Source organism: Rhynchophorus ferrugineus, unplaced genomic scaffold, assembly GCF_030347505.1.
Source record: "Rhynchophorus ferrugineus isolate W39M unplaced genomic scaffold, kcgeb_rfMv2 rfM1, whole genome shotgun sequence".
Taxonomy (NCBI): Eukaryota; Metazoa; Arthropoda; class Insecta; order Coleoptera; family Curculionidae; genus Rhynchophorus; species Rhynchophorus ferrugineus.
In genome coordinates, this window is record NW_027472580.1 from 11,793,285 (window position 1) to 12,946,717 (window position 1,153,433).

The 1,153,433-nt window shown below is 31.7% G+C and overlaps 13 protein-coding genes, 2 long non-coding RNA genes, 17 other non-coding genes and 1 pseudogene across 60 annotated transcripts; 20 read left to right on the forward strand and 13 right to left on the reverse strand.

The window, feature by feature from the left end:
• The first annotated feature begins 426 nt into the window (after positions 1-426).
• LOC143204238 (serine/threonine-protein kinase RIO3) lies at positions 427-3,391 on the forward strand. The gene is made up of 8 exons (XM_076416772.1): positions 427-715; positions 772-1,035; positions 1,088-1,203; positions 1,257-1,405; positions 2,138-2,304; positions 2,363-2,527; positions 2,587-2,981; positions 3,035-3,391. The coding sequence occupies exons 1-8, from the start codon at positions 589-591 to the stop codon at positions 3,329-3,331; spliced, it is 1,680 nt and encodes a 559-aa protein (XP_076272887.1). The 5' UTR covers positions 427-588; the 3' UTR covers positions 3,332-3,391.
• A 3,677-nt stretch (positions 3,392-7,068) lies between these two features.
• On the reverse strand, positions 7,069-21,388 carry mTor (serine/threonine-protein kinase Tor). Its single transcript, XM_076401781.1, has 29 exons — positions 20,868-21,388; positions 20,596-20,813; positions 20,293-20,513; positions 19,701-20,236; positions 18,652-19,299; positions 18,447-18,592; positions 18,188-18,391; positions 17,426-17,557; positions 16,989-17,370; positions 16,805-16,935; positions 16,582-16,750; positions 14,761-14,971; positions 14,440-14,703; positions 14,306-14,383; positions 13,789-13,909; positions 13,551-13,734; positions 13,353-13,497; positions 13,082-13,253; positions 12,919-13,025; positions 12,717-12,863; positions 12,454-12,664; positions 12,203-12,397; positions 11,250-11,485; positions 10,903-11,178; positions 9,632-9,872; positions 9,382-9,578; positions 9,159-9,325; positions 8,360-8,568; positions 7,069-8,299 (listed from the first exon to the last, which is right to left on the reverse strand). The coding sequence occupies exons 1-29, from the start codon at positions 21,088-21,090 to the stop codon at positions 7,154-7,156; spliced, it is 7,317 nt and encodes a 2,438-aa protein (XP_076257896.1). The 5' UTR covers positions 21,091-21,388; the 3' UTR covers positions 7,069-7,153.
• Positions 21,389-25,435: 4,047 nt separating this feature from the next.
• On the reverse strand, positions 25,436-37,872 carry lqf (epsin homolog lqf). Of its 17 annotated transcripts, none has more exons than XM_076416862.1 (13): positions 37,486-37,872; positions 36,875-36,917; positions 36,537-36,740; positions 36,313-36,478; positions 36,028-36,243; positions 35,794-35,965; positions 35,625-35,739; positions 35,415-35,450; positions 31,765-32,036; positions 31,522-31,709; positions 26,798-27,001; positions 26,550-26,736; positions 25,436-26,494 (listed from the first exon to the last, which is right to left on the reverse strand). In XM_076416862.1, exons 3-12 carry the CDS (start codon positions 36,738-36,740, stop codon positions 26,558-26,560), a joined length of 1,752 nt encoding a protein of 583 aa, XP_076272977.1. In that variant the 5' UTR covers positions 36,875-36,917; positions 37,486-37,872; the 3' UTR covers positions 25,436-26,494; positions 26,550-26,557. The 17 variants fall into 17 exon arrangements, 15 of the variants coding, with proteins under 15 accessions (XP_076272977.1, XP_076272987.1, XP_076272949.1 ...); XM_076416872.1 differs by having other exon boundaries at positions 36,875-36,914; positions 37,486-37,867; XM_076416834.1 differs by having other exon boundaries at positions 35,794-35,968; positions 36,875-36,914; positions 37,486-37,867.
• Positions 37,873-38,015: 143 nt separating this feature from the next.
• Positions 38,016-40,532, reverse strand: Nup75 (nuclear pore complex protein Nup75). 2 transcript variants are annotated; one of them, XM_076416814.1, is made up of 8 exons: positions 40,385-40,532; positions 39,620-40,333; positions 39,446-39,568; positions 39,178-39,396; positions 38,988-39,100; positions 38,716-38,933; positions 38,344-38,662; positions 38,016-38,288 (listed from the first exon to the last, which is right to left on the reverse strand). In XM_076416814.1, the coding sequence occupies exons 1-8, from the start codon at positions 40,409-40,411 to the stop codon at positions 38,084-38,086; spliced, it is 1,938 nt and encodes a 645-aa protein (XP_076272929.1). In that variant the 5' UTR covers positions 40,412-40,532; the 3' UTR covers positions 38,016-38,083. The 2 variants fall into 2 exon arrangements, with proteins under 2 accessions (XP_076272929.1, XP_076272921.1); XM_076416806.1 differs by having other exon boundaries at positions 38,716-39,100.
• An 866-nt stretch (positions 40,533-41,398) lies between these two features.
• Positions 41,399-42,165, reverse strand: mRpS23 (mitochondrial ribosomal protein S23). Its single transcript, XM_076417006.1, has 3 exons — positions 42,004-42,165; positions 41,789-41,950; positions 41,399-41,736 (listed from the first exon to the last, which is right to left on the reverse strand). Exons 1-3 carry the CDS (start codon positions 42,045-42,047, stop codon positions 41,448-41,450), a joined length of 495 nt encoding a protein of 164 aa, XP_076273121.1. The 5' UTR covers positions 42,048-42,165; the 3' UTR covers positions 41,399-41,447.
• An 831-nt stretch (positions 42,166-42,996) lies between these two features.
• LOC143204466 (uncharacterized) lies at positions 42,997-43,881 on the reverse strand. Of its 2 annotated transcripts, none has more exons than XM_076417023.1 (3): positions 43,751-43,881; positions 43,351-43,608; positions 42,997-43,252 (listed from the first exon to the last, which is right to left on the reverse strand). In XM_076417023.1, exons 2-3 carry the CDS (start codon positions 43,529-43,531, stop codon positions 43,149-43,151), a joined length of 285 nt encoding a protein of 94 aa, XP_076273138.1. In that variant the 5' UTR covers positions 43,532-43,608; positions 43,751-43,881; the 3' UTR covers positions 42,997-43,148. The 2 variants fall into 2 exon arrangements, with proteins under 2 accessions (XP_076273138.1, XP_076273131.1); XM_076417016.1 differs by having other exon boundaries at positions 42,997-43,273.
• On the forward strand, positions 43,578-45,095 carry nero (deoxyhypusine hydroxylase nero). The gene is made up of 2 exons (XM_076416943.1): positions 43,578-44,298; positions 44,359-45,095. The coding sequence occupies exons 1-2, from the start codon at positions 44,019-44,021 to the stop codon at positions 44,982-44,984; spliced, it is 906 nt and encodes a 301-aa protein (XP_076273058.1). The 5' UTR covers positions 43,578-44,018; the 3' UTR covers positions 44,985-45,095.
• Positions 45,096-45,097: 2 nt separating this feature from the next.
• Positions 45,098-150,832, reverse strand: LOC143204355 (facilitated trehalose transporter Tret1). 4 transcript variants are annotated; one of them, XM_076416940.1, is made up of 3 exons: positions 150,746-150,832; positions 50,841-51,069; positions 45,098-46,407 (listed from the first exon to the last, which is right to left on the reverse strand). In XM_076416940.1, exons 2-3 carry the CDS (start codon positions 50,992-50,994, stop codon positions 45,107-45,109), a joined length of 1,455 nt encoding a protein of 484 aa, XP_076273055.1. In that variant the 5' UTR covers positions 50,995-51,069; positions 150,746-150,832; the 3' UTR covers positions 45,098-45,106. The 4 variants fall into 4 exon arrangements, with proteins under 4 accessions (XP_076273055.1, XP_076273057.1, XP_076273056.1 ...); XM_076416942.1 differs by lacking the exon at positions 150,746-150,832 and adding an exon at positions 54,820-54,939; XM_076416941.1 differs by lacking the exon at positions 150,746-150,832 and adding an exon at positions 54,696-54,761.
• On the reverse strand, positions 72,404-72,888 carry LOC143190972 (COX assembly mitochondrial protein 2 homolog pseudogene; annotated as a pseudogene).
• On the forward strand, positions 104,848-152,216 carry LOC143204417 (globin). Of its 7 annotated transcripts, none has more exons than XM_076416960.1 (5): positions 104,888-104,986; positions 109,464-109,564; positions 120,715-120,881; positions 123,034-123,256; positions 139,767-140,144. In XM_076416960.1, the coding sequence occupies exons 3-5, from the start codon at positions 120,724-120,726 to the stop codon at positions 139,890-139,892; spliced, it is 507 nt and encodes a 168-aa protein (XP_076273075.1). In that variant the 5' UTR covers positions 104,888-104,986; positions 109,464-109,564; positions 120,715-120,723; the 3' UTR covers positions 139,893-140,144. The 7 variants fall into 7 exon arrangements, with proteins under 7 accessions (XP_076273093.1, XP_076273064.1, XP_076273075.1 ...); XM_076416969.1 differs by having other exon boundaries at positions 104,972-104,986; positions 109,455-109,564; XM_076416987.1 differs by lacking the exons at positions 104,888-104,986; positions 109,464-109,564 and adding exons at positions 109,695-109,809; positions 120,596-120,660.
• Positions 152,217-156,118: 3,902 nt separating this feature from the next.
• LOC143204253 (MOXD1 homolog 1) lies at positions 156,119-266,716 on the reverse strand. The gene is made up of 12 exons (XM_076416792.1): positions 266,576-266,716; positions 217,609-218,056; positions 189,319-189,474; positions 183,629-183,802; positions 172,556-172,841; positions 170,327-170,447; positions 170,046-170,187; positions 166,746-166,862; positions 166,384-166,685; positions 159,776-159,951; positions 159,516-159,664; positions 156,119-156,430 (listed from the first exon to the last, which is right to left on the reverse strand). Exons 2-12 carry the CDS (start codon positions 218,038-218,040, stop codon positions 156,266-156,268), a joined length of 2,220 nt encoding a protein of 739 aa, XP_076272907.1. The 5' UTR covers positions 218,041-218,056; positions 266,576-266,716; the 3' UTR covers positions 156,119-156,265.
• TRNAQ-CUG (transfer RNA glutamine (anticodon CUG)) lies at positions 160,836-160,907 on the forward strand. Its single transcript has one exon. It is a non-coding gene; the product is annotated as a tRNA-Gln (tRNA).
• On the forward strand, positions 160,980-161,051 carry TRNAQ-CUG (transfer RNA glutamine (anticodon CUG)). Its single transcript has one exon. It is a non-coding gene; the product is annotated as a tRNA-Gln (tRNA).
• On the forward strand, positions 161,124-161,195 carry TRNAQ-CUG (transfer RNA glutamine (anticodon CUG)). Its single transcript has one exon. It is a non-coding gene; the product is annotated as a tRNA-Gln (tRNA).
• TRNAQ-CUG (transfer RNA glutamine (anticodon CUG)) lies at positions 161,700-161,771 on the forward strand. The gene has a single exon. It is a non-coding gene; the product is annotated as a tRNA-Gln (tRNA).
• TRNAQ-CUG (transfer RNA glutamine (anticodon CUG)) lies at positions 161,844-161,915 on the forward strand. Its single transcript has one exon. It is a non-coding gene; the product is annotated as a tRNA-Gln (tRNA).
• On the forward strand, positions 162,132-162,203 carry TRNAQ-CUG (transfer RNA glutamine (anticodon CUG)). Its single transcript has one exon. It is a non-coding gene; the product is annotated as a tRNA-Gln (tRNA).
• Positions 162,716-162,787, forward strand: TRNAQ-CUG (transfer RNA glutamine (anticodon CUG)). The gene has a single exon. It is a non-coding gene; the product is annotated as a tRNA-Gln (tRNA).
• Positions 163,004-163,075, forward strand: TRNAQ-CUG (transfer RNA glutamine (anticodon CUG)). Its single transcript has one exon. It is a non-coding gene; the product is annotated as a tRNA-Gln (tRNA).
• On the forward strand, positions 163,148-163,219 carry TRNAQ-CUG (transfer RNA glutamine (anticodon CUG)). The gene has a single exon. It is a non-coding gene; the product is annotated as a tRNA-Gln (tRNA).
• Positions 163,292-163,363, forward strand: TRNAQ-CUG (transfer RNA glutamine (anticodon CUG)). The gene has a single exon. It is a non-coding gene; the product is annotated as a tRNA-Gln (tRNA).
• On the forward strand, positions 165,110-165,181 carry TRNAQ-CUG (transfer RNA glutamine (anticodon CUG)). Its single transcript has one exon. It is a non-coding gene; the product is annotated as a tRNA-Gln (tRNA).
• On the forward strand, positions 165,388-165,459 carry TRNAQ-CUG (transfer RNA glutamine (anticodon CUG)). The gene has a single exon. It is a non-coding gene; the product is annotated as a tRNA-Gln (tRNA).
• Positions 266,717-315,389: 48,673 nt separating the features above from the next.
• LOC143204482 (neuropeptide CCHamide-1 receptor) lies at positions 315,390-795,550 on the reverse strand. Of its 2 annotated transcripts, XM_076417039.1 has the most exons (9): positions 795,412-795,550; positions 697,473-697,535; positions 589,852-589,891; positions 501,537-501,890; positions 372,339-372,565; positions 356,236-356,561; positions 351,173-351,414; positions 315,619-315,829; positions 315,390-315,565 (listed from the first exon to the last, which is right to left on the reverse strand). In XM_076417039.1, the coding sequence occupies exons 4-9, from the start codon at positions 501,785-501,787 to the stop codon at positions 315,542-315,544; spliced, it is 1,281 nt and encodes a 426-aa protein (XP_076273154.1). In that variant the 5' UTR covers positions 501,788-501,890; positions 589,852-589,891; positions 697,473-697,535; positions 795,412-795,550; the 3' UTR covers positions 315,390-315,541. The 2 variants fall into 2 exon arrangements, with proteins under 2 accessions (XP_076273154.1, XP_076273147.1); XM_076417032.1 differs by lacking the exons at positions 589,852-589,891; positions 697,473-697,535; positions 795,412-795,550 and adding an exon at positions 577,806-578,136.
• On the forward strand, positions 380,163-427,958 carry LOC143191592 (uncharacterized). Its single transcript, XR_013004629.1, has 3 exons — positions 380,163-380,279; positions 389,204-389,307; positions 427,873-427,958. It is a non-coding gene; the product is annotated as an uncharacterized LOC143191592 (long non-coding RNA).
• A 32,796-nt stretch (positions 795,551-828,346) lies between the features above and the next one.
• LOC143194967 (enhancer of split mbeta protein) lies at positions 828,347-829,415 on the reverse strand. The gene has a single exon (XM_083059054.1). The coding sequence runs from the start codon at positions 829,328-829,330 to the stop codon at positions 828,758-828,760; it is 573 nt and encodes a 190-aa protein (XP_082915180.1). The 5' UTR covers positions 829,331-829,415; the 3' UTR covers positions 828,347-828,757.
• Positions 829,416-958,651: 129,236 nt separating this feature from the next.
• On the forward strand, positions 958,652-960,337 carry LOC143194974 (uncharacterized). Its single transcript, XR_013005432.1, has 2 exons — positions 958,652-958,830; positions 958,927-960,337. It is a non-coding gene; the product is annotated as an uncharacterized LOC143194974 (long non-coding RNA).
• A 29,158-nt stretch (positions 960,338-989,495) lies between these two features.
• LOC143189361 (U6 spliceosomal RNA) lies at positions 989,496-989,602 on the forward strand. Its single transcript, XR_013003820.1, has one exon. It is a non-coding gene; the product is annotated as a U6 spliceosomal RNA (small nuclear RNA).
• Positions 989,603-1,020,552: 30,950 nt separating this feature from the next.
• On the forward strand, positions 1,020,553-1,020,659 carry LOC143189362 (U6 spliceosomal RNA). The gene has a single exon (XR_013003821.1). It is a non-coding gene; the product is annotated as a U6 spliceosomal RNA (small nuclear RNA).
• Positions 1,020,660-1,027,478: 6,819 nt separating this feature from the next.
• Positions 1,027,479-1,027,585, reverse strand: LOC143189363 (U6 spliceosomal RNA). Its single transcript, XR_013003822.1, has one exon. It is a non-coding gene; the product is annotated as a U6 spliceosomal RNA (small nuclear RNA).
• Positions 1,027,586-1,030,268: 2,683 nt separating this feature from the next.
• On the reverse strand, positions 1,030,269-1,030,375 carry LOC143189364 (U6 spliceosomal RNA). Its single transcript, XR_013003823.1, has one exon. It is a non-coding gene; the product is annotated as a U6 spliceosomal RNA (small nuclear RNA).
• A 50,040-nt stretch (positions 1,030,376-1,080,415) lies between these two features.
• TRNAK-UUU (transfer RNA lysine (anticodon UUU)) lies at positions 1,080,416-1,080,488 on the reverse strand. The gene has a single exon. It is a non-coding gene; the product is annotated as a tRNA-Lys (tRNA).
• A 56,033-nt stretch (positions 1,080,489-1,136,521) lies between these two features.
• Positions 1,136,522-1,137,235, forward strand: LOC143192444 (enhancer of split m4 protein). The gene has a single exon (XM_076398183.1). It carries the CDS (start codon positions 1,136,571-1,136,573, stop codon positions 1,137,048-1,137,050), a length of 480 nt encoding a protein of 159 aa, XP_076254298.1. The 5' UTR covers positions 1,136,522-1,136,570; the 3' UTR covers positions 1,137,051-1,137,235.
• The last annotated feature ends 16,198 nt before the right edge of the window (positions 1,137,236-1,153,433 follow it).

A 1,153,433-nucleotide genomic window follows, 5' to 3' on the forward strand; every position in this document is an offset into this window, starting at 1 on the left:
TCAGTTAGTATTGGGCATAATCGACCATCGTTTTATATTAAAGTGTATTATTTATTAATATTAACAATTTTAGTAATAGTACTACCTGTTTGAATGTTAACCATAAAATAAATGTATATATTTTGTACAGTAATTATTTTAGATATACTGCAAACGTATTAATTGAGTTGAATAAAATGAATAACTAATATTCGTCTATACATAATATCTGGTTTCATACGCTTATGTCTATAAACAATTAAAAACGAAACGGGAAGCCAAGAATTGTGCTTCCCATAATAAGTTGAATATCGCAACAATGTAATGTTGCTAAATAAAACATTTTATTAAAGCTATTTTTCTGGTGAAATTAAAGTTTAATTCGGATATTTTCTAAATATCTCGTATTGAATGGCAACATTGTGTCATATCGTAATCGAGTTATTTAACGCTGACGTATGTCGATTATATCATTTATAATCGAACAACACTAATTTTTAATTTCACTATATTTCACCATCGTTTTATTTTTTATATTTATACTGAAAAGAAAAACGATCCTCATTTTCATAAAAGATCTCATTTTGTTCAGTTTGAAAGTCTTTAAGTATGTCTTGTCCGTGGGCGAAAATTCAACAGCCCCAAGCTGTAAATTTAACGGATATAATGTCTGAAGAGTTAGCCAAAGATCTTCAAGACAAAGAAGTAAAAAAATACTTGAATAACATGGGTGAAGGTAATAGACATGTAGATTGTAAAATAATATTTAATTAATCCAGTGAACGCATTAAGGAAAACTTGATGAAGCCGGCCCACCTCTTTGTAACTCTTTGAATACTGCTTGTAATAATGCTACAGTCGAAGACATACCTGACGATGTTTTAAAAGCAATTTCAAATGAATCAGTTCAAAGTGACGCCGTTATTGCCCAATTGCTACAAATGGGATATGATAAAGAATTCGATGAAATGTTGAAGATGATTGAACAAAAGTTTAATGGGGCATCAAAAGTTTCAATATCCTTTAAAAATTTTAAAAGAATTCCAGAAAATTTAGGTAATAGTTAGTATTCATTATTTACATTATTACTAGTTTTTACATACATTAGATTTGGAAAGTGAGTCAGAGCCTGAAGAAATAGAGGATATTCGAGATAGAAAGGATTGGGATAGGTTTGATATGCTTAAAAGAGACATTGATTCTATACCTGTTTGTGGTTACAAAGTAAGCTATTACATATTTTATGTTATTTTGTATACTAACATTGTCTAATTTAGAAACAACAAAATGGCAGCATAATAACTAAGCATGACCTAGTTAATAATGGAAGGAAAAACGCCTGTAAATTATTATCCTTTCCTCCAGAGTTTCAAACTGGCGATGGAGAAAATTTTGACTTAAAATTGTCAAATAAGGTTTATAATTGGTAAGAGATTCCATTATAATGACGTCTATAAATGTATATAAATATATATTTAAGTATTTAGTATACTGTGAATTAATTTTGAGGGATATACAATAAATGACAACTTATTTATTACAGTAAGCATCACATGAATCATTTTAATAATTATGTTTATGTCAAGGCAAGGTGTTACTCTATCAAATAATAAATTTTGTTATCTTCTCTACTCAAATTATAAATATGTTACCAATCCTAAGGTGTGAGACACAATGGTTTTTTTTTTCTAAAATTCAATTGATATCTAAATGTCACACAGAACAGTGGATTTGTTAGAGAACTTTGAACAGAACACAGATGCATGCATTATTGTTGATAAAAGGAGACAAAAATTATTTTGGAGCTGATTTCTTACGAAACTGACAGCTACCGTTAACGCCAAAAAATAATCTTCACTTAACAGCAAATTTTATGTTCAAAAAAAAATTTAATTTACTAACAATATGTGAATTATGTCATTCAAAATATATGTAGACAGATGTGAACAAGTTGTCACTAGATTTTACCCTTTTTTTTTGACATTCAGTTCTCAGATTGATTATTGCATTCCATTTGTATGAAGATACTTAAACATGAGCTGATTATTTAATAGTCTAATTGACAATCCTTCAGAATAGTATCTTTAAATGCATCTTAACTTCGAATTTAAAATGTTAAGTACGTACTTCCTATATATTATATAAATTATTATCTTAGTTTAAAGAAGCATTCAGATAAAGAACAATTAAGAAGATATAAAATACATGACAAGAAGGGAGAGAGAGCTACGGCGGAATTCGGAATGGATGAAAGTACCAGACTCTTAATTTACAAAATGATTAATTTTGGTTTATTAAATTGCGTAAATGGTGTTATTAGTGTAGGTGAGATTTCCAGATTCGCCGTTTATTTTCTTTATGACAATATTTTGTTTCATAACAGGTAAAGAGGCTGTTGTTATTCATGCAGACGGCAATCCTGATTTTTCCAATATAAAAGAACCACCCCCTAAAGAATGCGTTTTAAAAGTATTTAAAACGACATTGTCGGAATTCAAAAATAGAGATCAATATATTAAAGACGACTACAGATTTAAAGATCGGATAGGTGAGATTTTTTAATTCGCCGGGGCGTGGATCAATGTTATATATTAATTTTGTCCTTAGGTAAACAAACATCAAAAAAGGTCGTTCATATATGGGCGGAAAAAGAAATGGCTAATTTAATGCGTCTAGAGAAAGCCGGAATTAAATGTCCCAAAGTCGTTTGGTTAAAAAAGCATGTTTTAGTTATGTCGTTTATTGGTGAGAACAACAAGCCAGCCCCAAAGTTGAAGGATGCTATAATGAGTGATGGCGATTACATTGTTGCATACGAAATGATAATTAATAACATGAAAAAAATGTACAACGACGCCAACTTGATTCACGCTGATTTATCGGAATATAACGTTCTTTGGTTCCGGGATTCTTGTTATTTCATCGACGTAAGTCAGTCGGTGGAGCCTAATCACAATAACGCCTTTGTATTTTTGTACAGGGATTGTTCTAATGTCATCCAGGTAAAAGGTTGAATTTCGTTACTGAACTTTATCCTAAAAATCATTATTTTTAGTTCTTCCAAAAGAAGGGTGTACCGAATTTAATGACGCCAGACGAACTGTTTAAGGAAATAGTAAAATGCGATTTTCAAGACAAATTAGCGCTCTTAGCCGTGCAAGAAGATTTCAAAATGAAACCGCATTTAGTGGATAAACCTGGAGTAGAATCGTCGTTCGAGTTTGAATTTGCGTGGAAACGGCTACAAGAAGGCGAAATACCTGTCGCTACTGTAGAATGCGAAGTGCCTAATGTGGAAAAACTAATCCCTGCTATTGAGCAAATAGATCTAGTCGATCCTCCACAAGCTTAAATGTAAAAAATACATATGTAAATAAAACATCTGATGAGAAAATAAAACCACATGGGATTATATTGTGTATTATTTATGATGAGTTTTTAAAATTTTGAACATGAGCTTTATTTTCACGAGAATGGTGAATAATATAATCCTTCCAATAAAGTAGCTGATGTATGTCATAGATGACGTTAGTGGCGGTTTATTAGCGGCAGTGCTGCAAAGCTCCCAAAAAAAACTAAAGCTCGCAAAAAATCTCTCTAAAATATGTTTTATTACTTACCAAAGAGCAAATACCACTTAGCATTCACGAATTCTTATTGTAATAAATGATTAAAAAACTGCAATGGAAATGCGAGCAACGGGAGTAACATGGGCCAGTGGAATAACCTACCATCGGTAGGCTAATGGCTTACTGTTGAATTACTTGTTCAGTAAATAATTTCCGGAACGCTGGTTCAATAGGGTCAAAAATAAGTTGTTCTTAGAGATGCCAGTGATTCACGAAACTGACATCAATTAGTTCCTGGGTATTTTTCTTTAAATAAACGTAAACTGTTTCTTAATTACTTATGTTTACAGTTACAATACTATAAAATACCTGAACTATCTTCGATCATACGGATCGATCTTATTTAACAAACTTGACTAATAACACGCCAATTGAAAAGTCCCCGGCCTAACACATAGATGGCGCTGCTAGAATTAAATCCATATGTTTTTTAGTTAGTCCTAGCCCTCAAAAGATGCGTGTATAAATTTGATAGTTGTCGCAACATTGGTTTGTGAATTATAGCATTTTGAGTGAAGGAGCTTTTGTTATTGTGAAAAAAATGGATAAAAAGGAATTTCGCATATTGATAAAATATTGCTTTTTGAAGGGAAAAAATACACTTGAAGCAAAAACTTGAGTTTAAACGTAGTGAAATGAGCACCGAAGACGGTGAACGCAGTGGACGGCCAAAAGAGGTTGTTATCGACGAAAACATTTAAAAAATCCACAAAATGATTTTGAATGACCGTATAAATTGAAACTGAATAAAATAACAGATACTCTAAAGATATCAACTGAACGTATACATCATATCATTCACGAATATTTGGATATGAGAAAGTTCTGTGCAAAGTGGGTGCCGCGTGAGCTCACTTTCGACCAAAAACGAGTTGATGATTCTGAGCAGTGTTTGAAAATGATCAAGCGTAATAAACCTGAGTTTTTAACGAGAGTTTTTGCGTCGATATGTGACAAAGGATGAATCATGGCTCCATCATTTCACTCCGAAGTCCAATCGACAGTCATCCGAGTGAACTGCACACGATGAATCCGCTTCAAAGTGTGGGAAAACTCAACAGTCGACTGGCAAGGTTATGGATTTCTGTATTTTGGGATGCGCATGGAATAATTTTCATTGACTACCTTGAAAAAGGAAGGACCATCAACCGTTTGAAGGACAAAATCGCTGAAAAATGGCTGCTTTTGTGTGACAAGTCAGGGAAAACGATGGCAACAATCCATGAATTGGTCTTCGAATTACATCCTCATCCACCGTATTCTCCAGATTTGGCCCCCAGCGACTATTTCTTGTTCTCAGATCTCAAAATAATGCTCGCTGGGGAGAACTTTTCGAAAAGTTGGAGGGTCGTTATAATCAGTGTATCACCCTTGAAGGGAATTATGTTGAATAAAACAAAACAAATTTTGCCAAAAAAATGTGTTTTACTATGGTAGACCGGGAACTTTTCAATTGAGCTGTTAAACAGTGGTGAATATTTCGTGAATACTTGCGAACCTTTTGTTTTCTTGTTCGAGAATGACCAGCTAAAACGAAATGGTCTTTTGCTGTTGTCGCTTCGGGTTCTGGATAGTGAAGTGCTTTGCGGACAGAGACCCTGGATTACGACTGGTATTGCTATAGTTGACTATCTACCGAGGTTTGTGGATGGGTAGGGATTTTATCGAGATGTTGTCGTGTTCTAAGGCGCCTAGAGAGAACCTTACCCTAAGCATGTTCGTAAAACTTTTCACCAACGGGATGCCTTCGGCCAACGGATTCGAGGTGAGTGTTGACATTCATCATAAACCATGGGACATTGAGTAACGCGTGGACTTTTTTGGATTGGAACACTTGAAGTAGTGCAAGTGCAAGCAACATAATATCTTTTTATACAAGTGATTTTAATTTCAGTTAAGTTTTTCGACTTTAAATTCTACTAATTGTCCAAAAATTTTGATAATTGTTATCTCTTGTCATAAATTGTTTTTCAAAGAGAGACACTATCGTTAAATTTACTTCTCGACTAAATGCAATCCCGTAAAAAGAACCCCAAAACGTCATATGTAACCGGACTAAATTGAAATATTCATTTTATTTAAGCGCATATGGGCTGTACTAGCCAATAATATCTTGTTTTATTTGTTTCGGTCTATACTGAAACTGCCAAAATCTCAAGTTATTTTTTTACATAATTACAGTCTCTTAATTGTTTAAGGATAGCTTTTTATTTAAATGTTTATTATTTCATATTGGTATGTTGATTCAATTGGTATTTATAGCGCGTATTGTTAAATTAGCAGGAAGATTCTTGAAAAGTTGAAAGATAAGTTTAATTCACATTCGGACGTTACGTTTTTTGAAACCTTTTCTTTTAGACGGACTATAAAGGTAAATTATGTGTTAATTAATTAAATGTAAATTATTATATTACTCTAATACATGCAATTAAGATTTAAACTTATTTTTAAAATTGTTATAGTAATTTGTTATACGAAATAAATAAAAATTCTACTAAATATAAATCGCGATATTCTAAGAAGTGCTAATAGATAGAACTAAAATAAAAGAATCACTTGACTTAAGTGTGAAATAAATCAATGTAAATAATTTAAATGAATTAATAACCTTTTAATAAAAAATTAATATCGTAAGTCCGTTCATAACCGAAGGGTTAAAATCAATCGTTAGATTTTTAATAAATAAAGAAAATGCCAAAGTATTGATAACTGGTAGATTATTTGGTATTGTTAATCCCAACTGTATGCAGTTACAGTTGAAGGAGTTCAAGTACTGGATATCAACAATAAGCCGAATCGGCGAAGCTGGCATAAGCTTTCGCTAAATGGAAAAACTGTAGAAAACGGCAAATGTTACAGAGAATAAAACTCAAAAAAAGTAAAAAGGACTAAAACGTCGCCCTTCTGAACGTTTATTTTGACAGTTCTTCAGAAGTTTGATTTTTCAAATGCAGTTTTTTAGACAAATTGTGCGTGTCATCCCCGGCAACATATTCAAAATTAAGTTATTCGTTTAAGATGTGGATAAATAATCGAGAAATAAATTTAGAAACGCAGATTGCAATGGTTCGAGTATATTTGGACTGAATGGTGAAGGAAATCCACTCACACTTCAACGGCAAAGTGAAACTTTTGAATGAAACACAATGAGCTGCATCAATAAAAGACCTCATATGACCAAAATCATAGAGAGCGGAGTCTATAGGAACAGCACCTAAGGCCATAAATGCTGCAGTCGGTCAATAGCGTTCGGACAAAGCTTTGGATTCATCCTATAGCATGTGTTGGCCGAGATATGGTAGTAAGAGTGGATGCGATTTTCACCAAGAATGAATGAGATCAGTGATTATCTTCAAGATAACCATTAAGTGTTAGGTCATATGACCTCTACGCTGCTAGCCGATTTGTAATGTTTTTTGATTGTTGGGTTGAATTTTAGTGAATGTAATGAAACCAAAAATACAGAGAAAAGTTGAATATATTGAAACAAAAAAAACACATTTTGTACGAAAAAGTGCAATTAGGAAAAAGAGAGTTTGACGATTTTACCAAAATGGACACCAACCAATATAACACTGACACAAATTTTCATTACTGGTAGCTTGCTGTATCAAAAGATCCACTTGTTTTTGAATAGTTAACATTTGTTCCGTGTGGAAATCTTTTCCAGTCAATTTATCTCTGACTCTATTGATGATAGTCATTGCCTTCTTGCTGACCATATCAGGTTGAGTCATATCGTGGGGTATATCGGCGTACGATCTTCTATTCAGCATACTCAGCGATTTTAAGGGAATCGTATCGAGATCATTATCTTGAGATGTACCAGTAGAAAACGAGCCCACTTCACCCAAAGCCGACTTTTTGTAATTCGTCTCCATCAGTCGCCAATTTAAGAGTGGATCATACACAAATGCTTCTAATACGGCCATTAAACTATCTTTGTTTCGGTGAAGTACGGACATAACACTCTCACAAGTACGACGGTAGGTTCCTTCTATACCCGTGACTTCCATTGCGTTAATCAACATTCGAGTCAATCGGAAGGGAATCTTTTCGGGAAATTTCTCTCTATCCATTGCGACTTCAAAACAATCACCAAAGTCAATATGTAAGATTTTACCACTGAGCCTGTCCAACATCAAATTAGACGGATGTCTGTCACCCAGTCCCAAAATATACCCCACCATCGACATTACTGCTAAAGATCTTGTGTAGTTTGTTCTTCTCTCAAACCATACTTCAGAGGATGGGCTTTTAAGCCATAACAATTTTGCCAGATCATCTCCGTGCGTGTGTTCCAGAGCGTGTTCGAAAACCTCTACCTTTTGCATAACAGTGAGATGATCATAGTCAGGGGCCATACGTAACATTATTCTGTGCTCAATATTCAGTAATATCTTCTTTTTATCTCTATAGTCCCGAATTAACGTATGAAGTGTATCACAATGCGGGACCCAACCTATAAGACCAGATTTGGTGCTCAGTGGTATAACGACGTATCGCTGAATCGTTAGGTTTCTTCTGAATGTCTCTGGGTCTTTGAGCAGCAAGGTATTTACAAGACCGAAAAGCTGCATAACGCGTTCGTCTTGACGAAGGTCCTCGTGTCCTTTCAATAAGAACATGTAATCTTTACCGTTGCTGCCTCTAATGATGAGTTTCCTCGGTCGTTGCTTGGATGTAATTACCTAAACAAAATGTGCATTAGATAAGGTGTTGAGGAATTAACGATGAATGAAAAAACACACCTCTAATGATCTATGGAAGTTAGCGATGCGTACTATATCTTGACCGGGAGCATAACTACCTGGTACTGCTAATTCTAAGTCCTGACACTTCAATAAATTAGGTGAAACATAGGTTAATTCCAAAGAAGTTAACTGTGGTAGCTGTCTAGATATTCTTCTAAATGCGTGATAGTAAAGGTCCCAAGCCTGGTTTAATTCTCTGATATTTCCTGTATAAAAAATAAAAATGAGAGTCGAACACAAATATTAGATACCTGAAAAGGAAATCGTATACGAGTAATATTCAAAAGCTTATTCTGTTGTCCCTATAATTATATAGTTATTTTGTTTAAAGTATAATTTTTGCATATTTGTCTTTTATGTTCAAAATTATATACACAAGCATTACTACTCAGAAAAATTGTAATTTGTTCAAGTTTTATAAATGTACTGCTGATATAAATAGATTTTAAATATAGGACTTAAAAATGGTAATGAAAAGGTGGAATAAAATCAACAATAATATATATTGTCAATTACAGTGATAAAACACGGTAAAATAAAGATGACAGTTCCATTGACAACAAATTATGCTTATTTAAAGTCTTTAAAAGTTTTTAAAAAATCTGTCTTGTATTAAACTGTTCTGTGCCAAGAGTAAGAAAATCTATAATCGTTGTGAACTTAAAATATGAGTAGCATACCAATTAATTAAAACAGGTAACAAAATGATGCGTTCAACAATTGTGAATTATTTCCATTAGCAAAAATTGTTTGAATTGTTATATTGGAGAAATTATATGGTATTTAAATGTTAAACCTGTTTTTTTATAGCGTTGACACCACTCATGTGCGTCACCTAGGTCCCGACCATACGCTTGGTTGAAACTGATTTCTTTTAATGTTTCAGGTCCTTTTTGCATCAAGAGATGCAACGGTTCTAAAATGCGAAGCATACCCTCGATGTTCCTCTCACCAAAGTATAACCTTTAAATTGGAGACTTAAATGAAAATACATCATTCACAAATATCATGGTCATTACCTGGATGCTTCCTCCAGCCCCTCGTGCCACATTTCATGCCATAAAATGGCTACTCTAATAAGTTCATCTGATGCCATTATCGCTTGTGTGACCAACGTAGGTGAATGTTCGCTCATAGATTTCAGGATTTTATCCGCAGCATTTCTTCTTATTGGCGAACTACTCTTCGATGCTACTGTAAGAGGATAAACCAACGCCTACAATAAATACCGCGTTACTTTACGATATCGCTGAAACGCAAACTACACACTTGAGGATGAATCTTCCCAATATCTACCAAAAGATCGTTAATAAGTTTAGGAACCAACAACCTGTTGGTGTCGATACGGGCAATTAATTGCGGAATTACTTGCAACCAAGTGTTTTTATCTACCATTTTAATTCCATCCGATATAGCGTTAGAAACTTGAGCTGAATGTCCATATTCAAACCATAAAGTAAGTAATCTCAGAGTATCTTGTAATGAGCTGCCTTTGGACAGGTAGATAGATCTTTAATGAAATAAAAGAAAGTAGTTAAATTTTATTACGAAATATTAAGTTGTTCGACTACATTTCCATTATCTACTATCAATTCGCATCGTTAAATTCAGTGTGTTTGGAAATGAAATACTGAGCTATATAAATATTCAATTCGCGCTTATGAGAGTTAAAATATTAATTATTTGCGTAAAAAATTGAAATATGAGTGTGATTAAAGATTTGTTCACATATCAGTTGACAACTGTTTCGTTTTTTAAACAGAGGCCACAAAAGATTGATACGCTCCTTCAAAGACCCTAGATTTTCATATCCAACTTTTTCCGCTTTTCACTTTAGGACCGGGGTGAGAAATCTCAGAACTAAAGTTCGGTATTCTCCTTCAAAAACCCTGGGTTTTTAATATCGATATTTTACTTTATAACTAAATATTCTCGTTACAACTATTTATACTTTTTTGAAAATAATATTTGTAAATTGATATTTTCACCATTCCTAGTATTGAATGCACCACACGCATTCAAAATAATTGTACAACTTTATAGAAGAGTCGATCTTGTCAAAATGTTTCATTCAGAGTGTTTCACGAAAAAAGCAATCAATCTATCCAGCAGAATTTTAATCTTGATTATAGTATTTCCTCTGTTTTACACACCGTCTTAGAGCAGCAAAAGCTCTTGCAGCTTGGACGATTCGGATGATTATTTCAGCAGTAGATTCGGCCACTTTCTTCGGATCCAAAGTACTTGAACTCCTGCACTTATTCTAACTGGATGCCGTTGATATGTACAATAGCAGGCGATTCGTCAGTCACAACATATGTGATTTATCTTCAAGAATGATAATTTTTTTAAATGAAAGCTCTTTAAGAAAAATCTATTTTATATGCAATGGTTAAAAACAATGGATTACTTTATTTTATATACTTAATATAATATTTAATTGAATCCCTACAAAAATTAATCAATTATTTGTGTAGCTCGAAAAATGATCGGATACCCCTTTATAATTTTTCCTATGCATATAAATTTAAATCACTTACTTAAAAAAACCCTTGACTGCTGAAACGGCATGTTCATTTGTATCAATTTCTTGATTGGTCCCTTCAGCTTTGACCACTTGACTATCATCTTTTTGTTCTTGTTTGTTTTTATATAGAAGTACAGTTTCGAAATTAATGTAAGCCCAGGAATGCCATGCTTTATACCAATCCTTATCAAATTCTGTTGCTTTTTCGTAGCATTTCAAAACAGAACGAATAGATGAAGCCGTAATTCCTTCGAGGTTCTCTTGCCACGAACCTAATTTCAAGTAACATCTGAAAATTAAGTGAATATATTACATATCTGTTACATATCAGCAAGAAAGCATAGTAAAATAATGGATTACCTTGCCAAAAGTCTTTGCCTTTCTACAGCATTATTGTCAACTCCTTCTGTTTTGGCATAGGTGCGTAAAAATACTTGTAACTGATCGAAAGCTCGTTGTTTCTGTTCCATTTGCCAAAGATGTTTGCAATATGCAAATGTTACATGCGGTTGGGATACAGGCAATGGTTTGTTTTGATAAAATTCCTTTTCGGGGTCATAGCCAAGTAGCATCATTAAGGTTTTGTGAGACAATTTCTGAAAGAAAATTAATCAATTGTATTTTTATTATATTTATAAATGAATTGCTTCAGTCATAGCTTCTTATAAAAAAACGTAGTGTCGTTTAGATAGTATACGAATTCACGTCGGAATATTTGAAAACACATTTTGAAGGAATCCACGAATTGGTTTGACCTCTTTATGAAACGTTATCACTTTTTCTGATGTAATTAATACATTTTCAGAGGTTCATCGTTCATCGATGTTTTAAGTGGTTGGCCTTAAAAAACGCCATGGTTTACATTATTCCAACTTTTTTATCGTTCGTACTTCAATAAAGGAACACTTTTACTTTTGTTTTAGAATCATGATATTTCAGACTCATGATAGTGATAACTATATTAGATTAGTTGGTAGTATACAACAAATGGGCCATACACACCAATATATTATAAATCAGCAGTATACAGGAGATACAATACCAAACCCAGTACACTGTCATATGGAATTCCTGAATATCTTGGTGTGTTCATCATCTTGTTTTATAACAAACATTTTTTGAGAATTTTCTAAGTGTTAAAATCAATGCAAGTTTTGACTGCAAATGCATAAGCTTCCGAGCCAATTGTTAATCCCACGACGTTCATAACTTTTAAAATCGAAAGTCCTTGTTAAAAATACACACCTCTATAAAATTTGCAGTTCCAACAGTGCCTGTTGGATTTACCCTTAACTCTATAAAATTAAACTTACTAAAGATCCATTTTTTCTGCAAAGTGAAGCGTATTTAAGCCATGTTTTCACATCTTCATGAGGTTGAAGAACTAATGAATGTACTTGTATTATTTTCTGCCAGTCTTCAACTAGCCTCTGACCCGACTGCAATCTCTGCCACCACATTTGTTTTAAGATTTCGCGTCTCTCAGGTACTAGCTTGTATTGCATGACCTATTGATTTGATGCAATTTTGTAATATTATTCCATATGTAGCACTACAATTATACCTCCTCCAATTCGCTCAACATCTGAACTTGAACCATTGCGCCATAAGCCCTCTGATAACTTTCTCCAGCCATAGCTGTTAGTTCCGTATCGATCATATCTCTTGTAAGATCGATAAATTCTTGGGCCAGTTTGTACTGTTCTTTGTGTATAGCTAATATGGCTCGATAAAAAGATCCATCTTGTGTATCCTGAGGGATAACGTTAACATATCTGAAAATATGGAAATGAAATAGAGAAACGGTTTAGGAAAAAAATTAGAAACCTTTCCATGGAATGATAGTCATGTAATCCAAACGATGAGGCCAGAGCTAAACGGCCAGCTTTTTGTTTATTCTCTTCCGTCAGTATAGTGAATTTTGCTTCTACAACATCATGAAGTTGACCCCATTCACCTAGAGCTTCTAAGCATCTACAATAACAATATTGGTAGCAAACGATATCATTATATATACAATATTACATACCTCATTTGTCCTACACATGCTTCTTGATCTGACGCATCACTATTTAGTTTTTCTTTGTACAAGCCTAAAGCTTTATCCCAATTATGTAATTTTTCATACCATCTTACCTAAAAGAAAATCGTCATTATATTTTCATAATTTCACTAAATATTCAACAATCTACCTGAACTTGTACATCGCCCGCTTGTCTCATAACATGCTGCAATAAACCCTCAGCAGCTTCTTTTTGCTGCAATTTATTGTTAATCGATATCAGCGATTCAATAACTTGATTATCCTTCATGCTTCCGTGGAGAAATTCGTCTTCTTTATAATGCAAAGCTTTTGCATATGCTCTGAAAGAGAATATATTAGAAATGTACAATCTACTTTTAACAAAACTATCGTTATAATGGGAAATATGTGACAATATATACTGAGCATATAAAATATACCTGCAGTGCATTGCTTGTTGGCCTAGCAAACGCCCATCCAGCGGCAAAGGACCTTTATCACAATGTTCCATAAACTCTGCTAAATTTAAAATCGTCTGGGTAATTTCTGGTACATCAGGTACTGTTAAAGCTAGTTCCAAACAATCTAAAATCCAAATAAATTACAGGGTTGTTTACTTCGTTTGTTCGTATACTGACTGATCAGTTCTTTTTGCATGTTGTCGCTTAGCTCAGTCCAACAGCTGACAAATGCAGCATTAAAAAGGTCTTTAGGCAATTGAGAGTATGTCTGAGCAAGTGGAGAGCACGATCGTATTGATGGTATAGGTGATTCCTTTAGGAATTCAATGCTCAATCTTTTCAGCCATTCTAGCCAGTCATCCTTGAAATAATGAATTTTATAAACAGGAAACGTTCCCACAGCAACATTATTTACCTTTGAAACACGTCTAAGTGGTATCCACGCTTCTTGTAGATTGGATTCTGACATTTTCATTCTTTGTGGCATTGATGCATTATCCCCTAATAAACCCAACTCTCGTTTATTTTTACACTCCCTATAAACATATTCATTGTTTTATAAAATAATACATATAGAATTTATAAAGGCTTTTTCAAGTGCCTTTTCCCAGATAAGATAGGAGTATATTAAGTTGTACATAGACATATTTTTATTAAAATTGAACTATTACATCAATGCCAGAAAAAAATTCGTAAATTACCAGTATAAAAGTTTCCAGTATTCCAATAAAAATCACACGACACTAAATCAGAAAAATACATATCGTTGATAGTTAAAAGATGTAATGTCAAACTGCTTTAATGTTAGTAATGAAAATTTAAATTGATGGTTATAAGTAGTCAGTTTTGATTCTCGAAATAAAATTGTTTATATTGTTAAAATTGTAAAAATCTCTTTTTATCTCTACACAATTAAAAACTTTAACACCTACTGATTTGTTGGTTTAGGAAGATCACGAACATTAGCCATAGTACTCTCGGATGTAACTTTGGTTAGCAAAATTTCCCACCTAAGAAAAAAAAATGTATATATATGCAATAACATTATTTTTCTATACTAATTTACCTTCTAGTAACAATTCTGTGTTTTGCAATAACTTTTTGAACTATAGGTACAAACACCAGGAATCTTCTGCCCAGTTGTTCAACCAAAGAACACAAAGTGTTCATTGCCGTGTCTCGAAGATCGGGGTTCTTGTCTATGGTACGCACCAAGGGGTGAGTAATCCGTGAAATGTAATCGGATAAGTCGATTGATTTAGCAATTTGATCAATGGTTTCTAGAGCTTGCTTCGACACCGATATTGGACAGTCCGATGCATCTATCAATCTAATTTTGTTCTGGTTATAAATCAAGACATTTAATATGATAGAGTTAGCTATTTACCTAACGATTGGAGGTAAAATTAAGTGCATATAATCATCCAAATTGTTTCCAAACTTATGAAAAGCCTTAAGCAATCGTATCGTATTAACTTTATCCTTGGAGGTATCGTGATTTAAAACTCTCAATATCTGTGGAATCAATTTCGGTAAATATAGTTTGAACTCGGCCCCCAAAGCTTCAGCTATATTTTCCAGAAGAAAGATTATCGTGCCTAGAATACCAAAATTAGATATTGAAGTTCGGATTTCAACAATTGAGCAAATATGTTTAAACAAATACAAAAGTAATTTAATAAACGAACGTGGCCTATGTTACACGCCACAAAAACTTAAAGTCACTGAAGCAGTCGCTGTGTCGAGAATGGGACCGATTGACGCCAGAAGATGTGCCGTCCATTGTCGAAAATCTCTAAGGCTCGCGTTTAAACCTGTCTATCGCCGCGGGAGGAGGTCATTTCGAAACACGAAAATTTATCTGATTTACTAAAATTATTCCTTAAAATGTCTCATGTAGTTTTTTGAGACACTCTGTATGTATGTGTATATATATTACTGCAAGAAGACAATTGTCCAGATGAAACATCGTGAAAATAAAAAAAACGTTGTATGAGATGTAAATCATCCAGAAAATATTTGGGTTGAACCTTCACGGAAAGAACAAATGAATTAAAAAAAAATGTTCTTTTAAATTCTATCTATATGAAGGTCGTCGTCCCAGAATTATACGATTAAGTTAGTTGAAATCATGCCTCTAAGCAACTTTTGATAATGGAGATGACCAAATAAATTATTGATAATGAAATATTCAAAATTATATCATGTACATATGTTTCTTTTTCAATTTTTAATGCACATATCTAGCTATACGGACATATTAGGTGTTTGCATACGTTTTTAGGTATTTATAAGAGATTTATAATAAATAAATTTAATTATAAGACCTTTATTGTAACTATATTCATGTTAAAAGTTATTTTTTGATATAAAAATCAGTAGTATTATTTTGCTTTATTGTTAAGTATGCAATTTGCGGAATAAGTATAACTGATGAACAGTGACGTGTGATGCATATGGAGAACATATTCTATATACAAGATAAAATCATGAAAGTAGTGATTCTAGTGGTCTAGAAATAATTATTTTCATATTAGCGACAAAGAATGCAAAAATAATCAGTTTGAAGTTGCTGAAGTGAAAGCATTATTGGCCTACATTTATGCCACGCTGAAGATATTTCAACTCGTCTTAAGGCCATGGGTCAAGACAACATTGGATGCTATCTTTTCAAGTGACAACTACTATTATATAGACAAAATAGTAAAGGTTTTTGCACTGAGGGGAAGTTTTTGCGTTTTCCTTGGCAAAACAGCCGGACCGACAGAAGAAGAAGAGCCCAGCCATGTATTAACTTCAATGGTCAAACTGAATATGATGAATATAATAAGACGAATGGCCAACGATATGCATTTAGTGGGATTATTTCGAAGTGATCTACTATGAGCAATTTGAATGTGATGCCCTACCTCTATACCCATTCACCCGATATGAGTCATGTCTTAGTTAGGTCTTATGAAGCCAAAAATTATTTCGATTTCTCGATATACTCAAAATATGAGGAGTGGCCGCTACCTTTTACCTACCTGAAAGTAAAGGAAGGGCGGAAAGTCGAAGTTAACAACGAACAATACTTTTAAAAAAATACGTTGTACCAATTTCTCTGAATAAAACTTCAAAGTTTTTTTTAAAAACTCTACAACTTATTTGTATAACATTCACTTAACAACAATATTAGGGATTCTCGAAACAAATATCACAAATCTACCTTGTATTGAGTTATTTCCCCAAAATTCTTTTATTAAAACGCAAATATCATCCAAATAATTTCGAATATGTTGTTTCACAATGGAAATTAATTGGGCTAGTTGTTGGAACAAATATTCTCGGAAATTAATATCTGCTGTCCGAACCACTTTTAACAAACTAGGTAGTACCTGTAAATGGAAATGGTATTATCGAATATAACAAAAAATCGTGAAAGCCATTACCTGGGATATGTAAGGTACACATTTAATTCCCAAACTTTTAAAAGTGAATGTTATCGCTTGAACAACTGTTGTGTGATACTGGGACAATGTTGGATCTTTTATTATTTTTAGTAAGGTCGCTATTGCCATAGCTGAAAAATGGTGGAGTTGACTTGTGAAATAGTGTCAGTGGTTCAACGTTTACCTAAATAGTACTCCTCCAACGTACTAGAACTCATGTTAACCAACATCTCACTTGATGTCAGGTCACTATCTTCACTGACATTCTTGTCAGGCATGGGAATTAAAGTAGGTGCTTCTGGTTGATAGTCAATTTCTCCTTTGTACATTTTATGTTTATATGGATCTAGAGCTCCCAAAAGTCCAAGCACTCTTATGGTTTCTCTTCTTATGTGAGGGTGTTGTTCTGTTTTCAAAAAGTTTATAAGAACATCAAGAAGTACGGGATATTTATTATATGGTCTGATAACGTGCCCTGTGGCTCCGACCAACTGGCCCAATGTAACCAAAGCTGCGAATCGCTTATCGGGTGCTGAAGCATCTCCGAGAATGTCCAGTAGAATTGCCTAAAATACTAATTGCCTATACATTTCATTGTGTTGATAACGATAAAACTGATACCATGAGGTCCTTCATCCAAACTTGTAATTCTGAATCACCGCCGGTAATTTCGGCCAAATCGCCGATTGTATACAGGGCGGATAATACGACTCCAGGGTTTGGTTCAGGTTCCTTCAGTTTAGGTACCAGAACCTGCCGTACATCGAAAGTTGTTTAGAAAACAACGAATATATAATCCGTTCAATAAAACAGTGAACCCACGTCACCTCAATTGATGACATCGCAATGTTGCCGCACCAACCCTGAGTTTTAGTTCATTTTGGCTTTAACATACAACAAATTGTAATTGTTAATCCATAAAATTCTCGTTGTAGTCAGCAAATATCATAAATATAAAAAAAGTACATCTAATACCTCCATTATCTATTTCCTGTTCGTATCTAATTAGAGATGGATTCTGTTTCTGACTCTGATTATAAAATGGTATTTTTGATCAAAACAATAATAAGCAGCAATTTGAAATTTATTAAAACAAGCAAAGCGCCAAAGTGTTTGCCGGTTTATAACTTGTAATTATAATCAATAATTTATTGATAATTTTCCAGAGGTCTGACAACCAGGCGAATTTTGTAGGCTGATTCGGTTACACATTCGAACGTATCAGACGGGGTTGTATTTCTTTTTATCTAGAATAATATGAAAGGGAAAATATTGTCTGATTTTAAAATGAAGTTACAAATTGCGATAGGTGATACGTTCGACATCTTGATGACGTGAGTTCACTGTTATTTTGAATAGATTATACAAGAACAAGAACCTTACATTCAATATTGGTTGCATATAGGGTCGAATTAATCTTGGAGCTTTAACAACCAAATGATCCAACAATGTAGCAGCCTGTTCTTTGTTCCTCCCACTGCCTGAATGTTCAAGCTCTGTTAACAGTTGTACCAAAACTCTTCGCAAACTTGGCATAATATAAGCGGGATTCATACAGCTTAATCGGCCGATTGTGAATAGGGCCACCTGAAAATCAAGCACGGTTCGCTGTCATCGATCTGTAAAAAAAATAGGTGCTCACCTCTCTAATTTTGAATTCCTCGTCCTGCAAAGCAATGAAAAGCGCTTCAAGCGACTCCGCCTGGGCTAAATGCTGATCGAAACTCGGATCTAATGAGGTAAGGACGCCGTAACGCACTTGGGCCTCGTTATCGGTCAATCCAACGTCTACATACGTGAAAAATTACGTTAGAAACAGCAACTATATATTTCATTCAATATCATACTTAGCAGCTTTTGAAGAACATCAGCAACAGTCCTGGTAACAGTTTCGCTAGAAGACTTCCCATCACTTTTAACAGCATGTCTCAGCAATCTACTCGTGGTTTGTACAGCTTCGAGACGAATCTCCATAACTTCATGTACTAAGAAATGTTTCGCGCATCTCTGAACAAATGGTAAAAGTCTTTGTCCTTCGAAGTCGAAAGTTCCCAAAGTATGAAGGGCAAGAACAATTAGCTGAGTATCGTTCGGGTCAATGCCCATCGACAAATATGGAATATTAGTGCCTAAATTTCTCGGCATGCCTGGGTGCAGTAAAGGTTTATTTAAAAGTATGCAGGAAAGCATTTTTAGCAATCCTAGACTGATTCTGTCCTTGTGGACTGGAATTTTTTTCGCTAATTCTCGTAAGCAAATGGTTAACGACGGACTTAGAGCAGTGGCAAGAATTTGTTCAAGAATATTGGGAATGTCCATTTTATCGTGTTTCTTTAAAGCCGAAGCCAAAAAGGTAACACATTTAAATACACAGCTGTCGATAACTGGACGTTTTTTACTCGGAGTCTCGCTTCTAGGCAGAGTAGCTTTTATTAATTCCATGATTTTGTCTACATATGGTTCTATTTCTTCTTCAACCGCCACTGCTATTAGACCTAAAACAATACGTATATCCTATTTTAAATCACGTAATTTTTTTTCACAAATCCATAAAATGAGCTATGGGTATTAAACAAATTAATTTGTCATTTTAAAAACATTATACAGAGAGAAAATCTAATACCGACTATATATATATATATATATATATATATATATATATATATATATATATATTTATATGTCAGTCAGGAGATGTATGTGTTTGTATATACCATTGATTAATAAATTTATTTTACGAAAGTACCCATTATATTGGATTTCCACTCGTAAGTTTTAAGCAAGCTATGCCAAATCAACATGGCTACCACAGGTAGACCAATTAAAAAACCTTACTGATATTTACTTAATGTAAAAATATTAACAGATTGGAATAATAACTAACAGCTCTTCTTACCTATAGTGATAAAAGCGGAATTTCTATCCTTCTCCCGTCCCCTCAATATATTAAACAAGTAACTCATAGCATTAGGTAAATGTCTCGTTACAAAACTCTTCTTATCAAACGCAGCCAATCTTGGAAGAATAGTTAACAGGGTCTGTTGGACAAAATTAACTCTTAATGATCTTTGAGCTAAAATATCAATACATATATATTCAAATTTCTCTCCAACTAATTGATGACATATTGAGGACTCAATTATTATTGGTTTTGCTGGAGTTAAAGCGGTTAAGATTGTATCGTCCGTTTTCCTTTTATTGTGAACTGGGTACATGAATACTGGTCTATTAAATCTAAATTCCTCAGTTTCCAAGGGTGGTTTAGGGTCAGTGCTGTCTTGGAGAGCTATATATTTCCGTTCCCATGAAGCATTAGCACATCGCAATAGTTCATTCAAGATAAGTAGTGAACCATGGGCTTTCTCATCTCGAATTTTTTCTCCACGATCTACACTAAGTAATTTGCCTGACTTATCATAGCACTGTTTATACCTAAAATTAATATCTAGTACTGTTGGCTGAAAATAGCCCTAAATTAAATGTCTAACCAAGATGAGGCTTCTTTTTGATTTTTCTTTGCATTCTCACGTTGTGCTGTTACTATTAAAGCAGCTCTTAAAGCTTCTGTTGCAGCTTCTCTAATAGATTGTTTCGGATCTTCAATAGCATAAAAAATTGATTCAAAGAACTGTGAAACTTGCTGATAAAAGCAGGTTGGTAGAGCGGTTGCAAATTCCTTTAAGACCAAAACAGCAGCATGTCTTTTTGACTAAAAGTTTTTTGATTTTAATGATTTTCTTCTAGCAATGTAATAAATAATAAAATACACCCAAATTAACATTGTTTTTTACCTCTACACGATCACTGTTGAGCCATTCAAGAGCTTTTTTTACTTCAAATTCAACATATTGAGATGCTTTTTGACCAGAAGCTAAAGCGAGATTCGCCATGGTTTTTGCTACCAGTTCCATACAACTGACATCATTTGAAGGCAACTGATTCCTAAGATAGTTAGCAAATCTTGTAATTCTTGTAGTCATATTACCAACATCCGCTCCAATGAGACACACTAGTATGTAATTAGACTTATTACGTATTGAAGACCAAATGTTTCCCAACTTACCAATTGCCAATATACCACCTTTCTTTTCATTTGAATCATTGCTAGACATCATTTCAAATATATTATGGTTAAATTCATCTAAAAAGTGTGTAATCTCTTCAGGAGTTGCCTCCCGAAGATCCGTCTTAACATAAACGTATAATTCTTTGGCAGCTTTAGACCTGGTTTGTTCATTTTTTGATTTAAGATTTGAAATGAATTGATTCATTACCGTTAACGACATTTTCGTATCCTATGAGAAAATATTCATCAAATAAAAAATGACCACTTCTTTGAAAAATCTATGCCTCAGCTAACTTATTCTAATCAAAACTTGGGGCTCCTCAGTGGAACCCCACACATAATATTAATTACAACTAATTATATTAAAAATCGCAATAATCCTTAAATCTGTTTTCATTAAAATATTCTTATAATTTTACACCACTATGAAAAACCTGAAGACGGTAAAAGAACATCAGTGTCCGTTTTGATTGGCCAAAACTACTCATACGCATTCTTTCTCTGTGCTTTGAATTGGCATGTTTTTCAAAGACGACAGTAAAACGTCTCGACATTAAGTGTTGATTGGCCAAAACTGCACATGCGCATCATAGAAAAAAGATGCGCATTTATTCTAATCATAGAGTATATAGTACTCTATGATCCTAATCCATAGAGTGTTAACTTAATACAAATAATTTCAGAATTGTTTGCGTGGTCTCAGCATGAAGGCGCTGAGAACGTAATTTTGCTGAATTTCATTAGTTAGTTTAAACTTCCATTACAGGTACCTGTAACGAAAATATTTTATTAGGAGAGCATTTCATTGGTCGATAATTTCAATTGCATCACGTGACTAACCTCTGACATCACTTTCTACTTGCCACTTAAATTTCAAATAAAACCAAAATGTAATTTTTTAAAACCATTTATTAATATAAAATTCCAGCCAGCGTAGAACGGACCACGCAAAACCTCGGTTTCGCCTATTTATGTAAAACCTCTATATATAGTCTATGTTCTAATCTAGCCTCATAGATATCAGAGTTCCGTGCCCTTTCCGTTTACAAAATATTGAAAATTTAGAACGGTAGCTTAAATGGGTGAATGCGAAGCAGTGTTTTACTTTGTTCATTTACGGCTACGTGGCTCGTATAAATTTGGTAGCAAAGCATAAATTTGACACTTTCTGCTTTCAGAAGGGTATTCTAGAAAGTAAGGAAGACGTAGAGGACGTCTGTTTGGTGGAAATAATCAAAAGAGTGGATATTTTGGACTAGGTAATTATATACTTCCTATACAAACTTCATTCTATTCAAAATTTCAACAGAGCTTTTGTTGAAAGTGTCTCTTTCGAATTGGAACATTTTTCAACATGACTGACAAAGCAAACTGAAAAAACTTATGTGTTAAATACTCTTATTTTGTTAACTGTGTTTTTATGATTCTTTTTTAGAAGACATTTCAGGTGTTGTGTTCCAGGATGTAGTACCGTTTCAAATAGAATGCACAGTTTCCTAGTTATCCTGCTCTATGTCAGAAATGGCTTTTACTAATAAATAATGAAAAACTCATGGGAATTTCTTGTGAGGGCTTAAATAAGAGCAAAAGGGTTTGTAATGTACATTTTACATAGACTGACTACAAACTGATATATGGAAGAGTATTGCTTAACAGGGATACAGTTTCCAGTTATTTAAATTGTAAGTCTTTCATAATTAATTCAAATATGTCAGGCAATGTTATTGATTTGAACGGTGAAGTTACTAATGTAAGATAGATGTAATTTGACAAAGCCAAGAGCTTTTTTTGCTTCTTTGGTAAATGATGTTTCAACTGTTCTATTTAATTTCTACATTATGTACAAAATTTAACATCACCAAATGCATGTATTTTTCAAAACAGTCAACTATATTGAGCATTCTCAAGGAGATGTGATTAGAAGGATAACAGTTAGGTGTTGTTTGTTTTGGTTGAAGAGAAAGTAAACAGTTAAGTTAAAAAGAGTTATTTTAAGATAATATAAAATATTCCGTATTCAGTACTTTATTAAACTTTGTATATTTAAAAGTAGAAGTTTTGTGTTAAATTTGTTATATTATGTTTCAATGTATTTTTAGTATAATATATTGTCATTAAACATAGAACATTCTAAGTATTCTTTTTTTAAGTAATATTTGCAAAATAAATTTTACATATATTCTTATATTCTTTTATTGCACTTTTATTTTTACTGTTTTTATTACTACTATTATTATTAATAAAGTGTTTTAAATTTCCCGCTACTCACATTGTTCAGTCGCGCCCTCTGGTGGCAAATGAACGCTAAATTTGTTCACAGATTGAATTGAATGAGTAATTACTATTTTCAGTCAAATGCAAGGTTCAACTGTTTATTCCATTCGTGATGTCAGACGAAGATGTACGAATTCTTATCTGTATAAAATGTGAGATAGGAAAGGACGGAGATAAATGCTCGGACCAGGTAATTTTATGTTTTTATATTCTCTAATGGTAATATAAGTGACATCACGAATGTGAAAAACAGAGATATATATATATATGTATGTATATTAATAATATATCACCTGATAACTTTAAAAAAGAAAAGGAAAAAAATACTAATTTCTATTAACATGTAATAAATAATATACTTTTAAAGAAAGTAGAATTACTTTTATACTGAATGTTCTGTGAATGTGTAAAAAGGAATGGAATAATAACGCCATAATCGTTTTATCGTGTTTTAATTTATTAATTGCTATTTTTAAATAACATAGTATAATAAATATAAATAGTACAATACAACTTAAACAAAACCTAAAAACTAAAGATTTTCAATAACCATAACTACTAAATAAAATGTAAACGTATACCTAATCATTGAAAAATCTAATCCACGATAAACCTAAAAATGATTGTACAATAAGTACCAGACCCTTTTTAAATAAAAGTTTTATTTATTTTTGAACGGAAATATTTTTAAAATACTGTGAATATTATCATGTTCAACTTTACTCCCGTGAGGCGATTTTTTCAATTGTTAATTATTTACCCAGATTTTGAAAAAAACCCGTTCCGAGGGGACTGCTGTTGCGGGTATAGAGGAATAGTTTAAGTGTAACTGGTATAATTCACGTTGTGTCATTTATGGGCTTGCCAAAAATCCAATGGGTTTTCTAAACGCCCAATGGCATTTCCAAATACTTCTTAATCTGTAATGTTGCTGCAGTACTTGGAGTAATTACTTCTTTCATTCTAGCCATTTTTTTTATCAAAATATCTTCAGATGTCAATACATTCTTGGTCAGTAGTTGTGTCTTGAATTTCGAGTTCTGGAAAGATATTTGTATTTTTTCAAGTTAGAATGGATATTTATATTTTTGTATCGCCTCAGCATTATTTGCAATACCAAATCCTGCTTTTTAAGTCTAGGATCTAAAAATGGGGATTTTCCGCATATTGTGTTCATTTCTAAAATTGTCAGTCTTTTATTGACTATCACCACTGAACCTGTAAGTACTATTAGTAAATTAGAGGAAATGATGGGTAAACTTATGGAGCAAGTGAGTACAATGATGAATTTATTCACCATCGTCGTTACCAAGCTAGCCTAATGTCTGATAGCCATTACTGCAAATACAAAATAGCCGTCTGGTATGCTAAAGGCCTCCAGAAATTTGCCAGAGAGCTTAAAATGTTCTTATATGAATAAAATATTGATACGAAGGTATCTGAAATACGTTTCACAGATATAAATTATTTACTAATTCGGAAATACAAGCTATATCATACAAAACACTTTGATGATAGAGCTCATGGAGGAACATCTATAATTATCTGTGAAAACATAAAACACCATGAAGGATGAGAAATTCAGCGAGGATTGAAGCCACAGTGTAACCATTGAAGAAGTATATGGGCCATTAACATACTAACAATGAGTGCTATGTATCGTCCACCTAAACACAACAAGACAGAAGAATACCACAGTTTCTTTAACTTGCTGGGTAATAGATTTATTGCTGGAGGAGACTACAATACAAAACATGTAATGTGGGGTGCTAGATTAATAACACCAAAAGGCAGATAATTGATCGAAGTAATGAAAACACATAATTTAGAGCACATTTCTACTGGTGAGCCAGCATATTTCCGTCAGATAGAAATAAAATTCTCGATACCATAGACTTTAGTTACCTTAAGATATAAAATTTTATGAATGCTACGGCGTATGCTCGTGTTAAAGCCAGGTGAGCCAGAGGAAGATCCGCCATCTTGAATCATTCTATGTTGTGGCTATAACAGAATTGTTTGTAAAGTATAAATACAGGGGACTCAATTGAATCCAGTGTTTTAGTTGACTTCACCTTCACCAAATTAGTTTTACAAAATGGTGGGCACACTTTTTGTTAAATTTCCATTTAATGAATTAAAAGAAACATTTTGCACTTTAAACATGTACCATATTGAAGATTAAACTAATCCAAACATTGAACTGGAATACCTTCAAAATCTTAGTACAATAGCACAACACTGCTACTTTTTGGGGGTATGAAAGGTGTTTAGGATAAAATAAATAAATATGTGTTTTAAATATATATTTCTTATAAGAATGTAAGTGAAAATAGCTATCATGATACAATAAATTCCATAGTATGCCATTGTTAACCATGTCTTTATAATACAAAATCCTCCTAAAAATAATACTATATACATTTCAATTTTCGTAAAATTAATAAATTGCATATAACATGAGTAGATAATAATAGTAATATTAAAATTTTATATACAAATTAAAAGTACTAATATAATTACAGAAATAATATATTAAAAATTGTTTTTAAATATTTTTTACAGGTAATAAAACATTTTAATAGCAACAAATATATATCTTATATAAATAATTTTTAAGCATTTAATAAAAAAATACTGTGAAGGATCGTTGAGAACTGCTTGAAAGTCGGTAATATATGTTTGGCAAATTAAAAGGTACAATTCAAAGCACACAAATTCAACTTAAAGTGCCCTCTTTTATTATCAGTTATACAAAAATTAAATGAAAATGCAACATTAGCGTTTACTTTGCCGTTTTTAATGATCTTATCTAAATTAAAATACCAAAAAGTAGACGTCTTCGCTTCAAACGGTGATTGTTGATAAGGAATTAGAAAAATTGATATCAAAAAAGATCTATTTGTTGATTGTTTAATTTAAGATAAGATTTCAGTCTATTCTTTGACGGATTCTTTCACTGTTCTTGTTTACTCGTTTTCAATTGTTTTTATACATATTTTATAAAACACCAAGTGTAACAACAGGCGCGTGAGCAATCTTTTGTTCAATCACATCTCGTGACTAGCTTACATTGACAATGTTTATTGTCTGAACATAGTTAAACTCTGCGTTGACATATACATTGACGCAAATGTATTAAATTTTTTCTTTGCGAATTGTCACGACTCATTGTAAACTAGTCACCATATTTTCCAACTTATCCGTAGAAACCCCAGTCCTAGCAATATAATCTGTGTATAAAATTTATTAATGAAAATACAAGACTGGAAAAGCTAACTTGATACAGATAATCTTCCACTATCACCTCAAGTTCACATTTCTAGTCGATATATTTGGATTATGCACCACTGTAACAAAATATTAATATAGATATGGTTACTAATATTTTAATCATATACTTACCAATGACGTTAAGACAAAAATGGATTTGCAGGTTCGTTAGTAGTTTTCATCCACGGTGTACCCACGTTACCGTTACCATTTATCGGGGCACTACCGGTAGCCATGGGCGTCCACGGATCTGAGATGGCGCCTTGAGATTGTCCCGCCAATGCGGTACCGTTGTTTTTAGCCACCGCGGGGAACTGATCTGAAAATCAAATTTCTTCCGTATGTTGGTCGTTTACGTGGACGAAAGCAAAATTATTCACCTGTCGAACTTAAACCGTACGAAGGGCTGCCCCCAAAAGCACCCAGCGGATTTTGGGGCGATGTACCAAATTGGGCGAATGATTGCTGCTTGATTTCGTTGATAGAAGGCTTTGGTGGCTGAGTATTGAAAACTGGACGAGGTACTGGAGGCACTGTGGGATCAGAAAACGGATTCGCAGCCAACGTCGGATTATTAGGCTTGCCTTAAAAAAAATATTGAACTAATAATCGCCACTATCATATGCAATGTTTCCAGATTGACCGTAATGCTTTAATGTTGATTTGAATTTGGTTGGAGCGTGAAGGGTGCGGACTGATTGTTGATTGAAATGATCGACTTTTTTGTTACCTATTAGACAATTGGCAACGTTTAAGCTTTTTTGAAAGTTTAATTTTAGGTATGTGAAAAAGTAATTTCAGTTTTTTTTAATGACATAGATAAGCCAAATATGATTAAACATTAACGAAAGTCGCATCATACTATGAATGTATTTGGCGAAGATTTTATAACCAATTATGAGTACCTAATCAAATAATATATATACAGTTTATCCAAAATAACAGCGAACTCACATCATCACGATGTATAATGTATTACCTATTGCAGATTGTAAATATGTTTTGATATCAGATGTCTGATACGTTCGAACACGTAATCGAATCGACCTACCAAAGTTATCCGGTTGTCAAATGTCTGGAAAAATCTTCAAAACATTAGTGACAATAATTACAAGTTATAAACCGGCAAACGTTATTTTGGCTATTTGTTTGTTATTAATAAATTTCAAATCGCTGCGTATTATTCCTGATTGGAAACGCCGAAGCCATTAGATAGTCAGAAACAGATATCGTCTCTTAATCAGTTACTTCGAACATGAAAGAGACAGTGGAGGCCCCTGTTGCCAGTAAAATGCTTTGGGGAGGTAAGTATAAATACTGTTAAATACTAAGTTACTACGGATTTTATTAGAAATATATTTTGGCGTGTTACAGCCGCATTAAATATTAGTATGAGCACTGTGATTAAAATATTTCAAAAAGAAAAAATATTATAAACAAGAATACACTGAAATGAAACCGTCCTCATAGAAAACATAGGATTTAAATGATGTAAAGACAACTCATGAAAAGGCCTAATGGAACTTTTACACATTGCTTTTAGATAATTATGATTCTAAAAAGCATATAATAATATCAAGGAATACTTGTTTTTTAAATTTACATACTTAGATAAGACATGAATATTTCAGAATGGAATATTGAATCAATCAAGGCAAGATAATAATACAAATAGCATAAAGACAACAAAAGTTGACAAAGGTAAACGTTAGAATAACATTTGATTAGATTTTATTAGTCATAATATCTATTAATAATTCAATGCAGATACATTGTGATATAGAGTGTACTATTTCAAATTGTTACTTGGTAAATATCATTTAATTGGTCACTAAATGTTTAATAGTATTTTTGCAACTTACTTTTTTAGAAATAGGCCTGAAAAAAGTCATTTGGTAGATCAGTTGGCTGAATAGCATGGATTCAGAGTATTATATCTTCCTGCCTATCACTGCCTATTCAATCCAATTGAATGGATATAGGGTTTGGGAAAGAATTATTACAATGGACAGTATACCTTTCGTATACAAGCAAGAACTGTTTGGATATGTGGAAAAAAGGATTGTGTACAATAATACCTCTATCAGACATACTGAAAAATAAATTAATAAATGGTGGAAATGTGAATTAGTGTTAAACTGGAAATTAATAGTATAGTTATTGACTAGTGGCTCAGAAAGTGATAGTGCCTGAGTTAAACTTTCTGGATGTGAGATTATTACTTAATGCTGACAAGTACCAAGACAGGTTGATGAGGGTGGTTGTTTAAAGGTATTCTATATAATTAATATAGGATAACTGTAGAAAATTGCATAGTAGGGAGTGAAAGATTTGTATACATAGATATGTATGTAATTGTTTAGAATATAATTCAGCACTTGAGAGATTGAATCTAATTTTCAAGATAGACATGTAGCAAGAGAAGAAACTAGGCAGAAATACAATGACACCAAAATGACTTGACAAGAGAATACAGGAACGAAGGAAACAACAACTAAAGATAAAAAAACAAATATGACCTTTAAAGAAAGTAAAATACTTAACTTTTAACTTAAAATTTTACTTAATGTTCTTCAATATCCTACCAAATTTAAAGGTTAGTGTGTTTGGAATACTCACTTCAATTCTATAAAATTCAATTCAGTTATGGTCATTATTTGCCTTGATAAATCCTAGTTTAATTTTTTCATTTATTTTGCCCAAAACCATTTTTTAACTGTGAAATATAAGATAAATAATCCAAATTAAATCGAAGCGCGGTAAAATGTTCAAATGTTGGATTGCGGAAATGATTGTTCGGAAACGCTAAGTGACGTCATTGTTTCCTAGCGCTTCTGATAGAAATTTTGAAAGGTTGTGTTTTTATTTCTGATAAAACCTTAGTAATTCGATTTCTTATTTTAACATAAATGTTTTTTACTTAATAATCTCGATAATATATTATCTATCTATCTATCTATATATATATATATATATATATATATATATATATATATATATATATATATATATATATGTTAGTTATTAGTTATATATTAGTGTTGGGAACTACTTTTTACTATCGACTATTTCAGTCGCTATTTTTGGTTCGACTGTTTTTACTATCGACTGTTTCAGTCGTTTACTTTTAGTTACTATTTTCGGTTCTACTAGTTCATCCGACTGATTTTTAATGCGCCAAATTTATGCTTATATAGATTATATGTAATATATGTGGTTTTATGTTTTTTTTTGTAGTTTGCTTGTGAATCACTATATATTGTGAATTATTATAGCAGCATTTTGGAACGCTAGTTTTCGAGGGCAAAAAAATTAAATTGTAAATGATAAATAGTAAGATACTTTTGACTGGTATAATAGGTAATACTTTTTTGATAAACTTTCAGGATTTTTGTCCAAGCCTCTTGTTTGTCGAAACTTTTTTCCTAAATTCTTGAAAACTAAAATTAGGTTCCAAAGGCTTCAGAAATTGCATAGATCCAAAAGATTTGAAGAGTTTTTTACAGTAGCAGTTGTTAAATTTATTTTAAACATATTAACCGTAAAGAGGTGAATAAAGTATATTAAATATTTGTAATAAATACATTTTCTGATAGGAAAACTCTACTTTAAAATTCAACAATTCATTTTGTTGGCTATTAAAGAAGAGCACCACAGTTCTTATATGTTAACGAATGGACTATCTTAACAGAATGTGTTCAACTTTTAAAACCCATTGAAATAATGACCATCGAGTTATCTGGTGGAAGATATCCCAACGATGTCTTTAATTATACGGTCAATAAGAGGACTGTAACATTCCATCGAATCCAGGATTTTAACAAGTGAATGGGGAAAAAATGACAAAATTATTTATTAGATGTCATCAATAAAGAGTGGCAATTTTAGAAATGAATACGATATGCGGGAAATCCACATTTTTAGATCCTAGATTTAAAAAAGCAGGAAAAAGATTTAAATTGCAAATAATGCTGAGGCGATACAAAAAGTTATTACAAAAGAGGTATCTTCCATTCTAACTTCAAAAAATACAAATATAGTTCCACAACTCGAAATTCAAGACAAAACTACTGACCAAGATTGTATTGACATCTGGAGATATTTTGATAAAAAAATGGCTAGAATGAAAAAAGTAATTACTCCATTTACTGCACCAACTTTACAGATTTAGCAGTATTTAGTAATTCCATTTATTGGGCCTTTAGAAAACCCATTGGATTTTTGGCAAATCCATAAAATGAAACTACCTGAATTATATCAGTTACACGTAAAATATTCCTCTATACCCGTAACATCTGTCCCTTGGGAACGAGTTTTTTTCAAAATCTGGGCAAATAATTAATGATCGAAGAAATCGCCTCACGGGAGAAAAGTTGAACATGATAATATACACAGTAATTTAAAAAGGGTCTGTACGATCATTTTTAGATTCATCATGGATTAGATTTTTCAATGATTAGGTATATGTTTATATTTTATTTAGTAGTTATGGTTATTGAAAATCTTTAGTTTTTAGGTTTTATTTAAGTTGTATTGTACTATTTATATTTATTATGCTATGTTATTTAAAAATAGCAATAATAAATTAATATATTAAAACAGGGTTAAACATTTATGGTGTTATTATTCCATTCCTTTTTGCACATCCACAGAATATTCAGTATAAAAGTAATCCTACCTCCTTTAAAATTATATTATTTATTACATGATAATAGAAATTAGTAATTTTTTTCCTTTCCTTTTTTAAAGTTATCAGACTAATGAATAATATACATCTCTGTCTCGCTTATACTACCATTGGAGAATATAAAGACATTTAAAGTTAACTGCTCCAAGCATTTATCTCCGTCCTTTCCTATCTCATATTTTATACAGACAAGAATTCGTACATCTCCGTCTGACATCACGAATGGATTAAAACAGTCGAACCGTGCATTTGACTGAACATAGACCCCTTTATATTGTAATTAAAATTTATTAAATATTTACTAAAATTTTTATAATATAAGGTGAGTCCCGGCATTCATGGTTCTCTTGGTTTAATTGATGAAAATGTTTGAATGGATATATTCTGTTTAAATATTGAACTAAAAGCATGACTTACTTGTAGTAACTAAATTATCTAAATTGACTAAGGCAGAGTTTTCTCCCAGAAAACTTTGTGGTGTTTTTTTAGTAGCGCCCGTGGATGGACTAGGTCCCGCTGATGGAAGCGAGTCCCCAAGCAGATTTAACTCAAAGGGATCGCTAACCGTTATATTGCCGTTACTTTTAGGTGACGCAGCCCGATTCCTGCACGACAAATCGCATTGTAGATTACAAAAGTGAAACTAAGCAATCCGGTTACCTGTTAGTTATGACGTCGAACTCATCCAGGTCAGTTGAAGACCCCTGACTGGCTGGCGACCAAGGATCAGCTTTAGTCTCTGATGCTGGAGGAACGTTCACGGGTGAAAGGGAGCCAGCAGGTGGACTGACTGGGGCGTTCATACCCCAAGGATCCATTTTAGGCGTTGTATTTGTTGCAGCTGCTGTTGCTGCTGGTAACCATGGGTCAATATTTGGTGATGAACGCTGCGGTGGGGAGGAGAGCGACGATGAACTCCATGGCGCTGTAGGCTGCAGATAAATAATTTATAATGTTTTGTGTGAACATTTAATCCTTTGAGCCAATTCAACTTCTAGCATTTACAGGGAGCTTTCAATAGAGCGATTGAACTTCAATAAAGTTTTGATGTTTCAGTTCAGTAACCACTGATATATTTTCCTAGCAAGTAGTAGTGGAAATACATGATTATGTTGTCTTTTTGAAGCTTGAACAATCCGTTTGACAAGAGCGTGTATATCAGATTCGGAAATGATGTAAGATTTTACATGGTGTGGTCTAGGATGCTTTATTGTCAAGTTGTCTCCATTATCAATAATTGATTGGGGTCTCTGAGGCATGCTTTCTACTAATTTAATTGCATAATCCTGAAACAAAAATCTCCATATGAATTAAATTTAATGAAATATTATTGTTGGAGAGCCTGGATCTTTTCTGGGAGCTTCACATTTATTCGGTGTTTTTGGTGGACAGTCTTGTACGTCATTTCAAACACTTCTTGAACATATGGTAATAAAACCTTTTGAAATATACCAAACACTCGTTTTGAAGAAAAGCCCTAAAGGTGCGTCTTTACTGGTCGTTTGATGATCCGCTGCATAAATGTATCGATGCGGGTACCATGTATGAACATTGTCACTCGATTCATTATGCGCCTTTTTAGTTTTGTTTGTCCAATACAGTCTTCTTTAATGTTTGTAATAGTATCCTCATTTTTCGTTGTCTTTTGTATAAAACCAGCATTCGACAGATTTTCAACATTTTCTACTTGAACAGAACATCTTACACACTAATTAACAAATGTCCCCTTTTATGTATTTTGTATCCTTTCTGTAAGAAATTTTGGTATTCTTGGATGCAAACACAAAGACACAGCTTCATATAAGCATCGCGTATACGTCACTTTCATGACGAAATACCCCTAAATGACCGAACAATAACTATATACTCTGCGCATAAAGCATTTTGCAAGGACGAGCAATTTGCTCATTTCTTAATAATGCTTTGACGGACACGCCCCTGTCAAACAAACTGTGAAAACACATTGTGGAATATCAAAAAATTCATCGGGCACTGTTATAAACGGACATTATTTCCCCCAAATAAAGGCTTATTTGAAATAAACATAAAAAAATAATTTGAGTTTTTCGATCACTCTAAAAACCCCCTTTATTTGTTGTTTTAGAGTTTTTTTCCAGATATTTATCCATGCACCGTTAATAATATCAATGCCAAGTGAGTATAAATGTTACAGCGTGTGATTGATCAACCAACATTCATAGGTATACCTTAGAGATTTAGTAAAGGTACAGGGGACACCCACAAAAAAATACTACAACAAATAAAATGTCCGAGCGGAACACCGATCGCATAACACATTGACTGAAAAGTCCAGGACCTAACACATAGATGGTGCTAGTTTTATTGTACTCACCGCTTTTCAGTTAGTACTAACCTTCAAAAGAAAGCTCTTAAAATTTTATGATATTCTACCTATAAGTTTGTAAGTTATGCACACCATAATCCCCCTAAGAATGACAGTACTTTCGTTATTTTTAAAACAATGGATCAAAAAAAATTGTTTTAATTTTACACAGGAGCTTGGGGAAAATACCATTCAAGCGAAACTGTGGCTTGAAAAGTGTTAAAAGGACTCCGCTCCATCAGAAACAACAATAAAACGTTGGTTTGGTGACTTCAAACGTGGCCGTAGAGACACCGGTAATGCAGAACGCAGTGGACGTCCAAATGAGGTGGTAACACCGGAAAACAAAAAAAATCCACAAAATCGTTCTGAATGATCGAAAAGTGAAGTTACGTGAGTTAGCTAACATCGTAAAGATATCAAAAGAACCTGTTGGTTTTATATTACATGAACATTTGACTATGAAAAAGCTTTATTCTGAGCAGTGTTTGGCCACGTAAGAAACCGAGATTTTGTCGTCAATATGTGACAAGGGATGAAACATGGATCCATCACTTCACTCCGGAATGAAAAAAATCGTCATCTGAGTGGACAGCGACTGGTAACAGGCCTATCTTGGGGCAAAATATAAATCGTTCTACAAAAATGGTATTAGTAGAGCGGCGCGATTACGTTGATGAAGAAAGCCAATTTTGATTCAAAAAAAGCGCATTTTGGAGAAGAAAAAGGTGCTCTTCCACCATGACAACGCACCGGCTCACACCTCCACATTCGCCACGGTCTACTCAGAATTCTACGAGAACTCATTTGGCCGAATGAGGTCATCGCCGCCTCGGAGGCACACTTTGCAGACCTTGAGAAAACGTATTTTTTCAGATTGGTTAAAGAAGTTGGAACAAATTTTCCGTTTAAGTCTAAGTACCTATCGGCACTCATTATTCAAAGAAACAGCATGGTATGTTTATGCTAAACTGCAAGATGTTATGAGTGAGGTGTCTAGACTTGAGGCTTCGTTTACGTTAGAATAGGATTTTTTCAGCAAAATAAAATAATTTTTAGTTTAGGAGATTTTATTTTTAGATCCTATACGTTTTATAACTTTATATATTGTGACTTTTTCACTTCTATTAGTCCTCCTATAATTTTCCTAATTGTAAGTCGCGATTTAGCTTTTTTTACTTCAAAATCCGTAGCAGAAATTGATCCTACATGTTATGCATATTCTTTTGTTGGTGCTGTTCATTTTCGCCACTTATTATTATGTCTGTTCCTAACAGCTTTATCACAGCTTGGAATTTTATAGCCTCTAGCCCAATTTCTCTCTTTGAAGGTAGGAAGATCATATTGATTTTCCTGGTTGCTATATTTAGCCTCAATATTGCATTTCCAAAGATACGTGTATTTCCTGTTCTTTTTCTTGTTTTAACGTGACGTGATCTTGGCGCTATCTTGAATTGTTTTTGTTAGAAATTATTTCAAGCTGACATTTGTTATGTACCAAAAATCGCCAATCCTATTTGCTTGTGTTTAATATCTTCTAATGAGTGTTATCATCACTGCTTATGGTTCTGATATATGGTAGTGGTTTAATTTTGGTTTCCAAATACTAAATACCCAAGATCCTGTTTCTTTAAACTCATAAGGAAATATGCCGTTTGTGTTTTGGTGGTATTTTTGTAGGATGATAGTTACTATTATCCTGCATTTTTATCAATGTAGGAAGGTGTAAATAAATTATAATAGTGAGTTGAACGTTTCTTAACTATACACAGATAAACATCCAGAGGAAAACCACACTACAAAACTTTGGCACAAGCCTACGACTATATATGTAATACATATATATATATATATTTAATAAATAATTAGCTGCAAAACATCTTAATTCATTCAGCTTTGGTTAGTGCATAAGAATATATTTAGCAAAATAATAGCATGAGCTTGGTGAAATACAGTAAGTACATACCACCTGACCAAATCCAAACATATTTAAATCCAGTGACTAAAAATAAAACATATCGACCAACATTAATTGTAGAAAACGCAATATTTAGATAATGATAAAAAAAAAATAAAAACGTAACGCTAACCAAACAACTGTATTATTATCGGAGACATTTTAATTTCGACCTTGGGTATTTCTTTTATTTTAAAAATACTATCTGGCTTTAATTACCTGCGGTCGAGGTGGCTGCGGCATTCCCCATGGGTCTACCGGTGTTGGATCACCACCCAGATTAACATCCAACAAATCCACTATATGACTTTGATGCATTTTTTCCTGAGATTTCCTGAACGCAATACCACAATGAGCAGACAATTTATGAGATCTGATTTAAGCTTACTTGAAATCTTGTTGACTTTGACTTAGTGCTAGCTGCAGTCTGACATCATCCGATTTTCTTTTTTGTTCTTCCTGTTCGGCTTCTTCCCTAGACATTGCCAGTGCTAATTGGAGTTGGAGTTCTTCTTCTCCAGCTGTTTGAGGCCTGGCAATCTCAATTTCCCTTGATACATCTGCTAAAAAAATTCCAAAAACATATATTGTTACTTCATAATCAAAAGTTGCCTGTGTGTACCTGATTCTTTATTGCTCCATTCTCCCCTAAATGCTGGGTATCTTGGGCTTGTTGGAGTATCAAGACCTCCATCACTGCCAAATCCACTAGCACTTTGGGCAAATCTTTCCTTTGCCTTTAGGGCTCTAGAGCGTTCATTTTTTAATCTTTCATCATCTTTCAATAAATTAACGAGCTGTTTGGCTTTTTCTCTAACATTTTGACCTTGATCTTTGCCTACACAGTAAGTGCAAACAGTAAGAAATGCCACTTTTCTATAGTATAGTTAACTATTATAATACTTACCTTCTTCAAGATGTTGAAATTCTTTCAGTGTTTGGATAGCATAAATATTTTCCTTGCATTGTTGTCCCACTTTCTCTGAACCAGTTTTAATTAAATATTCTAATAAAACTAAAGCCTTGTAAACATGCCTCCAGTTCTTTCCATGATCATTCAGTCTCTTCCATATCTTAATATATGAATATTAAATTTATTTGCAATTTGATTTAGTATTGATGATATCTTACCATTTGCATTATTTCACTAAAAGCCACAACATTATATGTCAGATCTGCAATTTCAGCCATTATAGTGCTACTAGGTCCCCATGGATCATTTGAGGTAGCTTCTCGGACTTTTTTTTGGGCGTCAGAGTAGTTGTGAGCAAAATTTTTGATATTTCGCCGAATGCCTGCCACATTCATCTGCATGTCGTGTGAGCCTCTACGCATCTAAAGTACCAAAACCAGGTTTAGAAAAAGTTTAGCTAGTAAATGGAAATAAAAAATTAGTATGAACAGATGAAAGATGAAGAAAAATTATCAGTACAAGTGTTAACAATTAAGATTTAAATATGTGCACTTACTTTGATGGTTTTTGTTGGTGTAAGGTGATAATATCCAAGACTGCTGCAAAAAGTAGATATTAACAGTGTTATTATTCCAAATTAGTTCATTATAAATCTAACAAATCCTATACTTTTGGTTACTTCTAAGGTTTCTTTGAAAACTTGTACGTAAACAACTAACTGATAAATCAATAGAATGATATATTTGATAAAAATGTTATCTTTAATTATTTTACATTAGGACAAAATAATCATTCAAATTAAATTTCTCAATTTAATTGAAAATTTATCACGAAAATTATAAATAATTGAATATATAAAATATATTTTTATTTTATATATATGTACTTTTCTTTCAAATTGCAGAAATCACTGCCAATATCACAATGGTGTGACCTTTTTATTTAAGCATTATATTTGGCAATGTAGGTTAATGTTATAATTGTGGATGAGAAATTATAGTTGTGTTCAGCTGCTAGTATCTAGAGTGAATAGCCAGCTTTTGAGCAAACTAGAAGATTAGCCGGAGCGATAAAATACTTAGATATCCAAAGTTTAAGAAATGATGAGGTATAGTCTAAAAACAGGATACATTCCAAAATTGTTAGATAAACAAAAATTTTACCCACCTAATACGTTACACAAACCAATTTTATTCAGTTACACAGAATTTCTTGAATATGTCAGGAATAGAAGCAAAGGCGAAATTATTAATATTTTTAATGTAATTTAGTATAATGTTCAACAAATTCCTCAATTCACTGATGACACTACACTTTTATTTTCAATAAACACAATCAACATGGCCGCGCTTCCCTATAATCTATGTTTGAATCTAAATAGGTAAAAATAGAACTTTTTACTATTTCCACATTACAAATTAAAATTCACGTGACCTGAACTTTATTTACTTTGCGTGATTCGAAAAAAGATATTCTCCGGATTATTTCTGGAGAACTTCTGATTTTGACATTTACAAATGACAGTCCACTATAATTTTTCACTCTTAACGACTTGAAGTTGGTAATCATATTTTTTTATTAGATATGTTGACATATCGTGTTCTATCAAGGAGACAATTAAAAATTCATACTATTAACTGTGTATATGGATCTCATACATAACTTATAAAATTTATTATATATAATTCAAACATTCGTTATGATAGAAATGTAACAGCTTTTTATTAAATCAAAATTAAAAATATTACAAATTCTTAAACCGCTATCACGCCATCTGAGCTTCATACATTAAGGCCCTCGACAGATTCCTTGCAGCTGCTAATCGTAAGATGCTCATTTTATCAGTCATTTGCGGAATTTCTTCTTTTTCTTCCAGGCAATGCAAAATTGTATAAGTATCATTAGAAGAAAATACCAGTTCCTCACTCTCCAATAAAGGGATTGCTTCACTTAATAAAATAGACCAGAAACTACAATATATAGATATAGGGACAATTAAAATAAATATTCAAAACTTGTTCATACTATTTAGGTACAATTTTGGATGCAAGCAGTGATATTAATAGATGGCCACATTCCTTATATTCCCCTGCTTGATATAATTTATGGAATTCATTGTACTTTCCCAGAAATATAAGCCTGTCACTAGCTAACATACATGATCCCAAATTGTCTAAGAGATCTGTACTATTGAGTTCTCCACTTTCAATGTAACCTTTTAGAAATTTATCTGCTAAGTAAGAAGTAAAAGCCCCATCTTGTGATTTGAGAGCCCATGTCAAGGCATTACCTAATCTTCCTCTTTTTAAGCATTTCATGCCTTGGATTTTACAAATACTTTGAGCTAAAACAATACTGTACAGAAATATTTATAATTGTATAAATATATTCACTTACCAACATGATTCAATTCCCTATTTTTGGCTTCTCTTATTAATTTATTGGCTTTAACTTCTGTATTAAATGGAATTCTTGGTAATAATAATTCGATAGCATGAACTCCATTATTTGGGCAAAAGTCTAAATAACTTAAACCAACCTCCCATAAACTTGAATGTCCTATTAAGGTTGTTCCATATTCAAGAATAAAAGATTCTCTTAATTTGTCACAAGCACTGAAAAAAAGTGCAATGAATATGGTGTATTTTAAACATTTTATTATGGCATACAAGTTTTCCACTTCATTTTCTAAAGTTGATAATCTTCCAGAATGATGCAAAATATCTGTTAGATGTGTTACGAACCAACCATTTTCAGTCATTAGTTGAATTTCTTTAATAACCTAAAATGTTATATATATTATTTTGCTTCTTATTTAAGAAATAAAATTTTACACATTATGGTAACACAGTCACTTACTTCAAGTAAGTCAAATTCCATAGCAGCAAGTAAAACTCTATCTAAATGTTTCAAGTGATCTTTCAATCTCATTTTTGAAATACTGTGTTTTGCAAACTGGCCAAGTTCAAAGGTTTTAACTGCGGGTTCAGTATAAAATAACCAACCAGCTAAAAATTCATACCATGCTTCACAGTTTGATTGTATTTCAGCCCAAGCTTCCTCTTCACCAACTATGAGCTAAAACATTAAATTTTATTCAAATATATTATTGATAAATATTACATACCCTCATCAGAAGATCTAAGTTGTGATTGTTAATAAACTGTTTGGCATCAATTTTTAATTGAATGTCCATTGTCCAATGCCTCCATTGAAGATTAAACTCATTAACAGATATGCTGTTAATAATCTAAAAATGATTTAGTTAATCATCATATAAAACAAGTTAATTTAAACACACATTATAAGTTGGCATAGCTTTCAATAATTGATCAACTGATTGAAATATAGGTGTATCTGCTGCAGAATTTTGTTTTAATAAGGTCCTAACAACTTTTATGCGTCCTTGCAATAAATTTCCAAATACTGTAGGCCAATAATTCTCATTCAATTCTAATGCACTTATATCTCCAGATAACAAGAGTGCTGCATTCCTTTCGTGTCTAGGGAAATGAAATCTAACCCAATCTAAGAGATAGGGTAAAACTATGTTACCCGGAATAACATCAATGAAAAGAATTTCACATAAATGCCAGATGCATTCAATAGAATAAAATATTGTAATGTAATTTTGCAGTTCATCTCTTTCTTCATTGTTTACTTTACTTTTTGAGATTTCATCCTGTAAGTTTTCTAAGCAGGCTCTAATGATAGAACGATATTGTCTTGATAGCTTCAGAACATCACCTTTTAAATCTGATGGCTTTGATGCAACACAGCTCTGGACAGCTATAAATGTTGCATTAGATTCATTTACAAGTTTCCTAAGAATAGGGTGAAATAAAATTATATTATGGCGAACACTAAATATAGAGCTTGGATTATTTGAGGCAAAATTGCTCGGAACGTCTTTTTCACGAATTGATCGTTGTTGATGTGGAAATACTGCTATTTGGTTTATAGGAAGCCAACTTGCTCCTAACCCCGATCGCCGGCATAGTTCATTTGGAATAAGCTAAAATATGGAATTACTCTTTTTAATAAAATAAAGTCCCTTATAACTTACAAATGTTTTTGGGTCACTTTTACTCATTATACTTTTTCTTAGTGAATTTAATTTTCCTATTCAAAATATTTAGGATGACATTCAACTAGGGACGCCGAAAAAATATCGATAGAACCTTATAACGATACCTTTAGTCGATATACCTTTGATCGATATATCGTTATTATTTTAAGAATTTTTTCGATGTTTATTCAAAAATATTAATTATATCTCTTAAATATTATTAAAAAAAATTTAATAATTTTTTACTGTTTAAATTGGTACTTAATTTTAAAGGCGTTGTAATATTTGGTGATTAATTGTAAGGGTAAATATTTTGATATTGTTTTAAAAATTACAGAAAACGATATATCGATATTATTATCAGTAGCCAACACCCTTATATTCAATTGAAAGACGGTTAATTATAGATCTTGGTATATTTCGTTTTTTACTACAGAATTCAAACTAATAAAACATATTTCCTGACTGAAAAACTAATTCTTTTGTAACGGTGCCACAGAATAATCTCCTTTATAGATTCAATGTAATATTCTAACTTCGTTACAACAAAGCTCTCCAAGCTAGGGATGTCGACGGAGAAACGAAATAACGATATATTCTTTAAAAATATCGATGGAGCGGAAAAAATATATGGATATTCTTGAAATATATTGAAAAACAGCCATTAGAAATTAAATATCAAAATGTACTAAATCTTCAAAATTTAGTAATACTTTTAAAGGTTTTATTACGAACAATTAACAGGTTCTTTATAATATTTAAAAAATATATTTAATTATTTTGAAATAATATCGATAGATTTGTCAATAAATATTGATATAAGGGATAATCAAAAGTATTGGTATTTTTAAAAGTGTTTGATGAAACATTTTCAAATCTTAAAAATTTATAAAAAAAAAAAATATTAAAAAGCCTAGGTCAACAAAAATATCCACATCAGGCAAAAAAAAATCTTTATGAAAAATATGGATATTTTTTGCCACTTCTAATTTGAGCTACAAAAGGCAAAAGTAATTTAACTAAATAGTTTTTATTACTACTCTAAATTTATTTATACTATTCACTGAAATATGTCCTTCAAATTTATATTATTCATCTTCCTTCTTGCTTCTTTATATGCTGAACTTAGACTAATAGTTTCAGAATCCAACGCAGTGTCTCTTTGTAATTGGTGTCCTTTATTTAAAATGTCTATAGCTTCCTTATATAGTTGTTCTTCAGATACTTCCTCTCTGTCTTTGTATTGCTCTAATAAAGTTACATAAGTGTCAATAAATCGCTGTGTTATAGATTTGCCTGCACTAAACAAATTTATTGCACCTATTTGTTTATTATTACGATGAAACAATCTATAAAGTAAACACATAATTAATGTTTACTTCATATTTTACTTGAACTTACGCCCTAATTTTGTCTTCTTTGTAGAAAATTTGTTTCAATTTCATGTTTGGAATTGGTCGATCATATTTAGGTTCTTCTTTTGGAGGAAATGCCTTATATATATCATACCATAATGGTCTGTCTTCGAAATTCAAAGCACCTGTTTGTATTAATCCAGATGTCCTATATATTGAATATAATTAGAATACAGATAATTAATTGCAAATAATGTATACCTGCTAAAGATCGTTCCAATCTTTTCAAGTCTACTACCGGCCATTTTTACTTGAGTAGTTTGAATAACTTTTGCAATACTTTTGTTAAATAACGTGAAATATATAGTTATTTTGTTAATAAAAACAAAATAGGTTACTTACTTATCCTTCTACTTAATCTGAGTTCTTTTGTATAAATTTTAATAAAGATCATAGAGACGCAACTCAATTGGGGACTCTGGCGTAAAGTTTTGCTTTGCCCAACATCCAGAGGGAGCCATAATGGGCCATTTAAGTGATTTGATTGGTCAATTTAAATCCCTATTATGAAATTACCTGTAAGAAAAATGTTTTTCTGTGAAGACATTTGATTAGTTCATTAGTAACCATTAATTTTTTCTACGTTAGTAATGTTTGGCACGTAACAGCCTTGACGTCATGTTTAATTGATCAATGAAATTTAAATAAAAAGCAATTTTTTTCTGAAATAAATTTATTAAATTAAATTTAATCAAATATACATATAAATATAATATTTAAAAATAAATAAATATAAATATAATCTGTAAAAATAAATAAACATAAATTATAACAATAAATATACATTTGTAATGTAAATTTATATCTATTAAATGTAAATATTATATACATATATATATATATATATATATATATATATATATATATATATATATATATATATATATAAACATAAGCAAAAAACTTTGGTGCATTGCAAAATTAATCAAAATTATCTCTTCCATCTTTCCATTAGTACTTTTAATATTTTATCTGAAAGATCATTATAGAATGTACAATTGAAGGGTTTTAAATCTACTTTTTTCAAACATTTGACAAAAATTTTGTTATATTATCTACGTGGCAAAATCGCTGAATAAAATAAGACATAGCTCAAAGATCTACTGACAGTATAATACAACAATTTTATTAGAGTCTGGGGCACGACATATTGTCTTGCCTTTATAAAATCAGTCTCAATTTCTGGGTCTACTGATTTATTCATAATTATATGTAAACAAAAATCACACTTAATTTATTTTTTAAAAAGTTTTACTAAATAACCTGAGATGTACACTACAGTACAATGTAAAACTTTGTGTGCTCTTATAGGATCACATCTGGACTGAAGTTATAGAGTCAAGTAATTAACAGTAAGAATGAGCAGAAAGAAGGATACAAACTTTACCATTACTTTCTGAAGTTTGTTTAAATGTCGATGATACTTGCTTCGAACACCCTGGTTGTGGGCCTGGAACGATAGAAATAAGCACTACAAATATAGTAAGACAGTTTAGAAATTAATGGTAAGAATTATGAACAGAAAAGTGACTGACTCTGTCAATTTACCTTCTATATAATTTTGATTTTGATCCACTTCCATTTGTACATATTCTGGGCTCATGGTATTATTTTCACCATCACTAAATTGTTCATAAGTACTTAAAGGAAAGTTTAAATGTATCACATGGTAACGATCATGAATCTGTTTCATGTTTAACCCAACCGGTTTAGGATTTTTTCTACTCATTTCTTAAAGATAGCTTTTTTAACGGAAAACGATGATGCATTTCCTCAGTATCTGTGCATCCGGGCACACAACACTTCCTAGAACGGGAATGCATTTCAACTACCGACTTGTATATAGTAACAAAATAAAATAATAATTTAATGTATAAACGTTATAAAAGGTTAACCACATTGTTCTCAATATAGGGCACATTGAAAATTGCGTGAAAAGTAAACAAACCATAAAACGAAATGAACCAATGATATTCCGTATCATCTACATGTTGGACGTCGCGAAAAATTTCGCCACAATGTCTTATGAAGTTATATCTCTATTTCTCTATGATAAAGATCTGGTTTCTGGCGAAGTATATCAAATTAGTGATGTCGACTACGTAAAAAATATCGATATGTCTTTTTATCTATATCGATATTTTTTCAATGTCAATTTAGAGACAATACTCAGTAAATTAAGTTTTAACCTAATATTTGTGTAGTTTTTGTTCAAAATGCTCAGCATTACCGATGATCAAATTAGAAATATTGGTAAAGTATTAAACGACCCTTCCAGACCTTTGAAGGAAAGGTTTAGGGCTCTGTTTACCTTGAGAAATATTGGAGGTCCGATTTCTATTGAATGTATTGAAAAGGGTTTTGGAGACCCATCTGCTCTTTTAAAACATGAGTTGGCATATTGTTTAGGACAAATGCAAGATACCCTTGCAAATCCAATATTAATACGAGTTCTGGAAGATGTTAGCCAAGAGCCAATGGTGCGTCACGAAGCAGGTACTTTTTAAGTGTTAACTAATTTTAATGATGTATAACATGTCTATGTTCATATTGCAGCAGAAGCTTTGGGCGCAATTGGTAGTCCAGAAATGATTAAAATACTTGAGCAGTTTAAATCAGATCCAGTAATCGAGGTTGCAGAAACATGTGAATTAGCGTTAGAAAGAATTAAATGGTTACAACATCCTGATGACGCAGAAATAACAAAAAACCCATATAACTCTGTTGATCCGGCACCACCAGCAAATTCAAAAGATGTTACTGAACTAAAGGCCCTTTTACTTAATGAAAGTGAGTCATTATTTAATAGATACAGGGCAATGTTTTCATTAAGGAATTTGGCAACAAAGGCATCAATTGAAGCTCTTGGAGAAGGGTTAAAATGTGGAAGTGCATTATTTAGGCATGAGGTTGCTTTTGTACTAGGTCAACTTCAAGATGGATATGGTATACGGTTCCTACGAGAATCATTAGAGAATTGTCAAGAAAATGAAATGGTGAGACACGAGTGTGCTGAAGCATTAGGTGCTATAGCAACAAATGAATGCATGGCTGTCTTAAATAAATATCTTGGTGATGAAAAAAGGGTTGTAAAAGAAAGCTGTGAGATAGCCTTGGATATGTGCGAATATGAGAATAGTCCAGAGTTTCAATATGCCAATGCTTTGATTAATGTTACATAATATGTAATTAAATACATTTTTTAGTTATATTACGCGTTTTTTAAGTATTATTATATTCTTATAATTATTATCATTTAAAGTCATTTTTAAAATAAAATTAAACAAACTGTTTTTGTGATCCTTTATTTCTTTGTAGATATTTCTTTAAAAACATCAGTTTTGGTTATAAAATTACTATTATGTGAACTAGAAACAAAAAATGTAATAAACACAATAGCAAACAAAGTTACCGCTGATAACAAACAAAAAGGTACAAAAAATTCGAAACGTCCTAAAAGTACTTGAAAAATTTTCGTTATGGTTAAGGCAAATATACAGTGCAGAATTGTAAAATATTTGGTAATAAATAGCTGGTTTTTGGCTGGAAATAAATCGGTGATCATACTAAATGGAATGGATCCTAAACCTATTGTATTAAATATCACTAAAAGATACATGATTATTACAGATGTATAAGGAAAGTACTGTTCATTAATGTTATAATATATCACAAGAATTTTGCATATATACATCATTAAAGTACAGCTACTGGAAAATAACAGAACTTTCTTCTTATTATATTTTGGAAATAGATAAATTCCTAGAATATTCGAAACTAAAAATAAAACGGCGTAGCCTATAGAAAAATATTGGGGATAAGGTACAAGTAATTTCATAAAGATTACTTGTGTGTACACTAAAGTAGGAGGTATTCCACTATATTGTTGGCAAAATACTAGCAATGTGAATTTCAGGAAGTTGTATTTAAGCGTATTGTTGCTATATATATCCATTAAAGTATTAGTGCTGTCATGACTGTCTATTGATTCAGTTATCTTAACAGCTTCAATCTGAGGATCCAAACTGGGTTTTAAAAAGGCAATAAGTCGTTTCGCATCACTTATTCTCTTAGATCTAATTAATTCTTTTGGCGTAGAGGGTAAAAATATTGCAATAAATAAAATAAATACTGATACGATAAGAGCTATTACGCTGAACAGATAGAAGTCAACAAAAGGTCCAATGACGTACGCCGCCGTGAATCCGGTTAAAGTATAACAAGCGAGGACCTTTACTAAGGCATCCGAAAGTTCTTCTTCGGTCATTTCTTTTATATACGTCTTTATTTGTACTAACGCGTAGCCGTAACCTGTCCCTAGAACAATTCTGCTACCGAGAAGCCAGTAAACGTTTTTGGATTGCGACATTAACGCCCATCCCACCACGATCAAGGTATTTCCGAGTATGATGCCGTATTTGGAACACGAGGCGATTTGTCGCGATGAGAAAAGTGTTCCGAGGGATACTCCTAACATAAGGAAACCAGCTATCAAGGCACTTTGATCCAGCGATATTGGTAACCGCGAATCTGGTTGTAATAATGTCGGATATGTGGGTGATGGCCATCCAAGCATAAGTCCAAATGGAATTCCAGCTAAAGATGCTACAAGAAAAATATGAATTAGTATTTTAAATACGTAAATCAATAATTTGGCTAAGTGAAAAAATTAATTTTGATTTGTAACTAATATGAAAGTTAATTTTTATCATCTTTATATATATACATATGATACTTTTCTTATTTCTGATTATTTAATTCGTTACCAACAATTAACATTTACCAAAGCACATCCAAATTGATCATTTGGTTTTATTTTGCTGCAATTTAGCTCAACAGGTCAATTGAAAAGTCCCCGGCCTGATACATATATGGCGCTACTTGAATTAAATATGTTTTTTAGCCTTAAATATGCGTGCGTAAATTTGACAGTAGTAGGATCATTAGAGTATGAATTATAGCATTTTGAGTGAAGCAATTTTTGTTATTGTGAAAAAAATGGATAAAAGTAATTTCGCCTGCTTATAAAATATTGCTTTTTGAAATACAGAAAAATACAGTTGAAGCAAAAACTTGGCTTGATGCCGAGTTTCCGGACACTGCCCCAGAAAAATCAACTATCAAGGATTGGTATGCTAAGTTTAGACGTGGTGAAATGAACATCGAAGACGTTGAACGCAGTAGACGCCCAAAAGAGGTTGTTACCGACGAAAACATTAAAAAAATCCACAAAATGATTTTGAATGACCTTAAATTGAAATTGAACGAAATAGCAGACACTGTAAAAATATCAACTGAGCGTGTACAACATATCATTCACGAATATTTGGGATAGAGGAAGCTCTGTGCAGAGTGGGTGCCGTGCGAGCACACTTTTGACCAAAAACAAAGACTAGTTGATGATTCGGAGCAGTGTTTGAAGATGATAAAAGCGTAATAAACAGCGATTATTACATAGCGTTATTGGACCGTGTCAAGGACGAAATCGCCGAAAAACGGCCGCATTTGAAGAAAAAGGAATTGCTGCTTCACCAAGACAATGCACCGTGTCACAAGTCAGTGAAAACGATGTACCGGGTACTTCAATTGACCTGTTAATATTTGACGAGTTATTACGAAGGCCATTTTTGAATGAAAAATTCTTTTTGCATTTAGCTTAAATTTTTTTTGCAAGTTTCACCATTTTTAATTATAATATATTTATGACTGTTTTATTGCAAGTACTATAGGTGTATATCACTGGCAGTTTTGACAGTGTTTGGATGTATTTTATACAAACAATAATTAATTATCGGTTATAACTTATTACTAATAATATAAAAATTATAATTTATAACTTATTTGAAAATGACTAGTAGTAGTAAAAGCATTAGAATGATATATATGTATACTTTAGATTTAGAGGCATTTAAATATTATTGTTTGTTATGACATTGTATTTTTCTATTAACTAAATCCAGATTATTTATACATTTTTAATAATCTTTAACTGAACTATCACATGAGTTTTGGTTTTAACAAAATTAAAATGTAATTTAAACCACTTTATGTAGAATTTATTAATAAATTGTTATTTGAATATAACATAGAGTTATAAACAGACATTTATATTCTCAAATTTTAATTCAATTTAATCTAATAGTAATCATTGACTAGGTTATTCCATTTTGTTTGATTCTTATCTGATAATTTAAAACTTGGGACTTTGTTTTGATCAAAAAGACTTGAAATGTCAGAGTAAGCTAATATGTGTAGCCCATTTGATGAAACAGATGCTTGCAATATTTTTATTCCGTATATATACAGTTCATTTCTATCTAATTAGTAGCTATATCGATGTCTGCTGCTAATATGGGTTAATTTATTAGAATTCATAACCTTTTTTATGCAGGCTTGCTTTGTTGACGCAAAATGTAATGTTAAATATATTGATACATATGGCGAAAAAGTAGTAAATATTGAGGCCTTAATTTGACATCGGAGTTTTGTTTATTCAATGATAATTTACCATAATTATTTAACGCATTATCCAAATATTTTAGAATGACAGGAATATTATTGACTAATATTTTTTATTTAAAAAACAATTCCCGTTTATTAACGTTAGGGATTATATAAAATATATTTTAAGTTGTTATGAATAAATTCCAAGAGAATAGTTATAAACAATATTGTATGCATCTTTAACATGTCCGCTTCTATATTCTACATTTTTTCTCAAAACCACATAATGTAATATTAACCTTAATAAAGTTGTCAATAAGGAAGAAGAAATGATTATAACTAATTATTAATAATAAGAAGAAATGATAAATGTAACGACGATTTATTTGTAGGTTAGCGATTAATTTATTTTTGATAATGTTGATTGAATTATATTGGTAATAAATCTGTTTATGGATCGCTCAAAATAAATTCGACTTAAAAATGAATACCACTTAATGTTGTTCAAGAGATAGATAATTTCTTATAGCGGAAGTTCCTTACTGATACTTATGTCAATGTGAATGTTAAGAGTCAATACTGAAATAACAGAACATGAAAAATAACTCAACAGATGTCATACACTATATTATTAATTGACTATACCCTACGTAGTTATAAAAATATTAACCGAAAGTTATACGATGATAATAAAACAATATATTTGTTTACCAGGGGTTGGATTGATTATATGTAATATAATGATCGCATTTCGTGATAGTTTCAGTAATACAGATATACACCCAATTCAAAATTGTAAAGATCTTTTTACAGATTTGACAGGACAAGAAAAACATATAACCGTTGATAATAATATACCATAGGATTGGATTTAATTTTTTTCATTTGAAAGGAACAAATTTATTATCGATATTGTTTGAATTACTGAATTTTGCTTCGAGAAATATGTAAGTGAATTAAGCTCGGAAGCACACAAAGATTACTCGCTATGGAAAGCAACTCGTAGATTTAAAAGACCAATTATTAGAGTACCGCCTATTAAAAATGATCAAAATGAATGGGTTCGACGTAACGATGAAAAAGCTGAATTATTCGTAGAACATTTAGCTAATGTATTTCAACCGAATGATATAGATTCTACAATAGATATAAATCCTGTTTATCAGCCCGATGTAACTGTAAATGTAATTTCTCCAATTGCCACAGAAATTGCCAACAACCTCAATCCTAAAAAGGCTCCTGGAATTGATGATATTTCAACTGGATTATTAAAAGAGCTGCCACGAAAAGCAATTATCATGTTGACATATATATTTAATGCCTATTGGAGACTGAACGATGTTCCGAAATGTTTTAAGGTTGCTCGAATAATTAGGCTTAAAAAAATTAACAAACCGGCAGAACAGGCTGGATCTTACATGTCTATTTCGCTGCTACCTGCGATATCAAAATTATTTGAGAAGCTGCTGTTAAAACGCATTAAATTATTTATAGAAATACCAGATTTTCAGTTCGGAAGGATTTCGGAATCATCATCCGACAATCGACCGTGTGCATAGGGTAACAGCAGTTGTTGAAAAGACATTCGAAGAAAATACATACTGCCCTGCATTATTCCTGGTTGTTTCACAAGCTTTTGATCGGGTATGGCATTTGGGATTAATGTACAAAATGAGTAAATTGCTACCGCGGAATTGCTGTCGACTGCTGGAATCATATCTTTTCGAAATAAAATTTGGAGTCTCGTATAGGGATCAGCAGTTTCAACATTTAAACTTAACCCAACAACAAAAGAAACAGCACTTGAAACATTTGCTGATGACACAGTTGTAATGGCAAAAAATGTATCTCCGTCTAAGGCTATGTAACAAGTACAAGTAGCGGTCAACAAGATCTACAAATGGACTAGAGACTGGAAAATACAGCTTAATAGTTGCGACGAATTGACAAAAACTTAATTATATCACTTGATGGATACCCGATTCCTCAAGCAGAATCAGCTAAAGACCTCGGAATATATCTCGATGGTGGGTAAAACTGCAAAACATGTGAGACAAAAAGCAGAGCAAATTAGACTTAAAATCAAGCAACTGTACTGGTTACTCGGAAGATACTCTCAACTTGATCTAAAATCAAAGAGATTGGTTTATGAGTCAATCCTAAAGCCTTTTTGGATCTATGGGGTGTAAATATACGGTTGAACTAAAACATCAAAACAACTAGTAATCCATCCAACGCACACAAAACAAAGTTCTACGATTAATTACCAATGCTTATCGCTACGTAACCAACGAAGAGGTGCACCATGATCTCGGAATCAAATGGATACACGGAGTGATCCAATATTTCGCTTTAAAACATAAAACAAGGTTGCTAAATCACAGCAACGTAGAAGCAATACAGCTAATGGAAAACACGCAAGAAATCGGAACATTGAGGCAAACCAAATTATACGAAATAGTTTAGTGTACAAGTGTATTTTTAAGTTTAGCTTAAGTAGATTAGTTTTATTTTAATTTAGGAAATACATAAATTTATTCCGAATGATAGGTAAAATAGATAAATTAATACAAGTAATTGAGATATGGACTTACCGCACGATGAAGGAAATATTTGCCATATATCCGACTTCATTTTATTACGAAGATCCTGGAAGAGATTGTCTTCGTCGATCTCGAACGTGTATGTTGTCTCGATATCTGTTGCGCGTTCGCTGCCATTGCGGTCCTTGTTTAAATTCGAATCCATTTGGTAAATAGTGGCATGAAAATAAATAGAGATTCACGTCGTAAAACGATTAACTTAGCTGGCTGTCTGTTATCACTGAAAAAATAAGAAAAATCAGTGAGAAATGATTCGCATCCGATGTGATTTGATTCGGACTTGAATGCAATCGATTGATTGACTACATCATCTTCTTAATTGTCTGTAACAAACGAGAAAGCGAATCCAATTGATGTTTGACTATATATAATTGTTGTCGCATAAAACACGAACATATTAATACATTTTAATTTTTTCAAAGCGCGATATACAGGGTTTATCACGTTTGAATTTGGTCAGGTCCGTGTCTGGTCTGCTTTGATTTTTCTAGGTATAAAATACTAGTCAATTTTGAGTGGGTGTTTTGGTTCTAATTGATAGTTATGAATATTATTATACATTGCATGTATTTTACTCAGTGATATCTGTTGGCGAAAATGCGAATTATGAATGTAAACAACTGTTTAAACGTAACCTAACCTGGAGTGTATTTAAAAAAATTTGAACATACGTCATGTAAATTTGTAACGTTAAAAACGTCGCAATGTTGCCGTATCTACTCTGAGTTTTTGTTCAGTTTGGTTTTGACATATAACAAAATTCTAATCTAAATAAAATAATTAAATAAATATTCTCTTATTAAAAATAATTTATTTTAACATTATAGCAAATCTAATATAATATACAAACGACTTAGAACTATAATTAAGTACTACAGTTATAATAGTTTGTAGGTTATGGTTGTGTTTGATTATATTTACATTGAACTCTTTTCCATACCACCTATGAGTTAGAGTTCTAGGCGCGTTTGTAGTTGTATCCTCTGAAGGCCTAATCGACCTAATTAACAATTGTATATCCAAGTAATACATTTTACTTTTATTAGAGAGCATATTTACCTTTTACGCTTGGTTATTGTATCCTTCAGTACAGTGTTAATTTTTTGAGATATTTCAGTGACCGTACCCATACTTATTATTTAGTACAGCTAAAACATGCTAAAATTCTTTAAAATAAAAATCGCAGCAAATTAATATTTAACAGCAAATATGTTTAGCTCTCTAACGAAATTCACTAGCAAGAGGGGGCCTCTATTATCTCATTCCTGTTCAAAGTAATTGATTAGAAACGCAATCTGTCCTGTCTGGCTTCGGAATTTTCAATCGCAGTAATAATAAGCAGCGATTTGAAATTTATCAAAACAAGCAAAGCATTAAAATAAGGTTGGGCGGTTATAATATATATGTTGCCGTTTATTTATGAAGAATTTTGCATACGTTTGACAACCGGGCGACTTTGGCGGGCTAGTTCGGTTACACGTTCAATTTATCAGACAGTATTGTGTCTCTTTTTAATTAGAATACAATGAGAAGGAAAATATTGTCCGATTCTAAAGAAACGAACGAAATTACAAATTGGGGCAGGCAAAACAATAAACATTTTCGATATTTAAACAAAAATATCGATATATCGGAGAAAAAAAAATCGAAATTATTTTGCAATAACTGTGATATTCTTAATAATTCTTTAAAATCAAGTATCAGTTTTATAATGTTTTTTTATAATGTTTAAGAAGATAATTTTAATTTTAAAAAGATAATATTTTTCGGCATCCTTAATACCAGGTACATTTAGCGCATATTGATGCTGTGATAAAATCAACTGTAAACAAATACATTAATGTAAATATACATAAATGAATATATCCGTGTTACTTTGATATTGAAATATATCATATTTAACAAAAAAATTGTTTTGTTTCTTTAATTTTTCTTTAATGTTTCCAATATTTTAATTAAAAGCTCTTATATCTATTGTTTTAAGTTGTTTAATGAAAAATAAAGGTATATTAGTGAATATGTTTAGTTTCGGTTCAATTAATTCTCTTAAAATCTAATAATTGTAATCCCATTATGATGAATAGTTTTTCAAAAAGAAACAATATCCCTAACTAAATTTAATTTTTAACGAATATGAGCATGTGATTAATTAAAAAGTCCAACATAAAGTAAATTGAAATATTATTAATTTAAATCTTGTTCGCTTTCCTGTGGTTTCTTAAAATAACTACCAGGTGTACCGGAAATTCATATTTTCTAACAGATGTCGCTAGGCTTAAGTAAACACTTTTTCATAATTTACCAGCAACCAAGTTCTGTGGTTGGCTTTTACCAATGTGAGTTTCAATATCATATTCAATGAAATTCCATTCATTGATTAAACTATATATAAACCGGATATTGTGGATTTTTTTTTGGCTGGCTAAGTCACAGTTATAAGTACATTATCGTATTAGTTATTGGGCTTAATTTTTACATATTCAGTCTTAGAGCTTAAAATTTTATTTGAAATGGCAATATTTTCTTGCTTTATTTGTGATTTTCGAACGATGAGTGTATGTGAGTTAGATAAACCCTTTGATTAACAAAGTTCATGATGGGAATTAATAAAAAGCACGTTTGGCATTGCCTTCTAAACGAATTCTAATAGAAAACTGCCTTTAAAATACTGAAACGCTTGTGATGTACCACAAATGGAGAATATTACGATGGCTACATTTGCTGATGAAACTGCGATTATAGCTGTCAGAGACAATAGTGAAGAAGCCACATGAAAATTACAACAGGCAAGTGACAATATAAATAATTGGACACAAGTTTGGAAAATAAAAATTAACGAGAGTAAATCTGTGCATGTGCAGTTCACCTACAATCAAACGGTACACGCACCAATAACATTAAATAACACTATCATTCCATATACCAACAACGCTAAATATATCGGAATGAATCTTGATGCAAAATTTGACTGGAAAGAACATATAAAGAAGAAAAGAAAAGAACTGGAATTGAAATATAGGAAAATGTATTGGCTAATTTGAAGAAAATCACAATTATCAGTACATAATAAATTGCTATTATATAAGCAAATACTGAAACCTATATGGACATACGGAGTTCAATTATGGGGATGTTCTGCAAAGAGTAACATAAACAAAATACAAAGAACAAAGTCCTGAAAAGTATTGTGGGCGCACTCAAATACTACAAGACTGACTACCTACATTGAAATTGCAAAGGGGCATGAGGAAAGACTCTATTCTTATGAGAATATTTTATTAAATTACACCAAGGTAGAAGCAATATAGCTATTGGACAACACGCAAGAAATCAGAAGACCGAAGCGAACCAAACCACATTAATTTTTATAGTATTATATGTGTTATTCTTGACTTTAGTTTATGTAGTCTTATATAATTTTAATCTGGGAAATACATACTCATACCGGACTTGTCCCCGCTAAACTATCTGATGAAAGATATGATAAAAGAAAACAAACTTCAACAAATAATAAATATTTTGTGTTTTATTAGTCAATTCCCGGTCCTACTTTGTATGATTTCCATACTTACTACTACAGACATCTATAGGCGAAGTGGCACAACGTTTCCTTAGTTGTCTAATATTCAAATCCCAAAATTTGTATTTAACATATAAGTACCACCCTGTAATTTACTATTTAAATGAGCTTGTAAGTTATTTATAGAGAGCGTTTATGAATGTATCACATAAAATTATAGGTTATATAATATAAAAAATTTGTTAAAATAGTACTATTCAAAATAATAAAAATGTTAGTTAGTTTAAAATAAGTAGACAATAATCTAAAATGAGGACAGTACTCACTGACTCGTTGACCATCAATTAATAATCAAACTCTTAATACTAATACAGATAATGTATATCACACAACAAATATTCGAATAATACACGAAGAAAATAGAATATCTTATTATAAAACAGTGCTTACCATGAGACTGCGATAGTGTAGCATAAAAAAAATTCGATTAATTCAGATGGTTGATTTTTTTTCCTGGTAACACGTATCGAACAATCATAATATGTAAAAAAAAACAATTGGTGGTTCTTATCGTGATAGTTCTGAATGAATTCCTATGGTGAGTATAGCAATAACGCGATCAAGTTATTAAATTAAAATAATTACTACGTACTTGATCTGATAAGGAGGTGAATTTGCTACATGAACCGGAATTCATTTATCTTGGTACAATATTATAATAAATAAAATATTTTTACAAAAGAAAAATTGAACCGACTTCAAAAATAAATGAGGAACTCACTACTATTAAAAAGTAAAAAATAATCAAACTTAGATTTTTAACAAAAAAAAATTTTAAAATAAAATACGTATATAATAATCGTTGCAATAACTAAATAAAAATAAACAAAAACCACATTTAACCTATCTACTACACGCATTTCGTATTCTACTATATACACAAAATTTAGCTTAATACCTACCTTAACCTATTTATCCATTTACAATATTAATTTAGCCGGCTTGGTTGGCTCAGTGGTAAAGGCGACACGACGGTCCATCTACTGTTGCGGTAGTCGCGGGTTTATGTTTGTGAATGTTTTTAATATATCTAATTGTCCTAGGTGTAAAATCCGACAAGGACGATGATCCCCAGTGACGCCAGTAACCAGGCTGGTCAAGACCCGATGTCTTCTGCGATTATTTTTAAGTTGGTCACTTGCCACTCGGTAGGCTTAACATCGAGGACCGTAAACAAAAACCTTATTTAACCTATCTACTACACGCATTTCGTATTCTACTATATACACAAAATTTAGCTTAATACCTACCTTAACCTATTTATCCATTTACAATATTAATTTAGCCGGTTCTGTTGGCGCAGTGGTAAAGGTGACAGGATGGTCCACCTATTGTTCCTATAGGAGAATAGAAGAATAGTCTAATTTATCTTTTTACAATATTATTTTAACTACTACCAACTAATCAATTTGAAGTAGGTGTCGAGCAACATATTCAAAGTGATCAGTTGGTAGTAGTTAAAATAATATTGTAAATAAATAAATAGGTTTACGTAGGTATTAAGCTAAATTTTGTTTATATAGTAGAATATGAAATACGTGTAGTAGATAGGTTAATAAGGCTTTTGTTTATATCTATTTAGTTATTACAACTATTATTATGTATATATTTTATTTTATATTTATAAAATAAAATATATTTTTTTAAATTTTATATTTATAATTATGTTTATAAAATAAAATAATATTTTTTTCAATTTTATATTTATAAAATAAAATTAAACAAGGTTTTTGTTTATTTTTATTTAGTTGTTACAACGATTATTAAGTACATATTTTATTTAAAAGCGTTTTTTTGTGTTAAAAATCTGACGGAGAAATCGGCGAATATACATTTAAAAAATGCACAGCTGAACATAGAACCTCCTCCTGTTTTGAAGTCGGTTAAATATATTATCTCACATGTCTTTAGGAATGAACATAGAAATTGACAAGATAGTTATAAATTTTATGTACCGTATAGGTGCAGTTTTGCCAACTTTAAAGATTGGTATATTCAGAGATTAATAAGATTGTTAAATGTATATTTCGAAGACGATGTAGAAGACGTAGCTATTTGAAATAACTACAAAATACCTAAGAGTTAATTAGTAAGTTAATAGTTAAGTTAATAATAGTTAAGCATTTGAAATTCTAATTACATATTACATTTTAGAAAAGTAATTGTTACTATAACTACCAAATATGTATTTGTATTTTAATTGCGTACTTTAATTACAAGTAAATTAAATACTATAAATAAATATAATAAATTCATTAGTATTCTGCAAACTTTTATTGGCCTGTTGGATATTTTAGATGAGATAGAAATCTGGGAATTTAAAAATGAAATTCCATTACTTGTTAACACCTTGTTTACTATAATATCAATGTTTTAGTTATTTATTTCCGTATTTCCAAGTTCTTCTATTTCTTTTTTCTAAATTATTTGTTTTTTTAAGGTAGATTTACCTTTTTATTCTTTTATTTTTTGTTTTAATACGCCCTCTTACTTTATTTACAGTTTGTGGATTAAGATCTACTGGAATGACTTAACGCTTTATTATAAATAGGATATAACTTTATCTAAATTTTGTTGTCCCAAATCTATGTACGTATTATTTGGCAACAATAATACCGATTGTATATAGTTATGATACGTAAATAATGAAGTAAATAAAGGATAGTTAAAAATGATAAACTGTAAAATTAGGTACATAAAGCACGTGTAGAGTAAATTGATTACAACAAATATGTCAAGGAGTGAAATGACAGAAATGATTTAAATAGCAAAGTTTGGGATGAGATCATTTTGCAGGTCAAGGAATTCAACGAATCCAAAGAGTTTGGTTCTTCGAGGTGTATAGGTCTCGCAAACAGTGAAACAAATCAATTGTCGTCAAATAATAGTGGCATTTTATGAGTATATGACGTACTAATTGTGAAAAACCACGAGGACATAGTTGAGGGGAGTACTCCACTCAGTAGATGTAAGAGGGTGATTCAGCAATGTCCTAATATAAGCTGATTAAGGTTGAGCTGCGAGGATCGGAGTTTCAAGAGGATAACACAGGATAAGGAATCGTGTTTTATTGGCCTTCAAGAAGAAGAATCGAATTAAAAAAATATTCTTTAGCTATACCGAGTACTTATTGAGTGATGTATTATGACAGCTATTAAAACAGATCAGGTTGGGACAAATAGGACAACTGAATAAAAATAATCTTCATAGCTTCATGATTTAGATTCTTTTGATAATACTAAGTTTGGCTTGCTGTTCTCTAGTACTCCATTTTAACTAGCCCTAAACTATGAGTTGAATTTTCATTGCCAACATTTTACGGCAAATTCAAATGTTGCGTACATTTTGCTATGACCACAGCACAGTCAGTCTAAATTTTACATTCTTGATTCCACCTGGGCTATTAATGATAAACTGTTATCACCATATCAGATTTACTATTTAAACAAATACGGATGTCATATGCATATTTGATTATGTGCAAACAGTGGTAAAATATACAGTTATATTACTCCCCTTAGTTATTAAACAATATATGTTTATAGCTTAGTGTTATGGCAAACATTCCTATTACTCATTTTATGGTGTTGATAAAAATAAAACCATTAAGCCATGTTGAACATTGCCACATTTATCTTTTCTTATGTCTTGAACTATTAGTTAATTAATAATTATAATATTCCGTCCATTTTCTGTGTATTATTAAGAAAAATTGGTGCAATATATATTAATAAAAATATTTTCCTATATTGCTTACAACTTTACCAACGTTTCGAAACCGTGTATCAGCCAATCCAAGCTTCATCGAAATGAACATGTAGTCTATCTTTCTACACTTTATCTTTCAGAACTTTAACAAAACCACCATTTTTAAATATATAAAATCAAAATGGATAATAGGGATACGATGGCGGCATTATCATAAGTTTTAAAAGTGTTTGATAGGCTTTGATAGTATTTTTCTTCAAATTATACAAAATAGTGACGAATGTCATAGATGCAATTTTGAGCGTTGAATTATACTGAATAGCTCAATAACACGAGGGTCACTCATATTTTGGGAATAGGAAAAAAAAATAGTTAAGCTGTGAATATATTTTTATTGTTTTTCAAAATACTCGCCACGATGATCCAATTTTCAATTAAACCAATTAAATTATATTAAAACAATTAAACCAATTTTCAAAGCATTTATTCCATTCTGAATAAGGTATCTTTAAAACATAATTTTTGGACGCTTCAATAGCTTCTTGGGGCGATGAAAATCGTTGACCACGCAGTTTATTCTTCACGGATGGGAACAAAAAGAAGTTATTGGGTGCCAAATCAGGGCGGATGACTCATCAATTCAATATTTTCAGGGCTCGAATCGTCTCTTGTTTCAGCGGATGTTTAAGAGATTGTCATTGTGATGATGAAGAACAATTCAGCGTCTCTTGTTTGTTTTCCTTATTTCACCAAAGACTTCTGGCAAACAAATGATTATGTATCAATCAGAATTTACTGTTCTACGATCCTCTAGAGGCACTGTTGCAATATGACCAGTTTTACCGAAGAAAAAAAGGCCACCATTTTCTTTGAAGTGCTTCGTACGCTAACAACCTTTGTTGGATTTGGTTCATCTTGGAACACCCATATAGTCGACTGCTGCTTATTTTCGGGCTCATACGAACATATTCATGATTCGTCACCTGTCACGATTTTATAAACGTTTTTCGAAGTACCGCGATTGAATTTCTTAAGCATTTCTTTGCACCAATCGACACGAGCCTTTTTTTGAGCACAGCCTAACTTTCGCATAGTTAAGTGTTCATGTAAAATCGCATATATGCTGGTGGAACTAATGCTTAGGGATGACTCAGTCTCACAATATGACATGACGATCTTCCTTAATCATTTCGCACACAGCATCGATGTTTTCTTGCACAACAGCCGATTTTGGTCGACCTTCACGAAACTCGTCGGACAGGGAACTACGACCACGATTGAATTCACTAAAGCAGCGATACACGGTGGATTTTGATGGAACTTCATAGCCAAAAGTCAAATTGATGATTGATGAATGAAGTTGATTGATGCACTCTTGTTGTGAAAATCCACGTCGAAAATTGTAAAAAATCATCGCACGAAAATGTTCACGATTCAATTCCATTTTTTGTCGAGACGAAACTTTCAACTAAATATAAAATAAACAAATAGGGTCCGTACGACAAAATATTCTGAGTACGTATATCGTCAAAAATGTTAAACTTTACGATGGAACCGTCAGATGGACTCACTGGAAACAGTGTTGCCAATTCCCAAAATATAAATAGTGACCCCCGTACTAAATGGAAAAGGTTTAACAAGTTAGGTTATGTTATTTAGCAGTTGTTTACGTCGATACCTCACATTTTTACCAATAGAGATCGGTAGTTGAAGTACACGCAAGAATTTTATCAATAACCCATTCATAGTACTGGTACTATGAGATAATTAGTTTGATACAGTTTAGCAAGTGATTAAAAGTGAATCAGAATGAACGAAGAAAACATGAATCCCGTCGAACTTGTTTTTGTCCTTTAATTTGCAAGAAGCATTTCAAATTTGATCCTAGTAATCTTTCAAATTTTATTTAATTTTTTAGCAAATTCATTATATTTGAAATAAAATTAATATAAGCTTGTTAAAGTAAGAGTTTAGAGAAGTATCATTTAATATCACAAATTATTAATTATATGAAATCATCTTTTATCATTTGAAATTGAAGGAGAAACATTAAAATTTGATACAATTGGAAATTTTGAAAGTTGACGTTGAAGGTACACGTACATTAGCTTCTTTTAGCCTAACTGAGTAACAACTGAGCAAATTTTAATTAATGTGCCTTCAGATATTTAATGCAACAGCGAAATATTAAAGTAAATGCTCATTATACAGCTAATATAAAACAAGCACGGAAAAAGGAAAAGTGAAGACAATTTCTATTAAAATTAGATAATGGTTAAAATTAGATAATTAGTTGGTAATAGTACTGGAACTAGTAGCTAAAATTCGAAATAGGGCATGTAAATTCACTTTTGGTTGAATTCCATAAGTATAAAGCATAATTCATATTACTACTGTTGAAGTATAGTTAACTGAGGTCAAAAGCAAAGATTATTCTTAAAGACAAAATTGTATAAATGAGTCTTTCATGGTTTATTATTTTATTCCAATTTATGCATTTCAGATAAACAAGAAAGCTTGTTTTGCGAATACAATAAAATCAATGAAACTAATTATATTCTTGAAATATATATACAATTTAGAAGAACTGGCAACGTGGCCAAGTTAAGTCCGGCAGAATTTTCTATGGGTGGCAGACACTTGTCATTTTTTGCTTATACGGTGAATATAAATGTATAGTAGACCCGCTATTATTATTATTGATTTACGTGAGTTGTAAATTCACGTGTATGTTGAAGAGAATATTAAACAATATGTTACAGATGTTACAGTAAAAATTAATCTGCTATGTAATTAACTCTAAAACATTTAGAGTCATTCTGTTTCTATTTTATTTGCTTGAACGTAATCCTCTAGTTTCTCCTTTCTTAGACGTTTCTCTCATTTGCTCTTATCTGCTGGTACCAACCTCGCTATAATTTTTCTCTAGCCGCTTATTGTTTCATGGCTAAACTATTTTCGTCTCAATTGTTTCAATTTTTTAATATACCTAATTCTATCTCTTTTTTAAAAGAGATAAAAACAAAACTTAAATAAATACCCAATTGGAGAAGAAGTAATTTAATTTATTCGCTATCAGAGTTCCTGTAAACATAGACACCGTTCACATGTTGACTTTTTAAATTCTTAATAGAGCTATTCTTTATATCAGACTCAGTAATTTTTAAAAATCTTCCTCTTAGTTTGTTCTAAAAGTAAGCACAGAAATGTATTAATGTAGAAATACATAATTCTTTATAATCATATAACAAAAAACAATAATGTTTTTTTTTGGCTCAAGTGACTCCTTCCTCGAACTACTGTTAATGTGTTAATTAAGTAAATATCTTGAAGAATACTGAACATAGTTGAAGCATAAGCTATTAATAGTCAATAATATTTAACAGTTGTTTAGTAACAATAATAATGTGTAATTTATGGCCGTATGATGGCATTCGTAATCTTTAAGCCAATATTTCCGAAGCAATGTTTTCTATTTTTTACACCAAATTTTCAACATTATGCACTTATGACCAAAACAAGTGCCGGGCGACAACTAAAACGATGGATTCGCCTATGTAGAAATATATTAATGTATAAATATATAATTATTTATAATCATAAAATATAAAAAACAATCCAGATTTTTGACTCAAATGACCCTTTCCTCGAACTACTTTTAATATGTTAATTAAATAAATAGCTTGAAGGATACCGAACATAGTTGAAGCACAAGCTACAGTCAACAACGTGTAATAGTTAATTAATAATAGTAATAATGTGTAATTTATGGCCCTATGATGGCATTCGTAATCTTTAAGCCAATATTTTCGAAGCAATGTTTTCTATTTTTTACACCAAATTTTCAACATTACGCACTTATGACCAAAACAAGTGCCGGGCGACAAAGCGATAAAGCGCTAAAGCGATGGTGGTTTGGTTCTTTCATTCTCCCGCTTCATGTAATGCCTTCGGTCTGTATATTAAAAAATGTATTTTTTTTTAATAGAGCTATTCTTTATATCAGGTTCTAAGGAATTTTGAAAAATTGCTTCCTTCTCTGATTTTTTCTGGAATTTTCCTGTTAGTTTGTTCTAAAAGTAAGCAAAGATATGATCGAGAATGTCTGCTAAAACTGTAATACTTCTCTTTTTCCCGCATGTTTGTTGCGCTAGGGATTCCCCTATGTAGAAATATATTAATGTATAAATATATAATTATTTATAATCATATAACATAAAAAAACAATAAAGTTTTTTGACTCAAATGACCCTTTCCTCGAACTACTTTTAATATGTTAATTAAATAAATAGCTTGAAGAATACTGAACATAGTTGAAGCATAAGCTATAAATAGTCAACAATGTTTAATAACTAATTAATAACAGTAATAATGTGTAATTTATGGCCGTATTATGGCATTCGTAATCTTTAAGCCAATATTCTGTTAAGCAATATTTTTTAGTTTTCACACCAAATTTTGAATATTACGCACTCATGGTCAAAACAAATGCCGGGCGACAACTAAAACAATGGTGGTTTGGTTCTCTCACTTCCCCGCTTAATTTAATGCCTTTTGCCTGTCTATCTATCACACAGTATGTGCCTTATACTAATGGCGTCCTACTAAACCCCTTGGCTCAACAGTCCTTTCGCTGAATAACTCAATAATACTAAATATAAATATGTTATGTTATCTGTATTACAGAAACATTGACTTTAATAGTTAGGTTAGGTTGTTTAACAGCTTCTTACATTGATACTTCGCATTTTCACCAATAGATAACGCTGATCAAAATACATGCAGTCACCTAATATATTTGAGTTATAAAATTGTTACGAACACCTAATAATAAAATAGAATAATTTATACTTACTGTTATTTTCTCCAACTGTTCAGGACTTTGTTTAATTCATTGTTTTAAAGTTTAAATCATTTAACACGTTCTGCTAGGTATAACACGTAAAGAGAAACTTAAATAGCACACTAATAAGGGGATCTATTGGAATGAGAAAGACGGAGAGATAGTCAAAGATGATGACCTTCTGTAAAAATTCACAATATAGCTTAACAACGATCATGATGAACTAAACCGAAAGTTAACTTTTTCGTTTCGCAGCCAATTTTTTCACGATTATTGGTATTTCTCCGTTTTTAACGATTTTGGTTTAAAACATAACGAATTTTATGACATATTATGAAACAACAATTACTTTTAAATACTATATATATATATTTAATGATGCTTGTACTTTACGTCTCCTGTTTGTAAACATCGTTTGGGAGACAAGTTAGTTTCTATGACATTCAAGTTTAAAGGTTTTTAATAATTTAACAATTATGTTAATATAAATAATATTGGAAATTTTGTCAATATATTTTAACCAAACAAATGATTCTTAAATATTAACTACTGCTTCATATAACAGTTATAGTATTAATATAACAGTTAAAGGTGTTAGTTTATATTTGTTATCAAAATCTGTTTTATTATTAATGTATGTAAATAAAAACGTTAATTTTCGTTGGTACAAAATCCAATGAGTCGATATTGACTATTCCAGCCATACTGTTTTAGGGCTATATGTTTTTACCAGTTGTTTATTATTTATTACTCAATCACTGATGCCAAATCATCATGGCAAGTTACACAACTGACTGTTATAAAACACAGTCCAACGATGAAAATAATTTTTCAATAATTTTAAATAATTTCTGTGCAATTTGGTGTAATTCTCATATTAAAGGAAAGTTTAAAATGTGTAATAATATGCAATGGAAATACCTAAACTATTGTACTTCCATTAATATACAAGCAAGGCGAGTGCGGGATAAATACATCAGTATGTATTTCCCTAATTAAAATAAAGTTAAAAGTAACAATTTCCACCATAGAAGTTTGTGTGGTTTGGTCTAGGGATGTAGAAAAAATATCTATATATCGATATATCGATATTTAAAAAAATATCGATGTATTGATATATCGGACAAAAAAAATATCGATTTTTTTTTGCAATAAGTATAAAAAATATTGATATTTAACAAAAATATATATCGATATTTCTAAGAAAATTTTTTCGGTGGCACCCTAGTTTGGTCCGCTTCGATCTTCTGATTTCCTGCGTGTTGTCGAGTAGCTGTATTGCTTCCACGTTGCTGTGATTTACTAACCTTATTTAATGTTTTAAGACAAAATCTTAAGAACTTAAGAACTTAAGTCAATTTGAGAGTATCTTCTGACTAATCAGTACATTTGCTTGATTTAAATTCATCATGTTTCTAATTTAACCTACCATCAGGATGGATGTCGTAGTATTTAGCTCATTGTTATTGAGAAAGAATTTTTTTAGAAAGAATTGAGAAAGAAGTCTCTAGTCCGCTTGTAGATCTAGTTGCCTGTTATTTGCACTTTCTCTACAGCCTTAGGTACATATATAGCAATAATAACAGTGTCGTTGGCAAATGTTCCAATTACTGTTTTCTTTGTTGTTGATAGATCAGCAGTGTAGAGCAATTACAGAAGTGGTCACGAGACCCTACCCTGGAATCAATCCATATAACTTTCAAAATTTGAATGTTACAGCATATTTTAGTTAAAATTAATGATATAGATTATTGAAAAAAATATTACTTTTAATGGTTTAACAATTTTGAGTAATACGCATTTATTACTATAATTATTATATACATAACATGTAGAAAACTACTTGAGTAAGTGATCTCTTGTGCAAAATATCTTTCTTTAACTATATGTTTCTATAACATATATATCCATTAATCAGATTGGATCATAGTAAATGTTTTAATTTGCACACCTTACTGTCATCTTGCATATGTATATCATTGGCAAGTACATTGGAGTGCATTGACACTCCTTCAAATTTGTTATTAATACTTTGAATAACATTTGTTGGTTGTAGAGAGATTGTAGGGGTACTACTTCATTAAAGGTGTAGTATGTAACACTATAGTGTGCTATACTTTGGAACTTTTGATTATATTAGATCTGCTAGAGGAACTTCATAGTTGAATTCCGGAGGAACAAATGACTATTGATTTGTACAGCAATATCTTGTGATCTAAGAATAATTTCGACTTGCCTTTGACAGGCCAATACGCTTAAATACGAATTACACACTATATACGAAATACTAAATACAATTATACACTAAAGTTTCCATGTTTTACACGTGAGTGGCAGAGCAAGGAACCAATATTGATCCAAAAATAAAAATTTTACAGAACATGGACCATAATATTTTTAATTCCCGGCAGGAAAAAAATCCTTACAATTTAGTAGATCCCAAAAGCATAGTTTTATCACCACAGTTTTGTTTAAAAACGGCCACTCTGAAGAGACTGTGGCGTGGTGGTATGATGTGATTGTTCGTGAAGACAATTTTCACATTTATGGGAATCTAAACTGAAAGAACGGGTTAGATCAACTCGTTAGATCAAGGAAGGCCTGGTATTTGTGATGTTTAATTCCAAGATGATTATAACTAAAAAGGAGGAAGGTTTGGATGTTTTATGATCCCAATAAAGTTGTTTTATTGCACAACCACGTTAAATTTTTTCTTGAAAAATTAGGTGATGTGAGTTAAGAGTAAATGAAGCACTTTCATCAGGATATAATTGAGTTGGGATATGATATCATTTGCCAGGACGATGCATACCACAACAAATTATATCATATTGGAGAAACATTGGGTCTATGAAAAAAATGTTTTTAAAATGTTTGTATATCAAATTTTCTATATTTTTTGAGAATTATGGGAGATAAAAAACCTGTGATCGTTTTATTGATTCTGATATAAATCCAATAATTTTTTGATTTTCTGATAATCAATATTTATCACTTCTTAAAAAATTCATTATGGTTTTCACTCAGTATGATTATTATTTCAATGTTTTGTGGTATTATGTAATACTGTTATAAGTACTCACAGAAGGTGCTTGAAACGTTTTGAAATCTAATCTATAACAAATAATGCTCCTGTCTCACATCTGTAGGTGCAACAAGTCATACGGAACATTTTTACCATACCATGACTGGCGACGTTTTTATTTCATGAAACGATTTACATTATCAGAGTATCAATTTTTTGGCATGTTTTTTTGCATGGATACAATAAATATAGATAATATTAACTGTCTGATAATACAACGGCTGGTGAAACAAATTTACATATTTTGAATACATCTTTTCCAATAACAAATTGGATAAACATCGGATTTGGAGACGAAACACTACCGTAATCAAGAAATAGTAACACTTCTGAAATAAAACTTGAAGTTCTTTAGGTCTCCGAATTTCATTCCTTCAAAAATAATCAATCCTCCTTGTACATGAATGTATCCTGTATCCCAAATTTTTGCTATATACAATAATCGAAAGTTTTTCGTTTTAAAGAAAATCGTAGATACATATTAACTATGTATGTTATCAACAATTAAGTTGTGCTCCTTATTTTTTAATTTTATAATCAATTAAATAATCAATTGTGTGTAATCGTCCTTCGGAGCATTTTATACTGAAATCTGTAGTAATATGTCACTATTGCTTTATTCTCTATTATCGCTATGATATGTCAGTAACAAGTTCTGAAACTAGATGGAGGATATCGAGGTGGGAATGAAGAAAACTATGGACTTCTGTGACAGCTGGCTTCTAGCTCAGCAACTTCTCAAGCTCCTTACAGGTATATAATGTAGGATGATGCCTTTACAAGATGTCGTATTAGTTGACGGATAAGGATACCTTCATTGAGTTTAGCTTCATGTATGCAAATGGTTTTCTCAATATTTAAGATTGACCTAATGAGTATTTAATTATTAAACCCAACTTAATACGAGGATTGGTCAAGTTATATTTTGAGCCCTGACAGTACTAAGTGTTCTTAGGCGCCATATTACGCTTTTCGAAAACAAAGATATTTGATTTTTTAAGAAATTTGATATTGAAACTATAAACTCTTTCAAAAGGTTTTGTTATTTATCAATTTGTGCTTGCATCAGTGAGAAAACTGTTGGCTCCATTTCTCGTAACCATTTCTGTATGATGATTTCGTACGAATTTTGGCATTGTAAAGACAGGAGTCAACTTACTTATTGACAAGGCCCCATTCTTTACCACTAATAAACGTTGATATAATGAATTTAATCGTGATCGCATGTTGTTTAGGGATCAATCAGTTGTTGTATCAGCAAACATTGATGTTGTGCTCAAAATTATATTACAAGATCGTATGTGACTTATCGTAAAATTGACTGATCCTTGTCCATTAGTATCATGAGCATCACCTGCGAAAAACATTTATTCATGTTGGATTTTAATTTTTGTAGAGAGATAATGTATGGTGGCAAAAATGGTATGCTGTGGTGACAAATTTATAATATATAAATTTAATTTCAATAGTTTCAAGTAATTCAAGTTCTATCACCCTAGAACACACATATAGAAATCAGATACCGACTTTCACAGGAAAACTTTTTCAGGAAATCAAGATAATTGCACAGAAACGCGAGGACAGACTTCATTCGTATATCAACATTGAAGTGATACAACTCTTGTATAATACCAAAACAGGACACAAACTCAAAAGAATCAAACGATTTTGTGTAGTGTAGTGTAACGAGCATTTAATAGAAAAACAGCAGTGTTAATATATAAATATTATTACACCAAAGACTAAAACTGAGCTGATGGGTTTTCTTATGGAAATTGTAGGTTAAACGCTAACGACTAGTAACAAAGTTATAAATAAATTTAAAAAATATTAATTTTTTAGTTCGCCAAATTGTCAAGAAAACTGAATATTGTTTTAAATATGGGGTATACATCAAGTTTCTGCCACAAAGTCGTCAATAAGCTCATTAAAAGAAACTATAAAAATATTATAGAGAATTTTGGTCACTTTATTGGTAATTTTGTAACATAGATGTCGGATAACTTCGGATATTGCAAGAAAATTGTCATCTTTCTGGTAACGTTCAAGTTCAGCTGTAAAAGAATAAATATTTCTATAAAAGATTCACTTTCAACATTCAAAATATTATTCATATAACTAATATGTATAACTAACATCAAATGTAAGTATATATGATTAGTAGATATTTGACTATTTATAAGTTATTAGTTATGAGCCTTATTTACTTTTTTATATATAGAAACTAAAAAAGGACCAGTTTTAAAGAAGTTATCGGAAGAAGTCCCCTCCTACCGGCCTACAAGTTGATTACGGATAATCTCAACATTTTTGAGAAACTGTACATAAAGAAGCTCAATTGTACAATAGAAAAAAGAAAGAACATTCCAGAACACCAATTTGGGTTTCGCAATAGGCATGGAAAAATAGACCAAGTGCATAGACTTGTTAACAAGATAAGTATGGACTTAAACGCCAAAATATATTGTTCTTTGCTGCATTCCTATAAATATTTTAGACTTTTGATAAAGTAAAGGTTAAAGCAAGTTAAATTATAGAAACTTCTTCCTCCTCCGGATTATGAGGTACTAAAATAGTACCTCACAGATCGTCAGTTTACTGAAAAACAAGGTGATAAACATTCCGAATTTCCTGTAATATATTCAGGAATTCCGCAAAGTGGTGTACTGTGTCCAGTACTATATCTTCTGTACACAGCCGATACTTCTATACACGACCTACAACAAAAATAACTACTGTGACAACATACACAGACGACACGGCAGTCTTAGCTTCTCATTGAAGATCCAGTTATAGGGTCAATTAACCTAGAAACACACCTAAATTAAATACAAATATGGCTGAAAAGATGGCATATAAAAGACAACGAAACAGAATTCAGTTATACAATATTTGCGCTCCGTAGAAGAACATGTCCACCAGTCTATATCAATAATTGTCAACTCCCGCAAGCAGAGGATGCGAAATAACTTGAGATGCACCTAGATCGACGCCTAACTTGGAAGAAGCATATAGTCGTCAAACGCAAACAACTTGGACTTAAACTCTACCAAATGTATTGGCTGAACAGGCGCAAATCAAAGTTATCATTAAATAACAAGATATTATTGTACAAATCTATACTCAAGCCTATTTGGTAATATGGAATCCAACTATGGGAAACTGCTAGCAAGTCTAATATATCCATCATATCACTGTTCCAAAATAACGTGTTGCGTGCCGTTGTCGATGCTCCATAATATGTTTCAAATGAAGTGATAGAACGCGATATTCCTCTAGAACCAATAAGGTGTTTGTGTACACGAACGTACAAAAGTACTTCGAAAGATTGTCATTGCTAATGTATTTGCTAATCAGCTAAATATGAGAAGTGACAGTGAAGTGCGTAGTCTAAGACTTCTAACACCATCCTATCTGATTATTGGATATATATAGACTTTAGAATAAGTCTTAAAATAAGACTAATTAACTAAAATAATATTTTCTACAGGAGATCACTTAATGAAGTGATTTTCTACATGCCATGTATATATAATATAAACATAACAAATACTTATTGCCCTAAATCAAAGGCATCACCAAAGAGCGGAAAGAATAAGAAAAATATTTTCTATTTATTATTTATTTCATTAGTTTATTTATTATTTTAAAAGTTTGCTGCTGTAATAGATACAAACTCAAGCTGAATAAGCATGTAAGGTGAGCATGGGTAGGAAAGAAGAAAATATTAGAAGTCAAGGTTATAAAATAAAAAGGAATGTAAAGGGAAAGGATTAATTATTAACAGGTTCTGTAAACGACAGACAGTTTTGAAGTTATGTTATCATGTTATTTGATATGACTGAAGACTCAATTAATTATCAAGTTATAGTTAAATGTTAAACATAATTAGATCTTAACTACATCTAGTACTTTCTGAAACTACATTTTTGAATTAATTAATCATTAATATTTTCAAATATAACAGGTCTGCTATTATTCTACCCAATATCTAGTTGCTAACCTCGAGTCGTTTAGTTTTTTTTGTTTGGAACCGGGAAGGGGAATCCTGTTACGGATACCTGGTCGGGAAGACCCGCAGGAATAAGCGAATTGGGCTGGTTATGTGTAGACTGCCTCTGGGCTACTCACTAAACCCCACCCTATCAGCTGATCCAGTGACCCTAACTGATACTTCTTACTGTTAGTAAGGAGAGTATCCGTAACCGGTAATACCGTAAAGAGGCACAAGGGCCAGGCAAGGACGTGGCGTCGTTATCACACCACGCAACTTGCGGTAAATGAGTTAATCGCGCGTCGGAGAAGGTCGAAACAGTTTGGAGTTAGAGCACGACGGGGAATTGTAGGCTGTGATAGAATAAGGCCACGAAGAGCCGAATGAGTTATTGGCCTAAAATATCGGCCAGCTCGGTAATACATCTATTGTCCGAGAGACGAAGAGTGGAGAAATATATCGAGTAAACCTCGGATATTGTCTCTGATGAACCAGGGGGCATTGATTATTCTCCTGAGAATTTTGTTTTGAAAGACTTGAAGACATTCCACCTGGCTAGGTGAGCTAAACCTGCTGGCCCGGTTGATAAGCGGGAACAGCAAATTAGCAATACCTTGACCTTTATGGAGGGACCTTTGAATGTGGGAATTCCACCTAAACTTGTGATCGAAGACAAGACCGAGATAGGTGGCTTTTTCTGACCATGGGATTTCGGCGTTCTCGACTTTAAGACACGAAATTCTCGGTGCAAAACGCTTCTTGTGGAAGAAGATAGCCTGGGTTTTCTGTGGGTTGACCAGCAACCTCCAGAAATGTAACCACTGGATCGTCTCATCGAGTTGTATTTGGAGTCTGCTTCGGATGTGCGATGCTACTCTTGAAGAAGCAAAGTAAGCAGTGTCGTCTGCGTAAAAAGCCTCAACTTGTGGTCTCCTAGGGATATCTGAAAGAAAAATATTAAATAGAGCGGGTGCCAGGGGGAGCCTTGTGGAACTCCTGCGTCTATGGTTTTCCGGCTATAGAGAATATCTTTAATCTTCACCTGGAACGATCGTCCTGACAGAAATGATTTGATGAGAGCTGTTAGGTCATCAGGTAGACCTAATCGGATTCATTTCGCCACTAAGCCTTCGTGCCAAACCTTGTCAAAGACTTTGGTTAGGTCCAAGAAGACCGCTCCAAGTTTTTCACGTCGGTTAAAAGCACAGTTGATTTTTGCGGCCAGCCGAAGGGAAGCCGAATTGCTTACCTGGAATGATATTGTTTGTCTTCGTAAAATCAAGTCGTTTAGCTGCACGAAAATTAACTGAAGTAAATACATTTATAATAAAATTTAAGTAACTTTAATATAAACAAACTTTCAGATAAATTAAACGGAATTTGTAACCCCACCTTCCCATTGATAATGATATAGTGACACAATTCATCTTGCCTGGTTTTGATGATAGTGGTATTTACCAAATTCTAGGTTCCAAGCATTCGGTCAAATTAAAAAGATGTACAGTTATTTATAAAGTTTCGAAATGTTGAATAGGTACTTGATGTATATTGAGGACAAAATTGATATTTGTATAATAATAATGTTTTTATTAGTTGGATAGGGTAATTTTCAAATGTCTTGGTTGGAGGTATGTAATAACATAAGATTTAATAGGTTTATTATTGCTTTTCTTACTGCGTATTTTTATGACTTGTCCTTGTTGCTATAAACGGGCCACAAGAGTGACAAATATTGACAAACCACCGAATATGTTACATATTTTCCGCAAACATGGTAAAGGCCAATGTTGCTTTTTAATTCGCGTGTGAGATGAATTGAAAAATAGAAGTAGCAGGTGTTATCATTCGATTTAGGAACGAAGCGACGTCGATTTTTATGGCTAGTGAGGAACATTTGCGTTGTGTAAAAATAAGGCACGATTAAATAGGTATAATTGCGGGCACTTATAAAGATACGAATCTAAACATGGCCGACTGTGTACTGTCTGGTAATATTGATATTTATAATTACGACATGACACTTGGCTAAAAGTATTTTAAATCGATTTTTTAAAAATTTATTAATATATTATCACTAGTCGTTGTCGTTGCCGACTAACTTACAATTTTTTACCATAGTAACTTAAAACTAGGTACTTGTCTATAATCATTCCAATAAAACAGCTTATAAACGTCAACCTATCTACTACACGTATTTTATATTCTACTATATATACAAAATTTAGCTTAATACCTATCTAAACTTATTTATCTATTTACAATATTATTTTAAATATTACCAACTGATCAGTATGAAGTCACAACAATACAAAAATAATAATATAATTTTATGTCGATGATATTACGATGGCTACATTTGCTACTACTTACTACATAAGCCAAAGAAAATTTTTATAAAAAAGTCATCTAACATGTCCATTATATCACTTTTAATAAAAAAAACTTGTAAATTAAAACAGTGTTTTATTGACAAACAAACACATTACGATATATATCTAAAATACTAATACCATAGCAAAGTGTTCCGCTTTCAATTATTGGAAGATTTTTCATTTTCTTTCATTTTTTCGGCGATTCTTTTCTTTCGTTCCAACGATTCTCTGTAATTTTGCTCTCTCCTGGCCAGCCTCTCTTCTTTAAGACACCTTATCATCTTGCTATCCGCTTCGTTACAATAACCGAATAGTTTTTTGATCGGATGATCCGAGTGACATTTTCTCAGTAAAGTTATTAGTTCGTTACATTTATCTGTGTGTAGGTGCGGAGACAGATCGGTGTGCATTTTATTGAGTTGGGCGATATGTATTACAATTGTTCGTAAAGGTTAGGGTTAACAAAATGTCATTGTCAGTGTCAATGTCATTTATAATGACTTTTTTATTTTATATTGACTAATAGAGAACTGTACCATAGAGTAATATATAGAGTGTTAACTTAATACAAATAATTTTAGAATTGTTTTGCGTGGTTTCAGCAGGAAGGCGCTGAGAACGTCATGTCGCTGAATTTCAATGGTTAGTTTAAATTACTATTACAGGCACCTGTAAAGCAGCTATTTTAATAGAAAAGCATTTTATTGGCCAATTAAATTTGAAATAAAACCCAAATGTAATTTTTCAAAATAATTTATTGAAATAAAATTCCATATAAATACAAATATTATAAAATATCATAAAGCTAAAATATAAGTTTATAATGAATATAAATAAAAAATAATGAAATATAAATATGTAAATAAAAAGTAATTAAATGTGAATATAAGAAAGGCTGCAATCTAATTGAATACATAACAATAAGCAACTTTTTAAAAGGTAACAAAAACTTTTGATGCACTATAATCACATTTACCTTCAATGTAATTTTGCCACCGCCTAATTTAGACACATTTTGGTTTTAAAGGGTGGGTAATATGTTCATGATTTCTACTGTTGTATTCCTATGAATAACAATATATATGAATACAAATGCTCTATATAAATAATTGTACACATACCAGGTAAAAACAATTCTGAGTCACACGCACATCCTTACTATAGCTTGGGTTGTTTCTTCCTAGGAAAACTACGCCTGGGTTTTTTATTGCCTTACGTATACTGGATACACAACACTTTTGAGAATGAAGATAAATTATAATCACAAAACATTGAAATATAGAATGGGAACTTAAATGGGCACACCCGTACCCATAATCTCAGTGTACTGCCACACCGCCAGAGAGCCGTCGATAAAAATATTACAGATTTCTTTCTTTCGATTTGAAATGTCATAAAATATCACGTGAGCTTTGTTAAGTGAATATTCTGACCACAAAATATACAGGCCCGATTTCAATGTTTTAATTTTTATGTTAATATTTTAATATTTCAATATTTTGTGTAAAAAGATGACAAATTTCTTTCATAATGGAATGAAAACTAAAAACATTTTGTAAGACATCTTAAGTTATATTTGGTTTTTTTTAAATTTTTGTGTAAAATCTTAAGGACATTTGTTGTTCATAAGGTTCCAATAAAAATTATTTTCTATATGATTCTGCTCCAACGGTTTTTAAAAGTAAACAGTTATAAACTTCAGATAATCTATTACCACCTTCCCTACCCCTTACATCAAGCTTCCGAACAGGAAGGTTTATTTTTTGTATCTCAGATCGACCAGATGATTATGGACCCAAATGTGATAGATCAGTGATTAACTAAGATAAAATTCCTAATTGTTTTTCATTGAAATCTACATCAATAATTCATCAATTGAAGTACATAATATGTGTATATTTACGGATAATTTCTTTTAACCTACCAAAAAGGCAAATATGGCTACCAGTTAAATGTTCGAATCAGGAAGTGTTCAGCTCATATTAGAAAATTCAAAAACAATTAAAGTACGACTATATATTTTTAAAGGAAGTAAATTGGGAGGTATGAAAACTGAAAATTTTGTGTTCAGCTCACATTAGAAAATTCAAAAACAATTAAAGTACGACTATATATTTTTTTAAAGGAAGTAAATTGGGAGGTGTGAAAACTGAAAATTATAAGACATGTTTCTCCGCGGATGCTCTTGAAACAGACGAACCTGTGCCTTCCACTTTATGCTGATAAAAGTCAGACAGTATAACGCCAAAAACATTATATATGTGGTAATATTGCAAGCACGAATTGTTTTTTTTTATTTTATTGTTATATATATTTGTTGCGTGCAAAAGTATCTCTAGACATTTTTATTTACTGAAAAAGAATCTACAAAAATACATTTAACGAAAATTTTCGTTCAGATATTATATCAGCAAATGGTGGTCTTATTTAAAACGATTAATTGTATACAACATACAGAGCAAAAGCAACGCAATAAAATAATTACGTGTTGCTTGTTCTGTTGGACGAAAACATAAATAGGATTGCAAAGGGCAAAAATGAAAATTTTTCTATGACTATAATATGGATAGTATCCAATTAAGTACCTATAAAAATATGTAAAAGAGAAAAGGAGATTTGTAATAAATTTGCAAATATGTAGCTCTTATATTCGGTAAATATATATCATGTTTTTTTAAGTATATTTTGGACAAATTATTTTTTAATTTATATTTTATAATATTTTATAATATTTGTGGCAATAACAATGCACATTTAGAAAATAAATTATCAGCTATCAGATTAGATAATATGTATCAAACATTTTGAAAATATTTTATACAATTGTAACTAAATAAACTTAAATTAAAATATCTTACTAAGATTCAATGATTTAATTCTCAGGTAATTTAGTTGAACAACACTAGGTCTGTCTATCCTGTCACGGTATATCTTTTTATTGGCGAGGACCTGACATTTTCTTGCGGAAGCACTTTTAATTTTACAAGTTCTTTGGCAACCATTATATTTTTGACTTTGGTTACGTTTTAATTAATAATTAAAGTAGTAGTTAGTAATTTTAATAATTACAAAGAGGTATTGAATTTTATACTGATGCAATTAGACATCAGATTGTATGACGATTATAATTTGATGTATTACGTATTATGTTTTGTAAAAGGTGTCTAAAATCCTACACAATTTTATATTTAAAAAAAATCTATTCAAAATAACAGTAAAATCATGCCATCAATATGTTTAATATATTGCCTACCGAAATTTGTAAATTCGTTTTAGAATCAGAAAATATTTTCCTTCTCATCTAATTCTAGTTAAAAAGAGATACAATGCTGTCTGATACGTTCGAACATGTAACCGAATCAGCTTACGAAAGTCGCCGTTGTCAGACTTTTGCTAAATTCTTCAACATATTAGTTATAATAACTAGAGGTTATAAACCGGCAAATGTTTTAACGGTTTGCTTGTTTTCATAAATTTCAAATCGCTGTTTATTATGATTCTGATTGAAAATGCCGAAGCTATACAGAACAGATTGCATCTCTGCATTATAATCAGTTACTTCGAACAGGAGCGAGATAATGCCGGCCCCCTCTTGCTAGTAAAATTCGTTAGAAAGGTAAGCATTTTTACTGTTATATATTAATTTCCTGCAGTTTCTATTGAAAATATTTTTAGCGTGTTGTTGCTGCAGCTCTGAATATTAGTATGGGTACGGTTACTGAAATATCTCAAAAATTGAAAAATGCAGTTTTGGATTCACAGAAAAGATCTCTCTCTCTCTCTCTATCCTCATACGAACTGGGTAACAAATCAAGATGAGCTTGATGTTATCTCTATCACAGATCAAATATATGAAATGTATAAAAACAGCGAGTAGTTTTTTCAATATAATTGTAATTTAATATAAATATTTCAGAGGAAATTGTTAGTCTGAAGAGTATCCATAGAAAGCTTAGTGATATGTAGCTCTTTGAGGGATGTAGAACATCCCTTCATACACTGTTGAGTAATATATGACTTAAGTGATGTAAAGATAACTCACGAAGTGGTGTAATGAAACTTCCAGGCTTCACTTTTAAAAGTATATAATTTTTAAATACATATAATCAAGGAATCCTTAGTATTTAAATGAGACATGGATATGAAGAAGAAATGGAATATCAGAATGGGACCAGAATGGAGTAGACACTCATGGCAACATGATAATAAAAATAATGTTACAACAAAAGTTGATGCGTTGCGATAAAACTTGATTAGGTTTTATTACTAATAACATTTGTTAATAATTCATTGCAGGAACTGTTCAGAACTGTTTGGAGGACTTAATAAGAGATTTTGAAAAAGAAATTGACAAATGATTGTATTTTGAACAAATGTTGGATAGATTGAAAATTAACAGCTTAGTTATACACTTTGATAGAACTTTCTGAATATGGAATGATAATAATGATAATAATGGGTGGAATCAACTAAAGGTTGTATGATAATTGTAGGAAATTTTATTGTAGAGTACGAAATATTTATGTGCACAGATATGTGTGTAATTGTTGAGAATAAACATTTTAGCATTAGCTCAAAATGTACGAGGAGAGAAAAAATAGTAACTCTTGCAGATATGGCAAACACATTAGGGAGAATGCAGAGGTTAAATCCAGTTTTATAGAGAAAAATGTATAGAGTTAGTAAGAGAACAAAATAAGGAGAAATACAGTGATATCAAAATAACTTTTCAAGGAGACACTGTACTGAAGTAAACAATAACTAAGTGCGAAAGGTAAATATGCTCTCTAATGAAAGTAAAGTATAGTATTTAGATATACAATTGTTAATTAGGCCGATTAGGCTACTAGGGGATATCCGTGCCTATAACTGTAACTCATAGGTGGTGTGGAAGAGAGTTCAGTGTAAATATAAGAAAACAAAACCCTAACCTACAAACTATTATAACTGTATAATTCATTACTGTAAATTAAATGTAGTTTTAAGTGCTTCGATAATATATATATATATATATATATATATATATATATATATATATATATATATATATATATATATATATATATATATATATATATATATATATATTAGAGCTACTATAATTTTAAAGTAAATTATATTTGATAACAGTGTTTTTGTTTAATTATTTTATTTAGCATAACATTGTGACGTTTTGGCGTCTTCAATTCAGATGGCGCGAGTTGATTGTTTTATTGAACGAACTATATGTAAATATTTGTACGATAACATGTTTAGAGGAAACTAGCAGAACTATTATGAGACTCAAAGGAGCTTTCTCCTATTATTATAAAATGTTATTATATAAGCATATTTTGAAGACACTGTAGACCTACAGTGTGCAACTATGGGCTTCAAAATTATCAAAACAAAGTTCTTAGCAGCCTTGGTATATTAAATATAAGGAAATCAACTGTCAGCAAAGAAATTAAACAGTTCGCTAAAAAATGCAAAGTGAGCATAAAAACATCGAAGTACTAATTGTAGTATCTCGACAGCAGTTAATGTACCCAGAGGTTAAAGATACAAAATCGCTTTACATTAATACTTTTAAGCTATGTATGAAAACTCTGCGTTTTTTTAACCTATCTGGAGTTAATCAGTGGGAATACAGCCATCCAAGGGCTATTTAAGTTTAAGTCTGAAATGTTAAACCTGTAAGAAGCCTGAAGACGTTTATTAACTTATTGGGGAACATGTATATAGTTGCCCAAAATGGAGCCTAATGTATACAGTTAAAAACAGAGCGAAAATCAGTAAAAACGAAGCTATCTCTATGAGCTGGAATAGCGCGAAAATTTAATCTAGATAACCTCAATTGGATTTGGCTTCATGCGAGCTCATTGATAGGATATTTATACCTGGATAGTTCCTGTACTGTTTACTGCCGCCTTTTTAAGTATAGGTATAATTATTGGTTTCTTCAATGCTGATGGCTCTCTTTCTGATGGCTATATTTTTCTGACCAGCAATCGAAGATCACTTCGTGTTCATATTTTCCGTTGCAAATCAACTAAAGGTCAATTGAAATGGTCTCTAGTGAAGAACTACTGGTGTTTGTATTGTATGATACAAATTCATTTAGAGATATCGCGGCTTAGAAGGTTGCCAATTATGAATTACTCGATAAATGTGCAATTAAATCAAAATTATTAACTAACTATATAATTTAATTGTTTATGTTTAATGTTAAAAATTCACAACCGAGATAATTATTAATTTAAAATATCATGAAAACAATATGAAGTGTGCTTGTAAATTTTGTGGAACTGTCAAATTTACCATTTACTCATTGTTTATATGCGATGTACGTATATTAACTTTTAATTAGATATTTAACCACATATATCTGGTAATTCCTTCACACTTCAGTCCTCTATCATCGTGTGACTGTGATTAAATTGCATATTTCGATAGATTGTTTTTTTACTAATTTTATGTGTTAAGTAAATAGTTTAATATATATTATATATGTTATGTGAAGGGTTTAAAACAATCAAAATTTTATTTCACTTTAAATTATTTTATTTAGGGTTGGGAACTATGGACTGAAAATAGTCGGAACAGTCGAACTAGTCGATAGTTTAAAATGGCTAGTGGCAATGTGAAAAAGGAATGGAATGGAATAATGATGCCAAATATATTTCATCGTATTTTAATATTTTGAAAGGAAAAATGACATCATATAATAAAAGTAATTTGTTCTAAGTCGGTAAGTTGGATATGTACATATTCCTTCTCGAATTTTCTTTTGGAAGATAAATGGAGTATTAACCACTAAATATTTCTATCGTATTTTCTCAATCAATCTTTATCAACTATTTAACCATCACGCCATTTTTAAATACAAATAATAATCACTAATATTTTGTTAGAAGATTATTATTCATTAAAACTTCAATGAAAGTGTTTGTAACTTTCAAAAGGCTTCAATAAACATTGAGAGAGTTAGATTGAATCGAAAACTTCAATCAAAAAGTGTATTTCCTATTATTGCAATAAAAACATTATAAAAACAGTCAACAGAATTTTATTATTTATCACTGATAATTTTATTTTTGTAATTTTGTAATTATGTTATTAATAGATAATCTTGAAACAATTGCGTTTCTAAATGCTGCTATATTGACGTACAGTATATTGTTATTTACATCCAACACAAAAAGTACTATAAACAGAATATTATTTTCATGGTTGCAACTAGGACGGCAAAGCTAGAACGTTAGAAAATCAATCGAATGAGTCTACTAGGGCCGAAAAGATTAACTGAAAGTACAGCATTGAAACAGTCGAAATTGAACCGACTTCAAAAAATAAAGAAGGAACTCAGTAAAAAGTAAAAAATAATCAAACTTATTAATTTTTAACATAAAAAAAGTTTTAAAATAAAATATGTATATAATAATCGTTATAATAATAAAATAAAAATAAACAAAAACCTTATTTAAACTATCTACTACACATATTTTATATTCTACTATATACACACAATTTAGCTTAATACCTAGCTAAATATGTTTATCTATTTACAATATTATTTTAACTACTACCAATTTTTTTAAAAATATATTTTAAAGTCTTCTTTTAGCAACTGTGGGTTTATCTGGACTGGGCCTAAAGTTTAACGTGGGCTCCGAACCACGGTCCTCAGCATTAAGCCTACCGACTGGCGAGTGACCAACTTTAGAAATCATCCCAGAAGACATCCGGTCTTACCCAGCCTGGTTACTGGCGTGACTGGGATTATTTTCCTTGTCGGAACATTCACAAATTTTAAACAATCACAAACCTAAATTTACGACCATGCCCCAGCAGGATTCGAACTCGCAGCTATCGCAACAGTAGGAGGACTGTCCTATCGCCTTTACTACTGCCACTGCCACAATTTTTAATTCAATTTACTTTTTTCATAAATAAGTCCGAAAAAATATACACAATAGATTAGATGGGTGAACAATATGATCCCAAAGTACTACGGCTTCCTCCATATCACTGTATATTTAATACAATCCAGTTGATATGGGGACTGACAAAGAATTATTACAATGGATATGCAGGTCGAGAAGGATATATGAGCAAGAACTGTTTGGATATGTGTAAAGAAGCATTGTCTACAATAACACCTTCGATTTGGATAAACTCCATTAGACACACAGACGAAAATATTGACAAATGGTAGAACCGTGAACAAGTTTTAGATAGATTGGAAATTAACAACTTAGTGATTGGCTTGAACAGTGGCTCAGAAAGTGATAGTGACTAAATAAAACTTTCGGATATGTGATTATGATGTAATGCTGACAATTACTAAGACAGGGTTATGAGAGTGGAAACAACTAAAGGTGTGTATTTAATTAATAGAGGATAACTGTATAAAATTGTATTGTAGAGTGTGAAAGATTTGTGTGCAATTGTTCAGAATTACACATGTACTCAGAACACTAACTGTTTTGTAGATATGGTAAATACATTAGGAAGAATGCAGTTATTAAATTTAATTTTATCAATAATGGTGTACACGGATAGTAACAGAAGAAACTAACTAAAGAGAAATACAGTGATATCAAAATAACTTTACACAGGAAACACAGCAACGAAGGAATAAAGAACTAACCACAAAAATACAGTGTTAATTAGGTGGATTAGGACTCCAGGAGATACTATATAAAAAACGATCTAGGCCTAGGGTAGTGTGGAAAATAGTTCCAACATTTTGTTTGCAAATTTTTGAATATGAGCTGCGAATCTTGTAGTCGAAGAGATTAGTTCTTTTAAGAGGCAGATTCTCTATGTTTGTCATATTTTGATTTTGTAAATATCAATGTTGATCAAAAAAGATCACAAATGGCTGCAAAATTTGTATTTGTGCTAAATAAAGTGACGTTAAGTGTTTGTTGAGATTGGAGAGGAATTGTAATGAGTTGCTAAAACTTGATCAAATCATTAATTCGACTCTCTACTATTAACAACTAATGACATCACGATAATGCTAATCATACACATCTTTATTGATTCGTTCAACTACCATTGAATACAGTATCTGCAAGATTTTCTTGATGAAAGAAATCTTGTAGGTTTTACACATATATGTTGGCACATATATCATTAGTTAGAGTTACACAAATAAAGTATTACTTCTGGCTCTGAAACTAGGACTTTCAAATATTTACTGCCTTTGTTCCGAGAGACGTAATGTAAAAACATGTATTATTTGACGAATCATATATAAAAAAATGTTCTGAGAGCAGATCCTGATGGATAAGGACATAATTCAAAGGTTCAGGCTAATTCTCAATAATTGGAGCTTGACTGCCCTGTACTGGCATTTTTACAAGTTCGTCCTTTCATTTTAAATCGCAACATGAAACACAGGGCAGGACTGTGGTGATGTCAGGTCTCTTCTTAATGTATTTCGCGAACTGGCCATAGTCACAATCGACATAACCATTCAACAATCAAACATTCGTACATTTTTATTAGGTGGATTAGGACTCCAGAAGATACTATATAAAAAACGAGCCTAGACCTAGGGTAGTGTGGAAAATAGTTCAATGTAGATATAATAAAACAACTCTAACTTATAAAGTGTTGTGGCTGTATAATATATGCATTAGATGTATTATAATTTTAAAATAAATTATATTTGAAAACACTATTTTTCTTTCATTGTTTTTTTACATCAGAATTTTGTTATAGGTCAAAGGCAAAATAAACTAAAACTCAGAGTTGATGCGGCAATATTGCGATGACTTGATGTTTTGATAACATAAATTTGGATGACGTAAGTTTACTGCTGTTTTGGATAGACTATACAATTATTTAATAACGATTTTATCTCTCTCGTAAATCATCTTTAATTTGAAAACATAAGATCCCATAAAACTTTTGATTGTACCGATTCATAAAAAGCCTATTAAATTAGCGGGTGGCCTCTGTTCTCTTATAGAGTATCATTGATCAATTAAATTCAAGAACAGTTAGCTTTACGTATTGTATAACAATAAGCCGAAACAGTGGATTCCATGAAGGTAACATCGTTGCGTGACTTCATTTGATACTTGCGTGTTACTCTAAAAGGAAACAGACATATACAATACGGCACCCCCTCCCCCTTCTGTCGCTTACTCCGTATTTAATTTTCAAAATTAATTACAAAGATGTTTTGGAACCGATAATACCCTTTCGTGCAGGACCGGATAGTAGGTAGGTTGTGTTTATGTTTTTTTTTCTGTTGCTGTTAGGTGATTCTACTGTTATTGGTAATATAACATTATTAATTGTAACAATTGCTAATTGTTTAATGGCGATTTTTCTATTTTAATGCCAGATTAGGATATTCAGGTGAATAATGTTTGAAAGACACAGCTTGTTCAACAAGCCTATAATATCGATATAAATACGAAATTGTATAAATAAAATCCAATAAGAAAAATGTGTGACACGCATATTAAAGTTCCAATAACAGCATCTAAGGACCTCTAAACACACCTTAATAAAATATAACTGTGGCTGAAGAAATGACGCATTAAAGCAAATGATCTTCCCATGTAACGTTCATTATGCGTGGAAGAAGATGCCCACCAGTGAATACCAATAATTGTCAACTTTCCCAAGCAGGGGATACTAAATATCTCTATCTTCAAAATATGCATCTGGTCTGACGCATAACCTGCAAGAAATACATACTTGTTAAACGAAAACAGTTTGGATTTAAACTATATCAAACATATTGGCTTATCGACCGTAAATCCAAGTTATGAATTCATGAATCAACACTTAACGCGCCCCATAGACGCTCAATATTATTACGCAATATTTGGGTTTGTGCAATATAATTGACCGTGTGTAGACGAGATTGATAGGTTGCGCAATATATTGTGTGATTTTCAAAATCTTGAAAATATCTAGCACAAACAGGGAAATATTGTGTCGTCTGTTGTCAATATTGCGCAATATCACGTCAGTTGATCAACAACGTTAGTACAACCTTCAATGTCGTCTCCATACAGTACAATTTTTTGTACAAACCAAAATATTGTACAATAATATTAACCGTCTAGAGGCCGTCATCAAAATACTGTGCAATCCACATTGCACAATAATATTGGAAGTCTATAGGCCGCTTAAGCTTATTTGGTTATGTGGAATCAAATTATGGGGTACTGGTATCATGTTCAATAATAGTTTAATATATAGTCCGTTCAATAAAATAGTGAACTCACGTTATCCCAATTGATAACGTTAAAACGTGGCAATGTTGCCGCATCAACTCTGAGTTTTAGACCATTTTGGTTTTGGTATAGAACAAAATTTAAATCAAAATGAAATACTTAAACTAAAATACTATTATCAAATATAATTTATTTTAACATTATAGCAGATCTAATGCATACATTATCGAAGGATCTAAAATAACAATTAACAATACATTTATAATAGTTTGTAGGTTAGGGTTGTGTTTTACTATATTTACACTAAACTCTTTCTCACACCACCTATGAGTTAGAGTTCTAGTTGTGTCTTTTATGTAGTGGTATCCCCTGAAGGCTAATCTGTCTAATTAACAATTCTATATCCAAGTAATATATTTTATTTTCATTAGAGAGCTATTTACCTTTAACTTTTAGTTCATGTTTGAAAGAAAAAAGCCGCTGAAAGTCGTCTTTTGCTGATAAAAACTTAGGGTGAGCGATATTCAAAACTGTGATTTCGACGTGCAAGACAAAGATTGTTCTGGTAGATCAAAAAAGTTTGAAGATGCGAAATTGTAAGAATTGCTGGAACTAATCTAATCCAAACTCAAAACCAATTAACAGAAAGCATTAAATGTAATCCAAGAAACTACTTCTGACTACGAGCGATGGAGAAAATCCAAAAAATGGGTGCCAAATCAATTGAATGACAAAAAATATGTAAATAGAAAAACGAAAAATGATCTGTCAAGTTCTACTTCAAAAGTGTGATCGGAAGTCATTTTTGCATCGAATAGTGACTGACGGCTAATGAAAAGTGGTTGTATTTTGAAAACCCTAAACGCAATAAATCATGGTTGTTACCTGGCGAAGCTAGCCGATCGACTTTAAGGCCAAATTATTTTGGTCGCAAGACTATGTTCTGTGTTTGGTGGGATCAGAGTAGCCTGGTGTGTTAGGAACTGTTGAAAACCGGTGAAACAGTTAATAGTGATAGCTACCGACATAATCATAAATATGTCTCAGTAGAATTTAAATTTATGGAACCATAAATCGGATTAAAAAGGGCACTACCAGTATTTTTTGAGGACGTGGTTATGCCTGCTGAACTACCTAGTCGATTGTTCTCATTCCAGTGTGGGAATTTTTCTTGTCTTTAACCTATTATTGAAATAAGAAATAATAATAAAAAAATATCATTCCTATCAGAATAATTGTTTATGTTTACTAAATAGAAAATTTAAGATAAGGCTTTTGCTATCTATCAAATGACAGCAAATACCTTTACCTCTTTCTAAAAATATCGTATGTAATACTAGGTATAATAAGTTCGCTGAAATTAAACATGCATTTCTGGAAATATAAATAAAAAAACTTTAATACACTTATTCCAACGATTCCCCAATATCCTGTAGTAGTTTTCTGGAAGGCTTGCAAAATTCCCCTTTATAGTAACTTTTACCTAGTTTTGTAAAAATAATTTCCGATGAACGACTTTCTTAATATGTGAAATGAACCAGAGGTCAGAAGAAGCTAAACTTGGACTCTATCTAGATATCGAACGTACGATTCGTTGTTATTTAATTAATTGATTTTAAGTATATTTTTTTAAGCTATGGGGGCAAATCATTATCTTGATAAATTGTTTTTTTTTAGTTTTAAAATGGTATGTCTTCTTACATATTTTTTTTGCAATTCTTCTCACATATTTTGTCATGATAAGTTTGTAAAAGCTGAAAACGTAAGTAAAAACTGAAACCAACATTTTGTTTGCCAATTTTTGAACATGAGCTGCGAATCTTGTAGTCAAAGAGATTAGTGCTTTTAAGATGCAGATTCTCTATGTTTGTCATATTTTGATTTTGTAAATATCAATGTTGATCAAAAAAGATCACAAATAGCTGCAAAACTTGTATTTGTGCTAAATAAAGTGACGTTAAGTGTTTGTTGAGATTGGAGAGGAATTGTAATGAGTTGCTAAAACTTGATCAAATCATTAATTCGACTCTCTACTATTAACAACTAATGACATCACGACAATGCTAATCATACACATCTTTATTGATTCGTTCAACTACCATTGAATACAGTCTCTGCAAGATTCTCTTGATGAAAGAAATCTTGTAGGTTTTACACATATATGTTGGCACATATATCATTAGTTAGAGTTACACAAATAAAGTATTACTTCTGGCTCTGAAACTAGGACTTTCAAATATTTACTGCCTTTGTTCCGAGAGACGTAATGTAAAAACATGTATTATTTGACGAATCATATATAAAAAAATGTTCTGAGAGCAGATCCTGATGGATAAGGACATAATTCAAAGGTTCAGGCTAATTCTCAATAATTGGAGCTTGACTGCCCTGTACTGGCATTTTTACAAGTTCGTCCTTTCATTTTAAATCGCAACATGAAACACAGGGCAGGACTGTGGTGATGTCAGGTCTCTTTTTAATGTATTTCGCGAACTGGCCATAGTCACAATCGACCTAACCATTCAACAATCAAACATTCGTACATTTTTATTAGCAAATTAGTTGTATAATAGTTAGTGTTAGTAATAAGGTGTTAAGGAAACATAGTTTCGTTTAATCAATTACCCGAAGACGTCTATAAGTCATACAAAACAACTGATTTCCTATACTTACAGTTTAATCATTTGAATATTCATTAACTTTTCTATGTAGTTCCAGATGACTTTGACTATATTTTCTAAGAGTTTTTCTATTTAGTTCATGATAACACTATAGGGTATATCTTCTAATAGCTTTTTAGGTTTGTCAGTGCGAGTGGTGTAATCTATCTGTCAATGTTTTGTCAACTGTTTTCTAGGTCTATCTATTATGAGATGTCATTTGTCTTTTCGTCATAATTCGTCACTTTTATGAGATTTAAATGTATATAATGTATATGTCTTTTTTTGTACAAATATTTTTTGTGTCCAGACAATAACGAATACAACAAAAAATGAATTATCCAAATTGGTGCAGATGTACTTAAATGATGTGCATATATAGTCTATTAATGCGTAATGGATATTTGTGACGTCGAAATATTGTAATGTTGTCTCATTAACTCTGAGTTTTAGATCAGTTTGGCTTTGACATACAAAAAATTCTAATCTAAATAAAATAATTGAACAAAAATGCTGTGAAATATAATTTATTTTAACATAATAGCATATCTAACAACTACAGTTAATTATACTGCCAATAATAATAAATATTTGTAAAATAATAATTTGTAGGTAAGAGTTAAAATTTATTATCACTATTTTTTTCAAGAATTTTTCATATATCTGACAGCCAGTCGCCGTCTGGTTGTCAGATGTACGATAAATTATTCAAAATATTAGTTATAATTACTACAGGTTATAAACCGGGAAACATTATTTTAGCCTTTTGATTATTTTGATAATGTAAGTCGCTAAAACAATAGATATTCAGGGTCACAAATTGATTGCGGCTTTAATAGGTTATTTCGAAAAGGAAGGAGAGATAATGAGATAATTCCGCTAGGGAGGTAATTATTGATGATATTAAATAATATAAGTCCCTACAATTTTATTGAAAATGTTTTTAGCGGATTGCTGCCGATAGGGCTAAATATTACAGTGAGGACTGTGAATAACATCGCTCACAAAATGAAGAATAATCCGTTAGATTCATCCAAGAAAATCAATCAAACAACCAACAAAGTGGGTGACGAATCTTGACCATCTTGATATTGGCTCTATTTGAGACCAAATATATGAAATGTACAAGAACAGTAAGTACACAAACTATTTTATCGATATAAACATAATTTGATAAAATTATTTTAGAGAAAATTGTCTGTTTGAAAAGTATACATAAAATAATTATGGACATGCAGCTATTTGAGGGATTTAAAACATCTTTTTATACACTCTTACAGGGCATAGGGTTTAAATTGTGTAAAGATAACCTTCGGAGAGGTTTAATAGAACTTCCAGACATTACCTTAAAAATGATTAAATTTTTAAAGACATAAAATAAGACCAAGGAAGATAAACTATTTGAATTTGTGTATCTGGATGAAACTTGGATATTTCAAAATGGTTCATTGTGGCACTCTTTGCAAGACGGTAACAAAAAAAGTGTAAAGACAACAAATGTTGTTGGAAAAAGGTAAAAGTTACAATAGCATTCGATTAGATTTTGTTGATTATAAAATGTATTATATTTATTAATAATTAATATATTGCTGGTCGAAAAGGATATTCAAGCATTGTCAACCATAACACTTTGGGTTTGGATGGACCCGATTAGATATACAGAGGAACTAATTGATAAATGGTGGAATTGTGAACATGTTTTAGACAGATTAGAAATTAACAGTTTAGTGATTGAATTCGACAATGACTGGGAAAGTGAAAGTGACTGAAGGAACTGACTGAATAACTGTAGAAAATGATATTGTAGGGCGTGAAAAATTTGTGTGCACATATATGATTGGAATTGTTCAAAATTAAACATGAGAATTAGGTTATAAAGTATGAGGAGAGAATGAATACTAACTGTTTTGTGGATATGGTAAATGCATTAGACAGAATTCAGTGATTAATTTTATGAAGAATGGTGTACACAGATAGTAGCAGAAGAAATAAAATATTCAGTAATACCAAGATGACTTGACAAGTAAACACACCATTGAAGGAAACAAGAACTAAACGAAAAAAGTAAATATCCTCTCGAATGAAAGTAAAATAAGTTTCTCAGATATACAATTTTTAATTAGGCAGATTATGGTAGTGGTATTCCCCTGGATGCCTCCATAAAAAGACGCGCCTAGAAACTCTACTTCATGGATGGTGTGGAAAAGAGTTAAATGTAAAAAAAAACAAACATAACCTATACACTATTATAGCTGTGTCTTAATGGTAGTTTTAAGTCCTTCGAAATTATAAGTATTAGATTTACTATAATGTTAAAATAAATTATATTTCATAATATTTTTGCTCAATTATTTTATTTAGATTAAAATTTTTTTTGTATGACAAACCCAAACTAAAACTCAAGTATCCATGATGCATTACTAAAAAACATTGAATAGACTATATACACATCGGCGATTCATTTTATTCATGTAAATTTATATAGATTATTTTTGAAAAATATTTCTCTTCGCATTTTTTCGGAAATCAGTTTTTCCCAATCCATTTTAATCATGAATGCACTGTAATAATTAAATTTTTTTGATTATTTTGTTATGAAACACGAAATAAATAAAATGATAAAATAGATGGTGTTCTATGAAATTATACAACAATCTAATATATAGCATATCTTAAATAAATACAGAGATATACAAACAATAAGTTTTAAAAATATACATTTTAATAGAATGTGTCCAATTTGTTAATAATAGAATTGTTAATAAATAATATATTCTTGAAATTTTAGATGAAATTTAACCACTCGAAATTCTTGTTTGTACAACGGTGCCTATTTTAATGATTGGCCAAGTTTACTAACCTTTTCATGTCCCTTTAACCTTTGCCTCGTAGAAGTTTCAGGTCGATTGTGGAGTGAACTATGCTTTTGTCTCCTTGTTTCTGTAGTTGTGGATAACCTATTTTAAACTTTTCAGTTAGCCTTTCGAACAATTTTTTAGTAAATTATAATTTTTGGTACTGATGTTAAGATTCTTGTGATAAGAATAAATATTAATTTAAATTTTCTAAAGAGTATTTAGAAATTTTAACTCATTAAACAAGTCCAAGACCTGTATAAACCGCCAGCTTATTTAATACTATATTGTAAAACCTTGAGTAAAATGGGTGTTATTCATGAATAATTTACTATTATTTATTTGAGGTTTTACAAGCATATGGTACAATAAAAATTACTGTCGAAGAATGCCGGAAGTATTATATTTCGGGGTTTGGAAAATGAAACTTAACTTTGTTTATTGTTGGGCATTTTGTTCTTAAATTTAACTTGATATGTTTGAATCAAGTATTGGAGAATACCGAAGAGGAATAAAAAATAATATATTCATCGTAGGATCGAAAATGCGAAATTGCAGTAATTTTGTATCCTGAAAATATTGCCATATGACCAGATATTCCTGCCTTTGAGGATGAACAAAACGAAAGGATGAACATAACGAAAATTGGACGGTTCGTGGATAGTTTTCAACGATGAAGCATATTTCTGTCTTGTTGATTCTCAAAAATAGCTTTAGATGAGAATTCGCCACATATGTATTGATCAGTTTACATGTCAAATCTTGTAAGTTATATTTTAGTGTATTATACGTTTTATTCTGCAACGTTTATTAAAATAAGCGGTCAGTGAAAGCTTTCAAAACAACAGAATTGTTTATTGTTTCACAAGCGACAGTATGCACGGTGACAACATACTCAAAACATAGTAAAATATTACTAACTAAGAGGAATAGAGTTAGCTGACGGAGACTGACGAATATTAAAAAGGATTACGGCCAGATAAATAAAACTACAGCGGCAAATGTTATCAGAACAGAACTCAAGATTTACTTGAGTAATGTTGTTTCAACAAAAACAGTCTTGGCAATATTCATGGAAAGGCTGCGTTTGCGAAACCCTTTCTAACGGCCTCCTGCAAAAAAGAAGAAGAGGAAGAAGCAGTATGGGTTTTGGTCATACATTTAAATATGGGGAAGGTTCTGTTATTATATGGGCGGCAATATCGTGATATTCAGCCGGTCTTCGTATTAACATCACTAGTCAGATTACTAAAATGATTCTCTTATATCTCATAGCAAATATACTGAACCAAAAAGGCTCAATCTTGGTTTGGAGCATCAGAATATCATTGAGCATCTTCCCTAGTCAGCACAATCACCAGACCCCAGAACAATTGAACCCTTATGGGGAGTTTTAGAGCAGAGATATGTTTACTTAAGAAAGACATTATATGTAGATTCTGAAAATTGAAGGAAGCACTGTTAATGGAATAAGTAATACTGGAATAGATTTTCACAATAACCAGTTCTTTAAATAAAAACCGTTGCGATTTATATGCTGTTCCAATACTTTTGAATAATCAACGAATTTCAGAATAGAAACCTCGTTGAAGACTTCCGTTTTAAAGAATTTGAAAATATTAGTCAAAAATGTGTGTTAGAAGCTAGTGACAAATCGTCATTAATAAAACTACATGTATACTAACGTCAAATAATATAAAAAAATGGTGGTTTAATGATCTTATTTAGGTCTTTCTTTCAAAATCTATGAATAATAAAAAAAGAGCTATGAACAACCAAAGTCTATAAAACTTCTGAAATCGTACCTCAAAGACAGACATTTTAGTGACAAATAGGGTGACGAATACACTGACCTACACCCAATATATTTGGGTGTTCCGCAGGGCAGTGTTCTTGGCTCATTGTTATATCTATTATATAAAGCTGACCTACCAACCTCAAGAAATACTACTGTTGCAACACATGCTGACGATACAATGGTTTTATTATCACACAAAGATCCAGTATCAGCCACAAGAAACCTCCAACTTCATCTGAATGTGGCGTATCAAAGCAAATAAGACAAAATCTACACATGTGATCCTTTGTAGAAGAACATGTCCCTATGTAAAATTGAATAATCATGAACTTCCGTAAGCAGACAAAGTTAAATATTTGGGAACGCATTTCGATCGACGTTTGACATGGAAAAACATATAGTGACAAAGCGCAAACAGCTTGGGGTTAAACTAAACAAAATGTACTGGCTGATAGGGCGTAAATCTATATTATCATTAGATTACAAGGTGTTGCTGTATAAGTCATTATTTAGGCCCATTTGTATCTATGGTATTGAACTGTGGGGTACTACTAGCAAATCTAACATAGATATCCTCCAAAGATTCCAGAATAAAGTGTTGTGAGTCATCGTCGATGCCCCATATTACGTGTTCAATAAACTGATTCAACGCGATATCCTCGTAGAACCCATAACGAGTGTGATTCGGAGTGTTAGTGCGAAGTATTCTGAAATACTATTAGTGCAAACTACCATACGAACTGATTAATAGACACATAGAGTGAGATTCAATAATCTCTAGAATAAGCTAGAATAGTTTTTAGAGTAAGTTAGGATCGACTTTAAAATAAGTTAGAATAGTGTCTTGAATAAGATTTAGATTATAAGTTGTTCAGTAGATCACTTACTGAAGTGGTTTTCTACATGTCAGGATAGTTATATTATATAACTGAAATCATATAATAATACTTATTGCCCACCAGCAGATTGTTGACGTTCTAGGAGATTAATAAAAAGAAGCATCCCTTGATTTGAATACAATCTGTTCATTCGACTAAAACCGATGTCCTCTAACCGATTTTTTATTGTAGTGAATATCTAGAAGGTTGATGGAGCTAAGGCAGCCGAATAGGCCACATGTGGAATAACATGAATTGATTCTTTAATACAGTGCAAACGCAAATTCATTCTTAATGAACTATATCTTATTTTTTAATAATAGTTTTAATTGTACGTTTTATAATACTTTTATAATAATGTTATTTTTTATTCGGGGGATGTTATGATATATGTTAACTTTAACAGCGAAAATACAGTAATTTATTAATGAAAACGGCTTTATTATTTTTTGAAATATTCTCCATGATGATCTATACATTTTTGCAGGCGCTTGAATCAATATTCATAACACTTTGGCTTAAAAATATGGGTTTTCAATATCAACATCAGCTTGTTCAAGCACCGATTTTCACATGATGTTTGAGAACTTGCATTGACATGGTAAAGAATTATTTTTCGTTGTCGCTTCTTTTGTCGTATTTTACGAAGTAGTTCGGGTAAATAAATTGTTGTGTATAGTTTTAAATTCTCCGTTCTACGTTGCTATAAGTTCATGGTTGCCATATGTCTAGTTATTACGTAGGAACTGGCAATGGTTTACTAATAAGTTCGTCGCGCACGAATCACTTCTATCGGATTTGGCTTGTCTTGGAAGACTCATACAGTGGATTGTTGTTTTGCATGTTGCTAATTAAGACATAAAAAATCATAGCACGAAAATGTTCACGAGTTAACTTGAATAAAATATTTCGTTTCTCAGGTCTCAGAAAACAACAAAAGTTGTACTCAAATGACAAAACGTTCTAAAGCAGGTTATGGTTATAAAGGTCAAGCTTCCAGTTGAAAATCTCAGATATGTCAATCGCACATTGTGCCTTTAAGTTTTACAAGAGTGGTGATTGGGGGCCGAGGTCGTAACAGTGATCATTCATCATTGCACCTAATTCTGTATAAATAATTAAAATTGCACCATTTAAAAGCACAAATGGTGCGACCCAGTCCGAGCTTTATTGGCCAAATCAAGCGCATTTTAGCGCTTACCAAAATCTTGTATTTGGATGAAGCTTATTATTATCTTAATGGGCATGTAAAAAACAGAACTGCCGCTAGTGGATTGCAAGTGGTCCGAAATATATGTATCAGCAACCCTTCCATTCTTCTAAAATGATCGCATGAACTGCTATATCTGCAGTCATGCCGACAGCAATCAAGCTGACAGTCTGAACATAACATTGCAAGAAATGTAACTATTTTATAAAATTCGTGCAAATATTCAAACAAAGCACAAGTCTTATATCCTATATGTTATTAGAAGATTACAAAAGGAGATGACCAGGTCGATCCGTGTCATTGAAAAAGATTGTTGAACTCTAAGATGGTTTGGTGCTATCAGTAGGTGATTTTAAAGAACCTGTTTGTTTGAGAATAATAAAAAAAGACGTGGGTGCAACCACTTTAGGTTTTGGTCGGTGAATTTCTTTCGGTTAGGGCTTTGTGGTATTTAATGGGGACTATGCTGCCTTTTCTTCGACGCTTTTTATGGCCCACATTAGAATATATTTAGTTTTACAATCAAGTCATATATCACCAGCTTTTTGTCAACAGTATCACTAAAAACAACAAACCACAGTGCATTATTAGAAATTATTAGACGAGTTTCCCTCGTAAAACCATTATGGTGATCAGTAGTGAAGGACAGCAAAAAGAAAACAGTTATGCAATTAAAAATTCGTTTTTCTCATTTATTGATGAAGGTTAATTTCTTCAAGATATTGGATCTGAAAAGTTACATCTCTTAGATTTTATTGGCTATTGGAAATGTAAAATGTAAAGTATCAATGCGAACAACTGTAAGTAACTCAACTGTTAAATTCGATGGTTTTGACATTTGTCTACAAAAATAATAGTTTTTCATTTAGTGTTATTGAGTTATTCAGCATATATAGACGTTAGTCATAGAACGCAGAAAATTATTCATTATTTTTGTTGTTTGAAGTCCATCAAACATTTTTAAAAATGTATGATGATACTGCTCTGCCGTATATCAATTATCGATATTCGATTTCAATAATTTAATGATGATTCTGATGTCAGTGTTAAACCACGTGCTAGACAATCAAATATTTTTAAAGACAATGAATTATAAGACTTTTTGGATGAAAATGTAGATTAAGCTCTCAAAGAACTTTCAGATAACTTGATGAACCAATACTTTCTAGACGTTTACATGCGATGGGAAATAGTCAAGAGGAAGAATAAACGGCATCACCGAATTAACTGAAAATTGAATTTTGAACCGTTTTATAAACGCAGTTTTCAGCCTTTGTGCTCACAAAAACCTTTATATAGAAGTTTTTAAGAGGTCTTTTGTTTGTCTACCGTTTTTAACCCAATTAGTTATTATCCCGATATGCCTGCTATACCGATTCATAGTTTTTAAATATGCAACAAGTACAATCCAACAATTAAGTCAAGAAAAAAACGTGTTTTAATTAAATAAAAATAATATAAACCCTTATGGACAAGCGTAACTGAGTAACTAACGTAATGAAGAATAATTATCCGCATGGCAGTTGAAATGTATAGATTGTTTACAATTTTAGAAGTCATTTGTATTTGAAGTTATTTTGAACTAATAAAAATAATTTCTATAAATCGACATTGCATTATACATATCGTTGATTAAATTCATATGTTTATTTATTACACAGTATTTCACAATTTTGCGTCTTTAAACGTTTTTTTTTTAAACCATAACTTATTCATCATATTTTTCAGTCTGGTATCGTAATACTTTTCCCTAAAGTACAAATACTCATGAAGTAGCATTCCTCGAAAAACCTTTATTTAAGATATCAATTTAAAAAATATTGGTTTATAATATCACTATCAATGACAGATTACCTGAAGCAATGTAAACACCAAGTAAAATGTACTATTTTCAATTAAATGAAATAAAATATAGTTCTATTTCACTCTATTTATTTCATCAATACTATTAATATACCACATATAATATAACTTAAATACCAAACTCGACAACATAACAATATGTATTAAAAATAAATAAAAATTGTTATATAATATTGAGGAAACTCTATTTAATTAATTTTAAATAAAAGCATATTAGCTCTTTAATATAATTAAAATCAAAAATTAATGCCAATAATATTACGTAGCATTAAACCATGATGTGTCATATGAGCCATTATTTTAGTCAATTCACGTGAGACGTATTTACGAGAATTTATGAGAATTCTCATACTTGTTGAGGTAACGATTTAAACGATACGGTTGTTAGAAGATATTAGAAAAAATAAATTAATCGAATGACACTAATTATGAAGGGAAGATGAGATCTAGTACTACTTTGATAATGAATAAAAACTGTAGAACTTTCACAACTAGTAGATACATTGTGAAATATAAAACGTTAGTTTTTTAATTAATTTTATTTTTTTAGATTGAGAGATCATTGATGTTTTGTTGCTTTTTTCGACATAAATCAGACCTTTAACAAGTAACAAGGTCTATCATAATTGAGTGACATACAAATTTATAAAACCACTTCTGCATGCATACTGCCATATACTCTTATCCTGTCTCAATTGAAGAAGCTTTATAGTTAAAGGTAAAGGTGATTATTCTGCCTTAAACTGGTTTTTACACATAATTTACACTGCGGACCTTCTTATTAATGAGGTCAGGATAACGTTCAATATACTGCTGACCTTTCAGTAAACTCTAGCCAAAAACTACTTCATACCAATTTCGATACCATCTAAATAAAACAGAGTAATTTAAAAGTTGATAAAAAAGGTAAACCAAACCAAATCCACTCATGTAACTTGCACTTATCATTAAACCAATCTGCATATACAGTATTTAACTATGTACGTAATAGCACGATCGAGCATAAGTAACAAATTCACTTACCTATAAGTCAGCATATTCTAATATTTCAGAGAAGACTTGCAACTTCACAAAAGAGGTACTACATGTAGTACAATGTTAAAGAGATGTGACATTTCTGGATTCAGAGATAGATTTTCTAATAATAAATAAAATCATATAGAAAAGAACCAACCATACCTTTTTACCATGTCAGAATAAATCACTTTGTAAAAACCTAAGAATTAGTTGGTCCAGCTCCTTTCTCATTTAATTTCACGTAATATGTAATATCTCCAAAAAACCGCAACAAGAAAGAAATGGAATAATCTAAAATACGTTTGTTTGTGATGTTTCAATAAAAATTATTCTACTAAAATCTTTATATAATATTTAGATCAGTTCAGAAATTACGACTGCTCCACAACACCGCACTGTTATGGTATCACACATTTTTGAAATTAGTTATTTTAGTTATCACTCATTTTTATGACCTAACTTATGAACCATAAAGAAAATAATAACAGGTCAATTGAAAAGTCCCCCGCTTACCATCGTAAAACACATTTTTTCGGCAAAATTAGTTTTTTTATTCAACATAATTCCCTTCAAGGGTGATACACTGATTATAGCAACCCTCCAACTTTTTGATACCATTTTTGCAGTACAATTTGTCTTTTGCTTCAAAATAGGGTTCAGTTTCGACGATCACCTCCTCATTCGACGAACATTTCTTCCCAGCGAGCATTCTTTTGAGGCCTGAGAACAGGAAATACTCGCTTGGAACCAGATCTGGAGAATACAATAATCCATAGATGCTTGCCATCGTTTTCACTGACATGTGACACGGTGCATTGTCTTGGTGAAGCATCACTTTCTTTTTCTTCAAGTGCGGCCGTTTTTCGGCGATTTCGTCATTCAAGTGGCCCAGTAACGCTACATAATAGTCACTGTTGATCATTCTTCCTTTTTCATGGTAGTCAATGAAAATTATTCCATGCGCATCCCAAAATACAGACGCCAGAGCCTTGCCAGCCGATTGTTGCGTTTTTCCACGCTTTGGAGCGGCTTTGTCGTGTGCAGTCCACTCGGATGACTGCCGATTGGACTTCGGAGTGAAATGATGGAGCCATGTTTCATCCATTGTCTGGGGTAATCGAATCATGAACTCGTCGTTGTTTTTCGACAAAACTGAGCTCGCGCGGCACCCACTTTGCAGAGAGCTTTCTCATACCCAAATATTCGTGAATGATATGATGTAAACGGTCAGTTAATATCTTAGAGTGTCTGCTATTTAATTTAATTTTAATTTGCGGTCATTCGAAATCATTTTGTGAATTCTTTTAATGTTTTTGTCGGTAACAACCTCTTTTGGGCGTCCACTGCGTTCACCTTCTTCGGTGCTCATTTCACCACGTCTAAGCTCAACTTAACAATCCTTGATAGCCGATTTTCCTGGGGAAGTATCCTGAAACTCGGCATCAAGCCAAATTTTTGGTTCAACTGTATATTTTCCCGTTAAAAAGCAATATTTTATCAACATGCGAAATTCCTTTTTATCAATTTTTTTCACAATAACAAAAGATGCTTCACTCAAAATGCTATAATTCACAAACTAACGATCCAACAGCTGTCAAATTTATACACGCATCTTTTGAGGGTTAGAGATAACTAAAAAACATATGGATTTAATTCTAGTTGCGCCATCTATGCGTCAGGCCGGGGACTTTTCAATTGACCTGTTATATGTCCACACTTGATTAGTAAAATATTGAAATTTATTTCGAAAATATTAAAACGTATTAAACAACACAGGAACGTACATTTTCAAAACAATACCCCTAAATAAATAAATATAATTTTTGTCCACTATTAGTTATATTTTTTGTAATTTGCCGAATGACATAGTCGATGAACAAACTAGGCTAAATTATCCTTTATATAATTTCAATACTTTTGATAATAAAACATCAACCTCTTTTATTGACAATTTCGTTCGATCTCGGTTGATTGAACAAATTTAAATTATAATAACCATATGTTCTCTTGGAAAAAGACAAATACTTTATTCATAATATATTAAAGAAAGTATTTATGCGAGATTTCTTCGAATGACCACTAGTGTAGCAATAGCGTGATGTAATACATAATCAACATACAGAGTTATGAAATAAGTAATTGTATTGTTACAACCAAATTATATTTATATAAATTATATATATATATATATATATATATATATATATATTTATATATATTATATATAAAAGATAAAAGAGATAACCAAAGAAAAAATATCACAGTGCAATCCGTAGTCAGTATAAAACTAGTCTCTACTAGTCGTATAATATAAACCCTCATAATAATATATACATATAATAATAATCTCTATAGGGATGGACGTGGACGTTGCCCCATCTGAACAGCTTATGGTGGTTAATAAAATTATTCAGTCGAAACAGTCGATAGTCAAAAACAAAACCAGCGACTGAAAATAGTGATTACTATTTCCAGTGAAATGCACGGTTCAATTGTTTTTTTCAATTCGCGATGTCACGTACGATGTCGTACGTACGTTAATTTTATAAGAGCTTATATTTTCCAAGGGTAGTATAAGCGAGACGGATCTGTACATATCTTCACGTACTGACTTTAAAAAGGAAAAGGAAAAATCATGACTAAATACTATTAACATGCAATTAATAATTTTATTTTAAACGAAGTAGAATTACTTTTTTATTTGAATGTTCTTTGAATCTGTAAAAACGAATGACTTTTTTTATTGAATGGAATAATACCCCACGAATGTTTTATCGTATTTTTATATGTTAGTTGCTATTTTTAAATAGTATACAATAATAAATATTGACAATATAATAGAACTTAAGAAGCAAAAACAAAGATAGACAATAACCATAAATACTAAATAAAAATTAAACATATACCTAATCATAGAAAAAAAAATCCATGACATATTTAAAAATGATCGCACAATAACTAAATAATAAAGTAAATGCTTTATTTATTATTGAACGGAAATTATTTTAAGAAAAATCGAGAGGGTAATCGAAATATTGCCTATTGTTGCCATAAAAACAGTCAAAATTATTTTACTATTGATCATTCACAATTTTAATCTTGTAATAGGGTACATTACATTAACAATCTTGAAAAATATCGTTCCAAAATGCTGCTATATTAATATACAATATATAGTTATTTATAAGCAAACTACCAAAAAAATCATAAAACTATATATATTACATGTAAATCTATGTAAGCATAAATTGGGTACATTTTTGTCAAGGTCGTGGCTATGACGACACAGCCAGAACGTTAAAAATCACTCGAATGAAACTAGTAGAACTAAAAATAGTAACTAAAACTACACGACTGAAACAGTCGATAGTAAATAGTAACAAAATCAGTCGGACTGAAAATAGCGACTGAAAACAGTCTACTGAAATAGTCTCTGGTAAAAAGTAGTAAAATCAGTCGAGCCAAAAATATCCACTGAAACAGTTGATAGTAACAAGTAGTCAATTACTAAACAGTCGATAGTCGATTTGAGTCGATAGTTCTCAACGCTAAAAATTATATTTGAGTATCACTTGTACCTCCACCCGCCAGTTTAAGTTTACTTGAATATCTTCGAAAGGGCACTGTTTCTGCCAAAATTTTCATGGTGAACCTCTGTGGAAGTTTTGGCGACTCCAACTTCTAAAGGTCTAGGGCCAAGAAACTGAGCTACTAATCCGCTTTTGGTGGCCGTTCAGTCTGAACTGCAATCTTCTGTACAAATTCCAGTAGGCTATGTTACTTCAAAGTAATTTCAGTCCGCCTTTGGAAGCTTTACACCTTTTGAACTTGGATGCATGTACCGGCAATCCACGGGTTAGGGGTGTTTTTAAAGTTTTAAGGTTTCTTACTTGGCTAGGTGTCGTTGAGCACCTTCAATGCACTTTTGTGATGTTACAGCGTCAGATGTGATACTTTTGCCTGAATTCCACTTAACTACATCAAGAAATGCTTCAAGTAACTGCGGAAACATTGCCAATCTAACGCCAAGTTGTCTTTTTTCTTAACAAATAATTTGATTCCGTTAATGAATGAATTCAAAAGAGAACAGCCTTGGATTATTTATGATTTCGTGAACCTATGATCTCCCTAGAATTCTATCAACTGTGCCAGTTATAATATGTGAATGGGTTTAGAAAACAAAAACTGTTAATTTAGTATAACAAATTAATTAATTTTGTGTTTGGGGCCAGTCACCTTCTTTACATCCATGATCTCCACACAACATTATATAGCACAACTGCCACCTTTGTTGATGATACGGAAATATTAGCAACAACAGAGACAGCAGAAAGCTCAACCCGAAAACTTTAATCTGCCCTTGATAAAGTTCATAAGAAATGACAAATTAAATTAAATGAATCAAAACTGACATTCGTAGATTTCACAACTAAGAGATCTCCACAACGTGTCTTCATTAAAGATACGCAATTGAGGATGCCAAAAGATTGAAATGTTCAGATTGAAAGAGTATATAAAAAAGAAACGTGACGAACTCATTATCAATGTTTTGGTTGCTTGACCGAAACTCCGAGTTATTTACAAATATATTTTACTAGTTGACCCAGCAGACTTCGTAATGCCTCAGTCGATAAATAAAAGACCTAATAATCGATAATTAAATAAAAAAAGTGCTCGGTGTGAACGAATTTTTATTATTATTTTCGATTAATTACACATGATGTTTCAAACTTAAAAAACAGAGTTTTCCTGCAATACTGGCTATTTATAGGGTTTCAGTTACATATTTACAGATACACACAGTTATAATACAGTTTGCTAATCAATTTAAAGCTTTCTGATAAACTATGTTTTTTGTCTTTTTTATGGTGCGTAAATAAACAAAGATAACGGTTTTCCGACGCGTGAACACGCGACTTATAATTGTCCATGCGCGAAACAGGGAAACTCCAAGTTGATTCCGCAAACTTCCAAAGACTGGCTCTGAGATTTATTTATGGTCATCGCAAAGGCCAGACGCACTGGAAATTGTAAACGTTTAAAATCGAATGGTAAATCTGTTGGAATCATCGGTATACGCGGGATCAATACATCCTCTCCTTTGTATTTTCCCTTTATGATTGACGTTAATCATCCTCTTTTTTACAGCCAGTTTTATACCATTGCAGAGTCGAGGTTGATTAATGTTACACAGCATGATGACAACTGATCCTACTTTTAACTGCAAATTGTGAGGTGGTAATCCAGGCAATTCCAGTGAATTCAAAAACTCCGTGGGATAGTTAACTACGTCGTTTTGCTTCATAATGGTGTCGACTGATTTGAAGGATACCTAAACTGTCCCGGAAGAAAATTATGAATGGTCACATTGAGATCCTCGATATCTTTATTTTTCGCCGCCAATATTGCTCGTTCACCCAGCTAATTATGGTTATTGAACTGTTGCGCTATATCTGGGAAAACACGCTGAATGAGCTCCTCTTTTGAGTTTGTGATGTGGCAGAAATTTGTGGGTAATGTGATGAATCCAGTCGAGGTGTCCACTGCGACTTTATATTATTTCGAATGTCCAACAACTGCTTCACAAACACGTTTGCAGTTTCATCTTGTTGCAAAAATACTCGTATGTTAGTTATTAATTGAAGTGTCTTTACGTACCGCCACAAATTCGATGATTACAGGCATGCGTTTAGATCAGCAGCAGTTGATCGGGAAATAACTAGAAAAATCTGACAAAAATCACCTGACAACAGAATCATGACCCCACCAAATATATTTTGGTTATCACGAAGATCTTTCAACGTTCTGTGTAGTGTCTCCAGGGATCTCTTATGGGCCATTGTGCATTCATCCCAAACAATCAATTTACATACCCGTAGGATCTTGGCGCTATTTTTGTCGATGTTGCAGATTGGTGTTTCGTTGATTTGCATGTTTAATAGTAATTTCAATTCAGAATGTGCAGTTCTAGCAGAGTCGCAGCTATTCCAGATGGAGCCAACGCTAGAGCTACATCTTTTCGCGATCTGATCCTCGCGAAAAGCAATGAAATTAGGAACGTTTTTCCGGTTCCCCCGGGAGCATCAAGATAATAAATTCCACTATAGCTTCTATCAAAGTGTTGTACGCAATTCTTTGTTGTTGATTTAACTGTGGAACATTTGTACGAACTGTTTCCGCCAATGTTTCATTGTCGTATTGTTGTTCTCTTTGCAACTTGTAGTTTAATGTATCGTGCCTATGACGATTGGGTGTTGTCATTCCCATATATCTATATATATATATATATATATATATATATATATATATATATATATATATATATATATATATATATATATGTATATATATATATATATATTTTTTTGCAAATATTAAGACCAATATTTAAATGATAGAATAAAGAGTCGAAATGTATTGTGAATGTGATTTAGTAGTCGTATGTGAACTCTGTCGCGATCTAGAAATTAAGATAGTTATGGACACTATCAGAAGGTTTGCTGATAAAGACTCATCCAAGACTCCAAAATCATGTCAACTCGGAAGCGTTCACGCTTCTAAAGGTGCATAATGTCATTAGGCCTCTCAAACTGAAAACCATCTGAGTTTTACTAATGAAGTGATTCAGGGGAAAATATCTTAGCTGTAGTTATTTGTTAGTATGTTAAGGCAGAGAAAAATAATCCTTTGTTCCACAGTAGTTGTAGAAATTAGTTTAGGCGTCTAATGTTTTTGTGATTGATGTTTATTTAAGTCACATATGCATTAGTTCGTAACATTTAGATAAGCTATCTTATAAGATATCGATCCTGTAAGAGTGTGTACAAAATTAGGTGTGAAACCAGGCGTACTTACGACCGAACCAAATACTTGAAATAAGGAGAGGCAGACGCCAGAACCAGATGGAGTATGTTAAAATTTCAACTATCTAAATTATGGGTGTATAGCTTTATCCAGAAAAGAAAATCGTCATTGGATAGCTCTTGCCCTCCCTAGAAATAATAACTAATCAGATAGTTAAATCAGCCTACTTTTTCAGTATTAGGTACCGAAGGGAAGAGTAAGGGGGGATAAAATTCAATATATCTAATCATTTAACCTAATTAGTCACGAGTCTTCATACATATCTCACAGTTTTACAATCATACAATCTTTACACAGTTACACAGTCTTTACTCAACTCTTCAGGAACCTTCAAAAACATTTAAATAACTAGTCAAGTGAGTACAGTTGGTGCCACTTTGATAGTGTAAAGATTGTCGTTACTAAGCATTTATAGCCGCATACATTTTGTAATTTAAGATTTATTGTAAATAAAGTCGTTTTTAATTAACTTCTAAAAAGGAGGAGGTTATATGTTCGGCTGTATGTTTTTTTAAGTATGTTCGCAGATTTCTTTGTCAATTGTGGGCCGATTTTCATAATTCTTTTTTATTCGAACGAGTGCACCGAGGTGGTCCCATTGGAACCAAATCAGGATTTTTTTTGGGGGTGGGGTGATCTGGAAGTGTAAAAATTGAGGGAACGCGCAAATTTCAAAGGCACATATAACGTTTCCACATATTTTTTATCTAAAATAATCAAATTTTTGTGTAAAATGTTATTGCTGACCTTATGTGACGGAAAATCGGACGGCGTTCGGTGCAAAAGCCATTCATTTTGCTTTTAAAGCTCTCACTATAGCATATAAGACATCTAATATTATAAACGACTGCTTCTACAGTGTAATGGTTTAAGCGTTTAGCACCCTAACGGAGGTAGCCGGTTCGATACCCGGCGGGCATAATAACATTTTGTTGTTGTTTAGTTAGAATATTTATCAAATCACCTAGGCTAGGCAGCCGACACCGGAGCCTGAAGCGCTTCCTATTTTCAATCATTGTTTCTTTATTTCTATTTTTCCTCATATGCGCTACACCTACCCATTGTAATAAAATTACTGCGTAATTTATTGAGTGAATATCTAACACACAAAAAGAAAAATAAAATATTTTTAACAAAAAAATTTAACCGACATCAAAAAATATATAAGGAATTCACTAAAAATTAAAAAATAATCAAACTGAAATTTTTAACGCAAAAAAGCAGTTTAAAATAAAATATGTACATCATAGTCGTTGTAATAACTAAATAAAAATTGACAAAAACCTATATTTAACCTCTCTACTACATGCAATTTATATTCTACTATATACACACAATTTAGCTCAATACCTATCGAAACCTATTTATATATTTACAATATTATGTTAACGGTCACCAACTGATCACTTTCAAGTCGGTGCCGAGCCCAAACAATACAAAAATAATAACATAATTTGAAATGTAAAAAAAGAATGTAAAAAATTGAAATACCAACAATACAAATTTAAAATATTATTATTGTTTTGGTTCGTCGCTGACTTAAAGGTATTCAGTTGGTAGTAGTTAAAATAATATTGTAAATAGATAAATACGTTTAGGTAGGTATGAAGCCAAATTGTGTGTATATAGTTGAATATAAAATACGTATAGTAGATAGGTTAAATAAGGTTCTTTTTTGTTTCTATTTTGTTATTACAACGACTATTGTGTACATGTTTTATTTTAAAATGATTTTTTTTTGTATTAAAAAACTAACTTTGATTATCTTTTAAGTTTTAGTGAGTGGCTTATGCTTATTTATTATAAGTCGGTTCAATTTTTTGTTAAAAATACTTTATTACTTATAACTTTGCCAGTTTTTCTCTTATAATCGGGAAAACAAAACACGCAACATTAGTTTTATTAAATATATTTAAAAAATATGTTAACATTGATACAATATTGACAAAAAATAAGAAATAACAAGTCGTAACCTAATTAATTTTAACATAAAAAACTTTTTGTGTCAAATAATTTTTGTTATCCTGTGCCCGTCCCTGTTGCGTTATAGACTATATAACAAGTAGATTGGACGATTAGTTTATTCACAATTATTCGAGGGAAGTTTAGTTGCATACCGATCTTGGCGCTTATCGGATACAGTTGATGTTCGTCAGTTGGGAACGGGACTAGAAGCTTGTGAAGACAGTGCGAGAAATATACGGAAAAGTTTATTTTGACGGTAAGTTTATATCGTCCGCATTTGTTTGGCGTGTTCGCTTCTTTCTACATCATTTTGTTTATTTTACGCTGGATTTGAGATAATTTCATTTAATGTTTCATTCATTAAATCTGTGTTTTCTAGTTTACGCAGCTTATATTTTAGTATTATTAAATTATAATATATGTATATAAAATTTGCGTGATCAGAGTGTGTCATGAACAATTGTGCGTATTATTATTTGTTTAAATATTGTTAATCGCTATTATGTTTAATTTTTTGGACTTAAAATAGCTTAAAATAGGAGTTGGTGAATCTGGAACTTCAAATATCATATAATATCTATACTAATTTCTTAAAATACTTAGTAGACATGCTTAATTATACTAGCAGTATATTAGAATATATCAGTTATACTATTTTATAACAATTGTATAACGCATGGTTCCAGTTTGATGCCGTTTGATTAAATTTTAGAATAATGTGTTGAAGATGATTATAACATGTAAACATTGACACATAATGGATGTAACTAAGAAGGAAAACTTTAGAGCTTTATATTGGCATTCATAAAATTGACTTTCGTTTATAAGATTAGAAGTAACTAAAGCTATAAAGCTGTTTTGTTTATGTATCAAACTATATTACAGACATTTTTAAAACTATTTTTATGCAACGCGCAGGTCATATTTCACTTCAATTTCATTTGAAAACAAGTACCAAAGTTGTTTCACATTCTAAATGAATTATATTGATTTACATTGATTTATATAATTGTATTATATTTATATTATTGATCAAAAATATTGACTTAAAATTGAGAAATATTTAAAAAATAAAATACTACCTTTTTATTCTTATAATTGATTTATCCATGAATTGAATGTAAGTATTTAAAGGAAAAATATTTAGATTTACTGAAGTTGTTATTGAATAACTAAAAAAGTTTTTATTTTGTTGTTTTAAACATTCAAATTTTGCAGCGCGCGCCAATTAAAACTGAAAAATACTTAAACGAAAAATGAGCTATTTGTGAAATAGAACGCGTTGGAAAATTGGGATGGAATATCATGCTGGATGTTTTTCAGTATATTTCTTGATTTTTATTGTCTCTGTGATTTTCAATGTGATCAAAATTACTAGACCTTTTATATGCATTTTAAGATAATATTTTTGAGGAAAAGTAATTTTAATTGTTTTTAATAGATAGCTTTATTATCTAATCTCTAGTAACCTTTAGAGGGAGGTTAAGTCACATCATTGCCCGTGACACTGTTAATATCACGACATCCTCAATGATGATGCTCTTGGATGGATGTCTTACGAATATATTCCGGGAAAGGAATGAATGAATCTGTTTTGAAAACAAATTATGGCTCAACACATTATTAATAAATAAATATTGTGTATATGTCAGGTGTACAAATTATTTCTACCATCTTATAATATCTTAGAACTACTTACAGAATACAGTTTATACAAAATAATGTGCACTTGGTAAACATTATGAAATATATTTAAAAATAATACGAATAATGTCGAAAACAATAGAAAAAATTACTAAATTTAATTTCAGTGAGTTCATACAATATAGTTTATACTATAAATATATAATATAATACATAAATAAGTTTATGCTCATTAGGACCTGTAGAAACATTATTCTATTTAGTAGATTTTTTCATGCCCCAAGAAGGGTATGTTCGTCCGATAGTATATTTAAAAATCCAGTGTTGATGAAAGGAAATTCTTCTTTTACTTATTGATAGGCAGACTGGATTAGTTCCATTCTTTTTAAATAACCTGAATGTAAGTAAGTTGTATTTTGAATTTTTAAAAAAAGTAGTTAATATACTGTTTGTTGTATTATAAATACATACGAGATAGTATTTTGAAATATATACGTTAATTAAAGAAAAGCATGTATTTTGCCTTGGTCTTTTTTCATATTACTTCTTAATAGAACGCAATAGATTGTCAATTTTCTTAATTTATTTGATTTCACTAAGAGAACAGTAGTTCATTTTAAAATTTAGTTACTCCCTGTATATTAATAGTGTAACGTTCAGCTCGTATTATATATTGTCATCTTTCATTGTAACATGGAACTAGAAGTATTTCGGCAAACATGTCACTCATATTGGTTACTCATATTTTCAATTATAAACCTTAATATACGCCTAGTGGCATATAGTAGCCAGAAAACATGTTCAAGTCAGAAAAGCACTAATTATAAAATAAAATATACAGTACTTCCAACAAGACGAGAATGCAAGCTACGATAGTTAGCATTGAAAAGAACGTCGCTGAAATAAACGTTAGAACCATCTACTGTCCACCAAGACACAAAATGGCACAACAACAATACAGACACATTTTCAAAATTAGGCCCAAGCTTTATTATTAGATGGAGAACGAAATGAAATAAAATCAAATACAAATCGAAAGCTTGTTAGAACTAACATCTGATCACACTCCAATATTGTTAACACTGTGCGAAAATCCTGATTATAATCCTAAAAAAACAAGAATGTCTTATCTTACTAACAAATTTACTGATTTACTAATTCGGTCAGCTTCAATAGAAGCTATAGCCAGCACCAAGAGAGAAATTAGAATATGAGATAAATATACCCCTCGAAAGTAGGGAATTGATAAATGGAAGACGAAAAGCTAAAGCTAAAGGAGTATTGCACAGAACCAAAAATAGCGTAGACAATAGTATGTTTAAGAGAATTAGTAATCAGACAAATCAAAATATTAAAGAATTTAAACAGAATTGTTTCGAAAAATATGCCGAAAAAAAACTGCCAAAGATTACGCTATGAAAAGCAATAAAAGATTTAAAAAACCAATTATTAGAGGGAAATGAATGGGTTCGAGACAACGATGAAAAAGCTGAATTATTCGCAAAACATTTAGCTAACGTAATTAATACATTATACTATCATATATAATCTAGAATAGATACAAATCCTGTTTATCAGCCCGATGTAGCTGTAAATCTGATTTCGCCAAAGAAAGTTGCTAGAAATATCGATAATAACCTTAATCCTTAATAAAAAGCTCTCTGGAATTGTTGATATATCATCTGGGTTATTGAAATAGTCGACAAGAGCAATAAACATGTTAACATAACATTTAAAGTATGTTTGAAGTTGAAGCATGTTCTGGAATGTTTTAAAGTGGCTTAAATAATTGTGTTTAAAAATCTGACAATTCGACAGGACAAGTTAGAGCCTATTTTGCTGTTACCTACGATAATAATATTATTTCAGAAACTGCTGTTAAAATGAAGGAACCAGACCTTCGGTTTGTATTTCGACTTCACCATTCAGTTATATATTTTCGGAGAAGGGGCATTTTCAACACTTAAACCTATTTCGGCTGGAGTTCCAAAGGGTAATGTCTTGGGACCACTCATATATCTGCTCTATACTGTTGATATCTCAAAATCAAAAGAAATAATACTTAGACAATTTGCCGACGACACAGCTATTATGGCAAAAGATATGTCTCTACTTAAGTCTGTAGAAAAAGTACGTGTCGTACTTAACAATATCGATCAATGTATCAGGAAAATACAGATATTAAGCTCCAAATCTATTGTGTTAAATTTGCATTGCAGAAAAGTCATAAAAATATAACTATATCACTTGACGGATGCCTGATTCCTCAAGCAGAATCAGCTAAATACTTGGGCATGCATCTCGATGATAGATAAATTGGAAATATCATGTTAGATAGAATGCAGAGCAGATCAGACTCAAGATCAAGCGACTGAACTGGTTAGTTAGATGATTCTCTCAACTTGGCCTAACATTAAAGATATATGTTTATCAGTTTATCATAAAACCTAAGGGGTAAACCGAATAGTAATCCAATGCTGCGAAAACAAAGCTCTTCGATTAATTATCGCTGTTTATATAACGAACGAGGAACTGCATGATCCCAGAATTTAGCTAAGATTTCGGCTTAAAACACGAAATAATGTTACTAAATCATAGCAACCTGGATGCAATACAGTTACTGGACAACAGAAGATTGAAGCGAACCGAACCACGCGAGTTTGTATTGTTTCAAATATTTAATTTTATTTTAATTTAGGAAATTCACACTGATGTATTAATCCCGTACTCGCCTTGCTTGTCTACTGATGCAAGTACAACAGAGTGGCAATATAAATTAATTTGTAAATTAAAATAGTACCAAGTATATCTAAAGTAGAATGTAATTAATAAATGTTATCTTTAATAATTAGATAATAATAATTTGATAATTTAATAGTTAATTATCTTTCATTAATGGTTCTGCTGTATATCTCTGCGGCGAAATGTGGGTAAAACTGACAATTTAAAAACTGTATTTCAATAAATTATATGAAATACGAATTAATATATTTTTATATTTCCAGAATCGCAAGCGATTAAATTAAATATTATTAATTTTATTAGTAAATTCGCATGAAGTAGTGGTAATTATACAACAGTGTTTGCAGTGTCGGTGCGAGACGCGGAAGTTAGTTGTCGATCGGTCGTCAGAAGTGTCGCTGGCCACGTTTCGAAGCAATATCGTTTTTAGTGCGGAGAATTCTCAAAGGTAAGTTTTGAGGTTTGTGTCTGTTGGTGAACTGGGTCGCTTAGTTTCCGATTTGATTGTGGTGCACGACGATATAATTTATAATCGTATAATAGAAAAAGCCGCGAGATCTGCGTTTAAGTGGCCTTTTCCTGTTATTTTTTCGATAGCGCTGCTTGTGTTAAAAATGCCCTTCGGTTACTCAGTAATCTTTGTCCGTTTAAAATGCTATGGTATGGTTAAACTGTTATATTTCAAGATACTCGGTATGTTTATTGATGCATTGGTATGTTAACTGAATTACACTTATATTCTTGAATATATATATATATATATATACATATATATATTATTATATATATATATATATATATATATATATAATAATAAATTATCGAAATCATTATTAAAATTATTATTATAATATATATATATATATATATATATATATATATATATATATATTTATATATATATATATATATATATATATATATATATATAATAATAATAATAATAAATCTTAATTCAAATCTTAAATATTTATTCAAATTAACTTTGGTTCAACGAATTACCATTTGAACGAAAAACTTAACGGAATTGTTTCCTTTAAAGAGAAATTGATGTCATATTCTCCTGAATTGCACTGTTATATAGTGTGGATGCATTAAAATTACATACTCGACGCTCAGTTTCTAGTGCATTATTACAGAATAACAGTTACATCCTTTAAATGTATCAACGATATGCGTTTATCTTCGTGTTCTTTGTAAAGTGCATCGTCATATATAACATACCACGTGCAGCCCACCAAAACCCCATCCATTTTTTTTGTTTCGTTCACAAATTTATAGTCTAGAGATTTGAAAAAAGCTTAACTATTCGAGAATACGAATTGAAATTATTTTTGGAGAAACTTTAAGCGCTTTTTATTCTCGTCAAAGAACATGATATCATAAATTCTACTGAACCGATTTGCTTGAAATTTTGGGGTGGCCCTTCTTTAATTGAGGGAAATTTTAAAATCCTCTTGACGGCTTATTCTTGAAGAAAATTCTTCTTTGTTTCGAGAATAACACTTTCAAAGTCTAGTTTTAAGATGCCACTTTACAGCAGCTGTATTTCTAAAAACAATTTTAAATAATTAAGTTTTGGAAATATGAAAAAATGAATTTTTCGTTTCTCTAAACAAGAATATAAACGTGCTACTACCGTAAACTTCAAGAACACTGTCTTAATAATGTGATAGCTTATTTATTGTCCCAATATTAAAGTAGCAAACAACTGTCCACAAACAGCACGCACTTGTTCGATAATTTGATATGAAAATAACAAATTAAAAGCAATAGCCTAATAATAGCATTATCCAGTTACTTTTTTATAAATAAAATTGTTAACTTAGCTTAGACATGAAATATAAAAGGTCTTCTAAAAAATAAACTTTTTAATAAAAAACCTTTTAAATATTTTATGTTATTGAGTATTAAGAAACAAAAAGTTAAATGTTAATGAATACCTTTATAAGACAAGAAGTAGTTAAAGTCACAATGTTTTCACATACATTTTTCGTGTTTTTTAGATTAAAATACCTCTTAAAGTTGTTATAATCAATGATGAATTTATCAATGCCCAGGAAATCAAAAGATTGAAGCGAACCAAACCATATGAACATAACATATATAGTATATAAGTATTTCTTTTAGTTTGAGAGATTCATACTGATGTACTTTATCCTGTACTCGTCTTGTTACAAGTTGCGTACTTATGCAAGTACTACAAAACAATATGATTAAATAAGTATTTTCATGCTTAATGGTAAAAGAATTCGTAAATAAAAATACAATTTCTTGTAACTGTTGACTGGTCTAGCACAAATTCTATAAGCGGATGAGCAATGGAGCATTCTTACCTTCTTAATAACCATCTTCGTCATGTTACGAGTCTACCTGAGGTTGAAGATTCTCGAGGTAGTAGCCGAGATATTTTTAACCGTTATTTACATGGCATTTCATTGAAAATTTCTCGCAACTGTCGTTTATTTCAAGAATTGTTGTCTTTTGTTTTGGGTTTTTATGTGAGAAGATATGTCGGTAAGTGAATTGTTTGTTAATTGTGGTGAAACCACCACAGTAGAAAAATTCTGAATATGATACAAATTAATATAAATATTCGAGTAAATTGAAAAACAGTTCAGCAGAAATTGAGCTAAACAAATTAATATTTAATAATTAACTAAGTTTTAATTTAAAAAATGTATAAAATAAAGGGAAAGTAAAAAATTATTCTTAATCAGGATGAATATTTGCTGTAAATTATTAGGTTGTTTAACTTTTTGCTCGATTATAAAAACACGACTTTATAACTAAACTATACTACGAAGCATTTTTCGAAATATCAGAACGGCATAAATCAGACAGAGATAAATGTGGCGGATAGGTTGGACGTTGCAAGCATTCTTGATACTAAATAACACTAAATAATTGCGTTAATATTTGCGAACTGTGTTGATGAGGATTTGGTTTTTTTATACATCAGATCTTCTTCTACTAGTTTTTATATTCAAAAAATTATAAAATTACAATAGTAATATGAGTCTATTTTTTTATCAATTTTAAAGTAATCCATATTTACGATAAATACAAAAAATATTTTTCAGTCAATCATATTTTCATCATATCTCAATCTCTTTGATTCAATCTCATAACTAATCAATGCTAGGCCAAAGGATAAAAAATAAATGATTATAGAACAAGGTATTATGTATTATATGGAGATGTGGTCACACCATAACATATTTTTGTATTGTTTGTTGTTGTTTTTGTTTTGAATGAATGATTACGAGTGATGAAGAATGAAACACTGCTAATAATGCAATAACTGACAATAAGAGATGGCAGCCAAAGTTCGAAGAAATTTCACAAATAGTTGTAAAGATCATTAGATGCAAACAGAATGCTAGAATTGGAAAAAAGTTGGCGAAATTTCATATCTTCAGTTTAACTTCTGATCTGTTAATGTTGCATGTTATGATTTTGTGTTAGATAATACACTCATAGTGCTCCGGATAGCCAGAAAAGGAAAATATTGCGGTTTTGATTATTTCTTGTCTCATAAAGATATTCATTAACTTTTTTTATATTATTATTTCGTCTTTAGTATTTAATAATAAAATATTTAGAAGTCATAGACATCATATTGTATATTTCATGTTCCTTTTTAATATCGACATATTAACTCTTTCAGTTCGTCTTGCAGTTCCATTTGTAGTAAAAAAATATCGTTCTAGTATCAACGGTAATCCTTTGAAAGGGACAACCGTTGAAAATGGCACTATTACTTTTAATAATCCCAGAAGTAACAAAATTGAGTAATATTATTTTTTCTCAAGAAAATAACACATGTATACTTCAGGTGTACTTATTGCAGTGTCCCTCTGAAAGTACAAATACACTGAAAGGATAAATATAAAATTTAAACATAAAGCTAGTAAAATCAGGGCTAGTGAATACATTCGAACGAAAGTCAATATAACTGACAATCATTATAAATTGACAAAGTGCGGCCATATTATCTGTACATGCACCCCTTTGTCTAAATCTTGGTTACTTTTCTCGATTCTTCTAATTTTACGAGTTTTTTGTAGTCTCATTTGCATAGATGACCCAAATATTGGTATATCCTTGAATAGTGTCAACAAATATATCTTTTTTCCGTTTCTTAAATGAAATATTGCAAAAAAGTGAAAATAAAACAAGGCAGACTTGTTTGAGCAAGCATAATATATAACTTATGATTTTATAAAATTTAATATTTATTTTTTTTAGTTAAAGATTAAAGTTTTTGCTACTATTGTGTATTGTTGAATATTGTACAAACCATTACGTTAACTATTATTATATTTTTGATAATAAAAAGTCCAAGATAGTCCTCTTTAAATGTATTTATTACATTGTTATTAGTCGTTCCCGATTAACCCACAATTTTTTTTCACAACACTTCTGTTTTTCTATTAAATGGACCTACATTATACTGCACTACACAAGATTATTATTAATTTATTTATCGTTATTGGTGCTTGTGCGTTCTGATTATAGGTGGATATTTTCCATCACATATATAGAGCAGGTAAATAACTAGACCAAGACTAGTCTCTACGGTGACTTAAAGCTTAAGCACTTATCTCAGAAGATAAATAATAAAATATGATAAAACTAGTATCAATTTTTCGTATTTTTATCATTTTACTACACAATATCACACCGTTTGGTTCTCTTGACTGTCTACTTCCTAGTTTAATGTTGTCCAAGAGTTGCAGCATTTGGGTGTTAACATTATGGCTGTAATGTAAGATTTCAATAGTTCGGTATCGGTATATTTTCTGTAGCTTATGAATAAGGTCGTCATGCCATACCTTATCGAAAACTGATGTTACATCTAAGAATATAGCTGAACATCTGTTATAGTCATCTCGTCAATTGTTGAATGTTTGTTAATAAACTCGAATTGATGTGTAATTATTAATTTGTTTCACTCTATAATATAGCTCAATATGAAACATAAAATTTAACAAAATATATTTTTCAAATTATAACTGTATAGTTTTTTATATAATTGAATAATAAATAAGTGTCATTAGGAAAAGTATATTTTCGAGTCAGTTTCAGCAGTTTCAGATAACAATTATTAACTGTCCACAGGAAAGTGAAATTTTTTATTCGTCAGACTATTTAATAGATTGTGAATGTTATTCTAATTGTATGAATGCCCTTAACGCTTTTACATTTTATTTCATACTATATATTATCGCAGTATCTTTTACTTCCACATGTACCATCTTCGCGAACCGAAATCATCTTCAAGTTGGCCCGTTCGGGTTATTAGTTCAGTCGAAATACTAGCTTCATTTAATGCAGCTTGACCGAAATGATAAAAAATCTAGGCTTGATACCCTCAAAACCATCGTATCAACTACAAGATATGAAGAATTTCAAAGCTCAAAAAAATTAAAACCTTTCAACTTTTTTTTTGGAAGAAGTTGCGACTTGTAAAGGCTGTACGGTCTATGCCGTCGAAACAATTGTATTTTAATACAAACGATACCATTCATTATAAAAAATTTCCCTTCTAAATAAATGACCAAATGTATGTACGCGGTCGCTCTACTGTATCTGTACTGTACTGTATAATCAACCCACCTTTTGTAACATTACAGTTTGAACTACGATAACTATTTCTAATGGTTAACTATATTATTTCAAGGTAACTGTGGATCTCTTGATAATTAAGTTGATAATATTACCACTCCAATCATATTTTAAGATAAACTAAACCCTTTTCTAAATCTTAAAGAGCTTACTCGTGATGTAAAAAACGTTGTTGTAAAACTCACAGTTTTACTAAACAAACCGTTTCTTTCCCGAAGAAAAACAGAGAGAATTGAATTTAATTCAATGCATCTGCCTTAAACTTTTAATATCAATTAATGCAACGCCAAAGAAATTGTCTCATTAAATTCTAATCACACAACAATAAGTGCATTATCAAGAATAACTTTACGATAATAGACCGCCTTATATTCGGTTTTATTACGATGCTTATTAGACTTATTCATTGATAATTTTTATCATGATCCATTTAGACCAAAACAATAACAACTGTTTTTTCTACGTCGTAGTTACCTAGAATTTGCGTCGATTTTTGAAGAATTCGTTTGTAGCCTTGTTATGACTAAGGTTCTACGTCAGACTCTTCTCTATTATACAATATATATATTTATTATTAGTAATATATTAAAACATACGTGCTAGGGAGTAGTAATGATTTTATTATGCGACAATAATCAATAGAGAAGTATTATTCGATGTATTTGGTATGTATCACATTATTAGGTGCTTTTATGACTTTTCATTAGCGATAACTATTGGTAAAAATGAGAAGTACCAATGTAAACAACTGTTAAATTCATAATTTAACTGTTAAGTCGGATTTTTTCGATATTTCTCTACATAAGTGCTGCGACATTAATTACTTTTGTTGTTTGATTTGAAGAAATATGTTACCGAAGCTCATCAAAAACTTTTAGGTGATGCTGGCCGCATATCCCAATTGTTGCTATTGATTTGAAGCCTTTAAAAGTGATAATTTTGATGTAAATCACAAATAATGGCTTGTAGGAATGAAAAGATCAATTTCATACCATGAGCAAATCCTTTAATTAACATTAACTTACAATTTGTCTCTAAGGTGACTTAAAGCTTAAGAAATTATCTCAGAAGATAAATAATAAAATATGATAAAACTAGTATCAATTTTTCGTATTTTTATCATTTTACTACACAATATCACACCGTTTGGTTCTCTTGACTGTGCTTCCTAGTTTAGTGTTGTCCAAGAGTTGCAGCATTTGAGTGTTAACATAGGAGTCGAGTCTTTCCTCATGTCTTGTTGCGAATCCCTTAATTTTGCTCTATAGCAGTTGGAATCTGAAGGTTTCTGTGTAAGTAATTTTTTATCTAGTATCTGAGTGCATCTATAACACTTCTTAGGACTTTAGTCTGAAATACTTGTATTGTGTTGATGTTACTTCTCGCAGGACATCCCGCAGTAATTGCTTATACAGCAGCAACTTATTATATACAGATTATTTGAAGTTTTTTTAAATAAGAAATAATTCTTTTTGTATTTTAATTCGAGTTCCTTTCTTCCCTTTCGGATATATTTTTTCCAACGAAGTTTTGCATCAATATTCATCATAAGATACTTAGGATTCTTACTGGTTTTGGTTGTAGGTCAGTTTAATTGAGTGCCGCAGTTTTCTGGTTACTTCTTCAATCAAAACAAGAACAATTTAGTAATGATAAATCGTTCTACAAAAATGGTATTGAAATGTTAGAGCTGTGCTGGAATGATTGTGTAGCTCTTGATGGAGATTACGTTGATGAATAAGGCCGATTTTGAACAAAAAAACCGCATTTTCTTTGTTGTTCCAAGACTTTTCAGCCCGTTTGTTAGATTCATTTTATTTCTCAGCCACTTGGGAGTATATCACACCGTTTGGTTCTCTTGACTGTCTACTTCCTAGTTTAATGTTGTCCAAGAGTTGCAGCATTTGGGTGTTAACATTATGGCTGTAATGTAAGATTTCAATAGGTCGGTATCGGTATATTTTCTGTAGCTTATGAATAAGGTTCTTCCTTATCTGACAACTATTATAGTTTTTTTTCGTTTATAAAACATATGTTGATAGCAGTAACATTTAACTATAAATGGTGCATAATTATGGATAGTAGAAATAGTTGTAGTCTATGGGATTATATTCTTATTTCAATGAAATTAGTCAACACAAAACGAGCGTGCTTTACCTGGTCTATATTTGATAATCGACGAGGCGCATTTTTTGAGTGAATGGCTATATCATCAAGAATAATTACCATATCTGGAATGACGCCAACACACACGAGATTCAACACGTAGTATTGTTTCCACAAAAATGTACTGCGTGGTGCGGATTTTGACGTCATTTTTTCATCTAGTCGTAAGAGCACTCTACAAAACGATGATAGCTGATTTATTTTAGCTCAAATTGAATGATGTGTTAGTGGATATGTGGTTCTAGCATCACGATGTGGCATGTCAGCCAGTTTTCTCTCGAAAAGGTGACGGGATGAACAACTCCATCAAGACCGTGGGATTTCACCACGCTAGTTTTTATTATTATTGGGTTTTTGAAGTTGCTGGTCTATGTCAATAAGCCGCAATCAATCAATGTCCTCGAACTGGGTATAAATATTGTCTACACACAACATAGTATAACACTACCATTACTAGTTTGTTATTATATATTGTACATTTATTGTATAGTATTTGTAGTTGCATGAGGATCATGTTGCAAGAATTTTTTTAAATAATCATTGTTTATAATTGGTGTGTACTGTGTACTAGTTATTTTTTTATTAAATGTTTCGATAGAAAAAATAGACCTTTGGTCTAAAAAATGTTACAAATTGAAGAAACTTCTATATTTATTGGACGATAACACAACTCAAACTCTCAAAGAATTTTTTGACAACTTGGCAGTTGATAAGTTAACTAGTTCTATATTATTCCATCCGATGGGAAATAAAAAAAATTGGGAAAATAGCTACTAAATAAATTGATCGAAAATTCCATTTCGAACCCTTTCAATATCGCGGTTTCATTGATTGTCACGTAAAAATAAGAGTTTTCTGTTGCCTGTTGTGAAAAGTGGATTTATTACTTTAGGGTAAACTGATATGGCTCGGTGAATGGAGGTAAAACGAAATGAAACAGAGGTGTTTACATTATGTGACCGTTATTTATTGAAGTAATATAAAAATGTGGAAAATACAAAATAGATAAAACTGGTGGCAGCGGTGTTACCTGGTAACGAGGCTTGGGCAGTCGATGGTGGCACGTCTAAACCGAACGGTGGTCAGATACTGGATTATTGGAAATTCCCTTCAATAACATCCCAGATAAACCTCTCGGGGTTGCCAGCTATTCGTTATCAGGTTCTAGTTGACGCTGTTGGCACCCCGCCCGTGTTCAACATCTGGAATTATATTTCTGGGTATTTTGTAGACCGTTATTGCACTATGTAAAAATCGACATGCCTCAAGGTCGCTACATTACCAACACCATCATTATTTTACCAGGTGTAAAATGCCCTGGACTAGTCCAGGAGAGTCATCCACCTCGATATCAAAGCGAAATATTCATTACTAGAGTGTGTTGCTGCATTTATGGTGGGGTTAGAAAGGTATAATGTATTACGAGGTACTAAAACCAAACGAAATTATTACTGCAGACGTCGACTGAACAAACTGAACGACGTATAGTGTAAAAATTATCAGCCATAGCGAGTGACTGCTACAAAGTCATTTTATTGCATGATGAGGATCAGCAAGAGTTGTGAATGATAAACTGTTGCAGATCCAAGTCCTGCACTTACCAGGCACAATGCCTACTGATTGTCACTTGTTCAGATTGATGCAGTATGGCTTTTTTTTCACATGAGTTAGAAATGTTGAAGAAGTGACGAAATGTATCGATGATTGGATTGTGGTCACCGCTTACTATGCACTATGTACTATATTACTATATTACCAGAAATGTTTGGAAAAATTGTAGAAAATGGTCGAAAATACTCTGATTATTTATCATGAATAGTATATAATATCAACTTAGACGCTTTTATTTATTTATTTTTATTTATTTATTTTATAATAAATTATTCTATGAATTATATCTGTATCTGTTATAGAATCATATCAGAATAGGGTATTCAATCATTTTATGTTTGCCCCTATTTTTGATAGTTTCAACGTTCCAACTACAAGTGTCTATGATTTATGCTTGTTTAATTGACATTATCTCTTTTTAAACGCAATTTATTTTCCTGTATTTCATTTAATTTCGAGTGAAATTATTCATCAGTATAATTTATCCCGTATTGTCCATCATTAGTTGTCATTCAACCGTTTGTTAAATAAGGAACAATACGATAAATTAGTCTCATTCTTTTGGTGATATACACGTAAATTTCATACTATATTTGATTCGATGTATATCCGAACTAATTGCAATTCCGGGCAGATATCACACTGAAAATTCTAGAACAATACTGAATAAATATGAGAGCTGCCTGACGGTGAAGGATGTTTATATCCTGTTCTGAGAGGATGTACGCAAAAGCACTATTATCAAAGGCTTCGAATTCATTTTTTTGATTAGCAGATATATGATAACATATTGTATATTTAGGGTGATATATCTGTACTGACAATTTAATTAAGGAATGATCTTAATTCATAATATTTTACTTATTATTCTGAACTAAAATGATGAAAGGTAGCATCGAAGGAAGTTTAATATTTCTAATTTTGAGGGTTATGTTCACTCCAAAACGGTGCTAGTAAAAATTAAGTTGGCTCTCAAAAACATTATAATTCATCATCAACGTAATTTATTTTGCCTATTAATTGTGAATTCTAAATTGTGTAGTGTCTAAAAAATAGATAAAGAAATATATAAGAAACAATGAAAAAAAAGACATTGTAGCTAATAAGAGTAAACGATGGTCTATAAAAGTGAAAATACTTGTACAAATTTCTTTTGGGAATCATGATAGTGACAATGAATTTCAGTGCTAAATAATTTTAATAATATTATATAAAATATAAATATTGTTATATAATATAAATTAAAATATAAATATAATAAAATTACCCTCTTCTGGATACAATTAAATTAGCAAATAAATACCTTTTTATTTTTATTATTAGGTTTAATTTTTTTATGATTTTGTTATTGACTTTTAAACCTTCTTTTCTTGGATCTCATATGCTTCACATTACTTAGAACGATGCCCTTAAAGAGTTTTTTTTGTGTTGAGAGATGAGTCAGAAGTCCGAAGGAGTAAAATCAAGAGAGAGGAGGATTGCGGGTTAATATAGGTAGAATTCTTCATAAAAATGACTTCGTGATCATGTTTTTTTAATTTTTTTTATAAGGCGAAAGAGAACCAGTTTGAGTCTTAAGTTGTCTATTAAAATCGATTGAGTTGACAAGTTAGAGATAATTTTAAAAAACAAACCGTTTGTTCTTATTGGCAATAAACATTTTATACGAATTAAAACGCGTTGTTTGTGAAGTAGTTTACTGTTCGTGTTAAAAGAAGAAAAACAATGTTGGTATTATGGCTTTAAAATTATCATATAGACAGTAGTTAAAGTTCTACCAAGTTAAATGAATACATATTAATTCTGTTTGAAAATTACAGTAGTATTTTATGAAAATAGTTAAGCGTTTCAGATGATATTATAAAATCATATTAGAGTGAATGAAATAAACAATACTAAGAACATCAATTGCCACAACGGAGCATAATCAATTCTCCTACAAAAGTAGTATTCTCATTATTATATTATTGTTATTACCATATTAAAAATATGCTGTTAATGATTGTTTAAGTCAGTTAATAAATACATTTTCGTTAATTGTGTTCTAATCATTAATTACGTCCGTATTAAGCGATATAACAGTTTGATCTTCGGGTGAATTCGATTGAAAAAACAACTAACGGTGATAAGTGTACGGTAAGTCAGCATAGCACGGCCGAAAGTATCTAAACTTAATTATTTTTGTTTCAGTTTTAGACCATGGGTACCGTTGTGAGCTACATCACTACAAATACGGGTCGTACCGATGATCCAGATCCTACCACGGGATTGACATCCAGAGATAAGTATCTAGTGCGCACATCGTGGGCTAGAATAATGAAGAACGCTACTGACAGTGGAGTGGCGCTACTTCTTTTGTAAGTTGATACAGAATTTATTAAATATTCACTTAATAAAATAAGTTATTGTAAACCTTATTGCCGACATATGAATCAATAAGAAAGGACTAGGATATTGTATCACATACTAAAACTTATTCACTAACTAGCCGATGTTTCGCATTTGCTACATATTGCATCTTCAATAGGGGATATCTGATACTGACACGAAGCTCTTTTAATCTTTTCTTTCTTTTAGGTTTTAGATTTTTTGAATAGTTGAAAAACGGCAGTATATTATGCCATATAATGTTGGTCTTCTAACCCTTGACTTTATTGAGATTATGTTGGTGTTTATAAATCAAAATATTCTTGTGAAGTGGCTAAAACCTTGGTTTTATTGAAGTGATTGTAGTAGCCAGTATCCATCCAGTGTTTAATTGAAGCTGATGGCTTCATCATTGATAGGATGGCATGTCAACATCTGATACATAATATAACACTACCATTACTAGTTTGTTATTATATATTGTACATTTATTGTATAGTATTTGTAGTTGCATGATGAGGATCAGCTACATGTTGCAAGAATTTTTTTAAATAATCATTGTTTATAATTGGTGTGTACTGTGTACTAGTTATTTTTTTATTAAATGTTTCCATTTTCAATGCAAAAACAATCCTGTTTTCTAATAAAAATAACCAACACCATTTGTATGGAAAGCCTATGAAATATTTTGGGGAGCTCATAAGAAGTTTTTTAAATTCACTTTAAATAGACCTTTGATCTAAAAAATGTTACAAATTGAAGAAACTTCTATATTTATTGGACGATAACACAACTCAAACTCTCAAAGAATTTTTTGACAACTTGCCAGTTAATAAATTAACTGGTTCTATATTATTCCATCCGATGGGAAATAAAAAAAATTGGGAAATTAGCTACTAAGTAAATTGATCGAAAATTCCATTTCGAACCCTTTCAATATCGCGGTTTCATTGATTGTCACGTAAAAATAAGAGTTTTTTGTTGCCTGTTGTGAAAAGTGGATTCATCCACTTGTTTCATCATCCAGTGTTTAATTGAAGCTGATGGCTTCATCATTGATAGGATGGCATGTCAATATCTGATACATCTTTCTATGTATCCATTCCCACTTTTTTATATATATTTTGAAGTCTCATTTTTCCAACTATGTGCTTATCTGGACTGTGCCTAAAGTTTAACGTGGGCTCTGAACCACGGTCCTCAGCATTAAGCCTACCGACTGGCGAGTGACCAACTTTAGAAATCATCCCAGAGGACATGCGGTCTTACCCAGCCTGGTTACTGGCATGACTGGGATCATTTTCCTTGTCAGATTTTACACTCTTGTCTAGAACATTCACAAATTTTAAACAATCACCAACATAAATTTACGACCATGCCCCAGCAAGATACGAACCCACAGCTATCGCAACAGTAGGAGGACCATCCCATCGCCTTTACCACTGCGCCGCCAAGCTGGCATTTCCACATTTAGATTGCTTCTTTGGGGTTACGATCGGGAATGATTTTGATATTGTTATTTTTTAATACAGTTCTAACGCGGTCTTTTCATGAAACTCTCTCGGTTTCTATCTTCTCCTCTTTCCTTTTTGCAATGGATCCTATTGTTCCTTTAGAGGATATTCTTATTTATATTTTTCAATCCATTCATTTCAATTTCAATATATTTTTTATCCAGTTTCTTTCTTTTTACCTTCAAATGTAAAGGATGCTTCGTTTTAAACCGACTTCGAAAAAGCAAGAGGTTTCTATGTGCCGCTGTATATTTTTTTTATGTATGTTCGCCGATTTCTTCATCAATTGTGGGCCGATTTTCAAAATTATTTTTTACTTGAAATAGAGCACTTCCGAGGCGGTTACATTGTAACCATATCAGAATATGTTGGGAGAAAGGGGGGAAAATCGAAGGAAATGCTCAAATATGTTATTAATGTTATTGCTCAGGTGATGAGACGAGCGAAATTTTTTTAGTATCATTTAGAGTTTCCAATCAGAGTTGCGAATATTTAGTTAGAGTTAAGAATGTAAATTAAGTATAAATAAAAATAGTAAACAAGCAGCTGGCCCATTCGGTACGACTTTCGGAATATATCTAATTTAAATTCGCCGCATTTCTTAACTTATATTATCGTTTCGTTATAGATTTTTCAAAAAATATCCCCAACATAAGGAACTCTTTCCCTTCAAAGACGTCCCTCACGATGAACTGAGCACCAACAAGAGATTTAGAGCCCACGCCAGTAGTGTAGTTTTCGCTTTGGCGTCTATTGTCGATGCATTGAACGATAATGATCTGTTAGTACAACTGTTGATAAAAACTGGCAGTACGCACAAACCAAGGGACGTGACTGCGGATGGTTTTAAAGTAAGTATATTTAAATTTTTAACGGGAATGCCTTATCAGATATCCGTTGTTTCATAAGAAATGTTCACCTCAGTGGATGGGTTTTAACCTGTGGTTATTCGTATAAAGTATTTTCTTATTATCATGACTTACTGTATAAAAATTAACGTACGTCCTATATTTAAATACTTACAAGTCGGTTTTACAATATGGTTCCACATTTTGTTTAGATAAATAAAAGATGTCGAATTGTTTATCCAAATACCCATCAAGTTTTAAAATAATTATTCTTTAATTAATCTCTTAGAACTTCAACAATCTGCCAGCGGGTAATAAGTTTTTTTTATGATTTCCGTTGTACAATATACTGACGTGTAGAAAATCGCTCCAGTAAGTGATCTGCTGTACAAAATTACAATCTAAATCATATTCTAGAGACTATTATATCATATGTTAAAGCATATTCTGACTTATTCTAAAGTATGTTCTAACTTATTCTAGAGATTATTATACCTCACACTATGTGTCAATTAATCACTTTGTAGCCTAGGCATTTCACTGTCATCACGTACATTTAGTCTTTCGGAGTATTTTTGCACTAAAACTTTGAATCACACTCATTATTGGTTCTAAGGGGATATTGCGCTGGTGCATCGACGTTGGTTCGCAACACTTTATTTGAAACCTCTGAAGAATAGTTATGTTTGATTTGCTAGTAGTACCCCACTGTTCAATATTGTACATTATATAATTATTCATTTATACAACAAAATCTTGTTATCTAACGATTAATTTAGGCTTATGCCCTATCAGCTAATACATTTGTAAGCCCAAGCTGTTTGCGTTTTCGTTTTGTAACTATATGTTTTCTATGTTAAGCATCCATTAAAATTTATTCCCAGATATTTAGCATTGTCTGCTTGCAGGAATTCACAATTATTCATTTTTACTGGGTGACAAGTCCTTCTACAGAGGGTGAATGCCACATGGGTAGATCTTGTCTCCTTTACTTTGATACGCCATGTTTTCAACCACAATTCGAATTTATTTAGATGAGGTTGCGGTTGGAGGTTTCTTGAGGCTGCTATTGGATCCTCGTGTGATCATGAGACCGCTGTATTGTCAGCATATGTTGCGAGTTGTGAGTTTCTTGACGTCGGTGGGTCAACTACAAAAAATAAAACAATGGACCAAACTTTTTGTTGATGTTACATATATTAAATATTGTAAGTAAGAGATAAAGCTCTATGATCTCCCAACGATAAACAAAGAGGGCATCCCACTGAAGCTAGTTTCATCAGATAGCCACATTTTTGGTGCATGTGCATTATTTTTTTTTAAATAAGATGGTGTAATAAAATCCCTCGTTATGCTCTTTTTGTATGCAACAACATGTTTAATATCATAAGTTAAGTAAGTTGGTTATACCTTGAGGGCATGGACCGTGAACAATAAGTTTATTTTCTACTTACTACTTCCTTATTCCTTCCTTGATTCCTCTAGATATATGTTTTACACTAGCTAGCTTCATGGTGTTAATACGTTTTTCCTTCAATTTGTTTGTTCCTTGTTGCCGTTGCCATCGTTCTGGGATTATTTCTATCCTATTCTTGAGAATTGATATTCCTGATCTATTTTTTATATGATCTTTTGTTATCGTGTTATCGTTAAGTCGTGCTAGATGATTTCAATGTTCAAGTAACCTTTAGTATTGGCTACTTTTCTACTTGCACATCCAAAAGGGTAGTTTGTTGTTGCACTTTTCAATTCCCATGTTATTCATAGCTATTTTATTATCAAAAAATACAATTTTTTGTAAATATTACGATTATTTATTATTTTTGTGTCGTTCTTATTTTGTTATTGTTTATATATTTAAATTCTTTTTAAAAACTAAAAATAGTTGCAATCTACTATTATATACTTTGTCACTTATATCTAATACTAAGATGAACCTATGACCCCCTGTATGATGTTGACGAAATATTTAATAGATAATGCTTGCATAATATACAAAACATTTGGAATTATCTTTGTTGTACTAGTTATAGTGTAAATATTTTTAAATTGGTTTTTTGTGTATCTTGACAGGCATTTTCATTTACATGGTTAATAACTAATACATCATTCAGTTCAATGAGTTTTGTCTTATCTTAAAATTTTCTTAAGATCTGATTATTTCAGATTTTGTTGATCTAAATCTGTCGAATAGCAAGGATGTTGAAATAATTTGCGACGTTTACAATATGCGGTGTTTTGGTCTAACATTATTTTGTCACATGTAAAGAGGATTTCTTAGGAATGTTTCCATTCGGCAGTTTAAATTTTTTTTACCATTTTGGAGGAATTTATGAAAAAAATTGGATCTTAAAAGACTGATGCAAATTCTTTGCTTGTCGAAATTTTTAGTTTCATATTTCATGTTTTGATTCAGGCTCATGCTTGTAGGAATTTCATTCGTTTTAATGAAATAATATACCTTTTATCAGTTTAAGGTCACATTCGAATGCTTCATTGTTAAGTAATACTATATGAAAGAGAGGACATATTACATTGAAAACTAACATGTTTGGTTTCGAGATCTGGACATTGTTGTACTCTGACATTTGTAAGTTTGACAACTTTCACAAACGGTGCTTAAGGTTAACTATACAAGTTGAGGGACGAATTTAGAAACACAGATTACAATGGTTTGGATATGCCTGTCGAATGAAAAGTGAACGAATACCTCATAGATTTCTGTGGCGAAACCGAAATTTTGAATATTATTATTATTATTATTTTATTATTTAATTAATATATTGTTACTAGTCGTTTCCGTTTAACCTACAATTTGTCTTTATGCTAACTTAAATCTAGGTATATAACTAGGAGGACCCATCGGCCCTAACTCAGTCTCTGGTGAAATAATATTTATACATGTCACTGCTGAATTTTTTAATATATGCACCACACTACACAACACTACACAAGATCAGATGGTTTGATTCTTTTGAGTCTGTGTCCTGTTGTGGTGGTATACAATAGTTGCAATATTTCAATATTCGTATGAAAATGGAGTCTTTCCTCATGCCCCTGACAATTCTCTTGAATTCTTGACTGACTGTGGGTATCTGAAGGTCACGATGTAGGTAATCAGTCCTAGAGTATTTGGGTGCACCCACAATATCTCTCAGGACTTTTTTCTGAAAATTTGTATTTGATTTATGTTATTCTTTGCAGAATATCCCCAGAATTGAACTCGTATGTCTATATAGGTTTTAGTATTTGCTTATATAATAGCAATTTAATATATATTGTTAATTGTGATTTCCTTCCAATTAGCCAGTACATTTTCCTATATTTCAATTCAGTTCTTTTCTTTTCTTCTTTATATGTTCCTTCCAGCGAAGTTTTGCATCGAGATTCATTCCAAGATATTTAGCGTTTTGCTATATGGAATGATAGTGTTATTTAATGTTATTGGTGCTTGTACGGTCTGTTTATAGGTGAACTGCACATATACAGATTTACTTTCATTAATTCTTATTTTCCAAACTTGTGTCCAATCATTTATATTGTGGCTTCTTCACTATTGTCTCCGATAGCTAAAATCGCAGTATCATGAGCAAATCTAGCCATCGTAATATTTGTAGTTTCCATTTGTGGTATATCTCAAGTGTAGAGTAGATAAAGCATTAGTCCCAGTGCACTTACTTGTGGTGCACTTGTTTTAGCTTCTTTTATTGTAGAGTAAGCTTCTTCTTGTTGGATTCTAAACACTCTGATTGTAATGTATGATTTTAATAGTTTAATGTGTTGTTTTGGTAGCATTTCCTGTAGTTTATGAACAAGGCCTTCATGCCAAACCTTATCGAAGTCTTGTGCTACATCTAAAAATATAGCTGAGCATACTTTTTTTACTTTTGTAGGCTTTTTCAATAACATCTGTTATTCTGTGGACCTGGTCAATTGTTGAGTGCTTGTTAATAAACCCAAACTGGTGTGTCGGTATTAGGTTTTTTTTTCTCTCTATGATCGGTATTATTCTTTTCAACAGGAGTTTTTCAAAACCTTAGATATTCCTGGCAGCAGTGATATAGGTCTATAGGCTCTTATTTCGTTTGGTGACTTCCCAAGTTTTGGGATCATTATAATTGCCGCCATCTTCCAAATGTCTGGGACATGTTTTAATCTAAATGCTGTATTGATCAAGTTGGTGAGTTTTATAATACCCTATCTTGGTAATTTTTGTAGTAATTCTCCTGTTATTAAATCGTAGCCTGGTGATTTCCTGGGGTTAATGTCAGATTTAATAACTCTGGTTATCTCTTTCGGCATGACTAATTCTAAATTATGTTCAATATTAGTTTCGTTTGGTTAGAAAGTTTTTTCTAGATATTCAGCAAATGCTTCTGCTTTTTGGTGATTGTCACGTGCCCAATTCCCACATAAGTCTCTTATAGGTGGACTCTGTAGACATGAGCGCTATAAATATTTTGTGGCTTTCCAGAGTGAGTAATCAGTTTCTTTATCATCTGTTAAATTTCTCAGATAGTCATTTATGGTTTTGTTTTTAATTTCCAGTATTTCTCTTTTCAGTCTTTGGGTTATATTGTTTAAACTATTTTTATTTTCAGGTGTTCTGTTTTGTTGCCACTTTATTCGTAATTTACGTTTCTCAGCTACCATTTCCTTCACTTCTTTTGGATAATTAATTCCTTTAGTTGTACTCTTAATTTCTGGAGTATTATTCCAAGCAGCTTGTTGAATATCAACTACGAAGTTCTCTGCTTCAAAATTTAATTGTTCTGTTATCTTGAGGGGTACATTTAGTATTAATTATTCGGCAAATTCTTCCCAGTCTGTTCTCTTGTTTGTTAACGTTGGATTTCTTTCTTGTCTTATTATATTTTCGCTCAACGTCAGAATCACTGGCGTATGATTTAAACTTAGCTCAAAATTTTCTTCGACCTTTATATAGTTGGATGTTATGTTTCTTACTATGAAGAAATCTAATAGGTCTGGGGTTTTATTTTGATCAGTCGGCCAATAAGTTGGTTTTTCAGTTGACATGTAACTACATCTTAGTTCAGCAGCTGCTTTATGCAGTTCATTGCCCTTAGTTGTTGTCATTCTGCATCCCCATCTTGTATTTTTTGCATTGAAATCACCTCCAATTATAAATTTTTCTCCCAGGTTGTTTAGGACATTCACATAATTGTTCTTTTTTTGATTGTATTTTGGAGGACAATAAATTGCGGCTATTGTAACTTGATTGTATTTGCTTGATTTAATAGTTACTGATGTTACCTGATTTTCTGCTGTACTGAGCCCGGGTTCTTGATGGTGGGAAATGTTCTTTTTTATTATTATTGCACTTCCTCCTCTTGTGGTGTTAGCTGGGTATATGGTATGATAAAATGTATATCCTCTAAAGGATTCTTTTGTTAAATGGGTTTCTGATATTAAGCAAAGATCTATTTTTTGCATATCTAGGAATACTTTTAGGGTAGCGTGATTTTGAATATAATATAAGACGAACAGCCGTCGATAAAGGTATGGACCAAGAACGTAGAAACTTTATGATACATGATACAACAGAATACTGTACAAAAACTCTCTGTCTCGACATTGATGGTTTCCCACCACAAGAACCACTTCACTATACAAATTTACCAATAGTTTTGAAATTATTTTGGTATCTATATATTTGTTTATAACACTTTTTGTGGCAAAGTTCAATCTTTATTAATTTTCACTATTGGAAACCGTCACTTCTTGGTTTCCTAAACGAATGGTCAAATTGGTAAATCAGTAGTCGTATTGGGTACTCATAATTATTGACACGGTTAAATCATGGTATTTACATCCTTTAAGAAATGATTATATTATTATGTATATTGTATTATCTGGCTGCAATTTAGTCGAGAAAAATTGTTTCTCAATTAAATATTGTTTTTGGTATCATGAAGTGTCCTATTATCGAATCAACATGTGGTTTATTTTTATAACCCGGATACTCATTGACAACAAAAACAACAAGACAACAGTAAATGATACATCATTTTAACGACGTAATATAGATAAACAAGCACAATGACCATTAAGTAAAGATGGATGACACCGATATAATTTTTTAAGAGTTGATAATAATTTAATTTGTTTATCACTTTATGTAAATAGATTTACAGATACGAAACGGTTTAATGTATCGGTTTCTTCCCTGCTGAGATTCATTATAGCCAAATACTGAGGAGATAATTCCGTTATATTCTTTGATACAAGTGATTTTCGGTACGTTTCGCCGTAAAGTTTGAGCAAAAGATCAAGGTACTTACAAGATACCGGTTACCCCAATTCTAAATCTTAATGTTGTAAGTATATGACTTGAGAATTAATGAAAGGCCAAAGAATTGACAACTGACGGATCGCTTGTTATTGTAAATTTCAATGGAATCCAGCTAGAGCAAGTGCAGGAATTATATATAAGTACAACGTGGGGCAAAGTACCGCTACCATTTTGATTGCCTATAACTTTGCTCGAAGAGAAGATAATTAAGTTTGGTTTTCATAAAAGTTTATTTAGTCTTTACATTTCCATTTTCATTATGATTGAAAAATTATATGTGCTAAATGGTAACCGCGATTCGCTATGCAATTTTCGGCTCTTTTTAAGGCTTTTTTCATGATATCATGCAATATCTGAGGTTCAATTTCTTCGCTTTCGTGGCGAATATTGTCTTTATGTTGAATCGTTTGGGGCTTATTTACATAAACTCTTGATTTTAAAAAACCCAATAAGAAAAAGTATGGTGGTGTTAACTCCGGAGATCTGGCTGACCATGCTAAATCGCCACTTCGCGAAATTAGTTTTCGTGGAAAAGTGTTATTCAATGATTGAACTGTCGAACGAGCTGTGTGTGCTGTGGCCCCATCTTGCTGAAACCAATGTCTTCTATGTCCTTCTATCGTCCAAGGTCTTTGCTCTTCCATTTCAGGTACAAGAAAATTTCGAATCATGTCTTGGTACCGTTTAGCAGAAACAGTAACTGCAACACCATGGTCATTTTCAAAAAAATTGGGACTAATGATTTTTCCAGCATGAATACCGCAACATACAGTTGTTTTTAGTGGATGCAATGCTGTTCCATGAATTAATTGAGAATTTTGTTCCCCAAAACCGACTGTTCTGTGTATTGACATGGCCACTGAGAAGGAAATGGGTTTCATCGCTCATTATCAATTTAGATGAAAAATCTTCACTTTCACCCGACAGCCTTCAGGCGCTATTTCTGGTCGTTCTTGTAGAGTATATTTATCCACAATAAAATGTGGACGTCTACACAACACAATGGTTAAAGCGAAACTGAGCTAAACGTCAAATAACCAAGATGGCTCGCAATCAAAAGGGCAGCGGGACTTAGGGTGGCAGTTCAGAAATATAATATAGGAGAAGAATCATCTACTTCTGAAGTAATAAGCCGAGTTGGCCAAGCTGCTGGAGCTTTTGTTTCTCTAACAAAGTGCGTGTCGAAGAGAGCGTCTTTTTCTAACGGTTATCTAGTCAATTTTTCTATATGGCTTCGAGTTTTGGAAACTGTTGCAGTCTAATATCTGTGAATTTGAGGTCTTTCAAATTCGATGCTTAAGGAAAATTCTACATATTTCTCTGTGAGAATGTTTTAGAAACGAAATTATCGGTTTAAGATACGGCAATAAGTTTACACTTGAAGAACAAATCCGGAGGCGCAGATCACAATGGTTTAGCCATGTCTGTCTAATGAAAAGTGAAAGAATTTTCGTGGCAGTATTCTGTGGAGAAATCGACCTTTTGACTGAATAATTTAGAGAATAGCTCTGAAAAAGGCATGGATTAAGATCACCGAAAACAATTTTAAAAATACGAGACTAACATTGCTCGAGGCTAGAACAGCTGCGGCCAATGTTCAACTGTGATGAGGTTTAGTCAGAAATATTCGAGGTCTTGTAGCGGCAACACTAGTGTATTAGTTGAGAAGTAGATACTCTCTGATTGTGATTTTAAAATTTCGAATTTTAAATATTTTAAATATATAACTGCCGGAATTATTTGCGACTCAGTATTTAAATATGCCCTGGCTCAGTGTGGATACCGACGAGGCAGTCTTCTATACCAATATACTTTTTATTTCCGGTTACCTCAGATTTTGCTACTAAGGTTTTTGCTAGATGTTCTACCTATTTTCTGCATGTATAATCTTCATTACATAGTACTTTTCTCTAATATATTTCGTTTCTGTAGAATTTACCTTTTTCTGCTTTCAAATTTCTGGTAAGTTTCTAATGCATTTTTGTGTCTACATCAAAAAGAAACACTCCTTTTTAGAGATTTTGTCATCCTATAAAAATATTATTTTATCCATATTTTCACTGACCATATGATTGCAACTAATAAATATTGACCAATACCATTAGCATGTGCGAAATATTCATTCAAATATTTATCTTCAATATTGTTGTGTCTTGAATATTGCTTTTGGTCGGTTTTACATATTCTACTACATTATTTATAATAATTTACAGGCTATTGTTTGATTTGGTCGTATTTATTCCCATCAGACTATAATTTAAACTTATAATTACTATTGTAATTAATAAGATGGTGTCATTTTCCAAGTTTGTTCTTTTGTTGTGAAACATTAAATAAAATTTTATTTTCTAGTAAAAAAATTGCATACGCTGTTATCGTCAAATATGGAAGAACAATGGATAATTTCGTGTTTTTTAAGTAATATTTCAGTTTCTCTTGACATTTATAATTAGCTGTTATTATGTATTATTATATTACAACATAGTTCTTAATAGAATTAATAGTTATTTTTTAGTTCTTCCTGTAATTTACCTTATTAATATATAAATATATAAAGTCTTTTTTATGAGCATCTAACTGCTGTTGATTTTTTAATAGATATTCTGTTAGTTTTCTAATATGTACTGTCTGTATTGGGCAAGCATTGATGCGACTCTGTCTGATTAGATTATTAATGGATAGGGGAAGCGCACATCTATAATTTGTTTAATGCGCAATAACTGTTGATGTACAAAATTTTCAGACAATCCATTAAGTGATTAACTTTGAGTTGATGACCAACTATGCTTTGTACTTTGTAAGAGCATTTACCAGTTATTGTGTCGATACGAGCATGATATTTTAAACTATAATCATCGGCTAAAATTATTGCTATTTCATTGAACATATATTTAGCAATAATATATTTTGTTCAAAACGAAGTAGATCTAAAACTGAACTTAATCACTCAAGTCTGCTCTGTATCCAGTATATGTTAGAGTTAAATTTTTGAAATTCCTAGAAATATCAAAGCAGATTGTAGATGTAAAGTGTGGGTGACAGTTTTTATACGAAAATGATCCAATAAATGCTTATACGAGAGTCACTATTTATATATCTTGAATTGACAAAACTGTTGTCATGTGAGTCCTGTCATCGATTCCATCGTAAAGTTTGACATATTTGACGTACTTTGATATATACGTACTAAGAACATTTTGTCGCACGGATGCTAGTTGTTTATTTTATATTTAGTTGAAAGTTTCGCCTCGGCAACAAATGGAACTGAATCGTGAACATTTTCGTGCGGTGATTTTTTACGATTTTCGATGTGGATTATCACAACAAGACTGCATTAATCAACTTAATTTGACTTTTGACGATTAAGCTCCGTCAAAAGCCACCGTGCATCGCTGGTTTAGTGAATTCAATCGTGGTCGTAGTTCGCTGAACGACGAGCTTCGTGAAAGTCGTCCAAAATCGGCTGTTGTGCCAGAAAACATCGATGCTGTCTGCGAAACGATTAAGCAAGATCGTCATGTCAAGTTCCACTAGCATGTATGCGATTTTATATGAACACTTAGCTGTGCGAAAGTTATGTTCGCGTTGGATCCCACATAATTTGACAATCGCTCAAAAAAAGGCTCGTGTCGATTGGTGCAGAGAAATGCTTAATAATTTTAATGACCGTGCTTCGAAAGACGTTTATGAAATCGTGACAGGTCACGAATCATGGGTATATTCGTATGAGCCCGAAAGTAAGCAGCAGTCGACTGTATGGGTGTTCCAAGATGAGCTAAATCCAATAAAAGTTGTTCGCGTACAGAGCACTTCAAAGCAAATGGTGGCTTGTTTCTTCGGGAAAACTGGTCATATTGCAACAGTGCTTCTAGAAAATCGTAGAACAGTAAATTCCTTATTGGTACACAACCATTTGTTTGCCAAAAGTCTTCGGTGAAATAAGAAAAACAAACAAGAGATGCCAGATTGTTCTTCACCATGACAATTCGAGCTCTTACACATCGGCTGAAACAAGAGACTATTTGTGCACTCAAAACATCGAATTGATGGGTTATGGGTACCCAATGACTTCTTTTTGTTCCCAGCCGTGAAGAATATACTGCGTGGTCAACGATTTTCATCGCCCGAAGATGCTATTGAAGCGTTCAAAAAACATCTTTTGTAGATACCTCATTCGGAATGGAATAAATGTTTTGAAAATTGGCTTAAGCGTATGCAAAAGTGTATCGATCATCGTGGCGAGTACTTTGAAAAACAATAAAAATATATTCGCAGCTTAACTATTTGTTTTTTTCCTATACCCGAAATATAAATAGTGACCCTCGTATATTATTAATATAAAGTATTAAACGTTTATATGAATAAATTCGCTAAGCAAGATGTAACTGGCGGACTCTCGAAATAACCCTTTATGTTAATGCTGTTAATACATTTTGGAAGTTTATCAAGCGTCTTATTTGAATACTATTCATACGTAAAATACATGATTTGCATCATTCAAAACAAGACTATTTACATTTTTTAAGTACAAGAACTGCGATTATTTACTTTCAAGGATCATCAGGGGTTATTTAAACAAAATCACAAGACTCTTTCATGTGATACCACAAGATATCGTTACGGTTCACATGGTTTAATGTTTCGCAATATTGTTGCCATTGATTTTAATTTACTAATTTTAATTTACTGTTATTAAACAGCTAATTTGTTTTGGCTTAAAACTCATCAGGATTTTCTTAATGTGGTGTAATAATACACATATTGTTAAATAAAATCGTCGCATTTTTATAAGCTTGATGTATTTTTAACGTTTCTATATTTTCTATTAGTAAAGATGTACTCTGTATATTTGTTTTATATAGTGTGATGATAAAATACTGTATTGGGTGTTTCTTGCCTGAGCTGTAATCGCAGCTTACATCTTTCTGGTTTAGAGTTTTTTCAAATTATATTCAATATTGAAATTCAATGTTTGATATCTATTATATATTTAGTAAATTCATTATATGACATGAATATACCTTCATTCTTAGATTCAGTTTTTTGTATTTAATATAGTAGATAAACATTTAATTTACTGATAATTTTACTTTATTGTTATTTTACGTTGAAAACTGTTTTTTTAAACATATTTTAGAGTCTACTTTTTATCAACTAGAGTTTATCTAGACTGGACCTACTGTTTGTTACACTTGTTACTGTGACTTATTATTTACAAGCTCAAAATTTTTATTCTGGATCCAAAAAGATGACTGGTACACAATGTTGAGCAGTATTTAAACTACTGGTAATTAAAATAGGCAATTCAAATATAAACACATATTTGTTATTTGTAATTCAATTACTTCTTAGAAATGTAATTTGTAATTGGTATTTCAATTAATGTACGCTGAGGCATTTTGTTGTTAGTATTGTAATATTTACGGCTTCAAATTTCATCCAGCCCATATTGGTTGTAGTCAAGAAGTCAAGCTACCATAAGATGAAACTTTTTTTAATAATGTAAGACTTGAATACTACCGCTAAAGCTTTAGGTTATATTCAGGGCAACAATTGTGACTATGTCAAACTTCTGCCAACTTAAATGTCTATAAGAACCAGATTAGATCAGTTGCAGGATTGCAATTTGAGGAATTTTACTGTTATTGCATCACGACTATATGAGAATTTAGGAAGAAGATTTGATACGTTTTTGAAACTGTCGCTTGAAATACATTGAGCCATATTGGCATCACAACTTATATGAGGCGAATTATAAAAACATTAAATATTGCCTGGGACTTACAGCATTAGTAAAGAAGATGGTGATTTTATTGCTTTTTTCGAGTGGTTAGCCACCTACATCAAAAATGGAGTTAGTCAGCTTCCGAAACAATAAAGGCAAAAACTTTATAATCGTTAAACGTTATCTAAACATAAAATATATGATCGTTGATCATATAAGTTTGTGCTCATCAGACCTGTAGAAACATTATTTCCTTTATCACCTTTTGTTTATTCCCAAAGAAGAGTCTGTTTACTTGATAGTACATTTAAAAATCTAGTGCTGATGGAAGGAAATTCTTTTTCTACTAATTAATAGGCTTAACTGGAGTCCTATTTATACAATATGACACTTGACTGTATTTTGTAATTTGTATTTTAAATAAAAATAGTTAATATACGGTATTTTGTATTTTATATTTCAAATACACGACTATAATAATATGTTCTAATAAAAATAGGCGATTATCAAGCTCTCTGTGGAAAAAATTAACTACACCATTAATTAACAAAATTATGACAGTGTCGCACCATTGTTGTTAATTCCTATGTCTATAAATTAGCTTAAATAAGTATTTTATATCATATGAAATTGTTACGTCATATTCACGTTTGTTTAAAAATAGTAATAAAAAAGTAAAAGTTCAGAAAAATATTGTTTTGCAATTGTTAAATCTTCTTAATAAGAAAAATGACATGATCTTACCATTTAATCAATTACTTGTCGTTATATGTAATACTTATTTTATATGTAATTGATTCAGTTACGTTTACATGCGACTATTAATGTTGCCTTATTTTATAAGTGATGTCATTAATAAGTGTTTATCATATCGTTGTGAAACGAGAGTAAAAAAGTATGCTCAGTCATATTCTTAGATGTAGCACAAATCTTCAACAAGGTTTGGCATGAAGGCCTTGTTCATAAACTACAGAAAATGTTACCAAAACAACACGCCGAACTACTAAAATCGTACATTACAGCCAGAATATTTAGAGTTAAACACGAAGAAGCTTACTCTACAATAAAAGAAGCTAAAGCAGGTGTATCACAAATTGAGAATAATACGATGGCTACATTTGCAGATGATACTGCGATTATAGCATATGGAGAGAATAGTGAAGAAGCTACTCGAAAATTACAGCAGGCAACTGACAATATAAATTATTGGACACAAGCTTGGAAAGTAAAAATTAACGAAAGTAAATCTGTGCATGTACAGTTCGTACAATACGTACAAGCAACAGTAACATTAAATAATACTATCATTCCATATAGCAACAACGCGAAATATCTCGGAATCAATTTTGATGCAAAACTTCGCTGGAAGGAACATATAAAGAAGAAAACAAATGAACTGGATTTGAAATATAGGAAAATGTATTGGAATTGGAAGAAAATCAAAACTATCAGTACATAATAAATTGTTATTATATATGCAAATACTGAAACCTATATGGTCATACGGTGTTCAATTATGGAGATGTTCGGCAAAGAGTAACATAAACAAAATACAAATTTTTCAGGACAAAGTCCTGATAAGTATTGTGGGCACATCCAAATGCTACAGGACTGATTACCCACATCGAGACCTTCAGATACACACAGTCAGCCAAGAAATCAAGAGGACTGCAAGGGGGCATGAGGAAAGACTCCATTCTCATGAGAATGTTGAAGTATTGAAACTTTTGGATACCACCAGAGCAGGACACAGACTCAAAAGAATCAAACCACCTGATCTTGTGTGGTGTTGTGTAGGGAGCTGCATATAATTAAAAAATACAGCAGTGACATGTATAAACATTATTTCACCAGAGACTGAGATAGGGCCGATGGGTTCTCCTAGTTATATACTTAGTTTTAAGTTATCATAAAGACAATTTGTAGGTTTGTCGGAAACGACTAGTGATAATGTAACAATTAAATAATAAAAAATATATCGTTGTGAAAAAATAAATACAGACACATTTGTTGGTTTAATTTATAGATTCCCATTAACTGGGAAATCACCAGCTATTGATACATTGACAGTAAATCTAAATAAATAAAATATTGATTCTGTAAGGTACTAAAATGTTGGTACTCTTATAATGTGTTATAAGTAGAGTGCTTATATAAAGACAGTGTCGGATTAGCCTATAAACAAATGAAGCAGTTGCTTAGAACATCACGTTTTCATGAAAAGTTTACTTTCATGGCAGTTTCATGGTATAACTTCCATGGCTAGGGTGTTCCTTTTTTTTGGCCTGGAACCGGGTAGGGGAATCCTGTTACCCATAGGCGTAGATTGCTTCGGGTATCAAGTAGTCTTAAACTGCTGCATTAAGATGATGCCTGCTAGCATTTGAGTAGTAATAGTAATTTTCTTCGTGTCGGTTCGTCGCAAATTCTTGCATCCAATTGATCTATAAGGTTAATATGAGTATATTATTCAAATAGACGAATAAATGTTATTTTACATTCTGAAAAACTGATAGTAGCCTCCTATTTTTCAATACGAAGTTTCTTCGATCAGATTCACGTAGCTTTTCTCCCATAAATAAATAACTTTCATTGCTCGCTGGTGATGAAAACGAAGTTCTTAAGGCATTTTTTGCTCTTGTATTTGGACAAGTTGGTAATGGATCACTGTCTGTACCTGCAACTGCTTTCAATACTGATGAAACATCAACATGTGCTATTTTTTGTATTTATACTGACCACGTTCATCGGGCGAAAGTAACAATCATCTATCTATGATTTTTCTATCCACTCCATAACGTTGGCAGAGAAAATGAAAACTTATACATGTTCACCAATATTTAATTTGGAAAATATATACTGAATATAATTATGCAAGTACAGGAGAACAGTAGTGATACATTAATTTATTATTCATGTAATTAATTTTAAAAAATCATCAAGTGACCTGTCTCTTCACGTTCACAATTTCGGTACCCATGGCTTGTCAGTGTTTACTACAGCTAAACTACAAAAAGTGTGTATTTGTTATGATCTTTTCACGTTTACTGAGCAATAACATCTACGTAAAAAACAATTGAATCGTTGTCTCTGCATTTTCACATGTTCCAAAATATCAAAAATAATCTCTAGGGCATTAAATAATATTAAGAGTCATTCTCAAGCCCAAAAGCTGGCTCGATTTTGTAAGCTTGTGATATTGAGTTATTAAGTATATACATGTATTAATCATGGAACAAAACTAAAGTAAAACTTATTGAGCGTAAACCCAGCCTAAACTCATAGTTTAAAACATTTTAGAGGTTGATTAAAAGGAGGAAAATCGCTTCCACACGAATTGTAGAAATTCCATTTTGAATCGCGGTTTCTTATACTTTCTTGTTAGGTAAAAATAAGACTTTCCTATGACGTATTGAGACTGAATTGTTGATTGAAGGTTTCGGGCCTTTTGGTTACCGTTTGTTCTTATTTGGAAATGCTGAAGAAGTGCGAAAATGGAATGTTGATTGAATCGCTGCCAAATTAATATCTTTTTTTCGACATGGTATCACCATATTTCCAGAAAGATGGGGAAATAGAAAAGTGGAAAAGTTGTAGAAAATAATACCTGGTGTAATTCATTAAATAATTTTCGAAACGCTGGTTCAAGACAATAAATAAGTCGTTCTTGAAGATGTGAGATTCACGAAACTGACCTCAATTAGTTTCTTGGTATTCTTTATCCTTATTTAAATAAAATTAATTACTTAAACTGTTTCGTAATTACTTATGTTATACTTATGTTTACAGTTACAATACATATTCAGTAATATGAAATACCCGAACAATCTTCGATTATACGGATCGATCTTATTTTATAAACTTCACCTTTTTTTGGGCCTGATTCACCAGCTGAATAGGTTAGGAATGAGAACCTTAGGCGGCTTGGAGAGCTGCTTGTGGGGGGATAGTCTTCGGAGTTACCGGATTGGGAACGTATCTGACAGCGATCTGATGTGGAAGCCTGCGAACCTCTTGGTTGGCTTTATTTAAAGTTGTGTTACACCTACTCTAAAAATATATTATATCTGACCATCACCTATTTTTGGAACCAATAGTCCACTTATAAGGGTTTTTTTTTCCAAATAAACTGGAGGCTAGACAGCTGTAATAAATCTTTCAGAGATGTCCAAAATACCGATTAAAGCTATAAAAAGGCAAATATTATAAAACGGTATTTTTAAAATTATGTCGTAAACAAATATAAGAATTTCATAAACATATTTAACAATTGTACTAATTTATTTTTCTAACATCCTGAACATATAGTACCAATTTCTATTAAGAAATGCTTTTTAACGCTACTAAATTTTTGTTTGCATTTTATTTGAAAAGTTTGATATGTTTTTACTACAGTGGCAAGCAAATATTTATTGTTGTCTGTATTATATTTCATTTTAAACGATTAGCTATTAATATATAATTTCTTGTTCTAGCACCTCAACGAAGTCACAATCGAATTATTTTCCTCCATAATGAAACCAGACGAAGTTGAAGCTTGGAAGAAGACCCTGGGTGTTGCATTTGGGGTGATACTTAAAGGATTGGCGGAAGCACCTTAATCACGTTCGATATTATCTGTTCTACAAAAAGACATTTTCCACTTTTTATTTTATATTTTCGGGGTACTTATGCAACATTATATTGGAAACGGTACATCATATTAATACGGGTCATAAGTCATGTTGAATCATTTACTGGCTGCTATATATTAATTGTTTATATGTACGTGTATATGTATATTTTGTAATTAACTCTGTAAGTTTAAGTGTATAGATAAGATAATTGATATCGAATAAAACGTTTGATGTTGACATATTGTTTTTAATTTGCCAGTGTGTATCGTCGATTATCGAAAGTGTGCGTATCGAGAAATTCAAAGTTCGTATCGTTGCAGATTTAATTTAGTTCGATGGGGGTCTATGTCAGTCAGTTGTGGGGTACTGGACGGACCGATGATGCTGATCCGGTGACCGGCCTGACATCCAGGGATAAATATTTGATCACGAAAACGTGGGCTCGATTATCGAATGGGGATGCCGCCGTACAAACTGGCGTTGCTATATTTTTAGCGTGAGTTTATATTTGGAAGTTGATATATTTCAATATTTAAAAAAATCTTAGACTGGTAATGGTAGTAAGCACCGTTAGATCGTAATGTTCACGTCTTATATTTTGTTAATAATTTACTTGGGCTAGAAGATTTTTTTGGTTTGGTGGTTTTATCGCTAATATTTAGAATAGTTAGTAACTATGGTGTGTGTATTTTTATGTTTGTATTAGAGTCATGCGGGTCAACTGTACGCAATTTTTAGTAAATTGCTTCCAGAACAAAAGTTATAGTTTATTGTAGACAATAACAGGTCAATTGAAAAGTCCCCGGCCTACACACCGGGTGATACACTGATTATAGCGACCTTTCAAATTTTCGATACCATTTTTGTAGTACGATGTGTCCTTTGCTTCAAAATAGGCCTCAGTTTTGTCGATCACCTTTTGATTCGACAAAAATTTCTTCCCAGCGAGCATTCTTTTGAGATCTGAGAACAGGAAATAGTCACTGGAGGCCAGATCTGGAGAATACGGTGGATGAGAAAGCAATTCGAAGCCCAATCCATGAATTTTTGACACGGTAAATTGCCTTGGTAAAGCAGCACTTTATTTTTCTTCAAATGAGGACGTTTTTTCGGCGATTTCGTCATTCAAATGGCCCAATAACGCTATGTAATAGTCGCTGTTGATGATCCTTCCTTTTTCAAGGTAGTCAATGAAAATTGTTCCATGCGCATCTCAAAATACAGACGTCGTAACCTTGCCAGCCGATTGTTGCGTTTTATCAAGCTTTGGAGCGAGTTCATCGTGTGCAGTCCACTCGGATGACTGTCGATTGAACTTCGGAGTGAAATGATAGAGCCATGTTTCATCCATTGTCACATATCGACGCAAAAGCTTGGATTATTATGCTTGATCATCTTCAAACACTGCTCCGAATCATCAACTCGTCGTTGTTTTTGGTCTAAAGTGAGCTCGCGCGGCACCCACTTTCCACAGAGTTTTCTCATATCCAAATATTCGTGAATGATATGATGTATACGTTTAGTTTATATCTTTGGAGTGTCTGCTGTTTTATTCAATTTCAATTTTCGGTCATTCAAAATCATTTTGTAGATTTTTTAAATGTTTTCGTTGAAAACAATCTGTTTTGGGCGTCCACTGTGTTCATCGTCTTCGGTGTTCATTTCACCATGTCTAAACCTAGCATACCAATCCTTGATGGTTGATTTTCCTGGAGCAGTGTCCGGAAACTTGGTATCAAGCCAAGTTTTTGCTTGAACTGTATTTTTTCTCTTCAACAAGCAATATTTTATCAACACGCGAAATTCCATTTTATCCATTTTTTTTCCAAAATTACAAAAGTTGTTTCACTCAAAGTGCTATAATTCACAAACTAATGGCCCGACAGCTGTCAATTTTATAGACGCATCTTTTGAGGGTTAGAGCTAACTAAATATATATTGATTTAATTCTAATAGCGCCATCTATGTGTCAGGCCGGGGATTTTCCATTGACCTGTTACAATATATGTTCTAATGTAATTAATCACTAATAAGAAAACATAATCATTTGATTTTAATACTTATTTTAAGTTTTGTTGCAACTTTTATTGATTAACGTACATGTGTTGCTACGCTTTAGTAGGCAATGTTATGATTTAACACATGTTATTTTATTCTACTGATATCAAGCTTTAAAGCTGTACATGTTATATTTTGCGAAAGTAACAGCGTCATAGGTCACCTCACCGTCGCCAAGTTTCTAAAATTCGAAAGTGGTGGTTTCGATATGTAAGACAAAGAACATTCTGGTAGACCGAGAAAGTTTGAAGATGCGAAACTGATAACTGGAAAACAATTGGCAGAAGCTGTAAATGTGGCTCAAGAAACAATCAACAACCGATTACGAGCAATGTGAAAAATCCAATAGATGGGAAGATGGGATCAATGGCAGGAAAATGGAAAATCGAAAAATCGTATATGGAATGTTCCTTCAAAGGTATGATCGGAAACTATTTCTTCATTGAATAGTGACGGATGATGAAAAGTGGATTTATTTTGGAAACCCTAAGGGCAAAAAATCACCTGGCGAAGCCGGCCGATCAACTCCAAGGACAAATTGGTTTAGTCTCAAGACAATGTTCTGTTTGGTGGGACCAGAGTGGAGTGATATTTTATGAACTGTTGATACCTGGCTAATAAGTTAATAATAATAGATACTGAAAATAAATGATCAACTCGAACTATGCATTGGTCGAAAAACGTCCAGAATAGACCTGAAAACACGGTAATTTTACAGCACGATAGCATGCAGTCTCATAAAGTAAAACCGGCCAAGGAAGCGTTGAAAGTACTTGGGATGGGACATATTATCGCACCCGCCGTATTCTCCGCATCTTGCCCCGTCCCACTATAAACTTTTCGCATCAGTATGATACGCGAGAGCTTTCCTTTCGACTTTATAGGGAAATACTGAAAAAGTTTGAACTGCTTTATTTAAATAAACATAACTTACAAAATAATAGACGGGTATAAATGGTTACTTACGACAACATTCACACTGTTAAGTGGCAACAACTGTGGGTTTGCTTGTCTTAGTATTTGCATTTTCTTGTAGATTTGTGAAGGCTATCGAAGACGCTGTGATGTCTGGAGGATTGGTCCTGTGTTTCAATGATGAATGAGGAAGACTGGTCTAAAATGTCTTGGTTCGTTTTATGTTTGTCACGTCCCTCTCAAAGTATGAAGTTGTAAAGCATTGGTATAATAAAAACGATATTCCTCTTTTATCTGTTTTTTTTTTTGGTAAAATATGCGACTCTTGTATCTGGTGCAGGCCTCGTGCAACCAAAACTTACAAACTTCAGTCGTATCTCTGTACCTTTCTCTACATAATGGACAATAATACTTTTGCTGTGAACATTTGTTTCTCTTATTGACTTTAATTTTAGTATCTTTACTTATATTACGTTTCTTCTTGGGCTTGATACTAGTTTCCATCTTCAACTTTGATTTTTTAAGTTCGCTGATTTTTGGCCGATTTATTTTTATATCACAGTCTCTCTAGTCTACTTTTAAACGGACTAGTTGTGATTATTTCCGAATTGCTAGAATTGTTGCATCGTATCTGATTGCGAGTTATTTCGATGTCAGTTTTCAAAATATTAGAGAGAACGGAAGGTTGAATTATTGGTGAATAATTTCACATTGTCTTTGTTTATATCAGTTTCACTGGTCTGCTGTTTATGTAATGGAGAACTTGGTAGGTGATACACTTCAGCAACGTTCGAAGTATTAGGAATTTCAAAATGTGTTTGTTGCTAAATTGTTCCAGGCAGATGCAATAAATTCTTATGCGAAAGGTGCAACCGGTACAGTTTGATGACTTGATTTTCTACTATATCTTGATCAAGATCAAGAGAACTTGAAGGCAGATTTTGAACAGCAGTATCAAAACGTTGACAAGAATATTCATAACTGAAGATGGTGTAAAGGCCGTTTATGTAAACAGGTTGTTGTCGAAAGTATGTATTCCAGTGACTCTAAATGCCGAAGCCGCGTTACTTACACAGTAACTTTAACATTGTCGAAAATCTAAGTCATTTAGTATTAATTAATAGATACCCAGGATACTTTATCACTCATTTACCAGCTTTAATGAATGATTTTTAATTGATGTGCCATTAATGTGAATTAGTGGTAATTGGTGTAATGGAATATATATTTATACATTTTCGTATATATCTATGAGACATTTTCAGTCTAGAAGCTAAAAATATTTTATACTGTTTGTTTTAGTTTGATGGGGTAAGTATACGAATTCCGATACCGCGGACACTTAACCCCGTTGCCTCAACCCGTCAAAATAAATTTAAGAAAGTGACTTATGCGTAAATTATCAGAAAATATTGATTAGCTTCTTCTATTTTTGGTCACTTTATTTGCTCATTCAGGCTTATTATAATGCCTTTACCATAATTTAATTTTAAATAAATAGATAATATAGCTGTTGGAAATAACATTGTGACATAAGTATACATGACCTTGTGCGGCACATCTGAGACGCCATACGTTTGCTGGGAGTCAAATACGAACTTAATATGACAGATTCGATCAGTTGTCAACTGCTTGATTCGCACGATGTCCACTGTGTACACGCGCTGTGTATGGTTACCTCACATGAATCGAAGTTAACTTTATTAATACTATGATTCTGAGTTTCAAAACACATACGGTTCGCGGAACAGCTTCTCGAACTACTTGAATATGATGACATTTTGATAAATGAATACTCGACGATTGGGAGCACTTTTGGTAAAAAGAAATTTAATCAGTTATATCTATAGAGAATTATATCTCAGATGAGTTAGATTCTCAAATGCTACATTTCTAATTGTCATATTTATTATAAAGATACGGTGACGAATAGTCCTTGGACTAATATTGTACTTAAGTAATACGACGCTAAAATGGAAAGAACTAGTTAAGAAGAAACTAGCAAAACTTTACGTGAAATCTGATCACACAAATGACGAAACGAAAAGTAGTTCACAACAAATTGTTATCAACAGAGGACCTATAGTATGCTACTATAGGGTTGCACAATTAACTTATCAAAACAAAGTTCCTCATAGCACTGTTAATATCCTATGGTATATTAGAAATTAGGATATCTACAAACATCTAAGGCACTAACAGTTAACGAAAAAATTAACACCAAATGTGAATGGGTGTATATAAAAATGTTGCAGTATTATAAGTCGAAGAGACAAGAATTTTTTAGATTGGACTAGTTAAGATATGTGTGAAATCTAGGTATCGAACGCTAATTAAGTTTGAGTGTGGGATCCGGCCAATATTAAGGAACTGAGTTGTAATAGCTTTGTCGTTATCGGTAACGAAGTTTTGTTTTGTTTGCAAAAATAGAATGAGGCGGGTTTTCACATATTTTTTTAAAAAGTAGTCTAGTCCCATTGAGCAAGGTTTGCCGAGATTGAAACATGGAGTGAAGTCTAGGTAAGATGTATGTAGATTTAAGAAATGTGTAGTCGGATGTTTTTATAGATCAGGACACCGTTCATCTCATTGAATTCGGACTGTTTTCCAGTCTATTGCCCACGGTAAAGCTGCGAAATAATCATTTGTTTTCTGTTCTGGCTGTCAATTCTGGCTTTGGAAATTCTGGTAACGATTTTGCATATGATTCCTGACATGATACATTCTTGAAACTTTGGAATAAGCTTCGTGAAGAAATTAGTTTGGATTTTGATAGCGTATTGTAGATTTTAATTTGATATATCATGATTTATCGCAGTGAATTAATGCTTATCATGCTGGTCTTTCATTTCATTAACTTCTCCATTGTTGGAGAATTACAGCATGAGCGTCATTTTTCACATGACGTGATTTTTGATAAATACACATGGGTTGAAAAGTCTCGGGACGAACAAATTAACATAATCTTCATCAAGAGATACCAGTTTTGTAGAACGTTTATCTTTTGTTTCAAATTAGCATAGGCTTTCATCAATTGCTGACCTCTAAGAAGATGATTGTTAAGTTTACTGCACTCACTTTGAACAGAGGTTTCTCATAGTCAAATGCGCATGTAATATAAAACCAACACGTTCTTTTGATATCTTTACGAAGTTAGCTAATTCTCGCAACTTTACTTTTCGATCATTCAAAACGATTTCGTAGATTATTTAAGGTTTTCTGGTATTACCACCTCATTTGGACGTTCATTGCGTTTTGCATCATGGGTGTCTCTACGACTACGTTTGAAGTCAAAAAGCCAACGTTTTATTGTAGTTCCTGATGGATGAAAACTTTCTAAAAAATGTTGGGCCTTGATCTCTGTCTTGTCTTAGTTATTCTATTTGAACTGTATTTTAAATTAGTTCATATGCTTTATATTGGAGAATTAAAGTATTATTAGAAAAACTTCTAATAAGCTGAGTTAGGTGATATTTTTGTTGATTTGCGCGTCTGCTAGTGTATTATCTTGGTTTATATGTTTCTGTAAAGTGTTTTTTTACACAGTTTTGTACCAAAGTGGCCCTAAGGGTTACAACAGCAATCTGAATATATTGTTTCTCTTTTTTTAAGAGAATATCTGAAACATTGCTTTAACTGTAATGTTTTCTTTCGGAATATTAGGGCCTAAGAATTAGATTCACTCTACTGCTTAGCTTAATGCTTTGATTCAGATTCGTCGTAGTAGATCTATAAGTATGAAAATTCGGTAAACCTTTTTAGAAAGTCATGTTCTAATGTGTTTTTGATCTATATGTAGTGAACAGAACACACATTATGCACAGATTTTGTTCATTCTGTTTGTTATACCTTTAAAATATTCAACTTCAGTTTAATTAAAACAAATACGTTGCTTCTATTCTCATAGAAGATGAAATATTAAAATGGTAAGTGATATTTAGTGTTACTGTTAATGAACATGTAGTTAGGAAATATCAGTTACATTTTCCTTCAAGTCATTATTATTCTATTAATTTGGATTGATATATTCGACAAATATTTAATGGTTATTTCTTATAACGAAGAAATAATACAAAATATAGCATATCATGATCCGTCTTAAGGATTAATTGTTTTTTGAGATATTTTTTCAATCAATGTTTCAGATCGTTATCAATGTAAATAATACTTACGATAGGATACTCAATGAAAATGGACGATGACCTCATTTGGGTTTATATATAATTTCCAGATAAATTAATGATATATTGAGATATAGTTGAGATATGTGTGAATGATGATATTGCTTTTTGTCTTTGATTTGTGTGAATAGAAATGATATTTGATAAATATAACAAACAAGTGTACTTGAATTTTGTGTGCTGATCTATAATTACTGAGAAGAGAAAATATCTAGTTCGTAAGTATTCGTAAAGAAATAGCTGTTTATCAGTTGCTATGATATTTTATGAGTTTATTTTTAGATTTTAGAAATTTGTGGTTAAAAGTACTTGACTTGATTCAATAGGTTTTGCTTATTTAAAAAAAATTGAATTATCATAGTATAACTTTCAAGTGCCGATTTTGAAAACGTATCAATGATGGGGGAAGAAATTTTTAAAATCGAATGAAGAAGTATGTGATCGGATGTCATAATCCATCAAGTATACCTTTCATCTTCCTGTTTTTCATTCTAAATTCTGGCTTTGGATACGTTGCTGCTAAATTTATATATGATTTTTGACGTGTTACTTTTTGATGGTTCCTAATGACATCGTAGATTTTAGTTTCATCTATCATGATTTATTGCGCTCAACTAACGAGGAACTCCTTGAGAAATTGCATACTTTTGAACCCATATTTGCGTATATATTTATATTGGTATGCGACGATAATGTTGGTTTGCTTATCTTTTTAAACATTTACTTAAGAATATTATAAATATATGAACTATTTTTACAAGTCTTATATAAAACATATTTTAATAGCGTCGAATTTTAGCTGCAGGCCTGTTAATAATAGCGTCAATAATAGCGTCCCAGAACTCACACCATGCAGGTTGATATTCGGATGCGAAACTTATATCTAAATCGTATTTAAGGTTACGTAACTCCAAATTAAACGGTTTAGTTTGTTTACTTATATATATATATATATATATATATATATATATATATATATATATATATATATATATATATATATATATATAGATCTATATATATACTTTTAATATAATGTTGAAATAGGTAAAAATAAACTAAATAGTGTTTTAAATTCGTTACAAAGTCATTTGACTTATATATAACTGATTTTATAAATGTTAGTTATACAAAACCTTGTATTCGCACGGTATAATGGTTTTAATATTCTTCTACATAAAATAACAATTTTCAGTTTAGTATTTTTTTTATTCTGACGCATAGCTGGTAGCGGAGACTGCATCTGGGCTTACCAATACATTAAACCGAAACCACCTCACAGTTGACCCCTGTGGGTTTCTACTGCTACTCCATTAAATTTGGGGATCCGTTGATCGGGCAGCCGTTATTGGGCCCGAGGGCCCGGCGAAAAAACAGATAGTGAAACTAATGGTAGATGCGCGAACTTGAGTTAACACACGACTGGATGATATTGCATGGGGGCAAAAGTTATGACTGCAACAACGGATGAGGTCGTCTCAGCAAGGAGGTTAGCGGTGACACGGTGCTAAGCTCTCAGCATGTCCACCAGCTCGCGAACAAGTGCGTTTTCATAAAAACTTGAGTTGAGTTGGTGTTTGTGGACGGATTGAGATATGAAGTGCTTTATTTCTCGAGTGTTAGTTTATTTGCGAGTTTAATTATTTCTGACAAACCATGGAACATTTAAGATTCTCTTGACGAGCTTATTTTGGAAAACTTGAAGCCGTTTAATCTGGTAGGGTGTAACAAACTTGAAGTAGACATTAGATCCGTAGAGTATGGACCGAATTAACATCTTGTAAAATAAGCATTTGATAGAAATGGGAAATCTGCCAGAAGGGCAGATCAGAGAAGATAGCAGGTTTGCTATCCCGGAACCTTTCTGGATTTGAGAATGCCAACCGAACCGTCGGTCGAAGTGGAAACCTAGGTACGTGACGTTATCCAGTCATATAATTATTACGGGTTCGATTTTAAGTTGCGAGACTCGCAGTGCATAACGCTTCTTATGGAAAATGATGGCCTGGTTTTCCGAAGGGTTGATTTGCAATCTCCAAAATTTGAACCACTTGACCGCATGATCGAGCTGCTTCTGTAAACGTTCTGTAATGGTAACCTCAAGCCTAGAGGACGTGAAGAAAGCAGTGTTGCCGAGTAGTAATCAAGGTAATCAAGGGTTGATCAAATCACATTTTCGACATTTACTACAAACACTTTCAATATACCATATACCAAATGTCGGTTTTGGTTTCGGCTGTTTAAAACCAGGTTTAAAACCAATAATAATTATTGTAAATAATGTAACTAATTGCATGAATCACTGGTATCTGTCTAACTTTTAATTCTGCTAATACCTTTTCTAGGTTGTTTAAGAAACATCCGAAATATCACCAGCTATTTCCCTTTCGTGATACACCGCTAGAAGAACTGCCGAAGAATAACAGATTTAGAGCTCACTGTGTCAGTTTGATGTATAGTTTTACGTCGATCGTTCAAAATATCGAGAACACGGCCTTACTGCAGGAATTACTGACAAAACAGGGCGTGGCTCATGTACCAAGAAAAGTTCCTGTTCACGCTTACGAGGTTAGTATGATGTATTGGTAAATATGAAATGCATAAAAATGTGTTGTGGTATTTTTGGCGAGAATTGCATCATTGTTAATAAAATTTTAAAGATTACAGTGAAATTTGAAATTTATCAGAAACTATATTATGCAATATTGTTTCATGTAATACTATAAATACTATAATTCTATTCAGTTGGTATATATGGGAAGGGCCATTTGTTAACTTCTTTTTGATGGTGCTGTACTGTATTGACGATTGCACATCATCATCATCATCAATATATAGCCCGCTCTTGAAGGTAGTGAGAATTTGAGTGAGAACACGTTGTTGTTGATGCCACCTGATTTAGAACAGGACTGCGTCAAGTAGCATTTACGCATTAAACGTATATTTTAATATTAATGAATTCAAGATGTTCATTGTTTTGTGCGTTGCGCCAATTTATAGACACTAAGGTTTAGACTCTATAACATAGTGTCAAACTGTTCGTTCTGATTTTAAATGAAAATAGTGTCACTCGAGAGGACAATAGCACAATCTCATAATTAGGTATAAGGTTGGTGAACCTAAATCCAACTCAAGTTCTCCTTGACCTTAATTTTGTGATCAAACTTCTTTATATCACATATCTATCAAAGCGTCATTAAAACTGCTATTTGTCAACGTTTAAAAGTTGAAATATCACCAAATTTAGGATGATAATTTATTTATTAGACCGGACATTTTCGTTATGTCTACTTTTAAGGAATAAAATGAAATAATTATATTTCTAATATGGAGTACGAACTAAAATTGGCCACACAAAATGGTATAACGGGAAAAGGCGTCAAAAGAGAGAGCGATAGTCCGAGAAAAATAGCAAGAATTAAGATCATTTGAATATATATTTTGAGTTAAACCGCTAGTTAATTTTGTCAGTTTAATGAATGTGTTAAAATCAAAATTTTGCGAGATTTTAATAAAAATTCATAAATCAATAAGTTGTGAAACATAAATTTAATTTCACCGTATAAAAACAGAACACAGCTGTTCAATAGTCATGTGACACAAATAAAATTTACCTGTTACACATGATACCGTTTATTATCTTAGGATGTGTTAAATAAGTTAAATAAAATGTGTAATATTTACCCGGTTGTTTTAAAAATTCAGTGCTTCAATTATATTTCACATCAATCTTGGGATATTGAGCATTTTCACTTAAAATCTTGCACTCGACTTGTGTTCTATACCAAATATACACATAACCTATAATAATAATATAAGGATAAAGGTAACTAATATGGTTAGTAAAGATTATCAAATAATATAGGCACATGATGGTATAATAAATATTTTAGAAAATATCAGCGTGGGACTGATAATTCGATTATTTAAATATATAACCTCAAATATGGTCGTTTACAATTAAAATATATGACCTTCCAAGAAAAAACATAGCTAATTTTATGTAGAAATCATGCAATAAGTAAAAATCCCAATTGCTTGTACATAAATTATACAGTAAAATCTGTTAAAATGTTTATGATATCACAATTAATATTATTTTATATCGTTTCTAAAAGTATTAAAACATTTTAATAACAAGATTATATTACCGACTATTATTATAAAAAGAATATAATTTTAAAATTTTGATGTAGGTGGATTAAATTTAAATGCACCACAATGAATATAATTCGTGGTTTTTTAACATTCTTCAGATAATATATATTCTCTATCAGTTATTAATTCCAAATATATACTGTAGGTATTGCAATGTTGGTTTATTGAAATATTGAATAGGTTGGAGCACTGTTTTTTTTTACTTTTTCATGTTCTTCCTCACTCAAGATCAATAAAAAAAATCATGTAAAAAATGCTCGTAAATTGATAGTGTGGTATTTAAATGTCAGAAAATGCAGAAATCATGTCCAAAGACTTGATGAATTCTCGAACTTGGATCCTATTGGGTTGTATCTCACGAACTAACATTCATACAGTTTCTATCTCTGTAATTCTGATATTCAAAACCTTTTGTTCATTTATCTAAAAGAGTTGGAACACTATTTTAATGCAAGTAGTCAGGAGAAATTTGTTTTGTGATGATATACTGTAATCTTCAAATAATAAATGCCATGTTATTGTTATTTGATTTTTACTGCAGTTTCTTAAGGTAACAATTTTCAATTACCTTGAGGAATAATTTGATTAACTAATAAGTATCATCTCATGTAAATACATAAATTGAATTATATTAAGACATGTTTTTTTTCTTTTACAGGAATTAAGAATCGTTCTAATGGAATTATTCTCCACTTTGATGAATGATGAAGAGCAGAAGTCCTGGGAGAAATTCTTGAAGCTTGGTTTCAGCATTATCTCCGATGGTGCTACTAAAGCATCAGAAAAAATATAACCTGTGTTTGTAATTGTAGTTTTAGTACATTTCTCAGGTATTATTTCTAGGTAACAGGCAATAATACGGGTAGTAATATTTTTAGGTAACATATTAATTTAGTATACAGATAAGTAATTGACTTGATAGTAAGATATATATTGATACTCTGATATTATGTTGGTAATATGCAAATATTATTTCATGAAATTTTTGACGATATAACTGAGGAATTATTTGAGATTCATTCAATAAATTTGTTTTAAAATTTATATTGGTACTACTAATGTTTTATTTGTTCATTGTAATTCTTAATTGTTATTTTAAATATTGTGAGCACTAACAAAAATGTCTTTGCTAGAATGTTTGGTCTTAAATATATTACTCTTTATAATACTAATATAAATGTTATTGTAAATTACATTTTAACTGTAGAAAAGAATTATAAACTTGTGTTTAATAGTGATGTCAGTTTTTCTATAATTTTCATTCTCTAAAACGAATAAGAAAACAAAGTCGTTGGAGATTAAAAGTTAATTTCAATTAAATTATAATTAAGGCTTTGAATGAATACACGAATACACGTAGGACTACTACACGTCTAAGGACTTAAATTATTTTAAATTAATAACTAATTTTTTTTATTAGCAACTTTTTATTAACCATTAGTAATTAATCGAAGAACTTTGTTTTGGTAGCGTTGGATTACTAAGCGGTTTGATGACTTATTGCACCCGAGAAGTTCAAATAGGATTTACTTATAAACCTATTAATTTGATCTTAGGTCAAGATGGGAGTATCTTCCGAGTAACTAATACATTTTTTAAATTCTGAGTCTGATCTGCTTTGTTTTTGGTCGAATGTGATAATTCCACATTGATTTAACATCAAGATGGATGTATGGATGCATCGAATTCTATTGGAAGACTTGACAATCCCTCATATTTAGTTTCTCGTATATGATTCTTTTATTGCTGGGACATAGCAGTTTAGAGCAGATACAGGAATGAACCTACACTACTCTGCGGAACTCTAGTCGAACTTAATTTGAAAATGTCTCTTCGAAAAATTAGCTATGGAAACGATACGATTTCAATGAATCCCAATGGCTTTCACAATATTTAATGTATCTCGATACTTTTTTATCTAGCTCTGCTTCAAAGTTCTTTTACATATCTTTGAGAGAAAAATCAGTGTGTTCAAATAATCCTATATGAACAATTGTTGCAATATCTATCCATTCTGTCCGAGAGTTAGTTATTTCAGACTTTTGGATGTTATGCAAGGATCGATTCTGTTGTGTTCGAGTTCTGAAGAAGATTTAATCAAAAAATCGCGCTGGCATTATTAATTTATTTCAGATCACTTAATCAGTTCTTCAACAGCAGTGTTTACTGAACGATCCAATGCTTTAAAGATTTTTGTCCTATATTATGTTGTCTTAATTTCTTGATTTTAAGAACGAGGAATCGAGTAATACCCAAAGGAAAATATTGTCAAAAGAAATGTATTGCTATTATAAACATGTCGTGCTGGATATTTTTAGATAGAAACGAATTTATCAAATATATATCTGCGTTGTATATCTCTTGAACATTTCTACTTCAGGGTAAATTAACTTAAGGCTGACGAGTGACTGAAACTCGTGATAGCGTAAGTTATTTTTTGTAATAACAATTCGATAAAGTCGTTAAGATATTTTTAGCTGGTAAATATTTACTTTTTAGAGTCCATCAAAAACACTCTATTCGCATCAAATGTGCAGACGAAATGCCGAGGTGTGAAAAATGTGGGCGAAATCTTTTAATAAATTGTATCAATATTAAATTCAGAACTTGCAATAATTCTGAAAAATAAATGTTGGAAAGAATTGAAAAAAAATTTAAGATATCGAAAAGAGTATGAGTCTTGAATATTGTGTGTTATGAATAAGTGCTATTTTTTTATCAACAGATATGTGATGTGTAAATTTTTAGTGTTTGTCTTGAATTTGTTTCTGAGAACTTTGTATATCTTATCTATGTTTATTTTTAATGTTATGTACGTAGGTTCTTTCTAGTAGATTCGCTTTTTTCCTTGCCTTATTAGGTTTTTTGTGTTGACATTACTCCGAGCTAATACTCTCTTTTAGTGTCACCATTTATTCCTTGTTTTATATGTTTAATTATCTTTTCCAGATAGATTTTATCAGATTTTCTTATAGCTAGAGGAACGGAACTAGAGTTTTCTGTGGGTATTGTAAATATTTTTTTTTGATTTTCTATTAGGAGTGAGACGCGTAGGCATAGTAGCTTGGTTTATATGCGAATAGGTTTAAATCCTCAGTGTCGTTTTGTATCACCTTTCAACAATTCGCCTCTTCTTTACTTAAAATACAATAGTTTTAAACCCCTTTATATTTTATAGCTTATATATACATAACATAACTAGTATATGTTTAATTTTCTAATATATAGAGCTGGTACTGCTGTTAAGATGCCTGTTAAAAATGATTTTCTAAGTTTGACGATCTCTGTCTATCGACCGTCCTTTTCACTAACCATCTGATTATCTAGTCCTTTTCCTTTTGCATAATGTAGTAATATTTAGTTAATTATAAGCCATGTGTTTTATGATGATAACGAACTACAGTTGAGAGTGATTATACTTGGAAATAAGTGGGACTGGGATGGAACCACTGGTGTATTTACCAGCAGGCTGAGTAGGCTGAAGAAAAAGCTCAAATAATGACGACAATAGAGCACAAATCAGAAGAAATATAGGTAATATGATTGTGAATTGGCGTATCGAATTGTAGAGGTCAGAGAAGCGGTAAAGTTTGAGTATACGCTATACGCTTTGTCTGCTATTCTTGCGTCTAAATACACGCATGCATCAAATTTAGTACTACCGATATATTTCCAATCTTCTATCTTTTCGGCACTGTAATATGATTTCTTTGGAAGTTTCGTAGCATCAATATAATGTTGCTATTAATTTGTAAATCTGTTGATTTTCCATAATTAAAGAAAATGGTTTAATATGAAATGTGGTTTTGGAATACTTGCGATGTCAATTTATATTGATATATATATATATATCATTATATTATAATATTATATAACAATACAGTATACTATAATATCGCGTTAGGCGAAAAGATGGAATCAAAGAACTGGACTGGTTAGTCGGGAGATTGTAAAGACACTCATAAAGCCTATTTAGCTTTATGAAGTGCAAATATAGGGCTGCACTAAAATATCTAGCTAAATAGTAATTCAACGCTGCTAAAACAAAGTTCTTATATTAACTACTAGTGCTTATCGCTACGTTCTATACGAAGCACTGCATGAAGACCTCTACATAAGATGGATAAAACATAAAATAAATTTATTAAATCACAGCAATGTGGAAGCAGTGTTTGTTCCTTACTCTAGCTTAAGCAGTTTAATACATACTGATATACTTGTCTTTAATAGTGATGGTGTGTTGGTGCATGCACAACAACAGAGTAGTAATAAATTAATTTGTAAACGAAAGTTGTACTAAGCAAGTCTAAGGTAAGATGTATTAACAAAAAAAAAACAGTTTGTGTATTTTTATGCACACATAACTTGAGGAGGAATTAATGGAACTATTTGTAATTTGAACAATTTAAATAATCAAAAGGTTTAAACGTTTTTAAACACTCAAAGGATTTGAAATAATTTGAAGAATTGAAAATAATTCAGTATAATTAAATATCAAATAATATCTGATCTACTGGACAAAATATTGTAGGTCATATAAAAGTATAAAAACAATTTTATTTTATTTTATAAGTACATCGACTGGCTCCAATCTTCTTAAAATATTACAAAGATGCCTCCAGCAAATAGCTGATTCTAAATGTTACTTCTTAAATAAATTAGATTCTTACCGCTAAATTTACATACAAAAATGTTCACAGCATCATTTCTTCTTAAACTCTATTATCAGTATAAAATTAAATAATTTTTGGTCCTGGTAAGTATATGTACATGTACGTTATATCTACTGCATAATTCATATGTACAAAGAAATAAATATCAAAACTACAATAAATTAAAACAAAATTTTAAAGGGGCAACTAACAAAATTAGACATTTCAAGTTTGCCTTGCTCTTTCAGCAAAACATCAACATGTTTTAGTTGAACGTCGATTAATCGCGAAGAAAATATTAAATATTAATTTTACTTAACAACAAGTATACATACAACTAACACACACTCAATATGATTTCTTAGTCCTTCACGTTTCCCATTGTAACGGGTATCTATCTTATCATTATGAATATATTTAAGATAAATGTTATGGATAACAGGGAACTTGCGGTTTTGGTCGTGGAGCTTGTAAAAGCTCTCTTGGACTTGTAACTGCATTGAATGCTCTCTTTGTTTCTATAGTCCTCGAATTTAGGTAGATTTTCGATAGTTTCTTTCTGAAAATTAAAATAAAATTATACAGTTTTAGGTTTTTATCAATTTTTAATATTTTAAACTGAATTATATGATTATATAATTGTTAACTAGGTCGATTAGGCCTCCTGAGGATAAAAATAACGCGCCTACAACTCTATTTTATAGGTAGCGTGGAAAATAGTTATATGTAAATATAATAAAATAACTCTAACCTACAAACTATTGTTGTCTGTATATAAATTAACTGTATAATTACAGTCCTTTGATAAAAAATGTATTAGATCTACTATATTTTCCCTTTTGTGTTGTGTGCCATAACTATCTGTTTCAGAACAATAAGCCACCGTATTTATCATCTTCTAAACTATTTGTATATTATATTTTTATTGAGAGAGCTTTAATCTGTGTGGCACAGCTCTACCTATATTTGTTGGTGGGACTGGGGATGACGCATCTCTTGAGACTTGAGTCAACGTGCTGTTATTCTCTTATTCTACTCAGCGCCAATGCCAACTTGTTTGTAACACATGGGCTGAAAAGTTTCGGTCGTAACAAGGAAAGTGCGTTTTTTGTTCAAAATTAGCTTTATTCATCAACGTAATCTCCATCAAGGGCCACACAGTCTTTCCAGCGCCGCTCTAACATTTCAATACCACCTTTGTAGAACGATTTATCTTTTGTCACAAAATAGGCCTACCACCAGTCGCTGTCCACTCAGATGACGATCGATTGCGAAGTGAAGTGACGGATCTATGTTTTTCATCCATTGTCATCATTTGAAATCAGCAAACCAACCAATTTATTATTGTTTCTAGTGGAGTCCTTATAACACTTTTCAAGCCATTGCTTCGTTTGACCGGTACTTTATTATAAAAAATTAAAACACGAAATTGTTTTTGATTCATTGTTTTAAAAATAACAAATGTAGTGTCACCCTTAGCACAATAAATCAATTTGCGTAACATAACACATGGCCTGAAAAGTCCCCGGCCTGGCAAATAGATAGCGCTACTAGAATTAAATCAGTATGATTTTTCAGTTAGCCCTAAGCCTCAAAAGATGCGTGTAAAAATTTGACAGCTGTCGGATCGTTAGTTTGTGAATTATAGCATTTTCAGTGAAGCAACTTTTGTTATTGTGAAAAAAATGGATAAAAATATTGCTTTTTGAAGGAAAATATACAGTTGAAGCAAAAACTTGGCTTGATGCCGAATTTCCGGATACTGCCCAGGAAAATCAACCATCAAGGATTGGTATGCTAAGTTTAGACGTGGTGAAATGAGCACTCAAGACGGTGAACGCATTGGACGCCCAAAAGAGGTTTTTACCGACGAAAACATTTAAAAAATCCGCAAAATGATTTTGAATGACCGTAAATTGAAATTGAATAAAATAGCAGACACTCTAAAGATATCAACTGAACGTGTACATCATATCATTCAGGAATATTTGGGTAGGAGAAAGCTCTGAGTAAAGTGGGTGCCGCGCAAGCTCACTTTTGACCAAAACCATTGACGAATTGATGATTCGGGGCAGTGTTTGAAGATGATCAAGCGTAATAAACTCGAGTTTTAGCGTCGATATGTGACAATGGATGAAACATGGCTCCATAATTTCAGTCCGAAGTCCAATTGACAGTCATACGAGTGGACTGCACACGATGAACACGCTCCAAAGCGTGGGAAACGCAACAGTCGGCTGGCAAGGTAATGGCATCTGTATTTTGGGATACGCATGGAATCGTTTTCATTAACTACCTTGAAAAAGGAAGGATCATCAACAGCGACTATTACATAGCGTTATTGGGCCGTTTGAAGGACGAAATCGACGAAAAATAGCCGCATTTTAAGAAAAAGAAAGTGTTGCTTCACCAAGACAATGCACCGTGTCACAAGTCAGTGAAAACGATGGCACAGATTCATGAATTGGGCTTCGAATTGCTTCCTTATTTACGATTTCCTGTCCTCAAATCTCAAAAGAATGCTCGCTGGGAAGAAATTTTTGTCGAATGAAGAGGTAATCGCCGCAACTGAGGCCTATTTTGGACTTGGCAATGGACAAATTGTACTACAAAAATGGTATCGAAAAGTTGGACGATCGCTACAATCAGTGTATCACCATTGAAGGGAATTATGTTGAATAAAAAAAACTAATTTTTTCAAGAACATGTGTTTTACTATGATAGGCCGGGGACTTTTCAATTAAACTATTATATGACACTTTCAATAGTTATTCCTGTATAATTTCAACGTTCTTGCTAGTTTATCTTTTAGTATATTCTTTCTATTTATCCTATAGGAAGATCTGATAACATTTTATCTTCTCTCCATATTTATTTAATAAGTACTAAAATATATTCTATTGCATATTCGCTGATCTTCTAGAAACACTTTTAGTATTAGCCTTCATACTATCTTTCCCTATTTTCTATAATTCTTCTTATTATTCTATTATATCTCTTTCTTTTCTTGTTTCCTTCTTCTCCATTTTCACCTTTATTACTGCTAGTCCACTTCCGTCTTGATTCATTATATAGTGATATAATGACACTTATATATTCTATTTCACATGCTCATCCTGCTTCAAACATTACTTATTTCTGTTGTTGTTCTTGATGTTCTATTTATGGATTCTCTCCTATGTTTTCACTTTTGTTTTTCCGTATTGATCTGATTTCATTCATTTCCATTTGTTTATATAATTTATCTATCTATCTTTCGTTTCCTGATTTCCAAGATATTCTTTATTAATTTTAGAGACCATCCCAGACGACATCCGGTCTTACCCAGCCTGGTTACTGGCGTGACTGAGATAGTTATTGCTTGTCAGATTTTTCACTGTTGCCTACGATATTTACGATTACATTTGCAGACATAAAGTACATCCATGTCCCAGCAGGATTCGAACCCGCGACTATCGCAACAGTAGGAGGACCATCCGGTCGCCTTAACCACCGTGCCAATGAAGCCGGCTTACCATATATTGTGTTCTAACATATGATATCGATGATTTGATGGCCTATATTTACCAGTTAATGATATATTTGTTGCTGAACACTAACAAAATTCTTTTATTGATATATTCTGTTTATGTTTTTATACTTACGATAGCCAACGAATCATCCCGCTTCCTACAGAAAGTCATGTGCAGTCCATTGTAAAAATATTCCTCAATTTTCTTCGTCAAAATGGTCTCGTTATACGGAATATTTTGTAAATGTAACATAAATGATTTATTTTGGAATTCCAGCGGTTCTACAAGAAAAAAAAACATTTTAATTTAAAAGAGGATTGCGCAAAGAAAGAAACGGCAAATATAATAATACGGGAACAATAAAGTTTTTTTTTTCGGAACGCTTCGCTTACCTTTTATAATAAGTTTTTCGAAAACGCTTTGTTCGACTGTTGCGCCTTCTATACTGTACTCTTTGGCGTTCTTCAAGGCCATAATGGCTCGCTGGTTGGCCTCCGGTGACATTTCATCGCCAGGTTTGATTTCGAACGGTTTTTTCGTGACTGTCGGTGAATGTTCCGTCTCGATTCTGCAACGTTTGCGAGAGAGATTATTTTTTAACAATGCCGATACGCGATTTAACAGGTGAATAGAGGCGAAAAACCGGAGAAACGCGGTTGAAAAAATATTTTCTAGTCGCTGGATTGATTTTAACCGATCGGTTGGTTGACCGGATTGCTATAATCCAGTCGCTGATAAAACGTTTTGGAAAATATAAACAATAGATTAGTCGCAAATCCCGGCTAAAATGTTCGTCAATATTTATTTATCAAGAAACTTTATGTTTGGGCGATTGGTCGGTATAGAATTGTTTTTAAATTCGTTATATACTATCAACAGCAAATAATATAAAACACTTTTTTATTATACTAGATTACGGTTATTTATTTACTTTTTCTTTGTGTTTTCTAGCTGTTATAGTGCGTTATAAGTAAAATTATAGGTTTATTGTGAATACGAGTGTCTTCATAGCAAATATCTTCAAAGTAATTGCAGTTTAAAATAATATAATCATTTTGAGACTTTGAACCAAACCATTTGAGTTTTACAGTATTTTTACTGGAATGTGAAAGAAATATATGCATTAGATCTTGCTTTAAGGCAAATCACATATTGAGGTTTCATCAGAGTTTCACATAGTGGTTAGCACTCTGGACTCTGAATCCAGCGATCCGAGTTCAAATCTCGGTGGAACCTTGACAGTATTTTTAGTGGCACATGAATAAAATATCTGTTCTAGATCTTGCTTCAAGGCAAGTAATATATTGACGTTTCATGGTGTAATGCTTAGCACTATGGACTCTGAATCCAGCGATCCGAGTTCAAATCTCGGTGGAACCTTGACAGTATTTTTAGTGGCACATGAATAAAATATCTGTTCTAGATCTTGCTTCAAGGCAAGTAATATATAGAGGTTTCATGGTGTAATGGTTAGCACTCTGGACTCTGAATCCAGCGATCCGAGTTCAAATCTCGGTGGAACCTTGACAGTATTTTTAGTGGCACATGAATAAAATATCTGTTCTAGATCTTGCTTCAAGGCAAGTAATATATAGAGGTTTCATGGTGTAATGGTTAGCACTCTGGACTCTGAATCCAGCGATCCGAGTTCAAATCTCGGTGGAACCTTGACAGTATTTTTAGTGGCACATGAATAAAATATCTGTTCTAGATCTTGCTTCAAGGCAAGTAATATATAGAGGTTTCATGGTGTAATGGTTAGCACTCTGGACTCTGAATCCAGCGATCCGAGTTCAAATCTCGGTGGAACCTTGACAGTATTTTTAGTGGCACATGAATAAAATATCTGTTCTAGATCTTGCTTCAAGGCAAGTAATATATTGACGTTTCATGGTGTAATGCTTAGCACTCTGGACTCTGAATCCAGCGATCCGAGTTCAAATCTCGGTGGAACCTTGACAGTATTTTTAGTGGCACATGAATAAAATATCTGTTCTAGATCTTGCTTCAAGGCAAGTAATATATTGACGTTTCATGGTGTAATGCTTAGCACTCTGGACTCTGAATCCAGCGATCCGAGTTCAAATCTCGGTGGAACCTTGACAGTATTTTTAGTGGCACATGAATAAAATATCTGTTCTAGATCTTGCTTCAAGGCAAGTAATATATTGACGTTTCATGGTGTAATGCTTAGCACTCTGGACTCTGAATCCAGCGATCCGAGTTCAAATCTCGGTGGAACCTTGACAGTATTTTTAGTGGCACATGAATGAAATATCTGCTCTAGATCTTGCTTCAAGGCAAGTAATATATAGAGGTTTCATGGTGTAATGGTTAGCACTCTGGACTCTGAATCCAGCGATCCGAGTTTAAATCTCGGTGGAGCCTTGACAGTATTTTTAGTGGCACATGAATAAAATATCTGTTCTAGATCTTGCTTCAAGGCAAGTAATATATAGAGGTTTCATGGTGTAATGGTTAGCACTCTGGACTCTGAATCCAGCGATCCGAGTTTAAATCTCGGTGGAGCCTTGACAGTATTTTTAGTGGCACATGAATAAAATATCTGTTCTAGATCTTGCTTCAAGGCAAGTAATATATTGACGTTTCATGGTGTAATGCTTAGCACTCTGGACTCTGAATCCAGCGATCCGAGTTCAAATCTCGGTGGAACCTTGACAGTATTTTTAGTGGCACATGAATAAAATATCTGTTCTAGATCTTGCTTCAAAGCAAGTAATATATAGAGGTTTCATGGTGTAATGGTTAGCACTCTGGACTCTGAATCCAGCGATCCGAGTTTAAATCTCGGTGGAGCCTTTACAGTATTTTTACTGGAATGTGAAAGAAATATATGCATTAGATCTTGCTTTAAGGCAAATCACATATTGAGGTTTCATCAGAGTTTCACATAGTGGTTAGCACTCTGGACTCTGAATCCAGCGATCCGAGTTCAAATCTCGGTGGAACCTTGACAGTATTTTTAGTGGCACATGAATAAAATATCTGTTCTAGATCTTGCTTCAAGGCAAGTAATATATTGACGTTTCATGGTGTAATGCTTAGCACTCTGGACTCTGAATCCAGCGATCCGAGTTCAAATCTCGGTGGAGCCTTGACAGTATTTTTAGTGGCACATGAATAAAATATCTGTTCTAGATCTTGCTTCAAGGCAAGTAATATATTGACGTTTCATGGTGTAATGCTTAGCACTATGGACTCTGAATCCAGCGATCCGAGTTCAAATCTCGGTGGAACCTTGACAGTATTTTTAGTGGCACATGAATAAAATATCTGTTCTAGATCTTGCTTCAAGGTAAGTAATATATAGAGGTTTCATAGTGTAATGGTTAGCACTCTGGACTCTGAATCCAGCGATCCGAGTTCAAATCTCGGAGGAACCTTGACAGTATTTTTAGTGGCATATGAATAAAATATCTGCTCTAGATCTTGCTTCAAGGCAAGTAATATATTGACGTTTCATGGTGTAATGCTTAGCACTCTGGACTCTGAATCCAGCGATCCGAGTTCAAATCTCGGTGGAACCTTGACAGTATTTTTAGTGGCACATGAATAAAATATCTGTTCTAGATCTTGCTTCAAGGCAAGTAATATATAAAGGTTTCATGGTGTAATGGTTAGCACTCTGGACTCTGAATCCAGCGATCCGAGTTCAAATCTCGGTGGAACCTTGACAGTATTTTTAGTGGCATATGAATAGAATATCTGTTCTAGATCTTGCTTCAAGGCAAGTAATATATAGAGGTTCCATGGTGTAATGGTTAGCACTCTGGACTCTGAATCGAGCGATCCGATTTCAAATCTCGGTGGAACCTTGACAGTATTTTTAGTGGCAGAGGAATAAAATATCGGTTCTAGATCTTGCTTCAAGGCAAGTAATATATAGAGGTTCCATGGTGTAATGGTTAGCACTCTGGACTCTGAATCCAGCGATCCGAGTTCAAATATCGGTGGAACCTTCAATTTTTAAATCCTATATTTAACCGATTTGTTCTTTTTAGATTAAATGTATATATTTTCTTAATGTTTATTTGAAATTATTTAGTTTAACATATTCTTGTAATTAATTTTATCGGATATGCTATACTAACTGATCTTGAAGTATGTTTATAATAATAGGTTTTAATTAATAGAGGTTTTGTATGCTTTATAACTTAAAATATTAAATTATGCCAGGTTGGCTTCTATTTACTTTTTTATTTATATTCAGTACCGAGTACTCATAGATCTTGAATTTGTAGTTAGTAAAGATTATGTTGTGAGACTAAATTAGAAGTTTGAATACTTTTTTATAGAATAAAATAGACATTTGTTAGTTATATAAATAATTGGGTGGATGCACCTACATCTGACGTCCTCATGTATATATGGTTGCATAAGCAGATATTAAGCAGTTATTGTAAATTGTAATGAGCGCTACGGCGCATGCTCGTACTAATGCCATCCGGACAGGATGAAGATCCCGCCATCTTGATTCATTCTGTGTTGGGGCTTTGACCGAGATGTTTGTCGAAATAAATAGAGAGTGACTCAGGTGAATCCAGTGTTTTAATTGCCCAAACACCTTCACCAAATCAATTCTATAAAATCGGTTCTAACACATTATATTTATCGAAACTATTTGTTCGTTATTTAATTGGAACTTATAAAAAGTGTATACATTTAGTGTAAACTATAAGTTATTATAATTTTATAAATGAGGAATACATATTGATGTATTTTCTCACATTCGTCTTGCTTGTTAATTAATCCAGGTACATAGGAAAAGTAGTAATAAATTAATTGTAAATTAAGATTGTACTAAGCGTATCTAATAAAGTTGTTATATAAAAAAATTGGATCGAAGTTTGTTAATTCTATCTACAGATGATATTAGTTTTATCTATAAGGTGCAGTTATTTACCATAGATTTGTAACATGCATTTTATAAATTGTGTTTAATTGATATCTCCGAATCATTATATCAAAAGGACTTAATAAAGAAATAAAGAAAGTTTAGTGAACTGATACATTCTAATATGTTGTATATAAGGACTAATTTAAGTAAAAAATGGTCATTATCAAGAATCAATTTAGAAGACATCAAAATTAATACTAAATTGCCACAAAAAAATTGTGTAACATTACATTGTTGTTGAAAATTACGATATTTTGTGTTTAAATATTAAAATGGTTAATTAGTATTTTACGAATATAAAATATTAGTGAGAATAATTGTAACTGGATGTTCGGGTCGCGTAAATAGGAGTGTTATAAATAAAGGTTCTATGATATAATGGTTAGCATTCTGGACCCTGAATCCAACAATTCGAGTACAGATCTTGGTGGAGCCTTAACTGTATTTTTACTGATATATGAACAAACTATCTCTTTTAGATTTTGCTTCAAGGTAAATAATATGTAAAGATTTCATGGTGTAATGGTTAACATTCTGGACTTTAAATCTAGCGATCCGAGTTCAGATCTCGGTGGAGCCTTGACAGTATTTTTAGTGGCATATGAACAAAATGTCTGTTTTAGATCCTGCTTCAAGGCAAATGATATAAAGAGGTTCCATGGTGTGATGGTTAGCACTCTGGACTCTGAATCCAACGATCCGAGCTCAAATCTCGGTGGCACCTTGACAGTATTTTTTTCTGACATATGAACAAAATTTTAGATAGAAAATAGTTTTAGATCTTGCTTCAAGGCCAATAATATGTAGAGGTTCCATGGTGTAATGGTTAGCACACTGGACTCTGAATCCAGCGATCCGAGTTCAAATCTCGGTGGAGCATTGACATTTTTCGTGGCATATGAAGAAAATGTCTGTTTTAGATCCTGCTTCAAGGCAAATGATATATAGAGGTTCCATGGTGTAATGGTTAGCACTCTGGACTCTGAATCCAGCGATCCGAGTTCAAATCTCGGTTTGCATTATTTTTCGTGGCATTTGAACAAAATGTCTGTTTTAGATCCTGCTTCAAGGCAAATGATATATAGAGGTTCCATGGTGTAATGGTTAGCACTCTGGACTCTGAATCCAGCGATCCGAGTTCAAATCTCGGTGGAACCTTCATTTTTTTAAATCCTATTCTTTACAGATTTTGTTTTTTTTTAGATTAGATGTAGACATGTGCTTAATTTTGTTAATTTCCATGTTAAAAATCGTTAAAATATATTGTTATATAGTGTAGTAATCAGTTATCCTTGTAATTAATATTTTTACATAATTACATACATACTATATTAATTGATATTGAAAAATGTTCGTAACAGTGCGTTTGAATTAATAGATGCTTCGTATGTTTTATATCTTAAAACATTATGCCTTGAGTGGTATGCATTTACTTTTTTATAAGTTCAGTATCCAGTACTTGTAGATTTAGAAAACTAAACATGAAATCAGCTAAATTATAAATAACAGGTAGTAAGACTAATTTATGAATTTGAATTCTTTTTTAGTTATTAAAATATACAAAATATTTGTTTCTTAAACATATATATCTAAAACATTTTTTATTTAACTAGATCCAGGTTTATTAATTTTGTTTACAGATTTTGTTAGTTTTTATATAAACTGCAATTTTATTTCATAAATGTATAGTCTGCGTTCCTTAGAATACATTTGGTTCCACACAAGTTCGAATTATTGTATCAAGAGGACCCCATAAAGAATTAATGAAAGTTTAATCAACAGATGATCTATTCTGGTATGTCGATATATTGATTAATTTTAAGTAAAAACGCTGCTTATCAAGATTAAATTTTGAACAGATCAAAACTAAAACCAAAATTTTAAAAAACTGTTGATTGGTTTTTTACGCTTATAAAAAATTAAAGAGGATCGTTATATTGACGTTTGTGCCTCTAAACATAAATAAGGGTGCTATGAACAGAGGTTCTATGGTGTGATTCGGCGATCTGAATTCAAATGTCGGTGAAACCTAAGTATCTTTTTACATACCTTAAGTTGCATTATTATTGACTGTATACTCACTTTCCCTCTAAGAGTGCTTCCTCTACTTGTGTTATGTTCATACCATAGAACTCCTTAACGCCTAGAGTCTCGAAAAAATATCTAACCGGTGGGATAGAATAACACCCAGCCAATTCCGTCCTAGGATAATGTAAAACAAATGCCAAACACATCTCCTCCCTGGTGGAATAACCACCAAGGGTGGGAGCCTTTCTTTCTTTGGTCGAGTAAGTACATTCAGTGATGAGACCATCTCCAGGTAATATTGTAGTATCTTGAGAAAGAGCTCTGGATTGCTGATAGTTAAAGTCGTAGTGATCATCCTAAAAATGAGTAGATGTTTATGATACAGTGTAAATTAGTTCATTATTCGTATTACTTACTTGAGCGAGAGGAGGCAATTCTTTGCCAGCTCTGATATGGCGTAGCTTTAATTTCCTCCCAGCCAAATGCGAGTGTAACATAACGGAGACAACATTAATGCCTTCTTTAGGAAAAATCTGAAATATTAATTGCAGTTAGTTAGATTTCAATTAAAAATATGGTTTACTAATATTAATTTAAAAATATTCTTAAAATCAGTTATGGGCCTACAATCTAGTAGTCATAGCCTTCAAACGGCATGTGTTGCAATTTGATAGTTATGTGGTATTTTGGAAAAGTTACTGTTCATCAGATATCTGGTAATAATTTTAATCTGTATATTTTTGAGATTTGATAGTTGTATTATCTATTAAAATGGGCCAATTTGCCATAAAATTGTTAAATTTAAGTCCAAACAATTGAGTCTGCCTCTGCCAATATGTCCTTTTGAATTTTTTTCAACTATACATGGAATTTAATTACATTATGTTAAAATAATTATATTTACAGTTATCCACATTCTACGTGTAATTGTTCAGGATTAATAATATTTAATTCATGATTTGAAGCCGAGGAATTAAAATATATTAAATTATATAAATATATATTATTAAATTATTATATATAAATGAAATTCATATAATTACACCAGAGGGATAAGGTGACATTTTATCATTGTGCTTGTATATATATTTCTCACTAGAAAGAAGTATTTAGTCAGAAAAATTGATACAATATATATTAATAAAAATATTTTCTATTAACTTTTTCCCACCATCTTTACGTTAACATGATGGTATCCTGTCGAAAGAACGATATTTGTCTGGTTCATCATTTCAAGTCTGAATAATCACTTGTCGATATCGATGATATTTTTCAGTAAATTCGTGTGGTAGCCATTTGCCCTATATGGTATCTTTTCCATCACATGTAAACAACAGGAAATAATTGATTCATCAATTTTTAAGCTGTTCTTTGTTAAGATAATTAAAAAGGTCTTTCCAAATTATATTCACAATTAATGGAGTGAATGTTGGAAATTCAATTTTAAGCGTTTTATTAGTTATTATCGCTTGTATATGTTAAATATAAGATTTATATCGATACAAGAGCCAGTATAGAAAAGAAGAAGAGTTAGTAGGGGGCGCTGTAATTTATATTGAGACTGTTCAAAACTGTATAAAAGACCAGAGATTTACATAAAGTTTCTCCTTTGTTCCAAAGCCATAAGTGATGTTATTAATTCAATTCCGTACCGAATCATAAGTAATTCGTAACAGGCTATGGGCTCAGATTTCTCGGTATAAATGGGAAGAAGCAGTGGGCTGACAAAGAAGAGCGCAGGGGAATGGATGTTACGTAAAGTTCGAGTTCGGCAAATTATATATGTAAATATATACGCGAAGGAAAAGGAAAATAGGAAGATAGCTGCACGCAACAGACTGAACTAAGGCATGGAGTATTAGATCACTCTAGGCTCATCAAGGGCCAATGAAGCACTAGAAGACTAGAAACATGTGATCTTGAGTTATCGATAGGATAGAAAGACACATTGTAATCAATGGACTAATGAAGATTTTAGTAACGCGGCCGTGTATAATTTACAAGGTTTAGCGAAGCAATAAAAAAAATACAAATATGGGAAGGACTATAATTATCAGTAGAATAAAACAAAAACATTGTAATCAATGGAGAAGAGTTTAGTAACTCAGCTGTGTATAATTTACACGGATCAATGAAGCATTAGAAAATTAGACATGGGGTCCAATAGAATTACAGGACCAGTGAAGTACTGGTAAACTAGAAACATGGAGTCCGATAGACTACTATTAAAAATTGAAACCAATTAAGAAGAGTTTAGTTAGGATGTATTAGAATTTGATATAAATATCAATTCAACACAACTGGATCTAAAGTAGAAGATAAATCAAACTGGCGTTCGATCATTTTATAAATGGAACAATAGATCTAGATATCTATATCAGGGAATCGGAGGATTTAATTACTGAAACAAGATACCATAAATTAAGTTGATCATTGTATGGATTGAGAAATGTACCTAAATGTTGAGATCGAAAGACAATGCTCATTTCGTTATGTTCTTTGATGACTCATTAATAAAGGGACACGAAGAGCAAAGAGTGGATTTAATGGAAAGTATTTATGAAGTATAAAATAAGTAGAATATTTTCTTTTAAAGGAAATAGGAGAGACAGAAAAAGTGTTTAATATCTCATCATTTAACAACTGCTTGAGGAACGTGGAGGATTGTAACACCGATTGAAATTAATATTGATGATAGTGCAGAAATAATTAGAGATGTAATATTTAGAAGTGATTTAGATAGACCAATAAAAGGCTCATGGAAAGTTCCAAAAATAGTACTACGATAAGGGACTTGAAGGAGCAAGTTATGATGGCTAGGATGCTAACCGACTAGGAAAAGTTTTAGTAGATTCATACAATTTTATAAAGGCAACCCAGTGGCATGGAATAAATTAATTCGAAGGCAAATACATATGTATATTTGGCATCCTAAGAACAAACTAAAGAATTAATATTAAAAGTTAAAATTTTTTTTTGAGTGTTGTGAGAAGAAAATTAATTGTTATGTTTGTTTATAACATACTTGTGCAAACTAGTTCGATAAAATTATTAAGTTAAATTTTCACCATATAGAAATAGAATAGTTCAAAGAAATTTGTATGCAGTATGTAATAGTGTCGTTCTGGCAATTTAAATGTTTTTTTGAAATTTTTGTTCATAGTGTTAATTAGGTTAAGTTGTTAGGTACATTTAAATTGAGATAGTGTGTTAAATATATGTTTTATATCGATACAACGGCCAGCATAGAAAAGAAGAAGAAAAGTTAGTATAGGGCGCTGTCATTTGTATCGAGACCATTTTAAAATTGTATAAAAAACTAGAGATGAAAATAAAGTTTCTCTTTAGTTTAGCTATAAGTGGTGTTACTAATTCCGTCCCGTCCCAAATCATAAGAGATTCGTAATAGTATACGATGAGTAACTTACTTAATTTTTAACTTAATATAATATTAACGCAAAGATCGTTATTTTGTGTAAAAAATATCAAATCTTGATATTGTTATTTGCCTACGTTGATGCTTCACCAATAGAAACTCATGATTAAAATACATGCAAGCATCTAATACATTCTTGTTATTATACATTTATTTTGCTCAAATCTGTCTATATGAAAACGCACTGTACTAGTAATTCCCTATAATTAGACACCACATGATTTAAGAGTATAAAATCAATGTTCCTTTATCGTATAGGAATAGTCCGTTCCTGGCTTACCTCTTTCGTACAACCTAGACTGCAGTAACCTGCCGTTTTATACTCATTTTGAAGAGGTGGTATAAAGTGTAAATTTGATGGTGCTACTCCGGTCACAAGTATGGCACCTTCATTTTTTCGAAGCTTGCTGGTATATTGAAGCCTAGAAACACGAAATATTTTGAATGGGCACACGACAATTTGTTGAAAATTATGTTTTATGTGTGTCTAATTTTTCTCCAGCCTTGATTGTATAATTTATGGAGCACTTCAGTTTTATTATAATGCAAGCGCATACGTACCTTAAGCCCGTGGTATCCATGACCGTTTTCATTTGGGGATTGTCAAAATGAACTTCTAACATAAAGTATGAATTTTTCCTGCTTCCCAATGGCAGACCAACATGATTTGGGAAGTCTTCGCCTTAAAAATCGGAAATATATCAATTAATAATGATTCTGTTAACACTTTTTCATCGTATGGAAATAATAATGTATAATATATTATTGCAAGAAAAGAAAAGTTGTTGTTCTTGTAAAAAAATGTTACTTCTTTTGGTGAGTCCTTTTAATATTCTTTGTAGTCTTAAAAACTGAGTGAGTCATTATGATAGTCTTACAATATTATTTTACTAAATCTTAATCAATCTTAATTTTGCATTAGTTTATTATTGCCCTTCTTTTGATCTTGGATCAATTCACAAATAGGCTGAGTATAAATAAGCTAGGGATAAATACTATGTGACTATCTATTTTCCATTAAAATCAAACTAGACTACCTTAAGTTAAAGTTAATTGTGATACTTATACACTTTTGTAGGAATTTGTGTGGTTAGGCTCGATTCTAGTCTTAGAGTGAAAGCCAGGATATGTTATTCCACAATATCTTCGGTTTTGGTGCATGTGCTTATTGACTCTTTAATTTTAAAACGGAGAAAAATTCGACATTGGCGCATGCGTATATACAGCTTTATTTACTTATTTTTTATCGTGATTATTAGATTCAATCTCGAATATATTAAGCAGGTAAATAGGTTCAGTAGGTAAATAAAAATGGTAAAATTTTGGAAATAACACATTTTATATAAAAAAGAATTGAATAAAACGAAATAATAAAATTTATTTTATTATTTAAATAAATTTACATATGTGATTAATTAACATGAACTCCAAGAACCATATAAATAAACATTACCATAAAAAAGACCGAAATCGTTTAGATCAAATACACCCAATATAGTTAAAACGAAACGAAAAAGCCACCACTATATATGAATGCAGTAAAATTTTCCTAAAAATCTCCTAATATTATGGCTAGTATTCTTGATCCACAAACCCCGTTAATTAATTGACTATCTGGTGCTTTCGATTAATATATTGTACATTTACTAGCCTAAAAAATGGATGAATGGAAATTATTTTTATAAAAACAATAATTTATTTACCTATATTCTTATATAATCATGCATCGTATTTTCCATTATGTATGTCATTTGATCATTAGGGTGTCGTTCATAGTTTTATATTTTGTTTATTTGGCCCAGGTCTACTTCTGTTAGCAAATTTAATTATTTCAAAGTATCACTGTACACTGTTCTTACATCTTAGCAAAATGCTGTCTATTTTCTTATTCTCTGATTCTCTGAATTCACATTCTTCGACTTTTATTGTCAACAAATTCTAGTTACATCTTAGCTGTTAAATAAAATTTAAATCATTACTAAATATTACCAGTTACTACAGTTTTTGGTACTATTCTTGATGGACAAACCTCATTAATGACTTGACTACTTCCAACACAACAAGAATTATTTTCTTTTCTGTTCTTGTTACTATTTTTTTAGTTTTCTATACAAGAGAGTGTGCATGAGTCAAATCCGGAGATGTTGTGAAGTAACGTATCCTGTAAAAGCCTTCTTTGTAGGTTACGTAGCGATGAAAATTGGTAATTAATCAAAGGACTGTTTTAGTAGCATTTCATTACCATCACTTTCATATCTGCATATTTAGAGTCCATGAGTACAAATAGGCCTTATGATTAATTTATATTCCAACAAATTAGATCTTTCTTCTAAATTAGATCTAAATTCAGAGTATCTTCTAACTATCTACTGTGCAAACTCGTAAACATAGACGCAAATTTAAAATCGACAATGTGAATCAAGAAATAAAACGATTATATAGATAGAGATAAGGACCAACTTATAGTAATGCTATTGGGAGCCTGAACTTAGCTCTTAAAACATTTTTTAGATTTAATTGTGAAAAAAAAACTGTGCTTAATTAATAAACATTAACACTGTGCTTTAATAATATTTTTGGTAATTGTTGTTTAATTTTAGTGGATTATTCCTTTTGAGCTTATCGAAATTTTCGTTGGTCTTGTTAGAACCATGTTTTTATTGGTATTAGATTTTTTTCATTCCACAAATGATATTTTTCAAAAAATATCATGATCAAGCACTAACTATAACTGCATTATAGCTCCATTGTGCCACCCTATATTTTAAGTAATTGAAAATTATGTTTTACCTTTAGAGCCGATTGCCCATGCTACTATGGGTGTCAGGCACTTTTCCCAAGCCGGCGGCATGCTGTCGTAACATAACTGACCCTCCTCCGCGGCGTATTTCTCCCACAGAGATATGTTTGAATTGTCGGGTAGGTCGCACTCATGCATAATCATATGGTGCACCATGTTTCCGTGCTTCTTGCCGATCAACGGCTCAAATCCGGTAATATGATGCTTGGTATTTAGTGTGGGTGCTTTAAATACTTTACACCAGTATACTGTATCCACATTATTGGGAATTCTGAACTGAAATAAAAAATATAAATAAATAATAGTATACAAATGTGTAAACACAAAGAAAAACAAGTGCATTTTGATTAAATACAAATTAAAGAACTAACATAATTATTTATAAGTATTACACGTTGTCTGAATCGTTTTCATATATAATTGTATGATAAATAAATTAATAAGTCTTCAGTCTAATGTATGCTTTTGGATTAGTTTCAAAACGATAGATAAACGATCATTTCATGTGTTGATCAAACTTTGTTTTTATGTGGAAAATATTGTTGACAGTTGCTTTATAAGGGTTATGGAACATCAGCAGCTAGACTTTGTTAGCTTGTAGGTTGAATTTAAACATGGTTATACAAGCACCGATGATGCTGACCAAAAATAATAATTAACATATTAGTAATAATTACTGGGAACTGACTGAATGAATTTTGACCAGCAACCACATATCTTCTTTCTTCTAAATTTCTAAACTTAAATTTATATTAAAACTAGGCTAGAAATGTATTTATAATAATTAATAGATGGGTTTTCATAGTTTCACGTTTGTAGATTTTGGTCTTTTTCAGTCTACGAATTATGTGTTGTCCACTTGCCCTGACGAATCTTTTGGTTTGCCTTTGAAGTCTTCATTGTGTACGTACAAGATTTGGCGTCACACAATGCTTGAAATATTTTAAATATTCCTTATATTAGTATTCTAAGTAAGCTGCCTGAAGTTTCTTTATATTTTTTTTAATTTACAATATTCATTCTTGAATTCATTCGCATTTCATATATTGCTTTAGGAACATTTTGTTTATTTTATATATCAAGCGTTCGTGCTAAGCTTTGTTGAAGGCTCGTGCTACGTCTAGGGAATCTGAAAACCATTATTAGTTGAATGGAAAACAGTCGTTAAAAGATGTGTAAAATGCAATCGAAAACTTAAGGAGTAAAAGGACAGTTGGAATAAAGTTATTGTGCTTTGAGATTCTTAAAGGTTCGTTTGTTCTTAAATACGAAAATATTAAAATTATTACATTAATTAATATAATCTGATATTTGGGCAGAGGTCAGAGTAAATACAACATAAAAAAGAATATAAGAGTTTCCATGGATTAATTGCTTCACATGTGTACTGAATATGCTTAGATAAGAGTCTCACAATATTTACATTTATAACAGTATATATTTATAACCTACTTTCAATTTAAAAAACTCACAATTTTAATTTAAAATTAGAAAGGCTTCAATACATCAAGCATGAATCACACAACAGAAAATAGGTTCTACTTATCGTGAACTTTATTTGTTAGATTGCATGCCACATGTGATTACAGTTCATTACAGAAAACTCTTCTTTTCTACCTGATAAGCAATGAAGTCGCGTGTTTAGAGGCTTCGAATTTGGGATCATGCCCATCGCATATAAACATGTGCAAATAGTTGATGAATACATGAACTGCTTAACTATTTGAAAGTTGATTGAGAGTTTAAGCTAGGTTTTCCCTAATAAGTCCTACAATTCATTATCCTCAAATTACTATTAAATAACTTTTTGACAAACGGTGAAACTAAAACAACAGCATCACTATATGTTTCTAAAAGTGTTTGATGGGCTTCATCATCAGATTTCTTCACATCAAACAACAAAAGTAATGAGTTTTGAAAAATTTTGAGTATCCCATGATTAGCACTAATTAATTACTGCGTCTTATGCTACCGCTATTTTATGAAAAGAAATGTTAAAAACCATCTAATTAGGTTATGTTTATTTTAAACAGTTGTTTACATTGGTATTTGTGCTACTGCATTTTCACCAATTGATGATGATGAGATAACGATGATCAAAATACATGTTTGCGTGTATTTGATCAATATTTAAATTTTCCGTTTAGAATTAGTCGAAGCCCACAACATTTCTCTACATGTCGCCTATCGTTTGAGTCGTTGTGATTTTACAATTCGCGTATTCCTTCAATTACATTCTCATATTGAACAACCCGTTATTAATTTGGTATATTACAAATATATACTAAAAACCTTTATGATTCCAAGTATATTTTTATTGAGTTACAAGATATGTCTGGAGAAAATCATATTACTTTTTCTTTCCCGCTTTATCGAGTTTAAACCAGGATATGTTTTTTTGATTTTTTGTGTTCCACCGTTTTTTTCTATATGGCTCCTGTTTTATGTATTCAATCCTTATTGAGACGAGAAAGGGTCTAGGTTTATGTTACATATACATCGGATATATGTATTGCTTCGTTTCCCTTTATCACTTTTTTGGTTTTAAACGATATTATAGGTCGGATCTACAGGGACGTAAGTAAAACGTATCAGGAGTTTAAAATAAATGACTAGGATGGGATCGGGACGTATTACACTCTTAGTGATCAGACCTTTGATAAATGTCCTCCCGTTTTTGTTATCACTTCATATTTATTGGCCATTTTTATATATTGAAAAGATAAAATAAATTTATTCCTCATTCATGATATTCATGTTATTCATCGATCCATAATGGGGAGAAATTTCACTAATCATATAACTGGCTGTTCCTATGGAAGCATTTAGAATATTTTTCAGGTCTCGCTGTAGGTAATGATTAGCAACTTTTGTAGTCTTGTATATTGGTCTATGTATCGACACAAAAATCTGTTAGGACGCGGTTCTTCTGGAAGGTTGATGAGAAACGCGGTGGTTTTTTGTTGTCTGGCCACAATCCTTTTTAATGTTCGTCGGTATCTGTTAGTTAACTTTGGGTTTAGCCAGGTTTTTGGGTTTAGGTTTTTAGAACAAAGACCGTAATACTCAAAAATATATACTGCAAGGCTTGGCATGCGAACTTGTATGTATAACTAAGTAATACATATAGTCTCTTCAAAGTTGCTGTGAATATAATTTGTAGATTCGTTTTAGAATCAGACAATATTTTCCTTCTCATTTTATTCAAGTTATAAGGAGATACAATGCTACCCGATAAGTTCGAACATGTAAACGAACCAGCCTGTCAATGTTGTCCGGTTGTCAAACGTATGCAAAATTCTTCAAAACAATAGTGATAAGAGGTTATAAGCCGGCAAATGTTGTCTTAACGCTTTGCTTGTTTTCATATATTTCAAATCGCTGCTTATTTTTCTCGTATTAAAAATGCCGATGCCAGACAAAACGGATTCCCTCTTTAATCGAATTTTTACTGTTAAATATTAATTTGCTGCGGTTTTTATTGAAAATATTTTTAGCGAATTGCATCCGTACTGAATATTAGTATCGACCTGGTCACTGAAATGTATTGAGGAGGTCTAATGGAACTTCCAGACATTGCTTTTAAAAGAATACAATTTTTAGCAAAAACATATAATAAATTCAGAAAACATGATTTAAAATCGTATATTTAGATGAGACATGGATATTTCTGAATGATGTCATTATAACATATAAATAGTGTTAAGACAACTAAAGTTAATGGAAAAAGATAAAGGTTGGAATAACTATTGATTAGGTTTTATTAATAATAACATTTATTAATAATTCATTCTAGATATATTGTGCTTCATGTTGGAAATAGGAAAGGTTGATGGCACCTTCGGTTTGAATGACTGATGACTTCGATCAGACACATTGAAGAAGGAATTGAGAAATGATGGAATCGTGAACAAACGTTCGATGGATCGGAGATGAAGCTTAGTTATTCATTTGAGTGAAATTTTCTAAATATGGGATTTTGATTCAATGCTGATTATTTCCGAGGCAGGGTGATGAGAGTGGAAACAAGTGAAGATGTGAATATAACTAATATACGATAATTGTAGGAAATCGTATTCTCAGAGTGTGAAAGATTTATGTCCATTAGATATGTGTGTAATTATTCAGAATATACATGAATATTTGGTTAAAATGTGCGAGGAGAGAAAATACGTACTACTCAAGAACACAGAAAGTAGCCGAAGAAATAAAAAATAAAGTGATCAAAACGATTTGACAAGGAAATACATCATCGAGGGAAACAAGAACTGTATGTAAAAAGGTAAATATGTACTCTAATGACGTAAAATATATATTAGGCTATTACCAACCCCTCATGGCGGCGTGAAAAACAGTTCAATGTATATAACCAAGCTAATCTGACCTATAAATTACTGTGGATCTATAATTAATTATAGTTTAAATTATTATTTACATGGAAGCCTTGTTGCTTTTTGCACTCACTTCATGGTGCTTATACTATTTTATCTATTTCCAGCACATTAAGTATAGCTTGTCCAACATACACTGCCAGAATGATGATTGTATAGTGACTTTGGCACTTTTCAAGCTTAATTATGATTAACAGCGATTTATTAAACATACAATCGCTACTTAGTATTCCTAAATTTAGTAAATGTATGGGGAAAGAACCTAGTTACATATTGACATTAATTAAGCTTTTTCTTAATGACTTTGTTATCGTCCACCGAGGTACATACGACCAATTGCATGACATGGTCCTAAATTAATTCCGCCACGTGCATCATCGTTCATTATTTCATTTGCTTTTATCTTATTTTATTTAGTGTTGTCAACTCTAATGTCTAAGACTTTCTTAGATACAACAATAAACAATATTTGATTATATATTATATCATTTCTGCCTTCCTTAAATATCGAACATCAGAACATCTACTATATTTCAATATTAATATCTATATTGTCATAATTTACGAATAATTAGAAGAAATTATATAAGAAAGTAAATTAAGGCTTAATATATACAGTTTAATTTCGTATAGGTGATGCAGCTCATAATAAAATTCAATGATGACATCAAAGGATAAGCTGATTCCGAGCTATACCCAGTGAATACGATTAAGCACTATGTAACCCCGGATATTTTTCAAGTACAAAATTATTTTGTATTTTATTTACGTTAATTTGTACTTTATTTGTAACCATGTATCAGATTTACGTTGTTTGAAGTAAAAAAGAATTTCGTAAATCTAATCAAACCCCTATGTACCCTATCCCAGTTTCAAAAAATGACAGGAGGCTTGATCCTTTTTTAGTCTCTATGAGGTTTGAATACGTAATAGAGCGACATTCTGGAAGAAAGCGGATAAAGACAAGTGCTGTGATTGTTTAGACTTGATAAAATATATTAAATGTACCAGGCTTTTGATTAAATGATTTAGATGTTTATATTTTCTGATTGGGTGAAGTGAAGTTGTAAAGTAAGATACTGTGCGATGTTGTGCTATATAATCGGTATATTACTGAAATATAGGTCAATTTTCTTAGTTTGGTTTTATATTTTAGGTTAAATAAAGGATATTTCTTTGCCTATGTAACATAATATAAACTTATTTAATGGATGATGCATTCGAAGCTCCAACCAATACGGCTTACTACATGCCAAAGAGTAAAAGGTAATTTAAAAGAGCAATGTCTGGTGAATAATATACTTAGATAGTAATATATGTAAAGCTAAATTAAAACACTTGATACGTTTTGTACCAAATACTATATACAGCGTGGGACGACTTTTGCCGCTACGCCATTCAATAATTGAATTGTTGAACGAGCTGTGTGTACTGTGGCCCCATCTTGCTGCAACCACATGTCTTCTAGTCCTTGCTCTTCCATTTCCAGCACAAAGAAATTTTCAATCATATTTTGGTACCGTTCTGCAACATCTTGGTCATTTTCAAAAAATAGGGACCAATGATGTTTCCAGCATGAATACCATACCATACAGTTATTTTTAGTGAATGCAATAATGTTTCATGAATTAGTTGAGGATTCTGTCTTCCCCAAAACCGACTGTTTAGATCTAAATAGACGAAAACGAAAGAATTTAGACGAAAAATCTTCAATTTCACCAGACAGCCTTAGTATTGCATTACTGTACTCAACTCGTTGATCAGGATCTCTCGGTAGCAATTTGGACCAATTGAATTTTGTACGGAAACATTTTAAAATCAGTTTTCAAAGTTAGCCTTAAATTGCGTTCGGAAATTTGTAACTACGAACCACGCATACGAATTGATGTTTCTGGAGACTTTGCAACACTATCACGCATCGGAGCCACATTTTCGGCGTTACGGGACGTCCGTTGTCTTCCTGTCTGCTGTCGTACCGTACTGTCGAAAAGTCTCATGGAAACGATAAATGTGGATTTGTGAGGCAGTGGACGATTTGTATATTTTTGACGCAATTTCCGTTCAGTGGCAATAATGGAACGGTTATTTTCAATAAATATCGTCACGATTTCTGCTCGTTCTTGTGGCGCAACACAACACAATGGTTAAGCGAAACTGAGCTAAACGTCACATAATCAAGATTCAAAATGGTAGCGGGTCTTTTGCGCCACCTTATATTATTTGATTTCTTAAAATATAAATTACTATATTGCTATATATATGTAGCTATATATTATCTATCGTGCTATTATCTATAATCTAATAAAGCTCTGATCTTAGGACATCACATTGTTTCACTTGAAATCACTGTTAGTGTGCTTCTATGCTTAACATAAAGGTCGTAGATTAATTTAAAAAAAATCAGACGACACAAATTATTGGCTAACTTTAAAAATATTATCCTTTATTGTAATATAAGTAATGCAGTTAAAAATTCTATTTTGGTCTTTTCCTTTTTTAAAAGCGAATTTATTAATATTAAAAATTGCAAACTCTAATCAAGGATAAATGAGTTGTTCTGATCCATCATGTTGCTAATTTTCTGGCAAGTTTATAGCTGTCACTGCAGAATTTCTGAGATTTCTTGACGACGATCCAGTTATTTTTATCCCTATTGGGAACAAATGGCAGATACACCAAAGCTTCTGGTACTAGATATTAATTATAAGGTCAGGTTTGAACAGCTTATGTCAGAATTGTTAAATTATTCCTTTCTAATTTTACTTCAAACATTTAGCGTGGCCACCTTGGCGTCAATAGTGGTTTTAACAATACTCAAAACTACAAAATTGCTTGTTTTCGTTTCCTTTCAGCACTGTATCACAACTGAAAATTGGGTTTATTACATTTATGTGAGGAATGCATTAAAAGGAAGAGAGAAGAAAAGTTCAATGCATTAAAAGGAAGAGAGAAGAAAAGTTCAATTTTTCGTTCTGAAATTGATATGGAAGCCAGTTATGGGGAGAATGAACATAAACAAGATACAAATTTTTCAGGAAACAATAATAAGAGGTGTTGTAGATACATGCAGGCACTGTAGGCTGATTGCTTACACAGAGATGTTCAGATACCCATTGCTACTTATGAAATTAAGATAATTACAAAGAAACATGAGACTCTTTACAACTACTTTAAACATTCCTCGATGCAGTTAAGTGGGGCTCCGGCAGAAGTTTCGCAGCTAAAGCAGTAAGATCAACTATTCGAATTGGAAAACATCCAAGCTTTGAAGAACACCTCTAGTCACTGGGTTCTTTGCACAAATATCGCAACCAAAGGTGTAAGGCCGCCAAAGCCTAACTAAAGTTGCAATGCAATAATATAGTTTACTGCAATTTAAAGTCATCAAAACTTGAGTAATCATTCCACGCAGGGTATAAATTTGTAAAAAAGAGTGCTATTTAGGAGATTATGAAAGGGAAACTGGTGCATGAAGGCATAGGAGATGCTTTGCATCAGTCATCTTTGTTTCAAATAATTTTACAACAATTATAAGCTCTGGTCGTATCTTTGGCAGGGGTGTAAGGTCCTTAAGAATCATGCGACTGATAATGAACTTGCTACGAATACTGTGCTTTTGAAATGCACCTAGAAAAAGGGATTTGGTTTATATTATAATATATTTAAACCTTCAGTGCCTTTTTGAACGCGATGTTTGAGAGTCGCGACTTCTTTCCATAAAATAGAATAATTATTTTAAGCACAATAAAAGTAACACTAAGCTATAAAAGCACAATAATCCCAGCACATCTCATAATTTTTGAATTGTTTTAAAAACACATTATATGTTAGTGGGTCTTAATAAAAAAACTAGCCGTTGTTGGAGAAATCCGATAGCTTTTGTAGCAAACTGACTTTGGAGCCCTTTTACTTGTTTATTGTTGTTGATTCATTTTGCGCACTGGTTGATCGCAGCTGACGATTACAGATAGACTTTTTGTGGATTAATTAAACACTTTACTTTACCTAGTGTATTTACACTAATTACAATTAAGTGAACCAAGGCTATTTTTAATTTGGGTCTTTCTGTCTTGATTTCTTGATCCTGAATAATGAATTGTGAAATTTAGTGAATGAATTGGAATCCCTAGGTTCACCTTATTTAAGATGGCATGTAGGTCGCTCCTATTTTGAAAGCATACTCTATCTGCCACTCACCTTCTTTTCTAATCAACGGCCAATTATAAGGCTTTTCCATATTTCAAATATACCAGAGGCAAAACATATTAACAGTTTTACTAATTTACCTCTCTGAAATCCTTAGTAGTCGGTGAGGATTAAAATCAATGTATTAGTTTGAAAACAAATGGAGTCCAAATGTTAATTTGAGCAATGCGTAAAATTTGAAAAAATCACTTGAGAAGTTTTTCGAACATTTAAATTTTAATGCTCAGCAACATGGTATTTACGATAAGAAAAAATGTTTTAAAGATACCAACGGACACTTAGACGAATTCTAAATCAAATTTCCTACGCCAATTAGTATCAACATGTTATATAATCCCAATAAATCCACGCTGCACCCGTTCGCGGAATACAAACTATTGAATCTAAATGTCCAAGTAGTCAATAAAGAAAATTAACGTTACATTTGAATCACTTCCATCCGAATAAAAAACACATTTGTATAATCGCGTAACGTCATCCGTCATCAAATCGGGCGGATTCCATAAATTCGCACGGAAAAAAAACGAGTATGTTTTATTCTCGTGTCGTAGGGAGCCGAAGAACAGAAACAGGACCGATACGAAATATTAAACGAATTTCGAGAATCCGCGGAGGCACCGGGCGCCGACAGAATATTAAGCCCAACAATTAGAATTCAATAAACACGAGACGATACTTTGCTTTGCAGATGTACGTTGCTAATCAGGAACCGATTCAGAGACAGATATGATCCGATACAACGCATAGATGTCGCTGTATCCGGTTCATTTTCGCCTCTTGAAAATTGGTAGCGAGAGCTTCGAACTTGTCCGGATGAAATATTTTGCTGCTGTATTTACTGATTGTCTATATTTTTTACATTATAAGTATGGCTTATTATATATTAAAAGGAACAATTTAACACATATACACCAATTTTAGTTTATTAATAAGCATTCAATAATTGACCAGGTGCATAGAATAACAGATGCAATTTAAGAAGCATGTGAAGAAGCTAAAGCAGGTGTACAACAAGGAAGTCAGTTCAAAAGGTGGGCGCCAGTTCTTTACCTATTCTACACATGTGATATACCACTAATAGAAATTATTATGATGGCTACATTTGTTAACTATACTTGCTCTTGGAGACAATAGCGAAGAAGCCACATGAAAATTACAACAATAAACTGAAAATATAAATAATTCGGACCCAGTTTGAACCTATTGGGACTGTTCCTTACAGTTCACTTATAATCAGATCATACAAGCATTAATAACAATAAATAATAACATCAGCGCTCTCGAAATACATTTTGATGTAAAAGTCCGATAGAAGGAACTTGTAAAAAGTAATAACAAGACACAGATTCTAAGAAATCAAAACATTTGTTCTTGCGTAGTGTAGTGAGGTGTATTTAATAGAAAAACAGAAGAATTAATACATAAACGTAATTACACCGGAGGCTAAGATAGGACCGAGGTGTCCTCCTAGATATATAACTAGATAAGTTGGCATAGTTTAAGGGGCTTGTCAATACCGAGTCTTTTGTTTTGTTATTATTCGGTTAGCCTTTAGACCAAAAATCTGACGAGTTTGGTTAGATCTATAAACTGAACAATACTTTGTCAATAAATAAGGCTATACAGTTCTAAATTATTAAAAAATTAAGATTTTGGTATTACGTTTTCTTAGCTTCAATCAACTTCTTTACACTAATATTAACGTGTATATTAGTATCAGCTCTAAAGGTTTGAGTACTAAGCATGTCGTCTTGTTCGATCTTTATTTCGAAATTTTCGAAATATTCGAATAATTTCGAAAGATCACTGTTTCTGAAGTACCACACTATTTTGTTCTCAAATCTCTAAATTATCAACGTTGCTCTTGTGTATGGATGGACAATATTTGGATATTTTTGTTTGAAATTGAAACCTTCCCCTTGCATACATACATACATACATATTGCATTGTTTTAGTTATTTTTTCAAGTGGTGATATATCCGGCGAATTTAACATTTATGTAAAAAATTTACTAGAATGCTCAAAATGTTTGAAGACACCGAATTCAATGTTTAAACTGAAGTAGCTTATCACAGGAAGATGATCGCTATAAAAGCAAGTTAATTAGCAAACAAACACTATTCTCAGAGCAATATCAGATGAATATGGCAAAAACGTTTTCTACTAAAACTTTTCTTTTTGCGTTTTTGGCGATTTACGGGATGTATATTCCGCTCTAATCAGAAGGGATGCTACCTAGGGGATATGATGAGTTAGGTAAGATTTTACAAGCTTCTTCATGGAGTTTTTCACACATTATTCAATGTTTCCGATAGTTTTCGTGTTTCAATTGAATGTTGTTTAGGAACAGTGTATCGAATATTTAATTTGCATTACTTTAGTGACATTGTTTGTGTTTTCATATTAAAAAAAATCTTGAAGGTACTAAAAATTAAAGCAAATGGAAGACAACGTGTCTAACTTACATTTTTCAGTTCTACATCCCAGTTACGAGACAGCTCATTACTGGGCTTGGGTGTTGGTGGTGGTGCGAGCAAATGAACGCTTTGTACACCCCGTAACTCACCATGATAGATCATGGCATTCTCGGATGGAGGATCTTTATGGTGCAGGGCCCAGATCATTCTGACGGTGTCTCCCTGTGAAAATAAAGTTATCATATAATTAATTAAGTAAAATTGTATTCGATGGTACGGTAATCAGATACTGGTAGTTACTTGATACGTAAACGTTACAAATAAGATTATTAAATTCATTAGCATAAAACATAAATAACAGGTCAATTGAAAAGTCCCCGGCTTACACATAGATGGCGCTACTAGAATTAAATCCATATCTTTTTAGTTAGCCCTAACTCTCAAAAGACGCGTATTTAAATTTGACAGCTGTCGGATCATTAGTTTGTGAATTATAGCATTTTGAGTGAAACAACTTTTGTTATTGTGAAAAAATGGATACAAAGTAATTTCGCGTGTTGATAAAATATTGCTTTTTGAAGGGAAAAAATACAATTGAAGCAAAAACTTGGCTTGATGCCGAGTTTCCCGACACTGTCCCAGGAAAATCAACCATTAAGGATTGTTATGCTAAGTTTAGACGTGGTGAAATGAGCACCGAAGACTGTGAACGCAGTGGATATCCCAAAGAGGTTGTTACCGATGAGAACATTAAAAAAATCCACAAAATGATTTTGAATGACCGTAAATTGAAATTGAATAAAATAACAGACACTCTAAAGATATCAACTGAACGTGTCCATCATATCATTCACGAATATTTGGGTATGAGAAAGCTCTGTGCAAAATCATTCTTAATAAACCCAAGTTTTTGCATCGATATGTGACAATGAATAAAACATGGTCCATCATTTAACTCCGAAGTCTATTCGACAGTCATCCGAGTGGACTGCACACGATGAACCCGCTCCAAAGCGTGGGAAAACGCAATAGTCGGCTGGCAAGGTTATGGCCTGTATTTTGGGATTTTTGGCTCATGGAGTAATTTTCATTGATTACCTTGCAAAAGGAAGGACCATCAACAGCGACTATTACATAACGTTATTGGACCGTTTGAAGGACGAAATCGCCGAAAAACGCCCGCATTTGAAGAAAAGAAAGTGCTGCTTCACCAAGACAATGTACTGTGTCAAAAATCCATGAACTGGGCTTCGAATTGCTTCCTCATCCACCGTATTCTCCAGCTATGGCCGCCAGCAACTATTTCATGTTCTCAGATCTCAAAAGAATGCTCGCTGGGAAGACATTTTCGTCGAATGAAGAGGTGATCGCCGAAACTGAGGCCTATTTTGAAGCAAAGGACTAATCGTACTACAAAAATGGTATCCAAAAGTTGGAGGGTCGCTATAATCAGTGTATAATCCTTGAAGGAAATTATTTTGAATAAAAAAACTAATTTTGCCAAAAAAATTTTTTTACTATGGTAGACCGGAGACTTTCGATTGACCTGTTATATAATTACTGTTCAACCTTTTTAACTATTTCCTTAATGATTACAAATCGTAATTTCAATGTATCTCAAAATAATTTTAAATTAAAGTTAAAATTTTGGATATTTTTTTGTCTGTAGATAAAGTTGCACATTTGGAGACAAATCTCACAATTCGTCATGTCGTTCAGAATGAACTTATTATAATATTCTTCCTATTATCTGTAAGGGATTTTTGGTCGAGAAAATTAACTAAGTCCTTTTGCCAATACAAGCCTCTTTTTGAAGCATGTATTGTGATTCAATCGTCCAAATGCGTTATGGTATAGCTGATAGTCATCTATGATGAAAATATTCTTTCTTCAACATTATATTTCAGTATATCATTTGAAATTTAATCGTTTTTATGTATTTTATATAAATATCGTATTATATATATTATATAATTGAGACCATAATGAAGAAAATTTCTCCTGGATTGAATTGAATAGATGAATGCATTTCCTACTGTTGGTTCCATTTTTCTCAATTATTATCAGTTTTCCAGTGAATGGATGGTTGTATGAGCTATTTAAGAGGATAAGGTGAAAATTCTCAGCCGTTTTCCTTTATCTCCAATTATTCTCTATTACCATTCCCAAGTTTATCGTGCCGTTAGAGTTTTGGATGCTTTATATGAGTTTCAGTAGCTGTTGTCCAGTCAACTGATGATCTCTTCGAATCTGGATGCTTCCTTTATATTTCTTAAAAGGTATACTAGTCTGGATAGGCCTATACATTACTTGTTAAGGATTTGCAAAAATGGTGTTACTGTGTATTAAATCGCTTCGAGTATATTTGTAACCAACCTCATGGTGAAGCTTACTTTAGCACTGACAGGTTTCACTTTTCAGTATGTGTTATTTTAACTTAAATAAAAAGACGGCTGGAAGTCATCGAGCACTGTGTGAAGCGTACAACAATCATGCTTCAGATTTCAATATGTGAAAAAATGAAAGACGAGGGTTTGACGGCATAACTCGATGAAACAATCAATCAACGGGGATCGTTATCGCCTACAATTAATGAATTTGTGCTGAGGGCTGAGCGGAGAACATAACAATGTCATTGAATGACATATTCATCAACACGAAAACGCTCGATCACATGTTGCAATCGGTGAAAACATTAAAATGGGAAATACTAGACCACCTTTCGTATTCGTGAGACGTTGCTGAGTTTTGATTCCTACTTGTTCCGACATATGAATCGTGACCTGAGCAGCGTTTCACTTAAAAAATGGGTTGATTCGTGGATAGCTTCAAAAAATACATCGTTGTTTCGAGATAGAATCCAATATTCTACCAATTCATCACGACAAAGCTTCAAATTAAAAACAATTATAGGCCAATAGAAATTTGGAAACATTTAATTTTTTATTTATTTTCATTAATTTTTTCAAAACTTATTTTCGGAGATATAGCAGTTTCAGTGACGTGGCATCTAAAAACGTATCTTTAAAGGTGATTTTCTTGAGGCGTTTCTTATATCACATATTAGTTTTACTAAACCAATTTACTCGAAATTTGGTGTGAGCGTTCTCGAATACATTTTGATCCTATCAAAGTAAAAGGTAAGCAAAGTAAAAAGTCCAACATTTTTTTACTAAATTACGGCTCTTTCAAAGTAGGATACATTAGTTACAATTTTTTTTTTCATTTACGAACTTTGTTGATATTTTGTAAACATTTCTAGACTAGAATACCCGTTTAAGTAGCGTAACCTGTGATTTATAACTTGCAAACTAATAGGGGGAATTACCTAAAATATTCATATGTATAATTTTTAATAAATTTAAGTTAGTTGAAACTATTATCAAAACACACATTTCCGAGGTTTCTCAAATATATAATTACTGAATAACAATCCCACTTTGACCGTAAAATATTTTTGCCCGCATTTTCAACTCCGACCAAAACTGGAAAACGAACTAAGTAAATCTAGCGAGTTCGACCACAGTTACGGGCCGAAACTCCTATACCGAACATATTCAAATAGAAATAGATAATTATTTAAGTGATTCGGATTTCGCATAGTTAACGGGGAACGAAATTTAGGTCCGCAAATGTTTGTAGCTTCGAACATTTAAACAATTTGCTATTCTAAATCGGTTCATAAATGCAACCGAATAATTTCCGTAATTTACAGGTAAAGTTTTCGGCATTAATGAAGCGAGAATTACACCATTTTCACGTCATTATTGATGGCCGTTATTTGTCCCATGTGTTCTAAGAACTCAATAAATTTGAAATTAAATTTTCTTGAAAAAGAAACTCAATGTTTGGATTCGGTTGGGTATCATAACATCTTTATATTCAATTAGTTAGTAACTGCAAAATATAAGTATCTAGAGAGCTATATACAAGGATATGATGAAACATTCTCGGCCTGATAATGAAATACCCTGATTTTTAGTTGAAAATTGTGATGTCTGTACATTTTTCAAAATCAAAATCAAAAAATTAGTACTAAAACATGGTCTCATTTTCTCTAGTACTGAATCACAGGCTTTCACCGACTGCTTTGACTGTTCTTTTCTTTCTAGAATATCTCATTCATGGTGAGTCCCTCACAATGTCCTTATACAACGTGTAGCTTGTATGACAATATAAGAAGGTAACTTTGTGTGTGTTATTTACTATTGTACGTTTTTTGCAACAAGACGTTCCTTTTGTTTATTTAATTGACCTCGGTAAACATCTTCAGTCACATTCATTCAGTTTTAGCAGCTCATAATACGTATTGCCAATCTCACTATATGCAGACCAATACTTTATGGCTATTATGGTATTTCTATGTTGATGTGGATAACTCTCCTACGCTAACACATAAATCCACATAAACTTTTAGCTCTAGGAATGATCGTAATAGATTACCTTTTCGTTGCCAGCTTGGCCAAAGAAACTTTTTCATCTAAAAATTTGCCATATTTGGTTTTAGATTGTTGTTATCGAATATAACTAACATCATCATCATTAGATCATAGAGAAATCATTCATTAGGTGGTAAGCAATCACAATATTCATTATCTTCAAACTTTTTTGGTTCTCTAGGTTGTTCTTTTTTGTTAAATTCGAAAACAATTTTTAAGTCGTTTAAACAAAAACCAGTTATTGAGATATGCCCGATTATTATATGTTTCTAAAAGTATTTGATGATCTTCGGCAGCAGATTACGCTTTGAAGTGCTTTATTTTGTCCATTTTATAACTGTTTATATATGATTCTTCCCTTTTTAAGAAAGCCAAATAAAATTTGATTATAAAACATATTTTTAATTATTAGAATTACTCTTTCAGTTTACAATCTTCGTCTATTTGACATATTTTCAAAAGAAGTACACTGTTTTCCAGATAGAGCTGACTACATCGTTCAAATTGTAGCAATACAAGATCAATACAGGTTGTATCTGGTGAATTATGTGGATTTAATACTCTTGTACAATTAGTTTTTGGCAAGGTAAGTAATATGATATCACATATTGTACTATATACTTTTTTACACAGCTCCTGTACCTCTGCGGTGATCTCAATTAATTTTAAATAGCTTCAGTAACTCGTATTTTAGTTTAAGCAAAGATAATTGATTTCGTAAGATTGATAACTTTGACTTAATCAAATATTTTGGAATTCTAATGGTATATCCATGTTTGATCGTTAATAATTTGATAATTTTCAAAAAACTATATTCTCTAAGCATCCGTGAAGTTTTTGGAACGATCTTTAGAGAGTTATGTCTCCAATTTTAGATTTTCAATGTTTTTTGGGCTGTTTTCATGCAGTTTCGCATGGTTGTTGTGTTGTTGATTAATCAGTTGGTGGAATTATATAGGATACACAAAGAAAAAGCAAAATTCTTCATTATACTCTCAGTATATAAAAAAACAAGTTATGTCTCCTAAATCATCTTCTAGTTTTCTAATATCTGGGACCCTCACGTTCTTAGCATTTTCTCATATATTTCTTTTTCTTTCAGTTTGATTTTTGCTGTATATTTTTTATATTTTTAAACAAACAATCTGTGATGATAGAACATATTTAGGTATTAAATGCTAGTAAAAGATATGATGATTGATATTTAGACGATAAAACGGTATTATTTCCGATGGTATAAGTTCGTTAATATGTATATCAATACATTATTTTAAATGAATAATTACTTTCAAAACTTACGGATAAAACATAATCATTAGGGTCACATGTATCTAATGCTCTCCTAAATTCCAAAATGGTGTGGGTATCATTCTGCTCTCCTTTCATAAGGGTATAGTTATCTATGACGTCTCTAGCTGGAGCGCTACCTTGACTTTTTGGTACACCGTGACAGTCCTGAAACAAAAGAAAATGTATTGAAACAAATATACTGAAGAAAAGTTAGTTAGTTAAATCCAATAAAGTTAATTTTATTAGAGATTAGTAAAAACCCAGTTTATTGGTCATAAAATCTAATTAAAGAAGCAAATTGCACTGTTAAATAATTATCTTTTGTCGCTTATTCCGAAAACAATTGCCCGAATCTTTCTGAAAGTTTGCCAACTTGAATTAAGCTTGAGGTATATAAAAGACACATTTATTCTGTTTTAATTACGATGAAAATAGTTGGAAACTTGTTAGAATTATTTTTTCCTGGAATAAACAGTGGCGTTAAACTTCCCTCCTAAAGAACACTACTTCAATAGCTGTAGTTAATTCTTTGTTGGTATTAATTGTACTTTACTTTCCTTTACTCCTTTAATTTCTCTCCTTTACTTTTCCGAATTTTCCTTGATTGAGCTTTTCAGGAACATGCAAAAATACGTTAAAATAAGATAATATTGCAATAAAATAAAATTAATTGCAGCTACTTCTTACTATATTTTTAAAATAAAAAATGATAGCTGTCGATTCCAATAAAGACCCAAAACGTGAGGATATTGCTCCATTGTCATTGTTTGATGACGTTAAAGAGCATCTAATTTTGTCCTCTACTACTAAGATTTTTTCAGGGATAATTTATTTCAGAAATACTTGGGTGGTCATAGCCAAAATGCTAATAAAAGTTTTAACCTGATACTAAATTAGATCAATAGTACCTATATTATATGCTAACATTTCTACGAATAGAATAAAGTAATAATATAAATAAGTGGACCCAGGCATGGAGAATAAAGTTAACGGGAGTAAATTAGTAGGTATTGAATTCATCTACAACTAAAATGTTCATATAATAATAAATATAAATAATACTGTTATCCCATACGGCAATAAGTACCTTGGGATATACCTTACTAAAATTATGGATACGTTGGGTATAATTCTTGGCATTTACTCAAAAATTTTCAGAGAAAATACCAATAGAGCAAGAGTAATGAGATCTGAGTTTTAATGAGAGATAATGAGTCTTTTTGGGGTAAATTTAGCTCATTGAACTATTTTTTTAAAAACTCCTCATGCTATTCTTGCTTTTGGTTTTGGTTTGGTAGGGAGATCTGGTCCAAATTATAAATTTAAATTAGGAAATTGAATATTTTATGAAACAGCTTATTTCTGGTTTGATTTTGTAACTAATCATAATTTTGTAGGTTTATCCTAAATCAATAGAAACAAAATCGGAGAAATACAGTATTATTGGAAAGCGTGCGATATTAATTTTTATATGTTTCCTTAAAATTTATTAAACTTCTTCAGGCATCTAACGATGGTTTTATGAATAAGTCATGCAGAGTCAAGAGCAGTGAATTGGTTGAGAAGATAACACTTCCTCCGAGTGCCGGTTATGGATTGATGATGATGATTATGATGTTCGACTCTAGTGAAGAATCAGCAGTTGAAGTAGTTGGTAGAAGCTGGCCGAGATCAGAATAGTTGTGGCCGATCGTCAATCGTGGCGAGAATTACTTAAGAATATTGAAGTCTTCGTTTTGGTTGAGAAGTAGATACTCTTCCTGAGCGCCGATCATTATGAGGATGATGTATGATGTAATAAAATGATGTAAACACATCAAAGTGTCAGTATTATTTTATGGCCTTTAAAAAATTATTAAAAGTAACTTCTTACTGTATTTATTTAACAACCTTAAGATTAAGACTCCAAAAAATACGTTCTCTTCACTTAAATAATTAATTAAACCCGATTTAATGAGTCATCTGCTATATAGTTCTAGTATAGCCGAATTCGAAGAAGAAACTTAAATAAATAAGTAATTGTTTGTGATTTCAAATCTTGTAACATAAAGAATAAACCCCATACTAACAAGAATTACATACATATACATGTATGTTTGATAAATAAACAGTTGAAGCAAATTTTAATGAACAATAAATTTACCGACGGTTAACATAAAATAAAACAAACATTAAATAGCTACAACGTCTAAAAGGAACCGAGTTTAATATAAGAGCTGTTCCCTCTTACGCAAAACCACGCGATAACCTGAGCAGATGTTTGCTTGCCACCTGCCCTTCCTGGACGAGTACTCGTGCTCTGACACATATGCCGGTTTGTTCGACACCACTTCAAGGTGATCTTTGACCAGTGGAAACGTTGGCGTCGTTGCCTTTCGTGTAGGGTCCACACCTTTACTACTGTCGTAGTCGGTTAGATAACATTGTACAAGGTCTTTCTGTGAGTTAAGTTGTAAAATATTGTAGATACGATAAACATATTATGAACGATATTTTTACATCGATAAAGCAGCTGGAGATTTTAACTTATGGCGATGTTTTTTTAAATTCCAAACCTATTAACGTTAATTTAATAAAGACCTTAATATTATAATTGTTTGTTATGGCTGCTTTTCTTCAATAACTAGTTTGGGCTTTCAAGAACAACTTCTCAACGACATAATAAAATATTCATTCAGACTACAATATGTACCATTACTGTGGAAAGTGGCTGAAGTAATTATGATTTCTAAACTAGGAAATCCACCTCATAAAACCGGCAAATATCGTTTGCAGAAATTATTTGAAAAACCTCTACTGATAAGGATAGAACCAATCATTGAGGAAAACATATTATTCGGGATCACCAATTTGGTTATATTCAATATTTTATTTTATTATATCGATATTTTTAGGCATTTTGGCATTAAGTTTGTAGCAACCTTGAGGTATGTCGAATTTTACATCGTGGAAAAACGGCCTACAAAATACCCAGAAATATATATATATATATATATATATATATATATATATATATATATATATATATATATATATATATATATATATATATATATATATAGAACACGTCTGAACTGAACGACGGTCAGTCACTGAATAATGAAAAGTACCCTTCAATAATCTCTTCAATTCAATATCTGAGAGTATATTTCTGGGTACTTTGTAGGCTGTATTTTTGTAACCTAGCGGACCCCGGAGTCTGAAGCGCTCCTTATTTGAAAGCATTGTTTCGTTATTCCTACTTTTAAGTAAATATTTAACACTAAAAAGAGAAAAATAAGGTATTTTTAACAAAAAAAGTGAACCCACTTCAAAAAATAAATACGGGACTAACTAAAAATTAAAAAATACAAAAATAATAATATAATTTTGTAACATATACAAAAAATTAAATCACCAACGAAGCAAATCTAAATTAATAATACTTCTATAATATAACGTTCACACCATGTTAACATTTCGTTGTACCTCCATCCACCGATCTCATATAAAACACCCTAAAGGTTTTGGAAGCATAAAATTGCTTCTCCTTGACCGACAATCAAATATTTAGGAATCATATTTAACTGGCCGACAGAGAGAAAAAAGAATATGCTTATTCTAACTTGAGGAAAATACAAGTGTGCCACACAAGTATATTGGGAGTAGCCCTTTATCTATTGTACGCAGGGGAATTGTCTACATTCAATGAGAATGATGTTGCTCCATTTGCGGATGACTGCAGTCCCAGCTATTGGAGATAACAATAATGAATCACCCGAAAAATGGCTTATTAAAATAAATCAGTGCGTATATAAGTGAAGGAGTAACAATGATGGTGAAGTAACAACATTCAGATAACTGTAAATAAATTACAGACAGTTTTCAATAATATTACCGAGTGGGATGCTAAGTAATTTATACTCAATGGGGTCTCAAATGCTATGTGGATTTTACATACAAAAAATAGATTACCTCCAGGTTAAATTAGATTCTCCAGTATTTCCGTATGAGCAAAGAGTATATTAAATCCTAGTTTTGGTTCTATTGAGGAAAGATTTGCTAGTTAGTTAATAATTAGTTGTAATATGAGCTATATGCTCTAAAAATGAAATGGTTCTGTCAGTTGGTTTATTTTAGTGATATTGCATCAGATTTAACTTAAAAAATCTTAGAACCTAAAGGAATCGTATCCAAAATTAAAAATACATGTGCTGATGTTATGGTGATTTGTGATGCGGCTGACTTTTGGTTCCATCGATACAAAATCGGTAATAAAAAAATTTGGAAGATGGCCATGTGTTAGTCAGTGCTAGATCTGATAAGAAGATATCCTCTCTCGACAACCTGCCTCCTAACTATAAAAACATGTTTAAACGCTATACATTTAAACAATTGGATATATTGACACCGCAATGATATTTAATATGTAACTAACTAATAAAACAACAACTTTAGACAACATTCTATTTTATTTATCTCCACACTTTATTTTTCATCCTTCGGATTCAGTCCAGAGATCCTTCAATTTGGCTATATCAACAATTTTCTTTCTGATCTGATTTCAAGATCTGATTGATACTTTACATCTTCTTTATATTATTACCACACTTTTTCCCTTGAGATTTTTTTGAGGCTTGTAAACCACCGGTAGTTACTAGGTACCATATCTGGATTATACGGTGGGTGTTTCAAAAGCATTTCGAAACAGGATTTGTTCAATTTGATCATCACTTTTATTGATTTGTGACAACGTGTGTTAACTTTGAAAATCACAAAAGCTGTATCACTAAAAGCACTGTAACTTTTAAACTAAATTTCAGATTGCGATGTAATTTTGACAGGATAGGAATAATAAGAAGTTAGCTTTAGGAAGGTTAGCAAGTAAGACGTGGAATTTATTGATTGATCTGTTGAGGAACTGAAAAAACGCTAATCTAGATAAAAGATAAAATAAATATCACAGTATGGTGAGTAGTATGTAAGCTTTCTAAGATGTTCTTCGGTTTTGAGGTGAATGTTTTAATGTCTTAATACTATTCTAATATAGAAAATGGTAGAATTATTAGAGTATTGATAAAATTTATTAAATTATCCTTCAAGTACTGAAATTGTAATTCCTTTTCTATCTTTGCACTTTTGGATAATATGTGTGTTACGGTTCCATTTCCAATTACTTTTGTAAAAGTATTCCTGTATGGACAATAAAAATGTTTTTAGTGTTGTAATTGTAATTTTTCATACAAAATAGTGTAAAATTTGACCAAAAACAACCAGGCTAAGATCAAATATTTATGGCATGGTCTCTAAGTTCGTTTGTAGGCAGACTTAATGTCGAGAACCGCGACTTGTCTCCAAAAAACTCCCCCCTTGGTAAGAAATGACTTAATATTTAAAAAAACCTTTGGACGATTTATTATGTGAATCCCAACTTTGTAAGTATAGTAATTTGTATACTGCCTTCATAAAGTTCTTATAACTAGAGTCTCTTTTTATTTATATTGCTATATTTCTATAATGTTTTAAAACAGAATGGCCAGTCCCGAAGCTGCATTTAAAAGTCGCTAAAAGAGATGAAAAATGGATATAATATAACTTAACTATGAAAATAAGTGGTAATTACCTTGAATCTCTACTGAAATACCGCTTCAGAATCAAATTAGGATGTAATTTCTGCATCGAACTCCAACCCACGATGAAAAAGATCTATTTTGATATTGGTGATAGAGAAAAGATGCTGTCACTACCATCGATATCACTAAGACCAAAAATAATATTAAAACTTCAGATATCATGTTTTTTGGGTTCAGAATATTACGTTTTGTATTGTTTAAACCTGCTAAGGCTTTTATTACTGCATAAATACATAAATGGGTCGAAAACATATAACAAAGATATAAATGAGGTAAGAGATAATGAAGAATTACAAAGTAGATATCCAGGATTTGGAAAATATCCAAAATAAATGAAAGTAATTACAACATTACCTAAAATGTTATTAACAAATTGGTAAACATAACACCTTGGTAAACATTAGTTTCATGTGGTGTATTATTACTTGCTATTAAAATAATCTAAAATAAAAAATCTTACGATAATTCTCAGAGAAATATTAATAATATTTTGTTTGAACCAATGTTTCTCAATAAAATTTTTAAAAAACCTTAATGTTAAATCCACTTGTTACTAAGAAGTTATGCACCGTATTTTGATATAAAATTCGTTCTCTCAAAAATTCCTTTAAAATTATCCTGAACTTTTAAATTAGTAGATTCTATATGTAGAAATTCATTGGCATACTCTCGGTTCCTGGCCTGGACATTTATGTTGTGTGAAAATAACAAAGACAATAAATATGAGAATCGTTTGCGAAATGGAACTTTCTGTTAAGTCGCTTGATGACGAAATAATACTGCATTGTTCGTGTGATATTTCAGACTGGCTAATTAACAAAAGACGCGTATTTTTTTTAACTCGTTTTAAGTAGTCATAACTAACATATTTACATGGCTTTGCGAGGAAAAACGCCAGAACTAAGTAGTCAAGGTTGCTAGTTGTTCTAGTAAATAAGATAAGGAATTTATAAATTATTAATTACTTACCGTTAATATATCTGACATTTTCTTTTTCAATTAAGAGTGTGTGTGTTACAATTACGAAGTTTTTCTAACGCATATGAGCACGTTTATTAGCATTTGTAAACAGGTTTAATCATAATCTTGTAAAAATAAATTACAGCACTAATTGGACAAAATCCATCTGATACTCTTTAAAGACTTTTCAGACATCTTGAGAGTGGATGAATCAACTGATGACGGAAAAAATCAAAAGACGGGAAAACGGCTACTACATGAATTTGCTTAAAATAGCACTTCTAACCGTTTGAACATTGGACTTTCATTGATTGCCAGACAAAAAAAGAATAATTTTCTCTGGCGTATTGTGGCTTGCAATGAAAAGTGAATCTATATATTATATGTTACTAGCGACCCGCCCCGGCTGCAATGCTGATACTAAATTAAATACACTACAGAAAAAATATGAACGTTGTATATAAAAACATAGCGGCCCGCTCCGACTTTGCACGGGCATAAAATATATATGCCTATGTCACTCAATGAAAACATGATTAAAATCGATCCAGTATTTTTGGTTCATTCATTACTGCCCTTGGCCTGCACGCATTAAATTTGGAGTAAAACAATTCCTCTTCCCCTATACTTACTATGAAGATTTCCTGCTATCTTTGGAATATCTAAATTCATACAATTTTTATTACATTACACATTTTTAAACGCAAATTTTAAATTTGTAATATCTCCGAAAATATTTGTTTAATTTACATGCTGTAAGGAACCATATTGATCTATATTAATTGCACACTGTATTTAAGGTACTTAATTCGATAAGGATTAATGCCGTATTGCTTAAAATAGCTTCGTAAATAAGCCATTTTCTCACGTAAAAAGTAAACAATAAAAATGGTTATGTGGGTTATCCCTAAAAGATAAACATATACCATCGCGGACTTTTTTGTAGACCTTTTTATGGTGTACAATACTGTAGTACATTAATTTGATCTAACTCGTAGGGTTAGGCAGCGTTTTTGCTAATTGCTAAATAAGCCTAAAAAATAGGTTAATTTACGACATCACGTTAGAAACCTCTAAAATTAGCAATGTTGCCTTAGTATATTATGCATGTATTATACATATAAACCTTCCTCTTGAATCACTCTATCTATTGAAAAAAACCGCATCAAAATCCGTTGCGTAGTTTTAAAGATTTAAGCGCACATAGGGATATAGGGACAGAAAAGGCGACTTTGTTTTATACTATGTAGTGATTATGAGAACCAACAGCTAGTCCATATAGATAAACACCGAAGCGGAATATTCACTCCTATAAAATATTTTTGTGCATATGGTGGGATTAGTAATATGTTGTGTATTTTGAGCTGCTAAAACCGAACGAAACTTTTATTAGAGATATTCGTTTGAACAAAGTTATTTGAACAAATTAAACGACATATGGTCAGAAAAAACAGTAATGGCGAATAACAGATGCAAAGTTATGAGGACAAACTGTTGTGGCTTGAATTGGAAGTTATTAGACATAGCGTCTTCTGATTCATAATTGTCCAGATCAATGCACAGTGGCTTGGCTGCTACACAATTTAGAAGTGCTGAAGAAGTGCGAGAATTGATTGATGACCATGTTGCCACAATGATAGAAAAAAGTTGATGATGGTAATCATGTTGATTAATATCTGAATGTATCAATTATTTATGGTAAGGAGTGATGATAAATATTTTGCTTTGCATGAAATTTGCTCAGGGGTCCCACTGTGGAGAATTAAAGCAAACCAAACCAAGTTTACTCATGTCATTTACAACACGCTGATAAGAGCAACCTGTTCATCGACAAAATTATATAACGAAAACATCGCACAGGAGGAATATGAAAATTACTTGAGTCTTTACTTGGATCGTAGATTAAATTGGCAGAAGTGCACCTGGACCGAGCATAAACACCCGAAAGTAAATTTCAGAGTGTTAACAGGTCGCCACTACCACTTAAGCAATAAACGCAAAATGATGGTATACAAACTCATGATCCAGGCAGTCTGGATATACGGATTTCAACTATGGGACACACCAAGCAACAATGTTGAAATATTACAAACATGTCAGAGCAAAGAATTAAGAAAAATGCTCAATATTCCCCAAAGCATGAGCAACATATACATTTATCTAGATCTCAATATGACAGGACTGAAGCAGAAAATAAGCCAGCATAACATAAAATATCAGAGGAGACTTGTACAATATTCAAACGAGCTGGTACTGCCGCTGAGTGGAGCAGGAGGAAAACAGCAAGCGAAGTTGAGTGACATGTGACATCTCCAGGTTTAGCATCAGATTCATGTAAAAGGGTGGGAGCTGCGTCCATAGATGGAAGCTTCCTTATAAAAAATACAACAAACAGTTTGGACAACAAAGTGGCTTATTGCTTTGAGACTTTTTATTGTTTTGTTTAAGTATGACATTTGAGACTAATCTACAAGATGGTCACATTGCTGCCATGGAACTGTTGTCAGCTGCTGAAGTCATATCTTTTCGATAGAAAAGTTAGTCCTGTATGTCATCACTTAAAGCTATTTCGACTGAAGTGCCACAGGGTGGTGTCTTGGAACCACTCCTGTATCTGCTCTACAGTGCTGATATCCCAACAACAAAAGAAACTGTACTGATAGTAGATATTAGATATCAAGTAGTACTCTACGAAGTAGAAACAGTGTAACTGGCAAAGGTTGTAGGAAAGGTACAAGTGGCAGTCAACAAAATCTATAAATGGACTAGTGAGTGGAAAATGATAAAAACCTAATTTTATTACTTGACGGTGACATTCCCGATTCCTCAGGATCAGCTAAATACCTCAGAATTTATCTAATTTATGCTAGTTTAAATTATAAACATTATATTAAACAAAAAATACAGGAGATCAGACTGAAAATTAAGCAACTCTACGTAGTAATCTAACGCTGTAAAAACAAATTTCTACCATTAATTACTAATGTTTATATTTAAGTAACCAACGAAGGGCTGAACTATGACCTCTAAATCAAATTGATTTACGAATTTATCCCAGACTGCACCTTAAAATATGAAATAAGGTTACTAAATCGCAACAACGTGGTTACCGGAAAACACGTAGGAAATTAGAAGAATGAAGTGAACCAAACCATACTACCATACTAACTTGTAACTATATAAATATTGTAGCTTAAATAGTTTAATGTTTGTTTGGGAAATGAATACTGATATGTTAAACATCTATATACTCGCATTGCTTGGATATTGATGTAAATACAACAGAACAGTGGTACTACATTAATATTTAAATTACCGTTCTGTTAATGATATCTATTGTAAAATGTAATTATTTTAAAAAATATATAATAAAATTAAGTTCTTTTTAATATAATATAATTCAATTTAAATACAAATTAATAGATCGTGTTTTTATTTCGATCCATTGGTTCTTATCAAATTTAAAATTCCATTAAATCGAATTATGGTTAACATAATCGTAAAAAATTAAAGCCCAACAACCATATTAAAAGAAACAAGATTATAAAACGCGACATAAAAAGTTACATTTTCGCGTTCGATTCATATTTTAATGCTAAGAGGAGAGAAATTAAAGGACCTTTTTTTGTGGGCGTCCGTAAAAAACAGTAAAAACAATCAATTAAATTGATTTAATCCTGTTTAGTGGAAATAATTGTTTTATTTCAATTTGCTCGGGGTAATAACATAATGGAACGGTTGCCAAGAGAAAATGTTTGTTATCTCAGTTAATCTTAGTATTTTTTACAGTCGTATTTTTTATTTCAATCTAACACTGAATAAGTATCCAGCATGACAGATGGCATCATTATCGATTTCTGGATCTTTGAAGCTTATATGTGTTAATGATTACATATTAGTCTGTAGTGACCTTGAGGCATGTCGAATTTTACATCGTGGAATAACGGTCTACAAAATACCCAGAAATATAATCCCAGATGTTCAACACGGGTGGGGTGCCAGCAGCGCCAACTAGAATCCGATAACGAATAGCTGGCAACCCCGAGACGTTTATCTGGGATGTTATTGAAGGGTATTTCCATTCATTGAGTGCTCAACCATCGTTTGGTTTAGACGTGCCATCATCGACTGCCCAAGCTTCGTCTCCAGGTAACACCGCTGCCATCCTCTTTATCATTTGTATTTTTATATTACTTCAATAAATAACGATCACATAATGTAAACACCACTGTTTCATTTCGTTTTACCTCCATTCATCGAGCCATATCATTTACCCTAAAAGTTTAATTATTAGTTACACATTACAGTGACTCTGAAGCTTAACTTATAAGTGACAGTTGAAATTGTTCTGTTCGACTGGAGCTTGGGTTGGTTTTATTATGCTGGAGTGGTATGGAGATCACTGGTCTTCATTCATCACTTTTAGAACACTGTAATTAGTATACGTATATTTTAGATGATGGAACATATTCTTTAAATACTACAGACATCAATTAATTTTTATCGGCTGTACTTTTGTTTAAATTAAAATAAAAAGCAGCGTTTCCCGCGAAATCTTGATTTCTATTGGCCGAAATGTTGGAATGCTTGAGTAATATGAACGTACTTTGTTTGCATCTGTCACGTCATATTGATTATTAAAAGAAATCAATGATAATTTATATAGTAACATAAATGAATTTGTACAATTGGTGCGTTAACAAAAGTAGTGTGTCTTCATTCGTCACTTTTAGAACACTGTAATTAGTATACGTATATTTTAGATGATGGAACATATTCTTTAAATACTACAGACATCAATTAATTTTTATCGGCTGTACTTTTGTTTAAATTAAAATAAAAAGCAGCGTTTCCCACGAAATCTTGATTTCTATTGGCCGAAATGTTGGAATGCTTGAGTAATATGAACGTACTTTGTTTGCATCTGTCACGTCATATTGATTATTAAAAGAAATCAATGATAATTTATATAGTAACATAAATGAATTTGTACAATTGGTACGTTAACAAAAGTAGTGTGTTTACGATTTTAAACATATCTAAGTCTAAGCAAAGTAAAGAAAATTTCTTACAGTAGTAATGGACTAATCGACAAGGATGAAATATGGATCTACCTTAATAAAGAAAAAACCGTTAACAGAGTGTTCAGAGCACAGTATGTTCGAATTAACTGAGAAGTAAGAGGAACGTTGAAATAATTTCTAAAAGGCAAATGCTTTTCTTAGTTGCATCTTTGAAGTATTCTAGAAATAAATATAATTCAGTATAGTGAACTTCAGAATTATTAATATTTAAATAACAACTACCATATTAAGGAAAAATAAAGAGAATATTCGTATATTAGACATAGTACATTAGTAAAATTTATTATGAATAGAATTTTATGTTTTGCTAATTGATGTCTGTTACTTTTTTAACTTTTTTTGTTATATTACGAATGCCAAGCTGGAGGAATGGTTTATATTCTGACGTTATTCATGATGTAACTAGGTTTCTGGTGGTTAAAAAAAATAAAATGTCAAGTGAATATGACGAGTAGGTCAAAACTAAGTAGGACTTGTTTGGTACATGTTGCAAACATGTTGACAAACATTGTGATAAAGGAACATAGTAATAATTTTAGAGTAGAAATATATTGTAAGAAACTCAATAGTAGTTTTTGTTGCTCAGACGACATATAATACATGTGAATAAGTTGACGCAACATGACTTTTTTCTGTCAATATTCGGTCTGGCTCCCAATGTTGAAATATGACCAAGCAAAGCACATTATTCTTCTTCGGTTATCGCAGAAAATGTGTTTCGCCCTCAGTGACAAACGTTTCTCAAGTTTCATTGTCCATTCATTTGAACCATTCCCAAGAAAACAAGTTTTCCTAATAGATGACTTCCTAATAGAAGACTGTATCTTAGATTGTACACCAAGCTTGATAGTTCCACGTGAATTAATACAAAATGAATGGGATTTTCCTTTATGAAATGCTGTTTATGAATATAAAGCGAGAACAAGATCTTGGTTGAAGCCTGGTGTTCATCGAACTCAATCACAAACGGTTGCAAAGTACACATTGACACAAGCGAAGTTGATGGCCTTAAGAGGTCGGTGGGATTGGAAAGGAATTATTCAATATGAGCTGTTTAACATTGATTAATAGAAAAGGAGTTGTTTTTCATGACGACTAAAATAGACCACGTACTTTAATGACTTGACAAAAACTGTGAGGGGTTTGATAAAATATTTTAATGCATCTAGCGTATAGTCCGAAACATGCTCCGTCTGCCTACAATTTGTCCTATTCATTGCAGTAGCGTAAAGCTTCAATCATTTTAGTCCACAGGTTTACAGCAAATTTTATAGCAATGGAATTATAGATTTACCAGAAAAGTGAGTGAAGGAAACTCGAAATTACTTTTCCTCAACTCATAATTTGAAGGTTTTCATTTGCTGAAAGCTGATAATTTTAACCTCAAATCACAGATCCCATTTTTTTTGTGGAACGGCAGAGATTAATTTGTACTTAAACAAACATTAACAATTACAATTAATTAACATTTTGTTATGTTATTTTACGGTTATGTCTTGAAGATGTCAGCCGGGAAAAAAATGTAAAAATATCGATATATCGGAGAATAAAAAATATCGATATTTCTTTTTTCGTACGTCGATGTTTTCTGGCAACAGTCAGGAAAAATATCGATATTTTTCTAAAAAAATATCGGAAAATATTAGTCGGGAAAATATATGGAAAACAAAATTATTGATATATAGGCCCACAAATAACGATATTTAAAAAGTGATTTTTTTTCAAAATCGGTCAATAAAATGTCGATATTTTTTCGGCATCCTTTTGTATCATATAACTTTATTTTATATGCAGTAATTAAATAAGACTTTTTGTTCTATTATTTACAGTTTTCATAATACCAATTATATTCGTTACATTAAAACAAGTATTATATAAACCTTCGGACATTTCATACTGTTTCTTCTTAGCTGAGTTTAATTTATGTACTTTGCGATCTAATGTCTGTAAACCGTCCTGAGACTGTCTAATCCACAATACCAATTTTCGTTAACTGTCCTTGATTTACGGGCGCAGAGTTGCTTAATAAAGGTCAACTCTCCTGTCTCCTATAGTCCAATTTCCGAAACACGTCGAGTAAGACGTAATGCCTGACGGGGATATTGTTGACCTTGGACCTTGACCCATATGTGTGAACTACGGTATTTGTTACAGAAGTTTTTAGTCTATGAATAAAACAGTAATCTATCCCGTATTCTTATAGCTCAAATTGGGATAAAAAATTTAGTTTAAAACATATCAGATTGACGATCAGGATTTTTTTTTGACATAATATATGGAATATGACCTAAATTTGAGATATATATATATATATATATATATATATATATATATATATATATATATATATATATATATATATGCAAAAGATGTAAAAATACAATCAATTCTTTTAATATATTCTGGATGAAAATAATATTCAATTGAATTATTATTTTTCGGATATTCAAGTTTTGTTTAAGTACTGAAGTTGGAAATACTAATACTTTTGTATTTACAGGAAATATTCTTCATATTAACTTCAACATATATAGAAATAGGTGATTTGGTTTTGTGTTCATTTTACTGAGTGAGCCCATCAATTATATAAATATTTTTTGTATATTTAATGGTGGCTAAAACATAAGACTAATTAACACATTTTTCATTCATAGCTGTCAAAAGATCTGGATATCATGATAGATTCGCGACTCTGAATGTTCAAGCTAATAAGGCAAGAGAATAGCTCACTATAACACTCAAGAAATATATTGCAAACATCGTCAATGTGTTTTGGTGTATTAGAAACCGTGACATTAATTGAAATCTTCATGAGAATAACATTAAAACCCTTTAGCTTCTCGACAACATCAATTGAACAAAAATCTGTATTGAATGAATGCAGTGAGAATTCAGTGTGAAAATCGGAAATTGTGCAAGTTGTTATTAGACCATTTTGGTATATTATTTGATATAATAAAATTTTGTGAGGAATGTATGATTTCGAGGTCATCATGTAGTTTTTCGTTGGCGACAAGCATTAATAATTAATCGAAGAAACGAAGAAAGAACATATATTCACCTCATAAGTCTATATAGGCTTTAAAATGACCAAGAAACCAATTTTTGATCTTATTGAGCTGGATGCCGAAGTATTTTGCGGATTCTCTTTGAGATATCGGGTATCCCCCAAGTTATATTTTTTGGTCACAATTCAAAAGTGACATAGGTAAATTTCAAGCTATTAAGCTGTATTTTCCAATCTTTAGTATATTTGAAGAACTTAATACTTCAGACCTGAAAGGGATTAAGCTCTAGAAATCCACCAAGTATTAACAATAAATCAGTTAACATACGTTTTTTGGGATGCAAAAGCAACTTCGTCTAACTCAGATTATTATTGCAATCTTTCGGGCTATCTCTATTTAAACATCATGATAACCAGTGATATAGGATTACCAATAGAACCAACACTGTTCGCCAGATCTAGTTCCTTTTGATTCCTGAATGTTTCCATGAAAAGTCAATTAAGAGTAAATAATGTTCAGCTAATAGTGAGCAGCTAGCAGCGTTGGAAGAAATAAATTAATGTCATTAGTGTCAGTAGAATAAACACTTCAGCCAACAAATTAAATTTCGAAATAAGTTTTAAAGTTACTAGATTTTCTTATTAAACAACAAAACTTATTGATCAACTAAAACATATAAAATATAGTCGATATATATTAAAAAACAGTTTCTAAAACAATCTTAGCGAATACTATCCTGATCTTAGAGTGTTTTAAACAAGGTGTTTTTAATGGTTACACGCTCGGCGAGCAAGGCTTGGCGTAAATGGCTGCCTGTTTCCTGTATCCGGTCTCTTTGTGATGAAGACGCACAGGATGTGTAAAGAATCCTCTCGTGTGGAAGACTGGAGCGGAAAAAAACACGGCCTGTTCAATGGGAATTCTTTCGATTCTGTGCCATTCCTACCGTCAAAATATTTTTCGATTTATGTCTATTGCCTTCCTAACAAGATACCGATAGATATTTTCTTTTTTTCTGGTTAATACGATATTTGAAATAAAATATGTTTTGAATGATACTTAACTGTATATACGTTGTTAGTTTTTCTTGTCGAATTTATATTGCTGCTCGAAAAAAAAATCGATTCTTTCATATTTTTGCCAAGGGTGTTCTTTTGTAAACATTTTTTGTAGACAAATAGATAAAAACCAAGTGTAATGTAGGAGGAATAAAATAAACTTCACAAGATAAACGTATATTTGTTCTTAAATAATATATACCGTTGTGTACTTTTATGTTTTATTTAAATAAACAATATTTAGTATTTTATCCTTTCTATATTTTCGATGAAATAGCTTTAATATTTTCTTCTGAATATCTAAACTTTCCATTTATGCATGTTTTCTTTGCCTAGAGCTATAAAAAATCTTCAAGTGGCTATTAAAAAAATCCGCAAATGGACTAGAAACTTGAAAGTGCAGCTTAATAGCTCCAAATTTGTGCTTGTTAACTTTGCGTTGCAGCGACACGTTAGACAAAAAGCTGACCCATGAATTTCAACTTCCAACTTGGCCTAACACAACCATATTGATTTATAGGTAAATAATAAAGTTTATTTGGATTTATGAGATGTAAATATGACACCATAAGTTTGGTCGCATTTAGATATCAAATCAAGTAGTAATCCAGGGATGCCAAAACAAATTTCTTGGGTTAATTACAAATGTTTATCGCCACATATGTTATATTTAGGAGGGTCAATCGGCCCTATCTTAGTCTCTGATACTGTCTATATATTAACACTACTGTTTTTCTATTAAATGCACCTCATTACACTACACTACACAAGACAAAATATTTTGATTCTTTTAAGTTTGAGTCCCGTTCTGGTGTCATCCAAGAGTTCCATTTCTTCGATATTGATATGAGAATGGAGTCTCTCCATATATCTCCTTGCGATTCCCTTGATTTTCTCAGCAACAGATAGTATCTGAATGTCTCGATGTATGTAATGAAACCTCTAGCAACTGCGTGCATCTACAATATTTCTCTGCTTGTATAATAGCAATTTACTATGCACTCATAGTTGTGATTTTGTCCCAATTGGCCAATACATCTTCCTATATTTGAACTCCTTTTCTTTTTTACATTTTCTTTCCAACGAAGTTCTGTTGCTATATGGAATGATATTATTATTTCTTGTTATTGGTGCTGATGCAATCTAATTATACGTGAACTGGACATACACAGATTTACCTTTGTTAATTTTAATTTTTCAGATTTGGGTCCAAATATTTATAACTTTGTTATAAATAGTAATTTCTTGATTGTCTTTAGGACTTAAATTGTAATTTTTGTGTGGCTTCTTTGCTATTATCTCCGATTGTAAGAATCGCCGTCATCATCATCAGCAAATGTAGCCCTAGTGATTTTCCATTTATGGTATATCATATGTATAGTATAGTTAATTCATTGGCCTCAATACACTTCCCTGAGGTATACCTGCTTTAGAATTTTCTACTTTAGAGTAGGTGTCCCCTTGTTTGACATTCTAGCTGTAATGTAAGGTTTTAATTGTTCAGTTTATTAGTTCTATAGTTTATTTTGGGTATTGGGTAACATTTCTTGTAGCTTATGAACAAGGCCGTTGCACCGTATCTTATTGAAGGCTTAACAGACATATAAGAATATATTTGAACACTACTTTTTACCTTCATAAGCTTTTTCAATTACATTTGTTATTATATGCACCTGGTTACTTACTCAATATTGCTTAATTGAAATTAATTAATTGATTGAATTGAATTGAATAATTAATTGAAAAGAAATAAATCACACGAGTTTGTATATATATATATATATATATATATATATATATATATATATATATATATATATATATATATATATATATATATATATATATATATATATATATATATATATTGGCACGTAACGATTGAATTCATGAATATATATTTATAAATGACTCTTGTATATTTGATTTTCTATCGTTATGATTTTTGACTACCACAATTGCTTTTCATGTTGCAAATGCAGAATAATTTGTTTCTTCAAGTTTGCGCAACCACAACACTGAAGTTTGCAAATAAAAGAGTTTATCTTAAAAAAATCAATAAATTCGGGACATTTTCTACTTTTTTATTTCCTGAACCTTGCAGTTACATATTCAATTTATTTAAGTGTGCGTATCTTCCCAACATATTGTTTTTGTTTGTTTGCCAAAAAGGCGTAGGTTTTGATTTAAACATTTACAACTTTTATGTGTATTATTAATGTATCCGGGAAGAATCTTAGAAGCTAACGCTTGGTGATATATGATACAATACGTTGTTATTAACATAGGATTTTTCTGTTTTATTGCTAACGCCGCCAACCTGGAACATTATCAGAGCACTATTAGTACAAAATGAAACAAGTTTATCTCACATAAGATTATGGTTCTCAAGATATTCTGATATTGTATTCATGACGTCAGAATATGATTTTATTCTTTAAAAAACCGTTTGTTATAAGGTTTTGTAAGACATTTTTTGAAAACTACCTATTAATAAAGATTAATAATAATATACTACTATACGACGGTGCCGTCTACACTTATATCTTTCTTGCGTCACTTTTAAATACTGGTAGAAGCGCCTTTTTCTTCATTATAATATCATAGATTCTCAGAAGAATATATATAGAAAATGTTATACAAAGTACAACTTTATGCTCTTTCCTTTCTCTGCTTCTAAAGTGTTGAAGTTTGCCAACATATTTTGCACATATTCTGTTATAATTTGCTGCTTTATAGTTACCTAGAATCTCCTACCTAGAAGAACACCTCTTCAAACTTCAGTTTCAGAATCAGTTGTAACTTCTATAAACACTAAGTTCGAATTTGATAGTCATCATCCATTTTTTAATTTTCTATGCTTATCTAAAATGTTTTGAGAATATGTTTATTTTCACATGTGGATTATAATGAATAATGCATGAAATGTTTGGCGATATAATAATTTTCGAGGGATTATTTTTGAAGTATGAACAGGTCGAAAATTTGTTCGTTGTGCAAGACAAGCAAGGCATGGACTTGTAGATCGTAAATCTGGATATTGATATGCCAATATCACATGCCAATTGTACGATTGTATTTATTCCGCACTCGTTTTGCTTGTATAAAAAGAGAGTCATAAATATAAAATGAAAACATTAATAGAATATCGTCCCGACTTGACTTAATTACTGTGCTATTAAAAATATAGTAAATAAAAGAGCTACTTAAAAAGTACTGTTCTTAACACTTAAACATGCAAAAAAGATGTTAAACGATTTACCGATCTTGAACTACCAACAGACTTTGACGAGTTCTATGAATCATCCAACGTTATATTTCGCTTTTTGCGATTAATTCTCTGCCGCCCGATAAATTTACGATACTAAACAGGATCGAATGGCCAGACAACCGCGCTATTAGTTACTCACGTTTAAATTGGTGGTTTGCTCATTTTATGGTAGACTGGTCTTGGTCCGTTCCGAAAAGACCGAGGCGTGTGAACTAACTTATTTACCTGAAGTTTGAACCGAATTAAAATAAATATGTTCTGTTTTATGCATGTAAAATTCGCCGGAGCCTTTTTTCTCGGCCTGTTCTACCTGCAATAATTATAATTAATTGTCTTATGTTCTCGAGCTTAATCGTGTTAATTGATGAATGTTTTTCCATTTTGTGAATTGAAATTCGAAGTTTTTTTTATTAATTACATCTTACATTAGATATGCTTAGTCCAATCTTAACTTACAAATTAATTTATTACTACTGTTCTGTTCTACTTGCCATTAATGCACAAGCAAGTCGTGTTCGGGATTAGTACATCATTATATTTCCCAAATTAAAATAAAACTAATCTACTTAAGCTAAAGTTAAGAATACACTTATACACTAAACAAGTTCGTGCGGTTTAGTTCGTTTCAATCTTTCGATTTCCTGCGTGTTGTCTAGTAGCTGCATTCCTTCCGCGTTGCTGTGATTTAACAACCTTATTTCATGTTTAAAGGCGAATTCTTGGATCACTTCGTGTATCCATTTGTTTCCGAGGTCATCATGCAGTTCTTCGTTGGTTACGTAGCCATAAGCATTGGTAATAAATCTTAGAACTATGTTTTGGGTGCGTTGGAGCTAGCTACTTTAATGTTTTAGTTCAAGCCCATATTCGCACTCCGTAAACCAACCTCTTTGATATTAGGTTAATTTGGGAGTATGGTCAGACCAACCAGTGCAGTTGTTTGACTTTGAGTCTAATTTGCTATGCTTTTTGTTTAACATGATGTTTCCTATTTATCTCATCATCGAGACATATTCGGAAGTATTTGCTGATTCTGCTTGAGGAATTGTGCATCCATCAAGTGATATAATTAGGTTTTTGTCATTTCGCTACAACGAAAAATTAACATGGACAAATTTAAAGCTATTAAGCTGTATTTTCCAGTTTCTAGTCAATTTGTAGTTCTTGTTGACCGCTACTGGTACTTTATATTAAGCCTTAGGAAGAGATGCATCTCTTGCCATGACAACTGTCTCATCGCCAAATATTTAAAGTACTGTTTCTTTTGTTGCTAATATACCAGAAGTATAGAGCAGATATAGGAGTGTTCCCAAGACACTACCCTGTAGAACTCCAGCTGTTTTAAGTGTTGAGAATGCCACTTCATGCAAGACTAAAAATTGGAATTAAAATTAATAGAATCACTAAAATGTTTGTCATTATGAAAATGCCATTTGGATTTATTCTATTAATTCTTACATTGAAGGAAATAATCTTCTGTAATAACAAAATGAAATCGTGTAACTAATGTGAAATAATAAGATAATGTATACGTTTAAACTCCAGAATAATGCGGCGATGAACCTTAAGTGTTATTGCTTTCTAATGGTTTGGAAACTTGCTAATTTTTAATCTTAAATCCAGAACCATGAAAATTATTTAATATCAACTATCTTTTTGAAACATTCAGCTGTCAGAGGGGCTAGATATGGCTAATAGCGTTCTGCACAAGAAATCGTTTATTTTTGTTATGGTGGTGCTTTTTGAATTAGACGTGGTCTTGTAACAAATTTTGTTTTGATCGCTTCTAACGATTTTTTATATCCAATAGTGCCCAAGATATTCTAATAATAGTTTAGGCTGAATAATGTTGCTTCTGTAGACTGCAAATACGTAAGATAACGTTTTCTAGGTTTAACCTTAACCTTAATTCTTTTCGGGTCGAAGTATCATATTCAGACCACTACTTAGTCTTACGGGAATTACCTTGACAGGAATATTGTGGTAGAGCCAAGCCTCATATACAGTGAAGAAGTGAGGTGTTTAACCTATTGAATTTTTTGTTGGTTTGGAATGTGTTAGACACCCAATAGGTATAACATACATCTTTTTGAGATCCAAAACATCCCGCATTCATAAGATTCAGTAAATGTTTATAGGATATATATTTATTAAAACTTCTTTTTCGGAATCTTCAATGTAATTGGTCCGGTGGTACCTGAAGTTTGAAACGAATTAAAATAAATATGTTCTGTTTTATGCATGTAAAATTCGCTGGAGCCTTTTTTCGGCCTGTTCTACCTGCAATAATTATAATTAATTGCTTTATGTCCTCTGGCTTAATGGGCTTAATTGATGAATATGTGTCCATTTTATGAATTTAAGTTCGAATTATGTTTCTCATTATAAAAGGTTTTTTTTTATATTTCGTCTATTAATTCTTAAATTGAACATAATAAAATCGTGTGTATAACTTTATGATTTTAAATTCCAGAATAATGGATTAACCTTAAGTGCTACCGTTTTCTAATGATTTGGAAACTTAATAATTATTAATATTAAAAATCAGAATCATGAAAATTCACTATTAACTATCTTTTTGACATGTTCATGCGTCAAAGGGAGATATATTTGGCTAATAGTGTATAAAAATATTATATTTTCATCCAATAATATCCAATAATATAATCTAAGCTGAATAAAGTTGCTTTTTCAGCCCGCAAAATCGCTTCTTGTTTGATTATTTGACCTTAATTCTTTCCGGGTCAAAGCATCCACAGTCAAAGTTCAGACCACCACTTAGCCTGCTATTTTGGCATTTGACAGGAATACTGTGTTAGAGCCAGGTGTTTATATATGGTGAATGAGTGACGTGCTAAACCAATTGAATTTTTTTTTGAGTGTGTTTCACACCCAATAGATATACTTTTTTTGAGACCCACATCATGGATTCATCAGATTTAGTGAATTACTCTGTGATATATATATTTTAAAACTTCTAGTTCGGAATTTTCAATGTCTTGGTTTGGTGGTATATTATCATTAAACTGTATTAAAGTAAATGTGTTCCGTTTTATGCATGTAAAATTCGCTGGAGCCTTTTTTCGGCCTGTTCTACCTGCAAAAATTATAATTAACTGCTTTATGTTCTCGGGATTAATAATCTTAATTGATCTTTTCATTGTCTAAATTGTAATTGGAACAAAAATTAATTGAACTCATTAAAATTTTTCTCATTTTGAATTTTTTTATATTTCGTCTGCATTAGACTGAAGGAAATAATCTTCTATAATAATGTAAGGAAATCGTAAATATATTTTTATAATTTTGAACTCCAGAAAAATGAAAGGATGAACCTTAGGTGCTATTTTCTTCTAATGGTTTAGAAAATTAGTAATTTTTAGTCATACTTTTCTTAGCACTTCACATTATTCTCTTGGCATTCCACAATTTCCTGAATAGGTAAGTATTTGTGAGATTTATGTTATACAATGACATATTCTATGTTATTCAAAAAAGTATTTTATCCGTCTATTAATCATGTTGAGTGGTAGTAAACTTTAATAGTTATTTGGTGAGTGCATTCGGTGAGTGTCAGTATTTTACAGTGGAACCTGGAGTCACACTCATTGTGGTTTCCAGGAGGATATCGCACTGAATTTGGTTGTTACTGGCATAATATGGGCCGTCATTTTATTTTGGCCCGTAGCATTTTATTTTGGAATCTCTGAAGGATGGTTATGTTAGATTTGCGAGTAGTTACAATACAACACGTCTAAATGGCATAATAATTTACTTATACAGTAATATGCTAATGAGAAAATACATCTAGCTCATTTTAAGATGATATTTATTAGTTTATTATTTACGCTTTGTTAATACGTGTTACTTCCAATTTGTCGTCGATCTAGAAACATTCCTATATATTATACATTTTCTGCTCGCGGAAGTTCATGATTATTAAGAATTACCGGAAGACAAGTCCTTGTAACGAAGGATGAACGTAAGGTGAGTGGGTTATGCCTCATTCGCCTTGACGCCATGTTTCAAATCAAAAAATTAATTTTGCTGAGATGAAGAAGGTTTCTTGTAACTGATACTGGATCCTCGTGGGATGCTAAAATAGCTCTATTGTCAGCATATGTCGAAAATTATAAAAATCAGAATTATTAATAATGGGGAAATCATAATAACGGGGTGTTCATATAATAGTAAATTATATATATTTTATAATATTAATAAATAAGTTTCTAATGCACGCTAATCTGTGTACCTGAATGATTTTGATTATTATAGCGTAACTTCCTAGCAGTAGGTAAGTAAGGAAGCGACTATTTACCATCTTAGTATGTTAATGAACGAGTTCTTTAACTCTTTAGTTAGGTGGCTGTGATGATTAAAATAGTTCAAGCATATTAATAGTAGTCTTGTACAACTTTGAGGATAATAAAATTTTAATAGCCTTAATAGCTCAATAAATATTTATGAGAAAATTATTGCTTCCTTCTGGTATCCTTTTAATCATTAAATTATTGTAGATAAATAAAGCTGAAGCTGTTAATGTATATCTATTTTTTTCAGACATTATACTTAATTAAATATTGTTAATTGATAACAACAGAATTGTGTATCTTTACGTGCTATTAAAAAAACTCTTGGGGATATAATGATTGCACTGCTCTACAATAGTTTTGTTGCCTCTTATGTTAGAGAGAACGAAGGTATGAATCATTTTAGAACAATTATTTAGTTATTTTTTGTTGAAAACCATCTCATTCTAAAGACCAACAGTAATCTGCTATCATACGACGGCCCCAACGACCCTGATATATTTTTTCTGTATATTCTTGGCAAGCGTTCTGCCTTTTTCTCACAGATTTTCACAGATCCAATTTCAGCTTTCACATATTCTCAGAAAATCTATCCAAATGCCTGGAATGAAAGACAACTTAATGTGTTTATATTTGCTTTTAAAATGTTGAAGTTTGCCAAAACCTTTTGCCTAATATATTTGTAAATTGGTTCTCTATAACTGTATTGAAACTTTTCTATAACCAATACAAAACCTGTGCAAGCTTCACTTTCAGAATTAGTTCTAACCTTTATGAAGCTGTTTTCTATCATCAATATCTGAATTTCATCGACGTCAAATATGACAGCTTTTGACAGCGATTGTTGAAGAGCAAGCATAATATGAGACTGAAGATTTGCATCTAATTTATTCGAATCTCTATGTCGCATTAATTCTACTATTAAGTGAAACATAAAGACACCTTCCCGGGCGATATTATATGTTTCATAATTTTATAACATGTTAATAATATTGAATTGTAAAATATTTGATTAAAGCAATAAGGGACGTATTTAATTTTTAAATAATCTGTGGTTTTACCTTATTACTAAAGGTTTATTACTATTTTGATGCCTTATTCAGTATGAATACATATTATACAATAATAGCCAGTTGCTTGACCGCCTTATTTTGGCTCGATTTAGTATTTTGTCCGATTTTCAAGCTCTTCCCTACAGTCTGGCATAATTAGAGATATCGTAAATTATAATCTGATGTAGGCTTTGTCGATTTAGTTGCTATACAAATTATATCTACGTAAACTTTTTGAATTTTATTTATTGATTGCTCATGGCTCTCATTATTATAAGAATTACTTTTATTGATAAACCTATGTTGAAGATTCTCTCTTCCTGTAATATCACATTTAAATTTGGAACCAAGTTTATTTTGTTTGTTCACTATCATGATATAGGAAGATATTGAAGAAAAGTAGCCTCTGTAGCCTCATTTTCGGATATCTCATCCCGTTGGTAATTTCGCCAGTTTTGGGTGGACGAGAAGTTTTTACAAATTAAATATCATAGATATAATATTTATCTTATACATAAAATTGTCATGTCAGAATGTTCGTTCCCAACTCCTCCGAAACGGCTTGACCGATTCTTATGAAATTATTTTATGCATATTCAGTAGGTCTGAGAATCGGCTACTGTCTATTTTTCAAACCCCTAAGTGATAAGGGGTGTCTACCCCAATTTTTTATTTTATTTTTTTACCAAACCCTGCTTTTTAATTGTTATTTTAATAATTTTATCATTTTTTATCCCGCTCGATAACATAAATTATTATCACTTGGTAAGTTATCCTCTCCATGTGTCCACCGGTGTCAGTTCTCATCCAGTAAACAGCACGGAGCAGAGATGACAACGAAGATGGTCATAAAAATTATTTCTACGTAAACTTTTTGGATTTTATTTATTGATTGGTCATGGCTCTCATTATTATAAAATTACTTTTATTGATAAACCTATGTTGAGGATTCTCTCTTCCTGTAATATCACATTTAAATTTGGAAGCAAGTTTATTTTATTTGTTCACTATCATGATATAGGAAGATATTGAAGAAAAGTAGCCTCTGTAGCCTCATTTTCGGATATCTCATCCCGTTGGTAATTTCGCCAGTTTTTCCTGGACGAGAAGTTTTTACAAATTAAATATCATAGATATAATATTTATCTTATACATAAAATTCTCATGTCACAGTGTTCGTTCCCAACTCCTCCGAAACGGCTTGACCGATTCTTATGAAATTTCTTATGCATATTCAGTAGGTCTGCGAATCTGCTGTCTATTTTTCAAACCCCTAAGTGATAAGGGGTGTCTACCCCAATTTTTTATTTTATTTTTTTACCAAACCCTGCTTTTTAATTGTCATTTTAATAATTTTATCATTTTTTATCCCGCTCGATAACATAAATTATTATCACTTGGTAAGTTATCCTCTCCATGTGTCTACCGGTGTCAGTTCTCATCCAGTAAACAGCACGGAGCAGAAATGACAACTAAGATGGTCATACAAATTATTTCTACGTAAACTTTTTGGATTTTATTTATTGATTGGTCATGGCTCTCATTATTATAACAATTACTTTTACTGATAAACCTATGTTGAGGATTCTCTCTTCCTGTAATATCACATTTAAATTTGGAACAAGTTTATTTTGTTTGTTCACTATCACGATATAGGAAGATATTGAAGAAAAGTAGCCTCTGTAGCCTCATTTTCGGATATCTCATCCCGTTGGTAATTTCGCCAGTTTTGGGTAGACGAGAAGTTTTTACAAATTAAATATCATAGACATAATATTTATCTTATACATAAAATTCTCATGTCACAGTGTTCGTTCCCAACTCCTCCGAAACGGCTTGACCGATTCTTATGAAATTTCTTATGCATATTCAGTAGGTCTGCGAATCTGCTGTCTATTTTTCAAACCCCTAAGTGATAAGGGGTGTCCACCCCAATTTTTTATTTTATTTTTTTACCAAATCTTGCTTTTTAATTGTCATTTTAATAATTTTATCATTTTTTATCACTTGGTAAGTTATCCTCTCCATGTGTCTACCGGTGTCACTTCTCATCCAGTAAACAGTACGGAGTAGAGATGACAACGAAGATGGTCTCCTATTCCTCTCAAACAATAAGCATTCATGTCGCTCCCTCTACACTTTTCGGATATTATTAGTGCTTATGCGCCAAGCGTAGTAGTTAACTTTATTATTTATTTATCAATAACTAATAGTATTGAATATAATTTATTATTAATAATTAATAAATTTATTAATTTTTAGTATAATTCGCACGATCAGTTAATTATTTCATTTCCCGATGTACACATGAATTACATAAATCTCGAGTGGCTTGCAGAAAGAGCAATTTTAGCGGCAAAAAATATGGACGTTGACATTTTGAATCTGAAGATACAACAGTTATTGCCAGGGGACTTGATATCATATAAATCTATTGATAGAGTTTACTGGATTTGCCAGGCATGCCACTGCATAACTTACAATTGAAGGTTGGATCTCCAATTATTTTGCTTCGTAATTTGAACCCGTCACGGCTGTGCAACGGTACGCGATTAGTCATTAAAAAATTAATGAAAAACGTTATCGAAGCCACCATTTCAAGTGGCAAATTTCGAGGTGAAAATATATTAATAGCACGAATACCTATTATAACAACAGATGTGCCAATTCAATTTAAGCGTATTCAATTTCCGATTAGATTGGCATTTGCAATGACTATTAATAAATCGCGACCAAACAATGTCTGTTTGTGGCTTAGATTTGAGCACACCATGTTTTTCACACGGACAATTATACGTTGCTTGCTCTCGAGTGGGTAAACCATCAAGTTTGTTTGTGTTAGCTAAAGACGGGCCACCAAAATATATTGTTCACGCTGTAGCACTAAGAGATTAATATTATCTAATTAATTAATGATATAAATAATAGATGCTTAAAATAAATTATAATACATTTAAAAAAATAATGTTTGGTGTTTTGTTATTTTTATATTCCCTCATCGTTCACAGCGTTCCATGTCTTTTTCTATTTTTCTACACTAGAAATTCTTTATAAATTACTACCGACCCGCCCCGGCTTCGCACGGGTGCAATGTTGATACTAAATTAAATGCACTACAGAAAAAATATGAACGTTGTATATAAAAACATAGCGGCCCGCTCCGACTTTGCACGGGCATAAAATATATATGCCTATGTCACTCAATGAAAACATGGTTAAAATCGATCCAGTATTTTTGGTTCATTCATTACTATGAAGATTTCCTGCTATCTTTGGAATATCTAAATTCATACAATTTTTATTACATTACACATTTTTAAACGCAAATTTTAAATTTGTAATATCTCCGAAAATATTTGTTTAATTTACATGCTGTAAGGAACCATATTGATCTATATTAATTGCACACTGTATTTAAGGTACTTAATTCGATAAGGATTAATGCCGTATTGCTTAAAATAGCTTCGTAAATAAGCCATTTTCTCACGTAAAAAGTAAACAATAAAAATGGTTAATGTGGGTTATCCCTAAAAGATAAACATATACCATCGCGGACTTTTTTGTAGACCTTTTTATGGTGTACAATACTGTAGTTCATTAATTTGATCTAACTCGTAGGGTTAGGCAGCGTTTTTGCTAATTGCAAAATAAGCCTAAAAAAATAGGTTAATTTACGACATCACGTTAGAAACCTCTAAAATTAGCAATGTTGCCTTAGTATATTATGCATGTATTATACATATAAACCTTCCTCTTGAATCACTCTATCTATTGAAAAAAACCGCATCAAAATCCGTTGCGTAGTTTTAAAGATTTAAGCGCACATAGGGATATAGGGACAGAAAAGGCGACTTTGTTTTATACTATGTAGTGATTTATATGGCAAGACAACGTTTGCCGGGTCAGCTAGTAATGTATATAAGCCCGACAGTAAGATAACTTACCAATAAAACCGCTTTATGACTATCGTCATCGACCCATCCAATGATCATATCAGCACCCTCCATTTTTCCATTAGGACTGAATCCTAACCCAACATAACCTAAAGTCCTCGCTTCCACTCTGAACAATATCTCTTGATGCCTCGGCTGCCACTTCAACACCACAAAACCATCACTATCCAACGCCAACGAATGTGTCCACACTATATCCGAATCCACTTGTCGTCTGTTCCTGCTGTGTTTACCCAGTCTTCTGTTTTCCGGAACACGCTTCGACACCGTATCATACTCCTCGAAATTGTTTACCAACTCGACATGTTTGACGTATTGCTCCAAGAGATCGTCAGCCTTGATGAAGGTTAGAACAAGGCTGATGATCAGGAGGTAGACTGGAAGGTGGTTGTAATAGTAAGACATGTTTGCCGATTTCGCCATTGCACCTGAGAGGAATCTGTAAAAGATGGAGATTATTATTAATAGTGATTCAAAATTGTTATATATAAGATTTGCTCTCATTGATCCGTTACTATGGATTACAGCGGTGAATATTACATATAGTAATGGACTATAATTTTGATTAATTCACATTTTATTATTTGTATAATAATTACTTCTAATACAATTAATATCAAAATTAGTTGAAACATTCATTTGTTTTATTTAGTATCCTCTTACAATAGATACGCTTAGTACAAAGTTAATTTACAAATTATTTTATTACTGCTGTTCTGTTTTACTTGTGAGTACTGGATTAATACATCAGTATGTATTTCCAAAATTGTTTAAACATTCATGAAAATATGTAGTATATTTGAAATATATATATATATATATATATATATATATATATATTTTTTTTTTTTTCTTTTTTTAAAGTCTCCTTTTTACCTACTAGGATTTATCTGGACTGGACCTACTGTTTAACGTGGGGAACCACGGTTCTCGGAATTAAGCCGGTTGACTGGCGAGTGATGAATTTTGGAGATCATACTAGAAGACATCCGGTCTTACCCAGACCGGTTATTGGCGTGACTGAGATCATTTTCCTTGGCGGATTTTACATTCTTTTCTAAAAACAATCATAAACATAACGACATGGCCCAGCAGGTTTCGAATCCGCGACTATCGCAACAGCAGGAGGACCATCTAGTCGCCTTTACTACTGTGCCATCAAGCCGGAATTTCAAACATATTCTTCTATTTTTAAATATACTGATCCGTTTTAGTTGTTAGTTTTATTAATATATGAATTAAGCCTATAAATTAGTTTTAAATAACTGTCTTTTGAATTTAGAGCTTAATTGTGAAAAACTGTAAAGTATTTTATTTAAAGTATTACCCATCGAAAGCTGATACTTTTTCCTAACTTTCAGACAACTTATGGAGTCCATTTCGAAATAACGATGCGGCTATATACGAATTAATCCATTTGTAATATCTTCATTAGAAGTTAAACGCGTTTCAGACAGGTCACAACGTATACCTCAGAACAAGGTACACAGTACACACAAGAACAAGAAGTTGTGAACAGAAGAAGCAAGGTCTGGAGAATACAGCAGATGAGGTAGCGCTTCCTGTTTTATTGCTTCCAAGTATATTCTTATAGATTTTGTACATATGGTCGATCGTTACCATGATGAAGCATAACATTGTTGTACCTTTGCTTCAATTGCGGCCGTTACTTGCACTGTGTTAGGCTTAAATGCATCTATTGTGGCCAATAGCGATTCCCATTCGTAGTTTCATAAGGCTAATCTCATCGAATATAGAGCATTAACTTGGGACCATAGATATTCGATTTACTATCGAGGATTGTGGATGGATAGGGATTTAATCAAGGTGTTGTCATTTTCTAAGGTGCCTATGGAGAACCTTACATTGAGTATGTGCGTGAAATTCTTCACAAACGGGATGCCTGATTCGGGGTGAGTGTTGGCGTTCCTCATAAACCATGGGACATTGAGCAACGCGCGCACTTTTTAGGATGGGAAAAGTTGGAGTAGTTCAAGTTGTCTCTCAGAGACATACCTGTATCACACCTGTGCTCCGTAGAGGCAGACTGGATGGACTAGCATTTTATACATAGTCGTTTACTGAGGATTGACAGTTTACTTTTACTGCAGCCTACACGCCATTGACTTTGCAAATAGCATGCTTTATTTGGGCTGACCATTGTAATCTATGGTCGAATTGGAGACCGAGGTATGAAATTTTTTGGAGCCATATGATAGGGACTTTATCGATCTGTAGCCGCCAGAATTTACGCCATCCACGCTATCTCTTGGTTCAACTAGACTTGGAGTTTATTACAAATAGCGTCGGGACAATAACCGATTGTGAAAAAAGCTACATCTACATAAAATGCTATGTGGAAAAGTTTGTGGAGTGGTAAATCAGCCATATAAAGGTTGAACAGGGCTGGGGCTAGTGGAGCACCTTGCGGTACTCCTGCGAAAATCTGTTTATGAGTTTATTTATTATATATGATTATGTATTTCTTTGATTGATTTGGTAAGTTGATTTAGAAACCTTATTTCACAATTTAAGGCAAAATCTTGGATAACATCGAAAATTAAAGCATTAATTAATCGAAGAACTTTATTTTGGCAGCGCTTGATTGCTTATTGGTTTGATGTTTTAGCGTAACACCATTATGAGAAGAGATTAAAGAGTACTGCTTAAAACTTAATAGTAGATTAATAATATAAAAGAAAACACATCATGAAAACTGTCAATCAATGATCGCCTAATGTCAGAAAGTAATTATCGGATTATCAACACCATTACTAATGATTAAGCTTTGACGCATTAATTCTAGATGGCAGGAAAACATCGATTTCCGTTTCTTTGATCAGTCGATCTAATAACCGTCCATTCCATCACTACCATCCTGTACAGAAAATTGCCTAATTAGATCTTCCGTAATTAAATGAAGAAACTGGCGGGTTACTGTTTGAAAACTACAAACAAGTTTGGAAGGAATAGATGGCTAGCCGCGTCGTTGTACCCAGCATCAACAACTAACGGATTTCCATCGAAAATATCTTGTTATTTTACGGATATGACGAATTGACGACGACGAATGATCGTATCAGCCGACGCTAAGGATGTCGTTAAAATAAAGCCGTAATATTTTTCACAGAGTTAATTGCGAGTAGCTTTCCGTGTCATGATGAAAAACAGTTGATATCTTAATTAAACACTTGTTAAATTACTTTTAGCAGTTGTTTATTTTTCGATAATAAATTGTAATATATGTAAGCAAAATAATCTGTCAGTGGGAATACAATTAACAGCAATAATTAAACAAATACATTGCCGTAAAAATAGTTTATCTACATTTTAATAGTTTTATCTTTGTTTGATTATAATTTAAAACGTATTTGGATATGTAAAAGTTTTTATTTCATATTTAATTTTTTTTTAAATTTTTTTCTTCTTAATATCTGGACAAAAGTACTTTAGTAACTCTTAAAATTACTTCATTGTTTTACTGGATTACTTATTTTATGTATGCGAGCGTCGACGTTTGTAACATCTAAATTTGGTGTATCATAGGTTACTTCAAAATTGTGAGAAACATATAGAAATGTGTCCAGAAGACATGATATTCTAATTCATACGTTGTGGCTGATTTTATATAATAGCAATATACCTGTTAAATTAAAACAAATACTTGTATTGCAATAAAATAAAATGAGTATGAAGAAGAAAAGAAAAAACAAACTGGAAGTTAGCCTTTTAATATTTACTGTTAATAAATTCCGTTGATTCCAATGATAAGAACTAGAAATAATTTAATGAGAAATATGCATCACTTAGAAACTATAGGTATAAGCTTCATGAAAGTGCTTCAAGAAGAAGGAAAGAAGGATGAAAAATAACGAAAGAACGTTTGAAAATTTGTTCTACTTTAATTTACTTTTTGGTTTAGGAATGAGAGGTCGATAGGGAAAGAAGAAGGAAAAATAACATAAAAATGTAGAGTAAAAAATAAAAGAAACCGAAAATTCTTATAGTCTCTCAGAAAGAATTAAATTGTAAAAATTGTAAGCTAAATAAATGAATAATCAAACCATAATTATTAACCATATTGTTGTTAAATATAGAAAAAAATTGTATATACATATCATCGTATTTTATATACAAATTAAAACATATTAAGATTAATTAACAGATTATAAACTTTTCTTTCCACAAACTCTAATGATCGCTGTGCCCTCAACATTTTGATGGGCTATAAAGATACATAATTGTCTTGGTAATGTTCGATTATACTACATAATATCTATTTAGTTATTATATTTTTAAAAAGCCTTGATTAAAAATAATGATGTAACTCCTATGTATTTTTATTGAAAAATTAATCTCTGAAATATTTGGTAATATAACTATAAAAATATAATTAATTTTAATATAACTTTCAGTCAAATTTACTTTGATGATATAAGTGATGAACACTTAATATAGCAGAAGTTCATGTGGTTTGGTTCAATCTTTTGATTTCCAGTAGCCGTATTTCTTCTACGTTGCTGTCATTGAATAACTCTTTTAAAAGGAATACAAACTAATCATTGAGGAAAGGCATTTTATTCCAGGTCATTAATTTGGTTTCAGGAAAGAACTTTCCATGATTGATCAGGTTTATAGAATAGCCGATATTATAGAAACATCACCAAAAGAAAATGTGTTCTGCAATACTTTTAGACAATGCTCAAACTTTTGTTAAAGTTTGGCCTGAGGGTTTAAAGCATAAGATTAAAATGCCTCTTCCTGACCAATATTAAATGTTTGTAGAGTTATATATATAGCTGGCCTATACTTTAGTACTTCGTGTGGATATACAGCCAAATAACTTGGCATGACCCTTGAGGTTAAATTCCGATGGAAGCCACATGTTAAGAAAAAATGTGAAGAACCCAAGCTGAAGGATAAAAAATATACTGGTTATTGCGTAGATATTCGGCCCTGTCAGTAGATAATAAGCTTTTATTTTACCAACACATCCTGAAACCAGTGTGGACTTATCGTGTTCAACTCTGGGGTTGTAGTAGCCAAAACAAGAGAAACATTATACAAATATTCCAAAACAAGGTTCTGCGAGATATTGACAATCTGCATAAGGATTTGAAAGTAGAAACTGGCGATACTATTATTAAGAATTAAGGAATGAAGGACTATTAAAAATATTAAATAGAGTAAAGCCATTTGATCTAGTTCAGTGAGGTTATTAGTAAAACTCAGTGTGAATTAAAATCAGCGACACGGATGTTAAACACAAAGTATCTATTGTAGAATAAATGCTTTGTAACTTTAAAATCGTAGTAAACTAGGATAAAAACTAATATCTCATTAGTGTTAATTTTCTAAATTGCAATAATGAATAATAAATTAAAAAAGCAAAAATCCAAACAGCCTTCGCTGTATGTCAATCTTATCATTTAATAAAACATAATGTTAAGGAGCAAACTTCTAAAGGAAACTTTCAGACTAAATTCGTGATAAGGATCCTCTGATGCTTCATATAAATAATTTAACCACATGTGGATAGCTCAAGCACGTGTAAGAAATGTGCGGGTATGCGGCGGACTTTTGGTACACTTCGTTGCCAACTAGGGTAAAGATAACAGCTAGAGAAAATGTAATTATGAATACACACATTTAACATTTTAATGAAAACCTATTAAAAATTCCCTCACATTTGATATATAATGCATATTATTACAACCGAACCGTTCCTTAATGCTAATGAACTCAGAACCGATGAAAGGATTGAATAGAAAAATTATTAACGAACATAATGTTAACCAGGTAATTTATTACCAATTAGTATTCATCTTTGGCCTATTCCTAATAGAAATTACAATATTTCTTGTGTAATTGAAGAAGAATTGATAAATATAAACATAAATTATTGTAAATATTATTATGTTTATTAATCAATAAAGTTGAATAAGTGTATGTAATTCTACGCCGGTCAAAATAATTAACAGGTAATAAAAATATACAAATATGTGATAATCATCGTGATACAAGGCCCTAGGAGGCTCTTTTATGGTGTATAAATACATATAACTGGTTGGGTAATGTCTGATCATATTTAAGAAATTTTTTCGTTGCTATTTCAATTTTAATGTTTGGAATGTTGAATTAAAATAGGTGCTTTTGTTCAGATTTAGTGATGTTTGATTATTTGGTGTGGTCGAAGTTAAAGTATAGTTTGATATATTTATATTAATTATATATGTTTTATATTATTTCGATAACAGGTCAACTGAAAACTCCCCGGCCTGACACATAGATGGTGCTACTAGAATTAAATCCATATGTTTTTGCCCTAACCCTCAAAAGCTGCGTGTAAAAATTTGACAGCTGTCGGATCATTAGTTTGTAAATTATAGCATTTTGAGTGAAGCAACTTTTGTTAATGTGAAAAAAATGGATAAAAAGGAATTTCGCGTATTGATAAAATATTGCTTTTTGAAGGGAAAAAATACACTTGAAGCAAAAACTTTGCTTGATGCCGAGTTTCCGGACACCGTCCCCGGAAAATCAACCATCAAGTATTGGTATGCTCTGATTGGTCGTGGTCTGGCCGCCAGCGACTATTCTGTTCTCAGATCTTAAAAGAATGCTCACTGGGAAGAAATTTTCGTGCAATGAAGAGGTGATCGCCGCAACTGAGGCCTATTTTGAAGCAAAGGACAAATAGTACTACAAAAATTGAATCGAAAAGTTGGATGGTCGCTATAATCAGGGTACCACCCTGGAAGGAAATTTTGTTGAAAAAAACTAATTTTGACAAAAGAATGTGTTTTACTATGGTAGGCCGGGAACTGACCTGTTATACTTAATATATTTATAATATTAATATTCCGTACTAACAAACTTTTAAAAAATGAACTAAATAAATGGGAAAAATAAAAGTATGTCAAGTTAATTTTAAATAACTAAAACTATCGCACTAATTGTAGCAACAACTATAGCAAGCATAGCAGATCAGATTCAAAATCAAGAAACCGTCGAAAGATAACTCTCATGTTGGCCTAAGATCAATGATATTGGTTTATCAATAAATTGTAAAAATCAAAAATTGTAGTAATTCAGCCGGCTCGGTGGCGCAGTGGTGAATGCGACAGAACGGTCCACTTACTGTTGCGATAGTTGTGGGTTGGAATACAGTTGGGGCATGGTCGTAAATGTATGTTTGTGACTGTTTAATAATTGTGATTATCCTAGGCAAGAGTGCAAAATCCGACAAGGAAAATGATTCAAGTCACACCAGTAACCAGGGTAAGACCGAATGTCTTCTGGAATGATTTTCAAATTGGTCATTCGCCAGTCGGTAGGTTTTATGAGGAGGACCGTGGTTCGGTTTCCATATATAAATGGAAATGTATATATATATATATATATATATATATATATATATATATATATCAAGGCTGATAAAACAATTATTCGATTAATTGCCAATGTTTATCGCCACCTAAGCAACGAAGAACTGCACTGATGATCTTCAAATAAAATGGATTTACGAAGTTTTGACGAATCCAAGAGTTTGCTTTAAAACATGAAATAAGGTTACTAAATCACAGCAACGTGGAAGCTGCTGAGCAATGCGTAAGAAAGATTGAAGTAAGATTGAAGCGAATCAAACTACATTAACTTGCATAGTGTACTATTTAGTATAAATAGTCTAATTTAATTTGAATTTATGAAAAATATGGCGATGTATTTACACCAGACTCGTCTTGCTTTTGTAAGACATCTGGTATAAAATGTGAAAAAAATATCTCTGGTGATTGCCCAATTTTGAAACAATAATTAACAATAAATACAGTTTTTACTGTTTACATGCAAATCAGTTAATGCATCTTTATATTGATTTTATATAATAAATCCCTATAAAGTAATATAAACATATTATAATTACATGAGGTTTCTTAACTTTAATATGAGACTGGAATATATAGATGGCTGATTTATAAAACAAATAACCGCAAGTAATTTCCTAACACACCATATCGCGAATGCCATGCATTATTATATTTAAGAAAAACATATTGAATCTCGTACATAAACAATTGTTTAACGTTGTTGGTATAATATAAAATAAATAAAATCAAAAAAATCCTGCGTCATCATTGATTATCAACATCATTGTTAATGATTAAAATTTAACGTATTACTGTTTATTTATAAATAAAGTCAAATGTGTATATACAATTCTGCAATGGCCAAAAGAAGTATCAAGTTTTAAAAGTATATAAATATAAAATTATAATCATTAGGCATGGTTGTTTGGATAATGTATTTTCATATTTAATAAATTTTTCGTCTCCATGTGTATGAAAAAGCATTTTAGTTTCATAATTTATTTTTAAAACATTATATTCAATTACTTTTGGTTCATTAAAAGGTAAAGTTCTATATAAAATTCAAGTAAAGGCTACAACTTGATGTAATTTTGAAGTATGTATGTTAAACTATAGCATTTTTAGGCGTATCAGAAATATAGTTCGTCCAAGAAAACAGGAAATGCACGTCACAGATAACGTCGAATATATTGCTACTTGCCACTTGCAAAAATGTAAAAAATCAATTTTAAAGCCGTAGCGGATTTGGGTTAGTACTGGTGAGTCATGTTGCTAAATGGCAGAAAAATTCTTTAAACATTAGTGAAAATAATTTAGCACAGTCTATTTTTCAGGCATTTACTGATGACGTTTATAATGTTCTGCACTTATTAAATTGTGCCATGGTCTATGATTTTGAAGCTTAAGAATTGTACTTTAACGCCGGTAAATATCAACGAAACCGGCTTTTGGTTGGATCAGTCGTCAACGCAACAAGACGGTCCTCCTTCTGTAAAATCCGATAAGATAAATGATCCAGTCGCACTAGTAACCAGGCTGGGTAAGGCCGGATGCCTATTGGGATGATCTCCAAGTTTCTCAGTCTCTCGGTAGTCGGTGGTCGGTAATGTCGAGGACCGTAGTTCGAATCCCACGTTAATCAGCAGGCCCAATACTGATAAACCCTAGTTGATAAAAATGAAACTCTAAAATATAACAAAAAAATATCGACGAAATCCCAGCGTAATCTTTTAAAAATGTTTCAAACGATCTCGATGAAACGGCAAGGAAATAAAAACGAGAATATTAAGCGCAATGAAAATATGGCTCACGTCTCCCGAATTAAGAAAAAAAAAGTTATTCCCCCTCTGCCTCTCGACGTTTCTCCTCCCTCGACCAATTTTCTCGGAAACGATTCGAAATTCTTCCCGAGTTACCTTACCGTATTCAAGTTGCGTTTTATATTTTAACTGTTTTTTTTTTGTTTCACTTAATATTTACGCAAGGCTCCCGGGGCGATGAGTCATTCTTATAATGTCGTAATGAGACCCGTTTGGTATTCCAAGTGACTCGAGCGAAGAACATCTTCCCTCTTTGTCCGGTTCGATTTCTCTATTGTTATTGTTTTTTCGTCGACTCTGTAGTCGGCGACAATTAAGGCGTTATTGTCTTAATTAGTCGGACACGGTGCGGTCATAATATCCGTCATGACTTATTCGAAATCTAAAATTAGAAGTACCGTCAAGATTAATTATTTTGAAACGTTATAGATCCTCAAAATTCTTACTTTGTTGAGATTTATACAGATGGCGTAACTAATGTGATATTATCGGACACTCCTAGTAGAATTTGAAGTGACAACAATACACAAAAAGTTTTATTTATATCTTAAGCATTCGTTCAAGCTTTCCCTATCATAATCTGATGTGATTGTTGAGTTATTCTACTCTAATCGCAGAATATTTAATACTATATACAAGAATACTTAATACCAGTAATTTAACAATTCATGGTGATGGCGCAATGGTTAAGGTGATAGGATGGTCTTCCTACTCTTGCGATTGTCGCGGATTCGAATCTTGCTATTGCGTGGATGTATTTTATGTTTGTGATTGTAATTGTAAATATCCTTATAGGCAACAATGTAAAATCCAACGAGGATAATCATCACAGTCACAATAGTAACCAGGCTGGGATGTCTTCTGGGATGGTCTCTAAGTTGGTCACTGGCCAGTCGGCAGGCTTAATGTCAAGGACCGTAGCTCGGATATATTCACACTTAGCAGTTGATGCATTAACTATTTCCTGGCATTTCGTTGCGTTTAGATAAAGGCTATCATACGAATTGATTGAAGATTTATGATGACGTTTCGAACTGTATCAACATCGCCGTTTCATTGCTTCTCAGACAAAAAAAAATAAAAAAGCTCTGTAGCATATTGTGGCTGGTGATGAAAAGTAGGTCCACTTTTCGACGACAATTTGAAACCCAAGTCGTAGGTTAGTCCAGTAGAGCCATCCACTTTGAAACTGAAGCGGAATATTCATGACCATAAAGCCTTGATGTGCATATGGTGACATTAGCAAGTTGTACTATATTATAAGTTGCAAAACTGCCACTGTAGCAGTATACTGAAGTAAATGGAATAATCATCATGGCAGTTTATTGCAAGAAGATCAGCAATAGCGTGTAATAGACATCTTCCATGACAGAGAGTCATTATGTATTATTAATGATATTTATGTGCTATTTCGATCGATTGTAAGATTTATTTCAAATTTGTATCTAATTGTTTCACGATAGTCTTGTTAAGACGCTCAATGTGGAGTTTTAGGTGAAAACCGAATAGATGATGCTCTTTTCAATTTTGATACAATGAAAATGTTGATACTCTGTTAAAACGGATGATTCAAAATGTTTAAAATCGATATACTGTAACAAGAAGTTTTGCTTTTCCTGCATTGTGGATAGAAAAATAATATAAGTAATTGTTCAAAACATCATTCAAAATCAAAGTAAACATATCCCAGTGATATCTGATTTTAATAGAAATCATTTGTTTTCCAGGGAAGACTCCAAAAAGTTAGCAATATTTGTGGCTTCTTGCATTGTTATGCAAGAAGTATACTTGTGGCGAAGGTTATTGTTGATGAAAATAATTTGGAACGGAGAAATTAGGGGCAAAATCCTGGTATTTGGAAATGCATTTGAAATAGTTGAATAATAGGAATGATTCAAATGAGTTAAGGTCAAATGATTTTAAGGTCACAACTGTTTGTTTGTTTTTATAGTTACTTGTTAGGTCCTTTGGCTAATTTTTATAAAAAAATAATACAGTTTTAATTAATAAAGCATTAACAACTTTAATAGAATTGGTCATATTCGTTGAGTTGGTAGAGTTTGATGCAGAAATTTAAATTAAAAATTAATTCAAATAATTAATAAGTAATTTTTAAAAATTTGCAAGAAATCTCTAACATATATTCTCAAATCAATGAAAAGTGATTATTTTTATTTAAAAACAATTATATATATTACATGCACACATAATACAACCAGTTGTTTACTACAAGCCTTCAGTAATTTTTATTCGTATTGTTCATAAAGCTCAGATCTAAGATTTCGGGCTTAAACTTAATTATCATTTGATCGATGCACTCCCAATGGGACAATCCAGATAGTTAACAACAGTTAAGATCACCAACAACCAGGTACGAGGGTGGTCCGTTAAGTACTTAGCCTACAAAAGAAAAACGAAAATTATGGAAGTGGCGATTTATTTCTCAACATAGTCTCCTTTTAGTTCGATACACTTGACCCATCACTGGGTTGTTCAGAATAGAAATATTGAAAATGACAGCATGTCACTCAACACTGAAATTATTCGCTCTGATTGGTGATCGTTCTGAACATGGCTGTGTTTTCTGGATATATTTTATCAAATAAATGATCATCCTCTATTCAGATATGACAATAAATGCATTTTTATATACTCATTAAACCGATTTCAGTAGAGACATACTTCTTTTTGTCATTGTTGATTTCTAATCCAGTTATCAGTTAGATGTGTTAATTAGGATGAGTGCAAAGAAAATATTACTTATACTTTTATTTTTATTTAAATATATTTTGCTATAATATTATTTCTTATATAAAAATCTTATATATTCCCAACAATAAAAATATTAGTAGTCAGCATATGAACTTGAACATCTGTTCAGCTTATGCAATGTAACCACTACGCCTTAATGACAAATAACATAAATAAATTCAAGGTGAAGCAGATCTATATTTTATTCCGCTTGGTGCGTTTTTAATGGCAACTTCATTCATTCGTTTCAATAGGAAACAACAATTCATGACAATATCATTATCGTCCCGATTAATTAATATTCATTTGATGTATATATGAATGTCATCGAAGGTAGCAATGTTGATGGGCTTTCTTAGAATCAAAACAGTAAATGTTAGTTAATAAGAATTGACGTAAGGTTTTAATGTATTGTGATGAATTACACATTCAGTCATTTTAAATACCAACAAATAAAATCGAGAAGATTGAAAGAATCCAGCTTGGTTGGCGCAGTGGTAAAGGCGATAGGACAGTCCCCCTGCTCTTGGGTTCGAATCCTGCTGGGACATGGTCGTAACTTAAGTAAAAGTACAAAATTTGATAAGGAAAATGATCTCAGTCATGCCTGTAACCAGGTTGGGTATGACCGGATGTCTCTTGGGATAATTTCTAAGTTGGTCACTTGCTAGTCGGTAGGATAATTCTGAGTGGTGGTTCAGTGGTTCGAAGCTCACGTTAAACAGTAGGTCCAGTCCAGATAAGCCCTAGTTGGTAAAAAGGATATTCTAAAAAATATTAATAAAAAAAGATTGAAAGAAGTCAAAAAATTAACTGATCAACGTAAGGTTCATGTGTAATAATGTAACATATGTAGAAAGACTTATTACGTGTTCTAATAAATATAATTAAATTCAAAATTAATATGCAAAAAAATTAAATTATAATGCAGATCATTATAATTTTCAGTTATAAATTCATAAAACGGCCGTTCAAATTTATCTATTTCAATAGCGTGAACAATTATTTACAATTGTTACGCATCTTAATTAAAGACTAACTGTTGTTTTAGCATCAGTTCGTTATGGTTTAACTAGTTGATATAATATCATCCATTTAAATATATGTAATAATACTGACTAATTAACGGTTAATAATTATAAGAATAATAAAATTATATATAGGGTGATATTATATTGCAAAATAAGTTTAGTTTTTTTAAATAAGAATTCAATCACATTTTTTACTTTTTCTTAAGCAGTAAAAGTCATGAGTCGATCGAAACAAGTAACAGCTGAAAGGATCAACATCTGGTTAATACTGTGGGTGGGGTCGGCCTTTTCATTTAACGATTTCTGTGGAGATTTTCACAAATTTTAGAGGATGCGAATGGTTATTCTCAGATTGCAAAATCATTTAACCGAATTTTTGTTTCCATGATACTTTAAAGGTATCAACATATTCTTAAGTATATTTAGCGGTTTTATAGGTGCATGGATATATTCTGGTAATATTTTATATTATATCCTTATTTTCTTTATTTTATTTTATGTATATTTTATTTATATTATATTATTTTATATTTTATTTTATATTAAAAGGGCCTTTAGAAACATGCTGATGTTAGTTCTATTTAAGATTATATTTATGAAATGTATCAAAACGGTGAGTAGTTTTTTAAATACTAACATAATTTAATACTATTATCTCAGAGAAAACTATTTTTATGGAAAGTATCTATAGAAAATTTAGGGATATATAGCTCTTTGGGGGATATAAGTCATCACTTCAAACTCTGTTAGGGAATATAGGATAAAGTATATAGTATAAAGATAACCCACAAAGAGGTCCAGTCCAACTTTCAGATACTTTTAGAATAATACTGTTTTTAAAAGCATGTAATAAAATTAAGAGAGACTTGTTATTTCAATTTATTTACAGACATAGGTATTTAAAAATGGAACATTAGGCCACCCTTGGCAAGACTTTTATAAAAAGGGTGTAAAGAAAACAAAAGTTAATGGAAAAATGTAAAAATTAGAATAGCATTTGTTTTGTAAATCGTAATATTTTTTAAATAATTCATTACAGATATATTGTTCATCATGCCTATATATCGATGTTGTTTAGGTGGAACTTATTGTTGCGTATGTGGACGAATTGTCTAGACTAACATGCCTTTTTTCACTTGGGATTGTTGTAGCATAGCCACTTTTCATAACCATTTACAACTTGCTACAGAATACTGTTCTAATTTTGCCTAGGAAGTAATGAAACCGCGACGTTGAGATTATTTGTGGTATTAGTATTATAAGTATTTTCAGTTAATTTGTGTGGTAGTCGATTTTCTTTCTGTTGGATCTTTCCCTTTGCATGTAAACGTATAGGAAAATTGACTTATTAACTGCTACATTTCCTGAAAGTTATTTAGGGGTTTGAACTAGGTTCTCGCCAAGGAATACAACGCTGGTTTGTTTCAAAAATTTTTGGATTTGGAACATTGAAACCAATGCCGGTAATTGGGACATGACGGAGCGGCATCTCCATAATTTTCTAAAAGTGTTTGATGGTGTTCAGCAACCGATTTCCTCAAGCCAAACAACAAAAGTAATGCCTCTACCTAAATTAAAAAAAAAATAGGTGATGCTGACAAAAAGATTGCGATATTCCATCTTGAATTAGGCATTTTTACATTATTTAATGGGTTTGTTTAATGTAAGATTGGTTGTGTTTAATAAGATGTAAATTTGTTTGTACATATCACGTATATGTCAGTTGATAAACTTTTTAAATAATTACCTAAAAATAACCCAATAGGATGTTAGGTCAATGAAGCTAATTATATGAATATGAAAAAATGATTTGAATTAGGGATATAACAAAACCTTATATAATAGGGAAATTCCAACGATAGTTTTTTAAATGATCATCAAATATGACCAACCGGAAAAAAAACACAAAACTATTAGAGCTGTCGCCCGTACCATAAAATTACGTAAATCTGAATCTGAAACATAAAACCGGCCCGTTTAGAACTCCTTTGTCGATAGACCCATCTCTGATCTCGACAATAAAAAGCATCGTGGGAAAAAATGAGAACATAAAGAAGATTTACGACCACTAAACAGATAATTTGAATGCAATCGATATAAATAAAACAAACTATTATTTATAAGGATATAAAATTAATTAAAATTGCTACCAAGACTAGATCTTAGAAACATCAACCGAATAAAAAAATGTATCGTTACAAATGTCTTGCTCTCTATTCGATAGTTTTTTATTTATGGAGTTTCGAAATCCTATAAGCTTGAGGCTTTGATCTCTAGAAACAAGACAAATGTTGATGAACTTTGGTCAGATTTTCAATATTTCGGGTATATTCATGCGAAACAATTTGTGTTTTATTTAGTTTTATTTGCAAAATGGCAACAATCGCAAAGGTACTGTATATAAAGGTAAACTATATAATTATATGTGAGCTATTCTGATATTAGAGTTCACATATTTGAACAAATTTTTTCTTTGTGTTAATACTTTTAAAGTTTTATTACTTATATTATATAATAAAGGATAATAATCTATAGAAGGAAACTGTTAACAACTGTGTAAATGTATAGGTGTAGTAAGATGAGCTGTTTAAATGATATAGAATTTAATATCGATACTTGCCAATATAAAAAAAGTATACTACAAACATTTATAATATTATAATTTTTTTAGTAGGTTATTGATAAATGAATTATTTGATTTTTTAAATCTAGAATATTTATTTTCAAGATTTTTGTTATTTAATTATTACATTGTTACTAGTCGTTTCCGACTAACCTACAATTTGTCTATATGCTAACTTAAATCTAGGTATATAACTAGGAGGACCCATCGGCCCTCTCTCAGTCTTAGGTGAAATCATGTTTATACATGTTACTGCTGTATTTTTATTATATGCACCTCACTACACAATACTACACAAGATCAGATGGTTTGATTCTTTTGAGTCTGTGTCCTGTTCTGGTGGCATCCAAAAACTGCAATACTTCAATATTCTCATGAGAATGGAGTCTTTTCTCATGCCTCCTTGCAATTCTTTTGTCTTATACTATTTGGGTGCGCCCACAATACCACTCAGGACTTTGTTCTGAAATATTTGTATTTTATTTATATTACTCTTTGCAGAGCATCCCCATAATTGAACTCCGTATGTTCATATAAGTTTCAGTATTTGCTTATAAAACAGCAATTTATTATGTACTGATAATTGTGATTTTCTTCCAATTAGCTATTACATTTTTCTATATTTCAATTCCAGTTCTTTTCATTCCTTCTTTATATGTTGCTTCCAGCGAAGTTTTTGCATCAAGATTCATTCTGAGATATTTAGCATTGTAGTTATATGGAATGATAGTATTATTTAATGTTATTGGTGGTTATACGGTCTATTTATAGGCAAACGCCACATGCACAGATTTACTTTCATTAATTTTTATTTTCCAAACTTGTGTCCAATTTTTTATATTGTGACTTGCCTGTTGTAATTTTCGTGAGGCTTCTTCACTATTGTCTCCAACAGCTATAATCGCAATATCATCAGCAATTGTAGCCATCGTAATATTCTCCATTTGTGATATATCACAAATGTAGAGTAGATAAAGCATAAACAAGGACTTCATGCCAAACCTTATCGAGGGCTTGTGCTACATCTAAGAATATAGCTGAGCATACTTTTTTATTTTCGTAGACTTTTTCAATAACTTCTGTTATTCTGTGGACCTGGTTAATTGTTGAATGCTTGTTAATAAACCTACACAGGTGTGTTGGTATTAGGTTTTTTCTCACTATGATATTATCAAGAATAATGAGATCATAACGATGTAAAATGCCTTGATTGCATCAACTTTACCGAACCACATGATATCAAACCTCCCTTATAATTCCGCCCCTATATAACGCGTAGAACAGGTTGTCTGTTAATTATGTAGATACAATCATATCATTGTATTAGTACTATTATTTATTCTCAGCCAGTTTATACATTATTAAATATTGACCTGAAAATATCAAGAACTCTTGTAATAATGAGATGTTTGCCTCGTTATATCAATAAATAACTATGTAAGTTCACCAAAATATCCAAACGATGACATATTACTTTACCGCTAAATGATGTATGTTCCTTGGTATATTATTTTTGAGTAATATGCAATGGCATGTAAAACCTACTATTTCGACTCCTCAGCAAAAAAATCAAACCCAAACTGTTATATTACTTTAGATTTGTTTTGTTGGTAATTTAATTTTTAGACACAGAATTATTATTATTTTTGTATTGTTCGGGCTCAGCACCTACTTCAAAGTGTTTAGGTAGTAGTTATATTGTAAATAGATAAATAATTTTTTTTATATATATTTTAGAGTCTCCTTTTACCAACTATGGGTTTATCTGGACTGGGCCTAAAGTTTAACGTGGGCTCCGAACCATGGTCCTCAGTATTAAGCCTACCGACTGGCCAGTGACCAACTTTAGAAATCATCCCAGAAGACATCCGGTCTTACCCAGCTTGGTTACTGCGTGACTGAGATCATTTTCCTTGTCGGATTTTACACGCTTGCCTAGAACATACACACATTTTAAACAATCACAAACAGCAGGATTCGAACCCGCGGTTATCGCAACATAAGGAGGAACGTCCCATCGCCTTTACCACCGCGCCAGCAAGCCGGCGATAAATAAGTTTAGATAGTTGTTAAGCTAAATTGTGAGCATGTAGTAGAATATAAAATTCGTGTAGTGGATAGGTTAAATAAGGCTTTTGTTTATTTTTATTTAGTTATTATAAACATTATTATGTACATATTTTATATTCAAATATTTTTTTTGTGTAAAAAAAGTAATTTTTAGTGATTTTCCATCACATCAGCACAGCAATAACATTTTACACAAATATCTGATTATTTTAGATAAAAAATATCTGAAAACTTTGTACGTGCCTTTGAAAATGTAGCTTTTCCCTCAGTTTCTCCCACCCTCAACCTCAAATAGATCCTGATTTGAGTCCTTTGAATGGGACCACCTTGAAAACGCACTCTTTCAAGTAAAAAAAGAATTTTGCATATAGGCCCACGATTGATTGAGATATCAGCGAACATACATTAAAAAAACTATACAGTCGAACATAGAACCTCCTCATTTTTCGAAGTCTGTTAAAAATAGCCGCAAATGAAGAAAATAAACTCTATATAATCTATACAGTCTAAAAGAAATTGTTGATTTCAATGTACGGAAAAAACTGCTTCAAGAGCTTCAAAAGCTATTCGATTTGATCGATGATAATTGCCCTTAATAATATCATTTTGTTATTTCAAAAACTTTTCATTTAATGGGTTACCTAGCCTGGCGGGTCTCGCTATAAATTCGAAAATTTACTATTTCGACCCAGAGGAATCTAACAAAGTTCTGTCTTTAATTATACGGCCGGGTCGGCAGATTCGGAAATTGTTTCGTAGAAATTCGACCGGTTATTTCTCTCGTTTTTTCCTCTATAGGCCTTTGACGCTATTTTAACGAGGTGAAATGCTTCGGATGAGGCGGCGGTCTAATTTAAAAGTACTAAATGTCGGTTTGTTCGACGATTTAACCGGCAGATATTTCGGATGTTCGACTGCCGCTGGATGTTTTGGCGTGTCCCGCTTGTCACCGAACATCCTGGAAGATAACAGAGATTAAAATAAGCCTCGACATTCCACGGTGAGGATTTTATTTTATTAGGTTTTTTTTGGTAAATTCCCGTATTTTAAGTTTAAATGTTTCGATATCTGTAAGTAAAAATCAACTACATTAAATTAATTATGTTTAAATTAATAAAAATAAATCAGTACCTAGTTACTATAACTTAGATTTAAAGAACTCATATATAGATAATTAAATAAATTATTACAAAATATTAAATTCAAAGGAACTATATATTATAATATAAATTTATTCTATATTATATATTATATATTTATATTATATATATTAAGTATACAATTATTATATATTTAGAGAGTAATTTAGAGAGTGTAGGATTACTACCCTTTCACACACAATGAAGATGTGTGCGAGATAGATATATCACTACTAATTATTAAATTAAAATTATTTAATTAAGTAGTTTACTTAATCTATAGTTAAGATTAACCACTTATACACTAAACAAGTTCAAGTTACATAAACTTATTTCATATTTTAAGGCGAAATTTTGGATAACTTCGCAAATCTATTTACATTATTAAATCTATTACAATTCTTTGTTAATTACGTAGTGAGAAGCATTGGTAATTAATCAAAGAATTTGTTTTGGCATCGTTGGATTACAAGCAGGCTTGATGTTTCAGTATAAATCCATTGAATTTGAATTCCAAATATCGAAATAGGGCTTATAACAGATTGAGAAACCAATTTCATTGATTTTAGGTAAAATTGGGCGTAGCTCCGACTAACTAACACATTTGTCTGATTATGAGTCTTATGTGCTCTGTTTTTGTCCAACGTAATGTTTCACATTTAATCAATTATCGAGATGGATGCCAAGGTTTTTCGCTTATTTTGCTTGATGATGCGCTAATGATATAATTAGATTTTTATTATTTCAACGCAACTTAAGATTGACATGGACATATTTGGAGTTATTAAGCTGTATTTTCCAACCTGTAGTCCATTTGTGGAACTTATTGATTGTTACTTATATTTTTTCTATAGCCCTAGGCTTCCAACAATGACGAGAATATTCATAAAAGTCAAAAAATGATATATGCGTAGAACAGCACACTCCCATATACTAAAGAACACACGAACAACATTTTACGGTAAAATATTAGATATTCATTTAAATGTTTTCGCCAGCTTACATAACAGGTCAATTGAAATGTCCCCGGCCTACCATAGTAAAACACATTTTTTGGCAAAACTAGTTTTCTTATTCAACATAATTCTCTTCAAGGGTGATACACTGATTATAGCGACTCTCCAACTTTTCGATACCATTTTTGTAATACGATTTGTTCTTTGCTTCAAAATAGTCCTCATATTCGGCGATCATCTCTTCATTCGACGAACATTTTTCCCAGTGAGCATTCTTTTGAGATCTGAGAATAGGAACTAAAAAACATATGGATTTAATTCTAGTAGCACCATCTATGTGTCGGGGACTTTTCAATTGATATGTTAGTATGTTATTCAATTCACATAAGCATCTCTTTATTACAATTGACGCCATTACGAATTACCCTCAATATTATTCGAAATAAGAAAGTAACTAAATTTCGAGTTTAGACATAAAGACAATGTGTCCCGATACTTTAAAATAAAAATTAGACAATTTGTAATCTGGTGAATTTGATAATAAGGAAGTATAATAATAATAGTATAAGTTGATTTGATTGCAATCCGGGATAAATAGTAAATCGTCTTTTAATTAAGTCTTTGTCTTTGTTTTTTCAAACACATGTAATATAATCAAATTAAAATTTGACGCTGTAATTTGTAAAATAGTAGAAATTGAAACTAAACGAAAAACGGAACTAGCTGTAGATGAAGGGAGCAAAGTTGCAGATCATGAATATGATAAACGGGTTTTTTGTTGTAGCTTTGACGTATTTCGTAGCTACAAACTAATACGATAATAATATGAAACAGAACGTGTTAAACACAAAATGAGTATATCACATAAAGGTTAAACCAAACAATAATAAAATGGAGATAAATTTAAGACAACAAACAAGATGAATGAGAAACAGGATGATGATTTGTTTCTATGGGCTAGAGTCTCCCTCTAGGGAATAGGAAATCCTCCAGTAATCTTCCGTTCAAAAGTTCCTGAATAAAATGCAGATACATTTAAGACAACAAACAAGATCAGTGAAAAAAAGGATGATGAATTTTTTCTATGAAATAGAGTCTCCCTCTAGGGAATACTATCTTCCGTTAAAGAGTTTCTGAGGCTGTGCACCTCATATTCAGCTTTTTTGCAACATGTGGCCAAACTTTGCCTTGCTGAAAGATCGCCATTAATTGTTCTTGGTAAAGTTTCCCAGTGATTCTTTCGTTATGGGGGGGGGGGGGCTATATAGCTTATAGTAGATAACTCTGAAGTAATGCTACCAAATGCACCAGATTAGCTTTTTGTCATAAACAATTAGTTTAAAAGTTAAAGTTGATGTTCGTGCTATGGATTTCATGTTCTTTCGCGTAATCTGTCATTGGTGTCAAATTTCCTCTTTTAAAATGCTAGAACCAGTATCCACGTGTTTTATTTAGAGATGTATCATATAACAGTCGACGATTATCAGCCATACTTTTCTTTATATTACAACAAAAATATAGCCTTTCTAGAAAATTACGTTGCTTGGGGCATAGCAATAGTACGTTTTGACCAACATTGATTATTAGAGAGAAAATACGCTTTAATAATAGAGAAAATGAGAAAATAGAGATTTAACTGTACAAGCAATTTTGGAGAAAAGTTTCACAACGGCCAATATCTAGGTATCTCTACTTTGAACTTATTACTTGTTACTACTATGCTAAGAGCCGGGAAGGCATTTGGTTGGTTCAGTTCAGTATCAGTGTGTTTTACATAGGGAAGAGAGAGTTTTGCTTTTTATATTCTTTCGTGATTAAATATAATATAATAATGGCTCCAATATTGCGAATGACTTACGTTAAGGGCTTACACCATCTTATATAAAATCATAAACACAGCCCAAAATAGACATTAAAACAGATTATATTTTAGACATGCAAATTTTTTTCACATAGAATTAAAGTAAATTTAATTTAAAATTTAACAACCCAAAAAAAAAACAATGTTTTTTCCTCTTGTATTGACCAAAATCTAATCCCGCGAGGCGCTGGAAACGTGATATAATGTTTCGTATATCTAACGGAAAGTAAAATTAAATTTATTCATACCGGCTCGGTTTCCTGTCTGAAAAATCCACCTAATCCGAATTCAAATAGATTCGAACGAAAGTCTCAATTAAAAACTTGTTTTTCATTACGGCCATCCATTAAACAGCGGAAATACTAATTACACCATATTCGGTGGATTATATACGTTGTGGCTGCCCTCGGACCGAGGATCCACGCTTTTGAGAAAAACATGTAACATGATAAAATAGTTTTCAATTGGTCTGAACGGCAACCAATCAGTTAATTAGACCGACGTGCTGTTTTTCATTTAGGATCTTTTAATTGCCTTTTCTTTTTTTTTGTTCTCTGTATCTTTTTATCATCAAACTAGGTACGGAGTGGTTACAAAAGTATTATTATATATAAAATGTGTTAAATAATGAATATATTTATAAGACGCATATTTTCATCAAATTTTACTCTAGAACAGTCTTGTAATATTTATATTCCAGATCCAGAGTGAAAAATATCTTTGAATGTTTCTCTCTATAAAGGTTTTAAATTCATATTACTATTTTTTAAAAACTGCAAAGGTTAAAGGTTTTATTGTGTTATTACCATTTTTCTAAACAATTCTGTTTCTATACAAGGTGTTTCAGAACAACGCTTGTTTAGCCTCCTTTTAGCGCATTGAAAATACTTTTTGACTGAAAATGTTAATAATACTAGAATCCTCGTAGTTATTACACGAACGTAGAAAAGTACACTGAGATTTAAACTAATCGTTTTTGAAATTATAAGCTTATAATTAAAAAATCGGACTATATTCCTTATAAAAACAATGGCTCAATCCACCAATTATTTGAAATCAGCAATTGGCAGTATAGTAATATTCGTGACTATAAAACAGGTGTCTCGGTTTTTTTTAATAAGACAAGATTTATTAGAAACTAGTGTTTTGTTAATTATTGTTATGAGTAGGCCAACATATTTATTTAATGTTAAGATATACTTTTAAACGATAATCTATAGTCTACTCAAAATGACAGTGAACTCACGTCATCAACACATTTAACGTATCGCCCTAATTTGTAAATTCGTTTGCGAATTAGACAAGATTTTCCTTTTCATTTAGTTCTCGTTAAAAAGAGACACAATGCGGTCTGACAAGTTCAAACGGCGATGTCATATAACCGAATAATGCTGCAAAAGTCGTCTGCTTGTCAAACGTCTGCAAAATTCTTTAAAATATTAATTATAATAACTAGAGGTCATAAACCACCCAGCTTTGTTTTAACGCTTTCCTTGTTTTGACAAACTTCAAATTGCTGTGTTTTTTATTGAAAATATTGTTAGCGTATTGCAACTGCACTGAATATAGTTAGTTTTTTCAAATTTATTACAATTATATCAGAAGAAAGTGTTAATCTGAAAAATATTCATGGAATTTCATGAAAGGATGTTGAACATCCTTTCATACACTGTTGGGTAAAATAGCATTTAAGTGGTGTAAGGATTATTAACTAACGAAGCGGTTTAATGGGATTTCTAAAGAATTCTATTATATGCTTTTAAGAGAATACAAATTTTAAAGGCATATAATAAAAGCAAGGAAAACTTATATCAATTTGTGTATTAAGATGAAATGTGGATGTTCCAGAAAGATACCATATACCGTCATCATTGCACTCATGGCGAGATGATAATACAAATAGCGTTAAGACAACAAAAGTTGATGAAAAATGGTAAATGTTGGAATAACAACAAGCTCACGAAGAAGTGTTTTATGTCTGTATTAGTGTCAGAGAAAAATAAGCGCTCCTAAGACCAGGTATATAAATAGCAAGAAACGTTTAACTTTTTGATAAACCCAGCAAATTTTGAAATCAATATTTTTTAAAGCAAGATATTATTGGTTATTATAGTTCTGCAACACAAATTGATTTGTAATGTAGAATAACCGTTTAACAAAATGTAATTGTAACGTAAAACAGCAAAAGGGGAAAAAACATAGTTATTTTCTTATAAATTTGGCTATTATAATTTCAACGCAACTGCAATATCAATAACATAATCAATTAAAGATGCATATTAATAAAATATTAAAAATAGATTATTTTATATGTTTATTAAGTATTAAGATTATTTATATAAACTACTATATAAATATTTATATAGATATAAAAAATGTACAGTCTAATATTTTCATTTTAATACGTTTCATCCTATGTATTGCATACAATTTGGTGAAAATATAAAATGTCTTCGGTAGTATTATAAAACTGGGCATACCTTTTTTTTGGCGTAAAATAACAACAGAAATATCCGGACTAACGACCACAACTGATTTTTTACCGTTTTTGTTCTATTGTTGACTACCTTAACAGACGGGACCAGAAACGGTTTATATAGGATCTGTTAGGGTTGGAAAGGGAGGGTTTCGATGTAGACAATATCGACCTAATCGAGGGGTAAGAAACATGACTCACATTTACGATGGATTGACAAAACTTGTCCATATGTTATGTGGGTAAAAGTGATGCTTAATCATCGAATTGAATATTGCGTTCACCCTTCAAAAACTGCTTCGCGTGAGGAACAATTCGAGAATACAATTGATGAAAATACTGTCCGAGACTTTCGAAAAAGAATTGTCAATTTTTTAATTTCATTTTTACAGTTATTTAAGCTCAACACATAGAATTAAATTGAATGGAAAAATGTTTCGAAAACATATTTCTCATTTTGAATTGTTTTTGGTGTTTATGAAAAGTCTAATTTTTAACCGACTTCAAAAAAGCAGGAGGTTCTATGTTCGGCTGTATAGTTTTTTAATGTATGTTTGTCGATTTCTCCGTCAATTATGGACCGATTTTCAAAATTTCATTTTTATTCGAAAGAGTGTATTTCCGAGATGGTCCCATTGGAACTAAGTTAATATCTTTTGGGGTAAAGGGGGGAAAATCAATGGAAACCCTCAATTTTCAAATGCATGTACAAAGTTTTCACAATTTGTTTATCTAAAATGATCTGATATTAGTGTATAATGTTATTGCTGAACTGATGTGACCGAAAGTTGGAAGTAATTCTGTGTAAAAACCATTTAGTTTGCTTCTCAAGCACTAACTATATCATATGAGAAGCGGTAAAAATATTGTTAGCAATTGCTTCTATGGTGTAATGGTTAGAGCGTTCAGGTCTTACGCGCAGGTCACGGGTTCGACTCTCGACGGGAGAAACAATTTTTTGTTGTTATAGTTTGGTTAGAATATTTACCAAATCACCTAGACTAGATAGCGGACTTCGGATCTTTAGAGTGTCTGATATTTCATTCAATTTCAGATTACGGTCATTCAAAATTATTTTGTGTATTTTTTTAATGTTGTCGTCGGTAACAACCTCCTTTGGGCGTTCACTGCGTTCACCGTCTTCGATGCTCATTTCACCACGTCTAAACTTAGCGTACCAATCCTTGATGGTTGATTTTCCTGGAGTAGTGTTCCGAAACTCGGCCTCAAGTCAATTTTTTGCTTCAACTGTATATTTTCCCTTCAAAAAGCAATATTTTATCAACACGCGAAATTCCTTTTTACCCATTTTTTCACAATAACAAAAGTTGCTTCACTCAAAGTGCTATAATTCACAAATTAATGATGGGACAGCTGTCAAATTTATACACGTATCTTTTGAGAGCTAAAGAGCTGGACCAAATTAGACAAATTCTGAGCTATACAGTCATCAACTGCAGTACATGACTTCCCACTTATTAAGTCTCACTCCATCTACCAAGTTAACAAGTTGAAAGAAAAACTTGATGTCTCAATTCCATATATTAAGCAAGATATTAATTCTGTCTCATGACATTGCACCATTCTACATCCTTATTTTATTAGCATTTGTTCCGATGAATACAGCAGGCCAAATTAGATTAAAAAAAAACTAAAAAATATGGAGAAAATCTGGTATTTATACCGTAAAGCTGGAATAAGTCAAATTGAAGAATTAAAATATATTCCGACATTTAGTGATATTATTGTGATATAAATGGACTAATGGGGTGCAAGGATGGGGTTGCACTAAAACATAAAATCAACTAGTAATCCAACATAGCCAAAATAAAGTTCTACTATTTTGCCAATGCTTATCGCTATGTAAGCAATGATCAGCTAAACAAGGACCTAGAAATCAAATAGATATAGGAAGTGATCCAAGATTTACCCTTAAAACAAGAAATAATCTTGCTAAATCACAGCAAGATGAAAGCAATATAGCTACTGGACAACAAGCAGGAAATCAGAAGATTGAAGCGAACAAAACTACAGCTTGTATAGTTTATAAGTGTATTTGTAACATTAGCTTAAGTAGTTTAGTTTTATATTAATTTTGGAAATACATATTGATGTATTAATCCCGTATTTGCCTTGTTTATCTAGTAATGCTATATAATATAATTTATATATTAAGATTTTGTAAGCATATCTAAAGCCATATAAAAATATGTAAGATATACCTAATAACATTTTTTAAATTTTAACCGATATAGCTACAAATCATTGTTTTTTGAACTTACTTTTACTATTAAAGGCGTTTTTTGTTTTTGTCATTCAAGGTCAGTATTTTTAGTAATGGATTAGTTGTACTAATGGATATTTTCAATTTTGTTTTGTTCAAAAATGCTGTTAAAATCATTTCATTCTAGCAGATGTCGAGAATAAATAAGACAAATAGCCCTAAGTGTACACGTTTATGATAAGAAGTCGTTTGAAGTAAGTTTGAAGCAGATGCCGAGCCTAAACAATACATAAATAATTATATAATTTTGTGATATATACACAAAATTAAAATACAAACAAAACAAATCTAATTTGTTGCTCAGCACTGACTTCAATGTGATCAGTTGGTAGTAGTTAATATTATTATTATATAGTAAATAATATTGAAAATAGATAAATGGACTTAGATAGGTATAAATTAAATTCTCTGTATATAGTAGAATATAAAATACGTGTAGTAGATATAATAGGTAGGTATAATAGATAGGTTAAATAAGGTTTTTGTTTATAGTTATTTAGTTACTACAACGACTATTATATACATATTTTATAATAAAACTTTTTTTTGTGTTAAAAATCTAAGTTTGATTATTTTTTACGTTTTAGTGAGTTCCTTATTTATTTTTTGAAGTCGGTTCAATTTTTTTGTTAAAAACATTTTATCACACTACTAGAATTAAATACACCAGAATATTTAATATGAAATAGGATAATGAAGGTAATTTTTGTTAAATCCTAATATTTTTTAAATGAAGAACTACTGCAAATAATGATGTTGTTTGAATGTTTATCTTATTCGCGTTTCGTTGTTTTGGTGTACATAAACTTTATGGAATTCGGGAAATGTAGGTGAGCGGTTCGTGTTTAAAAATTCTGAATAATTGGCGAAGTTGGAAAACTGTTTGGCTTGTTTTCTGTTATCTGACCGCTTACACGTCTAACAACCGGAAAATTTTAGTTTGTCGGGGGTCCAAATGGGATGTAATATTTCGTTTAATACGCCAATTTATCACGTTGTTTAATTTAGTCAGGAAAGGGTTTCTCTGTGAGGTGTATTTAGTTTTTATAGGGAAAGTTAGTCGAATTTATTGTGTATTTAACATATCGCCCAATAATTTTATCCAGTTGATGGACAATACAGTATATATAACGGCTCTTGATAAAAAAAAATTGTCATTGATAAAGTTGTTTTTTTTTTGCATTTTTGTTCTCTATTTTCTGTCGGTAGTTTTTGAGAATCACAGGTTAGTTTGTACATCTAATGGAATCATGGTAGGCAAAAACAAACAGAAAATGAGTATGAATAAAACAAGGTACAAAGTGATAAGGAGTGCTAGAAAACGGCGCATACTAGATTGGCAACTTTTGTTGTTGAAAATTTTGTTTTCTATTTTATTTCTTTTTTTTATTGAGTTTATGAGAATCACAGAGGAGGTCCCAATTTGTGCGTAATATTTTGTTTTTATAGATAAATTTACTCAAATATATTGTGTAACTAAATGTATTTTTGCTTTCCTTTTTCTGTTTCCAGTTTAGGAAAATCACGGAGACGATACACCAATAATGATGGATTATGTTTGTTAGTATGATTTATGTCTCTCAAAAAAAGCTAATGTAAGTGGCATAATAAAATAAAGCATAATAGGAAAGTGAAAGGCCCATAGAGTGGATTGTTATTAAATTCCTTATATCAACGATTAATGAACTTCACTCTTAATAATTCACATCGAAAGTCGTAAAAATCAACGTACGAAAATATTTTGAGGTTAAGGGACAACATTTTCGAATCATTCTAAACTTGTGGGCAAATGACACAATGTTCTGAAGAAGGTTACCATTATAAAGGTTAAGTTTCTAGTTGAAAACGTCACATGGCAAACAAGATTGTTGAAAAGCAAATATTTATTTAAAAGTACAAAGTGATAAGGGGTGCTAGGAAAGGATGACGAATTCGACGGAGTTTCAATAAAGGGAATAAGGGGATATCAATTTGGATGGCATAGATTGCCAGCTGTTCAAGTAATACTGTTATATAATAGAATCGAATGAAGTTGAGGAACAAGGAGTATTTGTAGCATTATAAAATATATAAAGTATTTGGTATACAACACGATCACAGTACCTCATCATATTTAACGAATGTAATTAAAACAATATTAAATAATTTACAAAATCGTGTCATGTTTATGTAGGAGGCGTTACATTTCCGTCAATAAAAAAAGCGAATCGAAGAAATCGTCTTATCATGTTTTAAGTTTAACAAGGTTGCCGAATCGAAGAAATCGTCTTATCATGTTTTAAGTTTAACAAGGTTGCCACATCACAGCGACGTGGAAGTAATATAGATATTGGAAAATACGCAGGAAGTCGGAAGATTGAAGCGAACCAAACCACATGAACTTGTTTAATTTATACTCGTTAAGTTTTTGATGTATTGATCCCGTATTCGCCTTGCTTGTGTATTAATACCAATACAACAGAACAGTAGTAATGTAAATACTGGTTTCAACGTTTTATAGTGTGATTTTGACATCCAACAAAATGTGAAGGAGTATTAGAAGGAGAAACTATTAATGGGGCTCTCTATCGACTACACTTGATGCATTTGAGGTGAACACGGCGCGAAAAATGGCTGGAATATGAGCAAAGACACAACAATGCTATTCCTCAGCATGACAACAGTCGACCACATGTTGCAGAACCGGCGAAAACCTTAAAATGGGAAGTGCTACCTTCACCCGCCGTACTCTCCAGACCTTCCTTCGTCTGATTACCACTTGTTCCAACGTATGAATAGTAACATGTCTGAGCAGTGCGTCAGTCCTTATTAAGATAACAAAACATGAGTCGATTTGTGTGAGCCTAAAAATATAAAATGTTCGTTCGAGATGGAATCCCTAAATTGCCTGAAATATTGGCAAAGTAGCGGCTGTGAAAAAACCTTAAATAAATTACACAGTACCGATTTTTCGTGTCAAGTTTAAATTAAAAAAAGGACCTTTAAAACTTATTTATAGGCTTAATATATATCCACATATTTTATATGTATATATAAGTATATTTATATATTTATATACAGGTATGTGTTTTTGCCCGGTGAATTCAATAATCAAATGGAATGGATAATAGCTAGAGTAGCATAAGAAAAGCGTCAAACATACGAATCCATAAAAGAAAAGAAAACAAATACACAAAGAAGGCTGACGTATACGAAATCCGAAATAGTACAATAGCTTACTGCGGGAAATTACGACGAGCATATTTAAGAGAGGAATGAATAAAAGACGTGCGTGAAAACAGCCTGTATTTGCTTGTTTTTCAATTGTTTCATTATATTTTGTCTTAATTTTTAGACTCTGCTTTTTTGTATTTTGCGTGGGTGTGTAAATAAATAGTGTCAATCAATTTTTTTTTCTATATACTAGGTAAGTGAATGAATGTTGTAGGTTTTATAGTCGATGGGTAACTTAATAAAACATCAGTTAGTGGGAGTTAGTTTACATTTCCTATTTAGTCTAAAACTTTTAAGATTAGAATTTCATTGAATAAAAGGTGTTTTACTGAAACCACTGGGACTGTTACAGATTAAACTATATTATATAATTATAATTATATATTACTATAATATATAATTAACGAATGAAATTGATTTATTTTAACAAATCAGTGATCACTTGTATAATGTTGGAAACTTGTCTTGAGTTTTAGTTTTGGTGTTAATTTCTTTGTCCCCCATATTCATTAGATGCTTGTAATTCACTTCTAATTATTTTTTGTTCAGATCGATGCCACATAGTGTGGCCCAAAAATTACCTAAGTCTTGGATGATATTGTCTCTTGTTGTTTAATTGATTCTAATTAAATGAACTATAACAAGATAATATGAACACTTGAGATAGACAATATTTATTTATTAATAAGGAGTTGTCCACAACAGAATGTTGTCCTATTCTTGAACTAAAATATCCGGCTGTTGCTTCAGTGACGTTGAAGACAGAAATGTAATCTAGACTCTTTGCTCTAGAATACTCCATAACGGTTCAATTATGTTGAAGACTAGTGATTGTGTTGGCCAGGGACGACTGAACGTCTGTGGCTGTGTATCGGCGGATTATAATCTTGAAATATGGAAATGTTTTGCAGTAATATGCTAGTTATAGTAAGAAAATAAATCTGACGATCTCAAGATATTCATTAGTAGTAATCCGGCTAGTGATCTGAATGAGAAAATCAGCTTAATACTACAATATTGCCGGCCAAATTACAACGAAGACATACTATATTGCATGGTATTCATATTATTTTATCTCTCCCCGTAAATAAGAAGAGAAAATAATCGCTAGTGATAGACCAGACCTTGGAAAATTAATTTTTATTAAAAAAAACTTTAAATTTTTAGAGAAAACTTATTCTGAACTATTTCAGAGTGCTTAGAAATCCTACTATTATGTAGATTATCCAAAGAAAACGTATAAGAATGTTGATTTTTTTCTTATTATTATAGATGCTTAACGGAAACCAAACTTATTTTAAATAAGTTTGTAGTTGTCGAAAACTTCGAACAATTGGGGAAGTTGAACAACTGCTTGACCCGTTTTCTAATGGTTCTCCATACATTTTATTACTTAGGGTTAGTTCGTAAATCATGATTTGAACGTGGATCTGTTCAAGAATGAAGTAAGACCGATATTTTATTCTATTTCTGGTCACGTTAAAATATCTATATCAATAGTATAATGCTTATATTATTTGTGTTAAGGGTTAGCTCTGTTTGTTATAATAATATTTAGTATTTTTATTATTAGATTTGATTTGATTTTATCAATATTTTATTACATTTGATAACATATTGTTTCGCAATAGCATCGATTTCATGAAATTAGGAAAAATAATTCTTTGGCCTATGTTTGACACATACAGTTGTGGATATTTTATTCACCATAATCCATAACTAATATCCTAGTAATTAATTAATACACTTTTTATTTATAATAAATAAAAGAAGCATTCTCTGGAAGGCTGGAAAGAAGGCAGTAGTCACTAAAGCCAGAAGTGTACGCTTAGGAGTTCAACAATCTGTCTATATATAAATGGTATGTAGAAGATAATTTCAGTAAGTGAAATATTTTATACTACGAAAAAACAAAAAAAAAATTAAAATATATAAACTTTATAAGTTCATTAAGTAGAATGGATGGTAATAAAAGTTTTAGTTTAAGCACTTCACTGTTATTATTCACATATCTCTAATTCACAAGTCTGTTGAGTACAAGTACAGGTACTTGACACTAACATTTTGAATTATACTCGCTGTGGAATTTATTTTAAGAGATATATATATATATTAATTAGGAATGATACCCTAAAACATGGTTTAGAGGTTCTAATAGGCCTAAGTAGTGACTTGTACAATAATGTCTTCGTATTTAGGGACAACTTTAGGGTAGAAAACGATCTCTAAGGGAAGGTTTCAGTAGCCGAAAGGAAATTTTTAAATGTTTTTGAGGGAGAACCTGGTTTAATTTAGAGCTATAAATTATATTCTTTGTCTATCTTCTAAAAAATATCATATATCTGTTGTATTTCAGTCTATTAAACATTTATCAGCGTTAATAATTAAAAGGTCTTATAAAGCAAATATCGGCCGTATTTATGTTGTTTTAACGGGCATAAGATTGTGGATAACTGTACCAGTATCTATGAATAGAAGTGGTACTAAGAAATGTAGGTGTGTAGCGTTCATTGATAGAACTACCTTTGTGAGGCTATAATGTACTACGGTGCCAATAAAGCTTATATATAAATTCTTCGGGATACAAAATTAGTTTAATGATTATTACAGTGCCTCTTCGGGAAATTTATATGTAATTATTTCGCTGATTTTTACTGAATTATTTTTTCGTACTGTTAGTTAAATACTACAATGCAGTTTAACGATCATTTTGAATTTTTTCGTTGGTTACTTAGTGATAAGTGCTAATCAAAGAACTTTGTTTTGGCAGCATTGGATTGTTAGTCAGTTTGATTAACATTTAAATTAACATTTGATTAACATTTAAAATTTGTTGTAATGTAACCGCATATTTACATTCCATAAGTCTAAATAAGCATAAGTTTTTACACTACTATTAATTATTAATATCTACTATTACAAATTACTATTTTCAGTCGCTATTTTTTTTTGGACTATCGACTGTTTCGACTGTTTTCAGTCGATAGTTCCCAATGCTATTTATTTTGTTCTGAAATTATTTATCCCTTCATAAAGAATGTTCGTCTCACTGCTTTGTTTAAATGACTTATTAATAGTTATATTATATTTATTAACAATGTAATCATTCATGAGGGTTTACATTTTAAATTTTGAACTATTTTAGTTAATATAGCGTTCTTTAAATGTTGTATTTTAATAAGCGTTTTTAAAACCAAAATATCCATACTCGCGTATTTTAAGGGTTAAATATGTTCAGCGTAAATTATTAACAGAATGAAACAGGAAAAGTAGAGCCGGCGTTTTATACATAAAACTGGGGAACGTATCGTTTACTTAATGTTCTGTTTATAATGCAAACCCGATTAATTACTATGCATGTATCGTTGCAGTGGAACGGTTGTTATGACACAGCACAACGTTGACTTGATATTCAATTAACATAATTGTTATCCATTTACATTTGAGCCTACAACAATTTATTGTCACAATAATCCAACGAAACAATTACAACCTTCTAAGCTTCCGGCGGTTGTCAATAATAATTTATTTCAAGAAAATCAATATCGGTATCAAATCTCGATTTGTAATCATTCAAAAAATCATTTTATTTTCTTATTAAGTCCAGATAATACGCTTTAACAAGACTGTCAAAATAGACTACCTCATTCGACCCAAATCTCTTACCAATCAACAATTTCTTCTGGTTTCGAAATAGAAAAAAATCATAAGAAGTTAAATCTGGAGAATAGACTACATGATATAACAGTTCGTAGGCCAATTTATAAGAGTTTGTTACAAGTGTGCACCTATGCATTGTCTTGATGGAACAGCGTCCTTTTTTCACCAAATGCGGTCATTTTTGCTTCAAATTAATATTAAAACTCTCCAAAAGCTCTGAATAATATTCCTAATAACGATCCTAATAATATCGTTTTTCCTTTTTCAAGATGATAAACAATTGGCTTCGATCGAAAGACAATTTTAGTGGGCATTTAACCAGATAAACCACATATTTTGATTGTTCCTTGGTCTCTGGTGCTTTTTGGTGTATACATGTATGATAAATCGCGGCACCAATCTCGAATACATTCTTTATACCTAGCTATCATGTAAAATATGATGTAGCCGCTCAGTTGAGATGCTTACATCCGGAGCCGCACATATTTTAATTCTCTCTTTATCTCCTCGTTTGTGCATCCTGAAACTGATGGAGAACCCCTATAATATTTATCGAGCCTTTCCTTGGTCTTTCCTTGACGGCATATTTGCGCAAAAATAATTCCTAATTAGCACACTAGAATGATTTTAATTTTTTTTTCGTTAAAATTATTTAATCCACTGTTGCCTGAAATATCCGTAGATGAGGAAAAATATTTAGCTGACTGTTAACATTCCATTTCAAATTAATCTGCTTCAGGAAAAATTACTGTCAGGGAAGTAAAAAAAGAACAATGAAATTAATGTTTAGAAATCTCCGGGATTTGATCTAGTAACTGGAAGAAACTTACAAGAAATGTTCGTTAAGTTAATGACTTGAATATGTAACGCCAATTAACGCCCAAAATACTTCCTTCGAACTTGGAAACTGGCCCAAATCATAATTCTCAAACCAGGGAAAAGTCAGAAGACGTCTCCTCCTATCGTGTGGTTTTCACAAAATTAACAGGTCAACTGGAAAGTCCCCGGCCTACCACAGTAAAACACATGTTTGGCATAATTAGTTTTTTTTATTTAACATAATTCCTTTCAAGAGTGATACGCTGATTATAGCGACCCTCCAATTTCTCGATACCATTTTTTTAGTACGGTTTGTCATTTGCTTCAAAATAGCCTCAGGTTCGGCGATCACCTCTTCATCCGACGAAAATGTCTACCCAGCGAACATTCTCTTGAGATCTGAGAACAGGAAATAGTCGCTGGGGGCCAGATATGGAGAATACGGTGGATGAGGAAGCAATTCGATGCACAATTCATGGATTTTTACCATCATTTTCACCGTTGTGGCACGGTGCATTGTCTTGTTCAAGCAGCAATTTCTTCTTCTACAAATGCGACCGTTTTTTTCGGCGTTTTCGTCCGTAAACGGTCCAATAACGCTATGTAATAGTCACTATTGATGGTCCTCCCTTTTTCAAAGTAGTTAATGAAAATTATTCCATGCATCCTTTGGGATGCCATAACTAGAGACGCCCTAACCTTGCCGGCCAACTGTTGCGTTTTCCCACGCTTTGGAGCGGATTCATCGGGTACAGTCCACTCGGATGACTGTCGATTGGACTTCGGACGGAATTGATAGAGCCATGTTTCATCCATTGTCACATATCGACGTAAAAACCCGGGTTTATTAAGCTTGATCGTCTTCAAACACTGCTCCGAATCATCAACCAGTCGTTGTTTTTGGTCGAAAGTGAGCTCGTGCGTCACCCACTTTGCACAGAGCTCTCTCATACCCAAATATTCGTGAATGATAATATGTACACGTTCAGTTAATGTCTTTAGAGTGTTTGCTATATTATTCAATTTCAATTTACGGTCATTCAAAGCCATTTTGTGGATTTTTTAAATGTTTTCATCGGTAATAACTTCTTTTGGGCGCCCAATGCATTTACCGTGTTCGATGCTCATTTCACCATGTCTACACTTAGCATACTAATCCTTGATGGTTGATTTTTCTGGGGCAGTGTCCGAAAACTCGGCATCAAACCAAGTTTGTGCTTCAACTGTATTTTTTTTTCTTCAAAAAGGAACACGCGAGGAGTTGCTTCACTTAACATGCCATATTTCACAAACTAATGATCCGACAGCTGTCAAATTTATACACGCATTTGAAGGTTAGAGCTAACTAAAGAACATATGGATCTAATTCTAGTAGCGCCATCTATGTGTCAGGCCGGTGACTTTTCAATTGACCTGTTGAAGCTGGAGTATTATTGGAGAACATCAATTTTGTGTTTATATAGAACAGGGAATGATAGAGCAAGTTCAAGGTGTTCCGCAGGGCAATGTCCTTGGCTCATTCGTATATCTCCCGTGTGCAGCAGACGTATTGACTCAAATTCAGAATTCATTACTCTCAGGAAGGAATCTCTCTAAGGAATCTCCAACTACGTCTCAACAAAATTTGTGTTTCAAAATTATGGCGTACCAAAGGCAAATAAAATAAAATCTACCTACATGGCGTTTACCGGCATAAAAGGACTTGTCGTCCCGTAGGTATTAATAATCATGAAGTCTCGCAAGCAAATAATATTAAATATCTGGAACTATATATTGGCGACGCTTAACTTGGAAGAATAATATACTAATTAAGCATAAACCACTTAAACGGGCTTAAACTAAACCAGATGTATTGGCTTAAAAGGCCTAAATCTAAGCTAGGCTGTCCAGCACTTGTGTTTCAAGGCGAAATCTTGGATAACTTCGCAAATCCATTTGATTTCCAGGTCATCGTGCAGTTCTTCGTTGGTTACGTAGCGATAGGCATTGGTAATCAATCGAAGAATCTTATTTTGACAGCGTTGTATGACTAGTTGATTAGAATTTTTAGTGCAATCCCATATTTGCAACCCATAGGTCCGAATTGGCTTTATAATTGTATTGTAGATCAACCTCTTTTATTTCAGATCAAGTTGAGAGTATCTTCCGATTGACGACGACGAGACGATTATTGTATAAGGTTAAATTATCCTTAGGGTAGAAGGTAGTACTGTATAAGTAAATCCCTAGGCCTATATGGAAGTATGGTATCGAAATGTTATGTATGTACTGGCAAATCAAACATAGTCATCCTTCAGAGATTTAAAAATAAAATGCTGCGTGCCATCGTTGATATCCCTCTCGAAACCATAAATAGTGCCAGTCATCTGAATGTACTCGCCAAACAATTATGTAATTAAACGTGCGCGATGCCAGTTATGTGTGTAAGCTAAAACTTTTAATACCATCCGACCTGATTAACAGCCACAAAATAGTTTTTAGAATAACATAGGCTATTAATTAAATTAAGTACTAATTTATAAGTTTGTACTTATTGAAGAGATATTGCCATTTAATAATATAAATCCTTTCAAATACTTTTTTTTAATTAAAGAGATTCTGCCAGTCTGTCAATTTCTGCCAAGCTAAAACTAATGGATTGTTCAAAAACTTACAGTAATCTATTAGTAGATGGCAGTTAAGGCCAGCAGTGCTGCATTTAAAGTTACTCCATGGAAAATTTAAAAAGTTATTGACTCACCAAACTGCCCTCTTAGTTTTTCATGTAGAATGCTGTATCTTATAAAAAATACCTATTTCTGGTTATTAATATTAGTCCTATGCAATTTCATCAAATATTGTTCATATTCATGTACATAAATTGTTTTGAAATTGTTGCTATTTCATCTATAATTATATCTATTTCGTATAATATTTTTCAAGTATTTATTCCATGGCCAGAAATACCTTCATTCGCCATTTTATAGAGTCACGAACTGGTCCAACGTATCTGTGGCATTTAGTTTTATTTACGAGGCGATCTTTCCGCAAACGCAGCAGTTAAGATTTCTTTATAGATCAAGTCTTGAGCTCTGATAACACCCTTTGTCCATCGTAAACGATTTAGGGTGATTAGTTACGGCGACGGTACCTTTCCTGTTGGCCATTTTTAAGCCAAGCCATAGCGAAACAAATTGCCTTTTTTCCGTTAATTCCTATTTCCTTGGGGATATACTAAATTTTGTATTGTTGTTGTTTTGTACGTTATCTCATGGAGAAAGTATTACTTAATTCGTCCAATCTGATATCTGTCGATGTTTGTTTAGGTAATTTAGTATTAACAAATGTTTAAATGGAAGAAACATAAATATAAACAAATATGAACAAATATAAATTTTCTTTTGAGACATCATCTATGTTTAGTATACAACATTATCACTCAGTAAGTCTCCGGCCTGAAACATGTCCTTATTGAGAAATAGTTAAGAAAGTTTTAATTTCCATAAAAAACTATCTATTATTAAGCGTAATTATAATGTATTGGAGAAAAAATATGTTTTTCAAAGTAAATCTATTAATATATTAGGTGCTTACTCTGATTGTATTTGACTTAGAAAAGCATTTTATTGAGAAATGTTGGAAAAATATATATTAACAAAAATATTTTCCATAATTTTTCACAACTCTTCAACTCTTTCCAGCAGTTCTGGTAACATGATAATCCAGTCATTGATTCATTGTTGCGTGTCTTCAGAATTTTGACATCGTGTGCCAGCCAAGCTATGCTGCATCCTGCTGTGGTGATCCGGACGCCTGGCCTGGTTGAGTACGATGGGTGCCAGAACTTCCCATTCGAGCTGCAACAGTATATCCTTCAGTATCCTTGGACCGTGTCACCAAGCGTTGTAATGGGAGAGAAAAACCATTGCTATTTTTGCAACATAACGTCAATTCATTTGGTCATTGGCATCGGTTGTAACATCCTTAGTAACAGTTTAATTTATCTGGTCATGAATATTCTGATTCGGTACCTAACTGGATGGCTTTCCTGAATTCATCCATTAATTTTTGCGCTAGGGATTGCCGTTGTAGCCCGGATTTTTAATGTCAGTCACGATGTTCTGGTCTTCTAGACCGTTCGTTGTCATTTACATTCATATCACTATTTCTAAATCGTTCAAACCAAAACTGGCAATTGGGGTATATAGAAGTAGCATCACCATAAGTTTCTGAAACGATTTGATAGGCTTCGGCGCCAAACTTCTTTCAATCAAACAACAAAAGTAATGAACGATAGAAATGTAATTTTGGACGTCCCATTATTAGTGTCCATATACAATGTCCATATTAACTATATAACAATAAATATAAAAGTTTCTGCAGAGATATGTGAAAAGTACTGGTTTTAACAATTAATTAACAGTTTATAATTGTTAATAATAATAGTTCGCATTTTTTACTAATAGATTCAGATTACTGATTCTTTACTAATAGATTCATCAGTATGTATTTCCGAAATTAAAATAAAACTAATCTACCTAAGCTAAACTTAAAAATATACTTATACAGTAAACTAGTTCATGTGGTTTGGTTCGCTTCAATTTTCTGATTTCTCGCTTGTTATCCAGTAGCTGTATTACTTATATGTTGCTGTGTTTTAGCAATCTTGTTTCATGTTTTAGTGCGAAATCTTGGATCACTTCGTGTATCTATTTGATTTCGAGATCATGGTGCAGCTCTTCGTTGGTTACGTAACGATAAACATTGGTAATTAACCGTAGAACTTTGTTTTGGGTGCGCTGAGTTACCGGTTGGTTTGATCTTTAGTGCAACCCCATATTTGCACCCCATAGGTCCAAATAAGCTTTAAGATTGAATGATAAACCAATCTTTTTGATTTCAGATCAAGTTGAAAGTATCTTCCGACTAACCAGTATAGTTGCTTGACTTTGAGTCTAATTTGCTCTGCCTGTCGCACATTATGTTTCCAGTTTAACCTACCATTGAGATATACTCCGAGGTATTTAGCCGATTCTGCTTGAGGAATCCGGCATCCGTCAAGGAGATATAATTAAGTTTTTGTCAATTCGCTGCAACGCAAAATTAACATGGACAGATTTGGAGCTATTAAACGGTATTTTGCAGTCTCTAGTCCGTTTGTAGATCTTGTTGATCGTTACTTGTACTTGTTCTATAGCCTTAGATAAAAATTCATCTTTTGCCATTATAACTGTGGCGAATCTAATAAATATCGATAATATTTTGTCACTTTTTGATAAATTAACGATGTCGTCATTGTAGAACTCTTAAGATGAATGGTCCCGCATCTGATCTAAGTGATTTTCATAATTCTCTTTTGGAGACAGCTTTATACAATTAAGACATTTTTGTAGCGGCTTGAACAACTAGGAGTCAGATGTAGCAAAAAACAATTACTAATCATTAAAGATGTGTCCAGGGTCCTTTCGATGGAAGACCTTCCCTATAAACCAGTTCCTCGCCATTTTTAAATTACCTGCTTAAAGTGGTTCAAGCAGTTCACAGTGGACAGTTAAATTAGGTGTTTCATCATGCCCAAAGTACTCACGAAATACTGGTATCATCTACCTTGGTGTCAATTTAGCTTTGCAATCGAATGTGAATCTTTTCCACGCTTCAATCACACGTATTCGCACGTTATCATGACGAACTTCATCCTTAAAATTAAATTTTTTAAGTTTTCGATAGTTCAGTTCCAACCTTCGTAGGGTGAAGACGTATTTTCAATACGGTCCAAGCTATAAAAAGATACCTTTCTTTAAAAAAACCCAGTATTTTATTACGGTTATTTAATTGAGTGTTAAAAACGCATAACAGATGCGGCTATCCGTCTCTCAGTGGACCTAAAGTGTAGTGAATACGTGTTTACGTGACCAGACAAAAGGACTGCATCTCATTTTTATTAGTGTTTAAAATAATTTCATCTTATTTTACAACAGTCCTTTTGAAATTCATTTATTGTATTTATAGTAAAAAAACTAGTGCTAAAATAACGTAAGTGAAAAATGAAGTGCGTGAAATAAACAATGTATTTATTTTATTTTTTTTATCCTCTGGAAGTAAATTAAATAAAATATTAAAAATTAAAAAATGGCAAACAATAGCGATTCAACCAAATCACCTGCACACTTTGATATAAGATTAGAACAAACAGCAATAACGCAAACTCCACCATCAGAATGGACTACAGTCGTTAACAAAAAACGATTGAGAAGTCCAGAAGAAGAAATCGCGAGGAAACAAACAAGAATCAGTGACTATTGGTTGCAGAAACCGATAGAGACAAAAAACAGTTTTAGCAACCTGTCGGAAGAAATTGAAGAGAACATACAACCAAGCCCTGAAAAAGTTGTTCCCAAACCACCACCAATAACAGTCTATAAGGTAGGAATAATAAAAAACATCCATGATTTATTAAAAACCATTACTACGAACTACACAATTAAAACAGTGAGCTATGAAACAATTAAAATCCAATTGTTCGAAGCGGATCACTTTAAAGTTCTTATAAAAGAATTAGATGAAAGAAACACCCAATACCATACATTCAGGCCAAAATCCGAGAGAACATTTAAATTCGTATTAAAAGGATTACATCACGGGACGGACTTTAACACCATCAAGGTAGCACTAGCTGAAAAAGGACACGAGGTCGTAAATATTCACAATATACGACATCACACGACAAAAAAACCTCTGCCTATGTTTTATATAGACATAAAACCTAATGGAAACAATAAGGCGGTGTATGAAATCACCAAATTGGAAAATAATATTATTAAATGCGAACCACCACATATAAAAAGAATTATACCACAATGCACAAGGTGTCAAGCGCACGGGCACACAAAGACTTACTGTCGCAAATCATATAGATGCGTAAAATGTGCAGGAGAACATAAGACAGGAGATTGTACTCGTAAAGTTCGCGATGAAAAAGTGAAATGTGTCAACTGTAACGGAAATCATCCAGCGAACTACAAGGGTTGCGCAGTTCACAAGCAACTACAGCAGAAACTCTATCCTGCCTTAAGGGAAAAAAGGCATCAACAAAAACAATCCACTACTACCAATCTACCACTACCCACCAGAACAAGTCAACCAGACATAACTTATGCCCAAATAGTTGAAAATGGTTCAGCACAAAAACGAGAGACAATATCTCAACCTACTGAAACTAGCAACATCTCAAGATTAGAAAATATGATGGCCAAACTAATGGATCAAATGAGTACGATGCTTGGTCTACTCACAACCGTCGTAAGCAAACTTGCCTAATGCCTGAAACCAATAGCTACAAAATCGCCGTCTGGAATGCCAATGGGCTCCAACAACATGCCAGGGAACTAAAAATGTTCGTAATTGAACAAAATATTGACGTTATGATGGTTTCCGAAACACACTTTACGGACAAAAATTATTTGAAAGTTCCTAAATATAAGCTTTATCATACAAATCACCCTGATGATAAAGCACATGGAGGTACAGCCATAATAATTCGAGATGATATAAAGCATTTCGAAAAAGAAAAATTCCGCAAAGACTACCTGCAAGCCAACAGTATAACCATAGAGGAAGCCCATGGACCATTAACAATTTCTGCGATTTATTGCCCACCCAAACATAACAACAAGGCAGAACAATTTCAAGAATTCTTCCGTACGCTAGGTAATAGATTTATAGCAGGAGGAGATTATAATGCAAAACATTTAATGTGGGGTTCAAGAATAATAACCTCAAAAGGTAGAGAACTGCTCAAAGCCATAAGGATAGATAACTTACAACATATCTCTACTGGTGAACCAACATATTGGCCTTCAGACAGAAATAAAAAACCAGATACAATAGATTTCTGTATTACAAAAAATATTGATCCAAAAAAGTGTCAGGCAGAATCATGTTTCGACCTGTCTTCTGATCATTCACCAATAATAGTAACAATTTCTTCAAAAATTACAATCAAAGATAAACCCCCTTCTCTGTGCAATAATAGAACTAACTGGCCCTCATTTAGAGAAAACTTAGACCAAAATATCTCTCTAAACTTACCGTTACAAACTGAAATGGATATAGAAATAGCAGCAATAAATCTTACAAAAAATATACAGGAGGCAGCATATTCCGCGACTCCCAACATTGAAACATTTCCAAGAAAAAATACACATATATCATGTACAATACAGAAAAAGATAGCAGAAAAAAGAAAGTTACGACGAAATTGGCAACAGCAAAGGACTGAAGAGAATAAAAGAAAATTTAATAGGGCCATAAAAGAGCTGAGAGATCTAATCCAAATCGAACAGAACCAAGGCATTCAAGAATACCTAGAAAACTTGACATCAACTGAGGCTACAGACTATTCGTTGTGGAAAGCAACAAAAAAGCTTAGGAGATCCCAGCAGCATAACCCACCTATTAAAACAAGCGAAAATAATTGGGCGAGAAGCAATAAAGAGAAGGCCGACATTTTCTCAAAACACTTAAAAAATGTTTTTAAACCTTTCCAGTCTCAGCTACATAAAGATGACGAAAATAAAATTACTAGCTTTCTAGATTCGCCATTTCAAATGGATTTACCGCACGAGAAATTAACGGTCAAAAAAGTTAAACATACAATAATGAGAGAGATTAATATTAAAAAAGCTCCTGGTTATGACTTAATTACTGGCAAAATTTTAAAAGAACTATCAGAAAAGGCTATAAAACTATTAACATATATATTTAATGCTATGCTACGAATTAATTACTTCCCTAGTATCTGGAAAGTAGCTAAAATATTAATGATACTTAAACCAGGAAAAATACCAGAAGATGTGACCTCCTACCGACCTATAAGTTTATTACCAATAATCTCGAAAGTTTTCGAGAAGTTATACATAAAAAAACTAAACTATATAATAGAAAAAAGAAAAATTATTCCAGAACATCAGTTTGGCTTTCGCAATAAGCATGGGACTATAGAACAAGTGCCTAGACTTGTAAATCAAATAAACGCTGACCTAAATGCCAAAAGATATTGTTCGGCTGCTTTCCTAGACATATCTCAGGCTTTTGACAAAGTATGGCATACGGGCTTGCAGGTTAAACTAAAGAAACTTCTCCCTCATCCGGACTATCAGCTACTAAAATCGTATCTCACTGACAGACATTTTATTGTAAATCAAGGCGATGAACATACCGAATTAAATCCCATATATTCAGGAGTTCCGCAAGGTAGTGTACTGGGTCCAGTACTGTATCTTCTGTATACGGCTGATCTGCCCACCATAAAAATAACTACTGTGGCAACATATGCAGACGATACAGCAATCTTAGCATCCCATGAAGATCCAGTCACAGCATCAATAAACCTACAAACCCACCTGGAGCAAATACAATTATGGTTGAAGACATGGCGCATTAAAGCCAATGAATCAAAATCCACGCATATAACGTTTACCCTGCGTAGAAGAACATGTCCACCAGTAAATATCAATCATCGCCAACTCCCCCAAGCAGACCATGTTAAATATCTTGGTATGCATTTAGATCGACGCCTAACCTGGAAGAAGCACATACTCTCTAAACGGAAACAACTAGGACTAAAATTATATCAAATGTATTGGCTCATTGGGCGCAAATCCAAGTTATCATTAGATAACAAGGTATTGCTGTATGAGTCTATACTCAAGCCCATTTGGACATATGGAATTCAACTATGGGGTACCGCTAGCAAATCCAATATATCCATCATTCAACGGTTCCAAAATAAGGTGTTGCGTGCCATTGTTGATGCTCCGTACTATATTTCAAATAAAGTGATACAACGCGATATTCCTCTAGAACCTATAACGAGTGTAATCCAACGTGTTTGTGTGAAGTACTTCGAAAGAGTGTCAGTGCATCCCAATGTACTCGCTAATCAGCTAAATATGCGACGTGATAGTGAAGTGCGTAGACTAAAACGTTTAACACCATCTGATCTGATTACTGGACATATGTAGAGTTTAGAATAAGCATTAGAATAAGACTAATTAATTAAGATAATATTTTATACAGAAGATTGCTTAATGAAGTGATTTTCTACATGCCATGTATACATAATATAAACAGAAGAAATACTTATTGCCAATAGGGCAGATTGTGGACTCACGAAGAGTAATAATAAAAAAAAAAAAGTTTTCGATGAGCTTGTGATACTTTTTACCCTTTTTCGAAAATAATAATGCAAAATGTGATCAACAAATCAAACTTTCTATAATCTCTTGATCCTTTTTAGAAAGCCCAATAATTTTTGGCTGGTTCGTTTGGTTTTGGTGGAAACAAATCACCTTTTTATTTAGAATATACTCTGAACTGTTGCCTTTCAAAGCGCTGTTACCTGACTTCATTCAATAAGTGTTGCTACGATATAAAGGACTTTAGAATCATCAATTAGGAAAAACCGTACATACTTTTATCCAACTTTAGAAGCAACAGCAGTGTTACGGTACATTTTATTTAAAGAAAAAAAAACGATATGTCTTTATGAATATTCAACGCAAGAAAACACATGCTGAAGCAACTCTTATTATTAATTATCATTAAGCACAGTTGCATGTGCTTAATTTGTAATTAAAATTGTTCTTCGATTTCTAAAAAAGTTTAACAGAAACAATATAATATAAAAGGCATGTTGTTCAAACGTATTTTTAAATTACATTATTTATTTTTCAAAAATAAATACTTTTCTATAAAACATTGTTCTAATTTGCTAACTAACGGTACGTATTTGATCAAATTTTAGGGGGAACCATCGGAAAACAGGTCAAACCGCTGTTTAACTTTCCCAATTACTCGGCATTTTTTAGTACAAATTTGCTTAAATTCAGCAGGAATCCTGTTAAACATCAATAAAATTTATGATACACTTATTTTAATTGACAAAAAGCTAATTTACGACATGCTTTTAGTAACCGTGTGCGAGTTTATACTTTCTACTTGAGCGACTGCCTGTTTGCTTTGATGTGATTTTGTTGGTATAACGATATTGTTCAATTAATAGATAATAATTAATAACTGGACAAGGCTTGAAATTCATCGGTGTTTTTTTGCTGATATTTTCCAAACAAAGCATTTTCCCTTCTTTTCTATATTTCTCATTGCATATGAATGTCAGCAAATAGTTGAGCTGAATGTTCTTTGAGCGTGTGAGCTCGGTTGCTGTTCAATAATACAAGATTTATTCACGTTTCATTATCTTCCACGTTTTTTTTTGGTTCTGCAGGTGGCTCTTAATCAACACACTTTTAGAAGTGTGGGGTTTTGTCATCAAAAGTTGATTTATGCACTTCTATCTGGATAATTTCTATCAAGTCGTAAAAGATCACCGCACGAACATATTTTTGTTATATAACATCTTTACTAAATACGCTTAATAGAATCTTAATTTACAATTAATTTATTACTACTTTTTCTATGTACTTGATGATTAATTCACAAGCAAGACGAGTGCGAGTAAATACATCAATATGTATTCCTCAATTATAAAATTATAAATATAAACTTATAGCTATAATTTGTATACTAAATGTATACACTTTATATAAGTTCTTATGGTTTTGTTCGCTTCGATCTCCTGACATCCCGCGCGCTGTCCAGCAGTTGTATTCCTTCCACGTTAGTATGATTTAGTAATCTCCTTTCGTGTTTCAAGGCGAAATCTTGGATAACTTCGCAAATCCATTTGATTTCCAGGTCATCGTGCAGTTCTTCGTTGGTTACGCAGCGATAGGCATTGGTAATCAATCGAAGAATCTTATTTTGACAGCGTTGTATGACTAGTTGATTAGAATTTTTAGTGCAATCCCATATTTGCAACCCATAGGTCCGAATTAGCTTTATAATTGTATTGTAGATCAACCTCTTTTATTTTAGATTAAGTTGAGAGTATCTTCCGATTAACCAGCATAGTTGTTTTATTTTGGTTCTAATGTGTTTTGCTTTTTGTTTAACATGATGTTACGAATATATTTACATACTTTTTTTTTCACTGGAAAAAAATGTTCAAGTCACTGTAAACAATATAAATTGTGCTCAAACGAAAATACGTTCTGAAGAGGATTATTGTACAAAGGTTAAACTTCCAATTGGATACGTCAACTGAAGCCTAACAACACTGAGTATTACCAGAGCTCAAAATATATATAGCAACCTTCTTCATTGCATTGGACATAAAAATCAAGTAGACATACAATAAGAGAAGTACTAATAATTATTTTTAAAATCATTAATTTAAAATATAATAATAATTAAAATAACAATTTTAATATGATATTTTTGGTGATGAAGTATTAATTTGGTAGAAAGTCATTTTTCCATTTCAAATTTTCTGTCTATAAATCAATTTTAAACCAACTTCCCATAATTAGTTCTATACCGTTTTAATGATTATTGCACATGCTAGAATTTATGAAGTTACTTTTTAAAATATGATCCTGGAATATTTTAAAATGTTCTTTCATGGAGATATGTAAAAGACCGTGAAGAATATAATGATGCTCATGGGAAAAACGTAGCGGAAGGATGAAACGCGTTTTAGAATATATAAATAAAGTTGCTTCTTTATTATTGTATTCTGTTAACTTCGTAACGTAATTTCCATTTGCTTTGTACATATATTCATTATTAATATAACACTGTGAGATTTTTAATATCATTTAAATGCAGTTTATATTTTAAGAGAAATATGTGAATCAACAAATATGTAGGCTCAGAATACATATGACGATAATATTATATGTTTCATACTCTCTTATTTTATCTTCTATCTCCTGCAAAATAATTTTACACTACAAATAATTGAAATACATGGACTAAAACGTTTATTCCACATCTAGTTAATGAACAAGTTCAAACAAAAAAAAATTAGGAAGATTACTTACTAAAGTGAATTTGTACATGTCATATATAAAATAATTATAATGAAAAATATGTATTATCCACTTGGCTACTTTCGCTACATTATTCTAATGATAATTACAATGATGAAACCATTATAGTATATTTTTGTATCTCAAATCTATTATAAAGTATTTATTTTAGTTTTAGAAAATAGAGTAATGCTTCATAGAAATATTAATCAGAAATATTACAGATATAGATATTTCAATATAGGTTTTTGTACCCAATTTATACATAATTAAACATTGACTTGATTAAGATTATTAACACTTTAAATAATGGGAAAAAATTATATCTCATAATTTAGATTCTTAATACTTAATTTAATAAACGTTTTATATATATATATATATATATATATATATATATATATATATATATATATATATATATACTTTTGAAAATAAACCAGTACAGAAAATTTAAAAATATTTTAAATGAAATTGACAAGGTATTTATCTCTATTTAAAACATATTATTATTTATAATATAATTTGAATTAATTAACAGTAAATAAATAATCACTTAAATCAAAAGTGATAATATGAAATTGACATTTGAAAATGACTGAATGATACTTTTGAAATAGTATTATAGTATTAATATTCATCATAAATAAGAAAAAAACTGAGATTGCGGTGCTGCATTTAAGTAATATTAGTGTTCATTAAATATACAGGATTGAAGAAAAAATAATTTATATTTTTGTATGTTTTTTAAAATGGAATTTAATCAAATATATTCCAAGTTCTAATAAATTATATAAGTGCTACTTTGATCGATGACATTATGACATGATGCTATTATTCTGCTAAAATCATAATTCCGTCATTGTCAAGTGATTTCACCGTTGAGAGGGTTTTTGCAAACACCAAATAGTTTAGTCAGATTCAAGCAGCTTGTAATTGACAGCACATTTACTTTACAATCTGAAATATGTCGTTCTAGATCGATATATTTCTTACACATACATTACATACTACACTCGTCATACCTGTGTATTGATGCAAATATAATCTGTTGTATAAAACAGCAAGTAGAGGTATAAGTAATAGAGATATAATAATAGTAATACATTAATTTTTTAAATTAAAATTGTACTAAGCCTACCTAATTTAACATATAATTAAAAGAATATATGTAAAGATTAACAGAAGGATTTCCATCCAAAACGAGAAGTATTTAAGATAATATTAACAACGTTTAGCGTTAAAAAGAAAACCGAATGAATTTTATGACCAGGTAGCAAGATCTTACTATGGACAGTTCGAGATTAATCCTACCTGATACTGCTGTGACGTAATTGTCATCTGTGTAATCATTTATTGTCGTATTACATATAACTGTGATTTTAGTTGATTAATATTCCAACGTATAATTTACTTTATTATTTTATTATATGAATAATGATGTATTAAAAAATAGAATGCGGTTTATAAAAATGCTTCGAGTATTGTTATTTAAGAAACTTATTCTTATTTCTTTTGTTATTGTTCTTCAAATTAACATCTTATACAAAAAACTGAAATTATTATATATACATTTCTTAGCTATATTATTTTACAAAAAGGAGTATATTTTATATTATTTGAATTAACACAGAAAAACAATAAATATTTTATATTTTATATTAATATAGAGATATGTAACGATACAATGGATTTATTGGATTATTTAAGTATTTCTAATATGATATCGTCTATATAAATAGAAAAGTCATTAACATTTTCAAAGTTAATCTTTTGAGAAAATACAAGAAATCGGTGCTATAGGTGATGCGCATAGGAAAAATCGTTACAAGCGAACACAGCACGTTTTAAAATTTATGCGAATGTTTCATATTAATATTTAAATTAGAATTTCTATTCTTATTCTTTATTACATCAGGAGCATTTCAACAAGTACCTTCGCCACAATTATTTCACTGCAAACAATTAACGGAAACTCACCTGCGAATATATTTATATGCGGCAAATCCAAATACGATAATGTTTGCTATGCGAGACACACTGAACGTTAATCCAAGCAAAAAGAACAAAAGTTGTGCTATTTAACTTTTCCGATCGTCAACCATAACGAACATCCTGTCAGTGAAATGTACCGGCGTAAGACTGAAGAACCGACAGTGACTAGTACCGACCGGTGAGCGTTTGTGCGATGGTCTGGTACCCATGCCCATTCGACGGTTACCGAGGGACAACCCTCTTCCTTTCCGACGGTGTAGCCATCGTCAGCCATCGGCTACCTACAGATTGTTTTCAATGGGTGGGCGCGCGTCCGTTGTACGATGCTAGTTGTAGGCTACTTTTTATTTTGGTATTTCTTAGCAAGTTCTTCAATAACGACTACTCAGGTATTGAACTGTAGTCTTTAATATATATTATTTTGTCCATTTTTTGTATGTAAATACATTTTTTTGAATATTAGTTGCTTGGGTTAATTTTGATTAATGATATTTATTGGTGAAAAAGTGAAGCATAACTGTAAGCAACCTAACATAACTGTTATATTCGATGGTTTTGACATTTCTCTGGGTAAAATAACAACTTTTACTTTAGTATTATTGAGTTCTACAAAAATGTTTTTGTAAATTCAGTATATACAGGCATATTTATACAGATATATTCAGAATTTTCGACATTAGTTATGATATTTGATTAGAAGAAACCTGCTGCCAAAGTGCATCAAACACTTTTAGAAATCTGAATTAAGGCTGCTTGATGAAAACCCAGCACAAACTCTCGAAGAAGTTTTAGGCAAATTAACGGTTGATGAGTCAACTATATGCAGGCGTTTACACGCAATGGGAAATGTTTAAAAGGAGAGAAAACATCTTCCACATTAATTGATTAAACATGCTATTCCGAACTGAGGTAAATTCATCCATACAGTTACCATAAAGTTTTGTTATACATATGGTGGGACTAGCAAGACATAGTGTAACACGAGATGTTAAAACCGAATGAATTAATACTGCAGATATCTACTGACGTTAATATGATATATTCAACGAGGCATGGTAGCCAAAAAGACCACCGAGGAACAGAGTCAAATTTCTCATCTTGTTTGAAAACACTGGGCCACATCTTGCAAGAGTTGTGAAGGATAAATTTTAGCAGCTCGAATTTCAGCATACTTACCAGGCATAGCGCTTATTGATTGTTATTTGTCCATATCATTTGATAAGTACATCACTATCAAACCAATATTGTTCTTTCGATATTCGGTTGGAAACTTGAAAAAAGAAATTGAAACAAAATTCAAACAAGTCCTATTTAGATTTCCGTAAAAAGTTTTTTCAGATTATAATATAAATATATAATAATAATAATAAGGATAACTGCAGATTGTTCTCCTAGAAAAGGATAGTCTCGAAGAAATTGACTGCAATTAAAATTATTTTAGTGATCACAATGTATTAGACGTAATTGTACAGTTATTTTATATTCATTACATCTAACATTAGATATACTTAGCATCATCTTAATTTATTACGATACATTAACATAGATTCAATGAGGCATGATAGCCAAAAAAACCACCGAGGAACAGACTCAAATATCTCTTCTTGTATGAAAACATTGGGCCACACATTGCAAGAGTTGTGAAGGAAACAATTTTGCAGCTCGAATAAAAATTATAGTCGCATTCAGCATAGTTACCAGATACAACACTCATTGATTATTACTTGTCCATATCGATTGATAAGTACATCACTGTCAAACCAATATTGTTCTTTCGATATTCGGTTGGAAACTTGAAAAAAGAAATTGAAACAAAATTCAAACAAGTCCTATTTAGATTTCCGTAAAAAGTTTTTTCAGATTATAATATAAATATATAATAATAATAATAAGGATAACTGCAGATTGTTCTCCTAGAAAAGGATAGTCTCGAAGAAATTGACTGCAATTAAAATTATTTTAGTGATCACAATGTATTAGACGTAATTGTACAGTTATTTTATATTCATTACATCTAACATTAGATATACTTAGCATCATCTTAATTTATTACGATACATTAACATAGATTCAATGAGGCATGATAGCCAAAAAAACCACCGAGGAACAGACTCAAATATCTCTTCTTGTATGAAAACATTGGGCCACACATTGCAAGAGTTGTGAAGGAAACAATTTTGCAGCTCGAATAAAAATTATAGTCGCATTCAGCATAGTTACCAGATACAACACTCATTGATTATTACTTGTCCATATCGATTGATAAGTACATCACTGTCAAACCAATATTGTTCTTTCGATATTCGGTTGGAAACTTGAAAAAAGAAATTGAAACAAAATTCAAACAAGTCCTATTTAGATTTCCGTAAAAAGTTTTTTCAGATTATAATATAAATATATAATAATAATAATAAGGATAACTGCAGATTGTTCTCCTAGAAAAGGATAGTCTCGAAGAAATTGACTGCAATTAAAATTATTTTAGTGATCACAATGTATTAGACGTAATTGTACAGTTATTTTATATTCATTACATCTAACATTAGATATACTTAGCATCATCTTAATTTATTACGATACATTAACATAGATTCAATGAGGCATGATAGCCAAAAAAACCACCGAGGAACAGACTCAAATATCTCTTCTTGTATGAAAACATTGGGCCACACATTGCAAGAGTTGTGAAGGAAACAATTTTGCAGCTCGAATAAAAATTATAGTCGCATTCAGCATAGTTACCAGATACAACACTCATTGATTATTACTTGTCCATATCGATTGATAAGTACATCACTGTCAAACCAATATTGTTCTTTTGATATTTGGTTTTTAAATGTCCAAATAATCAGAGTACACTCAGGTACAGAATGCAAAGCTATGTTTAGAAAAATTGCTTAAATTTTTTAAGATATTGTTAATAATATTCAGAATATTGTCACTGACATTAACTTATTTTGCTAAAAAACAATATTATACACAATGTTTAACTTAATATATTCTATATTCGGTACACAATTTAAAGATCACTAAATTAGTTTCTTAAAAATTACTTAAATTTAACGTATCAAATTCAAAGAAAATCTATTTTCATATAATACTTAATCATATTGTTATTCAGTACATTGTCTTTCATCGACTAAAAATGGGTGCATCGAAATATATTGGACGAAAATTGTGGATGCTTAACGATGATTGTTGAGTTTATGGTCAAAAATTCACAATAATTATTTTGTCAGATGGTGCGCTTTTATGATGCATAATGCAATAAATTTATTTACACAAATCTGTTTTTTTTCGATAATTTTATTCGTTGTTTTTATTCATTTTAAGAATCGAAAGACACACTTGATAAAAACTCATAAAATCGAGGAAATATTAAATGGCACATCATTTTCAGAGTTTACGTCAGTATAGAGGATAGTTTTACCAAAACCATTGACAGATAAAAGTGCTACATTAGTTAGAAAACAATTACCTGTTTTGAATGGTTAACTAGAATTTTTATTCTTAATAATTATAGTTTAACCATCCTATTTCTTCTTATAGAGAAACTGAATTTAGAAGCCTTGCTGATTTTCCATCAAGATGTAGATCTTCAGTATTACCTGTTTTGAGAGGTGTGGTTACACTTGCCTTTGTCGTAGCAATCTTCTAAAGTTTATATTAAATTTGATTTTACTTGTCTCATAGCAAGTAAATCTTAATGAATATATTTATGTGTAAATATGGTGTTAGGTTAAAAGATCATATGATCCTGATCTTTGTAGATTACTTACAGTTTGTCTCTACAGTGGCCTAAAGCTATATACTTGTGTAGGAATACTTACTGGCAGTTACTTAGTCTCTAATAAAATAAAGTGAAATAAAACTTAGTAACAAATTTCAGTGTTTTTACCATTTAGTGCATTTCAGCAGACAACTACAGAATATTACGCGGCTTGGTTCTCTTGAGTATGCGCCAGTGTTGTCTTAACAGTTACAGCAGTTTATTGTATACGTGGGAGTGGAGTCTTTCTCAAGTATTTTCTTTTCATTCTTTTTTTTTTGAAAAGCAAATGTACTTATGCCACCTAAGGTCTGCATGTCTGGGGCAACATATTTATATTATTACTTGCGTGTAGCAGTTTTCTGATGGCTGTACCCTTCAACAGCAAACATTGCATCGTCATCAGAAGTCTATAGTAACATTTTCTATTTTTGGCATATTACACTTATAGACTAGGTAAATAATACAAATCAAAATGCTGCCTTGTGGTACACCTGCTTTAGTTTAACTCTAAATAACCCGGCTGAGATTCAACGTATTGTTTCGGTAACATTTTCAGAAGTTTACAAATGAGTCCCTTTCATTTAATCGAATTCATCGAAGGCGGGAGATATAACTAAGTAAACTCTTTACAGTTCGTAGGCTTTTTTAGTAATGTGTTTCATTCTACGTACCTGACCAATTGATGAATGTTTCCTCATAAAACCAAACTCAGTTTCATTTGGTTCCAAGGATTATTCTAAATGACCAGCGAATGTGATCAGCTGAACGACTAAACGACACTAACATACTGTTTTTTCAAACAATAACAATTTAGCAATTGTTACAGAATCATCTGAAATAACTCTTAGTACTATTGTAAAATAAAATATAAATATTTTTAATCAGTTGACTGGAACTCATTCTGGTATTTAATTTACAATATTTTTGGTTCCTAAATGTTAATCTTTTATATCTAAAAACATCACATTTTCTGATAATTAAATGCAAATATATATTTCATTTCGTAAATAAATGTTATAATTGGTAAACACTGAATCGTTACACCTTAATAAATAAGCACTGAGTTATATTTTAATGGCTCTTGAAGTATTCCTTCCTTTCTCCATTAATTGGCTAGTAATTTGGGACTTCATCAGGTAAAAAGGTTAAAAATAAGGACATGTGCGAACATTTTATCCCAATATAGATTAACAAAATTCGAACAAGGCCCATTTAGATTTCCGCAAGAAGTTTTTGCTGATTGATAATGTAAATATTAAGGAGTTTGAAAATAGGAAAACCTAAGACAGAGGAACACAGGGGAAATATTCTTACATAAGAAATAAAATGATAGCCCTTTCGCAAATTGGGTTTTCCATTTTCGGGATAGCTGCAGATTTTTCTCCTAGAACAGCTCAGTCCTGAATTGATAGCAATCGAAATTATTTTAGGGGCATAATTTATTAAAAGCAATTGTACAGGTAATTTATAATCATTGCATCTAACATTAAATATGCTCAGCACCATCTTCATTTAATTAATTTATTACTACTGTTATGTTGTACTTAGACACCATAAGAGTTCGTGTGGTTTGATTTGCTTCATCTTCTAATTTTGTTGGTGTTACCTATTAGCATCCACGTTGCTGTGACTTGCAGTAATCGTGCAGTTCTTCGTTGGTTACGTAGCGATAAGAATTGATAATTAACAGTTGATAGTTGATAATTAGGATTTGTCTTACGTTTTGTAGGTTTTAGAAGTGTTGTATTACTAGTTGGTTTGATATATTTGTATCTAATAGGTCCAAACAGCTTTTATGATATGAGCAGATTTGAAGCTATTAAGCTGTACAGAAAATATAAAGCTGTTTTTCGAGTTTCTAATTCATTTGTAGGTCTTGATGAGTACCACTTTTATTCCTTCTACAGCTTTAGGCAGAGATATATCTTTTGAAATAATGAAATGGCAAGTGTTCCATAGTAAATTCTATTTCTTTTGTTGTTGGGATATCGGCTGTATAGAGCAGATCCAAAAGTGGCCCCAAGACACTACCGTGGGGTATTCCAGGCGAAATATGTTTAAGTTTGAAAGTGCCCCATCGAGACATTTTATTGTAAAATTATATGACTCCAGATATTGAGAATAGTTCCACGGTAACAATTTGTTCATTTTGTAGTTTAGTCCCAAATCTCATTCCCTGTTAAAAGCTTATGAGGCGTCCAGGAATATTGCTAGGTAGTATCTCCTTCTTGAAATGCATTTTCAACAATCGTTGTTACTCGGTCGGTTTGTCAGGTTTTTAAGCATAATAATTTGTGCGATCTTAAAATATTTCGAAACATACTTCAGTTTCAAACCGTTCATTAATATATGTTTGTCAAAATAATGATTTCGTCTCGTGGCAGGTCTCTCAGTAACTCAGGTAAAATATCATCCATTCCAGGAGTCTTCTTAGGATTGAGGTGGTTATGATTTTCCATGGCAACTTCCACTGAAGAAATAAGATTGACAGTTATATCGGGCTGATAAAGAGGAGTTGTATCTATTATTCAGTTTTTTATTTGAGTAGGTAATGAAGATTATTTTTAAATTTTGCTGACTTTATTTCCAAATTCACTGCAGATTCCCTAAGTAAATGGGCAAAGTTTCGAGCGACCTTTGGCGTTTTTATTGATAAAAGATGTTTACTGAAACAATATAATATCGTGAATTATATGTTATAGATTTAATGATAATATGATAGCTATTTTACCATAAATCATATGCTATAACTTAACAGTGAAAGAATTTCGAACCGTTTCGCAAAAATTGAAACATAAATTAACAATATATTCCGACAGATGTTAAAAGGTGAATAATCCACATTTTATCATTTTAAATTAACTAAGCACTAATGAGTAATACAAACCGCACAGTACACAAAAACAGTAATACTCTTATGTGTAGTATGATAATAGAGTGAGTACTATACAGCTTATGAAAAAAAACAATCAACTAATAATCATAACTTGATAGCAACAGTAATAAAAAATTGTGTTCATAAATTATAAGGTGAGCATTTTTAAAAGAAATACGTGTGTACAAAATCTCATGAATTATTAATTTATTGAATAATGTATAACTATTGCTTAAGCACAAGTAATAAAAGATGAGTTTCTATGTGAACCGTCTAATATAATGGTGTTTATTAGTCGATTGGAACGTTGGAAGCTACCGTGTAATATCCATTCATTTCCAAGTAATTGCAATAGTACAGAGAGCCGATCTCCCATAATAATTAAGTACTGAATATAGTTTTTGAATTATACACGAGTTATTAACAAAATTTCTACGGAATTAATTAATCTAGCAAATAATAAAATCTCAACCTGTAGACGATCTGATCTGTTACATATTATTTTACAATTAATTTTATGTCTATTGATATATTCTGTGATCCATATATATATATATATATTAGAAACTGGAAAAATAGCTTTATTTTTTCTGTACAGCTTAATAGCTTCAAATCTGTTCGTATTATAAAGGCAGTTTGGACCTATTGGATGCAAATACATCAAACCAACTAGTAATCCAACACTTCTAAAACCTACAAAACCTAAAACAAATCCTAATTATCAACTATCAACTATTAATTCATTTCCAAGAAATTGCAATAGTACAGTGAGCCGCTCTCCCATAATAATTAAGTACTGAATATAGTTTTTGAATTATAAACGACTTATTAACAAAATGTCTACGGAATTAATTAATCTAGCAAATAATAAAATCTCAACGTCTAGACGATCTGATCTGTTGCATATTATTTTACAATTCATTTTATATATATGGATATATTCTGTGATCCATATATATATATATATATATATATATATATATATATATATATATATATATAATCACATATCAATATTCGAATAGATTAGTGGTGCTTCGTTTGTCAATAGTTTAAATTATAGTTTACTATAAGGTGCTTCTATATATTCTGATAATTTTTCACAGTAAAAACGCTTTTATTAAGGAAGATTATATTATATTAATAAACATGTTTTCCATTATCTTTTATAACTTTTTCTATATTTCTGGTAACATAATGTTACCATATCGAAATAATGATGTTGGTTTGGTAGCGATTGTTCACTTATTCAGCATTTCAAAACCGTATGCCAGCTATGCTATGCTCGATCGAACAGAACAATAATAATTGGACTAATAACTAATAATCACTTGAACGATGATAATCAGAAGATGCCAGCTCTGTTCAGTACATTGGGTGCGGCAGACGTCCCTGTTCGCACTGCTAACATATATTTCACAATTCACACAGTGCAATGTGACCCGAACATTTTTTTTAAATTAATTACATCTTACATTAGATATGCTTAGTACAATTTTAATTTACAAATTAATTTATAACTACTGTTATACTTACATTAATACAGAAGCAGGGCAGTACGGGGAGAACGGGATTAATATCTCAGCATGTATTTCCCAAATTAAAATAAAACTTGACTACTTCAGCTATAGTTAAGAATACACTTGTATCTCTAAACAAGTTCGTGTAGTGCGGTTTGCTTTAATTTTCTGATTTCCTGCTTGATGCCCGGTAGTCGTATTGGTTCCACATTGCTGCGATTTAGAGACCTTATTTCATGTTTTAAGGCAGTATCTTGGATCACTTCTTGTATACATTTGATTTCAAGGTGCAGCTCTTCGTTGGTTACGAAGAGCTAAGCATTAGTAAGTAATCGTAGAACTTTGTTTTGGGTAAGCTGGTTGATTACTAGTTGTTTTGATGTCTTAATGCAACCCCATATTTGCACCCCATAGGTCCAAATTGGTTTTATAATTGTATTATAAATCAACGTCGTTGATTTTAGATCAAGTTGAGAGTATCTACCGACTAACCAGTATAGTTGTTTTATTTTGGTTCTAATGTGTTTTGCTTTTTACTAACGTGATGTTTCCAATTTAATCTACGGTTAAGATGGATTCCAAGGTATTTAGCTGATTCTGTTTGAGGAATCGGGCATCCATTGGGTGATGTAATTAAGTTTTTATAATTTCGCCTCAATGCAAAATTAATGTGGACAGAGAGAGGAGCTATTAAGTTGAATTTTCCAATCTTTCGTCCATTTGTAGATTTTGTTCACTGCCATTTACACTTTTTATATTGCCCTAGGTAGAGATATATCTTTTGCCATAATAATTGTGTCGTCAGCAAAGGTTCCAAGAAGTATTTCTTCTGTTGTTAGAATGTCAGCAGTGTAGAGCAGATATAGGAGAGGTCCTAAGACGCAACATTGTGGAACTCCAGCCGAGATATTTTTAAATGTCGAGAACGCCATTTCGTGCGTTACTCTAAATTTTCTTCCGAATAAATATGACTCCAGCAATTGACAATAGTTACGCGGTAACAATTTGCTCATCTTACAGATTAATCCCAAATGCCAAACCCGATCGAAAGCTTGTTGAGCAGTATTTCTTTTCCTCAAACGCTTTTTCAATAGCCGCAGTTACTCTGTGCACTTGATCGATTGTTGAACGGGGGTTTCGAAAACCAAACTGGAAATCGGCTATTGTTACCAAATGTTTAACACGTTTAAATATTAGTTTCTCAAATAGCTCTGATATTGCAGGTAGTAGCGAAATAGGACTATAAGATTCGACTTGTTCTGCAGGTTTGTCAGGTTTTTTGAGCATAATTTTTTGTGCCACTTTAAAGCATTCCGGGACATGCTTCAACCTTAAACAGGCATTAAGTATATATGTCAACATGATGATTGCTTTTCGTGGCAGTTCTTTCAATAATCCAGGTGAAATGTCATCCATACCCGGTGCCTTTTTAGGATTGAGATTTCACATATGTCTTGCTTGTGTATTGATGAAAGTATAATAGAAAAAAACATTATTGTTCATATTTCAATTGTCAACAACAATTTGTAAATTAAGATTGTATTAAGCATATTTAATGTATGATGTAATAAGTCATGTATGTGTATGTATGCATCTATTCGGGATATCCAGTGACAATAATAGATAATTAGTTACAAAATATGTTTAATAGTCAGCAAATTATTAAGTTAATGAAGGTAGCTATATAATTATTTTCTTAAAAATCTGATCTGAATTTTTTGAGTAATAAAACAATTAGTTTAAAATATTTATTCAGGTCGTTTCTCAATTTTATTACTAAAAGGAAACGAACAGATGGTCTATTCTATAGATGGTTTGGCTTGTAACTGTATTAATAAAGTGGAAATTAGTGGTTACTACTGGATATCCCCTGGCACTTCTATTAGCTGTTAAACCTCATCATATTAAGCACTTTCCACGGAAACATTTCGGTTTTATGAACTAGGCTTTTCCCTAATTGGATTAAGAGCAGTTCTTGACCAGTAAAAGGGACTGTCATCCCTACAGAATGTTAACGCTGAACGTTGAAGTCAATCGGATTAGACACAATTTATTTAAACCAAATACCGATCGTGAAGGCTTCGGTCTATTTAGGCCGGCCTGCGAACTGCGGTGGTCCAACTGAGGTGCGTCTCAGTTACAAGTTTTATATCCGCTTAATTCATAACTGCCGCATTCAGGAAATCGAGTCGTGTGAAATGCATTCTGCTCGGAGAGAACCATTGCCGAGACGACGCCGACGATAAAATAGAAAAAAATCCCGAGACGGCTAACTTTAGCTCTTTCTTTTTTGGCTTTCCGTCAGACCTGCCTCTTCAAAGTGTACAAGCACATCCGGAAAATTAATTAATATTAATTTCGAGATAACGCACGGGAAACGTAAGATGAACGTACTAAATCGGCTTCGATAGGTCTTGTTGTTCTAATATGTGCTTTAGTTTGTTCTTTGTAAAGCGTTTGTGAAGTCCATGATATTTTATTTACAAGGACTCTTTTACACTCAAGGATTTTTTTATGAAGAAAGTGCAATTTCACGCCTTCTCAGTGTTTAAGTTAAGCGTATATTAAATAATGAGTCTTTTAAAGTTTTTTTTAAGTTTGCTTGATTGGCTAATTTTCTGTTATGTTAATGTTATAACTATAGGCTTGTCTCTGATATTTTTGTCACTTAAAAACGCATTTATTTTGAAAAACTAATACCATTTATGTTTCTAAAAATATTTTCCGTCGACTTTTTCTTTAAAATATAACAGGTCAATTGAAAAGTTCCCGGCCTGACATATAGATGGCGCTACTAGAATTAAATTCATGTTTTTATTTAGCACTAACCATCAAAAAATGCGGGTATATATTTGACAGCTGTCGTATTATTAGTTTTTGAATTATAGCATTTTACATGAAGTAACTTTTGTCATTGTGAAAAAAATGGATAAAAAGGAATTTCGCGTGTTGATAAAATGTTGCTTTTTGAAGGGAAACAATGCAGTTGGAGCAAAGATTTGGCATGATACCGAGTTTCCGGACACTGCCCAAGGAAAATCAACCATCAAGGATTGGTATGCTAAGTTTAGACGTGATTAAATGAGTACCGAAGACGGTGAACGCAGTGGACGCCCAAAAGAGGTTGTTACCGACGAAAACGCTTAAAAAATCAACAAAATGATTTTGAATGACCGTAAATTGAAATTGAATAAAATATATTAATGTATTAACTGAATGTGTACATCATATCATTCACGAATATTTGGGTATGAGAAAGCTCTGTGCAAAGTGGATGCCGCGCGATCTCACTTTTGACCAAGACCAAGGACGAGTTGATGATTGGGATCAGTGTTAGAAGATGATCAGGTGTAATAAACCCGAGTATTTGCGTCGATATATGACAATGTATGAAACATGGCCATAATTTCACTCCAATCGACATTCATCCGAGTGGACTACACACGATGAACCCGCTCCAAAGCGTGGGAAAACGTAACAGTCGTCAATATGGGGACTTTTTAATCGTAGACATAGAAGTATTATCATAATTGACAGCAGATTTGTTAATTGCAAAAATAATGAACGTCAGAAAAGCAATTTTGAGAATTCCACTATTAGCGTCTGCATACTAAATAACTCAATAATTCTAAATAGAAAACTGTCATTTTATTTAGAGTAACGTTAAAATCCTAGAACTTATGAACTAGCAGGTCACTTGCGCATTTTTACCAACAAATATCGCTGATGAATCAATACAATATGTATATATATATATATATATGTGTAAATACAATCGACAATCAATAGGATCATTTATAATCAATAGCTATTTTCTCTAACTGCTTTGTTTGATTTGAGCTTTCAGATCTTCAAATATTATCTACTGTTATTTACTACTGTCTCAGTTGAACAAGGTTTTCTTTGATATTAAAACTTCTTACAAGTTTTTACCAATGATCCTAGTTTTTTAAGATATTTAAATGAAATACACCATTCGAATATAAATTGTATTTATTCCTTAACTAAAAATTAAACATTATGCTTCTTATTCCAGCAGGACATATAAAGAAAAAAATTATTAAAGACTGCTACTAAGAACTAAATTACAAGTAAAATTGTGAAAAAGTAACTTACGTATTGGTAATTAATTCTTAGGTTTTATCAGCGATTCTGGATCTATGTGTTAAAAGGTTTTATACTTCAAAATAAACATTCATGGTCAATTCGAAGTTGTTTGCTTCTGTGTACAGAAAAATGTATGATTTCTGGTACCAATAGTGATGGCAATGACACTCAACATTTTTAGAATTGGAAAAAAACCTTCACTAAAAATGAAAGCAGCTAATTCGAAGGCATAATTTGCATCAAAAGTCTAAATTAATGAACATTATGATATGTTATTATTTTAGGTTTCTGAGCTTGAATATCTATTAAACATGCATTAAATCATTTGACAACAAACGTTCATATATGAGCTTAATTATTATTAATGCATCATCTATATTTCTATATATTTAACGCTTTACAGAGGAAATGTTTGCAATATATGCAAAACTTGTAGAATTACATTTTAATATAACTAACAAAAACTGATGTATAAATATGCTTGAGTGACACAATATACAATTTAGACAATATTGCAGAATTTATTGAAAATTGGCAGTTATATATTTTATATTCATCTTTTAAATTATTCAACGATATTCCTCTATTTATTTAAATTAATTATTTTTGTAAATATAGTTCTTATATATCAAACATAATAATTTATAATTTTTATACTACTTATTTGTAAAAAAATGATATTTATTGTTTTATATTTGCCGGAAAAGCAGAATGCATGCTACATTACTAATAAAAAACCAACGAAGAATCTTTTAAATAGGTAAGGCTGGAAATAGCAACTGATAATGTATACAAGAATGGTAACAGGTGCAGAACAGAGGCACAGAAGTTAGTTTTTTCTTCTATATTAAAACTGTACTGCTTTCTTCATATTATACAAGGTATAAAATAAACTATAAAATAAGAAAATTTAAACCAATATACGCCAAGAAGAGAAATAAATGTAGTAGATTACCGCTTCATCAATTACCGATATATTATGATTGCCACGTTTATATTCTGAACATGTTTGAAGTTTACAGTATCGTATTCTACATTAGCATATTTTCCTCGTCTAACAGCGGTTAGTTCATTGTTTTCTCATCATTATTACGAAATATATTTGAAGTTCGTTATTTAAAGTGATTTTAAAAGTTAAGTTTAATAATTAACAACAGTTGATGAACGAATTAATGAGTTTACTCTTTATTTATTATAATTTAATTGATTTGATTTTAGGAAAAAGCAAATGAATTATTTTTCAGTTGGTTTAATTCATTTTTAAAATTGATAGAATTTTTTAACAAAATGGAGTTTGCCTAGTTCCTTGAAATTGTTTGTGTATAGTTACGATCTTTAATTAAATAAGGAAATACGGGTTATTTATTTTTCATTTATTTTGTTCCATCTGAAGTACTCTTTCTTCTTGGATCGACAATGTATTCTTGACGATTTTCAACGTTTTTCCAGTTGTTTAATGTGATTTCTTAAGTTATATTTAAAGCATTGTTGATCTGATTTTAGTTCCTCAATCAGCTTAAATTGATGCTGTTGAAAGGGTATTTGAAATTTATAGAATACTCTCAGTCCGACGGAGCTAAATCAGGGGAATTTGATTGACATGATTGTGAAATAATTTTATTCTACCTGAAAAATGCATTGGATTTTGTGAGGAGCCAATTCTGTGCGAGATGGAATATTGTGACGAAAAATCCTCATATTGTTGGGCTATCTTCATTTATAGTTATATTTATATTTTTTATCACACAGTTCATAAATACATACGGCGAATTTTTTAGAAGGTACTGGAATATTGTTGTGAGTAAGTTTTCGAGTGTTTTAACTTTTATTATCCAATTTTATTTACTGGTAACTCAATATTTCATATTCTAACGCACCCGAAACAAAATCCTACGACTAATTACCAATGCTTATAGCTATGTAACCAAGGAAGAGATCCAAGATTTCGCTCTAAACATGAAATAAGGTTACTGAATCACAGCAACGTGGATGCACTACAGCTTCTAGACAGCACGCAGGAAATTAGAAGATTGAAGCGAACCAAACCACACTAACTATTTTAGTGAATAAGTGTAATTTTAAGTTTAGCTTAAGTAGATTAGTTTTATTCTAATTTGGGGCATATATACTGATGTATTAATGCCGCACACGCCCTGCGTGTATATTAGTGCAAGTACAACAGAATAGTAATAAATTTATTTATAAATTAAGATTGTACTAAGCATATCGAATGTAAGATTTAATTAATTTAAAAAAAAACAAGATCCTACAAGATCCAAAAATTCAGGTATCATCGAACTATCTATAACATCATTAAATTATTTCCTACATATAGAGCTTCGAAATTGTATAATACCAAAATAAGTTTGAACACTTTTCATTCTATGTTGTTAGAATGAGGTGGAGCCTGTCTATATTCCTGTCAAAGATCTATGATTACTGTATTAATAGTATTATTCTTGATGGATTGTATCGAATATTGATTTTAATTTCAAGGATTGGGATTTTATCTAAAAGTTTCTATTTTGTTTTTTATTATTAATACAAATATATATTAATATATTATTACTAGTCGTTGCCGACTAGCATATAATTTGTCTTTACAGTAACTTAAAACTAGATATCTATTTAGGAAGATCCTTCCCCTTGAACAATATTTTAATATGTTTCCGTCTAGTGCACTTCACTATAAAACTACGCAAGATTAAACGGATTGGTTCTCTCAAGCCTACATCCTAGTTTAATGTTATCTAAGAGTAGTGATCTAACTCCGGAGGAGGAGTGGAGTTTTTCCGTATACATTGTTACCAAACTGTTAATTCATCTATGAATTATTTCTAAATTATTAGAATTAACAGGAATTTTTCTATGACAGCGGGAATCCGAAAGTCTCGATGTAAGTAATTGTTCTTATAGTATCTGGGTGCATCTATGATAACTCTTAGGATTTTATTCTAAAATGCTTCTGTTATGTTGATATTAATTCTCATCCAATATTCCCATAACTGAATTCCATTCTATATAGGTTTTAATATTTGCTTGTACTGCAGCTTATTATGTACAAGTATCGGTACATAATAAAAAAATTCGTCCAAATAACCAGTACATTTTTTATACTTTTATTCGAGTTTTTATTTTGATATACTCTTTCCAACGATTTCTGTGTTACTGTATAGGATAATATTATTATTCATATTTATTGGTATATGAATAGTTTGGTGAATTTAATATGCACTGATTTAGTCTTATTTATTTTTATTCTCCATGTCTGGGTGCACTTATTTATATTATTACTTATGTTTTGCAGTTTTCTGGTTTTTTCTTTGCTATTATCTCGAAAAGGAAGTCAAACAGTTTCAGTAACAATTTGTGGTGTGCCACATGTATAGAGCAGGTAAATAACAGGGCCTGAAGAATTTTTATATTGCAAGTTTAATTATTAAAATTATTATTAACTATTTATTATTAAAATTATTAAAATATTAATTAACTATATATAAACTTTACATGATATATTTAGCAGATTTATTGAGATATGCGAAAATGATATGATTAACTGGCTATTCAGTGTTTTTAACACACAAGCTATATATAAGCTAAAATATAAACAGGCTGGCATCAATAATATATTGATGGAATATATAGTTATATTTGGATAGAAAAAGTATTTGTAACTAATATTCATAAAAACAAAGCCGAATGAACTCCGGTAAAGCCGTTGTTTATGGTGGATCGACCGACAGCGTCGTTTTATAAGTTTAGGTACGCGACAGGTGTTTTCGTATTCCGGTGATTTAGTTTCGTCTGTTTTTTTAGTTCTTCAGCTGCTGTACAATGCATTCTAATTAGGTCTGATATGGCAATAAAAAAAGGCCAACGACGGTTATTCAACGAGAGCTTCTCGTCGGTGGAAATTTAATTCTTGCTTGGCGATTGAATTTGGAAGTTCGTAAGTGAAAAGTTTGGGTTTGTTATCGAGAGGTCTTGAATTGGATTTTTTCAAATGTTAATTAGTTGCATTTATATGTTTAACAGGAACCAAAATAAACATGAAACACCAGTAATACTAACTGAAGTATAATTCACATTTATCATAAGAAATTTGATTAAAAATAGTTTAGTCATATTTATTATGCGAAAAACAATAATTTTCCAATTATATCCGGGTATTGTGGAGATTTTAATGTGGTTTTTATAAGCGACTTTTGAAGTCAGATATAAATCATTTAGAGAGATTAAAAGGAAAAAAGTCCGGACAGGGCACGGTCCGGGCTATATGATGAATGCTTCAAAACGTCCTAGCCAATCTTTCACAATTAAAACGAAAAATGTTCTGTTTTTCCACAGATTCCCATGAAAATTTACTATTTAACTCCCAACTATTTAAATAATATTTATTTTGATCTTTTAATGAAATAAAGCCTAATATTATGCATTATAATGTTAGCCTTCTTGCATACTTTTCTTATATAGGCATTTCGCTTGATGGTCTAAACTAGATACTGCCGCCCAATTTATTAATCTCCTCCTTTGTGGTTGCGTTGCTAAAGATAAATTAGTGTCTATATTTAGTCGATCGCTGTTCTCTGTCTTAGATATTTTTTGTGTTTTTTTAAACTTTATTTAGAAGGAAGTATTCCCCCGCAGCGTTTTAACGCGAAACATTTTACCCCAGTAGCATTCATCAGCAATATTATCTTCATGAAGTTGAATCGCGAACTCACTTACTGGCCTACTGACAGTAATAAAGTACCAGACCTAGTGAACTTTTATATTCCGAAAGGTATCTCAGTAAATCAAATACAAATCGATACATTGTGATAAGTATCATCTGATCACATTCGAGTATTGCTAACACTAGGCGCGACAATTCTGAAAAAAATAAAGAAACCTAATCTTACTAACAAATTTACTAACTTGGACACGTTCAGACTTATAATACAAATCTATAACCGATCCTGAGCTGAAAACCCGAAATGTAATTGAACAAATTCGGTCTGCTGCAAAAAAGGCTACCTTGACATTAAGAGATAAATCAGATTATGAGGTCAATTACCCCCTTGAAAATAGGGAATTGATAAAAGAAAGACGAAAAGCTACAAGGGTATGGCGCAGAACCAAAAATGCTCTAGATAAGACAACGTTTAATAGAATTAGTAATCGGACGGATCAAAATATTAAAGAGTATAAACAGAGTTGCTTCGAGAAATATGTAAGTGAATTAAGCCGCGAACCAGACAAAGATTATTCGCTATGGAATGCAACTAGGAGATTAAAAAGACCAAATATTAGAATACCACTTATTTTAAATGATCAAAATGAATGGGTTCGATGCAACGATGAAAAAGCTGAATTATTTTCAGAGCATTTAACTAATGTATTACAACCGAATGATGTAGAATCTGCAATAGACATAAATCCTTTTTATTAGCCCGATGTAGCTGTAAATCTGATTTGTCCAATGGAAGTTGCCACAGAAATTGATAACAACCTGAATCTTAAAAAGGTTTCTAGAATTGATGATATTTCACCTGGGTTATTAGAGGAGTTGCCAAGAACAGCAATAATCTTGTTGGCATCTATATTCAATGCCTATTTGTGACTGAACCATGTTCCATAATTTCTTAGGTTCGAATAATTATGCTTAAAAAACCTGACAAACTGACAGAACAAGTTGGATCTTACACTATTTCGCTGCTACCGGCAATATCAAAATTATTTGAGAAACTGCAGTGAAAACGCATTAAACCATTTATTGAAATACCAGATTTTCAATTTGGATTTCGGAATTACCATTAGACAATCGACCAAGTGCACAGAGTAACAGCAGTTGTTGAAAAGTCATTGGAAGAAATTAATTACTCCCGTGAAATATTCCTGGATGTCTCACAAGCTTCTGACCGTGTATGGCATTTGGGATTAATCTACAAAATGAGCAAATTGTTACTGCGGAATTATTTTCGATTGCTGGAATCATATTTTTCCGAAAGAAAATTTGCAGTCTTGCATCAAGAGGCATTCTCAACACTTAAACCTATTTCGGATGGAGTTCCACAGGGTAGTGTCTTGAGTTCACTCCTATATCTGCTCTATCTGCTGATATCCCAACAACAAAGGAAACTACACGTGGAACAATTACTGATGACACAGTTATAATGGCAAAAGATGTATCTCAGTCTAGGCTATAGAAAAAGTACAATTAGCGGTTAGCAAGATGTACACATGGACTAAAGACTGAAAAATACAGGTTAATAGCTCCAAATCTGTTAAGAGCTCCAAATGTTAATTTTGCGTTGCGGCGAAATGATAAAAACCTAAATTATATCCCTTGACGGATGCCCGATTCCTCAAGCAGAATCAGTGAAATACAGTAAATAAGCTGAATATATCTCGATGGTAGGTTGAAATAGAAACATCATATCAGACAAAAAGCAGAGCAGATTAGATTAGAAGGCAAGCAACTGTACTCGTTAGATATTCTCAACTTAACTCAACCATAAAACCTATTAGGACCTATGGGGTGCAGATATGGGGTTGCACTGAAACATCAAACCAATTAGTAATCCAACGCATTCAAAACAAAGTTTTACGATTAATTACCAATGATTATCGCTACGTAACCAACGAAGAGCTGCACCATGATCTCGGAATCAAATGGATACACGAAGAGATCCAAGATTTTGCGCTAAAACCTGAAATTAGGTTGCTAAATCACAGCAACATGGAAGCAATATAGCTATATATATAATCAGAATATTGAAGCGAACCAAACCTATACGAACTAGTTTAGTGTATAAGTGTATTTTTAAGTTTAGTTTAAGTAGATTAGTTTTATTATAATTTTGGAATTAAATATTGATTTATTAGTCCCGTACTCGCCATATTTGTATATTAATGCAAGTACAACAGATAGTATAAATTAAGATTGTACTAAGCATATCGAATGTATGATGTAATTAATAAAAAAGTGAAGTTGAAGCCTATGTTTATCGAAATCTAGCAACTAGAGCTCGCCACTTGCCTAATTTTTATGCTGTTCTACATATTTATGAAGAATTGGAAATCGTACATTGGCATTCGTAAATTAATTTGTAGCTATTAATCTCTGATGAGTTTACTGCGAATATAAGAAAAAAAAAAACGAATCGCTGAAATCAAATGGTTTACTAATGTCCGAAGTCAAGGTAATATAAATTTCTATGTTCTATAGAAATCTGTAACAGCAACACGAAGTAAATTTTTATATTTTTACATTTTTCCATATGTTTTCTAGCTTTTAATCTATTGTATAATTTGTCCAATCTTAAAAAACGTGTTGCTGAAGACAGCATATAAAATATTAGCGGAAGACTTAACGGTATTTTAAAAAGATTTTCTACCTCTTCTACAGTGAATTGGTTGCTTATTGTAATCAGCAAACCTTTGGTAGTGTTCGACGGTAGATAAAAGACCGTTTCCTAGGTTTCTAATGGATTGTACTTGTATTAGGTTAAGGTGGTACTGAAATATATGGAAGACTATTCCATATTCATAAATAATCTAAAAAATATAATCAAATTCCAGTGTTATGAACAGGATTGTCCATATTATATTTATACTGAGATCTAAATTCAGGCATTTTCTCGGTATATTGCCAATCACCGATCTATTTCCATGATTTCAATGATTCCCTGGGGATTGGGAAATTCCCTGGAAGTTGGCAACACTGCCTTTCTTATAGATCAATTCCAGCTCTTGTTTTTATATAGATGTATGTGTTATTAAAAATGTTTTGCATACTGCATAAAAATTTTTGTTTTTTATAAATACAATTGAAAGCTAGTTTCATCAAGAACCATTCTTACTTCTTGTACGAAATTAATTCTTAAAGTTGTCGCAGAAAAATGTTGCTGAGACGTTACTTTTATGCATGGCCAGGCATTGTCTTGAATAAAGATCAATTTGTCCCCATCTTAATTTAGTTCGTGGTCTCTTGAAAGGTTCTTTTATTTTCAGAAGCAACAAAAACGATATTTACGGTTTTTATTTGGACTGGCGCCCGTCTGTAATTTCTATTAGTTGGATAGCTGTTGAATAATGTTGTCATTGTTATTATGCATATTTGAACTATCAAATGTATGTATAACATGAATGTTATTTGTCAGTAAATACATATTACGCGAATGAATTTTCTGGCTAACAGTGATAACATGAGAGTTTCGTTTATATATAATTTTTACGTGATAGTCAAGATTACAAGGAGTATGATTTAACGTTCCGGAATTTTCTAAAAAATTCTAAAAAGGAATTTAGTGAGATATCTATGACGCATTTTACAAAAAAAAGAACCAGCAAACGCCATCTTGTACGACCATGACCTTATAAACTTCTTGTATGACCATGTTCAAATATCGTTGCAAGAGTTGCAAGGGATAGATTTTTACAGCTTAATGGGCATATTTGTTGCACCCAGTGTACTCACTCATAATGCCTTGTGATTGCCACCTGATACTGTTCCAAAATATCGAAGAAGTTCGAAAAGAGTTTCTCGATGCTGTCAGAAAGACGATAAAGACGATTAATAAATATTATACTTTTTATATTTAATGAATTTTCATTGTTTTGTGTTCCATGTATATCTTTTTAATAGCTTTTGTAAAAGCCTTTATATAAAGATAGTGAAACATATGAAAGTAAAAGTGAGTTATATAACGGTTAGTTGCAGGCGCAGCAGGTGTCCCTTAACCAGCAGGGTCAGGCCTAAATAATGTTAATTAACGAGATCTTTACGTTAATTACAGACAGACAAGTATTGTAGTTGTACTATTGTTTCATTCAGTAACACTAACTATAGTTTATTCAGACAGTTCAAATTTGTAAATTAATATTACTGAAATATAAAATTTAATTGCTAATTAAGAATTATTTGATTACTTATAAATATGTGTTATGTAAACATAATTCTTATAATTTTTTTTAAACACAAAACATAAAACATTTTGTAATATAACATATAATATAATAATATCAAAATTATGTTATGACACTTTTCTATAATTATTAACGTGATGAACTTGGGTGTAATGTCTATATAATAATACACTGAAATATTTTGATAATATTTTGATCGTGGAGCTAAAAAGACACTCACATCAACGTTTAATTTAGGAATATTGTTAATGAATAATAAATTTATTTTTTATAAGCTACATTAGTATTAATGTAGATTTATGAAATTAAACTGTGAGACCATGCCTCAACAATCAGTAGTGTATATGTGTGCTATATATTAATATTCTAATTATTCAAGTTTCTAAATGTGTAACATAAAGCTTGCCATTGAAACTTGATTGCAGCTGGATCTGAAGACTAAATGATTGAGTGAATAAAATCTGGTTTTTAATAATTTATTCATACATTTAATTTAAAGTAAACTTGACCATTTAGATCAAAGAACCTATTTGATTTTTTACTATTATTTTGTTTTCAGTTAGTGTTATTTGCTTTCGCTCTCAGCATCCTCAAAAATATATTTTAGCTCATTTCTCCATGGTAGTCGTCCTTGCAGTTGGACAGTAACATAAATTTAAATAACGAACTTTCCTAAATTTTATTTTATGCTTTTAAAAATTGGGATTCGTGGGTTATCGTTTATGTCGTTTAAAACATATATTTCTTAATAGTGTATGGAGAGAGATTTCTAAGGATACTTCCTTGAATGACAGTTTTCACTGAAATAATTGTATCAAATTATGTTTATATCGAAAATACTATTCACTGTTATCACCTTGTAATATTCACCTCAAGGTGGTTGATTAGTTACACAACTCTTTGCGTTTTGATAATCCAACATTATATTATTCTTCATTTTTAAGAGATTTTAATCACTACAAATTTTTACCGAATTTTACAATTTTCCAAACATCGATTGGAGCCATATTCAATATTATCTATAACATGCATTAACAATTCACAAAATACCAATTAGAGGTTACCGTGGGGGTTAACAAATTGTGCATAGCTTTCTGTGTCAACCGATTAGGATGAACTTTATCGCTGCACTGAAGATAAAATACCATCGTGATTATTAACTTTAATAGTGACTCAGAAACTGACAGTGACTGAATAAAATATGATCTGAATGAAAATGATGATCTCTCCGGATGTGGCCTTATGATTCAATACTTAGAATAACCAAGGTAAGGCGATGAGACAGGAAAGAACTAAATGTGGGTATATATAATATAGGATAACTATAAAAAAACTGTAGAAATCGTATTGTAGCATGTGAAAGATTTGTGTGTTCAGAATGTATGACGAGAGAACGAGTACTAACTGTTTTATAGATATGGTAAATGAATTAGAGAGAACGCGGTGATTTCATCTAATTTTATGAACAAAAATAAACACAGGTGCTAAGAGAAAAAACTAGGAAGAAAGCCAGTGACACCAAAAAGACTTAACAAGGAAACACTGCAAGGAAGGAAACAAGAACAAAACGTATAAGGGTAAATAACACTCTAATGAAAATAAATTATATTACATGGATATACAATGGTACATTAGTACAATATTAAAAAACTTTGAAGTATCTAAATTTGAACAGTTTTCGAAATACTAATAGTAATGTAAAGAAGTTTAATTAGAAAACCATGTGATATTTGTAAAATTGTAATGTTATATTGTTTTATTAACAAGTAAATAATTAATTTGGTGTTACATTGACATCTTGCGGAGCGCAACCTTTGCCAATTCCCTCAGAAACGGCTTCAAGAAGAAGGGAGAGAAGGTAAAGGTGTCGTCATTTCTCGAAAAGGCCTCGTACATCTGCTGTTTGGATTAACAATGGGTTTCCGGCTTCGTGGAATCGTTGCACAGATGGGAAAGTGGCGCGTGCTGCGTCGAAGGCCCGCCCATTTATATTTGTGTTTATTTGGCTTAGTATATTCAGTCAGTAGTTAAAAATATTCCGAGGGGACTATATATGTTTATTTAAGTAATGTTCTCGTCAGAGGATATAACTGTTGATTTAAAATGGCGTCAACCTTGAAATAGTATCAGGTTTGATAGAAGATAACATACAAAACGTATTTTGATAGCAACCCATAAATTTATTAGTAGTAATAGTAGTACATACACTAAGGAGAGTTTTAATTATTAATGTATTTATTGAAACTTTTCGTTTATTCTTAAATTAATTCTCAAGCAAAGTCAACGCGTGGTATATATTTCTAACATTAACGCTTATTGGCTTTATAAAACATTGTGTGATTTGGTGATGTTCTGATTTTCTGGGTGTTCAGTTCAGTTTTATTTATTCAGTAGTTTTATTGTCGGCTTGGTTGGCGGTGGTAAAGGCAACAGGAAGGGCCATCTACAGTTGCGATAGTCGTGGGTTCGAATCCTGCTGGGGCACGGTCGTAAATTTATATTTGTGATTGTCCTAGGCAAGAGTGTAAAATCCGATAAAGAAAATAATCCCAATCACGCCAGTAAACAGGCTGTGTAAGACCGGATGGTCTCTAAATTGGTTACTGATCAGTCGGTAAGCTTAATGCCGAGAACCGTGGTTCGGAGCCCACGTGAAACTGTAGGTCCAGTCCAGATAAACCCTCGTTGGTAAAAAGGAGACTTTAATATGTATAAAAAGTAGTTTTATTGCTTTTACGTTTATTTCATGAGCATATCAGGAAAAAGAGAATAGCTCGGATTAAGATTAAAAAAAATGGTTGTTTGAAAGAAAATTTAAATTACCCGTATATAATAAGTTGTTGCTGAAAAAGCAGATACTAAAACCTATATGGACCTATCTAGAATTCTGTTGGTGGGATGTTTTGTAAGAAGTAATATTACATAATACAATTATTTCAGAAAAAAATCCTGAGGAGTATTGTGGATGCAGTCAAATATTACAAGAATAATTACTTACACCGACACTGAAACCGGACTGAAACTGTTCTAGAGAAAATTAACAGATTCCAAAATGCGCAACTATTTGACAACGCTGACCGAGGATGCAGTCTCAAGAGATAAACCGTGTGCTCTTTTATATTTATGTAGAGAAGTAAAAATTATAAAAATATTGCGAAAGCACTACTAACTTTTGTTTTATTAGAGATTAAGCCATGGCCAATAGGTCTTTCTAGACCTTGCTATTCCTATTACCTAGTTTTAATTTACTATAAAGACAAATTGTAATACGACGATTAATAATAAAATCTCAAAAGCCGGCTTGGTGGCGCATGGGTAAAGGCGATAGGACGGTCCTCCTAATGTTGCGATAGCCGCGAGTCCGAATCCGGGGGCATGGTCGTAAATTTATGTTTGTGATTGTTTAAAATTTGTGATTGTCCTAGGCAAGAGTGTAAAATCCGACAAGGAAAATGATCCCAGTCACACTACTAACCAGGCTAGGTAAGACCGGATGAGTTCTGGGATGATTTCTAAAGTTGGTTACTCGCCAGTCGGTAGGCTTAGTGCTGATGTGATGCTGACCATAGTTCGGAGCTCACTGTAGACCCAGTCCAGATAAACCCCTAGTCGGTAAAAGGAGACTTTAAAAAAGATCAAAGAAATAAAATAAAATATGGATAATTTAATTTAAAAAAAATTGATTTGATTTCAAATTTCTTTTAAGTTTTATGATCATCGTGCAGTTGAAAAATGTTTTTCTTACAGCATTGAATATCTAATCGGTTTAACGCAACTTATACATACATATATTATTACATATTAGCTTTTATAGTCCGATACATCAATCGCTTCGACCTTAGGTCTAGTGCGGAGGTTGGTTCGACTAATCAGTACATGTATTTTTTCTCCATGCTATTCTATAATAAGGAAAATTTAATCATAATTGTTTTTTTATATTAGCGAACGTATTTCTTCTTTAAAACAAACCTGTAAATTTACGGCTAGAAAGTGTATGAACTGTAAGAAATAATATGAATTAGCAAAACAGAGTTTGAAGGTTGTGTCAACAGTTTATGAAATAGGGAGGGGACATGACAACTTAACATTTTTTGGCACGGTCTGTATAATCTTTTTCACAATAGTCTGAAATGAAAGTGAAATATTGAATAACATCGTAGATAATTCAATACATTCTGTCGCTATGTAGCTTCACAAGATAATTTAAGCAAATTTAAGAGAGATCTGTTACATCTCGGGTAAATTTATCTCTATGAAGATTAGAAATTTCAAACTACAACAAATATTCTCCACAGTTACAGAGTTCCAGAGAATTTTAGAGTTCTTTTTGTGTTCAACAATTTTTCGAAAACTTGTAAAATCCTATCCAGAAAGATTTTAGGTTTTCAAGAGGATTAATGTGCAACTATTTAAATTTCTATTTAAATAAAATAATTTTGTTTTAATATTATCCTTATTAATATATATCCATTTTCTTGATTTTACAGAGTAAATTTTCCTTTGTTAGAGTTACAAAGACTCTAGATAAATTAAAACTCTAGATTGTATCCAATTTTACAATATTTAAAATAATTTACAAACATAATAATATGTTATAGAATATTGAAAGTTACTGTGACAAACACAATAGATTTGTATGTGCTGGTTGTTAGTAATTTAATTACTTAAAGGTTTTGATAATTTACATACTATTATTTAATAAAAATGTTAGAGGCGATAAACAGTTTTACTTATAGAACAAAAAGGCATCTCTATTTTTGAAATAAATTTCAGATAGTTTAATAATTGACAAATAAATTGTTTTGAGATGCTAAGATGTGGTGGAAAGATCCAAAAGGAGGGGGAATAATTTAAAACCATTTGAGCATCGCATTTGATTTGTGATTGGCGATAAACGATCAATTTACTATGAGATATATTGAAAATATTGAAAAAGGAATGGGAAGAATTACAAGAAATTATGATTAACATACATTTTACCAATATTCCTCAGTAAATAACTTTTTAAAGCATCATAAGTAATCTTCAAATAGAGTAATATAGAACATTAATGGACATTGGCAAGGATAATTAATATCCCTTAAAAAAAGTGAACATTTATTGAGGAAGCTCCTAGTATATGCATAGGGAACAAATTTTATTCTTTTAATATGGCATTAATATGATTTATTACATATATTTATGTTTCATGATTTAGATTATAGAAAAATATATTGGTTAATTGGAACAAAATCATAATTATCACTGCATAATAAATTGCTATTATGCCAGCGAGTATTGAAATCTATATAGACATAGGAATTCAATTATGGGGGTGTTCCACGAAAAGTTATGTAAATATAATAGAAGTTTTCTGATCAAATTCCTGAGAAGTATTTTAGATATTTTCAGATACTAAATGACTGATTACTTACATCGAGATCTTCAGATACCGACTATCACTCAGGAAATTAGGAGAACCGACATGAGCGGAGACCCCATTATCATGTTAATATCGAAGGAATATAACTTTTGGTTAAAATCAGAACAGGACAAAGAATCAAACCACTTTATCTTGGGTAGTCTAGTGTAGTGAGGTGTATTTAATACAAAATCAACAATGTTATTACATAAAAATTATTACTTAAGAGGCTAAAATAGATTCGATGGGTCCTCCTAGATTTGTTATTGTAAAGATTAATTGTAGGTTAGTCCGCGTCGAAAAATGTTTTATGAATTATATTATTAAGAAATACTGTTAGTTTATTAGTTGAATTGAATTCGTCTTTCAAGCTTTCTAAAGTTATTTGAAATATATATAATTTATTCTAGGAATATGACATTTATTTATATTTCATCGATTCATTAAATTCAACTCTACTACTATTTATATATTTCCTAGTACCTAAAATCAAATTAAAGTAATGCGGGATATTAGCTATTTTCTTAAACTCGACATGTCCAACCGATACAAAGAGCCATCGATTGCGGAGAGAAAAAAAGTTCGAGAAAAAAAGAAAGGATTCAATATAATACTCTGTAATATTGGTCGGAAGGTCGTTCTCACGAAACTTTCTCATGCCCTTTATAAGGGTCCAGGTAAGGATAAGCCGAATGTTCCGAATCGTTTCACTGTCAGCTTTTGTACGGAGGCAAATGCACCTAACTGAACGGGATGATTCTTGAGAAAATGTACGAATTTTCGGTGAATTTAAACGTACAAGGTGTTTACAGTATTATAAACGAAAACAATAATGTATGTTATATAACGTATAGTAATATTTATGCTAGTATCCTATTACTGAAGTTATAAATAAGCTTCTGCTGTGGTTTAAATAAAAATGCACACTCTATGAGAGAAAACGACATTGAATTAATGTGTACTATATATGTACACGTATTTTATATTCTACTATATATATATATATATATATATATATATATATATATATATATATATATATATATATATATATATATATATATATATATATAGAGAGAGAGAGAGAGAGAGAGAGAGAGAGAGAGATTGGATGTGCACTGACGGAAGAAGGTGTTAATATATTGTAAGTAATATATTGTGGCCATATTCTTCAACCACATGATCCATGTTATGGTTTTTCTCAGGATTATTTCTACAAAACTATGTTGCATAAAAACATTTTATTTGTATTTACCAACTAAGTACTAATTTGAAATAGTTTCTTCAACATAGTATCCCAGTAAAAGTTAATGGTAAACTTAATTTATTGCCTGAAAGCCATTCCTTTATTGCAACTTTTGTATGATGTTATGGTCTTTTCCACCAATGTGCTATGGTATGATGAAATGTCCATAACAATAAATGATAGTTCCTTTAGGTTTATTTCGCCATAGTAGTCGCACTTGGATTTAGAGGAAAATTCTAACTCCCTTTCAGGAATATAAGTATTTTTTTTCCTGGCTGAAGAACAATAAATCTACAATAACATAATAAAAATATTATGACACAAAACCTAATTAAATGTCATAGGAACTTTTAGAATTTTCCATAAGCTTTTATTGGCTTTGCATCACCGTTTTGCCATAAGTGGTCCAATATTCCGTTTTGAAATATTCAAGTTTCATCTATGAATTCAAGAAATTATACAAGAAATCTTCTTGATTTAATTATGTACTTTTAAAAATTGGATTCTTTTAAAACAATCTCTCGAATATTCGTCAGTCCTCTAGGTGTGTAATCTTTTCTACGAAGCTGAAATGTTAACTTGTCCCAAGGGAAGGAACATAAATGGTCATTCTCTTAGACCATCATCAACTCTATCGGATTATACTTACAAAAACTAGATATTTCACAATTTAAACACTTTGAAACACTTAATAAGCAGTAGCAAGGTGTCCATGATCCAAATATGTCCATGTCCACATCACGATGATCAGAATTAAGACTATGGACTGACGAGTGACAACATAAAGATCATTCTCGAAAACATCCGGTCTTATTTAACGGTTCAGACTGCATGATTTATATGAGTGAAATATTTCTTCGTCTCGTCTTGCTCTATAGACAGACAGAAATATAAACTCAGACACAAATTCACAATTATCCCCCAGCAGAATTCGAACCCGCGATTATCGCAAAGATAGGGGGACCGTCCTGTCTCATTTATTAATACACCAATAAAGTCAGCTAGTGTATTTTTTCATTACAATAAATTCATCATTTTCATAATAAAAAATACACTGTAATTTATGGAATATATTGTCAACTCAACGTTTCTGCAATTTTATGTTATGTTGTGTTAGTCATATGTAGTTCATATAACAAGTATTGCAAACTACAGAAAATTTAAATGAACGGATGTCACTTACATAGACAGCAATAATTAAATAAACTATTGCATTTGTTGGCAAATATATTTTTTTAATTGGTAGGTTTATTAACACCCATATTTATCATTCAGATTTGAAGACTGTTTATTGATAAATTCAGAAAGAATTTACCCACTTCTTAGAGAGTACTCAAATCAATTTATATCGATTCAAAGCTTTGGGAATTCAAGTTCAAAAAAGTATATTGGTTAAAAAAGCATAGACATGTTGAACGACGTTCTTTAAATACCATTAACTACTAGAATTGCAGAAATAAAGATGATAATTTTTCTATTGCAGTCATACTAGAGATGAAAGACAGATTCATTTGATAAACTTAATTGTTTCCAGATCTACGACGAAACCAAACAATTATGGCGCGATAGCGTTGTCGTTTATATAATGAGATCATCTTGACTTGGGACACTGGGAATTGTTTAAACTGAACTAAACTATTAGAGGAATACGTTGTAGAACTCATTTTGTATGTTTGTGCTGGACCTTAAAAGAAAACCAGCCGGCATATCAAGAAAGGAATGTTCTTATGTGACAATGCCCGTTATGTGTAGCTTAAGAAGCGCTGACTCTCTCGAAATATTAAAATGAAGCATTCTCTTCCAAGTGTCGAATTCACCAGATAATGCTCTTTCCTATTATCGTCTTTTCAGATCAAAAATTTGTTTGTTCCTGGGCCATATTCAACGAAGACGAATTTTATTGATACAGAATCCATACATTATGTCATACATGGCCTAAGATCGTCAATTGTGTTAAACAGCTCTTCCATGAATAAAAATGTAATGGCGTGTATGCAATAAAGCCAAAATGAAACTGAAAAATAACGGCGCTGTTCAAATGGTGTTCTGATGGGTCCTCCTAGATATACATCTAGATTTAAGTTATTGTAAAGACAAATTGTAAGTTAATCGGTAACGACTAGTAGCAACATAATAAATAAAGTTTAAAAAAAAAGATGGCCGCCGAATTTTTTATTTTTTTTTTAAATATATTAGTGGTGGAAAATTAATAGAGTTTATTTTTTATATGGCAGATGTTAAAACGGTCTTAAAACAATTATTTACACTTTGGGGAAATTACAGACACTAAATTTAAAGCTTATTTATACTAGTTGTTTATAAAAGCTATCCGACTGGAAACAGTAAACACGAGTTATTGGTTAAAATTCGTTGAAAGTAGTAAGAATTTATTCCCAGTCCCTATGATAGCAATATAAAAAATAATTTGTTTATCGCTAATCAATAAATATACGATATCTAAATAAATCATTTAAAATTACCTCTAATATATTTTATTAATATATTGTTTATTTAAATCAACTAATTATAAATCTTTTCAACTTTTAAAATAGATATTTTTCGGCGTTACCTTGACCATTTATACTTTAATAAATTCATATCACGGAGTTAGTTCGTTGAACCTAATATGTTTCTTGAATGAATGGATTACATCACTTTCCATAAAACTATCTATTTATGAGTAATAATAACGTCCTTCTTCTGTTGGAATGCTACCTGTTAATATTTTCTAATTATTAATTTTTTTCTTTTGCTTTCATTTAAGTTTATTGTTGAGTTAAGAGAACATATTTTTCAGAATATTAGTGATGGTATGTTATATATCGTGACTGATATGACCCAGGTTATCGGTGGTGAAAAACGATTATATCGATCATGAGTGAAGCGGTTAGAATTAAGGGTTCATTTATATAAAATATAATTAGTTCTGTATTATTGACTGTACAAAAGACTTCAGTTTTTTTTAATAATATAGTTTTAAAATTATTTTGTTTACATCCTACGCGATTCAAAAGTGGTCAGTAGGATTCCGGAGAGGTTATAGGTTTTTTTGGATACATTCATTTAAATGGAATTAACTTGCCTATCAAGAAAGAAGATAATTTGATATTGTATTGGCAATATTTCTGTAGTGCCTTGAAGCATTTATTCACATATTTTCGTTGGCATAAACTGTTATAATTGCAACTAATTCTTATTAATAATCATAATAAATTCTTCGTCCATGGATTAATATTGCTTTGAAGCTGTTGTGAACTACTGTGGCAAATTGGTAATTTCGGAGTGCACAGCTACCCAATCGATTTTTAAATATCAGAACTTAGGGAAACCATTCGATATAAGCTATATGACGAAAATTTTGATAAAAATAGACCCTTTGATCACTATATTCTCTATATTCTCAAATAAGCATTAACATGGTGTAATAAAAATAAGATGATAAACCTATTATAATAACAGGTCAATTGAAAAGTCTCCAGTAAATCCATATGTTTTTTTGTTAGCCCTAACCATCAAAAAAAGAGGCGTTTATAATTTTGACAGTTGTCGGATCATTAGTTTATGAATTATAGCATTTTGAGTTAAGCAACTTTTGTTATTGTGAAAAAAAAAAAGATAAAAAGGAATTTCGCGTGTTGATAAAATATTGTCTTTTGAAGGGAAAAATACAGTTGAAGCAAAAGGCAAAAGGAAAAAGTTTCCGGAACTGCCCCAGGAAAATCAACCATTAAGTATTGGTATGCTAAGTTTAGACGTGGTGAAATTAGCACCGAAGACGGCAAACGAAGTGGACGCCCAAAAGAGGTTGTTACCGACGAAAACATAAATACGAATATTTGGGTATGAGAAAGCTCTGCGCAAAGTGGGTGCCGTGGAAGGAAAAGAAAGTGCTGCTTCACCAAGACAATGCACCGTGTCACAGGTCAGTGAAAACGATGGCAAACATCCATGAATTGGGCGTCGAATTGCCTCCTCATCCACCATATTCTCCAGATCTGGCCCCCAGCGACTATTTCCTGTTCCCAGATCTCAAAAGAATGCTCGCTGGGATGACATTTTCGTCGAACGAAAAGGTGATCGCTGAGACTGAAGCTTATTTTAAAGCAAAGGACAAATCGTACTACAAAAATGTTATCGAAAAGTTGGAGGGTCACTATAATCAGTGTATCACCCTTGAAGGGAATTGCCAAAAAATGTGTTTTACTACTGTAGGCTGGGAACTTTTCAATTGACTTGTTTGTGTTTTATAAATATAATAAAAATAATGCTGAAACTGAGAATTTATGAAATGCAAGAGGAGCACATAAGCCTCAAGCATTTATATATGAAGCTGAAGTTTGAAAAACGATAAAAATAAAGAAAAGCCGCTTCTTATTCGGTTCTATATTTAAAGGATAAAAAGTTCCTCATTCTCGGAATTAGAACGCGTCGGTCTTTGACGCAATACCCTGTACGTCGTACAAAAGCGTACTGGCGAATTCTTAAAATTCCCGTTCATTGTGTGGGGAGGACGAGAGGGCCGCTCCACTCTACCTGAGACCAAAACATTTATTCAGTCGGGAACGAAGAGAGAAAAAAAAACTTTTTCATACCGAAATGGAAAATTATCGAAGTTTAATTCCAACATGTTTCTGACATCTAACAATATTCGATTTAAATTCCATACGGACGAGTCGGGCGGTTATTTCTTAATTAGTTTGTGAGGAGTTTTTTAAGTAACGCGTCTTACGGAGTTCAAATACGTCTGGTAGTCGATTAATTTCGTAGCGATTTAACCTGTAACTCGTAAAGTACATTCAACGACTTTAGTGAATGGGCTTCAAGTTATGGAGGTTGAATTTCAATTAGTATATGATGCTTTTTACGATAGAACTGTTAAGACGCCAAGCGCATGTGTGATTTGTTTGTGAATTGGGGTGCTTTATACAGAAGAACCATGATTTTTTTTTGTTCTGGGCTTACCAATACACTAAATCGAAAGTGCCTCACAGTTGACCCCTGTGGGTCGCTACTGCTACTGCATTAAATTTGGGGATATGGCACCCGATAACCAGGCAGTCGTTATTGGGCACGATGACCCAGTGAAAGAAGAAATAGTGAAACTAACTATTGGTTCGCCAACTTGAGCTAACACACGACTGTATACTGTCGTATAGTTGCAAAAGCTATAACTGCAGCGACGGATGAGATCGTTTCAGCTTGGAAAATGGGAGGTTAGCGGTGACGCGGTGCTAAGCTCCGATCATTTCCACCAGCTCGCGAACAGGCGCGTCTTTAGAAGAATTTGAGCTGAGTTGTTCTTTGTGGAATGACTGAGATGTGAAGTGTTAGATTCCCTGTGAATTGGATTATTTCTGATAAACCATGGAGCATTGGAAAGCTTGAAACCGTTTCACCTGGTTGGGTGTAACAAACTTGAAGTAGACATTAGACCCGTAGAGAAGTACGAATTAATATCTTGTAAAATAAGCATTTGATGGAGATGAGAAGTCTATTAGAAGGGTAGATCAGACGACATAACAGGTTTGTTATCCCTGAACCTTTCTGCATTGCTTTTTGTTTGCATGGTACGTTAAAAAAAATCAAATGTATCGAGAAAGACTCGTTTATCTTTTTTAATTCAAAATGACTAATCACCGTCAAATGTGGTAACTCAAAAGGTTACTAGGCATCTGTGGCGCCATCTATTAGAAGTTCTCATTGATTATGTATCATACTGTAGAAAAAAAATTTCGCCATAATGTCAACAAATATAAATGCATGTTAAACTGAACAAGTTTATGATTTATTTGTTTGTATTAATGCTATTAGTAGTAAAAAATATTAAAACATGAAATATAACTGGTATTCTTAATGAGAACATATTGTCGACTTATTGGCCAATTAATTTATTTTTGTCATTCACCTGTTGCACGTAGCGCCAACAGAGTAACCTAAATTTACGAGCACAAACGTACGCTAGAACACAGTTTCACACGAAAATCATTCAAAACTAATTTTTCGTCTCTCGACAACTTATTTGTGTCATACAATTTGTGTTATAGCAAATTAATGAGTAGATTACACTTTAAGTATTATGGGTTAAATTATGCCATACATGACTTTTTAGCAAAGGCTGACCAATTTTGAAGTGGAAGTGGTATGTATGGCAATATTTCATGGTAGATTTCAATCAACGGGACTAAATACAGCACATAAGGCTGGCTACATTTGAGCAATATCTCAAATTGTCAATTGTCATACATGTAGCATATCCATCGTGATGTCCATTGAGTCGCTCGTATCTCTATTCCCATTCGGTCGGAAATACATCTAATTTGATCAAAGTTGATTGATATTGGATAAAAGTGACCATGTTTGAATCAACTGTCGTGTGATATTATGTGTAAATATAATGTCCTCAACAGCATTTTTTTCTTCTTGTTTATTAAAAAGTAGACTGGATTTAAAATTTGTAATTTTTATCGTTTTTCATAATAATATAATTCTAATAAATTATTCTTGTAGATAATTTACACATATGGTAAGTTTATGTTGTTTGCTAAAAAATTACAGAAATTCCAAAATATTTGTTAAAAATAGGCGATATTTATTAGTAAAAATGACAAGTACAAATTATTTACAACTTTACATAATTTTATTACATGGAAAGTTCAAACTGAAAAAAAGTCCATCAAATATTTTTATAAACTTATATAAAGTGATAATGAAAATCCAGTGAAAAATATTGATATTTGCTATATATTTGATAAGTTATAAGACTATTGCTTAATATTGATTTTGGTGTCGGTAATGTTATTAGTTATATTACATAAGGATTCACACACGTATTTAGATTTAATATAATAGAAGCAATATAATATAATGTTATACATAAGTATTAATAAGGTTACATATAATCATCAATGTAATAAAACAAAGCTAGTGTTAATTCAAAGCAAATATATTTAAATAAAACAAAAAATTATCTATAAAATACAATTTCACAATACATAAATTTAATTCACAATTTATATCCCAAAACATATAAAAAATATTGGATAAACATAAAATATACTCAAAACTTATATTATTTAATACAGTTTATCATTTAAACAACAATGGTTTGTTATCTGGACGTATTCTTCAATTGGGTAACTTGCCATGGCGATTTAATATTACTAAAATGTTCTATTCTGGGACTCTCTGTATACATGTAATATACATCCTACTTTTCACAAATAAAGAGAGAACTTCATTGTCACGTCAACTTCCTGATTCCACTGCTGTGATATTGAACTAACGTCATGACATTATCTAAATACACTTGTTTTATATTAATAATACTCAATTTTTGTTTCAACGAATAAAAATACTTTTAACATACACAAGTGTCAACGACGCTTTTCAAATGAAAGTTGAACACTTGAGTCGCGAATATTATTGGAAAGCTACCAGTTCGGAGAACGCTGAGATAGAAAGAAAGAAAAAAAAACATAACTTCAAATCAAATCTAGTCCCCCCCTTTGATTTTATTTTCCTGCCAAATAAGACCTTTATTATCGCCAGAATAGGACGGCAAAAATGAAATTCTCTTTTTAGGACATTTAGCGGTCTTTTTATATGGAGAGAAAAAGCTTTCTTTGGGCTGGTAGTTTTTTCTCATAAATATAAGGCGTGCGGGTCTATAATATTGTATGTCATTTATTTGCAGTGTATGTTAGACGGAGATTTCCACTTCCTGACTTATTTGTATTAATGTAATGATATTCATGTAAAAAATATATGCAGTGGCCTCAGAACTTAAAAATAAAATTAACAGATTCTTAGATATATCTTCTATATTTGTATGTGCATTTTATATTGTTGAAAATCCAAGGTGTGAAATTTAATGGTTTTGACAAAAGCAATAGTTATCCATTTAATATTTTTAGCCTAGTTATATGACCAAAAAAGTTGGTTAACCTCAGAATAAGAGATAATAAGCTATTTCGACATTTTAAAAGTTGTCTCAAACGTTCCATAACAGGTCAGTTAAAAAAATTCCCGGTCTGACACATAAATGGCGCTAGTAGAATTAAATCCATATGTTAACCCTAACCCTCAAAAGATGCCTGTACAAATTTGATAGCTGTCGTATCATCAGTTTGTGAATTATAGCATTTTGAGTGAAGCAAGTTTTGTCATTGTGAAAAAATGGATAAAAAGGAATTTCGCGTGTTGATAAAATATTGCTTTTTGAAGAGAAACAATACAGTTGAAGCAAAAGCTTGGCTTTATGCCGAGTTTCCGGACACTTGTCCAGGAAAATCAACTATTAAGGTTTGGTATGCTAAGTTTAGGAATTTCCTGATATCTGTTCCAGTTGGTTTTCTTTCTGGCCTTGAAGCGAGGAATTTCGATTGAACTATAATCCCCGAGAGTTAATATAATCGTACGATGATCCGAATGTAACTCGTCGAAAACTTGTACATCAGAAGGACGATTGAAATTCTGGAGAATGAAAAAATCCAGAATGCGTAGAGTACCCCGTTGTCCGATAGCGGGGTGATGGGTAGGCTCATCCAGCAGGGCGAGACCAAGCCCTAAGTTTGCGCTCACTGCTGCGATATCGTTGGTGAGGATCGTATTGACGGCCGCTGGTTTGGGCGTTGGCTGGGTAGTTTTCTTAGTTATCAGCTTGGTGGACGCTGATCTGACGGCATTTCTGGAGGTTGATGGTTGCGAGTTGGCCTTGGCTCTCTGCTGGATGGGTTGGGTAAACGGCTTGTCAGCTGGCTTGGTTGCAGCTGCCTGTCTAGCCTTATCGACGGCCTTCAATAGCTGACTTAGTTATGGCGGAGTGATGGGACCCCTCTTCCTCTTTCCCACCATGGTGAATCCATCAACTGGACTTTAATTTGCCAACGGTAGAGATGTGAGTTCATTTAGTGTCTTAGGAGGTTGATGTACTGACTAGGCCGGGGTGGGTTTAGCAAGGGCATCTTGTAGCAGCATCCGCATTGCGGAGAGCTTGGCTCCATGCTTGGTTAGCAATACTCGAAGTTGAGTAACCTCAATTTTGAGCTCCGCATTTTCTTTTTGCAGATACTCGATAAGTCCAAGACTCACTAACCGGGCATCGTCAGGGTTATCGTCGGCAGATTTCTTTCGGCAACTTTCTGGAGGCGGTGATGGCTCTGGCGTGTAGGACGCCATTGCCTCGCTTGTAAAACATTTTCCGGCGTATACAAACGTTTATGATATTTGGGCGAAGGTGCTGATAGAAGCGGTTTATGAGTCGATCGATTGGCAATCAGTTGTGGGTAATTCTCGGAAGGGTAGGTAAGCTCGGAGGACCGGACACGACCGTTCTCTTCGGAAGCTAGGACTGAACTGACCGACTTAAATCGTATGTCTGGTCTGGTAATGCCGATTCCGTCCTCGGACCCAACTACTGATTATACAACGTGGGGCAAAAGTCCCGCTACTATTGACTCAATTTACGCTGAGTGGCAATAATGGTGGAGTATATTTAGCCATTATAAAATTTGGACGTCTACACAATATAATGGTTAAAGCGAAACTGAACTAAACGTCGCATAATCAAGATGGCGCGCAATCAAAAGAGTAGCGGGGATTTCGGCCTCACCTTAATGTCAAATCAAAATGGTAGCAGGACTTTTGCTGCACCTTATTCAATTGACTGATGAGAACCTTGCTTTTCTTTTTGATGTTAGCTTGTATACTGCGAAAATAGCGATTCTATCTATATCTATTCTATTTTATCTGTTTTTTTCACATTGTGATTCACTTTTTCTTTCTTCTTAATTGTGATGCCTTTTTCTCTTTTGACTATTCTGACCTTAATCCATTCTTGTTCTGTTTCTCATTCTCGATACTTAACTGCTTTTTAATTCACGTTCTTTGGCTAATTCTGTTTCTCACTCTTGAAACCGACTCTTCACTCTGTATGCATCGCGCTTTATTGCAGAATTTCTTCCTTTGGTTTCTTGGTGGTGGTTGGGAAGGTTAGCAAACCGTTTTCTTACGTGGATCAAACAATTGTGTTACAAATCGGTATTCCACGGTATTCCATAATCTAGGGCCTTTTGGAGTTTCATGGTAATAGTCACAATAATGGATTTTACGCCAGGCCTGACTTCCTATATCCATCGTTTACCCCTACCCTGCACTCCCATTATCCGAAGCATTCGACAACGAGACGATGTGACGTGCCTATTGTTAGCCATGTGTTTTCCATTTTACGCGGTACTTTTCCTACAGAGATCCGACCTCACCAAACATTCGGTACAATGCGATTTTGTGTATTGTATCAAGTAATAATTCTGTTCCCATATCACAAATATTATTGCCATTCGAAATTTATATTAATTAGTTCGCCTTGAAAAACATTTAATGAAAATAAAAATAACCTTTTTTCCAATCCATTATTTTCATAGATTATTACATATTTTGATATATATTATAGAAAACAATATTTTTTCAGTGTCAATTATTGTGTACGTTTCCGTAAAGTAATGAACAATAATTTAGGTTTAATGTCAATCGTAATGGCATCCAGTCACGATTATTCTATTTATAATTTGATACTTCCAATCTAGGAACAACAGCGTGCATTAATCAATATTATTTCTATAAGCTTACTGATTTCAGTTATAGCTCGCAATATTTTTAATTAACTGAATTCGACTCTGTATGTAAAAAGCTTAAGGCCGTTAGTAATCAATATCAGTTTATTATATTTAAAATGTTCGTGACTTATATTTTAATCATTTGTTGGGCTTTTTGATTAATACTGACCGAATTATCTGAGCATTGCTTTGTACAGCCGTTCCAAAATGGCCGTGAACTTATGTTATTAAGATGTATAATGTATTCTTCATTGTAGTAAGTAAATTCGTTATAATGTCTACAAAATTCTTCAATTCATTAGTGGTAGTAGGTTATAAGCCGGCAAACGTTGTTTTGGTGCTTTGCTTGTTTTGATATATTTCAAATTGGTGCTTAATATTCTTGATTACTTTGCTTAAAAATGCGGAGACGAAATAAATAGTCGCCGGCTTGGTGGCGCAGATGTAAAGGCGATGGGACGGTCCTTCTGTTGCGATAGCCGCGGGTTCGAATCCTGCTGGGGCATGGTCGTAAATTTTTGTTTGTGATTGTTGAAAATTTGTTAATTTTCTAGACAAGAGTGTAAAATCCGACGAGGAAAATGATCCTAGTCACTCTAGTAACCAGGCTGGGTAAGACCGGATGTCGTCTGGGATGATTTCTAAAGTTGGTCATTCGCCAGTCGGTAGGCTTAATGCTGAGCACCGTGGTTCGGAGCCCACGTTAAACTTTAGGCCCAGTCCAGATAAACCCATAGTTGGTAAAAGGAGACTTTAAAATGTATATATATATAAAAAAGTAGTCAGTCAGAAAGAGATTAGGTTTCAAATCAATAATCTAGAATAGGATCTAAGTAATGAAGGTTCCATTTTACCAGTAAAATGCGTTAGAGAGGCAAGTATTAATACTATTAACTATTAACAGGCTGGGGTTTTTGTTGGAAATTGATTGTGTTGCAGCTGTACTAAATGTTAGTATGGAAATTATGACTAAAATCTCTAGAAAACAGGAAAACAATATAATTCTGGATACATTGAAAATACTTTGTCTACATACCTTAATGTTAGTTCTATAGGGGAATAAATTTATGAAATGTGTAAAAACAGTTGGTAATTATAAATGAAATGTTTAGTTGTGTTTTATTTAATTAATTTTTTGGTTTGTGTGAACAAATGGTGGAGTCGAAGGCAGGGTGATGAGTGTGAAAATAACTAAAAATGAGAAAAATTAATACAGGTAAAAAAAACCAATTGGTTAAAATGTACGAGGAGATAATGAACATTAACTGTTTTGCAGATATGGCAAATTCATCAGGGTGTATGCAGTTACTATATCTAATTTTATTGAGAAGAATGTACACATCTAGTAACAGAAAAATCTAATGAGAAATACAGTGGCATCACAATGACGTGACAAGGAAACACCGCAATAAAGAGACCAAGAACCAAACATAAAAACGTATATATGCTCTCTGATAAAAATAATATTAATTAGGTATCTAGGGGATACCATAGCTGGTAGTAGTAATTTCAATGTAAATATAATAAAACAGTTTTGACGTACAAACTAGGGTGCCTGTTTAATTAACCGTAGTTTTGTTGGAAACATTTTTGTCCCTATGTTATTTAAACTAGAATGTTGTTATATATCACATCAAAAATAAACTAAAAGTTAAAGGCAACATCGGGATGTTTTGACGTGATAGATTAAGATGGCATGGGTCCATTGCTATTATGAATAGACCATATGCTAATACTCGGGTAATATTAAAACTGCTATAATAACCCGCAATATTATGATAAACGACTAGAAACTGAAAAAGTTTAAAAAAAGGAGTTAATTGAATGAAAGAGTACATAATATATTGAAGGCAGCTCATTTAAAGAAACAATTCTTTTATATGTCAAGATTAATTAGGTGTGTGAGAGAGTCAGAATAATCTGACCTTGAGACAATTCGTTTATTTCTAGTAGCGGCTTTTTCTGCTGCATGTCCAGATATTTTGTCTTGATGGAAAACTGTCTTTTATTGTGTACTAGCCGATTTTTTTTCAGTAATTCTTGCACGAAACTGATTTTGAAATAGACAGTAATAATCTGAGTGTTTATACCAATTCTTATTGTTAGAAATAGATAAATGAGTCAAATTGCGAACCAATACAATATTTAGTTTATATTTGCGTTTTACATTGTTGTATCTGAATTTTTTTGATTTATTTGTTTTTTTAATATCGATTATTTTAAATTTATCATTTGTGCACTTACTGCGCTTACATATGCCAACAATTGAATAAATACATTTTCTCATTGTCTACTATTATTAAGATTTAGCCAAATACCACATGCACCAGGTTTCCCGCTCAAAACTCTGTTATTAACAAGTGAAACAACAGGTAGTGAAATTTTACTTATTCAATATAACAAGTCATTTGAAAAGTCCCCGGCTTACCATAGTAAAACACATTTTTTGACAAAATTAATTATTTTTATTCAACACAATTCCCTTTAAGGGTGATATACTGATTATAGCGACCCTCCACATTTTTAATACCATTTTTGTAGTACGATTTGTCCTTTGCTTCAAAACAGGTCTCAGTTTCGGCGATCACCTCTTCATTTGACAAAAATTTCTTCCCAGCAAGCATTATTTTGAGATTTGAGAATAGGAAATAGTCGCTGAGGGCCAGATCTGGAGAATGCAGTGGATGAGGAAGCAATTCGAAGCCAAGTTCATGGATTTTTGCTTTCGTTATCACTGACTTGTGACACGGCGCATTATCTTGGTGAAGCAGTACTTTCTTTTTTTTCAAATGCGGCCGTTTTCGGCGATTTTGTCCTTAAAACGGTCCAATAATGCTATGCTATGTAAGAGTCGCTGTTGATAGTCCTCCCTTTTTCAAGGTAGTCAATTAAAATTATTCCGTGCGCATCGCAAAATACAGACGTCAGCCTTGCTGTGCTTGATGCTTGCCAGCTGACTGTTGCGTTCTCCCACTCCTTGGAGCGGGTTCATTTTGTGCAGTCTACTCGGATGACTGTCGATTGAGACTTGTTTCATCCGTTGTCGTATATCGACGCAAAAATTCGTGTTTATTATGCCAGATCATCTTCAAACACTGCTCGGAATCATCAACTCCTCGTTGTTTTTGGTCAAAAGTGAGCTCTTGCGGCACCCACTTTGCACAGAGCTTTCTCATACCGAAATATTCGTGAATGATATGATGTACATGATCAGTTGATATCTTTAGAGTGGCTGATATTTCATTCAATTTCAATTTTCGATCATTCAAAATCATTTTGTGGAATTTTTAATGTTTTCGTCGGTAACAACCTCTTTGGGCGTCCGCTGCGTTCACCGTCTTCGGTGCTCATTTCACCACGTCTAAACTTAGCATATCAATCCTTGATGGTTGATTGTCCTGGGACAGTGGCCGGAAACTCGGCATCAAGAGCCAAGTTCTTGCATCAACTGTATTTTTTCCCTTCAAAAAGCAATATTCTATCAACACGCGAAATTTATTTTTATCCACTTTTTTAATGACAGCTGTCAAATTTATACATATATCTTTTGAGGGATAGGGCTAATTAAAAAACATATGGATTTAATACTAGTAGTGCCATATATGTGTCAGGCCGGGGAATTTTCAATGAACCTGTTATTAATCATTAGGTTTCATAAATGTTTCCTACATTTGACGCTAATTAAAGATGCCATACCAAAAGATCAATTTCTCCTTTGAGCTAAACTATTTTCCGAGCCCCACGTTCTGCTCTGCAAATGCATGCCATATCGATGCAGAAAACTGGCATTGGAATGGTGCCACGTCTAGAGAATACGACGGATGCGATAATATTCCCAAGACTCCCAACCTTATAATATCTTTGAGCATGTTGTGGACGTTCTTCAACCAATGCTCGTTTTATATTAATCATTTGTTGTTGGTAGTGACCGTTCTGGTCTCAGTAAATACAGAATATAGGTGATAGCCATGGTATTTTTTTTATTTAATATTTTCCAAATAAATCTGTTTTGCGTCACCCATTACTATTCGATGCAGGAATAACTTCCTTTAATACCTTTGAAGCGGCAATTCACTGACGATTTTTCCATTTTCTAATTGCTTGTCATTCAAGAGTTGTGGCATCCTTCGGGAACTTTCTGTTCTGGATCTGGATCTGGATGTTAGTTATTCTAAAATTTCGATCCGGCTCACAATAAACGTATTACTGCAAACTATTTTTGAGTTTGTGTTGGATATTCATCCGATAGCTCTTGCAATTCTGCATCTTTAAATTTTTTCAGCTTGCCAGGGCGTTCGTTGTCTTGAATATTGAAACCACAACATTTGAGTTATCGAATCCACGTTTCACATATTGTTATGGTTGGACCATGACATATGTATCAAATCGTACTTATAACTAGCCATATCTGCCAAAAAAAAAAAACAAGAAGTAATTACGTATCTGGTATGTACAGAACTAAACTCCGCCTAATTTTGTTAATAAATATAAATATCTGTATTTTAAACTCCCTTGAAGAAAATTTGATACCACGACCGAGGCCGTTTCAAATAATTGATGGCTTAGCATCCAAGAAAACCTTTTCCAAACAAACAAGCGCTTTATATCTAATTAAAATTGGTTTAGGCAAAACAAATACGCTTTTATTTTTCTATTTACATTTCCATTTTGGTAAATAATAAATAATGACAATCTAAATTCCGTAGCAAAGTTACCATTTATACATTTAGATCGTTAGATGTCATTTTAATATTTTTAATTAAATAAAAGTCTAATCGGGTAACATAATCAAAGTAAAATCTACTAAAACATCAAAGATTTAAATTAACCAAGTTGGAATTAGTGAATTCCCATTGGAACTCTAATAAACTCTCCACCAAATCAACATCCTACCTAATTAGGCAAAACAAAATAAGTTTTTTGTGGAGTTGTCGGCTTGGCAGTGACATTTCGAATAATTGATCGCTCAACTTTTAGAGCGTAAAATATTCTGACGCAAATAAGTACCGATTAATATCTAATTAAATTTAGTTCCGATGAATTAAATATTTCGTTCTTTCTATTTGCATCGTATAGTACATTGTTATATATATATAATAGAAATGTACGTATAGGAAGAAATTTTAAAAATTGTACATTTAAATTATCAGGTTCGACTAGATTTGGATAATTATTAATTTGAATAAAATAAATAAATAGTCTTAATAATAATATCGGGTGTAAAAATTATGAAAATCATGACTTATGTAGTCTATTCAAAATAGTTGTAAATTCGTTTTAGAGTCAGACAATATTTTCCTTCTCATTTTATTCTATTTAAAAAGAGATTGAATGCTGTTAGGGAAGTACGAACATGTAACCGAGAGAGCCCGTAAAAGTTGTCCGTTTCTCAAACGTCTGCTAAATTCTTCAAAATTATATAATCACGGGTTGTAAACTGCCACGGTCACTAAAATATCTCAAAACATAAAAAACATATAAAACCTTAAATTCATCAAAAAGAAACCGTGTTTAATCGAAACATAATTTAGTACAATTATTTAAGAGAAAATTGTTACTCTGAAAAGTGTCGATAAAAAGCTAAAAGATATACAGCTATTTGAGGGATGTGGAACATTCCTTCATACACTGTTGGATAATATAGGATTTAAGTGGTGTAAAGTGTAACCCACGAAGGGGTTTAATGGAATTTTCAGAGATTGCTCTTGAAAGAATCCAATTTTTAAGAACATATAACAAAATCAAAGAAGAATTTTTATATCAATTTATATATTTAAATGAGACATGAATATTTCAGAATGGTACGTTGGGTCGCTCATGGCAAGATGATAATAAATATAGTGTAAAGACAACTAAGTCCAAGGGTGATTACATTGGAGAAATGAATTCCAGGAAAACATGTTAAAGAATTAAAGAAAGAAACTATTTCAGATTGTTACTCGATAATTATAAATGTAATGTTTAGTTGCATTTTATGTAATTTACTTTTAAAGAAAAAAGCCTCAGTATAGGTACATCATAGATCAGATTACTGAATGTTTTGGCCACAGAAAGCCTTCGGGGGATAGCACTACATGGAAAAGCGCGTCTAGAACTCAACCTATACTAGCGTGGCAAAAAGTTCAATAAATATAATAAATCAACTCTAACCTATAAATTATTGTGGCTGTATAATGAATTGTAGTTTAAGTTCTTTTAAGTACTATAATGTTTCATTATTTTATTTAGATTGGAATTTTATTATGTTAGGGCCAAACATTTTATTATGTCAGGGCCAAGGGTACTGAAACTCAGAGTTACTGCGGCGACATTGCCACGCTTTGACAGGTCACGTGTGTCACTATTGTTTTGAATAGACTATATATAACATAGGTCCTAGCCCTAGGTACATTCTTGTCAAATCCCGTAGAATATCCGCCTTGAGGAACAGAAGGCAATGACTTTTTATAAGATATGCTAACTAACTCTGCTTTAAGCAAAATCTACCACAGCATCGAACAGTTTCTCATAAATATTTTGAATACTCAGCTGATAAACAGATAGAATATTTGTTCTGAGATACTAAAGCTAGTCTAAAACTGACCTATGGCCTATTTTCATCTCTAATAATAAAATAACTTCATGGGCTCGACTAAATATTGAAGTTAGTCTGTCTATGAAAAAATTCCCTAAGAGTGAGATAAACTCGCATGGCATTCATAACTTTTGCTCATATAAGTGAAGACGAATACAGAAGCTATGAGTTTATTTTGAGGCGTTAGATTTAATTCATTCAAAAGGTAAGCTATAAATTTTATGTAATTGCTACATAATCTATCAGCTGCCTCAAGAACCCTAGTTGAATACAACCCAACTATCCTCTGGCCAAGGTCATTAATGATAAAAATAAATCATACATTTTTTATGTATATAGCCTCTATCTCATAGGGGTATAAAGGGTAATGGGCATGTTAACTATCTTGCAGGAAGGATATAAGTATTGCTAATGGTGAACCCTTTATTTTGGTAAAAATATTTAAATGCCAATATGTTTTAACTGTACAAAAGGTTCGATCAGTTACATTTGGATTTGTTAGATGAAAATAAACTATGGGAGATTAAAAGAAATTACTATGAGCGACCGTATATAGAGGACCAAGGAAGATTTATTTGTATATACCCGATCAAAATAAGTCATTATAGGATAACCCATCAGTTTCTTCTGAAGGGCGAATCTCCTCCTATTTGCACTTTCGCAATATACTTCCCTGTGGTACAATGTCTCTATTTTGCTCAAGCTACAATATGAATATTCTTATTTGACTCGTAAGAATCAGTCAGTTATATATGACTCTAAAATATACCAATAGACCAATTTTCAAAAATTTTATTTACACGAAATTCTAATCTTATGTTTTAAACCCCCAAAATTTTATCGAAAGCTTGAGTAACATATAAAATATTGCAGAACAAACTTTATTTTCTTCTGGTGATTTCTCTCTGATATTAGTGATTCTGTGAATCAATCGGGGAATATTGTTTCCTGAAACCAAACTTATTTGATTGATTTTATGCTTTTCAATAAAGTTTTTCAAATAATTTGTCGGCAATAGTTATATTGGTCTGTATGGGGTTGTTTCGTGAAGGGGTTTTTCATTGGTAGGTCGATTCTATTAAATAGTGCTTTTTTTTGGAAGTTTATTCAATATTTTACGGTACGTACGGGGATGAAACATCTTCATAATCCTTTGCGACCTAGTCTGCTCGTGGTGAAGCTACTTGGAAATAAATTTATTTCAAAGTACCTGATGATTTCACCGTGAGGTCACCCATTGTGACGTGTTCTGTAAATTCGCCCCACCTCTACCCTCCAGCTACAAAATATTAAGGATAATCTGCGAATCTTGAACCTTGGCCCATTTTCATTGGATGCTTTTACATGATGGGCCTTTTTAACTTTCTGGTAGCTCTCCATAGATAATACTTATAAGCATCAATAGAAAGTCCACGCAAAAATACACTCATGATGTCAGTTATAGTATATGATGAAAATATTTAAAAAAATATATATTGTACCAATTTTTGTTAATAAATACCTTTACAAAATGTATATGTGTAGGTACCTAATATTCAAAATTCTTTTCCCTTTAATTAATAAAACCTCAGGAAAAACTTTTTCATTTGTTCATGTTGTTCACCTGCAAAAATAATAAAACCAACATATTTACTGCTGACATGTATATTTTATACCATTGTTATCGTTTATATCTTACTTATTAGACAGGACATCTAATTTACAATAAATTAACTATATCTACTAATACTGTGTACAAAATACCTTAAGTGTAAGAAACGATGTAGGTGATAGTAACTGTGTGGTATATTATAATATACAGGAAATTTACAATTTAAGCTACCTTAAAACTAAATCTTATACTTAGCATATACTTATCCAACATAATTGATATATTTCACTGTTCACTAATGATAATCGTGCAGCGTTTTGGTATATTAACTGTACTATACACTGATCACATTGATAATAAAGCCTTCGGACATTACAAAATTACACTCAGTGTAAGTAAGCACATTTTACATGTTATGGTACAACAATTTTAAGTGTATCTTTTCCCTGTATTAGCTTTACTTTTTTATATAATGTTTATTTACAAATTAATACAATCATTATATACACATATATACAGAATTTGACTGTAAATGAACTGTAGTATAGTTGATGTTGATGTGACATTGTAACACAATGATGTAGTATTTAATTAGAAAAAAAAATATAGAAAAGATTTTTGCAGCTGATCATGTTATGTGCTAGTTTTGGTAATAGTCAATTGTTGACACATGATAATTGATACAGTTTAATATCTAAAATATGTTTTGAAAGCCTTTATATAACTTCTAACTATATACAATATTCTTTAGAATGGGTGAAAATACTAGTATCTACATTGTTAGTGCTACAGTATTGATTTATTTGAATATACTAAATGAAGTTTAATAAATTTTATAAAATGAGATGATATATTCATAACTAAAAGAAATAATTTTTATAACTAATATGTTGTTTATTTGAAAGAAAATAGGTAATAAATAATAAAGCATACAATTTAGGAATGGCATATTTTCAATCACACTGATTGACGAGAATCTTGTCTTTATGTACCTTCTTATTCTAGAACTCCTCTATTAAAATAACGCTAAGGCAATTCATAAAATATTTTTCAATAAACATATAAAATTTATGACGGGAATGTCAGTATATATTTTTTCAAACAGTTAAAAAGCCTAATATTGATATAACTATATACTACCGGTTTTAACTTTTCGTTTGACATTGTAGAAACCTTAATCGAATGGTTTAGGTAGTGCTATCTTATGAAAATCATCATCCAAATATCATTATTTATTTAGTGGTAGAATATTTTCCAAGAAGACATATTACTCCCTTGATAAAAAGAGGAATGTGAACTTTATTTTCTCTGGCGTAACATTGCTGGTGTTTTGTTGCATTTTCAGGACCAAGCAATAAATTCGCGAATTCTTATTCAGCATTTCAAAAAATATTGCGAAAACATTAGAATTGTTTCTTAAATCTTCTAATAAATAAAAGCAATGTAACAATCAATAGTGGCGATTTTGCAATAAACGGTTTAGTGGACATTAGTGGTTACAAGTTGCAAGTCAGTCAGAGCATAGAAGAGATGATAAAACACTGTTGTTGTGAGCTGAAATTGATAAGGGAAAGTAATTTTTTGAAAAAAAAAGCATTAAGGTAACTTCTAAAAATTTTTCCTTTTTCAAAAAAATGTTTCCAAACTAACAGGAATAACTGAATAATTTGAAACAGAAATAAATCTGCTTGTTAAAATTTAGCCATTCCTAGAAAAAAATAAAGGAAACCTGAATTCAGTAAGAAAAATAGGTAAAAATAAAATATATTTAATTTTTACAAGACATGATTAAAATTGAGTAAGATAACATATAGGCAGAAAAAAACAGATAGCTTGAAACAGCATATATTAATGGATTGTATTACATTAAATTAATGTAGAATTAAAATAATATATAAAAAAAGTCTTAAATATGACATAATAAGTATCAAAACATAACATATCTTTTTAAACTTTCAGCAGGTATACAGTTTGCATTGCTTATATTTAACATGTATTTTGTATAACTAAATAATCGTTAATACTTGAAGTTCAGGGTTCACGACCTTCCTCCGCATCATTAACAGAGCTTCTGACTGTTGAGTTCTGAAGTGGGTTGGTAGTATTATTTAAGTGAGTAGTGCAGAGGAGGTACTCAATCTCGATAAAATATTAATACTGCCGATTCCTACTGTATAAGTCTAAATTAAATGTTGAGAATTCTTGAATTCTAGAATTTTTATTCAATGCAAAACAATGTTTGTCGATCAGTGTAATTAGTAATGCTTTCTAAACGTGCAACCTCCATGAATCTTGATACCGTATCAGGAACACAGTGAAAATCCACGAGAAAAATCACAGAGTCAGCGGTTTATCATTATTGAGAGCTTAAAAACGAAGCATTTCATTACAATAATTTTGTTCTAATATCTTAAATCACCTTATTGTTAACGTGTAAATCTCCATGACCGTTTCCTAAAAGGGTGACTGATGTTTCCTGCGCGTTAGCCGCTATATTTCTCCTGTTCATAGATATTGTTGATTTTCTATTAATGGACTGGCGCTTGGTGGACATCATCGACATTGAGGTTGCGTGTTGGCCGGTACAGGTGTTGCATCTGGGACGTTTTTGTCGCTTGCATAGTAAATATCTGAAAACAAAGTGATTAATCATAAGATAATAAAAACAAGACATATCGTCTATTCAAAGTTTTTTTGTATATACGTCATCAAAATGTTTAATATACTGCCAGTCGCAATTTGTAATTTTCTTTCAGAATCAGACAATATTTTCCATCTCATTTTATTCTAGTTAAAAAGAGACATAATGCTGCCAACGCAAAATTATTCAAAATATTATAATTACGGGTTATAAACTGGAAAACGTTGTTTTAAGGCTTTGTTTAAATAAATTTCAAATCGCCGCGGTTTTTATAGAAATATTCTTTAGCGTGTTACAGTTTCATTGAATATTAATACGGCCACGATCTCTAAATTCATCAAAAAGAAATCGTCTTTATGCGAAACGGGTGATGAATCAAGATCAACTTGATGTTAGCTGTATCAGAATTCAAATATACAAAATGTATAAAAACAGTAATTAGTTGTTTCGATTGAAACATAATTAAATACAGTTATTTCAAGGATAATTGTTAATATTGCAAGTATCCATAAAAAGCTGAAATATACTGTAATTTAAGTGGTGTAAAGAAAATCCACTAATGGGTTTAATTGCCAACAAGAGCTAGAAGCAGACATTGTTTTTAAATGAATACAATTTCCAAAAACATAGCAAAATCAAGGAATAATTATTATATTAATTTGTATATTTAGATGAGATGTGGATATTTCAGAATGGTAGATTGGTTACTTATGTCAAGATAATAATAAATGTAGCGTAAAGGCAACAAAAGTTGATGGAAAATGGTAAACGTGGGAATAACTATCGATTAGGTTTTGTTGGTCGTAACATTTATTAATAAATCATTGCAGACATAATTGTATGTCATGAAGAAATACTCCATGCTGTAAATAGGAATATAAATTAAATAATTTTATTCCTGGTGCGGAATTAGTGTTTTCTTCTAAGCCCAAGGGTGACTACTAGAGGTGACTACTATGGAACTATAACTTGCTTTTGCAGTAGTTTGAAAATAAAATTTTAAATAACTTGGAGGAACCATAATTTATTCTTATGGACACTTCAACATATCATAGTACACTGGCGGAGAAGATCCTAACAAGTGCATCAACAAATATATACAGTAGGTCAGATGACTGAACAATATGGTCACATAGTATTACGACTTCCTATCGTAATATTCCTGTCACTGTATATTCAATCAAGTTGATATGGGGGGCAGCAAGGACTTATTATAGTAGATATGCTGGTCGAGAACGATATTCCGAGCACAACATTTTCAGTTTTTATGATTAAAATTAAAAAATATATTTCTGATAAAATTTAAGTATATAAAGTCTTAACAGGAGTAACACAACATAAAACATAACAAGCTAAAATTAGCTTAAATTATTCAAATTGTTAGTGAAAATACTGCAAGAGGGACTGTAATTGCAAAAATAATTTAATGTTTTCATTCATTTATTAATGTTGTCATCTGCTTATTATTTGGAGACAGTTGTTAATTTTTTGATATTTTTATGATTTCAGTTGCACATTTTCCAAAATCAAGTGATCTACGTATCAAAGAACTAACGAAAATAATTTAACAGCTGATTTGGAGGCAATTTCTGTAGTGCTTACTGTTTTCCTGGTGTTTCCATCAACTGTAAGTTATACTGTTTTAAAAAGCTTTTATGTTCTTTATATAAGAATATATATAAAAAGCTTTTTTATTAAACCTGACTTTTATCTTTTTAATATAATTATTTCAATTGTTGTTTTTTGAAATACAGCAAAACAAGTGTTAAGTTTCTTTCCATTTTCCAAGGCTCTATGGCCATTAAAATTTATTATCCCGAATAAACAATAAATTATTAAATGATCTAAGAGTTACAAATTTCGGTGTTAAAATTAGGTAGTTCTCTTATAGTAAAGACTATTGTACTGTAGAATTGATCTAAAAAATGCCATCACTTTCGTAAACAGCATTATATGGCACCTGGTGAGTTCCCTTTGAAATAACAACTGTGAATGCTGGAGAGTAATGTTATTAATGCGCAAAGAATACATTGCTCTATGTTTCATATAACTATCATGTAGCCACAGCTACTATATTTGGTTCGAAGATGTTTTATTACAGACCTTATCCTTTAGGTAGTTCCCTTTCCAGCAGCCCTCCGAAAGCACTACTAATTGTGTGATAGATAAATTATTTTTAATTTAATATGAAGTTTTTAGAATATTCTACCTAGGGGTGAAAATTTTAAAGCAGATCAGATATTTATTATTAGATAGCAAATGACATTATCATATATAATTATTGTAGTAAAATATCTTAAGCAAAAAATTGCAGAATATAATCAAAATTTGATCTATTTCTATTCAGTTGTGAAGCTCATTTATTTTACAAAGACTACAGGAAAATGTTATACTTATGCTATATACCAGATATTTTAAATAGAATTTTGTCTATTAATTCTGAACGACAGAAACGTCCAATTAAAAATAAACATTAAACCAAGGGCTTCATGATAAAAAAGGGATGGAGCTGCGAACAAAAGCACATACTATTTCGATGTTTTCACATCGAAATTTTTCAACACCGCCTTTAGCTCTATGCTTCAAAGTTCTAATACAGTTTTATCAGTTCTTTTCAGTGAAATCGAATATAAAGTATGTTTTCATATCCATTCGTCATACGATGAAATAATAAATATTCGGATGATTCTTTTTGATATAATGTGTTTATATCGTAACCAACCAAATAATTATTGTAGTTATTGATGATCTGGTTATTATCACTCAAAACGTGTTGTCCAAAGAATATATCTATTAGCTGAAGCTGTAATTTTTACAAATTGCTAAATTATGTTAGAAGAGGCAGAATTCTGTCTAAGCGTCGAAATATGAGACGGAACATAAAGCAAGAACATACTATTGTCAAATGTCTACGAAATTCTTTCAAATATTGATAATAGTTAGAGTTTATAAATCGGCAAACGTTGTAAACCAACATTCTAAAAGTTATGCCGAATTAACTTTGCGACGTATTGTGTCCTATATTTTGATGATATGCATTGGCTGTTTTATTGGATAGACTATATTGTTTTAAGCTTCAGTCTTGGAACCTTATAGAGTGGGTCAAATATTTTCTAGTTTTGGTCATAATATGCAGAATATTATTAGCATATATCTCGTGTTATATATGTTCATCATGTTTGATAAATAGGTTGACAGTGTGTGAATTAAACATTCTGGAGGTGAGATTATGATTCAATGTTGACGATGCCAACAGAGGGCTACAAGAGTTAAAAGCACTAAAGGTGAGTATATAATTAATATAGGACAACTGTAGGAAAACGTATTGTAGAGTCTGAAAGATTTGTGTGCGTAGATATATTGTAGATATATTTGTGTTTAACAGTTCAGAATATATGAGTATTTGGTTAAAATGTGAGAGAAAAAAATGAATACTAACTCTCTAAGAAAAATGTGCACAGGTAGTAACGCAAGAGACTAAGGAGAAATGTCAGAATGATTTTTTGACAAGAAAACACAACAACGAGGGAAACAAGGTTAACATTAGAGTTAACAACTAAACATAAAATGGTAAATATGTTCTCTAAAGAAATAAAATACATTGCTTAGATGTATAAATATAAATTAGTCGGATTAAGCCTCCAGAGAATACCATAGGCGGTTTAGAACAGTGTTCAATGTAAATATAATAAAATAACTCTAACCTAAAAACTATTGTGAATGTTTAATTGGCTGTAGTTTAAGTTTTTTTATTAATATTTGCAATAGATGAACCATAATGTTAAAATAAATTATATTATTGCTTCATTATTTTATTAATATTTTATTGTTGTTATATATCAAAGAATGGTGGTGATGAGGGACACAACGTTCTGTTAAACGAGAGTCAGTTTGGTTTATGTTTGAATATATTTAAATCACTAATGTCGCTTCTTTTGACGTATATAATCAATGTATTTTTGAGACTTAAACATGTTCCGGAATGTCTTAAGATTGCTCGAATAATTAAACTTAAAAAACCTGACAAACCGACAAAACAAGTTGGGTCTTACAGGCCTATTTCGCTGCTACCGGAAACCGTTATTAAAACGCATTAAACCACTTATCGAAATACCAGATTTCCATTTTGGATTTCGGATCACCATTCGACAATCGATTAAGTTCACGGAATAACAGCCGTTGTTGAAAAGGTAGCCGAGGAAAAGAAATACTGCCCTGAAAGATTCCTCGATGCCTCACAAGCTTTTTACCGGGTATAGAATTAGGGATTAATCTACAATATGAGCAAATTGCTACCGTGAAATTATTGTCGACTGCTGCAATCATATATTTTCAAAAGAAAATTTAGAGTCTCACATGAAGGGGCATTCTCACCATTTAAACCAATTTCGGGTGGAGTTCCACAAAGTAGTGCCTTGGAACCATTTTTATATCTGCTCTACACTGCTGATATCCAAATAAGAAAATAAACAATACTTGGAACATTTGATAACGACACAATTATAATGGTAAAAAATCTATATCTGTCTAAGGTTATAGAAATGGACTAAAGACTGGAAAATACAACTTAGTAGCTCCAAGTTTGTCAGTGTTAATTTTTCGTTACGGCGAATTGACTACAAACTTAATTATATCACTGAACGAATGTGCGATAGCTCAAGCAAAATCAGTTAAATACTTCGGAATATATCTAGATGGTAGATTAAACTGGAAACATCATGTGAGACAAAAAACAGAGCAAATCAGACTCAAAGTCAAACAACTGTACGAGTTAGTCGAAAGATACTCTCAACCTGATCTAAAGTCAAAGAGATTGGTTCATCAGTGAATCCTAGAAGTCTACTTGGACCTATGGTACCTAAAACATAAAACCAACGTTGGTAATCCAACGCACCGAAAACAGAGTTCTACGATTAATTACCAATGCTTATCGCTACGTAACCAGCAAAGAGCTGCACCATAATCTCGGAATCAAATGGGTACACGAAGTGATTCAAGATTTCGCACTAAACCATGAAACAAGTTTGGTAAATCACAGTAACGTAGAAGCAATACAGCTACTGGACGCCACGCAATCTCGTCTCGTCTCGTACACGTCTTGCATGTTTCGCCGTTCAACATGTCACCGCTTTTTTTCAAAAAGTAAAGTAGCTTTTTAAGTAAAACAGTCGTTTTATGAATAACTAATTAGAAATCTAAGTGATGGGAGAAACTCAACCTTTTTCTCAACCTCATATAATATAACCAACAGCAATATAGGATATCGAAAACGATAAGATATATTTTGAGATAGATTATCTGTCGTGAAAAGATATATTTTGTTAGTCTGTCCAAATAACAAATTCCGATAAATGTTTCCGTAGTTGTCGGATGGCTTCCGTTACCAATTGATATATGTCTATGTTAGATAACAGATCTAACTAATAAATATATGGCTTGGGGTTTATTTATTTGAAATTTCCAAACTATTAACTTTTTTATTGCTTATATTGCAGTATAATCGTTATAAATGGCAGGCACTAACAATACATTTGCTTGTTTAGAATGCAGTTTATTTGCTAAAAAACTAAATAATGTAGTATTTATTGATTTCAAAAAAAGATGGATGATAAGACTTGGGCAGAATGAGTTAATTGACATAATCATCGTTAAATGTTTGCCATTACGTAAAAATTTGTTCAATTTAAAATTTAAAATGATCTTCATTTCCCATCCTTTGAAAATTTGATATAAGTGAGGATTCTACTTTACAGGAAGCCAATCTCAAAATATATGATGCGATACTTCACTCTCATAGAGCTATCCCTTGTCCTCCAATTTTTTCCTCCAAGTTTATTGCCAATCGCCAGTTTGTAAATTCGTATTAAAAATAGACCGAGTTTTCCTTCTCATTTATTTTCATAGTTAAAAAAAGAAACAGAGCTCTGATTGAGAATGCTGAAGCTATTTGGTAGTCAGAGTCAGTAACAGATTGTATCTCTAATCAGTTTGAAAAGGATCGATATATTGGAGACCCTCTTTTCACAGTAAAGGGTATTGGAGAGGTAAATATTGTTACTGTTAAATATTAAGTTGAAGTCTTTATTGGAAATATTTTTAGTGTGCTGCAGTTGCACTGAATATTAGTATGGGCATAATGACTAAGCTTCATGTATATGATCATTTTATAGGAATGTATGAGAATATAATCTCAAAATATATGATGCGACACTTCACTCTCATAGAGCTATCCCTTGTGCTCCGATGTTTTTCCTCCAAGATTATTGCCAATCGCAGTTTGTAAATTCGTATTGAAAATAGACCGAGTTTTCCTTCTCATTTATTTTCATAGTTAAGAAAAGAAACACAGCTCTGATTGCGAATGCTGAAACTATTTGGTAGTCAGAGTCAGTAACAGATTGTATCTCTAATCAGTTTGAAAAGGATCGATATATTGGAGACCCTCTTTTCACAGTAAAGGGTATTGGAGAGGTAAATATTGTTACTGTTAAATATTAAGTTGAAGTCTTTATTGGAAATATTTTTAGTGTGCTGCAGTTGCACTGAATATTAGTATGGGCATAATGACTAAGCTTCATGTATATGATCATTTTATAGGAATGTATGAGAATATAATCTCAAAATATATGATGCGACACTTCACTCTCATAGAGCTATCCCTTGTGCTCCGATGTTTTTCCTCCAAGATTATTGCCAATCGCAGTTTGTAAATTCGTATTGAAAATAGACCGAGTTTTCCTTCTCATTTATTTTCATAGTTAAGAAAAGAAACACAGCTCTGATTGAGAATGCTGAAGCTATTTGGTAGTTAGAGTCAGTAACAGATTGTATCTCTAATCAGTTTGAAAAGGATCGATATATTGGAGACCCTCTTTTCACAGTAAAGGGTATTGGAGAGGTAAATATTGTTACTGTTAAATATTAAGTTGAAGTCTTTATTGGAAATATTTTTAGTGTGCTGCAGTTGCACTGAATATTAGTATGGGCATAATGACTAAGCTTCATGTATATGATCATTTTATAGGAATGTATGAGAATATAATCTCAAAATATATGATGCGACACTTCACTCTCATAGAGCTATCCCTTGTGCTCCGATGTTTTTCCTCCAAGATTATTGCCAATCGCAGTTTGTAAATTCGTATTGAAAATAGACCGAGTTTTCCTTCTCATTTATTTTCATAGTTAAGAAAAGAAACACAGCTCTGATTGAGAATGCTGAAGCTATTTGGTAGTTAGAGTCAGTAACAGATTGTATCTCTAATCAGTTTGAAAAGGATCGATATATTGGAGACCCTCTTTTCACAGTAAAGGGTATTGGAGAGGTAAATATTGTTACTGTTAAATATTAAGTTGAGGTCTTTGTTGGAAATATTTTTAGTGAGTTGCAGTTGCACTGAATATTAGTATGGGCATAATGACTAAGATTCATGTATATGATCATTTTATAGGAATGTATGAGAATATAATCTCAAGAGATATGATGCGATACTTCACTCTTATAGATCTATCTCCTCTCTTCCAATTTTTTTAATTAAGATTAAAAGTAGAATTCCTTAAAAGTAGAAATGTTTAATTACCGGGAATGTGTGTACTGTAACTGAGGCTGATATGACGCCAGTCATATGCTTTTACGTTGGATATCGCATAAAGAGAGAACGGCAAAAAGGTTGGGAAGTGTGACAAATGAATAGAATGTTATATTATATTATATGTAGGTATAATGCTGAAAAATTTAGGTGAATGCAGAGCAATGTCAAGCTTAAAAGTAGAAAAAGTTGTTTGTTGTTTAGGTAAAGAGCAAGAAGTAAAAGACGGAGACCATGTTTTCTGTTGTTAATTCTAAATTTTAAAATAGTTTTAATCGACACACATACTATTTTGAAAATATACACATCATTTTATTTAGAATGAAATTTTTGAATAGAAACATTTTATATAGAAAAACAATTTTATTTACTTGTTTAGTTTAATAGCTCGCATCTTTCCTTATTTAAAAGTTTGATTTTTTTAGTGAGTCTTAGTAGTAGAGTATTTTGTGGCGAGATTTCAGAGATGATGAGACAGTTAAATCTTCGTTCAAATCTCTGAAAGGAGTAGTAATTGTTGTTGTTGATCTACTAATTAATTAATTTCAGTAATTTTAATGATATGGAATTAAATATATATAATTTATATTTGTACAATTTCTCACAGCCTTAGAAATAATTCTTTATGTATTATTTCAACTCTATATTTGCCTTTATCATTTAAAGACGGTGATTTCTATGTTAATAATAAAAAGGGTTTGAATTTTGATGGCGATGAAATTTTGCTGATGGCTTAGCAGCAAAATAACAATTGAACATTTTAAATTAGTTGTTATAATGCAAGTTTCTCTAGTTAAGAGTGTAAAATACGATAAGGAACTACCCATTCCAGTTACGCTAGTAACCAGGATTTGTAAGACTGGATGTCTTCTGGGACTTGGGAGTTCATTTCAAGCAGTAGGCCCGGTCCAACTAAACTATGATGGGTTTCTTTATTTTTCAATTACTGGACTTTATTATTGTAACTGGTAATAAATAATCGACCTACTGTGACAAATAAGTCATCGATATTGCAACCACTACTACTATAGTCAAACTTCAGGTTTTAAGATGGTGAATTCAAACAGTTCTGTTAATACCCTTAAGGTTTGCCAACGTTAATAATTTCAAAAGGAAAGTTCGTACAAAATAAGTCAGCAAAGCCTAGTAATACATAAACTACACACTTACATAATAGTATTCGTCATATTTCAAATTATATTTAAAAGACTGAAATGACTGTATTTCCACAAATAGGACATACAAATAGATTTCAGTCGGTTTTTATTCAACTAATATGGGTTAATCCCAACCGAGGATATCCATAAGCTAGCAGTTTATAGATTCCATATCAGAAGAAGAGCGAATTTCATTCTGAAAAAGTTAATGCTTAAAAACGGAAATTACGAGAAAAATGGAGTACTTGAATGTACAAATATTACAAACAATATAGCACAAAGTTTGGAAAAATGCTGGATATTCAAATCAAACCCAAAGTTTTAAATTAGTGTAAAAACAAAATGTATGTTAGTCGGCAAAGACTAGTAACAAAAAGTTAATTAAAAACATTGATTTTGTTGTGGTATTTATCTACACATCAGTCTTTGACCTAAATCAAAATATTTATTTATAATATATTTGTTTATTATTTATCTGGAAATAAGCCTCAGGGGATCATGTTTACATAGTGGATTGTACATCTGTGTACAGTCGTTCTAATAAGTCTTCAATTTTCTTCTGTTAAAATTAAATTACTTTTAATTAAAATAGTTAGTTAGTTAATAGTTTATTGCCAATCTCAGTTTGTAAATTCGTATTAAAAATAGACCGTATTATTCCTTCTCATTTATTTTCATAGTTAAGAAGAGAAACATTCTGATGAATTCGAACATGTAATCAGATCGGCCTATATAATACGCCTGATTGTCAAATGTCAAAATTCTTCAAAGTATTAGAGATAATTAGAAACTACAAACCAGCAAACGTCGTTTTTGGGCTTTGTTTGTTTTGATAAATTTCTAATCTCTGCTTAATATTTGCGATTGTTCTGATTGAGAAAGCTGAATACATTAGATAGTCAGAGTCAGAAACAGATTGTGTCTCTAATCATTTACTTGGAAAAGGATCGAGATAATGAGCATTTTATATAAGATGAGCATTTTATTGGAATGTATGGGAAGAAAATGGATTCTAACTATTTCGCAGATGATATGGCAAATGCATTAGGGGAATACAGTGATTAAATCATAAGATACCGTGGAAGGCGATAGTATTTTGCAAGAAAAATATACACAGGTAGTAACAGAATAAATATACTCATATAAAAATGACTTGGCAATGAAAGGTAAGATGGAACAGCAATGAAGGAAACAAGAACTAACCGTAAAGCAGCAAATATAGTCCTCACTGGAAATAAAATACATTACTTAATATGGTTAAAAAGTTAAAAGTAGATATAATAAAATAACCCTTCACTACAAACTACTGGAATTATGCATTAGATGTACTATAACGTTAATGTCAAAATAAACTAAAAATTAAAGTGGACTTGAGATCATCAACGTTATGATGTCATATATTTTGATGACGTTTGTTCATTGTAATTCTGGATATAATACAATACCAAATAGACTATGAACTATGTCTATATGTGATAATATTGCAAGCTTAGGGACATTGCAATAAGAAAAGAAATATTTTAATTGTTGATGTTAAGTTAATATCATTTGAAAGGACTTTTAAAGTATATATTCATATTAAATATAAAAATGAAATTTTTTAAATCATTGTTGAATGAAGGTTTGACCTATGCACAGTCTGTTTATTATCATAAAGAATGAACATTTGAAAGCTAACTTTTTTTAAGTAAATATGAACTAACATTTTAATAAACTGTTATCTTATTTTTAAACTCTGAAACTTAACATGCCCTCTGGTAACATAGACCCGCAAACCTTATAAATATCGATATATGTCGGCGAACAAAAAATACCTATACTTATTTGTGACAATATCTATAATTTTTCACCTCAATCTAGCTTTCCACTAAAAATTTTATTGATGACTAGGGGGTGAGGAAAGGAGAAATATCAAAACAGTAGTTCGATACGGTCCTCAAAAAATTCTAGTATTTCGGATTGAACTTTTCCTGCTGCGGTCTTACTTTTTACTCCAAAAGAAATATTGCCCGACGACTAATTCATAAATCACAAAATTTTCGATTAACATCAATATTTTAGTTTGTACTTATTTACTTTAAAAAATCCATACATCGATATATCGGGCAAAAAACATTAATATTTTTTTGGTCAGAAATTCGAACTTTTACTGTACATGTAGGCTGTTAGATGGTGATAATATATAATGGGTTTAAAATTACTAAAAATGAATTAATAAGAAATATTATATTATAATATTTAATCGTGCACCTCTTTATCAAAATCAAAATACTTATTTAAAATACCTTTATTTGTTTATTCATTAGTCATCTGGAAATAAAGGTTATATTTATGCAAATATTATACATCGAGGGGATTACGTTTCACGGCTTCATGTCAATAGCAATTTGGCCAAGTCTTTGCCTCCTTTTTACCTTGTTTAATTGTGTTTTACGAGTAGCCGAGACCAGAAATTCGATTTTTGCCGTACGTAGGCAGCTTAATTAATAAACGGTTTTGATGGCGACATTCATAATACGCCGATGGGGTGCTTTAACATAAAGAGCGTCGCTTTTTGTTTGTTTTTCAAGCGACAGCTAAAGTAATTGCATAATGTTAAAGCTTTTAATGTTTGGCGTATCGACGTGTGATCGGTATGCTGTTGACTTTGGAGTATACATTTTATAATTTGGCAAAATTATTTGCTTAATTTAATTTTCTTTATACCGGCATTAATTACTAATTTTGAAAAATGAAAAATAATTTTATAACACTTCTAGGTATCTACTTTACCGGTAATATAAGTTATTTCTGCAAAAATATTTCAAAGAGACATTGACGTTTGAAATAGTGTTATTAAATTATATATTGCCCGCACTTGTGATATTGCGGATAAGTAAACTAGATGTGGTATACAATTGGTTTATTCTGAGCATCACAATAATCTACATCTGATCATGTTTATTAGGGTACCTTACTTAACATATATCTCCGGATTTGACACATGCGCATTATTCTGCATATAATAGACCATAGAAAAAATATACTACATTATTTTCCTTTTACAATGGCAGTACATTATTTTCGAATCGATCTACGCAGTCGACCAAGTGAAAACAACAAATAGATCTAGAATATTTAGATTTTATGTTTTTTGTTTATGTCATATTAATAATTCTTAAGGTATAATAATTAAATTGTTATGTTATTCTGGGTGGCTTAACATACATTGTCTTGTGATTCTTGTTGTAACTATAGTTTTGATATTGTGTGTTTATTATATATTGTGTAGCATAGCTATTGTGTAGGCAATAGAGATATGACTAGGCAAGTCGTTAATATTATATATACAAATCGGTTTAAAATAAAATATCTCGTTATTACATATTACATATTCTCATTGCATATTAAGTACCGTAAAGTATTTAACGGATGACTATACAATATTAAGTAAGTTTGCATAGCACTTCAATAGAAGAGCGTTTCTATATTCTTATACTTCGAATTTCTAACCAAAATGCGAAATTCTAAACGTATTAGGTCGTTATATCTTTTTGCTTTCAACAAAAGAGATCGAAGACAATAAGTTGCAAGATTGATTGGACGAAAATCTCGACCAGGATTTTCAAACCAATATTTCCTTTCGAAGAAAATTTACTCATTTTACCTAATCACCGGATATATTAACATCATGTGTTTTAAATCATTTAAAATTAATTTGTAGCCCTGATATTCGAACAACACATTTTCTCGGTAGATATATTTTGGCTAGAATATTTTTATTCAGTTCCTTAATAATTAGTAGCTGACTGGGCCCTGAGGGCGGAGCAGGATATAGTTAGTTTAAAATAAATTAGGCGCAGAGCAAGTTATGAATATCGTTTTTGTTAAATACTCAACTAAGTCTTAAATTACATTTGGGCAACATAAACTTTTAAATCCTTTCGCACATAGTCGAAATTTCACCCCAAATAACCGGGTATTAATCATTTTGAGAACGATTTGAACCGACGAATTGAATTTCCCTTCGGAATGATTTTCCATATCAAATTATTGCCATTTTGCTTGTTGGGGGATTGAAAGGTTTTAATCATTTATCTTATGTAAGATCTTCAGGAAAGAAGTTATTTTCGAGGCGAATTTGAATGAAGTAACGGCAAGGAAGGGGAATACTTATTATTGCGTAACTTTGGTGAGGACATTAATACGAGGGTTGTCTTTTACATTCGATGTTTTGATCTCAAAAATTATCACTTATAAATAATCTTTCCTGTTCAATGTAGATCTTCTGAAGATATATTTTGAATATACTCGATGACATATTAGGTGCTTGTATGTATTTTAACAGAAATATCTATTGGAGAAGATGTTAAGTATGAAATTGTAAGCAGACCAAATCTAATTGTTAAAATTGATAATTTTGACAATCCTCTAGATAAAACAAAATACATCTATTCCTGGAAAGCTCAAAATTACATATTTTACTTAGTATCATTTGGAAATAAAGGTCATATAATATTTACACCAAAGTGAAATAATAAATACTAACATCGGTAGAGATTTTAATACTATAGAGTTAATGAGAAGCTTTTTCTCAGTTATGGTGGGTTAACTGCGACAAACCTGAATACACAAAAATTATGGAAAGTTATTTATGTTGACGGTGAGAAATATTCGTTGCCATAATGTGGATAAAAAGCTAGTAGAATTGAATTAACTGTTACTGCAGATATTTATTGACGATAATTGAACAATGTTAAATAACATATTATTACAAAGAAAGAGTAGAAAGACGAGTAACACATTCAAAGTCATTGTTTTATATATTGTATATGTTACTACATGTATACAAGTATCCTCTGAAATTAATAAAATGATCAAAATTCATATAAGCGCCATAGAAAGAACACCTTTTCGAAATAAAATAAAATATATGATACATATATATATATATATATATATATATATATATATATATATATATATATATATATATATATATATTATATGCATTAATAAAGCCTGCCATGCCATTAGTTCATTCGTCACCAATGACAGAACGATGACGACTGATTTTATTCAGTTGTTGAACAATATGAAGGCAGAAAGAAGTTCCTTAGAATCGGTTCTTCTGCTTAGAAAGGATATGTATTCGCCAGGATCATATACTTTCTCATGTGGCTTTCTCGTCCTTCGAGGTCACCTTAAAATAAAGGCTTTTGTATAAATTAGATTTTCAGGATCAGCTAGATACGATATAGTGATCCATAATTTAGTACCATGAGAATCGCTGTGAGAAAGGGGGACTTTGAGATTGAAACCATTTTTGTTGGATATGTCCCTCAACTTGAAGGGTATAAATAATTGACAGATGTATAACTAATTCGCTAAGATGACACCACAGACATGTTTTAAAGTACTCAATTTTGATTGGCTGATCAATTGTGACACGAATATCTTTCTTGAGATATGTAAAATAGTATCTAACACACACATTATGGAAATCAGTGATGTTTGGAAAATTAAAGCTTGCAACAGCCAAACTCCCTTGTTACTAAAAGATCAATCACATTAACTGCTGCATTATTGTGATAATCGAAAGTATATTCGGTTGTATGTGGTGTTTTGGATTGGCTTTCATTTGAAATATATAGTGTTACATTTTAAATTCAGGCAGGTTTTAGTAGGCACATAGCAATTTACAAATATTTCTAATTTAATTTCAGAATATATGCTGAATATTGACTTCATCACTTTAAATAATACACCGCTTTTAGTCTAATGCAAATTGATTCGGGTACTGTTTACCTTTTATTCTCTAGATCGTTCTTTATGATTTTAATTTTTTATTAAAATATTTGTTGTATACTTTGTCATTGTCATTACCCGTCATTGATCGCATCTTAATGCTAATATGATTGATATAGTTTCATTTATAATCTGTTTTGGTATTCTTCGAGCTTACAGATGCCAGATATTTTCAGTTTAAATCATATAAAAATTGAAGTTGGCATATTTATTGCTAAACAGAATTCGCAATATTAGATCAGGCTATAAGTTTCGTTTTTAAATGTGTGGAAAACTTTACAAAACATTTATGATAGTAAAAGTTTCTAAATCGTAAAACGTTTTTTTTGAGCTTTGTTTGTTTTGATAAATGTCAAATCGCTGCTTAATGTTTATCATTACTTTGAATGAAAAAAACACAAGGTAAAGAATGGTCCTATAGGAAAATGCGTTAGAGAGGTGAGCATTGATACTATATAAAATTAAATTGTTTTGACTTTAATTGGAAATAATTTTAGCGTGTTGCAGCTGAACTGAATGGATGCTGCAAATAAAATCTCTCAAAATAAAAACAGTACAATATCATAGGTGGCTTGGAAAAAAGTTAAATGTAAGTATAATAACACAACTAGTCCTCAAACTAATATATTGACTATATAATTAATTATCGTTTAATCCTTTTGATAATATTTGCCTTAGATGTACTATAATATTAAAATAAATTATATTTTGTAGCATTTTCGTTTCATTATTTTAATTTCTTCAGAATGTAGTCAAAACCAAAATATACTAAAAGTAAATGTCATAATTTTAGTTGATGTGAGATCACTGTTTTATTGAATATACTATAATTGTACTTTTATATTGAATATTTCAAAAAGTTGTTTTTATAACAATTTGCTTTTTTCACTTTTGAACTTTGAAACAAACTAATAAAATAGACAAACATTTGATGGATTTTGTTAGCGATTACGGACTATGAGACATGGATCACCTGAGACAAAAATATGTGAAGAGATTGTGATGGAAACTGGAAGAAGACACATATATTTTGTAAGACACATGTGACATGTTGGTCGTTGACTATTGTTTGCTTTGGTCTTTATGAAATACTTTTGTTAGAGGAGCACGGTTACTTTGTTCAGTTTTTCGTATAGAATCTCATAAGCTTTATAGTGAGATATGCTTTCATTAGTAAAGTATAAAAAGTTATCGGACAGAACGGTCATATACTATTGTTTATTCAAACATATTATACCCTTTCGCCGAAGAATATATTTTCTGGAGCTGTCATAAGATTTCTAAAAGGAGGAACGCATTCAACTTACCAAGTAACTGTGACAACACTTTGTAAACTTTTGTTAATAATTTCTCCGTATTACATGAAAATGTTCCTTACGAGACTTTTCGAGAGCCACTCGGTCGGATTGTAATCTGAATTTGTAATTAATTTTATTGCTCATTTGATTGTGTTTCAATATAGCGTATCCGAAAGGAAATAAATATTTTTCTTTTAAATCCCGCGAGGACTTTTTAAACTTTTGCAATTTGTCTTACAGATTACCGAAATTGCGTACATAGAAATGAGCATTAATGTATTCACTGGCGTATCTGCCAGGATTTAATCTGAAATTCAAAAAAACGTAAAACGTTCTAAACGTTCTTTTATCGTCCGTACTGGCTCGGTTGCTGTATTTTGAAATAAATCTATATCGAACAGAATGTCGTTTAAAATCAATTGAAATACATATAAAATAGTTATTTATTATAATAATTACTGTGATAGATATTTTATTAGTCACAGAAAATGATCACAGTTTATGGATATTTTAAAATAATTATCATCTGCAACAAGAATCGCATTAAACATACGAATGTAAGTAAATTAAGATAATTATTTGATTTAATTTAAGGCTTTTATATTTGTATATTTCTATCTATTCCTATCTATTCATAACTTGTATTTGTTATATAAACGATTGCACATTAACAAAATCAATCTCTTATATTTTATATCCCTTTAATTTCCAACTAGAATTTATCTGGGTTGAAAACTTAATAAAACAAAGTAATTTGGCTAATTACTATTTAGAATTTCCTTGTTGAACACAATTTATATAACAATATAATTTAGAAAAAATATGGTCGGAATATTGATTTACCATCCCTGAATATGAGGAGGTGTCTAGAATTAACAGATGAAAGAAATATACATACTTCAGAACATCTTACATCAGAAGGTAAGTCCCAATTAGAGTAGTATTTTGACAGTCACGGATTTAGGTCATGAACAACATTCTGTTTTGCATCGCAAAAATTCAAATACCGCTTAATATAATAACCTTTCATACCGTTTCTGTATAAGTGAACATATATAATGAAATATTTTGATTTTGAGGATTGCCACATTAAACTCGCGTAGAAATTGAAATCGCCTAGCGATCACTAGGAAAGCTGCAAATTCCTACTGATACTGATTTTTATAAGACTATAGAGTGGTTGAATGGTTACGCCAATACCCAAAATTACTGTATGTAGATGCAACTTTTTGATGCAGATAATATTACTTTATTATATTGTATAGTTTTGAATGTAGTTTAGGGCCTTTGAAAATCAAGAAGGGAAAAAAATGCAGTTAAGAGACCTAGAAAGTCGTATTAACTCATACTTAACTATTATTTATTAACCGACTTTAAAAAAGAAGGAGGTTCTATGTTCAGCTGTATATATATATATATATATTTAATGTATGTTCGTCGATTTTTCGATAATTTATTGGCGATTTTTAATTATGGAACCAAGTTAGGATCTGTTGGGGGGCAAGGGGGAAATCGTGGCAAGACCTCATATTTCATAGAAAAATAGAGTGTTCTTTGACATATATTTTTATCTAAAATAATTAATTATTGGTGTACAACGTCATTGATGAACTAATGTGATGATGTTTGCTTTTGAAACACTAACCATATGATATGAGACGTCGTAGAAACGTTGTAGGCAACTGTTTCTATGGCGTAATGGTTAGAATACTGAGCTCACCAGCGAAGGTCGCGGATTCGATTCCCAACAGGGCAGCAATTGTTTTGTTTTCGTTTGATTCTAACATTTGTTAAATCAGCTAGACTAAATAGCAGACTCCAGGGGCAGAAACGTTCCTTATTTTCGATCATTGTTTCTTTATTCCTAATTTTCCTCATACGGGCTGCAATTTGACTTGCGCTATGCATTGTAATATTTAATAATATAGCGTAATTTACTAACTAAAGATTTAATACTAAAAAAGAGAAAAATAAAATATTTTTAACAAAAAAATTGATCCGGCTTCAAAAAGTAAATAAGGGGCTCACTAAAAAATAAAAAATAATCAATCTTAAATTTTTAGTACAAAAGAAACCGTTTCAAAATAAATGATGTACATAATAATCGTTGTAATAACTAAATAAAAATAAAAAAAAATTCTATCTACGAACCTAAACAATAAAAAATAATAATATAATTTTGTGACATATACACAAAATTAAATTATGAACAAATCAAATCTAATTTGTTGCTCGACATTAACTTCAAAGTGATTAATTGGTAGTTGTTAAAATAATATTTTAAATAGATAAATAAGTAACAGGACAATTGAAAAATCCGCGGCCTGACACATAGATGGCGCTACTAGAATTAAATCCATATGTTTTTTAGTTAGCCCTAAACCTCCAAAGATGCGTGCATCAATTTGACAGCCGTCGGATCCTTAGTTTGTGAATGATAGCATTTTGAGTGAAACAATTTCTGTTATCTTTATTACAAAAGAGGCTGTTACCGATGAAAACATTAAAAAATGCATAAAATAATTTTGAATGACAGTAAATTGAAATTGAATGAAATAGCAGACACTCTAAAGATATAAACTGAACGTGTACATCATACCATTACGAATATTTGCGTATGAGAAAACTGTCGGCAAAGTGGGTGCGGCGTGAGCTCACTTTTGACCAAAAACAACGACGAGTTGATGATTCGGAGCAGTGTTGGAAGATGATCAAGCATAATAAATACGACTTTTTGCGTCGATATGTGACAATGGATGAAACATGGCTCCATAATTTCACTCCGAAGTCCAATAGACAGTCATACGAGTGGACTGCATACGATTAACCTGCTTAAGCGTGGAAAAACACAGTCGGCTGGCAAGTTTATGGCGTCTGTATTTTGGGATGCAAAAAAATCATACTATATACGACCACTCATAATTTTGATGATGCATTCATCAAAACACAATTTCAATTAGAATAACATTTACATGGGCCTCTCTTTGACTATAGTGGTAATGTCTTTGTGCTTTTTCATTCATCACTTTTTCAATAATGGAATCTGGTTTTATATTTTATCGGTTGTTGGTTTATAATGATATTTCGTTTGCTGGATATCACTGGTATATCGCATCAAAATAATATTTCATATGCGACGTCTGGTTCATATTTAGTCAAAACAATGCAAAGTTATTCAAACATTTTCCGTAACCCTTTCACTTTCGACCTTTTTATATCAGCATAAAAACTTTCCATGACTAATAAAAATTACCGCGGCAGAAAAAACGCTCAGAATTTCATTTTGTTGAATGCCATGGTTCCCCGGGTTAAGAAAGTTTTTTCATTTCGGATTTTTATCGCAAGATTTTATTGCAAACCGTTCGTTTTATTTCGGTAAGCCACATCAGATAAATGCCACTTCAATCTGTCTGAAAAGGCGCATCTGTCGATAATTTGGCTACAAAGGCATAATAGTGAGGTCATTTTATACATATTTTCACGTAAACTCTTCCCATTGTTGTGGCCATATATTGGTTTCGTGGCATGATTATCAATCAAAAGGACTCTTATGGTCTGTGAATCGATTTTGAGAATTTTTTGGAAATGCACAACTGCGTTCCTAATAATATAAGTTGAGGTTCTTTGAGAATTAGGTTATTTTTTAGTACTTCCATAAAAATGAAGTTGTTACGACGGAGACAGGGTGAGATAAATTTTTATTAAAGTATTTTAAAGTTTATTTTTATTTATGTACCAATTTTAATGAATTTTTTTTTGTATTAACATAATAGGGTGCCGTTAGATTTATTGTATTCACCATTTTTTCATTTAGTACTAACCTTCAAAAGAAAACTTTTAAAATTTCATGATATTCTACTCATAAGTTTGTGATTTATTGTGCTAGGAGTGACACTAATTTTACATTGCTTCTTGATAGGTAAAAATACCGTTCAAACAAAGTAATGGTTTAAAAAATGCTATAAGGATGCCCCTCCATCAGAAACAACAATAAAACGTTGGTTTCCTGACTTCAAACGTTGTCGTAAAGACACCGATGATGCAGAATGCAGTGGACGTCTAAATGAGATGGCAACACCAGAAAACATTAAAAAATCCCCAAAATCGTTAAGAATGTTCGAAAAGTGAAGCTTCGTGAGTTAGCTAGCATCGTAAAGATATAAAAAAATGTGTTGGCTGGAACAATCGGCTGGAAAGGTTATGGCCTTGGTATTTTGAGATGTGCGTGGTAAAATATTCATCGTCTATCTTGGAAAGTGAAATACCATCAGCAGTAAATATTATATAGCGTTATTGGAGCGTTTGAATGCAATTGCAAACAAACGACCGCATATGGCAAAGAAAAAAAATTGTTTCATTAAGACAACCTACCTTGTCACAAGTCAATCAAAACAATGACTAAACTATATGAATTGGATTTCGAATTTCTCCATATCCATCGTATTCGCCCGATTTGGCTCCCAAGGACTACTGGCTGTTCGCAGACCTCAAAAAATTCTCACCAGTAAGAAATTTCGCTTGAATGAAGAAGTTACAGCTGAAATTGTGCTGAAATTACAAAAGTGGTATTGAAATCTTAGAGCGGCGCTTGAGTGCTTCTGTGGCTCTTGATGGAGATTACGTTGAAGAATAAAGCCGATTTTGAACAAAAACTGCGTTTTATTTATTACTCTCGCGAATTTTCAGCCCATGTGTTATATTTTGTGTAATAAGACTCGGTGGGTGACTGCGATAACGTTTTAGAATTGTTTTTAGATATATTTCTGACTAATATCTGTCAACCGTCGTAATGGCGGTGGACACGTATAGAATATATTGGCTAACTAATAGTATTTCTTAAATGTTTATAATAATAATCTGTTATAAAATTATGTGACTTTTTCGCTGTTAATTTAAATAATTTTAAGTTTATAAATTTATTACACTTTTAAGCTAATAGGACAGAGATATACTGAAACACAATAGATAAAACGTTTAAATAGGACTACGTTTGTCGGATTTGCCAGCGTACTAGATATTCTTATTCGTTTTGTATATCTTCGCTAGCATTATGAATAATGCCTTTTATGCACGAAGCTTTGAATATTTAAATTTTAATTCATCTTTAGCTGGTTGCATTTATTTGGACCATTTTCTCAGTTAAGTGACTTTCTGACAATATGACCATACTGTATCATAAGAACGATATTGTTTTGATAGTAGTCTGATAATCAATCTACTTTGCACTTCTCTGGTATTTCGAAACTATAGTCCTTCCAAAATATCCCTGAGCTCACGCCATCAGTAATTTATTGCAAATTGTAGCTTACAAATTCGTTCAAAATGAAACCATATTTTTCCTTTTAATTTCATTCTGGTTAAATAGGGATACAATGCTATCTAATGCATCCAAACATGTAACCAAATTAGCCTATAAAATTCACTTAGTTGTCAAATGTCTACAAAATTCTTTAAAACATTAGTAAAAATAGCAAGAATTATAGTATTATATGAAAATTATAGTATGATATTAACTAGAGGTTATAAACCAGTATCAATAAGCTCTTTCCTTGTTTTGATGATTTTCTCAATATACTGACTATAATAGATGTCGTTTCTAATCAGTTTCCTCGAACGGAAACGAGAAAATGAGGATTTCTATTGCCAGTAAAATATATTAGAGAAGGAAGCATTAACAAAATGTAGTAAGTATTCTCAGAAAAGAGAATACTTAGAGAGATAAGAATATAGATTAATAGAATACCAAATATATCTTTTAGGGAGAACTATTTGTCATTTGAATCATTTGAACAAATTGTCGCTCGGTAAATGTAGAGTACACACTTAGTAACAGACTTCGAAAAAAGGTACATTTGGATCGGATATATATATATATATATATATATATATATATATATATATATATATCCATATCACAATCCATCCACAACCATCTTGTATTTGTATGCTATATTTTAAAGAAATTTGGCAACAGCTTATTTAATTTTTATAAACCTTTCTATAGGCAAAAATCTGTGCCCACTATCAAGTGAGAAATGAAGTGAAATTTTTAAGCTGTATATATCGTGGGAGTTCTCAGAGACCCATTATTGGATGAACTATGACATTAATCCATCTCTTCAGTTTATGTACAAGTAATATTAGAATATGAACGCAATAACGTGTATGTAAATAGTTTCATTGTCCTTTGTGGATACTGCGGAATAATTAAGCTGAATAGTTCACAAATTTATGAGCAGAACTTGGGAATGTGTAGGCGTTGCCAACTTTCGGTATTTTCAATTCCATTATGTGGTTACGTAAATTTTACTGACCATTAGAGCGTGGTTTGGCACTACTTTAGCTTATTTTATTATATAGTAGAATATCTTTTACATACATAATGTGGAATTTAAATTGATTTTGCTGAGATATGACACTTTTAAATTATGTATAAATCTATATATCGTGTATAAAATTTAGTTTATTAAATATATATACATTCATAATCAAGCAAAGCAAAATATGTCTCAAAATTCGACGGAAATTTAATATAATATTGTAATATAATCAAAATATAGTTTCCTATAGAATGGTAATTTAATTTAGTTTAACGACAAAAATATCCATACCATGGTTGCAGCATTTTCTAACAGTGAAGTTCACTTTTTTTAATAGAAACATGATTAGTTTTAAGCTATACTAGACTATGTATACTGAATAAAACTATAATAATCTTGAAGAATTCAGTCATTTTCAATCAATCAGTTGGACATTTATTTAGGAGTGATAAAACTCGTAGAGCTACACGTACATATTTCGGGAAAAGTCAAAGCGTTTTCAAAGAAAATTGTATATTTTTCCTTTTTCTCCTCATTCGGAATGTTCTCTTTTTCAAGTAATAATCTCGAAAGTCCCATGGTGGTTTTGAACTACAAGTTTCTCTACAGAGCTCTGTGTCATGTCTATTGATATTATCACTTTCATAATATTTATATCAGTTTATTTTTATTGATATGATATTATCGAAGAAGCACTTGTCTTGAAAATTTGTTTGACTTGATGAAACTTGATGATTTTGAGTTTTTTTTGGGTTTTTTAGAATTACCTTTTGGTCTTCTACGGATTTTTTTTATTCAGACAAATGGTAGGTATTACGATATTTGCTACCTTCGAATAAATGAAATTATATACATTTTTATAATTGTATATCATATCAAAATACTAGTGATAGAAATATGTTAGTAATTTCATAATTTCTATTTTCGTCATTCTAATGTCTTCTTTTTCTTGTTTTAAAACACTTGTTTGATTTTATAACTTTTTGGCGTGATATGCAATTTTATAGACGATATATATATATATATATATATATATATATATATATATATATATATATATATATATATATATATAAATATATATATATATAATGCGATCCTAAGGATTTATTTGGGCAGTTTCTCTAGGGCCTACTGACGACTTAAATGTACTTTTCAAGATATTGAGATATAGATTTGATCGCCGAATTTCATTCTATGGCTCTGCCTGTGCCTTCTTTCGCTCCACAATTACTAAATTTGTCATATTAAGAGAAATATATTCACCAAAAGAGTTTCTCTACAACATATAATACCCGCTAATTACGAATATCGCGAGAATTTTAAAAGATATCGTATATTTACCGATTCATACGCTGCCGAATTTCAATCTGTGACTGCTACGACTATTTCTACTGCTGCATAATTTACAAATCTATAATATTAACGCTCCACCAGAGGATCTAGCAGGAGGAATCTTATAGCACACAAGACCCACCAGTTACTAATCTGGCAAGTATATCAATAGATCCCATTGACTTACAATCTTTGTTTAAAGAACCTGCCTATGTCATCACTATCGTGTGGTCATATAAGCACTCTTCCTCGTCTCCGAATAATCGTAGTCAAGCTCGATAACAGTCACACGATATAACACCTCTCCCTTAAAGAAACGACTACAGGGATGGACGTAGTGATTGTCCCGCCTAGACAACTTATACTTACACCCCACTATGGAATGATTTTCCATTCCAATAGTCTACGGCTGAAAAACTGAGTTATTACAATTTCTCTTTGTTGGCCGTTCGCCCTGATCTGCAAGTTTCTCCACAAATTCCAGTAGATGTTAGTTCACATCAATTTCAGTCCACCCTTGGTAGCCTTCAACACTGAAACGTGATGCTTATACCGGGAATCCACGGACTAAAGGTATTTTCAAAGCTTGAAAATTTCCTTATTGATATTAGCACCTTCAATTATCTGCGATATTTGGTCAAAATGCCAAATATCGCGAAAATTATCAAATCATAGCAACATCGTAACATAAAATGTCGGATGAGACGAAAACCTGTAGGCCCGTTGGGGCTACCATAAACAGAAATTGAGACTCGACTTTCCAGACATTACGTCCGACATTCCGAAACGATTTGAATTTTCTTCAATCTGCGACCTTCAACAGACAATCTTATTATACATGCAATTAAAATATATGTTCTGTACATATAGTTAAAACAGGTTAAAAGAGAAAAACGCTATAAAGGTAATATAAAGTAGTAAAAGTTAATGCTGCCCTGGATATTGAATAGATATATCGCTTATCTATCTTTACATTTTATTAGAAAAGTGCAATTAATACTAGTATTTAAACTATGAATTAAACGAAGTAGGAAGCCCTTTGCTGAAAGAATTACATAAATTTCAATTAAAAATTCGTAATACTTGATTTAGACTCGAACAAACTAATTCAACTTTACAGGCAATTTGTTCAGATTACTGGAAGAAATGCTTGCTTAATTTAATAATTAATCTTAATGAGTTATTCTGTTATAGTTGAGATGAGGAAATAAAATAAAGAAGAGCTTATACCAGAAATGTTAAAAAGATTCATACAGATAAAAAATGAAAAACTCAGAACTCGAGGATTTAAAGGAAAACGCATGCCCTTAACTAATATATAGTAATTAAATTTGTATTACTTTACATTGTTAATGAAGCGATAATAGGCCTAACTAATTTGATTGGATAATATGCAAAACTGACAAAGCTTGGGGATTGACATTTTGCTCTGTTTAGGATTCTAGTGGAATTCTTAGAAGAGTGTTTAGATAACGGAATCTTCCTATAAAATATAAAAAAAATTCGGCTGATTTTTTCAACTCTGATGAACAAGATAATGATTCGGAAGATAATAAATTACTCATTGGAAATTATACTAGAAATTAATTTCAGAAAGTTAATTTGGCAAGTTTTCCAGTCGTTAGTATAAAATCCCGTAATAATGGCATTTATCACGTTTCTCCAACTAAATATTATCAATTAGATATTAAAACTTTATTTGTAAATTGCCATGAAGTTATTCTAAAATTGCCGTAAAGAATTATTTATTTTTGAATGTCAAGAGTTGATCAGAATTATGAAAAATATTAATAAATATCTAATAAAAAACGAATAGTAAAAATTAGCGTTGGATCAGCTATCGACTGAAAATGGTCCAAACAGTCGATAGTCAAAGAACGATAGTAAACAGTCATTACTATTTTCAGTTAAATATACGGTTCGACTGTTTTTTTCCATTTGTAATGTCAGACGAAGATGTATGAATTATTTCTTCTATAAATTGCGAGGAGAAAAAGGACGGAGATAATTGCTAGGAGCAGTTAATTTTGAAATTGCTTGTTATTCCTAAAGGTAGTACAAGCGAGACGGAGATGTTTATATTCTTTGACGTACTAACTTTAAAAAAGAGAAGGAAAGAAACATTTACTGAATACTATTACCATGCAATGAATAGTTTCATTTTAAAGGAAGTAATATTACTTTTATATTTGAATGTTATGCGGACCTGTGAAAAGGGAGGGATTAATAATCCTACAGATGTTTTATCGTATTTTAAAAATATATTAATTGATATTTTTTAATAACATACGATAATAATTATAAATAATACAATATAACTTGGACAAAGCACAAAAACTAAAATAAAAATTAAACATATACCCATCATAGAAAAAAGGAATCCATGACATAAAATCCTAAAAAAAGTAATCCTAAAATAAAATAAATGCTCCATTAAGAATAAGTGGCATTTCCAAATACTGCTTAATGCTTTGTTGTCAAGTAATTATTGGTTTCATTCCAACTAATTTTTTATCAAAATGTCTTTAGAGGTAATACATTTTTCGTCAGTTTTTGTGTTTTGAACTAGCAATTGTAGTATTGTATTTGCATTTCTTGAAAGGAAGATAACCCTTTTGTGATAAATTCTTATAACCCCTCAGCATTATTTGTAATACCATATACTGATTGTTTAAATCGAGTACCTAAAATTATTGTCTTTTATTGATGATATCTAAGTGCAGATAGCAGAAATTAAGGATTCTCTTTCAAAATATTCTCAAAACCATAGAACGTTTCGCTCAATGCATCATTCCACTGAAAAGTTATAAAGTAATAAAAATGGATTGTAAAAAAGACTTCTCTCTCTTACCTGCTGATAAAATAATCCTTTGTGGAATATTAGAGAAGAGATTTCCTATCAAATAATTTATTTATTAGAGATATTTGGGAAAAATATAGAATATAGTTTATCTATCTTTACGGTCAATATTTTTTTACGAAATTTAACTACTGTTGTAAAAACTTCCCTACATGGTTTCGAATCGATACAATTTTTGGAACCTTTCAAATCTAAATTTAGTTTTCGAGATTTTAAGAAGGAAGTTTTGATAGTCAATATACAAAATCGAGAGAGTTGATTTAAACGAAATGAAGAAGTTAATCAAAAGAGAAAAATTACCTATTATTGCCATAAAAAAAGTATTTTAATATTTATCATTCACAATTTTAATCTTTCTGCCCTATTACATTAATAATCTTGAAAAAGAGCTTTCCAAAATGCTCCTTTATTAATATACTAGAGTCGAAAATAGTAACTAATAGTACACGGCTGAAAGCAGTCACTAGTAAAATGTAATAAAATCAGTCGAACCAAAAATAGCGACTGAAACAGTCGATAGTAAAAAATAGTCAATTACTACTGCCTAAATTCGGCATATTTTTGTCAAGCTCGCGGTTAGGATGACAGGGCCAGAATCTTATAAATCATGTTAGTATATTGTATAGTATGAGTATATAGTATGAGTATATTCAAGTTAATTAGTCGAACGAAGCTATTAGAATCGAAAATAGTTACTAATAGTACACGACTGAAAGCAGTTTGTTGAAACAGTCACTAGTAAAAAGTAATAAAATCAGTCGAACCAAAAATCATCACAGTCGATAGTCAATATCAGTCGAAAGTTCCCAATGTTAGTAAAAATATCGTTTGTTATTTAAATTTTAATTGAGAAAATGCCAAAAATTCATGTTCATAGACTAGGAAACTTCCTTAAAATAAACTTATAATATAACATAATTAAAATGCATATTAAAACACCAATTACCTGCTGTATGAACAATTTCACATGATTTAAAATTTTTCAGATCATATATAGCTTCATTAATTTTTTACTCCAATCGATGAGTATTTATTTCATTATACAGTAAAATAAATGTGTGTAAACCTATTATAAACAATTTAATTAAATAACATACGTAGTGTAAATGCCATGAAATATGAACAAAGTTACTGTTATACATATACGTTCCATTAATTATTAGCCTGTTTAATGAACTACGTAAAAGTTTGCATCAGATATGTAATTTTATAATTAATAATACGAAAATGTTGATAGGGATGGGACTGCTATTCATGCTTCGTTAATATTAATAAATGGTTGTTATAATTGTCCCTATATGTTATTATTATTTATAACAGATCATAAAATAGTGTAAATTTCACTGTTTTATATTGGTTATAATGATATATTTTTTAAAGTATTTATAGAGTATATTTTTTTCTGGAGGTGGAAGTTGATTATAATAATTTGGGTTTTGCGCCGTGTAGTACTAGCTAGAGCTTGTGAGCTCCTTCTGGGTATTTTTCCGTTTTTATTAATAAGATTAATAATGTTGTAGTTTTAAGAGAAGGTGTTGTTATTATAGTGAATTAGTACAATTTTATCATACCAATTACAATAATTTAATGTGAAACTTACTCATCAGCGATGTTGACATTACTTTATATTATATTTTCTCACTCGATACATCCCATATTATAATTAATATAGTTATATATAAGTTTTAATCAAATATTCGGATTTGCATGATGTTAATTCTCAGATTCAGGAGACAATGACCACAATAACCATAGTGAGTGTATTTAAAGAGTTACCTAATTAGTGACTTACAGAAATTGTAATTAATAAGCAGACCTAATAGTAAATATATTCATTTAAATTGATATTTAATCATATTTGATATAAAAATTATTAATCAAAAAGAGAATATTGAAACTAAGGTCGACTTTGAGTGCACAAGGCATCATTCAAATCATTTTAACAAATTTCTCCCCTTTGATGACTATGTTGGGTGAAGTAGAATTTCCCACCTGAGCTGCGTAAATATTATACAAAATAGAAAATAAAATACGTGTAATAGATAGGTTAAATAAGGTTTTGTTTATTTTATTTAGTTTTTACAACGATTGTTAGTTACATATTTTATTTAGCATCACGTTAAGCAAAAAGCAAAACACATTAGTACCAAGATACAACAACTATACTGGTTAGTCGGAAGATACTCTCTACTTGATCTAAAATCAAAGAGGTTGATCTACAATACAATTATAAAGACAATTTGGACATATGGGGTGCAAATATGGGGTTGCACTAAAAATTCAAATCAACTAGTCATACAACGCTGTCAAAACAAGGTTCTTCGATTGATTACCAATGCCTATCGCTATGTAACCAATGAAGAACTGCACGATAACCTGGAAATCAAATGGATTTGCGAAGTTATCCAAGATTTCGCCTTGAAACACGAAAGAAGACTACTAAATCATACTAACGTTGAAGCAATACAACTGCTGGATAGCGCGCAGGATATCAGGAGATTGAAGCGAACAAAACCATACGAACTTATATAAAGTGTATATATTTAGTGTAAACTATAGCTATAAGTTAATAATTAATAAATAATTATAATTTTATAATTGAGGAATACATAATGATGTATTTTCTCGCACTCGCCTTGCTTGTTAAGTAATGCAAGTACATATGAAAAGTAGTAATAAATTAATTGTAAATTAAGATTGTACTAAGTGTATCTAATAAAGATGTTATAAAAAAATATATTTTATTTTAAAACGTTTTTCTTGTGTTCAAAATCTTAATAATAAATCAAGTTACAATTACAATTACTTATATATATTTTAAAATCGGTTCAATTTTTTTGTTAAAATATTTTATTTTTCTATTTTAAGTATTAGAAATTTACTCAATACATTATGCAATTATTTTATTAAGTATTACAATGGGTGTGCCAAGTAAAGGTGCAACCCCTATGAGGAAAAATAGGAATAAAGAAATAATGATTGAAAATAAGGAACACTTCAGGTCTCGGGGTCCGCTTGCTGAGCCATTGCACCATAGAAGCAGTTACCTCCGATATTTCTACGACTTCTCCTATGGTATGGTTTTCGCTTAAAAAGCTAACTGTGGCTAATTTTTTACACGATGTAGTACGATCCGATTTTCTGTCACATCAGTTCAGCAGTAACATCTGATCATTTTATATAAAAAAATATGTGAAAACTTTGTATATGCGTTTGAACTTTGAGGATTTCTCTCGATTTCCCCATTTGCCTCCAACAGATCCTGACTTCGTTCCAATTGCTCCTCAACGGAAGTGCACTCTTTCGAATAAAAAAATAATTTTGAAAGTAGGTCCATATTTGAAGGAAAAAACGTCAAACTTACCTTTAAAAAATACAACCGAACATAGAACCAAGAAATCCTAATGTTATCGATAAAAAATATAAAAAAAACTAAAGTTTCTATTGATTTTAGTCACATTAATCTCTTGGATTTTTAGTGACTAGACCTACAGTTTAAAATGGGCTCCGGACCATGGTCCGAACTATGGTCGAGTGACATGGGCCATGGGCGAGTGACAAACTTTAGAAGTCAGCCAAGACATATGGTCCCAGCCTGGTTACTGGCGTAACTGATATGATTTTCCTTATAATATTTTACATTCTTGCCTAGAACAATCATAAATATTAAACAATCACAAACACAAATCTTACGAACATGCCCCAGCAGAATTCGAACCCGCGATTATCGCAACAGTAGAAGGACCGTACTGTCGCCTTTACCACTGAACCACCAAGGCGGAAAAAATATAAAAGACACCAAAAAATCTAGCGATAGACAAATAGAAATAAAAACGCAGGAAATTGTAATCAACGAGCCAACCATCGTCGACATGAAGAAATTGGTCGGTTCAGTTATTTGCTAAATACGACACAATTTCAGTCAGTTAACAAACAGGGTAGAAAAATTGTAAAAAATCTGGATCTTCTCAAAACAAGACAAAGAAAAACAAAAAGGGGTTACTCTTAAGAATTATAACATGGAACGCTAATTGGCTAAATCAATGGGTCCGTTAACTTGAACTATTTCTGGTAATAAATCACATAAAAATATTTTTTTATAAGTAATAATAAGGAAATACAGTTTTAGTTATAGAAAAATTTAATATGTTAGATTTCAGACTAACAACCTGTTAAATAATTAATTAAATGAATTTATATATAATATTATTACTCCTTATTAATACATACTAAAAAGGATATGTACAAATAAATTGGTATCTAGCTCTTTATTATCTATTTCGGTCCCTTTTTGGGAACATATCTTCAATATAAATTGAGATACTTACAACAGACAAGCTGGAAAGCGACAGATTATAAGATAAATGGACATATTTCCTCGACACTCTTAAGGGAAATATTTCCCCGAAAAGGGTACTGAATCTGATAGGAGTTATTCGCTAAAAATGATTTGTATGTGGGTCCAGTGAAAGCAATTCTCAAATTTTATCTCACATAAAAAAGGTTCAAGATAGGTTATATTTCTCTGATAATTTCAATGATTCTCATAATTTTTATCAGCGCTCGCATTTATAAGCCTTTAATGTCACTTTAAATCATTGTAATAATATAAAATTAATCGATTATTTGCAGGACATGAATAAATACTTTAAATTAAAATAATATCAGATTTATTCAGATTTTTGTATTAAAATAAAAGTTTTGAGAAAATAAAACCTCTTATTTCACTTGCAAAGAATACTATTTTAATAGAATAAATTGTTATGTAAGAGATGTATGCAGTCGCTGTTCCTTCCGGTCAGATATCAGTGGTAAAATTATTGCCAGTTTACTTTTAATATTCCAAATTGCATTATTTTTATTGTAAGTTTCATATTATAGCTTGTATGGAATGGTTTCCCAAGTTTAGATGACTCCAAAATCCAAATCAACTACTGAAATCCGCATTTGGCAGTCGTTATTGAAACATTCCAGAATACTAGGTTAATTTTCAGGAACTTCCCACCCCACCTTTGAGGGCTTATACGTTGAAATGAGATGCTTATTCCAGGAACTCATGGACTAGAGGATGTTTTCAAACTGTTTATATTTCATGGTTTCAATAATTCATGACTAGTGAACTTCGAATACCTTCAATCCACCCTTGATGATTTTACAGTTTAATTTTAACGTTGTTAAGGATTGTCTCTTATAATTTTGGAAAAATTGCCAATTCACGGTCAATCTGTTGCATTTTTCGTGCTAATTAAGTTATTTTAGGTTAAATAAATTATTTTGAAAGAACGACCTTATGAATTTCCTGGAGTCCTTCCTATTATGTCAGTTAAGAAATTGACGACTTGTTGGGACGACTATAGAGATATTATAAATCGTGTGGTCGTAGAGAAATAGACAATGATAGCCAATCATATGAATTGCATTTACAAGTTTTACGGATTTTAGATAATAAACTTTTGCTTTTTTGTTGTATATTGTTAAGTAATTCAATTACAATACATAATAATTTGCATTTACGAATTGTCTTAGAATATTTAGTGTCGCACCACAGAGTTATCAAAAAAAGATATATAGCAAAAGGAATACTTTTCCTGTCTAAATAATTGTTTTCTGTAAATTAATTTTCCCTCAATAGATAGCGATTATAGTAATATGTCGTTATCATCATCAAGTATCAAACGAAATAAAAGGCTATAGACCTATGTCACTCGTGCCAATAATATCTAAGGTTTTTGAAAAACTCCTGTTGAAAAGAATAAAGCTGGCCGTACAGCGGAAAAGTCTAATACCAACACACCAGTTTGGGTTTATTGACCAGGTTCACAGAATAATAGATGTTATTAAAGAATCCTATGAAAGTAAAAAAGTATGCTCAGCTATATTCTGATTCTTAGATGCACAAGTCTTCGATTGGGTTTGGTATAAAGGCCTTGTTTATAAACTACTGAAAATGTTGTCAAAATAACACACCGAACTATTAGAATCGTACATTACAGCTAGTATGTTTAGAGTCAAACAAGAAGAAGCTTACTCTACAACAAAAGAAGCGAAAGCGGGTGTACCACAAGGAAGCGTACTGGGGCCAATGCTTTATCTACTCTACACTTGTGATATACCACAAATGGAGAACATCACGATGGCTACATTTGTTGACGATACTGCGATTATAGCTGTTGGATACAATAGCGAAAAAGCCTCATGAAAATTACAACAGGCAAGTGAAAATATAAATAATTGAATTGGATAGAAATTAACGAAAGTAAATCTGTGCATGTGCAGTTCATCTATAATCACACCGTACAAGCATTAATAACATTAAATAATACTCTTACTCCATATAGCAATAACGCTAAATATTTCGGAATAAATCTTCATGCAAAACTTCGCTGGAAGAAATATATAAAGAAGAAAAGTATTATCACAATTATCAGTACGTAATAAATTGCTATTATATAAGCAAATACTGAACCTATATGGACATACCGAGTTCAATTATGGAGATGTTTTGCAAAGAGTAACATAAACAAAATATAAGTTTCTGCACAAAGACCTCTTGTGGGCGCACTCAAATAGTATAGGACTGATTACCTACATGAGACATTCAGATACCCATAGTCAGTAAAGAAATCAAGAGAATTGCAAGGGGGCATGAGTATTGCAGCATTTGGATACCACCAGAACAGGATATAGGCTCAAAAGAATAAAATCATCTGATATTGTGTAGTGTTGTGTATTGAGGTGAATAATAAAAAATACAGCAGTGACATGTATAAACATTGTTTTACCAGAGACTGAGATAGGACCGATGGGTCCTCCTAGTTATATACCTAGATTTAAATTATCATAAAGACTAATGTAAGTAGTCGGAAACGACTAGTAACAATTTAATAATTAAATAATACCAAAGTCATCATCAAATCATTTTGTTCTCTAGTATTTAGCTGAGTTAAAAAAATATCGCTTACGGATATTTAAAAGGCATCATTCTAATTCATTTACTGCAACAAACAATCTTGCGATTTTGATTTGATTCCTTTATACTTCGTGGCAATGTGGAATAGAACTCCTGCTTACTTATTGGTTCTATTTTATCCCTATTTATGGTCCCTTTATTATGGGTTAAATTCACTGGAAACAACGGATTTTCACTTGTATTTTAATCTCGATAAGGTTGTGGTTTGGCTAATACAGAAATCTTATCGAATTTTTTAAATTACTATATACTTGTTGACATATGTTTGATTCTCGAGTTTACACTGTCCAAATATAAGTCAGACGTCTTCAGTATTATCGATTTAAAACTTGATTAACATTGCATTATTAAATAATTAAAAATATTGTTATTTTTTATTAATAAAATTTGTTTCATCAACACTTGATTTAATTGCTGTAATCCCAACTTATGTTCTCTACTGCTCTACATCTATTATGCTTTTTTAAAAAATGATAAATGACGCTTTGAGTGGTCTTATATTAACAGAGATAAAGATCATCCTTTAACTGGACATTTACCGTTAGGTGTTTGCAACTATTTTAATCAGCAATATCAATGTGTGAAAATGTGAAGTTTGAAGATATAAAATTGTTAACAACTCTAATCTAACTAAGAAAATTCAATGGTTTTGACTTTTATCGACGTAAAATAATAATATCCCACAGATATCTCTTGTTGAAGGCCTACAATTGTATTTAACAACTTCTGATGAACACTTAGCTTAGCAATTGATAAACCAACTATTTCTAAATGTTTATAAGTAATGGCAAAGATCCAAAAAGGACATGTCCCAATAAAATATTTTTAACTAAAAATTGAACTGACTTAAATAATCAAACTTAAATTTTTAGCACAAAAAAACATTTCAAAATAAAATATGTACATTTTAACTACTACTAATTAAACAGTTTAAAGTCGATGCCGAACCCAAACAGTTATATTGATTGAGATTTGTTTTGTTGGTAATTTAATTTTTTGTATATGTCACAAAATTATATTAATATTTTTATGTACTTCATCGTACGTGCTTTTGAAAGTTGAATATTTCCCTCGATTTTCCCTCTCCCGATCCTGATTTGGTTCCAAGGGGACCACCTCGGAAATGCACTCTTTCAAATAAAAAATGAATTTTGAAAATCGGCTTACAATTGAACCAGAAATCGACGAACATACATTAAAAAAATTCACAGCCGAACATAGGACCTCCTCCTTTCTCGAAGTCGGTTAAAAATGCGACATCATCCTACTAGAACTGGAGAGATCCTCATCAACACCCGATCGCTATCATATTTTGCCATGATGATAAAGCTCTGGTGTAATCAAAAATAAAAGGTGGGATTAGCAAGGTGATCGAATAAATATTTTAGCAACTTCGTATTGTTGCAAAAACCTACCAGGTATAAATCCTCTTGATTATAGTTTAGATTATATACCTGCCATCTACCTATTTGTTATATACATATCTACCAGTTTCTTATATTGACAAACATGGTTATAATGGTATACAGTATCGGAGTGTGAAACTTGATCCATGATTGAACCAAACCAACATAGTTATTTCGAAAACAAAAAAATAGGAAAAACCTAGAAAATGATGAACTGATGGATAATATTTTAGGGAATATACATCGTTCTAAGTAATCTCAGTAAATTCCTATTTAAAGTGAAAAAAAAACAAAAACAGAATTCATGTAAGCAATATTTGAACGATTAGTTAGGTTTAAGATATGTTAATTGGAATCTGATCTAGTAGACCCTATGGTTCATAGTTTTAATAAATAAATATGTTAACAACAAAGTAACTTGCATTTGTTAATTAGTGTTAAACTGTAGCTGGTAGAATGTTTTTTATCATATTAAATAACATATTAGCAAAACTAACAGATACTTAAATGTAGCTTAAAACAGATTCTGTTATCCCAACCGCAATTATTTTCTACCAGCTTAATAGTTTTCAAGTATTTATCTAAAGGCATAAATAAAGTGTTTAATTACCTGTTAAAATGCTTCCGGAATGCTCCGCTGACGAAGTATAGAGCGACAGGATTAGCGCAGGAGTTGATGTAGCATAAACAGAAACCGACGATCCTCAAGTAATGCCAGAAGGGATTGTACAGTTCTTGGGACCTCTCGTTGAAGTAGAAAAATAACATGAACGCGTGAATAGGGGCGAAACATACTGCGAAGACCGCCACGAATACAAGAACAGTGATCGCAACTTTTTTCCGGGCCTTTATCTGAAACAGGAAAAAATCTCATTAGGATCTGACCATAAAGAATTTAATCAGTAGTTTATGTGCTCCCATCTGTTTCTCTCTCGATTTTATTGCACTTCCGGTGTAAACAGGTTTAATTTTGAGAGGACCGTGGTGAAAATTAAGTCGTGAAATAATGAAGTGCTTCCGATCATTAGTAACGTGCTAAACCAAGGATTGTGAGATTTAGTAAAATTAAATTTCACAGGGAGCGAAGTACATAGAGTTAATATATATATTACACTTTGAAAATAAATTAGTTTTTTTTATGATTAAATGTTATGGTAATATAAGGATTTGAAAATAGCTCGAGAGTGTTTTCTACCTTCCATTTCATCAACAATTTTTAATTAATTTAAAAAATAAAGTCGAATACCTCATTTTAATACTAAAAAGACAATTTAGTATTTAAGATTACAGGCTGGTAAATAAATGAGGTAATTTGTTTGAAGCAAATTATTTTGCAAAGGCAAATCTTTGCTAATTAATATTATTTCCAATTTGTTGAAATAATATGATTTGTGTTTATGTCATGTGGATTCGTTTATAATAATATTGTTAGTAGTTTCTAATAATCAATATTCTGCAGAAATATATGCACTAAATTTATATTAGTATTTCATATATTTAATATAAATAAAATTTAAGGTAATATGGTCAATTGGAAAGTCCTCGGCCTGATACATAGATGGCGCTATTAGAATTAAATCCATATGTTTTTATTTAGCCCTAACCTTAAAATATGCGTGTATAAATCTCACAGCTCTCGGATAATTAGTTTGAGAATTATAGCATTTTGAGTGAAGCAACTTTTTTTACTGTGAAAAAATGGATAAAAAGAAATTTCGCGTGTTGATAAAATATTGCTTTTTGAGCGAAAAAAATACAGTTGAAGCAAGAACTTGGCTTAATGCCGAGACACTTCCCTAGGAAAATTAATCATCAAAGATTGGTATGCTAAGCTTAGACGTGGTGAAATGAGCGCCGAAGACGGTGAACGCAGTGGACGCCCAAAAGAGGTTGTTACCGACGAAAATAAAAAATCCACAAAATGATTTTAAATGACCGTAATTTTAAATTGAATGACATAGGAGACACTCTAAAGATATCAATTGAACGTGTACATCATATCATTCACCAATATTTGGGTATAAGAAAGCCGCGCGAGCTCATTTTTGATAAAAAACAACGACAGATTGATGATTTGGAGCAGCATTAAAAGATGATCGAGCGTAATAAATCCGAATTTTTGCGTCGATATATGACAACGGATGAAACATGGCTCCATCATTTCACTCTGAAGTCGAATCGACAGTCATCGGGGTGGCTTTCAAACGATGAACCCACTCCAAAGCGTGGAAAAATGCAACAGTCGACTGGCAAGTTTGTAGCGTCTGTATTTGGAGATGGACACCTTGGAAAAGGAAATGTGTGTGTGTTCTCGAGAATGTTCGCTGGGAAGAAATTTTCGTCGAATGAATATGCGATCGCTGAAACTGAGACCTATTTTGAAGCAAAGGACAAATCGTACTACAAAAATGGTATCTAAAACTTGGAGGGTTGCTATAATCAGTGTATCACCCTTGAAGGGAATTATGTTGAATAAAAAAAAATTGATTTTTAATAAATGTGTTTTACTATGGTTGACCGGGGACTTTTCGATTGACGTGTTGACAACTGATATTAAATCACGCTCCTTAGTTTAGGAAGAGTAAAGGCATGAAATATAAAACTTTATTTTTCAAAATAAATTTTCGTTAGAAGGTGAAAATGACGCTTTTACATGAGATCGAAAAACTTTCTGCAACGTATTATTATCCGAAAAATTCGAAATTTGTAAGTAGAAAACAAGGCTATGGAAGGATTTTACTATACTCGTCATATGTGTAGACGTTTTTTCTTCATCCAAAAATATTGTTGGATATTTGCCCAGTATATATGAGCAAAGCATATCAAGATTACAAAAAAACGTAGAAAAAAGGTTGATATTTTTACTGCGCAAGGATAAGGATTTCCTTCATGTTAAAGACGCAGTTTTATTAAAATGTTGAAATTTGCTGTATTTATTTCATTAAAAATTGTCTATTATAAACACGAAATTAATTTATCGAATAATTTCATATTATCACAGTTTAGACTCTTGTTTCCTAGCAAATGAGGCTGTTTCTATATCATATAATTTTAGCTGTAATACAAACATTAGAAATCAACTGTTTCAGCTGGTAAATGAGTGTATCAAACGAGGCCTTCACTACTAGAACCTGCCTGCTGTATATCAAATAAAAATCCATATATTTAGATCGGTTAAAGTTCTTTAAATAATCAGCACGTGAATAGAATTAAAACGGCAATAATGTGCTAATTACAATAGAGGTGCAGGTCGAAAATGATATAACAGCAAGAATTGCCTGTATTGTAGATATTGTCTGGATTGTCTGGATATTATTATCAACAAAAATGTCTTCGATTTGGACGAACTCGTTAAGAGACACTGAAGAAGAAATTGGTAGAACAAATATAGTAGAAGAATAGTTATTCAGAATCTACTTGGGATTTTGGTCAAAATGTATGAGAAGAAAAGGAATACTCACTATTTTGCAGATATCGAAAATGTTTTAATGGGAATACAGTGTCAAATCATCTACAATGCATCAACAAAGATAGAACAAACTAAGGAGAAATACAATGATATGAAAATTACTTTGCAAGGAAACACTGTACCGAAGGAAACAAGAGCTAAACCTGAAAGTAAATTACATTGCTTGGATATATAATGCTTAATTAGGTAGATCAGGCCTCCAGGGGATACCATTACATAAAAAAACGAGTTTGGAACCCTATCTCATAGCTGATGTGGAAAAGAGTTCAATATACATATAACAAAACACAATGTTGACCTGCAAACTATTAAGACTATATAATTAATTGTACTTTGAATTTCTCGATAATATATACATTAAATATACTATAAACTTAAATTAAATTATATATGATATCATACTAACGTGGAAGAAATACAACTACTGGATGACGACCAGGATATCAGAAGATGTTACCAAAAAAAGTTATTGGCAGCATCTGTGATGAAAATAACTCGATTGTTTGAAATTTTACGAATGATAGTATCTATTCTCATCACTGTTTGGATAATCGCAAATGAATATCTTGACATCTTCAATTATGGGGCTTTTACTATGACTATCATATTACTGACGAATATTGCCATTTTTCAAGATGTCGCATTTGGTTTGAAGAGCATCAATATATCACCAAACATATTTCCTGTATTAACAGGTGGGGCAAAAGTCCTGCTACCATTTTGATTGCGCCACCTCTTGGTTATGCGACTTTTAGCTCAGTTTCACTTTAACAGTTGTATTGTGTAAACATCCAAATTTTATTATGGAGAAATATACTCCACAAGAACGAACAAGAATAGTGACAATATTTATTGAAAATAATCGTTCCATTATTGCCACTTAGCACAAATTGCCTCACTTTCTAAGACAACGGGCGTCTCGTAACGCTGAAAATAGTGCGCGATGGTATTACAGAGTCTCCAGAAACATCAATTGGGAGACATGGTTCTCAGTTGTATATTTCTGCACGCAGTTTAAAGCGAATTTTAAAAAGTGATTTGAAAATGTTCCCGTACAAAATCCAATTAGTCCAAAAATTTCTACAGAGAGATACTGATCAACAAGTTGAATACAGTAATGAAATACTAAGGCTGTCAATTAATTCATAAAACATCATTGCATCCACTAAAAATAACTGTATGGGGTGCTATTCATGCTGAAAACATCATTGGTCCCTATTTTAATGAAAATGTTCAAGGTCTTTCAGTTACTGTAACTGCCGAGTGGTACCAAGACTTGACTCAAAATTTTCTTATGCCTGAGATGGAAGAGCAAGGGCTAGAGGATATGTGGTTTCAGCAAGATGGGGCCACATCACACACAGCCCGTTCAACAATTCTATTATTGAATGACAGCACCAGATTTTTCTTATGAGGTTATTTATAATCAAAAGTTTATGTGAGTAAGCCCCACATGATTTAATATCTTAAAGACAATATTCGTCACGAAATTGAAGAAATTCAGCCTCAGATGATGGTGTCATGAAAAATGCCTTCAAAAAGGTGAAAGTTGCATAGCGAATCGCGGTCATCATTTAGCTGATAAAATGTTTCGATTATAACGAAAAAAAAAAAAAACGTAAAGACCGAACAAACCTTTTATAAAAACCAAACTTACTTATCTTTTCTTTGAGCAAAGTTATGGGCTATCAAAATGGTAGCCAGACTTTTACCCCATGTTGTATTACAGTCAGACCTCAACAAAATTGAACCTGTATAGGTAGTTTTAGGGCAGAGTGTGACCAGTAGATTTCCATCTCCAACATCATTGAATCAAATAACGCATATTTTGGTACAAGAACGGGACTACATTCCATTGGAAACTATCCAGTCATTCTACGAATCTATTCTGCGAATAACTTCAGATGTTTCAAAGGAAAATAGGGGCTCAACAAATTATTAATAAATAAATGTTTTGTATATGCTATTTTGCCCATTATTTACTTAATCTTCTACATATCGGGTAGATTTGCACATGAAATAATTCAAATACTTCTTGATACATTTTCTGGTTGTATACTTTCTAGATCCAATGAAGAGCGGTTATCCAGGGTTAATTTATTTTGACACTACTTGATTTTTATAAAGTTAAGATAGATTCTCTGGTCTATGCTAGGAATACTCTTAATACTGTAGATGAGGTATAATTTATAATAGTTACTCACTTGTCTGTGCATTCCCTGCATTTCTCCCGGTACATTCCTCATGCTTGTTATCAAAGACAAGGCCATGCTCAGATAGAAAGCGAAGATGATAGTCAGGGGAATGACGTAGAGGACCAAAAACCTGGACATCACCATTACTTGCGGATATTTCCCATTGAGCCACCCTTCTGGGAATGGGTAGCACACCTCAAAGTGTAGGTTGCTGTCGTCGTCGCTAAATTTCCTGATGTGGGAACCGATGAGGGCCGGCATGGCGCAGAGTATTGCCAATAACCATATGCTGATAGCTGTGCAGATAGTGACACGAGTTGCTTTTCTACCACCACCTGAAATAGAAAAAATAGTTTAATAGAGGAAACATTTTAATAAGAATAAAATAAAATTTTAAGATGAATCAAAATGTAGACCCTGTCAATTCAGTTCCCGATATGGGCCTATTTCAGGTAGTACTTTTATACCAGTAAGCTGTGATGCCAGCAAGTACATTTTTTAACTACAGCTTATTCATAGGGTCGTCTGACATGCACACTAAAATTAGATTTTGCTACGTTGCTATTTTTGCTGGGTAAGACCGGATGTCTTCTGGGATGATTTCTAAAGTTGGTCACTCACCAGTCGGTAGGATTAATGCTGAGGACCGCTCTCTTTTTCGTTCATTTGACCACTTGGGTGCAGGTTTCCTGGGTTTCTCTGTTAGGTTCACTTCCCAGTCGCAAACTTTCGGTATAAAATCCTTTTGATCCTGTATTTCTCGTTATGTTATTTTGGCTCCTTTATAGCAGCAACCTATTTAGTAGTTTCAACCTAGGCCTTACTGCGAACTATATGGAATTCCACCACCTGTCTGGTCAATCTGCTTCTTGGATAGTTTCGCCCGAATATTTGAAATGAGAAACCACCGTATTTAATTTCTAATAATTTTAATGTCAATTGGTTGACAGTCATAAACACTGATTTCTTAAATAAAGTTTGAAGACCTAATTTTTCTGTAATTTTGTCCTAATAATAATTGTAATAATTTCTAAGTGTCCTGAATTAGAATCGCCTAATCATCTGCAAAAGCCAAACAGTTTATCGTAATTTTGGTTTTTTAATTTCAGATACGACTTTATTTTGCCCATTAAGAGGTCTAATAAAATGCACATACATTGCTTTTAAAGGAATACAATTTCTATAAGTATATAATAAGATTAAGCAGGATATGTTATTTCAATATGTTTTTAGATATAGTTGTTTCAAAATGGAAACAAACATGGAGAAATTCACCATAAGGTTTTAAAATCACCATGCCATAGTGGAAAAGATCATGCCAAAGTGGCTCAGCAAATTATGTGGTAAAGGAATGCCTTGCAAAAGATTAATTAAATTTTGAAGATACTATATTAACGAGTGGTACTTGGTAAATATAAGTTAAATGTGTAATTCCGTTTTATATAATTTACTTTTTAGAAATAGGCCTGAAAAATCATACGTAGTCATAGTAGGTTAAATGGCTGAACAATACCACAATAGACTTTTACCTCTTCCTCCCTATCACTGCATATTTAATCAAATTGGACTATTATGGGGTGTGGCAAACAATTACTACAATAGACACGCAGGTCGAGGAAGATATACAAGCAATAACTCTTTGGATATGTGGAAAGAAATATTGCAAATAGCACCCTTCGGTTTGATTGACCTTGATGAGAAATACAGAAGATAGAAGTTTATAAATGGCTGAATTGTAGACTGGTGTTAGATTAGAAATGAAAAAAATAGTTGCTGACTTCAATAGTAGCTCCGAAAGTGACAACGATTTAATGGCACTTTGTGTGTGTGGGATTATGATTCAATTCTGACAATTACCAATTACCGTGTAGTGAGTGCAAACAACTAAAGGTTAGATTATAATTAATATAGTATAACTGTAAAAAATCGTATTGTAAAGGGTGAACGATTTATGTGCATATATATGTGTATTATTGTTCAGAATATACATGAGCATTTGGGTAAAAAATACTAGGAGATAATTAATACTAACTGTTTTGCAAATATGGCATGAGACAATGCATTAAATCTGATTTAATCAACATAAATGTATACGGGTAACCGAAGAAACCGATAAGAAACACGTATTATTAAAATAATCTCTAAAGGGAACATAGCAACGAAGGAAAAAAGAACTAAACATAAAAAGTCAAATGTGCTTTTTAGGGAAAGTAAAATACACTACTTGCATTTACAATTGTCAATGAGGTGGATTAGGACTAACTAGAAAATAATTCAATGAAAATATAATAAAACAACATTACAATAACAACAACAACATATACATTAGAATATTATATATAAAACCTAAAATAAACTAAACTGATTGACTGTTTTATAGAAATACATTCATTCACAGTTATAAAATACCTTTAAAATTAAATCAATTTTTTATTATATCTTTCAAATTATGTATCTATAACTTTAAAGAAATGAGAACAAACAGGATATAGCTACAAGTCTGAGAAAGCAGTTCGATCAACGGCGAAAAATATACCAACAAAAACGTTTTATAATGAAATATCCGTCAGAGGAAGGAAACGGTTCCTTTGCGAGAGCACGAAAATCTTTTTTAACACATTCGAATTATTACCCGGAAAATTGGAGTGATGTAAGTATAGGGCGAGGGAAGGAGACTGGATATAAGATAAATATAGAGTATGTTCATTCAGCTAAAATTTAAAGGATGCTTGAAATTCTATTTCTAAAAGATGATTCATTTTCATTAAAAGACGATATTTATATTACCAAAATGTACTCTATACTCTTTGTAGTATATAATGCTCGTCACGCATCGGCGTAAGATATATGCCACCATTTATATTTTGCATGCAAGCTCAAGTGAATAAATTATCTTAAACTTGGAAATAATTTGATATATTGTTAAACTTACTTATTAAGTCTTCTGATATTTCGTTCCAAACTTATGCTATAATGCCCATAACGCTTTCAATAAGTTAACTTTACTGGAAAACATTTCGTCTGATAGATATTTTCAATATGATTTAAATTTGGGATCTGTGGAATGTATAGTTAATATAGTAAAGAGAACAGAGAAGTGCATCACAAGCCACAATGTTTCTAGTGCCATATGTAAACGCTGGTTTTATTTATTTAACATATCACTCAATAAGTATAATAGCCAATGCGCGTCATTGTTAACGTCGAATACCACGCTAATTGCAGTCAAAATGTAAAAATCGAAGCGGATTTTTCCTCATTTTATCCTAGTTAAAAACAAGGTAGAATGTTAGGAAAGATAAGTTTTAAAGGTGTAAAAATTACCTACGAAGAGGCCTAATGGAACTTACAGGCGTTGCCTTTAAACGAATAAAATTTTTTGAGGCATGTAAAAAATTATGTTAAATTAAATAAAAATAAATATTTAAATTTGTGTATCTCAATGAAACATGGAGGTTTCAGAATGGAATGTTGAACCTTTTCCACAAGACGCTAATAAAAAAGTCTAAAAACAACAAACGTTGACGGAAAAAGGTAAACGTTAGAATAAAATTTGATTGGCTTTAGTCAAAAGTATTTTTGAATAATTCATTTTAAAATAAAATGTTGGAAAACTTGCTTTGTTCGACGTGGGCTTCTAACCTAATGTCACTATATAATAAATATAGGAAAACTCTAGAAAATACTATTGTAGAGAATTATATTTGTGTAAATAGATTTGTGTACACAGACTGGTATGTAACTGTTCAGAACATACATTACCGTATAATTAGTATGTGTAAGGAGAGAATGGATATTAATTATTTTGCGGATCACCTGGCAGCTGTATTAGGGATGATGCAGTGATTAATTAAGGATATATAGAAGAAAAATGTACACAGGTACATTCACACAGCAATAGAAGAAAATAAGAAGAAAAAAAATTATATTAAAACGGTTTAACAAGGAAATGAAGTATAAAAATATAGCAATGAAAGAAACTAAGCATAAAAAGGTTTATATAACGTAAATATGCTCTCTACTGAACGTAAAATATATTTTTTGGATATACAGTTATTAATTAAGTGAATTAGATGTCCAGTTTATATCACAGCATAAAAAGAATATGTTTAAAAATTTAACTCATAGGTGGTGTGGAAAACAGTTCAATGCAAATGTAATAAAATAAATCCACTCTAGAGTAAAAAATATTGTGGCCTGACAGTTAGGTGTAATTTCAGTCCTTTGATAACATACGCATTAGATTTACTATAACATTAAAATAAACTCTATTTCATAACATCATTTACATGTTACAGAAAATATTTGTTATATGCCAAAGTTAAAATGAATCGAAAGTCAAATTCGATGTGGTAATATTGCTCCCCAAATTTCTATGGATTATTCGTTTTATTAGACAGGTTAATTATGTAATTACTAACAAAATTAGGTAACTAAAAAGTAGGCCTAGTGAAGTGGAATTTAGATTTGGACATTATTGGAAAAACCGAAGAAATATAAATATAAAATAGGAAATTATTTTAAATAAAGCCAGATAATACAGAAATAACCTATGCTGAAATGAAGACAACTCTGTTGGTGGGAGAATTACAGCACATGAGGGTTACAAGAGAATTAAAGGGAATAGGGGAAGCAAGGACAGAGATGAGAAGCGCAGACTGGAGAGAACCTGGGCTGATTATATCAGAGAGATATTTGGGAGGAGAGAAATAACCTAGACCGATATAATGACACTAATCAGAGGCAGCAAAAAATGCAAATAATTTATCTGCCATTATCAAGATTTGCTTCTTTGGCATATTTCTTGTTACACGAGATAGTGTCCAGTTTTTTCGGAAAACATATCGTGCTTTTTTATATCTCCTTTCGAAGCAGACGAATCACACCAAAAATACTAAGAACTAAATTCATATGTAGTAATATTACAAGTAGGCATTTTTATGTTACTCTTATTATTATTTTGTGAAATTATCCAAATTTTTTTATAACGGTACTAAGAAGTTACTTCAATCCATTTGTATGCGAATATTTAAATTTTATTAATTTATCGCACAGAACAAAACCAAATTAAATGAAAATTCTCAATCACATATAATGTTAGCGTATGACACCCTTTTTTAAAATGCCTAATTTTGTACAATATCCTGAGTAAGACAATGTAATAAGAAAAATAATAATTAGTAGCTTTGCGAACTATCGACTGGAAATAGTCGGAAGAGTCTATAGTCAAAAAACTATCGCCTGAAAATAGTAATTACTATTTTCAGTCAAATGCACGGTTAGGCTGTTTTGGTTAATTCATGATGTCAGACGAAGATGTACGAACCGTTTCCTGTATAAAGTGTTAGAGAGGAAAGGACGGAGATAATTGCTTGGAGCAGTTAATTTTATATATGTTTATAGAACTTTCCATCGGGAGTATAAGCGAGACGGAGATGTCCATATTTCTTCACGTACTAACTTTAAAACAGAAAATGAAATAAATAATTACTGAATACTATTAATATGCAATTAATAATTTAATTTTAAACGAAGTAGAATTTTTTATTTGAATGTTCTGTGGATTTGTAAAAAGGAATGGAATTTTGTTATGGAATAGAATCATACCCCACAAATGTTTTATCCTATTTCAGTATGTTAATTGATCTTCTCAAATAATATACTATAATAAATATAGACATAACAATAGAACTTAAACAAAACCTAAAAACTAAACATACAATAACCATAAACACTAAATAAACATTAAACATACCTATTCATAGAAAAAAAACTAATTCATGACATAATTAAAAATGACCGCAAATAACTACTAAATGTATTGTAAATAAAGTAAATGTTTTGTTTGTTATTGAACGGAAATATTTCTTAACAAACATGGAGAGAGTATTCGAAATATTACCTAGTTTTGCCATAAAAGCAGTCAAAATTATTTTACTATTTATCATTTAGAATTTTAAACTTTTTACTCTATTATATTGACAATCTTGAAAAATATCATTCCAAAATGCTGCTGTATTATTATACAATATATTGTAATTTACAAGCTACCAAAAACTACCAAACAAATCATAAAACTATATATATTAGGATTAGATTGAAATTAGGATGACAGAGCCAGAAGGTTAAAAATCAGTCGAATGAAACTAGCAGAACTAAAAATTTTGACTGAAAGTACACGACTGAAACAGTCGTTAGTAAATAGTAACAAAATCAATCAGATCGGAAATAGCGACTGAAAACAGTCGACTGAAAGAGTCACTGGTAAAAACCTAGTAAAACCAGTCGACCCAAAAATAGTGACTGAAGAAGTCGATTATAAATAGTAATTAAAAAGTCGATAGTCGATTTAAGTCAAGAGTTCCCAACACTAGGATTACAAAGGACAAAAATGAAATATTACGTCGCTATATATAATATACATATATGGCAAGAAATATATAAAAAAAGGAAATGAGGTTTGGAGGTTGAAATCAAAAGTCGAATATGTAATACTTATATCAGTAAATTGTTCGTATATCGACTCGGAAACTTAAGAGTTACTTACCGCATTTAAAAATTATTTACAGTAAATCTTCATATAAACTTATGCTAAATTCTATTATATTTACAATTTTTTCACCTCTAGTTTAAACAAAAATTTTGCAGTTTATTGTGTTTTAAACGGATCCATCCTAATAGTCTTTATAAAGAACAGGCGATCATATTTAACACGGTTAGAAAATATAATGTTAAAGTTGGCCTTGAATATGAAAATGTCTGTAAAATATAGCGTTTTTTTTCTGCCGCGAAACATAATATATAAGAGGAGATAATGATGTTCTGACAACCTCCATATTATTATCCGTCTTACATCCATCATTTTTTTATGTCAAAATTTTACTTTACACCAATATGAACGAGTGAAATATAAAGTTAATTTTGTAGAAAACAACAATAAAAAAGATATTTGGTGTCTTTTGCGTTCTTTTTTATTAAATACATTTTTAGGGTCACTTCTTAATATTAGATGATCTATGTTCTTTACTGTAAGTTTTTTCTAATTTAATTTTTTCACTTTTCCATCAACGTATATTCACTTGTTCGTTCAGTTACGCATCTCAGTGATAGAGTATTACAAAATAATCTTGTTGTTGTATTTATACTTTTGTAATGGTTTTATAATAGTTCTTGGCTTAAAAATATATTAGAATTCGCATATGAGATGCGTTTCATATTAATAATAACTGACAAATTTGTAGACAGTAAAATGGCATGGCTTATCACACCTAATATATAAATCATAGAGAATTAAAAGTCATCATTTCATTAGGACTGATATTCAGATTCGAAGTATAGTGTCCAGTAATTTACTAATTAATTTTAGTTCATTTAATCTGAGTCTAATCAAATTTAATTGTTTCAGGTCTGCTTTGTAATCCATCAAATTAGGCGGATGATGTAAAAGGTATTTTATAGTACATTGGTTGTTAAAATAAGAGCAATTCATTAAATCATAAAAAGCGTAATATTATTTCTATCATTTTGACCCAATTCTCTAATGTTAATTTGGTACAAAGTTGATGTCCCTTTTCTATTATGAAAATTTTCTAGAAAAAATCAGGTTTTCTTGGCATTTTCTTTGGTGCTGAATAGGATTCTGATAAATTTTGAAGATATTTTCAAAATTGTAAAATGCATCATGTGTTCGTCATATGATACTTACTACGCTTTAAACAATTTTTATTTGAATTTGCAGTTTTTGGTGAATTTTTTTTAGTTTAATTGAAAACTAGACTTTTGTTGATGGTATACACGTATGACAGGATGACGATATATAGAATAAATAATGTCTTATGATAATCTAAATAATAATCTTATGTTTATAGTCGTATAAGACTTTAATCATATTTTACGGTTATGTGTATTATATTTTGTGTATATACATGAGATAGTTAGAACAAATATTTAATATATAAAATATATCAATCTTTTTATTTTTTGTTTATTTGAAACCTTATAATTATCATAAGTTGTCTTTATTGGCTATTAGCATCCTTAATTTAAAATCTATTTTAGCATCATGTTACACATTTTATTGAAACAAGTGTTGGTAACAGTTCTAGAAATCGATTAAAAGTAGTGACTGTACTACTAGTAGTGAATTGGCTAGTTTTTACTATCGACTGCTTCAGTCGCTATTTTTGGTTCGATTGGTTTTACTACTTTTTACCAGTCACTGTTTTAGTCGACTGTTATTTCGATTACTCCCTCGATTTCTGTTAAAAATGTTTTCTTTCAGTTATAAATAGATCATTTATACCATTTCATTCACATTTTTAGGTTTTGTTTAAGTTCTATTGCATTGCCCATATTTATTATAGTATATTATTTAAAAAAATCATTCCTTTTTACACATCCACAGAAATTGGATGTTATGTATAATTATTATAATAGTATTTAGAAATTATTTTTCCCTTTTCTTTCTTAAAGTTAGTTCGTGAAGGATTTTATACATCTCCGTCTCGCTTATACTACCGTTGGAAAATATAACCACATATAAAATTAACTGGCCCAAGCAATTATCTCCGTTATTTCCTCTCTCACAATTTATACAGGAAAGGGTTCTTACATCTTCGTATGAAATCACGAATTTAACAAAACAGTCGAACCATGCATTAGACTGAAAATATTAATTACCATTTTAGCTAATTAGTTTTTTGACTATTAACTGATTCGACTGTTTTGCGACTATGTTTTGTATATACTATGTTTCGACTGTGTTCAGTCGATAGTTCCCAACTCTAATTAAGAGATATTTGAAAAACAACTTTTAACAAGTAAGACTTTTTTATAGAAATATATCTTTGTGTCCTCACAACAATTTTACATCTTTTCCATTATCTATACGTTATGAAGTCTTCAAGGGATTTTATAATAACTTTTTTTATATAATTGTTTCGGCTATTTATACTAATCTTGTACATTTAAATTGTGTTTCTTCCCATCGATTTCTTGCGTATTATGAGTTATGTCTTTTTGAATTTATAATAAATTATTGAGTAGCCTGCGATGTTGAAATTTATTAGCCTTTTATATTTTAGACTTATTCTCTGTATTTATATGAATAGTCTTAATTTCCTATCAATTAATACGTTGTATTTTAATAAAATTTGCGATTTTTATATTTAAAACAGTTAATTATCTTTCAACTAGTAAACGTTAATCGCACTTTTTGCTATCTAGCATAGTACATTTCATAGAACAGTGTTCGTTGCAGGATTTTACGTATTTTCCCTAAAATCCTGACGGTGTCTAGACCAGTCCTTAGATAAAGTTTCCTGCCTTCGTTATGGTAAGAGAGATTTTAAAAATAAAATGTTATATAAATGCAAATGGAAATACTGTGACAAAGATCTTATTTCTGAGCCCTATTTAAGAATTTCTTTGTTTTTCTTGTAAGACGGGACCGTTTCCATGCATATACATATTTTTAATTATTTAATTTATACAGGATTATTCACTTTTAAAGGGGGATTTGTCGGCGATTTTAACGGCGAATAATTTTGCAATGGGGTAGATTTCGGGCGCATATTATTAGATTATTCGAGCAGGTTTTAAAAAACTAATTGAGTCGTTGTAACTTTGAAATATGTTTTAAAAAATGCCACCATCAATAAAGCGAGAGCCTCTGGTACTAGACGAGGATAAGCAATATTGAAACAAAAAATAATATTGTACGCCATTTTTGCGTATAAGAGATGCTTAAATTAAAATAAAATATTGCCCCTATTGTTGCGATAGGCGCTGAGCTGGATATTTTATGCTGGTGATAGTAATCGTAAATGTCTCTAGGCAACAGTGAAGATAGCCGACGAGGAATAACCATCAGTTCAGTCGTGTGAGTGTTTGATTGTTGATTTTATGCTAGTACGCTGCAAACGTTTCACATTTTTACGACTATATCATCCACGTTCTATAAAAGAACGTGCTTAAAATTAAGTGACAAAGCGAAATCCAGATATGAATTTCAACTATAATGTATCCGAAATTCCAGTGAACTCACGTTATGACGCTTTATAATAATCATAAGTTGTCTTTATTGACTACTAGCATCCTAAATTTAAAATCTATTTTAGCATCATATTACACATTTTATCGAAGCAAGTGTTTGTAACCGTCTTACAAATAGATTAAAAGTAGTGTTGGGAACTATCGACTATTTAGTAATTGACTACTTTTTACTATCGATTGTTACTGTATTATCGTTGCATCGAATATTAGTAATAAAATTTCTTTAAAAAAATATAATGTTGGATTCACCCAAAAAATAAAACGTTTACATACCTTGTTTAAAATTATGAGTAACTTTTTAATATAAACATAAATTAATGTAATTGATAACAATTATTTCAGAGATTATTGTTTGACTGAAATTTCTCTATAAAACACTTAGGGATATGCCGCTCTTGAGGGAAGTCATTTTTTCATAAATTGTTAGGAGACGTAGGATTTAAATCGTGTAAAGATAATCAAAGAAGACGTCTAACAGAACTTAAAAAATTTTAAATGCATGTAAATAATAAGCAATTAGGAGAGTGTAAAGAGAGCAAGAGTTGATGGAAATAAGTTAAAGTTAGAATAACATTTGGTTAGTTTTGTTAATCAAATTGTTTTTTCAATTTATTCATACCCAGTCTTTTATAAATTATTCAAAAATGTTTCGTAATCGATGTTGAGCTCCTATCATCGGATTTTTCAACTATTAGTCGGCTTGGATGAGGTTCATCTCTAATAATGGCGAAATATTCTTCTACGGTCGCTGTTTTAATTGTAAATTTTATGTGAATCATAGAAATTAAGAATGAATACAGAATTTACTTTATCAGTATATCCAAAATACTCTCTAAAATGAGATATGTGCTAGGGTGGTTCAAATATGACGAACTCCTCTACCTCGCCGTCGGTGTTGAATCTTTGACCTCCGAGAGCTTCTTTCAGTGGTACGAATATGTGGCAGTCACAGGGTGATAAAGCCGGACTGTAGGGGGGCTGTTTCAGTACCTCGCACCCTAATTCCGGTATTGTATCGAGCGTGAGATGCGCGGTATGAGGGCGCGTCTTATCATAGAGAAGCGATTCTTCACTTCACTTCGTACTGAAATATTCCGCCGTTTCGTGCGATTAACGGGTCTCATATGTATTTTCAGAAGGTTAGAGTAGTATGCAGCATTAGTGATACGTTGGGTGCGCAGGAAATCGACGTACAGCACGCTCCGCCCGTCTCAGAACATCGTACACAGAACCTTACCCGAGGACCTGATTGTCTTTGTTTTGACTCCTTTCCTCCTTCTTCCTCCACTCTTTAGGCAACATCATGCTTTCGGGAGTGAATAGTGTACTCATGTTTCGTTTGTAGTGAAGATTCGCGTTAAAAACCGTCCCCTTGCGCATCATATCGCGTCATCAAGGGGAGACAAGCTTTCAACCGCGTAAACTTTTGCTCGAAGTTCAACAGTTTAGGAACCCATCACGCCGTTATTTTGCGATATTGAAGGTTTTCGTGGATGATAGACTTTACACTACCAATACTGAATCCGAGTTCAGCCGAAATTTCTCAAACATTCATCCAAAGCGGCGAATATTGTCTGGTGTGATGCTGGTTCACGGTTGACGATCATGCGGCCTATTCTCGACGGTTTCGCGGCCATCCGCGGAATACTCTGCCTATTTAAACATGGCAGTCCTTCTCAGGTACTCACTGCCAAACTGATTTCACAAACGCAGAAGAAGTTCCATCTTTTTAACGCCTTCCCACACTAAAAAACGAATGACAATACGTTGCGCTACGGCAGTCGGCACTTGACGTTCACTCACGGTCGCATCTTGCGCGTGAAACATACGCTCCCGACGAAAACTATGCCACACTGTTTGCAAGCGACCCAGCTATCACATACCCAAGCCACGCCCTTCAAAACCTATATGCGCGTCATCTACAGCATTTGTCTCCATCATATTTGAACCACCCTCGTAATTTGAAATTCGAATATACTTTTCCTCTAACCGTTCATTATTTTCTATATGATCCAAGGTCTCATTTTTTCTTCATTTCCTTTCAATTAGCAATTAAAAATAGCATCTTATATAAATGGGTATATATTGCAGGAGAGAAATACAGTCAATACTCCCTATTCCTTGATAAGCAACTAAGGACATTATTTAACATAGCAGGCTAGGTCATATATCAATGCTCTACTGTGAAATATTATGTAAATTTGAAATTTAAGGCTCAGTTAATTGCACATTGACCGACACTATTTCCTTGGTGAATCGTGCCCAATGCGCATTAATTTTATGACAGATTGTTACTATTTGTTTATCTTTTCCATTGTACGATGTAATCTACTATTGACTGCGAATCGTAAAATACACATACTGCTTCTTAAATAATGGTTTAAACGGTTTTTATGATCATTTGGAGTTCTTTATTGTATTCGATAGGTGTTATTTAAATACTATAACAAGATATAGTGTGGATATAGTAAATATAATGGTGTAATTGATAGAGTTTCTTTGTTGTTAAAAAATATGCTAAAGGTGTTATAAAAAATACAACCTAATTAAGCTATTGTTTAACTATACGAAGTCTCGTTCAGAGGACTATTTAACACATGGACTGAAACAGGCCTAAAACATAGGCTAGGTTACACATATGGCGCTAGTTTTATTGCTTTCACCGCTTTAGTTATTAAGAAAGCTATTAAAATTTCAATACACTAATTTTGTTATTTTCAAAACAATGTATCAAAAATAATTTTGTGTTTTAATTTTACATTACTTCTTAATGGGAAACGTATCGTTCAAGGCAAACAATAGCTTCAAGAATGTTATAAGGATCCCGCTCCGCCAGAGACAACAATAAAACGTTGCTTTGCTGGCTTCAAGCTTGGTCGTAGAGACACCGATTTTGAAGAACGTGAGTTTTTGGCTGTGAGAAAGCTGTGTTTAAAGCTGCGTCGCGTTTGCTCACTCATCAAAAACTTGTTGTTGATCCTGAGCGGTATTTGGCCATCTTTAAACGTAACAATCATAAATTTTTGTATCGATATGTGGCAATGGATGAAACATGGATCCATCACTTCACTCCGGAATCAAAACGATCGTCATCTAAGTGAGCGGCAACTGGTGAAACTCGCCCAAAGAGCTCAAAAGCACAACAAACAATCGACCGGAAAGTTTATTGCCTCGATATTTTGGGATGTGCTTGTAATGTTCTCTTGAGCGTTTGAAGGCTGAGATTGCAAAGGAAGGCCCACAAATATCAATGAAAAATTTTTGTTTCATCAAGACAATTCACCTGTTACAAGTCAATTCAATCAATACATCAATTAAACTTCAGTTTGCACCCACATCCAACGTATTTGCCATATATAGCTCCCAGCGACTACTGGTTGTTCGCAGACCTCAAGAAATGCTCACTGATAAGATATCTCGCTCAAATAATGAGGTTATCGCTGAAACTGAATGTGTAGCTCCTGATGGAGATTACAGTGATGAATAAAGCCAATTTTGAACAAAATAAACGCTTTTTTTCTTATTAGTCCATCTGTTATATTTACCTGATGCTATAATCAGTAACGCAGATAGAAAAACTAGTATCGACAACATTGGTACCGTATATATACTTCCATCATCATATGCTGATAGTCCGCATCATTTTCCAGAATATATTGAAGGCGCCATAACTTTTATGCGTGCATTCGGTCGACCAGATCTGTTAATCACGTTTACCTGCAGTTCAAACTGGGTTGAAAATGGAAAATAAATTTTTGTTCTTGCCAGGCCAAACATCAACGCATCGCCATGATATCAATGCACACGTGTTTAAACAAAAAATAAATGCGTTGATAAACTCGAAATGCACATAATTTAGAATGAAAAAAGGATGTTTGAATAGCGTCAGTCTGGTCAGCCAGATATATGATAATCTAAATTAAAAATGTTTCATAACAGAATCTTTGCCGCAAAATCTTTTTCACGTAATATAGTTTATAGTTTCTGGAAAAAAATGCATGGATAAGCACGTTATGCCTCATTCGGCTTATGGATTGTTTTAATATTTATGTATTTTTTTATATTTCTGCATCGATACGTGCCTTCATCTAAAATTCAAATATTGGTTTTTCCATCTCGTTGAAAATTTTTCGCATAAAACCTATAATAGGAAACCTTCTGTTACTTTGGATCCATCCCTCCTTCTTCTCTGTCTATTACCATTTATATAACGTAACATTTGTTAGCATACTCCCGCAAAAAATGGGTTTAATATAGATTTTATACTCTCCCTTTTGTACTTTATAAGTATTTATATATAAAGTCGTATCTATATGTATATATAGTAACACAGATAGAAGAAATATTATTTATGAAAAGTTTTTGGTATTACATTTATATATAAATAATTTATGCATTTCTTGCCTAACTTTAAAAGAGAAAAGAGAACAATCCTCACTATTATTATTATTATTATTATTATTATTATTAATAAAATTTTCATTATAACATAATGACTATGATTTTGCTCGATAAAATTGAAAATTAAATCTTTTATTTTATCCTCTTCAGACATTTACAGTGAACCAAAGGACAATTCTTTATTAGTTGCGTATTTTTCAATCAATAATTACACAGAAATAATAATTTTAATAAAGAGAAGTAAATTTTGCCAAGAAAATATTGAAAATTGACCAATTTTTGTCAAGATTTATTATACCTTATATTAATAGAAATAAGGTTTCTATCAATTTTACTAATAAACAACTGCTGCTTTCTTCTACAGCTATGTCTACACACTCGTCACCTTTTTCTACGAACTTCCGTGGTAAAATAAAATTAATATTCTCCAAAACCGATATGGTTATCATAAGCATTGGAAACATTTTGAATAATTTATTATAAAATGTTTTAGTCGTTCTAATATATTTTATTTCAATATAAATATATAAGTGAAAATAAAGTGCTAGGTAAAAATGACATGACAAATAACGAAATGAGAAATATTTGGAACAGGTACACGAAATTAAAACTACGCACCTCTAACTGAAAAATACTGATTTTACTTTATTTAATTTTTCTAATTATTATCAATTCCTAGTTCTGTCTTTACTATATATATGTGATATAGCACGACTAATACTGTTCTAGTTGTACAAGAAAAAATGGAAGTTGTGTTAGATTGAAATAAGTAATGAGTGAAATGTCTAGACAGGGTTTATAATAGAGTAGAATTTAGTCGGAAGTACCGCTTGCACCCTTGGTTTAACAAGTCTTCAGTTTGTTATATAAAAATACAGTTGTTTTAAAGTAAAATGAAAGTTTTTTGCTACATTAAATCCTTTATATTTCATAATTTATACACTTCATCAAGGAACGTCCGCATCATATTTCAAATTAAAAACAGAAAATATTCTATATAAAAGTACATGTTTTATATGACCAAAAATATATTCTAAAACTGCGATAGCTCAACCTTAATTATTTTATGTAATTTTAATGAACATGTTAGTTCAGTTTCGAGTTAAATGCTATTTTGATTGTGTCTGAATCAACGCTTTAACATGAATTTTAAGTTAATTAAGTAAATATATATTTTGAAACATTATTCAGTAGTTATACGTCTATGAGTTACACTATACCAATTAAAATATTTTGAATGTTAGCGAGGTGTTGGTAAGTTATACGTATTTTTCTATTTGAGAATCATTTTATTATATTTAGAATGATCTTTGTGGTGTCAAATTTCAAACACCTATAATGTTGCATTAGTCAATAAATATTATAGAATATATGTAAACTTAAGACGTATTACTATCGTGAGCTCTTTTGACTGATTGCACAATTATTTTTCTCATTGGATTTTAGAGTCCTCAGGTAGTAACGGCATCATTAGGTAGTCCCAACAACTACTTTGAATCCAAAGTCGGTTGCTCTATCGCAGGATCTATTCTTAACCCCACTTAGGTGTATTTTGACCAATACATCATATTACTTGATACGTGCTTTATTCTTAAAACCCGAGATTGTTAATTTTTTAAAGATAGCTTTTCACGTGGGCGCATATATTTATTACTTACTGCTCGTGTGAAGTTTCTTGAGGGGGTCGACGATAGCAAAAAATCTGTCAGCTGAGAGTGCGGTTAGAGTGAATACGGAAACTCCCGTCGAGATATCTTTCGCTGTTTCGGATAGCTTGCAGATAAGGGCTCCCCAGGGCCAAGACTCGACCGTGTAAACTATGGACGTGAACGGCACGCTAGTTATGATCACCAGGAGATCTGCAATGGCTAAGGAGAAGATGTACCTATAAAAAAAGAAACACTTGTAAAACATTTATTAGGCAATATATATGTTAATAGTACATATAGTTTATATAATGATAAGGTATCTCAAGTTTTGGACAAAAAGGAATTTCTATCACAAGTATCTATCTGCATTATTCTCTTTAAACCATTTCGTTGACACAGATTTGAATATTTAAATTAGTCATTTAAAAATAGAAGTTGTTTATTCGTATGACAGTCAGAAACAACATTAAAAATATAATTATTTAAGTAAAAGTTATGTTGTTTACGCCAATTGTTATTAATGATATTTACTGATGAAAATGCAGAGTACGAACATAAATCTGTTAAAAAACCTAACCTAGCTATTGAATGTGATAATTCAGTGTCTTTCCTTTAGCATCAGTTCTTATTTGAGTTGTTCAGTCTATATAGACAATGTTTAACAATGGAACAGTCAAATTTGCAATACACATCCGTTAGTTCAGTTGTATAATTTTAACCACTTATGATAATGCTTCTCCATCAGGTAACATATTTAAATTGGAGGCCCAGAGGACCAAAAATTTTCGAAGAAAATAATTATCAACATTTATTCGACGAAAACCCACCTCAAACTCTAAAAAGATGAATTTCAATTCATGAATAATGTCTCTTCCGAAGATTTCATGCGATTCGACAGAACTAAAAGAAGGAAAAATAGGGATATCATATGAAACCTCTTCATATACCCTATAGGAACCGTATATCGTGGTTTTATTACATGTCATAGAGATGTTGAAAAATATCGATATATCCATATACATTATTATTTTTTTAAATATATCGATATTTTTAGGCCCTCTACCGATCTATCGATATTTTTGTCGACTCATATTTTTTTCGAACAATAAAATTAAAATTATTTTGCGACATTTTCCTCTGCGACGGATATCCCTAGCATGTCGGGTAAAAAAGAAGTATTTTCCGTGGCTTCTGGTTACTAGCGACTTTGAAATGTGTGGTAATATTATGAAACTATGACAATATTAAGAGTAAAAAATCACTGGTTAGTGTTGAAGAGCCATTGACATATTACATGTAATCGACACCATCAGAAAGGTGCAGAATTACGAGTTGCTATAATCTATTAGTACTATTACTGTTGATATCTACTATTGTCACAGTCTATTGTTGTGGTAAAAATAATCACCAATAGTGAATGACGATCCACTTTCTTCACAAGGCTCGACCACACTTTGCAAAAGCTTCGTAGGATATACTGTTGCAGCCTCAGTGGGTTCTACCACACTCAGTGTACTCACAACAGTACCTTTTGGTTACGAGTTGTTCAAGCTGATAAGTTATGTTTAAGTTGGTATACGGTATCGAAATACTGAAGAAGCGTGAATTGGATCGATGGTTGGATATCTACCAAAACAAAACTGTTATAGAAACAATCTCGATAAAATAGAATATTGGAAATTATAAATAAATACCATTTGGAGGTAAAACAATTGTCAGAATATATATAGGTACCTATAATATTTCGATTATATTTTGTAAGTTGCGATTTATGCAGTCTAAACAAAAAGTATGCCGAAATATTGTTTAACAACGAGTATGAGGTATATGAGTATATTCTCACCTATAATGTTTCATTTTTACGAACCCCAATCGGTCTAGTAACGGTTTGGAAGTAGACCGATGGACCTTTAGATTGTTTGGATTGTCCGCATTTTACCGTATAAAGGGTTTACCCAGATTAAAATCTTGCGTAGATTTCGGAACACTCTTTATATAAGGATTGCGAACTAATTTCCATTTAATTTTCAATAGTTCATAGATACCCTATGATCTCATTCAGTCTGGGGTTTCAAACAATCAAGTCGTTATCCTAATCTTCTTATTTACATCTAAATTACCATTGTCACATTTAAATAAAATAATATTTAGATTTACGGCAAATCGTGCATCAATAAATTACAAAATTTAATGACACAGTTAGGGGAACTGTTAATGATTAATATTAATTGACAGTAGAATTAAATAAAATATAAACTACCAATATAGGTAGAATTCAATCTGTGTATACATTATTTTTACCCTTTTTTATATGTTGCTTTATCTATGACTTTTTTTGTTCTAATATAGAATAATTTTCGGCGATCTTTTATCCAGCTCTTTTTCTGTAATTCTACACCGTTTTCCAGTCCTTTCCTTAACGATTGTTGTCCATTATGTCCAATTTTCCAAATCGCATTTTTTCATATCGCCAACCAAAGAAGAATTTTATTTCTGACGTCAAAATCTCTCGAGCAAAATGGGTCAATTTAATTTTGAGCCGATAACTTTGATGTAGAGTACATATTTTCTCAGGAATTCGGCTATTATTAAAAACTTGCGTTATTAGATCCGATATATTTGTCGAAATTGGTATTGCTGTCAGTGCTAAGCGTTAAAAACATTAACAACATTATTTAATAAAGCTTACTATATATGTTTTTCAAAACGGTTTTATTAAAAGCTTCATGACGTATTCGTTATTGGAATTTCACACAGAATACCTAGACTGAGAGTTATTCCCTATATATCCTATGTATATACATATATCCTATGTATAAAATATGATATGGATAAAACGGATGTATGAAAAAAACATCAATAATCAAGGTTATTAAACTATCTCATAATTATATAGTGTTCCAAAAGAGTAGATGGCGTTGCGACAATATTTTTGTGGCCTTTCCTGATACAACATATACTTTTCCCTCCGCCTACTGGGATAATCACAATAGAGAAGTTATTAAAATAAATCATCTTCTATACAACACTATATCATTGCTACTGATAGTCTGATTCCCTGACATTAACTATCCTCTGAGTATCCTAATCCCAGCTAAATATTCTTGACTCGTTCAAACTAAAAATAAACTAGTCCCATTTTATATGGAAATGTAACTGAGCTATACTGGTGCCTACAGCAACTCGATTTGGCCTCAGTAGGCATACCTTATCAACGTTCCTAGGAAGAAAACCATTCTAAAAGAAATTTCGTTCCGCTTTCTGGGCTAGTTCCATATCACGCATATTTTTGTAGCTACTTTTTTTTCGTGTTGGTTACTTTTAGCCTATAAATCTGTGAGATTTATTTTGGAATCTCTTTATGAATATCCATTTTATATGAGCTATGTGCTATTTATAAACTTATTTGCACAAAAATTATATATTAACTTTCACCTCACACAAGTATTAGATTGATATCTTAAAATGTTTTATAATTACATTTCTAAAAGCTATTTTTGCTGACGATGATATCATAGGGGTTATAGCTAAAAACTAAAAAGAAGCTGCAATAGCATTATTACCAAAATAAATGCAATAACAAAATTTAACAATTGGATAAACTAAAGACGAATCAAAATGAGTGATGTTAAATATCTCCACGCAAAATACACTTAGCGATATACAAACACATGCATGCAACACATGCTGTAACAAGAATAATTAATATCCGAATGATATGGTTTAATGTAGTAAATATATATGGGAATATGAAGCTACACAGTTGATAAGCTCAGGTGAAGAAGAACAGAACTGGGTAGTAAATTAAGATAAATGTTCCTTGAAGAAACACTTCACAGTCAACATACAAAAATAGTACTTGTTCTTTATTAACAACTATGTTTACAATAATTGCAATATTACTATATATTACTAGTATATAATTACTATACTAACAAATTTATGTAAGTAGTAGGTAAGATAATACACGTCAATATTATAGTAATCAAATGTATTATTTGAATATTTGATCCCCGTTCAGTATATAAGTATTTGCTTGTTTCTATTTGTCTCAATGATTTTTTTCCACATGCACTTACAGAAAAATTATTTGTTCAAGCTATAACATTAATATATGAAGTACACTATTTAACAAAAAATAAATTCTGTTTACTACACCATCGTATCAACAATACGACATATCTCGTAATAACACCTATTAAGTAAAAATTCAAAATGACCATAAGAATATTTTAAACATTATTTAAGAGGCATAATATACGCTTTACGATTCGTTGTCAATAGTAGATTACATCGTACAATGGAAAAGATGAACAAATGATAACAAACAGTCATAAAATTAATGCGCATTTGGCACGATTTACCAAGAAAATAGCATGGGGCCTTGTGCAATAAACTGACATTTATTTTCGAAATTTACATATTTAAAATAGATCAAATAACGTCTTTGATTGCTTATAAAGGAATAGAAATTATTGCCTATATTTATCCAGTATCTTATCTATTATTTTTCACTTTTAATACATGCCTTTATATGAAATTTTTTTCATATAATAGATGCATCTATTTTTAATTATTATTTGTAAAGAAATGAAAATACATGTCAGAGGAAGTGTAAGTTTGAATTTCAAATTACATATTTCTAATAATACTGGTTCAGGTGTTAATGACGTTGATTCCGTATTCAGTCATAAGCTAAATAAATCGCATAAAAATTACAATTAGAACAGTGATGCGAGAATACCATTTCGCCATATTTCGACATTATTAAGGATGAACCTCACACAGATGGACCAATAGTTGAAAAATTCGACGTTATTCTTTAAAACATTTTAATATTAAAAATTTGATTATTGAAATAATCCTCTCTACAGAACACTATGGAAATACCAGTGACTCTCTGACTCACTGCCTTTTTCCATCTTTGGGTCAGTTTACTCTGAAGACTTTACCCCAGAAAAAGTTTCGTGGTAGGTTACGTCTACATCCTTTCCATAAGAGCTCTCACACTTTATTCTGTCCGCAAATTCCCATTGATAATAAATCATATCCTGACTTATTGTAGATCTCTCTGATGATTAGAATACATAATGTATTAAAATTGAGGATACTTTCTCGATATTGACAACATTAAGTGAGTAATCCTGGTGATGTATTACATTATCAGGGGCACTCATTTATTATGATTTAATCTCAAATTAACTGCGCGAGCTTATCTCCCGTTCCTTTTATTATTAACAATACCAGAGAGTAACAGTGCCAAATGTGCATCGAGTTACCTCAATTACTAACCGCACTGATAAGCAACGAGAAGGAGGATATCAAAATAGCCATATTGTTATGTTGAGTTCAAGACTGACTGGAAATGGTGTGAATAGACTTAGAATGCAATGAGTTCGTGCTTATAAAATACAGCAAAAGCTAGTATGCCACTATGAAAATAAGTGATTCCACAGAAGCTGTTCGCGGCAGATTTAGGAACGAGCAGCATCCCACTACGATTCTGAAATAGATTATGGTGCCAACAAATCAGTTGTAAATGGGGAAGAAACGGTGAATATACTCGGTTATGTTGTGCTGATGAAAAGTAAAATTGCAACAATTGGTTTCTCCACTAGATCCACTGCACTCATTAGTTCTTGGGATTGAAAATTATTCAAATGACTTTTTGATCAACATTAGAAAATATTATAGTAGTTTTTAAATAACGTGCGACTGATATTATACAGTAAACAAAACCTTAAACAGTTGCAGATACAAAAGAATATACAAGGATATCATTAATTATTTTATGGCAAATCTGGATGCGGACATTCAAAGGCATACGGCTCACAATCCAACCGTAAGCTGAAATATTGTCCATCTACAACATACGTTTCTTCATAACAATATCGATTTAGTTAAATTAATCAAAATAGTATTGAATCGAATCTGTCAGTCGTAATATCGTCACGAAATTTAATTCATCGACAATCGGTCAAGTCGCTATTTGTACGAGAATATTTGTAAGAATAATATTGGTGATACAAGGCTCACTGGTAATCTAGTTTTCTATAAATATTCATATTTATTCTTGATATTATCCCTTTCAGGTATTAAATTTTGTAATTCCACTTAACTGTGCATGTGCATTTCCAAGAAGCATCTTATATGCCCTAGCGGAATTAATTTCCTATAATCATTTGCATATAAAATATTAGTTAAAGCAGGGAAATTTATCGTCTATGTACCTTTATAATTTGATATACATAAGATAAAGTTATAAGGGTTTAAAAATAACACTCGAATAACCTAAAGTATACAGCTCATAAGACGTGTAAATTGGTTATACTTTAATTTATGTTAAGTTATACATAAACACAAATAAGTTTGTAAATAGTTCCTTATTTTTTAATAGTTCTCTATGATCTTGATCCATGTCCTACATAAGGATTAGCAAAATGAGCTTTTCGAAAAGATCGATTTTAGTATGTGTCTTAATACAATAATTGCACTCTTTATCTTAGAAAAGCCAAAACTCCTGCAACTTTAGCTCTTTGGCTTGTTAGTTCAGCAATAGATTCTAATTTTTCTCCTGCGTTGCTGTTCCCAAGTAGTTGAGTTTCTGTACTTGCCCTAACTGGATTCAGTTGAGATTAACAATAATGGGTGATTCAGCGGAAAGAGCGCTATCATCAGCAAATATCAGACTAGTCAGTATGATTGTAGCATCATAATGAAAATCATGTTTGTTTTTGAAAACTTTTCTTATAATTGCATGCACTACTATACTAAGTTTTCAGTAGGCACAAGGAGCACCATCCAGTACGTCATAAGGACCTAGTGAAAATTTCATGATAATATCAAATTGAATAATCTACATAAAAATCGAAAATGTTACAGATTTGTGAAAGACACAAAATCATTCTTCATATCTATGTGAACTGGGTTTATTATTATGTACTTGGTTCAAATAAAGATGCTGATAAGAGTAACGTAAGCCCACCTCATTGACAAGGACTGGGAAATTAATTTTTCAAAATTAACACAATTTCGAGAAATTGACAACGATGAAAGTTAGTAGCAGTTATTTGAGATGGAATACAAATTTTCTTCTTGGATTACCTCCAAATTGGCAGAACAATAAGTTAAGAGATAATTATTGCAAATATTTGTATTGATTATATATATAAATTTCAATTCATAGAAAGAGAAGTATATTTTCATTAAGATATAATAGTTACTTACACCATAAATACCAAAATAAAGCGAGATAATTAAAATATTAATTGTTTCAGGTTTCTTTCTCCTCGATTTATCGTTATTTCACTCAAACGAAAAGATAAAATGACTAGATTATGAATTATCTAGATGTTTCGAAAAATTACAACAGTAGTGGAGAATTGTTGAAATACGTATATTGAAGTTGAACAGCTTGCAAATTCGTTTTAAAATCAGATTGTACTACTCGCTCCCATTTTGTTCTAGTTAAAAAGAGGTACAATACTGTCTGATGCATCCGAACATATAATAGGGCAGTTTGGCAAATATTTACAATTTCTTCAAAGATTAGAGATAATTATTAGAGATTATAAATCGGTGAGAGCTCTTTTGGCGCATTGTTTGTATTGATAAATTTCATATAGCTTTTGAATATATCTGATTACTATGATTGAAAATGTCGAAGCCAATAAATAAAGCTAGAAACACATTACGTCTCTTATCAATTACTTCGAACCCCCCACTTGCCAGTAAAATGCGTTAGAGAGGTAATTAACTAACAGAAAATTAATATTAAATAATGTTTATTTAACTCAGTTCTATTAGTGAAGTTAAATTGAGTGAAAAAGTGATGAACAATATATTGTTACATTCACTAAAGAGAAACTGTCTACGTGAGAAACGGGTGACAAAATAAAGTCAGCATGATGTTGGCTCTATTCTGTATTAAATATATGAAATATGCAAAAAGTGAGTAATTTATTTCGATATTGTGTTCTGGATTAATTATAACTTAATACATTTGTTTCAAAAGTTACTGTTAATCTGGGAATTGTTTTAAAAATAATATGCAATAATATGAAAAGGAATATGCAGCTCTATGAGTGTATAATTGTTTCTAATTGGCTCTTGGTAAATATAATTGAATTAAATGTTCGTAATTTATGTTATTTACATTTTAAAAACAAATCTGAATAAAGTTACATGAATGGCATAAGATTAAGCCTACAGAATATTACGGCTTCATTCCTATCATTGTACGATTAAGATGGTAAAGAATAATTATTATGGACATGCTGGTCAAAGAGAATACGTAGTGAAGGACTTGGGCTTGTTTAAAGTACCATTGTCTACAATAACAACTTTGGTTTGGATCACTCATAGAAAAAAAGATCAGGCACATAGAAGAAAAAATTGCAAATCGTGGAATTGCGAACCAATATTTGATAGTTCAGAAATTAACAATTTATTGACTTAAACAATGGTTGCTATAGCAAAAGTGACAATAACTGTTATTAAGAATTATGTTCATATATATATATATAATTATATATACCAATATTTGATAGTTCAGAAATTAAGAGATTATTCAGAGTGTATGAGATACTAATACTTACAAATACATTATTGGGAATGCGACGATAAAACAAAAGAAATACACACAAAAGGAAAGGATAGAAAAGGACAATAATCGAAGAAAATAATATAGCAAAACAAGCCTAACTTACACACAATGTGGCCGTATAATTAGCTGTAGTTTGAATCACTCAATAATATGTGCATTAGATATACTATGTCACAATGTTATTGTAGTATATCGATTTATTATTTTATATACATAAAATGATGATCTGTATATCGTTCATTAGTGTTGAAAATTGTATGTATACGTTCGCTTTGGCAAAAAAAAACTTAAAATATGAGATCCGTTTTTCCATAACCCTATACATTAATGGCCTAATTTTCTGCACATTAACAGAACACCAATTAGAAACTTTAAGGATGTGCTCGTAAAAAACTTCTCAAATATTCTTTTTGAAATTAAGGGCGGTTTTATCTGTGAAAAAAAAAACACACACAGCGAGATACGAAAACTTAAATATCGTAATAAGTTAATGTCTTGATATCTCGTCAAAAATACATCAATCAAAAACCGGCAGTATTACAGCATTTTTTTCCAGCCCATGCTAACCCTTGGCAAGTGATCCATTAGTCTTACGTTACCTTTCGTGTAATAAAATTTATAACGGGCGATAGCTGACTGGTGCGGTTGGTGTGGGCGTCGCAAATAAAAAGGACTCGCCTTTCAATCTATTAAGGAGATCTAAAAACTAATTTAGGAATTAAACAATAAAATGTATGTTGTAACAAAAAGGGGTTAATTAGATTTCAAATACGTAACAGGTCAATTGAAAAGTTCACGGTCTGTCATAATAAAACACATTATTTTGGCATAATTATTTATTTTTATTCAACATAATTTAATTCAAGGGCGATACATTGATTATAGCTACCCTCCGGAGCGGAGAATACGGTAGATGAGGAAGCAATTCGAAGCCCAACTCATGGATTTTTTGCCATCGTTTTCACTGATTTGGGACACGGTGCATTTTCTCGGTGAAGCATCACTTTCTTTTTCTTCAAATGCGGCCGTTTTCGGCGATTTCGTCCATTAAACGGTCCAATAATGCTATGTAGTAGTCGCTGTTGATGGTCCTTTCCTTTTCAAGGTAGTCAATGAAAATTATACCATGCGCATCCCAAAATATAGACGCCATAATCTTGCCAGCGGACTGTTGCGTTTCCCATCCTTTGGAGCGGGTTCATCGTGTACAGTCCACTAGGATGACTGTCGATTGGATTTCGGAGTGATATGGTGGAGCCATGTTTCATCCATTGTGAAATATTGACGCAAAAACTCGGATTTACTACGCTTCATCATCTTTAAACACTGCTCCGAATGATCAACTCGTAGTTGATTTTGGTCAACAGTGAGCTTGCGCGGCACCCACTTTGCACATAGCTTTCTCACATCCAAATATTGGTGAATGATATGATATTCACGTTCAGCTGATACGTTTAGAGTGCCTGCTATTTCGTTAGACTTCAATTTACGGTAATTCAAAATCATTTTGTTGATATTCTTAATGTTTTCGTCGGTAAAAATCTCTATTGGGCGTCCACTGCGTTCATCGTCTTCAGTGCCCATTTCACCATGTCAAACTTAGAATACCAATCCTTGATTATTGATTTTCCTGGGGCAGTGTTCGGAAATTCGGCATCAAGCCAAGTTTTTGCTTCAACTCTACTTTTTCTCTTCAAAAAGCAATGTTTTATCAAAACACAAAATTCCTTTTTATCAATTTTTTTCGCAATAACAAAAGTTGCTTCACTCAAAATGTTATAACTCACAAAATAATGATTCGACAGCTGTCAAATTATACAGGCATCTTTTGAGGATTAGGGCTAACTAAAAAACATATGGATTTAATTCTAATAGCGCCATCTATGTGTCAGGCCGGATACTTTTCAATTAAACTTAAATATATAGGTTTAGATGGGTATTAAGTTAAATTGTAAATATATAGTAGAATATAAAATACGTGTAGTAGATAGGTTACATAAGGTTTATGTTTATTTTTGTTTAATTTATTTTACGATTATTTCGTTCATATTTTATTATAAAACGTTTTTTTGTATTAAAAATCTTTTGCTTAAAGTTTGATTATTTTTTAACTTTTGTTGTGCTCCTTATTTATTTTTTGAAGTTGGTTCAATTTTTTTGTTACAAAAATTTTTCTTATTACGAATCAACGAATATCCCTTCTTTTATTGAACCAAGTTTTAGATGTAAGGATAGAATAATCACATTTTCTTGTGGAATAAGGGCATCATATCTAACGTTGGATTTACCACAAAGAAACACTTGTTTGTGGTAAATCGTTAACTTCATAGTGGATTTTGGTGTCTCTATTTTCCCACAAACAGAAAGAAAACCACAATATTTTGTTATAGCAACAGCTTTTAAATGAACAAAACATTTCCAGATTTATACTTTTTATTTAGTTATTATAACGATTATTAGGTACATATTTTATTTTAAAATGTTTTATTTTTACTAAAATTCTGTTTGATTATTTTGTACTTTTTAGTAATTTCCTTATTTACTTCTTGAAGTCGGTTCAATTTTTTTTTGCAATTTTATTACGAACTAGATTTGGCAACATATTCGACATCGTCTGAGTCATACATTTGTGTTTTATATATTAAACTAGAATAATAGAAAAAAATAGATACGATTTTGCAGGATGCAAGAATAATAGGGAATGATAAGTTGAAAAGATTAAATTAGTATTTAGTGTGAAATAGTTCATAAAAAATTAATAATAATTTTCATATTACTATGTTTACTAGTCCTTAAAAGAGTTTGGTTCAATTTTTTTTGTTGCAATTTTATTACGAACTAGATTTGGCAATATATTCGACATCGTCTGAGTCGTACATTTGTGTTTTATATATTAAACTAGAAGGATGCAAGAACAATAGGGAATGATACGTTGAAAAGATTAAATTAGTATTTAGTGTGAAATAGTTCATAAAAAATTAATAATAATTTTCATATTACTATGTTTACTAGTCCTTAAAAGAGTTTGGTTCAATTTTTTTTGTTGCAATTTTATTACGAACTAGATTTGGCAATATATTCGAAATCGTCTGAGTCGTATATTTGTGTTTTATATATTAAAAATGGAAAATACCATATTTTATAAAAGCAAGCAGCCGCTTGAACAGCTAGCGAAAATAAATAATTGCTTTTATTTAGGCCCAATTACGAACAAGCCGGAGAAGTTGACTTGTTTAAAATCCGGAAAATAACCAATATTTACCACATCTGATTTAATTGATTTACCTTCGTGTTTATATTTAGATTGTGTGTTTTTGTTGGGTATCTGGAAATTATTTGGCGAAGAATCGCGATAAATAATGTTATAAACATTCGTTAGCTAAAATAACTATTTTACGGCGGGTTCCGTGAAACTTATTTATCTTTTCCACCATTCGATTTCGCGCTTCGTCGGATATTGGCTATAAACTAAAAATTTTCAACTTAAATGCCGTTTAAGGGCATCTGTTATCGATTCTTGTATTAGTGGACGAAGGTAACAGTCTTGAAACATGAAATGTTATCAATGTTGCAGTACATTGTCTGATTAATAATACATTGTCTGATACTAATGTGCACATATTAAATAGTATGTTAAACGTATATTATAAAAGAAAACATTGTTTAGTTTTTATTTTTATTTGTTTAGTTATTGAAAGGCGGCAACAATATTTTTCAAAAATACTAAGAACGTGTAGCGACCTCTACCTAAAGGGGCCACCACTATTATACATACATCAAGTTCAAAGATTGGCAACGCTGGTGGATTGGTATCATGTGATTCCCGGCTATAAAAAAACATCACGATGACGTTTCTTACTCTCTCTCTACCCCTTCTAACAGTACCACTTACATAACGCTTCCGTACTTCCTTAACCTAACATATCCAACACATGTATTATTTAAGAACGAAATAAAAACATTTTTATTCAGTCCGTGTTTTCTGTTCCCATGCGAATTGCTTCCACAAAAATAGTAGTGAGTGGTCTGATAAACAATCGCGTCGACAGCCACACATTCCGACCGATCAGAGGAACATTCCTACAATTGGTGACCCCGACGTGATCGAATTACCTAACAGATAAACCAGCTCAACAGAATCCACTCGACAGATGCTCGATACGTTCATGAAAGGATAGCGCAAGAAATCATGCATAACATTAACACTTGAACATCCTTGCATCACGAAACGGGACACTTAAAGCACCACTTTTATAGGTAACTTAACACAAATCGAAACGCACCAAGGCGAACGACGTCTTGCTACTCCTTCGATGGGGTTGGATTCCCATCTCATAAGCAGTCCCTGGGCGATTGATTGCGTGATTGGGGGTGCACTCAGGTAGTGCACCATTATTACACCTACATCAAGTTCAAAGCTTGGCAACGCTGGTGCCCTTGTAACAGTACCACTTGCATAGCACTTCCGTACTTCCTTTACCTAACCTAATATCCTGCCAATTCTCCCATCGAACACATGAATCATTTAAGATCGAAATAAACATGTTTTTATTCAGTCGGTGTTTTCTGTTCCCGCGCGAATTCCTTCCAAAAAAATAGTAGTGAGTGTTCGGACAAACAATCACATCGACAGCCACACATCTCGACCGACAAGACGAACCTTTGGGATATTTGATGGATATATTATTGACGGAACCTTCGTAAAGTCATAACGCCACATGGTTTCATAATTCCTCTGAAGGTTGGCATTCTTAAAACCATTCAACAATATGTTGTAAGACCGCTGGAGCCGACCAACTGCAAAAAAGTAGAGACGAAAACAGACATTAATGTTTATAACACTCAATAATATTGTCCAAACACAGCACAGCTGAGACTGTATGAAGAAAAAATTAACATATTGATAACTATGGATCATCTGCTATAGTAAATCTAATGGAATCCAGTTAGAGCAAGTGCAAGGCTTCGGGTTTTTGATACCAGCAATAAAGAAGAAGAAAATTATATTTAACGCTGAGAAATTTGATGACCAGTACTTAATCACATTACTCGATTATCACCTGTGTATATTACAAGAAGAATATACAGAATTGTTAAGAGCAATACAAGAAACTAGTTTGCAATTATTTGAAGAGGACGGGAATAAAATACGCTAAACTACGGAAAATGATAGAATTGGCGCATGCGCACAAAGGAATATATTGCGCTCTTTCATTTCCCATATGCAGTGTATAATCGGCCGCTTTAAAATTAACCGTTCATCGATTGAGAAAAAATAATCTAGAATATTTAGATTTTGTGATGTATTAACAAGCTTATAACAGTACTAATTAAATTGTTGTGTTAGTCTTGGTATTGTAACATACATTACTTTTAAAATATGAGAGAACAAAGGCGTATACGGAATGTAACGTTAAGTATTAGAAGGTTAAATTATACAAACAGCAATTTTGCTTAGAGTGAGAATATTAACCACCAAACATATAACAAATAATTAACACATCAAATAGAAGCGAATATATGCCAACATTTCACCCCTATATAGCTGTAGATTTCATGAAACGATAACAAAAAGCAAAGAAGAAAATTATTCTTTTTGTACAAATAAAAGCATTGCAAAGGGTATGAGAGAAATAACATAATTGTACCAGAAGTAATATTAAAGGTAATTATAACTTTTATACGCATTTTGTTGTAACTAATCATCCATTCGTTTTAGGTTAGTAGTTGTACAATACGTCAACTAAAAGATAATCAGTTGCGTAGTGGATTCATCACAGGGTTTATCCATCAAAAATTGTAGTAAAAATTGTGGTAACTGATAAAAATACTTTTTCTTTTATAAGTGATGTTGCTAGTAATCATTGAGGCAAAGCTGATGAAAGTTAAAGTGGAAAAATAGAAAATATTAGAAACGATTTTGCAGGATGCAAGAATAATGGGGAATGATACCTAACATTAATCATCAATGATACCCTAATGATCTAATGTCTATTACTCTGAAGGTGGAGAAGTAGATTCACATTCACAGTATATTTGCAACACTCAATTATTAAAATATGTAACTTAATTAGTATATAATTTGAAGTAGTTCATAAAAAATTAATGAAATTATCATATTGCTCTCTTTACCAGTCTTTAAAAGAGTTCCCAGCAGTTCATTTACTTTTAAAATTAAACAAATTTACAAAATTTACAAATAAAAAAATATTAGAATTTTTAACACCAGTATCAAAACAAAGTATAGTCAATTCAAAATAGCAGTGACACCGGACACCTCGCAATGTTGCCGCAGTTACTCAGAGTTACGCAGAGTTTTAGTACATTTAGGCCCTAACATATAACAAAATTTTAATATAAATAAAACACATTTAATCACTGCATCCTCCTTATTGCGTTTGCCATATCTTCAAAACTGTTAGTGTTATTTCACTTAGTAACAGTTAGTGTATATTTTGAACAATAACATACATGCTCATAAAACTTTCACACTTTATAACACAATTCCCTACAGTTAAAGTATATTAATTGTATACTGACTTTTAGTGGTTTCCTCTTTTATCACCCTGTCTTGGTAATCGTCAGCATTGAATAATAAACCAACATTCATAAAGTTTTATTCAATCACAGTCACTTTCAGAAATACTAGTCAAGTTAATAACCAAGCTGTTTATTTCCAATCTATTAAAGACTTACTCAAGATACTACCATTTGTCAATTTCTTCTTCAATCTGTCTGATCGAGCTCATGCAAACTGAAGGTGTTATTTTCGACAATGCGTCTTTCCATAAATCCAGACAGTTCTGGTTTGAATATCCTCCTCGACCTGAATATCTATTGTAATAATTCTTTGCAATACATTCTTGCAATATGATAGGGTGGGAGATATAATATTCTGTGGCCTTAACATTCAGTAATCTGATCTACTATGTACCTTTTCTCAGGCTTAATTCTAAAAAAGTAAATTACATAAAATGCAAATAAATATTTCATTTATATTTACCTAGTAATAATTTGAAATAGTTCATTCTTTAACATAATTTCATCGAAACTTATTTTATATACTTTAAGCCATTCCTTTATTTTATGCAGTCTTTGTTGATGAACTTGTTAGGATTTTCTCCACCAGTGTATATAAATGGTATATATGGTGCATTGTACATAACTGATGGTTACTGCAAAAACAAGTTTTGGTTCATTTCTTCATGGTAGTCACCCTTGGACTTAGAGAAATGCTAATTCTGCATCAGGAATAAAACCATTCCTGTTTCCAGCATGAAGAACTATATGTCTGCAATGAATACATGTTATGACTAAAAAACGTATTCCAACGTTTACCTTTTTCCATGAACCTTTGTCGTCTTTATACAATATTTATTATCATTTTGCCATGAGCAACCCAATGTACCATTCTGAAATATTCATGAATATATTCAATATTCAATTCATGAATTCTCTCTTAAATATATAAATTGATAAAATTCTTCGTTGATTTTGTTATATGTTTTTAAAAATATTATTCTTTTAGAAGCAGTCTCTGGAAGTTCCATTAAACCCCTTCGTGGGTTATCTTTACACCACTTAAATATTAGATTATTCAAAAATGTATGAACGGATATTCTACATCTCTCAAATAGCTGTATATCTTTACTTTTCAGACTAATAATTTTCTCTGAAATAATTTTATTAAATTATGTTTCGATTGAAAAACTATTTACCGTTTTATACATTTGGTATATTTGATCTCCGAAATACTGAAGATTGATTTTGATTCGTCACCTATTTCGCATAAACAAGGTTTCTTTTTGGTGAATTTAAGGTTATATTGTTTTTTATTTTTCGAGATATTTTAGTGGCCGTGTCCGTACTAATATAAAGTGCAGCTGCAAGGCGCAAAAATGTATTCAATAAAAACCGGGATTTCAAATTTATTAAAACATGCGTTAAAACAATATTTACCGGTTCATAACCCGTAATTATAATATTTTGAAGAATTTTCAGAAGTTTGGCAAACGGACAAGTTTTGCAGGTTCATTCCGTTACATGTTCGAACTTCTCTAACAGCATTCTGTCTCTTTTTAAATAGAATAAAATGACAAGGATAATATTGTCTGACTGTAAAACGAATTTACAACTTTAGACAGACATATATTGACACTCGCGTCACTGCTGTTTTGAATTGACTATATATACGCTTGCTAGAAGAGCGCTCGTTCACTCAGACTAAATAAATGAAAATGCGCATGTGCTAAACCGAAATTACCTTCAGTTTACAGTATCCTCACTGGAATGGTCGGGAATTTAGGATATCTTGGACTGTACGAATATATATGCAGTGCTGTACATAATAATGATGCGTCAATGGCAATATCGGTAAGTTTTTGCATCCTATTATAATTTGTGATATAAAATTGATTCGCTACGAAAATATAAAGCGCAAATAATCATGCGGACCACCTGGTTATGCATTATCGTTAGAATCAACGGCGAAGCAGTATTGCCTTGGTGTGGTATACTATGTGGGGTCGTTATGCATTACAATTGATACTTTTTAGCCAAGCACTGCGCGAAAAATAGCTGGAATATGATCAAAAACATAACAATGTATTCTTCGGTATGACAATTCTCTGGCGAAAATATTAAAATGGGTACTGTTACCCTACCTGCCGTATTATCTAGACCCTGCTCCTTGTGGTTATTAGTTGTTACTATATATGAGCCGTAACATGTCTAAATAAGATACTACAAATTGGTTGACCCGTGGAGAGTGTCAAAACATACATAGCTCTTTCGAAATGGAATCCGCAAATTCCAATAGAGATGGCACAAAGTTGCCGCTATCGGTGGGTAGTATTTTGAATAAAATATATTTTTTACAATAATACTGTAAAATAAAAATAATCTTTTAAAATTAACTTATGGGCCATTTGATATAAGATAGATTTAACGTTAACCAAATTTACTCCTTATATAAATATTGGCCTTTAAGTAATAAAAACCAAACTAATTGAAATGTTTAAGGGAGCATGTATTCATCTATCCACTCATATATTATGACTCTATAGAGACCAGATCAAGTATAGATCATTTATAACAATGATGATTATAAAAATCGCCTTGAATTTTTTTTATTTGGGCTTCCGTAATACAGACGTAAATCAATATTTTGTTTTTGTTGCGATACTAATGATCAATCAAATTGCGTGGCATTATCGCTTTTTTTACCATTATAGCTGTTGGCCCATTAGGTTTATGTTACCACCTATGTAACGTAAATTATAACGAGCAGTAATCAGCTTGTGTGGCTCGGATCGCATTACGGAAAGTTTAAAAAGAACTCAGCTTTCTATCTAATGGGCGATTCTGAGAAGAATTTGAGCCCTGATTTTTTTCAGAATTGTGCTATATAGTAGTGAATTATTATTTGTTCGTCCTGCTTTAATTTTATTTAGAACTTTTTTTAATTATTTAATTAATACATTGTTACTAGTCGTTTCCGTCTAACCTACAATTTGTATTTATGCTAACTTAAATCTAGGTATATAACTAGAAGGGCCCATCGGCCCTAACTCAGTCTCTGGTGAAATAATGTTTATACATGTCACTGGTGAATTTTTTAATATGTGCACCTCACTACACAACACTGCACAAGATCAGATGGTTTGATTCTTTTGAGCCTGTGTCCTGTTCTGGTAGTATCCAATAGATGCAATATTTCAATATTTGTATGAGAATGGAATCTTTCGTCATGTCCCCTTAGATATCTGAAGGTCTCGATGTAGGTAATCAGTCCTAAAGTATTTGGGTGCACCCACAATACCTCTCAGGACTTTGTTCAGAAAAATTTGTATTTAATTAATGTTACTCTTTGCAGAACATCACCATAATGTCCATATAGGTTTCAATAATTTAATTAATTTTTTTAATAAATTTTGCTTATATAATTGCAATTTATTATGTACTGATAATTGTGTTTTTTTTCCAACTAGTCAGTACATTTTCCTATATTTCAATTCCAGTTCTTTTCTTTTCTTCTTTATATGTTCCTTCCAGTGAAGTTTTGCATCGAGATTCATTCCGAGATATTTAGCGTTGTTGCTATATGGAATGATAGTGCTATTTAATGTTATTAGTGCTTGTAGGTCTGTTTATAGGTGAACTGCACATGTACAGATTTACTTTCATTAATTGTTATTTTCCAAGCTCGTGTCCAATTATTTATATTGTCACTTGCCTGTTGTAATTTTCGTGAGGTTTCTTCACTATTGTCTTCAACAGCTATAATCGCAGTATCATCAGCAAATGTAGCCATCGTGATAATTTCCATTTGTGGAATATCACAAGTGTAAAGTAAATAAAGCATTGGTCCCAATACACTTCCTTGTGGTACACCTGCTTTAGCTTCTTTTATTGTAGAGTAAGATTCTTCTTGCTTGCCTCTAAACGTTCTGGTTGTAATGTATGAGTTTAATAGTTCGGTGTGTTGTCTTGCTAGCATTTTCTGTAGTTTATGAACAAGGCCTTCATGCCAAACCTTATCGAAGGCTTGTGCAATAACATCTGGTATTCTGTGGATCTGGTCAATTGTTGAGTGCTTGTTCATAAACCCAAACCAGTGTGTTGGTATTAGGTTTTTTCTCTCTATGATCGGTTTTATTATGATTCCCTTGCTTGGTAGTTTTTGCAGTAATTCTCCTATTATTTAATCGTAGCCTGGTGATTTCCTGGGGTTAATGTCAGTTTTAATAATTTTGGTTAACTCTTTCGGCGTGACTAATTCAATCATCGAATTTTCAGATTCTATGTCCGGCAAATTATGTTCAATATTAGTTTCGTTTGGTTTGAATGTTTTTTTTATAGATATTCAGCAAATGCTTCTGCTTTTTGGCGATTGTTACGTGCCCAATTCCCACATAGGTCTCTTATAGGTGGACTGTGTAGACATGAGCGCTTTAGATATTTTGTGGCTTTCCAGAGTGTTTAATCAGTTTGTTTATCATCTGTTAAATTTCTGAGATAGTTATTTATGGATTTGTTTTGTGTTTCTCTTTTCAGTCTTTGGGTTATATTGTTTAAACTATTTTTATTTTCAGGTGCTGTGTTTTGTTGCCATTTTTTTCATAATTTACGTTTTTCAGCTACCATTTCCTTCACATCTTTTGGATAATTTATTCCTTTAGTTATAGTCTTAATTTCTGGAGTATTATTCGAACCAGCTTGTTGAATATATACTACGAATTTTTCTGCTTCAAGATTTAATTGTTCTGTTGTCTTGAGGTGTACATTTAGTTGAATTCGTTTGTTCGTTTATTCAGCAAATCCTTCCCAGTCTGTTCTATTGTTTGTCAACGTTAGGTTTCTTTCTTTTCTTATTATATTTTCAGTCAACGTCAGAATCACTGGCATATGATCTGAACTTAGCTCAAAATTTTCTTCGACTTTTATATAGTTGGATGTTATTATTTAGAAGTGCGCGTTAGAAAGCGATAAGGGCTTGGAAATGAATTGGAAATACATTTTGTTAGCATCTCAAAACTGTTGAATCTAATTTGTTATTAAAAAAAACACAGGTTAACTTGGGAATTTCAATGGTTCCGGAGTTACTTGAAGCATTCCTTAGTGTGGTTAAATGTAGTTGGATCAAAAGCATGGCAGCTGAAACTGTAAGGTCACAAAAGTTGTATTAAAGATGCTTAAAGCTGTCTAGTTAGGAAGTATTCCAATTGGAAAATATTTTCAAGTTTCGAAAAACATCTCTAGTCTGTGGATTGGAAGTGTTAGGTCACCAAAGGCGCAATGAATTTGTTGGGAGCTGATATAGTCTACTAAAATTTGGGCAGAAGCTTGTAGCCCAAGATATAGAGCCATTAAGTGCGGATGTCTCAGTTTCTCAGCTATAGGCCGTTTGGATTTAGAGTTAACAAAACCTGAAAAATCATTTCACACATGTCGGTGGTGTGTCACGGAGAGGTGTCATTTTTATTAGAATAGGGTTGACTCCACAGTATTATTTTGTACCACCTTCCAACAAGTCGCCACTTCTCGTCAAATAAAAGTTATTATGGTTTTAGAGCCTGAAAATTTCACAACTAGTGTGCATAAAAAATAACTGAATAAACGGATAATGGAAAATGAAAAATACGTATTTTAATTATTAATAAATTGAATAGTATCTTATTTTTCATTGAATGCTAGATATATTGCAGGTGGTTCTTTCTTCACAATTATTTTAAATTAGAGGGTTTAGATAGGATTACTCATGGCCATTAGTAATGGTCATGATCCGCAGTTATTAGTTATAGTTTATTCTGGTCTTATGATTCAAAAGGCCCGGATAGTGGGTAAATTTTGGTGATTAATAATTCATACAATTAATAATATTACGAGAAATAAAACATAACCTACTAGGTACTTGTATATATTCTTATAATGATTTCACCGAAAAAATATTATTGAGTGAAAGTAGTATAATATATTTAAATCAAAATATTTTAATTTGTTCATCATCATGTTTGATCATCGTTAAATATTCGAACATTTTCGAACTAACTCGTGTAATAGCCATTTTTCTTCCTTTTAAATATTTTCCACCATATATTTGGTGTATATAGGTTATCTGAAGGTTTTTTGATAATTTGAGCAGGGTTTTCGTCGAATTAATTTTGCAATTCATTATCTTCGAACTTTTTTGATCTTCCAGGTGGTTCTTATATGTTACCTCTTTTTACTCTCATATATATTTTAGATAGTACACAAATAGGTGCAGGAATAAAAAGTTCTAATCGTAGAATATGAGCCTTAAGAAACTTTTCCAGCGACTTAATGTTGTATGGGTTTGAGCCTACGCACCTCACTGATGTCGCTCATATTTATCTGTTTGGCGAGTGTATTGGGATGCACTAACAGCTTTTTGCCAAAGTGTTAGAGTACATTGCACTCTAACACTTTGGATCACACTCGTTACGACTTCCGAGGGGAGATTGCGCAGAATTAATTTCTTGGAGTAAACTAGCTCAGCGCACACTTTATTTTGGAACCTGTGAAGGATAGCTATGTTAAATTTGCTAGTAGCACCATTCAATACCCTAAGTTCAAATAAGCCTAAGTATTGATTTATACAGCAAAATCTTGTTATCTAAAAATAACTTAGATTTACACCTTATGAGGTAATACAATTAGATTTGTTTAAGCCCAAGCTGTTTTGTCACTATATATTTTTCTATGTCATGATCCAATTGTCGATCAAAAAGTATTCCCAGATATTTAACATTGTCTGCTTGCGAGTGTTCAAAATTATTCATTTTTACGAGGGGATAAGTTCTTCCACAAAGGAACTGAACAAAGATTAATGTAACATGGGCAGATTTTGTCTCATAGGTTTATATACGCCATGTTTTCAACCACAATTCGACTGTGTTTAGATGAAGTTGAATGATTCTTCTGCCTGATATTGGAACCTTTTGTGGTGATAAGATTTCTTTGTCGTCAGCATATGTTAGAAGTAGTGTTTACAGTAGTGTTTCTTGAAGTCCGTAGGTCAGTTGCATTCAATATATATAACAATACCTATATTGTAATGTATGGTTGAAATAGTTGAAATTGTTTGTGGTGCAAAAGCTTTTTCGATTTAACCTGCAGTCTAGTGTGCCACAAATTATCAAAAGCTTGAGATATATCGAGAAATGGAGCGGAGCAATATTTTTTATCATTTAAGTTTTTGCTAATTCGGTTGACTAATCTGTGTATTTGTTCTGTTGTTCCGTGTTTATTCCAGAAGCGAAATCGATGGTCTTGAATAATATTTCTCTCTCCTGTGATTATTTTATTTAACAGACTAATAGAATGATAGGAGGAAACGTCTCTTCTGATTGTTTCTTTAGTTTGAGAATCATGATGATTTCAACACTTATAGAGATCGAAAAATATAATTAAAGCCGACAAAATCGACTATCGCAAATAAAACGACCTAAATTATTCAGACTCTCCGACAATACAGAAGATTATTGGGCCAATTTTTCAACAAAAATATATTTAACAATTCCTTTGTATATTCAACATATACATGTACAAGTATAAAATCTTAATATTTTATATATCAAAGCTAATGCATAAATCGAATATATGCTCAAGTCAGCTTGATTATGGCAATGGTCAAAGCTACAGGCAGGTTCATCTGTTATGAGAGTCGTGGGTTCGAACCCTGCTGGGGAATGGTAGAAAATTTGTGTTTGTGATTGTTTAAAACACAACAGTTCAAAAGCCGAGGAGGAAAGTCATTCCAGTCACACCAGTAACCAGGCTGAGTAAGACCGGATGTCTTCTGAGGTGGTTTATAAGCTGGTTATTGGAGTCGCTGGCTTAATGCCGAGAAGTATGGATCGGGAGCCACGTTAAGAAGTAAATCCAGTTTAGATCAACTAGATATGTAATATGTTAAATAGTAAATAAACATAATTAAACATAATATTTACCTCGTTCTCTATAGCATCCTTCTAAACAATACTTTGACTGTATGAAAACATAACAACATTTATTAGTTAGTTAAAGTTAATTAATATCTTTAAGCCTGAAAAAAATTGGCGGCTAATTCTAAATTAAGGTTATATTAAAATCACTAACTCCGTCAGATTCTCTGTTTTATTTCCCATATTATAATATATATATATATATATATATATATATATATATATATATATATATATATATATATATATATATATATATATTAAAATAATATTAAAATTTGTTATTTTAAATTTGTCAAAGTATTTAATTCTCCAGTATTTTGTGGTTGTTATTAAGAGTAAGAAATAAAATCAATGGAGTTGACAATCAATTGAGTCACAATTGCTGGATGTATTACTTTTGTAGAACTTTTGAAATTTTTCAGAATATAGTTGCCATTATGGTAATAGAAGCTCCTGCTGTATATTTACTACAATAAGCTGAATAATCTATTATCATTTAACCTAACCGAATAAAAATTTTTCTCATCATGAAGTCATTTTCATCAAGAAGCCATTGTTCACTGAAGGGTTTTTCATCGATTGCAGTTGCGGCCTGTGAAATGAACATTACAATAATAATAATTATCTGAAAACAAAGCAAGCATATTTCTCTATGATGATTACATATAGTTTATTCAAAATAGCAATGAACTCAAATCTTCTCAGTTTAAGATGTCACTACGTCCCAATGCCAAATTTATCTTTGACTTTTAGTTTATTTTAGTATGAAACATAAATGTTATAAAGTATTATATATTTTAACATAATAATTCAATGTTCACTGCTGTTTTGACTTAAGTTATATATTGATAAACCCACTACACTTTCTTAATGATTCTCCATTCGGATTAATACCTATTTCATTTCATATTTGTTAATTTGTTTCATAAGAATGCGTTTTATTAAATAGACTTTTACTTTAAAAATTTCTACGGGTTTGGACATTTCTTTAATTGGTTCATTTAACATCAATTATAATTTATTAAATGAAACGTAAACATTATTTTCGTTCTACATTGTAAAATTAAACATAACATATATTTTCGATAATAGCAATTTCCGGTCATTTTAATTAAACACAGAACATATTATATACCTTTAAATTGATTATTATGACATTTTCCATTAAATATTGACAATATAATGAATGTTTAAATATTAATACAATGGAAATGCATATATTATATATTCTTTATATCAATATGTTACAGCTATAACTAGCATATCTAGTTAGCTATACCATAGTAATATACATAAACTGTAGATGTTAATAAGTAGCAAATCCTTTTAGATAGTGGTTATTGTCATGTGAAAAGAAGCATACCGAAATGATACATTGACAAAAACAGGAAGAAGTAGTTATAGAAATATAACGTTTCGAACACCCATGGCCTGCATCAGTATCATGCACTTAATCAGTATTAAACATTATAGCCACATCTATTTCACTCTAGAGATGTCGAAAACATATAATTTTTCCCGGTGTATCGATTTAGGCCATATTTTTTCATATTTTTGTTAAAGATGTATAGTAATTTTAGTTGCAAAATAAAATATCGATATTAAAGTATATGGTTTTCAAATTAGTGCATTGAACTTCTGTTTTGAGAATTCTTTACCCTATATATCAAATAAATTTTGCGTGTTTTGTATACTTTTTAAAAAAATCGAAATCGTTATAGTCTATCTAAATTTGCTGTGAACATACGTCATCAATATATTTAATGTATTGCCTGTCGCAATTTGTAAATTCGTTTTAAAATCAGACAGTTCAAATCGCTGCTTCTTAATACTCTGATTAAAAATGGCGATGCCAAACAGACAGATTGCCTCTCTAATCAGTCCAAACAGGAGGTAAGAGAGGAGGGGTAAGGAATTTTACTGTTAAGTATTAATTTGCTGCGGTTTCTTATTGAAACTATTTTAGAGTGTTTCAGCTGCACTGAATATTAGTGTAGACACAGTCACTGAAATATTTCAAAAAATGAAAAACATAATCTTGTATTCCCCGAAAAGAAACCGTCCTCTTACAAAGTGGGTGACGAATCAAGATCAGCTTGATGTTAGCACTATCAGAGATCAAATATATGAAATGTATAAGCACAGTGAATAGTTTTATCAATTAAGCATAATTTAATGCAACTATTTCAAAGGAAACTGAGGAGTCTGAAAAGTATCGAAGAGGTTTAATGGGACTTATAATAAAATCAAAAAACTTAATATTTCAATTTGTGTATTTGATGGGACATGGATATTTCAGAATGGAACCAATATACCCAATGGTCACTCATGGCAAGATTATAATAGAAATAGTGTTAAAATAACTAAAGTTGATTGAAAAAGATAAACGTTGGAATAACAATTGATTAGTTTATGCTGGAAATAGGAAAGCTTAATAGCTTTTCATTTCTGTGAAAGTTTCTGATGATTAATTATTTTTATTAGGATTCAATGCCAATAATATCCACGATAGGGTGATGAGAGTGGAAACAAGTAAATGTGAGTGTATAATTAATATACGATAATTCTAGGAAATCCTGTTCCATAGTGTGAAAGATGTATGTCCATTAGATATGCGTGTAATTGTTCAGAATATACATGAGAAAGTATAGGAATTGTTTAGCAAAAATGGCAAATGCATTAGGGAGAATTTAGTGTACATAGGTAGTAGTAGAAGAAATAAAATATACAGTTATATTGAAATTACTTGACAAAGAAACACATCATCGAAAGAAACAAGAACTAAACGCAAAAAAGTAAATATGCTTTTTAATGGGAGTAAAATACATTAGTTGGATATACAACTGTTAATTAGGTAGATTAGATCTCTAGGGGCATACCACTACATAAAAAAACGGGCCTAGAACTCCACCCCATGGGTGGTGTGGAAAAGAGATTAATGTTCCAACTGTCTTTCCTCCAACTTGTCGATAACATTTTTATAGTACGATTTGTCCTTTGCTTCAAAATAGGCTTCAGTTTTGGCAATCACCTCTTCATTCGATGAGAATTTCTTCCCAGTGAGCATCCTTTTGAGATTTGAAAACAGGTAATAGTGGCTGGGGGGTAAATCTGGAGAATACGGTCGATGAGGAAGCAATTCGCAGCTCAATTTATATTTTTTGCCATCGTTTTCACTGATTTGCGACACGGTGCATTGTCTTGGTGAAGCAGCACTTTCTTTTTCTTCAAATGCGGTCGTTTTTTGGCTATTTCGTCCTTCAAACGGTCCAAGAACGCTATGTAATAGTCGCTGTTGATGGTCCTTCCTTTTTCAAGGTAGATAATGAAAATTATTCCATGCGCATCCCAAAATACAGACGCCATAACCTAGCCAGCCGAGTTTTCCCGCGCTTTGGAGGGTTCATCGTACGCAGTCCACCGGGATGACTGTCGATTGGACTTTTTTGGATTGGAAACTAGTGGTGCCATGTTTCATCCATTGTCACACATCGACACAAATACTCGGGTTTATTACGCCTGATCAACTTTAAACACTGCTCCGAATCATCAACTCGTCGCTGTTTTTGGTGTAAAGTAAGCTCGCGCGGCACCCACTTTGCAAAGAGCTTTCTCATATCCAAATATTCGCGAATAATATGACGTACATGTTCAGTTGATATCTTCAGAATGGCTGCTATTTCATTCAGTTTCAATTTACAATCATTCAAAACCATTTTGCGGATTTTTTTAATGATTTCATCGGTAACAAGCTCTTTTGGGGGTCCAATGCGTTCATCATCTTCGGTGCTTATTTCACCACGTCTACACATAATGATGGTCGATTTTCCTGGGGAAGTGTCTAGAATATCGCCATCAAACCAAGTTTTTGCTTCAACTGTATTTTTTCCCGTCAAAAAGCTTTTTATCAATGTTTTTCACAATAACAAAAGTTGCTTCACTCAAAATGCTATAATTCACAAACTAGTCACACGACAGCTGTCAAATTTGCACACTCATCTTTCGAGGCTTTGAGCTACCCAAAAAAAATATTTAATTCTAGTAGCGCCATCTATGTGTCAGGCTGGGGACCAACTTTGATAGACTATATACCTTCACTTCGTTTTAAATTCCATTTTATGATAATATATAATAGTTGTACATGGAGTAGATTTGAAATTTTTACAAAATACAACATGACAAAAGCCTGTAGAATGTTGAAGCGCTATATATAATAAATGAAAGCATTGTCGATAGAAATTTAATTAAAGTGACACATTAAATTGTCGTCGTCCGGTAGTAAACGGGGGGAAATTAGTGAAAAAGCAAGGTCGTGTATAAAATAATCGTAAATCTTCCATTTAATTAAGAGCGCAACTGAAGATCCGGAATTATTCAATTATCGTAATAGGAGCTAGCGAAATTGCATTTTATGCCGGTGTCAATCCTGAATATATTACATGTAATGATTATAATTATTTTGTAAGATAAGATGCAGGTTATAAGTGACCATATAATTTTATTTTTTATGTGTTACTGGCTGAGGAAACATCGTTTTTATGTTTTGAAAGTGAATTTATTCATGTATATTTCGAACATTAATTTTTATACCTTTCTATCGATGATCTTTTGCCGTTTTCCTGGTGAAACATAATTCCGATACTCGAGAATTTAATTTTGATTTTTGTGTGCTTTTTTTTTAAGCTACCTTTATAACGTAAAGACAATTTCAAGAATATCGAAAAAATGGTAGTATGAGGCAATCTCTCCCAACTTGTGTAAAATATATGCGCAGTTTAACGTTATCATAAAGGAAAACGAAATATACATTGAGTAATAGCTTCGTTATATTTTTTCTTCTCAAAATAACGAGGAACCAAAGTGTGGAGATTGTTTTGATTTAAGCGTTACTGGTTTAACCCGTTTTCTGGTCAATGTTTATCAAATTCCATTTGTAAAAACTTTAAATTCGTTTTAAATTCGCATGAGATTTATTAATTGGCATTACTCTAGTTAAAAAAAGATAGAATTAGGTATGTCCGAATATGTAACCGAATCAATCAGAGTTGGTACTGGTTGACACCACCGTCATATGACTGTAAAATTATTTAAAATATTAATGCTAATAATCAGAGTTTACAAACCGGCAAACGTTCTTTTAATGATTGTTTTAACACATTTCTAGCTTTTGTTAAACATTTGTGATAATTCTAATTAAAACTGCTACAGCCATTAAATAGTCAGAATCAGAACTTATTGCCTTTTGCTAATAAAATGCGCTAGAGAGGAAAACATATGGATTAATTTATTTTATGTTAAATTCAAAATTAATTACTGTTAAATACTAAATTGAAGGCAATTCTATCGGAAATACTTTTTGCAGTTCGTGTTGTAGCTGCATTTAATATTAATATAAGCATTATTAGTGGGTGAATACAAATAGCGCCACAAACCAAGCAGGTAACGAATCAAGATCAATTCCTAACTCTGATCGAACTGAAATTCAAGAAATGTATAAAAAATTTTATTTAAATATTGCTTTAGTCTCTATAGAAAATTAAAATATACAGATTTTTGAGGAATGTAAATGATCCCTTCATTCACTGTTATGAACTATAGGATTTAAGTGGTCTAGATATAACGATATATATAAGATTTTTGCAAATGAATACCATTTTTAAAAACATATAATAAAATCAAGGAAGATTTATTAATTCATTATATGTGTCTAGACGAGACATGAATATTTCAGAATGGAACTTTGTTTTAATCTTCGCAAAACTCTAATAACATACATAGAGTAAAGATGATAAAATTGACGAAGGAAGATAACAGTGCAGAGTAGAATAACATAGGTTTAGTTACTTTTCATGTTTTTAACACTTCATTGCATATATATTACCGCATTTATTTTTATGCACAAATTAAATATGCAAATTTAATATACAAAAAGAAGATCATTGTACATTAATCAGTTGAAGGAGCAAAAAATGATAAGCCTAATTAACATCTGTGATAAATAGTGGATAATGTTCGATAATTAAAAACTTCAAGATAACGGAGATTCCGTCAAAGCCCATATTTTCACCGAAATAGGTGGAACGACAAGAGAATCGTCCACTATGGAATATTCAATTGGCCATAGTGTTAATAATTGTGAGAAAGCGGTTCAAATTCAATAATAGAAAATATATTGTCACCTTGTAGAACTACGTCACACAATTCTTCGATGACTTTGTCAAAAATTGCTGAAGCTGTCAAATAGTTCAGAGTTCAGACAAAGCATTCCGTAACGTATATTACGTCAATGGGTTGAGAGTTTGGCTAAGGTATAAGGTGCTTTTCGATAAGGATCGTAATTAAACACGGATATTATACATATATTTATTATGTAGCCTATATCGTTTTAACAATCAATAATAAATGGAAACAATTATAATTTTGATTGTGATTAAAAAGAGTTTCCTTGAGAAGCATTTTTGCTTCAATTCCTTAAAGCACCACCAAGAATGAAAGGGAGGAGCATATAAACGAATAGAAGATAATGTGTAGGTCTGATCTATGAATATTTTGTGTGTATTTTAAGAAAATTGAACAGTGCTCAATGAGATGCTTAGACATAGTGGTTTGTTTATATTAGAACAGATATGTCCAAGATCTCGCCACTTTTTTTTCATAAAATAAATGAGTTTTACAGCAAAATAAAAGTTATTGTAATTTTATACTGTTCGTGTTCTATAACTGGCGCAGCCAGTAGCATTTCTAGGAGATTATAAGACTATTTTTTCCAAAATAATTCAACTAGCCAGAGTCAAATTATTTATTATGAAAAGGTACAAACACTGGATTGATAATCATTCTACAATTATTCGAAGCATTCCTTGCTGTTAACTGAATTCGAGCAAAAATATTGCATCTGATCTTGTAATGGAACAAAAGATAGATAATAGTTGTTTAAAGGCCCTTAGTCATAAACTATTTAAATTATTAAACACCTAAGCTCTGAAAAATACCCCTAGTTAGGAAGAAGAATTATTATATAAATTTGTATATTTAGTTAAGACATGGATATTTCAGAATGGTATATTGGGTCACTCATGGTTTTCCTCTAAGTTCAAGGGTGACTACCATGGAGAAATGAACCATATTTTTTTGCAGTGGTTTGAAAATGAGCTTTTAAAGAACTTGGAGGAACAATAAGTTATTGTTATGGACAATGCATCATATGATAGTACACTAATGGAGAAGATAGTACACTAATGGAGAAGATCCTAACAAGTGCATCAACAAAGGCTTCAATTAAGGAATGACCTAAAATACATAAAATAATTTTGAAGAAACCATGTTAAAGAATGAACTATTTCAAATTATTACTTTCTAAGTATAAATGAAATATTTAATTGCACTTTATATATTGTCTTTCTCCTTATCACTACATATTTAATCCACTTGTGTTGATATGGGGTAATGCAAAGAATTATTACAATAGACATTCACGTCGAGAAGGATATTCAAACCAGAACAGTCTGGATTTATTGAAAGAAGCATTGCCGGTAAAGCAAAATTTTAATAGATTCGAAATAAACAGCTTAGTTATTCACTTGAATAGTGATTCTGAAAGTGATAGTGATTGAATAAAAACTTATGAAGGTTGTTCTATGATTCAATGTGGACAATTACCAAGACAGGGTGATGAAAGAGAAAACAGCTAAAGGTCAGTATATAATTAATATACTTTAACTGTAGGAAACTGTATTATAGAATGTGAAAGCTTTATGAGCATGTGTGTAATTGTTCAGAATATACATGTATGTTTGATTAAAATGTATTAGGAGAGAAATAATACTAATTATTTTGCAGATATGGCAAATGTATTAAGGAGAATGCAGTGATTAAATCTAGTTTTATCAAGAAAGATGTATACAGGTAGTAACAGAACAAAACTAAGGAGAAATATAATATTATCAAAATTACTTTACAAGGAAACATTGCATCGAAGGAAACAAGAGCTAAGTGTAAAACACAAATATGTTCTGTAAATGATGTAAAATCAATTAATCCACATGTACAATTGTTAAAGGTGCATGAGGCCTTCGGGGGATACTAGTACATAAAAAAACGCGCCTAGAACTACCTATACTAGTGTGGAAAATAGTTTAATGTAAATATGATACAACAGCTTTATCCTATAAATTATTGTGGCTGTATAATTAATTCTATTACATATATTTATTTTTTCCCATTACATATTCCATATCAGCAGAATATTATCGATATTAAAGGAGCATATTTAATTTGATTACTTAAATTCATTTTAGTGCCTAAAAATGCAGATTGATTTTATTGGGATTTTTTTTTCAATGTTATTACTATATCCGTATATTATTTAATAGGATAAATAAAATTTTAATGTAATTATATAACATTATATAATCCAAAAGCCTAAAAATTCATGAAAAAGAGAGACGATTACAGTAAATCTGCGGATCTGAACACGCGCTGATGGATTTATGGCATTATTAAAACGATCTTAGGAGGAACGAGCAAATATTTTCGTAAAATTTTGAAAATTTAATCTGCAAATAAAACAATGTTACGATTAATTAGATTAAATTACTTTGCGAATATTATGGTTGGGAAATATTTATACTCAAAACAGTATTTTATTAATTTCTAAGCTATTTTCTGTGTACACAAAGGACTAAAAGCGCCTATTCACATGTTCTTTAATAAAAAGAAAACACAATTAAATTACGAACACGTTATATTAAAATATTTAATGGGTTAAAATTTTATTTATATCTAAGGTTAAGTCTAAAATGCTTTGGCATTTAATGGGGTTCACAGGCATGTTTTAGTTTTAAAAGAATTTTAATTAAAATTCTATTTTTTTTTTACTTAGTGGGTGATATCTGAATTCATAATAAGATAGTGGCTGCTCTCAGTGATGCTTTATAGGATTTCGGTTAACGTCGGCGTCACCATTTTCGTTTAGGCACTTAAACTGTTAAAACCGCTACTATCATCTTAATTAAATATTTTTTGGTGTCTGTATTTTATTATTCTTAGCTTATCGTTAATTTATATATAGGGTTATCATATCTGAGTTTTTCACTTAATTTTATATTTCATAAGTTAAAAAGACTATTGATTTTGATAAACTGTTTGGTTTTTATTCATAGAAGGATTCACATATACAGTTAAGTATTATATTTTTATTTATTCTTGTACCGTTCAGAGCTTGGCTTTATAAATAATTTTTAATAATAGAAATATCATTTAGTGAATGTTATCAATCCATCTTTACGATTCTTGTAAAGTGTGGTAAAGCATACTTGAACAAGATGATGACTTTGCATTCGTTGCTCACCATTGTTGATTTATTGCATGAATACAGCGTTAATTTTGTTCAATCGGCATTAGTAGACATTTGGTGCTACAGATTCATGAATATTCTGCTTTGGTGTCGATGTGGATAGCTTCTGAATAAAACTGTACATTTTTGCGCTTGGGATTTTTACACACAAGGTTTTCTTTTTCCCTGACCAACAATGAAACCGCGATAATTAAAAGGTTAGAAAGGATGTTTTCATCCAATTGGCGTGGTAACCATTTTTGTTTTATTTTTGTGATTTTAGTAGTAGATGTCTCTTTTCAACAATGTAAAATTTAACAAATAATAACCATCTCAATTACGTCAAGAACCAGCCATGTTAAGACGGGATGCCTTCTGAGATGGCTCACGCCAGTTGGGATTCTTAATGCTAACGATCGTGGTTTGAAGCCCCCGTTGAACAGTAGATTCGGCCGAGGTAAAACTTAGCTGGTAAATACGAGACTAGAAAGTATAATAGTAGATCTTCAGATTCATCTCCTCTGATTAATTTTACTAGTTTTGACTATCTATTGAGAACAACAATTTTATGTAATTTGCTTGATATATTTGATGAGTATGATTGTGAATTATATAGCGAGTAGTTTTTACATATGTACAGAAGTATAGTTTTACAACTTATACCTTTTCATCGACAAAAATATATTAAAGACATTGAAAAGCGATTGCCTTCATTAATATATTCTGAGTAAAAGTAAAATCGCACATCGGATGGAACCGCAGTTGAATTTAAAGCCGGTTGAAAAATATGTGAATATCAATTTGCAAACATTCATAATATAAATAACTTTTGATAGCAAGCATGTGGTAACAGCTTTATTAATCTCTCAGTGTTGATGTTTTCGGCCCGTTTTATATGAAATAATTGAGCTTTACTGTTTCTGCTAATTATCGTGACTACAGGGATGACATTAAAATTAATTTGGAGTGTCTCATTCTCCTATTCTCTATATCTCAACCCTCATCAAGTCACATGATATAGGAAATTTTTTATTCAGCTCTAGAGTCATGGCCCATCACGGAACAATTCCTGATGAGCCAAGGATGGAAATAATTATTTTAATTATTTCGAATGACAATGGAACGGTCACATTGAATTAAAATCTGTGAAGCAACGGAAATCTAAATTATTCGAATATAAAGTGCGATGATGATAATAATACGATTTGCAGTGAAGTTTGCTAATAATATATGTTGTTTGGCTTATGCCTTGTTTTGGTTTTAGATTTTTCATAAAGCATGTACACTAATAATGTTTTTAACACTATCACTTACGTTAACTAGTATATGTTTTATTTTAGATTTACATAATACTTTCCAAAATGAACTTAAAAGGCTAAAGAAACGAATGACCTCTCAAACAGGTGGTTTTAACATGCAGATAATTATTATTGTGATAATATTAAGATACATTCTTGAGAAACACCGTCTGTGGTGCTGTTTAGGGGTATATATAGTTATGGTATTATTTTTAAAAAATAATGAAAAATATAGGCTCAGAAAAATTTTGATGTATTGATATATCGGTCAAATATATCGAACTTTATCTGCATCTCTAACGTAGTCCTTTGTGCAGAATCATTGAAATTAAGCCGCGAGCGATTAGACAGGAACGCAAATGTCCATGCAACAGTTTGAATAAATGTGATTGCCGAATAACTGTTACGAAGAGCTGTGCATCACTCTATTATAAATTGTGTAAAAATAATTTTAAATCAAATAAGTATTCTATTCAATATTGCGTTAATTTCCCGAGAATAACTAAATTTCTATATTATTTTTCTTTTGTGCTATACTGGCTAGAGAAAAGTTGCAAATAATGTTTTGTATTCTTAACCAAATAAATTATTCCAAAACTGAATACTCCACTAGAATTTCTATTTTTTCCTAGGAAGCTGTGTAAAGGATACGCCGAGATCAGAAGATATTTAGAAATTGTAATATTTTTTCTCATAATATCAGAAGTAGAACGAATATAATTAATGAATATATCTAAAAATCGTATTTCGGAATAATTCAATTTTAATGACAAAGGGACAGGAGGATAGAGAATTTGTAAACAGTAATTAACGTAGCTCATACGGTGGTATAGTTTATATAGTATTATTTAATTGATAAACGTGCTGGTTGACCAGCTTGTTGCTCCGGACCAGCTCGGGATCAATTCAAATACATCAAAATATATTTATGGAAATCTGTATAACCGTTTAAGGTTGATGACATGTACAGACTAATTATATATAACTCTCAAGGACAAAAAAATAATTGTGTCACAGTTTTATTAAAGAAATTCGTCTCTAGTATTATTTTTAGACTTGACCGCTTTAGGAACAACCTCGTATTAGTTTTGCTTGAGGTAGTAGAAAAATAACTGTTTTATAATAATTAATCCAATAAGAAAACATCTAAATTTAATCATTCGTACACAAAATTCATTCCACCCAAGAAAACGAGAAAGAATCGGATCGCCAAGAACGAACGAACCCGAACAACTAACGAATGTAATTAGGAGCGACTTTTAAAAGGACAGAATGATGGCAATTCAAAAATAGAGGTCCAAATCACCTGCGAGCGATTTTTAATGGGATATTTTTCCTTTGTATTTTTTCGTCGTGTCGGCCGGCAAATATCTTTCCACCCCCACCACTGACCCCCCTTCCACGAAATTAATTGGCGGTGACGTAGCAAATTGGTTGGGCACGGCCGAATTTCCGCAAATTGTGTGTGCGCGGCGGCGTATGTGGGGTTGCATACGGACGCTAAAAATAAAATCACGTTAAACATCGACGGGAATGCGATATTATTAGTTTTACGCGCCGAACAAATGGGTGTAACTTGTGATGGGCGTTTAAATAAATTGGGTCCCCGCTCTACGGGTTGTTTATTTATGAAATTGGGCGTGGTTTTTTCGGCTTGTGTGTTGGTTTATTATGGACATATATTTTCATTTGTCATATCTCAAATATGAGCTAAGTATATTGCAGATTAATCTTCCCAAAACTTTTTTAGCCTTGGAGAAGCTCTTTTTTGTAAAAATTAACGATATATTAGAATAAGAAAAAAAAGCAAGGAGTGTGCTTAAGATTATAGTTAGATAGATTAGTTAATTACTTTCTGGGCGGAATACATTAAAGATAAATTATTTGAACTGGAAGTGATATATTAAAACTATCGATTGGAAGGAAATCTCAATTATCTGAATATAATAAGTAGCTTTTGTCCAAGCATACCCCAAAAACCAATATGTACTTCCAGATATATGAAAATTACGCGAAAAGTTATAGATACTACAAGAATGATTACTGATTCTGCAACAAAAAGTTTTTTAATATTAAAGAGTATTTACTAATTTCCTAACTATTAACTAATTAAAATATATGTTGGTATGCTAAAAACAAACATCAAATTTCAGGGCGCTGAGATTTTTAATCGATGGATTTAAGATCCAATATTCCACTGAACAATGATGTCGTCTCATATATTCAAGAGGAGTTAAAGCATCACAACACCGGTTTTTATTTTTTCATTCTTTAACATAGATACAAGAACTTGGAATTGGCAAATTAAAATATGAATACCAAGATCAGCAAATGTGCGGCTATTTTAAAACGGCACGGGATGGTAGAAACCGACAAAACTACTGAACCACAAATTTTGGTAGATAGGGGAGCTTAAAGTTGGTGAAAACAACACCCTCCAAACAACTTTGGTATCTCCACATAAAGTTCTTTTACGACCGCTGCACATAAAGATGGGAATTTCTTTTCAAATATCCAATTCAATCTTTACGTTATTTACTGAGTCTAAAAGTACAATTTCTTCATTCCAACCTTAGCTACTATCTAGGATATTTGGGAAATGTGTGTCAAGTGTTAGGTGAAAGATTTTATCAGGACATCAAGGAGATAGATAAAAGAAGTCAAGGAATATGCAGCATCTCAAAGATATCAGAACACCTTATCAGTTGAACGCTTTAGACATCTTTCTCATATTTTTCCCACAAGCGAAAATATATAAAGAGGAGTCTCACTGGGCAGAGAAAAGATTTTGGCGTGTGTTAGAGGACGTATATTAGATTAAAATGTTTCGTTAATGGATTATAAATGAAGCAATATTTTTCAAGTGTATTTTATTTTCTTTTAATGTAGTAACTCGTAACACAGTGCCGTCCTATTGACATAGATTCAGCAAACCCAAATTTAATGTTGGAGTTAGACCAAGATCTATTATTACTCACGAAATCGTAGAAAATCGCAAAGAGAGTTTCGTGTTAATGTCGAAGTATTGTAACTTTTCCACAACACTCAAGCAGGTAGTATCAAAAGTATCAAACTATCAGATATGACAGAAAGAAATAGTTGTGTTTATACGTGAATACTATAAACACTAAGTCACATCACTTATTTATATACACTAAGTTTTTTAATTATTGTAAGAAAAAGTTGATAGAGTTGTTGTCATTACTATTCTTGAGAACTATCTCTTACAGTTTAAATGAGGGTAGTTCAAAACTAGATGTTATTTTCATTAAATTATGATGAAACTTAAGACGGATACTTGTGTGTATATATATATATATATATATATATATATATATATATATATATATATATAATATATATAAATATATATATTTATTTATATATATATATATATATATATATATTTATTTATATATATTATTTATTTATTTATATATATATATATATATATAAATATATATATATATATATATATATATATATATATATATATACCAATCTTAATTGAGGATTCAGGGATTGACTCTCTAGGCATAGTTCCTTCTAGACACGTTCCCTAAGAGGCTAGAACTAGAAGAACCCTAGAAGCCGACTACGTTTTTTCTGATTACAACAACAATGTATTTTTAATAACGTTTTTTAATGTATGTCCAGTCTAGATTTTAATATGTTTTGGACAAAAAGATATTTTTTTTTGTGTCACGCGGCAGAGCGTTATCGGTCAAAACTGAGGTCAAATAATATTAGCGATGAAATTTATAATTCGCTGAATCACGCGCGAGCGCGTGGCGAATGAACAGAGTAGGAAAATACATTGTGGATTAGAAGATAAAATTTAATATATCATAACACAAATATATATAAAATGGGAATGAATCAACAACTAAAATAAGATAAAAAATTTTCAGCAGAGAAACGAGAAGAAAATAACTAATTAATTGTTATTACAAACAAATAAGTCTATTCTAATCTATTCCAGTAAATTGAGAAGTCAATAGAAATAAATGAACGACCATAAGCTAATACAAATTTTCACTAAAACTAACAAAATAAATAAAACCTCTATTAAGATTAATCATACGAGGTCACCCAAGACTAATTCTTGCGCAGTCTAAACAGTAACGAGGATATCCAGGACCTGTACTGCATATATAATTAGTGTATTTTTGTTTTGTAAATAACAATTTTTACATTACATTCTCATTAACTTTCCAACTTTTTTCTCCTCTCGTATTTTCAAAACATGTCGGCTGATAACCGCTCTGGAAGTAGGCTGGAACGGAGCTTATAGTTACCTTTTTATGACAGACAAACGAAACTCGTAAAACAGAATACGATTGCCTGAATATTTATTGTAGAGTTGAGGCACGTTTCATATCTATTTTTCCAGTTTTAGGACAAGAAGACCCTGACATATCGATATATATTCCTGCATATATGCAATTCTGTAATACATAATAGGCCTATTGAAAATTCCCCGGCCTGACCCATAGATGGCGGTACTAGAATTAAATCCATATATTTTTTAGTTAGACCTAACACTCAAAATATGCGTATGTATAAATTTGACAGCTACCGGGTCATTACTTTGTGAACTGTAGCATTTTGAATGAAGCAACTTTTGTTATTGTGAAAAAATAGATAAAAAAGAATATCGTGTGTTGATAAAATATTGTTTTTTGAAGGGAAAAAATACAGTTGTAGCAAAAATTTTGGCTTGATGCTAAGTTTCCGGACACTGCCCTAGGATCATCAACCATCAAGCATTGGTGTTCTAAGTTTTGACGTGGTGAAATGAGCACTGAAGATGATGAATGCAATGGACGCCCAAAAGAGGTTGTTACCGGCGAAAACATTTAAAAAATCCACAAAATGATTTTGAATGACCGTAAATTGAAATTGAATGAAATAGCAGACACTTTAAGGATATCAACTGAACGTGTACATCATATCATTCACGAAAATTTGGGTATGAGAAAGCTCTGTGCAAAGTGGGTGCCGCGCGAGCTCATTTCTGACCGAAAACAACGACGAGTTGATGATTCGAAGCAGTGTTTCAGTGACGACTTTTCAAATGATCTGTTATGAATGAAAAAGGAAGAATCGAAACCAAGGACGTAAATGACTCAATAATAGTGTTCAGATAATGCCGATACCACTGTACAGGTACACTGCTAATGACGAATTAATACAAGGCTTAGAAACATCACCGGACCTATAAGGCGCTGGAGCGTAATTGATGTCCAATGAATGCATAAAATTAGGCGCTATTGCGTTGGCAGCGAATGTGTTAACAACCATGCTAGGATTTGACGACAAAAATATTTCTCAACACGGAGCTAGTCACGAAATGTTTGTTTTTGATACAAATATTTTTTGTTGCCTTCATTTTATATTATACGCTTGTGTCAATGAATATTCAAATGGACAAGACTTTTTTAATTTTTTTTTGAATTTTGGGAAATAAATACTGATGTATTAAGTCCATACTGGCGTTGATTGTCCGTTAATGCAAAAATTGTACTAAGCATAGCATTTTAATTTTTTTTAGCATATTAAAATTTTGAATGAACTTATATTTCACTCTAATATTCTTATATATCCTCTCGACTAATGATGGGTACTTTTATAGTGGTAATTTGAGTTTATCAAGAAGAAAGAAATGGACCAGCACCATATTATGTTCATGCGGTGATTTGTCAATGGTTTTTGTTGGGTTTTTGGCCAGGAATTAGATATTGTGTTATTGTATGTGAGGATGATTTATGTGAAATGCTAACATTTATTTTACTTGTACTGTGGAAACTTTCAAAAACCAATCAGAGCAAAGTAAATGCACTACTAAACTTTGACTGATTTTGAATATATTACTTAATTGAACATACTTTTGATAAAATTTATTCACCATTGGCTTCCTGCAATATTTCCTTTGACTCATTGACTTTGACTCAATGTAAAATTAAAGATATCTTTATTTCAAGTTTTTTTTTCATATTAGCATTAACAAAATCGTGTATTTCCAATAAAGTGAACGATACTGAAACATTTTGTTAGTATAAAACATAATTGCATCAATTCAACGACAACAATAATTTCGATAATCCCTTTTGTTTTGATTGGTACAGATCACTAATCAGTATACCTAGAAATTTATCAACTTTTTTTTAAATTTCTGCGCTTTAACATTAAAAAGATAAATAAGGTACAAAGAGATTAATTGTATAAAATAAATAATAAATATGTTTCACGTGTCACTGCAATTTTTGTTTAATGTTTAAATCGTATCCATCTTCTCCTTTCTAACATATGAATAGATATTACAAAGCATCATAAGTGTGTTATCTCTGTGTTGTGAACATATACTTTTTTTGCCTTTTAAAAGGGTTACTTATAGAGTGAATAAATGATTAATATTATATAATGAATTAGTGATTTAGTAAAATGTCCCCAAAATTGCCAGAATTTATTTCTTCTCTATTTGCTAGATGTGGTTGTATAGACAGCATATTGGAATATGTTTGTATGTGTTAAAACAAAGAACTAAATTGATGGTACACTTGGCCCTGAATCTTGACTATTGATTCAAAATTACGATTATCCATAGTTATGAACTACTTCTACATTATGTGTATGTTAAACAATATTTTCTGTTACCCCAATGGAGAAACATAAGTAATTATTTAACTTATTATTAACAGGAATATAGACACATTGGGAATTAAACATACAATGATAATATTTAAAAATATTATCATATTTTGTCAATGTTAATTTTATTATTCAATATATTACTATAAATTAACACATACTATATTCCATGAAAGAACTAAGTTAGCAAATACTTGCGAGAACGGATGCATATATTAGTGTTATGGGAATTAAGTTCACTTTAGCTTGATCTGTCGAAGACAGCACTTTTAATATTACAATTAATGTATCAATGGGGGTATTAGTGTAGCGATTTTCATCGAAATTTCACTCTGACAATTATACTCCAGTTGAACTGAAGAATATTTTAAAATATTTTTGGGACCTTATCGCAGCCATCTACTGGTTCCAATTGTGATAATAAACTAATATTCAGTCCATATAAAGAGCAAATATAGAAATATAGAATAGGGACATAAATAGACACCCATAACCATTTTTTGGTCGTTTGAACCGCTAGAGGACCAGAGGTCAAATGATCACAGATTTCCTTTTTTTCTTTCGATGCGAAACGTTGTTTTTATTATGATACAAGATATACGTTAGATATTATGCGTTATACATATTTGTTAAATATATACATTAGTTAGATATGAGTACAAGTTAAATATTGGAATTATCAGTTGCTCCATTCATAGTGGAATCTTCTAAATTAATTAGTAAGTACAACTAATTTTTTTTTCAAAGGAAATTAACTGAGTATAATATCAAAAAGACTAAGAATTACTATATTATCTAAATGTTATGTAACGGTATCAGGAACCTATTTTAATTCGCTTGCGTGCGAAGCTATCTGTAGACTTTTTTATTTATTGGATAAATAATATACAACAAAACCAATTTTTAACGAAAATTCTAATTCAGATGATATCGGGATCTTTTTTAAAACGATTAATTGTATACAATATCCGGAACGAAAGCAATGTAACATGAAAGTTATAATTAAGTGTTGTTTTTTCTTATTGGATGAAAAAATAAAAAGAATTGTAAAGGGTAGAAATGAAAAATTTTACTCGACTACGTATAATATAGATAGTAATTAAGTACCTGTAATGATATATAAAAAGTTTCGTTATCAAAATTATAACATGTAATTACTACATTCAGTAAATTCAAATATTTTATTTTTAAGTATATTTTGAAAATATTTTATACAAATGTTAATTAGTATTTAAATAAAATATTTCATTAAAATTCGATTTTTTTTTAAATATGTTTGAAAGTTTCTTTTTACCAACTATGGGTTTATCTGGACTGAATCCTCCATTTAACGTGGGCTTCGAACCACGGTTCTGGGTATTAAGCCTACTGACTTGCAAGTGACCAACTTAGAAATCATTCCAGAATACATCCGGTTTTATCCAGCCTGGAGTGACTGGGATCATATTCTTTGTCGCATTTTACACTCTTGCCTATGATAATCACAATTATTCACAATCATGCCTCAGAAGGATTCGAACCCGCGCTTACTGCGGGCCTGTCGGCTTTAACACTGCGCCAATACCACCAAGCCGGCAATTCTATTCTTTAATATCCTACTGTAATATAAATTTTAATCCTATTTTTATAAGTTTCGAAAGGGTTGAGAAAACAGAAAATATTAATTTACTTGCAAATAATATTTTATTTAACACAAATAAGAGGCGACTGGTTGAACGGCGATACAAAGCTACACTGAGGGTAAATGCAAACCAACCCCTCTCACTCGTTCACCAGTCAGGTTAATAAAAAATAGATGTGAATGGCGTGATAACCTGGGCCGTATATATATAGTAGTCCATGATAGATCATCATGAGAAATGACAACGAGAAACTATATTTCTCTCTATTCGCCACTATTTTTTGTATACTTTTAACATCTTTTTTCATAATATCAAGCAGTACGCTAGAAATTAATTTTTTCAAAATTTTTACGTATTTCTCGGCAAGCTAGTTTCTTTAAAACAATTAGAAAGTTTAGATAGTTTTTTGTTCGCTTGACATTTTGGCCCACATTTTTAAAAACATATTACAATTAGTTATTGTTTTAACAACAGTTTTTTGCCTCGGAATTAAGTTGCTGCATTATAATAAGTAAGAGAAAAATAAAACTAAACCGTATAATTTTACTCGAATTTTCTGATGCAGTCTGGCGTAAAAGCGAGTAAACCCTGGGTCACGCTAGACACGTGTTGCACTTTATATTACAGTTACATCTTAAAATTCCGCAAGCTCTCATAGCATGCGGTAAAGGTTTAATGAAGATTAATTTCCATGTTGTTAATGTGTATCTCTGAACTAGACTTTGCTATTTATTATAATTAATGAACAAATATATAATGCTCTTTTGAATTACTGTCTATATATCTATAACAGTTGAGTAACATGATTGTAATTATTTCACTTTTCCGGGAGCTTTAAATTCCCGTGTTTCAACAGATCATATTCCTTGACAAAATCGGGAAATGATTGTTTGTCAATTTCGCTTAAAACCATTCTTAAAATTGATTTTGTCTTTAATTTAACACACACAGGCATGTTTTTAGAATATTTGAAGTTCTATATTAATAGGGCGGTATAGTACGTAAGGTACGTTAATGAACAGCTTATGGTTGTGTTTAAAGTATTAGTGAATATCGTCTCTACGTTTGTCCTTTGATGATACCACTGTTTTATCCACATTTATGGAATTGTTTCCTAAGTTTAAGTGACTCCAAATTTCAATAGCCGAGGAATTGATCTACTGCAATCCGCCTTTGGTGGCTGTACACCCTGAACTCCAAGTTTCTGCATAAATTTCTATATTAGTGCATATCAACTCTAGTCCGTCAGGTGGCCTGACGCCATGAGCTACGATGTTTTTGCCAGATACCCAACGACTAGGTCTGTTTTCAAAGTCTATTATATGTTACCTAATTTTAATGCTTTATGGTTAGGGGTATTTGAGCACCTTTGATTCATTTTTTATAAGTTACAATTTCAGCTGCAAAGTTTTGGCTGAAACTTTGCATAACTGCACCAAGTAACAACGGAGTGATTACCCTGTGTGGCAATTTTTTTTATTCTGTAACATTAAATAAAACGATCTTTTTCGTCAAATTGTACCTGTCGACAGAGAAACTTTTCTTTGATTTTTTGTATCACGTACCAATTCAAAGTTATTAAAAATTAAAGTATTATTATTAAATAAAAACAGCATGAACATTTTATTTCATATTTAATTATTTATATAATTAAATTTATTAAAAAATAGTAATATATATTTATAAATAGACAATGAATCAAAATAGCTAAGGTTTAAGTGGTCAGTAGAAAAAATTAATCACATATGCTGAAAGCAAATGAGTAAAAAAATCGAAATGGGAACGCAAGGAGTGTATTTTTAGAGACATTCTGTACCTCATCGTTTTAATTTTTCGTAACAAATCTTTCACTAAAACTCGGCAATTTCACCTTTAAAATTTCCTAAAACCACGACTTACGTTCTTTAGAGATAACGAAGCCGCTAACTGTTTCTCGGTAAGATTTTCATCGATTTCATTGCTTTTATAAGTTTTCTTATATGTGGACTAACAAAAATGCCTTCTTTTAATTTAATATCACTTGATTTAGAGACAACAGTTTGAAATACCAAAATTACTATTATCTTTGGGCTTGACAAAATTTTCATCAAACCAAGTTTTATATGTAATGGTGGAAGAATCACATTTTCTTTTGGAATAAGAGGTTCTTATTTAACGTTTAATTTACGACAAACAATATCAGTTTTTTGGTGTATCTACTGTCCCACAAACAGTAAAACTTTCGAATGAGAAATAACTTTCCAGTTTTATTCTTTGTATTTGATTAAGTCTAATTAAAAGATTAGTTTCATGCTTTCATACTTTTTTATTTAAAACACTGAATATGTAATAGGAATGGAACAATATAGGCAGTCATTGTGGAGAAATATAGATTTTAAGCTTAAACAATACTGACATGTTAGATGACTATACTAATAGATAATGTTTCTAACAATGGAACTTTCTTTTCTTGATAATTTGATACACGTTAATTAATTCGATTCAGATGAGCGCTAAAATCTCCTTGGAATATTGCCGATTTTACCAATAATCCAAAGTATAGTATTTAATAATAAAAACTTACAGCTCACATATTTTAACAGAAAACGTTGTAAATTTTTGGATAGATGTCACAAAATATATTATTCGTTCCAATCCTAATATATATATATATATATATATATATATATATATATATATATATATATATATATATATATAATAAATAAAGTTAGAAAAAATAAAGTTAGGACGTAACTGGCAACAGCAAAGGACTGAAGAGAATATAAGAAAATTTAATTGAGCAATAAAAGAGCTCAAAGAACTAATCCAAAATTAACGAAACCAAGGCATTAAGAAAACCTAGAAAACTTGACACCAGTTGAGGCTACAGGCTACTATTCATTTACATCAAGTGCATTATTAATAGTACTATGCAATACATATAAAGGTTATAAAAAAAAATTATAAATCAGCACGTCTAATTAGTAATATAATTCCAGCGGTTCTGTTCTCTGTTTCATAATATTAACCAGAATTCTACAGTAAATCTTCTAATAATGATTCTTTAGTTGAAAAATGTATTTTCAATCTTTCTAGTTTTAGTCGATTTCCCTGAAGTTCAGCTTTTCGTTAGCATCAGCCTTTTGAGAATGTTGAGATACGCTTCTATAAAACTAACCTATTCTTCTTTGCTGCTTTGTACACCGTTATTAAAATTGCGTCTGTTATAAGGTCTTGTATATGTGGTCCTATAAAGCTCCACCTTCAACTTCGCATCGAACCAGATGCTATAGATTTCTGTATTACAAAAAATATTGATACAAAAAAGGGTCATGCTGAATAATCTTTTAACCTGTCTTCATTCAGCAACAATAGAAATATTTTCTTCAAAAATTACTATCAAATATGAAGCCCCTATTCTGTGCAATGGTAGAACTAACTGACCCTTATTTAGAGCAAACTTAGACCGAAACCAGCAATAAACCTTACAAAAATCTATAGGAGGCAGCATATTTCGCGATTCCTAACAATGAAAAATTTCCAAGAAAAAATACATATATATATATATATATATATATATATATCATGTACAATGCAGAAAAAGATAGCAGAAAAAAGAAAGTTACGACGGAATTGGCAATAGCAAAGGACTGAAGAGGATAAAAGAAAATTTAATTGGGCAATAAAAAGCTCAAAGAACTAATCCAAAATAAACGAAACCAAGGCATTCAAGAAAACCTAGAACACTTGACACCTACTGAGGCTACAGACTATTCCTTTACATTAAGTGCATTATTAATAGTACTATGTAATACATAACCTTTAAACATTTTTGGTTTATTTTATTAATCAGCACGTTTAATTGGTAATATAATTCCAGCGGTTCTGTTCTCTGGTTCATAATATTAACCATAATTTTACAGTAAATCTTCTAATAATGATTCTTTAGTTAACAAATATGTTTTCAGTCGTTCTATTTTTTGTCGATTTCCTTGAATTTCAGCTTTTCGTTAGCATCAGCCTTTTTATATACCCAAAATATCGGGATACGCTTCTATAAAAGTAACCTATTCTTGTTTGCTGCTTTGTACACCGTCATTAAAATTGCGTCTGTTAAAAGGTCTTGTATATGTGGTCCTATAAAGCTCCACCTTCAACTTCGCACCGTAAGTATTGAAAGCTTTAGTCATTATTTTGCATAGCCTTGTACTTTTTAAGACATGTATATAAAATGAGAGTTATAAAAATAGAAATATTTTCGCTTTGCATTGGAGGTTCTTCAGATACATTTTTAATACCAGATATTAACACGTATTTGTTCCGACGCAACAATATTTTACTTGTTAAATTTTGTATATTTATTCACAGTTGTTATTTGTAGCAGCAAGTAATTGTATTGATTCTCATATATATCGCTATATATTTAGATCTACAAATTGCAATTTGTAAATATAGGTAAATTTCGGAAAAGGACTATATAATTCATAGTACAAGATATATCTCACAAATTCTAAATAAACTCAATAATATTCTAAATAATATTGCCCACCCAAACGTAACAAGGCAGAACACTTTCAAGAATTCTTCAGTACGCTAGGTAATAGATTTACAGCCGGAGGAGATTACAATGCAAAACATTTAATGTTGGGTTCAAGAATAATAATCTCAAGGGGTAGAGAACTGCTAAAAGCAATGCAGACAGATCATTTACAATATATCTATACTGGCGAACTAACATATTGGCCTTCACACAGAAATAAAAAACCAGATACTATAGATTTCTGTATTACAAAAAATATTGATACATAAAAGTGTCATGCAGAATCATGTTTCACTTTCTTCAAAAATTACCATCAAAGATAGAGCTCCTTCTCTGTGCAATAGTAGAACTCTCTGGTCCTTATTTAGAGAAAACCTGGAGCGAAACATCTCTCTAAACTTACCGTTACAAACTGAAATGGATATAGAAATAGCAGCAATAAACCTTACAAAAAATTTACAAATACAATGTACAATACAGAAAAAGATAGCAGATAAAATAAAGTTACGACGGAGTTGGCAACAGCAAAGGATTGAAGAGAATAAAAAAAAATTTAATTGGGCTATTAAAAGAGATCAAAGAACTAATCCAAAATGAACATAACCAAGGCATTCAAGAATACCTAGAAAACTTGATACAGACTATTCGTTGTGGAAAGCAACAAAAACGCTTAGCAGACCCCAGTAGCATAACCCACCTATTAAAACAAATTAAAATAATTGGGCTGGAAGCAATAAAGAGAAGACATTTTCTCGAAACACTTAAAAAATGTTTTCAAACATTTCCAGTCTCAACTCTATGTACTTGACCAAAATAAAATTACTAGCTTTCAAAATAAGCTCCTGGTTATGACTTAATTACTGGTGAAATTTGAAAAGAACTATCAGACAAGGGTATAAAACTATTAACATTTATATTTAGTGCTATGCTACAAATTAATTACTTCCCTAGCATCTGGAGAGTAGCTAAAATATTAATGATTCTTAAACAGACCAGAGTTTATTACCGATTATTTCGAAAGTTTTCAAGAAATTATACATAAAGAAGCTAAACTATATAATATAAAAAAGAAAAATTATTCCAGAACATCAGTTTGGCTTTCACAATAAGCAAGGGATTATAGAACAATTACATAGATTTGTAAAGAAAATAAACGCTCACCTAAATGCCAAAAGATATTGTTCGACTGTTTTTCTAGCTATATCTCAGGCTTTTGACAAAGTATAGTATATGGACTTGCAGGTTAAACTAACGAAACTTATCCCTCATACGGACTGTCAGTTGGTAAAATTGTATATCACTAATAGATATTTTATTGTAAATCAAGGCAATGAACATACCGTAGGAGTTCCGCAAGTGTACTGGGTCCATTACTGTATTTTCTGTATACGGCCGATCTGCCCATCACAAATATAACTACTGTGGCAACATACGCAGACAACACAGCAATCTTAGCATCCCATGAAGATCCACTCACAGCATCAATAAACCTACCAGCCCACCTATGGCAAATACAATTATGGTTGAAGACATGGCGCATTAAAGAAAATGAAATAAAATTCAGGCATGAAACGTTTACCCTGCGTAGAAGAATATGTCATCAGTGAATATCAATCATCGTCAACTCCCCCAAGCAGAGCATGTTATATATCTTGGTATTCACTTAGATTGACGCCTAACCTGGAAGAAGCACATACTCTCTAAACGGAAATAACTTGGACTTAAATTATATAAAATGTATTGGTTCATCGGGCGCAAATCCAAGTTATCATTAGATAACAAGATATTGTTGTATGAGTCGATGCTCAAGCCTATTTGATCATATGGAATTCAACTATGGGGTACCGCTAGCAAATCTAATATATCGATCGTTCAACGGTTCCAAAATAAGCTGTTGCGTGCCATTGTTGATGCTCCGTACTATATTTCAAATAAAGTGATACAATGTGATATTCCCCTAGAACCTATAACGAGTGTAATTCAACGTGTATGTGTGAAGTACTTCGAAAGGGTGCATCCCAACGCGATAGTGAAGTGCGTAGACTAAAACGATTAACACCACCTGATCTGATTACTGGACATATGTAGAATTTAGAATAAGACGAATTAATTAAGATAATATTTTATACAGAAGATTGTTTAATGAAGTGATTTTCTACATGCCATGTATATATAATATAGACATAAGAAATACTTATTACCAATAGGCAAGATTGTGGTATAACATAGAGAAAAAAAATTAATTGTCCGATTTTAAATATGAAATATGCTTCTGTGAATATTTGCTTCATTTTAAAATATTCTTTGGCAACATATATAGAGTACAGAAAATATAATATACATATAATATACTGCTCCTGCGGAAATCTACCGCAAAAAATTTCGTTCCTTGCAGATAAGTAATACTTTTCTCTAAACGGTTATCCAAACTCTCTCGTTTTCTCTTTTCAGCGATTGCTTAAGGTGGACTTTAGAAAGAAAAGAACCGCCCTAATCTTTTCGGAGCTGGGCGATTTTTTTTCGTCGCAATCTGCCGAAATACCCCGAAACGTTCTCGTTTTAAAAGGTGCCGCATAATGAGCACGCTTTGAAACGATACAGGAGTCTTTGAAAAAACGCAGACCGGTTTTAATGAGATTATGACGGTGTGCGAGTATGTGGATATCGTTCTCAGCGTCTGGCTATGTCAACGGACGTTAATAGATGTACAAATACGAATCTGAACCGAATGTTTGCCTAAATTGTTGCCAACTGTTACGTTGATAAATAGACGAAGATCTTATTGTCGTAGTCAGAATGTCTAATATTGTCTGGTGGTGTTTAGCACCGTACAAAACACATTAGCATAAAATAAATTATTTTTCTATCCGTTTATTCATACGGTAAACCGTGATACAAAAAATCGGCGTAGAGATATCGTTTTATTATTATCCTTTCAGTATTGCAAAAATTGGCAGAGTGGACAATAATTCTTTCCTACTAGAGGGCCCGGTTAATTTCGTATCACGTACATCTTTTTATTATTGTTATTATTTAATATAGTACTTTGGTAAATTAATACTAATAAGCAATTAGTTGTTTAAAATTACAAAACACTAATTCTACGATATACATCTTGTGCTTAATATCTCTGTTTTTCATGGATACTGAATTTAACTTATAATTTCGCTTAACTAGATCTTCGGGTATAAAAGCTCAATTGAAAAGTCCCGGGCTGTCACATAGATGGCCCTACTAGAATTAAATCCATGTTTCTTGGTTAGCTCTAACCCTCAAAAGATGCGCATATAAATTTGACTGCTGTCGGATTATTACTTTGTGAATTTTGAGTGAAGCAACTTTTATTACTGTGAAAAAAATGGACAGAAAGGAATTTCGCGTGTGGATAAAATATTGCTTTTTGAAGGGAAAAAATACAGTTAAAGCAAAACCTTGGCTTGATGCCGAATTTTCGGACATTGCCCCAGGAAAATCAACCATCAAGGATTGTATGCTAAGTTTAGATGTGGTGAATAGAGGCCGTTACCGACGAAAACATTTAAAACATCTACAAAATGATTTTAAATATCTGTAAATTGAAATTAAATGAAATAGCAGATACCCTAAAGATATCAACTGAACCTGTACATCATATCATTCACAAATATTTGGGTATGAGAAAACTCTGTTGCCGCGCGAGCTCACTTTTGATCAAAAATAATGACGTTGATGATTGGAAGCACTGTTTGGAGCACTGACAATGGATGAAAGATAGATCCATCATTTCACTTCGAAGTCCAATCGACAGTCATTCGAGTGGATTGCATACGATGAACCGAAAGCGTAGGAAAACGCAACAATTGGCTGGCAAGGTTATGGCGTCTGTATTTTGTGATGCTCATGGAATAGTTTTCACTGACTATTCTGGAAAAGGAAGAAGCATCAACAGCGACTATGACATAGCATTATATGACCGCTTGAAGGACGAAATCACCGAAAAACTGCCGTATTTGAAGAAAAAGAAAGTGCTGCTTTACCAAGACAATGCACCGTGTCACAAGTCAGTGACAAAACGATTCCTCATCAACCACTCTCCACATCTAACCCCCAGCGACTATTTTCTGTTCTCAGATCTCAAAGGAATGCTCGTTGGGAAGAAATTTTCGTCGAATAAATAGGTGATCACCGAAACTGAGGCCAATTTTGAAGCAAGGGACAAATTGTACCACAAAAATGTTATAAAAATGTTGGACTGTCGCTATAATCAATGTATCACCCTTGAAGGGAATTATGTTGAATAAAAAAACTAATTTTGCCAAAAAAATGTGTTTTAGTATGGTAGACCAGGGACTTTTCAATTGATGTATTAGTTCTTGATAACGTTATCGACAGTTTCCATCTTTACAACTTGTTTTTACAAATATACCATGGAGTATCAAAAATACTTTGCAGTATCTTATTTGGAATCATTATATAATATTTCTGCCTCTTTGGCTGGTACAACCCCAGAGTTGAGCACTATTTTCTCACACACGCTGATGTGTCTGTGTGTGACACGCTGTAATGTCTTGAAAATTAATATACAATTATCATTTGGAAATAACAATTATATTCTTGAATGTTGAAAAAATTATTGGAATAATCCCATCCCAGTACTTTTGTCGAAACTTTTAACCGCTGTATTTTAGTGTCCTACAAAATTGACAAACATCTGTCATTTTTCCAATTGTAACCGATTTGTTGGCACCATAATTTATTTCATGTCCTAGCAGAATGTTGTTCGTTCCTGAATCATAGATAATCAGTCACTAAACTCACCAGCAGCACTTCTATTCTAATATAAATCAGACCCCTACATCTAGACATTCCACTTTTCACATCTTTAACATAAACACCCCATCATGCTTTTTCTGCTAGCAGTGCCATATCAGTTGTGCAATGAAACAAGTCCCTCCTAAAGTACATAGCCGTAGTCATCTTGTTTTATACAAACATGCTTTATCAGTAGAATAAATGGTATTCTCAATAAACTATCCTATAATTTCTTCTTTTCATTCAATAAAAAATAAACGGACTCCATTGATTATTTTAATTTGACATACATTTTGTCTTGTAAATACTTAAAGATTACCTTTGATAATGCGTTATTGACAATTTCAATACAGTGTAGAACGATAGTTAAATAATAATACTAATACTTTGATATAATATGCATTCTATGTGTAGTAGTGCTCACTTACCTTTAATATACTACAGAATAGTGTAAGGAGAAACATATTATTTACTGGTTATTTACCATGTTCTCTTGGAATTAGTTAAGACTGTTTCTCGGAAATAATACATTGTTTATTTTAAATAAATATCTCAAACTCTTCTTTCAGCAACGCATTCTTTTTCTTTCTCTAATTTTGGGAAATAATATTTTGGGATATAATATTAGAGCAATTAAATTAAAAAAAAATATTGAGAGATAAGACATTAAATATTTTTATATCCAATTATTTCGTGTTCATTGCGTTCTTGGTAGATTATAAAACATTTATTTTTGCGTTTAATTAAATATATAAATTTTATTTATTAATAAAATATTAGATTTTAAAAGATTTTACTAATTCATCTACTGAGCGAAATATAAAATTATAAAACACATTTAAAATTAATATGTGAAATATGATAGAATTTCCCTGTTTCGATTTCTAAGCTTAAAATGCCCAATCCTGGATATTCCTCGAAATCGTGGAAGCGGTTTGCGATATCAACATATCATTATTAATCTTTTTTTTACTATTTGTTTGCATTTTTGTTTCTATGGCAATACACCTAAACGGACGTACATGATCAGACCTGATAAATCGAAAGAATGTTGAACGCCTTTATCGCGGCAACTCCAGGCAATATACATCTTTTGGGACTAAAATCGAGGTTAAGAGAGACCTCCGGAAATCGTTTATCTCAGTTTCTCGCTGGAATAGGTCCAAATTGATGAAATAAAAGCCCTCATTTATATTATATAACATAGTGAATGCCTTATGGTTATACAAAATGTTGAAGACATGATATTATATTATGTACTTGTGAACGTTCCAGTTGAAAAGAAAATCCATGTCATATATTATATAAAGTCAAATATATTGCGAAATTATTTTTTTTGTAAATATGCAATTCCTTTTTAACTCGTAGTGGATTTTTTCTTCCCATTTTTTTTCGCTAGATAAAAAAAGACAGCTTTTTGTTACCTTGGAACATGAAATCGAATCATTCCATAAAATTCTGTTTATGTTGGTACTGATCGACCCTATTGTCAAATTTCTACAAGGTTTTTCAAGACATTAGAGATTTCAAACCGGCAAACATTGAACATTTTCTGTTGTCTGTTTTATTAGATTATTAATGTTTCAATTTAATAAATTATATTAAATATTTCCTTCATCATATAAACTAATTTTTAATTGCGGATTTGGTCGGCGCAGTTGTAAAGGTGACAGGACGGTCCTCCTACTGTTGCGATATTCGCGTGTTCGAATTCTGCTGGGAAATCGTCATCAATTTATGTTTGTGATTGTTTAATATTTGTGAATGTTCTAAGCGAGAGTGTAACATCCGAAAAGGAAAAATGATTTCAGTTACGCCAGTAACCATGCTTGATAAAACCGGATATCTTCTGGGATGATTTCTAAGTTGGTCGATAGTAAGTTGGTAGGCTTAATTCCGAGGATGGTGTTTCGGAGCCCACGTTAAATTATGAGCTCAATACAGATAAATCGTCGCTAAAGGAGATTTTTAGATATATATTTTTTTTAATTTTATAGAATGTTATAATTGTGTCCAGAGCTAACGCTTTGGTTACATATCGTTTATCTTTAAGATCTTAATTACAAAAAGATGTGAATGGTTCTCTAGATAGTGCCGATTCTATGAAGCTGTTTAATTTTAAACGCAATTTAAATGTGAAACACTTGGTCAGAACTTACTGAATATAACAGAGTATATATGAGATGTGATACTGCTTATTGTCATATTAGCACTGTCACATAGAGATACCATACCCAAAGAGCTATATTCAATAAACTATATTCCCTAAACTATATTCAATTCGTTTTCTCATTTCTAAAATGTGTGCCAGCCAAGCTATGCTTCATTGGTCTCAATAAGATGCACTACACTTTCCAAATATAGAGTTGTCGCACTTGTTGTGTATTGCTATATTTGACTTTTTATCTCCAGTCATATTGCATCACCGAAAACTGTTGTCTTTGTTGTCTGACAAGAAATAAAGCCATGATGTTGAAGCGGTTCGAAAATTTAGTTTCAGTCATTTCGTATGATTTCGTACTTTGCCTTTAGTAGGAGATCATTGGAAAGTTCCTTGAGAGATGGAGCTAGATTTTCATCAAATTGGTCTTGCAATACATAGCCTTTGATTATTTTTCTACCGCAGAAAACCCAAACCGACAATTGGAATATGTTGAAGCAGTTAAGTTTCAAAAATTACTTCATCAGCAGATTTTTCCATATCAAACCATAAAAGTTAAGAATATTTAAAATACAGTGCATTGAATAATTAAATAATACTAAATGTAGTTGTTTGTTTTATGTAGATATATCTCAAACTTTTTAACGAATTTAACAATTATGGGTTTTCTATAGCTTGGGTTTTTAATATCTGTTTTACCTGGATATTCTGTATTTTTACAAATATATATCGCTGATCAAAATACAAGCAATATTGATATCCTAATAGTTTTGTTCTTTTATCTTGACAATAAAAATATTACTGAAGAAAAGGTCACTTTTATATTAACTGAGTTAATATATTAGAAGTAGGAAATGGTCTATAGGGGAAAAATACTGATTTTTATGTTACTGCTTTCATTTTAACTATAATGTATTTATTACACCTGGGTTTGGTCGATACCTTCTGCGTATACGATTTTTCTAATATATATATTTTTCGATATTAGAAAAAATAGCGATGGATATTTTAGATATGCATGGATTTTTTATATAAAAGGAGTTTCACTAACACATCACACTTCATAGATTTTATATTGTCTATTTTTATAAAACCTGTAACAAAAAAGTTGTTAGATAATTCTCATCTATTTCTATGTATTTTGATATGCTAAAAAAGAAAGTAACATAGATAATATTCCAGATAGTCAGAAATTGATTAATTGAATAAATTTTGAGGTTTTGAGGAATGTATTTGTGATCCATTACGATAGAGCACATTGGCATCTTTTCAAAGCTTCACCAAAAAGAAGGCTTTTTACGTTCTTTTCTGTAGGCCATTCTGCACGCCTCAAAGAAACCGATATATTTGGAATTGGTTCATCGCAAATTAAAATATGAAGACATGAACAGGTCTATTGTAGGCATTGATATATTAAAATCTAGTCTGAATCTTAATATAGCTTTTTTACTCTTCTATGAGTTTCAAATAAAACAACTTCGTATAAATAAGCCAAAATATCTGTATATATACAGTTTTTTATTTTTATTTTTTCTTCGCCGAGGTCCATCAAAATATAACGTCGGAGTTTATTTAATATTTATAACTGGTAGTTTATATCATACTACTTATTTTCTATAGAAGCCCGCTATGACTAAAGATATTTTATTGATTAAGTAAAAAATTTCATCAAATATTTTCACAATAAAAAAAACAAGATAAGAATGCCGTTATTGCTTTAATACTCTAGACTGTAATATCCAGCTATTTAATTTTTTCTTAGTATTTTCGATTCCACTCGCCATACAAATTGGAGATAAATGATTACTGTTAGAAAATGGGGTATTTGTCTGATATTGAACTGATTATATACAACAGTTCAACTTATGTGAAATATCTTAATGAATAGTCCGTCTAATAAAATAGCAGAGATATGTATTGCTCTTTGGTTTGTGTATTGGACATACTATGTGTATCTACTATTTATTAGTTGCTTCATTATGTTGTGATCGTTTCACTTTAAAAATACATTTAATGAAAATTAAAACGGGTACAATCTATATTAAAAAAAATAACTTTTTGATAATTCCTTGATTTTTTCCTCTTCTTCAGCATTACGGAACCGTGTGCCAGCCAAGTCAAGCCAAGCCAAGCGATTTGAACAATTGGTAATCAGAACGCTCTGTAGCAATGTATGGAGGAAAGTTGTCACTCAAGAGATGGTTTTGCGTTTTTGACCTACTTCTATTAATCTTATTACATAATAATCACTAGAAAAGGAAAAGATTTTAGTGTATGTTAATGTATTATAAATGTTATATAAAAATATATACCGTTAATCATTTGTGAATTTTTTTTAACATAGTTGTCCAAATTTTCAAGAAACGTATCGTCCAATAGCTAAAAAGAAATATGCTTCGTAAGGAAGCATACGTTATAGCCACTAAGTAGTTCTTAGATTTTTTTTACGTATTTGTGTAATGATACGTAATATAACAAATATTAGGTAATTACTGTGTTATATACGGCAGTAGTTCTGTAAAAAAAACAGTTAAATTAAAACCTTTGTAGCTATTGATCTATTAAAATATAGTCTGAATCTTAGTATAGCTTTTTTTACTCTTCTATGACTTTGATATAAAACAGCTTCATATTAATGAGCCCAAATATCTGTAGATATACAGCTTTTTATTTTTATTTTCTCTTCGCCTAGGCTCATTACAAATATAACGTCGGAGTTTCTATAGAAGCCCGCTATGATTATTTGCTATTATATCTGCTAAGATATTTTATTGATAAAGTAAAAAATTTCATCAAATATTTTCACGATAACAAGAAACAAGACAAGAATGCCGTTATTGCTTTAATACTCTAGACTGAACTATCCAGTTATTTAATTTTTTCTTAGTATTTTAGATTCTACTCGTACATGATTACTGTTAAAGAAAATGGGTATTTTTCTGATATTATACTGATTATATATAACAGTCTGACTTATGTGACACATCATAGATACATGTCATAGGGATGACGTTAAATATAGTTCCAATTGAAGGTTGTACAAATATAAAATTATTAAAAACCCGAAGCGGATTTTTTTTTTCAAATTATCCTAGTTAAAAATATATAAAATGGTGATTATAATTAGCGGTTATAAACTGGCAAACGTTGTACACCGGAAGTTAAGTTTGAAGCGGTAACGTTATGTTCTAAGTTTTAATGAGGTTTATTGGCTGTTGGTTTGTGTATTGAACAGACTATGTGTAGCTACTAATTATTAGTTGCTTGAATGTGTTCTGATCGTTTCACTTAAAAAATACATTTAGGGAAAAAAATATAAGATGGGTACAGTATATATTTAAAAAAATTTTTTTTTGATTTTTTTCCACTTCTTCAGCATTACGGAACCGCGTGCCAGCCAAGTCAAGATGCGATTTGAACAACTGCTAATCAGAGACCTCTGAAGCACTGTATGAGGGAAAGTTGGCACTCAAGAGATGACTTTGCGTTTGTGACGTACTCTTATTAATATTATTGCATATTAATCTTTTTTTGTACTTATATATAGTGTAATTTTTTTAATTGATGTAGTGGATAGAGATCTACATAATCAATTTCATTCGAATTTCGTTGCTTATAAATCATCTCGATGACCCCCTCCCCCCATATGCAGAGCAATAGACTATGGCTATTAATATTTATCTTTCAAGTCGATATGGATGGTTCTTATGGATAAACTTATAATCTTTTGCGCTTAGAATTGTCATAGATATTCCACTTCTTATCGTCTTCTTTAATGGTTATGTTTTTTAATTATTGTTTCAAACTACTCATATATGATACAGGAATACCGTTATTCTTAAATCTCATGGCGTAGTTTAATTTTAAACCTCAAATTCAATCTGCAGTAACCAAATAAAGGTATCAGATATATCGGAACAATCGGCTGGGTTGAAGTATTACTAAAAGCATAGGAAACTTAAATAAAAATACTAGAAAGCTTAATGTTAATATTTGTTTTGTTCCCGCCATATGTTACTTGATTGATTATATTATATATAATAAATAAACATGATTACATATGCATATTTTTTACAATAGCAGTAAAGATGTATAAAATTTTCTGTTTTTCTGTCTTTGACACATTAGTAAGTAAATTATTAAATAGAACATAAGTTTAGGACATAATTTTTTATGAGAGGCTTTTCTATTTCGAAATTTTGATACTATTATTACTAATTGGTAATTAACCATATATGTAGTATATTTTTGAATTAAACTTTTGACACTACACACAGTGCAAACCAGAGGAGTTCAGTTTCCTCATTGTTTATCCTACAATGTCCCCTTTTAGTCAAGTGTATACTAGTAATTACAGCAATTCATAGCAATTTCTTCTGATCTTCCAAACTCTATTTTCATCCAGCAAATTCCAGCGTAATGATTATTCAGGTTTTAAATTAAAATAAAAATTCACCATTAGTGACTCCGGTATCCTTCCTGCGAGGCATTCAGCACGCTTATTAACATCTATTCTACTATGGGATGGCAGCCACATGAACGAAAGAGATTTCTAAATTAATGATTTAATTTTATCAACAATGACCTTAGCCCGAGAGTGTTTGCGATGTTTTGGAACTCAGATTCTTGAGGGAGCTCATTGAGTCTGTGGCAATTACATAGTATTTCATTTTTTTAAATGAATTCTAATACTTTAAAAATGGCAAATTTTTCATTAGTCAAAATACCAACCACTATGAGTACGGTAAACTGTTGTTGTTGCACCATGTTGTAATCCCATGTAATCATCTTTCTTGGAACCATCAGTAAATATGAAGTGACGATCACGGTATTATTCTTCTTCATCTGACCAAAAATGTTACAGGTGCTATGCGAGCTGATCACAATCTTGGAAAATCGCTTCTTAGATTAATTTCAATATTTTTTTTCAACTTTTACTCTAACACCCTTCAAGCCATTTTGATAAACAATTTAATTCTGAAATTCCGAAATTTCAAAGCTCAGCCTCGTCGCGGGCTTATAAAAGCAGATATAAAGCTTATTAAATAAACTGATTTTACAGTACATTATACAACACAATAAGTTCTTCCTGCTTTTAAAAGTTCCGTCGTGCCAGCATTGTTCTAAGTATTGAATGGATAAAGAACGAATAGAACTGAAGTTGAAAGTTTGAATCATTTGTACAAATTGGGTACCTCGGAAGGCCCCTAAAATGTCTCTCTGCGGTTACTCGGTTTCCTTTATTCGAGTTAAAATTCTACTTTATTAGCACGTAGGAGTCAAAAGGGCCCTAATAGTTCATTGTCATCCTGAAAAAGTAGCGGTCCCTTCCGCAAGGCTGGCCTTTTGGCACGAATATCTTCCATTAGGTCTGTCCGAAGGGCATGTCTCCGGCTATCGTTTAGATGTTTCTAAGGAAATCAGCCATTAAAAATCATCCTGGATACATCAAAAAGGGGTTGATTACCATTTCTTATAACACAGAATCTACCTTGGTTTAATTAGTCCATGTTATAATGTCACTTATATTGCAAATTTTTCATTTTTACATTATAACTTATATAGGTTAGCGAAATTAAATTTGATTATCAAGATTATTATTTATTCCTCGTTATGCTATATATCTTATATATAAAATTCTCATATCACAATGTTAATTTTTTTAATGCATTTTCAGTAAGTCTGAGAATCGTCCACACTAAAAAAAATAATTTTTTATAATGTGGCATTTAAAAATACATACAACCCTAAATTTTTACTTTTCTATCTAATAGTCATTTTAATAATTTTTTGTCTCGCTGGATAACATCAATTATTATCACTGGGTAACTTATCCCCTGCATGTGTCTACCGGTGTCACTTCTCACCCAGTAAATAGCACGGAGTAGAGACGACAACGAAAATGGTCTCCTATTTCTCTCAAACAATAAGCCTTCTCTCACTCCAGTTTTTGAACTCACTGGATTTGTCAGGCATGCCACCGCATAGCCTACAATTGAAGGTTGCATCTCCAATTATTTTGCTTCGTACAACGTTTTGCTCTGTGCAACGGTACCTTATCAAGACCACCATTTTAAATAGCAAGTTTCGACGTAAAAATATATTAATACCACGAATACCTATTATACCCACAGATGTGCCAATTCAATTTAAGCGTATTCAATATCCGATTAGATTGGTATTTTCAATGACTATTAGTAAATCCCAAGGCCAAACAATGTCTGTTTGTGGCTTAGATTTGAGCACACCATGTTTTTCACACGGACAATCATACGTTACATCCTCTCGAGTGGGTAAACCATAAAGTTTGTTTGTATTAGCTAAAGACGGGCTAACAGAAAATATTGTTTACGCTGTAGCTTAATATATATATATATATATATATATATATATATATATATATATATATATTTTTTTTTTGTTATTTTTATATTCCCTCATCGTTCACAGCGCTCCATGCCATTTTCACTCATATACCACATCATCCTTACATACTTCCAATAAGTTAGTTTTTAACAACGTTTGCTGGGTCAGCTAATTTCAATATATAACATATTTTTCTATATAGCTAGAAGCAATTAATGCTGTCCGTTAGTCACGCTAAAACTCCAGGACATCTGCGCCGAATTCGTTAATTTTAGTTTTGCAACATCTACAGAAGGCCTTAGAAGATTTATATGGTGAGAAATAAAAACGTAGACATTTTTTGGTGAGTTCATCGATTCTATATTATGAAAATAACGCCATATATGTTAAATATGATATAACTACATGCCAACAGTTACCAATCTTACCAAGAATAGAATACAGTTGAAATAAATAGTTAATATAGCAAAATTAAATCAACTCTAAAACGTCAGAAGTGTAAAACCATAGTAGTCTATTTTACTATTTTGTTTCACATGTTTTACTTTGATACGATAGAATAATATATAGAGAGGGCTCACGCTAAATTTAAACTAAATTGGTATATAGTAGGTAAGTTGGTCTACACTTTGAAAAGAGAAAAAAATTGTCTGTGATATATTTTAAGGTCTCCTTTTTACCAACGAGGATTTATCTGGACTGGACCTACTGTTTAGTATAGGATTGAAACCGTCCTCGGCATTAAGCCTACCGATTGAGTAACCCACTTAGAATGCATCCGGCCATACCCAGCCTGGTTACTGGCGTGACTGGGATCATTTTCTTTCATGGAGTTCACTCTCTTGCCCTGACAATCGCAAACATAAATTTACGACCATGCCCCAGCAGGATTAGGACCAGCGACTATCGCAACAGTAGGCGGATTGTCCTATCGTCTTTACCAACCAATTAGGCTTTTTTTATTTCTAGAATTTCTAGTCTACAATATGGTTGTTATAATGAAAAAATACTTTATACAAGGCATCTAATATAAAAAAGTACATTTACTAGGTTGACTTAAGAGAACCCAAAACGGTTTTGCAAATCGATCACCAGATATCTCTTGAAAAATATCTCCATGCAACAATTTGAATTATTTGTTACTTTACGTAGTTTTACATGTGAAAAAATGTATCATAGTCTAAATGTTTAAAATTGATAAACTGAAGGATTTTTGATACTTGGATCCTGGATTTGCTGTGTCCCAATGAACGAAAATGAAATGTCATCCGAAAACATGATAAGCATTCAAAAGAAGGAAACACTGAATAGATTATTGCAATATTTGAATTTTGAATGGATTTAGCTTTATATTTTGTGTGTAAGATAATCTTCAATTAGTTATGCTATGTTTTTTCTCAGTATTGTAGTTAAGAGGATAGTTCCTTTTCCAATAGTCGGCTTAAACAAGTCAAATTTATTACATGGCCATTTCCTATGATGGTATATTTTCAAATTTATGCCTAACTCGTATGGATATTCAATATTAGTCACAATTATAGTATACAACTGTTTCAAATAATTATATTTGGGAGAAACTTTCATATTTTCTTCGAGTCTTAGTTAACCTTATTTACAAAAGATTTCGATTAATCAGGACTTGTTTGTCAAATACATTATCATTATTTTATTTTTTATTGGAATAAACAGAATAATACAAAACACCCACATATGTGTATATGTCAAACACAATATTTATTTATCAATAAGGTGTCTTACTATAGACTCTATATAGACAATATAACGAAATGAGTTTTTTATAATAAAAATGCCGGATAAATTGATTCTTGAAATAATAAAATAACGTTTTCGATCTAATAGTCCGCAGGTGGTCCACGGCAAAAAAAACTGTTCATAAATGAGGACCAATTTTTCACGCTACCTAAATCAAAGAACTTAAGGGACTTTGTTTAGCTACTGGTTCTGGGGTACGCCGAAAAGAGGATTTCCTAAGATTAACTTTAGTTTGCGCCGAATTTTGTACCTTATCGTCAATATTTCTTTATTAATAAAGTTTTGAGCTACCATAGGCCTGGCTTAGGCACCACAGACTATGGCACCATAGGCATCATTTAAAACTTCTTATAATTTCAATTATGTTAAGGTCTGTCGACTGAGGGATCAGTCAAGATATTAGATTATATTCCCCTTTCACTTAACCAATATTGAATGTTTTTAGCCGATTTCCTGGGCGCATTATCATCATTGAGAATGTCTGTCGAAGTATTCATTCGCAGTAATCCGAACAGTGATATAAATAAGACTACCAGATGAATACCAAATCATAACAGCAGGCAATATGGATCGTAGGTTACTTTCGAGGTTCTCCGTACATAATCTGCAAGTATCAATGTAAATGATGTTTTATTGGGCCACCCTACATTTTTCCATCCATCATGTTTCCAATTTTAACGACCATTGCACCACTTCTTTCACAACATAGTCATGTAGAGCTCTCACCATGATGTTTTAACTCAACTGAGTTTTGTGTTCAGCAGTTCAACTTTTCCGCGGTAGTTTTATGTCCTGTCAGAATCCTTTTTATTGTTCACCAGTCTCTGTCAATTAACTCTAGGTTTGGTATACTATTAGTCTTCGCCGTTAATGTTTCACCATGTTTAGTGTATGCTGTCATTACCGTGAATACAGTCGCTCGTAAAAAATTGAACTATTAACTGTTTTTATTACGGATACCATGGAGTATATACGAGGCACATTATTTACACTTTTTCTAACCCCTGTATCTAAATAAAATGATCGATGGTGAGTAATAAATTATACTATTCGATCGAAAAAGTAGCCAAGACTAAAATATTTCACAAAAGAAACAATTGCTTGTTTCTTTGTGATTGTTTCACCAAGAGAAAATATTGTCTTTCAAACCGATAAAAGCCTTGACGAAATTGAACGAGCGTGGAATTAATTGATCATTTAATATACTTTGCAGATATGGCTTCTAGTGTCTGTTGATTATTATAAACTTTATGAGGATATTCCAAAGAAAGAAAAAATTGTGAACAAAATAAGAGCATTTTGTAAGCAAAGACTGGATTTAGACTTATTTAAACTTAATTAAATTTAAACTTATTTTCCTACTTAAGTGATTGACAACTACATCCAAATTAATTTCATGTAGAAATTTAATAGATAATTTGAAATGCATCAATCACAAAATAACGAGAAAAGATGTCGAGAGAAAAGGGATGATTTTAAAATTTACAATGGAGTCCATATTTTATTAAAGGTTATTTAGGGGGGCTTCCAGGTTTGTCCTTTTCGAAAAGCACGATTACGCGCGCTATCGAAATGAAATGACGCCGGGATAGGTTTTATTGCTTTCAGGTCCTATGCCTTTCATCAGGGTCTTTTTTACGAAAGCTTTCTCATTGAATACTATAACAGCAGAATAAGGATAAAAGAAAGACATTGGTAATTTAAAAAATATACGCATTAGAATATTTGATATATTATAAATCTTTTTCGAACGGTTACTAATATTTTTTACCCATTTTAATTAGAACGTTAATAATATTTGTTAATTTTTATTTAACCTTATACGGATTGAAACCCGGGTTACTACTTTAACATGACATTGAGGACATCGTTTTGGGTAGAAGGAGAGTGTTAAAACATAATCAAAGAAAGTTTTGTAATTTTTCCAGTCAAGTACGTAAGTAGAAAGCATTTCAACTCAGAATAAACGTGGAGTCTTAACAGAGGTAATAAGCTTTCCATCTAGTTCTTTTCTTCTTTTTATTTCTCCATCTTATTCTCTTTCTTTTTTTTCCGGGCCAAATGAAACATTTTAATAATGTATACTGATAAAAGAAATACTATTAGAAGGAATATTTTCTATTTTGACTTATTATTTTCTACTTAACTTTGATTAAAGACGTTTGTCTTTTTATATTTTCTATAAATTACTACTTTAGTAATTTAACTCTGATTTGTAAATATTAAGAATCAGATTCTGAGGAAGTGGTTTTGAAGACAGCGTTAAAAACAAAATTAATTTTTATAAAATTTTATGTAGTTGTATAGTTTATTTTCCACTATTTTATTTATTTTCACTATGTACCAGAGAGAGGTTTTTTAACAAAGGAAATATAATTAACTATAAGTTTCAATTTCGACCACTGCTCAGACAAAATTATATAGTCAATAAAATTTTATTAATTCGAAATATTAGGCCTGTTTTTGGTTGCGATATTGCAATATATATCATCACTATCACTACATAGTATAAAACAAAGTAGCCTTTTCTGTCCCTATATCCCTATGTGCGCTTAAATCTTTAAAACTACGCAACGGATTTTGATGCGGTTTTTTTCAATAGATAGAGTGATTCAAGAGGAAGGTTTATATGTATAATACATGCATAATATACTAAGGCAACATTGCTAATTTTAGAGGTTTCTAATGTGATGTCGTAAATTAACCTATTTTTTAGGCTTATTTAGCAATTAGCAAAAACGCTGCCTAACCCTACGAGTTAGATCAAATTAATGTACTACAGTATTGTACACCATAAAAAGGTTTACAAAAAAGTCCGCGATGGTATATGTTTATCTTTTAGGGATAACCCACATTAACCATTTTTATTGTTTACTTTTTACGTGAGAAAATGGCTTATTTACGAAGCTATTTTAAGCAATACGGCATTAATCCTTATCGAATTAAGTACCTTAAATACAGTGTGCAATTAATATAGATCAATATGGTTCCTTACAGCATGTAAATTAAACAAATATTTTCGGAGATATTACAAATTTAAAATTTGCGTTTAAAAATGTGTAATGTAATAAAAATTGTATGAATTTAGATATTCCAAAGATAGCAGGAAATCTTCATAGTAAGTATAGGGGAAGAGGAATTGTTTTACTCCAAATTTAATGCGTGCAGGCCAAGGGCAGTAATGAATGAACCAAAAATACTGGATCGATTTTAATCATGTTTTCATTGAGTGACATAGGCATATATATTTTATGCCCGTGCAAAGTCGGAGCGGGCCGCTATGTTTTTATATACAACGTTCATATTTTTTCTGTAGTGTATTTAATTTAGTATCAGCATTGCACCCGTGCGAAGCCGGGGCGGGTCGCTAGTCTTACTATATGCTCTAAATTCTAAGACAATATAACGAACTGAGTTTTTCATAATAAGTAAATGCCGAATAAATTGCTTCTGGAAATAATAAAATACCGTTTTCGATCCAACAGTCCGCAGGGGATGTAAGCGAAAAAACTGTTCATAAATCAGGACCAATGCTTCACGCAGCCTAAATCGAAGAACTTAAAAAGGGACTTTGTTTAGCTACTAGTTCTAGGCTACACCGAACAGAGGATTTTCTATTAACCAATATACAAGAGGAATTTTATTTAGTTTGCGTCGAATTGTGTGCCTTATCATCAATTTTGCAGCGAAATTTTTGTAATAATAGGTGGTACATATTTTACATTATTAGTTTAGAAGCCAACAGACCCCAATTAAATTAGATTTTAAATTAAATTAAATTTGTTCATTTTTTGGTAACAAATGATTCCATCTATAATAAATTGCTTTACGAGATATATAGTTCTATAAAATACCTTTACCAATGGTATCCAAAATCATGTATATGTGCTGAAAACCTTCAAACTGCCATTGGTAGAATTTATACTAAAATTTGACGCATCAAGTTAAAGGAAAATAAGTACTATCTTGTCAGGAGTAAACAATAAGAACTTAGAAGGAATTTTATGTTACAGATACAAACTGCTTCTATATAAGTATATCCCGCTTGGACTTATGGCAATTAACTCTGGGGTTGTATCAGCAAGAGAAACGTCCAAGTAATCCAGTGTTTCCATAATAATACACGAAGATGTATCCTTGATTAACCAGCAAAATTCTGGATATAGTATAGAGCTTGAAGTATAATGAGTTATATATGATACAAACAAATTACTAAACAAAAACAAGAATTGCTTGAGAAATTTTGTTTACCTCTGAAATTTAGAAACCATTGTTGATAACACTTAAGCATAGGCCTCATTTATATTGTTTATTTTGTTTTGTTGAGTTCATAATAATTTTGTTTTCTATTTAGTTATCAAATAATGTAGAAAGTTATATTTAATATAATGTGATTGATTTGGGCGTAAAAATGGGCTTGAAGTCAGTATATATTTATACATTCGATTCTATTCGAATGTCAACAGACAAAGGAAAATAGGCTTCTAACAAAACTGCTGTTGATTGCTGAATATTCTTAAAATACTAAGAAAAATATTAATCAAATTAAAACTTCAAAGTATCAATCAAACTCCATGGTTAAGCCATTATAAAAAATTTGGTTCATCGTACATCAAATAGTTAGATAGGCTATACTTCACCAAGTTAAGGGTAATTGGTACATATTTGACTGAAAATGTGGTTTTATCAAGTTTTTACAATCTTCTATGTTGTAATGGCAAACAGAAGTTTCAAATATTTCAATCAACAGATATGTAGAGACGATATATGATACCAAATGTTGAAGCATGTGAATTAGGAAGGACAATGAGCAATTTTATCGATATAAACGTAATTTAATACAATTATTTCAGAGAAGTCTGTAAATCTGGAGAATCTGCGTAGAAAACTTAGGGATCTAACTCTCTTGAGACATGCAAGTCATCACTTCATACACTGTTAGGAAACATAGGATTTAAATATGTCTAATGGAACTTTTTTTAAAGGTTTTAAGACTTTATTGCTTTTAAAAAGATTACCATTTATAAAGCATTTAATAAAATTAAGGAATTTTTATTATGTAAAGGTATACATTTTGATGACACAAAATGGAACTAAGGACGATAGCAGTTGATGAACAAAGCAAAAGTTAGAATAACTTTTTATTAGGTTTTGTTACATATAATATTTTTTGATATTATTTTATTTATTTATTGTAAATATAACTGTTATTGTTATGTCATTGTTCATGGTGGAAACAAGAATGTATTTATTCCTGGAGCTGAAATTGTGTTTTGTTGCTCAGTAAATATAAATGAAATATTTGCAATATATTTTTAGAAACAAGCCTTTCATCAAAAAGCAATCATCAGACATCAGATGTCAGTGGAAACAACTAAAAATATATATATAATTAATAGAGGGTAACTGCAGAAAATCTTATTTTAGAGTATGTAACATTTATGTACCTAAATATGAACGTAATTATTTAGAATCTACATGAGCATTAGGTAAGAAGTTATAAAGAGAGAATTCATGTTAAGTGTTTTGCAAATATTACAAATAATGCAATGCAATTTTAGGAAGAAAAATGTACACATATACAAGAGTAACTAAGGAAAAATTAAGCGATATCAAAATGACGTGACAAGGAAATACAGGAACGAAGGAAACAAGAACTAACCGATCAATTGAAAAGTCATCGGTCCGACTCATAGATGGCGCTACTAGAAATAAATCCATATGTTTTTTAGTTAGCCCTAGCCCTCAAAAGATGCGTGTATAAATTTGATAGCTGTGGGATCATTACTTTGTGAATTATAGCATTTTGAGTGAAGCCACTTTTGTTATTGTGAAAAAATGGATAAAACGGAATTTCGCGTGTTGGTAAAATATTGCTTATTGATGAGAAAAAATACAGTTGATATAAAAACTTGGCATGATGCCGAGTTTCCGGACACTGCCCCAGAAAAATCAATCATCAAGGATTCATATGCTAACTTTAGACGTAATGAAATGAGCACCCAAGTAAGGTGGTTACCACCGAATACCTTTAAAAAAACCTCAAAATGATTCTGAATTACCGTAAATTGAAATTGAATGAATTTGCAGACAGTCTAAATATATCAACTGAACGTGTACATCATATCATTCACGAATATTTGGGTATGATAAAGCTCTGTGTAAACTGGGTGCCGCGAGATTACTTGACCAAAAATAACGACCAGTTGGTGATTCGGAACAGTATTTGAAGATGATCAAGCGTAATATACCTGAGTTTGTGCGTCGATGTGTGACAACGGATGAAACATGGATCCATAATTTTACTCCTAAGTCCAATCAACAGTCATCCGAGTGGACTGCACATGATGAACCCGCTCCTAAGCATGGAAAAACGCAACAGTCGGCTGGCAAGGTTATAGCGTCCGTATTCTGGGATTCGGATGGAATAATTTTCATTGACTACCTTGAAAGAGGAAGGACCATCAACAGCGACTATTACATAGTGTTACTGGACCGTTTGAAGGACCAAATCGCCGAAAATTGACCGCATTTGAAGAAAAAGAAAGTGCTGCTTCATCAAGACAATGCACCGTGTCACAAGTCAGTGAAAACGATGCCAAAATCCATGAATTGGGTTTCGAATTGCTTCCTCACCCACCGTATTCTCCAGATCTGGCCCCCAGCGTCTATTTCCTGTTCTCAGATCTCCCCGCTGGCTGGGAAGACATTTTCGTCGAATCGCCGGTCGACGCAAGTGATCGCCGAAACTGAGGCCAATTTTGAAGGAAAGGACAAATCTTACTACAAAAATGATATCGAATAGTTCGAGAGTCACTATTATCAGTATATCACCCTTGAAATGAATTATGTTTAATAAAAAACCCGATTTTGTCAAAAAATGTATTAGATATACTATAATGAAAGAACAATTTATTTTATATAACAGAGTCAGAATGAAACAAAACTTAAACGTAAATTTGTTGCAGCAATATTGCCGCGATGTGATCATAAATTTTGATGACTAATTATATAGAAGGTAAGAACGGAAAAAACTTGGGTAGATATATTTCGTTAAAGCAAGACGAAACCACTCACCCATATGACTTGCCGAATATAGCTCAATCATCATTTCTCAAATACCCTAAATTCGCAAAACTACTCATATAAGGAAATAAATCTATAGAGCCCATAAAACTTTTATATTAACTATTTCGCATACTTTGCACTATTCCGATATCGTAAATCTATTTAATAAATATCAGCATATTTTTTTTTATACTTTTACTAGGTCCCCTCACTGTTCAAGCACAGAATTACTGGTCCTGTCATAAGGAATATGAGATCCAGCTCTCACTTTACATGATATCTTATTAACTTCCTCGATTACTCTCATAAAATGGCTGACGGGCATAAAAACCAAATTTTAGATGGAGATTCGGATTTTACTGCGAATAATAGCAATAAAGCGACGGCTTTTCAAGTGAGATCCGAATAAAATTTTTATATGCTACAAAGCGTCGTGGTGTTCACGGCAACGAAAGTTGAAAATTAATGAGGTATCTGTTTCGCATATTCTCGCTAGATAAATCTATAAAGTTGCTTGGATGTGTGTTTAATGGTATTTTTGATGGTATATCTCGAAATTTTTTATTATGTATACGGTTAGGCATATAATGAGTATTATATGAGGTTTGTGAATTATTTTGCTTATTCTTTATTAATATAGAATATTGAAATAAACCAACACACCATACGGGTGTCCAAAAGTCTGAAAGTAAAGTGCAAACTTCGTTCTGTACGATTTAAGGGTAAATTTATAAGGCTCGATGAATGAAGGTAAAATGAAACGAAACAGTGGTGTTTACATTATGTCACCGTTATTTAATGAAATTAAATAAAAAAGTGGAAAATACAAGTGACAAAAGGAACCGGCGCTGGATTTACTTGTAGACAAGGCTTGGGCAGTCGATGGTGGCACCTCTGAACTGAACTATGGTCAGTGACTGAATGAATCAAAGTACCCTTCAATAATCTCCAGATAAAGATCTCGGGATTGCCAGATATTCGTTATCGTATTCTAGTAGGCTCTGCTGGCACTCCGCCCGTGTTCAACATCTGGGATTATATTTCTGGGTATTTTGCACACCGTTCATATATTATTTCACGATATAAAATTCGACATGTTCCAAGGTCGCTACAAAATTATAAAATATCCGAAAACAGGAAAAAAGTAATAAAAACAGTATATATCCAAAAGCTCGTTTTAAAATCATACCGTATATTTTATTCTCATTTTGTTCTAGTTAAAAGAAGATTTAATGCGAACATGTAGTGGAATTAGTCTATAAAAATCCCTTGGTTGTTAAATGTCTTCAGAATACCTCAAAATTTTAGTGATAATAATTAAACATTCAAATCGCTGTTTGATATTTCTGATTATTTTGAGTGACAGTGCCAAAGCCAATGAATAGTTCTAGCCAGGAAGAGATTATGTTTCTAATCACTTAATATGATCAGGAACGAGATCTCTCTTGTCAGTAAAAGAGCTTTGTGGTGAGGACAGCCATGAATGAAGAGGATGGTGCGGAGAATTCGGAGAAATTCTCAATTCGCGGTTTTTTCTAGTGATTGAAATGAACTCTTGTCGCGTTCGGTTCATCTCGGAAAATCTCGGTCCCCAATATAGAAAAAAGAGAAATTTCACGGTATAGATGACCTTGGGGGAATGTTTCGTTTAGTTCAATCAACGGTATCGCTGCGATCGCCAATTGTGATTGCCTAGTTTAAATTCCTGGTGCCACCACTAATATGGAACGTGATTGGTCGATCAAATTATGTGAAGTCAGCATTTTCTATGGGCCTCCATTTTTTAGTTTGTTGTTTGTAGGTTTTGTTTTTTGTAATTTTGTTTAGATCAAGAAATCTTCGTTTTACGTTGTGCATATTTTATGTTTTACATTAACTATTATGGAGTGATAATATAAAAATTGATGACAATGCGTCAGTGTAGTGAGATGTAGTGTACCGGGGTAAAAATCTACTACAGAAATTAGACTTCGTTTTCGAAAGAATGATCTCGCTCCTTTCCAAAAATGGGTTGATCAAGTAAATAGTAGTAAATTACCGGGATAAACCACAATGCAAATATATCAACGTCATAGTGTCTGTCACGGACACTTTAGTGAAAAATTTAGAATTACCCTTCCTTCACGAACAGGTATTAGGGTAAATGGATATCCAACATTGTTTTTATCAGGTACATATAAAATTATCTATCTACTACATGTCCGTTTATATATTGTTTGTTTACAGAAAATCAAAACCTACTTACGAAGATGTTAGAAGTAATAAAATTCAATTAATCTACCAAGTTGTTAGTATGCTGTCAGTGTGATGTCTCTACATAAAGATGTCTTAGAAGAAGGTAATAATTAAGATAACTGGATAATTAATAGTAATAAATATTACTTTTAATTGCAAAATATCCCTAAAATATTTGTAATACTTTAGCTTTTTAGAACAATCAGTTTTAATAATTTTATAGTAGAATTATTGTATATTAAAATTTGATTGCCTTGTTAAAAAAATATTTGTTACGGTGCCATCTATTAAAAATTTAATTGCTACTTTTAGGGGATTTATTACCTTAAAGACATCTATTTTGTCTAAATCTACAAATAACTACATTTGTTTAAAGAATTTTGTTGAACCTATTAGAGATCATGGAGGTAGAAACAGCATCCTTCACCTAGTATGTTCGAGAAATCTTTAAAAGGGCACATCATCACTTCAATTTTTTCACATCATCCTCTCGGAGAAAATTGTGAAGAAGTAGTTCCACAGATACTGTAAAATCCAAATATCTTTAAAAAACACATAAATTTTTATCAACAGGGAAGGATTTAAAGTTTACCTTCAATATATGAAGATAAGTTAGAACTCTAATAGATCCCATAAAATTGATGGCACTAAACAAATGTAGGAAGGCGTTATAGAAGAATTATAGATATTTTAATTTTGCCTAGAATAGAGTTCATAATTGTTTTTTTTTGCTTTTTGTTTATATATATTTATATTTACACTTATGTATATTTGTATAGGATTCTATTTTAATAAATTAATTTTAAAAATTATATTTGATTTTCATTTAAAGACAATTGGCCAATAAATGTGACGTCACAAAGTAATCAGGTGAAATGGCAGACCAATCAAAGCAAAGTATTTTCCTTACAGGTTTAAAAACAAACAGTTACAAAACTATTTTAAACTAACTAATCAAATTCACGTTGTCAGCGTCGCCAATGATTGAACTAAACAAAACTTTGCCTGACTACTTACCATTGGAGTTGCACACCCCTGGTTCACAAAAATAATTTGACGGCTTTAATCATTTGGTTGGGAGCTGCGAATTCTATTGATTTTAACCATACTTGTCAAAATGACATAACAAAATAAAATGTTTTGTAAATTACCATAGAGGTTTTACTTAAATAGGGAAACCGAGGAAATGTTTTGCTTGGTCGAAATAACAGTAGCTGTGAGATCACTTTTTTGATTGGTTCTTTCCCTACAAAGGCATTTGATTGGCTAATTTCTATAACCCAATTGTTTGTTGCTATGGTTTGTTTATGACGCTATTATAGCTTAAGGCCTTAACCTTCTCAATAAGTACTTTAATAAAATACATTAATTATAATATTAAATAATTCAATTTGTAGACCAACAAGATGAGCTTGATTTTATAGACAAGAGATTTATCCCATTATTGCTTTATTGTATTGTTAATAGATCCTTAAGCTGTCTCTTTAACTCATAATTACATTTTTGTGTTGAACAAGTAAGGAAAATATTAACAGATTCTCATCTGAGCTGTTCTGCTTTCAGTACGAAGGAAGAAAAGATAGAAACTTTAATCCAACTTATTTAAATTGAAAGCACTAAAGAAATATAAGAAAAGAGAAACGCATTATAGACAATTTTGAGTCTATTTGCCAGAATATATGATATGTTGTGTATTCAATAAGATTTAAAGCCCTTTTTATATTCACGTTTAATTATTTTTTATTTATATACATTATTTATATACATTTAATAAATAGTTTTAAAAAATTACCTTTGGCTGTTATTTCAAATTTAATTGGTCAATAGAATGTGACGTCAACACGTGTGACGTAACATAAAATCCTCAACCAACGAAATGCTTTTCTAATAAAATATTTTCTTTATAGGTGTCGGTAATCGTAATTTAAACCAACCAATGAAATGCAGCGAACAGAGGTTGTCAGCGCCTTCTCACTGAGACCACGTAAAACAATTCTGATATTAAAAGTATTAAGTTAATACTTTATATATTATTCTATGGTGAATTATATTTCGACGGTATATATAGAGAGTTATTTTCTTGTAAATGAAGCTTTATTGCTAAAATAATATGTATGGTCTGATTCATTAATGACTACAAAATAACCCGAATCCGTTAGATGGTATATTCAATATCGAGGGAAAAAGCTGTATGTAGTGCATATGTAGAAATTTCACTATGAGGTGGACATAACAAAACCATAAATTAATAATATTATCTTTATTTGGTGGCACAAAATATATAAATGGAGTCATCAGGCAGGTCCTTCAAGAATACAGGACAAGAACAGGTACGATTTTTATTTGCTTCGTAGAGTCACAACCCTTATACAAAGATATTATGATAGTAAATTATGTATGTATTATAGTAGCAAATTGTGTAATATGAAAGTTAACTGCTGTCTAAAGAACTTCAACTATTTTGGAGTTTATATTATATTTACAATTACAAGATAAAAGTGAATATATATCATATATACTTATATTTGGCGCTCTGACGTTATTATAGCTGTGAAACTAATATTACTTATGATATACTTTGATGATTACTTATTAGTCCTTTGATGATTATTGAAACTTAATGATCGAAGTAACTCTTACTTCTTCAGATAGATATTTTAATACCTTTCTACATACAGACATTTATTATTCTAGTTAATTTTATATATCAAATAAAATTCCGAAATTATATTGCAAATACTGTGAAAACAAGTTTTAGTAATATAATATTTTTAAATTATTCTCTTTACTCTATTATGAGAAAATCATGATAATCTTAATAAATTGTGGCCTAATTTCGACCATAGGACGATCACTAGTTTCTTTTATTGCTCTATCATGTGCCTTTTCACAATCAGTGAATGTATGGCCGAATGGCTTTTTTGGTGATGATTTTAATTCATTATATATTTTTTGCGGAAAATTTTCTACTACTAATTTTAGACGATTTTCTATTATTTGTTGGTATACTGCTATGGATGTACACAAATTAATACACAGTTTTTCATATCTCTTATATATATCAAAACTATAAATGCCGTTGGCTAATCCTGTCATATTCGTTCTTGTTTCCATACTTCTTTATGTACTTCACTCTGATTTTTATTTTTGTTGATAAATATTTCTGTTCTAATTTGTTATTTATTAATTTAATCAAAGCTTTCACTGTAAAATAAAAAAACTGGAATAAACAAATCTTATTCATCAAAAAATAATAATATTATAACATCGGAACTATGTATATTCGTGTAAGTTATTAAAAGTTGTGTAATATATGCCCCCGATTTTATCTCATATTTGCATGTTGCGAATATGAATACGAATATAATTTTGTATTTGGTATGTTGCTTGGCTAAATCGCAATGATACGTACTCCTACTTTAATACAGATATACTGTTATTTTGCATCTAGCTGGGGTAACGACAAGTTAATCGATAAAGTCCCTACAAGATAATAAATATTTGCATGGAAATGCTCGGGTAGTCCATACATCAGGGTTCGATAAACAATGGCCGAGTCCAGAATCTGATTATCCTTTACATAACAACATTATTATCGCGTATCCTATATTATGTTAAAGAAAATTGATCATTTTCCATTGTTTAAAAACCCCTTTTTTAAGAAAACATCATACAAGATATATTAATTAATTCTTTTTTAAAATTAAAACACCATTTTCTACAACTTTTTCCCCCTTTTAGAGCAACATGGCCATACCTTTTGGGTTTTCGTATAATATGGCAAGTCTTACAGTTACGTGTTTTTTTATTCTCTATCCCCTTCTCTGTTGAAATCCATATATTATGCAGCACGATACAATTATACAATATATTCTATATTTAATATTACTATACGGTATACGAGACAATAATGCTAAATGAAAACTGCTATGTTAAATAGAAATGTGTTAAAGCCATTGGATTTAACAGTTAGGTTAGGTTGTTTAAAAGTTGTTTAACATACGTTTTTAGTTCACATTTCCACCGATTGATGTCGCAACTACTTAATATATGGTTATTTTGTGTTATTATTATTATTTATTACTATTGTTTTATTAATATTTCCACAGAGAACCATGTTTCACTTATTATAGTGAATTAATTAATTTGTTTTTATTTTTAGATATATGTTTTATTTGTTTATATTATAATTAGTGTCACAATTAGGAGTTTAATATTGCCTCTTCTCATATTTTTTATCGATTTATACTGTAATTGTAACGTTACTCTAAAAGCGGTTAGCTATATTCTGTATACCAGCTAACGTAAGACAACATAGGTAAATACTGATTAGTATTAGGTTATAAGATTGGAAATAATTTTAATGATGATACTAAACATTCGTGCTTCTGGATTTAATATTTAAAAATACATTTATATGCTAAAATAATATTAATTAATATGGGTACCTAATTATTAACACACTAATATAGAAGTTATATCTGCTTTCTTATAATTTATAAGAGTACGAAAAGAAAATATTTATTAAAATTGTAGGGTTGATGCTATGCTGTGAAGGATTATAATAATATATGATACTTTCGTGTTTTTGCCTATACTATTAATCAATTATATGTTTTATCGAAAATAGTAGTAAACACACGTCATCAATATTTATAATATATTGCCTATTGCAATTTTTAAAGTTGTTTTAACACTAGACAATATTTTCCATTTAATTTTATTCCAGTTAGAAAAAGATACAATGCTGTCTGATACGTTCGAAGATGTCAGCCTGCAATAGTCGTCCGGTTGTCAAATGTCTTTAAAATTCTTAAAAACATTAATCTTTATAACAGGTTATAAACAGAAAAACGTTGTTTTGGCATCTTACTTGCACATTGATACATTTCAAATCGCTGCTTAATATCTGTTAATACTCTAGTTGAAAATGTCGAGGTCAAATACATTGTCAGTCAGAAACAGATTAGATTTCTAACCAATAACAATTCGAACAGCAACTAGGTAATGGGAAACTGTCCTAACAAATAAATTGCATTAGAGGGGTAAGTACTTATACTATTAAATAGTAAGCTGCTGCGGCTTTTATTGGAGATATTTTGATTTCATTACAGCTTCACTAAATTTTATATTGAGTTTAAAATCTCTACCAAAAAAAGGAAAACTGGAAAGAAAGAGTTTACATACTAACGTCAATAGTTCTATTCGAGATTATATTTATGAAATGTATCAAAAAATGGCGAGTTTTTTCAATATGAACATAATTTAATAAAATTATTTCACAGATATAAATCTTAGAATGTAAAGTCTCTTTGATTGATAGTAGGCATCCCTTCAAACAATGCTTTAAAATAATACAGTTTTAAAACCACACAAAATTAAGAAAAACTTTTATTTCAATTTGCGTGTAGACATAGATAGTTCAAAATGAAACATTAGGACACTTTTGGTAAGATGTTAATAAAAAGAGTGTAAAGACAACAAAAGCTGAACGATAAAGGTAAAAATTAGAAGAAGTAGGACCGGTTCAAATTCATCTTGATTTTTTTAATAGTTTTGTGAATGAAAATAATAATGAAATTATAAAAATATATTTCTCCACATGAAAAAAGCGGCGACTCTTTCATATTTATTCAACATGATGAGTGTTTTCAACAAAATTACATATACATAATTATACATAATACATATTACATAATTATTTTAAAATATAATATTATGCTTGGAGAATGGCGAATTTATTGTATAAGTTCGAAATAATTCAAATATCGAGCATTATTTTTCCGGTTTAGCTCCTTTTGACTACTATATGTTCTATTTAAAGGCACCCAATAATTGGAAGAAGGCAGCAGAATATTGCCAAGAAGGTATTTTTAATACAGATTATTATAAGTTATAAATATACTATAAAATATACAGTATAAGTTCGAAATAGTTCAAATATCGAGCATTATTTTTCCGGTTTAGCTCCTTTTGACTACTATATGTTCTATTTAAACGCATCCACTGATTGGAAGAAGGCAGCAGAATATTACCAAGAAGGTATTTTTAATACAGATTATTATAAGTTATAAATATACTATAAAATATAGAGTATACGTTCGAAATAGTTCAAATATCGAGCATTATTTTTCGGATTTAGCTTCTTTTGACTACTATATGTTCTATTTAAAGGCATCCAATGATTGGAAGAAGGCAGCAGAATATTGCCAAGAAGGCATTTTTAATACAGATTATTATAAGTTATAAATATACTATAAAATATACAGTCTAAGTTCGAAATAGTTCAAATATCGAGCATTATTTTTCCGGTTTAGCTCCTTTTGACTACTATATGTTCTATTTAAACGCATCCACTGATTGGAAGAAGGCAGCAGAATATTACCAAGAAGGTATTTTTAATATGGATTATTATAAGTTATAAATATACTATAAAATATACAGTATAAGTTCGAAATAGTTCAAATATCGAGCATTATTTTTCCGGTTTAGCTCCTTTTGACTACTATATGTTCTATTTAAACGCATCCACTGATTGGAAGAAGGCAGCAGAATATTACCAAGAAGGTATTTTTAATACAGATTATTATAAGTTATAAATATACTATAAAATATACAGTATAAGTTCGAAATAGTTCAAATATCGAGCATTATTTTTCCGGTTTAGCTCCTTTTGACTACTATATGTTCTATTTAAACGCATCCACTGATTGGAAGAAGGCAGCAGAATATCGCCAAGAAGGTATTTTTAATACAGATTATTATAAATTATAAATATACTATAAAATATAGAGTATACGTTCGAAATAGTTCAAATATCGAGCATTATTTTTCGGATTTAGCTTCTTTTGACTACTATATGTTCTATTTAAAGGCATCCAATGATTGGAAGAAGGCAGCAGAATATTGCCAAGAAGGTATTTTTAATACAGATTATTATAAGTTATAAATATACTATAAAATATACAGTCTAAGTTCGAAATAGTTCAAATATCGAGCATTATTTTTCCGGTTTAGCTCCTTTTGACTACTATATGTTCTATTTAAACGCATCCACTGATTGGAAGAAGGCAGCAGAATATTACCAAGAAGGTATTTTTAATATGGATTATTATAAGTTATAAATATACTATAAAATATACAGTATAAGTTCGAAATAGTTCAAATATCGAGCATTATTTTTCCGGTTTAGCTCCTTTTGACTACTATATGTTCTATTTAAACGCATCCACTGATTGGAAGAAGGCAGCAGAATATTACCAAGAAGGTATTTTTAATACAGATTATTATAAGTTATAAATATACTATAAAATATACAGTATACGTTCGACATAGTTCAAATATCGAGCATTATTTTTCCGATTTAGCTCCTTTCGACTACTATATGTTCTATTTAAAGGCATCCAATGATTGGAAGAAGGCAGCAGAATATTGCCAAGAAGGTATTTTTAATACAGATTATTATAAGTTATAAATATACTATAAAATATACAGTCTAAGTTCGAAATAGTTCAAATATCGAGCATTATTTTTCCGGTTTAGCTCCTTTTGACTACTATATGTTCTATTTAAACGCATCCACTGATTGGAAGAAGGCAGCAGAATATTACCAAGAAGGTATTTTTAATACAGATTATTATAAGTTATAAATATACTATAAAATATACAGTATACGTTCGAGATAGTTCAAATATCGAGCATTATTTTTCCGATTTAGCTTCTTTTGACTACTATATGTTCTATTTAAAGGCATCCAATGATTGGAAGAAGGCAGCAGAATATTGCCAAGAAGGTATTTTTAATACAGATTATTATAAGTTATAAATATACTATAAAATATACAGTCTAAGTTCGAAATAGTTCAAATATCGAGCATTATTTTTCCGGTTTAGCTCCTTTTGACTACTATATGTTCTATTTAAACGCATCCACTGATTGGAAGAAGGCAGCAGAATATTACCAAGAAGGTATTTTTAATATGGATTATTATAAGTTATAAATATACTATAAAATATACAGTATAAGTTCGAAATAGTTCAAATATCGAGCATTATTTTTCCGATTTAGCTCCTTTTGACTACTATATGTTCTATTTAAAGGCATCCAATGATTGGAAGAAGGCAGCAGAATATTGCCAAGAAGGTATTTTTAATACAGATTATTATAAGTTATAAATATACTATAAAATATACAGTCTAAGTTCGAAATAGTTCAAATATCGAGCATTATTTTTCCGGTTTAGCTCCTTTTGACTACTATATGTTCTATTTAAACGCATCCACTGATTGGAAGAAGGCAGCAGAATATTACCAAGAAGGTATTTTTAATACAGATTATTATAAGTTATAAATATACTATAAAATATACAGTATACGTTCGAGATAGTTCAAATATCGAGCATTATTTTTCCGATTTAGCTTCTTTTGACTACTATATGTTCTATTTAAAGGCATCCAATGATTGGAAGAAGGCAGCAGAATATTGCCAAGAAGGTATTTTTAATACAGATTATTATAAGTTATAAATATACTATAAAATATACAGTCTAAGTTCGAAATAGTTCAAATATCGAGCATTATTTTTCCGGTTTAGCTCCTTTTGACTACTATATGTTCTATTTAAACGCATCCACTGATTGGAAGAAGGCAGCAGAATATTACCAAGAAGGTATTTTTAATATGGATTATTATAAGTTATAAATATACTATAAAATATACAGTATAAGTTCGAAATAGTTCAAATATCGAGCATTATTTTTCCGATTTAGCTCCTTTTGACTACTATATGTTCTATTTAAAGGCATCCAGTAATTGGAAGAAGGCAGCAGAATATTGCCAAGAAGGTATTTTTAATACAGATTATTATAAGTTATAAATATACTATAAAATATACAGTCTAAGTTCGAAATAGTTCAAATATCGAGCATTATTTTTCCGATTTAGCTCCTTTTGACTACTATATGTTCTATTTAAAGGCATCCAATGATTGGAAGAAGGCAGCAGAATATTGCCAAGAAGGTATTTTTAATACAGATTATTATAAGTTATAAATATACTATAAAATATACAGTCTAAGTTCGAAATAGTTCAAATATCGACCATTATTTTTCCGGTTTAGCTCCTTTTGACTACTATATGTTCTATTTAAACGCATCCACTGATTGGAAGAAGGCAGCAGAATATTACCAAGAAGGTATTTTTAATACAGATTATTATAAGTTATAAATATACTATAAAATATACAGTATAAGTTCGAAATAGTTCAAATATCGAGCATTATTTTTCCGATTTAGCTCCTTTTGACTACTATATGTTCTATTTAAAGGCATCCAATGATTGGAAGAAGGCAGCAGAATATTGCAAAGAAGGTATTTTTAATACAGATTATTATAAGTTATAAATATACTATAAAATATACAGTCTAAGTTCGAAATAGTTCAAATATCGAGCATTATTTTTCCGGTTTAGCTCCTTTTGACTACTATATGTTCTAGTTAAACGTATCCACTGATTGGAAGAAGGCAGCAGAATATTACCAAGAAGGTATTTTTAATATGGATTATTATAAGTTATAAATATACTATAAAATATACAGTATAAGTTCGAAATAGTTCAAATATCGAGCATTATTTTTCCGATTTAGCTCCTTTTGACTACTATATGTTCTATTTAAAGGCATCCAATGATTGGAAGAAGGCAGCAGAATATTGCCAAGAAGGTATTTTTAATACAGATTATTATAAGTTATAAATATACTATAAAATATACAGTCTAAGTTCGAAACAGTTCAAATATCGAGCATTATTTTTCCGGTTTAGCTCCTTTTGACTACTATATGTTCTATTTAAAGGCATCCAATGATTGGAAGAAGGCAGCAGAATATTGCCAAGAAGGTATTTTTAATACAGATTATTATAAGTTATAAATATACTATAAAATATACAGTATACGTTCGAGATAGTTCAAATATCGAGCATTATTTTTCCGATTTAGCTTCTTTTGACTACTATATGTTCTATTTAAAGGCATCCAATGATTGGAAGAAGGCAGCAGAATATTGCCAAGAAGGTATTTTTAATACAGATTATTATAAGTTATAAATATACTATAAAATATACAGTCTAAGTTCGAAATAGTTCAAATATCGAGCATTATTTTTCCGGTTTAGCTCCTTTTGACTACTATATGTTCTATTTAAAGGCATCCAATGATTGGAAGAAGGCAGTAGAATATTGCCAAGAAGGTATTTTTAATACAGATTATTATAAGTTATAAATATACTATAAAATATACAGTCTAAGTTCGAAATAGTTCAAATATCGAGCATTATTTTTCCGATTTAGCTCCTTTTGACTACTATATGTTCTATTTAAAGGCATCCAATGATTGGAAGAAGGCAACAGAATATTGCCAAGAAGGTATTTTTAATACAGATTAATATAAGTTATAAATATACTATAAAATATACAGTCTAAGTTCGAAATAGTTCAAATATCGAGCATTATTTTTCCGGTTTAGCTCCTTTTGACTACTATATGTTCTATTTAAACGCATCCACTGATTGGAAGAAGGCAGCAGAATATTACCAAGAAGGTATTTTTAATACAGATTATTATAAGTTATAAATATACTATAAAATATACAGTATACGTTCGAGATAGTTCAAATATCGAGCATTATTTTTCCGATTTAGCTTCTTTTGACTACTATATGTTCTATTTAAAGGCATCCAATGATTGGAAGAAGGCAGCAGAATATTGCCAAGAAGGTATTTTTAATACAGATTATTATAAGTTATAAATATACTATAAAATATACAGTCTAAGTTCGAAATAGTTCAAATATCGAGCATTATTTTTCCGGTTTAGCTCCTTTTGACTACTATATGTTCTATTTAAACGCATCCACTGATTGGAAGAAGGCAGCAGAATATTACCAAGAAGGTATTTTTAATATGGATTATTATAAGTTATAAATATACTATAAAATATACAGTATAAGTTCGAAATAGTTCAAATATCGAGCATTATTTTTCCGGTTTAGCTCCTTTTGACTACTATATGTTCTATTTAAACGCATCCACTGATTGGAAGAAGGCAGCAGAATATTACCAAGAAGGTATTTTTAATACAGATTATTATAAGTTATAAATATACTATAAAATATACAGTATACGTTCGAAATAGTTCAAATATCGAGCATTATTTTTCCGATTTAGCTCCTTTTGTCTACTATATGTTCTATTTAAAGGCATCCAATGATTGGAAGAAGGCAGCAGAATATTGCCAAGAAGGTATTTTTAATACAGATTATTATAAGTTATAAATATACTATAAAATATACAGTATAAGTTCGAAATAGTTCAAATATCGAGCATTATTTTTCCGATTTAGCTCCTTTTGACTACTATATGTTCTATTTAAATGCATCCAATGATTGGAAGAAGGCAGCAGAATATTGCCAAGAAGGTATTTTTAATACAGATTATTATAAGTTATAAATATACAGTATAAGTTCGAAATAGTTCAAATATCGAGCATTATTTTTCCGATTTAGCTCCTTTTGACTACTATATGTTCTATTTAAATGCATCCAATGATTGGAAGAAGGCAGCAGAATATTGCCAAGTAGGTATTTTTAATACAGATTATTATAAGTTATAAATATACTATAAAATATACAGTATAAGTTCGAAATAGTTCAAATATCGAGCATTATTTTTCCGATTTAGCTCCTTTTGACTACTATATGTTCTATTTAAAGGCATCCAATGATTTGAAGAAGGCAGCAGAATATTGCCAAGAAGGTATTTTTAATACAGATTATTATAAGTTATAAATATACTATAAAATATACAGTATAAGTTCGAAATAGTTCAAATATCGAGCATTATTTTTCCGGTTTAGCTACTTTTGACTACTATATGTTCTATTTAAAGGCATCCACTGATTGGAAGAAGGCAGCAGAATATTACCAAGAAGGTATTTTTAATACAGATTATTATAAGTTATAAATATACTATAAAATATACAGTATACGTTCGAAATAGTTCAAATATCGAGCATTACTTTTCCGATTTAGCTCCTTTTGACTACTATATGTTCTATTTAAACGCATCCACTGATTGGAAGAAGGCAGCAGAATATTACCAAGAAGGTATTTTTAATACAGATTATTATAAGTTATAAATATACTATAAAATATACAGTATACGTTCGAAATAGTTCAAATATCGAGCATTATTTTTCCGATTTAGCTCCTTTTGACTAATATATGTTCTATTTAAAGGCATCCAATGATTGGAAGAAGGCAGCAGAATATTGCCAAGAAGGTATTTTTAATACAGATTATTATAAGTTATAAATATACTATAAAATATACAGTATACGTTCGAAATAGTTCAAATATCGAGCATTATTTTTCCGATTTAGCTCCTTTTGACTACTATATGTTCTATTTAAACGCATCCACTGATTGGAAGAAGGCAGCAGAATATTACCAAGAAGGTATTTTTAATACAGATTATTATAAGTTATAAATATACTATAAAATATACAGTATACGTTCGAAATAGTTCAAATATCGAGCATTATTTTTCCGATTTAGCTCCTTTTGACTACTATATGTTCTATTTAAACGCATCCACTGATTGGAAGAAGGCAGCAGAATATTACCAAGAAGGTATTTTTAATACAGATTATTATAAGTTATAAATATACTATAAAATATACAGTATACGTTCGAAATAGTTCAAATATCGAGCATTATTTTTCCGATTTAGCTCCTTTTGACTAATATATGTTCTATTTAAAGGCATCCAATGATTGGAAGAAGGCAGCAGAATATTACCAAGAAGGTATTTTTAATACAGATTATTATAAGTTATAAATATACTATAAAATATACAGTATACGTTCGAAATAGTTCAAATATCGAGCATTATTTTTCCGATTTAGCTCCTTTTGACTACTATATGTTCTATTTAAAGGCATCCAATGATTGGAAGAAGGCAGCAGAATATTACCAAGAAGGTATTTTTAATACAGATTATTATAAGTTATAAATATACTATAAAATATACAGTATACGTTCGAAATAGTTCAAATATCGAGCATTATTTTTCCGATTTAGCTCCTTTTGACTACTATATGTTCTATTTAAAGGCATCCAATGATTTGAAGAAGGCAGCAGAATATTGCCAAGAAGGTATTTTTAATACAGATTATTATAAGTTATAAATATACTATAAAATATACAGTATAAGTTCGAAATAGTTCAAATATCGAGCATTATTTTTCCGGTTTAGCTACTTTTGACTACTATATGTTCTATTTAAAGGCATCCACTGATTGGAAGAAGGCAGCAGAATATTACCAAGAAGGTATTTTTAATACAGATTATTATAAGTTATAAATATACTATAAAATATACAGTATACGTTCGAAATAGTTCAAATATCGAGCATTACTTTTCCGATTTAGCTCCTTTTGACTACTATATGTTCTATTTAAACGCATCCACTGATTGGAAGAAGGCAGCAGAATATTACCAAGAAGGTATTTTTAATACAGATTATTATAAGTTATAAATATACTATAAAATATACAGTATACGTTCGAAATAGTTCAAATATCGAGCATTATTTTTCCGATTTAGCTCCTTTTGACTAATATATGTTCTATTTAAAGGCATCCAATGATTGGAAGAAGGCAGCAGAATATTGCCAAGAAGGTATTTTTAATACAGATTATTACAAGTTATAAATATACTATAAAATATACAGTATACGTTCGAAATAGTTCAAATATCGAGCATTATTTTTCCGATTTAGCTCCTTTTGACTACTATATGTTCTATTTAAACGCATCCACTGATTGGAAGAAGGCAGCAGAATATTGCCAAGAAGGTATTTTTAATACAGATTATTATAAGTTATAAATATACTATAAAATATACAGTCTAAGTTCGAAATAGTTCAAATATCGAGCATTATTTTTCCGATTTAGCTCCTTTTGACTACTATATGTTCTATTTAAAGGCATCCAATGATTGGAAGAAGGCAGCAGAATATTGCCAAGAAGGTATTTTTAATACAGATTATTATAAGTTATAAATATACTATAAAATATACAGTCTAAGTTCGAAATAGTTCAAATATCGAGCATTATTTTTCCGGTTTAGCTCCTTTTGACTACTATATGTTCTATTTAAACGCATCCACTGATTGGAAGAAGGCAGCAGAATATTACCAAGAAGGTATTTTTAATACAGATTATTATAAGTTATAAATATACTATAAAATATACAGTATAAGTTCGAAATAGTTCAAATATCGAGCATTATTTTTCCGATTTAGCTCCTTTTGACTACTATATGTTCTATTTAAAGGCATCCAATGATTGGAAGAAGGCAGCAGAATATTGCAAAGAAGGTATTTTTAATACAGATTATTATAAGTTATAAATATACTATAAAATATACAGTCTAAGTTCGAAATAGTTCAAATATCGAGCATTATTTTTCCGGTTTAGCTCCTTTTGACTACTATATGTTCTAGTTAAACGCATCCACTGATTGGAAGAAGGCAGCAGAATATTACCAAGAAGGTATTTTTAATATGGATTATTATAAGTTATAAATATACTATAAAATATACAGTATAAGTTCGAAATAGTTCAAATATCGAGCATTATTTTTCCGATTTAGCTCCTTTTGACTACTATATGTTCTATTTAAAGGCATCCAATGATTGGAAGAAGGCAGCAGAATATTGCCAAGAAGGTATTTTTAATACAGATTATTATAAGTTATAAATATACTATAAAATATACAGTCTAAGTTCGAAATAGTTCAAATATCGAGCATTATTTTTCCGGTTTAGCTCCTTTTGACTACTATATGTTCTATTTAAAGGCATCCAATGATTGGAAGAAGGCAACAGAATATTGCCAAGAAGGTATTTTTAATACAGATTAATATAAGTTATAAATATACTATAAAATATACAGTCTAAGTTCGAAATAGTTCAAATATCGAGCATTATTTTTCCGGTTTAGCTCCTTTTGACTACTATATGTTCTATTTAAACGCATCCACTGATTGGAAGAAGGCAGCAGAATATTACCAAGAAGGTATTTTTAATACAGATTATTATAAGTTATAAATATACTATAAAATATACAGTATACGTTCGAGATAGTTCAAATATCGAGCATTATTTTTCCGATTTAGCTTCTTTTGACTACTATATGTTCTATTTAAAGGCATCCAATGATTGGAAGAAGGCAGCAGAATATTGCCAAGAAGGTATTTTTAATACAGATTATTATAAGTTATAAATATACTATAAAATATACAGTCTAAGTTCGAAATAGTTCAAATATCGAGCATTATTTTTCCGGTTTAGCTACTTTTGACTACTATATGTTCTATTTAAACGCATCCACTGATTGGAAGAAGGCAGCAGAATATTACCAAGAAGGTATTTTTAATAAGGATTATTATAAGTTATAAATATACTATAAAATATACAGTATAAGTTCGAAATAGTTCAAATATCGAGCATTATTTTTCCGGTTTAGCTCCTTTTGACTACTATATGTTCTATTTAAACGCATCCACTGATTGGAAGAAGGCAGCAGAATATTACCAAGAAGGTATTTTTAATACAGATTATTATAAGTTATAAATATACTATAAAATATACAGTATACGTTCGAAATAGTTCAAATATCGAGCATTATTTTTCCGGTTTAGCTCCTTTTGACTACTATATGTTCTATTTAAAGGCATCCAATGATTGGAAGAAGACAGCAGAATATTGCCAAGAAGGTATTTTTAATACAGATTATTATAAGTTATAAATATACTATAAAATATACAGTATAAGTTAGAAATAGTTCAAATATCGAGCATTATTTTTCCGATTTAGCTCCTTTTGACTACTATATGTTCTATTTAAATGCATCCAATGATTGGAAGAAGGCAGCAGAATATTGCCAAGAAGGTATTTTTAATACAGATTATTATAAGTTATAAATATACTATAAAATATACAGTATAAGTTCGAAATAGTTCAAATATCGAGCATTATTTTTCCGATTTAGCTCCTTTTGACTACTATATGTTCTATTTAAATGCATCCAATGATTGGAAGAAGGCAGCAGAATATTGCCAAGAAGGTATTTTTAATACAGATTATTATAAGTTATAAATATACTATAAAATATACAGTATACGTTCGAAATAGTTCAAATATCGAGCATTATTTTTCCGATTTAGCTCCTTTTGACTACTATATGTTCTATTTAAAGGCATCCAATGATTGGAAGAAGGCAGCAGAATATTACCAAGAAGGTATTTTTAATACAGATTATTATAAGTTATAAATATACTATAAAATATACAGTATACGTTCGAAATAGTTCAAATATCGAGCATTATTTTTCCGATTTAGCTCCTTTTGACTACTATATGTTCTATTTAAAGGCATCCAATGATTGGAAGAAGGCAGCAGAATATTACCAAGAAGGTATTTTTAATACAGATTATTATAAGTTATAAATATACTATAAAATATACAGTATACGTTCGAAATAGTTCAAATATCGAGCATTATTTTTCCGATTTAGCTCCTTTTGACTACTATATGTTCTATTTAAAGGCATCCAATGATTTGAAGAAGGCAGCAGAATATTGCCAAGAAGGTATTTTTAATACAGATTATTATAAGTTATAAATATACTATAAAATATACAGTATAAGTTCGAAATAGTTCAAATATCGAGCATTATTTTTCCGGTTTAGCTACTTTTGACTACTATATGTTCTATTTAAAGGCATCCACTGATTGGAAGAAGGCAGCAGAATATTACCAAGAAGGTATTTTTAATACAGATTATTATAAGTTATAAATATACTATAAAATATACAGTATACGTTCGAAATAGTTCAAATATCGAGCATTACTTTTCCGATTTAGCTCCTTTTGACTACTATATGTTCTATTTAAACGCATCCACTGATTGGAAGAAGGCAGCAGAATATTACCAAGAAGGTATTTTTAATACAGATTATTATAAGTTATAAATATACTATAAAATATACAGTATACGTTCGAAATAGTTCAAATATCGAGCATTATTTTTCCGATTTAGCTCCTTTTGACTAATATATGTTCTATTTAAAGGCATCCAATGATTGGAAGAAGGCAGCAGAATATTGCCAAGGAGGTATTTTTAATACAGATTATTATAAGTTATAAATATACTATAAAATATACAGTATACGTTCGAAATAGTTCAAATATCGAGCATTATTTTTCCGATTTAGCTCCTTTTGACTACTATATGTTCTATTTAAACGCATCCACTGATTGGAAGAAGGCAGCAGAATATTGCCAAGAAGGTATTTTTAATACAGATTATTATAAGTTATAAATATACTATAAAATATACAGTCTAAGTTCGAAATAGTTCAAATATCGAGCATTATTTTTCCGATTTAGCTCCTTTTGACTACTATATGTTCTATTTAAAGGCATCCAATGATTGGAAGAAGGCAGCAGAATATTGCCAAGAAGGTATTTTTAATACAGATTATTATAAGTTATAAATATACTATAAAATATACAGTCTAAGTTCGAAATAGTTCAAATATCGAGCATTATTTTTCCGGTTTAGCTCCTTTTGACTACTATATGTTCTATTTAAACGCATCCACTGATTGGAAGAAGGCAGCAGAATATTACCAAGAAGGTATTTTTAATACAGATTATTATAAGTTATAAATATACTATAAAATATACAGTATAAGTTCGAAATAGTTCAAATATCGAGCATTATTTTTCCGATTTAGCTCCTTTTGACTACTATATGTTCTATTTAAAGGCATCCAATGATTGGAAGAAGGCAGCAGAATATTGCAAAGAAGGTATTTTTAATACAGATTATTATAAGTTATAAATATACTATAAAATATACAGTCTAAGTTCGAAATAGTTCAAATATCGAGCATTATTTTTCCGGTTTAGCTCCTTTTGACTACTATATGTTCTAGTTAAACGCATCCACTGATTGGAAGAAGGCAGCAGAATATTACCAAGAAGGTATTTTTAATATGGATTATTATAAGTTATAAATATACTATAAAATATACAGTATACGTTCGAGATAGTTCAAATATCGAGCATTATTTTTCCGATTTAGCTTCTTTTGACTACTATATGTTCTATTTAAAGGCATCCAATGATTGGAAGAAGGCAGCAGAATATTGCCAAGAAGGTATTTTTAATACAGATTATTATAAGTTATAAATATACTATAAAATATACAGTCTAAGTTCGAAATAGTTCAAATATCGAGCATTATTTTTCCGGTTTAGCTCCTTTTGACTACTATATGTTCTATTTAAACGCATCCACTGATTGGAAGAAGGCAGCAGAATATTACCAAGAAGGTATTTTTAATATGGATTATTATAAGTTATAAATATACTATAAAATATACAGTATAAGTTCGAAATAGTTCAAATATCGAGCATTATTTTTCCGATTTAGCTCCTTTTGACTACTATATGTTCTATTTAAAGGCATCCAATGATTGGAAGAAGGCAGCAGAATATTGCCAAGAAGGTATTTTTAATACAGATTATTATAAGTTATAAATATACTATAAAATATACAGTCTAAGTTCGAAATAGTTCAAATATCGAGCATTATTTTTCCGATTTAGCTCCTTTTGACTACTATATGTTCTATTTAAAGGCATCCAATGATTGGAAGAAGGCAACAGAATATTGCCAAGAAGGTATTTTTAATACAGATTAATATAAGTTATAAATATACTATAAAATATACAGTATACGTTCGAAATAGTTCAAATATCGAGCATTACTTTTCCGATTTAGCTCCTTTTGACTACTATATGTTCTATTTAAACGCATCCACTGATTGGAAGAAGGCAGCAGAATATTACCAAGAAGGTATTTTTAATACAGATTATTATAAGTTATAAATATACTATAAAATATACAGTATACGTTCGAAATAGTTCAAATATCGAGCATTATTTTTCCGATTTAGCTCCTTTTGACTAATATATGTTCTATTTAAAGGCATCCAATGATTGGAAGAAGGCAGCAGAATATTGCCAAGAAGGTATTTTTAATACAGATTATTATAAGTTATAAATATACTATAAAATATACAGTATACGTTCGAAATAGTTCAAATATCGAGCATTATTTTTCCGATTTAGCTCCTTTTGACTACTATATGTTCTATTTAAACGCATCCACTGATTGGAAGAAGGCAGCAGAATATTGCCAAGAAGGTATTTTTAATACAGATTATTATAAGTTATAAATATACTATAAAATATACAGTCTAAGTTCGAAATAGTTCAAATATCGAGCATTATTTTTCCGATTTAGCTCCTTTTGACTACTATATGTTCTATTTAAAGGCATCCAATGATTGGAAGAAGGCAGCAGAATATTGCCAAGAAGGTATTTTTAATACAGATTATTATAAGTTATAAATATACTATAAAATATACAGTCTAAGTTCGAAATAGTTCAAATATCGAGCATTATTTTTCCGGTTTAGCTCCTTTTGACTACTATATGTTCTATTTAAACGCATCCACTGATTGGAAGAAGGCAGCAGAATATTACCAAGAAGGTATTTTTAATACAGATTATTATAAGTTATAAATATACTATAAAATATACAGTATAAGTTCGAAATAGTTCAAATATCGAGCATTATTTTTCCGATTTAGCTCCTTTTGACTACTATATGTTCTATTTAAAGGCATCCAATGATTGGAAGAAGGCAGCAGAATATTGCAAAGAAGGTATTTTTAATACAGATTATTATAAGTTATAAATATACTATAAAATATACAGTCTAAGTTCGAAATAGTTCAAATATCGAGCATTATTTTTCCGGTTTAGCTCCTTTTGACTACTATATGTTCTAGTTAAACGCATCCACTGATTGGAAGAAGGCAGCAGAATATTACCAAGAAGGTATTTTTAATATGGATTATTATAAGTTATAAATATACTATAAAATATACAGTATAAGTTCGAAATAGTTCAAATATCGAGCATTATTTTTCCGATTTAGCTCCTTTTGACTACTATATGTTCTATTTAAAGGCATCCAATGATTGGAAGAAGGCAGCAGAATATTGCCAAGAAGGTATTTTTAATACAGATTATTATAAGTTATAAATATACTATAAAATATACAGTCTAAGTTCGAAATAGTTCAAATATCGAGCATTATTTTTCCGGTTTAGCTCCTTTTGACTACTATATGTTCTATTTAAAGGCATCCAATGATTGGAAGAAGGCAACAGAATATTGCCAAGAAGGTATTTTTAATACAGATTAATATAAGTTATAAATATACTATAAAATATACAGTCTAAGTTCGAAATAGTTCAAATATCGAGCATTATTTTTCCGGTTTAGCTCCTTTTGACTACTATATGTTCTATTTAAACGCATCCACTGATTGGAAGAAGGCAGCAGAATATTACCAAGAAGGTATTTTTAATACAGATTATTATAAGTTATAAATATACTATAAAATATACAGTATACGTTCGAGATAGTTCAAATATCGAGCATTATTTTTCCGATTTAGCTTCTTTTGACTACTATATGTTCTATTTAAAGGCATCCAATGATTGGAAGAAGGCAGCAGAATATTGCCAAGAAGGTATTTTTAATACAGATTATTATAAGTTATAAATATACTATAAAATATACAGTCTAAGTTCGAAATAGTTCAAATATCGAGCATTATTTTTCCGGTTTAGCTACTTTTGACTACTATATGTTCTATTTAAACGCATCCACTGATTGGAAGAAGGCAGCAGAATATTACCAAGAAGGTATTTTTAATAAGGATTATTATAAGTTATAAATATACTATAAAATATACAGTATAAGTTCGAAATAGTTCAAATATCGAGCATTATTTTTCCGGTTTAGCTCCTTTTGACTACTATATGTTCTATTTAAACGCATCCACTGATTGGAAGAAGGCAGCAGAATATTACCAAGAAGGTATTTTTAATACAGATTATTATAAGTTATAAATATACTATAAAATATACAGTATACGTTCGAAATAGTTCAAATATCGAGCATTATTTTTCCGGTTTAGCTCCTTTTGACTACTATATGTTCTATTTAAAGGCATCCAATGATTGGAAGAAGACAGCAGAATATTGCCAAGAAGGTATTTTTAATACAGATTATTATAAGTTATAAATATACTATAAAATATACAGTATAAGTTAGAAATAGTTCAAATATCGAGCATTATTTTTCCGATTTAGCTCCTTTTGACTACTATATGTTCTATTTAAATGCATCCAATGATTGGAAGAAGGCAGCAGAATATTGCCAAGAAGGTATTTTTAATACAGATTATTATAAGTTATAAATATACAGTATAAGTTCGAAATAGTTCAAATATCGAGCATTATTTTTCCGATTTAGCTCCTTTTGACTACTATATGTTCTATTTAAATGCATCCAATGATTGGAAGAAGGCAGCAGAATATTGCCAAGAAGGTATTTTTAATACAGATTATTATAAGTTATAAATATACTATAAAATATACAGTATAAGTTCGAAATAGTTCAAATATCGAGCATTATTTTTCCGATTTAGCTCCTTTTGACTACTATATGTTCTATTTAAAGGCATCCAATGATTTGAAGAAGGCAGCAGAATATTGCCAAGAAGGTATTTTTAATACAGATTATTATAAGTTATAAATATACTATAAAATATACAGTATAAGTTCGAAATAGTTCAAATATCGAGCATTATTTTTCCGGTTTAGCTACTTTTGACTACTATATGTTCTATTTAAAGGCATCCACTGATTGGAAGAAGGCAGCAGAATATTACCAAGAAGGTATTTTTAATACAGATTATTATAAGTTATAAATATACTATAAAATATACAGTATACGTTCGAAATAGTTCAAATATCGAGCATTACTTTTCCGATTTAGCTCCTTTTGACTACTATATGTTCTATTTAAACGCATCCACTGATTGGAAGAAGGCAGCAGAATATTACCAAGAAGGTATTTTTAATACAGATTATTATAAGTTATAAATATACTATAAAATATACAGTATACGTTCGAAATAGTTCAAATATCGAGCATTATTTTTCCGATTTAGCTCCTTTTGACTAATATATGTTCTATTTAAAGGCATCCAATGATTGGAAGAAGGCAGCAGAATATTGCCAAGAAGGTATTTTTAATACAGATTATTATAAGTTATAAATATACTATAAAATATACAGTATACGTTCGAAATAGTTCAAATATCGAGCATTATTTTTCCGATTTAGCTCCTTTTGACTACTATATGTTCTATTTAAACGCATCCACTGATTGGAAGAAGGCAGCAGAATATTACCAAGAAGGTATTTTTAATACAGATTATTATAAGTTATAAATATACTATAAAATATACAGTATACGTTCGAAATAGTTCAAATATCGAGCATTATTTTTCCGATTTAGCTCCTTTTGACTACTATATGTTCTATTTAAACGCATCCACTGATTGGAAGAAGGCAGCAGAATATTACCAAGAAGGTATATTTAATACAGATTATTATAAGTTATAAATATACTATAAAATATACAGTATACGTTCGAAATAGTTCAAATATCGAGCATTATTTTTCCGATTTAGCTCCTTTTGACTAATATATGTTCTATTTAAAGGCATCCAATGATTGGAAGAAGGCAGCAGAATATTACCAAGAAGGTATTTTTAATACAGATTATTATAAGTTATAAATATACTATAAAATATACAGTATACGTTCGAAATAGTTCAAATATCGAGCATTATTTTTCCGATTTAGCTCCTTTTGACTACTATATGTTCTATTTAAAGGCATCCAATGATTGGAAGAAGGCAGCAGAATATTACCAAGAAGGTATTTTTAATACAGATTATTATAAGTTATAAATATACTATAAAATATACAGTATACGTTCGAAATAGTTCAAATATCGAGCATTATTTTTCCGATTTAGCTCCTTTTGACTACTATATGTTCTATTTAAAGGCATCCAATGATTTGAAGAAGGCAGCAGAATATTGCCAAGAAGGTATTTTTAATACAGATTATTATAAGTTATAAATATACTATAAAATATACAGTATAAGTTCGAAATAGTTCAAATATCGAGCATTATTTTTCCGGTTTAGCTACTTTTGACTACTATATGTTCTATTTAAAGGCATCCACTGATTGGAAGAAGGCAGCAGAATATTACCAAGAAGGTATTTTTAATACAGATTATTATAAGTTATAAATATACTATAAAATATACAGTATACGTTCGAAATAGTTCAAATATCGAGCATTACTTTTCCGATTTAGCTCCTTTTGACTACTATATGTTCTATTTAAACGCATCCACTGATTGGAAGAAGGCAGCAGAATATTACCAAGAAGGTATTTTTAATACAGATTATTATAAGTTATAAATATACTATAAAATATACAGTATACGTTCGAAATAGTTCAAATATCGAGCATTATTTTTCCGATTTAGCTCCTTTTGACTAATATATGTTCTATTTAAAGGCATCCAATGATTGGAAGAAGGCAGCAGAATATTGCCAAGAAGGTATTTTTAATACAGATTATTACAAGTTATAAATATACTATAAAATATACAGTATACGTTCGAAATAGTTCAAATATCGAGCATTATTTTTCCGATTTAGCTCCTTTTGACTACTATATGTTCTATTTAAACGCATCCACTGATTGGAAGAAGGCAGCAGAATATTGCCAAGAAGGTATTTTTAATACAGATTATTATAAGTTATAAATATACTATAAAATATACAGTCTAAGTTCGAAATAGTTCAAATATCGAGCATTATTTTTCCGATTTAGCTCCTTTTGACTACTATATGTTCTATTTAAAGGCATCCAATGATTGGAAGAAGGCAGCAGAATATTGCCAAGAAGGTATTTTTAATACAGATTATTATAAGTTATAAATATACTATAAAATATACAGTCTAAGTTCGAAATAGTTCAAATATCGAGCATTATTTTTCCGGTTTAGCTCCTTTTGACTACTATATGTTCTATTTAAACGCATCCACTGATTGGAAGAAGGCAGCAGAATATTACCAAGAAGGTATTTTTAATACAGATTATTATAAGTTATAAATATACTATAAAATATACAGTATAAGTTCGAAATAGTTCAAATATCGAGCATTATTTTTCCGATTTAGCTCCTTTTGACTACTATATGTTCTATTTAAAGGCATCCAATGATTGGAAGAAGGCAGCAGAATATTGCAAAGAAGGTATTTTTAATACAGATTATTATAAGTTATAAATATACTATAAAATATACAGTCTAAGTTCGAAATAGTTCAAATATCGAGCATTATTTTTCCGGTTTAGCTCCTTTTGACTACTATATGTTCTAGTTAAACGCATCCACTGATTGGAAGAAGGCAGCAGAATATTACCAAGAAGGTATTTTTAATATGGATTATTATAAGTTATAAATATACTATAAAATATACAGTATACGTTCGAGATAGTTCAAATATCGAGCATTATTTTTCCGATTTAGCTTCTTTTGACTACTATATGTTCTATTTAAAGGCATCCAATGATTGGAAGAAGGCAGCAGAATATTGCCAAGAAGGTATTTTTAATACAGATTATTATAAGTTATAAATATACTATAAAATATACAGTCTAAGTTCGAAATAGTTCAAATATCGAGCATTATTTTTCCGGTTTAGCTCCTTTTGACTACTATATGTTCTATTTAAACGCATCCACTGATTGGAAGAAGGCAGCAGAATATTACCAAGAAGGTATTTTTAATATGGATTATTATAAGTTATAAATATACTATAAAATATACAGTATAAGTTCGAAATAGTTCAAATATCGAGCATTATTTTTCCGATTTAGCTCCTTTTGACTACTATATGTTCTATTTAAAGGCATCCAATGATTGGAAGAAGGCAGCAGAATATTGCCAAGAAGGTATTTTTAATACAGATTATTATAAGTTATAAATATACTATAAAATATACAGTCTAAGTTCGAAATAGTTCAAATATCGAGCATTATTTTTCCGATTTAGCTCCTTTTGACTACTATATGTTCTATTTAAAGGCATCCAATGATTGGAAGAAGGCAACAGAATATTGCCAAGAAGGTATTTTTAATACAGATTAATATAAGTTATAAATATACTATAAAATATACAGTCTAAGTTCGAAATAGTTCAAATATCGAGCATTATTTTTCCGGTTTAGCTCCTTTTGACTACTATATGTTCTATTTAAACGCATCCACTGATTGGAAGAAGGCAGCAGAATATTACCAAGAAGGTATTTTTAATACAGATTATTATAAGTTATAAATATACTATAAAATATACAGTATACGTTCGAGATAGTTCAAATATCGAGCATTATTTTTCCGATTTAGCTTCTTTTGACTACTATATGTTCTATTTAAAGGCATCCAATGATTGGAAGAAGGCAGCAGAATATTGCCAAGAAGGTATTTTTAATACAGATTATTATAAGTTATAAATATACTATAAAATATACAGTATACGTTCGAAATAGTTCAAATATCGAGCATTATTTTTCCGATTTAGCTCCTTTTGACTACTATATGTTCTATTTAAAGGCATCCAATGATTGGAAGAAGGCAGCAGAATATTGCCAAGAAGGTATTTTTAATACAGATTATTATAAGTTATAAATATACTATAAAATATACAGTATAAGTTCGAAATAGTTCAAATATCGAGCATTATTTTTCCGATTTAGCTCCTTTTGACTACTATATGTTCTATTTAAATGCATCCAATGATTGGAAGAAGGCAGCAGAATATTGCCAAGAAGGTATTTTTAATACAGATTATTATAAGTTATAAATATACTATAAAATATACAGTATAAGTTCGAAATAGTTCAAATATCGAGCATTATTTTTCCGATTTAGCTCCTTTTGACTACTATATGTTCTATTTAAATGCATCCAATGATTGGAAGAAGGCAGCAGAATATTGCCAAGAAGGTATTTTTAATACAGATTATTATAAGTTATAAATATACTATAAAATATACAGTATAAGTTCGAAATAGTTCAAATATCGAGCATTATTTTTCCGATTTAGCTCCTTTTGACTACTATATGTTCTATTTAAAGGCATCCAATGATTTGAAGAAAGCAGCAGAATATTGCCAAGAAGGTATTTTTAATACAGATTATTATAAGTTATAAATATACTATAAAATATACAGTATAAGTTCGAAATAGTTCAAATATCGAGCATTATTTTTCCGGTTTAGCTACTTTTGACTACTATATGTTCTATTTAAAAGCATCCACTAATTGGAAGAAGGCAGCAGAATATTACCAAGAAGGTATTTTTAATACAGATTATTATAAGTTATAAATATACTATAAAATATACAGTATACGTTCGAAATAGTTCAAATATCGAGCATTACTTTTCCGATTTAGCTCCTTTTGACTACTATATGTTCTATTTAAACGCATCCACTGATTGGAAGAAGGCAGCAGAATATTACCAAGAAGGTATTTTTAATACAGATTATTATAAGTTATAAATATACTATAAAATATACAGTATACGTTCGAAATAGTTCAAATATCGAGCATTATTTTTCCGATTTAGCTCCTTTTGACTAATATATGTTCTATTTAAAGGCATCCAATGATTGGAAGAAGGCAGCAGAATATTGCCAAGAAGGTATTTTTAATACAGATTATTATAAGTTATAAATATACTATAAAATATACAGTATACGTTCGAAATAGTTCAAATATCGAGCATTATTTTTCCGATTTAGCTCCTTTTGACTACTATATGTTCTATTTAAACGCATCCACTGATTGGAAGAAGGCAGCAGAATATTACCAAGAAGGTATTTTTAATACAGATTATTATAAGTTATAAATATACTATAAAATATACAGTATACGTTCGAAATAGTTCAAATATCGAGCATTATTTTTCCGATTTAGCTCCTTTTGACTACTATATGTTCTATTTAAACGCATCCACTGATTGGAAGAAGGCAGCAGAATATTACCAAGAAGGTATTTTTAATACAGATTATTATAAGTTATAAATATACTATAAAATATACAGTATACGTTCGAAATAGTTCAAATATCGAGCATTATTTTTCCGATTTAGCTCCTTTTGACTAATATATGTTCTATTTAAAGGCATCCAATGATTGGAAGAAGGCAGCAGAATATTACCAAGAAGGTATTTTTAATACAGATTATTATAAGTTATAAATATACTATAAAATATACAGTATACGTTCGAAATAGTTCAAATATCGAGCATTATTTTTCCGATTTAGCTCCTTTTGACTACTATATGTTCTATTTAAAGGCATCCAATGATTGGAAGAAGGCAGCAGAATATTACCAAGAAGGTATTTTTAATACAGATTATTATAAGTTATAAATATACTATAAAATATACAGTATACGTTCGAAATAGTTCAAATATCGAGCATTATTTTTCCGATTTAGCTCCTTTTGACTACTATATGTTCTATTTAAAGGCATCCAATGATTTGAAGAAGGCAGCAGAATATTGCCAAGAAGGTATTTTTAATAAAGATTATTATAAGTTATAAATATACTATAAAATATACAGTATAAGTTCGAAATAGTTCAAATATCGAGCATTATTTTTCCGGTTTAGCTACTTTTGACTACTATATGTTCTATTTAAAGGCATCCACTGATTGGAAGAAGGCAGCAGAATATTACCAAGAAGGTATTTTTAATACAGATTATTATAAGTTATAAATATACTATAAAATATACAGTATACGTTCGAAATAGTTCAAATATCGAGCATTACTTTTCCGATTTAGCTCCTTTTGACTACTATATGTTCTATTTAAACGCATCCACTGATTGGAAGAAGGCAGCAGAATATTACCAAGAAGGTATTTTTAATACAGATTATTATAAGTTATAAATATACTATAAAATATACAGTATACGTTCGAAATAGTTCAAATATCGAGCATTATTTTTCCGATTTAGCTCCTTTTGACTAATATATGTTCTATTTAAAGGCATCCAATGATTGGAAGAAGGCAGCAGAATATTGCCAAGAAGGTATTTTTAATACAGATTATTATAAGTTATAAATATACTATAAAATATACAGTATACGTTCGAAATAGTTCAAATATCGAGCATTATTTTTCCGATTTAGCTCCTTTTGACTACTATATGTTCTATTTAAACGCATCCACTGATTGGAAGAAGGCAGCAGAATATTACCAAGAAGGTATTTTTAATACAGATTATTATAAGTTATAAATATACTATAAAATATACAGTATACGTTCGAAATAGTTCAAATATCGAGCATTATTTTTCCGATTTAGCTCCTTTTGACTACTATATGTTCTATTTAAACGCATCCACTGATTGGAAGAAGGCAGCAGAATATTACCAAGAAGGTATTTTTAATACAGATTATTATAAGTTATAAATATACTATAAAATATACAGTATACGTTCGAAATGGTTCAAATATCGAGCATTATTTTTCCGATTTAGCTCCTTTTGACTAATATATGTTCTATTTAAAGGCATCCAATGATTGGAAGAAGGCAGCAGAATATTACCAAGAAGGTATTTTTAATACAGATTATTATAAGTTATAAATATACTATAAAATATACAGTATACGTTCGAAATAGTTCAAATATCGAGCATTACTTTTCCGATTTAGCTCCTTTTGACTACTATATGTTCTATTTAAACGCATCCACTGATTGGAAGAAGGCAGCAGAATATTACCAAGAAGGTATTTTTAATACAGATTATTATAAGTTATAAATATACTATAAAATATACAGTATACGTTCGAAATAGTTCAAATATCGAGCATTATTTTTCCGATTTAGCTCCTTTTGACTAATATATGTTCTATTTAAAGGCATCCAATGATTGGAAGAAGGCAGCAGAATATTGCCAAGAAGGTATTTTTAATACAGATTATTATAAGTTATAAATATACTATAAAATATACAGTATACGTTCGAAATAGTTCAAATATCGAGCATTATTTTTCCGATTTAGCTCCTTTTGACTACTATATGTTCTATTTAAACGCATCCACTGATTGGAAGAAGGCAGCAGAATATTACCAAGAAGGTATTTTTAATACAGATTATTATAAGTTATAAATATACTATAAAATATACAGTATACGTTCGAAATAGTTCAAATATCGAGCATTATTTTTCCGATTTAGCTCCTTTTGACTACTATATGTTCTATTTAAACGCATCCACTGATTGGAAGAAGGCAGCAGAATATTACCAAGAAGGTATTTTTAATACAGATTATTATAAGTTATAAATATACTATAAAATATACAGTATACGTTCGAAATGGTTCAAATATCGAGCATTATTTTTCCGATTTAGCTCCTTTTGACTAATATATGTTCTATTTAAAGGCATCCAATGATTGGAAGAAGGCAGCAGAATATTACCAAGAAGGTATTTTTAATACAGATTATTATAAGTTATAAATATACTATAAAATATACAGTATACGTTCGAAATAGTTCAAATATCGAGCATTATTTTTCCGATTTAGCTCCTTTTGACTACTATATGTTCTATTTAAACGCATCCACTGATTGGAAGAAGGCAGCAGAATATTACCAAGAAGGTATTTTTAATACAGATTATTATAAGTTATAAATATACTATAAAATATACAGTATACGTTCGAAATAGTTCAAATATCGAGCATTATTTTTCCGATTTAGCTCCTTTTGACTAATATATGTTCTATTTAAAGGCATCCAATGATTGGAAGAAGGCAGCAGAATATTACCAAGAAGGTATTTTTAATACAGATTATTATAAGTTATAAATATACTATAAAATATACAGTATACGTTCGAAATAGTTCAAATATCGAGCATTATTTTTCCGATTTAGCTCCTTTTGACTACTATATGTTCTATTTAAAGGCATCCAATGATTGGAAGAAGGCAGCAGAATATTACCAAGAAGGTATTTTTAATACAGATTATTATAAGTTATAAATATACTATAAAATATACAGTATACGTTCGAAATAGTTCAAATATCGAGCATTATTTTTCCGATTTAGCTCCTTTTGACTAATATATGTTCTATTTAAAGGCATCCAATGATTGGAAGAAGGCAGCAGAATATTACCAAGAAGGTATTTTTAATACAGATTATTATAAGTTATAAATATACTATAAAATATACAGTATACGTTCGAAATAATTCAAATATCGAGCATTATTTTTCTGATTTAGCTCCTTTTGACTACTATATGTTCTATTTAAACGCATCCACTGATTGGAAGAAGGCAGCAGAATATTACCAAGAAGGTATTTTTAATACAGATTATTATAAGTTATAAATATACTATAAAATATACAGTATACGTTCGAAATAGTTCAAATATCGAGCATTATTTTTCCGATTTAGCTCCTTTTGACTAATATATGTTCTATTTAAAGGCATCCAATGATTGGAAGAAGGCAGCAGAATATTACCAAGAAGGTATTTTTAATACAGATTATTATAAGTTATAAATATACTATAAAATATACAGTATACGTTCGAAATAGTTCAAATATCGAGCATTATTTTTCCGATTTAGCTCCTTTTGACTACTATATGTTCTATTTAAACGCATCCACTGATTGGAAGAAGGCAGCAGAATATTACCAAGAAGGTATTTTTAATACAGATTATTATAAGTTATAAATATACTATAAAATATACAGTATACGTTCGAAATAGTTCAAATATCGAGCATTATTTTTCCGATTTAGCTCCTTTTGACTAATATATGTTCTATTTAAAGGCATCCAATGATTGGAAGAAGGCAGCAGAATATTGCCAAGAAGGTTTTTTAATACAGATTATTATAAGTTATAAATATACTATAAAATATACAGTATAAGTTCGAAATAGTTCAAATATCGAGCATTATTTTTCCGATTTAGCTCCTTTTGACTACTATATGTTCTATTTAAAGGCATCCAATGATTGGAAGAAGGCAGCAGAATATTGCCAAGAAGGTATTTTTAATACAGATTATTATAAGTTATAAATATACTATAAAATATACAGTATACGTTCGAAATAGTTCAAATATCGAGCATTATTTTTCCGATTTAGCTCCTTTTGACTAATATATGTTCTATTTAAAGGCATCCAATGATTGGAAGAAGGCAGCAGAATATTACCAAGAAGGTATTTTTAATACAGATTATTATAAGTTATAAATATACTATAAAATATACAGTATACATTCGAAATAGTTCAAATATCGAGCATTATTTTTCCGATTTAGCTCCTTTTGACTACTATATGTTCTATTTAAACGCATCCACTGATTGGAAGAAGGCAGCAGAATATTACCAAGAAGGTATTTTTAATACAGATTATTATAAGTTATAAATATACTATAAAATATACAGTATACGTTCGAAATAGTTCAAATATCGAGCATTATTTTTCCGATTTAGCTCCTTTTGACTAATATATGTTCTATTTAAAGGCATCCAATGATTGGAAGAAGGCAGCAGAATATTACCAAGAAGGTATTTTTAATACAGATTATTATAAGTTATAAATATACTATAAAATATACAGTATACGTTCGAAATAGTTCAAATATCGAGCATTATTTTTCCGATTTAGCTCCTTTTGACTACTATATGTTCTATTTAAAGGCATCCAATGATTGGAAGAAGGCAGCAGAATATTACCAAGAAGGTATTTTTAATACAGATTATTATAAGTTATAAATATACTATAAAATATACAGTATACGTTCGAAATAGTTCAAATATCGAGCATTATTTTTCCGATTTAGCTCCTTTTGACTAATATATGTTCTATTTAAACGCATCCACTGATTGGAAGAAGGCAGCAGAATATTACCAAGAAGGTATTTTTAATACAGATTATTATAAGTTATAAATATACTATAAAATATACAGTATACGTTCGAAATAGTTCAAATATCGAGCATTATTTTTCCGATTTAGCTCCTTTTGACTAATATATGTTCTATTTAAAGGCATCCAATGATTGGAAGAAGGCAGCAGAATATTACCAAGAAGGTATTTTTAATACAGATTATTATAAGTTATAAATATACTATAAAATATACAGTATACGTTCGAAATAGTTCAAATATCGAGCATTATTTTTCCGATTTAGCTCCTTTTGACTACTATATGTTCTATTTAAACGCATCCACTGATTGGAAGAAGGCAGCAGAATATTACCAAGAAGGTATTTTTAATACAGATTGTTATAAGTTATAAATATACTATAAAATATACAGTATACGTTCGAAATAGTTCAAATATCGAGCATTATTTTTCCGATTTAGCTCCTTTTGACTAATATATGTTCTATTTAAAGGCATCCAATGATTGGAAGAAGGCAGCAGAATATTGAAAAGAAGGTATTTTTAATACAGATTATTATAAGTTATAAATATACTATAAAATATACAGTATAAGTTCGAAATAGTTCAAATATCGAGCATTATTTTTCCGATTTAGCTCCTTTTGACTACTATATGTTCTATTTAAAGGCATCCAATGATTGGAAGAAGGCAGCAGAATATTGCCAAGAAGGTATTTTTAATACAGATTATTATAAGTTATAAATATACTATAAAATATACAGTATAAGTTCGAAATAGTTCAAATATCGAGCATTATTTTTCCGATTTAGCTCCTTTTGACTACTCTATGTTCTATTTAAAGGCATCCAATGATTGGAAGAAGGCAGCAGAATATTACCAAGAAGGTATTTTTAATACAGATTATTATAAGTTATAAATATACTATAAAATATACAGTATACGTTCGAAATAGTTCAAATATCGAGCATTATTTTTCCGATTTAGCTCCTTTTGACTACTATATGTTCTATTTAAACGCATCCACTGATTGGAAGAAGGCAGCAGAATATTGCCAAGAAGGTATTTTTAATACAGATTATTATAAGTTATAAATATACTATAAAATATACAGTATAAGTTCGAAATAGTTCAAATATCGAGCATTATTTTTCCGATTTAGCTCCTTTTGACTACTATATGTTCTATTTAAAGGCATCCAATGATTGGAAGAAGGCAGCAGAATATTGCCAAGAAGGTATTTTTAATACAGATTATTATAAGTTATAAATATACTATAAAATATACAGTATAAGTTCGAAATAGTTCAAATATCGAGCATTATATTTCCGGTTTAGCTACTTTTGACTACTATATGTTCTATTTAAACGCATCCACTGATTGGAAGAAGGCAGCAGAATATTACCAAGAAGGTATTTTTAATATAGATTATTATAAGTTATAAATATACTATAAAATATACAGTATAAGTTCGAAATAGTTCAAATATCGAGCATTATTTTCCCGGTTTAGCTCCTTTTGACTACTATATGTTCTATTTAAACGCATCCACTGATTGGAAGAAGGCAGCAGAATATTACCAAGAAGGTATTTTTAATACAGAATATTATAAGTTATAAATATACTATAAAATATACAGTATACGTTCGAAATAGTTCAAATATCGAGCATTATTTTTCCGATTTAGCTCCTTTTGACTACTATATGTTCTATTTAAAGGCATCCAATGTTTGGTAGAAGGCGGCAGAATATTGCCAAGAAGGTATTTTTAATACAGATTATTATAAGTTATAAATATACTATAAAATATACAGTATAAGTTCGAAATAGTTCAAATATCGAGCATTATTTTTCCGATTTAGCTCCTTTTGACTACTATATGTTCTATTTAAAGGCATCCAATGATTGGAAGAAGGCAGCAGAATATTGCCAAGAAGGTATTTTTAATACAGATTATTATAAGTTATAAATATACTATAAAATATACAGTATAAGCTCGAAATAGTTCAAATATCGAGCATTATTTTTCCGGTTTAGCTACTTTTGACTACTATATGTTCTATTTAAAGGCATCCAATGATTGGAAGAAGGCAGCAGAATATTGCCAAGAAGGTATTTTTAATACAGATTATTATAAGTTATAAATATACTATAAAATATACAGTATAAGTTCAAAATAGTTCAAATATCGAGCATTATTTTTCCGATTTAGCTACTTTTGACTACTATATGTTCTATTTAAAGGCATCCAATGATTGGAAGAAGGCAGCAGAATATTGCCAAGAAGGTATTTTTAATACAGATTATTATAAGTTATAAATATACTATAAAATATACAGTATAAGTTCGAAATAGTTTAAATATCGAGCATTATTTTTCCGGTTTAGCTACTTTTGACTACTATATGTTCTATTTAAACGCATCCACTGATTGGAAGAAGGCAGCAGAATATTACCAAGAAGGTATTTTTAATACAGATTATTATAAGTTATAAATATACTATAAAATATACAGTATACGTTCGAAATAGTTCAAATATCGAGCATTATTTTTCCGATTTAGCTCCTTTTGACTACTATATGTTCTATTTAAACGCATCCACTGATTGGAAGCAGGCAGCAGAATATTACCAAGAAGGTATTTTTAATACAGATTATTATAAGTTATAAATATACTATAAAATATACAGTATACGTTCGAAATAGTTCAAATATCGAACATTATTTTTCCGATTTAGCTCCTTTTGACTACTATATGTTCTATTTAAAGGCATCCAATGATTGGAAGAAGGCAGCAGAATATTGCCAAGAAGGTATTTTTAATACAGATTATTATAAGTTATAAATATACTATAAAATATACAGTATAAGTTCGAAATAGTTCAAATATCGAGCATTATTTTTCCGGTTTAGCTACTTTTGACTACTATATGTTCTATTTAAACGCATCCACTGATTGGAAGAAGGCAGCAGAATATTACCAAGAAGGTATTTTTAATACAGATTATTATAAGTTATAAATAAACTATAAAATATACAGTATACGTTCGAAATAGTTCAAATATCGAGCATTATTTTTCCGATTTAGCTCCTTTTGACTACTATATGTTCTATTTAAAGGCATCCAATGATTGCAAGAAGGCAGCAGAATATTGCCAAGAAGGTATTTTTAATACAGATTATTATAAGTTATAAATATACTATAAAATATACAGTATAAGTTCGAAATAGTTCAAATATCGAGCATTATTTTTCCGATTTAGCTCCTTTTGACTACTATATGTTCTTTATAAAGGCATCCAATGTTTGGTAGAAGGCGGCAGAATATTGCCAAGAAGGTATTTTTAATACAGATTATTATAAGTTATAAATATACTATAAAATATACAGTATAAGTTCGAAATAGTTCAAATATGGAGCATTTTTTTCCGGTTTAGCTACTTTTGACTACTATATGTTCTATTTAAACGCATCCACTGATTGGAAGAAGGCAGCAGAATATTACCAAGAAGGTATTTTTAATACAGATTATTATAAGTTATAAATATACTATAAAATATACAGTATACGTTCGAAATAGTTCAAATATCGAGCATTATTTTTCCGATTTAGCTCCTTTTGACTACTATATGTTCTATTTAAAGGCATCCAATGATTGGAAGAAGGCAGCAGAATATTGCCAAGAAGGTATTTTTAATACAGATTATTATAAGTTATAAATATACTATAAAATATACAGTATAAGTTCGAAATAGTTCAAATATCGAGCATTATTTTTCCGATTTAGCTCCTTTTGACTACTATATGTTCTATTTAAAGGCATCCAATGATTGGAAGAAGGCAGCAGAATATTGCCAAGAAGGTATTTTTAATACAGATTATTATAAGTTATAAATATACTATAAAATATACAGTATAAGTTCGAAATAGTTCAAATATCGAGCATTATTTTTCCGATTTAGCTCCTTTTGACTACTATATGTTCTATTTAAAGGCATCCAATGATTGGAAGAAGGCAGCAGAATATTGCCAAGAAGGTATTTTTAATACAGATTATTATAAGTTATAAATATACTATAAAATATACAGTATAAGTTCGAAATAGTTCAAATATCGAGCATTATTTTTCCGGTTTAGCTACTTTTGACTACTATATGTTCTATTTAAACGCATCCACTGATTGGAAGAAGGCAGCAGAATATTACCAAGAAGGTATTTTTAATACAGATTATTATAAGTTATAAATATACTATAAAATATACAGTATACGTTCGAAATAGTTCAAATATCGAGCATTATTTTTCCGATTTAGCTCCTTTTGACTACTATATGTTCTATTTAAAGGCATCCAATGATTGGAAGAAGGCAGCAGAATATTGCCAAGAAGGTATTTTTAATACAGATTATTATAAGTTATAAATATACTATAAAATATACAGTATAAGTTCGAAATAGTTCAAATATCGAGCATTATTTTTCCGATTTAGCTCCTTTTGACTACTATATGTTCTATTTAAAGGCATCCAATGATTGGAAGAAGGCAGCAGAATATTGCCAAGAAGGTATTTTTAATACAGATTATTATAAGTTATAAATATACTATAAAATATACAGTATAAGTTCGAAATAGTTCAAATATCGAGCATTATTTTTCCGGTTTAGCTACTTTTGACTACTATATGTTCTATTTAAACGCATCCACTGATTGGAAGAAGGCAGCAGAATATTACCAAGAAGGTATTTTTAATACAGATTATTATAAGTTATAAATATACTATAAAATATACAGTATACGTTCGAAATAGTTCAAATATCGAGCATTATTTTTCCGATTTAGCTCCTTTTGACTACTATATGTTCTATTTAAAGGCATCCAATGATTGGAAGAAGGCAGCAGAATATTGCCAAGAAGGTATTTTTAATACAGATTATTATAAGTTATAAATATACTATAAAATATACAGTATAAGTTCGAAATAGTTCAAATATCGAGCATTATTTTTCCGATTTAGCTCCTTTTGACTACTATATGTTGTATTTAAAGGCATCCAATGATTGGAAGAAGGCAGCAAAATATTGCCAAGAAGGTATTTTTAATACAGATTATTATAAGTTATAAATATACTATAAAATATACAGTATAAGTTCGAAATAGTTCAAATATCGAGCATTATTTTTCCGGTTTAGCTACTTTAGACTACTATATGTTCTATTTAAACGCATCCACTGATTGGAAGAAGGCAGCAGAATATTACCAAGAAGGTATTTTTAATACAGATTATTATAAGTTATAAATATACTATAAAATATACAGTATACGTTCGAAATAGTTCAAATATCGAGCATTATTTTTCCGATTTAGCTCCTTTTGACTACTATATGTTCTATTTAAAGGCATCCAATGAATGGAAGAAGGTAGCAGAATATTGCCAAGAAGGTATTTTTAATACAGAATATTTTCAATTTTATTTTTATCAAAATAACATTTTTATCAAAGAAAAGTTACGAGTCAATTCCAAACACTGAGTTTGAATATAAAGATAAATCAAAACTGAACCGAATCATCAGATACGAAAAAACGGTCCCTGCTACTAAATTTAAATGGGCCACCATCCCCGGCAACTGTCAACTAAAGCCCTAAATGACATCGGAACGTAACAGACAATGTATCATGAGATCCATATTCCATTAAAGATTATTTCGAGCAGCCCGGAGCATCTCCTCTTTCAAAAACTCGATTACGATCTCTATCGCGATAAAATGACACCGAATCAGTTTTTATTGCGTCGGGATTTTCTTCCTATTCATCACGATAGCGTTTTGAGAGCTTTTTGAAACGGACGGTTGAATTAGGTGGCAATCGAACAACATAAATAAGTTGTTATTTATTGCCTAAAACAATGGAAATGAATTACGTATGAGAGTATTTTGAGGGATTCATAACAGATGGTTTAACTTACATCATATCGAATCCTTTTCTAATGAATATTTTCTGTGAGCCATATTTGGCGTTTGTTAGATAAACCGTCCGGTCAATGACCGGGTACCCGGGTATCCATTTCAATCCACAGGTAAAATATATTAACTTCTCCTTAAAAAAAATTTATGGCCGTCTGGATGCCCAGAATTGAAATAATTTGACACCCATTTTTCGTCAAATTTTTTAACAATCAATTAATTAATAAAAGTTATTAACTATCAAACTTGATACCCAGCCCGTTCAAAATCCAGGTCCCCGGGTACCCACTAAGATTAATGTATATGACCGACGAGTTTATACCTGAGGTTGAGTTTCTGCAATTTCGTGACGAATATTGTCGTTAATATGTTGAATCGTTTGGGGCTTACTCACACAAACTTTTGATTTTAAAAAACCCATAAGAAAAGGTTGATGCTGTTAAATCGCGAGATCTGGCTGGCCATGCCAAATCGCCGCTTCGCAAAACTGGTCTTCGTCGAAAAACGTCATTTAAAAAATTAATTTTTGAAGGAGCTGTGTATGCTGTTGTTCCATATTGCTGAAACCACATGTCCCACTTGGTACTGTTCTGCAATAACAGTAACAACACCTTGGTCACTTTAAAAAAAATTGCTGCCATTGATGTTTACACCATAAATATCGTAACATACCACAGAGTGGTTTTTAGTAGATGCAACGACATTTCATGAATTAATTGAGGATTGTGTTCCCCAAAACCGGCTGTTCTATTTATTAATGTGGCCACAGAGAAGAAAATGGGCTTCATCTCTCGTTATCTATTTAGACCAAAAATGTTCAATTTCACCAGACAACCTTAGTATTGCCTTACTGTACTTAACGTTGGACTAAGTTGATTTGGATTAACTGAATTTTGTACGGGAACATCTTCAAATCAGTTTTCAAAACCGCCTTAAACTGCGTGAAGAAATGTGTAACAATGTAACCACTTCTCCTAATTGATATGTCTGAAGACTCAGCAACACTATCGCGCACCAAAGCCACAATTTCAGCAGTACGAGACGTCCGTTGTCTTCCAGAACAAGGCCTGTCTGCTGTCGAACCGTACTTTCGAAGGTTAACATGTAAACGATAAATTCTGGTTTTGTGAAGCACTGAACGGTTAGGATATTTTTGACGCATTTTCCATTTAGTGACAATAATGGAACGATTATTTTCAATATACATTATCACTATTTCTGCTCATTCTTGTGACCTGTATTTATCCCCAAAGTGAGCTAAACGTCACATAACCAAGATAGCTAGCAATCAAAATGTTAGCGGAAATTTTGACACTTCTGTTGCTTTGTCAAAAATTTTATATTGCCAAATATGTTCTAAATAATTGTGCTATTTATATATTTTTCTGTAAATTTGGACGAAAACTCTAGGATACGACTGATATCGTCGTATTTCAATTACCTATCGTGAATGATAAGAGGATAAGGCTTCAATCAGCTTAATCGGCAGTAGACCTTTTTTCCGAATATGAGTGCGCAACTTGTCCGAAGGCTTTTTGGAAACTAGAAATATCTAGAGAGATGTTACCAAACTTCGGACCTTTATGAGGAGTCTGATGAACGATGGCTCCGACGCGGTGAAAGCTTGAAGGTTTAACAAGGAATCTAAATTGTTGACCGGGAAATATGTGGCTTGCGTCTGTGAAACTACATGAGCATGAAGCATCCCATTTTCTAACAGTCTGGATGATCCGGTTCGTTATTATAGTAAAAGCCAAATTGTTTCTTTGTAAATTCTTGAGCTTTCCTCAAATCTCTTTTGTTGGTTATTGGCGAGCTAGAATGTTAATGTTCGTGTTCTCTTAAATATCATCACGGGTATTTGGTAACAATTTACCACTTGGAAACTCTGGTTTTAAGCTAAACAAACTCACGGCAAGCAGTATTTAACATTATCAATTATATAACATTTATTGAAAGCCCTTATATTATTGAAACAAAGATATAAGTAACATTAATTGTTTTTGTAGTTCTTAAAAAAGTACAGAAAAATTATGGTAAACAGTTTATAGATATTTCGTGGAAACATAATCAGCACAACCACAAAATAATTATGAAGGATCAATCCTATTGCTGCGCTGTGCCCTGTATATAGCAAAATTTCCGAAATGTAAAGAATTCAATCGAAATTGGAAGTATGAGATCCGAAATGGTACCTCAGGGGGGCGTATGACTTAAGTTGAGTGGAGTGGTCAGAGGGAAGAACTTTCTTGAAGTCATTAAACCCCCAGTGGAGTGGCGTCAGACCCCCCCGTTATTTCTTGTATGTGGATTGAAAACATCGTTTCTCCATTGAGTTTCATGTCGGTATATTTTCAAATTCAGGTTAAGGTTGTATATTGTAACATATTGTAACATAATATTAAATATAGTTACATTGTATAACATATTTCCTTGTACCCTCTCTTTGGTCCCTTTTATTTTGTGCATCCCTTACCTCTTTGGTAGTTTGGGATATTGGAGAGACCCAAGAACAACGTATCGCCCATTGAGCAAAACTATCCGAAGGAAACGTCGAATTTGTTCAATACAACACATAGATAGCACCAACGAAAAGCGCTCTCTGCGTGGCTTGATTAGGAGTTGTATCGAGATTTAGGTTGTTGAAGAAAAGTAGACCACAAATTTCAAAATTCTTGTTGCTTTTAAAATAACCTCATTGTTACAAGTTGCAAAGGCAATAGTTTCAGTCTTACGAGGAAATGAAAAATTGAAAATATGTAATATTGTTATCGGTAAATCCATCTTTTGTTAAAAAAAATAAGCATAAATTTCCTTATCTTATTATGAAGACTATAATTCTTAACACAATTTTCTTTACAATTAAATATTATAAAACTAAGCACATAAAGCTAAGTTATAATATTTGATATCTTCATTTACTACCGATATATTATATCATCGTTATAAATCAGCTTAATATAAACATCTAAATTGGTAAAGATCGTTATTTAGATTATCTTTTATGACTATTATCTTTACGACTACATCGAAACAAGGAAAATAACTTGGGGTTTTAATTAAACTTTATTAACAACCTTGTTCAAGGTATAACTTGCGAAAGTAAAGTAAATGAAGAATGGCTTAAATTAAGCCGAGAGTCAATAATTAACCTCTAAATGGACCATAGAATCAAAGAGTAAACATCCTGCTCGCTAAAATATGAAATAAATTCGCGGAATTGGCCGAAAAATTAGTATTCGGGCGCAGAATACTAATACCGGAAATAATAAATCTAGATATCTATTTGGGATTAGGACAAAGCGTACGTTCTCATTTCCGATTTCGGTTTAAGTATAATTGAATGCATTTATTTCGTTCGTGACCCTCCTTCTTTACTCTTAGCAGTATTTGCATTTCTTTGGAGTATAATGAATTCATGTTTGAGCCTTGACGGATATATACAGATTGTACATTAATTTAGAGCTATATCGTATCCGACAATTTTGTGGAGTGGTTTATTTGTTGGTTTAATTTTACGAGTACATATTATTCACTTGTTAATAAAAACAATGGATTGAATTGGATAAGAGTTAATATCAGTTTTTTCTAATGGATAACTCTACCATCGTCTATTTATGGTAATAATTATTCAGTGAAGACGAATTACAGCTCTTTTGAAAGGCAACAGCTCGTAGAGTCATCTAGAAATAAGCTGTATTATTCGTTTATTTAGTTGAAAGTTATTCAGTGAGCATTGAAAATAAACACTCCAGAAAGTCATTTTCGGCAGAATTTTATTTCCGAAATGATTTAAATTAACATTATCTTACTCGTTTACCTTCTGGAACCATCGATGTTAGATCTTTGATGTGTTTAATTATTATTATCGGGGTAAACCTTTAAACTATTTAAATTAGACTACCGAATACCAAAAATAACTCAATATTTTAATGCAAAAATAATGTGGTCCAAATCATAACAATTCTCAAAATTGATTATACGAAAATTAGCTTTAATTCGAAGTTAAGGGTTGAGTAGGATCGGATAGGGATTGCTCATCATAAGCTATTCAAACTTGACCCCGAACGTTAAGAATTAATAGAATTGAAGGAGGCGATTAAAATATACTAGATCACACCTTTATTTGCTGTTTTTATTTAAAAAGCACATATATTACAACTGTAATTCTTCCAACAAAACAGCAAATGCACGTCATAAAAATTTATAATGCAGCGTTGCCGTTTCAAATTTAAGTTTAGGTTTATTTAGATTCTAATATGACAAAATATTAATGTAAATAAAATAATTAAACAAAAATAATGCTATCAAACATAAATTATTTTAACATTATTCTAAATCGAACACATACATTTCCGATTTTTTTAAATTATTTAATTATTACATCGTTACTAGTCGTTTCCGATTAACCTACCCGGTATATAACTAAGAGGACCCATCGGCCCTATCTCAGTATCTGATGAAATAATGTTTATACATGTCAGTGCTGTATTTTTTGTTATATACCCCTCACTGCACAACACTACACAAGATCAGATGGTTTGATTCGTTTGAGCCTGTGTCCTGCTATGGTGGTATCCAAGAGTTGCAATACTTCAATATTCTCATAAGAACAGAGTCTTTCCTCATGCCCTCTTGCAATTCTTGAGTTCTTGGCTGACTGTGTGTATCTGAAGGTCTCGATGTAGGTATTCAGTCTTGTAGTATTTGAATACGCCCGCCATACTTCTCAGGACTTTATATTTTATTTATATTATTCTTTGCCTGCAGAACATCTCCACAATTGAATTCCGTATGTTCATATAGGTTTCGGTATTTGCTTATATAATAGCAATTTATTATGTACTGATAATTGTGATTTTCTTCCAATTAGCCACTACATTTTCCTGTATTTCAATTCCGGTTCTTTTCTTTTCTTCTTTATATGTTCCTTCCATCGAAGTCTTGCATCAAGATTAATTCCGAGATATTTAGCGTTGTTGCTATATGGAATGATAGCATTATTTAATGTTATTAGTGCTTGTACACGTTTCCAAATTAAATAGCCACAATAGTTTGTAGGTTAGAGTTATTTTATTATATCTACCTTAAACTTTTTTTAAACTCCACCATATAAGGAAAGTCCAGTTTTTTACGTAGTTTTTTTTTTGCTGGAGGCCTAAACTACCCAATCAACAATTACATATCCAAGTAATGTGTTTTACTTTCACTAGAGAACATATTTATTTTTGTACGTTTAGTTCTTGTTACTTTCGTTCCTACGTTTCCTTGTTAAGTTGTTTTGATATTACTGTATTTCTATATTCACATCCGCAAACTTGTTAGCATTAGTTCTGTATAAATTTTAAGCTAATGCACATAAATATTTAAAACTCTACAATATTATTTTCTATAATTATCTCTCATCTCATCTTTAGTAATTTCTACTCTTATTACTCTGTACTCTGTATCAGCATTAGGAAAAAATATTTCATTCAGCCCTTTTCACTAGCAGAATCACTATTCTAGACATTTACCAAATTGTTAATTCCTAATGTATCAAGCACTTAGATTGTTGTGGATATCCTCCATTATAATATACCATGGGACGTTAATAATGCTGCGAAGAACCAGTTAAATTTGGATCTTATTGATGTTGGATTTCTTTTAGCAATAGCATAGCCGCACACCATAGGTCTACTTCGGCTTTAAGACTTGCCGCTATGATATATATTAATTCAGATTGTAGTTCCAGCAACCACCAGTTTCTTGAGCATCATGCAAATGAGTTCTGCTCACTTAATTTTGACATACCCTTTTCACTTAAGCTTGGCATCCAGTATCACGTGGGTAGGCTTCGTATCATTAATTTAATTCGCCATCTCTTAGTCCACTCAATCATTTTGGTTACAGTCTTTATTTACATATTTGTTCACTGTTACTTCTTTACAGTTACGGATTTCACTAGTATACATATACAGTAAATGATCGATATAATTGCCATCACAAGTATCGCCGTGTAAAGCCACTGAAAGTGAACCGAACTTGCCGTGAACCAGAATAATCTACTCGAACTAAGACTGAAACGTATATTAAGTAAAAAGAAAAGACAAGTCTACTGGCCACCAAAACTTGCAAAACTGTAATACCGATAGAAATTATTTAACCAAACGAAAAGGTAGGCAGAAAATTTGACATTTTTGGTTTTGTACAAAAATTGTTAAAATTCCTCAACTAGTCTTGGAAGTTTACAGAATAATACAGTAAAATACTTCATTTTGAAAAATATAAAGATGGGAGAAATATAATGTAGAACTGGGCAAAACTATTATGAGAACTTTTTATTAATTTTGATGGAAATTTTGCACAGCAGCACTGAAAACAACATTATTTTCTTAAATTATTTTTTAGAACCAATTTCTACAATATTGGTTCGGTTTAGTTTAATTGGTCCCATTTGCTTCAAAATTACAGTTCTGAGGTAAATATGTGTAATATTTACTAGACAATAAAGAATATTGAAGCTGTTGAAGAAATTGTTTTTAGAAAGAAAAGTGTAAAAAAATAGGCTCAAACGCTCAAAAAAAAAGGATACGAAGAATCGATATATTTTTCTGGAATTGTACTTAAAATCTACTTTTAAAAAATTGGTTAAAGTCTCGAATTTGTTTTATGACGTTTTTTAGAATCTTCTTGCTACATCATGTTTTTAAGTATTTTTCTGAAAAAGTGACAAATGAAATAAAACTTTATTAGCAACGCTTATATAACATGACAACGCGTCATGTTATATAAGCGTTGCTAATAAAGTTTTTATTCATCAGAAATTATTGTTATAAAGATGAAAGCGTAGTATTTAAAATAAATCTGTGAAAGTCTGTGGCATCCAATATCCATGAACAAACATAGGCACGTCTGATATTGGCATATGGAGAAGTGCAATATATATGTTTTATAATGATTCTTATCATTATATGCAATAAACATCATATGCATTATATTCATTATTTATAGCTTTATTGCAAATCCGTAATATATTCGTCATAATAAACAAACTTGTGCTTTAATAGAAATAGAACATAATTTAGTTGATAGTGATAGTTATAAATATCGGAATTCGAAATTAATTTCGTAGTTTGCCTGCTATATAAATACAAAGTAAATACAAAGTCCATTATATATTCTAAATCTATAGTTAATGAAATGAATTAATTGTTCTAACCAATTTTCTTAAATGAAAGAAAATTGTCTATTTATTTAGTGTTAGAAACTATAATATAATTAAGATATTAATACATTCCATCGTTATTGATTGCTTAATATGATAGTATAATTCATTAGATAGATATGTTAATATATAAATAGGTCTGGCTATTAGCTTTACATCAAAAACAAATATAAGTAAGGGTGTTTAACTAATGCTTTTTATTCTATATAAATTGTGAATATGTTCTTCGAAATAATATCTAATAAATTTTCATAAGTATATATATAGCCCAGGGATCTGACAGATAACAGGATATTTAATGCTGTGTAATTTATATTTAATATTCACTATTCTGCTGTGACTTTAAATGGTTATCCATTTTAATGTAGTTTAAACGAAGTGAGCTTTTCAGTATTTCCACCCTGTGGCAACTTACACAGCCAACCCAATTATCGCTATGAAAGGATATTTATTAGCTAGTAATCATTTATGCAGCTATAATTTTGAGGTAGAATAGCACGGTTGCAGTGTTACAATGCTTTATATAATGAAATGGATGACGGGAGCTTGATTTTGTTTAATTATATAGCGGTGACAAGTAATATTATATATTTTACACAGGAGTATGCTAATTACTATTATTATGTAGAGGCCTTTTGAAACTTTTTAATAAAAATTGATGGGTTTGTTGTCAAAAAAGTGACAATTAAGTCATAGCAACAGAAACAATGGTTAAAATGTTCAACAAAGTATTCAAAATATGGCCCAGTGCCAGTGCCGGAATGTGTAAATATGCAAGTGATTAAAAAATATGATTGCATTGTAAATACTATTATATTGGAATACGTATTAATTTATTCTTAAAAAATACCATTGCTGAAATGTTCATAATAATCACATATATACATATATACTCTTCAATTTTTCATCCAGTTTTTTCAATTATCTTGCAAGAAACGGTGATTTTAGTGAAGTAAGGTTTGTGATTTGTTTTTTGATGAAGAAAAATGCCGCTGAAGCCAAAAAGTGGCATTAAAATATTGGTGCAGACAGTGAACAATTGAGATTAATTATGTTAAAAAAACTAAGTAATCCTTAAATTAGTAGACTGTAGGACTATTCGGAGACTATATTATTGTTGGATTGTGAAAGTTACAGAATAATAGATAGAAATTGTGAAATCCACAGTACACATTGGTCACTTCAGTTGTCACTTATATTGATAACTAATTAGTTTTTATTTAAATGAGCGACTTTTGGAATCAATCCATTAATCATAAACTTTCTCTATAAATATACAGTACTTTTTAAATATCTCTAAAATTGTTTTATAATTAAAAGTGGGACTACTAAAATTTCACCAGAAATAAGAACAGAAAATTTAAAAATATGCCATATTGACGACACCTACCGTTTCCTAACATTCATTTCTTCATTCCGTTTGTAGGTTTCGATTTCATTTGAATTACTTATCTTGTATCTCGCGGTTGAAAAATTGGTTTTGTACTGCCAACGGAAATAATTGATCAACAAAAAAATTAAAATGGCATTTATCAAGGGAAATAAACTAAATTTGTTCAGAATAGATTCGTCGTTGATCGACCGTACTGTGTGACTGTATCTTATACAATAACTTTAAAAATACTACCAGGACTTTTGTAGAATAGGAGTGAATAAGTGTTCCAGACACTTAATGTGGCCACTTAACCAAACAGTATGAAATATGGTAAAATACTGAGCACATTAAGTAAAAAATAAGAGCAATTTGATGTACAAGATACATATATTTTTTTTACTATTTGTTATTCCTCATCCACTAATCATAAACTTTCTTTATAAATATACTGTACTTTTTAAATACCTAACATATAGGAGGTATTGATAGGTTAAATCAGCGTTGAAATGTTTCACCCTTAAAGGAAAATATGTTGACAAATAAAGTTAATTAGATCGTTTTATTCTCATTAAGATTAATTTTGGAAACGATTTATTTTAATTACACAATAAGTGCGAATGAACAAAACAGCATATCTTTGTTTTAGAATAGGCTAGATGACTATAATAAAGAATCACAAAATTATTGATTTTTATTAATAATTTACTACAGATAGATTAAAAAATAAAATTGTTTTAAAATTAAAAATGGAACTATTAAAATTTTACCAGATATAAGAACAGAAAATTTAAAAATATGCCATATTGACCACACCTACCTTTTCCTAACATTCATTTCTTCATTCCGTTTGTAGATTTCGATTTCATATGAATTACTTATCTTGTATCTCGCGGTTGAAAAATTGGTTTTGTACTGCTAACGGAAATAATTGATCAACAAAAAAATTAAAATGGCATTTATCAAGGGAAATAAACTAAATTTGTTCAGAATAGATTCGTCGTTGATCGACCGTACTGTGACTGTAACTTATACAATAACTTTAAAAATACTACCAGGACTTTTGTAGAATAGGAGTGAATAAGTGTTCCAGACACCTAATGTGGCCACTTAACCAAACAGTATGAAATATGGTAAAATACTGAGCACATTAAGTAAAAAATAAGAGCAATTTGATGTACAAGATACATATATTTTTTTTACTATTTGTGATTCCTCATCCACTAATCATAAACTTCCTTTATAAATATACAGTGATTTTTAAATATCTAATATATAGGAGGTATTGATAGGTTAAATCAGTGTTGAAATGTTTCACTCTTAAATGAAGATATGTTGACAAATAAAGTTAATTAGATCGTTTTATTCTCATTAAGATTAATTTTAGAAACGACTTATGTTAATTACACAATAAGTGCGAATGAACAAAACAGTATATCTTTGTTTTAGAATAGGCTAGATGACTATAATAAAGAATCACAAAATTATTGATTTTTATTAATAATTTAATGCAGATAGATTAAAAAATAAAATTGTTTTAAAATTAAATATGGAACTATTAAAATTTTACCAGAAATAAGAACAGAAAATTTAAAAATATGCCATATTGACCACACCTACCTTTTCCTAACATTTATTTCTTCATTCCGTTTGTAGGTTTCGATTTCATTTGAATTACTTATCTTGTATCTCGCGGTTGAAAAATTGGTTTTGTACTGTCTAACGGAAATAATTGACCAACAAAAAAATTAAAATGGCTTTTATCAATGGAAATAAACTAAATTTGTTCAGAATCGATTCGTCGTTGATCGACCGTACTGTGTGACTGTAACTTATACAATAACTTTAAAAATACTACCAGGACTTTTGTAGAATAGGAGTGAATAAGTGTTCCAGACTCTTAATGTGGCCACTTAACCAAACAGTATGAAATATGGTAGAATACTGAGCACATTAACTAAAAAATAAGAATAATTTGGTGTACAAGATACATATATTTTTTTTACTCTTTGTGATTCCACAATATGTCTTTGAGTTTTAGGTCCTAACAACTTTGACAGGTTCTTTCTTTTACGTGTCCTAATTAATCAGATATCATTATGTCTCTTTTTAAGTAGAATAAAATGTCAAACATCAATTTTTCTTCCAATTCCATTTTTCTGGGGATATAACTTTTATTACGGGTAAAGTAAATACGTCATAAAGTAGTCATAAAGTAGTTTTCCAAAAATAGTTTACTGGACGTTTTTGTGCATAATAGGAAACGGTAATACTACAAGAAAAAAAAAAAAATATATATATAATATATAATATATATATATATATATATATATATATATATATATATATATATATATATGTATATATAATATATAAAATATATTTTACTATGTAAGAATAGGTATTTTTTACTTATTGATTATATTTTATGTGTGGTAAACCAAAAATCAATTTCTGTTCGAAAACTGTATATATATGAACCGACGAATGAATTTTTATTGGATCTATATTAACATAATCTGATTTGGCGTGAAATTCCCAAAAAATTTCATCGACCTCTCGCATTCGACTTAACTTAAATATTCAATAACGCGATTCTGCAGGGAAAACAAATTCCGATTCGCTTATCTCAGTCGAAAAATAGCAAAATCAAAACGGTAGCAAAATAATAGACAAAAATCTATGAAAAAGTTTAATTTTAAATTTTTATATCTTATATATAGATAGATATTAATATATATATATATATATATATATATATATATATATATATATATATATATATATATATATATATATATATATATATATATATATAAATACTCTGACCCGGCAGGCTTCGCACTGCCTCGATCGATAAATAAAAGACCTAGTAATCCGTAATTAATAAAAAAATTCTGGCTATGAATGAATTTTTATTATTATTTTCGATTAATTACATATGATGTTTTATACTTAAAAAACAGAGTTTTCCCAAAATACTGGCTATTTATAAGGTTTCAATTAGATATTTACAGATACGCACAGTATGATACAGTTTGTTAAGAAATTAAAACTTTCTTATAAACTAATTTTTTTTGGGACATAAATAAACAAAGATGACGGTTTTACCACGCGCGAACACGCGACGTGTAATTGTCCATGCGCGAAACAGGAAAACTTCATTGATTGATTCCGCAAACTTCCAGCGACTGACCTTGTTTTACTGGATTAAAATCGAATGATAAATCTGTTGGAATCATCGTTATACACGGGAGCAACACATCCTCTCCTTTGTATTTTCCCTTTATCGCTGTTGCTTCAATGACGCTATTCATCATCTTTTTCACACCTAGTCTTGTTCCATTGCACAGTCGAGGTTGATTAATAATACACAGCATGATGACAACTGATCCTACTTTTAACTGCAAATTGTGAGGTGGTAATCCAGGCAATTCCATTGAATTTAAAAACTCCGTGGGATAGTTGACTACGCCGCTCTGGTTCATAATGGTGTCGACTCATTTGAAGGAAATCAACTGTCCCGGAAGAAAATTCTGAAGGGTCGCATTGAGATCCTCGACATCTTTATTTTTCGCCGTCAGTATTGCTCGTTTACCCAGCCAATTATGGTTATTGAATTGTTGCGGTATATCTGGGAAAACACGCTGAATAAGCTCCTCTTTTGAGTCTGTGATGTGACAGAAATTTGTGGGTAATGTGGTGATTCAGGTAGAGGTGTCCACTGCGACTTTATTATTTCCATTGTCCAACAACTTCTTCGCAAACACATTTGCAGTTTCATCTTGTTGCAAAAATACTCGCATGTTAGTTGTTAATTGGAGTGTCTTTACCAAAAATATTTTGGTTATCACGAAGATCTTTCAACGTTCTATAAAGGTGCCTCCAGTGACCTCTTATGGACAATTGTGCATTCATACCAAACAATCAATTTGCTTTCCCGTATGATCTTGGCCATTGCGCTATTTTTGGCGATGTTGTAAATTGTTGTTTCGTTGATTTTCATGTTTAATGGTAATTTCAAGACAGAATGTGCAGTTCGCCCGTCTTCTAGGAGAGTTCCAGCTATTCCAGATGAAACCAATGCTAGAGCTACATCTTTTCACGATCTGATCCTTGTCAAAAACAATGAAATTAAGAACGTTCTTCCGGTTCCTCCGGGAGCATCAAAGAAATTAATTCCACGAGATTCGTTGTTTACAGCTTCTATCAAAGTGTCGTACGCATTTCCTTGTTATTGATTTAATTGTGGGACATTTATACAAACTGTTTCGGCCAATGCTTCAATGTAATGTTGTTCTCTTTCCAACTCGTGGTTTAATGCATCGTGCATATGACATATATATATATATATATATATATATATATATATATATATATATATATATATATATATATATCTGAACAAATATAAATATATATCTGGTTTATCTGGACTGGACCAACAGTTTTAACGTGGGCTCCGAATCACGGTTCTACCGAGCATTAAGTCTACCGACTGATGAGTGACCATCTTAGAAAGTGATCCCAGAAGACATCCGGTCTTACCCAGCCTGGTTAGTGGCGTGACTGGGATTATGTTCGTTGTCTCTTGCCTGGAATAATCACAAATATTAAACAATAACAAACATAAATTTATGACCATACCCCAAGAGGATTCGAGGAATCAAGCCGACTAAATTATCATTGCTGATGAATTCAAAGCATTGCAGGCAAGATGATGGGCGTGTCAAATATATGGGCCGTCTGAAACAACAGTGAACACACATCGAATGACAGATCGTATTTTTCCTTTACATTTTATTAGAGTTAAAAAGTGATACAATATTGTCTCAAGCATTCGAACGTGTAATCAAATCGGCCTATAAAATTCGCCTGTATTGCCAAATGTCTGTAAGATTCTACAAAATATTAATGAGTGAATATAATTAGAGGTTATAAACCAACAAGCATTGTTTTAGCGCTTTTCTTGTTATGATTACTTTTTAAATTGCTGCTTAATAGTTATGATTGAACATGCCAAAGCCAACATATAGTCGGAGCCTGAAAAGGATTGCATGTCAAATTGCCATTCAAATGGGTTAGAGGTAAGTACTGAATAAACATTACTCGAAAAGAAAACTGTTTTTTTAAAATAAATTAATAGTTTTTGTGTTCCAAACCTTTTCACATTTTATAGCTAGCGCAGTCAGTAGGATTCCGGGAAGATCATAAGGGTATAAAAACAATATAACCTTGAATTCACCAAAAAGAAACCGTCTTTATGCGAAACGGGTGACGAATCAATATCAGCTTGATGTTAGCTGTATGAATTTAGATAAAAGTTTTCAGTTCATGGTGAACGGCTACCAAAGGCGAATTGTTAATTTAGTTACTTAGCTGTAAACTATTGGAATCTGGACCTACCAAAACCATAAATATCATCAATAAAAACGTAAATATCATCAGTATCACATTGTATCGCAATTTAAGAAGTTGCCTCATCTTTACTTGAATACAACTTTTATTTTTAAATAAATTAATAGTTTAGTACTGTGAAACGAATTCATAACCCTTATTCTGTGCATATATACACAGCATCTATATTCACTGAAGAATCTAATAATCCTAAAAATATAATACCTCTTATTTTATGTAGAGAAACGTCAAAACCATAGAAAAAGTAATATAAGTTAAATATACGGTATAATCATTATAGGAAAATACTGTTGTAGTAATAGGTTTCAACCACTGTAATATTATATTTTTTTACACCCATTTAGAAATATTCTTCGCTTTTCACTAGGTTTTTAAATGGTTTCATACCTTTCAGCCCCCTAAAGGCAATAAACCACCGTTTTTGTATAACTCTGAAATATTTATTAGTATACTTAAAAGCATACATTAAATATATCAATTTTAAAACGTGCTGAAAAAAATTTCATTAAATATGACAATGTTACAATAAAGCTGCAATATTAACGATTTTATTGTAAAATATATTTTGGAGGCAGATGTTTTTCATCGCCCTCTTTTTAAAATATTAAATTTTCACAACATTCTAAAAATAGTAAAATATTTAATAAATCTAGGATCAAATCAGACGTTGTTAAAATAAACCCTTTAAGGTTTATTAGGAATATTATTTCCATTATCAAAATATTCAGAATACTTAACGTTTTAAATTGAAATTCGAGATTTTTAAAATTTTCTATAGCCGATTCGATAATATTTATATATTAAAAATAAATTAATTCAAAAAAGGAGAAAAGATTTCTAAATTTTATTTTAAAGAGTTATTCGGAATTAATATTTCGACGTTTCCGCTAACCTACAATTTGTCTTTATGATAACTTAGATCTAGCTATATAACTAGGAGGACCCATTGCCCTAATTCAGTCTCTGGTGAAATAATGTTTCTACATGTCACTGCTGAATTTTTTAATATATGCACCTCACTACACAACATCAGATGGTTTGATACTTTTAAGTCTGTGTCCTGTTCTGGTGGTATCCAATATTTCAATATTTGTATGAGAATGGTGTCTTTCCTCATACCCCCTTGCAATTCTCTTAATTTCTTGACTTAATAAGGTCCCGATGTAGGTAATCAGTCCTATAGTATTTGGGTACACCCAAAATACCTCTCAGGACTTTGAGAGTTCTGAAAAATTTGTATTTGATTTATGTTACTCTTTGCAGAACATCCCTATAATTGAACTCCGTATGTCCATATAATATAATATAATAGCAATTTATTATGTACTGATAATTGTGTTTTCTTCCAATTAGCCAGTACATTTTCCTATATTTCAGTTCCAATTCTTTTTTTCTTCTTTATATGTTCCTTCCAGCGAAGTTTTGCATCGAGATTCATTCCAAAATATTTGGCGTTGTTGCTATATGGAATGATAGTGTTATTTTATGTTATTGATGCTTGTACGGTCTATTTATAGGTGAACTGCACATGTACAGATTTACTTTCATTAATTCTTATTTTCTAAGCTTGTGTTCAATTATTTATATTGCCACTTGCCTATTGTAATTTTCGTGAGGCTTCTTCACTATTGTGTCCGACAGCTATAATCAGCAAATGTAGCCATCGTAATATTTTCCATTTGTGGTATATCACAAGTGTAGAGTAGATAAAGCATTGGTCCCAGTACACTTCCTGGTGGTACACCTGCTTTAGCTTCTTTTATTGTAGAGTAAGCTTCTCCTTGTTTGACTCTAAACATTCTGCTTGTAATGTATGATTTTAATAGTTCGGTATGTTGTTTTGGTCGCATTTTCTGTAGTTTATGAATAAGGATTTCAACATTATCGAAGGCTTGTGCTACATCTAAGAATATAGCTGAGCATACTTTTTTATTTTCGTAGGCTTTTTCAATAACATCTGTTATTCTGTGGACCTGGTTAATTGTTGAGTGCTTGTTAATAAACCCAAACTAGTGTGTTGGTATTAGGTTTTCTCTCTCTATGACCAGTTTTATTCTTTTCAATAGGACTTTTACACAAACCTTAAATATTACTGGCAGCAATGATATAGGTCGATAGGCTTTTATTTCGTTTGGTGACTTCCCAGATTGTCTTAATGTAAATGCTGTATTGATCCAGTTGGTGGGTTTTACAGTTCCCTTTCTTAGTAGTTTTTGCAGTAATTCTCCTGTTATTAAGTCGTAGCCTGGTGATTTTTTGGGGTTAATGTTAATTTTAATAACTTTTGTTAGCTCTGTCGGCGTGACTAATTAATCATCGAATTTTCAGCTTTTATGTCCGGCAAATTATGTTCAATATTAGTTTCGTTTTGAAAGTTTTTTTCTAGATAAATTTTTAATGTTTTTTAAATTTCTCAGGTAGTCATTTATGGTTTTGTTTTTAAGTAAGTTCCTTTAATTGTACTCTTACCTTTTTTAATTTTTGGAGTATTATTCCAAGCAGCCTGTTGAGTATCTACTACAAATGTTTCTGCTTCAAAATTTAATTGTTCAGTTGTCTTGAGGGGTACATTTAGTTGAGTTCGTTTGTTCAATTCTTCAGCAAATCCTTCCCAAACTGTTCTCTTGTTTGTTAACGTTGGGTTTCTTTCTTTTTTTATTATATTTTTGCTCAATATCAGAATCATTGATATATAATTTGAAGTTGGCTATATATTTTTAACAGCGATGAACGCAACGTCGAAAATGCAAATTATCCATACAAACAACTGTCAAACAATTTACCTAGTTATCATTGTGTTATTGAATTATTCAATGTATATAATGTTGATCATGAAACGTTCAAAATAATGAATTGAATTGTTATATTTGTTGGCCGAAAACTAATCTCTAACTTCCATAGAATTCGAGATGGTTAAGAAGTTCATAAATCATGTATTTTCAGATGTGAATATGTAATGGATGATTAGAGAAAATGTTAGTCTTTTAATTATTGTTTCTATATTAATTATTGCAATTGCTTTTAATATGTGGGTCTTGGGCTTACTTATTGATTTGAATCAATAAGGTTTTTGTTAGATTTGGATGAGCCCTTTCCACTGTTTTATATTTATTTTTATACTTATTTAAATTTCTCTTGGTTTTTGTTTGGTTTTCGAACCTTTCCGGTTTTCCAGTATATTTTTTTTTCTTCAAATTTTTGGAGAGGCAAATAAAATTACGAAATTCCAAAAATTTTTAGTAGTTAGATAGAGATAAAACAAATGGTATTGAAATAGGTTAATTGCGTAAAATTCCATGGAAATTATTTAATAATCACAAAAAGTTCAATTTGTTGTAGCATGCAAAAGGAATAATATATTTTCTTAGCGTTTGGAAAGTGTATAAAATAATCATTACTGTCAAATCGGGGGAAAGCTAGAATATGTCATCTACTGATTTATATATTTATTACCGATAATTTTCAAAGTTTGTAGGAAATTATACATATAGAATGTTAACAATATAATAAAAAAATAAACATTATTGCAGAACATCAACCGCAATAAGTACCGAAGAATAGAACAAATGCATAGGCTCTTAATTAAAATAAATCTAGTACTATACAACAAAAGATATAGTTCGGCTGAATTCTTGGACATAACTTGGACCATTGATAAAGCGTAGGATAAAGATAAGCGGTTGTAGGGGAAATTATAAAAACTTCTCCCTCACATGTCATTGTCACGTCACACATATATCTCACACTGTTTACTTTAACATACTTCTTCAAGAGTAGCACCGCACATCCATAGCAGACTCCAAAAACAACTCGATGAGAACGCCGAAATCCCATGGTGAGAAGAAGCCACCTATCTCGGTCTTTTCTTTGATCGCAACTTTAGGTGGAACTCCCAGATTCAAAGGTCCTTCCAGAAAGGTCAATGTATTTTCAATCTACTGTTCCCACTCTTCAACCGGGCTAGCAGCCTTCCTTTTCAATAAAATCTCTCCTGTACAAGATGGTGGTTCGATAAGTCGTTCGATACGGCTCCATTGTCTATCTAAAATATGCCTCACCTAGCCAGGTGGAACGTCTTCAAGTCTTTCAAGACAAAATTCTCAGGAGAATAATGAATTCCCCCTGTTTCGTCAGGAATAATCAAATTCATAGAGAAACAGACTTCCCCCACGTTCACGATCTTATATCCGAGCCCTATTCGAGATATTTCTCCACTCTTCGTCTCTCGGACAATAGATGTATTACCGAGCTGGCCGATATTTTAGGCCAATAACTCATTCGGCTCTTCGTGTCATTATTCTATTACAGCCGACACTATCCCGTCGTGGAAAGCACGACGGTCTCAGTTTTCTTCGGCGAGCGATTAACTCATGTACCACAAGCTGCGTGGTGTAATAACGACGCCATGTCCTTGCCTGGCCCTTGTGCCTCTTAATAGTGTTACCGATTATGGGCACCTTTCTTACTAACTGTAAGAAGTACCAGTTAGGGTCATTGGATCAGCTGATAGGTTAGGGTTTAGTGGGTAGCCCAGGGGCAGTCTCCACATAACCAGTCCAACTCGATTATTCTTGTGAGCCTCACCGACTAGGTATTCGTAACAGGATTCCCCTTCCCGGTATCAGGTCCATAAAAAACAAATATGTCTTAGAGATAAATATTTCACCACAAAGCGAGAGCATGAACATACTGAATTACCTGCAATGTATTTAGGAGTTCCAAATAGTAGTGTACTGGGTCCGATATCTCCTATACACAGGTAATATACTGATCACAAGAACTACAACTGTGGCAATAAATGAAGACGACACGGCAGTATTAGATTCATACAAACAAATCAAAGGAGTTCTAAACGCACTTAAATTATATACAATTATGGATATATACAGCAAGGGAAACAAAATATATCCATGGAAATTTTATCTTTATTTATGGTAATAAAATAGTTTTTCAAACTAGTAATTTTTATGTTTAAAATACTTATCAATATTATAACTAATGTAGCCGGTAATATTCCTGGGAGATAATAAGGCTGCCTCCTTTTGAATTCTTTCTGTTAATCAATCTAATTATTGAATAAAGAAAATAGTATCTCAGTTGAAGCTGTAAGGTCAGAAAAGTTGGATTGAAGGTGCTCAAAGACCCCTAGCTGTAACAAATTCAAAATAAGGATCCCTCAACTAGTGAAAAACATTCCTAGTTCGTGGATTCCTCGCAGACGTATCACAGTTCAAGGTATATGGTCACGAAAGGCGCACTTAAGTTGATCTCAATTAACATACTCTATTGGAATTTGGACAGCTCCTTGCAGTTCAGGGCGAATAGCCATCAAAGAGGATTGTAGTAGCTTAGTTTCTTAGTTCATAATCATATTGTCAGAAATAAACCAAAAATATAGAAACGGATGGAAACATTTTAAGTAACTACCCTATTATTGTTTAAAAGATTATTTATAACAGTATTATTATCGGTGAAATGGAGAGTGATTGGCAAATAACTGATGGAATATCCAAAGCATGAGCTTTGCCTATTAGTGGCATATATCAGTTTATATCCTGGGGAAATTATATTAAACGTAATACTAACTGCTAGAGGGGGTTATAGAAAAGGGGATATGCCTTCTAGATTAGAGATTTTCACCCTAATATGACGTAAATTGTCATAAATTATCGATATATATTATTACAATTTTATCGGAAATTAAACAATGCTAGATCAGCATATTCCTAACAATAGATACTGTGAATTAAAAGTAACCCATATAAGTAATCCATGTGGACTCGTTCATATGGACAGGTAAAGTTTTTAAATCGTTTTATTCCTTAAATAAGGCGAACTAAGAAAAAAAAATTTAATTCATATATTTCTTCATTTACTACACAAACAGGAATTTATTATTTCGTACAAATATTTAGAACATAAAAGTAGAAAAAATAATTTTTGCTTATATATGAATCTCTGAATATGGTACAGTTCTGAATATAATCTTACAACGATAATTTTGTTACATTGTTCGGTAATGTTGTAATTTAAACTTACCAACACTTTATTGATTATCGGAATTTAATAAAAATTAGATTTAATGAAATTTAATTTAAAAAAGGTTAGTGAGTGTTAGTGTGTTAGTTATATAGTGAAAATATTGTCAAATTAAGTTTTAGTGGTAAAACATATCATTTTTAAATTATTTTTACTCTATTATGTGAGAATCATGATTAAAAAGAATCCAAATTAGTTTTTTCCAAACCTACAATAAAGTAAATTGTTTGAAAAACTTACGTGTTTGGTACATTCCTCATGGTCCTGTGTCTTAGGAAAATCACTACCAGGGTGCCGTTTCCCAAACAGCCGATCACGAATATCAAAAAGAATAACACCGGCACAAAATAGGTCTCCGGCCTTTGATCGTACGGAATGTAGTAGTCCGAGCCGTTGGAACCGTTACTAATCAGGTCGCCCCCCATGTCCGCTAAACTCTCGCGTAATTCCGTCGAGTTCATGTCAATATTCGATGATAGAGTGGCATTCATGATAATCAAATTTCCAGAGAAAACTATCGGCAATTAGTATCTAATCTTAGGCAGCGGCGGTTGGTGATATTGATGGCTGGACATCTCAAATTTTGAGGTAAATCTGTAAAGAAAAGTACGTTTCAGTTATATTTAATCTAAATAAATTTTAAAAATGTTTTTAAGAAACAACAATCTATCCCAAATAAATGATCAGTGTTTCATGTTACTTAGGTCAAAATACTTGGTGAGGATTTATATGGAATTATATCTCAATTGTTTTTTTAAGTTAGCAAGAGAAATTTTACTCAATTACAATGCGATTATATTTGTAATCATTTACTAAAATTTCCTGAATTATAGTTATAATGCTTAAAATAAAAAAAATGTTATTTAATATGTAGGATATATTTAGCAATAAATTAATAGTTGAACCTTTTCCAATTTTTAGTAAAGCAGTAATCATTTTAAAATGCCTTTAATTCTACCTCAATTCAATCTCATGCAGCTCTAACATAAGAGTGTGGAAACATTCATTTCGGTATTTCTTTATGCGCTATTGTAAAGTCGTATATTTCTATTAATACTTATTCTACCTACTTACTTAACTCACATAAGTTAATACTAATGTTAAATAAGGTGATTTTAATAGGTTATTTATATAATTTTTTTGATTTTATTATTAAGGAAAAGGGATAATGCAGTGCAGGAGTATATGGGATAACGAGTGTTTAAGTGAAGATAGGGCCAGATAATTATCTTATTTAAGAATCGCAGTTGGCTTGCACATTTTATTACGCATCAGATGCTTAGTTTGAATTACAATTGTAGTTTTTTCAGGCAATAAATATATATTAATTAATATACTAAAGAAAGCTAGAAAATATACTGCCGTTTTGTTGTGTTCAGTAGACGATTTTATTATTGTTTTATGAATTTACTCAATAGTTACAAGGGTTGCTTCTTCTTTTTTAAAGTTTTTCATAATTTGGTTTTACGTGGTTTAGTGTATGTTAGATTGTTAGATGCTTACATGCATTTTAGTGAAAATTCAAAGTGAATGATGTTGTCACTTTTCACTACGTAAAATAATTATTTTGAATATGAATATGAAAAATTTATTAGTTTTGGTTTGAAGAAATGGGGTACCAAAGCCTCAAATTCTTTTAGATTAATATTGAGTATGTCTTTTTATATATGTTTAACAGTGAGGATTTTAATATCAGTGACAAACAACTGGACTGGGCATGTAGAGTAGTTGTAAGACAATAATAGACATACAGCTTGGCAATTGATAAATCATTTTTCCGAAGCGCTTGTCGGCATCAACCTTCTTTTTTTTACTAACTGGACCTACAGCTTAACGTGGGCTCCGAACCACGGTCCTCGGCATTAAACTTACCGACTGGCCGGCTCCAGAAATCATCCCAGAAGACATCCGGTTTTACACAGTCTGGTTACTGGCGGGACCGGGATCATTTTCTTTGTTGGATTTTATACTCTTGCCTAGAATAATCACAACTATTAAACAATCACAGACATACATTTACGACAGAATTCGAACCCGCGACTATCGTAACATAAGGGGAACCATCCTGTCGCTTTTACGACTGCGCCACCAAGCCGGCTCATTTTTCGTTAGTTAAAAAAGAAAAATAGAACAATATATACAAATTATTACAAGGTTATATTACAATAACCGAAATAGTAAATAGTCATGAATTGGAACTATTGACTGTAAAACCATCCGCATAAATATCGAAAGGGTATATGCATGGCTATAAACTCTGGCTACGTTTACGATGAAATTAGCAGGTGTAGGATTATGTAAGACAACGAATAAGTATTATTACTGCAAAAGAGTTGCGAAGATTACCTTGTTGCAGTTCGAATAAGAAGTTCTGTCGCACTCAACACACTCAGATGCAGCATGTCTTACGCAAAAGTTCTTATGGCAATATTTTATGGCTATAAACATTTCTGATGACGATTTTGAATTTAAGCATTTATCATCACCATTAATCTATAGCTGGTGCTTGTAGAGAGTAACTAGTTTCTCAACCAATAAGCTGCTGCTGGTGCCACAGGGTTTCGAATATTGTTCACTAAATCTCGCAACAGTTGGCGATTGGTGGCAGTTGTTTCGGCCTCGGGCAATATCAGTCTTCTATTTTTTAGATCGTTTTAGATGATTTTGATTGATAAATTTTTTTAAATAATAAAATCATCGAGATCTGAAGAAGTTCAATAATTTTTATGGGAATATGTTCGAATCCAAAACTACTCAGAGCGTGAGCTTACCACCATTAGTTTGCTGACCACGATGGTGATTATATTAAATTAATGCGATTTTGGCCGATTGTGTCATTAGTTCCTTTTTGATTTATGGTCAGTCAATGGAGGTAAGATAAAATAAAATAGTAGTTGTTACATTATATGACCGTTATTTATTACCGTTATATAAATGCAGAAAATATAATAGAGAAAAGGTAGCGGCGCAATAATACCTGAAGTGACGCTTATGCAGTCGATAGTAGTATTTCTGAACTTAACGACTCGTCAGTGGCTGAATGATCTAAGGCACCCTTCAATAATATCCGCCAACAATCTTTCGGTGTTGCCAGATCTTCGTTATCGTTTACTGGACCTCGCTGGTGGCACCCCGCAACGTATTGAACATCTGGGAAAATAATGTGTGAGTATTTTGTAGGTCGGTATTCTAAGATGTAATATTCGACATGTCTCAAGGTCACCACACATCTAATAAAATCTATTTATATAAAATTTGAAACGACTAATGCACGACTCTTTCATATGTCTGATGTACATAGTTCCTTATGTTTTTATTACTTATTGAAACAGTCTACATAGTGCAACTAATGTCTGCTAGTATATTTTTCAGAATCAATGGCAGTGATTTCTTTGATTGCAGGAACTGACTACGAGACGCGGATCCAATTGAGTCGTCTGGTGAAGGCTAACGGCCCAGGAAAATTTGATCTGAATTTAAAATTCCATTCCTAAATCGCTATTTTTGCAGCAAGTTGTTTTCGTTATTTGCCGACGTTCGCCATCAAATATTTGCATAAATCGGCTTAATTAGATTGCGCAAATAGTAGGTAGTCGGTAAATTACCAGCTGCAAAGTGTACGCGAATTTTCCTCATATCCTCGGATGCTTTTTATTTATCTCTTCTGTTAGTTTTATTTCTTTCTCGGAGTCAAAAATCGTCTCGTTAAAGAGTTTCGCGTCTCTTCCTGGATATCTAGTATTTTTGTAATTTGTATGAAAAGCTGAAAAGAGAGAAATTGCTAAAATAAATTATTTAGATTTATACACGGGACTTTTTCTTCTTACTAAGTAATTTGTCGAAGAAATTTGGTCCAAGTTACTCTAACAATAGAGTAAATATAATTTATCTAGGTAGAAAAACGTTGTGCAGTAAATTAATTTCGTAAATTCAAGAAATAATTTTATACAATAAATGCATATATAGTCCTTTCAAAATAACAGTGAACTCACGTCATCATGACGTAGAATATATTGCCTATTGCAGTATGTAAATTTGTTTTAATATAGGGCCGTACTTTTCTTCTCAATCAGTTCTAGTTAAAAGAGATAGTGTTGTCTAATGCGTCCGATCATGTAACCGAATCAGTCTTCAAAATTCCACAGGTTGCCAACGGTCCGCAAAATGCTTCAAAATATTAGTAATTAATAATTAAGTTTATCAATCGGCAAGAGTTGTTTGTAATATTTAATCCATATTCAATTATATAAGTAGTAGTTATTTAATGTAGGCTTTTAGGGTAGGCTTCAGTAGGAGAGTCTCACATTTTAACTACTAAAATATTTTCCTTCAAATTATTTTTAGTTTGTTACACTATATGTAGTTGGACGACAAAACGATTGAATACTTTGTGTGGTTGATTTTTGTCGGAAATATTCTAAGTAAATAAGTAGACTAGATAAAATAGAACTTTTTTCTTATTGTATTGTTAGATTTGTTGCAATAAAACTTGCTATAACTTGAATTATTTTAATATTTCTGCGATATTTACCTTACTTTGACTGTTATATATATCGAAAATTTATGTCAAACACTTTAACTATTCTAACACTTAAACTATATTAAAAACCATCATGATCATGAAATATATTCCATGTATCTTCTACCTTATATTAATCTTTATATCCTAGGAAACCTTCAACCAATAATATCATTCAAAACCACGCTAAAACTTGGCATACGTGTCTTAGATCACAAAGCTCGCTTCAAGCTATGTATTTTCCTCATATACGATGGTGATGCATATCCTTGAATTGTACGGTCTGGTTACAACATCAGAGGTCAAAACAACGTCGTCTGACCAAGAACTTTTAAATTCTCCTTTAAAATGATTTCATTTCCCTTCCTACCTCTTTAAGGAATATGGATTTGCTAGTAATATTAAAAAGGCTACTGACTGATCATTGCCAATTTATTCATTCGTTGTTAATGAGTCCGAATGAGAGACCTCTGAATAACGCACACTTTGCACATCTAATTTGCAATTGTTTGCTGCTAATAGTCTCCATTAAGTTATAGGTTATTATATTAATTCAACAGACTAATTTAAGAATAATAAAAAAATTAATTCACAATAAATATACCACCTAACCATTACTCGTAAATAATAATGCTTGGGTAATAAGTACCGAAATGATGGCAAAAAATACCGGAACTTTGGAAGTATGCAGCATGACCAAACTAGTATTGGATCCTGAGAACGCCTGGAGGTGCTGGCGGAAATTGGACTGTTTGCTAACTGTTTAATCAGACTATGTGTAATTGATCATGTCATCCACAAAAGTAAAAATTGAATTTGTTATATTATAATAATAAAAGTTGTAATTTATAACAAAACTAAATAGTCGGATATATAACAAAGTGATGAATAAACATGTAGTAAATAAAATAATTGAGAAAATTGAGAATAATACGGGAGAGATAATTATAATGTAATTAATATATATAATTTTAAATTATTCCGAAATATTTGGACTAAAAACAATCGGATATCATATGCAAGCGCTAGTCATGGTCATGTTTCACCGCCGAAATTACCAAGAACTACTGATAGAGTAGCGTCGTTGCGAACACATATTTACAGTTAGAGCTTTTTCCATAACTCAACTGACATAACTGTTGTTGTGTGTCTGAGGTGTTTAAATTGAAATTAGTGTCCAACCAGTCCTCAGTCATCAAAAAAGGGGCAAAAAATCCCGAAGCAAGCACAATATTAATAGGACTCATAGTAGTATTAAATGTTTCATATAAACTATAATTAAAATAAAAAAAATATCTTCATGATACAATAGTGAACTTGCCATTTTACCAGATATGTCCACATTTCAGTTTAGTAGATTACTCCAAAATGACAGCGTTATAAAATATATATATATATATATATATATATATATATATATATATACATATATATATATATATATATATATATATATATATATATATATATATATATATATATATATATATATATATGATCAAAAAACGTCCCCAATATACTCAAAGACATTCTCATGATAAAATAATTTTGTAGCTTGAGAAGAAAGTAATATCTCATACAGCCAAATCATTCAAAATAAGTTGAGCTCGACTCAACTTGGATGAGTGAGTCTTATCGGCACTGCTTCCTCCCCAGACTCGCTTAAATCCGACTTTTCGCATCCGTGTCACATGCGGTTAGAGAGCAGCAAGCACAATATAAAGTGATATCCACAGATTATCTGAGCGATGGGAAAATGTATAGAATTAAAAGTCTGTATATAATTACTGACATACTTGGGACTATGATTTTCGAGTATCCATAGAAATAAATTTTAGAAAAGCATTTTTTAGCTGTCCCTGTTTTAAGTCCCATTAACAACTATGCCGACTAATAATGCATAAATACTGATTTTAGCTATAGAATATTTATTTTTATTTAATTTTTAAATTTAAGTTTTTTATCCAAAAGTCATTTTAAATTATATAACATTCTCAATACCATTAAATTTTAATCTTAAAAGGCCACTGAACCTTCTTCTGTAGGTTTGCGATATAATTTAATTAAATCTAATAACAATGACAAATATTTGTTAATGTATATTATTTTTGTAACAACCTTTTTATTTTTCTGTACAATAAGTAAATATTTAGAAGTAAAAATTCAAAAAATTAAGTAAATAAGTGTCGGAAATTCTCAGGTATTCTCGAAATAAACATGGAGATTTTTATTTTGCATAAAAATAACTTTAAATGAAAATTCCAGTTTGCTCTGAAAAAATAAACGTTAATTAAAATGGAAGTTCCTCCATTTGTAAATAACATTGTATACATTTAGTCCGATAAATACAATTAGTCATCTGATAGTTGAAACTAATTTTAGAAACTAATTAAAGAGAATATTCTCCTCAAAATAATAAATTTATATAGAATAAATGTTTGCCATATAGTACTATTGGGATGTTCGGAATCAGACACCAACTGTGGAACTCTTAAAATTGCAAATTGCATTTAACATTCATTATTATGATGCTAAAGCTCATGAAACGAACTTTGATTACGGTAATACTATTTAAACGTATCCAAATTACCTGTAATTCAGAAGAGGCATCTACATAAAGAGTTGTTGTTTATTTGGTGGATCAACAAGCTGTAGTATAAGGTACAGAAGATGTAAATCGGCGTCTATTAGGGGAAGTGCCAACGATATATAGTAATACCTGCCCACTTAGGCAAACCTAACGGGAAGCTCAATCACATCCAACGTACCCACTAGACATGGCGCCCTTTGATTGGCACTAATATATATCATTGCTTGGCTGTTACACCCCCTCCAAATGCTGAAGAAGTAAAAAAAAAGGCCAATGATTGGATCATTACTTTCGACACGCTATTGTCATGATACCAGAGATTGGAAAGAGCTGTAGAAATTGACGAAAAACCATTTTATTAAAAATTGTACCAATTTTTCTTAACAAAAGGTTTTTTAAAGTGAAAATATTACTTTACATACAGTACCATATTTCAGGTGCAACTTCGTGTTGTTTCAATTATCATCAATGAGACACGGCCTTTTTAAATCAACTGAAATTTTGATAATTAAAATTACTACTTGCCACTTGTCGATCTTATTTTAACATCTTCACAACTGCAAAATGTTCTTAGTTCAACAGATAGTGTAAGTAAGTATGTAGTATAGACTGCTATGGCAAAAAGGGAATAGAAAACTTGAACAAAAAATAATTAAGGGAAACAATTCGCTCAAACCATTCCGTTTCACTTTAATTGGTTTCCGGGTACAGTAGGGAGTTTTACAAATGAACGAGGATAAAAAGGATTAGCTTTTGGCAGCGCTGCTCCTGTTTCTTTGTTCCAACCTATTCATGAAATTAGAAGTTTCATGTATTGTTAGTAAATTGATTAAACTTATATTAATATATATATATATATATATATATATATATATATATATATATATATATATATGTATATGAAAACGATGAAATATACAAAAAAACATAGTAAGAATAAAATGAATGATACAAGTCGCAAAATAAACGTGTATGCAATTTGGTGAAAGGATGGAGACCAATAATATAGACCACCTTAAAGCTTTTTTTTTAACTTGTATAATATTATTTGTATACGATATGTTTACATATACAATATGTTGATCTGAGAGGCCATCTGCTTTTAATAATAAATTAATAGATTTTGTTTTCTAAACACTTTAACATATTATAACAGATGCAATCGGTAGGATTCCGGGGTAGAATCATAAAGCTGTTCTCTTTTGAATTCATTCATTTAATCGGAATGAAATTAATTATCAAGAACAGAAAACAGTTAACGTTAGATTGGCAATCGTTCGGCAGTATCTTAGTTTCAAGCTATAGACTATTGCAATCAGAAGTCACTGTAACGAACGTACCATTTCGAAGATCCTCGAATGCAAAGCGGCTGGCCAAGGCACAGACAATACTCAAACATAATTTTGTTAGAACTATAAGCTATTCAGAAAGAAAAACGGCCACGTCCATACCTGTGGTCTTTTATTTAGGAGGGAAGTGTTATGTTATAGGATTAGTACATTGCACAATATTCAATATTCAATCAATCAAATATTCAATCAATATTCACATAAGTTCAATAGTCAGTGAATACACTGTGATCTGTGGGGTCATCTGATATTACGATTGACATATCTTAAAATGACAAATCTAGAAAACTAATTAGTAGTTTTTAGTTTACAGATAATTTCACATATTATAACTTGAGGGATGAGATATGGTAAACCCGTCCCCTTTTAAATTTATTAAACTTATCGCATTTAACTTGCTTATCTAGAAAAGAAGACAGGTTGAAGTTGGATAGATACTCACTCAGCAGTTATATACAGCATTTATTGACATAGTTAAGTGATGTTCGGGCAGTAGTATATAAACTGTTGCAGTTAGGAAGCATCAGTTTTTTGAAAAAAAAAAACACTTCCAGTCCGTTGATTTCTGGTACAAAAATCGCAGGACTGTTTGTAACGCTACCAAAAATTGGGACTGTTAAGTACAGGAGTCTGGATCTATGCTTGAATTTCGTACAAATAAGCTTACGGTATACCAAAGCTGGATTAGAGTAACTCAGTTGCTCAACCGTAGAATATTGTAATTTGGAGTGACCAAGAGTTGAGAAACCTTGATTTTTTAATTATTAAAAACAATTTCTATAAAAGAGTGTTTACCTTTCATACAATATCCTGGTCATAGCGATAAAACCAAGGATGTCTTTGTTCTTATACACTATAGTACTAGAAGATGGTCTTTGGACATCTATCTATTTGGTTTTTTAAGAAGTTTTTAAACGTCAATAAATCTTAAATATTTGAAAAAGTGAAATATGTGAAAAACGTTTAATCTCTCTAACCTACTCAAAAATTAGCAACAATGTGGCCAGAAAATACTCTTGATATAATTATTTAAAAACCCGAATTACGAATTATGATTTTTGATTTAGAACCCGATTAAAAATTAGCGATTATTGTATAAGTAGAATTACCATCAATTGTTCGTTTTCCCGTAACATTTAATAATTAGCTTTAATTAATACAAATTTGATGAATTAATCCTTTAGCGATCCGCTACAATGCTGCATTTCAAAAATTAATCTCTTTATATTCATTTAACTCGCGATACTAATCTGTCGACTTTTGTGTAATTAACGTTGGCTAATTTCATAGGACGGTAAAACGGTTTTGTTAAATTTTTAGTCGTTTTATGTATTTGATTAGTTTTGAGTATTTTGATTATTATGAGTTTAATATAGGGAAGGATTTGGCATATATATATATATATATATATATATATATATATATATATATATATATATATATATATATATATATATATATATATATATATAAATTTAAGATTACAAATCTGTACTATGATGCCCAAAATAATAATGAAGTTTTCAATAAAAATTTAAACCATACCATCAATCAACTACTCTATTTGGATACAGAACAAATCATAGACACCACATGTATATTCCAGAGTATTTTAAGTTATATTAGGAGAATAACTGAAATGTGAAAATCTCTCAATGGACATAAGCTCATAAAGCAAAACATGAAATAGCAAAAAGATCTAATTTTATACGTTATATCCTATTAACATCATAATACTATAACCGAATATATTCGACACATTCCTGATTCTGGAATTACTAACCCCATATATTGAACCACTTGTGGCTGACTAGCTTTAGGATGCTGACCTTCTAGAATTAGGATTATAAAAACATTATTTTCCGATGGGTCATGTTGTGAGTTTTAAGCTTATAAAACACTAACAAGACCTAATATCTTTGTTGTCCTTTGAAGATACAATACATAAATAAAAATAAATAATAACGACTGGATCTAACAACTTGGCCACATTCGCTTTCCTTAACTTAAAATTAGTAACCATAGATCCAAGATACAGTCCTCGCTTGATAAAAATTACTTTTCGCGAAAGAAGCACAAAAGCGAGATGTAGAGCAATCTTGTGAATAGGATGGATTTGAAACATGTAATTTCAAAATTTCAATTAAATGATGAGCTGCATTTCTTAATATGTTGCCTTAAAGATACGATTGAAATTTTCCTTTTCCTCACTCAAAGCGTTTCTGTGTTTAGCAAATTGGATAATAAAAATTCTACATAACATTATATTGAATTATAGCATTGTTATAAGTAAGATAAGATCGACGTTGTCATTCCTAACTTCATCAAGCACATGGCTTCAACTAAAATTAAGAAAATCCTCAACATTATTTATTTTTCACCAAAAGAGAACAAAAGTAACAATAACATTTTGTGCATCAAAAAGCATTACAATAAACCCTAAAGCCGGCGCTTGGTGGTGCTGTGGTAAAGGCGATAGGACGGTCATCCCACTGTTGCGATAGCCACGGGTTCGAATCTCGCTGGGGCATGGTCGTAAATTTATGTTTGTGATTCTTTACAATTTGTGAATGTTCTAGCCAAGAGTGTATAATCCGACAAGGAAAATGATCCCAGTCACGCCAGTAACCAGGATGGGCAAGATCGGATGATGCCTTCTGGGGGATGATTTCTTAAATTGGTTACTCGTCAGTCGGTAGGCTTAATGCTGAGGACCGTGGTACGGAGTCCACGTTAAACCTTAGGTCCAGATAAACCCCTAGTCGGTAAATGTAGACTTTAACATCTATATATATATATATATATATATATATATATATATATATATATATATATATATATATATATATATATATATAAATGTAGTAACAAGTCATTCACTAAAAACTCTACATATTCAGCTTTAAGATTATCAAAAAATCCATGAGATTCTTGTTTAGAAATAATCAAGCATCTAACTCTTTCGCGGTAAGATTTGAACACTTTATTTTCTATAAGTTTTCTTATAACTGGTTAATAATCCGATTACTCCCTCGATTTTTGCTAAAAAATATTTCCTATCGATAATAAATAAAGCATTCAGATCATTTTTAATTATGTCATGGATTAGTTCTTTTCTATGATTAGGTATATGTTTAATTTTTATATAGTATTTATGGTTACTATACATCTTTCGATTTTAGGTTTTGTTTCAGTTCTGTTTTATTGTGTATATTTATTATAGTATATTATTTAAAAATAGCAATTGACACGTTAAAGTACAGTGAAATATTTATGTGGCATTATTTCATTCCATAGAAAAATTTCATTCCTTTCTCTGCCACATTTTTTTTCCTATTTTAAAGTTAGTTCGTGAAGGAATTTATGCATCTCCGTCACGCTTATACTACCGTTGGAAAATACAACCACATAAACCATAAACTTAACTACCCCAAGCAATTATCTCCGCCCTTTCCTCTCACAATTTATACAGGAATGTATTCGTACATTTTCGTCTCACATCACAAATTGAAAAAAACACTTACACCGTGCATTTGACTGAAAAGAGTAATTACTATTTTCAGTCGCCTGTTTTTTGACTATCGACTGTTTCGATAGTTTTGCGCCTATCGACTGTTTTCTTTTAATAGTTACCAACGCTAACAAAAACTAATTTTTTTTAAATACATGTATGAATTATAAGGATATAAATGAAATAAAAATGGAACTATATTTAATTTGAGAGCATTTAATATAAAGTTTTTTTTGCCCTGTATAGCTTAAAACATATAACGAAACGTTTTCGTTGAAATAAAAGTTGTTGAAGTTCTCGAGTTCTATCGAGCTTCCGTTTCCTTAAGTTAATTTCAGCGAGCTCATATTCCGAGAGTCGCCGGGTGTGAAATAACGACCTTACGTATCAACGAGATTCATTCCGAGCTTAACAATAAAGCTTCTCGGTAATATTGTACCTCATTATTATGCACCATACTCCACCAATTAATTAATTTGATGGGAATAAATTAATATTAATAACCCATACGGATTATGTTACTTAAAAGTTTCGTTTTGAGAGTTATTGGAACTTAAAATAATATTTAGAGTATTATTGTATATAAGGAGGGGGCAAAATCATATGAACACCAGGCATATACACAATATATATGTATTAAGCCACCAATTGCTCCTAAACGTCGTCAATATTTTTGAAAAAAATATCTTTAAAAAGGAAGTTTTAAAGGGTATCGATATATTCTGCATCAATGCAAATTGTATTAAAAGGACCGATTTCCGCTTTCTCTGAAGGTTTAGTATCAATCAAAGGCCCTCTCCTCTTAAATTAAGTTTCGATTGATACATACTTTGAGAGCTCTTGCTGTTCACAAAGTGACTTTATCTATAATGGAAGTTCGTTGAAAAGGGTATCTCAAGATTTATTTTCACCTAACATTATTACACACTGTTCGACAAAAATGGCCAAAAATTGGTTAGTATCCTTGGTTCTGTTTAATGTTTTATCTAATTAATTTTATTGTTTATATTAATGAGAAACTAATCTGATTCTGATTTTGGATACTAAATATTAGGATTTTGCGTCGTCTTGCAGTATCTGAAACAGGTCCTCTTACAATCCATGTCTGTGAATAATTTAACTGTATTCTTGAATAGATTCGTATAGTTTTTAATGATACATAGTCTCATTATTGTGCTAAAGCATTTGCGAATTGCATCATTGATGTCGGAGATGGAAATCTACTCATCAATATCTGCTATAAAACTCCCCATGACGGTTCAATTATGCTGAAGTCTAGATATTGTGCTGACCAGGGAAGACATTTGATGATAATCTAGTGTTCTTCAGATCAAAACTGGATCTTTTCGGCTGCGAGTATGGGTATATTACAATCCTGGAATATGAAAGTGTAATCCAATCAATGATGTGAATGAGAGGACCTCCCCCATGTGTGACTCTAGGAGGCAGGCAGTCCAGATCGTAGGGTTCTATTGGGGTCTTCCATAGTAAATCCGACTATTTGTAGGAAATAATCTAAATAACGATTCATCAAACACTAACCTTATACTACTAATCATCAAATATTAAGGTGTTATAGTAATTACACCACGCTTTTTTCGCTTTCTTTATAAAGGTTTTCGCAATAGCCAGCCCCTTCATGAATGTTAGCTTTGTGGAGCTCCCACCATCTTGCTTTTTGTCCAAATAGTGTTATTGAAGTAAATATTAAGTTCTGATATATTTTTTTTCTGTGGCAATTTGTTGTCTTTATGTTTTTTGAAGCGCAAAAAAAACTAGCGCGAAAAACCTCTACGTATACCGAGTAATGGTCGTACGGATCTCGATGTCGCCACCTATTTTTGGCAATATTTTGTTGATTTGGACAAAAAGCAGAGCAGACTAGACTCAAAGTCAAGCAACTGGAAGCAACTTGGTTAGTCGGAAGATACTCTCAACTTGACCTAAAATGAAAGAGATTGATTCATCACTCAATCAGAAAGCTAATTTTGATCTATGGGGTGTAAATATAGGATCGTACTAAGACATCAAACCAACTAGTAATCCGACGCACTCAAAAAAAAGTTCTACGATTATATACCAATGCTTATCGCTACGTTACCAACGGAGTGCTGTACGATGACCTTGAAATCAAACGGATATACCAATTGATCTAAGATATCGACTTAAATCATAATCATCCATCTTAAATAAAGTCGCTAAATCACAGCAATGTGGAAGCAATACAGTTACTGAACGACATGCAGGAAATCAGAAGTTTGAAGCGGACCAAACCACATGAACTAGTTTAGTGTATAAGTGTATTGTGAAGGTTATTTTACGTAGATTAGTTTTAATTTAATTTTAAAAATACATACTGATGTATTAATCCCGTACTGGTCTTGCTTGGATATTAATGCAAGTAGAACAGAATATTAGTAGTAAATTAATTTGTAAATTAAGACTGTACTAAGCCTATCTAATGTGAACTCAAATTAATTAAATAATGTTTTTGATATATGTAGGAAAATTGAAAAAAATATACCGATTATAATATATTGAGTTTAATCAAGTGAACTTTCGTTCTCTATACTATATACACTTGCCTGATGCTATAATCAGTAACGTAGATGGAGCAAATAGCAACGACATCGTTGATAAACTCGATTACACATCAGTCGGTATGAAAAATGACCTTTGAGTAGGATAACGTCTGCTGAATCTGATAGTTTTTATATAGGTATTCCAGGTTCGATTCTTACACGATAATATTTTACACTGCAATGGAGTGTTATGTCATGCTTAGTAAATATTCTGGTATTATAAATCTTTTCTATTAACAAGTGTTCGATTATCTGCAAATAGTTGAATTTTGTTAAACATACATAAGTAAAACAATTAAATAATAATTTCAATTATAATCTTCAAGCAATTGCTATCCCTATTGTTATATAGATCGATTTATTTATAACATATATTTTTCTATAATTTTTAATATATTTTATAATTATTCTATTAGAATACATCATACTTATTTTATCTAATAAAAAAACAAAGTTAATATACATATAACTTAATATATCTACACGTCTAATTAATATATTTTTTTAACAAATTAAGTGAAATTATGTTGTTAAAGAAATTATTATTAAACGAACAGAACAGCTTTCAGCTTCTTTTCGTATACCTATAGATTTATATATGTATTTATATACATGTCTTAACAAAGTCAATGCTCCCCCAAAACTAGTGTAATCTAACTACAAGGGGACCAATTAACTATACAAGGGTATTGTAAAAGAAAGTCTACCCATCCTACGCTCATACCACACACACTAAAGCTACGTGATATCTTTACTATGACTTTAATGATCCCCAAAACCTGGGAAGTCACCAAACAAAATAAAAGCCTATAGACCTATATCACTGCTGCTAGTAATATCTAAGGTTTTGAAAAACTCCTGTTGAAAAGAATAAAACCGATCATAGAGAGAGAAAACCTAATACCAACACACCAGTTTGGGTTTATTAACAAGCATTCAACAATTGAGTAGATCCACTATCCACTATGTAGAGAAGTATGCTCAGCTGTCTTCTTAGATGTAGCACAAAGCTTCCATAAGGTTTGGCATTACCTAGTTCATAAACTACAGAAAATGCTACCAAAACAAAACACCGAACTATTAAAATCGTACATTACAATCAGAATTTTTAGAGTCAAACAAGAAGAAGCTTACTCTACAATAAAAGAAGCTAAAGCAGGTGTACCACAAGGAAGTATACGGGGACCAATGCTTTATCTACTATGAACTTGTGATATACCACAATTGGAGAATATTGCGATGCCTGCATTTGCTGATGATCCTGCGATTATAGCTGTCGAACACAATGGTGAAGAAGCCCCACGAAAATTACAACGGGCAAGTGACAATTTAAATAATTGGACACAAGCTTGGAAAATAAGAATTAATGAAAGTAAATCCGTACATGTGCAGTTCATCAATAAACAGACCGTACAAGCACCGATAGCATTAAATAATACTATCATTCCATATAGAAACAACGCTAAATATCTCGGAATGAATCTTGATGCAAAACTTCGCTGGAAGGAACATATAAAGAAAAAGAGAAAAAAGAACTGGAATTGAAATATAAGAAAATGTACTGGCTAATTGGAAGAAAATCACAATTATCAATACATAATAAATTGCTATTATATAAGCAAATACTGAAACCTATATGGATATACCGAGTTCAATTATTGGGATGTTCTGCAAAAAGTAAGATAAATAACACAGACTCAGAAGAGTCAAACCATGTGATGTTCTGTAGTGTTGTGTAGTTAGGTGCATATAACAAAAAATACAGCAGTGACATGTATGAATATGTTAGACGGAAACAACTAGTAACAATGTATTAAGTAATAAAAAAAACTATGTACCTTTTCCTCTTCCTCCAGCATACTTTCGGTTGATTGTTTAAATAAAAGAAAAATTCGAAAAATTATTTGCATCGTACTGTTACTGATGAAAGAAAATAGCCTGGACGAGAATGTAAAACCGAATACCATGGCTCCAAGTTAATGATCTGTATTTGGTGGTATCCGCTTGGTCAGGTATACTACGAGCTGTTCATACCTAATGAAACCACTTGATATGTTCGAGCCGCGAAAAAACGCAAGAATACGAGCAGGGTATAGAAAACATAACAGTGTTATTCACCAGCATGACAACTCTCGACCGCATATTGCAAAACCGGAGAAAACATACTTGGAAAGATTAAAATGGAATGTGATACTCCACTCGCTGTATCTTCCGGACTTTGCTCCCTCTGAATAGTACTTCTTCCGACATATCAGTCCTGGCCTGTCTGAGCAGTGCTTCATTTCTTATGATAAAACATCATTAAGAGATACATAAACAGAATACTATAAAATTATTCACAGAAATGCCAAAACCATTGACTGTAAGAGTACCTGTTTCAAATATTGCAAGACGACGCAGAATCCTAATATTTAGTATCCAAAATCAGAATCAGATTACCTTCTCATTAATTTACATAATGAAATTAATTAACTAATACATAAATACAATATAAAAAATATATTAAACAGAACCAAGGGTACCAACCTTTTTTTGTCCAACAGTGTGTAATAATGTTAGGTGAAAATAAAGCTTGAGATAACCATTTCAACGAACTTCCATTATAGATAAAGCAACTTTATGAACAGTAAGAGCCTCTCAAAGTATGTATAAATCGAAACTTAATTTAAGAAGAGAGACCTTTTGATTGACACTAAACCTTCAGAGAAAGCGGGAACAGTTCCTTTTAATACAATTTGAATTGATGCAGAATATGTCGATACCCTTTGAAACTTCGCTTTTAAAATTAAAAATAAAATAAAAAATTGTGAACCTTTCCGTTTTGAAATATTTTATATTTTTTAATTATTTATGTATCATAATAAATATCTCGAAACTATAAGATCCATATACCCATTTCACTTAAAAAGTGTTTTTATTAAGCTCGAAGTTGACACATAAAATAAATACAAAACATATTCAAACATTGGCAAATATTGGCATTTTAATGGTAATTTAGTTTCTCGTGAATTGTTGATTGATTTAGTTATATGGTTGCTTAAGATTCTTTATAAACTGAAAATAGCAATCGGTTGATGATTCAGGTACAGTTTAGATTCGAATAATGGAGAAATAATAACAACTTGCACTCTAATTGAAAAAATAATCTGGGGAATAAAAGGTTTTCGAAAAAGTAAAATGGTGTTTTCGTAATATAATCCTTCCAAAATAACAGTAAACCCATGTTATCGTGACCTCGAATGAATTGCCGCTACAGTTTTTAAATTCCTTTAAAAATTAAGCCGTATTCCTCCATCTCATTTTACTTTAGCTAAAAGAAGCAAAATTCTTCAAAACGTAGTGATAATAATCAAAGGTTACCAATCGGCAAGCTTTAATTTGGCGCTGTGCCTATTAAATTTCAATTAAATTTAATTGATAATTTTTAAATCGCTGCTTAATGGTCTTAAATATTCTGAGTGAAAAAGTCGAAATCAATAAATAATCAAAGCCGTCGGCTTGGTTGGCACAGTGGTGAAGGCGACAGGACCGTCCTCCTACTGTCGCGAGTTCGAGCTCCTGCTGGAGCATGATCGTAAGTCCATATTTGCGATTGTTTAGCAGTTGTGATTTCCCTTGCAATAATGCGAAATCCTACAAAGAAAATGATCACAGTCACGCCAATAACTAGGCTGGGTAAGACAGGGTCTTCTGGGATGATTTCTAAATTGGTCACTCGCCAGTTAGTAAGCTTAATGCTGACGACCGTGGTTCGTAGCTCACGTTAAACTGTAGGTCGAGTCCAGATAAAACCTTGTTGGTGAAAGAAGATTTTAAAATATAAAAAAATATAGTCAGAGCCAGAAAAGAAATGCCTCTCTAATCAGGGCCCCTCTTACCAATAAAATGCGTTATAGATGAATTTTGTTACTGTTCAATATTAATTTCTGTTAATATTAAGTTGCTTCGGTTTTACTTTAAATATTCTTTTTTATGTTAATCCTATCGAATTGATATTGGGGGTGACAAGGAAATTTATAATAGATAAGCTGGTCGAAAGATATATACAATGAAATACTGTTTAGGCTTGTAAAAAGAAGCTTTGTCTAGACAGAGGAAGTGGTAGTGGCTGTAATATTCTGTAGAATGTTGAAAGATATGAGGGTAATTGTTCAGAAAACAAGGAGATTGGCTCCAATGTATGAGTGGAAAAAGGGTGCTAACTATTTTACAGAATAATAAATCAGAGTCATAGAGGAAATCGTAAAATTTTGCGAGAGAATTGTACACAGGTAGTAAAAGGTATTAAAAAAAAGATCCAGAAATATACTCATATCAAAACGTCAAATGGAAACAGCAGCGAAGGAAACAAGAAATATAAGTAAAAAGGTAAATATGATCTTGAATGAAAATAAAATATATCACAAGAATATAAAATTGTTAATTAGGAGTATTACGCCTCCTAGAGGATAGGCATATATCTGTCCACTACATAAAAAAACCGCATAAATCTACTTTATTGGTGGTGTGGTGCGAGTTCAATGTAGTAATATTGTGGCGTCACAAATTTTGATAATACCATATACGGATATATAAACTCACTTATTTCTGGTAACACTTCCAATGTATATGCAAGGATTATTGTGCTTCTATAGATTCCCTAGGCGGAAAACCTTTTTATTTTAAGTCTTACTCGTATATTTTCTATATATCAATCAGATCCGATGGTAGTTAACGTCTTAGTCTAAGTAATTCACTGTCAATCATGCATTTTGAGTTACACTGACACCCTTTCGAAGATTGATCTCGTTAAGTAGTAACTAAATTGCAAATAGCGTCTCAAATTTGAATTTATTAGGACCAAATAACAAATTGTTCATCGGGAACTGGCTGAAACCTGATCAAACATTTAAACCGAACCAGGCTCAGATTTGGCGGCTTCAGAAGAGTGTTATAAAACTAATTTAGCTAGAAGCTAAATTTTAATATAAGAAAAAAACCTCTGAATGTCTTCATAAAAATTTACTGATATACAATATTACATTACTTAATTAAACGTGTTCTCCGAACTTAAATAACCAAACTGGTATATAATTGAAAGGTAAGCTCGCATAGCGTTATTAAAAAAGATATATGACTCACCCTATGCTTAGAATAACCAAGCAATTGAATTTAAAATAATGTAATAATTTTTACTAAATTTATATTATTCTGGTTAGACTATCACTTTAATTAATGGAAGCTCTCAGAATATTTTAATATTAATGCCCAAGATAAACGAACCCTATATTTGTAATTAAATAATTAAGTGTGAACAATATAGTCTATATATACAACAAACTAGGGTTATATTATCAAATATTTACAGGCTTTCTATTATGTAAAAGGCATTTCCAATCAAGTAAATAAGTATTAATTGGAAAACTTAATTATAAGCATCAATTAAATAGCTAATTCCGGATTGAACGATTGATTGTGTAGGTTTTTTTTTGTAATAAAAACATTAGAGCAAGTGGCATCACATAATAAAACATAACCTCGCAAAAAAAAACAATTAACAGGTGAATTGAAAAATGTCAGGCCTACCATAGTAAAACACATTTTTTTGGCTAAATAAGTTTTTTTTTTATTCAACATAATTCCCTTCGAGGATTCCCTTCAACTATTCGATACCATGCTTGTACTACGATTTGTCCTTTGCTTCAAAATAGGCCTCAGCTTCGGCGATCACCTCTTCATTCGACGAAAATTTCTTCCCAACAAGCATTATTTTGAGATCTGAGAACAGGAAATAGTCGCTGGGGGCCAGATCTGAAGAATACGGTGGATGAGGAAGCAATTTGACGTCGTTTGCACTGACTGGTCACACGGTGCATAGTCTTGGTGAAGCAGCACTTTCTTTTTCTTCAAATGTAGCCGTTTTAAAGTGATTTCATCACATCATAGGTTGATGGTTCTTCCTTTTTCAAGGTAGTCAATGACTGTTGCGTTTTCCCACACTTTGGAGCGGGTTTATCGTGTGCAGTCCTCTCGGAGGACAGTCGATTCGACTTCGGAGTGAAATAATGGAGCCATGTTTCATCCATTGTCACGTATCGACGCATAAACTCGAGTTTATTACGCTTGATCATCTTCAAACACTGCTCCGAATCATCAATTTGTCATTGTTTTGGTCAAAAGTGAGCTGCACGACACCCACTTGGCACAGAGGTTTCTCATACCCGAATATTCGTGAATGATATGATGGGCACGTTAGTAAAGATCTTTAGAGTGTCTGCTATTTCATTCAATTTCAATTTACGATCATTAAAAATCATATTGTGAATTTTTTTAATGATTTCGTCGGTAATAACTTCTTTTGGGTGTCCACTGCGTTCACCGTCTTCAATGCTCATTTCACTACCTCTAACCTTAGCGTACCAATCCTTGATGGTTGATTTTCCTGGAACAGTATCCGGCAACTCGGCATCAAGCCAAGTTTATGCTTCAACTGTAATTTTTCTCTTCAAAAAGCAATATTTTATCATCACGCGAAATTCATTTTTATTAATTGTTTTCACAATAACAAAAGTTGCTTCACTCAAAATAACATAATTGACAAACTAATGACCCGACAGCTGTCAAATTTATACACGCCTCTTTTGAGGATAGTGTTAACTAAAAAATATATGGATTTATTTCTAGTAACGCCACCTATGTGTCAGGCAATTGACTTATTTAATAATCGTATTTGTTTAATTGTCTATTTTTTTCAAGACAAAGTACCTACTGTATACTTATAGTACATAATGTAACTTAAGTAATTCTCTTTATCAGGAAAATGATTTTGTCAAGTGCATATTGTTATTATTGGAAAATATTTGCAAGATAGCAGATACATTAAATGAAAATATAATAAAACGAGTGTTCGAATTATGAGTTACTAAATATAATATTTTAGAAAAATTATTTTTAAAATTTTTAAATAATAAATTTGTTTGTTAATTCCAATCCAGTATTATAAAGTCACAAGCATATTTTAATGGAACCTTAATGAACGAACTTGAGACATAATGCCAGCTTAATAAAAAAACTAATTAACAGTTGTGTTTGCTTGAACTTTAAATAACAGCTTATCTATTTTAAGTGCAATGAAATGCACTCTTTCAGCTGTATATAATGCACAATTTAAATGTATAAATAGATGTTCCAGAGACTCACGTGCTACAAACGTGCACTTTATGTACAAAACAATTATTAAATCGCCCGTTTTATGCAAAAGAAAGTGTCTTACTAGTTTGACATTTACATAAACTCTAGTTGGCTTCAAAAAAACAAAGAAATATTTAATTATTTAATAATTATATAATAATTTGTTTTTATTTTATAGAAGGATACAATATTTTAAATAGAAACAAGTATTGTTTTATCTTAACAATGAAAATATAGTTATTCTCAATTATAACACGATAATTTATATTACTATACTTTCATCACCGGATTATATAATGATAAGTCTAGGACAGAAGAAGAGAAGCATGAAGCAATATATAGTAAAATCAGTTGACATATGATCGGTTATCTAGCTGAAAGAGGGTTATGGATTGATTCATAATAAATATTCGACAGGTTTGAAGAATTACCATTAAATTTGGTGTGTCAACGGGTTTTTGTGTCCCTTAAAAAATTTTGTTTCATATCATCTAGCAGTACAATTTTGAAACTTCTTAACAATTAAAGCAGTTTGTACTATATCACCAACTTCCTTAGTTATTATTATTTTAGTACTTTAGTTATTTATGATATATTTTAATAATGTAATCGTCTTAACGTCATTATCAAAACACGGCCGGCGCTCATTCCACTTCTCATACAATACCATTAGTGCCGCGGGGCTTCGAACATTCTTAACTGAATCTCGTCACAGATGGCAGTCGGGCGGAGATCATTCTTCTTGATTTTCGCTCATGACTTTTTCAAAGCTGTTGTGTGCTGTGCCATGCAGAAGGATTGGCAAGATAACCATTCGAAAGAGGCAGATTTTAGTTTTAATATTTGGTATATTTTGAAAAATCTTTGATAATATATCCTCTCTCCCACATGCACTATCTAAGAGTAGTAAAAGCTCCTCTAGCTTGTCCCATTCAACTTATTACTTCGGCACTAGATGGTATTTCATTCTCCTGTTTTACTGATTCGAAATATTTAAATTCCTAAATTTTCTCAGAGTCCCGCAGTGATTTTCAATAATAGGGAATTGGTGACTTTTCAATGCTTTAGTGGTTTTACATTAATTACAAAGCCATATAGCTCTGCAGCATTTCATGACGAATGCTAGAAGACTCAGGGAATATAGCAGCAACATCGAATCTATCATAGCAAAAGTAGTTTTATTCATACCGTGATTATAAAATAGGTCTCGATATTTCTAAATAACTTAACTATAAGAATTATAGTTACTAAATAAAAATACTTTGGTTTCATTTTCATAACACTGCTGAAATATCACCTGCATTTTGATACTTTCAACCAACAATTTCGATTCATTCTACCTATATCTTGGTGTAATTAACTTTTTAGGCGAGTTTTAGAAAATTTCCCTTTAACGACGAAATTAATTAAAATAATTACATTTTAATTATTATAGATAAAAAAAAACATCTTAAAAGATATTTATATACGGTTATGTTAGTATTATGACTTAGGTGTACTCGCTTTTTTTGTGGTATTAGCAATCTATTTTCTATTCTATGCATACCGAGGAAAATATGCTAGGATACTATAAATAGCTCACAGCTTTGACTGCCGATATCAAATGTGTATCTTCATTATTGATTACATATTTCGCATAAATTTACGTCAAACTTGCATAAAATACAACGATATTATGCTTATATTAGAATATTCAAAACTATTTAAAGTTTATATGCGGAAATAAAAATACTAAGGCAGGAAAAAGTTTTATTGACATATATTATATTTTAATTTCATCTATAATTCTAAATTCTTTTAAATAATTATAAAATTATAATGGGAAGCTTAAAAATTTAATTAGCTTCAAACAACATTTTGGTTTCCAAACGGGAAAAATTACACATTTTGAGAATATTTAATAGTTCCTCACTTTTGGAATCATTCGTTCAATTAAAAAATTATGTTTACACAAACTACCTAACTTAGAGATAAAGTAAACTTGCTTTTCCCCAGATGTTCTCTATAAGAGTTTATTCCTAATTTTTTATACTCCTACTCCTTTTATACTAGCTTAATCCATCTATAAAATAATATATAATATAGATTATTCTTTCCCCAATAGCCCTAATGAAGTAAATCTGTTTCATTTCACGACATCTATAATGACTTAAATATAAACTGTAAAGCAATTGTAAACCATTATAAGATCGAGTCTCTATTAGTGAATACTCCAGCTCTATAACAAAATAAGGAAAGTTGGTTATTTTATATTCGAAACTAATATTGCCGGCTTGGTGTCACAGTGGTAAAGGCGATGGAACTGTCCTCCTACTGTTGCGATAGCCGCGGGTTCTAATCGTGCTGGGGCGTGGTCGTAAATGTATGTTTGTGATTGTCCTAGGCAAAGTGTAAAAACAAGGAAAATGATCCCAGTCACGCCAGTAACCAGGCTGGGTAAGACCGAATGTCTTCTGGGATGATTTCTAAAGTTGGTCACTGGCCAGTCGGTAGGCTTAATGCTGAGGACCGTCGTTCGGAGTCCACATTAAACTGTAGGTCCAGTCCAGATAAACCCGTACTTGATAAAAGGAGACTTTAAAATATATAAAAAAATAATATTGAATAAAAATAATAAAAGGGTAAAAATAAATTTTTAAATAATATGAAAATGAAATTGATTTATTTAAAATTATTGAATTGAATTACTTAAATTATTGAATTAATTTATTAGTATTATTCATTATATAAATTACATTTTTGTTTCTTTAAATATCCTTTTTATATTTTTCTTTTTCTTCTTTTCCTATTTTTTTCATTTTCTTATGGTAAAATTATGTCATATATTATATTGTTTTTTTTTTAATTTTTAATAATTCACTTGAATAAAGTTGGATTAAATGAAAGCAGTAATTGCAAAGTATTACAAACCACTTAAAAATGTAGGTTCTAAAATAATAGAGAGCGATTCGAAACCAGAAAACTGACATTTCCGAGGCCAGAGCAGGCCAACCGTCTGTGTGGCTAGATCTACTGTAGAATGATTGGTTGAGAAGTAGATACTGAAGACAATAATGGTAATGAGAGATATATAAATATAAAGCCATAAGGAAAGATCATATAACCGAATTATTTGGACAATCTTATATAATTATATAATAAATGAAGAACAAATTTGTTATACATAATTTTTAAATTTTTCATCCTATTTTATTAGATGTATGATTGGTATATAAAAATTACTGATACTAAAATAAACATATTCCTTATCTGGTATTCGTTACAAGCCATTGTAACAATTTATAAAACCCTTATTTGCAAACTGGCAACATATGAATTACGACCAATTTCCATGAAACAGCTATGGCTACGAGTATGAGTTTGCCAGATTTTACTGCCACCATATAATAATAATATTATTTCAAATGTTCGTCTATTAGTTTGATCAATTTTCATTGTATTTAATAAATACGTTAAATAATGGTCAAAACTGTAAAATATACTAGAAACAGAAAAAATACTATAGTTATTTTTACAACATTTCATTTTGGCTTATTTTATTCTCTATTTATAATATTCCCTATACACGAACGTACATGTTTTCGATATATAGCTTAATCCGAGTTACATATGTGTAACTGATAATTATTTTAATTTTTAATATCTAGAAAGCTTTTGGTGAACACAATTTAAAATTTACAAAAGCATGTAAAAACCATGTAAAATTTCATAGTTCATAACTGGTGCAGTCGGTTCTCTTTCAAATTAGTTCATTTAACCGCAATCAACATACTTATCAAGGAACAAGGACATGTTGATGCTGAATTAACAATTGTTTAGTAGTTATTTACTTTAGTTATAACTACTACTCAGGCACTTACTACAGAACTGATTTCGCAAACGCAGAGAAATTTTCTTTTTTTTAAACCCTACGCAAGCTAAAGTACGAATGACAATACTTTGCGCTACGGCGGTCGGCACTTGAGGTTCACTCATGGTCATAGCAAGCGCGTGAAACATGCGCTCCCGACGAAAACTATGCCACACTGTTCGCAAGGGACCAAGCCATTACAACTTAAGCCAGGACATTCAAAACATACATGCCTTTGTCTCCATCATATTTGAACCACCCTCGTACAATGGTGCGACATGACTACGATAGCTGAGTCGGAAAGTATTCTTAACAAGGAATAACCATCCCAGTTACCCTAGTAACCAGGCTATGGGATGGTCTCTAATTTGGTCTAAATCCGTAGGTTTAATTTAGAGATTCGTGGTTCAGAGCCCATATGAAATGGTAGTACAAAGAAACTGCCATTATTTAAAAGGAGATTTTAAAATATAACAAAAAAATATTATTATAAAAATGTGTTATTTTAAAGGAAATGCTTCAAATAAGAAAATTTTAATTGTACTTGGAAAACGCTATTTAATTTATGGAAAAAAGTGACGAATATTGAAGGGCTAGCACAAAACGATACTGACACATAACCAAACTATTATATCTGGACTTCTCACTCATGCTTTCAAGCCCCTATTTTCTGACCACTCTTTCCCTAATTTGTCTTTGAAAGTCATCTGAATAGTACTCTTTAAATTTACATTTCCATGGTATATCCTGCATGGAATAGCTCTCAATTTTTTAACAATATTCTAAATTCTAATAGTGTACGACTGAATAACTAGGCTACTGATGCCACCTTTGGTGGATATATATTCTGTCTGAACTTCAAACTGCTGTCTATATTCTAGTAAAATATTAGTTCAGAACAACTTCAGCCCGCCTTTACTTGCATTATACATTGAACTGTAATGATTGTGCCAAAAAAAGAACTAAAAAAGTCTTTGAAAGCTTAAATGTTTCTTAATTAGAATTGTTTAGGAGTAGTCAGTCGTATTTAGGAGTCTTTAAGCACTTTTTATCCACCTTTTGAAACCTCACAACTTCAGCTGCGATACCTGTCTGAACTTCAGGTTGAGGGCTAAAATGGGCCCAAGCATTCAATGATAGCCACCACACCGTCGAGAATGAGCCGCATGATCGTCGACTGCGAATCAACATCACACCAGACAACATTCGCCGCGTAAAACAACTCATTTTGAAGGACCGTAGGATGAGTTTTCGAGACATTTCGGCTGAACTCGGCATCAGTATTGGTAGTGTAGAGCCTATCATCCACAAAAACCTTCAATATCTCAATATAATGGCGCAATGGATTCCTAAACTGTTAAACTTCGAGAAAAATTTACGCGGTTGAGAGTTTGTCACCGCTTTCTGATGCGATACGAGGTGGAGGGGGGCGGTTTTTAACGCGAATCTTCACTACAGATGAGACATGAGTACACTGGGATGAGAAGGAGGAAGGGGCGCCAGTCGAAACGAAGACAACCAGGTCAGCGGGTGAGGTTTTATGTACGGTGCCCTGGGACCGGCGGGGCCGTATGTCAAATTCCTGCGCACCCAACGTACCACTAATGCTGCATACTACTCTAATCTTCTGAAAGCACACGTGAAACCTGCTTATCGCTCGATACGGGGGAGCATTCTAACACGAAATGCGATTCTTCGCTAGGATAGCGGGCGCCCTAATGCCGCGCTTCTCATGCTCTATATAATATCGAAATTTGGGTGGAGGTACTGGAATACCCCCTCTATAGTCCGGATTTATCACCCTGCGACTACCACATGTTTGGACCACTGAAAGGAGCCCTCCAATGTCAAAGATTCAACACTGAAGACGAAGTAGGGAGCGTAACTAGTGAGGAGAAATACCTAACAAAACTGTAAATTGTTGTATTTGTCTCTATCATATTTGAGCCACCCTCGTACCACAGTATACCTATTTGTAATTACGAAATATCCTCATAACATTCCCGAGACATCTTGTACAGGAATTAAAATACACTCTCGACTCATCCCCATCCAGATTCCAAATGGTAGATTGCACATTGTAAGCCCGACTAACAAAACTTAAAAAAACAATCGAAGCAAAATAACCCTCCTATTTTGTATTTATTTTTGTAGAGTAATTTATATTAAATACTGAGAAAAAAAAACAATAAAACCCATAAACCCCTTCACTTGTTTACACACATCATCTTTTATACAGACTATACATCTGCTTCAAAAATATATAATAATATATCTTTTGAAAAACATGTTTCGACAAATAAAATGATGTCAACTATAAAACCCAATCAATTGTATATTTCAAATTTGTTTCTCGCATCTAGAAAGCTTTGCCTTATAGGCGAGAAATGTTTCTCTAGCAATCTTCTGCATCCTTTATCGAATTTATGCGCTCTATAAATTCAGTGCTACATAGAGTGTTGTCCCAAATGTGGTTAAGAAGGAGAGGTCTCCAGGAAGTACTTCTTTATCTTATCGAATACATTTTCGAAAAGAAAGAATGGAAAACAGCCAGAACGATTTTAAATGGTATTCTTGATATGTAGTCGAAACAAATCAACATCGGTTACTCTTGTTTCGGCGAAATCCTTTTTATAGAACGGGCATTCCTACGGAAATGAATTATGCATGAGGTCGGAAACAATCAGCTGTCTTTTCCAATAGAACAAATCGTTCGAGGAAGCTTTAAACTTGGTTGGAAACAATTACACACTTTTATTTATTGGGTCCGATTTTATGCATTAAAAAAATAATTGAATTCTCTATTTAATTGAAGTCGAAGCAGAATCGATTACAAAGCTATATATCCAATTAAAAACATTCTTGCGGCTTGATATTAATTTGTTCTTCGTTGTTGTTATATTGTTGCTTTCAGGGTATTTACTTTTTTTTATAACGATATTAACTCTATACCCGCAAATATTTTGAAATTAAATCTAATCTAATAGGTTAATCGTTTAATTACCCTGTCAATTGTGGGTTTATTTAATGATTTTCATGATTTATCACGCTCTACCATCAGATGAAGGAACATTTCGACGACTTTCGCTCTGCCTTAGATTGTATACACTGGCCCTCCTTCTCCCAAAACTCCTTCAGGCGCTTTGCGATGGTTACGATAGCTGTGTGAATGTGTGATATGACTTATAAAGTCCCTTTGAGATCGCAGCCACTATTTTCCAAGGAGATGTTGCCTCTCCACTGTTTTGTAATATAGTAGTATATACAAAAATATGAAAATTTTATAAAAATAGATATGGTGTTCAATAAGTTAATCGCGTGTCTCTCATAACAGAATTAGCGGAATAATTTTAAAATGATACGTTACTAAAACTTATTTTCACAGTACTTTCAATATAAGGTCATACATATCATATGTAAGATTACTTTCAGAACAACTACAACATCAGAACATTTAATAAAAGTGTACATGATCTTTTTTACTTTTCTGTAATAAACATAAATATTTAAAACACAATACAGTAACACTTATTTGTATTACATATTCCAATATTCAACAGTCTCAGTTTGTTTTTCGTACCACCGATAAAACCAAACCAATTTTATAATTATCAAATATTTTAAAATATCGATATTAAAAAAATATATATATCGGTATATTCACATATCGGAGAAAAATCGTTTTTTTTGCAACAAAGATGAAAAATATCGATATTTTTAAAAATAAATAAAATTATAGATATATTGGTCCGAATAAATCAATATTCTTTAAATATCGGCTTTTTAAAACTATGTACCAATTTTAAAGGTTTAGTGAAAAATATTAAATAGTTTTTAAAATTTTTTGAATTTTTATTTGGAAATATATCGATATATCGGTCAAAAATATATCGGCTAACAATATCTATATTTCTTCGGCATCCCTAAGATAAATGATCCAGATAAAATCGAGAAGCACCAAAATTATCTATGCAAATAATGGATTGCGCAAACAATATTTAGGAGAGATTAAGACACGTGATTCTTTCGTAATTCTTTTAATTGGCCTTGAACTTGATTTGGCCAATTTTTAAATTGTGTGTCTTTATTTATAATAAAATCTTCCTAATATTACCTGCAATTAAAAAAAAATGTGCATCTCATCATCCTTTATTATTATTACAACTCAATATTTTTGTGATTTTTTATTATTGTCACCAGGCTTATTGCAATAATTTTTGGGAGTCGTCGGTCATGCCGGTCCTTGTTTCTGACAATGAAACTTTAACAAGCGTATGTGTCAATATCAAGTGCGGTAGTGTTGCCTGTTGCGGTGTGTTGATATAAAATCGCTCCAAAAATAAATCAACAGATTGCCATTCCATACACCTTAATTTTTTAGAAATATAGAATGTAGATGTAGGGATACAGACAACGAAGATTATTAATTATTCATTCATCATTCCTAGAGTATTTTTCGAAAAAATTAAAAAGAAAATATTACCAATGTGACATGCTAAATATGATCACGAAGTAACATTATCTAAAATATAGCCTAATACTATAAACACCTTTATTTAAAACAATTTTTTTCAACATGATTTTATCCCACACCGCAAAAAACTTAAAATTTAGGCTCTAGCCCGGAATAACCCTGCCTAGGACGTTTCCAAGCGCGAACTGTAAGAGAATGATCTATGTCTAGATGTGCGAAAAATTTGCCTCAATTTTTAGGGAAAAAGTAGCGCTGGGCGGCCTGAAATTTGACACGATTAAAACATTTACGGTGAAATAATTTATAGACCTAAAATTTTTGTATAATATGCACTACAAATAAATAAATTCCATGGCCGAGGCGCTGTCAGCTCCTAATCTTACATAAGAGATTATTTGCCGCTTCTGTTGATGTGAGTCCACTACGGACTGTAATTTGGCAGTAATGTACATCATGCTGGCAGTATATTTTTAAATTAGAAGATAGGTCTCTACATTTGTTTATTTCACAAGATGTTAAAAGGGAAAATGAGTATGTTAAACATTATTAAGCGTTTTTTTAATAACGCATTTTGTTTTAAACAGTTATCTAAGATTTTTTATTACTTTTGGTTATTTTCGTATGGTTGTAATTATTAAATGCTATAGGCAAGTTTACGAATAAAGCATTTGACATATTATATTTTTTGTAGGGACAACACATTAAAAAGTGTAAAAGAACAATATGAAATATGTGAATATTTTATCGTAATATTCAAAATAAAAATTGGATATATAAACAATAGTCCTGTGTTAAAAAGCTATTTAGATAGCAAGCAGCTTTTCAGAGTCATAATACAAACATTAACCAATCCTATTTCCATTTTAAGAATTTCAATTAGAGAGAAATATTGTTATATGGTACAGGTAATTGTAAAAGTTATTAAGGTTTTTTTGTATAATTGTTATTGGTATTCACTTTTAATCCACTTCAGGTTTCGTTCGCAAAAGCCTTTCTTAATAATGCATTAACCGAATATTAATAATAATCCACATAATACATTACGTTTATTTAATGAATGCTGAACAGAAAATTAACAATTTATAAAATAGCTTAATTTTATAAAAAATTTAGTTCAATTATTATTTCTCATTTGGGCCAAAGGTCAAAGACAAAATTTGAGATTCTAGAACATAATATTAGTAACACAACATATGTTAGTATCTTGAAATACATGACTGAACTAAAGAAAATAGCCATAACAAGTTAAACTAACTATCTAACAGGTATCGGACAAGTAGAATTCACAGTAATTTGGCGAATAATATTAATCAGCATGTTTTAAAATGCGTAACTAATTGACATTTTATTATTGGAAAGTTTTACTAATAATTTTAATTATATACTTACTTTCACTCACAGAATTTAAAAAATATATTAAATTAATGAATTAATGTAGTGAAATATGTAGCTATTTTATGTAGACCATTTTACTATTTTATCAATTATTCATAAATCAATAACTTAATAGTTAATTAAATTATTCTCTGTTAAATATAATGAGAGAAACTTCATTAATTTAATAAACTATGGTCTAGTTTGGACAACTGGGCCTGCAATTAGTTTTAATTAAAGTGTAATAGTCTGTATATTCTGACCACTAACTAGTCTATATATTCTGACTGGATATATTAATGCACATAGTCATATGCTCTTGAATGCTCATAAGTTCAAACAAAACTGGTTGTGACGAAGTTTTAGGAAAATTTACCTACTTATTATAAAAATGACTAACAATTCTATACACTAATAATTAGTTATCATTAAATAACTGTATGATGAATTATACTGTAGACCACTATCCTCTGGGGAAGCAGCTAACATGATGTATTTCATCAACAAGAGTTGAACTATGGTTTGATAAGCTCCTGCTTTAGATTGACGCTCAATGATGTATGGGTGATACAAGGTCCTGATTGTGATGGTCTCATATTATCCTTGCAACAGTGCAACTAGGACTTCATTTGCAAGGTGTAAAAATTTGCATAAACACAATTAGGACAGTAGAAGCTTACTGCAATCAAATCATCAGAATCAGAAGAATATTCGAACCGATTGTAGGCTCTTCAGAAGTCAAGTCAAGAAGTAAACAGTCTTTCTGAATGCTGGCTCTATGGATTGATAATAATGATATGACATCAGAATATGTCCTTAATACATCAAGTACATCTTTCCTAATTCCACAATTCATAAATATGGCTCCTATTTAATTTTATTTTAATATTGCCTGAATGATATTTGGAAATTCGTAAATAGCGAAGTAAAGATGCAAGAAAGAAGACTTTCCGATTTTAGCAAGCCAACTATTTCTAACAAAACGGCATATCCAGCACATTTCTTATCGAACTTATACGGTAGAATATTCTCCAAAGGATGCAAAATGGGAATACGCTTTAAAAGACATATATTCACGTTGGAAATAGCAGATAACTTAACGCCAGGAACTATTTTAGACACGACGCTGCATAAAAAAAGTTCCCTCGGCCAAATTGTCGAAATGAAGTTTGGGAGAAAACCTAGCTTTTTGTTTTCTTTTGGGAAAACTTCAGGTAATTCGATGAGATAGTTTTATTTATTTCTAAGTTACTTTTATTGATTTATTTAATTCAGCAGGATATAATTGTTATTGTTGTTTGTAGTTCGATGAATAAAAGAAAGTTTTCTAAATTACATCATTGTATTTACATATATAGGAAAACGTTCGGTTTTTTACCTTGTTTTTTTGGAGAGAAATTATTTTGACTAAAATTTTGACGTTAATTTTATCACTGAAAATAGTTATTCTTAACCTATTTAAAATGAATAACCCGGAAAACATTAAATATTTTTCATTTCCTGTACCTGCTACTTGCTATTTAAAGGATGTAGTGAAATATTGTAAAATTAATGTCTTATAATTCTACCATCCATTAAGTAATTGTTGGTTCAAAATGTACTGCCGCTTAAGAAACTCTTTGTTTACTTTGTAAACTTAAATTAGGGAAAGAAAGTTAATACAATATACGAAAATATTTTGATAGGCCAGATATAATCTAAATTGGACGTGGCCGAGTGCCTAATTGAGTCAATGTTGCAGATTTGGGGAAGAAGAGGAAAATAAGTTGATTATCCATAATTTGTCCTATTATAATTCCTCATCATTTAACATGTTACTGTACTCTCAATATTTAAATTTTTTAATTTTTGTTACTTGTGTACATTAACCCATTGATTCATGAATTGACATTATTATTTGGAGAAAGCCTTCTCGAAAAGTCTTTAATTTGTTATTACCCTTCCGATACACCTTGTATATATTCAAAAGGATGAATCGAGTATTTCCTAGTGGTTAAAAATGCTAATTGAAATAAATTTTTTTAAGTTGCATCGTAACATTATTTTTCACTGTTATATTCACCGAAAAACTGTTACTTTTAGGGGCTCTCTCAGGGCACCCAGTGACTACATTAACTATAAATAATTTCCTGTCTTTCTAGAATAGATACATTTTACTTAAGATTCTAGTAGCTGTTGAACTCTTAGACAGACAATGGCTTTGAAATTTTTTAAAAAATATCTATAATAATGTGACACAATTTTTGATAGAAATGAATCAAGTCAACATATTGATTTATTTGTCCGTATACACGATGAATACAATAAATAATAATAATCTTAATCTTAATTCAATAAACAGATTATTCAGCGAAGTACTTTAAACATCCAGGTCCAGATATGACCCTTTTCGATATTTTCATACTATAGTGATTGAGTTCTATCCATCGAAACATCACGGAATATATTTTGTTTTGTTTGACATATGTTTGATTTCAATTTGCTTGACCACATTTTCCATTCTCATATTATTCTAGTTAAAATGAGATACAATGATATAGTCAAAAACTAGTAAATAGAAACTAGTAAATAGTCAGGCAGAAACAAAATTACAGACAGACAGAATTTACAAACAGATATAAATTAGCCCTTTATACATTGTTAGGAAACATAGGATTTAAATGGTATAAAGATTACCCAGAAAGAGATCTAATGTGCCATCCAGACATTGTTCTTAAAGCAATACATTTTTTAAAAGCATATATTGAAAAGAAGGAAGGTCTATTCATTCAAATTGTGTATCTAGACGAGACAATCTGTGTATCTATTTAAAAAATAAACATGGATTATATTAAGATAGTAATAACTACATGCAATGACAACAAAAATTGATGAAAAAGATAAAAGTTCATGTTTCCTTTCTGGAGTAGAGTTGGTGTTTTCATCCAAGTCCAAGGACAACTAACATAATATAATGTTCTTGTTAAATTAAATGTTAAAGGATTTGGAAAAATCATCTGTTAATATAAAAGTTACACTAATATCATAGTAATCTGATGGAAAGAACTCCAACAAGTCGATCGAAAAAGGTTTTAACTAATGAAAGGTCTGCAAAATACCAATTAAATTTTGAAGATGTAATGATAAAGACTGAACTATTTCAAATTGTCGGACCTCTATGCTAACTAAACCTTGAGGACACCTTGCTTTGTATTTCGTGAGGAGGCAGATTAACAAGAAGAGGTAAATTAAATTAAAACTAAAATATGAAAGAACAATATCAACTAATGACATTAGTAGGTGTATTCTTATTTGATCATTCTTGTACATAGTGTCGTTCTATATCCAGTAACTTGTACTGGAAAGGTAATAGAACGGCCAACACCATCCCACTTTTACTGAATACTTAACTTTAATAATTTACGAACAAATCTATCACAAAACAGAAAACATTACTTAACAGTTTTAACCAACAGCTTATACATATTTTAACAATTAATATAATTTAATTGCACAATTATGTAAATATAATTGTTGGAACATTGATACTGACATGTAAAATGTAGAAGGCACCTATAATTTCAAATCCCAACTGTATTTGATACTGTCAGCGCGAGCTTGTTTTTTAATTAAAATTTTGCACGCATACAAATATGCCACACATTCATTTTTTTGATACAGACTCGATTGTTTCCATATATTTTACGAATATAATTCCTTGTTTTTTTCCAAGGTTTTTATTATGAACGTTGAATTATTATTTGGTATTTCAAAAGCCATACACTAAGCAAATTTTACGAATTTTAATATTTGTTTCTTCTCATTGAGTTTAACATGGTTTTTCAGTATTATTATAACAAAGCCAACATAGGTACATAATAGTTCTTATGATAAATACGCATAGAACAGGTATAAATATCAAACTAATATAAATTAGAATAATTAATTTTATAAGTTTACTATTCATGTATTATGTATTATTATTTATTTAAATTTTAAACGCTCTTTTATTATTTTATTTAGGGTTGGTTTACAATGTGATACTTAAATAAGGCATATAATAACAAATAGAAATTATATAACATACAGTACATAATGGTAAACTAACAAAATATAATATATATATAAAATATGGGACAAGTAATGCAGTTTGCAAAGGAACATAATTGCCGATTGCACTGAGAGTGTCATAATGCTGTATCAATCCCGCGGCCTTCAAAAAGTTGATAAGCGTCCTCAAAAATTTGGGTTGGAGTAGTTACTACAATGATCCATGAGTCTTAAGTTGCCGTCTAAGTAATTCTAGCTTTGTATAATCCAAAAGGATGTGTTTGACGATCATTTGTACCTGGCACCGGTCACAGTGGAGGGTCCGCTCCATTTAACAAGCCGTCATGGGTCAGTCTGCTATGGGAAATCGGGTAAGGATGCTAAGTTGGAACCTGCTGAAATTGTTAATGTTAGGATATTGACGGAAGGCCCATTTGATTTCCCACAGTTTGTTGTTTTCCATTATGAGATCCCAATTTAGATGATCCAGTCCTCTATATAGAGTCCCTATGTGTGTTTTGGCGTCTTCCCTGCTAAATAGTTCATTTTTTTTAGTTGAGTTCTCTTTTCTGCTCGCCAATCTTTCACTTCCGGATATTGCCCTATGAGAGGGGACCCATAAATAATTAATCCTTACACCCGTACTCTCCAGTTTTGTATGTAGCTCTCTGATAGCTGTAACGAGGTAGTGGATTGTTCTCACTCAAATTATTATTACTTATTATTTTAATGTGACACTGGGTCACATATAAAAATGGTGTAAAGATAACAAAAGTTGATGGTAAAAGCTAAACGTTGGAAAAACAATTGAATAGGTTTTGTTAGTCATAGCATTTATTAATAATTCGTAGCGGATATGTTGTTCTTTATGCTGAAAGTAGGAATCGTTTTATTCCAGGAGAAAAGTTAATTGTTTTTCCTCTAAGTTCAAGGGTGACTACCACGGAGAAATGAGCCATAACCTGATTTTTGTATGGTTTCAAAATTACCTTTTAAGAAATTTGGAGAAACCAAGCATTAGTTTCATGGATAATACACCGTATCATAGTATACTGGATGAAAAGATCCCAACAAGTGTGTTGCAAAGACTGAAATTAAGGAATGGTTTGAAGTACATAAAATAAGTTTTGAATAAACCGTGCTAAAGAGTGAATTGCAAGCTGTTTTCTGGTATATACAGTAAAGGTTTAATTGCGATTTATTTGGTTTACATGTTTAAAAATAACAGATTATTACTCTTAATTACCGCACATTCAGTCCAATCGAATTGGTATGGGGTGTGGCAAAGAATAATTACAATATACATGCAGGTCGACAAGTATATACAAGCAAGAACTGTATGTATATGCGAGAAGCATTATCAGAAATAACCCCTTCGGTTTGAATGAATTCGAACAGACACTTAAGAAGAAATTGACATATGCTGGAATCACCAGCAAGTGTTAGATATACTGGAAATTAAATATTTAGTTACTTATTTAGTAACTTGGATAGCAATTCCGAAGGTGACAGTGATTGAATGAAACTTTCTGAATGTGTGATCATGATTCAATACTGACAATTACCAAAATAGAGTGATGGGAGTAGAAACAATTAAAGGTTAGTATAAAATTAATATAAGATAATTGTAGAAAATGTAATGTAAAATATGAAAGATTTATGTACATAGACATGCGTGCAATCGTTCAGAATATACATCAGCATTTTGTTAAAATTTATGAGGAGCAAAATAATACTTTAATAGTTTTACACGTTTGGCTAATGCACTAATGGGAATGCAGTGATAAAAGCAAGTTTTATCGAGAAAGATGTATACAGGTACTAACAGGACAAACTAAAGAGAAATACAGTGATCTCAAAATGATTTTTGAAAGTGAACAGAAGAAAATAATAACTGCACGTAATAGATAAATATGCTCTATAATGGAAGTAAGTTACATTACTAGGATATACAATGGCTAGTTAGGTAGATTAAGCCACTAGGTGATATCATTACAAAAAAAAACGAGCCCAGACTTCTACATGATATTTGGTTTAAAATATAGTTGAATGTAAATAGAAAGAAACACAACCCTAACCTGTAAACTATTTTGACTGTATAATTAATTGTATTAAGTCGATAATATATGCATTAGATACATAACATCAATTTAGATGGCGTGAGTTCACCATTTTATTGAAGGGACTATAGGTATTCCGCAGGGTATTGTTGTATCTTGGCCCATTGTTATATTTTTTGTATACAGCTACCCTGCCGATCCCAAGAAGTTGTACTGTCGCATTATATGCTGACGATACAGCGGTTTTGTCATCACACGAGGAAGAAAGGAAGAAATAAGAAAACAAGAAGAAACCTCCAATTTCATCTTAACAAAGTCGAAGCGTGGTTGAAAACGTGGCGTATCAAAGCAATTGAGACAAAATCTATCCATGTGACATTCACCTTTCGTGAAAGAACTTGGCCCTCCGGAAAAATGAATAATTATAAACTTCCGCAAGTAGCAAAGTTAAATATCTAGAAATGCATTTTGATCGACGTTTGGCATGGAAAAAACATATAGTGACAAAACGCAAACAGCGTGGGCTTAAACTAAACCAAAATATATTGGCTGATAGTCAATCTACATTATCATTAGATAACAAGGTTTTGCTGTATAAATCAATACTTAGGCCTATTTAAACCTATGATATTGAACTATGGGTCACTACTAATAAATCTAACATAACTGTCTTTCAGAGATTCGGAATAAAGTGTAGCGAGTCATCGTCGATACCTCATATTGGGTCTTCAACAAATTGATTCAGCGTAAATTCCCTTAGAAGCCATAACGGGTGTGATGCGTGAAGTGCTAACAGTGCCAAAAAGTTAAATGTGCGTGATGGCAGTGAAGTGCATAGGCTCAAACACAAACTACCATATGAACTGATTAATAGAGTGAGATATAATTATCTCTAGAATAGGTTAGAATAGTCTTTAGAATAAGTTAGGATAGCTTTTAGAATAAGATATATATCTAGAATAAGATTTAGATTATAAGTTGGTACAGCAGATCACTTACTGAAGTGATTTTGTATATGTCGATATAGTTATATTGTATAACGGAAATCATATAATAATACTTATTTCCCACGGGCAGATTGATGAAGTTCTAAGATATCATTTTAAAAATCTCTTAGTATCGATGGGTGCCTTGATATCGTTTGAAGCTTCACTGCAATTCGATTACGATTCTTTCGCAATTGTTGCACGTGATTAACTTTACATTCCCCGTAATAATTTGCTCCTATATCATGTAATTCTTTTCACTAATAATTCGAAATAAATTCTGGCTCCATTAATTTTTTGACAGTTATTTCATGTGGGCCCATATCGATATTTCGGCCGATGCTCAATTTTTTTAACCCTCAAATAATTTCGTCGACTTCTTCAAGTACTCATTATAATATACAACAATCATTACATAACATTAAGACGTTAATTACTTCTGTCATAACGACCGTTAACATGCTAACGTTTGCCATTGTAGCATAACTAGCTTAAGCTTGCTTCATAGACGTTAAAATATTAAAAAGCTTAATATTATCCGCAGCTAGTTGATAATATGTTAGAAGATTTTCAAAGTTTAAGTTCATATGCTGCGTGTTCATTTATATAAATGTAAAAGCAACATTGGTCAAGCCTTACGAGATCAAGAAATCTTAATTTAAGAGATCATGGACTTTGAACAATTATTTCAATTCAATGAAAATATAATGGACACTACGTCTGGAATTTAGTAAAAGAACTAACTTGTAAACATGCCACAACAGACAGTGATAGGACTCACTTTTAAATTGTTTCCTACAAATTTGTGATTTGATATGGCGGCAAAAGTGATATGACAGTAATGTAGAGATATCGGCTGCGGAAAAATATATCGATATATTGCTATATCGATATTTTTTGAATATTGTATTTAATTATAACATCGATAATAAAAAATGATATCGATATATTAATATATAGTCTCCGATAAATATCGGAAAATACCAGAAATAAATAACGATCCATGCTTTAAAATTAAATCATAAATCATATATAATTAAAACCAAAACTGTTTAAAGAATATCATTAGTTTTATATTTTGAAAATATATCAAAAAATATATCTCAACAAAAATATGGATATATCGATATATAAGACCAAAATATAGATATTAAAAAAAAAATTAACATTCATATTATTTCGTGCTCAACACTTAAATATATTGAAGCAATATTTGGAACAAATGAGAAAAATTATTTGTCTAACGTTTATACATCAGCAACTTTCATAAAATAAGAAATATCCATAGAAATGAAGTTTATTAGAATTTCCTTCATATGTCCAAACTGTATCTGCGTCTCTGAATTTGTTTCTCAACTGTGAATTACTTAATTTTTATTATATTATAAATGGATGGTAAAAATTTTAATGGATTGAATAAATACATTAAATTTTTTATATAAGTTTAATTAATACATAAATTAATGAACCCATAATGCATTATATCGATATGTAATATTAATGTTAATTGATAAGTACATGAACATCTGAATTATTAACGTAACCATTTTAGTCAACTTCGGTTTAAATTACTATTAAAACATAATATCAAAATGAGGATAATACCCTGAACCTGATTGTTTTAATTAAATTTAATTAAAAGCCACATAATGGACGTTTATTAAATTTTGCTTATTTCGTTACATATTAGTTTCTATCGAAACTTTATTAATTTTGCTAGTTACGTATCTATTAATATGGATACTAATAACACCTAATAACAAAAATATTATCTTTGGTAATTGCTCATACATAATTTACAACAGGAATCATGTTTATTTTTCGTATCTTCCGATATATTTCTATTAACAAATTTGCAATATGATCTCCAGAATATAAAAGATCCAACAATGTAAGGTTAAACTATTTAGAATATACTGACATCCAAGATATACTAATAGGTCAATTGAAAAGTCTCCGGCCTGACACATAGATGGCGCTAATATAATTAAATACATGTTTTTTAGTTAGCCCTAACCCTCAAAAGATACGTGCATAAATGTTGTCGGATAATTAGTTTGTGAATTACAGCATTTTGAATCAAGCAATTTTTGTTATTGCAAAAAAAATGGATAAAAAGGAATTTCGCGTGTTGATAAAATATTGCTTTTTGAAGAATGATTTAGGAAAAAATACAGTTGAAGCAAAAACTTGGCTTGATGTCGAGTTTCCAGACACTGCCCCAGTAAAATCAACCATCAAGGATTAGTTGTCTAGACGGCTAAGTTTAGACGTGGTAAAATGAGCACTGAATACGGTGAAAGCAACGTACGCCCAAAAGAGGTTGTTACCGACGAAAATATTATAAAAATCCACAAAATTATTTTGAATGACCGTAAACTAAAATTATCGTTAACGAATATTTGGGTATGAGAAAGCTCTGTATAAAGTGGGTGCCGCGCGAGCTCACTTTTGACCAAAAATAACGACGAGTTGATGATTCGGAGTAGTATTTGGAGATGATCAAGCATAATAAACCCGAGTTTTTGCATCGATATGTGATAATGGATGAAACATGGCTCCATCATTTTACTCAGAAGTCCAATGGAAAGTCATTCGAGTGGACTGCACAACCCGCTCTAAAGCGTAGAAAAACGGAACAGTCGGCTGGCAAGGTCATGGCATCTGTATTTTGGGATGCGCATGGAATAATTTTCATCGACTACCTTGAAAAAGGAAGGACCATCAACAACGACTATTATATAGCGTTACTGGACCGTTTGAAGGACAAAATCGCCGAAAATGGCCGCATTTGAAGAAAACGAAAATGCTGCTTTACCAAGACAATGCACCATGTCACAAATCAGTGAAAGTGATGGCAAAAATCCATCCATCCACCGTATTCTCCAGATCTGTCCCTCAGCGACTATTCCATGTTCTCAGATATTGAAAGAATGCTGGCTGGGAAGAAATATTCGTCGAATGAAGAGGTGATTGCCGAAACTGAGGCCTATTTTGAAGCAAAGGACAAATAGTACTACAAAAATGATTTCAAAAAGTCGCTATAATCAGTATATCACCCTTGAAGGGATTTATATTGAATAAAAGAACTAGTTTTGCCAATAAAATGTGTTTTACTACGGTAGGCCATGGACTTTTCAATTGAGCTGTTTAATATATCAGTTCTGATATTCTAAACAACCTAAAAACAAAAAAAATATATATAAATGGGTAATTCTAATGTCCAAAATCTAAGATAGAGTTCAGAGTGGCTACTCTAAAAGGTAAGAGCACCATGACATATCCGCTGAAAGAGGCTCTAGCTATATATTGATTGATTCAAGTAAAACCCCAGAATTCTCCATAGCAAGAAACAATATACAGGAAACTCTGTGGAAGCTTGGAATCGTTTGAAAATATGTAAATAGACTGGGAAGGACTTTAGAAGAACTAGAATATGATAATCGCATTCAGCTAAGTTTATTAATTTAGACCACAGAACAATTAAACTTAGAAGTAGAGACGCTCGTTCTGTATATTCAGATTGTGGTTTATGTCTTAGAATTATCTGAAATAAATGAAGTAAAATTGTTTAGCGTTTAACTCAATCTTTGGCTGTTTGGTCAGTTTTAATTAATACATATTACAATATGGGAAAAGATTAGATTAAGTTGTATTTATGTTTATGCTACTTTATAAGATTTCCTTCAAAACAATGTTGTTTTAAATTTATATATTAAATAATAATATAATCATAAAGACGTATTAAACAGATTAACGAAGATATGATATATTCTTTACTAAAGAAGATGGACTTTCTTATTGTAACGACATAAGATGTGTTTGTTAGGAAATTGGGTTATCATGTATTCCCAGTGAGTGACATTTATTTATTGACTACTCAATATCAACCTTGAAACTAATTTTATTGCATAATAGAAATAAACTTCAACCCTTGCATTCTGTACATCTGAAAGAAAACTGCGTCAAAATTTTACTCGAAGCTTTGGTATATTAATAGTATGAATGACAGTTCAATGGATATTTTAAAATTCTAAGATTATTAATAGAAGACTGCAAGTTTCCGCAGAGACTAAACCGTATGTTCAACGAACATATCAAAAGGAAGTGAATTTTTTGTTAGGAAACAAGATTTGACATATTAAAATATAACTTTTTTTCGTACTCTGCTCTGCACCATGGCAATATATTTCTATGCAATAAACCGCTACGTTTTCCACTTTCTAAACTGTTTGTCCCTAATCTGGTGTCTGTAAACGGCAACTCCCATCCGTCTACACGAATCTGTGAAGCAGCGATAATGTCAGCTCGTTTCTATGTTGTCCAAGTCTCCTGTGGTAGGTTATGCTATAATTTACCATTTTTAATACATTACTGAATCCTGAACAACTGTTAGATAGATTATAAATTAGTAGTTTAGTTCTTTTCTTGAAGTGACTAGTGACTTACACTGGGACAGTGATTGGATGAAACTTTCGGGACGTGGGATCATCAGAGATAAAACAACTAAAACTGAATATATATCTAATATAAGATAACTATAGAAAACTGTACAGTATGAAAGGTTTATGTGTACCCAAAATATGTATTATGATCTCAATTAACTGTTTAATTATGGCATATGATAGCAGCATTTCTTACAGAGAATTTAAATCCCAACTCAAAAAAAGTACTGTTACCTAAAACTGTGTATTTTTCGAGATATAACATATCCTTAAGAAGCACTAAAATAACTCATTAATTCAAACAAAATTACTTATCATCACAATTATTGATGGAATATCATATTTAACAACTAAATATAACAAAACGTTTATACGTTTTTACATCCTAGAATCATAAATGATGAATACATTTCAGAATCTCATTTTGTTTTCGTCTAATTCTTCTAACACAATACCACATATGTGTTGTATAAGCGTTTAATTAAGCAAAACTTATTGTTTAAACGTATTTCTGGTGATAACAATTATTTTTTATGTTCTGCATCATTCACGGAACGAATATAGAGACCCTAAAACGTTTAGATAAAACAATATGATATTTCAGATACTAATTAAACTAGATATGCAAACATTCCGCTCGTTTTTATTTACCATTATTTCTCCTTTCAATTAGGATACCGTTTTGAATTAAACGCGTTTTTATAGCATTTTTTTATACATGCAAATTATTGTTTTAGCCCCTTGTCGAAACTTTACGTAATTTTTTTCATGTCGCGTTTTTTATACAGCGGATGGGTATGCGAAATTTCCTGGCATAGGCCCCTTTTTATAGTCGGTCTTGTTAATGTGAAGATTAGATTTTCAAATTTCGAGCGCACACATTGTTTGAGATGTAAAGGTTGGTTTTGAGCTAGAGAAATATTCATCCTGCATTTTAAATATAAAGGCGGTTCATACAATGATTTATGTGCTCGTATGGATCATTTTTTCGTCGTAGAAAAGCATTTATTGAAAGAAATTGCACAATACATATTAATCAAAATATTTTCCAGCTTTTTCTAAATTTTTCCGATTATTTTGGAAACATGACAATACTACATCGACATATTTTGGGCGTTTTCAAACTTTGGAAGCCGCGGTACAGCCAAGACATGCTGTACCGATGTAAACAAGTGATAATCAGAAGACGACTTTAAAAGGATTCAATTGTGCGTATTGATTGGCCAGAATTGATTATACGCATTTATTTAAAACTAGCTTAATAGATTTCACAACCACGCATTGTTATTTACAATATTTCTGGTCAAGGCGTGATTTTTAGATTCATTCTATATTTATAAAATTTTGTTGAGTTAATACATTTGTTTATAATTTAATGGAGCAAAGTAACGTCAGACAATGCGAAAGAAAATAAGCGTAAAATATGAATTATTAGTAACATGTTATAATTTTGTAGATTGCTATTGAACACACAGCAAAATAATATTTGTGCGAAATAATATGAAATAATAAGGATAAATAATATAATAAGAATTTGTTTGAAGAGTATAAGGTAAGGCAAGGATTAAAAATACTTATTCATATAATTGTTATAATTTATGCCCTTAACTTTCCGATTTTGCAGATATTTCAAAAAAATAACAAAAACTAGATACTTAAATGAAATGTCATGCATTTTTAGGCATATCTCTCTGAGATGTAGTTTAAAATAATATGAAATAAATTCATAACACAATATTTGAAGATTGTGTTTTTTTTTCTTTTTACATAAACTCTGGAGCAATTAAATATTGAAAAAAGACTGAAATAAATTATTGCAATTATTGGAACAACACATAAAACAAAATGTAATCTATGTAATATACACACATAAATTTTTATATACACACATAAATATTTATTTTGACATAGTATACTTCAACACATTTTTCATAATTTTATATTGATAATTTAGTCTAAATTTGCTTGAATTCTGTAAAACTTCAAATCAATCAGATTATCTTTTTTAAGATATTTGTTATTAGGAGATTATTTTCTCTTACCAATATTTGTGTTAATGTCAATTTTTTCTCAGAACCATTGAGCCCATACATTTGTTCTGTCCATGTCTTTTAAGTATTGCCTGCATAAATAGTATAACCATAAAATAATTGTTCAAACAATAGTAATAGCACCTACTACTATTATAATAATAACTTAAAATTTCAACTGCGTCAGCTTTTGTAACTTTGTAATGTACACGTCCACAAGTTGCATAAATTGTTAATAATTTAAATAATATTTGAGATACCCAATACCATACATTCAGGCCAAAATCCGAGAGAAGATTTAAATTCGTGTTAAAAGGATTACATTACGGGACGGATTTTAAAACCATCAAGGTAGCGCTAGCTGAAAAAGTCACGAGGTCGTAAATGTTCATAATATACGACATCGCATGAGAAAAAGAACCTCTGCCTATGTTCTATATTGATATAAAACCTAATGGAAATAATAAGGCGGTGTATGGAATCACCAAATTGGAAAATAATATTATTAAATGCAAACCACCACACTTAAAAAGAATTATACCACAATGCATGAGGTGTCAAGTGCACGGGCACACAAAGAACACACAGAAAACTGTCGTAAATCATATAGATGCGTAAAATGTGCAGAAGAACACAAAACAGGAGATTGTACTCGTAAAGTTCGCCATGGAAAAGTGAAATGTGTTAACTGTTACGGAAATCATTCAGCGAACTACAAGGGTAGCGCAGTTCACAAGCAACTACAACATAAACTCTATCCTACCTTAAGGGAAAAAAGGCATCAACAGCAACAAAAACAATCCACACCAACCAGACATAACTTATGCCCAAGTGGTTGAAAATGGTTCAGCACAAAATCGAGAGACGACATCTCAACCTACTGAAACTAGCAACATCTCTAGATGAGAAAACATGATGGCCAAACTAATGGATCAAATGAGTACGATGCTTGGTCTACTCACAACCGTCGTCAGCAAACTTGCCTAATGCCTAAAACCTATAGCTACAAAATTGCCGTCAGGAATGCTAATGGGCTCCAGCAATACGCCAGGGAACTAAAAATGTAACTGAACAAAATATTGACGTTATGATGGTTTCCGAAACACATTTTACGGACCATTAACAATTTCTGCGATTTATTGCCCACCCAAACATAACAACAAGGCACAACAATTTCAAGAATTCTTCAGTACGCTAGGTAATAGATTTATAGCCGGAGGAGATTATATTGCAAAACGTTTAATGTGGGGTTCAAGAATATTAACCTCAAAAGGTAGAGAACTGCTAAAAGCAATAAAGACAGATCATATCTCTACTGGTGAACCAACATATTGGCCTTCAGACAGAAATAAAAACCAGATACAATAGATTTCTGTATTACAAAAACTCTATAGACTGTATAGACACTTGTTTTAGTACCATCTAAAGTAAGAATACTTAATTGCCACATCCAAGTTTTGTTAGGCTTTTGAAGATGCTCCAGGCCCAGATTGTGTAACAGTAAACCATCTAAAAACCTCACTAGCAAGCAACTTTCAGATCGTCAACTCCATTTTGAGGTTAAAGCATTTCCCAAAGAACTGAAAACATGCGGTTTTCGCTGTTATTCCAAAAAAGAAATCCAAGTTCAGTCCATCTCACACAGGCCCGTCAGCCCGGTTAATTCACTTTCCAAACTTGCAAGAAAAGGGATTTTGCACGTTTTAAACAGTTTCACGAACGCATACCACATAATCCCAAACGAACAATTCGGTTTCCGTACCAAACACTCAAGCCTTCATCAAGCTGCCTGCGTCGCAGCAACAATCTACCAGACATTTAGAGAAGGTCGAAAAACTTGAGCTCTTCTTAGATGTTGCCAAAGCTTTCGATCAAATACGGCACAACGGTCTAATATTCAACGGTCTCCTCTAGAAAACAGACTTCCGCAAATACTCCACTAGCCCCCGCCCTGTTCACCCTTTACATTGCTGTTACAGGTACAAATTCTGCAGATAAACCCGAGCAAAACTCAGGCTATTCTGTTCCATCGCAAGAAGGAGTTTCGCGCTTATCGTCTCCAAATCGATAAAGCCCCTATCCCCTGTCTCCAGATAGTATCATACCTCGGTCTCCAGTTCGACCGCATTTTTCAATGGTCAGCCAAAATGGAGCACACTATGTGCAAAGGCAATGGCGTGTGTAGTCTTCTCTTCCCACTCTAAACTCCCAATACCCCGGAAAGCGAGTCTCTATAAAATGATAATCCATTCAGTCTGCCTCTACCGAGCAGAGGTGTGGTACAGGTATGTCTCTGAGAGATAACTTGAACTACTCGATGTATTCCAATCCAAAAAATCGCGTTACTCATTGCCCCATGGTTTATGAGGAACGTCAACACACATCTCGAATCCGGCATCCCGTTCGTGAAGATTTTCGCGAACATGCTCAATGCAAAGTTCTCCCTTAAGGCGCCTTAGAACACGACAACACCTTGATAAAATCCGTACCTACCTACAAACCTCGGTAGATAACCAACTACGACAATCCCGGTTGCAACCCAGGGTCTCTGTCACCTGCAAAACACTTCATTATCTCGAACCCGAAGCGACATCAGCAAAAGACCATTTGGTTCTGGCTGGTCATCTTGGAACAGAAAAAAAGGTTTTTTTAAAGATAAACTCTGTGTCAAACTCCAATATCTGCGAAATTTCTAATAACATGTTTGTCAAGTTAATAGTTAATAGAGCAGTTTGAAAAATGTTTAAAGAATAAATTGCTATGCTATTATTTATATTATTACAGTACTTTACAAATATTGATTCATCATCTATTACATTCGTCCTATAAGATAAATCGACACAAATTATCCGCTATATTTTCTACCTAAAATACACAGTGAAAAGAAATTAATATATCTTTATATTTTTTGACAAAAAAAAAACAACATATTTTTCTATACAGAGCCACAATGTACTACACAATGTAAATATAACCTACTTGTAGGACTGATTTTAATGATTGCCTCGTTTTATTTACTTTTTTTTATAGTTATGTCTAATACATATTATGTATACATTTTAATTTTAAGCTAAAACCCCTAATAATAAAAAAGGTATCTGAAATTTGGGTTCAGCGTATCAATATACAAACAGTACGAATCTATGATACAATCTAGTATACAGTATGATACAGAATGGTCAAAAAGACGATTGTAAGATAGGCCAAGACAGTCGGACTGTTAAGACGGCTTATTTCCAAATCCCCTAAGGCCCAATATCTGTTGGGTCGATGAAACAAGAGGCGTTAATTGACAATTGACTAAAAGTAATCGAAAAATAGCGGCTAAGAAAAAGATTAAAGACGAAAGGAAGAGATTAACTTATTTTCTCTTAGACAGGTCATTACCGATAGTTGATTCGAAATATTTGGAATGCCGCTAGATATAAAAATATCAAGAAGGAGTGTTTTCTTTTTAAGTAGCAGGAATAATTTTAAGGAATATCTGCAATTCGTTGGTTTAAAATACGATTTTAATACTTTATTAATTTTAAAATGTTAAAATTCCAATGCAAATTATTATCACGTTTAAAAAATTTAGCATCAAGTAATACCAAAATGCATTTATGAATTTAATCAAATTAAAGTTATTAATTATTAGTAATATGTAAAATGCATTCAACGTAATGTCGCAAATTCTGTTAATGCAGTAGATAAAAATAAAATAAGCTAACCTAAATGACTTAATAACTAACTTAAATATGAAGAAATAGAAGAAAATAACATACATTATAACAGCTCAAAGTATTTAATTATTTGTAATACACTAAAGTTTATGTAATATATAATACTAAATAAATATGTGAAATTCTTACTAGCTGTACAATACTTTAATATCGCCGGCTTGGTGGCGCAGTGGTAAAGGTGATGGGACGGTCTTCCTTCTGTTGCGATAGCCGCGGGTTCGAATCCTGCTGGGCATGGTCGTAAATTTATGTTTGTGATTGTTCTAGGTAAGAGTGTAAAATCCGACAAGAAAAATGATCCCAGTCACGCAAGTAACCAGGCTGGGTAAGACCGGATGTCTTCTGGGATGATTTCTAAAGTTGGTCACTCGCATTCGGTAGGCTAAATGCTCATGTTTAAACTTTAGGCTCAGTCCAGATAAAGCCATAATTGGTAAAAGGAGACTTTAAAATATATAAAAAAATGCCTTTTCTCTGTACAAAATAGTTGCGTAAACAACTATAATAATTATATATAAATATATACGAGTGGATGTGTAGATGACGAAAATAATGAAAACACATTGTCATCAATACAATACATTTAATCTGTCTACTTATTGTGATCAGATTAGAAAATGCAGAAGAATATTTAAAATAAGAGAAACAGCCTCACTTATTTAAAATCAAGATTATATGAAGATAACTTTTAAAAAAATTGTAAAATTGCACTGATGTTCAATTTGTCTCATATTTAGCTGAATGTTAGTATTATTTAATTTTTTTGCTATAAAATGATGTCAAATACTGTCTATATTTCCTTATTACATTTTTAGTATTTATTTGCTAAAATCACTAACACATAATTAAACAACTTGAAAGCTTTAAATACCATAATTATATAACAACAACTGTATTATTTTGATTAAAAAATTGCATAATATAGTTAGTTACAATATAAGGCATTCAAATAGATTAGTATCAAATAGATAAGTATCTACCTGTGAATAAATTTTTGTATTTTGTATTTTGTCCTGAATATTTTATTAAATGATAAAACTATAAATAGAGTAATTCTTGTCATTATTTTCAATATGTACGCTAAAATGCATGCGAAGAAAGTTTGTTCTCTCATATCTCTTGGGCACGCAAGACGACCTCTGGCATACGTATATGTTAACGTACGGTTACAATAACATAATGTAAGGTAACAATAATGTATTTATCAATATATAAAAACACAAGGTCCATTTATCTTTAAAATTACTCAATAATATATCTAGCATGGCACTAAAAATATTCTATAGAATCTGTTCACATTGTCCTTTATTTATTATGATTACCATAATATATTAAACAGTAGTAGTCTTCCCTTAAAAGTAGGGTCCAGAAACTAAGATTGTGTTTTATATAAAAATATACATCCTATGTTTTTGACCTCATCATGCGTCAACACTTGTAGCGTCACTTTTATGTTTTGTGCATGGGGAATTCAATTGGTTTGCTTGCTGACTATTATATAAATATTTATAAGTCAGTGAATCTAGTTCATTCAAATTATAACTGCTTAAAATAGCTCGAGTTTCATACAATATAACATCTATTGGAATTTTAGCATCTAGTTTGGCTGCAATCATATTTAGATCTAGTTTTAATTACTGTCACCTTACACCTTTTGATTCACTCTTATTAATTCCTAATCGATTACGCTGAAATTAGAAATGGTAATACTTTTAACGAAAGAGGAATCTTGTGTGGTCAGATCAGTGTTTCTGTTAAAACCGTGGAATGCCTATATGATCAGCGAGCTGTGATTTTGATGAGATCTACTCACATATCTGGGTCTAAAATATTTTAAATTTGGTATAGAATTGAATCCAATTAACAAAATTAAAATAAAAAGTCAGTGGATATAGCTGGAAGGAATGTCCTCATATGTCTACTCAGATTGAAAGTGTCATAAATTTTTTGACAATATTCATAAATCGATGATTTAATTAATCAATAAGAAATTAATAACTACTTAAATGTTTACCATTTATAATCCAAATATAGCAGTACAAGAAGGAATAGACTGTAAATATTAATCTTTTTAACCTTACAAAATGGAGCTCCATTACCAAGGTCAAATCCAAAATGGTCATTCCAGTTTGTTAGATTCTATTGGATCGATCGATCTTGATAGCTTGTACATGGAAACATCGCAAAATCAGACGGAAACTACCGAAGTTTACGGAATACCGGTTATGATTCTAGAGAAACAGCTATGTGGCGACCGCCACGACCCATTAGGCCACCACGAATTCATCAACAAGTACAAAGGTTGGCAATGCCGGTGGATTGGTACCATACAGTTCCACGCTATAAATGACCATCACGACGACGTCTCGCTCTCTTTACTTTTCTCCATCCCCTTTTAATAGTACCACTTCCACAGCGCTACCGTACTTCCGCTACCTAGCCTAATATCCTTTCTATTCTCCCGTCGACCACATGTATCATTTAACATTGAAATAAACAGTATTTCCTCAACCTGTGTTTTCAGTTCTCGTGTAAATTCCTTCCAAAAATAGTAGTGAGTGTTCTGATAATAATCGCAGCGGCAGCCACACATTTCCACCAACTGATCACCCGACGAACATTCCTACAGCTATTACTAGCTTATAAAGTGACAGAAAATAAATTAACTCTAAAGATAATATTTCATTATAATAATATACACCTAACAATTCCTTAAAAGTATTTTATTTTATTTTATTGTAAATTTTCTGTATTAAATTATTTATTACTATTAAATAAAGAATAATTATATTTTCTCACAAATAGACCAGTAATAAGGGAAGATGCTGAAAATGAAGCGTATCTATGAAGCAAAGAAAAACAAGTCGACAATATTGTAGTGCGTTTTGATGTATGCTCTGCATTTCGCAGTATTATTAATTTGTTCATTCAGAAGACATTCAGACGGCGGATCACACTCCATATATAGTCCGTATTAGAAAGATCTGAAAGACTTTTTAAATTATTCATTGTCCTGACAAATTATGCACTATTGGGAAGCGCTATTGTTAAATATTACAAGCGAATTTTACCTGAAAATGCAAATTCGTTGAATATCAACGTTTTCAACTCGTACAGCGTTATTTATTTAGCATTTGCAAAGCTAATCTCGACATTAATGGGACTGAGTCAGAAAAAGAGGGAAGCCAACATTCCACATTTCCATATATTACATAAAAAATCCACGTGAAAAAATTGCGGGAAGTTTCGACAGGGGACTAAACAATCATTTGCATGCGTAAAGGGAGCTACATATTTTCACTTTTTTCTCCTTTGTAAAGGTACAGGAATTATCTTTATTTCAATCCACAAAAGAAAAGAAAATCTTAAGTTATTTAGTTTCATATAAAGAAACCGCTTTTAATACATTTTGTTTTACAAATATATATATTAATACATAATGCATAAATTGAGTGAAATGTTGCAGTATACTACTATTATAAATAAAATACTAAGACTTTTAAATTTACGTTACACTGGCATTTCCAACCGACATTTTTTTTACTAGATTGGTAATGCCATAATGGAAAGGAGTGAGAAGGAGCTTCTATTTTCTTAACTACGTAATAACACATATAATATAACATTCTGAGCGAAAATATTTTGTCGAGCTGCATTATATTTTTGAACTAATCGAGTCGAGTATACTAGCTGTTTTCATTTATTTTTTACCTACACAACATAGATAGCACCTGTCAAGCACATTCATTCAGACATATGTAGAAGTATCATAGAGTATTTTTTCTCTGCTTGTTTGACAAGTTATGAATAATTTACTGTTTATTTACAGACAAAATATAATTATCTGTCTGTATACTGTACAATAACGGTAATTGTTACAAAATAAATAAGAGTTAAGTAAAGGCATTTCTTTAAATTCCATATATGGCGAAAATCTTTTCGAAAGAAAATTGAGTCTTGTATGAAGGGGCATTCTCGACTATTAAATCTATTTAGGATGGGGATTTAGGTGGTTATCTCCACGGGGTAGTGTCTTGGGACCATTTCTATATCTGCCCTATACTGCTGCAATCCCAATATCAAAAGAAACAATACTTGACAAAAACGTAATTATATCACATGACGGATGACCAATTCGTCAAGCAGAATAAGCTAAATACCTCAGAATATATGTCCATGGGAGGTTAAACTGGAAACATCATGCGATACAAAAAGCAGATCAAATTACACTCAAAATCAAGCAACTGTAATGGATAGTCGAAAGATATTCTCAACTTGATCTAAAATCAAAGAGATTGGTTCCGTCAGTCATAAAGCCTATTTAGACCTATGGGGTGCAAATATGGGGTTGCACTAAAACATTAATCTACTATTAATCCACTATTAATCGAACGCACACAAAACAACGTTCTATGATTAATTGCCAATGCTTATCGTTACGTAACCAAAGAAGATCTGCATCGTGATCTCGGAATCATATGGATACACGAAGTCTTCCAAGATTTCGCTCTAAAACATGAAAGAACGTTGCTAAATCGCAGTAATGTGGAAGCAATAGAGCTACTGATCAATACACAGGAAATCAGAGGATTGAAGCGAAACAAACCACACGAACTAGTTTAGTGTATAAGTGTATTTTTAAGTTTAGCTTAAGTAGATTAGTTTTATTTTAATTTGGGAAATACATACTAATGTATTAATCCAGTACACGCCTTGCTTGTATATTAAGGTAAGTGCAACAGAACAGTAGTAATAAATTATTTTATGAATTAATATTGCACTAAGCATATCGAATATAAAATGTAATAAATAAAAAAAATAGATGGAACAACGCCTTCTGTTAAAAACTTGTCACTTAACTACAGCGACCGTTATTTTGAAAATAAATGGAGACAAGATTTTCTTGTCGAACAGCGGCTATGGTCTTTCAAATGAACTTGACTACTATTACCGCACTCATGCACATTTAATGGACCGATTGTAAGATACCTAAAGAATTTTAATAATTTTAGTGAGATAATGTCAGCTTCTAAAACTGTCCAAAATGAGTGCAAAATTATACAGTCGAAATCGGAGCGAAAATATTGCTGAACTTAGACACTGACTAAAGACATTTTCCAATATATCTTGACTGATTTATAATTTTATTTAAAAGTAATAAATCAATCAACAGTAATGTACATAAATATTTTATTCATCTCATTTATCAGAGCGGATGGCAGAGTCTACCTCTGATTATATTAAAAGTTAATTAGCGAGGGGGAATTGTGACACGGAACACAATCTGATGATGAGTTTGTCGGAAATTAATCGTTTCCAACCGGAATATTGCTGAATGTATAAAATTGTTCCGCCGTTATTGTGTAATATGCATAACTTCACTTGAAATACGTAATATCTTGTTCTTTGCTCTAATTTTAATTGATGGGTCTCATTTGTTGGGTTCTTCAGAGAACATTTAGTGTCTTGTTACCGTTTCGATAAATTCTTGCAATCTGCAGGTATATTGTTTGTTATAATATTCCTGTTTCTAGTCATATGCGATGTTTATGGTTAAGTTATGTTTATATAGTTTATTGTTTATTTTTTTACGTATATCTTAAAGTCTCCTTTAAACCAAAGAAGGCTTATCTGGACTGGACCTACTACTTAACGTGGGCTCCAAACCACTATCCTCGGCATTAAGCCTACTGACTGGCGAGTGACTCATAAATAATCACAGAGGACATCTCATCTTAACCAGCCTGGTTCCTGGCGTGACTAGGAATAATTTCCTTGTCGGATTTTATACTCTGGCCTAGGAAAATCGCAAATATTAAACAATCTCAAACATAAATTTACGATCATGCCCCAACGGGATTCGAATCCGCGACTATTCCAACAGTAGGTGAACTGTCCTGTAGGCTTTACCATTACGCCACCCAAGCTGGCTTTTATGGTCGATAGACTAATATATAGTCCTTCCAATAAATTAGCCAATATACGTTAAAGAGGACTTTAAATATACTGTCAAACTTTAAAAACGTATTTTTTTTTTAATTCGGAGCAGAATTTTCTTTTTCGTTTTGCTACTCGGCATCAGTCTAGTTTAAAAAAGACAGAATGCCCTCAGATGCGTCTTAACATGTAACCTAATCACCCTATAAAATTCGAAATATCAAGTATATAAGCATCTAGTAAAAAAGTAATCTATTAGAACAGTGAGTAGTTTTTTCGATATAAACATAACTTAACACAATAATTTCTGAGAAAATTGTTAGTATGGAAAGTATCAATAGACATCTTAGGTCATTGAGAGATACAAGTCATCGATCGCTTCATACACTGTTGGAAGTATACGATTTAAATGGTAAAAAGCCAACCCATGAGGAGGTTTACTGGAACTTTGAGAAATTTATTTTAAAAGAGTACTATTTTAAATCACGATTTGAAATTTATTCCTAATAATTTAAGTATCTAGACGAGAGGGGGAATAGAGGACGGGAACTAGATTGGGCCACTCTTGACAAAACGCTAAAAGTGTAAAGACAATAAAATCTGAAACCAGAACTTTCTTCTCTATCTGAATGAAACTTTTTTGTTGCGGGTTTATAGCCCAATGCTGATAATTGCCAATACAGAGTGATGAGAGCGAAAACAGCTAAAGATTAATGTTGTATAATTGTAGAAAATCATATTGTAGAGTGTGAAAGATGTGTGTGCATTCATATGTGTATAATTATTCGGAAATTAATTAGCATTAAGTTAGAATTTGTTAGAAGAGAACTAATACTAACTGTTTTGTAGATATTAGGGAGAATGCAGAGATTAAATTTAATTTTAAAACTGAAGTGTACACATGCAGTAAAACAAGAAAGTAAGGAGAAATTCAGTGATTATAAATTATTTCACAAGGACATAGGAACCAAGGAAATAAGAACTAAACGTTAAAAGGTAAATATGCTCTATAATAAGATAAAATATGTTACTCTGATAAACAATTGTTAATTAGGTAGATGTGGCCTCCAGGTGTTACCAGTTAAATACGAACAACTCTGACCCACGGACTGTTGAAGCTGTTTAATTAACTGTAGTTTAAATCCTTCGATAATATATGCGTTTGATGTACTCCAATGTTAAAATAAATTATACTTTATAATGTTATTCTTGTTTCACTTTAAATTTATATTAGTATTTTATTACGTAAAAGCTTTGCAATATGCTGACGTCATAATTTTTTTAATGACGTGCATTGGCTGTTTTAATAGAAATTTAATATAATGCAAAATTATATTTCAAAACTTATTTGAGAATTAAAGATACGTTCACATTTTAATTGAGACAACAAAAATATGATTATCATTAAATAACTCAAATCATATACATGATATCTTATATAATAGTCCTTTAGTATATAATATTTCAAAAGCGCCCATTCATACTGATATTGGTATAAAACATTTTGGCACTAAAATGACCGAAAAGCTGAAAATTACATCTAAGAATAAAGATACAGTAATACATATATATTGCAATAATATTTGATCAATTATTTTATAATTGTCTAAGGTTCAGTACCTGTATTTAAACGGTCGTGTAAATAGTATGGTTAAACACAGTTTTATCTGCTATTTTATCTACAAACACATAACCCAAATAAGCCTTGCACTATTTAAAACTTATATATATTTTTATGGCATTCAGTACGAAATAATATTAAATGAAGTACTTAATCGCATATAATTTAATATATTAAAAGTAAAAATGTAGTAGTAAAAGAAAATTGTATTGATCCAAGTCAAATTTGCAAAATGTGATTAAGTAGTAAAGTTAAAGTATCTGAGTTATTTATAGTGAATGATCACAAAAAGCTATTTTTTTAGTTTGTCCAGTTCAAGATGTTAATCAAATTTTAGAAATGACAATTTCGATATGCGAGCTTAACATTGTTTATGAATAAATCAGATCAAATAATAGAATCACAATAATACCTGACAGAGAAACATGTATAGCGACTGCCACATGATCTGAAATTAAACTTACTACTGTTAAATTCTTCATACTACATACATAGGTCGTTCTGATAATAACTTAAAAATAGAAAATGAGTAAAAAATCTTGAATTGTTCTCAAATATATTTATCAACTATTAATAATTTTGTTTTGGTGAGAAAATAATTTAACTGGATGGTCTAGAAATTTGATAATATGGATTTTATTCGAATTTGCAAGCGAGGACTTTTGAAATTATAAATTATTTTTTGGGTTTTTCTACTAGCCTTTTTCTTTCGAATTGTTGTTAGGTGATGACTGAGATAAATCTATTCCTTTTGACAATTTTTAAACGCTTTTAGTTATATGCAGATATTTTGGTGTAGTTTGTTCACAGTGCGCTTTCAGTTACTGACGTGAAATTCAATTTACAATATAAAACTTAATATATATTGACTTTCTCACTCGGTGCTTTCATCTGTTGTACAAATAACTAGCCACACTTCAGATGAATGGGCGAAATATAGCACTGTGGTTAACGGAAGACATTCTGATATTGAACTCCGATTCTGATAAGGAAGAGTTTTGTCAAGCTGAACCCTTGAAACTCCTTCTAAGTCATTGTAATGAGTTATATGTCAAACTACCGATGGTATTTTAGCATAACACGATATTTAGATTTTGATTTCAAATAACAGTCATAAATAACTTAAATGAAACAATAAAACCAAGTTCGGAAAGAAATTTTAGAGAAACTAATAGTTCAATAGTGTGTAAAATTTAGAGGCGTTTAAATGTGATATGAAATATCGGCAAGAATAAAAATGACAACCTAAAGAACTGACCAAAAGTGATACTCCAACCCATTTCGACAATGCGGCTATTAGTATATTGCAATTGGTGAAGAAGAGGTTCTAATATTACCATGTTACCAAGCGCAAAAGTGATAGATTAGTTTAGGAGCGTCATACATTTTTGCTGAACATATCATGAGCGACTAAAATCGAAAGAATATAAAATAAATTAACAGTGCATTTAAAAAAAATACCATCCAAAGTGAACAACAGGCGCGCAAAAGCCTTTCCCTTATATAATAACGCTTATAATATATAGTCTATATATATATATATATAGCCAAAACGTCACAATATTGCCGCATCAACTCTGAGTTTTAGTTCAGTTTGGTTTTAACATACAACAAAATTCTAATCAAAAGAAAATTAATGAACAAAAATGTTATCAAGTATAATTAGTTTTAATATTATAGTACATCTATTACAAAAACTACACTTAATTATACAGCCACAATAATATATAGGTTAGAGTTATAACCCTATCACTATTGCTTTCAAGAATTTTGCATACGTGTGACAACCGGACGACTTTAACAGGCTCATTTGTTTACGTGTTCGAACTAACCAGACAGAATTGTGTCTCATTTTAACTAGAATAAAATGATAAGGAATATATTGTCTGATTCTGAAACAAATTTAAAAATTGCAGCAGGCAATGCTTTAAACATCCTGATAACACTTTGAATAGACTATATAGAGTATAGCTCGAATAGGAAGTTCTATCACACACAGCATACTAACCAGTGGTAGCGCCTACTAATTGCAGTAAATATTTTACACTGATTTATACATTGTATCATTTCTTCAATAAACAACTTTTCAAATCTAAAAATGAGACAGAAAAATATATCATTTGAACATTAAACGAAATTCTTCCAAATTCTGGCTTCGATGAAATAACGTCAGACGATAAAACTTAATGAATAACCCGGTATAGACGTAAGCAGCACAGAAAAAGTATAAATTATCTTAAATGTTCGTTTAAGAATATTGAAGGAATTAAGAATTTTTCGCCTGTTGCCTTTTTACGATCGCTTTTCACTCCATAAACATAAAGTTCCCAATCTTAAGTCGTCTGCTTGACTTCAAAGCACACTAATTTGAAGCTAATAAAGTCTTGAAGTTGAGTCGGCTTTTTACCACTTTATGGTGTAATTTCACTTTTAGTCGGTTTCTCTTTTAATTACCTTTCCTAAGTTTTTTTCTAGCTTTCAGAGACAGCATAACTTTGTTTAAACTTACTGAACCTGTTGTTAATTATACAAATATTAATGCATTATTGTTTTTTTTTGAATACTGGTTTAACCAATCACTATTACATTTATTTACTACGAAATTAGTGACTATTATTTTAAAATAGTTTTTCAATTATATGGGTTAATTAATTCGTCTTTAAATGTTTATAATTTTTATATAATTTTTTCTCTTTTTTAGGTCCTGTTACATATTAATATACACTTATACCATAATAAAATAAAGAATCAATAGTTTACGATATATTAATTGAAATAAATATAAACAAAATATCCTTCTATATTCGAACGTCTTTTCTTCTACAAAGCTCTACTTTTGTCTACTGGATTTTTGTTGCAGCTTGCTTCCTGAAAGTTATTTTTTAAATAAATTAAGTTTGTAATTCCACCATATTCAGCAAATGACACCTCATGTCACCTACGCATATAGCTTATTTATGATAACTGTTGTCCACTGAAAGAAAATATTTAAATCGAACTATATTTTTAATAGTATTTTAGTTAATATTTTGGCAATTGTACTGACTGTATTTCTACTAAAAATTCCGTTAAGGGGACAAATTAGAATAGGTTAGGGCATATAATCTAGAGCAAGGTTAGTATTAGTTAGTAAAGGTATCTTGAAAAAATAATGAATAATTAAAACATACTGGACAAATTACAACTATCAAACTGAAATATCGATCAATGAGTTTTTCGCACCTTAGGATTGACAACACAGAATTTTTAAGTGACCATCTATTCAATATTTCTCCTAGCAACTTCTAGAAGAACAAGTCGTTTGATTTCGAAAGATGAGCCCATCAATAGAGTATTCCTGAGAATAATTGTTAAGCACAAAAATAACAAAATTTTGAGTGAGCGAGAAATTAGGGAGTTAAAAATAATTATGTGGATGATTTAAACGTAGTTTTAAACATGTTAAATTGGGCATTCATTTATCCAAATCTATTGAATATGAAATAAATGAAGATGGAGCCATTCATCCCACCATTCAACGAAATTTCTATATACTGCATAACTTGCAACATAGGGTTGGCTTGGTATTCGTCATGTTCAGAAATGCAAACCAAAGAACTAAACAACTAAACAATCGACTATAGAAATGGATGCACTTGGTGATAAGAAATCCTCGAGTGTTTCTTGTCTGAATCTAGAAAAGGCATGTTTTTTTCATAGACAGTTGCACTTTATGCAATGTTGCACTGTTTATCCCAAAGCGGGTCACGGAAAGAATCAACCCGAGTGCAACCCATGTACCAACTGCATAGTTACATAAAACTAAAATGTTAATGATGCGCTATTAAAATAATTTTATTGATGTATATTTTCTTATAGAGATTATCCCAATACATTATTGGATTTAATTTAAAAAATGTGTATCCATTTTATTACGTTAATAAAATTCTAAACAAAGTTTAGCAAAAAGGTAACACGACATTCATTGATAATTATTCGGTACAAAGTTCTACGGGCCCGCTAATTTTGTATATAAATACCAAATATTAAACGTTTATCACTGGTCAATTAAATATGTATATGTTTCATACATATAAAATTTCGTTGTTATCTCTATGATATTATTTAAGTAAATCGTGTTTCCATACTACTTAGCACTAGTGTTTGTAGGATGACAATCAACAAATTAATGTTAAAAGATTATAACATTTTATACATTGAGTCTCATTATATTCATAGTCGCATTCATATATTGTATGCGACCTATTTTCTCTATTAAAGAAATAATAATTTTGTTATTCTAATAAAATTATTGAAGAATAACGTAAACTATGTAATGTTAATGTATACATCATCACCATAGATTAGTATATAGAGGATTACCACCACTGAGACCACTTTTTCGAGGCAAGATCGCTTGAATTGTCCCCAGAAAGGCATTTGATTGGTTGAGTTCATTTCGATTACTCGATTGTTTTTTATGGCACCATTGTTTGTGAGATTGGCATAAAATAATCATAGCATTTCTCTCACATAATTATAATCACGATTGTTTGATTATTATGCATTATGAATTCTCTAAATCTTGTGAATCCAGTCTATGTGTAGAAATACGAATATATGTCATTTTCTTGGGAAGATATTTACAGATCTATTTCAAAAATACATCAATCAAGTCAAAAAGCTCAAGAGCTATGTGTGTGTGAGTAATGATTTTTCCTGGTATGTATACAGTTATTTATATAGAATATCTGTGTTTATGTATATGTGTATTATGAAAATATTGCACAAAGCCTAGACCCATAAAAGATTCACATGTGACGATAGCAAAATTACAATAGGTAAAAGGTAAATGTGATTAAACTGAATTAAAAATTTTAATGCAAAGCCATTTAATGTAGTGCCAAATTTTATTGTCCTCTACTAACATGTTTGTAAAATGCCATTATTTAAATTAGTTTGAAGTGGTTCATTTGCTTAGAGAAAACTATTCTGGTTAAAATACTGAATCACAATTTGGCTTAAGATTGATTCATGATTGTTCCATCGTTTTTCCGTTGTCCCCTTTTAGTATAAGGGAACAAAAAAATAGGACTCTAATTTAAAATAAAATATAATCTAAAATTAATATTTTAATATAATAATAGATTTAATATAAAATATATTTAAATAGGATTTTGTTTTTAAATATTTTTAAAGTCTCCTTTTACCAACTATGGGTTTATCTGGACTGGACCTGCAGTTTAACGTGGGCTCCGAACCACGGTCCTCAGCATCAAGCCAACTAACTGGCAAGTGACCAACTTTAGAAATCAGCCCAGAAGACATCCAGTCTTACCCAGCCTGGATACTGGCGTGACTGGGATCATTTTCCTTGTCGAATTTTACACTCTTGCCTAGGACAATCACAAGTTTTAAACAATCACAAAAATAAATTTATGACCATACTATGAGCGTTTATTGGTATAATTAAGAGGAATTCGGGCAAGTAAGGTACAGGTGAAATGCAGGTGCTCAACAACCTCTAAATATAAACTATTTTCATGGTACCATGAAAATTTGTGTAGAAACAGTGCCATTTCGAAGATCTTCAAATGCAAATTGGCGGACGAAGGTATAATCGGCGCTCAAAAACAAATTTTATAACAACTATAAGATGTCCAAGCAACATAACGACCACATATACATCCCTGTAGCCATTTCCTGGGAAGAAAGTTGTTAAGTAACGCGGCCCAGACTATCCGGCCATCTGTTTTCCTAACTACGTGATTGACGAACGAGGGAGACGGGTTGGTCTGTTTTTACCCTCAGTATCGCTTTCCCTAAAACATAACATATATACTTGTCGCGACCACACTTATAGGTACCCTCAAACAAATCAGAACGCCCCAAGAAGAATGACATCCTGCTTTTCCTTCGATGACAGCTGATTCCGTAAAACTCCTGTTTGGTTGGATCCGCATCTCATTAGCTGAACCTGAACCACATGGAGGTACGTTTCACGGCAGCTCCACTAGGAGGAGAGTAAATTAGCGACCGCTATGACTCTTTAGGCCACCTCGCTTTCATCTACATCAAGTTCAAAAGTTGGTAACGCTGGTTCATTGGTACCAAGCAGTTTTCTGCTATAAAAGACCATCACGACGACGTCTCGCTCTCTTTTCTCTACCCCTTGTAACAGTACCACTTCCATAGCGCTTCCGTACTTCCTTTACCTAACCTAATATCCTATCTATTCTTCCGTCGAATACATGTATCATTTAAGAATGAAATAAACAATATTTTATTCAGCCAGTGGTTTTTGTCCCCGTGCGAATTCCTTCCACAAAAATAGTAGTGAGTGTTCGGACAAACAATCGCATCGAAAGCCACACATTCCGACTGACCAGACGAACATTACTACATACTTATATGATATAGTTATTATATTAATATTAGTATTAGTCAGTTGAGTGATAATACAAGTAAAACACGTACAAAACTTTCTTGAAATATGACTCTAATATTAATTTAAACTAGCCAATGTAAATGGCGTGAAATCGCGACCTGACCGCCTTCTCTGCTAAGACTTTATAAAATTCTAAAATTATATGTATTTATAAGTTAACGCTCTATAGTACTCTATGATCGTCACGTTGAAGGAATAACCGAAGTTACCGACATGCGCATATAGTAACTGGGCAATATTCTTGTGATTTTTACAATACAGCTTTCCACCATTGTCTGCATATGACTTTTTCGGGTTACTGTATTATTCTTCGTTTTTTCAATACTGACGATAAATAATGGCCTTGATATCTATCCGAATTATCTGAGACATCATCTATCTAAAAGACTACACTATACTGTTAGACACCCTACAGCCTATAACTTATCATAAAGTTATCTGAGTTATTCATGTACATTAATAATACTAAAAATACTAGTCTTTACTAACCGTTACCTTAAAACTCTTATTACAGATGATAAATTACATAATTTGCAGAGCGGTATTTAACGTACGGTGACGCAAGCACAGCATTACCTGTTCTCTAATTAATCACGTGAATTCAAGTAGTGGTCATTAATCTTAAAATAAAGACTCGCATCCAATAAATTATAAGTATTTGCAAACGATTATTCCGAAAGATAAGATATATGGTTCCGGATGACAAATAGAGCTGTTCTCTGCCAGCGTAGCCGAATGAAAATTCAGCTATTTTTATTGGCCAAAGTTAAACATAATATCATGGAGATTAAATACGGAAAAACTGCCATTTTTCTTTTATATATTTTAGTAATTTTTTGTTTGGGTCTTGTTTGTAGTAGATCCCCAAAAAAACCGGCCGGATCCTTCGAATAAAGATGTTCTAATATATTGGAAACAATAAAAATATTTCACTTGGATTACATTTGAATTTTGTTTAAGAAAATAAACAGAAATAAGAATCCTATCAGAAAGGACTTCGTATTTCTAAATCTTCGTTTCGATACCAAAGTTGCTTAATTTTGATAAATTTAATATGAAATAAAAAATGTATACTCGAAAAGGTTGCATAGAGAAGGCTCGTTTCAGATTTCATTTAAATTGGTTCGAAATTCGAAAGGAATTGTTTGAATTGTTGCTAAAATAGCTATATATCAGCAAATAATTTTATATAATAATTTTTTTAAAGCTTATTCTTAACGGGTTAAACTTTGAAATGTCTAGACCTAGAAATACCCCCTTAAGTTTACCGCCTGACTCATCTACTTAGAGGTCATCCCAGAAAACATCTGGTCAGGTTACTGGCATTTTATTTGCCATACTTTACACTCTTACTTATTTTACACTTACACAGTCCTATCGCCTTAACCACTGCAGCTACCAAGTCAGCAACTTAGTTTTCATTTATGAAAAGAAAATATTATTTTTAAATAATCGTTATTAACTTTTTCACATGATACATACACATACATGTAGTGATCATGATATTAATTCAATAAATCATAGGGCGTATTGTGGCAAAAGAAAGCAGATTGTCATAGCTCGAATGGAGAGCTTTGTCGCACTCAACTTACTTACCAGACATAGCGCGCCTGGTTCTGTTTACTAGTCGATTAGTTTTTCATGTTTTTCAGAAAGGGAGTAAAACGTTGCAGAAAACAATGGAAAATATTTCGATTAATATATATTACTCACTAAATAATACATTGCAGCGGAAAATGCACACTCTTAAAATGTTTGTACTCGGTTTTCTTACTTTTAAAGTTAAATTAATATTAATAAATTAATATTTAAAGCTCTGATTCAATTAATTAAAAGATATTATTATTAATTTGGCGATTTTATATTCAAGATTCATCGGCATTGTCAGGGACACATTTTATCGTTTGGTTTTTTTGTTCGTTAAACCTGTTCTAGTAATGGTTTTATGGGTTATTTAGTCTCTAAATACTATTATATTTCTAGCAATAATATTCAAAATTACGAGTTGCATCTAGAGTAGATTTTATTAGTAGATCAGTAGATTTTTGATAAGAAAACCCCAATTTCTTACCAAATCAAACCATTTATTTCGATAGAGTGATATGTTAATATATTTTCATGTTGTTTTATATATAAAAAGGTATATTTGCCTCTATAGATGTTTTATTTTTGTTCAATATAACACATTTGTTTATCGAAGCAAATGCTGATGTTTTTAGTGATATTACATTTTATGAAATAAAATAAAAATATATAAAGAGGATTAATAGTTGGCGTTGATGGCCGTAGATTGACAATCGTTTCGCCGTTATTCGAAATAGTCTTTGGTATCCCGAATTAGAGTTCGGCTAAAAGCAATTCAATTTAATCTGTGAGGTCATCAAGGGTGGACTAATTCCTCTAGCCATTATCAATTTCAGTTATGAAATATACATGCGTTGTAAAACAGCTTCTATATCCATTTCTGATCAAAATATCATAGTTAAGCGTGTTGAGTAATCAAAGGTGGACTACAGTACTTCAGTTGCTCAGTTATATATTATCGGAACTTGGAGTTTTCTAAACATGGAAATTCATTCTATAAGAGGTATGTAACGCATATAATGCGTTTATATCTCATTCAGCAAATCAACAAAGGCAAGCCAGCAGACAAAAGTATCGGTGATACATATAACATGATTGCATATCAGCTATTGAAATGGGACAAAAACCACTCCCATTTTTGGTGAATTTTTTAGAAGGGTTTTGTGCTCTTCAGCAAATAACAGTGTATTTGGGTTTGACTCTGAGAGCAATTTGTAAATTGTAAATTATTTATTAAATAACTAGCTTAGAGGTGACGAGGAAACAGATTATTCGTCCTGAAAAGCCAACAAATACATAAAACGATCAATTGAAATTGCACACGCAGCAATCAAGGAATAGGTCTAGTCCATTAAGCTGGTAGAAGTTATCATAATCCGAAAGCCTGGAAAATTATCGAATGAAATAAAAGCATGTAGACCTGGCTCACTACTACCAGTAATATCTAAGCTATTTGAAAAAAAAATTGTTAAAATGAACAAAACCGATTCTAGAGAGAGAAAACGTAATATCTACACATCAGTTTGGGTTTATTAACAAACCCTGGACAATTAACTGGAGAACAGAATAACAGATGTTATTGTAAAAGCATATAAGGGCAATAATTTAAGTTCATTTATATTCTTAGGTGTAGCTCAAATCTAATGATATTACGAGTCTTGCTGTCTTAGAAAATAGCAAAGAAACTAGACAAAAATTGCAACAGGTGCTATTATGTAAGAACTGAAACATATGGATATACGGAATTCAACTATGCAAATGTTCAGCGAATACTAATATAAATACAAGTTTTCCAGAACAATGTCCTGAGAAGTATTGTGGGTGCACCGAGAAACTATAGTACTTATTGCTTACACCGTGGCTTTCAGATACCGTCTGTCACCTAGGATATCAAGAAAATTGTAAGGAGATGTAAGGATAGACCTCATTCTCATTTCAACATCAACGTAATACAACTCTTATAAAACAACAGATAGATAGAGAAACAGATACAGAGATTCCAATCCTCTGATCTTGTGTAGGGTAGTGCATTCAAGTGAATTTAATAGAAAAACAGCTGTGTTGATACATAAACATTGTTAGAACAGAAACTAAGATAGGGCCGATGAGCCCTACGAGATATATACCTAGATTTTAGTTATTGTAAAGAGAAATATGATAAGAGAGATATGTAATCTTTTATGTTAAAATCGGATCGGGATAGCAGTATAGACTTTGCCGTCGCTTCAACGTGTCTCCACTTATTTCCCTTAAATCAAAATACATTTAAAGTAAAATACTTTCTCTTTTAAAAGCCAACTCGTTTCACAACTTGCATATATAACTAAAAGATTAATATGTTAAAATCCTTAATAAAATTATTGCATAGAGAATGAAATTAATATTTTGTTAAATACTAAATTTGCCGTTGCTATATTTTTCTCTAAAACTGTGTGAAACAAACTTGATCCATTATGGTAACATTATCCGCATCGCATATATGTGACATAAAATGTCCGGTCCCCAAATTAAGACTTTAATATGGCATGTGTGCCATAGCAGAATAGCGTCGAAAATATAGACTAATAAAACACACATTTCCCGCAAAGTGGGTCAGCTTCGGATAACACGAAATAAATAAAAAGATAAATAATTAAAATGTGTCGCGTATCCTCAGAAGTATTTCTATACGTGTCTACAAGACCCGTGTATATGAGAAAATATTTTTATTACCTGTAAAAAGCTAACGACAGCGATATTTCTTGGACCCTAATTACATTTGGATGAAGTAATTTTTTGTATAATAAAAACACATTCGTATTCATTAATAATTTTCAGCGATCTTTTTTCTCTTTCATCTAACTAGCTTATATCTTTTAATTAAATCGAAATTACCAAATCTACTTTAGTTAATAGAGATAATTTTTTATCGCAAGAATGAATCGCAGCATATTTCCTGCAGTTTTATGTAATACGCTCGACAACTCGAATTTAGCATTCGCTATTAATAGTTAATTTTTGCAGCCATTATAACTGTAATAACCTTTGTCTTTCTCTAATAATTATTCAACCTTAAGAATTTGAAATATTTCTATATATTCCAGAGACTACATAAAAGCGAAAGAAGAAAGTTTCTTGCAGAACGTGCAAACATGTAACATTTTTGTTCAACTTAGTTTTTTTTTCGAAACCAGGGAAGCTAACAAATACAGAGGACAGACACAGTTATATGAATATCATGCAACCAGTACAGCTTATTTCATATTTGCAACACTGCTTTCGTGTAAATCACGTGACTTATATTAATTATATTGCAGTTATATTACCCGCTTTGTTCTGCGATGGTTAATATAAGCGATTGGTAATCGTATAAACGAAGACCAATAAAAATTGATTTACAGTTAGTGTTAGCGCTTGTAGCGAATACAACCGAATTATTAAAGGTTTCAGGAGTGACAGTATCTAAAATAATAACAGCGTACAGAAAACATAGTAAAACATCATCGGTGACAAATTGGCGAAATTACATGCTTGATGCTTGGAATAATATGGTATGGAGCTATAAATTGTTTACATTGTTTCCTATAAACGGCCAGGTTTATGTATTTAGAACATTAAAAGAAGGAGGAGGTTCATTCACATTATTGGCCGGATTATTGCGAATCGATATCTGAACATCTTCAATCATATAATTTTTACTATGACTAACATATTCATGCCAAGCACTGTCATATTCCAAGATGATAATGATTAATATACCAAGCTCAATAACCTCTAAATAATTTGGAAGATGAAAAATAGCTTCAACATTAATGGCTTTATTTATATTTTGGTACGCTACTTAACGTTTTAAATGAAGAATTTGATATTGCTAGAAGTTTGAAAAACTTTAATTTATTGATGCTCAATGAGAATGTATAGAGAAAGTGCATAACAGATTTCAAGTAAATAGATCCAGTTCGACCTTGAGATATCATTGTCATTTGTCTTGAAAATGTAGTTTGAAGAAAAACGTGCTTAAAGTTTCGTTTCTAGATGCCACGTTACTATATCTTAAAAACTCTTCAAAATTGATTGATACAATGAAACATCCTCTTAAGGGTATATTCTTAAAGGATTTCCTTTTGAAAATATGATGTAACAAAATCGATTTTTTAAAATTTCTACAACAGAATATACCCCTAATCGTTCACATGATTACAAAAACTTCTCAAAAAATTAAATAAGGCCTCCTGAATTTTTTCAGATCTGTAACCTTGTTAATATTAACAAGCTTAAGGTGTACTAGTATTAAATGAATTTAGGCATGAATATATTGGTCAGATTTAACCAAAATTTGAACTTTATAATAAATTATATGTCCTATAAACAATTAACATATTTTTTCCAAGTAAGTTCTTTGTACAATTGGACTGATACATATCACTATAAACATATCGTAGACACTTAAAAATTGTTATAAAATTACTGGTATATTTATAAATAATCAAATCTTGTAGCTTCATAAAAGAAACAAGCTTTGGTTCGAAGTAATCGAAGGGTTATTATGATTTTAAAAGCAACATCTCTATTAATTAAAAGAGTAAAGAATAGCAGAATTCTATTTGGCCATCCAAAACTCTTTATTCAGCAATATTTACAACAAAACTGAGGGTTGCGTAATACAATATGGGAAACACCTAGTCACTATGACAGATCTCATAAGACTAGCAGAGTCTTAGTTAGAAGACATCAGACTAGTAATTACTCAAATAGTATAGTTAAAATCAGGATGAAATAAAATCAATAAGAGAGAAACAACGAGAAATTCGGAAGATATTTTGGAGGCAGGATTCAAATTCTGATGAGAGTTTTATATATAGAGATTATATAGGCAAATTTATCCTAACCAATTTTTACATATATATATATATACCCAGATAATGTTCTTAAACCTTAATATCCTCAAAGTTGTCCTGATATTAATAACTAATAAATGTAACTATAAATATGTAATAAATGTAATAATTAACTTTAATAAATGATATTTTGATAGGTTTAATTTTAGATATTATCTCCTGAATATTCATCAAACACAAAAGAGCTTATTTCGGACAAAAGTTAAAATATAGGTTAACAAAATAATATGAATTGGGTCAATATCAGATCTCACGGAAGACCTCAAAAACCTTAAGATTAAAATGCGGCAAAATCTGATTAAGTCCATTTCCTCGAATAATTTCTTTTTTCGTTCTGTTCGTCGTGTGATGTTTAGAAAAAATTTGCGTGTTTTAATAGGTCGATCATTTAATTCCGGACAAAATATAAATAGATAGACACATATTTACGGAAAGTGCTAGGTAATGCTATTTTATTTATGGAATCCCGATGATACAAGAGGATTTAATTAAGTATAAAGAATTTTTTCTTTGGAATAATTTGCATGATAACACAGAATAGACGAAATAAAATGTATGGTCACACAAAACATATTAGGTTTTTAGAAACTTCAACTAATAAGACTAGAAGAAATATATATACAGGGATTATTTATTTTTCAAAATTAATTTCGTCTTATTCAAAGTAATCCTCTTGGGGCAGGGCATTATGTTCTTGGGTTTTTTTGCATGTCCCACTGGACGTATTGGAATCGATTTTTAAAATAGCCTATAAAGCTCCTTCCGAACCGATTTTCACTTTCTCAATTTAGCTACAACGATGTCATCGAAGGAGTTGCCTTGGCGAAATAACCAGAATTCAAAAGTCCAAATTCAATTCCAATTCAAAAGAAAGAAAGATACTCCTCCAGTTTGTTTCTTAATTTGCCTTTTAAAATTAATTATTTTGAAATAATTTCCAGACATCATATTATATATATACTCAGTTTTGAACGGATTATAAATATTTAATCAAAATTATACGGTTTTAGCTCATGTGAAATATTTAAAACGCTATTTTGTCGGCGAATCTATTCAACAAATACATATTAACTACAGGCGTCATAGTAAATTTAACAACAGTTTATATCCTATAACGTTAATTGTAAAAAAAAATATGTGGATATTTCCTAACAATCTAAATTCTAGGATTTTACGCATTCTCACCATAATAATATATATATTGAGGCAACTTACCAAGTTTTAATCCACATTAGTTTGCTAGAAGTTCAACGGTTACAGATAGTATAACGATAAATAAATAGAGAAAACCCAAGACCACAAAATGGCTTCAATCCTTTCTGCCCAAACGTCATCATAAGATTAACTCCTTTTAAAAACCCAACGCAATGAAGAGCTCTTGGGTGACGTCCTTGAGATTATCTATCATGCAAGCACCTCCGGCAAAATGTCCAGAGATAATTAAGAAAATGTTACAAGTATATAGAGTTGATGATGTATATTATAGAGTTGATGACCCAGTTGATGACCATTACCTTGTGTCATTGGACAGGAAATAATAAAAATTCTATCTATCTAATTGAAGTTAAAAAAGAAAAGTATAAAATAATATTAATTATTATTTAATATTAATATTAATATTAATAAAATTAAGGAACGTACAAGAAAAATTTTAATTAAGATCATCAACCTAATAAGTGCTTCATTTAGATTACAACATGTACCAAGACTGTGAAAGGTGGTTGAAGTGATATTGTTTCCTATGATTTTACCTTATGAAGCGGCGTGATATTGGCCAATAATACAATAACACATTACTTTTTAGTGAACTTATGGTGTTCAACTTTGAGACTATCCCAGCGAAAATAATAGAAATATAATACAAAGATGCTCAAACACGGTGTTGTGAGGTTTTTTTGATGCTACATGATACATTCGAGTACATACAAGTTAATTACAAAGTATATATCATAGAATAAGTGCTAATAAAGTAAAGTGCAATTTTATTAAATTAAATGTAGCAAATTTGGATAAAAGCACATTAGCTTATTAGTGTTAATTTACTACGTTGCTTTATTAAATAATAAGAATTACTATGTATGATTTTCGAGTTACTAAAATCAATAATATGTGCGGCGAACAAAAATCATTATCAGACAGCGTCTTTTAAGAACCTATCTCGAATGGAATAAAGGAATTACCACAAAACATGGCATCCGTCGAAACAGAATATTTTTTACCTATCTCTAATAGATAAAAACCCTCTGGCCCTTTGTATCTCTATTCAACAAGTGGCTACTTCTTTTTTTTAATAAAATTTAATTTTAAATTATATTAACAGTTTTTGTATTCTAAGCCCTTTCACTTCTTATAACTTTCTACTTAACTCATTACATAGTAAACGTCATTACATAGAAAAAACGTAAATTTTGCTTTGAACATACTTTTAAAAAATCTTAAACTCCACGTTCAGGTCTAGTAAACTTTGTAGCTAAAACAGGAGATAGTCAGAGGATTCAATATTTGGAAAATGCAGAATTGGGACAGTTGTAGGATTTATATTTAAAAATTTTCTAAATGACTGCTATTGAATTTTGCTACATGAAACAGAGAATTATCAAGCCAAACAATAATACTAATCTCGTTCTACTACAGCTGTTAGACCTTCAATTTTTTCTCAGCTTGGATATAATTGAACCGGTCCTATAAACATCAGTTATTAACGGTGAAGAACAAATTCATTAAATTCAAAAATTAAGGTTAAATCAAAGCCGTTGGTTTTATCTTTGAGAAAAAACTGAGGTTGTAACTAAAAATTTTGAAATGAAGACTGTTGAACGGACATATAGGTAACATTCTCATAAATAATTGTACTACAATTATAATTTATCCAGACTGGGCCACTACCATGTATAACTCTTTAGTCGCTTTTTTATAAGGGAAGTATCATATCGCGCTCTTATTAGGACCTAGTTGTTCAAATAAAAGTGGTGTGACTGAAAGTTGTATTGATTGAGATATCTAGACTTCGATATTTAGTTTATCTTAAAACAAAATTACGCGTGCGGTCTCTTTCCATAAAATAAAATGAACGTTTTTGTGTTTTAAATACTTTACAATCCATTATGTATATTAGGCCTATAAATTAATGTTCGGTAAAACGCATCTTATAACGTTATTTTAAGGCTATATATACGAATCGACCAATTTATGATAACTTCTTAAATAGTGAAGCACTGCTCAAACAGGTTACTCTTCATATGTTGGAAGTATAATCGAAAGGAGCAAGGTCTGAAGAATATGGTGGGTGCTGCCGTCTGAGGTACTTCCAATTTTAATGTTTCCAAGTATGTTTTCACCGATTTTTTCAACATGTCTTCGAGCGTTGTCATACTGACATAATAAACTTTCTGTCTTTGCTCTAATTTCGGCCGTTTCTCGCCGTACTCGATCAAACGCATCAATTGTAGTCCATATCTATTCCCATTGACGATTTCATCGAGCAATGCCTTCAAATCCTCGTCTTCAAATGATTTAAATGCCTATCCAGAATGCTCTTAGTCTTCGCGGTCAAGATAGTCAAATCAGGTCAAAACTGCTTCAAAACTACTACTGATATGTTCAACTCGATGGATCCAGATTGTTATATTTCGCATTTTATTCAAATTAAATTAAACGGTGAATCTTGAAACTGACTGAACTTGAACTGAAAAAAGAAAAAAATAATTTGTTCGCACTTCGTTGAAGTTACACGTACTGAAAAGTGAAGTCCGTCAGTGAGGCTTCAACATAACGTTGGCTATAAATATACCCGATCATATTAATATGCACTATCATTCGTCGTAAACCTTTAAAATTAATGTATAGCACTTACATTACCTAATATATTTTACGCCGGTTTGGTGGCGCAGTGGTAAAGGCGATGGGACGGTCCTCCTACTATTGCGATAGTCGCGGGTTCGAATCCTGCTGGGGTATGGTCCTAAATTTATGTTTGTAATTGTTTAATATTTGTGAATGTTCTAGGCAAGAACTGAATGAATGTAAAATTCGACAAGGAAAATGATCCCAGTCACGCCAGTAACCAGGCTGGGTAAGACCGGATGTCTTCTGGGATGATTTCTAAAGTTGGGCACTCGCCAGTCGGTAGGCTTAATGCTGAGGACCGTGGTTCGGAGCCCACGTTAAACTTTAGGCCCAGTCCAGATAAACCCATAGTCACCTTCGTGATCTACACATTTTTGCCACAGATTTGGAAGCTTGAATATTCCTTCTTCATAAAATGTTTGAAGGTATGTTGTCAGGCAATTGCGTACCCACTCTACTTCTTTATTCCTTTCAATTCCTTTGCATCCAAGTGTGCTAAGCTAAATAGTAAAATTGCCGTTTGTATTTGATTTAGCCTAAAATTATGCAGGAATTAGTTTGTGAATGGTTCTAAAGTCACCGAACTTTAAAATTATCCTCGACAAAATCGATACTTTACGAATTAGTGGCCATTTTCGCATAAAAAATGTATCAGTTAAAACACTGTCAGTTGCGGAGAAAAGAGATTAATAAAAAAAATATCAGCAAAAAGCCGCATTTTATGGATCGTAGGCGGTCCGAATTGGTCAAAAAACCCGAACGACAGTCAATCTGATGCTCCACAGTGTTTCGATGATTGATGGGCCTTTATCGTTATACACTTGTTTGGGCGATTAATACGCCATTGTCTTTTTTATTAGTATTTGAACATTTTCTGTTGTTGCTGATAATCTGTCTAATATAATGAAAAAAATTCGTCACCAAGAGATTTCAGATTTATTAATTACTAATTCTAAGTACTATTAAATAAATAGTTAATATATTAGTAATATCTATATTTATTTATTTATTTTATGTTATATATTAATGGCAATTTTTTACTCATGAGGGTTTAGCACAACTGGACTTAGTTGTTATTAGTAGTACTGATTTACAAATATTATTCATCTAAATAGACTAGCGCTTAACTATTAAAATTTTAAGAGTGGAAATAGAAGTTATAATAACAAATTGAAGAAGAAAAGGAGAATTTAACAACAACTGATTGTATATATTAAATGTCTGCATGTATTTTGATCACTGCGAGTGTTATGTAAACAATTGTTATGCATTATGGTGTATAATATAGCTATATAGTTTTCCACTCAATAAATTATCAAAAATTCAGTGAAGATGGTCCTAAAACTGTACATTTTATGAGATAGGTAACTCTAGAATATATTAACTTATAGAGCAATCGTTAATTGCTTATATATCTATAAAACCATTACCAAAAAGAAGTAAAATATAACTCTACATGACCATAGTAAATATAATAACACTGATTTAAATTAAATAACAACGCTTATTAAGATTTTAACACATTCACTTTTGATTCTAATATGGACTAATATGGACTAATATTTAAGGATTTTTTAAATGAAATTTAAAGATTATTCCTCGCTTTTGTCGTAAGTGAATCAACGCAGATGGGCAAATTTCAATATCTTACATCATAGCACAGCAAAATGTCGGCAGACAATTTTGAATCAGAAGAAATATGTTTTTGTTTTATATTTGCAACGTAAACTGAGTATATTAAAACATTACTAAACGATGTTATTTAATTTTAAGCAATGTAATTTAAGGTTTTGCGTTACTTTCGGTTATTCACGTATAGTTGGAACTTTTAAAGAGTTAAGGGAAATTTAGACAAAAATGATTAAGAGTATAAGATCACGTAAAATTATATCACATTTTCGTCAAATGTCATCTTTGTTTACCAGAAATTTAGAAGTGTGATATCAGCTATTAATTTAATATGATGTCTGGAGAACAGGGAGCAGCTAAAAAAAATTGTCTTACTTGAGACTGATAGTAATTGATGTGGTTACTGAGACATACATATCATTAATAACGATTCTAAATTCTAAATGTTCTAATTGTAATTCTAAATGTTATTAAGATTTTTCTGCAAAATTTAGTAGTATTTACATAGGATTCATTTCAGGTTGTTATACTATATATATTAAATGCTTTTGTTTACCTAAGCACTAACCGAATATTGCAGGCAATAAATACCTTAACTTATGCATAAAGAGTTAAAATGAATGTTGCAAAGAATATTAACATTTATAAAATAGCTTCAAAGAATTTTAATTCCTTATTTGTTAGTGAATTGCTAGTTCCCATAAGGAACATAATATAAAGAAGAAAGCAGTAGAAGGAAAAGGAACGAAATACGTAGAACGCGAATTAAAGATGACCTCTTCATCAATAAAAAAGAAAAAAACGATATAATTTTGCTTTGTCTGGTGCATTTTTCGTTTTTGCAATATATTTTATGGGGGAAATATGGATCAAAGATAAAGACTGTATGAATATATATGAAGCAATGAAAATATATAGCCGTTAAAATGAAACCAACTACATAATTAAAATGAAATACATAGAACAAATAGAAGAAATTACTATTTATTAACAGTAAGTTTGTAAATATTTTAAAGAATTGATAAACGATAAAATTATGAATGTTTGATGTAACAAGATCAAATGTACTTCTAATCTTATATGGAAAATACTGTGAAAACAAGTTATAGTAAAATATCAATTTTAATCTTAATTCAATTAAAAAATTAGATTAGAAATTTATTTAGGGCGATAACTAGTAACTTATATATGAAAGGTTTTAGATAACAAAAATTTTAATTCTACTTAAAAAACTATTTTATTTTCTGGAACGACGTGGTGACTGGTTTGTTTCCTCGAATGCGCATTCCGCAGCCAAAGCTCTATCAGTCGCACTATATAACAACTCGTCTAAAAAAAATCAACATTTACGACGTCAGCACGTCGCATTGTTGCCGCATCTAATTTTACTTTTGCTTTAGAACGTTTGACGGTTCACACCAATATTTTGAATAATTTTGCCGACATTTGGCAACATAACCCAACAGTAGAAATTTACATAGAATTTATTCAATGATTCGATTACTTGTGTCATCGCGTCATATAGCATTCTATCACTTTTTAACTAGTATAAAATGAGGAAAAAATCCACTCCAAATTTTAAGCGAATTTTACATTTTTTCAAACTACAACTGGCTGTACGTCGGGTTAAATGTCGTTCTTCTGTTTTTCGTTATTCTCTCATTAACTTAAAAACTCGTTGTTATTTGTTTCTCCACAATTCATCGACCAGAATTCGTTTTGCTCACGCACATTTTAACATTAGGTGACCCTTTAGATTTGGCCCAGTTCAATATACTAAAGAGGCATTTCAAAAATTTTATTACATATATATTGGATATACAAAATAATATAAATAAATATACTAATGAGGTTATAACAATATAATAGGAAACGAGATATTCAAAAAACTTACCCCTCTGCACAATCTGACATAATAACATGCACTCAACATCAACATTTTGATGCTTTTCCAGATAATTGTCTTACAGTCCCGCAAAGAATGTAGAATAAAATTGTCAGCACAAAATAAAACAGTTCGATCAATATGAAAAAAAATTATCCAAATGTAAAAACACCACTTGGTAAGATAAATCTCTTTACACACTTCGACTCTTTCTATCTAAATAAAGAAGAATATATATAAATTAGTTGTTTACGTAACGAGCAATGTTCCAGGGCCGAAAACGTAGACTGAAACTAAACACTTACAATTACCGATAAATAAATCGTACGTTCTAGATGCTATATCGCAGTATGCCTTGAAGTTAAATTTGTTTTTCTGACTGGGCTCTATTTGCTATTGTTGTTAGCAGCGCCGAAAATGTCAATATAGTAAAATTAGTGTGTAACCGTTAACACAGTTATCTGGTCTGTTTGGGAAGCAATAATATTTTTTAATTATTTTGCCTCAATAAATAATTGTTTTTTAATGTAGCGCATTAAATTTTTAATCGCATCACAATCTATATATTGAATAGGGGAAAAAGTATTTTCGGTTTTCCTCAAAGATGGCTTTAGAGCCGCATATATCAAGAAATTCAATATAAATACCCAAAGATAGCGTGATAAACTTACTCAGTGTAAAGCTTGACCATCATTTTTATTATGTTTTGATCTGAAAAAGTAGTGTACACTCACCAATTGTGTGTTTATGGTGATGAATACATACATTAACGCTTCTTTAAATTTTTATGTAAATATATAAGTATATCTTCAAAGTTTACCTTTCAATATATAAAGCGTATACATACATCTAAAGTAATTAATATTAAGTCGTCATACCCTCCAAATATTCTTTAAAATCACTTTTACTATTTTGCGTGTTTTGAGAGCAATGTATTTTATTTGTGCTTAAGTCTGTGAATTCTGAACATTCTGGCAATAAAAGTATTTAATTAAGATGGGTTTATATACGTTTCGCAATATCCCATTAAGCAAAATCAAACGAAGGAGCTGCTCGTTATGTGAACATACAAAAAAATAAGAAACTAGAATCTGCTCTTACGAGAATAACTCGAAATGACAAGGAAATACTTTACTTCCTATATAATAAACATCGAAGGATCTGGTTCAATTAGAATGACATTAACTAAATGATGATAATAAGATACAATCCATTATACAAGATTTTTTGGGCTTTTTATCCTACTAGTCTAAGAAATATAAAAGAGGTCACGGTCAGTAGGCTTATGATATTATAGAACTTTATCTGTTCTCTCTTTCTTTATGGCTAATGATGTCGCCCCTTCATGTTATCATTATGGAAATGTAGTTGCTGCCCAACAGGTTAAGCTTTTATGTCAAGCTCTAAAATTTAGTTATGACAATTATAAATACCTGAGCCCTTCGAAGCTCTCAATATCTCAAACCGGTTTCAGAAACTTCTTGTCTATCTTCATGAAATAGGTTCACAATTTTTGTTGCATACAATATTTACAGTTTATAATGTTTTGTGTCTTCTATGTATATGTTTTTATATATTTTATAGTTTAAATACACTTATTAGTTTTTAAATTTTATTTGTTAAATTATGCCCTAAATTGTTACATTTTATTTTGTTGCTTTGGTTCACTAAGGTAGTACATTTTAATGAGTGAAATAATTACGTCTCCTTAAAATATTGTATAAAAGCAATAACATCCGGAAGAAGAGTTAATTACTTACAAAAACCTTTTCATTTAAATAATGAAGTAAAACATATTTTCAGCACATAAACGTTTTTTACCAGCTTTTCAGTCTGCAATGAAGTTAAAAAAATATTCAAGAATCGAGAGATAATGAAGTATACATCGAATGTATGAAGAATCTTTAACAATTTCAACTAACAAACAATTCTGAAGGGAAAAGAAAATTGGGTTCGATAAGATCTATTTTAGTGTAAGGGAACTAGCACATGATGTAACATTACGATTTATTACCAACTGTGGATATATAGCGGATAAGACGCCTTGCTATAAGGCCTATAGAGTTTTCATTGACTTCTTTTTGTGCCTAACACTAAAGTTTCTGCTTCAGGCTGCTTCGTTTTAAGTCAATTGAGGCTATAAAGTGTAACTGGTAGAAAGAGCTCAATGCTATATCGAAAATAATCTATAAAAATAGTTCGGAAATTGGAAAAACCACTGGTATGTTGTGTTTCATTCAACTACACATACTTTGAAATCGATAAAAATATAGATAAACATTTGTAGTAATTAATATATTATTATTAAATGTATGGAAAATAATATATTCTGGTTTAAGATATACTATGTTATATTTAATATGTTATAAATTGACTTAGGAATAAAATATATTAAGGAAACCTTATACTATATACTAAATGCTTAATTATCACATTTTGAAGCAAAATGTGTTTAATTATTAATTGTTTTATGTATAAAAAAGATCTTTTATAATATTGATACATAACTGAAATAAATACATTTATTGGTATATATTGACTTTGCCTATTTGGCTAATCAGATAGTAACCTATTTAAATAAATTTTGTTGTACAAATGTAAAAGCCTAACGGAGATATTAATATTTGCTTTTAATAAAGGATTAAGAAAAAGTTCATGAAACATTTTCAAATTTAATTGAGTATTTATATTCAAGGCATACTAAATAGATAAGATTGTAAATCAAAGTCTATAATTAATATTTACTGATTAATAATAATTAACTATTTCTAATTATTATTTTACAGATTATATAGCTATAGGAATCTTAATGGTAAGATACAAATATGGTACTACTTTTCATAAATTTTGACAAATTTAATCTTAGTAAGGTTTAATTACCATTGTTGTAGATATACTAAATCTGGAATAATATAGATACCTTTTTCCTTAATGTACTGCAAAACTTATCTGAGAGTAATCGAATGATTACTCTACATAAATAATTAACTCATAGTCCAGTTCATATGTTATTACTTAAATTGTGTTATTAATTATGTTTTAATAAACAAAATCTTCATTGTTAAAATTTTCGGGGTTGTATTGATTAATTATTAATTATCCCTTAATATTAAAGTCATCTTCCAGAAGTAGTAAATAGTAAGGAAATAGGAAAAAAGTGAAAGGAGATAGTTCCGGAACGGATGTTGTCTACTCCCTTTTAGCCTTTGATCCTGCGGTGTCAGTAATTACCTACTTCACAACACTTGTGATTTATAATAAGTGTTCAAAGGGAGAGTGATGAAGAAATTAGATTAAGGTCAGTATTAAAATATATCGAAAATGGGAAAAGAGGAAAGAGAGTAAAGGGGAACATGCGTCACCCATTTGCGATTACAGAATCAACTAAACATTTTTTCATCAAACCACTGTCGACCAACACTTCACTGAGGTATACAATTATAGGAGTGTTATATGCTAAGCTTAATGGAGACTCACGATAAGAGAAATCAATTTCTTTTGATTAGTAGGTTTTATTAAAATGCTTTTTAGTGAATAGAGACGCTAAACCAGAGAACATTATGCGATAATGGCTGAAAATTAAAAACCTTTTTATACACTGGAATCACAAACGTAAGTTGATAGCAACTCTAGGTAGCACTCAGTTATGTTCATCAGTTGTATTGAAAAAAATACTTTTAGAATTGCTTCCTAATCTGCCATATTTTCAGGTATACCTTCCGGTGAATTTTTACTGATCTCAAGAAGACGCCACAAAGAAAAGACATCACAAAATCGTGTAAAAATTATTTTGGTTTTGAGAGAAATTCTAATATGTGCAACAAAACAGTGTTACAAAAAATGTATCAAAATTGAGAAGCATATATTGAAACACTGAACGTATATTGAAGAATAATGTTTTGATGAATAAAATAAAATTTATATAAAAATAATAAGTTTCTATACATATCTTACCATGGTTTATTAAAATATTATGTATACTGACTCTCCCGCTAGGCAGCTATAGAAAATATATTTGTAACCTTAAGCGTTACCACATTTCTTCAGTTATATTACTTTAGTTTCACAAGCGGTTTGCGAAACTATTTGTCTCATTAATTTAAAATTCTAGCCACAAAGGGATCTCAAGGAATTTTTCAACCTAATACTTATTGCAATAATACGTAAAATATTTTAAAAGCAACAGCGTAACTGAACTAATGGTCTTGAATGCTCGCTATATTCACTGATACAGTTGTTGAGCTTCTGAGAATGATTGATATTACAATTCACATTGTAGACCCATATGACTTAAGAATAAGAAAGAAAAAGCTACAGTAATGACAATTATTAAAGTACTTCAAAGTTTGATACCACTAAGCTTTTAATTTCCATGCTTTATGAAAATTGTAGTTGTTTGTTTTTGGAGATCATGATCAAAGAACAGAACACGTTTGTTCTAGAATGAAATGGTTCCAGAATAAACAAAAAGATCTGTATCATAGAGGACATTATTCGAGGGCAAAACGGTTGTGATTGACCATCAACAGTGGTGAGATTTAGTGAATCGTATTGGCCGTTGAAGTCCAACTAGTGGCGGCTACAGCAACGAATTGGATGGGAAGTAGACCCTGGTGATGATGATTGAGCACTATCATTAAGTATTTTTTATTTTAATATTAAATAAATGTACAAAATATTTCCTTCTACTGTACAATTATACTTGTTACGTCATAAATATTGTTGATTCAATAACCTATAAATAGCTGTAAAATTGAAATATAAAACGACAGTATAACCACCTTGTAAAGATATTTCACGTTGCAGTCAGATGCCGATATAACAGCAAAAATAAACAAATTTACTGTTAATAATTCAATTAGCGATATTGTGATAAAATGACAGGTCCGTTCAAGTGGCGATGATACCACCAAATTATTCAAATTGTTAAATATACTTCCTGAGATAGCAGTGAGGTCACTTAGCGATATATTGATTTTTATCAACTGTAATAAATTAGGCCGAGATACATGTATTTAACGAATAAGGTTACTTAACACAATACCACTATCATAATTAGTAACATATAGTTTAGTTATTACATTCGCAATTTAGATATGCTCCAAACCTGGGGCTAATATCTGAAATATTAACCTCGAGATAAAGCAGTGGCTATTTTTAGTGAATCAATGACAGTACTCGGTTAACTTCGGTGAACTGAACTACTAAAAGAGATAACTGAAATTGGTTAGAAACTACTATTTATATTCTTTAATTATTGTGCTTTAGATTATTAGCATTGTTTTAATTATTGTATGCTACAAAAATATATTAATTGATTTTACATTTTTTAAATAGGGCTAAGAATCCTATTGATTTGGATAATTTGTTTTCACTTCTGTTATATATAGAATTAGGTTTTACACAATGTGTTCAATCACGTGGAAACTTAAATTAAGTTTTAGAGTAAATTCTGCCAGTGAAGTAAATTTTCAGACAAATATTAATCAATGTGTATTATATCAATGACAGACCATATACAGTTCTCCCAAAGTTATAAGATTAAATGAGAATTATTGATATGTAAAATATTTTAGAGTCTCTTTATTCTTTGTTGCCTTGTCTTGTTTCCTTGCCTTATAAAGAATCAAAATAATAAACAGGAATAAACATAAATGTACACAACCATGTCCCAGCAGGATTTGGACTCAAGAACTCTTCCTTTCCCTTAACCACGGCGCCTAATTTTTTTTATTAATCTTTTAGAACTCAGAAAAATGTGACTGCAGGCCATAAATATTATTTTATGATTTCCGTTAGACAGTATAACTCGAACTTGATATTGATATATAGAATATCGATTTAGTAAGTGATCTGCTGTACAAAATTATAATCTAAATCCTATTGTGGAGACTATTCTAACTTATCCTAAAAACTATTCTAAGTTATTTTAGAGATTATTTCTCACTATATGTGTCCATTAATCATTTCGTATGTTAATATTTGTTTGAGCTTACGAACTTCACTGCCATAGCGCACATTTAACTGTTTGGCGAGAGCATTGGGATGCCCTAACAGTCTTTTAACTCGTTATGAGTTCTAAGTGGATATCAACCCTGAATTACTATGTTGGAGATGGGACCAATTAAGCTGACAAACATTAAAAATGGACTAGAGTGCAAATGTGGAAATGTGGAAATAACCAATGATATCTATGGTTGTAAAAACTTTAGCATATCTAGAATTGCTTGTCATCCATCGAGGTATATAAGACTAAATCAACGTGTGAGATATATTTAAAAAGAAGAATTGGTTTAGCTGGTACAATACTAGCAGAAAAGGAAAAAGAATGCAATGTAGAATACATCGAACCATATTAGGGTATAACTTTGATAAGTTATTGATATCAGAAATAATCAGATATTGAAATAACATATAACAGATATTAATATAATACAGGGTATAGAAATTTTTCGTAAATCATATTTACTGATTCATGAGGATTATTGTAATATATAGCAAAAAAATAGATTGAATTCCGCAAAAGTCCAACGCATAAAAGAGATTTGTTAATAATAATGAATGAAGGGCAATACAAAGTGTTAAAAGTATATGGCGATGATTAAATATATGTTATATATGTTATCAAACATCTTGTTTTCAGTTGGTTCTTTTCCCACATTAAAAATGACATTAAGAAAATATGTTTATTGGAATTTATTGAATATTGTTTACTATTACTTTTACTAAATTATAGATGAAATTTATATTTTATATTATTTTGTGGTTTCAATAAACTGCGGTAAATGATATTCTTCAAATATACATGCAATTTTGATTATTTAGGTGTAGTTCCTCCTAAATATTTGACAGTGCTCTTATAAGGTTAATGCCAACAATTGAAATCGCTAATTATTTATCTGTTTTAGCTTCTTTTAAATGCTTTTATCAATTTTATAAATGATCATCCTTGGCTTCTAATAAACGTTCAGAACTACAAACTTCTGCTGCTGTTTTTACTATTCTAAAAAATCCAAAATAAGACCAAACATTATTTTTACACTTATTTAATTGTGACTTTTTCACTAATCGAGATTTTTTTCTTGTCGAAGAGGACACATCCTTCTTTTCCTAAACTACGCTAGCCTGTAAATATATAAATATTTTGTTACTTTCTTTTATCTCCTTGAAACCTCATTTAATTTAGACAGCTAAAGCTGCTTCTCTTAAAAATAGATCATTTTATTTAAAATATTTGGGACTAAAGTAATTAGGAATATTTAGAGCAAAAGATCTTGCTCTAGTTCCTTTAATAAATCTGAGAGAAAGTGGCAAAAGAAATCATGATATTTAGGTTAAATCTTTGAAAGTACGTTTAAGCGTATTAAAATCGTCATTGGTCGATTATTTCAGTCATTATTTTGTTGTAGTTTATTTTTGCAATTAAGGACACTCTGTCGTTATCCCATTTATAAATTATTCCGATAATAAATATTAAACAGCCTATTGACGGGTACATTATACTTAATTTTAAAGTATATTAAATGAACAAATTGGTTATTTTCAGCTGCCGCTTATAATTCTTCATTTCCATTACCGTATTTCCATTAATAGCTCTTAATTTGCACCATAAACGGTTCATTTCGTTGCGCTTAACCTTCCGGACTTGTTCTCTGTCTTTGACTTGCAAATAGCCTCCCGAACTCGAACTAGATCTCGATATCTTGACTGATTTTGTTAGTTACTCATCGATTAGAAAACAACACTTTCCCGGTATCTTCGATACCTCAATTTAGCTGCCGATGCTCAAACATTAGGTGTTCATTCAAGGCTTTTCAAAGAAGATAGAAATAAATACAGTGTTTCGTTTTTTTATAAGAATTTATTCCTTGAAAAAATCTGTCATAAAATTATATAAAAGCTATTTATTATGGGAGTGTTGATTTTCAGTTTAGCATCTGCAACAATTAAAGCTTTTTGTGGGTGAATAGACCACATGTGGTTATTGAGATTGACAATAAATTTTGGTTTTATACATATCCTATCACAAGAAGTTCCACCGTTTTATAACTGGCAACTCCTGTCCGATATATTTTAACTATGAGTCGGACCCTTAAACCCTCGGAATCAAAATACAGATAAATATTAATATAAGATGTTAGAAATTTTAACATACACTCCTGATTGAACATTGTGATTTTATCATTTTATTAAGTGCGCATGTCCAGTCCTAGCCAATAGAAACTTGTATAGGCATGGATGAAAAGATTTCTTTACTGTCGTCTCTGGGGTCATTCATTTTGATGATGCGATTGGCTGTTTTAATGAACTCATTATATGCACCGTTTTAGTACATGGCCTTTCGTCACTGTTTCATTAAAATCGTAGTTTTAACAAGTTACACCTAACTCTATATATATATATTCATATTATATCTAGATATATTTGCACAAATCAAATAAAAAAGCAATCGAACGTGTTAAATCCCACATTGTGGACGCATCTAAACTTCCCGATCGATCTCTTTCAATTTTTTGTTAGCCACTAAATATGTACGTGGCCTGGTCTTATTGAGAAGGAAGACAACTCCTATCCCATTGATCCTATGAATTGTTGTCGAATTATTAGTTTTACCACATCCCTGGCCACCAATGATAATTAGCAGGAATTTGTAAATATACTCTGCGTTGTGAAAATGTAAACGCATTATTATAGTTTCAAAAAAGGTTCATTTTCTCGTGTAGTTTAAATAGTGATTCACTAAGTAGCATTTTATTGTTAGTTGCTATTATAATTTTTATTTTATGTAAAATTATATTTGTAAGCTTATTTTTTATTTGTGTAATACAATAGGAGACGTATTTTTGAAGGTTTCCTAATATCACAAAATATAATGTTTCCTTTTTGTCTCGTAAATATTCAATAACGAGCAAAAGGTAATTTTAAATAAACAATAATTATAATCAAAAAACCGAGATCGGGAAATATTGAATGAAGAATAACAATGACTGTATAATATAACAACAGCACAAATGGTTAATTTTAATATTTTATATTTAATGAAATTTGTCGTTAATGGAAACGTATTGTTTAGAACTAATTAAGTATTGAATACACTCCAAGGTAATTAACGGTTTTTATAACAATCGATCACTTTACAATGGCTGCTAGGCATATCTTATTATAAATTTACGTTAATTACAAAATTACTGAGAAAGATTATTAAATAAACTCAGGCTATGGATAAAAAAATATATGAAAGGAAGTAATATTAATAAACAAATGAAAACGTGATATAGTATTAACATAATCAGATAACCGATCATCAAGAGGAATTAAGAGGAATATTTTTATATCTGGAGAATATGAATATGATGAAGCAATTCGGATCCCAATTCATGGATTTTGTCATCGTTTTCACTGACATGTGATATGGTGCATTGTCTTGGCGAAGCAGCACTTTTTCTCTTTTTCTTCAAATGCGGCGTCTTTTATGCGACAATTTTGTCCTTTAAAGCGGTCCAGTAACGCTATGTAATAGTCCCTGTTGATATTCCTTCCTTTTTTAAGGTAGTCAATGAAAATTATTCCATGCGCATCCCAAAATACAGACGCCATAAACTTGCCAGCCAACTGTTTTCCCACGCTTTGGAGCGGGTTCATCGTGTGCAATCCACTCGGAAAACTATCGATTGGACATCGGACTGAAGTGGTGGAGCCATGTTTCATCCATTGTCACATATCGGCACAAAAACCTGGGTTCATTACGCTTGATCATCTTCAAGCACTGCTCCGAATCATCAACTCCTCGTTGTTTTTGGTCAAAAGTGAGCTGGCGTGGCACCCATTTTGCACCGAGCTTTCTCATACCCATATATTCATGAATGATATGATGTATACGTTCAGTGTACAGTATATCTTTAAAGTGTCCGCTATTTCTATCAATTTCAATTTACAGTTATTCAAAATCATTTTGTGAATTTTTTTAATGTTTTCGTCGGCAAAAACCTCTTTTGGGTGTCCACTGCGTTCACCGCTTTCGGTGCTTATTTCACCACATCTAAACTTAGCATACCAATCCTTGATGGTTGATTTTCCTGGGCCAGTATCCGGTTTTTGTTTCAACTGTATTTTTTCTCTTCAAAAACAATATTTTATCAACACGCGGAATTCCTTTTTATCCATTTTTTTCACAATAACAAACGTTGTTTCACTAAAATGCTATAATTCACAAACTAATGATCCGACAGCTGTCAAATTTATACACGCATCTTTTGAGGGTTAGGACAAACTATAACATATATGAATTTAATTTTAGTAGCGCCATCTATGTGTCAGGCTCTGGACGTTTCAATTGACCTGTTAGCTAAGAAATGAGTATCAAATACAAACACTATATAACTGTATTTAGTGAATGAATGAAAATCGAACATTCATACATTGGATTACTACAACATATCTTAATAGAGACATTACTGACCTATATTTTAATAAAAGTCAATAGCATAAACTATGTTCGGAAAGCGCTACGAGTGAGAAAGAGAGATATTGGTTTGGGCAAAAATTAATTCCGCTTTTATAGATTTCAAACACAAGTCACCATAATCACACTTTCCAGACCGTCACTCTAAAATTTTTAAAAACTTGAAATTTTTTCTTGGAGCCAGCTTTATATAATTAAGTGAGTCTTGCTGAGAACAAAAAGTAGTCAAAATATAGAAATAGAAATCATATTTTTTTGTTAACAATCACTAGAGGGCCGGAGGTAAAAATATTACAGATTTCTTTTCTTTTATTCGATTTACAATTTTTTTGTGACAGGTTATTTTCAGGCCTTTTTCCTATTTTGTTGCATAATTGTCAGGAAATTTGTTGTCATTACGATATTTTTGTAGCATTTAACCTAAGTGTTATTTTCAAGAATGTTAAGGTTCAAATAAAATTCATTAATTTTCAAAGGATTCTGCTCTAGTGCAGAAAAGCAGACTTCAGGAAACCTCGTACGATGTTTTCGAACAGGAAGATGATTCGATCAAAATGTGGAACATCATTGTTTAACCAAGATACAGTTCCTAATAGTAAGTTTTTCATTAAAATGTACATCGATAATTATATTGAAATACATAATTACATATTTATAAATCATCTTTCTTAAGGTAGAGAAAAGAAAATCATGGCTTCGCGTTAAATATTAGAATTAGCAGTGGCTCAGCTGACATTAAAATATTCAAAAAGAAGTAAGAACAAATATCATATTTAAAAAAAAATTAATAAATTGGTAAAATTATAACCCATATGTATCCTCAGATGATTTTGAAGTAGAGGAATCTGTGCTTTCAACTTCATACTGATACGAAATAATATAACGAAAATTCTTCAGATATTGTCACTAAATAGTGATCTTTTTAAAAATGATTAATTTTGAACATCATATTGAGCAAAGATAATGTAATAAGAAAAATAATAAATTATGTTGCTTGTTCTAGTGTACGAAAAAAATTAAAAGGATGTCAAAGGGCAAAATGAAAGTTTTGCGTGGTTACATATAATATAGATAGTGTCCAATTAATATTTATATTTATTATTTATTTCGCCTTGTAATATAAATAATATTTTTGGTCTTACTTTTTACTTTCCTCCTGTATTAAATAATTAGATTGGTACAACTGCCAAGCTAATATCGTTCATTTAATACGGTATGGAAATATCACCCAAAAGATAAAACTATTTTGATTAATATGCATTATAACAATTTTTCTGAATTACCTTTTTGCCTATTTAAATTAAAAAAGTGTTCAGAATACATGCAAGGACCTAACAAGAATGATCGATATCCTTACAAAAACATCATTCCAACCATGACATTGATATGGACGCCATGTATCATATTTCCAATCTTTACCCTCCTTATTTGTCCCTGGTAAATTACAACATTACAAGAAAATCATTTAAAATTTTCTCTATATTGTCGTATATTTTCACAAAAAGAATTTATAGAATCATAATATGTATTCTTCGAAATCATCCTAATAACCTTATTTTACTATTTCAAAATAATAAAATAATAAAATCTTACCGTTCTCAATGTAGATTATATCGATTTGAATCTCGGAAACCTGAAACAAATTAGATATATCACAAACAATACTTCGAAAGACTTCCAGAACAATAAAGGAAATACCTGCAACGTGATCAAATAAAACAACTTTCGTTCGATATAGTCGTTTTCAGAGTTTCTTTCTAATGCTTATGTTGTTATACAATTTTTATTATTCACCATTATACGGGAAGCTTAACAAAGCAAAGAACTCGACCGTTTTATTAAATACGTAATTTCCTCAAGAATAATATGTACTTCAAGGTATAAGAAAATTTTATTAAACCCGGAACAGATATGAAAATCTGCTGCATTAATTTTCAAGACAATTCACTTAAAATGTCGCTGTCGTGTAAGCTGAAAATGTCAAGTTTAAAGTTATTAAATATTATGTAAAAAAGATCTCAGGTGTTTTCTGCAATATCTCAAATATGGTTCAAAGAGCATATAATGATATGCAATATAAAATATATGCAAAAAATCATGTTATAAAATTTAGTAAACAAAATTGCCCAAACCTAATCACGTCTTTGTAATATATCAATGAGGTATTCTTTTAATTAGCCAATGTGTTATTTCAGCACAGTTATATTCCACTATGAAAGAGTTTTAACAGGCGTATAGGAAAATCATTACCGTTTTTTATTTCGACAAATAACTACATAATTTTCAGTATTTTTTTATTAATTACACACTAATTACTAATTTTAATCTAATATTAGGTATGCTTAGTCCAATTTTAATTTACAATTAATTTGTTACTACTGTTCTGTTGTACTTGCCTTAATACACAACCAAGGCGCATATGGGTTTAATTAATTAGTAGGTATTTCCCAAATTAAGATAAAACTAATCTATTCTGAGTTATAGTTAAAAATACAATTATACACTTGTAGCGACCTTGAGGCATGTCGAATTTGACATCGTAGAATAACGGTCTACAAAATAGCCAGAAATATAATCCCAGATGTTGAATACGGGCGGGGTGCCAGCAGCGCCAACTAGAACCCAATAACGAATAGCTGACGGCAACTCCGAGACTTTTATCTGGGATGTTATTGAAGGGTATTGCGATTCAATCAGTGCTCAATCCTTGTTTGGTTTAGACGTGCCACCATCGACTGCCCAGGCCTCGTCACCAGGTAACACCGCTGCCATCCGTTTTATTATTTGTATTTTTCACATTTTGTTATATTGCCCTTAAATAACGGTCACATAATGTAAACACCACTGTTTCATTTCGTTTTACCTCCATTCACCGAGCCATCTAATTTACCCTAAAGTGGTGACCACGACGTGATCTTTCGCAAAATTGGGTTTGGACTCGTGAATGGAGGGTACATACAACATGGTGTATTTTACGTGGCCGTTATATTTTTTGTTTAAAAATTTTAAATATTTTTAAATCGATTCGTTTTCGATTTTACCTTCACTATTCCTTTTCATTTTATTCCTATTCATTTCATTATTTCCAATTCATTTTTTAAATATTTGTCAAAATTTTTTTTCACAGTCTTTTGAATTCATAGATATTTTTACACCACTGTTTAATCATCAGCGTCTCGGCTAAACATTTCTTTCGGCGCCATGATTAAATTATAATGTTTTCTTTCGCTCACCGTCTCCGTCATAATGGCAGACATTTTGATTTGAAAGGCTTTAGGCAGCATCGGTCGGACGTCGTTATTTGTTTTTTCTGAATACCGTAACGTATGTGACTATGGATTAGTCACAGAGCAGCTCCAGAAGCTAGGTACCGATTGGAGTCACCGTAGACTCGTCATGTTTTCGCCGAGGTACCAGAATTGCTAACGTCTCGTCGTCGAAGAAAATAATCTACCACGTCGTCGAACAATCGATCCTTCCACAGCGTCGATTACGGGAGCCCTGTCCGAAAAATAGCTTGTTTTTAACGTCGTCGATGGACCACATTCAAGTGCCAAAGCAATGGTATCTGTAGGACTAGAAGATATCAACAGCCGTACCAGATCGCGACCGTACCAACTACAACCGTTTCGATTTACCATATTTTTCAAAGCCCTTTTTAATTAATATAATTTTTTTTGTATTTAATATTTTTTCATACATTTCTGTATTTTTGTTGCTTGGAGTAATTGTATGTAAAATTCTGTCAGGGTTCGTCTTATCAATCAAGATTTTTCTGCAAAATTTAGTTATATTTACATCGGATTCATTTCAGGTTGTTTTACTATATATATTAAATGCTTTTGTTTACTTAGGCACTAACCTAATATTACAGGCAATAAATACCTTAACTTGTGCATTAAGAGTTAAAATGAATGTTGCAAAGAATATTAACATTGTAGCGACCTTGAGGCATGTCGAATTTGACATCGTAGAATAACGGTCTACAAAATACCCAGAAATATAATCCCAGATGTTGAACACGGGCGGGGTGCCAGCAGCGGCAACTAGAACCCGATAACGAATAGCTGACGGCAACCCCGAGACTTTTATCTGGGATGTTATTGAAGGGTATTGCGATTCATTCAGTGCTCAACCCTCGTTTGGTTTAGACGTGCCACCCTCGACTGCCCAAGCCTCGTCACCAGGTAACACCGCTGCCATCCGTTTTATTATTTGCATTTTTCACATTTTTTTTTATATTGCCAATAAATAACGGTCACATAATGTAAACACCACTGTTTCATTTCGTTTTACCTCCATTCACCGAGCCACATCATTTACCCTAAACACTAAACAAGTTCATGTGGCTTGATTCACATAAATCTTCTGATTTCTTGCGTGCTGTCCAGCAGCTGAATTGCTTCCTTATTGCTATGATTTAGCAACCTTATTTCATGTTTTAGGGCGATATCTTGGATCACTTCGTTTAACCATTTGAATTCGAGGTCACCGTGCAGCTCTTCGTTGGTTACGTAGCGATAAGCATTAGTAATTAATTGTAGAAATTTGTTATGGGTTCGTTGGATTATTAGTTGAATGGATATCTTAGTGCAATCCCATATTTACACCCCTTAGGTCCTAATTGTCTTTATGATTGACTAATAAAGCAATCTATTTGATTTAACCCAAGTTGAGAGTATTTTCCGGCTAACCAGTACAGTTGCTAGACTTTGAGTCTAATCTGCTCAGCTTTTTATCTAACATGATGTTTCGAGTTCAATCCACCGTCGGTCTACCAACAGATTTGGAGCTATTCCACTCTCTAGTTCATTTGTAGATCTTGTTGACCGCTACTTGTACTTTTCTATAGCCTCAGACAGAGATATATATTTTTCCATGATAGATCTGGTGTCGGTAAATTTTCAAAGTACTGTTTCTTTTTTTGTCGGAATATCACCAAGATACTACATCGTGGAACTCCAGTCGAAATCAGTTTAAGTGTTGAGAATCTTGCGAGATTTTAAATTTTCCTTAATTCCGTAATTCCGCGGTCGCAATTTGCTCATTTTGCATATTAATCCTAAATGCTATACCCGGTCTAAAACTTGTGAGACCGCAACCGCTACTACTCTGTGCGGTAATTTTGAAATTCACACTGGAAATGCGGAATTTCTCTAAATGGTTTAATGGGTTTTAACAGCAGTTTCTCAAATAATTTCGAAATCGCAGGTAGCAGCGAAATAGGCCTGTAAGATCCAACTTGTTCTGCCTGTTTGTCAGGATTTTTAAGCATATTTATTCAAGTAACCTTAAGACATTCCGGAACATGGTTCAGTCTCAAACAGGCCTTGAATATATATGTCAACATGATTATTTCTCTTTGTGGTAGCTGTTTTAATAACCCAAGGAAATGTTGTCAATTCAAGGAGCTTTTTATGATTGAAGTTATTTGAAATTCTGTTGCAACTTCCATTGGAGAAATTGGATTTACATCTACATCGGACTGACAAATACGATTTATATCTATTGTAGATTCTATATCATTCGGTTGGAACCCGTTAGCTAAATGTACTGCGAATAGTTCAGCATTTTCATCCTTTCAAGAAATTGGACAAATGTATTTATTCAAAGTATTGGCTATTTGCTTCTATACATCTTGCCATTCTTTAGGCAATTTATGGATGCCATTCCAAAAGAACTCTATTTGTCCTTTAAACAAAAGCACTCATCAAGCCAGTCTCTAACATCTTCGAAATTAACGAAGTGCTGCTCTGCAGGCGTATGTCCTATTGATGCGAAAAGTTGACAGTCGAACGGGGCAAGGCCTGGAGAATACGGCGGGCGCAATAATATGTTCCATACAAACGCTTTCAAGGCTTCGTTGACCAGTTTTGCTTTATGAAACCGTGTGTTCGGTTCTATTCTGGAGGGTTCTTGAGGCCCATTTTACGTTTCCTCCTATTGTTTTGGGTTTGGAGTTGGATGGGTCTTCATCCACAAAGTCTTGCAGTTTCACATCTTGAAACTTCTCCGGTCTACCGGAGCATTTCTTGTCTTTGAATTATCGAATCCACGCCTCACATGTTCTTAGAGCCTGCTCACTATAAGCTTCTACCAGCAAACGATGACTTTCAGCGACTTTCTTCCGTTAGTTAAATAACGAAAGTAATACCTTGCGCAAATGCACGTATTCGGAGAGGAAACTTGATATTTTCAAGTGAGTATAAATCTATCATATCATGCTTATTTCGCAAAATATAACTTGCATAGCCATGAAGCTTTCTGTGGTTAGCCTAGCGACATCTGTTAAGAAAACCGGTAATCACTTTCCGGTACACTTGGTTGATATTCTCTAAAGGCTTTATTGGCTCTTTAAAAATATTAGGAATATTCAAAGCATTAGCTTAGATACTTCTCTTTCCAAGCTTTCGATTCCGTATTATTGTTTCTAAGCCCTGATGAATTCTAGGACAATTCAAATATTTCTCAGATTTTCTGAATAGTTATGACATAAATTAACTCAGATGTGCAGAAGATAATTATGATAGCACATACATCTTTTATTCACCACTGCTTCTTAAATCGTTTTTACGTTGCAATATATAAAGATTCTATTAAAAATAACCTTAAAACAAGACAAGTTATGTTCCGGCCAAAGAGCATCGTTACAGATTTACAATTTTCTTGAATTTTTTAAATTTTTGCCTGAAAATGTGTATTTGTGGCACGTATTACTTTCCTTGTGGCATCAAAACATAAAGCCGCTGGTAGCCGTTTTTTGATACGATTGATTTAAACGTTCAACATTAACAATGTTCTGGCATATTTTGAACTGAAGCTATTGAATGAAAAGCCAGACCAGAAAATTTGTATCTGAGTCCTGTCGTAATATGTGAACAAGTACAACCGACAATAAAGCTATAAAATAGGGAAAGATGGATACCAAATCAATTAAAGATAGAAAAAAGCTGAGTAAAAGGGTGCCTCAGGTATGAAAAAAAGTTAATTTGCATTTAAACTGTAATGATTGAAAAAACATAATTACCGCCTGGCGAAGCGATCTCTGCTTGGTGAAACCAGCTTAGTGTCATATATTATGAACTGTTGGAGAACTTGGAGAAATGTTTAATACTGATCTCTATCAATCGCCACTTAACAAATGACAAAGTTGAGCTGTGCATTGAACAAAAAACACGCTCAAAGACATGATAAGGTGATTTTCCATCATGAATAGGCGCTATCTAATTCAGCAAAATCAGTCAAAGGAGTGTTAAGGCCACTTAGATGGGACTGATGGGATTTTCACCATACATGGCGGGATTGTCCAGATCTAACATCATCCGACTAACTTTTAACACCAATGTGGCTCGATTAGTTTTCTAGCTTAAAGGAGAACCCCTTATTTTGATACAGCATACATAAGTTACCTGAAAGAAGGGAAAAATATATACAATCTAATGGCCAATTCTTTGAGTAAATGAATTTTAACTATCTATTGCAAATAACTTGTATTTTTAAAGAAAAAAATACAGGGAAGGATTTACCGACATAGCTGGTATTTGTATTTTTAAATATAAATACATCACAATAAATATCAGAATATAATATATTTAATTAATTTTTTACGAGAACATTATTATTAACAAATATAAATTTAGTTTAGTTTTTATTGGTTACACATCCGTTCTATTCAAAATATCTACGCTATAAATTTACGACAGCCATTAATTCTGACTCCTTCCAAGTTGGACTTTATAACCCTAATCCAGGACAGGATATTTTCTGGAAAAGGCGACGTGTCAGATAACGACGTCTATATGAACCATCATCAAAAGCCGAGATTCTGAATAAATGTACTACCTGTAGCTCTAATATATTTTTCGGAAAAAAGTATTGAAATATTAGTGTATCCAACTTGTTTCCCATTTATTTTCTTCTTATTCAATTTTTATTCATAATACTAAAATCAAACTAATGTAACAGTTAGTTAATAGTGTAATTTAGTTAGACATTTTGTATAAAAATTTAAAAAAAATTATGTTTCCCTACTCATTTTCTGAATCCACGGTCCTCGGCATTAAGCGACTATTAGATATATTCCGATAATTTCCTCATATATTAAAAGAGTACTAATTTAAATATGCTACCATTTCTGTTATTCAAAATATGCTCGAAATTATTTTTTACAGCTTGTTGGTTTGGCAGGGATACTGTCATTGGCCCATTTTCGTATTTCTACAGGATTTCTAAATTGTGTGCTCCCCAAAGCTCTACTCCATTGGCCTGAATAATTGGTATTATATCTAAAGATTTCCTGACAACTCTTGCCTTTGCGTTACTTCCCATATTTAGTGTTACTTACAACAATAGGTGGTTCAACATGTGCAATTGACGTTGGTACGTGTCAAAAAGTATTTGAACTTCAATTTTTGTTGTCCAATTGCTCCAATGTTTCGTTTTTTCATATTCTTGTGTTACATAAACATCGAGATATATTTTGGTACTACTTCCACTTTCTAATTGAATAACAAATTATCTTTTTAGAAGCCGTCTATTCTATAATATTCAAAACTTCTAAATATTGTGAATGAAACACACGTAACTGTAAAGAACTATATATGGAACATCATTCAATAATTTTCTATCCTTTTATCCTTAACCCTGAAATAGTTACCACAACAAACAACTAAACAAATTACCTTTGGGCTGTGTAGTAAATATATTGGTTGTATTAACAAAATCGGGGTGCATTGTATAAACAGGTGGCAGGAGTCTTACATTCTCCCACAACGATTTTTTTAATACGAATGACTAATCAGAGGACATTTATCACTTATCATCAGTAAAGCGTAGTTAGTTTATATAAATCATTTATATCACCTAGGCAATTATTAATGTATTATTTATGACAGCGACCATACAAACATCCAATAATAGAAGTTATAACCTGGTGAAATTTAAATAAACGAAAAATAAAATATAGCAACTCTCAAGTAAAGCAGACTATTACCAATTAGTTTGCTTCAGAAACAGCTCAAGTATACACGAATTCTGATCCCATTATTATCCCAAGGTTTTAGGGATTAACATTTAAATCGTATTTGTCCATTTAGTACTGGCTTAGACCATTTGAAGATAACTTGGAACCAGTTGAATCATTCGAAGAAACACTTTCTCATTCGTTTGCATTCTTTAACTTTAAAGTTTTCGATTTTTTAAAATCGAATAACTTTTAATGATTATATTTTAGCTTTTATATTGAAGATAGGCTGAGAACTTCAAAAAACATATAATTATAATGATAATTAATAAGAAGATGTCGAAATTGCACTTATAATATAGATATTAACGATTAAAATTTGTATGATGTTTGATTTATTCCAATAAAATTCTCTTTGTCTATTTTTAATGCAATTATTAAACAAGATTGATTTCAAATATGTTTGAGGCAAGTTCCGTACAAGGCCATAATTGGGATGCATTTATAAATAAACAGATTATTACTCCAACTTTCATATAGCAAAATGGGCTTTTGTAAAGTCTCTCCGTTAACAAGTTTGGAGACAATACGCCATTATTTGTTAGAGTTTTTAAAATATCTGGTTGCTTTAAACTATATCTTAACAATGCCTTGGTTGATTTTAATTTAATAATGTCGATAATATCAATATTGATTTCGATAGGAAGAGGTCCTTACAGCGGAAAACTCTAACAAAACTCTAAAAACATTAATATAATTAAGTGAGAGTTTAATGTGTTGAACTGTAGAGCATTATAGACAGAAACTGTAAATTTGTATTGAATTTTTGTTGAAGCTTATGGGAGTTAATCTAATCTGATATTAGTTATTGAATTTCTCACTGACTATTTAATATTTAATTGTGTTTTTATTAAATATAGGTTTACATTTCCTGTCTGTGATTTCAGGTCAATCCTGAGATTGCAAAGTTCTCCTTCACAATCTAATGTTCTGATGATATTATAAGAAATATTATACCCCCTATATAATTATGAATTGACATTGTATTCAAATGCAGATAATTCTGCATTTGAATAATATATATATAACAATATATATAACAATAAACTATTATAAATAAATAACAATAATATATATAAAGAGTGTCAATATATAACAAAAAAGATAGTTGATAAAATAAAGTCTAAAATATAAACTAAAATAAACAGTAGTATGAAATTTTTAACATAAATATTTGCAGATCTTGAAAATTAGAAAATCTTGCAACGATATAGATATTACGTTGCAAAGCTTTTAAATAAAACAAAATAAATTCCTTTTTAGAGTTACCAATACGAAACTTTAGATCTACATCTAGAGAAAAATCCGAGGGAAACAATAATGACGCACCCTTTTTGAAACGGGGGGTTTATTTCAACTGCAGCCTGACATTGAAAAAGTTGTAGTCGATTTTCAGTCCAAACAAATGTCTTTTCTCAAAACCACATCCCTATAAACAAAAGCTTAAAGTAAAGTCCCAGCGACGTTGAAAAATAGACAAACCTATTTTATTCACATTTTATGGAGGACTCCGTCTAGTGACCTTAAATAACACGGAATGCAAAAAAAAGTTAACCTTACACGTTTTTTGGATTAGATATTTATTTATTTTGTTGAGTTGTTTTAATTAACATAGAAATAAAAGTGTAATATTTTTTTTTAATTTCATCATTTATTTTTAAGGATAATATTTAAACTAAAAATATAGTTGTTTAAGGGGGTTGCAATCATTAAGACGAAATCGATTTTTGTTTTGAAAACTTCAGGACTTGAAGAATATGCCTTTAAGAGGAATTCAATATATTCCGAGATATAGATAACGAGACAGTTAAAATAAACAAAGTCATCTTAGTGTTCTAGCATTTATGAAGGTCTCATTCCCAATTTCATTAAATCTACTGCCATTAAACTTGTTTGTTCCCTGGTAAACCTAACAATAGCCGGATTGATTAATCTTAAATACGCACTTCTAAGGCTTCAAAGAAGGCCGCTTATCTGAAAAGAAGAAGTTGGGAAAATACTTTTTTTATGTAGAGGAATGTAAGATGTATCGAGCAGGAATCGCAGGCTGAAAAATTGTAAGTGTAAAGTATTATTGTAAGGCTTAGGCTTTTTTGGCATGATATCTCAAGTTCTACTGAATCGATTTATTTGTAATTTAGATTGAGACTTTTATTCATTTTTCTATGATGCAAGTATAGCAAAATGTTTATATTTACTACCCTTAAGATATTCAGAAATGCCAACAAATTATTAAAAGGCAAAATGTACAATATTCAATTCTATAACTACTTTATATTAAGTAAATAGAAAATATGTCGTTAATTAAATCCAATCAACCTCAATATCTTTTCGCCTTCCTCTCTTATACCTGTATTTACACATGTACAGATATATACGAGTATAATCTGACTACTACAATGTATAGATATATCCTATGTTAATTATGTCAGTTTTAGGGTTTATTATATGACTCTGTGAATTTGACTGAATATGACTGTTATTTTATTGATGTAATATAAAATGTGAAAAATACAAATAGATTAAATGGATGGCAGCGGTGTTACCTGTAGACGGGGCTTGGGCAGTTGATGGAGGCATGTCTGAACTGAACCCTGATCAGTATCTGAATGATTGAAAGTATCCTTCGATAACCTCCCAGATAAATGTCTCGGGGTTGTCAGATATTCGTTAGCATGTATTAGTTGCCGCTGCTGACACCCCGTCCGTGTTCAACATCTGGGATTATATTTCAGGGTATTTTGTAGAGTTATTCCACGATGTAAAATTCAACATGCTCCAAGGCTACTACAGTACTCACCTGCGAGAATTTTACATACAATTATAAACAAAACCAAAATACAAAAAAAGGTATAAAAAATATAAAATATAGATATATCAGAAAAAAATGCTGCATAAAATACTTTGAAACATATGGATATGATAAAACAAAACGTCTGACGATACGGAATATACTGACGTGTGAATATTGGTACGGTTGTGCGCTGGTATGGCTGTTGATATATTTTGGTCCAACAGATACCGTTTTTTCATCGTCGCTTTGGTACTTGAATGTCGACGTTGTCAAAAAAATAACAAACAAACTAATTTTCGAACACGGTTCCCGTAATCGACGCTGTGGGGGATTCGACGGTTCGACGACATGGTAGCTCATTTTCTTCGACGACGAGATGTTGGCAATTTTGGTACCACGGCGAGGACTTGTCGGGTCTACGGTGAATGCAATCTGATGACCAGCTTCTGGAGCTGTTTTGTGACTAATAAATAAGGATGGTATCCGACCGAAGCTGCCCAAAGCCTTTGTCTGCCAATATGACTGAGAGTGCGAGGGAAGGAAGACATTCTGATTTAAAAATAGCACCGAAAGAAATGTCTAGTCAAAATGCTGATGATTCGATAGTGATGTCAAAAGCTCTAAGAGTTCAAAATATCGTCAAAGAAATAAAATTAGAAAAATAATTTAAAAAAAGGAACGTAATTTAAAGGATCATTGATCCAGCACTAAAATAAAATTTAATGAGGTACAACTATTTGGAAGAATGTAATGTTGAAGGAACAAAAGTAAAATGAAAAAAGAATCGTAGTAAAATGATTGAAAATTTGCTATAAAATAAAGAAAACGGCCACGAAAAAATCACCATGTTGCACGTACCCTGTGTTCACGATTGTCTTCAAACTCAATTTCCTTAAACTCCCCACCAACTTCGTCAACTTGTTTTTTTTTAGATTTTTAATTTTTTTTGTTTATTATTCTTTAAATATTAATACATATCTTGTAAAATTATTGTTTGTTTGACGATAACTACAAACTTCTCTGTTTCCTTAAGAAAGTTAATGTCAAGTGGTATATCTGTGTTGGAAGGTCTCATTCATCTTCACCTTAGATGAAGGACTTGGCTCTACCAAAATGATCTTGAAACAAAAGAAACATTTGAGATGTTTTTGTGCTCCACTAAAAAGACACAAGTAGCAGACAGCTTAATAATCTTTATTAATTTAATAATATTCCATATTTAAAGTATGTATATCGATAATGGCAGTTCAAGAACATTCTCTCTGATTGTGCTTTACTCTAAACATATTCTTTCATTATTTATGAAATAAATGCCCATGAATTCTTGGAAAACTTAGAAATGTCGGAAATAAGGGAGTATTTGAAGTTAGTATCAAACAAGTGCAACATACTAGTTGTAGGTTTCTTAAAATGCCTTCACAGATATAGACACGAGTATTATTTTTAGCTCGATGCATGAATGACAAATATTTTTCTTATAAATTCTTTAAACAAACGTGGTTTTGCTTTAAAATCGGTTAATATTTGGAAAAGTCGATAATTGTTGTGATTGAAACTACTGTTTAAAGATTCAACGTAAACCTAAAGAAAATTTAAAAAAACATAATGAGTAATGTTTGTGTTAATTTTTTTTAAGGAAAATTTTAATTTACAGAAGAAACTTTATTTCTTTATCAGTTTCTATAACATGGCGAATATCAGTAAACCAAAATACGACTTGTTAAATATTTCATCTCATCTACGATCATTACTGTTTCAAGATCTTAATCTATGTAAATGACATTAGTAGAACCATGTTTTGATAATATCAACGATTCAGAAATAAATAATATACACATTAAAGATCATTGGGATAGGATTTTAGATTTCATTCGGGCCCAGCTAGGTTCGGTCATGTCATGTAATTTCGATTCAATATATGCTTTATATTATATGATGTGTTCGTAGTGATCAGCAGTTGATATGGTGTCCATGGTTATAACGTTATCCACATCTTTTCCTTTAATTCTCATATGCCTGAGAATCAATGTAAGTTAAGTTATCTTTCTGAATGTGAGAGGCTCTCGAGGCACACAATATACAAGTGATATACAATTAGCAAACAATACTGTTCGGTTAAAATTTGAAATATAGATTTCAAACTATTAATTATAAACAGTGGTTGAACTGATCAATATCGATCTGGAAATTATATTTTTAATATCAGATTATTAATACTTATCAATATCCGTTATATTATACCTATAAATTCTCTTTTAATATAGTCTTGCTATCAATTCAGTTTCTATAGAATAATGGCCTAGAATTTTATATTTTCTTAATACCCAAGGAAAAGTTATATTCGGTTTTCCCTCAATATTTTTAACTGAGTTCGATCGTTTCGAGGAAATTATTTATTATACTAAAACTTTTACTTACATTTTTACAAATTTAAATAAAAAAACTTTAGAAGTAAACACTTTGCCATATATTGTTTGTGTCATTCAAAAAAATATAAATATATTGCTTATGTCTCTTTTTTTGAAAAGTCGCATTAGTCTCATTCAGTTTAGATCAGAAATAAGTTTTACCCTTATTTTATTTAAAACTTTTAGTTTAGTATCAATTTTAGCATGTCCCAAAATATAAATATTTTCGACGTGTTTTACTTTTTGTTTTCCTGGAGGAACTAAAGCTATTGGGACCTATTAAGTGAGAGCTTAATTTAATTCTGTTGATTCTATAAACTAGAGAACTTTTAAAATAAATGCCATATCTAGATGGAATTAAAAAACAATTCTAATATTAGGCAGAGTTATTATTTTAATAAAAATAACTTGATATTTCAATAGGTCTCCTGAATTAATTATTGTCTTTATTGACATACATGTGTACCATTGTAACATAGGGTATAGAAAAATGTTCCAGATTAGATAGAGCTAGTTGCAAATAATCCAAGCAACATGGGCTGCAGCTATACTACTACACAATCCTTGAAAGTCAATACAAGTCGAGGGTTACATTGAGTGGCATTTGTATCGAAATTGGTGCGGTGATTACTTTAGAAGTAAACAGTTTGCCATATATTGTTTGTGTTGGAAACAAGTTTTACCCTTATTTTATTTAAAAGTTTTAGCAATCTAAAGCAAGTAATTAACCGAGTTATTTGAACTTGACTCCTATTTTCTAATATTGCTGCGACAAAAGTAAAAATATTGCAAATAAACATGTGTGTTGTGTAATAAAGAGATGATACCAAAATCTGCTGTAGCTCCCTTTGTCAATTTAAACCCAAAATCTTAACAAAAATTAAAAATCCAATATATTAAGCATATTGGAGACAGTAATAATGTTGCTGAGAGCTGCTTATAGAAATCTCATTCAAAATCATTTTGTGGATTTTTTTAATGTTTTCGTCGGTAACAATCTCTTTTAGGCGTCAACTGGTTCAGCGTTAGGTTCTTTTTGTCATTATTAAGTTCCACTGAACCGATTTACTTGTATTTTAGAGTGTGTCTCCTTTATTCATTTTTCTATCATGCTAACTATAACTAAATTGGGATATTTACTATATTCAAAATATTCTTAAACGTTAAAAAATTTCATTAAACATACAAATTAGATCAAATGAAAATGAGATGATCAATGAGTTTTCAAATATTTCTATACTACTTATTACGTAGAGTGACTTAATTCTAATATGCATGTTCCTACAACTTCTTCATAAATCTTACTACCATTTAAAATTGTTTATACTAGAATAGTTAATAGTAATAAAAGAACAATATAAATTAATAGGATATAAATTTAAAACAAATCATTGTTTGTACTACTTGAAAATAAAATCTGCAAAAATGTATATTATCTAATATCTATATCTATATCTATATCTATATCCATATATAACAATATCTATATCTAATTTTCAACAAATAAAAAGAAAATATGTCGTTCATTAAATTCAATGTACCACAACAGCTTTTCAGCCTCCTCTCCTCTTATACATATAGTTACACGTGTACAAATCGTTTTTTCATTTCTTCAAGCACATAATTCTAGGGTATATGATTTCCCGATTCTATAATATCTGTTAAATTATCTGTTATTTATTATAACAGTTATTATACGTTATCTGTTAAATATTGAAAATCTGTATATTTACATAGACATAATTCTAGGTATGTGGTTCGCGGATTCTTAGCGATTTAAGGAAATTAAATGAAGGAAATGGAGGTAAAAATGAAATTAAATAAATAAATAAGACTATAAGTTGTTCTATAAACTAGTTAATATATGTCAACGCTGGTTTCAGTATATACAGTGATTACATATAGATAAGTTTGATCTCCTTAAAAGTATACAGGTTTGGCGTTGCTATATGTATTGTAAATATGTGTCGACTTCACTTCTTTCTCCACTCCTTTTTTATTCTATTTTGTCATCCTAAAAATATTAGTTATGATCTGTAATACACTACCCGTGAGCCTTAATTATGAGCATATTGTGTTATTACTGGTTACAATTTCGATTTGGTATCAGTTCGTTATTGGTTTCACATCACAAATTCATTCGGCTTAGATCTTGTTCTATTTGAAATAAATTCTATCTTAGGAAATGACCGGTTTTTCTCTGACCGCTTTCATAATTGAAGAATGTATTTGTAACATGTTTAAACCATAAGTAGTATTTTGTGAGTTTTTGTTCTAAAATTTAAACATTTTGTGTAAAACTGTGGTATAACGGACCCTATGGATCTACTTGACATAGAATCAAGAGACGCTATATTAAAAAAAGTGCTCCAAAATTACAAAAATATGTCTTATTATTTAATTTGCTATTTGGATAGTGCTTTCCCCAACTGAATTTAACTATAACAAGCTGTGTTTTAGATATAACGTTTTTTCTTATTTAAGAAGATCTCAAGCTACATCTAGCTGTACCACCAAATATATGTCTGAATTAATTCTGGATTAGAAATATCAAAAAAATCCATATTAAAGATGACCTAAGGTTGGCAAAAATCCGAATGTTTAAATTTTGAATAGATCTGCCACATACCAAAACTTAATTCTACTTTGTTAGCGTGATTTATGGTAAGGACATTTTGATTTTGTTTAAAAATCCAGTATATTAAGCATATTGGAGACGGTAATAATGTTGATGAGGGCTGATTATCATATAGAAATCTCATTCAAAATCATTTTGTGGATTTTTTAAATGTTTTCTCGGTAACAACCTCTTTTAGGCGTCAACTGCGTTAACCATCTTCGGTGCTTATTTCACCACGTCTAAACTTAGCATACCAATCCTTGATGGTTGGTTTTCCTGGAGCAGTGTCCGAAAACTCAGCATCAATCCAAGTTTTTGCTTCAACTGTATTTTCTCCCTTCAAAAGCAATATTTTATTAACACGCAATATTTCTCCATTTTTTCCATTTTTTCCACAATAACAAAATTTGTTTCACTCAAAATGCTATAATTCACAAACTAATGATCCGACAGCTGTCATACACACATCTTTTGTGGATTAGGGCTAACTAAAAAACATATGTATTTAATTCTAATGTTTTAGATATAACGTTTTTTCTTATTTAAGAAGCTGTCAAGCTAGATCTAGCTTTACTACCAAATATATGTCTGAATTAATTCTGGATTAGAAATATCAAGAAAATCCATATTAAAGATGACCTAAGGTTGGCCAAAATCCTAATGTTTAAATTTTTAATAGTTCTGCCACATATCAAAACTTAATTCTAAATATTTAGCGTGATTTGTTGTAAGGAAAGACCTGTGACTAGAAAAAACTAATGAAAAACAGTTTAGTGAGATTAAATTGTTTTTCCTTGTGGACCACTTCATATTACATCTGAGGAAAATTAGTAAAACGTAAGGTTCCATTTATATATATATATATATATATATATATATATATATATATATATATATATATATATATATATATATATATATATATATAGAAGAAACAGGACTATATATAATGTATTAAAAATACAAAAAAAAATGTCGATGATAGCTTAGGCAGCAATAGCCAAATTGGTAAGCCATATATATAATACAATAAAAGAAAAAGTCACTGTAAAAAACAATTTTAGGACAACTTAATTCGCCATTACAGTCTAAATACGTTTTCATTTGAGCTATGCTACATAAAAAGCCACCAATATTTTTTCAAAACGGGCGCATATTACAGTTCCCATGGCATTGAAATATGTGCGTTATATATTCGGGCCTATTTCTTTTTTGTTTTTTATTCATCTCCATTAGGTATTTCAAAAATATGAGTCTGTAATATTAGAGGCGTTCTACTTTTTCAGATTTATTACCAGAAATGGCAAGTTATTATGAAGAATAAGATGTAACCATTAGTTACGTTTCAAAAACGTTGGTTAAATATGTAGTTTTATTAATAATTGGTTTATTGATCAATTATTTTAAATATGTTCTATTTAATAATAATCTATTTGACCACATACAGAAACAGGCTTTATTTTTACTGCGATGTCTATTATTGTTAGTCAGATAAAACGCGACCGGAGAAAGCATCGTACTGCTTTACTTCTCAAAGTTTCTCTAGTATTTCCTCAAATTCGCATTTTGATACTAGAAAAATTTAGACTATAAGTTTGCCCTTTTAATATATACATATTGACATATTTTAATTATACATATTGAGAATCGTAGATGACAATTCCCAGCGAATATTATATATTTACATTAAGTGACAAATTAGATCTACTTTTTAATCATAAACTCATATAGTTTGGTTTGGCTTGACATAACCTAATAGACTAGAGACCGATATTTTCTCTACATTGTGATAACTTTTCGTAAACAGCAATATTTATTCAACATACAAAATTTCATAATTTTCGTTAATTTCAATTCATATTGTAAATAAATAAGGATCCCAAAACATCGTAATCATTTAGTTGTTTTTATTTAATTTTTATTTATGGATCCAATCTATTTTATCTAGATCTCATATTTTCTAAAAAGAAACAGAGAAACATGGAAGAGGAACAGTTGCTTCCTATTGATATATTTCGCGCCCTATATCTTGTTGTCTTATGCAGAACATTTGATCAGAAATAGACAACAGTTAGCAATATTTCATCAGTCGACAGTTCAGTTAGTCCAACAATACGGTTTTGTAAATTTCTTTTGAAACCACAATGTAAACCTATGAATCATCACACTTAGTGATATGTACACAATTATAAGAGACTGTGGGTGTCTAATGTATTAACCCATTTAGATAATAATAAAAAGTAACTTTAAAAAAGATCACAAATATTATAATATTACATAATGGGTAGTGCCTCAGTGATCAAAAAAATCTTGAATAATCTATCTATAAGTAAAATATAGCGCTTTGCTTAAACGAAACTGACAAGGGTGTTTCAGTGTGACAGCATTGTGTTTCATTTTAACTATAATAAAATGAGAAGGAAAATATTGTTTCATTCTAAAACGAATTTACAAATTGCGACAGGCAATATATTAATCATCTTGACGGCATCTATACAAAATAACTTTGGATAGACTGTATGTTTGTTTTTCAACTAAATATTTTAAATTAAAAATAATTGTGGATAAATGTTTTGACTTATTATATTCCCGTTACCTCTTTTGAGCTCTTGTTTCTATTCCTGTTCACGATGACACTAAATTTTATAAAAATCTGTGGTCTAATTTGTGTGCAATACTTTCTTCAGGTTTCTGTGATAAAAAATGTTGATACCGGTCGAGTTAATCAGCGAATTTCGAAATATCCAAAGGAATTTTTTATCGAGACAAGGGAATGACGGAGTTCTTGGAATAATTTGCCGAATATAAATCAAATCACCTACAAAAACTCTTCTAGCAATTGACTTTGAGCGGAAAAAATATTTAATTACTTCGAAGCAAAATATTTGGGAGTAGGACAAACTTCCGAAGTATCATTCCACCGAATTCCTCTTTGATAGTTAAACGTTTCTGCTGGCTGGTAAATACTGGCAAAAATAGTTCGCTTTTTAGATGATTAATTAATTTTTGGGGTTAATTGAAAACGTGAGTTAAATACGCAGTTAAATACCGAATATTTTTTGCTTTATATAGTTTAAAATTATTTATTATAATAAATTAAATATGGAATTGTAGAGGAATTTTTAATGTTCTCTCATTATAATATACTTTTACATAATATTCATCTAAAATAAACTAATATCGGATTTAATTAACTATTCACCAAACTGTTATTATATATGGAATATAAGATTTCTACTTTCTTTCAAATTCAATTATCAATTAATAATATATTATTAATAAAATTAATTTGCATTTTTTATACAAATCTGTATACCATTAGCTGAAATATTTCAATTTTTTACACTTACTATATGTAATACGTTTTAACATATTATTTATTAGGTGCTTATATGCATTTTCACAACGTGTGCATCAGCAATATCTGAAAGTAAAAATATGTTTAACAAAAAAATTGAACAGAGTTCAAAAAATAAATAAAAACTGACTAGAAATTAAAAAATAATCAAACTTAGATTTTTAGCACAAAAAACGTTTCAAAATAAAATATGTATATAATAATTGTTGTAATAATTAAAGAAAAATAAAGGAAAACCTTACTTAAACTATCTACAACACGTATTTTATATTCTACTATATACACACAATTTAGCTTAATACCTCCCTCAACCTAGTAATCTATTTACAATATTATTTTAATTACTACCAAGTGATCAAATTGAAGTCGGTGCCGAGCAACAAATTAGATTTGTTTTGTTAATACTTTTTTTGGGCTCGGCACGCACTTGAAACTGATTTGTTAATAGTGGTTAAAATCATATTGTAAATAGATAAATAGGTTTAGTTAGGTATTAAGCTAAATTCAGTGTATATAGTTGTAAAAAATACCTGTAGTATGTTAGATAAGGTTATTATTACAACGATTATTGTATGTACATATTTTAATTTAAAACGTTTTTTTTTTCGTGTGTTAAAAATCTATATCTAATTTAAATACTGGCAAAAATTGTTCACTTTTTAGATGATCAATTAATTTTAGGGTTAATTGAAAACGCGAATTAAATACGCAATTAAATACCGAATGTTTTTTGCTTTATATAGTTTAAAATTATTTGTTATAATAATTTTAATATGGAATTGTAGAGGAATTTTTAGTGTTCTCTCATTGTAATTTACTTTATTACATAATATTCATATAAAATAAATTAATATCGGACTTAATAAGCTACTCACAAAACTGTTATTATATATGGAATATAACATTTCTAGTTTGTTTCATATTCAATTTTCAATTAATAATAAATTATCAATAAAATTAATTTACGTTTTTTATACAAATCTGGATACCATTAGCTGAATTATTAAAATTTTTTACACTTAATGTATGTAATACATTTTATCATATTATTTATTAGGTGCTTATGTGCAATTTCACAACGTGTGTATCAGCAATATCTGAAAGTAAAAATATGTTTAACAAAAAAATTGAACCTCGTTCAAAAAATAAAAAAGGAAATCACTAAAAATTAAAAAATAATCAAAGTTAGATTTTTAGTACAAAAAAACATTTTAAAATAAAATATGTATATAATAATCGTCGTAATAATTAAAGAAAAATAAAGAAAAACCTTATTTAATCTATCTACTACATGTATTTTGTATTCTACTATATACGCACAATTTAGCTTAATACCTACCTAAACATTTCATTATTATTTTTGTATTGTTTGGACTCGGCATCGACTTGAAACTGATCTGTTGGCAGTAGCTAAAATCATATTGTAAATAGGTAAATAGTTTTAGGTAGGTATTGAGCTAAATTATGTGTATATAGTTGAAAATAACATATCTGTAGTTTTTTAGATAGGTCAATAATTACAACGATTATTATGTACATATTTTATTTCAAAACAATTTTTTGTATGCTAAAAATCTAAGCCTGATAATTTTTTAATTTTTAGCGAGTTCTTTATTTATTTTTTAAGTCGGTTTAAAATTTTTTTAAAGATATTTATCTCTTTATTTTTAATGTTAGACGAGTACTCAAAAAATTACGCAGTTATTTTATTTAATACTACAATGGCTAGGCTAATTAAAGGCGCAGCCCGTATGGGGAGAAATAGGTATAAAGAAACATAGATTGAAAATAAGGAAAGCATCAGGCCCCGGGGTCCTCTACCTAACCTAGGTGATTTGACAAATGTTCTAACTAAACAACAACAAAAAGTTATTATCCTCGTCGGGAATGAAACCTGAGACCTCCGTTTGGGAGCTAAAGGCTTTAGCCATTACACCATAGAAGTAGTGGTCTACAATATTTCTATGATGTCTTATATGGTATATTTAGTACTCAAAAAGCAAATTGAATGGCTTTTGCACTGAACGACTTCCAAGTTTTCGTCACATCAGCTCAGAAATAATATTATACATTATCTGATTATTTTAGATTAAAAAAAAAAAATATGTGAAAGCTTTGTACGTGCCTTTGAAATTTGAGCTATTCCTTCGATTCCCACCCCTTCTAATGGGACCCCCTCGGAAATGCACTCTTTCGAATGAAAAAGAATTTTGAATATCAGCCCACAATTGACTGAGAAATCGGCGTATATATATTTAAAAAAATATACAGCCGAACATAGAAGTCGGTTAAAAATGGCAAGTTTCAATATAAATAGCAACTAAGTTACATAATATCATTGTTAAATTTGATGATTTAAGGTATCTCCGGGTAAAGCAATAGTTATCTATTTGGCATTGCAGTGTTTTGTTTTTTAATTTAAATAATTCCGATGTCAAAGCCCATTAAGCTATTTTAGAAACTTATGGTGCTGCTGCATTACATACCAATTTTCAGTTTTAATTTTAATGATTTAAAAGAGGTGTCTTTGATGTAATTTACAAAAAAAATTACAACCTGAAGGACAAAAAAAGCTCAAAAATATTTAAATTTGAGGACCAGCTAGACAAAAAAACGCCCCAAATTCTTCAAGAACCGCTTAACAATTGAAGAATAAACAGTCTGATAATCCAAACTCAAACCTCATACTATTAATTGGATGAAAATGTTATTTTATATTTCGTATATTAATATTATTAAATACTATCACATGCATTGACTTATCGAATCATTTCAACATTGCGATTTTATTACTGGGGCAAAAAATGGAGGAAGGTTCTATGGTGTATTGTGACCGGCCGTGAAAATATGATATGATACCAAAGCAAAATTGAATGACATATTGCTGTTCAACTCGATGAACTTTGTCTGTCTTACGGTTTCGAAATGCTCAACAACTTTTGCCTCAATAAATGTCTTTTAAAGTGAAAAATTGGTTAACATACTAGAGATCTGATAAATTATGTAGAAGTAGAAATGATTTTAACAATAAAATAGAATATAACTAAAGATTTGTTCATTCGGTTTTATTTTTGAGATAAGTCCAAAACAAATAGGTTTTCTGATTTTACTGTATCTTTCTATGATCTAATTTTTTAGTTAGTAAGTGAGTAAGGATTATGAGTTGGAAATAATTTAAATGGTCTCTTATAACCTTCCATATCCACCAAAATAAAAAACATTCTGATGGTGATAAAAATAAAATCAACTGAGATAATTTGTTAGGTATGTTACCATAAACAACCTTGGTACTGTTGAAAAATCAAATTGATTTTATTATAAATTAAAATATGCATTTGGCTTCATTAATAAAATAAAATGAACTTCATAAATAAAATAAACTAAGTAAAAAAGTAAATTTCTTATACTTATTTCACTAAAGACCGGTTTTCTAGTATTTGCGTACCCTGTGATGGTAATTTCAACCTCAACTTGGCTGCACATCTATAAATGGGATGCTCCCTTCTATATGTAATACCCCTACAATAAAACAATCGACTCTCGTCATGGATAACGTCGAATATGTTGTCAATTATAGTTTGTAAAGAGTAAAATGTCGTTTGAATATTGGATTGGATATTTCCTTTTTATTATTTCCTAGTTAAAAATAGATATAATAATCTCTAATGCGACATATAGCCGGCGATGGCTCTATAAAATTCGGTACATAGCCAAATGTCTGAAAAAATCCACAAAATATTGTTGATACTATTTAAAGACTATAAATCGGTAAAGACGTTATAAATTTGACGTTTTATTGGTAAAAAAGCTTGCCTAAAAAGTATTTCTCGGACTATTTATGTGAATATATGAATCTACATATGATCAAATTCATTTCAAGTTGCACTCCGAGGAAAGCTAACGAAGAAAAAATAACTACTAATCCAACCACCATTAATTAGTCAAAATAGAACAAATGTATTTAGACATATTGTTGTGTTCATCTTCAACGCAACAACCTGTCTGAAATTAGAATTAGAAAACAAAAGAAAAAACATTTATAAATAAATGTAGCCGTCTTGACGTTGATAAATTGGACCGAACAAGAAAATCAAAATATCATCATCCATCATTCTTTTCTATCGTCGCAACGAGACGCGGAGATGTGTCGAACACGAACACACTGAAAAACAACCGATATTTCTTAAATTTCCGAACGATATATCGGCATAGGTTTGTTGGAAATTCGAGATGCAAAATTACCCGATATTTGGAAACTTGTATTTTCTCGCTTGGAGAACCGGCCGTGCTATTTACTAATTTTAATCTCAAACTTTTCAAATAGTTCTGGTCATTTCAAAAGTTTTTAAATAACCAGCAGCTGCTGTTGATACAGCACATAAACAAACCTCTATGTTAAACGGTGCGACAAAACTTTAGCACACCAACCATTTTTCATTAAAAATCTTAATAAAACTAGATTTTTACCTTTTGAACTTTAGGATTTAAGGCTGTTAATTATGCTACTTATGTAAACATTACATAGACTACTATTGTTTATTTATAGGCTCCACGTGTAAGTCGAACGACTCGACAAAATTATAGCACACATACAGTTTGAATGCCATACGCCAAGGGTAATAAATGACAAACGCTCGTTTTGCCAATTGGTTCAAATTATATGGTAATAGCAGTGAACGAAATAATCTGCAGTTAGCTGGTGTAAAATTAAATAGTAAAAAGAAAGAAAGTTTTTCAGAAACCAAATTAATAGATATATATAAGAAAATACAATTTTCGCGCACAATTCGCCAAAGAACAGACCTCAGGAAAAATTAGGTGTAATCATGTAATATTTTGGATAAAAGGAATCGAAGTTGGATTATCCTGATGTATACAAGCATTACTATAATAATTTAACAAAGAATCTGGTGATTATAAGTCGTAAAGGGCTAGGTGGAGGAAGTGTTATGTGTTGGGCTGCTATAAGTCTTGAAGGCAAGACAGAATAATATTAATTTCTGGGAAAATAAATATAATATTTCATATAATTAGTTAAAAATTATTTTTCGGAACACCATATTCAAATATTGAGGTAAGCATAATCCTTCCCTGATTTGAATATAATTGATAATAATTAGGTTAAGGTAGCACGTGCTGTATTTTCAAATGTTAAAAAACTTAACAATGTTGAACAGCTATCATCGAAAAGAAGGTTATCCAAGGTGACTGGAAACAATTAAATAAAAATTATTTTAAAAACCTATATGAAACACTGCCGAAGGGTTATTATTACTAGTTACTATCATAATTATTACCTTCAACTGTAATGACACCCCATTGTTTAGAAAAATACAGGGGGATATTTGCTGAAATAAAGATATAATATACTGGTATTTTTACCAAAATGCTATAGTTTGGCCGTGCTATTGCCGGTATTTATAATCGTAAAATATAACGGTTAAAAATTTATGTTCATTAAGAGTGTTATCGTGGAGAAAAAGTTTTGTGAATATTATATACTCGGCAGTATATTTATACTATAGATATAGTTTTGTTCGAATTTTTTAAAATATATTATAAAGTCTCCTTTTTACCAACAAGAGTTTATCTGGACTAGACCTACAGTTTAACGTGGACTCCGAACCACGATCCTCGGCATTAAGCCTACAGACCGGTGAATGACCAGCTGAGAAATCATGCCAGTCTTACCTAAGACAAGATATCCGGTCTTACCCTGCCTGTTTACTGGCGGGACCGGGTTTATTTTCTTTATCGAATTTTGAACTCTTGCCTAAGAACAATCACAAATATTAAACAATCGAAAACATAAATTTACGACCATGTTCCAGCAGGATTGGAACCCGCGACTATCGCAACAATTGGTGGACCGTCCTGTCGCCGTTACCAATGCACCAACCAAGCCGGCTCTGTTGGAATTTATTTTCTGTTAACTCTTAAGACAGTCTAGTGTAATCTAACTCACAATATGCTAATTCTATTAATGTGAAATAAATTGATAACATGAAGCTTTGTGATTTGTTATTTCTTCTACTTTATATAATGCCTAGAATATATATATCGTTTAGTTAAATTTATGGTAATAAACGGAAAATTTAAACAAAAAACACAAGTAATACAAATAAGACAAAATTGAATTATAAGTAGAACATTTAATGACCTAATCTATCTATTATTTTGGAAAACAAGATACAAGGTATTTGTAAATCGACTAACAGATTATTATTATTTTAAGATCATTTAGAACAAGTGATAATTTTGCTTTTTCCACAGTCTTAATAACCAAAGAAATTATATAGTGTATAAATTAAATATTGTCAACTGTTGAAATTGATTGAATATTGTGAAATACCCAATTTTCGGTTAGTTAGTTGAGTAGCGTTGATTGGCAGAATTTCGGATCTCATCTGTATATGATTACGACATTCTTACCTTACTAAATTATTTTAAATAGCAATACAACAAGCATCGTTATATGTTCCACTGTATTTTTGACCAAGATAAAAAGTTCCAGTTTCTTAAATAACTAATAAATGGTGAACAGTTTATATATAATTAGATTTTTATAGCTCATCTTCATGTTCCAAATCGATGCTAATGAGCTTATTTCTTGTTGATCAATGGCTAGTTACTGAATCAATTGTCCAACATAATGGATGTATTTGGCTGTTCTGGTCGAGGGTTAATTAATAACTATGACGTGGTAGTTAATATCTACTATTGTGGCTATGATAGCCCCGTTTATCTTCTTCAACTTTCCCTATACTATTTGCTCAATCAACAAAGCGTGGACACCGGTATCGAAATGTTGGCATGAGCTCGGAAATATTAGAGAACAGAGTGGATTTGAATGCACGCTGGCTTCCAGACTTGCACACCATTAGACTTCTCTCCGTGTTCCTTCCTGAGATTGTCATAATAAAAAGGGTTATTTTTAAGAAACGCGACAATTTATGAACAGTGGAGGAACAAATATCGAAGCGTATATTATAATATTTTGGAAATTTCTGTCAACCGAAAGGTGAACGAATTGCTCATAGACTTCTATGCAGAAACCGATTTTTTATGGAAAATGGATCTTGCAATGGACTCAAAGATGAAATAACCAACTATAGCCTATCAGTTGATGATGGTGAATCTTATCTCCTGATGAATTTGTTTAACACAGTCAAGTTTTGTTTTAAGCAAAAAAGTATAATAACTAAAATAGCTATTGTGTTATGTTATACTTATACTTATATTATAATTAATACCTTCAACTGTAATGAAACCCCAGTTTGCTTCACGATACCTTCTTAGAACAACCATGACACAGATAGTACATTATCCTGTTACTTGTTGAAATAAACAAAAAACTTTTATTTTGAGTTATTGCTCCAGATATAACATATTTTAGTTTCGTCGTCATATTTCCTAGAAGTTAAATCCCTTTGGCCCTTTTGGCCGGATTATCTAGCAACTAATGTGAATCCCTTGTCCGGTTCGACTTTCCCGTTCAGTATTCTCGACATGTTGTAGGTTAACTTATTATTTTGTTGCCGATTTCATCTGATACCCTGATACGGTTTAGAATTGACAGTAAAATAAAAAAAAATCTGTAAAACCCTGTGAGTATCAAATACTATGGTTTTTCAGATTTGTGTTAGCAACAAATATATTGGTAACAATTTTTCACTAATTATTTTTAAAAAATCATATAATTCATCATCATTACCAATCGCATTTGTTGTGGAAATGGACAATTTTGAATCAAAAGTTCATGTGAATATAAAATTTTTATTTATTATTTAATTATTACATTGTTACTAGTCGTTTCCGACAAACAACAATATGTCTTTATTATAACTTAAATCTAGGTATATAACTAGGAAGACCCATCGGCCTTATCTTAGTCTCTAGTGAAATAATGTTTATACATGTCACTGCTGTATTTTTATTATCTGCACCTCACTACACAACACTACACAAGATCGAATTGTTTGATTCTTTTGAGTCTGTGTCCGGTTCTGGTGGTATCAAAAAGCTCCAATACTTCAATATTCTCATGAGAATGGAGTATTTCCTCATGTCCCCTTCCAATTCTCTTGATTTCATGACTGTGGGTATCTGAAGATGTTGATGTAGGTCAGTCCTATAGTATTTACGTGAGTCCACAATACCTCTCAGGATTTTGTTCTGAAATTTTTTTATTTTATTTATGTCACTCTTTGCAGAACGTCCTCATAATTTAACTCCGTATCTCTATATAGGTTTCAGTATTTGCTTATATAATAGCATTTTTTTACGTTCTGATAATTGTGATTTTCTTCCAATTAGCCAGTACATTTCCCTATATTCCAATTTCAGTTCTTTTCTTTTCTTCTTTATATGTTCCTTTCAGTGAAGTTTTGCATCGAGATTCATTCAATATTGTCTCCGATAGCTATAATCGCAGTATCATTAGCAAATGAAACCATCGTAATATTCTCCATTTGTGGTATATCATAAGTGTAGAGTAGATAAAGCATTGATTCCAGTACACTTCCTTTTGGTACATCTGCTTTAGCTTTTTTATTATAGAGTAAGCTTCTTCTTGTTTGCCTCTAAACATTCTGTTTGTAATGTACGATTTTAATAGTTCGGTGTATTGTTTTGGTAACATTTACTATAGCTTATGAACAAAACCTTCATGAAGGCTTGTGCTACATCTAAGAATATAGCTAAGCATACTTTTCTCACTTTCGTAGGCTTTTTCAATAACATCTGTTATTTTACCAATATAAAATATGACTTTGAAATACCGACATTGTGACTAACGTGAGTTAGTAGGCAATAATAAAAGAAAAATATATTGAATAGTGTTAATATAGGGTAGTTGGTTGCTGATATGCACGATTCAGAATCGAAAGAGGTGTAGGTCCAGTCTACAAAATACTGAAATCTAAATATTTTCATCTGTCTCATATTCTAGGTCTCCTAAAGGAACGCCATTATTTGGTCTGGTTTACTATATAACTATTAGAATATAACTTAAAAAATATTTTTTCTTACATTTTAGTAGTCTTCGTACGATGCCTCTAGAAAAAAATAATGATTAAATTAATAAGCTATTAATATTCTACCTCAATATACTCAAAATAATCAGTAAAGTTTCACCAACAACGGTCAAATTAATTCATCCTAATTAGATTTGTAAGGGGTAGGTTTAAATTAAATATTTTAATTCAACGGCAGATGTCTCTCATTTGTAAAACTGCAATTAAAATGAGTGTCTGTGTATAGTTGCGTAATTTAATGGAGTAAAAATTCTGATTAATATTAATATCTTATAATTAATATAGATATGAAATGTAATATAGTTTTTTGATTGACTTATTTTTTTATTGTTAACATACCTCTCCTATTCTCTAAAATTTCTATTTCCTTCATATTTATTTCACTACGACAAATCATTGAGAGAATTTCGTCTTCGTTTTTATAGTTGTCTCCATTCTTTGATTGTGATTTAGGGTATACAGTAATTATATAATAGTTTTATAACACAAATTTTACGGTTTCTGGACATAAGCTCCTAGCCATTTTACACTATGCTGTTTCATTTATCATTATTTATTTCATAAGTCATTTTTGTTTTTAATACGGACTTGGCTATTTTCCATGATACTGGAATTATTGTACAAAATGAACAAATCTGACATCTAGTATTGATTTCATATTGCCACCATATAAAACTAATTTACTCTAATTTACGCTTAGATCTAAGACCACAAATATTTGTAAATTGAAGCCAAATATTCCATTGACTTTGGAGATCTTAGTCTTATTTTTAACCTTATATTTACCCATCGTAGAAAGCTGCTTTTTACACTTGTTTTTCTCTTTTTATAACAGACTTCCAATTTTTTTTACATGTATAATTACAAACATAACAAGAATATCTTTGTTAATAGCATGTAAACAAGTATTTTTAAACACCAATTTTTTAAGTGGAAATACATTTGAGAAAAAGGGCCTGAATTTGGTGTATGCTAGCTTGTATTAACTAAAATAATTCTACAATTATATAGAGGACGCTGTGACATACAGTCATTTCTCTTCATAAAATAAAATGTTTTCCATTTAGAATTGTTGAGTAATTCAGTATATATAGATGCTATAGACAATAGAAGATATATAGATAATAGAAGACTCAAAATTACATACTTGATACTTATTATTGTTGTTTGATTAAAAGGAAACTGCCGCAACCAGTATGGGTACATGGAGTATATCAAACATATTTTCAATTGCTGATTATGCAGCGTCATCATATCCCAATTTTCAGTATTGCTCTCAATGATGTGGTAATTTTGATGTCAATGACGAAAAGAAAAATTAGAGGGGCCAGCAAGTTTGAAAACAATGAATTTCAAAATTTATTTCACGAAAACCCTGCTTAAACATTCAAATAATTTTGATGAATTTTGAATCAACTATAATATCTTAAATGTCCAAAATGAATGAAAATGGCTATCATAAGATTGAAAATACTGTTTCGACATCACAGCAAATATGCAAGCAAACAAGAATAGTTTTCTCTAGCGTATTGTGAGTAGCCTTTAAATATTGAACTACTATGACAGTATCAAGGGCAGTAGAGAATAAATTAGTCCTGGAAAGCCATTCATATAGATATTGAAACGGAATATTCATGGCCAAGAAATGTTATTCTACAAATTACAGGATCAGTAAGTTGCAGGGCATTACAGTTAGTTGAAACCAAACATCATATTGCTATTCTTAATATTTATCGACGTGAACTGAACAAATTGAACGAGGTATTGCTGTATAAAAGCCTGTTAGATCTATGCATAAAGTCTTCTTGTAAAACAACACTCGGCCACAAGTTGCAGGAGTTTTTAAATATAATTTGTTGCAGTTTAAACAATAAGTCATGCTACAAGAGCTCCTTCTGATTATGACTTGTTGATATAGATAAGGCCCGAGTTTGCTTGCACACAGTTTGAAGTGCCGAAGCAGTGCGATAATAGATGGATATTTGGATCACTGCCAAATCTACGTAGTTATTTAGACAGGATATTACCATGTTAACAGATAGATAAGAGAAAGCTATGAGAAAACGAAGCGAAATATTTGTATTAATTTATATAATATGAATGTTTCTCAACGGGTGTGTTTTTAAAATGAAAATATAACCTGAATACACACAATCATCCATTTGTTATATTTTGCAATATTTACAATTTCTCACGCCATATTTTTTACATTTTATATTATATTTCTTTTTTACTCTTGGTTAAACTAGAGCATACTATATTATGAAACTAATATGTTCGGATATTGGTCGAATTTTTCTGAAAAGATATTTTTTCTCAGACTGTAAATAAAACTTCAAATCTCATTCAATATATACCTACATGCTTTTTACTCCGACGCAAAAACAGAGAGAGCATTTTGATTAAAATATGGGATTTACTGATAAAAATATCATGGAGGATTTTCTGCTTTGCCATGGGCTTACCAGTGCGCTCGTCCAAAGAGGCTCTCGATATTATTATATATTTATTACGTCAATAAAATGTATTTCTTTAGAATCCAATTTTGTATAGTATAAAGAAATATTTCCTCCATACACACGAAGGAGTATTTTATGAAAAAATAGGTATTGAAGAAGTAAGCAGTTGAATACTTAATATTGAAATTTCATAAAAATATTTACTTGTCGAATGTATTTATTGTGCAGTACCACTAAACTAAAATATACTACGAAAATATATTCCAGCCGGCTTGGTTGGTGCAGTTGTCAAAGCGACAAGACGATCCTTTTTACCTTGCGATACTTGCGGGTTCGAATCCTGCTGGGGCATAGTCGTATAACAGGTCAATTGAAAAGTCCTCGTCCTACCATAGTAAAATATATTTTTTGGCAAAAACATAATTCCTTTCAATAATGATACACTGATTATAGCGGCTCTCCAACTTTTCTATACCATTTTTGTAGTACGATTTGTGCTTTGTTTCATAATAGGCCTCAGTTTCGGCAATCACCTCTTTATTCGACAAAAATTTCTTCCCAACGAGCATTTTTTTGAAATCTGAGAACAGGAAATAGGATTTTTGCCATCGTTTTCACTGACTTGTGACACTGTGCATTATCTTGGTGAAGCAACATATCCTTTTCTTCAAATGCATCTTTCGTCGATTTCGTTCTTCAAACTATCCAAAAACGCTATGTTATAGTCGCTGTTGATGGTCCTTCGTTTTCCAAGGTAGTTAATGAAAATTATTCTACGCGCAGTGCCAAAATACAGACACCATAACTTTGCGAGCCGACTGTTGCGTTTTCCCACACTTTGGAGCGGGTTCATCGTGTGCAATCCACTCGGATGATTGTCGATTGGACCTTGGAGTGAATTGATGAAGCCATGTTTCATCTATTGTAACATATATATGCGCCATAGTAGCGCCATCTATATGTCAGGCCGGGGACTTTTCAATTGACCTGTTATGTTTGTGATTTTATAATTGCTGCTTTGTAAAAGGCAAGAGCAGAAAATCCAACAAACCAAACGGTCTTTTGCTGACGTCGTTTTAGGTTCGGGATAGTGGAGTGTTTTGCGAACGATAGAGACATTGGGTTACGACTGGGATTGTCGCAGTTGATTATCTATCTACCGAGGTTTGTGGATGGGTAGAGATTTGATCAAGATGTTGTCATGGTCTAAGATGCATAGGGAAAATCTTACACTGAACACGTCCCTTATAATCCATGGGACATTGAATAACGCGCGGACTTTTTCGATTGTAATATTTGAAGTAGTACAAGTTACCGCGCTCCGTAGAGGCAGACTGGACGCACTAGCATTTTCTAGAAAGTCGCTTTCTCGGGTATTGGGAGTTTACTTTTTCTATAGAGGAGCGGAAAGAGAATAATATATACGCCATTGCTTTTGCAGAGAGCGTGCTGGATTTGGGCTGGCTATTGGAACCTGTGGTCGAACTGGAGGCCGAACTATGACACCTTCTGGAACCAGGGGATAGGAACTTTATCAATTTAGAGGCGGTAGGCGCGGAAATCCTTCTTGCCGTGGAACAAAATAGCCTGAGTTTTGCTCGGGTTAATTTGCAGCTACCAGAAATTGTACCATGTAATCACCTGGTTTAGTTGGACTTGGATTCTGTAGCGAATAGCGCCGGGATTGTAGCCGCTAGTGAAGAATTATTTGCATAAAATGCTGTATGGGAATGTTGGTGGAGTGAAAAATTAACAAAGTATAGGTTGAACTAGGCAGGGGCTAGCGGAGCACCTTGCGGAACTCCTGCGGAGATTTCTTGTAGAGAGAAGACTGCGTCACCGATCCTCACTTTAAAGAACCTGCCGTCCAAGTATGAATCTATCAGGGAGATTAGGTCATTCGGCAGACCAAGCTGTTTAGCTTTGAATATTAAACCATCGGGCGAAACTTGGTCGAAGTTTTGGTAGTATCTAAAGAGGTGGCTCCAGTTTTTCGACCTATTCTTAATGCCTGATGACAATCCATCATGCTGCGATGCGAGCAGCTAGATGAAGGCTTGAGTGTTTGGCACGAAACCCGAACTGTTCGTTCGAGATTATGTTGTCTGCGTTGGTGAAACTATGTAAAGCGTGTAGTATCACTTTTTCAGCAAATTTGGATAGAGAGGGACGTCGTCGTGGTGGTCTTTTATAGCCGGGAACTGCACGGTACCAATCCACCAGCGTTGTCAACCTTAGAACTTAATATAAAGGTAATAATAGTGGCCCAATGTGATCTACATATAGCACCCATTTCCATTAGCATCCTTAATGTCATCATTTCGGCAGTTACCATGAAAATGTAACTCTTTCAAATTTACGTCAGTTGAAATAAAATATATTTTAAAAGATTCTTCCTGGACCTTATCGCAGCAACAATAAAACTATAAGGTCACAAGATGTGAATCAAAGGTGCTGGAACACCACTACCTATAAACTATTGCAGTTAAATAATATTTACGTTTTGAAAAATATTTTTACTTTGGGGATTCTTCGTACAAGCAACACAGATCAGTGTAGGAGGCCATCAAAAAGTTGTAATTGTAAAGGAATTTGGAGAAAAATTTGTAGTTCTGGGTGTACGGCCACTAAAAAATGATTATAGTAGCCCAGTCGCAGAATATTGGAATTTAGAACTACCACAATTTGGGAAAATATGCCTTATAAGGATACCATGAAAAATTGGTTTAAAATATTCTATTCAGACGATACAAATAATGTCGAGAATTCAAAGCTGTTCAGGTGGGAAAACGACCATGTACATACTTTCTGTCTTTTCTTTAGAAAACTGTTTTTATGTTTATAATTTTTCTTGTAGTAACGTAAAGGGTTTTAGGGCAACAGAAGAACTAAAACAATCTCTTCGGCTATATACACATGAATAAACGGTTTTTGATACCAGAATATTCATTTTTAAATAATATATAGGATGTTATTAATAACATGTTGATCCACCCCTTTACGCTACTCTCAAATAGCTGAAAATCACCGCGGAATATATTTCCATTGTGTCCGAATGGTTTCCAACGGAATGTTGTATCATCTTAAATAAAATATCCGCCAAGTGCTTCAGTGATATTGGAGATGGAAATCTACTAATCGCTTTCTACTGTAAAATTTCGTACGTAACAATAAGTAAGAACTGCATCGGTAGATATTAATCGGTAATAATTGGATCAAAGATGCAAATGTGAAAACCAGTTGAATACCACTGGGGAACTTTTTCTTGAGAGCGTTGGACTAATAATATGGTTTGACATTTTAGTGCAATCCCATATTTGCATCTCATAGGTTCAGATTGGATCTATGATCGACTGGTAAACCAATCTATTTTATTTTAGGCCAAGTTGGGACTATGTTCCGACTAACCGATACAATTGTTTTGATTTTGTGTGATCTGCTCTGCTCTTTGTCTTATAATGGTTTCAATTTAACCAACCATCGAGATGGATGGCAAGGTATCTAGCTGATACCACTTCAGCAATCGGTCATCCGTCAAGTGATATAATTAGATTTAGGTCATCTACACAAAATAGATATTGACAAATTTGGAGCTACTAAGCTGCTGAATTTTCCAGTCTCTAGTCCATTAATCTTGTTGACTAACACTGGTAAACTATCTATAGCCATAGATAGAGACGGATAAACGTGTCATCGTAAAATGTTCCAAGTACTCTTTCTTTTGTTGTTGGGATATCAGCAATGTAGAGCAGGTATAGGAGCAGTCCCAAGATGCTACCTTGGGAGCTCCAGCAGAAATATGTTTAAGCATTGAGAATTTCCTTTCATGGGGACTCTAATTTTTTTCGTGGTAGTAATTTGCTTATCTCGTAAATGCCATGCCCGGTCAAAACCTTGTGAGAGGTCCAGGAATATTGCACTGCAGTATGCTACTACAGTTACTATGTCTATTTAATAAACTGTTGACTCGTATTTTTATAATTTTTTGTTAATTACATCTTATATATGCTTCTTATCTATTGTTAAAATCTTAATCCGCAAATAAATTGATTACTACTGTTCTGTTCTACTTGCATTAATATACAGCAAGGCGAGTACGGGATTAATATATCAGTATGTATTTACCAAATTAGAATAAAACTAATCTAATTAAGCTAAGCTTAAAAATACACTTATACACTCAAATAGTTTGTGTGGTTTGGCTCGCTTCACTCTTCTGATTTCTCGCGTGTTGTCCTGTAGCTGTATGGCTTCTACGATTCTTTCTGTGATTTAGCAATCTTGTTTCATGTTTTAGAGTAAAATCTTGAATAACTTCGTGTATCAATTTCATTGCGAGATCGTGATACAGCTCCTCGTTGGTTCTGGATGCGTTGGATTACTAGTTGGTTTGATGTTTTAGTGCAATCCAATATTTGCAGTCCATATATCCAAATAGGTTTAGGAGTGACTGATAAACTAATCTCTTTGATTTTAGATCAAGTTGAGAGTATCTCTAATTTGCTCTGCTTCTTGTCTCACATGATGTTTCCAGTTTAACCTACCATCGAGATATATTCCGAGGTAACTATCTGATTCTGCTTGAGGAGTCCGATATCTGTCAAGTGATGTAATTAAGTTAACATGAACAGATTTGGAGCTAATAAGCTGTATTTTCCAGTTTCTAGTCTACATATCTTTGTAGATAGTAATCTCTATCTACAAAGATACATCTTTTGCCATTATAACTGGGTCGTCAGGAAAAGTTCCAAATACTGTTTCTTTTGTTGCTAGGATATCAGCAGCATAGAGGGGATATAGAAATGGTCCCAAAACACTACCTTGTGGAACTCCAGCCCAAATACGTTTAAGTGTTTAGAATGCCCCTTCATGTGAGGCCCTAAATTTTTTTTTAAATATTATTCCAGCAGTCAAGAGTCATTCCGCGGTAGCAATTTACTCAATTAGTAGAATAATCCCAAATGCCATACCCTATCGAAAGCTTGTGAGACTTCCAGGAATATTGTAATACTACCCTTCTTTCCTTCGGATGATTTTTGAAGAACCGCTGTTACTCTGTGCACTTGGTCTACTGTCGAATGATGATTCTGAAATGCAACCTGGATATCTGTTATTTCTATAAATCTTTTAGTGCGTTTTAATAGCAGTTTCTCAAATGGATTTGATATCGCAGGTAGTAGCGAAATAGGCTTTTACGATCCAACTTGTTCTGGCCGTTTGTCAGGTTTGTCGAAATGTTTATAAATGGTTTAAAACGTTTTTACTAACGTTTGATAATTTTGATGTTGTAGATAGCGCCAAAATTTGCCTACAGTATCCGACATGTATCCTACATATATAAGAATATTCCTCCTGTATATAAGTTATTGTTACATGAGTGTTTTCCTGCATTCATATCTGTAGTTTTTTATTGAACAGCTTAAATATTAACCTTGTCTTTGGAAATATGTTAGCTTGAATATCATAACTGGTTGTTTATATTTTTTAACATATTTAAACATATTTTTTAATAAACTAAAACTATTGTTTGGCACGGATAGCGATAAAAAAATTAAATTAAAGGAAATACTCTTGATTTCATAAAAAGCAGAAAAACTTGAAGAAAAGCGAGGCACAGGTACTATTTCGCCATTCTTTCGCCTTCCTGACCGTCCAGTTGATCTCTGACGCAGATATTACGAACTAAATGTGCTTTAAACCGTGGCTAAAAGGTAGCGCCGCGGCGCGATGGCGATATCGAAATGATTTATGCGCTCGAAAACGGTCTGGCTTCTATATATCTGTCAAGCGTGAGGTCACATTACTCGCCTCCTTGATGTCGTTGCTGGTTTAGATTATGTTTCGCCCACGTCTCTCTGCCCCAGAATCTCTGGAAATGAGATACACTAGTCACAATATTAAAGGACGAAATGGGTTGAGAAAAATATAGAAGCGGACGTCGCACGTGTTGGCCATGTTGTTATTACACGACGAACACTTCAGAAACAGAACTAACATTCGTTAGCCGCATTACCCGCGACCTAAACATTTTAAGTATATAAAAGTGAGTTTTATTTGATTATATTTTCTTGATATTTTTCCCTCAAATAAGTTAATTCGGATAGGAAATCATCTGTATAACATATATCCCGCCTTATTCGGTTTTGAACGCACAGTATAATGGGCTGTTTAGAAATTTACAATCGATCCAGTGAAAATAATAAAAAGTCTAGCCGGCTAGGTGGCAAACTTAGATTTTTAATACAAAAAAAATCTTTTAAAATAAAATATGTACATAATAATCGTTGTAATAACTAAATAAAAATAAACAAAAAACTTATTTAATCTATCTACTTCACGTTATTTATATTCTAACCTATTTGCCGGCTCGGTTGGCGCAGTGGTAAAGGCGAGAGAACGGTCCTCCTACTGTTGCGATAGTCGCGGGTTAGAATCCTGCTGTGGCACGGTCGTAAATATATGTTTGTGATTGTTTAATATTTGTGAATGTCCTAGGCAAGAGTGCAAAATCCGACAATGAAAATGATTCCAGTAACCAGGCTCAGTAAGAGCGGATGTATTCTGGGATGATTTCTAAGTTGGTCACTCGCCAGTCGGTAGACTTAATGCCGAGGACCGTGGTTCGGAACCTAAGTTAAACTGTAGGACCAGTCCAGATAAACCCCTAGTTGGTAAAATACTTTAAAATATATTTAAAAACAGAATCTATCATATTTATATATAATCCTAAATTAATAATTCTAAATAAATAATAATTAAATAGTTATGTTATTCCTGATGTTAACATGTATTGTAACATTCATGTATTTATATTTGTATTATTACCATTTCCAGATGCAGATCATCAATTATTACAAATTTATTTTGTGGGATAACGTGATACGGGTAATGATAGGCATTATGCTCACAATATTTTTTTATTCACCTCTTACCACTTCAACAATCTCTGCTCGTGCGCAATAAGTATTATTTGACGATTTTCGTTATATAAGAGGTCAATCGAAAATCCCCCGGACTGACACATAGATGCCGCTACTAGAATTAAATAGGTAGGTTTTTTAGTTAGCCCTAAGCCTCAAAAGATGCGTGTTTAAAGTTGACAGCTGTTGGATTATTAGGTTGTGAATTATAGCATTTTGAATGAAGCAACATTTGTTATTTTTAAAAAAATTGATAAAAATTAATTTCATGTGTTGATAAAATATTGCTTTTTGAAGCAAAAAATAAAGTTTAAGCAAAAACTTGGCTTGAGGCAGACACTTCCCCAGGAAAATCAACTATCAAGGATTGGTATGCCAAATTTAGACGTGGTGCACCGAACACGGTGAAGGCAGTGGACGCCTAAAAGAGGTTGTTATCGACGAAAACATTAAAAAAATTCACAAAATGGTTTTGAATGACCGTAAATTGAAACTAAATGAAATAGCGGACACTCTAAAGATATCAACTGAACATGTACAACATGTCATTCACGAATATTTGGGTATGAGGAAGATCTGTGCAAAGTGGATGACGCGCGAGCCACTTTTGACCAAAAACAACGACGAGCTGATGATTCGGAGCAGTGTTTCAAGATGACCAAACGCAATAAACCCAATTTTTTCCATCGATATGTGACAATTGATGAAACATGGCTCAATCATTTCACTCAGAAGTCCAATCGACAGTCATCCGAGTGGACTGCGCACGATGAACCCGCTCCAAAGCGTGGTAAAACGCAACGGTGCGACGCAAACAAAGTCGGCTGACAAGGTTATGGCGTCTCTATTTTGGAATGCGCATGGAATAATTTTCATTGACTACCTTGATAAAGGAAGGACCATCAACAGCAACTATTACATGTCATTATTGGACTGTTTGAAGGACGAAGTCGCCGGAAACGAACGCATTTGAAGAAGAAGAAAGTGCTGCTTCACCAAGACAATGCACCGTGTCACAAGTCAGTGAAAACGATGGCAATAATCCATGAATTGGGCTTCGAATTGCTTCCTCAACCACTGCATTCTTCAGATCTAGCCCCCAGCCACTACTTCCTGTTCTCAGATCTCAAAAGCTTGTTGTGATACAATGCAATGCAAAGCAATGCTTCTTGGGAATAGAAAAGCAAAGAATAAAATTATACAACACATATTTATTTGTGGTGAAAATATTTATTTTTTATACAGATAATGTTATAAAAAATAATTGAAAATAAAGACGATTCGATTTAAAGTTTAAATTCTACTTTTCTGTCGACACATCTCAATATAATTCTTTTTTTTTTCCTTCGATTTATCGTGTAGAGAACTTATTGAATTGATATTTTGTGCGAACAATTTCGACAATCGGTGCGATGGCCTGAACTCCGATCTCCCAGTTCGCAGGGAAAGTTTTTATCGCTCCTTTCGGAGACCACTTCGGCTGTTTTAAAACTTGGGAATCCGCGCGCGTTCGTCGATATGGTTTTTATTAAAACAGGTCTGTTTGCTGCTATGTCTAGACGAGTACCGATGATTGGCACCTGCGACACACTCGAAGATGTTGACGACGGACTGATTATAAGTTATGATTGCCTTTGGAGATTTTATATCGAAGGTTTTGGGGACAACTATAGTTTGTGTTCTTCAAAAGTTGTTTATTATTGCGTTTGGAACTAATATCGGGTTTACAGTATTATTGTTTTTATTTATTTTTATTTTAAAATGTGATTCTATATCGGCACTATATCACTATATCTATACCATGTTGTAAATATTTATAAATACTTGACACTCGATGCATCTATTCACGTTCTATCATTGAAGTTCTTCCCCTCTATTATTGGTGATAGCTGAAAAGACTGTCTCAAGGAAGAACAAGATATACCGAAGGTAATTATCGGATTAGCGCGTGCGCACAATCGTTTTTTATTACTCTCTCTTTTTCTATCTACAGTATGTGACATTTTGAAATGTACTGTTGATCGAGTGATACCAACAAATAATCTAGAATATTTAGATTTTGTGATGTATTAACAATAGTAAGTTTATAACAATAATAACTAAATTGTTGTGTTGTTGTTAGTATAACATACATTGGCTTTTAAATATGGAAGAACAAAGATAAGTATTGAATGTAAAGTTACATCCCTAAAAGTTAAAACATCCAAACGGCATCCATTTTGGTTATGGTGGGAATATTTACTGCTAAATTTGTAACAAAACATTTTCAAGGACATAAAATAAATTAGAAATCAACATATGCCAAAACCTTGCCTCGATATAGCTGGAGATTTAAATACGACAACAGGAAGTATTTGTCAATTTAAAATGTACTGTTGATCTAGTGATAACAACAAATAATCTGGAATATTTAAATTTTGTGATGTATTAATAAGTCTATAACAATAATAATTAAATTCATGAGTTTTTAATAGTATAACATACATTGGCTTTTAAATATGGAAGAACAAAGACAAGTAAGGGATGTAAAGTTAAATATTAAAGCATCTAAACAGCATTAATTTTGTTTATTGTGATAATATTTACTACCGAATTTGTAACAAAACATTTTCAAGGACATAAAATAAGTGAAAAGTCAACATATGCCAAAACTTCGCCTCGATATAGCTGGAGATTTAAATAAGACAACAGGAAGTATTTGTCAATTTAAAATGTACTGTTGATCTAGTGGTAACAACAAAAGCAACGATACTTTCCTCATTACTTTTCCAGAAATATTCTACAGATCGTATAGTAATGCGATAAGTTTATACTGGTCTTTGATTAGATGAACATGTAAACAATAGCTGCAATATAAATAACTTGAATAATAGGAAATCTGGTTGAAGATAATTATATATATATATATATATATATATATATAATCAATAGTTATAGTTATATACTTCTTATACATTAATAGTTATAAGTCAACTCAAAAATCAGTTACCCACGTGATCTGTCAAATCGTCGCAATTCTGCCGCAGCAACTCTGAGTTTTAGTGCATTTTGGTTTTGACATTTAACAAAATTCTAGTCTAAATAGAACAATGAAACAAAAATGTTATGTATTATAATTTACTATGTTATGTATTTAATATTATAGTACATCCAAGGCATATATTATCGAAGAATTTAAAACTACAATTAATTAACAGCCAAAATAATTTATAATAAAGAACTTTTTTTCACACTAGTATAGGTACACTTCTCAGCACTTTTTGTATGTAGTGGTATCCTCCGAAGGCCTAATCCAGCTAATTAAGAATTGCATATCTGAGTAATGTATTTTACTTCCAGTAGAGAGCATATTTACGTTTTACGCATTTTGATATATTTCTCCTTAATCTTTCTTGATAAAACTGAATTTCATCACTGCATTCTCCTGAATGCATTTACCAAATCACTAGAGAATCACAATTTAAAATAGTTCATTCTTTAACATGTTTTCGTAAAAAAATATTTTATGAACTTTAAACCATTCCTTAATTCCAGCCTTTGTTGATGCACTTATTGGCATCTTCTCCACAAGTGTACTATCATATGGTACATTGTCCATAATAACTGATGTTCCAATAACAATCCAAATGATGTTAACAATAACTGAAATTTCTTCAAGTTCTCTAAAACCTGATTTTCAAACCGCTAAAGCAAGTTATGGTTCATTTCTCCATGGTAGTCACCTTTGGACTTAGAGGAATATGTTAATTCTGAACCAGGAATTAAACCATTCCGGTTTCCAGCATGAGAAATGTGCATGAGGGGATGTTCTACATCCCTCAAATAGCTGCATATCTTTTGGCTTTTTATGGATACTTTCTAGACTAACAATTTTCTCTGAAATAATTATATGTAAGGTTAATTTTTTATTTTTTGAGATATATTGGTAACCGTGCCCGACTAAATATTAACAGTGCAGATGCAACGCGGAAAAAAATATTTTTTCAATGTATAAATATATTTTCAATAAAAACCGGGTGATTTGAAATTTATTAAAACAAATTTTTAAAACAACGTTTGCTGGTTCGTAACCCGTGATTTTGCAGACGTTTAACAAACGGACAACTTTTGCAAGTTCAAAGAAGGCTTTGTTATTTCGTAGGCTTTTAATAGAATAAGATGAGAAGGAAAATACTGTTTGACTGTAAAACGAATTTAAAACTTTCGACAGGCACATATTGATGACGTGCGTCACTACTGTTCTGAATAGACTATACATTTAGCGATCCTTTTATTCAGATTATTTGCATGTATTCTGTCGGATAATAATATTGTGTTCGTTAGTTTTGAACCTGTATTGTTTTCCTCTAAATTACTATAGATTTTGAAAGCTTTTTATAAAGTTTTATTTTATAATTTCAGTAGCTTTACTCCCTTCTGCAGACACGAAAAAATTCTTATGGGCAAACAATAAGCGCAAATAAACACAGAAAAATGCAATAACACAAGAAAGTCCAGTTATATTCCAAGCTATATCTCTTTCTGATTCACTAAGTCCATATTAGAACGTTATTAACAATAAATGTATAATAAGTTGTTATATAATATTTTAAAATGCACGTTTTCGAACTATTATTAATTATTCTCTTACCCATATTATCTGCACATGCAGGACAGTAAATCGACCTTACTGGAACGTTAAAAGCTTTGATCTGGATAAAAAGGAGAATTTAGCAATTTCATATAAGTAGCTATTTGGTCAAATATTTTTTTACTCGATTTTTTTCCACTCACGTATATAGGCGGATGACCATTTTTTGCGCTTGTAATGTATATAAACATAATACCCGATCTTATCTTTAATACATGAAATACGTATAAATAATTCCTTTTGATGTATGATGCTAATATAATTTTTAAGGCATAAAAATCTACTGCAGTTGATCTTAGGCTCGTAAAAATGGAGAATAACAAACGAAAAAATATGTTTACAAAAAAAATGTAACCGAGTTCAAAAAATAAATAAGGGACTGATTAAAGGATAAAAAATAATCAAACCTAGACTTCTAGCACACAAAAGAAACGTTTTAAAATAAAATATGTACGTAGTAACCCTGTGATAACTAAATAAAAATCACTTCTAAAAAAATCTAATTTAATTTTGTGTTAATGATATTAAATTATATTATAATTTTTTTAATGTTGGAGGTCTCGTCACCTACCGACGTTTATTTTGTATTAAAAGTCTAGGTTTGAATATTTTTTACTTTTTAGTCGGCTCCTTATATATTTTTTGAAGTCAGTTCAATTTTTTTTGCAGGCTTGGTGGCTCAGTGGTAAAGGTCCTCTTACTGTTGCGACAGCCGCGAGTTCGGATCCTGCTGAGGTATGGTCATAAATTTATGTTTGTGAATGTTTGATAGATCAATTAAAAGTACAGCCCGCATGAGCAAAAATAAGAATTAAGAAACAATGATTGAAAATAAGGAATGTTTCAGACACTGGAGCCCGCTACCTAGTCTAAGTGATTTGACAAATGTTCCAATTGAGGAGGTGCACTCTTTCGAATAAAAAAATAATTTTGAAAATTGGCTCAGAATTGACGGAGAAATCAGCGAATATACATTAAAAAAACTATGTATAACCGAATATAGGACCTCCTCCTTTTTCGAAGTCGATTAAAAAGACGCTAAAATGTATATTTGGTGGATGAAATTTATGTTTCGTCTTTCATCATTGGTTCAAATCTGATAAATTAATACGTTATAACAGCTTATAATTATACCGAGCAATATATGTTATTATTGAACTAAATATAGGTATGTTACATAAATGTTTTAATAAAATTTGGCGTCAACGACTTCTTGAATGTTTTCTGATAAAAAAATGAGCAGGCGAAAATCCAATTACTTTTCTGTATTTTTGCCATTTCTTCTTGACATGTGATACGTCGATTTTATTCTTTTGATGTTTTATTACCACTCGATCAAAAAGTTTTCCCATTACCGCAGAATTTTGTTTTTTAAGATAACGCAAAACTTAATCAGCAGCCATCAATCACCCAATGGTATTAATGGGACTAAAATTCGTTTTACAGTTTTATGATTACAGATCTTTTGTAGATCTTGTGTAGAAAAAAAGTAATTTCGAATATTTTCTTGATAAAGGAAGCGGACTTATTCATATATATTTTGAATGTCAATCAATAATATACGCCACAATTCAAAATCTCCTAGAAGGAAACACTAAGGTAATTAAAAAAAAAATGATAATAAAATAGATTAGTTATGATTTATTACAGTTAAATTTTTACCCTTTAGTTTGAAAATAATGTTCAGGTAGCTATATTCAGTACTAATTAAAAAATTAATAAATTTTTCAATAAGTTATAGAGTCAAGAGATAAGTCAATATGGCCTCCCTTATTTTTACTTACTAGTTCAGTAACGTTATTCATTTATTTATTAACCTATTTAAGTTTTAAGATGAACAAACTGTAAGAAAGACTCAGTTTTTAAGCGAAAACGATAATTTAGAATACAACTAAGATAATATTTTACTCAAGACATTACTTAATAAAGTGATTTTCTATATGTCGTGTATATAATATAATGATAAAAAATAATTATAGCGCACTTGGCAGATTGTTGATCTACTAAGAGTAATAATAAAAAACTAAGTATTCGGAGTCCAGTGTCTTCCATTTACCTTTTAAGTATTCCCATAACTGTTTTGAGCTCTACGTTATATTCTTTACGTTTATATTAAGCTCATCTTATACTAATTACATTCCGTTCCAGGAGGGTGGTCTGACGAATGTAATAACCATTTTACTATTTAAAATATATTTTCATTTTGCTTTTTCGCTGGAATAATTCTGGCGAGTATTTAGAGTCATCGTCTCGTAGGAAAACAAAAATCTTCTTTATACAGTTTTCCATCAATATTAATCACAAGTTCGGCCTCCATGCACAGCAGAGCACAAGAATCTGAAGCCCATTACGTGCGCAAAACCCAAACCTCGGTTCTCGAATTGACTCACCCGTCCAAAGGATATTTTTCCAACTTCTTCACGTCCAGTTTCTACTCGTTTAGCCCACTTCAGTCTATTATAGATACAAATTACACTCGTTATTTTGCCAGCTATGCATGCTCTCAGGTCAGCAATCAGCAAAACTTTTCTTATGTCTCATTTAAATTTGCGCTAATTTTAAGCACATTTAAACGTCGGCTTCGTTTTAGTAACATTACAATAAAGTTATTGTTCAACTTTATTATTGATGTAGGACCTCAAAAGCTCTTTCGATCTGGATTTCATTCGCTTTTATACAACTACAACTTCATCTGAAATTTGGCGAATTGAATATATTTCCTGGCTCAAGCTTCAGTTACCACTCCTTTTTTCAAGAAAAATCTATTGTAGCTATTACATGAACGTCACAAATTACATTAAATTCTAAACTTTTTCTAAAAGATGTTTTTAAAAAATCCATATTTACGATATTAGCCAATTTTAAGAACAATTATTCAAAGTTTAACAGTATTATTATTATGTTGCTAACTACTGTTTGAAAGTTGATAACTATATAGCGAAAAAATAAAGTTATTTCTTAAAACATATTTTTAACAAAAAAATTGAACCGACCGAAAAAAAAACTTAGATTTTTAACACAAAAAAGAACATTTTGAAATAAAATGTGTACATAATGATCGTTGTAACAACTAAAAAAATAATTAAAAAAATTATTTAATCTATCTACTACTCGTATTTTATGTGCTACTATATGACACAATTTATCTTAATACCTACCTAAGCTTTAACTAAAAAACAACAAAAAGTTAGTCCTCCGGCGGAAATTGAACCCGCGATCTCTGTTTGGGAGAGCTAAACGCTTTAACCATTACACCATAGAAGCGGTTGTCTATAATATTTTTACGAGGTCTTGTATGCTATAGTTATTGCTAAAAAAGCAAACTGAATGGCTTTTGCACTGAAGGATTTTCCATCACATCAGCTCAGCAATAAAATATATACATCTGAACATAGAACCTCTATCTTTTTCGAAGTTGCTTAAAAATCAAAAGTAACATTAAAATCCCTGATATGTTCATTAAGTATACTACCCTGTATATGCAGTACCACACCTATGTTGAGTATCCCCCCTGAACTTTTATAGAACAAGATAAAATTAATAATTTGAGTGGCCAATGATTTTTTTAGTAATGATATTATAAATGGATTAAAATTCTCACATCTATATCATGCCACTTTTCTTAACGGAATATAAAATTGCTGTCTAATATTCATTGAAATTACATTAATTTACAAACGTTCTAAAATTGATTTAATAAACATAATAACTTCTACATTACGAACATATTTATGTTCTATTGTGGATTGAATTTCGGAAATCACGAGACCACTAACCCTTTTACGGAGAATCAATAATGTATAGACAAGAATCTCCATAATTAATATACGTTCAGGTCTCGATCTGGTCTAGACCGATTTCAGTTAGGGGTGTTCGGTTCCTTACCTTTATCAGAAAGTCATTCATAAATACATTGATATTAAAATCAGACTGAAATGCTTGTATTTGGGCAGAGAATATCTGTACAAATTAGTTGTAGACTAATGTTTAGTTTGAGAAATTTAATTGAACGTAATACAGCATTTATATAAACCAAGTCTAAATCAAGCTATGTGACAGTGTATTATAATAATTAATGTTATTTCAATAACAATATAATATTGAAATCAACCAAAAGCAAGCATCCTCATAGGAAGCCGACGACTCAAGATCACCATAATTATCTTCATTCGAGATCAAATATTTTTATAGGAAATATAGGATTTATATAGTATATATATATATATATATATATATATATATATATATATATATATATATATATATTAAGGATTATTTGTTTTTTCCAATTGGTATAATAAGTCATTACCATATGGAATATTATACCTCTCTTGACAAGAGGCTGATAATAGGACTGTAAAGACAACAATAGTTGATGGAAAATATTAAAAGTTAGAGTGACCTTTGATTAGGTTTTGTTAATCGTAGTAATTTTTAAAAATTCATTTCAGATACATTATTTCTCATATATTATTCAGATAGTTTTATTCATACTAGAAATAGTTTTAAATCCAAAGTCCAGAACAAAAACATGTTTTTGCTCAGGTTTCAAAAGAGCTTAGAGAAACTATCATATTTGTGTTATGGATGATGTACCACACCATACTGCTGCATGCATACTGCTGGAAAAAATCCCAACAAATAAGTCGACAAAGGCTGTAATTAAAGAATGGTTTGCAAAATATAAATTAAGGTTTTGGAGATAGCATCTTAAAAAGTGAACTAGTTCCAATTAGAACCCGGTAAATATAAGTGAAATAGTAAATACTTTTTGGAGTAAATATAAATAATTTTTTATAAATATGCCAGGAACCAGAGTCACTGCAGATCAGATGTTTATATAATATGACCGCAGAGTATTACATCTTCCTACCTACCACCTGTGGATAAGGATAATGTATGAACCTGTAGTAAAGAATTGCTACAGTGGATTATTTTACATGGATAGTATTTGGTTATGTTAAAGCCTAAATAATCCTTATTACAACTTTACTTTTAACAAACAAATTTTACGAATAAGACAATTTTTCAGCAAATAAATCAAGTGCTTTTAAGCCTACATACGTTTAAAGTGTGAAAAAGGACAAAAATAAATACTAAATATATGTCGCATATGGGTTTATATATATGTATGTATATATATATATATATATATATATATATATATATATATATATATATATATATATGTACAACAGTATATTACAAAAGCATAACGTGTTTTACATACTTTTAACCAATTCAATATGACTTGGAGAATTCGTACTTACCATATTTTAGGCGAATTTATTAAAGGAAAAGAAAAAAGTACGATTTAAGTACAAATATAAAAATTTTCGAAGCCTCTCAAGCAGCTAATTTCAATCTACCTCTTAAAAGTCAAGACAAAAAATGGGCTCCACATGTGTCATGTAACTTTTGCAGATATATTCTGGAGGGTTAGTTTTATTTTTTAATAGTATGCAACCATTGATTAAGTTATGTGTTATGTCTTATTCTAGGCTGGTACGGATTCGAGTAAACAGGTATGAAGTTTGCACTGCTAAGAAATTGAAAGAAACCAAATGACCATCACACAGATTGTTACTTATGGTAACTTAAACTTACATAAAGGTAAAGATTCAAAGGAAATATCTTATCCTGATATACTATCAACATCCGATTCAATACTCTAAACAGCAAAAAATCCTCTAACTACTTCTCCTGTATGGTTTCTAGTGCCGCTAATATATGTACAACAGTCTGTTTTTGTATTTTATAGCTGCTTAGCTTATTTCATTCCACCTTTTAAAAGTCTCGACAAAAAATGGGCTCCACATGTGTATAGTAACTCCTTCAGATTTGTTCTGTAGTTTATATTCTTTTTTTTTTTTGAATAGTATGGATTGATAAGGTTATGTGTTACGTCATATTCTAGGCTGGTACAGCGGTAAATAAAGAACAATGAAGTTTGCAGTGCCAAGAATTTGGAGGGAACCAAACAACCATCGCACAGATTGTTATTTATGCATTGTAAATCCACTTGAAGGTGAACATTCAAAGAAAATATCTTATCCTGATCTACCATCGACATCCGATTGGTATGAAATATGGTAAAATTCACTGCCGGCTTGGTGGCGCAGTGGTAAAGGCGGTTGGACGGTCCTCCTACTGTTGCGATAGCCGCGGGTTCGAATCCTGCTGGGGCATGGTCGTAAATTTATGTTTGTGATTGTTTAAAATTTGTGAATGTTCTAAGCAAGAGTGTAAAATCCGACAAGGAAAATGATTCTAGTCACGCCAGTAACCAGACTGGGTAAGACCGACCGGATGTCTTCTGGGATGATCTCTAAAGTTGATCACTCGCCAGTCGGTAGGCTTAATGCTGGTGGTGCGGAGGTCACGCCCTTAGGCCCAGTCGAGATAAATCCATAGTTGGTAAAAGGAGACTTTAAAATATATTTTTAAAAAAAGTACAATTCAATATAGTCCTAAAAACACAAAATAATAAACTAAAAAGTTACAAACGTCTCAGAACATATTTTACAAAAATTATTGCTATTTTCTCTTAGTTTTTAAGATAAAATAACAAATTAAAGACAGCCATTTTAGAAAAATATTTGATGGATGACGTGGAATTCCATTCCGGTTGATTAAGCTGGAAAATACGGCTGAAGCCGACGCATTTTTCGAGATCCTGAAAATGTGACGAGACAAACGAATATCCCTTTTCCAGTTTACGCCATAAAAAACAGATTTACACCCTTCGATGGTTCCATATAATGTCAGCGGCGACGAGCTCATGAAATGTCATCCGCCGTGCTAAATCAGTCAATCAGCCTAGCGATTTATCGGCATAAAAGTATCGAATTTTAACTAGACCAAACAACAATTTATTTTTTTTATATTGCCCGTATAAATTACTGGCATTGAATCAAATTTAATTATATGCATTTATTATGGTGGATGCAATCTTCGAGTTAAATGGTGAATGCGCCTCAAAAAATATCCCAATAAAATGGCAAATGAAATCCAATCCAATCTATGAATCCAAATGAAATATAATTCTGATATATCAATATTTGATATAAATAGATAATAACTGTCGATACAGGAATGTAAAAACAGTTATCAATGTCTTGAGAAAGAAAATAAACTGAAAAACTAAGTTATCCGTATTTTCTCTTTTACTCAAGAGAATCTGACCTTTTTAACATAACGTGGGTTGTTTAGACATCGAATGTGTTTTGAAAGGTAAAAAAACTCTCAGAAGGGGAAGTTCGCTCAGGTGTTATAATTCGAATTGAATTGAAATAGAACAAAATAGAATTCTGTTGAAAATCGGAAGAATATTTTTAACACGATTCAGATGTTACATGTCTCTCTAAGTCTGATATTAACATGATATATATTACAAGAAGTTTTTGATTATTAGGGATTGATATAATTCATGAAGACGTACGGTATTTAAAATGTTTAGTGTAGATTCTAGTAAAACTTTTATTCCCGAGGAATAGTTATCTGTTGATAAAGTTGGCAACAATAATCATACTTCTTTTAACTTATTTAAAACTTTTGATGCCAACTAACGTACAATGCTTTTAATATATTGTAGCTTTTACAGTATCTTAGAGCTAGATATATTTCTATGAAAAGCAGTTCCTCTTTACTTCTACAAAATAATTTTGATGCACTGAGTAACACTTGATAGTGTAGTTGTTTTTCTGTTAAAAATACTTTACTGCCTTAAGCAGGATCAAATGATTTAAATCTCTTGAGTCTGCTCACTAATCCTTGTTTAGAATTTATTCCAAAATATGTTGTATTTCTATTAGTTTTCTCAGAACATTCCCATAAATGGATTTCGAACTAATTGTTTCTTCTGTTATGATTTCTTATAGATTAACCAATAATATGTAACCAATAATGTATAATAATAAATGTTTGTCTTTCTTTTTGCTGTACCCTATCCAACGGAAAAACTAATGTTATTTCCAAGATATTGAGCATTTTTACAGAAGACCCGATGGTATTTTTCATGGGTCGTATAGATTATATGGACTGTCACCATGTTTGGTTCCAGCTCTCTACAAGGGATGAAAAAATAATATGATCACCTAAAATATATACAATATGTATATATCGATAAGGTTATTTGCAATTCTACTCCTTATTCTCTGCTCTAAAACTCCCTATTACTATTCTGTTATGTTTAGGTCTGAAGATTGTGCTGGGCAAAAGAAATGATGATACTCTGTTGCTCCTCAAACCTCAATCGTTTCTGCTGTGTGTATTGGCACATTAACAATACTTGGAATATAGAAATGTTTGGCAGAAATATGCTAGTCATAGCCACAGCTTCATCATTGAGGATGTATAGATTTTCATTCGTAGTAATCCGGCCATCCGGTATCTATGAGTTTAACTTTATATGTTCACCAATATTCCTCTTTCTTCTTCTAAAAATTCAGTTGCTTTCATCACAAATGCTCTCACTAACCAATCTCCACCGATTTGGCCTTTTTCGAAATCTGAAACACCACATATTTAAATTTATTTATGTCGCTTTTTTTAGCCATTGCGAAGCAATATGTATAATATTCTGTGACATAAGGATGATCAACTGCAAGTGCACATCAAACACAGAAAAAGCAAATTTTGGTGAATCCAGGCTGCAACCAATAGACCAACCAACTGTAATAAATATGTATTGCATTGTATTTGATCTTCTCTGAAATTTTACGGTTTCTGTTGTAGCATTCCTTAGTTTATACCATGTGAGCAATCGGAGTAGATGGTTCCTTATCTCCAATGTGGAGTAGAGTCGCCTTCAAACTCTTCTTAGGGCCATCTATGAACAAACCCCACTAACATCGATAATTTCCTTAAGGTGTATTCATGACATCAAATAAACCTTTGGTATCTCATTTTCTTTCCTGAAAAACGGTTGAAAACGGTGAAAAAGATTTCTATTTCTCTATAGAGTGAGTTCTATTTTATGGTCAAGATATTTCCATTTCTTGAACCAAGATAGAAGCATCTCTGCTTTCTGTTTCCATAAATTCAATTTTCGTAATTAAATAATATTTTTCCGTAATGAAGAGATCGTGTTGCTCGATAATGATGAAGACGATGTTCTTTCAGTTGTACCTCGACAAATTGGCAATACACTACATACATATGATATGGAATACTGGCTTAGACACTGATGATTTGTCAGGATATTTACACTGTATTATTTTTTATATTTGTACCGATGATATTCATTGACCAAAAGTAGTAATTTATTTTTTATTAGAGTAGATTAGATATGTAGATTTTTCTGTTCTCTCCATAACGTTGAGACAAAAAATTAAAAGTATATATTTCCACCAAATGACGACATTGAATAGCTTTGCTCTGTAAACGTTACAGAACACTTTCTACATACGTCTAACGAACAAATAAAAAAATATAGGGAAGGACTCCGGTGTGTTACCAGTGAACAAGTTTAGCGTTCATTTACCACCAGAGGGCGCGACTGACAATATATGTAGCGGGAAATTTAAAATATTGTATTAATAATAATAGCAGTAATAGAAATAGTAAAAATAAAAATCTAACAAAAGTTTAAAACTCCATTTTATTTAAGTATATGTAAAATTTACATTACAAATATTATTTCAAATAATAATTCATAGAATTCTCTATGTTTAATGATAATATTACAATACAATATTATACTAACAATGCATTATAACGTCATATAACTAATTTAGCACAAAACTTATACTTTTAATTACTATAACTACTATTAACTAGTATACATAAAGTTTAATAAGCTGTTGAACATGGAGCATTATCTTAATTATAACTCGGCGAAATATAGAGTAAAGTACAATATACATGTTGAAGACTATTTATTTTTAAATGTCTCTTTAAATCTTTTTTGGCCAACGTTTACTGTAAGTATATAATTGTAAGTCATACATATAAGCTGTTTTATATCTAGATATTGCAATAAAAAATGTTTCATTTTTACATTTTGCTATTTTGTTCACTTTTTTCATCTACCAAAACAAACACCTAACTATTATCTTTCTAATCACGTCTCATTGACAATATTCAGTACAGTTGACCGTGTTGAAAAATACAGGCATTTGCTGGTATCAAATATTGGACACCCTGCTTGTTAAATTTTGTGCCTAATCACTAGGAAAGCTGTGCATTCTATTTGAAACTGCATTACATCCTGCGACGCAACACCTGAGGTGACTTCAGATTTAGACAAATAGTTTTAACTAAAAAATAACCATATAAACACAGTTAACAAAATAAGAATATTTAACACATAAGTTTATACGTTTTTAAAGTTTGCTCCGTCAGTCGTGTTGGAAAATATATCCAATTGGATGCTTTCAACGCTTTTAACAAAAGTTTGGTCGAAAAAAATTAAACCGAAATTCTATGTATATAAATCAAATTGTCTCTATAGGAATTAAATAATTACCAAAAATGTCCAAAAGTTCCAGTAAATTCATGATTATTTCCGCTAAACATAAATACGATTTACGCTACGATTTCTTATCTTCTAGAACAGTCTTGTGATAGCCGAATATGTCAAATTTATCTTGGCTGCCATATTTAATTTGTTGCAAATTACAATAACAGCATGAAAACAAGTTCCAAATTATGTTGAATACAGCGTCCTGTTGAATACAAAGCCGTTATAAGAGCGCACTGCTGCCACCATGAGCGAAATCGAAAACTAGAACGAATCTGGATACACTCAGTTGTTCTCTTCTCCTCTGGTCTTAAAATCAGTTATCCGATCTATCACGGCATCACTAATGAGACCCAGTCTACATAACCCCATACTCAAAAACTCATAAACTCAAAAATAAATAGTAAAAAGTAGATCTTAGAGACTTTTACAGAATCTGATATAATTAAATATATATTTATGTTTTAAAACAATGCATTTCAGCTAATATGCTGTCTCAGTATTCATAAATATTTTTTACCAAATATAATCCTGATATCTAATGTTACCATTCTGTAATGGCGATTTAGGAGCTAGCACAATAAAAGAGACTGATTGAGTGTATTGGCAGAAGAGAACTGAGTTCGTATTATCGACAATTCTGCGAAATTACATTTCCGCCTCGGGAGACACGATTAACCAGTCGGTTCTCTATCAAACTCGCTCGCTCGTTACGATTTGAGCGCTTGGCGACCGCGAGTCGGCATCAACGGAACCGAAAATCGCGCTAATAATTGTTTAAAACCGCATCTAAATAGGATTATCGCCTTGTTATCTATCCAGGTACGAGATTATCAAGTAATAAATTAACTGATTCTATCGAAGTCAATTGAATAGGGAATTTCTATGAATGTTTTACAGTTTCTAGGAGATTATAATTTCCAAAATAGAGAAATATATTTGTGGGGCTAACAATTTAATATTTTAATTATTGATATTTTAAATAAATAAAAACAGAGATCAAAATAAATTATATAACAAATACTTATACAGTAAACCACCAAATAAATAAAGCAAATTTAAGGGACCTAGCACCCTTAAATTTGCTTTATTTACTTTTTTGCTTTATTATTTCCTCGATGTCGAGGTGGTCGGGTGACAGTTACAAAACCATAATGAAAACGTATCTGAGCAATCAATTTTCGATGACAAGGGTGACGCTAAAATTATAAATGAAACATAATAAGAATCAGTAATTATTACGATAGATACCTCTAATGTATGGTAGTATTAAACTATAGCGGTTACGGACAGTCGATGCCCTGACAGATATAAGTATATCTAATTAATTGTGCTGGCAGATCATACTAGTGATACATAAATGTACCTACTGAAGTACTGATGATTGATAGTATAATAAACGACATTGACTATGGTAATCAATAAAAATGATGGAATAACAGGATAGTTAAAAACACTTTTAGTCCATAGTAGTCAATAACAGACAACAGACAATAACGGCAACTAATAGCAATAATAAACTGTACTAGGATGAAGCATGGCGTGTGAATATGCTACGAAGTGATGTGAGCTTATGTCCTAACACCAATAATAATATACGTGCAATGAAATCTCGCTAGGATTAACGAGAGCTAGCAGAAACTCCTTTCAGTGATATTCATATATCAAATTATCCATAGATCATAGGCCATAGATTAGTAACTCTGGCCACTTTGGAGTTAGTTTCTGCTTTATAAAATAGTTTATATAGTTTAATTTATATTTACAGTTGCAACCATAAAACTAATTTGCCGAAATGTACTAATTATTGGAAAGTTACACAAAGATATGACAAGAAGAGCCAGTTGAGTCACATCTAGTACACATAACATATGATTAATACTCAGCTGTGAAATACATTGATGCGGGTGTAACACAAAATACTGTCTTTGTACCAATATTGTACTTATATACCAATACGTACTACCTATATATTGCCTGCGCAATTACTAAATTGATTATAGAATCAGACAATATATTCGTCTCATTTTACTCTAATTGAAAAAAGACGCAATTCTGTCTGATAAGTTCGAACACGTAACCGAACCAACCTATCAAAGTCGTGGGGTTGTCAAGCGTGCACCAAATTCTTCAAGAGGTTATGAATCTGTAAATATTGTTTTTACGCTTTGCTTCTTCTGATGAATTTCAAATCGCTGCTTATTATTACTCTGGTTAATAATGGCAATGCGAAACAGAACAAATTGCACGTTCTAATCGGTTACGTCCAACAGGAACGAGATAATAGAGGTACCCTCATGCCATAAAATTCGTTAAAGAGGTAAACATTTTTAATATTTAATAGTTGCTATGGCTTTTATTAAAATTATTTTTAACATGTTACAGCTGTTCTGGATATGAATGTCAGCAGGATCATTAAAATATATCATAAAAGAAAAGAAAAATATCATTATAGATTCACCGAAAAAAAAAACGGTCCTCATACGAAGCGGGTGATGAATCAAGATCAGCTTGTTGTTAGCATTATCGGAGATTAAATATTTGAAATGTATAAAAGCAGTGAGTAATTTTTTCAATATTAATATAATTTAGTATAATTATTTCAGGAGAAACTGTATGGAAAGTATCGGTAGATAGGTCTTACTTATTATTTAAATTTGTGTATTTAGATGAGGCATGAATATTTCAGAAAGGAACATTGGGTCAGTTATGGCAAAATGATAATAAAAATAATGTTAAGACAACAATAGTTGATGGAAAAAGCTTTACATTGGAATAACATTTGATTAGGCATTATTAGTCATAATATATGTTGTTCTTACTGCTATAAAACAGGAACAGTTCGGTTTGGATGAACTAGAGCCATATTGAGGAAGAAATTGACAAAAAATGAAATTGTGAACAAAAGTTAGATATATTGAAAATTAACAGCTTAGTTATTCAGTTGAATTAAATTTCCTAAATGTGGGATTATAACTCAATGCTGACAATTTTCCAAGGCAGGATGAATATGAGGTTGTAGTGTAGAATGTGAACAATTTATGTGCATAGATATATGTGTAATTGTTCCGAATTTTGCATGAGCATTAGGTTATAATGTATGAAGAAAGGATGAATACTATTTTGTACTGAGGATACAAAAAATACAATGATATCAGAATGATTTGTCAAGGAAATACATCATCGAAAGAAACAAGAACTAAATATAAAAAGTTAAATATGCATCTAGTGAACTAAATTGTTAATTAGGTGGATTTGGCCTCCAGGGGATACCACTACATAAAAAAAACACGCCGAGAACCCTACCTCATGGGCGGTGAGGAAAACACTTCAATGAAAATATAATAAAAAAAGAACTATAACTGCGTATAAACTGTTGTGGCTGTATAATTAAATGTAATTTAAATTATTCAATAATAGATGCAATAAGTGTACTGTAATATTAAAATAAATTATATTTGATAAAATTTTTGATTCATTCTTTTATTTAGATTGAAATTTTGTTATATTTCAAGGACAAAATCTAAAACTCAGAGTTGATGCGGCAACATTGCCCTGGTTTGACGTCGTAAATTGAGATGACGTAGTTTCACAGATACTTTGGATATATTCTATATATCATTACGTATATCCTATGATATCTCTAAATGTGACGAGGTAACAATTGCCATATTTGCCGAAAATACTCGTTTGATTATTTGATGGTGACTTCGTTGATTACTCGTTATAAGTAACTATAGATTAAAATTGCTTAATGCATTAATTGCATTAAAACAAATTATATTGATTTAGCCGTAGCAAAAAAGTAAATTACGTAAAATGCAATCAAATACCTCATTTATATTCACCAAGTAACAATTTGAAATAGTTCATTCTTTCGGCTTCATCGAAACTTATTATATGTACTTTAAGGCATTTCTTAGTTACAACCTTTATTCAAGTCCTTATTGGGATCTTATCCACTAGTGTAGTATAATAGGGTGCATTGTCTATAACAATAACTGCTGGTTCCTCCAAGTTCTTTATAAGCTGATTTTCAAACCACTACAAAATCAAATTACGGTTCCTTTCTCCATGGCAGGCACCCCTGAACTTAGAGGAAAACACTAATTCTGCACCAGCAATATAAACATTCTTGTTTCCGGCATGAAGAACTCTATCACTGCAATGTATTACTAATAAATTTTATGACTAACAAAACCTAATAGATAGTAGTTATTCCTACGTTTACCTTTTTCCATCAACTTTTGTTAAATTTACACTATATTTATTATAATATTGCCATGAGTGACCCAATGCACAATTCTGAAATATGCATGTCTCATCTATATATATACACATTGATATAACAATTCTTCCTTGATTTTGTTACATGTATTTAAAAATTATATTCTTTTAAAAGCAATGTCTAGAAATGCCATTAAAGCCCTTCGTGTATTATCTTTACACCACTTAAATCCTATATTAGCCAACAGTGTATGAAGGGATGTTATATATCTCTCAAATAACTGCTGGTTTTTCAGGTCTTATGGATACTTTCGAAACTAACAAGTTTTTCTCAAATAGCTGTATTAAATTATGTTTAGATTAAAAAAACTACTTAGTGTTTTTATACTTTTCGTATATTTGAACTTTGGTAAAGCTCACATCAAGCTAATCTTTATTAGTCACCCGTTTCGCATAAAAACGATTACTTTTTGATAAATTTAAGGTTATATTGTTGCTTTCATGTTTTGAGATAATTTAGTGATTATACCCGTACTTATATTCAGTGCAGCTATAACATGCTAAAAAATATTTTCAATAAAAACCGCCGCATTTATTATTTAACACTAAAATTGCCTTATCTTATTCTTGTTCGAAATAACTTATTACAGACCTAATTAGTTTTTGATTCTGACTGTGTAACGGCTTAGGTACTTTGAACAAGAGTAATAATAGGCGGCAATTATTTCAATTATTAAAATAAAACGTAAAAACAAAGCTTGCCGGTTTATAACCCGTAATTATAATATTTTGAAGAATTTTGCAGATGTTTGACAAACGGATAACTTTTTCAGTCTGACTGTAAAACGAATTTACGAAAGTTGCGACTGCGACATATTGATGACGTGCTTCCATACTGTTTTGAATAGATTATAGTTCTAATATGTGTTACCATATCTTTATGTACTATAATATTTTTAAATAATAAAAATAAAGCAAAAAGTTGTTTAAATATAAAGGCTCCAAAGAATACTTATGGCCGCCAACTTAATCAGTGAGGCACTGAATAAGTACCCGCAATGTCCAGATTATTTCAAAATTTCCTAAACTACACCTAATTAAAAAAACAAGTTCAAGAAATTAATTCTAATAACAATTTTGACTACTAAAGGTACAAAGCAATATTGCCAATCACCACTAAAAAAGACCAGATAGCAAACTCATCAATTAACAGTTTACTCCGGCCTTACGCTGACAGACCCTCAATCAGAGCGCTCGTAAAAAAAACCTTCCGCTATTTCTGGAGTTTGTTCAGCTGTTGAAGAACGCCAACAAATAATAAAGCGGAATTTATCTCACCTTTTAAGATGTAATCAATGTAAATCAATTTAAGATCGAGCCAAATGGTTTTTCGAACGATTCGGGATTTTTCCGTTAAATGTCCGGGAAATGAAGATGTTGTTGACTGAATAAAGGAAGTAATATTTTTGAGGCATTCGATTTTATTTCAGACTTCGTTTTGGAATCTCGATGTTAATTTTATCGGTCGAACCGAAAAGCTATTCAATTAACCAAGAGAATTAAGTTTATTCAGTAGTAATGAGATTTTTTGCTTTTTTACGTATGAATTTTGCATAAGTGCATTTTTATGGACTGCTCTTGCTTTTATTTTTATCTGTCTGTTTCGGTTTTTTAAATGTAAGCAGAGCTGTGTAAAATATATGCTTTACTTACCAAACGCCATTTAGCATGTATATAAAATACTAATTACAAAATACTTTTAAGTCCATTTAACCAATGTTTATATAAAACACAAAATAGAATTTAAAAAGTATAGTCGTAAAGTTATATGAATAATACAAATCAAGTAAAGCTTAGTAATCCGCAATAAAAGGATGCTTCCCTTTCCTGAAGACTATATTTTTAAATACGCTATCAAATGGCATGTATTTTGTGTTTTTAATAATTTGTATTCTATCGAAAAAAAAAGTATTTATTTTGCTAAAAAAATTTCCTTATATATATTATATATGGGTTGGACTGTAAAAATATTTTTGCAATAATAAATATGAATTGCAAAGCTTTAAATTTTCTTCCTCTCATCTGTTGTGATGCTATCAACGTAATTTTTAACTAGAACTCTAGCCTGACGCCAATACTCCTTCATTTATTTCAGGTCAGATTTTAAAAAACTAATCAAATCTTCTTTTTAAGCTATCTTTTAGATATAAACATGAACATAGTAAAAACTGGTAGTTTAGAATTTTGGATTAGAATCAGAGGGTTAGATATATTGCTTTTTTCTAGCTGTGGCTTTGTTTCTTAGATGGAGACGTGATTAAGTTAATTTCCTACAAGTACCTGCGATTTATAACATTGATGTGAACTAATAGATTATACTCTTAAACTGTCATAAACTAATATAAATGAATACTCAAACACATAAATAAAAAAATAATGAAGAAGGCATGGAAATGTAAAAAACAATAAATACACTCTTGAAAAATTCACATATTTAGCGGTCGCTAATTTGCTCATCAAAGCTATCGAGCGTTATATTCTGTATAACAAACCTATTGATATGATTCTACTATTTTTGATGCAAAAAAATAGCATATGATTGTGAGAAATAAAAAATTATGCATTATTTTGCAGGTTGCTTTAAATGCCAATCTATCTGCTGTATCTAGTCGTGAGACTACAAGTTATTGCAGTGGGATATTACCATGAAGAGTGTTCTGAGAAACTTCAAACTTCCATTAACATAATTAATAATTGGACTAAAACTTAACGCTTGTCACTGGCCTGTTGTATTTTTCGTTTGGACTCTCAGCTATTATCCGACAGCAATAATTGCAGTGTCAGCAAAAATAGCCATCGTTGAACCAAAATATGATGAATATTATCAGTCGCCCGGCTTGCGTTTTCATATTCGTATAAAAAAATCTGTTAAATATAGCACATTTTTTTACCAGCATACACCTAACGCAAGAAAAGCCGAGCTCATCTATCAAAGACACAATTTTTTTATAACATCTTTATTAGATACGTTTAGTACAATCTTAATTTACAATTGATTTATTACTATTTTTCCTAGGTACTTGGATAAATTAACAAGCAAGACGAGTGCGAGAAAATACATCAGTATGTATTCCCCAATTATAAAATTATAATCATTTATTAATTATTAACTTATAGCTATAGTTTACACTAAATGTATACACTTTATACAAGTTCGTATGGTTTTGTTCGTTTCAATCTCCTGACATCCTGCGCGCTGTCCAGCAGTTGTATTGCTTCCACATTAGTATGATTTAGTAATCTTCTTTCATGTTTCAAATCGAAATCTTGGATAACTTCGCAAATCCATTTGATTTCCCGATCATCGTGCAGTTCTTCATTAGTTACATAGCGATAGGCATTGGTAATCAATCGAAGAACCTTGTTTTGACAGCGTTGAACTAGTTGATTTGAATTTTTAGTGCAACCCCATATTTGCATCCCATAGGTCCAAATTGGCTTTATAATTGTATTATAGATCAACCTCGTTGATTTTAGATCAAGTTGAGAATATCTTCCGACTAACCAGTATAGTTGTTTTATTTTGGTTCTAATGTGTTTTGCTTTTTGGCTAATGTGATGCCCCCAATTTAATCTACCGTCAAGATGGATTCCAAGGTATTTAGCTGATTCTGCTTGAGGAATCGGGCATCCATTGAGTGATATAATTAAGTTTTTATTATTTCGCCTCAATGCAAAATTAACGTGGACAGATTTGGAGCTATTAAGTTGAATTTTCCAATCTTTCGTCTATTTGTAGATTTTGTTGACTGCCACTTACACTTTTTCTATTGCCCTAGGCAGAGATATATCTTTTGGCATAATTGTGTCGTCAGCAAAGGTTCCAAGAAGTGTTTCATTTGTTATTGGAATGTCAGCAGTCTAGGGCAGATACAGGAGAGGTCCTAAGACGCTACCTTGTGGAACTCCAGCCGAGATATTTTTAAATGTCGAGAACGCCATTTCGTGCGACAGTCTAAATTTTCTTCCGACTAAATATAACTCCAGCAAGTGACAATAGTTCTTTTCCTCAAACGCTCTTTCAATAGCCTCAGTTACTTTGTGCACTTGATCGATTGTTGAATGGTGATTTCGAAAACCAAACTGGAAATCTGGTATTGCTACCAAATGTTTAACACGTTTAAATATCAATTTCTCAAATAGCTTTGATATTGCAGGTAGTAGCGAAATAGGCCTGTATGATTCGACTTGTTCTGCAGGTTTGTCAGGTTTTTTGAGCACAATTATTTGTGCAACTTTAAAGCATTCCGGGACATGATTCAGCCTTAAACAGGCATTAAATAAATATGTCAACATGATGATTGCTTTTCGTGGCAGTTCTTTCTATAATCCAGGTGAAATGTCATATATACCAGATGCCTTTTTAGGAATGAGGTTATCAATTTCAGTGGCAACTTCCAGTGGAGAAATTAGATTTATATCTACATCGGGTCGATAAACAGGAGATGTATCCATGGTAGATTCTATATAATTAGGTCGAAATATGTTAGCTAAGTATTTTGCGAATAATTCAGCTTTTTCATTGTCGCGTCGAACCCATTCATTTCGATCATATTTAATTGACGGTACTCGAATAATTAGTCTTTTAAATCTTCGAGCTGCTTTCCATAGCAAATAATCTTTGTCTGCTTGTGAGCTTAATTCACTTACATACTTTTGAAAGCAATTCTGTTTTATTCTTTGATCTTTTGATTCGTCTGATTACTAATTCTATTAAACGTAGTTCTGTCAGCAGCATTTCTGGTTCTGTGCCATACTCTTCTAGCTTTTCGCCTTTCTTTTATCATTTCTCTAATTTCGAGGTGGTAAAGTACTTCATATTCTGATTTCTCTTTTGCTAATGGGGTAGCATCTTTTGCAGCTGACCGAATTTATTTAGTTATATGTTTGGTTTGTTGATCAAGATCATCTATAGTTTTAAGTCTTACTTTTAAACTGATTTGTTCCTGCAGTATTAATCCGAATTTCTTCCAGTTAGTATATTTGTTGGTAAGATTAGGCTTTTTTTGCTTTTCTTAAGATTGTCGCGTCCAGTGTTAACAATACTGGAGCGTGATCAGATGTTAGATCGCACAAGCTTTCTGTACTAATTTGATTTAATGGGATGCCTTTTGTGATGTAGCAATCCAGCAGGTCTGGGACTTTATTACTCTCTGTGGGCCGCTGAGTGAGTTCGCGCCTTGAATGATAATTACAATTTGTAAGTTTCATAGCTTTGAGTAATTCGTTTCCTTGTCCTGGTGTTATTATTCGTGAACCCCAAGCTGTATGTTTAACATTAAAGTCTCCGCCAATAATAAACCTTGGGTCTAATTTTGAAAAGATATCTTTATATTGTTGTTGTGTCATTTTATGTCTTGGTGGACAATATATAGCGCCAATATTTATTTCAGCCCCGATTTTTTCGATACTAATTATCGTAGCTTGTATTTATTCATTTTTAATCTCTTCTTGTTCGAAATGTTTTATATTTTGTTTAATTATTAAAGCTGTTCCGCCTCGAGCCCGTTAACTGGGGTGTAGTGTCCAGTAAGCATCGTAACGCCGTATTTTAATGTAGTTTTTTTAGAAAAATGTGTTTCCGATATGAGAGCTATATCTATGGTATTTGTTTTTAAGAATAATTCTAGTTCCCGGACTCTTTGATTTAGTCCGTTTGCCTTCCAAGTTATAATTCTTAAAAACGAATTACTCATTTTTATTTTTCTTTAGCTTGTTTTGTGTAGTTTAAAGAATTCCAATTGAAATGAGACAGAAATTCAGTCATTTAGCAGACAGAGTGGAAAAATTTTAGAAATCCGGATTGGAGAAAAAATATTAAATAAGTTTTTCTCAATGCAAAACATTTACTTTCTAATACATCTAAACCGATTGGACAATTACAGTGCGAGGTACATTTTATTAAAGCCATATATCGAAGAAAAAAGTATTTCTTTTTACTAGACGGAAAATATGGTTATTTATTTTATGGTTTAGACTATGGAAATATTTTTGGTATAATAAATATCCTAAAATGTACATTAGTCTGGTTTCTAAAACAAGTTTTTTTAAACGACTACATTGCTTTTGTAACCAACGTACCAACTTTTAGTTTTAAACATTCTACGGTCATGTCAACTTAAAACTCCAAAATTATGGAAAGTACTTTACTTGTACTCTATAAACTTTGCGCTAAGCTTATCGAGCCAAGCGTTATACAAAGAATTTTAATATTGAAGAGTGCGGTTTTTTTTCTATTTTTAAGCAAAGATAAAATACAATAACTTTAGGTGACTAGGCAAAAGCTTGATTAAATGTGTTGAAGTTTTTGCATAAAATTTTACGCCTAAAGATGTTTAGTTTTGAACTAAAACAAAAAGCTGTTATGGAAAGAAACATTTTTTTATTGCGGAGGAAATAATTTCGCTTTTTTTCATGTTTTTTTTTAAGGGAATCTATTAATCTATTGACCTTTATCAATATACTTGTTGCTGTATCAGTAATTATTCATATTATTAAAATACACTAATCAATTAATAGTGAATCCTTCGCCAATTTTGCAATGTGTTACCCAACATTGTTATGCACGAAGATAATTGTGACTGTATCGGTTTTAGTTTATCGATTGGACATCTATTACATCTACAGTATACAGTATCATTAATTCGATATAGGTTACTGTCAATACACTACAGTTTGCTGATCCCACTATATGCATAACAAAACTTTATTACCTGTACCCTCCATACTTGACTAACTCATGACTATTTGATCTTGGAATTATTTCCACGCAAATTTCCATCGCCGACTATAATGAGCGCCTGAAACTTTTTTTCTTTCTCTCCTGTCAAGTAATCAAAGGAAATTTATATCGCAGCTATTTTTCCGTCTTAGAATGTATTTCGTTCTTTAGAACTTTATTTTCCATGAACAATAAAATCAACTCTTTTAAATTAGTGAAACAATATCCGGAAAATGGGTGACGATAGAGCAAGTTTAGACATACGTGTCTAAAGGTATTTAATAGGTAGTACGGGAATGGTTATCGGTTATATACATTAAGTAATTCTAAAACCATAGAATTTAATAGGTTAGGATGTTTAAGAGTTGTATATATTAACCCTTCGCGTTTTCACCAATAGATATCACTCATCAAAATACATGTAAGTACATAATATTTGCTGTTTTGGTAGTTTATTCTTTAACATGGTTTCTTCAAAACTTATTTTATGTACTTGGTCTTTGTTGATGGACTTGTTGGGATCTTCCCTACTATTGTATGGTGCATTGTTCATAACAATAACTAATGGTTCTGTAAAAACTGATTTCAAACCACTGCAAAAAATCATGGTGCATGTCCCCATGGTAGTCACCCTTGAATTGAGAGGAAAACACTTATTCTGCACCAGGAAAAAAAACCATTCTTGTTTCAAGCATGAACTATATGCCTGCGATGAATTATTTTGTTTTTGATACTTGGGGACCAACCGGCTTAGAAGCTTGAAGAAAGCTAGACCCATAGTTGTTCATTTTTTTCATAATCGGACAGTATTAGTCACTTTTTATTAAAACATTAGAACTATGTCGTTACGCTATTCACGTATATTAGCGCCGTCAAAATTATATTATTGGATTTATTCTTTTTTATGACAACTTTAATCTAGGTATATTACTTGGAGGACCCATCGGCCCTATCTCAGTCTTTGGTGAAATAATGTTTATACATATCACTGCTATATTTTTTATTATATGCGCCTTATACTACACAAGATCAGATGATTTGATTCTTTTGAATCTGTGTCCTTTTCTGGTGGTATCCAAAAGCTACAATATTTCAATATTCTCATGAGGATGGAACTATAGTACCTACAGTACCTCTCAGGACATTGTTCTGAATAATTGGTATTTTATATATGTTACTCTTTACAGAACATCCCCATACTTGAACTCCGTATATCCATTTCAGTATTTGCTTATATAATAGCAATTTATTATGTACTGATAATTGCGATTTTCTTCTAATTAGCCAGTACATTTTCCTATATTTCAATTCAAGTTCCTTTCTTTTCTTCTTTATATGTTCCTTCCAGCGAAGGTTTGCATTTAGATATCATGATAACATGATACTGAAATGATATTCCTAGTCTGTCCCATTGGAAGATTTAATAGTGGACATCCCAAATATTTTACTATTTTTTTATAAGAATAGTAATATCTACAATTTTTCCTATACTTTGCACTTATTTAATATTTACGTTCAATACTCACCATTACATTACTAGAAATAATAATAAATAGAGTTAATTTTATATACCTTGATCTTTTGTATAAAGAAAGAAAATGGCCACCTTGATAGATCTTCCTACTGATGCGATAGTCGCCGGTTTATGACTTTGTTCTGAAACTTTAAAATCTCAGAAATGTAAAGTATTTGCTATAAAAGCATGTGACTGAAACAGCATAGTAAAACTTCACATAAAATCGTCCCATAAAATGTACCGAATAGGAGATTTATTATAATAAAACGTAATTTTATCACCGCGCAAAAATCTTCGTCCTAACAAAATGTTTCCTTTTGCTCGATTCTTTCTAAGTTCTCACTGGGAACTTTTACATAGTTCCAAAGGCGATATATCTCTAAAATTCTTTCCGGCGTCTAAAACGTAGTTAATTAAAAATGTTTTTTTCTGTCGTCGAAAGGAAAGTTTGTGGAAGTAAAATCGACGGAGCAGAGCTGGATAAAAGGAAAGAAAAATTTGTGTTTTTCCGTTTTAGAGATTCCTTTAAAGTGGATGTTCTTTGAAGAAGTATTAAATAGCCTTAATAGATAATATAGTCAATTATGAAGCTAGTTCTTTCATAGATTTTTGGAGATTTTGCAATGAAAAATTACAAGAAATATTATAATGAGTAAACAGTGGTTTGAGTAATCACACTGAAATACAATTTAAATATTTCAGTCAAATATACTCAATCAATGACGAAACTATTATTGTGGGAGGAGTTCGACTTTAAACATGTACATTGGGGATTAAGTCAAACCGAAGTTAAAGGCATATAACTACATACAAACCAATTCCCACAAAGCTGTGATCAACATTTAAGAGGTAAGCCTAAATATTCACCTAATATCATCGATAAAATCTCTGACTAATCTAGTAGACCATTTATCACGATCTAGATATATAGTATTGCAAACAATCGACTGTTTATTAATTGACACATTTTTTGGCAAAATTTGTTTTTTTTATTCAATATAATTCCCTTCCGGGGTGATACACTGATTATAGCGACCCTATAACTGTTCGATACTATTTTTGTAGTATAATATGTCCTTTGCTTCAAAATGAGCCTCAGTTTCGGCGATAACCTCTTCATTCGACGAAACTTTCTTCCGAGAGAGTATTATTTTGAGATCTGAGAACAGGAAATAGTCGCTGGAGGTCAGCTGTGGAGAATACGATGGATGAGGAAGCAATTCGAAGCCCAATTCATGGATTTTTGCCATCGCTTGCAAATGCGGCCGTTTTTCGGCGATTTAGTCCTTCAAATGGTCCCATAATACTATGCAGCAGTTGCTGTTGATGGTCCTTCCTTTTTCAAAATAGTCAATGAAAATTATTCTATGCGCATCCCAAAATACAGACTCCATAAGGTTATGGCCGACTGTTGCGTTTTCCCACGCTTTGGAGCGGGTTTCGTATGACTGTCGATTGGACTTTAGAGTAAAATGATGCAGCCATGTTTCATCAATTTTCATCGGGTCTAATACGCTTGATAATCTTCAAACACTGTTCCGAATCATCAACTTGTCGTTGTTTTTCGCCAACAGTGAGCTCGTACGGCACCAACTTTGCACAGAGCTTTCTCACACCCAAATAGTCGAATGATATGATGTATAGGTTCTGTTTCATTCAATTTCAATTTAGGGTCACTCAAAATAATTTTGTGGATTTTTGAAAAATATTTTCGATGGTAACAACCTCTTTTGGGCGTCCACTGAGTTCACCATCTCCGATGCTCATTTCACCATATACAAACTTAGCATACCAATCCTTGATGGTTGATTTTCCTGAGGCAGTGTTCGGAAACTTGGCATCAAGCCAAGTTCTTGCTTCCAGTGTATTTTTTTCCTTCAAAAAGCAATATTTTATCAACACGCAGCAAGAACAATATTTTATCAAATATTTCAGGCTAACAATAATGGTCTTATGGTTTGAACAGCGTTTCGTTCGGAACACATAGGAGAGACTCTTGCGTCTTTTTCAATGATTTTATGAATTTATTATCCTCAGTCAATTTTCTTCTCACCTGATCTTCCCTTTTAGAGCCGTCAGTGTATATGAAGTGATGACTATTGAATTTTTCGTCCTTTATTTGTTCGAAGAGGCTACGTATGCTCTGCGAGTTCTCTTTTTGAAAATTTCATCCTGGACATTTAAATTGCAATGTTCAAAATTTAAAAAAAATTATCTTTTTCGAATATCCCAGAATTTGTGATATGATCCTTTGTACCTGTCAGTTGCGATTCTAGAACTGTATTTAAAGAAATTTTTAGGCAGAGGCAAGTTTTTTATATTAAATAGGGGTAAATTAGCATATTTTTGAGGAGTAATTCCCTCCCGTTCTTAAATGGGGATATTTCCGCCTAACCATACAAGCTCTCCACCGGACTTATTCGAAAAGCTCCCAGTGGTATTCTAAAAATGTGGAATGCTTCATGATTTTGCGCGTCATTGTACCGCCGAAGAGAGTACAGTGCTGTTCCCTAGTTGGAATTACACTATCCAACCAAAATTAATTTCATTTAAAAACTCAATAAAGCAAACCAAATTAAATCTAATATTATGCTTAACATAAATCTTATCAGGTAGAGCCAGCCTTATCCGTTTTTTATATTATACTAACTAAATTCAAACCCTCATTACCTCAACAATAACTCAATAATAGATTAAATACTCCGGGGACCAATTACCGACTTCAAATATCATCTTTTTGATATCATACCAGCTAATTTGCTTAAAATAAAATATTCGCCCTCCATATCCCTTCGAATTAGGTCTGTGCTGATTATCCTCTCGTTTAATTAAATACCGTTTTCATTTGGCAAGATTAAAAGGTAAAACCAGGCCGGAAAAATATGTAATGTAATTAATTTGAGTCAGTTTATCAAGAGCAAATTGAAAAGTTTCTTCAAGATCTTGTTAGCGGGATTTTATTTGTAGATTATACTAATTGTCCTGATTTTATATCTCCTTATTAAAATAATTCAAAATATTTCCATACTAGTTGTTCCTAACAAGGAAAGCTCCATGTCCCTAGTTTCTCACTTATCTAGTCTGTCGCAAAGAAGTTATTTGTTCCTATTAGTTCGTTTGCTTTTTTCATGGTAATTAAAGATCGTGTTAGATTTCTCACTGCAAAATCTTTTGCAGCTTTTAAAGCTTTTACTAACTAGTTCATTACCTTGTGTCTTATAATATTAAAATTATCGCCAGTAAATGGTACAATGCTTTAAAACTTTTTGAAATAATGTATAATGTCTAATATCAGTATTAGAGTTTATCATAATGTAATGTTACCATTTGTGTGTGATTATTCTAATACTATTATATCACAGAAAACCTATATTGTATCAGTTAGATCTTTATATTTAAATATTTTCAACGGGGATTTTTTATAACTACTGAAAATATTGCCATAATATTTTTTCCTAACAAGGATAGATCCATGTCACTAGTTTCCAATAGTCTCATTTATCTAGTCTGTCGCAAAGATGTAATTTGCTCCTATTAGTTCATGTGCTTTTTTCCTGGTAATTAAAACACTGTGTAAAATTTTTCCTTTAAAGGATAACGGGGGCACCTGGCAAGCGTTAAATTTGGCATAGTTAAAGCTTATATGTAGAAACAAATTTTAAGCATAATATTTTTATGTACTATGCGTAACAAATAAATAAATTTCAATAAAACGAAATACATCTAAATTAAGTGACCAGGAACAGTTATCAGATTGGTGACACAAAATATATAATCAAATATTTTAGGCTCCTTTCTATTTGGATTTGGCTGACGCGCTGCAAGCTCCAACTTTTATACGGTAGATTATTTGTCTTTCTTAATAATATTACTGTTAATGATAATCCTTTTCTTTTTTTTTACATTTGAGACGATATTAAAAAAGAAAGTGAGAATGTTAAAACATTATTACTCTTACTTAGCAGTGATGTTTAAGATTTTATGTTACTTTCGGTTATTCCCATATTGTTGGAACTACTAAAGAGTTACAGCAAGTTTGGATAAACATGAGCTAAGAGGTGTGACCATGTAAAGTCATAATTTACATTTTTTCTAAAGTTAATAAATTAATATATCAATTTTATTGGAAAGTAAATATAGCTAAAAAACAACAAGAATCGTATGTCCCAATTTTTACAAGATATACAGATGTCCACAAGAAGCTTTTGACTTAAGTCTCTGGTGATTACAAAACAGCTAAGAAAAGCTGTTCTCGTTTAAGAACTGATAGTAATTGCCATAGTTCTGAAGAGATTCAATTTTCATATCAGGCGATTACTAATATTGTTTTATATATTTAAAACATGAAGTGTTCTTATTACTATATATAAAAAAAGACTCACGCGAATCCATCTCATTGATAGATTTAGTGGTGAAGAAAATGAAAGGTCCTCATGGTTTAATATTATCTCTTATAAGAATTTCATGATTTGCATACGAAAGTCCTTCAAGTCCACAAATGAGCAAGTTATGAGAAATTATGTTCATCAGATTATCTTGATCTTACTCATAATTAAAGTGTTTGAAACTGGATTTTTGTGGAGCATGTTGATCCGATCTGCTAATATATTTTTATATTTGTGAGGAAATGGATGTAGTAGTAACACTTTTGTACTATATATAAAACCCTTCAGATACCTAGATTATATGTATTTTGACAGTGGAAAAATTTATGAAAAAGTAAAATAGAAGTCATATAAGTTATCACTTGCCTGTTTAAAATTATTGATTATTAAGTTGTTATTTGATTGTTGAACAAATAAGTTTTAACTAATATTTTTTTTTCTCTAAGTATTAGACAAATATGTCTCAGATATAAATAAACCACTTTACAAATAATAATTAACAGAGAATCCACTAGTATTAGATATGTTTTCGGGGAACTAATAATCAATATATTTTAGGGACACAACCTAAAACATTACCAAACTTTCAACAGAATAACGTGTAGGCGTTGACACCGATTCTAATTTTGTCCGTTATTTGACTTTACCAGCGCTATGTTCCTTGTGTCTTCTGAATATAAATAAGAAAGTATTTAATAATATACCATGGTTTTACTTTGGTGTAGCTCTTAAGGTATGTATAATATTAAATTTCTTTCAATCAAAAATCTGTTTGAATATTTATTTTTATTCTTTCTATTGTTCTAAGGGTGGGACCATTTTCTTTCAATTTACTATAAATATTAGTATACATATTATTAATAGAAATTTTATAGAAATTTTTTAGTCATTCTTATTATTTTAAGATATGTATATTATTCGAAATAGTAAATTATCTGACTAATACATTCTCTTATTTAATTATTAAATACTAAATAGCCAAAATTGTCATATATGTGCACTTATATATAATGACTTGCAACATAAAACTACAGAGTGATTCACAAACAACAGCTAATGCACCAACTTGTTGCTAGAAACCACTACTACGGATTAAAATCAAGTTGCTTATTTATTTGAGTATACATAGTAATACCATAACACTTAATTCAATCACTCCCTCAACTAATAGAACAAGAACTTTTTTAAACAAAAAGTCTTTTAATTCATCAATACTTTCGTTCAAGGGTCATATACTCGTATTCAGTCAAACGTTCATTTTATGGTACCTTTTCCCGAATAAATTGTCTTTGATTTCAAAACAAACCCAAATAAAATCAATCAAATTAAACTTCAGCAATAGACTCTTTATTTTACCTAAACTTCTTTACCCGTAGAATTTTCTTAAAGTCTGCAGTCACTGCAAGTCTGACTATACGGTCAGTATCAAACCCCTTCGAAGCGTAATTAATTCTTTTTTTAAATTTATTTATTACATTGTTACTACTCGTTGCCGACTAATCTACACTTTGTTTTTAAAGTATTTTAATGTAGGTATATATCTATGAGGGCCTATTCGATCTATCTTAGTCTCTGGTTTGATAATGTTTATGTAGTAACACTGCTGTTTTTCTATTAAACACATCTTCCCATACTACCTTAAACAAGGTCAAATAGTTTGATTCTTTTGAGTCTGTCCTATTCTGGTGTTATAAAGGAGTTGTATTACTTCAATATTGACGTGAAAATAATTTCCTGTGTGACAGTCGGTACTTGAAAGTCTCGATGTAAGTATTCAGACCTATAGTGCGATACACTACAATACTTCTCAGGACTCTGTTCTGGAAAACTTCTATTGTATTTATATTAGTACTAACGGAGCATTCCCATCATTGTATTCCGTATATCCACATAGATTTCAATATTTGCTTGTATAATAGCAATTTATTTTGTACTGATAATTGCGATTTTTTCCAATACCCAATACATGTTCTTATAAGTTCATGTTATTTCTTTTTCTTTACATGTCCTTCCAGTGACATTTTGCATCAAAATTCTATATTCTATTCTTATTCCGAGATACTTAGTGTTGTTGTTATATGGAATTATACTATTATTTATTGTTATTGGCGCTTGTGCCTTCTGATTATAAGTGGGCTACACATGCGCAGATTCACTTTTGTTAAACTTTATTTTCCAAGTCTGGGTCTAATTACTTATATTGACACTTGCCTGTTATAATTTTCGTGTGGCTTTTTCGCAATTATATCCGACAGCAAGAATCGCAGCATCATCAGCAAATGTTACCTATCGTTATTAAAATGTAAGATTGAAAGACACTGTTAATAAAGTTGATTGAGTATTTTTGAATGAAAAGCTATTTTCCAATAAATCAACATATAGTGGAAGATAATGTTTGGCGTGTTCTATTTACTATACGTTCAGAGAAAATCAATAAAGGCTTGCTTCTTTTTAATTTACAAAAAATGTTTATTTAAAAACACTAAAACTCATACCTGCTGAATAAAAAGGTAAATATTATCATATTAAATAATATTTATTACTAACAGAAGATGTACAAAATAATCTGATATCCAATACACACAATATTTATTTACTAATAAGTTGTTGAACCACAATTTGATTTTAATACAGCTGCACTTGTGTTATAAAATAGTAGTTACTATTTTCAGTCAAATTCACGGTTCGACTGGTTTTTTTCATTCCTGATGTCAGACAAAGATATAGGAGTTCTTATCTATATAAAATGTGAGATAGGCAAGGACGGAGATAAATGCTTGGAGCAGTTAATTTTAAACGTGTTTATATTCTCCAATGGTAGTATAAACGCGACAGAGATGTATATATATTCATTCACGTGATAACTTTAAAAAAGAAAAGGAAAAAAAATTACTAATTTCTATTAACATGTAATTAATAATATAATTTTAAAGTAGGATTACATTTATACTGAATGTCCTGTGGATTTGTAAAAATGAATGGAATAATAACACCACAAATATTCTATCGTGTTTTAATATATTAATTGCTGTTTTTAAATAACATAATATAATAAATATAAATAGTACAATACAACTTAAACAAAACCTAAAAACTAAAGATGTTCAATAACCAAAACTACTAAATAAAATGTAAAGGTATACCTAATCACTGAAAAATCTGATCCTGACAAACCTAAAAATGATTGTACTACCAAATAACTACCAAACCATTTTTAAATAAAAGTTTTATTTATTTTTGAACGGAAATATTTTTAAATTACTGTGAATATTATCATGTTCAAGTTTTCTCTCGTGAGGCGATTTCTTCGATCGTTAATTATTTGCCCAGATTTTGAAAAAACTCGTTCCCAGGGGACAGATATTGCGGGTATAGAGGAATATTTTCCGTGTAACTGATATAATTCAGATAGTTTCATTTTATGGGTTTGCCAAAAATCCAATGGTTTTTCTAAACGCCCAATAAATTGCATTTCCAAATACTATAAAGTCTTGATCAGTAGTTGTGTCTTGAATTTCGAATTGTGGAACTATATTTATATTTTTTGAAGTTGGAATGGAAGAATATTTGCAATACCAAATCCTGCTTTTTTAAGTCTAGGATCTAAAAATTTGTATTTCCCACATATCGTGTACATTTCTAAAATTGCCAGTATTTATTGATGACATCAAATAGACAATTTTGTAATTCTTTTCCCCATTCACTTGTCAAAATCCTGGATTTGATGGAATGTTGCAGTCGTCTTATTAATGGTATAATTAAAGAGATCGTGAGATATCTTTCACCAGATAACTCGGTCGTCATTATTTCAATGGGCTCTAAAAGTTGAACACATTGTGTCAAGATAGTCCTTTCGTCAACAAATAAAAACTGTGGTGCTCTTCTTAATAGCCATTAAAATAAATTGGTGAATAGTAAAGTAGAGTTTTCCTATCAGAAAATGTATTTATTACAAATATTTAATATACTTTATTCACCTCTTTACCGTTAATATTTTTTTAAAAAATTTCAAATCTTTTGGAATCTATACAATTTCTGAAACCTTTCGTACCTAATTTTAGTTTTCGTGAAAGTTTATCAAAAAAGTATTACCTATTATATCAGTCCATAGCATTACCTATTATGTCAGTTAAAATTATCTTACTATTTATCATTTACAACTAATTTAATTTATCATTTATAATCTATTTTTTTTGCCCTCGAAAACTATATGCGTTCCAAAATGCTGCTATATTAATTTACAATATATATTTATTCACAAGCAAACTACATAAAAACATAGAACCACATATATTACATATAAATCTATAAAAGCATAAATTCGGCGCATTACTTTGAAGCTCGAGGCTAGGACGACAAGACTGGAACGTTGAAAATCAGTCGAATAAACTAGTACAACTGAAAATAGTAACTAAAAGCAAACGACTGAAACAGTAGATAGTTAATAGTAATAAAATCAGTCAGACCAAAAATAGCGACTGAAACAGTCGATAGTAAAAAGTAGTCAATTACTAAACAGTCGATATCCGATTTCAGTCGATTGTACCGTCGCATATCAAAGCATATAATTCACTGAAATGTAACCTACAAGACTTGCCGTGTAAACTGAACAATAGATACGTATCTCTTTAATTATACGGAAGCATTTTGTCAACATTCAACAAGATGTACTATATTGCAAGGTGTTCATATTATTTTTTTTATCCCCTGTAGTGGAATTTGACGAGAGAACAGAAACAAGTTTCGATTGTTCTTAGATAATAGTTTGCTAATGCAATAACGTATTTAAACGAGCGCTATCTAGAGTTTAATAATTGAACCATCATATAACGGCGTTTTATCCATACGGCACCAGACCTATTACGTTGCACCCAAAGAGGAAGATTGAAATTGGGATATGGCATTTATGAATTCCGAGTTTATTACAAGGGTAGCGTGTTACCAATTTGGCGCCGCTATATGTTGTGGTGAGAATTTCAACAGGATAACATGTAGGCGTCCGTATTGTTGCTCATTTTATAAAGCGAATAAATCTCTGGAGATAACCCACGTCCGCGCTCCCATAACATGTCTTGGTTGTCGTTTCGCCATTCAACTATATCCATTAGTGAGTGTAATTTATAAACAATCTATACTAAACAGAACGTTAATTATAATACTTAAAAAATTAAAATAAGTTCACCGATTTGATATGTTTTAACTTTCCTGGGAGGGAAATGAAACTCCTAATGAGGAGATAAATGCTCTCGTTGACCTATTTTCGGATCTCGGCAATCAATCTTGCGGGGAAGATGAATGAGATATAAAACATGAAAAAATTGATATTAAAATAGAATGTTATTGTTGTGTGGAATATTGATTGGGAAGTATTTTTGCAAGCAAAATATGGTGAAATATGATATTTTTATTTTTATAGCATCATAAAAAGATACTCCAAAAGTAAAAATAAAAGGAGAAATATTAAATATATGAAAATTGAACTTCCATCAATGGCCAGTCGATGTTATTGATAAATTAACGTGCATGAGACGACGATATCAATAATGGTAACAGATGTTACCATACAAATTAATGGGTTGTAACTAAGTATGAACGGATGATGGTATCCAGTATTTAGTTGATTATAAAAAGGACTCAAGATATTTTACGACTAGTAGATTATTATTTCTTGATACCTTATATTAACAATATACTAAAATTTTACTGAATTTAAATTGTTCCTGTAAGATTGTTAGATATTTTTTAATCGAGGCCCTGTCAAGATTTTCCGAGAAGGAAAGAAAAATATGATGACAGGTAACTAATGCTGATTAAATAGTTACATCCGCTTTTATTCCCATCTCTACTTCTCTGATAATTTCGAGAAAGTTAAAACATTACTAAATACATCTTATTAGCTGGAACACTCGCTGGTAGATTCTTGGACTTCCGGATATATTCAGCAGATCCTCTGGATCTTCTTGATAATAATGATAAAAAGAAAATCTTACACAATCGAAGATGGGCTGAAATCTAAGCATGAAAACGACATCATATTTCCTTCACTTTGACCGGCGGTTCGGTTGGCATTCCCAAATCCAGAAAGCAATCCAAAAAGGTTCGGGGATAGGAAACCTGCTATCTTCTCTGATCTGCCCTTCTAGCAGACTTCCCATCTCCATCAAATGCTTATTTTACAAGATGTTAATTCGGTCCATACTCTTCTACGGATTTAATGTCTACTTCAAGTTTGTTACACCCAACCAGGTCAAACGGCTTCAAGTTTTCCAAAATAAGCTTCTCAGGAGAATATTAAAGGCTCCTGGTTTGTCCGAAATAATAAAATTCATAGGGAAAATGACACTCCAGAAATCAAACACTTCATATCTCAATCATTCCACAAAGAACAACTCAGCTCAAGTTCTTCTGAAAACGCGCTTGTTTGCGAGCTGGTCGACATGCTGGGAGCATAGCACCGCGTCACCGCCAAGCTCCCCCTTTTCCAGGCTGAAACGACCTCATCCGTCGTTACAGTCATAACTTTTGCCCCCATACAACATTATCCAGTTGCGTGTTAACTCAGGTTCGCGAATCAATAGAATCGCCGAGCCCTCGTGCCCCATAACGACTGCCCGATCAGCGGGTGCCATATCCCCAAATTTAATGCAGTAGCAGTAGTGATCCACAGGGCTCAACTGTGAGGCGGTTTCGGTTTAGTGTATTGGTAAGCCCAGAGGCAGTCCCACATAACCCGGTCCAACTTGTCACTCCAGGGCAAGTCTCCGCGGCCAGGTATGCATCATGCATTCCACCGCCTGGTGTTTTAGGCCAGAACAAAAAAAAATATATCATATTTCCCACTCATAAACTAAAAAAATGTGAATCATGTGTTTCCATGCAATGGTAAAGTACCAAGAGAAAGAAAAATGTCCACCACATTAATTCACTAATAATACCATTTGATACCTTTCAACATCGCGGTCTCTTTCTTTTCCAGATAAAGATAGTTTTCTATGCCATATGAAAAATATTGATGAAAAATGAATCTAGTATTAGTATAGCCAAATGAATTTATTACTGCTTAACTAACAAACAAAATGAACAGCATATGGTTTTCAAACTAGTAATAATGTGTATTACTTTTATGACAACGTTCGAACTCATATTGAAGAAGTTGACACACTGTTGCAGCCCGCATATCGCTGCTAAACCAAGATCGTTATTTCGATATGGTATTCTCGTTATGGCGGTATAAAATATTTGTAATAATATATATTGTATCAATTTTTCTCAAGAAATCCATTGTTGAGACGCAAATTTATTAGGAACGAATTTATTACGTGAATTGTAGAATTCTTTCGGTTCTATTGTTAGGGGGTCTAATTTATTAGACCATTTAACTGAAGTTTTTAATATATATAACATGGAAAAGAATTATGACCTGACAAAAACATAACGTTCGCAGTATATTGAACGTCTGGTAAATATAGAAGGCCAAAAGATTCCAAGTAAACAGAACAGACGTGTTCAACAAGGATGATTTCCATCGGCTCGTTGTCAAGTGTTTAGGATAACGAGTGTTTAAGTACTGAGGCTAGACGAAACGTGTTAGATGTTAGACCTGGTAGAGAACTCTTTATGGCGCCTAACCTAAGAGTCCGAAACACACATGTTTTATCAGCGTGAGAAGTTCCTGGCTGGAAGAGTGTTTCCCACCCCGATATTCTCAACGAATCGGGGTACAGGAAAGGGTTTCTTGGACCAGCCTTGTCCACCACCACCAAGAACCCGAGGGAGTTTCAGTGATAAAACACTGTGCATCCACAACGAGAAGACAGCCTGACAGTAATTTGCATGAACACCGAGGAAAAGAGTGTTATTGAAAATGAGAAGAATAAAATATTGCTGAGAGAAAGAATTGAATTGTTTGAAGAAGAAACTATTGAATTAAATGAAAAAGAAAGAATTGAATGAGCATTAATTGAAGAAATCATTGTATTAATTGAAGTATTATTGAAAGCATAGAATTCCTGTCTATATTAGGCAATCTACACATTCCGTTAATAGTAAGTATATGCGATGTGAATTATAATCCTTCGCCCATGACGTATTAAGTAATATATTTTAACCAACTCGTCTTTGCGGATTAATTTACTTAAGGAAGAGAGAAAATAAATTGTATTTCAATTACAACCTTGCTTTCTCTTCCGCATCTCAAGATTTCTAAATCAAAATTTATCAGAATATATGCAAAAACCTAGTAGTATATGTAAGCATGTATTCCTTATAGCAATGAATGGCAAGGATATGAGGGAGCTGAACTTTTACCTATGAAATCACAGTATATCAGGTGTAGTTCCGTTATGGTTATTTCTTTTTTACACTTATTACACTTACACTTGTTACTCCATTAAAAACAGTAAAAACGCACATCATCAATATGTGCTTGTTAAAGGTTGTAAATTCGTTTTACAGACAAACAATATTTTCCTTGCCATTTTGTTCTATTTAAAAAGAGATTCTATTTAATGAGGTATAAGAAGTTCGAACATGTAACCGAAATAACCTGCCAAAGTAGTACTTTTATCAAACCGGTAAACATTGTTTTAACGCTTTGTTTTTGCGATAGTCGCGGTTTGAATCCTGGTGGGGCATGGTCGTAAATTTATGTTTCTGATTGCTTAATATGTGTGATTGTCCTAGGCAAGAATATAAAATCCGACAAGGAAAATGATCCCAGTCACACCAGTAACCAAGTTGTGTAAGACCAGATGTCTTCAGCGATGATTTCTAAAGTTGGTCACTCGCCACTCGGCAGGCTTAACGCCGACGATCGTGGTTCGGAGCCCAAGATAAACTGTAGGTCCAGTCCAGAGAAACCTCTAGTGGATAAAAGGATATTTTAAAATATAAAAAAAGGTTCAAAATGCCCCGTATTTATTGAAAATATTATTAGTGTGTTACAGCTGTACTCAATATTAGTAGAGACACGATCACTATAATATCTCAAAAAATAAAAACAATATATCCTTATATTCGCCAAAAAAAAACCATCTTAGGCGAAACGGGTAACGAATCAAAATCATCTTGGTGTTAACTGCATCAAAGATCAAATATTCGAAATGTATAAAAACGGTAAGTAGTTTTTTTCAATCGAAACATAATTTAATACAATTATTTCAGTGAAAATTGTTAGTCTGAAAAGTATCCATAAAAAGCTGAAAGATATGCAGCTATTTGAGGGATGCAGAAAATCCCTTCATACACTGTTGGGTAATATAGGATTTAGGTGGTGTAAGTATAACCCACGAAGGGCTTTAAAGGAACTTCCATACATTAAACAATAAAATTTTTAAAATCATATAATAAAGTCCAGGAAGGATTACGATATCAATTTGTATATCAAGCTGACACATGAATATTTGAGAATGGTATAATGGGTCACTCATACTAGATGATAATAAATATAGTATAAAGTCAACAAAAGTTCATGGAGAAAGGTAAATGTTGGAATAACTATCGATTAGGTTTTGTTAGCTATAACATTTATTAATAATTTATTGCACACATATAGTTCTTCATGGTGCAAACAGGAATAGTTTTATTCCTGGTGCTGAATTAGTGTTTCCTCTAAGTCCAAGAGTGGCTACCATGGAGAAATGAACCATAACTTGTTTTTGCAGATATTTGAAAATCAGCAAGTGCATCAAAAAAGGCTGCAATTAAGGAATGGCTTAAAATACATAAAATAAGTTTTGAAGAAACCATGTTAAAAACGAAGTATGTCAAATTGATACTCGATAAATATAAATGAAATATTCGATTGTAAATTATGTAATTTACTTTTGAGAAATAAGCCTTAAAAAACATGGTATACCAGATTGCAGAACGTTATGGCCACAGGGTATTACGCCTTCCTCCCAATCACTGCATATCTAATCCAAATGAGTTAATATGGGTATTGCAATGAATTATTACTATAGACATTCAGGTCTAGAATGATATTCAAACCAGCACTCTCTGGATTTAGGGGAAGAAGCATTACCGACAATAACACCATCGGTGTGAATGAGCGCGAACACACATATTGAAGAAGAAATTGACTCTCGAATTCTAGCGAGACTAACGGATCACATGAATTTGTTTATATATTATGGTAATGAAACATTATTTAATAGAATGTTAATATACATTCTTTTTTGCGTCTATTTGAATATTTTATAAAAATTACAGAGTATATTCTTCCATTCTGTAAATTAATATTAAAAGATGACTAAGATATAAACAACAAGCAAACAAAAATAAACCGGACATTTAATGTATCTGGCTAGTCAGATGGCTTATTTCACTTCAGGAGTAAAGCGTATCATAAAATTGTAAAAAAGGAAAAAGCTGTATTGCTATAAAGTTTTTTAAGCCCGCCCGTGCAGGATATATTCCGGACATAAAAGCATTGTAGCTGTGTAAATAGTGTCACTAACCTAATATATTTAATAAAAGACTTCCTTTTTTCCCATAATATTTTTGTTTTCCGTTTATTTTTTGCCTTATTTGAGGAGGAACATTCTAATGGTACAAGTTAAATGATGACATAACAAAAATTAATATCTTTCTTCTATATTCTTTATATTAGGTACATTTTAAAAAATTAGGTTGGGGAGAAAGCAATATCTTCCCTAACAGCTGGCTTTAAAGTTACATACCTATAGTAATACTTGTCCAATTGTGCCGTATTGTAGCTCGTTTGAATCAACAGCCCTTATAATAACAGGTCAATTGAAAAGTCCCCGACTTGACACATAGATGGCGATACAGAATTAAATCCATATATTTTTTAGTTATCCCCATCCGCCAAAGGATGTGTGTATAAATTTGACAGCTGTCGGATCATTAGTTTGTGAATTATTGCATTTTGAGTGAAGGAACTTTGCTTATTGCGAAAAAAATGGATAAAAAGGAATTTCGCGTGTTGTTAAAATATTGCTTTTTGAGGGGAAAAAATACAGTTGAAGCAAAAACTTTACTTGACACCGAGGTTCTGGATACTGCCCAAGGAAAATCAACCAATCATCAAGGATTGGTATACTAAGTTTAGATGAAATGAGCGCCGAAGACGGTGAACACAGTGGACGCCCAAAAAAGGTTGTTACCGATCTCTTCGACCTCTGGAAAGGAAAGCACCATAAACAGCGACTATTATATAGCGTTACACGACCATTTGAAGGACTAAATCGCCGAAAGACGGCCGCATTTAAAGAGAAAGAAAGTGCTGCTTAACCAAGACAGTGCACCATGTCACAAGTCAATGAAAACTATGGCAAAAATCCGTGAATTGAGTTTCGAGTTGCTTCCTCATCCACCGTATTCTCCAGATCTGGCCTCCAGCGGCTATTTCCTGTTCTTAGATCTCAAAAGAATGCTCACTGGAAAAAAATATTCGTCGAATGAAGAGGTAATCTCTGAAACTGAGGCCTATTTTGAAGCAAAGGACAAATCGTACTACAAAAATGGTATCGAAAAGTTGGAGGGTAGCTAGAATAAGGTGTATCACCCTTAAAGGGAATTATGTTGAATAAAACACACTAATTATGCCGAAAATAGTGTTTTATTATGGGAGGCCGAGGACTTTTCAATTGGCCTGTTTTAAAGACATTCTTGTCATCATACACATCGTCCACTATAGGAAATAAATCTTAGGCTAAGCCTAGGTTAATAAAATAATATATAAAAGTGATTTGTTACACTAAACAAGAAAATTTAATTGTTATTATATGTAAAAACTTCAAACCTTCGAATGTTCTCAGTGAAGTTCTATTTCTCAGGTATTAACAACAGGTCAGTTGAAAAGTCCTCGGCTTATAGATTAATTCTAGTTGCGTCATCTATGTATCAGGTCGGGGACTTTTCAATTGACTTGTATATAAAAAGGCTAAAGTATTATAAGCTTAACCTTTTTTCGATCGATAGATTTTATTTTAATTTGATTAAATTTATTGATCATTTACAGGGAATACTTAAAAGTTTTTTTCGCGGATATTACATTGAATTAGTAAAGCATCGGTTCCCTTCAGGTTTTCGAGAAAATATCAAAGAGATATAAATGAAGGTTTCTGTCACGCCCGTCACTGTATCGCTATTAAAATTTAATCTTCAAACAGAAAAAAAGCCTCGCCTTAATTGTTTACTTTCAATTTTCGAAAATATTTTAACGTTATTGTTTTCAGATAGAAATGCCCTTTATTGTAATCGGTTTTGATAAAAACGGGATTACCATTTAATCAAAACTCTCAAACGTGTTTTTTAGAATATTAAAAATCAATTTCAGGGAAAAGGAAATCTCTCGCAACGCCGGAAATAAATATTGATATAATTTATTTTAAGTTTATGATATTTTCAATATTTTTTCTTATTTCTAGAAACCATTCTATTAATACCAGTGATTACCCATTGGTCGAAATTCGACAAAAATTTCTTATGTTAAAGAATAAGAATAAGTAAAAGAATAATTTAAAAATTATAAGTTATGGTATTAAAACTTGTTTTGGAAATATACAGATACATATCTGATATATATTTTTATATAAACTAATAACAAGTCAATTGAAAAGTCCCCGGCCTACCATAGTAAAACACATTTTTTTTTGGCAAAATTAGTTTTTTTTATTCAATATAATTCCCTTAAAGAGTGGTACACTGATTATACCTTCTCCAACTTTTCGAAACTATTTTTGTAGTACGATTTGTCCTTTGCCTCAAAATAGGCCTCAGTTTCGGCGATCACCTCTTCATTCGACGACAATTTCTTCCCAGCGAGCATTCTTTTGAGATCTGAGAACAGGAAATAGTCGTGGGGGGCCCGATCTGGAGAATACGGTGGACAAGGAAGCAATTCAAAGCCCAATTCATGAATTTTTGAATCGATGGATTGTCTTGGTGAAGCACCACTTTCTTTTTCTTCGTTTCCTTTCCCACGCTTGGGAGCGGGTTCATCATGTGCAGTCCGCTCGTATAACTGCCGATTGAACTTCGGAGTGAAATGATGTAGCCATGTTTCATCCATTGTCACATATCGACGCAAAATCTCGGGTTTATTACGCTTGATCATCTTCAAATACTGCTAATCAACTCGTCGTCGTTTTTGGCCAAAAGTGAGCTCGCGCGGCACACACTTTGCACAGAGCTTTCTCATACCCAAATATTCGTGAATGATATGGTGTACACGTTCAGTTAATATCTTTAGAGTTAGCCTTTTTATTTAACAAGTTCAAGGGAGATACACTGATTACAGCAACTCTCCAACTTTTCGATATATACCAATCCTTGATGGTTGATTTTCCTGAGGTAGTGTCCGGATACTCGGCAGCCAAGTTTTTGCATGAACTGTATTTTCCCCTTTAAAACTCAATATTTTATTAACACGAGAAATTCCTTTTTATTCATTTTTTTTTCACAAAAACAAAAGTTGCTTCACTGAAAATGGTATAATTCACAAACTAATGAAACTCCTTAATGGATAGCCATACCTTGAGAGAGTAGTTGATTTTCCAATATAGAAGGACCACGTACAGGATGTTGATGGTATATCAGGATAAGATATTATCTTTGAATTTCTACTTTTAAGTTTATAATGCCAACAAAATATGTAATGGTTTCCTTCCTAATCCAATATTATATTATTACTACTAAATACTACCAACTAATCAGTTTGATGTCGGAGCCAACCACAAATTAAATTTGTTTTTTTCGTAATTTAATTTCTAATACATGGCAGAGAATTATATTATTATTTTTGTATGGTTTAGGCTCGGTACTGACTACAAGCTCAAGGGTTGGTAGTATTTAAAATAATATTTTAAATGGATAAATAGGTTTAGCTAGGTATTAAGGTACATTTTGTGTATATAGAGGAATATAAAATACATGTAGTAGATAGTTTAAATAAGGTTTTTGTTTGTTTTGGTGTTAAAAATTTAAGTTTGATTATTATTTTTTACCTTTTAGTGAGTATCTTATTTATTTTTTCCTGAGAGGTATTGTAGGTCCACCTAAATACTATAGGATTGATTACCTACATCGAGACCTTCAGATACCCACAGAAATCAAGAGAATTGCAAAGGGGCATGAGGAAATACTCCATTCTCATACTAATATTGAAATATTGCAACTTCTGGATACCACCAGAACAGGACACAGACTCAAAAGAACCAAACCATTTGATCTTGTGTAGTGTTGTGTAGTGAGGTGCATATATTAAAAAATTCAACAGTGACATGTATAAACATTATTTCACCAGAGACTGAGTTAGGGCCGATGGGTCCTCCTAGTTATATATCTAGATTTAAGTTAGCATAAAGACAAATTGTAAGTTAGACGGAAACGGCTAGTAACAATATATTAATTAAATAATTTAAAAAAATATTTTGTCCGTTCAATTTTTTGTGTTATTTTTTTTTTTTTTTTTTAGTGTTTTTCCGATTTTCCGTCACATTAGCTCAGCTATAACATTATACACAAATACCTGATTTTAGATAAAAAATATGGGAAAATTTTATACGTGCTTTTGTAATTTGAGATTCGAGAAAATTTGTTTCCCTCGATATCCCCCCCCCATTCCCCAATCAGATCATGACTCAGTTCCAATGGAACCACCTTCAAATAAAAAGAAACTTTGTTAATCGGTCCATATCTAACGGAGCAATCGGCGAACATACATTAAAAAAATACATATAGTCGAACATAGCACCTCCATCTTTTTTGAAGTCGGTTAATAACTAAACATTGAACAGTGCCAGATATGCACGTGTAAATATTAATTACACTGAAATCGATTATCTCGATAAGAAAATCCAGAAGTGCTTCTGATTATTATTCGCGATGTTAGCTTTAATTCATATCATCTTCGCTCTTTATTGTCGGAACATTGTAACAATATATAATAAAAACTAAATCTGAATGTAGAAGAGTACATATTTTGATACTATATTTAACTAATATAATGTAGGGAAAGTTTAAAGAAAAAGATATATCGATTCCTAATAAATAGGTTTAACGTTACATATCCCTAACATTCAATGAGCTATACTATAACCTGAGTAAAAAGTATTAGTTAATAATCAAATTTAAATAGTTTTAAACATAGTAATGAATGCAATTATGCAAAAAGTGTTTTAAAAGCAGATAGCGTTCAATATAATACTACAACTACTTGATCATGATTTTCACTGATGATAGCTATGTTCGCTAGTACAGATATTGAGAATATTCTTGAAGATATAATTTGCACCATATGGCCATATCAAACCATATATCTTAAGAATTAAAGAAGAAAAGAATAAACAGAATCGGTAATAGCTTTTGATTCTCTAAAATAGAACTTTATTTATTAGCGTTAAAAAAATAAAATGCAATAGATAACAAGAAGCGGCGCAGTAGTTCCTAAAAAGATACATGGGCAGGGAATGGTGGCACGTCTCAACTGAACGCTGGTCAGTATTTGAATGATCCAAAGTACCCTTTAATGATATCCCAGGTAAACGTATATCTCGTGATATCTCGCACCTGTTCAACATCTGGGATAATATGTTCAGTGTATTTTGTATGCCGCTATTTTAAGATCTAAAATTCCACATGCCTCAAAGTCGCTACAGTGTGTATCGAAGAGAGAAATATTACGATCAAATCCACCTCTTTCGAAAGTTCATCTTGCTTATTCTTCAATGCTTGAAATAAAGTTACAAGGATTGTTTTGAGATCAGAGAAGATTTGAGGAAGAAATTCGGAGACGCAGTTTATCATGGTTTGAGAAAATATGATTGTTCAGTAGTTCTTAATTTCTGCGATATAGTTGGTATTTTCTTTTCGAAACTTTTAGTCAAGTTCATACATAGCTGAAAAACTAAAGAATCACATGGTATCAATATATTTTTCTGCATCATTTAGCAATTAAAGCAAAAATAAAATTATTAAAAACTCATAAACCCAAAAATACCGAAATAATAGAAATATATTGTTATTTTTTTTAGTACTAGATTTTTAAGACACGTGAATCATTATAAAGATATTAAAAAGGAAAATATTTACATTAAATTAATCTTCATAGAAATACATTACCGATGTTATGTGTAGGAATGTTCGTCCGATCGCTCGGTTACTGAATGTGTGACTTATTAAATTGGTTGTTATTGCGAGATTAAATGATCCATGTAGCCGACGGGAGAATTGGCAGGATATTAGGTTAGGTAGAGGAAGTCACGACGTCTCGCTCTCTTTTCTTTTCTCTGATCCCTTGTAACCGTGCACTTCCACGGGTGCTACCGGAGTGCATTCATAATTAACCAATCGCCTAGGAACTGTTTATGATATGGGAATCCCAACCTCAGCGAGGAGTTTTACAGGATCAGCTGTTATCGAAGTTGTAGCAGTATGTCGTTCGTCTTGGGTCTTTCCGATTTGTTTGAGGATATCTATACATGTGGTGCCTTGCGTGTCTTGTTTCGTGATGCAAGGGTGTTTATGTGTTGATGTTATGCATGATGGGAATCTGTGATTTTCATCCATCGGGTTAGTTCCGATTTATTTGAGGGTACCTATAAGTGTGGTGCCTTATATGTCCCGTTTCGTGATGCAAAGGTATTCATGTGTTGATGTTTTGCATGATGGACTTCTGTGGATTTCGTCCATCAGGCTAGTCTTGTGGGATAACGTCGAGCATATGATGTTGATGGGTTCCGTTCCTCGTACTATCCCTCCATGCACGTGACAAGTACCTGTCGAGTGGCTTATGTTGAACTGGTTTGTCGGTTAGGCACTTCGATGACGTCGGGATCACCAATTGTAGGAATGTTCGTCTGGTAGGTCGGTTGGAATGTGTGACTGTCGATGCAATGGTTTGTCCGAACACTCACTACTATTTTGTGGACGAAATTCGCACGAGAACTGAAAACACTGGTTGACTAATTACTTGTTTATTGCGATATTAAATGATACATGTGTCTGATGGGAGAATTGACAAGATATTAGGTTAGGTAGAAGACGTACGGTAGTGCCTTGGCAGTGCACAATTACAAGGGGGTAGAGAAAATAAAACAGAGCGAGATGACGTCGTAGTGGTAATATACTTACACACTTGTACCTTTGAGTACATACCTATTAATAATTAAGTCATATAAAGATTTGCAGCATATTGTTGCACATTTAAAATTACATTATTTCAAACGCCAATATCTCTTTCAAATCGTTTTTTGTAGAAGAAAAATTTATTCCGACTAGTGCGAATACTTAAAAATATCGTGGAGTGTCTTAATTAATCCCAACTTTTGAAAATAATTTATGAAGAAGCACCCGTTAAAAAAGTTATAAATTTAACCATATAACAAATATAATACATTAGTTACTAAAAACTGACCAGAAATAAATTTAAGTTTGGAAGATCTATCAATTCAACTACTTCCATATATTTTCAGCCACGAAATCTATTAGAATTATAATTGTTTAAATCATCTATGCGTTAAATTAAAGCAAGAACAAAAATTGCGACTAATGGCATTGATGCGAATTAATTTTTAAAATAATAATATTTTTCGCTGAATAGACAGGCACGATAGTAAACGAAATGAGTGAAAATATTCAATTCATCAACCAACAGAGCAAACCTTAGAATGAATCGGCGACAATAAGACATTCTCTGGAAAGAAAAAAAAATGACGATCCCTCGGATAATTCGGAATAATTCATCAACTTCGCTCCCAAAATCGAACGAGATAAAAAGCGTTACTCGGGATTTGTTTATTAAAAAAGAGAATGTCGAAATTAAGCAAAGTGGCCATTGAATAATCGCAAAAAACAATCCTGCTCGGTGATAAATTATTTAGGCTCCGTCTATGTGCGTCGACCTTTTGCATTAATGCTCCTAATTGAGTGACAATGTCTTTGTTAATGAGAATTCTCATCCGTTCTTACTGGGTTGTGAATAAATGAAACCGTTGTATTGTTTTCTGGAGTGTGATGGGAACAATACATTATTAAAAGCTGGAACAAAAAGACTGTTTCCTTATCAAGTTACGTCAATGGGAAGTGGTAGGTATACACTGGATGTTACTCACTTTACAATTAAACAACAAACGTGCTATTTTTAGGATTACAAACTTGTAAAAGTTATTATATTGTTATGACACTGAAGACGTTTAATAACAGACTTCTTGTCGGAGAAGTCTATAACACTAAACATGTTATATGGGGCTAAGACTGATTGAAACTGTGCACTAAAGGATAAGGAATTAGCTAGATCAGAAAACCAACAACATATCTCTGCTGGTGAACAAAAATATTGGCCATCTCTGGCCATCTCTGTACAACGATACAAAAAAGGTTCTTATTGTTCACCAGTAATTGAAACAGGCTTTCCAAAAATTATAACCAAAGATAAGCTCTCTTCTCTCTTCTCCTAGATACAATAACATATCCAGAATTGACCTTGAAAACTCAAAAAAATGCAAAAAAGTTAGCAAACAGTAATACAGTGAATACACCTAAAAGAGAAAATCACATATAAGCTAGAATTCAGAAAATAATTGCAGGAGTGAAAGCTATGAAAACATTGACAAGTAAGAGGAGAAGGAAACAAGATATTTTTTTAAAGAAATAAAAATCTGAAAAAAACTGATTCATAAAGAACGAAATGAATTGTTTCTAATAAAATTGGAAAATCGGAGTCCAACTGATTGTTAATTATCGTGAGCAATATAAATTTTTAAAGAGTACCAATGGCATAACCTACACTTTAATAATAATTAATAAATAATTTGTCAGCACCAATAATAACGAAAAGATTGAATATTTATCTATTTTGTTAAAATAATGCATTTAAACCCTTTCTTTCTAGTATATCTACAGATCAAGAAATTAATATTAACTACTGCCAAAATTTCTCATTTTAAATGGGACACTTAATTGTTTAACTGCAATAGAAACAGGCTATTAAAAAAACTACCTTAATTGATCTACAGAAAATGTATTCCATCACGACAACGCTTGACCGCCCACGTCCTTAGTGGCTTGATTTTAGAATTGTCCAAAATTTAAACGAGATTGGATAGGAAATTTTCATGAATCTACCGTAGATCCCGTCCTTTAACCCTTCCGATTGCCATATGTTCCACTATGTGCAAAACCCTCCTAACAGCTGAAACTTGGCTTGTAAAATTTACTGTTTTCAATTATTAACCCAGAAATACTATAAGTTTCACAATGACGCATTTATGGTTCTACCAGAAAAGGTGCAAAACGCCATCGAGACTCGATAGAGCAAACAAAGGAAGGGAGATCGTTTGGTCGTTTAGTTTCAGTAAGAAGTATTATTGAGAACTAAATTATTAGGTGCCCATTTGAAATGAGAAATTTTGAGAGCAGGTAACTTCAATATCTTAATCTGTAGATATCCCAGACAAATATTCCTGCATGATTAATGTAACAAATATTGTTGGTGGCCAGCATTCGGAACTTCTTGATACATCGTATATTATCTTACATCCCAAAGCCACGTGAGGTGATATATCTGATGTCGTCATTACATGATGATAAATAAATTGATTCTGCAACCGGAAGTAAAGAAAAACCAGCCCCGATAACATTTGGTAATCAGACCATAAGTGTTGTTGGTATAGCTGACAAGTTAAGCTGAACTTACTGCTGCTTTGTCAGATAGCAAAAAGTTTTACATGATAAATATGGACATATACCATGAGAAACAATAGTCCTTTCGCAGTAAGCAATAAGCTAGTAAGTAATTATGATCTTGTGTTTTTATTAGTATAATATGTATCACAATCATCTCCGAATGTTACAATGGACAACTTTTTTACCAGTTACAAAACTACAGAAAATGTATTAAAGAATCGCATGCTTAAGGCAGTGGGTACTATACGTACTAATAAAACTTGTATTATACCAGTTTTTGACTGCACCAAAAACATGCAATTAAAAACCCCCGTATTGATCAACAGAAAAGAATTCCATCAGGACAACGCTTGATTACCGACATCCTTAGTGGCTTCATTTTATAATTGTCCAAGAGTTAAACGCGGTTGGTTAGGTAATTTTGGTGAATCCGCTGTGTATATCCTGTCCTTTAACCCTTCCGATTGTCATTTGTACCACTCTATGAAAAACTCTCTTATTGGCTTCAAAATAGGCTTGTAAAAATTTCCTTACAGTTTTTCACCCAGAAATTTCTACCAGAAATGCTGTAAAACGCCATCGAGATTCGATAGAGCTGGCACACGAAGCGAAACAATAAAGATTGATCGTTTAGCTCCAATAAGAAGAATTTTTAATGTTTTATAAAAAGACGGTCAATATACCTTCTTAAAATCTTACAATTGATGAAGACTTAGGTGCGTTTAGAGGACCACGTCCCTTCCACCATTACATTCTTTCAAAACTGACAAAGTACATTATCACAATATATGCTTTGAAGAATAGCAAGAGGTCTTGGCATGGTAAATATGGAAATATATTGTGGGAAAAATAATAGTCCTTTCGCAGTATGCAATAAGCCTTATGATCCTTTAATGAGCCTTACAAGCCTTTGTGGATTGATCAGTATAATATGTATCACGATCATTTCCGAATGTTACCATGGACAACTTTTTCTACCAGTTACACAACTATAGAAAATATATTAAAAAATCTTGTGCTTATGGTAGTGGTTACTTTACGCACTAATAAAACTTGTATTACGCTAATTTTCAGGACAAGTCTCAAGAAGTCCCGAACGTTGGCCACTAACAACATTTTTTAAATTAATCATGCAAGAATATCTGTCTAGGATATCTACAGATTAAGAAATTACCTGCTCTCAAAATTTCTCAATTTAAATGAATTGATCAACAGAAAAGTATTCCATCAGGGCAACGCTTGATCAACCATATCCTTAGTGGCTTGATTTTATAATTGTCCAAAAATTAAACAATCTCGTTTAATAGGAAATTTTGGTGAATCCATCGTGTACATCCCTTTCCTATTGCCATTTTTTCCGCTCTATGCATAACTCTTCTTCTGCTTCAATATAGGCTTGTAAAAATAACCTTTTCCAGTATTTCGTTGAGATAACATTTTATAATCAGATCAATCAAAAAATCAAATCAATTGGATACTTCAATAAATTCATGCAGAAATAGATATTATGATTATACATTTGGGATTTTACAGTCTACATGGTCAGAGTTTTGCCACACCCCACCTAGTATATGCCAAGTTTTTTAATCACCATATAGACGGAGGGTTTAATAAACAAACTCAGTGCCTTTGGGCATTAATTTGGGTAAAGAAGAAAAAAAATAAATCGTATTTTATTTACAATGTTGTTTCACTACTTAGCAACCCAACAATAAGTATATACATACTGGCTGCATTCCTATATCCATTACGAAATGTTGTTTTTCTAAAAACAATGTGGTTATGCATAAAAATATTACTGAACTGAAAACTAGTATCATATGAAATTCACATATGTAAATTACAATGTTCTATTCGTATAATATCTAATAATTTTTGCAATTTTAATTAAGTTTACCTAAAAGGCGACCAGAACACCCAGAGCACCAGAGCCGAATAGCGAAAATAAGCGAACATGAAAATTCCACAGAGAACGAAATGGCGGCGCCTGCTTTTAGCCCAACGCCAGGCACTTCATGTTGAATCAAGGCTTCCCAGCTGACACCGGATTCAAACTATTTTGTTTAGATAATGAAATGAAATACTTTGATCCTGACATAAACATATTAGAATTTCAGATCTCTCGCCGTCTATTTTAGTTGTTTGATGTTTGTTCGAGCTTTCGACGTGTAGTAATTACCAAACGTCTGATGCGTGTAAGAGATATTAACTAATTTGCGTGAACAATAGGAAATTAATAAATATTTATATTTAGTTGAACAGTACTAATATACAATAAAATAATTAAAATAAATTAATATATATAGTCTATTCAAAATATTAGTGACACGGGAAACCTGTCAAAACGTCGCAATGTTGCTGCAGCAACATTATGCCTTTGATATATAACAAAATTTAAATATAAATAATGTAATGAAACAAAAGTGTTATGTATTATAATTTATTTTAACATTATAATACATCGAATACATATATTATCGAAGAACTTCAAACTACATTTAATTATATAGCCTCAAAAATTTATAGGTTGGAGTTATTTTATTATATATAGATTGAACTTTTTTCCACACTAGTGTAGGTAGGTTTCTAGGCGCGTTTTTTAATATAGTAGAATCTCCCAGAGGCCTAATCCACCTAATTAACAATTTTATATCTGAGCAATATATTTTAATTTCATTAGAGAGCATATTTATATTATACGCTTAGTTCTTATTTCTTTTGATGCAATGTATCCTTGTAAAGTAATCATGATATTATTATATTTGTCTTTAGTTTATTTTGTTACTATCTGTATACATCTTTCTTGACAAAACTACATTTAATCACTGCATACTCATTACCATTTTTTGGCAATTTCTACCATTTGCCAATTTCTTCTTCAATGTATCTGATCTGGATCACACAAACCGAAGGTGTTATTTTTGACAATGTTTCTTTCCATAAATCCAGACAGTTCTGGTTTGAGTATCCTTCTCGACCTGATTGTCTATTGCAATGCCCCATATCAACTCAATTCCATTAAACATACAGTGATACTTTTCTTAGTCTTATTTTTAAAATAAAATAAAATTGCATAAAATACAATTAAATATTTCTTATGTATTTACCGAGTAAATATTTGAAATAATTGATTCTTTAACATGATTTTCTCAAAAATTATATCATGTACTATAAGTTATTCCTTGATTTCAGTCTTTGATGATGCATTTATTGAGATTTTCCCAATCAGTGTAGTATATATATAGTAGTTATGGTGCATTGAACCTAACTATAACTGATGGTTCCTCCAGGATCTTTAAGCTGATTATCAAACTACTGCAAAAACAAGTTATGGCTCATTTCTCCGTGGTAGTCACCCTTGGACTTTGAATCAAACACTAATTCTGCATCAGAAGTAAAAGTATTCCTGTTTCCAGCATGAAGAACTATATGTTTGCAATGAATGACTAATAAATGACACAAAACTTTACCGATAGTTATTCCAACGTTTACCTTTTTCTATTGACTTTGGTTGTCTTTACACTATATATATTATCATCTTGCTACGAGCGATCCAATGTACCATTCTGAAATGTTTATGTCTCATTTAAATATATAAATTGATATAATAATTCTTCCTTTTTGTTATATGTTTTTAGAAATTGTATTCTTCTAAAAGCAATATCTGGAAGTTCCATTAAAGCCCTAAGTGACAATCTTTAAACTACTTAAATCATATATTTCCCTACAGTGTATGAAGGGATGTTCTACGGGTACATCCATCAAATAGCGGTATTTGTTTTGGAAATGACTGTATTAAATTATGTTTCGATTGAAACATCTACTTACTGCTTTTACATTTCGTATATATGATCTCTGATACAGCTAACAACCTGATCTTGATTCGTCACCTGTTTTGCATAAGCACGGTTTCTTTTTGGTGAATTTAAGGTTGTATAGTTTTTTATTCTTTGAGATGTTTCAGTTGCCGTGCCCGTACTAATATTCAGTGCAGCAGCAACACGCAGAAACATATTTTCAATAAAAACCCCAGCGATTTGCAATTTATTAAAACAAAGCGTAAAAACAACGTTTGCCGGTTTATAATCCGTAATTATAATATTTTGAAGAATTTTGCAGACGTTTGACAAACGGACAATTTTTCAGGCTCTTTCGTTAATATGATCCAACTTTTCTAACGGTATTCTATCTCTTTTGGAATACAATAAAATGAGAAGCGTCTGACTATAAAACGAATTTACAACTTTAGACAGACACATATTGATACACATATCACTATTGTTTTGAATTGACTATAGAATATATCCCTATGATTATAAAGTTTGCAAAAATACGTCCTGACTTTTTTTTCGTTACTTTGTGAATCTGTGCTCAGATAAGTTGGTATTTTATTCAAATTATTACACACCATCAGCTATTTAACCATCTTTTATTCAGCAAACAGATTCCATTTTGAAAACATTCTTCATGTAGGGCTATCTTTAAGCCCAGAGCGTACAATATAAATTAATGTTAACAAAAGAATATAAAACAATTTAAAATAAAACTAAATAAAATTTGAGATCAAAATAAATAATATAACAGCTACTTATACAAAAAATTGCAAAATAAATAATGTTTATTCCAAACACGAGAGATCTTGATATCGAGATGGTAGATCGATATCTGAGCAACCAACTTTCATTCACAAGAGTGAAATTAAAATTATACGATCATGTCAGTTACTAATAATGTCAGATAATACTGAAATATAATGGTACTGAGAGTATTATACTAGCAACTAAAAGTACAAGTAGTTATTTAGTCCCTAGTAATCATTAACAATGACGGACAATCATAAGAGATGACGAACAATAACGGTAACTAATAGCAAAGATAAACTTTACTAGGATGCATACGGTGCGACGAACACTAACAATAATGAACGTACTATGAGATTAAGGAAAGAAGACACACGAGATCCTGTCATGGTGGCTAGTAGTAGTCTAGGGCTAGGGCAAATCCTATAAATGTAATATATACGTAAACAAATAAGCAACTCTTTTGTTATTGCTCGCCCACTTCTACAGCTTCAGCTGCGGTTCACCAAGAGCTAACGGAAACCACTTTTGATAGCGTTTATGTATGCTTTAAATTATCAATTCACCATAACTACACATGAGTTACTTTGGCTACTTTCGCACCAGTTTCTGGTTTATAAAGTTGCTATAAATTATACTTCACAGTTGCAACCATAACATTATAATGTTTAATTTACAATAATTTAAGAATTATAGGAAAGATACGAAGATGCGCATAGACGAGAATAAAGCACATAAAAATAAATATGTACGTAAAAAGGGTTATTAGAGAATACTAAATAAAAAGTAATCAATAGAAAATAATAAATTGAGATTTAATAAATAATAAATAAAAAAACTTGAACAGTTTGTGAAAAAATACATCATTTGACGAAACTCAAGTTGGGAACCACCAAATACTGTTAATATTAACGCAATAAGACATAGGTAGTGACTCTGAGCCTCGTGTCTTCACAAATAAACCCTTATGAAGCTTTAATGTCGTTGGGACAGGTTAAAATATCAGATCTGGTAAATAGACACGAAATGACATCAACAATATTGCCATTCATGATAATTATTTCTGTTGCTAGGCATTTGCAAAAGTCACACTTTTCACAATTAAAAAGAAGCAGCGATCCCGCCTAGTTCACTTTAAATTCGTTCAAATCTTTTTAAAAAGCAAATAATCAAAAATTGAAAAGTCTAAAATATGTAACTACCAAATGGAATCCTAAGTACCATAGATATTAAATGCAATTTATGATTTCCTTATATTGTACATGTCATTGTCTATTTTAATTCAAAAAAATATGGAGAGAACATAAACAAATAAAACTCGCATTTAGACTTATCTATTGAGGCCGCTATTAATGATCTTCATTTCTATCAAGTCATCGCTGTAACTATAAGTGGTACTCAGGAAGAGTAATATCTTGAGATTGCCATGTAGATTTTGACAGGAGGAAAAATAAATATCCATCGCAAGCAAAGTTTGCTTGGTTCAACACTCGAATATAATAAAAGAAAAACGTATGTGATACTGATACATAATCGTTACTGCTTGAATACTAAATTACTTTCCAACCTAGGGATGAATCACATTATCGAGTGAATCAATTCAAACGAAGGTTTTCTTTATGCATGCCATTTGGATTACCTTTTACTATTAGTTACAATTTAACGTGAGATAATTGCTTTATTGAATGCATGATATGTGTATTGTGAAGATGTAGAAGTGTCGAATATGAAGTATTCGGAAGAGTCGAATTTCTATCCGAGAGAAGCGCAGAGAGTAGTTTAGCCGGTTGCCAGTTTATGGAAATATTGTAAAATAGTCCATTATTCTCCCAGAATGAAGAACCGAAGTGCATAGAACCTTCAGTTAAGATGCTGAGTAAATGAAAATACTAATCCCTGTGATGGGTTGTGACTGTAGAGCTAAATCAAAAACTTTCTCTATCATTCGAAAATCTCATGCATCGTCCGATATGGCAATATAGCATAGCATAGCATCGTAGTAGGAACTACAATTCCCAGCCCTATTGACTAATGAATAATTATCTCAAACTCCATCCGATATTACTTACTGGTTAGAAATAGCCATGCCCTGAGTGGGATTTGAACCCGGAACTGCCACAGAGGAAGAATGATCGCCATGTCGCCTAGACCATTGTGCACCAAAGTCAACTCATAGTTCAGCTCGTGAAGAAAAACAAAAGAAAAGGACAAGACCTAAAGATAGCATAGGAGATCTGGCAGAAACTTTTATTAAGACAACCTGCATATGTCACTAAATTGAATCATATTTGATAATAAAAGTCAAGTGATTAGAAACTAATTATAATAATAGTATAGTAGGAATGTTCGTCGGGCAGGTCGGTCGGTCGAAATGTGTGGCTGCCGCTGCGATTATTTGTCAGAACACTCACTACTATTTTTGGAAGGAATTTGCACGAGAACTTAAAACACTGGTTGAATAAAACTTGTTTATTTTAACATTGAATGATACATGTGGTTGACGGGAGAATGGTCAAATTAGATTAAGGTGAAGGAAGTATGGTAGCGCTGTGGAAATGGTACTGTTACAAGGGGGTGGAAAAAAGAAACGACAGCGAGACGTCGTCATGGTCTTTTATAGCCTGGAACTGCATGGTACCAATCCACCGGCGTTGCCAACCTTTGAACTTGTTGTAGCTGAATGCGTGGTGGCCCAAAGGGTCGTGGCGGTCGTCACAGTATAATTAAGATAAATTAATTTATTATCAGATGATATTTAATCTTATTATAAAATTACTAGTAACCGAAAAATCTTACCGAATGAAATAGCTCAGTTGTGGAGATCAATAAGACCTTAAAAGTCATAACAGATTAATAATATATCCATTGGTATTCGGGAGTTTAAGTCCCCCAATTCTAAATGATGGTCATATTGGGGATAGCCCAATTCTGTTAGAGTACCTGAGGGGTTTTTAATCCCCTAACTATCCCTTACCCTTATCTTCTGATAATAGTTTACTGACATAACTTTGAAATAGTTCCATCATATTGTAATTACAATCTTAGCAAAATTAAGGACAGGTAAATTTCAGTTGCTTATTAATTAGACACTAGAATAATAAATATAGTCATATTAAACTCACCAGTTAAATATAAACTTTAGCCACAATGTAGAACTTTTAATAAATTCAAGTGAAAAATCAATTTTAGCTAATGGTTGCTAGCAAACTAAACATATACCTATTACATTATTGTTAATATTTCTACAGTTTTGAAACATTTAAATATTCAAACAAAGGGTTTTTAGTCTATATTTTATTTTAGTTTAGTATACAAAGTTGCTGAGTAATTGTAGTACTTCGCGGCGTTTTTGTGTTCGTGCATTCTCATTTGGTGTTCTTCTCGCTATCTGTTTAATTTGTTCACTAATCATAGATAAACCTTAAGTATTATGGATATTTCATTTATCGTGAAGCGTTGATAAGTCAATACATTATCGTGTTTCCATTGCTGAGCTGTATCAATATTATTACTTGTCGCGAATAAGGCACCACCATCGCAAATTTAGGAATATCTCTGGCATATAGTAAGTACAATATTATCATTATTAATAATAATACAATATTAATACATCGCTATATTTTGTATTGAAGAGACGATCAAAAATATATAATCTGAGTATGTATATTAGGCTCATATGGATCTGGCTTAAATAGCTAATTATTAATTTAATTTTATGCCCTATATATATTTAAAAAAAAATACGTCAAGAAATACAATTATGCGTTTGGTTATTCAACACAAATTGATCAAAGCCCTTTCAAAAGAAACCACAATAATTTTTTGAAATTTTCTCTGCTGTTATAATCGTAAGTTTTCAGATTTTAATACAAAATGCGGGAAAGACTGAAAAATATATTTTAAAACACTTCGAAAAACCTCAGTCACATGTAATCAAATAGGACAAATCTAACTGCATTGTTATTATCACTGAATAGGAGAATCAACATTTGAAAACTGGACAATGGTTTGCTATTCATTAAAGAGTTCCTTTGTTAGTTTTTCGGATGCGATAAGCGTTATATTCCCCGACCAGCATTTTATTCTTTTACAAGAATGTATGTTTGAAATTGCTCTTTGTTCTTTTCGAGCTTTTTATATTTCTCTGTTGAAATTTATTGACAACAAAGCTGGAAAATTATAGGTACCATTGAAATCAATTTAATATAATTTCTGATGCTTAATGGTATATGTATCAGTCTTTCACAAACTCATGGAATCTCAAAAACGTATTAGCTTCAATTAAAATTCATCACATATATATTAAATTAATATAAATATAAAATTATAACACTAAATTAGCATTGATTAGCACTGAAATTATTTAATAATTGCAGAAATATTTAATGTATGTAAATAAAATATTAAATGGTTGTATCATTACCTGGCCTTTACAAACATTTTATGTTAAAACATATTTTATTTTTCACTTGTTGTAATTACTCATTTAACATATATATATATATATATATATATATATATATATATATATATATATATAATATATATATATATATATATATATATATATATATATATATATATATATATATATATATATATATATATATATATATATATATATATATATATATATATATATATATATATATATATATATATATATATATATATATATATATATATAATATATATATATATATATATATATATATATATATATATATGTATAATATATATATATATATTTTATTCTTTATTCAGATTTTATTTTATGATATAATTGCTGGATAAAATTATAATTATATATTAATCTGTTGAATAGGATTGATACAAAGTAATCTAAGAGTAAGTAAGCTTCGAGTTTATTATCTCTCTCTGTATTCTTACGTTTATATGTTAATATATCTTCGCACGTGTGTATTACCTTTTATTAAACCCGTTATATTTTTGGTGCAAGCATATTTTTGCTGAAACACTCTGAACATTGTATCATACTAATTTCTAACGTTTTAGTTTCACGGAATAATTTTCTCTTTTTCAATCATACATCAACATATCGGGAATTTAATGGTTCATATTCAAATCTACTAATATAGAAATGATATATTGATGATAGGTATACATAGGATTTTCTTCAGTTATCACAGAAATTGAATGGCTAGCATTATCTGCTTTAAGTTAATTCTAATTACTTTTACAAGAACTTAGTAGAGCAGACACTTTACTAAGTTTCGTTAAACATACTTATCTTTTTTAATTGCTCATATCACCATTGATTAATTAATCAAATAACTAATCTGAAACGGTAGTTATTTATTTCAAATATAGATACTGGATATGAAAATAGGTTAACTCCAGTTGACAGTTGCTAGAGAGTATAATAGAATAATAGATAAGTTATTTAGCATTGGTAAGTGATTGATAAAGAGGCTCCAATTACATCGAAGGCAATATCCAATGTGTATCAACACTCCTGTAATGTCAAAAAGTAAATTATAAAGTTTTTAAGTGCAAGGAAATCAAATAGTAGAGGATTTGTGGCAATGAAAACTTATATTACGATATGACTAGAATTAGAATGAAATAGGTATGACTCATCTAATAAAAATATTTGTCGTTAAATAAATTTCGTGGTTTATTTTAAAGGAGACTTTTCTCATATAGAACTTATATGAAGCTAGATTTACGACATTAAGACTAAGATCTGAGCTTGATACATCAACACTCGACAGCCAGTCTCTCCCAATTTTTGTCGAGTAACACCGAATATGAGCAGTCTAGCCGAATATGAGCAGTCTAGCGTTATCGTTATGAAAGATAATGATTTCCCTACTAATAACTTTTAGTCATTTTTAAATATTCTGCTTCAAAGATATTAGATGTTGACTCCAGATGGTTCTGAAGCATCCTAAATTGACAGAATCTGGGAATAAAACAAAGAAGTTTCACAAGGTATAATTAAACGGTATTGATGAAGCTGCTAAGTGAGACTATGTAAAATAAGTATCATGTTGTCGATGACTATTCATAGGAGAATGCAAAGATATACATGTATGCAAATATTATAGTACACAGCATTTAGATTATCTTTTAAAATTTTAAATTGTCGGAGTGTATATATTTATAGGTTCCTATATACCCTAAATATAACCTAAAAATATTTTGGTTAAGTATTAAACCTTAAATGTCTTACTTTGGATATTTAGCCTAACAAATTTCTTTAAATATACTAACCCTTTAAAGAATTGGTTATATAGTTGATGCCACATTAGTAACAATCTTTTTAAAGGGCAAGACATTATGTAACTAATAATTATTGAATGACTTTGCACAATATTATGCTGTATTACGATCAACACTATTAATTACTGTGGACAACATAAATTACAAGCATCACTCATTTGATGATAACTAGGTGAAAATATTATTCTATATTATTAATTGTATATATATTAGGTAAAAGCAATTCTGGGTCGCACATCACATATCCTTAATTCAGATAATTTGGAATTATACATATATACTGGTGACAAAACAAAATAAACAATAAACGCACCATAGAAATGAAACGAATCAATCAAATAACTTCGCGGATCTTAGCATGGAGATTCACAGAAGCCAATAAAATTGATGAAAAAGGCAAATGTAGCAAATGCCATTTGGATAGTGGACGTCGCGAGGCAATTCTCCTAAGTTGCTTATGGAGATTAAACATTTCTATTTAGTTTTTAAATATTCTATGAATTTGTTGAAGTACTAAATATAGTAGCCACATATTACATAAATCCGAAATTATTTTTTCTCAGCTACTATAGCATTCAGAATATTTATCAATTTTAAGATCCTGTATATTAATCGTTTCCCAACTTTAACCAACCTAATAATAAAGCTGTTAATTTAAACTTCTAAATTTTATTCAATAAACAATTTCTATTCAACTTACTGTATCGGCTAAAACATATGACAGGACTCATAAATATTTACGGACCTCTAGTTGGCCATGTAATAAACACATCTATAAATATCCGCAATAGATTTATTACACGGAAAAGTAACTGTTAACGCATCAATGCACTCGAACATTAAATTATTCAACGATCCATTCGAATTCCATTAAACTTTTTTAATTTAAATAAGTTTTCTTATCCTACTGTCTGTTTTCCTTCTCCACTGTGCAATCGAAATATTCCAGTTTCCTCTGGAACTCAGGTTTTAAAAACTATGATGCAAATGGGATTAAGCCATTCCATGTTCATATTATCTAAATAGTAGAGTTTTTCCACATGAATATAATTATCTGGGGTGCTCCATCTGATTAGAGAAATACCTTCTGGTTTAAATTTACCCAGGAAAATTTAACAAAGCAAATAACTGATGAAATATAAATCGATGTCTTTAATCAGTGCTGGCAGATCTAGCGCGGCGAACAACTATATTATTAGTTACGTGTTACGCGATAAATGAAAATTGTTAAAAGTTCCTTGTATACCATAGGTCAAGCTATGTGTAATTGTATACTTGTATTAAAACAATTCTGCTAAATATCTAAATTCCTTTAAATATATTAAAATGTTATTACTATTTGTTGAGGACTAAAATACGATTTGTCAATACAGTGAGTTTCTATCATTAATAATTAATAATAAATAAAATAATAAAATAAATAAAATTTTGTTTTAAAACAATTTTTTTTTCAGTTAAAACTTGGTTTTTAATGATTTTTACCTTTTAGTGAGTTCTTGAAGCCAGTTCAATTTTCTGTTAAAATAATTTATTATTCTCTTTATAGTGTTAGATACTTAGTTAATAAATTACGCAATTATTTTATTAGATAGACCAAGTAAAGGAGCAGCACGTATGAGAAAAAATAGGAATAAAGAAACAATTATTGAAAATAGGGAGCTCTTTAGGATATGGGGTTCGCTAACTAGCCTAGGTAATTTGACAAATGTTCTAATTAAACAACAACAAAAAGTTGTCTCCACCGGAAATAGTATCCGCGATCTCCGTTTGGGACCTAAACGCTTTAACGATACTATACCATAGAAGCAGTTGCTTACAATATTTCTACGAGGTCTTATATGAAATGGTTAGTAATTAAAAACTGAATGGCCTATACACAAATATCTGATTATTTTAGATAAAAAAATGTGATAACTTTGTAATTAATATGTGATATGTGCTGCCTTCTTTTTCCTCCTTTCCGACCTTCAGATCCTGATTTGGTTCTAATGGGACCACCTCGGAAGTGCACTCTCTCGAATAAAAGAAAAATTGTGGAAATCATCCCAGAATTGACGAAGAAATCGGCGAACATACATTAAAAAGTAAATATATACAGCCAAATATATAACCTCCTTATTTTTCGAAGTCCGTTAAAAAAACATAATATCTGGTGAATACGATTATTAGAATGGCCTGCTTTTTAGAACTTTTTGGACATTCATATTAACAGAAATCTTCACTTATATGAACAAGACAAGCTTCCAATAAAATTTGATCGCTGATATCTATTGGTGAAAAGTATCAATATAAGCAACTTATCCAGTTAGTATTATTATAGCTCATTACTTTTCTTTTTTAACTTGAACAAATCTATTGCCGAATACGACAAAACACTTTTAGAAACTTATGGTAATGACGCTCCGTCAAATTCTATATCAAATCCATATTTGTTTTAACTTTTTGAAAATTATAATTCTGATCTTGCTCTGCTGCATACGGACAGAGACAACGAACGACAACGAATGAACGTGTAGGATATTTTGACTTATTTTGTTAGTTATTTAGTTTGGGCAATCCGTAGAGTGTCGGTAACATCAAAAGAAATGAATGGAATCGACGAATGCGATGTAGACGCTAGGTAAATACACTATAGATGCCGCTGCCGTTGAAAAATACAGATTCACGCCCAACGAACGTTTGCAACAAATGAAATATCGTTTCATCGAATACCAATGACTGTTCGGTATCCAACGCCGCATTTCCTTCGTTGTCTTTCATTTGCCCGGCCTATACGCAGCAAAAGACAAAGAACAGTCTGAGGGACCAAAATAGTTCAAAGACAATAAACTAGAAGACTTATTAGACTCTTGCCTGACAACGTGACTTGTTATTACAGTTTGACACGCTTTCGAGATTTTCAAAAATTGTGAAAATTAATCGATGAGAGGATCTTTGACAAGTCAATTTCAGTCTTTCGACAAGGTTGCCAAAAAGGTTGCATAAAATGATGAATGATGAATATATTCTGTAGCAATTTGTCTCAATAAATGTCTTTTAAAGTTTGAATGAAAAATGATTATAATACTTGAATAATAAAAAACATTAGCTATAAAAAAGAAGGTAATACACAATATACAATAGTTTATATTTATCAAGATAGAAAAAATGTAAATCGCTAGAATTGCTTTCTCAAGATTATCTCAATTTTATTTATTAGTGTATTTTATTCCACGTTTATTGACTATTTTATCCAGCTATTAATCGCCAAAAAAAACATTATAATATTGAGCAAAAATATGATTTCGAATAATCTTATAAAAAATATCCCGGTCTGACAAGTGACCGAGCTTACACAAATCACAAAATCATCCTTTCTAATGTCCAGACTATTTAACTAAAACAACATTTTCCTTTTTGACCTTCAGCTGTTAGATTTGCGTAACAAAACCTTAGTTGGAAACTCTCAGCTTAAAAGACTTAATCCCAAGTAAAGTTACAAAGCTTTCTAAATAAAATTTAGCATCTAAATACCCTCAGACTCTACGTACACTTCGACCGTTGTTCTCAAATTTAAGAAAAAAATATGCCCGACCTACAAAATAACACCCTTTATCCGCAATAAGAAAAACATGTTTTTTATTTACAGAGCAAAGGGGAAAAAATATTTTATCAGGCTTCGGATGTATTATTCTAAACAAAATAAGTTTTAATTGCAATAAAGATTTTTAAAAATTATATCAAAATATGAATTGGATCTCAGATAGTGAGTGAAACTAGCCAGTAGTGCAAATTGTTGATTTCAGAGAAACACCAATTCTTTCTCTTATTATGGCTACCATTATGGGTAATTTCTAAATTCTAAATTTGCACTTTTGCGTAATTTTTTTTTATTACATCTTACAAAAAGCAACGCGAGTAAGGTTTATATACTAAACAAGTTTGTGTGGTTTGATTCGCTTCAATCTTCCGATTTCTTGCGAGTTGTGCAGCAGCTGTATTCCACGTTGCTATGATTTAACAACCTTATTTCATGTTTTATGACGAAATCTTGGATCACTTCGTTTATCCATTAGATTTCGAGGTCATCGTGTAGCTCTCAGGTTAAGTAGAGATAAGCATTGGTAATTGTTAGTAGAACTTTCTTTAAGATTGACCGATAAACTAATCTCTTTGATTATAGGACAAGTTGAGAGTATGATCCGACCAACTTCCGTTGTTTGACTTCGAGATTAATCTGGTCTGCATTTTGTCTAACATGATGTCTCCTGTTTAACCTCCCATAGAGATACATTCCGAGGTATTTGGATGAATCCGTCAAGTGATATAATTAGGTTTTCGTCATTTCGCCGCAACGCAAAATTAGCATGGACAGATTTCGAGCTATTGGGCTGTATTTTCCAGTCGCTAGCCCATTTGTAGATTTTGTTGACCACTACTTTTTGTGTACTCAACTTTTTCTACAGAAAAAGTACAATTTCTCTACAGCATTAAACAGAAATATATATTTTGCTATGGTAACTGTGTCGTCCGCAAATATTCCAAGTACTGTTCCTTTTGTTGTTGGGATATCAGCTCTCTAGAGCAAATATAGGATTGGTCCCAAGACACTACCCAGCCGAAATAGCTTTAAGTGTTGAGAATTCCTCTTTATGCAAGACTCTAAATTTTCTTTGGGTGTATTAATCTTGACGTAATATTTCGTCAGGATGATTAACCTTGACTATATTTTATACCGATACATAAATATAGACAAAGTGTGGACACACGAAAACCCTTCAAATATGTCAGTTCTAATTAATCATAAATTTTAATAAATAAGGGTTAATAGAATCTGAACAATGCCAAATCAGGCAACGTATTTTAGGGCAAAAGTTATCACTAAGAGTACTATGAATTATTATTGTAGTAATTGGGCAGATAATTAAAAGAAACTCCTTTCTTAAGAATTAATACATAAACATCTTCCATCAATAAACGAGATAATATCTGTGTAATTTCGATGACCAATATTATGAAATACAGTTCGAGCTATTACAACTTACGTCGAATATACCGGATTTGGCTTCCAGTATTTTTTCCAGGTTGTTCTTTATTGATGAAGAAATGAGAACGAGATAAATATTACGAAAACTATTTTCTATAAGATTTTCTATATTAATATGAATGCGGCCCACCGATGATTTGGTTATGTTTTTTTTTCGAATTTTTTTAATAAATTTATCTTTATAACGTTATTTTTGTAGCATTTAAGGTAAATAAAAATGTTGTTTTCTAGGATATGAAGGTGTAAATAACACTAATTATTTTCCAAAATATTCTTCACTGGAACGGTTTTTGAAAGGGAATTAAGGGAATCTCTTATGAACCTCTATGTTCTTGTTCTTTGCATTTCAAACCAGATGAAAAGTAACCAGACCAAGTAAATTGGGAGATTTGAAAGCTGAAAACTATAACATGTGTTTCTCCGCAGATGTTTTTGAAACCGAAGAATCTGTGCCTTCACACTTGTAGATAAGAACCGAACAATGTAACACCAGAAAAACTGAGAAGTGTATATGTGGCGATATTGTAAACCAGAATTGTTACAAATATTTTTGTTATTTTGCTATTGCTATTTTTAGTTCAATTCATTTGTACGTAATCTTTAGACTTATTTATTTATTACCAAAATTATGTACAATCCAAATTTAATGATAATTCTCAAACTAATATTATGCCAAAAAATGGTGTTTTATTTTTAAACAACTAATTATTTTGAGCAAGGTGGTATAATAAGAAAAATAATAATTAGTTGTTTATTCTGGCGGATTAAAAATGTAAATGGGATTAAAATGGATGAGAATAAGAATTTTGCATACGGATACATATAATATAAAGAGTGTCCAGTTATCAACATATAAAGATACCTAAGCAAGCAATCGAGATTTGACAACCAAAATTCAAATATGTAATTTAAAAATTCAATAAGTTTAGACCATGTATTCCGAACAAATTATTTTTAATGTATAATTTTTTAGTTTATAATATTTAAGACAATAACAGTGTACAATTACAAACAAATTAATAGTTGTCAGATTCCATTAAATAGTTTATTAATGTTTTTTTTAATTGTTTTATGCAAAGGTTAACTAACCAGTATTTAGCAAGAACACATAGCAAGTTCAAGAGTGTTTCTCTTTCAACAGGATTTCTTCAACTACTGGTTTAAATATACCACTGTAACAGCCTGAGAAATTTGGGAATAAGAAGGAAAAATTAATAAATGTTCCTGTTCCTCCAGAAACAGAAGAAACCTTCTTTAAGTTGACGTCCTGTTTTGATGTAGATGTATTGGGTTACAGCAGAAAATGCTCATTAGAAATATAATTTTTACCGCTTATCACAAAAATTATTTGAATTTTGATCGATTCCTCAGCCTCTAAAATACTTCTAGCAATAATTTCATAAGACAAAAATTAAAATACTATGAATCGATAATGGTGCCTCAAGAGCTTCCTTTCTTGTTAAAAGTTAAAAATATTTGTTGAATTTTAAGCTTACATAAAAATCGGTAGAATCAAAAATCCACATTGGTTGCTGTGCTATAAGAACAACACTTTTCCGATTTTTGTTTAGTATTATACATTGTAAAACTGTTAATAGCCCCTACATACACTAATGTATGCTGTCATATTTCTCCTCTACTTTCAAAAAATAAATTTTTATTTGCATATCCGTTTAAACTTAAATATGTATTAAACAGTTATTTCTGTTGATATGTTCAAATTTTAGCATATATTCCTTCTAAAATAGTGATTCGAAATAACTTGAACAACATTAGCAGGTTAAAAAAACATTTTAGTTAGTATAATGATCGTATGATCGAACACCTATAATAAATACCATCTGTGATATTTACTTAACCTATTTACACTTTTAACCTGATATACATATCGTTATATATATCAAAATTGACTGTTTATTCATTGCAATTATATCAGAAATTTATATAGAACATTACTCAATAAGTAAAATCAATAATTCAAACGATACTTTCTGAGTTTATAAACTATATTCGACACAGGTACCGAAATCCAGATGGGATGAATTTTTATGTACGAGTCTTTAGTTCAAAATATTTGGTGATTGCTTTGTTATTAGCTATTATTAATGTTAAAATAATAGTGCATACACTAAAATGTCTAGAAACCTTTGATTAAACTATCATTTTTTCTGTTAATTCAATAACAACAGAGTAGTTCACTTAGTAATTCAATTGCAACACACTGCTTAGTTTGCAATCTAATTGAAGAACTTCTAATTTTTTTTCTTAGTAATATGAAAGCTTATTGTTCTTATATATGTTCTAGTAGTATTTAATACCATATACGAGGATTTATACCATTACCTATCTTCTGACAGTCATGTAAGTCATTGTCATAATGGATTTTTAGTTAACGATCTTCATTAATAAATAGTATTATTATGATAAATATGACATGAAAAACACAACATGCTCAAGGTATATAAATAATAGACTGAAGATTAAATAATTTCAATCGTCTATTATTTAATTGTAAAATATATTTCTATCCAAATATCGCGAAATAAAATCCTACATTATTATTGCGTTAGTATTATCTACTTTGAAATCGATTAATACTCAATATTAAAAAAAGCAATAATTTAAATACCGCAAATAATATTTATATACAATGTTAATAACGTATCCACTTATTTAATTGTTATTTTGATACATATTTTATAACCTAAATAACAGATATCATAAATTAGGTACTTAAGTCAAACGTTTGAAATATAAAATACTATGTAAAACGTGCCAATTCATCCTAGTAAACTATCAAAAACTCATTTTTTTATACAAATGTATATAGTATATAGACGGGATTTAGGATTAATTATTGTTTCTATATGAAATAAGCTTTAACAGGAATTTGGATCGGAGACTAATGTTTTGTTTAATTAAATGCTAAACACAAATCAATTAGTATTGTTTATGTAAATGTAACTATATAAAATAATAACAAATAAATTGAGTATTTCCCCCTTGGTTTTAATTACTCCATATGTTGATGTTTGTTTTTAATCTTTAGGGTTATTAAATCATTATATTAAATTTGTTAAAAAACAACTCACCTCTCTGCATTTACTGTAAATTATGTTCCAGTAAATATTTCTTGAGAGCTATTGTGGATGAGCCTGGAAAAAATATATTATTACAAACTAGGAATTTCGGAAAATATTGAATTAGTTTTATCACGTATACTAAAACGTTTACTTAAATAATTTCTACAAAATAAAGGCGCAGTAATGCACTAAATGAGATATTAAAGAGAAATATTACAAGAAAGATATGAATTTGACAAAGTGGTACCAAGGAACGTGTCGCTAGGATTCCTATGATAATATCTGTTGTAATTCCATCCAAGGTTGGAAAAAGTATTCTTTTACTTATTTAGCTTTCATTTTTTTATTATAAAAAATATTATTAGGAACGTAATGATTTTGAGTGATTCTTTGCCGCTGTTTCATTCTGAGAAGAGATTTTCTGAGAAGAGCCGCTATTTTTTAATTATAAGTCTTGTATATTGGTAGTCACTATGTATTTTTGTTATATTGAAAGTTTTTAAATTTCAGATGAATAACATTATTTATGACTAATTTTAAAATAGGTACTGTAAAAATTAGATTGTTCACGTAAAACATTTTTTTTTGAGTCACTAAGGTTTCTTATTTCTTTATTGTGTACATTGCAATCATGTTTATACTTTTATACCATTCACCTATTAATTTAAACTATATACAATGATTTTTATTATTAAAGTATAATAACAGGTCAATTGAAAAGTCCGCGGCTTGACACAAAGATGGCGCTACTAGAACTAAATCCTTATATATTTTTAGTTAGCCCTAACCCTCAAATGATGCGTGTATAAATTTAGCAGCTGTCGGATCATTTGTTTGTGAATTACAATATTTTGAGTGAAGCAACTTTTATTATTATGAAAAAAAAGAATAAATAGGAATTTTGCCTCTTTATAAAATATTGCAAGATTGATGTCGAGTTTCCGGACACTGCCCCATGAAGATCAAAGATTGGTATGCTAAGTTTGGACTTGGTGAAATGAGCACCGAGGACGGTGAATACTGCGTTCACAGACGCCCAAAAGAATTTGTTACCAACGAAAACAATTCAAGAAATCCACAAAATGATTTTGTATGACCGTAAATTGAAACTTAAGGAAATAGCGGAAATTCTGAAGATATCAACTGAACGTGTACATCATATCATTCACGAATATTTTTGTATGAAATAGATCTGTGCAATGTGGGTGCCGCGCGAGCTCACTTTTAACCAAAAACAATGACGAGTTCATGATTTGGAGCAGTGTTTGAAGATGATCAAGCGAAATAGACTCGAGCTCTCGCGTGGATATGTGATAATGGATGAAACATGGCTCTATCCTTTCACTCTGAAGTCCATTCGACAGTCATCCCAGAGGACTGTACATGATGAACCCGCTCCAAAGCGTGGGAAAACGCAACAGTCGGCTGGCAAGTTTATGGCGTCTGTATTTTATTTGTATCTGAAAATAGAAAGAACCTTCACCAGTAACTGTTATATAGCGTTATTAGACCGTTTGAAGAACAAAATCGCCGAGAAACGGCCGCATTTGAAGAAAAATAAAGTGCCGTTTCACCAAGACAATGCGCCGTGTCACAAATCAGTGAAAACAATGGCAAGAATCCATGAATTGGACTTCGAATTGCTTCCTCATTCACCGTATTCTCCAGATCTGGCCCCCAACGACTACTTTCTGTTTTCAGATCTCAAAAGAATGCTCGCTGGGAAGAAATTTTTGTCGAATGAAAGGTAATCCCCGAAACTGATGCCTGTTGTGAAGCAAAGAATAAATCCTACTACAAAAATGGTATCGAAATTTGAAGGGTCGTTATAATCAGTGTATTATTTTTGAATGGAATTATGTTGAATAAAAAAAATAATTTTGTCAAAAAATGTGTTTTACTATGGTAGGCCGAGGACTTTTCAATTGACCTGTTATCGCTTTTATACCACTCATATAACTTTAAACTATATAAAATGATTTTTATTATTAATGTATACTATTTTTCTTGCATTATGATTGTCCATATATTGCTATGCTCTTGTACATCTTTGTATGGGAACCCCAACTATTGTGTTTCCTCCGGATTATCCTGGCATTCCTTTAACTACTCACACCAATTTATCTCAAGTCAAAGTATTAAACTGATGAAGTTACAAAGTATAAATGGAATATAACAGATCTTTGAAAGGAACCTATGGAGAAGCTTTGGAGTATTTTGAGCTTAGAAGCAAGACATCAGAAACGAAATAAAATAAAACAAAAACAATTCTTTATAAAATTTAGTAGCGTTTGGAACTATAGACTGAAAATACTCAAAACAGTCGAAACAGTCGATAGCCAAAAAACCAGCGATTGAAAATAGTAATTACTCAAACATACGGTTCGACCGAGAGGAGAGGAAAGGACGGAGATAATTGCTTGGAGCAGTTAATATTTAATTTTATAGCATTTAATTTTATATGTGCTTATAATGTCCTACAGTAGCATAAGCGAGACGGAGATATACATATTCGTTCATATACTAATTTTAAAAAAGAAAAAAAATTAATTAATTACTGAATACTATTAACATTAAATTTATAATTTCATTTTAAACAAAGTAGAACTGCTTTAAAATGTGAATGTTCTGTGGATCTGTAAAAAGGAATGGAATTTTTTTATGGAATGGAATACCGCAAAATGTTTTGTCGTATTTTAATATGTTAATTGCTATTTTTTAATAATATACTATAATAAATATAGACAACATAATATAACTTAAACAAAATCTAAAAACTAAAGAGGTACAATAACCATAAATACTATATAAAAATTAAAGTTTTACCTTATTATTTATTATTATTTAATTATTACATTCTTACCAGTAGTTTCCGTCTAACCTACAATTGGTCTTTATTATAACTTAAATCTAGGTATATAAGTAGGAGATCTAACATCGGCCCTACCTCAGTCTCTAGTGAATTTTTTAATATATGCTCCTCACTACACAACATTACACAAAATCAGATGGTTTGATTCTTTTGAGCCTGTGTCCTATTCTGGTGGTATCCAAAAGCTGCAATACTTCAATATTCTCATGAGAATGGAGTCTTTCCTCATGCCTTCTTGCAATTCCCTTGATTTCTTGACTGACTATGGGTATTTGAAGGTCTCAATGTAGGTAATCAGTCCTATAGTATTTGAGTGCGCCCGCAATATCTCTCACGACTTTGTTCTTTGCCTCCGACAGCTATAATCGCAATATTATCAACAAATGTAGCCATCGCAATATTCTCCATTTATGGTGCATCACATGTGTAGAGTAGATAAAGCATTGGTTCCAGAACACTTGCTTGTAGTACACCTTCTTTAACTTCTTTTATTATGGAGTAAGCTTCTTCTAGTTTGACTTTAAATATTATGGTTGTAATGTACGATTTTAATAGTTCAGTGTGTTGTTTAAACAGCATTTTCTGTAGTTTATGAACCAGGCCTTCATGCCAAACCTTGTCAAGGGCTTTTGCTACATCTAAGAATATAGCTGAGCATACTTTTTTCGTTTCGTAAGCTTTTTCAATAACATCTGTTATTCTGTGAACCTGGTCAATTGTTGAATGCAATTGTTAATAAACCCAAACTGGTATGTTGGTATTGGGTTTTTTTCTCTCTATGATCGGTTTTATACTTGTCATCAGGAGTTTTTCAAAAACCTTAGATATTACTGGCAGCAGTGATATAGGTCTATAGGCTTTTATATCGTTTGGTGACTTCCCAGGTTTTGGGTTCGTTACAATTTCCGTCATCTTCCAAATGTCTGGGACATATTTTCTATCTAAATGCTGCATTGATCAATTTGATGAGTTAGTTAATTCCCATTCTTGGTAGTTTTTGCAGTAATTCTCCTGTTATTAAATTGTAGCCTGGTGATTTCCTGGGATTAATGTCAGTTTTAATAACTTTGGTTAACTCTCTCGGCGTGACTAATTCAATCATCGAATTTTCAGCTTCTATGTCCGGCAAATTATATTCAGTATTAGTTACGTTTGGTTTGAGATTTTTTCTAGATATTCAGCAAATGATTCTACTTTACTACTGATTGGAGGTCTATACGATCCTATATTGTGATGGTTTGCCTGGCTTGAAAAACATGAAGACTTGGGCAAGAGTCTAGGGCAGAAATTAAAGAATTTGACTCATGATCCTCTTATGTGGTAGATGTTTCAAAATAGTCGCGCCGACAAGGTCGCAGCATCATGATCATTTAGGATATAAGGTCTTCAGTGGTAAGCACATTTGCCAAGGTGATTTAACGTACTTTTTTATTTCGGCTGTATGTTTCGGCGGCTAATCAGACTGCAAAAATAATTGAAAGATATCGCTTACAAAGTTAGCAAATGTGCTGACGTCATTTATTCTACTCATTCCCATTCTACCTCAATGGAAAAGCTTTATGGTGGAGTGAGAAAACAAGAGCAAGCGAGTTCTCTCATAAAAAAATACAACACACCAGTAATTTAAATTGAACAGAGTGCTTTATCCTTTTGAGACAGATTGCCATGGTTTAGTATAAAGAAGAATAAAATAATACTACTCTAAAGTATTATAATAGAAAAACTGAAAAAATATATGCACATATTCACAAAAACGCACGTAAAAAATAACGCACAAAAAACACAGAAACTGAATAACTATTATTTAAGATAAAAGACAAATTACTTCCGGCCAAATAATAAACTCCATATTTAAAATGCGCCAGTTAAAATGGAAAATTATGCTTTGCAGTTGGAATAATGGCGAGATATATTTCCTACATCAAAGGGGATCCGAATTTTAACAATTGGTTAAGTCTCTTCTGATGCTTCCTGAACAAAGAACTGCGAAGTAAAACCGACGGAAGACTTTTTATCCGCAATTGCTGGTCTTATTAACTTTCGGAGTTAATCCAGATGTCTAAGACGGTACAGAGAACTCGTTTTATTTTATGATAATTTATGAATTAAAGCTTTCAGTTGAAATATCTGGAATATTAAAAACAATGTTTAAATAACGTACACGAATTGCTCCTGCTAGTTTTGTGCGAGCTTTGAACGCAGTAGTCGTTATGATTTTGCAGTATTATGATTTATGATTTTTATGATGAAAAAATTGTAATGAACAAAATTAAAATGAGAAAACGACAAAATGCTTTAAATACAGAACCAGAGAGAAGTTAGTATGTGAAAATAATTTTCAAGAAGTTATTGCTACAAAATAAAAATGTTAAAATCTGAATTCAAATGTTCAGAAATAATTAAGTAGAAATTAAGTTTTTCCACCATAGTCTACCATAGTAAAACACATATTTTTGGCAATTTTTATTTATTCAACATAATTCCCATCAAGGGTGATACACTGATTATAGCGATGAACTTTTCGATACCATTTTTGTAGTACGATTAGTCCTTTGCTTCAAAATAGGCCTGAGTTTCGTCGATCACCTTTTCATTCAATGAAAATTTCTTCATTGAGCATTCTTTTGAGATCTGAGGACAGGAAATAGTCGCTGGGAGCAAAATCTGGGGAATTCGGTAGATGAAGAAGCAATTTGAAACCCAATTCACGGATTTTTGACACGGGGAATTTTTTGGAGAAGCAGCAATTCCTTTTTCTTCAAATGCGGCCGTTTTTCGGCGATTTCGTCCTTCAAACGGTCCCTTAACGCTATGTAATAGTCGCTGTTGATGGTCCTTCCTTTTTGGAGGTAGTCAATGAAAATTATTCCATGCACATCCCAGAATACAGACGCCATAATCTTGCCAACGGACTGTTGCGTTTTCCCACACTTTGGAGCGGCTTCATCGTGTGCAGTCCACTCGGATGACTGTCGATTGGATTTCGGAGTGAAATGATGGAGCCATGTTTCATCCATTGTCACATATCGACATAAAAACTCGGGTTTATTAGGCTTAATCATCTTCAAACACTGCTCCGAATCATCAACTCGTCGTTGTTTTTGGTCAAAAATGAGCTCCCGCGGCACAGAACTTTCTCATACCCAAATATTTGTGAATAATATGATGTGTACAATCAGTGTCTGATATTTAATTCAGTTTCAATTTACGGTCATTTAAAATCATTTTGTGACGTCCACTGCGTTCACCGCCTTCGGTGCTCATTTCACCACGTCTAAACTTAGCATACCAATCCTTGATGGTTGATTTTCCTACGGCATTATCAGGAAACTCGGCATCAAGCCAAATTTTTGCTTCAATTGTATTTTTGCCCTTCAAAAAGGAATATTTTATCACCACGAGAAATTCATTTTTTTCACAATAACAAAAGTTGCTTCACTCAAAATGCTATAATTCACAAACTAATGATCCGACAGCTGTCAAATTTATACACGCATCTTTTGAGAGTTAGCGCTAACTAAATAACATATGGATTTAATTTTAGTACCGCCATCTATGTGTCAGGTCGGGGACTTTCTAATTAACTTGTTATATTCTATTGTACTTACATAAATACACAAGCAAGACGAGTGCTGAATAATTATGTTAATATGTATTTAAACTTAAGAGCAAGCTACTTAAGCACTATGCTAAGTTCATATGATTTCGTTTGCTATAATCTTCTGATTTAACTCCTTTTAAACATACGAAGGAAGGAATAATGTTTAACTAAGTGTATGGTATACATTTACTAAAATATATAAAAATGTACTGCTTTTATCTAAAAGTTAGTTTTTTTGTGTGTGAATTGAAAGACGATGCCCGGGATTACGATAACCTTAGAGTCTTGGAAGGTTTATTACCTTAAACTCACAAAAACGATTCTGATAATTTTGAGTGTTCAATTTACGTAAATTTTTCGAAGCATATCCTCAGATCGTTCATCCAGAAATTATTGAGGTTTGCTGTATGTAACATTGTCCTGCTTTAACCACATATTCATTTAAGAAAATATTAATAGTTCATTATATTTATGGTGAAGGCACGAAGAAATACGGACCTATGAAGATGCATTGACATCTGGTGAAACTTGTGTGGGTTGGCAGTTCATAGTCAGCTACTTTACTTTTTCATATAGATATTTAAAATAGATTTCTCATTTTGGGTAATAAAGTTTTATTATTCGGACTATATCATTGGTAATATCAGTAACTCATATGATCAGTAAGTAATATACAGGTTGAAAAAACACTGACAAAATTATCGCCGATCAGAATGCACCCACGATAATTCCTTCTTCTTGCCGTTCCAGAAATAAAACCAAGACATTGAAAAGGTTTTAAATTGCATTTTCAGACAATTCACATAATAGCTGTTTTCCCTTTTTATGGGTCTTTATTCTCGCCTATAAACATTATTAAACGATTAATTTATCGATAGTTGGGATTTTTAAAAGTTCTTTGACAGCTTGAACTAGGTTTTAATTATTTAAAGGAACATTTTCATCCCTCTATGCCGTCCTGTGTCGTTGAAGTTAAAATCGGCTTTTTTAATAACTAAAATCAAAAGCGGCAACTGGGACATGGGGAAGGAGCATAACCATAAATTTCTAAAGATGTTAAAAAGTTCGTGAAATCAACACTAACGGATAACGGAAATACAATGTTGAGCGTTACATGATTAGCATCTGTATAAAAATTGTAATGTATCAAATGTTTAGAAAATAAAAACTGTTAGCTTGAAAATATTATTTTATTTAATGGAAAGAAGAGGCGATACTGAGGGTAAAAACAGTGCAACCCGTCTCACTCGCTCACCTTCCAGGTAATAAAAAAAACACATAGCCCGATAGTCCAGGCTGTATTACACAACACTTCCCTCTTAAAGAAACGGCCACAAGATTGTATATGGTCATTATTCCGTCTGGAGAGCTTATAGTTATTGTGGAATTATGTTTGAGTGTCGCTTGTGCCTCCTTCCACGAGTTTGTCTTTGAAGGTTTGCCCTCTATGGAATGACATTCCAGCTTCTGTAACTCCAAATTCCCAGAGTCCAACGGTTAAGGAACGAAGCTATTGAAATCGGCATTCTGTGGTCGTTCACCCTGAATTACTAGCTTCTGTCCAAATTCTATTAAAATATATAAATTTACAGAACCTTTAGTCCGCTTTTGGTGGCCTTACATCTTTAACTGTGATGCATGTGTCAGGGATACATGGACTGGGGGTGATTTCAAAGTTTGAATGTCCCTTACTTGGAATAGTTTTTGGCTAATGGTCATTAGGAAACTTCAGCTGCGATACTTTTGCCCGAACTCCACTTAACTACTACAAGAAGTGATACGAGTAACTGCGGAACGATTGCTAATCCAACATCCAACATATACCTGTCTTCTTTTTGTCTTTTTTTTTTGGCAACTAATTCGATTCAAGCTAATTGAATTAATTAAATAGGTGACAGCCTTATGATCTCCCAGGAGTCCTTCCGGTTATGCCAGTTATAACATGTGTAAGGGTTTAAAAAATGATACACTGAGGGTAAAAACACTAGTTCATCAACGAAACGTGTAAACACTCATTATGTAAAAAACGTCAAATCCACCGAATTTTATAACTAAGTTGGGTTGTTTAACAATTTTTTAATACTTCGCATTTCCACAAATAATCAAAATAAAATGTATAACTATATCTACTTGTGACCATTTTTAGTTGAAAGATAAATTATTTAAAATTACCAAAAAATCACAATTTTACACAAAATTTTAATAAAAAAATTAATTATAGAAGCCAACCCATTTTCTAGAATAATTAATAAGAAACTGAGTAAAATATTTGCATAAAACTGCAGAACGTTTCCAGAGAGTTGATTTTCAGTATTTGTTTATTAAATTATCTTCTGCAGCGCAGCATTCTGCGTTTCCGGCAGAGCGGTGACTAATTATTTAGAAACTCTAAGTATACAACTCGCACTGATGTTTCTTCAGGACGTATTTTACCTGGTCGGTAAAATTAATTTAATAAAGTTAAAATATTAATTACTGGATTAAAGTTTATACACTTTAAATTACCAAAATGATATAATAACGCATCAAAATAATTAAATATGCATAATTTGGAGAGGTAATACAATAAAATTTTTAAGTGGTTGGGTTATAATTTTATCTCTGTTCTGACTGATATGATATAGACATGGCATGCATTACAATGTTACATAACATAAAATTAATTTTAGTACCGCCATCTATGTGTCAGGTCGGGGACTTTCCAATTAACTTGTTATATTCTGTTGTACTTACATAAATACACAAGCAAAACGAGTGCTGAATAATTATGTTAGTATGTATTTCCTAAATTAAAATGAAATTATTAAAGCATTCAAGCTAAACTTAAGAGCAAGCTACTTAAGCACTATGCTAAGTTCAGGTGATTTCGTTTCCTATAATCTTCTGAATTAACTTCTTTTAAACATATGAAGGAAGGAATAATGTTTAACTAAGTGTATGGTGTACATTTACTAAAATATATAAAAATGTACTGCTTTTATTTAAAAGTTTTTTTGTGTGTGAATTGATAGACGATGGCCGGGATTACGATAACTTTAGAGTTTTGGAAGGTTTATTACCATAAACTCACAAAAACGATTATGATAATATTGAATGTTCAATTTACGTAACTTTTTCGAAGCATATCCTCAAATCGTTCATCCAGAAATTATGGAGGTTTGCTGTATGTAGCATTGTCGTGCTTTAACCACATATTCAATTGAGCAAATATTAATCGTTTATTATATTTATGGTGAAGGTACGAAGAAATACGAACCTATGAAGATGCATCGACATCTGGTGAAACTTGTGTGGGTTGGCAGTTCATAGCCAGCTACTTTACTTTTTCATATAAATATTTAAAATAGATCTCTCATTTTGGGTAATAAAGTTTTATTATTCGGACTATATCATGCTAATATCAGTAACTCATATGATCAGTAAGTAATATACAGGTTACGATACAGTATATGATCAGAATGCACCCACGATAATTCCTTCTTCTTGCCGTTCCAGAAATGAAACGAAGACATTGAAAGAATTTTAAATTGCATTTTCAGAAAATTCACATAATAGCTGTTTTCCCTTTTTATGGGTCTTTATTCTCGCCTATAAACATTATTAAACGATTAATTTATCGATAGTTAGGATTTTTAAAAGTTCTTTGACAGCTTGAACTAGGTTTTAATTATTTAAAGGAACATTTTCATCCCTCTATGCCGTCCTCTGTCGTTGAAGTTAAAATCGGCTTTTTTAATAACTAAAATCAAAAGCAAAGGCAACTGGGACATGGGGAAGGAGCATAACCATAAATTTCTAATGATGTTAAAAAGTTCGTGAAATCAACACTAACGGATAACGGAAATACAATGTTGAGCGTTACATGATTAGCATCTGTATAAAAATTGTAATGTGTCAAATGTTTAGAAAATAAAAACTGTTAGCTTGAAAATATTATTTTATTTAACGGAAAGAAGAAAAAAAACACATAGCCCGATAGTCCAGGCTGTATTACATAACACTTCCCTCTTAAAGAAACGGCCACAAGATTGTATATGGTCATTATTCCGTCTGGAGAGCTTATAGTTATTGTGGAATTATGTTTGAGTGTCGCTTGTGCCTCCTTCCACGAGTTTGTCTTTGAAGGTTTGCTCTCTATAGAATGACATTCCAGCTTCTGTAACTCCAAATTCCAAGAGTCCAACGGTTAAGGAACGAAGCTATTGAAATCGGCATTCTGTGGTCGTTTACCCTGAATTACTAGCTTCTGTCCAAATTCTATTAAAATATATTAATTCACAGAAACTTTAGTCCGCTTTTGGTGGCCTTACATCTTTAACTGTGATGCATGTGTCAGGGATACATGGACTGGGGGTGATTTCAAAGTTTGAATGTCCCTTACTTGGAATAGTTTTTGGCTAATAGTCATTAGGAAACTTCAGCTGCGATACTTTTGCCCGAACTCCACTTAACTACTACAAGAAATGATACGAGTAACTGCGGAACGATTGCTAATCAAACATCCAACTATACCTGTCTTTTTTTTGGTAATCAATTCGATTCAAGTTAATTGAATTAATTAAATAGCTGACAGCCTTATAATCTCCCAGGAGTCCTTCCGATTGTGCCAGTTATAATATGTGTAAGGGTTTAGAAAATGATACACTGAGGGTAAAAACACTAGTTCATGAACGAAACATTTAAACACTCATTATGTAAAAAATATCAAATCCACCGAATTTTATAGCTAAGTTGTTTAACAATTTTTTAATACTTCGCATTTCCACAAATAACCAAAATAAAATGTATAACTATAGCTACTTGTGACCATTTTTAGTTGAAAGATAAATTATTTAAAATTACCAAAAAATCACAATTTTACACAAAATTTTAATAAAATATTAATTATAGAAGCCAACCCATTTTCTAGAATAATTTATAAGGATCTAAGTAAAATATTTGCATAAAACTGCAGAACGTTTCCAGAGAGTTTATTTTCAGTATTTGTTTATTAAATTATCTTCTGCAGCGCAGCATTCTGCGTTTCCGGCAGAGCGGTGACAAATTATTTAGAAACTCTAAATATACAACTCGCACTGATAATACTTCAGGATGTACTTTACCTGGCCGGTAAAATTAATTTAATAAAGTTAAAATATTAATTACTGGATTAAAGTTTATACACTTTAAATTACCAAAATGATATAATAACGCATCAAAATAATTAAATATGCATAATTTGGAGAGGTAATTCAATAACATTTTTAAGTGGTGGGGTTATAATTTTATCTCTGTTCTGACTGATATGACATAGTTATGGCATTCATTTCAATGTTACATAACATAAAATGGTTAAAATAAACATCTGGTAGTATAAAATAATTATTGAAATATTTCTGCGAAATGTTACTACTTATTGTTCCTTTCGAAGCTTGACCAGCTTCCTTTCACATTCTAATTTATTATAAATAATTTGAATCTCCTGACTCCTGTTCTGGTATTATCCAAGAGTTGCATTGCTTCGATATAGATATGAGAATGGTGTATATCCTCATGTATCCTTGCAATTCTCTTGATTATCTGAGTGATAGTTGGTATTTGAAAGTTTCGGTATAATTGATTATTCCTGTAGTATCAAGACTTTGTTCTAAAAAACGTGTATTGTATTTATATTACTTTTAACATCCCCTTAATTGTATTCAGTATGTCCATATAGGTTTCAATACTAGTTAATCAATACATTTTCCTATATTTGAACTCTTATATAGCTTATATAACTAGCCAAAATAAGTAACCGTTTGAGAAAGTCAAAATTAGTTCACAGCGTGATTGTTGTAATATTGGCAATGACTGACTTGAAGCCACAGATCTTCTTCGTTAAATTTCGTTTTATTTCAGATTTCTTTGATGTTGTTCACCATTTTCTGTACGATATATCTTAAGCCGATGTAAAGTCGTGGTGAATTAATATATCGTAAAAATAATCAGGAATATCCCAATTTTTAATATCAAGGTGTACAATGGAATGTCTGGAAAACCTTGCGAATTTCATTATTTATTTGAACAATTTACAGCTTTTTCTTAATCATTAATAAACTTACATGTCTTTATTTCGTCTGATATTATTCAATGCGGTAATTAAAAACATTGACATAATTGTTTTTATATGATATTTCATGGAACGTTCACTGAGCTATTATCGAATTTTGTAGTTCTGTGTGATATTTTGATAAAATTTTTGAACAATTCTGTCTATTTTCGACGTATTACTAAGGTCTATTTGATATATAATTTAATTGTATATATAATATGGATTCATGGATGATATCCCTAGTGGTCTTACGAAGTGTTCAGAAAATATTGAGTGCTTGTACACGTATATTGGTTATCAAAGTCAAGTTTGCTTGTTTATCAGTTTCTGTACGTGTTCACCCTGATTTGTAATATTGCTGATTTTTTTTTCGTTATTAGAATTATTTGTGATTGGTGTAGTTACTGTTAAATCGGCAGAATTATTTGAAGGCAAGTTTTCGTTAAATTATTTTTATTTACTGTTTGTCTGTTCAGTTCGACTTTAACCATAATTATTTGATTATTTTTATAGTCCTATGTTACTTTCATAATCCATAGTAAATAGAAACCTTCGCGTTATACATAGAGCCATCCATCACAATCAATTCAATGGTTTAGCAACACACAGAGAGCTAACAAACTGATGATATTTCATCAATAAGAAGGAACAAGGTTAGGAGAAAATAGTGGGTGGGGTACCATTTTCTATTTTAACGTTTCCGAGTATATTTTCCCACTTTTTTTCATGCTTTTGTTCATGTTTTGTGTCTGTTGTGTCTTCTCTTGAATTCCGACAGTTTTTCATGTAAATCTTGGCTCAAACGCATCCACTATAGGCGATAGCTGTACTGATTGCTTCACCAAGAAAAGTCTTTACCAAAATCGCCATATCTAAAATTTCAAGACCAATATTGACATGTTGAAGTCGATGAATCTTGATTGCCATAAGCTTCACACAATATTCGATGACACTTAGCCACTATTGTCTTCAAATTAATGTAAAAAGTAAAACTTTCCACAAATACAATTTTGTGAGCATATATTAATACTTCGACAAAATGATTTATACTGAAAAGTGAAGCCTGTTGTTGAGGCTTCACCAAGAAATAAGTTAGATATGTACCCGGTTCGATCAATACACAATACCACCTTTTATTGTCAATCCTTCAAAACAATCATTTATAGACCATATATTAGCTAAAGAATGTCTGAAGAAGTTGGATGGTTTTTGAATATATTCCGTCAAGAGTACTCATGTAAAGGCAAATAAAATTTTAACTATTTACAGATTTTTCCAAATGTGGTATATATGTAATTCCTCACAAGGTTCTCGAAGTGAATAAGGTCATCATTGTAAACTATCACCACATACAAATTATATGTTTGACTCGACCATTGAAATAGAAAAGGGATGTAGGTCAACCCCCAGAAATCATTAAGAAATGTGCGTAAAGTTTTTAAATGCTATTATAATTTTGAAATAAATAATGCAAGAAAACCCTAAACAGCAAAATCTATTTCTACACAATATTATATAGTATATGCTCTATAAAATTAGTCGATCGCAATTCTCCAAATTTCCTGAGTATCTGAAGGTATAGGTCTAAGTAAACATTGTTCAAGTATCTGGATGTATCTAAAATACCTCTTAGGATTTTGTTCTGAAAAACTTCAATTCTACCTATATTATGTTTCCCAAAATTGGATTCCACATCTCCACAACAGTTTTAGAATTTGCTCATATAAAGCTATGTATTATATACAGATAATTTAAATCTTCTTCCAATTAAACAATACATTGTTGTATATTTGAAAACGCTTGTTTTGATTTTTTTCTAATCTATTTTCAACATACCTAGTGTTGTTGTTTCATGATATTGTATATATAATATTAGTATTATTCCATGATATTGTTGAACGCTATTTGATTATAAAACACGTTCAATATTCCCCTATTTGCTTTCATCAACTTTTATTATCAATATATAGATCCAGTTATTTATTATCATATACTAGTATATCATGTTTGTACGAGGGCTACTATTTATATTTCAGGAATTGGCAACACTGTTGTCATGTGAGTCCATCTGACGGTTCTATCGTGACGTTTGACGTTTTTGACGATATACGTACTCAGAACATTTTGTCGCACGGACTATATTTGTATTTTATATTTAGTTGAAAGTTTCGTCTCGGCAAAAAATGGAACTGAATCGTTAACATTTTCGTGCGATGATTTTTTACGATATTCGACGTGGATTATCACAACAAGAGTGCATCAGTCATCATGCTGCGTGCGAAATGATTAAGCAAGATCGTGATGTCACCTATTGTGAAATTGATGCATCCCTAAGCATTAGTTCCACCAGCATATATGAGATTCTACATCAATACTTAATGACACAACTAAATGGTCGTGTCAATTGGTGCAAAGAAATGCTTAAGGAATTCAATCGCGGTGCTTTGAAAAACGTTTATAAAATCGTGACAGGTCATGGATAAATTCGTAAGAGCCCGAAAGTAAGCAGCAGTCGACTGTATGGGTATTCCAAGATGAACCAAATTTAACAAAAGCTGTTCGCACACGAAGCATTTCAATTAAAATGGTGGCCTGTTTCTTCGGGAAAACTGGTCATATTGCAAGCGCACCTCTAGAGAATCGTAAAACAATAGATTCTAATTGGCACAAAACCATTTGTTTGCCAGAAGTCTTCGGTATAATAATGAAAACAAACAAGAGACGCCAGATTGTTCTTCATAATGACAATACGAGCTATCAAACCAGAGACTATTTGAGCACTCAAAAAATCGAATTGATGGGTCATCCGCATACAGTCCTGATTTGGTATCCAATGACTTCTTTTTGTTCCTATCCGTGAAGAATAAATTGCGGGATCAACGATTTTCATCGCTCGAAGAAGCCATTGAAACGTTCAAAAATCATGTTTTGAAGATACCTCATTCGGAATGGAATAAATGCTTTGGAAATTGGTTTAAGCGTATGCAAAAGGATATCGATCATCGTGGCGAGTACTTTGAACAACAATAAAAATATATTGGCTGCTTAACTATTTGATTTTTTTCCTATTTCCGAAATATAAATAGTGACCCTCATATGAGAATTTCAACATTGTCTTCGAACTTTGTTGACCCTCTAAATCGTTCTTTGTCATTCATGTCAAAATCATCACCACCTTAACCGACAATTGAGATATCATGGAACAGAGTTACCAAAACTTCGCAAAACTAATTTATGAGTTTCATCAGATTTCTTAAATTCATGCAACAAAAATAATAAATGTTCAAAAGGCTATTAGCCTACCATGATTAGTACCTGAAACTGAACGAATTTTCATGTATATACATGTCGAGACAATCAAATTTAATAGTTAAATATACATGTAAGAACGTAATAGAACGATTATTTTTGTTATCTCTTATCGGTCATTAACACTTGCTATCTCTTATCTGTCAAAGTCGGTGCGATCAAATTTTAATAATAGCCAATCGTCCTTAACTCTAATACTGAATACTTAAAAAACACACACACGAAACTAGAAACATACGCACACACACTATAAAACGACTAGTCTTCGAGAGATCTTGACAATTAGTATTGTATTAAAAAAAACCGGATTATTTTGATTATGTTTAACATTATTCAAAATGTTCAAGCCATAAAGCATATTTTATCGTTTATATTGAGAAAGTGGTTCTTTTTTCATACAACTTGTTCAATATTCCAATTAGATGTACTCGACAAAAGCGACCCGTCTCTGGCTATTAAATTTATTTCAGATATTTCGAGCTACGTCAAAGATCGAGCCAGCTATTATCGCCGTCAGAGAAAAAAAATCGGAAATCTCACTCAATTAATGAAAAATGAAACGAAACCAATTCGAATAATCTAAAAAAAAACTCTATGGAGTGGCGTATTTTATTTGTAATCGATAATGCCCAGATCTACTTTTCTCAACATCCAAAAGGTGGAGGGAGATTTATTAAGTTTCTACGGAGGGAAAACCTGAAAACGTAATATTGGTTATTCCCTGTTTCATCATTTTTATGTTTGATGAGTAAATATTTAAGGAAAACGTCACAAAATAATCAGATGAAAGATAAAGAAATTATGTTATTATACATCTTGTTATTATTTAATTTAGTGGTAGATAAACAACACAAAAGCGTTAAGAACGATAATTTACATATTCAAAGAATAACAAGTCAATTGAAAATTCCCCAGCCTGACACATAGATTGCGCTACTAGAATTAAATCTATATGTTTTTTTTGATAACCCTAACCCCCAAAAGATGCGTGTATAAATTTAACAGCTGTCGGATCATCATTTTGTGAATGATAGCATATTGAGTGAAGCAACTTTTGTTATTGTGAAAAAAATGGATAAAAAGGAATTTCGCGTCTATTTTATCAAGTGCTTTTTGAATGGAAAACATACACTTGAAGCAAAAACTTGGCTTGATGCCGAGTTGCCGGACACTACCCAAGGATAATCAACCATCAAGTCCGAAGAATGCAGTCGACGTCCAAATGAGGTTGTTACCGACAAAATCATTAAAAAAATTAACAAAATGATTTTGAATAACCTTAAATTGAAATAGAATAAAAAGCAGACACTCTAAAGATATCAACTGAATGTGTACATCATATCATTCACAAATATTTGTGTATGAGAAAGCTCTGTGAAATGTGACGGGTTAAAAAAAACGAAAAAAGTCGTGTTGATGATTTGGAGCAGTGTTTGAAGATGATGAAGCGTAATAAACCCGAGTTTTTGCGTCAATATGTGACAGTGGATGAAACGTGGCTCCATTATTTCACTCAGAAGTCCAATCATCCAGTCATCTGAGTGGCAAGGGTATGGCATCTGTATTTTAGGATGCGCATGGAATAATTTTCATTGACTACCTTGAAAAACGAAGGCCATTAAGAGCGACAAGTACATAGCGTTATTGGACCGTTTGAAGGACGAAATCGATTGAAGATAATGCACCGTGTCACAAGTCAGTGAAAATAATGGCAAAAATCCACGAATTGGGTTTGAATTGTATTTTTAAATTTGAATCAGTGTATCACTCTTGAAAAAATATGTTTTACTATGGTAGGCCGGGGTCTACCAAGTTTATGTCATGAATAAAGTTAGATATGGAGCGAAGTATCAGGATTTTCTAAAAGTGCAGGTCAATACCAATGTATTCCCTACATTTTAATTTTTATTGTGAAACATTTTTCAGCCAATTTGCGGATTTCAGCTCAAAAGAAGCATATATATTGTGAGCCTATTCACGGATCGCGTCTATTTGGGAACTTTCTAAGAAATGAAGGGCTATACAAACGGGTCACGACCCGTATATCGGTGCAAGCAGTAATCAAAAGGTTCAAGATCTGAAGAATATGGCGGGTAGGGTAGGACTTGACTTTTTAATGCTTCGAAGTATACTTTCACCAGTTTTACAACATATGTTCAAAAGCACTATTGCTGAAGAGTTACGTTGTTGTGTTTTTGGTAGTATGTAGTATCGCGCAGTGCTCTACTTAAACACATTAATTCTAGTTGATAGCGATTATTTGTTTTTCCAAAACGCTGTATTGTCTTTGGTGTCAAAATCACCACATTTAGAACGTTGAATACAATGCAATTTACTCAGTATGAATCTTCAACGCAGTGCAACATATCTTGTTCACACTTCCAAGAAATTACACATACTGAAAAGAGAAGTCTGTAAAGCTTCGTCAACAACAACAACAGTTATTTTAACCATATATTTTAAATATTTTAAACTTAATTTATTCGCCAATAGCAGATTGTATGTTTGAAAGATAACAATCCACAGAATATTCTATATATAAAGGTAGCGTGGATATTAAGTGGATAATCCGGAAGAAAATGTTCTCAAAAGAAACTGAATATTTGTTGTTCTAATTCTTCTACTACCTATTATTATTAACTACTTTTTTAAGTGATTGCTATTATAAATATATCTAGATAACAATGTGATTCGACAAGGAATAACCATCTCAACCACGCCATGTACCAAACTGGGTAATACCAGATACCTTTTGAGATTGTCTTCAAGTTAGTCACAGGCCAGTAGGTAGGCATATAGCCGAGGACAATGGTTGGAAACCTACTTTAAGGATTAAGTCCAATCCAGATGAAATCCAGATAAAAAAAGTACTTTTAATAAATATTTTTATTCAAAAAATACAAACAATCTTGAATTTTAATTATATTCAGTAGAAACAAGTATTGTAATTGGACCGTTGGCTGGCGAATAAAGTAAAGAAAGATTGAGGAAAAACAGTGGTACCCCAAATCTATGGTTTCGAAAATTCAACATGATAATCAATACACCTCAAATATATAGTAAGAAACCAAATTTCAAAGAAGATTTAAATAAAATTGAAATCCACTTGAAATAACTTGGAACGGTTGGAATGAAGTATATTTATAATTATGAAATGACGTCAAAGATGTCAGAAAATAATAAAAAATAAAGATTTCTCAACCAAATGTTATATTATGATATTAGCTAACTGTATTAGTTTTGCTTTAAAAAAAAATTAAAAAATTAGTCGCATTTGGATTAATAACATTTTATAAATAAAAATATGTGGCACTAAGCGATGAGGTTTAGGTGTACTATGTTTAGTGTCTGTTCTATCTTGCTCCATGTACTAATTCCCAGATTTTTTTGCTCAGTCTCCTACGTTTGATTTCTATATCCAGATATTTAAGTGTTCTAATTTTACATTTACTTGTTTTTTATTGGTTCCAATTTTACATCTTCAATATGGATATTTATTTCCTCTGACTCTCCTATCAGCACGACTTTCGCTTTTTTTATTTATTATCATGCTATATTCTCTTAGTAATATTCTCACTTTAAGATTATTATATCTAGTTTGAACATCATCAGCAAAAGCTCCTAACCAAATTTCTACAGTTTCTTTATTTTTATACTCCATTAATATTATAGTGATTGGATTTTTAAAAGATATTATTTACACCAGTTTTATATATCACAAAGAAGGTTGTAATTAAAGCCTAATTACTCACCACTGAAAATGGGAGCCGCTAAAGAACAAAATGTATACAATGACAAAGTATCTAGATAACGAGAGAAGTAATCTCGGAACCATTTATGGAATGTTTCCATAAAGTTCAGGTTAGACGTAAATCATCTAGATAACTCAGCACCGAAGGCTGTTTTATTAAAACTGATTGCGGACAAACTCAAAATATTCCTTATAATTTCATTAAATTTTTCTCTGGGAATGAAACCAATGTCTTTATATTCTGAATCGCTGTGAATATGAAAATTAAAACTTATTTTGTGATGATTTCTTCATAACGTATAATACATTGTAAGAATTAAAATTATATTTTTATTTCATAATCATATTTTGAAAAAAAAATCTCATCCTATGAATTGACGTTTGGAGTATAGGAATCCACATGAAATTGTTATCCAAAATAAAAGCATTAACAACTTCTATCACTGCTACAGATTTAGACATATATATTATTTCTGCACTCTCTTTTTTCGATAATCTGAATAGACCTTCACATATCATCATATTCAAAACATAGCACTTGGCGAAACTGTCTACTTCTCAACAGATTTGCTCCTGTTGGCAAATATCCTTCACCGTTGTGGACAAAGAGTCGCAACCATTCTAGCATTAATTCTCGTCTATTATGAATCCAATCCAAAAGATCAATTTTGCTACAGAAGTCTGTGAGAAAATCGTTAACCAAACCAAACCAAACTACCTCTAGTTCCTCCACCATGTACTTATTGCCTATCTTAATCAAATAACCTATTTTCTTATGCAACCTTTTGGGTGACAAAATAACCAGTGCATCACTACATACTATAAAAGAAAGTCGCCTTTTCTGTCCCTATATCCCTATGTACGCTTAAATCTTTAAAACTACGCAACGGATTTTGATGCGGTTTTTTTTCAATAGATAGAGTGATTCAAGAGGAAGGTTTATATGTATAATACATGCATAATATACTAAGGCAACATTGCTAATTTTAGAGGTTTCTAACGTGATGTCGTAAATTAACCTATTTTTTTAGGCTTATTTAGCAATTAGCAAAAACGCTGCCTAACCCTACGAGTTAGATCAAATTAATGTACTACAGTATTGTACACCATAAAAAGGTCTACAAAAAAGTCCGCGATGGTATATGTTTATCTTTTAGGGATAACCCACATTAACCATTTTTATTGTTTACTTTTTACGTGAGAAAATGGCTTATTTACGAAGCTATTTTAAGCAATACGGCATTAATCCTTATCGAATTAAGTACCTTAAATACAGTGTGCAATTAATATAGATCAATATGGTTCCTTACAGCATGTAAATTAAACAAATATTTTCGGAGATATTACAAATTTAAAATTTGCGTTTAAAAATGTGTAATGTAATAAAAATTGTATGAATTTAGATATTCCAAAGATAGCAGGAAATCTTCATAGTAAGTATAGGGGAAGAGGAATTGTTTTACTCCAAATTTAATGCGTGCAGGCCAAGGGCAGTAATGAATGAACCAAAAATACTGGATCGATTTTAATCATGTTTTCATTGAGTGACATAGGCACATATATTTTATGCCCGTGCAAAGTCGGAGCGGGCCGCTATGTTTTTATATAGAACGTTCATATTTTTTCTGTAGTGTATTTAATTTAGTATCAGCATTGCACCCGTGCTAAGCGGGGGCGAGTCGCTAGTTTGCACTAAAAGAAAAATTCGATAATCAACAAAATATGAAATATCTTGAAAAATTTGTATGTAACATGGTTATAGAACAGTTCAATAGAAGTGTGTATATATGACAGCAAAATAGCAAAATTTCTCTGAAAATCGCGATTAAAGCCGTTTACAAACATTACATTAAGAAGACTGCTCAATTTAGCACAATTATTTCAGATAGATATTAAAATGAAATAGCGTGTAATTCTTTGGAATAATTATAATCTGAAACATAATTCATTAACAATTCGGTTTGAAAATTCAGAAAGAAAAAATAGTTTATCTTCAAAATATATATTGAATCCTGCATTTTTATTAATCTTCTTGTCTTTGATTAATTGATTCTTAGCTAACTTGCCAAATTTTGTCAGTATTTAACAATAGATTTTCATTACTTTGCTCGTTATTACTTAATCTAACAAATTTTTTATTTAGTTTTTTTAACACAATTTAGTTGTCAGTTAGTTATTGACAATAATTTAAATTAATTGCCTCATTTGTTGATGTTAATAATATTTGAAATATCAATAAGAAGTAGCTAGAAAATCTTTTGCAATAATTAGTTTTTTTTTGGTTTCTAAGTACTATAATATTATCAACGCCAGTATTGGGAAAAATTATTTTAATTTTCCAGAACAGAAAGCTGCTTAAAGTTACTTTTTCCAAGTCAGTTATAAGTTGTAGCATATACTATGTAGAATACAATAAATATAATGCCACGTTACTCACTAATTACAACATTATATTGTAGTATCTAGGTCAAAATCAAATTCGTGCAAATAATACTTTTATACTATTGATTTTTATTGCAATTTAAAACACCTTCGCATTTAGTATCTTTCGTGTACCATTCCAGTACCAGATATCTAAAAATTTTTTTTTTTTGATTTCTCTAATCCACCTACTACTTTTCTGTATTTATTGGTCTAAACTAGGATTGTTGTTATTGCCTCTTTACTTAAAAGCTGTAACTTAATCCACTAATACTTAATTCATTACAAGCTGTTCTAGCTAGAGGTATATGTGCTAGAGACTATGTTTTTATGTTGTATTAGTCTCAATAATCAATGGACATTTTACTATATTACAATATCTTCAATTTCAATTTCAATTTTAATACCAAATTTTCAGAAAGCATACAAATTTATACCAAATACGATAAATTTCCTTCTATATCTAAGCTGACAAGACTTCAATACTAGCGTCATCAATATAACTTTGTTTGAATATACAGAAAACAATAAATATTCAGGGTCACAAATTGACTGCGGCTTTAATAAATTATTTCCAAAAGGAACGAGATAATGAAGGCCCCCTTTTTCCCGTAGATCCCGTTAGAAAGGTAATTATTGATGATATTAAATATTATAAATTGCTGCAATTTTATTGAAAGTGTTTCTTAGCTGCTGCGCTGAATATTATTGTGGATACTGTGAATAAAATTGCTTACAAAATGAAGAACAATACGTTAGATTCAACCAAGAAACCCCGTTTACATACGAAGTGGGTGACGAATCTTGACCATCTTTATATTGGCTCTATTCGAGAATAAATATACGAAATGTATAAGAACAGTGAGTACATAAACTATTTTATCAATATAGTCATAATTTAATAATATTATTTCAGAGAAGGTTGTTAGTCTGGAAAGTATACATAAAAGAGTTAGGGTCATGCAGTTTTTTGAGGCATTAAAGACATCTCTTCATATACTCTTACAGGGCATAGGATTTAAACGGTGTAAAGTTAACCCCCGAAGAGGTCTAGTGGAATTTCCAGACGTTGCCTTGAAAATAATTCAATTTTTAAAGGCATACAATAAAATAAGGGAAATAAATTATTTGAATTTGTGTATCTCTTGTGTGGGGCACTCTTAGACAATAACAAGGAAAGTGTAGAGACAACAAAAGTTGATAGAAAAAGGTAAAAGTTACAATAACATTTGATTAGGTTTCATTGATCATAATATTTATTAATAATTAATTACAAATATATTCTTATTAATGCGTGGAATAATAATGGTTTTATTCCTGGTGTAGTATTAGTGTTTTCCTCCAAAGCCAAGGGCGAATACCATGGAGAAATGAACCATAAAATGTTTTTGTTAAGGTTTGAAAATCAATTTTTAAAAAACCTGGGGGAACTATCAGTTATTATTTTGGGCAGTACATCATATTCTAGCATACTGGTGGAAAAAATTCCAACAGTAGCATCAACAAAGGCTGAAATGAAGGAATGACATGAATTGAGTTTTGAAGAGACAATGCTAAAAACTGAACTATTTCAAATTGTTACTAGGTAAATATAAATGAAATGTTTCATTAGGTTTTTGTAATTATTTTTTTTTAGAAATAAGCCCCATATATACAAATGATATAGAGTAGATCAGATGGCTGAACAATATCATCACATAGTATCATAAATTCCTTCCTATCACTGTATATTCAATCCAGTCCAGTTGATACGAGGGGTAGCAAAGACTTATTATAATAGACATGCTGGTCGAGAAGGATATTCCATCAAGAACTGTTTTGGATATGTGTGGAACCATAACTCCTTCTGTTTAGATGAACTCGATAAGACATAGAGATGAAGTATTTAATAAATGGTGGATTGTGAACATGTTTTAGACAGATTGGATATTAACAGTTTAGGATTGACTTGAACAGTGACTCGGAAAGTGAACTAAATGAAACTTTCAGGATATGTGATAATGCTGTGAAATGCTAGAAATCGCTGAGACAGAATCTTGACAGTAGAAACAACATAATTAATAGAATATAACTGTAGAAAATAGTATTGTAGGGAGCAAAAGGTTTATGTGCATAGATATGATTGTAATTGGTTAAAATTGAAAATGAGCATTAGGTTAAAATGTACGAGGAGAGAAAGAATACTAACTGTTTTGTAGATATGATAAATGCGTTAGGCAGCATTCAGTGATTAATTTTATCAAGAATCGTATGTACAAATAGTAGTAGAAGACATAAAAAATACAGTGATATCATGATGACTTGACTAGTAAACAGACCATCGAAGGAAACAAGAACTAAAAGTAAAGGGGTAAATATCCTATCGAATGAAATAAAATACATTACTTTGACAGATTAATTGTGATTAATTTTATCAAAAAATGTGTACACAGGTAGTAAAAGAGCAAACAAAAAATACAGTGACATCAAAATGATTTGACAAGGAAATACATCATCGAAGGAAACAAGAACTGTATATAAAAAGTTAAGTATGCATCTAATGAACTAAATTGTTAATTAGATGGATTAGGCCTACAGGGGACACCACTACTTAAAATATGTGCCTAGAACTCTACCTCATTGGTAGTTTAGAAAAGAGTTTAATGTAAATATACAAACTATTATACCCATGTTTTTAATTGTAGTTTTAAGTCCTTCGATAATATATGCATTAGATCTACTAAAATAAACTAAAATAAAAATAAATTATATTTGATTACTAAATTTGATTTGATTTGATTATTAAATGATTACTCTGCAGCAAAAAAACAGATATTTTCAAAATAAATAACAATTTTATTAAACTATTGCGGGCCCTTGTTCCCGAATAAAGCTTTTATAGTGTTTTTAAATATGTATTGGTACATGGAACGTTAAGAATCAATTAGACAATTCTTAGAAAATTACTACCGCGGTAAAGAAAATATAAACAATGACAAAGATCCCGAACGACGAAAAGTAATCTCGCAACAATTTATGAAGTGTTTCCCCGGACTTGAGGTTAGACGTAAATCATTTAGAGAGCACAAGGAAAATTGTTTTATTAAAATTGATGGTGAACAAACTGAGGATATTACGAAGGAGTTTTATTACAAAACGATTTCATTTATTATTAACATCTTTAGCTAATAATTAAAGTACTTTTTACAAATTGTATATTGTTGTAAATATTTTTTCAGTATTTACTAGTCATATTGATCTGACTGTAATCTGGATCAGTTGATATTTGTGAAATCTGTTCAACGCACAATAAGTATATTTTGTGATATTCATTATATAATATATACGTAAAAGATTGCTTCAGTAAATGATCTCCTGTGAAAACTTATAATTTAGAAATTAATATAGTAACGAATATTCGAAATACTGTTCTATCTTATTTTAAAGACTATTATTCTAGGTGTAGTTTAAAATGACAATGAAGATATGAGAATAAATAAAATTTTCACAACAAATATACACATGAGTCGTATCAATGTATTCTGAAATAATACGAATTTTGTATCCGGCTTGGTGGCGCAGTTTTAAAGGCAATAGGACGGTGGTCTTATTGTTGCGATAGCCGCGGGTTCGAATCCTGCTGGGGCGCATGGTCGTAAATATATGTGATTGTTTAATATTTGTGATTATCCTAGGCAAGAGTGTAACATCCGACAAGGAAACTGATCCCAGTCAGGCCAGTAACCAGGCTGGGTATGACCGGATGTCTTCTGGGATAATTTCTAAAGTTGGTCACTCGCCAGTCGGTAGGCTTAATGCTGAGGACCGTGGTTCGGATCCCACGTTGAACTTTAGGCCCAGTCCAGATAAACGCAGAGTTGGTAAAAGGAGACTTTAAAATACATTTAAAAAAAAATAACCATTTTGTGAGGATTTTGAAAGAGAGCTACTAGTCTTAATAATTATTTTTCATGTTTTCTTTTATATTGAAGTTTTGTATATTACTGCTGATTGCTATTTACGTTTCTATCTTTGCATATCAAAAGTTATCTGACGTTTTTATTGGAAACTTAATTTCTTATATTAATCTATTTATTTGTACTTTGATTTACTAATTTTTATTTTGAAATTTGATTTTAAAAAATATGATCATCATGTGAAATACTATGAGAATAGACATTAGAAAAATCCTTGAGCCATTAGAATAAGACAAATGTTCAACCAATGGTCGATGCAATGCGATGCGCAAGAAAATATTACGTACTTGAAACAACGTTAACAAGGAAAGTGAGTGAGTTAAGACTATAAAATGATTTTATTTATATTTAGGCAGTGTTGTTCAAGAGTTTGTATTAATTAGGATTATGTTCGTATTGTTAGAAATATTAAAAATTGATGGTAGTTCTGATTTAAAGATTAAGAAAATTATGATGATATAGAATTACATTTTACATTATTTGCAAGGACAAAATATTAATGAATCTATCTTATCGGAAAATGTATTCAGATGCGAGAGAAAAACACTACATATGCGAAAACTTTATCCTAAAATAGATTAACAAATTTCCAAAATAACAAGTACCGTCTATCTGTTTACGAGATATAGAAATGTTCGCAAGCATCTTTCCCAATTTCATAAAACATTAATCAATGTATTTTCAATTTTAAGGATTTCAACTACTTTAATATATGGTGAACTAAGAACGTTTAAGAAGAACTGTTCTTGCTTTAGAAGTAGTAGTAATTAATAAGATTCTGGAGGCATAATTACCCTATAACAAAGGTAACTGTAAAATGTATTAAGACTTTTCTGTACATTTCATTGGTTTTAACTTTCCAGTCCATTTCAGGTTGCATTAGTAGATGCATTTGGTAGCAAAGCAGTAACCAAATGTTGCAGATAATAACTACGTTAATTTGTGTATCAAGAGTAAAACTGAATGTTGTAAAGAATATAAAGTTGTAAAGTATAAGAATACTAGCAATCATAAAATAGGCTGTATAGTTTTAAGTACTCATTTCTTGGTGAGTTTTTAGTCCCCATGTGGGATACAAGGCAAAGTAGAAATCAATAGAAATAGAAATAGAAAGTAGAAAGCCGTAGATGATAAATTAAACATAACAGGTCAATTAAAAAGTCCCTGCCCTGACACATAAAAGGCGCTACTAGTACTAAATCCATATGTTTTCATTTAGCCCTAATCCTCAAAAGCTTCGTGTATAAATTTGACAGCTATCGGATCTTTAGTTTGTAAATTGTAGCATTTTGAGTGAAGCAAATTTTGTTATTGTAAAAAAAATTATAAAAAAAGTTTGGGGTATTGACAAAATATTGCCTTTAGAAGGGAAAAAATACAGTTGAAGCAAAAACTTGGCCTGATGCCGAGTTTCCGGACACTGCCCGAGGAAAATCAACCATCAAGGAATAGTATGCTAAGTTTAGATGTGGTGAAATAAGCACCGAAGACGGTGAAGGCAGTAGATGCCCAAAAGAGGTTGTTACGTAGGTGTCGCGCGAGCTCTGACTAAAAAACCAAGTTCATGATTCGGAGCGGTGTTTGAGGATGATCGAGCGTAATAAACGCGAGTTTTGGCGTCGATATGTGATAATGGATGAAACATGGCTCCATAATTTCACTCCGAAGTCCAATCGACAGTCATCCGAGTGGACTGCACCCGATGAACCCGCTCCAAGGCATGGGTAAACGCAACAGTCGGCTGGCAAGGTTATGGCATCCGTATTTTTGGATGCGCATAGAAAAAATTTCATTGACTACCTTGAAAAAGGAAGGACAATCAACAGCAACTATTACATAGCGTTACTGGACCATTTGAAGGACGAAATCGCCGAAAAACGTCCGCATTTGAAGAAAAAGAAAGTGCTGCTTCACCAAGACAACGCACCGTGTAACAAATCAGTGAAAAGGATGGCAAAAATCCATGAATTGGGCTTCGAATTGCTTCTTCGTCCACCGTATTCTCAGATCTCCTGTTCTCAGATCTCAAAAGAGTGAAGCACGCAAAATAAATCGTACTACAAAAATGGTATCGAAATATTGGAGGGTCGCTATAATCAGTGTATCACCCTTGATGGGAATTATGTTGAATAAAAAAAACTAATTTTGCCAAAAAATGTGTTTTTTAATTGCTATAATAGCTCGGGGATTTTCAATTGACCTGTTTAGCTATCTGAAATGATGAGATTCCAGAATGTTAGATAAAATTACAGCTCGAAATAAATAAATTAACTAACAGGAAATATATATGACAGCTACGGTTTTTATGATTGAATCGTGGAATAAATAGGCAAAGAATGATGCAATTTTATATAAAAATGTATATAAAGAAACTATTATTTTATCAAACAAGGCTGTTTTTAACTTACTTAATATAATGTCCATCCTCCAATTGGCCCTATGTAGTAGTTAAAATCGAAATAAACAAGTTTTTATTTAGCCGGTGTTTTCTGCCGAATTCCTTCCACAAAAATAGTAGTGAGAGTTCGGACAAACAATGACATCGACATCCACTGATTCCGACTGTCCAGACGAACATTCCTACAATTGGTGACACCGACGTAATCGAAGTGCCTAACGGATAAACCAGCTGAGCAGGATCCACTCGAGAGGTACTGGACACATTCATGGAAAGATAGCGCCACGAACCCATTACTATCAGAAGGTTGACATTATCTCACGAAACTAGCGCGATGGACGAAGACCACAAAAGTCCATCATGCATAACATCGACACATGAACACCTTTGCATTAGAAAACGGTACACGTAAGGCAACACATTTATAAGTACCCTAAAACAAATCCGAACTCCTCAAGATGAACTATGTCCTTCTACTCCTTTGATGACAGCTGATCCCGAAAAACTGACTAAGCTTGGATCCCCATCTCATAAACATCCCTGTGCGATTAATTGCGCGATTGCATGTGTGCTCAGGAACCTGCATCACATGGAGGTACGTTCCACGGCAGTTCCACTAGGAGGGGTGTGATGTAGCGACCACTACAACCCGTTAGGCCACTACAATTATATTTACATTAAATTCAGAGGTTGGCAATGCTGATGAATTTTTACCATGCGGTTCCCGGCTATAAAAGACCATCCCGACGACGCTTCTTTCTCTTTTCTCTACCCCTTGTAACAGTATCACTTCCACATCATATGTAGTAATTAAGAACGAAATAAACAACTTTGTATTCAACCGGTGTTTTCTGTTCCAGTACGAATTATTTCCACAAAATAGTAGGAGTCTTCGGACAAAAAATCGCGTCGACAGCGACACATTCCGACCGATCAGACGAACATTCCAAGTAATGAAAATATGTAAATCAAATGAAAGCAACTACATAGTTGCCTATGTGAAACACAAGGGATAAATAGAAGAATATAGGAATTATTATCAATAAATTGGCGAATATTTTAAACCACTGATAGATATTAAGGTGTTTAACGGTTAATTCAATAAAATATATAACTATATGACAATTCTTTGAAGCTTTTATCAATTATTTTAGCTACTTACTTTACAGAAGTTTCGTGAAGTTAATAGTTCATTTAATGATTAAAAATATATTAGTAATTTCTATATTGTCAAATATAAAGTGGCTAATTCTGTTCCTTATTATTTTAATTAATATGAAAATATGCATTACTTAATTTAGAATTACATGTTTATGTTTATAAAATAAAAGTAAATAAAAATCTTACATACTCATATTTCATCCTCTGAAATTGTTAGAGTTCTGAAAATAATCTTACTATTGTTATGATGTTCAGTGGTTTAGTCATTTTAAACTTATTAATACCTTGTTGATTATTAAAACAAACTTAAGGGAAATGTATTTAATTAAATATCATTTAAAAAAGACTAATGAGGTAATTCTTGAGATAGTTTGTATCAAATATATTTTTGATCTTATACTGAAAATATATTCAAAACAATTTATTATCTATTATATCAATTTTTAATTATTCTCTTTTCTCTATTATGAGGGAAACTTGATTTATTGAACAGATTGTGGAATAATTTCGATGACTGGGCGATCACTAGTATCATTTACTACCACAAGAAGAAGAACTATCCATTACGCTCAAAAAATGTGAAACATCCGTCAATTGCTTCAATGATGTTAGAGATGGAAATCTACCCTTCACCCTCTGCTCTAAAGCAACCCATAACGGTTTCAAATATATTAATTTCGGGCGATTATGCTGGCCTGTGAAGGTAATGATTCGCGATCCGCTCTAAGACGGATTGGGCGCATTATCTTGCATCTTGGATTATGGCAGTTTTTTTTTGCCGCAATATAACTACACATCATATTATTGACTCCCAAACAACACTTCCCCATGCTTCAATGTAGGATGCTGGCAGACCAGATCGTAGCTCTCTTTCGGGGTTGTCCATGCATAAGCCCCACCCTTTTTAAACAATGTAAAGAATGATATATCGGACCATCCATATTCTTCCAATTATCAGCTATCTACGTTTTATGACTTTTTATGATATATCTTATATAAAAATTCCTTTTTTAACAACGGGGGTCTATCTAAACTGGAACTACTGTTCACGGTTCTGGTTCTGTTCTGGATATTAAACCTATTAGTTTGCCTGTGACCAACTTAGGTGGACCGTCCTGTCGCCTTAACCGCTGCGCCACCCAGCCGGCCGTTTTATGACTCTTGCAGCTCTTTTTCTGCAGTTTTATTATAAAGGGTCTCGCAATCGCAACTCTTATCACTTTTTAACTATTTTCTTTACTCTATTATGAGGGAAACTTTATTAATTTAAGAGGTTGTGTTAATTTCAATCACAGGGCGATCACTAGTATCATTTATTATCACAAAAGTATGTGAAGAAGAACTATGCATTAGACTCAAAAAATATGATGGTGGCTTAGACGACTCATTATTTCACAACAAAGTATGATTATATAAAAAAATTGTTGTTACCAGTATGGATCTATGGTCTGTAGATATGGGCTTGCCCAAAGAAATTCGTTAAACATATGGTTCAAACTTATCATTACGTGAACTAATAACGTTGAAATCGAAGTCGAGTATTTTAAATTATATGAAGTGTCATCATCCACTAGACTTTATTAAGTACTAAGAACTATATTAAATAAAAATTCAAGTATTATTGAGTAACTAGCCAAATAATGAATAACTAGTACAAATATGTGAGGCACGTCTTTCTAAAAACCTAATAGATAAATAATAAACTTCTATCTCGATGTAGAATCAGACTGAATAAAATTTAATCAATACATTAATCATACTTTTTCATCGACATGGAATTAATATCAGAAAAAATCTATTCGTCGAGTAGTATAATTTATTATTAGCCATGTCGGAGAACCTATTATCTTATTCTTAATGATATCACCTACATTTATAGGTTTATCGTGTTCAGTAGCTGATTCGATAAAAAAACATCAATTTTGATTAACGAGATGTGCCACTCAATCCACGACTGCGTAACAAGATGTGAGTTGTCACTTATATTAAGGATAAAAACAACCTAAAAGCTCATTCCAACATCATATTTCTTGCTTTAGCTGAAAAAGCAGTAAAAAATTGTTTACTCTTTAGTCTCTACGGAATCAATAACATGATGAACATGTTTATATTTAGCGCATAACGACAAATTTTATTCAAATTATTCGTTCACTTGATTACCCCATTTATTAATTACTTCTTTTTGTTTTTGTTTATTACTTGTTTCATGATCGAGAATTGCAAAAAATTAATTTTTGCATATTTTCAAAACTTAAAAATGTGCCAATAAGGGAATTTTTCAAAATTAAAATAATTTTCGTTAATTCTGAAAACTACTTCTTTCGACACGTTTGACATGATATCTTAAGTTCTAGTGAACCGATTGATTTAAAATTTGGTATCAGCGTTCTCTGTACATTATAACTTCAAGTTAATGAAATTAAAAAGGTTTAAAAAAAGTCATATGACATATATTTTAATGTCTCAATACATATTTATGACAATGTATGAGATGATAATCTCACACTTTACACTAATTACGCTTATTAAATAAATAATAAACACATTTATTAAACCTTTGGGGACCCTTGTTTCCGAATATTGCTTTTATAGATTTTTTAAATATTTACTGGTCCAGGGATGAAACCGTTGAGGATTAATTAGACAATCCTGCGAAATTACTACTGCGGTAGAGAAAATATAAGCAATGATAAATGATAAAGATAAAGTCAATGAAATAAAAAAATGGTGAAAGATCGAAAAAAAATGATATGACTATATATTTTAATGCCTTAATAAAATAAACCTTGATAAACATTAACCCCCTAAAATGTATCTAAATATTAAAAAAGTTAAAAAACAACCGAGGTAAATTGCTATACAAACTACTAATTAATCTACATACTTTAATAAAAGAATCAATCCTTTCCAGTCAAACCCCTCCTTTTATAACGAACTTTCTTATTCTTAATAGTCCTTGAAACAGTCCCTTTTACTTTGATGGACATAAGTACATTAATGTATTTGCTAACAAATCAATTGAAAAGTCCCCGGCCTACCATAGTAAACCACATTTTTTGGCAATATTAGTTTTTATTACTCAACATAATTCCCTTCAAGGATGATACACTGATAATAGCGACCCTCCAACTTTTTGATATCATTTTGTAGTACTATTTGTCCTTTGCTTCGAAATAGGCCTCAGTTTCAGTGATCAGCTCTTCATTCGATAAAGATTTCCTGCCAGCGAGCATTCTTTTGATATCTGAGAACAGGAAATAGTCGCTGGGGCTAGATCTGGAGAATATGGTGGATGAGAAAGTAACTCGAAGTCCAATTTATGGATTTTTGCCATCATTTTCACTGACTTGTGACACAATGCATTGTCTTGGTAAATCACCACTTTATTTTACTTCAAATGCGGCCGTTTTTCTGCGATTTCGTCCTTCAAGCAGTCCAATAACGCTATGTAACAGTCGTTGTTGATGGTCCTTCCTTTTTTAAGGTAGTCAATGAATATTATTCCATGGGCATCCCAAAATACAGACGTCATAACCTTGCCGGCCGACTGTTACGTATTCCCACGCTTTGGAGCGGGTTCATCGTGTGCAGTCCACTCGGATGACTGTCGATTGCATTTCAAAGTGAAATGATGGAAGCATGTTTCATCCATTGTCACATATCGACGCAAAAATTCGGGTTTATTAAGCTTGATCATCTTCAGACACTGCTCCGAATCAACTCGTCGTTGTTTTTGGTAAAAAGTGAATTCGCGCGGCACCCATTTTGCATAGAGCCTTCTCATACCCAAATATTCGTGAATGATATGATGTACCCATTCAGTTGATATCTTTAGAGTGTCTTCTAATTCATTCAGTTTCAATTTACGGTGGTTCAAAATCATTTTGTGGATTTAAAAAATTTTTTCGTCGGTAACAAACTCTTTTGGGCGTCCACTGCGTTCACAGTCTTCGGTGCTCATTTCACCATTATTAATATGCGAAATCTACTTTTTTCACAATAACAAAAGTTGTTTCACTCAAAGTCCCATAACTCACAAACCAATGATCCGACAGCTGTCAAATTTAAACACGCATCTTTTGAGGGTTATGGCTAACTAAAAATCATATGGATTTAATTATAGTAGCGCCATCTATGTGTCAGATCGGGGACTTTTCCCATAGGGGACAGTTTCCCATAAATAGTTCTTAATGCTGATTACAAATTTATATTTGGTACATCAACTTCTATGTATACTTTTTCAGGATATAAATAGTAATAAATCCCTTTGCTAATATATTAGTTTTAACTAATATGATCAGTGTGAATCAATGTGTAATAAAACTTAATTTCAAGCAAAAGAAATAAGTTTTTAAAAACTTGTTTTAAATAACTACTTTTAATTTAACAGATATTATTTGTTAAATATAATTATAAAGTTACTTTGAATTTATCGAATCAACAAGAACTTGATACAAGACTGATATCATCCCGTATCACGATTCACTCAAATCTAAAGATATTTTTCGACAAAAATCCTCGATACAAAGTCTATTGAAGTTGTCGGTGGAAAGCTCACATGCTAAATAAATACTTGTGGAGCTGGTGGGGATTTGCTATTTTCTCACAGATATCCGACGAATACGTACTTACGAGGCTGGTGGATGGAAAAAGGTGGGCCGGGTAATCTGCCGCCCTGACGCCTCAATCAACTCACTTAGTTTCTTGTCGTACGAAATCAATATTCAAATTAGATGCCAGGACGGTGGTTAATTTTGATTGAATGAGCGTCGATCTCGGCTAGACAAAGCAGGTTTGTTTCAGGATATTGGATGCCTAGGTTGGTTTCGATATACAACAAAGGAGTCTTGAATAAATAAACATTGTTAAAGGTATAATAATACTGATAAAATATCTAGTTACATACTAATTATGTTGTTATCTAAATGTCTAATATATTAGGCCGATCAAAAAAATCGAAATCAAACTGTAGCGATCTTGGGGCATGTCGAATTTTACATCGAGGAATAACGGTCTACAAAATACTCATAAATATAATCCCAGATGCTGAACAGGGGCGGAGTGCCAGCAGCGCAAACTAGTAGACGATAACGAATATCTGGCAACCCGGAGACGTTTATCTGAGATGTTATTGAAAAAAAGCCCCCTTAAAATAACTCTCAAAGCGGCTCGCAGATCGATAACCCCAGTCCCTAAATAGTTAAAGGGCAAAAAGTCGCCTCCGGATTCTTTCACCTCCCACAATTCTGCCTCCACGGGCACCTCTAGAATTCCAGTTGAAATCAGCAAGGGCTTCTAAAACCAGCTGAGTCTGAGATTAAAAATGAAAAAAACATTGTTGAGTTCAGACGTTTCACCATCGGCTACCAAAGCGTCATCAACAGTTAAACATAGCGCCGTTTACTGCTATTTAATTGTATTTTCTATATATTTAATATATCAACAAATAACTGTCACACCATGCAAACAACCACTATTTCATTTCACCTTACTTCGATTCACCGAGCCATATAACAAGACTAAAAAACAAATGAAATTTTATTTTTAATATAATTTATATTAGCACAGTGATTGGACAATATGAATGCCCGACATATACACAATATTTATTTATTAATAAGGCGTTGAGCCACCATTTATATTTTAAAGATGCTGCAATTCATCGCGTAATAGACTCATATAGTATCTGAATAAATTCCAATTCAATTTTGTCCCATTCTTGTAACAAAACATCCGCCAATTGCTTCAATAGCTCACTCCCTGCTCTAAAAGTACCCATAAGTATTCCGGAGATTATGTTGGCTTAGGAAGATGACCATAGATCGGATGATATTCCGGTGTTCCTCTAAGACCGACTGGGCCACAACACATATTATATTGCACAACTTTCTTAACTTTATATTTAGTTCTGCTACCTCATGGAGAAAATGTTAATTTTTATGTTTAATATTTCTATCGTTGTTAAATTAAAGCAGCCTGTTATTATTCCAATATAGTCGACCTTTGACCTTCACAGAGTAAAGACGTGTTCAGAGAGATGGTCAGTGAAACGAAACAAAAGTGCAACATCTGTGTCACAAATGCGGCGTTAAAAAAAATCTAACATTTTACAGACTGGTGAAAAAGTGAAAGTGCGATGGGAAAAAAAAAGGTCAGTACCATAGAAAATAAATGCAAAATGCCATAAAATGTTAAGAGTCGAAAACTCAACATCTGGACCACAAATGTGGCGTAGGATAATTTGAAACATAAAAATAACAGTATTATTTCAACAATATATAAAAACTATGCAGAAGAACACTGCACAAAAAACAGATAAAATGGAAACATCGACATCAGGCGTATCACATAATGCAGTTTTGAATGTAGAGAACACAACTAGAACCCAGAACGAACAGGCACTCTACAATGCGTGGATGAATGAAAAATCGGTGCGGGAGAGTCTTGAAATAGCATTAGCCAATATGCAAAAACAAATAAATGCCCTCCAGCTACAACTAAATAAACAAAGCTCTGAGGGCAAGGACAAAACAACGATAAACCACCAAGCCAACAAAAGCAGTCCAATTGTTACATACCAACCAGATGAAGAAGAATTGCAGAAAGAAGTAGGATGGATAACAGTTAAAAATAAAAAAAAGAAAAGCAAATAATTCTCCAGGATCTTCACCACAGCAAATAAAAATAAAACCAAGTAATGAACAAAATAAAGAAATTGGAATGCCCAGGCCACCTCCAATTATTGTAAGTAATATTATCGACTTTGACTTGCTATACGAAACACTGAGGTTCAACTATATAGTATTCAAAGCAACGGTACTAAACAATGGACAAATAAAACTGAACGCCGAATGTCGTACAACATTCATAAAAATAATAAATTGTTTAGAGTTGCTGAATTTGCAATGGCACTCTTATGAAGACAAACAAACCAGAGACATCAAAGTTACGACAAGAGAGCTTCCCTCAACAGCTAAAAGTGAGAAAATTATCGTAGAACTAAACCAAAATGGGCTTAAATGCTTAAATGCGACTAATATTTTTAAAAAAGAAAAGACCAAAAATTACCAAGGAGAAATTTTAGTCCACAAGAAACTATTATCTCTATTTATGTTAGCCTTTGAACATGATACGGACACAAAAACCATTTATGATATTAAAAGAAAATTAGGGGTCGAAATAAAAATCGAACCTCTAAAAAAATCGAACATAATACCGCAATGCAAAAGATGCCAATTGCATGGACACACACAGAAATTCTGCAGAAGAGAACCTAGTTCTGTAAAGTGTTCAGGTAAACATATAACCACAGAGTGTAGAAAACCCAAAGAAGCTAAGCTGAAATGTGCTAACTGCAATGAAGCGCATCCGGCAAGTTATAGAGGATGTGTAGTTACTAAAACACTACAAGAGAGGAAAAATAAAGTAGCTCAAGTTAAACCTCAAGAAACAATGAGTGAAAAGAAATAACCGAAAAAATATAACAACGTTAATGGTGAAATGACTTATGCCCAAAGTATCAGTCAAAGTAACCAAAGAGACACCAAGGAAGATGAAGCAGGCACCAACGAATTGCTACTTAAACTAATAGGAAAGCTGGACAGACAAGAAAAACTGATTCAATATTTTTTCGAAAGGATTAAAAAACTAGAAATGAGATACATTAGGCCTGTGGCCCCAAAAACCCGAAATGGGAAATAAAGATATCCAAATAGCAATTTAGAATGTTAATGGAATCCAGCAACATCACGCTACCCTAAAAGTATTTCTGGATATTCAAAAAAATAGATATTTGCCTAATATACGAAACCCATTTAACAAAAGAATCCTTTATACAATTTAGAGGATATACATTCTATCATACCATACATCCAGCTAACACTGCAAGAGGAGGAAGTGCATTAATAATAAAAAAGAACATTTCCCACTATCAAGAACCCGGGCTCAGTACAGCAGAAAATCAGGTAACAGCAGTAACTATTAAATCAAACAGATACAAGGTTACAATAGCCGCAATTTATTGTCCTCCAAGATAAATCAAAAAAAGGAAAATTATTTGAATGTCCTAAGCAACTTGGGATAAAAAAATTATAAATGGAGGTGATTTTAATGCAAAAAATAAAAGATGGGGTTCCAGAATGACAACAACTAAAGGCTGCATAAAGCAGCTACTGAACTAAGATGTAGTAACATGTCAACTGGAAAACCAACTTATTGACCAAATGATCAAGAGAAAACCCCAAACCTGTTAGATTTCTTCATAGTAAGAAACATAACATCCAACTATATAAAAATCGAAGAAAATTTTGAGCTAAGTTCAGATCATATGCCAGTGATTCTGATGTTGAGCGAAAACATAATAAAAAAAGAAAGAAACCCAACGTTAACAAACAAGAGAACAGATTGGGAAGGATTTGCTGAAGAATTGAACAAACGGATTCAATTAAATGTACCACTTAAGACAACTGAACAAGTAAGTCTTCAAGCAGAAAAATTCGTAGTAAATATTCAATAAACTGCTTGGAATAATACTGCAGAAATTAAAAGAAAAATTACAACTAAAGGAATTAATTATTCAAAAGAAGTGAAGGAAATGGTAGCTGAGAAACGTAAATTATGACAAAAATGGCAACAAATCAGAACACCGGACAATAAAAATAGTTTAAACAATATAACCCAAAGACTGAAAAGAGAAATACTGGAAATAAAAAACAAAACCATAAATGACTATCTCAGAAATTTAACAGATGATAAAGAAACTGATTACTCACTCTGGAAAGCCACAAAATATCTAAAGCGCTCATGTCTACACAGTCCGCCCATAAGAGACCTATGTGGGAATTGGGCACGTGACAATCGCCAAAAAGCAGAAGCATTTACTGGATATCTAGAAAAAACTTTCAAACCAAACGAAACTAATATTGAACATAATTTGCCGGGCATAGAAGCTGAAAATTCGATGATTGAATTAGCCACGCCGAAAAAGTTAACCAGAGTTATTAAAACTGACATTAACCCCAGGAAATCACCAGGCTACGATTTAATAACAGGAGAATTACTGCAAAAACTACCAAGAAAGGGAATTATAAAACTCACCAACTTGATCAATATAGCATTTAGATTAAAATATGTCCCAGACATTTGGAAGATGGCGGAAATTATAATGATCCCAAAAACTGGGAGTCACCAAACGAAATAAAATCCTATAGACCTATATCACTGCTGCCAGTAATATCTAAAGTTTTTGAAAAACTCCTGTTGAAAAGTATAAAGCCGATCATAGAGCGAAAAAACCAAAAAATAATTGACCAGATCCACAGAATAACAGATGTTATTGAAAAAGCCTACGAAAATCAAAAAGTATGCTCAGCTATATTCTTAGATATAACACAAGCCTTCGATAAGGTTTGGCATGAAGGCCTTGTTCATAAACTACAGAAAATGCTGCCAAAACAACGCACCGAACTATTAAAATCATACATTAAAACGAGAATGTTTAGAGTCAAGCAAGAAGAAGCCTACTCTACAATAAAAGAAGCTAAAGCAGGTGTACCACAAGGAAGAGTACTGGGACCAATGCTTTATCTACTTTGCACTTGTGATATACCGCAAATGGAAAATATCACGATGGCTACCTTTGCTGATGATACTGCAATTATAGCAGTCGGAGACAATAGTGAACAACGAAAAATATCTCGGAATGAATCTCGATGCAAAACTTCGCTGGAAGGAACATATTAAGAAGAAAAGAAAAGAACTGGAATTGAAATATAGGAAAATGTACTGGCTAATTGGAAGAAAATCACAATTATCAGTACATAATAAATTGTTATTATATAAGCAAATATTGAAACCTATAAGGACATACGTAGTTCAATTATGGGGATGTTCTGCAAAGAGTAACATTAATAAAATACATATTTTTCAGAACAAAGTCCTGAGAGGTATTGTGGGTGCACCCAAATACTATAGGACTGATTACCTACATCGAGACCTTCAGATACCCACAGTCAGTCAAGAAATCAAGAGAATTGCAAGGGGGCATGAGGAAAGACTCCATTCTCATACTAATACTGAAATATTGCAACTTTTGGATACCACCAGAACAGGACACAGACTCAAAAGAATGCAATCATCTCATCTTGTGTAGTGTTGTGTAGTGAGGTGCATATATTAAAAAATTCAGCAGTGACATGTATAAACATTATTTCACCAGAGACTGAGTTAGGGGCCGATAGGTCCTCCTAGTTATATACCTAGATTTAAGTGAGCCAAAGATTTGAGTAAGACAAATTTTAGTTTAGACGGAAACAACTAGTAACAATGTATTAATTAAATAGTAAAAATATAAAAATTAATTTAGGAAAATCGAATATATATATAGAAAAAATAGTTTAGTCAGATTTACAGAAGTTAATACCTAATATTATATATTATCCTAATACCTGCATCTCTCAGTGCCGATTTTATAAGATATGCCTACCTTAAGTAGACGATAACAAAATTTAGTTCCTATCAAATATCTAATTAACGTATTAATTTTACACGACAAAAGGCTAATTAAGATATTTCGGTAATCAGGACCCACCCTTCCTATCATCCCCATTACTATCAGATGCCCCAAGGACATCAGCGAAATCTCTAAAGTTATTGATCACAAATATTTCCGGCTATCATTACGTGGTAATGGGGGATTCCGGACTATCAGGTTTCTGAACCAAAACTATATCTATTTACCTTAATTGAGATTAAAAAGAAAAAATTAATAGCACTTATAGCACAAATAACAGATAATTTTTTAGGCTATTTCGTGCCCACATTTTGTATTTTTGAAAAATTCAGCTTATCAATGAAGGTATAGTACAACTTTTTGTTGTTTTATCAATGATTGATTCTTAAATTCATTTTATATTTGGCATACAAGTCGGCTAAATCCGATCAATTAAATTATTGCTTATTATACCTCCTTTTCTGAGAACTTTATTGAAACTTACTTATTTTCCGACAAAAAAGGACTAATTATATATCGTTATTTTTATAGCACAGGAAAACAAATAAACAAAATCACAAAAATTGTATTCACCCCATTCTGGTAATTGAAACTAAATAAAAGAGGAGATACAAAAAAACGTATTAAAACTTATTTGATATTTATATATTTTTAGAAGGAATTTGTTGAAAGTTATGATTAGCTTTGAGAACTATCGACTAAAATCGACTCTCGACTGTTTAGTAATTGACTACTTTTTATTATCGATTGTTTCAGTCGCTATTTTCGGTCCCACTGATTTTGTTACTATTTACTATCGACTGTTTCAGTCGTGTACTTTTAGTTACTATTTTTGGTTCTACTAGTTTCATTTGACTGATTTTTAACGATTGGTGGTTTGGTAGTTTGCTTGTAAATAACAATATATTGTATATATGTTAATATAGCTAGCATTTTGGAACGATATTTTTCAAGATTCTTAATGTAATAGGGTAAAAAAATTGTGAATGATAAATGGTAAAATATTTTGACTGTTTTATGGCAATAATAGATAATATTCCGATTACTCTCTCGATTTTTGTTAAATATTTCTGTTCAATAATAATTAAAGCATTTATTTTATTTAAAAAAGCTCTTGTAGATATTGTGCGATCATTTTTAATTATATCATGAGTTAGTTTTTTCTATAATTAGATATATATTTAATTTTTATTTAGTATTTATGGTTATTGTACATCTTTAGTTTTTAGGTTACAAACAAATTAAAAACAAATTGAGTTCTATTGTACCGTCTATATTTATTATAGTATATTATTTAAAAATAGCAATTAAGGTATTAAAATCCGATAAAACATTTGTGGGGTATTATTCCATTCCATAGAAAAATCCATTCCTTTTTTCAGAACCACAGAACATCCAAATATAAAAGTAACTCTACTTCCTTTAAAATTAAATTATTAATTAGATGTTTATAGTATTTAGTAATTATTTGCATCCTTTTCTTTTTCAAAGTTAGTGCCTGAAGGAATATGTACATCTCCGTCTGGCTTATAAACCGTTGGAAAATATAAGCACAAATAAAATTAACTGCTCCAAGCAATTATCTCCGTTCTTTCCTCTCTCACAATTTATACAGGAAAGAGTTCGTACATCTTCATCTGACATCACAAATTGAAAAAAAAAACAGTCGAACCGTGCAGTCGCTATTTTTTTTTTTTTTTTTGAAAATCGACTGTGTCGACTATTTTCAGTCGATAGTTCCCAACGCTAGTAACAATAGTAATAGGAAAAATACATATACTTTATTTAGACATTTTCAACTATCAACTAAATGTTGTCTGTGTAAGCAGTTCAAATCTTCTAAAGTCATGATATTATTTCTTATTAATTTTGAGTTTTCCGTCTTTTCCTTCTGCTCCTTCACTCCAATTATTTTCAGGTATTGTGGTATTGTTTATCCATTCATTTTTTTGTCTCTTCTAATTTGTGTACCACATTTTTCGCGATGTAAGACATTCTTCTGCTGTCATGCTTCTTATTTTCTAATTTTAACTGCTATCACATGTTGTCTTTCATACCACGCTTATTTTAATCACTACTTTCATCTATATGATAACTCCATACCCAAATTAATGTAGATAGAAGATATTATTGTTTCAAGATTTTTTTTGTTGCTTTGAGAATAATTTAATAATAATTTCCTTTCTCGCAGTAGAACGAGATTTTAAGAAGCAGATATAACTATGGCCGGCTTGGTGACGCAGTGGTAAAGGCGACAAGATGGTCCACCTACTGTTACGATAGTCGCGGGTTCGAATCCGGCTGGGGCATGGTCGTAAATTTATGTTTGTGATTTTCCTAGGCAAGTATGCAAAACCTGACAGAGAAAATAATCCCAGTCATGTCATTATTCAGTCAAAGTCAGACCGGATGTCTTCTGGGATGATTTATAAGGTTCTCGCCAGTTGGTAGGATTAATGCCGAAGACCGCGGTTCGGAGCCCACGTTAAACTGAAGGTCCAGTCCAGATAAACCCACTGTTGGTAAAAAGAGACTTTGAAATATACATATAAAAAAATAAAAGTAATATTCCTCTTTTAATTGAACAAGTTATAACTGTATACGAGGGGGAATCAAATATAAACGGTAGTTTAACAATTTAGCTCAGCACGTAATTCTGATCTAGAGGAGAAACTCTTTATGAAGAAGGAATATTCAAGCTTCCAAATCAATGGCAAGGATGTGTAGAGCACAAAGGTTACTGCATTAAAAAATGATATATGTTTGTATATACCTTGATCAATAAATTTATTTTACAAAATAACTGTTTATTTTTATAAATATATGCCATCTGATACATATTTAAAAAAAACTCGATCGTTGACTTAGCAATCTGATAAAACTATTTTATATTCCAGTAACTAACTGCGTATTTCGTTGGAACTTCTCGTCAAGGAATGCAAAACGCTATATAATTAATACAATTGTTATATTTTAAACACCCGTTTCACAGTATACAATCTATTATATCAATTATATTTTACGATACCTTAATTGATAGTTTCATTCTGCCCACCACCGACACAAAGCTGAAATAGGTGTATCGGCAAACACACAAAAACTGGACAGCAGAGTTGTCGAAGTATCCAAAGCGACGTAAAAAAGTATTCAAAAAAACGTCCACAAGAGATGCGGTAAGAAAGTGAGGTTTATCGAGTATGTGAGAGACTATAATCCTTGTTCTTCTATCGAACTATTAGAACCTTCTATATATAGCTTTGGCAAACCATTACGTAAAACGTAAAATAATATGTTGCTATCAATTTCACTTTACTTTAGTCATGATTTTAACCAGTTCTTCCAATTCCAAATTTCCAAAATTCAATTATTTCAATTTAGTTCTATGGTCGACTCTATATATTTTTAATGTATGTTAGTTAATGTACCGACTTCAAACTAATCAGTTGAAAGTAGTTAAAATATTTATAATTAATTGTAATTAGATAAAAAGATTTAGGTAGGTATAAGGCAATATTGTGTATATATAGTAGAATATAAAATACGTATAGTAGATATGTTAAATAAGATTTCTGTTTACTTTTATTTAGTTATTACAACAAATATTATGGACATATTTTATTTTAAACGTTTTTTTCTTGTGTTAAAAATATAAAATTCATTATTTTTTAATTTTTAGTAAGTTCCTTATTTATATTTGAAGTCAGTTTTTTTTTTGTTAAAAATATTTTGTTAAACATTGTCCTAAGTAAGGACTTCAAATTTACTATATAATTAACAAATAGACGGATCATAACCATAATATAATTAAAATATTTTATTTTATTATTTTTATTTATATTTTAATAAATGTTACTCATTATTTTACCATGTTTAACTGCTGACGCCCACTTACTGAATTAAAAGGTATAAATCAGAAATGAACAGAGTCTTTTATACCGCGTGGGACTCGACGCATTAGGGTTCAACAGTATCGTTCATCATGCCTTTGTCCCAAATCCTTGGTATCGCCTTTCGATTTGGGCGAGATCTTGGAGTAGCAGCTCTCCTTGCTCGTCGCTCAGGTCGTCTAGGTTTTCAGGGAAAAGATCGATATGTGTATGCAGAAGATGATGTATTTTGAGACATTCAAGATCCAACTTGGTGATAAATTTGTAATGAATTATCGATTACGTGTTTGAAATCCGATGACTGTCGTTACCCAGAAAGTTGCAAATAATATTTTGAAACGATGCTCATGCTTCTGATTTATCAAGAGTTAAACATTTTCTAAACATTGCGTCAGTCGAATTGGTTTTCCAATGTCAGATCTGATAAATATTCAATCTTCTTCCATAAACAAATTACTTCCATTTCCATCCTATACCTGGGGAAATTGGCAATAGATCAGTGTTCGTAGGTGGAACTGACGATATTCTTCGAGCAAAAGATCATCTACATGATAAAAAGTCTATATTTTCACAAAGTGAACACTTCTACAGTGTTTACTACAAAAAAGCAAAGTGTAATGCAAATATGCATCTCGAAATGCACATGTGTTGATTTTTTCACGTTTAACGAGCATATAACATCCACAAAAACACTGTGAATCAACTTGCAACGTTGCCTCTTCATTTTCACACGTTCCGAAGCACAGTCACGTCACAAAAACAAGTTCTAAATATTGTTTAATGCAATGTCATCAGCTAGCTGTCGTTATAACAATGCAGTGCTGTCGCCACAGGCGAATTCGTAACCTAGAACCAATATTCACACAAGGATTGAAAATCTGAGTTTAGGGTATTAAATAACCATAAGAATTATCTGCTCTATCTTATCTGCTCGTATCCAAAAGTTGAGTCGAATTTGTAAATTTGTGCAATTAATAGAGCTATTTTTTAGATTTTTTTAAAATGTTTTTTGTAGTTTGATGTTGGGACGTAAAAGTATTTTAACTAATGTAAATAGCGAGTAGATATAAAATATAGCTAAAAATGTCTTGCAAGTTCTATAGAAGAATTACTAGAAACGTATTCTAGACACAAAATTGAACGTATTTTCTCTCATTTGATTGAGGCAGTGAGACAAAGATAGTCCTTGCCGACCAGGAGTGGTTTTCGATTAAATCTACTGAAGGAGAAGCATCAAGAATCAATACTGCTTTAACCGTCTAATCGACCTCTCGCATCTTTTACCATCACAATACTAATGCGATAGTAAACAATTCTCGTTGAGGTACTCGAGGTCAAATAAACAAGTTTCCGTCAACACCATCAACTAAGCACTACACCCAAACTAGCAAGCATTACCGTCAATATCTTAACCAGGCCAAGTTCGTGGTGGAATAACGGGGCGAAGGTAAAACCATCAGTCTTTGGCATACTCTTATATCTACCATACATAGTCGGTAAGCTGTCTAAAGTAAGAATAATATACAGAGCAAACCAGAAGGAGCATTCTAGCTTACAAGGGAGCATCAGAATCTGTACCACTGGGAAGAGCTTAGGTGGTCACTTGTAACGTTCACATCGCTCAACAAGCAGACTCTTCAAGAAAGGAAAAATCCAGTCACAAGACTTATACGAAGGCGTACGATCAGTACCCCCAGGAAGCGTACCATGAGCAAAACCCTTTGTGTTGACCAATTCTACACAATGTGATGAATACATTCTATCTCATCAGCATAATTAGATTATAAATAAAAATTAACTATAAATTAAAATTTAAGATATTAGTACTAATTTTAGGTTATAGTTTACCAGAAAAATATTTAAGATTAATTAATTTGCACAGAAAAGAAAGAATTACCCTTGAATTTTATCAATGTAATATGTATTCCTTTCTGACGCTTCAAGAGGTGTATTAAAAATTTGCCATCAAATTCATCAATTTTGAATCATTATAACCGAAACCGACAATTAGGATGAGCCAGTATATTATCATTATAAGCTTCTTGAAGTATTCGATGAGCTTTGGAAGCAAATTTCTTCAATTCAAATTAGAAAATGGATATTCCATACAATATTTGAAGCTTTCTGTGATTGGGGTCTATTCACTCTCTCGAACGCAATAATAATAAGTGAAAGACTGTTGAAAGTGTGTACTGTTTATGTAGAGAAGTTAGCGATCCAATACAAACTACAAAAAATATAACACCAATCTGATTCCACCAAATATCTGTCGTTTTTTTTATTTATTCTTGCTGAAAACCATCATTATATGATTATAATTTCTCATAATAATAATTGTCTCGTTTAGGTTGTTTGTTAATCGAATATTTTAATACCGATTATCTAAAATCGCAATTTCTTATTCTGCTAATACACCGAAATAGGCTTAATACCGAGGACCGTGGTTTGGAGCCCACGTGAAACTGTAGGCCCAGTCCAGATAAACCCATAGTTCGTAATAGGAAAGGTTGAAATATACATATAAAGCAACTAACTGTAGTATTCCTCTTTTTATAGAAAAAAATATAACTGTATACGAGGGGAATATAAACGGTAATTTTACTACTTAGCTCACCACGTAATTCTGATCTAGACGAGAAAACTTTTATGAAGAAGGAATATTCAAACTTTCAAAATTCATCAATTTTGAATCATTGTAACCAAAACCGTCAATTAGGACATGCCAGTGTATTATCATTATAAGCTTCTTGAAGTATTCGATGAGCTCTGGCAGCAAATTTCTATAATTCAAATTACAAAATGGATATTCCATACAAAATTAGAAGCTTTACTTTGATTAGGGTCTATTCACACTCTCTAACAGAATAATAGTAGGTGAAAGACTGTTAGTTTATGTAGAGAAATTACCGATCCAATACAAACTACAAAAATTATTACTTCAATCTGATTCCAATAAATATTTGTCTTTTTTTATTTATTGTTGCTGAAAACCATCATAATATCATTATAATTTCTCATAATAATTATTGTCTCGTTTAGGTTGTTTGTTAATTTTATATTTTATTACCGAATATCTAAAATCAAAATAGCTTATTCTGTTAATACTCCGAAATAACCTATAAAAGTAATATATCACTAAATTCTACTTAATACATATTCCTGATAGGATTTATTCTTCAAAAGAGATTTGTTGCATAAGTTTGGTAACTCGCCAGCAAAAAAATACACATTAAATATCTCAAAACACCTTTTATTAATTTTTTTCATGCGACTAATAAAGACTTTAGTGCAGTACATTTTTTTGCTTTTAAATAATAAAAATTATTGCTAGTTAAATATAGAGCGACTAAATTTTATTACCGTTAAAGTCGGATCATTTTATTATATATACAAACCGTCAGTTTCTGAAGAGCATCTGGCAGTCTAGCCAAACAAAATGTTTGAAATTTACATCAAATCCATCAAAAAATAATTTCGTTGAAAACTGATGTTATTTCATTTGGTGTTAATAAAACAAAGGTAAAATATATTTATTTTAATGATAGGTTCACAAGAAAGATATTTTAAGAGTGTTTAATTTGAACTTGTAAACAATTAACATTACCAAAGCTTGCGACGATCATTAACTTTAGTGAACCAATATTATTTGAAGTTTGAATTAGTTGTTGTAGCAATATCATGTATAAGTGCCTCTAAAAATTGGAGACAATATCCACAAGACTTCAACAAAAACCATAGACAAATTTGGCACTAATGGAATGCAAAAGTTAAGTTTAAAAGGTTTAATAACAAATATAAACAAATAAATAATAAATGTGAAATCTATATAATTAAAGATGAATCGATGAACGATAAGTATATAGATAAAATATATGTATGCTCCTATGTATAACAGAACTACTACAGGAATGCTTGGTAGGCGTAATGGTAAAGGCAACAGGACGGTCCTTCTGCTGTTGTGATATACCGTTATATGTAATTCAAAATAGCAGTGACACGGGAGAACTGTCAAAACATCACTGTGTTGCCGCATCAACTCTGAGTTTTAATACATTTTGGTCTGGCATATAACATTTTAATATAAATTAAATAATTGAACAAATATATTATTAAGTATAATTTGCTTTAACATGATAGTATATCAAATGCATTTACTATCGAAATTCAAATTTTCAAACTACAATTAATTTTACAGCCGTAGTAATTTATAGGTTAAAGTTGTTTTATTATATATACATTTTTTTTGAGTTTTGTTTTTGTGTGTAGTTTGCGTGTGAGTGAGTGCGCGTTTTTGTATGTAGTGGTATCCGCCGATGGCCTAATCCACATAATTAAAAATTGTATGAATTATAAACAATTGTGAAAAATTGTTGACAATTGTGAACAACAACAATTATGAACAATTGTATGAATTATTAATAATTGTATTGATATTATTGTATTTCTCTTTACTTTGTCCTATTACTATCTGTATACATCTTTATTGATAAAACTACATTTAATCACTGCATTCTCCTTAATGCATTTGCCATATATGCAAAACAATTAGCATTATTTCTCTCCTCATATATGTTAACCAAACATTATGGTATATTCTGAATAACACCACACATGCTCATACAGCTTTCACACTCTATTATACAATTCCCTACAACTAAAGTATATTAATTGTTCAACATATTTATGTTCATTTTCAACATATTTTGACAAGCTTCATTCTAACAAACAATATTACCAAAAATATATAGCAGTAACAACAAATTCGTTATACTAAAAAAATATTTATATTGATAATGTGGAGACGCCAGGTTAATTTCGTTATTTTATCCAGTCTGCCTCTCCCAATAATTCATATTTTGAAAACAAACAATGTATATTATTAATAACCCACAATGTAATCTAGACATTTCGAATCTAGTTCTCTAATTATGATTTAGATCCTCTTCTAAGCCGAATTTCTACAAGTAATAGGTAGTCCCGGATATCAAAACTTTCTATATAAATCACAACGGGCTTATATTTCTGAATTTCATCGAATAGACCAGCGCCACCGATGGCCTTAATCGATACCCCTCGAAACAAAAGCCTACACCTTCATGAACAACCAGATTCAGTTCACAAATGGCTAATTGGTCCATCAAACATATCATGCCGGTAAATCAGATTATTGTCGTTCCATATTTTCTGATATTCAACTCCTATTAAATGTGTCTCTGTTGTCCACGAAAATCCATGCAAACTTATCGGACTTTAAAACGTTGTCCGCGTCAGCTTTCTGTGGGATGGCTTTAGATAGAGTTTACGGTTACTCCGTGGGCTTTATTTTAGTTAATATTTCATAGGAGGTAATTTTTTGTACCCTATCTGAAGTCAAAAGTTTAGAAGTTTAGTATGGTTTTAATCTCCATGTACACGATATTGCTGCAATATTAATTACAACAAAGTTTACTTTGTACCAATTAGTTATTTTAGAGATTTATATTGCGGTATGAGACTTAATTTTAGAGTATCTGAAGAGTTAAACTTAACTATTAGTGCTATAAAATAACTTTAGAGTTTTCATTTTAATATGAAGCTTTATTATGAAAAATCGGTATTATATATTTTACTATTTTAGAATTATTTTCCATCGATAGAAGCTACTTTTTCCCATCCGGCTATTTACGTTTACCATCTCGAAACAACGATGTTTCTTTTGAAGATATACACCAATCGACCTATTTTATAACCGACTTCGAAAAAGAAGGAATTTCTAAGTTCGGACTGTATATTTTTATTAATGTATGTTCGCCGGTTTCTCCGTCTTTTATGGACCAATATTTAAAATACTTATTTTATTCAGAAAAGTGGACCACCACTTCCGAGGTGCTCCCACTGGAACATAATTAGGATCAGTTGGCGGGAAGAGAGGAAATCGAGTGAAACGCTCAAATTTCGGAGGCACGTATAAAGTTTTCACATGTTTGTGTATAATGTTATTGCTCAGTTCGTTCAGTGCAAAAGCCATTTAGTTTGCTTTTTAAGCACTAACCGTAGCATACAAGACCACGTAGAAATGTTATAGACAACTATCTATGGTGTAATGGTTAAAGCGTTTAGCTCGGTCGCGGGTTCGATTCCCGACAGGGACAATAACTTTTTGTTGTTGTTTAGTTAGAACATTTGTCAAATCACTTAGACTAGGTAGTAGAGCCCGAGTCCTAAAGGGCTCATTACTTTTAATCATTATTTGTGCCTATTTCTCCTCATAAGGGCTGCACCTTTACTTGGCATGCCCATTGTAATATTACTGTAATTTATAATTTTATATATTGTAATTTATTGAGTATATATATAGCACTAAAAAATTAAAAATAAAATATTTTTAACAAAAAAATTGAACCGACTTTAAAAAATAAATAAACAATTCACTAAAAATAAAAATAATCAAACTTAATTATATATAATTATCGTTGTAATAACTAAATAAAAATAAATAAAAACCTTATTTAACCTATCTACTACACATATTTTATTTTCAACTATATACTCTTTATTTAGCTTTTTGCATATATATTTTAAAGTCTCCTTTTACCAACTATGGGTTTACCTGGACTGGGCCGAAAGTTTAACGTGGGCTATTAACCACGATCCTCAGCATTAAGCCTACCGACTGGCAAGTGACCAACTTTAAAAATCATCCTAGAAGACATTCGGTTTTACCCAGCCTGGTTACTGGCGTGACTGCGATCATTTTCCTTGTCGGATTTTACACTCTTGCCTAGAACATTCACAAATGTTAAACAATTACAAACATAAATTTACGACCATGCCCCAGCAGGATTTGAACCTGCGGCTATCGCAAGTGTAGGAGGACCGTCCCATCGCCTTTACCACTGCGTCACCAACCCGGCTCATAATTTAGCTTAATACCTACCTAAACCTAGTCACCAGTTTATAATATTATTTTAATTACTACCAACTCAATCATTTTCAAATATGTGCCAAGCCCAAACAATACAAAAATTGTAATATAATTTTGGTACATATACAAAATATTTAATTTCCTACAAAACAAATCTAAATTAATATAACTGTTAGATTAAATACGTAGGTATTAAGCTAAACTATGGGTATATAGTAGAATATAAAATACATGTAGGAGATAGGTTAAATAAGGCTTTTGTTTATTTTTATTTGTACATATTTTATTTCAAAAGCACCAACGAAATCGGGAAGTTGGTATTCAAAATCTTCACAATATTTTAGTTATTTGGGGGTTGAGATATATTTTAAGTCCGCTTAAAACATATTTTTCTTAGACAAGATATCTTTGGTGTTACAAACGATCCTAAAAAGTCAGCTTTATGTCAAAACAGATCAGTAATAAAATATTATCTACAAATTATCTATGCTTCAATCGACCTTTAATACATATTCTAATTGTTTATGCTTTAAAAACGAACAAATAATGTTCGCCCTATACACCAAACAATTGTATAAAATACTTTAGTTCATACTTTGATATGATAAAAGACAATATGATCTTTATGATTTTTATATTACTCACATTACACGTACTAACACATATAAAAATATATGTTCTATTATCCTATTAGATTTATTATTTATGGCTTATAACCCGTAAAAGAGCAAACAAGTAAATCCTTTCAAAGAATATGGCTACAACTGTAGTTAACGAGAAAACAGGGATTCAATATTATATTAGTCGGAAGCATAGAACATAAAAAATCTGTTCTTTTCCATCAAACGTTCTATTTTCAACAATTAAATATTTCTTGAGAGTAACAGTAAATTTTATGACAACATATTAACAGAAATGATTTAATACAATTATGTTACATCTGTTTCTTTTAAAAATATACTACTTGGGTTAGAAAAAAGTAGTTTTGGGTTTTCGATGTAGATAGCTTTAAGATCGGATATGTTTAGAAATATTAATTTAATGAAGCTATTTTACAGCGCAGTCGAAAGCTAATAGTCCATAGAATATTCTAAATGTAAAGTTAACGTCGTTAATTTACTCCGTCAAAAATTATTGCGCTTTGAAAATGCAGTATATGATATTGTCCTACTTTACTTATTCAAAAAAGGAAAACTAGAAAATAGAGTACGAGCTCATCGTCTATCTGTATGCCCGTATCATAAATGTTGGAAATGTCTGAATTAAAGATAAACCACGCCTTGATTGTAAGAATTTATTAAAATATTTACATAAGTCTGGACAATAAGAGTAGCTTAAAATTTGGGTCCTATATAAAATAACAATTAAAAACTTAATGGATCCAGTTTTCATTTGGGAATGACTCCTGACCCAATAACTAAAGCTTTTCTCACACGAAATTCGCTCTCAAAGACCCGAAAAAATTTGCCGAACGAATGTCTTAAGCCTTCAACAAGAATTCTGATTCCTTCAGGACAATCTCCTTGAAGAATGAGGTTGTACTACAATGTACTTCATCAATTACTTTAATTTAACTGGACATATGTCCGTCGACCTATAAAATAAATTATTCATATTTTGAGAATAACAGTTCAATTGAAAGTTCTCCGGCCTGACACATAGATGGCGCTACTAGAATTATTATTAAATCCATGTGTTTTTTAGTCAGCCTTAACCCTCAAAAGATGCGTGTATAAATTTCACGGCTGTCGGATCACTAGTTTGTGAATTATAGCATTTTGAGTGAAGCAACTTTTTTATTGTGTAAAAATGGATAAAAAGAAATTTCGTGTGTTGATAAAATATTGCTTTTTGAAGCAAAAATATACAATTGAAGCAAAAACTTGGCTTGATGCCGAGTTTATGGGGACTGCTCCATGAAAATCAACCATCAAGGATTGGTATACTAAGTTTAGACATGGTGAAATGAGCACCGAAGACGGTGAAAGTAGTGGACGCCCAAAAGAGGTTGTTACCGACGAAAACATTTAAAAAATCCACAAAATGATTTTGAATGACCGTAAATTGAAATTGAGTGAAATAGCAGAAACCCTAAAGATATCAACTGAACTTGTACATCATATCATTCCCGAATATTTGGGTATGAGAAGGCTCTGGGTAAAGTGGGTGCCGCGCGAGGCCACTTTTGACCAAAAACAACAACGAGTTGATGATTCGGAGCAGTGTTTGAAGATGATTAAGCACAATGAACTCGAGTGTTTGAGTCGATATGTGACAATGGATGAAACATGGCTCCATCATTTCACCCCTAAATCCAATTGACAGTCATCCGAGTAGACCGCACACGATGAACCCGCTTCATAGCGCGGGAAACGCAAGAGTCGGCTGGCAAGGTTATGGCGTCTGTATTTTGGGATTCTCATGAACCATCAACAGCGACTATTACATAGCGTTATTGGACCGTTTGAAGGAAGAAATCGCCGATAAACGGCCGCATTTGAAGAAAAAAAAAGTACTGCATCACCAAGACAATGCACCGTGTCACAAGTCAGTGAAAACGATGACAAAAATCCATGAATTGAGCTTTGAATTGCTTTCCCATCCACCGTATTTTCCAGATCTGGCCCAAAGCGACTATTTCCTATCCTCAGACCTTCAAAGAATGCCGGCTGGGAAGAAACTTTGGTCGAATGAAGGGTTGATCGCCAAAACTGAGGCCTATGTTGAAGCAAAGGACAAATCCTACTACAAAAATGGTAACGAAAAGTTGAAGGGTCACTATAATTAATGTATTACCCTAGAAGGGAATTATGTTGATTAAAAAAGAAAACCAATTTTGCCAAAAAAATTTGTTTTACTATGGTAGGCCGGAGACTGTTCAATTGAGCTATTATTATTTTGTAAATAAAATTATTTCCAGGGTATTTGGGAATATCATTCAATTCTTAGAGCTTGTAATTTAAATTACGTCACCTTTTAATCTGTAACCAAACATAACCTTCTATCAACAAATGTAAATATTTCATGACAATTTAGCATTTAGATTAAAAAGTAGAGAAGTTTTAGGACAAATGCTTTTGTCTCTTTCTACATAGTAAAATTATGGGTGAAATTTGACGACTTGCGTTTCTAGCTGCTTTGCCATCAATTACGGAGCATAAATCTGGTTCCTTGTGAGTGGCTAAAAAGGTGCGCGAGGAAAGGAGGAAAAGGGAAAAATGTGTGGCTCAAGAAAAGAAGTTTTTTTATTAATCTGTTAGAACTTCAGCAATCCGCCCGTGGGCAATAGGTATTATTTTATGATTTCCATTATAAAATATAACTATACTGACATGTAGAAGATCGCTTCAGTAAGTGATCTGCTCTACAAACTTATAATCTAAATCTTATTCAGAAACTATTCCAACTTATTCTAAAGTCTATTCTAACTTATTTTAAAAACTATTCTAATTTCTAATTATTTTAAATAATACTATGTGTTTGTTAATCAATTTGTATAGTAATTTGCATATAAGCCTACGCACTTCACCGTCATCGCGCACATTAAACTCTTTGGTAAATGCATTGAGATGCACTAACTGTCCCATAGAGTATTGTGCACTCGAGTCATACTCGTAAGTCGATAATGCGCTGAATTAGTGTGTTGGAGACGTAATATGGGGCATCCACGATAAGTCGCAGCACTTTATAGAACCCCACAGTTCAAAACCGTAGGTCAAAATGGGCTTAAGCATTGACTTATATAGCAAAACTTTATTATGTAAGGATAGTTTAGATTTACGTCAATACAGACAATATCTTTGTTTTTGTTTAAGCTTTAGTTTAAGCCCAAGCTGTTTGCGTTTTGTCACTATATGTTTTTGTCATTTTAAGCGTTGATCAAAATGTATTCACATATATTTAACAATGTCTGCTTGCGGGGATTATTAATTTTTACTGGCTGACAAGTTCTTTTACAAAAGGTGAATGTCACATTGGTAGATTTTGTTTCATTTGCTTTGATACGCCATGTTTTCCACCACAATTCGACTTTGTTTAGATGAAATAGATGTATCTTGTGGCTAATATTAGATCCTCATGTGATGATAAGACCGCTGTATCGTCAACATTAGTAGTGTTTCTTGATGTCGGTAGGTCAGTTATATACAAAATATGTAACAGTGCACCAAGGAAACTACCCTGCGGAACACTTGAATATATTGGCTGTAGATCAGTGTATTCGCCATTCGGTCTAACAACAAAATGCCTGTCTGTAAGATTTAATTTCAGTAGTTGGAAATGCGTTTGGGGCTAGCGAATATGTGAAAAATCGACAATGAAGCCTATTTAATATAAATGACCAATCATTCTATATAAAGGTATAAAAGTTACAAGAACTAGAAAACCGTTCATTCTTGAATAAGATTATTTTTTAATTAAAATTTCCTACCTTATTGGGATTTGTAATATAATCGTAATATATTTATATCCTAATATATCCTAATATATATAGATATGCTAATAATTTTAGTATATTTACTTGTAATTGATGCTTATATTAATTAAAATAAAACCCGTAAAAAGTAAATTCAGGAAGGAATAGGTAAGGAACTCAATAAATTATATATAGTAATAGCTTTTACGAAGATTCACAAAATGTCCTGTAAATTTACTAAAATTAATATTTCGCTTAAAGTACAATACATTTGTTGTCTGATTTGGAAATAAATTTCCACAGCATGCAAACGTTATTGTGGTGTCAATCTTTCCGAAATAATTAGAGAATGCTTACTGAACAGAAATCTGAAAACAAGATGGCATTCAGCACATGTTACATGACTGTTAAAACAACTGAATGTTCTATTATTTTAATTAAAATACCCCATTATTAGTTTATATTAGGCAAAGTAATTGACTTTGTTGTGCTAAGCTTCTCCTTAATTGCCGCAGATGTTAGATAACACTGTTATTTCTGATTAAATTAGTATACTAGTTTGGATTCGCAATTAATTAATCGTCATATTCTTCTTCAAAAGTGAAACATTTCTGTAACTTTGATAGCTTGCTCCAATTAGCTTTTATGGTAAAGAGATTTGTTCTTGTTCTCAATACATATATTAAAAAATAATCTCTATATTTGGCTCGATTTTTTTTAGGGGAAAATCTTTTTTAATCGAATAAAAGCGAATTAAATTAGTGAGAGCTAAATATAGAAAAAAATAGGTAGAGTAATTCGAAGTGTAATATGTTTAAACTTTAAATTCCATTGATGATGACTGACTTGATGAAATGTAACCATATTGTTGGGTGCTAAATTGAATCTATCTAATAATGATATGTAGGATTTTGATAAACAGATACCTGTCGTGTCTCAAAATACGTATGTAATAACCTCACTAAGCCAATTTCTTCATTTTAAGTTGCTTTGGGTGATTTGCACTGCCGCCCATAAAACTGATGATCTTCAGATGCATGTTCCATTTATATGAATTATTTAAATAATATATCTGTATTTAAAAAATGAATCTTTATTTCCTTTGGCAACCTCATAACTCAAAAAGGACTGTTTCGATTCCATTCATCTTTTTGATTACAGAAATAATAAAATATTTTTAACAAAAAAAACTTTAAAGACTTCAAAATATAAATAAGGAATACACTAAAAATTTAAAAAATAATTAAACCTAAATTTTTAACACAAAAAAAACATTATAAAGTAAAATATGTACATAATAATTGTTGTAATAATTAAATAAGGATAATCAAAAACCTTATTTATGTCAACCTATCTACTACTCATAGTCTATCTAAACCTATTTATATATTTACAATATTATTTTAACTACTATCAACTGACTACTTTGACCAAGTCGATGCCGAACCCAAACAGTTATATTATTTTAAATTTATTTTGTTGGTATCACATCAATAACATTATACACGAATATTACATCATTTTAGATAAAAAATGTGTAAAAACTTTATACGTGCTTTGAAATTTGAGCTTTTCCCTCGATTTTAACCATATATTTTTCATCTATTTATCAAAAAGTTTATTTATTCAATTTTTAGTCTGGTTGTTTGAGTGAGTTTTTTGACTTTCTTCATCGCAGTTAGCTCACTGCAGTCGCACCTCATATTGAAATATTAATTTAATGTCAATTTTTAGTACATTTTGACATGTTTTTTATAACACCTGTTTTACATGGTTATACAGAAGCACTAATGGAGTAAATTTTTTATCTTCGTTTTAAACTACATAGGAGCAAAACAAACAGGTGGAATCGAAATTAAAAACGTAGAAATATCCATGGAGCAACATTCAATTATAACGTGGCAATCGATGACAGTTTACAGGAATCGTTGCTATGCACATCGCAAGGCATTTAAACTTAAATCTTAAATCATGAAACCCCAGGATTGTGTTGTGCCACTAGTCTAGTGAAATTAGCACCATTAGTACTGTTACCAGAGCCACAATATTTATTAGTTTCCGGGAATTGCATTTTGTACTGCCTATGTGGAAATTGGTTTCCTAACACAACCATTAATTTATTCTAAACGCCTAAAATTATTAGAATCTTCAATGTATTAAAACGTATAAATGTTTGACGTACGACATCAATCATTCATTCCAACGGATCAATTTACTTTGCTACAACATTCGCCCATCACAGAAAATCTCAAAATGGTGCAACTTGGAGTTTCATTAGATTACAAGTTCAATGATATTTTGAGCGCTTTATGAGCTGTTCACCCGCCTTTCAACAATGTGGATGTAATACTTCATGAAGCAAACACAAGTACAATTTCATTTTTCTATATACTACTTTCATGGCATAGGTTTGTAGCTGTCTTAAAAGAGGGATGTTTATTTGAACTGTTCATCTCATTGCCTCGGAATCATATGGGGTTTGGCGTCTAAAATCTTGATTAAATGCGTCGTGGGCATTTAAGCTTCATTGTCTCATCTTTTCATTCTAATAATATAGAACCATCAACATTCTTTATTTACTCGTCAGAATACAAAATTAAAAATGATGGGTATCAAAATCCATTGCAATAAACACTACATATCTGAAATATTTTTTTATCATTTATTCCAGTTTAAATTGAATATTTAAATCTCAAACAGGGCAACGTGTCTCGGTTCAGCTAGTATACTATATAATACATTATATTTGTTTTAAACAGCTTCAAATAGCCGTCTAAATTAACGACGCATTGTTGTTTTTCCTCCTACAGGATGGCTAATGTAAAAGTGTATCAAACTTAACAAATAAAACAAAGGAGCGAGGGAACAAACTTGATCATTTAATTTCAATCAACAAATATAGATAAACATAATCAATTAATATATCATCAGCTACCATTTAACTCTTAGTTTAAGCGCCTTAAAAAAGCGATTCATCAAAAATGGCGATATATCATTTCTGCAACTAATGAAAAAACATATAATAAATACGTAATAATAAATCATTTTTTGCTATCTACTCCAACCACTAGATCTAAATTAAACGGTCCTTATGTGGGTGTAAAGTAACTTGACGATAAAGATAATATTGCCCTCATGCTGGATAAAGAAATATGTAGATGTCGATAACGAAATTAATGAAGGACATATACATTTCCTGAGAAAATATCGTGCTGTATCAGCGACAAGCAATTCAGTTAATAAAATATAAAAAAATATTGAATTATCTTCGTTTGTGCTTCTAAAATAAAATTGCTGAACTTGAGATATTCAAGAGGTTTACATAATTCTTGTAAATAACTACTACAAAATATCTACAATGCATTAGGTACAAATTGAAACTCGTTTAAATATACTTTCTTTGATATTTTCTAAAACATATATGAAAGTGCTAATTGTGCAAAGGTTACTTTTTGCTTTTAGTTTCTTCATAAAAATATTACAGCCAATGATAGAGGAATAATAATACAGATGTATTAGTAAGATAATATATCGAGAATAGATTCACATTCAAATCAAATTATTTCAGCGTAAAATATGAAGAGAATCTTGAGGCCGCCAAGATTATTGACAAATTCAGCAAGAACTTTCCCTCTCATTAGAGGTTATTCAATAATCAAATTCAAAGGTAAAAAGGCAGCTTTGAAGTAGCACAAGCCTTCATTAAAGTACAGAAAATGTAACAACAACCAGCGAATAACTTAAGAAAATAAAACAGAAACAACACAGTGAACTATTAAAATCTTACATTATAGCCAGAATTTCCAGATTATAGCCAGAGTCAAACAAGAGGGCTTCCCATACTCTATAATAAAAGAACCTAAAGAAGGTGTACCACCAATAGAAAACATCGTGATGGCTATATTTGCTGATTATGCTGCGATTCTTTCTGCCGGTGACAATAGCGAAGAAACTACAAGAACATTGAACACAAACCTGGAAAATACCAATTAAAAAAAGTAAATACGTGCCTAAACAGTTCACGTATAATCAGACCGCACAAACACCAATAACAATTAAAGAGCTCATTTAATATATCAACAACCAGTATCTCGGAATATATCTTAGTATAAAGCAATGGAAGAAAAATGTAGGAGTTCAAATATAGGAAAATCCTATTATTATAAAGTAGCTATTTTACAAGCAAATATTGATACCTTGATTGGATCTATGATTAATGATGATGTTCTATGAACTTTTAAGAAATTGCGCACTTTTGGTATTCCTTCAAATTCCTTCAAATATTTTACCCATTTTGAAGCAGTTGCGCATGTCTTTTCACAAAATCTTCCCATATTTTTTTTCGGAGCAACTTTCTCAAAATTCAACAGACGTATACAAACTATTGTAATTTGCCTCTCTTGTAATTTGTAGGAATCTTCGTCGGGTCGGTCAATCGGTCGAAATGTGTGGCTGCCGCTGCGATTATTTGTTAGAACACTCACTACTATTTTTGGAAGGAATTTGCATGGGAACTGAAAACACTGGTTGAAGAAATACTGTTTATTTCAATGTTAAATGATACATGTGGTCGACGGGAGAGTTGAAAGGATATTAGGTTAGGTAGAGGAAGTACGGTAGCGCTGTGGAAGTGGTACTTTTACAAGGGGATGGAGAAAAGAAAAGAAAGAGAGGGAGACATCATCGTGATGGTCTTTTATAGCCTAGAACTGCATGGTACCAATCCACCGGCGTTGCCAACCGTTGTACTTGTTGATGAATTTGTGGTGGCCTAAAGGGTCGTGGCAATCGCCACAAATTTATTCCTGAACTATACCCAGATTGTCATCATCATTAAATAAATGACTTCATGCAATATATTTCTCTTCTATAATCTGGCCATAATATATAGTTTGTTTTAAGCATCGCTCACAGATGTCAGATTGTAACAGTATTCAAGTTTCGAAGCCATACAGAAATATTGACAAGATATGTATTCAAAAGACACATAATTTAGTCTTGAATATAATATCTTATCCATTACCCTTCAGAAGTCGATCCTGCTTTACCGATAACTAGTATATGAACGTCTGTTTACTATCTCCTTCTTTCACAATTCTAACACAATTCCTTCGGTGTTAACTCGTCATTAAATACATTACCAAGGAAAATATAACACATGGGGTGAAACGTCCCAGGCGTAACAAAGAGAACGCGTTTTTGTTTGTTCAAAACTGACTTTATTCATCAACGTAATCTCCATCAAGAGCCACACAATCATTACAGAGCCGCTTTAACATGTCAATACCACTTTTGCAAAAAGATTTATTTTTTGCCTGAAAATAGGCCTCAAAATGAGAGATAGACTTTTCATTCGAGCGAAATTTCTTGCCATTTTTTGGGGTTTGCGAACAGCCGGTAGTTCAGTAGCAGAACAGCCCGTGGCTAGGAGCCAAATCTAGTGAATATAGTGTATGTGAGAGCAATTGGAAGTTCAATTCATGTAGTTTTGCTATCGTTTTGATTGACATGTGACACAGTGTGTTACCTTGATGAAACAAAAATATTTTCTTTGTCATATTCTATCGTTTCTTTGCAATTTCTCCCTTCAATAGCTCCAATTGGATATTAAACCACGAATATCCCAAAATACCGAGGCCATAACATTTCCAGCCGATTGTTATGCTTTCGGAAGTTTCTGCTTTTGGTCGAGGTTCACCAGTTGCTATATACTCAGATAATGATCGTTTTGATTCCGAAGTGAAGTGAAGTGATCTACATTTTATCCATTGTCAAATATCGACACAAAAAACTCGGTTTGTTACGTTTAAACATAACCAAACACTGCTCAGAACCATCAACACGTTTTTGTTTCTGGCCAACAGTGAGCAAACGAGGCACCCACTTTAGACAGAGCTCTCTCATAGACAAATGCTCATACAATATAAAACCAACACATTCTTTTAATATCATTCCAAACGATTTTGTGGTTTTTTTTTATGTTTTCTGGTGTTATCACCTCATTTGGGCTTCCACTGCGTTCTGTATCATCGGTGTCTCTACGACCAAAGTATTATTATTGTTTCTGATGGAGAGGAGTCCTTATAACAGTTTTCGAATCATAGCTTTGCCCGAAAGGTATTTTTCCCATCAAGAAGCAAAATTAAAACACGAATTTGATTTTGATCCAATAATTTGATAATAACAAAAGTAGCTTCACGATTAGCACAATAACTAACAAACTTATAAGTAGAATGTCACGAAATAGCTTTCTATTAAAGTTAGTACCAAAACTAAAAAAATTTTTAATTCGTTAAAACCTATATGTTCCGGCCGGAAATGTTCAGGCCATATATTACTGCCAAAGCACTACTTGACAATACAATCAATGTTAAGTAGATAAAAAACATCCATAACTATAAAAACTAAATAAAATTAATGAAAACGGTATTCATAATATTTTGGGAAAATTCTGGAATTGTTGGATCATTCCAAACGATTTTGTGCGTTTTTTTATGTTTTCTGGTGTTACCTCATCATTTGTGCTTCCACTGCGCTCTGTATCATCGGTGTATCTACGACCAAAGTTTTATTATTGTTTCTGATGGAGAGGAGTCCTTATAACAGTTTTCAAATCATAGCTTTGCTCGAACGGTATTTTTCCCACCAAGAAGCAGTTTAACATTATAACGCGAATTTGATATTGATCCAATAATTAGATAATAACAAAAGTAGCTTCACGATTAGTACAATAACTAACAAATTTATAGAATATCACGAAACAGCTTTCTATTGAAGTTAGTATCAGAACTGAAAAAAATTTTAATTCATTAAAACCTATATGTTCCGGCCGGAAATGTTCAGCCCATATATTATTGCCAAAGCACTACTTGACAATACAATCAATGTTAAGTAGATAAAAAAACATCCATAACTATTAAAACTAAATGAAATTAATGAAAACGGTAGTCGTAATATTTTGGGAATAATATTTAGAAGAAAATTTCCCGCGGCCGCTTATATTAAACTTTGTAATATAGTAAACTAACAGGAATCTAAAAAATTTCAGCCGATAACTATTCCATAAAGTTTCTCGCATATTTCAGAGATACTTAAATTTCTGGTAGTTTATTATAATAAAAATTAAATTATGGTCTCTAGATCCATCATTTTAATTAAAAAAACTTTATGTAGATATATTTTAGAAATTTCCTGAACAATTAAAATTCCTTCTTAGCAGTTCTCTATTTTCTTTATTCATCAACATAATTGAGTTCTCGGGTATTACTATTTTTGTATACGAAAATTAAGTTTCTTCGACAAAAGAGAAACGAAATATATCAATCGTGTTGATTCTCTATTAATAGTTAAACGGCTCATCCATTTAAGGTCAGCGTGGGTCAAAATTGAACGGGCCAATATAAATATCGATAATGAAATAGCGTACCTCTTTTGTCTCGCAACTTATCGATTCGATGATATATTTAAGGCCACTTGTCTTCGCTGATAAAGAATTTGTACATTGAATCGACTGGTATTTAACAAACTAGACATTGGATAAAAATGGACCGAAAGAACTTATACTAAAGTTGTCTGTCATAAAATAAAGATATTTTATCGGGTATTTTAAGTTTAACTCCACATAGTGTACACTCTGTCACAGAAAAGTAGCGAGAATCGATCGATGAATCGACATTGAGCCTGTTCAGTTAAATGGACTGGCAAAATTATTTTTGTCCCTAAGCTGACACATCTATTCTATAAACTGTCATCTGTCATTTAGTTTATTTGTTTGGTTCATGGAGTATTACGTAGAGCTTTAACTTAAATAAGGGAAACCGAATTAATGTTTTGCATGGTCCCACCAATGCAGTCACTAAGACCAATTTTTAAATTAGTTGCTTTGAATTGTTCTCACTTCAATAACGCGATTGTTTGTTTCAATTTATTTATGACGCCCAGAGAGTATTTATAGAAGTTCTACTTAAGTAAGCGAAACCGAGAAAATGTATTACGTGGTCCAAATAGTGCTGGCTATGGGACCACTTTTTTAATCGGTTTATTTGAATTTCCATACAAAGGCATTTAATTTGATAATATCTATAACCCGATTATTTGTTTATATGGTTTCCTTATTATTAAATTTTTGTGTGTCTGACATTGAGTACGATCAACGTTATTGTGCCTTAAATATAATTACTATTATTTGATTATAATGTATCTTTTTAGTTTTAAAGTTTTATTATTGTTTCTGATGGAGAGGAGTCCTTATAACAGTTTTCGAATCATAGCCTTGCTCGAACGGTATTTTCCCATCAAGAAGCAGTGTAAAATTAAAACACGAATTTGATTTTGATCCAGTCATTTGATAATAACAAAAGTAGCTTCACGATTAGCATAATAACTAACAAATTTATAAGTAGAATGTCACGAAACAGCTTCCTATTGAAGTTAGTATCAGAACTAAAAAAAATTTTAATTCATTAAAACTATATGTTCCGGCCGGAAATATTCAGCCCATATATTACTGCCAAAACACTACTTGACAATACAATCAATGTTAAGTATATAAAAAAACATCCATAACTATTAAAACTAAATGAAATTAATGAAAACGGTAGTCGTAATATTTTGGGAATAATATTTAGAAGAAAATTTCCCGCGGCCGCTTATATTAAACTTTGTAATATAGTAAACTAACAGGAATCTAAAAAATTTCAGCCGATAACTATTCCATAAAGTTTCTCGCATATTTCAGAGATACTTAAATTTCTGGTAGTTTATTATAATAAAAATTAAATTATGGTCCCTAGATCCATCATTTTAATTTAAAAAAAAACTTTATGTAGATATATTTTAGAAATTTCCTGAACAATTAAAATTCCTTCTTAGCAGTTCTCTATTTTCTTTATTCATCAACATAATTGAGTTCTCGGATATTACTATTTTTGTATACGAAAATTAAGTTTCTTCGACAAAAGAAAAACGAAATATATGAATTGTGTTGATTCTCTATTAATAGTTAAACAGCTCATCCATTTAATGTCAGCGTGGGTCAAAATTGAACGGGCCAATATAAATATCGATAATGAAATAGCGTACCTCTTTTGTCTCGCAACTTATCGATTCGATGATATATTTAAGGCCATTTGTCTTCGCTGATAAAGAATTTGTACATTGAGTCGACTGGCATTTAACAAACTAGACATCGGATAAAAATGTACCGAATTAACTTATACTAAAGTTGTCTGTCATAAAATAGAGACATTTTATCGGGTATTTTAAGTTTAACTCCACATATTGTATACTCTGTCACAGAAAAGTAGCGAGAATCGATCGATGAATCGACATTGAGCCTGTTCAGTTAAATGGACTGGCAAAATTATTTTTGTCCCTAAGCTGACACATCTATTCTATAAACTGTCATCTGTCATTTAGTTTATTTGTTTGGTTCATGGAGTATTACATAGAGTTTTAACTTAAATAAGGGAAACCGACTAAATATTTTGCATGGTCCCACCAATGCAGTCACTGAGACCATTTTTTAAATTAGTTTCTTTGAATTGTCCTCACTTCAATAACGCGATTGTTTCATTCTATTTATGACGCCCATAGAGTATATATAGAAGTTCTATTTAAATAGGCGAAACCGAGAAAATGTATTGCGTGGTCCAACTAATGCTGGTTATGGGACCACTTTTTTAATTGGTTTATTTGAATTTCCATACAAAGGCATTTAATTTGATAATTTCTATAACCCGATTATTTGTTTATATGCTTTGCTCATTATTAAATTTTTGTGTCTGACTTGGACTACGATCAGCGTTTTTGTGCCCTAATTATAATCACTATTATTTGATTATAATGTATCTTCATTTTCAGAAGCGTATTTTTCCAGTATATGTGACAAAATAAATAAAAACAGACATATTTTTCCTTGAAAGAAGAAACCCAAGTTAGCGAAGTATATAAAAAAGTATTTAAAAACTTTTAAAGAAAAATCAATTAATCCTTAATAATACAAAATATTGAAATAAGAAGTAATATTAAGAGGAAATATAATGACCCTTATCACGAATTCAACAAAATTCAAACGATTACTGTTTTGATAGATTTTTTCGTATATATAGAAATTAATTAAAAACCTGGGTCTACAAAAATATCAGTGATTTATTGTTATAGAAGAGAACTTTAGAAATCACCACATTAAATTACGTAATATATACGGTATATTATAGTATCCAATAATATGTTTCTAATATAATCATTTCAAAAATATACCTATTATGCGTATTTTTACTTATCAAGTGTGTTCGAAATTACTTTCCCTTATTTTTTATTGTTTGTTTCTATGGTTTGTTTTAATTTATTTATAACGCCCATAGAGTATATATAGAAGTTTTACTTAAATAATCGGAACCGAGAAAATATATTGCGTGAACTAATGCTGGCTATGGGACCACTTTTTTAATCGGTTTATTTGAATTTCCATACAAAGGCATTTAATTTGATAATTTCTATAACCAGATTATTTGTTTATATGGTTTGCTTATTATTAAATTTTTGTGTGTCTGACATGGAGTACGAACAGCGTTATTGTGCCTTAATTATAATCACTATTATTTGATTATAATGTATCTTCATTCTCAGAAGTGTATGTTTCCAGTATATGTGATAAAATAAATAAAAACAGTCATCTTTTTCGTTGAAAAAAAAAACTCAAATTAGCGAAGTATATAAAAAAGTATTTAAAAACTTTTAAAGAAAAATCAATTAATCCTTAATAATACAAAATATTGAAATGAGAAGTAATATTAAGAGCAAAGGCATTTAATTTGGTAATTTCTATAACCCGACTATTTGTTTATATGCTTTGCTTATTATTAAATTTTTGTTATTGTGTCTTAATTATAATTTGATTATAATGTATCTTCATTCTCAGAAGTATATGTTTCCAGTATATGTGATAAAATAAATAAAAACAGACGTCTTTTTCCTTGAAAACTCAAGTTAGCTACATTAAAGATGTGTGTGACTTCGCATTGCTTTTACCTAGTATGTCTAAAATTATTTATATAGAGCATTTGTATTCATACATATTGTTATTTACAGGAACACAACAGAAGAAATCACGAATATATAACCCACACTATAAAATCAAAATGTGTCCAAATTGGGCAGCAAAATTACATTGAATGTAAATCTGATTATACTACAGGAAACGTTTTTGTTACCATTTAAAGAGTTGTTTGTAAAGTGCCATCAATTAAAAACTTAATTATTTTGAAGGGGTTCATTTACTTGAAACAAATGTGTATTGACTAAGGTACTTATAATTAATATTTTGGCTTTAATAAATTGTTTTAACAAAATATATTTGAGTTTTATTTCAAAATTAATTGGTCAGTATAAATAAGACGAATGAACAAAATCCTCAACCAATGAAAAGCTTTCCTAATAAAATATTTTCTTTAAGTCCATGTATTTTGTAATTTAAACTAATCAATGAAATGCAGCGAAATGACGTTCTTAGCGCCTTCATGCTGAGACCACGCAAAACAATTCTAAAATTAAATTTATTAAGTTAACACTCTATATATTACTCTATGATGACGCAATTGTGGTATGCCTGACATACAGTACGATCAGCATTTTTGTAAATTATTTAGAATCACTATTATCAATCAAAGTTGTTTAGGCATTATGTCAAGAAGTACAAATAAAAATATTTGCTAAAGTTGCCAACAATAGCAACGTAACCCTCTTAGTAATTACTTTAATAAACATCAGTACGACGAAAATAATTTTGTTCGATTAAAAATAAATCGATGGAAACCTCAAATTTCAAAGGCACGTACAATATTTTCACATATTTTTTATCTAAAATAATAAGATATTTGTCTAATATATAATGTTATTGCTGAGTTGATGTGGCGAAAACTAGAAAGTAGTTTAGTGAAAATGCCATTAAATTTGCTTTTTAAGCACTAAACATATCGATAATAACATATATGAGAAATTGTAGATACATAATAGGTAACTGTTTCTAGGTTGTAATGATTAGAACGTTAAGCTCAAATGCGGAGGACACAGGTTCCATTCCCGATAGCTATTTTTTTTGTTCTAGTTTGGTTGGAACATATGTTAAATCACCTAGACTAGGTAGTAGACCCCAGGGCCTGAAACTTTCCTTATATTTAATCACTGTTTCTTTATTCCTATTTTTCCTCATACGGTCTGTACTTTTACTTGGGCTCTCCATTATAATACTTAATAAAACAATGGCGTAATTTATTGAGAATATATCTAACACTATAAAGAGAAAAATAGAAAATTAAAAAAAATGAACCGACTGCAAAATATAAATAAGGAACTAACTAAAACGTAAAAAGTAACTAAACTTAGATTTAGACACAAATACTCTTTAAAATAAAATATGTACAGTATAGGTGGTCTAATAACTATTATATACATAAAAATAACTATAATAATATAATAAAAATTTAAAAAATTATTTAACCTATCTACTACACGTATTATATATTCTGCTATATTATAGACAATGTAGCTTCATACCTACATAAACATATTTATCTATTTACAATATTATTTTAACTACAACAAACTGATCAGTTTGAAGTCGGTGCCGAGTCTAAACAACACAAAAATAATAATACAGTTTCGTGAAACATACACAAAATTAACTTATAAGCAAAACAAATCTAATTTGTTATAAATATTATTTTAATTAATAATATATAGTGGTTTTTTTAAATAAGAAATTGCCAATATAAACTTGTCTGGTGTAAGCTGTTATAGATGTATTAATGATTTTTTTTAATTTCAAACGCCTATTTAATTTATTGTGTATTTAATACATCATTAGTATTAGCATCAATTTGTCCTTATTGAAAAAAGCCGTATATATTGAACTGACAAAGCTATCGTTACTGTCCCGAGATTTTTTGCGAAGAGAAGATCTCTTTAACAAATGATAGAAAAAAGGGAAACGAATAGGTTCAGTTAATTATTAGCCATTTGTTATCTCCCCGATCGATTAGACCTAAATTAAAACTGCCCTTATGTGGCTTTCGGGTATTTTCAAAGCGAAGACATTTGCTGACGCAGCACTCTTGTTGCGTAAAGAAATGAGTCGATGAAAGTTAACTAATAGTGGACTGGTTTTGAATATTGTAAGTTTAATAAGAAAATAAACAAAGAATTAATATTCGCACTAAATCTCAGAAGATTAATACATTGTATTTCAGGTTACACGGACTAAAGGAAAAAGTGACTTAGGATTATATATACTTCTTTTTATTATATTTTAAAATCTCCTTCTTATCAACTAGCGTTTATCTGGACTAGACCCACTGTTTAACGTGGGCTCCGAACCGCGGTTGTCGGCATTAAGCCTACGGATTGCCGAGTGACTATTTTAGAAATCATCCCAGAAGACATCCGGTATTACCCAGCCAGGTTACCGGCTTGATTAGCATGATTTGTAGGATTTTGTACTCTTACCATCAGAATAATCACCAACATAAATTTATAAACAGGATCACAGGATTCAAACCCGCGACTATCGCAACAATAGGGTGGACCATCCTGTCGCCTTGGCCACTATTAAAATGGCTGGTAGAAACTTTAGTAATACAGATTATTATATATTTATATAACATAAAATAATATATTAATAGCTAATAAAATACTAACTGTAGAGTATTATACAGAAAATTTATTGCTTTTTAGATTTTTAATTTAATTTTCTTTCTACAAGATGAAGCATTAAATATATAGATTTTACCGCAAAAATTGCAGAATGGGATTAATGGTAAATTATTTTAGCACCTAAACCCTAATACGAAAATATTATTATTTCCAGAAGATATAAAAGTATAGGATAACATTTATGTAATTATAAATCTTCTGTTATCAGCTCTAACGGCCCGATCTAAAGTAAAATTGTCTTTATGTGGGTGTAGAGTAATTTAACGGTAAATATAACATAGCCTTTATGATAGATAAAGAACAAATGTGTCATTAACATCTGTCGATGCCGAAATTAATGGAAAGTATTAAAGGTTATATGCAATATATAAAAAAAATTAATTAACATTTAGTATATAAAAAAGTATTTAAAAACTTTTAAAGAAAAATCAATTAATCCTTAATAATATAAAATAATGAAATGAGAAGTAATATTAAGAGGAAATACAATACCCCTTATCAGAAATTCAAAAAATTTCAAACGATTGCTGTTTTGATATCAGTGATTTATTGTTATAGAAGAGAATTTTAGAAATCACAACATTAAATTACCCAATGTATACGGTATATTATAGTATCCAATAATATGTTTCTAATATAATAATTTCAAAAATATACGTATTTTTACTTATCAAGTGTGTTCGAAATTACTTTCCTTTATTTCTGTTTGTTGACAAATTTCACTACCCATAAATATACAATGTTATTGCTTGATACATAACAGGTCAATTGAAAAATCCCTGGTATACCAGAGTAAAACATATTTTTTTGCAAAATTAGTTTTTTTTTATTGCAACATTGCCCTCAAAGGTGATACATTGACTATAGCGACCGTCTAACTTTTCGATGCCATTTTTGTAGTATGATTTGTCCTTTGCTTCAAAATAGGCTTCAATTCTTCATTCGACGAAAATTTCTTCACAGCGAGCATACTTTTGAGATCTCAGAACAGGAAATAGTCGCTGAGGACCATATCTGGAGAATACGGTGGATGAGGAAGCAATTCGAAACACAATTCATGGATTTTTGCCATCGTTTTCACTGTAACACGGTGCATTGTCTTGGTGAACCAGCACTCTCTTTTTCTTCAAATGCGGCCGTTTTTCGGCGATATTGTCCTTATATATCATCGCGAATGATACGTACACGTTCAGTTGATATCTTTAAAATTTCTGCTATTTCATTCAGTTTCAATTTACGGTCATTCAAAATCATTTTGTGGATTTTTTTAATGTTTTCGTCGGTAACAACCAATGTTACGGGCGTCCACTGCGTTTACCGTCTTCGGTGCTCATTTCACCACGTCTAAACTTAGCATACCAATCCTTGATGGTTGATTTTCCTGTGACAGTGCCCGGAAACTCGGCATCAAGCCAAGTTTTTGCTTCAACTGTATTTTTGCCGTTCAAAAAACAATATTTTCACAACACGCGATTCCTTTTTATCCATTTTTTTTACAATAACAAAAGTTACTTCACTCAAAATGCTATAATTCACAAACTAATGATCCGACAGCTGTCAAATTTATACACGCATCTTTTGAGGGTTAGGGCTAACTAAAAAACATATGGATTCCAGTAGCACCATCTATGTGGCAGGCCGGGCCCTTTTCAATTGACCTGTTATATCATATTATGTAGTTCATATTATATAGCTATGTTCTACCAAAATAGCAGCATTTTTATAATTTCTTGAAAGTGTCCAGAATTGTCTCTGAAAAAGGGCATTTCCGACAGGCATTACTTTTCTTAATTCATCGAAACAAAAAAAAGGCGCTAAATATCATCAATCAATTAGTCAAGTTTGCTGCTATAGACTTACGGTAAGCAAGCTCTAACCATAAGAATGTAGTTTCGACAATTTAAATATGGCGATTTAAACATTCATGACCAATAACACCCTGGTAAACAGAACACGCTTAGAGATGCGAAATTGCAGGAGTTATAGTACCGACTCTCAATTTCTGAACAACCAATAAGCGATGGGAAAGATCCAAAAGATGGAATATCGATTCCACATGAATTGAATGACAGGCAATTAGAAAATCGACAAATCGTCATTAAAATACTGCTTCAAATGTATGAAAGTAATGAGAGTCAGTTAATACTGATTTCTACCGACAACAAATTATTAATGTGAAGACGTGCTCGAAAGACGTCCACTATACTTGGATGAAGAGTTTCATCGAACACCAGACACCATATTCCCCAGACCTGGCTTTATCTGACTGCTTTTTGGCATCGATAGTGTACGCCCTTGCAGAACAGCACTTTGTCGATTTCTAAAAAATGTCTCTTTGAATGGTTTAGTTCAAAGAAGACACTGTTCTTTTGGAATGACATAAAAACTTTGCCTAAGATATGGGCAAAATGTATAAAATCATTAAATAACGAATTTGTCAATAAAATTATGCTCTATCGGCCTCATTAGATTGTATTTTTCTCGTTATTAGTTTTTTACTATGCACTATTAGATCGTTGGTCAGTTTCTAGATTTCATAACAATTTAGTGAAGAATACGCAAACTATAGCTTTTAGGTATATTTCTGAGCTAAGAAAAGCTCGATAATGTACTGCTTATAAATTAGGATAATGTATATCTTAGAACCACTTACACAATACAGTGTATATATACACTTTGCAAACGTTATTAATTATTTTTATTTCACTTAAAGTTTAAAAATAATCGGGACAATATGATTTTAAATTATCTTTAAACAATCCGACTGATGATGGAAATGAACTCATTGAAATTATGAAGGATTTGTATTACATTTATGCGACATTTTGAGTCCGCAAAAATATTACAATTATATCGTTAAAGGAAATTTTGTTCATTAGTTCTGACTCTATGCACAAAAAATATACTTTTGTTCTATGAACCATTCAAATACACGTTATAGCTTCATTGAACCGAAATTACTTTTCTTTCAATCATATATTAGCGATCATATTAAACTAAATTACCAATTAACTAAAAATTCATTCAGCATGAATAAAAATTCACAACTTTATTGTATATAGATTGACGCACCAATGTAATTTGTATGCACATTTATAAACAAAAAAGTATTTCTTGACGCCCAGTATATAAATACAATCAATTCGATCTTTTATGTAGGAGCTATTTTTAACATTTCATAAAGTTAGAAAACAACCCCCTTTTGTTGTATCACAAAAGTGTTTTGGTAACCTGATAAATAAGGTAAATAAGTTTTAGGGCATAAAGCAACCTGTCAAAAACTCTTGTAAAAAATAAAAGAAGAAACAACTACAAAATGTTTTAAAGTATTCCAAAGGTAAGGTATTCAATTTAATACATTATTATAATAATAAACAAGAAATCGAAAACACTATTAAGTTGATTAAAATTGAGTTAATGAGTATTATAATAATTACTATAGGGTTTTTCAATAAGAGCGGATCGATGATAACGTAGAATAAAACAAACTGTGTGTAAGGTATCATCGATTATTTCTTTATACTAAAACCAACTCTATTGAGAGTCTTGCCTCCCAGCCAAAATGTTTAGAATTAAACTAATGAGCAACTACTCAAAAGAAAAAGAATATATTTTAGAAGATATAACTGTGACTAAGTTTGTAGATGATGAACATAGAGAATAGGACCACTGTATATTAGTAAATCCGTGCATATTCATCAGTACCATGAATAATATAAGTATTTTGAGTTGAAGCTTGACAGTAAACACTATTGGAATGAACCTACCAAGAAGAACAGAAAACTTCAACTGAAATATGAATAGATATATTGAATAACCAAAAGAAATCCTATGTTATTCGTATATAATAGGTACAAAATATTTTACTATGGTGATTAATAAGATTTAAAACAATTATAGGCATACAAAGTCCAATTCTTAGTAGGTTTTATAAAAAGTAATATAAAGTAAATTTAAAACAAAAGGTTTTTCATAATAAAATTTTATAAAATATTGTTAATGCGTCTAAATATAATAATAATAATAATGATAATAATGATAATTTACAAAGATCTTTAGAATCCGATTGTTATTCAAAATATTAAGAGAATCCTAATGAACCTAATGCACAAACTTGCACACTGTGCTTGTGTAGAACGCGACCTAAATTATTTCAGAAGGGCGGTATGATGACACGTAGAAATAACATTTCCCCCTTGTACGCCTGTACTTTTTCAGTCCGTTAAGTTCACCCAATGTCTTTCAAACACTGGCATAGAGTTACAACACCATTCCTTATACCCGATAGAAATCAACAAATAATATTTGCTATCGAAATATATTAAAGACTCCTGATTCAACTAAACAATGCCAATGAAGAATTCTTGCAAAACAAAATAACAACAATGAGTAACAAAGGCGTCTTGCAAGATAATATTTAGCGACGCCTTTACAGAGATGTGAAACTCAGTTTTTTTCATCAGGTTTGGTGCTTTCTAATCATCACCTAAATAATATATTTTGCAAATTAAAAATTAATGTACCATGGCCTGATGCTGAGTCACGTATTTATTAGAACTGGTATGTATCAAAAGTCTCGCACCACCCACTTTATTCTCTAAATGTTGGTTTAGAAACTTCTCGGCTTAACGATTGTTACCAATGCACGATAGGTACGTTAAATCAATGAAGGAATTGCCTTTTTTATGAAAATTGTAAAAAAATTATGACTAAACTTGTAACTGATTAAATAATACATTTATGCCAAAAGAATTACATTATAGTTATAAATAAAGTAAGAGAACTGTTATTCCATTTTTTCAACCTTGATTTAGTGGTACGGTTTTCAAACGCTAGTAAATCACATTTGTGCCATTACTGTAGAGTTCGTATGATGAATGGACATAGTAGAGAAACCTCCAACACACCTCCCATGCCTCCTCTTTTGACAACTTTTTATAACGAAAAGAAATTTGCAGAGGCGTCAACCAATGGCCATACAGGATTAGGCGAGGGCTATACGCAAGATGTATTAAAACCTCCTAGCCAATATCTTTCAATTTTTGACATCTCAAAAACGAGTTGTGGCATCTAACGTTGCTCTTATGGAAAACAACGTCTTTCATTTTAATCAGTTCTGGTATTGTTTTTTAATAGATTGGTTATTAATCGTAGTGTATCAAATCATTTGTCCCTTAATGAACAATGTTGTGCTTTTTGATCTGATATATTCATTTTTAAAATGCAATAACTTTTAACTGAATACGCGAAAAAAGTTCCAATATCCAGGATATTCTATGGCACTATAGTACGGCTGGATAAATATTACTAGGGATTTGCAACATCAAAAACATCTATTAAGATCTATATAAATGTTAATAATTATTGGTCATAGTTACGATATTATAGTAACCCCTATAATATTAATTATCTTTATGGGAAAAAATGTATAGATCCCTTTCTTAAATTAACTTTAGCAACAATTTGTATAATGTAACAAGTCAATTCAAAAATCCCCCGCCTGACACATAGATGCCGCTACTAGAATTAAATGCTTACGTTTTTTTATTTAGTCATAACCCTCAAAAGATGCGTGTATAAATTTGACAGCTGTCGGATAATTTTTTTGTGAATTATGGCATTTTATTTGCATTTTTGTTATTCTGAAAAAATGGATAAAAAGAAATTTCACGTGTTGATAAAATATTCCTTTTGAAGGGAAAAAATACACTTGAATCAAAAACTTGGCATGATGCCGAGTTTCCGGCCACTGCCCCAGGAAAATCAACCATCAAGATTTGACATGCTAAGTTTAGACGTGGTGAAATAACTACCGAAAACGGTGAACACAGTGGAAGCCCAAAAAAGTTGTTACCAACGAAAACATTAAAAACAATCCATAAAATTATTTTGAATGACCGTAAATTGAAATTAAGTGAAATAGCAGACACTCTAAAGATATGAACTGAACATTTACATCATATCGTTTACGAATATTTGGGTATGAGAAAGCTATGTGCAAAGTGGGTGCCACGCGAGCTCACTTTTGACCAAAAACAACGACGAGTTGATGATGCGGAGCAGTGTTTGAAGATGATCAAGCGTAATAAATCCGAGTTTTAGCGTCGATATGTGACAATGGATGAAACATGGCTCTATCATTTCACTCCGAAGTCCAATCGAAAGTCATCCGAGTGGACTGCACACGATGAACCCGCTCCGAAGCGTGGGAAAACGCAACAGTCGGCTGAGAAGGTTATGGCGTCTGTATTTTAGGATGCGCCTGGAATCTTCATTGACTACCTTGAATAAGCAAGGACCATCGACAGCGACTATTACATAGCGTTATTAGATCGTTTGAAGGACGAAATCGCTGAAAATCGGCCGCATTTGAAGAAAAAGAAAGTGCTGCTTCATCAAGCCAATGCACCATGTCACAAGTCAGTGAAAACGATGGCATAAATCCATGAATTGCTCCCTCATACACCACATTCTCCAGATCTGGCCCCCAGCGACTATTTCCTGTTCTCAGATCTCAAAACAATGCTCGCTGGGAAGAATTTTTCGTCGTATGAAGAGGTGATCGCCTAAACTGAGGCCTATTTTGAGGCAAAGGACAAATCGTACTACAAAAAAGGTATTGAAAAGTTGGACGGTCGCTATAATCAGTGTATCACTCTTGAAAAGAATTATGTTGAATGAAAAACTATAAACGTTGCAACAAAGTAACTTTGCAAAAAAAATGTGTATTACTATGGTAGGCCGGGGACTTTTTAATTGACCTGTTATATCATATAAATTAATCTCATATCTATTTATACAGTCGTGTTAAAAGAGTAGAAATATTCATGCGGAATGAATAGAAATTCAGTCAGTTTACAAATCAAATTATACTTGACAAATCGTTCTATATACAGGGGATCTAAAATATGAAATAAACACCAGTCATATGCAACATTTTGCGTACGCCACCATTTTCTTTCGGAACATCTGCAAATCTTCGCGCAATAATGTCTGAATATGTTCCAACAAAATGTTGTCCCATTCTTGTCCAAAACATCGACCAAAAGAAGCGAGTCTACCCTCACTCTCTGATGTAAAATAGTCGAGTTTCCATAACAGTTCAATTGTATTACATTCTGATGATCGTGCTGACCATGAAAGATAATTGATGATATAGTGATGGTAAACAAACCAAGACTGAACCTTTTTAGTTGTGTGTGGACGCATTATTATCTTGGAAACTGGCAATACTATTGAAAGCAATATGCAATCCAGTCATTAATATGAATGAGAAGGCCAACTGAATACCACAATATAGCCACCCAAATCATAACGGAACCTTACCCATGATTAACTGTTGGTTTAACCTAGGGTTCCACCCACTATTCCTCTTCGCCGGTGTTTGCCGCAGAACAAAGCGCATAATACTGTAAGATATAACCTACAAGAATTGGCATGTAATATGAGCAATATATACGCGTCGCTTTATTTATACTGAAGCAGTGTGTAAGCTCATATTACTTTATCTACTCCCTGTATATATGATTTTTTCTTTCTTACTTATACACATTACTACATCATAATATTTGATGCATTCGAAACCATGAAATTCTATATCTTGTTATAAATATGTTATATGTTCGCTAAAAACGTTTTATTTGCTTTCTTGATAATGAATATCAATGAATAAATTCGGACCGTGGCCTGTTTTAGCTATTATTAAATATAAATAAAATAATTTGTGCAAATGTTTTCCAATAAACATCAACATCATCAAGAAATTTCATTTTACTAATTTCGACTAGTTCAGTTCCAACCTTCGTAGGGTGAAGACGTATTTTCAATACGGTCCAAGCTATAAAAAGATACCGTTCTTTAAAAAACCCAGTATTTTATTACGGTTATTTAATTGAGTGTTAAAAACGCATAACAGATACGGCTATCCGTCTCTCAGTGGACCTAAAGTGTAGTGAATACGTGTTTACGTGACCAGACAAAAGGACTGCATCTCATTTTTATTAGTGTTTAAAATTATTTCATCTTATTTTACAACAGTCCTTTTGAAATTCATTTATAGTATTTATAGTAAAAAACTAGTGCTAAAATAACGTAAGTGAAAAATGAAGTGCGTGAAATAAACAATGTATTTATTTTATTTTTTTTATCCTCTGGAAGTAAATTAAATAAAATATTAAAATATTGAAAAATGGCAAACCATAGCGATTCAACCAAATCACCTGCACACTTTGATATAAGATTAGAACAAACAGCAATAACGCAAACTCCACCATCAGAATGGACTACAGTCATTAACAAAAAACGATTGAGAAGTCCAGAAGAAGAAATCGCGAGGAAACAAACAAGAATCAGTGACTATTGGTTGCAGAAACCGATAGAGACAAAAAACAGTTTTAGCAACCTGTCGGAAGAAATTGAAGAGAACATACAACCAAGCCCTGAAAAAGTTGTTCCCAAACCACCACCAATAACAGTCTATAAGGTAGGATTAATAAAAAACATCCATGACTTATTGAAAACCATTACTACGAACTACACAATTAAAACAGTGAGCTATGAAACAATTAAAATCCAATTGTTCGAAGCGGATCACTTTAAAGTTCTTATAAAAGAATTAGATGAAAGAAACACCCAATACCATACATTCAGGCCAAAATCCGAGAGAACATTTAAATTCGTATTAAAAGGATTACATCACGGGACGGACTTTAACACCATCAAGGTAGCACTAGCTGAAAAAGGCCACGAGGTCGTAAATATTCACAATATACGACATCACACGACAAAAAAACCTCTGCCTATGTTTTATATAGACATAAAACCTAATGGAAATAATAAGGCGGTGTATGAAATCACCAAACTGGAAAATAATATTATTAAATGCGAACCACCACATATAAAAAGAATTATACCACAATGCACAAGGTGTCAAGCGCACGGGCACACAAAGACTTACTGTCGCAAATCATATAGATGCGTAAAATGTGCAGGAGAACATAAGACAGGAGATTGTACTCGTAAAGTTCGCGATGAAAAAGTGAAATGTGTTAACTGTAACGGAAATCACCCAGCGAACTACAAGGGTTGCGCAGTTCACAAGCAACTACAGCAGAAACTCTATCCTGCCTTAAGGGAAAAAAGGCATCAACAAAAACAATCCACTACTACCAATCTACCACTACCTACCAGAACAAGTCAACCAGACATAACTTATGCCCAAATAGTTGAAAATGGTTCAGCACAAAAACGAGAGACAATATCTCAACCTACTGAAACTAGCAACATCTCAAGATTAGAAAATATGATGGCCAAACTAATGGATCAAATGAGTACGATGCTTGGTCTACTCACAACCGTCGTAAGCAAACTTGCCTAATGCCTGAAACCAATAGTTACAAAATCGCCGTCTGGAATGCCAATGGGCTCCAACAACACGCCAGGGAACTAAAAATGTTAGTAAATGAACAAAATATTGACATTATGATGGTTTCCGAAACACACTTTACGGACAAGAATTATCTGAAAGTTCCTAAATATAAGCTTTATCATACAAATCACCCTGATGATAAAGCACATGGAGGTACAGCCATAATAATTCGAGATGATATAAAGCATTTCGAAAAAGAAAAATTCCGCAAAGACTACCTGCAAGCCACCAGTATAACCATAGAGGAAGCCCATGGACCATTAACAATTTCTGCGATTTATTGCCCACCCAAACATAACAACAAGGCAGAACAATTTCAAGAATTCTTCAGTACGCTAGGTAATAGATTTATAGCAGGAGGAGATTATAATGCAAAACATTTAATGTGGCGTTCAAGAATAATAACCTCAAAAGTTAAAGAACTGCTCAAAGCCATAAGGAAAGATAACTTACAACATATCTCTACTGGTGAACCAACATATTGGCCTTCAGACAGAAATAAAAAACCAGATACAATAGATTTCTGTATTACAAAAAATATTGATCCAAAAAAGTGTCAGGCAGAATCATGTTTCGACCTGTCTTCTGATCATTCACCAATAATAGTAACAATTTCTTCAAAAATTACCATCAAAGATAAACCCCCTTCTCTGTGCAATAATAGAACTAACTGGCCCTCATTTAGAGAAAACTTAGACCAAAATATCTCTCTAAACTTACCGTTACAAACTGAAATGGATATAGAAATAGCAGCAATAAATCTTACAAAAAATATACAGGAGGCAGCATATTCCGCGACTCCCAACAGTGAAACATTTCCAAGAAAAAATACACATATATCATGTACAATACAGAAAAAGATAGCAGAAAAAAGAAAGTTACGACGAAATTGGCAACAGCAAAGGACTGAAGAGAATAAAAGAAAATTTAATAGGGCCATAAAAGAGCTGAGAGATCTAATTCAAATTGAACAAAACCAAGGCATTCAAGAATACCTAGAAAACTTGACATCAACTGAGGCTACAGACTATTCGTTGTGGAAAGCAACAAAAAAGCTTAGGAGATCCCAGCAGCATAACCCACCTATTAAAACAAGCGAAAATAATTGGGCGAGAAGCAATAAAGAGAAGGCCGACATTTTCTCAAAACACTTAAAAAATGTTTTTAAACCTTTCCAGTCTCAGCTACATAAAGATGACGAAAATAAAATTACTAGCTTTCTAGTTTCGCCATTTCAAATGGATTTACCGCACGAGAAATTAACGGTCAAAAAAGTTAAACATACAATAATGAGAGAGATTAATATTAAAAAAGCTCCTGGTTATGACTTAATTACTGGCAAAATTTTAAAAGAATTATCAGAAAAGGCTATAAAACTATTAACATATATATTTAATGCTATGCTACGAATTAATTACTTCCCTAGCATCTGGAAAGTAGCTAAAATATTAATGATACTTAAACCAGGAAAAATACCAGAAGATGTGACCTCCTACCGACCTATAAGTTTATTACCAATAATCTCGAAAGTCTTCGAGAAATTATACATAAAAAAACTAAACTATATAATAGAAAAAAGAAAAATTATTCCAGAACATCAGTTTGGCTTTCGCAATAAGCATGGGACTATAGAACAAGTGCATAGACTTGTAAACCAAATAAACGCTGACCTAAATGCCAAAAGATATTGTTCGGCTGCTTTCCTAGACATATCTCAGGCTTTTGACAAAGTATGGCATACGGGCTTGCAGGTTAAACTAAAGAAACTTCTCCCTCATCCGGACTATCAGCTACTGAAATCGTATCTCACTGACAGACATTTTATTGTAAATCAAGGCGATGAACATACCGAATTAAATCCCATATATTCAGGAGTTCCGCAAGGTAGTGTACTGGGTCCAGTACTGTATCTTCTGTATACGGCTGATCTGCCCACCACAAAAATAACTACTGTGGCAACATATGCAGATGATACAGCAATCTTAGCATCCCATGAAGATCCAGTCACAGCATCAATAAACCTACAAACCCACCTGGAGCAAATACAATTATGGTTGAAGACATGGCGCATTAAAGCCAATGAATCAAAATCCACGCATATAACGTTTACCCTGCGTAGAAGAACATGTCCACCAGTAAATATCAATCATCGTCAACTCCCCCAAGCAGAGCATGTTAAATATCTTGGTATGCATTTAGATCGACGCCTAACCTGGAAGAAGCACATACTCTCTAAACGGAAACAACTAGGACTAAAATTATATCAAATGTATTGGCTCATTGGGCGCAAATCCAAGTTATCATTAGATAACAAGGTATTGCTGTATGAGTCTATACTCAAGCCCATTTGGACATATGGAATTCAACTATGGGGTACCGCTAGCAAATCTAATATATCCATCATTCAACGGTTCCAAAATAAGGTGTTGCGTGCCATTGTTGATGCTCCGTACTATATTTCAAATAAAGTGATACAACGCGATATTCCTCTAGAACATGTAACGAGTGTAATCCAACGCGTTTGTGTGAAGTACTTCGAAAGAGTGTCAGTGCATCCCAATGTACTCGCTAATCAGCTAAATATGCGACGTGATAGTGAAGTGCGTAGACTAAAACGTTTAACACCACCTGATCTGATTACTGGACATATGTAGAGTTTAGAATAAGCATTAGAATAAGTCTAATTAATTAAGTTAATATTTTATACAGAAGATTGCTTAATGAAGTGATTTTCTACATGCCATGTATATATAATATAAACAGAAGAAATACTTATTGCCAATAGGGCAGATTGTGGACTCACGAAGAGTAATTAAAAAAAAAAAAAAAACTAATTTCGAGCGAACTTTTAATCAGACTTTTCCGCCTTCATGCTTTCATCTTAGCCCTAATAATTCGAAATTAATAAAGATTCATACCTTTTCGCCCCTCTATTAACAAAATGAACAGAAAACAGGTGCCGACAATGGTCCTGCAGGCAGGTAATTACAACACCAATTTGCCTCGAACAAATCATCTTTAAACAATAAACTAAACTGTGCACTCGACCCATTGCCGTTAATATCCCGAAAAAAACTAATAGGAAGAGCGCCGGAATAGATTTTCTGACAAAATAATCTTGTTTTATCAGCGCAGGGAAGGAAAAAAAAACATATAAATTTGTTTAGTTTTTGTTGTTCTTGTTTGTTAAATGTTCGACAGCAATTTAGTCGACTGTTTTCAAAGTAAACCGGTTTATTGTATATTAGAATCCAGTTAAAAAACTATAAATGTCTTCTTAATGAGAAATAATATTTTCTGCAATGGAAGCGACAGTTCTTGCGATATCATGAATATAATGCATAATATCATCATAGATCCTAAACATGCTTTTTGACGTTCACTTATGGGTTGCTTTCATTTTTCTACTGATTATTATTTAAAAAATATTAGTACATATTATTGTTATATATTAAAATATCCTTTTTACCAAAGGCTCCGAACCATGGACCTTGGCATTAAGCCTACTGACTGGCGAGTGGCCAACTTAGAAATCATCCCAGAAGACATCCGGCCTTACCCAGTCTGTTTACTGGCATGACTGTCCTCATTTTCTTTATCGTTAGAAATTTACGGCCATGCCCCAGATACGAACGGGATACGAACCCGAGACTATCGCAACAGTAGAAGGGCCGTCCCGTCGCATTTATCGCTGCGCCAACCAAGCCGGCGATGTAACTTTTAATTAGTTGTAGTGTGACCAAGATAGAGATTTTTTATCTATATTCTAATATATGTCACGACGTATTTAACAAAAACTCAAATTAGAAAACTTTGCAAGAAACCATCGATGCATGGGTGAAAACAGTAATATTTACAGTGTTAACTTAATACATTTAATTTCAGATTTGTTTTGCGTGGTCTCAGCAGAAAAATGCTGAGAACGTCATTTCGCTGCATTTCATTGGTTAGTTTAAATTACAAAATACATGGACTTGTAAAGAAAATATTTTATTAGGAAAGGATTTCATTGGTGGAGGGTTTCATAGGCATCACGTGACCAACCTTTGATGTGACATTCTACTGACCAATTAAATCACTACATAGTATAAAACAAAGTCGCCTTTTCTGTCCCTATATCCCTATGTGCGCTTAAATCTTTAAAACTACGCAACGGATTTTGATGCGGTTCTTTTCAATAGATAGAGTGATTCAAGAGGAAGGTTTATATGTATAACACATGCATAATATACTAAGGCAACATTGCTAATTTTAGAGGTTTCTAACGTGATGTCGTAAATTAGCCTATTTTTTTAGGCTTATTTAGCAATTAGCAAAAACGCTGCCTAACCCTACGAGTTAGATCAAATTAATGTACTACAGTATCGTACACCATAAAAAGGTCTACAAAAAAGTCCGCGATGGTATATGTTTATCTTTTAGGGATAACCCACATTAACCATTTTTATTGTTTACTTTTTACGTGAGAAAATGGCTTATTTACGAAGCTATTTTAAGCAATACGGCATTAATCCTTATCGAATTAAGTACCTTAAATACAGTGTGCAGTTAATATAGATCAATATGGTTCCTTACAGCATGTAAATTAAACAAATATTTTCGGAGATATTACAAATTTAAAATTTGCGTTTAAAAATGTGTAATGTAATAAAAATTGTATGAATTTAGATATTCCAAAGATAGCAGGAAATCTTCATAGTAAGTATAGGGGAAGAGGAATTGTTTTACTCCAAATTTAATGCGTGCAGGCCAAAGGCAGTAATGAATGAACCAAAAATACTGGATCGATTTTAATCATGTTTTCATTGAGTGACATAGGCATATATAATTTATGCCCGTGCAAAGTCGGAGCGGGCCGCTATGTTTTTATATACAACGTTCATATTTTTTCTGTAGTGTATTTAATTTAGTATCAGCATTGCACCCGTGCGAAGCCGGAGCGGGTCGCTAGTTTGAAATAAAACCCAAATGTAATTCTTCAAAACAATTTATTAAAATATTATATAATTATATTATATATTATAACAATTTATTATATTATATAATATTATATAAAATATTACATAGAAGTACAAATATTATAAAATATCAAAAATCTAAAATATAAATATATAAGTGAATATATAAAGGCTGGAATATAATTGAAAACACAACATATCCCATGGCAAATCTAATCAAAAACCTTTTCCCTTTTTCATGTTTCTTTAGTACATCAATTGAAACAAGATGTTTTAAGTTTCTATCTTTTTTTCCTCATACTGAAAGCAGAGCAGCACAGATGAAAGTATGTGTCTGATAATATGTTACTTACTTGTTCAACACAAACATACATTGAGGCAAGTTATAATTATTTGTACAACGTTATTGTTAAAATTGTGGAACGGATAATTAAAACGATTAAATTGTACGATATACGTCAGAGTGGAGAAAACCAAACAAACAGCAACAAAAAATTAAATTAAAAACATTTATTATGGTTATTAAATTATGTTATTAATCGGGTTATAGAAATTATCCAAGCAAATGCAGGGAAATTCAAATGAACCAATCAGAAAAGTGGTCTCATTAGTTGGACGACAAAATATTTCCTCGGTTTCGCCTATGTAAGCCGAACTGTCGAACATATTTGAACACGTCTCACACCTCGGTCGAACTATGGGCGATCGTAGTGGGAAACCTCCGATAAAACCATATTTCCTAACACATAAACAAAGATCCCCTCTCTAAAGACAATTATAATATGAATGAATGTGATATTTTGAATTTGGTACAGTGATAAAATGAATTCTTATCATTTTTTTCATTTTAAAAGGGGATTTCTTAAGAATATTTGATAAAATAGATGATAATCAAAATATTTTGTGAAATTATCTACAACTTTTTCCTGTTTTGGCGATACCTTGTCGGAAGAACGAGTTGATTTAGAAACGATCTATCTGAAAGTGTAAAGAAGCCCTCTCTTTGGACAAATGGTAATTAGAAAATTGGAAGAACAACCCATTCGGGCTGCGAAAATATATGTTTTACAATTATTCTAATATATGGTAGAGCGTAGCCAGACAAGAGGATGGCCTTGTGACTGTTACTCTCTATTACCTTGCTAGTCCTTTTGCAATAACCTATGACTTTTTGCACTTAAGATTATCGTACTTTTGTCACCACCAGCCATGATATTTTACAAAAAACTCTTCTCCGTTTGCATAGCAAGCAATGAAATCTGATGATAAAAGTGTTCGAAATATTTTATGTTCGTTCGTGCGTTATCCATTCCCCTTGGATATTTCCCATCATATATACAGATCTACAAACTTTTTACCTTTATATAGTTTAATTCAACAGTTGCTCAGCCTCCTGAAAGTTTTTTGAGTGTTTGAGATCAATTTTTGTCCTGCCAATCATGCAATTCATTGACTATTTTTCTGGTCCTTCAGGCTGCTGACTTAACCACATTTAAATCGTTGAAACTAAAACCTACAATTGCCATATTTTTTTAATATTCATTTAAAACACTGTTACTACTAGTTGCCGAAAAACCTACAATTTATCTTTGCAATAACATAAATCTAGGTATACATCCAGGAGTTATCGTCCCTATCTTGGTCTCTAGTATAATAGTATTTATTTACATATTAATATTTCTGTTTCTCTATTAAATGCACCTCACTAAACTACACCACGCAAGATCAAATGGTTTGATTCTTTTGAGTCTGCATTCTGTTCTGCTCTTATCCAAGAGTGATATTACTTCAACATCGACATGAGAATGAAGTCTGTCATGTCTTCTTGTAGTTCTCTCGATTTCCTGAGTGATAGGCGGTATTTGAAGGTGTCGGTGTAAACAATCAGTCCTGTAATATCTGGATGCACTTTTAATAATTCTCGGGACTTTGAAATAATTGCAAAACTTGTATTGCATTTATATAATTTTTCGCAGAATATCCGCATACCTGAATTCCGTATATCCATATAGGTTTTAACACTTTTTTGTTTAATAACAATATATTATGTACTGAACATTGTGATTTTCTTCCAATTAACCAATACATTTTCCTATATTTGAACACCGGTTCTTTTCTTTTCCATTACACATCTGCAGCAAAGTTTTGCATCAAAATTCATTCCTAGATATTTTACTTTGTTGCTAAGTAGGATTGTGTTAAAATTGAGTTATTGTTATTGGTGCTTTTGCGGTATAATTAAACGTAAACTGCACATGCACGGAAACTTGTCCCGAATACAATTTCTGCTGCTACACCTGCCTTAGCTTCTTTTATTGTAGACCAGATTTCCTCTTGTTTTTACCTGCATAGACTCATTCCACTCTCACTAAATTCTTCATTTACATCTGTTATTCTATGCAGCTGACTAACTGTCTAACCTTTCTCTTATTTCATTTGATGAATCTGTCAGTGTTTTGGTTTAGTTTTACATGTTTAGATGTATTTAGACAATGCTGCATTGATCCAATTGGTGAGTTTGGTTGATCAAATTGCTATTTATTCCTTTTCTAGGTAAGTTTTGCGGTAATTGTCTTGCAATTAAGTCATGGCCTAGTAATTTCCTTTGACTCATGCGAACTTTAATAACTTTGATTATTTAGACAAGCCCTCAACTTCTTTCGATCCGACTAACTGAATCGTCGATAATCTGAATCGAAGTAATAGTCAATATAAGTTTCGTTTGGTATCAAGGTTTCTTCTAGATGATTAACAAATACTTCCGCTTTTTCTTGATAGCTACATAATTTACATGATGGCTTTCCAGAGCGAATAATCTGTTTCCTTGTCACCTGTTAAATTTCCCAGATTGTTATTTAGCAATTTGTTTTTAACTTGTAATCATTTGAATATATTGAATATATTTTTACTTTCGGGCGTTCTTTTTTGTCTGTAGTTTTCCGTCTGTTGTTTTTCGTTTTTCGGCTACAATTAACTTGATTTGTTTCGGATAATTATTACCTTCAATTGTACTCTTCATTTCTGAATTATTACTCCAAACTAATTCTATCTATATCTACAACGAATTTTCCTGATTTAAAATATAATCGGTCTAAAGGGGTATATTTAGTTGAATTTAATTGATATATTTTTCAGCAAATTCTTCCCAACCTGTTCTCTCGATTGTTAACATTGGAAATTGTTTATCTTAATATGTTTTCATTCAGTATTAGAGTCACTGGCGTGTAATCTGAACTTAGGTCAACGTTTTCTTCGACTTTCATATTGTTGGAATTTATGTTTCTAACTATAAAGGAATCTAATAATTCTGGGATTTTCCCTGAATCAGTCGGCAAATAAGTTAGTTTTTCAATTGATATATAACTACATTTAGCTAAACAGAAGCTTTATGAAGTTGATTGACTTTAGTTTTAGTCATTCTAAACCCCATCTTATATATTTACATTTAAATCACTACCAATTATAATTTTTTCTTCTAGGTTATTTCGGATATTCAACTAAAATAAAAGAAGATTTAAATAAAAGAATGGCTTTTGGTTGTATATCAAGGGCCTGATGATTTGATCACTGCCAATCGAGCATCTTTAACTATGTCGACACGGTATTGTAAAGTTATAACAAATATACCGAAAAGTACCATTTTTTCTCTAATTTTTTTTAAGTGAAACAATAGTCGAATTACATGAAAGCACCTTATAGCAAAAATCAAGTTGAAAAAAGAAATTTTGTTGAATATTGAAATTAGAATACACTTAAAATACATGAAATCGAAATATTTGAATCACGCCTGTTTAAATATGTAAATCCTTCGACAGCCCTCCAGGTGAATAAATGATAAAATAAAAACACTTATCGCCAACCGCTATAAAAACGTATTTTTACATTCCAAAGATCGTCGCTGAACGAGCGATGAGTGCTGTCGTTAGCGTAAGAGTCCTGTTTTATCGAACGGGAATTTGACGGAACGGTTTTACCGTGCGGGAATCGCTTTTATTATTCCATCAGATGCCGTATTAACTATTTCTGACGTCCGATGTTACTTTAGTGTTCGGGATATTTTAGACGTCGTTAATGTTCGTGTTTAGATTTTCGAGGGGACTTCAGCGAACGTAATCTGGTTAGGGTTTGGAGATCGGCCTCTAAAAGTTTCGTGTTTTTGTTGTAAATTCCCTATATAACTGAACAGGTTAGCGAAAAACTTTTAGGGAGCATTTCTGGTTAGTTATGTTGTGATTTAGACCAAGTATTGTTCGTTGTTTTACCTTAATTTGTTTTGTCTATTTGTATAAATATGCAGACAACTTTTATTCTACTGAAACAAGTTAATTGAAACGACTCCGGCCTGAAACATAAATGGCCAGCTATCGGATCATTAGTTTACGAATTACAGCATTTTGAATGAAGCCAGACGGTAAACGCAGTGGACGCCCAAAAGAGGTTCTTACTGAAGAAAACATTTAAAAAATCTACAAAATGATTTTGAATGACCATATGTTGAAACTGAATGAAATAGCAGACACTCTAAAGATATCAACTGAACGTGTACAGCATATCATTCACGAATATTTAGGTATGAGAAAGCTCTGTGCAAAGTGGGTGACGCGCGAGCTACTTTTGTCCAAAAACAACGACGAGTTGATGATTCGAAGCAGTGTTTGAAGATGATCAAGCGTAATAAACCCAATTTTTTGCATCGATATGTGACAATAGATGAAACATGGCTCCATCATTTCACTCAGAAGTCCAATCGACAGTCATCCGAGTGGACGTGGGAGCAAAGCTTGGGAGAACGCAACAGTTGGCTGGTAAGATTATGGCGTCTGTATTTTGGGATGCGCATGGAATAATTTTCATTGACTACCTTAAAAAAGAAAGGACCTTCAATGGCGACTATTACGTAGCACTAATGAGCCGTTTGAAGGACGAAATCGCCGAAAAATTGCCACATTTGACAAAAGAGAAAGTGCTGCTTTACCAAGACAATGCACTGTGTCAGTGAAAACGATGGCAAAAATCCATGAATTGAACTTCGAATTGCTTCATCGTCCACCGTATTCTCCAGATCTGGCTCCCAGCGACTATTTCCTGTTCTTAGATCTTAAAAGAATGCTTGCTGGGAAGAAATTTTCTTCGAATGAAGAGGTGATCGCCGAAACTGGGGCCTATTTTGAAGCGAAGAACAAATCATACTACAAAAATGGCACCGAAAAGTTCGTCGCTATAATGAGTGTATCACCCTTGAAGGGAATTATGTTGAATAAAAAAAATTTTGCAACAAATGTGTTTTACTATGGTAGGCAGGGGACTTTTCAATTAACCTATATTATAAAATGGGTTTAACAAAAAACTTTAAAATTTCTAGCCTGTGATAGTCAGAAATAGCTGATGTTCTGTTGTGCTGACTTCTTGTGTTCTCGTTTCACTCAAAACATTATTTTATTAACTAGTAAAGAAAATTCGAATTAAATCATCCACGTTAAATCACTAATGTTAATTAAATAGAACTAGAGATGTAGCACACAATTGTATAATAGTTTTAATCAAGGTATAATTAAGGTACATGTATCTGGAATCAGAATAGCGTTAAATAAAACTAATTTTAAATCGAACGTATGGTTGAAAGAGCACATGTATCGTTTAAGACAAAGCCTGAGCAAAGAAACCTTGTTTGGCAGAACACGCGCTTGCAAAACAACCACATAGTAAACTTTAGTTTACGTTTAAGTGTTTAGTCTAAGATCAAAGTTTCCTATTTGTCTTAAAATATAGTTATATCAAAAAGGCCTCTCAGCATCTTGTATATCGGGTAATTTAATTACTGTAGTACGTAGATGAGTGGACTGTTTATTTGCAAAATGGGTTACCCTATCTGAATTCAAAATATAACAAAAATTACAGACATAGTTTTTGATCGTTGTTGTTTTATATTTAAAACTAGCGACCCGCCCCGGCTTCGCATGGGTGCAATGCTGATACTAAATTAAATACACTACAGAAAAAATATGAACGTTGTATATAAAAACATAGCGGCCCGCTCCGACTTTGCACGGGCATAAAATATATATGCCTATGTCACTCAATGAAAACATGATTAAAATCGATCCAGTATTTTTGGTTCATTCATTACTGCCCTTGGCCTGCACGCATTAAATTTGGAGTAAAACAATTCCTCTTCCCCTATACTTACTATGAAGATTTCCTGCTATCTTTGGAATATCTAAATTCATACAATTTTTATTACATTACACATTTTTAAACGCAAATTTTAAATTTGTAATATCTCCGAAAATATTTGTTTAATTTACATGCTGTAAGGAACCATATTGATCTATATTAATTGCACACTGTATTTAAGGTACTTAATTCGATAAGGATTAATGCCGTATTGCTTAAAATAGCTTCGTAAATAAGCCATTTTCTCACGTAAAAAGTAAACAATAAAAATAGTTAATGTGGGTTATCCCTAAAAGATAAACATATACCATCGCAGACTTTTTTGTAGACCTTTTTATGGTGTACAATACTGTAGTACATTAATTTGATCTAACTCGTAGGGTTAGGCAGCGTTTTTGCTAATTGCTAAATAAGCCTAAAAAATAGGTTAATTTACGACATCACGTTAGAAACCTCTAAAATTAGCAATGTTGCCTTAGTATATTATGAATGTATTATACATGTAAGCCTTCCTCTTGAATCACTCTATTTATTGAAAAAAACCGCATCAAAATCCGTTGCATAGTTTTAAAGATTTAAGCGCACATAGGGATATAGGGACAGAAAAGGCGACTTTGTTTTATACTATGTAGTGATTTAAAAATTCTAAAGAAAATAACATTCATTCTATTGTAATATTATAATGCGAAAATTCTGAATGTTATTACTGATTCCTCAGACATTGTCATGAATAGAATATATTGTTATCCTTAATACGAGGATAAGATGAAAAGTTCTCAAGCAAACACAAAGATTGCGTTCCAGTCAGAAATCATATATAATTAGTATTTAGGCATTAGTTCGTATAAACAGTTTCAATTTATTCTCCCAAGTAGTTCGTTTACACTAATGTTGGCAGATGACTCCTGAAGTATTTGCTACTAAAACAGATGAACTAGATGCAATCGTAAAATTATTTATTTTGGGCGAATTAACCGGTAAATAAATTCCTTCGAAGTTGATAAATTTTTACGGGAACATTGCTTCTTCAAGCGGTTCATGTCAAGCATTAAAAATTAAATATATGAGCTATGAAAAAGAGTGCAGTGAGGTGATGGGAAGTGAAGGCGGATTAGATAGCTGAAGCTGTAAAGATATCGGGAGAAAGGTTACGAAATATTTTGCACAGATAATTAAGCTTGCGAAGATTCCAAATTTTGTTCCAAATTTGTTGAATACTAATCAAAATATGGGTACACCACTACATGTAAGATATGAAACAACTATCGAAGCAGTAGCAGTCGATGGTTCAGCGACAATACATTCGAAACCAATCCCATCTGAGAGGTCATAGTCGGTGTATTGTGATCCCATACAAAAGAGATCCTGCTACTTGATTACCTTGAAATAAGTAGAACAATTACAGGCGAATATTGCTCCAACCTACTTGATCAGCGAAGCTTCAAGGAGAAATCGTCTTCCTTTTCTTCGATAACGCACCTGTAAACCAAAGTGCGTTGACGATGGGAAATCTACGGACTTTGGGGTAAAACATGTTACATCAACACCCCATATTTCCCTAATCTGACACCCTAGCATATCCGTCTGTTCTCAAAATTGCAAGAGGTGTCTCGGAAAAGAGCAATTAGTGAAAAAGTTAAGAAGGTCATAGATGAATATTTCCACAACCTTCCAAACTTGTCATTTCCAGGAAGAAATACTGTGGGGGAAACGCTGGACCAAATATCTAGCCAAGGAGGATTATCTATAGGAATAAAAATAAAACAATGTTTTAGCTGAAACTTACAATATTTCCTTGCCATGCCAAAAATATTTTAACTTGTGCCTGTATATAAACTAGTTCAGTAAATTAATTGTCGCCTGGTTTTCAAGAAATCTGGTAATAGCCGTACAACTTTTCCTCTACCATTTCTTATATAACTTCAACGACAAAAAGTTTAGAAAAACAAATTCGCCCAACTGATTTCTCCAACTTCACACAGTTTTCAAACACAATTTTTGTTTGAAGCACTACAAGAGAGCTCTAGAAGTGTAATAAATAATAAACTATAAGAACTAGTGGCATTAGGAAAGGAATAGAAATAAACAAAGATATTATGTTAGGTAATAGGTGAAATATTAATATATCTACTAACAGTTATTGAACGAAGCTAGAGCGGAGTTTGAAAGGCAGTAGTCCATAACATATATATATATATATATATATATATATATATATATATATATATATATATATATATATATATGTATATATGTATTTGGGGTCCTTATGAATTAGCAGTGATCATACAATTTAGTGTAATGAACCGAATTTCCATTTGTGAATTGCTGATAAAACGACAGTAGAATACGTACAATTGCCGATATGTGAAAAATACTATTATGGTGATAGCCCAGAGAAACTTAGCTTCAAAAGAGCTTAGCTTGTGAATGCATTGCATTACTTATTGCTTCAATTTTTCGACATGAAATCTCATAAGTCCTACAGTGGCGGAATTTTATTTTAGTGGTAAAAGACAGTGTTTTAAATTTACATAAGTTAATCGGCCTCGAAAAATAGGAAAAAAGAGCTGCTATTACTTCTACATATGTGTAATTTGAACTTATTACAAACCACTGTTTACAATTGCTGCGACTTATTAATTCAGGTTATAAAAACATAAGATCTGATCTGAGTAAAGGGATGTATCTTCGAATACATTCACATTCAGTTGGGTAAAAAGGGAACAAGAAATATAAAAAAGAGAAAATTTACTTCGACAAGAGCCAATACACTTTATAGAGAAAATATTATTCTCTATAAAGAATGAGTAGCGATATACAAACTGGAATAACATAAGTAGCCGAAATACATAAAAAGAAACGGAAAAACTAAAATAAAACAAATGTTTCAATCTTTTTTTTGTGTGAGAAAAAATGTATGGTTAAATATGTTAAAATTTAATAATTTAAAGTTATTAAAATTGACTAACTAGATATATTAATATGAATATCATTACTAATAATATTATGTTATTTTTATTAATATTAATATTAGTTATTAGCATATTTTATATTAGTTATTAGTAATAAAGAGATTAATTGAATTTTTCGCCTTCGATAACATCTTTTTCAAATATGCTTAGTACAATCTTAATAATAAATTAATTTATTACTACATTTCATTTGTACTTGGACTAATTTACAAGCAAGACGAGTGTGAGATAAATACACCAATACGTATTCCTGAGTTATAAAATTATAATAACTTAAATTCAAACTATATTCAAAATATAGCATTCAAACACTTAACTTAATTTGCTAAAAACACAGAACAAATACTTAATGATTTAACAATTTAATGTTTAACATATATGATAACAAATGAATGAAATTCGCTAGAGATATCATAGATATTGAGTCATTTGTCAGATATAATTAAATTTATAATTTGATTGAATTCTTTTTTGATTATTGATATTATTTTAAAAAATATCTTTTATGGGTTATGAGTGTATAAAATAATTAATTAATCCTTTCTTAAATCGTTCCTATCTAAAACTCACAAAACACAAATTATAAATCAACTAATATAAGAACACATAGTATATATATATATATATATATATATATATATATTATATTATTTATAATATATATATTATAAATCAGATTGTGTCTAGTAAGATCAGGTAAGGTATTCAAAAAACATGTTTCTCGTACACAACTAAAATAAATATATCTTAGTTTAGTTCTTTTATGAGGTTCCAAAGTGATTTATTTATAAAATTGCCAAATTTTCTATTTATAAAATCGATCGCGTGTATATCGATCTCATATATAAAAAAATAAAAAGGTGTTTTCTTAGTAAAGTTCAGAAATATCAATCATTAGCAGATTTATTAACTAGTTGCAACATATGTGTGAATTTGTCGAGTGTATTTTTAACGTACTAATCGATAAACAATTACAAAATCGATACCAGAGGAAAATAGCGTTAATGCTTATCTTTATACATAAGTATAAGTTTTAGGACAGTGTAATAAATATACAAGGCAGATTTGTACACTCTATACATAGAGTATATACTAGTTTGTAGATCCAGCTTTTTACCTTTACAAATTACAAATTACAAATTTATTATATATATATATATATATATATATATATATATATATATATATATATATATATACAGAAGATAATGAACAGAATAATATTTAAAATAATAATAGCATTTTAATTTTGTTTTAGAATGTCCTTTATTGGTAAGGTTTTATGTGAACTAGTAGAAAAAGACATCTGGTCTTAGACCGCCTGATTACACATTTAACTATGTTGGTTTTTTCTTGTTAGATTTTATGGACCTATTTGTAAATAGAACGTCCATACCCTGGGTAGGATTCGAACTCTCCACTATCGCATCAGCAGGATGACCGTTGTATCACCTTGATCACTACACTACTAACTATATTTTCATGACTAGTAAAATGTATAAAAGTATACATGAAAATATATACAATAGCTGTAAATTCTATAAAAATAGTAAATCATGATAAAAATATATACAAATTATGAAAATGATTATTAGCATTAAAAATAAGTATAGTCATACATGAATTTGAATATGGCGTCGTCCATTAGAGTGATAAATATAATAAACACAACATTATTTAGGAATACTTTAAATTTGGTGGCCACACTTAAATTAGGTGATTGTACTACTAAATGATGCATTGAATGTTTCCTGTCATATTCAAGAGTCTGATGTGAAATAGTCATTGCATGATACATAACGAATAACCAACATCAAAACGTCAAAGGACACGAGCTAGACCAAAAACATTGACGTTACCGTTGAATCTATAACAACTCACGCGAAATTCACTAAGAGGCAATACATCGGTGAAAAGTTACTGCTTCCTGTGAATTTTGATCCAGAGTTGTCAGTGGTCTATATTCCTTCAAAATCTTAACGATAATATTTTATTATTCTTAATTCAAATTTCACGATATGGTGGTGGAAGAGATGAAGGTCCTGCTGGACTCGTCATTACGTACTAGTTCGCAAACGCTACGGTAAATCATCTTAAATAAAAACTCAAAAGACTCAACCGCATGACGCATGACGCACTCACGCGTCAAAAATCATGATAATAATTCGGCAAGGGGCAGAAAAGTCTGAAAATTATTCTCATTATTTAAAAAACGTACTTAAACCATTCCCATCCGAGATATCTATGGATTAGAAAATAAAAATGCCCGACACTCTAAATTTTCTTTTCAAATAGATTAATCCAATGAAAAATCTACTATGAAAGAAGCTAAACATATGGTAATGATGTAAACTGGGCGCAAGAAATATCTAGCAACTGGAAATATTCTGCAAGAATTCCCAGAAAAATGTACAAAATTAATAACGTTTATATTCAATGCAATTTTTCGAGTGAACATCCCTAGATTTTTATTGGATTTTCAAACTTGAATAATAAACAGAAAAGGTCAGCTCCTACTGGCCAATAAATTTATTATCTGTAATCCCAAATGTTTTTGCGAAACTGTATGTCAAAAGGCTTAACACAATAGTTAAATATAGAAATATTATAACTGAACATCAATGAGATTGGATTTCACAATAAATACTAATCTATAAAACAAATAGAAAGACTTCTGAGCCAAATAAATGCATATCTAAGTGCTAAAAACTGAAAGGAGGACATATTTGATAAACGAAAACAACCAAACCAAAAGTATTGCCTCATCTTAAGTTATCTTATTGGAAGTTATTTTTAGTTAACAAGATAGTGCTGTACAGATCACGGCTTAGGCCCATTTAGACTTAGGGATAACATTGATGGAGTACTTCTAGCTAATCTAATATAGTCATCATTCGACGTTCCCTAAACAAACAGTTCGTGCTATAGTCGGAGCTTTACACTACGTTTCTAATGATATGATCCAGCGTGATATCCTTCTAAAACTCATAACTAGTTTAACTGAAAAAGTTGGCGTTAAGTCCTTATAAAGAATGTCTATGCATCCAAGTGGATTTGTTAATGAAGTAAATATAAGTAATAGCAGTGCAATGCGTAAAAAAAGATATTTTACAAAGGAGATTACTTACTGAATAAATCGACATGTAAATTATAACTGCCGAAATTTATACTGCTAACGGTACTATAAAAACTATACTATAAAATTTTTAAAATATTTATACACAATGGCATACATGAATCTTTTACAGTACAAAAAATGTTATTACCCTATATGGAGTTTGTTCCAATCAATTTCAGTCTATTTCCACCCTTATTGGAAAACCCCATTTTATGTTACCAAACATGAAACATTCATCAAAATAATTATAAAATGTATTAACTGTTTAAACTTTTTTAACATAGCTCGTAGCTTAATTCACATCATTGGAAATTTAATTGAAACTGTCATAGGCTTTCTCCTTCTTGAAACTCTCCATTCTAAACATCTGCTACTCTAACAATAGGATTATTCAACAGACTGAACGGAGTTCAAGAGGTTTAAACAATACTAGTTTAATATACCTGTTAAGCCCTCTGTCATTTTCTGTATTGTTTATTCAACATTGTCTCCTTAATTTAAGTGATTTAAATAAAACTATAAAAGGACCTAATTTTTAACTATATACTTAAGGAACTAATTAATTGAAGACCACAGGAGTTTTACCTTAACAACATTGTTATGTATATATTTTACTTTGTCGGTATTCGTAATATTTTTAACTAACTTGAAGTCATTAAAGGCACTCGTTATAGGTCTAATGTAATAATTATGAATTTTATTAGCTATAAAATACTTATTATCCTCATGTATACATTTTTATTAGTAATAGTGAAGCTATTATATAGATAACTTACATAGTTAATTTAATGTCAAAGGCGTGACGTGCATAGATATTTTAAGCACAACTAATCTTATTAAAATAAATTATTTATCGTATATATATATATATATATATATATATATATATATATATATATATATATATATATGTATATATATATATATATATGAGAAGTAATTAGAATATAAAAATATGTTGGAAAATTAAGTTAATTGAAATATTAAAACAATAACTTTTAAAACTAAACAAAATATATTACAAAAAAAATATTAGGCAAAAATGTAATGTGTTAACAATTTGAACATGATGATGTATTATTTTAATAAGTAATTAAATTCCAATATTATTACATTAACTCCGAATTTCAAAAAGTTTCGTTCGATAACTTAATTTTTAACTAATTGAAGTACTTTTTTAAATTAATAAATTACTAAAGTATATTATATTAGTTGAACTAATTATAATATACACTATATATGCAGAGATAGATATAAGAGAAATTAGAATTATTAAGCTAACTAGTCTAATAAACCAATGTTTAGTGTATTATGTTTGAATTTAAACACAAATTATAACTGATATTTTACCATTGTAAATATATGCTTTATAATTCTAGAGTAACTTACATTTTAAATTATTAACTGTAAAATACTAGGTCACTATAATTGTTATTTATTTTTAAATTTATTCAAATGTTATATCAAATTTTAATTCATTTTTAAACATTTTTTTACTTTTTGGTACTAAGAAGATTATAAACTTTTTAAACAATTTACAGTAAAATAGTAAACCAGACATATATTTTCGTAAATAATTTATAAAATAATATTTTTGTTAATCAATCATTTTTTATTAAATAATTGAAATAATATCATATGTTTCATATTGTTATTAATATATTTATTAAATATGATTGTTGCATAGAAACAAATTGTTGATAAATTTTAAAAAGTCCGAATAATGTATAACTATATCTTCAAAAGAAAATCATAAAGAAATTAGGTTCATTATAACTGGCATATAATTTTTATTAAATAATTTTTATTCCTTAACAAGGCAAAAAAGCATATATTAAAAAATATTCTTAATTAGTATTATATTTTATAAATTTATATAATTAATAATTAAAATAATTTGTTAACTTTCTTTAATGTTTATTGATACGATTTTACCGAGCATTAATATGGTTCTTACAGTATTTAACATAAAAATACAAATGAATAAGATATTCCTGATAAATATTATAGTGTTTTTATTAAACTATATAATAAATTATTAATTTCCTTTAATGTTTATTATGTTAATACGGTTTTTAAACTATTTGGAATTGATACACGAATTTATAAAATGTAAGAAAATATTTGTAACTTATTATAATATTATTTTTAAACCTTATGTTGTTCACACTTAATTTATAATATAAAAAATTATGAAACCATGGGAGATTTGTAATGAGTTTTTTTTACTCGTCGAAAAATTTGTTTAGTATTTATTTGTAAATATTTACATGTTTATTTTGAAGAAGAACGGTAACTCAACTTGTTTAAAACAGAGAAACTATCTACTTACTTAAAACATAAACTACATCACATATTTCCATTCACAATTTCATATCAAGTCAAACCAAGGAAAAATCCAAACTTTCGCAAAACAATTCCTCGAACCGACAGTCGAAGTTTTCCACTATGGAAATAGTCAGCGGACTCGGGATCAGATTTTCCCGGCGCTGCCCGTTAGCGCGCGAGGTGCACTGAAAGTTTCTCGAAACCCCGAAGCGTGTCAGCGCAAATTTTCAGCGCCAACGCTCACCAGGCCTCCGACTCCTGACAAATGATTTTTTCATCATTCAGACCCCTCCAGAGCATCATCGTGCCTCATCTTCCTTTAATATCCCTTTTGTTTTTTCTTTCAGCTGTAATTTTTATTGGGCTCTATCGGATAATTACAATTTATTTTTCGAGTCCTTCGTTCGGTATATTTTTTGTTGACAAATTATGATTACAATGAATTTTTCGCTAAATGAGACATTTGTTTCATTAAATCTAATTGATTCCTACGATGAAGACAATCATTTTTGGCTATTTAATTAGGCTAATGGGTTTAAGTTGGACGAAACTTTGTCGGATTTTAATTTGCTGACTGAGAACTTTTTATCTGCTTGAAAAATTTAGATCGCGTAACTTCAACAGTCTTGCCTTCAATTTGAATGTTCGTTAGGACCAGAAATTTATCCCGAAGGATTTGAAATAGGTGAACTAACTTAATCCTTTGATTAAATTGTCATATATTTCAGAAAAATCGGCATAAATGTTTTATAACTGAATCATCCAATATAGTTAGAATTGCTAATAATTAATGTAAATTACACAGGTCTGGAACAAATTAGTTATATTTGGAGTCCTCCATTTGACAAATTATTATTACAATAAATTCCGACCCCTCCAAAGCATCATCGTTCCTCATCTTCCTTTAATATCCCTTTTGTTTTTTTTTTGTTGACAAATTATGATTACAATGAATTTTTCGCTAAATGAGACATTTGTTTCATTAAATCTAATTGATTCCTACGATGAGGACAATCATTTTTGGCTATTTAATTAGGCTAATGGGTTTAAGTTGGACGAAACTTTGTTGGATTTTAATTTGCTGGCTGAGAACTTTTTATCTGCTTGAAAAATTTAGATCGCGTAACTTCAACAGTCTTGCCGTCAATTTGAATGTTCGTTAGGACCAGAAATATATCCCGAAGGATTTGAAATAGGTGAACTAACTTAATCCTTTGATTAAATTGTCATATATTTCAGAAAAATCGGCATAAATGTTTTATAACTGAACCATCCAATATAGTTAGAATTGCTAATAATTAATGTAAATTATACAGGTCTGGAACAAATTAGTTATATTTGGAGTCCTCCATTCGTTTTTTTTTTGTTGACAAATTATTATTACAATAAATTCCGACCCCTCCAAAGCATCATCGTTCCTCATCTTCCTTTAATATCCCTTTTGTTTTTTTTTTCAGCTGCAATTTTTATTAGGCTCTATCGGATAATTACAATTTATTTTTCGAGTCCTTCGTTCGGTATATTTTTTGTTGACAAATTATGATTACAATGAATTTTTCGCTAAATGAGACATTTGTTTCATTAAATCTAATTGATTCCTACGATGAAGACAATCATTTTTGGCTATTTAATTAGGCTAATGGGTTTAAGTTGGACGAAACTTTGTTGGATTTTAATTTGCTGACTGAGAACTTTTTTATCTGCTTGAAAAATTTAGATCGCGTAACTTCAACAGTCTTGCCGTCAATTTGAATGTTCGTTAGGACCAGAAATATATCCCGAAGGATTTGAAATAGGTGAACTAACTTAATCCTTTGATTAAATTGTCATATATTTCAGAAAAATCGGCATAAATGTTTTATAACTGAACCATCCAATATAGTTAGAATTGCTAATAATTAATGTAAATTATACAGGTCTGGAACAAATTAGTTATATTTGGAGTCCTCCATTCGTTTTTTTTTTGTTGACAAATTATTATTACAATAAATTCCGACCCCTCCAAAGCATCATCGTTCCTCATCTTCCTTTAATATCCCTTTTGTTTTTTTTTTCAGCTGCAATTTTTATTAGGCTCTATCGGATAATTACAATTTATTTTTCGAGTCCTTCGTTCGGTATATTTTTTGTTGACAAATTATGATTACAATGAATTTTTCGCTAAATGAGACATTTGTTTCATTAAATCTAATTGATTCCTACGATGAAGACAATCATTTTTGGCTATTTAATTAGGCTAATGGGTTTAAGTTGGACGAAACTTTGTTGGATTTTAATTTGCTGACTGAGAACTTTTTTATCTGCTTGAAAAATTTAGATCGCGTAACTTCAACAGTCTTGCCGTCAATTTGAATGTTCGTTAGGACCAGAAATATATCCCGAAGGATTTGAAATAGGTGAACTAACTTAATCCTTTGATTAAATTGTCATATATTTCAGAAAAATCGGCATAAATGTTTTATAACTGAACCATCCAATATAGTTAGAATTGCTAATAATTAATGTAAATTATACAGGTCTGGAACAAATTAGTTATATTTGGAGTCCTCCATTCGTTTTTTTTTTGTTGACAAATTATTATTACAATAAATTCCGACCCCTCCAAAGCATCATCGTTCCTCATCTTCCTTTAATATCCCTTTTGTTTTTTTTTTCAGCTGCAATTTTTATTAGGCTCTATCGGATAATTACAATTTATTTTTCGAGTCCTTCGGTCGGTATATTTTTTGTTGACAAATTATGATTACAATGAATTTTTCGCTAAATGAGACATTTGTTTCATTAAATCTAATTGATTCCTACGATGAGGACAATCATTTTTGGCTATTTAATTAGACTAATGGGTTTAAGTTGGACGAAACTTTGTTGGATTTTAATTTGCGGGCTGAGAACTTTTTGATCTGCTTGAAAAATTTAGATCGCGTAACTTCAACAGTCTTGCCTTCAATTTGAATGTTCGTTAGGACTGGAAATTTATCCCGAAGGATTTGAAATAGGTGAACAAACTTAGTCCTTTGATTAAATTGTCACATATTTCAGAAAAATCGGCATAAATGTTTTATAACTGAATCATCCAATATAGTTAGAATTGCTAATAATTAATGTAAATTATACAGGTCTGGAACAAATTAGTTATATTTGGAGTCCTCCATTCGTTTTTTTTTTTGTTGACAAATTATTATTACAATAAATTCCGACCCCTCCAAAGCATCATCGTTCCTCATCTTCCTTTAATATCCCTTTTGTTTTTTTTTTCAGCTGCAATTTTTATTAGGCTCTATCGGATAATTACAATTTATTTTTCGAGTCCTTCGGTCGGTATATTTTTTGTTGACAAATTATGATTACAATGAATTTTTCGCTAAATGAGACATTTGTTTCATTAAATCTAATTGATTCCTACGATGAGGACAATCATTTTTGGCTATTTAATTAGACTAATGGGTTTAAGTTGGACGAAACTTTGTTGGATTTTAATTTGCTGGCTGAGAACTTTTTATCTGCTTGAAAAATTTAGATCGCGTAACTTCAACAGTCTTGCCTTCAATTTGAATGTTCGTTAGGACCAGAAATTTATCCCGAAGGATTTGAAATAGGTGAACTAACTTAATCCTTTGATTAAATTGTCACATATTTCAGAAAAATCGACATAAATGTTTTATAACTGAACCATCCAATATAGTTAGAATTGCTAATAATTAATGTAAATTACACAGGTCTGGAACAAATTAGTTATATTTGGAGTCCTCCATTCTTTTTTTTTTTTGTTGACAAATTATTATTACAATAAATTCCGACCCCTCCAAAGCATCATCGTTCCTCATCTCCCTTTAATATCCCTTTTGTTTTTTTTTCGGCCGTAATTTTTATAGGGCTCTATCGGATAATTACAATGTATTTTTCTAGTCCTTCGTTCGGTATATTTTTTGTTGACAAATTATGATTACAATGAATTTTTCGCTAAATGAGACATTTGTTTCATTAAATCTAATTGATTCCTACGATGAAGACAATCATTTTTGGCTATTTAATTAGGCTAATGGGTTTAAGTTGGACGAAACTTTGTTGGATTTTAATTTGCTGGCTGAGAACTTTTTTATCTGCTTGAAAAATTTAGATCGCGTAACTTCAACAGTCTTGCCTTCAATTTGAATGTTCGTTAGGGCCAGAAATTTATCCCGAAGGATTTGAAATAGGTGAACTAACTTAATCCTTTGATTAAATTGTCACATATTTCAGAAAAATAGGCATAAAAGTTTTATAACTGAATCATCCAATATACATAGAATTGCTAATAATTAATGTAAATTACACAGGTCTGGGACAAATTAGTTATATTTGGAGTCTTCCATTTGGTTTTTTTTTTGTTGACAAAATATTATTACAATAAATTCCGACCCCTCCAAAGCATCATCGTTGCTCATGTTACTTTAATATCCCTTTTTCCCTCTATCGGATAATTACAATTTATTTTTCTAGTCCTTCGTTCGGTATTTTTTTTTTGTTTACAAATTATGATTACAATGAATTTTTCGGTAAATAAGACATTTGCTTCATTAAATCTAATTGATTCTTACGATGAGCACAATCATTTTTGGCAATTTAATTAGGCTAATAGGTTTAAGTTGGACGAAACTTTGTTGGATTTTAATTTGCTGGCTGAGAACTTTTTGATCTGCTTGAAAAATTTAGATCGCGTAACTTCAACAGTCTTGCTTTCAATTTGAATGTTCGTTAGGACTGGAAATTTATCCCGAAGGATTTGAAATAGGTGAACTAACTTAGTCCTTTGATTAAATTGTCACATATTGCAGAAAAATCGGCATAAATGTTTTATAACTGAATCATCCAATATAGTTAGAATTGCTAATAATTAATGTAAATTACACAGGTCTGGAACAAATTTGTTATATTTGGAGTCCTCCATTTGGTTTTTTTTATTGACAAATTATTATTACAATAAATTCCGACCCCTCCAAAGCATCATCGTTCCTCATGTTACTTTAATATACCTTTTTTTCGGCCGTAATTTTTTTAGAGCTCTATCGGATAATTACAATTTATTTTTCTAATCCTTCGTTCGGTATTTTTTTTTGTTTACAAATTATGATTACAATGAATTTTTCGCTAAATAAGACATTTGCTTCATTAAATCTAATTGATTCTTACGATGAAGACAATCATTTTTGGCTATTTAATTAGGCTAATGGGTTTAAGTTGGACGAAACTTTGTTGGATTTTAATTTGCTGACTGAGAACGTTTTATCTGCTTGAAAAATTTAGATCGCGTAACTTTAACAGTCTTGCCTTAAATTTGAATGTTCGTTAGGACTGGAAATTTATCCCGAAGGATTCGAAATAGGTAAATTAACTTAGTCCTTTGATCAAATTGAACATATTTCAGAAAAATCGGCATAAATGTTGTATACCTTAACAATCCAATGTAGTTAGAATTGCTAATAATTAATCTAAATTACACAGGTCTGGAACAAATTATTTATATTTGGAGTCCTCCATTCGGTTTTTTGTTGACGAATCATTATTACAATTAATTTTTTGACAAATGAGACATTTGATTCATTAAATCTAATTGATTCTTACGATGAGGACAATCATTTTTGGGTACTTACGAACTAAACTTTGTTGGATTTTAATATACTGGCTGAGAAGTTTTCCATCATCTTGAAAAATTTAGATTGCGTAACTTCAACAGCCTTTTGCCTTGCCTTTTATTTGAATATCCATTTGGATCGAGAATGTATTCCGAAGGATTCGAAATAGGTGAATTAACTTAGTCCTTTGATCAAATTTTAAAATATTTCAGATAAAATATTTTTAATAAAAAATTTGAACCGACTTCAAAAAATAAAATAAGGAACTCTCTAAAAGATAAAAAATAATTAAACTTAGATTTTTAACACCAAAAAAAGGTTCAAAAATAAAATATGTACATAATAATCCTTGTAATAACTAAATAAAAATAACTACTATACGTATTTTATATTCCACTATTTAGACAAAATATAGCTTAATACCTACATAAACCTATTTATAAATTTACAATATTATTTTAACTACTACCAACCGATTACTTTGAAATTGCTGCTGAACCCAAAGTTATTTTAATTTAGATTTGTTTTGTTGGTAATTTAATGTTTTGTATGTATCACAAAATTAAATAATTATTTTTGGAATTTTTGGGTTCGGCACCGACTTCAAATACTTTTGAATTGATTTCAATATATTTTGGTATACTGAAAACTGAAATGGTAATGGTAGAAAATGCGTTTAAAATCTAGTACGATACAGCACAAACACAGCAAAGCATTTTCATGGATTCATCAAAAATTCATCAAAATCATTGCTCGCATAATAAGCCGTGTTTACGAAATTTCCTTCCTTTTTGCATCTATGGTATAGCAGATATCAAAAATACTTGGCCGTCGAGGGAATTTAATGTTAGCGATAAGAAAGTCCTCCGATAAACATTGGTACATCCATATTAAGTTTTATAACCACTACTAAACATAAAGTTAAGATTGATAAAGTGATTTATAAAACCACTTCCCAATGGTTGACATTTCTTCAAAAGCACAGTTTTAAAGTCTCCAGGCTTCTCACAAGCAGAGGTGAAGGAGGATAGTAGCTTAAGACTAACTCACAATTCGTCAAGACCATCTGTCTGATTGTTTTTGATAAAAATATGTAAACATTTTGTACGTGCCTATGAAATGTTAACGCTTCGCTCGATTTCGCCGTCTTGCCCTATCAGATTCACACTAAGTTCCAATGAGACCACCTCAGAAGTGCACTCTTTTGAATAAAAGAAGAATTTTGAAAATCGGTCCATAATTGACGCAGGAATAACATGCATGCATTAAAAAAGATTGCTTTTAAATTCGTTTTTCGATATCGGTTAAATATGTCTTCATACAATATACCACAAGTTTGTGCTGATCTGATTTGGTTGAGTCCGTTGAAAGATTCTTTTCTTTAACAGATTTTATTCATGCTTCAAGGATGTTTTTCGATATTACATTTAAAAATCTAGTGTTGGTTAGAAAATTCCCTTTTTATTATTGATTAATAGGCCGGGATGGATTAGTTCTATGCTATTTACATAACCTAACTTCTGACTGTATTCTGTAATTTGTATTTTAACTTTATATTTAATGTTCTTTACATACAAATATTTTGTATTTCGTATGTATTTTAAATGCATGTTAGATTATATTTTGGTACTTGCATTTTAATTAAAACACAACATTATTTTGCCTAGCTCGGCTTGTAAGGACGAGGAATGAAAAAACATTAGTCAGTTCTTGGCCCGTTGCTCTGAGATATTTAACACGATGACCTACTCAAGCTCGAGCTGTTGGCAATTGTCCATCTAATTGGCTACTCTGGTGGAAAACGGCCAACGCAATTGGACATCATTATAAACAATAGGATTTGAATTCAATTGATGCATATCAAGAGACAGCATGTAGGCTGTTCATAAAATAAAACTATATTTATTTATTGATACATGTTTCAATAATTTACCACTGTAATCAAAGAGTAGAAAAACTTGATATAAAATAAAAGGGGCTTTTTGTTTTTGAAATAGAGCTTATTTCACGTCTATTTTATAAATACATTTCCCTGTAGGTGCCATACATCTATTTTTATAATAGTACAATGTGAATAATTACAAATTAACTTCAAAACCAACATTCACAAGCAACAAGAGTGTGGGCAATAAGTTTTAATTTGGTTAGAATCGAAATCTGTTCGGAGGAAGGGGAGAAAATCGAGGGAAACGTTATAATTTCAAAGATCGGAAGTCGTTCAGTTCAAAAGCTATTCAGTTTGCTTTTCAAGCACTAATTATAGTATAAAAAATGTTGTAGAAATATTGTAGAATACTGCTTCTATTGTGTAATGGTTAAAGCGTTTAGCTCCATAACGGAGATCGCGGGTTCGATTCCCGTCAGCGACGGTAATTTTTTGTTGTTTAGTTAGAACATTTATCAAATCATCCTGGCTAGGTAGGGGATCCTGGGACCTGAAACGTTCCTTATTTTCAATCATTGTTTCTTTATTCCTATTGTTCCTCATAGTGGCTGCACCTTTACTTGGTGTACCCATTTGGCATCGACTTTAAAATAGTCAGTTGGTCATAATATTGTAAAAAGATAAGTAGGTTTAGGTAGGTATTAAGCTAAATTGTATGTATATAGGAGAATATAAAATACGTGTAATAGATAGGTTAAATAGTTTTTTGTTTTTGTTGTTTTGTTTAGAAGTTTGCTTTTATCGTCTATATATTATAACTCTCACATTTTAATGCCTGTGGTGGATTGTCAAATATATATTTCTTAACGCTATTTTAAGCTATTATATAAGATCAAAATATCATGACTTTTTTAAAATGATGAATGAAATTTTATTACCAGCTAGGATTGATTTATGTTTGTTAAGTAATTACCGGGTGATCTTTACATTGAACCAAATACACCAGCAATTTATAAACGAAGGGTTAATTACGACACTTTCAATATTTCATCCAGTCGGCCGCAATTAATATTTATCATTCGATACTACTCTTTGTCACTTTCCGCTTTGCTAAAATTAGAAATATCCGTAATAAATCCCGCAAATTAAAAGTACGATAATGATATATTGGTAAGATATCATATATTTTTATAGATATGCCATATTTGATCTTATGTTACTTTCTGTTATTTCGTAACATATCGAGTTAAAATGAATCCCTTTAAAATAAATTAACAACTCTACAAATACATTCAGTTTATAGGATTTGATAAACATATAAAAATTATTCAAATTTTAAAATTTCGGCGTAATATATTTATTTATTTGTTATATTGCTTCGAAAATAAATTATCAATTCCCTAAAAAAATTATTTATGGAAATTGAAAAATGGTAACATTATTCATATAATATATATATATATATATATATATATATATATATATATATATATATATATATATATATATATATATATATATATATATATATACTTCGATATATTATATTTATTAATTCGTTTTGTAAAAGTAGTTTTTTTATTACTGTTAAGTTTACTTTTTATATAATGGCCTGGAGAAAAGATATATTGCTTATATCAAGCATTATAAAACAAGTTTGTTTTCAATGATATATGCAAGAGATGGACGAAATAACGTGAAACCCTGCCATATACACAATATTTATTAATTAACAAGATATTGGACCACCACTTGCTTTTAAAACACGTGCATTTCTTCGCGGAATAGAGTTTTCTAAATAGTTTCCAACGGAAGGTTGTCCCTTTCTTGTACCAAAACACCCGCAATTTGATTCAATGATGTAGCTAACAACATATGCAGCTCTTTGAGGGTTGTCTAAGAAGCAGACAAAGTATTTTAATTATGTAAAGATTAAATAGCATTGCTTTCAAATGAAAACAATTTCCTCCTTATATAATTTCGTATTCCTAGATGAAATTTGGATATTGCAAAATGGAACATCAGACCACTCATGGCAAGACGTTAATAAAAATAACACAAAGACAACAACAATTAATGAAAACATGTAAAATTTGAAATTACATTTCGTTAGGTTTTGTTAGACATAATGTTTTTTAATAATTCATTTCAGATATATTATTCTTCATGAAGTGAAAGATAATGATTTTATTCCTGGAGCAGACTTTGTATTTTGTTGTTGTTCTTGTAATATGTTGTTCTTATAAAAAAAATCAACTGTTAAAGAACATTGAGGAAGCACAAAGCATACTATAGCACACGGGTGGAAAAGATCAAAGCAAGCGCATCGACAAATGCTGTAAGTAATGGCTTGCAAAACATAATTTAAGTTTTATTGAAGATATTAAAGATACCATATTGTAAAGTGAGCTATTTCAAATTATTACTCGGTAAATGTAAACGAAATATTTAACTGTTTTGTGTAATTTACTTTTTTAAAAATGGACCTGAATCAATCAATCAATCGAATTGTATATCAATTAAATCCAATCGAATTAACATGTGGTGTGATATACTAGCAAAAACTGTCTGGATATGTGGAAATAATCAATGTTTAGAATAATACTTGACGATACGATAAGAAGATACACTGAAGAAGAAATAGACTAGAATAGAAATAGAGAAAATCGTGAAATCGTGAACAAGCTTTATGACTTGTTGTTGACTTGAAAAGTGTCTCAGAAAGTAACAGTGTCTAATTAAAACTTTTAGGATGTAGTATTATGATCAAATGCTGACAGTTACCAAGACAGGATGATAAGAGTGGAAACAACTAAAGATCAGTATATTATTAATATAGGATAACTATAGAAAAACGTATTGTAGTGCATGAAATATTTGTTTGCATACATTTGTGTGTAATTGTTCAGAATGTTGACTATCAGATTGTAATTTATGAGGAGAGAATTAATACTATTTTCGAGGTATGGTAAATGCATTAGGGAGAATGCAGTGTTTTTATCTAATATTATGAAGGAACATCTACAAAAGTACAGAAAAATATAACAAATTACAGAGAAACAGTATCAAAATGACTTGACAAGGAATTACAGGACCGAAAGTCACAAGAAATAAACATACAAAAGTAAATATGCTCTTTTCATCATCTATCAGTAATATAATCATAATCTTTTCAAACATTATCAGCAAATGTAAACTGGCTTCTTGACACAACAACAGAAAATAACATAAACCTGCTTTTAAAAACCTAAATTCATATGAAAAAAAGCAAGCTATATAATAATTGCCAGGTAAAAAGTTAATATCAATTAACGTTGGAAACTATTGACTGAAAACGACTATCGACTGTTTTTAGTCGCTATTTTCGGTTCGATTGATTTTGTTACTGTTTACTATCGAAAGTTTCACTTGTGTACTATTACTTACTATTTTTGGTTCTACTAGTTTCATTCGACTGATTTTTATCGCTCTGGCTGTGTCGTCCTAGCCGCGACCTTGACAAAAATGTACCCAATTTATGCTTACATAGATTTATATGTCATATATATAGTTTTACGATTTTTTGGTAGTTTGCTTGTAAATAACAATATATTGTACATTAATATAGCAGCATTTTAAAACGACCTTTTACAAGCTTGTTAATGTAATAGAGTAAAAAGCTTAAACTAGTGAATGGTAAACAATAAAACACTTTTGACCGTTTTTATGGCAATGATAAGTAATATTTCGACTTCTCTCTCGATTTTTGTTAAAATGTGTTTACCTTCAATAATAAATAAAGCATTTACTTCATTTAAAAAAGTTGTAGTGGTGTTAGATATGCGATCATTTTTAATTATGTCATGGACTAGTTTTTTTTTATTTTGTGTAAGTTCTATTTTATTGTCTATATTTATTATAGTATATTATTTAAAAATAGCAATTAACATATTAAAATGCAATAAAACATTTGTGTGGTATTATTCCACTCCCTAGAAAAATTCCATTCCTTTTTACAGATCCACAGAACATTCAAATATAAAAGTAATTCTACTTCATTTAAAACGAAATTATTAATTGCATATTAATAGTATTCAGTAATTATTTATTTCCTTTTCTTTTTTAAAGTTAATACGTGAAGGAATATGTACATCTCCGCCTCACTTATACTTCCGCTGGAAAAAATAATCACATAAAATTAACTGCTCCAAAAAATTATCTCCGTCCTTTCCTCTCTCACAATTTATACAGGAAAGGATTAGTACATCTTCATCTGACATCACGAATTAAAAAAAAAACAGTCAAACCGTGCATTTTTGTTTCCTACGCTAATTTTTTGACAATCGACGGTTTCGGCAGTTTTGGGACTATCGACTGTTTCGATTGTTATCAATCAATAATTTCCAACGCTAATATTAAAAATAATTGGGCTAGGAACGATAAAATTGATTAATTTTGAGCAAGCGATGTCATTCACATTGAATATCTTAAGAAGAGTAAAATATTAGCAAATATTATTCAGAGGGTTTATACATACTTCATAAAAAAGCGTTCCATCAAAAGAATGCACAGGTATACACGTGTGTAGTCCGCTGGGTAAAAATTCATAAAATGGTCTATACACCGTTATACCATCCAGAATATTCTCCAGAATTAGCCGCCTGTGACTATTTTTTCCTTCCAGGCTTGAAAAAATTGTTGGATGGTAAGAGATTTAGGTCGAACGAAAAGGTTGTCACTGGCCTATTTTTAGTGTCTTGAGAATGCCTACTGTTGCAACGTAATTACATTTATCTATATCTCATCGGCTCCTGATCGAGAGTTCCGTACAATGTGAATGCAGATGCCGGCAGATGCAGACGAAGCATGCAAGAAGTTAAGACCTAATAGAAGACACCAACAAGAATACGATAGAAAAGCGTTCAGGAAATAACATAAAATAAAAGAAGCATGAAAATCAAAATTAGCCAAAGAATAGTAAAAGAAGAGCGTGAGAAGCAGAACAAGAATGGATTAAGAATCAAGAACAGTCAGACCAGTCAAGAATGTCGAAGTCAGGAACAGAATACTTTTTAGACTGGACTAATATTTAATGTGCACTCCGAACTATGCTTGGAGACCATCTCAAGGGAAATCCGCTCTTATCCATCCTGGTTACTGGCGTGACTAGGATGGTTATTCCTTGTCGGATTTTCCACTATTGCTTATAAAGACATTTATAATTACAATCACAAACATAAAATACATACACGCCCCAGCAGAATTCGAACCCACGACTATCGCTACAGTAGGAGGACCGCCTTGTCGCGTTAACTACTGCACCATTTTGATTTGACACTAAGGCAAAAGGCAAAAGTCCCTGTAGCATTTTGATTGCGCGTCATTTTGGTCGTCCAAATTTTATTATGGATAAATATTAGTCACAAGAATGACCAGAAATAGTGACAATATTTATTGAAAATAAACGGTCCATTATTGCCACTCAGCGGAAACTCTGTCAATGGTAGCGGGACTTTTGCCCCGCGTTGTATTTGAAAGGAAATAGAATAACTAAAAAACGCTGTACTAAATGTATTGAATTAAAAATAAATTATGTTGAAAACTAACGCGCTTTTTGGCGAAAAAAATATCTTTTTTTTCCAAGCGCAATCTGAAACATGGAGAACGCTATCAAGGACAATACCCAAGAAATTATAATGCCTCAAACGTTCGAAAATATACCATTCACTTAAATCGTCTTAAAATGTATAACTTCTGAAAAATTGATTAATAAAAACAATTAAGAACTTCAGTCAAGACGATCCGCAACAACGGCGTTCTTATTATTGTTTCCGACCGTTGGGTCTGGGAATTTTCAAATTTCTCTGGCTTTACGTTTTTCCACAATAAAATTATCTTTTAAAATTTATTACATGAAGAACGAAAGAGGCGTTATTTAGTCGTTGGCAAATTCGGTTTGCGAAGACGCGAATCTTCGACGCGGTGTAAAAAGATCGAGTCTTTGAATTTATCTTTGTGTCGGGATTTTTCCTGTATCCGAGGTTCGATCTGAAACACAATATGTATGAGAAAATCAAAGCAGAGACAAGAAGGTGCATAAAATTGAACTTGACTATAGTCGTCGATTTTATCGAGATTATTTATATTGTGCAAAACAGGATGTTTAATATAAAGAAAATACAATACAATACAATTGATGTAATATATCAGTTTTTATTTGTGAGGGATGAAAACATACATTCAATTTACTTTAACAGTTTTATTTTACGAATAACAAAATGATATATATGGTATAGGAATATGGTGTAGGTATATATGATGTGGTCTGGTCGGTCGGAATGTGTGGCTGTCGACGCGATTGTCCGAACTAATATTTTTGTAGAAGGAATTCGCACTTGCCTGTTGTAATTTTCGTGAGGCTTCTTCACAATTTCTCACTAGTCTCCGACAGTCATAATAGCAGTATCATCAGCGAATGTAGCCATTGTAATATTCTCCGTTTGTGGTATATCACAAGTGTAGAGTAGATACGCTTCCCTGTGGTACACCTGCTTCAGCTTCTTTTATTGTAGAGTAAGCCTCTTCTTGTTTGACTCTAAACATTCAGGTTGTAATGTACGATTTTAGTAGTTCGGTGTGTTGTTTTGATAAACTTTTCTGTAGTTTATGAACAAGGCCTTCATGCCAAACCTTATCGAAGGCTTGTGCTACATCTAAGAATATAGCTGAGCATACTTTTTAGTTTCATAGGTTTTTTCAATATCCTGTATAATTCTGTGGATCTGTTTAATTATTGAATTCTTGTTAATTGATGTATTGGTATTAGGTTTTTCCTCTATGATTGGTTTTATTCTTTTCAACAGGAGTTTTTCAAAAACCTTAGATATTACTGGCAACTGTGATATAGGTCTATAGGCTTTTAATTCGTTTGGTGACTTCCCAAGTTTTGGGAGGAATTTGTGGATGTGTAGGGATTTTATCAAGTTGTTATCGTGTTCTAAAGCGCCTAGGAAGAACCTTACACTGAGCATATTCGTAAAATTCTTCACGAACAGGATGGCTGATTCGAGATGAGTGTTGACGTTCCTCATAAACCATAGCGTATTAAGTAAAGCGCGGATTTTTTTGCATTGGAGCACTTGAAGTAGTTATAGTTGTTTCGCAGAGACATATATAGGTGTGGTACAACCTGTGCTCCGTAGAGGCAGACTGGACGGACTAGCATCTTACACATAGTCGCTTTCTGGGGGATTGGAAGAAAAGAAGCGTCGTCGTGATGGTCTCTTATAGCCGGGAACTGCATGGAATCAATCCACCAGCGTTGCCAAATTTTGAACTTAATGTAGATGTAATAGTGGTGGCCTAATGTTCTCGTAACTCCAGTGTTCAGTATTCTGGTTAAAGGAATGTATTCGAAGATAAATTGCCTAAGTAATTCTGCCTACTGCTCCAGATTTGTGTAGGCATGAAAATTTTCAATAGGAGAACAATCTGCCCAATGGGCAATAAACATTTCAGTACATATAAGGTCAATTGATAAGTCCCCGGCTTACCACAGTAAAACACATATTATTATAAAAAGAATTATTTGAATAAAAAATATTATTGGAACAATGCTCTTTTATATGCGTAGATTTATTAATAAAGCAATTATTAGGTAAAAAATGACAAAAAAACTTGTTTTAGTATTCGAAATCCTTTTCAATTCACACATTGAATACATTAAAGTTAAAATTGATATTATCGTAGGTATATGACCTTAGCTTTATGTGTGCATCTAATTATTCCATGCGCATCCCAAAATACAGAGGCCATAAAATTGCCAGCCGGCTGTTGCGTTTTTCCACGCTTTGGAGCGGGTTCATCGTGTGCAGTCCACTCGGATGACTGTCAATTGGACTTCGGAGTGAAATGATGGAACCATGTTTCATCCATTGTTACATATCGACGCAAAGGGTCATTCAAAATCATTTTGTGGATTTATTAAATGTTTTTGTCGGTTACAATCTCTTTTGGGCGACCACTGCGTTAACTATCTTCGGTGTTCATTTCACCACGTCTAAACTTAGCATTTCTTTCCCTTCAAAAAGTAATATTTTATCAACACGGGAAATTCCTTTTTATCCATTTTTTTACAATGACAAAAGTTGATCACTCAAAATGCTGTAATTCACAAACTAATGAGTGTCAGGGCTAACTAAAAACACATATGGATATCAAGCCGGAGGCTTTTCATTTGACCGGTTATGTATGAAAACTTTCAATAGAAGTACAATACTACGTCGAAAAAACATGTTTAAAGAAAGGTTTGAGACAAAGTTACGCTGATTATAATACTTAAGTCAGATAATAGAACTTCTTCAACTTCAAAATTATCATTTTATGTAGTTCAGCTAATCTGCCCTGCGAAATCTCATAGTTCATATCAACAAATTCGAGATTCTTTTCTCTTATAACAAGTCTATAAGGTTTAGTAGCAGTCCCATTCAAAACCTTATAACATAATAATATTAATTGGTAATATGGCTTTCTTAACTTAAATATCGACATAATAAATCAGGCCACAAAAATAATTTCCTTCGGAAATTATAATTCTAATACATAATTCTATAACAACAGTATGTATCTGAATCTTAAAAACCAATTTGTTTTAATATGAACTTCTAATTCTACAAATGTTACATTACTCAATCACACATTACATTACCTTGCATCATAATTTACATTACTTAACTGTATTTGTTACAACAAACATACAACTATCCGAAATTATGCCATCTATCGTAGATTGTTCAAAATTAATTCTCGGTCCTGTAAAACCCCCCTGTAAAATCATTTTTCTAAAAGATTAAAATTAATTTTTCAAATTAATTATCTACATAAGCAATACAGAATGCCATTAATTTTTTTACGTAAAAAAGAATCAGCTATCCAACTACAAATTGTATGAAGTTATTTCTTTTGAAGTGAACATTTGATGTTGTAATTTAAATCATTTTGGACTCTTTCTGAATCATCAATATTTTTCACTTCCGGCTTGGTGGCGCATTGGTAAAGGCGACAGGACGGTCCACCTACTGTTGCGATCGACGCGCGATCGAATCCTGCTGGGACATGGTCGTAAATGTATCTCTCTTCTGGGATGATTTCTAAGTTGGTTACTCGGCAATCGGTAGGCTTAATATCGAGGACCGTGGTTCAGAAACCACGTTAAACTCTAGGTCCTATCCAGATAAATCCCTAGTTGGTAAAAGGAGACTTTAAAATATATTTAAAAAAATATTTTTCACTTCTATAACAACAGTTTTTATCTGACTTTTGAAAACGAAATGGCCTGGTATGAATTTCTAATTATACAAATGTTACATTACTCAATCACACATTATATTATCTTACATCACAATTTACATTACTTAACTGTATTTGTTCGTTAACTGTATCTATAGTAGATTGTTCAAAATTTAATTATCAGTCCTTCAAACCCTTGGTAAAATAATTTTTCTAAAAGACTAAAATTAATTTTTCAAATTAATTATCTTCGTAAGCAATACAGAATGCTATTAATTTTTTTACGTAAAAAAGAATCAGCTATCCAGCTACAAATTGTATGAAGTTATTTCTTTTGAAGTGAAAATTTGATGTTCTAATTTAAATCATTTTGTACTCTTTCCGGATCATCAATATTAATGGTTTAATTAACGAATTCATTTTTAAAATAAAATTTCATATTAAATAGTCGATTCTTCTCATTAAGTTTTTTCTCATGCATCTTTAGTGGAAATGGGAAAGAACCAAATCCTAGGAACTTGTGTAATAGAGCGCGAACTAGAATACTGCAAAAGAAGAAATAGAGTTTATCAGATTATATAGTCCATGAAAACTAATTAAAATTAGTTAAAAAAATGTATAATTTATCTAAGAGGTCAGTTTTAATGAAAAATAAATACTTCAAATTATTATTCTAAAATTTTTTCTATATTATAATCAATTAAAATGTAACATTTCATTTGAAAAGTCCCAGGTCTGACTCATAGATCGCGCTATTAGAATTAAATGCGTATGTTTTTAGTTAGCCCTAACCCTCAAAAGATACGCGTATAAATTTGACAGCTGTCGAATCATTAGTTTGTGAATTATGGCATTTTAAGTGAGGAAACTTTTGTTATTGTGAAAAAAATGGACAAAGAGGAATTTCGCATCTTGATAAAATATTGCCTTTTGAAGGGAAAACTACAGTTTCCGGACACTGCCCCAGGAAAATTAACCATCAAGGATTGGTATGCTAAGTTTAGACGTGGTTAAATGAGCTCCGAAGTCGGTGAACGCACTGGACATCCAAAAGAGATTGTTACCGACGAAAACATTTAAAAATCCACAAAAATCCACATTTTTGAACGACCGTAAATTGAAATTGAATGAAATAGCAGACACTCTAAAGATATCAACTGAACGTGTACATCATATCATTCATGAATATTTGGCTATGAGAAAACTCTGTGCAAAATGATGCCGCGCGAGCTCGCTCTTGACCAAAACAACGACGAGTGATGATTTGAAGCCATTGTTTTTGAAGATGATCAAGCGTAATAAACCCGAATTTTGCATCGATATGTGACAATGGATAAAACATGGCTCCATCATTTCACTCCGAAGTCCAAGCGACAGTCATCCGAGTGGACTTCACACGATGAACCCGCTCCAAAGCGTGGGAAAACGCAACAGTCGGCTGAGAAGGTTATGGCGCCTGTATTTTGGGATGCGACATCAAGAGCAAGTATTACATAGCGTTAGTGGACCCTTTGAAGGATGAAATCGGCGAAAACGGCCGCAATTGAACAGAAAGAAAGTGCTGGTTCATCAAGACAATGCACCGTGTCAAAAATCCATAAATTGGGCTTCGAATTGCTTCCTCATTCTCCATATTGTCGAGACCTGGCCGCTTACATCCACTTCCTGTTCTCAGATCTCAAAGAGATGCTCGATAAGGAGAAGAGGAGAATGAATAGGTTATCGGCGAAACTGAGGCCAATTTTGAAGCAAGGGACAAATCGTACTATAAAAATGGTATCGAAAAGTTGTAGGGTCGCTATAATCAGCGTATCACCCTTGAAGGCAATTATGCTGAATAAAAGAAAACTAATTTTGCCAAAAAAATGTTTTTTACTATGGTAGGCCGGAACATTGCAATTGACCTGTTATGTCAATTAAAACTAAACAAAATTTAACAATAATAACAATAAAACTTTCTCTAAAACTCTAAAACAAACTCCTCTTAGATATTAAATTGTAATGGTATTCATGCAATTGAATCAAAATTCTAATGTTTTAAACCGTTTTAAATTATTTCTCGAGCAACAATAACGTCCTCAAGGATAAGAACCTCATCCAAATTTGACAGTCAACTATAAGTAGGTACGAGTACCATAATTAGTTAAGTTACATAAATCAACTGCATAGAGATAGTAAATTAATTATATAGAAAATAAATTAAACATTAGCTTTGAAATTACTATTACAATATTTACAGAAAAGAAAGTTCGCTTCTTTATGAGAAAAAAGTAACTTCGATTTTTATAATAAGTGGCTTTAAAGTTGAGTCTATCTAATAAATTTTATTCTGTGAAGACATTCTATAAAAGGTTTCGTCTCATAAGACATTCTAGTTATAAGAATAGCATCGTTTGTTTACTCATTCAATAGAGGAGTTTTGAGAACTTCAGAGGATCATTTCGTCAATTTTTTGTTGTTACTTTTACCACAAAAGGAAAATATACAGGCTCATCGAGAGAAGTATCGTGGTCATATTGAGTAAGTGTTAAAGCGAATGCCAATGCCAGAATTGGTCGTTTTCGTTTCGAATGTTCGGATGAAATGTCAAAGAATATCACATACAATAAAATGTACAAAAAAAGTAGTGGTCGAAGCCCTAAAATTTACTTAGTGGTTCACCTTCAGTTGGAAATAAACATTTCTTATGATTATATTATATATGACATATCGAAAATCACTTCATTACATGATCTTCTGCCTAAATTATTATATTAATTAATTAGTCTAGTTCTATTATGTGTGAAATGTTTTAGTCTACGCACTTCAATATCACCTCACACATTTAGCTGATTAGTGAGCACATTGGAGTACACTAAATATATTTAACACAGAAAAACATAGTACGGAACATCGACAATGGCATTCAATACTTTGTTTTGGAACCGTTGTATGGTGGCTATATTAGATTTTTTAGCAGTAGCACTCCATAGTTGGATTCCATACGATCAAATAGGCTTGAGCATCGACTCATACAACAATATCTTGTTATCTAATTTTACCTTGGATTTGCGCTCAATTTTAAGCCGATACATCTGCAGACACATCTGCATCTGGTTCTAGATGCATACCAAGATATTTAGAATCTTCAGATTAGGTAAGTAGACAATAATTAGTATTCATTAGTTGGCATGTTCTTCTATGCAAAGATACATGGGTATATTTTTACTTTATTTTTGCTTTAATACGCTCTATCTTCAGCCACAGCTGTATTTTATAGAGGCGTATTTGTAGGTTCACTGATGCTGTTATTGAATCTTCCTGAGATACTAAGATGGCTGTATTCTCTGCACATGTTGCCTCAGTAGTGATTTTTGTGGTTGGTAGAACGGCTTTATATATAGGAAATACCCGATACAGTGCCTTGCGGAACTCCTGAATATATTGGATGTAATTCAATGAGTTAATCACCTTGTTTATATTGAAATGTCTACTTCATAGTCTGTCATTTTCAGTTAATTCGTATGGTAGCCTCCTTTTAGATCTTTCACATCATATGTAAACGTCTGGAATTATTAAACTGTCTGAAATTATATGAGAATGTGTTCCTTCTTGAAAAAGTTCCCATCTAGTAAGTCTTTCAATATGTAGCTTTATTATTCCTATCAAATTCATCACTTAAAAGTTTACCAGCTTAAATCGCTCAAAATTGCTTAAAATAATTTTTCACTGTTCATTTTCTTAACCGTAATTAACCTACAATATATACCGATTGCATACACAACTATTTCATCAGTAGTTAAATTGATGCGGTTGTTTGCACTAATCAGTCATCCCCTTAGAGCAAACTCTACCCATAATACCTGAATTAAACAGACGTTATTGTTTTACTGAGATTATGCTAGTAAATCCCACGGTGACAAATCAGTACAGTTAACCATAACCGGTGTTTCCAATTAAAACAGTTTCGCTCTCGTATTGTATAAAGCAACAATACTGTTAAATATCAAAAATCAATTTGAATGGATTATATTATTCGATTTCTGTAAACAACTCAAAATTTATTTGTGATATAATATACAATTTTGCAAAAAATTTTATAATATAATCGTTAAGACATTTGAAAGTGAATACCTTTTTTTTTGTTTATATTTTAGAGTCTCCATTTTACCCACTAGGGTTTATTTGGACAAGGCTTTCTGCTTACTTAAGGTGTGCTTCGAACCACGGTTCTCATTCTCAGAAGATATCCGCTTTTACCCAACCTGGTTAATGGCATAATCCAAACCTACAAAAGGATAATCACAATTATAAACAATCACAAACATAAATTTAAGAGAAAATTGCTGGATTCAAACCCACGATTATCGCAACAGTAATAGGACAGTCTTTCTACCTTGACCATTGCGCCAACCATGCCGGCGATAATTTGTTTTTTATTAATATCTATATAAAAAGTATAATTTAATTCATTTTATTTTTCAATCGTATTTATTTTATATCATATATATACTGTAATAAAAATAATAGTAAGCCTTTAAAAATATATATATATATATAATTTATTTGATATGTGATGTGAGGTATTTTAATCAACAACTGCTAACACAACCTAATTTGACTCTTAAATTCGATGATTTGGCATTTTTCTATGTTTAATAAAGATTCTCATATATAGTCTATTCAAAGTTTTTTTAGTACTGCGTCGTGGATGTTTGTGACGTCTAAACATTACAATGTTGCCGCATCAACTCTGAGTTTTAATTAAGTTTGGCTTTGACATACAAAAAAATTCTAATCTAAATAAACTAATTGAACAAAAATGTTACCAATTAAAATTTATTCTAATATGATACTATATCTAAAAACTACAATTAATTATACAGCCACAATAATTTATAGGTTAAAAACTCTTATAACTATTGCCTTCAAGAATTTTGCATACGTCTGATAGCTGGTCGCCGTCCGGTTGTCAGATGTACGCTAAATTATTCAAAATATTATTTATAATTATTATAGGTTATAAACCGGCAAAAATTATTTTAGCCCTTTGGTTATTGTGATAAATTTTAAGTCGCTCCGTAATATATCATATTGCTTTGTTTGAAAATGCCGAAAACAATAGACATTCGGGGTCACAAATTGGGACCACCTTTTGCCAGTAAATTTCGTTAGAGGGGTAATTATTGATGATATTGTATAATATATGTCCCTACAATTTTATTGAAAATGTTTTATAGCGAGTTGCTGCCTTACTAAATATTACTGTGGGTACTGTGAATAACATCGCTTACAAAATGAAGAATAATACGTTAGATTCACCCAAGAAAACCCGTCTACATACAAAGTGGGTGACGAATATTGACCATCTTGATATTGACTCCATTCAAGACCAAATGTATGAAATGTATAAGGACAGTAAGTACACACAAACTAGCTTATCGATATAAACATAATTTAATAAAATTATTTTAGAGAAAATTGTCTCTCTGGAAAATATACATAGAAGAATTAGGGACATGCAGCTTGTTGAGGGATGTAAGACATCCTTTCATAGACTCTTAAAGGGCATAGGGTTTAAATCGTGTAAATATAACCCTCGAGGAGGTTTAATGGAACTTCCAGATATTACCTTAAAAGAATTCAATTTAAAGGCATAAAATAATATAAGAATCTTAAATATTTCAAAATGGTTCATTGTGGCACACTTGACAAAACAGTAAGAAGAAAAGTGTAAAGACAATAAAAATTGATGGAAAAAGGCAAAAGTTACAATAACATTCAGTTGGATTTTGTTGGTCATTATATTTACTAATAGTTAATTGCATATATATTGCTGGTTGAGAAGGATATTCCATCAAAAACTGTTTGGATATGTGGAAGAAAGCATTGTCAACCATAACACCTTCGGTTTGGATGGACTCGATAAGACATACAAAGGAAGTAATTAATAAATGGTGGAATGGTGAACATGTTTTAGACAGATTAGAAATTAACATCTTAGTGATTGTATTGGACAGTGAGTCGTAAAGTGAAAGTGACTGAAGGAAACTTTTAGGATATGTGATAATACTGTGCTATGCTGGACATTCCTGAGACAGAGTGATGAAAATGGAAACAACTAAAGGTATGAATATAATTAATTGAATGTAACTCTAGAAAATGGTATTGCAGGGCGTGAAAGATTTGTGTACCCAGATATGATTGTAATTGTTCAAAACTAAACATAAGCATTAGGTTTGTAGGTATGGTAAATGCATTAGACAGAATTCAGTGATAGTAATTTTATCAATAATGGTGTACACAGGTAGTAGCAGAAGAAATAAAAATACAGTGATACCAAGATGACTTGCCAAGTAAACGCACCATCGAAGAAAACAAGAACTAAACGTAAAAAGTAAATATGTTCTTGAATGAAAGTAAAATACATTTCTCAGATATCCAATTCTTAATTAAGTTGATTAGGCCTCCAGGAGGATAACATTAAATAAAAAAACGCGCCTGGAAACTCTACCTCATGGATGGTGTGGAAAAGAGTTCAATGTAAACAAAACAAATCTAACCTACAAACTATTATTCCTGTATTCTTAATAGTAGTTTTAAGTCCTTCGATAATATATGTATCAGATGTACTAAAATGTTAAAATAAATTATATTTGATAATATTTTTGTTCAATTATTTTATTCAGATTAGAATTTTCTTGTATGTCAAAGGCAAACTGAACTAAAACTCAGAGTTGATGCGGCAACATTGTAATATTTCGACGTCACATATATCCACGACGCATTATTTTGAATAGACTATAGTAATATTGAGTTATTCAATGTATACAGACGTTGATCATAGGACGCTCAAAATAATAAGAACTACTTTTGTAAAAATATAATTACTTTTGTTGCAACATTTTAAGAAAACTTCTGCCGAATGATAAAGATTAATCTGTAGGACCAAAAAAAAAGACAGTCAACTGTTAACACTTACTGGAAGAAAACTCGGGTAAAACTGTTAAAGAACTTTTATACAGTTTATCAGTTGATGAATCATCTGTTTACAGTTATTTGCATATGATGGGACTGACCCAAATATGAAAAATAGTTAGCCACATGATTTTATTGGAAAAGGCAATCTCTTCAAGACTATTGCTTATCAGACAAAAAAGTTTTCTGTGGCGTATTGTGACTAGTGATGACTGGAATGTGACTACGACAATTCCAAGCCCAAAGCCACAAGGGTTAGCCCGGAAGAGCTATCTACATCGTGAAATACTTAAGTCTGGCTGTGCATATAATAGAACCTGCAAGGTGTAGTGTATTCGAAATTTACTTTGTTGTTTTAAAAGAAACAAGTATACAATGCATATTTTGCCAATGCTCCCTCTACTATTCATGAAAATGGAAGGCTTTTTTGAGTTTAGGGAATAACTAGTAATAAGTCTCGGGGACCTAAATCTGCCAAATAGGGCTGTTTCTGAATAATAACAGGTCAATTGAAAAGTCCCCTGTCGGATACATAGATGGCACTACTAGAATTAAATCCATATGTTTTTTGTGAAGTTTGTGAATTATAGCATTTTGAGTGAATCAACTTTTGTTATTATGAAAGAAATGGAGAAAAAAGGAATTTCGCGCGTTGATAAAATATTGCTTTTTGAAAGGAAAATATACAGTTGAAGCAAAAACTTGGCTTGATGCCGAGCTTCCGGACACTGCCCCAGAAAAATCAACCATCAAGGGTTGATATAAGTTTAGACGTGGTGAAAGGAGCACCGAACAAGGTGAACGCTGTTGGATACAGTGACGCCCAATAGAGGTTGTTACCGACGAAAACATTTAAAAAATCCATAAAATGTTTTTGAATGACCGTAAATTGAAATTGAATGAAATAGCAGACACTCTAAAGATATCAACTGAACCTGTACGTTCACGAATATTTGGGTATGAGAAAGCTCTGTGCAAAGTGGGTGCCGCGCGAGCTCACTTTTGATCAAAAACAACAAAAGAGTTTATGATTCGGAGCAGTGTTTGAAGATGATCAAGCATAATAAATCCGTGTTTTTGCGTCGATATGTAATAATGGATGAAATGTGGCTCCATCATTTCACTCCGATCGACAGTCATCCGAGTGGACTGCACAAGATGAACCCGCTCCAAAGCATGGAAAAACGCAACAGTTGGCTGGCAAGGTTATGGCGTCTATATTTTGGGATGCGCATGGAATAACTGTCGTTGGCTGCCTTGAAAAAGGAAGGACCGGTAAAACAGTGATTATTACATAGTGTTATTGGATCGTTTGAAAGACGAAATCGCGGAAAAACTGTACACAAGTCAGTGAAAACGATGGAAAGAATGGCTATGAATTGGACTTCCAATTGCTTCCTCATTCACCGTATTCTCCAGATTTGCCCCCCAGCCACTATTACCTGTTTTCAAATTTCAAAAGGATGCTCACTGGGAAGAAATTCTCGTCGAATGAAGAGGTGATCGCCGAAACTGAGGCCTATTTTGAAGCAAAGGACAAATCCAACTACAAAAATGGTAATGAAAAATTGGAAGGTCGCTATAATCGGTGTATCACTCTTGAAGGGAATTATGTTGAATAAAAAAAAATTTTTGCCAAAAAATTGTATTTTACTATGTTGTGCCGGGGACTTTTCAATTGCCCTGTTATATGTTGACTTTTTTAAGAAAAACTGTCTAATTCTTTCTTTATCGTGCATTATCTTAAAAATCATTGACCCAGCTTTTCCAGAGTATACATATTTACACAAACTTAAACACAAACAAATCTCATTATTTGTTGAATTTCTAATACAGTAGAATAAATTTATGAGTTCATAATAAATTTCTATCTTTTTATCTATTTTTAATAATATAATATAAATATATAATATTTTTAAAGTTTTTTTAGAGACATCTATTAATTCTGCTACCTATTTTCTGAATTATATATCTTCAGTTATCAGCAGCAACGTTGCCAGACTAAAATTATTGACGTTACCAATTTAAATATTAATACTATTTTATCTAATATTAATTGTGCAACTGCATTGATAAGAACACAAAATCCATTAAAAATATATATATATATATATATATATATATATATATATATATATATATATATATCGGTTGTAAGAGGAGAATATTCGCATACCATAACTGTGAATTATTATAAAACTTAATATATTCTATTGGACATTTATTTACCTACTTTCGTCATAACGCTTCCTCATTTCTACTAAACAGAGGAGATTTACCTTTCATTGTGCTAAATAATAAACAACATATTTGTCTTAAAACCGAAGGTGCTGAATGGAAGATTAATGTAATTTTGGTCAATATAGCAATTTTACTGAGTAAGTGATGTAAGTTAAGAGTGCTAAGAATGTTATAATTTCTTATGGGAAAATACATCAGAAATGTCACATTATAGATTGCAAAAGACCACAATTAGCCATCTCTGGAGTTAAATAATATATGGGATGAGAACACCGTCGAAAGTAAAAAAAAATTTAAGCATTTCAACATATTCATCTCACTTATCCACAACAGTCAATCATGTTCAAAACGGTGACGCCACCAAACTGTCATCAATATAACGAGTATAAGCAAATGTACTTCGGCATCTCATATTGTTCTTATTTTTCTATTTTGTGTATTTGTATTTTCTATTGTATTAATTATAATCAAACAAAAACCACCTAATATTTCACATACACAATAATTGAAACGTTTTATTTCTTTTTATAAAACAAACTTAATTTTGAAATTCAAATAATCACATCAGTTTTTTTGAGAAAACAAAAATATATAGGAAATAATGTAGAATGTGATGATTAATCAAGTTTCAAGAATAACTCAGATTTATTACAAACATACAGCTTACATGTAGCTTGTTCAATAATACTAAAGCGTAAAATAAATGCATATATCACTAAAAATCGATTTATTCATTCAAAATACTAACCACATAAAAACCTTAAAATTCACATGTTTTCGTTAAAGTTTCTGGCGAATTAATAAGAAAAAATCATGGTCAATGTCTCTTGTAATTCCTATGGAATCAAACTATGCACAACACGTATAATAATGTGTTGTTCCTACTGCAACCTCATAAGTGTTTAATTATGGTCTCACTGTCCTACTCTGTTCATATTGCTACTCATTCATGCCTTTCTCAAAATCAGCGCAAACTACTGTGTTATAGTTGTCTTGTGGTAATTCAATTTTTTATAATAACCTCTTATGCAATAACTTATTTCTCAATCACTTTTCATTCTATTTTTACAAACTAATATTAGCTCTTTAATACAGTCATTTATTTTGCTTAGTAAACTATAGCCCATTCAATAAAACAATGAACTCACATCATCTAAAATAATTACCGTTAAAACGTCGCAATTTTGCCGCATAAAATTTGAGTTCTAGATCATTTTGGCTTTGATATATAACAAAATTCTAATATAAATAAAGTAATGCAAAAAAAATGTAATCAAATATAATTTATTTTTATTTAGTTGTATTTATATTTATTTGTTTGTATTTACACACATTAACATTCAGTGCAGCTGTACCACGCTAAAAATATTTCTAGGAAATCTGATTGTAAAGTGTAAAAAATATGTGCTATATATGTGTTATTTTTTTCTAAATTAAGATTGTATTAAATATATCTAATGTAGGATGTAATTTATAACAAAAATTCAGTTCATTATTATATATGAGCATATATATAAGGAGAATGTAGCGTTTAAATCTAATTTTATCAAGAAAAATGTATACACGTATACATTAACAGAAATAAACAAAAGGGAAATACAATGATATCAAAACCTTTTATCAGGAACACTGTACCGACGGACACAAGAACTAAGGGTAAAATATAAATATGCTCTCTAATGAAAATAAAATATACTACTTGGATATAGAATTGTTAATTAAGGATTGTTAAGGAGGATAAAGCCTAGGGAATACAACTACAAACGCCCTAGAACTCTAATGCATAGGTGGTATGGAAAACAGTACAATGTAAATATAATCAAACACAACCCTAACCTATAAATTATTATAACTATGTACTTAATTGTAGTTTTAAGTCCTTTGATAATATATGCAGTAGATTTACCATAATGTTCAAATAAATTATATTTGATAATAATTATTTTTTATGGATTAGAATCTTCTTGTATGTCAAAGCCAAACTGAAGCAAAACTCAGAGTTGATGTGGCAACATTGCGACGATTTGACGTCACAAATCTCGATGACGCACATACAAATAAACTTTGAATAGACTATATATTCGTAACATGAATCTCTTTTTAACTAGAATAAAATGAGAATGAAAATATTGTCTGATTCTAAAACGAATATACAAATTGCTATAGGCTAAATATTAAACATCGTAATGACATGTGTTCTCTGTTATGTTGAAGAGACTAGATATATTTAATAAATAAATATTCCAAAAACATGTAAACAATATATTTTAACTCATGATAAATATAATGTTTCTCAGTTTTGTTGACGGCATATACGATACTACAAATCCAAACTTAACCACACATCTTTTAAATTAAAATTAGCCTGCTTTGAAGGAGATGTTTCCTGCAGCACTTCCGCGTAAACTCAAAACTCCGTCTTAATTGAGTTCCAACTGAAATCTCAAGATATGATTGCAAACTTGTACGCGAGAGTGCGCCAGCAACCTCAATTATCAGCGAAAAAATATATATACGAACTTTTCTGACGTTAACATAGTTACTTCCTTTCACATCCTGACAAGAACAAAATCAGAGATCGTATATGTTATATAGCAGGAAACTCTGAAGAGGATTAGAAGTCTAGACGAGCACTTCTTATAAAGCGTCAGGCCAAGCATAATTTCACTCTTCACATGAAACGCGGCAGCGACGGTCGATTGGAAAATCAGCTTAAAATTAGAAAGTTCGCTGGCGGGATGACGCAGCCTTTATTTTGAGGCATCGAAATTGAACTTGCTCGTAAGTGGTCAAAGAGTTTTAACCTGATTAACGCGTGGCGCATTGGAGGTCGATTTTAATCCCTTAATTAAGGGATTATACATACCACCCATATAAGGCGCTGAAAATAAGTTTTTTGAAAACATTTATTCGAAACAGATTTTATTAATTTAAAACTGATGATTGAACTTCTGTTCAAAGTATAAATCTGTGATTTACTTCCCTTCCAACATCAAACCACACTTTTTCTAAATTTATTAATATATTATTACTAGTCGTTGTCATATTACACATCTTAGAAACTTTCTTTATAATCACTTAAAACTAAATACTTTTAAGAAGACCTCTTGGTCCTTACTTAGTCTCTAATAAAAGAAAATAAAACAAAAGTTTTCCAACACATTTCGAGGTTTTGACATTTAGTGACTTCACGAAATAATTACACGAGCTCACACGGTTCTTTAAACTTCTATCTTTCTATCTATTTTTAATAATATAATATAATATAAACATATAATACTTTTAAGGTTTTTTTAGAGACATATATTAATTCTGTCTCTAATAAGAGAAAATAAAACCAAACTTTTCAAACACATTTCAAGGTTTTGACATTTAGTAACTTCACGAAATAATTACACGAGCTCACAGGGTTTGATTCTCTTCAGTATGCGTCCTAGTTCAGTGTTGTCCAAGAGTTGAAGAACTTCAGCGTTTATATAAGAGTGGATTATTGTTTTGAATCTCTTATTTTCCTCTATAAAAGTTGGAATCCGAAGGTCTCGGTGTAAGTAATCGTTCCTGTAACATATGGGCGCATCAACAAAACTCCCGGACATTGTTCTGAAATATTTTTATCATGTTGATATTACTTCTCGCAGAACATCCCCATAACTCAATTCTGCATTCTTGTTGAAGTTCTAATACAGTAGAAGAAATTTATGAGTTCATAATAAATTTCTATCTTTCTATCTATTTTTAATAATATAATATAATATAAACATATAATATTTTTAAAGTTTTTTTAGAGACATATATTAATTCTGTCTCTAATAAAAGAAAATAAAACTAAAGTTTTCCAACACATTTCAAGGTTTTGACATTTAGTAACTTTACTAAATAATTACACGAGCTCACACGGTTTGATTCTCTTCAGTACGCGTCCTAGTTCAGTGTTGTCCAAGAGTTGAAGGACTTCAGCGTTTATATAAGAGTGGATTATTGTTTTGAATCTCTTATTTTCCTCTATAAAAGTTGGAATCCGAAGGTCTCGCTGTAAGTAATCGTTCCTGTAACATATGGGCGCATCAACAATACTTCTGGACATTGTTCTAAAATATTTTTATCATGTTGATATTACTTCTCGCAGAACATCCCCATAACTCAATTCTGCAGGCCCGTATAAGTCTTAATATTAGCTTGTTAGACAACAACTTATTACCTAATCAATAATTTAGATCATCTTCCAAATAAAGATTTTTTTGAATTTTTATTACAGTTTTTTTATTTTCTTTCTGATGTGCTCCTTCCAGCAAAGTATTGCATCAAGATTCATCTCAATATATTTAGGATTGTTACTGTATGGGATAATATTATTATTCATATTTATTATTATATGAACGGTTTGTATGTGAAATCAATGTGTACTAATTTAAAATGTTATATATTGTTTTTTAATATATTTTTATAAGCTTCAATATTTGGCAAGGAAACCGAATTGTTCCTTTGGGATTAAGTGGTGTGCGTCTGTGAATGTGCTTAAAACGTGTGATATCCATAGAGTAAATATAGAGGTTTAACTTAAATAGGCAAAATCGAGGAAATGTTTTGCGTGGTCCATTCAATGGCGGCTCTGAGACCACTTTTTTGATTGGTTCATTTGAATTGGCCTACGAAGGCATTTTATTGGTTCATTTCTATAACGCCATTGTTTGTTTCAGTTTGTTTCCGACGACAATTTTGTGTGTCTAATATAAAATACGATTAGCATTCTTGCGTCTTAAATATAATCACTATTATTCGATTTTAATGTATCTTCATTCTCAAAAGTTTTGTGTATCCAGTGTATGTGCGAAAATAAAAAGTACGATCAACATTTTGTGCCTTAATTATAATCTCTATTATTTGATTGTAATGTATCTTCAGTCTCAAAAGTGTTGTGTATCCAGTGTTTGTGCGGAAATAAAAACCGGGCGTAGTTTTCCTTGGAAGAAACACCCCAATTAGCAAGATTAAGGATTTGTGTGACTTAGCATTGCTTTTACCTGGTACGTATACAATTATTTATATAAAGCATTTGTGTTCATATATATTATTATTTACAGCAATATAACAGAAGAAATTATGAACATATTACCCACACTCTAAATCCAAAATGTGTCCAAATGAGACAATGGTAATTTTACAATAATAATTAATTTTAAAATATATCATATCTTAATTTTTTGTTGGTGTTCTTTAAAGTATTACTTTTTGGTATGTTTTCTCCATTCTGACGTATATCATACGATTTAACTGTTTTAATTATCCATTCCATAATAACATTGTAAAAATAATAATAACTTGCCTCAATACATTTTTGTGTTGAACAAGTAGGTAAAATATAAACAGACTTTCAGCTGTGCTGCTTTGCTTTCAGTATGAGCGAACAATAATATAGAAATTTTAATACATCTTATTTGAATTGATAGCACTAAAAATATATAAAAAAGGGAAATAGCTATAGACAATTTTGATTATATTTGCTATGAGATATGTTATGTTTTCAATTAGATTGCAGGCAATTTTTTTGTCCACATTTATATCATTATATATATATATATATATATATATATATATATATATATATATATATATATATATATATATATATATATATATATTCTTATGTTTTAGCTTTTTGATATTATATAATATTTCTATTTGTACAGAATTTTATATTTATTAATATAAAAAAAATACATTTTGGTTTTATTTAAAATTTAATTGGTCAGTAGAATGTGACGTCAAAGGTTAGTCACGTGATAGATATGAAATCGTCGACTAATGAAATGCTCCCCTTATAAAATATTTTCATTACAGGTGCCTGTAATGGTAATTTAAACTAACCAATGAAATTCAGCGAAATGACATTCTCAGCGCCTTTCTGCTGAGACCACGCAAAATAATTCTGAAATTATTTGTATTAACACTCTATATATTACTCTATGGTGATATCTCTTTTTCGGCAAGTTTGGAGTATTTCTTCTGTCCTAAAAGTAATACCTTTCATAAACGGTCACATAACCGAAACTAAATCAAAATATCGAATTTTTTTTCGGGGTGTCATCTATTATCTTGGATTTAAACCATACATTTATTGTGCTGCCATCTATCCAGTAATAGTTAAGAAACTTAGCACACAGGTTTCTGTAGAATTACAAACTTTTAAAGATTACTCTACTATAATTATTGACTTCAGATTAATATTGAAGAATCTACAAAAAAGTAATATAAATATAGTTTCCTTTATTGGCAAAGTATTTTCGCACATTACGGATAACTATAATCGTGTTGTATTTTTTATGTAGATCATCCATTAATTTTATGTATTCTCTCATAGAGGCCGCTCATTATACTAAAATATTATATACCCCGAAAAATTAATTTTGAATTTACAATACTATGTTACAAAGGATATAGTAAAATATGTTTTCAACTTATATCTAGTATGAATACCTTTTTATATTAAAAATGTGTGTAATAGGTAACGCATTATTAATTAATATTACTATTCAATATTTAAAAAAAATTGATTTTGTTATATATAATTTATATTATTTTATTATAAATTCAATATTTCATCTTAGTTAAGATAACATGTTTCATATATAGTAGTATACGTGGACAGTACGTTCTCATCCGTCTTTATTTTAAAATTTTCTTTAAATATACAGTAATACTGAAATCTGAATTGTCATAAATAAATTTATTTATTTGAAAAATTAGATGAACTTAAAATTGTACGAATACGAACACTTCTGAATAATTTCTATTTAAGTATAACAAAAGATGTCAAATTATAAAATGTAAACGGAGACATTCCAGCGGATATATTATTATAATAAATAGAATATTTCTAATTATGTTTTTGTCACCTGCTGATATATTATTATGTTGTTTATTAATTATTAATGATTTTTGGGGTGGTATTGAGGTGCTATATAAAATAACAGACGTTTTTTTTTTCAAAATTACATATCTATTTCAACATATATACCTGAAAAAACAACCAGGTACCCTAACGTACAAATAATATTTCAAACTAACTCGGAATATAAATCTATTAACTCCTATATCACAGTAAACATTTATATCATATTATTTTTAACAAACAACATTGAAAAAATATTTTTTAAAGCTTGAACCATTTCTAAAAGTTCTAAATAGATAGTTATCAAAATGATTTGATGCACAAACGTAAAAAAACAGAGAAGAAAAGTCTATTCAACTTAATAGATTAAAGATTTTTTCTATATAATTTCTATTGAATATAAAAATTAAAGCTACTGGAAGACGTAGGTTTAAATAAAATTAAAGCTAGTTTAAAGCTTGAGATTGAAGAATCACTGTCATTGCCCGAAGAAGTAAAATCACCATGGTCTCCACATCGGTCCTGGTTGGGCTTCGACTTTCGGAGGTTCGCAGCGCGGTGAAATGGGAGGCGTTATGGCGTTCCTGAAGTGAGGACTCTGTCTCATTTGTTGTTCTTGTTGGGCTTGGATATTCTGGGAGACCGTATCCAACTGTCTGACACAAGCTCCCAGGTGCTGGAGCAGTTTTCGTCCGGCTACGGGATCCACTAAGTCCGAAGAGATCGGTGACGATATGAAATGGGTCACTTCCTGAGCGCACTGGGTGAAACCCGAACGAAACCGATCAGCGTAACTTTGTTCCTGAGGGATGATTAACTGGTGCTGTCTCTTCAGGTTGTGAAGATGTCGCACTGTCAGTTCCAAGATATCGGCCTTCTCCAGCTTAGATACGTTCTCGCCCTCGCTCTGCAACGCGGTCACCATCAGCTCCTTCAGCTCGTCCAGGCACCTGTTGATGCGGGCGCGTCTCTTCCTCTCCAGCATCGGCTTCATCACTTTTCTGTACTGGTAGGTGCGAGAAATTGGTTCCTCGCCACAATCTCCGTTCACTAAATACGGGGTCGGTGCCATGATGGTACTCGTATAACTGCGTAACCGATCTGAGCCTGACACACAACGACAACAGAATGAGGTAACGTCTAGGCGGCATATAGTTTTATAATCCGTCTTTGGCTTTGAACGACGACAGAGTGGGGTACTTCGTGAATGGCTAGCGTCGTCTCCCTCCAATCCGATAGACGGTGCGCGCTCTCTGTCGGTTGCACTGGAGCAGGGAGGGTGCCCGAGACCGACAGGGTGTGCCATACCGATGGTGGGTCGTGTGGCGTGGGAATATGGGATTTTTTTGTTGTTTTTTTTTTCGAGAAAAGTCAGCGGGGGTACTTACGGAACGTGTTGATGTAAGACCCTTGTTACAATATGAAAGGGGGACCGTCTTGTGCCTGGATAAAGACCGGTATTTTTTTTTATTTACATTACTGCATATCCATTTTTTCTATTATAAAAATATATATTTAACAGTTTCTAAAAATAAGAAATAGATAGTTTATTACACGTACTTTGGTCGTTGAACCTTTTAATAAGAATCCCATTTGAATCAGGGGGTCAAAAAGTTAAACATGTGTCACTATGTTTTTTAAAAATATAAATTATATTGGATTTGATTGCTGTAAACAACAGATATGGAGATTATTTAAAAACAAAAATCGAGAAGTGCAATTTTATATTTCTATTCCAACAATTCAAAAAATACAATAACAGTATTATAAACATTTTATTGGCCTTTTATGGCATTTTCCAAGTCTCATCTAAATAAATAATTTGAAATAATAAGTCTTGTTTCATTTTATTATATGCTTTTATAAAAGCAATATCCGGAAGTTTCATTAAACCTCTTCGATACTTTTCAAACTAACAATTTCCTTTAAAATAAATTATTAAATTATGTTTGTATTGAAAAACTACTCTCTGTTTTTATATGTTTCTTGTATTTAATCTCCGATAGAGCTAACACCAAGCTGATCTTGATTCGTCACCCTCTTCGTATGAGGACGGTTTTTTATTCCGGTGAATTCAAGATTATACTTTTTTTTGAGATATTTCAGTGACCGAATCCATACTAGTATTCAGAGCTGCTGCAACACGCTAAAAGATATTTTCAGTAAAAATGACAGCAAATTAATATTTAACAATAAAAATGCTTACCTCTCTAACGAAATTCTTTAAATATCTTGATGCCGTATGTACTTTGGAACGCAGAAACTTTGGATAGAGTGTAGTTATATTTTTTTATATTGTAGCAAGAATCCGCCAAATATTAAAATATCTCATATTTTATATTTTCTTATATCTCTGATAATTTAAATTAGATGGTGTGGAATCAAGTTTTAATGTTTTTGTGAATCATATTGTTTGTTGTACAACTTGATGATTGGAGTCAAGATTATGGTAGGACAGGAAACCAATGGCGTTTATTAATTTCTGTACAAGATAATTCCGATAAGGTATTATCAATAATAATACTGTTTGTGCACAATGACATTATGACAGAGTGGGAATAAATCTTATTATTGGACACAGTCTGATATTCAGATATTTTAAGTGAGACTAGTATGCTACTTGATCTTTACGGTGTGTTCGAAAGTTTTTTGTGAATTAACTCGCAGATTCCAAAATGTGAGCTTTTTTAAATGAACTTCATTGTTTTAGAAACATTTATCTGTTTCAATTTTTCAATTGAAACTTAGTTTAGTGGTTTAGTGCTATTTTAAATTGTTCTAATTTAATCCCCTATGCAATCCATCCATCAAGACAATTGCTGTAAACTCTTAAAAGTAATAGATTAAAAAGTGACTGAAACTGTATCTCTTATCATAACTATGCCATACTATGTATAATATTTTTAAGAACTGGCTAACATAACAACGATTTTAGCTAAAAGTTTTGATATATCCGCTCGGATTTAACATCATCAGGTGGATCTTTTGTTCGCCGCAAAGTTCTTTAAGAAACGTGGGCATTGTCAATAAATAATACACCAACATTATCTAGACTTAGTTCTTCAAAAATGGCCAATTAATCAGAAGATATTTATATAATAGATTTATATAATAAACTGTATTAACATATTCTTGTAAAGGACTTAATCAGTAATTTACAAGTTACTTGTAGACGGAAGTTCTTATATTGAAGTTAGTAGTTAATTTAAGCCATTCTGAATTTTTTAATTTATAAACAATTAAAATAAAGAAACGCCAGTAAGCTCTACTATACATAATAATATTAACAACATATTAATACTATTTACACTATAATATTTCTACAAGAAGATTTTCTGCAAATAAAATATTAATTTATATTACTATTACAATTACCACAAGTTAACAATAATTGTATGTCAAAATTATACCATATATATGAAGATAATTATAAAATTATTATATGGTCATTATTACTAAACAATGTCATTTCCTTTTAATACAACAATGACGGATTTACCTGCGACGGATTAACAAGCTGAGTAAACTACAGAGTCTAGGACGACAAATTATACCCAAAATATTTTTGTCTTAGAAAAAAATTGTAAAAAAGTAATTAAATATATATCTATAAATTTTAGATTGCTAAAGATATTAGATTAATAACAAGGAACTATTTGATTTATTGTCAATGTATGTGGAGAAGATTAAAAGAAAAATTTGTAGCAGTAATTACTTCTACTTATTTTATTATCTTGTGATTCGTTTTGCACTATTTTTTATTTATTAATTTTTTTAAAGTTTATAACTAAAAATTGCATATATTTAGGAATTAGCTTTTCTTTCTTCTCTAGTATCATTTGTAATTTTCAGGTATTATTCTTCAGTCCCTACGTTTCCTAGAGTACTTCAAATACTTTTAGCAATACCTTTTTTTATTAAAGGGGAACATTAAAGTCTTCTATAACGGACGTTTTATTTGTTCATAATTCGATAACTTTGGACCTGAAAAAATTTTCCTGGTCTAGCATTTTAGACTCATTAATCACTATATTCTTACATCCCTTATTCAGTTGTCCAGAACAAATGATAACCGGGTATTAGAGATTCCCATTTCAGCGAGTCCCAATTGTCGATCAAGAGATACCTTCACTGAGCAAGTTTTTCGTTCAGTTTATCCAATTCTCGGATATAGTATTCCACAGTTTTTATGAGATTGAATCACAAAGGTTGAAAGATATCCGCTAATTTTCTAAACATTTTTAAGTACATGTTCTGCTTTGGAACCGATCTACTGGATGGTCTTTGATATACCCAGAAATTTGTACCGTTAGGAGTTTCGCAAAAATATATTTCTCATCAGGTATCCCATTTTTCTACAAAAACTGAGTATTTAATGAAATATATGCGTTTGTGCTTTGAACTAGGTTATATTGAGTCTTATTATGTGTAAAATTTGTGTGCGTAGATATACGTGTAATTCTTCAAAATATAACATAAATGAGCGTTTTGTGGGAATGTAGGAGGGTAAATGGATATTAATTAATTCATGAGAAGAAAGCACAGCACAAATTAAACAAGAACTAAACGTGAAAAGGTAAATAAGCTCTCCAATGAAAACAAAATACATTAAGTGAATTAGGCCTCCGAAGGATACTAGTATAAAATAAAAATGCCTTGAATTCTATTTATAGGTGGTCTAGAAAAATGTTTAGTGTATATAATAAACATAATAAAATAATAAAAATAAGAAATAATAAAACAGCCGTAACATAATATAGTTGACTAATACAAGTTCAAAGGTTTTATAACTATTTTTTGATAATAAATTGTACAAAAATGAGCAAAAGTTAATTCTCAAGTTCTCAAGAATCAAACTATCAAGCCTATAAATTATTTTATAGGGAAGGATTTATAATAGATTATGTGTATTAATCGCATCTTTGTAAATGTGTAACCAACTTCATGTTGATGCTTCACAAACAGCCTTCACTTTGTAGTATGTATCATTTCGTTGAAGTGTGAACAATTTTTTTTAATGAGTACCGAGTGAATTAGTGCATTAGTGCCATCTGGTCATGCATAAACATCTACAACAAAGCGGAACATCTATAGCTCCAAATAACAAGGATACATTACTCCACAACATCTCCAGATTTGGCGCATGCGCACTCTAATGCGCATTCTTTTCGAGTCGGTTGGTACCGCAAAACATAGAAGAATTCTAAATATTTTGTGATCGGTACGGTCGATCAGACCAAAACAACAAAAAATCTAAAATATTTAGATTTTGTGTTACATTAATAATTCTATAGTAATAATAATTAAATTGTGCTGTTATTCTTGATGGTCTGCTACATATACATTGGTTTTAAAATATGGACATACAAAGTACATAGATAAGTGCAGAATGTAAGGTTAAATTTTTAATGTTATAATATCCAAACAGCATTAATTTTTTTATAGTGGGAATTTAAGCTGCCAAATTTATAACACGCCATTTTCAACGACCTGGAATAAGTACCAACATATGCCAAAAAATTTGTATTTTATTTATGTTACTCTTTGCAGAACATCCCCATAATTGAACCCCGTATGTCGATATAGGTTTCAATAAGCAAGTATAATATATATATATAATAGCAATTTATTATGTACTGATAATTGTGATTTTATTTCAATTAGCCAGTACATTTTCCTATATTTCAGTTCCAGTTCTTTTTTTTTCTTTATATGTTCCTTCCAGCGAAGTTTTGCATCAAGATTCATTTCGAGATATTTAGCGTTGTTTCTATATGGAATGATAGTATTATTTAATGTTATGGGTGCTTGTACAGTCTCTTTTATAGGTGAACTGCACATATACAGATTTACTTTCATTAATTCTTATTTTCCAAGCTTATGTCCAATTATTTATATTGTCACTTGCCTGTTGTAATTTTTGTGAGGCTTATCATCAGGAAATGTAGCCATCGTAATATTTTCCGTTTGTGGTATATCACAAGTGTAGAGTAGATAAAGCATTGGTCCCAGTACATTTCCTTTTGGTACACCTGCTTTAGATTTTTTTATTGTAGAGTAAGCTTCTTCTTGTTTGACTCAAAACATTCTGGTTGTAATGTATGATTTTAATAGTTCGGTGTGTTGTTTTGGTAGCATTTTCTGTAGTTTATGAATAAGGCCTTCATGCCAAACCTTATCGAAAGCTTGTGGTACATCTAAAAATATAGCTGAGTATACTTTTTTACTTTCGTAGGCTTTTTCAATAACATCTGTTATTTTGTGGACCTGGTCAATTGTTGAGTGTTTGTTAATAAACCCAAACTCGTGTGTTGGTATCAGGTTTTTTTTCTCTCTATGATCGGTTTTATTCTTTTCAATAGAAGTTTTTGCAAAACCCTTAGATATTACTAGTAGCAGTGATATAGGTATATAGGCTTTTATTTCATTTGCTGACTTCCCAGGGTTTGGGATCATTATAATTTCCGCCATCTTCCAAATGTCTGGAACATGTTTTAATCTAAATGATGCTGTACTGATCAAGTTGTTGAGTTTTATAATTCTCTTTCTTGGTAGTTTTTGCAGTAATTCTCCTGTTATTAAATCGTAGCCTGGTGATTTCCTGGGGTTAATGTCAGTTTTAATAACTTTGGTTAACTCTTTCGGCATGACTAATTCAATCATCGAATTTTCAGCTTCTATGTCTGGCAAATTATGTTCAATATTAGTTTCGTTTGGTTAGAAAGTTTTTTTTTCTAGATATTCAGCAAATGCTTCTGCTTTTTGATGATTGTCACGTGCCCAATTCCCACATAAATATCTTATAGGTGGACTGTGTAGGCATGACAGACGCTTTAAATATTTTGTGGCTTTCCAGAGTGAGAAATCAGTTTCTTTATCATCTGTTAAATCTCTCAGATAGTTATTTGTGGTTTTTGGCTTTGGGTTATATTGTTTAAACTATTTTTATTTTCAAGGTTTCTGTTTTGTTGCACTTTTTTTCTTAATTTACGTTTTTCAGCTACCATTTCCTTCACTTCTTTTGAATAATTAATTCCTTTATTTCTGCTCTTAATTTCTGGAGTATTATTCCAAGCAGCTTGTTGAATATCTACTACGAATTTTTCTGCTTCAAAATGTAATTGTTCAGTTGTCTTGAGGGGTACATTTAGTTGGATTCGATTGTTCAATTCTTCAGCAATTCCTTCCCAGTCTGTTCTCTTGTTTGTTAACGTTGGGTTTCTTTCTTTTCTTATTATATTTTCGTTCAACGTCAGAATCACTGGCGTATGATCTGAACTTAGCTCAAAATTTTCTTAGACTTTTATATAGTTGGATGTTATGTTTCTTACTATGAAGAAATCTAACAGGTCTGGGAGTTTCTCTTGATCAGTTGGCCAATAAGTTGGTTTTCCAGTTGACATGTAACTACATCTTAGTTCAGCAGCTGCTTTATGCAGTTCATTGCCTTTAGTTGTTATCATTCTGGATCCCCATCTTGTATTTTTTGCATTAAAATCACCTCCAATTATAAATTTTTCTCCCAGGTTGTTTAGGACATTTTAAACATAATATATTTTAGCAATGATTTATATTTTATTTTATAGCTAAGATATAGCTAGAATTTGTTGACAGTAAAAGTCGAAGAATGTGAAATTCAGACTATCAGAGGAGAATTTAGACAGCATTTTGTTAGAAAACTGTACAATAATACTTTGAAATAATTAAATTTGCTAGCAAAATTAGACCTGGATCAATTAAATAAAATATAAGACTATCAATAATACCCCAATGCTCTAACGACAAGGAAAATACAATGCATTATTACATAAGAGTACAGGTAAATAAATTATAAGTAATAAAAATAATGATGTTTTGACTGAGATGTCTTTTAGTTTTAAATAACGATCATCTATTCATTTTAAGCTAGTAAATGTACAATATCTTAATCGATAGCTCGAGGTAGTGAATTCATTAATGGGGTTTGTGAATCAAGAATAGCGATAATATTTGGAGATTTTTAGGAAAATTTTACTACTTTCAAATATTGTGGCGGTTTTTTCGTTTGATTTTATCTGTATTGGCTGTATTTGATCTAAACGGTTTTGGTCTTTTCTATGGCAATGATTATTTATATAGTTCTTGGAGTTTCTGTTCTTGTCAATTATTCGAATATGTAAATTAATATAAACATGATCTTTTTATAAAAATAGAAAGATTATTTTTATTATTTAATTTTTTTCAATAATTTTTTAAATAAAATTTGTTATTTCCGAAATGTTACCATTTTTATTTACTTCCTGAATCTATTTACCAAATCTGGAGATGTTGTGGAATAATGTATCCCGGAATAACAACGTTGGACCACATGTAGTAATACCAAGAAAATATATGTTACTTGGAAACATTAAAACGAGAAGTCATACTCCATATTCTACAGACCTTGCTCCTTCCGACTTGTTTCAATGTATGGGCCGATATGTGGATAGACTGAAAAGATACATCGTTCTTTTGATATGGAACCCGTAAATTGTTTGAAATATGATGAAAAGTAGCGGTTATCGCTGAATAATATTTTTAGTAAAATACATTGCACCGATTTTCCATAATAAAGCTGCTAATTCAAGATTTATAGGTCTAATACTGAAACGATTCCCTGCTCCTCCGGTAATCATCATCTCTTCTATGGTCATATTTTTTTTATGCTGGTTTATCTTCGTCCGATGTTCCTTCCGAGGTTTCGTGATGCCGTGGCGTTTTTTTACGCTTCCCACGGTGTGGATCTTTGCGTGAAACTGGCAGATTGAAAAGCGGGCGGTTCATCTAGCGCGGCCAGTCACGAAAGTCATCGAAACTGATTTCGAATTAAGAAGAATATGCAAAAAAATGACCGGCGCTCCGTCATTAGCGGTCGGCGGGCTCTCTGTGTGTGTGTCGGTGAGACGATTTCGACTCGTCGAAACGAGCCAGTAATTATTTGATGGTAGATACGTATTCTTTTTTCCGTTGCTAAGATAATGGCGGACGGTATTAGTAGGCGGCCGCGGATCGTAATTTTAGGACAGATTCTGGACGTTATTTCGTCTTATTACCAGTAATACAAAAAATATTTAGTTAGTGGTTTTCGAACTACTGTTCTAATTTTACGATAAATTATGACTTTTAAAATATGGACTGAAAAGTCCCGGGCGTAACAAAGGATTCATTTTTTTGTTCAAAATTGACGTAATCCTCATCAAGAGTTACACAATCATACCAGCGCCGCTCTAACATTTTAATACCACTTTTGTAGAACGATTTATCTTTTAGCCTGCCACCAGTTGCTCTTCAATAAGATGACGACCGTTTTGATTCCGGAGTGAAATGATGGATCCATGTTCATTCATTACACATATCGACGCAAAAATTCCGGTTTGCTACGTTTAAACATAGCCAAACACTGCTCAGAATCATCAACAACTTCTTGTTTTTGGTCCACAGTGAGCAAACGCAGCACCCGCTTTGAACAGAGTTTTCTTACAACCAAATGCTTATGCAATATAAAACAAATACGTTCTTTTGATATTATTTCGATATTAGCTAGCTCACGCAACTTCACTTAATTATTTGATGGTAGATACGTTTTTTTTTTCCGTTGCTAAGATAATGGCGGACGGTATTAGTAGGTGGCCGCGGATCGTAATTTTAGGACAGATTCTGGACGTTATTTCGTCTTATTACCAGTAATACAAAAAATATTTGGTTAGTGGTTTTCGAACTACTGTTCTTACGATAAATTATGACTTTTAACATGTGGGCTGAAAAGTCCCGGGCGTAACAAAGAGGCTGCATTTTTTTGTTCAAAACGACGTAATCACCATCAAGAGCTACACAATCATACCAGCACGCTCTAACATTTGAATACCATTTTTGTAGAACAATTTATCTTTTAGGCCTGCCACCAGTTGCTCTTCAATAAGATGACGACCATTTTGATTCCGGAGTGAAATGATGGATCCATGTTCATTCATTGCACATATCGACGCAAAAATTCCGGTTTGCTACGTTTAAACATAGCCAAACACGCTCAGAATCATCAACAACTTCTTGTTTTTGGTCCACAGTAAGCAAACGCAGCACCCGCTTTGAACATAGTTTTCTTACAGCCAAATGCTTATGCAATATAAAACAAACACGTTCTTTTGATATTATTTCGATGTTAGCTAGTTCACGGAACTTCACTTTTCGATTATTCAAAACGATTTTGCGGATTATTATGATGTTTTCTGGTGTTGCCACCTTATTTGGACGTCCACTACTTTCTGCATCACCGCTGTCTCTACGACCACATTTGATGTGAGCAAAACAACAACTTTTTTTTGTTTCTGACGGTGCGGGGTCCTTATAACACTTTTCAGGCCATTGCTTCGCTTGAACATTATATTTTTATATCAAAAATTAGTGTAAAATTAAAACAGGAAATTGTTTTTGATCCATTGTTTTTGAAAATACGTAGTGTTATTCCTAGCACAATAACTCACGTACTTATGAGTAGAGTACCATGAAATTTTAACAGCTTTCTTTTGAAGGTTAGTAATTACTCAAAAAGCGATGAATCTACCCATGTGTTTTAAGTTGTGTTTAGTTCTGGATAATCCGAAACATATTCGGTAAAGTTCTGTAGTTTCCATCTGATAATGGGACAATACCATTTACAAGCCATCGAGATGTTGAATCCAATGTACTACAACAGCCATTTTGGATTTGACCCTGTCGTAGGTACAATCTGTGTTATGTAAGGCAAAAAATTGTTCAGGTCAATAAAAAAGTCCCCGGCCTGACACATAGATGGCGCTACTAGAATTAAATCCATATGTTTTTTAGTTAGCCCTAACCCTCAAAAAATGCGTGTATAAATTTGACAGCTGTTGGATCATTAGTTTGTGAATTACAACATTTTGAGTGAAGCAACTTTTGTTTTTGTTTAAAGGAATTTCGCGTGTTAATAATTATTAATGAATAATTATAAAATATTGCTTTTTGAAGAGAAATAGCAGACACTCTAAAGATATCACCTGAACGTGTATATCATATCATTCACAGATATTTGGGTATAGGAAAGATCTGTGTAAAGTGGGTGCCGCGCGAGCTCATTTTTGACCAAAAAAACGACGAGTTGATGATTCGGTGCAGTGTTTGAAGATGATTAAGCGTAATAAACCTGAGTTTTTACATCGATATGTGACAATGGATGAAACATGGCTCCATCATTTCACTACAAAGTCCAGTCGACAGTCATCCGTGTGGACTGCACACGATGAATCCGCTCCAAAGCATGGGAAAACGCAACAGTCGGCTGGCAAGGTTATGGTGTCTGTATTTTGGGATGCACATTGAATAATTTTCATTGACTACATTGAAAAAGGAAGAACAATCAACAGCAACTATTACATAGCTTTATTGGACCGTTTGAAGGACGAAGTCGCTGAAACAAGAAACATTGAAGTTTGATTTGCTTGAAGATTTTTTTGGGGTGTTTATTTTGGTAATAATATTGCTACTTCTGAATTTGAACGTATTCGATCAGGAACTCATATTCAAAGAGTAAGTGATGAATGTTATTAAACTCATATAGAAATATGATTGCAGCTAAACTAGCTGCTAAAGTTCAAATGGATGCTATATTGAATGAAACATGAGTTAATTTAAGTAGTGGTAATTTGAAAAGACTAAATTTATTGACTCGTAAAGATTTATATAATATTCTGCAAGCAAACCAATTGAATTTCACAGGTACAAAACATAAAAGTAACGCTACCAGTGTTAAACCATGAGTAATAATTATAATAAATGAAGAACAATATGAAATATTAAAAAAATATTGCCATTAATTTATATCGTTTAATACATATTTATCCGAATTGAATCCAATGCTTTTATTGATTGGATTGAGAGCCAACAGGTTTCTATGCTGTTTTTGCATATCTAAGAGGTTTGATCAGGAAACAGTGGTATTTTTTAATGTTATGTAAGATATTATTGACTTATTTTAAAGATACATAGATGCTTGCGTTTTTATATAGCGGTAAATAAATTATATTTGTTACCTTAAATGTTGTTTATTCTCTCTTTTTTCTTTTAAAATTAAATATGTTTATAAAAGGTGAAATAAGTTGAGAATAATACGTTGAGAATGAATGAATTGAATGTTCTTCGAAATACATTTTTTATATTATAGGGGATGAAAACTATATAAAAATATTTTAACTTGGGTTTCAACAGAAATATTAGGTATGCCGACTTTGTTGGCGCTGTGGTCAAGGCGACAGGATGGTCGTCCTACTATTACGATGGTCGCGAATGCTGCTGGGACATAGATGAAACTGTAAGTCCAGTCCAAATGAACCCTCGTTGGTTAAAAGGAGACTTTAAAATTAAAAAAAAAGGTACACTTTTGAACTAGTAGTAACGTTGCAAACTCAAACCCTTGTGCGCATGCGGGAATTCTCCAGTCCTAGAGTCATGTGTTCAATAAAACAGTAAATGCCTATCACCAAAATTTATGACGCCAACAGGTCACAATATTGTAGCATCAACTTAGAATTTTGGTTTAGAATTTTGATACCTTATAAGCACTTAATATCATTAAGATTTTAATGAATTAATGAATTTTGCAGACATTTGACAAGATATTCCACTAGTATCAAATCAAATTGTATTTTATAGGCTGATTAAAGTGCATCTAAATTTTGCTAAGTTGAAATTTTCTTAGAATTTACAGTGAATATAACCGATGTTTCCAAAGGTGAAAAACATCTCGTGTTATGCGCTTGGCATTTTTCTCTTGAAAACCCGAAACGTGCCGGCGCATATTAAAGACCCCAACAAAGAAGTTCGGCATCAGCAGCCTCCTCCATTGCCGAGCACACTTACGACACCCCGTTCTTCGTTTCTCCATCCCTTTTCTTGACGATCGACCGTCCGTCCGAAGTCCCGCGTCGGGAACGTTCCTCATCGGGCTCGCGCGTCACAGGCGTGCCGGGCTCGCGTGAGAAGTCGCCACCCGAACTTTCCCACGGAGTTGGCGACGGTAGTAGCGGCAGCAGCGTTATCGTAGACGGCCCGCAGATGCCCTTCGTGGCCGCACCTGGTCCTAAGCATTCACTGTTTTCCTAGGTGCGATAGATGCATCGGGGGGTGACGCGGCAAGGGGCGGTTGAAGTGAGGCGGGTCAATATGTTTAAGGGGTTTCGCGAAATAATAGCTATTGTGTCCCTGAATGATTCGATTTTAAATTGGATAACGTTGTACCGGTATGTATTAATATCAAACGGTTTGATCATTTCTTGATTCACTTTTAATATTATCAACATTTAACAGGTCAATTGAAAAGTCCCCGGCCTACCATAGTAAAACACAATTTTTTTCACAAAATTAGTTTTTTTATTCAACATAATTCCCTTCAAGGGTGGTACACTGATTACAGCGACCCTCCAACTTTTCGATACTATTTTTGTAGCACGATTTGTCCTTTGCTACAAAATAGGCCTCAGTTTCGATCACGTCTTTATTCGACGAAAATTTCTTGCCAGCGAGCATTCTTTTAATATCCGAGAACAGGAAATAGTCGCTGCGGGCTAGATCTGGAGGATACGGTGGATGAGGAAGCATTTCAAAGTCCAATTCATGGATTTCTGCCATCCATTTCACTGACTTGTGACACTGTGCATTGACTTGATGAAACAGCACTTTCCTTTTTTCAAATGCGGCCGTTTCTCGGCGATTTCGTCCTTCAAACGGTCCAATAACGCTATATAATAGTCGTTGTTAATGGTCCTTCCTTTTTCAAGGAAAGTAGTCGTATGTTTTTTTCAAAGTACTATTACGCCTGATCATCTTCAAACACTGCTCCGAATCACCAAGTTGTCGTTATTTTTGGTCAAAAGTAAGCTCGCGCGATACCCACTTTGCACAGCGCAATAAGTGCTCCAAGATTTACTCCCAAAACATAAAATAAGGTTTCTAAATCGCAGCAACGTAGAAGCAATTCAACTACTGGACAACACGAAGAAAATCAGAAGATTGCAGCAGCAAGTAGATTAGTTTATTATAATTTTGGAAATATATACTGATGAATTAATCCCGTACTCGCTTTGTTTGTTTATTAATGTAAGTACAACAGAACAGTAATAATAATTTAATTTGTAAATTAAGTTTGTAGTAAGCATATCTAACGTAAGATGTGATTAATAAAAAGGAACTTTATTTAACTGACCCTTATTAAAGGTTTCAATAAGATTTGAGTATAATAATTCTAACTTATCATATTATCGTTTCCAAACCTTCGAACAGCAGTGTACGTCAAACAGCTGCATCGAGTACAAAACCAATAAAATAGAAATTATTTAGATAATGCTTCATTAATCGCGTAACGATCGAACCATTAATAACTCCATTAGAGTCACGCGAATTAACGGTACCGTCTAACCGATGCGTACTATCCCATAAAAATTATTTCAGATAAAATCGCATGCCTCTTTCATTCATTCATGTTTGAACATACCAGTATGATCGAGCGTACGGGTAACGACACACCACTCGAACCGAAAGACAAACAGATGGTCTTACCAACAATCTGTGGCTTTTCCATTCAACGATCTCCTTAAATGGTCATTGGAGAGGGTCTGTTTGCCCTGGAGATGTGCGCGACGTGAATGGCGTCTGAGCGTTCGCCATCGACTCTTTCTTCAATGAACATGCAAGTAAACGGTCGGCAGGACGGGCAAATATTTGTTTTGTTAATTAGCGATGAGCACAGGGTTCTGGGTATTTGACGAAGACCCGAGGATTTGATCGATAGACAAAACCGTCTGTCGGCGGTGAATGGGACATGGTGTTGAGAGAGTTTATTCAGATCAGTGCCGTTTCTATGACTTTCGATATTTGTACAAGCTGTTTCTTTTCGTTAGTCCTATAGATCCAATAGAATTGTAGCGATCTTGAGGCACGTTGAATTTTACATCGTGGAATAACTGTCTACAAAATACCCAGAAATATAATCGCAGATGTAGAACATGGGCGGGGTGCTATCAGCGCCATCTATGAAACGATAACGATTTTCTGGCAGCCCCGAGACCTTTATCTGGGTTACTACCTCATTTGGACGCCCACTGAGTTCTGTATGACCACGTTTGTAGTTAGCAAACCAAGGTTTTAGTGTTGTTCATGATGGTGCGGAGTCCTTATAACAATTGTCAAGCCATTGCTTTGCGTGAACGATATTTTATTTCCATCAATAAGCAGTGTAAATTAAAACACGAAATTGTTTTTGATCCATTGTTTTGAAAATAACAAAGGTAGTGTCACTCTTAGCACAATTTTAGCAGCTTTCTTTTCAAGGTTATTAGCAGTAAAACTAGCGCCATCTATGTGTTATATTAATCGGCTTAGCGAAAATTTTGACCTTTTTTTAGGAAAACGGGAACACCGAGAGACCGTGCCGAAAGTTCCGTATTCTCCGTTTCTGTTGTACGTAAATCCACTGTGAACGTGTAATTTATGTTGTGACGTAAATTTGGCAAAGTCGTACTACGTTGAATTTATATTACCTGTGGTTATCCACGGATTGTTGAAACTTTTAAAGGTTTATGATTTTACATTTTACATTTTTTGTAGGGACAACAAATTAATGTCTCCTTTTTAGTCGAAGATATATTCAGCTGTGAAAGAAAAACACGACATATGCAAAAATTTCATGTTAATATAGAGTACCAAAATACAAGAATAACAAGAACCGTCTGTGTTTCCTTCACAAAGTATATAGATTTTCGCAGAGAGCATTTCCAGATTCATAACATAACCGCTTGAAATTAGGGAATTGGTAAAGGAAAAACGAAAAGTTAGAAGAGTATGGTACAGAACCAGAAACGCTATAGATGAAACAATATTTAATAGAATTAGTAATCAGAGAAATCAAAAGATTAAAGAATATGAAACAGAGTTGCTTCGAATAATATGTAAGTAAATTAAGCCCGGAAGCACACAAAGATTACTCGCTATGGAAAACAACTAGGAGATTTAAAAAACCAATTATTTGAGTACCGCCTATTAAAAATTATCGAAATTGATGGGTTCGATGCAACGATGAAAAAGCTGAATTATTCGCATAACATTTAGGTAACGTATTCCACTCGAATGATATATATTCTACAATAGATATAAATCCTCTTTATCAGCCCGATGTAGCTGTAAATTTTATTTCTCCAATGGAAGTTGCTACAGAATTTGACAAAAACCTCAATCCTAAAAAGGCGTCTGGAATTAATGATATTTCACCTGGGTTACTGAAAGAGCTGCCACCAAAAACAATAATCATGTTGACATATATATTCAATACCGGCTTGAGACTGAAGCATATTCCGGAATGTATTAAGGTTGCTCGAACAATTATGATTAAATACTGACACACCGGCAGAAGAGGTTGGATCTTAGGGCCTATTTCGCTGCTACCTGGCATATCAAGATTATTTGAGAAACTGCTGTTAAAATGTTGAAATCAATTATATAAATACCAGATATACTGTTTGGAATTGGAAATCACCACTCTACAGTCGACAGAGTGAACAGAGTAACAGCGGTTGTTGAAAAGGCATTCTGGACACTTCAGAAGCGTTTGACCGGATATGGCATTTGAGATTAATCAACAAAATAAGAAAATTGCTGCAGCGTAATTACTGTAAATTGCTGGAGTCGAAATAAAATTTACAGTCTGGCATGAAGGGACATTTTCAATACCTATTTGGGGTAGAGGTCCACAGGGTAGTTAGTGTCTTGGGACTTGGGACCACTCTTGTATTTGCTGTATACTGCTGAAATCTCAACAATAAATGAAACAAATATTTCAAATAATTACCGACACAGTTATCATAGCAAAAGATTTATATCTGTCTCAAGCTGTAGAAAAAGTACAAGTATCCATCAAGAAGATCTACAAATGGACTAGAGATTGAAAAATATATCTTCATGATAGAAACCTAATTATATCACTTGACAGATAGCGGATTCTTTATGTAGAATTAGCTAAATACTTCTACATATGTCTTGATGATCGTTAAGTTAAACATGATGTTTGCCAAAACACAGGGCAGGTTAGACTCAGTCAAGCCACTGTAGTGATTAGTCGGAAGATATTCTCAACTTAACCAAGTCGAAGAGAGTGGTGATTTCGCCTTAAAACATGCAATAAGATTGCTAAATCACAACAACGTGAAAGCAATACAGCTGCTGCACAACTCGCAGGAAATTGAAGGGGACCAAAACACATGAACTTGTATAGTATATAATTGTATTTTTAACTTTAGCTTAAGCAGTTAAGTTCTATTTCAATTACGAAAATACGTATGTTTGTTTATATATTAATGCAAATACAACAGAACACTAGGAAGAAATTAATTTTTAAATTAAGATTTTACTAAGCATATCTAATGTAAGATGTAATTAATAAAAAATAAAAATGAGATATTGATTAAATATATTTTAAAACATCAGAATATTATAAAAACAGATCCAGCTAACAAATACAGTTCTTCAGAACAAAACTTTTCCTTTAGCGGTCGACGCATCGCCTCATTTCATCGAAACAATTCAACAGATTGAAACCAGGTTCCTCTCGTTCCCATCAACGAGGAAATGAAGCGAGCGTCGAGGAGTCCCCTAGGTTCCGGCTCGAGTGGTTACTCCCCCCTCCCGCTTCTTCTCCCGATCTTCACCGGTCGTGATTGTGAAATTGGCGGCTGTTTAATTGTGGGAGACTGCCCTCGACTTCTGCCACTCGATCACGTATGAGGATTTAGTCCAGTAGCTGTGGAGCAGAAACTGTCTTGTTTATGGTAAGTGCGATGGATTTAGGTAAAAGTAGCAGGAAATGTTAATACATTTCTGCATGTTAATTAGTCCTATTAAATATCTGACGTTCTATTTTTACGGTTTTTGAAGAAAATCGAATCCAATTAAATTTCACTCTGTTAATTATTATTCGGTTAGAATTTTAATAATTATTTATTTCTTCTTTGCATGTATTTAAATTTATTAATTGTCCTTTGAAATCTGGGCAAACAGGTCAATTAAAAAATCCTCGGCCTACCATAGTAAAACACATTTTTTGGCAAAATTTTTTTTTATTCAACCTAATTCCCTTCAAGGTTGATACACTGATTATAGCTACCCTCCAACTTTTCAATACGATTTTGTAGTACGATATTTCCTTTACTTCAAAATAGGCCTCAGTTTCGTCGATCACCTATTCGTTGGACGAAGCTTTCTTCCCAGTGAGCATTCTTTTGACATTCGAGAGCAGAAAATAGTCGCTGGGGGGCAGATCTGGAGAATACGGTGGATGAGGAAGCAACTCGAAACCCAATTCATGGATTCTTCACACTCTATATTGTCTTAGTGAAGCAGCACATTCTTTTTATTCAAATGCGGCCGTTTTTCGGCGATTTCGCCCTTCAATCCTTTTTTAGGTAATCAATGAAAATTATTCCATGCGCATTCTAAAATACAGACGCCATAACCTTGCCAGCCGACTGTTGTGTTTTCCCACGCTTTGGAGCGGGTTCATCGTGTGCAGTCCACTTGGATGACTGTCGATTGAACTTCGGAGTGAAATGATGGAGCCATGTTTCATCTATTGTCACATATCGATGTTTGCAACTCGGGTTTATTACGCTTGGTTATCTTCAAACACTGCTCCGAATAATCAACTCGTCGTCGTTTTTGGTCAAAAGTGAGGTCGCGCGGCACCCACATTGCATAGAGCTTTCTCATATGCAAATATTCGTGAATGATATGATGTACACGTTCAGTTGATATCTTTAGAGTGTCTGCTATTTAATTCAATTTCAATTTACAAATCATTTTGTGGATTTTTTAAATGTTTTCGTCGGTAACAACTTCTTTTGGGCGTCCACTGCATTCACCGTCTTCGGTGCTCATTTTGCCACGTCTAAACTTAGCATACCAATCCTTGGTAGATGATTTTCCTGGGGCAGTGATCGGAAACTCGGCATCAAGCAAAGTTTTTGCTTCAACTGTATTTTGTCTCTTCAAAAAACAATATTTATCAACACGCGAAATTCCTTTTTATCCAATAACAAAAGTTGCTTCACTCAAAATGCTATAATTCATAAACTAATAATCCGACAGCTGTCAAATTCATACACGCATCTTTTGAGTGTTAAGGCTAACTAAAAACATATGGATTTGATTATAGTAGCGCCATCTATGTGTCAGGCCGGGGACTTTTCAAGTGACCTGTTAAGTTTCCAGAATTTTTACACGATTCACATGGGCTTGAAAAATCAAATTCTTTCTAGCTATTGGTCCTTATAAAAGTCTGAGCGAATAAAAGATAATTTTTTTGTTTAAAAATTCCTCTTCTTTGGTTCAGTTCTCCACCAGTTACCAGATATATAACTATGCAATGTTATATGATACATATGTCGTTTACATTAACATTAAGACTATATAAGATAAGCTTCGCCAAAATAACAGCGTTATAGATTTTAAATTTTTTCAAGATATTGAGTTTTTGCTCTTGAAAACCTGCATTTGCGGCACGCATTAATTTTTTTGTTTCATCAAAAGAAACAAGTAGATGAAAGTTATCGTTTGCCGATAGAGACTTACTGTGAGCATCTTCCTGCAATGTGAATGTGGTGATTTTAATGTTCAAGATCATCCTGCTAGGCCAGAAAGGTTTGTAGATGCGGAACTTTAGCGGTTATTTATTGAAGACCGAACACAAACTTTTTGCATCGATGGGACACAAATAGCTAAATTAATGATCTAGCTCAAAGGAGAAGTTGTTCTTTCCGAATGACAGAAAATGCTTTTTGAAAGACCGCAAAAACATCAAATGAAATTTCCTAAATGTTATTTAATATTCGCTTTTCCGCTGCCATTACCAGGTTTGCCAATAAAAATCATCTTCAATGCCTGAATGCTGCGCCACGAAAGCAGTTTTTTTCCTTTAAACAAATATTTTCTCAATACGTACAAATCCGGATGGTCAAAATGATTACAATTAAACTATAGATTTATTATTAATTGACTTTTGAGTAATCCAATCGAAATACGTTTTGCATTACAAAAACTGATGCAGATTGGCTGGCTTTTGTACTCACATCAGAACCAAAACACTAGAATTCCACCATTCACCTACTTGCTTCTATTGAGGACATTAATGATAACGTAAGTAGTTTCATTAATAATTAGGAAATGATGAATAAAGTCCTTTTAATATATTTTGTAAAAAGTGTATGTTGGGTAAAAACTCATGTGTTTTACAAGCAAAAATGAATCGAAAAAACAAAACGAGAAATCGCTTTTATAGTGTTATCAAAAAAGTGTTCAAGATATTCTATTAATAAATACTTTTTTGATTGGTATACAATCAGTACACAAGTTCGCCCTTTTCGAAAATGTAACCATACATTTCAAGTATTAACAAAAATACCGCCATACTGTCTTTTAGATAGGTAAAAAAGACTAACCTAACATTTTAAATTCAGCAAATAAAAATTCTTAGGCACTTAAATGTAAGGCAATACTTATAGTAGTTTTAAACAGTTCTCTTATAGTAGAGTACCTAGTTGCTTTTGTAGTCTAGAGAGTCTCACCTAATCCAGAGAATCTTCTTTTTTTACGCGACTCTGACTGAAAATGATGCCTTTCTTGAGTGAAAAATAGTTTGAATGAAATTTGGATATTATTTAGTAAAAATGTAGTAAGACTAGATGTTCATTGATTAGCGATCTATTAGCTGATACAGTTCCGGAAGAGATCTCCCCGAAATCTTATTATAAATGAAACCATTTATTTAAGATGCAACTATCTATGTACAGTTGAAGAAAAATCCTGACAGTTATAATGGTTTGGGCATATCTGTCACATGAAAGGTAAGGTCTCACAAATTTCTGTAGCGAAATCAATTTTTTGAATGGAATATGAATCAAGCAAATCGAACTGTTACCAATGAAATGGGAGGAGGATTACTAGGAGGATTAATGAAAGGAGAAAACGTATCAAATGCAAAAGACACATATCACTCAAATAATATTCTTTGTTGACAGTTTTAATCGGCAAAAGTAAATAATAATATGTAACAGCCCGATTTTTACGTCTTACTAATTTCTAATCACAGTAAATTGTTATAACAATCATAAGAAAATATTTGCTTAGCTATATTCGATAACCCCTGGCGTTAAACTCTTAAACTCCTACATCTCAGCTAGTATATTTAGGGTTAAATATGAAAAACCTTACTCAACAATAGAAGGAATAAAAGCAGAAGTACCGTAAGGTAATGTTTAGGGTCATACCTACTATATAATAGGTCAATTGAAAAGTCCCCGGCCGGACATATAGATGGCGCTATTAGAATTAAATCCATATGTTTTTTAGTTACTACTAACCCTCAAAGGATGAATGTATAGATTTGATAGCTGTCGGATCATTAGTTTTGTGAATTATAGCATTTTGCCCCAAAAAAATCGACCATCAAGGACTGGTATGCTAAGTTTAGACGTGGTGAAATGAGCACCGAAGACGGTGAACGCAGTGGACGTCCAAAAGAGGTTGTTACTGACGAAAACATTTAAAAAATCCACAAAATGATTTTGAATGACCGTAAATTGAAATTGAATGAATAGCAGACACTCGAGAGATATCAACTGAACGTGTAAATTATATCATTCACGAATATTTGGGTATGAGAAAGCTCTGTGTAAAGTGTGTGCCGCGCGATCTCACTTTTGACCAAAAACAACGACGAGTTGATGATTCGGAGCAGTGTTTGAAGATGATCAAGCATAATAAACTCGAGTTTTTGCGTCGATATATGACAATGGATGAAGCATGGTTCCATCATTTTACTCCGAAGTCCAAGCGACAGTCACCCGAGTGGACTGCACACGATGAACCCGCTCCAAAACGTGGGAAAACGCAACAGCCGGCAGGGTTATGGCGTCTGTATTTTGGGATGCGCATGGAATAATTTTCATTGACTACCTTGAAAAAGTAGGGACCATCAACAGCGACTATTACATAGTGTTATTGGGCCGTTTGAACGACGAAATCGCCGAAAAACAGCCGAATTTGAAGAAAAAGAAAGTGCTGCTTCACCAAGACAATTCACCGTGTCACAAGTCAGTAAAGACGATGGCAAAAATCCATGAATTAGACTTCGAATTGCTTTCTCATCCACCGTATTCTCCAGGTCTGACCCCCAACGACTATAAGTATTTTAGAATGAGATCTTAAGAAGTTTTGTAGACGCACCCAGATAACAGGCATCATTATTTACACCAAGACCTTTGGATTTCATTTATCATAGAGGAAGTTAAGAAATTAGTTTAAAGTTGAAATGAGAAATTACTCCATTTCCATGTTAACATCGAAGTGCTGTAATTCTTGGATAACACTGAACTAGGAAGCAGACTCAAGAGACCCAAACCGTGTGATCGTGTAGTTGTGTACTGAAGGGCACTAAATGGTTCTGCGAAAAGCAATATCAGCATAATACAAGTATTTTAGAATGATATCTTAAGAAGTTTTGTAGACGCCAGATAACAGGAATAATTATTTACACCAAGACCTTTGGATTCCATTTATCATAGAGGAAATTAAGAAATGAGGAACTACTCCATTTCCATGTTAACACCGAAGTGCTGTAATTCTAGGATAACATTGAACTAGGAAGCAGAGTCAAGAGACCCAAACCGTGTGAAGAACACACATAAGTTGAAACGGAAAAATGCCATTGCCACTGGACTATACCGCTTTTTACGGCCGGACAACGTTCAATCAGCTAACGGAAGCAGCTATCAAGGCATGGGCCGCGCGAAGCTCTCGATTCTCACGATGCACGAGCCCCACGCCTACCACGATACGGCCGAAACTCAGCCGCGATCGGTTAGCGGCTTTCTTTCCGATGGTTTTTTCAACAGTCGTTTTTTTAAATCAACTTTAATCTGCCGCTGTCGATGCTCGACTATTGTGACGTCGTCGATACCGACAGACGATTACTTTGGTTCGACGGTGGATGGTCGCCAGTAGTCGGATGGAGATGAGTTTCGGTCAATTCCATAACCGACTGTTCCGTGACTCTTTCATGCTCGGTATGTCGATCAAGATACCATGGAGATAACTTGGAATTGTTATCTGATGGGGATGTTTTCTGTAATTATCGATATTTGATATTTCCATTGCGACTGATAAACCTTGATATTATTGAGTAGTTAAATTCCTTGGATTCTTTTTTTTTTCTTATTAGAAACAGTGATTTGAATAGAGGCAAGCATCTGAATGAATAATTGATCAAATAAAGGAAATAAACAAGAAACAAATTTATACATACTGAAGATGCAAGTAGACGACGCACAAAAAGAATTGAGGATACACGGTGGAGAGTACGATGATCCCTTTCTTGAGCTTCATCATCATCATCATCAATCCGTAGCCAGCACTTGGAGCGAGTGTCTACTTCTCAACCAAAACGGTGCTATTGACGATCTGCTGCAGTAGTTCTGTTCCTGGACAAATTTAATCACCTATTTTTCAGATCAGCTTTCTGTGATTATGTCCACACAATTGTAATATGTGTCTATGAATTTGTCCCTAAACTGTGCACTGATTGTCGCATGTTAAACGAATGGTTTCGTTTTTAATACGATCTCGGAAAGAATCATGTTACACAATAACACAACTATAGGATCATCTATAATATTACACATATAATGACGAACATACAGTGACGAATTAGATGCATATCATGCAATCGTTCTTGGCTTAAAGTGTTCATCGTTTCTTCACCGGAGAACTTATTCGCCATTAAAACGTGTATTTGTTCAAAACTTCAAATAATAATATATTAACTGACACCGGCACAACATTTTTGTTTGAGTTGCGTTTAAAATTGAAGCAGTATTTAAAAAAGCATAAAGGAAACACCAAGTGACAATATGCCTGTGAGATCCAAAATACTGCCATAAATCTATAAAAATGCACATTTTATTTTATAAACATAACTGAGAAATTTACACATTTATCTGTCTGACATCCCTAACAATAAGTTTATTAGAAAACTGAGTTCATTCGTATAAATTACTTCCAATAGGTCAAATGAAAATTCCCCGGCCTGACACATAGATGGCGCTACTAAAATTCAATACGTATGTGTTTTAGTTAGCTCCAGCCCTCAAAAGATGCGTGTATAAATTTGACAGCTGTCAGATCATTAGTTTGTGAATTATAGCATTTTCAGTGAAGCAACATTTGTTATTGGATAAAAAGGAATTTCGCGTGTTGATAAAATATAGCTTTTGAATAGAACAAATACGCTTGAAGAAAAAACTTGGCTTGATGCTGGACACTGTCCCAGGAAAATCAACGATCAAGGATAGGTGTGCTAAGTTTAAACGTCATAATATGAGCACCGAAAACGGTGAACGCAGTGCACGCCCAAAATAGGTTGTTACCGACAAAAACATTTAAAAAATCTACAAAATGATTTTGAATGACCGTGAATTGAAATTGAATGAAATAACAGACACTAAAGATATCAACTGAACGTGTACATCATATCATTCACGAATATTTCAGTATGAGAAAGCTCTGTGCAAAGTGTGTGCTTGTGTGCCGTGCCGCGCGAGCTCACTTTGACCAAAAATAACGAGTTGATGATTCAGAGCAGTGTTTGAAGATGATCAAGCCTAATAAACCCGAGTTTTTGCGTCGATATTTGACAATGGATGAAAGGATGGCCCCATCATTTCACTCAGAAGTCCAATCGACAGTCATCCGAGTGGACTGCATACGATAAACCCTCTCCAAAGCGTGGGAAAAGCAACGGAAAAATCGTTCTAAAAAAATGGTATCGAAAAGTTGGAGGGTCGCTATAATTACTGTATCAATCTTGAAGGGAATTATGTTGAATAAAAAAACTAATTTTGCCAAAAAAAATGTGTTTTACTATGGTAGGCTGAGGACTTTTCAATTGACCTGTTAAGACCATATGAACTAACCAAACAAGCTCATCGTGGTTAAGTGAACTTGAGTGTTAATAGAAACAGTTCCTCTGAAGCTGGATATTAACAATTTTCAATTATTCAACCGTTAGTTCATAATTCTACAAACATAATCATTCCATTACAATTTAAATCTCCATGAATTTATTATTCGATGGTACATTTTAATCATCATGTTGAGGGTGTCTACTTCTACTACCAATACGTTGGTGTTAATATTAGTCTCATATTTCTCATCCAATATAAAACTCAGTTTCATGACAAACGTCTATAAAAATGGGATGACAACCACCTGGACATGTGCAAACCATTGAAATTTGCGTCTCTGGGCTTCTTTTTGTGCCTTTTTCCCATCAGTAATTGTATTAATATAAGACGATTAATTTCATCACACTGTATAACTGTGTATGAACTATTGTATTGCAACTTCATTATATTAACTCAATATGTAATATTAATTAATAATACCGTTATAGTTGATGATAGATATACTGAAACCTTGAGAAATCTTAAGATTATAGCCCGCATTGCCCAGTAATATGATCTAAGAATAATTTGAGAAAAAATCAAAGTAGTAATACTCTATAGGTCAACACCAATTAAAAATCGCACGTTATTTTATTAGAGTTCATTCCAAAGAAATAAAGAATCATCATATACGAGGGTCACTATTTATATTTCGGAAATAGAAAAAAGAACAAATAGGTAAGCTGCGAATATATTTTTATTGTTTTTCAAAGTACTCGCTACGATGATCGATATACTTTTGCATACGTTTAAATCAATTTTCAAAGCCTTTATTCCTTTCCGAATGAGGTATCTTCAAAACATGATTTTTGAACGCTTCAATAGCTTCTTCGGGCGATGAAAATCGGTCAAAGTAGTTTATTCTTCATGGATGGGAACAAAAAGAAGTCATTGGATGCCAAGTCAGGGCTGTACGGCAAATGACCCATCAATTCGATGTTTTAAGTGCTCAAATAATCTTTTGTTTGAACCGAGGTTTGGGAGGTCGCATTGTCATGATGAAGAACAATCCGGCATCTCTTGTTCTTGATGCAACGCAATACGTTGGTATTAGTGCCGCATGACTGAATATTCTTGACACCAAATTTCGCTACTGTTGATGATCTGCCGCAACCATTATGGCACCGGACAATATTAGTCTCCTGTTTCTCCTCCTATATAAAAGTAAATTTCTCGGCAGAAGTTTATAAAAAAATTGGTGACTACCTCCTAGACATGTGCAAAATATTGAAATCTGCGTCACTGGGCTCCTTTTTGTGCCTTTTTACCTTAAAAAATAGTCGATTAATTTCATCACACTGTATTACTGTGTATGATGTTACTCATACATGATTTTAGTATTGTACAGTAACTTAATTATATTAACTCAATATGTAGTATTCATTAATAATACCGTTGATATAGTTGATGTAACATAGTTTATGATAGAGATATTGAAATCAACCAAGATTATAGCCCGCATTGCCAAGTAATATGATCTAAAAATAATTTTTAAAATAATTAAAGTAATAATACCGTACAGGTCAGCAACAATTAAAAATCCCACGTTAGTTTATGTGAGTTTGATTCATTCCAAAGAAATAAAGAATCATCATATACACAACTATTTTCTGGGTGTTCTATTTTAATATGGTCCTGTCATTTAATGCGTTTAAATTTGAAACAATGAAGCAATAAAACAAATAAAATGAATCGCCGTGGGTCAGTCAAATCAGTACAAATTGATTTATGTAATCAACAAATAGCTTGTGGATGAGATTAAGGCGCTTGGAACTTTCTCACAGAAATAATTCATAATAATGGTGGTGTAGGTGTCCGTACCATAAGCGCTGCATCATTATAATGATTGACTGTGGCCGTTTACTAATGAAAGTCATTCGTCGTTTGATAACAGCAGATATTTAGATGCCTACCATTAACGCTGAGGTGTATCTGTGTGCGTAGGTCAGTTAAAGAGTTTCGGTAAATTATGTCTGTAAAATTATACGGAATTCTTTGAAACATAGTGAATTTTCATTTTTTATTGCTTTTTATTTCCGTTAAAATTATCTCCAAATAATGTTATGCTTAATGTTTGTTTTAAGACTTACAACTGCTTTCTTTTTTTAATAATAACACTTTAAATCATAAACAGCTATGGATCTTAATATTATTAAGTACTCATCCTGAAAAAACTGGGTATCGACTCAGCTTTAATACAAAGGAATCTACACCATAAATCTATATATCTTATAAATATATAATCTAATCTGGACTAAATATTCACTTCATTATAGGAGGACAATTTACTACAAAACAAAATGATGAACGCACTATATTATATCCTATATTGCGTCTAGTTGAACATCCAAATTGAAGAAGCATATATTTGCTAAGTGAAAATGACTTGGATTTAAATTAAGCCAAATATATTGGTTTGTCAAAGGCAAATCGAGATTATTCATATATAACTGTGGCGACCGCCACGACTCTTTAGGCTACCACGAATTTATCAACAAGCGCAAACGTTAACAAGGCCGGTGGATTGGTACCATGCAGTTCCAGGCTATAAAAGACCATCACGATGACGTCCCGCTCTCTTTTCTCCATCCCCTTGTAATAGTACCACTTCCACAACGCTACCGTACTTCCTCTACCTAACCTAATATCCTTTCAATTCTCCCGTCGACCACATGTATCATTTAACATTGAATTAAACAGTATTTCTTCAACCTGTGTTTTCAGTTCTCGTGCAAATTCCTTCCAAAAATAGTAGTGAGTGTTCTGACAAATAATCGCAGCGACAGCCACACATTTCGACCGACTGACCGACCCGACGAACATTCCTACATAACATTTTGATATATGATAGATATTGCTGTATAAACCAATTCTGAGGCCCGTTTGGATATATGGTGTCGAACTGTGGAGTACTTCTAATAAATCTGATATAGCTATCATTCAACAGTTCCAATAAAAGTGTTGAGAGAGCTATAGTTGATGCTCTGTACTTCGTCTCTAATAAAGTGATCGAACAATATCTCCCACATGTCATTTATATAGAAACATAAGCAGATACGGTTTTGGCCTGAGCAACCAAAAGCTGTTTATAAGATAAAATGGGGGGCTGATATCAAATCGGGATTTTTAAAAAGTCTTTCATACTGCTTGGAATCTTTTTCATTCTTGCTTAAGTGGTCCAAATTTTCTGGGCAAAAAAAAACAAGATGTGAACGTAGAAAATATATTTTGAAAGACATTCGAGCTCCAATATTTTGGTAATTTTGCAACAAATTAGGTGCTTATATTCCGAATTGTGGTTATCGAGGAAGTGAATAACATTTTGAGGCAATGCCCATGCTGATAATTAACATAAACATTTTGTAAACTTTGTGTCAGCCAATTTAGAATATTAGGTCCTTGGTCCTAAATAAAATATTTTTCTTCAATATCGAAATGACTTTCATTACTCGCTGGTGATGATGATGAAATTCTTAAACCATTTATTGAACATCTGCCTGGAGAAATTGGTAATGGATCATTGTTCATACGTAGAGCTGGTTTCGACACTGATGATACAACAGGATATTTATACCGTACTACTTTTTTGACCTTGATATCGATGGCATTCATCGAACAGTAGTAGTTTCCTCATAAGATTAGCACAGAAAATGAAAAGTATACATTTTCACCATTTTAATACGCAGCTTTCAGTGCATTCGTTATGCTTTTTCACGTTTACTGAGCATACAACATCTACAAACGACTTTGCAATGGTGTCTCCGCATTTTCACACGTTCCGAAGAAAAGGTTTTTTAAATTAAATGCTGTTACAATGCGTGAACTCGAAAACTAAAATCAATCATGATACATGGATTGAAGATATGAGTTCAGAGCATCAAATAACATTAAGAATCGTTTTTATCTGCTCGGGTCCTTATATAATTTAATAATTTTTTAGAGACTTAACAAAACTGACCCAAAAATTATAAATTAATACATTGTCACGAAACAATAATAATATAATTTATGTGCGAAACCCGAAAACGCTTTCTCGCCGACGTAACAATTAAAAAGAAACAGCGATAAACTCCATTATTCTCGTTCCACTCCGCAAAATAACAAAAGCAAACACGCCGAATAGCCTATGGAGACTCGATAAACTACCGAGCACAATCTGATGCGAACGAAAACAGTGAAAAAAAGCAAAGCCATGAAATAATACATCACCCGGAGCACGATTTTCAGACCGAAAGCGCACCTCGGGTCCGGTTTCTTCGTCTTGCTCGCGTTCGTTTTTCTTCTTTCGCTCGTTTTTTTCCTCTTCTACGACGACGTCGTCATCTCTAACGTGAGTAGCCGAGAAGTCGTACCTTGTAATTGGACTTCCGCTACACCGTGGGAATCGAAGGCAGGTGCTTTTATCCGCTTGTCTTTTCTTAATTGTTCGGTAGATTATCGCTACGCGTATGCCCGAAGCATACAGGTCGCGCGTTATACCGTGTGGGTTACTTATCAGAGTTTTATGAAAGTATCGGATGTTTGTAGAACGTTTTGGGCCATAGAAATTAAAATGTTCTTTACGTATATGATCGTTATATTCGAAATCTATAGTCTATTGAAAATAATAGTGAAGTCACGTCATCAAGATGTTTAATGTATTGTCTGCTGTAATTTGTAAAAGCGTTTTAGCATCAGACAATATATTCCTCCTTATTTCTAGTGAAAAGACACATAATGCTGTCTGATCAGTCCGATCATGTATATATGATCATGTATCATGTAACGAAATAGCCTGCAAAAGTCGTCCGGTTGTCAAACGTCTGCAAAATTCTTCAAAATATTCATTATAATAACCAGTGGTTATAAATCGGCAAACGTTGTCTTAACGCTTTGCTTTCTTAGATAAATTTCAAATCGTTGCTTATTATTACACTGACTGAAAATACCGAAGCCAGACAGAACAAAATGTGTCTCAGTTACTTCGAATAAAAACGAAATAATAGAGAGCTCATGTTGCCAGTAGAATTCGTTAGGAAGGTATTGTCTATTTAAAGTTACTGTGAACATACGTCATCAATATATTTGATGTATTGCCCATTGCAATTTGTAAATTCGTTTTAGAATCAGACAATATTTTTCTTCTCATTTTATTCTAGTTAAAAAGAGACACAATGTTGTCTGATAAGTCAAAATCGAACCAGCCTGTCAAAGTCGTTCAGTTATCTGACGTATCCAAAATTATTCAAAACAAAAGTGATAATGCGAACATAAAAAGGGTTGCAGACCAGAACACACCTGTTAAAAAATTATAAATTACTATTCTATCATTATTAATAGTAATATAAAATTATTTCTTAATATAATAAAAAACAATGTCGGTTTTGAGACTAAAAATTCATCTAGCAATCACACTTCCTCGACATATTAGAACAAATGAAAATCAGAAATTGCTATGTAGGGAGAATACGCTGAAATGCCTCACCTGACTCTGTAATACGAGAGTGTGACTTTGTCCCTGTATCTGGTTATTTCCAGAAATTAAATTATTGTAGACCTTAACAATGACGTTTTCAATTATTTTTCTACATCTCGCGACTTCTATCACCATTAATTTTGAATACAATGGCGATGATTCCAACCTAATTTATTGTGGTACACTTATATGGCGTAAAACAGTGTAAGCATTGGTTTACATTGTTTAACACTCCTCAAAATATTTACTTATCACGTATTTCAAGTAACCTTTCTATTACCTTTATAGGTTCAACAATCTGCCCAATGGGCAATGAGTATTTTTTATATTGCGATTATCACCATTTTCTGGATATTGCTCTAAAGCCTATAAATATATATATATATATATATATATATATATATATATATATATGTATGTATCTTTGAATCAGATTGGATAGTAGTAAATGATTTAGTCTACATATTTCATTATCAGTCACATTGCTAAGTCCATTGGGGTGCACTAACGCTCTTTCGAAGTACTTAACATCAACACTTCTAATTACAGTCGTTTCGGGTACTAGAAGAATATCAAGCTGAATCAGTTAGAGCATGAAAAACTTTCTTTGAAACCATTGAAAGCTGACTATATTATGTTAGATTTGCTTAAATTATCCCCACTACTACACCAAGTTTTCAGTCACTTCACATAACTTTAATTCGTTATTAATACACTGCAACTCTTGCGATAAACCTACTCATAATATATATATATATATATATATATATATATATATATATATATATATATATATATATATATATATATATAAAATTACAAAAACTTAATAAATTATAAAAATAAAATATTCTGTGTTTTATTCCCAAATTTTTCTATAATTTATGAGTTACACTTATTGGTTATATGTCGACACTGTATGAAGGTATATGCCGATTTTATCATACTTTACTGTAGATAATACCAAGTAGATTTTCACTAATTAACCATGTTATTCTTAACGGTAAATGATTTTCGTTGAAACAATGCATTGCATTGCTGAAAAGCTGAAAGATTTAAACAGTTATACAAGTTATTCTGTAATATGGACCTTGTTCCTTATATGCTTTACTGAAATAATAATTCGTAAAGAATATTTAAAATTTAATTTCCCTTTGTAGTTTATGGCGTTAATTATAATAATAGAGTGATTCGAAAAAGTTTACTTTAACATATTCTCAGAATATATATCAGATAACGATTTCAACTACTTCATAGAAAACAAGACACCTGGTACTGAAGCTCTCGTAATCAGGTTATCATATTTAAACAAGTGCACTAAAACGCACAATTTAACAGCACTATCCATATTAAGTAATAAATACATAAAAACTATTTTTTCAGGCTCTTATAGATGTTGTCTTGGTGTTTATGAATACCAAGATCCTCTCGATGATTCCTCTCAAAATAATTTTTGTCGAGTTGCTAAAATGTCGACTTTATTCAACAATGGCTTCAACGATTGGCAACAATGGTCCATATCTCGCTCATCGCTATTAAAAATTTCAAATCTAAAAGGACATACTACTGTTCACACCTTGTATTAAAATTATTACTCGTTATTTAATCCTACATATAGAAGCTTATATTCCAAATGCATAGCAGCTGGTTAATGATAACATATTTATCACATCTACATTTCGGGTACACGTTACAAAGAACAAAAAAAAATGAATGAATGAAAGAAAGAGTTCGAGAAGGTTCATCTATCTTATATTAAGATCCGTCTTAAAATAATCTTAATGATCTCTATGATCCATCTTGCATTAACAAATGAATTCATTATAATATAAATCCTGTTTCTGCTTGTATTTCCCGTCTAATCTTTTACTGAACGGTGTGTCTAATAAGTGACTTCCTATTGATTATATTACAGCGATGGAAACCTCTTTTTATATGAAGCTAACATTTACAGGGTAGCTGTAAAAATTATTTGATCTTTTGTGACTCTATAGCGAAAAAAAATTACATTGTTTTAATTTTTTTCTGTAACTAAATTTTTAACTACAAAAATATGCTTTTTAACACTAACACTTTAAATCATACTCATTATGGGTTCTAAGGGGATATCGCGTTGAATTAGTTTAAGAATAATAGAACGATTATTTTCAATAAATATTGTCACTATTTCTACTCGTTCTTGTGACGTAAATTTATCCATTATAAAATTTGGACTACACGACACAATAGTTATACTGAAACAGAGCTATACGTCACTTAACTAAGATGACGCACAATCAAAATGGTACACTTTTGCCCCACCTGTTACAATGTCTGGTGTACAGCTCTAAGGAAGCACAATATCAAATTTAATCGAACATACCAAATAGCCAGATTCTGTGTTTGAATGATGCTGCGTTAAAGTTAATTAATTTTCCAGACCACCCTCGTACCAGGATCAATATTATAATGAAACAGAATCAGTGGCGGGCTAATTAGCTCTAACGGCGTATAATTTAGGTAAAGGTGATGAGCGACAAAAAGGACCGACCGTTTGATCTATTGGTTATTAGTAAGCGGAATTATATCGGTTTGGCGTCAAGATGAATGTTTGCGTCTAGACTGTCTAATACCGATCAAGGTCTTGTTTTTGTTTCTTGCTTGTGCTCTTGGTCATGTCTAATGCTGTCGGTTTGTGTCAATAACTGGTTAAAGCACCATGCTTTTCTTCGAAACATTTTATTAAATGAAGCGTATAAGTGAAATTTTGTAGTTTTTTAATAAATCTGGAGAAAGAGAATGTTTTTTTACATAAGCATCTAACTTATATACATCATATCTTAACTTAATTTAACACAGTTTTAATTTATAAACAAACAAATATAGTATTTGCCAAATTAAAATTAAATTATTAATTACATATACAGTATACAAGTTGGTGTGATTTGCTTAAATTTTCTGATTTCCTGCACGTTGTCCATTGCCTCCACGATACTGTGAGTTAAAAACATTGTATCATGTTTTAAAGCGTAATCTTCGATAACATCAGAAAACCAATTCATTTGGAGATAATTTTGCGGTTCCTCGTTGGTTAAGTAGTCATAAACATTGCTAATTAATTGAGTATTGTCAGCGTTGTATTACTAGTCAGTTGTACCCCCTTAAGCCCAAAGAGGCTGTATAATTGGCTGATAAACCAATTTAATTGATCTTAGGTCAAATTGAGAATATCTTCTGATTAATCAGCAGTGTTATTTGATTTTGAGTTTGTTCTGCTCTGCTTCTTGTCTGCTTGGCATCGAGATATTTCACTGATACTACTCGAGGAAACGATCTCATAAATTAGATTAACAGGCAACAGTTTTTAACACAAGTAATAGACGTTTGTTTTCTCGTACAAAGAAATAAAATATAATTAAAGTATCTAAAATTACAACCTTTCCTAAGCTTTAGGGCAATGTACGAACTACTTCTCTATTGAAGTGCTCTCGAGATATAATTAATTTTGAGTCCTTGATCTCTTGATCTTGAACTTTGATCTGATTCAAAAAAAATATAGTATTATTTTAGCGAATGAATAAATAATCACCGGTCTCTATCGAATATTCTTTGATACAGTATATTCACAACTCGACCGCTCATATCTATTCTTTTGGCTTCCGGAAAAACGGATATTGAATCCTAATCAGGTTATCATATTTAAGCCTGTCTGTCATAGCTGAGTGATCAACCGATGCTTTTCAATGACCTGTTGAATAATTAAAAAACGAGAGAATGTTCTCCTGAGAGTCCTTATTCTCGGTGAGAGTATTTTTGTAAATCTTAAAACCACACGATATTTTCTCTCAATGTAGGCTCATAAAGTAGATAAAACTTCGACTTTGAACTTAAACTTATAAAACTTATTGAATATTATGCACATTATATATCCAGAGTTCAGCTAAAGCTGACTGGACCGTGTGTACTTTGGTAATATTCTTTTGTCCATATACTTTACAATTCGGAAGCCAATTTTTTAATTCTTCGCCAACAGTCATTTTCTTTTATCAAGCAAAATTGTATAAATAATCTTACAGTGTTGTGATATATGGACTCCTTTGGTAAGTTTAAATTCATAAAGTTATAATTTAATTTTAAATAACAGCTTCACATATTTGTAACTCTTTCAACCAAATTCTAACTCATGTATATTTGTAAGTTATCCGTTTTCCTAACTACAGGCAATACAATACCAATTTTAATATCCATGTACAAAATACTAATGCAATTTATATAAATTTAATTCAGAAAATGACAGGCAATAGACATCTTTTCTCTATATATTTCACATCATTGTTAATTTTTGTTAGGTAATATTATCCCCTAGACTATACGTAATTGTCAAAACATAAATAATTTAGAACGATTTTGATAGTGAAACAAACCTGTTGCTGTCTAAAGTAGTGGCATCCTAGGTCTTTATCTTATTTTCTACTATCTAATATCTAATATCCCTTCAGTGATTGCTTCGATACATTTTGAAAACTTTTTAGAATAGGTATTGAAACTTAAACTTTTATAGGAATGCAAAAACACTTGGAAATACTAGCGGCACGTATTAACTGGACCTTCCGTACTGATTCCGACAAGTCCGCTTGAATATTACTGTATCAAAAGTACATATTTTTACATCTCTTTAGTCTTCTTTTACAATCCTTCGTCAATAAAGTCTTGTTGCAGAAGAGCAACTACTATGAACAATACAATACAGCAACAATACAACAGCTCTACAGCAATATTAACAACTACATAATAGCAACTACAATAGGTCAAGACGGAATTCTTTTCCTTCCTTTTCAACACTTCTGGGCCATTGTCGCTTATCACACAGCCATTTGATGACTTCGAAATTTCGAGACCTTCGCAATTTAACTACCATAGAGGAAATTAGAGATTCGGAATAACACGAGACAAGATTCTAATCCCAACACAGAAGTGCGACAACTCTTGGAGAACACTGAACTAGGACGCAGGCTCAAGAGAACCAAACCTTGTGACATATAGTTTAAATTGTTTAGTGATCTTGTCTAAATGGTAAAAATACTGTAAAGTACTACTAACTTTTATTTTATGTAATTTTATGTAAAATGTAATTTAGTTGGAAACGAATAGTAAACGAAACTTATAATATATTAATAAAAATCTATCTTTACACCAATAATTTTAATAAATGTTTTTAAAAATATATAATTTATAGATATAATAAAAATATATAAAATATTTCACTGAAGAAAATACAAATATTTGCTAGATTTCCTCAAAAATTACAAAGATGTCATATATATCGAACACATTACTTAGGACTTATGCTTTTTTAATAATCAATAATCAAATGAAGGTTTTCTCCAGGAACACTTCTCCAGTTAAACATTCTTAAATATATCGACGATATCTAACATATTTATGTGTATTTAACTTTAATATATATTGATATAGTGCTATACTTTTAATATAATACACCTATTGATTACTGAAGGTCATTTACTTGTTACCTTAAACGAAGTGTTCTATTAATGGATTTACCTTTGTTTCTTGAAGCTGAAAAGGTTAATGATACATTCATATTGATATATAACATTTCCTAGAGAATTGCCATCAAATGCCTTATTATGTTATAAAGCTGATATTTCAATATCTACAATAATGTGTTGCTAATTACAGTTAATAATTTTTATCTCATATTTCGACACAGTATTTAATAATACTATGCTATTGAGTTGCTTAAACAAAAAATAACATTTTTATTTATATCCTAATCTACAAAAAAAGTTTATAATATATATATATATATATATATATATATATATATATATATATATATATATATTTGGTCTAAATAATTAAATGTTATAATAACAAGAAGTGTCCCACATAACTCTTTAAACAATTGGAATTAATTTAAATATATGAAGAATATAACAAGCAATAAAACTATGAAGTTCAAACGTGCAGTAGACATTTTGCTTCCTTTTGAATCTTTCCCAACGCTTTTAAACGCCTGGAAACAGTCATTCATAAACTAGTAAGCTGCTTGAAAGTAACTTGATAGTTTGAGGTGATTTGTCCAATAACTCTTGCAAATCATTGTCGTCGAACTTTTCTTTTGTAACAACAAAATCACCTTATTTAAATCGTTGACATCAAAACTGACAATTTGGATGTGACGAAGCATCATCACCATAAGATTTTAAAAGTGTCCACAACAATCAAACAAATAAATAACGAAATATAAATAATATTAAATTCTCTACATATTTTATGTAGAGAAGTACATCGAATTTAATAGTTAGGCTAGATTGTTTAAATTGATAATTTATGTTTTCGCCAGTAAATATCGCTGATAAGAGATATGTATAAGGGACTGTGGGAAAGTGAACATGATGTTTTAATATTATTAGCTAGTTTTGTGCATGCATATTTCGATAATATATTCCAGATAGTGTTTATTATTTGCTAATTTTAACAGATGAATTGAAAAGTCCCCGGCCTGACACATAGATGCCGCTACTAGAATTAAATCCCTATCTTTTTTAGTTAGCCCTAACCCTCAAAAGATGCGTGTATAAATTTGACAGCTGTCGGATCATTAGTTTGTGAATTATAGCATTTTGAGTGAAATAACTTTTGTTATTGTGAAAAAAATGGATAAAAAGGAATTTCGCGTTTTGATAAAATATTGCTTTTTGAAGGCGAGAAATATAATTGAACAACAAAACAAGTTCATGTGGTCTGTCTCGCTTCAATCTTCTGATTTCCTGCGTGTTGTCCAGTAACTGTATTCTTCACGTTATTGTGATTTTGTAACCTTATTTCATGTTTAAATTTTGGATCACTTCGTGTATCTATTTGATTTCGAGTTCATCCTGCATCTCTTCGTTGGTTACGTATCGATAAGAATTGATAGTTAATCTGAGAACTCTATTTTGGCTGCGTCGGTTTGATGTATTTGTGTAACCACATATTTATACTCCATAGGTCCAAATTGGTTTTGTTATTGAGAAAGACCAACACGTAAACAATAAAAACGTGATTTTATTTAAGTGCGCTGCTCTCAACTAGCCAATCATGTCGTAGTCCTTTGGTTGTTATGAATGTAACAGGTCAATTGAAAAGTTCCCGGCCGACCATAGTAAAACAATTTTTTTTGGCAAAATTTGATTTTTTTTATTCAACATAATTCTCTTCAAGGATACACTGAATATAGCAACCCTCCAACTTTTCGACGCCATTTTTGTAGTACGATTTTTCCTTTGCTTCAAAATAGGCTTCAGTTTCAGCGATCACCTCTTCATTCGACGAAAATTTCTCCCCAGCGAGCATTCTTTTGAAATCTGAGAACAGAAAATAGTCGCTGGGGGCCAGATCTGAAGAATACGATGGATGGTTGAATTTTTGCCATGATTCTCACTGACTTGTGACAGGGTGCATCTTTTTCGTCAAGCAGCACTTTCATTTTTCGGCGATTTCGTCCTTCAAATGGTCCAATAACGCTATGTAATAATCGCTGATGGTCCTCCCTTTTTCAAGGTAGTCAATGAAAAGTATTCCATGCGCATCCCAAAATACAGACGCCTAAACTTGCCAGCCGACTGTTACGTTTTCCCACGTTTTGGAGCAGGCTCATCGTGTGTAGTCCACTCGGATAACTGTCGATTGAACTTCGGAGTGAAATGATGGAGCCATGTTTGATCCATTATTACATATCGACGCAAAAACTCGGGTTTATTACGTTTGATCATCTTCAAACTGCTCAGCATCATCAACTCGTCGTGGTTTTTGGTCAAAAGTGAGCTCGCGCGCCACCCACTTTGCACAGGGTTTTCTCATACCCAAATGTTCGCAAATGATATGATGTACACGTTCAGTTAATATCTTTAGAGTATCTGCTATTTCATTCAGTTTCAATTTACGGTCATTCAAAATCATTTTGTGGATTTTTTTAAATGTTTTCGTCGGTAACAACCTCTTTTGAGCGTCCACTGCGTTCACCACCTTCGGTGCTCATTTTACCACGTCTAAACTTAACATACCAATCCTTGATGGTTTATTTTCCTGGGGCAGTGTGCGGAAACTTTTGGTGCCGAGTTTTTGCTTCAACTGTATATTTTTCCTTCAAAAAGCAATATTTTATTAACACGCGAAATTCCTTTTTATCCATTTTTGTCACAATAACCAAAGTTGCTTCACTCAAAATGCTATAATTCAAAAACTAATGATCCGACAGCTATCATATTTATATACGCATCTTTTGAGGGTTAGGACTAACTAAAAAATATGGTTTTACTTCTAGTAGCGCCATCTATGTGTCAGGCCGGGGACTTTTCTGTTGATCTGTTATGTCAAAGATTCTTTCCAGCCTTAGACTAGTATACATTTTAAACAGAATTAGTATTCTTAACCGACTTAAAGTACCGATATCATGGAATCGGTTTTTCTGTTTAGCAAATAGCTAGAAAACCTACAGAACTAGATCAGGCAAAGAAGACAGTGCTGGAATGATATGATATGATGAACTAGTTAATTTAATAACTTAATCAATAGATGTTGGATTATATTTGATGGCAAGTAAAAATATAAATGCCCCAGTTACTGTGTACTTCGTCATAGGCCACCACAGGCTATATAATTAAAAATAGGGAAGCTAATTCATCGTGAACGATGAACTAGCATGAATCTCTAGATCACTGATTTTCAATTACTCCACATTGATTTCGCCATACTGTCAAGAAGTGCATCATACGGAAACTGCCCGAGGCAGATAAACGCGAACCAGGTCGACCCTTCGACACGACGCAATGAATCGACATTTCTTCGCTTCAATTAATTCAATTAGGACCGGTAACCCGCAAAACTGAACGAAATCCATCGCTCTCGATCCTGACCGTCTTTTTGTCTTCGTTTTTTCTCTTCCTCTCCGTCCTCCATCGTCGAACTTCTTTAGGTTCGTTTTTTATTTGCGCCAATTATGTTTTGTAACGGCTCGGGAACGGAGACGAAGCCACACGAGCGCCGAAGACGCCAAATCTACAGCATAATTGCCCAGAGTTGGTGGTAAAAAAGAAGGCAATGTAACGTTTTAAATTGATAGGCCTATTAGCGTGATTGTCCAGGCCGGAATTAGAAATGACTTAAATTACTACAGTTTAATAAATATTAATTTTATTATATAGATTGTGCAGCAATTATACAATAACTGACTTGGTCAGCTTGAGTAACCTACCTGTTAAATTCTACGGTTTTATCATTAATTTTCTGGTTTCATTTCAGGTAATATACTGTCAAATTCCATCAAACACTTAAAATGATGATGCCGCTGCTCAAAGAACTGCCTGAATGTTGAACAGTTTCGAAGATAATGAAACATACAACTTATTGAAAAACATACATATCACTAGCTTGTGATAAAAGACAATAAAAGTGAAATAAACGTTCAGAAAGGAAAACATAATATGGGCAACTTTTGGTGTCTTGTAACGTAATATAATGTAGAGTATTTCCAAAGTTATTTTGTATATATGTCATCAAGATTTTTGATGTATTACCTGTCGGAATTTGTAAATTCATTTTATACTCAGACAATATTTTCCATTTCATTTTATTCTAGTTCAAAAGAGACACGAAGCTGTCTGATAAGTTCGAACGTGTAACTGAACTAGCCTGCCCAAGTCGTCTGGTTGCCAAACGTATGCAAAATTCATAAAAAAATAGTGACAAAATTCCGAAGCCAGAGAGAACAGATTGCCTTTCTAATCAGTGACTTTGAATAGAAACGAGATAATAGGAGCCCCCTCTTGCCAGTAAAAAAGGGAAGCATTTTTATTACTGTTAAATATTAAGTTGCTACGATTCTTATTGAATATATTTTAACGGGCTGCAGTTGCGCTGAATATCAATATGGACACAGTCACTGAAATTTCTCAAAAAATGAAAAATATAATCTCGAATTCACCACAAAAAAAAACGTCCTCAACGAAGAGGGCGACGAATCAAGATCAGCCTGACGTTAGCTCGAATAGAGATTAAATACATAGTTTTTCAAAACAAACATAATTTAATAGAATTATTCAAAGGAAACTGTTTGTTTTTAAAATATTGCTTTTAAAAGAATACAATTTTTAAAAGCATATAATGAAATGGAGGAAGACTTATTATTTCAATTTATTTATTGATGAGACATGGATATTTCAGAATGGGACCAATATACCCAAAGGTCGCTCACGGTAAGATGATAACAAAAATAGTGAAAAAAGTGTAAAAATTCAAAAATGACAATTCAATTCAAAAATGAACAATTGATTAAGTTATAACATTACTATATTAGTCATAACATTTACTAATAATTCATTGCAGATATATTGAACTTCGTGCTGGAAACAGGAACGGTTAATAACACCTTCGGTTTGGATGACCTCGATATCGAAGAGGAAATTGATAAATGATGGAGTTGCTAACAAATGTTAGATAGATTGGATATTTACAGTACTTACTCACTTGAATGAAACTTTCTGAATATGTTACGATTCAATGCTGCGAATTTCTTAGGCAGGGTGATGAAAATGGAAACAAGTAAAGGTGGGTATAGAATTAATATATGATAATTGTAGGAAATCTTACCATAGAGTGTAAAAGATTTAAGTGCATCGATATATGTGTATTTGTTCAGAATATACATGAGCATTTAGTTAGAATGTGCAAGGAGAGAAATAATAGCAACTTTTTTGCAGACAAGGCAAATGTATTGAGGAGAATGCAGTGATTGAATTTAGTTTTATCAAGAAAAATTATATTTATTATATATATAGGTATTAACAGAACAAACAAAGGAGATATACACTGTGTAGAAGGTAATAATATGCTCTCTAATGGTGATATACAATTATTTATTAGGTGGATTATGACACAATTATAAACGGGACTAGAACTCTAACTCATAGGTGGCATGGAGAAGAGTTAAATATAAATATAATCAGACACAACCCTAACCCACAAACTATTATATCTGTGCACTTAATTTTAGTTGCAAGTCCTTTGATAACTAATGCATTAGATTTACTATAATGATAAAATAAATTATATTTGATAACAGCATTTTTGTTTAATTATTTTATTTACATTTGAACTTTGTTGTACATTAACGCCAAACTGAACTAAAACTCAGAGTTAATACGGCAACATTGCGACGTCTTGACGTCACAAATTTAGATGACGTATATACAAAGTAATTTTGGATAGACTATAAGTTATTTTAGTGATAAGATAAGTTATATGAAGAAAAATTTAGATGTTCACATTATTGTTTGATGTGATGCGATGTAAATATAATCATTAGCTTATATACATTATTATTATGTGCATTCTGGTTCAATGAAGTGTAAGAAATACTTTTATTTATTGGTAAATAAAATACAAATATTCAACAAAGCGTTATAATAGTCACTATCTTGATAATATACAAGGTGATTACAATAACATTCGGCTATCAACTACGTTAATAACATACTCTTCGAAATACTTTTAGAAACTATATCCTTTCTAGTTGTTTTTTTTTTGTTGGGCCTGATTTAATAGCTGAAAAGGTTTTCTTGCTGATGTTAACTCAATTTATAAGAGATGATTACCCGTGAAGACGCTTTATTTTGGGGTATGAGAACCTTGGGTGGCATGAATAACCGCTTTTGGGGGGATAGTCTTCGGGGTTACCTGATTGGGAACGCCCCTGACAGGGATCTGATGTGGAAATTGTTGGAGAGAGCTGAGGTTGCTTGGAATTTCTTGTATAAGGAGAAAACGAACCGTCTTATTTCTGGTGTGTCAGTTTACCGATGAATTTGGGTATTTCTGACAGACCATGGCGCATTTAAAGTTTGCCTGAGAAGTTTATTTTGCATTACCTGAAGCTTTTCCACTAGTTCCGGCCTGATAAACCGATACCAAGTGTTAGATCCATATAATATGATGGGTCTGATAAGCAGCTTGTAAAGCAAAACTTTAATCATCGGAGACAATTTACTTTTTCTACAGATGAGAGGGTTAAGCACTGTGGCGACACCGTAGCCTTTGGAGATTACTTTTTCTATCTGTGATGACTATAGAAATCCACGGTCAATGATGAGGCTAAGATATGTGGCTTTTTGTCGCCACGGGATTGAGACTTTTTCCACTCTCAGCTGGTAGACGCGGATGTCTCTCTGATTATGAAAGATTATCGCTTGGTTTTTTTGGGGAGCCGATTTGCAACCTCCAGAAATTTAACCATTGGACTGTTGCATTTAATTAAATTTAAAGTTTTCTCTGAGCGGCATCTACAGAGCGGGAACTGATGAAGAAAGCTGTGTCATCCGCGTATTGGGCGGTTCCACATCTTTCTTCATTGTGATGTCTGACATGAAGAGGTTGAATAATGCTGGTGCTAATGGGGAACCTTGGGGAACTCCTGCTTTGACTGATTTAGGACTGGAGAGTATATTCGATCTATTCGACAAAAGGAACGCAGTAAAATTATCAGATACTCGGGTAAGCCTGCTTCGATGGTTTTGTGTATTAGGCCGTCGTGCCAAACTTTGTCAAACGCTTTTGTTAGGTCTAAAAAGACCGCGCAGAGCTTGTGCTTTTTCTTCATGGCAAAGTGAATTTCTGCGGCCAATCTAGTTGTCTGATGTGCACATGAATGTTTGGCTCTGAACCTGTGTTGTTCATCTGGTATGATATGTTTCTGCTCAGTGAACCGGTTGAATGCAAAAAGGATCGCTCTTTCAGCAATCTTGGACAATGAACTAAGCAGGCTGATGGGCATGTAGTCTGAAGGCGAAGAATCTACTCCTTTTTTCGGAATAACGACTATGTGTGCATGTTTCCAAATTTTTGGAAAGTGTTGCAGCCGCATGATGGAATTTATGATGTTGGTTAATACTGACAGTTGCTTGTGTGTGAGATTTTTGAGTTGGAATACTGAAATTTCATCGTATCCTGGTGCCTTTTTGGGTTTAAGATTTCTTTTCTAGTCAAGGCGCCAGCCTTTATATCCAAAAGCGTACATCTCAGCTTTCCCATCGCCCGGTCCCGGTACCACGCTCGCCTGGACTAGCCAATGAGTAATCAGGTGCCCTTTACGTAATTCTTCAACTTCGTCAACAATGCCGTTCTATGTTTTCTTAGAAAAGCTTTTAATTTGTCGTTAATATCAAATTACATGATTCTTAATTACGTCAAAAGAGGTCACCAAAATTATATAAGTATTGCAAAATACATCAACATTTTAAAACTTAGTCTTTTGATTAATATAGACTAAAATGTCTCATATGTTTAAATAATGGCTCAAATTGTTATCATCCAAAAACCAGGAAAACGACCAAAGGCAGTATGAAAATCTGTCAGACATATTTACTGCTACCGGTAGTAGTTACGGTATCTGAGAAACTCGTATTGAAAAGACTAAAACCAATTAGAGAAAGAAAAAAGTAATACTTTATACCAAAGATCTACGGAATCTACGGATCTTATGGAATTTTTCAGCAAAAGTGCTAAAAACGAAGTAAAAGAAAATCTAAACGAATAATTATTTACACTGAGCCCACTAGACACAGGCTATCATTAAGGAAATCAAGAGAATCACTAAGATGTTATGTTAGCATCGAAGCATTGCAATTCTTGATTATACTACAGCAGGACACAAACTGAAGAGAATCACATCATGATATGACTTTAATGACAAACATACCTTTTACTTGAAGCCGGCCATTAGATATGGAGAAATTATGAGTTAATAGCATCCACAACTTTCCACAATTCCTTAACCTCAATAAAAAATTTTAAGGACCACACCTTGAGTCAATTGAGAATATTCCAAAAATCGAATCCAACGATTTTTTCGAATATTGATAGTAAGTTTGGAAAAATAAATAACCTTTTTGAGTTTGATTTCAAATGTCTTATCATTCTTAATTATAGAAGTACATACCGCTATGTACGCCCAGTAAATCGGTACCAAATGACTAAAATATGGGCTGTTTTAAAAAATAAAGCAAATTCGTAATAGTACTGACTCATGTCAACGATGAATCACAATAAGCGTAACGTAACAAAACCGTACAGAATACGGGCATTTGTGAATTCCCTATTAGCGAACCGTTAAAATTACCGGCCGAGACACCTGTATAGGACGTTCCGTTTTGCCGTGGTCGGGCGGCGGGTAGCAGGGGGGCGTACAGACGTAGCATTGGCGTGGCGCTGTTTTGGGAAGCTAGTCCGAACGTGGTTCCCACGCTTCTGTGACGGCATGCGCGGTGAGCGGCGACGGGCACACATCGGGAGGGTGTGCGCGCGGCCAGGGGGGAGCACGAAGGCCGAGATGCTACCGCGTGCTATCGGCACCTGCCTACGAAACACGTGCTAACACTGTTACATGGGCGGAGCCAGAGATTGCCGTCCAGAGCCGGACTAACCAGTTTTTCGTCTGAGATTTATTAAATTTATTTTTATTTATTTATATTAATTATTAAACTTTCATAATTAAATGGTTTTCTTAACGTTATTTGAGTTTGTGTATCAAGTTTTAGAAATAATAATGTGATTGATAGTAGCAGCACTGTGCTCTTATAATGGCTGTCAACGGACAACGTTGCATTAAGTATCATTTGGAACTTATTTTTTATTAAGGTTTTGCCTCGAATCGTATACAAATACAGGGACAACATTAAAAAGCTGATTCAAAATGTTTTTGTTATACTTGTGTATGTTATAGGCTCGACAAAAGTGCTCTTAAAAAGGCGAATTTGTAGTACCTTGGTTTTGTTGTAATAAACACTGTTAAGGCATGTGTACCGCAATTGTTTTGTAACTGAACGAATTTGTCACTTGATGAAAATGTACCTTTTCCATTTTCTGTACCGATGTTATGGAGAAAACAGAAAAATTATATAGATAATTGTTGTTTTTTCTCAAGGAATATAATCACTATAAGTTCAAAAAGTAGCACAGTATATATATATCCTGACCTATCATCAATATCGGAGCCAGTTCCACCTACAGACAGACCATCCATTGCCAATTTGTCCAAGTACAAGTGCAAAAAATGCCTTAAGAACTTCGTCTTCATCACCGGAATAATGTAAGAAGGAATTTTTCTGCTACCTGATATTCGAAAATGAATAGTTGACGCAAAGTTTAGAAAATGTAATGCCTGATGAAGCAACAGCATGGGTATTTCTTCAAAATGTTGTTCGCTTTCTCGGAAAACACAATTCACCGCATTGCAAGTACGTATTAGACAATTTGTTCCGAATTAGTACAAGTTTGAAGCTCAAATTTATGTCAAAATGCATTTTCTGCATTCGCATGTTGATGTTTTTCCACAAAACTCGGGCAAATGGAACAAAGAGCAAGACGAGCGACTACACCAAGATATGGCGAAAATCGAATGGAGATACTAATTTAGGATGAAGGAATGTCACGCGATTACTGTTAGGCCATAATGCGTGAAAAAGATATATATAGCTGTACAAAAGACTCATTTCAGCCTCTGTTCATTTGTAATTTATACTGTTTAATTCAATAACTGGCCGTTAATGGTCCAAAAATAGTGAAATAATGAATATAATAGTAGCAGTCAAGGCGCCAGGAAGGTCCTCATATTGTTGCGATAGTCTGCTGGAATATGATAGTAAATTTATATTTTTGATTGTCCATAAGGTAAGAGTGCAATATTCGACAAGGAAAGCTACCTCAGTCACGCCAGTAAACAGGATGGGTAAGATCGGATGTCTTCTGGGACGATATTTATGTTGGTCACTCACCAAGTCTTAATGGACTTTCAGTAATCCTCACAGATTCCATAATCTTGCGCATTCTCAAATATTTCCTGTATTCCTGCTTATCATTTAAGTACACACACGTTGTTGTATACGAGATTAGTAGTTAGATGGTGTTTTGTTCGTTAATTTTATGTTTACATTATTCCTCGAATAGTTTATATAATTATTTATTACTTAACAGAGAAAGTTAGCAGCAGACAATGCGCATGTAGAGTATGAATTATAGCTAAAATGTTATAATTTAGTAACACTGATTTTGAAAATTGCTCAAGAATACACGTGACACAATTTTTATGTGAAATAATATGAAAATACTGATGAATATGATGTAGTTTCGGTAAGTGCGATATGCGAGAAGTCTGCCGAGTAGGGTACAGCTACAAATGAAAAATACGTTTAAATTTATATAACTGACAGTTTCCTGAAAATAATATGAAAAGTATAATGTGTAAACACATTTATGTTGAATGTCTTTTATAACAGAATTGGTAAATATTACTGTATGTTGGCTTAATGCCAATGACCGTGATTCGAAACCTGCGTTAAGCAGTAGACCCAATCCAGATAACCCCTAGTTGGTAAAAAGAATATTCTAAAATATCAAAAAAGTTCACCATGCGACCTATCTTTTAAACTCTATCAAAACAAAACTAAATTCACAGTAAAAAATATCACATATAAAAAATAAAAAGCCGAAAATCAATTTTTATTGTATGACATACGGCCCTGTTGTTGTTTCAAGAAATAAAATATTAATAATAGGCTCACCAATGTCCCATCATAATTTACGTCAGGTTTTTCCCGAGAAAAATCTCTACATGTCTTTTGATGGAGGAAATACGAACCTTTAAATCGACAAGAGTTACGGTAATCAAAATAGGGATGACTAAAAACTACGTACGTTACGGTCCTGTTCGTTTTTCCATATAAGAAATTAATTTGTAGTGATTGCCAGATACATTTTATATAAAGATCTGATAGTGATTCAGCGTTTCGCCGATTTCCATGCTTGCAGAACTAGATTCAATAAAACATTTTTGGTTGCAATTTAATTGCGTCAGCGTGACCTATATGATAAAATTGCTCCATTTTTTTTCGGGGATTGGTATTTTCAAACGGATATAGTGTAACAATTTTGTGGTTTGAATGGTGCGAACATTTTTATAGTCAATGACTTCAGCCGTAAGATTGATTATTGTGAATTCACAGTAAAATTGTTTTTCAGGGAGCAAAAAGACATTCATGGAACTTGCAAAAACGATCGTTTAAATGGCTCCGTGTAATGTAAATTTAATATACCAGGTTGTTCAATATATCTGTGGACAAAATTGAATATCGTATTGCACTATAATTAAGGTCTTTGTAAAAAAAGCTATAGACATCTATACCGAAGTGGTAAATGTGTTATGCTGCGTAAAGGTTGTCCCGACAACAAAGGACAATTGCATTTGTTGGTAGGGGCAAACGTTCGTTGGGCGTGAATCAGTATTTTTCAACGACGGCAGCGATTGTAGTGTATATATCTACTGTCAACACCGTATTCGTCGATTCCATTCATTTCTTTTGATGTTACCGACACTCTACACATTGTAAACCAATGCCAACAAAAAATTGTTAGCCGTCGTCAAACCGTCCAAACAGAACTAAAAATATCCCAACAAACGCATTCGTTGGCTTTCGTTAGCCCGGTCTGTACGCAACATTAGATGAATCTACTTCTCTGAAAAAATGTTTAATATGTAGCGACCGCTACAACCCTTTAGGCCACCACGCATTCACCTACAGCAAGTTCAAAGGTTGGCAACGCCGGTGGATTGGTACCATGCGGTTTCCAGCTATAAGAAACCACCAACAACAACGTCTCGCTCTCTTTTATTTTCTCTACCCCCTTGTACCATTTCCATAGCGCTACCTTACTTCCTTTACCTTAACCTAATTTCCTGTCCATTCTTCTATCGACCACATGTATCATTAAATATTGAAATAAAGAAGTTTTTATTCAACCAGTGTTTTCAGTTCGCGTGCAAATTTCTTCCACAAAATTGTGGTGAGTTGTCAAACAAACAATCGCATCGACAACCAGACATTCCGACCGATCAGACGAACATTCCTACAAATAACTGGTCAGATTTTTTGCAGTGGTAGTACCATCCGAAGGGCTATCCACGTGATGATTTTTAAAAATATCAGACCGACAGTGATTTAACAGAAACTTATCAACCGCAGTGATATATACACACTATAATATTCTTAGTAATGTTTTCGGTTTCAAAAAACTGTCTGCGCAAGAGTTGTCGAACACAAACATATTCGAATGTCACTTTAAATTTTATTTTAAGTCGACTTGGTTAGCGCAGTGGTAAAGGCGACATGACGGTCCACCTACTGTTGCGATAGTCGCGGGTTCGAATCCTGCTGAGGCATGGTTGTAAATTTATGTTTGTGATTGTTTGATGTTTGTGATTATCTTAGGAAAAAGTGTAAAATCCGACAAGGAAAATGATCCCAGGCACGCCAGTAACCAAGTCTGGGTAAGACCGGATGTCTCCTGGGATGATTTTTAAGTTGGTCACTCGCCAGTCGGTAGGCTTAATGCCGAGGACCGTGGTTCGGAGACAACGTTAAACTGTAGTTCCAGTCGAGATAAACCCTCGTTGGTAAAAAGGAGAAAAAAATTATATTAAATATTTTGAGAGCCCCTATCATTAGGGTGAAATCTGAAATTGCTATTGGAAGCATAATATGCTAAAAAGCCAAAGAGTCATGTGGAATGAATATTTGAGTTTAAGAAAAGGTCCTATTTTGTAGAGAGAAATAATTAATTTGTCATCAAAAAACGGAAAGCAGTGCATAATATTAAGAAATCAATGTAGAAATCACATAAAAATTGTTTCAACATAAAACATAATTGTCAGATTTAGTTCCCTCGGACTTCTGTTTCTACTTACGCCTGAAAAAATCTTTGGTTATTTACCACATAATATGCTAAAAAACCAAAGAATCATGTGGAACCAATATTTGAGTTTAAGAAAAGGTCCTATTTTATAGAGAGAAATAATTAATTAATTGAAAGTATTTTTCGAAAATTAAGGTGAAGATATCCCATATATTGTTAGTTTGGGTTTCAACGGTTCAACGGTTTAAAAGTCCTAATTTTGATGTCAACTACTAAGAACAGAAACGACAAAGAAAGAACGATAATGAATAGAAAGACATTAGACGAAAGCCCAGCTCAAACTTTCAACGTTGATAAACCGACAGTTTCCTAAACGTTTGGATGAGAAATAAGAAACTGATTGAAAATTTCTTTTTGAACCGATTTATCAACATTCGTAACTTTCCTCATAAAAAAAGAGTTTTCTGTCCAGTATTGTAACTGGCGACGAAAAATTAATCTGAATGATACCTAGCACAGTACGTTATGGGCTAGTCTTGGAGATCGATTCACGTCAGCATTAACGAGGTATATATGGTCTAGTATATAGGTATATCTATGGTCATAAAGTTTTGCTGTGCATATGGTGCATGACATGACTGACATACCGTTTCAAAATCCTTAAGGAATTCGAAAATTGTTTCATGATTATCCATGTTACCTGAAAGAAATGGGAAAAACTAGTAGAAAATGATGGAACATGTATATTTGTTCCAGTTTTTCTCGATAAATCGCTTTTTAAAATATAAAATGATCGAGGCAAATACAAGCAAGCACATACAATCCTAATAAAGTTGGATACAGTCAATTAACAACATTCTGCTGCTAGTCGAAAGCGATCCCGGTAGATACGTCCACCGCGCTCGTTTAATAAATACTTAATCGACACTGCCTACGGACATACCATCACATTTCTATTAAGTAAACAAAAAATGTCCTTGGAAAGGACGTACATTCTGTCACACATCGATAGACGACAGTGTTTATAACTGTTTCGAGGCGTTATAGGAAATTATACGAAATTATGCGTTGCTTCATTTGTAAACAATACTCACGGGTGCATAGTGAATATCAATGGAATACCTGAGAAGTACACGAATGTTTTTCCGCTGCCGATTGATATTCAGGTGCTACGTTGAGACGAATGGTTACGCGACTGACAACCGATGAATTTTTCATTCACCATTCTTTCGTTGTCGCGATCGCTTCCATGACGAGTATATTTTTTTTGTCGTTCGTCTCGTTTGATGGGGATCTGGTCGGGCGAGGTGCCGCCTTCAAGAAAAAATTAAGGCCCGATCATGAATAATTAACGACCGGTCTCAAATAAACAAGTGTTAGATGTGGTGAATACGATGAAATTGTAACCAACTTATGCAAATTAGATCTGTATACATTACCGGAGAAATCTACCGTGGTCAGGTACCCGCTTGTTATTGGAGTTGGACGTTCTTTTTCGGAAGATATGTGAATCAACAGAAATGATAGAAGAAAATTAAGTTTGATTTCGATACGTTTCGTTTTATGCTCTTAAAACAGATGCAATTCCTCGGGGAATAAATTCGTACTGTCTCCAATGTCATTCTTGTACCAAAACATCTGCCATTAAATTCCATCATGTTGGAAATGGAAATCTACTCCTCGCTCTCTTTACATCTTAAAACTCCCTCTAACGGTTCAATTATATTGAGAATTAGCTATTGTTCTGGCTAGGGAATTTGCTTGATGATATTGTGGTCAAAAAATATTGAGAATTTAGAAGGATTAGAAGGTATCATATATGGGAGCATGCGAAACTTTAAATTTGGCCGTAAAGCTAAATTTGATATATTCAGCTTTCAGAAGACTGGTCTAGAAGATAAGAGATCCTAGAGTGTGTGTTTATATTTGGTGGAAATAATCAAGAAATTACTGGATATTTTTGAAAAAATTTGATTTATATACTAAGAATTTATATACTAAGGTTTAATTTTTTTGCGACAAAGCTTTCGTTGAAAGCGCCTCTTTCAAATAGGATGCATTTTTCAATATGTTTTTATGGTTCCTTTCTTAGTTAAAATGAATTGTTTAATCATAAGTTGAATTATGTATCTGAAAACATCTCAGGTGTTGCGTCCCAGTATGTTATACCGTTTCAAATAGAATGCACATCTTTCCTAGGGATCGTGCTCTATTTCAGAAATGGCTTTTAGTAATAAATAATGAAAAACCATTCCCATCGGCTCCCGTGAAGTCTTAAATAAGAGCAAAAGGGTTTGTGGCGTACATTTTACGCAGGCAGACTAAAAACCGAAACGTTGAAAAACCGCATTGCTTAACAGGGATGCGGGTGAACAGGGGTCCAGTTGTTATTTAAATTGTAAGTCTTTTATAATGATAACTATATGTAGCTGATTTGAAAAATATAACATGCCTCTATTTTAGCTGTCACATAGGAAAAGGAAAACATTGATCCAAATATGCCAGAAAACGTTAATCAGTTGAACAGTGAAGTTATTGAAGCTCGGCAGTATGATAGATGTAATATGACAAACCCAGTGATTTTTTGCTCTGTTGGTAAATGATGTCTCGACTATTCTATTTAAGTACCAGATTATGCACAAAATTTATCAAGTAGACTGTCCAATAATTTATATCAGCAAATGCCTGTATTTTTCACCACGATAAACTATACGTTACTAGAATGATAATAGTTAGGTGTTGCTTATTTTGGTGGATAAGAGAATCAAAGATTTTTTATTGCAACTAAATATAAAAACATAATATCTAAATATAATACAACTTATATGGATGACGTATAATTATATACTTACAGCAAATACTTGACAAAAAAAGATTTAAAAAGACATGTAAAAATAAATGGTCTTCAACATATATATTGTACTGTACTCTATATTTGGCCGAGTTATATCTAAGATGATATATGTTCCGTATTGATGAATGTTCCATATTGAATAGTTTATTAAACTTTTTATATTTAAAAGATTTGGTGTTAAAATATAACAATTATATTTTAATGTATTGTTAGTATAATATATTGTCATTAAACATAGATAGGTTTAAGAATTCTCCTTTGAGATAATATTTGCATTGTAAGATTTACATATATTTAAGCTAAATGTATTTTTACATTTTTATTGCATTTTTATTTTTGCTATTTTTATTACTCCTATTCTTATTAATAAAATATTTTAAATTTCCAGCTACTGATATGACTATATGTCAGTCGCTCCCTTAGGTGGTAAATTAACGCTAAACTTGTTCACATTTTGTGATTGTGGAAATGTTATTGTGGAGTATAAAAGATTTATATGCACAGTGTAATTGTTCAGAAAATGCATGAGCATATAGTTAAAATTTTGGAGAAGGGAGAAAGAATAGTAACTCTTTTGCAGATATGGCAAATGCATTTAGAATAATGCAGTGATTAAATGTAGTTTTGTCAAGAAAGATATATACAGGTATTCACAAAAAAAAAGATGCACTGTACCGAAGAGCACAAGAAATAGGCGTAAAAGGTAAATATGCTCTCTAATGAATGTAAAATATATTATTTGGATATACATTTGTTAATTAGGTGGATTAGACTTCCAGGAGAAACAGATACAAACGCTCTTAGAACTCTAACTCATAGGTGGTATGGAGAAGAGTTCAATGTAAATTTTATTTAGATTAGAATTTTATTGTACGTCAAAGCCAAACTGAACTAAACCTCAGAGTTGATGCGACAATATTGTGACGTTTTGACGTCACAAATTTAGATGAGGTATGTACAAAATAACTTTGGTTATATTATATATATACTGTCGCTTGTGAAACATTAAACAACGTCTGAGAGATAACAAATTTCATCGATCGCATAATATACTGTAATACAGTATATATGTATTATATACTCAAATATAGCCTACAAGACTTGGCATGTAAATTTATCAATATATACTAATTGAAGGGATATTTTTACAAATTAATATATTTGTTGTGATAAAGTATTATTAACTTTACAGGTACTGTTCAGCGCTATTCACTAAAACGTTCCCACTTTTCTGTCTGTATTTTTTGAATAATTTCAAATATAATACTGTGTTTTTGAGTATTTGTAGTATTTGAATCATTTTCTGATAAATCAGAAGACCCATTTCTGGTGAATTCAGAGTGTAGTATCAAGCACTTTAAATAATTTTTATAACATATCATATAATGAAATGTCCTTATATTCTAACAACAGTTTATCGTATTGATACCTGAACATTTGGTAAAAATACATAAAGTATAGTTGATAGGTCATCTAATCCTATAAAATACAGAGCTTATAATAATATTGATACATAACGATATGATAAATGAAACGAATGATATTGATGAATTTATATTATTAATTTCCTATTCCTGTTCAAATATTTATTAACTTATAAGGAACATTATTTATTTCGCGCCTCAATACCTCTTCCCCAGATGCCTGGGCTTTCTGGTGACGACAATTAAGTTCATTTTGCCTTTAATATGACCTTTGTGAGATCACTGTTCATAATTCCTTCTTTAATTTTATCTAAACCATCATGTCCTTTACATTTAGATATATTTTTTTAGTATTTTTATTGAGAAAATTGGAAAATAATTTTCTCAAAAAACAGTATTTACCGGAATTTCATAAGAAATGATAAACAAAATTATATTTTGATTGGAGAAAAATAAAAATAACCATTGTTTATATAATCAATATCATTGAATTCATCTATTGTGGTATATATTTTATCTGACGTTTAATTTGTTGTAATTAGGTTGTTATGATAATAATTATAACTGATAATTATATGGAACGGTATATTTATGATGAAAATCAAGTTTTTTCACAACAACACAAAATAATCTATTAATTTCAAGAATGTACTCTTTGTGCAAATCTAATTTTTGAATATTTTTATTAATTTCTCCAAGAGAATGAAACACAAGGAATCGGGTTTAGCTAAATTATTGTAAAAAGAAATGGTGAAGTCGCCGGTGAAACAGTGCGTAGTCAAATCGTCATCACTGTATAATAAATTTTGGTTTCTGGACCAATCATTATTAGATATACGATTAATTAAAATCAGAGCTAATTAATAGTATGTGCATAATTATTAATTAAACGAAAACAAGTAATTAAAATATAATCTAACATTTTTGTGTTATTTTCTAAATATAAATTGTATTAGTTACACATATAATTGTATTTCTTTCAAGTTAATAGCTACATAATACTAACTGATGTCACTGCTAATACTCCCGTCTGATCATGAAAATCGTATTAAGAATCGTATTATTAAGAAGTGTTGTAGATATGTAATGATTTTGAGAGGACTGAATAACGTCATCAATTGTTGCAGTCTGGAACATTGGTTGGAATTTGCATAGTATTATTACAGTAATTGATAAAATGCTAACATAGTGAATCATAAACAACTTTTTTTTGAAATTCTCGATTTATGAATTCGTCTTTTTCGAATTACCTAAAGCTTACCAAAACTATTCAACTGCTTTTCCATTATATTACTTAATTTTTGGGACGATTTTTATGGAGCTGTCGCAGCTCAACAATAACTTTCAGAATAAATTTGATGTGGTGATGCTCCTCCACTATATCCTAATTTTCGATTATGGTATTAAAGATTAAAATGTGGTGGACCAAAAAAGTACTAAGATAATGAATTGTAAGACTTATTGGGAAGAAAAACCAGATCAAATTCTCTAAGAATTTTCAAGAGCTTAGCAGTTGCTTAATCAACTGTTTCTAGAGGTTTATCTACAATGGGAAAGATTTGGATAGGGGAAATTGACTACCATACAATCTTGTTGCAAACAATTTTATTGCTGACCAGGTAAATTAAGAATTCTTTGAGGCGCATTAGGACCGGTAGTGAAAATGAGTATACTACGACAATCCTAAGTGCATAAAATCATGGGTTAGTTCAGGAAACCCATCCACAGCGACATTGAAGCGATATTTATGGTCATTATTACGTTTTATTGTACAAATGATGAGATCAGCAAGACGTAGAGTATTAAATTTTGTTAAAATCAAATGAAACTGCTACTGCAGATATCTATTTATACCCATTAAACAAAGTGACCGACGTATTGTTGCAAAAAGACCAGAAATAGAAAACAAAAACAGACGTAAAGTAAGTCTGTTGCATGTCAGCGTTCGACCATGTATGGCAAGAGTTGTAAGGGATGAACTACTACGTCAATCTGCCAGAAGCGCGTATACACCAGAGATAACATTTTCTGATTGCCATTTACTCATATCGATGCGGCAAGCCTTTGCTGACACACGATTTCGAAATACTGAAGAACTACGAAAATGGATGGATGACTGGATTGCATTCAAACCATCATCGTCCTTTCGAAATGTTTTGGTTAATATATTATAGCCTCCATTTTTTTCTATAATGGTTGCTTTAACTTGATGACTTAAAAAAATTATTTGATTGTAAGAAATTTGCTAATGAAACTATGAAATTTTTTTAGAAATTCATGGTGACATCTCTCTAAACTACTCTACTACGAGTGTCTATACAGACAATGAGATATTGAGACTTATTGGTCAATAACTTGGTTGAAGCTCTCAAATAATGTTTTTGGTTTCATTGCTTCTGCTAAAAGAGAATAGTTCCCTGTAACGTACTGTGGCTGGCGATGAAAAATGTCCAAGCGCAAGAGGTCATGGTTTTGCGCAGGGGAATCCACATTGACACCGAGGCGGAATATTCATTGCAGTGGAAAGTTTTCCATAAGTTTGGATTCAATGATTTGTAGTATATTACGAGCATATAATCAAATGGATCTTTTAAATGTGAATGTAAGAAATGATTGTTGTTCAGATGGATGCAGCATGCCTTTGTTCGCTCACTACTTCGAAATACTGAAGAAGTAAGATATTAAGTCGATAATTGGATCTCTGTTAGACCAACATAATTTTTTTGACACCTAATCATCATTTCACCAGGGAGTTTTAGAAAACGATGGCAAAATTTTGATAAATATACCAGCACCATCAACAGAATGCAAGTAAACCGAACATATCATTTATGTGAATTTTCGCCGGGAGTTCCGCAGGGTAGAGTCTTGGGAGCAGTCTTTTATCTGCGTATCTGCTCTGTACTGCTTATAACACAACAATAAAATGTACCTGGAAGATTTCCCGACGGCACAGTTATCATGGCAAAAGATGTATCTCTCTTTAAGGCTGTAGAAAAAGTACAAGTAGCGGTCAACAATATCTACAGCTAAACTATAGACTAGATTTAAATTAACATTAAATTGAAAATATCATATTAGATAAAAAGCACAGCAGATTAGACCCAAAGTCAAGCAACTGTCCCGGTTATTCGAAGTTCTACGATTCAACGAATTACGAATGAACTTGTTTAGTGTATAAGTGCGTTCTTAACTTTAGTTTAAGTAGTTTAGTTTTATTTTAATTTGGGAAATATATACTGATGTATTAATTCTATACTCACTTTGCTTGTATATTAATGGAAGTTCAATAGTATAGTACTAACAAGTTAATTTCTAAGATTAAGATTTGAAATATAGGAAAATGTACTGGCTAATTGGAAGAAAATCACAATTATCAGTACATAATAAATTGCTATTATATAAACAAATATTGAAACCTATATGGACATACAGAGTTCAATTATGGGGATGTTCTGCAAAGAGTAACATTAATAAAATACAAATGTTTCAGTTACATGTATAAACATTATTTCACCAGAGACTGAGTTAGGGTCGATGGGTCCTCCTAGTTATATACCTAGATTTAAGTTAGCATAAAGACAAATTGTAGGTTAGACGGAAACGACTAGTAACAATATATTAATTAAATAATAATTTATTCTGAAACCTCTAGAGGATAGCTATGTTTGATTTGCTAGTTGTACCCCACAGTAAGATGTAATTAATAAAAACATATATGACAGATTGTGTAAAATGATAAAATCCGAATGCTTCATAGATCGAATGCTTTTAATGTCCATATAGCGTCATACAAAAAAAGTTCCCGACACGGATCGAGAAATATTTCAAAACAAAACAGAAAAAACCGACCAACGCTTAATGAGTCATCAAAGTCCAAAGCGAGACAAAATCCTTTTATTAGATTCAATCGAAATATCAATTAACCATGAAAAGATGGATAATAACGTGAATCGTTTTTACGATCGCCACGGACCCCTCGTCTAATGCAGAACGAGAAAATCGCGCATCGGCATCGAGGGAACAAATAAACAAATCTACGGTTCTCCTTATTTAATGCATTCCGCGCGAACCGAAAAGGAGCTATATCTCGACCGGCCGTCCATAAAACATAATTACCCGCACGATCGTAAAATCAAAAGCGGTACCACCTCAATTAAACGTAATTTGTTACCGTGGCGCGGTCCAGGGTTGGTTGGGTCGTTAAATCGTCTCTCCTAACACAGAAATAACCGTTGTAAACAAACGCCGTTCAAGGACGCCGCGAAATTGTTTACGGCCTGGTCGGGAATGAAATATGACATGAGGTGGTTGTCGGTATGGGATGACATCGAGGACTAAGAAACGTGGCGAAAACCATCTGCAACTTACACCGGCCGTTTGATATGTTGGTGATACCAATTTGTTTATTAATTTAAAACTAAAGTAATGGAACAAAAGTCTTATCAAATACTATTTATTTTAACGTTATAGTACATCTTGAAAGGACTTGAAACTACAATTAGTCATACAGCTATAGTAGATTATACATAATAGTTTGTAGCTTAGGGGCTGTGTTTTATTATATTTTCTTTGAATTATTTTCCACACCACCTATGACGCAAAGCTCTAGGAGGGTTTTTTTATGTAATGGTTTCCTATGGAAGCCTAATCCACCTTATTAACAACTGTATATCCAAGTAATGTATTTTACTTTCTTCAGAGAGCATAATAACCTATTATGTTTATTTTCTTATTTCCTTCAATACAGTATTTTCATGTAAAGTCGTTTTGATATCACTATATTATTCCTTAGTTTGTTCTTTTGCTAGCTGTATACATCCGTCTTGATAAAGCTAGATTTAATCACTGCATTCTCCCTAATACATTTACTATATTTTAAAACGTAAAACCATTAATATTATTTTTCTCCTCACACGTTTTAACCAAATACTCATGATTATTCTGAACAATGACAGACATATCTATGTTTACAATGACATAGTTTACAATACGATTTCCTACAGTTAGTATTAGTTATATACTCACCTTTTGTTGTTTACACTCTCATTATACTGTCTTGGAGATTGTCAGCATTGAATCATAATCCCATATTCAGAAAGTTGCGTTCAAGTGAATAACAAAGCTGTTCCAATTCCTAATCTATATAATATTTGTTCACGATTCCATCATTTGTCAGTTTCTTCTTCTTGTGTCTATTCGAGATCATCCAAACCGAAGGTGCCATTAACCATTCCTATTTCCAGCATTGAGGATCAATATATATGCAATCAATTAACAGGCCAATTGAAAAGTCCCCGGCCTACCATAGTAAAACATATTTTTTGGCAAAATTAGTTTTACTCCACGCCAACCCTTAGTTTAGTTTTTTCCCTTTAGTTTTTTTGACCCTCCAACTTCTCGATACCTATTTTCTACTACGATTTGTCCTTTGCTTCAAAATACACCTCAGTCTTGGCGATCAACTCTTCATATGATGAAAATTTCTTCCCAGCGAGCATTCTTTTGAGATCTGAGAACAGGAAATAGTCGTTGAGGGCCAGATATGGAGAATACGGTGGATGAGGAAACAATTTGACGCCCAATTCATGGATTTTTGACACGGTGCATTGTCTTGGTGAAGCAACACTCTCTTTTTCTTCAAATGCGGCAACGAAAATTATTCCATGCGCATCCCAAAATACAGACGCCATAACCTTGCCAGCCGACTGTTGCGATTGGAATTCAGAGTGAAATAATGGAGCCATATTTCATTTATTGTCACATATCGACGCAAAAGCTCGGGTTTATTACACTTGATCATCCTCTACGCTTGATCGTCGTTGTTTCTGGTCAAAAATTAAATTATGTGGCACCCACTTTGCACAGAGCTTTCTTATACCCTAATATTCGTGAATTATATGATGTACATGTTCAGTTGATATCTTTAGAGTATCTGTTTCATTCAGTTTCAATTTACAGTCATTCAAACTCATTTTGTGAATTTCTTTGTCATTTGTGAAATGTTTTTGTCGGTAACAACTTCTTTTGGGCGTCCACCGCGTTCACCGTCTTCTGTCCTCATTTCACCACGTCTAAACTTAGCATACCAAATATTGGATGGTTGATTTTCCTGTGGCAGTATCCGGAAACTCAGCATCAAACCAAGTTTTTGCTTCAACTGTATTTTTCCCTTCAAAAAGCAATATTTTATCAACACGCGAAACTCCTTTTTATCCATTCTTTCTACAATAACAAAAGTTGCTTCACTCAAAATACTATAATTGACAAACTAATGATCCGACACCTGTCAAATGTATACATGAATCTTTTGAGTATTAGGGCTAACTAAAAACATATAGATTTAATTCTAGTATCGCCATCTATGCGTCAGGCTGGGGACTTTTCAATTGATCTGTTAGTAATAAATGTTATGTGTTTGCAATATATGTTTGAATAAATTTTTCAGGACTCAAAATAAAACGAAATTATGAATTACTAGCACTAAATTTGTAAAAATCTGAAAGCATTGGTAAAAATTAATGACTATATGACAATTTATTTTTGAACTTGTTGATTATTGAAAATTAATAGATTAGATTCAATTAGATGCCATTTAAAAAGATTAGCGAGTGTTAGTTCTTGATCAAATACCTTTCTGATCTTATATTGGAAATACGGTAAAAACAAGTTTTAGTAATATAACATTTTGAAATTATTGCCTTTACTGTTATGGGAGAAAAATGATTTTAAATTAAAAAAAAATATATTGTGGAGCTATTACTAGTTTTATTTAAGTTTTAACCTTTGAGATTTTAAAAAAGTTTACCAAAATAATATGAACACCATATAATATAGTGCATCTTGTGACTTGTTGCCGATACTGCTTTCACATAAATAATGCGATTCGCATGTATTGTTCATACACAATTTACATCACATATCTTGTAGAATATATTTTAGTGCATTATGTGCTTTACTTTGTGATGGTTAAAACAAGCGATCGATGACAGGTCTGATTTCTCAGACTTCGAAAGAACCATTAGTGCTGATAAGTGAGTGACAATATCCAATATAATGATATCATACCTGTGAGCATCTATCACGTATCAGAATTAATAGCTATAATAACAGTCTGAATAGGTCTTTCCAAATAATAGTTTTTGACAGATCAGACTTTTACAACACTCAAAATTATATTCCATCTTCATGTAATGGTTATTAAACACTGTTGTTAGAGCCTCTTTCTAACAATGCTCTTGGAATACTGGAAAACTGGTCAGAATTTGGTGAAATTAATGTGATCTGATTTGTTCAAGTTGTTCTGCTAATCTTCAATTATTTCTTCTATTCGCTCGATGATTTATTCCACAGTCTATTATCTTCCTCCTTTCTTCACTTTAGATGCTTGAATCTCCTTTTAAAAATTTTATAATTCTACAGTTTCCACTCGAATAACCATCTCGAATTCCACTTCTGAAGTGAGAATTGAATGTGGGCAAGTGATGACTATTACCAGAAACTAAGGGGATTGCTTATAATTTATTGAATGAATTCATAATTTACAGTTGCCAACAAAGCCACTGGAGGAAACCCGGTAAAAAAATGTCTAATATCTATGTCGGGTATTACGTTAAGCTCCATCCTTGGGTTCTTGATTACGGGCGGCAGTAAGGTGTTTTCTGTCTGTAAATGGTAAAAAAAAAATTGTCTCCTGAGGATGAAACTATTGGGAAGACCATTGTTATTATCGCTATTTGTTCTGTATGGAATAAATGCTCACATACACAAAACACGATAAAATATTACTGACAAAACGGCGAAACCTAAATTTCGTTGACGAAGGCTGACGAAGGTATTGTGGACAGGCAATATAGGTTTGGTTATGATTTGAGTGGAAATATGGCTGTATACATCTGGTCCTCTAATTCACATCATCGCTCGGATTACTGCGACTGAATATCTCGATACCCTCTTAGCATATTGCTACCAAACACTGTCCTATTCTAAGATGATAATTCGCTAATAAACACAGCCAAAACGGTTTAGTCTTGTGTTGTGGAGCATCAGAATATTACCAAACATCTTCTGTATCCGCACAATCGCCAGATTTTTACAATTATAAATTTTTTAGACCTGAAAACTATTCTAATCTTCGAATGAACCTTCGAAAAGTAAAACTGAACTTTATTATTATCCTTTCCCTTTCTATTAATCTCTTAGAACTTGAACAATCTGCCTATGGGAAATAAGTATTATTTTATTATTTCGGTTATATATTATAACTATACTGACATGTGGAAAATCGCTTCAGTAAATGATCTGCTATATAAAGTTATAAGCTGAATCTTATTCTAGATTATATTCTATCTTATTCTAAAGTCTCTCCTAACTTATTCTAATTTATTCTAGGGAGTATTATATTTTACTCTATGCATCTATTAATCAGTTCGTATGGTAGCTTGCGTTTTGAGCCTACACACTAAAAAGAAATCGTCTTTATGCGAAACGGGTGACAAATTAAGATGGGCTTGGTGTTAGCCGAAGAATCAGGGATCAAATATACGAAATGTATAAAAACAGTAAGTAGTTTTTTTTAATCGAAACATAATTTCATACAATTATTTCAGAGGAAGTTGTTAGTCTGGAAAGTATCCATAAAAAGTTGAAACATATGCAGCTATTTCAGAGATGTAGAACATCCTTTCACACACTGTTGCGTAATGTAGGATTTAGGTGGTGTAAAGATAATCCACGAAGAGGTTAAACGGAACTTATGTCAAAGTCAAGGAAGAATTATTATATGATTATTTATATTTAGATGAGAGATGGATTTTTCAGAATTCCTCTAAGTCCAAGGGTGACTACCAGTAGTGTATTTTAAGATCGGTAGGTCAGCTGTATACAATAGATATAACAATGGACTAAGAATACTACTCTGCGGAACACCTGAATGTATTGGATGCACATCAATGTATTCGTCATCGTGTGTCATAATAAAATATCTGTCTGTGAGGTATGATATTATGAACCCTCTGTTAACCAGTGTTTTGATATTTCGGTCAATATTCGAATTGTGGCCTTTAATCATCACCCCTAGATGAAAAGAATCAATATATAATCAAATTTAGTTAAAAAGGATAATGACCTTCTAAATTATGCTTAAAAATATAAGATAGCACTTTTTTCCTTTTTAAAGACGAAAAATTGGGGATATAAAAGGGGAAAATTACAGTGTTCGTCATCAATCTGCTACTTTTATTCGTGCAAATGATTGCACGATAGCCCGACGAAATAATAAGAACAAATCTCGCGGATAATGGAAAAAAATCAGTACCGAGTCCAATTTTCGTCAATTTAACCCGAAATTACGAACGTTCGATCCGTCGAAACGTGTGAAAGTCGGCCCCGGGGCGAGGGGAGACTAATAATCCGTTTCCTGTTTTCGTTCATTACGGTCGCGGACCGGGCCGGGGCCCCGACAGTCCGCCCATCATCAGGTGCAAGAGTGGCCCAGTTCGTGTCCAAATCAAAAAAACCATAAGGCCGCAAATTGATGCCGGTAAAGGTACCCAGTCATTGACCTGATTAAGTTGCATCCGAATGTTTTTATCACGTTCCCTGATACGTGTGTATCATTTGATACAATATTATAATAACCTTTATTATGAAGTTTATTTAAGAGGATATTCTAGCCTAGAAATGTTAAAAAATCAATATTTTCGAAATGTTTCAAACGTTACCACCAAATAGCGGTTATTTGAAATAACGAGAAATGTTTTTGCTAATTTTTTTCTCCTTTTTACCAATGTAGGTTTATCTGAACTGGACCTACTGCTTCACGTGCGTTCCAAACCACGATCCGCGAGCTTACTTTACATAGTGGCCAGTAACCAATTTTGAAAATACCCCAGAGGGTATCCGGTCTTACCCAGACTGGTTCCTGGCCTAAAAAGACATTTACAATTATCATCTCAGAGATAAAATACATCCGTGCCTCAGTAGAACTATACGATAGAAGAATGACAAGGAAGGTTCTCATTAAACTTCAATTCTATAAAACCTTTTTTTTATTAATCTCTTAGAATTTAAAAAATCTGTCCGTTATGGGTCCTAAGAGGATATCGCGCTGAATCAGTTTTTTGCAGTCGTAATATGGGGCATCGACAATGACAATACTTTATTCTAGTGCCTCTGGAGGATAGCTATGTTAGATTTACTAATTGTAGCCCACAGTTCAATACCATAGGTCTAAATGGGCCTAAGTATTAAATTATGGCAAAACCTTGTTATCTAATGATAATTTAGATTTACGATCAATTTACGATCAGCCAATACATTTGGTTTAGTTTGAGCCCAAGCAGTTTGCGTTTTGTAACTATATATTTTCCATGTCAAATGTCGATCAAAATGCATTCCCAGATATTTAGCGTTCTCTGCTTGCGGAAGTTCATGATCATTCAATTTTACTAGGGGACAATTTCTTCTATAAAGGGTGAATGTCACTTGGATAAATTTTGTCTCGTTAGCTTTGATGCGCATGTTTTCAACCACAATTCGACTTTGTCTTGACGTTGGAGGGTTTTTGTGGCTGATATTGGATCTTTGTGTGTTGATAAGGCTCCTGTAGCGTTAGCATATGTTGCAACGGTAGTGTTACTTCACGTCGGTAGGTCAGCTGTATACAAAAGGTATAACAATGGACTAAGGACACTGCCCAGTCCCATTCCTCATCCTGTTGTAAAATTAAACAAAAGCAAAAGCTTTTTCAATATAACCTGCATTCCAGTATGCCAAACCTTGTCGAAAGCTTGAAATATATGCATAGAGCAAATATAAGCTCGAGAAATGCAACAGATAAACTGTTCTTCAGTTATAGAGGAATACATCCATTTGAACAAATAATGATACAAATAAAAATTCTAGAGTAAGGTAATTTGGTGAATACATAGGCTCTAGTATTATTTCTCCTTCTAGTTATTTCTAGTATTTTTCTAGTATTGGCTTCAAAACATACAACAGTTTCAGTGCCCTGACAGAAGAGAGAGAAGAACCATAGAACAACAAAGAAAACCAACCAAAACCAATTCCCAGACTACCCCGAGTAACAATATATAAGGTTATTAAATATCTGCATGATTTGTTCAAGACAATATCTAATAATTATACAATAAAAAATATCGGATTTGAAATAATGAACGTTCAAATGTTTGACCCTGACCACTTCAAATTGTTAATAAGGGAATTGGACAATAGAAATACGCAATATCATACTTTTCGGCTAATGTCCGAAAAAACATTTAAATTCGTCATAATAGAACTGCATTACGTCACAGATTTAAACACACTTAAAACAGACATAGCTGAACAAGACCACGTAGTTGTAAATATAAATATTAAACATCATGCAACAAAGTATCCACTTCCAGTGTTTTATATTTATTTGAAGCCAAAGGAAAATAATAAACCTGTTTAGGATACTAAATATTTAGACCACAAAGTCATTAAATGTCAACCATGCTTTTAGATAGTTTAAAATACCAAAAGGTCTATGTTTTGTCTTTCTTTCTAGTACTTTTTTCTGTAAGATTACAACGTTAACATTAATATCTTAGATCTATCTTCTCGTTGAACATTTAACTTCGTATCATAAAAAAACATATAGTTACAAAACGCAAGCAGCTTGGGCTTAAACTAAACCAAATGTATTGACTGATAGGGCGTAAATCTAAATTATCATTAGATAATAAGATTTTGCTGCATAAGACAATACTTAAGCCCATTTAGACCTATGGTATTGAACTGTGGGGTACTACTAGCAAATCTAACATAGATATTCCCGAGAGGTTCCAGAAAAAAGTGGTGCGAGTCATCGTCGATGCACTCTGAACCGAAGTACTCTGAAAGACTATTAGTGCATCCTAATACACACGCCAAACAGTTAAATGTGCGCGATGATAGTGAAGTGCATAGGCTTAAACGTAAACTTCCATAGGAACTGATTAATAGACACATAGAGTAAGATTTAATCATCTCTAGAATAAGCTGGAATAGTTTTTAGAATAAGTTAGGATAGACTATAAAATTAGTTAGAATAAGATTTAGATTATAAGTTGTACAGTAGATCACTTACTGAAGTGATCTACTACATGTCAGGATAGTTATATTATATAACTGAATTCATATAATAATACTTATTTCCCACGGACAGATTGTTGACATTCTAGGAGGCTAATAAAAAAACTTCGTATCAATAAATAAGAAAAACGAATTGGTGTTTCTGTTCTTACGTAAGCTTCAACAATAATGAGTAAAGCTTGTGTTATCCACCGTGGTACCATCAATAATACTAATCGGACTTAATTTTTTTTAGAAAGGAAAGCTTTTGCCACTATTCTACAACCCACTAATCCTCTAAAATCTAATTATAGTTTGCAGCGTTTTTCTCTCTCATCTCAAATTATCTAAGAATTGAAGATAATTGATGAAAATTCTATTACCGAAGCATAAAAGAGATCCAAAATGGTTTGGATAAGTTTACTGAATAATTATTGGAACTTATCGTATAATAATCAGCTCAAAAGAAAAAGAATTCAATAAGAAGACTACATTACGAAATATCAAAAATTATCAAACCAGCACTACTTGATTTAAGTGAACAGTTAAGTTAAATATCGATAAACTAAACCCTTTCGTTGGCTTCAACTACAGATCATGTATTTATCGGCACATAGGTCTTGTTTTAATCAATATTAACGTTATTCATATCATATGGCACCAAATAAATAAGTTGTATGTACAGTGTAAACAAATTCTAATCAATATCGACAGAGTGGATCTTTGTAAGATTATAAATGGGCATTAACGATCAGCGGTAGTGTTATATGACGACATAAAGTAGTTATTGCCTGTCATGTTCATTATTAGGAGTTTTATAATTTATGCCCCTATTTATGTATATGTATTGCCATAAACTTTAATAGAGGTCATCATGGCTTTATTATTACATTTATGAAAGCATCTAGCCTTCTATTGATAATTCTATTGATAAAAACTAAAAAAAATATATTAATTACTCTTGTATTAAAAGGTTTTATAAAATAATTCTGATGAATCAGTTGATGTTAAAATAAGATTTTTCTGATGAACTATTTTGGTTCATAATTTTTTCTACATAATTTCATGTAACTGTAGAAAAAGTAGAGTACTGTAGTAGAGATTTGCTGTTAGAATTTCGTATTAATATTCCATATGCATGTGATAATTGAGGAAAATTCTGTATTTCTTTCCGAAACACTTTAAAAATCACTTGATCAGATGCGATAACCAAGTCTTGTTCTTGTATTGTCAAATAAGAAGTCAGTAACTTCCGAGATTTCTGTAGCCATGTTATCTCCGCACTACAGTGATCAGTTCCACAAAAAACCATATGTTAAGATTATAAAGATAAGTTAGAGTATATCAAAAATGGTGTCTAAGGTAACGAGAGCTTCGATCAATGACTAGCTATAGCGATATAGAAGTAATTTGATGTACAATCCTGTGATACTGATTGAGATAATCATTAAAAACTATAGGATAAGGATTAATGATGCATCAGCAGTTTGTTTATAGCTATATAGCAGATTTTTAAACAAATTGTAAAACTTTGTTCAGTTCAGAATTTTAACACTAAATGAACCAAATTCCTAAATCGTATATCACCGAACAATATTTTAACTTGTTATGTTGAATGTACTAGTGTTTTAAATTATTATGGATATAGCAATATTATATAAACAAAATGATAAAGAACATAGTCATACAAAGGAAGGTGATACCAATTGTTTCGTCATATTGAAATGTCAGTTCCTTATGGGCTGCTTGAACTTGACCAAACAGTAAATTCGATTTTTTGTTCTCAGGAACCAAATCTACTGAAGTAGACGATTTGAAACGATTAAAATTGATCTAGGATTCATTACAAAATTGGGAGATATTGGCTGAAAAACACGGTCATTTTCTCGGCCAGACATATCAGATGTTTTATAGTGTCGAAGTTTTGAATTTACCAGAAAACTACGAAAAAGATGTTCTGTGGCAGATTTGGCAGATTGGCATTTGACATGCATTTTAATAAATTTGCTTCGAAAAATATGAAAAAAAAAACTAATTACCTACAGTAAGACTGTACAAGCACAAATAACATTATATAATACTATCATTCCATATAGCAACAACGCTAAATATCTCGGAATGAAACTTGATGCAAAACTTCGCTGGAAAACTTAAACAAGAAAAGAAAAGAACTGGAATTGACATATAGGAAAATGTATAGGCTAATTGCAAGAAAATCACAATTATCCGTATATAATAAATTATATAAGCCAATACTGAAACCTATATGGACATATGGAGTTCAATTATACAAAACAGTAAACAAAATACAAATTTTTCAGAATAAAGTTCTGAGAATATTGTAGGCGCACCCAAATACTACAGGACCGACTACCTACATCGAGACCTTCAGATACCCACAGTCAGCTAAGAAATCAAGAGAATTGCAAGGGGGAATGAGGAAAGACCCCATTCTTATGAGAATATTCAAGTATTGCAAGTTTTGGACACCACCAAAGCAAGACACAGACTAAAAAAATCAAACCATCTGATCTTGTGTAGTGTTGTATAGTGAGGTGCATATAATAAAAAATATAGCAGTGACATGTATAAATATTATTTCACCAGAGACTGACATTGGGCCGATGGGTCCTCTTAGTTATATACCTAGATTTAAGTTACTACACCCACCCAACTTTATTAAATATATTATTTGGTTTTGATTTTAATAATCGGCACTATAGAATCTTAAACAGAATTCTATCTTATCCATCTGATGTCCAAGAGAGTCTTTTATAACTTGTATGAGCTCAAATCGGCTGAATGATAAATGCATTTATGTTAAAAAAATTGATTTCACAAGTTTTTTGAAATACTAATTACAAAATACCTTAGCGTGAGATAATTAAAATGTCAATTGCAAATTACATTTAATTAAATTCAAATACTACCTAACTCTGGTTTATACTAAAAGTTCTACCTACGAATTAAAAATACCTACAAGTACTAAAATGTAATGATGATGTTGGGTATTAATTGAGAAGTGCAGGAGTTGTATTAATAAATAAATAATATTAAACGATGAAATTCAAAAGCAATCGAATTGTTTCACAATAATTTAATTTGGAATATACTGTTGATCACGGTTCTGCTCTTGTCCTATTCGTATGCCATACTGGTTTGAGAACTTAGTTGTAGTCACTATAATTTATTAAATATTCTCTTTTGTTTTGACTTCAATCAACAAAATATCACACCAAACGTAATCTGTCTAAGACTAAGATGAATCTGCGCATTCATCTTAGTCTTAGACAGATGTTTAATAATTATTTTCCCACAGAAAAATTTACCCCTCAACAACTTTTTACCCCCATGAACATACTTAACAATGCAATCACATATTTTCCCACTGGTCGTGATTACATCCCCTCATCAAGGAAAGTGCCCGCACGTGCCTGGTGATTTCATTAAACCATTGTGACGTGGCCGCGTTTCCGAGTTCCGGTTCCTCATTGGACGATGAGATTTATATCGCTAGGGGTAAGATTAATACATATAACGGTGTTTTTTCTCCATACCGTTTAGTTAGTTTGGTGTCAGTTAGTTGATGTGAGTGTCATGGAGTCTCCATAGGATATGTTGGATTTTATCAGTGCTAGTGATGGATTGGAAATATAGGTGGTGTTATGGTCCTGAGTATTTAGGAATATGATACAGTGATAATTGGTTTAATTTCACTCAAAAATATTTATATATGAAGGAATATGTGACATTTAAACTATAAAGTGAACCCATAGCAGTGCTGTGTTTACCCAAATGGTGGTGATAGTGATTTAGTAAAACCTTAAAATTATAGAAGATTGTAAGCTATTAGTTCACTGAGTTTTAATATTTCAGAAAATGGATAATTTATATTACATTTTTATTTACAAGTTTGCAGATAAAAAAATCGTATTTATTTAATTCTCGAATCATAAAGAAATGTATTACAGTAATTGTTGTTATACTGCACAGAAGAACTAGCTTTTTCAATAAGAGTTAGCTGAAAAAGACGAGGAAAACTTGACAAAGTACTTGGAAAAACGACATGGAAATTACTAATATTTATAAACTATAAAATATAAAAAAATTCAATATAGATTCATTCGAATTTACAAAAGTTATTCATCTTTCTGTCTCAAAAGTAATTCGTATCTGTATAATATCATTGATAGTAACAATTAATTACTAGTAAATAATAAGTAATTTTCATCATTTATGAACATACTAAAATTATTTTGTTCACACATGCCTATAATTTTTACAGTTTACTGTATATTATAGTTTCCTGTATAGCACCTAAATGATTTACCACTACTGGATGACGACATATTTTTGTTTAAATACATTATGTATTATTGGATATATCATGTTTTTTTGACAGCACATTTATATCAGAAAGAACAAACTTTTAAAAACTAATAATATACAATAGAGCCCCCTTAAAATTAATTCAGTCATTATAGGAAATCTAGAAATTATAATGAATAATATTTCTAAAAATAATTTAGTATCGGTTTACATTCATAAATTCACGAAGGTTTGAAATAATATCGTTAGTTACTGAGCAAATGTTCCATTATACCATTTATCAATAGATATACATACAAACGGATGAAACAGGTAATTATGAAGCATTCGTTGCTAGAGACACTCACATATATGATATTCATACATATATAATACGATTGATATATATTAGCTATGTAAGTAATACACGAATATGTACTAAAATTTGCATAATATATATACCCTATGAATTCATCTGGTTTTGATCATTGCTTCTACTTAGTTGAAAAACTTAGAAACAAATGTTTGGATGATTCACTGACTAATTAAACTGCAAGTTCTTGTGTTGTTAACGTTGAGTCTTCACCTACCAACGCTACTATTCCCTATCTTCAACAACCTTCGAGAATATCCAAAGTGCGACAATTTACAAATATCGAAATGTGTTGAACGTAAGAAATGTGTTATCAGTTGCGATCACTTCTTTGGTATTTTGAAGGTTATGACTCTTTCAAAACAACAAAATGGCGGGAAAATATTTCTATTTCAAATTTTAAATTTGTAGAAAAACCTAATAGTTTTTTACTCTATTATGATATATTTTTTCACATAACATGGAATTTATCGATAGGAAACTGTAACGTTTTCTCATCTTTCTGGCTATAAGGCGACATAGTTGTCCTCATTGCCTTCACTCTTTATTGTTCTAGAACTCTTTAACCCTCTAAACGGTTCTCTGTTATAGATAGGATTGAAAACACAGTTTTGAACTTTCCATTATTAATGTCTATATAAATAATATCTCAATATAATAAGTTTAAAACTGTTATTTTATGTACTAAAAGGCAGTATCATCGAATTTAAGAGTTAGGAATTGATATCACTGAACAAAATGCATGTCACTAACATAATAATAAAACGGTTTTTAAAAGTATATCAACTAATATTTGATGGATAATTTTATACCAGTTTGGTTATAAAATAAAGAGTGAATCTAACGATATCAATATTGTGCTAATCTCTTCACTATTTTGAGTTATGTTGTTGGATTGATATTTTCAATTGCATAGAAGCTTTCACGCATAATAGCTGAATAACCTTTAAAATTTAAATTCTGGTGATATCGTTCTTATTAGTTTTGTAATGGTTCTGTGTAAGGTATTTAGTTGGAAACTTCGATGATATTCATCTCACAAGGTCACACTGCAAATATCTGTATATATATTATTAGGACTTGTCTGAATAATGGAGATTTGTAGTTTTCATCGAATTAGCATAAGATTGTCTAACGATTATTATTGTTTGAGAAGCTGAACATATTTGAAATTCGTCAGATACATATTTGCATGTCCCAGACAGATGTTTGAAATATTTTTCCCACAGATAGATTGGCCCCTCGACGATTTTTTACCCCTATAAACACATATAACAAAGCAATCACATATTTTCCCACTGGTCGTGATTACGTCCCCTCATCAGGGAAAGCACGCGCACGTGCCCCGTGACATCGTTAAACCATTATGACGCAGTAGTTCTTCCGAGTTCCGGTTCCTCATTGGACGATAAGATTTATATTGTTAGGGGTAAAATTAATACATATAACGGTGTTTTCTCTATGCTGGTTAGTTAGTGTTGTGTGGTGCCAGTTGTTAGTTTGTCTGATGTGATTTTGCAAACAGCTTTCTCTGGATATATTGGATAGTATCAGTGCTGCTGACGAATTGAAATTTTTGTGTTGTGAACATTGGTGTTTAGGATGCAGTGATGCTAGTGAAGTCATGCTAAAATATTTCTTTGGAATATGAAGGATATGTGATATTTTTATTATCGAATGAGTTATAATTATAATAGTAAAACGGGTGATAGTGATAATAGTGATTTTGTGAGGATATTTTGCTTTTGTTTTAAAGTGCTCTAAAGTTGCAGTGCCCTACTGAGGTTCTGTATTCGAAGTTATAGATTTCCCCTAATTCCACACAATTATACAAAATTAATTTTTAATTTTCTACTACTCAAAAGGGTTTGAAAAACGTACTAATACTGGAAATATTTAATAACTTCTCAAGTAATATATTAACAATGTTTTTCTCTAGTAGTTTAAAAATCATAAATGATATAATTTATGACATAGGATAAATAACCTGACCTGAAAATCCAAATATAGATGTATAATGTTTCCCAATACAAAATAACACATAAACCTAACAAGCCACGATCTAAAGTAACCGAGTAAGTGGTCGGTTTATTTATGTTTTGTAAGATCGCTTCATTAAACGAAATTATACCGAAAACATTATGTCTGATATGTTCGAAAGTAAACTTAGTTATTAAAGTTGTTAAAGATAGCATAAAAACTTAAAAGAATAATAAATAGTTGAAAAATAGTAGAGAGTAGTACTTTGTTGATTAAGTAGCCATAAGTTTTGGTAATTAATCAAAGAACTTTGTTTTGACGGCGTTGGATTACTAGCCGGTTTTATATTTTAGTGGAATTCCATATCTACACCCGATAAATTCAAACAGACTAAAATATATGTACGAATATATTCAGTGCGATTTTGTAATTTCCATCCAAGTTTTCAACTGAATGCTGTAGGCACAACTATCACAAGATGGATAGGAATTAATTCATCAACATAACTGACATACTGACTTAAAAGTATATTACTATTTATCATTCCCAATTTTAATCTTTTTTCCCTATTACATTAACAATCTTGAAAAATATCGTTCTAAAGTGCTGCTGTATTAATAAACAATATATTATTATTTATAAGCAAACTACCAAAAAAAAACATAAAATATATCATAAAACTACATATATTACATATAAATCTATATAACCATAAATTGGGTACATTTTGTCAAGGCCCCGGCTAGGACGACAGAGTCAGAATGTTAAAAATCAGTCGAATGAAACTAGTAGAACCAAAAATAGTAACTAAAAGTACACGACTGAAACAGTCAATAGTAAAAAGTAGTAAAATCAGTCGAACCAAAAATATTGACTGAAACAGTCGATAGTAAAAAGTAGTCAATTACTCAACAATTACTAGATAGTGAATTTGAGACGATAGATCCCAACGCTACTATTTTTGCATCGTATTCTTCCATCCATCCATCCATTTAAGTCCATCATTAGATGGACTTAAATATATCAATTTCCATTTTTAGTGATATTCTTTAATTATCTCATTTGGTTTGAACTTAGAATACCGCATCATCATACAGTTTGATCCATTTATTTTTTGTCTTAGTCGCCAAATTCATTACCTTACCCGAGTTATTTCGTACCATATCTTCTGTAAGCAATTGGTGTATCCCATCTGAAGATATCTCCTCAATAAAATTAGTTTAAGTAAAAGTAAAATAGTTTCCGTAATATTCGTATATAAAAAAGAAAATATGTAAAAATCTCTTTAAGGACAATATTTAGATATATTTAGAGAGTAACTAACTAAACAATATGAAATAACTAATATGACAAAATATATTTACGTTAAACAATGACAAATCGACAAAAATTTACGACAAAACATGTTGATATCATCTTCGCTATGGTTCCAACTAGTTTTCTTCAGGAATTGATAAATTGATTTCATTAAAAACAGTTATATGCAATCTGAATAACTGTTATTTAGTAAATCAGTTATAAAACGAAAGTTTTCTTTTAAATCATTCAACAACGAATCTTATATTCGATTGAATAACGAATAACGAGTATTCTTCGATATATACCAGGTGTTTCTCAAATATTTTCCCACAGTTACCCCTCTTTTTTCACCCTGCTTTATTGCTATAATACAGCTAACAACTGACCCATATTCTTTGTTTGCATTACCTCTGATTATGTCCCCTCATCGAAAAGTCCCACGTGCCCAACCAACTACACCATCGTATTGTCATATATTTAGACTCGTTTTCGTCACTAGTCGTGAAATTTACAACTTATATCAAGTAGGGTTTACGGAAATCATTATCTGATTTTAAATAATTTTGATGACTAGATTAAATTAATATTTCCATCATAAAATGGATGTGATTATTTTATTATTAGAATTAGAAATATTATATAGAATTTTTAAATATTTATGTTATTATTAAAATTCAAATTGCCTGTGTGATTATTTAAATCGTAACTTAGTTAATTTCGATAATATATGAAAATACATGAAAAAACAATTTAATATAAACTGGCTGTGATTTTTATATTATAAGGTACTTCATACATATTGAGTAATTTTAATTTAGTTAGGAAACTTAAACTACGAAATTTGTAAGGTTTTTTTAAATTTGTTATATTAATAGAATTAATTAAGACCTAATCATTTTCGATTCATCTGGAATATTAATTATCAAATTAGTAATAGTGTTCTGACGAAAAATAATTAAATTCACGTATATTCAATTGCGGAAATTGAATGACTTGATTGGACTATTAATTGTTTTTATTTACCTTGATATTCTATTAATAATAAAATTGAGCAACGTTCAAAGGATTTTAGATTCTCTTATTTCAAGTTTTAAAAGAGGAAAATAACATGTCATATTGATTACTTACAACTAGACATAAAAAGTTGAACACTAAACAGCAGATGTACATGTAAGATTTTCTCATGCTTCTAAATCATGTAACTTTTTCACCCTATGTTTTTTTTTTACTCTGTTTGAATACAACAAACAATCGAATCACCGTGTTTCATACGACTCTTGATTATTTCCCCTCAGCAAGAATATCCACGTGCCAAGTAACGTCACGGTTCTATTGTGATGCACTCGGGCTTCCTAGTTCCGGTTTTTCATTGGATGATGAACTTTATATTATAGGGGAATAGTTTATACTTATAGGGCTGTTTTAAACATTCGTATTTAGTCTAGTGTAGTTGGTGATACGAAGTACGTAGTTTTGGTCAGTTGGTTTTTAATGATTTTTATCATTGTTCAGTGACCTTGTGGGATTTGTTATTTGCTTAGTATTAAAATAAGTTTAAACTGATTTATTTATTAGCTACTTTGTACAGGTTACCTCTCAACTGGATTTATTATTTATTATCATTAAGTAACAGAATGTAATAGTGCCTAACAATATTGCATTTGAGTTCACAATAAGTGTTTTTTCTTTGTCGGAAAATAACTGTTGTAAACTAAAATTATTTAATAAATAGTTAAAGAAGATATACAAAAGTAGTTTTTTGTATTGCTGTTTCTAAAAGTGTTTAATTTTAGAATTAGCTAAGAGTTTGAGAATTGGTATTAACGTTATGGCTATGCTTATTGAATTACAAAATGTGTGATATTAGGTAAGACATAGTTAATATACAGGTATTATATAATCTATTTAAAGTATATTAGTAGTTTTATCATTCTAATAAAATATTAGTTTACTTAGTTTGTATATACAAATAAAAAAATATTCAATTTTAATGATTGTGAGAATAAGAGACGTTAATGAAATAAGTAAAAACCTATTAATTTTTAGATTTTTTCTTTCAGTGTTATATAACCACTTTTGTTTTATATTGTGTAAAATAGATTCATTTTACAATAAAGTTTGATTGTGATGTGTAATTTAAATTATATTATGAATATATAAGTGATTAAATTTGGACATATGTACTGGAATTTTAATCGTATATGTATGTAAACGGGTAAACGTGTAAAAGTACTTAGCTGTAACTCGATACAGTTGATAACAATATGTTTTAACATCAGTGATGACTGTGAATAATTGACTGTGATTAATGTGATGCAGTGGCTACTTGATGTATTGTTTTCTTCTGAGAACTTCTACTTTCTCGTGTTGCTAAATAAATAGTTGCGATTGCTGAAGGAAATTTTGTTTTATTTGGTAATGTATTAAACATTTTTATTTCATTAATTGTTTTCTTGTTAGTTTTCTGTACCACTTTTTATTGATTTGCCTTTATGTATAGTTCCTATACATTTTGAGAGAATATTTTAAATTTTTATTATTAACTACATATTATCCCAAACAATAAATAATTATTCTAATCAAAAAATTATTCAAGATAAAATATTATATTCTTATGATTTCTCAACAGTTCTTGAATCTAGCGTGACTTATGGTGTTTACACTGCCTTTAAATATAAATACCAACCAAAGCAATACAAGGTACTGAGAGGTATTATTGATGCTCTATGGTACATTTGTAACGACAATGTAACGTTAATTACACACTTTTACAATTACACATTTTTAATCAATTAATACGTATTTTTTCGTTATTTTTTTGTACCACTTTTTATATGGTTTGCCATTATGGGTAGTTCTTATATATTTTGACTAGAATATTGTAAACTTTTATTATTAATTACTTAATATCCCAAACAATCAATAATTGAATTTTAATCTAAATAAAAAACGTCTCAAGATTAAGGTTATATTAAAAAAGTAGTTCCATTCAAATAAAAAAATAATTATTTGTTTATTTTTTAGCATTAATTACCTATTCTGATGGCTGACATTAAAAGTAATCAAACTTTTAAGTGTTACCAGTATTCCGATTTATTGCATTTATTTGACATTTATAAAAAAATATTCCGAAAAATTACAAAGCCTTGTACAAAATTTTTAAAAATTGTTGACATAAATTATCGCGCTATTTTCAAATGTTTAAAATTATTTTTGAGGAATCTTAGAACTGCCAATAAATTTCTCGGATGTAAGTTGAAGATTTTAGTGGTTCTAAACACGTGTTGACAAGAGCGGTCTTACACTTCCGCCAAACGATGATTTGTCTTCGTTCGAAAATATATATCAAATTTTCTAAAAGCAAAAACGTGTCTTGCGTAAGGTTGACAGTTAAATAGTAATCTGGGATCTTAATCCTTAAAAGGAATCGTTGAAAGATTTAAGCTTTAAAATCCATTTGAAATGACTAAACTTTACTGATACTTTAATACTCTATATCCATACATTCAGTTGCAAACTCATACATATATCATATGTTATATATCAGTATTTTACAACAAATATCATTAATATTTTATATGAAATATATAAATAATTTATGTTTCCATATAAATTATTTATGTTATTAATATATTTTGTTAATATAATAGGTCAATTGAAAAGTCCCCGGCCTAGCATAGTAAAACACATTATTTTGGCAAATTTTTTTTTAGTCAGCATAATTTCCTTCAAGGGTGATACACTGATTATAGCGACCCTCCAACCTCCAACGATACCATTTTTGTACTACTGTTTGTATTTTGCTTCAAAATAGGCCTTAGTTTCGGAGATAATTTCTTTATTCAGGGAAATAGTCTCTGGGGGCTAGATCTGGAGAATACGGTGGATGAGGAAGCAATTCGAAGTCCAATTCACGGATTTTTGCCATCGTTTTCACTGATTTATGCATTGTTTTGGTGAAGCAGCACTTTCTTTTTCTTCAAATGCGGTCGTTTTTCGGCGATTTCGTCCTTTAAACGGTCCAATAACGCTTTGTAATACTCACTGTTTATGGTCCTTCTTTTTTTAAGGTAGTCAATGAAAATTATTTCATGCGTATCCCAATATACAGACGCCATAACCTTGCCGACTGTTGCCTTTTCTCACGCTTTGGGAGTAGGTTCATCGTGTACAGAACACTCGGGTGACTGTCGTTTGGACTTCGGAATGAAATGATAGATCCATGTTTCATCCATTGTCACATATGTACGCAAAAACTCGGGTTTATTACGCTTGATCATCTTCAAACACTGCCCCGAATCATCAACTCGTCCAATCAAATATTCGTGAATAATACACGTTCAGTTGATATCTTTAGAGTGTCTGCTATTTCATTCAATTTCAATTTACAGTCATTGAAAATTTACAGTCATTGAAAGAGATTTTGAGAAATTAAATATTAAAAAGTAAAGAGATTAATAATTTAATTCACTGATTTCACTGATTCACATTTCATAAGTGTATAAAAAGTGTCTTGAAATTCCTTAGAAATTTGCTTTATTTAAACCTGGATCTCCACAATCATATAACCATCGTATAATTTTCTTCAGTGATAAATATATTAACACTAGAGACATGATAATTTTGCAGCAGTGCTGCAATATAACTTTCTGAGAGCATTTTATTCAATATAAAAGAACAAACGTTATCTGAAGATAATTTACAGTTAAAATTAAAATGATTTTGTATAAATAAAAATTTGTATTAGCTTACGGTCGTTCATTTTTTTTATTGACTTCTCAATTTACTTGAATAGATATTTTGTTTGTTTGGAGTAACATTTACATTTATTTTTTTCTCGTTTTTCTGCTGAATATGTTTTTATTTTATTTTAGTAATTGATTCATTACCATTATATACAATTTTGTTACGGTATATTAAATTATATCTTCTAATCCGTAAATTATTTTCCTTTTCTGTCCATTTTCAAATGCAGCGCGCTCGCGCGTTTTGCGATCATCGGCAATAAAATTTGAATATCGGTATCGAGATCAGGCTCTGGCGCGTGATACAAATAAATTTTTTCAAAAATCTAGACTGCGCTCACCATAAAAAACGTAGTCGGCTGTTAGTGTAAGTATTTGATCCCAAATAGGCAGCTAACAAGTTAAAAATTGATTTGAAAAAATTCTATTGAATAGACTTAAACCAAAGCATCAATTCAGGAAAAAAAGAAATAAAGAATCACTAGAAGAAAATAAATTTTTTTTGTTGGTTTAAAGCATAAGATTAAAATGCCAATAAATGAGACATATATAACTGACTGATATTTGAGAGTCAAATAAGAAATTGCCTATTCTGAATTGATGAGAATACAAGCAAGTGTGCCGCAGGGAAGTGTCTTGGTATCAGACGTTTATTTGCTGTACATTCGGGCCACTGCAATCTTAATCATTGAAGATAACAACACTTCAGTTCGGTTCAAATAAACCGAAAGTTCAAGCTGGTCTATATAAAAGAGCAAGTAGTAAATAGTAGCAAGTAGGAAATATAGCCAAATATCTTGGCATGGCCCTTGATGTTAAACTCAGGTGACAGCCACATGTTAAGAAAAATTCGAAGAACACAAGCTGAAGTACAAAACGTGTACTGGTTGCATACATATTCAGCACTGTCAGTATATTATATGCTTATGCTTTATCGACAATTCTTGAAACTAGTGTGGGCTTATGGTGTTCAACTTTAAGGATGTACCAGCCAAAACAATGACACTTAGGGAACCTTAAAACAGTGATAATTTATTAGTGTTTCACTAGATTGCTATAACTAAAATATAAAAAAATATTAATTACACGTTACCAGTAATTACCATATTTTATTCATTTTCAAGCATTAATTAACGGACGATTATCCGTAATGAAGGACCACCGACCCTCTAATACCACACGGCCAACACACGATGCTGCCCGATCGTCAAACATCGAAAATCGAGAAGAAAAAAACACGGGGACCCAACCGAACGACCGAGAGAGAATATTATAATCGTTGGGATTTGGAAGGATAATAAAAAAGTAAAACATCGTAATTCGGTAGCTCAATTGCGTTTCGGGACCGAAGAAATCGTGATTACCGAAACACCTGCTGGTTTTCTCACGGTTCATCTCGGGCGGGTTGTTGCAACGGTGCCCTTCCCTCGCCCCGTCTGGCCGGTCGCCGCCCCTTCCCCTTCGTTCTTCCGAAAATAAATCGAATCGTCGGGTTTCGGGTTGCGTCATCTTCAGCGACGCGGTGTTGAAGCGGTATGAAGCGTGGGGAGGGACGAGGTAGGAAAAAAGACAAGCGAGCGGCGGGGAGGGGGAGGACGACCGAAATCGAAAACGGGAAAAGTGAGACGTCCACCTGGTTGGTGAGGGTCAATTTTTTCTGACACCCTTCTGCGTTTTTCCCTTTCGCGCCGAAGTGAAACTGGGCCGATGTTAGGGAGGTCATCGGTGATGGGATCATTACGTATTGACATTATCTTTTAAAGATTGGCCAGCTATAAAAACCACTTAGTAATCTATGAATAATTTCCTTTATCAGTATAACCGCTCTAATTAAGAAATTTGACTAAAATATCGATCGACATATATGAAAACATCGATATATCGATATACCGAAGAATAAAAAAATGTCGATATTTCTTTTTAAATATATCGATACTTTTTACAACAGCCAGGAAAAAGAAAAAAATTTATATCTATACAACTGCCATTCAATCTAAATTCTGGCTGCTTTTCTTGGCTTTAACCGTACCAACTGGCGTGTGACCAACTTAGAAACCATCCCAGAAGACAACTGGTCTTACCCAGTCTAGTAACTGGCATGACTGGGATCATTTTCCTTAACGGATTTTACACTCTTGCCTAAGGACAATTGCAAATGTTAAACAATCACAAACATAAATTGACGATCATGCCCCAGCAGGATTCGAACCCGCGACTATCGTCCTACTATAGCTACTATACTAAGAGTAGGTGGACAGTTCTATCGTCGTTACCATTGCGTCAACCAAGCCAATTTTAATTTAATCATCGATATTTTTTTTTAATTTGGAAAAATACCGATATTTTTTCGGCATCCCTAATTCATATTATTAATCAGTTTCCATTACTTCTTCAAATGTTATTTATTTATCAGATATTTGATTTATTGCTTTTTAAAACCACTATTTTTATGGATGATTGACATGATTGTTTTATTCAGTTGCTTTTACCAACTATCTAATTACTATTTTTTTATTGACACACTAGATGACCTGGTGAATTTCGTATCTACATCGATCTTGCAAATTTTCTTTGACAATAACAATAACCATTTCATAGCTCGTTATTTTAACATCCTGGTTTTATTGCTGCCACGTTAAAAGAAGAAGGCAAGCGGGCAGATATGGTGCGCACATTAAACGACGTATTGTTGCATAAATAATGGCTGCAATGTCATCTTTTTGTATGACAACACTCCGACTCACACATTGCAAAAGTTGTGAAGGAGACATTATGAAAATTTATATCATTATGAGGTATGAGAAGTTCTGCCTCACTAAGCTTGCTCATCAGCCATAGTGCTTTCTGATTACTAATTGCTCAAACCGATGCTGTCAGAAAAGTGGAAAACATTTTAAAAAATGATGTAAAATATTACATCAATATATATTAATTTTTTTCAGTAAAAGCAGGTTTCAAGTGAAAAAAATATCACAATACATGCAAGCGTTTAATAAAGTTAGAACTATTCTAAAACAGATATATAATTAAAGCTCTTTAGACGTACTGGATTTAATTGATTTTTCAATGATACATTTTCTGTGCTTTAGGATGTTTTCATTAAGAAAAAATGACAACAATTTTGATTAGATTACATCGTATATAATAAACCCCATAAAAACGGAACCCAAAGAAACCAGACAATCTTGATTCATCAAAAGGCCCTTAATTTGATAACAGATAAAGCGAAGCTCGCTTTAATACGATTTTTATGCGCGACACAAAAAAAAAGAGAAACTAATAAAGGCACGTTATAACGACAATATAACGTGATCTTTTATGTCAAGATATAAATTAGACTTGTTAACATTCTCTATCTCGCCACAATAAAAATAAAGCCCTTTATCTCGCGCTCGTCGTCGTAAATATCCAGAAAGGACCTCAGAATTCGATAATTGCTTTTTTTCGTTTCGTTCCCTCGACGACAGGGAGACAGTTAAATACGGTTCACGACCGAAGAAGAAGAAAAAAAACTCCCGAAACCAGTTAGTTACCTAACATAACGAAGAGGCCGGAGCATTAAAAAAAAATCTAAATTAATCCCCCACAATCAAAAAAAAGTCTACGGGAAAAAGGGAAAAAATATTACGGGTATTCAAGTTGGCCTCATCATTTCGGACAAAGGCAATAGAAAAAAAACTTACCCTTAATATATGGGTAACCGTTTTAGTCTATTATATCGATGGTTCATGCGGAGATACGTAACAGAATCCATTTCGAACGGTTCTAGGGGAAGGTGGTGTACATAGAGACAAATTTTCTGAACTAATTTTTTGTGTCTCTTTATTGTGAAATGACGTAGTTATACTAATATACTTCATTATTTTACTGCATGCACGTTATCTCTAGATGTCGATAGCAAATATTTATCGATAGAATTTTGTTACTTAATTAATTCTAAATTGTATTTAAAACGTTAACTTAAAATGATAGAGCTGTTTTTGAAACTTAATAGTGTTTTTATTATAAATAATAATAAAACAATAAACTAAAACGATATCCATTAGCAGTTCAATTAGCAAATTTAAAGGAACTAATCCATATATTTTTGAGAGTCTTGAAGGACTACTTAAGGATTCCTTGAAATCAAGACTTAACAACTCTCTTTGTTTGCAAATTTAAAATACTAAACTATCGTCAATTCACATTTAAATGAGAGAACATTGAATTTGAGGTTGAAAAAATAACACAGGCCTACCAAAAAATATTATGAGAGCTGATTCCAAGAACTGTTTAGGTTTCCTGTTCCTTATAAACCTGAAAAATATTTTTTTTTTTAAAAACCATTAACGTTGCATATTTTTTTGTCTAATATACGTTCACTAGTACATACTAAGACCTTTTCTTCTTCCCAGTGAAGCTCATCTTGTCTCTCTAATGTCCCTCTAAAGTATCCAACAGTATCTGATCTTTCCTCCTATTCTTATAACATCGTCGTACAATCGTTCACTTTGTTCTTCACACACATCTCCCCATTTTTCCGGAAAGTAGTTGAGGTAGGAATGACAAAGCATATAAGCGACCATTGTGAAGTAAAACTGCTTTAAGACTTCTTTTTGATGAGTGTAAGGAAATAAATTACTGAAAAAATCTCCTGTGGCCTAACGTACTGCAATTTTTCCGTATTTTTTTCATTTTCAGTGTACCAAAATACATGCTTTATATGTAGTTGAAAATACTGAAACATATTTTTTGTTGCAGACCTGTGCAGTTAATAAAAAGCTAAACCATGGTAATCATCATCATTATTAGAAAAATAATTACTATTCATGATAATTTATAACAAACAGCGTTTATTGCTTTAATATAGAAACATACAATCATTTAAAAATAAATTAATGATTTAACAAATCAATTCGAATTTCAATAATTTTTTCACAGTCGTTCCAGTAAATCCACAATGCGATGATATATAGTTCCACGTACTAAACTACACCACCACCCACTAACAAATAGGGGTTACCTAGTGTTCAGTTAGTCACACAGGTGTCACAATGCGTGGTCGTTAGGTAAAAAAAAGTGAAAAGCCTCAACAGGTTAATGTCTTTTGTGCGTATGTGGGAATAACCTCGAGAGATGGTTTTACTTTTTAAGGGGGCACTAAATTTAAATCAACGTGCATGGGAAAAAGCGCCCCCAACGATTTAATGACGAGGCATCGTTAAAGACGTTGCCCCGGAGGGAGAAGTGATTGCTCGACGTTATTTTTGTTTTGTTAAGGGGGAGGAATTTGAAATTGATGGATTAAGACGGTACGGTTTTGTCGTGTGAGATTTCTTGGGGATTAGCGTTTTGGTCGTTACTATCGCTTGAAAAGCGTTTGTCGTATCGTTATGTTGGCTTTGATGATGTCTGAGAGGGGATCTTTTAGAATACACATCTTTTAATCTGTAGTTTTAGATCCCTTGTATAATATTCCTGAACTTGGGATTTATTTTGATATGTTTATTCATTTAATTTTTGATTCAGTACTTTCTATGAACAAAATTTAGTAAGAAATGCAAGAATGTTTTTAATATGGTTAATTGATTTTTAAAAACTTGGATATAGTACATTCATGCAAAGGCTTGCAGCATTCGGAATAATTAAGTTATAGTAATAGTCAATTTATGGAAGATCATATTAATAATTATAAATATATATAAAACCTGAACAAGAACTTTGATTAAAAAGGTTTAAAAAGTGTACATCAGATTAGACAAAAAACAGAGCAGATCAAACTAAAAACCAAAAAAACGGTGCTGGTTACTCGGAAGATACTCCCAATTTAACCTAACATCAAAGAGATTAGTTGATGAGTTACCATTTGAAGTTAGGGGTACATATATGCGGTTACACTAAAACATCAAACCGACTAGTAATCCAACGCTGCTGAAACAATGTTTTTTGACTAAGTACCAGTGCTTATCGCTAGGTAACCAACGAAGAATTGCACGATGACCTCAAAATCAAACAGATATACAAGGTTATCCAAGATTTTCCTGTAAAACATTAATGATTGGTTACTATATGATTTAGTAATTTTCTTTTAAGTTTTACGACGAAGTTTTGGATAACTTAGCATATCCGTTGGATTTTGAAGTAATTATACTTCGTTGATTGCATAGAGATAAGTGTTGGTATTTGAATATCCTGGTTTTGGTCTGATATATTCAAGTTTTTGTCTAATATGACATATTCTACTGTCGAGATGAATGTCGAGGTATTTTGTTGATTCTGCTTGAGAAATTGGCCATCTCTCAAGTTATATAATTAGGGTTCTATCTTTTCACCATAGCATAATATTTGCACGAGCATATTTTGAGTATTTAAGTCTATTTATCAATCTTGTCGCCGGTCACTCTTCTAATTTTTAGTTTTTCCATAGCTGTCATGATTGTGACGCCAAGAAAGGTTCTTCGTACTGCTTCAGCATTGTTGTAGTACAAGAACATAACAATATCATTCATTTTCAATATGGATTCTATCATATTTAGGTTTATCCATTTAACAATTTATTTTATAATATAAATCTAAATATTTCTTGCTTAGTTGGATTGGTTTCCAAAAACATTCAAATTGACACAATTTTTTCGATGGAAATACCGTTATATATTATGTTACATATAATACAAGTAATACTATTATACAGATGTAGCCAATCTGTACTTTTATTAAGTTGCATTGCGGACATTAAGAGTTCAACTTCAAAATGGTCAAATATTTCATAAAATGTTTCGCATTTTTCATTACAACTCTTTTTAAAAATGAACTCAATAAATTTGTATTTTTAGTTTTTATAATTAAAGATGTTTAATCATGGTATTCATCTAAATATTACAAGGAAGCCGCTATTCTTTACTTATAGTTCCCGCGTAAGATCGTACCCAAACTGTAGCACATCTAGTTGTCCCGCAAACTATTAATTTGTATTGTTTATTCCATACGTATTTCAGGATATTACGTGTTTTAAATATCAGATTGCTTCTCCATCATGCCTCGCGGAAAAATAATACAGATGAAATAAATATTATTAATATTCCAAAAAAAGTAAAATTTTATGTCACAAATAGCAAATATAATAAATAGTTCTAGAAAAGACATCACAGATTATTTAAAAGGTCCAAAAAATTATATAAAGAAAGCAGGAAGGCAAGATAAGTGATAGAGAAGTACCAGAAAATTTTCGAGTTACTTCAAATACTATGTTAACAGCAAAATATACTGCTTCTGTGTCTAACGTAAAAAGTAATGTAAGAAATATCCTATATCTCCTACATGATACTAGGTATCTAAGAAGAAAGACAGTTTTACAGAAACCACATTTAAATATAAAATATAAGAAATATCGCTTACAATCTGCCGAAGAACATTTCTTATGGAAAAATGTAATATTTTCGAACGAAAAAAACTTTAACTTGGATGGCCCTGATGAATATAAATATTACTATCATGATTAATTTGATATAATATTCTTGATATAATATTCTTATATATCAGACCATTTTAAGTCTCAGAAATTTGAGTGAAGAAAATGTTATGTGTTAGACTACTATACGTTTGAAGAAAAGACAGAAATAAAATTAATTTCTGATGAAGTTAATATTATAATTTATATTAAATTGATCGACTAAAATTCATTTGAAATGTGGAACACTGGTCGCCTGTCAGAATTATATTTTTAACCAAGACAGTGTGGCTGTTCATACTGCGAAACTCGTTAAAGACTACTTCTCAGAACATAATATTCAAATATTAAAGTAGCCAATACAGTCCTCTGAATTCAATATTATTGAAGATGAATTTAACAATAGTGACCAGCTAGTGAAATAATATAGATCAAGATTAAATTGAAAACCTATATGAAACGCTTCCAAAGAGGCTGGCGTGAAAAATATAAGTATTTCTTGTAATTACAATATATAATTAGTTACCCCTATTCTAAATATTATTTTATATACGTCATATAACCAAATCGGATGGTGTTCAAAGTTTGAGTCTACGCACTTCACTATCACGTCGCACTAATACACTTTTAAAGTACTTAATAAAAATATTTTGTATAATACCCGATCCCGTTTATCACCCATTCTATCACTTCGTTAGAGACATAGTACGGAGCTTCGACAATGGCAACACTTTCTCTTTAAACTGTTGTATAATCACTACATAGTATAAAACAAAGTCGCCTTTTCTGTCCCTATATCCCTATGTGCGCTTAAATCTTTAAAACTACGCAACGGATTTTGATGCGGTTTTTTTCAATAGATAGAGTGATTCAAGAGGAAGGTTTATATGTATAATACATGCATAATATACTAAGGCAACATTGCTAATTTTAGAGGTTTCTAACGTGATGTCGTAAATTAACCTATAGATCAATATGGTTCCTTACAGCATGTAAATTAAACAAATATTTTCGGAGATATTACAAATTTAAAATTTGCGTTTAAAAATGTGTAATATAATAAAAATTGTATGAATTTAGATATTCCAAAAATAGCAGGAAAGCTTCATAGTAAGTATAGGGGAAGAGGAATTGTTTTACTCCAAATTTAATGCGTGCAGGCCAAGGGCAGTAATGAATGAACCAAAAATACTGGATCGATTTTAATCATGTTTTCATTGAGTGACATAGGCATATATATTTTATGCCCGTGCAAAGTCGGAGCGGGCCTCTATGTTTTTATATACAACGTTCATATTTTTTCTGTAGTGTATTTAATTTAGTATCAGCATTGCACCCGTGCGAAGCCGGGGCGGGTCGCTAGTGGCTATATAAAATTCGCTAGCAGTACCCCATAGTTGGATTCCATATGAGCAAGTAGGCTTCAGTACTGAATCGTATAGCAATACCTTGTTACCTAATGATAACTAGGGTTTCAACCAGATAATCCAGGACCAGTCGGTCCATTTGCATACGATAGATATTTAGCATCCTCTGCTTGGGGAAGTCATCAATAATTGATATACAAGGGTGGGCATGTTCTTCTATGCAGAGTCTGTCTCTTTAAGACTTCTTTTTGATGAGTGTAAGGAAATAAATTACTGAAAAAATCTCCTGTTGCCTAACGTCCTGCAATTTTTCCGTATTTTCTTCGTTTTCAGTGTACCAAAATACATACTTTATATGTAGTTGAAAATACTGAAACATATTTTTTGTTGCAGACCTGTGCAGTTAATAAAAAGCTAAATCATGATATTCATCATTATTAGAAAAATAATTACAATTTATGACAATTTATAAAAAACAGCGTTTATTGCTTTAATATAGAAACATACAATCATTTAAAAATAAATTAATGATTTAACAAAATTTATAGTCAATCCGAATTTCAATAATTTTTTCACAGTCGTTCCAGTAAATCCACAATGCGATGATATAACTATTCAAAGTTTGAGTCTACGCACTTCACTATCACGTCGCACTAATACACTTTTAAAGTACTTAATAAAAATATTTTGTATAATACCCGATCCCATTTATCACCCGTTTTATCACTTCGTTAGAGATATAGTACGGAGCTTCGACAATGGCAACACTTTCTCTTTAAACTGTTGTATAATGGCTATATAAAACTCGCTAGCAGTATCCCATAGTTGGATTCCATATGACCAAGTAGGCTTCAGTACTGAATCGTATAGCAATACCTTGTTACCTAATGATAACTTGGGTTTCAACCAGATAATCCAGGACCAGTCGGTCCATTTGCATACGATAGATATTTAGCATCCTCTGCTTGGGGAAGTCATCAATAATTTATATTCACTGGTGGGCATGTTCTTCTATGCAGAGTCTGTCTCTTTATAATATTTACCCATAGGAGCACCATAGAAATGTAATGAAAAATGTGTAGTGTGTTAAGGTTTTGTCGCGGAGTATATAGAAAATAAATGCAATACACTAATACACTTTCTAAGTTTCCGAAACGATCTGGTATGACTATCGACAAAGTAATGGTATTAAATTGGAGAAACGTATACTTTAAGACATGCGAATCAATTTTCCCTTACCCAATCTATTATTATATTTCTATTTCGTCGAGCTATTAATGTTCGAAAAGCCACAAGCCGGCCAGTTTCATGTTCTGCCTCTATTATATAATGTACAAAAATGAGATGTTCCGAAAAAGCGGCGCTCCAGTTAATGGCGAAATAAGAAAGTCGGGTTGTTAGTAGACGGAAGAAAAAAAAGTCGAAACGGACACGATAGATCGAGAGGAGGAGTAAATCACGATGGCTAGGAACAGAAAAAATGCGGGTTAATCATTAGGTTATTTTCGGAGCGAATTGGCAATACCGTTCTTAAACTACCGAACTAAATTGAGAAACTAATTCTCTATAATCGGTCGACCGTATGTTGCGTAATTTCTTTTGGAAACAAAAATTAAATAATTATCTAGAGATATTACCGTTAATTTACTAATCTAATGATTAACTTTAATTACTACATGCTTGATACTCAGTTTTATTATTGAATAAAGGATTTGATTTTTACATATTTCATCAGCAACGATTTCTTTAAAATTTTTTATTAATACGTTGTTACTAATCGTTGCCGACTGATCTACAATTTGATTTTACAATAATCTAAGAATTACGAATATATCTAGGGCAACCTATCTCTCTCTTATTCACCTAATGTTATTTTTCAACTGCTACTTTTAGTGTTAAATACATTCCACTGCAATACTAACTGGTTTCATTCTTTTTGAATGGACTTCAAAAAAAGAGGAGGTTCTATGTTCTAGGCTCTATATATTTTTTTAATGTATGCTTGCCGATTCCTCCGTCAATTACCTATCAGAACCAGGTTATGATCTGGCGGGGGGAAGGAGGGGAAATCGAGGGAAAACCTCAAATTTCAGGCACGTACAATATTTTCACATATTCTTTATCTAAAATAATCAAATGTTGGTGGATTATAACGTTATTTCTGAATTAATGTGATGAAAAATCGGAAGCAGTTCAGTGCAAAAGTCAGTCAGTTTGGTCTTTAAGCACTAATAATATCATATGAGACATCGTGGAAACGCTGTAGGCAACTGTTTCTATGGTGTAATGTTTAGAATCATGAGCCGACCCGCGGAGTTCGTGGATTTGATTCCCAACAGGGCAACAACTGTTTTTGTTCTAGTTATATTCGAACATTTGTTCAACAAATAACCTAGACTAGGTAGCGGACCCCAAGGCCTGAAACATTCCTTATTTTCAATCATTTATTTCTGACTTCAAAGTGATCAGTGAAGGGTTGTAGTTAAAATAATATTTTAAATAGATAAATAGGTTTAGGTAGTTATTGAGCTAAATGGTTTTTGTTTATTTTTATTTATTATTTTTAGTTATATTATTATATTATTTTAGTTATTACAACGATTATTATGTGCATATTTTATTTTAAAACGTTTTTTTATGTAAAAAATCTAAGTTTGTTTGTTTTTTACATTTTAGTGAGTTTCTTATGTTACTTTTCGCGGAACATCTTGACAACTGGATTCCGTAGATCCATGTCCTTGTGCTTATCCTCATCCTTATCTCTAGAATTTTCTTATAAAACAGCAACTTGTTATGAATGGACAATTAAGATCTGTTTCCAATTAACCAATAGTTTTTTTTATATTTCAATTTCAGTCCTTTTCTTCGAGTCTTTTTGATATGCTGCTTCCAAAGACGTTGAGATTCATCCCAAGATACCGGGAGTTGTTGCTATAACAATATAAACCGATTTGCTTCGGATAACTTTTATTAATAATTCTAATATAATACACTTATAAGGCTGAGTCCAATTATTTAGGTTGTTGTAATATTTTGGTTGCTTCTTTGCTATTGTTTCCAACAGCAAGTATTGCAGTATCATCAGAAAATGTAGCCATAGTGATAATTTTCGTTTGCATTGTCCCCAAATACCTGTGTCTATATTTCTCTATGATCCAAGTGCGAGGGGTGCTTGATTTATTTTGAATATTCTACTTAAAATTGTAAGTACTTGTTATTTGCCAAATTTGCTTTCGTTTCCAAATCTCTTATATTATTGTTAATTCAATTTCGGTTGAAAATAAATTTTGAGAAATATAGCATGACCTTTACCAGCAATTTTCTCTTAATGAAAATGTAGGAAAAGGACAAACAATATAGTTTTATTGAAATATAATTTGCTAATGTTAATGTAATAAAAATACTTTTGCTTGGACCTCTATTAAAAAACATTAATGAGTATTTGAAAGTTACTGCAGTCTCTCTATGATTAAGTATCAGATGATATATTTAAATATAAAAATGAATATAATAATAAGTTAATAGAAATGACTAGAAAAATTTCAGTGCAATAGGTATTTCTTAATTAATTATTATATGCTTGGCATGCAGAAAATCTGCCCATAAATTATATCGAATGATAGTAACTGCTCTATTCTACACCTTTCACTACAATCTAACTGCATACATAAAAATAACAAGTCTTCCTTGGTTTTATTAAATACCTTTAAAAATTGTAATCTTGTAAACAATGTCTGGAAGTTCCATTAGACCTCTTAGTGGATTAACTTCACACCATTTAAATCCTATATTATCCAAAACTTTATGAAGGTATGTTCTACATCCGTCAAAAAGGCATATCTAAGTTTTTTATGAATAATTTCTGGACTAACAGTTTCCATCTTTAATTGTATTAAATTATGCTTATATTGAAAAAACAATTCACTGTTTTTATGCATTTTTTCTATGATAGAGCAAAGCTTAAGGTTATATTAGTTCGTAACCCGCTTCCTATGAGAACGGTTTCATTATGGTAAATCCAATATTAATCCAATATATTGTGTTGCTTCTCTTTTTTTTTTGAGATAGTTTAGTTACAGTGATGGTACTAATATTCAATGCAGCTGTAACAGGCCTAATTTTTTTCCAAAAAAATCGCAGCAACTTAGTATTTAACAGATTGATAGTTACCTCTCTAAAGCATTTTACTAGCAAGATGGGACCTACAATATCTCGTTCCTGCTCGAAATAACTGATTAGAGGCCGAATTTGTTTCTGAGTCCAACTGTCTAATGGTTTCAACATTTTCAATTAGTCAATCAATTATCTTAATGAATTAGTCTTATTTTAAAGCTTATTCTAAAGTATATATGTGTCCAATAATCAGATCAGATGGTGTTAAATGTTTTAGTCTACCCACTGCACTATCACGTCGCATATTTAGCTGATTAGCGAGTATATTGGGAGGTACTAACAATTAGAGTAATCATAAGCAGCGATTTGAAATTTATCAAAACAGGCGAAGCACTGAAGTAACGTTTTTCGGTTTTATAACCTTTAATTACTATCACTAATGTTTTAAAGAATTTGTCAGGCATTCGACAACCAGACGATTTTTTTATGACTGATTCGGTTACATGTTCGAAAGTGTCAGACAATATTGTATCTCTTTTTAACTACAATAGAATAAGGAGTAAATATTGTCTAATTTTAAAGGGAATTTACAAATTGGGATAGGAAATACAACATTTTGATGAGGTGATTTCACTATTATTTTGGATAGAATATAATATCATAGTGCGTTTTAACATCAGTAGTATATAAGATTCAGTCCAGTAATAGCCCTGTGGAACTCCTAAATATATTGTATATAGTTCAGTATGTTCATCATCTTGTTTAATAGTAAACTGTCTGTAGGAAAATTTCAGTAGCAGACAATCATGTATGATTGAGAGGCGTTTTTAGTTTAACTTTGTAGATAAGCATGAGATATATAATGGAGTGTAGTCAAAAAATATATTTTAGCATTTAGATCTGTATTTATTCAGGTTACCAAGCACTATCAGTATTACTTCTATAGTTAGGATAGCCAAATTGATGATCTGGAATAATATAATATTTTTAATTATCTCTTGGTGTACAATTTCTCGATAACTTTTGAGATTGTAATGTATTGATTAATAGACAGGTAGGATGAATTATAATTAAGAAGAATTATAATTAAGAAGAGAATTATAATATAAGGATTTCAGCCACTTTCCAAATGACGACTGAAAAGAAAAAATCGATTATTTTCATGACAGTCTTTTAAAAAGTGGCGGTTTATAATAACGGTTTATGTAATTTTGATATACTAAAAACTCTGCTTCATAAAATACAGATATATCATTAATACACGCCAATATATATTGGACATGTATATACTAACCACCACATGGTGAAATAACTTAACCAATCGTTTTGCATATCGATAATTATAACAAGACGTAACCATAACGATATCACTGTCACGAAAAAATATTAATTAAGTGTAAGCCCCGATGAATAATAATTATATTTTCACTTACGGATTTCACCAAACACATCATCTGCCATCTAGAAACGAAAAAAACTCGGTCCGGAGAATCATTCGGAACGCAAATACCGATTAAAAAGGCCGCGATTAAATGTCGAAAAAAATTCCGTCTTCGTTATAAAGAATTACCGGGAATTCTCGATTTTTCCTGCCGGATGGGGCCACGTTTCATGTTCGTGCTAATTGTATCGGTAACATTGTCTAGATGATTGAAATATCGGGGATCAATTTGGAATTAATACCGAACAGTTGGTGCTTTTGACAGAGAAACACATCAAAAATTAATGTTAACTTTTCTAAAGAAATGTATTTATGCTGGTGCTTACATATTAAAGCACTGCTCGGTAGTTCAAGCACCAGTTCCTTTGGATGGATAAAGAATTTAGTTGATGTATTACTTTTGCAACTCAAGATTTTTCAATATGTATTGTATTTGAAGGACCTGAAGCTTACAGGTGTAAGAGTGTAAGAATGCTCGCAACTATATTTTCCACATGGATCATATTAGTGAAAGAGCTTGGCTTGGCTTGCTTGGCCAATTCAGGTAATAACATAAGCTTTCTTCTCTTGAATTACTGATCCTAAGTACCTGAACTCCTGAATTTGCTTTAATTGCATCCCGTTGATATTTACAGTAGAAGGTATTCCCTTATTTGTCAATACTTTAGCATTTTCTTCAAAAATTCTCAAACTATATTGATCAGCAATGCGAAGTATATGATGAATTAAGGTATGATGAATCATCAGACAACATTATATTGCTTAAGAAACTTCAATCATATTAGATGTTATTTTTCTTCTTAAAAGTTTTTCTCATATTTGCATACACTATATCAAAAGCATCTCCTTACCGAACATCACTGTAATGTACCGTAACATGTTTGGATAAATTTTAGATGAACATGTTTCATGTCGGAACAGTCCCTTAACTTATATTCATGGAAACTTAATATATATTACATGAAAATGAATATGGATAATGAACAATATGACATAACTTAATATATGACATTTTTAATCTATCAAATCAGTTATCCAAAAATAGTTTCATCAATTTCAATTTACATATATCATTATATCGAACGCTAGTGAGTATCATAACTTAGAGTGATTTAAACTTTTTTTTATTATTCACCTAGAACGTCAACAATCTGACCGTGGGCAATAAGTATTATTATATGATTTCAGTTATATAATATAACTATCCTAAGACTAAGTTACTAACAGTAAGTGATCTACTGTACAACTTCCAAATCTTATTCTAAACGTCTAACTTAACATCTTAACTTAACTTCTTAACATCTAAATCTTATTCTCGATACTATTCTAACTTATTTTAAAGTCTGTCCTAACTTATATACCTATGCTTGTCGAAATTCATGGTTATTCAATTTTACTGAGGGACATGTTCTTCGACAAAGAGTGAATATCACACGGGTAGATTTGTGAAGATGAAGTTGGAGGTTTCTTGTGGCTGATATTGGATCCTCGTGTATTCATAAAACAGTTGTATCATCAGCATATGTTGCAACAGTAGTGTTTCTTGAGGTCGGTAGGTCAGCTGTATACATAAGATATAACAATGAGCCAAGAACACTGCCCTGCGGAAAACCCGAATATATTGGATGTAGGTGGGTGTAGTGTATTCGTCACCCCATTTTACAAAAAAATGTCTGTCTGTGAGGTACGATTTCAGCAATTGAAAGTGTGTGATTTGAACTTAAAAATAAATATATCTCTAAAGTCGAAATGTAAATTATATAGTACAAAAATTACCCTCAACCATATTATTAACGCAATTTCAAGTAAATAGTTATAAAGAACTTGAAAGATCATGTGAAACACATTGAATTTGGCAGTTTTGACAGAACCAGCTCAGTTGATGCAGTAGTATTGTCATTATTGCTTTTGTTAAATTCTAGACTAGAAGAAAAATCATGAAATAATGAGTTTGTTGAGTAATTCTATAAGTTTTTAATCTATTATATAGATAGCGTCACTATGAATGTATTATAGTAGCATATTAGATTATTTATATTAGTTTAGACGATATCTTAGTTAACGGTATATGTGAATAAATAGCAATATATTAGTTGGTTCTTCATTTGATTGTAAATACTATATTCTAAAAAAAATTATCGATGTGGTCAATCGCATTACCATGTATTTTACGACATTGTGTAAGAACAAATGGGGTCGCCATTTATTACATTTACTACATGTATGGTTTTTCAAGCCCAATATTAAATGGATAAAAGTTGTTTTTGGTCCTGTAGAAAAAAGGGGGTTAATTTTTCACTCTTCCCATATATTGTTTTTATTCATCAGGTTCTAGATTATTGTCAAATAGGGTGACGAATACACTGACCTAGAGCCCATATATTCGGGTCTGCCTCAGGGCAGTGTTCTCGGCCCATTGTTATATCTTATGTACACAGCTGACAAGAAACCTCCAACTTCATCTTAACAAAGTTGAATTGTGGTTGAAAACGTGGCGCATCAAAGCAAATGAGACAAAATCTACCCTTATGACATTCATCCTTTACAGAAGAGCATGTCCCTCAGTAAAATTGAATAATCATGAACTTCCGCAAACAGACAGCGTTAAATATTTGGGAATGCATTTTGATCGACGTCTGACTTGGAAAAAACATATAGTGACAAAACGCAAACAGCTTGGGCTTAAACTAAACCAAATGTATTGGCTAATAGGGCGTAAATCTAAATTATCATTAGATAACAAGGTTTTGCTGTATAAGTCAATACTTAGGCCCATTTGGGCCTATGGTATTGAACTGTGGGGTACTACTAGCAAATCTAACATAAATATCCTCCAGAAGTTCCAGAATAAAGTGTCGCGGGTCATCGTCGATGCCCCATATTACGTATCCAACAAATTGATTCAACCTGATATCCCGGTAGAACCCATAACGAGTGTGATTCGAAGTGCTAGTGCGAAGTACTCTGAAGGAATATTAGTGCATCGTAATGCACTCGCCAAAGAGTTAAATATGCGCGATGACAGTGAAGTGCGTAGGCCCAAACGCAAACTACCATACGAACTGGTTAATAGACACATAGAGTGAAATTTAATTATTTCTAGAATAAGTTAGAATAGTCATTAGAATAAGTTAGGATAGACTTTAAAATAAGTTAGAATAGTATCTAGAATAAGATTTAGATTATAAATTGTACAGCAGATCACTTACTGAAGTGATCTTCTACATGTTAGGATGGTTATATTATATAACAGAAATCAAACATTAATACTTATTACCCACGGGTAGATTGTTGACATTCCAAGAGATTAATAAAAAAAGGTTCTAGAGAGGAGCCTGTAAAAAAGCTTAGGAAGAAAGTTGTTCCGATCTAATCCTCTATGATTTTTAGTTTTTTTCAGAATATATGTTATATAGCTGTGGACAACGAATGTAGCTTCATTCGATTATTTGTAGCTATATGATTGCTGGAGAGTACTAAACTACAAACGCTACGCCCCAAGGCTTTATGTCATTCCAACTCTCCTAATTCATAAATTGCAGTGACAATGGATACACTACTGAAGCAGTAACTGATAAGGGCTGTGCGAGCAACCAAAAATAAATGTTCAACCACTAAATATTTGGGAACCTGTGAATTAATATTTTATTCTTGAAGAAAAGTGCCAGGTGTATTGGTAATTCTTTCCGAGTTTTGTGCAAATATAATTTTATTCTACTCATAGTCTCCTTTTACCAACTATGGGTTTATCTGGACTGGACCTAAAGTTTAACGTGGGCTCCGAACCGCGGTCCTCAGCATCAAGCCTAGCAACTGGCGAGTGACCAACTTTCGAAATCATCCCAGAAGACATCCGGTCTTACCCAGCCTGGTTACTGGCGTGACTGGGATCATTTGCCTTGTCGGATTTTACACTCTTGCCTAGAACAATCACAAACATAAATTTACGACCATGCCCCAGCAGGATTCGAACCCGCGGCTATCCCAACAGTAGGAAGACCGTCCTATCGCCTTTACCGCTGCACCACCAAGCCGGCAAATGTAATCTTAAATCGATGATAATTGAATTCAAAATAACGTGGACTGGTTACGTTAAGCCTCTCGCAAGCGAACGGCAAAAAATGATCGTAATTATTTCCCGAATAACCAAATATTGCTCGAAAATAATTACAAATGTCAATCGTTGTTCTAGAATCGTTAATTGTGCATTAATTATAGCCGCGACTGATACCGAACCATTCGATATTTAATTAGGGCTATCGATAAAAACGTGCCCTGTCCACTCCTTATCCGGGACAATTCCGCCGAGAGAGAGAGAAAGAGAGAGAAATAATGAAAAAAAAAACGCATCGAGTGGCGTATCGCGCGCACCTGCTCGCAATTCCCACGATGGTCGACGGCGCCTCGTGTCAGCCGCCGCTAATTTGTTAATTCATTCGGGATTTCGGTCGAATGCCATCGATCGTCGCCACGGAGACCATTTGCTCGCGACTTCCACGCTGCCAACGTATTTTAACTCGGTTACAATCTTAACTGGCGTTGTCGTAAATATTTTGATAAGATTCGAAATTCTTAAATAATTTACACACCAGAGGTCATCTGTTCATCTACGCTGGTAACGTGTATGATATTTGGGTATTATCAACATAACCGCATTGGAAAATTCATTGTCTTTAGGGGATATTCTAGTCTACAGACATGGAATGCGGATATGTTGTCTAATGAAGTAAAAAATTATGTATTATAGACCTTCTCTGGAAAATAAAGCTTAATAGCTTCAAATTTATCCCTGAGAATTTCCCGTTGCGATGAAATGACAATTATATAACCTGACGGGTGCCCAATTCCTCAAACAGAATAAACTAAATAGCTCGACATATATCTCGACAGTAGGTTAAATTGGGAATATTATGTTAGACAAAGAGAGCAGAGCAGATTAGACTCAAATTAAATCAACTGTACTGATTAGTCGGAAGATACCCTAAATTGATTTAAAATCAAAGATATTGATTTAACAGTTAATCATAAAGTTATTTCGACCTTTGGGATGCAAATATATGGGTTGCACTAAATCGTCAAACTAACTAGTTACCCAATGCACCCAAAAGAAAGTTATTCGATTAATTACCAAAGGTCATCGCTACGTAACCAACGAAAACCTGCACGATGATCTCGAAATGAAATGAATATACAAATTGATCCTAGATTTCCAAGATCCAAGTAATTCGTACTGATGTATTGATCCCGTAATCGCATTGCTTGTGTATTAATGCAAGTACAACAGAACAGCAGTAATGCTGGCTTGGTGGCGCAGTGGTAAAGGTGACAGGATGGTCTACCTACTGTTGCGATAGTCGCTGGTCGAATCCTGATGGGGCATGGTCATAAATTTATGATTGTGATTGTTTAATATTTGAGATTGTCCTAGGCAAGAGTGCAAAATCCGACAAGGTAAATGATCCCGGTTACGCCAGTAACCAGGCTGGGAAAGACCCGATGTTTTCTGAGATAATGTCTAAATTGGTCACTCGCCAGTCGGTAGGCTTAAGGTTTTTGCTGAGGACCGTGGTTTTGCGTCGATATGTGAATATGTTGAATGTCGAATGGATGAAACATGGCTCCGTCATTTCACTCTCACTTCACTGCACACGATGAACCCGCTCCAAAGCCTGGGAAAACGCAACACTCGGCTGGCAAGGTTATGGCGTCTGTATTTTGGGATGCACAAGGAATAATTTTCATTAACTACCTTGAAAGATGAAAGGCCATCAATAGCGACTATTACATAGCGTTATTGGACCGTTTGAAAGACGAAATCTCCGAAAAACGGCCGTATTTGAAGAAAATGAAGGTACTGCTTCGCCAAGACAACGCACCGTGTCACAAGTCAGTGAAAACAATGGCAAAAATCAATGAATTGGGGTTCGAATTGTTTCCTCATCCACCGTATTCTCCAGATCTGGCGCTCAGCGACTATTTCCTGTTCTCATATCTGAAAAGAATACTCGCTGGGAAGAAATTTTCGTCGAATGAAGAGGTGGTCGCCGAAACTGAATCGTACTACAAAAATGCTATCGAAAATTTGGAGGGTCGCTATAATCGGTGTATTACTCTTGAAGGCAATTATGTTAAATAAAAAAAACTAATTTTGCCACAAAAAGGTGTTTTACTATGGTAGGCCGAGGACTTTTCAATTAACCTGTTAATAGAAGAGAACATTTTCTGCTCAGTCTTTGCCTTATATGGTTGCTTCTCCTTAAAATCTTCCTCTACTTGAAAAAAGCATTTTCGGAACATCTTTCTTTCAAACGAGCGATTCTGACTTTTTGTGAAGAGTTGTATTCAGAAGTGCTTATTCCAGGTCTTGTCACGTTTAACGGAAAAGGCTTAAGTTTCTGGAGCAATTGTTATTCCCATACAGGAAACTGCTAAAAAGGTTGCAATTTCAATCGTGTAATTTCCCAGCATGTATATGTTTAAGTGCAAAAGTCCTTTTAGACAATAAACTCTCGCGAATCGGCTTTATAATTTTCAAAAGTTAACATCAGGCCACATCACTAAAACAGTTATATATCCGAAAATAATTTAAGTTTTGAAAAATTCTTTTAAGACCATAATTCTTAAAGGTGTAAACTTTGAACATAAGAAAAAAATCGAATTTTTCAATTTTCTAGATTAGAGTACCCACTTTAAAACTGTTCTGGAGCAGTCAAATCTCTCTCAAATTATTGCAGAATTATTATTGGTACAACTGCTTTGAAACCGGCCAGGTGAAATGTAAAAATATGTTTTCTCACATGATAATATAAATAATCTGGTACAACTTAATCCTGATGTGATCAGAAACGCTTAAATACTTTGGTGCATCAAGATACACTTCTTCTCTAATGCTCTCTACCAAAAATATCTTATCTGTAAATAAATTATGTTTATAATTGGGTATTCAATAGGGTATTCCTCATAGATCATTCATAAAGTAACTCTATATCCATAGAGTAATAGAGATGCAACTCAATAGGAGACTCTGGCGTAAAGTTTTGCTTTGCCCAACATCCAGAGGGAGCCATAATGGGCCATTCAAGTAATTTGTTTGGTCAATTTAAATCTCTATTATAGGCACCTGTAAGAAAAATGTTTTACCGTGAAGACATTTGATTGGCTCATTAGTAATGTTTGGCACGTGACAGCCTTGACGTTATGTATAATTTACCAATGAAATTTAAATAAAAAACAATGTTTTTCTGAAATAAATTTATTAGATTAAATTCAATTAAATATACATATAAATATAATATTTAAAAATAAATAAATATAAATATAATCTGTAAAAATAAATAAATATAAATATAAACTATAACAATAAATATAATAATTTATATATACATTATACATTATAAATATATTATAATGTAAATTTATCTACAAAATATATATAAAACCATAAGCAAAAAACTTTTGTTTGCATTGCATTGCAAATCAAAATTATCTCTTCCATCTCTACGTTAGTTCTTTTAATATTATATCCGAAAGTACAATTGAAGGGTTTTAAATTTACTTTTTTTGAAACATTTGACAAACATTTTGTTATATCATCGACGTGGCAAAATCGCTGAATAAAATAAGACATAGCTCAAAGACCTACTGACAGTATAATAAAACAATTTTGCCTGGGGCACGAGATATTGTCTTGCCTCTATAAAATCAGTCTCAATTTCTGGGTCTACTGATTTATCCATAATTTTATGTAAACAAACATCATACTTAATTTATTTTTAAAAAGTTTTACTAAATAACCTGAAATGTACACTACGGTACAATGTAAATCTTTGTTTGCTCTTATAGGAACATCTGGGCTGAAGTTATAGAGTCAAGTAATTAACAATAAGAATGAGCAGAAAGGGGGATACTGGCTAAATTAATACAAGCTTTACCATTACCTTCTGAAGTTTGTTCAAATGTCGATGATACTCTTTCGACCACACCCTGGTTGTGGGCCTCGAACGATGGAAATAGGCATATATAGAAATATAGTAAGACGAAATTTTTAGAAATCAATGGTAACAATTATGAACAGAAATATGATTGACTCCTTCAATCTAACTTCTATATAAATATGATTTTGATCCATTTCCATTTGTACATATTCTGGGCTCGTGGTATTATTTTCACCATCACTAAATTGTTCATAAGTACTTAGAGGAAAGTTTAAATGTATCACAAAAATGTATCATATGGTAACGTAACGTAATAAATTTGTTTCATGTTTAACCCAACCAGTTTAGGATTTTTAATGGTCTCTACTCATTTCTTAAAGAAGATCGATTTTTTAACGGAAAAAGATTATGCATTTCCTCACTATCTCTGTATCCGGGCACACAACACTTCCTAGAACGGGAATGCATTTCAACTACCGTCTTGTATATAGTAATAAAATAAAATAATAATTTAACGTATAAACGTTATAAAAAGCTAACCACACTGTTCTTTATATAGGGCACATTGAAAATGGTGTACAAAATAAACATACCATATAACGAAATGAATCAATCAGATTCTGTCGCGGCTCTTAGCATAGCGAATAAAACAAGTAATGTGTTAAAGGTAGCCACATCTACATGTTGGACGTCGCGATACATTTTGCCAAAATTTCCTATGAAGTTAAATCTCTATTTCTATATCTATGTCTATGTCCTATTATGACATATGTTTCCCCAAAGGGGGTAAACCTGTCCTGTTTTTGCACATGTTAACAGATGTTTACGCGGATATATCGAATGTTCACCAATTAATGTTAGTGATCAAAATACATTCAAGAACCTAATATATACTTTTTATACATCTATCTCTGAGGGGTAGGCTGTACAAAAATGATAATTTTAAGTTTTCCTTCGCTTTCTAAAGCGAATAGTTGTTGACCAATTTTTGGCAAAACCCTTTCAATTGAAATAATTATAAGGATTATCTTCTGGACGCAGAATATTCCATATACATTTTATAAAGGTATACGAGTCACACGAATATTTTTTCACAGCCGTACATATTTAAATAATTTTCCCCATTAATTTTATTCATGTCTGAAACCGATATCAACCGAGAGACAATTAAGATTGTTCTTTTAAATATCTTCTTGATTACCTGCACCTATTAAATTCAAGGAAACCGAGGATAAATTAAGTGATGCCTGTTACAAGGACGATATCTGAGTTTTTTTTAAACATATTGCTATACATTTCTACATATATTACGAGCAATTAACGCACTCCATTAACTTCATTAAGCTCTTTAAAGTTTCTCGACCCATTAACTTAATTAAGATTAAATTAAAAGGTGTCCGTGTGTTGCAGGAACTAATACAGCGACAGTGAGTCGTTGTAAGATTATATTAAATAATGGATACGATATTGACGTAAACAAATATTGACAAAAAATGTACAGTTATATTTCGAAAACTGGAGAATTTCAAGCAAATAGCTTTTTATAGATTTGATTTAGTCATGTTTACTTTGTATTATATATTTCTGTAATTTTTTACAAGAAATAACAGATATAATATGAAGGAATGATTGTTCAATTTTACACATGATTTTTGATTATTAAGTATAGTAATAAACCATAAAATTTTAAAGAAATAGGTTTTTCTGTATTGGGTTGTATACTGTTCATATAACAAAACGAGTAAAGTCCATTGATATATATGTGAGTAACAAAGTTAGAATTAATGTTTTAGTAATTAATGTGGTACTAGCAGTAAGATAATTTAACAAATATTAAAACAAATGCTGTAGTGTATCCTAAAAGTCTAATTGAAAAACAAGTTCTGTCTCAGCCAGAGTATTCACCAGACATAATTCACTTGTTTAGATCGATGCAGTATAACAAGAGCGAAATTGGATCCCTGCCAAACCAATTGCCAGAAAGATGGTAAGCAGTTGAAAAGTAGAATACATATTTATTAATATACTAGCGACCCGCCCCGGCTTCGCACGGGTGCAATGCTGATACTAAATTAAATACACTACAGAAAAAATATGAACGTTGTATATAAAAACATAGAGGCCCGCTCCGACTTTGCACGGGCATAAAATATATATGCCTATGTCACTCAATGAAAACATGATTAAAATCGATCCAGTATTTTTGGTTCATTCATTACTGCCCTTGGCCTGCACGCATTAAATTTGGAGTAAAACAATTCCTCTTCCCCTATACTTACTATGAAGATTTCCTGCTATCTTTGGAATATCTAAATTCATACAATTTTTATTACATTACACATTTTTAAACGCAAATTTTAAATTTGTAATATCTCCGAAAATATTTGTTTAATTTACATGCTGTAAGGAACCATATTGATCTATATTAATTGCACACTGTATTTAAGGTACTTAATTCGATAAGGATTAATGCCGTATTGCTTAAAATAGCTTCGTAAATAAGCCATTTTCTCACGTAAAAAGTAAACAATAAAAATGGTTAATGTGGGTTATCCCTAAAAGATAAACATATACCATCGCGGACTTTTTTGTAGACCTTTTTATGGTGTACAATACTGTAGTACATTAATCTGATCTAACTCGTAGGGTTAGGCAGCGTTTTTGCTAATTGCTAAATAAGCCTAATAGCTAAAAATAGGTTAATTTACGACATCACGTTAGAAACCTCTAAAATTAGCAATGTTGCCTTAGTATATTATGCATGTATTATACATATAAACCTTCCTCTTGAATCACTCTATCTACTGAAAAAAACCGCATCAAAATCCGTTGCGTAGTTTTAAAGATTTAAGCGCACATAGGGATATAGGGACAGAAAAGGCGACTTTGTTTTATACTATGTAGTGATATTGAACCAATTATTACCAATAAATGTATTTTGAGAATGAAAAAAATTTTGGAATACATGTGGCTCAGACTATCTTAAAAACAAATAATTATTTATGACATGACGTTTTGTGATTTCCCATGACGTTTTGTGATTTCCATGATAAAAAATTAAAATCACCCGATATTTGTCAGATATCGACATACCCGATTCTTAAAAAGGCAGTAATACTGATGGGTACGTATTTATTTGTATTTGTCATACAACGATAATTTATAATATTTATATAATTTGACAAAGTAAATAAAAAGTATACTATAATGTATTACCAAAGTATTTCAAGAAGTATTTACCTATAAACTGTAAGATAAATAGTAATATTGTTACGTCTTGTATGTTTTAAATAAATTCAATATATTTTAATATCCATCTATGAGCTTTCCCCATCCTTTAGCGACCTATTTATAGTTTTTTAAGGAATCGACTCAATTTTTCTTTTATGTATTTTAAAGTCTCCTTTTGCCAACAAAGGTTTTATCCCAACTGGACCTACAGTTTAACGTGGGCTGCGAACCACGGTCCCCGGTATTAAGTCTACCGACTGGCGAGTGACCAACTTAGAAATCCTCCCACAGGACATACGGTCTGGTTACTGGCGTGACTGGGATCATTTTCCTTGTCGGATTTTGTCCTCTTGTCTAGGACAATCACAAACATAAATTTATAACCATGCCTCAGCAGGATTCGAACTCGCTAATATCGCAATAGTAGGTGGACCATTCTGTCGCCTTTACCGACTCGATTTTTAGTAGTATATTTATACATTTACAAATATTATTAGTATATGAAGTATGTTAAGTTGAACTATTTAATATAGAAACTAATATAATAAATATAACCTGTAGCTTTCGATTATCATATTGTACATTTATTAGTTTGAAACGAATGGATTATCGTTCTCTAAAGCTGAAAGACATCTCAGTCAATATATCATTATATTTACAAAACAATAATTTATTTACCTATACTCTTTTAAAATAATGCATTGCATTTTCAAATCTTTGCAAATATCTTAGCAAAATGCTGTCTTCAACTATTACTACCAACAAATTCTAGCTACACCTTAGCTATAAAATTAAACAATAAAAATTTAAATCATTACTAAATGAATGAATGAATTCCATGAATTGGGCTTCGAATTGCTTCCTGATCCACCGTATTCGCCAGATATGGCCCCCAGCGACTATTTCCTGTTCTAAGATCTCAAAAGAATGCTCGCTGAGAGGTGATCGCCGAAACTGAGGCCTATTTTGAAACAAAGGACAAATCGTACTACAAAAATGATATCGAAAAGTTGGAGGGTCGCTATAATCAGTGTATCACCCTTGAAGGGAATTATGTTGAATAAAAAAAACTAATTTTACCAAAAAAGTGTTTTACTATTGTAGGCCGGCGACTTTTCAATTTATCTGTTATGTTTGTAATTGTCCTTAGGCGAAGTGCAAAATCTGCCAAGGAAAATGATCCCAGTCACTCCAGTAACCTGGCTGGATAAGACTGGATATTTTCTGGGATGGTTTCCAACTTGGTCACTTGCCAGTAGGTAGATTTAATGCTAAGGACCGTAGACCGTTGAAAATGAAAGCAGGTTCAAATGTATTTTGAATGCATGAGTATTTCATATACTAATGACAAGATCAAGAGACATCAGAGTCAGATATTTGAAATATAAATTAAAAATATCTAAGAAGTAATTAAGATGTAAATATAAAAGTTGTATATGTTTTTAAGTTACGTATTTTAATTACAAGTAATTCATATACCGCTGAAACCTGGCTCCAGTCCACTCAGGTAAATCCACCACCGATTCTTCGACTATCTAATGTATTATAACAATGTTAATGAGGTTAATGGTGCGTTTCCATATCGGATTCTATACGGAAAATATTCAACGAAAAAAAAACAAACATTTTTATCGAATTTTTTTCTCATTCAGGGATCCTCCGATAGCGAGAGTTATTCACGAAATCAAAAATGCTGACCAATCCCGCACATTCCTCCCATTCCTCGTCACTCGCGAGCACGCAGACAACCCTTTCGCTATACCCCCGCGTTCAAGGTCGTCGCTACCTCACCCCCCTCGCCCCGCGAAGTACACACACACATACACACGCCGGGCGTACGTCATACGTGACGCGTCGATTCGTTCGCGCCATTGGCAGGTGGTCGTGGAGCCTGGGAACCGAGCTTGGGCTTTGGTTCCCACAGCGAGCACGCACCTGGCGCGTTGCCGAGATGCGTCGTCGACGTCCTCCGATCCTGACACAGAAACGCGCCGATCCACACGTGATGGGGTGGCAGCGAGCGAGCGGGGGGTCGCGGGGAAGGCGGGGGCAGTAGTCGCCCGTTCCGATGACTAAGACGGAGACGAGACCGTAACCGTAACGGTCTCCTGGGGCCGGGCTAATGAGATCGAGATCTTTTTTTATTGTCGCTCTATTGGGATGTTCTGATTGAATTTCGCTGGACGTCCGTGAATAAATTAATATTGATATGTCGAATGAGATTTCGCTTATTCATCGTTGACGGTTGATATTCGGAAGGTATAATTATGTACGTACGCTAGCGGGAAGGTATGAAGACGACGATGCATTCTAATCAAGTCTATTGGCGAGAACCATCCATATGGTCTATCCAATTAAACAGTAAACTTACGTCATCAAAAGTTAATAAGTTTAATAATGTTAATGCATCGATTTTAAAGTTTGTTTATTTTGCTTTGAGATTTAACAAAAGTTTAAATGTAAATAAATTTTTTTTATTATTTAATTATTACTAGTCGTTTGCGTCTAACCTACAATTTGTCTTTATGATAAGTTAAATCTAGGTATATAACTAGGAGCACCCATCGGCCCTATCTCAGTCTCTGGTGAGATAATCTTTATACATGCTATTATACTCACTGCTGTATTTTTATTATATACACCTCACTACACAAGATCAGATGGTTTGATTCTTTTGAGCCTGTGTCCTGATTTGGTGGTATTCAAAAGCTGCAATACTTCAATATTTTCATGAAAATGGGGTCTTTCCTCATGCCTCTTGCAATTCTATTGATTTCCTGACTGACTGTGGGTATCTGAAGGTCTCGATGTAGGTAATCAGTCCTATAGTATTTGGGTGCGCCCATAATACCTCTCAGGACTTTGTTCTGAAAAATTTGTATTTTATTTATGTTACTCTTTGCAACATTCCCATAATTGAACTCCGTATGTCCATGTAGGTGTCAGTGTGTGCTTACATAATCGCAATTTATTATGTACTGATAATTATGATTTTCTTATAATTAACCAGTACATTTTCCTGTATCTCAATTCCAGTTCTTTTCTTTTCTTCTTCTTTATATTTCGTCCAGCGAAGTTTTGCATCAAGATTCATTCCGAGATATTTAGCGTTGTTGCTATATGGAATGATAATATTATTTAATGTTCTTGGTGCTTGTCCAGTCTGTTTATAGGTGAACTGAACATGTATATATTTACTTTCGTTATTCTTATTCTTCAAGCTTGTGTCTAGTTATATATACTTGCCTGTTGCCTGTAATTTTTGTGAGGTTTCTTCACTATTGTCTCTGACGGCTATAATCGCAGTATCATGAGCAAATGTAGCCATCGTAATATTCTCCGTTTGTGGTTTGACTCTAAACATTCTGGTTGTAATATACGATTTTAATAGTTCTGTATGTTGTTTTGGTAGCATTTTCTGTAGTTTATGAAGTGAAGTAGAGTTCTAGACGCGTTTTTTAAGTATAGGTATGCTTTGGAGTCATTGAATATCCAAGAAATGTATTTTACAATCATTAGAAAATATATGTTTTACGTTTAATTCTTGATTCCTTCGTTACTGTGTATCCTTGTTTAGAAGTTTTAATATCTTTTTAGGTTACTATTTGTGTATACTTTCCTTGATAAAATTAAAGGGCATAATCATTTATCACATTTACCTCACACATTCTGAATAATTACACACAAATCTATCACACTCCTCAATACTTTCTATAGTAATCACCCTCATCAATGCACTCTCATTGCCCTCTTGGTAATTGTCAGTATGGAATCCTAATCCCAAAACCCAAAAATTCTATTTGGTCGCTGTCACTTTCTGAGTCAGTATTCAAGTCAATAACCAAACTGTTAATTTCCAATATATATAACATTTGTTCACGATTCCACCATTGATTTCCACCAATTTCTTCTTATATGTGTCTGATGGTGCTTATTCTGGCTGAAGGTGTTATTGTAGACAATGAGTAACACTATTTGTGTGAATATGCAGTGATAGGACATAATACATATAATATAAGATATAATAGTCTGTGACCATATTAAACCATCTTTCCTACTGTGTATCTTTTCATTGGCCTATTAGAAAAGAAGTGAATTTCATGAAACGCTATTAAACATTTAATTTATATTTACCAAGTGGCGCTTCAAACAACTCTCACAGTTTTCCCTCAAAGGGTTTTCTAAGAATGCTTCCCAAATCAGTTTCATCTGAAAACATTTTATTAAATTATGATTATATCGAGATCACAGTATCGAAAAAAGCTAATCACTTTTTCATACTTTTCATATATTTGATTATGAATAGAGCGAAGATCGAAGTAATTTTGATTCGTCACCCATTTCGGATGAACCAACCCCGGATGGTTTTATTTACCATATTGTTTTGGGGACCAAAAAATATTTTCAATAAAAATATCAGCAACGTAGTATATATATTCAATACTTACCTCTCTATAGCTGGCCCTATTTTCTTGTTCTCATTCGAAGTAAATCATTTGAGATACATTCTGTTTCAGGTTCTGACTATTTGTTGGCTTTGGCATTTTCAGTTAGAGTAATCACAAACATACAGTAGCGATTTTAAATTTATGAAGACAGTGTCCTTCCCTACAAATTATATTCACTAGATTGATATAACACGATATAACTGTAATAATCTCAAGAGTTGAGTTGATAGAGCATCCATGAATTTAAATTTTCAATATTCAAAAAGACGGTTAGAAAATGATGAATCCTGAAAATCCATCCAATCAAATGAAATGAAAAATCCTTTAAAATGAATTCACACTCCTTAGAAATACAAAAATTGTAGCTATTAAATACATTTTAAATTAAATATCGAAACTAAGACCGATATGATTACGTGAAGATAATCATAAAAAGAAATTCATTTAAAATTAAGAATTCCAGGACGTCTCACAGGTTTTTGGCCAGGAATAGAATTTGGGACTAATACACAAAATGAGATAATTATTACCGTGGAACTATTGGCAATTGCTGGAGTGGTACCTTTTTTAAAGGATATTTAAAGTTTCTCATAAACAGCATTCTCAACTTTTAAACATATTTCAGCTGGAATTCTGCACGGTAGGGTAACCCTGAATATAAGTGGCAGTCAACAAAGTCCACAAATTGAGAAGTTACTGAAAAATACAGAAATATATCCATATCACATGAGGGATGCCGAATTCCTCAAGCTGAATCAGCCAAATACCCTGGCATTCATATCGTTGTTTGGACATATTTGAAACTTCCCATTAAATAAAAACAGAGCAGATCAGACTCAACATCAAAGACCAGTTATGGTTAGTCGGAAGATAGACCTAACAAAATCTAAGAGACTGATTTAATCAGTTAATTATAAAGCCTGTTCGAACTTGGTGGTGCAAGTATAAGGATCGCACTCAAAACTTTACTCGGGCGATAATTCAACGCTACGAAAACGAAGTTCTTCTATTAATTACCAATGCTTATCGTAACGTAACCAACGAAAAACTGCACGATGACAGGGAAATCAAATGGATCTACGAAATTATGTAAGATTTCGCCTTCGAAATTTATTCATTTCTGAAGCTCAGACGTTGACGCAGCCTAATCTACAGGTGCAATAAACGAGACAACCACGAAAATCCTTAGGCATATGTGAAATATGTAGCAACTAAGAATAATCCTTTTTTCAACCATAAAGCAACAAACTTATATGGCCCTATTGAAGAAACCTGATACTATCCATCAAATATTATTAGGGCTTGTCCTAATTATTCACAACGGCCCTAAATTCCTTTCATTTTCGATTGTGTACAGGTAGGTAACCCTTCTATTGTGTCCTCAAGCTCAAGGCCACAACATCTTTTCACTACCAGGCTTTGTGGGTTCGTACAGGCCATCAAAATATTAAACACATTTAACCGTGAAACTGTAAAAATATTCCGAATATTATGAGAAATGTTATAAACGGCCGTTATATTCATATTGAAAATATTTCTGGGTATAGCGGCGTATAAAAAATGTAAATCAACAGTTTTGAGAAGAAATGATGATGAATCAACGCCACAAATTAAAGAAGAAGTATAAAAAATGTTAATTAATTCTTGTTATTGTGCGTATTATTATTCAAAGATTATTTTTGTAGCTTCGGTTGACTTTTACGCCAATAAAATTATATATGGGCGCATAAAATATAACAGTATGATCATAAAATAGTAAAACTATTGAAATAGATGTAATTTTTGTATAAAATTGGAATGGAGTACATAGCTTCCTTAAATTTGGTTTTAATATCTCAAATTTATTCAAAACTCTACTTTCGAAGCTATTTTTTGAGCTTAAGAAATAACTATGAATTCCATGGAGCCAAATCTGTTAAATATGATGGCTGTGGAGTAGACATGAATTCAATTTTTCAATCAAAAAGGCTCGATGATTAAATGGCCAATAACACATAATAAAAATACTAAAAGAATAACACTAGATCAGTTAATATTTTATGCAAATATATAAGCTGCAGTTGATAATTAATATTCTTAATTAGGTAATAATTCATTCAGATCGTTAATATTAGGAAAATATGTACATTCTTAAAAATTTACAAGAAATATTTACTAATATATAAATATCAATCAAATATATAGAATCTGAATAATTTGGGAAACTTAGAAAAATCCAGTTAAATGTATTTGAGAAAATAAATAAATTTCAATCTAGCTAAAATTATAAATGAGAAAAAAAAACAATTTCAGAAAATGAAAGATTATCTGAAAGTATGGTGAATGCTCCATACGATCGGAAATGTATTTCGTGAAAGAGATAATTTTTTGAAAAACATAGACACCTTAAATAATGTAATACATTGATTACATTTAATAAATTTTGTTACAATGATTAAGACCGTTAATTTATGTTGATGGATTTACAATGGATGTAGTATAGTTATATATTCAACATTTTCTTTAAAAAAGTATTGCTGGAGGCGCAAAAGTATTGTTTTTTAGAACATATATTATATTTGGTTATTCGACTACAAATACTCTGACAAAGTGAACATAGAAAAGGTTGGAGAACTGAATGAAAAACGACTGTTATACAATGAGACTGTTATACAATGAGAAACATGAAAAACCTATTTTGCACCAGGACAACGTTTCCAGTCTATGCCATATTTTCGAAAATAGATTTGGTAGATTCAATAGAAACATTAGTTTTCCTAAGGGTCATTAGGTACTACCCACTGCTAAATAACACTCCCTAGACAATGGTCGCAATTCCTTATAACATAGATTTAAAACTACAAAAATATAAAACAACATAAAATTTTCTTACAAATTTTGTAATATATTAAATATATATAAAAAAACTTTCTTATGAATTAGTTTCACATAAGATAATTTTACTTATTTTACATTTCTTCATCTTACCATATTTTAATCGATGATATATAATAATATTTCCTCACAAAACGCTCAAAAAGTAGTTTATTTTATTATATATTTCTATGACTATTACATACTTCTTCAGTCAAATACATCTACATAATTGTTATAAGATTTAAAAATAAAATGGAAATTTCCTCTGATTAGTATAAATATTATTTCTTGATCATGATGAAATATTGGAGTCAATTGTTTGCCTACGCTACTCATGTGATATAGCACAAATGTAAAATATCACGACACTTGCACATGACACTTGACACTTCCTTCTTTCAACAGGCAAGTGAAAATATAAATAATTGAATCCAAACATGGATCATAATTAAGTAAATCTGTGAATGTATAGTTTACCTGTATTCAGACCGCACAATTACCAATAACAATAAATAATACTATGATTACTTATACTATTATTTACAAAAAAGCTAAGTATCCCAGAATGAATGTTGATGCAAAACTATGCTGGAAGGAATACGTAAAAAAGAAAAGGAAAAATCATGAATTAAAATATAAGAAAATGTGTTAGTTAATTGGAGAAAATTACAGTTGTCAATACAATTCAATTATGGGGATGTTCGGCGAATAACAATATAAATACAATACAAGTTTTCCAGTACAGTTCCAGTACATGTCCTGAATAGTAATGAAGGTGCACTCAGATACTGCAGGACTGATTACTTACAACGAGATACCAACACAACCAGGAAATCAAAATAATCACAAGGAGACTATCATTGTGTCAATATCAAAGTATTACAATATATTACACATGAATAGGACATAAACTCAAACGAATCAAGCCTAGTATAGTGAGATGCTTTTAATAGAAAATTAACCGTGTTAATACATAAACACTTTTGCATCAGACCGTAAGACATAGCCGATAGTAGAAGGTTAGTAAGCAATGACTAGTAACAATGTAATAAATAATTAATAAAAAACTGATGAAATAGATATCTACTAATTTATCATATTAAAATACATGATAGTAAATATCAATACTAAAAAAAATGTTTATCAAAAAATTTTATCACACCACTGTTACGCGCTCTTGTTACGCGCTCTTGTTACGTACAACTGCATATTAACTATGTAAAAGCAATTTAGAGGATATTCCAAAAGACATCAGTTGTTAACTCTGGAGGGTTCGAACCTGGGACTATTGCAGAAGTAAAAGGAAAGAAAGTTCGCTGAGATAATTTTGGTTCAAGTGATAAGGTCATTAAATCAATTAAAATAAATATTGAAGAACTGTATTTCTTTTGAATCAGCGTATATTATTTAATATAGTATTATTTAGTAAAAGAAGTGTTTTTATTAGTTCGGTCAAGAACTATTCAGCCGGTATGTTATATACACGTGTACGTTTCAAGATATGACACGTTTATAGACCAACTGTCCGACGTGTAACTAATATCCTCGATATAATTGACGGAACCTTCGAGGGACAAACATTACGACCGCCACTTCATCTATTAATAACATCATTAGTCATATTTTATGCCTTCCTTGAGGTCGTAATTCTCAATAAATATCTAAGATATCGGTAACACGTGTTCGATGGAAACTTAGCGCTTTTCCAATCAGGTGATTTGGCGACGACCTAATTGGATAATTAACTGCAAATGTGTCCTAGCATCGTTTGTTGTTCGGTGAAGTTTATGATGTGGATGAAATTTGAGAATATTCGTTCGATGCGGAGGAAGTGTTAACAGTTTGTCAATGTCACATCGTGTATTCTTAGGTGGACGATGGTGTCGAACATCTATAATAATTGTAAATAATGTTTCACGTTTCTAAAATGATCTCTAACAAGCGAGTCAAGATGACCAGTCTGTTCAAGCCATCGCGTTTCGGGTGACACGCGAACTTCAGTCGTCAAATAAATATGACATTCAAGGTTTCCGATAAATCTCCGGTTCAGGATACGCAATCATTTTGGGAATACGAAAAAATTGATAAAAAAGAATTTTGCTTGTTGAAAAATATTGCTTTTTGAAGGGAAAAAATACAGTTGAAGCAAAGACTTGGCTTGATGCCGAGTTTACGCACACTGCCCCAGGAAAATCAACCATCAAGGATTGTTATGTTAAGTTTAGAGGCGGTGAAGTGAGCACCGAAGACGGTGAACGCAGTGGACGCCCAAAAGAAGTTGTTACCGACGAAAACATTTAAAAGACCCACAAAATTATTTTGAATGAACCTAAATTGAAATTGAATGAAATAGCAGATACTCTAAATATATCAACTGAACGTGTACATCATATCATTCACGAATATTTTGGGATGAGAAAGTTCTGTGCAATATGGGTGCCGCGCGAGCTCACTTTTGACCAAATACAACGACGTGTTGAGGATTCGGAGCACTGTTTGGAGATCATCAAGCGTAATAAACCCGAGTTTTTGCGTCGATATGTGACAATGGATGAAACATGGTTCCATAATTTCACTCCGAAGTTCAATCGACAGTCATCCGAGTGGACTGCACACGACGAACCCGCTCTAAAGCATGGGAAAACGCAACATTCGCCTGGCAAAGTTGCTCATGCTCATGGAATAATTTTCATTGAATACCATGAAGGACCATCAACAGCGACAATAACATACCGCTATTGGACCGTTTTATGGACGAAATCGCCGAGAAACGGCCGCATTTGAAGAAAAATAAAGTGCTGCTGCATCAAGACAATGCCACAAGTCAGTGAAAACGATGCCAAAAATCCATGAATTGGTCTTCGAAATGCTTTCTCATCCACCGTAATTTCCAGATCTGGCCCCCAGCGACTATTTCCTTTTATCAATTCTAAATTATATCTTCTATATTAGATATAGTTATATCTAATTTTCGTCTAATGAAGAGGTGATCGCCGAAACTGAGGCCTATTTTGAAGCAAAAGACAAATCGTACTACAAAAATGGTATCGAAAAGTTGGAGCATCGCTATAATCAGCGTATCACCCATGAAGGGAATTATGTTGAATGAAAAAAACTAATTTGGCAAAAAACTGTGTTTTACTCTAGTAGGCCGGGGACTTTTCAATTGACGTGTTTTAAATAATATATTTCACATACATAAGACAACAAATATATACATTGATACATTTAACTGTAAACGTAAATATTTAGCAATAATATCATCCTTACAGTTATATATTTATGGAATATTAAAAAAAAACTCCATATCATTTTCTGATAGGAAATACATTGAAAAAGAAAACAAGTGGCGTAATAAAACTAATTTATATACTATATCTCAGTAAAATGTAATAACTCTGTACGGTTCACAATCCAAATAATGAAAATCTTAATTCGTTTGAATTAATCTCAAAGAAAATAGCGGTAGTTTTCCCTTTCAGGCACTAAAATGGATTCGGAAATACAACAACAGGTACGTGAATCGTAATGTCAAAGCCTCATAATGCTCCAACGGTTTAGAGTTCTTCTTCCAACAGGTGATCTACCTGTTGTAAAATTACGCCATAATAGAAACCCGTCGAACAGTTGATCCTCTCCATCATCGTCCTTTGTCTCGTGTTTGGAAACCAAACAAGGCTTCTTGCCATCGCCAAAAAAAAAATCGACGAACTCGAATACCTGCTGAATAAAATATGGTCCATATTCGGTATGAACGTACGGACGCGGCGGTTTTTTCGGTCCGTTTTTCATTCGATCTGCCCTTGCGATTCCGTTAGATCAGGACATAGAGTCTATATATATAGAGGTTTTACTTAAATAGGGGAAACCGAGGAAATGTTTTGTGTGCTCCGGCTAATGCTGGCTCTGAGACCACTTTTGTAACTGGTCCATTTGAATTAGCCTACAAAGGCATGTGATTGGATCATTTCTATAACGCGATTGTTTGTTTCAGTTTGTTTACGACACTATTGTTGTGAAAGATTTCGTTACCCTTTAATAAGTTGTTTGTAAAGTGCATTCAACTAAAAACCTAATTATTTTCAAGGGGTTCATTTATTTCAAACAAATGTATATTGATTAAGATACTGATTATTAATATTTTGGCTTAAGGCTCCTTAACCGAGATAAAATTTTCAATATTTGTATATAGAATTTTATATTAATAAATGGTTTTGAAAAATTACATTTTAGTTTTATTTAAAATTTAATTGATCAGTAGAATGTGACGTGAGAGGTTAGTCACGTGATGCGTGTGAAATCGTTGACCAATGAGATGCACTCCTAATAAAATAAGTTCATTACAGGTGCCTGTAATGCTAATTTAAACTAACCAATGCAATTCAGCCAAATGACGTTCTCAGTGCCTTCCTTCTGATATCACACAAAACAATTCTCAAATTATTTGTATTAAGTTAACACTCTATAGGTTTCTCTATCGATCAGGATGCTAGTCGATGCGAAAGCGAAATGAATGGAAGCGGGTTTTTTGTTTTCGGAAATCGCACGAGACGAACCGGTCGCGGACCGGCGCGCTTGCCGCGATCCTGGCCAAGTCAATTGCTCATTGAAAACAAAAGAGGGACGTCGGAAAAAATGCGCTATTGAATTTTCAGTTAGAACTGATCAATTCCCTCGGAGCCTCGTCATGGTTTAAACATGACGTCCGTCTCGATTTCAAAAGCTGGACGTCGTTGCATACAATCACATTTCTGAAAAAAGCACCGTTGATTTAAGGGTAATGCCAACGGTAGATGGAAATGTTTACTTTGACTTTACAGAAGATTTTTTTTCCTATCCGTTCTTGATTTTTAATTGTTTCAGATGGATGTAACAGATGCGCACGTGAATATTTTTTTAACTACCTTAAGAACGTTTATGTTAAGAAAGTTATAGAATGTTTGATCAGTATTAAAATTCTAACTTTGATTGGTAAAGTTTATGATAACAGGTCAATTCAGAAGTCCACGGCCTGACACATCGATGGCGCTACTAGAATTAAATCCATATGCTTTTTAATTTACCCTAACCCTCAAAAGAAGAGTGTATAAATTTGAGAGCTATTGGATCATTAGTTTGTGAATTATAGCATTTTCAGGGAAGCAACTTTATTATTGTGAAAAAAAGGATAAAAAGGAATTTCGCGTGTTGATAAAATATTAATTTTGAAGGGAAAATGCAGTTGAAGCAAAAACTCGGCTTGATGCCGAGTTTCCGGATATTACCCCAGGAAAGACAACCATCAAGGATTGCTATTTGGAAGTTAGGCGTGGTGAAATGAGCACCGAAGACAGTGAACGCAGTGGACGCCCAAAAGAGGTTGATACCGACGAAAACATTAAAAAAATCAACAAAATGATTTTGAATGACCGTAAATTGAAATAGAATGAACTAGCAGACACTCTGAACATATCAACTGAATGTGTACATCATATCATTCACGAATAATTGGGTATGAGAAAGCTCTGTGTAAAGTAGGTGCCGCGCGAGCTCACTTTTGACCAAAAACAACAACGAGTTTATGATTCGGAGCAGTGTTCGAAGATCAAGCTTAATAAACCTGAATTTTTGCGTCGATATGTGACAATGGATGAAACATGGCTCCATCATTTCACTCCGAGGTCCAATCGACAGTCATCCAAGTGGACTATATACGATGAGCCCGTTCCAAAGCGTAGAAAATCGCAACAGTCGGCTGGCAACGTTATGGCGTCTGTAGTTTGGGATGCGCATGGAATAATTTTCATTGACTAGCTTAAAAATGGAAGGACCATCAACAGCGACTATTACATAGCGTTATTGGTACGCTTGAAGGAAGAAATCGTCGAAAAACATCCGCATTTGAAGAAAAAGAAAGTGCTGCCTCACCAAGACAATGTATCGTGTCATAAGTCAGTGAAAACCATGGCAAAAATTAATGAATTGGGCTTCGAATTGCTTCCTCATCCACTGTATTCTTCAGATCTGGCCCTCAGCGACTATTTCCTGTTCTCAGATCTTAAAAGTATGCTCGTTGTGAAGACATTTTCGTCGAATGAGCCGAGGTGAGAGCTGAAACTGAGGCCTATTTTGAAGTTAAAGATAAATCGTACTCCCAAAATGGTATAGAAAAGTTGGAGGGTCGCTATAATCAATGTATCGCCCTTGAAGGGAATTATGTTGAATAAAAAAAAACTAATTTTGCCAAAAAGTTGTGATTTACTGTGGTAGGCCGGGGACTTTTCAATTCACATGTTATACCAATTTTATGATTTGGCACTATACATGAAGGTAACACCTTCACAGGTTTATACTGAAAATGTCAAGTTTCGTGTCTAAAAACATACATTTGCATTAGTCCAGAATGGGCCGAAGACAGAGTAAAGTAATTTTTCAAAAAAAATAGGTTATAAGGAAACATTGAAAGCACTTGGATTATTATCGCACCCACCGTACTCTTCAGACCTTGCCCGGGCCAACTATAAATTTTCACTGAGTTTAAATTTTATTGCCGATGGCCGCAAAACGCGGGAGAAGCGCGGCGTGGAAGATAAAACATATTCAGCAGAAAAACGAATAACTAAGTAAATGTTACTACAAACAAACAAAATATCTGTTCAAGTAAATTGAGAACTTAATAGAAATAAATTAACGACCATAAGCTAATACAAATTTTCACTAAAAACCCCGTATTCAGATAAATCATAAGAGGTCACTCATGACTAATTTTTGCGCAGTCTAAACAGTAACCAGGATATCTAGGACATGCACTGCATACCTAAATAGTACCTTTTTTATAAGTAAACATTTTTACATTGCTTTCTCATTGCCTTTCGTTCTCGTTTTTTCAAAACAGGTTTACTGATAACCGCTCTGGAAGTAAGTTTAAGGACGGAGCATTTAGTAATCTCTTTATGACAGACTAAATATTTATTGTAAAGTTAGGGCACGTTTCGTATCTATTTTTCTACTTTTAGGAAGAAAGGGCCTTGACAATGCAATTTTGTAATACATATGAATCATAATAAATAATCACTCACATCAGTCTTCAGATAATGCCTATACAATTCGCACACTACTAGTGCCGAACTATATACAAGGCTTAGAAAAACCACCGCACATCCAACGCGTTGAAGCGTAATTGGCGTCCAATGAAAGCATAACATTACGCGCTAGCGCGTTATTGGCAGGAAACGTGTTAATAGAATCTTAATTTACAAATTAATTTATTACTACTATGCTATGCAGCAATTCAACCAATTCAACCAACCAAACCAAACCAAGACGAGTCTTAAATAAATACATCAGTATGTATAATATTTAACAACATTAAGTTAAAGTTCATAGAAACACCATACAATTTCATGTTGCTTGGTTTGGTTTAGTTTGGTTTGGCGAACAATATTCAAACGAACACTATTCTAATTTCCTGCGCGTTGTTACTGAACAATTGAATTGAACAGTTGTATTGCTTCCATGTTGTCACGTGATTTAGTGGCTTTCTTTCACGTTTTACGGCGAAATATTAGATCACTTAATTTGATTTCGAGGTCATGACGCAGTTCTTCGTTGGTTACGTGGCGATTAGTAATGAGAATTTACGCAAGAACTTTGTTTTGGCAGCGTCGGATTATCAGTCGGCTTCGTGTCTCAGTGGAACCCAGTAAGTCTAAATAAACTTAGGAGTACAGCTGTATAATCACTACATAGTATAAAACAAAGTCGCCTTTTCTGTCCCTATATCCCTATGTGCGCTTAAATCTTTAAAACTACGCAACGGATTTTGATGCGGTTTTTTTTCAATAGATAGAGTGATTCAAGAGGAAGGTTTATATGTATAATACATGCATAATATACTAAGGCAACATTGCTAATTTTAGAGGTTCCTAACGTGATGTCGTAAATTAACCTATTTTTTAGGCTTATTTAGCAATTAGCAAAAACGCTGCCTAACCCTACGAGTTAGATCAAATTAATATACTACAGTATTGTACACCATAAAAAGGTCTACAAAAAAGTCCGCGATGGTATATGTTTATTTTTTAGAGATAACCCACATTAACCATTTTTATTGTTTACATTTTACGTGAGAAAATGGCTTATTTACGAAGCTATTTTAAGCAATACGGCATTAATCCTTATCGAATTAAGTACCTTAAATACAGTGTGCAATTAATATAGATCAATATGGTTCCTTACAGCATGTAAATTAAACAAATATTTTCGGAGATATTACAAATTTAAAATTTGCGTTTAAAAATGTGTAATGTAATAAAAATTGTATGAATTTAGATATTCCAAAGATAGCAGGAAATCTTCATAGTAAGTATAGGGGAAGAGGAATTGTTTTACTCCAAATTTAATGCGTGCAGGCAGTAATGAATGAACCAAAAATACTGGATCGATTTTAATCATGTTTTCATTGAGTGACATAGGCATATATATTTTATGCCCGTTCAAAGTCGGAGCGGGCCGCTATGTTTTTATATACAACGTTCATATTTTTTCTGTAGTGTATTTAATTTAGTATCAGCATTGCACCCGTGCGAAGCCGGGGCGGGTCGCTAGTATTAAGTAAAATATTTTCAGCTTTTTACTTAACGTGATGTTAAGACTTAAGTGATAAGATCCTATCAAACGTATTATTAAAACTCTATATAAATTACCAACGTTGAAATATATTATCAGTTAAAGTTACCAAGGCTATATAATGCTTACTTTACAATAGAAATGAGCAAATAATATAACCAAGTTTGATATTCAATATATATTAATTATTATCAGACAAAGTGAATCGGTGTGTGACAAATGTGATCAGAAAAATATTAATTGCTAATGTTTTTACTGCGCTACTAGAACTTCTTGTTAACATTAAAAAAAACACTATGTTTCCTCGGAAACCTTTTATACATTTTTTTATTTAGACCCTGAAATAATTCCAAATATTTTACTCATTTTTAATGACTATTAAAAATTAACATATAAAGATCTTATAAATACCAGACTTAGAGTTGTTAAATGTTAATTATGTTAGAGCACTAATCTTTTATACATTAAAAATATTGGCCACAGACCAAACTTACATCTAACTACTTAGTAAATATAATATTAAGCCTGTGAAAGTTAATTATTTAAATATGAATAAAATACAATAAATGCCCTAAAGATATAGAATAGCTTTTAGAAAAATAAGAATTACCATTAATTCACGAACGATCAATTTGTAAAATGATTAGAAATTAATCTAATTGAAAATATTAGCGTGTTCTCAAGATCTGTTCTGATATTTCAAAGTTTTTTGATATATTGAATGTGAGATACGTCGAATAGTGTTCAGCTTCTTTTGGATTCGGAGATCAATCGATTTGGAGTTTATTATTACTATTACCATATATCTGTTAGATAAGCAAACACAGCTGTTGCTACAGAACCATGACAGTACATGAGAGGTGAGTCATAGAAAATTTGTTTAGTGAGCTAGAAAAAAAATCTTTTATCATCCATAAAGTAGAAATGCAGTAGTAGGTAAATAGCCAGTATGTAACGTAGTAGAAAGAAATCCATTATTTTTTCATGAAACTGAAGGCTTCTCTTAATATACTTTAATAAAAAATGCATGGCTTTATTACATAATTTGTTGCCATTTAGAAGGTAATTCGATTATTTCTCTCTCATAGAGGCTCTTATCTCTATCATAAAAAACTGGGATTTTCGTTTTTTTTAACAGCAAATTTTTACCATAAAAAATTTTCTATAGACACAAACAGGCGGTGTTCGCTTAACACGAGGTCCTAATTATAAATTTTATATATCCAATTTACAATATCCCTATCAAGCTTCCCGATATTCTGAAGAGTCGCTATCGATATGCGTAGCCTGCCGTTGTCTTAATGAAAAACAGTTTCTGCCCTTGTGCTCAAAATTGGTCGCTTCTGGTGTTCGGGCGGTCTTATTATTTATGGCTTAGATTTGAATTAAGGGTTTGACAATAGGGAAGGAGCACATAATTCTTTGCCAGTCCCTTCAAAGCCATAACCATCTTGTGCACCGGCTCTATCTTCTTCAAAAATTAATTCATTTAGTTTCTCAGAATTCTGTCCTTGAGATTTTTTTGGTTTAACTCGCGTGTCACCGATATATCTTCTTATATCCACACTTTTCTGTAATTCACTTTACTGAAGTCCATATTTGAGGTTAGTCCAATCAAAACTGAGTCGTACATTCACAAAACTGTTAAATACGTTTTTTTGTTCGCAATGTCAGTTTTATGTTTCTATCTGGTGTCTAACAGACCGAACTCTTACAGCGTGAGATACCACTTATTAAAACCAGCTTTTACAAAAATAATGGATTTCTTTTTACTGGATCTAACATTAGATAATACATCCACTATTTTTATAAAGACGTTAAGTAACAAATATTTTTCTGATGTCGAATTGAAATTCTGCTACAAAAATAAGAGGAAGTAGCGACTAGAGCTAAACTGTGAGAATTTATTATGTGAGGAAACAAGATTTTGAAATAAAATAATTAATTCCCGTTAAACAACAGTGATATATGTTTATGTCATAATAACATTTTTAAACTAATTAGTTATTATTTCATTTCCAACAGGAACTATGATAGCTAGCTTTGTTGGCGCGGTCTTCTAGATAACAAGACGGCTCTTCTAGTGTTAGGATAGTCGTGGGTTCGAATCTTACTGGGGCATGGTCGTAAAATATTTTTTTTGGTTGTTTATAATTGTGATTGTTCAAAAAGGCAAAATCCGACAAGAATAATGATCCCAGTCACTCTAGCAACCCGGTTGGGTAAGACTAGATATCTTCTGGGATGAAGTATAAGTTGGTTGCTCGTCAGACGGTAGACTTAACAACGAGGACCTTGGTCGGAACACGATTAAGTAATAGGCTAGGCCATAAAATAGGTAAAAATGAGACTCTAATATATGAGAGAAAAAAAAGAACTGTGATATGAAGAATAAGAAAACACCATTTAATTAAAAGATAAAACGTTTCATACAATATTCTCTTTATAACATTAATTATATTCGTCTTAATTATTATTGGGTTCAAAGTATTTAAGACTTATTCGTAAACTAACATTAAAAACGCAATTAAATTAAGTAATATAATTAGGGTCTTTAACCGTTCTTCCTCTTCATTCTTCTTCGGCCTCGGGCTATATCTTCGGCGCACAGGTATAATTTAACGAGCTGCAAGTTGTCTTCGTTCCGAAGTTGAAGAACTAATGATAGATACGCGGTCGATTTCATCACGAAAACTGCCGGATCCCGACCGCCATCATCCGAAATTGCCATTTCGATGCGATTTTTACTGTTATTCGGACAGGAAATGATCCCAGAGTGACCCAATTCGCCTGATTGTTATTTTTCAATATGCAAATCGAGGTTGAGACCGAGTAAAAAGGAAAAAAGCGAGAAAGATAATAACGAAAACGAAAAAAAATCGAGGAAATTGAATACGTATATGTAGGTCGACGCGCAAATGGGTCGATTGCGGATCCACCAGATGACAACCGTCATCATCGACTTCAATATGTTGTTTAAGAAGTTCGAACTGAATACAAAGGGTGGACTTTAACCTCCTTTTTGGTAATATTACGAAAAAGAACGTCACAATAACTTTTTTTAGCTGTATTGTTACATAATATTTTAATATATATATATATATATATATATATATATATATATATATATATATATATATATATATATATATATATATATATATATATATATATATATATATATGTATCAATGATTTTTAGCAATAGTTATCAGCAAAAGTTATTATTATTTTTATAACATCTTTATTAGATACGCTTAGCTTACAATTCTTAATTCTAAATTAATTTATTACTACTTTTCATTTGCATTTATATTAATTCACAAGCAAGACAAGTGCGAGAAAATACATCAATATGTATCCCTCAATTATAAAATTTTAAAAACTTATAGCTATAGTTTATACTAAAGGTATACATTTTATATAAGTTCGTATGATTTGGTTCGTTTCAATCTTCTGACATCCTGCGCGTTGTCCAGCGGTAGTATAGCTTCCACGTTAGTATGATTTAGTAATCTTCTTTCGTTCTTTCGTTTTGGTTTCAAGGCGAAATCTTGGATAACTTCGCAAATCCATTTGATTTCCAGGCCATCGTGCAATTCTTCGTTGGTTACGTAGCGATAGGCATTGGTAATCAGTAATCGAAGAACATTGTTTTGACAGCAAAAATCATTAAATTAATTATATTGAAATAAATTAATGGCTAGATTCGGAGATTAATTTTAATGTAAAATTAAGTAACTGAAACATTAAATCAATTCGAACTACTCTCAGTTATCAAAAATAGGTTGATTAGATTTTAATAAAATTAATGCCTGATAACGAAGTTTTATCCTGAGTATATAGTTATGTGCGATAAATTAGTTCAGGGTCCCATTATATTTTTTTGCTATATTTTAGTCTCCTTTTTACCAACTACGGTTTATCTAGACGGGATCTTCTATATCCGGTCTTACCCAGATTAATTACTGACGCGATTTTGATAATTTTTCTTATTGGACTTTATCATTTTTTGCCTAATAATAGTAACAGGTACAAATATACATGATCATTCATGGGATCCGAAGCATCGAGATCTGAACCAGAGATTATTACAGTCCTGTCGCCTTCACCACAGCCAAGTAGGTTTATTATAGTCTTTTGATAATTATTGTATTTAAGCATTTGATTTTAAGCATTTTAAGCATTCATTGTGCACCACTGTAGATTTTTTTAAAATTTTATTATTTAAATAAAAGTGTTTGTTGCTGAATGATTAGTTTATTTTTCATGGCAAGAATCAATACAATTTCTTGGAATTCCGGAATAATATAATTATTAGATTATAAGATAAACTATAATATACTTTTATAATTATATATTTATGAATTATAAATAATTTATTTTTAATAATATCGTAAAATATACTAAAATAAATTAAATCCCTTGCGTCTGTCCATTTTCTGTAAAGTGTCATTAGTTTTACACATATACGCCTTTGTATAGAGTGATAAATTAATGTAATAAAACTAACTAAATTTTAAATTTCTATATGAAATTGAAGACATTGCATTCTAATACATACAAGATCTGCTATTATACTTTGTGTAAGATACAGAATAACTACATATTCTTCTCAACTCAGATGTTGAATTACCAGCCAGTAAACTATCATTCATGTCATAAAACATCATTCAGTACCCTTGGGAACTTATAATTGACATATAAAATTTAAATTCAATAAAGTTGATTAAAAAACCGTCGTTAACCGAGATAGTTGAATCTAGGATATAGTCCGAGAACTAGAGGATTAGATGGAATCAAACAATTATGATAAACATTATAACAGTCATATAATTCAATGAAACATAGTTGCAAGGTCTGTTATAACAACACTTATCATTATTTAAACCAGACAGGTAGAAAAAAATAGCTTAGTGAAGAACAAAATTTAAATGGTAGAAATATACACAACTTTTATAGTAAGTCTTGAAGTAATTACGTCCACTATTTTCAATAAAATTTAAACATATTATTATCCCGATATGATTTCTGTTATTTCCTACCAATATCTCATTCAAACAACTGTACTGGTTAGTCGGAAGATACTTTCAACTTGATTTAAAAATTAAAGAGATTGGTTTATCAGTGAATTATAAAGTCAATTTGGACCTATGGTGTGTAAATATGGGATTGCACTAAAACATCAAATCAGTAATCCCTCGCACCAAAAACAAAGCTCTACGATTAATTACCAATGGTTATCGCTACGTACAAAGAGCTGCACGATGACTTCGATTCGATATTTCGGCTTAAAATATGAAATAAGGTTGCTAAATCACAGTAACGTGAAAGCAATACAACAGCTACTGGACAACACGCAGGAACTCAGAAGATTGAAGCGAACCAAACCACACGAACTTGTTTAGCGTATACTAGCGACCCGCCCCGGCTTCGCACGGGTGCAATGCTGATACTAAATTAAATACACTACAGAAAAAATATGAACGTTGTATATAAAAACATAGCGGCCCGCTCCGACTTTGCACGGGCATAAAATATATATGCCTATGTCACTCAATGAAAACATGATTAAAATCGATCCAGTATTTTTGGTTCATTCATTACTGCCCTTGGCCTGCACGCATTAAATTTGGAGTAAAACAATTCCTCTTCCCCTATACTTACTATGAAGATTTCCTGCTATCTTTGGAATATCTAAATTCATACAATTTTTATTACATTACACATTTTTAAACGCAAATTTTAAATTTGTAATATCTCCGAAAATATTTGTTTAATTTACATGCTGTAAGGAACCATATTGATCTATATTAATTGCACACTGTATTTAAGGTACTTAATTCGATAAGGATTAATGCCGTATTGCTTAAAATAGCTTCGTAAATAAGCCATTTTCGCAAATAAGCCATTGATCTAACTCGTAGGGTTAGGCAGCGTTTTTGCTAATTGCTGAATAAGCCTAAAAAAATAGGTTAATTTACGACATCACGTTAGAAACCTCTAAAATTAGCAATGTTGCCTTAGTATATTATGCATGTATTATACATATAAACCTTCCTCTTGAATCACTCTATCTATTGAAAAAAACCGCATCAAAATCCGCTGCGTAGTTATAAAGATTTAAGCGCACATAGGGATATAGAGACAGAAAAGGCGACTTTGTTTTATACTATGTAGTGAAGTGTATTCTTAACCTTAGCTTAAATAGTTCAGTTTTATTCTAATTTGGGAAATAGATATTGATGTATTAATCCCGTACTTACCTTGCTTGTGTATTAATGTCTACCGCATATCTAATGTATGATATAATTAATCAAAAAATATTATGTCATACATAAATTTAGACTCTTGCCTCCTAGATAAATAAAAACTGAAGTACCAACCAAGCAACCAACCAACTTATCTTCTAATATTAGTTGTACAAATAAGTTTCCACTGTACTGTAAAACAAGAAGCAATGATTTAATGAATGCGAAATTTCCGAATATGATAACTGCCAAAATGCAGGGAAAAAATTAGTGACTGGCAACTGACATCACTGTAAATAAAACAAGATTCGTACTTTCAGGAAAAAAATATATTAAACGAATTTGTATTCCGAATATTACCTATTTTGTTAGTTTAGAACCTATTTTAATTTAAATATGTACAGTACTCAACTTACTTTCGTTTTAAGCTAATATATATATGACCAATTTACACATTATTTCAACCACACTTCATAATCAGACTGCCTGTTAATCGTCAAAAGGTTGTTAATACCCTACAGGCCTTATGTCGTTCGTCGACATCTAATCACTACTTCCTGTTCTATCGGCGCATTCGACTGTTTTATTTGCTCGACGTTATGATAACTGGATACTAACTAATAACTCATAAGTCCTGTTTAGAGTGTTCGTTAGCGTGAAAACGTGAAAAGAGAGCGGGTGTGGTCAGGTGGGGTGATTTCGGATTGTTACGGTCGTGAGAAAACTGTTAAACGATCGACGTGCTAACTAATTAACTGTGAAATTGGATAACATTTTAACAAGGGTTTTGTGAAATAGGCTCACCTATTGTCGGACTGCAAGAACTAGCTTTTCATTATTATTCTAATTATTTAATCTCATTGGGGTAAAATTAACAATTATAGGTTTTAAATCATTTTTCATATATTGGACCTGTAAATTGTTATTTTAATTTGAAACTGCCGGCTTGGTGGCGCAGTGGTAAAGGCGATGAGACGGTCCTCCTACTATTGCGTTAACCACGGGTTCGAATCCTGCTAGGGCATGGTCGTAAATTTATGTTTGTGATTGTTTAAAATTTATGAATTCTTTAGGCAAGAGTGTAAAATCCGACAAGGAAAATGATCCCAGTCAGGCCAGTAACCAGGCTGGGTAAGATTGGATGTCTTCTGGGATGATTTCTAAAGTTGGTCACTCGCCAGTCGGTAGGCTTATTGCTGAGGACCGTGGTTCGGAGCCCACGTTAAACTTTAGGCCCAGGCCAGATAAACCCATAGTTGGTAAAAGGAAACTTTAAAATATATTTTAAAAAAATTAACTTTATTGTGAAAAATCGGTACAATGTATTTCATTCAAAGTATCCATCAGATTTTGTCGTTGAAGCAGTATTTATTACATGAGAGAACTCCTTTCAATGTATGTGTGCTTCATTTCATCAGGGCACAAAATATCATCTTTTTGATCACTGCCATGTTCTTCAAATAATTGGAAATTGTTTCTTGTGTTACTCCCAACAATTCTGCGTATTCATTTTGCATTTTACGCGGACTTCAAATTCTCGTTTTAAAATGTTTTATCTTTCAAAATTACCACTTCTAAAACGTCCAAATCGGTAATCACATAGTGATATCGATAGAGTATGATTGTCATACAGCATTCGGAGACCTTCAGTTGCATTTTCTTCAAATTGTAGTAAAAAATTAATACTTCCCGCAAATGCGATTTACTCGCTACAAATTCAGACAATTTTAACGCACTAAAATATGTTTTTCCTCGCACTTTGACAAATTGCTAAATATTAAAATGTGAAGCAAAGTGAGTAACAAAAAGACTTATGAAGTATTTTCTCATCATCAACAATTTACAAGGGACTGTACGGTGTACACCAAAATTAAAGCTTCAATATTAAGTATATCTATTTGTATCAACGATCATTGAACCATCAATCAAGGAAATGTACAGTTTCTTCTACTAAATTGCTTGTACCAAGTTTTTACCATTTTTTCTTTATGCATTTGTAAGCATATAAAACACAAAAATTTTGTAAAACTAATTTTTTTTCAAGTTTAGAGCCAACACTATTTTCTTATCTGATACATATTGAAGGTATCTTTACATCAACCAGAAGTGATATTTGGTTATATATATATATATATATATATATATATATATATATATATATATATATATATATATATATATCGTTGAAATTTGCCCAATATGTTAGAATGTAATGTTACAATCTGCCTCAATGGAGCACAGGTGTGTTACAGGTATATCTCGGAGAGACAACTTCAGCTGCTCCAAGTGTCCCAATCCAAAAAAGTCCGTGCGTTACTCAGAGCCCCATGGTTTATGAGGAACGTCAACACACACCTCGAATCAGACATCCCGTTTGTGAAAAGTTTCATAAACATGCTAAGTGTGAGGTTCTCCATAGGAACCTTAGCACACGATCACACATCAATAAAATCCCTACCCGTCCACAAAACCCGGTAGTAAACAAATTACGGCAGTCCTAGTCGTAACCCAGGGTCGCTGACGCCTGATAAAAACAAACATATCCCTAACCTGAAGCGACATCAGCCGAAGACCATTTGGTTCTAGCTGGTCAACTTAGTAAACAAAAAAGAAAGCTATTTTAAAATTACTACAGTATTAATTTAAACCTACTGTAATTATTGATAATAAAACATGTTATAAATCAAAACAATGCTAATAAAAGGTGCTTTCAGAGTAGTTAAAAATGCCTGTCAATTCTTGTTGGGTTTTCTCTTGCTTTTAATATTATTTTTCCATTCAATACTCAAAATATGAAATATATTATAGGAAATATTGTTTTGTATGGTAAGTCAATGTGTTACAAAATTGCTGTTCGTTAATGTAATATATTATATTCTAGAAATTTAAAAATTAGTTTTATTTCTATGGCTTCAAGTAGCCTAAAAGTATGAATATACGAATCATATATCTGATACTGTAATACAAGACAATGATTATTTATTTATCACGTACTACCACGTTATTGTTTAATAAATTAATAATCTTAATACACAGTTTGACTGATAATTAATGACACATTATTGACTAAACCTTTTTTATATCCATACAAGAAAATACTGAAAAACTTTATCAGTAACACTATTTTTGTATATTTCTCTAAAATTACTTATAGCCTATTACAATTTTTTTAACTTTAATATTGTTATTTTTATTGTTAAAATTAATATATAATTTGTATCTTTCCATATTATATAATTTAAGTGTATTCACAATATTGCCAATCGCATTTCCTTTTACGTAACAATCCATATAACTTAAAATGCAAATGTATAACCAATTGAACTATATTAACTATAACAACTATATAAAAATTTACTCAGTGGTTTGTTGCAATTTTTTAAAAATTTAGTCCTATTGCATCCAAAATAATAAAAGATTGAGGTATCAAATAAAGAAGAGCATTTAATGTCCCATATGTACCTGCCACGGTAACATTTCATTAAACTACCTGCTAATAATTGTTATTTCCGTTTTTAAATGTATGTACCACTTAATTAATAAAAACTTAATTATTTTATCTATTCTATTTATTTTAAATTAAAATCAATCACACAAAATAAACCAAAATAGAACCCAGAACATCAAAATTAAAACTAAGACTGATTAAAAACTTTATTTTTAGAAACTTTAATATTCTAAACATTTTCAATGATATTATTCCTTGAAATACTCAAATGTTCAATTCATACAATGACTTAATGTTAAATAACTATGAATTTAAAAGTATAAAGTCAGTATAAATATATAATAATTAGTAATCAGTATAATAAAAAGTAATGATATATTACAAAATCAGTATTCAACACTTCAGTACTATTCTTGTTGTATATTTTTATCTTCTTTTTTAAAAATACTTTTAATTTTCAATTAACTTAGTCCCTTTCATTACAATATTATTATACATCTTGTTAAAAATACAAAACACATGAGTCTTAAATATATTACTGAATCCTGGTATTATTTAAAATTAAGAAGCGGTATTAAAACTATTGACATATAATAATCCATACAAAAAAAAACTGGGAAACATGAGAAAAACCTAACACAACTCGAAAAGTTCGTTATAAACTGTGAAGAAAACAAGAAAAAAGCCGATGGGTCACTAAGTCCGGTAGCTGTGTAGAGAGAGAGAGACTGATGGATCTCACCTTAAGATCAGTCGCGTGTATAGCGCGCGCTAAGTTGTCGTCGACGTAGTCAAATGGGTCTTCCATCCCATAACGAATAACTTTTAGTCAGAGGAACGCTTTTCTTTGAAACAGGGGATCGGCTCGACTATGTGGCAACGTTGCGTCAAGGCATGCGCCAACCACAGGTAAGATATACCGTATATAAGGTTCCGCGTCCGCCGCATAGGCACATTCCATCGTTTGCTCCTATTCGGTGTACACGAGTGTAGCAGCAGGTCGAATTCGAATCAGCTGACTGAATTGTACGTGTAGCGTCAACATGTGTCGAAAGCAAACATTGCTGGAGATGCTTCCGAAAACAACATCCCCTCTCTCGCCAAGGCGCCGAAATATCCGCGAGGTAAGCCGATTCTTTCTGATTTCGCCACCAGAAGTCGTCTAAATCCGCCACCTACCCAGACGAACTATTTACTGACGATTCTTTTTTTCTTTGCAGCCAATGAAACCGCGACTCTCAAGAAAAATCATCAAGAGCGCCAGGGTGAACCTGAACTGCTATTGGTCGCAGTTCGAGGAGGTGGTGAAGCAAGATTCATCTCTGGTTACTTATCAGTTGCCCGAGATGTACACCACCTACTACGACAACGAGATCAACGAAAATCTGATCAACGAGCTGTTGGAGTTGTCCAGCAAATAAAACGAACCAACAGGTAGTTGTTGGTTTGTTTGTACATATATACATATTGATAGAAGGTGCGTAAATGCTTGTACGTTTAGTTAAGTTAGGTTAGGATATCATTTTTTCGACAATAACTCTTAACATGTTAAGCTAAAGTGCAATAATTAGTTTAAAGAGCAAGTGCAATCCTAGTGCTTTAACTTCCTGATGGTGCAATAATTTAATACTGCAAGTGCAATGAAAGCTCACTCCAAAATCGATCTCAACATGATATAACACGTGCAATTCCTTCTAAATATAATCGTGATATTAACAAGCTTTAATTTAGTCTGTGATACTACATATATACCAGATCGGTTTTCGGACAAGCTTTACTCGATATAAAATGATTTCTCTATTGTTTAAAACTGTGATACTAGGTTAAGTTTACTGCAAGCTTTAATTCCTGCTTTAACACTTCGATGTACATTCTAAAACACCTTCTATTTTGCTCAAGCTTTAATTTCTGTCTTCGGCTAATCCCTCATTGGTTTTCTACCAATGTATATCGAGGAGAACCTTTGACGGGACCGAAGAAATCTCAAATAATTATGAAGCTTTAATTAGTTATGTAAGCTTATTCTGTGATATACTTGGAAAGCTTTAATTAGTTCGTAAGTTTTTTTTCTCTATTGATTATGTAATGAGACGTCACTGTTTCACATAAAACAATCATGGGCCGACCAGTGTCAATTTTAATTGTACATAAAAGCATGCTTTAATTTTTTGTAGCTTTAAGTTCGTTTAGTAGGTCTTTTATCGCACAAATTTATTTTTAGATTTTTTATACCATATATCATTGCACTTGAATATAGCTTTCCCTGAGTTAGTAAGAATAGGTGCTCACGAAGCTATGTGATGTGTGTATCAAAAGCATTTTGCGTGTTTCTCTGATTTACATCATTGTAAATTTTAGCGTGTTGTTACTGTGATATCAGCTTGTAATGATTTCGTGTCTTATTCCATGTAATCCTTTACATTTTTAAGCTTTAATGTTTTAGTTGTAGTTCTTTTTTTGCTTGTTAGATTAGGTTTTTCCTTGTGTGTGTTTTCTTTTTTGTTTTTCATTTAGTATAAAATCTCGCTCGATCTTTCACTAGTTCGTAAGGTTTTGTTTAATGATAACTTTTAGTTTTTAAGTTTGTAAACTGTGTTTTGATATTATCAATAAAATATTTCTTTCAAATAACGTGTTACCTTTTAATACCTGTATACCTGATATATAAATAACATGCCTAAAGATATATATCGAACCAAATATATTTTTTTAGTTTAATATTACGATCATATTCAAACAATTCAGAAAGAATATTTACATGAATCTGATGAATATTTATTTAGATAAATGTTATAGAAGATCATTTTTAGATTTCATTTTAGCTGTAGGAATACCTTAACATATTCACAATACCTAATTGGTTCAAAAGTTAACTATTTCCTTGGAGTTTTTTTTTCGAATGATTTTAATGTAAATGTGTCTTATAGTTCCTTTTTTAAATTAGTTTCAATACAATGCTTAAACTTATTTTGTGTACGATTTCTTGAGGTATTGTTATGGTACAAAAGATTGATTGAATTTATTATTGGATATAGTATATACGAATAAATATTTTTGTTGAAGTAATACAAATGTTGATTTTAAGTTAACAGTATTAGTGAATAAAGTTAATAGTATTTGTTTTTAAACAATTCTGAGCTTGGCAAATGTGAAAAAATGCCAACTCGAAATATTAATGACATTTCATTTAAAATATATAATCATCTAATAAAAATTAATCCTGTGTACAAAAGTGCAAGTGTGTTAATATAGTTAATAGGTTCTTTTTTATCTTTTACATCTTATTATATCATTTCATATATTATTTTCTATAATCACCATTAATTTATATTTGTTCAAAGATGTTTTAATATGTTGACAATGTGTTAAAGCCTATAGGAAGATTTAGATAAAGCCCTTGAATGCACCTTGAAAAACATTATAGATTTTTCATAGAAAATATATTATAATGCTTTGACAAAACTACAAAACTGTTTACTTATCGGTCTCTAGATTTACATAAATATTGATTTTTTGAATTTTAAAGTTGCATCTTTATGATATAAACGTTATATTTAATGGATAAATTAATAAATCTCAATTATGTTTTGTTAAGAGACTACATGGATATTCAATTACAAAAAAATATCACTTTCGGCATATAAAGCATACATTATATTCACACAAATTTTTAAGTAATACAAATTAACTGTATTAAACAATATATTATAAATTGTTAGTAAAAAATTTGGGAATATAGTTGTTGAGTATCAGTATAATTTATTATAGATTTGACTTTACAAACATTAGTAGACAAATCAATTTTATAATAAAGAATTGTGCAAGTGTGAAATGTACTTTTATAAATCGAATCTTGAAATAAAAATACAGTTCTGATAAGAAACTAATTAGATTACTACACTGCCACGTCTCTTTGTTGTAAAGGAATATAATTCTAAACATATTTTAAATCAAGGTAACTGCTTAAGAATTATTTTACAGTAAAATTTGGAGCTTCATTAGAATACCAAACTTTCTATTATAATTTGGATTCAAATCACATTATAACTTCATACTCAACAAGTATCATATTGTCACCTGTTTACCAAACTATTAGGGTCAATTATAAATTATTCACCCTTAGATTTACCGCACCCCTAATAAACGAATTACAATTACAACCTGTGAACTAACAAACGGAGGGTAAATACCCCCTCGGTGTTTAGTTCGAGCAACAGGTGTTAGATGGCGGCATCAGGACTAAGTCAATTTTATTCAGGGGTGGTTTTTATTGGGTTGAGAAGTGTTACTCTTTTAATTATCTTATAATGAATTACATTTTAATAACATATGACAGAGATATTACAAAAATACAGAAACCCATTATATATAAAAAGAAAAATATTTCATGAAGATATATTGACCCAGGAAGTGCATGGCTTACAAACGCCATGTATAGTAAGTCGTATTAAGTGACTTGACTATTTGACACTTAAACGCGGTTATTTTTAGTGTATTATATGTTATAACAACTGTTACATATATACATTGATTTGATTTTTTAGACGTTTTTCTGAAGATTCATACTGTATTTAAAATAATAGCAAAGCTTTCGAGGTGGGACGAGCAGTTTGGATTCAGAGCCAATCACTCGTCAGTCCAAAAAACTGCGAGACTAACGGGCGAAATAAACCGCACTGTTAATGACAAGAACCTCATGTAATATTTTTGGATGTCATTTTGCATAACTTACAACAGGCCATAGATTTGTAATTAAACAAGGCTTGCATACCATCAAGGTATCTTGTTTACCTATTAAAGAACGCTCTTAATCTATCCTTTAGGATTACTACCCGTAAATTGCACTCTACAAGCAAGACTAAAAAAAAATAAATCACTGAAGTATCAGAAGACAAGGACTATTTGTAATCACTTTAATTATTAAGGAGTTTAAAATAACAGTTAACAGTTAATATACAATTAATAGTTAGATTTTTTTATATTTAATTAATCCATTGTTACTAGACGTTTCCGTCTAACCTACAATTTGTCTTTATGCTAACTTAAATCTAGGTATATAACTAGGAGGACCCATCGGCCCTAACTCAGTCTCTGGTGAAATAATATTTATACATGTCACTGCTGAATTTTTTAATATATGCACCTCACTACACAACACTACACAAGATCAGATGGTTTGATTCTTTTGAGCCTGTGTTCCATTCTGGTGGTATCCAAAAGTTGCAATATTTCAATATTCGTATGAGAATGGAGTCTTTCTTCATGCCCCCTTGCAATTCTCTTGATTTCTTGACTCACTGTGGGTATCTGAAGGTTTCGATGTAGATAATCAGTCCTATAGTATTTGAGTGCACCCACAATAACTCTCAGGACTTTGTTCTGAAAAATTTGTATTTTATTAATGTTTCTCTTTGCAGAACATTCCCATAATTGAACTCCGTATGTCCATGTAGGTTTCAATATTTGCTTATATAATAGCAATTTATTATGTACTGATAATTGTGATTTTCTTCCAATTAGCCAGTACATTTTCCTATATTTCAATTCCAGTTTTTTTCTTTTCTTCTTTATATGTTCCTTCCAGCGAAGTTTTGCATCAAGATTCATTCCGAGATATTTAGCGTTGTTGCTATATGGAATGATAGTGTTATTTAATGTTATTGGTGCTTGTACGGTCTGTTTATAGGTGAACTGCACATGTACAGATTTACTTTCATTAATTTTAATTAATAATAGTTAGAGTTAACAAATAATATTAAAGTTAAATTATAATTATTGAATTAATTAATGGACCTGTGTGGATCGGTGTAAAAGCAGTATAATTTATGTTTTTAAAAATTACCTAAAAATGGTGCAATTTTCTTGGGTAATATTTTACAGAATCTCCACAAAATCTGAAACAAAATGAAAAATGAAGGTGTAAATAGTTTTAAAAATCACTACTTAAAGTTATATACAGTTGAATTTTTTTCCAGCAAGAATTAAAAGAAGTGATAATTTAATAAAAAAATTTTTAACGAATATGGACATGTATCAGTAGTAAAACTATCACTGATAAATTGGTATAAACCATATTTTCCAGCCAATATCCGTCCAAATTACTGATGGTTGTCGTCAAAGCAGGATGTTTTAACGCCACACCACTTCGAATTCACACAAGTCGAGAGCGTCAAATCCTCCAAGAAAGACCCATTTCCTTCGCACCAGCGATAATTTGAAGTGTTAATATCCTTTTTGTCAGCGATTATTAGTTGAAATTTACGTTGAGCTAATGGATCCACTTGGAGTTGTTAAAAATTACTCGAAAAGTAATTGCGAGCGTGTGTATGTGAGCGCTGTTTGGAGAAGGCAGAGGTGTCGCTTTGGTGGTGGTCTCTTTGATATTCAACAGGAAGCGCGCAAGAATATTTTTGAGTGTTAATGACACTAAACATGATAGTATTCTTTAAATATATTTATATTTTTCCTTATATATGCTATTAGGTGATTACATGTATTCTGATCATTTTTTCACCTTAAAAAGATATTTATTGAAAATAATTGGCACATTGTATATTAATCAAAATATTTCCCATAATTTTTGACGACTTCTCCCATATTTCTGCAGCATGGCGATACAGCATTGAGTGAATACACTATTTTTCACAGCTCTTATAACGTCTGGGAGATAATTGTTATTATAAAGATGACAGTATCTGATCCCATGATTTTTTTCACCTGTGATTGTCATAGTAGATCCACTTTCCATCGCCAGTCAGAATAAGCCCCACAGAAATATTTTCTTTTTTACTTTTAACACGACAATAACAAATCTTCTTTATATAAAGTAGGGTAGGTTCTCATAAACTAAGATTGCGGCTTATATAACACATATTTTTTATTTTTGACCTTATTTACCTATGCTTTGGTGTGCCTGCTGAATATTATATACATCTTTACAAATCTTCAAGCGAGCCAAACTTTAATGTTTCTTTTTGAATTTTAATACTGTGGATTGATGCTAAATGATTAACGAGCTGTGATTCTGATGAGATAAAGAACATCGAGTCATATTTAATTGTATTTTTACTTTCGCAGGATCAACTATGCCTAAAATATGAAGATTTCGATATATAACTGAATCTAATTTGAAATAAAGATGCTGGAACAATTCGTAAATATAATAGTCAAATATTTGTCATGATAGAGTAGCATCATCATAGGTTTCCAAAGGTGTTTGATAGTTTTCGACAGCAGATTTTTAAAAACAACTCAAAATTTTAAATAAAATAAAAATTATCAATATCAACAATATTTAAAAACAACTAAAGTAACTAATGACGAAAATACTATTTTATTATACACAATGAAAAACTGTTATTTTATTTAGAGAAATATCCAAAACCAAAAAATTTAACAGTTAGGGTGTTTAAAAACTGTCTATCGTGATATTTTTTTACAAGTTGCATTTGTGTGATTTTGGTCCATGCATTTACACAAAGCAAATTGTATGATATTTTTGCAAGCTATTAGTTAAAATTTGATGTTACAATGACAAATTTGATTTATTGCAAACACATTGCTCATGCAATTTTGTGTCTGATAAAATTAAAATTACCGAATTACTGAGAATTGCTAACTTGTATGGCATTGTTTGTCTACTATATCTTAAAAAAGTCTCATTTGTTGCAAAGGTGTTCAAATAAAGCAATTTTACAACTAATGATAACCCAAACACAATGACCTGATGATTTAGTTGCCTCAATCTGTATTCTAAATGAAATATCATAGGAAGTTTAATGTTTGTCAATGAACAAAAATTAAATTGATGAAAGAAGAGATTGTACTATTATTAATGATTACCAATAACAAAAGTACACTGCAGTTTTTTTATATAATTTGTTTTGTTAGTTATATTGTTCGGTCATGAAATTAATAAGTTATTCATACTAAAACGACTTTTATAAAAAGTTTTTGAAGTTGCAGGGCTATGCCAATAAGGCTGAAATTCAGCTGGATCTATGCGTCGGAATAATTGAAAATTATACCACTAGGACCAATCCGACAATAAAACTTCGCGGCTTATACCCAATTGTTATAATATTCTATCCATAATACGACACGCGAGCTCTGCAAATAAAAAAGTGTTTCATTAAACCATCTTGTTTCACTCCATCGCAGTATTTCCTTGCCTTTTTTGAAAATCACTAGTCTATATCTATATTACATACCAGTTTAAAAAAAAACTTAAAAATACATTTATCTCGGTTTTGTTCTATATAACCAAGTAAAAAAAATAACGTTTTCGTAATTGTCATTTATTAAATAGTATTTTAGTAAAATTTTAAAATGCATCAATTAATTTCTTTTATAATGTGTTTGAAATAAAATTAGAACTGTCGTTATGTTGTAGTCTATGAGGATACTGGTTTAATCAATTTATAATCATAGAAATAATGTTAAAAAACTTGTCAAAATGATGGTCAAATAATTTCTTATTCTTTATTATCTTTTTTACCATTCTTTTATTTTGTTGTAATCTTCACAGAGGTCCTCAAAATTTACCTGTACCTAAAATCCTAATGTTTTACTATCAGATAATGACCAAAGGCTATGATAGTTATTTGAAAGATATCACAACAGTTAACAGTACTTCTTATCGCTATGCTTATTTAATTGTATCGGCATTCCCTGACACGCAGAGAGTTTGCTTCTTAAGAGCAATTTATTATCGTTGAATATCATTACGTTTAAAATATTGATAAACATTTATATTGGTAATACGTTTGTTAAACTAGAGCTATTTAAGTAAAATATGTTGAGGTTGACTTATTTATTGAACATCCACCTTTACTACTCATGTTTTATGTATAAATATTAAAAACGTGGATTATTTTTTTCCAGAATATTACATAAATATAATTTCCCCTTATATATTCATCATCATCATAATCATCTTAATATGTAATGTCCTTAATATATCTTTAAATATATGTTAAAAATGTACGAATAGCCCCAAGAAAATAGCCATGTTTTTTTAAAATTATTTATAAATTAGGTCAAGCACCTAATACCATATAATCTGATAATTTATTAACTTTTTCACACCTTTTCAATATTTCAAACCGTATTCTAGCCAAGCGACACCACATTGATTTGAACAAGTGCCAATCAGAAAGGTAATCAGAAAAAAATCTGTTGGACAGGCTGAGTACTGCTGAACTTGGAGCTGTTACTTGCTATTGCTGATATTTTTGCGTTTGAGATTATCGCAGTAGATCCAATTTTCATCATCACACAATATGTTACAGACAGAAACTTCTTCGTTTCAATATTTTGCCGTCGAATGTAAAAATCTGGACAATTGATTCATGATCTGTTAAGCTAACTAAAAGTTTCTTGAGGGTTTGAGCTGGGTTTTTGTCTGTGTCTTGCAATTCAATTGCATTCTTTGCAAAAAATTAACACAGAATGACACTGAGATAATAAGCACCAGTTTTAAATCCAAACCGACAATTGGGATGCAAGTATCACCATAAGTTTCTAAAAATATTTGGTGGGCTTCGGCAGTAGAAGTATACATTAAAAATCATCGTGGTCCCAGGATTCGGCACTATTCGTATATTTGTCGACGCAATCACTCGCCGCTAGCCGAAATGCTAAAAGTCGATATTGCCAAATTCACAGCTAGGCTATTTGCTTGATGGATGTATTTTATTTTAGAAAAATTATATATTTAACAAGACTTTCTGATATTAACTTTTAAATTTTGTTTAAAAAAAAATAGAGTAGATACGTTTTGTTTAGTATTTAGTACAATATATAGTCTTGACCTTAGATTTGGCAACACTGCATGGTATTGCAAGCCAAGCGTTTTTCAAAAGAAATTGCGATGTACCGTATTGCTTTGATTAAACGTTGGGCATTTATTTGTTTAACTATTAACGCATTTGATACGGCATTTTTAAAGTTATATTGTGATGTTCCTTTTTACTTAAAAAGAGATCCTTTTAGTTTAACATTTCAGCGTTTGAACAGGATTATAAATATGGACAGTCAAAGGTAGGTTTAGTTTCATTTGTTACAAAAAGGATAAATTAATTAAATGACTTAAATTTTTCAGTGAAAGTAAATTAATGTCAAGTTTGTAATATGTCATACATAGTAGGAAGAGAAAGAAAGATTTCACCATGAGCTTATAGATCGACGCCTAACCTGGAAGAAGCACATACTCTCTAAACGGAAACAACTGGGACTAAAATTATATCAAATGTATCGGCTCAATGTATCGGGCGCAAATCCAAGTTATCATTAGATAACAAGTTATTGCTGTATGAGTCTAAGCTCAAGCCTATTTGGGCATATGGAATCCAACTATGGGGTACCGCTAGTAAATCTAATATATCCATCATTCAACGGTTTGAAAATAAGGTGTTGCGTGCCAATGTTGATGCTCCGTACTATATTTCAAATAAAGTGATACAACGCGATATTCCTCTAGAACCTATAACAAGTGTAATTCAACGTGTTTGTGTGAAGTACTTCGAAAGAGTGTCAGTGCATCCCAATGTATTTGCTAATCAGCTAAATATGCGACATGATAGTGAAGTGCGTAGACTAGAACGTTTAACACCACCTGATCTGATTACTGAACATATGTAGACTTTAGAATAAGCTTTAGAATAAGACTAATTAATTAAGATAATATTTTATACAGAAGATTGCTTAATGAAGTGATTTTCTACATGCCGTGTATATATAATATAGACATAAGAAATACTTATTGCCAATAGGGCAGATTGTGGACTCACGAAGAGTAATAAAAAAAATTATATATAATACATTTGTAGTATTGTATATTCAAATATGTGGTAATTTAGTAAATAGTTTATGGCATAGTTAAGGTTCATTGTTTTATATCTTCTAATTTATAATTTAAAATTAATATTGAATTTTAAAATATATAAATGAATATAATATAAACATTTAGTATTAGGCTGTATTTTTCTTTTTACCTCCTCTAAAAGTTTCGTAAATTAAAGTCATGTTCTTACTGTTTTTTTAGTCATTTTTACTATATATACATACGTATGGTATATATAATTTAATATAAAACTTATGGATATTATCCTTTATTTTAATAACTAATACAGAGTATATTTTACGCTTCGAAGACTAACACTATGCCGATACAGCATAACTTTGCTTGGTTATGGATAAGATACAGCCTTGCTCATGACGTCCCAAGCAATACTGAGAATATTTAAAAAAACACTGGAGACGCGCGCAGTATAGTCAATCTATCGGACCACGATGATTTTTAATGTATCCTGGTAATAGATACCTTCAAATCAAACTTGTGTTTGTATACACTCAAAAATACTAAGTGGAAAATTACTATTTTATGTAGAGAAATGTAAAAATCCTTCGAGTTTAACAATTGTTTAAATGCATACTTCCCATTTTCAAAAATTGTATATTGAATAAAATACGTATTACCTAATTTTTATGCTAATTTATAATTTTAAATAACGATTAATATATATTAATATTAATAAAAACCGAAGTATATTTGTATATTTCCATTAATATTTTAATAAATTCTACAGAAGTATTGATAATTTTAAAATATTTTACTGCCATTGAGATTTGCAATTGTTATTATCATATTTTAACAATATCTATAACGGACTTTTCAACATAAATTATATCTAATATATTAGAATCCACTGTTATTAAAATTTAACAATATTTGTTTCCATCTTAATAAAAATAAATTACTAAAATAAACCGTATTTAGTGTAAACTTTCTCTTAAGTGCAAGGACATAATTTACACTGGCGAAGTTGACAGGAAGTCGTTAACGGAACTTGGGTTTATCCACTGTCGCCGTATAGACACTTGGCTTGTTCTTGCACCGCTTTCTGTCTCCAATATTGAAATAGGTGGCGCCGAGACGCCATGACCGCCCCCGTGCCAAAATATAACCAAAACCGTAATATTCTCGTGTCTTTTTCTTATCAGTCATCGCTACAAGTGCTAAAGCTATTAGCCCTTATGGAAATACTCTCGGCACACTCAGAAACATTTTTACCAAAAAATAGCAAATGGTAATAAATATAAAATACGCTTTTTAGAATTTATATCCGTTGTTTAAATAGTCTCAGTAATTTAAACGAAGAACCATGGTTTTCGCTAACCTTTTAACTTTTTTATGACTTAAAGAATGGTAATTTAATTTTTTAAATAAATTTAATTATGAATTATAGAATTAATAGCGTGGTTCTTTAGAAAGACCTAAAACTTGTTCCCAACTTTGCTCAGCTCTCCTTGAATGTGCTTTGGCTTTTTATCATTATATATTTTGGTTATATTTTGGTTTTCATATTGTTTTATAACCTGAACCATAATCGTTTCGATACAATATTATTATAGAAGATATTGTTTTTAATAATAATCCAATCCTACCCTATACTGTTAAATACAATTGTTCCAGAGGAACTCTCAAGAGAAAATTCAAGGTCTTTAAGTCGATGAGCATATAAAGATATGGTCAATCCTACTCATACAAAATATTATGAGAAAGTGCTGTTTTACGAACTTATTCAGGCTTGGCTTATTAAGGATAATGACGATTATAGAAATTTTGCCAGGTCATTGAAGTGATATTTTCCTCTTAATATTTTATTATGGAAAATATATAGTTTTTTGATCATCGCGGCCTTTAGAAAACGATGTCATACTTGTAACACAATATTACCTGATAGATAATGATAATAATTGGGACTGGCAGTTTGCTTGATCTACAAAAAGAGAAAATAGTGGTTTCGATGCATAATAAGCTAACGATGTAAAAATATGTTTATATGGAATATAGTAACCTCAACACTAAATAAGACTCCTTAAGATCCTCAATTTGAGAAATTTTCTAACAATATACGATAATGAAACAAATTAAACGTGTTTAGTTGTAACCGATGTACAATCAAAGAATATATTCAAAAGAAGAATGTTTTGAAAAATTGAAATCAACTACCTCCTGAGCTAAAGTCGTCCTAAGATGGAAAGTATCAGTACAGTATGAAATAGGCCAGAGGGTGAGATTTTAATCAGTAAATTACAGAAACGAAGATACTAGTCGTTGAAGGTAGGGCAGCAACTGCTAGGCGTCAGTAATAAACGAGTAATATGTTACTAGTACATCAACAGATGGGTACTTTGGCATTGACATTTTCCTAGAAGTTGAAAAATTTCAAGATGGTAAAGATTTTTTATATTTAAATAATATATAGATACAGAGTTGAAAGTCTCCCTCATCTCTTGAACTGTTCACAGAATCGACACAATTTTCGACTGTAGCGATTGAAATACTGCTGAATCAGGTCATTGTGAAGTAATAATCAAGAGGAACAATGCCTTCTAGGGTACAGTTGGTGAGTTTTCATTACAACCATTCTACATAGAATATTATAAAATGTTCTTATATTTCATAATCATTTTATAGCGCTTTAACAAATATTTTAATTAACAAACAGTTGGTATTCAATATAGTTCACTTAATAGGCGAACGACTTTTGAACAAGTTCCACCAACGTTTGTGGCTTAAAAAAGCACTAGAATATCTTTCTCTTGCATATGTTGTCAAATTAAAGCTTAATTACCCTTTGAATACTCATATATAATAGTAAAGGTCGTGTTGTTCACAGATGTTCAAAGTTAAGCCATAATCTTTAAGACATAGTTTCAACCTTACATAACTCTTTTGTTGACTGCAAGAAACTTATTTGTATACCTAATACATTGAGACCTAATATATTCAAATAGTATATAGATACAGAGTTGAAAGTCTTCCTCATCTCTTGAACTGTTCAAAGAATCGACACAATTTTCGACTGTAGCGATTGAAATACTGCTGGATCAGGTCATTGTGAAGTAATAATCAAGAGGAACAATGCCTTCTAGGGTACAGTTGGTGAGTTTTTATTAAAACCATTCTACATAGAATATTATAAAATGTTCTTATGTTTCATAATCATTTTATAGAGTTTTAGCAAATATTTTAATTAACAAACAGTTGGTATTCAATATACTTCACTTAATAGGTGAACGACTTTTGAACAAGTTCCACCAACGTTTGTGGCTTAAAAAAGCACTAGAATATTTTTCTCTTGCATATGTTGTCAAATTAAAGCTTAATTACCCTTTGAATACTCATATATAATAGTAAAGGTCATGTTGTTCACAGATGTTCAAAGTTAAGCCATAATCTTTAAGACATAGTTTCAACCTTACTTAACTCTTTTGTTGACTGCAAGAAACTTACTTGTACACCTAATACATTGAGATCAACTGATACAACATGTAATATTATACCGATTTAATCTACAATCTAGTAAAATAATACATAGCAATACATCCGAATTTTCTTGAAACATATGGACTCAAAGGATTCAAAGTAAAATATACTTTTGTTACCAACAGACAATAGCATAACTATTCTTTACATAGATCCTATCAGCTCGTCGAACAATCCGACGATACGGTTACCGTTTTCTTAAGGCGCCATTTTTATCTTTCATCGGTACATCTAGGTAAACCATTTGTCGGTTTTATTAGTCAATATAGAATAACAGCTTGTCAAAGATAAATGTTATATTGACGACGGACATTGGCCAGAAACCGAAAATGTTGAAGATCTCGTCGAGATTGTGAAGGCGGTTAATTAAATGTTTATCTGATATTTTATTAAAAATTCACCTTTCCCGGAACCAGTGGAATCTTTAAGAAAATCGTGTCAAGCGTTGTCATCTGATGATGATTAATTATGATTTCTCCTTATTATACAACATAATGTTTTTGAGCTTTTCGGTAAATAATCCGAAAGAAATATTCGCCTGTTTAGATTTTACGAATCGATAGAGTGTTACGTCTTGTAAGGAGATACATGCTGGTTAGGAGATTGATGATGAATCTCAGACAGCGGCATAAAATATTGTGATGACGCTAGGATAATAGCTGTATTTAAATATTTTAAAAACATTTTTCTTAAAAATATAACAGGTCGATTGAAAAGTCCCCGGCGTGACAAATACATGGCGCTACTAGAACTACATCTATATGTTTTTAGTTAGCCTAAAGATATCAACCGAACGTGTACATCAAATCATTCACGAATATTTGGGTATGAGAAAGCTCTCTGTAAAGCGGGTGCCGCGTGAGCTCACTTTTGACCAAAAACAACGAGTTAATGATTCAGAGCAGTGTTTGAAGATGATCAAGAGTAATAAACCCGAGTTTTTGTGTGGGAAAACGCAACAGTAGGCTCTCAAGGTTATGGCGTCTGTATTTTAGGATGCGCATCTAATAATTTTCATTAACTACCTTGAAAAAGAAAGGACCATCAACATCAACTATTACATAGCGTTATTGGACCGTTTGAAGGACGAAATCGCGGAAAAACGGCCGCATATGAAGAAAAACAAAGTGCTGCTTCACCAAAACAATGCACCATGTCAAAAATCCATGAATTGGGCTTCGAATTGCTTCCTCATTCACCGTATTCTCCGGATCTGGACCTCAGCGACTATTTCCCTTTCTAAGATCTCAAAAGTATGCTCGCTGGGAAGAAATTTCCGTCTAATGAAGAGGTGATCGACAAAACTGAGGCCTATTTTGAAGCAAAGGACAAGTCGTACTACAAAAATGACATCGAAAAGTTGGAGGGTCGCTGTAATCATTGTATCACTCTTGAAGGGAATTATGTTGAATAAAAATAACTAATTTTGCGAAAAAATGTGTTTTACTATGGTAGGCCGAGGATTTTTCAATTGACGTGTTGTAGAAGCAGATATGCCAAAATTTCTAAATAATTTATAACTAGCGTTGGGAACTATCGACTGAAAATAGTCGAAACAGTCGATAGTCGGAAAACAGTCAATAGTCAAAAAAAGTAGTGGCTGAAAATAGTAGTTACTATTAAAATACACGGTTCGACTGTTTTTTTTCCATTCGTGATGTCAGACGAATATGTACGAATTCTCTCCAATATATATTGTGAAAATGCAAAAAACGGAGCTAATTGCTTGGAAAAATTTATTTTAAAAAGTTAATTTTGTCTAACTGTAGTATAAGGAGACGAATATATATTCCTTCATGCAATCAATAATTTCATTTTAAAGGAAGTAGAACTGCTTTTATATTTGAATGGTTTGTGGATCTGTGAAAAGGAATGAAATAATAACGCGACAAATATTTTATCATATTTTAATAGTAGGTTAATATAAAATAATAAATATAAATTATACAACAGAACTTAAAAGAGTCTTTATCATCTTCAAGCGCTCTTCACATGTAATTCAACAGAAAGAATTTAGTGATTTGATACCGAATTTTAATTTTATCTGTTGGACAAGCCGAATTACCTGCATCTACATTAAAATAATGGAGCTTGTGTTCGGTTCTGTGTTAATAATACAAAAATATCTGTACAAAAAAAACACGAAATAAAGAAATGGTGACAGTTGACTCTAGTACGAAAAACATGTTTCTATAACAATATCGCATCTTTAATGGCCAAGTTAAAATTTCCCTACAAGACAAAAAAGTTATTTTGTTTATTGATGGGTCCGAAGAGAGCTTGAATGTAGTTTTATCTCATAATGGTAATAAGTATCAATTGATACCAGTTGCTTATTCAATTGATTTAAAAGAAGTTTGCGAAAATCTGATTTGAAACTGATCAGTTGGTAGTAGTTAAAATAATATTGTAAATAGATAAGTAGGTTTAGGTAGGTATTTTCAGTTTCTTATTTATTTTTTCGATTCATACTTTTGTTAAAAACATTTAATTTTTTCCTTTTTAGCGTTATATATTTACTCAATAAATTACACATTTATTTTATTAAGTATTACAATGGATAGACCAATTAAAAGTGCAGTCTGTATGAGGAAAAATAGCAATAAAGAAACCATGGTTAAATATAAGGAAAGCCTCAAGACTTTTGAAATATGAGCCTTTCCTTTCCCTAAAGAGATCCTGATTTTGGTTCCAATGGGAAAATTTCGGAAGTGTGTAAAAGTATCTTTCGAATAAAAAAAATTATTTTGAAAATCGGCCATAATTGACGAAAAAATCGGTGAACATAGATTAAAAAAATATATATAGCTGAACATAGAACCTTGTCCTTTTTCGAAGTCGGTTAAAAATAAAATTAGAAAGTGCGTAAGCATATATACACCTCAAACTTCAAAAACAGCCAAGCATAACAGTCAAATGGCTCAAATTCTCATCAGTAAATGTTGCTTTTTGTCTGAAACCAATTTATTTATTGAAAAAGTTCCAATTCTGTGTCTATAAAAATTACATACATTTACAACTTTATTTCGACAGCCATCTAAACTGTTTCCAGCCATTTCGCAATTTACCTCTCCTGTATAGTAGGTCAAGTAAATTACTAATTTCAGTTAGAATCCTTATATATCAGGGTTTGCAAGTATGATTCCGATTCCTCAAAAAAAGTTCAAAATAGGATATTGAGAATGATTCTAAATGCCCCATGATATATCAATTTACAATCTCGATCACAGAAAAATTCCAGCAAAAATAATATGTTAATTTATTCCATTCCGATTCTATGGCAGTCATATTGCACATTGCGCAACAGTATACCGATTTGTAATTAAGAATTAAGTTTTTAATTTAAATAAAATTGTAATTATGCCCAAGTAACAAAACTGAAAAATAATCTGTCTATTCCCAAGAATTTTAAATTGATCCTCATACAACAGACGTCATTAATAATAATTAATTCTTACACAGTATTTATAGAGACAAGTCCAAAAGTATCATATATATTTAGGATTATATTGGCATCTAAAATAACCATTATAAAACGACCCAACAATACAGTATCATTTAAATAAGCTACTAGGACCGACCTAACACAATTTCTAAATCAAATCTCCCGAAGACCTATTCACTCGAAATCCAAAAAGCCATAAATACGGGCACAATACCTTATAGGATCTCAGTTTGTATACAATATAACGTATAATGACTGACTAACAATCGGTTAACCATTTTAAAAATCTTTTTGTGCAGCTCTTTTGTTGGATCACGTGTTGGATCCGTCTTAGACTGTGACGTCGGCCCGTGCTCGAGTCGTGAGCTACGCGCACATTCTATCGAGACAATGCACGTGCTAAAATAAAAGTAGATCTATTTTTGAAGTGCCTGAGGCGAAACTGAGATGTCGTTTCTAAGGTAGACTTAGCTTAATTCGGACAATGGGTTCGAAAATTACATTGTGAAGGATTTTAGTGGAGATCTCTATTGTAGATGTAAATATTTTACGTTACGGAGGTTTGCTGAAATAATGGTGTGTTTTATTACAGGGACAAACAGGGGAAATGATCGGAAATACTAGGAAGGTTTCTTGTAAGAGTACGATTGAATTTTTTTTCTTGTTAGGAGGAACAAGAAGAGAAACAGTAGCAGAATTAGATAAGATATTGACGGTTTTGTACCTTGTCTTTTACGTATTGTTTGGTTTGTGTTCACCTCATCTGATCATCATATTCTTATCCTTGTATCCCTCTTCAAACACGTTGTTATATGAAACTTGTTTTCTTGTTTTTAAGCTTACCAGCTCATATTTTGTCTTATCAGAACATTACTTGTTCTCTGAATCTAAACGTATTTGTGGATACAATAAAGTCCAAATATTAGGCGTCGAATAGGGGATTATATCTTCTCATTCACAGGTTAAAATACAAATGGTAGTTGTTTTAAATCATTACTAATATATTTTAATATAATTAAATCATTAAATAAATTAATTTTAAACTTTAAAAAAAACATTTATTGAAAAGAATTAATACAGTAATACAATTGAAATAATTTCTATAATTTTTTTACCACTTTTTCTTGTCTTTCTAACAATATGGTGATATTGTGCCGAAAAGAACTTTGTTGGGATACAATAATAATCCATGCTGAGGCCAGCTATGAAGGTATGAAAAAGTGGTATTCATATCTGAAAGGTACTATGAGTGATAATGAGTACACTGAGTGTCCTTAATACACGAATCTTTATAAGTCTTGCAATTTTTTGTTTTCGATTTTTTGCCCTCTAGGATGTTCTTTGTCTAAACTAAACCAAATGTATTGGCTGATTCAGGGCCTATATCTAAATTAACATTAAAAAACAAGGTTTTACTGTGTAAGTCAGTACTTAGGCCTATTTGGACTTATTCTCCAGAGGTTCTAGAAAAAAGTTTTGCGAGTCATCGTCGATGCCCCATATTACGTATCCAATAAACTGATTCAGCGCGATATCTCCTTAGAACCCATAACGATTGGAAGTGTTAGTGCGAGGTACTCTCAAAGACTATTAACATAACCCAATCCGCTCGCCAAACAGTTAAATGTGCGTGATGACAGTGTAGTGCATAGGCTCAAACGAAAACTACCACACTAACTAACTGATTAATAGACTCATAGAGTGAGATTTAATAATCTCTAGAATAGTTTTTAGAATAAGTTAGGATAGACTTTAAAATAAGTTAGAATAGTATCTAGTATAAGATTTAGATTATAAGTTGTACGGTAGATCACTTACTGAAGTGATCTTCTACATATCAGGATGGTTATATTAACATATATAACGGAAATTATATAATAATACTTATTGCCTAGGGGCAGATTGTTGATGTTCTAAGAGATTAATAAAAAGACATATAAATATTAGTGTATTTATTTATTCATCTTAAAGTTATTCTAGATTGATACTGTTTTAGTTCTATTTATCCGGTTTCATGGGAAGAAATCAGGTACTGAGGATTCATTAAGTTAAAAAGAAAATTAACAGAAGGCCAAAAGTATAAGGATACTGAATATAATCATAATCTGCAATTGATGAGTGAATGATGACTGAATTATGAGTGATATGTTTTAAGTAACTGTTGAATGTAATATTATCGTCATAGGAGCAAAAACATGAGGAAATAATTAAATTGTAAATCATACCTTACCATTTTATCCTTCAGATGTTTCTTCAATACTTAATAGCCAATATATCCATATATATCGAATATGAATATCGATTTATTGAGGTTTTTGGGTCTATATCTTGCGGTTTGTTTCAAAGAAGTATCGATAGTTGTAAATAAGAGTATAGAATCTTTAGTTGTAAAGTAAAATGTCGATATTAGAAACCTAGCGTTTTCAAAGGGCAATATCGAACATTTGTTTTGAGATTTCTCCGAGATTTTCTGGTCGCCCAATATATCGATATATCGAAATATCAATATTTTTCTCTGCAGCCGATATTCCTAGTACAGCATTTAATTATATTATAATTCTAACAGCCAGTGAAATCTGAAATCAACATATTTGTTGAAATTTACCTACAAATTATAATACCTAATTTTCAAAGCACTTATAATATATTTGTTGTTTTAAATATAGTTTTAATTTTCTTTCTTGCTTAAGAATCATCCCCAGATTACTGTCTTTAAACTTTTATAAAATGGAAGAACCATTCTTAAAAGAAACTTTAATACAATTTGTTATACATCATTAGGTCCAAAAACAAACACGCATTTAGCAGTTAGAGCTCTACCAACCTAAAGAAAAATAATGATAATAGTAACAGATTTGTAAAAACCCAGATGATTTAAACTTGAAAATGTATAACTGTAGTTTTCTGTAATATTTCTTATGACAAGATATAAAGAGCAAAAATAATTAAAGCAAATTAAATTAAGTATTTTTAAATGAAGTATTGTATTATTATATAAATAAAATGTAGAAAAAAAGTGTATAATATAATGTATTTTAATGATTCAATAATTATTTATAGTACGATATATAACGTTAACACAACTAATTCTTCAGTTTAAGAGCTAATTAAAATTAGGATATATTAAGTCTTCCTTTTTATTTTAAAAATCCCCATTATGTCTCATTATGTCAGTTTGCAAATTGACTGATAATGATATCTGGTTGGAAACCAAAAAGCCATTAATGCATTTGTGTAACTCAAGTGGCGTGAAATTCCGCCAAAGGCCGACTAATGTGACGGAGACCGGAAGAAGAGTAATTGGTAGGCGCCACATCTTAACTAATCAATGCCGGCGAAAGAAGTAAACAGAAGTTTTCATCCTGTGCTATCTCTAAGATAGGGTGCAGCACGGCGTCTTCGCTATGTGGCGCCCTAATTCTTTTAGCACAGTATGGATGCTCCTTTTAGTGATATTTTAATGCATTGTTGAAATTAGTACATTTCCGTTGATAACGTTTTAGAGTGACTTTTTGCACCTGACTGAGAAATGCCCTAGCGGATTTATTTCTGGTATACAATTATATAACAGTATAACAATTACCAGTTGTAGGTGAAATTACTGACCTATAGATAAGAATCTATTATTATGGGTACATTGTTCTCATTACGTTTTAGTGCACATATAATATTTGTTATATTAATAATTAACTATTCAATAATTCAGCCTTTAATCTTAGCAATACTGAATAAGTTGCTGCAAAGTAGTAAGTAGTAAGATCCCTATATTTTTCGATCCGAGACCTCGTTAACCCAGGGTCATATAAGTCGCGCTATATAGTATAATTATATTAATCTATACCCGTTTTATAATTTTTATCACATTTGTTTATTAAATAATTTTATTTTATAAGTTTTTAAAAGATATATTTTCGTATTATTTTTAAACATTGAAATGCACTATTTTGTAACTATAACAAAAATCATTGAGCCCATAATATGCCCTCATTGCTACAAAAATGAAAAATATTATCCAAAACGAGTAATAGAATAAAGCTGTGGGGTTATCAGGAAAATTAGAACACATTTTTCATTAAATAAAAGCACACAGAAAGAAACATCAATCACAACAAAAGAAACGGTAAGAGGATTATTTGCCAACATCACAGTTATCATGACAACATATGATCAAGATCTACAAATGGACTACAGCTACAACATGAAAAATACAGCTTAATAACTCCAAATAACGCCATGTTAATTTTGGATTGCGGCGAAATGTCAGAAACCTAATTATATCACTTGACGAATACCCGATTCCTCAAGCAGAATCAGTTAATTACCTCGGCATCCATATCGTATGGTAGGTTAAATTAGAAACATCATGTTAGACAAAAAGCAAATCAGATCAAGTTCAAAGTAAGGCACCTATACTAGTTAGTCGAAAGATACTCTCAACTTTCGCCCAAGGTTACCAAGATTTGGGTTTAAAACATGAAATAAGATTACCAAAACAGAGCAGCGTGGAAGCAATACAGCTACTGGGAAACAGGCAGAAAATCAGGAGAAGTAAAATAAAGCACACGTATACACTGTATAAGTATTACTCTTGACTTTAGCTTAAGTCATTTAGTTTTATTTTAATTTCGGATATACTTACTGATGTATTAACGCCATGAGTAAAATTATAACAGAAAAGTAGTAATAAAATAATTTGAAAATTAATATTGTACTAATCATATTTAATGTAAGATGTAATTTAAATAATGTTCCTGAATCACACTAGAACATTCGATAGAGTGTGGGCATTATGATATAATATTCATAGCATTAAAGCTTGGTACTTCCAATGAACTTTTAAACCTTATGCATTCATTTATTAAAAAGTGATTATTCCAAGTTAAAGTTGATTCTTGTTTGACTACGAGATTAACCCAGTTTGATGTTTCACAAGATACACCTCCAAATCTTCAAAATCCCGATTATATGCTATTATTGCTGCACTTATTCACTAATTTTTACTTTCAAACTTCTGGCTCACTGAATTGCTGTTGATTCCATGGATGAGTAGAGATTTAACTTTATAGGAAATATTGGGGAAATGTTTCGCGACCTCCAACATGAAGATGTTGCTACTTTTAACATATTATTTGTTTTAATCGCTATGATATGAGCCGCGACGGGATCTGATTGGTTCATTTCGTTCCATAGTCTGTTAATTTATTTTGTGTGCCATTTTCAATGTGCCTTACATAGAGAAGAGTGTGGTCGGCTTTTTATAACATTTATAGATTAAATTATTATTTTATTTTATTAGTATATACAAGTCGGTAGTTGAAATGTATTCCCGTTCTACGAAGTGTTGTCTGCCTGGATGCACAGATATCGTTAGGATCATTTTCCGTTAAAAAAGTACCCGGCGATCTTTAAGAAATGGATAGAAAATTAAAAATCCTAAACTGGTTGCTTGAGAGAGCTCAAAAACCTACTGACAGTATAATAAAGCAATTTAGTTGGAGTCTGGGACATGAGATATTGTCTTGCCTCTATAAAATCAGTCTCAATTTGTAGGTCTACTGATTAAGTCATAATTGTATGTAAACAAAAATCACAATTAATTTCGTTTTTCAAAAGTTTTACTAAATAACCTGGGGTATACACGACGGTACAACGTAAAATTTTGTTTGCTCTTATAAGAATATCTGGAACTGAAATTATAGAGTCAACTAATTAACGGTAAAAATGAGCAGAATGGGGGCTACTGGCTGAATTAATACAAACTTTACCATTACCTTCTGAAGTTTCTTCAATTGTCGATGACACTTGCTTCGAACACCCTGGTTGTGAGCCTGGAACGATACAAATAGGCACTACAAATATAGTAAGACAGTTTAGAAATTAATGGTAACAATCATCAACAGAAATGTGATTGATTCCTTCAATTTAACTTCTGTATCATTTTGATTCTGATCCACCTCCATTTGTACATGTTCTGGGCTCGTGGTACTATTTTCACCATCATATTCACATTTTACAATTTATGTTCATAAGTACTTAAACGAAAGTTTCAAGTACGTAAACAAAATGTATCACAAAAATGTCTATAACTCACGCGGTAACGATCATAAATCTGTTTCGTGTTTAACCCAGTTTAGGACTTTTAATGTTTTCTATCCATTTCTTAAATATCGCCGGGTACCTTTTATCGGAAAGCGATGATGCATTTTCCCACTATCTGTGTATCCGAGCACAGATTTCTTAGAACGAGAATGCTTTTCAACTAACGACTTGTATACACTAATAAAATAAAATAATAATTTAATCTATGTGTCTAATGTTACAAAAAGCTGACCACACTGTCTTCTATGTAAGGCACATTAAAAATGGCGCACAAAATAATTAAAAAAACTCTTTTAAAAGTAATAACAAGGTGTGCTATATACTTTTGGGCAAATACATTTACGTAATTTTATGAAGGAAAGACTCAACGTTTGCTTTCAGAATAAGACAACTAAAAGACAGAACTCTGATAGATCCTATTAAATTAATGGCAATAAACAAACATGAAAAAGGAAAAAGACTGAAAAGATCATCTTGATTTGCAATGTACCAAAGTTTTTTGTTAATGTTTCTATATGTATGTATTTTATATATACTATATATATCAATTACTTGTATTTGTTTTATATGTCATGTATTATGTCAAATTACTTGGTTCGCCAATTATGATGCCCTCTGGATGTTGGGCAAAGCAAAATTCTTCGCCGGAGTCCCCTGTTGATTTACATCTCTATTACTCTATGCTTAATTCTATGTAAGATGAATGAATTGAGAAGTTTAGTTATCTTATCAAAACTTGTTTTGTCATTTCAGTGATTTCATGTATTTTTGAAAAAATAAGACCTTTATGCTTTATTAACAGTTATAGCTGGTCGATATACCGAAGATCCCTTAGTAATTAAAATACAATAAAAAATATATTGAATATCTCGTTCATAAAAAACAGGAAATGGAGATGAAAGCGTACGCTGGCATACCACGAGATGTCCCATAAGCCAGATATCAAAGCAAAGCGTTTCAGGACTGCAAGAGGAACGCGAACAAAAAAAAACATTCCAAAAGAAACCGAACGTCTATTACAGATCGACTCTAGCGATAAATCATCAAAGGATGAACAATTAAAATCGTAAAAGATTATCTCGTCGCCGGACAAGAAAGAACTACCAATTAAATTAATCGTTTTTGAGTCTGACGTACAATCGTTACTGGTTATAATAAAAAAAATATCTTCATAGAAACATAATAAATAGCTGTTTAATACGAGATAGCCTAGAGAGATCAACATCGGTGTAAAACAGCAATCAGTAGCGTACTGTTGAATGTATAGCGTGTTTTTTTATGAAATATTCATTTTATTGGGATCCTTCGAACTACCATGTCAGTCGGTAATGCATATCCGTACACACATAAATACGTTACTTATAACGGGTAGTTAAAGATTGTTAATTGAAAACATTCACCAATTGTTAATTAAGATTAAGATTGTTAATTGAAAACACCAATTTTCATTTGTAGATACCATTCCAAAAGAACAATTTCTACTTGGAGCTAAAACATTCATCATGCCATTATCTAACTTCTTTGATATTGGTAAAGAGCTGCTCAACAGACACATGCCCCATCGATGCGAAAAAACAGCAATCGAAAGGAGTCAGGGCTGGAGAGTAGGACAGGGATTCTCCACCAGCAAACGATGAATTTCAGTGGTATTTTCCTGTGGTAAAACAAGAACGCACAAAATCTGAATTTTGCAAAAATTTACAAATCTGTAAGGCTGTTATTTTGAGGAAACATATATCTTGTAACTTTGAGGTTAATGCCAGTAGAATGAAGTGATATCAGTAACAAGTATTAGTATTGCATACCGGGTCGCTAGAGAAATTTGATACCAAAATCGGAAAGTAAAACAGTGTTATTCAGAAAATCGTTAAATGTAAACTAGCGGAAAAGATACAGGTTATACACTCAAATTATTTTTACAACTATAAACTATATATTTATCGACGATCACTTGAATCATTTTAGTCGTACCTTTAGGAGAGAGGTGTTATATGGCAATAGTGATATAGCCCTTATTGTTCAAAAAATAACAGAATGTGTTTATATTGCAAATCGCCAAATAAGCATTTCGTAAAATAAGTTCATTCTAAAGTAAAATAACTATATTTATAACTAATATTCATTACTAATTTTAATTGGAATGTAATACCGGTAGACTCTATAGAAAGACTTTAATAAAGAAGCTGCAAATGGGTAACGAAAGTTAATCAAATAAATGAACAGAACACGAGCTACTAAATTTTATTACTACTAAGTTCATTAACTTCACAAATATGATTCATTCATTGTTAATACCATTGGTACATAGAAATAATTATCAATATTGAAATATTTAGATAAATAGGGTAGACCAAATCAAAAATCCATTGACTCAATCTGTCACGTTGATATTATTAATACAGTTAGTAGTCCAAAATTTCTTAAATGGCAGTTCCTACTTTAGAAAGATGATTTGACATTAATATAGTTAATAGATCCTAAATTATACTAGTAAACCAGGTCTTTTTTATTAATCACTTAAGGGTTAGGTTAAAATGTGTGGCATGTTGTTTCATAACTATGAAGAAGACTTGAGTATATCTAAAAATTCGTGAAAAAAGAAGAGCTAACTCACAAAGCCAAAATATCAAGGCACAGTTCCTTATTCAACGGATTTAGCCCCCTTTGACTTTTGGTTTTTCTTTGATCTCAATAAAATCTGTTATGGAAAATGAGATTCATCTAGAATAATGATAATTATACATTGAATTATCACTGAAATAACTATATTGAAGTTGTAGGAAAGTATACTGAAAAATATAGTAATTTTTCACGTCTTGCTTTGTAATCATTATATTCGTTGCATATATATAAATAATGTCAAAACCATTGCAATCTGAGTACCTATAAAGGTATTCTTCAAATGAACATCATTTTAAATCAATGATTCAATTTCTAAATATCTCAGAGAAAAATATGTAGAATTTGTCTTAAAAGTCGCATTTGAAAGGCCTCTATATATATAAGGCCATAACAGTATCCAAATCGGGGAAATATACATAAGTAAGATAGGCGTTCGAAAGGGACAGAAATCTTGAAGGTAATATTTTCTCTCTTCCGTAGGGACTATCAGTTAATTCAGCAATATATGCAGACCGTTTTCTTCCCTAAAATCCTGATAGATGATTTTCATAAATACTTCCGTGATCTTATCAAACACCTTATTTAAACTAGTGAAGAAGGATGACACCTCGAATTGTAACTTAATTTACAGGTTTTAAGTAATATTCCTATAACTACATATAGGAGTATAGAATACTGATAGAAATTACGACAAAAAGCTTTCAGAAGATCAGATTAACTGAACAAATATCGAGAAAGAACTTTAGTTGACCATTAGTAAATTTGTCACGTATATTCTATTAATATCTTCTGGGTAATAGTAGCGTTTAGTTTGACATAAGTATAAGTAGCAATGGACGTGACTGATGACTCTTTTCTTTTTGTTATGAAATCACGAGACGATTCAGAAAAGGAGCAGTTGAGGATTCAATTGTCAGGCGATCGTTTATATTTTGTTTGGTGCAAATTTTCGAGAATGTGACCCATAATAGAAAACTGTGGATTCCAACTCGACCTCGTAGGTCTTTATAGCGTTGAAATAAACATTTTCTAGCAAGACTCTAGCCCTGCAGCTGCTTGTTAACTCGTATTGATTCCCAGTTCTACGATGTTTTTATTTATTCGAACATGTTTGACATATTTGGTCTCTATTCCTTTTCAATTGAGACGACTAATTGTGTACGCGTCGCGTGGGGCCACTTTAACTGGCGTCAATGAAAGAGCTCCTTCCCAAAATATGGCGTTGTATTTTTACGAATTCCCATTGCTTTGTAGTCAAAATGTGACTGCAATGAAAGCACGTCACTAAAAGAATGAATGAGTTATGCGTAGTAACGAAAATAAAAACATTTCAATAAACGAGATTTCCATTTGGTTTTTATACCGGGTGATTTATAGTTTTTTATCTGCCACTAAAATATAATGAAAAAGCGATTCTGGTCGATTTCCAATAAAGTTGAAGATTATTGAATATAGGGATTAAAGTCACGATATATGTGTGTTTAGTCATAGAGAATTGTATAGATTTGTTTGCGAAAACTTTTCATATAAGATTCGGTAAGTCTTTCTTTTTCAAGAATATAAAGACTTCAATATGTTAAAGAATTAGGTGCTTGTATACATTCTAATCAGTTTTCCCTTTAAGAGGCATTTATGGAGGAAAATTGGTATATTATATATTAATAAAAATATTTTCGATCTTTTTTCAACATAGCGATACCGTGCTGAAATTAGAATGTTGATTTGGCAGCGATCTAATCATCATTCATTATGGAATCTGCCAGCCAAGCCGTGCTGTGGCTAATGCAAAACTTCCCAAACATCCCGATCTGTATATTTAATTAATATTAAACGAAATTTGTATTTAAAGTGGTGACATCAAAAGCGAACATTCAGAAATAAATAATCATCTTATCCCCTTTCTTGCCAAAAATAAAAATTGTGAGATATTATGATATTTTATCATCAATTACAGTTGAAGCAATATTATTAATATTAAAAACTAGCAGTACGTGTTACCATCTGCACCAAACAGGGAGTTAAAAGAGTAAGAAATTGTTGATATTTCGATCACATGCTTTTATTTGCTCAGAATGTACAAAACTGTAGATTATATGAAAAAACTGAACAAAGTTGATGGCATCACTCACTCTTGGCTATGTGGATCCCTAATTGCTCCTGGCAATCTGTTTCTGCTGGGGCGTCCAAAGTTGGTGTATATTCTCTGAGGTTGGTTGTTTCCCTCCAGTTCAAATCCCTCTTCAGTTTTCAATAAACTTAATGCAATTTGGGATCTGAAATCGATTTGACTCATAGTAGAACCTGTTGCCAGTTGGTACATTTTACAGGCATTGGCAATAGCACTGTCACTTCCATTTCGGTTGTATTTATTTATTCATTATTGAATCAAGGGTACCAAAATTCATAACAACTGTTACAACATAATTGTCATGCCACCTAATAGTGAATACTTTGTTGTTATAATCAAATATATAATCAAGGTTCCCCTTTGGTTTTTTCGCTAATGTTTTGTTGTTTGAAGTGGACATGAAGCCACTCGGTTTTCTCTCATTGTGCCGGCTCCAAAGAATTTTATTTCAGACAACAAAGTAAGCATCATGAACAACTTTCAACAAGCTTGTTACAACCCCTTCACCTAAACCCAGGTTTTCATTGTGTCTTCTGTGAAGCCCCACCATAAGGGCCAATCTATCCTCCAGCTGATGCTATACACCACAGTTTGAATCCAGAGCTTACTAATTTCCCTTGTATGAACATCTTAGCAGAATCACGTCCAAAATATGGTACTCTTCATCAATCGGTATCTCATGGGAAAATACACCAAACTGCATGAACCGTTTAATTAGTTCATTATAAAAAGGTCTTAGCTTAGAAAACTTAGCAGATTTGTCCAACTTATCATTACCAGAAAGAGGAATGTACTTCTTTATTTCGTCAAATCTATTCCGTGACATTATTTTGCATTTGAGAGGGATCCCCTTATCCTAATCTAAACTCCAGTAAAATTTTATTGGAAGGAGAAAGTGATAACCAAGGAATATAAGAATAGCAATAAAAATTTTCAAGTCAGTGCGTGCCATAGCAAATGTATGGTTGTTTTTACATTGAGCATATTTGACAGAAAACTGTACTATGTCATCCAGTCTTGGTTTGTATAAGAAATGTTCAAACATTTGCGTTGGCGTCAATTTCCTAAACGTATTCTTTATTTCTTTGACACATTTGACTTTAGAGTTTTTATGAGTCTCAGTGTAAGTTGGAGCACACTGGTTATAGGCCATTTGTTACAGCCATTTGTTAAAGGGTTCTTCTTTTTTTGTTTTGTTTTTTCAGAAGTATTTTGTGTAGTTTCAGAAAATGAATTGCATGAATTTCACATGTGCCCACCGCATCTACTGGTAATTCATCACCCCCGTCATTAATACGTTCATCTTCTATTTCTTCTTCATCAGCAAGTTCATCTTCTTCTGGATGTATGATGACTGCATCAATAGTTTCTTCTGTCTTTAATTCCTCAATAATAGCTATAATTTCCTCAGTTGTTAATATTTTCTTTCTGTAGAAAGCCATTTCTATGTTTCTATAATCCGAAAATGGGGCAAGGAATAAAGCAAGGCAACTAGACAACTTGCAACGTTGCTTTAACGCAACGCATGTATTATTTGCTGCAGTGTCATAGGTCAAATATGTTCAAGAAAAAAATATACATGTGTATTCCACATATATAACATTCAGGAATATGCAACTAAAAGTGGAAATATATATATTTTGATACTTGAAATAAATTATTGAAAAATATTGAAAAACATAGTTTCAATGATTAAGTTTTTTTTCGAGAAGACTGTGAAATATCAACATATAGAAAGAGAGTTGCCTGTGATTTCCTTGCATGATGAATACATGCATGATGGCTTTTGTATAATAAGTTCATTCTGACTGCATTTTGTAAAGTTAAATGGCGCAACACTGGGAAGAAATGGGATAGCACTGAAGCTGTCAAATAATCGGTTGGTTGGTTGTTATTATAATTATAGTTAATGTTTTGCCACTTAAGCCACACACAAGGACAATACCTGAACAAAATTCCTTTTGATTCTCAGAATTTGATATTTAATACCTCCTTGGTCGAGTTCTGAAGTCTCAAGAGGAATCACCTTTCTTGCAATGATCTAGTATTGTTGAAGTCCAAATGTGATTTGTAGTGATAATATCATATAAAAATTCTATTAATAATTTTTAAAGTTGCATTAGAATGTTCCTCAAAGAATTATTATTGATTGTGTTACCCATTGTTACAATAAAATATATCCATTGTATTGTATATTTGAATGATATTAATTTTTCAACAAATTCATTTATGAGAAAATTCATTCATATACATGTCGAGACAAACATATGTTGCATAAATAATGTTGGATTTCTTTATATGCTCGTCAAACGTCTTGAATAGATGTTCTCGCCAATACTACTTTTCATAGGGAATATATATTGTTAATTATTTCTTGGATGCTGAATTTTCGTACTAAAAACTCACACTAGTCAAACGAATTTTGGAACGATAGGTTTTTAATTTCTTATATTAAGGTTAGGCTAAGATTTTTTACAGATTGTCTAAATAATATAAGGTAAAACAGATTATTTCTCAGAGGAATAAACTATACTTTTGTTTCAATATATCGCCTTTAAATTTCAATTCGTATCGCCGTTAATTCAATCTAGTAAAGTTAACTGACCCATTAGTGTTGTGAGCGAAGTTGATTGATTCATTTCGATATTAAAGTGTTTTCTTTTCGAAAATATTTGATGCCAATTCGATTTCCAATTGATGTTTCGGCTTCTTCGTACACACAAGAGTGTGATTACAAAAAAATCATCAGTCATTTCAGTAAAATGAATAATTTCTATATTACCTCAATATTTTCCAAAACGATAATAATTGCACATAAAGAAACCTAAAAATTAATTCTATTTTTAATTAATAACTTGAATCGATATTATCTACTTAAAAATTATAATAAATAATAAGTAGATTTTAGCAGTCTGAATAAATTTAATAAAACTTACAATAAAATTGAAGAACTTAATTAATTATTGATCGAATCACTGATCATCTTGAATTAATTGAAAAAATTCAAGTTATATAATCAATAATCTTAAATAAATCTGTATATATTTTAATTAGAGCTATATAGAGGGAAAACCAATAGATGGCGCATTAGGGTAATAAAGCTAACCCCTTTAGCACGATCAAGACTAGGTACATAAGGCTGTCATAAAACACACATACTGTACTCGCTTCGGCGGTACATATACTAAAATTGGAACGATACAGAGAAGATTAGCATGGCCCCTGCGCAAGGATGACACGCAAAATCGTGAAGCGTTCCACATTTTTTTGTGAATATAATCAGCAACTTTTTTATTTCTGTTTCGTTCTCTCGAAATTAACTCGAACTATTATGAATTGTAAATTTAATTATAAGCTCAAAAATTTATTCTAATTTTAAAATATTATTTTATTAAACAAATACGACAGAATCTGGATAACATAAATATACAATAATGAAAGAATTGCGTTAAAATAAATAGGAATTTCATACATTAAAATATTCCGCATTTTTAGTTCTATTTTTAAAAATTTTTTGTATATATATATTTTAAAGTATCCTTTTACTAACTATCGATTTATCTGAACTGGACTGGTTTAACTCATTTACCTAACTGGTTTAACGTGGGCTCCGAACCACGGTCCTCAGCACTAAAGCCTACCGACTGGCGAGTGACCAACTTTAGAAATCATCCCAGAAGACATCCGGGCTCTTACCCAGCCTGCTTACTGGCGTGACTGGGATCATTTTCCTTATCGGATTTTACACTCTTGCCTAGAACATTAACTAATTTTAAACAATCACAAACATAAATTTACGACCATGCCCGAGCAGGATTCGAACCCGCGGCTATCGCAACAGTAGGACTATCCCATCGCCTTTACCACTGCCCCATCAAGCCGGATTTTTGTTCAATTTGAATTAAATGTTTTGATTTTAGAGGACAACATATTTAATTTTGACGTTTAAATGTATTTTTGACTATACAATTAAGAGTTATAGTAAAATATTAATAGTAGTTTTGTTCTCTATTTTTATGAATAATTAAAGACATATTGTATGCTAATAGAAATTCTATGATGATGAACCTAGTTCAACAAGAGTTTATAAAAGCTAAATCAACGTGTGGTCATTGGATGTTTTAAGTAGCATAATCGTGATTAATCATAATTTAATGGTTCTGATTACACGTTACAATCTGCTGCATAGATATAATTTATTTGCATAACATATGCCCAAAGAAATGAACAAAAGCTCTAGAAGGACTTCAATGTAGATGTTCTCTAACTCTTAAATAATGATGCGGCAGTTATAAGATTAAAGAAAGTAAAACCATTTGATATAGTTAGGTTATGTTATAAGTAAAACTCACTGAAGACTAAAAAAAGTGATCAAGTTGATTTGCCATTTAGTCAATGGCAACTAAATTAAATGATCAAAATCAACAAATGAAATCTATCATAAATAGGAGAATCAGGTCAAACTCGACCTAGAAATTGAAATAGTCACGAAAGCTATCCCAAGATTTGCGATTTCTGTAAAAAAACTGAAAGACCATGTCAATATAGAGGCCTCCAGATATCTAAATGTGCATTATGTCATTAGACGTCACAAATGGAAAAACCATTCTGATCTTATTAAATGCCTTAATACTATGTAATTAGGTTGAAAATATCTTAGCTGTATTTATTGACTAGTACGTTAGGACAGAGAAAAACTAATCATTAGTTGTACACTAGTTTTAATACATATATTTAAAAAAAATGTATTAACATTTACATATAAGACAGATGCATTACCAAGAACCGAAAAACGACACTGAATTTTACTGGTAAATTCACAAAAGGGTTTCCGATCCTTTGGACTTCATCTATCGTGAACCTGACTGACAAAAACTCGCTACTTGTTATCAGTCTTCCACCTGTTTTCACGGTAATTACGGATTCGATTCTGCATCGGTCCAGTTCCCTGGCTCATTGTTCGACGACGTCCCAAGAAAAGATAGCAACAAAGACCGTCATGATTTCGAACAATAGAGGTAGTGTTTTTGAAGGTAACGCCGAACTTTTGGCCTTTTGTGACCGTGCGGGCGATTCGATTTGCTCGAACGAAATTGAAAATGATTTTCTGGCCTATAGTGGCACCTTTTAGGTCAGTTTTAACGCGGTTAGTTGGTTGAAAATCGATGAATAGCCGATGCACAGAAAGAAAAACGATTCTATTGCCCTGAAATCCGTGTAAAATTGTAGGCTGAACATGAAAAATTAACCATTGGTATAAGTCATTTTGTAAAAGATTACTTAATAGAGTCTTTCGCATTTATCTCTAATCAGTTATCTAATCACTAGATTTTGAGATTGTCAACAAATAATCTTAACATTCCAAAATAAATCCGTGTTTATTGACAGATAAAAAATCAGAGCCCTATCATAAAATCAACTTTTTATCGAAAACAAATTTTCTTTTAATTATTACTTTTAATGGTTTAACAATATACTCAGTATAAAGCTAAATAAGCATTTCTTATGATTATAATATATAATATATACATGGCATGTAGAAGATCACTTAATTAAGTGATCTCTTAAATAAAAACTACAAGATCATGTCTTAATTAGTTAGTCTTATTTTAATTGTTATTTTCAAGTCTATATATATCCTATATGCTCCGTATTATGTCCGAAATGAAGTTATACAACGCGATATCCCTCTAGAAACTATAACGCGTGCAATTCAAAATGTCTGTGTTAACACTTTACAAGAGTGTTAAGTTAGTGCGTAGACTAAAAGGTTTCTTAAAGTCATCCGATCTTCAGGGATGCAGCTTAACCTAAAAAAACCAACAAATATACTCGACGATCTTCTTTCTCGATAAAAGGGAATTTCGCGTATTGACAAAATATTGCTTTTTGATGGAAAAAAATACAGTTGAAGAAAAAACTGGGCTTGATGCCGAGTTTCCGAACACTGCTCCAGGAAAATTCACCATCAAGGATTGGTATGCTAAGTTTAGGCGTGGTAAAATGAGCATCGACGACGGTGAACGCAGTGGACGCCCAAAAGACGTTGTTGACGACGAAAATAATTAAAAAAATCACAAAATGATTTCGAAGGAACATAAATTGAAACTGAATGAAATAGCAGACACTATAAAGATATCAGCTGAACGTATACATCATATCATTCGCGAATATTTGGGTATGAGAAAGTTCTATGAAAAGTGGGTGCCGCGCGAGCTTACATTTGATCAAAAACAACGACGAGTTGATGATTCGGAGCAGTGTTTGAAGATGATCAAGCGTAATAAACCCGTTTTTGCATCGATATATGACAATGGATGAAACATGGCTCTATCGTTTCACTCCGAAGTCCAATTTACAGTCATCCGAGTGGACTGCACACGATAAACCCGCTTCAAAGCGTGGAAGAACGCATCAGTCGGCTGGAAAGGTTATGGCGTCTGTATTTTGGGATATGCATAAAATAATTTTCATTGACTACCTTGAAAAAGTAAGGACCATCAACAGCGACTATTACATAGGGTTATGGGACCGTTTCAAGGACGAAAACGCCGAAAAAGGGCCGCATTTGAAAAAAAGGAAAATGCTGCCTTACTAAAACAATGCACCATGTCGAGACTCCAGGAATTGGGCTTCGAATTGCTTCCTCATCAACCGTATTCTCCAGATCTGGTCCCTAGCGACTATTTCCTGTTTTCATATCTAAAAAGAATGCTCGCTGGGAAGAAATGTTCGTCGAATGAAGAGGTGATCGCCGAAACTGAGGCCTATTTTGAAGCAAAGGACAAATGGTACTACAAAAATGGTATCGAAAAGTTGTAGGGTCGCTATGATCGGTGTATCAGCCTTTAAGTGAATTACGTTGAATAAAAAAAAATTTTGTCAAAAAATGTGTGTTACTATGGTAGGCCGGGGACTTTCCAATTGATCCGTTAATTCCGTTAGTTTCTGTTAACAGTCACCACGTGCTCACCCGCAATAATCATATATATAAAACACTAGAAAAAATACTTGTTGTCCACCGGACAGATTGTTGAACCACTTAAAAGAATAATTAAAAATAATTAATCTATGATTATTTGAAAGAAAATAACAACAACAAAAATAACAAGTTATAATGAAGCGAAATATTATAATAACGTTTTAAAAATTTCTATTAACAATAGATTAAATAAAACAAATGACAAATGGCGAAGTGCAAGAAAATAACAACACAAATCCGAAAAGTAAGGATTATTGAGACTCTAATTGAACATATGGCGAATACGAAACGAGTCTTACAGTGAGGATTGGAAGATTAATTTGAATTTATTGAATCAATTTGAAAATCAAAAAATAAAATTCAACCTTTTCATCGCCTGCTGCCATAAATTCGCCGGCGACTATTGGACCGGCCAATTTTTCCGCAGCGTCGCGCGTGTCGTAAATCAAACGGAGCCGTAGACCGTTTGCATCTGTTTTACCAGACGCAATTACGCCGACCATAATGGAGACAATATTTCAGCGAAATGTACTGCCGCGGTATAATAACAGTGTTTCGAATCGGAGGAGGCCGTGATCGCGGAGATGAATCGCCGGCCCGCGGCGTCGGGCGCCCTCTCGTGCTCCAACATTAACTAACATTTCAATAATGCGAAGATCTTCACAATCGGATTCAGTGGCTATGAGTAATTAATCGAACGAACAGTGGCGTGCCTTGTATTTACTAGGAGAGGACAGGAAAAGAGACAGTAACATTTTTGGAGTTATACTGCAAACAACTGGTCGATTATATATTAATATCTGATCTAGAGGCATGTTGTTTAGATAAATTTTCAAGTAAAATAAAAAGTAAACGATGTATTAACTATCCATTTTTTACTAGATGTTTATTAATGCCTAAAAAGAGTTACGTGTGTTTAGAACTTAGAGTTTCAAAAATTGGTGACTTCCTCCGGACTTTCCTCCGAGTTCCGTCTCTCCCACACCCAAGAAAACCACTGACTGGAGACTGTTTCAACACGAGCTTCAGCGAACTGGACCGTCTCAAGTATAAATTCTCCAGACGATCTAGAAGAAGCAGTCTCAAAGCTCACTATGGATATCCAAACAGCCGCGGACAGAGCTACAAAACATGCAGCTCTGAATATTTTCAACTTAACCTACCAATCGAACTAAAAGAACTAATCAGGTACAAGAACCAATTAACGAGAAGAACTTGTGCCACAACTGAGGATAAACGCGTGGCACAGTGCGCAATGGGAGAAGTCAGGAACACGGCAAAAGCCTGGAATGAGAGGAAATGGGAATCATTTCTTCAAGATCTAAGCAATCCCACTCCTCTATCCAACGCAATCCAAACTCTAAAGGCCGATTTCTCCGCAGACATCGCCCTTACAAATCTGGAAAAAGCTTAGATTTTTGCTGAATCTTTCGAGAATCTAATTAAATGCAATCCATCTCTTGGCCCACCTCAACAGATGTTATCCATCATCAACAACACTATCCCCCCAGCATAGTCTGTCCGAGAGACCTTCAGCTCTCAATAAAACGTCCGTCTTCAGAAAAAGCTCCAGACCCAGATGGCATCATAGTAAACCATCTGAAAAGCCTCACCAGCAAGCAAATTTCAGAGCTTGCCAACATCATCAACTCCATCTTGAGGTTAAAGCATTTCCCAAAGAATTGTAAACATACACTTGTCGCTGTCATTCCAGAAAAGAAAGACAAATCCAATCCATCTCACTATAGGCCCATCAGTCTGATCAGTTCCCTTTCCAAACTTATCGAAAAAGCGATATTACACTTTAAACAGCTTCACAAACGCACACTACATAATCCCGAACAAATACTTCGGTTTCCGTGCCAAACACTGAAGCTTTCATCAAGCTGCCCGCGTCGCAGCAACCATCCATCAAGCACTAAGAAAAGGTCGCATAGCTGGAGCTATGTTTCTAGATGTTTCTAAAGCTTTCGATAATTTTCGATGGCACAACGGTCTAGTGTACAAGGCAAACAGCGATTATCTTATAAACCGATGGATTGCACAAATCTTATCAACGCAAACGCCATTCGGTCTAAATTGGCTGGTTTCTTCGTAATCTCTTTAAATTTTTGTTTGTAACATTTTCATAAATTATATTCCAACAATTCACAGTAAGCTTAATTCTCGGCAGTTTTTACAATCTCCAACGAGAACTATCAGTTCGTACCAATTTCTATAATACAAATAAAGAGGTAAATATTAATATAACTGTATATAGGATCTTCAGAATAACATATTAAGAAATATTACATAACACTAATACAAATAACCGAATGCTTTAAAGTTGCTCGATTATGCTTTAAAAAACCTGACAAACCATCAGAACAAGTTGCATCTTACAAGCATATTTCACTGCTGCCTGCAATATCAAAATTATTTGAGAAACTGCTATAAAACGTATTAAAGATTTATAATTAAATTAATCCAACGCACCCAAAGAAAAGTTCTACGATTAATTGCTAGCGTTGGAAACTATCGAGTGAAAACAGTCGAAACAGTCGATAGTCGCAAAACTAGCGACTGAAAATAGTAATTACTATTTACAGTCAAATGCATGGTTCGACTCCTTTTTTAAATTCGTGATGTCAGAGAAGGATGTAGGAATCCTTTCCTGTATATATTATAAGAGAGGAAAGGACGGAAATAATTGCTTGGGGCTGTTAATTTTATATGTGGTTATATTTTCCAATGGTAGTATAAGCGAGACGGAGATGCATAAATTCGTTCACGAACTAACTTCAAAAAAGAAAAAGAAAAAAATAATTACTGAATAGTATTATAATAATAATACATAACATGCAATTTATAATTTAATATTAAACGAAGTAGAATTACTTTTATATTTGAATGTTCTATGGATCTGTAAAAAGAAATGGAATTTTTATGGAATAATATCCAATAAATATTTTATTGTATTTCAATGTGTTAACTGATTTTTCAAACAATATACTATAATAAACATAGACAATACAATAGAACTTAAACAAAATCTAAAAACTAAAGATGTTTTATGTACAGTAACCAAAAATACTATATATAAATTAAAAATATACCTAATCATTGAAAAAAAAATTAATCCATGACATAATTAAAAATGATATGGATGAAATGATGTAAATGCTTTATTTATTATTGAAAGGATATATTTTTTAACAAAAATCGAGAGAGTAATGGAAATATTACCCATTATCGCCATAATTACTTTAAAAATCTTGAAAAATATTATACCAAAATGCTATAACGTTAATATACAATATATTGTTATTTACAAGCAAACTACCAAAAAATCATAAAACTACATATATTACATATAAATATATGTAGCATTAATTGGGTACATTTTTGTCAAGGTCGCGGTTAGGACGACCGAGCCAGATCGTTAAAAATCACTGGAATGCAATTAGTAGAACCAAAAGTAGTAACTAAAAGTACGACTGAAACAGTCGATAGTAAATAGTAACAAAATCAGTCGGACCGAAAATAACAACTGAAACAGTCACTGGTAAAAAGTAGTAAAATCAGTCGAACCAAAAATAGCAACTGGAACAGTCGATAGTAAAACGTAGTCAATTACAGTCGAAAGTCAATTTCAGTCGATAGTTCCCATCACTATTAATTACCAATACTTATCGCAATGTAAACAACGAAGAGCTGGGAATTTTAATTTGGGATATACATCCTAATGTATTAATCCCGTACTCGCTTTGCTTGTGTAATCAGAACAGCAAGTATACATTATTATTAGCAAGTATATCAGAACAGTAGTCATAAATTAATTTGTAACTTAAGGTTGTACTAAGCATGTATAATATGAGATATAGTTAATTCAAAAAAAGAAAAAATATATACATATAAAAGAAGAAGACAGAATAAATCTTATGTATTAAAATATCAACAAATGTCTATGATTCTATCAGTATGAGAATGTTGCAGCAATTCGTCTCAACAATACATACACATCTGTCCGTCTGTTAAACATTAATTGACATATATGAAGAATTTTGTTTGAATGTATTTGTATTGATGCCATAGCAGAATAAAACTTATTTGAACCGTTTGTAGTGTACTGTTTATTTAGCTGTCGGACATTACAAAACGTTTTCTGTGCCGCATAGTAGTACGTACCATTTTCGGTTCTCTATTAATAGATGAACGCTGATAAAGTTAAAGATAAGATGCTACGGGATCGCAGATTAAGATCTACATCAGCAGATGCACACCGTGATAATGAAAGGCCAGATCGTAGATTAGAAAACCGACCTTTGAAGGGATGAAGATCTGAGATCCCGATAACGATCTTTCCTATGAACAACGGGATATCGTAAGAGGGTTTCTTTCAAGATCTCGCTCAAATGAATCGAGGTGTGGCCGATATAGAATCTCTCTGACACAATCTTCGTTAAAGATGCTGTTATCTTAATTTAATTTCCGAGATAAAACTCTCAGTTACAAGTTTTTTTTTACTCAGTTTTTAAGTTTAGGGATAATTGACAGAAAAGTATAAATTAGAAATCTATAACATATGGTATATAAATTATGAATAAATTATTTTTACTGCCAATTTATTAACAATAGCAACATAAATATCTAATATAGTTTTACATAACAAAATTATAATATAAAATAATTAATTAAATATATAAATATGGTCGCAATCTTTTTAAAGCACAAATAAAAGATGTTGACTTATTCATGCAATAACAAATAAAACCAGTGTTATACTTAACCCCTTATTTCAATCTCTTTATGTACAAATTTTCTTCTTCTCGTGAATTATAAATAAGAACTGATGTGAACTTATTCAGACAAACATTTAACAGAAATGAATAAATAGTTGCCCACGTAATGTTGACTGCATCAAAAAGAAAATGTTATATATATCATTATCAAGAGATTTTAAGACAAGTTGAATTGTTCTGTATTCATTTTCTAGTCTTGTTTATTTCATAACTGTTTTATTTTTTATATATTATTAATATCAATCAACCATAAAGCCATTATGGACTTTTGAGATACAAATATGGGATTGCTCTAAAACATTAAACGTAGTAATCTAACGCTGGGAAAACAAAATTATAGCAACGTTTATATCTACGTAAACAACACGATAACCTCAGAGTCAAATAGAACGGAGTTACGAAGTTATCCAAGATTTCGCATTAAAGTATGAAAGAATATTATAAATCACAGCAAAGTGGAAGTAATACAGCTACTGGACGACACACAGGAACTCAGAAGATTGAAGCGAAACAAACCACACGAACTTGTAGAGTGCATAAATGTTACTCTTATCTTTGGCTTAATTAGTTTTATGTTAATTTAGGAAATACATACGATATTGTGCCATAATTTACGTCAGATATATATACACAGATTTGTAAGGGCAGTATTAGCAACAAAAAACAACTCGATACTAGTACAAGATCGAACATTATATAATAAAATATCGCATTTAATGAATTACTAAACATCAACAAATATATTTTGACCACAATCATCTTACACCATAAAGCTCATCTTCAAATTGATGGCTTCACTAATAGTCGAAATTAAGATAATTGGTATTCAGAGAAACCATAATTGTCATAATTGTAATTGTCGAAACACAATGTCTCAGTGAACTGTTAGGGATTTTGGTCACTAGTTTTCCACATTACAAGATGATTATTTTTAGAGAATATATAATGGTAAAGCAAATGAAAAGTTGACGGTCTGACAATAAAAGACTTAGAATTCCAGTAATGATAAAAAGTAACTTTATTTCTCTACATACTACATACATATCCCTTGTTTTCAGCACATCAACATTTGACCAATATCAGTATTCCTTCCCATAAGTGCGAATCTGGAAGGTATCAAAAATATTAATCAACTTCTTCATTGAATGCGATGTTCAGAAAAATTTTCCTCAAGTTTGGATAGAGATGGTAAGTTGGATCTGAAGGCGTCAAATCATGAATCAGAATCACTTTTCTAATACTCAACACACCTTTGTTCGTTTGTGTGGCAAGTTTTTTTTCTAGCCATGTATCTTATGGCAAATTTTGATCTTGAGCTGGTCAGACTGGTCATCAGCAACGGATACCTTTTGCATAGCACTGAAGTGCGGTAAAAATGCAATAAAAATCTACATTATCTCCTTATTTTAAATATATCTATTCAGACTTACAACCAGTAATTTTAAATTTTAATTATAATCTAACAACAGCAATAGATACTTAAGTACAATTATAAATTAAATAAAACCAAAATTAAGACATTTCTAAATTAATTTAAGTTATAATTTACAGCTATATCCATCATTACCAATTTGAACAATTCTATTTCATATTACTATTTGCAACAAATCTACAAATACATATTGTTAATTTTCAATTTCTAACAATTTTCACTCAATACAATATTCTAAATGGCGCTGTTGAACACCCAAGAAATCTGTCACCACAGTCGACAGCTAAGTAAACATTGGCCTAGTACTAGGTACGACATCAATACCTCATTCCTACACATAACTGAGGGCAACAACACAATATAATTGTCAAATTGATACAAAAATTGAATAGAATAAAAGAAAATATGGTTTATAGTTTATTTTATCAAGTCATGCGAACAACATTTGGTACATCTATCAAAGGGTATCTATCATGTACAATAACCATTGACATTTATTTTATGTTTTTCAACATTACCGCATAGTACTGCATTACTGTACTGCATATTTTTTATTTCTTTGACATTTTATTTTTTTCGCAATATAACATTTCTTTGTCATGCACCATTACATCACATTTTCCAGATCTTTTCAATAAAAATATAGACCGATAAGATTCTAAAGTGCAGAAATCATGACAAGGAGAAAATCAATAGAAAAATAGCGAGGAATACAAGAAAAGATTTAGAATCATGCGAGATAAATAGTTTTTAAATATAGTCATAGCGTTTAGTTTTTTTTATTATTTAATTATTACATTGTTACTAGTCGTTCCCGACTAACCTAAAATTTGTCTTTATGATCACTTAATTCTAGGCATATAACCAAAAGGACCCATCGGCCCCATCTCAGTCTCTGGTGAAATAATGTTTATATATGTCACTGCTGTATTTTTTATTTTTTATTATATGCACCTTACTATACAACACTACACAAATCAGATGGTTTGAAGAAGAATGAAGACCGTTTAGACGAAGAACTTTACAAGCCGACATATTACTACATTGATCTGAATGACATGCAAATAAAATAATAATCCAAGAAAATTACATCGCTCTAGCAATCTTCCACAAAGCACCGCTTTCGAAAGCAGGCGAATATATCACCATCGTCGGACATTAATCTGGAAAATCGTGAAAAGAACCTCGCCGAACTCACAATACCCCCGAAACTTTCTGACCATTGCCCACCGATAATTACGAATTTACACCCTCAAATAAGTTTTAAATCGAGAGTATAACTGTTCGGGATAGGGCGAAATCGTTTCACCCGAATCACGGATCCGTGAATTCGCAATAGAAAAAAATCTCATACAATGACCGACGCGGTTGAATAGACCGTACCGGTATAAATCCGAAAATCCACCGAACTGAACCGTCTATTATTCCGTTAGCGAAAAATGCTACGTCGGCCACTCCCCCGAAGACTTGCACATTTGAGAATACCCTCGAATGTGTTATATTATATTATTATAAAGAAGTAATTTCTTTACGGCTAAATGGCCACGCCAAGAAAAAAGCCCCTAAATAAAACAGTCTAAATTGTACGAGATTGTATCTGGATGGTCTTACAATGGGGCCGAAGCCCGAGCCAAAAACCCCCTATTCAAGCGTTTTTCTAAAGACAGGCCAATGTTTGGTTAGCTGTCGGCCATATAACAGTTTTTCTGAGGTGTACAATGGTACCATTTCGGGATCTCGATCTCGGGTTGAATGCTGATAAGGCGGCAGATAAAGTTCCATCTTTCGATTCGATTAGAATCTACATCGGCAGATGGTGGGTCGCGATAGTGAAAGGCTAGTCGGAGATTAGAGGGCGAGCCTTTGAAGGGATCGCGATCTGAGACGCTGATAACGATTTGTTCGATGAACAATGGGATATTGTGCGGGGTTCTCTTTCAGGACCTCGATCTCGAGCACGATAGATGTCGCAGATAGAGTATCTGACTAACACAATCTTCGTTTAAGATGCTGCTATCTTAATTTAATTTCCGAGATAAGATTATCGGCTACTACCAGATACTATCGGCGTAACACGAGTTACTATGGCCATTTTTGAAAGTCATTCATAAAAAACGCAAATATTTATCTTGCAATTGATACCACGATGTCATTCAAATGTAAATAATAGTCAATGAACTAGGGGCGTGCAACTCCAATGGTAAGAAGTGGGGCATAATGTTGCTTAGTTTAATCATTTGCGGCGCAGACAACGTGAATTTAATTGGTTAGTTTAAAATAGTTATGTAGAAACCTGTAAGGAAAATACTTTGCTTTGATTGGTCTGCCATTTCGCCTGATTATTTTGTGACGTCACATTTATTCGATAATAGTATTTGAATAAAAATCCAAATGTAATTTTTAAAATTAATTTATTAAAATAAAGTCCTACACAAATATACATAAGTGTAAATAATATAAATATATATAATCAAAAAGCAACAAAAAAACAATTATGGACTCTATTCTAGGCAAAATTAAAATATTTATAATGCCTTCCTATATTTGTTTAGTGCCATCAATTTTATGGGATCTATTAGAGTTCTAACTTATCTTGATATATTGAAGGTAAACTGTAAATCATTCCCTCTTGATATTGCATTAACTTCATTAAACCAAAAATACAATCACACCTCATAATAAGTTTTAAAATTTGGTCTTGGAAATCACTATGGATTGGACAGTTGAAACACTAAAAATGTATGTTTTTTAAAGATATTTAGATTTTAGAGTATTTAATCTGTGGAACTACTTAATGTAGAATATAGACAAATATTGCATGTTGTCTCTTTTTCAAAAGTTTTGTTAAATAGCCTGAAATAAGACTAAAACATAAATTAGACTCTTGTTTTCGTCAGAGCAAAGTTCTCTGGAACTGAAAATATAGACTCAACTGGTGATTTAACAACCTCAAGTGGTAGTAGATCTCCCGTTAAAAAAGAATATAAGTTATCTAATATGTTCATCTTCTTCACAATGTTCTCTGGGAGAATGATGTGAAAAAATTGAAGTGTTGATGAGCCCTTTTAAAGATTACTCGAACATACTAGGTGAAAGATGCTGTTTCTACCTTCATGACCTCTAATAGATCCAACAAAATTCTTTAAGCAATCTTGGTTAATATTTGTTAAACAAATGTAGTTATTTGTAAATTTAGACATAATAGGTTTCTTTAAGGTAATAAATCCCCTAAAAGTAGCAATTAAATTTTTAATTGATGGCACCGTAACAAATATTTTCTTAACAAGGCAATCAAATTTAAATATACAATAGCTCTACTATAAAATTATTGAACACTGATTGTTCTAAAAAGTTAAAGTATTACACATATTTTAGGGATATTTTACAATTAAAACTAGTATTTATTACTACTAATTATCCGGTTATCTAAATTTTTACCTTTTTGTAAGACTTTCTCTTTATGTAGAGACATCACACTGACAGCATACGAACAACTTGGTAAGTTAATTGAATTTTATAACCATTAATATCTTCATAAGTAGGTTTTGATTTTCTGTAAACAAACAATATATAAACAGACATGTAGTAGATAGATAATTTTATATGTACCTGATAAAAACAATGTTGGATATGCATTTAACCTAATACCTGTTCCTGGAGGAAGGGTAATTCTAAATTTTTCACTAAAATGTCCGTGACAGACACCATGACGTTGATATATTTGCATTTTGGTTTATCCAGGTAACTTACTACTATTTACTTGATTAACCCATTTTTGGAAAGGAGCGAGATCATTCTTTGGGAATCGATGTCTAATTTCCGTAGTAGATTTTTACCCCGGTACACTACATCTTTTACTACACTGTCGCATTGTCATCAATTTTTATATTATCACTACATAATAGTTAATTTTTTTTTTTTTTTTTTTTTTTTTTTTTATAATTATATACATTGTTACTAGTCGTTGCCGACTAACCTACAATTTGTCCTTATAATAGCTTAAATCTAGGTATATATCTAATAGGACTCATCAGTCCTACATAGTCTCTAACATAATAATAATTGTTTTAACACTTTGAGTTTTTTCTAATGCACCTCACTGCACTACACTACAACACACTACACAAGTTCAAATGGTTTGGTCCTTTTGAGTCTGCGTCCGGTTTTGGTGTTGTCCAAGAGTTGTAATACTTCGAAATTAACATGAGAGTGAAGTCTCTCCTCATGTCTCTTTGCAATTCTTTTAATTTCTTGATTGACAGTCGGTATCTGAAGATCTCGATGTAAATAAATGGTCCGGTAATATCTGGGTGCACCTACGATGCTTCTTAGGACTTTGTTCTGGAAAACTTGTATTAGATTTATGTTGCTTTTTGCGGAACATCCCCATAATTGTATTCCGTATGTCCATATAGGTTTTAATATTTGTTTATATAGAAGTAATTTATTATGTATAGTTAATTGAGATTTTCTTCCAATTAGCCAATACATTTTTCTATATTTTAACTCAAGTTCTTTTCTTTTCTTTTTGACATGTTCCTTCCACCGTAGTTTTGCATCAAGTGTCATTCCGAGATACTTAGCATTATTGCTGTATGGTATGACAGTGTGGTTTATGGTCAATGGTGTAAGCGCGGCCTGTTTATAGGTGAATTGAACATGCACAGATTTGTTTTGGTTAATTTGTATTTTCCAGATTTGGGTCCATTTATTTATAGCGTCAGTAGCCTGTTGTAGGTTTCGGGTTGCTTCTTCGCTATTGTTTCCGACAGCAAGAATAGCAGTATCATCAGCAAATGTAGCCATTGTAATGTTTTCGATTTGTGGTATATCACATGTATAAAGTAGGTACAGAATTGGCCCCAGTACACTTCCTTGTGGTACACCTGCTTTAGCTTCTTTTATTGTAGAGTAAGCTTCCTCTTGTTTCACTCTAAACATTCTGGCTGTGATGTAAGATTTTAATAGTTCGGTGTGTTGCTTCGGTAATATTTTCTGTAGCTTATGGACGAGGCCTTTGTGCCATACCTTGTCGAAAGCTTGTGCTACATCTAAGAATACAGCTGAGCATACTTTATTATCTTCATAGGCTTTTACAATAACATCTGTTATTCTATGCACTTGATCAATCGTTGAATGTTTGGTAATAAACCCAAACTGGTGTGTTGGTATTAGGTTTTTTCTCTCTATAATTGGTTTTAATCTTTTCAAGAGGAGCTTTTCAAATACCTTAGCTATCATCGGTAACAGTGAGATAGGTCGATAAGCTTTTATATCATTTGGTGATTTTCCAGGTTTTGGAACCATTATTATTTCAGCCATTTTCCAAACGTCTGGGACATATTTCAGTCGAAATGCTGCATTGATTAAGTTAGTGAGCTTTATAATACCCTTTCTTGGCAGATTGTGCAGCAATTGCCCTGTTATTAAATCATAGCCTGGTGATTTATTTGGCTTGATGTTAGTTTTAATAACGTTGGTGACTTCTTTCGGAGTTGTTAATTGAATTGTCGAATTTTCGCCGTCTATGTCCGGTAAAGTATGTTCAATTTCACTTTCGTTTGGTTTGAAAGTTTTCTCTAAATGGTCAGCGAATGCTTCTGCTTTCTCCAGGTTGCTGCGTGCCCAACTTCCATGCATGTTTCTTATCGGAGGACTATGTAGACAGGATCGTTTTAGGTATTTAGTGGCTTTCCAGAGCGAGTAGTCTGTGTTCTTGTCATCTGTTAAATTTCGTAGATAGTTATTTATGGAATTGTTTTTAATTTCCAAAATTTCCCTCTTCAACCTTTGTGTTATGTTGTTTAAGATATTCTTATTTTCAGGTGTTCTATTTTGCTGCCATTTTTTCCGTAGTTTTCGTTTTTCAGCTACCATTTCCTTGATTTCTTTCGGGTAATTTATTCCTTTGGTTGAAGTTTTAATTTCTGGAGTGTTATTCCAAGCAGCCTGTTGGATGTCTGCAACGAATTTTTCGGTTTCATAATTTAATTGGTCTTCTGTCTTAAGGGGAACATTTAGTTGAATTCGATTGTTTATTTCTTCAACAAATCCTTCCCAGTCTGTCCTCTTGTTGGTTAATGTTGGATTTTGTTGTTTTCTTATAATGTTTTCACTCAGCGTCAAAATCACAGGTGTGTGATCTGAACTTAAGTCAAAATTTTCTTCAACTTCCATGTAGTTAGTGGTTATGTTTCTAGCTATAAAGAAGTCTAACAGGTCTGGAGTTTTCTCTGGATCGGTAGGCCAATAAGTTGGTTTTCCTGTCGACATGTAACTGCACCCTAGCTCAGCAGCTGCTTTATGTAATTCATTACCTTTAGTTGTCGTCATTCTAGATCCCCATCTTGTATTTTTAGCATTGAAATCACCACCGATTATAAATTTTTCTCCTAGGTTGTTTAGAACATTCAAGTAATTTTCTTTTTTTTGGTTGTATCTTGGAGGGCTATATATGGAAGCTAATGTAACCCTGTATTTGCTAGATATAACAGTTACTGCCGTTACCTGATTTTCTGCTAAACTGAGTCCGGGTTCTTGATGATGGCATATATTATTTTTTATTATTATTGCACTTCCTCCTCTTGCTGTGTTAGCTGGATGAATGGTGTGGTAAAAGTAATAACCTCTAAATTTAATAAAGGATTCCTTTGTCAAATGGGTTTCAGATATTAAGCAAATATCTATTTTTTGCAATTCTAGGAATACTTGTAGGTCAGCGTGATGTTTCTGAATCCCATTAGCATTCCAAATTGCGATGCGGATGTCTTTACTTGCCATTTTTAGTTCTTGAGGCCACCGCCCTATTGTTTTCGAGTTTAAGTAATCTTTCAGAAAACGATTCAATAATCTTTTCCTGGTTGTCCAGCTTTGCTATAAGTTTCAATAGCAGTTCGTTGGTTGTAACGTCTTCTTTTTTTGTTTCTTTTTGAGCGGTTTGGTTTATGCTTTGAGCATAGGTCATTTCATCGTTGATTTCGTTGTACATTTTTGGTTGTTTATTTTGAGTCACTGTTTTTTGCTCTTTAGCCTGACTGATTTTATTTCTTCTCTCTTGGAATGTTTTCGCAACTACGCATCCTCTGTAGCTTGCTGGATGCGCTTCATTGCAATTCGCACATTTCGCTTTTGTTCCTTTGGGTTTTTTGCATTCTCCCGTGATGTGTTTTCCTGAGCATTTTACACACCTTGGTTCCCTTTTACAGAATTTTTGTGTGTGTCCATGTAATTGGCATCTCTTGCACTGTGGCACAAGATTTGCCTTTCTAAGAGGTTCTATTTTTACTTCGACTCCTAGAATTTGTTTAATTTCATAAATTGCTTTTATGTCCGTGTTATGTTGGAATGATAACATAAACAGTGGTAAAGGCTTCTTCTGGACAACTATTTCTCCATTGTTATTTTTATTTCGTTCTTTTTTCAGGATATTTGTGACGTCAGTACATTTAAGTCCATTTTTTATTAACTCTTCCACTATTTTAGTAGTTTTAGCTGTCGGTGGAAGCCCTCTTGCCATTACTTTAATGTCTCTGGTTTGCTTATCTTCATACGAGTGCCATTGTAATTTTAGGAATTCCAAGCACTCAGCAATTTTCGTAAAAGTTTTACGACATTCGGCGTTTAATTTGATTTGTCCATTGTTTAATGTTGTTGCTCTAAATAGTATATTATTTGTTTTCATTGTTTCATATAGCAAGTCAAAGTCTGTGACATTACTTACTATAATTGGAGGTGGTCTCGGCACTTTTATTTCTTTATTCAATTCTTGTGCTTTAATGGTTTTTGGTTGTTGTGGTGAAGCTTCAGGTGTGTAGTTTGCTTTTCGTTTCTTATTTCTTTTAACTGTTATCCAGCCTACTTCTTTTTGCAATTCTTCCTCGTCTGTTTCATAGTTTACAGGCAATTTGTTTTCAGTGCACTGGTTCACTACGGGAATGCCAGTTGGATTGTATGTGTTTTGGTTTTTTATTAGGAGTTGTAGTGCATCTAATTGTTTTTGCATATTTGTTAGTGCAATTTCCAGATTCCGTCGGGCTGTTTTTTCGTTAATATACGCATTATAGAGAGCTTGCTCATTTTGCGTTCTCTTATGGTTTTCTTGACAAAAGATTTGATTCTGTTGTGCCAGATAAGCTTCACCTGACGTTGAGGATTGTGTTTCCATCTCATTTAGTCTCTGGTTCTCTCTATTAATCATTTTTATTTAATGAATAGTTTAATTCACGTTTTTACAAAAATTTCAGTACCGGTATTTGTTTCAGAACCGTTATAACGCCGCATTTGTGGTACAGATGATGCACCTCCGACCCTTAACAGCCCCCAAAATTTTACCTTTGTTACTTTATTGCAGTGACCATCGTTTTAAACACATTTTCACTAAACATTTAACGCGCAGTTTTAACACTGTTATTGTCGTCACGGTTTTTACTTATTTTTTAAAATCGCATTTGTGGCACAGGTAGTACACTTTCAAATTTATTACACTGACCGTCGCTCCAAACACGTCTTTACTCTACGAAGGTCGAACGACAACTATAATAGTTAATGTAAAACATAAAATATGCACAACGTAAAACGAAGATTTTTTGATCTAAACAAAAACCAAAACTTTCAAACAACAAAAGTGAAAATGGACGCTCATAGAAAATGCTGATTTCACACAATTTGATCGACCAATCACGTTTCATGTTTTCACGTTTCAGCACCAGAAATTTAAACTAGCCAATCACAATTTACGATCGGAGCGCTACCGTTTATTGAACTAAACAAAACATTTCCCCAAGGTCTCCTATACCGTGAAATTTCTATTTTTTCTATCCAATGAACACACTTAACTGTCAATGAACGTCGTGTTACCTTTTTGCTAATCTTAATTCAGAATTTTACTAACGAAATAAAATACTACAATTTTATATAAAATCATTTATTAAGATAAGATATAACATTTTTTAAAATTATTTATTATTATCTATTACCTAGTAAATAAATATAAACTAGTTGATTTTTATATTTATTTGCTACGGTTTTATAATTACAAAGTAATTATTCTATGATAGATATTCTATTAAGATCTATGTCACTGTTTTTAATCTGCATTGAGCTTTAATAGTAACTTCACTGAACACTAGATTAAATGGTTTTACTCTCTTTAATCTTCTGATTAAGCCATCATCATTTACGAAATGGTGAACAGTCACTTCATCAGCATAACTTCAGGTTGTTAAGCGGATTGTCATTATGAATATTACATGGAGAATTGACAATACCTCGCAGTACCTTGTTTTGGAATTTTTGTATAATAGTTATATGGCTTTATCTGGTACAACCCCTCAGTTGAACACTATAAGTTCATAATAGATTCAAGATTTGTTGGTAAAGTAAAGGTTTATTATATACTCATTAGGCTAAAAACATAAATGCTTAGTTCTTCTGCTGATGAAGTCCAAGGGGGACTACCATAGAGCAGTGAACTATAACTTGTTTTTACAGTAGTTTGAAAAATTCAGCTTTTAAATAACTTGGAGTAATTATTTATCATCAAGGAGTGACTTAGAATACATAACTATTTCAAATTGTTACTCGGTAAATATAAATGAAATATTTAATTGCATTTTATGTTGTATAAAAAGTATTTTTTTTTAGAAATAAGCTTGAGAAAAGATACATGGTAGATCAGATTACTGAACGTTATGACCACAGAGTATTACGTCTTACTCCCAGTCACTGCATATTTAATCCAATTCAGTTGATATAGTGTATTGCAAAGAATTATTAAAATAAACATTCAGGTCGAGGAGGATATTCAAACCTGAACTCTCTAGATTTATGGAAGGAGGCATTATCCAATATAACACCTTCGGTTTGAATGAGCTCAATCAGACACATTGAAGAAGAAATTGACAAATGGTGGAATAGTGAGCAAGCTTTTGATAGATTGGAAATAAACAGCATAGTTATCCACTGAATATCATGTCCACAGAGTATTATGCCTCCCTCCCTATCACTACATTTTTAATACAATTGAGTTGACATGGGGTATTGCAAAGAATTATTACAATAGATATTCAGGTCGAGGAGTATATTCAAACCAGAACTGTCTGACAACTGTTTTGCAGATTTGGCTAATGAATTAAGGAGAATGCGATGATTAAATCTAGTTTTATCAAGAAAGATGTATACGATATACGAAGATAGATGTATACGAAGATAGGTGGTAACAGGACAAACTAAGGACTAAGTGAGTTTACAAGAAAATATCGCATCGAAGGAAACGAGAACTAATGGTAAACAGTAAATAACAGATCAATTGAAAAGTCCCCGGCCTACCATAGTAAAACACATTTTTTTGACAAAATTATTTTTTTTATTCAACATAATTCCCGTCAAGGGTGATATATTATAGCGACCCTCCAACTCTTGGATACCATTTTTGTAGTATGATTTGTCCTTTGCTTCCAAATAGGCTTCAGTTTCGACAATAACTTCTTCATTCGACGAAATTTGACATCTAAGTACAATAGTCGCTGTGGGCCAGAACTGGAGAATACGGTGGATGAGGAAGTAATTCGAAGCATAATTGATGGATTTTTGCCATCGTTTTCACTGACTTGTGACACGGTGCATTTTCTTGGTGAAGCAGCATTCTCTTTCATTTTCTACGGCCATTTTTCAGCGATTTCGTCCTGCAAACGATCCAATGACGCTATGTAATATGCGCTGTTGATGGTTCTTCCTTTTTCAAGGTAGCTAATGAAAATTATTCCGTGTGAATCCCAAAATACAGTCGCCATAACCTTGCCAGCCAACTGTTGCGTTTTCCCACGCTTTGGAGCGGTTTCATCGTGTACAGTCCTCTCGGATGACCGACAAATACTCGGGTTTATTGTGCTTGATCATCTTCAAACACTGCTTCGAATCATGAACTCGTCGTTGTTTTTGGTCAAAAGTGAGCTCACGCGGCACCCACTTGGCACAGAGCTTTCTCATACCCAAATATTCCTAAATGATATGATATACACGTACAATGTACACGTTCAGTTGATATCTTTAGAGTGTGTACTATTTCATTCAATTTCGATTTACGATCATTCAAAATCATTTTGTGGTTTTTTTAATGTTTTCGTCGGTAACATCTTTTTTTGGGCGTCCACTGCATCCACCCTCTTCGGTGATCATTTCACCACGTCTAAACGTAGCATACCAATCCTTGATGGTTGATTTTCCTGGGACAGTATCCAGAAACTCAGCATCAAGGCAAGTTATTGCTTCAACTGTATATTTATTTGCAATATTTTATCAACACGCGAAATTCCTTTTTATACATTTCTTTTTGAGGGTTAGAGCTAAGAAAAAACATATGGATTTATTTCTAATGGGGCCATCTATGTGTCAGGCCAGGGACTTTCCAATTGACTTGTTAATGTGAGGTGGTTTCTAAATTGATCACTCACTATTCGGTAGATTTTATACCAAAGAACGTATTTTAGAGCTATGTTAAAGCAGTAGGTTCAGTCCCAATATATGTTAGTTGGTAAAAAACATAAAAAAAACCCTAAAATATGACAAACATTATCAAATTTAGATGGTAGCCATGAGTACTCTACGTAAAATATTAATTATCTAAATTCGATGTGTCGAACATATGTGTTACTTTGAGACATTTTTTTATCTAATTCCACAAGAACATATAGTCTTGATATTGTTTTTCAATTTTGATTACAATTTTTATATAACATTTTTATTAGATCTGTTTAGTACAATCTTAATTATACATTAATTAATTACTACTTTTCATTTGTACTTGGAATTCACAAGCAAGACGAGTGCGAGAAAATACATTAATATATAATCCTCAATAATAATATTATAATAACTTATAGCTATAGTTTACACTAAAGGTATACACTTTATATAAGTTCGTATGGCTGTCCGGCAATTGTATTGCTTCCACGTTAGTATGATTTAGTAATCTTCTTTCGTGTTTCAAGGCGAAATCTTGGATAACTTCGCAAATGCATTATATTTCCAGTACATCGTGCAGTTCTTCGTTGGTTTCGTAGCGATAGACATTGGTAATCAATCGAAGAACCTTGTTTTGACAGCGTTGTATGACTAGTTGATTTGAATCTTTAGTGGGACCCCATTTTTGCACCCCATAGGTCCAAATTGGCTTTATAATTGTTTTATAGATCAACCTCCTTGATTTTAGATCAAATTGAGAGTATCTTTCGACTAACCTGTATAGTTGTTTTATTTTGATTCTAATGTGTTTTACTTTTTGTCTAACGTGATGTTGATTGATTACAATTGATTGCATTTTTTGCCCAATATTTTCTCACTTTTAACGCATTCTTTCTTCCCTTTTTTGTATTTTCTCGATGTTTTTTAAGCAATTACATCAAGTATTGTCACAAGTGTATCAATCGTTCGAAACGAAAACATATGCGACTAAAAAATGTCCCTTATTCCTGGCCGGTCGTGCTGTTATTCCTTCCTCACCACGTGTTTCTCGAAATCCCTAAAACAAATATTATTCCAGCAAGTCACGAAGCGTCGGATTTTCGAATCATTAAGTCACAAATCGAGAGAATAATTCCCCTCTCCAGATGATTGATTCATCTTCCTCGTTCCCTTAGTGTTTTCTTTGTGTTCGCCTAAGTAAACAGTCAACATTTTCGTAGGATCGATGGAGTGTCTGCTAATGTCGGCGAAAAATATTTGGTCGCTGTTCGACGTCTGGTTTAATCTATTTATGTTGATGCGATTGTATGCAGAGTGTGGTTTCTCTTCAAAATAGTTAAAACAAACTTGGGATACCGTAAAACGGTATTTTTATTTTCGTTCGGAGTTTATGATATTTGTTATAGTTTCCGAATTTTGTAAGAATTATAAAAAATCCCGTTTAATCCCATTATCCTTCATTTCCTATTAAATATCTAGTTGATCAATCTAAATAAACAGTAAAATTAAAAATACATTGAAAATAAAATGATTTTAAAGGAAGGATTTGAAGAATAAGTGCGAGAAATATGATTATGATGGATTGAATGAAGCTTGAAGATCTCTTGATATTCTTCGAACATTGATAATTATTTTTTCAAAATGTCGAATTTTGTTCGTCAAAATACGATTTTGCGGTATCCATTAATTTTCGTGTTTCATAAAAAAAGCTCCTGAAAGCCATCGTTTGCTGGGAGAGATTTACGCTGAACATATTCAATCATAACCCTATGAAAAACGCGGTTTCGACAATATAGACGTGGGGATTTTAACGTTCAAAAAACGTCACGGTAAAGTGAAAAAATCTAAAAGTGCGAAATTGTAGAAATTATTGGATGAAGACAACATGAACACAAAAACAATAAAAACAAAAACAAAGATGGGAGAATGAGTACCGAATCTTACACTAGATATAGATACGAATAGAATCATTCATATATTATCACCTAGTATTTTTAGGTATAACAGATCAATTGTCATATTCTTTTGACAAAATTAGTTTTTTTAATTGAACATAATTCCCTTCAACCATTTTTGTAGTACTATTTCTCATTTGCTTCAAAATAGACCTCATCCTTTTCACTGACTTGTAACACGGAACATTGTCTTGATGAAGCAGCACTTTCTTTTTCTTTTTCTTGTGGATGTTTTTCGGCAATTTCGTCATTCAAACGGTCCACAAACGCTATGTAATAGTCGCGGTTGATGGTCCTTTTTCAAGGTAGTCAATTATTCCATGCGCATCCCAAAATACAGACGACATAAACTTGCCAGCCGACTGTAGCGTTTTATCACGCTTTGGAGAGGATTCGTCGTGTGCAGTCCACTCGGATGACTCTCGATTGGACTTCGGAGTGAAGTGATGGAGCCATGTCTCATCCATTGTCACATATCGACGCAAAAACTCGAGTTTATTATGCTTGATCATCTTCAAACATCATCTCCTCGTTGTTTTTGGTCAAAATGGAGCTCCCGCGGCACCAACTTTGCATTCTCATACCGCTTTCTCACATAGCTTTCTCATATCCAAATATTCGTGAATGATATGATATACACATCCAGTTGATATCTTTGGAGTGTCTGCTATTTCCGTCAATTTCAATTTACAGTCATTCAAAATCATTTTGTCAATTTTTTAAATGTTTCCGTCGGTAACAACCTCTTTTGGGCGTCAACTGCGTTCACTGCCTTCGGCGCTCATTTCACCACGTGTAAACTTAGCATATCAGTCGTTGATGTTTGATTTTCCTGAGGCAGTGTCCGGAAACTCGGTATCAAGCCAAGTTTTTGCTTTAACCGTATTTTTTTTCTTTAAAATGCAATACTTTATCAACACGCGAAATTCCTTATTATCACAATAACAAAAGTTGCTTCACTCAATATGCTATAATTCACAAACTGAAAATCCGACAGCTGTCAAATTTATACACGCATTTTTTGAGGGTTAGGGCTAACTAATAAACATATTTAATTCAAGTAGCTCCATCTATGTGTCAGGCCGGGGACTTTTCAATTGACCTGTTATATGACGGATAAGTTTAAACATTTTCATTTAAATTCTTATTTCAATAGGTGCCTTATTAGAAAAGTACGGTCAGAATACATGTACAACTTTTTTTATTAATTACATCTTATTGCTTGGAAGTCGCTATGATTTAGCAATCTTATTTCATGTTTTAAGACTAAATCTTGGATCACTTCGTATATCCATTTGATTTCGAGGTTATCTTCCTTGGTTGCGTAGCGATAAGCATTGGTAATTAATCGTATAACTTTTGGAGACCTTCAGCTGCTTGTGCTCCAACTCTATATTTGCACCCCATAGGTCCAAATTGGCTTTATGACTAACTGATATATCATTCTCTTTGATTTTAAGCCAAGTAGAGAGCATATTCCGGCTAACCAGTACCGTTAACTTTGACTCTAATCTGCTCTGATTATTTCTAAGGTGATGTTTCCCATGTAACCTACCATCGAGATGTACGCTGAAGTGTTTAGCAGCTAAAATGTAGTATTTTTAAATTCGCCACAATGCGTGGACAGATTCGGACCTATTATTCTATGTATAGTCCATTTGTAGATCTTTTTGACTACAACCTGTACTTTTTTACAGCCTTAGACACAGATACATCTTTGCCATGATCATTTCGTCGACGGAAAATGTTCCAAGTACTGTTCCTTTTGTTGTTAGGATATCAGCAGTGTAGATCAGATTCAAGAGTGGCCCACTAGTCTGAGGAATTCCAACCGAAGTAGGTTTAAGTATTGATAAATGAGTGTTGATAAGTGAGTGATAACAACGCACATTATTACAGCTAGTAAATATATTTAATAATATTAAACAGCATTAAAACCTCATTTATTATTTGTACTTTCTTTTTTAATATTTTTAATATTTATTTTCTATTTTTCACTCATAATATTTTCATCTTACTAGATGTTTGTATATATTGTAATAATTTTTTCGCATCAAATAAGCCATTCATTAAGAAGAATAGGTATAATATATATGAATTTACCAAACAATAAACAATAATTTTCGGTAATAGACGGAAAATATCGATTTATCGATATTTTTTCGAGATCTCTACTTCGGACTTACCGACGTCAATTAAATAAATTGAACGAAGTATTCTTTCGGAACAGGCCAGCAATGGCAAGTAACAGATGCTGTCATTGTGTCATCTCATAAGACATAGCGTCTTCCAATTACCATTTGTTAAGATCGATGCAACATGGCTTGACTAGTACACGGTTTCGAAGTGCTGAAGAAGTATGAAAATGAATCGATTATCGGATCGGTATCACATAAACATCGTTTTTTCAATAGAGTATCGCAGTTTTGAAAGAAAAAGTTGTAAACATGACAGAAAATGTTTTTATTGGTATAAAAATGTGCTAATTTTTCTCAATAAAAGTTTTTAATGTAAAAATTTGATAAAAATACATGTAAACACCTAGCATGAAAATATTTCAGTACAAGACTGATCTTAAAAAATCACCTCGAATAGGAAATAGAACCATTCTAATATTTGTCGAGTAATTAAGAAACATAAGAAGGAAGAAAATGTATAATTTACATATTAAGTTATAGATTTTTACATATGTCATGTGAAAGTTATTCAATAGAATTTGATTAATTAGGTACGTATCAAAAAAAACCGTAGTCCCTCATATACGAACACAAATCCCAGAGGAAATAAAAGAGCTTGTTTATTCGAACGTATTTCGAATTTTGTACCAGGAAACGTCAATTACAAACGTCGAGCCGTACCTAATCGCTGTAACATTTCTCTGGTACATTCAAATTGAAACGGAAACCTTGACACAACAAAAATCATCTCAAACATCTCTCGACGTGGTTTTTTTCCTCTTATGTTTCGAGATGGGAGACCACACACTAGCCGTATCATTTCCGCAAGGAATCGATAAGCTGTTTATTTGGAAACAGGCAAATGTCGAAATTATAGACGCGGCACCCGCTCATAAGAGCAGCAGAAGTCCCTTCTGGCATTTCCTTTTCTGGCCATCCCCAGCTCGAACACAAAATATCAATTAGCGGCTATAAATATGGCAAATTCATATTTTTTTATGGGAATGGAACGTTTGTAGTCGAACGTGCCACTTGCTGGAGAAATATCGCAAGGGTACTGTGTAATTATATGTCATTTTCGTAAAATCGAGCATTCAAGTTAAAGAAATAATATGTTTAGATTTTGCTGAAAATTAATTTGAAAATTAATGCATTATTTTAAAAATGCTGCAAACAAATATTTAAAAATATTGCTAACTGCTAGTCAGTCTGATGCTAATTCTGATGTAAATTTCTAATTCTTCACAAATTCACCACAAAATTATTTCTAGATAATATTTAGCCGGCTTGGTGGCGCAGTGGTAGAGGCGATAGGACGACCCTCCTACTGTTGCGATAGCTGCAGGTTCGAATCCTGCTGGGGCATGGTCGTAAATATATGTTTATGATTGTTTAAAATTTGTGATGGTCCTAGACAAGAGTGCAAAATCCGACAATGAAAATGATCTCAGTCACGCCAGTAACCAGGCTGGGTAAGACCGGATGTCTTCTGGAATGATTTCTAAAGTTGGTCCCTCGTCAGTCGGTAGGCTTAATGCTGAGGACCGTGGTTCTCGGTAAATATATATATATATATATATATATCTATTATACGAATTATATCTGTTGAATAATCTGTAGAAATACTCATGCTCGGTTAATTTGAAAATGTTATTTTGATTTGATTTGTTTATTGGCAAACACGAGAAAAGACAACTATTAAACAACCTAACCTAACTGTTATATTTGATGCACATATTGTTTAGATTGACCAAATTTGTAAAACAACTTCCTACAGTTAGAGATTGCTTCAAATACATAGTTTTAATATTTGTAGGTGTCACAGAAGCAAAGATAAAAGAAGGTGTCGACAATCTTTCGGAAAATTTGGGAGATGTAAGTAAAGAGTACGATGAATGATTTCACCAGGATATTGAAAAGCCGGAGAAAATACATCTCTTAAAATGAAGGGTCTCAATGAATTTCCAGATTCTCACCACAAGTGAAAATGTAGAAAAAGTAGCCGCACTGGCAAGAAATAAGTTTTACTATGTGCAAATAACAGTTTTCAAGTCAATTCATATCAAAATGTCGTACTCTGAAAAAAGGAATTCATTCCTGGATTCAGAACTATTAATTTTTAACATGCTCAAACGATTGTAACGTATTTATATAATATTTTAAATGATATTCAAGTTAGACCTTACATTAATTCATTTAATACAAAACTGTGTTTGATTTCTTTTAACTGAAACTATTTTCTAACCAACCAGAGAGTTTTTATTGTTATATTTATCAATTATTATTTCCTTCAACTCTAAGTCAACATCGGATTTGGTACCTGTCAATGTTTGTTTTGTGTCTGCACTGGTGGTCTTCTTTTATGCTCTGTGCGAAATTAGAGTGACATTGAACGAAGCAAAGGAAGAGGTGGCAGCTGCCTGCCTCTTAATAAGCTGACCGATGTTTCTATTTATTTTTGCCCATGTTTGACAATTCAACTTTTATGTGTCACTAAATCTGAACAAATGCTGTGTGCGTTGGGTGATACGGCCAATAATAGAAGTAGTTCCAGACGTAATTATTGACATTGATATTCCTAAAAGTACGGAAACATTCTAACAATAAATTGTATACTCAATTTATCAACAAATTTAAATTAGTTCTTATAGACTATCCTGTATATATATATATATATATATATATATATATATATATATATATATACAGGATAGTCTACTAGTATCTAGAATGAAGCTTTGAATTTCTAAAATTAACATATCTATATATATGTAGTAACCGGACAATTCCTAATTTTATTTCGTGAAATCAACAATGGATAATAAAAATTTATTAGAAAATTAAGATTGAAAAAAATATGATTTTTTTAGTAATAATTATATTTATGAATTCTTAATGTACAGTTCATATATGATCTTATAATTTACTGTTCTCTGACAATATATTTGATAATAAGTAATAGGAATCTAAAATTCGCTTTTCCTATAATGTTACTCTAAAAAGGGCAACAAATTTAACACTAACAAGTTCATTTTGAATAAATATAATAATAAATTTAAGATATTTTGTTTGTATTGTAATGTTTAATTATAATAAAATTATAATTAATAAATGGAGTATATATATATATATATATATATATATATATATATATATATATATATATATACAGGATAGTCTACTAGTACCTAGAATGATGCTTTGAATTTCTAAAATTAACATATCTATGTATATGTAGTAATCCGACAATTCCTAATTTTATTTCGTGAAATCAACAATGGATAATAAAAATTTATTAGAAAATTAAGATTGAAAAAAATGTGATTTTTTTAGTAATAATTATATTTATGAATTCTTAATGTACAGTTCATATATGATCTTATAATTTACTGTTCTCTGACGATATATTTGATAATAAGTAATAGGAATCTAAAATTCGCTTTTCCTATAATGTTATTCTAAAAAGGGCAACAAATTTAACACTAACAAGTTTATTTTGAATAAATATAAGAATAAATTTAAGATATTTTGTTTGTATTGTAATGTTTAATTATAATAAAATTATAATTAATAAATGGAGTATATATATATATATATATATATATATATATATATATATATATATATATATATATATATATATATATATATATATATACAGGATAGTCTACTAGTACCTAGAATGATGCTTTGAATTTCTAAAATTAACATATCTATGTATATGTAGTAATCGGACAATTCCTAATTTTATTTCGTGAAATCAACAATGGATAATAAAAATTTATTAGAAAATTAAGATTGAAAAAAATGTAATTTTTTTAGTAATAATTATATTTATGAATTCTTAATGTACAGTTCATATATGATCTTATAATTTACTGTTCTCTGACGATATATTTGATAATAAGTAATAGGAATCTAAAATTCGCTTTTCCTATAATGTTATTCTAAAAAGGGCAACAAATTTAACACTAACAAGTTTATTTTGAATAAATATAAGAATAAATTTAAGATATTTTGTTTGTATTGTAATGTTTAATTATAATAAAATTATAATTAATAAATGGAGTATATATATATATATATATATATATATATATATATATATATATATATATATATATATATATACATATATATACAGGATAGTCTACTAGTACCTAGAATGATGCTTTGAATTTCTAAAATTAACATATCTATATATATGTAGTAACCGGACAATTCCTAATTTTATTTCGTGAAATCAACAATGGATAACAAAAATTTATTAGAAAATTAAGATTGAAAAAAATATGATTTTTTTAGTAATAATTATATTTATGAATTCTTAATGTACAGTTCATATATGATCTTATAATTTACTGTTCTCTGACGATATATTTGATAATAAGTAATAGGAATCTAAAATTCGCTTTTCCTATAATGTTATTCTAAAAATGGCAACAAATTTAACACTAACAAATTTATTTTGAATGAACAAATGAAAATGATGCCTGCTTGGCTGAGCACAAGATAAAAGATAATTGTGCAATCAATATGTAAAATATGAAATCCTTAATATTGAACGTTGAATTAATTTAAATAGTAAGCTCCTTGGAAAATTCTTTCTTAAGTAATAATAACACTACTGGAAATTTGTCAATCTTTACCTCGCGTCAATATATTATTTCAATTTGGCCTAAATTTCCACACTTTGCATGGTTTTGTAAAAGAGGACTAGAGACATCTACAAAATATATAGCAGCTGCCAGTACAATAACCGATGTTAACCGATGTTTCTGTTTATTTTCACCTTTGTTGGACAATCTGGCTTTTATAAGAATCGGTGACTTGTTCCGGTCACTGGGTGGTCACTCCCAGGCGAAAACAGTTTTTTTGTTGTAATTATCTTGTCCTAGGTATTGTCCAAGATGTTTGTTTGTTAAAAGATATGTTCTAAAATATACAATTTACGTGTCCTTGATCAGAAAAAAGGTAAACCTACAAACTGACATAATAACAGAGCGTATAAATTAGTTCGACCAGTGTTTTACATCAAAAACTGATAAAGAATTTTGCTCTAATGATATAGAGCAGACATATTTTAACTTATTAGACTTTTTATTAGACAAAATTTCTTCGATATTCATTAAATAACCCGTAAATATTTAGTTTAAGATAAATGAACCCCTTATTTATACAAAAAAGAACGTTAAGATTAATTCTTATTTAAGAACAATGTTTATTAACATATAATATATACAACGTGGGAGTATAATAAATATAACATAACACTGTTATATTGAAAATCGAGTATTATGTAATATAAATCACAGAACGATAAAAGTCTAACAGATATATGCGTATATAAACACGTATAGAAATATATAACTCGCCGCTTCTTATCGACTAACGCTACGATGATATACCCGCAATCAAATTTGGAGAATCGTACTCGCTTCGGCGGTACATATACTAAAATTGGAACGATACAGAGAAGATTAGCATGGCCCCTGCGCAAGGATGACACGCAAAATCGTGAAGCGTTCCACATTTTTTGCTTATTATAAGACTTATTTTTTAAAATATTCGTTCGATGAATTTTATTAATCATATAAATATTGTAATCTTAATAAATGTTGTATAATATTTTAGTATATTATTATTTTTGCACAATATAAATAGTTTTAGATAAGAGATAAAAAAATATCAAAGCAGAACAATAACTTACCATTTCGACTAAATTACAATTAATAAATTCAAGACCGGATATATTAACTCAGCTTTTGATAAAAAAAGAAGTTCTGGACCTTAATTTAAACTTAAAAGTAACAGAGCAGCTCCTCTTTCTCTCTCTACTTCTCCCAATACCTTATAGTAAACAAAACCATTATTAAAAATAAGACAAAACGTTTCAGGAATTTTTACAATTTTGCGATAACTAATACATCAGTTACGATTTTAGTTTATATAAACCATTAGAAACTAAACGTCAGTCCGACATATTATATCTATATAATATTATCAACCAAAAAACTTAATAGCGAAGAAATATTATACCCCAACATAACAAGGAACGCAGTTTTCTTATCTACCTACATGTTGTGCTTTTAATCACAATTATGGCAAGACATTTTCGTGTATTCCGTAGCCTTTATTTTCAAGAACTCTATAATGTGCCAACTATCCACAATAACTAAACGTACAAGAAACGAACACTATGCATATTCCATTCAGCAATCTTCTGACAAAGTTTAAAAATATAAAAAATAGTGTAAGTATAAATAAAATGGTAAAAGATAATAAAAAAATAGATAAAATTATAATTAGTTAATATGGAATAGTGAAACAACCGAAGAAGTTATAAGTAGTAATAAAAAGAAAGATTTGGAGATAATATAAATTAATTAGATATACATTAATGTATATTGCGCCTTGCTTGTATATTAATGAAAATACAACAGAACAGTAGTAATAAATTTGTAAATTAAGATTTTACTAAGCATATCGTAGACGTATGCGTCATATATATATATATATATATATATATATATATATATATATATATATATATATATATATATATATATAGATATATATATATATATATATAATGTGAAATACGTTCAATTATCCAAAGGTTCTTATAAAGTTCAACCAATTTATAGGACGATTGAAACGTATAAGAGTCAGAAAGAACAATGTAAGCTATAACTGAAATTTAAGCGTTTCTAACACGTTTTTCCTGATATAAAATGTTTATAACGATACATTTTTATACAATAAACAGCTTAAACAAAACAATCATGATGGTTTTCCAAGACAGCTTTATTGGCTTTTACCATTCATTTTTCGTTCTACGTCAAGGTATTCTGAAGAAATTACCTTCGTATACGAACCACTTTGGTCAGATTTGGTTGGTTTTTGATTAATGATCACAACTGATACGAACGAATCATTTTGAGCTTTTATCAAATTAACCAGAAAAAAAATTGAACGAAATTTTTTCACAGCTAAATGTTCATGCAATATCTTAATCATATCCCCTATGGAAATGCCAAACTATGATTCAATCTCATTGTAAGTCATATAACAATCTTGCAATATCATTTCGGCATAGCATCAATGCTTTTTGACACTACAACTGATTTTGGACTCGAATACTCGAATACTCGAAAGCTAGAAATAAGTTGATCGGTGTCGAATGTCGTAAAGTAACAGTGTACGAGTTAATTAAATATTTCCACTGAGACAAAATTTTCAAGACATCTTAAATGATATATGATATAAGTTGGGCTCTAATAACAAAACGTTCCGAATAAAATCATGTTTATGAAACTTCCCATTGTAAACGTCACATGAAATCTAACAACACTTCTAGTTTATCCAAAGAAGTAGTGAACTTACGTCAACAAAATGTATAATGAATATATAGAAAACGTATTTAAATGAAGATCTGTGAACAAAGAAGTTCAATTCAATTTCCAGACATTCCCTTTAAAATAATACAATTTTTTCACCCATATAATAAAAGTAATGGAGCCTTGTTATTTCAATTTGTATACTGACATAGGTATTTCAAAATAGAACAATATGTCACCCTTGACAAGGTTATAATAACTTTTGATTAAGTTTTGTAGATCATAATATTTTTTAATAAGTCATTGCAAATATATTCTGAACATATATTCCTGAAAAAAGAGAGTAGATCAGACAGCTTAATAATATGGCCAAAGTGTTCAATAAAATGGAATTGTTATGGGATGTGGCAAAGGATTACTACAGTAGATATGCAGGTTAAGAAAGAAAGATATACAGGCAAGAACTTTTTAGATATATGGAAAGGATTGTTTAGAATAACACCCTTCGGTTTGGATAAACTCTATCAGATAAACAGAAGAAAAAAATTGACAAATGATGGAGTCTAGAACAAGTATTAGAAATATTGGAAATTAGCGGTTTAGTTATTGACTTGAATACTAGCTCAGAATGTGATAGTGAGGGAATGAAACTTTCTAGTTGTGGTATTATGATTCAATGCTGACAATGCCATATAGTGTCATGAGATTGGAAACAACTAAAGGTGAGTATATAATTAATATAGGATAATTATTGTAATATAATATATTATTGTTGTATAGTTCTCGTACCATTGTAAACCATACTTACACATTTCTATAATTATTTCTACTGGAGAATACCGAAAATTTGCTTCGGTTATTAAAACATGACGTGATGGATTTTAATTTTGAAAACAGAAACGAATTTTTTGATGTTATGATACGAATATTGATTTTTTTCCGTATTATACGAAACTAATAACCCATTTCAATTACCCATAACAAGATATGATTTACGATCAATTTATTTGATCAAATTGAGATGTAATCTCTGCGTAATCACGTAATTAATGTTACCGATGGGGCAAGAAACGTAATTGGCCTGTTTGACGGTGGGCCGATCGGAACAGAACACCGTCGGTAAAAAAGGGAACTAATTTCTGAGGCGCGATTAAGTCAAAATGGACCGATCGGTGCCAATGGATGCGCAATTACGATTTTATTTCGGCCTTTCATTGACAGGATGCGCCGGCATCGAGCTAATTTGATGCCGTGGTGCCGTTCGTCTTATACATTTTTATTAAAACGGATGTCTCGGAGATAAATCGATTTCTCATGGATTTCATCAAAGACAAGTAGGTCTGTTTTTAATATTCAACTGTTATAAGCTGCTTACGGCGCATCCTGTTTTTTATTCTATGAACAATAACAGCTCAAGGTGACCTAAGAAATTTTTCATAACAAAATCAACTAATGAAGTATGATCGAAACAGATGGGTTATCTGTTGGCTTATTTTTGAATTGGTGAGTTATTTTAACATAGTAGTACCATCCCAGCTCGAACTACACCCCTCCCAAAGGATAAAGAAGTGTAATAAAATATTCCGAGAAGCAAATTCTATTAAACATCCACAATTCTTGAACGGACACCCAATCTCGCCTCTACTTGAGAAACACTAGTAAAAAACAATGAGTCCTCATTGAATTACAATCACCAAATTGAAATATCTATTTTATAAGCATCTGCCAGAGGAGTGTCGCAAATATTGAGAACAATCTTTAAGCTAGGTCACTTGGATATCAACCATACCACAAAATTAGCATGGTAACTAAAGAAATATTGTATGAAGATCCAGTAATTATAGTTAAATGGTTACAGGTTACATAAAATTAAAGAATGGAAAATACGAAAATATGTTCTAAGAAAGAAAACATTTATAACTCTAGGTCCATAACTAGACCGATTTGGCTAGATGTAGTTTTGCGCGACGGAATCACTCAGAGGCAGGAGCTAAAAAGATTACAGGTTTCTTTACCTTCTTTCCATTTAAAATTTTATGACATCTTTGTGACAGATTATAAGCACTTATAATCTGTCACCTAACTGTGTATAATTATCACTACATAGTATAAAACAAAGTCGCCTTTTCTGTCCCTATATCCCTATGTGCGCTTAAATCTTTAAAACTACGCAACGGATTTTGATGCGGTTTTTTTCAATAGATAGAGTGATTCAAGAGGAAGGTTTATATGTATAATACATGCGTAATATACTAAGGCAACATTGCTAATTTTAGAGGTTTCTAACGTGATGTCGTAAATTAACCTATTTTTTTAGGCTTATTTAGCAATTAGCAAAAACGCTGCCTAACCCTACGAGTTAGATCAAATTAATGTACTACAGTATTGTACACCATAAAAAGGTCTACAAAAAAGTCCGCGATGGTATATGTTTATCTTTTAGGGATAACCCACATTAACCATTTTTATTGTTTACTTTTTACGTGAGAATGGCTTATTTACGAAGCTATTTTAAGCAATACGGCATTAATCCTTATCGAATTAAATACCTTAAATACAGTGTGCAATTAATATAGATCAATATGGTTCCTTACAGCATGTAAATTAAACAAATATTTTCGGAGATATTACAAATTTAAAATTTGCGTTTAAAAATGCATAATGTAATAAAAATTGTATGAATTTAGATATTCCAAAGATAGCAGGAAATCTTCATAGTAAGTATAGGGGAAGAGGAATTGTTTTACTCCAAATTTAATGCGTGCAGGCCAAGGGCAGTAATGAACGAACCAAAAATACTGGATCGATTTTAATCATGTTTTCATTGAGTGACATAGGCATATATATTTTATGCCCGTGCAAAGTCGGAGCGGGCCGCTATGTTTTTATATACAACGTTCATATTTTTTCTGTAGTGTATTTAATTTAGTATCAGCATTGCACCCGTGCGAAGCCGGGGCGGGTCGCTAGTCAAGAATAAAGGAATTTAGCAGTGAAAGTTATATGGAAAAATTGGGTCCCACGTTTAAGCTTTTCGGAATCCCCGTTACGCGGCCAAATGTAAATGAAAAATGCAACACCTATATGTGTGTTTCTCTCTTGTTTGGCCTCGGTATTAATAATTCTAATCTGAGCAGTTAACGGCCATTCTTAGGTGATATAATTTGTGTTGTTTATTTACGTTCAGTTGTTCAGTATGTGTTTTTATATGTATTTGACAATTACTTTAGATTATTCAGTGTATTTTAATTTATCAGTGTAATAAAAAGAAAACCTTAAGGGGTTCTCTTATGATCTCTTATGAAGGTCCAGGAAAGTTTTAATCATTTTAAAGATGAAGACTATAGACCAAAATGAAACAAGATGTAATTCCTACCAGTAATTTAAATAGTAAGTATTTTGTTAAATAGTAGTGATTTATTGCATTGAAATAATTAAGCAATATTTATTGAGATTCTTTACCTTTACTACAAGACAAGGAAAATATGCTCCAAATGGCAATATTACAATCACATAAGTTTTTTGAGGCTGATAAATATATAGGAGATTCTTCTACCCTAACAAGACCCAAAAGTAAGAATATAGTCAGACATTTATGTTTATTATTAGAGAATGAGGGTTCTAACTTGAAATTTATATGTTCATTTATAGTTAACTCAGCATGTCCCATCAGCTTCGTTTCAGGTTGGCTGAAAAACTAATGTCTTTATCCTTATTGAAATGCATGCAGAGGACATAAACTGTTATCGAAGATATTCTGCTCGCCTTCTAGAAGAACATTAATGCAGATACTTAATAAGGTTCCTTTTTGCTGCTGGAGTGGTAACATCTAATTTTGATCGTTAGTTCAAAAACTTGACTATATAGACTGAACTGCTGTTGTCATACTTGATAAAATGTACCTCAACAGAACCATTAATAATTATATTATCATATTTTAATTTTTTTTTGGTTTGTTTTAAATATTAGAGAGAATATAATATCAGTAGATTACGTGTTTTGGGTAGTGGAGATGTCTTTGTGATTATATCAATGACTTTATGGTCATGGAAAATTAATATAATTTTAATATGTCAATAAAATATATTTAAATATATTGTTTTTTTATTTTCTCAGTAAAATTAACAAAATTTTAAAATTTCCTGCTAAAATTTTTTACTGTACATTTTTAAATTTCCTGCTCAAACTTTTAGAATTACCGCTAAACGTTTTTAAATTTCCCGCCGTAACTAACTCCGTCATATGGCGCATGCCTAAGCCCCCTCACAAGGGGATTCCGAGCGTAACTTAGAACTTTTAACATAGGAGATGCGCTTCTAAGTTTCTTTATTCCATGATTATCACTTTGTGTTTGTTTTCTTTATTCCATGAATATCACTTGAAATTGATAGACATTGTACTCACAATCCAACAGTAATGCGTTGCACAAGACGTACAGATGCTTCTTTATCAGATCAACGATTTATTTAATATGTTTCGCTGGGTTATCTAGTTCGAATTAATTATTATCCTTCTTCTTACTAATCTTCGAAATAATTTCTTAATAGTTAATGGTAACAGTCAATTAGAAATTCAGAATTGTCTAAAGTGGCAAGAAGATTTGACAGATATTTGTTTGTGTTTTATACAATAAAATATTAGTTCATTATTAATTTATTAATAAAATAATACTCGGTATTTAACATTTTGTTTTATAGTAAAATACTTTATAATACTATACATAGTAATATTCTACAAATTTTTTAAAGAACTGCTGTAAAGTAGAATCTAAACTTAGGTTATCATAATGAAATATAAAATATTAATTATAAAAATATTAAAATATATATGTTCTAAAATTAATGAAAAATACACTTATTATAACTGCTTATTAAAACAAGAATACTCACACAAATATTTTTTTTGAATTTTATATCTGGCAAGTAGCAATAAAAACTTAAAAATGGAATTTAAAATGTATGTGGGGAATTAGAGAGAACAAAATATATCTAATAACCTGGCGGATTATATTCACAAAAAAATGTGGAACGCTTCACGATTTTGCGTGTCATCCTTGCGCAGGGGCCATGCTAATCTTCTCTGTATCGTTCCAATTTTAGTATATGTACCGCCGAAGCGAGTACGGTTCTGTGTATGTTCACATCCATATATGTGCGAACGGTCTAACGATGATCAGCGGTGAGTTATAACGGTGCATATAACTATTTAATTATTATATGATTTTTTACGATATTTACCTGTTTATATTATAATTATCATTTTTTAATACAAATTTTTAGTGTAGAAATTCTGGAAAGTTTTTTTCCCGGATAGACAACTCTGAGTAAGTAATTCATTAAGCTAACTGACGTTTTTTTGGATACTTAAATTTTTGAAGAATAAGATTTGAAGACGTGATTTGAATGAATTTGATTGACGACGTTCTTTCGGTGCGATCAAAATGTTGGATTATAAGTCTTCATATTCACATTTTACATGTTATATTGTCCAATTATTTGTATGATCTATTAACGGATAAACGGTGTGATACTGAAGGAGACATTGACGCTTTTTGCAGGTCCAAACTTTCGAAAAAGTCCAGTTTTTCATGAAGAATTATCATTATTTTGTTAAATAAACCTCATCTTGGGAAATCGAATGATATATTTTAAGTGCTATATGCTTAAACTTTTATTAAAATTATTTATTTACGTTAAAATTTAAATTAAATAATTTAAATAATTAAATTAATTATTTATATTAAGATTGTAAATAAAATTTATTAGTGAGCAGTAGATTAAACTATTTTGAGATAAGTTACTCAAGTTACAGTCAAGTATAATTCTTAACTCAATAGTTAGGACTGTTAAGTGCTCAGGAAAATTCGGGAGGAATGTCTTGAAACCTAGTTAATTAGGTAATTTGCAATCAACTAACGCACTTAAACAAAATAATAATCAAACTATTAGTTAAATATAACAATAGACTATAAGTCTTTATATTAAATTATGGGAATGGGGTAATCAGAAACCAAGTTCCATTGAATAAAGCAATAATTATTATAAAATGCCTAGTAGTGTATTTTCAATAGTATCATAAAGTTTTTTTTTATTATTATTTCATTAATACATCTAATGTAGCTTAAATCTAGGTATATAACTAGAAGGCCCTACCTCAGTCTCTGGTGAAATAATGTTTATACATGTCACTGCTGTATTTTTAATATATGCACCTCACTACACAACACTACACAAGATCAGATGGTTTGATACTTTTGAGCCTGTGTCCTGTTCTGGTGGTATCCAAAAGCTGCAATAGTTCAATATTCTCATGAGAATGGAGTTTTTCCTCAGGTCCCCTTGCAATTCTTTTGATTTATTGACTGACTGTGAGTATCTGAAGGTCTCGATGTAAGTAATCAGACCTATAGTATGTGGGTGCACCCACAATACCTCTCAGGACCTTGTTCTGAAAAATTTGTGTTTTGTTTATGTTACTCTTTGCAGAACATCCCCATAATTGAAATCCGTATGCCCATATAGGTTTCAGTATTTGCTTATATAATAGCAATTTATTAAGTACTGATAATTGTGATTTTCTTCCAATTAGCTATTACATTTTCCTATATTTCAATTCCAGTTCTTTTCTTTTCATCTTTATATGTTCCTTCCAACGAAGTTTTGCATCGAGTTTCATTTCGAGATATTTAGCGTTGTTGCTATGTGGAATCATAGTATTATTTAATGTTGTTAGTGCTTGTACGGTCTGTTTACAGGTGAACTGCACATGTACAAATTTATTTTCATTAATTCTTATTTTCCAAGCTTGTGTCCAATTATTTATATTGTCACTCGCCTGTTGTAATTTTCGTGAGGCTTCTTCACTATTGCCTCCAACAGCTATAATCGCAGTATTATCAGCAAATGTAGCCATCGTAATATTTTCCATTTGTGGTATATCACAAGTGTAGAGTAGATAAAGCATTGGTCCCAGTACACTTCCTTGTGGTACACCTGATGTAGCTTCTTTAATTGTAGAGTAAGCTTTCTTCTTGTTTCACTCCAAATATTCTGGTTTTAATGTATGATTTTAATAGTTCGGTGTGTTGACTTTGGTGACATTTTCTGTGGTTAATGAACAAGGCCTTCTTGCCAAACCTTATCGAAGGCTTGTGCCACATCTAAGAATATAGCTGAGCATACATTTTTACTTTCCTAGGTTTTTTTAATAACATCTGTTATTCTATGGATCTAGTCAATTGTTGAGTGTTTATTAATAAACCCAAACTGGTGTGTAGGTATTACGTTTTTTCTCTCTATGAGGTACCATAGACTGAAGCCGAAAAACACAAGTAGATTACTCATCTATCACACCCGTTTTTAAATATAAATGAAACAGATTTGTTAGAACAAAATTAATATTGTTTTTAAATTATATACAAAATAAACCAAATAAATCCAAATATAGAAATCGATTATAATTGTCTCCAACTCTTCTGGAGCTTAGTACTAAGAAACAATGGTCGTGATTTCTGCTATATTCGATTTGATTAGCTTCCTACCTGGTGGCAAGTATATTTCAACAGCAATAATAATTTTTTAGTTCGAAGAAATATCATTTGCTTAATTGGTGAATCTACGAATTTTACATTTAAATTGCCATAATGTTGTCATTATAGAGCATTTACGCTATCGAGCGCCTGCAGTATTAGTTTAATAAAATAATCTTCTAAATTTTGAAACTTGAAAATAAATTCTAAATAATTAAAATAAAATAATTAAAATATCTTACAAGTCCCAAGTCTCCTACTTGTCGATCATAATTGCAAAAAATGTGGAACGCTTCACGATTTTGCGTGTCATCCTTGCGCAGGGGCCATGCTAATCTTCTCTGTATCGTTCCAATTTTAGTATATGTACCGCCGAAGCGAGTACGGCTCTGTGTACATTAGCGGTCAAATATGTAGATAAGAGTTGACGATGGTCAGCGGTGAGTTATAACGTCAGCGTATTCGTTATTTAGTGTAATAGTAGTAGTAATTGATGTATTTAAATTAAATTATATGTTATAATTAAAATTATTAATACATACAATATATGTATAATGATCTGATCTACAATAAATTTAATTGTCAACAATACACAGACCAACAATGTTGGTAAAAATTTGGTATTTGTGCGTTCTGAATTCGTATTTAAGAGTAGTTTTTTATTACTCACAATTATTTGGCCATGTGACATCCGAAAAATAAAGAAAATTATATAAATAAGAATTAAAAAATTATAGTATTTTAATTAAATCACAGTTTTTTCTTGCAACAATATTAAATTGCCGGCTTGGTCGCACAGTGGTAAAGGTGATAGGACGGTTCTCCTACTGTTGTGATAGCCGCGGGTTCAAATCCTGCTGGGGCATGGCCGTAAATATATCCGTGTGACTGTTTAATATTTGTGATTGTCCTGGGCAAGGGTGTAAAATCCAACAAGGAAAATGATCCCAGTCACGCCAATAACCAGGCTGGGTAAGACCGGATGTCTTCTGGTATGATATCTAAAGTTGGTCACTCGCCAGTCGGTAGGCTTAATGCTGAGGACTGTTGTTCAACGATTCAACGTTCAATAAACAATATTAAATTACTAAAATTCGAATGTTTTTTCTGGATTTTCTATGTAAAGTTTTTCGCAGACTCATAAAGTTCCATCATCATATTGCTCTTCATTCACATTACCCAAACTTTCAGGAAAACAGTCAAAATGGTTCTGCAAGAGGTAGACTTGAAATGTCATTGAGTAACTACAAATTTTGAATCTGTCTGTCTGTCTGAAACCATTAGTATATTCCAATGGTTATTATTTTGTAAATTAAAATTAATTTTGGAGAAACTGTTATTAACTAAATGTATTTTTTATTATTATTTTTTTAAATTATTACTCTTAATGGTTCATCAGTGTGCCGAGTGGGTAATAAGCATTTCTTATGATTATAATATATTCATGACATGTAGAAAATCATATCATTAAATGAGCACATGTGTAAAATATTATCTTAATTCGTTACTCCAAATGTTATTCTATATGTTAACCGACTTCAAAAAGGGTTCGGCTGTGTTCGTATTTTTTTTAATGTATGTTCGCCGATTTCTCCAATTTCTTCAATTATGAACCAATTTTCAAATTTTTTTTTAATGGAAAAAAGGCACTTCCGAGGTGATCCTATTAGAAACATGTCAGGATCTGAGGGGAAAGAGGGGGAATTCGGGTGAAAACGTCAAATTTTAAAGGCACGTATAATATTTCACAGATTTTTTATCTAAAATAATTAGATATTTGGGTATAATACTATTGCTGAACTGACGTGACGAAAAATCGGAAGTAGTCAATGTAAAAGCCTCTTAAGCACTAAGATATGAGCAGTTTTAGAAACATTGTACGCAACTGTTTCTATGATGTAATAGTTGGAATGTTAAGCTCACACGTGGAGTTCGCAGGTCCGATTCCCAACAGGACTTTTTTTGTTCAAGTTTGATTGGAACATTTGTCAAATCACTTAGACTAGGTAGCGGAATCGAGGGTCTGAAACGTCCCTTATTTTCAACGATTGTTTCTTTATTCCTATTTTTTCTTATGTTGTACCTTTACTTCGGCTATCCATTGTCACACTTGATAAAATTTAATTAATTTTATTTGCGTAATTTATTAAGTAAATATCTAACACTAAAAAGAGAAATATAATCAAACTTAGATTTTTAGCACAAAAAAAACATTTTAAAATAAAGTATATGCATAATAATAGGTATAATAACTAAATAAAAATAAACAAAAACTTATTTAACCTATCTACTATACGTACTTTATATTCTACTGTACACACAATTTAGCATAATACCTCCCTAAACCTATTTATCTATTTACAATATTATTTTAACTACTACCAACTGATCAGTTAGAAGTCGGTGCCGAGCCTACACATTTCAAAAGTAATAATATAATTTTGTGACATATACACATCATTAAATTACGAACAAAACGAAGCTAATTTGTTGCTTGGCACACACTTTGAATTAGACGCGTCATCTGGAGCATAGCTATATTAGACTCGGTAGCCCATAGTTCTTCTGTATAAACTTCTTCATTCTATATAACCATATAACATTCTATAGTCAGTTCAAAATAGCAGTGACACGGGAAGCGTCGCAATGTTGCCGCAGCTACTTTGAGTTTTAGTATATTTAAGATCTGACATATGACAAAATTTTAATATAAATTAAATAATTGAACAAATATTGTATTAATTATAATTTATTTTAACATTATAGTACATCAAATTATCGAAGAACTTAAAACTACAATTAATTTTACAGCCACAATAATTTATATGTTAGAGTTGTTTTATTACATATACATTGAGCTTTTTTCCACACTAGTATCGGTAGGGTTCTAGACGCGTTTTTGTATGTAGTGGTATCCCCCGAAGTCCACTTAATTAACAATTGTATATCTGAGTAAAGTATTTTACTTTCATTGGAGAGCATATTTATGTTTTACGCTTAGTTCTTGTTTCTTTTGATGCAATGTATCCTTGTAAAGTCATTATGATATTATTATATATTTCTCATAGTTTGTTCTGTTACTATCTGTATAAGTCTTTCTCGATGAAACTACAATTAATCACTGCATTCTCGTTAATGCATTTGCCAAATCTGCAAAACGGTTAGTGTTATTTCTATACTCATACTTGTTAACCAAACATTCATGTACATTCTGAACACTAACACACATGCTCATAAAGCTTTCACACTCTATAATAAAATTCCCTACAATCAAACTATATTAATTGTATACTGACCTTTAGTGGTTTCCTCTTTCATCACCCTGTCTTGGTAATCGTTAGCATTGAATCATAAACCAACATTCATAAAGTTTTATTCAATCACAGTCAGTTTCAGAAATACTAGTCAAGTTAATAACCAAGCTGTTTATTTCCAATCTATTAAAAACTTGCTCAAGATTCTACCATTTGTCAATTTCTTCTTCAATGTGTCTGAGCGAGCTCAAACAAACCGAAGGTGTTATTTTCGACAATGCCTCTCTCTATAAATCCAGACAGTTCTGGTTTGAATATCCTCCTTGACCTGAATATCTATTGTAATAATTCTTTGCCATAGCCCATATAATCTCTATTGGATTAAAAATGCAGTGATAGGGAGGGAGACATAATACTTTGTGGACATAATATTCAGTAATCTGATCTACTAGTTCATTCTTTAACATGATTTCCTCGAAACTTATTTTATGTACTTTAAGCCATTCCTTAATTGCAGCCTTTGTAGATTAACTTATTGGGATTTTCTCCACCATTGTACTATATATATATAGATATATGATAGATATGGTGCATTGTACATAACAATAACTGATGGTTCCTCCAAATTCTTTAAAAGCTGATTTTCAAACTACAGCAAACACAAGTTATGGTTCATTTCTTCATGGCAGTCACCCTTAGACTTCGAGAAACACTAATCCTTCACCAGGAATAAAACCATTCCTGTTCCCAGCATGAAGAACTATATGTCTGCAATGAATAAATGTTATGACTATCAAAACCTAATCGACAGTGATTCCAATGTTTACTTTTTTCCATGACCCTTTGTTGCCTTTGCACTATATTTATTATCATCTTGCCATGAGCAACCCAGTGTACCATTCTGAAATATTCATGTCTCTTTTAAATATATAAATTGATATAATTCTTCCTTGATTTTGTTATATGTTTTTCAAAAATTATATTCTTTTTAAAGCAATCTCTGGAAGTTCCATTAAACCCCTTCGTGGGTTATATTTACACTACTTAAATCCTAGATTATCCAACAATGAACGAACGGATGTTCATCATCTCTCAAATAGCCGTATATCTTTTGGATCTTTGTGGATACTTTCCAGACTAACAATTTTATCTGAAATAATTGCATTAATAAAACAAAACAAAAACAGAAATAACATTATGTTTTGATTGAATACTGTTTTGTTAATAAAACTCTTTGTAAAACTACTTACTGTTTTATACATTTCATATATTTGATCTCCGAAACCCCAAGATTTTTCCAAGACCTGTTTCGCATAAACAGGGTTTCTTTTTGGCGAATTTAACCTTATATTGTTTTTTATTTTTTGAGATATTTTAGTAACCGTGTCCGTACTAATATACAGTGCAGCTGCAAGGCGCAAAAAATATTTTCAATAAAAACCGCGGAGATTTCAAATTTATTAAAACAAAGCGATAAAACAACGTTTGCCGGTTTATAACCCGTAATTATAATATTTTGAAGAATTTTCAGACGTTTGTCACAGGGACAACTTTTACAGGCACAATCCGTTACATGTTCGAACTTCTCTAACAGCATTCTATCTCTTTTTAAATAGAATAAAATGACAAGGATAATATTGTCTGACTGTAAAACGAGTTTACAACTTTAGACAGAAATATACTGACACTTGTGTCACAGCTATTTTGAATTGACTATATATGACCAAATAGGCTTAAGTATTGTTTCGTATAGCAACACCTTGTTATCTAATACTATGAATGACTGTATTTACGCCGGATAAGTCAGTGCATTTGATATAGTTTAAGTTCAAGATGTTTTCATTTAGCAATTCAGGAATGCAGCCGAAAAATATATTTTGCCAGTTAAAATCACATTTATTTTTACCAGACTATTTGTTTTATGGTTCCATGCTTATTACGGAACCCAAATTGATGTTCAGGAATAATATTTCTTCTTTCTGTTATATTATTAAGCCTCTTGATATACAATTTTTCAAAAATATTCGAGATTGAGATCATTATTATTTTTGCAACTTTCTAAATGCTAGGAAAATTAATTCATTCCTAGTATTGCATTAAACATAAATGTTATTTTTAAAAGTTAAAACATTTTTTTTAAGTTTTCTATCCAGACATATAAATATATCCATAAATTATATTTCACCCTGTAAACGTCCAAGAATGTGACCGTTAAAAAGGAAGACGAAACCCAATACCCGGAGCTGGCACTCGAAAAAGTTCCTTAATTATCGAAAAAGCAGGAAAAAAACGGAGGCTGCCAATGGTGAGTCCTTTGCGTCGAAAAAAGGAAATATGGTAAATATTTGTTGATGGTAACCATGTGGTAAATATTGGTAAATACATGTGGCCTTTGTAACGGGCCAGTCTGGGGCCGCAAGTGGGCTGGATAAGGGTGGATTTAGGGCTAAACGGTCTTATTTGTTCATTTTTATATGCCTACCGGCTTACGTCAAGATTACTTGCTGTTGACGTGCTAATATTGAAGGGATGATCTCTTACAATCCTTAGTAGATTAACTGATATGATTGGAGATTATTTACTCATAAAAAAATATATAATTGACGAATATGTTCATTATTCATCCATACAATTTCACAGATTAAATAATTTATTTTTTTTATTGCATTTTCCATTATAAATATCTTTGTTAACTTAGTGTGATAGTATGGATCTACAATGCCTATCAAGATTGACTTGATCTTACTCTTAAATTTAGCTTAAGTAGTTTAATTTAATATTAATACATACTTATCTCGCACACATCTTTCTTGTGTATCGATGTAAGTGCAACACAAAAATAGTAATAAATAAAATTATAATGTATATAAATCTGAAATCTAATGTTATAAAAATATATTTTAAAATATATAAGAATAAATAAATAATTTTGTGGTACAAATTACTATACCCTTAATTAGAGGAATTCTTGAGAGCGTTATCAGCAGTAAATATTTAACATTGGAAATTCCCAATACTACAGTTATTTGTGACTGGCTCTGTACTTTCTGCAAATTCCTTCCTTGACTGTATTTGATAAGGTAGAATAATAAATAATTCATTATTTTATTCCTAATTGGGGTCCTCGAGAACTCTTGCTGGAGTAAACATTTTCAACGAAAATCTCGTAGAACGTCAACAATCTGTTCGTGGGCAATAAGTATTATATGATTTCCGTTATATAATATAACCATCCTGACATGTTGAAGATCATTTCAGTAAGTGATCTGCTGTACAACTTATAATCAAAATCTTATTCTAGATAACATTCTAACTTATTTTAAATTCTATCTTAACTTATTCTAAAGTATATTCTAACTTATTCTAGAGATTATTAAATCTCACTCTATGTGTCTATTAATCAGTTCGTATGGTAGTTTTCGTTTGAGCGTACGCACTTTACTGTCATCGCGCACATTTAACTGTTTGGCGAGTACATTGGGATGCACTAACAGTGTTTCAGGGCACTAACAATTCGAATAACACTCCTTATAGGTTCTAATGGGATATCGCGCTGAATCAACTGTACATTTTGGAAACTTCTTCGTGTATTATATTTATAATATTTTAACAATGCTATTCTTATTTATAGCCTATATATTCAGATTTATGTTATAGCACAAGAAGCCAGCTTAAAGGAATTGTAAGTTATTTTCGCCGCTTATCACTGTGAATTAATTGTTAAATCTTTGTTTAATAGGCTATGATATATTCCGATTTTTCATATAGTCCGCATGTGAAATCGTATCTCCACAAACAGACTAATATCGAAAAACTGGCAAAAATGATTCAAAAAGTCATTCAAGATGTTGAGGATTATTCTGAATCACGTGGTATGTCAAGAACGATCAAATATATCGAGAAATGGCTTTTAGCATCGGAATTCACAAACATAATCACCGAAAAGTTAATAAAACGAGCTTTCAGCACTAATAATAAGTTAATACATTTAATTCCAAGTAGATATTGTGTAATATACAATGGACAACAGCATACAGATTAGTAATTAACAAAGGTCGTCACACCATTCCCCAGTTATTTTACGAAGACATCAACCGACACAACTGTAAATCCGAATAACAAGTTTATAAAAAGGGTCTTAAATTGTCGATCTGCAAATGGGATTTCGTATGCCATGTCGCTGAAAATATCGCTTACTGTAAATCGCTTTATAAAAAAAAAACACCATATATATGAGTGGTACTATGAATTCAAAATTGTTCGATAGATGGTGGAAGATTTACGTCTCTCTAGTCAATTATCAACGCTTTCAACTGAGGTTAATTTTAAACTGAAATTAAGGAATTGGTGATTAAAAAGCAAATTCGTCAAGGTTAGGTATCTGGAAAGAAAGTTCTTAGACTTCTGGCAAATCGAACAACCATATTCACTCTTGCGGACTCTCAATAATCTCTTTCCAGAACTTAAGTTGGAATTACGACTAATTTTGATTTTTAAATTATGTATTTTTTCTTAGAAATGTATTACTTTAAGTTAGTAAAGGTCTTCAGGAAAAAATCGCTTTTTTATGTTGCTTATTGATTATAAAAAGCTATGAAAAACGATGGTTTTCAACAAATTGATACAGGGAATAGGCAAAATAACAATATAATAAAATACCATGCAACTTCCGTCTGAATATCGTCAACATAACAATTTAAACTGGGTTCGACATAATTGAACCGTTATGGGGAAACGCATTAGAACAGAGAGTTAGTAGTTGATTTCCATCTCCAAACATCATTGAAGTTATTGTCGGATGTTTTGATCCAACAACAGAACAACATTCCATTGGAAATTATTGTGTATAGGTCAAGTGTTTATTTTGTCATTCCCTATATATTTTTGCTCGTCGAGGTAGCAATATATATTAACGTAAATATATTATATAACGTAAATATGAGGTAGATGCCAACCTCTTTGAAATTAGCGATTAACATACAGAAGAAAAACTTTTAGTAAGTCTATACTATAGTGTTGGTTTCTACACTTATTAAGGAAGAAAATAATCAAGATAATTTTATATCATTTTTTTATTTCTTTGTTTATAAACACAATAAAAGACTCTTATATACAGGCATAGATGACTACTGTATGGGCTAAGTGCTGTAATAATATTTTCACTCGTGTGATTGTTAAAAATTATGAATATTTTTAGTTTCTTAATTATAATCGGTATTAACTAAATGAGAAGATAAAAAATACTAAAAACAATCATATATTTCTAAAATCATGTATTTGGCGAAACAATGTCTTTATTTTTCATATGGCTTAAGCGTATCTGGTACTTACTTACTTTAGATACTCTTTTATTATCATAAATTATCACAAATTCTTATTCAACTCCCTATTCGTAATTATTTATTTTACGTATTGTATTGTATATAGTAGGTATCTAATATAAAATACCGTAATTTTCTATTATTTTTAGGAAATGTATTAATTTTTTGACTTAGCTTTAACTTTAGTTATCGTTAGCTAGGTGACACAATCGTCTTTAGTTCTAATCTCAAATACTTATCATCTTAAAAAATCACAATCACTTTCTAGCGTCTTCTGTCTTCTTTGTTTTTCTTTTTTCGTTTTTTCCTGTTCATATTAATTTTTATATATTTTTTGTATATATTTTAAAGTCTCCTTTTACCAAATATGGATTTATCTGGAGTGGGCCTAAAGTTTAACATGGGTTTCGAACCACGGTCCTAAACATTAAGCCTGCTGACTGGCGAGTGACCAAATTTAGAAATCATCCCAGAAGTCATCCGGTCTTACCCAGCCTGGTTACTGGCGTGACTGGAATCATTTTCCTTGTCGGATTTTATATTCCTGTCTAGAACATTCACAAATTTTAAACAATCACAAACATAAATTTACGACCATGCCCCAGCAGGATTCGAACCCGCGGCGAGTAGGAGGACCATCCCATCGCCTTTACCACTGCGCCATCAAACTGGCAATTTTTATTTTTAATAACATATTTTTTCAGTGCGCAATTTTAAACATTATAAAAATTAATTACAATTAGTGTGGGTAACTATCGACTGTTTAGTAATTAACATTTTACTACCGCCTGTTTCAGTCGCTGTTTTCAGTTCGACTAATTTTATTACTATTTACTATCGGCTGTTTCAGTCGTGTACTTTTAGTTACTATTTTTGATTCTACTGGTTTCATTCGATCGATTTTTAACGTTCTGACTCTGTTATCCTAGCCGCGACAAAAACGTACCGAATTTATGCTTGCATATATTTAGAGGTAATATATATAGTTTTATGATTTTTTTGGTAGCTGGCCTGTAAATAACAATATATTGTATATTAATATTGCAGATATTTTTCAAGATTGTTAATGTAATAGGGTAACAAGATTAAAATTGTGAATGATAAGTAGTAAAATAGTTGTGAGTGTTATGTCAATAATACGTAATATTTCGATTACTCTCTCAATTTTTGTAAAAAAAATATTTCCGTTCAATAATAAATAAAGAATTTAATTTATTTAAAAAAGCTGTAGTTATTATTGTGCGATCATTTTTAATTATGTCATGATTTTTTTTTTCTAAGATTAGGTATTAATTTAATTTTTATTTAGTATTTATGGTTATTGTACATATTTAGTTTTTAGGTTTTGTTTAAGTTCTATTGTACTGTCTTATTTATTATGGTATATTATTTAAAAATGGCATTTATCATATTAAAATACGATAAAACATTTGTGGGGTATTATTCCATTTCATAAAAAAATTCCATTCGTATTTACAGATCCACAGAACATTCAAATATAAAATTAATTCTACGTCATTTAAAATGAAATTATTAATAGCAAGTTAATAATATTCAGTAATTATTTTTTTCCTTTTCTTTTTTAAAGTTAGTAAGTGAAGGAGTATATACATCTAGCATAGGAAAATATAAGCACATAAAATTAACTGCTCCAAGCAATTGTTTCCATCCTTTCCTCTCTCACTGTTTATACAGGAAAGGTACATCTTAGTCTGACATCACAAATTGATATAAAACCGTCGAACCGTGCATTTGACTGAAAATAGTAATTACTATTTTTAGTCGCTAGTTTTTTGACTATCGTCTGTTTCGACTGTTTTCAGTCGATAGTTCCCAACGCTATTTACAATAATCAAGCATAAAAAATAATATAATTAAAAAGTATAAAAATATAAGTAGTTGCTTTATAATATCACGTTCCGGGTGTATAAAGTGTTCCATACATTTAAATCCAGCACTCTGCGTTCTCGTAAAATGGTTTAGTTTTATAGTTTCCAGTGAAGTGCACGGCGTTGACTGGTGGAATTAGCGGGGTAAGCTTACAAAGCACTAAACACTGCGAACTTCTTTTCCGTAGAAGTCGCTACTTGATTACTTCAGCATCTATTTACCCTACATATTTTTAAATAACGATATATGGATATATCGACTTTTTTGCTATTTGCGATGTAGCTTTAGTCACTGAATACTGATATAACTCGCTACTTCAGTGGATAAATAATATAGTTTTATCTATCATTTTATCAATATATTTTATTATTATTTATCTTTTAAATAAAAGATATAGAAAATACGCATTAATTCCGGAAAATCGTTTAAAAGTGTTCAATGCGGAATCCTTAAATTTTGAGTATTCTGTTGTATCTGACAACTAGCCCCTTGATAAATATACCTTATATTTATATATAAATGACACTAAACTGTCCCTTTCGAGACTTGATTGATGTATAATATAAGAAAACCATCCCGTGAAAAATTATCTTGAAACGTGATACATCTTAATTATAAAAAAAGATGTCTTCTGCCCGAGTTCATTCATTTTATCGCCGTCACGCCAAAAAACGATCTTTTCATTAATTTCCATTAGCCCACGACCGTTTTCATAGTCCCGATTTTCGACCGAAAAAATCCCTTCGCCATAATTAAAAAAAGGAAACTGTATCATTACTCTAATTGACAGGCTCTTAACCTAAAACAGGGCGACGGAGCTGCGGGGAGAGAGAAGGGAGAAGAAAAAAAGCGGTGCCCTCGACGGGCATCAATTCGAAATAACTATGAATTCCTTTTAAATGGGCGTGCGGTAAAAAGTCCCGAAGCTGGCTCCTAAAACGACATTAATTTATCATTTTTAATTTTGACACGTGTTTGGATAATAACACGTGTTAAAACTGAGGCCCTGCTCGAGAAATATAATACTTTCCGTGGCCAATCAGCCGGGGGTTGGTTGAGAACAAGGACGGTGGGTTGTGACGGGCGAGGAGGAACCAGGGACCGTGTCGGTTAATTTTTTTCCTGTTGATGCTCCCATCTGATTTTGTAAGTTTTTTCCGCCTATATATTAACTTTATAAAATTTACATGAGACGTATATTGTAATCAACTTCATATTGAAGAATGACTGATAGGCTTTACTTTTCAGTAAGTGAAATTTTTTAATTGCTTTTAAGTAAATTGTCTTCATTTTTGTACTTCAAAATAAAGTATAAGATGTCTGAAAGTCATCAAATACTGAGTCAGGCTTATTGCAACCATGCTTCATCTATTTTAACCTGTGAATACTGGTTTTGACGTTTTAAAAGTGATCAAACCCAGGCAAGGAGGGTCCCAACAACTATAATTACAACCATAAATATAAAGTTCATCCATGACACAGCTGGAATCCGCGACTATCGCAACAAAAAGAGGGCCGTTCTGTCGCTTTAACTATTGCGCCACCAAGCCGATCCACGGAAATATATTTCCCAATAAATGATGTTAGGCATTGCGTTTTTTCATTTCAGGACAAGATAACTCAGGAATAGTATGAAAATCTGTCTAATAATAATTTTTGATAATTTTTGGAGTAATATTGTGTTTTTGATGCTTTAGTGCTTTTTTTTATAAATCGACGATATGTATATTTGACTAATGCATATTGAAAAGCATCATTTTCAACATCTTATGTAATTTTTTATGGAAGAGTATTTTGGGAGGAGAAGGGTTTACATATTTCTTTTTTTTTTAGAATTTGGAGAGATCTTTTGATTGTGAAGTAAAATCATAAAATAGGTCAATATTATAATTCCAAAAAGGAATGTATTCGATGATTCTAGTTGGGAAACTAAGAGTAAACCATATTATACTTGTTTTACACAGTGCGCTCCATTTTTATTTATTTTAAGTTAGCTAATAGGCATGATTAAGATAACAAAAAATTAGTGAAATTACAGTTTATAATTCTAAAAGCATTTCCTTTTTAATAAAGTAACCATATTTTTATTCATTTTAGTATAAGTTAAGTAAAATTTAAAAAATGGCAATTTGCCATATCATACTTATGTAAACATCATTTTGGTATTTTGCACTCTTTCGTTGCTCAGTTATTTGGTTGTAGTAATTTTCAGTCGACATATATAATATTTCTTAGTTTTGCCCTACCAAAAACCTATCTTTAGTTATGGAACTAGAACTGTTAAACGCAAATAACTCTTGAATAAATCATATATAATGCAGAAAGAACAACTGCTTTGGGGCAAAGAAGAACAAGTTGTTATCTTCATAGAACGTCATAATTGCGTTCAGAAATGATTCTGTAAGCACTCTATGGCATTCCTCATCTGCATCTAACGAGACTAGCATCATGTATATGATATTTTCGATGGTTTTAAGTAAATTGTGTTTTCGGTAAGTTTCACTTTTGTACTTCAAAATAAAGTATAAGGTCTGAAAGTCATTAAATATTGTGCCAAGCCTATTGCATCCATGCTTCATCGATTTCAACCTGTGAATGAAGAAGTTATAAATTCATTATCAAAAAAAAATCATTATCAAATAGTCTCCAGGGTATGAACCAACAAGTGGTCAAGTTCTTAAGTAACTGTCAAGAAAGGGCAGAATGAAACTAGCACTATATGTATTTGACGCTATACTATTACCAAATTTAACAGGTCAATTGAAAAGTCCCCGGCCTACCGTATTAAAACACATCTTTTTGGAAAAATTAGTTTTTTTTTTATTCAACATAATTCCCTTCAACGGTGATACACTGGTTTTAGGGACCCTCCAACTCTTCGATACCATTTTTGTAGTACGATTTGTCTTTTGCTTCAAAATAGGCCTCAGTTTCGCCGATCACTTCTTCATTGGACGAAAATTTCTTCCCAGCGAGCATTCTTTTGAGATCTGAGAAGAGGAAAACACGATGCATTGTCTTGGTGAAGCAGCATTTTCTTTTTCTTTAAATGCGGCCGTTTTCCGGCGATTTAGTCCTTCAAAAGGCCCAATAACGCTATGTATGGCCCTTCCTATATCAAGGTAGTCACAGACGCCATAAACTTGCCCGCCGAGTCTTGCGTAGTCCACCCAGATGATTGTCGATTGGACTTCGGTGTGAAATGATGGAGCCATGTTTCATGCGTTGTAACATATTGACGCAAAAACTCGGGTTTATTACCTTTTATCATCTTCAAACACTGGTCCGAATCATCAACTCATCGTTGTTTTTGGTCAAAAGTGAGCTAGCGCGGCACCCACTTTGCATATATCTTTCTCTTACCCAAATATTCGTGAATGGTATGATGTACAGGTTCAGTTGAGTGTCTGCCATTTCATTTAATTTCAATTTACCGTCATTCAAAATCATTTTGTGGAATTTTAAATGTTTTCGGTAACAACCTCTTTTGGGCGTCCACTGCGTTTAAACGTCTTCGATGCTCGTTTCACCACGTCTAAACTTAGCATACCAATCCTTGATGGTCGATTTTCCTGGAACAGTATCCGGAAACTCGGCATCAAGCCAAGTTTTTGCTTCAACTGTATTTTTCCCTTCAAAATGCATTATTTTAGCAACACGCGAAATTCCTTTTTATCCATTTTTTCACAATAACATAAGTTACTTCACTCAAAATGCTATAGTTCACAAACTAATGATCCGACTGCTGTCAAATTTATACACGCATCTTTTGAGGATTAGGGCTAACTAAAAAACATATGGATTTAATTCTAGTAGCGCCATCTATGTGCCAGGCCTGGGACTTTTTAATTGACCTGTTTCCTATATAATTATAGCAATCTAGTAAATCAATACGAACACGGTATTTGTTTTTATCCTAATATGGGCTTAACATCTATGTCACTATATTCTATAGGCCTATATTTTCTAAGCTCTTATAATGTTTATGAAGATTAATTTTTACTGACTCATATGATAATGAATTATAACACAATAGCTTCAAATGCCATTGTCAACAAAATTCAATAAAATTTCAATATCAAATAGACTCCAGGGTATGATCCAACAAGTGGTCAAGTACCTAAGCAACGGCCAAGAAAGAGTAGAGTAAAACTAGCACATATATTTAATTTTAAAATGATTCGAGAAACTGTTATTAAAACGTATCAAACTATTTATAGAAATACCAAATTTTCAGTTTATATTTCTAAATCCCAACTCCATAATCGATCAAGTGCACAGAGTAACAGCGGTTGTTGAAAGGGCATTTGAAGAAAAGAAATACTGCCTTGCAATATTCTTGGACGTCTCACAAGCCTTTGACCGGGTAAGGCATTTTGGCTTAATCTACACAATGAGCAAATTGCTACCGCGGAATGACTGTCTACTGCTGGAATCATATCTTTTCTAAAGATAATTTAGAGTCTCGAATTAAGGGGCATTCCCAACACTTAAACCTATTCCGACTGGAGTTCCACATGATAGTGTCTTTGGACTATATACTCTATATTGCTGATATCCCAAGAATAAAAGAAACAATATTTGGAACATTTGCGGACGACACAGTTTTTATGGAAAAGATATAGAAATGTTACAAGTAGCGATTAACAAAACTTGCAAATGAACTCTAGACTGGAATATAGAGCTTAATAGCTTCAAACCTGTCCATGTTAATATTGTGTTGCGGCGATATAATAAAATCCTAATTATACATTAATTTATAATTAAGATTGTACTAAGCGTATCTAATAAAGATGCTTAAAAAAACTTCTTATTTGACTGTAAATTATTGGTCAGTTATATATTAATCTAAAATAGTTAAATATTGGTCACGGACTTTATCAAAAGCTTCAACAACCTTTAAAAATAGTATACCTTTCTGCTCCGACTGTTTTGACTGTTTTGCGACTAACGACTATTTCGACTATTTTCAGTCGATAGTTCCCAACGCTAGTTATAATATTCACATCTCTGGCCTGGATATATTCTGATTCGAATTTAATTTCCTCATAATGACAATTTTTTTTATTAATATCGCATTTCTTCCTTTTGCTGCATTTTCTGGATGCTTTTTGGAGTATATTCTATAGCCTCTGAATTTAATAAAGGATTACTTGGCAAAAGGATTACCTATTTAGTATAAGTTGTAATATTTTACTATTGTTGCCTTCCTAGAATTTTACTATACTATTTGTTACAGTAAGGAAAAATTACTGGATAGTTGTTATAATAACTGGTTATAATGTGTGCCATGTGCTTTTTAATAAAAAAAACTGTACTGTTACGTAAATTCTACTAATACTTTTAATTCATATAATTTTCGTATAATTTTCATATTATACTGTAGTATAAAATAAATCAATATATTCGTAACTATAAACCGTGTTTTAACGATGTTATTTTGAAGTTTTTGACTATCTCAAAAAAGCCATCATCTAACAAGAAAACAAACAGGCATGAAACAACATTATCTACGCTTTTTAATTCTCCAGAAACCGGCAACTGTACTGGGGTCTGAATTAACTACCGACAGAATAATAGGGCTTAATCTGCGATGGCATCTTAAGAGATTTTAGTGTTGGGAGCAAGCCCTTTGATATATTCCATGAACAATGTACGTATACTGTATTGAAAAATAGGCAAATAATTTCATGGTGAACTGGCTAACGATAATGGGGTATAGTTGCGTTGTTTGGTAACGGGTAGTTGTTAAAGTTGTGTAAATAGTGGAACTTGTGGGCTTATTGTTACCTCTTTGAAGAAAAGGCCAAATATATTTTGGTTGAAGCAACATCCGACTTGTTAAGATCTCTACTAATCTCTACAGATGTTAGTCTTCTTTTATGTTACATACAGTTATAATATTATTTTTCTGATATTAATTAACAGATTGCAAGTTGTTAAAAAATATTTATACCGTGATTTCTGAAATTTACTCAAACTGTTGAGATCGGTTGCAGTTATTTGTATAGATTAATATTGTTTGCTTTTGATAATGGGGAACTAAAATAAATATTACATTTTTCCCGCATTTTAGTTTAGCGAAAATTCACAGAGATATTTTTTATGATATATACTTTAAAGCCTCTTTCTTGCCAACGAGGGTTTCCAGATAAACCCTCTTCCAGAAAAACCTAGACCTACTGTTTAACGTGTGCATCGAACAACGGTCATCGGAATTAAGCTTACCGACTGGCCAGTTATCAACTTACGAGACCATCCGAGAAGACATCCGGTCTTACCCCTTTTGGTGACTGGGACGGTTGTTCCATATCAGATTTTCTACTGTTCCAATTACAATCACAAATATAAAGTTTATCCATGTCACAGTAGGAATCCGCGACTATCACAACAAAAGAAGGACCTGTCGCTTTAACTATTGCGCCACCAAGCCGGTCCACAGAAATATATTTCCCAATAAATTATTTTAGAAGACCTTTTTTAATCTTGTTATTCACGCTTGCATTTTTTCATTTCAGGACAATATAACTCAGTAATAGTATGAAAATTTGTCTAATAATAGTTTGTTACTATTTTTGGAGTGTTACTGTGTTTTTTCTGCTTTAGTGCTTTTATATCTTATGTCATTTCTTATAGAAGAGTATTTTAGGAGTAGGGGGTTTACACATTTCTTAATTTTTTCTAGTAGTTGGAAAAATCTTTTGATTGTGATGTAAAATCTAAAAACTAAGACTAAACCATATTACACTTGTTTTATACAGTGCGTTCCATTTTTATTTATTTTAAGTTAGATAATTTTAAGTAAGATATTAGGGTAATTACAGTTAATGATTCCAAAATCACTTCTTTTTCGATACAGTAACCCATATTTTCATTCATTTTAGTATAAGTTAAGATAAAAAAAATGGCAATCTGCCATATATATACTTATGTAAACATCATTTTAGTATTTTTCACTTTCGTTGCACAATTATCTGGTTGTAGTAATTTCCAGTTGATATATCTGATACTTTTCAATTTTGCTCTACCAAAAATAACTTTAGTTATGGAACTGGAATTATTACGCGCAAATAACTCTTGTACAATTCATATATAATGCAAAAAGAACAACTGTTCCGTGGATAAAAAGAACAAGTTGTTATCTTCATAGAACGTCATAATTGCATTCAGAAATGATGCTGTAAATTGCATTCAGAAATGATGCTGTAAGAACTCTATAGCATTCTTCATGTAAAACATGTAGAATAGTAGATGAAACATGCCTTTTTAGGATTCAGGTTATCAATTTCAGTGGCAACTTCCAGTGGAAAAATTAGATTTAGATCTATATCGGGTTGATAAACAGAAGATGTATCCATGGTAGATTCTATATAATTAGGTCGAAATATGTTAGCTAAGTATTATGCGAACAATTCAGCTTTTTCATTGTCGCGTCGAACCCATTCATTTCGATCATTTTTAATTGGTGGTACTCGAATAATTGGTCTTTTAAATCTTCGAGTTGCTTTCCATAGCGAATAATCTTTGTCTGCTTGTGGGCTTAATTCACTTACATACTTTTGAAAGCAACTCTGTTTATATTCTTTGATCTTTTGATTCGTCTGATTACTAACTTTATTAAAAGTAGTTTTGTCTGCAGAATTTCTGGTTCTGTGTCATACTCTTCTAGCTTTTCGCCGTTCTTTTATCATTTCTCTAATTTCGAGGGGGTAAAGTACTTCATATTCTGATTTGTTATTGGGGTAGCATCTTTTGCAGCCGACCGAATTTGTTTAGTTATATTTTTGGTTTGTTACTCAAGATCATCTATACCTTTAAGTCTTACTTTTAAACTGATTTGTTCCTGCAGTATTAATATGAATTTGTCTCAGTCAGTATATTTGTTGGTAAGATTAGGCTTTTTTGCTTTTCTTAGGATTGTCGCGCCCAGTGTTAACAATACTGGAGTGTGATCAGATGTTAGATCGCACAAGTTTTCTGTACTAATTTGATTTAATGAAATGCCATTTGTAATGTAGAAATCCAGCCCAGGTCTGGGACTTTATTACTGTCTGTGGGCCAGTAAGTGATACTGTATATATACACTGTATGTGATACAGTAGCCTATACGATATTTAATTTAATTAAGTAATACATTATGTTGATAATCGGTATATATTTTGGCACATTATTTTTCAATGTTACTATCGGTCGCGAAAAAACCGAAAATTACGGTACTCTAAAATTTTAAAAAGATGATATGGGTCAGACCTTATCTATCGATATAATTCCGGAGATCCTTTATTTTTTTTATATCCGCTGTAAATCTGTCAGAAGCTCAACAGTTACAAATTAAATCGCTAGTGCCAGTGCTAAAACGATCTCCATGATTTCCTAAATTTGTGACAGTACAAAAGTTAGTTGAAGAGTGGCGAGCTAATGCTATTATCATCAACAAGGACTTGAACTTGATGAGGATAACATTTATGCTATTGTGATAAAGACCTCCCAAGAAAGTATAGAAGAAAAATAGTGATGTTTTTATTACTAATTCTGCTTCCTAAAAAGAAGAGTACCACAATGGCCTAAATAAAGGTAGTGTAATGTTTTTACGACAACCAGGGAAAATACCAAGAAATTGGGAAGCAATGTCTAGTTTAACACTTCTGCTTACAAGAAAAATATGGAAAAAATCGTAACGTTATAATTCTTAACACTATACTTTATTCTATATTATGAAAAGATAAAAAACAAATATTATTTAAACGGTTGAGACTTGATAACTTCAAATTTATAGGAGGATTTTGACTTGGATTATTGGGGACCTTTTAGTATTATTATTCGAGCTTGAAATGTGCAATTTACCGTTTTGAATCGGAACTGTGGTAGGAAATTTAAAGGATTAAGGTGTAATATGGCTACTGTAACAGAGTTGAAGTGAACTATTGATGCTGAAATTCCTCTGTATGTACTTTTCGGTTATTGAGTTTGTGAATTTAGAGACTAATCGCTAATTTACCTCTCGATATATTTGCTTGTTTCTAACATACCATAGGGCAGTCAGAACAATTCTTACTTAAAAAACAACTAAAAATTTAATGTTTAATTCCCAAATTTTTGATTAATCGAAAGCATCCAATTGAATAAACATATTCGCCGTTCAAATCGATCCCATATAAAGGAAATATAAATCTTTTCATCCCGACATTGAAAAGTGATCATTCCAAAGGCCATGAATCGATGCCCTCCGAAGCGTGATTACATAAGAAAGACAAATTACCGTCGTTTCCTGTAAAAGGCGTCGGAAAGTTCGTTACGGGAGGAATAGAAAGTCGCGCTCCGTGGCGAATCCACTCGGACCGCTCGAAAAGGACCCGAACAATAAAAGAACTCGGTCCTAATCTGGTCTCGGACACCTACATCACGTGCCGCCAAAACCCCCGATTGGTTCCAGTCGAACCCTAATCCCTAGACGGAAAAAGACAACCGACCGACGTAACTCATACGGGCACCCGAAAGGTATTCCCTCTAGCATCGGATTCGTTAGATCGTTTTCATTCCCGTACCTTTTTCGGTATCGATCCTAAAAAGTGTCACTGTTGCATATCGAATCGGCGAAGAATTCAGCATATTCAAGACGCGTTCGACATGCCGCAGCTGCTAACCTCTCAGGAAATTTACCACGTTTCACGAATCGGTAACGACCAAGGAAATTTCTTTGTCGGTTGTATGGGTGCGTGGAAAACGTCGAGAAATTCCGATTCGTACCGTTAAATTGTTTGGCCAAATATTACTCGAGGAAATTTTCATGGGTGATACCGGGGTGAATGCGGGACTATGATGACGCTATTAGAGATGGTTAAATGGGACTTAAGTTGGGGTTGATTCTTTCCTAAACACGTTCATTTTATTCGAATAAAGTTCCGTTTAAAATTATCTTGATTTAATGATGCCATCATAAAAATACCATATGTTCATTACATAATAATGTATTATAATGTTACTCTTTCCATAAGTAAATTATATTATTGATTAATAACTAAAATATATTAAAATTATTAAATAATGTTTCAAATTCAATGTATTGCAATGCAAAGAATAGTAAAAAAGTTATTGGTATAATCCTATTGTGTACCAAATCATCAGTTGTGTAATGAAATATATATATATATATATTAAGATCAGATCAGATGGTGTTAAACGTTTTAGTCTACGAGCTTCCAAATCACATCGCACAAACATGGTGTTATATATAATAATAGTTTATAATACAATATATGTTTATAATAGTTAACATAGATTGTGAGCCACTAAGAGTAATAATAAACAATTACATTTTTTAATAACTAGAAATACACCCTTTATCACAATTTTACTACACTATCAATATTTATATCATTTCATTAAAATTTTTGAATTTATTCATGCCATTAGAGATGAATTCTTTGATTGTGTTAAATTGCCAAATTATTTTAAATATTTTTATTCAAATTTTAGATTCTAAATAATATGTTGTCTCTAATTGACATAAAGATTTTACAAAATACAAACCTTTTAACGAACGCTACGTTTACCTTTTACATTTTAAATGAAATTAAACCAAGCTGGGTAAGACCTGATGTCTTCTGGGATAATCTCTAAGTTGATTGCTGATCAATCGGTAGGCTTAAGGCTGAAGACCGCGGTTTGGAGCGCATGTTAAGCAGTACGTTTAGTTCAGATACACATTGGTAGGTAAAATATAGGCTTCAAAACATAAAAAAACACCAGAATTAAATTATATTAATAAATCGAAGACCAGAATGACAAAATACAAGTAAATTAAATTCACACTCATAATTAGCAACTCCAGCTATCATGTTGCTCAACTTATCTATGAATAATTGGAGCTTAGAGATGAAAATTATTTAATAGTGACAACGAGTTGTAAGTGCGAATAAGTTATACTTTAAATAAATTTACATATCGTTGTATAAATATATTAATATTATTATATAACGTCAGTCATACAGAACATTTGAATATTGCATTAATCTCTAAAACATATTTATATTCTCAATTCTTTAAAACGCCAGAGATGTCAGACTTGTCAACCAATTTGTTTATGATATCACCATCATCATCAATATTAAACTGTAACTAGCGTAGTATTAAAATTGCGCTTATCCTAGTTTAGCCCCTAACGTTCAACAATCCCGTCTGCTCTCTCGGTATGTGTGATGCATGTTTTAATTATTTTTTACAATCCATATTAACTCATTTCCTTTATAAGACTGATTTAATGAAGTTTCCGCGTATATACTCTCAGATGGATAAATATACACTTATGCTTTCATGATAATTTTGTGGTAAAATCAATCTCAATCAATATATCTATATATAATTTTATTTATTAATTTACACTATATTATACTATATATACTACAAACTATATATACTTCTTGCCGATTAAAACTAAGTACTTATTGGCACACTTATTGGAACACCTATTGGTATAGTAAAATAAAATATAATAAAAGTTAGTACCAGTTTTCACTCTGTTTACCATTTAATAGACCTCATTACACAACTACATAAGCTCTCTCTGTTTGGTTTTTTTAAGTCTGCATCCTAGTTGAATATTATGAGTTCTTAGATGTCAACATGGAAGTGGAGTCTTCTTAAATTTCTTCTATGACACTTGGAATTTGAAGATTAATGTGTAAGTAATTATTCCTATAGTATCTGGTTGAATACACAATGCTTCTTATGCCTTTATTCTGAAATACTTCTATTATGCTGATTTTAGTTTTCGTACAAAAGTTCCATAGTTTTAGTATTTGGTTATACAGTATATAAGTCCAAATATATTATGATAATACCGGCACCGGTAGACATTTTCCTGTCCGAACATTGGATGAAATATATATTTTCGACAATAAAACAACTACTGCATATTAAGATTTTTTCTGAATTCACAATCTAATAGCTCCTATGTTTCTCGATGTATCTTTTTTTCTGATATACCATTAGGCATTCAGAATTATCCCTAATATCAGTTAATAGTTTCCTCAAAGCCCAACATTAATCAATATAGATGAACTTATATATTTCTCGAGAAATTTTAGAACTTACATGACTATAACATTTGTTTGTTCGACATTAAAATTTATTTTTAAAGCCCTGCTTTATCAGATACAAAACCTGTAATTATCTACGATCAAATTAGTAGCCTAATGATTATCAGCTTAAGATAATTAAGTAAAATCACTATACGTTAAACTTAATTACAATATTTAATATCAAAAATATTGTAAGCAACATGGGGAGTATGTAGAAAAGTTAAAACTAATTTCAAAATGTCTGGTGATTAATCAACAATGGAATTAAAAACCACCATGGAATTATTAAAATTTGTGTTTGGGTTTGCAGTATCGTAATTCTTGTACGACTTTAGCGATCAAAAAGCGTATCGCTAGTACTAAGAAATGAATTATAAATGTCAAGAATTTTGAAAAATAATTAAAAAATGCAGCGATTTCGACAGAATCACCTCAAACGTGTATACCGATATTTCTTCGAACTGTTTCAAGCTAACTGCAACAGCTTATCTCAACCAGCATATGTATATAAAATTCGTGCTCAGTATATTACTTTACCATCATTAACAAAATTACTCTAAAATTGAACATTACATCAACTACCGAGTAAAAATAAAAGACAGACAGTAAAACTAGATTCTTCAGACATATTAGGGCAGCTGCCTGCTCTTCATTAGATTTACCATAGTTATGTAGCATGTATGAAAAAAATCAAAGTCGACTTAGAATTATGAAGCGAATCGGATACTTTGTGTTCCGTTTCATTAAGTTAATGAAAGAACGGCTATTTACTAGGACAGCAGATGCCCTACACAATAAAGACTAATTATCGGTAACGAAGGCTGTTACAGAGATTTTTTCATATTCAATCTAAGGTACAGGATTTTTACAAAACCGCTATAATTATTTACGCTTATTAGAAACGATGTATCGTATAATCCTGATGTAATATTTATGAAATACTCTGAATACCAATTTATAATCACTTTTCCATTGGAGTTCAGTTCCAACCTTCGTAGGGTGAAGACGTATTTTCAATACGGTCCAAGCTATAAAAAGATACCGTTCTTTAAAAAACCCAGTATTTTATTACTGTTATTTAATTGAGTGTTAAAAACGCATAACAGATGCGGCTATCCGTCTCTCAGTGGACCTAAAGTGTAGTGAATACGTGTTTACGTGACCAGACAAAAGGACTGCATCTCATTCTTATTAGTGTTTAAAATTATTTCATCTTATTATTCCTTTTGAAATTCATTTATAGTATTTATAGTAAAAAACTAGTGCTAAAATAACGTAAGTGAAAAATGAAGTGCGTGAAATAAACAATGTATTTATTTTATTTTTTTTATCCTCTGGAAGTAAATTAAATAAAATATTAAAATATTAAAAAATGGCAAACCATAGCGATTCAACCAAATCACCTACGCACTTTGATATAAGATTAGAACAAACAGCAAAAACGCAAACTCCACCATCAGAATGGACTACAGTCATTAACAAAAAACGATTGAGAAGTCCAGAAGAAGAAATCGCGAGGAAACAAACAAGAATCAGTGACTATTGGTTGCAGAAACCGATAGAGACAAAAAACAGTTTTAGCAACCTGTCGGAAGAAATTGAAGAGAACATACAACCAAGCCCTGAAAAAGTTGTTCCCAAACCACCACCAATAACAGTCTATAAGGTAGGAATAATAAAAAACATCCATGACTTATTGAAAACCATTACTACGAACTACACAATTAAAACAGTGAGCTATGAAACAATTAAAATCCAATTGTTCGAAGCGGATCACTTTAAAGTTCTTATAAAAGAATTAGATGAAAGAAACACCCAATACCATACATTCAGGCCAAAATCCGAGAGAACATTTAAATTCGTATTAAAAGGATTACATCACGGGACGGACTTTAACACCATCAAGGTAGCACTAGCTGAAAAAGGCCACGAGGTCGTAAATATTCACAATATACGACATCACACGACCAAAAAAACCTTTGCCTATGTTTTATATAGACAGAAAACCTAATGGAAATAATAAGGCGGTGTATGAAATCACCAAACTGGAAAATAATATTATTAAATGCGAACCACCACATATAAAAAGAATTATACCACAATGCACAAGGTGTCAAGCGCACGGGCACACAAAGGCTTACTGTCGCAAATCATATAGATGCGTAAAATGTGCAGGAGAACATAAGACAGGAGATTGTACTCGTAAAGTTCGCGATGAAAAAGTGAAATGTGTTAACTGTAACGGAAATCATCCAGCGAACTACAAGGGTTGCGCAGTTCACAAGCAACTACAGCAGAAACTCTATCCTGCCTTAAGGGAAAAAAGGCATCAACAAAAACAATCCACTACTACCAATCTACCACTACCTACCAGAACAAGTCAACCAGACATAACTTATGCCCAAATAGTTGAAAATGGTTCAGCACAAAAACGAGAGACAATATCTCAACCTACTGAAACTAGCAACATCTCAAGACTAGAAAATATGATGGCCAAACTAATGGATCAAATCAGTACGATGCTTGGTCTACTCACAACCGTCGTAAGCAAACTTGCCTAATGCCTGAAACCAATAGTTACAAAATCGCCGTCTGGAATGCCAATGGGCTCCAACAACACGCCAGGGAACTAAAAATGTTCGTAAATGAACAAAATATTGACATTATGATAGTTTCCGAAACACACTTTACGGAGAAGAATTATCTGAAAGTTCCTAAATATAAGCTTTATCATACAAATCACCCTGATGATAAAGCACATGGAGGTACAGTCATAATAATTCGAGATGATATAAAGCATTTCGAAAAAGAAAAATTCCGCAAAGACTACCTGCAAGCCACCAGTATAACCATAGAGGAAGCCCATGGACCATTAACAATTTCTGCGATTTATTGCCCACCCAAATATAACAACAAGGCAGAACAATTTCAAGAATTCTTCAGTACGCTAGGTAATAGATTTATAGCAGGAGGAGATTATAATGCAAAACATTTAATGTGGGGTTCAAGAATAATAACCTCAAAAGGTAGAGAACTGCTTAAAGCCATAAGGAAAGATAACTTACAACATATCTCTACTGGTGAACCAACATATTGGCCTTCAGACAGAAATAAAAAACCAGATACAATAGATTTCTGTATTACAAAAAATATTGATCCAAAAAAGTGTCAGGCAGAATCATGTTTCGACCTGTCTTCTGATCATTCACCAATAATAGTAACAATTTCTTCAAAAATTACCAACAAAGATAAACCCCCTTCTCTGTGCAATAATAGAACTAACTGGCCCTCATTTAGAGAAAACTTAGACCAAAATATCTCTCTAAACTTACCGTTACAAACTGAAATGGATATAGAAATAGCAGCAATAAATCTTACAAAAAATATACAGGAGGCAGCATATTCCGCGACTCCCAACAGTGAAACATTTCCAAGAAAAAATACACATATATCATGTATAATACAGAAAAAGATAGCAGAAAAAAGAAAGTTACGACGAAATTGGCAACAGCAAAGGACTGAAGAGAATAAAAGAAAATTTAATAGAGCCATAAAAGAGCTGAGAGATCTAATTCAAATTGAACAAAACCAAGGCATTCAAGAATACCTAGAAAACTTGACATCAACTGAGGCTACAGACTATTCGTTGTGGAAAGCAACAAAAAAGCTTAGGAGATCCCAGCAGCATAACCCACCTATTAAAACAAGCGAAAATAATTGGGCGAGAAGCAATAAAGAGAAGGCCGACATTTTCTCAAAACACTTAAAAAATGTTTTTAAACCTTTCCAGTCTCAGCTACATAAAGATGACGAAAATAAAATTACTAGCTTTCTAGATTCGCCATTTCAAATGGATTTACCGCACGAGAAAATAACGGTCAAAAAAGTTAAACATACAATAATGAGAGAGATTAATATTAAAAAAGCTCCTGGTTATGACTTAATTACTGGCAAAATTTTAAAAGAATTATCAGAAAAGGCTATAAAACTATTAACATATATATTTAATGCTATGCTACGAATTAATTACTTCCCTAGCATCTGGAAAGTAGCTAAAATATTAATGATACTTAAACCAGGAAAAATACCAGAAGATGTGACCTCCTACCGACCTATAAGTTTATTACCAATAATCTCGAAAGTTTTCGAGAAATTATACATAAAAAAACTAAACTATATAATAGAAAAAAGAAAAATTATTCCAGAACATCAGTTTGGCTTTCGCAATAAGCATGGGACTATAGAACAAGTGCATAGACTTGTAAACCAAATAAACGTTGACCTAAATGCCAAAAGATATTGTTCGGCTGCTTTCCTAGACATATCTCAGGCTTTTGACAAAGTATGGCATACGGGCTTGCAGGTTAAACTAAAGAAACTTCTCCCTCATCCGGACTATCAGCTACTGAAATCGTATCTCACTGACAGACATTTTATTGTAAATCAAGGCGATGAACATACCGAATTAAATCCCATATATTCAGGAGTTCCGCAAGGTAGTGTACTGGGTCCAGTACTGTATCTTCTGTATACGGCTGATCTGCCCACCACAAAAATAACTACTGTGGCAACATATGCAGATGATACAGCAATCTTAGCATCCCATGAAGATCCAGTCACAGCATCAATAAACCTACAAACCCACCTGGAGCAAATACAATTATGGTTGAAGACATGGCGCATTAAAGCCAATGAATCAAAATCCACGCATATAACGTTTACCCTGCGTAGAAGAACATGTCCACCAGTAAATATCAATCATCGTCAACTCCCCCAAGCAGAGCATGTTAAATATCTTGGTATGCATTTAGATCGACGCCTAACCTGGAAGAAGCACATACTCTCTAAACGGAAACAACTAGGACTAAAATTATATCAAATGTATTGGCTCATTGGGCGCAAATCCAAGTTATCATTAGATAACAAGGTATTGCTGTATGAGTCTATACTCAAGCCCATTTGGACATATGGAATTCAACTATGGGGTACCGCTAGCAAATCTAATATATCCATCATTCAACGGTTCCAAAATAAGGTGTTGCGTGCCATTGTTGATGCTCCGTACTATATTTCAAATAAAGTGATACAACGCGATATTCCTCTAGAACCTATAACGAGTGTAATCCAACGTGTTTGTGTGAAGTACTTCGAAAGAGTGTCAGTGCATCCCAATGTACTCGCTAATCAGCTAAATATGCGACGTGATAGTGAAGTGCGTAGACTAAAACGTTTAACACCACCTGATCTGATTACTGGATATATGTAGAGTTTAGAATAAGCATTAGAATAAGTCTAATTAATTAAGTTAATATTTTATACAGAAGATTGCTTAATGAAGTGATTTTCTACATGCCATGTATATATAATATAAACAGAAGAAATACTTATTGCCAATAGGGCAGATTGTGGACTCACGAAGAGTAATAAAATAAAAAAAACTTTTCCATTGTTTCTTGTATGCTTCTACTACTACTAAATTATTTTTTCTAAAACTACTAATATTTTATTTATATCACAAATATATTAAGTAACTCAAACTGAGAACTGACAACAATGTATAACAATATTATTTGGTTTGAAAACTTTTGTTTATTTTTTATATATCTTCATTCTAAATCTGCTTAGGCCTTTTCTATTAAATGTTACGACAATTTTTACGTTTTCGTATACTTTCTGACATTTCATTTACATTGACTGTAATTTCCAAACATGATATTTGCAGCACAATCCTTTAAATTAAAATATTTCACATCATTATATGGCCTCAATATTGTTAGTGCCAATTTTAGGAATTTATAGTAGTATTTATGGTAATCTATGATAAACAACCTTCGTTTTATGCAAACACTTCAATAAAAGAGCTAATATTGTTTTCTCTGAATATTATTTCAAAATTAAGCTTTTCAAATAAGCTATAGAGAATAATTATGGCGTATCGAGAGCGCTATTGCTTTTCTTATGCGATGGTACACGTTCCTTATTTCAAAACAGATAAATATAAAGAGAAGTGCAGGTTATTTAATATAAAATGCTAATAATTAATTTGAATATGCGATGGTATATCAGAGACAATTAAATACGTCAACAAAGAGGTGGCCCCCCAACTATCGTTCAATAATTATCAAGAATCGTTTGGAGGGTAATTATCTACGCCCTTGTTAAAGTTGCGAAAATGAAAATCATCATTCAAAATGAGCAGTTTGGATTTCAAACCAAATATTCTTCAGTCCAGCAAGCTGCTAGGTTAGCAGACGTAGTAAACTACGCATGAGAAAAACTTCATTCTTTGTCTATTAGGAGATGAAGTCTAATCAGTCAGATCAGATCAGTATGAAATTTAACAGGGTTCTGCATTCACACCGGTACTGTTTAATATTTATATGATTGATATCCCTAAATTTGAAATAATAAAATCCGCATTTTATGCTGATAACACTGTCTTTTTCTACCTTTTCATATTTAGTCTAAGGTACAGGATTTTTACAAAATCGCTATAATTATTTGCGCTTATCAGAAACGATGTATCGTATAATCCTGATGTAATATTTATGAAATACTTTGAATATCAATTTATAATCGCTTTTCCATTGTTTCTTGTATGCTACTGAGCATTCATTAGTGATGAATTTAATTAATTTTTAAATTGAGGGGGTATTTTGATTCGACACTCCTTTTAATTATAGTTTTTTAATCTACTATCTCTATGTTATATCCTCTTCCTAGATGTTTTGTAAATGGTAAATTCGAAGATCACAATTATTTCAGCTTGAATAAATCGAATTAATTTAAAACTTCTCTATCTTAAATTTTTTTTTAAATAACTGGATAAGAAATACTTATTGTCAACTTGGCAGGTTCTTCAACCTCTAGGGGAATAAGTAAAAAAAATATTATAGTATTTTAGTATATTATGTTTTATCCAAAATATTAATAAATCAATCTCAAAGATAAGAGTAGCAAAATATCCCTTACTTTCATATCTGGTTTAGCCAAACGTTCATAATAAGTTGTTATAATATCTACTAACTTGATAGCGTAGTAATCAAGACTATGATACAATATTCTAACTGATACAATAATTACGAGTTCAAGTCTTCGATATCGATCAGGAATGAGTGTTTTTAATATATATTTATAATATTTCGGATCAGATCTGGTCTTACCCAGTATCTGAATATGAAGTTCCTTCTGGGATGGATTTTAAATGTGTTGCTAGTTAGACTGGATTTAACGCTAGAGACCATTATTTGAGGGCCACATTAAACAGTAGGTATAAATGATAGAATTTCAAGACAGATCACCAATTAATAAAATATTTTTGATATCGATCTAACGCGAGGTATCATCAAGTTTTGGATAAGGTTTAAATTTACCAGTTTTTAAGCTTTTTGAAAAATTATAATGCATAAAATTAGTTTTATCTAAAGCCAGTAAGGTCCCGAATTTAGATGAATCTGATCAGAACTGATATCATTAATTTAAATTTCTATTGATACTCATCTATAGATACTTTCTTATAAATAACAATAATACAATTTATAAAATGGTTGATAATTGATAATGTATAATGTAATTTTGTTGGATAAAATTAACAAAAGTAAAAGAAAAAATAGTCAGTTGAGCATAAGTCTCCATTAAATATTCATTTGTTGAAGCAAGAAAGTCTCTTAAAACAAAAAGATAATGCCAAAAGTCTGGGTGTATACATATAATATTTCAGAACATTAAAATATATCGATGAAACTTTGACGATTTTAGAAATCTTACACTGTAAATGGGTTTAAAAAGTTGCAGAAATTCGAGGTGTAGAAGAATGAATTATTATATTTGTTTTGATACCATTCACATATATATTCATATTATTATGTATCATTACCGAGTGATCTTGTACAGAAATGAAAATCCCTTGGGTTCAGTGCAAGCCCAAATAACACGATTGAAACAAAAAAAAATATATCACTCATTTAGATATTTAACTCGGCAGTTTGCAAATTTAGATTATACTTTTAATTACAGAGGCAATATTTAAACTTGACCGAGTTTCCATTTGTAGCGTACATTTCGTGACTATTCAAAGATTGCCTGGTTTCTTTTTAATTGGCTCTATTGAGAAAATAATAATGAAAAGAGATGACAAGAGAAAACCTTGCAAAAATTATGAGATGATAAAAGTAAAACATGATAATAAATGACAATTTTCTGATTTTATTCATATATATATTCATATGAAATGACGATAAACATATAGTAAATTAAATATTCGGTGTATGACAAACTAATTATCAAGTGTTTAAAACTATTTATTAAGGCATACTGAACCAGCTCAACTTCCCAAGTATCCCAAATTCTAAACAGACATTGTGACCTGCTTAAACATTATTAAATCCTGACTGTTCTTCTTCTAATTTGTTTTATTGCTGGATGCAACGTTCTACAATAAACTAAAAAGAAAAATATCTAAAAATTATTAAAATATATTCGAACATTATACGTAGAATATTACTGTATTTAACTGAACATGACACGAACCAAATTAATGATGTGGTACAGAATTAGATTTCATTTCTTAACCCATACATCTTTTTCCAAGTAACATCAAATTGAACAAATCCCTTGATTACATACCAAGTCACAAATAAACCATATCACGTCTTATCCATTACCCCCATTATTCAAATCGTCGGTAGAGACCAAAGGCATTTCAATACCGAAATTTGTAAGAGCATTGTGGAGCGGAACCAGCGTCTCTTTGACTAGACGTGCCGACAGAAGTGCCGACCAGACAGAAAAGTCAAATAATTAGTCGTTTCAAAAATACCATTCTGTATTTCGGCCTCTGTGTACCACTGAATTATTTTCTTTTTAGTCCGTAGTTTATTGTCTGTTGGAAATAACCCTGAAAATTGTCAAGGAGCAAGATTGATGTTCTAAATCAAAATCGATTAATCAGTTTGAAATAAAATTAAAAATCAAATTTGTGTATGGAATAAGTAATGTAAGGTGAACAAATTATTTTTTCTAAAACTACTAATATTTTATTTATATCACATATATATTAAGTAACTCAAACTGAGAACTGATAACAATGTATAATAATATTATTTGGTTTGAAAACTTTTGTTCTTTAATTATTTTTTATATATCTTCATTCTAAATCTGCTTAGGCCTTTTCTACTAAATGTTACGACAATTCTTATATTTTCGAATACTTTCTGACTTTTCATTTACATTAACTGTAATTTTCAAACATGACATTTGCAGTACAATCCTTTAAATTAAAATATTTCACATCATTATATGGCCTCAATATTGGTAGTACCAATTTTAGGAATTTATAGTAGTATTTATGGTATATAGAAAAGAATTATGGCGTAGCGAGGACACTATTGCATTTCTTATGCGATGGTACACGTTCCTTATTTCAAAACAAATAAATATAAAGAAAAATGCAGGTTATTTAAAATAAAATGCTAGTGATTAAGCTGAATATCCGATGGTATATCAGAGACAATTAAATACGTCAACAAACAGAGGCGGCCCCCCACTATCGTTCAATAATTATCAAGAATCGTTTGGAGGGTAATTATCTACGCCCTTGTTAAAGTTGCGAAAATGAAAAGCATCATTCAAAATGAGCAGTTTGGATTTCGAACCAAATACTCTTCAATCCAGCAAGCTGTTAGGTTAGCAGACGTAGTAAGCTACGCATGAGAAAAACTTCATTCTTGGTCTATTAGGAGATGAAGTCAGATTAGATCAGTATGAAATTTAACAGGGTTCTGCATTCACACCGGTACTGTTTAATATTTATATGATTGATATCCCTAAATTTGAAATAGTAAAATCCACATTTTATGCTAATAATGCTGTCTTTTTCTACCTTTTCGACAGTCCAAATTCACACGTCTCATGAATTCAATTTACTGATTGAAATATGTATATTATTAGTTTATCTCTCCAACGGTTTAGTATTTTTTAGAGACAATTAACATGACAATCATAGAAGGCCATGTGGAGGTTAAAATTAGCCTTTAAAATATAGACCGATTTCTTTGAGGAAATCAAACAATTTAGGCAGGTTTTGAGGCCATATCCTTCAATGAATCAAGGTAACTCATGAACTCTTATGACATCTAATAAATTTCTGTCTTTCACCAAAATATGGGATATTGGTTGCTCACAGTTGGGAAACAGAGGTCTGTCATTAGGATAGGATGGGGAAAATGGCGGTGACCAATGAGTATACAATTTGTTGTCCACTCGCAATAATGTCTTTGGCGAAATCATCAACCAGTTCGTTCCCAAATATATCTTTGTAGCTGGGGATCCAGACGAATATGATGTTGTTTTGTCGAGATATAACCAAACCGTATAATTCAAAGATTTGCACCACTAGCGGATATGAGGAAAATATAACATTGATAGCTTGAAGCGAGATTCATTAGTCAGAGCATATAAGCCATATTTCAGCAGGATTATTAACTGATATTATGGGGTTTAAGATTCCCTTAATTGCGAGCATTTCAGCTGTAAGTATAGTGAAAATACAAGGTAATCTAAATAGTTTATTTTAAACTAATTATTTATTACAGCACCTACTACTATAGAGGACTTAGAGCTATCCGTATAAACGATCTTACAATTCGGATACTCTGACAAGATTTGAAGGAATAATCTCTGAAATAATAAGTCCGATATATGTAATTTTTTGTAACCATGGGATGGAAATTTCACTAGCTTTTGATCAACAGGAATTTTGTCTTCGCACATATCTCTTATAATTTATAAAATGTAGTCAACTAAGTTTCACCTGTCTGTCTGTCTTGGAACTTGTGGTTTATGTATTTGGACATTCAAAAGCATAAAAATAATACAGCGTCATCCGCATAGAACTTAGATTTTACTGTTTCAACCTTAGGGATATCAGCCATGCAGATGACTGAGTAGGGAATCTTGTGGAACACCAGACTAAATGGATCCCCTACTCGACAAAAAATCACCAACATTGAATTTGAATGACCCGTTCTCTAAATACGATTCTATCCGTGTTTTTGGTCTGAAACTAGTTAAGGTAATCCAGTTATGGATACCTGGTTGCGGAGACCCGCAGAAATAAGCGAGTTGGAATGGTTATGTGGAGACTGCTTCTGGGCTACCTACCAAACCCCATTCCATCAGCTGACCCTATGACCCCAACTAATACTCCTTACTGTTGGTAAGGAGTATGTCAGTGGCCGGTAATACCATTAAGAGGTACGAGTGCCAGGCAAGGTCATAGCGTCGTTATCACACAATGCAGCTCGCGGTACCTGAGTTAATCGCTTGACCAAAAAAAGTGCGAATAAGAGCACGACGGGCTAGTGTCAGCTGCGAAAGCATAAGGCCATGAAGAACCAGATGAGTTGAAGACATTCCTTCTGATTACGTGAGACATTTGAGATAGACACTAGAAATGTATATAACAACTGATCGAACCAGCATCTTGTACAGGAGAGATTGTATTGAGAGAGAAAGCCTGCTGGATCGGTTGATGAGCGGAAACAGCAGAATGACAATACCTTAACCTTTCTGGAGGGACCTTTAAATCTAGGTATTCCACCAAAACTTCTAATCGAATAGTAGACCGAGATAGGTGGCTTCTTTTGACCATAGGAACGCTTCTTGTGGAAGAAGATGACCTGGGCTTTCTGTGGGTTGACTTTCAACTTCTAAATATGTGACCATCTCATCGAGTTGTTTCTGAAGTCTATTGTATCCATTTTACAAGATTACTAGAGAAGCCAAGCTGTAATAAGATATAAGTTAAACAATGATGACAAATATAACTATATTATTTTAAGAAAAAAACGAAACGAATTTTGAATTGTATCCATTTTACAAGATCACTAGAAATGCCAAGCTGTAATAAGATATAAGTTAAAAATTACTTTTTATTTTAAGAAAAAAAACGAAACGAATCATGGCTGCAATAAAAATTACTTTTTATTAACGTAAGATTCTGACATTATTCATCCCATATAATATTACACAGATATTTTGAAACTCTATACGTCCAAAGTCAAGTAATTATCGTTAAAGGAATTCCATCTGAGGGGAACAAGGAAGCTCTAATTGCAAAGCCATAAATTACCAACAAAAACGTCTTTTGTCTTCGGACGGGCCGCACGTGCAAAATAGCCCGAGTCGTGTTTTTCTAACGGAAACTAAAAACCAGACTCGGTAACACGATACTTTCCAAAAAAGGTCGATTTTGGCCACCGCTCCACCACGCCAAAAAGCACGAAAAAATCGGTCAACCAATATAATACTTCCTCCACTTTGAGACAACTTACTGTTACGATGTCGAGACCTGAAATATGTTTTATTTTCTCTCGGGAGAGGATTAGGTTTTTTTCCTAATCTAGATCGTATTTCACGAAAATGTTTTCGTAGGTGTTGCTTTTTTTTTTTAGTGGCCATAAAACGGTAAGTTAGTGGATAAGGATATGTTTCCTATTCGGGAAGTTTTGTAAATATAATTAAATCGTAAAAGTTGAAATGTTGGGACAACTGTGGTTTATTAGTCTATGACTTAGCAGTTGATGAACGGGCGTTGATGTAATGGATAATATAGACTGTAAGGGTGGTACTATGTTATGTATGTGATGAAAAAGGTAATTTAGACCTTCAAAAGCAAACATTTTCGGACCATTTACGTTAATTTACTAAGACTTTATTTTTATCAAACTAATGGTAAATATTTATTTTAGATGAAAAAAATGCTTTTTTCAAATGGATTGGGGAAATAAAATTATTTTGAATATATATCAAAATGCATATCACAAAATAGAACGAGGGTACAATACATATCTGACTTAAACACAAATAACCGTGATACTAATACCAGAAATTTAAAAAATGCCCTTATTCTGGGATGGTCTCTAAGTTGGTGACAGACCAGTTGGTAGGCTTAATGCTGAGGACCGTGGTTCGAAGCTCACGTCAAACTGTAGGTCCAGTCCAGATATATCCTCGTAGGCAAAAAGGAGACCTTAAAATACTTTTTAATTTTTTTTTAAGTGCCAAAGTTCAAGAGCTGCCACAAATACAAAAGTCTTGGTAACTGCAGTGGTTAAGGCGAGAGTACGGTCCTCTTACTGCTGCGATAGTCTTAGGTTCGAAACTCGAAGGGTCCGGATTTACTTTATGCATTTGATTGTTACTAACTACAATCCATTTATATATCGAAGTAGTATTCTGGGCTTCACTTCGCATTTACTTCGCGAAAGATTTCGGCATAATCTCATCTACCATCCTCAGGTCTTGCTTCCTTGTCATTTACTTCGGGCTACACGAAATAGAAGTTCCATCCCTGTGTGGTACCAGAAAAATCGTTTGTGGAAAACAACCTGGAGGGTGGTGCTTGTCCATAGTAGAGTCATTATCAATAATATATCTGTTTAATAAAGATAAAATACACGTGTATGTGTCAAGTCAATTTTGTTTGATGTAAAAATAACTTTCCAGCCACAGCAAGTCTGTTTACAGTGACAGTTCTTGGTAAAGTTGAGGAATTTACCTAGAAGAATCCTAGTTCCATTTTGAATTATCTGTAGCATAACATTAATTTTATAACTAGAATATATCAACATAAAATAATGAATATTAAAATGAGTAAAATAAGTAAACCTGTTCGAATAAAGCACAAAATGTCAAAACGATGTTTACAAAAGTACAAATCTATCCTAGTCGAGCAATTTAGAGGTCACCCTAGAATATATCCCGTCTTTCCTAGATTGGTTGCTCGCGTGATTGGAATGATTTCTTCCAATTTCCTTCAGTTAAATTTTATAATCTTAGTCAACCAAATTATTCAACCTCTTTATGTCAGACATTCCAATGAAGAAAGATGTTGAAACCGCCCAATACGCGAATGAAACAGATTTCCTCGCCAGTTCTCGTTCTGTACATGCCGTTCTGTCCATTGGCTAAATTTCTGGAGGTTAGAAATCAACCCCCAAAAAATCCAGGCCATAATCTGTCACAATCAGAGAAACATCCGTCACAACACTCAAGCGCCTACCAGCTGAGTGTAGAAAAATTATCAATCCCATGGCGACGAAAAGTTACAACTCGCTCTCATCTTTGATAGTAGATTTCTATGGTCAACACAGATAAATAAAGCAATCTCCAAAGACTACGGTGTCGCCAGAGTGCTGAACCTCTCATCTGCAGAGAAAGTAAATTGTCTTCGACGATTAAAGTTTTGCTTTACAAATTGCTCATCAGATCTGTCATTTTATGTGGATCTAACACATGGTATCGGTTTGTTAGGCTAGAACTAGTGGGGAATCTTCAGATAATGCAAAATAAACTTCTCTAGCAAACTCTGAACGCGCCATGTATTGTCAGAAATACCCAAATTCATTGGGAAACTGCCACATCAGAAATAAGATGATCCGTATTTTCCTTATACAAGAAATTTCATACAACCTCAGTCTTTCTCCAAGAATTCCCACATCAGATCTCTTAAGAGGCGTTCCCAAAATTAAGTTAACATCAGCAGGGAGTTTGCAGCTGGTAAATCAGGTCAAAAACATACCCCATCATCTAAATACCTTAATTTTTTTCTAAAATTATGTATTTCTTTTAAACCATTTTTCAAGGACGATTTTAAAATCCAAAGTAGAATCCAACCTTTTAATGACAGTTGTTTTATGTTAGCTTTAATCTGCCACAAAATCGTCCAAAGCGTGATATAAATCTTCAACAAGGTGAGTGATCGGATCTCCTTTCCAATAATTCAACAAACCTTTTAATTCCTTCCGCGTATTTAATGTATACACTACTTGATATTGCGTTATCAAGGATCACCCTTTGCCACTGCCAAGTAATGCAAACACACCCAATTCAAAACGAAGTTATTATTGCCTAATACCAGGTGGCAAACGAAAAGTGGTCTATAATTAACAGCGAGAAATATTTATACAAAAACCAGATGCTAATTCTGTGGAAACCTATTGAACTGGAATCGCTTAATGATGCCGTTGTTAGCAAAACAACTGGCCTTTCAATCATAACAAAATCCATTTGGACGTTTTTATCGGACAGGGGAATCTGTGCTAGTCCAAAAACATTCGCACAAACGTTTTACGCGCTATCTCGATCAGCGATCGACCCCACCGTTGGCTCACAAATGTTTGCTTAAAAGCTTTGCCCAATAAAAATCCGCATATATTTATTTTCATTTTTCGAAAAACATCCATCTCCATTTTCTTTCACTACCTGAAGTCTTCACGTCTCTTGACATATATTGGCGATTCTTGATGTTCCTTATCGGGAAGATCGAAATAAATTATTTTAAATTATATACAGATCTATCTCGATTTTGTTCTTAAATTATATTCTTCGATAGTGTGTAATTATATATAACACAAAATAACTAGAAATTAATAGTTTAAAAGCCTTAATTAGTACTTTTCACTCATTGTATGATATCTATAATCTATATAAGTCCTGATTATCATCCCGATGTAGCTGTAAATATGATTTCTTCAATGGAAGTTGCCACAAATATTGAAAACAACCTCAATACTAATTGATGGCTCCTGGAATCGATGACATTTCACCTGGGTTATAGAAGGAGCTGCCACGAAAAATAAACATTATATTGACATATAAATTCAATGCCTGTATAAAACCGAGGAATGTTCCGGAATGTTCTACAGTTGCTCGAATAATTATGGTGAAAGAACCTGACAAGCCGACAACGTACCTTACTCTTACGTACTCTTATCGTACTTAACTTTTAAAAAGTTTTTAAACCATTTATAGAAATACCAGATTTCCTATTAGGATTTCGAAATCATCACTCAATAATCGACCAAATGCACAGGGTAACAGAGTTTGTCGAAAAGGTATTCAGACGTCTCACAAACTTTTGAGCGGGTAGGGCATTTGGGATTAATCTAAAAAATACTACAAAATGAGCAAATTGCTACTGCGAAATTATTAGCGCTTCGAATGAAAATGTAGAGTCTCGCATGAAGAAGAATTACCAACACTTAGACATATTTCAGCTGGATTTCCCCAAGGTAGTATCTTGGGATAACTCCAATATTTGCTCTACACTGCTGTCACCCAGTGAACGGGCTCGAGGCGGAACAGCTTTAATAATTAAACAAAATATACAACATTTCGAACAAGAAGAGATTAAAAATGAAGAAATACAAGCTACGAGAATTAGTATCGAAAAAAACGGGGCTGAAATAAATATTGGCGCTATATATTGTCCACCGAGACATAAAATGACACAACAAATTAGGCCCACGGTTTATTATTGGTGGAGACTTTAATGTTAAACATACAGCTTGGGGTTCACGAATAATAACACCTGGAAAAGGAAACGAATTACTCAAAGCCATTAACCTTACAAATTGTAATTATCATTCAGGGCGCGAACCCACTTACTGGCCTACAGACAGTAACAAAGTCCCAGACTTGCTGAATTTCTACATTACAAAAGGCATTTCATTAAATCAAATTAGTACAGAAAGCTTGTGTGATCTAACATCTGATCACACTCCAGTATTGTTAACACTGGGCGCGACAATCCTAAGAAAAGCAAAAAAGCCTAATCTTACCAACAAATATACTGACTGGGACAAATTCAGATTAATACTGCAGGAACAAATTAGTTTAAAAGTAAGACTTAAAACTATAGATGATCTTGAGCAACAAACCAAACATATAACTGAACAAATACGGTCAGCTGCAAAAGGTGCTACCCCAATAGCGAGAGAGAAATCAGAATATGAAGTACTTTACCCCCTCGAAATTAGAGAAATGATAAAAGAAAGGCGAAAAGCTAGAAGAGTATGGCACAGGACCAGAAATGCTGCTGACAAAACTACGTTTAATAGAATTAGTAATCAAACGAATCAAAAGATCAAAGAGTATAAACAGAATTGCTTTCAAAAGTATTTAAGTGAATTAAGCCCACAAGCGGACAAAGATTATTCGCTATAGAAAGCAACTCGAAGATTTAAAAGACCAATTATTCGAGTACCGCCAATTAAAAATGATCGAAATGAATGGGTTCGACGCGACAATGAAAAAGCTGAATTGTTCGCAGAATATTTAGCTAACATTTTTCGGCCTAATGATATAGAATCTGCCATGGATACAACTCCTATTTATCAACCCGATGTAGATCTAAATTTAATTTCTCCACTGGAAGTTGCCACTGAAATTGATAACCTCAACCCTAAAAAGGCACCTGGTATAGATGACATTTCACCTGGATTATTGAAAGAAATGCCACGAAAAGCAATCATCATGTTGACATATATATTTAATGCCTGTTTAAGGCTGAAGCATGTCCCGGAATGCTTTAAAGTTGCACAAATAATTATGCTCAAAAAACCTGACAAACCTGCAGAACAAGTCGAATCTTACAGTCTTTCGCTACTACTTGCAATATCAAAGCTATTTGAGAAGCTGATATATAAACGTGTTAAACATTTGGTAACAATACCAGATTTCCAGTTTGGTTTTCGAAATCACCATTCAACTACCGATCAAGTGCACAGAGTAACTGCGGCTATTGAAAGAGCGTTTGAAAACAAGAAATACTGCTCTGCAATATTCCTGGATGTCTCACAAGCTTTTGATCGGGTTCGGCATTTGGGATTAATCTGTAAGATGAGCAAATTGTTACCGCGTAACTATTGTCAATTGCTGGAGTCATATTTATTCGGAAGAAAATTTAGAGTATCGCACGAAATGGCGTTCTCGACATTTAAAAATATCTCGGCTGGAGTTCCACAAGGTAGCGTCTTAGGACCTCTCCTGTATCTGCTCTACACTGCTGACATTCCAACAACAAAAGAAACACTTCTTGGAACATTTGCTGATGGCACAGTTATTATGGCAAAAGATATATCTCTGCCTAGGGCAATAGAAAAAGTGTAAGTGGCAGTCAACAAAATCTATAAATGGACAAAAGATTGGAAAATTCAACTTAATAGCTCCAAATCTATCTACGGTAATTTTGCATTAAGGCGAAATAATAAAAACTTAATTATATCACTCAATGGATGCCCGATTCCTCAAGCAGAATCAGCAAAATACCTTGGAATCCATCTTGACGGTAGATTAAATTGGAAGCATCACATTAGACAAAAAGCAAAACACATTAGAACCAAAATAAAACAACTATACTGCTTAGTCGGAAAATACTCCCAACTTGATCTAAAATCAAAGAGGTTGATCTATAATACAATTATAAAGCCAATTTGGACCTATGGGGTGCAAATATGGGGTTGCACTAAATATTCAAATCAGTTAGTCATACAGCGCTGTCAAAACAAGATTCTTCGATTGATTACCAATGCCTATCGCTATGTAACCAATGAAGAACTGCACAATGACCTGGAAATCAAATGAAGTTGTGCAGGATTTCGCCTTGAAACACGAAAGAAGATTACTAAATCATACTAACGTGGAAGCAATACAACTGCTGGGCAGCGCACAGGATGTCAGGAGACTGAAACGAACAAAACCATACGAACTTGTGTGAACATTTAGTGTGTATTATTAGTGTAAACTATAGCTATAAGTTAATAATTAATAAATAATTATAATTTTATAATTGAGGAATACATACTGATGTATTTTCTCGTACTCGTCTTGCTTGTTAATTAATCCAAGCACATAGGAAAAGTAGTAATAAATTAATTGTAATAATAATAATTAAGATTGTACTAAGCGTATCTAATAAAGATGTTATAAAAAAAACTGCTATCACAGTCAAGATATTTTTCTACCTAAGGCTAAACAAAAGTACAAGAAGAAATCAAGAAGGTATACAAATGAACTAGAAACTGGAACATACAGCTTAAGAGCTTCAAACCTGCCAACTTTATTTGCGTTGCGGAAAATGACAAATACCTGAATGCTTCACTTACGGATGACCAATTCCTCAAGCAAAATCAGCTAAATACTTCGGCATCCATGTCAACGTTAGGTTAAATTGGAAACATCATGTTAGACAAAAAGCAGATTAGACTGAAGACCAAGCAACTGGAGTGGTTAGTCGGAAGTATTAGTATTATTAGTAGATTTATCAGTTAATCATAAGACCAATCTGGCCCTATAAGGTGCAAATATGGGGTTGCACTAAAACATCAAACCAGCTAGTAATCCAACGCAATCAAAACAAAGTTCGAAGATTAATTAACAATTTTTATCGCTACGCCACGAACGAAATCAAATGGATTTACGAAGTGATCCAAGATTTCACCTTAAGACATGAAATAAGGTTTCTAAATCACAGCAACGTGGAAGCAATACAACTATTAGACAATTCACAGGAAATCAGAAGGTAGGAGCGAACCAAAACCCATGAATTTGTATAGTGTATAAGTATATTTTTAATTGTAATTTAAGTAGTTTAGTTTTATTTTAATTTGGGAAATACAGATTGATGTATTAATCCCGTATTGGCCTTGCTTGTCTATTAATGCAAGTACAACAGAACAGTAGTAATAAATTAATGTGTAAATTAGGATTATAGTAAATATATCCAATGTAGGACGTAATTATTTTTTTTTAATTACAAGACTATCGAACGAAAGTCTAAAATAACAGAGTGGAATCCCATCGTACCTCTTAATCGACATACAACACCTTCAAAGTAAGCTCGTACTAAATCAGTACCATATAAATTAGAATCAAACCATAGAGTAATAGGTCGGTTGCCTTGCCCAATATCCAGATGGGCTTATATAGGTTATTCAAGAAATTTGATTGACCAATTAAAGTCTACATTATAGGCACTTGTAAAAAAAACATTTTGTTGTGAAGACATTTAATTGCTTCTACGATAAAGTTTACGACGCAAGTACGGCACGTGACGGCCCTGACGTCACGTTTAATTGATCAATAATGTTTAAATAAAAAACAATTTAATTTCTGAATTAAATTTATCGATTCAACAAATGAAATAAATATAATCTGTAAAGAAAATATATTTATAAAATATAAATATTATATATATAAAATCATAAACAAAAACCTTTGAAACAATTCAAAATTACTTCTTCAGTCAATCAATTTAAGATCAATTCAGATCAATTTAATCTGTTAGAGATCAATTACGGGTTTACCCAAAAGTATATTATAAAAGTGTAGTTATTTTAATGGAAAATCATTATGTATTGTACAATTAAAACGTTTTAAATTTACACTTTTTAAATATATTTGGCAAAAATACACAGGTTTAAAATAAAGGGACCTGTTGACAGTATAATAAAACAATTTTCTGGGGCATAAGATATTGCCTTGACACGTTTATTCATATAGCAACATCTGGAATTGAAGTTATAGGGTCAACCCCCGCTAGTATAGAATGTAAATTATTTAAAGAGCCCTCATGTTTAACTGTTGTTAATTAAAAAAAAACTTATTTTGAACGCTTCAAATTACTTCTAAAACATACTAACCGAAGATGTATATTCCTAAATCCAAGACCTAGATCCAGAAAAAACTATCTTGGTTAAGTAGCCTTAAGCCAATACATTTATTTGTATAATTACACCATTTTCTTTATTGAAATGAACCCCTCAAGGTAGTTATTAAATTTATGAAAATGTGTTCTTACTTGGGCAATAAATTTTACACCAAAATTCATCTTGTGTTGAATATCGGTTAATCCTCTTCTAATAGATTTGCTAAGAAGGAAAGTTTATAGCCGTCTGCATAGCTTCTTATGGAAGAGGATTAATTTTTAAAATTAAAAATATAAATTTTTATATATATGGATAAACTTACCCCAACTTACAACAACAAAACATGCTCTAACGATCATAATTTTTTTTGATACTTCATCCAATCGGCTTGGGATTTATAACATTATCAACCGTTTTTTAATGACAGCCAAATACTTCTTTGAACAAAAATAATTCTGCATTTTTTTACAAACTGCATTCGGGTACACTTTCTAGATCGATAATTCACTTTACTTCTTGTACCACCGACTTATATAGTCAATTCAAAATAGCAGTGACACGAGTGTCAATATATGTCTGTCTAAAGTTGTAAATTAGTTTTACAGTCAGACAATATTACCCTTGTCATTTTATTCTATTTAAAATGAGATAGAATGCTATTAGAGTAGTTCGAACATGTAACGGAATGAGCCTGCAAAAGTTGTCCGTTTGCCGAACGTCGGAAAATTCTTCAAAATATTATAATTACAGGTTATAAACCGGCAAACGTTGTTTTAACGCTTTGTTTTAATAAATTTTAAATCGCCGCCGTTTTTATTGAAAATATTTTTTGCGCCTTGCACCTGCACTGCATATTAGTATAGACACGGTCACTAAAATATCTCAAAAAATAAAAAACAATATAACCTTAAATTCGTCAAAAAGAAACCGTGTATATGCGAAACAGGTGACGAATCAAGCTCAATCTTAGCGTTTCAGAGATCAAATATACGAAATGTATAAAACAGTAAGTAGTTTTTTCAATCGAAACATAATTTACTACAATTATTTCAGAGAAAATTGTTAGTCTGGGTAGTATCCACAAAGATCCAAAAGATATACAGCTAGTTGAGATGTAGAACATCCCTTCATACATTGTTGGATAATATAGGATTTAAGTGGTGTAAAGATAATCCACGAAGGGGTTTAATGCAACTTCCAGAGATTTAAAAACATATAATAAAATCAAGGAAGAAATATATCAATTTATATATTTATTAAAAGAGACAATATTTCAGAATGGTACATTGGGTTGTTGGTTGGCAAGATGATAATAAATATAGTATAAATACAACAAAGTTTTATGGAAAAAGGTAAACGTTGGAATAACTATTGATAAGGTTTTGTTAGTCATAACATAATGCATCAATGCATTATGGAAAGTCTCGCTTTATGGAAAGAGGCATTGTCGAAAATAACACCTTCGATTTGTTTGAGCTCGATCAGATACATTGAAGAAAAAATTCACAAATGGTAGAATTTTAAGCAAGTTTTATTTGATTGAAAATAAACAGCTTGTTTATTAACTTGACTAGTATTTCTGCAAGTGATTAAATCAAACTTTATGACTGTTAGTTTTTGATTCAATGCTGACGATTACCAAGACAAGGTGATGAAAGAGGAAACCATTAAAGGTCAATATACAATTAATATACTTTGATTCTAGGGAATTGTATTATAGAGTGTGAAAGCTTTACGAGCATGTGTGTTTTTCTTCAGAATATACATGAACGTTTGAAACGAAATAGAGAAATAACACTAACAGTTTTGCAGATATGGCAAATGCATTAAGGAGAATGCAGTGATTTAATGTAGTTTTATCAAGAAAGATGTATACAGATAGTAACAGGAGAAACTAAAGAGATATATAGTAATGTGATAATGACTTTAGAAGGATTCATTGCATCGAAAGAAACAAGAACTAAGCGTAAAACATAAATATGCTTTCTAATGAAAGTAAAGTACATTACTCAGATATACAATTGTTAATTAAGTGCATAAGGCCTTCGGGGATACCACTACATACAAAAAGGCTTCTAGAACCCTACTGATACTAGTATGGAAAAAGCTCAATGTATATATAATAAAACAACTCTAACCTATAAATTATTGTGGCTGCAAAATTAATTGTACTTTTAAGTTCTTCGATAATAAATGTATTTGATGTACTATAATGTTAAAATAAATTATATTTAATAGAATATTTGTTCAATTATTTTATTTATATTAAAATTTTGTTATATGTCAGAGCCTAAAAGTACTAAAACTTAGAATAGCTGCGGCAACACTGCGACGTTTCCCGTGTCTATTTTGATTTGACTATATATACTAATGAACTAATAATTTAATTTCTAAACGCAATATTCTTTATGTCAGCCATAGTGAAAATGGCGCTAAAAATAAATAAACAACAAATGTACCATAGAAACCAAGTGAGCCAATCAGATCCTGTCGCTGCTTATGTCGTAGCGATTAAATCAAGTAATAAGTTAAAAGTAGCACTATCTGGCATATATGTTGGACGTCGCGAAACATTTCCCCAAAATTTTCTCTAATGTTAAATCTCTCGGCATTCATCTATCTTTACAGATGAAAGAGGAATGAAGAGGATGAATATCAAAAACGAATTAAATATTTAATTATTTCCCTCTTAGTATCTCCAAAAATAATCATTTAAAATGAAATACACCAACTAATATCGTATACGATGAACAGGGGAGGCTTCCGTATCTAATATTTGTTTGGTTATTGTGTTCATATTTCATCCAATAATGTTCCGCATATATTTGTATTTTTCCTTAGAACATCCTCTCGATTTACCGATTTCTACCTGATTGAATCACGATTTTTTCGTCCTGTTTGGTCGGAATAGGACGACTTAGAGACGCTCGAGTGCTCCTTATCGAACGATTTTTGACATTTCTCCATGGACAGATGACACATGTTTATCTAAAAATTCTGACAAAGCCACCCCCCACGGTCGAGATCCTTCCTTCGGCGGTAACATAATATTTTTGTGTAATATTCCTCAGATTAAGCGATATGTTTACGTTGGAATTATTCCCTTTTTTTAAGTGACGTAGTCGAGCGCAAGAAATGGGATCGGATCCGACCGTGGACATGATAATGGAAATATGTTTTTCTATTTTCCGGGGTTGTTCGAGAACGAAGGTTTATGTTTTTTGCTTGGATGAGTCCGAATATGGTCCGAAGATTACGATATTAGGTTGCGTCTAGTTGGCAAACAAGATCGGGCGACACATGTGTAAACAGGGTAATATTTTTTATTGTCACGGTGGATGTTGTTAGACAAAATTAAATTGTAATTGAAAACGGTCAGTTCGGATTATCTTTGAAGGTATATGACAGCGGTGTTTGGAATCTTAACTGTGTGTTAAATTTCTTGAACTAAACCAGGTGTATGTTCACTTTTAAAACTTAATAATATATCTTCATTCGTATATTAAAACTTAAATTTTATTTGTATAGGCGTCATCGAAACTTGTGATGTCAAAACGTCGCAATGTTGCCACATCAACTCTGTGGTTGAGTTCAGTTTGGCTTTGACATTGGACAAAATATTAATCTAAATAAAAATGTTATCAAACATATTTAGTTTATCTTAATATTATAGTACATCTAATCCATATATTATCGAGGGACTTGAAACTACAATTAAGAACACAGGTCTAATAGTTTGTAGGTTAGAGTTGTTTTATTATATTTACATTAAATTATTTTCCAAATTTCCCATGAGGTAAAGTTCTAGGAGCGTTTTTTATGTAGTGGCATTCCCCTGGAGGCCTAATCCAACTAATTAAAAATTATATATCAAAGTAATGTATTTTACTTTCATTCGAGAGCATTTTTACCTTTTTACGTTTAGTTCTTGTTTCCTTCCATGGTGTTTTATTTGTCAAGTCATTTCGATATCACTCTATTTTTGAATTCATCTACTGCTGCCTGTGTCAACAATTTTTAAAACAATTAATCACTGAATTATGCCTAACGCATTAACAATATCTATAAAACAGTTAGTATTCATTCTCTCCTCATAGGTTCTAACCTAATGTTCATATTTAATTCTGAACAATTACAATCATATCTATGCACACAAATCTTTCACGCAGTACAATGCTATTTTCTACAGTTATATTCTATTAATTATGTGCATAACTTTAGTTGGCTCCACTCGCATCTCAGGAATTTCCAGCATTGCACAGCATTATCACATATCCTGATAGTTTCCTTTGGTCACTTTCATTCTCCGAGTCACTGTCAATCACTACACTGTTAATTTCCAATCTGTCTAAAACATGTTCAATATCCCACCATTTAGTTCTTAATGGAATATCCTTCTCGACCAGCATATCTATTATATCTTCTCCACCAGTATACTATGATATGGTGAATTGTCCATAAAAATAACTGACGGTTCCTCCAAGTTCTTCAAAAATTGATTTTCAAACCGCTACAAAATTAAGTTATCGTTCATTTCTCCATGGTAGCCTTGCCATTTCACCTTTGGACTTAGAAGAAAACACTTCTGGAAAACACTCTGCACCAGGAGTAAAAAAATTTCATTAATTTTTCTGTTTCCAGCATGAAGTAGTTCATCATGACATATAATTGCAATGAATTATTAATAAATGTTATGACTAACAAAACCTAATCGATAGTTATTCCCACGTTTATCTTTTTACATCATTTTTTCCAGCTATATTTATTATCATCTTGCCATGAGTGACCCAATAATAATTCTCCCTTGATTTTGTTATATTTTAGAAATTGTAATCTTTTAAAAGCAATGTCTGCACGTTCCATTAAACCCATTCGTTACTTATCTTTTCACCACTTAAATCTTATATTACCCAACAGTGTATGAAGGAATGTTCAAGATCCCTCAAATAGCTGCATTTATTTTAGCTTTTTATGGATAGTTTCAAGACTAATAATTTTCTTTGAAATAAGTCAAGCTGTTATTGATTCATCACCCGTTTCGCATAAAGACGGTTTCTTTTTGGTGAATTTTAGTTTATATTGTTTTTTATTTCTTGAGATATTTTAGAGTCCGTGTCCGTATCAATATTCAATGCAGTTGCAACACGCTAAAAATATTTTCTTGTCTGATTTTGTAACGAATTTACAAGTTGCGACAGGCAATACATTAAACATCTCGATGATAGTTTATCGATAAGTGATAATATTCAATTTACTCATAAAGTTCAAAGTCTTCATAAATATAGATTAGCTGCTTAATTTATATGAAATGGATCCAAATTCCACCTTCAGGCTACAAACAGGTCCATCTCTCCGGAAACCTGCTGATATTGCTGTTATTCCGAAAAAAAGAAACAAATTAGCTCCCTTTAAGTACCCTTCAATCAGTCTTCTGACCTCACTAACACAAAACGGCCGAGAGTCATTCTCTATGCTTTCTCATTGGAGCTGCAAAAATTAAAACGATATTCTTCAAGACAGCACAGTTCATTTTAATTAGAAAGAAATTGTTGGATTAACGCATGCGCATTTTCATTTATTTGAACTAATAAAGTCTGTAGGAACGATACTATTCAAAAGTCTAATATATATGAATAAATGTGACATTTACCTGTGGAATTATATGCACATTTTAATAATTACAAGTGTTATTAAACACATTTGGAAATAACAAGGCATATTTTGTTAAAACATTTTATTGCAAAAATCTGAAAAAATGACCGAGTGTAAACACATAAACATTTTTATAAAACTTCATCCATCAAATTTACATAAAGATTCGATATTATCTAATATTATTTACAAAAAATCGAGAAACAGTACGTCGTTCATCTATCTCAAAGTAAGATCCCCATCTTGCAGACCATCATACTTTTCAACTGAAAGAAGCCACCAGTCAATATAGCATTACTTCTACAAAACAATAACTTATTTACCTATGTTCTTGTATAAAATTGTGTTCTTCCCTTGTTTGTTTCACTCTTCCTCCTTTAGAGTAGTAGTCGTTAGATAATTAGGGTGTTGTTAACGGTTAATATGTTTTATATATTCGATTCAGATCAACCCATATTTGTAAATTTGATCTTTTCAAATTCTCAAATTTTCATTTCTGATTTCTTCTCTTATTCTAATTTCGCTTTACTCGGCCTTCGCTCACAAATTCTAATTCAAAAACACTTCACCTATGAAAAATAATCGTTACTAAAATACATCATGATTAAAAGAAATATTATTACCTTTACTTATTATTACTTACTATTACTTTTTTGCTACAATTTTTGATGAACAAACCCTAGTATTGAATTGACAACTGAACTGACTATCCACACTTTGGTTAACATATTGTACATTTATTAGTATAAAACGAATTGATGGTGAAAAGATATAATTACCTTTATATTAGTCCTAGTACAATTGTAAATTATTTATCTCATACCCTTTGCAATGTTTTTGTGTATACAACATGAGCAATTATCTTCTTGGATTCTTATTATTGTATTTGAAATCTGCAACTGCATAAATATTCTATATTTATTGTTCTTTTCATACGATCAATAGTAAATTTTATAATGGCCGATTATGGGCATGCAATACGTTAGGAAGGAAAAGAGATAGAGCAATATAGCCGATTAGAACATGACATATTTTCTGAAACATAAGAAAATTATATAAAACATATGTTATTAGGACAAACAAGATTAGTTAACCAAAATTTTCTATGGAAAAAGATAAAATTTATTGTTTATATTTTAAATTGTATATATTCAAATATTTAATATTAATCGTCTGTCTTACGCCACTGTCTTTCACAGCATGCTGTACATATTACATAAACATAGTAATGTCTAAAATAATAAATATATAATTAATGACAATACATCAGTACCAATAAATAAAATTTATTATCACTTCCCATATTTTATTTGTACTTCTTCATTATATTGTGATTTATTTAATTAATTAATTTTACGGTATATTAACATTATCCTATTCTTTGATGATTATTTAATTTTTGATTCCGACTGCCTTTATTCTGAAATCTCTAAATATCTCTAAGACAACCACCTGAAATATATGTGAAATGAAATAAATTTAATACATCAAAAAGTCTATTCATTTAACATTTTGTAACATGTGTTTCTTTGCGTATATCATACAAAGTAATTAATTAAAACAAAACCTTAATTATTTTGTTACACAATAGTTTTAACAAAATAGTTAAATTGCATTATATGATAAATTTAAACTACTCCAGTATATTTATTTAAATTTGTAATTTTAATCTATATTACAGCGGATTCCTAATAATCATAAAAGTGTAATATTAAAATAAAAATTAATTTTAAAATTTTCGCCCGAGCAGGGACTTGAACCCTGGACCCTTGGATTAAAAGTCCAATGCTCTACCGACTGAGCTACCCGGGCTGTGTGAAAGCATTGGTATGTAATTACTATGCTGAAGTGTTATTAAGTAATATAACAATATATATGTATTATAAAACTGCATTGATAAAACACGTCACTACAAAAAAGCTTTTTTAGCACTTCTACAATTAATTCAAATCAAATTTAAAAATGTTTATATAATTAATGTTTTTATGAGTTCAGTTTGAATTATATTAATCATTGATTAATTTCATTAGTATTTATTTAAACTTGGAAGCAAGTTGATATTAATTACTAAGAGTTATTTTGTTTCGCAAATATAATTCTACCACTCAAAATAGATGTCGTTAATATTGCTATTTGTACTTATTTGTTTCAATTTGTCGATGTCACAATAATTGTTTACTTCAACATTTGCTTTCACCATTTACCAAGCATTAAGAAATTAATTTTCTGAAAGTCACTCGATCCCGACTGTATAACCATTCCAAAATATTGCCCACCAGTAGGTTATTAAGCTAACAAATTCCATCTTCATGTTGCAAAAAATTTAGGTCCATATTTATATACGCACATATTGCTGTTGTTCCATAAAAAGAAGACAAATTCGAACCACCCAATTACCATCCAATCAGTCTGAGGTCACTATCAAAAATCGTCGAGAAGATAATTCTCTATGTTCTCAATGAAGCTGCGAAAATGAAAAATATCATCCAAGACTGGTAATTTCGATTTCGAATCAATCAATCAAGCTGCAAGACTACCGAGGAAATAAGCCGTATTTTTCATGGGTTTTAGGTTTAATTAGGGCCTTCACTGAAGTTAGGCATGGTTTAATATTCAACGCTATAAATCTTGACATCCCCAGTGATATTTAAACCTGAAACTAATATTTGGATACTTAATATTTGGAGCTTAAGTCAAAGATGGTGATCGATCAAGCCTAGTCTTCCACAGAATTGACTGACCCAGGTATTATTCAATATCTACGTGGCTGATGTCCCTAAAATTGAAACTGTAAAGTCCTAATTCTGTGCATATTAATCTGTCTTCGTTTTTAGAGAAACGGCGATGGCATTAGTTTCTAAATTCACGCACTTAAACGCGCAAAATTTCATTAAAGGAACTTCTGACTCTGCTATCGTAGTTGTTGTTGTTGCATATAGTGCAACAATATACTGATTCCCATCAAATTCTTATTTTACATGTTAATCCGGTCATTATTCCTCTACAGACCTAATATCTACTTCAAATTTGTTACACCCAACCAGATCAAACGGCGTTAAGTTTTTTAAAATAAACTCCTCAGGAGAATCTCAAACGCTCCATGGTTTGCCAAAAATAATCAAATTCACAGAGAAACTCACATTTCAGAAATCAAGCACTTTTAATCCAAATCTTTGCACAAACAAAAGCTCAGCTGAAGTTCTTCTGAAAACGCACTTGTTCGCGAGCTGGTAGAGATGATTCGAGCTTAGCACAGCGTCATCGCTAATCTCCCCTTTTTCCAGGTTGCAACGACCTCATTCGTCGCTGCAGTCATAGATTTTGCCCCAATATGGTAGCACCCAGTCGTGCAGGTTAAGAGGTTAATTGAAAGGTTCCCGACCTGACACATGGATGGTGCTACTAGAATTAAATCGATATGCTTTAGGTCTAACCCACAAAAGATGTGTGTGTAAATTTGACAGCTCTCTGATCATTAATTTGTGAATTTTAGCATTTTGAGTGAAGCAACTTTTGTTTTTATTTAAAAATGGATAAAAAGAAATATCGCCTGTTGATAAAATATTGCTTTTTGAAGGGAAAAGAATACGGATGAACTGACCTGGTGAAACGAGCACCGAAGACGGCGAACGCCGTGGATGCCCAAAACAGGTTGTTACAGACGAAAACACTAAAAAAATCGGCAAAATGATTTTGAATGACCGTAAATTGAAATTGAATGAAATAGCAGGAACTCTAAAGATATGAACTGAACGTGTACATCATATCATTCACGAATATTTGCGTATGAGAGCTTTGTGCAAAGTGGGTGCCGCCCGAGCTCACTTTTGACCAAAAACAACGACGAGTTGATGATTCGGAGCAGTGTTTGAAGATGATCGAGCGTAATTAACCCAATTTTTTGCATCGATATGTGACAATGGATTAAACATGGCTCTAGCATTTTACTCCGAAGTCCAACCCACAATCATCCGAGTGGACTGCACACGATTAACCCGTTCCAAAGCGTGGGAAAACGCAACAGTCGGCTGGCAAGGTTATGGCGTCTGTATTTTGGGATGCGCATGGAATAATTTTCATTGACGGCCTTGAAAAAGGAAGGACCATCAACAGGGAATACTACATAGTGTTATTGGACCGTTTGAAGGACGAAATCTCCGAAAAACGGTGGCATTTGAAGATGAAGAAAGTGCTGCTTCATTGAATCAAGAATCCATGAATTGGGCTTTGAATTGCTTCCTCATCCACCGTATTCTTCAGATCTGGCCCCCAGCGACTATTTCCTATTCTCAGATCACGAAAGAATGCTCGCTGGGAAGAAAGTTTCCTCGAATGAATAGGTGATCACCGAAACTGAAACGAAAAAATGTATTTTACTATAGTAGGCCGGAGACTTTTCAATTGACCTGTTATCTGTACTTTCGCAGGTTCCTTGCGCTCAATAATAGCTGCCCGGTTGGCGGGTGAATTTAATGCAGTAGCAGTAGCGACCCACAGCGATCAACTGTGAGGTGGTTTTTGTTTAGTGTATGAGTAAGCCCAGAGGACGTCTCACATAATCAGGTCCAACTTGTCACTCCAGGGCAAATCTCCGCGATCGGGTATACGTCATGCATACCACCGCCTAGTTTTTGACCACAACAAAATACTAATAATGCTGATCTGTAAATAAAAAATGTCTTCATACCATTTCCAAGTTATCAAAAAATGAATAACTTTATACTTTTTCTGGATAAAGCCATTATATGTCTAGAGAAATTGTTTGATTTCAATCGACCAATAGAGTTACTTTGACAAATTTTTTTTATGAATATTGATGGAAAATTAAGTTATGTATTACTCAGCACCTCATAACATTTATAAACATCTGTAAAATTGTTTCATACATATTCTGAGCCTACAGGGAAGGAATATTTTCTAATGAATGCAAATCAGGATAACATATATGTAATAAAAAAAGCTATAGAAGATCTGACAATAAATATCAGCAAAGGAAGAACACATTCATCAAAATAAATTGATAAATATTTTAGAAACAAATGTCGACCGACGATGACGAACGATAATCCCCCAGTTTCCCGCAGACCTAGCGTGCGCATCCGAGGAGATGCTTTACGAGTCTACGTTTTGCGCTTGCATAAATCCATCCTGACCCAATTAGCGACCGGAAAAAAAGTAAGTTACGACAAACAGATCGTGCCGCTTATTTACAGCCGTGCAAAACGACGTCGATAATCAATGTCACCCTTGTTCGTGTCCGTGGAATTCAAAGAAATATCGACATCCTATGTATGGAACACTTCCACCGACATACCGTTCGGATTCGGCTCGTTCCGCCCACTTCCCTGTGTCGTCGGTGCCCTTTTCATCATTTAATGACTGAATATTGACGTCCGAGGCGTCAGATTTCGCTTTCCGACTTTCCTATGCCGAAAGTGAATGGGGACGATGGTCGCCGAGGAAGCGATACCGAAGAAAAAAGATCGAGGCCAAGCACGAAGGCTTGACAAAGACCGGCCCGAAGGCGGTGGTTTACAATTGTCGGCCGTTAACTATATGTAAAGGAAACTATTGATAATGGTGCTAAATTATGGTTCTTTAGAGGTCGCCGGCATTGTCAACACTCGTGACGGTTTAAAAATTAAGGAGTTACCTTTACGAACGGTTGAATTTCACGAAGAATACGATTTGGCTCTGGTCCATTATCAAACGTAATGGCTGTTAGAAATAGTCTAAGAAAAGTATGTCAATACAGTTGAGCAATCATTTATTTTTTAATGTGCTTCAAGATGCTCACGAAGAGTAAAAAGTTTACTCAGCAATATTCTTGGACGTAGAGAAAAACTGAGACGATAGTTTGGAATAACTGACTGAGCATTTTAGGTCTTGTGACATGTGACAAACTGCAAATAGAAAATGTTACTATTGCTACATTTCCTGATGACACTGCGATTTTTGCTATTGAAGATAATATTAAAGAAGCAACCAGAGGGCTGAAATACGCTAGTAATAATATCAATAGGTCGGCCTAGATATGGAGAATAAAAGAAAAAAAAACTTTTGTTGAGATCAAATCAGTGCATATTCAATTCATATACATCAAATACCAATAAATATAAATATTACTATTCATATTCCATACAGTAACAATGCTAAGTATCTTCAGAAAAATATTGGCGTAAAGTTTCGTTGGCAAGAGCATATAAAGAGAAGAGAAAATATCTCTACTTAAAATGTATTAGTTAATTGGACGGAAGACTAAATTATTCGTACCTCCACAAGTTGCTTCTGTATAAGCAGATAATAAAATCTATATGGCCTCAGATACTACAGGAACAATTACATACACTTATACTTTCAGATTCCAACTGTTATAACGGAAATTAAGAGATTAAAAGAGGATTACATAGTCTTAGTTATATAATAGGAAGCAAGGAAATATAGAACAAGTGAATATATCGTTCATAGAGATATATAAGGTCTTTGATAAACTGTTGCATACAGGATTACAGGTTCAATTAAACAAACTTCCCTCCCATTCTCATTTTCAGTTATTAAAATCTTATCTTACAAATAGATATATTAATAAAAAAAATTGAATACACTGAATTACATCCAATATAGAAGTTTCCAAGGCAGAATAATAGATCTGGTATTGTATCTCTCACATAAAGTTCATCTACCGCCCAAAAAAAATCACCACTAGTGGCAATGTATTTAAATAACAGGAATTTTAGCACCACAACAAAATCCAATAATAGCATAAAGGAACCTCTAAATACATCCCAATTAAATACAAATGGGACTCAAAACATGGCGAAATAAAGCATCTGAAACAAAATCTACGTATGTAGCTTTTACAATGCAGAGTAGAACATGTTCACCAGAGAATATCCAGGTAGAAGATTATAACCAAATAGCTACAAGTTTAATAAATTTACTAAATTCTACCCTCAGATTTCAAAACATATCTATATCACTGTTTCTCCTAAATAAAGGAATCAAAATTTCACTGGCTAACAAAATTTGCTAAAGAAATGTATTATTATCTATATAAAATATTTATGTAGCAAGATATTTCAATACAAAATCATTTAATGCAATTTTTAGTGACAGATTTTAAAAGGAATGCAGAATATTATTTATATTTAATTACCGATTTTAGAGAATATCCGTTGTATTTGCTAAATATACTAATTGGAAAAGCTAATTTGGTACGTATGTATGCTCATTTAAAGAGTTTTGTCAATTATTCTTTTTGATTTCCGTTAGCATCTTCGAAGTGATTTTTTTCCGAATTTTAAATAGACATATAAAACTGTTTTCTTCAGATGCCAAAAAGGCAGAGTACGAATTAGACGTTATCATGAAAATTCATCTCTCTTCAATCTATATCTACATTTTCTATTAGCGCTATCAGTTTTCATGTTTCAGATGAATTTTGTTTACGTTTTTAACTATCTCAATCATGCAAAGTTTCAGTAAGTCTTTTAGAAACTTGGAGTGATCCAACATCACCTTTTATATTATTTCCATTAAACATCCAACTGAAGATTAATTAACGTGAATTAATTTCAGAAGAAAGAGACGATCGAGTTTAAATTAGACTAGCTATCAGAACTAAGATTATTATTCCTCATCAATTTTACAGTAACAAGTTAGTAATAGAATGAACGCTACTGCCATTCTACATCACCACAATGGTATAAATTAAAGTAAATTGCATGTCGCAGGACGTTAATTACAAGAATAAATAATATAAATATGATAATACAAGTTATATGTTTTCAGAACTGAAACAAATCAGATTTAGGCAGAAGGTCTTAACTCAAAAATACAAATTTGCATTACACTTTCTATAAACTTGGAGATTCTATGAACATTTCTATAAACTGACCATTTTATAGTCAACATGGAACTAATTTCAGAAGACAAAATTAAGGAATTTTTGAATTTTAAACAAATCTTGGCCCATTATCAATTAACAATTCAATATCAAATATAATGGCTGTTTATTACTCGAATGAAAATATCTCTCAATACAGTTTATATATTTATTTATTTTTTAGTATGATTCAACACAAATACTCATACATAGTGCAAACACTTTTCTTTTAATCTAGCTTTTTTACACCTTGTTCTACAATCTTACACTGTTTGTTCAACTAGTTGTGCGTGTAAGGTATTTTGCAGCAAGTGTAAAGTATTTGAGAACATTATGTTAATAGGGGTGTTTAAATAATTGCATAAATCATTATATCATATATTGATATAATCATTTAAAAATTTCTCATAAATTATATCTTCAGATCGCAAAAAATTCTTATATTTCTGTTAATCCTTATAAAAGAGACAATAATTTTCCACTACTAGTCTATTACTCCTTTATGCTCAATATCAAAACTATTTTTCTAGATTTAACTGAAAAATTCATTTACTAATATGTAATGTGTGTGTTTTTATGTTTAAAGTAATGTGTATAATATAATTGTGTATTTACTGAGATAAATTTGATCACACATTGTATAAATACGAACAATTTATACATATCAGTATCAATGATAACATACATATATCAATTATGCCTTTGACTTGTCAAAAGTTAATCATTATAAATTTATTAATGATAATTAGTTTGTTGTAAATAATAGGGATATTTATTACAATTTAAGATATTAGTATAAACGTCCATATAAAGTTGAATTCATAATAAAAGGGCTGAATATTGACGTCTAAGGGACCCATTTTCTGTCTTTCTGATGTTTTTGATGCCGAATTTCAAACGAGATGGTCTTGAAAAAGGCGACATCGAAGAAAATAGTACACTTAGAGCATGAAGGCTTGACAAACGAAAGACCCGAAAGCAAAATGAAACTATTGACAATGGTGTTAAATTTTGGTTCTTTAGATATGTCGGCATTGTCAACATGTGTGTTACGGTTTAAAAATCAAGGAGTTACCTTTACGAATGGTTAAATTCTATAAGAATAAAATTTAACACTGGCCTATTATCAAGCAGTAATGGCTGTTAGAAATAGTTAAGGCGTAAGAAAAATATTTATGAATACAATTATTATTGTATTTAATGAGCTTTCTTCAAGATAAATGCCTACATATACCCATTTCCAACTACTATATTTTATAATGTTTTTAAACATATTAGCAAATCATTAAAACCAACCAAACATTATTTTAAATAATGCTATGCGAAAAGTTAATGAAAATACAAAAGTTATCGGACATAATTCCGATCACTTGAAGTCAAAATTCTTCATTGATGATTGTTTGAGATAGTGACCTGGAGGAAGGAATTCGTATTGAATAACATTACAATTTGTACGTCTTATTAGTTTTTATCACCATGTTACATCTCAGAATATAGGATGGTCATGTGATATTTGTAAAATAAAATATTGGGATGATTAGTGATTTATATAAACAGTGTCATGAATCAAAAACTTATCGAATAAGAACTGAACCAATATCAGACGTTCCACGACTCTATTTACACTATCGCGCTCAAACTGTACTACAGCTTTTTTGCCAAAAATCTCTACTTGTGATCCTTGTGCTTTCCAGGAATGTCCAACCCTACTTGGCCGGCATATATAGGTAGTTCATAAGTCCTATCAAAATTATTGTTATCGGGTTTAGTTCTAATTAAATATATCCTTGAGGAAATTAAGAAACTCTCAACAAGTAACTCACCCATGTAAACAATGAAGTGCTGCAACTCTTCGACCGAACACTGAACGCAGACTCAAGAGCAACAAATTATGCGATCTTGTGTAGTTGTGTACTGAAGTCCATTAAATGGTAAAACACTGAAATGTCTTCTTTTGTTGAGAATTTCTTAATTTCAGATTTTAATTAATTTTATGTTTTATTCAGAATCCGAATGTCTCAGTGAAGTGATTGTTCAATCTTGTTGTAATGAGCGCATCAAAAATTCGGGTCCTTTTCTTTATATATATATATATATATATATATATATATATATATATATATATATATATATATATATATATATATTCCACATGACTTAATCACAGAATAGAAAAAAAAAGAAAATAAAGAAACATGTTCAAATTAATCTTACAATAGACATTATGTTTAAAAGAAACAAAGCAGCTAACACACTAAATTACAACCTATATCACATATTTAAGAATTTCACAAGGCTCCTCCTCCTTCACTATCCCTCATATTGTATATGTAACTTATATATTGTTTATTATAATAAAAATTTTCTTGGTTTGATTATTCTGCGTTCAAGGCGACGGGACGGTTCCCCTACTGATGTAATATTTGATGACTTGAATCAAATAAAAATACTATAATAAACACATTAAATGAAATATATGCTAGGATCATCTCTAGTTAGTTTGGCGCTGGTTAGATAACGCGTCATATTTTTTATTATTACTCTTAGTAGTTATATAATCTGCCCAAAGGTCAATAAGTATTAGTTATGTTTATATTGTATATATATATGGTATATAGAAAATCACTTCATTAAGTGATCTCCTGTATAAAGTACTATTTTAATTAATAATATTTTTAGTAAAGCGTCATGGAGAAGCAAATAATTCCATTGTTATTTTACTGACTCTCTCACACTCAGCATACTTGCATAATTATATTTGTCTCTCGTAAATAACAATAACTTTGATTTATGTTGCGTAAAATGAACATAAGTTACATATATTGTTATAAAGATATTTTATGATATACATTTTTGTCAGCTTTTTTTGTTGCTGCTGTTTATGACGCGGGAATTCGCAGCATTTGCAGTCCGGGTCCAACTGTTGTAGCCTCAAACAATATTAGTTTTATATGTATTAGATCTCTACACCTTCTAAGCGAAAGGTGGATTTCGCCACAGAAGTCGGCGAGCAATTGTTCACTTGTTGAGCTTGTTCTAACTGGAGCCTGTTGAGAATTACATTGGCAGACCACCAGTAAGTTGTCAACACTTTAATCTTTTGTTCAATCATTTGCAGGCCATACAGCTCTGCAATATGAACAATTTGGTAAAAAATGCTACTCTTAATATAATAACAATGTTCGCTATTATATTAAAAAGCAGTGGAAAAGGAGCAGTACTTAGGTTGATATTGGAGAATGGATGAAACAAAGATCCACTCTAGGCATTTGAATTAGAAATACCGTCACCTTACACGAATAGTTATGAACACCTTTGTAACGAATAACAAAATATCAAAAATATATTTAAACAGGCATTGATTTAAAAATTTAATTCAATATATTTTTTCAATAAAAAGATATCTAAGGATCTTAACAATTTCAGACGGAGAAATAATGGCCTGAAGTATGAAGGCTTGACAAAGGTTGTCCTAAAGGCGGTGGTTTTCGAATACGCACCATAACCTTTGACGTTAACTACATGTAAAGAATCCATTCAAAATCGCATGATAATGGTACAAAATTGTGACTCTTAGGAGGTGTAGGTATAATCAACACGTGTGTGACGGACCCAGTATTAAGGAGTTACTGAAACGAGCGGTGAAAAGTTACAATAATCAACTTAGGTCTGTTCTTTGTCTGTTTAGGAAGGTTCCACAAATATTCTTCAGAATTTTTTCTATCGGTTCTTACAGAAAATATATTTGTTACTTTTATAAACTCATTCATTGCTTTATAAATGTAGTTTGGTCTTCATAGCGCCATTTATAAGTATGTAAGTGTATTTTTTCAACAACATAATTTCAATATCTGAATAAAATATAAAATCCCCCCTTAATTACCAGATCACGTTAATATTGTTTCGAAAGAGAAGAAGATTAGAGTAACCATAAATACTTACTAATCGTCAGCCAATAAAATCACTGAGTGAGAAATGGCAAATAATAACTTTATTCTTCATAAATCTACACATGTGCATATTAGCTTCAAAAATACAAATTACCTGACATTGATACGCTAAATATCTCGGATTGAATCTTGGTGCAAAATTTCGCTGAAAGGAATATATAAAGAAGAACAGAAAAGAGCTGGAATTGAAATATAGGAAAATGTACTGGCTAATAGGAAGAAAATCACAATTATCAATACATAATAAATTGCTATTATCTAATCAAATACTGAAACCTATATGGACATACGGAGTTCAATTATGGGGATGTTCTACAAAGAGTAACATAAATGAAATAAACATTTTTCAGAACAAAGTCCTAAGAGGCATTATGGGTGCACCCATATATTATAGGACTGATTACCTACATCGAGACCTTCAGAAACCCACAGTAAATCAAGAAATCAAAGAATCTTGGATCCCACCAGAACAGGACACGGACTCAAAATAATCAAACCATTTAATCTTGTGTAGTGTTGTGTAGTGAGGTGCATATAATAAAATATACAGCAGTGATTGGTATAAACATTAGAGACTGAGGTAGGGCCGATGGGTCCTCCTAGTTATATACCTAGATTTAAGTTATCATAAAGACAAATTGTAGGTTAGTCATAAACGACTACTAACAATGTAATAATTAAATAATTAAAGAACCTGCTATTGATAATAGTGAAATTTAATTCTAGATTAGTTCGGAATGCATACATAGAATAACTGTTGACATTGAATGCCAAGTTCAAGAAATGTGGTGGTTGCTGCTTGGAAATTTTGAAGCTATTCTTGACCGAAGTTCTTTGTAGCATTGTAAGCGCCTGATGATATGTTAGAAATAAGGACATCGACATAGACCTAAGAAGACACCAACTGAGTTCGAGTGAATATAAAAACGTCGAAGTAACACAACTATTCGACAACAGTGGAGTTACTCGCAAATTAAAGAGACAAAAATTGTTTAAATGTGAACTAAGTTTCAGTCTGAAATATGAGACCTGGTCTTGGTTATGTTTTTAAATAAAAAAATTAAAGTAGGGTCAAAGAAAATATATTTAGAAATAAAAAATGGAGGTAAACATGCTATTTAACATCAATAATATAACATCAATTATAACATCAATCTATATTATTACAATCGTCAATTATATTATAAAAACTATTATATTAAAAACTATATATTATTATATTATATAAACATCAATTTATTTATTTATAAATTTATAAAATTTTTACTAATTCCATCAACCAAATCTTCCTCATTTTTTAAAATTTAAACATCAGGGCTACAAACCAATATTAAGGAATTTACAACGTGGCAACAAAGAGCAGGTGGCATCACTGTATATTAAACCACATCGAGTTCGTCTCTAACCAGATTCATGTTGAAGCCTCACTGACAGGCTTCAATTATCAGTATGTGTTAATTCGTCCAAGTGTGAAAAAGGTTTTCAAATACTTTATGAAGTATATGGCAATCATGCCCCTCTTACTTTAACATGAAAATACTAGTTTCGACGTTTTTAACCTGATGATTTTGAGTGAATACAAAGAACGTTCTGGGCAGTAAAAAAAATCAAAAAAATTGAGGGAATTATTCGATTAAACCATCAATGGGGATCGACGTCGATTACAATAGATGCGTTTGAGCCAAGCACTGCCCAAAATATGACCAGAATACAAGCCAAGATATAACAATATTATTCTTCACGATGATAACGCTCGAGAAAATGTTGCAAAACCGGTAAAAACACACTTGGAAACATTCAAATGGGAAGTGCTACCCCACCTGCAGTATCCTCCAGATCTTGTGATTACTACTTATTCTGAATTGTGAGGCGTGATATTAACATCGATGGTCATCAACGTGATCGACTACAATTGGTGCAATTGGGCCAAGCACTGGACAAAAAGACCGAAATACAAGCAAATAATAACAATATTATCCTTCGGCATGACAACGCTGTGATTCTCACTCTACTCACGTGCAGTATTCTCCAAACCTTGTGATTACTACTTATTCTGACATATGAGTCATGATATCAATGGGGATCGATATCGATAACAATTGGTTCATTTGATCCAAGTACTGCCCAAAATTCGCCCGGAATACAAGCAAAGATATCAAAATATTATTCTTCAGCATGATAGCGCTGGGGAAAATGTTGCAAAACCGGTGAAAACATACTTGGAAACATTAAAATGGAAAGTGCTACCCACGTGCAGTATTCTCCAAACCTTGTGATTACTACTTATTCTGACATATGAGTCATGATATCAATGGGGATCGATATCGATAACAATTGGTGCATTTGATCCAAGCACTACCCAAAATACGACCGGAATACAAGCAAAGATATAACGATATTATCCTTCAGCATGATAACGCTGGAGAAGATGTTACAAAATCGGCGAAAACATACTTGGAAACATTAAAACAGGAACTGCTAACTCACCTGCAGTATTCTTCAGACTTTGTCATTACTACTTATATAAAACTTTATAAAATTAATAAAAAATACCTTAACATCAATTTATAGGCTTAATATATGCAAAAAGTATTAAAGATGAAATATATGTATATATATATTCCTTCTCATTCAAAATCTTTAGAAATTTCAGGGAACAGTATTTGTGAAACCATTACCATGTAATAATGGACCGAAGCCAAACCGTATTCTTGTAAAGTTTGAACGATGGTCTACCAATTCAAATATCCGCCCATTCAGGGAGCAATTTATATCGGGGAAAAGGCGTCTCCTTAATTCTACGACCATCGCACACGTGTTAACTATACCGATACCTCCGAGGGCCGTAATTTAGCGCCTTTATAAAACGCTATTGAATACATCCAAAGAAATCTTGGGATCGCGTGAAGTTACTGTTAAAAGTTACAGTAGGTATTCGAAAGGCACTGCCCATTACCTCCCTTTGCCTTGCCTTATTTTTTCTTATTATTGATCTTTATTCTTATGTCTACACACATATACATATATTATATTATATATTAGCTTTAAAAACTTCGAGAATAATAAAATAATGAAAAACAACTACAATAAAACAAATAAATTATAGTTTGTTGCGCTCATATCTGCGTCAAACCTTAAAATAATATTTTATAGTTAGTTAAATATATATAATATATTTTTTGTTAAATCACCTAATAAAAATGACCAAACTTATTTTTAATCACTTGTCCACAAAGTTTACTAATTCGAATTATTAACTTATTTAAATGTTTGTATTATCTTTTTAAGTCTTTACTCGCCGACTTTGTCCGTCTGTTAGATGCAGATAAAATCTGTAAGTAGGACTCTTTTTTAGCCCATCCTCTCAGGTCAGGAAACAGTAAACGCCTATTTAGAGTTGTAGTTAAAACTGACATTTCACGTGTTTGATTTAAACTATTGGTAATTTGAGATGCAATTAAACTTCGATACCTTTTATAACATTACAACTAACTTATCCTTCTCGTTTGTTTAAGATTCGAGACTTCCAGAGTTGTTCGTTTTTTGATATCTTTCAGATGCTAATTTTCACCTAAAGGTATAATGTACATCTATACGGGAATCTCTTAATTTTTGCTGTAAACTCTATACGTCAAAGAATATTCTTCTTAGCTTAAAGTAGAGACAACATTCTGTAGCTCAAGAGCAATCTGTTTCATTTTTGTCATTATATACGTTTTTGAACTGTTGTAACTACTACATGAATACTACAAAGTACGCTGAGCAGTAAACTAAGAGTTTTTAAAATTATAAACCCATATTTCAACTAATAGGCTATAATAAATGTAAAGTAATAACTAAAATAGCCAATTCTAAGAGAACAACAATTGTTGCCGTAAAACACATCTGTCAGTATTTTTGTTTTCAAAATAAGGAACAATTGATAAGAAATTAGTCATTTTGTTGATTACTGCTATAAGCACTGCTGTAAAATTAACAAATACCAACACCAACATGTTTATTTAAAGATTTATTGCACTATTTTTATGTCAACTAAAAATATGGTATATCCAATCTTTAAAACGATAATGCATATAAGACAACATTTACATAAATACAATAGATTTTGAATTTGATCTAATTCATACAGTAAAGTACAACAACATATTAGACACACTCTTTGAAATATTACTTATTTAAATAAATATTTAACAATAATACAGGTTTTAGAGTCCATCATCGATGATATAGAAAAGAAAGTATGATTGCTTAAACTTGGATATATTAAAATTGACTTATTTTAAATCTAAAATAAACAAATTATTTATGATATAACAATATCAAATTGTTTACATTATAACTAAAAATATATGTCTGTTCTATTATGGATTAGTACTAACAATATAATGATCAAACAAAAGTCTAATCTAATATGTTAAATTTTATATATTTGAGTAAAAACTGTTGAAAAAAGTATATAAATTAATATCACACGATTTGGCGAAAAGAAGCTTTCGAAGGCTATTATTGAAATCGTTCTTCAAAGATATAAACATCTATTGTCAGTTACATTATATTTCATAACACACCACTCAATAAGCCTGACGTATACTTTATATGACGCCACTTACTAAGAACCCTATAATCACTGTATTGTCTTTAATTTAAATTTTATAATATTTTTAGTGAAATAGCTTCTGTGAAATAGATATGTTCAAAATAACATGCCGTGTCACAAGTCCATAAAAACAATGGCCAAAATCAACGAATTACAGCATCGAACTGCTTAACCACACTCCGTAATCCATATCTGACCATCAGTGACTATAGGCAGATCAAATTAATCTTCTAGGGTTTGGTCTAAATGAAATGATTGTCAAAGTTGATGCCTTTTTGAAATCAAGGACAATTGAATAATATAATCAAAAATCTAACATAATGATTAAGATAATGAATCAGATCAGATTCAGGTCAACTAAGAGCCGTTTTGTTCAATAACATGCTACCATTTTGGAAGTAATTCCATTATGTCCAAATTAAATTAAGAGTTCAGCCGTATGGGAGTAATATATTAATATTGGTCAATCCCTCCAAACGCACGGCGTCAATTTTGCCTTGACCACCATTGTTGTAAGTTGTAAGTGCTTTTGTTATAATTCAACGATAATTCACAGATACAAATTCGATCCATGAATTTTTTTGTTATGACAAGAACTCGTGTGGCAACCAGCTTTTTCTACAAATGTGCTTTGGTGCTGTTGAGCAGTAGAAAATATACGATGATCGAATTCCAAGTCGAAGTAACTTAGTGAAACCATCTAGTTGAAAAATAATATATTTATTTCAGATTTAATAGACTAGACCTAATATTAGAAGCTCTTGGTGACTATCGTCCATTCTCAAAGAATTTCAACAATATTCTCAGTAAAGGCAAGAAGCGTTATAGTAAAAATCAAGAAATGGATTGTGATTTTGTTTATATCCATCTGCTGACTGTTCTAAAATATTAAAAGAGAACCGTAAGTTGAAAATAATGTTGTCAGTTTCTTCCTATAAATTATATTTTAACCACTACATATATTAAAACCACTCATATTCAAAGACATAAACACCTTATTTTATGAAACCACAAAATCTGAAATTACCAATGGAGTTATTAAAATTCCAAGTAGTAGCAAGCAGTAAACTTTGTAATCTTCAAAACAACATAAACGTCAGCTACTAGACCCGAGTAAGCTTTGTTACTGTTAAATCGATATAATTTCACAGTTGATGGAAGTTTTATGTATTAAACATAATTACACAAAACTAGTTAGCGCAGTTTTAATTACTCTTCTTTATTTAACATCTTTAATAGTTTTCTTCTACACATTTTGCAACGGCGAATATATAAACATAATAGACACGCCTTTACCTCAACGCCTGTTATATGGTATATTAACAGTATGAAGTAAGTGTGGATCGTAAAGCGTAATATCGAAAATACAATATAGTATCGAATGAAACGGCCAGGTAAAGATAGAATCAGCAGCAAGCCTACGAAGTTTATCTCGCATATATAAATCACTTTTATACCTTGATTTAGCAACAGTTTTAGTACTAAACGTTATTCTTAAAAGCTTTAAACCTGTATATGGGTTAGATAGATCACAAGGCACCTGCGTAAACACCGATAAGCTTGGGAAATAGGAACGTGATATAAAAAGTATATATATACACACCTCGCGAGAAATTACATTCCCATTTATTAAAAATGTATTGCAACATATTCAATCGAAATCTAAATAGTAGTATATCTTGCATCTTTGATCTTGCAGTGTGCAATTTACAATTTGGAGTCGATAATGTGGTATGAAACCCAAAAGTTGTTTGTTAATATTTGCACAATAACTCATTAACGGTATGAAGACCTTTCTTAATTACAAATCGGTATACTGTTGCATTTTTTCAACACTAATTACGTCTTACATGATATATGCTCAGTATAATCTTAGATTACAAATTACTTTATTACTACTGTTTTTTTGGCCTGATTTACCAACTGAAAAGATTTCCTTGCTGAAGTTAACTTCACTACATAGTATAAAACAAAGTCGCCTTTTCTGTCCCTATATCCCTATGTGCGCTTAAATCTTTAAAACTACGCAACGGATTTTGATGCGGTTTTTTTCAATAGATAGAGTGATTCAAGAGGAAGGTTTATATGTATAATACATGCATAATATACTAAGGCAACATTGCTAATTTTAGAGGTTTCTAACGTGATGTCGTAAATTAACCTATTTTTTTAGGCTTATTTAGCAATTAGCAAAAACGCTGCCTAACCCTACGAGTTAGATCAAATTAATGTACTACAGTATTGTACACCATAAAAAGGTCTACAAAAAAGTCCGCGATGGTATATGTTTATCTTTTAGGGATAACCCACATTAACCATTTTTATTGTTTACTTTTTACGTGAGAAAATGGCTTATTTACGAAGCTATTTTAAGCAATACGGCATTAATCCTTATCGAATTAAGTACCTTAAATACAGTGTGCAATTAATATAGATCAATATGGTTCCTTACAGCATGTAAATTAAACAAATATTTTCGGAGATATTACAAATTTAAAATTTGCGTTTAAAAATGTGTAATGTAATAAAAATTTTATGAATTTAGATATTCCAAAGATAGCAGGAAATCTTCATAGTAAGTATAGGGGAAGAGGAATTGTTTTACTCCAAATTTAATGCGTGCAGGCCAAGGGCAGTAATGAATGAACCAAAAATACTGGATCGATTTTAATCATGTTTTCATTGAGTGACATAGGCATATATATTTTATGCCCGTGCAAAGTCGGAGCGGGCCGCTATGTTTTTATATACAACGTTCATATTTTTTCTGTAGTGTATTTAATTTAGTATCAGCATTGCACTCGTGCGAAGCCGGTGCGGGTCGCTAGTAATTTATAAGAAAGGATTGCTCGTGAAGGCGCTTTATTTGGGACATGAAAACCTTAGGCGGCTTGGAGAACTGCTTTTGGGGGATAGCCTTAGGGATTACCAGATTGGGAAAGCCTCTGACAGAGAACTGATGTGGGAATTTTTGGAGAGAGCTGAGATTGCATGAAATTTCTTGTATAAGGAGAAAACGAACCGTCTTATTTCTGATGTGTTAGTTTCCCGGTAAATATGGGTATTTCTGACAAAACATGGCGCATTCAGAATTTGCCTGAGAAGTTTATTTTGCATTACCTGAAGCTTGTCCACTAGTTCCCGCCCGACAAACCGTTACTAAGTGTTAGATCCCTATAACATGATGGATCTGATAAGTAACTTTAATCATCGGAGACAATTAACTTTTTCTGCAGATGAGAGAGTTAAGCACTGTGGCGACATCGTAGCCTTTGGAAATTGTTTTATTTATCTCTGTTGGCCATAGGAATCTACGGTCAAATATGAGGCCGAGATATGTCGCCAAGGGATTGAAAATTTTTTCACTCTCAGCTGGTAGGCGCGGATGTCTCTCTGATGGTGGAAGATTATGGCTTGGATAATTTGGGGGTCGAATTGCAACTTCCAGAAATTTAATCATTGGACCGTGGCATTTAATTAAATTTGAAATTTCCTCTGAGAGGCATCTACAGAACGAGAGCTGGTGATCTCGATGAACGAAAGCTGTATCATCCGCTAATTGGGCTATTTTAACATCTTTCTTCATTGGGATGTCTGACATGAAGAAGTTGAATGATACTGGGGCCTTGGGAGATTCCTGCTTTGACTGATTTAGGACTGGAGAGTGTATTACCGATCTTTACTTGAAAGGACCTCTCCAATAAAAAGGAACGCAGTAAAATTGTCAGGTCTTCGGGTAAACCTGCTTCGACGGCTTTGTTTATTAGGCCATCGTACCAAATTTTGTCGAACGCTTTTGTTAGGTCTAACAAGACCCCGTAGAGCTTGTGTTTTTTCTTCATGGCGAAGTGAATTTCTGCGGCCAATCTAATGGTCTGATAACTTGAATGTTTGGTTTTGAACTCGTGTTATTCGTCTGGTATGATATGGTTCTGCTCAGTTATTGAGTGTAAACAGGATCCCTCTTTCAGCATTCTCGGACATTGAACTAAGCATGCTGATGGTCCTGTAGTCTGAAGGCGAAGTTACTACACTGAAGTTACAGTTCTGTTATACTTGCGTTAATACACAACCAAATCGTATACGGCATTAATATATAAGTACGTATTTCCCAAATTTGTACTGTTTGATTCGTTTGAATATTTTGATTTCCTACGTATGATCGTGTAGCTGTATTGCTTCGAAATTGATATGATTTAGTAACCTTATTTCGGAATTCCATTTGATTTCTAGATCATTGTGCAGCTCTTCGTAAGTTACGCAAAGACAAACATTGGCAATTCATTGCAGAACAATGTTTTGGCAGCCTCGGTTTACTAGTTGGTTTTATATTTAAGTACAACCTATTATTTGCGTCCCATGGGTCTAAATCGGCTTAATGATTAACTGATAAACCAATTTCTTTATGTTGTAAATTGCGCAACATGGTAGAAGAGCCACAATTGACCGAATTAGCGAAATTACTGATACTGAGAATTCCTTTCATAAACTTATTGGTGATTGGGTTTGAGAACTTAGAGACTAATGGGAACATTTTGTGTTGGAATACTTGGAGGTTTTATTTATCCCAGTTTGAGGAAAGGCAATATAAATTGCCTTATACAGAAACGGAACGTACCGCCTAATTATATTGGGACTTCTTTAAAATTGAAAGTTGCAGAGACTTGGTGGTTTATTTGATCTATACAAGAGAAAGGACAGTCGCAATATCTGGTTGGATTTGAAATTACCATCCTAGGTAATATTAGTGATATCTGCCATATACATACTAAACATTTTTGCTGCAAATTGGAATAACTCTCAAATGCACTGGATTTAATAGTCGAAAAAGTATAAACGACTAACACGGTCCTAAATACAGAACAAATCTTTGATACTGAAGTTACTGCAGAGAAAAATTGTAAGTTAGTCGACAACGACGAGTAATAATATATTCATGTTTTTAAAAAAATGCCTAAGTTTTCATCTAATTTTTTTTAAGCGTGTAACAGACACATCTGCAACCCAATTATTATGTTTAAATAAAATACCATTAATAACCTAAGGTTTATTGTTATTCAACTGGTTTTTAATTCGTTTTATTTTTAACATCTTTGATAACAAACTTTGATTTCTGTATTAAATATTTATTAATAACACTCTCTCTTTCTTGTTTCTATTTTGTTTTTAATCTAAATGAAAAAATTAATTTATTTTAATTTTTCATAAAATGTTCATCACATATAGGTACTTTTAGCAGTGATTAAATATTGACTATATATACCTACCACCATTGGGCTGTTCCCTATAAGAATCAATTTTTCAAATAATAAATAGCCGGAATATTTGGCAACGGCTTCGAGGTTCTTTTCGCCATTGCCTATTGTCGCGGTCATTTCTGACTTTACGTCGTACATTTAAAGGAAGCTATTGAAACGTATTCTAAAACGGTTGTAAATTATGGTCTTTCGGTGCACTCGGTTTTGTCAACACGTGTGTGACGGTCGCAGAATTAAGAAGCTGCCTTTTTCTTGAATCAAATCGATCAGTGAATGGGGCGTTTGTGAATTGGTTTCTGCATTGAAGGCGCTTGAATGCGTCGACGGTTAGAGCGATCTTTCGCTCTGCCCTATTATGAAATCGTAATGGTTTCACAAATATGCTTCGCCCACTTCCAATGGGTGGTTCTGAAAAAATATTTGTAGATGTATTGATACAATAATAAATAACTTTTTTAAGAGTAATATAAGTATATAAGTAATATATAAGTATTATATATATATATATATATATATATATATATATATACATATATATATATATATATATATATATATATATATATATATATATATATATATATATATATATATATATTATACTTATTCAAACCAGAACTGTCTGGATTTATAGAGAGAGGCAATGTAGAAAATAACACCTTCGGTTTTTGTGAGCTTGATCAGACACATTAAAGAAGAAATTGACAAATGGTGGAATCTTGAGCAAGTTTTTGATAACAGCTTAGTTATTAACTTATTTAGTGTTTCTGTAAGCGACAGTGATTGAATAATACTTTATAAATGTTAGTTTATGATTCAATGCTGACAATTACCAAGACAGTTTCACGAATATTACAACAGGCAAGTGACTGACACTGACAGTGATTACTGAAGGTTATGGCCACAGAATATTATGTTTATCTCCCTTCCTCCCACCCTGCATATTTAATCAAATTGCGTTGATATAGGATATTTCAAATAATTATTACAAAAGACATTCAGGCCGAGAGGGATATTCAAACCAGAACTGTCTGGATTTATAGAGAGAGGCAATGTAGAAAATAACACCTTCGGTTTTTGTGAGCTTGATCAGACACATTAAAGAAGAAATTGACAAATGGTGGAATCTTGAGCAAGTTTTTGATAGAATGGAAATAAACAGCTTAGTTATTAACTTAATTAGTGTTTCTGTAAGCGACAGTGATTGAATAATACTTTATGAATGTTAGTTTATGATTCAATGCTGACAATTATCAATACAGTTTCACGAATATTACAACAGGCAAGTGACAGTATAAATAATTGGGCACAAGCTTGGAATATAAGAATTAATGAAAGTAAATCTGTACATGTGCAGTTTACCTATAAACAGACCGTACAAGCACTAATAACATTAAATAACACTATCATTCCATATAGCAACACCGCTAAATATCTCGAAATGAATCTCGATGCAAAACTTCGCTGGAAGGAATATATAAATAAGAAAAGAAAAGCACTGGGATTGAAATATAGGAAAATGTACTGGCTAATTGGAAGAAAATCACAATTATCAGTTCATAATAAATTGCTATTATACAAGCAAATACTGAAACCTAAATGGACATACGGAATTCAATTATGGGGATGTTCTGCAAAGAGTAACATAAATAAAATACAAAATTTGTAAAACAAAGTCCTGAGAGGTATTGTGGGTGCACCCAAATATTATAGGACTGATTACCTACATCGAGACCTTCAGATACTCAGTCAGTCAACAAAACAAGAGAATTGCAAGGGGGCATAAGGAAAAACTCCATTCTCATACGAAAAAATAAAGAATTTATTGCTATGTAAATATATAAAGTGCAAAATGTAATGACTGATCTATAATGCGAACATGTATGTGTTTGTTTAAAAACAACGTGTTACACACCCAAAAGTATTTAATATGCGGTAAAAAAATATTTATTTAATGACAGTTGCATAATCTATCATCCCTTTGATCTGTATTGTTATGTTTATTAATATAAAGTTTTAAGATTATTGTGCTATTACTTCAGAATAATAACTGTTAGTAAGCCAATATTACTGTTATTTATTCGTTACTAGCAAATAAGCTTAATGCAGAAAGATATTTTTGATCATGTATTGCAAAATTATATAAATTAGGAATGAAAATTATGAAAACGGGCATTTATTTAGAAAAACTTGCAATATGTTGATATTGTGTCGCAAGGACGACGGTTATTTGGCAGCGAACAGACATCGATTAATTTTTACACTTCCTCGGTATTTCAAAAACGTGTTTAGACTACTGGTATATAGATCTAAATAAGTAGTAATAAGGAGACGCTAAGCCTGGAGAGTACGCTAGGTCCGACAGAGGATTTAAATTCGAACTATAAAAGTGTGCCCTTCCTGTAAACTGTTACAATTGGAGCATGCTAAAAGATTAATTTGGAATTGTTTTTCTTTTAAGCGGCTCGTAAGTTACTTTTCCTCACAAGCCACAACACGACACAGAAAACCCTTGATTGGAATTTTTAATCAGTTGTCGCATGTAAAGACATGTAGATTTTGACAGTTGTTAATATTTATACTTCGCACTTCCATCAATAGATATCGCCAATCAAAATATATACAAGTGCCTTAATTTAGCTCCCAGTTATTACAATTGGTTCGTCAACTTCTAATATCAGCTCCAAGGATAGAGGATTTGGTACAGGTGGAGAATTAAATTCCATTTTTATTTATTAGTTACATCTTACATTAGGTATGCTTAGTACAATCTTAATTCACAGTTTAATGTTTTACTACTGTTACTAGTACTTCTGTTATAGTTGCATTATTAACATGTCAATTGTATAGTCCCCGGCCAACCATAGTAAAACACATTTTTTGGCAAAATTAGTTTTTTTTTAATCAACATAATTCCCTTCAAGACCGAAATACTGATTATAGCGATCCTCCAACTTTTCGATACCATTTTTGTAGTACGATTTGTCCTTTGCGTCAAAATAGGTCTCAGTTTCGGCGATCGCCTCTTCATTCGACGAAAATTTCTTCCCAGCGAGCATTCTTTTGAAATCTGAGAACAGAAAATAGTCGCTGGGGCCTGATCTGGATAGTACGGTGGATGAGGAAGCAATTCGAAGGCACATTCATGGATTTTTGTCATCGTTTTTCACTGACTCACACGGTGCATTGTCTTGATGAAGCAACACTTTATTTTTCTACAAATGCGGCCGTTTTTCGGCGATATCGTCCTTCAAACGGTCCAATAACTCCAATAATATGTAATAGTTACTGTTGATAGTTTTACCTTTTTCAAGGTAGTCAATGAAAATTATTCCATGCGCATCCTAAAATACAGACGCCATATCCTTGCCAGCCGACTGTTGCGTTTTACCACGCTTTGTAGTCTATAAATGTTTCAACTACTGTTTCTTTTGTAGTTGGGATATGGGCAGTATAGAACAGATACCAGAGTGTTTTCAAGACACTGCTCTGTGGAACTCCAGCCGAAATAGGTTAACGTGTTGAGAATTTCTATTCTTGTGTGACTATATATTTTCTTTCGAAAAGTTATGAATCCAACAGTCGACAATAATCCCGTTGTAACAATTTGCTAATTTTCTAGATTAATCCTAAATCAAAAGCGTATGAAACGTCTAGGAATATTGCAGGGTAATACAATCCCATGAGAATAAAAAATAAATCAGATGTTTGCTGAAGATAATCTATTGGTAAAACTAAGGGTATTTAAGACAATCATTATATTCAGTGTAACAAAAAAAAGTTTTGGGTATTTTAAGAGTGGATTTTGTTGTCAATAGTGAGGTTATACCTCTAAAGAAATAAATCTGAATAAAACCGTATTACAATATCAATCTTGGTCCATTTAAAACCGACGGCGTGTATCTCCGACAGCTCGAGAACCCTTATTGACAAAAAAAGGTGGAGATCGGAGGAAAATAAACGACCATACCGGAAAAAAAATTGCGACTTTGTCCGGCGAAATTAGCGGTTCGCTCGCTTGAAATTCGATTCCGCCTCCTCGATTCGGCCCCCGTCTCGAAAACCTCACCCCAGAATACGCCCCCGGGGACCCCCGACCGGCCATTATTCCGTAATCGGCCGATGCGTATGTGTAGCAAGTGAAGCAGAAATTTCGGCCCCGGTCTACCTGTCAAGAATATTATAAAATCACCAGAAACTATTCCCAAATAAAAGTTTCAGGTATCTTTTTCTACCTGATTCATCCTCTTCAACGGTATAGTGCATTCTGAAAGCCGTGTCCATATATATATATATATATATATATATATATATATATATATATATATATATATATATATATATATCTCAATTTTAGCGTTGCAGCGAAATGACAAAAGCTTAATTATATAACAGTGCGGATGCCCGATTCCTCAAGCAGAATCAGCTAAATACCTCAAAATATATTTCAATTGTAGATTAAACTGGACACATCATGTTAATTAAAAAGTAGAGCAGATTAGACTCAAAGTTAATCAACTATACTGGTTAGTCGAAAGATACTTGTCAGCTTGACATAAAATTAAAAAGATCGGTTTATCAGTCAATCACAAAGGCAATTTGGACCTATGGTGTAGAAATGTGGGGCTGCATTAAAACATCAAATCAACTAGTAATTTAACACACCAAAAACAAAGTTCTACGGTTAACTAACAATGCATATCGCTATATAACCAACAAAGAGCCCCACGATGACCTAGAAATCAAATTGATATAGGAAATAATCCAAGATTTCGCATTAACATATAAAATAAGGTTAACAATACAGCTAACGGACAACACGCAGGAAATAAGAAGTTTGAAGCAAACCAAACTACACAAACTTATTCAGTGATTTTTGTGGTTAGTAGATCAGTAGTACCACAGGAGATATTAAACCTGTAAACTGCCTTGTAGAACTATTGGTTGTAGTTCAGTTCGGTTCATCATCTTGCTGTATAAACTGTCATCTGCTTTTTCTAGATTTTAGAATCATATTTATTTCAGACACTTTCTAATACCTATACTATAAAACTCTTAATTATTCCAATATAGTATTTTATTAGTAGTAGCACGAGTTAAATTTCCTTTTGCTTAAAATTAACATACTGTTTCTTTTATAAAAAATAACCAGATATGTAGATGAAATATCAACTTATTTAATTTGGTTTAAAATATCATAAAAATGAATAATATTGTGCAACCAAGTATACAAAATGAATTATTATGTCAATAAAAATGACCCATTAAAATAAAATATTATATTGATATATCAATATTAATGAGGATATAGTAAGTCCTTTATGTATAGAAGCTATTTTATCGGAAACTACATTAGTGTATCTAGACGAATAAACAAAACTGGTTTTGATTGCATTTGCGTCACATTATCCTAATAATTTCTACACATAATCCTTGTTAATTAGGCAACTAACTGTCCATTAACGATAATGTTCATAATAATTTACTAGTGTATCAGTTCACAAGTTTTTAGACTTTAAGAGAATGTGATTGGACCAATTAATGATAAAAGGTATTCAATTTTTCTCTATCGTTTTTTGTGCTGAACGAACTTTTATGCATGATAAAATTTCTTAAAAACACAGCATAGAAAAAACCACATTAAATGTTACTTAACGATGAAATTGCACTGTTAATTAGAGTAGCAGCCAATTTTAATATATACCGTGAACTCTATTACACTAATTTTTCAGTAAGCAATAAATGAACTATATTTTTCTGACACAATATTTGAAATAACCCATATTATATCTCATATAATAATATCTAATCAAACGTATCGTATGGAACACACTCTAGACTCCATAATTTGCACGTGTTCAAATGTTTTCCGAAGCAACTCGAAATCGGTGTATAATATATATGGTATTAAGGCATTATTTTACATTTTTTTAGGAAGCCATAATATAGGAAGCCAGTAGGTGGCGGTAGACAACGGACAAGACACAAACATTTTTAATTAAGGTTCGGTATGGGAGCCGAGAAGAATTATGGAGTTTAGTCACGTCACGGCACTCTAGATTTTAGTTTCGGGGTATTGTATGTTATGAATTAATTAAGTGTTGTCTGCTCCTCTTCTTTTCTTCCTCCGATAACGAATAAATAGCTTCAGATCGATATGATGGAATTCGTTCAACCTGACTTAATTTTAAGTCATTATTAATCAATTAGTGTAATAAAATTATAATATAGAACTATTGGTTGTAGTTCAGTATATTCATCATCTTGTCATATAAACTGTCATCTGCTTTTTTCTAGATTTTAGAATCATATTGATTTCAGCCACTTTCTAATACCTAGGCTATTAAACTATTAATTATTCCAACATAGTATTTTACTAGTAGTATGTTGGCTTAAAATTAAAATACTGATTTTTTATAAAAAATAACCAGATATGTAGATGGAATATCACCTTATTTAATTTGGTTTAAAATATCATAAAAATGAATAATATTGTTCAACCAAGTATACAGAATGAATTATTATGTCAATAAAAATGACCCATTAAAATAAAATATTATATTGATATATCAATCTTAATGAGGATCTTATCAATCTCAGTAAGTCATTTTTGTATAGCAGTTATTTTGCCGGAAATTATATTAGTATGTCTAATCGAATAAACAAAACTGGTTTTGATTGAATGTGCGTCACATTATCCCAATAATTTCTACACATAATCCTTGTTAATTAGGCAACTAAATGTCCAGTAATGATAACGTTCATAATAATTTAATAGTGTATCAGTTCACAAGTTTTAGGACTTAAAGAGAGTGTCATTGAAGTACCAATCAATGATAAAAGCTACTCTTACACAGAATAACATTATAACTGAGTCAATTAAATATCGCCTTCTGCATTCCAACGATCACGGAATCCACCAGGATTTAATTATCTTGATGACAAAGAACTATTACATTTATAAACTAGCTGTCATACATTATATTTCTCAAATAAATACTACGTATAAGAATTTAAAAAATACAAGGAATTAATATCAATAAGAAAAACAATTCTGATGAAAACAGCTTAGAAATAATGTTTGTAGCTGTTTTCCTACATGCCGGATCTTTTTCATCACATGTAAATATCTGGATATAGTTAATTCGTCAGTTACTAAACTGTTTGAAAGTTTATTGAGAGATTGAGCTAAGTTTTCGTCTAATAAGTGTTGCAGTTCATTGTCTTTGAGCTTCTTTAGTCTTCCAGGAGCTCTTTGTCATTTTTTGTCATCTGAAACCAACACCGACAATTGCGGTAATTGAAACAACAAAAGTCATAATATAATATAGAGTTTTATGATTATCGCCTGTATACACTGAATAATAAATGGAAAACAGTAAAAGACTTCGGTTGTTTATCAGATTTTTATTGTTATTGATACTATTGTTGTTTATTGATACTTCTCATTTTCACCAACAAACATTATTATATTTCTGTCTGTAGTTTTATTATATTTTCTAATATTATTTTTTGTTGGTTTTTATTTAATTAATTATTTATAAGTCTTCGCTAGAATAATTATTATCTACATAGTGCAGAGCGTGGTGGACACTTCAGCAACATTCCAAATATTAGGAATTGGAAAGACGATTTTGAATGATTTTGAGAGTATCATCAAAGAGTAGACCGTAATCCGTCATATCTGTAACTGAGGATGGTGCAAAGGATGTTTTTCTAAACAGGATGAGAAGAGATATATCGTAGCGTCCCTGAGTGCTGAGCTGCACTTAAACTTGATATTGATTTATCACCTTCCATTGCATACTGAATCTTAACAGATATACCATATCTGCTAGGCATTCTCAGTCTCATTTCAACGTCGTCGTGGTTAAGGCGACAAGACGGTGTTCCTACTGTTGCTATAGTATCGGGTTCGAATCCTACTGGGGCATGGATGTACTTTATGTTTGTGGTTGTATTTGTAAATGTCTTTATAGGCAGCAGTGAAAAATCCGACAAGGAACAACCATCCACGTCGCGCCAGTAACCCGGCTGGGTAAGACCAGATGTCTCTTGGGATGATCTCCAAGTTGGTCACTGACCAGTCGGTAGGTTTAATTCCGAGGACCGTGATTCGGAGCCCACGCTAAACAGTCGGTCCAGTCTAAATAAATTTTTATTGTTAATCTCTTAGAACTTCAACAATCTGTCCGTAGGCAATAAGTATTATTATATGATTTCCGTTATGCATTATAACTATACTGACATGAAGAAGATCACTTTAGTAAGTGATCTACTGCACAAATTTGTATTCTAAATCTTAGTCTAGTTAATATTCTAACTTATTCTGAAGTGTATCCTAAGTTATTCTAAAGATTATTATATATCACTCTATGTGTCTATTAATCAGTTTGTGTGGTAGTTTGCCTTTGAGTCACGCACTTTAGTTACGCACTTCAATATCATCGCACACATTTAACTGTTTGACGGATACACTAACAGTATTTCGGAGTACTTTGCACTAACACTAACGAATTACACTCGTTATGGGTTCTAAGGGGATATCGCGCTGAATTAATTTGCTGGATTAATTGGTTACAGTTCCGACGCCATCCATGAATTCAGGCTCTTCTTTTTCACCGCAAGAAGGAGTTCCGCGCATACCGCCTCCAAATTGAAAAAGTCCCTATCCCCTGGCTCCAGAGGGTATCATACCCAAATCCAGCATGCTATCTGCAAAAGCAATGGCGTGTAAAACTTACTATTTCCACTCTTCTGTAGAAATAGCAAACTTCCAATCCCCCAGAAAGTGACTCTGTGCAAAATACTGTAAAAATACACAAAAGTCCTCGCGTTACTCAATGCCCCATGGTTTATGAGGAACGCAAATAACCACCTAGAATCTAGCATCCCGTTCGTAAAAAGCGTCACAAACATGCTCAGTAGAAGGTTCTCCCTAGGCGTCTTAGAGCACGATAACAATCTGGTCAAATCCCTACCCATCCATAAACCCCGGTATTTAAACCAAATACGACAATCCCAGCCGAAAGCCAGGGTCTCTGTCGTCCGCAATACCTTGCTATCGTGAACCCGAAGCGACTTCAGCAAAAGACCGTTTGGTTCTAGCTTTGGTCATATTCGAAAAAGAAAAAAAAATCATAATAACGAGCGAAAAAAACCCATGGATAAATAATAATAAAACGCACGTGTAACATAATAAGATAAATAATTGATGGACTCGATGAAAAAAGCGGACACTTAGAAGGTCCTTGAAAACGTCTCGGTCTCGTGAGCAATCCCGATGACCTTAAGGCGTTTTGGTCGATTTATGCAATTAGCGTTGCTTACATGGCCGAGCCGGTCAGCTGACGGTCATCCGCCGTAATAAGAAGGTGTTTTCGTTTTCCTTTTTCGGATTCTGCGGTTTCGTTCGGCCGATAAAGAACGGGTGGTATCACCGAAGAAACACCGTACGGATTAATATGGAAATTACCCGTTGCTTTGCAATCGCAGTAACTTTCGATGCGAAAAAGTCGCCCGTAGATAAAGGCCGACTAACAAAAAATACGTCTACGCGGCGAAATCTGAAAGAAAATGATTAAGTGTTTGCATTATTCATGAACTAACGTGGAAATTTATAAAGATGTCCTTAGTATCACCGCATGCAGGTCTCCATAGGTAGAACTAATGTTAATTCAAACCGGGTGGTACCGTAACACTCGACGACTATTTGTTTTTCAGAGAGTTTATATTAATTAGTTGATAATTTATGTAAATTATCGGTTTATAGGGCTTAAATAAATCTACGTACAGACAGATAAACCTGCCATGTTGTTTGATTCAAAGATTGTTGCGCTTTGTCGAATTAAATGTTGATCATAGAGTAATATATAGAGTGTTAACTCAATACAAATAATTTCAGAATTGTTTTGCGTGGTCTCAGCAAGAAGGCGTTGAGAATATCATTTCGCTGAATTTCATTGGTTAGTTCAAATTACCATTACAGGCGCCTGTAATGAAGATATTTTATTAAGAGAGTATTTCATTGATCGACGATTTCATACGCATCACGTGACTAAACTTTGACGTCACATTCTACTGATCAATTAAATTTCAAATAAAACCAAAATACAATTTTTCAAAACCATTTATTAATATAAAATTCTATATAAACACGAATATTATACAATATCAAGAAGCTAAAATATAAGTACATAATGAATTGATATATATTTCTGATTCAAATACGTAATACACCTAATACTTATTGTTAGTTGATATATTGTTATTAGCTTATGATAAATAAAATATAGGTATAATAGTTTTAATTTTCAAGCGAAAAATGGACCTTTTTCAGTTTCAAGCATATCTATATATAATCGATCCCTCTCGCCACGCCATCTCTCATATAATTATTTATTATTTTACCCTTTCAGAGAATAAACATCAATTAAAAATTTGGCTTGGCCCATAATAGAAAGATGATTTGATGTTTTTAAAAACCCATTTCGACTTTCTCAAATCCGAATAAATAACAGGTTCCCTTTGAATGGGGCCTAACGGTCCGCATGATTGTGCCAAAGCGAGGGTTAAAAGGGTTTGCTTGATCTATCGCACACCTAAAACCAATCCGAAATTGGCCGAGGACAACCCTCTCCCATTGAATGGGTCTATTCTTTCGTCGAAATTTAGACCGCGTTTAGCATATTCACCTGATTGACCATAACCGTCAGGTGTTATCACCTGTTTTTGGTTCGCTTTGTTGAGCTTTGAGCAGAAAAATGCCGATTTCTTTTGTTGGAAAACCATTTTGATATAGCTCCATCTTTATATAATATCTGTTGATTGAACCGCTCTAAACGGTTAAATCGATTTTTAACCAACATCAAAATTCTTTGGCAATTTTTGCACACATCGAGTAGACGGATGAGAGAGAAATTATGGCAACTTTGGGGACATTATTGCAAAATCATAACCAATTGGTCCAGTTGTTCAAAACCGATTCCAATAAAATAACAACTACGTTATTATCATTTAACCAGACCAATTACCATTTAGAAAGCACATAGGGAAGATATAATGTATCAACACTTAATGATGTTGCAATTGTTATGACTGGGGGTCCATTTAAATCTCGAGATTCAATGCAGATGGCGCAGATAATCCAAAACAATCATCGTACTCACGATGCTTTGCAATATCCATTGATATTTTGAAAAGATGGATATCATTTAAACATTAAACAAAGAAATTCAATGACATTTATATTTTTGTACAAGTAATTTTTTACGAAGCTTCGTTCTGAGGACTACATATTTTGGTCTGATGTTATCATCAGTACCGTAGAAGAACAACTGATCGACAACTTCGGTACTACATATATTTTTATATAATCATGTACTGGTATCTATATCTGCGTCATATGCAAGAATATGGTAAAGGCGCATCTACGTGTAATCTAAAGTGGAATGATATCAAAATTACATTGTTGTCTGGTCAAACATCAATGAATCTACAAAAACTAAAATCATTGATAAACTTGATTACACATTGACACCGTCTGTCGGGTCAACTCGTATCTATATAAATGTGAATTAATTTTGAGTTATCATGTATTATATTTTTTTCTGTAACCTGTTTAAATTTTACTTGCAAATATCTATTCTATAAAGAGGTAGCAGGGGAAAAGAAGTCCTTTTTAATGGGCTAAAGCTTGTTGTCCTATTCCAGCAGGTCCCACTGAAGTTACACTAGGTTATCTACCCTGCCATCTATAAATGAGTAAAAATCATTTTAATATAAAATATTTACAATTTGTTGACCATTTGCTATAGCGCCCTTGGCGAAGTCATCGGCCAATTCATTCTCAGGTATGCCTTTGTGGCTGGGGTTCCAGATGAATTTGATGGTGTTTTGTCGAAATATAACCAGAGCGTACAATTCAAATATCTCAACCAATAGCGGATGTGTGGAAAAAACATCATCGATAGCTTGAAGCTTGAACATAAAGCCTTGTTTTAGCATGGCTAATAAGTGATATATGAGGTTTAAGGCTTCCTTTATTGTGAATATTTCAGCTGCAAGTACAGTGGAAATAGAAGGTAGACTTTAGAGTCTATTTTGGACAAATGATGTATTGCAGCGCCTACTCCTATAGGGGATTTAAAGCCATCTGTATAAACGACTTCAGAATTCGGGTACGGTGACAAGATTTGAAGTAATAATCTCTGAAATACTAACGTACTCAAATTATGCTTATTGTAAGCGGCTAATGTCTGATCTATGTTGATGAAGGGCATAGTCTACGACAGCTCAGATATGAAATATTTTGGCTCATGTATGATAGGAGGTATAGTAATCGTTTCTGATGTCTTTGTTATTAAACATTTTTGTGCATTAGAGGATTATATATCTGTGTATAACTTCCGACCTGTCACCAGTCTGGACAACGATTCTTATATTTTCTTTGGGAGCCAGTGTCATTTTTCGATATTTGAGTGCTTTTATATTTCTTATATTAAGTGAGGCTTTGCAAAAATGTGGGACGCTTGGTCGGACTAGCATGGTCTTCTCGGTGTTATTTCAATTTTTGATATAGGTACCGTCGAAGTGAATACCAAAGAAGGCAGAAATATATTAATTCCATTTTATGTACATAACCTAACACCAGAATGTATTTTTAAATTTGTATTTTAAATAAAGAAAGTTAAGATACTGTATTTTCAATTTCAAAAACATGACTTAAAGATATTTTGTACTTCGTATTTTATATACATGCGAGATAGTATTTCGTAATTTGTATTTTAACTAAAACAAATCATGTATTTTGGCCAGTACTGTTCATACTATTTACGGGTTACCTTATCATTAAAAAAAATCCTTAATCCATCCTTTGGGTTTCATACTACCATCCCCATTCCAACAGCAATTTGTTGCAAGAATAAAAAAAGTCCATTTTGTGGTTTGAACTTTGAACTCCAACTCAAACCCATTAGGAATATCTATTTTTAAAAATGTTTAATCAAAAAATCATTAATTAGTAAGTTCAATTAATTAAACATTTTATGGTTCAAATTACATGCTTTTACGGCGGCTATTAACAATCACAAATATTTGCGCCGACAAAAAATCGGCAGGAGTCGGATTACTTGCACTATTTCGGCAGCTTAACATCTACCGAAATCCTACACCAGCCGAATACTTCAATCTTTCTTTCAAAAGGTTTTTTTTTTAAATAGCGGCTACGGCCATTTTTCCGACACACATGCAGGTTATTAAAAAAGAACGAAAATAAAACAGATAAAGACTCTCTATTTATGGCGTTCTCGCTTTGATTTTTTTCCCCCCGCTAGACCTCAATAGAGGTGGTTCGGATTTCTTACTGTTGTATAACATGATGGCGGTATTTAACACACACGTCCATTGTGTACCTTTACCCTTTTGCTCACCGATTGTCAGAAGGGTTGATCGACGTTCGCTAAATATCAGAAAGGGTGTAGTTTTTCTTTAAGGGCGTTTTATCGATGAGGGCGCTTATAGGCTACCCGTTAACCAATTTCGGTTTTAGTACTATTCGAGTCGTTTTAACTCTTTTCTTTCCGCCAAGCCGTGCGCACCGTTAATTCTCAAGAAACTGGGGTTTGAGTTGGTATAACGGAACTGCGTTCAAGCTTTGACAACATCGATAATTTAGGGTTTGATGCCTTCGAGATGGATGTGACAAAGAAGTAGAAATAACTTATTTATTAAAGATACATTCACAAGCTTTACATTAATCAATGAAAATAAATATAATTGTATATTTTTATTTAAGATTAAATGGTTTTACTCTCTTCGATCTGTGTTTTACTTGTTGCTCCAGAACTGTAGTACCTCCATAACCACAAATGAGTCTTTCATCAAGTATTCTCGTACATCTGTTGTTTCTTTCATTGACTATTCGAATTTGGAGGTTTTAATGTAAAAGGTTAATTGAAAAGTTCCCGCCTGACACATAGATGGCGCTACTAGAATTAAATCTGTAGGAATGTTCGTCGGGTCGGTCAGTGGGTCGAAATGTATGGCTGCCGCTGCGATTGTTTGTCCGAACTCTCACTACTATTTTTGGAAGGAATTTGCATGAGAACTAAAAACACTGGTTGAATCAAACTTGTTTATTTTAACTTATGATTGATACATGTGGTCGACGGGAGAATTGACAGGATATTAGGTTAGTTAGAGGAAGTACGGTAGCGCTGTGGAAGTGGTACTGTTACAAGGGGATGGAGAAAAGAAAAGAGAGTGAGACGTCGTCGTGATGGCCTTTTATGGCCTGGAACCGTATGGTATCAATCCACCGGCGTTGCCAACCTTTGAATTTGTTGTTGGTGAATTCGTGGTGGCCTAAAGGGTCGCGGTGGTCGCCACAAATCCATATGTTTTTTTAGTTAGCACTAACCCTCAAAAGATGCGTGCATAAATTTGACAGCTGTCGGATCTTTAGTTTGTGAATTATAGCATTTTGAATGAAGCAACTTTTGTTATTGTGAAAAAAAATGGATAAAAAGGAATTTACGCGTGTTGATAAAATATTGCTTTTTGAAGGGAAAAAATACAGTTGAAGCGACAACTTGGCTTGATGCCGAGTTTCCGAACACTGTCCCAGGAAAATCAACCATCAAGGATTGGTATGCTAAGTTTAAACGTTGTGAAATGAGCCCCGAAGATGGTGAACGCAGTGGACGCCCAAAACAGGTTGTTACCGACGAATAGCAGATACTCATCATGGCTCCATCATTTCACCCCGAAGTCCAATCGACAGTCATCCGAGTGGACTGCACATGAAGAACCCGCTACAAAGCGTGAGAAAACGCAACAGTCGGCTGGCAAGGTTATGGCGTCTGTATTTTGGTATGCGCATGGAATAATTTTCTCTGACTATCTTGAAAAGGAAGGACCATCAATAGCGACTATTACATAGCATTATTTGACCGTTTGATGGGCGAAGTCGCCGAAAACAGCCGCATTTGAAGAAAAAGAAAGTGCTGCTTCACCACGACAATGCACCGTGTCACAAGTCAGTGAAAACGATGGCAAAAATCCATGAATTGTGCTTCGAATTGCTTCTCATGCACCGTATTCTTCAGATATGGTCCATTTTTATTAAATACATAACTTTCCTGGGGTATTCACATATTATTTTAGGTCTCCTTTCCGTCCTTGCTTCTCAGGCTCTTTTTGCCTGTCTCGTGTTATTACCAAATTGTCTCCTTTCTATGTACTCTTCCACTGACACAATATTGGGGTCATTTCTTATTTCTTTACTTCTTTTATCTTGTCCATCTTTATTATACACATAACTTTTCTGTTGCATTTCAACCATATTTCGCAGCCGAATGATAGAAATTGGTCTATATATTACTTGGTATATTTCCATTTTCATTGTGCTGGATACATCTTTTTTGTTAATTAATTTACTATTTATAACAAAGTACAGATTCATGGCTTTTTTTATCTTCGATTTCTATACTCATATATTTAAATTAAATTACTAGGTCTGTTGTATCATCCTCAAATTAGATATTTATTTCTTCTGGCTCTCCGATCACAATGACTTTTGTTTTACATTTACTCATTTTTATTCCATATTTCCATTCAAATAATTTAATTCAATATTTATACTATATAGAATGACATTAAATTTTGACTGTAGCGACCTTGAGGCATGTCGAATTTTACATAGTGGAATAACGGTCTACAAAATATCCAGAAGTATAATCCCAGATGTTGAAAACGGGCGGGGTGCCAGCGGCGCCAACTAGAACCCGATAACGAATAGCTGGCAACCCCGAGACGTTTATCTGGGATGTTATTGAAGGGTATTTCCATCATTCAATAACCGATCATCGTTTGGTTTAGACGTGCCCCCATCGACTGCCCAAGCCTCGTGACCGGGTAACACCGCTGCCATCCGTTTTATCTATTTTGTATTTTCCACATTTTTATATTTCTTCCATAAATAACGGTCACATAATGTAAACACCCACTGCTTCATTTCGTTTTACCTCCATTCACCGAGCCATATCAATTTACCCTAAATGATAGTGTATATTTTTCATCTTTTTTAGTATATAAATAGTTTGATTGAGTACAATATTTACTAATTTACTTTCATTAAATTTTGTTAAATGTCTGGGTTCACTTGCATATGGGTTTGTAGCTGCTTTTTGGCCATTACCTTGTTGTTTAGTATCAGCCTTGTCAGTTAATCTAACCATAGTGAAATTATCATTTTGTGGTATAGCACATTTTTAAAATATGTAAAGAATTAGAATTAAACAATTGTCAATACCTTTTTTTTAATGCTTCAAATATTAAATAATCTTCTTCTATTTTGACACAAGTTCCTTCAGAGCTTTCAGTCATTAACTCAACACAATAGGTATATGGGTTACTAGCTTGTTTTTTTCTTGTACAAATTCTGTATCTATCATCTCAATCAAGATCTATGCTAACAAACCCATTTTAATCGCATGTTCATTTAAATGCTTTTTTCATTTGGGACCTCGCAATTTCAGGCAGGAGAAGTTTCCAAAGACGTCGACCAAAAATTATTGAAAAGACCTTATTTATCACATAGTCACAGGAAATAAAGGTTGCCAGATTCCTTAATGGATTTTCAAACTGCTATAAAAGTTCTAAATAATAATAAAAAAAATAAAATATTTATTAAGTTTCCCTTTGTAATTTTGTCTTGTGACATTCTTTCAAAAAATTAGTCCAGTAGTACCATAATAAATCGACTAATATATGATGTTACATAATATTTATTCAATTATCTAATACACCAGCTAGTGTATTTATTTTTTAAATACAATATTTACTTTTTATTTGGAACGAAAGCAAATCCTTCACCAATTTATCATTAAATAAATAAACTAAAATTCAACCGGATTACTAGCACTAAGAATTTCAAGATTATTAGTTATCTGGTTAGTTAATGCCACATGCTATAATTTTATATATTACTTTACTTTTTATATTATTACTTTACCTTTTAATGGCAATAAAATGACTTAAAATTATAATTTTATTATGATGATTCTCTATATTTTATTTGTAATTTAATATTAATTTATTTATTTTATTAATAAATTAGGTATATTAAATTTATTTTTATTAAATTTATATTGTTTCCTGATATAATATTATCTGATCTAGATGCATAGAGAAACAGGGTTGCCTTTAGTCTTTCAGTTTACATTCATAATCCCAAAAAACCTTATTCCTTTTCAAATGAAACTGCGGCCTCAATAATAGCATAAATCGAATTTGCAGAAAGGTTAGAAATCAGCTTTAATAAAAAATGTTTATTAAAATATTAATTAGTTTGCTAATTTCCCAAAAAATGCAATTATAAAACTCTCCAACATGATTATTGGCTGATGTTATTTATGATTCCGAATACCGAAAAACTACCAAATGAAGTCAACTCTTATTCACCATTTTCATTGATTTTTCAATAACCAATAATATCCAAAGTATTTGAAAAACTTCTGTTATAAACGTAAAAACCAATATTAGATATAAAGAATCCAATAGCTGTGCATTAGTTTAGTTTCTTGAGCAAATATTTAATAATGAGGCCGGTAAATAGAATCATAAATATTATAGAAAAACCGCACGAAAAGAAAATAGTTTACTCAGCTATATTCTTGGACGTAGAGCAAGCATTTGATTACCTGTACCAATAAACATATATAATACTATTATCCCATAGAGTAACAGTACTAAGTACTTTGGGATGGAAGTAGCAATTAACTTACTGTAGCGACAGAATATTAGTTAGTCGGCAACAACTTAGCAATAATGTATTAATAAATTAAGGAAAACTTTGCTAAATAGAAGTAATTTTGAAGAATACAAAAATGTGAGTTATATATTCGTACACTTAATGGTATAACATAGACCATATTTAGAATATAAAAGACATGAAATAACAAAAAACAATTAAATCTGTTTTTATTAAATTCATATTATTCCCTGACGTACCTACTGTAGATGCATAGAGAAACAGGGATGCCTTTAGTCTTTCAGTTTACATTCATAATCTCAAAAAAACGCATTCCTTTTCAAATGAAATTGCAGCATCAATAATACCAAAAAACGAATTTGAAGAAAGTTTCCAAATTAGCTTTAATAAAAATTGTTTATTGAAATATTAATTAGTTTACTAATTTTGCTAGTTTTAATTAGTTTGATAATAGTTATGTATGATTCCGAATCCTGAAAATCTACCAAATGAAGTCAACCCTTATCCACCAATTTCATTGAATTTTCAATTACCAATAATGTCCAAAGTATTTGAAAAACTTCTGTTGGAAACGTAAAAACCAATATTAGATATAAAGAATCTAATAGCTGTGCATTAGTTTAGTTTCTTGAGCAAATATTTAATAATTGAGGCCGATAAATTGAATCATAGATATTATTGAAAAACCACACGAAAAGAAAAGGGTTTACTCAGCTATATTCTTGGACGTAGAGCAAGCATTTGATCACCTGTACCAATAATTATAAATGATACTATTAGCCCATACAGTAACAGTACTAAGTACTTTGGGATGGAAGTAGCATTAAGTTACTGTAAAGACAGAATATTAGTTAGTCGGCAACAACTAGCAATAATGTATTAATAAATTAAGGAAAACTTTGCTGAATAGAAATAATTTTGAAGAATCAACATCATTTGAATCATTTCAAAAACGTGAATTACATTTTCGTATACTTCATGGTATAACATAGACCATATTTAGAATATAAAAAACATGAAATAACAAAAAAACAATTATTTGAAATCAATCTTTCAATTTAATTTGAATGTAGCCGAACCCGATCATCAATAATCCTCTACGTCTTAAGGAAAAAAGCCATTATTTTTCTTCACACCTTACGTGTGACACATAATCATCGAACTGTTTATTTAACTTTGCGTCGTTTACCACACTAATAAAAAGCGATGTTATATCCATACGTGACTCAACATAGACGTAGGTCTTTAAACTGACTCAGTTCAGTACAAATATTTGCACAGATTATATAGAAACCTCATAAAGTCAAAGGTATTATCGAGATTTCTTAGCGGTATCGGGTCGACAGCTGCTCTGTTTAGTTCGATGACTCACTTTTTCAAGCTTCAACCTGTTGAATCGATAAGAAAAAGTCTTAATATTTACTAATAGAACTCTTATATAATTTATTGTGGAATAAATTAACAATTTAGCTAATTCGTTTTCTGATATATTTATTCCTTTATTCCTATTATAAAGTTCTTATCATAATATCTAAAATGCTAAAATTTATATTTATTTACTACTGACTACATAATATTACGATGTCTTAACTAATGTTACAATTGACATTTATTGTTTCTTATTATGTAGATTCTAAATTGTAGATGTAGATTCATGTAACGAATATTTTTGTGGGTGCTTTCATGAGCCTTGCCTTGATTTATTTTTGAGATGGAGCACCTGAATCTGTATCACCCGTCATTTAGAGAGTATGACACTTGTTCAAGAACTAAAACAACCGTTGCTAGGTTTATATAGACTATTTCGTTCTGATATAACTATTATTTTAAATATATTACGTATACTAGTCCTTCAGTAATTTGAAAATATTAAATTTTATAATAAAACGGCTCATTCAGCCCAATAAATTAATTATAAAGGATCTACAACAAATGATGTATTGTCTATTACGTCGCATCGTGTATATTTGTAACCAACTTCATGCTGATGCCTCACTGACAGATTTCACTTTTCAGTATGTGTCATTCCCTCGAAGTATAAAGAAAAATATTTTCAATACGTTGAAAATGTCAGAATTTATACTAAGTAGTCATTTTCGCATTTGCGGTAAGTTTTATTTTCTTACTTCAACGTGAAGAAAAAGACGACTGAAGATTATCGGATGCTGTGTGAAGCTTATGGTGACCATGTTCTATTATTTTAATACGTAAACACTAGTTTCCATGTTTTATAGGTGATGGCTTTGAGACCGAATACAAAGAGCGTTCTGAACAGCAGAAAATATTGATGATCAGTATATAAAAGCTTACTGGATTGAACCGTCAATAGGGATCGTTATTAGCTATAATTGATGAGTTTGTGCCAATCACTGGGCTAAAAACAATTGAAATACGAGCAAAGAAATAATAATGTGTTCTTCAGCATAACAGCGCTCGAGCACATATTGCAATACAGGTGAAAACATACGCCGAAACATTCAAAAGGGAAGTCCGCCGTATTCTCCAAACTTTTCTCCATCTGATTACTACTTGTTCCGATACTTTACTCATTACCTGTCTAGAGAGCGCTTCACTTCTTATGAAGAGATATATATGAAGAGATATTATGAATAGATATATAGGAAGATGGGAAAAAATGTAGTGGCTATCGATGGATAGTACTTTGAATAAAATATATTGTATCGAACTGTCACAAAAAAGTTTCAAATTAAAAAAAAATACCTATATATAATTTATAGGTCTAATAAATTAATTAAAATACAAAAACATAGAGTAATAATTAGTGTTGGAAACTCTCGACTGAAACTGACTATCAACTGTTTAGTAATTAACTACTTTTTACTATCGACTGTTTCAGTCGCTATTTTTGGTTCGACTGATTTTACCACCTTTTACCATTGATTGTTTCAGTCGCTATTTTCGGTCCAACTGATTTTGTTACTCTTTACTATAGACAGTTTCACTCGTGTACTTTTAGTTACTATTTTTGGTTCTACTAGTTTCATTCGACTAATTTTAACGTTCTGGCTCTTTCGTCCTAGCCGCGGTCTTGACAAAAATGTACCCAATTTGTGCTTACATAGATTTATATGTAATATATGTTATATAGTTTTATGCTTCTTTTGGTAGTCTTCTTATAAATAAAAATATATGGTATATTAATATAGTAGCATTTTGGAATCATATTTTTCAAGATTGTTAATGTAATAGGGTGAAAAGATTAAAGTTGTGAATGATATATAGTAAAATACTTTTGGCTGTTTTTATGGCAATAATAGGTAATATTTCGATTACTCTCTCAATTTTTGTTAAAAAATATTTCCGTTCAATAATAAATAAAGCATTTACTTTATACAAAAAAGCTCTAGTAATTTTTGTGCGATAATTTTTAATTATGTTATGAATTAGTTTTTTATATGTTTAATTTTTATTTAGTATTATGGTTATTGTACATCTTTAGTTTTTAGGTTTTGTTTAAGTTCTATTGTATTGTCTATATTTATTATAGTATATTATTTGAAAATAGTAATTAACATATTAACATATCATAAAACACTTGTGGGGTATTATTACCTTCCATAGAAAAATTCCATTAATTTTTACAGATCCACAGAAAATTCAAATATAAAAGTAATTCTACTTCCTTTAAAATGAAATTATCAATTATTATTTATATGGATGTTAACAGAATTCAGTATAGTTTTTTCCTTTTATTTTTTAAAGTTAGTACGTGAAGGAATATGTACATCTCCGTCTCACTTATACTACCATTGGAAAATATAAGCACATATAAAATTAACCGCTCCAAGCAATTATCTCCGTCCTTTCCTCTCTCACAAATTATACAGGAAAGGGTTCGTACATCTTCGTCTGACATTACAAATTGAATAAAACAGTCGAACAGTAGTAATTACTACTTTCAGTCACTAGTTTTTTGACTATCGACTGTTTTGACATTTTTTCGGTCGATAGTTCCCAATAATCAGATACGAAGAATCATAATTTAAACTGCCATGGTTAACATTTGTCTTAAATATTAACTCATATCAACTAAGGCTTACCAGCGTTAGTGGTTAACATTATTTCTTGTTGGATTGTATGTTATTGGTTATGGACAATGTACAATTACTAAATAACACATAAATTAGCATTCATTAGTGGCCAGGATTCGAGACAACAATTACAGCAGCATTAGGATGATCGTTCTGTTGCCTGATGAACTAGAGCTCTCAAGTCTGTAGCTAATAAATTTGAAGATTAATTACAATCAAAGTACATATTAGTTATTCGGTCATTTATCATGTACGGTATGGTACTATATTAAATTACATAAAAATTAGCAAAAAAAAGTATCTACAGAAAAAATGTGTTTTAATAATCTATGAACTTTGTAATTATTTGGAATTTATTAAAGTTCTAATAAATTACCTTTTAAAGTAGTATAAATAGTGTTTTTTTAGTTGGAATAATATTTTTTAACTATTTATTAATTTAATAATATTATAAGATACTGTTAATTTATCACCAAAAATTATGTTAAAAAAATCAAGTCAAACATATTTTGTAATTTTAATTATTTTATTCCATTAATCTGTAAGCTAGGATGTGTCTATAATTAAATTTTGAGGAATATATAATTTCTTATTCCAAATTAATTAACCAGTTTAACGATTGATGATTGAAAAAAACATTTAGAGGTCTGTAGATTGTACAGTGTATACTATATTACATTCATATAAAATTGAAGCTTTCTGCTAATTTCACTAAAACTAATTTATATCGCTCAAGCATATATTCAATTATATATTGGATCTGTGTTTTAATTAACTCCAAAGGTTTTACTCCTTGAGTACTTTCGAGGAGTTGGTACTGTTGAGGAATCCGAATAATCTAATATTTAATATACTGATTTATTTGAAATCATTGCTAGTGGTCCTGTAATTTTTATACTCATACAGTGCCCAATTAAAGATCACCTTTTACCATACAATAATTCATATATTAACCAATTTTGAGAATTCGTTGTGTAATATTCTAGGTAGGTAGGTATTTAAAAAGGTAAAAGTATTTAAATAATTAAATATTGTTTATAATATAAACTCTCATCAGGATCATTAAAATCAATTGTTTTGTGTTTAAATAGTGAGTTCTAAAGCGTCTAGTGTGTACAAACATAGCTAAAATGATAAAAAAAAAGAAATTGTTAAAGTTTACAGAGAACAAAATGACGTTGGCATCTAAGGCAAATATGGATATAATAATAAAATGTATAATACTTTATTAGTTATATTTTTTCAACTATAAAAAGGCATTTTCCGGACAGATTACTATAATCGGGGTAATAGATTTAAAATATATATTCTTGAATGAACAGACACCATGGTAGTGCAGCTGTATATTCTGGCTACATTTTATCAGATCAGTTATCAGTCTCGATCTAAATACGAAAACAAATGCATTTTGTAAAAATATTAATCCGATTTACTTATAAAAATACAATATTTTGATTGTAAATTACTGTCATGATTTCAATTATCAGGAATTCATTTCGCTATATCTATCTGTATGATTGGGATACTATTCTTGGTGATGCATGAACTTTGGCTGGACAAGATTATACAATAAACATTTATTAAAACATATAGTCCAAGTTACCAGTGTCTAAAAATATGTATTATCAAGTTATCGTACCTAATTTAGATAATATTTGTATTAATTGATATGTCATTATGGCAAAAGATTCCTCTCTGCCTAACACACTAAAATCATTATAAGTGGTAGTAATGAGCTCCAGAAATCAACTAGAAATTAGAAAATACAGGTTAGTAGGTCGATATCGGCCCATGTAAATTTGCGTTGAATTAAATAGTAAAAACCTATTTATGTCTCTTCAGGGGTGCCCAATTCTTCAATCAAAATAAGCGAACTATCTGGGTAACCATCTCGATGGTAGGATAAATTGGAAATATCAAGACAGACAAAGATAAGTAGTCCAAATTAGACTCAAAAATCAGAGAACTGCACTGGTTAGTCGAAAGATTCATCCAACTTGACCTAAAAGCAAATAGATTCGTTTCTCAATGAATTATGAGCTTATGGGGTGCAAATAAGGGGTTGCAGTAAAGCATCAAACCTGCTAGTAATTCAATGCTGTTAAAATAAAGTTCTACGATTAATTACTAAGGCTTATCGTTTTGAAACTAACGAAGAACATCACAATTACTATGAAATGAAGTGAATCGACCATGTGATTAAAGATTACGCATTAAAACATGAAATAAAGTTACTTGGTCACTGTAAGGAAGGAATTTTACCGGTACTCATAGAATATGAATAAATTATTTGTGTTATTAGTTTTTAGTTATTGGTTTCAGCTTAATTAGTTTAATTTAAGTTTAATTTGTAGTAACAGTAACAGAACAATAGTAATAAATGAATTTGTAAATTGAGATTATACTAGGCATATATCATAAAATATTTAATAAAAAAATTTATTATTTTCGTCGTGAACTTTTCTAATTCACGATTTTTAGTTACAATTAGTTATTTAATTAACTTATGTTTATAATTTATTAGTAATTCTTATTTTATACCTAAATTTATTAAATAGATTAAATAAATTTAGTAAAAATATACAATAGTTATATGTTATGTCATAATAGCTATTTCTATATTGTTATAAATCAATATTTAATAACAAATAAGAAGGTACGAATTTTCAAACAATTGCTTGTGAACTTTATATTTGAGTAAATTTATTTAGATGAACTAATAAAAGACGTTTCATAACACTACCAGAAACTGATAAAACCTGATAAAGTTAAATTACATATAAAAGTAAACAAGAGTTCTTATCATTCGCCTTCGACTAATATCATTCCCATTCCACTTCCAACGAGTCTAGACTTGTCTAAAGTCAACTTTTTTTCTCACACCCAATTACAGTATCTTTGATTTTTTGCTTTCGCATAAAAGATTCAAGGAAGTTTTGTCCTATTTCGCTACCTATTCCACCCACAATGGGCCGAAGGTTTACTCATACCACGAGAAAAGATACAGAAAAGAGTCATTGTGTCTATACTTCGGATGTTCGGGATTAGATCGGTGATATATTTCTTTTGCAAATAACGCAGAACAGAAAGAAATTGCGTGTCTATTGAAAGATCACGCGTGAGAATGTAGGAAGGTTTTGAACACGTACAGACTTGTCTTTCGTAGGAGGAATATACGTGAGGTGATGAAATTTCTTTAATTTTGATTATTGGAAGAAAAAAATATATTTAAAAAGTATACTTTAATTTTATTTTTTATAATTTTTCCGTCTCTGGTTCAGTGTAATATTGATTATTGTGAAAGTAGATATATGTAGATTTATTAAGGCAATACATAACAGGTGAGGCGGAAGTTGATTACCATTTTGATTGCGCGCCGTCTTGGTTATGTGACGTTTAGCTCAGTTTCGGTGTAACCATGTTGTGTAGATGTCCAAATTTAATCGTGGATAATTGTACGCCACAATAAAGAGCAGAAATAGTGACAATATTTATTGAAAATAATCGTTCCATTATTTCCACTCAGCGGAAATTACGTCAAACATATCCTAATCGTCAAATGCCTCACAAAACCACAGTTTATCGTTTACCTCGTTCTGGAAGACAACGGACGTTTCGTAACACTGAAAATGTGACTCTGGTGCGCGATAGTGTTGCGGACTCTCCAGAAACATTTTGCGAATTTTGCCAAAAATTGCTACCAAGAGATCCTAATCAACAAGTTGAGTACAGTAATGCAATCCTAAGGCTATCTGGTGAAATAATTTTTCATCTAAATTGATAATGAGCGATGAAGCTCATTTTTTTCTCAGTGGCAACGTCAATAAACAGAACAGTCGTTTTTGGGAACACAGAATCATCAATTAATTTATGAATCATCATTGCGTCCCCCAAAAATAACTGTATGGTGTGGTGTTCAGGCTGGAAACATTATTGGTCCCTATTTTTTTTGAAAATGTCCAAGATGTTGCAGTTACTGTTACTGCTGAATGCTACCAAGACCTGATTAGAAATTTTTTTGTGCCTGAAATAGAAGGACAAGGACTAGAAGACACGTGGTTTCAGCAAGATGTGGCCACATCACACACAGCTCGTTCAACAATTCAATTATTGAATGACGTTTTCCCACAAAGACTAATTTCGCAAAGTAGCGATTTAGCAGGCCAGCCAGATCTCCGGATTTAACAGCACCATTCTTTTTCTTATGGAGGTTTTTAAAATCAAAAGTGTAATAAGCTCCAAACAAAAAAAAATGCCTTTAAAAGAGTCGAAAGTTGCATGCGATTCGCGATCATCATTTAGCCGTTATAATTTTTCAATCATAACGAAAATAAATATATAAAAGCCAAATAAACTTTTTATGTAAACCAAACTTACTTATCTTTTCTTTGAGCAAAGTTAGAGGGAATCAAAATAGATGCGGGATTTTTGCCCCACATGTTATAATTAAGATATTTCCAAAAAAAATTAATTGAATAAAAAACTCTGTATAAAATTGAGTATAAATATTTAGTACAAATTAAAGGCATTTTTACGTTTTAATATTTAATATAATTTCAATCTGCGCTTCTCGTGTCCAATTATTCATATTGTCACTTGTCTGTTGTAATTTTCGTGAAGTTTCTTCAGTATTGTCTCCGACAGCTATAATCGCAGTATCATCAGCAAATGTAGCCATCGTAATATTCTCCATTTGTGGTATATCACAAGTGTAGAGTAGATAAAGCATTGATCCCAGTAGTAGTAGTAGCAGTAGTCCCAGTCCCCTTGTGGTACACCTGATTTAGCTTCTCTTATTGTAGAGTAAGCTTTTTGTTGTTTGACTCTGAACATTCTGGTGGTAATGTACGATTTTAATAGTTCGTTGTGTTGTTTTGGCAACATTTTCTGTAGTTTATGAATAAGGTCATTATACCAAAACTTATCGAAGGCTTGTGCTACATCTAAGAATATAGCTGAGCGTACTTATTTACATTTGTAGGTTTTTTCAATAACCTCTCTTATTCTGTGGACCTGGTCAATTTTTGAATGCTGTTTACTGAACCCAGACTGGTGTGTTGGTATTAGGTTTTTTCTTTCTATGATCGGTTTTTAATGGTTATTTTCAACAGGTGTTTTTCAAAAACCTTGGATATTACTAGCAGCAGTGATATAGGTCTATAGGCTTTTATTTCGTTTGGTGACATCCCAGATTTTGGGATCATTATAATTTCCGCGATCTATTTGGAACTGTGTTGATCAAGTTGGTGAGTTTTATAATTCCCTTTCTAGGTAGTTTTTGCAGTAATTATCCTGTTATTAAATCGCCTTCTATTAAATATTCTCCTGTTAATAAATTAAATTATATTAAAATAATAATGTCAGTTTTGTTAATCTTGGTTAGGTCTGTCGGCGTGACTAGTTCAATCATCGAATTTTCAGGTCTATGTCCGGCAAATTATAAGGGGTTTGAAAGTTTTTTCTAGATATTCAGCAAATGCTTCTGAATTTTAGTGATTGTCACGTGCCTGATTGCCACATAGCTCTCTTATCGGTGGACTGCGTAAACATGAGCCCTCTAGATATTTTGTGGCTTTCTTGAGTGAATAATCAGTTTCTCTAAATAATACAATGCATTTGATCTACTATATGTTAAAATAAATTATATTTAATAAAATTTTTATTTCATTATTTTATTTATATTATATATTTCTTCTTTAGATAGACAATATTTCATATTCATTTATATAATTTAGTTATTTATTATGTTATAATTATAACATAATAAATTATTACAAAATACATTTTCGAACATATGCATAAAAATCTGACAAGTATTGATGACACTGATAGGGCCACTATGTATGGGAGAACAACATTTTGGTTTTTACTATTTTCCTCCAAATTATTCAATTTTTCTCACCATATAAACCTTTCCTGGGATACTACAAATATTTTACAAGATGTTTTAGTAAGATTAACAGCAATTCAGAAGCTATATAACTCGAAACAATCGACCACTTTTCAGAAAAGTTTTGCGAATAACAAAACTAAACAAAGATGTAGATCAATTAATTACAGTTTCTATATTAATATAAATTATATAAACACATTATACATAATAAGATATAAAGCGTGAAAAGTGAACGATTGTTTTAAACAAAAGCAAAACCCGATTAAAATTTCCGACATTTCACTGGAGACGGGCTAATTGCTTTAATTGAAAGTATAAACAAAGTAAGCGGCAACCTCCTTCCTTATTTGCGTAATGAGGCTCCTCGTCGGCAACGCGACCAATCCGCACAGGTCTGGACCCGTTCGAGCGCGAGGTTCCCACGTGGGTTCTTTGGTTTATTTTTCAGAGCGCACCTGCCGCTAATGGGACCAAATCGGACCTTGGCGTGATGATTTTGTATGCGCTTTTTTATGTTATTTTCTTCGATTAAAGATGTTGCGATTACACGATGGTACTGCCGTCCGTGTACGATCTTCTTTTTCTTTGTTTATTTTTCTCTCTTTTTTCGTTGTTGTGGTTCTTTTTGGCTTTGAATCGCGTACGATCTGAGACAAAACGCATTAAAATTATTTTTCAATAAAAAATGATTTATCATTATTTACTCTGAGTTTATACTTAATTTATTTTTATATATTCTTCAGATAAATTTGATCTAGTAATACATTTTTCTTTTATTAATTATATCTTGCATTAGATATACTTAGCACAATCTTAATTAAAGTTAAATTTTAAGCTTTATTTTTAAAATGTTAAGAGAACATATATACATTATACAAGTTTATGTGATTTCCTGCGTGTCGATCAGTAGCTCTATTGCTTCCCAAGTTGCCGTGTTTCAGTTATCTTATTTCAAGTTTTAAGGCGAAATCTTGAACCACTTCATAAATTCACTTGATTTCGAGGTCATCGTGCAGTCCTTCGTTGGTTGTGTAGCGATAGAAATTGGTAATTAAGCTTAGAACTTTATTTTGACAGCGTTGGATTACTAGTTGGTTTGATGTTTGAGTGTAACCCTATAATGCACCAAGTCCAAATTGGCTTTATGATTAACTGATAACCAGTATAGTTGCTTAATTTTAAGTCTGATTTCTGATTTTTTTGTAACTATTAAGCTGTATTTTCCAGTCTCTAGACCACTTCTGGATCTTATTGACTGCCACTTGTACTTTTTCTATAGTCTTAAGCAGAGATATATATTTTGCCATAGTAACTGTGGCACCGGCAGATGTTCCAAGTGCTGCTTTTTTTTTGGTTGTTGGGTTATCAGCAGTGTAGAGTAGATACAGGGGTAGTACCAAGATACTGCCACAGTTTTTTTTCTATAATTCACAATCATATTAATAAGATTTGTTTTTTCACTGAAATTGCAACTCTATGAATTGTGTTTTATTGTCCTTATTATATATTTTTCCCATTATTAGTTTGATTGTGAATTAGTGGATCAGTATTCAGAATATTATATCAAATCTCAGAGTAAATTTATAACCCAAGATTTAGTGAAAACTGCACAAGAAATAATTTTTGGGTGTATACGAGGGTCACTATTTATATTTCGGCAATAGGAAAAAAACGAATAGTTAATTTGCGAATATATTTTTATTGTTTTTCAAATACTCGCCACGAATCTATACACTTTTGCATACGCTTAAAGCAATTTTCAGAGTATTTATTCCATTCCGTATAAGGTATCTCCAACATATGATTTTTGAACGCTTCATTATCTTTTTCGCGCGATGAAAATCGTTGACCATGCAGTTTATTCTTCACGGATGGGAACAAAAAGAAGTCATTGGGTGCACACGCATTAGGGCTGTACGGCGGATGACCCATCAATTTGATGTTTTGAGTGCTCAAATAGTCTCTTGTTTGAGCCGATGTGTGAGAGGTCTCAGTGTCATGATGAAGAACAATCCGGCGTCTTTTGTTTGTTTTCCTTATTTCACCGAAGACTTCTGACAAACATATCATTGTGTACCAATCAGAATTTAGTGTTCTACCATCCTCTAGAGGCACTGCTGCAATATAACCAGTTTTCCCGAAGAAACAGGTCACCATTTTCTTTGAAGTGATTCGTGCGCGAACAACTTTTGTTGGATTTGGTTCATCTTGGAACACCCATGCAGTCGACTGCTGCTTACCTCGGGCTCATACGAAGCACTGCGATTGAATTTCTTAAGTATTTCTTTGCACCAATCGACACAAGCCTTTTTTTTGACCAATTGTCAAATAGTGCGGGAACCAACGCGAACATAACTTTCGCACAGCTAAGTGTTCATGTAAAATCGCATATATGCTAGTGGAACTAATGCTTAGGGATGCCTCAATCTCACAATAGATGACATGACAACCTTGTTTAATCTTTTCGCACATAACATCGATGTTTTCTGGCACAACAGCCGATTTTGGACGACCTTCATGAAACTTGTAGGACAGCGAACTACGACCACCATTGAATTCACTAAACCAACGGCACACGGTGGTTTTTGATGGAGCTTGGACATGACAACAGTGTTGCCAACAAGATGGACTCACATGACAACAGTGTTGCCATTTCCCGAAATATAAATAGTGACCCTCGTATCTGAGCTAGGTAAAGTTCGATAAGGTCCTACTTATAAGGTGTGGAAAGCTTTAAGCTAGAAAAATGCGATATCTATTTTTTGAAAAAATATCGATATGTTGATATATCAGTCACAAAAATATCGGCGAAAAATACCGATAATTTTTCGGCATCCCTACACCAAACCAAACCTATTGATCTTGCGGACACTGATCATTGTACAATATCTTGGGAAAAAATATGCTGGTGTATTTATCCTACATTCGTCCTGCTTGGATATTGATTTAAGTCAACAGAATAGTAATAAATTAATTTATAAATTAAAATTATGGTAAGCTAATATATAAGACTATAGAAACATTAAACCATAGAAAGCTTATTATGAACATTTTGTATTTATATAATTGTTAATTGAATGACTAATCTAAATGCCACATAAAATTGATGATTCCCATATTCTATTAACAAAAATATTTTTAATATCCCTTATTCGATATACAATAGGGTCATAATTTCATGGTTTAACATGTCTAAACAACGAGTTGTTAATAGAGTTGGTTAATGTACCAGGAAAATCACCTTTCAAGCTCCTAATGACTCTTCTCGACTTATAATATTTAGGGTAGTCATTAAAATAATAAACATCTAACACGTGCAGGTATCATAACGAACACAATAGGCCATCGATGTTGATGAATCATTTTACCCATCCGCTCCCCTTCGACCGACTACCCGAGGCTACGTCGCAACTAAGAAACCGAAGCGCCCGTCCTTGTCTTTTTGAGAAAACGGTCGTTAAAAAACGATTTCTGCAAAATTCGCAAAGCGATTCTATCCACGTGCAATCTCCGATTGGGCTCGGCCAGTTTAACTCGGATCGCTTCTCAAGGGGTTGTTGTTTAGGCATCTATTAGTGAACATTTGTTACTTCTGACATCCGGCAATCATGGCTAATGCGTCTCTCGAGCGAGAAAAAAGTTGTTTTAGATTTATTTCGTCGTTAGGGTGTTTGTTAGTTTCGCATTCCGGACAATCGTCGACTTAAAAGTTAATTAACATTTGTTTTAGCAGCTTTTGCTTTTTCAGCAGACCTAATAGTTCTTTGATATCTTTCTTCTTGATTTGAAGTAGTGTTGGGAACAATCGACTGAAATCGACTATCGACTTTTCAGTAATTGACTGGTTTTTACTATCGACTATTTCAGTCGCTATTTTCGGTCCGACTGATTTTATTACTATTTACTATCGACTATTTCAGTCGTTTACTTTTAGTTACTATTTTCGGTTCTACTAGTTCATTCGACTGCTTTTTAACAATCTGGTCTTCCGTCCTAGCCGCGACCATGAAAGAAATTCGCCGAATATATGCTTATATAGATTTATATGTAATATATGGGGTTTAATGTTTTTCTTTCTAAAATCAACGAGATTCATTTATCAATAAGTAATAAATAATTAAATAGTAATTCAACTAAGTAATCAAGCCGAGCAATACGCCAAAATGTTAAAACTAAAATCTTCGAATAATTATCAATTACCTATCTACCAATTGCATGGTGAACTGACCTCAAAATAAAATGGATACACGCAGTTCTACAGGATTTCGCCATAAAACACGAAAAAAAAAAGTTAAATCACAGCAAGGCGGTAGCAATATAGCTTCTAGACAACAAGTAGGAAATCAGAAGATTGAAGCGAACCAAACAATACGAACTTGTATGAACTGCATAACTTTGACTATTAACTTTTGCTTAAGTTAGTCTATATAATTTAATTTTAATATATCTGGCATCAGTATTTTGGGATATGCATAGAATAATTTCTATTTACTACCTTGTAAAAGAAGGACCATCAACAGCGACCATTACATAGCGTTATTGGACCGTTTGAAAGACGAAGTTGCCGACAATGCACCTCATGACAATGCATGTCAAAAATTCATGAATTGGGCTTCGAATTGCTTCCTCATGCACCGTATTCTCCAGATCTTGCCTCCAGCGACTATTTCCTGTTCTCAGAAACCAAAAAAATGCTCGCTGGGAAGAAATGTTCGTCGAATGAAGAGGTGATCGCCGAAACTAAGGCCTATTTTGAATCAAAGGACAAATCGTACTACAAAAATGGTATTGAAAAGTTTGAGGGTCGCTATAACCAGTGTATCACCCTTGAAGGAATTATGTTGCCAAAAAATGTGTTTTACTATGGTAGGCCGGGGACTTTTCAATTGACCTCTTATATTCAATAAAAGATAGCACTTTTTGTAAAGACATTTTACTCGAACCTGTCGAGTTAATTATAGTTATAATATTTAAAGCAATATATTATTCGTCCCATTATATGTTAACTAACACCAAAGAAAAAATCAAATCCATCAAATACCATCGCACAATTAACCTGTTTGTCTAGACCCTCATTCACCCCTCTTGCCAAAATTCTCCCCTAAGCTTTATTATTACGCACCTGATGCATCCCTACACCTCATGTAATACATATTCAAACATACTGTAGTATATATACATTCAATAATAATTCATACATTTTATTATTTATTAGGGTTTGTTTTATTTCATCAGACACTAACAAAGTACCAATTTCTAGATAAGTACAGTAGTGTTTTAAGTCACTGTGGAGACAAATTATAAGTTAACCAACACCAAAGATAAAATCAAATCCATCAAATACCATCGCACAATGAACCTGTTTGTCTAGACCCTCATTCACCCCTCTTGCCAAAATTCTCCCCTAAGCTTTATTATTACGCACCTGATGCATCCCTAAACTTCATGTAATACATATTCAAACATAGTAACCATAAAAACCCGGTTATGTCTTTTGTGATATCCTTTATTTCGCTATTACAACTTCAAACGTCCTTTTTATCACTCTGTTAACAATACGTGGCCTGTTTCATTGTTTTAGAATTTCATGCTTTGAATACGACCCGACCTGATACCTCTCCCTCGGTGCCTTTATCTCCATAATCAACCTGTTTGTCCGGACCCGCATTCGTCGCCCTTACCAAAAAGTAAATGTCAGTCAGGCCGCAAATCTGACGACACTTTACATTATTTATTATTCATGTGAAACATATACCTTTCTAGGGTCGGTAAGACTTTAAAAGGATTCTTAAAAACCAACCGGGCATATTAATATTCTAAATAGCATGTTATAAAACTAAAAATATATCATCAAATACCTTAACTGTAGTCTTTGGTACAAGGATAATTAAAAATGGCGAAAGCGCCGGTTCTTCCACCAAAATTATATAAAATTTAATAGATGATTCATTTCATACTGGATTGCCGTTATTTCTATATTAAATTAATCTGTAAGAAATAAACATGAAATACGTTATTTCTATAATTTATATTCCATCGTAAACCTTAGTTGTATAGCCTAATTAACAATATCCATTATAACTGTTTTTGTAAAGATGGTCATAAATAGGACCCCTGCTTTTAAATATTTTCCTCTTTTTTATGTTTTCTCTATCTGTCTCTTGCCTATGAGACCGTTGGTTACTATTCTCTGAAAATTGTTTGTACTACAATTTAAAATAAGTGTTTAATATAACTACTGGTACAATAATATTTTATAAAGAAATAAAAGGCAAGCTACTATATTATTTTATTTAACTCTTATTTGACGAGTACTTGTTACGTGCTCGTTGTTACGTTAGAAATAATGTTAAAATTATCGACTGTGTACAGAATTACTTTATGTAAACCTAAAATATTTTTTCAAATTATATATGTTGATCATACAGCATGAAGCATATTATAAAAACCTTAACAAGTGACCATCAAAAGTCGTTTCTATTTTTATTAGAGTTATTAAATTCATAATTCAATAATATAGTACCTACAAAGTTATTAAAATCCAGTAATCATAGACCATTGAAAAGTGCGTGATATATTCAAATAAATATTTCTAACAATACTGTAGTATATATACATTCAGTAATAATTCATACAACACTTTATTATTTATTAGGGTTTGTTTTATTTTATTAGATACTAACAACGTACCAATTTCCAGATAAGTACGCAGTTTTAAGTCATTGTGGAGACAAATTCTAAGTTAATCGGTAAAAATATAATGCATAATAAATAATTAAAGCGGACTTGTGCAAAATTCGTTTTAGTAAAACCGGAAGTACATTATAAATGGAATGTTTTAATTAAAATCAAATTAATAAATTAATAAACTAATCATCAAAGTTAAACCTTGTCAAACTTCCTTATTTTATCAATGTTTGTTTAAAAATAACAATGTTTCTGTGTGTGATTATTTCCCCTTTTTTTAATAATATAATGCTACTTTGGAAGAAGAGATTATGACGCAGACAGATTGTCATAAAGAGGACCTGCCCTTTTAAGTGAACATTTTTTATTCATCTCTTTTATATCTATATCGTTCTTTTCAATACCATTGGTTACAAATCACCGCAATTTTTTTTATTAGTAACTAGGATAAGAATATAAGAACTTGTTTTATAACGGGGAAATATAGATTATGAAATAAAACATAATAATAAATATAAAGTATACATATATGTGTATATATAGAGTATGTATATAAAAGTAAAAATAATTAAAGCAAGTTTGTGTGCAAAGTGCAAAAATTTGCTTTTGTAATAGCAAAAGTACGCAATAAGTGCATATACATGAATATTTAATTAATATAACATAAGCTACTTTTATTATTAATTAAAAACGATAGATTTTCGAGTTCATTAGGAATTAACCGAGAAATATATATTAGAAGATCTACATATATATATATATATATATATATATATATATATATATATATATATATATATATATATATATATATATATATTGTCCAAATGTTTGGCGAAATCTCGAATTCAACGAAAAAAACATAAGATTTAGGTATAAAAGAGGTGGAAAGAGTTCCTGAATTGAAAGGGACGCGGCCCATTCAAACTGACACAATTTTATACAAAACCGCCCGTCTTGAATCCAACAGTTATCGCAGATCAAAAGAGGGAATCTGCGTACATCTGCCTAAAACTCCGTATTCTTCGAGAAAAACAAAATTCCTCAGCCCTTTTCATCCTTTCCCGATACGATTTGATCGAAAACGGATATTTTCGACGCAAAACCACGTCCACCCCATTGTACGTTTGCACAAAACCTCCGATGTCTATTCATCCGAGTCGAAGAAGGATGAAAACTTAACCGACCCATTCTTATTCATCGTAACTGACCAGTTTCAACCTGTATGACGGTTTTGCACGTGTGCGCGTCCGATGACGGACGGGGTGAGAAAAGATGAGGTGTGTTAGAGAGAGAGAGAGAGAGAGAGTGGATGGAACGAAAAAAGGGTCAAGGCAATTTACAATGTATGAGGGAGTATTCTCGATCGAGCGCAAATCTTTTAAAAACAGCCCCTACGTATACCATCTGCCTTTCGATCGTGGGATTCGTGGGAACCGAGTTCTAGTTGCGATTCTCACGGGTTTCATCGGCGTCGAAACACCCTGCCCTCACACATACGTGTGTGCACACGTATATGTGCCGGTCGTCTCTGTCGCACCCGCGCATCTCCGTATTGAGGGCGTCTCGCTCGGTGCGTTTCACTTCGCTCGCCCGACCGAATTTGAACACCTGTCCCTGTACGATTCTCCGATAGGCCGAGGGTTGTACCCTTAGGGCTCGACGGTCGCTGACGTCACGCCGGAATCGAGTATAAGTAGGGAGCCAGGGCGACGGAACAGCATTCAACTCGCTTCCTTCGTTCGGAACAGTTATCTAGTTATTTTTGCGACTTTACGTTCGAATTTTCGCTCTGCAACATGAGTTTCAACGATTACATCGTCTCGTCCAACAACTCCATCAACGACAACAAGGTGAACGCCAGGAGAGTGGCGCGCAGCCCCATCTACCAGATCAAGAAGCTGATCAAGTGCGTGCTGAGGAAGAACGAGAAAAACACCTACAAGAAGAATACCCAGCCCACGTATTTCGTCGAAGAAGAGATCGAGGATAACATCGCCAACGAGATCTTGGAAAACGAGATTTTCGAGGAGATCGACACCTGTGAAGATTTCGCCGGAGTACAGATTTACGACGGTCAAGACAGTGAGATTATGGAGATCACCCGAGGTCAGAGGTACATCCCCGTCCGTTTCGCAAGAACCGAAGCCGGTACCTTCTTCTGGACCTCCGTGGCCACTCCCGACAGCGACATCCCCAGCCACGGCGATCACAACGCTATCTGCCATTATCAAACACCCACAATGCAAGTACCCTGCGATCGTTGGGCACAAGCTTAAGCGACCGCACAAGCTTCTGCTGATGTGTTTCTGTGATCGTCCGTGCCTTGTGGCTTTAATTTTTGTGATGCTGTTTGCTCAACTACCTCGGCTAATACCCCAATTAGTCGATTGTGATATTGTAAAGTTTTAATTTTTTTATTAATTAAGATTGTTATATAATTGTGATAAAAGCTTTAACTAGATGTATCATAACAAATATGTCTTCCACTAGTTTTTAAGTTTTAAGAATATTTTTATTACAATAAAAAAACAATTAAAAAATCATATAATCGTTTTATTTCCTCGGAGATCACCAAAAAAACCCACCCGCAAAACGGCAATAATTAAAAATTTTAATAGCCTCGAATAAAATTTAAAAAATTTATTTTACCAGTATGCCGCGATGAGAAAAATAAAACAAAACTCTTTGATGACCAAGACACATAAAATCGTCTATCTGAAGACGAAATCTCCCTTCAAAAACAGGATTTTAAAGCCAAAGACGTTGTACCAGGTAAAAGAACTAAGGACAGTGGACCAGACCATTTCTTCTTTGTACTATTTGAATGGGACGGTCAGAAGTATTTGGTCGATCTTTCGACTACCTGATGGATGGGTGAGTTTAGATGTGTGAATATAGGTTTTCGGTTATAAATGCGACAGGGTTTCTTGAAATATATTGTTGCTTTTGTGAAATTTTTCTTTTATTTCTAATGTTATTCTTGTACCTATCCATAATCTTCAAAAAGGATAAGAAACTTATATAACCTTTATATATAGGACATCCTGATAATTTTTTTACTTCTAATTTCTATCTGTGTCAGATTCATTAATCACAGATAAGATTACATTATTAATTATATAATAAAATTGCATATTATTATTTTATTTAATTTTTATATAAACTATTTTTATATAATATTCTTTAATTTATGTACACATTATTTGTTACAGTATAGTTTACTTGTTATTAATAAGCTATATTATATCTAAAGGCCAAACCATCCTATTACCTGAAGATATAGCTATATAAAGTTATACTTTCAGTGAATAATAAGGTGACTGTCACTTTCAATTACAAATTATATATTTTATTTTTATTGTATTCATATTTAAATTTAGTTCTAATCACATCTTACATTATTTTTTACATAATTCTTTATATAGATTCTATTTATATAATTTAATGTATGTGCAACACATTTTAATTATCATTTAAAAGCTACATATTACAAAAAATGGGATTATTTTTTAATTTTTTTAGAAAATTAACTTTAGGATGGAAATAAAATACGACTAAAATGAATAATATAGAAAAATAAAATAAACATCGGTCAAAATCCAACTAAATCCCATATCGGTCATTTAATATTTGAAGAAAAATCTAAAAATATACCAAAAATATTGATACATTTCTAGATTGTACTGATGGAACAAAATTTAATGGAATGAATTGGATTTATTTTGTTTAATTTAAGACTTATATAAAATTTGTACATTATTTAATAATAATAATGAAACATTGTTCATATCCATAAATAATTAAAAGTATAATATTATAATAAAACTGGTAGATTGCAAATATGAACCAGATATTAAAGGAAAAAGTAGACTTAATGTTAACCAGGTGTTGAACACTTCTGACAATACGATATATTAGATAATAAATAATAAATTCGGATATATGATGCAATGATTTTGTTTTTGGTACTCATATTGTTACTTATATTTCTTTAGAAAATTCTCTAAAGCCAATTATAAAAATAATATGAAATCTGAGTAAAGAAACGATCTTATTTAAAATGACATGATTTCTGTTTATATTAATTATATCCAAAAATTTTCTCTATAAAAATGTTAATAAAAAATTGCTGATCACGAGATAGAATTATATCATAGATACATGTTCAGACTCAAAATTAAACAACTGTCCTGGTTAGTCGGAAGATACTCTTAACTTGTGTTCAAAGTCAAAGACATCGGTTTTTTAGTCAATTAAAAAGACAATTTGGACCTATGGTGCGCAAATATGGGGTTACAATAAAACCTAAAACCAACTATCCACCGCTGCCAAGACAAAGTTCTACGATTAATTACTAATGCTTATCGCTACGTAATTAATGAGAAGCTGCACAGTGATCTTGAAGTCAAATGGGTTTACGAAGTCATCGAATATTTTACCTTAAAACTTATTAAATCACTAAATTACTAATTCACAGCAACATGGAAGCAATGTAGCTACTGTACAACATGATGGGATCAGAAGATTGAAGTGGACTAATCCATAAAAACTTGTATAGTGTATAACTGTTATTCCTAACTTCTGCTTAAGTTATTTACTTATATTTTAATTTAAGAAATACATATGATATGTTAATCCCGTACTCGCCTTGCTTGTGTACTAATGCAAGTACAACACAACAGTAGTAATAAATTAATATGTAAATTAAGATTGTATTAAGCATCACTACATAGTATAAAACAAAGTCGCCTTTTCTGTCCCTATATCCCTATGTGCGCTTAAATCTTTAAAACTACGCAACGGATTTTGATGCGGTTTTTTTCAATAGATAGAGTGATTCAAGAGGAAGGTTTATATGTATAATACATGCATAATATACTAAGGCAACATTGCTAATTTTAGAGGTTTCTAACGTGATGTCGTAAATTAACCTATTTTTTTAGGCTTATTTAGCAATTAGCAAAAACGCTGCCTAACCCTACGAGTTAGATCAAATTAATGTACGACAGTATTGTACACCATAAAAAGGTCTACAAAAAAGTCCGCGATGGTATATGTTTATCTTTTAGGGATAACCCACATTAACCATTTTTATTGTTTACTTTTTACGTGAGAAAATGGCTTATTTACGAAGCTATTTTAAGCAATACGGCATTAATCCTTATCGAATTAAGTACCTTAAATACAGTGTGCAATTAATATAGATCAATATGGTTCTTTACAGCATGTAAATTAAACAAATATTTTCGGAGACATTACAAATTTAAAATTTGCGTTTAAAAATGTGTAATGTAATAAAAATTGTATGAATTTAGATATTCCAAAGATAGCAGGAAATCTTCATAGTAAGTATAGGGGAAGAGGAATTGTTTTACTCCAAATTTAATGCGTGCAGGCCAAGGGCAGTAATGAATGAACCAAAAATACTGGATCGATTTTAATCATGTTTTCATTGAGTGACATAGGCATATATATTTTATGCCCGTGCAAAGTCGGAGCGGGCCGCTATGTTTTTATATACAACGTTCATATTTTTTCTGTAGTGTATTTAATTTAGTATCAGCATTGCACCCGTGCGAAGCCGGGGCGGGTCGCTAGTATCTAATATAAGATGTAGCTACAAAACTAATAATAAAGAAGATACAGATAACCATTATTCAAGAGGTAGAATAGTATTTTAACACAGCATACAAATAATTCCTTGAGTAGACACACCAATTTTTATTTACTCCAATTTTTAATTATCTGGTTTGAAACATATTTTTGGTATTCAAAAGTATTAATTATTTATAGGCAAGTGTGAAACATAACATCAACATCTTAGTCTCCCGCCAGTGGACTTTAAGAGGCCTTGAGAATCGATTAAAGAAGAATCGAAAAGTATGAATCGAAATCAACATTCAGTCAAAAATTCTAAAATTAGCAAAAAATAAAAATGTTGAAATTAAAATTTTCTTGAAAAAAACTAATCGGACTTAAAAAATATAAAATATCACCTGAATATATATAAAATATCATATTCATTGAACGTATAAAACTCATAATTCGAGAACTTACAAAATATTTTGGATAAAATTAACTTAACAAACGTTCTTCTAAATTCTAAAATTTAAAATTCTCTTCCCTCCTATCATAAGTCGTAGTATATTTTAATTGCACCCATTTCCTCTAAGTCATATAAACATATATTTTAAAATTCACGCTGCTTTCTCATCGTATTTCATAATGTCCGAAAAATATCTCCGGACCTGTCCGTTCAATAATTCACCTGACCCGATACAAAAGCAGATAATAAAAGGTTATTCCATCTTTACACCAGTATAAATTTGCTCTCTGCTTATTGTTTTCTCCCCCTTGAACGCTATTATAACTCCCCGCCAGGGACAGGTTGTATTGTCTACCCTTAGGGCTGATATTCAGGTAACAGGTACAATCTCTCTTTATTTTACCGGGGACCCCGCGGAGGGCGAAAGGGAACCGTAGTCAGGTTACGGTAACGTTCCCACACTCTGGGCCCCCGATCTGAAGGTATTCCAAACACCCCCGTCGCCATTAAGCCAGAAATTATTTATTTTTAAATGTATGGGGTGAATTTCTTGTTTGTCAAGTGGTCGTGGACACATGTGGATTTGCTTAGGGATATTTTTCGGTAAGGGGTAGATAAGGGGTCGTAAAATAAATATATTCGGTTAGGGAATGGTTTATTTTTGGATGCACGTGAGGTTTGGATGCGTGATGAGGGAAGGGATTTTAGAAATCTGCATTTTCACTTTCGTTTTTTTCCTGTTTTGATGGAAATTAAAACGGTTGGAAGATACCCTTGTCTAAAAATAGTTATCTGGTTTAGTTTCATACATAAATTTGACACAAAATAACTGAGATACATTCTCAGGGCGTCCTATATACTTCAGAATTTGTATAGTGAAATTATATTTATTAATTTATTGATAAATTGGTAACCAATATGCGCTAATATACAAATAATGTCTTGCTTAATTATTTCATTCTTATAATTAAGATACAGATCTTTTTTACATTTTAGTCTCGTATTAAACTGTTGAGAGTTGATCTCAACTGAAACTGCAATGGTCGAATTTTACACTCTGCCTATAGACTATTAGATAAATGAATATAAAGCATATATGCCTTAGTAGCATAACACCTTTCCCGCTGATCAATCAAACCAATTTAGATGAAGAAAGGGTTAATTATATATATATATATATATATATATATATATATATATATATTGTTATATAAGCTACAACTGTTATATAAGTTGGTTTTGAAACATTTGAATGAAAGTAAACTTTAAAAAAGTTTATCTAGCAAAGAGCATAATAAAACCTCTATTCCTGTGTTATATTACATACTGTATGTTCATTACGACATATCTAAAAATATAGCTAATTAATATTTGCATTTTAATTGTATTTGTTTTATATGAGTTTAATATTATTATATACTAGAGTGGGTAATATATGGTATATAGTACATTTAAAAATATTTATTGAATGAACACATTTTGGTAGCTTCAAAATTAAAGGATATAATATTTGCAGATTTATCCGTATTCAGTTTGTTCAAGACAAGCAGCACTATATTACTATATAAATGTTACGGTGTTAATGTTATTATATTAATGTATATATTATATGCATTTATACAGATAATTTTAACCATTTATAGAAATTATTATTATTAAATGCTTGGCTTCTAGAGGACCCCGTAGGATATGAATTTTGTTTATGCTAAAATAATTTACTCATTTTTTTTAGCTAATTATTAGGTGAATGTTTACAATGAAGAATTAAGATTTTGGTGTAAGTCAATATGCAGTTTCCAAAATTTAAGCATTTTAACTGTTATTACAGTTTTAATCATGTGAGTTTAAATATTTTAAACATTTAATAAGTATAAGAGAATTAAGCAAATCAACGTATTGCTGGTAAAAGAAAAAATTCATTAAAAAATTAAGAAAGAAAGGAGCAAACCAAACTAGATGTACATTGCAAAATAAAAATGAATGTCAGAAAAATATGAATAGAAATATCATGAATTATATCGTATAGAGTATGAAACCCTTATTTGCACAAAAGTAAATTGTAATGTTACGAAGAATATTAGAATTATTAGAATAATTTGCTTTTTTTAGAAACAAAGCTAACAAATATACAGTGTAGAAAGGGACATTGTTTACAATAACACTTTAACTTTAGATAAACTCCGTATGACATAAAAAACTAAATGAAACTTTTTTGTGTGGGCTTATGATAATTGCCAACTGAGAGTGATAAAAGCAGAGACAACTAAAGATTAGTATAATTAGTATATATTAGACTAGATTAGTTCTATTCTATTTAGGAAACCTAATATCTAACTAGACTTTGTTTAATGTATTTGTATTGTATTTTTAATATATATATATATATATATATATATATATATATATATATATACTTCATATGTACGAAAACAATTGTTGGCAGTTATTCTAAACTATTTCATTATAAAAAGAAAACTTAATTGCATAATATGTTATAGATTATTAAACCATTAATAAATCAATACTCAAAAGGTTAAAAATTCTATTAAAATAAATTACGCAATATCAGAACCATTATATAGCCCCATAGAAAAAAAAATAGATTTCGAGGCCTCGACTGAAAGTACGAAACGAAAAAAAAAATTAAAAGCTCAGCGAGAGGCATTCCGAAATAAAAGACTCGGAGAGGAAAAAAATGGGACCCACTGTAAATCTACCTGTCGTACCTTACCGAGGTCCGTATCTAATCATTTACATCCTGTCCGGTCCCCGCCCACCACACTTAGAAAACTTTTAGTGGGGCTTTTTTTACACCCCGCTCTGACCGATCGTGCACGTGAATCGCCCCGGGGCCTCTTTTTCCCGAAATGACCGTGAGCCGAAGACCAAGAGAGAGATTAGGCTTGTTTAAATGAAATTCTGAAATTTATTGGCTTCGATGGGGATGGACCGTCCGTTTATATTTTAGATAATGGTTAAATGAAGTACGATAGGACTGAATTAAGTCGGATTGATTTTTTTTAAACCTCTTCAATTTGAATTTAACGTTTTACTAGAATTGCTATCGAGTATTTGGTTTGTGAAGTTTACTACATTTATTAATACTAAAACTAGAAATTATATTATGATGCCTTCGATATTTTGGGGCCATTCATTCTTGGGGCGTCGGCCATGTCTTATTTTCTCTTACAAGGATGTACGGAAAATGCGCAAAGTTAAATTTGTACATTTAATATACAACAAAATACGATTATTGCCAAAAATAACTATAATCAATAATCAATAATCAATTTTATGTTCTAACTTATCTTGATATATTGAAGGTATACTTGAGATCCTTCCCTGTTGATATTGCATTAACTTCATTAAACTAAAAATACAATCACACCTCATAATAACTTAAAATTTGGCCTTGAAAATCATTATGGATTGGACAGTTGAAACACTAAAAATGTATGTGTTTTTTAAAGATTTTAGAATATTTAATCTGTGGAACTACTTAATATAGAATTAAGACAAATATTGCATGTTGTCTGTTTTTCAGAAGTTTTGTTAAATAGCCAGAAATAAGACTAAAATACAACATTAGACTCTTGTTTTCCTCAGAGGAAAGTTCTCTGGAACTGAAAATATAGACTCAACTGGTGATTTAACAACCTCAAGTGGTACTAAGACTTCTGTTGGTACTTGTAAGACTTCTTTATGTAGAGACATCACACTGACAGACCAAAAACAACTCGGTAGATTAATTGAATTTTATTACCACTATCATCTTCATAAGTAGGTTTTGATTTTCTGTAAACAAACAATATATAAACAGACATGTAGTAGATAGATACTTTTATATGTACCTGATAAAAACAATGTTGGATATGCATTTACCTTAATACCTGTTCGTCAAGGAAGAGTAATTCTAAATTTTTCACTAAAATGTCCATGACAGACACGATGACGTTGATATATTTGCATTGTGGTTTATCCAGGTAACTTACTACTATTTACTTCATCAACCCATTTTTAGAAAAGAGCGAGATCATTCTTTGGGAAACGATGTCTAATTTCCGTAGTAGATTTTCACCCAGGTACACTACATCTTTTACTACATGGACGCATTGCCATCAATTTTTATATTATTACTCCATAATAAATAATGTAAGACAGAAAATATGCACAACGTAAAAGGAAGGTTCCTTGATCTAAACAAAAACCAAACCTCCAAACAAAGAACTTAAAAATGGACACCCATTGAAAATACTGACTTCACAAAATTTAATCGAACAATCACGTTCCATGTTAGTGGCGGCACCAGTAATTTAAACTACCCAATCACAATTTGCGATCGCAGCGCTACCGTTGATAGAACTATAACTTTATACTCTTACACATGGCAGAACATAGAACAATAGTACTAAATTAATTTGTTAATTAAAATAAAACTGAGCAATTTATATTAATAATATTGAAAGAAAAACTGCCATTCTAAGTATAAACGTGACAAAATAAATATTGCAAAACACATGGAAATATGTGATATAGTTGGATAGTTACAAACACTTTTGTTCAGGAATATCGATATCTTTATGTCAGCCTTTAGATTTGATGAGTGAAGTGTTTACAATTAAGGGTTTTGTTTATATAAGAATATAATTATATTCGGCGGAATCGTTCTTTCCTTTAAAATAAAACTTCAACTAAATTGATTGATTAATTGATAATGATATTGATAATGAGATTGATTGATAACTGATTTCAAATAAATTGATTAAAAAACAGTAAAATGTTTATTTTAATTCCTGAATGTTACATAACAGGCACTGTCGAGGACAAAATGCATCTCAGTTCATTATGGCTGTAAATAACAGGTGGTTAGAAGTTGTTCAAAATCCACTAGCCTTAAGATTTTGGAATTAGGAAACATCCATACTTTGAAAAATACTTTTAGTGCATGGACACTTGAAACATTATACTTAAATAAATAATTAACATTTTCTAATTACCACTAATGGTCATTGTTGTCTTACGCGGTTCTCATGTAACACAGCGACAATCAATGGGATACCTTATTAATAAATGGCTGCTGACAATTTGCCAGAAAGTTTAAAAAAATGTGGTGCGGTGGTTTATACCCTCAATAAGCTACTTTTCATATTTCTAGAGGATTAAATATTGTTTTTGTGAAAGAACAAGAATTTTTAATCAGTGTACTTGGTATAAGCTATCGAATGAGCTACTTCATTAAATCGGTTAAAATCGTCCATTGAGATTGGTTATTATACTAAAAAAAACTTTCACGACCTGCTCTTGCATATTGAAAAACCTTTGTGTTAAAATTGCCTTATTCCTAAAGGTAACTGAAGGATATAGTTTCACGTTCTTGCAAATTGAAAGGGACCGCATAGACAGCCATAAGCAATGTACTTGAAATTACCAACATATTGAACAATGATACTCCAGGTGTACCCACTACCGCTTATTCTACTCCTTCAAGACGGATCCGATTGAAATAATGCAAAAGTTTAGCTACGCTACATCCGTAGTACTTTTCTATCTTGAATCTTGTTGCCTTTTAAAGTGTTCTCGAGACAGTTTTGAATGGGATCGCCTCGAAAAACATCAAAGTAGGCTTATCAATGGGTTTATTGTACACTTATTGTGCAGTTGCAATTAAAGACGAGGAGATTTCCTTGAAATTGTAAGAAAACCCAGCCCATTCATGGTGGACCGTGAGTACTATCGTAGTGAATAATAGTAGAGAACGTATCGGTAGTCTATGGGGCTTTTTGTAAAAATGCACCTCATTGTACTGCATTGAGACAGTGCTTTAAAGCGTATTCAAATTTCTTTCGGTTAAAGTTACGAAAGCTTTAAAGTTAAATAATTTTTTGTATGTGGGAAATAACCAAGAAATTCCATATTGAATACACTCGAATTGCTATACAGTATTGATGTGAATACATCTTGAACAGAAAACTGAAATTTATTGCTTGACAGCAACATACATCAATTATAAACTGCATTGTAAAAAGACAGACATTGTTTAATTTTTTTGGTTGTGTCTCTACATTTGTAATAACAAATCAAAATAATTTGGTACACTATAAAAATTCAACCGAATGTTAACTGTTTTATAATCTTCAAAGAATTAACTCATCGCAATCGCTCATATAAGAATATTTGAAATATTTATATCTTAGTGATACCAAAAATCTACTATGATTTGCCATATAATGTTGCCATATATTAAAAAACGTAAAAAATATCTTTATGATAAAATAAATAACGTTTTTAACGTTAAAATATTTATTTTTCAATTTTTTCTCTGTATGTCAACCAATCTTCAAAATTGTTATTAATAAATTAAATTAAATTGATAAAAAAATTTTAAAAATAAATTTTCTTAAAATAGTAATGTATATAATTAAAAATATTATTTCGTATATCTTGATTAAGAATTAAAAATAAGGAAGGTTTTCAATTTTAATAGTGTATGCAGTTCTAGAGTGCAGAGATATGAGTATACATTTTATAAATTTACTTTGGTAACACAATTTGTAACAACGACATTTGTTTTGTTTGATAAATAATACTTACGAAAGGATTACCTTTTTACAATCTTGCCAAAAATGCTCTAATTAACCGACTTCCAAAAAGGAGGAGGTTCTATGTTCGGCTATATATATATATATTTTTTTTAAATGTATGTTCACCGATTATGGGCGTATTTTCAAAATTCTATTTTTATTCGAAAAAGTGCACTTTCGAGGTGATCCCATTGGATCCAAATCAGGATCTGTTGGGGGGAAGGGGGGAAATCGAGGGAAAGGCTCAAATTTTAAAGGCGCGTACAATGTTTTCAAATATTTTTTAGCCGGCTTGGTGGCGCAGTGGCAAAGGCGATAGGACGGTCCTCTTACTGTTGCGATAGGCGCGGGTTCGAATCCTGCTAGGTCATGGTCGTAAATTTATGTTTGTGATTGTTTAAAATTTGTGATTGTTCTACGCAAGAGTGTAAAAGCTTAAAAAGAAAATGATCCTAGTCACGCCAGTAACCAGGCTGGATAAGACCGGATGTCTTCTGGAATGATTTCTATAGTTGGTCACTCGCCAGTCTGTAGGCTTAATGCTGAGGACCGTGGTTCGGAGCCCACGTTAAACTGTAGGTCCAGCCCAGATAGACCCATAGTTAGTAAAAGGAGACTTTAAAATATATTTAAAAAAATTATTTATCTATAATAATCAGATATTTGGATATAATGTTATTGCTGAGCTGATGTGACGGAAAATCGGAAGTCGTTCAGTGTAGAAACCATTCAGTTTGCATTTTAAGCACAAACTATAGCATATATAACATCGTAGAAATATTGTACACTACTGCTACAATGCTGTAATGGTTAAAGCGTTTAGCTTCCTAACGGAGATCGCGGGTTGGATTCCCGGCGGAGACAATAACATTTTGTTGTTTAGTTAAAATATTTGTCAAATCACCTAGACTAAGTAGCGAGCCCGGAGACCTGAAGGGCTCCTTAATTTCAATCATTGTTTCTTTATTCCTACTTTTCCTCAAACAGGCTGCACCTTTACTTAGCCTATCCAATGTAATATTAAATAAAATAACTGCGTAATTTACTGAGTAAATATCTTATACACCAAAAAGAGAACCGAGCGAGCCGGTACTGAACTCTCAAACCATACAAAAATTATAATATAATTTTATGTCATAAACACAAAATTAAAAAGGAGCCAAACAAGTCTAATTCAATATAACTATTTGGGCACGGGACCGACTTCCAACTGATTTTTGTTTAGTTATTACAACGATTATTACGTAAATATTTTATTTTAAAACGTTTTTTGTTTTGTTAAAAGTCTAAGTTTGATAATTTTTTATATTTTAGTGAATTCCTTATTTATTTTCTGAAGTCGGTTGAATTTTTTTGTTAAAAACATTTTCTTTCTTTATTATATTTTATTCTTAAATGGATATTGTTCAAACTTCATTAACAATTATATATATATATATATATATATATATATATATATATATATATATATTTGTAAATTTTACAAATTTTCTATATATACCCACAACAAATTTACAATAACTTCTTAAAGAATCTGAAAATGGTCCTCACGCTCTACAACTGCCTGGCAACTTTCTCATAAAGCTCGTGGATTACAATTAACAATATCAGTAGTGGTGCTCCAGGTGTACAACATCCCATTCACTAGGTTTTAGGAAATATAGTAAAATTTAGTTACGCTTACAACTGTAGTATTTTCACTTGTAATACTGTGGCTAAAGTGGTTTCAAAAAGCCTTTTGAATGAACTCGGCTTAAGGATACTCAAAAGTGCATCAATGGTCATTTTAGTGTCGCTATGCGACAGAGTTTCAATCAAAGGGTGTCTGCTTCCTTGAAATGCCATTAAAATTGAACTTATTCATATTTTAAGCTGCATATCCATATATCACAATTTTACAATGTAGCAAGCAAGCAAGCATTTAAGCAAAAATATAATTTTGTTAATCATCAATATTAGTAATAAATATTATTAATATTCATAATGATAGAACTTAATTGTTACTACTGAGAACTATTAAGAGCTTGAGAATTATCATCATTAGGTCATTCTTATTCATAATGGCTTTCTAATAGGTAGGATTACTAATATTTAATATAATTATTTCAACCTATAAATTGCGATTAGTTATTTTATACAGAAACAAAAACAAACAAGTTAAAAACAAACTTAGTTTCTTTCTTTAATTTTTCTTGACAAATTTATTCCAACACTTGATAATATATAGTTTTTGAGACTTTTAATGTATAATTGTCAAACTCGACACGCATTTTATTCACCAAGTCAAAACGAAGAACGAAATATTTATAATTTAAAAGTTATATTATGGTTAATAAAATCATATTAGTGTATTTAAGTTGTTGAAAGTTATTATGTTAATCATTAGAAGCCATATTTATTTGTTTAAAAGAAAATATATTTTTTAAATTATTCTTTTATTATTACATATTCTGCCCAATGGGTTTTTGGCGAGATTTATATTATACAAGAAGTGATCAATAAGTGACTTCCTCTACAAACGCATAAATTAGTATTATACTTAATTTAATTAACATTTTATGTCGTTCAAAGAACTATTCTATGTGTCTATTAATCATGTTAGATGGTAATATATGTTTTAACATAGGCACTTTATTAACATCGCGCACATTTGATTCTTTGGCGAGTGCATTCAGATGAAACTGACACTCTCTCAGAGTACTTTACACTACCCCTTCGTATCACTCTCATTACGGTTTCCAGGAGGATATCACGCGGAATTAGGTGAATTTAGTGGTTAGAACTGGTGTAACATAGGATGTTACGCGAGAGATTTTGTCCTATTCGCCTTGATACTATTTTTAGCTACAAACGAATTTTGTTGAGATGAAGTTAGAGGTTCGTTGTGGCAGATATTGATCCTCGTGAAATGACAATGCGATTTTATCAAAGAAAATATTGAAGAACAAATATTGATATAAATGCTATTTGATATTACTGAGCATTTTTCAATCGTATTTAAAGCATTTACTAATCATATATATAACAGATCATTCAATAATTTTCGAAATTGTGACGAAATCTTTATTAAAGTCGGTTTAGTAGCAGCAGTTGTCAAAGCAGAAGGAGAGCCCTACTGCTACGATAGTCGCAGTGTTAATTTTGTAATTTTGGTTTTCATCAGGAAAAAGTATAAAATCAAACAAAGGAAAACATGGTAAAAACATTTCAACAAATCAAATTAAAGCCGAAACTTTGTGCGAACTAACATTTGATAACTAACAACACATAACGAAAAAAAAACGAATCTTACTAATTGACTGGAAAAATAATGGAGGAGGAGATCTGTTTAAACTTAAAGATTCAATACTATAGACAATCTTGAGCAACAAACCCGAAATGTAATAGAACATATTCGTTAAGCTACCTCAAGGACAAGAGAGAAGTCCGAATATGAAGTAAATTAGCCTTTCGAAGTTAAAAAAGTATTAAAAGAACGAAGACAAGCTAGAAGAGTGTGACACAGAATCAGAAATGCTTTAAAATGAATGTTCTTTAGTGATGTTAAATCAGTAAGTAAATTAATCAAAAGCTTAAAGAATACAAATGAAGTTGCTTCTAAAATTATGCTAGTGAGTTACGATAGAAAGCAGATAAAAGATTCTTTACTATGAAAGGCAGCTCAAAGGAGTATCACCTATTCGAAATGATTGGAGACCAAAAAAGTCGAAGACCGGGATTTGTAAGTCTTATCGGACGTTTAGCAGTTGATGAATCAACCTATCAATCAAATATCAATAAACAAATAATATTTAATATTTAGCTAATGTATTTCAACCGAACAATAATTAAATTTAATATACTATAAATGTTATGATAAATTGCAATAATATAATATTTTCTTCATTATTACTGATAGCCTATACTTAACAAAGACTGTATATTTATGTATATAGAATAAGGTTACTAAGAACCGTTTAATCAATGACAAATATTAACAACAATAGTACTCCAGGTGTACTCCTTTCCTTTCAATCGGTTTTCGGAAATATAGTAAAATTTAGATACGCTTACAACTGTAGTACGTCCACTTGTATTACCTTCTAAAGTGGTTTCAAAAGCTTTTTGAATGAACACAGCTTAAGGACCACCAAAAGTGCATCAATGGGTATTGTAAATTTCATTCTGTAGAAAATTTCAATTAACGGATATATAGGTCTCCAGCCATCAACATTTAACTCATTCATAACACGATTGTTGAAGAGGTAGTATTGAAATAAAGTGTAGCTAAGCTGAGAGTCCTGTAGATTATTACCAGAACATTACAAAATAGCAATGACTTTTTAAAAATATATTTTCTTGTTACGAATAATATTTTCAAATATATTTCTGAATAACACTTGCTATACTTTAATATTAAGTCCTTCGATATTCGTTAAATATCTGTAATCAACAGACAATAGGTACTTCTTTTTTTGATTTTTTCGAAATAAATATTTACAAGTTATTTTGAAAAGTATTTTAAAATAATTTCTAACGTATTTAATTATAGGAAAGTAGATGACTAACAGAATAACGTTTTTGTAATATATTTTTGATGTTTCTTTTTCACATTCTATTATTCTCATTCAGTCTAGCTCATTCTAATATCGTTTGAGTCACTTTAAAGAATACAAGCCGCAATAATAATGTGATTGTAGCGTTACTAAAGTTTATTATATGGGGCACCGAAAGCTTCTCAAAATAATATAAGTTTACCTGGAATATTATTGTTGTAGCTTCTAATAATTGTACTGTAGTTTGAAATAGTGTCTCTTTAACTGTTATATTACGAGTAAAGTACTTTCTGTATTGTTACGTACTATTCAGGATCATTCGAGCTCGCATAAAGTTTTTCTGGGTTGTACTATACTATTCATACTTTAATACAATAAGAAAATCTAAGAAACATTCTCAAGCTTTAATATTAAGTGCTTGCATGTATTCTAATCATTGCTTAATTTTAAAAAGCACTTATTGAGAAAAATTGGCATTTTATCTTTCTGGCAACATGGCAACACCGTACAAAAGCTCGATGTTGGTTTACCAGGTGTCCAATCATCGACACCATCAGAATTTCGAAAGCCCGTGCCAGCTAAGACATAATGCATCAATCTGACGAAGTGGTATCAGTAGAAGAAGGTATTCATTTTCGATTTTGTTTATTGATATTTGATTGATAGGTTGATTCATCAACTGCTAAACGTCCGATAAGACTTACAAATCCCGGTCTTCGACTTTTTTGGTCTCCAAGGTAGTTCTTTCCCATTGAGCAGTGAAGTCACCTCTTTTAAATCGTTGAAACCAAAACATACAATGGTGCAGCATCACCATATGCTTCTGAAAGATTTTTATGAAAATCGAGAGCAGATTTCTTCAAATCAATCAAGAAAAGTAAGGAATGTCTGAAATACAATTTTGAGCATTCTTTTATTAGCACCTATATACACTACAATAACACAATAATACTAAATATAAATCTGTTATTTTATCTAGAGAATTGTTAAAACTATCGATTTTAACAGTTAGGTTAAGCTATTTAAAGAGATATTTCGCATATTTAACAATTTTAATCGCTGATTAAAATTCATGCATGCACCTAATATTTCAAAAAAACTGTTTGAAACTAACTTGATAACTATATTTACAAACTCTTCAATGAAACCCTTTTGAAAAAGTTAACTGATTATTTATGTTTCTGTAATAAATATTCGACTATTAATCACGTTCATCGAGTAATAATATCCATTCCTATAATACTGTGTAGAAGAACCCTTCAGTTAATGTTAAAATTCCAAAAGCTTTATTTTGAAGAAGGACATATTTGCAAAGCGTAAATAAATTTGACTTAAACACAAATTACGACTGATATTTTCAATCCAATTTGATTGCTTAATCCTGTTAGTGGAATAATACTGGATAATAATGACGGGCTTCGGAGGATCCAAAATAGAATTCACTCATTATGACCCTTATTTAGTTCCATATCGATCTCGGAATGAAATAAGGCGGTC

Coding starts and splice junctions, on each gene's coding strand:
- LOC143204238 (XM_076416772.1), top strand. CDS start 589: ATGTCTTGTCCGTGGGCGAAAATTCAACAGCCCCAAGCTGTAAATTTA. Junction 1,204..1,256: donor TACCTGTTTGTGGTTACAAA/GTAAGCTATTAC, acceptor TGTCTAATTTAG/AAACAACAAAATGGCAGCAT. Junction 1,406..2,137: donor TCAAATAAGGTTTATAATTG/GTAAGAGATTCC, acceptor TTATTATCTTAG/TTTAAAGAAGCATTCAGATA.
- mTor (XM_076401781.1), bottom strand. CDS start 21,090: ATGTCGTTAACGGTAATGAATCAATTCATTTCAAATCTTAAATCAAAA. Junction 18,392..18,446: donor AGGAATTCAAAATTAGAGAG/GTGAGCACCTAT, acceptor CTTGATTTTCAG/GTGGCCCTATTCACAATCGG. Junction 13,254..13,352: donor CAACAAGCAATGCACTGCAG/GTATATTTTATA, acceptor ATTCTCTTTCAG/AGCATATGCAAAAGCTTTGC.
- lqf (XM_076416834.1), bottom strand. CDS start 36,740: ATGCGTAGAGGCTCACACGACATGCAGATGAATGTGGCAGGCATTCGG. Junction 31,710..31,764: donor TTCGACGTCATAACTAACAG/GTAACCGGATTG, acceptor TTTGTCGTGCAG/GAATCGGGCTGCGTCACCTA. Junction 26,737..26,797: donor GTACGGTTTAAGTTCGACAG/GTGAATAATTTT, acceptor TTTGATTTTCAG/ATCAGTTCCCCGCGGTGGCT.
- Nup75 (XM_076416806.1), bottom strand. CDS start 40,411: ATGAGTAAAAGTGACCCAAAAACATTT. Junction 39,569..39,619: donor AAGCTATGCCAACTTATAAT/GTGTGTTTAAAT, acceptor AATCATTTTTAG/ATTATTAACAGCATATCTGT. Junction 38,663..38,715: donor TAGGGAATTGAATCATGTTG/GTAAGTGAATAT, acceptor GTATTGTTTTAG/CTCAAAGTATTTGTAAAATC.
- mRpS23 (XM_076417006.1), bottom strand. CDS start 42,047: ATGGCCGGTAGTAGACTTGAAAAGATTGGAACGATCTTTAGCAG. Junction 41,951..42,003: donor ATTGGAACGATCTTTAGCAG/GTATACATTATT, acceptor TTCAATATATAG/GACATCTGGATTAATACAAA. Junction 41,737..41,788: donor AAAGAAGACAAAATTAGGGC/GTAAGTTCAAGT, acceptor TTTACTTTATAG/ATTGTTTCATCGTAATAATA.
- LOC143204466 (XM_076417016.1), bottom strand. CDS start 43,531: ATGAGTAGAAAAAATCCTAAACCGGTTGGGTTAAACATGAAACAGATT. Junction 43,274..43,350: donor AAATCAAAATTATATAGAAG/GTAAATTGACAG, acceptor CTATATTTGTAG/TGCTTATTTCTATCGTTCCA.
- nero (XM_076416943.1), top strand. CDS start 44,019: ATGCTCAGCATTACCGATGATCAAATTAGAAATATTGGTAAAGTATTA. Junction 44,299..44,358: donor AATGGTGCGTCACGAAGCAG/GTACTTTTTAAG, acceptor TTCATATTGCAG/CAGAAGCTTTGGGCGCAATT.
- LOC143204355 (XM_076416940.1), bottom strand. CDS start 50,994: ATGGATTCGAATTTAAACAAGGACCGCAATGGCAGCGAACGCGCAACA. Junction 46,408..50,840: donor AATATTTCCTTCATCGTGCG/GTAAGTCCATAT, acceptor TTTTTCTTGTAG/CATCTTTAGCTGGAATTCCA.
- LOC143204417 (XM_076416949.1), top strand. CDS start 140,243: ATGGGGGTCTATGTCAGTCAGTTGTGGGGTACTGGACGGACCGATGAT. Junction 140,404..149,406: donor GGCGTTGCTATATTTTTAGC/GTGAGTTTATAT, acceptor TACCTTTTCTAG/GTTGTTTAAGAAACATCCGA. Junction 149,630..151,877: donor TTCCTGTTCACGCTTACGAG/GTTAGTATGATG, acceptor TTTCTTTTACAG/GAATTAAGAATCGTTCTAAT.
- LOC143204253 (XM_076416792.1), bottom strand. CDS start 218,040: ATGGCGAAATCGGCAAACATGTCTTACTATTACAACCACCTTCCAGTC. Junction 166,686..166,745: donor AATTGCCTCCTCTCGCTCAA/GTAAGTAATACG, acceptor ACTCATTTTTAG/GATGATCACTACGACTTTAA. Junction 159,665..159,775: donor CGAAAAACTTATTATAAAAG/GTAAGCGAAGCG, acceptor TTTTTCTTGTAG/AACCGCTGGAATTCCAAAAT.
- LOC143204482 (XM_076417039.1), bottom strand. CDS start 501,787: ATGAATGCCACTCTATCATCGAATATTGACATGAACTCGACGGAATTA. Junction 356,562..372,338: donor CAAGAAACTTCACACGAGCA/GTAAGTAATAAA, acceptor TTTCTATTTCAG/GTGGTGGTAGAAAAGCAACT. Junction 315,566..315,618: donor ATTTACACGTTAACAATAAG/GTGATTTAAGAT, acceptor TTCGTTTTTAAG/CTCTCAATAATGATAAACCG.
- LOC143194967 (XM_083059054.1), bottom strand. CDS start 829,330: ATGGCACCGACCCCGTATTTAGTGAACGGAGATTGTGGCGAGGAACCA.
- LOC143192444 (XM_076398183.1), top strand. CDS start 1,136,571: ATGAGTTTCAACGATTACATCGTCTCGTCCAACAACTCCATCAACGAC.